Consider the following 1,153,433-nt stretch of genomic DNA (forward strand, 5'->3'; position numbering starts at 1 on the left):
GTTCCATCAGGTTTAGGTACAATAACACAGGGCGAACTCCAATTTGAACTAGAATGTCTAATAATATCATTTTCCAACATGTACTTTATTTCCTGATCAACAAGTTTACTTTTTTCCACATTCATTCGATATGGGTGTTGTTTGATTGGTTTTGCATCCCCAACATCAACATCATGGGTAATTATCGATGTTCTGTTTGGAACATCTGGGAACAGATTTTTAAATTTTAAAATTAATTCTCTCATCTGTTGTTTTTGTGAAACTTGTAAATGGTCCAATTTCGTTTCAAGGTTCTCCATGATATTTTGGTTTTTTAGTTTCGATGGAACAATATTTGGTCTAAATTGGCCTTCCTCAACATCAACATCAGGCATTCTAGAAACAACCTTTACATCATCCACCAAGGCCACCACTGAATCCCTCTCATAATAAGGTTTTAGCATGTTTACATGACAGAGTTGTGTTTTCTTGCGTCTATCTGGTGTTTTGATTATATATGTTAGATCAGTCACTCGAGATTCAATAACATAGGGTCCAGAAAAACGAGCTTGCAAGGGATTATTTTGGCTAGGGAAAAATACCAACACCTTTTGCCCCACTGCGAATGTCCTAGGCCGAGCACGTCTATCAAAATATGTCTTCATTCTTATCTGGCTTGTTTTCAGATTCTCTCTCGCTAGCTGGCAGACTCTCTCCAACCGAGTTTTAAATTTTTGGACATAGTCCAACAGACTCAAGTGAACTTCCTCATTAACCCATTGCTCTCTTAACAACTCCAAAGGTCCTCTCACCCTATGTCCAAACACAAGCTCAAACGGACTAAATCCTATTGACTCCTGGATCGATTCTCTAACGGCAAACAAAAGTAAATGGATACCTTCGTCCCAATCCTTGGTGTTTTCAAAGCAATAAGTCTTCAGCATATTTTTGAGAGTAGAATGAAATCTCTCCAGAGCTCCTTGAGATTCTGGGTGATATGCAGATGATACAATCTGCTTTGCTCCCAGCTCATAGACTATTTGTTGAAAAATTTTTGACATAAAATTACTACCTTGATCAGATTGGATTTCTTTTGGCAAACCAAACAAGGTAAAAAATTTTACAAGAGCCTTTGACACCGTCTTGGCCTTAATATTTCTAAGGAGTATTGCCTCTGGAAATCTAGAAGTGGCACACAGGATGGTTAACAAATACTGATTTCCAGTCTTAGACTTTGGTAAGGGGCCAACACAGTCCACAATCACCTTCGAAAAGGGTTCACCAAAAGCAGGAATTGGTTTCAAAGGAGCCACAGGGGGTTTTTGATTTGGTTTACCTACCATCTGACATGTGTGGCAGGTTCGACAAAACATCACCACATCTTTTCTCAAACCAGGCCAATAGAATTGTTTCAAGATCTTCCCTACAGTTTTATTCACACCAAAATGACCACCCAAAGGCATACTATGGGCCAGGTTTAAAATCTCATCCCTATAAACTTTTGGAACAACAACCTGATGAATAACTTCCCATTCCTCATTAACAGGAACATGAGGAGGTCTCCATTTCCTCATTAACACTCCATTTTTGACATAGTATCCAGTTGGCACCTTTTCAATCTCCTCACATGAGAGTGCTTTTTCTTTCAATTCTGTCAACTCAGGATCCTTTGTCTGTTCCACCATAAAATCCTTCCTCGGCAAAGACAAATCTTTAAATTCAGGCTCACTATAAGGATGTTGATCCTCCAGTGAAGACAGAAAAGTCTCAGATAAGGCATCATAATTTTCTTCCTGTTTAGGACTGTCACAAGGAACTACATCAGACTGCACCGGACTGTCTGTCTTGGCTAATTCTTTAGCTCTAGCTCGAGTCACCGCACATGATGGGTAAACATCTGGATCATTCTCAGACTCATCAATCCTTGGTTTGGTTGTTAACCGTACCACAGGATCACTTTCTCCATCTGCAAGGTCATTTCCCAATAACAAAGACACTCCTTCCACTGGCAAACTAGGTCTTATCCCTATCTCGACTGGTCCTTCTATGAACTTTGACTTTAAAATCACCCTGTGAAAAGGGACAGACATGGTCTCACCTGTAACACCTCGTACTAGATTTACTTCACCAGTGTCACTTTCTTCACCAAAATTTAAAACACTGTCCAGCAAGAGAGATTGACTAGCCCCAGTATCTCTAAGAATTTTCACTGGCACCTGGGGTGACTCATCATTCAGTGAAACAAAACCCTCTGATACATACGAACGGAATTCTTTTCTCACCTCCTCCAACTTTTCCGCTTTTATCTCTTGCAAGGACTGATCTTTAACAGCATCTCCTAAACCTTTTTGATTTTTAATTGTCTGAAAGCAAGCATTGGGCCCAGCTTCCTTCTTCTTCTTCAAAAGGGCACAATTAGATATCACGTGGCCAGGTTTCCTACAGTAATAACAAGTATGCTCAACAGGTTTCTCCAGCCCTGGCTTCTTTTCATCTTTTCCTTTTTGATTACCTCCCAATTTAATCTCTGGTTTACCTGGATTGTCTTTGTAACTCTTTTGAAAGGTTTTAGGTTGTCCCCATTTGGATTTATGGGTTAAAGCATAATCATCTGCCAACCTAGCAGTTTCTTGTAAAGTTTCCACTGCCTTTTCATTTAAATATGTTGTTAATTCAGCTGGAACACATCTTTTAAAGTCTTCCACTAGTATCAATTCTGTCAATTTATCATAATCCCCATCTACATTTTTAGCCAGGCACCATCGTTCAAAACATATTCTCTTTCCATTGGCAAATTCCATATAAGTCTGATCTGTAGATTTCCTCAAGTCTCTGAATTTTTGTCTATAAGCCTCAGGGACCAATTCATAGGCCTTCAAAATAGCTTGTTTTACCTTGGTATAATCAGCTGCATCCTCAGCAGACAAAGCAGAATAAGCTTTTTGAGCTTTACCTTTAATCACACTCTGTACCATAAGAGCCCATCCTTTCCTTGGCCAGTTTGAACTCACAGCAACCTTTTCAAAATGTTGGAAATACTGATCAACCTGATCTTCTTCAAACGGAGGGACTAATCGAACCTCCCTGCAGGCTGAAAAACCATCTTCAGAATCAGATTCCGAACTCCTACGCTTCATTTGTAACTCATGCTGCCTCTTTTTCTCCTCGTTATCCAGCTCCATCTGCTTCATTGCTAGATCAGCCTCTATCTTCATCTGAGTTAGCTTTTGTTCGGCCTCTATCTTCATCTGAGTTTGCTCTCGTTCAGCTTCTAATTTCTTTTGCTCTCGTTCGGCCTCTATCTTTAACTGGGTTTGTTCTCGTTCAGCCTCTATCTTTGCCAGCTGCACCTGTGCCTCAGAAATTGCTATTTCACTGCCAGGAAACTGTTTTAACACTTCCTTCTCAAACACCGTCTTTTCCACATAATGGCCAGCTATCAGTCTCTGAATATCTGCCTTTCTCATAGACTGCTTTACTTCTGTAAGGTTTAGCCTTGTAGCAATCTTTATCAAATCATCCTTTTTCGCCACCTCCAATCCCTTTTGGGTTGGTGACTCCAAAAATGCTTTAATATCCATTGCTGCTGGTTTCCACACACACAAGCCAATTGAAAAGAATTTATCAGACCTCCCTCAACAATCTTTGGATTGAATCCCCAACGAATCTCGTTAACCTTGGGAACTATCCCAGACAACACTCGTTAATCTTTGGATTGGATCCCGGACGAGCCCCCAATTTTGTCACAAACCAGCAACAAAAGAAACACACTGAGCATGATTCAGTGTTAAAAACTATTTTATTAATCACTACTTATGATAATACGTAAAATAAAAGTTAAAAAAAATGTTAGTATGTTAGAATTCAAGAATGTTAAACCTCGAACGTTAACCCCAAAACTAAACTCTTCGTGTGTGTGTGTGACAAAGTCCAAAACTCTCAGTTCCTGAATGGTTCTTAAAGTTCAGTTCCGCAAGCCATAAGGTGAAACATGAGCAAGGGCTTCTTCAACAACCACCGTTGTCTGAAGATAAGATGTAGATGTAGAAAAACATAGAGAGAGTACATACGAAATCCAAATGTTCCACGATGGAACCCAAACGACACTTCAGTGTTTACTCGGTAGTGACTTCCTCACCCCGAAAAGCATCCGAACCGTGGTCATCCACACACAAATACCTGTTTCCTTCTACAGGTCAGCAACAAAGTGAACTCCACCGGATTACTTCCAACTTCCATACATGGATTTCAGTGGCAAACACAGTTATTGTTTCTCATCCAACGATAGAGAAAACAAGCAGGCTGGTGTCTCTCTCCCTTCTCTCTCTCTCTCTCCCCTTCTTCTTCTTCTGACTTCTTCAACAACGTCATTACGTCCTTTATCTTCTATTGACGTAAGCACGCCCCACACACACATACACACACACTCTCTATCTTAAAGGGACTTTCACTGAGTCCATAACACCCATTTAACATCGGGAAAGACAATCAGCAATCACATTATCTTTGCCTTTAATGTGAGTTATCATGAGATCAAACTCTTGCAAAATTAAACTCCAGTTTAACAGCCTTCTGTTCTTGTTTTTGACTCGGCTCAGAAACACCAATGGGTTATGATCTGTATACACAGTCAATGGTTTTTGAACGGTGCAAACATATACACTGAAATGTTGCAAGGCTAAAACAAGCGACAGTAATTCTTTCTCTATGGTGGAATAATTCTTTTGATGCTCATTAAATTTCTTTGAAAAGTAAGCTACAGGATGGTCAATATCATCAAGGTCACCCTTCTGCAACAACACAGCTCCTGCAGCTTCATCACTGGCATCTACTGCTAATGAAAATGGCTTTTCAAAGTCAGGTGTTTTGAGCACAGGATGGTAGCATAAAATGGCTTTCAGCTTCTTAAATGCTTCTTGACAAGAATCTGTCCAAACAAACTTTACTCCCTTCTTCAGAAGATTAGTTAGGGGAAGAGCAATATCAGCAAAATTTTTACAAAATTTTCGATAATATCCAACCATTCCCAAAAATCTTCTAACAGTCCTCGTACCTGTGGGAATAGGGAACTCAGATATTGCTTGAACTTTTGCCTGAACAGGAGCTTGCTTGCCTTGACCTACAACATAACCAAGATACGTCACAGTGGCATGGCCAAATTCACTTTTAGCCAAGTTAACTGTAAGGTTAGCCTTGGAAAGTCTTTCAAACAACCTTTCTAACGCAGAGATGTGATCTTCCCAAGTATCATTCCCAGTCACTAAGTCGTCAATGTAGGCATCTGTATGTTTTAACCCATGAATCACTGAATTAATCATTCTTTGAAATGTTGCCGGAGCATTTTTCATTCCAAATGGCAAAACATTGTATTCATACAATCCAGAAGGGGTTACAAAGGCTGAAATTTCCCTTCCTCTATCTGTTAATGGAACACACCAGTACCCTTTTAATAGGTCAATCTTTGTAAGAAATTTTGCCTTTCCCACTCTGTCTATGCAATCATCCACCCTAGGAATAGGGTAAGCATCTGACTTTGTTACAGCATTCACTTTCCTGTAATCTGTGCAAAATCTAACAGTTCCATCAGGTTTAGGTACAATAACACAGGGCGAACTCCAATTTGAACTAGAATGTCTAATAATATCATTTTCCAACATGTACTTTATTTCCTGATCAACAAGTTTACTTTTTTCCACATTCATTCGATATGGGTGTTGTTTGATTGGTTTTGCATCCCCAACATCAACATCATGGGTAATTATCGATGTTCTGTTTGGAACATCTGGGAACAGATTTTTAAATTTTAAAATTAATTCTCTCATCTGTTGTTTTTGTGAAACTTGTAAATGGTCCAATTTCGTTTCAAGGTTCTCCATGATATTTTGGTTTTTTAGTTTCGATGGAACAATATTTGGTCTAAATTGGCCTTCCTCAACATCAACATCAGGCATTCTAGAAACAACCTTTACATCATCCACCAAGGCCACCACTGAATCCCTCTCATAATAAGGTTTTAGCATGTTTACATGACAGAGTTGTGTTTTCTTGCGTCTATCTGGTGTTTTGATTATATATGTTAGATCAGTCACTCGAGATTCAATAACATAGGGTCCAGAAAAACGAGCTTGCAAGGGATTATTTTGGCTAGGGAAAAATACCAACACCTTTTGCCCCACTGCGAATGTCCTAGGCTGAGCACGTCTATCAAAATATGTCTTCATTCTTATCTGGCTGGTTTTCAAATTCTCTCTCGCTAGCTGGCAGACTCTCTCCAACCGAGTTTTAAATTTTTGGACATGGGGAGGTCTCCATTTCCTCCTTAACACTCCATTTTTGACATAATATCCACTTGGCACTTTCTCAATCTCCTCACATGAGAGTGCTTTTTCTTTCAATTCTGTCAACTCAGGGTCCTTTGTCTGTTCCACCATAAAATCTTTCCTCGACAAAGACAAATCTTTAAATTCAGGCTCACTATAAGGATGTTGATCCTCCAGTGAAGACAGAAAAGTCTCAGATAAGGCATCATAATTTTCTTCCTGTTTAGGACTGTCACAAGGAACCACATCAGACTGCACCGTACTGTCGGTCTTGGCTAATTCTTTAGCTCTAGCTCGAGTCACCGCACACAATGGGTAAACATCTGGATCATTCTCAGACTCATCAATCCTTGGTTTGGTTGTTAACCGTACCACAGGAACAATTTCTCCATCTGCAAGGTCATTTCCCAATAACAAAGAAACTCCTTCCACTGGCAACCTAGGTCTTATCCCTATCTCGACTGGTCCTTCTACGAACTTTGACTTTAAAATCACCCTGTGTAAAGGGACAGATATGGTGTCATCTGTAATGCCTCGCACTAGATTTACCTCACCAGTGTCACTTTCTTCACCAAAATTTAAAACACTGTCCAGCAAGAGAGATTGACTAGCCCCAGTATCTCTAAGAATTTTCACTGGCACCTGGGGTGACCCATCATTCAGTGAAACAAAACCCTCGGATACATACGAACGGAATTCTTTTCTCACCTCCTCCAACTTTTCCACTTTTACCTCTTGCAAGGACTGATCTTTAACAGCATCTCCTAAACCTTTTTGATTTTTAATTGCCTGAAAGCAAGCATTGGGCACAGCTTTCTTCTTCTTCTTCAAAAGGGCACAATTAGATATCACGTGGCCAGGTTTCCTACAGTAATAATAAGTACGCTCAACAGGTTTCTCCAGCCCTGGCTTCTTTTCATCTTTTCCTTTTTGATTACCTCCCAATTTAATCTCCGGTTTACCTGGATTGTCTTTGTAACTCTTTTGAAAGGTTTTAGGTTGTCCCCATTTGGATTTATGGGTTAAAGCATAATCATCTGCCAACCTAGCAGTTTCTTGTAAAGTTTCCACTGCCTTTTCATTTAAATATGTTGTTAATTCAGCTGGAACACATCTTTTAAAGTCTTCCACTAATATCAATTCTTTCAATTTATCAAAATCCCCATCTACATTTTTAGCCATGTACCATCGTTCAAAACATATTCTCTTTCCATTGGCAAATTCCATATAAGTCTGATCTGCAGATTTCCTCAAGTCTCTAAATTTTTGTCTATAAGCTTCAGGTACCAATTCATAGGCCTTCAATATAGCTTGTTTTACCTTGGTTTAATCAGCTGCATCCTCAGCAGACAAAGCAGAATAAGCTTTTTGAGCTTTACCTTTAATCACACTCTGTACCATAAGAGCCCATCCTTTCCTTGGCCAGTTTGAACTCTCAGCAACCTTTTCAAAATGTTGGAAATACTGATCAACCTGATCTTCTTCAAACGGAGGGACTAATCGAACCTCCCTGCTGGCTGAAAAACCATCTTCAGAATCAGATTCCAAACTCCTATGCTTCATTTGTAACTCATGCTGCCTCTGTTTTTCCTTCTCCTCACTATCCAGCTCCATCCTCTTCAATTCCATCTGCTTCATTGCTAGATCAGCCTCTATCTTTGCCAGCTGCACCTGTGCCTCAGAAATTGCTATTTCACTGCCAGGAAACTGTTTTAACACTTCCTTCTCAAACACCGTCTTTTCCACATAATGGCCAGCTATCAGTCTCTGAATATCTGCCTTTCTCATAGACTGCTTTACTTCTGTAAGGTTTAGCCTTGTAGCAATCTTTATCAAATCATCCTTTTTCGCCACCTCCAATCCCTTTTGGGTTGGTGACTCCAAAAATGCCTTAATATCCATTGCTGCTGGTTTCCACACACACAAGCCAATTAAAAAGAATTTATCAGACCTCCCTCAAAAATCTTTGGATTGAATCCCGAACAAATCTCGTCAATCTGGGGAACGATCCCAGACGACACTCGTTAACCTTTGGATTGGATCCCGGACGAATCTCGTTAACCTTGGGAACTATCCCGGACGAGCCCCCAATTTTGTCACAAACCAGCAACAAAAGAAACACACTGTGCATGATTCAGTGTTAAAAACTATTTTATTAATCACTACTTATGATAATACGTAAAATAAAAGTAAAAATGTTAGTATGTTAGAATTCAAAAATGTTAAACCTCGAACGTTAACCCCAAAACTAAACTCTTCGTGTGTGTGTGTGACAAAGTCCAAAACTCCCAGTTCCGGAATGGTTCTTAAAGTTCAGTTCCGCAAGCCATAAGGTGAAACATGAGCAAGGGCTTCTTCAACAACCACCGTTGTCTGAAGATAAGACGTAGATGTAGAAAAACATAGAGAGAGTACATACGAAATCCAAATGTTCCACGATGGAACCCAAACGACACTTCAGTGTTTACTCGGTAGTGACTTCCTCACCCCGAAAAGCATCCGAACCGTGGTCGTCCACACACAAATACCTGTTTCCTTCTACAGGTCAGCAACAAAGTGAACTCCACCGGATTACTTCCAACTTCCATACATGGATTTCAGTGGCAAACACAGTTATTGTTTCTCATCCATCGATAGAGAAAACAAGCAGGCTGGTGTCTCTCTCCCTTCTCTCTCTCTCCTTCTTCTTCTGACTTCTTCAACAACGTCATTACATCCTTTATCTTCTATTGACGTAAGCACGCCCCACACACACACATACACACACACTCTCTATCTTAAAGGGACTTTCACTGAGTCCGTATCAGCTTGGATTCACGGGGACATGCAATGTCTCACAACATTGCAGCAATCTTGCTAGGAATCCTGAGGCCTTGTTGGGAGGAGCAATAGTTCCATGGTTCCCAGTCTGCTTTCATCTCTTCCATAGATCTCCCTACTGCCACTCCATTAGAGTCTTTGTCTGTCACCTGACCAGGTCAGACAGTAATGGTCATATTGAGCTCGTGCACTGAAGGCTTTTTTTTTCCCTGATCCAGACTTTTTGAAGGATGTCCTGCAAGACCAGCTGTAACCTTCATTAATAGCCTTCTGCCAGTCAAGTTGAAGCCACTAGGTACCAATATTGGGGAGTTCTAGGATGCACAAGGGCATGTGAAAGACAACTAGGAGTGATATGCACAAAGGTGATCATTGCTGACTGTGAGGAATTTCATTTGGCTTGATTTATGAAGTTGATCTTTATAAGAGTTTCCTAACTTATTTGAAAGGGGACTCTTAAAGCATTGATGTACTTTAGAACTTCACTGGAATCTCAGCCTAAATATTTGACCTGAACTACTGGTAGTAATACTTAAACCCACAAACTTCAGTTTTGGAGGCAGTAAAGGCATCAACAGAACCATAGCTATTAAGCAAGTCAACATGGGCACAACCAGAATGTTTGTTGTCAGTCGTAAATTTATGTAAATTGTGCTTTTTGTGAGGATGGGTGGATGGGGGATTATTGCTCGTATGATATTCCGGGCTGTAAGTGATATGGATCAGTTACTGAACTTGAAAGACTCACATGTTTATAAACTCTGCCCTGCCAAGAAACTGTCAGATTGGAAGTGGTTGAACTGAAATGTTCAGCGTTCAAATGAAACATATAAAAATGAAGTTTTGTAAGAGGGCATTTTTGTATTAAGTTAAGGAATTATACCTTAAATAAGACCAGCTGCAGTTTCCATGAATAGATCTAATTTGGTACATCTGAAACGGTCATGCATTCTACATGAGTGAAGACGGGCAAGGAGTGATGCCTGCTTAAAACAACTGTTTCAAGGTATTAGGTTTCACTAGGCCAAAGTGAATGCTAATTGGATGCTTGGAACAAGTTTATCTCAGTAGTAGTCCATACATAGAGTGTTCATTAAAGATTTACTGCACTACTATGTCCCACACAGGTCTCTTCTTAGAGCACTGCTTTTAATATTAACTGGACTATTGTTTATTGACTACAGCTCTGCCTTCAATACTATAATTCCAAGCAAATTCATCTCCACATTCCTAGACCTGGGACTCAACACCTCCCTTTGCAAATGGATCCTTATATTCCTGACAAACAGACTGCAATCAGTAAGGACAGGCAGCAATACCTCCGCCACAATTATTTTCAACATGGGTGCCCCACAAGGCTGTGTCCTTAGCTTCCTGCTCTACTCCCTATACACTCACGACTGCGTGGCCAGATTCTGTTCTAACTCCATCTATAAGTTTGCAGATTATACCACCATAGTGGGCTGTATCTCAAATATCGATGAGTTGGAGTACAGGAAGGAGATAGAGTGCCTAGTGACATGGTGTCATGACAACAACTTTTCCCTCGATGTCAGCAAAACAAAGGAGCTGATCATTGACTTCAGGAAGGAGGGGTGGTGCACATGCTCCTGTATACATCAGTGGTGCTGAGGTTGAGATGGTTGAGAGCTTCAAGATCCTAGGAGTGAACATCACTAATCGCTTGTCCCGGTCCAACCACGTAGACAGCACTGCCAAGAAAGCTCACTAGCTTTTTTTAAAATCGATGCACCATAGAAAGCATACTATCTGGATGTATCTTGGTTTGGTATGGTAACTGGTCTGCCCATGACTGCAAAAAACTGCAGAGAGTTGTGGACACAGCTCAGCACATCACGGAAACCAGCCTCCCCTCCATGGATTCTGTCTACACTTCTCACTGCCTTGGTAAAGCAGCCTCCCACATTCTAAAGACGTACGGGTAGGTTAATATGGGGGTTTAAAATGGGCAGCGTGGTCTCATTGGGCCGGAAGGGCCCATTACCATGCTGTAAATAAAAAAAAATCAAGGACCCCAGCCACCCCGGACATTCTCTGTTCTCCCCCCTCCCATTGGGCAGAAGATACAAAAGCCTGAAAGCACGTACCACCATGCTCAAGGAGAGCTTCTAACCTGCTGTTATGACTATTGAATGTTTCCCTAGTACAATAAGATGGACCCTTGACCTCACAATCTACCTTGTTATGACCTTGCCCCTTATTGTCTACCTGCACTGGACTTTCTCTGTAACTATAACACTATATTCTGCATTCTGTTATTGTTTTACTTTGTGCTACCTCAATGCACCATTGTAATGAATTGATAGAACCATACAGGACAAAACAGGCCCTTCGGCCCATTTTTCTTGTATACTGTTCATTTTTCACTGTACCAAGTCATGTGACAATAATAAACCAATTTACCAAATTAAATTATTATATTAAGTCTACTAGTTAGTGCACTCACAGTTGTTATGTTTTCAGGCTATCTTCTTGTATATTTGTGAGTCCTAATACTTCTAAATATGTACAAAGGGCTTAGCAGAGCCTGTAGTACAAGGACTACTGAGTTACCAGCAATTAACCTCTTTACAATGTATGGTCAAAGCAGTGAAACTATTACAATTAGGCACTAATAATTCCAGATAAACCATGTCTTTAGTCCTATAGAAGAGGCCTCGGAAAAACCTGCAAAATGATCTCAATCTAAGAGGACATAATACCTCTTGTACATATTGACAGAATGATGACAGGACCTCTAGAAAGGATCTCCCCAGTGGTAGTAACGAGAAGAGGGCATGTCCCAGATGGTGATGGTCCTTGGTGATGGATGCCACCTTCTTGAGGCACTGGCTCTTCAAGATGTCCTCGATGGTGGGGCAAGTTGTGTCCGTGATGGAGCTGGCTGAGTCTACAACCCTCTGCAGCCTCTTGCAATCCTGTGTATTGGAGCCTGCACACTAGGCTGTGATGCAATCAGTCAAAATGCTGTCCACTGTGCATCTGTAGAAATTTGTAAGAGTCTTTGGTGACATACCAAATCTCTTCAAACTGCTAATGAAGTAGAGTCGCTGGCATACCTTCTTCATGATTGCATCAATGTGTTGCGCCAAAGATAGAACCTCCGAGATGTTGACACCCAGGAACCTGAAGCTGCTTGCCCTTTCCACTGCTGACCCCTGGATGAGGACTGGTGTGTGTTTCCCGACTTCCCCTTCCTGAAGTCCACAATCAATTCCTTGGTCTTGCTGAGGTTGAATGTGAGGTTGTTGTTGCACCACCAATCAGCCAATCTATCTCACTCCTGTGTGCCTCCTCATTGCCATCTGAGATTCTATCAACAACAGTAGTGTCATCAGCAAACATATAGATGGTGATTGAGCTGAGTTTAGCTACACAGCCATGAGTGTAGAGAGAGAGCACCTGTGTTGATTGTCAGCGAGGAGATGTTACCACTGATCCGCACTGACTGTGGCCTCCCGATGAGTAAGTCGAGTATCCAGTTGCAGAGGTAGGTACAAGGGTCCATGTTTAGAAGCTTGGTGATTAGTAATGAAGGAATGATGGTGTCAAAAGCTGAGCAGTAATCGATAAATATCAGCCTGACGTATGATATGCATGGCCAAAGATTTTTTTTATTACATGGACAAATTTTATTGGTAAATTCCAATATTTCTGAATGGTATTTACTAACATGTGTAGTTAAACATGAAGGTTCCAAACCACAAAACTTTACTGGGTGCTGCATATTTCAGCACACTCCATTCTTAGATTGTGTGTGGTGCAGCAGTGGAGCTGCATCATGTATACTGGGGATTCAAGTACTGCAAGTAAGACTTGGTGCAGGATCTTTGAACCCATTGATTTTAATGCCATTTTCAGGATTGTGGGGAAGAAAGGTAAAATGGCAAGTACCCTTTTTTAAATTTAAAGGCTGTCCCCAGATTACAACAGGTTCCATTTTTACAGATGTTCATGACGATTTTGTCCATAATTCAGAAACTACACAAAATCACTTGATACAGTAACCATACCTCCACAGTATTGTAATGAATGGTGCTGGAGGCCAATTAACATAAACTTTTAATTATGGTCTTCCTCTGCCTTGTTCCAGTGGTACAGAATCAGGATGTCCTTGCTCAATGGCTGGTTTCGATGGGCTTGAAGAATAAGTTATTATATTGTTTAATAGAGTATCATTGCACAGGTATTAATAGAAGCGATTTCTTGCCAATTTCTAAAGTAACTCTCTTAAGTGCCCTCCCATGGTGAAACTGGCAGCCTGTGTTCTTATGAGACAATGGCATCTGATTACTACAGGGAAGTTACACACAAGCAGCTTTTTTTCTTCAAGACTAGTTCTTGTTTGAATTTAATAATATTTATGGGAGCTCATTTGGATATTCAGCTGTACATAAGTCAGGTGTTTATAACCCAGGTAGGGCCTGTAGAGGGTTTGTTTGAGCTTTTTAATTATTTAAATTTGTTTTGCCCATTTTTTAAAAATACTTTTTTCCCCACTTTCTTATATCATTTGTATTTTCTTTAAAAAAAACACTGACAAGCTGGTAAAGCTGAGGTGGGGGAGAGGAGGTGGTATGGAGCTGGCCCAGGTAGGGATTTGCCAGCTGTCAATTTGGGCATTAAACAGCCAATGGCACCAATGTCTCGGTAGATGTTTCCACTTACATTATTAACAAAAAATATATTTTTATTATGAGAATTTATTGACTGTAGAAGTTAACATTGTTTCTCTCTCCACAGATACTGCCTGACCCATTAAGTATTTCCAGCATTTTCTGTTTTTCTTTCGGATTTCCACCTTACATAGTACTTTGTGATTTTTAAATAATAAATTTTGTTATTTGCCCAACTCATTTCTGCTTCAGCTTTCTTGGACTTAAATTTTCCTACAATACTATAGTAACTGCATTATAATTCATTGTAACCAAACTTCAATGTACTTTATTGGTTAGAAGGGTGTAAAACAAGTGCAAACTCTGTCTTTTTAAAAGAATCACATTTAAGTATGTAGCTTTTGCTACACATCAGACTAACTGCATGAAACCAAGGTGTTTAAAACATTTTAAAAAATCAAATAGTTTATTGAAAGAAAACTATTTGATGGAATAACTAAGAAAGGGGGACAATCTTAAAATTAGAAGTTGGCCAAGCAGGAAATAATTTTCATACAAAAATTCGTAGAAATGCCTTTTGGAACAGGCTTTGCATACTGAGACAATTCAAACTTTCAAGATAGATTATGGTTATCATAGAACCGTACAGCATAGAACTAAGCCCTTATACAGCCCACCTCGTCCATGCCAATTGTGATGCCTATCCACACTAATTTCATTTGTCCACATTAGGCCTATATCCCTCTGTGCCTTTCCATCCCTTTGTGCCTTTCCATCCCAAGTACCTGTCCAAACAACTTTTAAACATTGTAATTGTACCTGCATCCACACCTCATCTGGCAGCTCAGTCCAGATATTCACCACCCTCCACATAAAAAACTACTCCTCAGATCTCCTATAAATTTCTCCTCTCTCAGTTTAAAGCTGTGCCCTCTAGTTCTAAACTCCCCTGCCAATGGAAAAAGATTCCATCTATCCAATCTACGCCCCTCATAATTTTATAAACTTCCATAAGGTCGCCTCTTAGCCTCCTGCGTTCCAATGTGAATAGACCCAGCCTATCCAATCTCTCCTTATAACTACAACCTTTCATTCCGGACAACATGCTGGTGAATCTCTTTAGCACTCTCCCTATTGCTACCACTGTAATGTGGCGACCAGGACTATACACAATACTCCAAGTGCAATCAAACTAATATTTTGTACAACCGCAACATGACATCCCAACTCTTTTACTCAGTGTTTCGGCCTATGAAGGCAAGCATACCAAAAGGTTTTGTTTTAAAAAAGCTACCTTATCCACCTGTCGCCACTTTCAGGGAACTATAGACTTGCACCCCAGGTTCTTCTGTACATCAACAGTCCTAAGGTTCCAGAAATTTACTCAATATGTCCTACCAGAACTTAGCACCTTACTTACCTAACTTTACATTAACTTACTTAATGAACCTTTACTGTGTTTTTATATTAAGGTACAATTTAAACAGATATATCATTCTATTTTTCATATTAAATTGAATATCTTCAACTTAAAGATCTGACTTGCACCAACTTCAAGACATAAGATATCTTTATTAGTCACATGTACATCGAAACACACAGTGAAATGCATCCTTGCGTAGAATGTTCTGGGGGCAGCCTGCAAGTGTCGCCACGCTTCCGGTGCCAACATAGCATGCCAACAACTTCCTAACCTGTACGCCTTTGGAATGTGGGAAGAAACTGGAGCACCGGGAGGAAACCCATGCAGACATGGGGAGAACGTACAAACTCCTTACAGACAGCGGCAGGAATTGAACCCGGGTCACTGGCGCTGTAATAGCGTTACGCTAACCGTTATGCTAACTGCTACACTACCGTGCCACCCCATGTTTAACAGAGCTTCAAACATGACCTCACAATTTATAAACTTCCCCCTCTTTCTGTCCCTTCAGTGTCTAATTTCCCTCTATTTAGTTTTGGCAAGTAGACATTATTGGACAGAATGAATACTGCAAAGGACAGCACATGCCATGTATGTTGAGAATTACAGCGTGACTAGTTTTACATCTGGAAGGCTCTATCTCATAGCACCCAGAACAAATGTTATTACACCACCAAGACAATTGCGTTACATGGAGATAGCAAGATGATTTTTCCCACAGGGAAATTTTTAACACTAACAGTAACAGCAAGCCAGAATTTGAATTTTCTTTCTGACAGAAATTATTTTAAAACAAAAAGAGAAACAGATGAGTTTAATAACACTTTTCTTTGCAGGGGTAAATTGAAATAAAAGGATTGACTTGATCCTTGCTGCAAGGCAGTGTTGAAAAATGGATAGTAGAATATTTGGGAAACAATCTGTCATAAACAGCAGCGTACAATATTTTCCAAGATGATTCTTGGGATTTTGCTTTTGATACTTTATCTGGAAGTTGATTGATACCCATTCTCTGGATGAGTAAATTTCCTGATCTCAGCACAAAATCTACCTTTGAAATTATGTACACGTTTACAACTTATAAACAGCATAGATTTACCATTAATGTTTTTGCAACAATGCTAAAAAGGTCCTCTTACAGATCCTTTATTTTCAAACTGAAAATTCAAATTTCTCCAGTTATCCCTCATAACTTATACCTTTGCCAACAGCCTCTGGAGCTTGAACTACCCTTGGGTTCCAGCAAGCAGACTGGATATAGTACTCAAAATATATCTGATTGGAGCACAGTACCATTCCATTGTAAATTCCTCATCCTTGTGAATATTTTAAATAGGGAGCAAAAATTGACAATAATATCTGTGACAACATATTCTGAATATTTCAAATATTCAGCAGCACAAACCTCTGATTCTATTAAAGTTCACATGGAATTTGAGGATCACTTATAGCAAGCAGCTGAAGGATGTGGGATTAAATCCTATTTCAGAGATTTGAGCACAAAAACTATGGGAACACTTTGGTTCAGTTGGGAGGGAGAACTGGAGAAGGATTCCATCTTAAACCTCTCAGGTACATTTAAGAGATCATGAGTATTCTTTCAATGAATATACTTCCCAGTATCCCCGATATTTAGCTCTCAGCCATCATCAAAAATAAATTAGCAAGTTAAGGTTACACTTGGTTGCAAATTGAGCATTTTATAGTCTTCATTGCTAAACTAATTACACTTCCAAAGATCCTCTTTCTTTGCAAAATGCTTCAGAATATTCCAAGGTTATGAAAGATGCTATACGAATGTCAATCAAGACATCAGATTTAATTTGACTAAATTGTGGAACTCAACTTCATCCAGACAGGGTTCATGATGCCTAAAAAACATGACATTTGCCATCTGCGATCACAGTTCAATGCTTGTGATCAACCACAAGCCACACCTAAAAAAAACCAAGATATTAGTAACTACTCCATGGTTCCCTTTTGCACAAGATGTGTAGAGTGAAAGCACCTGTTAATGGCTTGTACACAATCACAGCTGATTGGAACTATGGCTTCCCCCCAAAACACCCATGATGACCCAGAGACAGTCCACACTCATCATTTGTGGTTAACCAAACAATGCAAAACATTCAGAGTTTACATTTCCTAAATGATGAAAGCACAAACTATCAGATTCCTTCCTTTCAGGAAATTCAATTGTGCATGCCATTTTCTGCAGTGTCACATGATTAAAATTTGATATCCCCACCCCCCCCTGAGTTAAACAGGATAATGGCCATTTCCAAGTCATTTTGCTCCATAAATTCATCTGAGCACTGGGATTTGTGATTTGCATTGGTGATGTCTTTCATGTCTAATGCACACCAAATGATGTCAAATCTCTGATGGCACTGTTTTCTCAGTCATGTTTTCCCAAATGTTGGCCAATTACATATCAAAACAGAAAAAGCTGGTTTAGTTGTTTGTGCCGAAGCTGCATAATTTAAAGGGCCACTCAAGCAGCCACTTGTAAGAGTTCATCCCTGATGGAAGCCTCTACACCAAATGGAGACAGAAGCTAAAGGTCAGAGTCAGTGTAGAAAAGCCTGCAGTTCCTGTTTGTGTCGTTAATCTGCAGACATGCACTGGGAGACAATTGTGCTTTCCCCATGGAGACACCAGCCACAGTGCCTTCCTCAAAACCGTGACACAACCTTATCTTTTACTCACAGTTTCTGGTTCTTCATTAAAGAAGTTCTTTTCTAATCCAAATTCTAGGCACATAATTAGTCACACAATAAGGGGATTGCCACTTCAGACTGAGATGAGGAGGGATCTCTTTCAAGGTATTGCAAATCTTTGGAATTCTTTACTGCAGAGAACAAGAGATGCTGCCTCACTGTATTTAAGATGAAGAAAGATTTTTGAACTTTGTTGAAATAAAAGTTTATGAGAGCAAGACAGTAAAGTGCAGTTGAGGCCAAAGATCAGATAAACTAGAATTGTACTGAATGATGGAACAGACTCCAAAAGCCTTGAAGTGTAGTCATCATGTCCAGGCAGTGTGATCCCAGCACTCCTCACTCACCAGTGATACCACATGAATCTCATAAGTTATTTAAACATAATCTCTGACTACAACAAACTATCAAGTGGCTGACGAATGCTGTTTATTCATCAGATACATACCACGAACATCTGCTAATTGGGGAAATGATTACTGCAACTCATTTCAAACTACAGGTACATAAAATCTAAAAGTTACAATTAAAATGATGAAAATACAGGACAGGCCCATCAACATCTAATCATAGCCATCTTCAAAGTCAAGCACTGAAGGCACTTTAAAGTATGGAGAGTCAATGGATTCACCAATCACAGAGATGCAGTTCAAAGACTTACCAACTGTTCTTTGAAAAATTAGCTTGCTGAAGATCCTAAACAATGTCCTTGGCATATTTTAGAAGGTCAAAATCTATCAGCATTGAAAGGTGATGAGCTAGATATGAGAGAGGCCCATAGAGATAATGATAGTGCAAGAAGAAAAAGTAGCATTGATACGAGGGAATCACTTCACCAGTCGAGGTGCCAGAAGTAGTCCCTGCAGAGATCTGGAAGCAGACACAGTAAATCTCCAATCATTCGGCGCCCTTGAGACTTTGTTGGTTCAGAACCAGCAGACATTTTAGAGTAATGGATGTTATTCCTATTAATACCCCAACACACTTTTATTTCACTATTTTTTAAAAAACATATTACATAGTAGTACAACAAATTTACCAGTGAATCCAGTGAGTTTAAAGAGAGCAGGAAATTGTTTGAGGTCCTGTGAGCTTAAAAAGGGAAGCGGAACTAGAAGCAGACTGCGACATACAAACAGTCCGGACCCCAGCACCGGCAGCAAGCCTCCCCACGCTCCTGGTCTGGTCCTGGCCGCACACTGGACAAATAAGTGAGCTACTGTCAAACCATTGGCATTCCTGAACAACTGGATGTCAGATTATCAGAGTCTCTCTTTGATTTCCAATAACAACCATTTTTTGATCCACTTGGGAGAAAACAGGTGTGCCAGGAAAGGATTAGTGGCCGAGGAACAGTTTTAGTAGTATAAACAGATTGGGGTTGATTTCTTATCCAATGAGAAACCAACTGAATTGGATCCATTTTACACTCTGCCTTATCCCATTTGCCATTGATTGAAAAGAAGGGCCATCAAAAGAGGCAGTAGAACTGGGTGCCATCACGAAAATTGACGTTTTAGGACAATTTACAGAATGGCTGCATTGAAATGTGAAAAATGAGGGAGCCTAGGATAGATCCTAGGAGACATCAGACAGAGGAACAGAAAAAAAGGTCTCTACAGGCGATTCTGTAACAATTTCTGGATTAAGGATGGAACCATTCAGTTGGTGATGGAGGAGAGAAACTAGAGGAAGACTAAGTATCGAAGACTAAGTATCAAAGACTACCTCAGTGAAAATTGTACAATTTACAATTGGGCGACAAAATGCTTATAAGAAAGCATCTCAAATAATGTATAACACAACAGTACAGAAGGTCATACCTTTGCAGACCAGCAGAGTCCACATTCTCTTTTAATAAATGATTTGCAGAATGATGAAATGGGAAAAGTACCTTTGGACAGCAAAATCTGCTCCACTGAAGGAGATGAGCAGACAGAAATACATTATATTTATAACCATTCAGATGTGAATTAGTAAGGGCTATTTTGTACTGGGAGTTTGCAATACAATGAACTCCATCTGCCATACAGCAAATGTTAGCAATACTCAATCTAAAATCGCAAACACACACAAACATAGCAACTAAAATTATTTATTTTTTGCCTTGAACACATGTTCACTCTAAGAATGCCAGTGCAGACATCATGGTTTTAACATCAGCTCTCAAAAACTATACAAAATGTACCTCTTTTTTTAAAAAAAGGGCTGGCAATCGGAATTTTCAAATATTCTTTCAACCTCAAAAATAGAACACAAAATACATTATTTACAAAACCAAAGAAAAGTTTTCTTTTACTATTTACACTGTGGAGCTGAAGGTTCCTGCTACAAAATAAAAAGCCCTTGGATAATTTCTTTTAAAAAAAAATCCCACTGACAAAAGCCCATCTAATAAGCAAATACTGTTTCCTTTGGATTCTTAGCAAAGTTTGTACAATTTAGAATAGGGAGAGAAGAATGAAGGTCATGGTGAAACAAGTCAGCCAAATATTCTGGATATTCTGCTTTCTTTTTAAATCCAACAGAAAAAAAAAATTGTTTTCTTAATGATTAAGTAAAAATTAAGCTTAATCAAGTGGATCTAAGTATTAAAAGAGCTGCCTTTTAGATTCAACTGAACTGATAGCTTTCATGTACAGCAGGGACAATATTCAGCACAAACAATCCCAGTGCCAGTTTATCAGCACTTCCATTGCAAAGGCCATATTGTGCCAATCCACAAAAGGCTGCTGATCTATAATTACAGTTTCTGTAGCGTAGTGTGCTTTAATTGTAAGAAATGCAACTCAGGTTTGAAAAAGCTCTAAATTCTTCTAATAACAAAGTCATCCAGAAATTAAAAAAATCTAAAAGAGCAAATGCATCTTTTAAGATTATATTTTTTAACATCTGCCCTTGCCTCCAGTTTAGTAGCACCTTTGCCCTGTAACCTTCTATATATAACATTAAAACTAAGCACAGGTTGAGTTGAGCATTACTTCAAGTAGACCACCCAGAAATTATTTTTTGTAGCTCTAGTTTTAAAAAGAATTGGGAATGGAGATGAGGAAGCGTGGAAGGGAAACCTTGCAGCGTCACTGTGTGTCCACTTCCCTGTGTTCCCCTGCTCCAAACAGCATCTGATTAGGAAGCATTGCCGTGTTTGTGAGCACAATTACGTGGGACTGCTGGGTTCTGTGTTCACTTTGCTGGCTGGTTCCCATGGCCCCTTTCTGATCTTCCTGCTTGGCCGCAGTCTGTATGACAGGTTGCTTGGTTTCTGGTGCTTTGATCACAGATGTGAAGACTGTGCCTTGTGGTTGACTCATAACCTGCTGACTGGTAGCTGCAAAGGTCACCACGGGAGTGGCCGCACCTACTGTGTTGGACAATGACACAGCTTGTGTTGTATTATCTGGTAGCTGTGGGCTGGTTGGAAGAACCTGCTGACTGCTGGCACCATGGACAGCAAGAGAGGAGGGTGTGACTATTTTTGCAATGAGCGAGTCCCCTTGCAAGGTGAAGTTTTCTTTCAGCACAGTCCCCTGATGGGAAGATGGAACTGTTTGGAAAATGAATTTGGGAGAGGACATTGCTAAATCAGTGCTCGTGATCACAGTCGTGAGAGGGACAGTTTGCAATGTAACAGTACCGAGTCGCTGAGCCCCTGGTGATACAACCACTGGAACCTGTGATGGAGTCTTTATGGTTCTGTGGAAAGAACAAAATTAGAAGATCAGAAAAGTTTTCCACAACAATCAGACTATTGTCTTTTTGAACATTTCTCCAATTTCACATTTGCAGCAACATAATAAGCTTAGCGATTGCTGGGTGTGAAAGATTCCACTGAACGATCTCACATCATCACATAGACACAGAGCCATATAACATGGAAACAGGCCCTTTGGCCCATTAAGTCTGCACTGACTGCCCAATTTTACACTAATTCTCCTCAAACACATTTTATTCTCCCAACATCCCCATCAACTACACCCCTCCCCTAGATTCTACCCTTCACTTACACACTAGGAGCAATTTTCAGTGGCCAATTAACCCACCAATCCGCACGTCTTTTTGATGTGGGAGGAAACCAGAGCACCCTGGGGAAACCCATGTGGTCTCAGGGAGAACGAGCAAACTCCACCCATCTTTTACCCTATTTGGTGCTGCACAGTCAGATCTTAGCCAATCCACTGGGCAAAACAACTAACCTTCTATAACCAAGGACGAGGGCTTCTGATGCGACTCCAGTGGAAAGTGTAATTGTATAGACGTTTGCAGCCCATCAAATAACCTACTGACAAACCATCCCACCCCCCCACCCACCCCACTCCGGTAATGGCATTGCTGTTGTCCACACAAAGTTTGCAGGGATTTCTTGACAGCAGGGAGGGATGAAAGATTTTATCACAAATCACCACACATGGTAGCAGAACAAAGGGAACATTTTGGTAAAGTCATTCATAGGAAGGGAAGCTTCTACATTTTGTTTTCTCATGAATACCAGCCTGTCACAGCCCCAAGTTTTTGCCCCAGTCCAAAGGAGCATCATATAGTAGGGAAGAGAAACTAGTCTTTAATACTGCCTCCATAATGCTATTACAGCGCCAGCAACCCGGGTTCAATTCAGGCCACTATCTGTAAGGAGTTTGTACGTTCTCCCCGTGTCTGCATGGGTTTCCTCCAGGTGCTCCGGTTTCCTCCCACATTCCAAAGATGTACGGGTTAGGAAGTTCTGGGCACGCTATACTGGCACCGGAAGCGTGGCGACACTTGCAGGCTGCCCCCAGAACACCCTACACAAAAGGTGCATTTCACTGTGTTTCACAATGTGCATGTGACTAATAAAGATATCTTATCTATCAATGTAATTGAGCACATTTTATATTTTCCCCAAGGTCAAGTCTGGCACATTCAGCCTGCAGTACCATTCCTCAAGTGTCTCCAAAGCAAACCATGGAGAAAAGTATAAGGGTAGAATTTCTGTTTGCCTGACATGGAGAACACAGTCAATCCCACCACATTGGCCAGAAAGTTTATGACCAAGGATAACAATAACCAAAACACTGGAAACCTTCCAAGTCTGTGCAGGGATAATGCAAAACTTCAGCCAATAAAAAAAATGCTGCAGTCTAGCACATACCACTGGCAAGATCCTTGCTGCATGTCCTTCTGAGACCACACTAACTCTTAAGACATTAGCTTATTGGATTAGATTGAGCAGCATGGGGAGGATCACAGTAATTAATAACCTAGACTGGCTGATTAACTGTCAGCATCTTGGAGTGCTGTGTCTAGCGAGTTCAGTGACGGATTACCCAGACCGACGGAGATTACTCAGTGCATCACCTTTAACAACAGTATCCAGTAAAATCTCACACTATCTCACTGACCCTGCTCCCAGATGAATCTAAGGGATGCAGCTTGAATGGAGATGCCAGACAATTGATTTAACCATTTACTGCCAGAAGCAGCTGAATTACTGAGCTCTGGTCTCATCTGCTAGTTGTTTAAGCGAATTATTCCTCTATATCAATCTGATAACTTCCTTTTATCATTGCACCCTTTCAAGAGGTTGCGATCAATTGATATTCTTTTATAATCTCTTATGACATATGGGGAGCATTTGGCCCATTTATTCTATGCTAGCTCTCAGAGCAATCCCATTCCATATTTTCCCCTCTCACTTACTCTGTCTCATGTGTGGCTGATTCTCCTTCCACTTACCTACATTAGGGCAATTTACTTTGTCCAATTAACCTAACAACTCTCGTGTCTTTGGGGTGTGGGAGGGCTGTGCAAACTCCACACAGACAACATTGGAGGTCAGGATTGGGCCTGATCTCTGGAGCTGCGAGGCTGAAGTACTACCTGCTACGCCACTGCTTACAAGCTCAGTCTTAAAATACTGCTTTCTCTTTACCTCACTGACTGTGTTGACGGAGTCATCGATGCTGAAAATGGGACGTTTCTGCCGGTGACCTTCTGCTCTTCGTGGTGAGGCGGAGCCGAGTGTACCACCTGCACAGTCTTGAGGACACTGGGTTGCTGCACTTTGTGAAGGGGCTGAACGTCCTTCAACATTTCTGGTGACAGCAGGTGCACCGACCCTTGCTCAGCCTCTCCATCATAAGTTGCCTTCATTGACCTGACTACAGTAGAGGGACGGGGTGAAGCTTCCCTCACACTGGACATCACATGTGAAGCAACCCTGGGTTTCTGAGTTTGGATACAACTTGTGACTACTGATGGCAGGACTGTTGCAGATGAGGGTGTTTCTGAAGCAGTGGGAAGCTTGTACGTCGTGAGTTTTGGAGGATTTTCCCGGGCTTCAGAAATAGAACTGGGGTCATCGTCATCAATGCAGATGAGATTCTTGGGCATCTCTTTGAACTGATAGACTAAGCGCTGCCCCTCCACCTTGGCAAGGATTCCTCTTTGGTAATAATATCTGCAATTGAAAAGGATAGGTTTAAAGCTGACAAAAGATTTACAAAGCATCTCCTTACAATTCCTCTAATATCCAGGAAAATCAAAATTTCTAGTAAATATAAAAATAGTCATGTACTGTGGTACTAAGACTATTGTTTACAAATTCCTGTGAGCAGAAATCTCTCAAAATACAAAACTAACATCACTAATCACAATAGGAAAAGGTGAAGGTTTCCACACCCTGGAACCACATTAAAAACAAACGTGTACAAAACGAATGATGCAAGTTCTGAGGAAAGGTCATTAACAGTTCCTCTCTCCACAGATGCTGTCTGACCTGCTGAATACTTCCAGCATTTTCTGTCTTTAGTGCAGAAAGCCAATCCCGTCCTCGTATCTACATACTGATTCATGAAGAGTTGCTGCTTCATAGTTTTTAATGTTATAGCATAGAATTATCAGTGTGATGCAACTTCACTAATGCATGCTGCCTTAAATCAGAAGTGTATGGTTTTTCTTTTGGTCTTGGTCTAGGAAAGAAATGTTCTCCCTTTCCCAAAGTGCCCTTGTGCTAATTTCAACATTATTAGCTAGAAAAGAGAGGTGAAGCTTTTAGTTAATGTCTTTAAGTGAATGGCAACTCAGCATGCTCCGACGAAACTGTTCTTATACGGGGCCTTCACATTATTCATTCTCCCCGAGTCAAACACTGGCTGTAATTGCATCACTGTGTCCAATCTCTATCTGTCACTGACATGTTCTTTGCAGAATCTCCAGGAATGCTGCATGTCCTGGACTGTCAGTTTAGGTGGGTGGGGCCAGAATAAAAACCTATATCACTTCTGGGGACCACTTACAATAAACGTAATTTGTTTTAACCAGGCCTAGCCAGATATTGATATTATTAGTCAGCCTTTGTGACTTCATAAAATGTTACGCTTATTAATAGCCTAATTTCTATTCAGACTGCTATCAAGCAGTAAAACACCAAAGAATTCCCCACTTAAAATTCTAGAAATTATGGCTGGTGCTTTGGTGTTTGAAGGCATGATTTGCTTCAAATGATTTTACGGCCTTCATCAGACTGGGAGGCAAAAAAAAAAATTCTGATCCAATCAGCCTGATACATTCACTGCTTATAAAACCAATTGAAGTATGATTTGTATCGTGAAAAATGGGATTAGTTCAGTTAGATACTTGGTTGATGTGGACAAGTTTGGCTGAAGGGCACGTTTCTATGCTGTATAACTCTACATTAGAAAACAAGTTGTCATTGTGTTATGATATGTGTTATGTTCACCCAGGGCTTATTTGATTAAAATCAGCACTTCCTCAACCCCAGAACCCTTTAGTTCCAGGGTCATTTCATCATGTGCAACCAACAAAAATCCAGAACACACTGTTACCCAGGCCTTTAGCTCACAGTTTGTGCCATAACCAGAGGATTTTGCCTCCATCTACTTACTGCCTGGTATTAAAACTTACTTCAGCACCAGCTTGAGTGGTCCAGATCCAGCTCACACACTGTTAATCCACCCTGATCTACCATAAAAATGAGTAGCAAAATGCCCTCACTTAACAACCGAGCTATGCCCGGATGGTGGACAGTAAAATGGTCACTGATTGGCAGCTCTGCCTGACGAATAATGGCTTTGGATTTAAAATGTCAAGTGTTTTGGCAGCATCTGAGTTTGTACAGACACAGAGTCTGTCCAGTGCTCAAGTACGCAGCTGGGGAGGCTCAGCAATCTGTGCAAGACAACCTCATCGGATGAATCACTGGCTTGGCAGGATTTGGAGGTGGACAACTTGCCTCTCATCATGAGCCACAGCACTCAGCTTGTACAGGAGCAACAGGAAGCAACTACCCAACCCACTCGGCCTTGTTGGAGGCAAAGAATTGGGCAGAAAGAAAAAAAATTAAAGACGTACGAGACTGCAGATGCTGGAATCTGGAGCAACAATCTGTTGGAATAACCCAGCGGGTCAAGGTGTGTTTGCGTGTGTGTGTGTGTGTGTGCGCGTGTGCGCGCGTGCCACCCACCCCACACACAATTCGCCCACCCGATCCCCTCCCTTATTTGGTTCCGGTTCCACCTGCCATTCATCTCTCCCCTAATGTCTCCCATTATCACCCCACTTCCTTATCAGATTCCAGCACCATTAGTCTTTGTGTTCCTGCTCATCACCCTCCAGCAGCCGCCTCCAACCTTCAAACTCCCTTACCCCAGCTGGCTCCATCTACTTTTCCTCTGCATCCATCATCCACCTGCCTCTGACTCCCAACTCCACCTCTCCCCTCCCCTACCTCATCCTTCACCCCTCCTATCACCTTGGGTTCCAGTCATACCACGCCACCTCTCCTCTTTATACCGGCCATCTCCCCTCAACAGTCCTGATGCAGGGTTTCATTCTGAAATGTCAACAGTTCCGCTCCCCACTACAGATGCTGCTCGACCTGCTGAGTAGATTGTCTGTCGCTTGGGAAAGAAAAATTTGTTCGACTAGAAATGACCACCAGATTACATGCTTTCCCTCAAGAATTCAGAACAGAATTTAAACCCCCATACAATTAGAAATTCATGGCGATTGGAGGTCTGAAGGATGATAGTTCTGTGTTATGATATTATGTTTATATTTGTTTAGTTTGATGTCATAATATTTATTTTTTTATTTTTGTTTCATCATGGAAGTTATGAATAATTTATGTTAATTTAAGTTCCTGTAACTTGTTTGCCATGTTGCAAGGTACGGTGCTGCTGCTGCGAAAAGCTAATTTTTGTGACATTTATACCCTGGGTATGTATGCCCGTGACAATAAATGAATTTTGTGAAACACGTTATCTCATTCAATAACATTGTTACAACAATTATATAACAACAATTATATAACTTACAACATCACATTAATCTCTGTTCTCTCAATGATTATTCAGGCTAATTCACTTGCCTTAATTTTAACCCATTTCTATTTGCAATAACAGATTTTTAAAAATACATAACCACCAATTCACTAGGAGTATCTTGAGTACTGAAACAGATTATGTTTAAAAGTCCCACATAATGTGCTGTGAAATGATAATGATCAAAGGAACCCAGACACTAGTCTTTTGCAGAAACTGAACTTGTTCACAGCTTATTGATAGGTGTTTGAGACAACATTCACACCAGATCATTATCTTCATTTTAGAGGCTGTGGTGCTTCCAAAAATTCCAGATTAAGCTTCAAAAATCGGAGGCCATTTTAGCAGTCAACAATGGAGCCCAGAGAAACTTCTGAATTGCTCTGCATTCACGGTGACTTCTATGAATTCTAGTAGTGCATGGGACTAAATAACCATCATCATGGCTATGTTTTTGGCCAATCAGCAATTTCCATTGGGAAATATAGAGTAAAATAGAACAGGGTACAGGGAGACACAAGAGTCTGTAGATGATGGAAATCTGAAGCAACACACAAAACACTGGAGGAACTCAATGGATCAGGCAGCATCTATGGAGGGAAATGGACAGTCCATGTTTTGATTTGAGACACTTCATCTGGACTGAAAGAATGAAGGGGGATAGTCAGTATAAAAAAAGTGGGGGGAAGGGGTGGAGCAAGAGCTGGCAGGTGATAGGTGGATCCAGGTGAGGGGGTGATAGGCAGATGAGGGAGGGAGGAAAGTGGGAATGATGATGCCAGAAGCTGGGAGGTGAGAGATGGAAGTGACAAAGGGCTGAAGATGATGGAATCTGATAGAAAAGATCTGTGGAATAAAAGGGAAGGAAGTGAGGAGGGGAACCAGGGAGAGGAACGTGTGGGTGATTGGCAGACCGAGAGGGCAGGGAGGGAAAAGAGAAGGGCTGATAGAGCCGGTGGGATAAGGGAAAAAAAGGGCGACAGAGGGGAGCGGTTACTGGAAGTTAGAGGAATCTGTCTTCTCTAACTTCCCCTTCTGTCTCCTCTAACTTCCCCTTCTGTCTCCCACCTTCTCGATCTGCCCATCACCCACACATTCCTCCCTCCAGTTCCCCTCCTCACCTCATCATTGGTGCAGATTTAATGCTACTGAAATAAAAGGTTTTTTTTCAAAAATCTCTACTGGATGCTGGTCAATGTCCAGATTTTCCAGCTACTGCATTATATCCAACCATGTACAGTCCGAAGGCTTCCCTGGTTCTCAGGAAGGTTCATTTTGGGATCTAAACAACTTGCTGTCAATGCACAATAAAGAGGATCAAAATCCCGCATCTGCTGCACATGGACAGCTTGGTGAATGGCTCCTGAATTACTGCAGCAAACCACTCAAACACAGGAAATTCTCTGCAAGAACTCAGTGTGGCAAAACCTCCCTGGAAATGTACAATGGCCTTGTACGAAGAGGTTAACCTCGGCTGAAAGATGGCTGCCCTGCCATCCAAAATAAAACCTACTGAAGATAGCTGTCTAATCAGTATTGGAGTGAGAAGGTTATAAAGTGTAAATATTGTCAAATGTAGAGTTGCTGCTCTTCAAATGCAGTTTAACAGCAGAAAGTGTTGGAAACACTCAGCACGTTAGGCCTCATTCATGGAGCGAGAAACAGTTATTAATCCAGCTAATGACCTCTCATCAGCATTTGATATTTTATTTCAGAGTTCCAACATCTGCAGTACTTTGCTTTATATTGAAGCCCAGTTTAGAGCTTTGAGAAAGCTTACAATAATTAACTGATTAGGCATACAAACACGCAACGATATTCCTGGGAATACGTTTTAAAATGTTAATTCCAGAAAATGACATGTAAAATTAATTTTTCAGGGCAGCAACTTGTTCAGCAATATGTCTGACTTGGCATACAATTAAAGCTGTTGGCAACACTTAACGTTTTCAATGGCATTTAGTGTGACTGGTGCATAAATAGTTGCAGTTCCCAACAAATCGCTAATTGTGTTGATTGGATCTAGGAAAGCTGCACTAGTGCAGCTGTGGAGTAGGGCATCATTGACACCAACCTCTAGATTTCCGCATTTCAATAGCTTTCTCATCATTATTATCACAAATATCAGGCCAATGGTTTCAAGCAGCCCAGTGCAACAATGCTAATACAAGCATTCAACAAATCCTCTAGGTTTCTCTGCAACAAGGTTTTATTTATTGTGATTTTTGGTTTGGTTTGTTTTTGCTGACCACCGAGTTGGCCACACAGACATCGCTGAAAGAGAGGTCTCTTCCACAACTCTGATACCAGAGACAAGCAAGCTCTTCTGTAGCCGACAACTTGCCAGGGTTGAACAACAAAGTGAGGACCTAAGCTAGATAGACGGGCAACATCAGGGGCATGGGCCAAGCATCTAGTCCCTGATAAATACTGCACTTTTCAAATGATCTGTACCTCAATTCCTTCCACACATCTTAGCTGCACATCACTTCATACTCTCACCCAACTTAAATCTCTGAGTTGAATGCTTCAACTTCCAGGCATCCATAGCCTTGAAGGGAGGAGAGTTACACATTTTCTAAAACGTGTCGCAAATGCTTTCTGATTTGTCCAATGGACTTGCTCCAATTCTAAGACTGTTGCCTTGAAATTCCAATGTACTGCTTTGGTCATCATGTGACTGCAATAAAATATATTAAAAGATGTACCACCTGGTATTCTTGCAAGGTCAGGCTCAGGAGATCAGCCACAGGTCTAATTCTGTCTATGAACAGGTTGTGGGAGGTGGCGTCAGATAAAGCACCTGGACGCAGGGAAGTTCTTGGATCAGGCCAGCTAGCAGCATCGGGAAATCAAGGCTGGTCTTCATCAACTGGGAGGTGCGGAGTGGAGATGAGGGAGTCACTGATTGGTAAATTGGTTTATTATTGTCACATGTACTGAGGTACAGTGAAAAACTGTTTTGTATCCTATCCATACAGATCATTTAATCACATCAGTGCATTGAAGTAGTACAAGGGAAAAGTGATAACATGGGGTGGTTTGAAAGATGAAGGTGTATTTACTTGTGATATTATCTGCAGCTCTCCCTGTCTGGCGCTGAGGGATCACCATGTTCCTCATTCATCATTTACTATGTTACCTTGTACATCTCCAATGCTAAAGTCGTGCTAGGGTTGCAAGGGTGACTTGTGACATGAAGGGATGAAGGGTCTGAGCAAAGTTCTCAAATTATGTTGTTAGCCCAGGAAACATATTTCAAAAACCATTTCTGTTTTTATTTTAGATTTCCAACATCTGAGATTTTTAAATTTTCAAACTGCAATGTTGAAAACAAAACATGCCACGTGACTGAATTTTTAGACACATATCCCCGCGTTACAAATTCTCCCCACTATCAGAGAAGAGTTTCTCTGTATCTACCTTACTTAATTTTTAATATTTCCAGCAGATCACCCCTCAATGACCACTCAGGGATATAGGGAAAGGCTATGTACAGCCTTCCTGAAGTGCACCAGGCCAAACTGAATGCAGCAGCAATGTTAATTTTCTCCAATAATTAAGGCATTACCTTCACAACAGAAGAGGCTACATAAGTCTACTAACCCTAATTACATTGTCTCACTGGACTGGAAGCCAGGACACCACTTCAATGCCAGATACTAGGCTACAAATGTTCTAAGTATCCATGAAGTTTCCACTGAACCCCTCAGTTTTATATTTGGGGAAAGTGCTGGATTGATGAAAAATAATTTATAATTGTATTTTCAGGGTTAAAAGTTGATGCAAATCCTACTCTCTAAACTAGTCTGGCAGAGAATTGGAAACATTTATGCCTCATGATTTGACCTGCTGGATACAAAAGTTGAAGGACTTTGGGAGAAGTACTTCTTGCACAATATGAAAAGTTTTGTCAGTTTCATTAAAAAGTACAAAGGGTTGGCCCTGCTCAGTTTCCACAGGAAGAAAGGCTTTGAGTAATTTAAGACAAAAATAAAAGCAATAAAATAGATTGGGTAAAACTTAGCAATGAAAATAGTACAAAAGTTTGGAGAACCAGACTCTGAGTCACAGGGTTGAAAAAGAGCATTTGATGGCTCTAGGTCTGTACTCAAAGAGTTCAGAAGGATTGGGGGGTGGGGGGGGGGAAGGGGAATCTCATTGAAACCTGCTGAATACTGGAAGGCCTGGATGGAATGGACGTGGAGATGATGCTTCCATTAGTAGGAGAGTCTAGAATCCAAGAGCACACCCTCAGAATGAAGGATCTTCCTTTTAGAACTGAGATGAAGAGGAATTTCTTCAGCCAGAGTGTGGAATTCATTGTCATGGAGGGCTGTGGAGGCCAGATCATTGGGTGTATTTAAAGCAGAGATTGATATGTTTTTGATTGGTAAGGTGAGTCAAGGGTTGGGGGGGGGGGGGGGGGGGGGTGGGGTGGCGGTGAAGGTGAGAGAATGGAGTTGAGCAAAAAACCAGGCACGATCGAATGGTGAAGCAGACATGATGGGCTGAATGGCCTAATTCTACTCCTTTATCGTATGGTCTATGATGCTCCAACTAGCCACAGGACAAATACAATTCTAGAGTCAACAGTAGACACAACCCAGCCTCATGTGGATGATTGACCAGGCTCATGCAAGGAAATCACTGGCAACAAAGCTGTATTCTGAGAATTCCGCAAATAGACTGGACCCCTCACTGATGAATGGTATATGACCATACTCACCACACCAGTATAACGCACCTGAGAGCTCTGCCCATGGTTTCATAGTTCATGTCTGGCTTGTTTTTGTGTTTACCCCACAGTCTGGACACAGCCTTCGAATCAACCAGTTTGAAGATGCCTTTCTCTCTCTGGGTCCATTTGATATATCGGGGACACGTATTCTTGTCCTGGAGCAAAGCCAGAAGGAACTCCCAGAGGTAGATTGTGTTTCCTGCAAGTATTTAACAACATGTAAAGTATTATGCACACTAAGCTAAATGTTCCTACACTGAGCTGCTTTGAGATGCAGTAATTGTTGCAACCAGTCTGTTGATTTTCCTTTGATGACTAAAAAGATTCACATTTATATAATTTTTTCACAATATTAGAATATCCCAAGGTATTTTTTGACCAATGAAGTGGTTTTCAAAGTGCAGAGTTACAAAGGAAACAGGAAAGTCAATTTCCATTCAGCAAGTTCTCAACACCAATGAGATATCCACCAGAGAGCCTGCTTTAGCTTATGTTGGTTGGGGTCTCAACATTAGGTGGGACATCAGGTAGAGTTGCTCTGCTCATCTTGGAATATTGGCATGACATCTTTTCTACCCTCCCTAGGTCAATCTGAATTCCGTGCTTTAGTACCTTGAGTTCGGTTCAAACTTTTGACCTTTTGGCTCGTAGGGGAGTGCTTACCACTGAGCTTTGGCAGGCGCACTAACAGCCAATGATATTGGTCAAGAGTTGAAACCATCTTTTCTCTGGATCCTGCCACAACATCTTTAATGACAATCAGCATAAATAGGTGGTTTGCCAATACATAGCTTCATGCGAAGGTCAACATCCATGGCAACGGAACATTCCCCAGGTCCTGCACCAAACAAATGTTCCTTCTGTTTCACATCAAATAATTACGTATCAAAGGCATTTTTGGGATGCAGAGCACTGAAATGAAGGTGTTCACACTGCAGATCCACGCGGGAAGATGAAATGCTCAACTTCAAAGGCAGGGGATATGCGAGAAGTGGGTGTTTATGCAAGGGCACCAGTACTTCCTCCAGGAATTCATCAGAAACTCCTGCACCATCTTCCTATTTTAACCCATGTTGAACTTCAGACCATCAGCAGATGCAGCACAGAATTTGCAAGGTGATGCTCACCAGTCAATAGAAGGCAGAGGAATTTAAAAGAAAAAAGCAATCTTGAAAAGACAGCGAGGTTATTTCTTCTTGGACATAACAGCACTAAGTATTAACTTCAGAATTAATTTTCTCAAGAAACTTCCGTCAAGCTCATTTTTGCAACTCATCTTCTTTCTCTTGCTCTGTCTCTCAGAGCATCAACACAAACCGGTTTTCAGCACGTTAACTCCGGGCAGGAGTGGAGAGGTAAATCCAAGCATTTAAGCAGTCACAGTACAACTTCCCCTCGAAGTTACTCAATGCTAACCAGCTTTTTTATTTTGTGCTCTAGTCTGTTCCTGGCTCCCTTGGCAATGAATAATTGGAATTGCAAACATGAGGCATAATTAACTTGTGAGCATTAAATCAGGATATTGTATCTACATCAATGCGATGGATGTCCTATCCTTAATAGCTAATTGGTTTTAAAAAAGGCACCAATATGAGAAAATCAATTTGCAAACTTACTGAAATGTGCCAAGATAAAGAAATATGTGTCATTTATGATCAAAATGTGAGCTGATATTGGTTTAGATGAGTTAACCAACCTTATGGTAAAGACAGTGCAGTTTGACAGGTGTTTGTGATACTGCTTGCTTATGGTGACCATTCACCCTACCATAGGCATCTGTTATTTTCATTTTGTGTGGTATTGTGATACATTTTATTGATGGAGAACATATGAAATTCGGATCAAACATGAAGAAAATGCTACAATTGAATGTACAGCTCCATTCACTTGAATGGGGTTGCTGATCTGCAATGAAAAGATTTTTTGTTAGGTTATGCATTGTTCAGGATCCAGACATCACTGACGAGGTCAGGATTCATTGTCTATCCCTGATCACATTTGGGAAGGCTGCCATCAAGTGATGAGCTGCCATCTTGAACTGGTCTTATCCTGTGTTGTTAGGGAGGGAGCTCCACGATTTATATTCAGTGGCAATGAAGGAACAGCGATATACTTCGAAGTCAGGATGGAGTGCGATTTGGAGAGGAACCTACAGGCGAGGGTATTCCATGCACCAGCTGCCCTTGGCCTCCTTGACGCCAGCAGCTGCAGGTTTGGGAGGTGCTGCTGGAGTGGTAGCCAAGTAACTGCAGGGAATTTTGTAGGTGGTACACACTGCAGCCCAGTGGTGGAGCGAGTGAATGTTTAAGGTAGTCGATGGGGTGACAATCAAGTGTTCTGCTTTGCCCTTAATGGTGTCATCCAGGCAAGAGATCCGATTCTTTTTCGACATTATTTAAATTAATCCTTTCAATTAATTTCAATCTTAAATGTGCTCTTAAATAAATTCATTATATTTTGTAATAAAATGTTTACTTTTTATGATCTGTATCCTGTTGAAATGTCTCTAATCATTGGAGACATCTACAAGTGGTTTGGAAGCCTCTGACTACCATGCACAGGCTGTTTCCATTCCCAGACGGCTCTCCTTCAAGCAACAAAGCCTCGAGCACAGAGCCACCCACAACATACACAGATGTTGGAATGGCATGGGGAGCTGGCCAGATAATTCTCAATCTGGCCCACTGTATAATAGACTAGGCTTGTGGTTGCTAACCCTGATATTGGTCTTGGGAAAGAGTACTGAAAAGTCAAAAAAAATGTGCATCGCTCACTATCTTGCAAGGCTGAGGTCAAATGACCTTGTTGGCACCCTGTTGCTGCAGCCACTTAGCACACCTTAATGGAGGAACGGTGGAATCTGTACATCTCGCAGAATTTAACTTGTTTCTCTGATGCAGTTCCACCCACTGGCAGCTTGACTGGGGGAGGGTGTTGTGGATTGCACATTAGGCCTGGAGGAAGCACTCATCTCTCAAACAGTACACAGTTAAAGGCATTATTTCATAGCTTAACCTCTTCCGACTCCTTCATATAGCCGAGCTTCCCAAAGAAAAAGCAATGTGCTCATGTTAAAATGGAGATACAGCCTCGTTATTATATTTAAACAACAAACCCTCAACTCACTTCCTTTAAGACTGGAAGCACGCAGACTGAAGGAGAGTTCCTGCTCTAGGTTTTCTTTGCATGTTTCATCTCTGACAAGCTTCCTACTTGCTTGAACCCAAGAGTCAAGGCTCAGCCTGCATTGTGGAGGGTGCTATTGTTTGCATTGGATTACCTTTGCCATCTTTATTTTTCCTTTTTACAGGGAAGTCTGGATTTGCCACTGGTGAAGCTGGACGAGGTGGTTTCAGTTTTCGCCCTTGAAACAAAATATTTAAAGTTTCAATTAATGTTATTATATTTGACATTTATAAGTGTTAAAGGAAGCCTGCTTGAAATACTGGGGTAGTGCTGACACCTTGAAATATCCGTCGTACTCCCCTGCTCCTTCCACTTGGCTCTGCAAATGTTACCTTACCAAATATTTATCTAATTTCATTTTCAAAGCTAATGAATTTACTTCCATCTCACATTGATTGAGTGCACTTCAGATCAAAACAATTCAGCATATCAATTATTTTTCTTTATTCCTTCAAATATTCTCTTCTACTTGAATATCCCGACATGTGGTGCTGTCTATGTGGACTTTGCATATTGTCCCTGGAACCACGTGAGTTTCCTTCTGTTTCCTCCCTCATCCCAAAGACACTTGGGTTGGTCAGTTAATTGGCTTCTGTAAATTATTCATAATGTAGTAGGTGAGGAGGAGTGACTGGGAATGAGAGAGTGAGAACAGGTTACAGGAAAATAGGACGAATGGGAATGCTCTCGAGAGCTGGCATTGACTTAAATGAGCCAAATGGTCTCCTCCCATGAAAACAATAACATTATTTATGAGGAGGAATAAAATCTCTTTGATTATGCCTTGCATGTGCAATAAAAACCTTCTATCTTTCTGCTAACCCATCCTTGCACTGCAAAGTTGTGTTCTAAATACAAACCATGAAAACACCAGACACCCCTCAGTCCTGACAGCTGGTTTTGTTTTTAAAAAATGGCCTAAATTTGACCCAACATCCCATTTAAAAATAAATAAAAGCTGCTCTTGTTTAAAATAGCTTGCTTATTGAAATGATGTGGCTTGTCCATAAAAATTATTCTGAATATTTCCTTGATGTCGACAGTTCCAATAATAACAACAAACATCGTCAATTTAGGTCTGCACAACCGCACAGTTGCTCATTACATCACGTTAAAAATGCATCAAATATTTTACAATCTGATGATGATATCAGAAGAATCCTCTGCTTCAAGTCAAAAGAAAGAAAATTCATTTTAAAACTAAAGGTTGTTAAAATGGTTAACTAGAAGTTCAATGGTGATGGGTATGGACACACTTGTAAGAAAAATTGATGCTTTGTGTGCACTGGCTTTGAGTTCATATGATTTATTTTAAAATCTTAAGGATCAACGTAACTGCACCTGACAGCCTGCCTTTTGCACAAAATCCTACTTCAACTTTTTGCAAATCAGTAAGGCAGTAGGACTTAAATTCCATGACAATGTTGGACAGTGAATCATGTCACTAAAGTCACTTCCTTTATGAGCTAGGGAATATGCAGGATGTTATTTTTATAATTGATTACAAATACTCAGTGGAACTCAGTTGGCATCCACTATTCAATTATAGCATGCCTTAAATTATTAATTCAGTATACGCTGTTCCCTATTCGCTGGCCTCTACAGTGTTTCCAGGCCTTTGGCTCCTTCCCAGCATGCCTGTCTCAGTATATACAGAGCATTGTCAGGTACACTACTGAGGTAAACTGTACCTCCTCCATACTGATTTATGTCCTCACTTCTTCCAAAGACCCAAGAACAAAATTCTGCTATAACAATGTATTGATTAACAGCAACACAACCAGCACAAAAGTGACAATGTCCTGCTTTCAGAGAGAAAACATTTAAGTGCAGGCAGGCAGGCCTTAAGTGCAACAGGTACATTAAAAGCAGAGCTCATTCCTTCTTTACTCACACAGCAAAACACTAACAAGCAGTTTTTTTGGACATGTGAACTACTAAGTACCAACCAGATTAGGGGTGAAAGCCTCTGGTTCAAGGGTAGGAAGTCTTAGTGAACTGTGACTTGAGATCACATTTGCATATAAGTTGCAATTAAGATATTGTTTCATAACTGAAGGTTAAAATGGGAATTGTAATTATTTAGAGTTTGAGTAAACAGTTACTGCTACTACAACATGCATTAATATAGTGTCTTAAATATAGTTATATGTTAAAGTGCACTTCATAGTTTTACAATGTAGAACAAAGAAATTCTTTAAGGCAAAGAAGGGGACACTAAGGCAGCTCAGGGAGGTATGACCTAAGGAGGACCTCAAAAGGAGGAAATAGTTGCAGAAGTCCGAAAAGAGATTTCCGGAGCTTTGGATCTGACTAAAGGCAACCAAATGGTGGCATGAAGTGGAGGGTATATCGTTGGAGAAATACTGTATGTTGGAGGTCAGGAATGGGTGGTGCATTGGCTGTAGTACGCTTAAGAGCTATAGAAGTTGATTGTACACAGCACTGTGCTGTCACATACCTTGGTACCTTAGGATCTCATGCACAAAGGGCATGTTTTCTTGTGGCCCTGATAATCTCAACATACTCCTTAGTTTCAAAACCTTGCAACTTGAAACTTCCCCAGATTCATACATTAAAAGATTCTGCTTTGAGAAAGCTTGGCTGGCATGGAATAGGAAAAGATAGATTGTAGGGATGAATACAAATCCACAAGATTGTTGAATACATCAACAGGAAAGTCAACAATATTAAGGCAGAATAACTACAAGGCAGTCAAGAGAATCTTGGTTACATTTGACACTGATATAGTGCTTAAATGTAATTTGCCATCAAAATGGAGCAAACCAATAATTTCAATTAAGTGCAAGAAAATGGAAATGTATTTACTGAAGTGGTACACAGTTTTGGTACAGAGCTCTTCAAACACAAGACACAAAGGAAATCTAAGTCATTATGACCAGAAAGTGGTCAAAAAAACACAACCATTGCAGAAAAATCACACCCACTCATCTTCCATTCCTTTGGCTGAAAGCAAAATGATAAACTTTCAAAAGAACAAATTGAGAGCTTTGGAACTGTTTCATAGCCGGTTGAAGATATTTATAGTTTCACAAATACCTAATAATGTAACAGAGCTGGAAAGAAACTAATAAAAGCAACTTCACCTTTAAGCCAGTGTGACTAATCCTTGCAACAAAGTACTGCCATATAACAGATCAACAAACAAAAACTGGATCCTTTCACATATGCTGATTTATTTTCCATTATAAAATGCAGCCAAAAATAACCTAAACTAAGTGCACAATAGCAATTATAAACTGAGGGGCTTCAATTTTTTTTCCTCAACATTTTAAACTGTTACAGACATATGGAGATATAATTAAGAAGTTCAATTGATATTTTGAATTCACATTAACAATAAAAGCAGGATAGAAAGCTGGTATTAAAAAAAAGGAGATATCAATAAGAATGGAATAGGCTATGATGCAATCGTTATAAATGTGTTAGTCCACTTTAGAGGGTTTCCACTTGAAAAGGTTTTTAAATGGACTACAACAACATGGATTAATGAAGGATTCACTGAGCTGTGATGAAGAATTGACTCAGACCCAGCAGAGATTTAGAGAGCTGATCAAAACCTTGGTCCATTGTGTGGGTTCTCCAGCAGGTTACTTTAGACAAGCAGCACCAGAGGGTAGATGAAGGTAAACAGGTAGATCAAACAGAGGAGTTGTACAATTTAAGATCTTTTATTGCAGGAAACATCATCAATGGCTTGGCGCAAGGCCACATGAACAATATTTAAATGATAAGAGAGTCGGCAGAGCTAATAATGAAGAACAAGGGTGAGGAATGTAAGGTTGAGGAAGGAATTTCAGATCTTAGGACTTGGACAGTTAAAGATTTCATAGCAGGTAAGGGAGAATCCACATGGGGCCAAGCTGGTTTCATGCAGAATTCTCAAAGGGCTGCAGGAATAGAGCAGAATCAGAAACTGGGAGGATGAAAATTTCAATACAAGGATGAACATTTTAAAATCAAGACCATATCAGAGCAGGACTTAAAGTAAGCCAGAAAACTCAGCGGAGGTGACTGAATGGGGCTGGATTGAAGTTGGGATCAGGACAGCAGCCATGACTGCAATTAAAATCAGAGCAAAAACTCAGAAGAGGGGGACACATTGCCCCAGTCAGTACTTGTGTGGATCACAAAAGGAAATAATGGATAATTCTTAGACACATCAGTACCATGGCAATGCTGATTTGACCCAACAATCTCGTTAGAGAAAAAGGGTGCAAAATCTTAGCAAGAGATGTTAATTCTGCTGCATTACATGTTATTCAGTGCTGGAAATGAATTCCTCTAGTTGGTTTGTATAGTGGTTCTATAGTTGCACACATGGTGGTTTACTCGAGCCAAACAGATGCTGGATGCTTATTATTTTAAAACCCCTAAAGTGTCTACCTGTCATAAGCAAAAGTGAACATTATGTCAGACCTGAACATTGGTCACACAAAAACAAAGGAGACAGAAGCAGGAATAAGTCCTTCTGCCATTCAGTAAGATGATGGCTTGTCTTTTACTTCAGCACCACTTTCCTGTACTAATCCCATTAGCCTTGATTCCCCAAATATTTAAAGATATTTCAATATCCGTCTTGAATATAATCAATAACCGAACAGCTACAGCCCTCTTGGGTGGAGAATTCCAAAGATTCACTACCTATGAAGATTTTTCTCTGGCCCTGAATGGTCAATCTCTTACTTTGAGATTATAACCTCTGGTTCTCGACACCCCAACTAGGGGAACCATCATCTTTGTACCTTCCCTGTCAACCCCCAGAAGTATTTTATATTTTTCAATGAGATAATCTCTTATTCTAATAAAGACAGTATATTCTCACTCTGTTTATTCTCTCAGACATGACAAATTCACCAGCCCAGGAATCAATCTGGTGAATCTTTATTGCCCTCCTCCATCCCAAGTATATCTTTCCTTAGGTAAGGAGACTAGTCCTGTACCTGATATTCCAGATTTCATCTCACAAGGGCCAAAAAGGAAAGTGCAGTAAGTTGGCATTGCATAGCTTTTCAAGGTGTACAGAGACTAGTACCATAGATGGCTTGGCAATGATTTGCTCATTAGAAGCTTGGAGGTGAAGTTATGAAAGATTTCAGCCAAAAAAAAATCCAGGCACTTTGTGCACCACAGTGATGGATTCAAGTTCCAGACCTTAGATAATATTAGCAGTAAGAAATAACAGCCCAGGGTTTCCTGACAGCCTGCTGAGTCTGCACTCATTTTTAGTGGATGTTCCAGTGGAAACTACCATGACAAGGCTGGCTCCAACATTGTGGCAAGGTGACGGAGGGCGAATGGACCTTTGTTGTGAACAGCATTACACAAGGCCCATCCTCTGAAAGACTGAAAAACAGTTGACTAAGCCCCACTCCCTACCTTCACCAGCTGATTAAAAAAAATTGTATGCTTCTAAATGATTGACATTCTACAAACATTCAACTGGAAAAATGAATAGTAATGTTCAAAGATGGATTGTAATACCATGTAGTAAGAATAGGTTTCAAAAAGAGTACATCAGATCCATTTATAAGTTCCATCCATTACTTTGATGAATGTACTTTAGCAGTAAAATATACTTCTATGACTGTCAATGAAAAAAATAATACTTTTTGCCTGGGTTAGCTGTTTGCTCTTGAAAAATATTGGAAAGACATTTTTAAACATTATTTCAAATGTATTGAATATTGATTTACAACCTCACCCTATCACTGCAATTTTTGAATTACCAAGGATAGACTCTGGCCATTTATCTGTTTCCGCTAACCGTATGATTGCCTTTGTTACAATAATGGCCAAACGATCCATTTTGCTTAAATGGAAGGATCCAATACCCCCTACTACTTTTCAATGGTTCTCTCAAACTATATCATGTTTAAACAGAAAAAATTAGGAGTGGTACTGTTGATCCTTTGCTTAAATTTGAAGATATTTGGAGTCCATTTATTCAATATTGTCACATGATATAGAACCCCTTTCAATAACTTTCCAACTTAGAGGAACAGAGTTGACAACATAATATTGCTCTATTTCTACTGAGAAATTTCAGTCCAGTCTTTTTTTTTGAAATTTTTCTGTTTAGTTTAGTTTGATTTCATATATTGTTCATAATTTTTTCTTATTGATTTGGGGATTTTTTTTCCTTTCTTTTATATTGTATTCATTTACTAAGAGATCGTGGGATCTACAGATTTTTTTTATATTTTATTGTTCTTTATGATTATCTAAGCCATGATTGTTATCCTGATCTCTTTGTATTACATGTACAAACATTGATGTTATATATTAATCTCTATTAATTTGAAAACTAATAAAAAGATTGAAGAAAAGCTGTTTGCTCTTGAAACCCAGTTATAACATAATGAAGTTTAACAAGCAGCGATACCAGTATCTTGCATCACGGCATTCCCAATATTAAGCTACAAGTTTTACTAATTAAAGGTTGAAGAGAGAAGTCAAACAATGCTCTGTGATTGGTTCTGTTTTTACATTGTGACAGTTCCATTTATAAAATTCAAGTGGCCAGATAATGAAAATCTAAATGAAGTCTCACTAACACTGTTTTGGAGGTTGAGAAATGGATCTCTGCTTGAGACAAGGAAACACCTTGGGTGTACTGCAGAAAACTCAGCAGACAAGATGACAATAGACCCATTTCACACTAACGTAAATTCAGGAACGGTAGGAGCACCCTGCAAAGAAGGATGAAGATTCACTTCATCCTTTCAATTTGAATATAGCAGAGATGAGGAGCGTTTTTTTTAAACAAACAATAGTGATAGTATTTGGCACCACAATCATTTTAATTATTTTGTCCACTGAGCATATGTTCTACTGGAATTGGATATAAAAGGCCCTGGTAAAGAAAAAGGAGGTGCACATCAGGTATAGGCAGTTAGGATCAAATGAGGTGCTTGAGTATAAAAAAAATGCAAGAGAACACTCAAGAGAGAAATCAGGAGGGCAAAAAACAGACACGAGGTTGCTCTGGCAGACAAGGTGAAAGAGAATCCCAAGGGTTTTTATAGCTATATTAAGAACAAAGAGTAGCAAGGGACAAAATTGGTCCTCTTAAAGATCAGCGTGGTCATCTATGCACGGAGCCGAAAGCGATGGGGGAGATCGTAAATGAATTTTTAACATCTGTATTTACTCTGGAGACAGACACAGAGACTATAGAACTGAAGCAAATGAGTAGTGAGGTCATGGACCATATCCAGATTACGGAAGAGGAGGTGCTGGCTGTCTTGACACGAATGAAGGTGGATAAATCCCCAGGGTCTGACAAGGTGTCCCCTCGGACCTTATGGGATGTTAGTGCAGAAATTGCAGGGGCCCTGGCAGAGATGTTTAAAACATCCTTAGCCAGGTGAGGCGCCGGAGGACTGGAGGATAAAAAAGGCTCTAAGAATAAGTCAAAAAATTATAGGCCGGTGAGCCTGACGTCAATTGTGGGTAAATTATTGGAAGGCGTTCTAAGGGACAGGATATATAAGTAATTGGATAGACAGGGCCTGATTAGGGATTGTCAACATGGCTTTGTGCGTGGTAGGTCACGTCTAACCAATCTTATGGAGTTTTTCGAGGAAGTTATCAAGGTCGATGAGGGAAAGGTCATGGATGTTTTCTCCATGGACTTTAGCAAGCCTTTGACAAAGTCCTGCATAGGAGGCTGGTCCAGAAGGTTAAGTCACTTGGCATTCAGGATGAAGTAGCCAATTGGATTCAACATTGGCTCAGTGGGAGAAACCAGAGAGTAGTCGTAGATAGTTGTCTTTCTGACTGGAGGTCTGTGACTGGTGGTGTGCTGCAGGGATCAGTGTTGGGTCCATTGTTGTTTATCATCTATATTAATAATTTAGATGATAATATAGTAAACTGGATCAGCAAATTTGCAGACGACACCAAGATTGGGGATGTGGTAGACAGCGAGGAAGACTATCAAAGCTTGCAGTGTGATCTTGACCAGCTGGGAAAATGGGCTGAAAAATTGCTGATGGAACTTAATGCAGACAACTGTGATGCGTTGCACTTTGGGAGGACAAACCAGGGTAGGACTTACGTAGTGAATGGTGGGGCTCTGAGTTGTGTGGTAGAACAGAGCGACCTGGGAATACATGCCCATAGTTCCTTGAAAGTAGTGTCACAGGTAGATAGGGTCGTAAAGAGAGCTTTTAGCACTTCAGCCTTCATAAATCAGGGCATTGAGTACAGGAGTAGGGATGTTACGTTGAAGTTGTACGAGACAGTGGTGAGGCTGAATTTAGAGTATTGTGTGCAGTTCTGGTCACCTACCTACAGGAAAGATATCAATAAGCTTGAAAGAATGCAGAGAAAATTTACAAGGATGTTGCCAGCATTTGAGGACCTGAGTTATAGGGAAAGGTTGAATAGGTCAGGACTTCATTCTCTGAAGCGCGGGAGAATAAGGGGAGATCTTGTAGAGGTATACAAAATTATGAAGGGTATAGATAGGCTTTTTCCCCCCCCAAGGTTGGGTGAGACTAGAACTAGAGGACATAGGTTTAGGGTGAAAGGTGAAATATGCAAGAGGAATCCGAGGGGAAACTTCTTCACTCAGAGGGTGGTGCGAGCTGCCAACGGAAATGGTAGATGCGGGTTCAATTGTAACATGTAAGAGAAGGTTAGATAGGTACATGGATGGTAGGGGTTTGGAGGGATATGGTCTGGGTGCAGGTAGATGGGACTTGGCAGAAGATCAGGTCGGCATGGACTAGCTGGGCCAAAGGGCCAGTTTCTGTGCCGCAGTACTCTACCACTCTAAAAGGATAATTACTGATGAGCAGATCTTGTTAATATTTCATTAAAATGTTTTTAAACACAAGCTGTTAAGATTCAATTGTTCAGCAAAGGTGATAGAAATCCTATGAAAGATACAGAACCAGTTCAGGAGCTAAAAGTCAGCCAAGATCTTCAGCTTCATTCTGTAAGAATCCTTCCCGAGGGCAGCCTGGTGTCAAGTGAAGGATGCATTCAAAAGATGTGGGCATTTAAGCCTCAGCAGAAGAGTGATCCAATGTATCAAAGACTTTCCATTGGAAATAGGATTTCTTTATCAGTCACATGTACATCGAAACACACAGTGTTTTTCTGTAGTGTGTTCTGGGGGCAACCTTCAAGTTTCACCACGCTTCCGGTGCCAACATAGCATGCCCACAACTTCCTAACCTGTACGTCTTTGGAATGTGCGAGGAAACCAGAGTACCCAGAGGAAACCCACGCAGACATGGGGAGAACGTACAGACAGTGGCTGGAATTGAACCTGGGTTGCTGTAATAACGTTACGCTAACCACTACACTACCGTGCCTGCCCCACACTGCTGTGCCTGCCTAAATACCATGGTTATTTGTACAGAGAAGGCTTTTACAACAACAATCATGTAAGGACCGGAATTTCTTTTTAAACTAGTGCTGCTTGAGGTATGAATATTGCCCAACACTGTGCCATGAATATCCAGCAAACAGGACTGGTGATGGTTAGCAGGGAAAGATTTACTGTCTTTGTGCTGTTGTTACCTCTCAAGAAACCTACCTTTCCCTGACGGAGGTTGGCCAGGCCATCAGATATCATGGTGGTCTGGAGGTAGCAGGCTGATCCAGCAGGCCTGGGTGGCCAGATGGATTGGACACGAATTGGGCAGATGGCTGGCACATCGCACCTGCCACTGTGTGATTGTCCTAAAGCCAGTATCCCCTCTTTATCTTTATGGTCGCTAACTACGGGGCTCTGTAAAGGTTCAGGAGACACAGAACATTGGATACACATTGCTTTAAGCTATTCTTACAAAAAAGAAAGTTATTCATTTTAAATAGGATTGCTGTCTGTGTGGATTCCATGTTATGGGATGGGCAGTGAAAACACCTGTCCTACTTTCCTATTGTCCGCAGTAGGAAACTTGGGAGTTGGGCAAAAACCTCACAGGAAGATTGCATTCTGTCCTGTGGTTAGAAAGAGATTAGTAACTCATCGGCATGAACCCATAACCTTTCACCTGATCACTGTTGACTCAGTAGCCACATGAAAGTCAAGCAGATTATCACATTTTAGCAGCCTGGCTGCTGTCAGGCAGATAGGCAAAATACACATGACAGCAGCTTCAATTAAAGGTTCAGATTTCATTCATACTGACTAGACTGAAGCTCTGTAATCAAACAGGTCAAATACCAGCAAACTGGTCAATCCAATCTACTTGAGAACTACCTCATGTACATGTCTGAGGAGACTCATGCCAATTTTATAAAAGACTTGCCTTTTCTTTTTTTAGTCTGTTCCAATGATTCACTAGCAATCTCCTGCTGGGCAGTTTCCTCCATCAGTATAATTTCTTCTGCATTCTCCACCACCTCAGGAACTCCATCTGCCCGCACAGAGATGTGTGTGATGGGAGCCGTGATCACCCCACTTGCTGATGGCATGAACACATGAGCTGGAGTTTGTGGGGAAAAAAAAAGAGAAAAATAAAATTCAATTATTACATCTAATCTGTACTTCAGCACTTCATATACAATTTAAGTTACAAGTAGAGTTTCCTAAATAAATTTGTCACAGCAAATTGGACAACTGTGCTAAAAGGTATTGAGAGCAAATCAAAAACATTATGACATCAACATATTGCTCAATTCACTTTGCAGCTGAAGTGCTAATTCAAACTAACAATAATTTGTTCTGTGTTACCCTTAGTAGGTGCACAATCTTCAATGATCCTAGGATCAGCCAAACTCTCTGCAGGCTTTGTAAGAAACCATGGGTAGCTTTGCTATCATTCAAGCCCTTTCCTTTCTTTCAATAACCTGATCAAGAGATTACCTCAAAATACTAGAATTTCAATAGTTACCTGGGATTCATGTATTAACCTCAATGATTACATGGGGCTGATCACTGGGATATTGAAAGCATGGTATAGCGAATAGTATATGAGGAAACAAATTGCAATTTCTCACTTGGATCTGTGAGTTCAGAGATCATCCTTGAATCGATAATGACTTGTGAACATCATAATGTTATTTGGAAGTACTGCAATGCTTGCCCATCCAGACAATAATCCAGATGTTTGCCTAGGTAACCATTGCCAACTTGATGCATCTAGGAGTACAGTGAATATATCCTGTGTATTAGCAGAGAGGAGTTGGACATTAACAGTTCAGAGCACAAAGCAGTGATGATCCGAATAAAGGTTGAAAGCAGATCAGAAAGTGGATTGAAGCAAATACCACAACTTGGTCACCATTGAAATTTGGCCTGAAAAGGGAAATCTCTTCAGCTATGTGTGTATTGTTACACCTAGGGCCATAAAGAGAGCTGCAGGGGTAACCAAGGATGCTGTAGAGTAGGGACGGGTGATGGATTCCCAATTGTTCCATCTCCAGATTTCCTCACCAGTGAAGTTGATGGGAATATAGAGTGCAAATGGGTGTTCAATGGTCATCGCAGGCAGTGGGACAAAGAGCCTGTCTTGAGGATGTATGACTATGAATCTAGGTCTGATGTCAGGCATATCCTTTGTAACACCAAAGATCTCTAATCTAATTACTGTGGACTTCGCCTTTATTATTATTTCATAAGTAATCTATTGCTATTAACGATCTTCATATTTCGCAGATGCATAAAGAGCATTGAACTGCCACTCACTTATTCTCCTTTCCTCTAAGGCAGGACCAGGTGAGTCCATATTGAGCAGGGCCTCAGCAGCCTCAATTGTTTCCATTGATTCTTCTCCATTCTGACATGAAGCCTCCACTGTAGCCAATCAGAAACAGAGAAAATTCATGGTCATAAAACTTGACGACATCCTGACACAAGATATGCACAACAGAGTGAATCTGTAGTCTCATTCAGTAATCTGGCATTACAAAGTTTAAAAAAAACAATAAACAATATACATATACCTGAATATATATTTCATTGTCAAGGTGAATGGTACACTGAATAATTTTTATAATATATTTACTGCTTTATTAAAGAGTTAGTTCAACAGATTAAAGTGCCCATGCTATAGTGAACAAGGTCTCTTTAAAGCACTCATGCAAATCTGGATTATTTAAAATCTTTTCATGGAATTGTCTGATTGTAGAGCCAACACCACCTTCATCTACTCCAACTTATCCAAGTACTCCAAAGAATGGATTGCAAAAAAAAAATGCCTTATTATAATCTCAGCTGCTTGATCTTCACTAGCTTTTTGAGCCAAAATGATAAAGAAAATCTTGCCACATCTTCTCCATCTGAGTACCTTTCTCCACAAACGCCTCCATTCTTCTCCACCCACTCCATTCTCTGTTGACATTCTGCCTCTTTGACTCAGATCAGGGTCACCCAAATCAAACATACCTGCTACTCATCTCTCCACTTCCCAAAGTCCTTTCAAAACATCACACAATGTCTTGGTCATCATCTCTTGTCATGACTAGAAGACTATTTGTCTCTCCCCACTTCATCCCCAATGAAGTATCCATGAAAGATTCACTCTTTCAAATGGATGCTGAGTTGATGTAAATTGTTGTGAATGGCTATGAAACTTCTGACTTGATAATGCTTGTGTTGTTTAATGAAGTTCAACTAAACACATCTTAAAATATGTATAAAGAAGTGAGGGGACAAGGAAAGGAGCAAGAAAACAAGATGAAGGTAGAACACAGAGGAGGGAGAATATGAAACTGTAGAAGGGTGCACAGGGGCAAGCATGAAATGCATCAGGACCACATCATCACAACAGGACAACACAACATAAAGAGAAATAGTAAAGGAAAAGAAATAGTACAAGAAGGGATAGTGAGACACACACATGTTCAAAATGTACATAAGTGAGAAGGTTTGTTCAATGAAAAAGTGAGCAGTTCTTGTAAGGCCACCAGATACTCTGACATACCCTTGCAACCAGGTGCTTCAAAAGATAGTAAGAATTTTAGTTTTTAAGACTGTTCCACTCTCAATATATCTGTTGTCCAGAATAAGGCAGTACTCTAATGGGACCTGCCTGGTGGCAGCATTGTAAGCCTGCACACACTAGTACACCAGTCCAAGATACTTTGACATATAAAACAAATGAAATTCAAAACTTTTATGAGAAGCAAATGAGGAAGGACATTAATTCAATATAGATTATAGCAACATTTATGACAGCTTGTGGATATTCCCATAGCTCTCGAAACCTCTCCTATCCATGTACTTATCTTGATGGCGTTTAAATATTGCTAATGTGCCTGCCTCAGCCACTATTTCTGGTAGCTCATTCCAAATACGCACCACCCTTTGCGTAAAGGCCCTGATGTCCCTTTTAAATCTCTTACCCTTGATCTTAAACCTATGCCCTCTTGTTTTTAGCATCTCTTCCCCAGGGAAATGACTATGTGCTTTCACCGTCTATGCCCCTCCTGATCTTATAACCTCTATCAGGTCACCCCACAATCTCCTATGTTCCAGCAAAGTCCTAGTCTAATCTGATTGAAGTGGGTCTTCGACCATGAATCTTCACAACCATCTCTCCTCTTGAAATTCTCCCTCTGATGGCGCTATCATAATCTGTTAACATCAACTCTGTTTTTAAGTGACCATTAGGTACAAGATCTTTAAGGATGTCAGGCCCTTGCACAAAGTCTTCTGCAGACTGCACAACAACAAAAGAATGACTTCCATCAACGTGGTCCTTTGGTTATCCTGGAGTGCTATATAGCCAATTATATTTGAAGAGAGGTGACTGTTTTAACATAGGAATAGTTAGATCTCATAATAATCAATAGGACAGTCTTAATTTTTGGTCAACTCTGGTGTGGAACTTGAGCCCACAAGTTCCTGACCATTGCAGGGTTGTCACCACTGAGTATACATTTGAAAGATCAGTTCCTGCCTAATCGATTTTAAACTAGGGACAGACTTGGCAGAAATGTCTATATTCCAAAAGCCCATACCCTTTACTCTGCTGTGAAGACTTGAGGTTGGCAGATTTTTTTTAAAAAATGGTTCAGGGAATCAAGGAATACAACCAAAGGCTGGTTAAACAGAGGAGAGGCGCAGAGTAGCCCTAATTTAGTTGAACAGCAGTCTTGATGTTGTAATGCATCTTTTGTTCCTACGAATGTGATACATACGAATTACGAAAAGGAGTAGGCCACTCGCCCCATTGAAGCAGTCTTACTATTTAATATCATTATTGATTTTTCAGTAACCTCAACTCTGCATTCCCAGCTACCCACAGTAACCTTTCACCTTCTTTTCTTACCAAGCATCTGTCTACCCTGCCTTTTTAGATATTTGCTTCCATTATTTGAAGAGATTTCCAAAGACTCATAACCCTCTGAGAGAAATAATCTCACCTCACCTGTCTTAAATGGCTCCTCATTTTAAAATTGAGACCCTAGTTCTCAATTGTCTCATGGGGAAATATCCTCTCATGTCCACTCTATCAAAACCCCCTTAGATCCTTGTATGTTTAAACCAAGTTCCTTCTCATTCTTAATTACTCCAGCAATCTAGCCTAGCCAACTTCTCTGCACAAGAGAACGTGCTTACCCCAAGTATTAATCTAGTAAACCTTCAGAAAACTGCTTCCAATGCATTAACATTTTTAAACAAGGAGATCAATACACACTGTATTCAAGATGTGGATCCACTAATACTCTCTATAAATGAAGCATAATCTCCCTACTTTTGTATTCAATTCCTCCAGCAATAAACAATAACATTCTGTCGACTTTCCCCATTACTTTCTGCATCTGCTTACTGATATTTGTGCCACACAAGTGCCAGGCAATGACGATATCCAGCAAGATAAAATCCAACCATCATTCCCTGACATTCAAAGACATTAGCATAACTGAATCCCCCACCATCAGTATCCTGGGGGTTACCGTTGACCAGAAACTGAACTGGAGTAGCCATAGACACAATGTGGCTACAAGAGCAGGTTAGAAGCTAGGAATCCTGCAGTGAATAACTCAATTCCCAACTCCTCACAGCCTGTCCACCATCTACAAGGCTCAAGTCAGAAGTGTGATGGAATACTCTCCACCTGCCTGGATGAGTGCAGCTTCAACAACACTCAAGAAGCTCAAAACCATACAGGACATAGAAGCCCGCTTGATAGGCACCCCATCCATAACCATTCACTCACTCCACCACTGACACACAGTTTGTACCAACTGCAGGATTCACTGTAGCAACTCACCAACAGTCTTTATACTGCACATTCCAAATCCACGACTTCTACCAGCCAGAGGGACGAGGGCAGCAAAAGCTTGTAAACATCACCAGCTGGAAGTTGTCCTCCAAGCCACACACCATCCTGACCTGGAAATATATTGTTTTTCCTTCACCGCCACTGTGTTAAGATCCTGTAACTCGCTCCCTAACAGCATTGTGGGTATACCCACACACCTCAAGGACTGCAGCAGTTCAAGAAGGCAGCTCACCACCACCTTCTCAAGGGCAACTAGTGATGGGCAATTAAATTCTGGCTCAGCCTGCGAAGCCCATATCCCTTGAATGAATAAAACTAACCTTTGATATGTTCACGTTATACCATAGTTTATAATTAGTAAAGTGGGGGAATGACCCAGAAACTTCTCTTGAATACCTCCTAGGATGAACATTTTACACAGTTGTCAACAATGAGCTTTCTAGAAGCTGTCAATTAGCTTTCACCATTTTCTCTCACTGGTGCCTTTTGCCTCCTACCCAGCAGGTGACATTGATGCCCAGTAAATATTGACAGTGGAGAGTCCAGGGAACCTCATTAATTCACTCATTTCTTGTAGTTACAGTTTTTGAAAAAAATTAGTAATTCAAATGAGACAACTTTAAATTAAAAAGTCAGCAGCACATTGTTCAGATGTAGCATTAACTGACCTTCATTGGAATACGCAAAATTTATGACTTGCCGACTCAAAATTCAATGCAGTTTTTTTGTGCTGCCTGCAATCACCATCTGGGTCAATTCTGTGAGACATCTGTTGTTACAGCTGTCCTTGCTATTATGCTACCCAATAAGAAATGGCAATCACAAACTATTGCTGCCAGCGTCCAATACATGTAATGCAATTTTATCAGATTTCACAGACTTTTAATTGCTATCAATAGAATTTCAGCATAATTGAATAGAGAATAAATTTTAAACTCTATTCTTTCATTTGCCGGATATTTTTCTGCAGTCGAATCAGTTAAATCCAGAGGGATGATGAAGGTACATTAGCCAAAGTTTTCTCTGGGAATTGAGTCTTGCCTGACAAGCATAGCAATTAGAGAACTGGTCATCCTAATTTTTCAGTAAGACATTCATAATCCGCAAATGAAAAATCAAAGCAATGAGCTTTGTATGTGCTGACCTCTGTGCCCAGTTCTCCAAGATCCATGCTCATGTCAAGGCAGGACCCCAGCTGGCTCAGAATGTCTGTGCTTCACAATAATCCCCTTCCGAAGGAGGTATTTGACATCAAGGAAGTAACAGGAGCAAACAGAAGGAAAAAAAATGCTTGAAGCACATTACTAAAAGCACATTCTTCTTCAAGGACACATCTTTCTCTTTCGTGTATACTGCTGTCATCTTAAACAGACATGTCACAAAATCTACCCCCAACTCATTTCCGAAATGCAATCAAACACTCAGATCAATCTCATTCCTGGGTATGAGCAATCCTATTTCCAGAAGATAACATCAATTACCATGAGGGAGATGTTTAGCAGCAATGCTCCCCAGTTCTGAGTGGTAAATTAGATTTTGAGAGAGGCCAGGGCTATCTCGAGTTGAGTTGGACTGGTGAGTAGATTCCCATTATCAACCAATAGCCTTGATCCAAAACAGCTTCAAAAAGATTGGTATTATGCAGATTGGTTAAAAGCAGCTTTTCCTTGCTGATAACCAACACAGGCGCACCTCCAGGACGCATGCTTAGCTCACTGCTCTACTCTCTCTACACTCACGATTATGTGGCTAAGCACAGCTCAAACGCCATTCTATAAATTCGCCAATATCACTGTTGTCGGCAGAATCTCAGATGGCGACAAGGCGGCGTACAGGAGTGAGATAGATTGGCTGGTTGAGTGGTGTTGCAACCACAACTTCGCACTCAACATCAGCAAAACCAAGGAATTGATTGTGGACTTCAGGAGGGGGAAGTCGGGAGGACACGCACCAGTCTTCAATGAGGGATCAACGGTGGAAAGGGTGAGCAACTTCAAGTTCCTGGGCACCAGCATCTCAGAGGATCTATCCTGGGCCTAACACATTAATGCTATCACAAAGGGGAAACACCAGAACTTCGTTAGGAGTTTGAGGAGGTTCGGCATGTCACCAAAGACTCTTGAAAATTTCCATAGGTGTACAGTGGAGAGCATTCTGACTGGTTGCATCACAGCCTGTATGGAGGCTCCAATGCACAGGATCACGAGAGGCTGCAGTGGGTTGTAGACTCAGCCAGCTCCATCACGAGTACAATGCTCCCCACCATCTTCAAGAGGCAGTGCCTCAAGGTGGTATCCATCACCAAGGACCCTCACCATCCAGGACATGCCCTCTTCTCATGACTACCATCGGGGAGGAGGTACAGGAGCCTGAAGGCCTACACTCAATGATTCAGGAACAGCTTTTTCCCTCCGCCATCAGATGTCTAAATGGTCCATGAACCCATGAAAAATAGCTTGTTATTCCTTTTCATTTTACACTATTTGTTTTTGTAATTTATAGTAATTTTATATCTTTGCACTGTACTGCTGCTGCAAAACAACAAATTTCACATCATAAGTTAGTAATAATAAATCCATTTCTGATTCTGAAAAACTAAGATTTTTCATGAAATTAGAAATCAAAGCCACCCCTCAGAAGAATTGAACATGAATTTTGTGCCATGATTGTTGTCAACCATGGAAGCACTGCAGGTACACATCCATTAAAAATTTAGTTCCATGTGTCAGAAACTATGTATGCACTAGCAATCAAACAATTGAAGCTTCCCCACCACTGTGAGATTTACTGTCCTACAATTACCTGATTTATCTCTATCCACTTTCTTGATCAAGGTGCAACATTTCCAACCTTCTGGTCCTCCAGCACCACTTCCAATTTGAAGGATTGCAGCCATAGTCTAAGCAGCATGTCCCATTCAGACCATGTGACTGCCAGCCACATACTACTTTATTTTTTAAACACATCCAGTTTCTCTACCATTCTCCTCTGTTCCTGCAACATTGATAACAGATTCTTCTTTGGAAATGACAGATGCAAAGTACTCATTGGCCTCAATGCCCACAATGGCCATTCTTCCGAGCTTAAGGTGAATGTGAAGGGTCTGTCTTGCTAGTCTGAAGCATTCTGGGGTCCAGCAAGATGGCAAAGGATCAAGACTCTTCAGGAACTTGATCCAAGGAGCTACTTAGTGACTGGAGATTGTAACTACACAGTGACAGTTTACGTAGCAATGTAGTAGAGCAAACGTAGAAGGAAATGCACGATTAAAAGCAATTCCATTTTGGACAGAAGGTGGGCACTTTAATATGAAGGAAGTTCTCTTTCTATTCTAACACCCCAACTAAAAATATCTGCTGAAGAACCATCTAAAATTATCAATCTCAACCTTCTGAATAGAGCACAATAGCTATAAAGACTAGAGGTGGTCAAAAAGCAAAGGGACAAAGGGATTGGATATCCAGCTACACAAACCATGGTACTACTGCACAGCTGTAGAGCATGATTAAAAAGGATCACTGGGCTTTATCTCAAGTGGGTGAAACACAAAAGGAGGGGGGGAAGAGGAATATTATAGTTTCAGTGAAGCTTAGAACAATCCCATTTAGTGCATTTGTATTCAGTGCCAAGCGCCACCTCAAGGAAGGTCTACTAGAGCAGTGGTTTTCAATCTTTTTCATGCTGCGGACCTCCAGAACATGTCCTTGTTAGATGGCAGACCCCCAGAGTCCACAAAATCAAACAATCGATAATTCATACACACAATACTTAAATTACTGCACATAGGCCCTATTAAAATAGTGACTATTTCAATCACTGATAATTACCAGCGGTGTCTTTCAGTGTTCAGTTCAATGTGAAGGTTATGCCTGTTTTGCACTGCAGAGTTTGTCCAAACGTGGTGGTATGTGCGACAAACATACGTGTATGTCATCCTCAATATTCAGTCTTGATCTGTATTTGGTTTTCATGGCAGTGACTGCAGAAAATGCTATTTCGCACAAGTAAGTGGTTGCAAATGGTAACAGAATGTTGACGGCTTTGCTGGACAGCAGTGGATACTCCTGGGAACATGCTATCCAGAACGACAACAGTGACATTAAGTTGAACTGCAAGCGCAAAGTCCTGTCAGATGACAGTTCAGCCAATTCTTCTTGTTCACGTCCAGTTAAATCAGTAAGTATGCATTCAAACGGATTTTGAATCCAATCAAACATGCTCGTGTCATCATCACCGAAATACTCATGGAAATAACGTGACAGCTGTTGAATATGGTTCAAAACGGTGCTCACAATGGCTTCTATCCTAGTCTCGTTCTCTGTCAGAAAGTCAGCCAGCAACAGAAACATATCATAGATGCCTTGCTCACATCTTCCCTTCCAGATACGGAGTTTTTTCTGGAAGGCAATGATTTTGTCATGCATTTTCAGAACTTTTGAGCCAGCTCCTTGCAATGATAGATTTAAGCTGTTCAAAATATTGAAAGTATCTGCAAGATAAGCTAATCTGGCAACCCACGTCTCATCTGTCAAGAACTGTGCCAATGATCCATTATGCTCATTTAGAAAAATGAGCAATTCATCTCGCAATTCATATACATGCTGCACAATGCGCCCTCGTGACAGCCATCTGACTTCCGTACGTAGCAACAAATGCTTATGCTTGTCTTCCATTTCACAGCATATGTTTTCAAACAAACGATGATTGAGCGGCCTGGTTTTGATAAAGTAAACGATTTTAATGCACGTGGAAAACACATCCACAAGATTTTCATCCCTATCCTTTGCAGCCAAAGCCTCACGGTGAATCATGCAGTGGGTTGCTGCTACATGTGGAGCTACTTCTTTCACTCGTGTGACTAGACCCAACTTCCGTCCCGTCATTGTGGCAGCACCATCCGTGCATACTCCAATTTACTGTGTCCACGCCAATGCCGATTGTACAAAAAAAGTGTCAAGCACACAATAAAGTTCTTTACTGGTTGTACGCCCTGGGAGTGCCTTGCAAAACAAAAAGTCATCCAAAGCCTCTCCTTCCCAGCAATATCGAACATAAACCAATAACTGCGCAGCACTGGCAACATCAGTACTTTCATCGAGCTGAATCGCAAATCTGACTTGCTGAAGACGTGCTATCAGCTGGCTCTGTATATCTTCCGCCATATCGCCAATTCTTCTGCTTACTGTGTTATCAGACAGTGGAATGGCTTTCAGTTTTTGACTGGATTCTTTTCCCAGTACAATTTCACACATATCTACTGCTGCAGGCAGTATAAACTCTTCTCCAATTGCGCGAGGCTTTCTGGAATGTGCTATTCGTAATGCTACCAAATATGATGCGAGAAGAGCCTTCTCATTTACAGTGGCATAGGCTGTCATTTTGCCTTTCTGCTTGAGGTACAGCTCCTTTTGCCACTCAAGATATTCCTTCGGCTTACTGGCAATATCTGGATGCACTGTTGTTAAATGGCGCTTCAATTTCTCTAGTTTCATCGCATTGTTGGGACAGTGTTTGCAAACACACAACACAGAGAGGTTGGTCTGCATTTGTCCCCACTGCGATGAAGCCATATGAAATATATTCTGGATCGTACTTGCGTTGTTTTCTCTTTCAGTCACCCTTATCCCCTTCGTCATCAGAATCTTCCAGTTTCTGGTCAGCTTTTCTCTTCAGAAATTTCTCCATACTCAGCAATACACGCTGGACAGTTTAATTACTATTACTGATAAACAAAATTATCAAAACTAATCTAAGATTTACACGCTTGCGCACTTTTCGTTTAACAGTGACGTCACTGTAGTGTAAATGCACGGTAAGTATGCAATATTATTAAGACACACCAACAATGTCAGTCAGTCTCGCTAACACTACAGTGCACAACAGAATAGTAGTGAGTAGTGAACACTACTGACTACACAAATCGAATATTAAGCAGCAGCCTACCAGAAGGGAACACCGTCTAAGTCTCTAAGATTGTCGCCTATAACAAATAGAATAGATATGGCTGATTTTCTGAATAGTGGAAAACTGGAGCAAGCAAGTAAGCTACGTCTTTGTAACAGGTCGCTTTTCCATTTTTTGCGGGTCCTCAGACCACAGGTTGAAAACCTCTGATCTAAAAGAAGTCAAAACCCAGCAGACACCACCTAAAACCCAAGCTTGGGCAATGGAGGAAAATTTAGAAGCATATTTTCACACAAAGGGCAGCAAAACAATAACTAAATGAATGGTAGAAGAGATGAGAGACTGAATAGCCTCCTCCTGTTCCCATGTCCAAGATCTGATCACTTCTTTCAAAAGGACACACATTGAAAAAAAATCAATGATGCAAAGTTGAAAGAAAAACAAAAAATGCTGGAAATACTGAGCAAATCAGGCACCATATGAGGCAAGGGGTGCAATTTTAGTGCTTTAAGCTTGTAGCCTTTTTTCAGGCCTGCTTTTTAAATGCTTGTTTATCAGCTCAGGCTATCCAGATCTTGGCAACAGAATCTACTTGCATGTTTGGCTTGGGCTGAAAGTTTCTTGTTTAATATGTAGATGCCTCTCATTTGTAATGCAGCAGGCACCAGAGGATGAATATTTGCTCACTGAAGTCTGAGAAAATGCAACCAATTCTTGGCACATTCTGAAAAATAGTTTGTAAACACCTTCAGAGTGGCTGTGTTTACATGGTGCCTGCAATCCCTGCAGAGGAATCATTCAAACTGATTAATTCCCTGATTTTGTTAATAGCAGACCATTATTTCACCTTTTGGCTTATAAACACACTAGCAATGAGCCAATAACAGAGCAAGCGTTTTACTATGAAATGCTGACTACCTGCATAACTCTATCAAATTAAACTCCAAATTCTAAAGGCTGAATTGCATTTATTTACTCCCTTTCTCCATGCCCAACACCTACCCTCTTATTGGTCATTTAGATGTTATGGTGGCTAACTTAAGGACAAAGCATCCAAGCTGGTGAATGGCATAACCAAACCATACACAGATCATTGGGCCAAAGCCCTGGTTCGTGATAACTCCAACACCAAAACACAATGCTTCTGTACTGGATCAGCCTTAAAAATCTGCTGGTAACATCACATTGTCATTAAATAAAACAGGTTTTAAAAATATAGATCTTAACATTAGTTCCTTTGTTGCTGTTATGCCTAGCTTTCAGTTCCTGCCACTACGTGTCCCTAACATCAGTTCAAACAACCTCCCAACCATTTTGCCAGTCTAACAACACCCAACCTTGGCTTCCTATTCAACTCCTGGCCCCAGATGAACTTGCATTCTAACCATCTGTATCACAAAGTCTGTCTGTACCAACCAACACAACGCTGCCCATGCCCCTCATCCCAGCCCTCATGCAAGCAGCTCTCTTGCCCAACTGCAAAATCCTAGCACGTCTGCCACCGCCCATGCCCTCCTGAATGGTTTCCCACCTTGAAAAAAAACAAGATTTTAAGATTTCTTTACTAGTCACATGTACATCGAACCACACAGTGAAATGCATCTTTTTGCATATAACGTTCTCGGGGCAGCCTGCAAGTGGCGCCACGCTTCCGGCACCAACATGGCATACCCACAACTTCCTAACACGTATGTCTTTGGAATGTGGGAGGAAACCGGAGCACCCGGAGGAAACCCACGCAGACACAGGGAGAATGTACAAACTCCTTACAGACTGCGGCGGGAATTGAACCTGGGTCGCTGGCGCTGTAACAGCGTTACGCTAATCGCTCCGCTACCGTGCTGCCCAGATCTCCTCACTTAAATTGCTGCACATTGTATTTCTCTGTCACACTTCTGACCACACTGACATTCACTTCACATTCCCCAATCTACCCTATTTACAAATTTCAACTACATGTTTAAATCCTAAGGCCCCACCCTAATTCTGGAACATCGTACATCCCTGTTACCTAACTTTCTTCTATCCTGATGCCACATGGACACAATTTTCCAAATATTGCCCTCCTGGAATTCCTCTACCACATTAAACATTCACTTCCTTCACAAGGTACCTGTGCTGTGCAGCATCTACAAAATGCATTCCAGTTACCTGCCTAGGTTACTCATACAGCACCCCTTAAACCCACCACCACCAGGATGGACAAGGTCAACAGGGGCACGGAAAACCCACTCCAACCAGGGCTGGTTCCCTTCCAACTCATGTACATCCTGACTTGGAAATATATTTCAGGTTTCAGGCCTTTACTCCTGGAACCCACTGCCCACAACAGTGGAAGTACCTTCAGCAAAAGGACTGCAACAGTTCAAGGCGGTGGCTCACCACCGCCCTCTCAAAGGAAGTTAGGGATGGGGAACAAGTGCTGGTACTGCCTCAAGGGAAGATCCTGAAAAATAAATAATTAAAAAAGACATCCCTCCATTTTCTCCTTCAAGATGACTTTAAAAATTCACCTCTTTGAGCAAACCTTCCTTAACAAATCCTTCTGTTCCTCTGTCTAGCTATAGAGTTGTCATGACATGTAAACAGCTACATATCATGACAACTCTATAGCTAAACAAAGGAGAGATGAGTGGGTAATTCTCCCATTAATTGAGCTAGTGGTGAGAGAGAAGATATTGGGACACCACCTACAGTTGCAGGGGAAACAAAGAACAAGGAGGGGTGGGTGGGGAGGGAGGGATAAGTAAACCAGGGTGACACAGAGAGTGCAGTCCCCACAGACAGCAGAAAGGGGTGGCGAGGGGAAGCTCTGACTGATGCTGCAGCTGGCGGAAATTATACCATTCAGGGACCTAAACAGCCCTTCCAGGTCAGGCAAAGATTCCTGTACACCTCCTCCAACCCCGTCTACTGCATTCAGTGCTCGCGATGCGGCCTCATCCACCAAGCGCAGGCTACGCAACCGTATTGTTGAACACCTACGCTCTGTCCACAACAGCTGTCCTGAGCTCCCTGTTGCATGCCATTTCAACTCCACTTTCTATTCCCACACTGATCTGTCTGTCCTCGGCCTTCTCCGCTGCCAAACGCAAACTAGAACAGCACCTCATGTTCTGCCTGGGTAGTCTACACCCCAATGGCATGAACATTGAATTTTCCAACTTCAGGTCACCTGCACTCCTTTCTTTTTCCTTCCGATCCACCCAGGTTCTCCCCTCTCCCACCTGGTTGCATCTACTTATCACCCACACACTATACCCACTGGTTTGCTATCCCTTCCTTATCTGGTTCCACTTATCACCTTCTTTAATGATCAGATTCCAGCATCTGCAGCTTCTTGTGTCTCCACTTATCACCTTCCAGCCTCTCTCTCTCTCTCTCTCTTCCCTCCCCACCTGGCTCCAACTTCCCCCTTCCCACCCCACTCCCTTTATCTGTCTCTGCCCATCACCCACCAGCCACAGTCTCCCAACTCCACACCTCCATCTGCCCATTATCCCCCAATTCACCTGGTTCCACCTATCACCTGCCAGCTCCTGCCTCACCCCTTCCTCTCATCTCTATACTGGCTATCTCCCCTCTACAATCTCAGTCCTGATGCAGGGTCTTGACCCAAAAATATTGATGATCCCTTGGACTCCACAGATGCTGCTCAATTCAGTGAATTCCTCCAGCAGTTTGTTTTTTCCTTGCAGTAAAAATACAAGTCTCTTAAGAACTTGTATACTTAAAATGTACTCAACAAATATACTCAAAGCTCAATGTCCTTCAACTCTCATTTGCTCAAATATTTTCAAAATAGCATTTATCTTTTTGATCTGCAATAGTATTGCTTTTCTTAATCTAATTATTATGTAACTAATTTCAACAGTGTAATTAGCCACACTACCTTAGGTCATCACAAGAAGCTGAATTCTAAGTGTTGTTGAATTAATAAGAAACTCAGTAATTCCTCCAAGCTGGTTACTTTCAATATCAACACAACTGACTGATGAAACAAAACAAAAATCAATAAAGAGATAATTAATTATAATGACTTGTTGAAGGAAAACCAATGACTTGATTTCTCTTCTAAAAATAAACCAGAGAGCTGAAATTCTGCCAATATCTGACTTAACAACCAATATACTTATTTAAAACCATATTCTGTATATATAAAATGGTTTGACATTAAAATAAAATTGGAATCTACAAGATATTAAGGAAAGAAAGTGTTGTTTGATGACTCCAGTTTGCGATTGCAACTGAAAACAAGTCAATGTGTAAAGGGTAGGATTCTCAGCTCTAATCAGCTGCCCATTATTTTGGCAGACACCCGCTACTTCACACACTGTGCTAAGTTTGGAAACTTATGTTGACATTAGTTCAGTGTACATAAATGGAGATGGACTACAGGAGGAGTTTAGCAAGAATGCCAGCACATCATCATCCCATTCCTCCATTGGCAAGTCAAGAAATTCCTTTACCTTGTGCATCATTTCAGCATTTAGAGTACTGCAGTTTATTAATGTAAGATTTTTTTTAAATTTTGTTTGGTCTGGAAATAAGACTTCAACTTATGCTGGAGAAGAATGGGAAAACTTTATTTCTTGATTAATTAAAATGAATTTTGGAATCTGGAGTATTATGGCTTCCTATGGAAAAGGTTTGGAAAATACCAAAGTAACGCAAACATATGATAGTCATTCTGTATATTGTACAAAATCACCATCCCACTCACTTAAAATATCTGTATATTAAGCTCAAAGTTTTTCATGGTATCAGCTAATGAAACTTTTTTTAAATTCCAAAATAAACTTCATTCATCATAAAACTATATACAACAATAAAACAGTGCAAACCTTTACATTCGTGTACAGATCCATCATTAGTGTTACTTTTTTATATAAAAAACACAGCACCGATGCCACTAGTGTGGCTCCCTGAGGGCTACCCAATCCCATATTTACAACAGTTAAGGGGCTTTCTCGCCTGATCCTGCCCCTCCCTCTCCAGTGGCAGAAGAACCCCAAACTGTATCCTAAACTGCTAATGAAACAGTTCATCAAATATACAAAAAAAGGAAACAGATAATTAAAGACCAGGCACCACAGTGCAGATGGTGTTTACACAAACCATTTGAGGTGGGTAATTATTAACCACCTGGGTAAAGAAGCCCACAGTTTTGGCCTTGCGTTTTGCAGTGATGCTGAGCACACAAGTCACAGCAGAATAAATGCTGCAGAAATCTTGCGTACTGCATCTGCTGGAGACAAAGCTAAAATTCTCCAGTCAATTTAGCTGGGGCTGGCTTAAACTACATTACATCACTTACTGTCTGCTTTAAAATGCCATCCCCACTAATCCATACACACTCATGCTTCCACCTGTTGCAATTTGTCTTCTGCATAAAACTCACCCAGAAATATTTTTCCCCTCTTAAACAACCTGCATTTACATAGTGCCTTTGCTTTTTAGAAATGTCCTAAAGTGCTTCACAAAAACTTAGACCAATGTGATAGCAATGAAAAGTAAATTTTAAGGAACATCATAAAGGAGGAAAGGGACGTTAGAAATTCCAGGAACAGGGATAAACAGCAAATAAAAGTGGTATTTGATTACTGCAGAAATAGGAGTAGAAAGCAAATTAAATGCCATACAAAGCTAACTTTTTGAACAGATTTGCTTAGTGTCAGAGAAGTTCAAAGTATGAGGGGAATCCTCTCATGAAAATGGTATTGAATGGGAATTGAAAGGGGAGAGCCGTGATGGTGCTGCTGACTGAGTACCTGGCACCGAGAAGGGAACGGCTCCTGCTGCTGAGGGAAACAATAAATTCTACAAATTCGCCGCAGTATAGTATTGCTCCATCACACGCTAACGATGCATTTGTGCGGATTTACTCCACTTTACCCTCACCCACTACAAGCTAAGCGCTGCATTAACGTTACACATTCACTCAAACGTGCTACTGATCTTACTTCCTGGTCTCAAAATTCCTAACTGCTCCCTTCCCTCCCCCTCTTATGTGCATAGCTCCAAGCTGGATTTCAGCCTCCTCCCCTGACACCTCTTCCACTTTGAGTTCTTACCTGCTTTTATCAACAGATCCAGCTGGTTACGTCCCTCATAAAGGGCTGTGGCCATTTTAACCCCCCCACCCCACCCCCTAAACAAATGAAAATAAAAGAGCAGGAACTCTTATTGCAGGACTCCAGAAATGATGCAGTCTTCCTCAGCCAAAGTAAAGGGGGAAACCATCCGGAAATCAGCTGCAGACCAAAGCTCTGCAACACCAGACGGGGGTGGAGAGTTAAGCGCGCTGGTCTCCTACCCTGCCGACTGCTCCTGCACAAGGGGATGCGGCGGGAAGGGGGCTCGGTTGCCCCTTTTGCCGGCTGCCCGCTGACACCAGGTGGTTGCATTCGCCACCCCATGCCCCTGGCCGCGGGAGGGCACCGTGGGGCTGCAGCCAAGCCACCTCCGGCGCCCGGTGCAATGGTCGGCGCCAATGTTTTGCTAGACTTCCTGGAGAAAGGTCGATCCATGTGCAGAGTGCAGTGGTGGCTGGTGCAGTCAGCGGCTCTTCCTGGAGCGCCACCCGCTGCCTTCCAGAGCCCCTGTTCTCCTCATTGCGCGCAGCCACAGCGAGCTATGAGGGAGATGCAAACACACATTTGTGGGCGACTCGTTCGAATACACTCTCCTCCCCCGATGTAATTTTAGCCCTCCCCCTTCTTCTATGGTTAAATTCAAAGTGTTTCAAGGAATATTTTCCCACAAAAACTAATTTTTTTGCTAATCTGTGCTATGTGTTTTAAATTGCAGCAGCTGCAAAAAAATATTTCAGAAAAGCTCAAAATTCTCTGCTCAAAGGCTAACAATAAATTTATATGGTGCCTTTCTCAGTATCAAGGTGTTCATAGCTAATGGCATCTTGAGGCAGTGTCACTGCTGGTACAAAGGAAATACATCTGCCAATTTGCACGTGTCAAGATTTTATGAGTTTCTTCCAGTATTTTAAGAAAATAATGAGTTCAGTGGAACTTGGTGAAAACTCCAGTCATCCAAACTTAACCTTGAGTTTGCCTATCGGAACACAAGACTCTGCATGTGGATCTCAGCTGTCTGTATGGATGGAAATTCAGGGCTGCGTACGTGGGCCTGAACTGTGCATGTGTACCAGAACTTGGAGCAAGCGTGTGTGGACCTGAATTCATTGTTGTGTATGTGGACCTGAACTCAGCCCAGTGCATGTGGTCTGCATCTTATGCTGTGAGTGGTGTGGCTGACTAGAATCCGGGTGTGTTAACAATTACTTGGGCTGTGAATGTGGACTGTAACTCAGGGCTGTGTGTGTGGATCATAACTCTGGGTTCTGCATGTGGGTTGTAACTCAGGGCTGAGCACTTGGATTATGACTTGGAGTCGTGCATGTGGATTGTAACTTGGAACTGTACACATGGATTGTAACTCAGGGCAGTGCATGTGGATTGTAACTCGGGGCCGTGTGTATAGATCATAATTTGGAACTGGACTGTAACTGAGGTCAGTGAATATGGGAAATGCCTCGAGTGTGTTGTCCTGAACATGGGGCTATGGTATGGACCCAAACACAGGACTGCACATGTGGACCTGAACACAGGACTCTACATATGGACTGAAACTTGAGGCTGGGTGTGGAGCCATTACTTGTGGTTGTCAGATTGGGTATGTGGACCATAATTTGGGTCTGCGCATGTGGAATGGAACTCAGTGCAGTGTGAGTTGTTCCAGATTTGAAGCTGAGTGTGTCAACTGGTACTCAGGACTGTCCTTGTGGACCGTGACTTAGGTCAGTAGATGTAGGAAGTAAGTAGAGGCACTGGAAATAAGTGGTGTGTATGTGAACTGGAAGTTGGAGCTGTGCTTGTCAACTTGAACTGCATATTTGGGTCCTGCATGTGGACTTGAACTGTGTGTGTGTACCTGTACATAGGTCTTTGTGCATGGATCGGAACATGGAGCTGTGCATGTGGATCTTAACCCAGGCTGTGTGTGCACACTGTAACTTGTGTCGCACCAACTGTAATTTGCCTTCCCCTTTTTATCTCTCTGGGTCCCTTCTCCCATTTTCACTATTTGACTACCTTACTTCATATTTAAACTGCCTTCTTTATATCTTAAAACTCTTTTTCATATATGAATCTAATCCCATTTGTATCTCCATTGATCTGATCACAGCTGTGATCCATCTTAGACTTTTGAAATGCAAAGAATCCATTTTCCAACCAGTCAAGTATCACATCAGTGACTTGTCATCACAGGAGTGAGTTTAAACTCAAAAATATTTTTAAAAATAAGGTTGTAACATGCTTTCTAAGTTCCAAGAGAGCAGTTTCAGAGCTAGTAAGCCATCAAAGTAAGAAAAATGTGATGTTGATGACACTCTGAGTTTATGTGGGCTTTAGTGGGCTTTATCTATAACACTGAAAGGTAGCACAGGCAGTATGCATTGAATCTTCTGATTTCTGTGAACTTGTTTTATAACTCAGCTGTGAGGTACTGATCTGCTCAGATACAGGACTGAGGAAGGAGACTAAGCCCAGCTACTAAAGTTCTTAGTGGTGCAGGATCAGTGGTGCCCCAAATAGTCCAGTGCTTGAGCACATGACCTTGGCTGACATCATAGTGCAGCACTGAAGTGTGTCATCTGGTGACATCTTTTAACCTCATGCCCCATCTGTTGGTTAAAAGCACATGGCAAGAAATTAAATTGCATTAAAGCTCAAATTTGTGCAACTGAAATTTGATTTTTTTCTGAAGTGAAACAGTTAAGGTCACTTGGTTGTTTTGTGTCACTCAGATAATTCAGTAGGTATTTCCTGCCATTAGTCACCTTTGCTGAATTTGAATTTTCCCCTATCCCACCCACTCTGAACCCAAACCGCACACAGTGATGTGGCAGACTTTTCTCCTCAGATTCCTTCAGCTGATGACCTGCTGCTCACAATCCTCCATCAAACACACTGGTGGTCCTTCTTGATTCCACTGTCCCCTCCACTGTATCAATTGCTGAGCCTTCCTCAGACCCCACCAGCAAATACTGAGCTCCAAGGCCTCAGGGCCAACCCTTGGGATCACTGTCATCCACCTCCCAAGTTGGGCCTTAGGAAAGGAGAACAGAGCAGCCCCTATATCTGGAATGTTGCACTGAAGGCAGATTTCACCAGATAGCCAATGACCAAAATGGTGGTTGCACCCTGCTGGTGTTCTAGGATTTCTAGGGAATGAGACATGAGACTAGTTGAAGAGGGGGATCAAATTGTCTGTCACATTTACCTGCATTTACACATTGGCTACACTGTAAAAAAGCAATTGACTGAGTGTGAAATACTTAGTGAGGCTTAGGGCTAATTTCAATTCCATTTTGTTGGGAAGGACTCTTGGGACTGTTATCACTGCACATTGCTCTAGTACAGATACCTTTTGAGTCAATGAGAGATTCCACCATATTTTGACTTTATTGCTGTAGTGTGATTAAATTATCACTTATAATGTTTGTCAAAGAGTGCATTTCTGTAAAAAAAACTAATGAATGGAAAGGTTGTCTGGCTCTATAAGGAAATGAGTCCCATGAATACTTTGAGCCATTTTACTATATTAAAGACAATATATAAAAGCAGGTTACTGTTTGAAAAGATTGTTTCACAAAGACAAATAAGCATTTGAGAAAGCCATATAAGAGTCTTCACCATATATCTTGGGTTACCTGTTGTCAATGTTGCAGGCTGTCAAGGATTTTCTACATCAATCATGTTACTTGCAACAAAAGACTGTGAACCAATGAACAGCTGGTACAGTCTGGGATCTTCTTCATCCAGGATAACAAACTGAGGTATTCTGTTGCAACAGTTTTGAATTCTATTTGTTACAAAGGTGGTTGGTCAGTGAAAAAGGTTAAGGCTGGACTGAGTCAAAAACAAACCTGCAGTGTCAGTTGGCTTTTGGCAACCAGCTCAGACCTATGCCTATCAGCTACTAGTAGTGTTCAGCTCTGTTCACTGGCTTCATAGAATCTTGGAATCATTAAAGCACAGATAGAGGCTATTTAACCCACTGGGTCCATGCTGGCACTTTGTAAAGCAAAGCATTCAGTTCCGTTCCCCACTCTTTTCCCCAAGCCCTGAAAATTACTTTTCATTCAAGTACCTTTCCAATTCTCTTTGAAAGCCCTGGTTAACTCCATCCTATTAGGCAGCAAGTTCCAAATCATAACATGATTCTACATAGAACTTTTCCTCAGTGCCCTTCAGGTGAAAGGTTTTATATCTGATAGGTAGACATATTTAAGCATGCCAAGTGCATATATAAGAGTCTGGAAGGTGAGCAGATTAAAACCTAACAAGTGGACTGAAGTCAGTGGAACCAAGTGTATAGAGTTGATTAAAGACTGGTGATCAAAGGCCCTCTCAGATTATTCTATAACATAGTAGGCATGGTACTGTTAATGGAGGGTCTGCCTATGCAGTATAAACAGAATGATATCACATAAATTGCTGGAGATTATGGTATAACAACAGAAAGAAAAATCATAGCTTTACAACTCCTATAAGCACCAAGACTCAAGCACATACGTGCACCAATGGGAAAGATAGATGCAGCACTGTGTTGCTGTTTCATAACAATGTGGTTCACGATTTCATATTTCCTTATGATATATAAGGAGGCCATTTAGCCCATCAACTCGATGCTGGCTCACAGAGCAATTCCATTACCCCACTGATCTTCCTTGTGATCTATTCTCCCTACAATCTCATCATCTCCCCCTAGATTCTATCAGTCTATCTACACTAGGAGCAACTTACAGTGGCCAAGTACCTACCAACACGCATGTGTTTAGTATGTGGGAGGAAACCGGAGCATCTGGAGGAAACACATGCAGATATAGGGAGAACCTGCAAACTCATAACAGCACGTGCGGTTAGGGTTGAACCCAGACCACTGGAACTATGAGGCAGTAGCTCTGCTAGCTGTGCCACTGTGCTGTTCTGATTTCTGATACTACTGGTAGATTAATTTATTAGTATTACGTAAATAGTGCCATTGACTCCTAATGTTGAATAATGGGTCTCATTTACAAAACATGATCTACCAATAAATATTGTTAAGGCACAGCCTCGACAGACATTTTCAGCTACTGTTCATACTAGTTGAAAGAAGAGAATTACAGGGCAATGCATAGAATGCTGTTGTGAAGCCTATGGAGTGGGAGCTGCAACATTATGGAGGAAAACAGCAAAGAAAATGACTGCTGTCTCTACAGTTATTGTTTATATTGTATGTCTGGAGGTGCTATTTCTATAACAGCTCCTAATGGGACAGTCAATATTGCTGTGTCTGATGGCATTGTTTACATCCCTGCAAATAGGGCACAGGTTCTGCTGAGATATCTGGTGGTAGTACTTATATTGCTTTCTTTGATGGTACAGTGTTGACTGTTCAGTGTTTATAGCCATTTCAGGCACAGATTATATTGCAACACACACAAAATGCTGGAGGAACTCAGCAGGTCAGGCAGCATCTATGGAGAGAAATAAATAAACAGTCAACATTTCGGGTTGAGAGCCTTCATAAGGACTGGAAAGGAAGAGGGCAGAAACCAGAATAAGAAGATCAGGTGATGAGTACATGCAGGAAGATGATAGGTGAGTTCAGGTAAGAGGACGAAGGTAGGAGGTTGGGGGAGGGGAGAGAAGTAAGAAGCTGAGAGGTGATGGGTAGAAGAGGCAAAAGGCTGAAGAAGAGGGAATCTGGTAGGAGAGGGCAGTGGACCATGGAATAAAGGGAAGGAGGTGGGGAATAGATGGCAGGTCATGAGGGCGGGAGAAGGGGAAAGAGAAGGGGGAAAGGGGCCACAGGAATGAGGGAAGACAAAGGAGAAAAAAAAGGGGGGAGAAGAGGGGAGGGGGTTACCAGAAATTAGAGAAATCAATGTTGAGGCCGTCAGGTTGGAAATTACCAAAGAGAAATATGAGGTGTTGCTCCTCCAACCTACGTCTGGCCTCAACGTGGCAGTAGAGGAGACCATGGATAGATGTGTCGAGTGGGATGTGGAATTGAAGTGGATGGCACCGGGAGATTCTTGCTTGCCCGATGGCCGATCTACCTATCACCTCTCAGCTTCTTACTTCCCCCCCCCCCCTACCCCCACCCTCCTACCTGGACTCGCCTATCACCTGAATTTACCTATCCCCTGCCTGCATGTACTCCTCCCCCTCCCCCGACCTTCTTATTCTGACTTCTGCCTTCTGCCTTCTTCCTTTCCAGTCCTGATGAAGGGTCTTGACCCGAAACGTCGACTGTTTATTTATTTCTCTCCATAGATGCTACTTGACCTGCTGAGTTCCTCCAGCATTTTGTGTGTTGCTCCAGATTCCAGAATCTATAGAATCTCTTGTGACTACAGATTATGTTGCAGAGTCTAGTATAACCATGTATATTGCTGCATTTCAGGGCACCATTTATATTCCTGCCTCTAGCGGAACAGTTTATACTGCTGTGTCTGGTGCCTCCAGTGGCACATGTTACACTGCTGATTCTGATGGCACAGTTTAATAGAATAACAGAAGTGTACAGCACAGAAACAGGTGCTTTTGGCCCACCTCATCCATGCCAACTGTGCTGCCTCTGGTGACAGTCTATATTGCTGCCTGATGATACAGTTTATACTGCTGCCTCTGGTGGAACAGTTTATACTGCGCTGTCTCTGATGGAACAGTTTATACTGCTCTCTCTGTTGGAGCAGTTTATACTGCTGCCTCTAGTGGAACAGTTTATACTGCTGCCTTTAGTGGACAGTTTATACTGCTGTCTGGTGACACAGCTTATACTGCTCTCTCTGGTGACACAGTTTTACTGCTGCCTCAGTGGAACAGTTTATACTGCTTTCACTGGTGATACAGTTTATATTGCTGCCTGGGAACACAGGTTATATTGTTGCCTTTGATGGCATTGTTTGTGTTGCTCTCTCTGTGTCTGGTGGCATTGATTATGTCAGTATCCTCGTTGTCATGTCAAATGGTGCTGTCTCTTGTGGCACAGTTTATCTTGCCATCTCTCCTAAGACAGTTTATATTGTGGTGCCCGGTGGCACAGTTTATATTGTCATCTCCAGTGGTAAGGTTTACATTGCTGTACCCTGCTGCACAGATTAGAGTGCTGCACAGTTGTACAGTTTGTCTGGCTGCTTCTGTTGGTACAGTTTATATTGCCCTCTCCATTGACCTCAGGAGCACTTTGTCGACTGCAACTTCTGTAGTGCCTCAATTGTCACAGATTCCATTGTCTCTGTTGGTGTAGTTTCTATTGCTTCCTCTAGTGGAATTGTTTATATTTGTGCCTACCATGGCATTGTTTGTATTCAAGTCTCTGGAGGAAGAGTTTTTGTTGATGCATCAGGTGACATTGTTTATATTACAGTCTCTGGTGGCACAGTTTGTGTTGGAACCTCTGGTGCCTCTATTTACATTGGTTTGTCTGGTGTCACTGATTATATCATTGGCATTCTTTATGTTGCCCTCTTTGTTGGCACTGTTTATATTGCATTTTTATACTGCTCTCTGAGGAGCACTGATTATATTGCTGCCTCTGGTGATGCTATTTATATTGCTATGTTTGATGGCACTGTTTATATTGCAGTATCTGGTAACTCTGCTTACAATGCCCTGTCTGGTGTCACTGGTTATATTGCTGTCTCTTGGCATTCTTTATGATGGTGTCTGCACTGATCATGTTGCTGCCTCTGGTGGTACAATTATATTACTGTCTCTGGTGAAACTATTTATGTTGCTGCATTAAGCCACACGATTTCTGCTGCTGTCCCTGATGACACCCATGGTATTGGGAATTGCAGGTGCCAATCCACTTGCAGTAGGATCTCATAAACAGTAATAATTTGTCATAAAATGGCTTGGTTAAAAGGACTCTGCTCTGCAGTTAGCAATAGCGCATAGCAATAGATAAGTTGCTCCATAAATACCATAATCTCTGTCTGGTTTGTCCCTTGGGATTTTTTTTTATACAGAATATTTTCAGAAAGAAAGACAAATAATGGATACGTGCTGTGCAATGGTCAGCAGAAACATTTCAGGATTTAGAGCTAAAAAACAGCCATGAATATTCCTGCAACTGTTAGTCATTCATTTATTGTACAGTGCATGTCTCTGATGAACACCACAAGGGTCTCAATTTTCCTCAGAAGTAAATCTATTTCACTATTATTGACTGATTAGGATATCCTCATGATCTTCAGAATTATTTGTTGTGTTTAATTGTCCATCATCCTTCCCCATCATAATTTGTGGATTACATTATTTTGTCATTCTTTCGTCATGTAATCATAGACATATAGGATTACCAGCAACCTGGAAGAGCTTTTAGGTTAGGTTCTTCGGAAAAGCTATACAATTAGTTCCCCGCCCATGCTTATTCAATTGCCTGTTCCACCACCTATTCCAGATAATGAGATATTGTTGTATAAAATCTACAATTACCTCTTATTCTTTTGCCAATTGCCTGGGTCTCATTTTAAAAAGCCTGCATTTTTTTTGCATCATTCCAGGAAACATCTTCTGTAACCTATCCAAGACTTTACTTTCTCTCTAAAATGTGGTGCCCAGAATTTGCAGCTCCACTCTAAATGAGCCTTGACAGCTTTTGGACAATGTACCTCTGTTTACACTTCTTTAACAGCTTTATCTTGTGCTGCTAACTTCAAAGCCTTGATACCTCAGTGTTTTTGCTCCTGCATTCACTTTAAAAATATGAATAACTAGCTATATTTCCTCTCATTTTTCTAACTAAATAGTCATTTTTCATTCTTTTTGATTTTTCTTATGCTTTTTTTAAAATTTTATTTACAGCGTGGTAACAGGCTTTATTGTTATCTCATTCACTTTCCTTATATTCTGATGTTTTCTTATTTATTTTCTATTTTCAAATTACATTTCTTGCTGTTAGTGCAAAACCTCTCCCTCTGATCCCAGTGGTTTTATTACGTGAGAATACACCAACCTGAAACTGTGATCTCCTCTCCAATAACTTGTTCTTCAACAACATCCAGTGAACTGTCATTAATCATTCCATTTGTTTCTTCATCACAAGCAAGACCAGAATAGTCCTGTAACAGGTCTGCATTGGGTACTTGCTCCACAATGACTGCAGGGAAAATACACGACCCACCAACCTACAAAAGCAAAATAACAGATGGGTTACTGACAGCTATATGATCTGAAGCTTAACTTCATTCTTATCTTAATTGACAAGATTGTGGGAGTGGATTGGTTGCCCAAGCACTGTTTTGTTCATAGCAGGATGGCAAGCTAAGTAACTGTAGTGCATTACCACCGATCCTACTGCCACAGTAAGAGGAAACTAGAATCAGTGGCTCTGCAGACCCCATCCATAAAATTACCAATGATTTTTTTCTCTGATCACTTTCTATAAAGTTAAACATTCGCAACTTCAAATAGATCACACATACCAAAAGAAGAGGCTGGAATTTTAGTCACTATTGCGATGTAAATTGCGTTAATGTCATGTGTTTATATCTGTAAAGCCAGCTGTTATGATAAGAAATGTTTGCTGTTCAGAACCAATAGGGTCCCAACTACACATCTAGGTTTTGGTTTAGGGGCCTGATAACATGCACCAGTTTCAGAGCATAGTTCCTTCATTAACCTATCGGCATGAGATCTTAATGCAAATGATTTCCTTGTTTTTACAATTTTAGGTAGGTAGGAGTTAATAAGAAGAATGTGTAGAATCATAGCCAATGTTTTTTTTAATATATTGAATGAAATGCATTTATGGTTGAATATTGCATTGGAAATGGGGTTTTACTCTTGTCCATGCTATGGTTTGATACAAGCGTTTCTGAAGAGTTGTCAGGTGTGGGTTGCATCTCTGTGGGTTTTATCACTGGCATTGTAATAGCGTTATGCTAACCACTACACTACCGTGCCTGCCCAGAGGATGGCTATAGCAGTTAGTTCTGGTCACAGACCCCACACTTCTCCCCAACTAAAAGGTCTAACACTGGCACCTTCCTATTTCCCATGCCTATGTTGTATCATCAAATGACATAGGCTCAGTTTACGCAAGTACACTTATACAATCCAGCCCTACCACACCAGAGCCTCACTCTCAGTCTTTTCACTGTCTCTAAACTGTCAGACTGTTTGTTTAACATTAAGCAGAAATTTCCTCAAAGCAGTGAGAAATCAGAAGTGGCTGTGCATAATCCTTGTCTAATTCGGCACGGTAGCGTAGCGGTTAGCGTGACGCTATTACAGCGCCAGCGATCGGGGTTCGATTCCTGTCGCTGTCTGTAAGGAGTTTGTATGTTCTCCTGTGTCTGCATGGGTTTCCGCCAGGTGCTCTGGTTTCCTGCCACATTCCAAAGATGTACGGGTAGGTTAATTTGGGGTTTATAACGGGCAGCGCGGACTCGTTGGGCCGGAAGGGCCTGTTACCACGCTGTAAGTAAAAAAATAAATAAAATTCCCTTCACTATTTACTGACTCCACCCATTCCCGGGCAACTATTAGTTATAAGAAAATAAAAAAATGGGATTGCTGAGAGCCAGTATTGGCTCAATGGGCTGAATAGCCCTCTTTCTATGATTAAAAAAATACTAAATGAATATATAAACTGAGGGAGGGACTGATGTGTGTAATGTTAAGGAGCTGAGAAGAGGTGGTCACAACAAAGGCAAGGATGTGGTCCAAAGCTCATCTCCATGCCGTGATTTGATTTTGAGATGAGCTTTGGACCACATCCTTGCCTTTGTTGTGACCACCTCTTCTCAGCTCCTTAACATTACACACATCAGTCCCTCCCTCAGTTTATATATTCATTTAGTATTTTTTTAATCATAGAAGGAGGGCTATTCAGCCCATTGAGCCAATACTGGCTCTCAGCAATCCCATTTTTTTATTTTCTTATAACTTATTCTCTTCCACATCCCCATCCTGATTCTCTAGCATCCACCTACTGTGTGTAATTTACAGTGGCTAATTAACCTACCAACCAGCATGTCTTTGGAATGTGGGAGAAAAATGAAGCACTTAGGGGAAAGCCACATAATCACAGAGAAAATATGCGATCTCCACATGTCTGCTCCTGAATCAGATCCATGCACTTGCTGCCTCTAGACCTGACTATTCCAATCTAGTCCTTGTCTCCCTCACTATCCCCTACATGAACATGTGGTCATCCAAAACTTGTTGCCCTTGTCTTAACTTGCAATAAGTTGCATTAACTCATCATTAAAGCATGCTCGATTTCAAGATTCTGATTTCTTGGTTTCAATTTCATCCATGTGCTGGCTTGTCATTCTGTGCGTTCTGTCGCAACCCTATAATCCCTTGAGCCACTTCTCCCATTTTAATTACTCCACCATTCCAACCAAGCCTTCAGCTTCCATGCAAATTAGGCTCTGGAATTCCTTCTAAAAACCTCATTCTTTTGTCTTAAAAACTTTTTCCCTGATCAAGCTTTTGGTCCTTTGTTCTGCGATCTCCTCCTGGGGTTTGGTATTATGTTGTACGTGAGAATTCTCCGTGAAGGACGTTAGGGCACTTAACCACATTAAAGATGTTGCTGTAGCTGTTTGACACTTTTTCAGTACTGTTTGTTGGAATGATCATGTTTTAGATGAAACTTTAAACAGAGGCCCTAATCCAATTTGTACATGTCAAAAATTAAACAAATAACTTCAATTTAAGCAAGCGAATAATTGTTAAATATCCTAAAATTTAAAATGCATCAAATGCAATTAAGTTTTTGTCCAGGACCTACATAAACTGCAGGGACCAAAGTCGTAATCAGAGTGTAATCAGGTCTCTGCAATGCATGTGGTCAAAGGTTGGTCACAGAAAATGTAGAGTGAAACTTGAATGCTTTGCATTCTTTTACAACAAATAAAGCAGCATTAATTTTTGGGCATTACTTCTTCTGGAGCTTACAGCTCATTAATGCTGTAATTTATTTGTAGATGTCAAAAATGTTATTTTTGTGACCATATGGATAAAATTGTTAGATTACTTGGCAACCCATCCACCATCTTAAACATCCACTTCCTTCGTCACCTCATGTCATCTACAGGGTGCACTGCCACAGCTCTCCAAGACTTCCTCAACAGCATCTTCCAAACTTATGTCCTCTTCCAATGAGAATGACAAGGGCAGCAAGTCCATTGGAACACCATCAGCTCTAAGTTCTAAAGACATACACCATTCCAAGTTGGAGGTATAGGAAGAACACTAATACAAGGTGAGAATACTACGGATCCCAGGAATATGAAACTATAAAAATAATGCTGGAATTATGCAGCAAGTGTTCTTTCAAAAGTATGGATCTGGTAAGTGATAATCAACCCAAAACATTAACTCTGTTTCTCTCTCTACAAATTTTGCTGACCTTTAAGAGTTCTCTGCATTTTCTGTTTTTTTTTGGCAAAACTCCATTGTTCTTATTACCGATAGGGAATTGTGACCTTCTGTGGTCATGTTAGAGGAAGCTTGGGCCTTGGCTTAAAGTCTCACCTGAAAGATGGCACCTTACACAGTACAGTAATTTCTCAGCACCCTACTAGAACGTCAGCTAACATTTTAATGCTCATATCATCCAGGTGGATCTCAAATCCACAGCCTTCTAACAGGGTCAATGTCCTGGAACATTCTACTCAACTGTACTATGTCCAAATCCTTACTGGACATAATTGCTCAAGAAGACACCCTGCCATCTTCTCAAGAACAATTAGGATTGGATAATAAATACTGGCCTTATCAGAGATTCCCTCACCTCATGAGTTTTTATAAGAGAGAATACTGAACTGTTTTATTCTTTGTTTAGTAAAATAATGGCCAAATCCTTTATTCCTATTTTCAACTGGCATCTGTCATTTCAATAATGTGCTTGAATAGTAATCTCTCCAATTTCTCCAACTTCCTTTGTCTTCAGGAAGAATGCACTTCAAATTTTCCATTAATTTTATGTGAACATAAGTGAAAGAACCTTGAACTAATCTCTCATTATAGCATCATTACATTCAGACTTGATAGAAGTGTTATGAGGTTTCTTTCCAAAATTCTTGTGGCATGGAAATTAAATGATAGTTTAGAAATGATGTGATTGATGAGTTATTCCTAATGTAGATACTTGATATAAAGCGATTCTCTTGCACTTCTGTCATTCTAGGGTACTGCATTTGAGACACAGGTTCTACCATTCACACACTAGGACCGAGTTATAGTGGCCAATTAACCTACTAACCTGCACAATTTTGGCATTTGGGTGGAAACTGCGTGCCTGGACGAAACCCACGTGGTCGCAGGGAGAATGTGCATACTCCACGCAGGCAGCGCTGGAGATCAGGATTGAACCGAAATTGCTGGAGCTAGGAGGCAGTGGCTTCAGTAGCTGCACCACTGTGCTGCCCTCAGTGCCCCATTCAGTGCTCACAAAGTGGTCCTCTCTACATCGGAGAAACAACTTACAGGTTGTGGGGACTGCCTTTCAGAGTATCCGTGTTCGGTCCATAGGGGTAATCCTGAGCTTCCTGTTGCCTGCTGCTTTAATTCTCCACCCCACTCCCACTCAGATCTCAGACCTATCTGTCTGTGGCTTCCTACATGATGAGGCCCAATGCAAACTTGAGGACCAGCATGTCATTTGGGCACATTGCAGCCTTCTGGGCTCAATGTCGAATTCTCCGTCTTACATTCACTTGCTTTCTCCGTTTCTTGAACTCGTCATTTTTAGTTTAAGTCATCCACCTGTGATATTGGCTCAGTACTTTTCCTGCCTCTCCAATAGCACACCTTGAGCTGCTATTTGCAACTCACCATATTTCTTTGTCACCCTCTAACTGCCCCATTAACAACTCATCGCCATAGCAACCCTGGCCTGAACGTATTACAGGTATTCCTTTTGTCCTATCCAACGCTCCTGCCACCTTGTCTACAACCTAAAACTAACCTATTTTCTCTCTTTCCCAGTTCTCATGAAGGATCTCTGACCTGAAATTTTAATTCAACTTTTTTTTCCACCCTGCTGTTGGACATGCTCAAGAATTTCTAGCATTTTCTGTTTTACTAGTTGATATAGGATTTGTTATAAACTGAAGTACTGTAGGAGAAACTGAGCATTGCATTAACATACTGAAAGGGTTGAATTACTGAATTGGCTGCCAGATTTCCCTACATTACACAATTGACTACAGAAGTACTTAGTTGGTTGTAAAATACTTTAGGATGCTTGGAGATTGTGAAAGTACAACATAAACCCAGGCTAGAAATTCTTAAAGACAACTTTCACCTTTTTGTGTTTTGTTGATGGCACTGGAAAGCAGGGAGCTGTGGGAAGCTCATGAATGGGACAGAGAGAGAAAAGCAGGTTTGATCCTGACTTTGGGTGATGTCTATTTGGAGGTTGCATGTTCTCTCTGAGTGTTCAGGTTTTCTCTCACATCCCAAAGATGTGCTGTTAGGTTCATTGACAACAGTAAATCACCCCTTGATGCAGATTAAGTATTAATAGAATTGAAGGGGGAAGATGGTGAGCATATGCATGAGAAAAGATTGCAGGTCTACATGGGAGTAAGACAAGGGGGCATGGAGCTAATGGGATGCCTTTGCTGGGAGCCAGCATAGACTAAGTGGGGTGATGGCCTTCTACAGTATATCAAACTATTACTTCAAGACTCTCCATTAGTGTAACACAAGATATACATATTACAGCAAACTTTGCTTTGTTAACAAAGGCTGAGAGAATGGCTAAGGGCAGGACTCTCACAGAAAGAGCAGTGGCTTTTCCAGTGACAATGACTCACTGTATAAAACCTGTGGGATCAGGAAAGGTCACATTGAAATTTGTGCAATAGTCCAAAGCAGCCAAACTACAAGTTGGACTGGATAGGAAGGCAGGCTTAATGAAAGAGAAAACTAATTGGCTATGAAATAATGAGTATGTACAATTATTTCTGCCTGAACAATATTTAAGAATCTCTAAGTGATGTTAATGCAAATGGTTAATGATTAATGCTTTTTGGTCTTGGAATGTGTGGAGAGGAGAATTATTGGAATATACCAGGGATAAGGAACCTCTGCATGTGTGATTGTTCTCTTCAGAGCAAATAAGCTTAATTATAAAAAGTTTTGTGGATATGGAGAAATTGTTTCCACCAGCAGGAGGACTGGTAACCAGAGAACTAAGGAATCTGAGGGGAGATGAGATGCCTTTTAATCAGGCTGGGTGTTTTGGTCTGAATGCAATGCTTGAAAGAGTGATGGAAGAAGACTCAGTAGGATCTTTCAAAAGGTAATTAAGTAAGGTATTGAGGGTTTTGTTATGTTTCAAGTAGAATGGCTAACTATACTTACATTAATAGGCAAGTTTCTACTGTAGAGGAAGTATCTGACCCACAAATGCAATAACTGACCAGAAGTTTAATCTTCTAGCATGCTATAAGGGAACTGAGAAGTCTGCAAATGTGCAGTTAGTGCAGAGGAGCATGGAGACATGTAATTGTTAAATTTAACTGTGTCTTCTTCTCTGTGGTTTTTGGCTATCCATATGTCTATAATATTCACAATACAGTTATAAGTAGTTTCTATTTGTCTACTTTTGTATTCAAAATCTTTGGAAGTGACAATAGTCAAAAGTTGTTGTGTTAAGAGCCGAAAATCTTCTTTCATTAGACCAGAAGGGGGAGTGAAAAATTCAGATCAAAAGGGAAGCTGCAATTATTGTTGCTAATGGTTTTATAGAGGCACTGTGGTCAGGACGACTTGGTTAGTCAATAGAGAAGTCAGTAGGTGAACCACTGAAACTAAGACTGCAATGAGGTGATGGGTGACCTGGTCAGTCACCAGAAATTGTGCCCCACTGATTGTTGATTGATTGATCTCCAGGATAGTCATGAGCAGTCTGGGCTCACATTGTAGCATAGAGCATTAGAAAGAAAAGGAATGGTATCAGACTGTCTGCTGTTACATTAAACCTACTGTGACCTCTCAACCTCAAATCAAGGTATATTACCACACAATAAGGAATTCTGGTCTTCTGTTAGTTAGTAATTCCCCAGGCAGGAAGTCTGTCCTGTGGTATGTTGTAATTCACCTACTGGTCCATTGGTATCTTGCTCCACCTCCACAGCTGGGGTAAGACACCAGTACTATAAAGGGGAAAACATTGCAGGGCTTTGAGGTAAATGCAGGGGTATGACACTAACTGGATAGTGCTTTTAATGGGCTTTATTGGCACACTAAGACAAATAATTCTGTAAGCAACTGCTTATTTTACAGATGTACATTTTAAATAGTGGGATTCTAATCATTTATAATTAACCCCATACAGTGAAACTTAGCTCCACACTGAACAGATTCCTAACAAATCCATGTTATGTTACAATTTTTCTGCTCCCTATTCCATCAGGTTTACCTTAAATACTGTAGTTGGACATTAGCTTGCAGGATTATCTGGAATTAGATAGGAAAAACCTGAGTTGTAATTGGAGCAAAAACTGCAGGTGCTGGAAATCCTAAACAAAAACAGAAAATGCTGCAGGCAACATCAGGTCAAGGACTCTTCATCTGAACTAGCAAAATAAACAAACATGTTCCAGAGTGGGGGAGGATGAAGAGAACAGAAGGAATTCTGAAATAGGTTGCAGACCAAAGTTGTCAAGGATACAATTACTTTAAAAACTGGCAGTTAGTGACAGAAAATATAAACTAATTGTAACAGAGTGATGCAGCCACACCTGTGTTATCTGAAGTTGCTAATCATCATATCCTGAAGGCTGCAACATGCCCAGATGGAAGGTGAGGGACTGTCCTTTGAGCTTACATTGTACATCGTTAGAGTAAACTGGGAAGTCAAAGAAGAGTTGGGCAGAGTAGGAAAATATTGAGACCTTTATTTCAAGGATCCCCGCCATCAGATCATGCCCTCTTCTCACTGCTACCATCGGGAAGGAGGTACAGAAGCTTGAAATCCCACACCACCAAGTTCAGGAACAGCTACTTTCCTAAACCATCAGGTTCTTGAACTGACCTGCACAACCCTAATCCTACCTCAGCCATGGAACACTATGGACCAGCTCTTACACTACCATGGACTTGTCTCTGGTTGTGTTTTTTTTGCATGATTGTCTTGTTTTGAACGGTCTTTTTTTCTTCATTGTCTTATATACTTTATGTTCTGTGTGTTGTCTGAATCTATATACTTGTGATGCTTCTGCAAGCAAGTTTTGCATTATACCTGGTACCTCACCATTCTTGTACATATGACAATAAACTCGACATGACAATTTCACCTTTCTGCATCTCATCAATAGACAAGGCAAAACGTACTGCCACATGGATCTAATATTAAATTCCCAAGTAAGCCTTAGTGGATTTCCCTCATTCTAATTTCAATTTTAACAGTGTAATTTTTAATAAAATATTCAATGATATCTGCAATTAGATACCTCGTGCCACTGTACACTAAGAATGTATGGCCACGAGTTGGCGAAACATTAGATAGCAATCTCTCTGATAAACTTCATCTCAGCTTTGACTAAACATGTTCTGAAATTACAAGATTCTACATCTTACTGATATGTATTAAACTACAAACTATAATATAATTATTACTCATGTACACAACACAAAAGTACACTCCTATATCTTCAGTTTATAACAGTAAATTATCTCAATAGTACCTCTTGTTTCACCCATCACACATAGAGGCAAATGCTCACCATTATTTACCCCAAAGCAATAACAGGACAAGTGAAAAGTTAAGAAGACATTGGAACTACTTGCATTTATATGCATATGAAAACATATACACAATATGCAGCGAAACATGGACTGTGCAAGGTCCAAAGGAATGGGAGACCTTAAGGTTGTGGTAACATTGGTAAACTGTCTGAAATTCAAATTGAGTTTATGAGATCACCTCAACCCACTGATGTACTATAAACTGTCTATTAGTAGAACAATGAAAGAAAGTGAACAAATAATGCACCGATCATACAATCCAACCTACTACAGACATGACAATATCCCAAAGTGAAATGTTCATTGATACCCAAATAAAAGTAAAATTGCAGAATACATAACCACCCCACATTACCTGTATATACTCTGGTTGTGTGTCATCTGCTGCTGCTGATTTTTCTTTTAGAATAAAGCAAATTGATCATCCTCCACAAACCAAACAATACAATCACTTACTAAAAGATTATTCATGGAGATTAGATGTTAACTTAAATGAAATAAAGGCATATATTTCTGAAGCACCATTCATCATAACATAGATTAATATAGAAAGCAAATGGGTAATGTATTGGATGTACTGTATATTAATACTAGATTACTATTACGATTAGGAAGGAATTTCTACAGAAGTGTTAAATGGTTTAATTAATAGCAGTTTAACTACAATGTTAGGCATTAATTAACATATTATCAGATTACTCAGTTAAGCACTATCTTTTAATTTACAAGTGAAATAGATTCATGTAAGAGATTATTTATGAATACCAAGAACTAACTTTTATATGGTGTGCAGTGGAGTCTATTATTTCTAATTAATGTGCTGTGGCATTTGACATGTCATTAAATTTAACATATTCCTGAAGCCTTTTCAAGGTTTAGTTCTTATTAAAATTTCAAATTAGGTCAAGATATCCAGAGTGAACAGTTTTATGGTCATAATAGGTAGGAGTTACATCTTGATCCAACAGTTTCCCCAATGTATAGAATTCAAACCATGGGTCAAATGTTGAGTCAGAAGCTTCTGACACACCCTGCTGATGTAATTGGATTCAAAAGGAAATAGATAACGTGGACCATCACATGACATTTCATCTTTCCTAAACAGTAAAACCAGAGCACACAACTTGTGACTGCAGAGGGGGAAATTCAGAACCAATTTATAGAAATACTATTTCACTGAGCGAATGGACAATCCATGAAACTGGAAGCCTGAGGTGATGGTGGATGCAACAAACTAACTTTTGAACAAGGGTAGGAAGGAAAAAGCAGACTCTTATTCAGCCTGCTCCATCAACATCAATATCATTAAAATTTATGCAAAGGCACACATGAAGATCACTAAGGGAGTGAAATTCATTCCCAGTCACAGGCTGATAGGTAGAAAATAAAAGTGATTGTATGGTAGCAGACACTATCTTGTTATAATGCTCCTAAATTGGACCCCACTGTGATAAGACTATTGAACGGTTCCCTTATTACAATGAGATGGACTATGACCTCACGATCTACCTTGTTGTGACCTTGCACTTTATTGCACTGCACTTTCTCTGTAGCTGCGACAGTTTACTCTGTACTGTTATTGTTTTTAACCTGTACTACATCAATGCACTCTGTACTAGCTCAATATAACTGCACTGTGTAATGAATTGATCTGTACGATTGGTACTCAAGACAAGTTTTTCACTGTACCTCGGTACAAGTGACAATAATAATACCAATACCAATTAAGTGCATGATTCTATATTCCTTTCCTTAAAGGAACACTACCTCTGAAAAGAAATAAGCTCTGTAACATTGTGCTGCACTACGCTTAACCACACAGCTACCTCTTCATATCAAGACCATCTACTTGGGAATGTCAGCGGAGAGCTGTCTTATATAAGCTTTGTTTTGGCTGGGATAAAGGGGTAGAATTGTATCACCAGCTAATTCGTGACTGGCAGACAACATCCATCATAAGGACAACATTACAAAGTAGCAGTGAAGGATGCCGTGGCTGTGACTTTTATAGTTCAGCCACATCCAGCAGGAAAGATCACCTGCATTTATGTAGTATGGTGAATGCGGTAAAATATCCCAAGGTGCATTACAAGAATCTAATCAGACAAAAAACTGCACCACACTAAAGGATGAACTACTTGACACAGATCGAAAGTCTTCGTCAAATACATTGATTTTAAGCAGCAGCTCAACAGCAGATGGAGAGGTAAAGAGGTAAGATCTTTCGGCAGGGAATTTCAGAGGTATAGTCACAAAAAGTATTGCAAAGAAAGTCAAGGGTAATTGAATGAAAACATAGTTCTTGTGTTGTTGCAGGACTGATGAAGGTTACACAATTACATCAACCATAAGCACTGGTTGGGTGAAGACACAATGACATGCATGTTACCATTTGATATTCCATATCCACGGCATCTTTGGTGTTCGGCAAATCAAGTAACACTTGTGAGCAATATTTTAGAATGAGAACAATGCAAAATGTGCAGGAAAATTGCTCACTAGTCCTTTAATCCCATTTTACACCTGTAATACTGTTACCACATTTCCTGTGTTGTGGTGAATGGGCTGTTCTGTCCCAGACAAGTGGTGACTGTTCTTCACTATGGATTCCTCAGAGGCACTGGTTGTTATATGCTCTCTGAGCAGGATTTTGGTGGGTTTTTCTTGTGAGATAAGGGGTAGAAAGGCTTTTACATCATCTGTAGGATGTACATTTTACTGATTGAGTAAAAATAGATATTCTCTGGATGAAGCTTATGAATGTTGTAGCTTCCCTAAATCTTTTCTATTTCCATTATTGTTTCACTGCTTGTAACCACCTCTACTTTATTCAGGAGGAAAGGGTGCCTGTTTCAACATCAACAGTTACTTCATCATCAAACATCAACACTTCAGTTAATCTCTTTATTTCTCCATCCACTTTCAAGATGCTGCTTAAAACATTAAACCCTCAGTTCCGATGAGCAAGAGTGCACACTTGGGCAGCAAAATACTTTGATGCATGTGTGAATGTCAGCAACCCAATAGCACCTTAATACACACGTTCGAACCTTCCACAAATTCCACCAAGGTACTCCATGCACATGTTACACTCACAGGTAAAAACTGTTGGGCAGGTGCAGTGGTAACAAATGGTGAAGAACGTGTCACTTATATTTGAGGCCTAAATTCCAGAAAGGCCCCTCACACTGAAGCAGGCTCCAGTCAGAGAAGTTAATCTTGCTTCAGCATTAGTTAAAGGCATTCTGATTTTACCTTGCCTGTTGCTGTGGAGCCTGAAGTGCCCATCAGCTGAGAGCTGGATTCAGCTTTAAAAGGCTTCCTTGATATTTGCCCTCCCTTCCCTGCTGAAATCCTAACAATTCCCCAAACTCATGTTCCACTAAATGCCATCACTAGATCTAAGCCTGATTGTATGCCCATTAGCCTGATCTCCCCACCATCCAATCAGATGTCTGACACTGGATTCCCCCTCCCCCAAACATGCCCTCTCTCCTCCACACCCTGCAGGCTATCTGACTCACCATCACAGGTCCTCCCCAGGCTACGACCAGGTTCCCTTCCTGTGAACTGTTCGTAACCCAGACAGTTTGCAAACTGAGTTCCCACCCAGCAGAAGATGCCTGCAGCCCCGCAGCAGCCAACAAGTCCATCCCACCGGTCTTCTAAACACTCATTCATATTTACAGGCTGTACATAAGTTGAGTGTTCGCAAGCTGAGGAGGAACTGTACAGAGATGGTAGGTGAGAGGCCTTCCTTTGCACATTGTATGCAAAGCCAATTAGAAATTGCGCATGATACACCAGGTCCTATTCTCAACTCACTTCTGTTGCCAGGGAGAACCCTACAAAAACCCATGAAGGCTTTTCTGTGCAGTGCTGTTTCAACACGGTTTTTCCAGCTTGGAAAATTTCTAGCCCAATATCTGATTGTGTTGGAAGCCCAACTTCACCACAGAATCTGTATTTATCTAACAAAATCTGTCACAAACTCTCTGCTGCTGACCTTGACCTGGGAAAAGTATTAGAATCAATGTCCAATCACACTTCCTTCATAATTAATATTGAGGAAGGATAAGCCAAAAGAGAAAGGAGTAAGGTGGTGTTATTAATAAAGAAGCAAATCAATGCAAAGTTGACAGAAGATATTAGCTTCAAAAATCATGATGTGAAATCTGTCTGGATGGAGCTAAGAAAGGCAAGAGGCAGAAAACATTGGTGGAGGCTGCCCCCACACAGAAGTGGTGATACTGGAGGTGGAATTAAACAGGAAATTAGAGACAAATGCATAGAAAGTACAACTGTAATCATGGGAGACTTTAATCTACATTTTGATTGGTCAAACCAAGTGAGCAATTATCCAGTGGAGAGGGAGTTCCTGGAGTGCATATGGGATGTTTTTTTGGACCAATTTGTTAAGGTACCAACCTGAAAACAGGTTATCCTAGGCTTGGTATTGTACAACATGAAAGGAATAATAATCTTATTGCATGCAGGCCTTTGGAGAAGAGCATGCATAAAATGATAGAATTCTTCATTAGGATGGAGATATTAGAGTCTGAATCTGAACAAAGGAAACTACAAAGATATGAGGTGTGAGTTGGTCATGATAGATTAGGGAGGTTTACTTGACTCTGGATAGCCCATGGATAATATTTTAAAATGTATACATGAATTACAATAATTATTCATTCCTTTCTGGTACAAAAATTAATCAGGAAAGATGCTCAATTATAGATTGTGAAGGAAATTAAGAAGAGTATTTGATCTAAAGAGGAGGCATACAAAATTGCCAGAAAAAGCAGTAGGTATGAGGATTGGGAGCTTTCTCAAATTCACCAAAGAAGGACAAAAAGACTGATTTAGAGGGGGATCAAGGAGTATGAGAGTAAGCTTACAGGGAAGGTAAAACCGAAAAGCTTCTATAAATATGTGAAGAGAAAAAGATTCGTGAAAACAAATGCAGATCACCAACAGTAAGAAACAGGAAAAATTATGAGAAATAATGATGTAAGTCTAAAACAAAAGCAGAAAATATTTTGATTACATAGAATACCTCCAGCAATAAATGTATGGGCATAATAGCAACATTCTAGTGAATGTAATGCTTTATTTGCTCCAATGTTCTAATTAATTTATCCATTCATGATACAAGCTATTTTGTTTTGAGTGATTACGCTTGCGTAAGATAGGAAAATAATGATTTGGATATTGGGTGATGTCACATTTATTCAGCAGATCATAAAAGAGACCAATATGCTGGGGTAGTTTCACCAAAAACAATCCATACCAGAAATACTCCTTTTGCCATTTGTTAAAGGCAGAAAAAGAGAAGATGAACCCATGCATAAAACAGGTAATGGGATGTTGGCTTCTGCAAAAACAGGCCCAATACAAAGTTAGTCGGTCCTAAACACAACTGCCAAGGGATGCCTTCAGAAAAATATAGTCTATCCACATTTAGAAGTTCTCCTGATTACACTGCAGTGTGGAGATTATTATCAAACCCCCCACTTGGCCTTTTTCCCCAAACAATTTCCTCCCACTATTTTTCCCATTCTAGGGATCATTTCTCCTGATCAGCTGCAGTAACTGGTGTCTAATTGCCAGTGATCTGCCAGGGTTTGCCCTGCATGCATCCATACATTTAAGTGGAGCTTGAGGACCAATATTGGGTCTGTTTCTGGCCCACTTGCTCCAACATTAAGGATTGCTCCCTACATCCACTTTGTCCCATCAAACCAACATGAACAGATCTTGGACCAACCTTTTAAAAATGAGTTGGTCAGACCAGATCTCTAAGAGTGTACAAAGTGACGAATATTTTCCTATTTCCTTCTGACATAGGAGACCATTCAGCCCACTGAATCCATGCTGGCTCTCAGCAAATCTTTCAATCCCATTTCTCCACTAATTTCTCTGTAACCTTTTCTACTCTCTCATACGGCCATTAACTCCCCCTGAGTGTCCAGCCACCCTCCCCACCAGGGGCATTTTGCAGTGGCCAATTAAACCCTACCAACTGACACATCTTTGGGATGTGGGAGGACACAGGAGCAGCTGGAGAAAACCCACCCAGTCACAGGGAGAATGTGCAAACTTTACACACAGCACCAGAGGTCAGGATTGAACCTGCTTTGCTGGAGCTGTGAGGCAGCAGCTCTTCCTGCTGTGTCACTATGTCAGCCTACTGCACAAGGCTTTAGAAATTAGTAATGAAAAGACTGTGTGCAGTTATAAACGTTTTTCAGTAAATATCTACCAGAATGATTTGACTGAAAACAAATCACAGCCCAACTTCTCTTTCAGAAAACATTAATTATACTCAACTTTTCCCTCACTCCCTTACCCTTGGATACAGCTGTTCGTTAGTTCTTGCAGGTTCAGAGGGCAGGTGGGTTGCTTTGACCAAATGTCTGTTTGCAATGACTGAAAGTGACTGCGAAACAGAAGCCTCAGTTCAAGGTGTTTTCACAAAAGAGTAAGTTTGCTGCACTGCAGAGAATCGATAATAAATCCATGTCATGGTAAATATTCAACTGACCTATCCCATTCAGAACATGCTCACTCACTGGCTCAATGCAATGGTTAATAGTTAAAATTTAACTCTAATATCCAACATCCCGATTGGGCAATGAGAGAAGCTATTGTGCGCTCAAGGATTGTGAAACACAAAAAGGACTCTCCTCAATTTTCTCCCTTCCTACGCCAATCTTTTCGCTATAATTCCCAGAATCTCTCCACATCCATGACCCCTGGTTTCCCTGGCTCCATTCATGATTCCTTCATGTTTCCCTTGATCACCCTGGTTTAGTTCAAAGTTATTAAACCAAAACCCCATTCTGTAGCTGTAAACGTATTGTTACAAGAACTTATTGTTGTGGTGGTTTTAAAAACTTTTTATTTGAAACAATGCTTTGGATTTTGCAGCAAGAAAAATGGCAAGACTTTCAGTGCAATGGAAGTCTAAATTGGACAGTAACTTACGACAGGTTACATATCTGCTCTGCTAAAAGCTGTGTGATAACTATGCGAGGCTGAGAGAATCCACATTAAAAGAAACTGCTCAGTTGGAACCTGTAGTCTTCCTTGGCAGTCCCTTTGATCAGGGACGACTTCCGCTTCAGTTTTGTGGGTTCTGATGTGTCTAATGAGCACAATGTGGAAATTGCAGACTCTTCCACAGATGAGTCAGGTGGTGGCCAACAGCTCAGGTGGGTGGATGGGTAGTTGGTGAGTGGTTTGCTGCCTCTTCAGTTTGTGCAGGACTTGTGTGTGTGCTCCAAATATATGGCATTGCGGTTCTTAATACCACCCTGAATATTTTGTCTTTACTTTCAGTGGTCATGGACCAGAGGTTCTCAGAAGTCAGTGGGGATGTTACAGTTCTTCAAGGAGGCTTTGGGCACATCCTTGAATCTTTTTATCTGTCCACCTGGTAATTTCTTCTGATGACAAAGGTCAGAATAGACTTTGTTTCAGGAGTTGGTTTCAGGCATACAAACAATGTGGCCGGTCCAATGCAGCTGACAGCAGGGAATTCAGGCCTGAAAGCTGTGCATGGTGGTTTGGGAGAGGACGCAGACATTGATTTGCTGGAACAACCAGTGAATTTGGAGGATTTAGCGGAGACACCATTGGTGGTATTTTCCCAGTGCCTTGAAGAGCCTGGTGTAGGTGGTTCAGAGGTACATAGGAGAGCAGGGATCACTTGCTGCCTGGTAGACCATGAGTTTACAAGATAGTAAGCGGCGTAGATCAAGTGGACAGTCAGAGACTTTTTCCCAGGGTGACAATGGCTAACATGAGGGGACATAATTTTAGGGTGATTGAAGGAAGGTATAAAGGGGATGTCAGTGGTAAGTTTTTTACACAGAGAGTGGTGGATGTGTGGAATGCACTGCCTGCAGAGGTTGTGGGGGCAGATACATGAGGGACATTTAAGAGACTCTTAGACACATGAATGATAGAGAAATGGGGGTCTATGTGGGAGGGAAGGGTTGGATAGATCTTAGAGCAGGATAAAATGTCGGCACAACATTGTGGGCTGAAGGGCCTGTACAGTGCTGTAGTGTTCTGTGAATATATGAGTTTGTGCCAGCTCTGAGGTATTGATGTTCAAATGCCCCTTTCCCCATTCCAACTGAGGCTGTGCGTGCATATTGAAGGCAGCTGTGAATTTCATCATTGATGTTTGCTGTCACGAAGAGGTAGCTTCTGAGAAATGGGAAGTGCTCCATGATGTTCAGTGTCTCACCATGAACCTTTGTTATTGGAGGGCAGGGTCGTACAGCAGGAGCAGGTTGGTGGAGACCTTTGTCTTGCAGATGTTGAGTGTAATGCACCCTGTATGTTCAATGAAAACAGTGACAATGGCCTCTGAGTAAGCATCAAACTACAGCTCAGTTGCTGAGGGTGGGTAACCTTGGTTCTGGAGTGTAGTCATCATAGGTTGAACAATTTCCTATCAGTTTTGAAGATTAGCTTCACTCCCACAGGACGTTTACTGGAGGTGAGCCAATTTCCAATGTTCAGCTTTCACTGATTCGGGTTGGTGGGTCCTGGGATCCAAGTCGCTAATTATTTTAGTCAGGCTGCAGATTTCATTGGTTTCAGTTCTGATACAGATTGTCCAGGCTACCTGGGCATCAGGAAGCCTGGTAACTAAGGGAAGGTGAGGACCACTGTCCAAAACAGGGAAATAAATTTCCAGCATTGCTTGTGGATCAGGTGAGCCAGACTACTTTTCCAGCTGTCCATCCATAAACTGCTTTACAATTAACAATGTCCAGCAATCTGATGGCTCACCAGGATCCCCTATAAAGTCTATGCTGTTTACTCCCTTCCCCTGCCAATCTTTTCACAACTACCTCACAAAATTTCACCCCAGCTTCCTCCCTCACCCTCCCACGACTCAGTCTCCAGGCCCCATCTGTGACCCTTCGCTTGATTACTCTGGCCTTCTCATCAGCTTCTTCTTTTGATGTTTCCCACTAAACACTTTGTTGTGGTCTGGTACCAAAGTCTCTCAGACTGCAGTTGGGAAACAGATTCCAACAAAGGTGGTTTGATCGTGCAGGGCTAGAGAGAAACTTATTTTTTCTAATTTCCCGCTCTCCCTACTCCCTCCCTGGTAACATTGAGATGTCTGTAATGATTCCTGAACTTGACCAGTTCAGTTATTACAGGCCATTTACTGCTCATTTTAAAATTTAATCCACTTATCTTACCAGTTACCCATTGCACAAATGGACATCCATTCCCTCTTCCCATCAGTGAGTGAGAAGCAACAATATTCTGTCTCACCCTCTGAAGTTTGGTCTTTATAAATTATCATTCCGAAAATGTAAAGACCATATAAAAAAGCACTAAAGTAGTGTTTTGCGGATGTCCTACTCTCGTTTCTTGTGAGCTTCCCATACAGATGTGCATGAAGCCCAAGCCTTTCCTCCAAAATCTCTAGGGAGTGGGGAAGTGTTTTGAGGCCTGGAGAAAGTGAATACCTAGATTTATTTGTTTATTTATTGGTTTATTATTGTCACTTGTGCAGAGGTACAGTGAAAAGCTTGTCTTACAAACCGATCATACAGGTCAATTCATTACACAGTGCAGTTACATTGAGTTAGTACAGAGTGCATTGATGTAGTACAGGTAAAAACAATAACAGTACAGAGTAAAGTGTCACAGCTACAGAGAAAGTGCAGTGCAATAAGGTGCAAGGTCACAACAAGGTAGATCATGAGGTCATAGTCCATCTCATTGTGTAAGGGAACTGTTCAATAGTCTTATCACAGTGGGGTAGAAGCTGTCCTTAAATCTGGTGATACTTGCCCTCAGGCTCCTGTATCTTCTACCCGATGGAAGAGGAGAGAAGAGAGAATGACCCGGGTGGGTGGAGTCTTTGGTTATGCTGGCTGCTTCACCAAGACAACAAGAGGTAAAGACAAGAGTCCAAGGAGGGGAGGCTGGTGTCCGTGATGTGCTGGGCTGTGTCCACAACTCTCTGCAGCTTCTTGCGGTCCTGGGCAGAGCAGTTGCCGTACCAAGCCGTGATACATCCAGATAGGATGCTTCCTATGGTGCATTGGTAAAAGTTGGTGAGAGTCAAAGGGGACAAACCAAATTTCTTTAGCCTCCTGAGGAAGCAGAGGCACTGGTGAGCTTTCTTGGCCGTGGCATCTACGTGATTTGACCAGGACAGGCTGTCGGTGATGTTCACTCCCAGGAACTTGAAGCTGTCAACCCTCTCGACCTCAGCACCATTGATGTAGACAGGTGCATGTACACCGCCCCCTTTCCTGAAGTCAATGACCAGCTCTTTTGTTTTGTTGACATTGAGGGAAAGGTTGTTGTCATCAGAGATGGAGATCTCTGATGGAGAGGAATGTGTAAGGTGGGGGCAGGGGAGAAGATTCTAAGCAGCAACCTGATCTTGGAGTTTCAGTCAGAACAGATTGGGAGATTGGAGGATAGGGATTGGTCAGGTGGCCTGAGGATATTGGCAGGGAGATAGTGCCGGAGCAATCATCACCAATGGGAAGATAAAGAATTAGCCTATCTGAGGGGAGGTGGGTGCCTTAGACTTCCTGACAATGATCCAGGTGGATTCATGCTCTTTAACTAGTGCCAGATCAGCCCTTAATCCTCTAGTTAATAACTGTTTCATTGTTCAAGCCTGTGCCATCCTGGATTGAAAATCTGCTAGAGACATTTATTCATTTTTTGGGATGTGAAAGTGGTAGTAATTCACCACCTTGAATAACCCAAGTCCATGTGCTGAAGGTACTTCCACATGCAGTTGAGTTGGGAATACCAGGATTTAGAATTAGTGGGAATAAAGGGAGGCTGATTGCTTTCCATGTCAGGATGGCATGCGATTTCGAGCAGAATCTACAACTAGTGGTGCCTCTGATGCCTTCGACTTTCTTGGTGGGATAGGCTGGGGCTTGAGAGGTACTGTTGAAGTAATCAAAGAGAGTAATTGTAATGTACTGTATATTGTAAATGATACACACTGCAGTCACAGTTCACCTGTGCTGCTGTTAGGGATTCAGGAGTTATGTAATTATGTGGATACAGCAAGCATTAATTCAAACGAGATCCAATCTTCAGAAAAAGCCATTTTAATGTAAATTCCAAGCAGTATTCAGCTTGAAATTATAAGGACAGCTTTGTAAACAAACTGTGCTGTCTACAGAGCCCAGGCTATGCAAGAGATGTGGTTTGCAAACTCGCATGACGTGAGACGTTCTCGTATGCATGAGACAATGGGGCTATGTTAATTGGCAACGTCAAACCAGGCATCAGACACTAGCTTTGTTAAATGTTGCACCATTGTGACTAATTTCAAGGAAGCTTCCAGACCAGACTTATTTTGTCACTTGCAACATTGAACATGGTCACAGGCATATTTGCTCTATCAATAATTGGGATATTTGTGTACCCAGAGAGTCAGCCGTCACGGCACTAATTTTCGGTCTGGGTTCTCTCTCCTCAGAAACTTTTAGACCATCCATGTGAATAACTTTGTCTGAGCAAATGTGTTTGAACATTCAGAGGTGTTTTGTCATTTACAGTGTGCTCCCATTGTAAATATGTAATTCAATGGAACCATTTATCAGACTTAAAAAATTGAAATAAACCAAGTCATTGTAGCTATAGAATTTGTATTAAATCACTTGCTATTATCTTTGTTTTTAAGAGCTGAGAGCGTCTACTGAGAGCGTATCTATGAGAATGCCTGCTTGTCAGGACGGATAAAGGATAGCTAAATATCTACCAGGTTTCAGTCTCCAATGTCTCAGTTCACTATCACAACAGTGCAGTGAATGAACATTAAGTGCAATGGAAAGGGTGACAACTACGTGGGTTGCTTTGTCCTGGGTGCTGTTGAGCTTCTGGAATGCTGTTGGAACTGGATTATGTTCAAGATATACCTGGACAATTTAGTACATTGTCAGGCGCTGCCAGCACACAATGTACTTCTTAGCCCATTTTTAATTAATTCTATAAATATTGAAATACAGGCAGTCCCTGGGTTACAACAGGGTTCTGTTCCTGAAAACTGTTGTTGACCTGAGATACTCATAAGTCAGAAATGAACAAAAACAGTGTGTGGGAGAGGATGATGGAAATGGCTGTAAGCAGGCATGGGAAGAGCATCCACCAGCTAGCCTCACTGACCCAGTGAGTTAGTGGGTCTGCTCAGCGCTTCCAGTCCTACTCAGCTTGACCCAGCCCCTGATTGTTACGGCTTGGGGGGGGGGGGGGGGGGGGGATGATGGGGGTGGTGGGGGGAGGCGGGAAGGGAGAAGGCACATGGAAATACCCCGTTCCCACCCGGCAGAAGGTGCATGCAGCCCCATAGCAGCCATCATATCCATCCCCATCCATCCCTGCCTGTCTCCCAAACGTTCACTCATATCTACGGGGGCTGTCCACGTCAGGTGTTTGTAACCTGGGGAGGGACTGTACATGATAAATTTTTTGATCTTTGTATTTGTTGTCATTCTGCCAACTAAGAAAGCTTTGCTCCATTGGAGGTTCAACACAATCACAGGTTTCATTAACTTCACCAAACTAACAACTGCTCACAATTCTATGGCAACATGACAGAAGTGAAACATCCCTTGGCACTTCTACTGACGTAAAAACAGACAACCAGCCAAATTTCAAATGGTGGCATCCTGAAGAAAGGAGAAGTGGTTGAGAGATTTAGGGAGGGCTTTTCAGAGCTGAAGCTCTAGACCACAGCTAACCTGCTCTGGCAAACAAGCACACAGTTTACCAAATATTTTATGAATATTTAAAAAAATGTGACTGCAAATCATCTGTGTTAAATATATGAAAGCAGTTGTGCTGCTCATTTTCACCCTCTGAGATCAATCAAATAGCTACAGCACAAAGGTCGCAGCCAGAACAGATGGTGCTCGGCACTTCTTGAACATACAGAATATGACTGTTACAGTCATGAAGTGTGTCACTAAATCACATGAAATTAAACCAAATATTTTAATGTTTTTTTCCATTAAACATGAACGCATTCATTAACCAGAAAATGCAGATTTAATATTTCCTAAAGAACCAGAGAGGAAACGAGAGAAGTGATTTTATAGCATAAATTGTTTTTAAGCACAGTGAAGTGCCTGTTGGGAATGTGGAAAGAATATTGAATGGTAAATATTGAATGGAAATTGGATATACAGTATTAAAAAATGTAGGAATCTAAGGCATGAATGTGGATGTGGAAAGAAATAGGTAGTTAAGAAGACATGATACAGGCAGGATTGTCCAAATGTCCCTTCCAGACAGTAGGATTTTAAGTTTCAAAATAGTATTAATAGTAAGGTAACTTCAGTAGAATGCAATTCTACTTCAGGCATCCAAGTTTAGGGATAATTCCTTTCAGTCTCTCAGTGAGTTGATAAGAGGCACTTAACCCAGTTTCATATCCATTAAATACTAAAAGAACCATGTTATCGAACTAAAACTCAGTAACATGTCAGCAGACTGTGACAGGATTCCTGATATGCCAGTGATTAATTTTGTTGGTGGTTTTAGCTAATCACAACTCACCATGTGCAGCAATTCCAATGTAGCAACCTTACCAGAAATTATGCATTTACTACATTTTAAAAATTTGAATATTTTCCTGTTTCAGATTGTGAAGCTAATATACCACAGACGTGTCATGTATATGTTTATTACTCATCAATAAAACATATCTTACAATCAACATTTATGGTAATATGTTGTCAAATATAATTTTACCCAATAAAACTAAAGATGCCTGAACATTCCTTGCTATATCACCTGGTTAGATATTAATTGTAATCACAACTACGTCAGAAATCCTAAAATATAAAGAAACACAATTTATCAGCTAATTTATGTCCTATCTTTTATCATTTTTAGCCATTATACATTACTAGAGGCCAACAAGGTATCAATCATGGATTTTGATAGTACTTCCAAAGGTTGGACAAATACAGTATATAAAGCAGAACAATTCTAATAGCATTACTATAAATCAAGCGAACATAATAAAATCTAATGATCTGGTCTTGTATCATCCAGCAGTCAGTCTCTGCTGCTCTCTGTTATCATGCAACATTCATCAGTAGATTTAGAATTAGTACATTCCTTATGGTGCACCCACTACTATGTCAACAGTCGAACTCAGTGGTTGTTCTGCAGGATGCCTTGTAGATTAAGGAGACCATCAAATCAACACTGAGATCAAATGTTATACAAATTGTCTACAGCATTGATGCTAAGCCAGGTTTAAAAACACAGAGTGGTGAATGCAGAATATCTGGGGGAGTGGGACTCTGCACCAGAGTACTCCAGAAAATCACTAATGAAGAAACATTCTCAGTGTAATTAAGATTTGACTTCACTAAATGTCTAGCAAATGTAAATAAGTGTAAGGCCATGTATGTTGGGCTAGATCATGTGTTATCATTGTGTAAAAGTGCAGTCTGGGAAAACCTCAAATAAATCAGAAACACCTTTTAGAGTTCTCCATGTTTCCCGTGTATACTCTGCACACTGCATATTAATTCACTACAGTGTAGCAGCATAAACTTTATAAACCTTCAGTAAAATTAACTGTGATTGAATTCAAAGGAGTGATGTGGACCTTGAGAAATCATTCACATTTCATGACCCAGATCTGTGCATACACAAACTAACTGGTTGACAGGAGGTTGACCTATTTCATTCTTATGCATTATACACACTAACCTTCTGCCTGGAGTAAGGAGTTCAGGTTTCCCGTGAATTTCCAACAATGTGTACAAGTTACTGATGTACGGAAATTAAATTCATTAATCATTCACCAAGGAAAACATTTTCTTACTGTTCTAGGTATTCTGTGGACAATCTTTACTACCTACATGTGGAGAGCATCTTACCTCCTGTGCATTTTCCATGTCATTACTTGCAAACTCAAATACAAGTTCATTTTGTCCGACTGCTGTCGCCATAGCAGTGCATTCCTTGTGCTACAGCAATAGATGAGTTGGTCAACTTGATATGGGAAAAGGTCCTTCTCATCAAAGTTTATCAGTTCCCATCAAACTACAAATGTTTCATTTCATAGCTGGCTGTGGGTATTGAGGATAAATTGAAGCTTTCAGAGTTGTTACAAGTCCCAAAGAAATTCAAAATTCCCAAAGCAGCAAAGAGGATTATGAAACTTCGGGTGTGAAAGCAGTGAGTTCCTGTCCTGGATCCTGTTTCCACAGTCAAATGTTTCCTGTACAGACCAAGTTGTTCTGTTCTGGAAAAAAAAAGGATTCTGTCATTTAAAGCAAGTTTGGAATAAAACAGAATATCAATGTATCAAGCCCGATAGTTTTCTTCTATTTTAAATTTGCAGTGAAATATGACTTGAGCCTAAAGACTTGCTGTTTCACAAAAATTTGGTCAAAGTTTCATGAGCACAGCTGACGCAATGTTAATAACAGTAAGTTTTTCCCATGTGCCATTCAGTGAGGACTGTCTTGTCCAACAACTGATGACAATTTAAAAAACAAACCCTGTCATGGGAATCCTCTTGACCATCACAGAAGAGTCTTCATGGGATTTTATGTTTACAAAACAACCTTTAGCTGCCTTCTGCTGTTTCCTTATCTCTGCTACAACCTTGCAAGAAGCAGGAAGGAAACAGCATTGACTACGTCATGGCAAACCAGAAACTGCAAACAAACATTCTCCATAGCTTGCATGAGAAACACAAGAGTCTGGTTCAGTCAGACTGGAAAATAAATGACTAATTAAAGTTCAGTTTTTTTTAAATAACTTTTCTTTGCTCTGAAAGTTCTTGGTTGAGATTGATCTGAGTTACATTCTGTGAAAAATCCCAACATGATATTCACATATGTTTTGTTAAATCAGACAAAAAGTTTGGAGCTGTTCAATAACTCTGTGAGCAGGCAACCTAAATCTTAATGTGAAATAATTATATCTGGTAATTTACAAGTGAATGCATGGAATTCAGAGAGAAATCTTTTGTTGAAGTGGAAATGTTACTCAATGATTGGAAATTGGTAATTATTAATCCCTATTCAAAACAATTGAGAGGGGCAACTGCAATATAAACAAACTTAGGGTGAGTGCAAGGACACAAAGGGGTTCATATACACACATCTTTGAAGGTGGCAAACAACCCTGATAAAGAAGCAAATAGAATCCTTGGCTTAATGAATAAAGGCAGAGAGTGCCAAAGCATAGATGTTATGATTAACATTTGTAAATTGTTTTTTAGACTTTAGCTGACATACTGTCTTCAGTTCGGGGTTTTACATTTCTGGAAAGATATCAAGAACTTGGTAGGTTACAGAAGCAGTAAGGTAGAATAATATTGGGGATGTGGAATTCAGTTACAGGTAACAAACGGGTTCCGTTTTTACCTAAGTCCTTAAATTGAATTTGTCCATAAGTCAGAAAATACACAAAAGTCACTCTATGGTATCCATACCTCCACAGTATTGTAATGAATGGAATTGAAAACGCATAAGACTAATAAGAAGGAACAATTATTAAAAGTGGAGAGAGAGAGGAAACTAGTTCTGCCATTCATAGCAATGAACGTATGTACGCATGTCAGACTTTTGAATTTAATAATATTACAGGAACTTGGGTGTCCGTAAGTCGGGCGTTGTAAACCAGGGCTGGCTACACATAGAAAGACCAGTTAAAATGGGATTAATCTTCCTCGAGCAGAAATGGGTAAGAGATTATTTAATCGAGGTGTTGAATACTAAGACGTGATAAAAGGTCTTGGACCTGACACATTAATTCTGTTTTTTTTCCACACATGCTGCCTGACCTGTTGAAAGTTTCCAGCAGTTTCTGTTTTTTATTTCAGGTTTCCAGAATCTGCAGTTTTTTTTAAATCATGTGTTTTAAAGGCTTTGATATGTAGATAAGGAGAAGCTATTTCTACTAGTAGAGGTGCTGTTAAGCAAAGGTCAAAAATTTTACAATAATTGGACAAAGTATTATGACTGGGGAAAGGCTGAGAAACTGCTCTGCCCTACAGATTGTTTTGATTGCTAATGCTCTGCATGAAAGGGTGGCAGAAGCAGATCGAACAATAACTTTTAAAAAGTACTAGGCTATGCCCTTGAAAGGGAATGACATTTGCAGATGTATGGCAAATCAAAGATAGACTAATTAAACAATTATTTGAAAGAGTTGCCAGCAGTGTGATGACTAATTGGTCTCTTTCTGAGCTGTTTGATTCTGTAACTTATAAATCTACACCACTGATACCAACCAAGAAAATATTTACCTGAAAGGCTGCCTCTCATATTGGCCATCTTAACAGAGAACTAACTCCTTCCTCGTTAACTTCTAGTTGTTAATGAATATTCACAGCAAAGAATAATCCAGTTAAGTATAATAGATGGCGTACTTACAATCATTTCTCAAGAAACTTACTGGGGTGGTGTTAAAAAATTGATGGGTGTAACTTTCCCTCAGGCCATCATTGTGGACTCACTATTGTTTTTAATACCAGTAAATCCACCTTAAGAGAAAAAAAAGAATTCTTAACTCTTGGTGGTGGAAGCACAAAATTAAATCTTGTAATGCTTGATTTAGGAAGTCCCTAAATGTCAGGTTGCATTTACATTATGTGCACTGGAAGGGTACAGATTAATGCAAGCTAATTTTAGTATTGAAAATCTTTCATATCTCTTGTTTTCTCTTTTAAATGGCGTTCTCAGTCTAGATCAAACTGGGAAATTCTGGAAAGGGGAGCTGAAGATATGGACAAATTGCTGTTGAGAGGGATAATTGCCACAAAATGTTTCGTTGGATTACTATCTAGTTGATATTGGCAGTTTTTTAAAGAGACTCGTCAATATTTGCAGCGTGCCCACCAATTTCAGACAATAAGTTATGAGTTAATTAGGATCCCAGATCAAATTGTAAGGCACACATAAGTGGGGTTGTTTATCTCAATACTCCTCCCTCTAGCAGCCAATATTGAGCTGTTTCATCATCAGCTTGTCAAGCAATTTCTGTTGACCCCATGACCCCATGCTATATCCTCTCTGGAATTGCATCACTTAGCTTTTACGCTTACCAATCTCACTCTTAAGGATTTAGCATTTGTCCCTTTACCAAATTCATTGTTGAGTATTAATTGAACATTGTGATGGCAAAATAGCTTTTGGAAAATGCAGATGTAGACACTACAGTTGCTTATGAAACAGTAATGACTGCTCAAAACAACGGGTTTGAGCTTTTACTGTTCACTTCAAGAGAAACTTAAAATAGAAATATTTTAAAACCAGAATGATAAAAAGAGTTCTATAAATTTTTAAAAATAATTAGAAAGAAACTAATATGCATATGATATAGGATAATAAATTCAACCTATGTGTGTCATTTTAATACAAGCCTGAAAGCTATCACAGACGGATATATCTTGACCACTTCACATTGTGTAAAACAGATGATAGTGAGTTGGCAGCCCATTTTACTTATTTCACTGTTTATTTTGCCTTTGAAGTCATTGGATTTGCTCTCAACAGTGTATATGTCAAACATAGATGTTATAATATAATTAATCCAGATAGTTTTCAGGTATGATGCCTGTTACAAAAAAATCCAACAGCATAGCTTTGCAAGTGAAATATCTGAGAGGGTGGGATGTCAAAGTTATGATCAACTTTTGTAGCTAACTGTTAATTACTAAAACTGGGCTGTAATTTTCACACATTACTACATGACAATGTTTTCAAGGCATTCCATTGGCTGTGAAGTGCAGTTGTAAAAGGCAGCATTTAAATGCACCTTCTTTTTCTGTGCTACAATAGTCCCAGGGTTTATTCATTGTTGTTCTGATGTTTTCCCAGGTTTAAGTTGGACAACTCATTTTCTGCTTCTGTTTATCAGTTGTACTCCAAATGAACCCATTCACTGAAAGCTCCTTTGCTGATATGTTATCTGAGAACAGAAATCAGGAACCCTTGACTTAACGTTGAGATCACTTTTGTAAGTGTCTTAATCAGTAAATCATTTGCAGGTCAGATCCTTTGCTACACCTCTTGAATTCCAAAACAAAGGTAACATTTCTTGCACATTTTCCGTTCATCCATTTCATTATATTATGACTGTTTCCATTTTGCGCACTAATCCACTTTCCAACAGCCCACTCATCACCATAGTTGATGCGTATTCAAAATGGCTGTTGCAGTGCTATAGTGCAAAAAACATGCTTTCACCTGCAGCTCAGTGAAAGAAAGAACTGAACACATTTCACACCACAAAGTAAGTAACGTGCAATGATGTACTCTGGAAGTCAATGTTGTATTTGCATCAATTTGCATAGGGAATGCCCCTTAAAGAAGAAATGAAGAAGTGACTAGATAATCTGCTTTAATGATGGCCTCTTAAGCTTGACCAACAACTCAACAAGACCATGGCTGATCTTCTACCTCAAGCATCATTTTCTTTCTCTATCCCCAAATCTCAGTTGCATTAACATTTAGAAATCTTATCAATCTTTGTTTTGAACGAAATCAATGACTGAGCCTCCACAGGGAAACATCCTTGCTCCATTTACCCTGTTGAGCCCTCAAAGAATTACTTTATGTTTCACTGAGGTCACCCCTCATCCTCTTAAACGCGAGAGAATAAAGGCCTAATCTTCTCAGTCTCTCCTCAGCTGACGGAACGGCCAACCAAGGAACCAGTCCGGTGAACCTTCACTGCACTACGGCAGATATATTGTATTTTAGGAATGGAGAACAAAATTGTTCACAATACTCCACGTGTGGTTTCACCAAAACCCTGTATTATCATAGCATGTCATCTTTACTCTTACACTTAGAACATCTAGCAATAAAGGCAAACATTCTTAGTTTAGGGACACTCAGGTCCCTTTGAACATCAACATTTCCCAATCACTCACTGTTTAAAAGATACTCAGCATTTCAGATTTCTTTTCCACCTAAGTGCATGACCTCATGTTTCCATTTTGTTCTGCTCTGTTATTGCCCAATTCACTCAGACAGTCTGTAGCTCCTTGAAGCCACATTGCATCCTCATCACTTCTCATAATCGACTTGCTTTTGTGCCATCAGCAAACTTGGAAGTATTACATTTGGTCCTCTCAACCAAATTGTTGATACAAATTGTGAATAGTGTAGGCCCAAGTACTGGTTGTGTGGTATCCTGCTATATAAACAGCCTTCCCATCTGAGAAGAACTCACTTATTTTGTTTTTTAACTGCTAAAATGTTTATAATCCACATTAGCATATTACCCCCAATTTTGTGTGTTCTATTCTTGTTCACGAGCATCCAGTGTGGGTCCTTGTCAAAAGCCTTCTGAACATCCAAATACATTACATCCACGGATCCACCCTCACAAACTCTACAAGATACATCCTCAAAGAAGTCCAGTAAGTTAGCCAAACTTGATTTCCTGTTCATAAATCCAAGCTGAATCTGCTCAATCATTTTATTATTTGCTGTGTCTTGACATCACATTCTTTATTATAGATTTCAGCTTTTTCCCAACTACTGATGTCAGGTTTGTAGGTTAGTAGTTCCCTCTTTTCTCTCTCCCTCCTTTCTTAAATGGGGGTCACATTTACTTCCCTCCAATCTGTGGGAAGCATTTCATAATCTATGGAATTTTGGAAAATGATAACTAGAGCACCCACTATCTCTATAGCAATTCTTTCAAAACTCTGTGAAGTAGGTTATTAGATCTTCATTTATTGTTTTCTAGTGCTTCTTTCCTTTATGTCCTTGCTTACAGGGGATCCTTGTTTTTCTATTTGTCTAATTCCTCTGCCATTTCTTTATTTCCCATTATAAATTCTTCTGTCTATGACCACAAGGGACCTACCTCTTCTTCAAGAACAGTCTCTAGGGGTGAAAGATGAATTGGTTCCACACTAGTTTTGAAAAGGAAAGATGCCAGTGCATGAATTTTTTCAACGTGGGGTGGCCTTTTCATACCAGCTAACATACAACTTGACAGAATGAGGTCATAGTCCACTGACAAGGAGGTCCAACATAACTGAACATCAGGCTCTGCTGCGCAGAGTTAGCGCACACACACACACATTTGCCCATACACTCTACCTCAGTCCCTGTCTCTCAAAGCTACCTCCACCCAGATTTCCTCCCAGATTCAATCTCCCCTTAGCTCTGTCCTCCTAACCCAGGTGTCTGCCTTAGTCTTTCCCCTCTCTCTCAGCTCCCTCACCCTGCACCCACCCCTTTTCTGTTTGGTCCCTCTGCCTTCATTTCCCTCTCCATTTCCCCGCTCTCCTCCCTTCCTCTCCCACCCAAAGACTGCATCCCCGCCCCGCCTGTCACCTCTCTCCATCTGCCAGCTGCTTGCAATCTTCCAGGGGAGATGGTGTCCCAGGCCACTGTGGCCATTCACCCTCTTTGTGGCTGCCTGCAATTGGTCACTGTCCTCCCTTGATCGCACTCAGCAGTCACATTGCTTACAGCTTGCAGCCCAGCCCCAAACTCTCTAAAAAATCCTCAGGAGAATGAATCTCCAACCAGCTGCCCTGTGCTGCCTAGTGGCGGCAGATTGTGTCTCCACATTTCTCCCTACTTGTCTTTTCCTTTTTACATATCTATTGAAATTGGTATTTGTATCAGTTTATTGTTGTCAGATGTACTGGGATACAGTGAAAAGCTTTTTGTTTTGTGTGCCATCCAGAGAGATTATTCCATACATAATTACATCGAGGTTGTAAAAAGAAACCAGAATGCAAAAATAGTGTTGCAGTTACAGAGAAAGTGCAGTGCCGGCAGACAAATAAAATGCAAGGGCCACGACGAGGTAGATTGGGAGATCAAGAGTTCAAGAGTTCATGTTTTAGTGTATGAGAGGTCCGTTCAAGAGTCCGATAGCAGTGGGATAGAAGCTGTCCTTGAGTCTGGTGGTTTGTGCTCTCAGGCTTTTTAAACCTGGTGCCTGGTGGGAGAGGGGAGAAGAGAGAATGACCTGGGTGGGAGGGTCCTTGATCCTTACGTCATTGACTTTTAAATTCTTACATTTGTTTTTATCTTTCTCGCTAGTTTTCTCTCATATTTTACTTTCCCTTTCTTTATCAATTTCTTGCTCAACCTTTGTTGAATTCTAAAACATTCCCACTCCTCAGTCTGAATACTTCTCCTGACAACTTTAAAAGCCTTTTGCTTGGATTTTATACTGTCTTTCATTTCCCCTGTGATTGATTTCTTTGAACTCTTTTCTTAGTGCCTGTTCTATATTTGCTACAAATCATTATTTCTTTAAAAGTTAGCCAGTGACTTTTCACCATCATACCCTGAACCTAGTTTCCTAACCTACCCCAGTCACCCTGCCCCCCTCATACATTCATTCTTTCCTTTGTTTAGATTGAAAACCCTGTTTGCAGGCTAAGCTGCATCACTGTCAAACTTATATACAATTCTTTACATCATGGTTGCTCTTTCCTACACATCCCTTTACAGCAAAGATATTAATTAACACTACCAGAGCTAAAGTAACCTGTACCCTGTTGGTTCTTTAAAATACTGATCTAGAAATCCACCTTGTAAATAATTAGGGAACTTATTCTCAGGAGTGTTAGAATTAATTTGATTTGCTCAGTCTGTATGTAGATTAGATCCCTCAGATTATTGTAATACAGGCCATCCCTGGTTAACAAACGGGTCCCATTTTCACAGATGTCCACAAGTCGATTTTGTCCATTAGTCAGAAAATACACAAAAAAGCCTTGTATTGTAATAAATCCACAGTATTGTAATAAATGACAAAAAAACATACAAGACTGATAAGAAAGAACAATTATTAAAAGTGGAGAGAGAGAGGAACTGGGTTCTGCCATTCATAGGACTGAACGTATGAATGTACATCAGACTATTGAATTTAATAATATCGGAGCTCATTCACATGTACAGGTGTCCATAAGTCAGGTGTTTGTAACCCAGGGGCTGCCTGTACCCCTGTTACATGCCTCTCTGATTTCCTTACTTATGCCAAAACCAACATCACTACTGCAATTCAGAGGCCTATAAACAACTCCCACCAATGTTTCCAGCCCCCTACCGCCTCTTGGCTCCACCCAAACTGATTCTAAATCTACGCCATAATCTGCCAATCTGAGATCCTTTCTAACCACTGCACTGATGTCATCCTTATTTACAGCATTGTTTTATCTTGTTTAGCTTTTTTGCCTGTCCTTCCTAAGTGTTGAGTACCCTGGAATATCCCTGGCTTTGGTCACTCTGCAGCCATATTTCTGTAACAGCATCCTATCATTAATGAATGAGAAGTAATGTCAAAGTTAAATCAAAGATTCTCATTGAACTTGGCTCAACAGGAAAACACAAGGAAATGTGCTGAAGGCAGCGTGAAGGCAGAGTCAGTGATGATGGTGAAATCTCAACAAAGCTTTCAGAGAAGAATCTCTTGCAGATTTTAATGGTTGAGATAACCAAGAACAGTTCAGTTATGCAACTGCCAGTACTCGGCAATAGTGGTTTTATCTCCAGGACCATTTTGGTCTCTTGGCAGCCTGTTCATTTCTGAAAGCTCTATGACCCGTTTTCTAACTTGTACCCATTCTAGTTCATCCATTATCACTAACTTTGTCACACTGATTTGCAGTCACACTCTGACTCTGTTTATCAATCATATCTTCCTTTTCTGAAAAGGGGTGCCTGCCTGAATCATTAACTTGCCTGGTCACTTCACGGACATGATCAGACCTGCTGCCCATTTCCTGCATTTTCTCTTTTGTTTCACTTCCTCCCATGTATTGGAGGAAATCTTGAAAGCAAAATTGATATATTTCTGGAATTGAAAGGAGCTGCAGAATTTTGAATCTCTTACATTATGAATGTGATGTAATTATGCATCCAGGTTAATTTTAATACCATAATTGTAAATCTAAAATATAGAAAAAAATAAGTGTCAATTGAATTTTCACAAAAATAACCTCAACAAATTTACCATGTGGATTCTGTTTGCAGAAATATGCAGCAAAATTAATTAATCAGGTCACAATAAATCAACAGGTTGCAAAATACTATCCTAACCGGCTCTCAACTAATTCATGTTGTCACCCACCACTCTTTGCCTCATAAATGTCATCAATTCCATTGAACTCTTCATCTTTTGCTGGATGCAAGCGGCTAAAGTGAATTATATTGACAAATGCAAAGATTAATCGCAATGCCCTATTGACCTGTGCCCATATGACCCAGCACAGGTAGATACAAGAGTTGTGTTTCCAGCTCATTCAGAAGCATCCAACTTTCTGAATGGCAAGCATCTGTTGAAGATGGCTGAAAATGTGCCAAGGCTTGTCAACAGTGCCTGCAACGTTGCTGAAAGTCACACAAGTTTTCTGAAAAAAAAGAGGGAAATTTGTGAAAAGTCATTGCTATTGTTTTCACCTCAAATCATGTGCAAAAAGTTTACTTGTGTTTTCTGATGGGAGCTGACTGTAAAGCTTACTGGGAGCTCACTTAAAGTGTATTTTTCATGGCTGTCACAGTATAACAATATAAAAGGCAGCTGTGGAGGTGAGAAAACTAAAGATAGGTTTGTATGGGGAAAGGTGGAAGAGTGAAATGCCACTCATCTGTGAGAGTTAGCTTGTCCCAGGCAACGTCTGGCCTTACTCAACCGCCCCCCCCCCCCATACCATGTGTAACCCCAAGCCACTGTGAGTTACAAACTCAACATGAGGCCAGTGATCACTGGAATGCATGATGTAGAGATGTCATGAGGTACCACAGTGAGGCCTGTGGACAAAAATGAGTCTGCCAGAGGCCATGGGCAAAATACCAGGAGCCTATCAGCGTCTTTTAATTCACATCTCTTGTTCACTTTCTCCGGGGTTTGAACCTTGATTTACCGTGAATAAAGGATGCACTCTATTGTACCTTTAACAGCCAATTTCTTTGTCACATGTGTAAATGGAGCTGCTCACTGGATGCTATCAATTGTTGTATGAATGGTACCCAGCAAATGGAAGGAGATGATCATGTGGTCATTGATTCACAAGCCTTGAGGAGAAAGAGAACTCACCACTGAGTCCACAGCCAGCAATGGCACTGAAATCATTGAAAGGGACAATACACTCAGATCTAATTCTCCTTTTCATACCCTACTTCTTCCTTATCTATTACAGTGTGTTAGGATAAAAGGCCAAACTTACTGATAATGGAGTTTAGCAAGAGAGGACAAGTGGGGATTTGGCATTTTAAATATATCAATGAAACTGGAAAGCTCTAATTTAACCTGCCCTGCAGTTTTACATCGACAGCTGGGCTTCCTGGGATGCAGGAAACTCGACAGCTACACCAGGGTGAGGATTGTTTTGAAGAGGTAAATGCCTTTAATCCACATGGATCAGGAACAGAACTCTTTCCTCTGTCCCAAAACCACCCTCAAACAGACACCACAGTCACCAACCACACTGGGAGTTGAAGACCACTATGGAATCAACATTGACCTCACTGGGGTCAGGGATCAGATTTCCCTTCCTCTGGGTCAGAATTCCCACAATCTGCTCTGGTTTCCCTCCCCTGCAGCAACCTCCCAATTTCCTCCCCTCACCTTCCCAGCAATCTGATTGGAAGTCATGCTTGTCAAAAGGATAGCATCTGAATGGGGAAACTGACAGTACCAAAAGACACACACAGTGGAGTAAATTATAAGAAAAAACTTATGCTTACATAAGTTTACAGATGACATCGTTGCCAATGGTGGATTAGTTACAGTCAGGATGCTCAAAGGCCAGAATTGCAGGAGCGAGATATCGAGGTGTCTTGATGGGTTGTTGCTGGTGATTACAAACAGCCATCTACAGTTTCAGACAGATGCTAAGTGTAGGGTTGTGGTTGCTGGCTTAGGAGTGAAGCTGCTGACAGAGATTGTCTACATTCCATGTCAAAAGCTTTAGTCCTCCTGATGTTTAGTTGGAAATATCTCATCAATCAATGCTGAATATCAGATAAGCTGTCAAACAATTTAAAATTATGTGAGGTTGTGGTGAGATAATAGTTGTCAGTGAACATAAAGACACCAATGTTGTTCTCTCAGATGACATTACCAAGAGCTAATTGTAGATGAGGGGGGCAGAGAGCAATCACTGGAGAACACAAAAGATAAGAATGTGGCTGTGAGATGAGAAACCACAAAAGGTGATTCTCTGGTTATACTGGACAGATAAGAATGGAGTCCGGTGAGTCTGTGTCCACCCAGATGGATGACAGAGGAGAGACATTGCTGGAAGAGGAAGATGTGGTTAACTGAATCAAAGATACGAACAGAAAGATGCCAAAACTCTAAAGCCCCAAGGGAAACCCCAACTTCAGGGTTTCTGGCCCAAAACTCAACCTTCCTTATGTGACCTGGCCCAGTAAATATTCAGTCAAAATGTATCATCTAAGACCATTTTCTGTACTATTCATTTTCAGATTCGAAAAATGATGAAAAGCATGGAGTGAAGTTCATGATGAGTAATACAGATACTGAAATTAAGTTCACCCACTGACGATCTTAAAACAGGTCGCATCTGAAACCAATGAGAATGTCACATCCAATTGGTGAGATTTGACACGTCTGGATCTGACACCACATGTAGATTTGGAGCATATGCCTAACAGCTAAAAGAATGCCGCAATATGATAGAAAAGCTGCATGTATCTATAGAATTAAGACACTCCCTGAATATTTCTGTGAAGCAGGGAGAGAAGAGGGCAGGGAGGAGACTCGTATTTGGAGACTAAGGGAACTGAGGGACTGAAATTAGCCAAGCAAGAGTAAAGTCAGTAGGTGAGGAAAACAATTATAGCACAGGAAGAAAAAAATAACATCAAATAAAATAGGTAATGAGGCCAAGGGAAAAAAGGAATTGCAAACTCAGCTTGGTGACAAATAATACATGCATTCCCCATTTATGGTGAAAGTGGGAGGGTTTGACTGTAGGACTTTAGCAGAGCACAAAGTTCCTTTGCCAAGCCAGCTTTACATCAGAGAAAACACCAAGTAATACTCAAGCAATTTCTTGGTAACAGAATATATGAACAAAGATTTGGGATTATTTCTAAAAGCAACCACATTTTAACCGTAATTGCTCTGTTTACTTCAATCATAACAGTATATATTGGAATGTGCAGCATTGCAAATCCCCTTTGCTGTTTCACTCCCAAAAGTGGCTCTTACATTTGCTTTCCATTACATTCATTGCTTTGCCGTAGCTTTGTGCCTTACTGCAAACAACACCTTAGAACAAAATCATCATCCAACAACTGCTCACAGGAAATGTGATATGGTACAATTCTGAAGAAGTTGTTATCTTGACTCAGCTCCATTTATGATATTGATTTACATATTTTCAACATACACAACACACCATCACCTGACACAAGGGCAGAGCATTGGGCTAACTGAACAACCTTTACAGTAAATTTAATGTTTACCAGCAAACAGGAGAAACTTACATTGCAATAGTTACCTTACCTTCACAGTCTAACCTATTTCAGTGTGGTTTCAGAAAGGATTCTTTGCAGCTTCTTGACTTTGCTGTCAATGTGTGCACTCACAGACACTGGTATTAACCAAAATGAACAACAAGCAATTGTTTGACAGGACTTGAAAATCCAGTTCTCTCACATTGCTTCTACCTCCCTTTATTTGCTTACCATTCCAGCAGGGTATCCAATTACACAGTGCAAGAAACATGCAACACAATGCCAGTCAGCCAAACTTTTAACATACCAGCACCTGGATCTGCCCGTGCTTGCCTGCTTGTCTCCACAATCCCATCAACTTGAACCGAATTACCTTTACCCCTGCACCTTTATAGAGAGACTAACGCAGAGATAACTCACGAAACACCAAAGACTCTCCAAACAGACGTATTTCAAGGACATCTCATATAGGCCTCGCAAGGGTCCACCTCAATCAACTCCTCCCAGTGGCGGAAGAGCTGCTCCCTAAATCACAGTGTGGATTCTATCCATCCACAGTCACAATGGATGTGCGCTTCACTGCATGACAGCTCTGAGAGAGACTCAAGAGACCAGAATCCTAGGATGGAAATGTCAAACACTAGAGGCAAAGATTTAAGATGAGAGAGAGAAAGCTTAAAGGGGATTTGCAAGGCAAGTTTTTTTTTCCACACAGACAGTGGAGGGAGCATGTTGCCAGAGGAGGTGGTGGAAGCAGATATGATAGCAATGTTTAAGAGGAATTTAGTCACATGAACAGGGAGGGAATGGAGGGATACAGACCATGTGCAGGCAGGTGGGATTAGTTTTAATTGACATCGTCGGCACAGACACTATGGGACAAAGGGCCTGTTCCTGTGCTGTACTGTTCTATGTTCTAAATATACATGAGGTCTTTTTGACCTCATAAAAGCCTTTGAATCCATCAATCAAGGATGAAGTCCTTGTCAAGTGTGTATGCTTCTGAAATTCATCTCTATCCTATATGTTACATTTTAACCAACAGGTCCACAAAAGATTCAATCTCAGTGCAGATCAGTGTAAAGCAAAGCTGCATTAAGTCCAATTTTTTTCTTAATCTGTTGTGCCACATTGCTTTCCTCCACTGTAGCTCACCTCTAACAACCTTTCTGCTGGCTTGTCAGAAATTCAGAGCTAATTCCCTAATGCGCTTCCTAGTTAAATGTAGAGCTAAGGAAGTCAAGGTAAAGCTGAATACAGCGAGAAAATAGTTATCTCTCAACCCTTGATCACCAGCATTAGAATTAGACATAAAAGGATTAAAAACTTATGTTGTACCTTTCATGCCCTGAGGTCATGCAGAATACTTCAAAATCAAGTACTTTTAATATAAAATGGAAAAATGTAATGTTATCTAGTCTGGTGTACTTTACAGGAAAGGAAAGTATTTATTTAATGGTGAGAGATTGGATAGTGTTGATATTCAAAGAGACCTTGGTGAGATTACGCACAAGATGCTGAAGTCCAACATGCACGTGATGCAAGAAATTAAGAGGGTAAATGAGTTATTAAAAGAGAATATTAATATAAAAGGAAGTCTTATTGTAAAGACTCAGTGAGACAACGCCAAGGGTAATGTAGAGAAAAAAATAAACTACTGGAGGAATGCTGTGGGTCAAGCAACATCTGTGGAGGCAAAGGGATGGCAAAGACCCCACAACAGGACTGAGAGTGTAGAGGAAAGATAGCCAGTATGTAGAAGTAAGAAGGAGAAGAGGGAGGGGTGAGACAGAGGCTGGTAGGTGACTGGTGGAACCAGATAAAGGAGGGATGACAGGCAGATGGAACCAGATGGGAGAGGATGATGGCTCTAGGTAACAAGGTGGTGGGGGGGGGGGGTGGAGGGTGGTGCAGGAGGGATGGAAAAGGTAAGAGAACCTGGGTGGACTGGTGGCAGTGGGAAAGGAATATACGGGTGTGGGCTACCTGAAATTGGAAAATTCACTGTTCATACAACTGGGTTGTAGGCTTTCCCAAGTGGAACATGAGGTGTTGTTCTTTTGGTTTGCATTTGACCTCATCATTACCAGCTTGGGTAATGTGTACAGCTTTGGTTTCCTTACTGAAGAATGGATGTACTTGTGAAAGAGGGAGTGCAGAGAAGATTCGGTAGACTGTTTCCAGGGATGGCAGATTTGCTATATGAGGAAAGATTGGGTAGGTTGGGACTGTATTGTCTAGAGTTCTTCTAATGAGAGGAAATCTCATCAAAATGTTTGAGATTCTTAAAGGTGTTGATAGGCCAGAAGCAAGAAGGATGCTACCCCACTGAGGGGTCTAGGTCCTGGGTGTACTGTTTCAGAATAAGTGGTAGGTCATTTGGACTGAGATGAGAGTAATTTCTTCACCCAGAAGCTTTGGAGGTCACTTGTTGTATTCATTTGAAACAGGGATCAATAGATCTCTGGACATTAAGAGAATTAAGGGACATGGGGACAGTGCTGGAAAATGACACTGAGATAAAGGATCTTAGTGAATAATAGAGCAGTCTTGAAGTGCCAGATGGCCCACTCTGGTTCCTATTGCTTGTGTTTTTATGTTCTTAGTCATTGCTGTAATCTAGCAATGATACCAGCTCTAGATTATTTTAAACTACATGGCTTGACAAACATGCTGCCTGCTTATATCCATGCAGAAGGAGGCTGTAGAGAAGTTGGTTGGCTCCAATTACAGGCTTGAAAGAAAATACTTGACAGACGTCACTTAGTGCAGTGGCCCTCCTGGCTGAGATGAATTACTCTGCTTGTTCTTGAAGGATGTTTTGACATTTTGGCCTAAGGGTATGTGCCAAGAACTCTGTGGGTCCCTTCCTTTCTTTCCTCAGGCTGTGGATTGGAGTTAATGCTGATGTGGAGGTGGGCCTCAAAGCTGACTGGGGACCAGTCCAGCACCTGCTCCCAGTGACGGCTCTTGCAGCAGCCTTGATGGTGACGGCTTTTCAAGTATCCGGACATGAGGTGCGAAAAACCACGTAACCGTATGTGAAGTCTTCTGAGGCAAATGCACCATGGCTGCAAAGCATTTTTTGTGAAGTAGATCTTGCCCAAAATATGTGGTTTTAAAGCTGAAGAAATCATTGCCCTGCAATGGTGGACCCATTGATGTCACCACTGCCTGATCAAGTTGTTCAAGGAGACGGGAAAGGGACACCTTTATGGCTCTTCTCTGTAGTCCCTCTTCCCACTCCCACAAGCGAAGGAACAAACACCAATCATGCACATCTGCTCACGTTTCTGAGAACATATGTGAATGGTGCAGATAAGAGCATAAACATTCAAGACATCTGTCACACCAATAAAAGAAATATTAGGGTGAAGCTGAAGGCAGACAATGATGGAAGTATCACCCTCCCCCCTTCATGATTTTTTGATTGGCACAAGCTGTGGATATGTGGTATACCTGGGACAATCCAGAGTGTGCTGAACCTGCAGCAAACACTGGCATGAATCAGCCTCCTGTAAAAGCCGTAGTCAGCTGAAACTGCAGGAGGGAGGGCCACCAAACACGTGACTGCTAGGAGGCCAAATGCTGCAATGTGTGTGGAGAGGCTGGACAAATCCTGCCCAATGACAAGGCACAAGGTATTGAACGTCAGACAGTGTCTGAAAAACAAGCACCGTGACCTTGCTTGACTGGTGGTGATAAGGGCTTCCCTCCTGTCAGATCCTTCATACACAATCCACGTCTCAATACCAGCACACACTGCTCTTGTGGCAGATGCAGTGGGAATGAAACATTCATCCATCTCCTTGCCAAGAAGTTCTGGAATAGGGTGCAATGGTCTTTGTCAAATTTCATTCCAAACAGTTGCATAACACAGGATTTTGTGCTCCACAGGGCTTTCCCACAGACACATAAAGAGACAAACATTAACTGCTGCTGGAAGATTATCAACTTTGGTCTGTCTGATACCTGCTGCTCCTGAGCAAGGAGTTGTACCAAACTGAATGCTACATACTCAAGGTCAAGGTTTATGTGCTAAGGGACATAATAAAGTGTGGTGCAGTCACCACAAAGTGTCTATGGAGAATGGCAACAACTTAAGGTCCTCCCACCATTGTACACTGAGTGCCTGGAACCCATGTAAAACATCTTGGACTTATTGCTCATCGAATGTCCGTCACGTAAAAATTGTTATTGTGCTTTTGTAACATAGCTCTTGTAGGCAAGTGGAATGGTATATTTATTGCAAATGGGGACCTGAGAACTTTCCATATTACTTATTACAAGTTTTGTGATTAAAGTATTTGTTTGTAATGAAAATAGGCCAGTTACACTTCATATGTGCTGGATTTCTGAGACCTGAGGAATTTTAGTAAAATTCTATACTGGCTGGTATATTTCATTCCAATGGGGACTTTTGGTTGAGAATGCAAAAGAAGGGGTTGGAGTTTTAGGGGGGGGTGGGGTTTGTTACTATTGTGCAGCGTGTTGGTGAGGCCACTCCTGGAATACCTAAAAAATGATATTGTAGCATTGGAGGCAGTCCAAAGGCAATTGACCAGGCTAATTCCTGGGATGAGAGGGTTGTTCCATCAAGAGAGGCTAAATAGGTTGGGTCTGGTTTCCTTGGAGTTTAGAAGAATGAGGGGTGATCTTATTCAAATAGCAAGGTTCTAAGGGGACTTGATAGGTTAGGCAGCAAGATGTTTTCACTGGTGGGAGAGTCATGAAGGGCAGGTCATTGAGAATTGATGTGCATTGAAGTTTCTTCCCTCCAAGGGTAGTGAATCTCTGGGATTCTCTGTCCCAGAGGTGATGGAGGCCAGATCATTAGAAGTAGTTAAGGTGGAGATAGATAAATATGTGAAGGATCGAGGAATTGAGGGTCATGGAGAACAGGCACAGAAGAGGATTTGAGGCCAGGAAAAATCAACCATGATCATGTTGCATGGTGGGGCAGGCTTGAGGGGCCAGCTGGCCAACTTCTGCTCCTGTTTTCTTGTGTTTTTGTATACGTCTCATTGTCTTCCTCATGCAGTATACTCACCCTTTGGAGGTATATAGATCAAGAAGTATCATGTTTAAATGGGGTTTAAAATGACACTGGAATCAAGGTACTTGAACTGGAACATTTGGGAAACCTGTCATTTTCAATATCGAATATTACTAATATTGCTAATGAAAAATAGATCAGTTGTGAGATTTTGTTGAGTGCCAATGGCTGCTATTTGCCAATATAACTACACTTTAAAGCTACAAACGATGCAAAGATGCTGTGTGATTGACTGAGAATCTGAAAACAATTAATAAATAAATGTTAGTTCTCTGAGGGAAATTCTTTGATTAAAAGTTTTCCGGTAGACAGTTAGCATTTATTGACTGTACTCCAAAAAAGCAGTATTATAACAGTAAAGATTACAAAAATACAGATAGACAAATGATCAGAGAAAAACTACCTATGGAGATAATTAAAACCACATGATCAGTATTCACATAGCAGTTGATAATGTATGTTGGAGTATAAATGAGATACTGTGGTTATAATGGTGACTCATTAGCCAGGGTTCAGCTGCAACAACAGGATTTGATGGCAGCAGTGCTGTACCTTTAAATAGGGCCAATATTGTTACTGAAAATTAAAACCACCCTGGCAGCAACCAACAACACCTAAATATAGCAACCTTTCTTCGCAGAGTGTAAATGTTACAAGACATGCTTATCACTCTGCCTCTACTTCCTGTCAGTTAGACCACTAACTGCACTCATGCAGCACTTGAAGGGCTGTTTTTACAGTTTCTGAATCCTCACACAAAATAAATTGTAGATTTTTGATCATGCAGACTTATAGATAATAAAATATTTTTATCAGCAAATATTGCCTAATATTAACCATCTTTGCACAACTGTACAAAAATATAAATTTACAACTTTATTCAACTATAGCTTCAGCAAATAGTCCTTTGCTTATGAATATATGTGTACCCTTTCAACAGGTGGAGATATGCTCAGGTGCTGAAAACCATTTTAAGTCAGTTTGAGATTTAAGTGCCTTTCAACAATTTGTGAAACGTTATTTTCCTTCTGGACTTCCTTGTGAACTATAACCAAGGCAACTAGAAACAACAAAGTTGGTGAATAAGTCACAGAGGCTGCTCCTTCACTCATTATACGCATTTGAATGATCAGTATGTTCTATACAATTAAAGCCAAGGACCTCAATGACTCGGCTACATTACATCTTCTGTGGATTCAGTACTTCTCCACTGAGTTTAACTAATGTATAGAAGTATTGGAACCTAAGAGACATATGGAAAAGCTTTTTGTGTGTGAAAACTGTTTTCCGTTATAAAAACACTGCTAAAATGCAGTTAAAGAATGCAACAACATTTAATCCTTTTGTTTTCCAATAAGGAGTTAAAATTATAAGGAAGTAGTAGAAATACACAAACTCTTCCATTGAAAAGGTTCCAATATTGTGCCAAAAATGCTCTCTGCTCCAGTGAATATGTCTGGTAGCAGTAATGGCTGTGTGACATACCAGTCAACTGAAAAAGGACAAATTATTCTGAAGAATGTGGCAGTGTGTACTAATTCATGAACAGAGGAGTACAGATAAAATCCATTATTTCTATTAGATGATAGATTGATATATTGAAGAGTGAGGTATTTTACATATGCTGAAAATACTTCTTTTACGAAGGCAAGAATATAGTCATTTCTGGTCAGTTTGGAACCAAGCCCTAGCATAAATCCATTTGTTTGGGAGGTACAGTATGAGTGAGGATCAAACATACGTTTTCCATTATTAATATGTCTATCACATCTAGATGGACACAATGCTTGCAGTACTGTGGAGTGCCATCCATTTGCTGATGCTATGGCGACCCACCTTCGACGCAAGCGAACCGGCTCCGAAGTCGGCACGTGTGTCGGCAGACAGGCCAGCCACAAAATGGCGCTGGGCCTTCTTCTTCAACAGCGAGGGGAGGAAGCCCACGCGTGGGAAGAGGTTCAGTTGGCGCACGTCTGACGTCATCGCCGCGCGTCGTGCACGGGAACTTAACTGCTTAAAAGCCAGCGCGGCAAGATTCGAATAAACCAGTCTTGAGTTCAACCCACCGACTACGTGTCGTTATTCCTAGCTCAGTGCGTAGCCCATCGCTACAATGCCATCTTTTCATTCAGGCACTAGAATAAGGCCCTGTCTGCCCTCCCAGGTAGATGTAAAAGTTCCCATGGCATTATTTGGAAAACTTGCAGGAAGTTATCTTTGGTGCTCTGGCCAGTATTTATTCCTCAATCAACATCACTAAAGACAAAATATTTGGTTGTTAACTCATTAATATTTGTGGGAGCTTACTGTGCACAAATTTACTGCTGCACTTCTTACTTCACAGAAGTGACTACACTGCAACAGTACTTCATTGGCTGCCAAATAAGTTGGAATAACTTTAGGTAATTAAAAACACTTTGCATAAATGAAAGTTATTCCTATTTCTTTTCATGCATTTTTCATTGCCGTTATTAATCTAATACATTTTGTATAACTGTGATTCATAAACCACCTTTATTAGCAACATAAAGGAGGATTAAATGCTAGGTATAGGCATTCTGTAAATGATAACATTTCTCATCACATTGAAGGATCAAAGTTTTACTAATATCACAAGATTACAAGACAAGGGAGCAGAAGAAGGCCATTTGGCCCATCTAGTCTGCTCCAAGGAAAAGGGAAAAATGCGAAATGAGAAATGGGGGGGAGAAAGAAAACAAAAACTATTCTAATCCCAATTTCCAGCCTTATCCCCATATCCCTTGATACCCCAACTATTTAGATATCTATCTATCTCTTCCTTAAATGCCCCCAATGATCTGGCCTCCACTGCTGTACCTGGCAAGGAATTCCACAAATTAACCACCCTCTGGCTAAAGAAATTTCTCCCCATCTCTGTTTTGAAACTGTACCCTCTAATTCTAAGATTGTGCCCTCTGGTCCTGAACTCACCCACCAAGGGAAACAGCCTAGCCACATCTACTCTGTCCAGTCCTTTCAACATTTTAACTGTCTCTATGAGGTCCCCTCTCATTCTTCTGTACTCCAGTGAGTACAGTCCAAGAGCCGACAAACGCTCATCATACGTAAGCCCTTTCATTCTGGGAATCATTCTCATAAATCTCCTCTGAAACCTCTCCAACATCAACACATCCTTCCTAAGATATGGGGCCCAAAACTGCGCACAGTATTCCAAATGAGGCCTCACTAGTGCCCCGTAGAGCCTCATCAATACTTCCTCACTTTTATACACTATACCTCTCGAAATGAATGCCAACATAGCATTTGCTTTCTTTACCAGCGATCCGACCTGGTAGTTAACCTTTAAGGTATCCTGCATGAGTACCCCTAAGTCCCTTTGTTCTTCTGTAGTTTGAATTTTCTCTCCTTCTAGATAATAATCTGCCCATTTATTTCTGTTTCCAAAGTGTACAACTGCACATTTCTCAACATTGAATCTCATCTGCCATTTCCTTGCCCATTCTCCTAAACTATCTAGGTCTCTCTGCAACCTTCCTGTCTACTCAATACTCCTCCACCTATCTTGGTGTCATCTGCAAACTTAGCCACAAAACCATTTTCTCCATCATCCAAATCGTTAATGTACAAGGTAAAAAGAAGCGGCCCCGACACCGACCCCTGCGGAACACCACTAATAACGGGTAGCCAACCAGAACAAGATCCTTTTATTTCCACCCTTTGCTTCCTGCCAACCAGCCAATGCTCCACCCATTCTGTTATCTAATACTTAGAAATGAATAATATTGCTTTGTGGTACATAGATTCATTCACTACTATTGCTCATATCTGAAATCTGATCACTGATTTTGGTTCACCTTAACTTCCATTAAATCAATTCACCTCAAATAAGAATCTAAGGATGTGTATTTTAAATATTATTGGATGATATTATTGCATTGTTCAGGAAGCCCTAATCCACTTTTTATTTCGGTTAAAGCACAACTATAAAGTTATTTAATTCTGAGATGATGAGGGATAAAAAAGAACACGACTCCTTTTCTTAAACAGGAACATTCTCCATTGGTTCTGCCATTTAATCAGATTATCTTTCATCTGCACCTCCATATACCTGTTTTTGATTCATATTTGTTGATAGCATTACCCAGCAGAAGTCTCTCTCACTCTATCTTGATAATATATCATTATCCACAGTCTGTTAAAGGATATAATCCCAGATTTCTGTTCTCTCTCGGCATACAAGTGCTTTCAGATGTTGTTTCTGCTTCTTTCGCACTGGGGAAAATAGGTTCTCTGGATCCTATCAAAATACCGCCAGCATTTAACACAGAAAACTTGAATTGATCACTCCTTCCCTAATGGATTTTAAAAGAGCATATTAAATCCCAGGCATAAAAGAACAAACAGTAAATGACACAGTGTCAAAATGATAGATTCATAGTTATTCAGCACAGAAACAGGCCCTTCGGCCCAACTCATCAATGTGGACCAAATTGCCTTCCTGAGCTAATCTCATTTGCCTGTATTTGGCCCATATTCCTCAAAACCTTTCCTATCCATGTACCTTTCCAAGTGTCTTTTAAACATTGTAATTGAACCTGCCTTTACTAAGTCCTCTGGCTGCTCGTTCCATATACACACCATCCTCAGTGTGTAAAACTTGTCTCTCAGGGCAACCAGTGGCTGTTGGAAATTGGATGAGTCTATGCCAAGCGAGTCAATCTCAGTACATTCATGATGCAAAAAAGTGTGGGAATGCAGGATTCCAATTTACAGAGCTTTTGCAATAGTAAGCTTATCAGAAAGAAAAAGAGATTGCATTTTCAGTGCCTTTAATGACCACAGGACATCCTACAGTACTTCACAACCAATGACATACTTTTGAAATATAGTTTCTATTGTAACGTAGGAAACAAGAGAGTCAGTTTAAAAATAAGTTTCCACAAATGACAAGATAACCTGCTGTAGTAACATTAAATGAGGGAATAAATATTGGCCAGGACACCAAGGCTAACTCATCCACCATTCCTCTTAATAGCGCTGGGTGAGGGTTGTAGATTCAGCCAGCTCCATCCCTGTCACAACGTTCCCTACCATCAAGGACATCTTCAAGAGGTGGTGCTTCAAGAAGGTGGCATCCATCACTAAGCACCCTCACCACCTGGGACGTGCCCTTTTCTCGCTACCATTGGGGAGGAGGTACAGGAGCCTGAAGACCCAAAATCAAAGATTTAGCAACAGCTTCTTCCCCTCTGCCATCAGATTTCTGAATGGTCCATGAATCTATGAACAATACTTCATTATTTCTTTTTTTCACTCTATTTATTTATTTTGTAATTTATAGTAATTTTATGTCTTTGCACTGTACTGCTGCTGCAAAACAACAAATTTCATGACATATAAGTCAGTGATAATAAATCTGATTCTGATTCTGAAAATTAAGAATCTTTAAACATATCCTCAGGGAAACACTTTGAGATGAAGACCAATCAGGTACTTAGCCTCATAATTTCACAAGCATTTGATTGGCATTTTAGTAGCAATATTAATCTAATTATAATTAATAAGTCAATAACTTGATCAAGACAGCAGCCCAAGTAAGATCGGAATCAAAATCACTGTGTTGCAACATTTCCTGCTGCTGTTGCCAGCATAGAGCATAACGATTTAGGTATGGGCTGCTCGGTGCCCAAACTGCTTGGATGTTGTGCTCCTTAATGCCAGATTCAGTTAAATGCTGCCTTGATGTCAAGGAAGTCACTCTCCACTCACCTTTGAAATCCAGACTTTTTGTCCATGTTTGAAACAAGTCTGGATTATGGTCCACAGACAACTGATGCAGCCAGAACTCAGCCAATCTGAGATCCACTTAGAGGAATGACATCCCTCATGCATTATTAGTCAGACCATTTTTTTTAGCCCACCACCCAAGTGCTTGCTGGCTCTACACTAGCTCCCATCTTGGAAAAATTATATTTCTCACAATGCTGCAATACTCTGATGACTGCACTCCCTTTGATTCTGAACTCTTGCAGATATTTATTGCTTTGCCACAGCTGTGCCCTCTGTTTCCCAGAATTCCCTTCCTTAACCTCTCCACATCTATCTCCTCTATGACTCCAAAAACCTACTTACTTTTGGGCACCTGGTCTGACTATAATGTTGTTAATTTGTTTTCTGACCATTCTCTTGTGTAGCATCTTGGAATATTTTTACTACGTTAAAAACATTAAATAAATGAAAGCTGATCTGGAAGTATAACAATTCAAGGTTGAGAAAGAAAGGATGGATATCTGACAGCTACAACCTCTATCCTCAGTTGATATCATTCTCCTAGATTTCAATTGGATTTAGGCTCCCTGATGCTGCAGTTGCTCAGCAGCTGCCTTAATGACAAAGGGCTGTCACTTTCCACCTGGCTTTGAAATTCTTTTTTTGTAAAAACAGGAAAGAAATGTAAAAGTGCTTTTCATGATAAAGTACTTAAAGTGTAGTTTAAATGTTACTACTGTTGAAATGTAGAGAAACAGATACTTCCTATTGTATTATGCATTACCATATGTTATTAACTTTTGTATAAAGTAATTTACACTAAAAAATAAATTGCCTGCAACCTGGAGGCCTACATATTTATCACAGTACTCTTCCTCCTCTTCCCGGTGATACCAGTGAAGGCAAAAACAACTGCAGTCTTTTGAGTGTAATACTTTGCACCAACTATAGGGTTAACACACCACTGCCGCTCGTGTAGATCACCAATATCCCCGTTTTACAGGTTAGATAAATGAAACTTACAATATTCTCTCCTGTTAGAACCTTGGAAGCTTTTCAGTGAGGTGCCAGAGCAGCCTTCAAACACAAACTCCATGATAACTCACGTTTTTTTTGTGTTGTGTAGCACATTGGTGACAGACGCTTGGTGCAAAGGTCACTTGTGCATTTGAATATCCTGTTTGAGGTGGAGCAGGCAGCAGAACTGAACTCACAGGACAAAGTCAGTCAGCAGCAAAGGCTGGCATAAACCTTTTGTAATGACAGGATCAAAGAGTAGGCAAACAGAATAAAGATAATTCACAAAGTCTTCTTTGGACAAAGGTATTATTTATCAAAATGAAAATTAATATTAGCATGCTTGCCCTCCCTTGCCCCCACCTTCTGGGGATCTAATTCAAAGTTAAAATGCTCTGGATCGCCTTTGTTAAAAGGGCAATGTCTTCATAAGCATTGTCACTTCTTGTTTTCTTGCATGATGACCTGAATTTTGTTTGTCAAGTCATTTGTTTAAATATAATTGCAGATGAATCTCTTCCAGTGCCCAGAAAATTAGAGAGGTACTAACACTTCCTGATGAAATTCTGACCTAAGAATTCAAGTGCCTCCAAATTGGTGCACCAGGTGACTGTTACAGTTTGGTGCTAATGAACATTTTGTTTGTGGGATCCCATCAAATTTCAATAGCACCTTTCCGCAAAGATAACTGTGCCACCTGGGACTGAGGTTGCATCTGGGGTTTGGTGGAGTGGAGAGCAATTGGCTGTGGACCAATGACTGGGTTTTGAAGCTGGCTCAGTGATCAAGCTGAGTGACTGGAGTGGTTGTGGGATGGGGCAGTAGAAGCTTCAAGGAGAATTAAGGCCAGGGGAAGGCTTTTCAGGTAGAATCGTTGTCTGGGTTGCAAGAAGAATTGATGCCAGGAGAAGCTGGGGGAGGGGTGCATGGGAGGGTGCGAATGAGTCTCAGGAAGGATCAGGGCAGTGATCAGGGAAGTGGCTAGAATGGGCAATGGTGAGAGCCTAGCAAATCGGCCAGTCAGAGAGAAGAGCAGTTAGTGAAGGAGTTCATTGTTAAATTGTTGTGCCTGGAGATCTATTGGTAGGTTGGGGTGGAGTTTAGGAATCAGGACCATCTGGGATTTGGGAAACTGGAGGGCTGCTAGGACAAAGCTGGGGGTTGGTGCCATGTTGTGATAATAGGTAGCATGATCTAACTTCCCCATAAGGCTGCAAAACAATCTTTCTTTGGAGAAATTACAATTCTTGTGCACAACTGGAATGCAAATTATGTCAGGCACACTCCAAAAAATCACTCCAAGAAGTGCCTTGGAACTTCCAGAGTAGTTTGAATGACTGTGAAATAGTCATTATAGCACTTTTGGTAAGCTTTCAATTGTATAACACTGAGAGAAACGGTACTAGGCAATTGAATTTATAGACTGTAGACCTCATTAGGGCTTTGGTCCAGAGATGAGGTGAGAGTATTCCTGACATTTGACTCACTTCGTCACACAGGTACCTCAGGAACATCGAAGTCAGTGGAAGGAGAAGGTCCTTAACCAGCTCATCAAACTGAGCACAAGGGAAAGTCATTGTGATTACTGGAGAGCAATTATCTCATCCAGGGTGTTGCCGCAGGATTCATCAGGACACTGTTTTAGGTCCAATCATCTTCGTTTATTTTGTCAATGGCTTTCCTTCCATTCTAAAGTCAGAAGTAAAGTTGTTGGCAAAAGATTGTGCAGTGTTTGGCTTCTGCAACTTCTTGGATAATTAAGTAATTCACACCCATGTGTTGCAAAACCTGGATGACATTCAAGCTTGGGCAGGTTAGCAGCAAGTTACATTTTTGCCTTTCATGTGCCAAGCAATGATTACCTTCAAGAAGATTATAACCTTCTTTCAATGTCATTACCATGATCACACGTCTGACCACCAACATTGCTGGGGGTCATTACTGAACAGAACCAATCACATAAATACTTTGACAATAACAGCAGGTCAGAAGCTCAGAATTCTGTGCTGAGTGATGCACCTCTTAACTCCACAAAGCCTTTCTGTGAGGCATCAAATAGGAGTGAGGCATAAAATGGAACTGAAAGAAACATGGGCAAAATCTGTTTAACGTACTTTGGGATTTAGCATGCTGTTAAACACTGCTCTGTCCCTAAACTAGCATCCAAAAGCTATGAGTCAAAATACAGTGCAACTCCCATTACATTTGAAGAATTATTAATTCAATAAAGACACTTGCAACAGAACACAAGGATAATGACTACAGGTTGACTCACTGTGGTAAATACTGACTTTCGTTTTCTCAATTAGCTGGGAAGCAAAATAATAAGGTTTTTGTCTAGAATCAGTAACATCCCAAATGGCCATCAGCTTCCCTTTCCCTGTGACTTCAATTCTCCATCCCACTCTCACTCTGACCTATCGGGCCTGTGGCCTTCTGTACTGTTACAATGAGGCTTAACACAAGCTTGAAGAACAGCCATCTGGGCATGGAGCAGCCTAGCCTGACCTGTATTGCTTGTCTTTTTGATTTGCATTTGGCAATTCCCACATTGTTTTGTCCATGTTATTTTGTCAATGTTCTCACTCTCTAACTGCTTCTATTCACTCACTGACCAGAAAACCTTGAAATGAACTTGGAAATCTAAAATAAAAACAGAATACTCTGGAAACACTTGACAGGTTAGGCCGCACCTGTGGGAAGAGAATCAGAGTTAAGTTTTCAGGTCAAAGACCCTTTGGCAGAACTGGGAAGGAGACAAATAAAGCTTGTTAAGCTGCAGGGAGAGTAGGAGAGGGGGGATGTCTCGGCTACGGTAAAGCCAGGGATCCGGGAATGGAACTCAAAGTCAAAGTTGAGTTTATTGTCATATGCACAAGTACATGTATGTACAGGTGCAATGAAAAACTTTCTCGCAGCAGCTTCACAGGCACATAGCACCAGATAAGCAGCATTCACAAGACAAACAAATTAAAAATAAATTATACACAATTTTTACAAGAAAAAAAACACAATTACAACAAAAAAGTTCATTTTAGTGCAAAGTGAAAAGTATGGTCATAGTGTTGCTAAACTGTAGTGGTGATTAGGGTTTTGCTGGTTGGTTCAAGAACTGAATGTTTGAAGGGAAGTAACTGTTCTTGAACCTGGTGGTGTGGGACTTCAGGTTTCTGTACCTCCTGCTCAATGGTAGCTGCCTGGATGGTGGGGATCTTTGATGATGGATATTGCCTTTTTGAGGCAGCGCCTTCTGTAGATCCTACTGATGGTGGGGAGGGATGTGCCTCTGATGTATTGGGCAGAATCCACTACCCTCTGTAGCTTCTTACGTTCCTGCACATTTGAATTGCCGTACCAGACTATGATGCAGCCAGTCAGGATATTTTCAACTGTACATCGACAGAAGTTTGTAAGAGTGTTTGGTGACAAGCCGAACCTCCTGAACTTCCTAAGAAAGTAAACGCTAGTGTGCTTTCCTTATGATTCAGCGATCCCTTTATGAGTCATAGAGTCATACAGCATGGAAACAGGCCCTTCGGTCCAAGTTGTGCATGCCAACTGTTTTGCCCTGCGATCTTGTCCCTTCTGCCCGCATTTGGCCCATAGCCCTCCACACCCCTCCTATCCATGTACTTATCTAGATGGCCTTTAAACATTGTTAATGTGCCCACCTCAACCATTATTTCTGACAGCTCATTCCAAATATTCACCACCCTTTGCATGAAGAAGCTACCGCTGATGTCTGTTTAAAATCTCTCGCCTCTGATCACAAACCTATGCCCCCTTGTTTTTAGCACCCCCTCCCTGGGAAAAAGACCATGTGCTTTCACCCTGTCCATGCCCCTTATGATCTTATATACCTCCATTAGGTCACCCCTCAATCTCCTATGTTCCAGGGAATAAAGTGCTAGTCTACATAACCTTCCCTTGTGACTCAGGCCCCCAAGTCCAGGCAACATCCTGGTAAATCTTTTCTGCACTCTTTCTAGTTTAGTAACATCTTTTCTATAATGGGGGTGACCAAAACTTTACACAACACTCCAAGTGCGGCCTCACCAACATCTTACTGCATATAACTGCATCATAACTTCCCAACTCCTATACTCAATGCCGTGATTGATGAAGGCAAGTGTGCCAGATGCCTTCTTCACCATCCTATCTACTTGTGACGCCACTTTCAGCGAACTATGCACTTGCACTTCTAGGTCCCTCTGTTCCATAACACTCCCCGGGGCCCTACCATTCACTGTATAAGTCCTACCCTGGTTTGATCTCCTAATATGCAATACTTCACATTTATCTGGAGTGAAGGCCATTTGCCAATCCTCAGCCAACATGTCTAGCTGATCAAGATCCCCCTGTAATTTTTCATAAGCTTCTACACTATCCACAACACCATCTATTTTAGTATCATCTGCAAACTTACTAACCATGCCTTGTACATTCACATCCAAATTGTTTGTGCAAATTACAAACAACAAAGGTCCCAGCACCAATCCCCATGGCACACCACTAGACACAGGCCTCCAGTCAGAGAAACAACCCTTGATCATCACCCTCTGCTTCCTACCACTGAGCCAACTATAAAGCAAATCTGCTCTCTCCCCCTGGATCCCATGCGATGCAATCTTCCAGACTAGCCTGTCATGTGGGACCTTGTCAAAGGCCTTGCTAAAGTTCATAAAGACAACATCCACTGCCCTACCCTCATCTACCTTCTTGTTTTCCTCCTTGAAGAACTCCAAGACATTTGTCAGACGTGACTTCCCATGCACAAAGCCGTGCTGACTGTTGGTAGATCCTGTCCCTCAGAATCGCCTCCAGCAATTTACCCATCACTGATGTCAGACTCACTGGCCTGTAGTTTCCTGCCTTGTTTTTGCTACCCTTTTTAAACAATGGTACCACATTAGCCACTCTCCAGTCCTCTGGAACCTCACCTGGGCCAGAGATGAAGCAAAAATCTCTGCAAGGCCCTCTTCAGTTTCTTCTTCAGCTTCCCACAAGGTCCAAGAATGCACCAGGTTAGGCACTGGGGATTTATCCACCTCATTGCACTTCAAGGCCTCCAATACCTCCTCCCTGCTAATTCATATGTGGTCCAAGACATCACCACTCATTTCCCCCATTTCCTTAACTTCCATTGTTTTCTCCACAGTAAAAACTGAAGAGAAATATTCATTAAAAACCTCACCCATTTCTTTTTTTAAGGGGATCTTTTCTCTCCCTAGCCACCCTTCTACTCTTAATATACCCAAAGAATTTCTTGGGATTTTGCTTCACCTTGCCTGCCAGATCCTTCTCATATCCTCTTCTTGCCCTCATAACTTCTCTCTTAAGTGCACTCCTACACTTCTTGTCGTCATCAAGAAATTCACTAGTTCTCACTTGCTAATGCGCAGCGTATGCCTCCCTCTTTTTCTCAGCAGATCCTCAATATTTTTTGTCAACCAGGGTTTCGTAAACATGTCAGCCTTGCCCTTCATCCTAACAGGAATATGTAGGTTCTGAATTCTTATAATCACACTTAAAGACCTCCCACCTGGCAGACACTCCTTTCCCTGCAAACAAACTTGCCCAATCAACAACTGCAAGATCCCGCCTAATGGCTCCAAAATTTGCTCTGCCCTATTTCAGGACCTTAACTTGTGAACCGACCGTATCCTTCTCCATAACCATTTTAAAACTAATAAAATTATGGTCACTGGACCCAAAATGCTTGCCGACAGACACTTCCACCATTTGCTGGTCTTTTATGACCTCATCTCCAAGAATCTGGAACTTGGGCTACCCTTTGCCACTGCCCTAGCTGTGTGTCACTCCTGCCCAATGAGTCACTACATACACAACCCACCTCAGTGATACCTACTGTTGTATGCAGAGTGATGAACACCAACTGTCCTCTTGCTCAGCTGCCACCACTTGTGTCAAGAAAACAACATCTCCCTCAATGTCAGCAAAACAAAAGAGCCAGTCATTGACTTCAGGAAGCGGGATGGAGAACACGCCCCTGTGTCAATAGTGCTGAGGTGGAGAAGATTGAGAGCTTCAAGTCCCTAGATGTAAATATCCCAGCCATTTATCCTGGTCCAGCCACATAGATGCTATGGCCAAGAAAACACACCAGCACCTCTACTTCCTCAGAAGGCTAAGGAAATTCGACATGTCCCCAATGACCCTCACCAATTTTTACAGATGCACTACGGAAAGCATCCTATCCTTGGTATGACAGCTTGGTACGGCAACTGTTCTGTCCAAGACTGCAAGAAATTGCAGAGTTGTGAATGCAACCCAGTCTATCACCCAGAGAGTGGTTGTTGCATTGAATGCGTTGTCTGGGGTGGTGGTGGAGGCTGATACGTTGGTCAAGTTCAAGAGATTGTTAGATAAGCATATGGAGGAATTTAAAATAGAGGGATATGTGAGAGGAAGGGGTTAGATAGTCTTAGGTGTGGTTAGAAGGTAGGCACAATTGACTCCCCTCCATTGACTCTGTCTGCACCTTCCGCTGCCTCTAGAAAACAACCAACATAATCAAAGACCCCTCCCACCCCGGTCATTCTCTATTCTACCCCCTTATGTCAGGCAGAAAGTACAAAAACTTGAAAACACACACAACCAGGCTCAAGGACTGCTTCTATCCCACTGCTATAAGATCCTTGAACAGACCTCTTGTACTATAAAGATGAACTCTTGATATCTGAATCTACCTTATTGTGGCCCTTGCACCTTATTATCTGCCTGCTCTGCACTTACTCTGTAACTGTAACACTACATTCTGCATTCTGTTACTGGTTTGCTTTTGTACTTCCTTGATGTACTTATGTATGGAATGATCCTTCTGGGTGGCATGCAAACAAAACTTTTCAACAATAAGACAATAAGAAACATGTGACAATAAGAAACCAATTACTAATTACCAATTATCAATATTCATTCAAATATTTAAGAAAACAATAGTCAAATTAAAGAAATACCTAAACAATATTAAGAAATACAATTAAACTCCATTAATTCAGCTCCTCAGGACTTTTGTGGTGCGGGACCTGTTATTCCTATTACACAGTTTTAATTCACTTTTTTTGATGTCATGCTGTCATTTATTAAATTTTCCAGGGAGCTTCAAGGCAGTTCAGGAAGGGGGCTCCAGTGAGTTTCAAGGACCATGGGAACTGATGCCCTAGTGAATTTTAAGGAACCGGGGCCCTAAGTGAGCCAGATACTGAACCACTGGGATTTCCAAATAATCAGTATTGAATTATTAGAGTTTGACTGTATTATACTTTAAAACCTACTGATTCTGATGAGACATATAAAACATAATAGGCTAATAAGATTTGAAAATCTTGCCATTTATCAATGTTCAAGCTCTTTTGCTGGTGCTGCATGTCAACACATTGAGCAGTGCTCCATCATCAGTCTGTAATTTGTTTTACAGTGTAGACGGAGGCCAGTCATCCCTCTGCTGGCTCTTTGAAAAAACAAGAACCAAAGGAGCAGTCGGTGGTACAGTCCCTCAGGTCATTATTATCCTGGGTCTTCCTCACAATCCAGATATTCCCTGATTCCCCTGCTGTCTAAAAATTTCTTTTCAGAAGAAATTCTGCTTTTCCCACTGTTTAATTGGAGGAAATTTTGTCTCAGTATGTCCTGGATGGCGGGCAAATGGGTAAAAAAAGTAAGCAATACGGAGTGTTTTCCTAATGGAGTTAAAAGCAGAGGACTGGTAAGTGCAGTATAATTGGAGGAGCGAAGAACTGATACTGGAGCACTGTTATCAACTTTAAGGGTGGTTTAGCAGGGGAAAATAATGAAAACATGAAACATTGTTAGAAAGTCATTGTATCAGTAATCTCACACCTGATAAGATGTTGATTTTGTAACATCCAATCATAATAAAACCCAATTCTAGAAGTTATAAGGACTGACAACAAAAGGAAGGCTTGTATTCCCTCTGATTAAGAAGCTAATAGAGGTGATTTAAGGAATTAATAGGGTAAATAGAGCAAGACTATTTCCTCTGGTGGAAGAGTCCAGACCAAGGAGCCTCTTCCAGAGTAACATTAGTCAGTGCTTTGTCACACAAATGGTGATGGAAATGTGGAACTTTGTCACTTTGACATACTTATGAACTTAACTCATTTCAAAATGGAAAAACACACCGGTATTATTTTTGTATACAAGGGTACAGAAACAAGTTGGGCAGATGGTTAAGATACAGTTCATAAAACATAGAACAGTACAGCACAGGAACAGGCCCTTCAGCCCAAGACGTCTGTGCTGACCATGATGCCAATCAAAACTAATCCCATCTGCCTGCACACGGTCTGTATTCCTCCATTGCCAGCCTGTTCATGTGCCTGTCTAAATGCCTCTTAAACGTTGCTATCGTGTCTGCTTTCACCACTTCCCCAGGCAGTGAATTCCAGGCACCTACCACCCTTTGTGTAAAAAAACTTGCTACTTAAATCTCCCCTCTCACCTTAAAGCTATACCCTCTCGTATTTGACATTTCCACCTGTGAACTTCTGTACAGCTGTGATATAATTTACAGGTGCGTTAGGTTTGTGGGACTGAGTGGCCGATTCCTGTTTTTATCCAGATGGAGATGGAGGCCTGGTTGATCAGGCGACTGCACTTTGCTCCCGGAACAGAGGCTCTGAATAAACAATTCCATTCACACAAAGTGGATCTTATTTCTGAGCGAGGATCTGTGCACACTGAATATTGTGCTGTTTTTAAAATCTATTTCATAATCTTTAAAAATCCAGTAAAAGAAGAATGTACAACATTGTGTTAGAGAAACGATAGTACAAAGGCACCTACTCAATAAGGCCATAAGGTCAGATCCACGTTGTACGGATAATTGAAAAGAACTAAGGAAGGAGCACAAATAGGAATTAAATCTCCTTCCTAAACTAGAGACATCTGAATGTGACTTAAACTGCTGAGATGAACTCCTGTCTCACTCGGAGCGATTAACATTAAAATAATTCAGCAATTCTTTTACTGCCACCCCCTTTACTTTCAAGTCTAATCTCTCCCACAAACTTTTGAAACATAAGAGATTTCTCGGCATGCATCTGAAAGCTTCAATATGTATGCTGCAATACTAATTAATTCTCTATTGATCTTGCTAGTTGTGTAATTGAGTGGGCCTAGTGAATGAATATCTTTATTTATCCCGAGGACTGTTTGCTTGCACCAGAGACAGGCTTTACTGTCATTTGTCACTTCACTTTACAGCTTATATGTTGTCTATCAAAACAGATGAAATCCTGCAAGCAACATCAAATCTGAGACTCGCATTAAATACCATGCATCTCTGTAAATGATAAGTGCAGAAAAACATGTGACCCAAGACTGTATATTACGAATCAAGGTGCTGCTTTAACCTACCTCCTTTGACCAGTCTCACCAACAGGTGAAAAGTTACAATCACCAGTTACACCACTTTTAAATCTGATAATTTAAAAGTAACATTACTTACTTTATTGTCTATATTATCTTCTAGACTGTAATTCAAAAAAATCCAAGGGAATAGTTGAGTTTTCTTGCAGTAAAATATGGCTACTGAAGATTGGGGAAGTTCTGCTGATTATGATTCATAATATGTACCAGAGTGTTGCTGGGAGTGTCACACCCATATGCTGTAGGCCAATGACTGCATCAGGTTACACACATGCAAATTATGTAGGTGAGCAACTGGTATTGTTGAACTGCAAACAGAGGACAAAACAGAAAGAGGTCAAATAATAAAATAAGAAAACATGGCAGGAAGGAAGAAGTTACTGTCACTGGCATGCTACTGATATGCATATATTTGGGAGAATATGGCACTTCACTAAGAATAATCAATAGATGAATAAAATAAACTACTCACTGAAATTCCACTGCCTTCTTGCGCTGTGAAGTAACCACTGCTACAGACATCTGTAACCTCCAGCTTCCTTTGCACGAACTTTGTAATGTGGAAACCTTTGTTAAGGATATATACAAAAACACAAAACAAAAAAAGGCAGGATTTCCTGCAATGACCATCAGAAGAAAGAAAGAACTTGAGTATAGACTGCTTTTCACGACCTACGGAAGTCCTGAAGTGATTTTCATACAATGAAGTACTTTTGGAAATGTTTTGCTGTTTTAATGTAGGAGTCATAACACACAGCAAGATCCCAGAACAGCAATAATAAAATGAATAAGGTCATCCGTTCTTTAGTAATTTGAATGAGGGGTAAATGTGGGCCAGGACAGAGGTGAAAGCCAACTCCTCCTCTTCAACATAGTGTGCTGTGAGATGTTTCATGTTTACCCTGGAGATGGGTTTAAGGTCTCTTCTGAAAGACGGCACCTCTGACAGTACAGCACTCCCTCAGTACTTCATTTCAGTGTCAGCGTGAACTTGCATGCTTACACCTTTGTATGAAGTCACAACTTTTTTCGAGACAAAAGGACTTTCTCTGAGCTGTAGCTGGCACTTATTGTAAATAAGTGTAAATATTATTGGTTAGTTAAACATAATTTCAAAACCACTGTTGTTCATTAGATTTAACTCAATGACAGATACCATAATGTCATTTCTGTGATCTGGGGCAAAAGTAGACCAGGGACCACTGCCCATGTCAGCAGATGTGAACAGCTGGAGGCTTATCTCATTCAGCTAAAGTTATTTGCATACAGATTCTGTTTTGTTTCCATAGGCTGGGCTTTTGGGAAAACAGGGATGAATTTTAGAGGAAACCTTCACACCTGCCTTGAGAGTCAAGAGAATTTGAAGTGATCTTGATATTGGGCTTGGTATTCTGCAAGGTGGCCCTGAATTTGTTCCTGAACATCTTTGTTTACCTGCATCTGGAGCAGATTCAGTTGTAACATTTACCTTTTAACAATTAAAATTGAATTTGTTTCCACCATCTACTCAAGCAGTACAGTCCAGATCCTGATCCACTGATAAAAAAAATCCCTCTACACATCATCCATCTGATTCTTTTGCCTAATCTTTTGTTCTTTGGTTCTCACACACACACACACACACACACACACACACACACACACACACACACACACACACACACACACACACACACACACACACACACACACACACACACACACACACACACACCCCAAGTGAAACAGTTGGCCTGTGCAGGAACTGAAGCGCTGATAGTGGTTGCAGTACTGATCTGGTTGTTCACTTTTGAACATGCCAATTTCCTGACTACAACTGGACACCACCAAGAATGGAAGATGATGCTCCTGCAGCAATACAGGGCAGGCAAACCCAGGATCTTCCAATGTCATTGCTCCCACCTTCATCTCTCTCATGTTTGCCTGTCAGCATTCTACTGCTGAGCGCTTTCCTCTTGTTTGGTGCAGTACTCAATGATGCTGGCTGGGGTATCTCCCATCCTATTCGAAGTGGGATTCACGGTGTGCTGTCCACCACCTCAATGGCTATTCGCACCCAAAGAGCTGCAGAGTGCCGTTAGATGGCTGTTCCCTTGCTGTTAAGGAGTAGGATGAACACTGACAACTTGTACCTAGCATTTAATTGGAGATTATTTGACAAATTTGACAAGCATTGTTGGCAAAGGAGTGCTAAAGCCAGCCTAAGAGCCTTGCGCTGAAATATTTAACCACAAAAGAAACCCTGTCAACTTGTTGCACTCATGAAACTCAGGGGCAAATCCAGGATTAGGATTTGTATTGTTTCCATACCTCCCAGTTGTAAATTCTTGTGGAAGGTACAGGAGGTTCTGTTGCTAAAAGCTTTCCCAACCTTCATCTCATTAAAACTGCCGTGGCATTCTGGTGATCTGACTTATGGGTGGCATCGTAGCATAGCAGTTAGCATAATGCTATTACAGCGCCATCGACCCAGGTTCAATAACCGCTACTGCCTGTAAGGAGTTTGTACGTTCTCCCCGTGTCTGCGTGGGTTTCCTCTGGGTGCTCCGGTTTCCTCCCACATTCCAAAGACGTACAGGTTAGGAGCAGTGGGCATGCTATGTTGGCACTGGAAGAGTGGCGACACTTGCGGCCTGCCCCCAGCACATTCTTAGCAATGCAAGAAGACGTATTTCACTGTGTGTTTCAATGTACATGTGACTAATAAATAAATATCTTAATAAATATCTTAATCTACCTTCATTTGACTCTCCTCTTGCTCTGGTGGGTAACTTTTGTCATGAAAAGAAAGCAGGCAAAACCCACACAATTATCTGTTACCTAAATTCAATAATTTATGTTATCCTATTACAAGTGCCCTGACAGACAGCAGTTAACCTGAGAAGGTAAGTGTTCAGGTTAAATACTACAGCAGGAGATAATATGGAAAAGCAAATCATCAGTTGTAAATACATGAGTTATTGTGCTTAAGGCTCCTTTTTTGTCATATTTGATCAGTGTATTTTGTAGAGGAGCCCCTCAAGTCTACTTATCTCTAGGTCAGGTAGAAAACACAATCTGTATAGGAAGAGTAAGACGTGTGGAAATGTTTCCACTCTGTGTTCCGGGCTTGTTTTTCAGAACTGCCTGCAAAATGAGATTGGTCTTATTGAGCCCCCTAGTGGGAAGTAAGTAGATGACCTGTTCACAGAAAGTTGGACGGAATTGGGGAAAAAAATAGCCTGGATGTTGTTAAGGAGGGCCCACCTCCTGCATTTGTTGCTGAACTACTTCAATATTGTGCATTTATCTTGTCTACATCTGGAAAAATAATCATGTTGTTCACTATACTGGAGATGAACAAAGTGACCTTGCACCGTGCCAGATCCTGGAATGATGTAATTGATGGGACAGAACAACTCCCACCCATAAAACCTCTGATGAAATTTCACTGACTCCAAAACCAAGTCCCCAGTTTTGATGGTGGATAAAGCTGTCAAAGATTTTGAATGCTCTGTATGTTCCCGATATCTGGAGACATTTAAAAAGCAGTTAGCGTAACACTATTACAGCGCCAGTGACCCGGGTCCAATTCCCGCCACTGTCTGTAATGAGTTTGAACATTCTCTCTGTGTGTCTGCGTGGGTTTCCTCCTGGTGCTCTGGTTTCCTCCCACATTCCAACGACATTGGGGTTAGGAGCTGTGGACATGCTATGTTGGCACCGGAAGAGTGGCGACACTTGCGGGCTGACCCAGCACATTCTTAGTAATGCAAAAAGACGCTTTTCACTGTGTGTCTCAATGTACATATGACTAATAAATAAATGTCTTATTTTATCTTAAATGAAATAAAAATGTTTCAAAATGATTTAAAATTTTAAAAATCAATCATCGAAAACATATAGTGCTTAAGGAAATAAAAATATCACAGCAAACACAATTATTTCTGAAGTAACTAACTGTTTGCATTTTTCTACCTCACATCTATAATATCTCCGTTCAAAAGAATGGGCCTGTGAAATCATCTGAGAAAAGGTTGTTTTGCAATAAGTGCCGGGTAATTCCAGAAAACCATTCCTTCACCATTGGACTCTGCTCATTCTCTTGGTTCAAATTCTGAGGAGATTAAGAGTGATGAAATCTTGTGTGTTGGTGCCCACTAAGGCCCTGTCATAGACTGCTGACCTCCAGAAGTGTAGGGATAGACTGGGCTAGCAAGAGACCAGCCAGCATGTTGGTGCTGGTCGCATGTGGTACTGGTGCTGCAGTTGGAGGAAACAATGAATGAAGTATGCCAACGCATGAGAGAAGTTTACATGTTCCACTCTCCTTTCTCCTTGTCCCTCTCAGTAGCCCAGGAGATTAATTCTACCTCTCTATCAGACTTTAGCATGGTATAGATCAGTGACATCCAAAAATCTCATGGACAACCTATTTATGAACCTTATTTAAAGAGGCTGGAATACATAATTTCCTGGGTGTTAACCAGGCAGGCAGGAATGTGAGTGAAAACCTACAGGAGAAACCATTCTCTGAGTGGACCTGTCCCCAGAGTCTCTTGCCCACAATACATTAACTTCATAATCTGTATTGATCCATCTTTGGTTCTCACTGACATGTTTTTTTGCAGGGCTCTTTTAACCTGAAAGGGGGAAATGAATGACCTTTCGGTGGCTGTAAAGCAGGTGGCATGTGATGAAGACATTACATTCATTTAAAGCGATGACCAGGAAGATGTAGCTCATGTGTCACTGCACAACGCAAAAGGTAATCTTTACAAGGTAATCATCAAGAAATCCAACATACTCACATTGGTCTGTAACATCAGTCCACAAATGTTTGTGCTGGACTCCACTGCCTACAATGGCATTATGAAAAGTGTGCATGATTGAACAATACTTGGATAATTTCTGCAAATACCCTGGCATTCTCCTTTTAATGGTCACTTCAAGTTGTCCCAGCTGAGCAGAAGTGGAACAGCACACACCCAATGTTATGGATTCTCCAATTATGCCTGCCACCACATTATGCTCCATTCACTTTTGCTGATGGCATTGCACCCAGTGACACATACTCTAACCGAGTTAGAAGAATAAGCATGAGTGCTGTGCTGGAGCATTTTCTGAGAGTTAACCCACTCAGTGAAATCCATATCTGCAAATCTATGGGCTGCTAATTCTTTGTGTGATTGCTGAAGGCACTGATATGAATTAGTCATAGAACTACAGAGGTTTAAATTGTTACGAACCAGCAACAAAAGAAACACACTGAGTCATGATTCAGTGTTAAAAACTACTTTATTAATAACTATTTATGATAATAAGAAAAGTAAAAGTAAAAATGTTAGAATGTTAGAAGTAAAAATGTTAAACCTTGAACATTAACCCCAAAATTAAACTCATCGTGTGTGTGTGGCAAAGTCCCAAACTCCAAGTCCAGGAATGGTTTTTAAAGTTCAGTTCAGCAAGCCATAAGGTGAAACATGAGCAAAGGCTTCTTCAACAACCACCATTGTTTGAAGATAAGATGTAGATGTAGAGAGAAAATAGAGAGTAATTATGAAATCCAAATGTTCCACGATGGAACCCAAACGACACCTCAGTGTTTACTCGGTAGTGACTTCCTCACCCCGAAAAGCATCCAAATCGTGGCCGTCCACACACAAATACCTGTTTCCCTCCACAGGTTAACGACAAAGTGGACTCCACCGGATTCCTCCAAATAATCCGTATGTGGATTGTAGTGACAGACACAGTTATTGTTTCTCATCCATCGATAGAGAAACTAGCAGGCTGGTGTCTCTCTCTCTCTCTCTCTTCTCTGACTGACTCCGACTACAACGTCCTTTATCTTCTGTTGACGTAAGCATGCCACACACACACACACACACACACACACACACACCACTATGCTCTATCTTAAAGGGACATTCACCAATAGTAACCTAGTCCGTAACAAAATACACATGATTTTTTCATTTGCTTGGATTTGGATATGGATTATTTAGTTCTGTAAGAAATGCATGGTAAGGAGATTAATTATATCATCCTGCAGCACTGAAATTCATCTCTCACCATCTGTGTGCTAATGCCTTTCTCATTTTGGATACCCAAAAAGCCCAACCTGGCCAGATTATAGTTAAGCAGCAAGACAAGGAGATGAAGGCACATAAGATCACGAGAAATAGGAATAGGAATAGGCCTTTCAGCCTTTGAGCATGCTCCACCTTTCAACAAGATCATGGCTGATCTAACTTTCCTTGTCCCCTTTCCTGACCTTTCCCATTACTCTCGATACCCTCACTGATTAGAAATCTATCTCAGCTCTGAATATCTTCAAAGATTCAGCCTCCTGGGGAAAGGAACTCCAAAGACGCACAACCCTTTGAGAGAAGAAATTCTTTCTCATCTCAGATTTAAATAGGCATCTCCTCATTCATAGACTATACGCTTCAGTCCTAGGTGATCTCATGAAGGTAAACATATTCCCAGCATTTACCCTGATTGCCTTTCATTCTTCTAAACTCTCGTCATTACAGACCTGATCTGTTTTACCTTTCCTCATAAGACAATGCCTCCATACTCAGGATCATCCCAGTCAGTCTCCTCTGAATGGCCTCCTATGAAAATACATCTTTCCTGAAATAAGGGACCAAACCATGCACAGAACTTTAGATGTGGCCTCATTCAAAAACAAAGATTTATAAGAAATTATTAATCTGAGTTAGAAGAATAAGCACGAGTCCTGTGCTGGAGCATCTTCTGAGAGTAGTCAGAAATTATTAAACGTTGATATAAAAGAAGAGAAATTTCTGTATTTCTTATAAATCCTTATTTGTAAGAAATAAGGGAATTTCCCTTTTATATTTCAATTTTCCATGCAATGAAAAGACAGCACAGTGGTGCATCTAGTAAAACTGCTGCTTCACAGTCATCATCGTGGCTATCCCTCGAGGTCGAGGATGATGGTCTTCGTTCCGTTGATCTATTTATGGGCTCTCAAGTGGCTTATGAGTCCAATCTTGGCTCTGAAAGTTCTTCCACATTCAGGACAGGTAGTTCTAGATGGCAGATCGGGCTTTGGTTGTTACTGCCTCTCTTTCCATTTTCTTCTCTTTTCCTCTAATTCTGCACATCTGTTGGCTTCGAAAGTTACTGTTCCTTCTCGGATGATGGTTTGCCAGAGTTTCCTGTCCTTGGCATTGGTTTCCCAATTGTTGATGTCAATGTTACATTTCTTCCTGTTGGCCTTTAAGACGTCTTTGAATCTCTTCTGTTCTCCGCCTCTTTTACGTTTGCCTACTTTAATCTGGGAGTAGAAGATTTGTTTCAGCAGACGTTCGTCTTTCATCTAAATAACATGACTGCTCCATCTTAGTTGGATCTTGAAAACGTAGGCTTCAATGCTTGTTGTTTTTGCTTCATTTAGCATGCAGACGTAGGTTCTTCTATCTTCCCAGCTGATATTTGAGATATTTCGAAGACAGCGTTGATGGAACTTTTCAAGTGCCTTCAGATGTTGTTGGTATGTTGTCCAAGTTTCTGCCAGAGGCTTAAATTCAATCCTGACCTTGAGTGCTGCCTGTGTGGAGTTCGCATGTTCTCCCTGTGACCACAAGGGTTTCCTCTGGGCACTCTGGTTTCCTCCCATGTCCCAAAGATATGCAGGTTGGTAGGTTGATTGGTTAATGTAAATTGTCCCTAGTATGTTGGCGAGTAATAGAATCTGGAGGGATTGATGAGAATGTGGGGAGAATAAAACATGAGATTAAAGTAGGATTAGTGTAAATGAGTGGTTGATAGTCAGTGTGAATTCAATAGACCAGTTTCTGTGCCTTATGTTTACAATGGTCTTCTTGATTACCCTTTGCACCTATATGATAGCTTTCTGTGTTTCATGTAAAAGGATCCTCAAATTCTTCTGTGCCCCAGCTTTCTGCATTCTTTCTCCATTTAAAAATAATCTGTTTTATTTTATCTATTCCAAAGTGATCAACTTCTCATTTTCCACATTTTGCTCCATTTGCCAACTTTTAACCACTAAATTAACCTATCAATATCTGTCTGTAATTTATTTGTACACTTACAGTTTGCCATCATCACCCTGCCTATTTTTGTATCATCTACAAATGGCTACAATACTTTTGCTTCTATCCCCTGTATATTTAATAAATATTGTAAACAGCTATAGTCCCAGCACTGATCTTTGTGGCGCTCCATTGATTACAGATTGCCAAATTGTAAGTGATCCCTTTATCCCATTACATCACCTTCTAACCATGCCAATATATTACCTCCAACTCCATGAGTTCTTATACTCCCAATAAGCTTTTGTGCGACTGTTACGAACCAGCAACAAAAGAAACACACTGAGTCATAATTCAGTGTTAAAAAATATTTTATTAATCACTACTTATAATAATACGAAAAATAAAAGTAAAAATATTAGTATGTTAGAAATTCAAAAGTGTTAAACCTTGAACATTAACCCCAAAAACTAAACTCTTCGTGTGTGTGTGTGGCAAAGTCCCAAACTCCAAGTCCAGGAATGGTTCTTAAAGTTCAGTTCCGCAAGCCATAAGGTGAAACATGAGCAAAGGCTTCTTCGACAACCACCGTTGACTGAAGATAAGACATAGATGTAGGGAACATAGAGAGAGTAATTACAAAATCCAAATGTTCCACGATGGAACCCAAACGACACTTCAGTGTTTACTCGGTAGTGACTTCCTCACCCCGAAAAGCATCTGAATCGTGGTCATCCACACAAATACCTGTTTCCTTCTACAGGTCAGCTACAAGGTGAACTCCACTGGATTACTTTCAATTTCCATACGTGGATTGCAGTAACAGACACAGTTATTGTTTCTCATCCATCGATAGAGAAACTAGTAGGCTGGTGTCTCTCTCCCTTTTCTCTCTCTCTCTCTCTCTCTCTGACTTCTTCAACAACGTCATTACGTCCTTTATCTTCTATTGACGTAAGCACGCCACACACACTCACACACACACACACACACTCTATCTTAAAGGGACTTTCACCGAGTCCGTAACAGTGACACCTAGTTGACGACTTTTGAAAATCCATATATATCTTTCAGTTCCCCTCTATTGGATCTGGCTGATGCTTCCTCAAGGAGCTCAAATAACCTGTCAAACATGATTTTCCCTTCATGAAGTCATACTGACTCTTCTTCATCAGATTATGACTTTCCAAATGCTATTATTCCTTAATAATTGTTTCTAATGTTTTTCAAGTAATAGATGCTGATAATCATCAGGACCTAAGGATGTTTGGAAGATTATAATCAATATTTATAGCCACTTCTTTTTGGATCCTAGGATGCAAACTATCAGATCCAAGAGACTTATCAGGCTTTGGCCCTATTAGTTTCACCAGTTCAAATTCACTAGTGTTCATGATGGTATTTAATTTCTCTGCCATATCTTTTTAGTATTAATGGGATAGTCATTGTATTTTCCACAGTGAAAACTGATGCAACTGTATTTGTTTAACTCCTCTGTCATTTCCTTGTTCCCCATAACTATTTCCCCAGCTTCATTATCTAAGGGACCTACGCTCCCTTTGACCTCTTTCTTCCTTTTAGGAAATAAAAGAAGCTCTTATTGTCAATTTTTATAGATTATTTTCTCCTTCTTGATTTTTTTGTGCTCTATTGCTGGATACTGATTTTATTCCAAACTTCAGGCCTACCACTAATTTTTGCGAACTTATATATTTTCTTCAACTTAATATCCTCTTAACTTCCTCATTAGCCATTGTTGGTTTATACTCCCCTTTGAAACTTTCCTCCTCACTGAAATAGATTTTGCTGAGAAACATGATTTATCTCCTTAAAATTCTGCCATTACTTTCCTATTGTCCTACCCTCTGATCTACCTGCCCCATCCAGTCCAGCCAACTCTATCCTTATTCCTTTGTAATTCCTCTAATTTAAGTTGAACACAACTGTTTCAAACCCTATTTCTCACTTTCAGACTGATTTCTTTTATAGCTGCTTCCTAGGGGTTCTGAGATAATTTATTAAACCTGTCACATGCCATATTACAAGGTCAAAAATTGCCTCTCCACTAGTTGGCTCCATATTGTATTGCTCCAGGAAACTATCCTGAAAACAATAAATAAGTTCATTCTTGTGGCCATCATTTCCAATTTGATTAATCTAATGTACATGAAGATTAAAGTCAACCATGGTTAATGCATTATTCTTTTCCAATACCTCATTATTTCTTGATCTGTCCTATTTTCTAAAGTGTACCAACCCTATGAGGGCCAACCAAAGCTCCATCTTCTTTCCCTGATTAATCTTTACTTCACCCAAAGGATTCTACATCTTCTAAGCCTAGATCATTTCTCACACCTATATGTAATTCATCTCTGATGAGAGAGCTACCCCTCCACCTTCCTTTCCTGCCCCTCCTTCCAAAAGTTCAAATATTCATGATATCATCATCAATCTGACATTCACAACCAGGTAAAACACATTCACTTCGCAAGTTGTGGAAACTGGCTCAGAGACAGAATTTACAGCTGAATCACTGAGCAGGAGTGGATACTCAATTGGATACACAATTGACAGGAAGCAGGGGGTGATGATGGAAGGTTATTTCTCAGACAGGAGGCCTGTGAGTAGTGGTGTGCCTCAGGGATTGGTGCTGGGCCCATTGTTGTTTGTCATCTATATCAATGATTTGGATGAGAATGTACAAGGCATGGTTAGTAAATGTGCATATGACACTAAAATACGTGGTATCATTGAAGTGAAGAAAGCTATCAAAAATTGCAGGAGGATCTTGACCAGCTGGGTAAGTGGGCTGAGGAGTGGCAAATGGAATTTAATTTAGGTAAGTGCGAGGTGTTACATTTTGGAAAATCAAATCATGGTAGGACTTTCACAGTGATGGTAAGGTCCTGGGGAATGTTGTAGAAAGAACCTTGGAGTTCAGGCACATGAAAGTAGTCAGGGTGGTGAAGAAGATTTTTGATGTGCTGGCCTTCATAAATCAGAACATTGAGTGTAAAAGTTGGGAGGTTATGGTGTGGTTGTACAAGATGCTGGTGATTCAGAATCAGAAGCAGAATCAGGTTTATTATCACTGACTGATATGTCATTAGATCTGTTGTTTTGCGGTAGCAAAACAGTGCAGAGACATGAAATTGGTATCAATTACAAAATAAATAAATAGTGTGAGAAAGCAAAAAGGAATAATGAAGTAGTGTTCATGGTTTCAAGGACCATTCAGAAATCTGATGGTGGAGGGGAAGAAGCTGTTCGTAAGTCATTGAATGTGGGTCTTCAGGCTCCTGTACCTCCTCCCTGATAGTAGTAATGAGAAGAGGGCATGTCCCGGATGGTGAGGGTCCTTACTAATGGACGCCACTCGCTTGAGGCACTGCCTCTTGAAGATGTCCTTGATGATGGGGACAGTTGTGCCTTTGATGAAATTTGATGAAATTTGGCTGAATCTACAACCCTTTGCAGTCTCTTGCGATACTGTGCATTGGAGCCTCCTCACCAGGCAGTGATGCAACCAGTCAGAATGCTCTGCACTGTACTTCTGTAGAAATTTGCAAGAGTCTTTGGTGAGATGCCAAATCTCCTCAAACTCCTAACAAAGTAGAGCTGCTGGCATGCCTTCTTTGTGATTGCATCAATGTGTTGGGCCCAAGATAGATCCTCCGAGATGTTGACACCCAGGAACTTGAAGTTGCTCACCCATTCCACCGCTGAGCCCTCAATGAGGACTGGTGTGTGTTCTCCTGACTTCTCCTTCCTGAAGTCCACAATCAATTCCTTGGTCTTGCTGATGTTGAGTGCAAGGTTGTTGTTGAGACACCACTCAATCAGCCGATCTAAGCCCGCGCTTGCAGTATTATGTTCAGTTTTGGTCACACTGCTTCAGGAAAGATGTTATTAAACTGGAAAGAATACACAAAAGACTTACAACAATGTTGTCAGGTTTCGAGGGGCTAAGTTATAGGGAGAGGTTGGAGAGGTTAGGACTTTATTCCTTGGAGTGTAGGGGACTGAGAGATGATCTTATAGAGGTGTATAAAATTATAAGGGTGAATGCACTCAGTCTTTTTCCAGGGTTGGGAAATTAAGAACTAGAGGGCATAGGTCTAAGGTGAGAGGGGAAAGATTTAGCAGGAACTTGGGCAAATTTTACACAGAGGGTGGAGGAATGAGCTGCTGGAAGAAGTGGTTGAGGCAGGTACAATGACAACTTTCAAAAGACTGTTGGACAGGTACATGGATAGGAGAGGTTTAGAAGGTTATGGGCTAAATGCAGGCAAATGCGACTAGCTTGGATGGGCATCTTGGTCGGCATGGACCAGTTGGGTTGAAGGGCCTGTTTCTGTACTGTATGACACATGACTCCATGAGTGGCCTGCAGCCAGGGTTGGGAGATATAGAAGCTCAGGTGTCAGCTGACAGAGGGTGATGTTGTAGTTTATATCTGCTGTAGGGACCTCAGACGAGAATACTGAAGCAACAATCTACAGGTATTCACAATGATTTGCTTATTCTATTGGAAAGTCTAGTGGAAGTCTGACTGTAATGTCAAGAACCATGGGACAATCCATCAGCAGCCTTCCAGCAGACTTAATGCAAAGATAGGAGGTTATCCTTTCCAGAACAGAAGTGTTGGTAGCTCAAAATTAGGATTCCACGAGTGACTGTGCCCATAAGCTGCAGCAGCAGAATTTTTCCTGCTCACACTATAACCTCATTTCCTGGCATGTCCCCAATCTGTCATTATCAAGCCAGCCTTGGTGCATTGGATCATGAGGAAGGATATTTCGGGAGCAGAATTGGTGGTGTACCTAAAAATAATCAACAGCACTTATATCTATGCTAAGTAAGAACATCGCAAAGTTGAGATTTTGCTGAAAGTGGTGTGATATTAATTTCCATTCACAGATCTTAATAAATTGGAGCATTCTATGCTTGCATGCAGAAAGAACTAGATAATATTCAGACATGAGCTGATAAATGGGTAGTAACATTTATGCCACATAAATGCCCAACATCACCTACCCAATATTCAAGGCCACCTCTAATGATCAGAAATTTAAGTGTACCAGCCAGATAAATATTGTGGCTACCAGAACAGGTAGGAGGTTGGGTATCCTTTTGTTGGTGACTCAGATCCTGAAACCTTCATGCCTTCCCACCATTCAGAAGGCATGTCAGGAGTATGATAGAATACTAGCCATTTGCCTGGATAGGTGCAATTCTAATAACATTCAAGAAACTCAACACCTTCCAGGTGAGATTGACCTGTTTGATTGTTGTCCCACTCCCTTTGTGTATCATCTACAAAATGCACTATTAATAACATTTTTGCCGGTGCCTCTGTTGTCTATCAGCCAGACTGCTCTCCGTTTCATGCCACAAAGGTGCAATGCAAGGTCATCCCCAAGGCTATCTGTTGTCTCCCACAGCAAGTCTGCAGCCATTCATCAATCACGCTGAAACCATTGTTGCAGCATCGTACAGGATCACTAGACATGAAAGACAAGTGCTAAGGGAAGGCTCTTGGATGGGTGGTTTATAATTGATGTTTTTTGGCAGGACTTAATGCAGAAAAATGTCTTGGAATGCTGATTTGGTTTCTGTTTATTTTATCATCATGGTCGAGTGGAAAATATGGTGATTAGTATTATTAGCAAGGTAGGGTGGGAACTATTATACAATGGAAATTGGGATTATGTTCATTAAAAAGTATTGTCCGAGAGTGGTTGTTTGCCTATCCAGCCGGAATGTGGCTCCCTCAGTTGCTTCTGCCCTTCATTCCTTCCTCCTTCTCCTTCTTCTGCTGCGCAGCTCTTGGCAAGGGCTGATCCCACATTATTGTGAGACTGAGCAGCATGTAGCAGGCAACAAAGAATCTTTAATCCTACTCTCCTGCACATCAGATTGGCGAAAGGAGCTGGAGCTTAGCTTGAGCAAGCTGATAGTCTGCTCCCATCGATTGTAGGTGAAAGGATTGCCTTCACTGACCTGTGGCCATAATTTTGGCCAAATGGGGAGGCCTAGCAGACCAGCATATCATGATAGCTTTGTGAAGGAATGGGATGAATGTCCTTGCAGGGAGGATAACTGGGAGAAAAAGTAGCATCAGAGGTTTACAATAGGATGGAACAGACAGTGATATAATTATGAGTCAGATCAGGATGTTTTGGACCAATTACATAAATGCCCAGACCATGGTAAATAAGGTTGGTTAGCTGCATCCTTAAGTTGCCATTTGAAATTATGATGGCATAACAAAAATGAAGACTTTGCTTAAACTAGTCAAGGAATGGGTACTTAAGAAAAGTATTGTCTGAAGAGTGGTTGTCTGATGATACTTGTCAAAAGTACCCATTCTTGACTAGTGGAAGACTGCAATGTTTGCAATAAAGGTAGGAAAAGAAAAGAGAAGATGCATAAGAGCAGTTTTGACCAAAGATACTGGAACAGCACGACAAATGAAGAATACATACAGATTTGTTTTGACTGTTCAGTGACCAGTTAGGATGGACGGCAAAGGCAAGATCAAAAAGATGGATGAGGAGTTTTTTTAAAGTGAGGAAAAGATGAACACTTTCCCTCACTTAAGCACAATAAGCTTAAGCACAATATTCCAGACAGCAAGCCTTTATCTCATCAGTGATGGGATTGACAGAAGGAGCCATATATTCCTGACAGTCCCAGGAAATACATTATCTGTCCCAGATCTCAACTTCAAACAGTCCAAAGAATTGGTTAGTGTGATAGATCAACTTCTCTGCTTCTTCATACGAGAAAGACACCATTAGTCAGTCTAGGATTCTACCTTCCAATCACAATGATGGAAATTTCCACTCTGACATTCCTGTGGCAACAAGGTGCAAGTATGTCTTTTACATTGCAATTATGTGGTTTTTGCATCCCACTTGAAGCTAGATGCCAGTTAAAGGCAGATTACACATTGTAAAGGAAAATTCTTTGAGGCTGTAAATCGATTCCTTATTTCATAGAGCCAAAGAAATACATCAAAGAAGGAGCCCATTCATCATACATACGTTGGCTTTGCAGCCATACTCAGTCCCACCCACTACTCCATCAACCACTCCCTCACACATCCCTGTCAGCCACTTGGTCTGTAACCTTCCAAGTTCCTCATTCTCAAATACATGTATAACTTCTTTTTAAAATTAGTGATGGAATCAGCTTCCTCCATCCTTTTAGGTAAAGCATTGCAGATCCTAAGAGCAGTCTAAATATCAAAATGTTTCTTCTCTTCTCCCTTCTAGACCTTTTGCAAATGGTTTTAAATCCATGACCTTTGGTAACTGGCATTTTTCTCAATCAAAACCTCTCATTGAGAGAATTGATTACATCACCTCTTAATCTGCTCTACTCCATGAGAAATTGTTGTAACTCTTCCAGCCTTGCCATAATGAAGTTCTTCCTCCCTGATTGCATCCAGGTAAATCCACCCTCCACCATTTCTTGGGCTATCCAGAGTGTTCTGGTTGGGAGGAATAGAGAACGTAAGTGAAGGAGATGTTTCAGACATGGCTGAGCTTCCATCAACAATGATAGAGGGGGAATCACAGGTTCAATTGTCCATCTCATCCTCACCCTGTCTTAGGCCTCCTACTCTGTGCCAATAAAGCCCAATGCAGGAACAGCACCTCAAGTTCCAACTATGCACAATATAGCCTTTCAAACTCAACAATAAATTCAACAGTTCTAGGTAATTAGCTATTCTAACCTAACACTTCACCTTTTTACCATTCACATTTTTCTCTCATCTTCAGGTAATTTCATTTGTCTCTTCATATTTACACCTCCCCAGGCAGACTTTTTGTTAGTCACAGGCCTTTACCGCCCTGTCTCAGCCTGCTCTCTCATCACATTCGATCTCACTTGCCTTCCACCCTATCACTTACCCTATATTCTTTCTACCCTTCCCTACCTTTCTGTGCAACTTGATACCGGTTTTATCTCTAACTTGACCAGTTATAATGAACGGTTATCCTCCCAAAACGTTAGCGCTGTTTCTCTTCCCACAGATGCCACCTCACCTGCTGAGTATTCCCAGGACTTTCTGTTTATGAATATTCCTCTTCTGAGTTAATATTAATTGAAAGTGTTTGGTGATGTCTTACATGGTAAAATTCTCCAACAGAATCAGACCATCCTTGTTTATGTACATTTCCAGTGCAGAGAGTTGTCCAGCCAAGCTGCAATACTTAGGCTTATACCCAAGGCACAGCTGACTGAGAGTTATAGCGTGGTAAAACCTTAGGAGGCTAAGGCAGGACAGGGGTCCAATAATTTGACTGAGCCTTTGCCATTAAATAATTTTCTAGGTATATTTAGCCAAAGGCAATGTCAGAAACTGTCATCCAAAACAGCCTACACTTCTTATCTGGCTGGATCCTTGCAGTCCTGCAGTAGTGACATCTGCTGCAGTCACCAGATTACTGTTAATAGATGCATCAACTGGATTGCGGCTGGTCTTCTCTGCTCTCTTGATCCTACTCCTATTGAGCTACTGTCCGCATAGCATTTCTTTCTGCCTCCTATTCCAGCAGATGCTACTAATCTTTCTCTCTCTGCAAATATTCTTCCCCTCTCCTTCCAGTCTGCCATCATCATATCTCTTGTCAGAAAACCAGTTCTTGACTGCTCTCTCCTCACAAACCTCGAGCTCTATTCCAATCTTCTATTCCTCTCCAAAGTCTTTGAACCTGTTGAAAAATAAAATCTGCAGGTACTGGAAATTTGAAATAATGCTGGAAATTCTTAGCAGGTCAGGCAACAGAGAAACACTGTATCACTATATGGAGAGAGAAGCAGAATTAATGTTTTAGATTGATGACCTTTCATTAAAATTGTCCTCGAATATGTCGTTGTTTCTCAAATGAGTGCCCACTTTTCTTGGAAATCCACCCCATTAAGTTCCAGGTTTACTGGATTCACAGTTACATTTGTGAATCCTCTCCTTGTCCCTCTCAATAGCTGTCCATAGGCATGGGTGACCGGTGCATACTCCTCCACCATCTCTCCATTCTCATCCAACTGGTGAAATCACTTCCTTTCTCATCTATCCACCACTGTTTCTAATTAACATGATTTCCAATGAGAAAACCGTGCACATAGAGCAGAACCCTAAGCAGACCTGTAAGTAGCAGAAAATGAAGTTCAGTCACAAAACTCCATCACAACTAATGTAAATTTGGCCGAATCCAGAGTAGAGCAATTTGTACACGTTTCTGGTTGTCTATGCACTCACCCGGAAATTTGTCAACTCATTTTTTGGTGGAGCTTTCATCCTTCAAGCCACATTTGTTTTCCACATAACACTTCCCTCCCTGACGATGTCAATGGTAGTAGAACAAGCAAAATTCATTTGTAGAGAGAATTTCAACCTCAGTGGTCTGACAAACAACTGCACCTTTCTTGTCATCCTGAGCAAATCGTTTCAATTTCTTAGCAGACAGCCTTTACTTTCAGAATTTGCAGCTTTCTCACCATCTGGATGCCCAAATACTCCTTCCAGGATTCACATACTTCCAGTTTAGTCTACTGCTTTCAGTGCCCATGATGTGGTATCTGCATTGAAGAAATAATTTCTCAGAATTCCTCCACTCTGTCCACGAGCGTAACACTGAGCTTCAAGTTTCTGTCACCTTAAATCTCCATCCCACTCCCATTCTGACGTCTCTGCCTTTGGCTTCTTTCAGTGTTTTAACCGGACCCAAAATAAGAAGTCATTGACTTCAGGAAAGGGGGCGGTGTACATGCACCTGTCTACATCAATGGTGCTGAGGTCGAGAGGGTTGAGAGCTTCAAGTTCCTGGGAGTGAACATCACCAACAGCTTGTCCTGGTCAAATCACGTAGAAGCCACGACCAAGAAAGCTCACCAGTGCCTCTACTTCCTCAGGAGACTGAAGAAATTTGGTTTGTCCCCCTTTGACTCTCACCAACTTTTACAGATGCACCATAGAAAGCATCCTATCTGGATGTATCACGGCTTGGTACGGCAACTGCTCTGCCCAGGACTGCAAGAAACTGCAGAGAGTTGTGGACACAGCCCAGCACATTATGGACACCAATCTCCCCTCCTTGGACTCTGTCTTTACCTCTCGCTGTCTTGGTGAAGCAGTCAGCATAATCAAAGACCGCACCCACCCGGGACATTCTCTCTTCTCTCCTCTTCCATCGGGTAGAAGATACAGGAGCCTGAAGGCACGTACCACCAGACTTAAGGACAGCTTCTACTCCACTGTGATAAGACTATTGAACGGTTCCCTTATACAATGAGATGGACTATGACCTCACGGTCTACCTTGTTGTGACCTTGCAGCTTATTGCACTGCACTTTCTCTGTAGCTGTGACACCTTACTCTGTACTGTTACTGTTCTTACCTGTACTACATCAATGCACTCTGTACTGACTCAATGTAAGTGCACTGTGTAATGAATTGACCTGTACAATCGGTTTATAATACAAGCTTTTCACTGTACCTCGGTACAAGTGACAATAATAAACTAATATCAATACCAATACCAATACCAATCACTTCATCTTCTGATTGGGCACATTGCATCCTTCAGGATTCTTTACTGAATTCAACAGTTGCAGATAACCAGTCTTTTCGGTTTGTTGCAGAACTGGCAAGTTCTAATGTAAAATTATCTACCTGTAATGTTAAATCAGTTTTTTGCTCTCTGCAGTTCTGTTTGACTTCCAGCATTCTCTTTTATTTCATCGTTGTGGTGCAGTAGGTAATTATTCTGACCTCTGACGATCATTGTATGGAGGTTGCATATTCTCCCTGTGACCATGTTGGTTTCCTTCAAGTGCTCTGGTTTCCTCCCACGTCTCAAACCCGTGCTGGCTGGTAGGTTAATTGGCTAGTGTAGGTGGGCAGTCGTGCAATCAGAGGGAGTTGATGGGCATGTAAGAGAGAAAAGGCTGCAGGAAAATAAATGGGGGAATGGGATTGAAGGGATTGCTCTGAGAGCTAGCATAGACTCAATGGCCCATACACTTTATGTATTAAATGAATAGGAAAATGTATATAATATATCAAACAGTTGCTGCGTTCTACATCTCAAAATCCTATTTTTCCCTCTTTCTTATCCTCATTCATTTCCTTCTGCTTACACCTTCATCAGACAGATAGGCTATAATTAATAACCTCCCTTACTCAGATAGCACCGACAGCATTAGTGTTACCTGGGTGAACTGGGCCTCCATCTAATCACAAGCATCCCCGTTGTTCTCCCCACCTCTCACCCTCCAATGTAGCAATGATATGATGAAAGGTTTTGGACCTGAAACATTAATTGTTTCTCTTTCCACAGACACTGCTGGAGTATTTTGAGCTTGATTTCAAGTTTCCAGCATTTTGCTTTACTAACCCTCCTTTCCCTGAAACGGTGCCTTTTAACAGTCAACACTCAACTGCTTTCTTTAGATTGAGATCTGTGACCTCTGATGATGCAAACTTGCTTGACTTTTTTTGCCCATGAGGTCAAGGTCATGGTCACTCCCAGGTTCTCGGTCTCAGGCTGCTGCTTCTGTTGCACCTCAGGTTTGCTGCCCGCTACAGCAATAGGGAGGTCATCCAAACATCCAAATGGAGAGGACATTTCATCTACCTTTTCGTCAGCTGAGGTGAGCAGGCAGAGCAGACACAGAACTCTGCTTTCCCAAAGTGCAGGTATTCAGAGACTACCTTCATGTCCTTACAAAGACTTCCCTGCACTCAGTAGTTATGTTCTACAGTTACTTGCATTGTGGATGCCCCTTCAGAAGCTGCCTGCAGGGATCACATGTGCTGTGCAACATGCTGAAAAAAGAAAGAACTTGCAACACAAAAACAGGCTTTGCTGAAACTGTCAATGCCGGTTTCAGTGTGACGTAACACAGGGAAAGCCAACAATGCTGATCTGTAAACCTTGTAGTTTCCACCCCTCTGCTTTATAATGACCTCCGACACTGTGTTAATGCCAAAAGGGGCATGGATCAATTTCCCAACCAAAGTCCTTACACAATCCCTAAATACTCAAATGGTCCAAGTGTGCCTGCAGAATGGCTGCTGGCTTGTTATGGACGTGGCCTTGGAGGACGTGGTAAATCTGCTCTGGGTCTAGAAGGCCCAGCCTCTGAATCTGATATCTCTCCATGGATGGGTGGGAAGTGGTGGGAACATAAATACTATCAAACAGAGGGAGGCAGTTACGTGTTTGAACGGAGCCACTGCCCCTCCCCTGGGCTGGCATATCATCAGTTTCAGTAATAAGTGACATCATCCGCTTAGGTGAAAGTTCTCAATATCTTGAAAGTACAAAGATTGTGCTGAAGCGGGGGTGGCATTGGAGCTGGATGCTTGTAATATGCAGAGATGGTGGGAAGAGAGAGATGTTGGATATAGGATAAGATAAGATGTCTTTATTAGTCACATGTACATCGAAACACACAGTGAAATGTATCTTTGCGTAGAGTGTTCTGGGGGCAGCCTGCAAGTGTCGCCCTGCTTCTGGCTCCAACATAGCATGCCCACAACTTCCTACCCCGTATGTCTTTGGAATGTGGGAGGAAACTGGAGCACCCAGAGGAAACCCACGCAGTCATGGGGAGAACATATAAGCTCCTTACAGACAGCGGCCGGAATTGAACCCGGGTCACTGGTGCTGTAATAGTGTCACGCTAACCGCTACAAAGTAAATGCCAATGTTTCCGTACTGCTGCTAGCCACTGGCTCTGTGGTAACCACTTCCATAATGGTCAGTACTCTGACTTCCGGGGTGGGGGGGGGGGGCAACTGTTGAAGCTGCATTTGTCCCAACAGATTGTTGGTGCAGATACTATTTATTATGAAAAATGTCAATTGTCCCTTTGACCCTGAAGATACTGCCTGGCCAGCAGAGTTCCTTCAGTAATTAGTTTTTTGCTTCAGGATCCAGTATCAGCAATCGCTTGTGTCTCAACTGTTTATTACCAGCCATCTTCCCCGTTAGAGAGAGTCAAGTGTGTCAGTGGGTATTTTGGCAATGTTTGGATGATAGGCTTACCATGTTTGAAGATCTGACTGTGTGTTTAAATTGGGATACTCAAGTACAAGTTTGGAGTAGTTGGGACATTTGAATATTAAGTCCAAGTCCTTAATGAACAAGAGTATTGGTAGGTAACTTATGGGTGTTGTGAATAGAACATTTGTGTGAGGCTAGTGGCACATTCATTGGGAGATCGGATTTGTTGAGTAGTTCACTAATCCAGCAGCAAATTATGGACGTTCTAGATTCCCACCTTCCTATGTTCCCATAATGGCAGCCTGTGCAGCTAGGTCATTGTGATATCAAAGGGCTTCCTGGTCTGCTCTGTGTGAAGGGCCTCCCTCATCCTCTTCATCTCACCCAACAAGGTCTCCAGAAATTTTAGGGAAGCTATCAGAAAATCTGGTTGCAGCTGAAATGACTTCTTCCACTAATTGCAGCCACAATGCACCTCAATCTTAAGAGGTGAAGACCAGCTCTAACTGTCATTGGCTAGTTCACAAAACTGATTCTATCAAGTTGCATGGGCTTGGGTTGACCCTGCATTGTGAATCCACGGGTTTTTGTTCAGCGCCATCCAATTTAGCCCTCACTGATTGCTGGGATTTTTTTATTTGTCCTAATCTGGGGCCATATTAATAACTTCCACAATTTTTAGACTGTTATCATTTAATCCTTAAATGGGACCGTTGAGAACTGCTTTAATTACATTAGTTCATTCAATTGATATGGGCATTGCCGGATGAGCCAGGGTTTATTGCCGCCTTGAATATGCAGCACGCTGACCCACCTCAGAAGGCGTTTAACAGTGATTACATAAAGGCCAACATTGGCAGATTTCCTTCCCTGCAAGGTATTAGTGAAGCAGGCGGGGTTTTATGACGATCCAGTAGTTTCATGATCATTATTCCTAGAGGTATTGTCTATTCTAGCTTTAATTTACTGGTGGAATTTAAATTCAGCAGCCATGCTGGGATTCAGTCTGGTGTCCCCAGTTTGGAAGCCTAGGCCTCTGGGTACCAGCCCAGTAGTGTAATCACTCTGCTTCCATATCCACTTCCTTCAATGTTCATTGTTAAATATTAAATATATTTGACCAACTAGGGTTGCTACAATGCTATGGCATCATCACAAAATACTTTCTATATTATTTATTTGTTTCAGCTGGTCCATTCCCTCAAGACTAAGAAACTGAGAATGTCCATGTAAGGATCATTCAAGGGAAATTCCCTTAAATGTCCCATCCCCTTCAGTCTATTTCACAATAAATTCAGTACAATTCAGAGTTAAGCATATCAAAATGAGTTATGTTATGCATTTCTTTTTTTCCTCAAGTGTTTGTGTGATAGCAGGGATGTTGCAGTATTGTACAACTTGAAACTTCACCCATGGCTAAAGCTGCACTGTTAGCAATCTTTACATTACAAAGATTGTAGAAGACCTTTACTCAGCATTCATTTCTATTGATGAGATACTCCTGAAATGCTGACTGACATTCCCTATATTTACAGAACTTCTGTTTCTTTTATTTTAAATTACTGATTTTTAAATTATATTCTTTATGTAACTAGTTTTTATGATATCCCTCAGGTAATCTACTTTTATTACAGTTAAATAAAATTAGACTTGCTGCAGTGTTATGAAGAAATTCCATCATAAAGTCAGATAGCTCTTAAATGCATTAAATTATTTTGAGTGTTAGGTTTTCTTCAACACTTGAAAATATACAACTGAATGTTCAGGATTTTTTTCCTTTATGGATAGTATAAATGGCAGAAATAAAAAGTAAACATATCAGAGATCCATGACTCTGAAGAGAAATGGCCAACCTATGAAATATCACAAGTTTGTTGACTTCGGGCTCAGGCTCTTCCTACATATTACAGTGTGCCATTAAAGGAATGTTTTTACATGGTCATTGTGTGGACTACTGAAGATCATTTTTGCCGCAGGCGCCCTGCTGCAAATGTAAGTAGGGTCCTCCAGGACTATAGAATTACTGTTAGATGCTTTGCTGTGAAGAAAATGTAGCATTCAGGACAGAGGCTGGGTTCAGGGAGTTGGGGTGGGGAGAGTCAGTTGGAGGCCTGCAGATCAGGAGTGGGTGGATGCTGCATCAGGTGGTGCCTATGGGGGTGAATTAGAGACCTGAACAAGACCTGCAGGAGAGGCTTGCTGCAGGGTTCAGGGCTGGGTTGTGGTGACTGCTTGGAGTTTGTGGAGAAGGGGCAGGGCCAATTCAGTTGTCAAGGCCAAGGCAGTGGAAGAGTTGGGATCAGAGTAGTCAGGGTGATGGGGATGAGATTGGTGACTTGAGGGGGAGGGTCAGTAATATGGGCGAGAGATCAAAGGATAGAAGGTGAGTACAGGGGCAAGAAAGGCTTAACTGAATTTCCAAAATGACTTGAAACAAGCAAGAAATGGTCACTATAACATTTTACTTTAGGAAAAGTACATTTTTGATCACATAGTACTTCAATAAACAGTGCCACGTAAGTGAATCTCTTGGCAAGTGCAGAATGGAAAACTTGCTGATAAATCTGCTTTCTCAGAAGCATCCTGCTGGCCTGCCCCTAAAGGATTCAGACCCTTTATTTATTTCCTTTGGGCTTATGTCAGGTAGCCAGAAGCAAACTGAGTCTGAGTTTATGCTGATGCTTATAAACACTTGCTGCTGAAAAAATTCAAAATAGAAATACCATAATTGGCCAAACCTTCATGGACAAATTTAACCTACTTATCTTGCTAAAATATGGTCCACCTTTCTTATATTTATAATACTTGCTCATTACATAATCACAATGAAAATCATTGAGGTGTATTAAACTATGTAATAATACTCCAGAATTTGTTGGAGTGGGACATTATACTGTCAGCAATTTTGCTCATCAGCTTCAAGTAATCTTGTACTGCAAATTGCATGAAGTGTGACTTTGCAAGGGAAGAGCAAAATGAATGGGTCTTTGGCAAACCATGGGAACTGGTGTCTCCATCAAAAAGATTTAAGGTTTTGAATTTGTTAGCAAATTTCCAAAGACGTAGCTTTAATATTCGATTAATTAAATCAAATTCCTTGAAACATCTTTGAAACACATTTGATCATTTTTCGTCAATGTGTTGATGATGGGCCTTATGACACTAATGGAATGTCTAAATCATTCAATGCTTTGTGATGATCTACAACATATGACAACTCTTCCTCGCTACTAATTGCTGTTAATTTTGCACATTGACAACAATGTGATTTATAAACTCACAAATTTTGGGCCAGTTACTATCACGAATAAGGTTCCAACGCTAATGCTATGATATTTGCAGAATGAGATTGCTTCAGTTCCATTTATAGCCCTTCTCAATGTGATAACAAATTTCCATTCTAATAATAATTGACTCCAGAGACTATTAGCTTTTAGTATTTGAATAAAATCACATTCACACATCACTAAAGGATTTTTAATACCAATTTCGCAAAACTGTTTATTACTATAGTAGTCAGAACAAAATGCAAAACCTTTGCTTCATTATCATTTGGGCAGGAAGCAATTCCTTCTGTTTAAATATACAAAATCTAATTTCATCTTTTCCAGTTAACTTAAAAATTAGCAATATTAATGTTCTTTGTTCTTCTTTATGTAACTTTTCTTATCCAATAATTTATAATCGTTCGAATTCAGTATACAGAAATCACTGGCTTTGTGTGTATTTACGAAATGTACCCAAATCTAACAAAGTATACTACCAGGACAGAAGTACTTCTACTTTCATTCAAAGGGAGCTTGTAATGACATTTACAAAAATACCAAGAGATTTTGTGTTTTAATATATCCTGATGTGATCAGACTGAACACTCATTTGATTAAAAAAAATATGAAAAAGGACTCTCAACCTCTGAGCTACTGCTACAATATGTTTTGATGAAGTTTCACTTACTTATTCAGTGCTAGCTAAACATTGTATTCTTTGCTTTCTGAAGGAGGTCACCATTTTGATTACACCATACAGAATAAACTTGAATAATTTTATTAACAGTTGTCACAGGCTGTGTCAAAAATTTTGCTCTAAGTTACATCTTTTTGAAGATATTTAATTCAAGAAAGTGAGTAGAACACTATTCTAATAGTTTCTAAGGATGAGTGACCTCTTTGCATATTTAAGGTACAAATCTTTAATGCAACATTTGTTGTGTTGTAACTTGAAATAATAAATGTATATCTACATTTTTTTGCAAACATCATACTTACCTGTGATACTTCCAATGAATTTAACATTTTCACATGTAGATAATTTAATCTCATGCTAGGGAAACTAAGACCCAGTGAAATGAACTGAACCACGATTGTGAAATGTAGTATTGCTCTGGTCCAATCAAACGATGGATAGTTTTGAAGAACAAGTCAAAGAGCGCTGAAAGAGACCATTTGGCCTAACGTGCTGTTCTAGATCTTTGAAAGAGATATCCAGTTGTTCTACTCCTTGACCATTTCCCCTTCAATTTCCCATCTACTATTTTTAAAGTAAATGTCCAATGCCTATTTTAAATTTACTGTTGAGTTTGCATCTGCCACTGTGATGAGTGGTGCAACCCAGAGCAAGCAACTCACTAATTAACAAAAAATGTTTTATGCATCTCCCCTCTGGTCTTTTTTTCTAATTATCCTAAACTTACGATCTCTGCTTACCAACCTACATATTAGTGTAAACAGGCTCTGATGGAATTTAATAATTCTTAACCAATCGAGTGAAAACGTGTCCTCTTTGTCCCTCATTAAATATGGCAAAAGAGGCAGATTGTTCAAGTACATGAAATGTAGTTGTGTACAACTTGAAATATAGCCCTTAGATGTGTTCCTTTTCAAAGTACAACATTAAAGCAAATTGTTCAAGGAACAGGATTTGACACAAAGGGGGAACATTTTTTTTTCTATATAAAGCACAATGCAATAGCTAGATAAAAAAGGTAACCAACTGATTAAACATTTTCTTTATAGCAAAATCTTCAAATACAACAGAATAAAACAATACACATTGCTGCAAACATATGGAGCAATCTCTGAGAGGAAATGCCAAGTAAACTGAAACCCCAATACAGGCTGTGAATATCATAGTCCATCCAAAAATACACTGAATTGACCGAACAGTCAGTGAACTTTCAAAATCATCATACTTCTTGAGAAGCAAGTACATTTTATATGTTCCCAAATAAATTCTTTCTTTTAAATATCAGAGAAATTTTCAAATGTGAGCTTGGAAAATATTCATCATTAATTATAAAATATCAGAATTGTTTATTTCTCCATTTTTTTTATCCAATCCCCATTTTGGATGAGTGCTTACTGATAATCTTTTTGATGAACATTCACAATAATCTACTTACTAAAAAATATGGATTTAAATGAAACTAACATTTTTCTACCCTGTTCCTCACCTGTTAGGGCCATTGTCTTAATATATTTCACTTTAAAATGACATCATCATTCTTATATAATTGTAGGAATCTATTTAGAAAAATAACAATGAGCCTTTGTATTGTAGCAGCAACAACCTGCTTAGAAGACATTGAGTCAATGTCTTGTACAGAATACTATGAGGTGTGAAATGGTTTACAAGCATACAACATTGGAAAGTATAAAGCTTCATTTATCAGTTTCATCTCAATCTCAGAATGCATTGGGGATAGGTTTGTGAATTTATCAATAGGGTATTAAATATTGTCCTGGTCATGCTTATATAAAAATCTTATAACAATTATTGCATGCTGAAAATATAACCTGCCTGACTTCATCACTTCACCTCAATGGACACGCAGTCATTCGCTAATGCATCAGGCACCAACTGGACCAAAATTAGTGGGAACTCCCAGCACTGGAAGTTCATGCCTCCGGCTCCAGTTTCTGAATGCATTTGCCTTATAAAGACCAAGCAGAGATACTGCCTCTGGAAATGTCAAGACTCTGTTATATTTGGGCAGGTGAGAAGATGATGAGGAGCATAATCTCTTGAGGATTAGATTCCCAGCACCTTGGTCTTCATTGGGTCGACTTGTGCAGGCTGTTCCTGGAACTGCTCACAGGTAAGTCAGTGTCATCGACCCACCATAAACTTTGCTCTGTGACTTGGCTTCATGGGATCCAGTGACTAAACTCAATCAAAGTGAGATTCCACTCCTGAGCCAAAATGACCTTCCCTGCACAGCACCATACTGACAGATAAGTGATTTACTTCTCATCACCTTTCCTCTGATACTCCCCATCCAAGTTCCCACCTTGTTACCATGAGGTTGCTTGAGGCCTGGGTTGCAATCCCCCCATTAAATCTGGTTCCTGAATTCCCTGCCCATTGAATCTGGTCCTGATCTCCCAATAGGAATCTGCTGGTGATCAATTTCACCTTCCCTATCCCCTTTCCCCACCCTCCAAGATCTGGTCTCCAATCCCTCCATTGAAACTGCCATTCCTCCCAGCTTGTCATTAAATCTGCCAAGGCCAATTGTCGCTTCCATTGACATCCCCCAAAGCCTTTCCCCTCCCTATTGACTCAAATGGTCTGCAGCCCCCTCCCCTTTAAATCTGCTGGTGCCTGATTTACCCCCCCCCCCATTACTATTCCCCAAACTCCTCCGATTCAATCTGTCAGTCCCTGATGAATTCTCCCATCTATCGCCATTCTGACTGCTTGTCCTGATGTATGGTCTCCACCCCTCAGCATCCAAACTACAAGGTTCTGATGTGTCCCCCTCTCTAGGCAATGGTCTATGACTCCTCGAATCAGCCTCCATAAGTAGCACAGGGTAGTACATTATCATATTCAATCTGTAGAAACCAAACAGTTAATGGTGGGGTGGTTGGTGTACTGCCAATGCATCTATCCAGCACATCCATTTTAGTGCACATAAATTTCTTGGCAATAATTCAATTGATGTCTAATAATTAAAAATAAGTATATTTTCCTCACTGCTCTGTTTCTCATTGACAACACAAACTAAAAAGCAGGAAATGTTGATGGAATTCATGGCTGGGTCTAACACTGAGAGTTCTGGATAATAAACCAATCTCAATGGAAATAATCTACAGCAACAGTGGAATGTATTGGTGATTTGTTATTCATTTCATATTATGCCAAAGAATTTTGTAGCAAAATTGTCTGTGGGAAAATCAGTTTGACATTTCTTTTGCAGAAATTTGCTGTTGTTTAAGATCATTTGATAACAAGGTTTATCCTTGTCTCTATTACAATTCATGTTTCTGTCCAGACCAAAGTTTTGATAGAATGACTAAAGTGACAGAGAGTCCATTTGGACTAAGCCAGTTGATGTTTCCTATTTTATGTCAATTTGTGACTTTTTCCTTGTTCAGTAGGAGACTATAGTATTTAATTACTGAAACTGGGCACATGCTTTTTGGACAATTATATTTTGACCATGTGCATTAATTTTTCTTCATCTCACTTTGCTAATGCAGAAAGTGGCTTTAAAAATGCAAATTGCCATAGCCAATTGTTTATAATGCACAATATTTTTCATTATGCAAACTGTGGAGAAATATTGTGTAAATAATGGTTTAAAAATGTGAAGAAGAAACAAAGGCGTATTGACTTCTATTATCGTTGATCTCTGTTGTCAGAAAGAATGGATACTTGAAAAAAAAAGAAAAACACTTTTATTCAAGAATCTCCGGCAACAACAGGAGAAATATTTCTATTGTGGTCAGAAATTAATTAGGAAACTTAACCAGTTAATCCGTGACTTTGCATCCATCTGTGAAGATATAAAATTCACCCTTCCTGGTGTTTCAGTGTTTGCAGTGCGATGCCATTACACAACCTTCACCCCTTTTAGTCACTGGTTAAGGCAAAGGGATGATAAAGAATCTAAATAAAGTAGGGATCAAAACTAAATAGTAAATTAGAAGTGAACTGGGCTAATACCAATAGAAAAGCCAATTTTCTGACACTGGTAACACCAAGTTGTGGAGTTTCATTGGTAAATGCCCCAAATCTAACTGCAAAAATCAAACAACAAAGGTCACATTTTGAAAAGGGGTGATATGCATGATAATTAGCTATACTCACAAGTCAGGGTGTTCAAGGTTTCTCTCATATGTGGATCCTTGTACAGAGTAGGGTTTACCATAGAACCATAGAACAAGGTTTGATCATATGTCTTCTAGTGTACAATGACCTGTATTGAATTACTTATATGCTTTTTCAACAGTTACCTTGGGTCAGAGGACACAATTGAACTCTAACCATAGTCAGTCATTTTTTTGTTAAGTGCTACTCCATGGAAAAGTGGCTAAAAAACTATAAGGAAAATCCTTTAACCTTTAAACATAAAGACCTGTTTATTGGATCATCAAATGAAAAATAAATGTTAGTTTCTTGCATTTTGCTTCAAATTATAACCAAACTAAAAATATGCAGTTTGTATCCTTGTTATATGACATTGACAATGAAAAAAATTGTAGAGATTTATATGTGGAATAAGTATTTGGCTTCCAAAGACAATTACTTGTAGCAGCTAAATTTGTGAACACAATATGCACTGACAAGTTAATAGTATTGTTTTAATTTTGATGATTGAAGCATCAGTTGGCCTTCAGGTATTTTCATCAGCTACCTAGTGAAGTGCTCACCATTTTATCTTCAGTTAAATTAATATGATCCATAGAGCTCTAATTTTCATTAATTTCTAGCAAGAGAATTATTTATCCTATGATAGCAGAAAGAATCCAGCTGGCACATTATTTGAGGGTTATGCAATTAAGTGGCTTACATAATTTGTTTTGTATTATATGATTGCTGATCCTGGCATCGGAACTGGACTAAATATTTCTTAAAGTTCAAGAAACTGTTAATGATTCAGTGACATCTTCACAGCTGAAAAAAGCACAAAATTCAGCTTGACTGACTTAGGAGGAAGCCTTGTATCCCCTGGCTTCCTTTGTTCCATTCAACTGGGTAGTGAACAGTGATAGAGCCAGATATATATTGCATGGAATATGGATTGGTTTGATCTTTTCACTTAATATTGAGTAGAACAGACCAATTTGTGAATGCTTGACATGAAACAAGAACAAAGAATTTGCATGGGAGAAAGGAAGTTAATATCTGCTGTGTTATGTTGGTGTAGCAGTTTTTTGCCTTACTGTAAACCTATAGAATGTAACAGGAGAAGAACTACTGGATGGAGGCACACTATGACTAGAAATACAGACAGAATTTAGTATAGAGAAACTGTTCCAGGAACCCAAAGGTCTGTAGTAACTAGTTCAACAAAGGAAAAGTCTAAACATTAAAACACTTGTATAAAATGGCATGGTCTTTAGTCTTGTGTTGCAGTCTTTCAATCTGTAAAATCTGTTTGTAACTTTCTTGATATGAGTTTATCTCACATGTTTACTTCAGTCACCCAGGTGATCTGGCAATGTGTGATTTAGAGGTCAACAGATCCAATTTCTGTCAGTTTCAACCACGATCCTTTGAACATAGGGTCTGCAGTGTGGAAATCAAAAATCAACGCAAGTTCCTATTCATCATTGGTTGAGTTATCTTCCCAAGCAGCCAGCCCTCCAGAGCCCAATCCAGTACTAGTCTGTGTTGCAGACACTGTCACTACGGTATGTAACAGAATGAGTACCAGAACACACAGTTTGAGTCTAGTGTTACACAGTCTTGATGCTGCTGACGAAGTCAGCGATGATCTGTGACACAATACTGGCTTGGTTGTTCCTCTTGCTCCTTTGGATTGTTTATTTGAAGCTGCATTATGGGTCTCCCATCTGACATCACAGCATTCTGGATCAGCATTGGTTGGATGATTGTTGGGCAGCCCTGTTTAGAAAAAAAATCAAGTATTTAAATCAAGATTTCTTGCAGTACTGTATCACAGATTGAGCACCAAACTTTTAGAACCCCTTTCAGAACTCATGCAATATAACTGTATAAATTAACATGTGAATATAAATATATAGATTTTGGATGTAAGAAATTGAACACTGAAGATTAAATATATCAAAAAAATTGAATATTCTGTCCATGTCATGCAGATGCAGCCAAGGTAACCAAAGGCAGTATTACTGGCACTTGAATGACAAGCTCTATACTGAGAGGTATGGAAGGAGACTTCGAGACAGTTAAATATTGATGGTTTACTGGGTTAGTAACCATAAGCAGTGGAACTGTTAAAAGGCAGCTGGGAAACCACTGAAATAATTCCAAATGTTTCATAATTCAAAACACTAACTTGAGTTTCACTCACGCGAGCTTTGGAATACAATCATTGTTATTTGTTCACCAGACTTCTCCCTGCCAATATGATACAATTAGTAATGACCTCCTCAGAGATGGAAGTGAGAATCCTGCTTTTAAAACAAGCTACCTGGATCAAATGATTGACGGCGATATTATTGGGCTGGTGGGTAGGAAGCCCTGGGAGACAGTGTAGTCGTTGGGAAACCAGGAAGTATGGTAATAATAGGACGTGAAAGATTTTGGAAACTGCTTCCAGGCCACAAGCAAGCAGACTGCAAAACTGGCTGGTTGCCCGTCAGAAAGGCCTGCAGAAGGTTTAGGTAGGTCCCTGAAGACAAAGGAGATATATCTTGTTTGTGGTGAATATAATGGTGACATCGTCTCCAGCAATGCTGAACCTTGGAGTGAAGGGATATGAGCTAGGAATTGTGAGGTATTCAAAAAGCAGCACAAGGAAGCTAGAGGAGATAGAGTAGTCAAAAGAGATGGATGTGGCAGTGATTGGGCACTTGAAAAGGTAATTTCATTGGGGGAGTGACCATGTCTGACCAGAAAGAGCTGATAACACCCTATCATTGGTGATAGAAAGGATGGTCCCGTCATCAGGATTTGGATGGATCCAGAATCAAACAGACAGGAAAGGCATCAGAAAGAAGAGGTTTGAAACCAAAAAATTGAAAGCATCAGCATCAGCAAGAGCCTGGGAAGTAGGCAAAGAAAACTGGCAGGAAGCAGAGGGTAAGCTGCATAAGAAGCATCTGAAATGATGACCTCAGCTTTCGGTGGGAACAAAACCTTGAACTCTTCTTGTTGGTTTTAGAGTACAAGGTTGTAGGACATGGATTGTTAAAGAGAATGGATTGCACAGTGGATTACTTTTACCTTTCACAATGACCCTGGTGCAGTGGCAGGATTTGACACTGGAGAGAGGAAGATTGTTGCCCCTGTTTAGCACTGGGCCAAGAAGGGGGAGATCATAGAGAGAGGGAGAAGATTGCTCAGTAGTGGGAAGGAGATGATCGGTGACAGTGGCAATCGTAAACTTTACCACAAGAAAATCAATGTTGAATGAGTCAAGCACCCCTCAAAGATAGCTCTCCTCAGACAGCACCTCATAGATAATCTGATGACTCTCAACCAACACAAGCCACAGAGAGCCCATAATTTCTGGATAGCCCTGAAATCCATTATAATATGCACATATGCAGAAAATATTGGGTTTTCTATCAGAAAAGACCAAGACTGGTTTGATGAGAGTGACCAGGAGTTCCAGAAGTTAATTAATGGCAAATGCAAGACGTTCTTAGAGTGGAAACTTCACAGTGCATCAAGAAAAAAGACACAGCTCTACGGGTACCTGAGGACCAAGGACAAACAAAAACCTACGACCTACACAACAAATGGTGCGTGGAAAACACACAAGAGGTCAGGCAACTCACTGGTGACCAAACAGGTGCAGATTCTTCAATGCTGTCAGAATCATCTCTGGTCCTCACTCTCAGAAGGGCACACACTGCTGAGTGCCGAGAATACAAGTGAACTCATCAAAGACAGAAATACAGTCAGTGTCTACAGGAAGAAATACTTTGAAGAACTCCTCAGCTGTGATTCTGTCCATGACATGAAAGCATGACTCCATTATGCAGCAGACTCTCTGGTCCAGATTCACAACATCCATAAGACCATAAGGTATAGGAGCAGAATTAGGACATTCCACCCATCGAGTCTGCTCCGCCATTCAATCATGCCTGATTTTTTAATCCCATTCTCCCAACTTCTCCCAGTAACCTTTAACCCCTTTACCAATCATGAACCTATCAATCTCTGCCTTAAGTACACACAATGACTTGGCCTCCACAGCCCTCTTGTGGCGACAAATTCCACAGATTCACCACCTTCCGGCTGAAGAAATTCCTCCTTATCTCAGTTTTAAAGGGACATCCCTTTATTTTGAGGCTGTGCCCTTGGATCCTCGGCTCTCCTACAAATAGAAACACCCTCCCCACATCCACTCTATCCAGGCCTTTCAGTATCTGGGAGGTTTCAATGAGATTCCTCCTCATTCTTCTGAACTCCATTGAGTGCAGACCTAGAGATATCAACTGCTCCTCAACGCTTGCATTCCTGGGATCATTCTTGTGAATGTCCTCAGCACATCCTTCCTTAGATATGGGGCCCAGAATTGCTCACAATATTTTAAATGTGGTCTGACCAATGCCTTATAAAGCCTCTGCAGTACATTTTTGCTTTTATATTCAAGTCTTCTCGAAATGAGCCAGGGCCATCCCCGATGACAGGAAGTTGTAAAAGTCAAATGCACACTTGGAGGCTGAGCTCCAAGTTATCATTGACATGTTCATAGAAACATAGAACAGTACAGCACAGTACAGGCCCTTCAGCCCATGGTGTTGTGCTGAACTATGTGAACACCCATTCCATGATCAATCTAACCCTTCCCTCCTGCACAGCCAATAGCCCTCCATTTTTCTTACATCCATGCGCCTATCTAAGAGTCCCTATTGTATCCGGCAGTGCACTCCAGGCACCCACCACTCTCTGTGTAAAGAACCTACCTCTGACATCTCCCCTGAACATTCCTCTTCTGACCTTAAACAGATGTCCTCTGGTATTGGCTATTGCTGCCTTGGGGGAAAAGGTGCTGGCTGTCCACTCTGTCTATGCGCCTCATAACCTTATACACCTCTATCAAGTCACCTCTCATACTGCGTCACTCCAAAGAGAAAAGCCCTAGCTCGCTCAACCTTTCCTCATAAGACGTGTTCTCTAATTCAGGCAGCATCCTGGTGAATCTCCTCTGCACCCTCTCTAAAGCTTCCACATCCTTCCTTTAATGAGGTGACCAGAACTGAACACAATATTCCAAGTGCGGTCTAACCAGAGCTGCTGGTTAGAGCTGCAACATTACCTCGCAGTTCTTGAACTCAATCCCATGACTAATGAAGGCCAGCACACCATACGCCTTCTTAACCACCCTATTAACTTGCACCGTAACTTTGAGGGATCTATGGACTTGGACCCCAAGATCCCTCTGTTCCTCCATACTGCTCAAAATCCTGCCATTAACCTTGTACTCCGCCTTCATGTTTGTTCTTCCAAAGCATATCACTTCACACTTTTCTGGATTGAACTCCATCTGCCATCTCTCCGCCCAACTCTGCATCCTGTCTATATCCTGTTATAACCTCCAACAACCTTCTACACTATTCACAACCCCTCCAACCTTCGTGTCACCCACAAACTTACTAACCCATTCCTCCTCATCCAAGTTATTTATAAAAATCACAAACAGTAGGGGTCCCAGAACAGAACCCTGTGGAACACCACTAGTCACCAACCTCCAGGCAGAATAGTGTCCATCTACTACCACCCTCTGCCTTCTGTGGGCAAGCCAATTCCAAATCCATGCAGCCAAGTCTCCATGGATCCCATGCATGATGACTTTCCATGCATGATGAGCCTACCACGGGGAACCTTGTCAAACGCTTTACTAAAGTCCATATACACCATATCCACCGCTCTACCTTCATCTATTTGTTTTGTCACCTCCTCGAAAAACTCAATCAGGGTCATGAGGCATGACCTGCCCTCACAAAGCTATGCTGACTGTCCCTAATAAGTCTATGCTTCTCCAAATGCTTGTAAGTACTGTCCCTAAGAATCCTCTCCAATAGTTTGCCCACCACTGACTTAAGACTTACTGATCTATAATTCCCAGGATTATCCCTATTACCTTTCTTGAACAAGGGAACAAATTAGCCATCCTCCAATCATCTGATACCACTCCTGTGGCCAGGGAAGATGCAAATATCATCATCAACACCCCAGCAATATCTTCCTTCATCTCTCATAGTAACCTGGGGTATATCCCATCCACTCCTGGGGACTTATCTATCCTAATACTTTTCAGAAGCTCCAACACTACTTCTTTCTCAACCTCAACATGCTCCAGCACATTAGTCTGTTCTACACTCACCTCACATTCGTCAAAGTCCCCCTCCCTAGTGAACACTGAAGTAAAGTATTCATTAAGGACTTGTAGTGTGAAAGGTCATGGCTATCATGTGACAGTGACAACATTGACCCCTCTGGTCAGATGACAGCATTGCTCATCAGGCCAGAAGACACACCACTGTCAATCAAGGTTTGGGCACACCTAACCATTGGCTTTTGTAAAACACCTTTGCACCTGGCCCCGAGTGATTGGCTTGTTTGAACCACCTGGGCTGGCTCCACCGCCCAGCCCTCCAGCAGTATAAAAAGTGCCACATGCTTGATTCTGTCTCTTTATCTCTCTGAGGGATGTTGTGGTAAGCTGTGCACTACCTACGGGTAATTAGTTAAGGATTCTTGGGACCAAAGAGCTGATGCTTGCACTGAGTCAAGGAGGGTGGTGGGGCCATATTGTTTCTTCCTTGATTTGTTTGTACCCAGTTTGTTGTGTGTGTGTGGGCACCTCACCCTGTTGTGATTTCCCCCACTTTTCGCGATCACCCATGTGTGTATGTGCATCTGTTCCCATTCATTCTGTTCCCGTGTTTGTCTTTGTGAATAAATCGTCTTCCAAAATCCAAACCCTGTGTCCAGAGTCCTCTACCTTTGAGACCCCAAAGAACCTTTTCTCACAACATTTGGCGCTGCAAGCAGGGTCTTAAAGGTCTTGGCTGGACACAAACATGGGAAGGATGTTCTGGAACAGGGGAAAGGAGAGTGCAGGCACTGAGGAGAGGATTCCTGGGTGGACTGATGAGAGTGAGGGATTTGGGAGCTTGGCCAGCATGCTGGCAGACCACAGTAAGCCAGTGGACTAGGCTGAGCAGTTAGATCCACGTGGTGAGAAACTGGGGCACCACGTGGTTGCCGTCCTCCAGAAGTCTGGGTTCCCCAGGGCCAGAGGGAGTCAAAGGGGTGCTTTCTGGCTGCTTGCATCCCTCCTGAGATGCCAAGCTGGGATTACTAGCCCGAAGCTGAGTACATGTCTCCAGAAAGGCATGGAGGTAAAGGAGCTCCAGCAGCACTGCTGTGTGCTGCAGCAGGCAGTCCAGACTGCTCTGACCCAAGCCAATGACCTCGAGGCCAGAGGTACTGAGGTTGCCCGCAGGCTGATTCAGCTGCAGCAGGCGCAGGCAGCCCGCCGGTCTGGCTGGCAGCTAGACCCATTAAAAAATTGAGCCCTGGTCCAGCGCAGCAACAAGCTGGACGCATGGTTGGGGTATGGGGACATATGGATGGATACTGATGGGGAGGGGGTGCCTGAAGAGCCAGGGTCCCATCACACCCGCCCCTCTGGAAAATCTCCAAATCCACTGACAAGATAAGTAAAGCAATGTCAGTTTCTTCTCCCAACCCAACATCCTCCGTGTTGGTGCCCTGATTACAATCAGCCCCTTTTGCTGGCCAGGACACATCATTTTCATGGCTAATACCAGGCTCCTCAAACAGGGACTCTACTCTGACCCCTGCCACAACAAGAAATTGCCAGGTAGATAGACAAAACTATTCACAGATGCTATCAAAGCCTCCTCAAAAAAAAGTTTACCATCTCCACTAACTCCTGGGAACTTCTGGCCTTTGACCACACAAAATGGAGAAGGAGCATTTGGGATAACATTGAGTCCATTCATTTGGTACACACACAAGCCCAATATAAATGGTGGAAGGACAGTACCACCTCCTAAACTACCCACCTATGGCAAAGAGTATGGGTCCCAAATGGCCTTATCCCACTGCCTCAGAACTGGAGTGGAAACAAGTTATCCTCAATCTTGAAAGACTGCCCAAGAAGAAGAATGGTGGTGGATGAAATGATTTAAAGGAAAGATGTAAGGAGTGGAAAAGACTGAGGTGCTTGAACCAGGAAGCAAAAGGGAATTGAATACAGAAGTATGGAAGTTATACTTCAGTTCTGTAAGTCATTGGTGAGATCACATCTGGAATACTATGCAAATTATTTCTCCCTTGAGTAATGGATTGAACCAGAGATGTGAAAACTACTGGATTAATGTGTTCAATTCCCAGATTCTTATTTAATATCCTTCTCTAAACATCTGCAATACTTGAGGCTCTTTTTATTGTTTTTTTTCTTACTTGAAATCCTTGTGTAACAGCTGCCATATATCAAGTTATTCAACTGCTTCCTTTCATGGAAGGACAGTTCAAAGTTGTGCAACCCAAACAACAGTGTGCAGCTCATTCTTTAGTTATGTTTCACATTATTTATGTTTGAGGAGCGTAACAAGACATCTTGTAAATTAATCATTAAATTGAAAAAACGATAAAAATGGTTGCTTGGGCTTACGTGACTTTGTTACATCATTGAAGTGCAGATTGTTCTGTGCCATATTTCTCTGGGCTTGAGATTTCCAGGAAATCTATCACTTTTCATTTTGTAATAAGTTGTTGACTAATGCTAATTACTGGTAAATATGAAAAGATTATGATTCATTTCATTCATTATACTAATTCAATCTTATCTGCCAAGACAATGATAGTCCTGTATTGGAGTAGCCTTCAGCACCATAGGAGAGATCATCTGATGTGCTGCTCACAAGCTGTTTTCTTGGTACTTGCATTCCTTCACCCCCTGCTGTCTCTGTCAAATTCCCAATGCAGAGTTTGCTTTTACAAACTGTATTTGTTTCTCCTTTGGCACTGGCACCCCACAAGACTGTGCCCTAAACCCCCTACCCTACTGAGTGTATCATGACTGCGTGGCCAGATTCTGCTCTAACTCCATCTACAAGTTTGCAGATGATACCACTGTAGTGGGTTGTATCTCAAATAATGATGAGTCGGAGTACAGGAAGGAGATAGAGCCCAGTGACATGGTGTCATGACAACAACCTTTCCCTCAATGTCAGCAAAACAAAAGAGCTGGCCATCAACTTCAGGAAGGGGGGCAGTGCATATGCTCCTGTTTACATCAATGGTGCTGAGGTTGAGAGGGTTGAGAGTTTCAAGTTCCTCGAAGTGAACATCACCAATAGCCTGTCCTGGTCCAACCACATAGACGGCATGGACAAGAAAGCTCACCTGCGCCTCTACTTCCTCAGGAGACTAAAGAAATTTGGCATGTCCCCTTTGACCTTCACCAATTTTTACTTATGCACCATAGAAAGCAAACTATCCAGATGCATGACGGCTTGGTATGGCAACTGCTCTGCCCATGATCGCAAGAAACTGCAGAGAGTTGTGGACACAGCTCAGCACATCACGAAAACCAGCCTCCCCTCCATGGACTCTGTCTATACTTCTCGCTGCCTCAGTAAAGAGCCAAAATAATCAAAGATCCCACTCACCTCAAATATTCTCTCTTCTTCCCCCCTCCCATTGGGCAGAAGGTACAAAAGCCTGAAAGCATGTACCATCAGGTTCAAGGACAATTTCTATCCCGCTGTTATATAAGACTATTGAATGGTTCAGTAGTACAATAAGATGGGCTCTTGACTCTCAATCTACCTCGTTGTGACCTTGCACTTACTGTCTACCTGTACTGCACTTTCTCTGTACAGTAACACTTTATTCTGCACTCTGTTACTGTTTTACCTTGTACTACCTCAAGGCATTGCTGTAGTAAATTGTTTTGTATGGACGGTATGCAAGACAAGTTTTTCACTGTACTTCGGTACATGTGACAATAATAAACCAATTTACTAATTTACCTTTAACTTTAGCTCCTGCATGCAAGCAGATGTGGTCTGGTGCTTTTCTGTTTACAGTCTATTTTCATGTCAAGTGCAGCTGAATTCATGTGTGACCTTGTCAGCTTGCTGGGGTCAAAGACAACACTGATTTTCAAACATTCCCCTCCTCTCTCCCTTTGTATCTGCCTTTTCAAACAATTGCAAACAAGTAGACTTCTCTTTTCTCAGGGCCAAATTATTCCTTCCATTAAATGCTCTATCATATGTGCCATTGCAACTAAAGTCCTAACACAAAAAAGATAACAACATGCTGATAACATGTGACACTCCTATAGAATTCATATTTGAAGCTAGCTTACAGGAAGGTAGATAATTTGCTCAGATTTTAATGCATATACTGAAATGTACATGGAACAAATTTTATAATTGCAACCTGTCACCTGCATTAAAGATTGTCTGTCACACGTTCATTTAAATGTGCTTCACATCAAATGACTCACCTGCACAGAGGAAACTTGGCAATCCACCATAGACAAGGTCCTTATTGTCTGGTAAAACAAACGGACACCTGGTCTGGACCTCTGAACAATACTGCTTGCACGGAATTCTGGAACTACAGTGAAACTGTGAGGCCTCAAAGTATTGGGAACACAACCAGGCTTTGTAGACAGTCTGTAAAGATAAGACATGGGACAGTGTGAGCAGGAATCAGAAATGTTCACTGAAGTAAATTGATCATCTTTAAAAAGAATAAAACACGTCACATATAACAAAAATGGCTTTAAATTGTAAATCATGTTTAATGTTCGTATGAGTTTCAAGATTGTTGCCTTGCGCTAGTGTTTATTGAAAAGCCCTTATTACAATCCAGCAGCAGCACAGGTATGAAATGGGCTCACTTTTGAGCCATGCTACAGTTCATGTGTAAGTGTTGTCCTGAACCCAGTATCTAACTGAGGTCTGAGTCTTGATCTTCAAATACCCCTTTCCTCTTTCAATCAAAGGCTTGAAAGAGGTGGTGAATTTCATCATCAATATGTCTACCTTTGCTGAGAGGTGGCTCCTGAGGTATGGGAAAGGGTTGACAGTTTACGTTTTCCAGCATCTCACCGTGAACCTTTATTGTCAAAGGGCAGTGTGGCACAGCAGGGGTTGGGTGATAAAGGTCCATTGTCTTGTGGATGTTGAGTGCAAAACCCATCCTCTTGTATGCTTCAGTGAACAAGGTGACAATGACTTGGTCTCCGAGGGTGTCCAAACGCAAACATTGTCTTAATACTGCAGCACAAATGAGGTTCAAGTGACTTTGGTTCTGAGTCTCCATAGGCTGATAAAACTAATAGTCTACTAGACAGCAATGATCACTGTACTCTAATGCTTTTGAGCCCTGGACTACGCAGAGCAGGCATCTCAAAGCAGTGCAAAAATACCACCAATGCTGCCTCTGCAAAATCCTCCAATTTTACTGGAAGAACACCAGTTTCCTCTCGCTGGTCAACATCCCCAGCCTTGGGGCCCTAGTTACATTCAGTTGACTACTTTGGGCAGGAAGTGTTTGCATGCCCGACACTCTATTCTGAACTCTGTTATGAAAAGAGGTAAAGATTTAAGTACATGCTCAAAATCTGCAAAATCCCCACTGACTCATGGAACTCTCTGCCCCATGACCATTCAAATTAGAAAAGAAACATTTGGGATGGTATTGGGAACCTTGAGATCATACATCGGGAGCAGACAGAAGCCATGCACAAGCGGTGGAAGGAGTGCATCACCTCACAAACGACTCATCTGCTCACTATGTCGGGCACCTCCTGCCCCATCTATGGAAAGGTCTGTAGTTCCCATATTGGCCTCACCCAGCCAACTCAGAACCCACAAAAACAGAGTGGAAGCAAGTCATCCTCAATCCTGAGGGACTAGCTCTTGAAGAAAGATCTGAACCGAACCTAACACTGGAGAAAATTAGACTGAGATTCCTTGGAGGAGTTGGTTTTTATGCATTTTATGCTGAGCTTCTTAACATCCATTTTACACATTTAGCATTGGTAGGGAGCAGTATCAAGTGATTGTGCTGTCATGCTTCTCATTTACCAAGGAAATATTATAATATTTCATTCATCTCGAGCATTTTTACTGCATTTGTTATTAAATAGAACACATTTCAAATGCATCTCAAGTAATATAAACATGAAGGTTGATAATGCTGCCAAGGGTGGGCAATGATGAACATGGGAGGATGCCTGACCCATTTTATCCAGCTGACTGATTTCCAAGCCTATCTCTCTTTTTTCTACCCCCCTTTTTGCCTCCTTACCTTTGACCTATCCCCCGGTGGATCTGCTCTCCCCTCCCCCCACCCCCGCCTATCACTATCTCTTACCTGCATTTCCCTATCACCACCTTGTGCCCACCCCATCTCCCTTCTTTTGTCCACCTATCACTGCTCTGTTTTTCCTTCCTATATACTGGGCTTCTCCTTTTCATATCTTCAGTCCTGAAGAAGAGTCCTGACCGGAAATATTGACTGCCTGCTTTTCTCCACGGATGCTGCCTGGCCTGCTGAGTTCCTCCAGCATCATAGTGTTTTTCATCTAGATTCCAGCATCTGCAGTCCTTTATTTCTCTGATGTCCTATCCACTCAAGTGCACACTTCATCATTATATCTTTTCTTTATTTCTTTGTGATTATTTCCCAATTTTCTCAGTAAATTTAACCAACCCGTTTTCACTCATTTTCTTTCTCCTTGAAGGAATTGATGCCTCATTGAAACTGGTAATCCTTGGCTGTCTCATCCAAATGAGTTGTTGTTTACTTGTGAATCTTAATTGTGAATGGTTGTGAACTATTCCAGCAAGGATTCCATCTAATCAAAGCATGGTCTTCTCCTTTCCTGATGTCTTTCACACTTTTAGTCACCATTAGATACAGGGAAAGAACATTCACTGTCCTTCTCTTCCCTAGGCCACAAGGCCACTCGTATTGCACCAGCTGTGATTAGTTAATTCATCACTAGTGGAGTCCAAACCTGGGATTTTTATCTGTATTCCTCTGACACTTTTGGGCCAAATTCAAGATAGTGTCATTTGTATCACATTTTGTTCTACTTAAACTATTTGCCCCTGACCTTGACTGGGACAGGTTTGCCAAGGAAGCTGGAATAGGATTGTGCTTTGGGAATTCAAGAAGCTCAGGATTCCAGACCTGCTGCTTTGACCACTGTAAAATTTACGGCAGACATCATCTTTTTCCCATCACCTCCCTTTCATAGAAGACAGCCTGATTCATAATCACAGCTTCTTACTGAGTGGGGAACAGAATGGAGGAAGCCGCAGCCTAGACACAGGTAGGTCCCAGGAGCCTACCGCCAGGGTAGTGATTGCACTGATTATGGGATGAGTCTGATCACACACCAGTACTCATTGAGGGGTCAGTGGAGGAAAGGGTGAGCAGTTCAAGTTCCTAGGCGTCAACATCTCAGAGGATCTATCTTGGGCCCAACACATCGATGCACTCACAAAGAAGGCACACCAGCATCTCTACTTTGTTAGGATTTGAGGAGATTTGGTATGTCACCAAAGACTCTTGCAAGTTTCTACAGATGTATGGTAGAGAGCATTCTGACTGGTTGCATCACTGACTGGTATGGAGGCTCCAATGCGCAGGATCGAAAAAGGCTGCAGAGGGTTGTAGACTCAGCCAACTCCATCATGGGCACAACCCTCCCCACCATCAAAGACATCTTCAAGAGGCTGTGCCTCAAGAAGGCAGCATCCATCATTAAGGGCCCTCACCATCCTGGATATGCCCTCTTCACATTACTGCCATCGGGTGGAGGTACAGGAGCCTGAAGAACCACACTCAGCATTTTAGGACCAGCTTCTTCCCCTCCACCATCAGATTTCTGATTGGTCCATGAACCCTTGAACACTACCTTGTTATTCCTCTTTCACATTTATTTATTTTTGTAACTTACAGTAATTTTTATGTCTTGTACTGTACCACTGCTGCAAAACAACAAATTTCACGACGTATGTCAGTGATTACAAGCCTGATTCTAATGCTGATTATGATTCTGACCCTGGGGAAGGTGTAGAATCATGTGACGATTGCAAATCCCAGAGGGATATTGATAATCCTTGAAGGATTTTTTTTTGGGTTGCTGGTTGCAGGGATGTTGGTAAACCAGGGTGCTTGTGGGTCAAAGATTCAGAAGAGATAAATGTTTAACTTTCTGGTCGAGGGAAGGTGGTTAGCTTGGGATTCAGGAGAAAGCATTCCTTCTCTTATCGACCCAGAAATGGTTCTGTAAAGATACTCATCTTTTCCACACAGTGGTCCTCACCTCCATTCAACTGTTGGGTTTCTTGAGACCCAGCAAACCTGAGCAGCCAGGGTAGCATCTGGAAGAGAGATAAAACACGAAGCACGCAGCTTCAACATAAATGGCCAACCTTCCACATGGGAGTGAGTAGATGGCTGTACTCCATCCCACCTCCTATAAAGCTGCAAGGTTGAGTTGAGGTGACTTGGTCCAGGTTTGAGATTTTAAAAATTCTCACAACACATACAATGCAAACCCATCCCTTTTTTTGCGCACAAAACTTTCATCCATCACCAAACAATATTTTCCATTTTTAAAAATCCTCTAGAAGAGTGCGAAAGACTGATGGCTGTATCCCTGTGGTATTGGTTTCACCTCTCAGTCAGAGGGCAGTGTGCTGGCAGTCCAAAGAACCAAGTGCATGTTCTAGGCTCATTTCCAATGAAGGGGTAATACAATGTTGCACTGTTGGAGGCACCATTATTCCAATGAAAAATTAATGTCAGGCCCTGTCTGCCCTTTTTAGGTGGAAAAGTCCCCATGCCACTTTTTTTTGAAGAAGGACAAGGTAATTCTAACCTTATCCTTGTCAATATTTATCCTCAACAAAAATCATTTAAAAAATTATCTGGAATTATCACACTACTGTCAATAGCCTTGCTATGTTTATAATTGTGGCTCTGTGTTTCCTACAACAGAGACCATATTTCACATGTAAAAACCTTTAGATGTCTTGATGCTGTTGAAAGGTACAATTACCTATAAGTACAAGACTTCTGGTCTTTTATCATAAATTTCTCTGTGTTGGAGCATTTCCTTGGGATCTAAACATTCCTTCTCGACTTTTTCGGTTACTTCATCCTACAGTTGACTTGCTGAAGTCTTTTGAGAAAGGACCCTCCCACAGCCAAATATTCCAGGATCATGGTTGATTAGCCGGACCTGTATTACACTGATAATCGTGGTGGTTGCTGCTGCAGCTTCCTTTAGAAACAGCACATGGTAATCCTCTGATAAACAGAGAATATACCCCTTTCAACGTCAGCTGGCAACAAGAAATCTCAGATACAGCCTGATTTATCTGGAATTCATTCTTAGTGCAACAAACTCAAGGAATTCCCATTGGTAAACTCAAAGCAGCAATAATAAGGCCCTGGGAAAGAAAGGGCAGAATCAGAGGAAATGACACAAATGCTCAAAAAATGTAAAAGGCAGTAAAAGGCAGCAAAAGAAAAGAAAATCAATGTATAGGTATGGAGAATTACTGTCAAGAAGTATTCTGTGCCTCCAGCTCATCCATTAGTAATTCTGGGTGCCCATTTTACTTACCACAATGCATTCAGAACATAAATATTTCATGCCCAAATTCTAATATTGCAATGAAATGTCACCTCTTTCCTGCCATTACTTTTATTGGTAACTGGAAATCCTTTCCTGCCACAAAGCTGGTTAGATCATGAAAAATGACCGTGCAATTGTCTGCTTTTACATTCAGTGGCATCAAGGATGGAAATGGTCTTTGGCAAAAGTGCCAAGCCTTACAATAACAAAATGACAGCCTCTTTCCCCTGAGTGTTAGAGGTTCTATTCCACTGAAGTCAAGTTGCCAAATAACTTGTGCTCACTCCATACTTTACGACTGATTTCACACTAGTTGGACCAAATCAATATGGATTTAGCCCCTCACTTGAACTTGCTGCTCATCCACACTTATGATTGGCAGCAACTAGGCCCCAGCTGATGTACTGCTGAGGCATTGGCCCCAGAGTGTACCAACAGCCTTCGACCGCAGGCAAAGCTGGGGGCAGAAGTTCATTTCCTGTCAGACTACTGAGGCTTTCTAAGAGTTGTTAAATGCTAAAAATCATTTAAAAAATATTAAAATGCTGTAAAAAGCTCAGCACTGGAGAATCCCAGCATCTTTGGCCATGCAGAGCCCAGTGACTGAGCAAAGTGACCAATGTATGAGCATCTGTCACTGAAGCTAAAGTGGAACGGCACAAGACCAGGATGTACTTAACAGAGTACAGAATGCTACTTGAGTGTGTCCCTGGAAATAATGACAAAGAAAACAGTAGAATAGGTCCACAGACTTAGCCCAATTTGGCACAGATCTGAGTTCCAATATCCAAGTCCCCAAATACGTCAATGAGCACGATCACATAGTAACGTTTAGTTCCACTTCTACAATTTGGCCATCTTCATCACTGGCATCAGCTTCCACAAACTAACTACCTAAACTCTTCCAGAACTATTGTGCTTGCATCATTAACCCTACTTGTCAATCATGTTGCTCCTTATTACCTCACTGTTCTCCACTTGCTTGATTTTATGAATTCCTGTACAATTTCCGATGTTCTCAATCTAAAATCTGCTCTAGTCTACTTCTTATTTCATGCTCTTCACCCTTCTCAATTGACCTTCACATGCATCCCTTCTCCTTCCCCTTTAGTTAGTTTATCATTGTCATATGTACCGAGATACAAGGCCTTGCAGCTATCATATTTCTGTTTCAGTACAACTTGCACATCTACCCTCATCTTTGAAGCTCAGATCTTCAACTCCCTCTAATCTCTGCAAATTCCCTTATTCTTGCTCAATGTCTACACCCATCCTTACCAATGTCGAACTGGAATTTTACACAGTTAAGAACATTCCAGTTATCACACAGGGAGAGAGGCTTAGGGTGGATGATATAGTTAGGGACTGCAGGGGAGGTCAAGGCTTACTGATGAGTGCTGAGGTCAAGATGACAGTTGGCTGCCGAAAATTGGTGAAGGTTGAAGTGATAATGAGGAGGCAGCTGGTAGTTGGCTGTGATCACTGGGGACAGGATCAGGATTTGGGGCTTTTGCTGAGGATTGGATCAGTACATTGGGGGTGGGGTTAGTAGCCAGTGGGAACAATATTGTTAGAGAGTAGACTTGGTGGTCAGGAATGGGCAGGGTAGGTAGGATTAGTAGTTATGGGCAATTCATGCAAGGAAGATTGGTAGTCAGTTAATAGCTGGCTATTCCATGTGGTCAGCTGAGGGAATGATTGGTAGCAATGTGGGGTGTAGGATTGGGTGTCGGAGGTGACCAGTGGGAATAGAGTTAATAGAAGTAAATATTGGGTTAGGATCAGATTTTTTCATCTCAGTTTGAACAGCCTAAGATTTGCCACCTCCCTCTCATCACTTTATTCTTGGACAACAGCCTTGAGAGGTTTCCCTATTTTGTTTCGAGCATCTGAATGTTTTCCTCATGTCAATCAAACAGAACTGCATGGAGTTTTCAAAGGACTGTCTGATCGTTCACGGATAGCGAACAAACTCTTGGTTGGTATAATAACTTTTTACCCACTGGTCCATTAGAGAATAGATTGAGCCAGGAGACATGACAACAACAATCTTAAGCACATCTGTTCCAGTAAATCTGCCTACAAATCAATCAGAAGACTCTGCAGCTAATTGATCCTAAATCCTCAGTGCTATTGCTTATATTTTATTGATTTAAGTTCCTTACCTACTCCAGAACAAAAGTTGCTTTTGAAACTTTCTTACTATTTTCTCATTACCACAGACAACGTGTTGTTTGGTAGGTTACTTGGCTCCTGTAAATTGGGAGGTAGGAATATCAGAGTGGAGTTGAAGGAGATGTGAGAGGGAACGGGTTACAGGGGGATGGAATTCATGTGAATGCTCTGAGAGCCATATAGACTTGTTGGGCTAAATAGCCGCCTTTGCTGTCATAAGAAATATATGAGAAAAATCCACACAACCTTATTCAGTTCATCCAGACAATTTACCAGAGTAAATGCTACACATTCGTACAGAGCTTTATCTACTGAAAATGCATTGAGAAATAATAGATGGGAAATACTGCAGGTCTCTCTAAATTCCATGCCTGAACAGATAGTACATACGTTCAGTAAATGAAGGTTTACAGCCCTTATTTTATCAATGCATTGAATTCCAATATCTTGTGATCCAAATGCCCTCAATGTACTTTGATCCCAGAATGTATCTACAACGAACCATTGACTTTCCATTATCTATGGAGAAACAATCGTTGTGTCGCAGAGTTAACCACACTATTTTAATTTCTACATTTCCGCAACAGGTTATGGTTTATTCAAGTTTCGTGATGTATTTTGTGATCTCCACACAATTCAATGACAGCATTGACATTCTTCATTCTTGAGATGCTTGTGTTACTGACAGTTTGCTGTTAATTGGCCATTCCTAACTATCTTTGAGAACTTGATAGCAGACATTTTTACTGAACTGTGGTGCTCTGTGTGGCAAACATGTTCCAAAAATGCTAAATGGGGTACACCTACATATTTGTGTAAAAACATAGTGTAGAAAAACATTTCAGTTCTAGAGGTTGATCCACGATGAGCCATCACAAATGTAGCAAAATAAAAGCATCTGTTTACTCAATTCCATCCTTTTTTTTTGCCAGCTCCTCTGACTGTATCACAGCCCTACCTAATCTTCCTGGAAAAATAAAAAAAGTAAACTAATTGAATTTAAGCAACTCATAATTTTTGTATTTATAAGACTTTGGATAGGAATTTAACATTAAAATCACCTTAAAAATTACACACACAGATTTATTGACTATCATATTTTATTAATAAGAATTTATGTCTAAAGACATACTGTTGGAAAACTGCAATTTCTGTGTAGATGTAGTTGCTGCCCTGACATCAAGAAATTCACATGGTCCTTGTAATCTTTGTACACCGACAATAACAGTTTGTTTAATGGCCAACTCATTCTGGAGTTAGAGATAGAATTCTTGATGCTCTTGACAGATGAATACATTTCAGTGACGTTTCATTCTCTTATTGAACTTATTTTGACTGCTGCCAGGAGTAGTCTCGTAATATGAAATCAATTCAGACATATTCCCAAAGCAAATGGGTCAAAAACTAAGAAGCATAGGTTTAAAGCAAGTGGTGCAAGCTTTAAAAAGAGGGATGGGAATTTTTCCCACAAGGACAGTCGGGGTCTGAAATTCACTGCCTGAAAGGGCAGTAGAAGCACAAATCCTCACAATATTTAGAAAGTACTTGGATGTGAATGTGAAGAACTGTGACATGAATCACCACAGACCTAGAGGAAAGACCTGGGAGGTGGGGAAAGATTAAAACACTGGCATGGCTTCCTCTTTCATACCTTTTCTACGATTCTCTGAAGCTTCTGCTTTTTTGCCAAGTTTGGCCTCAAACACTTTATGTTACACTACAGAATTTTATCTAAAACCCAGTTGCTAAATGTGATTAGGAATTCAATGTGTGAATTTTCAGTGTCAGAAAATCATGACACAGACTTTTGTACATATGACTTATGTAAACATGGAGGTTAATGTCGATGCAAATGTGATTGGCATCACTCTTGTGACGTTCCATTGGGAATATGTGGTTTGTTAACAGCACAGGCCTCGATTTCAGGAACAGGTCTAACCTGGTCAATGAAGGTTGGCTCTTGTATTGGCTAACAGGCTACAGGTTAGATGATGGGGAATTCAGCAGAGAAGACCTGACTCCACTCCTCCTGGATGTTCCTGGCTAGGTCCCATGCACTACACTCCTGCCCACCTTTGATGGTTCAATGTCCTCTCTCACATCAAATGGGAGTGGTATCCATCTCCATACACCCACTATGCCATGAGAGGACATATTAGTTGAAGGCCCAACATTTGTGGTTCCAACATGCACAAGGTCCAGCCACCTCCATTAAAGCTGGCCCAGTTCTCTGCAAAATGCAGTCCCAATGAGCCTTTTAGTATATTGCTAAATTTCTCATCCCCTGAGCTAGGTCACCTCTTTGTCCACTGTTACAGGGACATCTGTGGCACACACATGACTTGAAGCCAGTGAGCATGCAGATTTTTTACAATTATAAAATAATTAAAAGAAAATAGCTGGTTCAGAATTAGTGAGAACTAGAAGCCACAAAAACAAATTTTGTAATGGAGAGTTACAAGTCTGTGCCGACAATCAACCACCCACTTACATGAATCCTACATTAATCCCATGTTTTATTTCCTCCACATTCCCATCAATTCCCCCCAGACTCTATCACTCACCTACACACTAGGTTCAATTTATAGTGGAAAATTAAACTACTGGGTCAGGATTGAACCCAGGTTTCTGGTGCTGTGAAGCAGTGGCTCTATGAGCTGTGTCACTGTGTCACTCTTATGTAGCTCCTTTAACATTCTTGTATCCAAAGAGAACACTAATCAAGCAAAAATTTACATTGAGCCAAAGAACATGCTAGTTTCGGTGAGCAAAAACTTGCCAAAAATGTAGGTTTAAGGAGCATCATAAAGGAGGACAGGAGTATAAGAGCTTTGGAATTGGGAGGGCGAAAATCAAGGCTCCTATTGGTAAGGCAAAGGAAGTGGTCAGAATAGGAGCAATACAGAGTTCTTGTATGGCCATAGGGCCAGAAGAGGTTACATAAATAGGATGGGCAAGGCCATCAAGTGATTTGAACTCAAGGGGACAAAAATTAACACTGATGATGCTGGTAGCACGAACTGGGGTCAGTGTGCACCGGGATGAGGTGTGAATGGGACTTGCTGCAGTTAAGCATGAGAGTTTAAGATGAGTTTAGTTTATGTAAGGTGGAAGACTGAAGGATTGGCAGGAGAACATTAGAACAATAACTTGGACTCAGACAGAGAGAGCATCTTTAATGTAAAAGAATCTGTCAAGGCATTTCAAAGGAGAGTTGTCATACATTTGACACCAAAGCACTGAAGCACACAAGGAGAAACTGGACTGATAATGCAAAGTCTGATGAAAGAGAGAGTTTGAAGAGTGTTTTAAAGGAGTGAGAGGAAGTGTAACAAAAGCATGGATATGGCTTCAGCAAGACATGAGCTGAAGGAGGGGTAATAATAAACTCATGATAAAGAAATATGGTTGGAAACTTATCTCAGGGTCAGATTGAACAAACTTGCAAAAAGCCTGGGCTAGCCTAAGATTGTGATCATCAAGGGGAAATGATGAGGATTGCAGGAAACCTAGGGCAGCACTTGGAAAGTGTGAAATGGCTGATACATTCCTCTACTGTCTCCTCTAATTGCTCAAAACTCACCAGCAAATTAGAGTGGCATCAGGGCTATAACGTGACTTTCTTCCTTATTTACACTGTAACAGTTAATAAGGTAAGTTGAAACCTTAAAGCATGCAGTACATTTCCAGTCATGGTTGTAGTAAAGTGCACTGTTTGCGTCGACTGTATATGGTGGATTTGTGTGAAGGCATTAGTTGCTTAGAATTACATATCTCCTAGATAAGGCAAAGGAAGATGTAATGTATTTTTGATGAAGGATCTTTGACCTGAAACATTAACTCTGTTTCCCTTCCCAAGGATGTGGCCTGAGCTGCTGAGTGTTTCCAGCCATGATCTTATTGAATAGCGGAGCAGGCTTGACAGGCCAGGCGGCTTGCTCCCATGTTTCTGTTTCTATTACAGGTGTAATACCTTTCCTCCACATTAGATGGTGGTATTTGACAGTTTAACAATGATACAATTTGTTTCAGCAATGTGATGGACAGCAAGCTACAGATGAGTGTCTGGTCTGGAAAATCAGAGCAATACCACATTGTACAATTAATAAAGTATAAGTTCTAATTGCCACTCACTTCCTAATGTCATGAATGTGATATTACACACTAGATTTGTACACCATTGCGGTTAGAAGGCTGAGGTGTTTCCAAAGATCAAAGGGCTTGATAACAAAAAAACACTATTACCTCTGGCAGGAAAATCCAGCACAAAGAGGCAAAATCCTAAATGTGGAGTCAGGCTGCTTCTGAGCAAAATCAGGAAGTGCATGGTAGTAATAAGGAGCACGCAGTATGAATAAATGAATGGTTGGAGTATAGAATTTGCAGAAAAAAGGCCATTTGGCTCTAGGCTTGTGCTGGTTTTTTGTAACAACTAACCAGTTAGTCCCACAATCTCACTCCTTGCCTGTAGCCCTACAAATTTTCTTTCATAAATGTAATTAATAATGAAATCTTATTTTTTGAATCTGCTGTCACTATCCTTTCAGACAGTGCATTCCCTATCACAGCAATTCACCTCAGAAAAATATTTCTTCTCATCTCATCCTGGTTTCTTTTGACAATTACATTACATTTGTATTGTACAGTTATCAGCCTAACCAACCGAGTAAATGATTTATTTACTCTTTATTTACTCTACACAAAACCCTTCACATTTTGACTGTCTCTGTGAAATCTACCCTTGATATTCTCAGCTCAAAGGAAGAGAATCCAAGTCTTTTTGTCTCTCCACATAACTGCAGACTGGCATCACTGTACCAATCTCCTCTGCATTCTGGTTGTTGTATGTCACACCACCGGCAATCAAATTCCCCGTTTTCCCTCCCACCTATCCCCACTTCTTCCATTTTATATTAGCCCTCTATCTAGCTCATTTTTAAATATTGACATTGGCTTTACTTTTAGCACTCCTTTGTACATCCACAATCAATCGATCTATGTATAACGTTGTCCCAGATCCCTTATAAATTTTTGACAGGAGACAGAAAATGAGACAACTAGCAATGGAAACATATGCACACAAGCACATGCCCACACAACCACACATAGGCTAAATGACAGTTCAAAGCCACTTTAAGATACATGTAACTGACATTCCATATTACAGTTCTTAAACAACATTTCCTGTCAATTACCCCTTGTAATACCTTGAGAAATCCACTATTGTTTCCATGGACTATAGTTGGATGTATTCAGACCCTGCAGGGAAGTGGAAGCGGCATACTTACCACCCCAAACATTCTGATGGTTGATGTCACAGCTTCCCATTGCAGCACAACTAGAAACCACTCAACGTAGTTTTAAAATAATAACTATTTTAAACTGTAAAGTAATTTGAAAATGTATCTGCCAGCAAGTACTTTAATTAATAGTTATTAAAGAGAAAATAAACATTGCATCATATAAACTTCTGCAAGTTCAATGTATAGTATTTGTATTTATTTGTTTCAGCATGTGGGTGCTGTAGAAGCAAAGAGGGCTTATTGACAGCAGTCTCACACTAATTAAGTGGTGAACTATTAAATGATGAAGAAGTCCAAAATCAAATCTCAATTGTCTGCTTCTGTTATTGTATTTTAATTCTTTTTATCCATGCATTTTCAAACTGTGCTCTGGAATCAGGTTGCTTCATTGAGTTAAAAAAATATTCTACTACCAATAATTACAAAGTAAAAAGGAGCGCTTCCCTCAGAATTGAAAACAATTTGAAAAAATGGAGAATTGGGCTTATAGTGTAGTAGTGTATTATTGGTAGTGTAGTAGTTAGTGTAATGATATTACAGAGCCAGTGACTCAGGTTCAATTCTGGCTACTGTCTGTAAGGAGTTTGTACGTTCTCCCTGTGTCTGCGTGGGTTTCCTCCAGATGCTCTGGTTTCCTCCCACATTCCAAAGACGTACGGGCTAGGAAGTTGTGGGCATGCTATGTTGGCGCTGGAAGTGTGGCTACACTTGCGGGCTACCCCCAGAACATTCTACACCAAAGATGCATTTCAGTGTGTGTTTCGATGTACAAGTGACTAATAAAGATACCTTATCTTATGTAGTATTTACACCACTAGCAGCAATGGTAGAAAGCAGAAAGGTTTGAAGACAAAGTTACGGTTAAATGCATTGGCATAACATCAACACAACAGCAGATTACTTAATCATAGGTGAGATTACAGATCTAATTAAGTTCAGTTAAGTATCGCTGGCGTAGACTACACTGAATGTGACACATTAAGAATGTTGACCAGTTGAAATGCTTCATGCGTCACAACAGTTTGCAGATAGAACTACCAGTGGCTGGAGATGATTATACCAATCAAACATTTCTGGGCAAAGATTGGTCAGAAAATTGAAGCCTGATTGGAAAGATGTGCTTCAAATGGAAAAGAATGCAGAAATATCCCAGGGTATCTATATCATATTTACAGGTTACAATATCCATATCGAGCTGGGTACAAAACTGTTAGCTTCAACTTTTCACACAGACTGAAGAACTGGGTGCAGGAAGTTGGATAAATCGGAAAAGAACAGAGTTTCAGTAAAAACAAGACAGTGTGACTAGGTAAACACCAGTGTTGCAGTGCCTGAAGCAGGCAAGACTGTGGTGAACAGAAGTTGACAGATCAAAAGAATACTTAAGCAAATATTAACTACTCAGAGAATCAGAGAGAGAGATACTACATACCATGGAAACAGGTCCTTTGCAAGCCCCCCCACCCACCCCACCAACTCCCCAAGTTCATGTGACCATGACGCACTCATCTTTACACCATCACTCATCTACGCATAAGGGTCAATTTACAGTGGCCAGTTAACCTACCAACCTGTGCTGTATGACTCTATTTCTCTGTGACTCCATGACTCTGGAGGTCAGGACTGAAATTGTTCACTGGAGCTGTATGGCAGCACAGCTCTACTAGCTATGCCATTGTGCCATCCCCAACAGGTATCATTGTTGTCCAGTTTAACAATGAGATGTTGATAACTACAGAACACAACATTCCACAACAGTCTACACTTCCGCTGAGTTACCAATGCATAGAAGAACTTGAATATAACTGAGCTTACTTTAATTAAATCTTGAGTGGAAAATGGGGAACAGGCAGTTGAGACAGTAACAAAATTATAACAAGCTATGAAGAAGGACATTAAACAACATGATAACATCTGTGTGTTAAATCCATTTGACAAATTTGACGTTCAAGAATGAAAAATTAGACCTGAGAGCCCTGATAGCTACATACTTAAAAGAGATATCTGACGAAAATAGGGAACTAAATTAAAAGTCCGCACATAAATCACTAAATTTCTGCAAGAAAACATTGAAAAGTTATGTCATGAGTGTGTTCCTCAAGATGAAACTATGGAAGAAAGGACAAAATTTGATAGAATTGATTCAAGAAATAGTACCTTAAGTCCAGAAGTGCCCAAAGACATGATCAAAGAAACTTTGTAAGCTTGTTAAATTTGTAAACAATGCTGAATAAGGGAAAACAATGTAGTGTGTAAATAAATGACAGATGTGTATGACATCTCTCTCACTTTCATGGGGCAGTCCCTTGTGGTTGAGTGTGACTCCCCTGTGGGTTCTGGTGTAACTGATAAGGCCAATGTGGGATCTACAGAGACTGCCACAGTGGAGCAGGAGGTGCTTCATGGGAATGGAGGGATTGGTGAGCACCCTTTGCCATTTTTTGCAGGGTTTAATGTGGTCTGGATGAAGAAACTCATCGTTCTCTGAGTCATACTGAATGTTCCTCCTCATAGGCCAAGAATTCCCCACAAATTGGGGCCCAGCGAGAAGGACCGGGAGGGGGGATGTTGCACTCTTCCAGGGAGGCTTTGAGAACATCTGTGCATCATTCCTTCTGTCCTCCTGGTAGTCCCTTATCATGTCAAACCTTGGGATAAAGTGTTCATTTCAGGCATCTGGTGCTGGACATACAAATGACCTGGCCTGTCTTTGAGAGCTGACTGATTGTAATTGGAGCCTTGATGCTGGAGATGTTGGCTTGCAACTGATTTTGGTTTACTTATCCTGACAAAGGATATGGGGGCAGAGCCTGTGGACACAATACTGGTACAACCTATGCAGTGCTTTGAGGTGCTTGCTGTAAGTAGTCCACATCTCTGAGACATATGGACAGAGGGATAATTGCTCCACAGTGAACTATGAGCTATATGCCAAATTTGAGGTCTTGGCCTTCAATTACTGTTTTCCTCAGTTAGCCAAAGTTTGTGCTAATGTATTGGCTCCTGAGATTTGGGAAACTGTCCACATTTTCAGGGTCTTATTGTGGTCATCCTTTGTTGCAGGATGGTGTTGCATAGTGAGGGCAAGTCGGTGGTGGACTTTTGTTTTGCAGACATTTAGTATAAGCTCTGCTCTTATAAATTTCAGTGAATCAATTGACAATAACCTGGAAATACAGCTCAATGACTGATGTTGGAATGATCTAGATGTTGTAGTAGAGGTGATGCAGGGTAAACAGTTTCCCATTTGTCCTGCAGATTAGCTTCACGCTAGCAGGAAGCTTGTTGGAGGTGAAGTGATAAACTGTGGTAAGAATGATTGATAAAAATGTGGGGCAATGGCAACACCAGACAGTACTGAGATTGGGCTGGCTGTGGACCTGTTGGTTAAAATCACAGCATGCGTGCCATCACATAGAGCAAGCAAGGCTGACTTATATACATAGAACAGTATGGCACTGGACAGGCCATTCAGCCCATGATGTTGTGCCAATCTTGATGTCAACTTATACCAAATATCCTCCTCCTGTTCATCATCCATATTCCTCCATTCTTTTCATATTCATGTGTCTATCTAAAAGCCTCTTAAACTCCACCAAACTACCTGATTCCACTACTATCCCTGGTAACCCATTCCAGGCACCCACAACTCTCTGCATAAAAAACTTTCCCCTCACGTCGCCTTTAAACTTACCCCCTCTAATCTTAAAAGCATGTCACCTGGTGTTTGACATTTCTACCCTGGGGAACAGATTCTGACTGTCTATCTATGCCTCTCATAATTTATAAAACCTCTATCAGTTCTCCCCTTAGCCTCTAATGCCCTAGGGAGAAAAACCCAAGTTTGTCCAACCTTTCCTTATAGCTCATATCCTCTAATCCAGGCAGCATCCTGGTAAAGCTCTTCTGCACCCTTTCCACAGTCTCCACATCCTTCCTATAATGGGGTGACCAGAACTGCCCACAATACTCCAAGTGTGGTCTGACTAAAGTTTTATACAGCTACAGCATGTCTTCCTTACTCTTGTACTCAGCATCCCTACCAATGAAGGCAAGCATTCCATATACCTTCTTTACCACCTTATCCAGTTGAGTAGCCACTTTCAGTGAACTATGGACCTGGACCCCAAGATCCCTCTGTACCTCAATGCTATTAAGGGCCTACCATTAACTGTATACTTTCTCCTTTCATTTGTCCTCACACTTGCCCAGATTAAACTCTATCTGCCACTTCTCTGCCCATATCTGTAACTAATCTATATCCTGCTGTATTCTTTGATAATCCTTTACCCTGTCCACAACACCACCAATCTTGGTGTCATCCACAAATTTGCTAATCCATCCATTTGCATTTTCATTGATATATATCACAAACAACAGAGGTCCCAGCACCGATTCTTGCAGAAGACCACCAGTCACTGACCTCCAGCCAGAATAACAGCCTTCCACCCCTACTCTCTGTCTTCTATGGGCAAGCCAGGTCCAAATCCAAACTTGCAATTTGCCCAGGATCCCATGCATCTTTATCTTCTGAATCAACCTACCACGAGGGACCTTATCAAATGCTTTACTGAAGTCCATGTAGGTAATGTTCACTATCTTACCCTTATCAAGCACCTTTGTCACCTCCTCAAAAAGCTCAATCAAGTTTGTAAGGCATGACCTGCCCTGCACAAGGACATGCTGACTGTCCCTAGGCCATGCCTTTCCAAATGTGCATAAATCCTATCCCTCTCCAATAGCTTCCTTAACACTGACGGGAGGCTCACTGGCCAAAAATTATCTGGATTATCCCTATTTCCCTTCTTGAACAAAGGCACAACATTTGCTATTCTCCAGTCCTCTGGGATCTCGCCTGTTGCTAGTGGGGACACAGAGTTCCTTATCAAAGCCCCAGCAATCTCTTCAGTTGCTTCTTTGAATATTCTGGAATATGTGCCATCAGGGCCTGGGGATTTCACATTTTTTCTGGGTTTTTCAGCTACGTTTATGCACAGTTTAAAAACCCAGCTGCACATGTTCCAGCTGATTTCAAAGTCTCTTCATGTTTCTCTATCAACTGTGCATAGCTCATGGTTAATGTAAGGAACACATGCACAGATGCATGTACATTACAATAAGCAAATAACCAGAGCCATATCCAGAGCCCTTATGTTATCCAGAGAGACTCTGAACAATAAAAGCGCAGAGGAACAGTTTTTTTCTTACTAATTGTATTTGAGGAATTCATCCTAAACCCTGGGTGAGAAGTTAACTCTACTTACTCACATTCTTCTTCTGCAATGCCTTTTCACCAAGGTTGGGTGCACAGGCATTCCCTCTAGCTCATTGGCAATCAGGTTTATTCCAGAAAATTGTGTATGACAGGTGACCTTGGATAAACTCATTGAAATAAAATTACATTAAAATTGGGAAAATTGCTTAAAGTGTGGTTGATCTTTTTACACCCATGTTATTACTCAATGACAAAATTGCTCCTATTGTGTCCAATAACTTTATGCTAATATCCAAGCTTATCCAGGTATTTGTTATCAGAATTGCCTTTTCTTGTTGCTTCCTAGAAACTGAAGCAATAAAGTCAAATAGATGAACTGAAGTTAAGTGTTCCAGGATAGTGGGACTCTTAGTTAACAAGCACAGTCAGGGGTTTATGGAAAAAATGACTAACTCTTGTTATTGGTTTCTTGCATTTTTACAGCTTACACCGTAAGAGACACATATTAAATATGCACATTTCAACAGCTTTCAAGTGCTGTGAAAAATTCTCCACAAAATGTTCTACATTTCCATTTTTTTTTGCCAGCAAGATAGCTGTGGCACAGTTGGATGCTGATGCAAAGAGCGAGTATGGTTGGGGCTTTACAATTTGCCATTTTGCTGTAAATAGGAAACATCAGCAAGGGTTGTTGCCTGTGATCAGGACTCAGTGACACCTTTGCAAGTCAGGTGAATTTGGGACCAGGTAGCAATATTGTCACCTCACCCCACAGTTTCCTTAATCTTCAACTCATCCTCCCATTATGCTCAGTTTCCAGAATTCCATATGAAACTTGGATGAGGTATATAGAAATGTTGTCAGTTCCCAGGAAACCATAACTGTGTGATTCACTGCTTTCAGGAGAGTGAAAAGTAAAGTTTCACAGGATAAGTAGGCAAGTGTGACAATAGCGATAGATATGAAAATGTGAGAACACTAACACATGCAAGTTCTGCTTTGCATTGATGTAGTCCATGATGTGGTTCAGCTGGTAACTCCCTCACCTGAGATCAACTTTCAGATGAGACAGTAAACTTGTTTAGGCCCTCAGGTGGATATAAATATCTTATGGCACCATATTATAAAACAGCAGGTCGGTTATTCTTGATATCCTGGCTAATATTTATCCTTTAATCAGCATCATAAAAAGTACAAATTATCTGATCATTGCCCCTTGGCTGTTTGTGGGAGCTTGCTGAATGCAATTTGGTTGCCATGGTTCCTTCATTCCAGCAGTGACTGAAGTTCTTTATGGGGTGTAAAACACACTGGGATATCCGGAAGGTGAGCTGAATGGTGCCACAGAGATGTGTCTTTTATCCCTGATGTAAGCGACCAATTAAATCAAATATCAATGAAGTAGGATTAGTTTGCAGTTGGATTAAAGATTTTCAACTTGTCAACCAAAATTAATGGAAAGGAAAATTGGCTGCCTGATCCATAACAAATGTTCTATGTCCAGTTGTTAAACTGAAAGCCCATTCATGTTGAATGAGGTGTGGAAAGGCAACCAAATTCACCATCTAAAAGAGCTTTTAGGTTAAGCATCACATGGTATGTGAGCTGTTAATTTTACAATTTACTCCTTTCAGCATGAAGATTTTGCATGATAAGAATTCATATATGGAAGTTAGCCCGATCATGACCTGCAATGACCTTTCACTGTAATTGGGTCCACTGGTTTCTTCACATGCATTACACTGCTAAATTTATGTGTTACCTGATCATCTTGAATAAAGTCCCTCTTCTATGTCTTATGTCTGTGGAACATCACAGTACAGAAGGTCATTCAGCCCATTGTTCCTGAGTTCTCTGAGACCAACCAATTTGACCCATTCCTGAGCTCTGTTCCCATTCCCTTGTAATGTTTTCTTTTTCTCGTATGGATATAATTTTATTTTAAAAGTTATTACTGAATTTGCTTCCATTAGTTTTACCAGACAATTCCTTCCAGGTCATAACAACTTGCAGGATTAAAAGCATCCTTATCTTCCCTCTCATTTTTTGCCAATCAGTTTAAAGTCATGCTCTTTGGTCCCTGATGCCAGTGGAAATTATTTCTCTTTATTAACTTTATAAAAGCTTCTAATTATTCTGTTCAATCTTTCCATTACCTTATACTGAAAATAGCTTACACCAAGGATAAGTAAATAGCCCTGCTTCATTAATCAATGGCAAGGGGAAGCTTCCATGCCATCAAATTTCTCTCAGTTTGCCAAAGTGTAAGCCATGATTTAAGTAGAGGAGGTAGCATAACCGTAAATTCTGGCTGGTAAATTAAATAGATGAATGTTAGCAGATGGACTGAGCTACACTTTGCTGACTCTGGGCAACCCTTTTGATCCATCCCACACAAGCTAGTTCTCTCATCCTCTACAGACAACATTTAAAAAAAATGAAGATCACTTTTGTTTTCACACTATTGAGGATCAGGAACACCATTGCATTGTTAAAGAATCTTAGCATTACATGTCATAAAAATAGAGACTGACTTCTGATAAAAGGTCACAGAAAGGATTGGATTTTGATTAAAGGTCATTGGCTTGAAAAGTCAGCTTTGTTTCTCTCTCCTGTTGTGCCCTTGCCAATAGTTATCCATGAAACAATTACAACAGGTTAAATGGCTTATTCACGCTCCTATCTTCTTGTAAGGCAGTCCCTTGGCATCAAGGATGACTTGCTTCCACGCTGCTTTTGTGGGTTCTGAGGTGGGTGATGTGGCAGATAGGTGGAGAGTTTGTGAAGTGGTGTGCTGCTTCTGCAACTTATGCAGGGCCTCTGTGTGCTCCCAATGAATAGATTAGAGGTTCTCAATAACATTCTGAATGTTATCTCTCCACATTCAGTGGTCATGAGCCAGGGCTTCCCAGAGGCCAGTGGGGTTATTGCATTTCTTCAAGAAAGCTCTGAGCATATCCTTGAACCTTTTTCTCTGTCTGCCTGGTAATCCTCAATTAAAGGTATTCCACAATGGTTTTGTGTTGCTGTTGACATAATGGCATTGGCCATATTATAGTTCTAAAGGAAAATAAGTAATTTGTTGATGGACAATATTGAATCTCAATCAAAAAAGCACAGAGCATAGGAGCAATGCCATTTTACACATGTTCAATTGGGTGCGTCTCACAACATACTCTTCTTATTTTCTTACAACGGTGAAGAGACCATTCAGCCCATTAAGCCTATGCCAGCTGTCAGAGAATCCCCATAATTCCATATTTCCTTATGACACAGACGGAACCTTTTTGGCTCACCAAGTCAAGGATCGGTTCACCACTAATTTTCCTTGTAAACTATTCTCTTCAAGATCCCATCAGCTCCCCCACTTTCACCCACTCATCTATTCTAGGAGCAATTTACAGTGGTCAATTAAACTATCAACTAGTACGCCTCTGGGATGTAGGAGGAAACTGGAGCTTGCAAGGGAAACCCATGAAGTCACAGGAAGAACGTGCAAACTCCACTCATTTGACAGCACTAGAGGTCAGAATTGAACCTGGTCTCTGGAGCTCTGCAAGCTGAATACCATACTGCCCATCAGTCTCACTCCCCCCTTATTTTCCTTGTAATCTATTCTCTCTTACATGTCCATCAACTTCCCCTGATTCTTCTGCCACACCTGAACTAGTGATAATTTACAGTAGCCAATTAAAGTATCAACACATATTCTCCCAAAACTGTGCAAACTCCACACAGACCACAATCAAGACTGGAACTATAATCAGGTTCAATGGTGCTGTGCAGCACAGGACTAAAGGTGCTTCATTTTACCTGATCTTATCCTGTCCCCAGTTACTGTAGTGCACCACAGCAAAGAAAGAAAACACAACTTTGGTGCTTTGTGGAAACATAATCAGGGAATGATTGATAATGATTCATGAAAGGAACTATTGGGATGTAACCAAGTACTTTGTGAAAGACATAAGTTACAGGGAGAATATCATGGGGAGGGAGAGAGGTGGAGGTTTAGAGAGTCCGTCCTTGAGCATAGGGCTGAGGCAGTTGAAGGCGCAGCTGTCGGTAGTGAGTTGGAAGTGGTGGGGGATGGACAAAAGCGCAGACATGGAGAAGTACAGAGATTTCAAAGGTTGGAACAGGTTATGGAGACAATGCAGTGCATGGACATGGAGAAGATTGAATAAAAGTACAAAAATTTTAAGTTTAAGGGATGGAACAGGGTAAAAGGGGATGGTGGAATATGGAATATGGATGAACATAAATTCATGGAACGAGGAAGATAGGGGTTGGTGCTGGGGTGGGTGGGGGAGTGGGAGCTTGTGGTTGGGATTGACTACGACAGCACTGGAACATTGTAATCAAGAGGTTACAAAATCAGGAATAAGGGGGTTTAATCACTTTGTCTTAAGTAAAGTAACATAATTGAGGTGGTGTTTGGGATGGAGAGGACATATGGTTGCAGGTTCAACCCAGTCAATTAGGGTGCAGAAGGCAATTAAACCATAGTTTTGTGCTCATTACTTTTTCACATCACAGCAACACAATGTGCTCTTTACTGGCTGAGCAGCAGGAAAGCCATTCTGTCCATTTGATTGAATAACTATTTAACTCTACAAGTTGGAACAAGTTACATTTTTATTTCTACCTAACTGAAGGAGTTTTCCACTTCAGTGAAACTATCAGGATTCAGAGCATTAGATTTTTCCAGTGGAGAAGATTTTGTAATTTCACCCGACTGCGAGATATGATTGATTGTAATGGATGGTTGCTAGGTAGCAAAATGAAAACATAGCCATCATCACAAATGTTGGCTCATTGCTTCGTTAATCTGATAGACCTGCTATTATGTTACTTCCATTTATGATGTCAGCCATCAAACTGCCATCAATGAAAACTGATTTTTAAGACTGATAATACGGGGTAGGGATAATAACAGAGCTGGCATGTTATTGTTCTATGGGCATAAGTATTTATACATGTAGGGAGGGATTGCTCATCAGTTCTTTTCTAAAGTTTAATTTTTAATTACAGCTGGAACTCACAACAAAAACTGACAATCACATACTGTAGTTATTTCAATGTGGAAAACATTTGAGGCAATTCTCAGAGGTGAAGTCAGACAAAACAAAAATTGTGTATTGACACTAGATAGAGATATCAAAGCAGCAGGCTGTTGCAGAGTAGAGGCAGATAGTTCGGTGGAGGGCTATAGGGAGGATAATGGAGGTAATTGGGATCTGACAATGAGCGGCTGCCACTGTTGGAAGAAAGGGGAACGGAATGCGCAAGAGATCAGAGTTAGTGCATTGGAAAACTAGGATTGGAAGAGGATTGCAGAAGAAGTTCAGACTGGAGGTCAAAGATCCCATGAAGGCCAAAGGTGAGAATCATGAATTGGAAACTATAGAGAACAGGGGACAAAGTAGGTCAGAAAGGACAAAGGTGACAGGTGAGATCACCGTTGTGAGGGATTGGATACAGGTGACAGTTTATGATGAATTGATGGATGAGATGTGGTTAGGTGCTTATGTAGCAACGGAATGAAGCAGACAAGCAGATAGATGGCAATATTGAGGTATAAGTCGAGAAACTTGTATTAGAGATAAATTGTGGTCAGAGGTTTAGCTCAGTATTGAAGAGGTCCTCAAGACCACGAATAGTTGGTGAAAGTGGTGAAGGAATGTGGTGAAGGAATGGTGTGAATGACAAGGTTTGATGATGTTAGTTTAAACCTTACAAATGTAAGAATGAGAAAAAAAATCAGCTTATCCAGAACAAAAGTGAAAATACAGAGGCAGTAGATGGATGGAACACGGTGCTCATCAATGTACATGTAGAAACAGATTAACAAAGTCATGAACAAAGGTGAGATAATCAATGATACATCCTTGAGGGACTTCAGATGTAGCACTGGAAGAGAAGTCCACGGGTGACTACAATTAGATAGGCAGCATGCAAGGACCTTGCCACTGAGATGGACAATAGAGAGAATGTACTGAAAGAGAGGCTCAAGGCAGCACACACTATCTTTGGCTTTATTAATGGAAGGTAGAATATCAAAACAAGGAAGTTGTGAGAAACTATTATAAAATCTGATTAGGTCCCAGTATTCAAATCTAGGAAGGATATCAAGCCTCAGAATACATAGAACAGTACAGCACAGGAACAGGCCCTTTGGCCCATGACGTTGTGCCAAACTACTTAAACTAGTAATTAAATGCCTAACTAAACTAATCTCTTCTGCCTACACAATATCCATATCCCTTCATTCTCTGCACATTCACGTGTCTATCTAAGCGCCTCTTGAAAGCCTCTTATCATATTTACCCCCACCATCACATAGATTTACTTCATAGTACCAGGGAACAGTCTTCATTTGTAGACTTTTGTTTTCTTTAAAGCAGAAAAAGGTAGAAGGAAATTAAATCTAAGGAAGGTTTAACAGCATAAATAAGGAGAAATATTAGAAGGTATTATTAAAGGCGTCATAATAGGACACAAAGAAAAAAAACAAGTTAATCAAGCAAAGTCAAGTTGCTTTTGTCAATGGAAAAATCACATCTGACCAATTTATCAGAGTTTTTTAAAAGTAGTAACATGCGCTGTGGACAAAATGGGAACTGGTGGATGTTCCATATTGACACTTCAGAAGGCACTGATAAGATGCCACATCAAAGCTAATTGCAGAAAATAACAGCTTACGGTGTCAGAGAAAGGGATAGAAAGTTGTCTGGCTATCAGGAAACAGGATATGTACAAAGGTGTCATTTCTTCAGTCAACAAGATGTAACAAGAGGAGTGCCACGGGGATCAGTAGTGGGTCCTTTACTTTTTACAAGTGATGAAGACACCAACGGTATGGCTACTAATTACGGTGATGGGTGATGGAGGGGAGGGGGGTGCGGAGTGGTGGGGAGTAAGTTGTAATGCAAACCTAACTAACGTGTGTTCAGTCCGCAGGCGCGACCCTGAGCATCCATTGCTTGCCAACTTTATTCTCCATCCCATATATCGGTCTGTGGCCTCCTGTTCTGTAACAATGAGGCCTAACGCAAGCTCAAGGAACAGCACCTCATCTTCCGCCTGGAATGTTGCAGCCTTCTGGATTTAACATTGAAATCTACAACTTCAGATAACTTGATTTCTGTCGATATCAGTAGTCTATCTGTGATATTGGCTCAGCTTGTTTGTTTTTATTTCCCTTTTTTTTCTTTTCTTCTTTTTTTCCCTCTGGGACTGGAGGACATGCCCAGCCTGACCTGCTGGTTATGTCTTCCTGCTCTGCAGTTTGCAATGCCTTCATTGTTTTGTCTATATTCTTTTGTCTATGTTCTCACTCTCTACCTGCTCCCATTCACTCATTGTGCTTGTTTACAGCTTATCCCCATGGTCACCCCGGTTTTACCCTATCAGAGATATTTCCCCTCCCCCACCCACCTCGCAGCTGTCGTCAAGCTTCTTTTGCTTCTTCGCTCGTTCTTCAAATGGTTTCTCTTTCCACATATGTGGCCTGACCTGCTGAGTATTTCGCACATTTTCTCTTTTGATTTAATCTAGGGTATAACGTGGGGAAATGTGAAATTGTCCGTGTTTCCATGAAAGTAAAAGAAGTAATATTATTTAAATGGTGACAAATTTCAGATTTCTGATACACAGAGGGACCTAGTCCATAGTTCACTAAAGATTAATATGAAGATACAGCAAACAGTTAGGAAAACAAACTGAATTTATTGTTTACTGCTAGGGGAATTCTTTACAAATGTAGGGAGGATATGCTTCAGATATAAAGGGCTTTGATGAGACCACCTACTGAGAACTGTGTAGAGCATTTGTCTCCAAATTTAAGGAAGGATGCTAATGTGTTGGAAGCAGTTCAAAAAAAGGTTGGTAAGACAATTACCTGGAATGGGAAGTTGTCTTATGAAGAAAGATTCGATAGGCTAGACTTGTATCTGCTGGAGTTTAGAGAAGTGAGAGGGATAATTGAAATATATAATTTAATGTCCACGATGGGTGTATCTCGAGCGTGAGTCAGTGCGAGGGTTTTCATTGGCTTCTACTTTAGGGGCCTCGCTCCCCTTTGCACTTACTAAATTGAATAAACAAATGATTAATCCAATAACTAAACACACAATATGAATATGGTTTCAATTTCGTAAATTTTTTGGATTGAATAAATTTATCTTATCAAGTCCTATTAAATTTTTTCTTTCAACCATCTAGAATTGATCTAGCTTTTCTTTCATGGAAAATGAAGGGAATAACATGCTTTTGTGATCTATTCGTTGATAACCGTTTCTTGTCCTTTGAACAGTTGTCTAATAAATACAATTTGCCTAGATCACTTTTTTTTAGATATTTACAGATTAGAAACATTTTAAATGGTACTCTACCTACTTTTCTGATACCACATCAAATTGAAATTACAGAAAAAAATTTTGGTTTTAACCCTTATCAGAAGGGCTTGATCGCAATAATTTATGATCTGATTATGAAAATATGTCTAGGGATATCTGATAAAATTAAGAATGAATGGGAAAGAGAATTTCAGATACTTTTACCTATAGAGACATGGAAGAAAATTCTCCAATTAGTTAATACCTCTTCAATGTGTGCTAGACACTCTTTGATACAGTTTAAGGTGGTCCATAGGGCCCATATGTCTAAGGATAAGCTAGCTCGTTTTTATAACCATATAAATCCTATCTGTGATAGATGTAATTCTGAGGTGGCTTCCCTGACACATATGTTCTGGTCCTGCCCTCTTTTGGAAAAATATTGGAAAGACACTTTTGATATTATTTCAGTGGTATTGAGTATCGATTTACAACCTCATCCTATTCCTGCAATTTTTGGGTTACCAATGATGGATTCTGGCCATTTATCTGCCGCAGTTTGTCGTATGATTGCGTTGGTTACATTAATAGCCAGGAGATCCTTTATATTTAAATGGAAAGATCCTAAACCCCCTAATACATTCCAATGGTTTTCCCAAACTATAACATGTTTAAACTTAGAAAAAATTAGGAGTGTTACTATTGATCCTTCGGTTAAATTTGTAGAAACTTGGAGCCCATTTATTCAGCATTTTCATATGATGCAAGCTGACCTTTTCCAAATCCTTCTCAATAACTTTCTATTCGAATATAGAGGAGCGGAGTTAATGACATAATAATGCTTTTAACCGATGAAATATGACAGCCCAGCTTTTGTTTAGTTTTTGGTTAGTTTTTGTTTATTATTACTATTTGGTTTGTTATTGTTCTTTTTTCTTGGTTTGTGTTTTTTTTCATATAATCAACTTTCTTTTTAAAATCTTTTTCATGCTCAATTATCAAGGGATTGGGAGGTTCAGATTTCACATTTTATTCTTTGTGTCTGTAAACGTTAACTGTTATTATTGTAATCCCGATCTCTTTGTATCATGTGTATAATTACTACTGTTATGTTTATTAATTTGAAAATTAATAAAAAGATTGGAAAAGAAATATATAATATTTTGAAGGGCCTTGACAGGGGGAATGTGGAGAGGATGTTTCCTTATGTGGGAGATTATAGAACTCTGTGGGCCACTGTTGTAACATAAGGGATGAGACAACATTATTTCTCTCAGAGGGGCATGAGTCTTTGGAACTCTCTACCTCAAACGGCAGTGGAACAGCACATTTGAGTATTTTTGAGAAAGAAAAGGAGAGATACTTGATTAGCAAGGGGATGAAAGGTTATTGCAGGTAGACAAGAATGTGTTGACGTTACAGTCAGAGCAGGGACAACCTTACTAAAAAGCGGAGCAGGTTTGACAGGCTGAGTTCTGTTGTTCCTAATTCGTATGTTCACATGTAACATTTTTCAATAGCTGAACTTTTGGTAATGACACAGATTTAAGGTGACTGACAAAAGAGTCAGAGATGATAAGAAATATTTTAAAGCACAATAGTTGAATACACTGAATAGTGGGGTCATAATGTCATAGAGTCATAGAGAAATACAGCATGGATTCAGGCCCTTCGGCCCAACGCGTCTATACTGACCACAGTACCCACCCATCTGGTCCCAGTTTCCTGCGTTTGACCCATATCCCTCTAAGTCCCACCCCTGCATGTACCTATCCAAGTGCTTCTTAAATGATACCATTGTATTGCCTCAACCACTTCCTCTGGCAGCTCGTTCCATATACTCACCACCCTCTGCATGAAATAATTGCTCCTCAAGTCCCTTTAAATTTTCCCCCTCACCCTAAATCTATGCCCCCTAGTTTTGGACTCCCCTATCCCAGAGAAAAGACTGCTACCATCCACCTTATCTATGCTCGTCATGATCTTATAACCTTCTATAAGGTCACCCTTCATTTTCCTGTGCTCCAAGGAATAAAGACCTAGCCTAGCCAACCTCTCCCAATAACTCAGACCCTCTAGTCCTGGCAAGATCCTCCTAAATCTAGTTTAATCGCATCTTTCCTATAACAGGGTGAGCAAAACTGTGCACAGTACTCCAAGTGTGGCCTCACCAACGACTTGTACAACTGCAACATAATGTCCCAACTTCTACACTCAGTGCCCTGACTTATGAGGGCCAGCATACTAAGCACCTTTTTCACCACCCTGTCTATCCGTGATGCCACTTTCAACAAACTATGCACTTGTACTCCTTGGTCCCTCTGTTCCATTACACTCCCTAGTGCCCTAACGTTCATAACCTAAGTCTTACACTGGTTTGACTTTCCAAAATGCATCACCTCACACTTATCTGTATTGAAATCCATCTGCCACTCCTCGGCCCACTTCCTTAACTGATCAAGATCCCCCTGTAATCTATGATAACCTTCTTCACTATCAACAACACCTTCTAATTTTGTGTCACCCTCAAACTTGCTGATCAAGTCTTGTGCATTCGCATCCAAATCATTTATATTGATAACGAATAAAAAGGGTCAGAGTACAGGCTATAAAAGTAGTAAGGTGGATAGGCTAAAGTGCATTTACTTAAATGCAAGAAGCATCAGGAATAAGGGAGATGAACTGAGAGCTTGGATTAGTACATGGGACTATGATATTGTGGCTATTACAGAGACATGGCTGACATCAGGGCTGGAATGGATATTGAATATTCCTGGTTTTCAGTGTTTTAAAAGGGATGGGGGGGGGAGAAGAAGAGGAGGGGTGGCGATACTGGTCAGGGACACTGTTACAGCTGCAGAAAGGGTAGATATTGTAGAAGGATCCTCTCTAGAGTCAATATGGGTGGAAGTTAGGAATAAGAAAGGGGCTGTTACCCTCCTGGGAGTATTCTATAGGCTCCCCGGTAGCAGTAGGGATACCGAGGAGCAGATTGGGAGGCAGTTTTTGGAAAGATGCGAAAATAACAAGGTTATTATAATGGGAGACTTCAACTTTCCAAATATTGATTGGCACCTACTTAGTGCCAAGGGTTTAGATGGGGCGCAGTTTGTTAGGTGTGTCCAGGACGGATACCTGACACAGTATGTTGACAGGTCAACTAGAGGGAATGCCATATTAGATCTAGTTTTAGGTAATGAACCGGGACAGGTGACAGATCTATCAGTGGCTGAGCATTTAGGGGACAGTGACCATTGCTCCATAACCTTTAGAATTGTCATGAACAGGGATAGGAGCAAAGAGGACGGGAAGATATTTAATTGGGGAAAGGCGAATTATGAGGCTATAAGGCAAGAACTTGGGAGTGTAAATTGGGGTGACATTTTTGAAGGGAAATGTACTATGGAGACGTGGTCGATGTTCAGGGATCTTTTGCAGGATGTTAGGGATAAATTTGTCCCGGTGAGGCAGAGAAGGAATTGTAGGGTGAAGGAACCGTGGGTGACGAGAGAGGTGGAACACTAGTTAGGAAGAAGAAGGCAGCATACATAAGGTGTAAGCAGTAAGGATCGGACAGTGCTCGTGAGGAATATAGAGTAGCAAGGAAGGAACTTAAGAAAGGGCTGAGGAAAGCGAGAAGGGGACATGAAAAGGCTTTGGCGAGTAGGGTTAAGGAGAATCCCAAGGCTTTTTTCTCGTACGTGAAGAGCAGAAGGATGGCTAGGGTAAAGGTAGGTCCGATTAAAGACAAAGGTGGGAGGATGTGCCTGGAAGCTGTGGAAGTGGGTGAGGTTCTCAATGAATACTTCTCTTCAGTATTCACCAAGGAGAGGGGTCTTGATGATGCTAAGGACAGTGTTGGTGAGGGTAATGTTCTAGAGCATGTAGATATTAAGAGAGAGGATGTGTTGGAGTTGTTAGAAAATATTAGGACAGATAAGTCCCCAGGGCCTGATGGAATATTCTGCAGGCTGCTTCGTGAGGCAAGGGAGGAGATTGCCGAACCGTTGGTTAGGATCTTTGAGTCCTCCTTGTCCATACGGATGGTTCTGGAGGATTGGAGGGTGGCGAATGTTGTCCCTTATTCAAGAAAGGTAGTAGGGATAGTCCAAGGAATTACAGGCCGGTGAGCCTTACGTCTGTGGTGGGTAAGCTGTTAGAAAGGATTCTAAGAGATTGGATCTATGACCATTTAGAGAATCACGGACTGATTAGGGACAGTCAGCAGGGCTTTGTGAAGGGAAGATCTTGCCCCACAAGCCTGATAGGGTTCTTTGAGGAGGTGACCAGGAAGACTGATGAGGGTAGTGCAGTGGATGTGGTCTACATGGATTTTAGTAAGGCGTTTGACAAGGTTCCGCATGGTAGGCTTCTTCAGAAGGTCAGAGGCCAAGGGATCCAGGGAGGCTTGGACGTGTGGATTCAGAATTGGCTTGCCTGTAGAAAGCAGAGAGTTGTGGTGGAGGGAATGCCTTCAGGTTGGAGGGCTGTGACTAGTGGTGTCCCATAGGGATCGGTTCTGGGACCTCTACTTTTTGTGATATTTATTAATGACTTAGATGAGGGGGTGGAAGGCTGGGTTAGCAAGTTTGCAGATGACACAAAGATTGGCAGAGTTGTGGATAGTGTGGAGGGCTGTAGAAGCTTGCAGAGGGATATTGATAGGATGCAGAGCTGGGCTGACAAGTGGCAGGTGGAGTTCAGTCCAGAGAAGTGTGAGGTCGTACACTTTGGAAGAACAAACTCTAAGGCGGAGTACAAGGTAAATGGCAGGATTCTGGGCAGTGTGGAGGAGCAGAGGGATCTGGGGGTTCATATCCACAGATCACTGAAAGTTGCCTCACAGGTAGATAGGGTAGTTAAGAAAGCTTATGGGATGTTAGCTTTCATAAGTCAGGGGATCGAGTTTAAGAGCCACGAAGTGATGATGCAGCTTTACAAAACTCTGGTTAGGCCACACTTAGAGTACTGTGTCCAGTTCTGGTCACCTTATTATAGGAAGGATGTAGAGGTGTTGGAGAGGGTGCAGAGGAGATTTAGCAGGATGCTGCCTGGATTAGAGAGTATCGATTACGAGGAGAAACTAAAGGAGCTAGGGCTGTTCTCATTAGAGAGAAGGACGATGAGGGGAGACATAATAGAGGTATACAAGGTATTGAGAGGAATAGATAGAGTGGACAGCCAGCGCCTCTTTCCCAGGGAAATGCTCAAAACAAGAGGACATGGCTTTAAGGTAATGGGTGGGAAGTTCAAGGGAGATGTCAGAGGGAGGTTTTTCACCCAGAGAGTGGTTGGTGCATGGAATGCGCTGCCTGGGGTGGTGGTGGAGGCTGATACGTTGGACAAGTTCAAGAGATTGTTAGATAAGCATATGGAGGAATTTAAGGTAGAGGGATATGTGGGAGGAAGGGGTTAGATAGTCTTAGGTGTGGGATGAAGGGCGGCACAACATTTTGCTGTATTGTTCTATGGTTCTATGGGTCCCAACACCGACCCCTGCAGCACACCACTAGTCACCGGCCTCCATTCCGAGAAACAACTTTCAACCACCACCCTCTGCTTCCTACCTCCAAGCCAATTTTGAATCCACCTAACTAGCTCTCCCTGGATTCCATGGGACCTAAACTTTCAGACCAGCCTAACATGCAGGACCTTGTCGAAGGCCTTGCTGAAGTCGAAATAGACAACATCCACTGCCCTACCCTCATCTACCTTTTTGGTTACCTCTTCAAAACACTCGTCAAGCTTGACAAATCTCTTGAAAAGATTCGTCAAGCATGACCTTCCATGCACAAAGCTATGCTGACTCCTCCTAATCAGGCTCTGTCTATCCAGATGCTGGTAGATCCTGTCCCTCAGAATTCCCTTCAGTAACTTCCCCACTACTGATGTCAGGATAACCAGGCCCAAAAGCATGGTCCAATGGACAACTGGGTGTCAGGTGGAGGAATACAAAGGCCCCACCCTTGGATCACTCCTGATAGCCCATGATAGCTGATAAAGCACAGGACGATTCTCCGCCAGCCATCAAACATGTAGGCCACTTTAACAGTTTTTAAATGCTTCTAACAATAATTAAATGCACATAAACTACAAAATGATTAAAAACTAAAGCAAAATAACTAATTAAGAAAGTAACTTGCCTTTTTCTTTCCCACCATATCTGCAAGCTTCTCACCACAATCTCCAATTCAAATCCACCAGGTTTCAGATCTCAGATTTCAGATCAGCTTAATGCGGGGGAATCCCAGCAAGGAGTGAACAGACATGTGCAGCTTTTGAAATCTGTCAGCATGTTCCAGACTTCCACGTTTCACAGTGCATCTTTGGAAATATGACACGGAATTACTTAAGTGGCTGAATGCCAGCAGTTAAAATTGGAATCAATGGCAAAACTCAGCATGATACGACCCAGTGAGTCACTGTGAACTTGAATACACTGTCTCTAATGGTGGTAGAAACAGGTCCAGTAGTAACACTAAAACGTACCTTGATAATTAAATAATCTTTGGACTACTACCTGAGCCATGCGCAAATTGCCACAGAGTCAACAAGATTAAAGAGGTAAACACGTGGACCAAAGATTGGTATGGGAGAAATGGATTTGTATTCGGAGGTCATTGGCACCAGTACTGGGGAATGACATAGCTGTTCTGGTGGGACGGGCTCCACCTGAATCATGCTGGGACCAGAGTCCTTGCAAATCGCAAAACTAGGGCTGTAGTTAGGGCTTTAAACTATACAGTGGTTGGTGGGGGGGGGGGGGCAGTGGTTTAAATGGCATGGAAGACTGAACCATAGAATCATACAGCGCAATACCGGCTCTTCGGCCCTCCATGTCGTGCTGACCTTTAAAGCACACCTAAGACTATCTAACCCAGTCCTCCCACATATCCCCCTATCTTAAATTCCCTGAGGAAAAGGTTGAAGGGGAGCAGAGTGCAGGAGAGGTTATTAAAATCTCCAGAATAAAAAAATAGGGTAGAGAGTTTAGAAAGGGTTAGGACTCTAACTTCAGGCAAATGGGTATGAGTGAGAAGGGAGGCGGTGAATACAGGACTGACTGTATTTGAATAAGCGCAGTGTACGTAACATGGTAAGTAAGTTTACAGTGCAGATTGAAATTGGCAGGTACAACATCGTGAGCATCACAGAGACATGGCTGAAAGAGGATCAGAGCTGGGAGCTGAACATCCAAGTATAAGCATCCTATTGAAAAGACAGGCAGGTGGGCAGAGGGGGAGGGGTGGCCCTGTTGGTAAACAATGGAATTAAATCAATAGCAAGGAGCAATATAGGATCAGAAGATATACAATCGTGGTGGGTAGAAACGAGGAACCACAAAGGTAAAAGGATCCTGATGGGAGTTCTGTGCAGGCCTCCGAATAGCAGTCAGGATGTGGGGTAAAAATACACCAGGAGATAGAAAGGGCATGTGAGGAAGGCAATGTTACAGTGATCATGGGGGACTTCAATACATGAGTAGATTGGGAGGTTGGTAGTGGACTGCAAGAAAAGGAATTTGTGGAACGTCTATGAGATAGCTTTTCAGAGCAGCTTGTGGTGGAGCCCACTAGGGAATAGGCAATGACCATAATTCACCCTGCAGTTTGAGAGAGAAAAGCCCATATCTGATGTAACAGCTGAGTAAAGGTAACTACAGAGGTATGAGGGAGGAGCTGGCCAGAGTTGATTGGAATGGGGCTCTAGCAGGGAAGACGGTGGAGCAGCAATGGCAGGAGTTTCTCAGAGTAATTCTGGAGACATAGCAAAACTTTATCCCAAGGAAGAGGAAGCACATTCAGTGGAGGACGAGGAAACCATAGCTGACAAGGGAAGCCAGAGACAGCATAAAAGCAAAAGAGAAGGCATACAATATGATGAAAATTAGTGGGAAGCCAGAGGATTGGGAAGCCTTTAAAAGCCAACAGAGGACAAATAAAAAAGTCCTAACGGAGGAAAAGATGCAATACAAGGGTAAACTAGCCAATAATAGAAAAAAGATTCCAAAAGTCTTTTTTTTTTAGATACATAAAGGGTAAGAGAGAGACTAGAGTGGACATTAGACCACTTGAAAATGATGCTGGAGAAGTAGTAATGAGGAACAGAGAAATGGCAGGGAGCAAAATAGTACTTTACAGTGGAGGACACCAGTAACAAGCCAGAAATTCAAGAGAGTCAGGGGACAGAGGTGAGTGTAGTGGCCATTACTAAGGTGAAGGTGCTAGGGAAGTTGAAAGGCCTGAAGGTGGATAAATCACCTGGACCAGGTGGACTACACCCCAGTGTTCTGAAAGAGGTAGCTGGAGAGATTGTGGAGGCACTAGTCGTGATCTTTCAAGAATCAGTGGAGTCAGGGAGGGTCCCAGAGGACTGGAACATTGCAAATGTGGCAACCCTGTTTAAGAGAGGGAGGCAAAAGACAGGAAATTATAGGCTGGTTAGCCTGACCTCAGTGGTTGGTAAGGTTTTAGAGTCCATTACTAAGGATGAAATTTCAGAGTACTTGGAAGTACATGATAAAATAGGGTGAAGTCAGCACAGTTCCTGTGTGACAAATCTGACAGAATTCTTTGAGGAGGTAACAAGCAGGTTAGACAAAGAGGAGGTGGATGTTATTTACTTGCATTTTCCGAAGGCCTTTGACAAGGTGCCACACACGAGGCTGCTAAACAAGATAAGAGCCCATGGTGTTAGAAACAAGGTATGAGCATGGATAGAAGATTGGCTGACTGGCAGAAGTCAGAGAATGGGGATAAATGGGTCCTTCTCAGGATGGCTGCTGGTGACTAGTGGAGTTCCGCAGGGGTCAGTGTTGGGACTGCAGCTTTTCACTTGATACATTAATGATCTGGCTGAAGGAACTGATGGAATTGTGGCCAAGTTTGCAGACAATACCAAGATAGGTAGCGTCACAGAGGCAGGGAGTCTGCAGAAGGACTTGGACAGGTTGGGAGAGTGGATAAAGAAGTGGCAGATGGAATACAGCAGAGGGCAGTGGGGCGTAATGCACTTTGGTAGGAAGAATAAAGGTGTAGACTATTTTCTAAATGGGGAGAGAATTCAGAAATTGGAGGTGCAAAGGGACTTGAGAGTCGTAGTTCAGGATTCCCTCAAGGTTGAGTTAGTAGTAAAGAAGGCAAGTGCAATGTTAGTATTCATTTCAAGAAGACTAGAATATAAAAGCAAGGATGCCAATAAGGCATTGGTCAGACTGCATTTGTAACATTGTGAGCAATTATAGGTCCCGTATCTAAGGAAAGATGTACTGGCCCTGGAGAGGGTCCAGAGGAGGTTCACGAGAATGATCCCAGGAATTAAAGGCTTAACTTATGAGGACCGTTTAGTGTCTCTCAGCCTGTACTCAATGGGGTTTGGAAGGATGAGGGGATCTCATTGAAACCTACCGGATACTGAAAGGCCTGGATAGAGTGGACGTGGAGAGGATGTTTCCATTAGTAGGAGAGTCTAGGACCAGAGAGAACAGCCTCAGAATAATGGGATGCCCCTTTAAAACTAAGATGAGGAGGAATTTCTCCAGCAAGAGGGTGGTGAATCTGTGGGAATTTGTTGCCACAGAGGGCTGTGGAGGCCAAGTCAGTGGGTGTATTTAAGACAAAGATTGATAGGTTCTTGCTTGGTAAGGGGGTTAAGGGTTATGGGGAGAAGGCAGGAGATTGAGGTTGAAATAAAAATCAGCCATGATTGAATGGCAGAACAGACTTGATGGGCTGAATGGCCTAGTTCTGCTCCTATATCTTATGGTCTTGGGGAGAAAAATACAGGACTATAGACAAAGAGGAGGGAACTGGATTTAATTAAATAGAAAGAGCTAGTACAGACAATGTAGGATGAATGGCTTCCCTTCTTCCTACATTGTCGTATGATTCCTTTCAGGATCTCATATGTTTCAATTGTCCCATCTCACTTTTTTAATTCCCAGCAGATATAAGCCCATGACTTCATCATACTTCCTTGGATGGTTACATAACTTGAGGGGCAGGAGGAAAGGGATTAAGATGTTGATTGTAGTATAGGAAAGAAGACACTATCATTTTTATTTTTCAGAATGATCCCGGGGGAACAGTGTGAGTACTGGCAGAGAGTAAGTCCAGCTGGGGATGGATGTTAAAACCCACTCTGCACTAAATATGCTTATTCATTCTTCCTAAAATCAAGGGAGTGAAGACAGGGGCTGGACCTGGAGAAGACCAAAACGGGAGTGAAATGTTTAGAAGTAATGACGGCTTAAATTTAGATAAGGGACTGGTTGAACAGGTCAATGGTTGCAGAGCCATTGTGGTGAAAGGACTGTCAGACAGTCATAGAATCATAAAGCTGTTCAGCACAGAAACAGGCCCTTCAACCACCATGTCAGTGTTGATATTTTTGCCCATCTACATTAATCCTATTTGCCCACATTAGGTCCATATCCTTCTATGCCTTGCCTATTGAAGTGCCTGTCTAAATGTCTCTTAAAAGTAGTGACTGCTATCTCTTCTGGCAGTGTGTTCCAGATATCAACCAATCTCTGCGTAAAAAACTTACCCCTTAAATCCTCTTTAAAACTCCATCCCTCTTACCTTAAATGGATGCCCCCACCATGGAATAAAAGTTCTGACCATCTGTATGATAGCCCTACCATGGGATAAAGGTTCTGACTACTTACATTATCTATGCCTCTTATAACTCTATATACCTTCATCAAGTCAACCCTCAGCCTTCTTTGCTCAAGGAAAAACAAGCCCAGCCTATCCAATTTCTCCCCATAACTAAGGTCCTCCAGTCTAGGCAACATTCTGGTGAATCTCTGCTGCACTCTCTGCAGATCAACCATGTGGCAGCCAGAACTGCACACAATACTCCAAGTGCGATCTAACCAGTGCCTTGTAAAGTTGCAACATAATATCCCAACTTTTATATTCTATGCCCTGACCTATGAAGGCAAGCATGCCATGTACCTCCTTCACCACCCTGTCTACCAGTGTTCCCACTCTCAGGAACAACAGACTTGAACCCACTCTATTCGTCAACATTACTTAGTGCCCTTTTTTGTTCTTCCTTAAGTTAAAAAGGTCAAAGCTGTAGCAGATGTGCTGTAACTTTTCCAAACGTGCAGCTTGCTACATTTTCGCGCCATTCCGGTCAGCTGGAGCACAGCAAAGCATTCTGGGTGCAAACACTTAGTGCTCTTCTATTTGCTGTATATGTTCTACTCCTATTTGATTTCCCAAAATGCATCACCTTGCACTTATTGGGATTAAATTTACCTGTCAACGCTTTATACAACTTTTATTTCCACTGTAGCTTTTGACAACCTCCTTTGCTATCCACGTCACCACCAATTTTCATGTCACCTGCAAACTTAAATAATCATACTTCCTACATTCACATATACTGTATATTGCAAACAGCAAATGTCCCAGCACCAATCCCCGAGGTATACCACTAGTCACAGACTTCTGATCAGAAAAACATCCTTCCACCAACACCCAACACCAATATCAACAAGCCCAATTTTGTATCCAATGAGCCAGTTCACCTTGGATCTTATATGCCTTAACCTCTGGATCAGCCTACCATGTGGGAGACACAAGAGACTGGAGATGCTATAATCTGGAGCAAAAAAAAAACTGCTAGAGGAACTTAGTAAGTCAGGGCAGCATCTTTGGAAGCAAAGGGATAGTTAATGTTTCAGGTCAAGACCCTGCATCAGGACTGAGAGTGTAGAGGGGAGACAGCCAGCATAAGGATGTGATAGGGAGAGGTGTCAAGGGCTGGCAGGTGATAATTGGAAATAGTGAAGAGGGGGATGATGGGCAGATGGGTTCAGGTGGGGGAGGGGTGGAATTGAGAGACAACAGCTGGTGGGTGATAGGTAGAGAAAGATAAGGAGAGAAAAAAAGGGGCAAATGGAGCCAGGTAGGTGGACGTCAGAGCGGAGGAAGAGATAGAGACTGGAAGGTGATAAGTGAAGACACAAGAGGCTGCAGATACTGGAATGTGATAAGTAAAGAAGGTGATAAGTGGAACCATATTTGGGAAGGATGATGGACAGATGGTCAAATGCCTTATGAAAGTCCATAAAGACAACATCTACCACCCTGCCTTCATCAATCTCCTTGGTTACCTCCTCAAAAACTCAATCAAACTCAATCAAGCCCCTCACAAAACCATACTATCTCTAATAAGTCCCTACCTTTCCAAATGGATATAAATCCAGTCCCTTTTAATTTTCCCCAATAATTTCTCAACCACTGACATAAGGCCCACCAGTCTGTGGTGGTGGGTTATCCACCTGGCTTTTCCTTGCTGTCCTTCTTAACTAAAGGAACAACACTTAATTTAACAACAGTTAACCTCCAGTCTTTGTATCTTGACTCTGGCTAACAAAGATGCAAAAATCTCCCTCAGGGTGCCAGCAATCTCCTCCCTTGTTTGTCATAGCATTCACAGAAATTTTAAAGTGCAGTTGTGAATGACCTGGAGGAGGGTTTTGTCTGGGGTAATCAGGGAAGGCGGTGGAGTTGGAAGGGAGCTGTGCAGTTGTGATTGTGAGGACTTCAAGGAATTGGCTGGAGATGGCCTTTAATGTGCTCAAGACAATGGGAGCAGAAAGACAACATGAGATGGTATGATCAAGGGATATGACTATCTCTTTATATGAAAAGGGAATTTTAGGGGAGATAGGAGCATGATTAAATCAGATGAGTGGAGCTCTGAGATTTGTGTTTTTCCAAAATTCCTTCTTAATTACATTTTTTTTTCAATTAGTTTTTTCTGAGATTAGATCAAGAGAATGGACAGGTATTGCAGACCAAATGTTGCCTTTGAGCTAGAAGGGAATGATCTTTTAAAAATGTTTCTGTTTAGTTCAGAAAGGAAATTTTTGAGAAGAGAAGTAAATGGGGACTTGTATACTGTCACGCTGAAGGACAAGCCTGCGAGGCAGTTTTGATAATTATGGAACAAAAAGTTCCTATGGACGCAATTAAAATTTAAGAGCTCCTTGACTCTTTTCTCCTTAAAGTAGCACATTCCACTGGATAATACTAGTCAGATGTATTTTCTTCCATAACCTTTACAAACCAGATTGCGGCCATCTTAGCACGAGAAGGCAGCTTTATACAGAATGAGAAGCCTTGTCTATGGTTTAAAATATGATGAATGTCATGCTAATTATTTAATATAACCCTTGTATCTTTCAAACCTGAAATCTGATCTCACCAAAATTCGATTTGGTTATAGTTGGCTCTTTTATTTTTTTCAATAAAACAATATTTCAAAAGCCAAGATTACAAACTGGAATCAGCATTTCATTATCAGCCTGGTCCGTACCTGCTACTGAACTTTTCCAGTACACTTGTGGAATCTCTTTGTATTTCTGTGTCTGGTATATTTTGGGTCATGTGTCAAAATCAGATGAAGATCCTACATTGTTTACACTTCTGGCCATGGAAATTTGTCCATTTTTTTTTAGTTTAATTTAATAGCAAACTACAAAAAAAAATGCACAGTTACTATGAAAAGTGTAAGTTTTTTTTTCACAGAGAATGGTAGAGCCTGGAAAGGGCTGTCAGGAGTAGTGGTGGAAGCAGATAAGATAATGGCGTTTAAGAGGCTTTTAGATAGGCACATGAATAGGCAGAGAATGGAGGGATGTGGACCATATGCAAGCAAAAGGGATTAGTGTAATTAGGCATCATTAGCTTAAATAGTTCAGCACAGCATCGTGGTTTGAAGGGCCCGTTCCTGTGCAGTACTGTTCTATGTTCTGCGTAAATGCAGTTTCATGAATGAAACAAATAAAATCACATGCTAAAGTGATTCCTAACTCAGCTTGCTTTGCTTCTGCAATCAATTAAAGAAATATAAGAATAGAGCATAGAACAGTACAGCACAGGAACAAGCCCTTTGACCCATGATGGCTGTGTTGAACATGATGCCATATTAAACTCAATCTCTTCTGCCTGCAAATGATCCATATCCTTCCATTCCCTGCATAGTCATGTGCCTATCTAAAAGCCTCTTAAATGCCACTATCATACCTGCTTCCACCACCGCCCCTGACAGCCCGTTCCAGGCAACTACCACTCTCATTGTGAAAAAAAAACTTGCCCTGCACGTCTTTAAATGTTCCCCTTCTCACCTTAAGTACACGTCCTCTAGTATTTGACATTTCTACCCTGGGGGAAAAAAATGTCTACCCTATCTATGCCTCTCATAATTTTATAAACTTCTGTCAGGTCTTCCCTCAGCCTCCGACACTCCAGAAAAAACAACCCAAATTTCTCCAACCTCCCCTTATAGCTCATAGCCCCTAATCTAGGCAGCATCCTGGTAAACCTTTTTTGAACACTTTTCAAAGCCTCCACATCCTTACTGTAATGGGGCAACCAGAAATGCATGAGTGCGGCCTAACCAAAGTTTTATACAGCTGCAACATGACTTCCTGACTCTCATACTCAAAGGCTGCAACGTGACTTTCTGATTCTTGCACTCAAAGTGCTAAGATTTGAAACAAATCACACCTCAAAGGAACAAGGTTTCACAGAACTATCAGTGCAGTTAATTTCCAACCTTGGGTTGACCACTTTGAGTATCTCAGTAGAAGCATATTTATATCTACTTCAAACAATCTCCAGTTATGAACTTAAGGTGGGAAACAACAGCTTGTGCAGTTTCATATTTATTTCTATGTGGATCTCTATCCATTACAGCAAATGGGATAAGACTGATCATATCCTCCGAAAGCTTTCTAATCTGGCTTCCATTAAAGAAAAGGAAAGTTTGAAGTGAGTAATATCAATTTGATGTACTATTGCTGCTAATATTTTCCAATTTATTAGACAAGATATTTGGGAAATTCTTTAGTGCATGAAGAATCCTCACCAGCCATTTCACCTGCTGTGGTTTGATTTTTTTTAGTGCAGGAACATATCTTCTCAATAGCTGTAAAGTTGAGACATTTATTCAGACAATCTTAAGAGCAGAAAACTTTGCATTTATCCCATTAAAGTAAAATAGAGGAGATACTGCAGTGGAAAAAAAAACACTTAGTCTTTAGGGAAAAGAAAATGATTTTTGTATTACATTTATGTCAATAGACTGCTACTCTGATTTGCAGTGCCACAAAATATGGGGGAGGGCTTTACAGGTCATGTTAGCGAAATCCACATGGTCAATAGCTTACTGCCATTCACTAGATTCGTGCACCCTTCAATATGTCTCCATGTTATTGTCAGATAAGTCAGAGGTGACCTAAATAAGGTGATGAATATGGTTAAAGGATCTTTCTTTTTCAATCTTTTTATTAACTTCAAATTAATATACATAACAATAGTAATTATACACATGATATAAAGAGATCAGGATTACAATAATAACAGTTAACGTATACAGACACACAGAGCAAACTATGTAATCTGAACCCCCCCAATCTCTTAATAATTGAACATGAAAACGATTTAAAAGAAATTTGATTATATGAGAAAAACAACCCAAACTAAGAAAAAAATGGTAACAAAACAAAATGAATGGTAATAATAAACAAAAACTACCCAAGAACTAAACAAAAGCTGGGCTGTCGTACCTCATCGATTAAAAATTATGTTGTAGCGGCTGCTACCGCAACGCAAAAGTAAGACACTAGTCAAGGAGTTGCAGAACAAAACTGATTTATTTTCCCACCTTGCGTGGGCCTTTTAAGAGGAACAGTTTCCTCCCACCAAAAATGGAAATGACGTATGCGCTATGTCATCAAACCTTTCCTGCATGCGGGTTCTCCCCGTCGCTCGGGGAAGACGAAGGCCCAGCGCCATCTTGGGCCTCACTGCTCCGACGATGCGCAACCTGACCGCCGAGCCGGTTCACTTGCTCGGACAGTGAGTCGCTACACAACCCCCCACCGTCCCCAGAACCGGCGATACGATCCCCAACGTTCGCGGGCTGTGCAAGCCGTTGCTTAGGAGGTTGGTCTCTGCGTCTCGGTGTTGGGACCTCGACTGGTTGTTGTAGATCTAAATGGGCCGGTTTGAGGCAGTCCGTTGTGAAGACTTCTTCCTTGTCCTCAATGTCCAAAATAAAGGTGGACCCATTATTCCTGATGACCCGGAACGGCCCCTCGTATGGTCATTGCAACGGTGCTCGGGGTGTGCCCCTGCAAATGAAAATGAACTTACAGTCTCGTAGTTCCTTGGGCTCACAGGATGGGGCTTGACCATGCTGCGAAGTGGGAATCGGTGCCAAGCCGCCGAGCCTCTCGTGCAGTCATTCCAGGACTGCTGCGGGTTGTTATGGACTCTCCTGGGACGACCGGGGCGCACCGTACACGAGTTCAGCTGATGAAGCGTGGCGATCTTCCGTGGGGGTAGTGTATATGCTGAGCAGGACCCAAGGCAGTTCGTCAAACCAGTTAGGACCTTTTGGGTGGGCCATCAGGGCTGATTTCAGATGGCGGTGGAAACGTTCCACCAACCCGTTTGATTGAGGGTGGTAGGCCGTGGTGGTGTGTAGCTGTGTCCCAAGTGTGTTCGCTAATGCAGACCATAGGCTGGAGGTAAACTGGACGCCCCTGTCTGAAGTGATCTGGGCCAGAACACCAAAATGCGAGATCCAAGTTGTGAGCAGTGTCCAGGCGCAGGAATCAGCCATGATGTCGGATAGAGGGGTTGCCTCTAGCCACCACGTGAATGGGTCCACGATGGTAAGGAGGTACTGGGCTCCTCTTGAAACTGGCAGACGACCAACGAGGTCGACATGGATGTGGTCGAACCTTCTACGGGTAGGCTCGAACTGCTGTGGTGGGACCCTGGTGTGTCGTTGGATTTTTGATGTCTGGCAGTGCGGACAAGTCCTGGCCCACTCACTGACCTGTTTGCGCAGGCCGTGCCAGATGAACTTACTGGCGACCAGTCGAACAGTTGATCTGATGGACAGGTGCACCAACCCGTGTACCGAGTCAAAAACGCATTTCCACCAGGCTACAGGAACTATAGGGTGGGGCTGACCTGTTGCAATGTCACAGAGGAGGGTCTGCTGACCTGGACCGACTAAAGTCTTGGAGCTGCAGGCCCGAGACTGCAGTTCTGTAGCTGGGCATCTCATCGTCGGCTTGCTGTGCGTCAGCCAGGGCCGTGTAGTCTACACCCAGGGACAGGCTGTGGATGGTCGATCTGGAAAGCGCGTCAGCAACGACATTGTCCTTTCCGGAGACGTGTTGGATATCCATTGTGAATTTGGAAATGTAGGACAAATGTCGCTGCTGATGAGCTGACTAGGGATCAGAGACCTTGAAGAAGGCGAAGGACAAAGGCTTATGGTCAGTGAAAGCGGTGAAAGGCCTGCCTTCTAAAAAGTACTGGAAATGCCAGACTGCCAGGTACAGTGCTAGAAGTTCCCCATCAAAAGCACTGTATTTCAGTTCGGGTGGTCTAAGGTGTCTGCTGAAAAATGCCAAGGGTTGCCAACGGCCTGCGATTAGTTGTTCCAGTACTCCACCGACCGCGGTGTTGGATGCGTCCACCATGAGGGTGGTTGGGACGTCTTTCCTAGGGTGTACCAGCATCGCGGCATCTGCCAGGGCGTCCTTGGCCTTAACGAAGGCAGCCGCGGCCTTGTCGTTCCAGGCAATGTCCTTGCCCTTGCCAGACATCAGCGAGAACAAAGGGTGCATGATACGGGCTGCTGCAAGGATGAACTGATGGTAAAAGTTGACCATCCCCAGGATTTCTTGCAGGCCTTTGACTGTGTTGGGATGGGCAAAATGGCAGATAGCGTCTACCTGGGCGGGTAGGAGTGTTGCTCCTTCACTAGTGATTCTGTGGCCGAGGAAATCGATAGAGCCGAGTCTGAATTGGCACTTGGCCGGATTGATAGTGAGGCCGAAATCACGGAGACGTGAGTACAGTTGGCGGAGGTGGGAAAGGTGTTCTTGGCAGTCACGGCTGGCGATTAGTTTGTCATCTAAGTAAATGAACATTAAGTCCAAGTCACGGCCTACCGCATCCATCAGCCGTTGGAAGGTCTGCACGGCGTCCTTAAGGCTGAACGGCATTCGAAGGAATTCGAAAAGGTCGGATGGAATGATGACCGCAGTTTTGGGGACATCATCAGGGTGGACCAGGATTTGGTGGTATCCCCAAACGAGGTCCACCTTGGAGAAGATGTGGGCCTCGTAGAGGTTCACTGCGAAGTCCTGGATGTGAGGGACGGGGTAGCAGTTTGGGGTGGTGGCATCATTCAGCCTGCGGTAGTCGTCGCAGGGCTTCCACCCGCCGGTGGCTTTGGGGACCATGTGCAGGGGGGAGGCCCAGGGGCTGTCCGACCTGCGAATGATCCTCAGCTCCTCCATATGGTGGAACTCTTCCTTTGTCAGGTGGCTGTCTCCTGGTACAGGGACCTGACCACGTGGTAGTACCATGTGGAGTCGGAGGTGATCTGCCGAAGTTGGAATTGTGCTTTGTCCTGGTCAAACCAGATGCGGAGCTGAAGCGTCCAAAAGGTGGGCAGCTTGAGTGCCACTGCGTTGTCTGCTGAGTTGTTGTCTATTGTGTGGGTCCAAAATCTGTTTGGACTGTCGGGTTCACCAATGTAGCAGCTGCTACTGCGATGCCAAAGTAAGACACTAGTCGATGAGTTGCAGGACAAAAGCTGATTTATTTTCCCGCCTTGCACGGGCCTTTTAAGGGGAACGGTTCCCGCCCACCGAAAACAGAAATGACGTATGTGCTACGTCATCAAACTTCTCCCGCGTGCGGGTTCTCTCCGTTGCTCGGGGAAGACAAAGGCCCAACGCCATCTTGGGCCTTGCCGCTCCGATGACGCACGACCTGACCGCCGAGCCGGTTCGCTTGCTTGGACGGTGAGTCACTACAGTGTCATTAACTCCGCTCCTCTATATTCGAATAGAAAGTAATTGAGAAGGATTCGGAAAAGGTCAGCTTACGTCATATGAAAATGCTGGATAAATGGGCTCCAAGTTTCTTCAAATTTAACCGAATGATCAATAGTAACACTCCTAATTTTTTCTAAGTTTAAACATGTTATAGTTTGGGAAAACCATTGGAATGTAGTAGGAGGTTTAGGATCTTTCCATTTAAATAGAATGGATCTTCTGGCTAGTAATATAACTAATGCAATCATACGACAAACTGAGGCAGATAAATGGCCAGAATCCATCACTGGTAACCCAAAAATTGCTGTAATAGGATGTGGTTGTAAATCAATATTCAGTACCACTGAAATAATATCAAAAATGTTTTTCCAATATTTTTCCAAAAGAGCGCAGGACCAAAACATGTGTCAGGGAAGCCACCTCAGAATTACATCTATCACAGATAAGATTTATATGGTTATAAAAGTGAGCTAGCTTATCCTTAGACATATGGGTCCTATGAACCACCTCAAACTGTATTAGAGAGTGTCCAGCACACATTGAAGAGGTATTAACTAATTGAAGAATTTTCTTCCATATCTCTATAGGTAGAGGTATCTGAAGTTCTCTTTCCCATTCATTCTTAATTTTATCCGGTATCCCTGAACATATTTTCATAATCAAATCATAAATTATTACTATCAAGTCCTTCTGATAACAGTTAAAATCTAAAATTTTTTCTGTAATTTCAATTGGATGTGGTATCGGGAAAGTAGGTAGAGTAACATTTTAAAAGTTTCTAATCGGTAAATTTCTAAAAAAATGCAACCTAGGCAAATTATATTTACTAGACAACTGTTCAGAAGACAAAAAAGTTATCAACAAATAGATCATGAAAACATGATATTCCCTTCGTTTTCCATAAACAAAGCTAGATCAGTTCTAGATGGTTGAAAGAAAAAATTAGAATAGGACTTGATAAGATAAATTTATTCAATCCAAAAAATTTACAGAATTGAAACCATATTTGTGTGTTTAGTTATTGAATTAATCATTTGCTTATTCAACTTAGTAAGTGCAAAGTGGAGCGAGGCCCTTAAGACAGAAGCCAATGAAAATACTTGCACTGACTCATGCTCGAGATACACCCATCGTGGACATTGAGTTACATCTAAGTCTTTTGTCCAAAAAATTAAATTTTGAATATTAATTGCCCAATAGTAAAATCTAAAATTAGGCAAAGTCATACTGCCATCCTTTTTTAATTTCTGTATATATTTCTTACTTAACCTTGGGTTTTTATTCTGCTATATATATATATATGAACGAATTTTAGAATCAATAGTATCAAAAAAGGATTTAGAGATAAAGGTTGGAACCGCCTGAAATAGATACAGAAATTTAGGTAAAATAGTCATCTTAACAGCATTGATTCGAGCTATCAGTGATAAGGAAAATGGGGACCATTTAGTAAACAATTGTTTAACATGATCAATTAAGGGTAAAAAGTTAACTTTAAATAAGTCCTTATACTTCTTGGTAATTTTAACACCCAAATAAGTAAAATAATCAGTCACTAGTCTGAATGGTAATTGCCTATAGATTGGAAATTGCATATTTAATGGAAAAAGCTCACTTTTATTAACATTTAGTTTATAACCAGAAAAACCACTAAATTGAGCAAGCAATGATATTGCTGCAGGGATGGATTCTTCAGGGTTAGAAATATAAAGTAACAGATCATCTGCATATAGTGATACCTTATGCGTCCCATCTCCACGACTAATACCAGATATGTTAGAAGAGTCACGAAAAGTAATTGCTAAAGATTCCAAGGCAAAATCAAATAGTAAAGGACTTAAGGGGTAGCCCTGTCTAGTACCTAGGAAAAGCCTGAAAAAGGGGGATCTCTGATTATTGGTAAGTACAGAAGCCAAAGGCGTATGATATATCAATTTGACCGTGGATATAAAATTTTGACCAAAATTAAATTTCTCAAATGTGTCAAATAAATATTCCCACTCAACCCTATCAAACGCCTTCTCAGCATCAAGCGAAATAACACATTCTGGAATTTTAGATGAAGGGGTATAAGCAATATTCATTAATCTCCTAATATTAAACTGCAAATACCGATTTTTAATAAATCCTGTCTGATCAAAAATAATTTGTGGAAGTACATATTCCAATCTAGTAACCAATATTTTGGAAAAAGTTTTGGAGTCCACATTCATTAAGGAGATAGGTCTGTATGATGCACATTCAGGAGGGTCTTTATCTTTTTTAGGAATTAAAGAAATAGATGCTTCATAAAAGGATTGTGGTAATTTACCTACAAATAGGGCATCTTTAAAAATTTACATAACCAAGGAGAAAGAAGATCCGAAGAAGATTTTAAAAATTCTACTGTATATTCATCAAGACCTGGTGCTTTACCAGAATTCATCGAAGAGATTGCTTTCTTTATTTCTTCCTCCAAAATAGGTGCATCTAATGTTAAGTGTTCATTAAGTGATAATTTTGGAATGTTCAATTTCCTTAAAAATTCGTGCATTAAAGTGGAATCTTCAGGAAATTCTGATTGGTATAAAGAGGTGTAAAATTCTTGAAATGATTTATTAATTTGGTCATGGTCAACCATCAAATTACCATCTCATTTACGAACTTTAATAATCTGACGTTTACCAGATTTATCACTGTGTATATAAAGCTGACTCTTGGTTTTGAGTAACTGATTTTCAATTGGAGATGTTAATAACAAATTGTGTTGCAATTGAAGTTCTATTCCCTTTTTATAAAGCTCCAAATTTGGAGCAACAGAGTATTTTTTATTAATTTCTTTAATCTCATCAACCAAGTTACGTATTTCATTATTAGTTCGTTTTTTCAATCCAGCAGAATATGAAATAATTTGACCACAGATATGCGCTTTAAAGGTATCCCGTAGTATCCCTTTGGAAATTTCTTCTGTAGAGTTAGTTAAAAAGAAAAAGGCAATTTGTTCTTTAATAAAATTAATAAAGGTTAAGTCCTGAAGCAGAGAAGGATTGAACTGCCATTGCTTTGCACCAAAAATTATATCAGTTAGTTTAATTGATAGTTTCAAGGGCATATGATCGGAAACAGCAATTGCATCATCCTTACAATCAATAACAGATGGAGCTAATTGAGAGTCAATAAAGAAATAATTAATTCTAGAGTAATTGTGGTAAATATGAGAAAAGAATGAAAACTCCTTATTGTTAGGGTGCAAAAACCTCCCAACTTCTAAAATTCCAGAATCAATTAAAAAGGAATTGATAAAGATAGCAGATTTGTTTGGAAGTACCTGATTGGATGCAGACCTATCTATTGAAGGGTTCAAACAACAATTAAAATCTCCACCCATAACCAACGTATATTCATTTAAGTTAGGAAGAGATGTAAATAAATGTTTAAAGAACTCAGGATAGTTGACGTTAGGTGCACAAACATTAACCATTACAACTTTTTTGTTATAAAGTAAACCAGTAATTAATAAAGATCTACCGTTCAGGTCTGAAATTGTTTCGTAATGAACAAATGAAATCGGGGAGTCTATAAAAATAGAGACTCCTTTCACCTTGGCTTGTGAATTAGAGTGGAATTGTTGACCTTTCCAAAACCTAAAAAACGCTGATTATCCTCCTTCCTAACATGAGTCTTCTGAGCAAAAATAATCTGAGCATTCAATCTATGGAAAACTTTAAAAATCTTCTTCCACTTAATCAGATGGTTTAAACCCTTCGTATTCCATGAAACAAAGCTAATAATATTATCCATTTTACTTAAATAAAGCATATGGTATGTAAAGGGTTAACCTTACTGCATAGGAGACATTAATCAGGAAGAGGGAAAAGAAGTTCAAAGGGGAGCCGGATGTTACGACAATTCAGACATATTTGTAGTTTTAGGACATCCTGGAAAGGAAGAACTAAACTAAAAATAGCCCCACCAAAGCCCAAAAACTGGGCAATAGACAGCCAGAAAGCTACCTAAAAATTCCCTTAACCCCACCTCTCTTGATAGCAAATCTCCAAATTAAAAGGACTGCAAAACACCACCATCAGACAAAACATTAAGATAGAAGTACCATAAACCTTTCATACATATAAACAAAAAAAGTTACTGGAATCTTCTACACAGTTAAAATTTCTAAAAGGCGACATTTAAAAAAAGTCTTACTAATATTTCAAAGAAAAAAAAGTCACCGAGTCAGATTCTTAATTATTTCAAAAAAATGAACAAATAAAAAAATAAAAGGAAAGAGGAAAAGAATTATAATATAAGAGCATGATAAATATCCATTTTCCAGAACTAAACATGATAGTGTTAACAAAGGGCAAAGAACTCCGGACTTAAAAAGTTCAGCTCCATGAGCTAGTTATCAACTTATAAACCGAAGATATGAAAAATAAAATTAAAAAAAGTACATTTATTGGTCATCTGAAGTTGAAAGTTGATCATCAAGGAACTTTTCAGCTTCATCCATGGATCCAAACCATTTATGTAATTTATCAGGGAGAACAATTCTTAAACGAGCTGGAAATAACAATGCAGGTTGAAATTTTCTTTGATGCAGCTGCAACATGATCGGTTTAAAAAGCAGTCTCTCTTTCACAATTTCTGGACTGTAATCTTCAACCAGACGGAACTTAAAATCTTTGTATTGGATAATTCCTTTACGACGAGGAATTTGAATTAAATGCTCTTTAGTGTTCACATAGTGGAATCTCAATATTACTGGTCGTGGTTTATGCTCTTCAAGGGGTTTAGGTCTTAGAGCTATATGAGCCCGATCAAAGACAGGATGGGCAGGGAAAACTTCAGAGCCAAACACATCCATCAAAAATTTGGAAAAGAATTCAATAGGATTACCAGTTTCGACGTTTTCATGGAGACCAATTATCCACAAGTTTCTTCTCTGACTTCGACTCTCTAAGTCAATAGTCTTCTGTCTGTACTGTTCGAGTGCTTGAGTAGTCAAGACCAATTTCTTTTCCAAGGAGTCTAATCTATGATCTCTTTGTTTGCCAGCTTCCTCCAGTTTAGAAATTTGTTTCTGTTGCTTAGCATTTTCCTGTTTAAGTGCTGTTAATCTACCTTTGATCTCCTTTAACAATACTTCCAAAGTGGAAAATCTTCGATCAAAGTTCTTCATTTTTTCCATCCAGGAATTTGGAAATAGCTTCCAAAGTGAGTTGAGATTCAGCAGCTGTTTTCCCTCTGGTAGTCATTTCCAGCAATTAAAAATCAAAGTCCAAACATATAAAAGTACTATTAATACTTTAACATAGGTAGTGAAGAGGTGGTGGGGAAAAAATTAAGAGGGAGTGTAGCAGAGCCAAAATGCGACTTACTCCATCTAGCGCCACCAAGAGAATGATGATTAAAGGATGTGATAGGATAAATAAAGAGGAACTATTTCTCCTGGAGTAATAGATCTAGGCCATTGGGGATTGATGTCATGAACCACTTCCTTATACAGAAGGTACTGGAATCCTGGAACTCTCTCCTCAAGTCAATTGAAAGTTTCAAAACTGAGAAGAATAGGTTTTTCTTCAGTGAGGAGTTTAAGGGTCCTTGTGCTTGAGTGGTAAATTGAGTTAAGATGCAGGACAGCTATTATCAAACTAGCACAAGGACCTGAATGGTCTGGAATCATATTGGCAGACCTTAATGACATGTGCAATTGATTTCAAATACATTTGACAAATCAGGATTCTTTAGCTAAGATAGACAGTGCAATTGTACTCCAGGATGAGTGGACGCCTCCATGTCTTGTTATGTAAATAATAGGGACTAGGAAATAAATAGACAGTGTTTACTTGACATCTATTCAAACATGCAGTAAGGCAAGCAAGATTTATCAAATAAATTGTTATTTTAGAAAAATTAGAAGAAAGAATTCAAGTCAGAGGCAAACTGCCACACTCACTGGTTACTTCTGAATAAACAGAAACTAAAAAGACAATATAACTTGGAAGGGAGAGTTGGCTAGATTCCTCATGACAAGGCTCTGTGACAAGGAGTCTTCTGCTCTGTAAAGGAATCACAATGGTTGGAGTGGTGGAAGGGAAAAGCAGATGTGCTCAGAATGTAATGAATTGACTTTGATAGCTGGTTAAGCTTTACCCCTGATAGCTGGAACTGTCAAAGAAGTCAATGTTTCTGACATTGAAAATATATTAAAAATGTTAAAATTATAAAACACATAAAATAGTTTAAAACAAATTACTCTGGAAAATTTAAGAACATTGAAAACACTGAACAGTCAATTGAAAAAAATGTAAATTAACTTGTCCATATTGAAGTATCTGACAGCAACTGATTGTTTCCTTGGGGTGGAGCATTGAGAATTGGGAGCATGATTAAAGGGTCAACCGCTATGGAGGAAAGGAGGAGAAATCTCTTCATGGTGGGTTTTAAGTCTTTGGAACTCTCTATCCAAGTTGGCAATGAATGGTCAGTCATCTAGTATACACATGGCTTGGGTAGATCAATTTGTGGACACACAGGGAATTAAGGGATATGTCAAGGGATAAAGAGACTGGTTTGTGGGCTGAAGGGCCTGTTCCTGTGCTGTACTGTTCTGTGTTCTAGGCATAGGATTAGACATGAACTTGCTGACTAGCAGAGCAGGCCCAAGGTACAATATGCCGCATTTCTGTATGTATTTCTCATGCTCTTGAGTTTAATCTATCTATGTGCTGTGATCAGTAGGGAAGATAGGATTCAAATCTCTTTTCTTGAACAACTGCAGTGTGGTTTCCCACACTGCTCCATGCAATTGATCTCATCACTCACCTACCAATGACATCTATCAGGTCTCCCAGCTAACATTCATTATGCCCAGAACTAGAAAACAAATAAAACTGCAGATGCTGGAATTCGAAACAGAAACAGAAATGCTGGAAGAACTCAGCCAGTTAAACAGTATCTAAAAGAGAAACCAATCAATGTTTTGGGTCAGCGGCCCTTCTTCAGAACTGGAGGAGAGTGGAAGGTTTACAGTTTTCAGCATAGCTGGGGGAAGGAGTGAGGTGCAAGGCAAGATCCCATATGGAGATAGGTTAAGAAAGATCAGGTGATAAGGAGCACGAATACTGACCAAAGGCAAATTGGGCGATCGCTTTGTGGAGCACCTGCCTTCAGTCCACAGGGATGATCCAGTTGCATGCCACTTTATAAATCCCACTCCCATTCTGGCCTGTCTGTCTGCAGCTTCCTCCGCAGCTATACTGCAGCACAATGTAAACAAGAACAATAATATCTTATCTTCCATCAAGGCACTTTGCAACCCTCTGGAATGAACACTGAATCCTCCAACTTCAGGTAGTCCCATTATTGTTTCCCATCGTCATACTTATGTCCCTTTCTTACCCCATTTCCTTAAAATGCCTCACTAATGGTAGGTACTCATCATTCACCTGATCTGTCTAACCCTATCTCCATACAGGATTTTGCACATCACTCCTTCCCCCAATTCTGCTTTGAAAACTGTAAATCCTCCACTCTCTCCACCGTTCTGAGGAAGGATTGCTGGCTCCAAACATTGACTGATTTCTTTTTCCACACCTGCTGCACCGGAATGACCCAGACGTGAATGGACTTACAGGCAGAAAAGTCCAGATGTAGTAGATACAGTTGTACTTGCAGTGTGCAACAAATCTCTTTCTCCCTTACCTTAGAGGTGGAATCTTCAAAAACATTGTTTCGGCACAGACTAGAAGGGCCAAATGACCTGTTTTCTGTGCTGTAGTTTTCTATGGTTCTATTACTGCTCTCTCAGATGGGCCACCTGGTACCTGAATATTCAAGCTGGAGAAATAATTTTATCAGTCTGCCCTGCTCAGTAGGTCCTCTCCATTTCCTCCTGGTGTCCCAGTAGAATAGCCACCAAGTCAACTGTTGGTGCGAGTCCTTGAAGCTAGCTGAAGGAATAACTAGAATAACTCAAACCCAGCCACTGCACTCTACGAACAGAACTTATTCCTTCACTTCAATGAATTAATGCTGTCTTCTTGAATACCTAAATTTTAGATCAATGACCAACACATGCTAATCATTAAGGATCCCTTTAAATAGTCCAAGTGCGCTGATTAGGGGAGGGTGACAGCAGTGCTGAATGGGAGAGGTTGCTTGTACTGTTAAATGCCGGATTCTCTCTGTGTTATCAACACTTGGTGTTTGTTGGGTTGTTAGTGCCCAATTGGACAATCCTGCTATCAAGCTGAAACAAATCAGTACATGGAACTACGACGTGGTGGCCATTACAGAGAGTTGGCTGTCACAAGGGCAGGAACAGCTGCTGAATGTTCTGGGGTTTAGATGTTTCAAAAGGTACAGGGAGGGGGGTAAAAGAGGTGGGAGTGGCATTGTTAATCAGGGATAGTATCACAGCTGCAGAAAGGGAAGATGTTCTAGAGGGGTCGTCTACTGAGTCAGTGTGGGTGGAGGTCAGAAACAGGAAGAGACCAATCACTCTATTGGGAGTATTCCATAGACTGCCACCACCACCACCACCTCCCTCCCCACCCAATAGCAGTAGAGACACTGAGGAACAGATCTGGAGGCAGATTTTGGAAAGGTGCAAAGATAATAGGGTTGTTTTCACAGGTGATTTCAACTTCCTTAATATTGATTGGCATCTCCTTAGTGCAAAAGGTTTGAATGGGGTGGAATTTGTTAGGTGTGTCCAGGAACGATTCCTGACACAATATGTAGACAGGCTGACTAGAGGAGAGGTCATTCTGGATCTGGTACTAGGCAATGAACCTGGTCAAGTGTCAGATCTCTCAGTGGGTAAGCATTTTGGAGATGGTGAGCACAGCTCCCTGGCCTTTACCCTTGCCATGGAGAGGGATAGGAGCAGATGGTATGGGAAAGTACCTAGTTGGGGGAGGGGGGAATTATGATGCTATTAGGCAGGAACTTGGGAATGTAAATTAGGAGCAGGTGTACTCAGGGAAATGCACAATAGAAATGTGGAGGTTGTTTAGAGATCACTTGCAGAGGGTTCTGGATAGGTTTGTTGCATTGAGGCAGGAAAAGGATGGTAGGGTGTAGGAACCATGGTTGACAAGAGATTTGGAATATCAAGCGAAGAGGAAGAAAGAAGCTTACTCAAGGTTCAGGAAGCAAGAATCAGATCTTGCTCTAGAGAATAACAAAGTAGCCAGGAAGGAGCTGAAAAATGGACTTGGGAGAGCTAGAAGGGGGCATGAGAAGGCCTTGGTGAGTAGGATTAAGAAAAACCCCAAGGCTTTCTACACATATGTGAAGAACAGGAGGATGACTAGAGTGAAAGTAGGAGCAATTAGGGATGGAGGAGGAAACGTGTGCCTGGAGTCAGAGGAGGTAGGGGAGGACCTTAATGAATACTTTGCTTCAGTATTCACCTGTGAGAGAGAACTTGACATTTGTGAGGAAAGCATAAAACAGGCTGATAAGCTAGAACACGTCCTTGTTAAGAAGGAGGATGTGTTGGAACTTTTGAAAAACGTGAGGATAGATAAGTCCCTGAGGCCAGACGGGATATATCCCAGGATGCTATGGGAAGTAAGGGAATTCATTTCTGAGCCCTTGGCGATGATCGTTGCATCCTCACTCTCCACAGGAGTAGTACCAGATGATTGGAGGGTGGCAAATGTTATTCCTTTGTTCAAGAAAGGGAGTAGCGATAACCCTGAAAATGATAGGCCAGTGAGTCTTACTTCTCTGGTGGGCAAATTATTGGAAAAGATTCTTAGGAACAGGATTTATAAGCATTTGGAGAAGCATAGTCTGATTAGGGATAGTCAGCATAGCTTTGTGAGGAGCAGGTCGTGCCTGATTGAATTCTTTGAGGATGTGACAAAACACATTGATGAGGGTAAGAGCAGTGGATGTGGTGTAAATGGACTTCAGTAAGGCAGTTGATGAGGATAAGGTTCCCTATGATAGGCTCATTCAGAAGGTCGGGAGATATGGGATCCATGGAAACTTAGCAGTGTGGATTCGGAATTGGCTCACCCATAGAAGGCAGAGGGTGGTTGTAGATGGAATGTATTCTGCTTGGACGTCAGTGACCAGTGGTGTCCAACAGGGATCTATTCTGGGAATCCTGCTCTTTGTGATTTTTATAAATGACTTGGATGAGGAAGTGGAAGGGTGGGTTAGTAAGTTTGCAGATGACACAAAGGTTGGTGGTGTTGGGGATAGTGTAGAAGTTTGTTGAGAGTTACAGTGGGACATTGATAGGATGAAAAGCTGGGTTGAGAAGTGGCTGGAGCGTGGCGACTCGTTGCAAGCTGCTCTCTACAGATCTACTCATTACCCTTACTATAATCATTGTACACTTTTAAACTTAAATTCTATGTCACTTACTATCTGTTATTGTTTTTACCTGTACTACCTCAATGCACTCTGTACTAACTCAATGTAATGGCACTGTGTAATGAATTGACCTGTATGATCAGTATGCAAGACAAGTTTTTCATTGTACCTCAGTACAAGTGACAATAATAAACCAATACCAATAGCAATACCAAGAATTGCAGATGGAGTTCAACCCGGAAAAGTGTGAAGTGATTCACTTTGGAAGGTTGAATTTGAAGGCAGAATACAGGGTTAATGGCAGGACTCTTGGCAGTATGCAGGAACAGAGAGATCTTGGGGTCCAAGTCCATAGATCCCTCAAAGTTGCCGCACAAGTTGATAGGGTTGTTAAGAAGGCGTATGGCATGTTGGCCTTCATTAGTCGGGGGATTGAGTTTAAGAGCCGCGAGGTAATGTTACAGCTCTATAAAACCCTGGTTAGACCACACTTAGTGTTCAGTTCTGGTTGCCTCACCATAGGAAGGATGTGGAAGGTTTAGAAAGGGTGCAGAGGAGATTTACCAGGATGCTACCTGGATTGGAGAGCACGTCTTACGAGGATAGGTTGACTGAGCTAGGGCTTTTCTCTTTGGAGCGAAGGAGGATGAGAGGTGATCTAACAGATATGTACAAGATGATAAGAGGCATAGATTGAATGGACAACCAGAGACTTTATTCCAGGGCGGAAATGGCTAACACGACGGGCATAATTTTAAGGTGATTGGAAGAAAGTACAGGGGGGATATCAGAGGTAATTTTTTTACACAGAGAGTTGTGGGTGCAAAGAATGCACTGCTAGGCGTGATGGGAGAGGCAGATACATTACGGACATTTAAGAGACTCTTATGTAGGCACATGGATGACAGAAAAATGGAGGGGTATGTGGGAGGGAATGGTTAGATTGATCTTAGAGTAGGTTAAGAGGTCGGCATAACTTCGTGTGCCGAAGGGCCTGTATTGTGCTGTAATGTTCTATGTTCATTGCACTGATTAAAATAAACCACTGTAGCTCTATTTTGCAGGCCTTATTATCAGCAAATAAGAAACAGAATAGAATAAAGCATGACAGGAAGCTCATGAAATACAACATGAGCTACTTCTTTCAATCGTATAAAAACTAATTTACAAAACATCGATAACTAAAGTCAGTCATATATTACTAAAAATTGAAATTAACTGCTTTCAATCTTGGCATAAAACGATATGATTGGAAAGTCACCTTGGGGAGACAGATAATGACAAATCAAGCAATTCAAAATATATTCAAGTAACTGTTATGAGTGAACAAGCAAGATAATATGATCTGATGTCCTTGAATACAGTACTTCAGATAATACTTATTTCTGTTATGGGTCAGCTTTAGTTTCCTGTACACAAAAACAATTAACACTATGTTTCTAGAAATCAGATCCATTTGGAGCTGCTTTATGCACAAATTGCACCTAAAAGATGCTTTGCATACCTGTGATAATGAGCATTTTCTGGTCTATTAGCAACCATTGGGAAATTGGCCCAGATATTTCCGGGCACAATTTACCTTCAGTGTGTCTGAGGTTTGCATGGCATCAGTGCATGGCAGGTATTTCTACATTTACCAAACTAAATCGGTGATTTGCAGTAAACCTTTATTAAGCAGAAAAGCACACACACATTGGTAAAGCGACATGAAGTGTCATTCACAGCTTCGGCCATTCTCATATTTCCATGATCAACATGTATGCACAAGAATGATTGTTAGATACCCTGATGGTTGCAACATCTTTACGTTATGCACTTCATAATTTTGCGATGTCTGTCAGGCTGATAAGCTAGTACCTTACTGTGACTTGGGGCCATGCATAGAACCGGAGTCAATCGAGCTAGTTCATTGGGTGGAGACAGTCCTGTTTCTACACGTTTCCCTTCGTGTTCATGCGAGTCCTTTCTGTTGTTGGGTGGTGGCTGTGATGGAGAGAGCTCTTTAAGTATTGACTTGCTTCCCGGAATCAGTATGAAAATGATGCAGGTACTGGTTAGAGGTCCAAAAGGAACAATAGAAGTCCAATTTGAGCACATAATTGCACTTCTTTTGGCCTTTAACCTGATTTCACAGAATTTTTCAGGAGATCACAGTAGACATTAGCATTATGGGCAGCACCAAAAAGGGTCAACTCCAATTTCCAGGCACCACTGCTTTACTTCCTAATAGGTCACACACGAGAATGATAAGCAGGTTCTGGTTCCATAATAATTTTGTCATTTTCTCTATATTTTTTTCAGTAAATTAATTGATAAGGGAATGTTTCATGATGACAAAGTGTATCCCTGAAAATATGACCAGTAAGCAGTGTGGTTCAATGGTATCATTTTAGTCTTTGTTGGAAAGTCCTATTTGATATACTTCAGCACACAATCCAAGTTACCACTTTAATATGGTACTGAGGGAGAGCAGCACTGTGAGAGGTGCTCCATTCAGAGGATATGCAATAGCTCCAGTGGTGCTATTTTATAGAGTAGGCCCCATTCAAAATTTAACAGGTTACAGGTTATTTTCTCATTTTTTTTTCTGGGATCTTGAGTGCAAATAGGCCCCTAGTTATTTCCTTGATTTAAACAAAGACTACACTGAAAGTTAATTCACTGGCTATGAAGGGCTTTGGGATGTCCTGAGAATGTTTAAGCCACTGCATATCTGCCTTCTACCTTTCTTATTGTAGCAGTCTAAGGAGATGATGGCTGCTGAAGATGCAGGAAACATAGACCCAATGCTGAATGCTTTGGCATTCCATTAGTCTCCTGCCATTATTCTGCCAAGAGAAACCTTTTTCCTGATTCATCCTGAGGAGTGAAGCATCCAAATGACCCTTAAAGGTGATTGACATGCAGGAACTTTCTATGCCAGGAGTTCCAACACCTGAGGCTGAACTGGAGGCTGCCACGGAGGCCAGTATGTTGAGCAAATTCATCATATAATAGAATCATTGAAACGTATGCCACAGAAGTGGGCCCTTATGGCCCACTTCATCCATGCCGGCCATGATTTTATTTGACTGCATTAGGCCTGTACTCATTTCATATCCAAGTACCTGTCCAAATGCTGTTTAAATGTTGCAATGGCACCTCCACTATTGCCTCTGGCAGCTCATTCCAGATATTCACCACCCTCTGTGTGAAAAACCTACTTCTCAGATCTTCTTTAAATTGCTTCCCTCTCTCCTTAAGCCCTCACTAGTTCTAGACTCCACTGCCATGGGAGAAAGCTTCTGACTATCTTATGTATGCCCCTTGTAATGTTATAAACCTCTATAATGTCACCCCTCACGCCTCTCATGCTGTAATGAGAATATACCCGGCCTATCCAATCTCTCCTTACAGCTCTCCTGGACAGCTCTTCAGTCCAGGCAACATCCTGGTGAATCTCCTGTACTCTCTCTGTCGCTATCACATCTTTCCAGTAGTATGATGATCAGAACTGTACACGGTACTCTAACTGTGATCTAACCAATGTTTTGTACAACTGCAACATGACATCCCAACTCTTATATAAAGGCAAGCATACCAAATGCCTTTTTTGCTACCCCATCCATCTGTGTTGCCACTTTTAGGGAACTATGGACTTGCATCCCAAAGTTTCTCTGTACATCAATGCTCCTAAGGTCCCTGCTATTTACCCTATATATACTGACAGCATTTGACCTCCTAAAGTGCATAACCTCAAACTTGTTTGGATTAAATTCCAGCTATCACCACTCTACCCAACTTTCCAGCTGATCTATGTCCCACTGTCTCTTTAAACAATCTTCTTTGCTATAGACAACTCCACAAATTTTCATGTCATCTGCAAACTTACTGATTATACCCCCTACATTCTCATCCAAGTCATTTATATATGCAACCAACAACAAAGGTCCCAGCATCGATCCCTGTGGCAAACTATTTGTTGCAGATTTCCAGTCAGAAAAAACACCCATTCACTACCCTCTGCCTCCTATACTGACATTCTTAACTACAAGTTTGTCAGCACACCTCGGATCCCTTTTGCCTTAATCTTCTGGAGCAGCCTACCATGCAGGACCTTGTGAAAAACCTTATGTTGTCTGTACACATATACAATATCTACCACACTGTTTTCATCAATCTCTTTGATTACCTCCTCAAAAAACTCAGATTTGTGAGACATGATCTCCTTTGCACAAAATGCTGCTGTCTTAATCAGTGTCTGCCTTTTCAAGTTAACATAAATCCTGTCTCTTACAATCTTTTCCAACAACTCCCCTACCACTGATGAAAGGTTCACCAGCCTATAGTTTCCAAGCTTATCCCTACAGCCCTTTTTGAACAACAGGACAGCATTAGCTATCCTCCAGTCGTTGGTACCTCATCCATGTCTAACAAGATGCAAAAAAACTCCATCAGAGCCCCAGCAATCTCCTCTCTTGCTACCCTTAGCAAACTGGGATAGATCCCATCTGGCCCTGGATATTTATCCACCCTAATGTGCTTCAATATTTCCAGCACCTCCTCCTTCCTGATACCAAAGTACTCCAGAAATCCCCTAATTCTCCAGTCTCCATGTCCTTCTCCTTGGTGTATACCAATGAGGAATATTCATTTAGGATCTCATTTATATCCCCTGGCTCCACATATAACTTGCCCCTTTGGTCCTTGAGGGGACTTATTCCTTCCTTAGTTACCATCTTGCTTCTAATATACTTATGAAAGATTTTAGGATTCTCTTTAACCCTACTTGCCAAGATCATTTTATGGCCTCTTTTTGCCCTCCTAACTTCTTTCTTAAGTTTTCCCCTACATCCGCTATAAACTTCATGTGACCTGTTTGATAACAATATAAGTCTCTGGAAAGGATGCACATGGGCCCAGTCTGAGCAAGTGGCCTGTACATGAGTTGAGAGGGATTTAGAAGAGAACAAATGAGACATTGGCCTAAGACGCTGAGTGAATTGTTCTGATGATGGACCAATGCAATTTGCCGTGTGGGTGGTCCCTAGAATTTTCAGTTATCAGAAACAACTGCTTCTTTTGTCTGCAAATCTGTAAAATTAATGCCATGAGACAGGTTCCATAAGATGTCAGAATGGAGATTCAGACCAGTGGAAAGAGTCATGGAATTCGGATAGAAACAGTATATTTGGTTATAATCATAGTTTGGTATAAAAGAAAGCAGCCATGTGAAAGATCTGTACAGCTTCTGTGTCAAAGCATCCTTTGGCACCTCAGGATTTTCAGCAATTAATCATTATTAAATTTATCCTTGTTATTTAGATACAGGATTGCAGTCCTTTACTTATATCATTATAGCACTTTCAATCCTATCAGTTATAAGTATGGATGGGGTGGGGGGGGGGGCAGGTTACGTAAGGGATCTGTTCTTGAGAACTCATGCAAACTGAAGTTTCTGTAAGTCAGAAACGAACAATTTCCCCCCAAATCATAATGTGAAATCTTTAGCCTCAAGTGCCCTTGGGAACTGATTTGCAAAGAGTAGATGGGGAAGGGTCGTGTAGGTGACAGGAGTTCTTACCAGCAAGTGAGCTGTGACAAATGTTTGTCTGAATGCAGCCTAGGTGGAGTGATGGAGGGAGATGATCTGCTGATCAGTGAGAAAACTATAGGCAGTTTGATAAACAAAATTGTACACTAACAAGAGGTGGCTTGGGGTTTGTAATGTTTGATCTTACCTGAAAGAGGTTTTGGAGAAGGCTTTGGCTCTTTCTATGGGTGATCTCTGCATTGTTTTCTAGTAAAGAGATCCCAGTACTGTACCCAAGATCAGAGTCTGGGAGTATTTCTGTAAAATCAGATTTCCGTAAATCAGATCTTCGATAACCTGGGGATTCCCCCGTTACCTCATAGCCATTGATGTCACAAATGCACACAGTTCTGCTCTTCTTTTTCTGAAATGCCTTTTCTCAATCAATCATAAATCTCAAGCTCTTCTGTCCACAATTCCACCCTCTCAGTATTGGACTTTTACACATACTTCTTCCAGTTAGGAATGTCAGCATCATACACGTGGCCTGGATGGTTTACCAGACTTGTTTTGTTTCATTGTAATTTTTATGGGCAGTGGGTTGAGTATGCAGAAGTTCAGCAGGATCAGAAGTTTGGTGCCCAAAGGTTACTAACAATCAATAAATTGAGAGAATAACTTAATTGCACATTGGGATGAGGAGGGCAATATTACTTGTGTTTAAAGCATCTGCAGAATTTCCTGTGTGCCATATCCGAGGATTCTTTCAAGATCAGGGAGCTGCCAGAACTGGGGGAGTCTAAGGAATCCTCCATGTTCTTGATTGAATGATTTTGTCACTCCAATTATATCATTCTTCAACCCTCCATAATCTAGGGTATACATGCTAACTTTACAGAATCTGTCCTGATAACATACTGCTTTTCTTGCCATTATGGTGAATTTCAGCTGGACCTTTGTCAATGGCAATATATCCTCCCTGAGGTGCAGTGCCCAGAAACGATCTGGCCAATCCACTATCGTACTGAATATATTTTCTTCATTTTTATTGCAAATCCCTTGATACCATTATGCTAGCAACCTATCACGTCTCATGTGTCTGTTTTTCACTGACTCTCTTAGCATGCAGTCCAAGACAAGTTGGATGATTAGGCACTAACTTAATAGTAAAAAAAAATCAACCACTCAGACATCTTCCTTCATCAGGTCATCAAATAGCTTTTGCTGCATTGAGCATTTCTTTAAAAACCTGACCTTCTTGCCCATTCAAGTGGATCAGCAAATAGAGATACTCGACATGTTCTCAATACGCAGTGACGCTGATGACGAAACAGGGGAAGGTTGTCATTATGGCAAACTGGAATAATCCCAATATTTTGGCCCAGGCCTACTTAAAGAAAACTAAACATTCTTTGTGATCCCTCACAACAAAATTCTTCCAATGTGAAAATGAATATTACCTAGTAGAATTAGTTTTCCTCCCAAAACAATTAATATCATGTTAATACTTCTGGTCGAAGGATTGCATTCAGATAATTGGTGCCTCTTATGGCTCTTTTGCTTCCCATACATCTGAATAACCACTTCACTTTTTATTAGAATTTCCCGAGGTCTCAGACCACAATATCTTCAAAAATACAAAAGAACTGTTTCACTGGTTCAATAATGGTCAATCATCTGAGCAATAATTTAGTTCATGATGTCCCTTTTCTTTCTTCTGATATAAAGTAAATTCACAGTTCAAGAAAGTACTTTAACCTCTGCATTTACTCTATTTCTTTTTTAGATAATACCTTGAACAAATCCAATAAATAGATAAATATGATTTCCCTTCTCCATTTGGAACTTCCAATATTTTTATAACCATAGCACATGAATTGTTATAGATCAGATTCAGAATTTGCAGATGTAATAATGGTGAAACTGCTAACGTTCACTGCTTTTATAAAACTGCAACCAATTTCTGGCATCTGCACATGTGGAAATTGCTTTCAGTGATGTCTTAGTCCTCTAGAGAGTGCCCTGTTGCAGCCTTCTCAGCAATTTGACATGATTGTCAACCTCTTACACACCTTTCCCACTCTAAAAGCCATTAAAATATTAAGCTTTTCTGAATGAGATATAATTGAGCTTTCGTATTTCAACGTCTGCCTTAATCCTTGTCTTTATTCATCTTCTGCAAATATTTCAAAAGTTAAATAAAATGAGTGTATTTTATCCCTTGGTTTGATGCCCAGGGGAATTTTTCAATCTGATTGGTTGCTCAGCCTGTTTGATGTTGTTGGATGCCAGTGAGCCTCAGCAAATCAATTTGGAAAAAGGGAAATCAGCACCACTCAGCCTGTCTATCTTTGTAGTCAGGTTTCTTTGAGGTCAGCAGCAAATACCATTCCTTTGCCACTGACCAGGAAAATCTGGACCTAAATTTAAACTCTGATATCAGTCCTACAATTGTGCACAAAGTATATATTTCGGGTTTCCCTGAATGATCAAGCTAAGAATTTTGCTCAGTCACCAACACAGCTACAGACTTTTCCATTGACACCGATTACATACACCCAACAACATTTACAATTTCTGAATGTTTATTCTATTACCTAAACAGAGATAATAGGATTTTCAGCTGTTCTCTAGATCACTAATTGCTGTTTGTGATTGCCTCAGCGTCAATATATTTCCCAAGTCAGATCCTTCACTGACCACTTTAGCTCAATAATGTCTTGTGACCATCTGCTCCACACAAACCGAAAATGCTGTTTTGGCATTGTTGAAGCTATTTTAATTGCATTTCATTCTGGATGACGTCCTGTGCCATGGTTTTGAATCTGACAGCTATTTTACATGGAGAGAGATGAATCCCCTGTGGGTCCTGAGGAGAGTGTGCTAGCCTTTACACAGGGCAGTTTTTTTTGTGCTCTCCTCTCAGAGGTCAGCTGATTGTTGATTTGAGGCTGAATGGCACCTGTGCTTTCAATTCAGTTAGTCCCAAGGATTGCAAATGGTCCATCTTATGAAGTGCTACTAGTATTTTGCAACTGAACATCCATCTCAGCATTGCTTGAAAGCTAGAAATCATTAAAGATCAGCACTCCCTTATATTGAGAATTGTCCAGCTAAATTAAGGATGGGATATTCATATCTGTGCATTAAGATGCCTCCAAGATGTACTTAATAAAAGTGTTAAAATGAACAGCTAACGCTGCTTATTCCAGTGATGGCAGCTCAGTTATGACGTGGCCATTTTTTCATGAGAGAAAGTAACAGGATGGTTTTCTGACTTCATGAAGATGGCAGTGAGAGAATGATTACATGCTTGGAAAATAGCCCTTGATGAATGTCAGCTGTCTGACCACAGAGTCCATCACATAATGAAATTTATCCCTGGTGGTGCAGCTAGTGCATTGTACGGTGGTGGCAGTGTGAAGCACTTTATTTCCAAAGATAGGGAGCAGAGTGGGGATGAAGTTCTAAGATACATACACTCCACTAATAAGCACTAGCTTGATATAAGGCACAACATCCCTGGATGATTTTCCTCTGTTCATTCCAAGGGCTTAGTTGCATATTGTCCTGAGACTGCTGTGTTTCCTAGTGCCAAGTAGCTTGAGTGTATGTTGGTGTGGTTGTTATTCTCGTAATCCAGAGAAGATGCGTTTCATAACCCTGACATGGATGTTTAAGTGTTTGAATTCAATTTAGAACTAGAAATGAAAATCTAGTATTGGTGAAAGTGAAACTGTCCATTGTCCAAAAGAATTTGCTCTGTCTATTCAAGAAATAAACCCGCTATTTTTATTTGGTCTGTCCCACACGTGACTGGGGCTTCCACAGTGATCTGGGTAGTTAAGGTAGCCTAGGATGGACAAATAATTGATATCCATATGGAATCATAGAATCCTAATATAGTTTTGGCACAAAAGGAAGTTATTCAGCCCACTGAGTCTAAAATCTTGATAAATAGATAAACATTTGGTATAAACCTGGAACATTTCAGATCCTTGTGGCATAATACCTTGAACAATGCTGTGGCAGGAAATGAAGCTATTTGTGCAATTAAAGACTGGCATATCAATGCAACAAATGCAATTCTTCCAAACATAGAACACCAGAAAAATCTAAATGTCACATTTTAAGTTCCATGTTAAAACACAAGTTGATTCAGTTTTCTTCAATTTATGTGTGCAGTGATTTTGAGATCTTGGTATACTTTGATTCAGAGTTGCAAAGCCAATCTGCTTCAATCTTTAAAAAAAATTTGTTGCTACACAACACAATAATATTATAGTAAAACAGCAATTCCTGGGCTTGAATGATTCAAATGGAATGTCTTCAATTCCTAATATTTATGACAATAACATCCCATCAGAGATAAAAAACACTGGGGAAGGTAAAAATCACAACTGATGTTGTTGAAAAAAATAGTGATTTTATCCTACCATTCCACAGGCATACTTGTGCCTTTGAATAAATTGTCAGAGCTGCTTTAGTTAAAGGCTTTTGTATGTGAAAAGTATTAACACAGCTGAAGAGAAGGTAATTCAAGCAATTACCTCTAAGTTCTGACCCCAAATTCATGAGAACTTTGAAGTGATTTTGCATTCCAGAAATTACAATGAAGTGATAATGATAGCAGTTCTTGTACTTCCTGATGCATGGGCCAGATTTAAGTTAATATTAATTGTATATGTTCATCTTTTCGTATGATATAGAAGGAAGCCACTCCGCACATCAGGTTTATCATGTTCTGAGAGCAATCCTTTCATTCCTATTCCCCACCTGTAACCCATTCTCTCTCACATACCCATTTACACCACCCTGATTCTCCTACCATCCACCTGCAACAGGGGTCATTTATAGTCGTCAATTAACCTAACAACCAGCACATCTTTGGAACCTGGGAGGAAACCTAAGTACCTGGTGGAAACCTCCATAGTCACAGGGAGAACATGCAAACTCCACACAGGTGGTGCTGCATTTCAGCAGTGAACCTGTGTCACTGGAACTGTGAGGCAGCAGCACTACCTGCTGCATGACGGTGCTGCCCTTACTATGTTGTTAAGGTTTGTGCGATTATTTTTAGCTTCAGTTCATTCCTTCCACCTGCACATTCCAGGCCAAAGTTTAGTGTGTGTGTGCTCCTTCTCAGCCATTCTATATGCTTTTGTATGTAGTGTGTTGTTATTTCACTTGGATGAACATGTAGACCAGGCCATCCAGTAACATGAATCAAAATCTAATAGTTCATTAAGCTTTTGTGTCCTGATTAATATTCAATGATATATCATCCATATTCCTCAACATCCACACCTTCTAACCTACATCATTGGAACAAGAGGAACAGAACCATGAGTCGGACACTTGGCCCCTCTAGCCTACTCTGCTGTTCAATCAAATAATGGCTGATTCAATCTCGACCACAACTTCAATTTCCCATACTTTCCCTATACCCTCAATTCCCTTGCAGTTTAGATGTTTTCCATCTTGGAAGATGTGTGTTTGTTGCTGTGTGGGATGATGCAAGTTTGGGATTGACTTCAATGTCAATCGTAATAAAAGCCTGGTTTGCCACCATCCAGGGAAAGGGGTACTCATACATGGACAAAAGCTAGACAAATGAAGTACCAGATCATGTCAGTATTGCTCCTGTTTATGTCAATGGTGCGGAGGTCAAGATGGTTGAGAGCTTTAAGTTCTGAGGACTAAACATCACCAATAGCCTGTCCTGGTCACCAGCGCCTCTACTTCCTCAGGGGGCTAAAGAAATTTGGCATGTCCCTGTTGATCCTCACCAATTTTTATAGATGCACAATAGAAAGCATCCCATCTGGATGCATTACAGCTTGGTATGGCACCTGCTCTGCCCGAGACCGCAAGGAATTGCAGAGAGTTGTGGACACAGTCCAGCACGTCATGGAAACCAGCCTCTCCTCCATGGACTCTGTCTATACTTCTCATTGCCTCAGTAAAGCAGCCAAAATAATCAAAGACCCCAGCCGCCCCGGACATTCTTTCTTTTCCCTCCTCCCATAGGGCAGAAGACACAGAAGCCACGTACCACCAGGCTCAAGGACAGCTTCTATCCCACTGTTGAATGGACCTCTTGTATGATAAGATGGAGTCTTGACTTCACAATCAACCTTGTCATGGCCTTGTATCTTATTGTCTGTCTGCACTGCACTTTCTTTGTAACTGTAACACTTTTTTTCTGCATTCTGTTATTGCTTTTCCCCTTGTACTACCTCAATGTACCGATGTGAAGAAATGATCTGTACGGCTGGCATGCAAAACAAAGTTTTTCACTGTACCTCGGTACATGTGACAATAATAAACCGATTTATCAATTAGGGTGGATCTTTGGGTGTCTAGGGACCTGGGAAAGAGAAACAAAAACAGAAAATGCTGGAAACATTTAGCAGAAGTGAAACATTTCTTTTTACGAACTGATTGTTTACTAAGCAATAAATATGGCATACAACACCATTATAAAAATGCTAATGTAACTAAACATGAAGCTTTCATGATATTTTATAATGGGAATAGTTAGTGAATAGCATGAACTCATATCAGTTTTATTAATTTCAGTTTGATTCTGGAGAAGTCTGTAGACTGCATATATTTGAAAGTGTGTCGAATTGATGGTAGTAATGTCAGGTTTTCGACAAATTTCTGAAAATCTCTAGGTTCCTTTCAATTTTACAAAGTGGTGCCAGCAAACATTACCATTTTCTCCCTCATATTACTGCAATGTCGTGATCTTTAAGATCTCACTGATTTGTGCAAATTGCACTGAAGGAAACTGCAACAGTCACTCTGTAGAGAAGCAGGGAATCATGGGTGGTCAGCTCTGGATTTCTGTGCTTAATGATGCATGTACATAGTCAGATGTTGCTCCATTATATTGGTATTGGTATTAGTTTATTATTGTCACTTGTACCGAGGCACAGTGAAAAACTTGTCTTGCAAACCGTTCGTACAGATCAATTCATAACACAGTGCAGATACACTGAGTTAGTACAGAGTCCATTGAGGTAGTACAGATAAAAAAAATATAACAGTTAGTGCTGATACCTACACCATTTATTTCTTACTGTAAATTCCATGCCAATATCATAATACAAGAACATTACCTCAGAATTGTCATATGTACGACAGAGGTGTTAATGACAAAAACAGTACATTACAATGATGGGAAGAAATCCGGGGTTATATCTGCTTTGGATGAAGAACAGAAGCCTTAAAAATTTAGTCCATCCAAATGTGTGTGCAAGATAGTTTTAATAGTGGTGCATTAATGGTTGTGGGCCTTCTGATGCCAATCTTATTTCTGCCTGAGGTTACTGAAACATGCTGCACTTTTACTTAATGGAAATCACTGCTCAGGACAGAGGACGGGTTCAAGGCTTGGTGCATAAAATAGGGCCAATGGATGAAGGACAAGGACCAGGACCTGAGGTCAGGTAGCAAGTGGCCAGGAAGGGAGGTGGAGAATGGGGGGTGAGGGTTGGAAATGGTTTTCAAAGAGGAATGCGACCTGTGGTTGGAAATAATGATCATGTAGGTGAGTGAGGGAGGGATGGAGATCAGAGGCTTCAGGGGTTGGAGCCTTGGAAGATCACAGATCCTGGAACATCAGACAATGAACGAACTAGTGAATTAGAACATCAGGGCCTCTGAGGAGTTGGAATTTGGGGTGTTGAAGATTGAGATTGCTGGGGCCATCAGAGAAATGAGAGCATTGGAAGGTCTGGGTTATCCATTGGGGTGGTGGTTGGGCCTTGGACACTGCAGGATTAGAGTGTTGAGGCATTCAGGTTCATCAAGGATCGGAAAATCAGAGTGCCAGGGTATAGGCTTCAGGGAAGGGTCTAAGGGAAGAGGATCAAAGGTACTTAAGAGACTTACCTTGCATGGCTCCAATTCCAAAGCTGTCTTCGTAACAATGATTGCCAATCCCAGAACAATATATTCTAAATTTCCCTGAAATGCTTCAGAAGGAGCACTACACGGGGATTGATGAGTTCCTGTGAAGATCTGACATGGATATCACATAAGCCATGCAAGGATGAATCACTCCAGGAAATGGAGACACAAGAGACTGCAGATCCTGGAATCTGGAGCAACAAACAAGCTGCTGGAGGAACTCAGCGGGTCGAGCAGCATCTGTGGGAGGGAAGGAACTGTTGATGTTTCGGGTCGAAACCCCGCATCAGGATGGATGCAGGGTTCTGATGCAGGGTTTTGACCCAAAACATCGACAATTGCTCTCCTCTCACAGATGCTGCTCAACCCAATGAGTCATTCCAAAAGATGCCAGTTTAAATTTATTTCTATTCTAACTTTTATTGAATGAAAGCATTTACTTTTTTCTGTTGCTTTATATTGTTATGGACTCAGTGAAAGTCCCTTTAAGATAGAGAGTGTGTGTGTATGTGTGTGTGGGGCATGCTTACGTCAATAGAAGATAAAGGACGTAATGACGTTGTTGAAGAAGTAAGAAGAAGAAGAAGAAGAGAGAGAGAGAAGGGAGAGAGACACCAGCCTGCTTGTTTTCTCTATCGATGGATGAGAAACAATAATTGTGTTTGCCACTGAAATCCATGTATGGAAGTTGGAAGTAATCCGGTGGAGTTCACTTTGTTGCTGACCTGTAGAAGGAAACAGGTATTTGTGTGTGGATGACCACGGTTCGGATGCTTTTCGGGGTGAGGAAGTCACTACCGAGTAAACACTGAAGTGTCGTTTGGGTTCCATCGTGGAACATTTGGATTTCGTATGTACTCTCTCTCTATGTTTTTCTACATCTACATCTTATCTTCAGACAACGGTGGTTGTTGAAGAAGCCCTTGCTCATGTTTCACCTTATGGCTTGCGGAACTGAACTTTAAGAACCATTCAGGAACTGGGAGTTTTGGACTTTGTCACACACACACACGAAGAGTTTAGTTTTGGGGTTAACGTTCGAGGTTTAACATTTTTGAATTCTAACATACTAACATTTTTACTTTTATTTTACGTATTATCATAAGTAGTGATTAATAAAATAGTTTTTAACACTGAATCATGCTCAGTGTGTTTCTTTTGTTGCTGGTTTGTGACAATATTATTGGCATCAAAATACAGTTTTTCCTTTAAAATAATCAATAGCATTTTTAGGGGCTTTTCTTACCCTGTCAGTAACAAACTACAGATGGGTGTCCAGATGCAAATGCAGAGGTACCTTCCTAACTTACAACCTTTCCTGTCTGGAAGGACAAGGGTGGCTCTTGCATGGATTCACCTCCAAGTTTATTCTTCAATTCACACAACATTCTTTATGGGTGTTCATTTCCCTCTTTGCCACTGGGTCTAGATCCTAAATTTCCTATTTAGCAAAGTAGAATACTTCACTTCATACACTCCAACAATTCATGAAGAAAGTCCACACCAGGCACGGTAATGTAGAGGTTATCATAATGCTTTACAGCACCAGCGACCCGGGTTCAATTCCAGCTGCTGTCTGTGAGGAGTTTGTACGTTCTCCCTGTGTGTCTGCGTGGGTTTCCTCCGGGTGCTCCAGTTTCCTCCCACATTCCAAAGACGTATGGGTTAGGAAGTTGTGGGCATACTATGTTGGCGCCGGAAGCGTGGTGACACTTGTGGGCTGCCCCCAGAAGACTCTATGCAAAAGATGCATTTCACTGTGTGTTTCAGTGTATGTGTGACTCATAAAGATATCTTATCTTAAGGGCAGCTGGGGATGAGCAATAACTGCAGGTTTTACTAATGATGCCTTAATCCCAATAATTAATTCTTAAAATTCAAATACAATGTACACCATTTAAATTTCTCTTCCTGTACTGATTACATAAAGCAAGTTGTTATTGGTATAGAATTGTTTCCATAATCATTAAAACAAATAAATCACACTTGTGCAAATGAATTCTATTGATCATTGCTGGATACAGAGCAAACTATAAGAATCAGTTGAATAAAGATCTTTTGACCTGTCACTGCAAGACAAATGAGCTCTCAGTCCATGTGACAATCCAATCAAGACCACTCCTATAACCACCACAGCTGTGGGAACTGTTATCAGCTTTCAAATCTTGGAGGTGAGAAAAAAATCAAGAGCTTTCATAGGACATGTGACCACTCATTACATTGGCTTCCAGTCCATCAACAACTCAAATTTAAAACTCATTCCCTTGTTCCGATCATTCCTTGGCTCCCCCCTTCTTTGCCTGTTTAACTTCTTCCAAGCTGATGCCCTCTGAAAATTCTGAGATCCATTAACTAAGTTTCTTTGCCTCAATTGGCAGCTATACTTCAGCTATTTTGGTCCTAAGTTCTGCAATTCCCTTCCTAAACTGATCTGCTCCACTTCCAAACCAAGCTATTTGTCACCTTCTTTGGCTCAGTGCCAATTTTTGCCTGATTACACTTCCAGGAGATCCCTCTGAATATTTTACAACATTAAAAATACTTTATAAATTCAAAATGTTGTGATGAATTAGAATTTCAGATTTGTAACTAACCAAGGTATAGTATGTGACTATCAGACTATTGGAACATAGCCATTATTTTCATAGAATGAACACAGTGAACATTGCTGCTGCTTTGATGTTGACATGAAGTTCAGGATTTCTATAAAGGTAAGCAGTAGGCACCTGTGGTTCTTTCGGTACTATATTCTGCTTTTGATCTTTGTTTTTTAAAAAATGTACTTGCCTGGAAATTCAATTGCAAAATGCAGTTCTTTTCATACAGCTGGAAATCATTTTTCCCTGGAGTGAAATGCAACAACAGCAATTTCTAGTTTTTTCTGGCATTCCAGTAATTTGCCTGGATACTTCCTTGTACCTGTGAGACAATTTTCACATCATGAATGCACAGGATGACAGCATTGCTTGCCCACCACTCCTTTTAGAACACTGTGGTGCAACTTCCCTGGGGTGCCCATCTGGGACAACATGGTTTTCCCAAAGAATCATTCTACTGGACATGAAAAATATTGGAGAACGAATAAAATGTAAGTAATGACCTGTTCCTCCTCAGATTTCTCTGGCAAGTTATAAGAACATGAACACAGGAATTAGGAGCAGGAGTAGACCATCTAGCCCTTTGAGCCTGCACCGTCATGTTCGATTATAGCCAATCTTCTTCCTCAGGTCCATTTTCCTGCACTATTCACGTCTCTTGATATCCACAATCCACATGTCTCTTCCCCTGATATCCAAAAATCTATTGACCTCTGTTTTGAATGAATTCAACGACTGAATTCAACAGCCCCCTGTGATTGAATATTCCAAAGATTCAGCGTCTTTTAAGTGAAAAAATTACCCCTGATCTCCGTCATAAATGGCTTATCCCTTCTGCTGAGATTATGAGTCTGGTTCAAGACCCCCTTAACCAGGGGAAACAATTATTGCCTTTAGCCCTTCTTCTGCTCCTGATTGTGTTGGAGATCCAGTAGGCCCACACTGATGTGTCATTGTATGCAGGCAAACAAGGCAAACCTGCGCTGATCACCCATCAAAGTTTGTGGAGTGTACATAACTTGATACCTATCTACTCATGTCTGAATGTTGTCTAGGTCTTACGACCTCAAAAATGGACTGCTTCATTTACAGAGGAGCTATGAATGGAATTAAACATGGTGCAATCATCAGCAAACATCCACACTTCTGATATTATGATAGAGGGAAAGTAATTGATAAAGCAGCAAAATGTGGTTGAGTCTAAGATGCAGTCTTGGAAAACTCCTACTGTGATGTCCTGGGCTGGGATGAAGAACTTCAACAACCACCATTCTTTATATGAGGAACGATTCCAACCAGTAGAGGATTTTTCCCTGATGACTTCAGTTTTACTAGGGCACCTTGATATCACACTTAGGCAAATGCTGCCATAACATCAAGGGAAGTTAGTCTCAACACACCTCTTAAATTCAGCTCTTTGGTCTATGCTTGGCTGTGATGACATCCAGAGGCAAAGGGTCCTGGCAAAGCCCAGACTGGGCATGGGTAAGCAGATTACTGATGAGGAAGCACTACTTCATAACACTGTCAATGGCTTCCGTTGCATTGCTGATGATTGAGAGAAGGCTGGTTGTGGTGTAACTGGCCAGACTAGATTTTGTCTTGCTTTTTTATAAACAGGACATGCTGGATATTGGCAGGACAGATGAGATATTGTCTGGTCCCATGAAATTTGCCATATCTAGTACTCTCCACTATTTCTTGATGTTGCCCTTGTCCTTCTGGATGCTGGAGGTCATGGATTTAGGAAATGCCGTCCAAGTACACCAGATAACTAACTGTAGTGCACTTTGTGAATGGTACACACTACAGCCATGACACACTAGCAGTGGATAGTGTGAATATCTAGGGTGCTGAGGTGGGATGTTATTCAAGCTGGTGATTTACCCTGGATGGCACTGAACTTTTTGAGTGTTGTTGGAGCTGCCCTCATCCAGGCCATTAGAGAGGATTACCTCAGACATCTGACTTTTGCTTTGTTGATAATGAAAAGACTTTGCGATGTAAGGAGACCAGTCATCCACCACAGGATACTCAGGCTCTGATCTGCTCTTGTGGCCACTGTGTTTATTTGGCTGATCTAGTTGAGTTAATAGTGACCTACAGGCTGTTTATGGTGAGGTAATGTCATTACGTGTCAAGGGTAGATGGTGAGCCTCCCTTGTTAGAGATGGTCATTATCTTGCACTTCTGTGACACAAATGAAACTTGCTATTCATCAGCCCTTAGCAGAGTTTATCCCTCTTCTTCAGATTGGTTTTCCTGTGCATGGTCCACATTGACTATTTGTTATACTTGCACAATTCAATTTCACATAGAAGTGAGTAATTGGACACTGCATAGGAATTGATGTTTTTTTGTGTGCTATCCAGATGCTCCAGACATAGGCAAGTCATGCACACAGAAGCTGCCAATCAGGGTCCATATTGTGCAATATATGTGCAATTAGTCCCTATGTTTTGATTGTAAACATGAAATTAAATGCACAGCAGTTAAAAACATGGACGATGTGATTGAATTGCCTGCCAATTGTAATTTAGCCCCTTGCCACTCTGAAGGTCAGGCATGGAAGGACAAGAAAAATCTCTGTGATGTTTACTGGATGAAAACAATTAATAACCCTGATTCCTCTCGTGTAATAATTCAGCTTGATTATGGCTCTAATTTGGTTTAATTGTGCCATAAAAGATCACAATGATGTTAATGGCAGTTCATGCCTGATATGACAAATCCTCTCAACACAATATGGACAAGCTAGCAAGAAGGTCTATATTATAGATATCTGCACTGACACCTTTTTCTTGTTTGAAACAGTTCTGAACAAAAGCGGCTGGGATTTCAAAAATCCAAGTGACCTTTTGTGTTTGAATGGGTCATGTGATACAGGGCTTTGTTTATGTTCAAATAAAAATTGTAAAGTTCACTTAGCACACATGATTAAAAGACAATGCATCCATCTGCTCTCATGAAATAGAGAAACAGAGAACACATTGAAAAATCATGTTGCAAAAATGGCTTCTGGATTTAACTCTAAACTTTAGAAAATGTTCACACTTCCTTGGAATTTGTAGCTAAATAGCAAAAGATGATGTTAATCCATCCTTCTGGTGAGAAAAGGAGGAAATTCTAGCAAAGGCAGAATTTTGTATCTCACAGTTCCAGCATTGTTATATTTTCTTTCTCCTGTACTTTCATTCATCTCTTTCTGTGTACATCTCCTTCAGACAGATCAGTTACAATGAACAAGCTTTCACCACCCTCTCTCTGTCAACCAACACCACCACGTGAGTCATTCACTCTCTCTGTCTCAATCCTATCACAGTTGCTCCCTTTGTTGTTTCCACTCCCTCTGCTTTTGTGCCACTTAAAGCATATTTGACTTCTATTTTATCTCAATTCTGATGAAAAGTCATTGACTTGAAACCTTGCTTTCATCTCCACTGATGCTGCTTGACTTGCTGAGTATCTTATGCATATAACAGTTTCCAGCATCGACAGACTTTTGCTTCACTATTGCTGAATGAGGGGTTAATTAGCAAGATTTGGCCTGCAGAGGGCGCTCCATTACTGAAATATCAAACTATATGGTGAAAAGATGAACAAATTTTACACTAACAATAATTTAATTTTTCTCTCAACCTGCTATTTTCAGCTTATTATCATACCAAAAGGGGAGTCTGAGCTGCTTCACTGTGGAATGACTACTCAAAATCTTTGAGCCCAGGATAGTCAGTTCTCAGCAGAGTGGAAGTTTGCAGTAACTATCAAAATTCATTACAATAACATGGCAGAAACCCCTCAGGCATTACAGGAAAACAATGTAGCAGTTTTGACATATTCCAGACCTTTTGAGCAACTCTCATTGAGATTACAACAGGTAAAAAAGGGAAACCCCATTGCGTCTTTTGGTAATTTTATTCATAATTTAGCAATCTCAACTTTTTTAATATAAAGAACTATTGGGCACTCCTTTTCTCTGTCAAAACTATTTCAGGATTTTCACAGTTTTTCTTCAATACAAACTCTTTTCTTAGCTAGAGCTTTCTCCATGCCCATCAAGTGCAAGGAAATTAATGGACCTCTGATCACAAAGACCATTTCTTCATTTTGGCATTTCCCTTTTTCCCACCAGCACACTATACCAGGCTCACAAACAGATGGCAATCCATGGTTCCCTCTTGCCCCATCTCCCATCATGGCTTTTCTGATCTCATTTGCTGCAATAAGACCTGGTCTCTGCTCCTTCAAACCTATTACAATCAATCTACTGTCCACCCAAATGTCTTTCCTGACTCCTTCCCTTTAAATCTGCCATTGTCACCTCCCTCCTCAACAAATCCAAATTTGACTTCTCTGTCCTTGCAGACCCCTGCTCCTTTTCCAAATCGTCATTTGTTTCTATAACTGACATATACTTCCTTCTTCTTCCTAATCAGAGGCTCAACATTCCTCATCAACAAAGGTTCTCCAATCCCGCTAGCCTCACCCCCTTCATTCCAACAGGAACATGCTGGTCCTGAACTCTTCTTACCTCACTATTAAAAGCCCCCACCATCCCCTTGCCAGATGTCCCTTTACCTACAAAAATCCTCTCCCTATCAATGTTTGTGAGTTCCTGGCTGATGCCATTGAAATTAGCCTTCCCCTAATTTAGGACTTTAACCTGAAGACTAATCCTATCTTTGACTAACAAACTGTTACCCCACTGATATGTCAACCACTTTCCCAGCCTCATTTCCTAAGAGGAGATCAGGTGTAGCCCCTTCTCTAGTAGGGCCATCTACATATTGCTTCAGAAAACTTTCCTGGAGACACTTAACAAATTCTTTCCCATCTGATCCCTTCGCACTAAGGCAGTCCCAGTCAATATTCAGGAAGCTAGAATCACCTACTATTATAACCCTATTATTCCTACATGTACCTGTAATTTCCTGACGTATATACTCCTCCAATTGCCACTCACTATTTGGGGGCCTATAGTATAATCCCATCAAAGTAATCCCCCTTTTTTATTTCTAAGCTCCACCCATATTAACCTTCTGGACATTCCCCTGGGGTCATTCTAAGTTCTGCTGTAATATCTCCCAAGTCATTTGTGCAACTCCCCCTCCTCTCTTACCTCTACCTCTGTCTCATCTGAGCATTGGTACCCCAGAACATTGAGCTGTTAGCCTTGCCATCCCTCAACCATGTTTCTGTAATAGCTATAATATCAAAAGCCCTTGTACTGATCTATGCTCTGAGTTCATCTGCCTTAACTATGAAACTTCTTGCATTAAAGTAAATGCAATTTAGCTTATCAGGCCTTCCATGCTCCCTGTCTTGACCCTGCCTACTTTAATTTTGCTTGCTTTAACCTCTAAATTTGCTTAATCGTTCTCATCTGATACACTACTACTTTGGGTCCTACATCCCACCAGACCAGTTTAACCCTTCCTAATAAGCTTCCCAACAGCTCTTGAGCCTCCCTTTTTGGTTAGTAAGATCACAGCTGATCTTCTGTGACAACTCCATTCTCCTGTTCTTCCCCCACATCCTCTGATTCCCTTGTTCCAAACATATATTAATTTCAGAATTTAACAACAGAACATCTACAATCCTCTCGGACAGAGAATTCAGACAGTTATAGCTCTCTGAATTAGAAAATTTTTCATCCTTAAATGACCGCTTCCTTATTCTTAAACAAACATGTCCGGGTCTGGAAACTCTACACAGGGAAAGGAACTCCCTGCCCTTTCAAGCCCTCTAAGAACTCAGATAGTTCAATGAGGTTATTCCCTCTCTTATAAACAATGAGCAGTTTCTACTCAATATTCCCTCATAGGACAGGACTCTGATATTAAGAATTGATTTATACCTGTATATCCTTCATTAGATAAGGAGAACAAACTGTATACAGTACCTCAAAAGTAGTCTCAACAAGCTCTTCTAATTGCAGAAATGATCCCTTATCATAACCTCCCACAGCCTTACTCTCAAGGCATTCTATCTGGTTTTCTTACTGCTTGCTACATCCACATAGTAGCTTTGAATTTTTTTAATGGCCAAGAGAAATACTGACAATTTGTTTCTGCACAAGAAAATGTCCCAAGGTGTTTCACGGAACCATCATCAAAGAAAAGTTGACACTGAGCCACAGAGTAGATGTTAGGGTAGATGATAAAAAGATCAATTGAAGAAGTAGATTTTAATGTGTGTCCTAATGGTGGAAAGGTAGAGAGGCAAAGCAGTTTATGAAGGGAATTCCTGAGAACACAGCGACAACCAAAGCTCACAGAGTCAGAAAGAAATACAGCATGGAAACAGACCCTTCAGCCCATCGAGTCTACACCAACCATCAACCACTCATTTTTACACTAATCCTACCCTAACCCATTTTATTCTCCCCACGTGATCAAAAACCCATCCCCCACCCCCATATTACAAGAAATGACTCACTAAATACAAGAATGCCTGAAAGGCCAGGAAATGAATGAGCAGAGAATTAATGTAGGAATTGAGAAGATTTGAGAAATTAGGAGGTGTGAAGCCATAAAGGGATTTGAAATGGATGAGAAACTTAAAACTGAGAATCAAGTAAGTCACTGAGCAAAGGAATAGTGGGTGAATGGGTGTAAGTTTGGCCCTCAGCAGTACAGGACTTCAGATGGCCTTGTTTAATGAGAAAGTGAGTTGGGATAGAATACCAAAGGGATGGATATGATATTTGATATCTTTATTAGTCACATATAGGTCGAAACACACAGTGAAATGCATCTTTCGCTTAGAGTATTCTGGGGGCAGCCCACAAGTGTCGCCACGCTTCCGGCGCCAACATAGCATGCCCACAACTTCCTAACCTGTACGTCTTTGGAATGTGGAAGGAAACCAGAGCACCCGGAGGAAACCCACGTAGACACAGGGAGAATGTACAAACTCCTTACAGACAGTGGCTGGAATTGAACCCGGGTCGCTGGTGCTGTAAAGCATTACTGCTAACTGCTAACTGCCATGCCTGCCCGAAGAGGGTATTTGGAGCATTTGTGCTGAGGCAGGTGGAAATATGGGGTCTAAGTGATAAGGTAGACATGTAGCTGAAAGTTCTGAGCCAAACATAATGCTGAAGTTGCATACATTCTGATTTAGATTTGGACAACTTATAAGAAAGGAGCTTAGGATAAGAATTTCTGGCACAGGATGAGGTCAATGGTTTTGATCCTCCCAGTATATACTTGGAGGAAACTACTGCTCTTCCAATACTTGATGTTGGCTGGATGATTTAGAGTTAAAGAGCGATCATGAGTGAGATGTGAAAGAACTTTGGGTATCATCAATCTTCATGGGGAAACCAAGGCTCTGTGTTAAGATCATGTTGCTGACAGCATGTAAATGATGACACATTATTATTAATTAGTTGATCACTAATTAATCTGATCTCATAACTCATTATCAGATCTAAAATAGACTGTTTATTTATTTCCCCAACATATTGTTCTATAAATTATCTCGTGCATTCCATAAATTTATTCAAGTTATTTTTGCTGATTTAGTTTGCTCAGATTGAAGTCCCCAGGATTATTGAATTACTTGTTTAAACATTCCTTTAATTTGCTGATCTATAATCTAAAACTAAAATGGCTATTAAGGGATTTACAAACTACTTGCATTAATGCATCCGTCCCCATCTTAGTTTCTTAATTCCAGTAATAGAGGTTCTACATTTGGATTTTCTTGGGCACAATTCTTTCCTGATAGGAACTTTACCTCATTCTTTACGAACAAGCATGCCTTGCTTCCTTTTGGGTTTTGCCTACTTTTTCTCAAAGTCATGTACCTTTTAATATTTCATCCCCAACCCTGGTCACTCTGCAACCATTTGCTAGTAGATCAAATCCATTTATCTCCATTTGTGCTATTAACTCATCTATCTTGTCACAAATACTTCAGGTATACTTCATATATAACGCACGGTACAGCACGGTGGTGTAGTGGTTAGCACAACGCTATTACAGTGCCAGCGATCAGGGTTCGATTCCCGTCGCTGTCTGTAAGGAGTTTGTACATTCTCCCATGTCTGTGTGGGTTTCCTTCGGGTGCTCTGGTTTCCTCCCACATTCCAAAGATGTACGGGTAGGTTAATTTGGGGTTAAAATGGGTGGCATGGACTCGTTGGGCCGGAAGGGCCTGTTACCATGCTGTAAATAAAATATAAAAAAATTAATATTTAATAGCACCTTTAATGGTATCTTTATGCTGTTGTCTGGGTGATGTGGCCAATATCTCTATTGATCACTAATATCTATTGACAGATTTAAGTTCTCCGCTCTTGTCAGGTACAACCTGGTTGGCTTTATCCAAATTACTATCTGCTCTAGAGTCTTGAATTTCCTCTTCAGACATATAAATGCACCCTCATTTGAGGCCTCTCTATTATACTAAATAAACAGAATTATCCTCTCATTAAAAACTGGGTAGTCTGAAACCACTGTCTTCAATTCCTGACCCCCAAGCCATGGACTCTGAATCAAGCCCCAGTTACAGTCCAAGGCAGAACTAGGCTCAGTTGACTCTCACTCTGAGCTGGCCTTCTTTCCCTCTACCTTTTCCAAAACCAAATGTTTTGCACTATTGCAAATGACTTTGACCATTCCCCAACTCTACCTCAGCTCATTTGCTACTGAAATCCTCATCCAAGATCTCTGTGCTCAACTGTTCCATAATCCCACCTTGTGTCCTGCATAAAATTAAACTCCTCCAATATTTTGCAGCTCATGTCCTATTAGGAATGCAGAGGTACCAAGTTACAATCCTCTCTGCAATAACAGCAGTACCTAGCAACTGACATGCTGGAGGATGCAGCCCCTCACAGATTTTGGCAAAGCAAGTCCATATAACAGCACCCGATAAAAGAAGAACAAACTTGCATTAACTTAATGGCTTTCATGACCTTATGATGTCCTTCAGCACATTTTGCTGGTGAAGCACACTTCAAGTGTAATTTCCTTTCAAAATATAAAGGTGCACATTTTGTGCACAGCAAGTTCCTACCAGGTAATCTATTTCCCTTTGTACCCTCTGCCCCTTCCACCATCTTTGCTATTTAACATATATTTTCTTTCTCATATTCCTTGTTCTGATCAAGGCTCATCACGTGCAAGGTTAATTCTGTTTTCTTCTATCCACAGATACCGTCTGACCTGCTGAGTTTCTCCATCATTTTGCATTTTATGTCTGTTTTTAGGTATTGATTGGGAGGGTGGGGATGTCGGGGGGGGGGGGGATGTGGAGGGGGAAGGGTGGAGCCGCTGTTATGCAGCGATTAGATCACTCCTGATTTTCTATAAAATGGTGCCATGGAATCTTTTATATCTACCTGAGAAGGCAAACGGGATTTCAGTTTAATGTCTCATCCAAATGATGCTGCAATTAACAATGCAGCTGTACCTTATGCTGCAAGGAAAATCATAAATCCCTCTGTCCATTGGAGATGCCTTTGCTCTTTTCCCAGATAAGCACAAAAGAGGAAAGAACAGAGGGTGGCACAAATATTGCTGCATTATGCTCAATATTTACTTAAATATATTTACATCAGCTGGGATCCCCCATTTAACAAAATTGACACAAGCTGGCAGAAACTAGAAGGGTACTGAACTGAACCATTGACTGTAAAGTTATTTAACAAAAGGCCTGCTATCCGAAATCAGCACTCACTCCTTGCTAACCAAGCACCTGTTCTGGTGATGCATGGAACTGCTATGTTAGCACCACTTTTCTTCTATTTCCAGGTATCAGCTTCAGATTCAGTATCAGATTTATTATCACTGACTTAGATGACATGAAGTTTGTTGTTTTGCAGCAGCAATACAGTGCAAAGATATAAAATTACTTCATAATAAAAAAATAAATAGTGCTAAAAAAAGGAATAACAAGGTAGTGTTCATGGGTTCATGGACTGTTCAGAAAGCTGATGGTGGAGGGGAAGAAGCTGTTTGACTTCACTGACTGGTAAACTGTCTTTGCACTGTCCTTTATATATTAATGCAGTCAAGCAGCTTGTGAAACACTAGTAATAATGATAATGCCTTCTGAATATTCAATCAAGGATACATATCAACAATAACAATATTCAAAAATTTCACACTTCAGTACACGTTTTCTTCCAATTATACATTTTGTTTAATGCAAAATGATTTATATGTAGTGACTGCTTTTAAAGTGTGGGAATGGATCTAATGGGTTTTGACCAGATATCTATGCAGACTGTTTCTTCATGGAAGAATTACTTTGTACTTGACGAATTCTAATTTTTCTTTATACTATAACAGTGCAGTAAGAGAAAGACAGCACTACTATGTTTTTATGCAAATTATGTACCTTTGAAACTAGAAGCAATCTACTATGGTACAAACAAGATCAAATGTGCAGAGATATTGTAAAGTCACTACCCCATTATATCTTTGTGAACAGGAGGGATATAAACTATTTGCAAATAAGAAGGTTGCATTGTGATTGTGTTTGTCCTTTTTTTCAAACCAATGGCATGATGTTTGACTCTTGACTCCAATTCAACTTTATATCAAGGAGTCGCAGATTTGAATAAGGACAGTATGACTTCTGATGTCAAACCATCAGCTGAATTTGTACAAAGCCTGAAGTTTGCAGGAAAAAAGTCACAAGAGTAGTTTAATATTCTGTGCACATGTTGAGACTCTCAATGTATAACCTGAGAGATTGCAGTCAGTTTAGGTCATGCACACTTGACTTGAATGCAGTCAGGCACACCAGACAATGGAAACAGAGGTAGATGCTGTAAACTTGGTGTGCTAGCTTTATCGGGCTGAAAACTATACTAAGGTAGAAAGGAATCATACTGTGTGGTTTTTGGGTCATAAGTACTGCATGATGATCAAACACACAATGAATATCATTTCACAAACTACTTACTGAAGTTCCCTTATGGGATCCTATAGCAGTGTGAGATCTCAGCAACTGCAGGTAAGCTCAATTTGCGTGACCGAGTTAAATTATGTGGCGGTCACAGAAAGCCTATGTGCAGAACTTACATGAATTTGCAACTTATTTGTACTGTTGAAAGTATCTTGACCAGTTGCATCGTGGTCTGGTATGGCAATTCGAATGGGCAGGAATGTAAGAAGCTGCAGAGAGCAGTGAACTTGGCCTAATACATCACGGGCACATCCCTCCCCACCATCGATACCTCAAGAAGGCAAGATCCATCATCAAAGGTTCCCACCATCCGGGCCATGCCATCTTCTCGCAGCTCTCATCAGGCAGGAGGTAGAGAAGCCTGAAGTCCCACACCACTAAGTTCAAGAACAGCTACTTCTCTTCAACCAGTCACGAAGAAGACATGCCAGTGGCTCTACTTCGTTAGGAGCTTGAGTAAATTTGGTATGTCACCAAAGACTCTTGTAAATTTCTTTCTTTCTTTTTCAATATTTTTATTAATTTTCAAATTAATACAGATTAGTATATATAACATCAATGATTATACATGTGATACAAAGAAATCGGGAGGACAATCATGACATATATAATCATAAAGAATAAAAAATATATTCTAGACCCCACGGTCTCTTAGTAAGCGAATATAAAACATAAAAAAATCAAAAAGGGAAAGGAAAAGATTTATTGTATAATAAAAAAAGAACCCCCAAATCAAAAAAAAATTATAAGTAATAAATCAAAACAAACTAGAAAAATTTCAAAAGAAAAAAAAAACTGGACTGATATTTCTCGATGAAAAAAAGAGCATTATTATGTTGTCAACTCCGCTCCTCTAAATTCAAAGGTTATTGAAAAGGGATCTATATCATGTGAAAATATTGAATAAATGGACTCCAACCTTCCTCAAATTTAAGCAAAGAATCAACAGCGCCACTCCTAATTTTTTCTAAGTTTAAACATGATATAGTTTGAGAAAACAATTGAAAAGTAGTAATGAATCCTTCCATTTAAACAAAATGGATCGCTTGGCCATTAGTGTGACAATGGCAATCATACGGCAAGCAGAAGCAGATAAGTGGCCAGATTCCATCCTTGGTAGCCCAAAAATTGCAGTGATAGGATGAGGTTGTAAATCAATATTCAATACAGTTGAAATAATGTTAAAAATGTCTTTCCAATATTTTTCTAAAAGAGGGCAGGACCAAAACACATGCGTCAGGGAAGCCACCTTCGACTTACATCTGTCACATATAGGATTTATATGGTGATAAAAATGGGCTAGCTTATCCTTAGACATATGGGTCCTGTGAACCACCTTAAACTGTATCAAAGAGTGTCTGGCACACATTGAAGATTGTAAATTTCTATAGGCATAGGGTGGAGAGCATCCTGACTGGTTATATCACATTCCATCTTGGTACGGAGGCTCCAATGCACAGGATCACAAGAGGCTGCAGAGGGTTGTAGTCTCAGCCATCTCCATCACAGGAACAACTCTCCCCACCATCAAGGACATCTTCAAGGGGCAGTGCCTCAAGAAGGAGGCATCCATCACTAAGGATCTTCGCCTCCCAGGTCATGCCCTCTTCTCATTACTACCACCGGGGAGGAGGTGCAGGAGCCTGAAGACCCACACTCAACGTTTTAAGAACAGCTTCTTCTCCTCCACCGTCAGATTTCTGAATGGTCCATGAACTTTTGAACACTACTTCATTATTCCTTTCTTATTTATTTTGTAGCTTATAGTAATTTTATGTCTTTGCATTGCACTGCTGTTGCAAAACAACAAATTTCATGACATTTCAGTCAGTGATAATAAACCTGATTCTGATTCTGATTCTTGAACCAACTGACACAACCCTTATCACCACACTATAGCAACAATTATGACCACTTTGATCACTTTGCACTAAAATGGACTTCGTCTTTTTTTGTTCTATTTGTGTTCTTTCTTCTAAAAATTGTGTTTAATTTATGATTAATTTATGTTTTTCTTGTGAATATGATGCTATGTGCCCATGATGCTGCTGCAAGTTCGTTTGCTGCAGGTTCACTGCACCTGTGCATACATGTACTTGTGCAGATGACATCATTTGACTTTGACATCATTCAACAGGCAACCCAAGAAACATAAATAAGTCCACTTCATCTGATGGAGTACTAGCAAATCATAAACTAGACAGAGGCTCCACATTGGAACCTGGTCTCAGAGGCAACATATTGATCATGAGAACCAGAGGGGAGAACTTTAGTAATGCAGAAAGTTGTTATGATCTGGATTTCACTGTGTAAAAAGTTAATCAAAGCAGATTCAATAGAAAACTTCAAAAGGGAATTGGGTATTCATTTGAAAAGAAACTTTCTATGGTGCTATGGGGAAAGAAGAGGTGACTGTAACTTTCCAAGGACAGACACAGGCAAAATGGTCTTCCCTCTGCATTGTATGATTTTAAGATTCAAGGAATTTCTTTTGCACAAGTCTTGCAACTTTCCAGGTAATTTTTAAAGTTAGCTGGGAAAATAATAACGAGACTAAAATATGCCTTGTGCCCTTCATTATCATGTTTAAGTGTAACCTGATCTCTATAGGTTAAAGCTGTGCAAAGGTCTGTGGTGAATTAATCAAAGGATAAATTAAGACAGAATATTAACCTTTATCCCAATTCCATAAGTGGATACTGTTCGTTACTGTTAGTGTAGTGCATTGTTACAACTCAAGCATTGGTCTGAATCATTTGTCAATTTTAGCCAGGCTGAGCTTTCAGTGAAAACCCTTGAAGCATGGACCAAAGGAAGTAGAGCTGTAAATTTTGAGCCTCAATTCTGTAAAATCATTTAGTAAAATTCTACATTGGGAGGACAGCTTTGCTTCACTCAAACTTAGGAGAGCCAGAAGGGGACATGAGACGGCCTTGGCAAGTAGGTTTAAGGAAAACCCTAAGGCGTTCTACGCGTATGTGAGGAACAAGGATGACTGGGGTGAAGGTAGGTCTACTCAGGGATAAGGGGGGAAAATGTGTCTGGAGGCGAAGGAGGTAAGGGGAGGTCCTAAATGAATATTTTGCTTCAGTGTTCATCAGGGAGAGGAACTTTGACAAATGTGAGGTTAGCGTAGAACAGGCAAAAGTGTTGGAGCATGTCAAGGTTCAGAAAGAAGCAGTTTTGGAGCTACTAAAAAGTATAAGGATAGGTAAGTCCCCGGGGTTGGAGAGGATATACCCCAGGTTATTTTGGGAAGTGAGGGAAGAGATTGCTGGAGTGTTAACAATGATCTTTGAGGCCTCCCTGGCCACAGGAGTGGTACCTGAGGATTGGAGGATGGCAAACGTTGTTCCATTGTTCAAGAAAGGTAAAAGAGAGAATCCTAGAAATTATAGACCTGTGAGTCTTACATTAGTGGTGGGCAAACTATTAGAGAGGATTCTTAGGGACAGGATTTATGAGCATTTGGAGAATCATAGTCTTATTAGGGACGGCCAACATGGCTTTGTGAAGAGCAGGTCATGCCTCATGAGCCGAATAGAGTTTTTTGAGGAAGCAACAAGACAAATTGATGAAGGTAGTGCAGTGGACGTGGTACATATGGATTTTAGCAAGGTGTTTGACATGGTTCCCCATGGTAGGCTCATTCAGAAAGTCACGAGGTATGGGATCCATGAAAAATTGGCTATGTGGATTTGAAAATTGACGCCCACAGAAGGCAGAGGGTGGTTGTCGAGGGGGAGTATTCGACCTGGAAGTCGGTGACTAGTGGTGTTCTGTAGGGATCTTTTCTTGGACCCCTGCTCTTTGTGATTTTTATAAATGATTTGGATGAGGAAGTGGAAGGATGAGTTGGTAAGTTTGAAGATGACATGAAGGTTGGTGGTGTAGTAGATATTGAAGAAGGTTGTCGTAGGTTGCGACGGGATTTAGACAGGATGCAGAGCTGTTCAGAGGAGTGGCAGATGGAGTTCAATCTGGAGAAGTGTGAAGTGATACACTTTGGAAGAATGAACTTGGAGGCAGAGTACATGGTTAATGGCGAGATTCTTAGCAGTGTGGAGGAACAGAGAGATCTTGCAGTCCAAATACATAGATCCCTCTAAGTTGCCGCACAAGTGGATAGGGTGGTTAAGAAGGTGTCTGGTGTGCTGGCTTTCGTTAGTCGGAGGATTGAGTTCAAGAGTCGAGAGGTAATGTTGCAGCTCTATAATACTCTAGTTAGACCACACTTGGAATATTGTGTTCAGTTCTGGTCACCACATTATAGGAAGGATGTGGATACTTTGGAGAGGGTACAGAGGAGATCTACAAGGATGCTACCTGGGTTGGAGAACATGTCTTATGAGGAGAGGTTGAGTGAGTTAGGGCTTTTCTCTTTGGAGCAACAGAGGATGAGAGGAGACTTGATTGAGGTATATAAGATTATGAGAGGCATAGACAGAGTGGACAGCCAGCATCTTTTCCCCAGGGTGGCAATGGCCAATACTAGAGGTCACCCGAGTAAGGTGCATGGAGAAAAGTTCAGGGGAAATGTCAGAGATGGGTTTTTTACATAGAGAGTGGTGGGTGCCTGGAATGCACTGCCGGGGGTGGCAGTAGGGGCTGATATGATAGGGTCATTTAAGAGACTATTAGATAGGCACATGGACGAAAGAAAAATAGAGGGTTATGCAAGGTGAAGTGGAGAGGGGGATAGATTGAATGGCGATAAGATTTATATTGGTTGGCACAACATTGTGGGTCGAAGGGCCTGTACTGTGCTGTACTGTTCTATGTTCTATGTTCAAACTGGAAAAGTGGCTAATATAGAATCTCAGGTTATCAAAATTGACTGTAGAGATATAAATTATACAGATGAGCACTTATACAATGTATTTTTTTCCATAAACTGATTACTTAGTAGAGCTTGTGTGCACTGTTATATTGCTAAAAATATATCAATCAATGTCTTTCTAATTTAAGCTGTACAGGGGGTGGTTTCCCCCTTTTTATGGATTGGTTTTCCCTCTGATGTTAATTCCAAATGCTTGACAATGAAGCTGTATCAACCTCATGGTTGATGTTTTCTATGTGGCAACTGGATCAAATGTTCATCCCAAGTTTCACTTGTTTAATTACTTTCATATTTATCTCTCCTGTTCCTGCAACTAATCAGAACCAAGTGACAGCCTAATCACAAACTGAGCCATATATAACTCAATCCTCACTCCTCCCACCCATTCCCTCTGGTGTGGAAAGGCATATTAATCTGGCAGTTTGCAGAGAGCCACCAACGCAAAATCCTCAACCAAATGAAGCCCATGATGTTATGTTGTCTCCAATAGGCCCTAGAAGGCTTTCCTTTGCACTATTTTGTATGGTCGGGTATGTATGAGTAATTGGGTGGTGGCACCTGGAGGATTGAAGTTGGGGGCCCTGAGGGAAAGCTGGCATGAAGGGAAGGACTTTACTTAAAGAGGATCTCCTTGAGGTGAGTTTCCAGCACAGGATTTTGTGACCTGGGATCTGACTGGGAATTCAATATTTGAGTCTGGTCATTAGGGAGGGGTAGAGGTCACAATTGGCTGCAAGGGGCAAGTTGTGGGGGTTGAACTTGTGAATGGGGTAGGTGAATAACAAGGGCCAGATATGATCGGTAGGGGGGAGGCGTGATTGGAGAAGAGAGGATTAGGTTGGGGTACCAGTCAGGAGAGGATATGGGGTATTGCGTTTAGCCTTCCAATTAGAGTGGTGGTAATAGAGAGGGGTCACAGAAATCAGGAGTTTTATAGAGGCCAGCTAGAGAGCACAGAGGTTAGGGAGAAGTCCAGAGTTGAGCTGAAAATCACTGATTGGGTTGGGTACAAGGGTTGAAGATAGTAGGAGTTAATGTCACATTCTGGGGGCTGGTGTTTGGGGGCCATCTCTGTGGTTGGGTCCCAAGGAAGGAACATCATTATGGGTGAGGATTTTACCTAAAGGAGTTCTACCCCAGGTGGTTTCCCAGCAACAGGCTCCTTGCCTGGGATGTACTGAGACAAATCTTTTTTTTATATACTGAGAAAGGACACCCCATAAGCAGTCCAAAGACCTGCCTCTGCTTGAGGGGCCTGTGCTATCTGACAGCTACACTGCATAGATCAAAAATATGGAAGTGGTGTGGATGAATACATTACATGCCATTGGAGACTCCTGAATAGGTCGAGGCTTCTCTGTGTGTTAATGTGTAAGATCCCTGGAGGGCCTGGAAGGAAAATCACAAACTTCATGAAACTCCTTGCCAGTCTCTGATTTTTCTTAGTGAATGTTTCCTTGTTGAAGTTGTATCACGTGGTGTACAAAAACATCCTGCTGCACAACATAACTTTCAAACCCTTAGGTTTGACCCTTTGTCTGTTCCCATGTTAACTCTCCTCAGCCTGGTCAAGACATTGCAGTTGACTCCTGGTTAGCGAGAGAAAAATCCACTTGATACAAAGTGTTCACGAGTTCAATGGATGCAGACAACCAATTTCAGTGGTGATGCTCTCTATAGCCTTTACAGCCTGCCGATATCTAATACCCAATCTATCAGTAAGAATGGGGACTTGGATGGAATATCGACCAGCCGTTACATCTGTGGAACTGTTGTTCAATGTATGTCTGTGGCTTCAGGTGCTGTAGGATGTGTCACAATAGTTTGGAAGACTAAATCTATGGACTGGAAAGGAATGTCAATTCTTTTTAAATTAAGTCATACCTTACCACTGGGCACAGGCACACAACAGAGCTGAGTTTCATGAGCTATGAATACTCAGGAATGTGGCTGGTTTTTTGTGGAGACTAACTGGGTTTGAAGCTTTAACAGGCAACTTGCAGTTTCACATCTGCACCCAGTACCACATGATGATCTAGTTGGTGTTAAAACAACACATTAGCATCAAGAGGCCAGGAGAACAGCAGTGAAATTTGTAAGGCTCACAGAAATGCATATCATATGAAGTATGTTCAAAAAGGCTAGAGGATTGATAATATGCTTAAAATAATTTTAAAAATACATGACTTAGAACATTCTATTAATTCCCACATGACAAAAGAACATTTCCAATATTTCCAAGTATTGAACTCCCCATTATAAAAACAAAGTATTGGATAAAGCTGTAATTTTTCTACCTGTATTATTGGTGGAAAAAGGGTAATACCTGCTTCAAGTCTGCTACCTCATTAAGTACAGAGTAAGGTGACTACAGGCTATCTAGGTTGCGAGGTTGTTTGTTGAAGTTTCCGGAGTCAGCCTGGAGGAGTCCTTGAAATGTTTACAGGAGCTCCTGAATTTTGATGAGTTTGTTTGACACAACAGGATAGTCAAACTATGGATACTGCAACAATTAAAGTGGACAGATTGATCTGCAGGCACTAACCTAGTACTGACAGTGAGGAGTGAAGATTGTAAAAAAGGAATGGAAGTGAAACAAAAATTAATGATGAAGGAGCAACATATGTCAACACAGATCAATCTGTGACGGAGAATACATGCCATATGACACCTTCTTCTACAGGAATATGCTCCTTTCCAGCTTCAGCCACAGAGCTTTCATTTTAACCTAACCCCTTCCCCATTGAGAACTGAACGTTTTTTTTCATTTTATGCTTCATTGATTCCAATGTTGTGTAAAATTAATGCATAAAACAGTGTAAAATTTATAACTGGACATAAAGGGCACTGAACCTCAACCTGTCCATTCCTGCTGGACAGAGACCTTTAAAATTAGGGCCTTGAAAAAAATGACGTCAAAAATTGAAATTAATAAGAGTCAAGATGAACATATGATTCTCATGATAAAATACAAAACTTTCTGCACCTGACATAAGGAAAACCTACTGCAAATGGCCTGTGAATAAAACCAAGATAACGGATCTTGAACCTGCATTCTATTTCCCAAAGCACTTACAGTCATCCGCAGTCCTGCGGTAATCAATATCCACAAGAAACAAACCCCAATCTTTGTAAACATCTTAACAGAATCAATAAAAGCAAATGGAAAGGACATGACCAAATGTCACAGAAAATACAATACTGTGGATGAATTAGAAAAATCCACCTTTAATATATTGGACCAAATCTTGCTAGAATGGGACACCTCAGAAAGTGTGCCATTAAGACCCTTTCTTTCATTATCGAGCTCAAAACATTTGTGCCATAACTTGCTGGCATTGTGAGCTGTTAGTGAGGTGGCAAAGGCAATGGGCAATTAAAGGCCCATTAGTGAACAACAGGACCATCAATCTATATCCTAAACTAATGAGATTTAAAGATTCAGAGGGAGAAGGGGACTGCATTTGGGAGACATCAGGTACAGAAAAAGAAATAAAGAAAGGAAACGTTTGGATTAAGAGAGAAAGGGAAAAATAAAATATTTCAAACTTAAAATGTTAATTTAAAAAGTAACTAATAACAATAAAAAGTATGCAGGAATGGATTTAATACCTTTAATTATTTCCTTTCCGGGCTGCAGAGATTGCATTACATTTTCAATGATCATTATTAAAATGCTATTTACACTTCCATTTCATGGTGACCTATCAAGGCATTCAAGACTCTGAGAGGAACTGGCAGGATAGATGCCTGGAGGCTGTAGCTCCAAACTAGAGAACCTAGAATTAGAAAGCGTAGCCTCAGGATAAGGAATTAGCCATTTAGGCCTGAGATTAGGAGACATTTCAGATGGTCCTAATTTACAGGGCTATGGTTACTCAGTCAGGAAAGGAGTACAACCTCTCAATGTATGGTCTGTTTCACGTCTGCTGCCTGCTCTCATCAATCATTTATTCTGAGTTGTCACAGCCTCTCATCTTTCAGGGTCCACACTGCCCTGGGGATGAGTTTTGGGCCCTGTTCAAATGTCTGCTCATTCTGCTTGAAGCTCCAAACAAACCAGCTGAGCAATGCTACAATGACAGCCACACCCTCCCAGCAGGAACTCAGTGGAAAGCACAAATAAGACTGATGCAGGTGAGATTCTGCTGTCTGCTCCACTCTGGCAGTGCTTTATCATGTTTAGCAGGTAGGTTTATTACATTGTTATGGTCTGCTGTGCACTGCAAAAATTGGCTATCAGACAAGCTCAGTCATTTTCTGCTGAGATGAAGGAAGCAGAGGACCAGCAGGGGCAACATGGTGGAAACCCTCATCGGGACAAGCACAAGCAGTAGGAGGAAGAAGATGAGGGAGAGAAGCCACTCTGCCTAGATCCTTACAACAGGAGCCCCATGCCAGGTTTCCCCAAAGAGGACACTTTGCTGGATCTGCCGTGAGGAATCTCTTCATCCTGTAAAAATCATTAAAAGCCCAATAAATCCAACCAGTTCTTCACACTCTTTCTTAAATCACTCACTCTTGCAGGGTCTTTTAAGTCTCTACAGTATCTAAGGAATACTTTAGCTCAGGCGATAAAGGTCAATTACTGCCATCATTTTACTGCAGCCATGCTGCAATAATGAATGATTTCAAGAAAGTGACTTTGCCCAACATGAACATACACCCTCTTGCCCATAAACACCGCGCTGAAGCACCCAATTCATTCTCAGTCCCAGACAGACGCAGCATCTTTAAGAACAATTTATCATTTAATCAATCAATATTATCATCATAATGAAGCCTTGTACAAATATGCAAGTCCTTTCTCACTGTCCATACACTGTCTTCAGTTTTTATGCTTGATGATTGTGGCACCTTAACATAATCTTAGAGGGTGAATGCTGTTTCTTTAATCAGCTCTCTCCATTTACAAACAAGTATCTCGAGAATAATATATGAACTAAATTGGTAGACCATAAGACATAGGAGCAGAATTAGGTCATTCAGCCCTTCGAGTCTGCTCCACCACTCGATCATGACTGATTTATTTTTCCCTCTCAGTCCCATTCTCCTGCCTTCTCCCCGTAACCTTTGACACCCTTACTAATCAAGAACCTATCAACCTCTGCTTTAATTATACCCAGTGACATGGCCTCCACAGCCATCTGTGGCAATGAATTCCACAGATTCACCACCCTCTGGCTAAAGAAATTCCTCCTCGTCTCTGTTCGAAAGGGACGTCCTTCTAATCTGAGGCTGTGCCCTCTGGTCCTAGACTCTCCCACTACTGAAAACATCCTCTCCACGTCCACTCTATCCAGGCCTTTCAATATTCGGTAGGTTTCAATGAGATCCCCCCCATCCTTCTAAACTCCAGTGAGTACAGACCCCGAGCCACCAAATGTTCCTCATAGGTTAACCCTTTCATTCGCAAGGATCCTAATAGTCTGCAAACATTTCGATCAGGGGAGCCAAAAGATTAACAAGCTATTTGTGCCATAACAAGCCAAAAGTGTCCATTTTTCTAAATAGTGCATTGCAGCTTAAAGTCCGCCTTGAGCATTGCCTGTCCTTGGACCTATCCTGACAAATAAATAAAATCCCAGACATATCTGTGAGATTTCTCTGAGATACAAAGTATTGACATACACTCAATACACCTTACCACCTTTAACATAGAAAAAGCATTTCAGTGTGTACTAATAAGTTGTAGTCAGTTCTTTGCTTCATGCTGTAAATTTTAAATGAGTGACGCCACAGGAGGTCTGGCTATTGATTTACAATCCAAACAGAAGTCAGATAAGTCTGCACTGGTTTCATCTGTCTACCACCTGTTGTGCTCATTTCTTTAAAGTAAATCTTCAATGCAGACAGCAGGATCAAAGAAGGTAAATAGTTAAGTAGATTTACCTGAAGCACCCATTCAGAACTCTGATAATTAATGATAGGTCATCACTGCACAGACTTGCAATTATTGCACTGAAGGCCCTTATTTTGAATAACTTCTTATGGTACAACAGAAATTATTAAACACTGTTAATAACAAACATGAGGTTGTTATGTGTCACATCAATGCCATTTGTAAAAGATTCATAAAGACTGAAGTTTCCAGTTGTGAGGGATTTCCCCAAGTGTCAGCTTCAGCACTCTATTGACCTAGCATACAGTAAGTTCTCACAGCTGTTGGCATTTGGCCCAGCAGCTGAGATTTCAGCAGATAGCTCTTAATGGAACAACCCATCATATGTGAAGCACCATTCTAGCAACTGGTCCACATTGCTACCTAAAGGAATTATTCGGGAATGATGGGAGGGGTATGGGGGGAGGGGTATGGGGTGCTCCCAGGGGATCTGAGGATCCTGGAGAGGCTGGTAAAGAACAGACTCCATGGAGGCATGTTCTTTGTGTAAGTTGGCCACAGCAGCCCTCCAGGACCATGTCATGCTCCACAGGGAGGAACTTGCCAGGAACATCTCTGTAAGGAGTGATACCACATGGGTGCAGCCTACAAATGCCTGCAAAAAGCTCACCAGTGCCTCTACTTGCTCAGGAGGCTAAAGAAATTTGGTATGTCCCCTTTGATACTCACCATTTTTTAATCGATGCCCACAGAAAGCATCCCATCTGGATGCATCATGGCTTGGTATGGGAACTGCTCTGCCTGTGACCGGAAGAAACTGTAGAGAGTTGTGGACACAGCTCAGCACATCACAGGAACCAGCCTCCCCTCTTTGGACTCTGTCTATACTTCTTGCTGCCTCAGTAAAGTAGCCAGCATAATCAAAGTCATCACCCACCCCAGACATTCCCTCTTTTCCCCTCTCCCATCAGGCAGAAGATACAAAAGCCTGAAAGCATGTACCACCAGACTCAAGGACAGCTTCTATCCCATTGTTTTAAGACTATTGAATGATTCCCTGGTATGATAAAATGGGCTCTTGACCTCACAATCTAACTCATTATGACCTTGCACTTTATTGTCTACCTGCACTGCACTTTCTCTGTAGCTGTGACACTTTATTCTGCCTTCTGTATTATCTTACCTTGTACTACTTCAATGCACTGTGTAATGAATTGATCTGTATCACTGTACCTCTGTACAAGTGACAATAATAAACCAATTCAAATTCCAATTCCAATCCTCATGCTTCTTTTTCCCCTACCCTTGAGGATGAAAGTAAAGTAAATTAAATCTTCTTTCCTTGGATATTGAATTTGGGTGTTTACCCTAATGCAGCAGTGAACAACAAGTTATGAGATCATTCAGGGATTAGCAGCAATAGCCTGGAATGATCCTGAGGCTAGGAAACTGAATGCAAATATGACTTGACCTACACATGCAAAGCAGTCTAGGCATACATGAAAGGCTGTATTTGAGGATGGGGAGGTGACATATCACTGAGGAAAAAGAACCTTTAAATAGCAAGGTTTCAGTAGAGAGAGGGGCTGATAAAAGTTGTCTGTTTTTTCAGATTTTTTCAGAAATCTGAAAAATTCTAATGAATTTTCACAGAGATCTAAAATCACACTGGAAATGATTTTGAACATGGCATTGTTGTTACTGTGTTGGAGGACGGGAGTGGGGTAGTCTTTATAAAAGAAAATGGCTTGAGAAAAAGAAAATCTTGGCAAAATGTCAGCAGTCAAATTTCCTGATGGGTGCGAAGACTCCTGGGAACATGTGCAATACTATTCTATTATTCCAGATCAGCCTGATTTTCAACAGTATGTGACTTTTTTTCAGAGTTGCGCAAAGGAATTTCTAGGACCCCGTACATTTTCTGAGATTTCTTAAAATTTCCCATGGCACTTGCTCAAAGAAGTGAAGTTACCCATGGTATCCTGCTCAATATTTATCCCTCATTCAACTTTCTTCATAATGTATAGAACTTCGCAATCATATAGGAATCTTGAAAATGAAATCTATCATATAACACACAGCTTGCATCAATTCACACTCTTGGATTGGAATCATTTGAATTTTTGCAACAAGTAAAGAGAACTTAGGATTGATAAAAGTGCAAACAAAAATGAATCCTGGACTTAAAACATAACAGCCAGTTCCTCTGAAAACTTCAACACACTTCCCACTTCTTCTCCAGTCACAATTGGCCAAGTCAAAATAACCCCATTTTTTTCTACTTTGCATCATCAACCTTAAAATTACATTATGTGCTACACTAATGCCAATATTCATAAAGATTGAGATTTTCAATTGTGAGGGGTTTCCCCATGTATTGTCATGCTGTATCAGGTTCAGCACAAGCCTACTTTATTGATCTAACACAAGTACAAAGTGCTGAATCACAGATAATGCTCGACCAAAGGGAAGAAGAACAAATTAGAAAGAACATTCAAAAATCTGCATAAAAAGCAAAAGAATCCCACAGTAAATTAGAAGAATAATTGCCTAGTAATGTAATATAGGTTCCTTAGGGGTATGGCACATGAGAAAACCATTACCAAGATTGAAGCTGTATGGATGTAATCACCAAATCTGTAGGTGAGATTTTACAGGAATGACATTTCAGCATTGAATTCATCTAATTAGTGATGAGCACTGATTAATAAAGTAAAATGTATTACTAAACCAGTAGAGTTATTTAGAGGATGATACACTTTGAGACCTGTGGGCAATTTTGGTTAAAGATCACAAAGTAAACATGCAAGGTTGGAATTTATGCACAGAAGTGGCCCCAGGCTGGCTACAACAGATCGAGGTCTAAGGTGAAATCTTGAGAAACAGGAATTGAAAAGGACCTTTCCAAATACCAAACAAAATAAACAGCATAGAGAGATAAGTCAAGATTAGTATACTTCAAGATGAACCATCAGACTAGAACAAAGTGGACCACCCTCTAAAAAGTGAAAGGTAAATTTTGTCTGAAAGAAATTAACTTCCAACCTCTGCATTGGAGGTCAAAATGTAAGAGCAATTCTGATTCACTCAGAAATTGGGATGGACCCACTGCTGGGTTCTCTTATTTATGGCAGAGCCAAGATATATCAAATGTTCTTCCTTGTTTGACAGAGGGCAGAGATAACTAAATGGCAACCTAAGAATGATTCATTTCACTATAGCTTCTTCCCAACACTCCACAATCCCAAAGTCCCTTGGATAAGAGAGGTAGTGGTACTTAGCCACAGTTTATAAATTTATGGCACAACCACATTGGATAATGCTGGCCAGAAATGTTGTGATGCATCAATGGTCAGCTTTGTTCATTCATGATTGTTGCTAGTACAGAGTACCTTACAAATGGACAAACAGAAACAGATGGGACACCGACAAACATATCATTATATCCACAGAGTAGTAATTAGTTCAATATCCACCACACACTAAACATTCCCTTGGGTAGCTTTCAGATTCCATTGAGATACAAAAGGATATTATATTCATTTTGAACTTCAGACATTTCATTGCAAATGAAATTGTTGCCAACCAAAAGGGCAGGCTTTCTGGTCTCATTAACTATTAAGGACTTCAGGCCTTAAATTTTGTCAGGTAACATATTTTGAATAAATACAAGTGTAATGATACACATGCATGTTTCATTTTGATGGTGATTATGACTTGATTTTAACATGGAGAATACCATGGTAAATAAAATCACAAGTATAACTATGGTTGTTCCCTCATATTAATTTAACTGAGTCAGTATCACTGAGCTGCTTTATAATAACCTTACAGTAAATACAAGGAAACAGGAATGCACAGTCCATCAGATCACCCCTTACCCCCATTGGCTGATAAACATTACATCCTACAACTGTCCTCATATCTATCAATTATTTCTTCAGATACAAAGAAAGTACAAAGGAACAAATAATTCTGAATGTTATTATAGCACAATTAAAAGTTATTTGTTTAAATCTTCATCAAAGTTTGTCATTGTAGCTTTCAATCAATCTTCCCTTCCTCCTCAGATATTGTACGTCTCATAACTTTGAAACTAGCATTATTAAATTTAAACAAAATCAATTGGAAAAGTCCAATTTTAGGATTGAGCACATTAGTCTCAAACTCAGTATGATATTCCATTATATTGTGAACTCTTCTCCAGAGAACCCTTTACTCTAAGGTTAGAAATTAACCAGTCTCATTGTACATTACAACATTCAAGACGTATATTCCTTAATGTTTTCATTGACTGTCTTAGATGCATTTCATGAACATATCTATTAAGCTAGTTTGCCAATTATATTTTCCCAGCCTACATAATGATTACAGTAACTCATAATCATTAAATTTCCTGTTTTTAAAATGTTAATTTATATGACGTATTTATCGCAGGTGAAACTAATATTTAGTTCCATTATTAGCTGTTCTGAGAAGCAGGGTGTATAATTTCTATCCACATGGTGAGAATACTCTATGGTGCTTTGGTAAGGGAGATCCAATATTCTGACCCAACAGCAATAAAGAAATGGTGATATATGTTCAAGTAAGAAAGGTGTGTGAATTGGAAGGATGATTGCATGCAGATAGTGGTCCTTTCTCTCTTGTTGCCTTGCCCTTTTAGGTTGCAGATTTAGGAGTTGTTGTCAAAGAAGCCTTTGTTGAGTTCTGCAGTGCATCTTTTAATCTCATATTTCATATTTCCTTACAACATGGATGAAGGCCATTTGTTGTTGTCAAAGAAGCCTTTGTTGAGTTCTGCAGTGCATCTTTTAATCTCATATTTCATATTTCCTTACAACATGGATGAAGGCCATTTGGTCCATGAAGTCTATGCCAGCTCCCAGAGCAACCTCATTAATTTCCCTATAACCTCTTCCCTTACATACTAACACCCCCAATTCTCCCACCAATCACCAATACTGGGGGTAATTCACATTGGCCAATTAACCTTACAATCAGTGCTTTCTGCAGAATACTGGCCTTTGACTTGCCCTTTTATCCTCAGTATCCTTCTGGTTGGTCCAACTAAGGTTAGTTGTTTAGATTGCAGTTTTGGTGATAACAATGCCAGTTTACTACTTGCACTGGTAATTTGCTGATTAACACCTTGTCCAACACAATGAATACAAAATCTGAGATCTACAAACTACTCCCATTAATTTTTTCTGACCTTCTTTACACTACTGATTTTACATCCTGATTTTCAGGATCCTTTCTCACTCTTGTTTTTTAATTCACCTTTACCAGTGGGGCTGTCCCACCTTCCTTTCCCACTTTCCCTACCATTTCTAAAAACCTAATATCTAGAGTGGTTGGTTATCAAACTGGGTCATTGCTCAACCACACTGCTTCCTCAAATAACAAAGAAAAGAGAAATTATCATTCATATATAACAGAACACCTAAACACCACCAATATTAATACCGTTTCCTTATTATCTTTTCAGTACATTTCCAAAGTGTGCTATTTTTATATAACTGTAACATATCCCCATAAGCTGCTATTGCATATCCCCATGTCTCTGCTACTTGAAATCATTCTGATATTGATGTCAGTACAAACTTAAGCCCATTTCTGTCATCCTCTGTGATTTACTGCATGGACTGAAACTAATAGGGTTAAGTATTATTAATGCCAAATATGTTAAAACATCTGTTGTCATTTTATTTTTAAAAGTTTTGGGTGACAGGTTAATCACCTGCCTATCTGACTGTCACATATTATATAATCTCTCATGAGAACTACAATCTCCATGAACCTCACAAATAGTAATTTAACGGTTATCAAAGTGACATGTAAAAAGCTAACTCTGACAGTGCTTTAGCAAGTAGAACCAATTCTGGTCACAAAAACTAATGTAAAATATAAGTTACAAAACTGTAGTTTCTAAGTGCTTTATTGAAATTGTGCTATCAGAACTTACTTGTAAAAATTCTGAACTTTCAATATTTCTCATTGCATCTTAGTGCATCATTTTAATTCATTAATTTGTGCTGAGAAGACATGGGAAAGCTGGATATTTATTCATCCAACTCCGAAGAAACAGTGCTATGATGTTGGAAATCACCTTAATCAGGAGTAAAGCAATTTAGTGCACACTTTTGACACATACTGGGTACTTGTTCAGAAATTTAGCCTAACAATTGGAGTCAATTGAACCATTTTTTTTAACATGTAAATCAAGCATAAAAATTGTTTTGCACGTGTTTTGATGTCTTTGTACCCATTTCCTGTTGAGGTCCTGCCTATCAGGAAATTGGACTTCTTGTCACGATTCACCAATGTATGATTCTGACATACCAACAGAAATTGGAACAAGATATCCAACCTGTGAACTCTGCTGTTCACTCACTGTTAAATAAGGAGCAAGTGAAGATCCACATGTCCCAGATTTCATTCACTTTCATTTGCTGTCCTTTTGCATACAGGCAGGACTGAGAAAAGTCACATCATCTTTGCACTGTGCACCTCAGTGCAGGATGTTGCAATTAATGGTCCCATTGCTCACATTGGCAGTGGCCTAATCCTGGTACAGAATGCAGTTCAACTGCTCGCTAGCATATGGAGCCACATCAGGAATCAGTGTGCCATTTCACCTCTCCCCAGTAATTCTCCTCTGCACCCCAATTTTCTCCTTCCCAGCACCCCTCTTCCTTTGCTTTCCCTTATTTCTACATGACAGTCTTGATGACTGCCATGTAGTATGCACTTTAACTGAGTGGATCTGGTCCCAGGAAACAGTGCAAAAATGGTGCTCTGCAGATATCTGCCTTCTATAAATATGAGAGTCACACATCAGCAGATAACCACAATAATGATCTCTTAAAGCAAGGATGCTCCAATTTTGCAGTTTCTTAGTGACCTATTTGGCTTTAAGTAACATCATAGCACCCATTTAGAACACCAAAAGGGGTGAAATCCAGTGTCTTTGTCTGCTTATCTATCAGTACTATTACTAAGAGCACATTTTCCATTGTAAAACTCCCCCAACAGTGGTGCTACATGCAAGATACTTCTGCAGCGAGATTTTCACTGATGTTAAAATAACAATTTCTTATTAAATTCCAAAATACTCAGAATTTATCAACCCAATTTCTTCTGGAACTGTGCTTTTTAAAGGGCTAACAACAAATGTATTCTTTGTCATCACAGATCTCTGATCTCCAACAACTTCCCATACAACCTTATATACAGTATATGCCTTGCCTGCATTGTCAGTGGAGGTCAGGTTCACAGTCTTCTTGGCTTCCTAACCTGAGGATCATTGTAAGCCTCTGTTGCTAATTTCTGCTACATCTCAGTTTGCTGCTGATTAATACATTTGGGATGTCACCCAAACTCCACGCTCAGAGAAGACATGAGAAACTGCAGATGCTGGAATCTTGGACAACAGACAATCTGCTGGAAGAACTCAGTGGGCTGAGCAGCATCTGTGGGGGGAAAGGAATCTTTATGCAGGGTTTTGACCTGAAACGTCAACAATTCCTCTGCCCGCTGCCCGCTGAGTTCCCCCAGCAGATTGTTTGTTGCTAGAGTAGAATTGTGACCATTTCTGGATCTCCAAATGCCCACTGATAAATTCAATCTTAATTTTCTGTCAGAACTTTTGTTAACACTAACAATGGAGCTTCAGCATTAAATTTATCCTTGTGATGTCACTAGCAGAGCAACATCCATTTTTTTCTTCTCGTGTGAATTTCATCCTCACCAGTCCAGAACATGGCACTCTTTGTTGGCTCAGTGAACAATCAGCTTTATTAATGTTGTTTCTCTTTATTTCATGCCACTTAAAGGGCCTAACTGCTCCACTGCACCCTGCAGTCTCACTCTATAGACAGCTCACAGTTAAGACTGCTTGTCTTTCAACAAACCTTACTTCCTTTGGATATTGGTCCACATCAAAGGATAGTGAGTAATTCACCTCCTAATTCCCCAAAGCTTGACCACCATCTACAAGGCTCAAGTCAGGAGTGTGATGAAATACTTTCCACTTGCCTGGATGAGTGCAGCTTCAACAACACTCAAGAAGCTCGACATTGCAGGACATTATAGCCCACTTAATAGGCACCCCATCCACAATCATTTACTCAGTCCACCACCGAGGCACAGTAGCAGCAGCTTGTACCATCAACAGACGTACTACAGAAACTCACCAAGACTTCTTAGACAGCACCTTCAAACCCATCACCTCTACCAGCTAGAAGGACAAGGGCAGCAAAAATATGGAAACACCACCACCTTGAAGTTGCCCTCCAATCCACATGTCATCCTGACTTGGAAATATATTTTGGCATTCCTTCATTATTGCTGGGTCAAACACCTGGAACTCTCTCCCTAACAGTATTGTGGGTATACCCACATCTCAAGGACTGCAGTGATTCAAGAAGGCAGCTCACCACCACCTTCTCAAGAGCAATTATGGATGGCAATTAAACGCTGGATCAGCCTGCAAAGCCCACATCCCTTGAATGAATCTAAAAAAAAGCAACACTGCATGAGAGGCACCACTGGTAGTCACGAGGGAGGAAAAATATAAGGGATCATCACTCGAAACCTTCTTCACCCATTCTAAGGACCTAATTCGTGAACTGACTAGTAATATATGTAAAGAAATATTCAGGAGATTTTGTTTATTGATTGAGCTTTAACAGTTTATCTTTAGCCCATCATCTCAATCCTTTACCAATCAATAGTGATCCTGTCTCAAACAAGTAAAATTAAGACAGAAAAGAGGTATCTTAGCATTCCGGAGCACAGTTCATCTTCAGTTGCTCTTTGGTGTTTAGTGAACAGGAGTGGACATTGGTGCAGCAAAAACTGTTGCTGCACGACTCCAACAACCTGAGTTTGATCCTAAATTTGGTGCTGTGTGTGTGGAGTTTGTGATTGTGTGGATTTCCTCCCATTTTCTAAAGACATGCTGGTTAACTGGTTACTCTAAATTGCACTAGTGTCAGTGGGTGGTAGGAGCATTGGGGTAGAGTTGATGGGCATGTAAGAGAGAACAGGTTATAGAGGTAACAATGGGTGGATTGGGAATGCTCTGGCATAGACATGAAGGGCCAAGAGTCCTCCTTTAATGGAGTAAAAGAATCTGAGTAACGAGAATATGAATGATACACATTGTTCAGTAATCCTGCCAAACCAGAGATGGCAAGAAATCAGTAGTCAAGGTGCAGCATCATACTGTTAATAGCACAATAGTTCTACCAACTATAGTCAAGAGTACATCAAACCTCAGTACCACCCACCTGATCAGCTAAGATTAGTCTTTACATGTTCTTCTGATCAGTATGCTTCTACTGAAAATTCTGTTAAATGGAACCTTTGATTATAATGCCAGCCATTAATCCAGGTAGTAACATTATCCTTGTTTCATTACATGAAGGATCTATAGTGTTTAATTTTGCATGTGGCAGTATTCAAGGCATTTCAGTTTTCATAGGACTGGATTAATAATTCCAAAAATGAGAGTTCAAAACCCATCACGTGATTTTGAGATTTGCATATAATAGTATAATAGAATCACAGAGTCATACAGCACGGAAACAGGCCCTTCAGCCCAACTGGTCCATGCTGACCAAGATTCCCATCTAAGCTAGTCCCATTTGCCCACCTTTGTCCCATATCCCTCTGAACCTTTCCTATCCATGTACTTGTCCAAATACCTTTTAAATGTTGTTAATGTACCTGCCTCAACCATTTCCTCTGGCAGCTCGTTCCATACACTGACCACCCTCTGGGTGAAACAGTTGACTCTTTGGTTCCTATTAAATCTCCCCCTCCTCACCTTAAACACCTTAAGCATCCCCCCCCCACCCCCCAAGTTCTTGATTTCCCAATTCTGGGAAAAAGACTGTGCGCATTGATAGAATTGTGGCTTTGGGTTTTATGAATACATACAGACACTCTGAAAGGAATTCCTCTGTGGCTCCCCAAGGATCTAATATTTTCCCGTATATAGTGGATGTAAGGACAGATTTCCCGTCAAGCGTATGGGCCGGTCTAACAGCATTCCCCTGGGCCAATCTGTGGTATTGAAGCCACTGAGATTCGAAACGTTTAAAAGCAAGCAGGTATAATGCCATTGCAGGTGGAACAGTGGTGCAGCTGGTAGAGCTGCTGTCTTATAGCTCTGGTGACTTGGGTACGATTCTGTCCTCCGGTGTTGTCTGTGTGGAGCTTGCACATTCTCCCTGTGACTGTGTGGGTTCCCCCCGACCCCCCGAGTGCTCTGGTTTCCTCCCACATCCCGAAGATGTGTGGGTTTGTACATAGAACATAGAACATTACAGCACAGTACAGTTTGAAAAAATCTGGAAATAAGGAGAACCATCTGGCATCAGTAAACTTGATCATTAAGCTTTTCCTAAAAGGTGAACTAGGTCAGGAGGGAAACTTACAAATATGCAACTTGAATCCTACACCAATGTTTTTCAATTTCACTCCACCATGAATTGGCCTGGTACCAAACACTGATCAGCATTTTCCAATACTGCCTTCTTAAGCAACTAGGGATGGTCAATAAACATTGGCCTTCTGGTGATGCCTATATCCAAAGGAGGTTTTAAAAAAAATGTCAAGCAGGAAAACATGAAAACATTTTTGTCCTTTTGTCTTCATTCATTGAAAATACAAACTTCTTATATATTACTGGAAAAGACAAATACAGCAGATACCAGAAATCAGAATAAAAATGGAATGCTGGAAATACTCAGCTCAGCATCTGTGGGAAGAAAGTTAACATTTCAGTCCAGTGACTTAATTTAAAGATGTAATCAGTTTAGATAAGTACAGAGCCAGGGAAGGGGCCTAGGAAGGAAGATCAAAAGGAAAGATAGGTGATAGGGTAGAATGAAGAAAGATTCAATGATATGGTGTGAGGCAAAAAGAGGCCAAGTAAAAGAACATAAAGTGAATCTTCAGAAGGTGCATATGGCTACTGCATAATCATTGTAAGCAGCTGCTGTTCAGTAAGATGGAAACAGTAGCTTTACACCGAAACACTTGATCTCAATTTTGAATCTATTAGGGTCTGAAGTGTCTAATCCAAGGATGGGCTGTTTCTCTTTTTGCATCGATTTAGCTTTATATTGTAGCTGGCCAAGAATAATGAGTCAGAATGGAAACTGGGGCTGGCAAACAAATTGAAATAATAGGACCAGATGTTCAGGGACATACCTGCAAACTGAAATGAGGTTCCCATAATGCAATTACCCAACTGATATTCAGTTCCACCCTATCTACCACTCAATGCAGAAGGGATGCCACATGCATACTAAACTGAGGAAGTACAGGTAAATTGGAGTGTCATTTGTACGATGGTTGGGTCTGTGTCATTGGGAAGGGAGGAAATTAAAGAGCAGATGTTGCCATCTGCTTTACTTCCCCAAGAAGGTGACATTGGAAGAGTGTTCTGAGCAAATGAGGCATTGTGTTATAAGGATGGTGTTCTTTCAAATCTGTCTTAAAACATCTCTCATTCTTCACTGTCTTGTAGCTGTGTCCTGAGCAATGAATGGTACTTTCTGATGGTAGTGTGGGAATGTATCCTGAGCAACAACATACACATGATTTTGTGTAGCAGCTTGCTTCAAGAACAACTGCAATTTCAATTATTTATTTTGGGTATCACACAAACAAAAAAATGAGGTATTTTTATTGCCGCCAGGGTTCCTATTTGAAAATACAATTCAGGATGACATTTAAATTCTTAAATTCCCCAAGTGCCATTGTAAAAGAAGATTGGTTATTATGTGAAACTACATAACATTTTAACAATAATGGTCTATTATACCTGTGCATAAAATATTGATCCTTCAATGCATTTATTTTTAATTTTTTTACATAAGTTTTTAAACTGCATGAATTGAACAAAGACATTGAGTGCTGTGAATCTATGAAATGGTCAAGAATTTATGATGGGATAATTCTCATTTGGCAAAGTTGGTTTCACATCTGGGAAGAAATGCATCAAATTCAAGCCAATTTATTTCATTGAAACTGAAGACTGAATTGCTCCAATTCAAGGGATTTTGCATCACGTTGGAAATTTGACTGGGCACTTCATCACCTGAGATATCACCATGACCTTGGCATGATTTGCTAGCCAAGAATGCTGGAAAAGGTATCATTCTTCTCCAGTGCTCATTTGGGTGATGTTGTCCTGGGTAACCTGTCACTTGGCACTCCTGGGATAATATGGCTTTTCCAGTGCAGTGCTGGGCTGGGAACCTGTCAGGTAAGTGCATGACTTACTTTCATCCTCTGCCCCCAACCTTGCACACTTTATAGGAAACCTCACCAGCCCCTTACTCTTCACTGAGACATACAGAGAAAAAACACGGAAACAGGCCTTTCCACCCACCAAGACTGCTCCTATTATCAACCACCCATGCTTGTCTGTGCCCCAACCCTATAATCTTCATGCAACATTTAAATTGTAATACCCCATTGAAAATGACATTCCACCCCCATCGCAATCTCTCCCACACTGACTGCTCTATTGTTGGTCTATGATGAATCCACCATCCCCCAGTCTCTGACAGGCCCACCTCACGATCCTTCCCCTTCCATCTCCTGACACGCCAGCCTCATGATCCACCCTCTTACCTTCCGACATGCTGATCTCAGATGTCACCCCAACCCCAATCAAGGCCGTGACTGCTGACCCTCAGCCCTGGCCTCCAAAAAGAATACTGGATGCTATGTATACTGTATTGGGTTTTGAGTACAATTAACCCTTTCAACAGAGGATCAACATTGCCATTTGGTTGCTGTGCCTAATGCACATTTTTTATTTGTGCACCTCAGAAATTCCAGGTGCATATTCTTTGCTTTGATCAGAATTTGAACACCACACAACCACATCACTTGTTCTCCACCTCTTCCACTCTTTCAATTTTTTTTCTCCTTTCTAAAAGAAGTGGGGGCACAGTTGCACCTGGCTACTCATGGGACAAATAATGTGTCCCTGGAAAACTAAATAGTTTTGATCTGAAAGCTGTGAGGATTCAAGAGGGAATGCATTAAATGGTGGATGATAATTCTGATGGATTAAAAAGTACAGAACAAAACAAAACAGTAGAATTTAAATGGCTCAACAATCTATTCTGTAAGGATGAAACCAGTTAATTGGGGAACTTGGCAGTGCAGTCAAACAGAATTATTTGGAGGCAGAATTTTAAATCTGCGGCCAGAAGCATTAATAAAACAATGGAAAGCTATAGAACTTGGTCCAGCATGTAATTTAAAATGAATGTAAAAAGATAAGATAAATCAAACAGCTTTATAACCCCTCTAAATTTAATTAGATGGAAAATTACTTGGAAGCTAATATAGTTCCAATTAATGTATTACAAGTAACTATGATCTTCAATGGCTGATCTTCTGTATATAAATTACAATTTATGAGTTTCAATTGTAATTAATTTGGTTTTCTAATAGTGTAGCATTTATTGTGACCTTCTTAGAGGAGTGCTTAATAAAGTTATTTAGTTTCTCAACAGAAATACCCTGGGAAATGAACGGTGAGTTTTGTGCGCCTGCTAAAAGAATTATAGCCTTCCAAATAGAGTTGACTTAATAAAGAGAATGTCAATTCCTGATAATCACTAGGACATATTGCCAAATGATATTTCTTACAAGTCATGATTTTGTCAAACTTTCTTGTAATGTCTTTGCAATTTAATGAAGAAAATCACAATTTTTTTCTGGTTTTCACAGGAGAAATCTTTTTCTGCATGTAGGGCAGGAAATTAAATACTTAATATGTTCCAGCAATGCTGCTGCAAGCAAGTTTTTCATTGTACCTGTACCTCATGTATATTGTCACCATATGACAATGAACTTGAATTGACTTTAATAATGTAAACAACTAAAGATGTTCTGAAGAGTGAAGGGAAGAATTATTTGAATCACAATAAATGCCACCATACTTCTGGAGTGGAGAGCTGTGAAATACCATTTATACTGATCAAACTTGACGTGGGTAACCATCTACTGTAAGCAAATGGTACCAACCATTACCAGAGACATCGATTTCAAACAGCATAGTTTATAAGATATCAGCTGGGCTAGATATTTTGGACAATTCAATCAGCATTTACTTTTAGACTCCTTTAGCACTAAAATCTTTCTTTGATAATTTATATCCTGGATACGCCACCTGCTGATTTCTTTTAGAATTAAAATTTTAATCCCAACAAATGAAGAGATTGAATTGCATTCCAATCAGCCATTTGTCCCCTCCTCTGCTCCTCGTCACCTCTGTTATCTGTTTTTTTGTACACATAGAATTTCACGTGAAATGAATCTCCCTGTAATTTTCTAAAATTTCTGCATTGGGAAATTCAATAAACAATGATATCAAACTGATAGGTGTTTTAAACAAAAAAAAACAAACTTTTGGAGGAACCCAACAAGTCAGGCAGCATCTACTAAGGCAGAGATTTCTTACTGAGTTGCAAGTATGCAAAGAAATCAGGCATAAGGAGCTAGTATGTACACAAATGGTGAAAGATAAATAGGAGGTATGGCTCTAAGATGTACAGGATAAGTGCATGGCTATTCTCATTCCACCTGCACAAGACCCTTGTCTGCTGTAGTCCAAGAGCTCCTCTATCGAGATGATCATGTAGCGCATTATGGAGCCAAACATGAAGAGGGGTAAATTCTGTAGGGCCTTTAGGAAATCCAACAGGTGAAGTGAGTATATCAGCCATACTTCAGGCTACGTATATGCCAGGAAAGAAATGAAACCGGAAAATCTGCTCAATTAATTAATTACTCAGTCCTGCAATGATGAAAACAGAGGATGATCATCACTGCAAATACGGCCCGATTAAAAATGACAATTCTCCATTAATCCAGAAAAGCTCTTGAACTTGAATTTTGTCAACACTTGCAACAAAAACCAAACCAGTAGTTGCAATGCAGCTGGCACATGAGAGTTTATTTTCTGTGCCAATTGTGCACTAACCCAAAGCCTTTCCTGTGTGCACCCACCGGCTGAAGAAAATCAGATAAGTACAGGATTGGGGCCAGGTTCCAGGCAGTGTCATGGGGAAGAGAGGTCCAGGGGTGGGGAGAAGGGTCAGGATCAGACCTTTAAATAAAAGGATCAGGGTGAGGGTCAGCTGGCAGAAATCATATATGGATGTGGAGGGGCGTGGCCATTATTGGTTGGAATAAAGGTCAAGATTCAGAGATGGGCATGAAACAGTCGGTGGCCAGTGTAGGGTGCATGTTGGCTTAGGTCTAGTGGGAAGATTGGTGGGCTGGAGGGCACTGGGTGAGGATTGCAGAAGTTAGGGTGAGGAAATGCTGGGAGTCATAATCATTGGAATGGAGGGAGATTGAGATTTGATGGTGACTAAATTACTTAAAGGGAACCTACCTGAGTCCAGTGCTGGCCTAGGAGTTCCTTAGGAAAGTCTCTTATAAAGCATGCAAGAGCAGGTGCTCTTGTGGGTGGGAAGGCTGTTTCTCCTCATTTGGCCTGTAGACCAATTGAGCTACACATATGTGAATGAAATTGCCAAATGTTTTCAGATGTGCATTGCATGTCTCTGGATTCTAATACATGGGCTGGGATCCTCTCGGCATTACGTGTCAGAATTTCGTTAAAATTGGTTTGTGTAGCACACATATTGTGGTATCAAACAGTCTAATTTCTATGCATCAGTATTTTCACTATAGAGTGCAGCAAACAGTCTAGCAATTAACATTTAATCTTCGCCAGCTTTGATGTCTCCAGACAGAGTAAAATATGGCATGAGAATGACAAGAGTGCTTTTTTGTCCAGTGGTACAATAGAAGAACTCTTGTCTCTGTTGCAATAAGGAAGGCTGACCTAAATTAGCAGAAAGTAATAGAATCTATTCAGGTTCATTGGCTCAGGGGAACAGTACTCCATTTGGACTTAATGGTTCACTTTAGATGTCTCTGTAACAAGTATGTATTAAAACCAGCGGCTAAACTTGGTTTACCATGAAGGGAGATATCATGTCACTGTTAATTGCAGAATAAGTCTCTGCTATTATTTCCCCTCAGCTTGTATTTCCCAGAATCCTACTGTTAATGTTGTTTTATCAAAGAAAATAAGCTTAATTTATATAAAAGGTAAAACTTCAGTGATGTGTTTCCTCATGAACACAGTCGGTACAGTGCATGATGGAAGCTGAGTGCTAAGTCTAGTGGCGTGGTTGTCTATCAAGCAACATGCTCTATTATAGGTGAGGTTGTAGTTCTCAAATACAATGACAGCTGCAATGATACATATGTGTGGTGTATATTCTATTACAGTCCAAATAGAGGATGGAGTCTTAAAAAATTAGAATATGCCTTGATGTTGTAGCCATGAAGCTTAATTTGTTGGTAGGGTGTTACCTTAACTCTGCATTCACTATCTTCTACAGCTGTGCTAACTAAACCTGAACAACCACTAAGTCTTCATGAGTTCTCACTTGGTTTTAATCCAGTTCTGTGAATTCTAACTGAATTGGTTTTTGGTGGCATTATTAATCCTGATATAAGAATCAAATAAAAAAAATCATATTGATCATAAAATGAAGTGATGACAGATTTGTTGGATCATGGAAATGAATACCTCATGATGTACACATGGTGAAATTGGACAATAGGCAGATGCCAATACATGAAGTACTTAAGTTTAATATTACAAAGCAAATTCCAACAAATGCGAGCTTTTCACAATGACAACAAAAGAATATATTCAAGAAAGGGTCCAAGCAATATCAATAATGTGCTTATAAGTGCTGTAGACACAATGCAAATGATTTTTGAGCTGAAACTTTATCAATTGAACTCTTTCTTTGATGGTTAAGCATGTTCTTTATGGATCATTTTCGATGGAAGTTGAAAGAATCAACACCTCCTATAAACATTTCCTCTCTTTTTATCTTACTATTTGTTGTATTCATTACTGTTAAAATGGTTTCTAAACTATTCATTCCATTGGAAATCAATTAAAATGGATTTTGTTTGCTTTGTATGTTGATTTTCTAGATTTTTCTCACTTTGTCTTCTTGTTGAAACTTTTAGCTTTTGAGTGCTGAAACATTAAATACAGGCAAGCAATAATATTAACAAGCAAAGAGTGAAAAACATGCACCAAAGAGAAAAGCTAAACTCAAGTAAACATCCACAGGTGCCCCATAGAGGAATAACAACAATATATTTTTGGCTTAAGGAGATATAGGCCCACAGATGAACCATTCACTCCTTGAGCCCAATGACTGTACCTTAGCCTTATTTATCCATGAAATTGGATCGATAGTACCACATTTTATCAATGAGAAATGAAAGTTTATTGAGAATGGGAACATCATGCAGGTCACACTGTTTGTGATTTTCATTCTCGGCTCTCTGTGTACCTGATGTGCTAATGCACAGAGGAACCGAAAATACACAGCAGTGCCCACAGACAATGTAATAGATGCCTGGATGGCAATGATATAATTTTTAAACACACGTACATGACCCACACCAGTCAAGGACCATTCTTGCAGAAGCAGGCAGCACAGCATCTGTTGTTCCTGTTTCTTTATGATCTAAAGGACACCTCTCCAAACTGATCCAGGGCCAGTGCTGGAATCAGGTATGCCCCCTTTAATGCATGTACTTATCTAATTCTCCTCTTGGTCCCAATCTCAGAGAAAATCCTCTAACCCAAATTGTTGACATATGCTCAACTTGTCCCTCGCCATCGCTTGATCTGCTGACCCAGCCCCTCCTCCACATCTCCCCAACCATCCAACTACACCCTTCCCACCACTGAACATGTCTCCACCAACCAGCGACTGTCCCCACCAAAGGGTAATCCCAACCTCTGTCAACTACCAAGGTCATTCACACCCTAGGCCACTTAGGCCACCCCTGCCTGTTGATCCTACACCTCAACAAATATCCATCCACCCATATCCATGCCCCTCTCCAGATATCAAGGCTTTGGACCTGGTGCTCTACAGAATTTACCAGTAGAAGCTCCACAAATAAAATGTTCTCGGTCCACCCCTAACTAACTGAGTAATGTGGCTTTTGAGGTAACAACCAATTTCTAGGTGCAAATATCTTGGCTGGTGTAAGAAAGTCGAGGAATTTAAATTCATATAATTAGATAAATTCAGACTATCAAGCTGGTATCAGTGATGTGCCTGTGCAAATACACCTTTAAGAACTGAGGGCACCACATGATATAACCTCGCTGCGTTGTTGAATCAAACATTAGCTTGAGAATTACTGCCTTCAATTAAGGAGGTTCTGCTGTTAGCTCTAACTAGAATGGAAGCACTTGCAGAAACACCAAAGAAACCCACACATATGACAGGTTGGGCATCAATATTGGCAAATGGTCAAGGGTCAAACTGGCAAGTTGTTCAGGCAGTGGGGTTGGGAATAGGGATGCATGTCAAGGAACAGAATATTCATGGGTGGCTGCAGATCAATGGAGAGGAGGTGAGGGGCTTCTGTAATACAACAGTGACTGAAGGTAAATAATTAATTTATCAGCAGGTGTTCCTATCTAGTGCTTTGCTGATAAGGTGAGGTTGTCCTGGGTTTGGTGTACAATACCACCAAGGAACAACATGGTCTTAGTTCCTCTGTAAGGATCCACTAGGAGCCTTGCATTTGAATGATGGCATTATATGTGCCACTACCATGGAAACTACATTAACCATAGAACCATAGAACCATACAGCACAAAACAGGCCCTTCGGCCCACCGTGTCGTGCCGTCCATCAGACCACCCTCACATTACCTAACCCCTTCCTCCTGCATATCCCTCTATCTCACATTCCTCCATATGCCTATCCAACAAGCTCTTGAACCTGTTCAATGTATCTGCCTCCACCACCACCCCAGGCAGTGCATTCCATGTACCAACCACTCTTTGGGTGAAAAACCTCCCCCTGACATCTCCCCTGAACCTCCCACCCATAACCTTAAAGCCATGACCTCTCGTCTTGAGCACTGGTGCCCTGGGAAGGAGGCGCTGACTGTCTACTCTATCTATTCCTCTCAATATTTTATATACCTCTATCATGTCTCCTCTCATCCTCCTCCTTTCCAGTGAATAAAGCCCTAGCACCTTAAGCCTCTCCTCATATTCAATACTCTCTAATCCAGGCAGCATCCTGGTAAATCTCCTCTGCACCCTCTCCAACGCCTCCACATCCTTCCTATAATGAGGCGACCAGAACTGAACACAGTACTCTAAGTGTGGCCTAACTAGAGTTTTGTAAAGCTGCATCATCACCTCGCGGCTCTTAAACTCAATCCCGCGACTTATGAAAGCCAACATCCCATTGGCCTTCTTAACTGCTCTTTCCACCTGTGAGGAAACTTTCAACGAACTGTGAATATGAACCCCCAGACCCCTCTGCTCCTCCACACTGCCAAGTACCTTGCCGTTTACCCTGTACTCTGCCCTGGAGTTTGTCCTTCCAAAGTGTACCACCTCACACTTCTCCGGATTGAACTCCATCTGCCACTTGTCAGCCCAGCTCTGCATCCTATCAATATCCCTCTGTAAGCTCCGACAGCCCTCCACACTATCCACAATACCGCCTATCTTAGTGTTGTCCGCAAACTTACTAACCCAGCCCTCCACCCCCTCATCTAAGTCATCTATAAATATCACAAAAAGTAGAGGTCCCAGAACCGATCCCTGCGGGACACCACTAGTCACTGCCTTCCAATCCGAGGGCACTCCCTCCACCACAACCCTCTGCTTTCTACATGCAAGCCAATTCCTAATCCACACAGCCAAGCTTCCTTGGATCCCTTGGCCTCTGACCTTCTGAAGAAGCCTACCATGAGGAACCTTATCAAACGCCTTACTAAAATCCATGTAAACCACATCCACCACACTGCCCTCATCAATCTTCCTGGTCACCTCCTCAAAGAACTCTATCAGGCTTGTGAGGCAAGATCTTCCCTTCACAAAGCCATGCTGGCTGTCCCTAATCAGTCCATGATTCTCAAGGTGTTCATAAATCCTATCCCTTAGAATCCTTTCTAACAGCTTACCCACCACAGACGTGAGACTCACCGGTCTATAATTCCCTGGCCTATCCCTATTACCTTTTTTGAACAAGGGGACCACATTCGCAACCCTCCAATCCTCTGGCACCACCCCCGTAGACAACGAGGACTCAAAGATCCTTACCAGCAGTTCAGCAATCTCCTCCCTAGCCTCTCGAAGCAGCCTGGGGAAAATACCATCAGGCCCCGGAGATTTATCTGTCTTAATATTATTTAACAACTTCAACACATCCTCTCTCTTGATATCAACAACCTCGAGAACATTACCCCTACCAGCACTCCCTTCCGCATCATCAAGACCCCTCTCCCTGGTGAATACTGAACAGAAGTACTCATTGAGAACTTCTCCCACTTCTGCCGCCTCCAGGCAAATTCTCCCACCTTTGTCCTTAATTGGACCTACCTTCACCCTAGCCATCCTCCTACCCTTCACGTACTTGAAAAAGGCCTTGGGATTTTCCTTAACCCTACTAGCCAAAGCCTTTTCATGTCCCCTTCTAGCTCTCCTCAGCCCTTTCTTAAGTTCCTTCCTCGCTACCCTATATTCCTCACGGGCCCTGTCTGAACCTTGCTGCTTATACCTCATGTATGTTACCTTCTTCTCCCTAACAAGTCGTTCCACCTCTCTCGTCACCCACGGTTCCTTCACCCTGCCATTCCTTCTCTGCCTCACCGGAACATATTTATCTCTAACATCCTGCATAAGATCCCTGAATATCGACCACATCCCCATGGTACATTTTCCTTCAAAAAGGACATCCCAATTTACACTCCCAAGTTCTCTCCTTATAGCCTCGTAGTTAGCCCTTCCCCAATTGAAAAACCTCTTGTCCTCTCTGCACCTGTCCCTGTCCATGACAATTTTAAAGGTTATGGAGCAATGGTCACTGTCCCCCAAATGCTCACCCACCAATAGATCCTTCACCTGTGCCGGTTCATTTCCTAAAACTAGATCTAACATGGCAGTCCCTCTAGTCGGCCTGTCAACATACTGCGTCAGGAATCCCTCCTGGACACACTTAACAAATTCTGTCCCATCTAAACCTTTGGCACTAAGCAGGTTCCAGTCTATATTTGGGAAGTTGACGTCTCCCATTATAATAACCCTGTTATTTCTGCTTCTCTCCAAACACTGCCTGCCAATCTGCTCCTCTATATCTCTACTGCTACCGGGGGGCCTATAGAATACTCCTAATAGAGTAACTGCTCCTTTCTTGTTCCTTAACTCCACCCATACGGACTCTAGAGATGATCCTTCTACAACATCCATCTTTTCCACAGCCGTAACAGTGTCCCTGACCAGTATCGCCACCCCTCCCCCTCTTCTCCCCCCTTCCCTATCCCTCTTAAAACACCGAAAACCAGGAATATTCAATATCCACTCCTCTCCTGACGTCAGCCACGTCTCAGTAATAGCCACAATATCATAGTCTCCCATACTTATCCAAGCCCTCAGTTCATCCCCCTTATTCCTGACACTTCTTGCATTTAAGTAAACACACTTCAGTCCATCTATCTTACTACTTTTACAGCCTGTATTCTGCTTCTCCTTCCCCAAAGCCTCTCTGCCTGTTTGATCTAACTTTTCCCCATTCCCTTCTTCCTCTGACCTACTCCTCCGGTTCCCTTCTCCCTCACAAACTAGTTTAAACCCTCCTGTACCACCCTAGCAAATCTCGCCGCAAGGATATTGGCCCCCTTCTGGTTCGGGTGTAACCCGTCCTCTCTGTACAGGTCCCACCTTCCCGAGAAGAGATCCCAATGATCCAGAAATCTAAAACCCTCCCTCCTGCACCAACTTCTCAGCCACACATTTATCTGCCACCTCCTCCTATTCCTACCTTCACTATCACGTGGCACTGGCAGCAATCCCGAGATTGCTACCCTTGAGGTCCTGTTCCTCAATTTTCTGCCTAGCTCCCTGAACTCGCTCTTCAGGACCTCATCCCCCTTCCTACCTATATCATTGGTGCCAATATGGACCACAACCTCTGGCTGCTCTCCCTCCCACTCAAGAATTCTGTGGACCCGATCAGTGACATCCCGGACCCTGGCACCTGGGAGGCAACATACCATCCGGGATTCATGCTCACTGCCACAGAACCTCCTGTCTGTTTCCCTGACTATCGAGTCCCCTATCACTACCGCATGTCTCTTTCCCACCCTTCCCTTCTGAGCAGCAGTACCAGTCCCAGTGCCAGAGACCTGGTAACTGCAGCTAGGCCCCTGCAGGTCATCCCGCTCAACAGCTTCCAAGGCAGAAAACTTGTTACTGAGGGGAACAGCTTCCGGGGCTCTCTGTCCTGTCTGCCTGCCTGACTTCTTCTTCCTCTTCCCTCCCCTGACCGTCACCATTCTATCTGCCTCCTGAACCTCAGATGTACCTACCCTAAGGGGGGTGACTGTCACCTGATGCACCGTGTCTACAAAACTCTCTACATTGATTTTAGAAGGATGTCATAAAGCATACGGTCAACTTTCCAGAGTCAAGTAATATGATCCAGAGATATTTGCAACCTAGTTTCCTTCTGGAATAATTAATACTGAAATATGGTGACATGTGATTGAACTTACTGACTTTTTTTGTTCCATCAAGTATAGCCATTTGCCGGAGTTTTGTCTTCAGTTACTGAGTCTTGGCAATTTTATGCATTCCTCTGCATTAGTTACTCTTCTTCCAGTCTGACACAGTATTCCAGTCATGGCTCAGTTGGTACACTCTCAACTCAGAACCACAATGCTGTGGATTCTGGCAAAAATCTACAATGTATTCCAGTATAGTGGTGAGGGAGCCCTGCACTGTCAGAAATACTGTCTTTCATTCAGGGTGTCAAATTGAAGCCTCACTAAGTTTCTCAGGTCAAGTTCAAGTTCAAGTTTATTGCCATAGGCATACATACACAGGGAACAAATGCCCTGAAAACTAACTTTTTGCAGCAACACAGTACATTACAAACATGACAATCCTAAGTCAATGTAAAAGATCCAATGTCAAAGACTTAAAGTTATCCAAAGGGGCCTGATCAATTTTTATTCTTCAATCAACATCACTAAGTCTGCTTTCCCGATTGTTTTCACACTGCTACATAGGGCAATTTGTTGTGTGCAAATTGGCCACCATATCCCCCTCATTGCAACAGCAATTAGACAATTCTTTACTGGCTCCACGGCACTTTGGGATTGCCTGAGTTCATCAAGGGCACTATACAAATGCAAGTGTTTTTCTGTCTTTGTTTATTTGCAGAGTTGAAAATGTACCTCTCTTTTGTATTATCCAAGTCATTTATAAATACAATGAACTTGCAGAAAACCAACCACTGATGTCTGTGGGCATCTAAAGTCACTTCCGCTTAAACTGTTGCACACCTTTTAACCTTACTCTTTGTTCTCTGCCACCTAACCAAACACTTGATCAGTTCAGTACTTCATTATTGATTCCACATGCACAAATTTCAGTTAACATGTTAAAGTTGGTCAAAATGGCAGATTTTAAGGAGGGTCTCAAAGGAGATGAAGGAAGCAAGGCTTAAGAAGGAGATTACAGGGAGTAGGATCTAGGAGTTTGAATGTATATTCACCAAAGTGGCTGGAGTATGAGGAATAAAGATTTCACTGATTGGTATTTGGTTGCTAAATTTAGAGAGGAGTCATTCTTTCCATCAATTTTGAATTATTGCTTGCGGACATGTGATATTCTGAGTGGTGACATTCTGATTTAAGACCATTTTCAGGCCAGATGTGAGCTTCTAGATCATCAATATAACAGCCATAATTGTAGCAATAATAATAATTATCCTTTCCTGCATTGGAAAACTCTTCCAATAAATGCTGACCTTACATTTTCGCATGGTTTGGTTATGGAATGTTATCTGTTTTTTTGGCAGAATTATTTGGTAGGCTTGGCCACAATAGTCAATAGAGGGAGAAATCATGTTTCCAATAATGGGTAAACTGGAGTTTAAATCGGGTTTCAGAAATGAAGGGTTGATAATTTTCATGAACACAATACAGTGATACAAGTTCTTTTAGGTGAAATGTGCTCTGAGCCCTTATCAATTTTTAATGTAACTGGACATGAACTCATCTTTTGATACCTCTCTCCTGGTTCACTTGAGATTGTAAAGCCAGTATAAAGGGGAGCTGATGACACAGACTTACATCCTGCCACTCCATAATGCAGTGTTCATTCAATATAATTCTTCCACCAATTACTTGTAATTATGTATGAGAAAACATTAAAATACACAGCATTAGAAAAAGCTGTTCTGCATCAAATCCAATTCTGAGAATCACATACCAGCTGCTCTAAAATGGATCCTTATAACATCTATGGAAAGGTTTAGCAATATTTCTCTTCAGTATTCAAACATATGTAAAGAATATTCATTTATCCTTACATTTCCCTTAATTGAAGTGAAATATTGAGTCCAATTCTGGACACTACACAAGGGAGTGCAAGGGAGGTTCATCAGCTTGATTCCTGGGATGAGTGGATTGTCCTATGAGGAGAGATTAAGCAGATTTAGCCTACATTCTCCAGAATCCAAAAGGATAAGGGGTGATTTCATTGAAATTGATTACAGGTTTTTACAAGATAAATGCAGGGAAGAAGCTCTTAAGACAGAGGTCACAGTCTCAGAGAAAGGGATCCACCATCCAGGACTGAGATGAGAAGAGATTTTTTTCATCCGGTGGGCACTGAATCATTGGAATGTTCTACCCAAGTGGGCTGTGGAGGTCCAATCACTGAGTATAATCAAGACAGAGATTGCTATATTTTTGAATATTTAGTGACTCAAGGGGTGAGTTCAGGAAAGATGCTTTGAGAAAAAAAAATCATAAGACTTATTGAAGTCTGAGTAGGTGCAAGGGGCTTAATGGCCTACTTCTGCTTGTAATTTTTTTACGTTCCTATATGTCTTACCTCCCTTTTACCTGCCTCCACTGACACTTCTGTCATTCAATCTCTCCTGTCCCTTTTTCACAGACTTTCCATTTTGCTCTCTCCTTGCTCTGCTTTTCCCCCTTTACATAGAACATAGAACAGTTCAGCATAGGAACAGGTCCATTGGCCCACGATGTCTGTGCCAAATATGATGCCAAATTAAACCAAATCTCTACTCCCTGCACATGATCCATATCCCTCCATTCCCTGGATATTCATGCATCTATCTAAAAGGTTCTTAAATGCTACTATCATATCTGCTTCCACCACTACCACTGGCAGCCTGTTCCAGGCACCTACTACTCTCTGTGTAAAAAACTTGCCCTGCACATCTCTTTTAAACTTTCCCCCTCTGATCTTAAATGCATGCCCTCCAATATTTGACATTTCTACCCTGGGAAAAAGATTCTGACCATCTCCCCTATCTATGCCTCTCACAATCTTCTATCAGGTCTCCCGTCAGCCTCTGATGCTCCAGAGAAAACAATCCAAGTTTGTGCAACCTCTCCTTATCACTCATACCCTCTAATCTAGGCAGCATCTTGGTAAACCTCTTCTGTACTCTTTCCAAAACCGCCACATCATTCCTGTAATGGGGCGACTAGAATTGCAAATATAAAGTTTTATATTGTTCTAACATGGCTTTCTGAATCTTATACTCAACGCCCCGACTGATGAAGGTAAGCATGCCATATACCTTCTTTTCCACCCTATCTATTTGCATGGCCACTTTCAGGGAGCAATGGACTTGGACCCCAAGATCCCTCTGTACCTCAATGCTGTTCATGGTCCTGCCATTAACTGTATACAGTTGACCTCCCAAAGTGTAATATTTCACGCTTGCTGGATTAAACTCCATCTGACAGTTCTCTGCCTATATCTGTAACTGATCTATACCCTGTAACTAACCCATGCATCTACATTTTCATCCAAGTCATTTATATATATCACAAACAATAGGTTCCAGCCCTGATCCCTGTGGAATACTACTGGTCACTTACCTCCAGCCAGAATAACACCCTTCCATCACTACAATCTGTCTTCTATGACCAAGCCAATTCTGAATCCAAACTTACAATTCACCCTGGATCCCATAAATCTTTATCTTCTGAATCAACCTACCATGAGGGACTATATCAAATGCCTTACTAAAGTCCATGTAGATAGCATCCACTGTCTTACCCTCATCAATCACCTTCGTCACCTCCTGAAAAAACTCAATCAAGTTTGTCAGACATGCCGTGCTCCGCACAAAGCCATGCTGACTGTCCCTAATCAGACCATGGTTTTCCAAATACGTGTAAATCCTATCCCAATAGCTCCCAATAGCTTCCCTGCCATTGATGTGAGGCTCACCAACCTGTAATTTCCTGGATTATCCCTATTTCCATTCTTGAACAAAGAAACAACATTGGCTATTCTCCAGTCCTCTGGGACCTAGCCTGTTGCTACAGAGGATACACAGATCTTTGTCAAGGCCCCAGCAATCTCCTCTCTTTCCTCTCTCAATAACCTGGGATATATCCCATCAGACCCTGGAGACTTATCCATTTTAATGCTCTTCAAGAGACCTAGCACCACCTCCTTCATGATCTCAAAATGTCCCAGCACATTAACATGCCCCTCACTGCTCTCACTATCCTCCATCTTCTTCTCCTTGATGAAGACTGACACAAGGTACTAATTTAGTACCTTGCCCACATACTCTGGCTCCAAGCATAAATTCCCTCCTTTATCCTGGAGTGGTCCTAACATCTCCCTAGTTATCCTCTTGTTTTTAATTTAAGTATAAAATGCCTTGGGATTCTCTTTTATCCTACTTGCCAAGGACATTTCATGGCCCCTTTTGGCTCTATTAACTCCCCCTAGCTCCAGTCTAATAGTGTCATAATTTGCTCTCCCCCAATTAAGTGCTTTTCCTGTAGGGTCCAGACCTATCCTTATTCATAACAATCTTAAATTTTTATTGCAAATGCATTATCTCTAACTTTTCCCAATTCTGAGCATAGATCTTTGATGTGAACCATTAACCTGCTGAGTACTTCCAGCAATCTCTGTTTAATGCAGATAGTTTTATAAAATTATTATTAAGGAATTTACTGATACCACATCTTTTCACCTCCAAGCTTGCTGGAGGCTAATTAATTTTATACTCTTGTCCTCTAGTTCAGCAGTTCCACATATCTCAGCATTGTAAAAATCACATCTTATCTCACTCTCTGCTCCTCCATTTTAAAGTGCTGCACTTTCTGGATATTGAAGGCAATAAAGAAGATTGGATGATGGTTGGGGGAGGGGTAAGAAAAGAAAAGCACTAATCCCCCAAAACAAAATTGAGTGAATAATGCACTTCCTTTCCTAACTCTGGAGAAGTGGCACACAGATCACACTCTGTGATTAACCCACGTCTATTTGACCATGTCCAGAACCCTAACATATCTGTGTGATTTCATTATTATGATTTCAGAGTACAGGCAGTGAACATTCATGAGGCTCAATTTTGTGAGTAGCTTTCTTGTGCCCCTTAAAGTGAGGTGTTCTGTGGCTGTAACAGGTAATGAAAGCTATTTTACAACCCTTTGAAGTTTTCAGGCTATTACTGGAGCAGATCTGCTCAAGTAAGTGGCTTGCTGAGAAAGATCATCGGAGGTGGCAACGTAGTAATATCAAATCCTCCATCTCCCATTTCACCTCCATAATACCTTCAAATTTACAAGCTGCATATGGTGCCAGCATCCGCCTCTTACTTAACCTTCTTCTGTCACCATCACCTGACCCAAGAACTCCTATCTGGCTAGGTGTCAGTAGTTGATTGCAAGAAAGCAATGAAGGAGGAACCCTGTCACTTGCTCTGATACCTGTAGCCATTTGAGCATGCCACTGAGAGCAATTTGTGTATCAGTGTGTAGTTAATCACCAGCTGAGTGCCCTGCAGGTAAAGGAGACCAGATACCAACTCATCAAAGGGCAAGGTTGCAGATGAGTCCTAGACCAGAAGATTTGGAGGAGGACTTTGATGTGGCAGTCTATAACCAAAGACTGATGGGTTTGCACAGTAAAATAAATATTTAGTGTAGTGACAGCTCTGCCAGAATGCTTGTCCCATTATCAAGGAGCATGGGGGAATCAATATCCAACTTTGCCCCAATTTTGCCCAGAACCTGGAGACCAACATGGAAGTAGTGTGCAGCTCCACCTCAACATGGGTGGGCCCAACTATCAGGCAACAACTATTGGTTGATATTTCAGATTCCCTTGCAGTACAAGTGAAATCTCCCAATGTCTAAGTACTGCATTGGATGCTCACATATCTGCTGTGTGACCTCAGCCGACTGTCGTCATAGTTCTGGGTGCCAGTGATCAAATGGGCTTTCAGGCGGGGTAATGGAACTTGAGCAATTTTTTTCTTCCATCAGCTTACCAGTTATAGAGGATTGTACAATGTGGCAAAAATTTCCTGCAGCATGACACAGCTGCCTTCTCTCAGCCTTGTCTCAGAATAATCAGTGCCTTTTCAATTGCCCATCTGCCAGCCAGTGCAGATTGCTATCGCTCCAGGTGAGAGAATGAAGTCTGAAGCTGTCCCAGAGCTCCTTCACGTCGTCTTTCAAGGTCATCCTCATTTTCATTCAATACAAGGTAGCAACCTTCCACCAGCCATTGAGAATACATTAAGTGGGGCAGCAGGACACATTGAAATTTACATATAAAATGTACACACTAGGCTGATTAACTAGTGCTTGTACGATTTTTACCAGAACTAGTTGTGTAGACATTGTTTGAAAAGTTGGTCTAAATTGGTCCCATATTCATCAATTGTGTTTGAAAGGGCCCGGTGACAATCAGCATCAATGCGTAGGTAGGACAAGAACTGCACTGTTTTTTTTTATTCTTATTCATTTATGTCATATGGGTGGCAGACAGGATGTGGAATCATGGGGGGAATGAATGCTTAAGGTAAAGAGTGGGGTGGCATTCAAGCAGGCAGTGTTGACATTGGAGGAGTGAGAATTCCATCACCCTCCCAAAGTGGCTTGTAGATGGGGAATATCTTCCTGGAATCAAATGTTTATGTGGTCTGACGTGGCTGGCACAAGAATAATAAGTGTGGCAATTGTCACATTTTAAATGAGTCATAACTGGTCCTTAGGTATCAGGTACTTGCCGTCATTATTATTTGGGGATAGTCACAATCTTGCTGAATACTGAGGGAGCAATATCCTTTGTAATTGCTCTTTGGTGTGATTTTCTCCCAGGTTGGCTTGGTTGCACTCAGTAACTAATAAGAAACCTACAATCCTTGAACATTCATTAGCCTTCCTCTACCCAAGGCATACTTGGCTGTCCAGCAAAGTGGATGATCTTGCCAATGTCCCCAGTACAACCTGAAAAGAGGCAGACACGTTGACTTTAATAGTGATTGTGATTTTTACTGTCACTGGCCCTGCTCTATGGCTGAGTGTGTGGCTGAAACATGTGGCAGATCTCTGCGTGGTCCTCCCTGCAGAAGCAGAGTCTTTTCAAACATCATTCCTCTGGCATATTAACATAGGACAGCAACTGCTAAAAAATCTATTGTGCAAATGGCCCTTGTCTCCCTCTTTTCTCTCTTCAGGCAGGCAGCCCTTATATATGAGCCCTCTCTTCATTCTCCCTGTCCTGCTGAAGGTCTGGAGATTTGTCCACCAAAGAACAAAAATCTGGCACATCTGGCAGACTGAAGTTAAGCTAAACCTTCAGCCACGCCTTCTCAAGCAATCAAATGTCATCATATCTGTGTAACTGACCTTCCTTCCAAGTATTCATCAATACACTGCAAGTCATTGACGATCCTTTTAAATAACACCAAAGGAAGACAGAGAGACAGTTCTTCACAATTAAGTACCCATTTCTCAGTACTGGTATCAAATCAGCACTGCACAAGGATTGGCTATTGTACATACTCTGGTGTGTGCAAGTCATGTACACCCCTCTGTCTATACCAATATGAAAAATGGCAAGATTCATGATAAAATGTTGCATGTGTAGGAAATTTGAACCAAATGACACCTACCACAACCCAAGTAATGATTAGGGCATAAGATGCTGTGGTGATCAATTTTGCAGCTCCTTTTAAATGTGAAGCATCACAGAAGCCCAGATGCACTTATGTATAGAATGATTATTATAATCATTCACTGCCTGTGCCTCATAAATGCAGTCAAAAAGATAGATTATAACATCAAATTTATTTTTGCAAAACTTTGAAAGATATACTGAAGTGAAAAAAAGACCTGTTAAGTGTATGAGTCACAAGCTGAGACAGTCAATCTGGTAATGGAATGGCTTTTATAAACTACACAATAGAAATTAATGAAAAACATGATTGTTTATTCCACTGGAGTCAATGGCTGTCAAATTGCCTCTGTGTCCTTGCGCATGCGGGGTACTTACACCCGCAGATGCCCAAACATATGGAGTGACCTGCACTGGCATCCAAACTATTTTCGTCCAGCTTTTTTTTCAAACTGTGCTTGCAAAGCATGTTTAATCCACTTGCTTGAAGCTCTTTGGTGCATGTTGCCTGGGATCTCACAAGCCATGGACACAGAAGCAAGGCTTCACATTCCCTGAGGCCCTCTTCTGTAAAACGTAAAAGAGACCCCCTTCAACATGTTTGATTCTGTGGAGACACAAGAGACTGCAGATGCTGGAATCTGGAGCAACACACACAATGCTGGAGGGACTCAGCGGGTCAGGCAGGATCTAAGGAGGGAAATGGACAGTTGACGTTTCGGGTTGAGACCCTTCATCTGGATGGTCTAGTCCAGATGAAGGCTCTTGACCTGAAAAGTCGACTGTCCATTTCCCTTCATAGATGCTGCCTGACCCACTGAATTCCTCCAGCATCATGTGTGTTGCTTTTGATTCTGTGGACTTTGGCACTTGGATCCACCCACAGTTAGGCATCCTTTAAGTTACGCCTCGCTCACAACTCACTGCACTGTGGTCCTCCTTCAAGTCTCATCACCAGCCAACCCAAGTAAGGTCATTAACTTGAATCTCACACTAACATGAAAATTGAAATCTAGATTATGCCCCAATTCCCCAAGTTAATTGTGAGTAGTCTATAACCCAACGGCATGAACACTGAATTCCCCAATTTCAGGTAAACTGTTCCCCCTCTGTCCCTTTTCTCTCTCCTCCTGATCTGCCCAGTTCTTCCTACCTCCACCACAGCAACCCCCCCATCACCCTGTTTCTTTCCCCTCCTCCACCCACTCCATCTGCCCTGTCACTCACACACACTCCTCCCGCTGGGTCCCATCCCTCCACTGTTCCCATTTGCCCACCCCATCTCCCTCATTCGATTTCATGCTCCACCTTACTTTCCTATCAGCTTCCATCATCTGCAGCCCTTTGTTGCCTCCACCTATCACCTCTTTCGCTATTTCTACTCTCCTCTCCTCCATCTGCCTACCACCCCTCCTCACCTGGATCCACCTATCGCTTGTTAGCCCTTGTTCCACGCTTTTCCTTCACCTCTTTATACTGGCTGTTTCCCCTCTTATCATTCAGTCCAGATGAAGGGTCTCGATCTGAAATGTCGACTGTCCATTTCCCTCTACAGATGCTGCCTTGACCCGTTGAGTTCCTCTAGCATCTTGTTTGTTGCTCCAAATTAATCATGACCTCAGCACGTGATGGCCTAACCTGATTCAATTACCCCCCTGACTAGATCCTCAGTCCTTAGACCCTCTCCTGTCCTCTCCACCATCTCCCCAAGACCATCCCCAGCAACACATGACCCTCCATCTACCTGAATTCCTCTAATAGCTCTGCATGAAGATGATACGTATACGACCACCCCACTTCCCCACCCCAGTGCATTATTGACAAGTTAGCCTATCTCTTCAAATCGGGATAATTCCCAGGCCATTGAGTTCTTAATATTAACCATACTAACTGCGATGATCAGGGAGGGAGACAAAAATGGGTGAGAAGGTGAGAGAGAGATGGAGGGAAGAAAAGAGGAGAAAAAAGTGAGAGTGTTGTGTAGAAAAAGTGAGGAAGAAGATGAGAGAAAGGGAGACGGTGAGAAAGAGTAAAAAGTTAATGGAGAGAGGTTTTTGCTATTCTAAACAAATAGCTTGCACAGAGCTGGACTGAGCAAGCCTGAAGAAAGGCCCATAACAGTTAGTCACAAAAGGAGCTGGTGTTTAGTGTTGGGGTGGATAGAGGTTGTATTTGGGGTAATGGCAAGGGTGGGGATGTGTGCACTTGACTTGTATTGGGAAGATAAAAGGATGCATGAGGTCACAAAGATTACTAACTACAAAATTAATCAAATTACATTGAGATTAGTTTTGTGATGCACTCCTTAAACAGACATTAGTTCCATAAATGGGAACTGCAGCTCTAAATGTACAAGGAACAATTCAGACATTTTCCCCAAAGTAGCTGCCTGACCTATTGAGTTCCTCCAGCATCTTGTGTGCTGTTCCCCAAAATACAACTCCACAAGTGTCAAATTAAGTGTAGCAAGTTGCACAAACAGGCTTGGAACTAAAGGTTAATGCAACACAAAAAGACACTCAATAAACTCAGAGCAAATATGTTCCCACCAAGAAAAAATGTGGAACTTCCCAATCTGATAACTTCTGGATGTCAATAACCTCATAGGGTAACTTATGGCAATGAAAAGAAATCCAAAATGTTTGTTTGACATATAAAGGGCATTAAACATATTAAATACATTACCCTAAACACTTCTGGAGCCATCAAAAACAAACCTGGACCAATGGCTGCAAGAAAGGAACAGAGTCTGGGAACATCTCCTGATTTCTCAAAGTTGTTCCACAATCTTCAATGCACAAGTATGGAGTGTAATAGGATAGGTCTAACCACCTGAGTTAGTTCAGGTCCTTAAATACTCAAGACTTTCAATATCATCCAAGCAAAGCAGCATGATAATCAATACACCATACACTCTCCTGCCACTCCCTCCACTATTGTCACAAAGCACAGGAACAACTCAACAATGTATCTTTGACAACACTTTCAAACCTTCAGCCTCTATCACCAAACCTTCAGCCTCTATCACTCTATGACAGGGGACATGGGAGCTCCACCATATGCAAACCCCTTCCTGACTTGTAAATCTATCGCTGTTCATTCATTGTCGATCAATCACTATCAAAGTGCTCCCGATGTTACCACCGTACAGACCATAAATGATTCAAGACAGCAGCTCGTCACCTCCCTCTCAAGGGCATTTAGGGTTGGGTGTTTAATGCCGGCCTTCATTTTTTGTATATAAATCAAAATAAAATATGAACAAAGCCAATGAAATTACTTTATAACGAAGATTTAGTAAGTAAATTTCAAACATATTTGGATTCACTTTTTGAAACCTATGAAACTAATAGTAAGCTTAGGGTTAACATTTGCCCAAGATTAGAGCAGATGGGAGAAAAAATACACAGGATACCCATGGATGGCCACCAGTTACCCTGTTGTTTGCTCATGTATCCAGGGATTGCATTTGTATTTTGTTTATTTGTTATCATTCAATATTTTGTAAGACTTTGTTCTCAAAAAGATGCCAATTTAATTTAAGGTTAATAAATTTTGCCGCAACATTGACTTGTGTCGTGATTCATGGAGTGTTTCCAATACCTAAATCTAAGTAACTAATTAGCCTGTAAATTACTGCACTATTATATCTGGACTGGATAATTCATCTGCTTAAATAGCAGAAGGAACAATTTTGTACAAGCGCAACATATGCTTAGGTGCTTTTATCCCTCACAGTAACTCTTAATCTGTTGAGTAAAGTGTGTTTCATTCTGTAAACGGACAAATGCTTAGGAACGTAGGAATAGACTATTCAGCCTTCAATCTGCTCTACCAATCAGCTGCTGACCTGCACCTCTTCTTCAATTACTCACCTTTATCTTGTTAACAAACAGAAAAAACTAACAATCTAAGTCTTGAAAGTTCCATTTGCTCTAGCATCCACACCTTCTGGGGGGAATTGATTTTCAAATTTCAGCTCCTCATTGGGTGAAAGGATTCTACCTGATTTTGGGCCTGGATGTTTTAGCTCTCCTTTTATGATTACGTGTCCTTGGATGAGATATCTACAGTGTACTAAAGCAGGGCAGGTAAACACATATGACATCATGAATAGTGCAAAAGAGGATTGGTTAGAACTTCTTTGGATACAGTTGAGGATAGGAGATAAGATTTCTTTATTAGTCGCATGTACATTGAAACACACAGTGAAATGTGTCTTTTGCATAGAATGTTCTGGGGGCAGCCCGCAAGTGTGGCCACGCTTCCGGCGCCAACACAACATGCCTACAATTTCCTAACCTGTACGTCTTTGGAATGTGGGAGAAAACCAGGGCCCCCAGAGGAAACCCACGCAGACACAGGGAGAATGTACAAACTCCTTACAAACAGCGGCCAGAATTGAACTTGGAATGAAGTGTGGACATAGAGTACACTCATGGGTGAGTATAACTACTACACGTTCAGGTCTGCCATTTCCTTTCATTAGAAGGCCATTTAAATATTCAACATAAAAAGTCAAATACTTGACAACAATATGGCAATGCAAGGTCATGCATACACAACTTTAATGTTCTGACAGTCAGGAGCTGGTACTGATCCTAAGCAAAATATTCTTATCTGTTGTACTACTCCCAGGTATAATACTACACCTAGATGTTGCAAGTAGAGCAGGAAATTAAGATAAGATATCTTTATTAATCACATGTACATCAAAACACATAGTGAAATGCACCTTTTGCATAGAGTGTTCTGGGGGCAGCCTGCAAGTGTCGCCACGCTTCCAGTGCCAACATAGCATGTCCCCAACTTCCTAACCCATACGTCTTTGGAATGTGGGAGGAAACCAGAGCACCCGGAGGAAACTTACGCAGACACTGGAAGAACGTACAAACTCATTACAGACAGTGGCCGGAATTGAACCCGGGTCGCTGGTGCTGTAAAGCGTTATGCTAGGAAGCCATTCTTAAAGTGAAGTAAGATTACTTAGAACATAGAACAGTACAGCACTGGAACAGGCCCTTCAGTGCATGATATCTGTGCTGCCATGTCAATTTTAACTGATCCCATCTACCTGCAGATGGTCTGTATCCCTCCATTCCCTGCCTGTTCATGTGTCTGCCTAGATGCATCTTAAACATTGCTAACGTATCTGCTTCCACCACTTCTCCTGGCAGTGTGTTCCAGGCACCTACCACTCTCTGTGTAAAAAGATTTGCCTCATAAATTGCCTTTAAAATTTTCCATTCTCACCTTAAAGCTATGCCCTCTAGTGTTTGATATTTTCATCTTGGGGAAAAAGTCTTTGACTTTCTACCCTACCTATGCCTCTCATAATTTTATATACTTCTATCAGGTCTCCCCTTAGCCTCCAACTCTTCAGAGAAAACAATCCAGGTTTGTCCAACCTCTCCTTTTAGCTAATACTCTCTGATTCAGGCAATATCCTGGTCAACCTCTTCTGCATCCTCTCCAAAGCCTTCACATCCTTCCCGTAATGCAGCAATCAGAACTGCGCACAATATACCAAATGTGGCCTGACCAAAATTAAATACAGTTGCAGCATGACTTGCCAATCTTTATACTCAACAACCCCACTTCCAGGGTTGGAAAATGATTGACATTCCAGGACAATGAATCAGTGCAATATTTTGGAAAGAATTTTAAATAGATTGTGAAGTTAGGGCCTCTGGAATTGCTTATAACAGGGTGTTTCATCCAAAGACTTTCTTTCACAAATCAGGAAAACATGACGCCATTCAACCTCCATTTGGAATCCTAACTTCATTACTCTGATGACAAATTAATACAATTACCATATTAATTGAAGCTCATTGAATCCTCATGGTTAACCTTCCACATGGTTAACTACCTGTGACTCCCATTTTAATGGTGGCAACAGGACCTACTAATTTGTGAATGAGACCTTAAGTCAGGAGGAAAATCCCATAAGTTGAACTGGGCATGATGTAGGTGTAATGTCTTTTTGAATACACTGAGGCACAGCAAATAAATCGAAAAGATGTAACGTTGAACTACAAGAGAGTACAATATTTACATGTTAAGTTTCTAAGCTCTTCATGTAAAACTGAATATCTGTGAAACTGTTTTATTATTTGAAAAGAAGGGACACCACAAGACTCTGCTGTCCAATAGGATTGCACCATAAACGCACACAAAAATACACAGACAACAGCATGTTCTATGCTTAAAGCTATATTACAATGGTAGTGTATGGTTTTTACATATGATCAGGTGTAGGGCAAAGAGCTTTCTTGTAAAGCCTGGAGAAATATTTCTATTCCCCTGGCATCAGGTTTGTTGTCACAGATTCGTTTGTTGTAACTCCCCCTCAAATAGGGTCCACCAATTTGGGTCAGTTATCATGCTGGCCTACATCAAGACATGGCAGGGAGGCAGCGGTAACAGACAGGGCTATGCTGCTGTCTTATTTTAAATGGCCCACTCACCCAGTTTTGAAGAGGCTTGAAGATTAAAATTGGAGCTGCTGTTTAAGCTATTTTTGCTTCTTTGCACAACATACCTGGAAGAATGTCTGAAAATTGCAAGTCATTGGTAGGAATTCAAATGAATGTAATAGCAAAGACAAACTGATGCGGATGCATCTTAATGAATGATGGTCCCATTGCAGTCATTATTTTTCCTGTGTGAAAACTGAGTAATGATGACTTTTGAAAGGGCCCATGAGTTATTAATTTTGACAATTTTGATAAATGCTTCAGAATCTTGCTGTCACAGTGAGCTATTTTTTATATCATATATTCCTATTCATTATAATATGAGCTTTTAAATTAAAAGTTCTTCCAAAGTATTTGAAAAGTTTCCAAAGACTCTAAATTACTATTGCCTCAAGTGTTGAGATACCATATAACTCCCTGCAAGATGCCTTGATCGTCCTGTATCTACACTTAAAGGAGATTTTATCAGTGTATAGATAAATTGAATGTAAACAAGAGAAGGAACTTGCATTATACAGCACTTTAACAGCCTTTTGACCCTGCATAAGTCTCATTAATAATAGATTATTTCTGAAGTATAGTTCCTTTTTAAAAATTAATTTTGAGGATGTGTTGGCAAGGTCTGCATTATGTTTCCCTAATCGCCCTCTGGAAGTTAGTAGTGAATTTCTTTCTGTTATTGTTGCAGGCCCTGTGGAAGCTGCACTCACAGTGTTGGTGGGTAAGGAGTTACTGTATATGGACCCAGCAATGATGAGCAAATGGAAATGCTGGAATACTCAGTAGGTTGGGCAGCATCCATGCAGAGTGAAACAGAGTCAATGTTTCAGGTTAACAGCCATTCATCAGAGCTGGTAGAGTGAGAAAATATGTGTTTTAAAGTTGCAAAAAGGTTTGAGAGATCATGGAATACCTCTACAGACCAATGTTGTCGTCTCCCCCTTTCTGAAACTTAAAGCATACTTTTTCATTTTTCTACTTCTGATGAAGGGTCTTTGACCTGAAATATCAGTTCTGTTTCTCGCTCCACAGATGCTGCCTGACTTGCTGAGATCTTCCAGCATTTCTGATTTGTACAAAAAAGGTGCCGTAGAGTTGAAAATCAGGCCATAACAGATTAGAGCAATTTTTCATACATTCCTGGATTCCTTAGGACTCATCGGGCAATTTGTTTTCTCATTTTGCAGTGAAATTTTCAATCTTCTGAACACTTTCTGGAGTAACACTGCCCAAGATGATTTCATCTGTTGTGAATATAACACAATATTTATCTGCAGTGAGACTTTCAAGCTTACTTGTCTGAAAAATGAGAGTTCTTTATTATTGACCCAACAACTTTTACTGAACTGGTAAACCCCGAAATCATGCTATTTAAAGGGCCAACATTCAAACTGCATTTTTTATCCTCAGTGAGATCTCTGATTTCCCACAACCTCAATACAGCCCATATGTCTGTTTAACAGCTTTATTTGTGGAGGTTAAGTAGGGTCACTCACAGCTGCCTACCTCGGGATCATTCTAGGCTGTTACCGCTGATCTCTACTATTGGCATAGGCTCAGCAGGAGATTTCCTGCTCAGTGAGCTCATAAATCTGTGGAAATCTGCACTACTCAAGAGTAGTCCAGTCTATTGGCTCAAAACAATGGGCAGAGCACAGGAACATGGGTATGCCCTGGCAGAAGTGCTTGTGTCAGGATGAAAGTTCTGACTGTACATCTTTGGAATGTGGGAGGAAACTGGAGCACCCAGAAGAAACCCACGCAGACACAAGGAGAATGTACAAACTCCTTACAGACAGTGGCCGGATTTGAACTCGGGTTGCTGGCACTGTAAAGCGTTACGCTAACTGCCACACTACGTGCCTGCCTATTAGACAAGATAGAATCTAACAATTGACTCGTGACATCTAATGGCAACACCATTTCTAAAACTCTTCTTTCAACATCTTGGGGGTCACGATCGAACAGAAACTCAAATGGACCAAGCACCTAAGTGCCATGACTACAAGAGGAGGTTGGAGGCTTGGTATCCTGTGTTGAGTGACTCACCCTCTGACTCTCCAGACTTTCCATCATCTGTAAGGCACAAGTCAGGATACTCTCCATATGCAGCACCAACAACTCTCAAGAGCTCAGTACCTTCCAGAACAAAGCACTCACTTGATTAGCATTCTATCCACTAATCTAAACATTCACTCACTCAAACCATCAGCAATGTGAACCATTTATAAAATGCACTCCAGCAATAAGCCCAGGCATCTTAGGTACCTCAAGGTCTTGATAAATTAGAAGGACAGATGGAGGCATGGGACTGGCATGAGCTGTAAGTTCCCCTCCTAGTCACATGCTATCTTAACTTGGAAATATTACCGTGAAATTAGTTTTAAACAGTGTTATGGGTCACCCTGATGTCGTTTATGAAAGTGAAATAAAGAGAGAGAACCTGATGTACGACGTTCACCCTGCTCCCTGTTGATGCATTGCAGGTTCTCTCTGTTACTGTGTTAGACAGCAGGTGTGCTGTTTGTAGCCAGGCCTTAAAGGAACATACCACTGTGCAAGCAATATTCTTCCAGCTACAGAGAAGTGTTGCCAGTGAATGAGTGGATGTGGGAGAATGAGTGCTGCCAGAGGGACCAGAGAGACTGAACACATCTAAGAAGAACAAGTATCGACATGAGGACCAGAGAAACCATGGAAGAGCGTGGAAGGCAAAAACCAGGTGCTGTTGGCAGAAGGTTGCCAGGGGATGCCTCTGCAAGGAGCGCAGTTGATGACTGCACACACTTGGAAAAGCCTTCAAATTCCTGTGTCTGCTCTGCCCACACCTGTGAGAAGAATATAATCAAATCTATTCAACATGGTTTTATGAAAGGTAAGTCATGGTTGACAAATTTGCTTGAATTGTTTAAGGACGTAAGAAGGGATGGAGGGAACCTGTTGATGAAGTATATTTAGATTTCCAAAAGGCATCTGACAAGCTGCCACCTAAGAGGCTGGTGTATAAACCAAGAACCTAGGATATTGGAGGAAGTGTGTAGGCATGGATTGAACAATGGATAGCACATAGTAAACAATGAGCTGGAATAACTGAGTCCTTTTCAGCCTGGAGGGATGAAACTAGCAGAGAACCCCAGGGGTCGATTCTTGATCCTCAATTGTTTACTATTGATATCAATGACCTGGAGCAGGAAACGAAATGCAAGGTTTCCTACCAATGGTACAAAAATAGGTGGAAGGGCATGTTGTGATGAGGACATTGTTTTTCTGTAAGATATAGAGAGATGAAGTGATTGGGTGAAAACCTGACAAATGGCATGTAATGTGGGGAAGTGTGCGATCATGCACTTCAGCAAGCAAAATCAAAAGGCTGACTATCTAAAGGATAGAGACTGGAAGTGAGTGAAGAACAGAGGGATCTGGGTGTTTTAGTGCATGAATCACAAAAAGTTAGCAAGCAGGCCCAACCAGCAGTTAAGGAAGCAAATGGCGTTTTGGCCTTTATTGCAAAGGGGTTTTAGGAAGATTTTGTTACAGTTGAACAGGGTGTTGGTGAGTCCTCACCTGGAATACTATGCCAGTTTTGGTCACCTTGCCTATAGTGGCACTGGATGCAGGTCATAGGAGATTTATCAGGCTGATTGTTCTATCAAGAGAGGCTAGGCAGTTTGGGTCTGTATTGTTTGGAGTTTAGATAAATGAGGGGTGACCTTATTCAAACATATGAGATCCTAAGGGGACTCGACAGGGTAGATGTTGAGATGTTTTCACCACTGGGAGAGTCACGGACGAGAGGTCATAGTTACAAAACATGGGTCCGTACATTTAAAACTGACGTGCATAGGGTGGTGAAACTCGAATTCTCTGCCCCCAAGGGTGATGGAGGCCAGATCATGAGATATTTTTAAGGTGAAGAAAGATAAATATTTGAAAAGTTGAGGAATTGAAGGTCATGGGGAGTTGAAGCCATTGTCATGGATCGGCCATTGTCATATTGAATTGTGGGGCTGGCTTGAGGAGCCTGGTAACCTACTCCTGCTCCTTTTTTCCTGAGGTTTTATGAAGGAAAAGTCTCCTCTCCTGGAGTATGGAGTTTGGGTGTCCTTCCCCAAGGTGGCAGCGTGTTGTCATCAGCACACATCCGCACCTTTGACCTTGAGATGGAGAGGTCAATGATGAAGCAGCTGTAGATGAGTGAATGCGGACACAGATTTGAGAAACTCCAACAACATGGCTTGGGCTGAGATGATTTATTTCAGCAGTCATAATATCTTCATTTCTGACAATAAAGTCCTTTGTTTGCTGGAAGAGGATCCTCTGATTTCGATTTCACTTTTATCTCCTAGTTCAATCGTGGAACCATTTGCGCTAACTCTCTTCTGCATCTCCATATCTTCCTTCCTGACCTTGTTCAAATCTCTTGCAATATGACCTTATGAAATTTGGTTGCAATTTTTAAATTTAATATTCCCCCAAGAGTCTTGGGATGCTTTACTGTATATAAGGACTTCAGAACAGCCATGAAACTTTTTATGGTTACCAGTGGGCTGGGTCGCTCGAATGATCGGCTCACAGTACCATACACAAACACTGGCAGCTGAAGCGTGCCTGCCTGTGCTTCCAACTTACACACTTTGCACTGATAGGCATAAGTATAGAATGTGCTGGAGGTCAGATGTGGCAATAGTACCTCCAGCTGCACTACTGGCAATGGATGCACTTCATTTCCATCCCCTCAGCTTTATGCCAGTGATAGGATTGCCAACCTTTGTTAAAAGGATAAGTGAAGCTCAGAGCATTTTCTCCCCTTTACTTCAATTAATATTAGTGGTTGTAATTAATTTCCATTATTTTAGAATGTTTTAAAACACATTTATTATTTTAACATTTTTATTTAAAATATTTTTTATTTTTTAAAAAAATTATTGAAATGTAAATCATCAGAGATATTTAGACATAACAGCAAAGACTATCGACAGCAGGAAAGCATTCTTTTAAAACATTTTCAGGATGGCCTTCACCTTGACTGCTGCGTTAAAGCCTTCTGAGATTGCCCACCAAGCCTTTGCTCCTAGGGATCATGGGAAGTGAATCTCAGTTTTGAAGAACTCTCTCCCATGGCAGATACAGTATAGCAACTGCCATGGATATGAGGAAAAACACAGCGAATAAGTCATGCGTCTTCAGTTTCTGTGGCCATACAGACCATTTTCATTTCCTAGACCCCAATATCTTTGGCACAAAACCAGGTTCTTTTCCTGAACAGCCCCAACCCATTTCAAGACATGGGCTCATTACCTGAGACCCTGCAGCATGTGTCTCTGCTGTGCATAACTGCAGTAAGTACTGCAAGTCTCAGCAATAATACCTGAAATACGCAGAGCATTAAAAACTCAGGCAGACAGATGCAGACAGCTACACAGTGGGGAACCTTTAATTCATGTCTCCTTGTTTACATACTATGGCACTTACTGGGAGTTAAAAACAGCCATATTATTGCTTAAATTTCTTTTGGTAAAGGAGAGGTGACAACTGCGCCAACACTGATTAAATCATTAGTTGTGGAAATGATGCTTAGAAACATCGTCCACACTGTAGTGAATTGCATCTGGAAAAACCTGGTCCAAGCTCGTAATGGGTGAATTGGCTTTTATATCTGATATGTACAAAAAGCATGGGCACAAATAGTTCAAATTTCTAGCCTGTTTTTTTTAAATTTGACTTACTGCATACAAATTTGCAAAAAACCAAAGTGGTATTTCAATTCAGGATGCCAGACTAGCTTTGCAACATATGCTAAATTAAAATCCATTCATAGTTGATTTCAAGCACCTATGATCAACTAAATTTAGAACAAAGCAAACCGCAACTTAAGAATGACTTGTTTTCCAGCGACAAGTCGATCTACTTCACCACAACTATATTCCAGACAGGGCTTATTATTTCCACTAACTGTTTTCACTAATCAACATTAGTGTACAATAAGTCTCACCAAGGCCTTTACATAAATATAAGCATGATTTATTACAAACTTCTAAAAAGGACAGATATCTGATTTATCGCAATTATCATGATTAACCTTGATTTTAACAGCAACATTTTCCATCACTGGTAATTCCAGTGATCTTTTGGAGGGATGGATTCTGTCTTTCTGGAGAGGCAAGATTCTCTGCCAGATTCAATGAAAGGCCAAGATAGTCTTGAAAGGTAACTCTTACTTGCTTAATCCCAAACATGCCATCTAGCACAGTTATTATTGGAAGCAGACGAATTTACTCTGCAGTAATCTTGCGTAATTTGAGTGGTTGGACTAGGACTGCTGCTCAGCAGCCCACTATACCAGGTATTTCACTCTGCTTTTCTATTCTCATCACATCTTCGATCCTCATTGTTTTTCATGGATCATTAAACCTCCCCTTTGTAACGAAACAAACTCAGAGCATCTGTTTTAAGACGAAGCAGCAAGTATACCTTTTGGCATTTTGTTTGCTGTAAATCCTTTTATGTCAGAGGTTCTGCCAGTAAGGAACATTTAATGGAAAGCAGATTCTCAAATTTGGGTCCTCATGCTCATCATTTCCTGAATTACATCAATAACTATACTAGAAAAAGCCACGATTGGTGGTAAAAAGCTTTTGGATGCCTGGGCCCAAGCTATGGATATCTCTTTGTTGGATATGAGGAACGATCAAACAATCCTATTCAGGCCCTCTCTCTCACCTCTTTCTCTTGTATATTGAAAACTGTATTGGTGCTGCCTTCTTGCTCTCTCACATACAGAATTTGAAAGTTTCATTATGTTTTCTGCCAACTTACACCCTGTTCTCACTTTCACATGGTCCATTTCTGACCCTTCCCTTCCCCTCCTTGGCTTCTCTATATCTATTCCAGGGGATAGGTTAGCTTTGAATCTTCAGTACAAGCCCACAAGCTCCCACAGCTACCTTTGACTACACGTCCTGTCACCTGCCTCCTGTAAGGATTCCATTCCATTCTCCCAGTTCCTCCAGCTCCATTGTATCATTTCTGATGATGATACGTCCCACAACAGTGCTTCCAAGATATTTCACTTTTTGCTTAAAAGTGGTTTTCATCCACCAAAGTTGACAGGATTCTCAACCGTATCTGTTCCATTTCCCGTACTTCTGCTCTCACTTCTCTCTCCCCATGAACAGCAAGGATAGAATTCCCACTCTCCTCACCTTCCAGACCTCCAGTTTCCACTTCCAACACAACAGCCTCTGTAATTTCCACCACCACAGACATAATGCTACCAGTCAACACATCTTCTCCTTTCTGACCCTGAGGAACCATTCTCTTTTTGACTCCCTGGTTTCATCCCTATCAACATTCCACTCCCTTTCAAATGGTTCCTGCGCATGTTACCACAGCAGATGCAGTATCTGCCATTTTGTCTTTTCCCTGCCCTCCATTCAGGGATCCAAACACTCCTTCCAGATGAAGCAGCAGTTCACCTGTATTACATCCAAGTCAGAATACTGCATTTGGTGCTCACAATGTGCTGTCCTGTACAATGCAGAAACTAAATGCAGGCTGAGTGAATGCTTTGCAGAATACCTCTGTTTAGTCCACAAGGGCGATTCTGAGTTTCCAGTTGCCTGTTGCTTTTAATTCTACAACCTACTCACATTTTGATTTATTTGGCTTTGACCTCTTACACCACTCCAATGATATCTGACATAAGCTTGGGAAATAGCATCTCCTCTGCTAACAAGGCATATTACAGCCCTCAGGACTCAACATTGATTTCAACAATTCCAGAAAACCAGACTCTCCACTTGGATCAAAACTGGACAGATTTGAGGAAAGAGCTTCAGCCAGTAATAATAACTCTGTTTTTCTCTCTCTGTAGATGCTGCACGGCTACCTGGCTATTTACAGTAACCTCTTTAATTTCAGATTTCCAGCATCTGCAGTGTTTTATATCAAACAATTTCAGTAGTTTCCTTTCTGTTCCCATTCACCTTCTTCTACTTACACATCCATCAAACAAGCCTTCAGCCCCAATCTAGCCAGAACTGACACGACTTACGCCGTTCAGTCTCACTGGTTTCCAGCTTATCACTGAGATTTCCTTTCTGGGTATTTCTTTGCAACTTAAAACGTGTTTGATTTCTAACTTTTCCTAGTTTTTGTGGAAGGACTTCAACTTGAAATGTTAACTCTTTTCCTGCCTGACTTGCTGAGTGTTTCCAGTATCTTATGTTTTAAACCAGTTCTAACAGTTGTAAGCAGGAAGCACTGGTTGCTGCCTTTACCCTTGGAAGATGGAGCTCTGAAAAAAATGAGAGGCATTTAAAATATTTACTTAATGCCCATTCTACAGTCCAGAACTAATGTTGCTTTTGGTTACAAACTATTTTTTACGAGCTAATTTGCCCCTATTGAAGACAAATAATTTTGTCTCTCTATCATATTTTTTATGTTTAAATGACCACAGCTTTTAAAATTTTGGCTACAGGCTTGCAATTTGCCAGACTTTTTCTTTGGAACATAGAACAGTACAACACTGGACAGGCCATTCAGCCCACAATGTTGTGCCGATCTTGGTGCCAATTTTTACTAAATGTCCTTCTCCTCTATATCATCCATATCCCACCATTCCCTTTATATTCATGTGTCTATCTAAAAGCCTCTTAAAACACCAAATTGCCTGCTTCCACTACCAACCCTGGTAACCCATTCCAGTACCTCCCACTCTCTGCATAAAAAACCTGCCCCTCATGTCGCCTTTAAACTTCCTCCCTCTAATCTTAAAAGCATATCCTCTGGTGTTTGACATTTCTACCCTGGGGAAAAGATTCTGACTGTCTACTCTTGGCAATTCCTGGAAGACAAATTCATTATATGAATGTATAAGTTTGTATATGTTGCTGTTTAAGGATCCAGCCTATAAAGCTCCTCAATCCCAGGAACCTGCTTGGAATTGTTTTTGAGAATGTAATTGACACATGAGCCAGTGTAAGGTATTTTGGGGAAGGAATTCATATTTGGGAACCAGGATTAGAAATGCATGCAAAACTGTCAGCCTTTAAGTTGTACTCACCCAATCTTCTGTCCTCATCATCCCCATCAACACTGGCTTCATGTCAGCATTGCACAAGGACTGATGTCATAAATGGCCTCTCTGCATAATGGCAGCATGTTCCAACAATACGTATGCTAATGCACTAATCACTTTGCCAGACACGGCAAGTATGAGATTTTGTGCAGAGCAAGACTGTCCTCATTGATCATGCCTTCAATGGAATTTCCACTGGATTTTGTCCATTCAGAGCCATTGAGCTGGGGTGCAAGTTTACTTAATACAACATAAGAAGGGTTTTGTGGACTTGATATTTTATCACCATTTTTTCTTTAAATTTTCGCAATGCCTAAGGTAAATTTTGTATTTTGGTGTTACTACAACGGAATAATTTTAACGTATAATGACTGACTTATTTGGAGTTGGTTTTGTGTTTCCACCACCTGGTTAGAAAGTAAAGAGAGAAATCGTTAAATGCAATGTCCCCACACACTTGAATTTACTGTGATCGATGGAAAAGGTTATTATCCTCCACAACAAGCATAAATGCCATGTTAAACATAAGAGACCTAAGTAATGTGGAAGGTTATTGCCATTTGCCATAGTTTGAATGGTTTTGTTAATGGCTCAAAGTGAAGAAAATGGACAACAATGTCCGGAAAGAAGGATCTCACCTTTTATTAGATCCAATGCCATCAACAAACACTCCACATTTTGATAAATTCTCCTATGTTTTGTGAAGTAATCCATTTCTCCCTTTGCACGTGTACCTGAAAGAAGATATTTCATTATCTTTTTTCTTTTGAGACTCATCTTTCTTTGATAAGTTTCAAAGGAGAAGGATAAGAATGAAATACCTTCTTTTGGAATAAGAACAGAAAATGCAGAACATTTCTTTTTACTTATTCTTTTGGGATCAGGGGATATCATTGGCAATACCAACATTTATTGCCTTTTACTAACTGCCGTAGGGAAGGTGACTTCTTGAAATGCTGCAGTTCTTCTGTTGAAGGTATTTCACTATGTGGTTGGGTCTGGAATTCAAGGATTCAGAAGAGGCAACAGTGAAAAATTGCCACGATTATTCCGAGCCAGGAAGATGTGTGATTTGCAGGGGAACATGCAGGTGGTGACTTTCCCATGCATCTGTTGTCCTTGCTGTTCCTGATGGTAGCGGTTTGGGTCTGGGAGGTGTTGTTGAAGTAGCCTAGGTAAATAACTGCTGTGGATTTTGTAGATTCAGTGGTGATGGAGGGAATGAACATTGATGGCAGTGAATGGAGTAATAATCAAGGGGCTTGCTTTATCCTAGCTGGTGTCAAGCTTCTTGATATTGGAGCTGCAATCATCCAAGCAAGTGGAGAATATTCTATCACATTTCTCGTCTGTGCCTTGTAGATGGTGGAAAGGCTTTGCAGTGTTAGGTGACTTACTCACTGCAGGATAGCCTCTGACATGCTTTTTTAATGATAGTATTTATATGGCTGCTCCAACTGAGCTTGTGATCAATAATGGCATCTAAGATATTGACTTAGGGGGACTTGACAATGATAATCCCTGTGAATATCAAGGGTAGGTTGTTAGGCTCTCTCTTGTTGGAGATGGTCATTCTCTGACAACATTCAAGTATGAACTGATTTGTTGTATGTCATATATCAATCTACACTTGAATGTTGTCTAGTTTTTGCTTCATGTAGTCAAGGGCAGCCACTCTTGCTCAAGAGTTGCAAATAAAATTAAATGTTGTATGATCATCAATGAGTATCTTTAGTTCTGACCACTTCTGACACAAAATTCCTGTCAATGTTTAAAAAGAGACATTTCTCACTGAGGTAAAATATGTTTAATAAACGTTATGGTTGCCATTGGATTTAATACTGAAGCACGTATGGGCACAATGATGCATACCTTCTGCAATCATTTTGAAACAGTAAACACGACGATGCCAATATTTACACAGATAGATCTTGGTCTTTTTCTATCTACCGATTCTTAACTTCCTTTGTCCTTTGGTGCAGAATAAATCAACCAGTTTTATGCTTCATCAAAGGGCTATTGTCATCCTGAAAATTGTTTGGCAATGTTCTTCAACATTTTTACACATAAAATTGTTCAATTCCAACAAGAAAATTGAGGAGAATTAAGGACTTTTAAAAATCTATTTCAAAAGTACTGATTGCAGTAACAACCCATCAAATGTGGAGAAAGGGAAACATTTGAAGTATCTGTTAGCCTGCGAGAAAACACTTGGTCTGCCAACAACAGCCGCTGGCCTTTAGTAACACACTTAATCAAGATGTTTGAAAATACAGGAAACCAATTGAATGCAGTAATTTCCACACTGATTGACAGATCAGCCAAACCACTCAAGTGAGACTCACAGTCACTACGAGCGATAGTGTTTTCCTTATATTGTAAGCCAACTGACTAAAATCTGGATTTGGCTATATTGTCCTAATTTGAATGTTTTCCACTGCCTTCATATCTACTCAGTAGTGCAGTGATCAGAATGTTCGTGGGCTAACATCCCACCAAACTTTGCAATAAAGACAATTTTCCTTCCAGTTTGAAATGATCCCAACTACAATCCTTAGCGTTGGCCAAAAAGCAACAGAATACAGACTAATATTACATTGTACCAGATTACAAAGATGCTGTGTTATTTATAAAATAATACAGTGGATAAGGAGATCCTGAGACTGTTGTGCCATAATGAGCACTTCGAAAGAGTTTTTCATAGAACCATAGAACCATACAGCACAGAACAGGCCCTTCGGCCCACCATGTTGTGCCATCCATCAAACCACCCTCACACTACCTAACCCCTTCCTCCTGCATATCCCCCCATCCCACACTCTTCCATATGCCTATCCAACAAGCTCTTGAACCGGTTCAATGCATCTGCCTCCACCACCACCCCAGGCAGTGCCTTCCATGTACCAACCACTCTCTGGGTGAAAAATCTCCCCCTGACATCTCCCCTGAACCTCCCATCCATAACCTTAAAGCCATGCCCTCTCGTCTTGAGCGTTGGTGCCCTGGGAAGGAGGCGCTGACTGTCTACTCTATCTATTCCTCTCAGTATCTTATATACCTCTATCATGTCTCCTCTCATCCTCCTCCTTTCCAGTGAATAAAGCCCTAGCACCTTAAGCCTCTCCTCATATTCAATACTCTCTAATCCAGGCAGCATCCTGGTAAATCTCCTCTGCACCCTCTCCAATGCCTCCACATCCTTCCTATAATGAGGCGACCAGAACTGAACACAGTACTCTAAGTGTGGCCTAACTAGAGTTTTGTAAAGCTGCATCATCACCTCGCGGCTCTTAAACTCAATCCCGCGACTTATGAAAGCCAACATCCCATTGGCCTTCTTAACTGCTCTTTCCACCTGTGAGGCAACTTTCAATGAACTGTGAATATGAACCCCCAGATCCCTCTGCTCCTCCACACTGCCAAGTACCTTGCCATTCACCCAGTACTCTGCCCTGGAGTTTGTCCTTCCAAAGTGTACCACCTCACACTTCTCCGGATTGAACTCCATCTGCATCTTGTCAGCCCAGCTCTGCATCCTATCAATATCCCTCTGTAAGCTCCGACAGCCCTCCACACTATCCACAACACCGCCTATCTTAGTGTCATCTGCAAACTTACTAACCCAGCCCTCCACCCCCTCATCTAAGTCATCTATAAATATCACAAAAAGTAGAGGTCCCAGAACCGATCCCTGCGGGACACCACTAGTCATTGCCTTCCAATCCGAGGGCACTCCTTCCACCACAACCCTCTGCTTTCTACATGCAAGCCAATTCCTAATCCACACAGCCAAGCTTCCTTGGATCCCTTGGCCTCTGACCTTCTGAAGAAGCCGACCATGAGGAACCTTATCAAACGCCTTACTAAAATCCATGTAAACCACATCCACCGCACTGCCCTCATCAATCTTCCTGGTCACCTCCTCAAAGAACTCTATCAGGCTTGTGAGGCAAGATCTTCCCTTCACAAAGCCATGCTGGCTGTCCCTAATCAGTTCATGATTCTCAAGGTGTTCATAAATCCTATCCCTTAGAATCCTTTCTAACAGACGTGAGACTCACCGGTCTATAATTCCCTGGCCTATCCCTATTACCTTCTTTGAACAAGGGGACAACATTCGCAACCCTCCAATCCTCTGGCACCATCCACGTGGACAACGAGGACTCAAAGATCCTTACCAGCGGTTCAACAATCTCCTCCCTAGCCTCTCGAAGCAGCCTAGGGTAAATCACATCAGGCCCCGGAGATTTATCTGTCTTAATATTATTTAACAACTTCAACACATCCTCTCTCTTGATATCTACAACCTCGAGAACATTACCCTTACCAGCACTCCCTTCCGTGTCATCAAGACCCCTCTCCCTGGTGAATACCGAAGAGAAGTACTCATTGAGAACTTCTCCCACTTCTGCCGCCTCCAGGCAAATTCTCCCACCTTTGTCCTTAATCGGACCTACCTTCACCCTAGCCATCCTCCTACCCTTCACGTACTTGAAAAATACCTTGGGATTTTCCTTAACCCTACTAGCCAAAGCCTTTTCATGTCCCCTTCTAGCTCTCCTCAGCCCTTTCTTAAGTTCCTTCCTCGCTACCCTATATTCCTCATGGGCCCTGTCTGAACCTTGCTGCTTATACCTCACGTATGCTACCTTCTTCTCCCTAACAAGTCATTCCACCTCTCTCATCACCCACGGTTCCTTCACCCTGCCATTCCTTCTCTGCCTCACCGGGACATATTTACCCCTAATATCCTGCATAAGATCCCTGAACATCGACCACATCTCCATGGTACATTTTCCTTCAAAAAGGACATCCCTATTTACACTCCCAAGTTCTCTCCTTATAGCCTCGTAGTTTGCCCTTCCCCAATTGAAAAACCTCTTGTCCTCTCTGCACCTGTCCCTGTCCATGACAATTTTAAAGGTTATGGAGCAATGGTCACTGTCCCCCAAATGCTCACCCACCAACAGATCCTTCACCTGTCCCGGTTCATTTCCTAAAACTAGATCTAACATGGCAGTCCCTCTAGTCGGCCTGTCAACATACTGCGTCAGGAATCCCTCCTGGACACATTTAACAAATTCTGTCCCATCTAAACCTTTGGCACTAAGCAGGTTCCAGTCTATATTTGGGAAGTTGAAGTCTCCCATTATAACAACCTTGTTATTTTTGCTTCTCTCCAAACACTGCCTGCCAATCTGCTCCTCTATATCTCTACTGCTACCGGGGGGCCTATAGAATACTCCTAGTAGGGTAACTGCTCCTTTCTTGTTCCTTAATTCCACCCATACGGACTCTAGAGATGATTCTTCTACAACATCCATCTTTTCCACAGCCGTAACAGTGTCCCTGACCAGTATCGCCACCCCTCCTCCTCTTCTCCCTCTTAAAACACCAAAAACCAGGAATATTCAATATCCACTCCTCTCCTGACGTCACCACGTCTCAGTAATAGCCACGATATCATAGTCCCCCATACTTATCCAAGCCCTCAGTTCATCCCCCTTATTCCTGACACTTCTTGCATTTAAGTAAACACACTTCAGTCCACCTACCTTACTACTTTTATAGCCTGCATTCTGCTTCTCCTTCCCCAAAGCCTCTCTACCTGTTTGATCTAACTTTTCCCCATTCCATTCTTCTTCTGACCTACTCCTCCGGTTCCCTTCCCCCTCACAAACTAGTTTAAACCCTCCCGAACCACCCTAGCAAATTAATCACATTTCCAATTAATCACATTCCCCCCTGCAAATATTTTCATCACGCATGTGTCCAATTCCCTTTATAAGATCCGTTTTATTTACCCTTTGTTGGAAACTGGGGCTGGACAATAAATGTGAGAGTGAAAGTTTACATTCTTTGCCATATACTAAGATTGACAGCAACAGCTACCATAGACAAGGGAAACAATGAATTAGTTGCTAAGGGAGAGGTCAGGAGCACTGACAAGCTGTCACTTAGGAACTCCAGATTTTCTGGTAGTGACAATAAAATTCAAGGTAAGACAAAGGAGAAATCTCTCTCTTTCCTACTGCTGGTGCCAAGCAATTGCTCCTTGAGTAACTGCAGTTATTATAACATCAATAATCTTTTTTTGTGCTAAATACTGAACTTGGAGTCATATTGGTGTCTCATAGCGTTCTCGTAATGATTTTGGTAAAAATGACAACAAAAACATGCAGTTTTCTTGCCAAAAATAGATCAGTTAAATTAACTTAACTCAATGAGCAGTTAGGACATATAGGATTTCAAGTGATTGCTGAACTGCTGCTGGAAAATAGGTCCCATATCTTAAGAATTTTTTCTCCAAAGGAGATTTATATAACACTCCTAACTCTGGCATAATTTTTTTTGTCGGAATTGCAGCTTGATATGATGGGAAGGACTTTGCATTCTTATGGCTTAAAGAGCCAAGTTGATTATATTTAACTATCTGCTCTCTAGATAATCTGCTGTTTGGTTATTTGGAAATCCTGATGGTTCGGCATTTGGCTCACCACTAATCACCAGTCTCCATTCTACCATCTTCAACCACCACCCTCTGCTTCCTACCTCTGAGCCAATTTTAAATCCACCTAACTAGCTCTCCCTAGATTCCATGGGACCGAACCTTCCAGACCTGTTTGTTATGCGGGACCTTGTTGAAGGCCTTGCTAAAGTCCAAGTGGACAACATCCACCGCCCTACCCTCATCTACCCTTTTGGTTACCTCTTCAAAGAGCTCTAGTTGTGCTGCTTAAGTGCACTGTTCCATGGGAAGTTTTATGCTGAACTGAAATGGCATGGGAATTTAAGCATGTCTGCCTGAGAAAAGCTGGGACATTGTCTTTGCTGATTGCATCAATAGCAGAAACATCAGGGCTCTTTTGGGGTGTTCACTACTTATTAGATATCATGGTTCCTTTCAAATTAATTAAAGCTATTATTGGAGTAGTCTTTGCCTTTTAGCCATGGAACGGTGGGTGCTTTCAGTTGGCTGGGGCATCTGCAGAATGCAATCCAAGATATCAGATGTTCTGGGAAATGTAGCCATACCACAGGAAGAATGGTGACCTACTCTAACAGGGTGAAGTAGTTATATAGTAGCAGCAGTTCTTGGTCCACATACTCAGAAATTGACAAAAATGTAACATCCCAGCATGAGATAGCAAGAGCTTTGTAAATGTGAGAAGAGACAGTGGAGAAAGATAGAGAGAGATTTGACTGTGGGAGAGATCTCTCGCACACAGTCACGGACCTCACTTCATCGGGGATTTTCCTTCCACAGCTTCCAACCTTGTAGTTCCCCAGCCCTGGACTTCCACTTCTACTGTATGTCCTGCCCCAAAATCCACAAACAGGACTGTCTGGACAAGACCCATTGTCTCAGCCTTCTCTTGTTCTGCAGAACTCATTTCTTCCTAGCTTGACTCCATTCTTTTGTCCCTGGTCCAGTTCTTTCCCACTTCCACCCATGACACGTTTGCGGGCAGCTTTGGGGTGCAACCAGTAGTGCTGCTGCCTCACAGCTCAAGTGATCCAGGTTCAATCCTGACCTTTTCTGCGGTTTGTGTGGTGTTTGCATGTTCTCCCAGTGACCACATGGGTTTCCTCTGGGTGGTCCTGTTTTCCTCCCACCTCCCAGAGACGCGTAGGCTAATTGGCTAATTGTAAATTGCGCCTTGTGTGGGGGTCAGTGGTGGAATCTGGGGAGGGATATGGGAATGTGAGGAGAATAAAATAGGATTCATGCAGGATTAGTGTAAATGGGTGCATGATGGTTGGTGCAGGTTTGTTGGTGCTGAATAACCCTATGACTTCTGATGCCTTCTGCCACTTTGACAGTTTCCAATACTCTCGTTCCCCGCCGGCTCTTCTTTCTGACACATGGACAACTTCTCTACCGCTCCATCCCGCATCAGGAGGCTCCGAGGGCCCTCTGCTTTTTCCTAGAATGAAGGCCCAACTTGTTGCCCTCTGTCAACACACTCATTTACCTGCTTGAACTCGTCCTCAGCCTGAACAACTTCACCTTCAATTCCACTCACTTTCTCATCTTAGAGGTGTAGCTATGGTCACTGGCATGGGCCCAAGTTACACCTGTCTTTTTGTGGGATATGTTGAACGGTCTTTGTTTCAGTTCCATTTGGGCCACCTTCCTCAACTATTTATGCATTTCTGCTGTTTCCTGCACCCACAAAATCCTTACAAATTTCATTATTTTTACTGATAATTTCCATCCTGCTTTCACCTTCGCATGGACAATCTTGACTGCTTTCCCTTTCTGGACCTTTTCATCTCTATCTCAGGTCGCCACAAACATCCACTGGGGGCCCACAGACTCCCACAGCTATCTACATTAAGCTTCCTCCCATCCCGCCTCCTGAAAGTACTCCATTCCATTCTTAAGGTTCTTCTTGCTGGGCTGCATTTCCTCCAGTGATGAGACTTCCCACATGCGTGCTTCTGAAATGTTTTCCTTCTTCCTGAACTGAGCTTTAACCCTCCTATAGTGGACAGAACCCTTGACTTCGGCACTTCTATTTCCTGCAGCTCTTCTCTCGGTTCTGTTCCTCCTAAATAGAGCAAGGACAGAGTTCTCCTTGTCCTCACCTTCCACCCCCCCCCCCCCCCCAGTCTCACATTGGACATATCGTCCTTTGCAGTTTCTGCCAGTTCCAATAAGATTCCACTACCAGACACATCTTCCCTCCCTTCACCATTCAACATTTCAAAGGGACTGTTCCCTCCCTGCTCGATTCTTCCAACCCCAACAATCACTTCCCATTCTATGATACTTTACCATGCAACCACAGGAGGGCAACACCTGTCCTTTCACTCCCTCCATCCTCGCAATCCAGGGACTCAGCAGCGATTCGCTTGCGCTGCATTCGGTGTTTGCAAGGTGGCCTCCTCCGCACTGGACAAACCAAACACAGATTGAGTGACAACTTTGCAGAGCACCAGCACTCACTCTGCAGGAGTAACCCAGTGCTTCCTGTTGCTTGTCACTTTAATTCTCCGTCCTGCCCCCGCACTGACCCATCTGTCTGTGGTCTGTTGCACTGTTATAATGAGGCCCAATGCAAGCTTGAAGAATAGCACCTCATCTTCAGCCTGACATGTTGCAGCCTTCTGGAGTCAACATCGAATTTTCCAACTTCTGGTAAGTAATATTCTCCATCCATATCAGAATTGGCTCAATCTTTTTTGCCCTTCTCATTAGCACAACCTGAGCTGTCATTTGAAACTAAGATTTCTTTATCACCCTATAACTGCCCCATTTATAGCCGATCTCCACAGCCACCAGGCCCCAACCTATCATAGGTATTTCCTTTGTCCTATCCATCCCTCCTTCCAAGTGTTCTGCAACCTAAAGCTAACTTTTTTCTCTCTCTGTCCCAGAACTGTAGTTTTGTGAGAAAGATATGTATTTGCTAAGTTTAACCATGTCTTTTCTTCGCTGATTTCTCATGGTTTGTCATTTCCCAAAAGTCTCTAATATTCACATCACAGTAACAAATAGTTTCTAAATGTCTCAAAGCCTTTGGAAATGCTAGGAGTCAGAGGTTGTGAGTTAAAACAATTAGACATGCACTTGAGTTAGCCAAACAAAGAGTGACCGTAATGAAAATTCTGGTCTGCCAAGGGCCATTTTGTTATACATGTCATTTCATGTCAATGATCTGGTTAGCTTGCTTCAAGAACAACAAAAACATAGATGAGTAGAGAAGTACTTTCTCACCGGAAGTGTAACCCCATTCCAAAAATGTAATTGTATTGAAATTGCCTTCTCAGTTGAAGTGAAACACAACTGTAGGTGTAACATCACTGTAAGTATTGAAATTGTGTTTGACTATTTGGAATGTAATTTAAAAATTGTGACTTTGTAACAGTTTAAAATTGTGTCAAACAGCCAATACAAATTTAAGACACGATAGGTGAAAGAACTGAACATCATGTTTATCGAAGCCAGGGAGCAGGAGAGAGTGCAAAGCCCAGTGTTAGAGCAAAGGGAAAGTTGCAATTACAGTTGTTAATGGCTGGCAGGGTTTTACCTAAAAAGACCTCTCAACCATTTGGGCATTGTGGTCAGGGAAGGGTGACCTGGTTAGTCGCTAGAAATTGTGCCTCATTGATTGATTACCGAGATGGATATGTGAACTCAGGGCTCAGCTTGTGGCACAGTGTAGTTGAGAGAAAGAGAAGGGTATCATAGTGTAAGTTGACACATCAAGGATACTGTAATCTCTCAACCTCCAGTAAAGTAGCTTGAACACAGAAGAAAAAATTCTTGCCCTTTGTTATTTACTAAAAACAATAGTTAGGACACTTGTACGACTTGCAGTAATTCCATTTCTGGTCCTTTGTACACATGGATAGCAGAGAAGATACATTTCTTACAGAAATGAAAAAATTCTGATAGTAATAATCAAATTGTGCCTTATCAAGGTATTGCTTAGATGGGTAAGACTCAGTTGTAAATTGGAGCTTCTGTTATTGCTTTTAGACTTTGATCTAGCTTCATTAACTGAACTCTTTTGACAGGTATATATAGAAATTATAAAATGCAGTTCAGTTTTGAAGTGGAAGGCTAAAATATTCCCTCATGCATAAACATCTTATCAGGCAATGCCCTTCAATTCATCTGGAACTTATTGGTCTGTACATAACTACTATGTGGTGAGAATTCAATTCCAGTTATATGATACATATTTACACAATCTGATTGTTTTGCTACTTTCGTGCAGTTGGGAGCTGTGGAAGTTAAAGAATTGGATGTTATGAATGCAGGCTGTTAAGGAGCCAGAGCTAGAGATGTAATAGGGAGTTGAGAGGTTAAATTACACTGTTTCTAAAAGACATGTCCTGGGAGAGAAATCTAGCATATATAAGAGTAACTGTATCTTTACAAAAGGAGTGTCCCATGTGATTTGACTTTGATACACTGTTGTACCAGACACTGCTGTTCAGTGAAGGTTACTGCCTTTAATAAAGGTTGTTCTGTAGATAACATTTCATCATTTGCATATGCAAGCAACAGAAGTCAAAAGGACCTGCAGACTTTATAGGGAAGTTAAGGAGTGTGACACGTGGAAAGAAATCCACAATATTTCAACCCATAGACAATAAATCACAATTTTTTAAAAAAACTGAGTGCTGCAAAATAAATGTTTTTTTGATGGATGGTATAGCCCCACAAAAAAGAATCTTACTCTGTGAACAATTTTTACCTTCAAACTATCTGAGTAACAATATTATTTTGTAATTATATCACTATGAACTATAAGGGAAGCATTTGAGAAATGGCTATACTGTCAAACCACACCATGAAAAGTTCAAAAGGCCCTGCTCTAGTTTGTTTTGAAATCATCAGACTCTCTCACTTATCCTCCTTCAGTTTTCACTCATAAATTAATAGCTACTATTGCCATCACAATGGCCTTCCCCTCATACCCACTCCTGTTGCCTAGACCTATCAGCCTTACATTATCTTCAGCTGCCTCACTCTCCTCAATGATTCATAAACAGGGCACACAATTTTCCACTAATGCTCTTCTTCTAATCAGACAGCGGTTCAAGAACAGGAAGAAGACTCACCATGTTACAAATTTAGACTCTAATAACAACCCTGGCAAAGGAAAGTCACAAAGAATTGGAGATGATGAGGTGAAGTCCAACCATAGCGGATTGGCTGACCTTTATCAGTTCCTTTTATCTTTCCAATTTCATCTCCAGCTCACATGCAAAGTATGAAACCCAGGGCTTCATTTATGATACCATGCCATTCCTACCTCATGACCTTATCATTATATTAACTTCCTTTCCCTTGCCCTTTTTTAAGTCAAAATGGCTCTACAACCACTCAGTTAGGGTAGGGCAAGGGAATGATGTGAATAACTCTCCTGATGGTGAACCACCACTGTCCTTCTATCAGCCATTGCCCTTCAGCCTTCTAAATATTTTGCATTATACAAATTAAGGATTAAGGATGTGCCCAGTAATGTTTCAACTCTAAAGGCTGTATGGAAATACCTGTCTCTGTAGTACCTACACATGGCGATTCAGAGAACAGGTGAGTAGCAGTGAGAGCAAGTGGATTGAACAGCCAAGGAAACAGCTCTTTGGTGGGTCCATAGAACAAAGTTTCCAGAGACCATACAGTTAGGTGACTCCAAGTTCAAGACATACAAAGTTCGGAAAGGAGGGTTAAACAGGGCTGTGCTGTCTATCTGCAAATGAAAGTGAACTGTTTTGGAGCAGGTCCTGGGTATCCCTTTAACTAGTTACACCATTACATCACCTGCTGCACCTCCAGAAATATGTGTCTGCACTCATGCTCACTATATTGAACAACTTAGTGCATATTTTAGCATTTAAACTGGAAACGACATCAACCAAGTTCCAGGTTCAAGACTTCACATGTTAGAATTCTCTCCAACTTTTTACTGCATTCCTCTGTGGCAGAACAGAATTATGTGAGTGACACCATGGTGTATTTCATACAATTTATGTCTATACTTTGTGTGCTCTTTTCAATTACGAGTCTTTTGAACTTACTGTCCATAAGATCTGACAGGTGAATAAGATTGCCAAAAATGCAGGCTCCTTCAGATCATAACAATTTGACTTTAACATGAACATTGTTTAACATGAAGGTTGTTGTTCCAAAAGTTTATAGGGATGAAATTTTAAACCTGGCCCATAGTATGCCTTTGGGTGGTCATTTTGGGGTGAATAAAACTGTAGGGAAGATCTTGAAACAATTCTACTGGCCTGGTTTAAAATTTCATCCCTATAAACTTTTGGAACAACAACCTGATGAATAACTTCCCATTCCTCAGTAACAGGAACATGAGGAGGTCTCCATTTCCTCATTAACACTCCATTTTTGACATAGTATCCAATTGGCACTTTTTCAATCTCCTCACATGAGAGTGCTTTTTCTTTCAATTCTGTCAACTCAGGGTCCTTTGTCTGTTCCACCATAAACTCCTTCCTCGACAAAGACAAATCTTTAAATTCAGGCTCACTATAAGGATGTTGATCCTCCAGTGAAGACAGAAAAGTCTCAGATAAGGCATCATAATTTTCTTCCTGTTTAGGACTGTCACAAGGAACCACATCAGACTGCACCGGACTGTCTGTCTTGGCTAATTCTCTAGCTCTAGCTCGAGTCACCGCACATGATGGGTAAACATCTGGATCATTCTCAGACTCATCAATCCTTGGTTTGGTCGTTAACCGTACCACAGGAACAATTTCTCCATCTGCAAGGTCATTTCCCAATAACAAAGAAACTCCTTCCACTGGCAACCTAGGTCTTATCCCTATCTCGACTGGTCCTTCTACGAACTTTGACTTTAAAATCACCCTGTGTAAAGGGACAGACATGGTGTCATCTGTAACGCCTCGCACTAGATTTACCTCACCAGTGTCACTTTCTTCACCAAAATTTAAAACACTGTCCAGCAAGAGAGATTGGCAAGCCCCGGTATCTCTAAGAATTTTCACTGGCACCTGGGGTGACTCATCATTCAGTGAAATAAAACCCTCTGATACATAAGAACGGAATTCCTTTCTCACCTCCTCCAACTTTTCCGCTTTTACCTCTTGCAAGGACTGATCTGTAACAGCATCTCCTAAACCTTTTTGATTTTTAATTGCCTGAAAGCAAGCATTGGGCACAGCTTCCTTCCTTTTTTTCAAAAGGGCACAATTAGATATCACATGGCCAGGTTTCTTACAGTAATAACAAGTACGCTCAACAGGTTTCTCCAGCACTGACTTCTTTTCATCCTTTCCTTTTTGATTACCTCCCAATTTAATCTCCGGTTTACCTGGATTGTCCTTGTAACTCTTTTGAAAGGTTTTAGGTTGTCCCCATTTGGATTTATGGGTTAAAGCATAATCATCTGCCAACCTAGCAGTTTCTTGTAAAGTTTCCACTGCCTTTTCATTTAAATATGTTGTTAATTCAGCTGGAACACATCTTTTAAAGTCTTCCACTAATATCAATTCTTTCAATTTATCAAAATCCCCATCTACATTTTTAGCCATGTACCATCGTTCAAAACATATTCTCTTTCCATTGGCAAATTCCATATAAGTCTGATCTGCAGATTTCCTCAAGTCTCTAAATTTTTGTCTATAAGCTTCAGGTACCAATTCATAGGCCTTCAATATAGCTTGTTTTACCTTGGTATAATCAGCTGCATCCTCAGCAGACAAAGCAGAATAAGCTTTTTGAGCTTTACCTTTAATCACACTCTGTACCATAAGAGCCCATCCTTTCCTTGGCCAGTTTGATCTCACAGCAACCTTTTCAAAATGTTGGAAATACTGATCAACCTGATCTTCCTCAAAAGGAGGGACTAATCGAACCTCCCTGCTGGCTGAAAAACCATCATCAGAATCAGATTCCGAACTCTTTCGCTTCATTTGTAACTCATGCTGCCTCTGTTTCTCCTCGCTATCCAGCTCCATCCTCCTCAATTCCATCTGCTTCATTGCTAGATCAGCCTCTATCTTCATCCGAGTTATCTCTCGTTCAGTCTCTAATTTCTTTTGTTCGGCCTCTAATCTCTTTTGTTCTCGTTCAGCCTCTATCTTTTTTTGTCCCAACTCGACCTTCAGTCGTGTTTGTTCTAACTCCATCTTTGCTATCTGCACCTGTCTAACAGGTGTCTCTGACTCACCCCCAGAAAACTCTTCTAACTGTTCTAATTTTTTAGGTGGGAGGTGTTACGGACTCAGTGAAAGTCCCTTTAAGATAGAGAGTGTGTGTGTTTGTGTGTGTGGGGCGTGCTTACGTCGATAGAAGATAAAGGACGTAATGACATTGTTGAAGAAGTCAGAAGAAGAAGAGAAGAGAGAGAGAAGGGAGAGAGACACCAGCCTGCTAGTCTTCTCTATCGATGGATGAGAAACAGTAACTGTGTTTGCCACTGAAATCCATGTATGGAAGTTGGAAGTAATCCGGTGGAGTTCACTTTGTTGCTGACCTGTAGAAGGAAACAGGTATTTGTGTGTGGACGACCACGATTCGGATGCTTTTCGGGGTGAGGAAGTCACTACCGAGTAAACATTGAAGTGTCGTTTGGGCTTCCATCGTGGAACATTTGGATTTCATATTTACTCTCCCTATGTTCTCTACATCTACGTCTTATCTTCTGACAACGGTGGTTGTTGAAGAAGCCCTTGCTCATGTTTCACCTTATGGCTTGCAGAACTGAACTTTAAGAACCATTCTGGAACTGGGAGTTTTGGACTTTGCCACACACACACACGAAGAGATTAGTTTTGGGGTTAACGTTCGAGGTTTAACATTTTTGAATTCTAACATACTAACATTTTTACTTTTATTTTACGTATTATCATAAGTAGTAATTAATAAAATAGTTTTTAACACTGAATCATGCTCAGTGTGTTTCTTTTGTTGCTGGTTCGTGACAGACACCATGGTGTATTTCATACAATTTATGTCTATACTTTGTGTGCTCTTTTCAATTACGAGTCTTTTGAACCTACTGTCCATAAGATCTGACAGGTGAATAGGATTGACAAAAATGCAGGCTCCTTCAGATCATAACAATTTGACTTTAACATGAACGAAAGGCCACAACTAAGCCCCCTACCCTCTCACAGACTGGTACTATATTGCAATTGCTGATTTTCTGCAAACTTAGAAGAAAGAAATGAGGAATTAATATAAAAAAAAGTGGATTATTAAGTGTTGTGTAAGATGAAACAAAAGCAGAAAACAAGCATTTTCTATGACTAAATCAATATATTTGTACATCACTGATAAATTTATTTATCTTTCTTGCCATGTTCATGCTTTAAGCAATTATTTGGCAGCACCTACAGCCCATTATCATTCATATCACACTTATTATTCATTCACTTATAAATTCTGCTTGTGCAAGTCATGTATAATTATAGAAACTACAAAATATCATAATATAATCATACAAGTCCTCAGGTTTCAGGAGAAAAGATAAAACTAAATAACCATCTGATATATAGTAAATTAAAGCATTAATTCCCCAAAGAGATCTAACACATCATTACACATGGCTGAGAATGAATGAAAATCTTTTAAATGTCCAGGCTTGTGATATTCAGGTACTTAAATATTCTAGACAAAGCAAGAGATTCCCAGCCTGCTTGTTCATTCTGAACCACCAACATTATCAGTCAGCATTTGATAAGGTGTATCACAATAAACATGGAATATGAGATGAATGAACGGAAAGTGGCTGGTGTTTATGAAACAAGAGATTTGGATAAATGGGCAACTGGATAAGGTTATGAAAAAGAGTGGCTCAGGAATCAATCGGGTACACTTTTATTTGTGGTATTTACAGATGATTTCACTGGCCATTATGGAAAACTATTCATAAAATTTTCACATAACACAAAGTAAAGGGTTTACAAATGCTAACAAAGACTATTTAAGACTCAGAGTTGCAAATCTGTCTTTGAAACATGCTAAATACATGATATGGTAATAAACATTCATTGTACCCTGTCTGAAGTTCAATTCCACATTGTTACATTTTATTTTAAACACAAGCAACCTATGACGTATTTTTATCTTTAAGTGGATACAGGGCAGGATAACAGAATGACAGACTGGCAGTAGACGAGATAAAATAAGAGATAAGATATTTACTAAATATGAGATTTATCAAATATAGCTTCAGCAGCTCTAACCTGAAAATACTCAGCATCCATACACCAAAGATAGTTCAATGCTTGTCCAATAGCATTCATACTCCAAAGAGGGCATAATGGTACTGTAGTCATACCCAAAGAGAATGTGATAAGCAAACTGTACAAGTACACTAGCCCAAAGAGAATAACTGTACTCATTCACAGAGAGAGCACTGTGCTAAACTAACCATATTTGTACACGATAGCAGCAACAGCACTAACTTATCACTTGCCATACAATAAAATACTGTGAAATAGTACATATACCCAAACACAAAATCATCATCTCTAAAATAATCACACTGATAGAACAGTAGTAGCATGTAAACTTCTATGCAATGCAAAATGCAAACTAAAATAATCTCCTATATCTCCTATGTTTGTCTGTAACAGTCTATAGGTTTGTAGATTTGGGAGAGCTTTCAATGCCTTTGGTATCATTTTTGAAGCTACAATACATTTTTGTCCTCTTTACAGATCATCTAAGATGCAAGCTAACCTTAGGAAATCTTCCCCAAGTTGATGATGAGTCCAGTTCTTGATATGCTGACCCATACAAAATAAGGATTGATTAAGATGTTGACCAGAATACTGTTTGAATAATTGTTAATTCTGAAAGACTGACAGACAGCTGTTTCCAACTGAGCAACTAACCACTGCAGTACCAGAACCAGAATCAGGTTTATTGTCACTGACTTAAATGTCGTGAAATTTGTTGTTCTGCAGCAGCAGTACAGTGCAAAAATGTAAACTACAAAATAAATAAATAGTGCAAAATAGTCAGTGCTTTATTCTGCTGTTTGCTACTATAAAGCCTGAACACAAACAGCATCCTTACTGCAGGCACAGCACTCAGCATGGGCATCCCATCAGTTTTCTGGTAATTTCACTGGATGAGGAGGCGGAAGAAGAATTCCTGCAGAAGGAATAGCACGACTTTGACGGGCTCTGTAATTTCAGTGGATCGTACCCAAAACTGCAGTCGATTTTTAATTAGATATCAACACACCAAGCAGTCCTGTGGCCAATGTGTTTCCAATCCATCTGTGTCACAGCAGAGGACACAATGCTCTGATTTTGTAACACAGCACAATGTCATAACTAATTTACAGAGCAAGGCACTATTCACAAACATCACTCTTTTCACCCCTATTGTATTATAGCTGCAGCAGTACCATGTACAAGATGCACTGCAGCAACTCAGCAAGGCTTCTTAAAAACACTGCCTCCCAAGTCTGTGGCCCGCAGAAACTAGAAAGACACAGGCATTCCTGGATGTGTAAACTCTACTTCTTCGTAGTTCTGTCCCAAGTCATCCACACATCTCAGCTTGCCGCAGTTCTGATATTTTTTAATCATAATCTGATTCTTTCATTATTATTTGGTCAAAACTGTGAAGTTCTCTATTTTGTTAGAGAATCTTCATCAAAAACTGGAGCAGTTTTTGAAAGGCAATAAACTAGCTTTTCCAGTGATGCACCGAACCTAAGTATAAAAACTGGATGGATAATCACTGGGGGACAAGGACGACATTTACTGCACTGGTTATGAAGAACAGTCAAATATCCCCACACTAAAGTGGCAATAAAGTGCAATGAGGCATATGCCTCAATCAGGATTCTGGAGGAACACTTCACAGCAAATTAAAGAGCTGCCTGGTCAGCTGAAGTGGGGTCCAATTCAAGTATTGTATAGCTATGGCATCCAGGGACTTAGAATCAGCCAAACATGTAGCAATACAGGCTGACAGCCTGCAGCACACAAAGGAAGAAGAGTTAGCCAAGAATGACACATTACCAGATGGAATGATGCAACAAGAACTGATTAACAGGATTTTCATTTATTCTTCCAGTCCCTTCTTCTACATTCTTCAAGTCTCTTTATGAACAATGAAATACCTTTCACTTTATTACACTGGACTCAGACTAAGATGATTGTCTGAATGCTCATCCTGTCCTGAAATATTCATGACCAATGCTACACATTTGTTATCAATGTTGACGTGCATATGGTCCTTTTATCAAAAGAAATCTCAGTCAAGCATTCTGAAAAAAGATACACACAACTTAATCTCTCAATCCATGCACAAGCTGCATTAATATTTGCATTGCATCTGCTTCCCCTCATTGAACAGTGTAAAATGTTTGTCAGACACTTTTTAATCTTTTGCTACCTTCCAGGAAGGATTCAATTATGGTGTCACATTTTCATTTCTCAATGGGAAACCTCTGAATTGTGTATGTGACTGCTATGTTTATGTTGGGGATTAAGAGGTTCTGCCACTACCTACAATCATTCACATTCTATGCTGGTTGGCTGTTCTTCTCCCTTATCTCCTCCTCTGAGGACTTGACCTGGCAGGTATAAATAGATTGTCACCTCAAGATGTCAGGCCCTTATTTATCTCTCTTCATGTTACAGTATAGCTGACGGAGGTTCGTTTTAAATGTGAAGAGACAGATTCTTGGCTGCCACTAATAAAGCAGCCCATTAAAAAGTTCTGCTCAAGAGAACTCTTTGTAAAATGGAAGTGAGCACCTCAGTAAATTTGAACCCACGCAAATGCAGCAGAAGCAGTACTGATGAGTAAAATGGCATCGGTGTTCATACACTCTTCTTTGGGGGGAGCAATCGGGAAAGGTCAGATACAGGAGTGGTGGTGGGGAGAGGGGCATTATGATTACACATGGTACTATGGATTTCCCACCTTCTCTGTGTGGGGCTCTGCCAGGTCAGGTTATCGGACATTTCCACATGTTTTCCAACATTCCACCAAGATTCCCAAAAGATTGCACAAGCTTCAATAGTGCAGCTCAGTGTGCATTCAGTGTAAGGGTGGAAAACATGGGCCCTATAACAGATGCTCAAGTGACCCCAACCATCTCTGCTCCTCTGCTTTCACCTTCACTTGATCCTCTTTTAACAAGTATCCTGCCTGGTGTTCCCATCTAACTCCCTCTGTTTGATTCCCCTGAGGTCGATGTGTCTATTGCTAGTGCTTGTGGAATCTGGTGTGCTTGCAATGGGCATGTTTCCTGTTCCTTTCTGCTGCCAGCTTCCTCTTGTGAGACTCCTACGCAAAGAGAAAGTGAACATGGGTGAGCAGAGGATATGCAGCCCATAGCTCTGCGCACATGAATGAGACCATGATGGGAGATTGCAGCAAAACATGATTGCCTGTTAGTCACTGAGTAAGAGGTAGATGTTAGCTAGTAGAAGTGATTGAAGTTACACTTACCTTGATGGGTTGGCACGAAGTCATTCAGCTTCCCCTCACCCACTCCTACAGCCTTCTCCTACAAAAACAGAGCAAATAGATGCTTTCAGCATTAGCACTGAAAAGAGGTTGCACCCAATGCTCAACCAACATTCCATTTGGAGCAAAAGAAATGGACTGCATGCAAGTTGCGTTGGGAACCATAATGGCCAGTCAGTAGTCATGCAACAGCTCTGTGAATGGAAGGAAGCTTTGCCTTTCATCTGGCATTAACCCAGATATGTACCTTTACTGAGGGGGTATTGATGGAGTGTTACATCAAGAGGGTTGGAACCAGTGCCTTGCACTTTAGACATGACACTGTGATAAAGTTTGAGTGCACAATGCAGTTATTGTACAAGCCTTTCCTTTCAGTGTTTGTCCTTCATTAATCCCACCAAGGAACTCTTCTTAACTCCTGAGAATTTCTGCTCTTAAAATATTAAAATTCTCTCATTCTGTTTATTACTTTTATTCTACTTTGGAGAGGTTCCAGGTTCCCACAAATTATCCACTTTCTCAGAGCCACCTTTCTCAACATCTCCACAGGATATTTTTCTTTGTCTATTTCTCCAGGGGATTTTGTTTACACAAAAATCAGTCTCAACCAAAATCAAGGGCAACAAGTCTTTTAGTGCTGTTGTATTTCATTTTCACGTGGTACTCCACCAATCCCAACACCCCCTTCACCCCACGACAACCCCATAAGCCTGTCTCTTGGGAGTGCTACAGGGGACCTGTCAAGTAAACGACATGACCCAACCCTCAAGGACTTCAGTTCCTGCTGGTGCACCTAACATTCCCATTCTTTGGCTCATTTGCCAAATTAATGCTGTTGAACCAACCAGTGCAACATGGACCCCAGCATTTATAGGGATATAACAATGGAGAAGTCCATAAATATGGGTCTCTGAGGAAAATCATATTAAATTTTCTGTTCCTGATTGCTGATCAGCAAACAACCTGACTGAAGGGCAGTGTGCACAACTGAACAGAGCAAAATTAACCTCAGAATATCATCATACATACCCCAGCACAGCAGCAGCAACAGCAAATGTAGAATAAAAGCAATCAAAGGCACACAGCATATCACTAATACGGGGATGATCTTGTCTGCATGTTAGTGGAACTACAAACTAAAGAATGACAGCATTTACTCCTAAGCAGAAAAAGAACAACACTAACCACTGAATAACAGCACACGCAGTTCAAGATAGACCAGCCCTAATTCCTGACTGAAAGCACACATCCAGAAAATGTTGGACCAAATCTGGAATAAAACACACATCCAAAGCAATCCACACCTACACCACAATAACAAGTAAAGCTATATCTACTGCAGAATTACTTCATTCACACTAAAGCATGCATCACCAGTTCTGGTTTAGCAGCATTTATGCCAGAACAGAGAAAAGCATATTTTAAAATAGGAGGAATCCAACTCACAACTTGAGCAAAAATCCTTCTGAAACAAATTTGAACATATAAAAGCAGCCCACATCCCAAAAGTGAAAAAAAAACCATTACACAGACAGAAAACCAACCTAGAATAATAGTGCAAACATCACAACAGGACAAAGCAAGCTCCATAACACCATCACTCTCACCCAAAATGTGCTGAGAAACTTCAGAACTTCAGATTCACATCGAAGCAAAGCAACAGAAGAATTAACACTTGAAAGAAGTGATATGAGCCCTGCAACATCACAAGTGCTTGAACAGAAGAAAGCCAACTCCAGAAAAATAACATTTATATTCCACGGGAGAATTAGCAATTTCCAAAGAAACACACACTGGATGAGTGGAGCACCTGCTCTAACTTAACAGTATGCACACCTGAACTTAACAGTAGCAACTCCAGGATCACAGTACAAACTCTGCAATAGAGCAAAATCAGTTCAAGAACAGCAGTCCTCACCATGAAGATACAATGCTAATTCCAATATAACAGACTCCCACAAGCACCTGCTTCAGAATAGCTGATGTTAACAAAGCAGGACCATTCCATAATTCACAAATGTGACAGAATAATTGTCACTGGTGGTCCATTTGCTGGTACTTTCGCCTTTGAGTTGGAAGATTGTGTCACTTCTCATTCTGAGGGACCGCTGCACTGTTTGAGGAAGATCTGAGAGGAGAATCAGGATATTATAAAACATTTAGTATTGCATCTGTGATCAAGAAATCACAGGAGTATAAAATGAATGATGGATTAAAAATGTTCAGTTCATTAAAGATTGAGCATGAACTTACAAAAAGCGTAGATTTCATCTGATGAACCTGACTGAACTTTTTGAAGAGTTGGCTAAAGCAGTGAAACAGTGAACGTCTAACTGATGTTATTTATTTGGTCTTCTAGGCATTTTGTGATACCTTATATATTAGCTAAATTTTAAGTTCATCCAATCGAGTGAAACACCATTGATCTCATCAGGAAATTGGCTGACTAGCAAGAAGGAAGAGGCTAACAGAATCCAGTTGGTAAGCTGATGGATCCCACAAAGATCTGTGTTGCTGAAGTGTTCATAAGCACCTTAGATGATGCCAAAGAAAGCCTTATATCCAAGTTTGTTAATGGCACAAATGCAGAAGGTGCTCTGAATGTCATAAAAATGAATGGGTAAAATTGTGGTAAAAGTGAGATTATCCATTCTGATCCTAGAAAGCATAGAACAGAGTATTTGCTGTGTGATGAAGAGCTGGAAGCAGTGAAGGTCCGCAAATATTTAAGGTCTATGCACACACAGTATATTAGTAGGTGTCATGAATAGATATAGAAAACAACCCAAGCTATTGAAAGGCTGCCCTTTATATCCAAAGGACAAGAATACAAGTAGGTAAAGATAAGCTAACACTACACAAAGCCTGGTGAGAACACAATGCCAATCTCCCCAGCAGCAGCCCAGATAGGGATGAGCCCTTTAAGTAACACTGGAGCATTCTGTAACCTTCCAATTAGGACCTATTCGTGGAGCTTTATAAATCACATATACATGGTAGAATACTGCACAAATAGCATGAGCCAAATGGAGGGCTGTCCTTTAGTTAACAGAAGTATGCTACAAAAGCATTCAATTATGTTTGGTGATTGGTTGCTGATAAAATCTGTTGCATGGCACATAAAAGTGTACTATGTGACAAAGTCAGGTCAGCTTCTCCCTTTTGGGGAGGGAGTTGCAGGTAATCAGGATCGAGGAGCTAAGTAGTCTGTCACTATTATAATGTGACATCTAGGTCTTGGTTTTCCAGTGCAATGGGACATCCTGTAGTCAAGAATGGCTCTGTCAGAGCAATACCCACTCCAGAATAATAGTATTAGCACCTAAACAGAGTGTCCATCTCTGGAATAATTTTATTAATTCATGTAGGTGTCACTAGCAAGGTCAGTAAAGATTGTCTATTACTAACTGCCCTGTGAATGGAATGGTTTACTCAGCCATATCATAGGACAATTACAAGGCAATCACATGGCTTAGGGTCTGAGGTCATATGTTGGCTAGATCAGGCATGCATGATAAATTTCCTTTCATAAGGGCCATGTGAATCAGAGATTTTAGACAATCCATGGTTCATGATCCCTATTTCCAATACTCGCTTTTATTCCAGATTTAAATCACACAGCTACTGTGATTGAATTCCAACACACGTCATGGATGAATAGTCCTGATTCTGTATTCTACTCATCAAATGATCACTTTGCACCATTCCCCTATATTAAACAAACCAATCACAATGAGCAAATAGGTACTTCGTAATGCACATGATATATATGCAGTGATATCATCAGCGATGTCACAGTTTAAAACCACACATCAGTGGTTCATGAACTGCTGGGTCTTGAAAGATGGCGTTAATAGAGTATTAGAACATATTCCTTTCCAGGCCAGTCCCACACAGTGTGTGGCCTCGATCCTCCTTGGGCTAGTTTCTGTTTTAACTTCCCACTTGTAGTGATCATCCTAGCTGCCCACAACCATTTTCCATTTTTTGCCAGTATCCCTTTGGTCCCTTGGATGTTTCCCACCACCCACTGATCATTTCTCCCATATTGTGGTTGTTCTCCCTAGTGTTCTGGTCTTCTCCTCAAACCCTTAAATTGGGTAAACTTTTCCTCAGTCCCCCTCAGGCACAATTGCCTACCCATTCACGGCAGTTTTCTTCCCCAACTATCTTACCCCAGATTATTTCCCACAGTGAGCCTCTCCCCAGCTCCCAGTTTCCTCCACTCACAACAAAACCTCTAACTCCCTCACATAACCCCAACCATAGCCCCTCAGCCTTTCTATGCAATCATGCTGCCTGACATTCTTCCAGCTGTGGTTGGGGGTCATGAGGAAAGGCCTTTGAGGGTGATAACACATTAACAGTATATACCACTACGCACAATGCTTTGGGGATGTCCATGATTGAATACCAGAGCCTCAAGGACTTTGCATTGGTTACCACATGAAAATGCATGTTGGAGCATCTCTAGCCCCCCAACTTCACAATGACCATTCATGTACCAGAATACAGCAGCAAAACTGCATCGTAATAGGATTCATAACAACACTAGAAAAGCATTCAAAATCCAGAATGGGACTCCTGAATAACAGCACTCATAATGGGAAAGGCGCATGGCCTCCAAAATAACCACATTAATCAGAACAGAGCAAATCTAACTTTAGCATGACATAGTGTACACTTGTACAACAAATCGAGAAAACAAGCAACTATAATTCAAGTAGATTGGCACCAACTTTAGAACACTGGAAATTAACACATAGCAACTCTAGTCTAAAGGTAGTCATGAAATAAAGCTACACTTAGCTCAGAAAACAATATTGACCTCAAAAATAACTATACCAACTCCATCATAACAGCATTCACTGGGCAAGCAGAACAGCGACTCTGGAACAGTAGCACATATGCCTGAATGAAACAAGAGTAACCTCTAGCTATGTACATGCCCTAATAGAGCAACAGGTAATCCAGAACTGAAGCAAGTAGAACCTAAACAGAGTAAACCCACTGCGGAATAAAACAACTCAGCCTGCAATAACTCCATCTTAACAACACAAACCCAAACAGAGCAACAGTAATATCTGAATAACAACATTCATTTGCAGAGCAAGCCCGAATCCAGTATAATAACATTCATACGCCAACAGAAAAATGCTTACTCATGCACAACACTTGCATACCAATAGAGCAAAACACACTGCAAAAACACAGCAAACAACCTAGAAAGGGTTGTTTAGAATATAAATTACAACTACACAGAATGACAGTTACTTGGTCCACACACATCACCTACTCCAGATTAATAGCCCATAATCAGGAGTTCTTCAAGACAGTATCCTACGTCCAATCATTTCTGGCTGCTTCATTACAGAGTTTGCCTGCAGAAGTGATGTTCCCAGCAATAATGTTCACAGCTCCTCAGAAAATAAAGCACTTTGTAACAGCATGCAAAACTCAGGCACGGGTCATATACGACACAATGACCATATCTGACAAGAGAGATTCTAACACCTTCTGACATTCAATGGCAATGCCATTAACAAATCGCCCAACATCAAACTTGGGATTCATCATTGACCAGGCACTTAACTGGAGCCAGATAAATACTGTGGCTACAAGAACAGGTGAGAAAGTAAATTTTCAAAAGCAAGTGGCTCACCTACTGGGTCTTCAAAGCCTTTCCATCAGCTGCAAGGCACAAGGCAAGAGTGAGATGGAAGACTCTACATTTGCCTTGAGGAGTGTGACTCCAAGTGTGCTCAAGAAGCTTGACACCTTCCAGGATAAACTAGCCCCATGACTTGTGGCTAGTCCATCACCATGCCCTCCAGTGCACTATTGCTGCAGTGAGTACCATCTACAAACTGCACAGAAACATCTTATTTAATCATTTTGACAGCCCCACCAAAACCCAAATGACTTCTATTGGCTGAAAGGAGAAACACATGGGAGTATCACTAGCTACAGTTTTCCCACTAAGCCACATATCATTTTGCTGTTTAAATATATTGACATTCCTTTATTGTCACTGAGACGAATTATTGTTATTCTGGTGTTGATCCATTCAATGTATAGGCTTTTGCTGTTGGATTTAGTATTCCATTTGGGTATCTAGTTAACTCTACTGTGGTAGTACCTTCACTGCAAAGGCTGCAGTGGTTCATGAAGGCAGCTCATCACCCAATTTTCAAGAGGATTTAGTGATGGGCAGTAAACACTGTCCAGACCAAGTTACCCACATCACATTAAGCTATGAAGCAACCCACCCAAAGAGAGCAACACTCTGGAAATAACAGCTTTACCAATCTAATCAGATCAACAGCAATTTATGATAATTGATACTCAGAGCCACACTCAGTCAAGCAAACACAATCGAATGAAAAATAGTTACATGAGAATAACTTAAACAGCATGACGAAACAACACTAAATCCACAACAACAGTAATCTTTTCCAACGAGCAGCTTCAATTTCAGAATAACAGACTCATCCATACAGAGCAATAATTACTCCAGAATTACAGCTAACTACCCAAAAAGCACAAAACTAAATTAACAATAAAACAAACATACAACAGAATAGAGCAATACCAACTTCAAAATAACAGCAGTCAGACAAGAACAATGGAACACCCATTCTAGAATAGCAACTTGCAGTTCCAAACAAAAATAAAGCCAACTCAAGAATTAAAGTACATATACTGGGACACAACAACAAAAGTTCAGATTGACAGCTTCACTGAACAAAATGACTTAAGCTAAATCAAATAAATCACCCAGCTGAGCATAAATCAGGTCCAAAATAACACTCCAAAATAAAGCAACTCCAATTCCAAACTAATGACAGCAGAAAAATAAGACCAGAATAATATCAAGCTTACCCAACAAAATGAAACCAATTCCAGCATAGGAAAGTTTACAACCAGATTAGTAACATCACCTCCAAAATAACCACTTCTGCTTCAGAGAAGAATGACACCAACTCCACAATAATAACATTCATCCTCACACTGAACAACACAAACTCCAAGTTAAAAACATTTGCACACAATGAAAGCTACACTTACTCCAGACTGAAGCTGCAGCAGCTCCAGAATAACAGCAGTGTACACCCAAATGTAAATGCTAAAATAACTCCTCTTAGACATTCAGATAGATCAAACACAATTCCAAAATCACAACAGCAACTCTAAAATAACATAAAAATAAGCAATGATTCCAGATTAATATTTTTATCTGAACACAAGGCCAAATCTAAAATACTAACATTCACCCCAAACTGAGAATCATCAATTCAGAATAACAGTATTCACAAAGCTACACTAAGTGCAGAACGCACTAGTGTATACACACCATAACAGCATCACCAATTCCAGAATAACACATATAATTGAACAAGGCAAAATCTATGCCAAAATAATATAAAATATTCAAAATAGCAACACCACCACTGCAATAACAACACTGGTTCCTCCTTAAAGAGAACACCACTGGCACCTTAATCATTCACCTGAGAACCCAGCCATTTTTCCAGCAAAACATCATTCACAGCTGAGCAAAGCAAGATCAACTCGAGAATGAAAAATTTTCTCATTGCAAAAATAGTAGCACAAATTTGAGAATAACAGCCTTCACCACCAAACAGTGAAAACGAACTCCAGTTTATCAGTAATGGTACACAAAAGTAAATCAGCTTTAGAATGACTGCATTTGTCCCAGAACAGCACAACACCCAATTCAGAATAAAACTATTCACACCTATATCGCAACACTTATTTCAGAATAATACATGCACCCAATATGAGCAACACCATCTCCAGGTTAACATCATTAGTACTGAGGAAACAACATGAACTCCAGTGTATCTACACAAGCACATAAAAAGCCAACCTGGCTCTGGAACATCACACACCAATGAACATTAGAGTACAAGAGCAAGAGTGTGGCCGGATTAAGCAGAGCCAACTCCACACCAAAGACTGCACCAATTACTCTGCATAAACATACCCAGACCAAATGAGATCAACACTAACTTCAGAATATGAATATTCACATTAAAAAACAAATACAAACTCCAGCAAACAGTATTCCCAGTGAAACAAAACAACAATAATAACAAATTAAAGCACCCACAGCAAAGTTGGGCCAAATCAGCTCCAGCATTCACTCCCAAATAGGGCAACTTCAAATTCAGAATGACAGACTCACAGTGAGAAGTCGATACCATGTCCAAACTATTTACAGGCATCAGAACAGGGTAGCACCAACTTTAGAATCACTGAATTCACACTCAAACAAGCAAAACCACAGAATAAAAGTACTCACATCAAAACAGGAAAACAATATCCAGAGAAACAAAATCTGAAGATTAACACCATTCTTACGTGCAGATAACAAAACTAGCTTCAGCACAGAAACATTCACACACCCCAAAAAAGCCAAACATAACAGTAACACACACACACACACAATTGGATTTCTAGAATAACTGAATAACTGGATACACACACACAGACACACATATATACACACACACACACACACAGACACACACACACACACACACAGACACACACACACACACACACACACACACACACACACAAATCACCTCCAGAATAATAGCATCCACAAAAAAAGAGGAATATAAAAGTACTCATCCTTTCAAACAAAGCAAACCCAAATCCAGATTAATACACACTACTGAGTAGGGTAAAACCAAACACAGTGATGCCAACTCCACCTACTCCATAATAAAAGCACACGCATAGAGGGTAAAACCACTTAGACTCAGGCACTCGGAACAACTGCAACACTAGAAAAATAGTACACATTCCCAAACTGAGCAAAATTGGCTTCAAAATAGCAACACCTCCACATCCAAACTGAGCAAAGCCTAATCTAAAGGAACGGGAATCAAACAAGTAAATAAGGAAAAAATAATACCTTTCACACACCTGTTGAAGAGCAAAACCTGCTGCAGGATAACAACACTCACTCCCTAACTCAGCAAAAGAATCAAAGTGACAGCCTATATACTAAAATAGGACAAAAACAACCCTAAAATAACAATAATCATAATTATAAAAGGAGTACACTGACTGAAAAATAACACCTATATACACTGGTAAAAGAGGAACACCAACTTCAGAGTAACATCTTTCAAGCTCATATAGAACATCATCAGCTTTAGGATAACATCATTCACATGCCCAACAAGAAAAATCCAGACTCTAAAACAAGTCACACAACTAAATCAAGTAACACAACAAAATCACATCACTCACATAACCTAGTGGAGTAAAACAGAATCTAAACAACAGTGTTCACACGGCTGATAAGAGCAACACTGCTTCCAAAGTCATAGCTCCCGAGCAAAGCAATGTAGACATAAAATCATCAGACAGCCATTATGGATTTATGAAGGGAAAGTCTTTCCAATCTAACTTACTGGTTTTCTTTCAGGATGTGACAAAGGAGCTTGATCGGGGTAAGGCTGTGGTTGAAGTATACTTGGAATTCAGTAAGGCCTTGGACACTGTTCTTCTGGACAAGCTGGTACTGAAAATAAAGAAAGCGGGAATCAGTGGAAATATTTAACATTGGATACGTAATTGGTTGACCATTAGAACCCATTATGTTGTGTTACATGGATCAAAAGCAGCCTTGGAGAATGTTACCAGTGAGATCCCACAGTGGTCTGCTTTGGAACCTTTAATATGTTTGTAAAAATCAGGAGCTAGGAGCTACAAGCATATTGACTTAATCTGCAGATGATACAAAGCTAATGAAGGTGACATTCAAATGCTAAACAGGTAAACTATCTGAGGATTGAATATACTTCGGATAGAAACAGAAAATGCTAGAAACACACAGACATGATGTAGGATCTGTGAAAAGAGAAACTATTTCCCTTTTCACAGTTGCTGCCTGACCCATTTAGTGTTTCCAGCATTTTCTGTTTTTATTTCGAATTTCCAGTATTTATCAGTTTGTGATTTTTGAATATACTTCAGAATTGGGTGGACAGGTGGAAGATGAAGTTCACTAAAGAGAAATACCAAATGCTTCACAGGTTGACAATGAAATCCAGGCAGGGATTATTACCTAATTGTAATAAAATATTGAGGATAGAAAATAAATCAGATCTGGCTTTTCTCATTGACAATAAATCAAAGCAATCATATCTATGCTCATCAGCATTAAGTAAAACAAATCAGATGCTGGAATGTATAAATAGAGCATTGAGCTGAAAAAAATGAGGCAGCCCAGGAACACTGTAAAATGCTTATGCAAGTGGACTTTGAATAATATCCACTTTTATTTGTAACATAACGAGAATATACTAAAACTGTTGAAAGCTCATGGAAAAGGGCAACTTGAACGATCCAGTGAATGAAAGGATTGGATTGTTCTCATTGGAAAATAGAAGACTGAGGTAAAATGACTGCTGTTTTTTAGAATTATAAAGGGACTGATGATGGCTCACCTTGTTCTAAACAGCAGAACCAGATAACACAGTCTGTATTTAAAGAGGGATAAGTTCAAAAGTTATCTCTGGAAACTAAGTGAACAGCTAACTGATAAGAAAGAATAGGTTCTCAAGGGAAGTGGTGGATTTACTCCAAAGCAATTAACTAGTTTTCTTCTATAAAATAATATCTTGTGGTACACTGAATGGGAGGTTTCAACTTTATAAACGGTCTGCATAATATCTTGGGAGTGTAAAATAACTCTAAATCCATATTTCACAAAGCTTTCTACTTGGGGTTGTCCTCAGCTCTTATCTGAATTTGTTGCCATCCATTTTGAGGAGGTTGGCTGTTTTGGTTGGTAATCAACTCCATTATCATTGTATCATGCAACCACCATGACGCTAGATAATAAACGAGGTAGACCTTGGTCCTGAATCTTCAAGCAACTCCTCTCTTCCCAACATCAACTCCAAAATAACAGAACTCTTACACCCAGACTGAACGAAAATGACAGAATTCACACTATTGAACAGATCAACGCCAAATCTAAAAGAATTTAAAAAAGAATAAGCAACACTGAGCCAGAAAACCATCATCCACGTCCCTGTACAGAACACTAACTCCTAGAATACTGCCTCTCACACACCTGTACAAAACACTGACCCTAGAATACTGCCTCTCACACACCTGTACAAAACACTGACCCTAGAATACTGCTTCTCACACACCTGAACCTAGAACAGCACCATTCATACACCTGTACTGAATAGCATTGATCTTAGAACAACATCACTCACACGGGAAAAAAGAACCAGTCTCTAGAACATCATCTCATTGACATTGGACAGAACACTTGATTAGAAATTACAGTGCATCCTAAAGGGTATACTGAAATAACATTCCTCTGGTGGAAAAGTGACAAATCTCTCTTTGCATTAAAAGTCAGTTGCAACCATGACAAAAAAATAGGCGTTGCACGTTTTTGCTTTTAAGAATGTACTGCCTGGTACTCTTCTTCTGAGGCTCCGCTCAGCAGGTTGAGCCTGTACTGAGAGTGAACAGGACAACAGAGGCCAACAGAGGTGCTTTGGGATCCAGGACGCCAACAGGATTGGGGTGTCAGGGAGGCTGGAACCATCAGGGGAAGGGGGATTTTGAGCAGTCTCAGGGGAGACTGATTGGAGAGACCAACATCGTATTTGGGAGGGAGTATATCGGGACTGCAGGTTGAAACGAAGGCAATAGAATGGTTGGCAGTGGCACCAAAGTGGGGGGAGAGGGGAGAAGATCTTCGGTTCAGAGGTTTGGAGACGATTCAGTACTGGGGTTGGATGGGGGTGGCCTGAGGAATTAGTTGAGTTTTTCATTTACCTGGAGGTCTCCCAGAACAGATCTGTGAAATTAGAACCCTGTTGTCCTGGCAGTACCCCGTGATGGGCACTCTCAGGACAGGCAAGATCCCCCTCAATGCTCCTGCTGAGAATCATTTGAAGCATTCACAATTTTGCTCATTAGCATTAAATAAAACAAGTCTGATGCTGGAATGTAAGAATAGATCAATAAGCTAAATAATTGAGATAAGCTGGCAGTCTGCAAAATGCTGGTGCGTATGGATGCAGAATAATATCCAGTTCTGATTATTATCCAACAAAAAAGTTGCTTAAACTGTTGAAATAACACAAAAGATCTATTGGATGAGGGGCTGAGCACAAGCTCACAAGGGAATACATAGCTGAAAGGTTAAATCATTGCTTTTAGGATTCTGAAGGGACTAGACAATGCGAATCATCACAAAATAGTCATTGTGTTGGGATTACAAAGGTGACTTTCAATATGATGTGTCAGGTCATATTGCTATGATTTGACCTGGAAATGGTTGCAGGCACGATTTAGCGTGGGTTAAATAGAGTTGCAATTGCATAGCATTGAAAAACAGTGCATTAGGATCCAATTTCTAGACAACTGTTTTTTGAATCACTCACACAGCTGAACAAAATACCAGCAATTTAAAAATATTACCACTCATTCACTCCAACAGAACAAGAGGCACTCAAAAACCAGAGTACTGACACACCCAAACTGAGCAAAATGGACTCTACTCCCAATTCCATAACAGAGAAGGATAAACTGTAAAATAACAGCGGTCTCACTTGCCAGTGCAGCAATATGGACTCCAAAAATATCACACAACCAAACAATATACATATTTCTGAAGAAAGAAACACCTCATTTTAATTATGACCATTCAGTGCAATACTTGAAGCGAGTAATATTGACACTAAAACAGGAGCACCTACCTAACAGAACAGAGCTTCCAAATAGCACAATGGACAGATTTGTACAGAACAATAGTCTCTAAAATGGCAACACTCATCCATTCAAATAAAACAAAATTAACGGTAAAGCATCAGCGTCAGGGCATGTTACCAAACCAATGCTAGTTACAAAATAATACTGTTCTCATACTCACAGTATGAACATGTCTAAAAATCAAATAGTTATTGGTGGAACCATCTTCAAAATATTGGCATTCATCCCTTTAAACACAGCAAGACTGGTTCCAAAAGATCCACTTGCATTCATGACCAGAGCAAAATGAATCAAAACAGCACCACCAACACACCCAAATGGAACAAAATGCACCTTTAAATAATAGCAGCATTCACACATCAAAGGAAGTAACAGCTACAAGTAACACCATGCACTTGTGAACTGAGCAGCACTAACTTCAATATAGAATAGTGTGAGGTAGCACATTTTCAAATGACGATCCTTGTGTTTAAATGACAGGAAGAAATGCTTTTCATAGCCTCAGGTTATCCCACAGCCAATGACAGACTTTGGAAGTGCAGCCACTATAGAAATTGGAAACATGAAGTGGTGGAGAAGTGCAGAAGGACCTAGGGGTCCATTTACAAAAAATCACAGAAAGCAGTGATTAATACAACCAAGAAAGAGCAAACAAAGGCCAGGGTTTCTCTTCTTGTGGGTTGGAACCAAAAAGGTATGTTAAAAAGATAGTCACTAATAAATTCAATAGGAAACTCAGGAATAGTTAGATTTTGTGGAGTTTGCCATCATAAGGAATAGTTCAGGAAAATATGACAGGTGAATTTAAAATCAAAGTAACAGAAATAAGGGAGAAAAGAATTAAAAGATACTTTGCTCATGTATAGTTGAAGAAGGATGCTAGGAGGCTTATGAGAAGTATACCCAAGTGAATGGAAAAGTTGAGCCAAATATTTGTGTCTGTGCAATAAATACTGTGTAAATAATATTACACTTGTTCCCAAACAGAGGTGACACTGGCATAAATATATCATACTTCTTGCAACGCAACAGAGCAGCATTGATTCTGCAATAATAGCACCCACACACACACAAAAAGCAAGAATGACTTCAAAATAACAGCACTTAGGGATATTAACAGCCACACTGGTCCTACTACACCACTTACACAAATAAATTGAGCAGCACCAGCTCAACAATACATTTGCACAAGAGCTGGGAAACACCTGCACAAAAATAACTGTACTCTGACACCTGAACCCTTTAGATGGTAAGTGATGCTGTCCCTTTCTCCCAACTTCTCTGTCTCCACCACATCTGCTCTCAACATGAGGCCTTCCATTCTAGGACAATCTGAAAAGTTCTCCTTTTTCTGAAAAGGTGGCTTCCCCTCTACTAATATTGATAGAGCCATCTCTCGCATTTCCTTCAATTCCCGGACTTCTGCTCTCATCCCTTCTCCCTCCAAACAGAACAGAGATAAGAGTTCCCCTAGTCCCCACTTTTCAAGCCAAAAACCTCCGAATCCACACATCATTTCCATCGACTGCAAAGGAATCCCATCACTAGCCACATCTTCCCCTTTCTGCCCCTTTACACCTGCCGCAGGGAAAACTCTCTCTGTGACTCCGTGGTCTGCTCATCCCTATCCACCTACCCCTCCCTGATCCCTGCCACTTTCCCTAGCAACAGTAGGAGGGGTAACACTTGTTCCTAAACCTCCTCCCTCACCAGCACTCAGGGACCTAAACAGCGTTTCCAGGTGAGGCAAAGATTCATGTGCACCTCCTCCAAACTTTCTACTGTATTTGGTGCTCCTGATGTGGCCTCCTCTATATCAGCAAGGCCAAGCGCAGACTAGGCAATTGGTTTGCAGAGCATCTGCACTGTCTGCAATGGCCATTCTGAGCTCCCAGTTGCATGCCACTTCAATTCCCCTTTCCATTCCCACACCAACCTGTCCGTCCTTGGCCTTTTCTACTGCCAGGGTGAGGCCCACCACAAACTAGACCACCTGGGTAGTCTCCAACCAAATGGTATAAACATTGAACTTTCCATTTTCAGGTAACCCTTACCTCCTGTGTAACCCACCTCTCTCCTTCCGATCCACCTCCAGTCCTTCCATTTTTTGTTCCCCCCTCTCCAGCTCTCCGTCACTCATTTTCATCCCCCTCCCACTCCTGGTTCCATCCCTTCACTACTCACACACGTTGACCTCTGGATCCCCTCCCCCATCTGGTTCCATCTGCCATTTATCTCTTCCTTAATGGTTCCCATTATCACCTTCCTTACTTGTCAGATTTCAGCACTTGTAGCCTTTGTGTCCCCGTTTATCACCCTCCACCTTCATCTCCCCTTCCCCTACCTGGCTCCATCTGCCTCTTTGGTTTCCTTGTTTGCTTCCACCTATCACCACCATCCCACCCCCCCCCCCACCCCCACCCCCACCCCCACCGCCTCCATCTCCCAACTCCACCCTTTCCCCTCCCCCACTTGGCTCTTTCTGCATACCATCCTTCACTCCTCCTCAGTCTACCTATCACCTACTGACCCCTGTTTCACCCATCTCCCTCTCCCCTTTATACCACTATCTACCCTCTCCACCCTTAGTCCTGATGCAGGATCTCAACCCAAAACGTCAACAATTCCTCCCCCCACCCACCCCCGACCCCTCCACAGATGCTGCTCGAACTTGCTCATTTCTCCAGCAGTTTGTTTTGTGTTCCAGAATCCAGTACCTGCAGTCTCTTGTGTCTCCAGAGTTTTACCTCTCACTGCTCTGAAGTATCTTCACAGTGCCATTGTAGCTCTAATGTAACAGCACTCAGACATCTATCCATTCAAAGCAAAAATATCATCACTAAGCCTGACATGACAACACCTGCTCCAACATAACAACACGCACACATCTGATCAATGTAACATTGATTCTATTGTTACAACACCCACATCCGAGCATGGAAGGGCACATGGGTTAGACTGGGGCATAGAGCTGAAGTTTCCAAGAATATGAACATGAATAGAAGCTGATTACAATCACCAGCCTCTGCACTTAACTGGCACATTAGTCTGCTTCTATAATAATCTTAAACTAAAAGTGTGACTGCCTATTAATTAATGGTAATCAATTAATGCCACAATATTTTAACATGCCTTTAAATTTATGGGCAGCTCCACAAATTTCTCAGGCTTTCTGAAAATCTCCATTCACACGAAGGCCAGAATACAACAAAAACTGAAGGAGTTGTTAAAAATTCAGATAAATATTTAGTACTCACATTAGCAAAATGACCATGACCACAAACTGTTGTTGACTGAACTTCAGGTGGACACTCGGAGGGGAGCAGCACCTGTGACACAGGATGTACAGGTGAAGCTTCCTTGGACTGTTAGGATAGTCGTGCCTCTTGAACTTCAGTTTGTGACAGACACTTGCTGTTTCCTGGAAGATGAGCTCCTTGCTGGACCTAATGGCCAGATGCTGCAAGTGGCCATCAAAGATACTGCCAGGCTCAACATTATTGTCTCTGGATTTTTTCCAAGGTCCTGCAGGAAAAACATCCAGGATCAAGTCACATCAGTGACAAGTAACAGCTATGCCATATAATTGCCAGGTAATAGTCATCTCCAACAAGATAGTCTAACTACCTTATTTCGAGATCAGTGGCATTCATTGCCTTGTCTGCCAACATCAATAACTTGAGGATCATTATTGATTAGGAACTTAACTGGACAAGTTGCATAGAGACTGTGGCTACAGAGGCTGGGTATCCTGCAGCAAGTGATGCACATCCTGACTCCTGAGGCCTTCCATCATCTACAAGAAACAAGTCAGGAGTCCGATGGAATACTCTCCACTTCTTTCAATGGATACAACTCCAACAGCAATCAAGAAGCTCACCAAACTAAATTTTCATTCCTTATACCACATTTTCACTGTGGTTGCAGTGTGTATCCCTACTTGGACTGTGTAAACAGGCTGAGCTTCCTTCCGTAGCACTTCCCAAACCCATGATCTCCATTGTCTAGAAAGACAAAAGCAGCAGGCACATGAAAATGTCACAACATTAACTTCTACTCCAAGTCACAGACCATACTGACTTGAAAATACATCACCATTCCTTTATCTTTGCTTGGTTAAAAATCCTGGAGCTCACAACCTAACAGTGCTGCCTCACCCTGAACATACAGACTGCAGCGGTTCGATAAAGGAGCCCACAATCATTTTCTAAAGGTACTTAGGGACTGTAGATAAAAGCTGACTCTGCTAACGATGTCTGCATCCTACAACAGAATAGAATTACTGTCACCCAAATACTGAAGGCAGGTCACGTTGTTTATTTGCAAGGGCATGTAATGGTATGAACTTTGCCTAGAGTGATTGGTGATGAAAATGGTTGCTCCGGCTTGCACCTCAGACTGGCTTGCTGGCTTCTTGTGAATGGAGGGAATCATTAATTGCACACACCAGATAATCCAGGCTTCCCCACGTCAACCAAGAGGAGTTGTGTTCGGAATGGCCTTCAGTGTGGACCAGTAAAGAGATCTTTCTTCAGATGTGCACAAGAATTCAGTGAGCTACCCTGATGCTCTCTGACATTTTTGGACTTGGCTGCTTGGAAACAAATGATGCACTTTAAACCTTGTCAATTATACTCTTGCTCTGCAAGATATTGTGTGGCAGAGAGATTTGGAATTGTTGGATGAGAATCCAGTGAAACCATTTCATCTCTGAAGAATGAAGCATGAGAAGGACGAGTGGTTGGAGGTTGAGGAGGAGGAATAGTATCATGAAAAGCAAGGTAACTGAGCCAGTGGAGTCTCAGCTGCTCACACTGTCGCCTGAGTTCCAGGTACTCTTATCAGTGCAAGTTTCACTTTGAAACCAACACTGGATGGAAGATAGAGCTGTAGGCAACGTCCAGTCTCGTCTCACCCCTACCTCCAATACCACATCAAGCACATGCCCAAGTGTACATTACAGATCCTGTCGCATTTCCCCTCCTTGCCCCTGCCACAAACAATGACCCCTGTCAATTCATGATATCTCAGACATCATCAGCATGTGTTAAACTAAAAACAGAACACTAGAAGAACGCAGCAGTTCAAGAGGCATCTGCGGAGGCAAAAGGTATAAGTCGACATTTTGGGCTAAAACCCTGCATCAGGACCAAAAAACAAGAGGAAAGATGGTCTCTATATAGCAGTTTGAGGAAGGTGTGGGATAGAGGCTGGTAGGTGAGAGGTGGAACCAGACAGGGAGGGGGATGATGGGTAGACGGAGCCCAGTGGAGAGGGGAGGTGGGAAAGAGGCTGGTCGGTGATAGGTGAAACCAGATGGGCAGGAGATGGAAGAGTTCAGCTCAGGCAATACTGTGAAGGCATTGCAGGAGATAGCAATAGCAATTTATGAAGAACAACATCTCATATTCCACTTGGATAGCTTAAGTTTTCCAGCTTCAGATGAGCCACACCTCTGGTGTTCTTTTCCCACACACACTTACCTGTCCACTTAGTTCTCTTTTCCCTTTGTTCACCTCTCCCGTTCTCTCCCCCTCCCCCTTCCCCATTTGGTTTCACCTATGATGATTTGTACCTTTTTGCCTCCACAGAAGCTGCTTGACTTGCTGAGTTATTCCAGTGTCCTGTTTTCTGTTCCAGATTCCAGCATGTGCAGTCTCTTTTGAACTGGTATGTTAAATTAAGTTGTTATGCACAAATGAAGAATGGCCAAGTTGAGAAAGGGATGCAAAGTAATAGGTTTTATGTAATCTTACTCAGAGAAAGTGTACTTCATGACTTCAGGACATTTCCAAAGCTCCTTACAACTGATGAGGTACTTCTAAGGTGCAGATACTTTTGCAACATATGAAATGCAGCAAGCAGTTTGCACATTAAAACATAAGTTTCACAAAATATATTTTCTCTATACCCGGGTATCTGTCTTGCTGTTCCAAAGCTGGTGGCTCCCACGCCTTTGTTCAACTTCTATGACTTCAGTAGGTATAGAGGGAGGCTGGTCACATCACTGTTCTATCAAACTGCATTGAACTGCATACTCTGTGATTTGAAGCTGTAAAGTTCCCAGCGAAGGCTGCACCACCTATCTCTGTTCAGAGCCAGTTTGGTGCATTAAAGGCAACTTGTCAGGTACTGACTGAGATGGGGGCTGGATGAGTGAAGTGAGCAGTAGGTGAGAAATGGAAGTGCTTTGTGAGGAGTCACTTCCATGTTCTGTCTCACCATCATTCCTCTTATAAATCAACTGCACTTCACTAACACTCCACTAACACAGCAGAGTGAGGTGTTACAGGGCCAAGGGAAAGGTATTTGTCATTCTATTTAAGGTGGCACGACAAGTTAGCATTCCGAGTCTCGTCTTGGTCGAGACATGTATGGGCTCATTTGAAAGCCAGGGTTAATCTTCTGCAGGGTTGGCCACCCTATCCATGCAAGGAGATAGAGTTGCTATCTCTTGCAATATCATCCTACCATTGTCTGAAGTGAACTTTTCCATCCTCCTTACCATCAGAGTGAACATGTTGGAATGCCTGTAAATGAACACATTCTCTGTTGCTGTTCAGTCAAAATCCCTTCTGATCAACAGCCTTGAGGGTTTAGCAACTGTTCACCAGAGTGTAGTTTGAAGAGGGCTACATTCTCTGATGGGGATTCTTCATAGATAATCCTGACTGTTCTTGCTCACTTGTAAAGTGTGAGTCACCAAGTGGAAAACCAGCTAACTGTCTAGCTGGTTCCACTGAAGTGTGAGTATGAGTTGGTGCTTGGTAAGCACAAATCCTGTGATGGTGTATCCTCTGAAGGAACCAGCTCCTCTGAACAGTCATTGTTGCTGAGATTCAGGAACTGCTGTTCCTTGTCCAAGGGCCCTGGTAAAAAGAAAACATATGATTACCACTGGCAGGCTAAGAATGTTAAAATCTACCAAAATAAATGTGATTACATTGCAATCTCAGTTAAAGTCTAGTCAACAAAGCTGAGCCTTAGAAGACACATATGCATTAAACTTTATTCTGTTCGTGGTAGATATTCACCACCCTATCTTTGAATGTCAGTTGAAATGGAGACAACCCTGGTTTCCAATGCTTCCACATCTGCAGTTGTTAGCTGTGAGATCTGCAGAGGCCCATCTCTGGTCCCCTCCGTCCTCCTTAAAGCATCAGTTTGTATAACGCTGGGAGTGAGCAATAGAGATGGATGCGGAGATAAGAGTGAATGGCAACGGTGAAAAGATGGATGAAGCTGTGAGGAAGTGAAGAGAAAGATGAAAGCTTGCAACTTAGGTGGGCGTGATGGGTGTGAAGAGTGAGCTGATGAAGCAGGTTTCACAAAGGGAGAGTTGGGGTGGTGTGGGGTATTGTACAAAGCAGGGTGTCAGTCAGTGTGAAGTTTACTCACCTGTCCTCAGCTGGATATCTGCTGACAGTGTATCTTCAACCGAATCCCAGAGTGTGACATGGTGCTCCTGCTGCGGGGACACCTGCAGCCACTCTTTATTTGTGAAAACAGCAGATTTCTTCCTCCATTTCAAGGAAGAGTATCTCTCGTCTCCTCATACCTCTCTGCGGTATATTTGGAGCAGTAGCAGGCAATTGAGCAAGACTGACTTCAAAACACAAATTACGTTAAAATGAAAATCAAGAAATTGTCGAAGCTGGAAATCTGAAAGACAAACAGAAAATGCTAGAAATACTCAGCCAGTTAGGCAGCTTTCTAGGAAGAGAGAAACAGAACTGATGAATGGCCATTGTCACGAATTGTTAACTCTGTTTCTCCACAGATGTTGACTGACCCGCTGAGCATTTCCAGCACTTTCTGTTCCCATTAAAATGATTACTTCATAGCCCCTTCCCATGATAAATGTCAATTCTGCTTTTCATGCTTTGGTGCAGAAAACATGAATTGACTGAAATCATCTGGTAAATGTGCTATGGTTATGTAGTCATATTTGGAGGAAAAGATGCAAACTGAACTAGGATTGATGGACCCAGGTAGCTACTGTCAAGGCAATTTATGGTTGACAGATCAAGAAATTGACCAAATGTTTAATATCCCAGAATGAATAGAGGGAACCAAATATGGTCAGTGGACAAGATATAAAAACAGAGTGAATGGCATAGATAAAGTTTAACTATGCCTGTTCTTCTCTGACCCTCTGTTTTTAACTATCCACAAGCCTATAATATTCACAATAATCAGCAAGGTTGCATATGTCTAGTTGTATCTATGCCTTTGGAAATGCTAACAGGAGCCACTGAATTGAAAACTATCAGAAAGAGTATATTAGCTAATCAGACAAGCAAAAAGGTTTCAATTGGAAAAACCATTGTATGCCTGAAGGATTTGTTCCTTTACACATGGCATTTCATATCAATATATGGTCAGCTGATCTCACAATAGAGATGCAGGTGGAGAAGTTTTGTTTTATTCCCACCTGAAATGTAATCCCATTGTGAATGTGTAACTCCATTGAACTTGACTTCCCATCTGAAACCCCATTGACATGAAATTCTATTATAAGCGTAACCCCACTGTAACAATTGAAGTTGTGTCTGACCACTTGGAATGTAATTCAAAATTGTGACTTTGTAAAATACAGCTCTTCCCCAGTTAACAAAGGGGATATGTTCCTAAAGAACTATTATTATACAAAAACTCAAACAGCGGGAGGTGCAGTCAACCCTTAACTTTTGCAAGGGGATATCAGTCTCTGTGGATGGTGAGAGGAATCAGGATGAAATAAATCAAAAGCACGACTGTTTGTTTTGACAAGGTGAAAATTATAGCTTTCAAGTCACTCACTGAATCACAAAAAAAACAAACTACTAGAGGAACTCAGCAGCTCGAGCAACATCTGCGGAGGGAAAGGAAATGTCGATGTTTCAATTCGAGACCCTACATCAATCCTGAATGATTTTATTGGGTTTTGCCAATCTCTGAGAAAGGTAATATATATTGCCTAGTGCTGATGGATGATTTCACCAAATGGGTAAAAGCAGTGACCTATAAAACAGTCACAGTGTGGTGGATGATAAAGATACTGGTCAAGGGAGTGTTCTCCTGGTAGAATCAGTCCAGTGAAGCCATTTTAAAGGCTAATTTCTGCAGGCCACTCTGGAATTATTAGGCATGGACTGTAAGTGGTACGTGGCTCAGAACCTACAGTGATCAGAGATTAGAGAGGGAACAAAGAGGGTCTTGAAGCTAGCCCTCCAAAAAGAGTTGGAAAGGCAGTCCACTAAATGGGATAAGGTGTAGTAATTAGGATTAGAACCAGAAATTCACAGGGCATGACGTACTCTCAGGATGAATTGGTAACAGGGAGACCCATGTGCACTCCCACATTTTTCCTGGTCTGTACATTAATTGTGAAATGGGTAATGGAGGTAAATTAGGACAATCATGTGGAAGGGTTATGGGAAATGTTAAAGCAGATACACCCTGATGCTACCCAAAAAACAGGGAGATCTCATGAAATTACCTAAACTGGCTCCAGGCAAACTGATGGAACAGAATTGTGTGGGGAGGGGAGTGTTTGAAAGGGACACTATTGTATTCTGAACCAAACAAGTCCAATGCTGTGTGCACTTGAGTTACCAAAGTGAATTGATCATACACATGCATTGAGTGGGAATGTGAAGCTGGTGATGCAGAGGAACATTTAATCCTTTTTTTGGTGGAATCTATTCAGAGAAGCAGACCCTGGTTCAACACTAGAATAACAACAACTACAACAAATTCCATTGCAGGGGCAAACAGATATCGTTCTTTGGAAGAACAACTGACAGAGCTTAAAGGTGTTCCAACTTGACGTGTAAGTCAGGTGAATAAGCCATCAGGTTGGATAAATGCTCATTTATCTCGGGGTCCTAACCCCAGCAGGAAACATATGATGGATATTTTGATTTGGGAAGATGCTTGCAATGCTAGGAGGATGTTCCAGGGAAGGAAAGATGTGGAGGAGGCTGTGGAGACAGTAAGGGGACCATCAGAATTCCTGAACATTACAAGAGTAGTGAGGGAGAGGACACTTTCTCTAAACAGGATTAATGGTGATTATTTTACCAATTGATTCAATCTATTTAAAAATGTTGTGACTCCCCCCCACAATAATCCAAACTGGGTACAAAAGAAGTTTCCAAATTAATAATAGACAGTCAGTTGAAATGTTTCTGGAAGCATAGGAATATCATCCCTCCAGCAAGTGCATTTAGACTGGGTCTACCAACACAAGAACATAACTGGTAATTTAAAGGATAGTGGTGACAAAATGATGAGATGCTCCATTGGATTACACAGTGGGTGTGGATGGAGTGACATGAGAGTCCCAGAGATATCAAGATGTAGTCAAATCTCTACCTTGATAATATAATGGAGCATTCTCCATCAATGCGTGGGACCAGGATCCCTGTAACTGGCAGTAACTACAGGCCAGCACTTCCTTGTGAGGTGAGCCTACAGAAGGAAAGTGGAGCACAAGTACTGTGTGACAGCATGTACCTGGAACACCAGCACAGGGACCAATAGGCCTGTCCAGTTACATAGATTTTATGTTGCTTTACCCCAGGTTAACTTGGAAAGGTTGGAGCACAGGTTTCACTAGACATGTGTTCACATCAGCAGGTGAATGTGGTGGCAGTAGAAAGGTTAGAACAGCAATTATATCACCATGTAGTGTGCCTCAGGCATGACATTTCAACCTTACCAGAACACTACGTAGAGCTATTGCATTGACTTAACCAGTCATAAAAGCATTATTACACTCTAACACAAGATAATAAAAAGAGTTGATAAGGGGATCTCTCATGGGCGACGACTCATCACAGTGGTATTTTAGCTTGAATACTGAAATTTGTTCATGGATCAGAATTCTATCACATATTCGGCTTGTGGCACATCTGCTCATTATGCATGAGTTGATCTGGAATCTGCGCCAGAAACAAAGATGGAAAAGACTGGCCAAGTCTATTGCCAAAATTAGAGCAAAAGCCTGACAAGAAGGTCTGCTCCAGGCTGAGGTAAGAAGGTTAGTACACAATATACTAGCTCAGCAGGAATGGGAGAAACCTGATTTCTTGAGAAATCACAACTTCAGTCTCTTGAGGGTGCAATCCTTTGCAGGAAGAGTGGCCAAATGTATCTACATTAATAGGACCAGCCGTATGTACAATAGAGGAAATTTTTGGCTCAGAATTTCAAAATTGACCAATAATTTAATAATTTAATAAAGACATAAAATAAATAAGGACTCTGTAAATATACAAGTGGTAAGAACAGAATGAGTGACAGAGAGAAAAAGAGAGAGAGAGGCATGTAATTGCTAAACATTAATCATGTCTTTTCTTCTCTAACTCCCTGTGGTTTTTGACTATCCACATCTATAATATTCACAATACAGCAATCAGCAAGGCTCTTTATTTCAAGGTTGCTCCCAGAGCCTTTGAAAATGCTTATAGTCAGGAGTTATTGAGTTGAAAACCATTAGAAAGAGCACTTCAAATGAGTTAACAAAAAGTCAACAGTTAGAAACCCTGCTGTATGCCTTAAGGACATGTTTGCTTATACATGGCATTTCATGCCAATATGTAGCAATGTTTTAAAACTTTTATTTTCCCAACCTGAAATATAAACCCATTCTAAATACAGAATTCTACTGAAATTACCGTTTCACCTGAAACCCCATTGAAGTGAAAACCCATTATAAGTGGAATGCATTACTATCATTGAAATTGTGTCCGACTACTTGGAGTGTAATTGAAAATTGTGAATTTGTAACATATTAAACTTGTAGCAAAGAGCTGAAACAGATACATAACAGGAGAGGTAGGGTGAAGGTGGAGTGTAGAGCTGAAGTTCTGTTTGGATCAAAGGAAGAACTGCAATCCCAGCTGTTTATGGCTAAAAGGGTTTTACCTTTAAAGTAAAACCTCCCAGCCCCAAAGGGCAATGTAATCAGTCACCAGCAGATGCTGGCTGATTGACCAGTGAGACAGAGGATTGAATTCCCCCTTCCCTACCAAAATGGTTATGAGCAAAGGAGTGGCCCAGCTCATTGGAGATGGAGAGGTAGAGAGAAAGAGAAGGGTATTATATTGTCTACTGCTATAATGAGGTTATTATAATCCCTCGGACTCATTTCATCACAAAATAAAGAATTCGAGTCTTTTTTTTATTGAATTCACTTTTCAGAATTTCTGCATAACCGGCAGGTAGTAATTCAATTACCAGTCCACTGTAAGCCGTCCTTCAGTTACAGGACTGATGGTGTGAATCTGGTGATGGAGGGGGCACATGATCATTACTTTCATTCATTGTGTGTGACCAACTGAACTTTTGACCTATCAGGGTATTCCTTGCATCCCAGGCACCAACGTAATTAACTAAATTGGTGTTATGTGTCTCACCATCCTTCAACTTCTCCTCACTGCAATGGCAGAAACAGCTTCTCTTGCTGCACAGACTAAAGTTCTCCAACTAATTCATTCACACCAAGTACATTCTACATCATAATCTGAGGCATTTGAGAAAGCAGCTGCGGGTATTAGTTCGATATTCAAATTGGTGCTATGTCCTGAGCTATCCCGGTAAGGAATTTATTTTTATTGCTTATACTGCAGATTTCTGGGAAGCAGCCACTAGTTCTCAATGGTTTCTGATTGCATTATAAACATTAATCAGGGACCTACTTCTCTGTAGCAGAATATTCTGATACCCTGATATCTGCGACCAAAAATAAATGTCAATAAACTAAATTACATAGTCCTATTTGTTTTCAGCATATTGCCTTTGAATTTTTTTTCTGGTGTGAACCATGATATTGATCACTTCCAAGTTATCTTGCATCATTCAGAAAAATTGACTAGATACTTCTTCATGAGCCACCCTCGTGACCCTGACACCGTTTCCACATTAGGGGTGTATATGATTACATAATTGCTTATGCATTAATCCTTTTACAGCATTGTAGGGACATTGTTGTCTTGAGAGTGCCTATCATTGTACACTTCCAGAATGACTTGCAAACTGCTTGGAAGACTGCAAACCAGGTAATTACTTATCTATATCTGTGCACTCATTCCCCTTCCCCCATCCCTGCAGTGAAAAATACTTCAACATCTCTGATCTCTAGCCGTGCACCCCGACTCATTCCAATGACATCCCACCAACCCAGCAACAATACCACATCTAATGTGCTGCCAATCCTGATCTCCTTCATCCAGCTTCTGATTCCCCAAATGAATTGCTAGTCTTTCCTTCACTGATCCCTCAAATTACCTTCTGGATCCTTCTATACATCACTCCTACGCACCAAAAATCAGCGCTTGGTGTATTGTGCCCAAGGCCTTGCAGTTCTCTAAAGCCTGAATGGGGGTACTAGAATTTCTAGGCAACAACAGAAACCTGTATAATCACTTAGTCACTCATTTTGCACATATGATTGCATGACATTGTGCCCTCTATTGCTGGGGAAGAGAAGGGGGTGCTAATGGCAATCCCACATTTCAGCAAAGCAATACGGCCCACATATAAATGGGAATGCAGAAGGTGCAGAGATGCTCAGGGGAGTGGGAAGATCCTGGCAAATCTGCAAACACAGAGGCTCTGCTTGTCCTTACTGTCTGGGTCACGATTAAATAACGTTCTGCAAATTCCTACCCAATCATGAAAAGGTACTGGTAAGATAAGATATCTTTATTAGTCACATGTACATTGAAACACACAGTGAAATACATCTTTTGCATAGAGTGTTCTGGGGGCAGGCCGCAAGTGTCGCCACGCTTCCGGTGCCAATATAGCATGGCCACAACTTCCTAACCCATACGTCTTTGGCACGTAGGAGGAAACCAGAGCACCCGGAGGAAACCCACACAGACACGGGGAGAACATACAAACTTCTTACAGACAGCGGCGGGAATTGAACCCTGGTTGCTGGCGCTGTAATAGTGTTACACTAAATGCTACACTACAGAATATGAAACAAATTACATATCACACATGGAAAACTGTGAAATAAGGATGGAATCTGAAGTTCTGGGCTGTGTTTATGTATGACACAAAACCAAGGGGAGTAGTAAAATGTGAGGAGAATAGTAATTAATTTAGTTAAGGACTGTGGAAGTGATCAGTGAGGGTATGGGTGTGAGCAGCATAGGAACTGGGCTGTGGAAGGAGTGGTCATGCCCCGTCAGTTCTGGACCAAGCACTCCTGCTTCCCTGGTCCTTAGGGAGTGCTAGAAGGAGCGGATGTTTAGCACTCAATTTGGACAGTCAGCCTTCACTTTCTGTTCTGCTGCCGGACAACCAATACCTTGGCCCTTTCCCATACTTCACAGAATCACATAATAGTTACAACAGAGGACGATGTCACTTAGCCTGCCAAATTCATAGCAGCTCTATATGAATAATCCAGCTAGTCCCACTGCCTGCCCTCTCCCCATAGTCCTGAAATTTTTTCTCTTTCAGTTACTTGTCCAGGTCCTTTATGAATACTACAGTTGAATGTGCTGCCACATTGCTCCTGGTAGAGCATTCCAAACCTAACCTGCGTAAAAAAGCTTCTCCACCTGTCACTTTTGGTTCTTTTGTAAGTCACCTTCATTCTACATCCCCTGGTTATTGAACATTCCAACAGTCTCTCTCTTCCTACTCTGTCTGTACCCTTCATGATTTTAAATCTATTTGTCAGATACCCTCTCAACCACCTGCATTCCCTCGAGAATCATTCTCGCCTCTGCAGTCTATCTTCACAACTAAAGTCCTTATCCCTGGAATCATTTCTATAAAATATCTTCTACACCTTCAAAACCTTGACTTCTTTCCAAAAATGTACCATTCTTAACCAGCATTCTAAGTCCAGGATCTAGGATGTTTTTTAAATTATCTGTTCATCCTGTCCTGCTACTTTCAATGAACTATTCACATATGCCCTTCTAGAATTCTGCTCTCTAATTTATATTGCCTCTCCTCATTCTTCCTACAAAAATGTAACATCACATTCCTCACTAATTCTTGGAGGTATACTGGTAACTCAGTCTTAACTTGACTATTTAAGCAGGCAATTCAAAGAAAGAACACAGGGAATCAGTGATAATTGGAAAAAGTCAATAACATCAGAATATGGAAAAGGGGCTTTGAACTTTGTCTCAATTGCATGCACCTCTGTTGAAGAACGCTTGCCAGAATTATTTAATTTGTTGGACCTCTCCTTGACTCTTAATACATTAACAGGAGTAGTGATGAGGCTATCAGCATGCTGATCCTGACACTTACGGCAGGATCAAAGACTACTGGCTTTTTAAGTCATCTCTATGTCACAGTTGAAAAAAAAAGTTGTGAATCAGTGCCAGCAGCCTCATCTTTAAATCAGAAGGTCACCAGTTCATCTTGCACTCTTACACTTGAACACATAATCAAGGGTAATATTTCAGTACAGTCCTGACTGAGGGCAATCCTGTCAGCCAACATCAGTCCTTGAAGTGACAAAGATTGTACACTGCCATCTGATGAAGAGAAGCTCTCTTCATCAGCAACACTTATCCCTCAACAAATGCCACTAATACAGTTTGTCAAGTCATTTACCTTGGCACTTTCTATGGGGCCTCACAGCATGCAAATTTCCCGTCATATTTTCCTACTCTACAAAATAAACAACTCAAAAATACTCATATATTTTGAGGGATGTTTCAGCTTATGAAACTGATATATAACTCCAAACATTTTAATTTTTTCACATAGCCAACAGAGCAATGTAAATTCTAAAATTGTGCCTTGTGCCAACGATGAAATAATAGCATTCATTCATGGAAATAAGTGTGACGTATGAACAGTTATAAAACTATTAGCAGCTGTACCATCGAACAAACAGGGCAGCATCACCACTAAAATAATAGCACCTACAAACTAAGCACACCAACTATATTTCTTAAAACATGTAACTCATAGATTTTTGACGATGTTTTTGACAGTGAAGAACGTTATAGGAAGAGAAATAGGGAAAGGGCATGTAGACCAGATGATTAAACTTAAAAAGGGGTATAGAACTGAGAGAATTAGAGACTCAAATGCACACACTTTAGAAATTGAAGGACATAACAACTTGTAAATATTGTAAGTGAAGTCCCAGATTTTATCACTAGAAGCACGGTATACAGAAGTAAATTTGTAATAGTAAACTTATGTTAATTTTGTGTCAAATTTTCATCTCCACCGCTGGCAGCGAAGGAAGAGATATCAATAATTCAAACTGCAACACATTCTGAATCTACCCACTCCCATCAACATATAGGTCTCAACTATTTTGCTTGTAGTCTTCAACTGGTGTCCTGAAGGAAATAAACAAGGTCTCATGGGCCCAGACAGTTTGTAGTTCACTGACTTCAATTGTTTATCAATGGAATTTAGAAGCTCCAAATGGCAGACTGCAGATCATGCACTTTCTACCAGCTGGAATTGGTGTTAATTGTGTCCATCAGCTGTCCTTAAAATGATAGCTGTAGACCCCTTAGAGAGCATGTAAAACCTGGTTTCTTATAGCTACTTTGAGCCTTAGAAGGAATTTAAAATAGGTCAGGTTCAGGTGGAACCGATTAAGCAAGTATTGACTGTACTTTTTTCCCCATCTCTCATTAGAAAGGGCTTTATATTTTAACATTGGAAATACAGTATCAGATTTACACACAGCAGGCAACAATGAAATAATGCAACATTTTTATCTTAAAGTAGTTCATGATTCTAAATGTAATTCATGATTCTGAGCAGGTTTTAATCAAAGAACGAATGCCTGCAGCAGTGTTAATTTAGCATCTGTCTCTGCCTGAGCCAATATCAGTTCAGCAATGAAGCAGTACTAGGAGACTTCAAGGATGGTCTTAACATTGTTCCTTTCCTGGATATCAAATCAAAAACATTCCAATGGTTAAATTTGTACCTTGCACATAGGAAGATGGCTGTGATTGTTGGATATCAATCATCCTAATCCCAAGTCATTGCCGCTGTTTCTCAGGCCAAGACCAACCATATTTAGCTGCTTCATCAAAGACCTTTCTTTCATCATAAGATCAAGTGTGGAGATGCTGGATGATGATCACACAATGTTCAATTCCATACTGTATATTGCTCGATGACAAATGAAACAGTCTGTAGTTGCATGTAGCAAGACTGAGACATCATTCAAGCCTGGCCTGATAAGTGGCAAGTAACTTTCATGCCACAGAGTTGCCGGGGAATGACTATCTTCAACAAGTAGCAATCTACCTTCAATCTCCTGGGTGTCACTATTGACCAAAAACTCAAGTAGGCTATCCACATAAATACTGTGGCTAAAGGAGCAGGTTAGAGGCTGGGTGTCTGGTAACAAGTCGCTTAGTTCATGACACCCCAAAGTCTTTCCACACCTACAAGGCACAAGTCAAGAGCATGATGGAACACTTTCCACTTGCTTGGATGAGTGAAGCTCCAACATTCAAAAATCTCAACACCATCAAGTCAAAAGAGCCAATTAAATTGACACTCCATCAACTACCCTGAACATTCATTCCCACCTTTGGCTCTCTAAAGCTTCAGATGCTCCATCCACAAAATGCACTGCAATTACTCGCCCAGGCTACTCCAACAGTTTTGCCCAAACCAATGACCTCTACTGCCAGGATAAGGGCAACATGTGCATGGAACGCCATCTACTGCAGTTTCCTTCTTAGCTGCACACCATTGTGAATTGGACTATAATGCAATTTCTTCATCACCACAAGGTCTAAATCTCGGAACTCCCTCCTCAACAGTATAATAGATGTACCTTCAGCAAAAGGAATGCAATGGTTCTAGAATGTGGCTTGCTTTCACCTTAAGAACAATTAGGGATGGGCAATAAATGCTGGGCCACTGGTGATGTCCAAATCCTGAAAAAATTAATCAATGAAAAAGCAATCATTATTTTTCATTTGCGAAGAGCTCTGGTGATGAGAATTCCTGTCTGGGTGCCCAATTCTGGAAGACTTTTAGTGCTTCACCCCCACTATCCATCAGCCAATCAGAAGCAAACTTTCCTTAAAGCAAAGTTTGTGCTTCATCTCTGCCTTTATTATGTCTTTGTTGGGATCATGAATACGACCCAGGATTCATGGGATTCAGCTAGAATAGCACTCATCTGTGAGTTTGTATGAAACTGGCCCATCCTCTATACAATACCACTTTAACATGTCTTTCTACATGCAAAATTTCCAGGGCCATCTGTTTTAGGATTATTGGTTGAGAAATGAATAGTGGTTTGGATCTTGGTAGATCATTTTGCTCCTAATTAAAATAGTAGGGAGGTTTATTATTTCTTCCAGAAGACAGGACCTCTATCAGTGCAGCCACCCACCCCCCAAATAATGTAACCAAAGTTTACTGGCTACATGTAAACAATGCTTTGGCTGTACTATAGCACAGGACTTAAAAGAGTAACAATATGGTAAGTATATGCTGACTCTATGTGGTGCTAATGGGCTGTGGGAAAAAAAAACCACAAAGCTTCCATTGAAGGTGGGCACCCAGACCGGTGATTGTCTGCTGGCAATTACTGTGCACCCCAAATTATGCAATTTAACATTGAGTCTGAAATAGTCCAATATAACAATGGGTCTAAAATAATTCAAGATGACAATCAAACAATGGCTCTAAAATAATCCAGGGCAACAAAGGGACAATATGTCTAAAATAATGCAGGTAACAATAGATGCAAAATAATTCATAGTAAAAATTGGAATAAAATAATCCAGAGTAAAATGGGTCTTTATCATTCAAGGTTAGGTATTGTTCTTGAATCATTCTGGGCAAAATAGGTCCAAAACAATCCCAGGTAACAATAAGTCTAAAATAGAGGGGATCAATGGATCTAAAATAATCTAGAGTTCAAAATTATACAAAGTATTACTAGAGCTAAATTAATAAAGAATAATGTATATACCTTTAAATGATATAATTATTTTTCTGACAATAGCTTATCTCAATGGAACTAATTAAACAAATCTATTTTTTGTCCTTTCTCTAGACATTCTCTGTTTCAAGGCTTTTAATTGATTAGTTTTGTCTTGAACATTTTCTGACTGACTTGGGGATTAAATTGGACAACTGTGGAAAATATACACTGGGATTACCATGCACAGTAACTTGTACCTGTTTGATCCTGTGCAGAATATCTACAAAGTTTGTCCTCCAATCCCATTACTATGATTTCAGCATCTGGTCAGCTGAGCTATTGCTGGCCTGGGCAAACATTCAGAGGCAGCACAGTTTCAAGGCAGCTAGCACTGACTGAATCTAAACCCTCACTAATAATAGAGGAGGTGCTACGTGATTGCAATTTGTGGCGGAAGCTTGCTGGAAAATGGCTGATTACAGGGACCTTGAGAGTTCACCCTGAAGACATTAGTAGACAAAGGAGAGAGGATTTCTACTTGCAGGAGACCAGTCACCAGTAGTGGGAGGAGGTCATAAATGAGGTCACTGAAAGGAGCAAAGAACCATAGATGAGGTATGTTTTTTTAAAAAAAACATGAGTTCACACACACCGTCAAGGTCGGTAAAGATATCATGAAATTCCAAGTTCAACAGCTACATTACTAGCCTCACATACTGCTCCATGCCATGTATCCCCATTGCTTACCTAACCTCAATCTCAGTCAATCAGGACTCCTAACTAATGTTCATATGCCTTACTGCACACTCACAGACTGAGCATCACTACTCCAAGCCCCACATTCAAATCTCACTGCTTCTACAATCTGGCAGCTATCCAAGCATTGGTCTGACATCATCCAGATAGATTAGAAAATACTCACTAACACTTGTCCGTCTCTCTTACAAAAGGAAAAATCACACGTTGCCCACATTTGAACACTGAGCTAGCCATTATTACAGTGACCACTTGAATGTCTAAGGCTAGCAACGATGTAGAGATCGTTTTGGATGACTGCATGCTCACACCAAATCCTACACTGCATTTCCAACTTCCCTCTCATCCCACAGTCTCTGATGTAAAAGCTGCAAATGATATTAGCCTTAACTTCTTACTTGCTCCCACCTTCCCACACCTGATAGTTCTGTCCTCATGCCTTTTACCTTTCAGATAGTCAAGAACTCCCACTTGGCCACGCACAGCTACTAATCCAGATCATGGCAATTTCTTTCCTGCACAGGGTAGCTTAGATGTGGGTCCTGTCCAATTATAATTCAAGGGCACCTGTGACTTGCAGGCAAGCCAAGGAAAAAGAATGACCCAGATACCAACTTTTCCAGAGGTGAGGCGATAATGGGTTCTGCTCCAGAAAACTTGGTTTAGAACTTCCATGTGGCAGCCTTAAGACAATGTCTATAGGATGCACACATTAAAATGCTGGTGCATTGGCAGATCTGTGTGAATTGCCAAATGGCATGAGAGAACACAGCTCCTACCTTGCTCAGGTCTTTGCACAGAGGCTGTAGCCCATTCTTCCCAGCATGGAGGATGGTGACCAATCTCATTTCAAAATCTGTGGATCCAACCATCTTGTAGCATCTGGAGGCCAATGGATTGGCTTCCATTGCAGCATGGACATTTGGGCACTGCAGTTAAAATGTTTGCCATCATACCTCTAAGTACCAATTTTCAAAGGGATTTTGGTGGTATATCAGCAATCCTTCCTCCAATAGGTCAGTATCATTATTAAGGTACCACAAGGACAATAAATGATATCAGTTCCATAATTAAACCATTCATGAACTCCACACAGACTAACCTCACCATTCCAACATAGTCTCAAATAATAAATCACAGTCACCCCCAAATAAGAAATAATGGCAGCCAAGTCATGCAAGTTAACCAAAGAAAGAGTATGACACAAAATCATCACATTCACACTTTGAAATGGAACAAAACTAATCATTGAATAGTTTTAACATCATTGAATGGGGAAGATGATTAAATAAATACGTCTACCCCCAAAAGAACTGCTTCATCTGAGTGGGGATCAATGAGCTCACAGACTGTCTATTGAGAGGAGTTAGTATGTCGCTGTAGGGTTCAAATAGCTGCAGCACCTTGAACAGTCAATCAGTAACAGAAGGCCCTATGCTTCAAATCAGGAACAAAGTTGCAGCAAGGTTCTCCCAAAATTGTTAAGTAAGCCCAAAGTAGTGCAAAATAGCAGGTGACTCCTTACATTGATTTAGGAAACATTGAACTACTTACTCCTGATTGATTTTCAATTATTTAAAATCAGGTGGCATAGTGGTGCAGTTTGTAGAGCCACTGTCTCACAGTGGCAGAGTCCTGGGTTCAATCCTGACCTTGGGCACTGTCTATGTGCAGTTTGTATGTTCCTCTTATGACTGGGTGGGTTTCTTCTGGGTGCTCCGGTTTCCTCCCACATGCAGTTCAGTAAATTAATTGGCCATTGTAAATTGTCCCTAGTATATGGGTGAGTAGTAGAATATGGGGGTGTGGGGGGAGTTGATGGGAATGTGAGAAGATAAAAAGTAGAATGAATGGAGGATTAGTGTATATGGTGGTTGATGGTTAGAGCAGACTCAGTGGGCCAAGGGGCCTGTTTCCATGCTATAACTCTCAATGACTCTCCATGATTCAAGTTATTTACAGGTGATGGAATGGACAGTGCTTAACAATGCTTATTTTTTGTGATTAACCCACTTCAGTTGATTTAATAAATCTGCATCAGGTTACAGTGTTTAGATATTTTGAGAAACTTGGTTTTGCACGAAAAGTTTCTGAAACAATTGCACCAACTCTTGCAAGTCAAGAGGAGCCAACCATATCATAAAAGAATCTTTCATTAAATTCTGTGTGTCATAGAATGTCAAAAAATTCAGCACCCACTAGAGTTGTGGCTAAGTTGAAAATTATTTGCACAGAGTACAAGTAGGGCATGGAATACTTTTGAGCTTTAAAAGGGAAAATTGGATTTATATTTGAGCAAGAAGATGATAGGGGACTGGAAAATGATAGCAGGAGAGTAGATTAGTTTCAGATTGCTTTTGCAAAGAGCAGTGAGAGATCAGTGGGCTGAATGGTCCCTTGCTGTGCGGTAAACTTCAGTGTTTCTTCAGCTCTCATTCTGCACCAAAAAGAGCAATATATGCTCCATCAGAAAAACACATATACACACATGAAGAGGAAGAACAGCTCTGCAATAATAATGTCTACATGGTCAAACTGAGAAAAACCACCTCTTGTTGTGGCAATCAAAGTAATTGTACTGTCAATGAAGTAAAGACACACGATCCAGGTCAATTATTAAGTGGAGCACCAGCTTTCAGCTCATCACAAGAGCTACTACAGCTGCAGCTGTGCCTGTACAAGCATTGATGCTCAAAAGAAATGTACTGTAATGAAGAACCCTTCAATCTAATTGACAACTATTGTCTAATGATTCTTTATGCAAAGGGATATGTTTGAACTTGAATCTATTAGAGGTGATAGCAGAATGGGTATAATACCATTTAATACATGACAATAAGATGTATACCCATCATTCTCCATAACAGTTAATGCAATATTCTAGCAAGAAATACTTCTACGCATGACACACATGTTAAAGCTGTGCTCTGCAGGCAGAAGGCCCTCACTAATTTAGTGTGAAGCCACAGAGTAATGAAACTCATCTGTCAACAACGTGTAATAGCTCATGTGCAGGTGAATTAAGAATCAAGCATCTTTGAAAGTTGACCATATGTAACACAGATGTTCTGTGTATTTATCCTCGAGTTGGGAGGGGTGGTGGGATGTGATAGGATTGTTAGGGCTAACTACCATGAAAATATAAGAACATGAAAAATTCAAAGCAGGAGTAGGCTATTCAACCTCTTCTGCCTGATCCATTATTCAACATAATCATGGCTGATCTTTTACCTCAGTGTTACTTTCCTGTACTCACCCCATAGCCACTGATTCCCTTAATAGCTAAAATTCTATCAATCTCTGCCTTAAGTGCACTCAGTGACTGAGCCTCCATAGCCATCTTAGGTGGTGAATTTCAAAAATTAACCACTATTTGATTGAAGAAGTCTTTTCTCACTTCTGCCCTGAAGGACCGATCGCCTATTTAGAGATGGTTCTCAACACCACAGCCAGAGGACACATCAACTCTACATCTATCTGTCAAGCTCCATAAGAAGAACACATTCTGCATGTCTGAGAGTCAATGGGTCCTTGTGCCACTGAAGGCGGGAGCCTGGGACAGAATTGCGGCAGTTGAAGTCCTGGGGCTAAAGCCCATACTTGGGAACATGCAGCTTGGTTGAAGTAATCTCTGTTCCAGCAATCTCAAAGATCTTATGCAAAGCAGCAATAGGTCTTTTAAAAATGTTGAAGCATACCTTCACCCACTGCGTCAGTGTTTGACGGCAGCCGTTGTCAGTGAATGTAAAATGTGGCAACTGTGACATTAATCACATGTTGTTTGTCCATTAGTATTGTTGTATGCAACCATCAGCTTCCCAGCAAAAGTGTATCAGACAACTCTGCCATTTCTTGAAGTTTCCAATACATACATGAAAATATGCATTACATTTACCAAAATGTGTTAATATACAATTCTGTCAATCTACAATATACATAAAAATGTTGCATTATGTAATAGAATTTGGAGATGTATAATAATCACAATAATTTTTCATTCAGGGTACAAGCATTGTTGGCATTTGTTGGCTATAGAGTCATAGAGTAACACAGCACAGAAAAAGGCCCTTTGGCCCAACTGGTCCATGCCGACCACAGCATCGTCCCTGCTAGTCCGAGTTGCCATTATTTGGCCCATAACCCTCCAAGCCTCTCCTTTCCATGTACCTATCCAAATGCCTCTTGAATGTTGCAATTGTACCCACCTCGACCACTTCCTCTGGCAGCTCATTCCAGGTACTCACTACCCTCTGTGTAAAGAAGTTACCTCTCAGGTCTCTTTTAAATCTCTCTCCTCTTATCTTGTATCTGTGCCCTCTAGTTATGGACTCCCCAACCCTGGGGAAAAGGCTTTGACCATCCACCTTATCCATACCCCTCATGATTTTATAAACTTCTTTCAGATCACCCTTAATTCTCCTATGCTTCAAGGAATAAAGATCCAGTGTAGCCAACCTTCGCCTATAAGTCAGGCCCTTTAGTCCAGGCAGCATCCTAGTAAATCTCTACTGTACCCTCTCCAGCTTGACAACATTTTTCCTATAACAGGGTGACGAAAACTGCACACAGTACTCCAAGTGCAGCCTCACCAACGACTTATATAACTGCAAAATGTCCCTACTCTAAATTTGATGCCCTGACTGATGAAGGCCAGCATGCTAAACACCTTTTTCACCATCCTTGTATGGCCGCTTTCAGCAAACTGTGCACTTGTACTCCCAGCTCCCTCTGTTCCACAACACTTGTCAGTGTCCTGCCATTCACTGTATAAGTCCTACCCTGGTTTGACTGTACAAAATGCATCTCCTTACCTAAGTTGAAATCCATTTGCCATTCCTCAGCCTATCTCCTGAACTGATCAAGATTGCTTTGCAATTCATTGTGACCTGCTTCAATATCAACTATCACTGGTTTCATTTGAGAAGATGGTATCAAGTCCTCCATGAAAGATCAGGAAGTCAAGTCCTCCATGAAACTAAATGGTTCTCTCAGTCACTTTGGAGGGGAATTAAGAGGCAACTGGTTAATTGGGACTGGACTCACATATAAATCAATGAGTTATGGATAACAAATTTTTCCCCTAAGAAAACAGTTCACTTTTTATGACAATCTGACAGTTTCATGGTCATTTTCAATGATAACAGCTTTCTATTTCCTGTTTTTGAAAGTCGAGTTCAAATTGTCTAACTGCAATGATGTAATTTGAACTCATCTTTGCCAGATATTTGTTTGGATTTTTTAATTAACAGTTCAATAACACAACCAAACACTTCTTAATAAAGAACAGTTAAGTGGTTCATCAGGTCAGTGCATGAGTTGCTCTTTACAGGAGGCCACTTGAGCATGGCTGACACTAATTATTTGAATTTTCAGGATGTGTGAATGCTAATATGAAACAAAATCTACATGCCCTTTGCTTGCTATTTATTGTATATGTCAATAAAAAAATCTCACAATTAAATTAGCAACATTTAAGGATATCTTCAATTGACTACAGGACTGTAAAACAGGTATTATGGGATGAGTACCAATTCAAAGTAAATCAGGTAGTTTCTCAAAAGGGACATCTAATCGGTTAAGAGTTAATGAAATTATGCCCATTCTTCTTTTATTAAATTACTCACAATTGTTATTATCTACATTAATGTTGCTGATACCATATTTCTAAATGAGGTTTAAGTTATAGGCAATGGACTTATTTTGCCTTGCTGGAAGGAATTCTGTTCAATGCTTCCTGAAATCTCCATTGGGAGGATGGCTGCAAGGTAAGACTTTAACTTACCTCAAGGTCACCATGGAGCTGACAGCTCTCATCACTGACTGGAAAATCCTGGCCTTTTGCCAGTCAGATGTCTCCAGGAAAAATATAGTCTCAGAATCTTCCAACTCAAGAATGGCATGTGTCTTAATATAAATGGGGCCGTCGCCCAAGTTTGTAAAAATACACTGCAAGCAGGATGTCCCATACTGATCTCATATAGGATGGCTAACTTCCTATTTAAAGAGGAAATTGGCTGTCCTCTCCAAAAATTGACTGTGCACAAGCCTATCCTGCATGTATAAACATCAAGAAACAGTGAGACCATAAAAAGTAGGAGGCCTGCATGACTTTTAAATGTGGCTTGTGCAGACAATATGGAAAATTCTAACTCTCATAGGAAACTGTGGCAAATATGTTAAAGTTGTTGTCATCCTGGATCAGCTATGGTATTACCATCTGTGCTGGCAGGTAAGGACACTGCCTGATTCAGGTGGGCACCTCATTATCATATGCTGATTAGGGTCCTAATTCCACATTGGCACATTACAATCCTACTCTGCAAGTCATGGGCACCGCTCAGTAAAGTCTCTCATGGAACACATGGTGATCCAGAAGATGTCTCTGAAAGCTAACTGTGTTTGACCAGGAGTAAAAAGAGTTTGGGCCTTTCAGGGTAGTACTTACATCTGCATTCCAAGTTTTCCTGCTCTTTCTACCCACAAAGTTCCAGTAGGCCGCTGGTTTACACATTTCAGATAAGTGGTTGACCATCAGGATGTGAATAAGTCCTAGTTGTAAATATTGGCTGGGTCTCAAACACAGATCATACCAGCTTCTACCCGGAAGTTTATGACCTACCTCACTAAATAGTTTCAGAATGCAGGTATCCTACATGACTCATCTTCTTCTTTGAGGAAATGATAATCAGACAGTAGTCAGCTTTACAACAATGAAATTAGACTCTGAATGTAGGCTTTCATTCCATTCCTGGCACTGAATAATGCATACTCATGTCTACTGATCTCATTATACTAAATAAATACAAAAGCAAAATAATTGTAATTTACCAACTGTATGAACACTCAAATTCATCAAGTATCTGATCTAATTGTTCACTTCCAAGAATTATTTACCGCATAATTTTATCTAATTTATTAAAGAGAGGTTAAATAGTGTTTAGAAAGCAAGTATATTGCATGACTAACCTCTTCTTTGAGAAAATGACAACCAAACAGTATTCAGCTTTACAACAATGAAATTGGTATTTGAACATAGACTTTGATCCCAATCCTGGGCACTAAATCCATCTCTTTCCACGAGCGTCTCAAGCTGAACAAAACTGTTTACAGTGTTTGTGCCCTATTTGACCCTGAATTGAAGCTGGCTTTTATATTTATGACATAACTAAGATCTCACAGTTTCACCTCTGTAACTTTGCCAGAATTTGACACCAGCTTATTTTAGCTGCTGCTGAAACACTCATCTGAGCTTTTGCTACCTCAAACCTGACTACTTTGATGAATGGCCTCCTTTATTTTATCCTCCAAAAATTTGAGATAAGCAAAGATGTTTCTGCTTCTATACTAATTCACACTAAATCCATTCACCCATCATCCTTGTACTGCTGACCTACACAGGTTGCTCTTAAAATGGTCTTAATTATCTTCAAATCTTTCCAGTGTTTCACCCATCCATTTCAGTTTTAGATCCTCCAACTCTATAACTCTAAGAGAAAACTACACTCTTTCAATTCTGGCTTCTTGCTCATCCCCAAATTTACCTGCTTCTCTATTGATGGCTGTGCCTTCAGCTGCCAGGGCTGTAGCCCTTGAATTCCTTTCATAAATTTCTAAGAGTACTTACCTCTCTGTTCTTTACGATATTCCTTAAAATCTACCACTTTGACTTTGGACACCTACCCCAATATGCCTAATGTGGGGTTGCGGCCACATTTTTATTTTCTATTACTCCAATGAAGTGGTTTGAGATGTCTTTACTGCATTAAAGCTGATAATATAACTTGAAGATATTGCTTTTGAAGAGTGTGCCAACTTAAAAATGAGGCATGTGAGAAGTGAATATACCGTATATGGATAAATAATGGTGAATTAAAACTGTCAATATTGAGCATTCATTTAAATTAAGATGCAAGAGTTCAATGGTGGCCATGAGTTCATATTTGTGACAGGCAAATTCAAGAGAAATTTCAAGATTTTTTTTAGAATAATAGAAATGTGAACCCAGAACTCTTTTTAAAAAACTGATGGGATACTGAAGATGATTGTGCTGAAATGTAACTGATTAAAAACTGCTGTGCTTTGGTAGAAATACAAATCATGTTATGAATCATAAAATGATCTGCCTCAAAGTTTGACATGAATTATTAAAGTCAGTGTGGCTCGTCAACTGACTATCCTTGTAGAAAACAGTTTTAAAATGGATTAGACAAACAATGTTTTTCACTTTACCAGTACACTTCAAATAGATCTGTCTGCTAAGTTGACGAACTGAAGTTTTATCCTCAAAATGGTGGCTGAATTGGGAGACTTCAGACATTGTTCCAAAGAGTTTGCAATGAATCTTCACTCAGTACATGAGGTTGATGACACTCTGAAAAGAGAAAACTTCCTACCATCTAATCTATTTCTCTGCTTATACATCATGTAAAAATCTCCTGGGTCTCTGTGACCTATCTAATTCAAATATTCTATCCACATGAACGCAGACTAAGCCATTCATTACTTTAACTGTACATTTATCAACACCAAATGTCATCTCTCAGACATGGGTCCGTTCCCACATTCACAAAACAGGTCTGACTATAGTTGTTTCTTTTTCTCTCATCCATGATTTAACATCAGTATAAATCTTTACATTATCTGAAAACTTACTGACAGTTCCACTGAAGCCTTCATCCAGATCATTAGTAAAGATAGTGCAAAGCAAGTCCTAAACTGATTCTCAAGAGATTCCACAAGTAACTCCCCTCCACATAGCACTATCTGCTTTAATAGAAACCCACAGCTTTTATGAAGCAGCCAACTCTTTCTCCAGGTTAAGTGTGGTCCTCCAATCCCACATGTCTAAAAACGAGTTGATTCTGTAAGATCTTGGCAAAAGTTTTTTTGTAACTCCAAATAAACAGGCACCTTCATTCACCAACCTTAAAGAATTCAGCCAAGTTATGGGTCCCTGATAAAACCGCCTAAATGGTTACACAATGTAGCGCTAATAACTCCTTCCAGCACCTCACCTGTAACTAAAATCAAGCTAACAATCTTCCATTTTGATTTATGGGACAACATTGTAATCTCTCTAATCCATGGGAACAATTGCTGATTCTAGTGAATTGATAAATATATGATCAAGGAGTTAGTGAGTACAGCCAAAAGTATTTTGAGCACCCCTCAAATGAAAAGGCAGCCTCATCTGACTCAAGACCACTTATTCTACCCAGGATTAAATTTGCATAAATATTCACAATTATAATGTCAGCTGTGTATTAGCCTAACATCTATTGTTGAAGAATTGTTTGAATCAATTACAAAGGAAGTAATTGCAGTACAGTTGGAAAATCATAATTTAATCGAGCAAAGTCAGCATGGCTTTATGAGGCGAAATCACATCTGACAAATTCATTAGTTTTTGAGAAAGTCTCAACCAGAATCAATAGAGGGGAACCAGTAGATATACTCAGACTTGCAGAAGGCATTCAACAAGATGACTCACAAAAGGATAAATCACAAAATAAAGGCCCATGGTATAGATTGAGGATTGGCTAACAGGCAGGAAGCATTGTAGAGGGAGAAGGGGGTCATTTTCAGGTTGGCAATCAGTGACCAATGGGGTACCACAGGAATAAGTGATGGGATCATAACTGTTTATAATATATAGAGTCATATAACACAGAAGCATGCTTTTGGCCAATTGAGTCTATGGTGATCACCAAGCACCCAGTTACACCATTCCTACGCTAATCCCATTTTATTCTCCTCACATTCTCATCAACTCCCGGGGGAAATTTTACGGTGGACAATTAACCCACCAGACTGCACAGCGATTGGATGTGGGAGGAAAATAGAGTACCTGGAAGAAACTCACACAGTCGCAGGGAGAACATGTAAACTCGACGCAAAACAGCATCAGAGGTTAACATCAAATCCAGGTCTCTGGAGTTGTGAGGCAGTATCTCTGGTACACTGTGTCACTTGGAGGAAGGAAGGGAATTAGTAGCTAAATTAGCATCCAACACAAGAGTAGGTGGGAAAGCAAGTTTCAAGGAGGATAAAGCATTTAACAGAGAGATATTAATAGTTTAGGTGGGTGGGAAAGAGATTGGCAAACTAAGTATAATGTGGGAAAATGTGAAGTTGTCCATTTTGGAAGAGAGAACAAAAGAACATTTAAATGGAGAGAAATTGTAGAGAGCTGCAGGCAGAAAAGGACTTGAGGGTCCTTGTGCATGAAACACAGAAAGTCAGCACACAATATTATTGGTTTGGAGGCAGTACAGAAAAGGTTCACGAGGATGATCCCAGGAGTTGCCCAATGAGGAAAGTTTAAATTGGTTGGGACTCTACTAACTGGATTTCAGAAGAATGAGAGGCAATCTTTTTGAAATATACAGTGTTTTTAGGGGGCTAGACAAGGTAAACACTGAGAGGATGTTTCTTCATGGGACAGTTCAGAACCAAAGAGTGTGGTCCCTGAATAAAGAGGTGCCATTTAAGACAGATAAGGAAAAAATTCGTCTCTCAGATCTTGTAAGTCTTTGGAACTCCTCGCCACTGATAACTGTGGGACCAAAGACCTTGGTTATATTTAAAACTGAGATAGATTTCTAATCACTCAGGGAATTTAGAAAAATGGGGAAAGAACAGAAAAATGGACTTGATAAGATGTTGGATCAGCCAGGATCTATTGAATAGTGGAGCAGGCTTGAAGGCTGAATTCTTGTTCCTCTTTCTCATATTCTCATTGTACTGTGATATTCTACTAGAGTGATAATTAATGCAATGGTGCCAGTTAAAGCAGCAGCCATGTCGTGAGTGCCTGGCTGAATTGTCTTGAAAAATCCATTAATGCTCCCATGAAATTTTTAGTTAACCATCATAGTAAGGGGAGTTTCTACTACATTTATCTATTCTGTTCTGCAATAGTCTGTTGGTTTCAGTTAAGTTTAGTGATTCGTATTATCCTCAAGTATATAAAAGTGATCAGTAGTGACCAATGAAAAGTGAGAAACCAGCAATAAAGCTAGTAAGCTTTAGTGCAACCACAACTGGAATACCATGTGCAGATTTTGTTTCCTTATTTAAGAAGGGATGTACCTGCATGAAGGCAATTCAGGGAAGGCTCACTAGTTTGATTCCATGGATGAAGGGGTTGTCTTATGACAAATGACTGATAGATTGGTCTTACATAGTAAACTCTTGTTTATCTGGTATTTATGGATTTGGAATTCTCATGCAACTGGCCAAAAATTTCTAAGAATATTAAGTAATTTCATTTTTTTCAGAAACATAAAGACATCTTAGTTTATTTATAGTCATACACAAAGGCAGTGCAGTTATAGGCTATTTAGCAGCAACATCCTCTTTGAAGTTTTGGCACTTCGATTGATGGTGAGTACAGTCATTCGGAAACACAGGAGACTGCAGGTGCTGGAATCTGGAGCAAAAAACAAACTGCTGGAGGAACTCAGCGGGTTAAGCAGCATCTGTAGAAGCAAATGGATAGTCAATGTTTTGGGTCGTGACTTCATTTGATTTAATTTTACTGTATTTTACAATAATATGGTTTAGCCTTAAAATACAGAATTGCAATGACATTCAGTTTGGCAATTTATTTAAAGGTTTATGCATAACATACTAGTGTGTGATGTACTGTCATGCTTTGTCAAGCACCCCTCATGCAACCAGCATATTCATGCAATTAGCACACCCCATTCAGATGGCTGAGTGTAAAATTCAGAGGAGGCTTGCTACAGTAAATGCTTGGAAAATCAAGGGTCAGATGTAGAAAATTGGAAGTAATCCACAGAGGTCACAACATTGATCCCAAAGGATCTGTGAGTCAGTTCAAGAGCTGTCAGATGCAAAATATTTTTTTTAAAGTTTAGCATAGATTGGTCAGTTCTAATATCCAACGGTAATTACATTTTCCTAACTACTTATTTCCTAAATACTCCAAACCATAAAGCTAGTTCATAGCTCGTCTTTTTTATTTCTTTGTTTCATCAGTATACTGTATTGCCAAATACAGACTTCACTGGGATTACACTAACAAGGGCATTAACCAAGGACGAGTACCAAAGATAACAGTTCAGTAAGCACCTGGTCAGTTAGAGTGAAGAAGAGGGGTTAATATTTAATATTTTAATATTTAGATGTGGAACTGCATTCTGTTTAGGTCACATGACATAGCTTCCAGTAGGTAATATGTGTCCTATTTGCATGTTACAGGCTTCAAGTGGCATTTCACAAAAGGTTCCTGTCTGAATCAGGTGCATTTCTGGCCTGTCTATTTAACATTGCCAATGAAACTGGTGACAGACTGAAATTGATCAGAAATTGGTAAATGAATTACTGTGACTTTCAAGGCAAAGTTACAACTTGACCACAAATCAAGCAGCCCATGGTTAAACCAAAAGAAAGGACATTTTTCAAAGCCAACTTGACTCAAATGCAACACATCTGGGTCACGTTGGCTTTGGTTCAGGTTACCAGACTTTGTTTTAGGGCACTGTCATCCTAAGTCCTGTTGCGTGGATGCAGCTAAAATTGTTCTTCACTTGCCTAAATTTGAAAGTTTGGTATTCAAAATTTGAAGAAGATAATGTAAGAATAACATATCTCTTAACTTTGCATTTGGTGTCAGAGGTGAGCATACAGTACTTGTTCACTCTGTTTGCATGCAAAAAGTAAAGAATGTCACCAGATACTATTTACACTACAATGCGTAAATAAATGTGTGTCTGTGAACCTCAAGGCCACCCAATCCTCATAACTCCAGGTTAGTTTTGCTGCTCAGTCCTGAAATGTAGAACATCTGGCTAAGGAAGTTCTCATGAAGCAGTCAGGCATCCACTGAAGACCAGCAGAAGGCTTTGCTGTTCATTCCCACCAGTGTTGTCAAAGTATTAAATTTGTTTGGAGTTAAAGCTCATTTAAAGAGAATCCACAATTAGATCAAAGCAGCCAAATTTCTATTCCAGAAGTTCTGCAATTCTTAGACTGAATAGAAATGCCACAATAATATTTGTTAAGAAAGACACCTAATGGTATGTACACCAATCACGACTGGAATACAGGCTAGTGCTAGTCAAGGGTTGCTCTTCTGAGAATCACAATTGCTTCAGAAAGGGAAGACTTCAACTCAGTCAAGCTCATTTCATTTGATGGAGCTGACAGCATGACTATTTCTCTGAATGGACTAGTGAAAATTTAGTGAAATTGGGAAATAGTCCTGCTGTTTTCATCCTTTAGACTGAATTGGTTCTTCAAAAGTCTTAAAATGAGTTTTTAATTAACTGTGAACAATGCTTGACAGAGAGTGAGCTGGCAAAGTCTGGCAGATAAAAAGTGACAAAAGGGGCTTACACTTTCCAGGTTACTTTGATGAAGGAAATTTAGCGAGTTTGATTTTCTAGAATTACTCTTGCTCAAAATAATTCTGTAATATGCCAGAATTTTTGATAGCTTGCAATTCACAGTGATAATTTGGTGGGCCAATTTCATAGCACTGATCAAAACATAATAAAATAAAAACTAACTAGAAGCTTATACTAACACTTCTTTCAATGTCAGGATTACAATTTTCTCCACCAAGCACAAACCATTCCTGTGATGTCAGCAATCATAATCAAGAGTTCTTATACATTGAGTTCTGTTTCACAGTTAACAACTTAAAACTAAGAGACTTCAAAAGAATTTAATCATGCCTCTGTAGAAGCTGTGACTCTTATAGGTGCCATTTTCTGCATGTTTACATCTAAGATTCATTATAATCACTCTAAATGGTTGTTCAGTTTCCTTTTATGTCCTACAAACCCCCAAAAAATATTTTTTGAGTCCATAAAATCTCAGAATCAGAACCAAGTGGGAAAGGTAATTGGATAGCCAGCAAAGGGGAGAATGGTGAGAATGGTTAATACAACACATGCAAAATAACCACTTGGAGCAGTTGGAAGGATATAAAAATTGTAAAATTGAAAGGCAAGGAATAAAGGTGAAAGGAAGAAATTTGTAAGGTTGAGCTCAATAGATTGCTTCTTCCTGATCATATCCTTTGTTATCTTGGTGATGCCTGTGAATATATCTTGATTTATTTGCTCAATGTTTAAGAATTTATGACTGGCATTTACGATGTACTAATGCAATATAGTAAGACAACAGTATATATCCTAAGCAGAGATTTGCAATGATGCAATAATGGTGTTACACATTCAGAGTTGGTGTAAACTCATCCTCTTGTTCGCTCATTATCTTGTAATGATGGCCTCTGGTATGCTCTTCCCCCCAAGTGGAAACATTCTCTTTGCATCCACTCTGCCAAAATCCTTCTTAATTTTAATTACTTTTATTAGGTCAGCCCTCAGCCTTCTTTTCTAAAGAGAAAAGAGACTCACTTTCTTCCTCCTGTTTTGATATTTCTGAGAAACCTGTGTACCTCTCAAGACTCAGTGGAGCTTCCAGTCTTTTCCTATGCATTATGCTTGGTGGTTTGTAGGTTAATTTAGTAGAGCAATAAGTAAAAGTGAAGCCACTTCACACTAAATCAATACCAGTTGAACTTTCTTGGACAGGATTCATTTCAAACTAATTTGTAAGCCTTGTTAATATAATTACTACTTGCTTTGCAATTAAAATATTTTAATAACATCTAGTCTCCCACTTTGAAAGTTAATATACATTACCTCTCACATGTATACTTCAAGTCAGCCACCTGCTGCACTGAAGCAGATTTAATGCAACCTTCCAGAAATATAGATTTTAGAAATAGAGACTTCCTTATGATGTGCTGTGTAGTAAGTGTATCATACAAGTGTCTTCGAGTACATTCAGTTCACTTATATATTCTAAGTAAAAATTAGTTCCTGGCTGTGGAAGCTGTTCTTTCTTAGCTCTCTCCCTCTATAAGCTCACATGTATAATTCCCAAAGAATTAATTATCTCCACATTGGTGCATCCATGCTACATCTGCTCAGTGTGTCAGCATTGCAACCTTAGACTGCAATTCCAGTGCAACAGTGCAAGTGTTTTTTTTGTAGCAATGTTTCCATATGAGAGAAGCAGCATGGAACATAATGTTTCAGCATTGAGCTCCATGAAGTTGCCAGTACTTTGCCACACATCAATCATTTCAGGCTTAAACCCTGAAAGGACTTGCTTCCAACAGTAGCAGTAGATAACATGGCTGCCTTGGGGGGGGAGAGAGGTGAGGGAGGTAAGGGAGAAAGTCCTGCTTTACATCTACAAATTTGGAGCAGCTGGTGGAAGAAATCCACACAAGGAGATAGGTTCTACACATGGAGAGGGGATGGGGTTGGGAACGGCAAAGATTTCCTCAATGTCAACAATTAGGAGGAGCTGGCAAGAAGAGGCAGGTGTGTTAAAATCCAGAAGTGATATTGCTTGAAACATGGAACAATATAGGCAAATATACTACCTCACAGGTTAATAGGACTAATGGTAACAAAATAAGTAATTGAATAAAATAATTAGTTGATTAATACACATTAAGGATGGTAGTATCACAGCTGCAGTTTGTGGGAGCTCCTTGTCACCAGCATGATCCAGGGCAAATAATTCTGCTGTAAGTGTTTACAGCTCAAGGAGGTTGACTCATTGAGTTGGAGGATGAGCTGTAGTTAATGGGATGGATCAAGGTGAGGGGAAAGTTACCTGGATGCTTTGTACAAGAAGATGGTCAGACCCTCAAGATAGGGTCTTCAGGTCATGACCATGGTCATGGACAGGGGAGTGTAATTGCAAGTGAGGCAGATCAGGGTACTCAGAGACCAGGAGTGCAGGGGTCTTCACAATTATCCAATCGATTTAAAGTTTCTCAGCTTATTTGGATGAGAATGGGCCTGCAGGGTGAATGGACTAACTCACCATGATACTCCAGTACAGAATTCATTCAGTCTGGGGAAGTAAACAAGAATGTAGTGGAGTAGGGGACAGTATATGAAGGGGATTGGTAATGTTCTTTGCAGCAAGAGTCCAGAAGGTCATTTTACTTGCCAGGGTTTGGGATATCTGGGTTGGAGAGGAACTTACAGCGGGAGGGACAGGCTCCAGTCATTGAAGTACACGTGGGTACAAATGATATAAGCAGAACAAAAAGAAATCTTCCGAACTCACTATATGGAGATCAGCACCAAATTAGGAAGAGGAAACTCAAAGGTAATAACCTCTGGATTATTAACTGAGCCACCTGGAAATGGGCTTAGGACAAATAAGATTAGAGAAATGAATGCTTGGCTAGACTGATGTGGTAGAAGTAGGTTCTGGCTTGTGGGGCACTGGGAAAAAGGGAGTTGTACTGTTGGGACAGCCTACACATAAACTATTGCGACCAGTATTCCAGTGAGTCGCATAACCAGAGGATTAGAGAGGATTTAAAACTAAACAGTGGGGGCAAGGGATGAAAGATGGAAAGATGTGGTAATTCAAATCGTGGGGAAAGGCAAGAGAGAAAGGTACTAATGCAGGAATTGGTAAACATACTGTGACAGGAAGGGATGGAAATTATAATGCTAAAAGTACATCAGTAGATAAGGCTAGAGGTGGCAAACATACTAACAGGACAAAATCAATGGCTTTGTATCTGAATGCCTGTATCATTAAAAATAAAACAGATCCACTATGAGTGCAAATAGAAATAATTAAGTATGATCTGACAACCATTTCAGAGAGATAGCCGCAATACCGGATATGTTGGGTGCAGAATATTCAAGGATTCAGTACATTTAGGAAGGACAGGAAGTTAGGAAAAGGCGGAAAAGCGGCCCTCTTCATTCATCACAATAACGAGAGATAGCCTAAGTTCAGAAAACTAGGATGTAGAAATGGTTTGGGTGCAGATGAGAAATCAAAATGGCAAGAAGTCTCCTATGGGAGTGCCACTTATGGTTACTATGTGGTAGTTCAGTGTATAGAAGAATAATGGGAGCTTGACAGAGAAGTAGAGTGATAATCATAAGGGATTTTAATCTATAGAGGCTGGAAAAAATCAGATGGGCAGAGGTAACTAAGATGAGGACTTTTGGGGATAGTTTCTACGATAACATTTTCCAGAATCAACCACAGATAAGGCTATACTACACCTAATATTTTGCAACAAGATAGGATTAATAACAATGTCACTGGTGATATTGGGTAGGCATGATCGCATTATGATTGAGTTTTATGTTCAGTCTGAGGGAGAGAGGGTGGGTCCAAGATCAGTATTTTAAACTTAAATAAAGGCAATTATCAGGGCATGAAAGCAGGACTTGCTAAAGTGAACTGGCAAATTAGGTTAAGGAACCAGTGAATCGAGATGCAGTGGCAGGCATTTAATTACAATTTTCACAAAATATATTCATTTCAACAAGGAAGAAAAGTTCCAAAGGGAGGACCCACCACCCGTTGGTAAATAAAAGGGTTAAGGATGGTGTTAAACTTAAAGAAAAAGAATATAATTGTGCAGACACATACGGCAGGTTTGAAGACAGAACAGAACTGTAAATCCAACAAAGAATGACTAGAAGATTAGTAAGGAAGGAAAAACTAGAGTATGAGGTATATGAGAGATAGCCAGAAACATAAATAGATGTTTAAAAAAGGGTTGAGTATTGGTACCATAGACAATAAGTCTGGGGAACTAATAATGTAAAACAAGGACGTGGCTGATGAATTAAACAGGAATCTTCACCATAGTGGATACAAGGTCTGAATAGGGAATTGGAAGAGAGGGAGGAACTTTAGAAAATTGCAATCATTAGGGAAGTGGTTCTGATCAAACCAAGTTGATCTGGAGTTGTAGACTGACAAGTCTATGAGTCCTGATGGACTTCATCCTAGATTTGTAAAAGGAATGGCTGGTGAAGAATCTAGAATTAGTGGTCACCATTTAATAAAAAGGATCACCAATCTAGCAATTTTTTTTTCTCTTAGGGTTGTGAGTCTTTGCATACTTTTAAGGTAGAAGTAGATAGATTCTTGAAAAGCAGAGGGGTGAAGGGTTGCCAAAGGTAGGTAGGGATGCAGAGCTGAAATTATAATCAGATCAACCTTATTGAATGGCAGAGCTGTTCCACAGGGCTGAATCATAAACTCATATGCATGTCTGTTTGTCACAAACACACACACTCCATCAAAGACAAACATCAAAGACAATGCTTTCTGTCACATATGGGCACACACAAACACACATTGTCATACCCAGGGACATTTACAGGCACACTCCAACACACTGTCACACACTGGCACACTACAACACACACTACCATGCACAGGCATACTTCAATACACACAGGCACACGTCAGCACACACTGCTATAAACATGCACGCGCGTACACACAGAGGCACGCTCCAACAGTACCATTCACACACACACACACACACACACACACACACACACACACACACACACACATACACACACACACACCCAGAGGCAGACACCAACACAGCACCATTCACAGACACACACTGACATTCCTTCTTAGGCAGTCTCTCAGAATTGAGGATGACTTACTTCCATTCCTGCTCTGTGATTTCTGAGGTAGATGATGAGACCAATGTGGAACTCATAGACTCTGCTACAAATGTGGCAGAGGTCCCTATAATAATGCTGTTATCCACAATGCACAGTAAAGCCACATGTTTGCACTTTGTTAGCAGAGAGACTGAATACTGTGATGGAGCCTTGATTAGCATTGCTCTCTTCCTTTCATTATCTGAGACAGAGTACTGTGGCTCTCAGTGACAATCTAAAGTGACCTCAATAAGGAAATTGACAAAATCCCTGGGGCTCATTTTTTTCAAAAGACTTCATGTTCTGTTTGATTAATGAAAAACTGTATTCAGTGGATCTTCGACTAGATCAATTATTTCCCATCTTGCTTTCAGCTGACTTTAACTGGACAGATCTCATAATTTACCTTATTATGAACATCCTGTGATGGTTGTTTCCTACCAGATTGGCATTTTTCTGTGACAGAAGAAGAAAAAACATCTTGATGGCAAGAACTTTTACTTATGAGATGATGTTCCCTCCTGAATGAGAGGAACTAGTAACTACAATGGATCAAAGGTGATCAAAGGTACAGGTCAGCCACAATCTAATTAAATGACAATAGCAAACTCAAGTGGCTGAACAGTCCATTCCCATTTGGATGCTGATCAGTTTCTTGGGAACAAAATCAGATGTGAGGTATTTAATGTTTTCATTGGGATAAACAATATTGAAGTCCATAACCTGGCACAGACAATATAGCTGTAGCCTCATTGCTTCCCATACATGGACAGAGTGCTTCTTCTTCAGCTTTGAGGCAACTCATAAGATGAGATGAGCTCTTTAAAGTCACTGTTTGTCTTTTCCTGCGCCCCTGCCTCTCTTGGGGATTATATGTCTGCTGGCCTTGCCACAAGATTGAATTAATTAAGTCAGTTGAGGAATCCCTGTCAGATGCAATGGGAGAGCTATAAGCAGAAATGTCATGGTTTCAGACAATTAAAGGGATCCTAATGTTGTGCATGAAAGTGACTGTAATTGCGGGAGATGGGAACATACAATATGGCCCTGATCACTTACATCTGGAACTGGTAGCACTAACTGGCTTTTCTGCTTGGAACTGCAGATTAGGTGCATACCCAAGCTGGAAAGCCAAGATTCCAATATGCTGGACCACACAAGTGAGGCCTTGTGCTGTGATTCTGAGCTATCTATAGAGTTCAGCATTCCAGCTGGTGACTTTCCTTCCAGGTGCTGCTCAAAGCCCCCTACTCCTATCCATCATGACTGTGTTGACACCTGGAAAACCAGGAGAGTGGGAGGTCAACAACAGTCTAAGCCAAAGTGCAACTTGTGCGATGTGCCTCTCCATAGCATTGCTGCTGGAGATCAGGTTTCTGATGTAATGAGATTCTTATAAGGCTACCTTCACTAGTATTCTATTGTTTGCAGGGGGATTATGAAGAGACAATGAACTCATACTGAGTACAGTGTAAACATAACATTAGAAATTTGCAATTGGGTACAGTGAAACCAGGCAACTTATATTTGTGTTGCTCTGGTATAATGTTGAATAGTTTAAATGGGAATCATTCAAAGAGTACCAGCAGGTTTTTTTTCTATGATACCTGGTCTTACTTTGAGGTTGCTTCTGAAAGAAAGTATCCTAACAAAACAGCACATCCTCAATAATGTACTTGTCAGCCTGGATTATGTACTCAAAGTTTCCACAGTATGGATTGGACCTATGTTAGAGTTCAGATAGCTAGCAATGAATCATCGACATTTATAACTAGTCGTGAAACAGTTTTAATGAGCCTGAATCCCTGACTGACAAGGTTTACAGTTGCTGTGTTTGGTCAGCACTTTCCCTATAGTAAATAGTAAACAGATCTTGCCCCCTTCCCCTCCTTTGCACTAAACCAAAGTGGTTAAAAGATCTGGAAAGGAAAAAGTACATTGGAGCACCTCATAAATAATGCACAATGCTTAACTGAGACTGAATGGTTCCATGCTATTGCATTGCTTCCCAGTGGAATAGCAGGATTATTTAAAGTGCTGTAGGAAGAGTACAATCCCCAGGAGGCACCATCTCATGCCATTTTGAAAAACTATGCATTGTTAAGTGAACACCTCACTATCTGCAGCTATGACGGTCCATATCATTGTTTGCATTTAGCAGTCCTTTATTAAAACCAACAGCTTAATTAGCTCCTGCAACTGAACAACAGTTTGGAGTTGAAAACATTTCCAGAATATTCTGTCTTCTTGTGTCTTTGTGTTCACCATCCCCAGAGTCTCATTATATTTGAATAAACTAATGATGCCTCAGGAATGAGCGGTAAGAAGGCAGGAATTTACAATGACTAAATTCCAAGAACTTGTTATTTACTCAAGGTTTTAGATTAGACTCTTGGTGTATGCATCTTTTCATCATAAATTTGAAATAGTGGGAGGAATCATTTTATGTGCCTTATTTATATTATTCATGATGAAGGAACAGTTTAACTCTCACTTTCTTTAGGATACACAGCTTCTCAGTGATTGAAGGCTTATTTTGTATGCTCTGGTGGTTTGGATACTTGGGCTTAAGCTATGTTGATGTGTGTGGAATACAAATGTACTGGAATAAAGAACTTGCCAAACAGCACCGAGCTCTCAACAGGAAAAGGTGGTGCATGTGAAAGTCACTGAGCACAGGGAAAATAATTACAGCTGCAATGTTTAATTTATTAATCCATTTGGTTGTTCATTCATTCATTCGTTTTTCATTAGGTACACAACTATGATGTGCAACTATAAGATATATATTTTTTTACTTGGCCAGCCACGGATCATTTAAAGAATATAAATGTCAGTGTATGGAATCAGCAACTCTGAATATTGTGGTGGTTAAAATTCTATTCCCATTCCGTTCTCCAGTGGTTCTCATATTGCACCCAGAAGAGGAAAAAGGCAGGTTTAATCTTCAAGGGATGCACATGTCAAGAAAAAATGTATTGGCTTGTATTCACCTTGGACTTCACAGTATCGAAATAGAAGATTTTCTTATGTTGTGCTTTTGGCAGTTGTGCAGTTTCAAGTCAAGCACAAATGATGTATGTTATCTTGATGGCTTAATCATTACAGTAATCTTTACTGGCATGATTGTGTAAAGATTGTATCATCCAATACAGCGACAGGATGTTACAGCCACAGCTGTCAGGATTTAACAGCACCTTGGGTGAGAAGGTGGCTGGGATGGGGGGGGGGGGGGGGGGAGGCACATGCTGATCAATGCACCTTCTGTCTTCAGATTTCCCCAGAAACTGGTCTCTCACCTATATTCTTACGGGCAGGTTTGCAAGTGCCAGTGGTGAGGGTTTAAATTAGCTTGATGGGGGATAGGGGATGGAAAAAAAAAAGCAGAATTAAAAACAGAAGGAAAAAAATTACTGAGTTTGGAAGGCAGAACAAATAAAGCTTAGAAAATAGATAATGAGCCTGGTTGTGCTGAAAAGCAAGCAGCTATCCACAAGATTTTTAATGAATAGAGCAGACAAATTAAAGGCAATAAGTTATGTGAAAGAATGATATCTTAGTTATTACTGAAACATAACAATGAGGGGTAGGATTATCAGCTGAACTTCCTTAGTTACATAGTTTTCAAATGAAATAAAGAGGAGGATAAAAAAAGGAAGGGTGGCAATACTGGTTAAAGAAACAATCACAGCTGTGAGAAAGGATGCTATTTTATAAGGATTGTTAAATAAGGCTCTATGGATCAAAACTAAATAATAAAAAAAAGAGGCAATCGCACTGCTGGGATTGAGTTAGCAGAGCAAAGTTGTAGGCATCTTACTGACTAGTGCAAATGCACTCAGGTAAAAAAGTGGGGAATTTCAATTGCCTTATTGTTAAATGAGATACAGTCTGTGTGAAAGGTATAAAGAGCACAGAGTTCCTAAACTGCATTCCAGAAAACCTTTGCTTCACTTATTTGTGACAAGCCCAACGAGACCCCAACAATTCCGAATTTAGGATTAGGCAGGTGGAAGAGGTATCAATGATAGAGTACTTTTGAGGCAGTGCTCATAATTCTTTTAGATTTAACACAGTTATGGAAAAGGACAATGACAAAAATGGAAGTAAAGCTAAATTTAGAGGGAGACAATTTTACTAGAATGATTCAGCAAAAGTGGACTGGAAACTTATTTGAAGGTCAATCAGTCTCAGAGCAATGGGGAGGTATTTAAGAAGGGGATTCAAGCAATTCAAGGTAAACATACTATGCCTCTGCCAGATCTATCACCCCTGAATGACACAGTGCATAGACTATAAAATAAGGCAAAGAAGCGAAGCTTATGCAAGACACAGAGAACTTCATACAGCAGGATGTCCAGAAGATTACAGAAAATACAGCATTGAAATTAAAAGGAAAACTAAGAAAGCAAAGCGATGGTGCAAAATACTGGCAAAAAAGTCAAGGAAAATGCAAAGATGCTTTCTGAATGCATAAAAAGCAAGGAAGTAACTGAGGACCGAGTAAGCCCATTAGGGCATATTGGTAACCTATGCATGGGGGCAGAGGATATCGGTAAAATTTTTAATTAATATTTTGCACATGACTTTACAAAAGAGAGAGATGAAGTGAGAAAGGAATAGAGTGAAATAGTCAATGGGACAAACATAGTGAAAAAGGAAGTATTACAGCATTTAGCATAGAAGTGAATAAATCACTCGACCTGGATGGAATATATGTCAAGCTGTTAAAAGAAGCATGGGAGGAATTTTTTCGCTGTTCCTAAGAGTGGTGAGAAAGATGACTGCTAACATTGTACCATTATTTTAAAAGGGAATAAAGGACAAACCATTGAATTACAGAATAGTTAGTTTAACTCTAGTCCAAGGCACTTTATTGGAACAACATTGAGAGCCAGTATAAGATATTTAGAAAGGCAAAGTTTAATCAGGAACAATCAGCACAGATTTGCTGAGGAGTTAACAAGAACAATTGATGAAGGTAGTGCAGCTGATGTCGTCAACATGGATTTAAGCAATGCTTTTGACAAGTTCCACATGGCAGACTAGTGAAAAACGTAAAAGCCATGGAACCCTGGTGGGGGTGGGTGAAAATTGAATCCAAAATTAGGTCTATGTCAAGAAAGGGTTATAGTTGATGGGCACTTTATGACTTGAAGAATGATATCAATGGGGTTCCACAGAGTTCAGTACTTCCTCCCTTCCTGTTTGTAAAATACATCAGCAATAGTGTAAAGGCATGATAAAGAAACTGGCCATTTACTTGATAGTGGAAACCTTTAGGTTGTAAGACCATACAGATGGTTAAGTTATTTGGGACAGAAGTTGCAAATTTAATCCAAAGAAGTGTGAGCTAATGTAATTGAGTAGATGCAACAAGGGCATTTTGAATATCTAGCAGGGAATTGAATGTCTGTCCATAAATTAGTAAAGGTAGCAGAAAAAGTCAAGTGGAATGCTATCCTTTATTAGCCAAGGCATAGAATATAAGGACAAGTAGTTATGCTGGACAGTATACGAGTTAGGCCACAGCTTAAATATTGCATATAGTTCTGGGCATCACATTAGAGGAAAGATGTTATTGCACTGGAGAGGTTGCAGAGAAGAGATTTATGAGATTGTTGCCAAGACTAGAAAATTGTAGCTATAAGGAAAGATTGGATAAACTGAAATTGTTTTGTCTGGAACAAAGGAGGCTGAGGGCTGACTTAACTGAGCTACATAAAGTAATGAGGGGTCTAGACAGATTCAACATGAAGGACCGTTTTTCTTAGCAGAGGAGTCAAATATCAGGGGGCACAGAGGTAAGGGGGTGTAGAGGAATTTGAGGGAGATAAGCAAAAAATATCACTCACATTATGATTAGGGTCTGAAATTTACTGCTTGTAAAGGTGATACAGGCAGATCACCTCATCACTTTTAAAAAGTACTTGGATGTATACTTAAAGCCATAACCAACAATGCTATAGGGACTTAGTTCTGGAAGGTGGGATTAGGCTGAGTTTTTTATTAACATAGAAATGATTATCCACCTGTGTCATAAATTTTCAATAATTTCTACATCAATGGCAGAGGTGTCAGAGATTAGAGAAGGTGTACGCAGGTGACCTTTTAGAAGAGTGAAAGGAAATGGAACTGTGAAGAAGGACAACGAACCATTTGCAATGCCAATCAGTGTGGGAACTAGGAAGTAAGTATCGAATGATCATCTTTTTATTGGAAATGGGGCCAAATGAGCTGGAGGCAGATTTCAAGGTCGGAGAAAATTCAAAGAGAGCAGCAGGGATGTGAAAATAAGTTTGTTTGGGGATGTTGAAGGTGGGTTGGCCTGTTGTGGAAGTGGCAGTTGCAAAAAAAGTGAAGGTGGTAGCAATGGAAGAGTGCAAAGCTAGCAATAGCTCTTTACAATTAGTTACTTTTTTGCTGGTATAATGAGCTTCTGTAAATTGTAGTGCACCCTAATATTGCTTCCCTCTCAGTGAGGCCACATAGAAGCCACTGGGCGTATGAGTTATGTTACTTTTGCTGCACAAATGTGGATATTGAACAGCATGAGCCTTGAGTGCAGAAATGCCCTTAACTGAGGGTTAGGTGCTGCTGCTACTGCATTACAAGGGAATCTGTCCCTCCTGGGCCAGTGCTGTGGTAGCCAACAATGATAGATCTTCCTGGATGAATCACATTTCTGGAAGTAATTTCTCTAAAGTCTGTTCTCACCCCATCAACCCCTACATCCTCCAAGTTGAACTCTACAGCTCTTCCTTGACCACCATGGCCCTTCGGGTCTCTTCCTTCTGTGCATTCCCTTCACTTCCTTGCTACAATTCTATCATATATTTCTCTGACTACTCTCTATGATCTTCTCTACTGTTTCCTTGAATTTCTCTCTGACTCCCCGATCTCTTCCACCAAGCCCTTTTGATTTCCTCCCCATTGCCCAATTAGTTCACCAATCCTCTTGCACTTCTCCACTGACAATCTTCTCACCGACTCATGCAATCTTCCCTTCTGATTATGATCAACCTCTACACACCTTTCCTGACATTTTCCCCTCTAGATCAATTCTGACCAATCATGTCCCCAGTGATCAACTGGTCTTTCTTGCAATTTTCTCCCAACCAGTCTCCTCAGTATTAAGGAAGATTGGGGGAGGCAAAGCCAACTTCATTTGTTTATTGTGTGAATCTATATGCAAAGCCCAGATTTGATGTTTTGGCTACCCGTTCACAGTAGAATATTGGACCTTTGCAGTTAAGCATCAAAATGGCTGAAAGTTTTCTCGGCCATTACCTTTGTACACCAGGCTAATCTGCACAGTAAAATAATCTGGCACTTATGGGACTTCAGCAGTGCTGGACTAACAGATTTTACAGCACTGCCTAAGTGTTAGTATGTTAATAAGGATACCAACACACTATTAATTCATCTTTTTAAGATGTTATAGAGCAATATGATACATTTTCCAGAGAATCAAGTGAGTTTAAACAAGCATGGGGAATAAACCCAGTCAATTTAAAGGGAACATTGGAATGGCCACAGTTTAAGGGCGTATGTAATGGGGGCCAGGTGACTCTATAAGGACCATGGGAACGGGGCCCCTGTGAGTTTATAAGAAGTGTAGGAAAGGGTCTCTGGTGTGTTTAAAGGAGGCCCATCAGCCAGATGGTGAACAATCAGGATGTCCAAACAATGGGATAGCAGATTAACAAAGTTTTACTTTAGTGAGTACTTGTGACAGAGGTCACTGAGATTGGTAAAGCAATGTGCTTTGGCTCGTTCTCATAATAAATAGTGAAATGAATTGTGCATCCATAGACTTAAAAAAATCAAAGATGAGACCCATTGTAAAGGGAATGGCTAGGATATGAAATGGTAAATGATTTTCTTGGTTTAAGAACATTAATATTGCAGCTTAGTGACAGAATGAAGCAATCAACAAGGACTGAGGTAATGCAGTTTATGAAGGTCCAGGATTCACTGCAAGTTTGAAAGTGCAGCGACTAAGAGGAAAAGTATTTTACCGAGACAGATATGGAAGAAGTAATGCCAGAGAGATATGGGTAGTTGTGAGTATAAGGGAGCGTGCCTGAGATCACAGGAGTATAGGAATCTTGAGTAATGGTGAGGCCAAGGAATTGGGCTTGAATATGAGTAAGAAAGCTTGTGGATCAAGCAGTTTAGGGAAGACACCGTGGCACAAATTCAGAAGAGAGAAAAACACAGGAGCCGATATGCAGATCTGAAAGTCAAGAAATGTTTGCTTTGAAATTCAGTCCAAGGCTCTAGTGGCTGTGTGTTCTACTCCATTCCACTGCAGTCAATGGAATCTGAATTAGGAAGTGGAATAGAACACCAACCATTGCCGTAGTGCATGTTTAGTGTTACCAACTGCAGGTGAATTGGAAAGAAATTAAGTTCAGCGGTTCAGGGAGGTAAGCAAGTGGAGTGGAAGTGAGTGAGATAGTTGGGAGACACCAAGCTGTGATATGTTCTCAGCAGCCATTGTGGTGTTTTAGATGGGGAATGTATCCAGAGTAGTTGCCATTAGGGAGATTTGGGAAGAGGCCACCTGTGAACAGGGATTCAATTGATGCCAAGATAGCAATACAATCATCCACAACAAGGTAACATGTCAATACCATACAAGCCAGGATGCAATAACTAATTTTTAAGACATTTTTGAGATGGGGAAGATAATTGCATAGATTCTGCAAGATTTGTGAAAGAATAGATTTGTGGGCCTAAATTGCCTCTTTCTGTAAACAGTAAGAAGCAAACTTATTTTTGACAATATCTAGGGCATGCTGGTGAAGAGGTATTTTTGATGGAGTCTCATTTACTTCATGGACTCAAATGTGAGTTTTGCAAGCACTTTGGTATTGGTATTGGTTTATTGGTATTGGTTTATTATTGTCACTTGTACCGAGGTACAATGAAAAGCTTGTCTTACAAACCGATTGTACAGTTCAATTCATTACACATTAAGTTAGTACAGAGTGCATTGATGTAGTACAGGTAAAAAAACAATAACAGTACAGAGTAAAGTGTCACAGCTACAGAGAAATAAGCTGCAAGGTCACAACAAGGTAGATCGTGAGGTCATGAGGTCATAGGTCATAGTCCATCTCATTGTGTAAGGGAACTGTTCAATAGTCTTATCACTGTAATAAACCAAGGCCTGATATTCAGCAATAAATCTACACATTGGCTAATTTAGACTCCATATGAAGTGACAGAATAAGTCACCATTACTTTAAATCAAATCCACATAGTGCAGACCTTGAATACATGAATTCAATATGACCAATTAGTCTTCAGTATGCAGCTGTGAGAAGAATCTGACCGTTACATTGTATCACAGTAGATCTCAACTATTTTTTTGCTGACACTTGTGAGTCGCACAAGAATAGAAATCAATTTTATATCAGAGTTGACTTTCAAGCACACAAGGTGCAATTCACTGCACACATGGTAAAATTTGTGTGCTACCCCTGAATTAGTCCTCTTCCTGAAAGGTTTGCACATTGCCCAGGATTCTGCCAGTTTATCTTCCTTCCTTCCTGTTATTTTTTAACTACTTGCCTCACTGTTAATTTTTCCACTGACTGGATGATTACTGTGTTGAGTTCATATGAATTGTACCAAAAATAATTAACTGGTGAAATAACTCGAAGTCTCAAATCGTAATTGTAGATTCTTTGCCTCTTTCTAGTTTAGTATATAAAACTAGATGCCAGGTGAAGGCACTCTCGTAACACTCTCCAGTTCTATCCAGAGTCCTATGGTAAAATCATCACCATGTTGCCTGCACTATTTCCTGCATTTTTTTAATTGATTGTTCACTCACTCGTGAGACACTTAATGAGGTGACAAAATAGATCGTAAAATAATTTTGCTTTTATTTGCATACATAAGCTGAATCTGAGAAATACTGACAGCTCAAATGATCTGTTCTCCCACGCCTCACCCAGACAAGAAATTACCAAGTGAAGGAGTGAACAAGATAATATAAACTGTGTGCAAAGGGAAGATTTCTCTGCATTAATTGACTAGCCTTGACACCTGTTACATTTAGAGCAAAAAGGAGGACCTATTCATCTAATTTATTGCTTGACATGAAGGATCCTAATCTAGCTACTGCACATTAATTTGAAGGATCAGAAAAATAATTGAATTTTCTTAATCACTTCAGTCAATTTATGGAGTATTTCTGTTATGAAACTACTTTGGTCAACCTGAATTTATTAACTGAACTCGTGTAAAAAGGTTTGGGTTTGAATGTATGTTTTGCTTAGCTTTAAGTTTTGAGTCTTTATGTTTAGGCCACTTTAAATTGTAATGTTGCAAATGCATGTAAACAACCTTCCCACAGTCATGTTGTGAGAAGTAAACTGGGATATGTGTCTTTGTGAATGCATGGTTGGCATGAATGGCAGTCTATCCCAATAGTTCCTGTGGCAGAGAATCACATATTGGGATAGTGGTAAAGATTTTGAAATTGGGAAGAAGCTGAATAAATTTGCCAGGAAATTTTGATTTCTATATATAATTGGAGCATTTGAAAGACATGAAATATTCCACTTATCATAAATTTGGTTCTTTATTAAAGAGTTAAAACAGCCAAATACCTAACTCAGAAATACGGCAGATGCTGGAAATCTGAAATAGAAACAGAGAATCCAGTAAGTGCTCCTCAGATCAGGTAGCATTTATGGAGAGAAAAACAGAGTTAACATTTTGATTAGATGACCTTCCATCAGAACAAGGAAAGTTGGAATTAAAACATGCTTAACGTTTTCCAGGAACTGATTGGAAGGGTGGGGTGGGGGTGGGGGTGGGGGTGGGGGTGGGGGAGGTGAGCAGGGTGGAGAGAGGTGGAAAATAAAAGGGAAGCCTGTGATAGGTTGAGGGCAGAAGATACTGAGTGACATAAGTGATGGTGGTGCAGGTGGAAAAAAGGTGATAAAGTCCAATGAATAACAGAAGAAAACAGAGTCTAGGGGTAAATAGACAACAACTGGAAACTGACGTAACATAAAAGGAGATAGAGAGAAAAAGCCGAAAATGCTGGACGTGTGAGACATATCACTGGAATAGCCGGTTATCTGAAACTGTTTCAGGAGGGGGAAGGGGGCAAGAAGCAGAACCCAACGAGTTGAAACATACAAGCGCTCTGGATCCAGTTCTGCCGTGCTCTGGGATTCCAACCCTGACCCCGGACACTCACCGGACCCCCAGCTCACACTCCAGACTAATGAGTCAGATGCTGAACCTTCAGGATTTCTGAACAACTGGATATCAGATTATCAGAGTTTTACTGTAATTCCCAGGATTTCGTCATCCAACCAGTGGAAGAATCAATGGGAGAGAGCATGCATTAATGTTTTAGGATGTTGCCTTGGAGATCTTGATGGAAAAGGTGGGAAAAGGTGGAAAAAGGTGGAGGACATCTTCAAGATGTGCTGCCTCAAGAAGGTGGCATTTACCATTAAGGACCCTCAGCATCCGGGACATGCCCTCTTCTCATTACTACCATCGGGGAGGAGGTACAGGAGCCTAAAGACCCAAACTCAATGATTCAGGAACAGCTTCTTCCCCTCCACCATCAGATTTCTGAATGATCCATGAACCCATAAACACTACCCCATTATTCCTTTCTTTTTGCACTATTTATTTATTTATGTAATTTATAGATTTTTATGTCTTTGCAGTGTACTGCTGTCACAAAACAACAAATTTCACATCATACGCCAGTGATAATAAATCTGATTCTGAAATATCTGATATCCTCAGGGTGGCATTGCAGGGAGGATATGGAGTAGGCAAGGAGGCAGAAGCTTGCCTGGCACACATGCAGAAAGGAAGTGGTAAAGGCCAAATCCCAAGGATTTAGTCTTAAGAGTTTGGATCCAGTGCTGGAAGAGATTTAATGATTACGCAAGTTCTTAATGTTTATCATCAAATGTCACATCCTATGAACTGCAGCACAAGCCTTGTTCACTGCACATCCAGCAACTAACAACCTTCATCTCCAGCTCAGATATTTAGCGCTATTGCAAACCCATATGTAAAAACTATTCACCCAGAGCCCAAATATGTTTCAAGACAATGACTGACAGTTATTTCTTCCTTGAAGGACATGCTGCACAGCAAGAGGCGGTGGGAATTAAGGTGGGAGGGACAGTCATACTTGGCTGTAGGTGACTGAGCTGGCTCTCATGGAAAGGGACGGACCAGAGGCTGCAACCAGCAGTTAATACAAAATTAATCAATATGAGGATGCACAATTATTTAAGTCTCTTTCTTTCTTCCCACTTCTTCCTCATCCCCTTCTCCCTCACATTTTTTTTTACAAGTTGTGCTTGGAATGAGCATGCAGTCCTCACTTTCTCCTGTGCTCATCACAACCAAAACTCTGGTCCTTTTTTAATTTCAACTAGTCAAAAATGGAAAGGTATCTTCATGTGAAGGAAGGTGAAGGAGAGAGGGGAATCTTTTTGTGTTGAAACATCGTGCACAAAGGTCCAGTGAGAAAGGACAGGGCAGTTGGCAGCTGCTTGGAGGGCAAGGTTGTCACCAGCTCTGCTGTTGAAGAGTGGGAAGAAGACTTTGATGGGCTAGATTACAAAAATATTTCTGGATGTTTGGTGTACCTGAAAGCCTGCCAGAAATCTTGTATTTAATGTCAAGCTTTATCGAGGAGACGTGTATCAACTGGCATAGTGTTCTGGGCAGATCTTGAGTCCATCCTTTCCACCATGGAATGAGTTTGCACCTATACCTATATCCACCTGCCTCAGTCTCAGCTGCCAGTACAGAACAAGTGAAGAAATCAGGCACCCTTATTTTGCAATGGAAGCTCATAGTTTTCTAACATCAAAACTTAGACTGCTGCTATCCAGCTGTGCTGCAGTTACAAGATCAGAATCTCTCAGCAATAGCACAGATAAGAGGGACTCATGCAATGCACAGGGGTGATTCCATTTATTTTAGAATGCTCAATGGAATAATTTCATTAATACATTTGGAATGGCATATGCATTTTGTGCTAACTTTTATTTTTGCATTTTGAGAAAAAACGTGATGTCAATCTTAGAGCCAAAGGAGAAGCAAGTCGTGTGTGCCTGTTGGTGCATTGGGGCATTGCAGTTAAGGTCAGTGGTAATGCTCATGGATACTTTGTTGACTTACAAACTGAACAGAAAGAAGCTGACCACATTTCTGGCTTCCTCCCGTCCTCATCTTTATCTGCTTTGCTCTTCTTCATCTTCTTGGTTGCTTATCAGATGACTTCAGGAGAATATTATAATAAATCTTAAATCTACAGACCCCAGTCAACTGAATACTACGTGTTCCTCCCATGTGGTCCAAGCACCAGACATTTTGTCTCGGGACACCTATAAGTTCCTCTGGAACAATATGTTTTAAATTGTGTGCCTGCTGTGCATGTGCGTGTTGACTCTGAATCAAAGTCAATGATCCCTGTTGACCCCTAACTTTCCTTTGGTTTATCATGATGGTTGAAATATAGCTGGTATTCAGGATTATCAAGGAATGAACAAATAGTGACTGCTGCCAGGAGACCAAGAATTGGCCTGGATGATCCTTTGCACTTCAGAGCCACATTCAAAAGAGTGGAATTCTTGTTGGTCCAGATACATGGCTGAGTTCACATGAGACATGTGCAAAACAATGTGTCTGCAATTGATAACACCATGCCCCAAAGGATGCCTGCAATTCATGCAAATCCTTGTGCTTGCTTCAGTTGGTTGTCACTGGCAAGATCAATGAGATAAAGTTGTTCCTCTGTGCATAGAGAGTGTCAGTGAATTTCTTTATGCACCAATGCACCAGAAACTGCAAAAAAGTTGTTGTAACTTCAGCATCTGCCTGGAAGGAGCCGGACACATAAAAGCTCACAGTCATGCTCATTTTCAGTCACAACATTTTTAGTGAAGCATAGACGTCTCATTTATTGGTCATTACCAGAGTACAGGTGTGAAAATGGCACCCCTCGCATACATGGCCACTTGCTAACTGTACTTGTTCCTTTCCTGGCAGCTTGTCCCTGGTCTCTGTGGCCCCTCCACATTCTCCTGATCATGATAAATACCAAAGAAAGGCCCTTCCCTCAGCCTATCCCAATTTCCACATCCCCCATATCTGAAGGCAAGTGGTTCATACCCAAGCTTTTAAGTCAGCTAAAAAATATTCAGCACCAGCTCTAGATTATTGAAACTCCTTACCAAATATTAAAAAAAAGCACCAAAATATAAATTGCAGGAGCAACCAGAGAAAATATTTCAGCAACTGACTTGTAAGTGTTTCACGGTCTCTTAGCTATCACAGATTCATCATGCTGCTTAATATCACATTCAGCTGTATGAAGTTAAGACAGACTGTAGGCTCCATGTTAACCTCACCCTGCTGACTCTGATAGAACCATAGAACAATACAGCACAATACAGGCCCTTCGGCCCACCATTTTGTGCCGCCCTTCAAACCACACCTAAGACTATCTAACCCCTTCCTCCCACATATCCCTCTATCTTAAATTCCTCCATATGCTTATCTAACAATCTCTTGAACTTGTCCAATGTATCAGCCTCCATCACCACGCCAGGCAGCGCATTCCATGCACCAACCACTCTCTGGGTGAAAAACCTCCCTCTGACATCTCTCTTGAACTTCCCACCCATTACCTTAAAGCCATGTCCTCTTGTTTTGAGCATTGGTGCCCTGGGAAAGAGGCGCTGGCTGTCCACGTTATCTATTCCTCTCAATATCTTCTATACCTCAATCATGTCTCCCCTCATCCTCCTTCTCTCTAATGAGAACAGCCCCAGCTCCTTTAGTCTCTCCTCATAATCCATACTCTCTAATCCAGGCAGCATCCTGGTAAATCTCCTCTGCACCCTTACCAATGCCTCCACATCCTTCCTATAATGAGGTGACCAGAACTGGACACAGTACTCTAAGTGTGACCTAACCAGAGTTTGTAAAGCTGCATCATTACTTCGGGGCTCTTAAACTCAATCCCACGATTTATGAAAGCTAACATCCCATAAGCTTTCTTAACTACTCTATCTACCTGTGAGGCGACTTTCAGTGATCTGTGGATATGAACCCCCAGATCCCTCTGCTCCTCTACACTGCCCAGAATCCTGCCATTTACCTTGTACTCCGCCTTGGAGTTTGTCCTTCCAAAGTGTATGACCTCACACTTCTCTACATTGAACTCCATCTGCCACTTGTCAGCCCAGCTCTGCATCCTATCAATATCCCTCTGCAAGCTTCGACAGCCCTGAACACTATCCACTACACCACCGATCTTTGAGTCATCTGCAAACTTGCTAACCCACCCTTCCATCCCCTCATCTAAGTCATTAATAAATATCACAAAAAGTAAAGGTCTCAGAACTGATCCCTGTGAGACACCACTAGTCACAGCCCTCCAATCCGAATGCACTCCCTCCACCACAACCCTCTGCTTTCTACAGGCAAGCCAATTCTGAATCCACATGGCCAAGCCTCCTGGATCCCTTGGCCTCTGACCTTCTGAAGAAGCCTACCGTGCGGAACCTTATCAAATGCCTTACTAAAATCCATGTGTTCAAGACCACATGGTTAAAAACCAGTGTTCAAGAATGGCAGTACTAATATAAGATCATCATTACACACGAACAGGTGTCAAGATTTGCCAGCTCTATAGGCTGCTGGTGATAGTCAGGTGTACACATCCAAACTCCTTTCAGAAGACGTCATTGCCTACCCTCAGTATGTGTTTGCACTGCTTACACTTTTTTATTGCACACTCATTTGCCATACAGCTCCTAAAAATGGGTGTCACTGGACTCAATTTAACAGCCCCATTTCAGACAACATGTGCTCCAACTACCCCACCAGCCATCTACCAACCTTCCTGCACCAGACACTCCCTCACCTCCAGCACCCACACCACTCCTCCCTAGTCACCTTTTAGCTGCTTTTGTTATAGGCTGCAGCATCACCAATGGAGCAATTAAGAACAAATCTTATGGCTTTTATAGCTCCCATTGATATTAATAAATTGGAGGAGGAAACAACTAGCTTTCATAAAGCAGCTTTATAAACTTAAGCTGATTTTGAAACCTTTAACAGCCATTGATGTATTTTAGGAGTTGGGAAAATGGGATAGCAAATTTACACACGGCAAGGTTCCATGAACAAAACAAAGATGAATTTTGCTTTTTTAGTGATGTTAGTTGTACCAGATGTTGGAAGGACTCCCCTGCTCTCAAATAAAGCTACAGAGACATTTTTACCACCGAAAGGGGATACTTGGCCTCAGTTTTATGTTTCATCTGAATGTTGACATCTCCACTAGCACATCATTCCCTAATTACTGCAATGAAATGTCAGCCTGGCTTACTGTATGTGCTCAAGGCACTGCAGTATGAAATTTCTCAAGTTTTCTAACAAAAGGATGTTAATATGATTTTATTTTAAAAAGTAATGGATATTATAAAGAGTTTTCAAGGTTTTAAGTAACACTGGGTTCAAATGCTTGCTTTGTTTCTCAAGAGTTTTGCATGTTTTTTGTCATCCGTACAATTTAATCGGATTCTTATCTCTTTTATTTGTAATGAATCTCTGGTTAAAAAATTTACTCTTGAAGGCTGGAATCCTTGGTTTCACTTCTGAATAATATACAGAATGTTGAAGTGTTGGGTTGAGACCATTTCCACAAATTACAGCATCACTCTTGTTTAAAAATAACATTACTTCAAAGCACAGGATATTTTTCAGAGAAAGTCAAGTGGCAGCTCATTTGCTCTCTGGATGAAATAGATTACATTGGTATATAATGGATAAGAACCCAATTTTCATGCAGAATTAATCAGGTTTTAAACTTATTATGGCTACAATGTAAATCTATATGTCATTTTCACACAGTAAGCAATGCCATTAATGCTCAAATAACCAAAAGTATGGAGTTCCAGAAATGTAATAAGGACTTCAAATTCAAGCCTATTGCCTTATCACCAAAGTAATTAAAATTCAATGGGACAACTGTGAAAGCTGCTCCAAGTTCCATTAAACATATTGAAGAAAAAGAAAGGTCAAGAGAGACACATGAAGTATTTGATTGTGTAATGTATCTGGAGACAGAATAGCAGCACTAATACAATGTCCAATAGTCCAAAGAACCACTTTACACCTTAGAATGATGGTGTGGGCCAGATAAAAAGGAACAAAAAAGAATGGCAAAGTCAATGAAAGGTTGAGACCTATGCAAGTACATTATTATTAGTCCTCTTGGCTCCACATTGAGTTAAGTATTTTAAGATCTGAAATGGTCCAGAACTAAGGAGTCAAATAGAGACCATGCTTTCCTGAATCAACAAACAATCTGCTGGAGGAACTCAGTCGGTCAGGTAGCATCTGTGGGAGGAAAGAAAATGTCGACGTTTCGGGTTGAAACCCTGCATCAGTCCTGACAACGTCCACAATTTCTTTCTTCCCAGAGATGCTGCCTGACCCGCTGAGTTCCTCCAGCAGATTTTTTGTTGCTCCAGATCCCACCACCTGCAGTCTCTTGTGTCTCTACGCTTTCCTGAATGCAGTCAATTTCTTCAGAATTGAACTCAAACTGGTGTTTACATGTGCAAAATGATTGTTACCTATTTCATGTGCAGGCCCTGAGCATATAGATTACTGTCTTCAGTAATATGGCAGGCTGTCTACTTCAGACAGGAAATGAGTGCATGAGTTACTTGTTGTATTCAATATTTAAGAGCAGATTTTGCATCCAAAAAGTTTTGAGGCACTGGATTTTCAGGTTAAAATGTATTAAGTTGAGCATGAGGGCAGGAAAGAAGTAATGCTCTGTGATATCCATCCTTTGTGCTTTGTGGCTTTCTTACACTCATAGTGTTTGAAATGCATGCTTACACTTCTTGGGGGAAGTATGTCAATGGCCATTCATGTAAGAAATTTGTTCTTGTAATGATAGCTTGCAGTGCAGGATGATTCAGTCATTAAGCAGTGTGCAAAGTCAACACAGCTATTTTCAAATGACACCTCCAACTTAGGCAACTCCTAACCTGGCACAGTTGAACACAGTATTAATTGGATTGGAGGACTTCTTGTTAGCACTCTTAAGGTATAACAAGCTACTTGCAGTTCTATCACTGGATTATTTCCTTTAGTTCTTCCACTTGTGTACACTTCGGAGCTTTCCCAAACATGTCTAAAGTTTCAATAGTACACAACAGTACATCGCTTTACTGAACAATTTCTTTGGCCATTTAAAAACAGCTGAAATAAATTGCTTCTGAACTTGAGTGGGCTGGATAGCTACCTCCTTGGAATGTAGAATGATTGGGAGAATGAAGAGAGGACACAGAAGAGGTTGGAAGAGGAAGGAAGAAGAGAAGAAAAAGACTCAGCAAAAAGCCAAATCCACTAAGGGTCGTTAAGTTCAATTACCTTACCTCAACTGCATGATGACCAAAGCTTGAGATGGTTTCACTTCACTAAAGAGGTCATTACTGAAACCAGCCATTTGCTGTAGACATAACTAAAACCATAAAGAGAGGCAGGGGCAGCATTAAACAGTTATCAAGTTGATCATGGCTATTAATTTTTATGTATTTGACTCTTTTCAGATCTCTCCTGGAGAGTTAAGTCACAATTCATAGTTTAAGAACAAGAGAGGCCACCGAGGCCTTCCACACAAAGAGAGGGGTTCATTTTGTTCCCTCTTACCACAAGAAGCAGCTGAGTGATCATAAAGGTTTGCAAGAGTTGCAGCGTACTTTGCAAACATTGAAGTGAAACTGTTAAGAATGGAACATGGTGGTGCATCTCAGCAATCCACTGTCCCTTGCCCTTCACTTCCTTCTCCCACCAGCTCCCAATCCTGATAATTTATCTGACCACCACTCCCTGGCCTCTTATCTGAACACTGGCTAGACTTGACCCCAGGTCCTCTGTCCTTGGACCTTGCTCCAAATTTTCTTGGCAGCAGAGTGTCACACTGTTCCAGCAGTGCCAGGGTCTTGGTTGACAATGGTCCTTGAAACAGCAGGCCTATGAACTAAACGACTGTTGGTGCACTACACAAAGACCATTTCGTGCTCACATGCTGCACTGGCATTTCTGGACATGGGAGGGATGTGTGTCAGTGACAAAGCTGCCAGGGTTGGAGAGATGTCAGTTTATGCAAGCTCTGTATTGTGATTATAAGGCTTGTAGTAATACTAAATATGTGTGTCTGAGACACAGCTAATAAAATGCAAGCTTGAGTACTGATGGATAGAGATTATTGTCTAATGGGTCTTGCAATGCAGTGAAGTGAGCACAGGATGAAACCATAGGTGCATTTAGGAGCTGGCATTTGAACAAGAACTCTTTGACAATGTCACCTCTTGTGAAATTGTTAACCTCCTTCCTGCACTACTCCATGTACTTAGAATTATTCTCCTGGTATTGACTTCAACAAGATGTAGGACATCACTCCTGAATACAAGAGATCATTCTTCCTATCTACCTTTGCAATGAAGGCCTATTTATGCAGTGTCTGAAAACCTTGCTCCATGCCTTCACTCAACTTCACCAGTTCTTCAAAGCATCAGAAATCAAATTTGGTTTTCAACAGATGGCCACCACTTTCAGCTACCAAAAAGTACTGCCCCTTTTAGACATACTCTCCATCTACAAGTAGTGCTAAACACATGTGGTGTTAGGTACCCTACTGTAGCTTGCAGGCAATGCTCTAGTTGTATGTAATAAGGCACCATAAGGCACCGAGCAGCAGAAGTTTGCTCTGGTGTGTGCATTCCAATGAATGATCAGTTGATTATCATAAATACGTTTTCATGGGAATGGCCAATTTACACCCATGGTTTACAGTAGCAAACATCAAATGTCTTGAAATGTAGACTGGTATTTTCAAATAGTTTAACACATGGCCCAAACATGGATTTTGGAAATACAGACCAAGACTTATTCCACACAAAGAAATGTGTGCTAACATAGTGCTGTGCAGGTGAACTGTTCCTGTTCCATTTTGAGCCACAGGGAATTAATACTTATAGACTCTCTAAGTCTCGTTTAATGTCACTGTTAGTCATAACATAATCTGACAATCTTGTCAGCCTTGGGTATTTTCATATTGGTAGTTGCTCATTTACTTTGCTGCATTTTCACAGGGATTCTTTTCTTCTCCAGTTTACCTACTTCTACCCAATGGCACTGGTCAAGGTTTACAAAATATTGGTTTAGCATCAGGCCTAGTGTGGATGTGTGCCATGTAACCAATGATACCAGCGTAAATAACCTTAAATGTTTCTTCATCATTCTCTGTTTCTTTCATTTGTCCTGCCAAACTTGTAATTTTTCACCCTTTCAAATGGCTATGAACTAAAGTAATCCTCCATCCCTTCACTATGTCAATGAATGAAATATCTTTGACTATCTGCCAGACTACCAAATTTGTAAATGTGCAGCACCCTTCATCAATAGAATAACTTGCTTATGCTTTGTGTGATAATGTTCTGTTTTGACGTATTTTCAACATGAAGCTCCGCTCCCAAAATATAAGTTGCACAAAGAAAATTTCCATTCTCCTCTGCTGTGACAGACTCACATGCTCAGTTGTACGTGCTGCTTCTACACAGCACATCTCGACATGATGTTCAGTTCTCCAGCATTTAATTTCCCTGGGCTTTCTCTAGTTATCAACAGCTCTGCATTCCTCACAATACCCATGACAATTGCTGTCCTTTTTATTGCTGCAGCCTGACTATTTTATGCAGATCTCCTGACATAACACTTCAATATTCCAGGTGTTGAGTTTGAGGTTCTTTTTCTCAAACAGTCCCTTAGGATTGAGAATGGCTTCCTACCACTCCCATGCTATGGCTTATGAGGTGACCGATGAAGCCAGTGTAGGAGTAACAGACTCTGTCATATGCGGGGCAAGATGCTTTTGGTGGATTGAGTGGGTGGGTGATTATTTTAGGTGGCGATGCTTTCCTTCCACTGTTTACAGTGCTCCCAATGCATGGACTAAAAGCTATCGAGGGTCTGATTACACCTTCTCCATTTGAGCAGTCACGGTCTAGGGATTTCCAGGGGTCTGTGGGGATGTTGCACTTTTTCAAAGATTTTTAAGATACTTGCATTGTTTCCTCTTTCCAGTTAGTAATATCGTGCATGATAAGAGATAAGATAAGAGATAGACCCTGGAATAGAGTGTCTGGTTTGGGAGTCTGGTTTGGGAGCCAACTGATGCTAGGGATGTGAGCTGGGAAAGGGTGCAGACATTGGTTTGCTTAACCTGCCCTTGGATCTGGAGGATTCTGTGCTTGCATCTCTCTAGTGCCTTGAGGTGCCTGCCATAAATGGCCTAAAACTGAGAAGCATGCATGCGGTCAGGGATTCATGTGCAGCACAGTGCTGCAGCTAATAGAGCTGCTGCCTTGAAGCTATAGTGACCCGGATTCGATACTGACGTTGGGGCAGTCAGTATGGAATTTACAAGTTCTTCCTATGACCGTGTGAGTTTCCAGGCCGTCCGGTTTCCTCCCACATCCCAAAGACGCACAGGTTAGTAGGTTAATTGACCACTGTAACCTGCTGCTTATGCATCAGTGAGCTGGAGAATCTGACAGGAGCTGAGGGGAATGTGGGGAGAAAAAAATTAGATTAGTGTAGGATTAATGTCGGATGCTGCTCGACCCGCTGAGGTCCTCCAGCAAATTGTTTGTTATAGGATTAGTATAAGTGCATATTTCATGGTTGGTGCAAACTTGGAGAACTGAAGGGCCTGTCTTTGTGCTGTAGGCTATGGCTGCAAATTATATACAATTCTATGGCTGTGTGGAAGATCATGATGGGTTTGAGGTCCAAATCTCAAACTCTTTTTGTCTGAAGGCCAAAGGCAGTGCTGATGCATGGACGGTGATGGCAGGGAGGGGTGCAGTCAGGAGCAGGGCCACAGTACTGCCAGGAATGGGTTGTAGAAGCATGGACTGGAATGGGGGCCATGATGTGGGCTGGAGCAGGGGGCTGGAGCACGGCTGGGGATGAGGCCCAGAGGGAAATGGGGGCCAGATTCAGGAAGAAGGAAGGTTGACAGTGAGAAGGATCGAGGGGAGTGTGAGTGATAAAAGGAGGCGACTTGTGAGGAGAGGCTGGAGCATGGTCAGTGCAGGAGGGCTTAAGCGCAGCTAAGAGTGGGCAAAACAGAGTGAGGCTGGAGTGGAGGACAGAATGAGAGTTTGATTGGGATGAAGTCAGGGAGCAATGGGAAAACATTCAAAGGGATTCAGGGAGAGGGAAGGTTAAGAGTGAGAGGTGTCGAGGGGAGTGTAGGTGATAAAAGGAGGCGAGGAGGCAAGGAAGAGGCTGTGAGCGAGGGATTTGTGCTTGAGTTCATCTGTGTGTCTGTCTGTATTTGTGTGTATGTGCGATGAGAGTGGGAGAGTGGATGTATTGCATTAAATAAACTTCAGGAGCCACAGGAGCTTTCAAACTACATGCTAACTGTGCACTGAAGACTGACAACTAAATACCACATGTGTTTACATTATATCTGTAATTACAATACTGTCACAAGCACTTGACTCATTTACATATCTCTATACAAATATATCACAATCATTTCTGGTATCAGCTTTAAACTTCAAATCATTCCTGCAGTGCATCAGAAGCTTGCACTACAGAACTGAATTTTTAACTACAGTCCCATAAAAAAAACTAGAAAAGACAATTTTAGTCCACTGGCTATACCAACAAATTAGAAATGGAGCACAATGCTCATGCTGTGAATCCCTCAATCAATTTGCTCTGCAAGCAGTTACCCAGCTCCCTTGTAAAATTAGCCATTAAAAACATCATAAACTATCACTGTCCTCGCTGAGTTAATTGAGTTGGGCAGGAGAGACAATAACTCTGATACAATTGGACACCAAATGATAAGGTTCTGCTGGAGAAAAATGGCCAGGATTACTGAGCCTAATGACTCATGAAACCATGGTGGTATGAGAACTGAGAAGGACTCCACTGAGCCTAGTTATGATCACCCTTACGGCTGAATAGCCAAGCTACATCAGTTGTAAATTGCATTTATACATAATTGGGCAAGCAGCAAAATCTTCAGATTCTATCATTAACTGAAACAACCAAAACATTTGTATTTATACAGCAATCTGCATTTCTGCAATAAACATCTTAAGGTATATTGTAGATGTATATTCAAATAAAATTTGCCACTGAAAGATGAATTAAGACAGAAACGTACTCAAGGAGGAGGTTTTTAGGGATTTGTTAAAGGTAGAAATAGAGGTAGAAATGTTAGCTAGGAAATTCCAAAGCCATTGGCAGCTAAGTCATGGCCATCTAAGCTGGAGCAACTAAAACTATTCAAGAGACCATAATTGGAGAGGTGCAGGTGTCTGACAATATAGAGATAGGAAGGGTCAAGAACATGGAGGCATTTGGAAACGTAAGTGAGAATTTTAAGATTAAGACTTCATTTAAGGGGAGACATTGTGGTTCAGTGAACATGAGGATGATGAGTAAATGAGACTGGTGCAAGTTAGGGCATTGCTTGCAGATTTCTACATGACTCCAAGCCTACAGAGGATGCAATCATGGTGTGCATTAGAATATCCAGTTCAGAGTTAACAACAACATGGAAAAGAGTTTCAACAGAAGATGAGCTGAGGCAGGAGTGGGGTTGGTCAATATCAAGGTGGGAACAGGTGATGATATGCCCATAACGCATCTCATGGTCAAATATGATATCAAGATTGGGAAGGGCCTGGTATAGTTTCAGGTATTTATTAGAGAGGGGGTGCAGAGTCTACGGCTAGGGATCAGTTTTCTGACGGAAACAAGGATCTTTTTACTGCCTTCTCAGAATTTACATGATGGACGTTCTGATTTTCTAGAACTGGAATAGGAAAAGCTGTTTTAGAAAGCACTGAAAACAGTGGAGAAATGAAGAAAGGTGGTGGTGATGCAGAACCAGGTGCCATTGGCATTCCTGTGTAACCTATTAGATGATGTTGCCATGTAAATGAGAAATGATGACCTAAAGATAGACATTCTGTGGACACCAGGATTAATGTCACAGAGGCCGAAAAAAATAGACATTACAAACGATTCTCTGTATAGAAAAGAATGAAACCAAGCAAATGCAGACCCACCCAGCCTGCCAATAGTGGACAGGTGTTTGGGAGATGGAGATGCTGTACTCAACAATGTCAAAGGGGTTGGAGTTCGGCCAGGGATGTGGACTGCAGTGCAGCCAGGAGTTTGCCTTTGGCACAATCATAGTGGGCGATATTTGTGGTTTGTTATGGAATTAAGTTGTTATTGTGTTATTCATGTGGAAGACTGTGGTAACGTTGTGTGATCAACTAATCTACATCATTTCTTCATAAACCCAGTACAATTTCCTATTAATTGATGAAATGTGTCATTAGTCGAGTGCGTTCATACTACTTTCCAACGAGATTATTGCCATGGCAGTTTAGTCTAATTCATAACTGTCTTGACTGTGATAACAAGGAAGGCAAGAAAATGCAGATGCCACTTCAAAAGCTTCATCTGGTCAATGGAAAAGGCTGAAATGTGTACTTCTGATATTATTTCTTATAAACATAGATAAGTACATACCATTATTCTTATATGGAACTGCACTCTCAACATTTTTCTTATCAAAAGTAAGGGTTACTATCTCGATGCAGTAATAAAATCCAGCAAACATCTCATTGTCCTTCACAGCAAAGGGGACACTGGAATACTTCAGCCTTTGTCAAGGACATAATTTGAGCAAATTACAGACTCTGCAGCTGTAGTTTATAAACCATCAGCAAACCTGCTGCTTCAAAATCTGGTGGTAAAGGATTCACAATTGTTTTAGATTGAATTTAGATTTATAATGAAGTGGTCAGGAAAAATAATCAGAATGCAAAAAATATTCAACTTTTAATGGATTTGCCCAAAGGGATCAAACCCACTATTTCAATGTAGTTTGTAGGAAAACTGCATGATTAAAAAAAACAGAATCTGTTACTTCTTACATAAAACATTGACATTTCTAACCACATTTTATTTTATCCTTGCTGAATCCCACTTTACTTGGTGTAGGCACTGAGTTTTAATATCATCCAGAATTCCTGCACTTATTAAAAATAATTTGAAACAAATATTACCATTGGTTAGACATTTCTTTCTTTTGACCTTTGCTAACAAACAAGGTTTCTCCTTCCTACATTTTACTGCACATCATTAGATTGCCTGACCCTTTGTTTGTCCTTGTTTATTTCCTACCTCTTAAATTTAAGACAATACAGTAGTGAAACTGTCAGTTCCATTTGTTAGTACAGTTTATAAACTTATATTATGTGCCACAGTGATCAAGGATAAATCTAGTGTACAGGGTAATTAAAATGCCTCATGCTCATTTGTTACAAGGCAGCCTTATTTCAACTGGTGCAATTGCAAAACACTGCAACGGTGAAACAACAACTATGTGTGCTCCATTGCCAATGCAATACAAGGAATGCAAAAAGATATCAATCAATAAACAAATGTTGCATGGCTAATGGTCAAATCCGGAGAGTACTTTATCATTTATCATTTGAGAAGACAATTTTTAATTTAAAGATGAAGGATTTCAAAATGGTGCCTTCTAATGTTACATGGTCCAAACCAAAAAATATTCATGCAGAAGAATGCCAGAAAGCTAAAGTGAAAAGACCTTAAATTGCTGCAAACTTTATGTGGGCTTTTATTAGGAGTTTGTCTTTAACTGCTATTCAATATATTCAACTGGCAGTTGCTTCAATTCGTATACAATGTCTGTTCAAGTGTCCATGTTCTGAAGTAAATCTTTCACCATTGTGTCTTTTAGTAACCTCACTGCTGATCTTTTCCATTAAGGGGATCTCACGATATATTTTCCTCTTGTGAGCCATTTAACTTAGCTTAACGTTGTAGCAACGGGAAAAAGTGAGCTTCTGAAATTTGAGACACAAGATGCTGGAATCTGGAGCAACACACACAAAATGCTGGAGGAACTCAGCCGGTCAGGCAGCATCTATGAAGGGAAATAAACAGCCGACATTTTGGGTCGAGATCCTTCAGTAGGACTGGAAAGGAAGAGGGCAGAAACTAGAATAAGAAGGCCGGGGGAGGGGGAGGAGCACAAGCTGGCAGGTGATAGGTAAGTCCAGGTGAGAGGGGGAAGGTAGGTGGGTGTGGGAGATAGGGAGGTAGAATCTGGTAGTAAGGGGTAGTGGAACTATGAGGTTGGAGGCTGTAGATGGGAGATCTCCAGAGGTGATGAGGTCAGTGATAGTGCAGGAGACAGTGGCCTGATGCTTCTTGGTGGGATCCTGGTAGAAGGGTAAGTAAGTAAGTTCCCCCCCTTCCCCCCCCCCCATTGTTTGCCCTCATTCCTGTGGCCCCCTCACCCCTTCTCTTTCCCCTCCCCCACTCTCATGATTTGCCCATCACCGCCCTCTCATTTCCCACCTCCTTCCCTTTATTTCATGGTCTACTGTCCCCTCCTATCGATTCCTTCTTCTTCAGCCCTTTGCTTCTTCCACATATCACCTCCCAGCTTCTCACATCACTCCCTTTCATTCCCCCTCCCCCACCCACCTTCCTTCCCCCCCTCACCTGGACCCACCTATCACCTGCCAGCCTGTGCTCCTCCCCCTCCCCTGACCTTTTTATACTGGCTTCTGCCCTCTTCCTTTCCAGTCCTGATGAAGGGTCTCGACCCGAAACGTCAACTGTTTATTTCCCTCCATAGATGCTGCCTGATCTGCTGAGTTCCTCCAGCATTTTATGTGTGTAGCTTCTGAAATTTACTTGATTTTGGATTCAGTGAGGTCAAAATGTGGTATAAATATACAAAAAATAGAAAATCAGAATACTGAGCTGACTTGGAGCAATTAAAGTCTCATCCATTGCTTCAGTTAACAGCAAATTGATTTTGGCTCTTTAAAAGCACACTTCATCTTAGCAGCAGAATAATACATTTAGCAGTACAGATCATTAGAAAAGTGTATGATCTGAATTAGTTTAAGCAAACGCACAGGAAACAGCGAACCCATTAATGGCTAAAAATTGGATTGCATATCCCTGGACTTCTTCAGCACTATGTAATCGAAAGTCAATTTCTCCTAAATTCCCTCTACCATAGTCGACAGAGCTCAAGACTACATCTCATCTATTTCCCCCACCTCTGCTTTGACCTCTTCTCCTCACATACAGAGCAAAAACGGAGCTTCTCTTGTCTTTACCTTCCACTCCACCAGCCTCTGCATTCAATGGATCATCCTTCACTATTTTAGCCAGCTCCAACAAGACTCCACCATCAGACATGTATTCCCTCCCTCTTTCTCCTTTCAGCATTTCAAAGGAGTCGCTTCCTTTTGTGAATCCCTGGTCCACTCTCCCTTCCCTGTCCACCACTCCTCCTTGTATGGCACCTTCCCGTGCAATGGCTGTCCTTCCCACAATGACCATACCACAGGACTAAATATCAAATTCTCCAACTATTGGTAACTCCAGGGCCCCAAATAGTCTTTCCAGGTGAAGTAGTGATTCACTTGCACTTCCTCCACTCGAGTGTACCGGATTTGGTGTTCATAATATAGCTTCCTCTACACCAGGGAAACCAAACATAGATTGGGTGACCGCTCTGTGGAGCACCAACTCTTAGTATACAGGAGTGAACTTGAGCTGCAGGTTACCTGCCACTTTAATTCTCCATCCCACTCCCACTCTGACCTCTTTGTTTATGGCTCTTGCTCTGTTACAACAAGGCCCAACGCAAGCTTGAGGAACAACACCTCATCTTCCGCCTGGACTTGTTGCAGCCTGCAGAACCCAATACTGAATTCTCCAACTGCAGGTTGCTCACTTTTTTGGTAAAAACCATTTCTGCTTGCTATCATTTTGGCTCAGTTTCTCTTTTCTCCCTTTTTTTTTATAAATTCTGGTCTGCTGGCAATGTTCCAGATCTTTACCATTGATAACACATCCCCCACACAAAGAAGCTTTATCTTAATCTTAACTGCTACTTAACTGCCACATTAAATTATCTGGTCTCACTTCCTTTGTCCTACCTTTCCCACCCCTACCTTCTCTGCTACCTAAAACTAACTTGTTTTCTGCCTTTCCAAGTTCTGATAAAGTGTTACAGACCTGAAGCATTAACTGTTTCTCTTTACACAGATACTGCCTGACCAGCTGAGTGTTTCCATCTTTTTCTGTTTTTATTTCTGGCCTATAATATGACTGATATTTGATAGCCACAAGAAAGCTGGCCTACAAGCCATTGTCTTCTCCAGTCAGATACTATTTGAAGAGCCACTGCTAACTTCATATAATTTTTGAACCTCACTGGAAATTACTTCCAAACCTATGTAGTCAGTGTTTGATAAAACCAACATCCAGTGCTGTTTTGGAAGGTAATCTCTTTATTTACTAATTTAATGAGTGGTCTTGCAACCAGCGACACTTTTCGATTGGGAGATTCAGGCTAGACATTATGGACAAGTAAGGCAATTGCAAGGACCACATACAAAAATCCAATGAGCAAGTAGTTTTCAGAAATTGAATTATTGTATTTAATTGGAATTAAAACATCATTGTGGGTCAACTTAAATGTAGTTTGTAATAGTCCCATGAAGATCATGATCTTTAATTGCAGGGATCACAGAACAGCGTTGTGGATTTTCCTGTGCCACACTGTGCTGTGCTAGTTTCAATGTGGTGCATTTTATTGATTTATTACAAGTTCTTTCAGCTGCTGACATTTGGCCTGCAGCTGTGATCTTGGTAACCAGCTCTCAAAGAAACATCACATAATACAGACAATACTCTTCCACTGCAGGGGTGTGTTGCTGCTTAATGAATGAATGCTAAAATGATGAGGGGTAGGAGGTGGGCAAGTGCACCCAGGAGCTCATGGGCTGGTGAGGAACACTGAAGGAGGGATGTTCACTGTGTAAAATAAGTTCATAGAGATCCTCCTGTTCTGCAACCAGTTCTTATATCTCTGAAATCATCTCTGAATCCTTCCTCACCTATTGGCATATGGTCTTCAAAGCAATCCCAAGGATGGAAAAGTAATGAGAAATGCCACTACTTTAGATTAGATTTCAGTTTTGAAAACTCAAGGTTTCATTTAACATCAGAAAATAATGTGATTTCTGTATTGAAGTAAATACTGTGTAGCCTGGCAGTATGTTACCAAATCTTGTAATGATGGGACTTGTTTCTGCAAGGCAGTGATCTGAATGTTATCACTCAGATAAAAGTTTGAAGCAGAGGTTCATTTTGGATTGAAGTTCCACTAGGAACTAATATATGTTAAGATTACAGCAGTAGTATAGATCCAATCTGTTTATTCTTCCAAATACAGCACTCTGTTGATGAGATATTTCCTGCTTTGGACTATCCTTTTACAATATGGCTGAAGCTCAAAAGCCAATGAAACTTAATGCTGCACCTTAGGAGACCATATAGGGCAGCAGATTAAATATCACTTTTGCAAAATGCATTTAAAACAATATTTATAACTAACACTAACACAATAAATTCAAAGGATTAACAGAAATTTGACATGGAATCATTTTCTTGTTAAAACCTTGGTGCCTGGTGATATTTCCAAGTGACCATTTGGGGTTTGATTGACCTAGCACAATGATACAGTGTGACTTGTAGCCAGGTTGCTGCTGGGCTGCTCCATTTCCCCAGGAGACTCTGAAGATGTCCCTTAAGAAGTTCTTGATCTTGATTGGATGGCTTCAGAAAGCTTCTTTGGCTTATTAAGGAAGCATGCTGGAATGGCTGGCACCGTGACCATGTTGATTGAGAAGCAGCAGTGTTAGGGGAACTGCTAACCTCATGAGCGGGGACAGTAATGGGCCATAACTTTTGAAGGTAGGTGAGCACCTTCAAGTTGTGTACCAAGTTTCCATTGTTTAACAATTTCCAAACAATTCAAGTCAGTTTTACGGAACTGATTATAATTGATATTAGTTAGTTCATCTCACACAAAAGTTCAGGTTATTATGTCACATTAGTCGAGATATTTGCAATGTTTCTTCAAGCATGTTCCCAGCTACAACCTCCTGAGAAGAGGCCAGCCTCCAGCAGATCAGTGAGGCCCTGCAGAGCACAAGGTCTTTTGGAACACATGGTTGGCCCCATTCCTAAGTGATCTCAATGGCCGGGAAAAGCCACCCCTGGGCTTTCCAAATGGTAAATAACCTTATCCCGCAGATTACTGCCTCCCCACTGTGTGACTCCTAAGAGGGAAGCAGGTGCAGAATGGTTCACTGCACCATCTGAGACTTTGGGATGAAGCTTTCTCCCAACACAATGCCTACACCAGCTTTCAATTCAAGATAAAATTCTTTTATTAAATTTTTGGTAGTATGGAGGCTGTGGTACTCAGTGGAGAGTAATCAGGGAACTCCAGCTCGCTGTCATTGCAAAACATAAGCTACAAGCTCCTTGGAGCACCTGGCAATATATGTAAGATTTTTTATGCTCCTGGGCCAAAATGAAACTAATCATTGCTAAAATTTTCACAAATGTGACATAACCACCTGAATATCCTTTGTACAGGGGTGAGCTAACTTCAGTTGTTATCAGCTTCATAAAACCTATCTGAAATGGTTGCAGTTTATAAAACAACAGAAAATCTGGTAACCAATATTTGTGAGGACAAGTTTTGTGTTTCATTTCCAGCCAATAACTGCTGTCCAGCAGTCCAAGTGGGCTGACTCATTTCAGCATGGCCTGGATCATCAATGGGCAGTGGCTGTCTGAATTGCACTGGGTGAGGTAGAAGCAGTGTATTTTTCAATAATGTGTCTGTTTCACCTTCATATGTCTGGCGCAGTCATGGTTTTTTCTTGTATTGATCCATTATCATTACCTGGAGGACAGGAAATCAGCCACCACCTGCCAATCTCTATGATTGTAATACTAGGTCTTGGAGGAAATCACTCCCGACAGGAACCTTGCTTACCAATATTTCTTTGGCCATCCCAGTAAAGTAGTGACTCGACACATTTCCCGCAGGTTCTCGCTTCTCCATGGCAGCCATATTTTGCTGCTGCCTAGCTACCAAGGGGAGAGTCTCTTTAAGAGCTTTGTTTGCTACATCTCAAACTACCAACAACTGATTGAGATTCTAAGTGCATTCTTCAGGACCTGTGTTGGTTGCCATGTAAGGAAGATTTTGGCACCAAAAATTATGGCACAGTTGTTGGAAACCATTATCAGTATCTTTTCAGTGGGACCTGATTTGGCACAGATGCCCCATGCAATAATATTTTAGCCCTGCATAAATGGAGCAAACTAATTTTGAAGCATAGACAGTATGTAAGGTTAGGATGCAATAGCCAAACGTCCACTACATTGGAGCAGTGAAAGAGGAATTCAAGTTAGAAAATCATGTTAGTTTGTGGACTAACTATAGAAGAACCATCTTGAAAGCTACAACATTTCTGTGAAAACCTGACAAATTCATCAATACTTCTCAGAGAGGTTTGTCATCCCCAGAATTCCCTCAGGTAACAAGATGGGCATTAAATACTGTTTTGCCAGGATTGCCAACATGTTACAAACAAATATAAATCAATAAACTCATCAGAGGGTAGCTTATCGTTGAAAAATTCATAAGGTGGTACTGTGATCGATATTTCCATTGCTGAGCCTGCTGTGCTGTATGGTACACAATAGCTACTATTTATTATTGGCAGTATAACATTTATAATTTTGCAACATCTTTTTTATTTATTTATGGGATAAAGGTGGCCTTAGCAAGGCCAACATTTATTGCCTATGCCCAAGTGCTCTTGAGAAGGAAGTGGTGAATGGCATTCTTGAATAACTGCAGTCTTTTTGGAGAAGATACTCCCACAGGGCTAGTGGGTAGGTAGTTCTAGGATTTGGAACTAGTGATACCTAATGAACTCAGCAAGGATAAATCTGTAAATGTGCTCTCCAATTTTTCTTTAATTTTTGTTATCCATTTTCCCCACAATAATTCAAATTTATATCACCCAAAATAATTATTAAACAGTAAATAAACAAACATGCAAACAAACAGTGCTAAATCGAGCTAACCCTGGCTGGTACTTCCAAAGGATGCTGCTGATGTTCAGCTGATCCCAGTTAAGTCACAAACTAAGGCAGTGATGTGCTGATTTACAGATGCTGACATATCACTCCGCTCCACTGGTAGATTTCACATGGGGACCTGCAGTGGAACCCAGATATGTTAGCATTTACTGACATGGGAGTATATTGTGCTATAATTATGCTGGGGTATTTGCCTCTCTCACTGTATACTATCTAGACCTCACATAAAATTAGTCACAATTTTTTTTCTTCAATGGAATTCCTTGGTGTGTAACTTACATGGGAAAAGGGCAAATTAAGATTTTCCCCCTTTGTTTTAATGCCTACAATTTTTTATTAGTGTTTCAGTATACCTTTAATTAATGCTACTTTTTATTTAAAAATTTTAAATAATTATTTTTAAAAGTTATATAAAGCAATGTCCTTGAATATCCAGAATATTTAAAGGGGTAGTACACCAACAGCAGTACACCAACTGAGGCAGCTAATCACTGCTGTGACCTCTACATCTAGCCAGACACTACCTGGGTAAGGAGGCTCAACTTGTTTGACCCTCTGCATCTGGCCCAGGTAGATGTGGCCAGGTGGAAACTGTAGGACACAAGTCCATGTGGCAGGCTGAATCCATCTTGATTCAACTCATATGTAATTCACAGAATATGAATCTCAATCTCAAGGAATTTGAGATAAAATTTGACTTGCGTTTTTCCAAATAAAACATGGACTGCTGTGAGTGCAAAAGTCCTGAGTGGTTGTGCTGAATGGATGGTATCACTTTAACTATCAAATATATGTTCACTTGGCATTTGGGTCTACTGAAATCAACAATATAAGGCCTTGTGATTCAGTAAGGTAGTCCTCTGACATATATCATATGCTTTGTACAAAAAAACTATTTTGCCAGTGGATGTTCAGGACATGATGGAAGTCACCATTTAGGCTTTGGGCTGCTTTCTAGTTGAGGTTGAAGACCCCTGCAACATGTTCAGCCTGTCACATATTGTTTTAAAGGAGTGGTCACAGACAGTTTCTATTCCAAAGCAGTTGAATACATCTTATTCACCCTGGCAGGAGAACAGCAGGCACAGAGAGCACAAGGTTTTGCCAGTTCTACAGACTTCCCCATGTTGAGGAGAACCAGCACTTGGAAATTGTAGCTAGTGTGTTATTATATAAGGCCCATCAACATGGCCAATGCCTAGTACCCAGGTAGCAGTCAACATGCAACATTAATTGGCTAAATGCTGCAGTTATATTGGTGAACAGGCAAGATGGATTTTGCCTCAGATCAAATAGTATAGGTCAATCACACATCCCTGTACAGCTTTTCTGGCTACTGTCCAATTTAACCCTAAAAATTCTGACTTTTAACACAGTGCAAAAGGAATGAGAGTAAGAGATAAAAAAGGATGGCAGAAAATGCATTTATCTGAAAGCAAGTTGAATTTTGAACTTGCTTGGCCGTGGCTGGGATATGGCTGTATTGGGAAAACATGACATGGTCTAAGGTTTGGATAGAGAAGATAGAGTGTAAATTACTTGGTCCCACCTTCCTATTCTTCTAGCTCTCTGGTCCATTCAGAGCCCATTTTCTCCTGCCAGATACCTCCAATGTTTTCTTCATTGATTTTGTAGTCATGCTTCATTGATTGACCTTGAGCATATATCAGGTCTACAGATGTGGAATATTTACTGCATTAGTAGTGTTTCTGCATACTGTGGGATTATTTAATAAATATATTTTTTATAAACAATTAACAGTTATATTGGAAAATTCTTATTAATAATTATTCTGCATTTTGAATTGCAAGATACCAGTTGAAGCTTCAATCTAGTTCATAATAGATATTTTAAATGAATCCTCAAAAGCAATAAATGACATTCTGTCTTTGACAATCATTTTGGTTTCTTTTGCCTGAAAGACTTTTGAAGAAACTGATGGTTGAGTTCTTGAGGAATTAATTTCAGACAAGCCTGTCATTTATTAACAAATGATGCATTCTTTTGTTCAGGTAGACACAAGCTCCTTGAGCATTTTATTTGTTTTCTTTAGATGTGAGGATACCATAGAGAGGCTAAGTAACAGAAGTCAGTTATACAATGCTGGATGTTCTGACCCAGAGTCTGAATCCTACTAACATTTTAAATCTGTACAGATCCTTTAATGAATATATATTAAATAGACTGATCTTAGACAATATTACTGCCACAGAAATTAGACTTTGGACCCTGCAGAAATAATGAACACAATATATCATGCATTACATGGCAGAATTTTCCAGACCTTCACCAAGCATGCCATCTCATATATGATTTGCTCATGTTAAAAAAGATTGTAGATATTAACCTGATGCCTAAAATTTATACACTCTTTCCATCCAGCTACAGTTATTTACTATTTGGAGTAGTGAGCCTCAAGAGACAAATTACATCACAGTTAGACTTAACAAATCATGCCAATAGCCTGGACTATTCATGAGCAATGCCATTACAGGTTTAGTTTTTTTGGAGAAATAAGATCATTGTTTTCAGGAAGCATTATGTAGGGTAGCTTGAAGGAAAATACATTTAAAGAAAAAAAACTTTCTTACGGCAATTAGGCTCAGTAGTTAAAAGAACAAGAACGGAATTCAAATTTCAGAGTTTCTCAAGGGGCATTTCATGACACATTGTTCTTTTACATGCTGTCCCAAAAGTACCAATTCCTGAATATCTTGGAGAGGATGCTTTTACTGTCAATTAAATTATTGCACCAAATGATCTCCTCATTCATCGAGATTATACAGAGCTACTTCAAAATACATATTCATTGGAGCAGTTCTACTATTTATTTATTCAAAATTGGTTTGTGTTAACAGATGTCACTGCTTAGAATAATTTTGTTCTCAAAGTGGAGATGTTTGATCAAATTGTCTTGGAATCCTCCTGATTTTTCAATTCATCAGATCTCATTTATCTTTAATAGTCCTCAGCTGTTGATGGGCACAACTGTAGATTTATAGCCTCACTCTAGTGAAAACGTATTTTAAAGTTATGCACCACTGGACAATATCAATTGAAGCATATCCTTTAAAGACTATTTTGTTACAATTTTTTTAATGAGGTATATTGCTTGATTTACTATCCCACTGATATTAGCAATGTAAAAGATGGGATATCACTACTGGATAGTTTAAATGATCCTGCACTTCAAGTTACTTTATTCAAGCAAAGGAAGTTACCATCATTCACTGTTCATTGTTAGTGTCCTCTCCTAAGCCAATATCCCCAAGACTAAGGCCCTAGACACACTCAGTCAGCTACCCTGGGCATACCATGTTGTAATCATACCCAACATCAGACTCCTGAAACAGACAGTGCATTCTGAGCCCTATTATTGGAAGAGGCAACCAGGTTTTCAGAGGAATAGACTCAAGGACAGGCTCAAAGCCTCCCTGCAGAAATTTAACACCCCCACTAACTCCTGGAAATCCCTGGCTCATGATTGCTCATCATGGAGAAGGAGCATTTGCAATGATATTTAGAACCTGGAATCCATGTGTTGGGAGCACATAGAGGTTCTGTGCTGAGTGAGAAGGCTTGGACCACTTCACAAACTACCCATTTGCTCACTCTGGCAGCCACTACCTTTTCCATCTCAATACCCACAAAACCAGATTAGAAGCAAGTCATCCTTGATCCTGAGGGACTGCCGAAAAGAAGATTCTGACAACGGTTGCTAAAGGCACCCAGCCAATTTAGTCATCCATCTCTCCACAAAATTGAAGTTCTGCAGCACTTCAGAGAAGATTCCATAAAGCTGATCAGAAAGCTCCCCTATCAGCAGCACCAGTTAATAGCACTTAAAATAAGACAGTGTTAGAGTGGGGCAGGAAGAAAATAAATGTCCTTCCCACTGGGATAACATTAGTACTAATCTTGTTTCAACCTTTTCTCAGTGAGCACCATTCTTTGTCTTGACCTCGCATCTTGCCACGACTCAAGCTTGTAACCAGTGACTCAGCTGAAATTACTTAGTCAACATTTATGCAATGTTTAGGACACCTGGCTTGACTCCAGTTCTTACTGTTGAAAGTTTTTTTTTAAGAGTCTTTCATCTCCATTGGCCTTTACTTACTAAATGAATAAGATAATCAGAGCAATAATTAGAGGTCTTGTGGTGAAATTATCTCAATCTATTCCCAAACTTTACACAGGGCATAATATGCCAGTGTCCAATTCTACAACTTGTGGATGAACTCAGCATACAAGAATTTAAACAACTAGGTTGTTTTTAGACCCAAATAAAACTGTTTAGGACCCAACTAAAACTTGCATTATTTATCACTGCTCACCTGTTACACCCTGATTTCCAGTGAACTGACAAATATTTGTTTTGTTTATGATGAACCAACAAAGAGAGGATGGGGCGAAAAGAATGGAAACACAAAACACCCACTGGATTTTTCTGCTGATCATCAAACAGTGTTGCCCAACAGAAATTGTTGACTAATCACAAGAACGACTATGTGAACACTTTTCAACCTAACCCACTGAGATTACTTGTGTGACTACAAATAAATTAATTCTACTAAAGTGCTTATTTACAAATATTCACGATAATTTAGGTTCCAGGTAAACAAGGCACCAGTACACACCCTCTCCTCCTCATCTCTCCATTTAGGTGTCATGATGCATGTAGGTACCAATGATATAGGAAAAAAAGAGGTCCAACAAGCTGAATTTAGGGAGCTAGGAGATAGATTAAAAAGGACCTCAAAGGTTACTAGATTCTAAAAGGACAATGAGTGTAAGGGCACTATATCTGAATGGCCGTAGTGTTCGAAACAAGGTCAATGAACTTGTGGCACAAATCAGTACAAAGGGGTATGATTTAGTGGCCATTACAGAAACATTGTTACAGGGTAGAGATGAGTGGGAATTAAATATCCAAGGGTATCAGGTATTATGGAAGGATAGGCAGGAAGGTAAGGGAAGTGGGGTAGCGTCCTTAATTAAGAATGAGATCAGGGTGATAGTGAGAGACAACATAAGATCAAAGGAATAGAGTGTTGAGTCCATCTGGGTAGAGATCAGGAATAGTAAAGACCAAAACTTACCGGTGGGAGTTGTCTATAGACCACCGAATAACAACCTTACAGTGACACAGGCAGTAATCCAAGAAATATTTGATCCATGTAAGAATGGAACGGCAGTTGTCATGGGGGACTTTAACTTACATATAGATTGGGCAAATCAGGTTGGTCGAGGCAGCCTTGAGGAGGACTTCATGGAGTGCATCCATGATAGCTTTCTTGAACAGCATGTTAGTGAACCTACAAAGGGAAATGCTATCTTAGATCTGGTCCTGTGCAATGAGACAGGTAAAATTAATGATCTCGTAGTTAGGGATCCTCTTGGAAAGAGTGATCATGGTATGATTGAATTTCTCATACAAGTGGAGGGTGCAATAGTTCGATCTAAAACCAGTGTATTATGCCTAAACAAGGGAGACTACAACAGGATGAGGGAGGAGTTGGCTACTGTAGACTGGAAACACAGGCTATATGGTGGGACAGTTGAGGAACAGTGAAAAACTTTCAAAGAGATTTTTCACAGTGCTCAACAAAAGTATATTCCAGTTAATAGCAAGGACAGTGAGGGTGGGGAGAGCCAGCCTCTGATAACTAAGGAAATAAAAGAAGGCATCACGCTAAAAGCTTATGCATACAAAGTCGCCAAGAGTAGTGGGAAACTGGACGATTGGGAAAACTTTAAAAAGCAACAAAAAAACACTAAGCAAGCAATAAGAAAAGATGATGAAAGCAAACTAACACAAAAACATAAAAACAGATGGTAAAAGCTTTTATAATTATATAAAGCAGAAAAGAGTGGCTAAAGTGAATGAAGGTCCCTTGGAAGATGAAAAGGGGGAATTAATATTGGGTAATGTGGAAATGGCCGAGGCCTGAACGACTATTTTGTGTCGGTCTTCGCGGTGGAGGACACGTCTAACATGCCAAAGAGTGATGTTATGGATGCGATGAGAGGTGAGGACCTTGATATAATCACTGTGACTAAAGAGGTAGTGATGAGCAACCTATTGGGCCGAAAGGTAAACAAGTCCCCTGGTCCTGATGGGATGTATCCCAGGGTACTGAAAAAAATGGTGGAAGTTACAGTAGAGGCATTTGTGATAGTTTACCAATAATCTCTGGATTCTGTGCAGGTCCCAGTGGTCTGGAAGACAGCAAATGTCACGCCACTGTTTAAAAAAGGATGTAGGCAAAAGGCAGGTAACTATAGGCCAGTTAGCTTAACGTCTGTAGTCGGGAAAATGCTTGAAGCTATCATTAAGGAAGAAATAGTGAGACAGCTGGATAGAAGTGGTTCCATCAGGCAGATGCAGCATGGATTCAGGAAGAATCGGTCCTGTTTGACAAATTTACTGCACTTCATTGTCAGAGGTATTAAACCAATGTTCCATCTGTCCTCTGAGGTGGAGGTGGAGCACTAAAGATCCCAATACATTGTTCTGAACAAGAAGGTAGAGGAGTAGATGTTGTATATCTGGATTTTAGTCAGACATTTGACAAGGTCCCGCACGGGAGGCTCATCTAGAAAATTAGGATGCATGGATCGATGGTGACTTGGCTGATTGGATCCAAAACTGGCTTGCCCATAGAAGACAGAGGGTAATGGTGGATGGGTCTTATTCCGGATGGAGGTCTGGAGTGGTTTTCTGCAGGGATCTATACTGGGACCTCTGTTGTTTGCCATGTATATAAATGATTCGGATGAAGATGTGGTAGGGTGGATGAGTAAGTTTGCAGACAACACAAAGATTGGTGACATTGTGGATTGCATAGAAGATTGCCAAAGGATACAGTGAGATATAGATCAGTTGCAGATATGGGCGGAGAAATAGCAGATAGAATTTAATCCAGGCAAGTGTGAGGTGCTGCACTCTGGGAGATCCAATATAAAAGGAGAGTACAAATTAATAGCAGGATCCTTAACAACACTGATGAACAGAGGGATCTTGGGGTCCAGGTAGATGGCTCCCTAAAAGTGGCCACACACATTGATAGAGTGGTAAAGTATGGTATGCTTGCCTTCATTAGTTGAGGTATTATTTTCAAGAGCCAGGAAGTTACGTTACAGCTTTATAAAACTCTGGTTAGGCCATATTTATAGGATTCCATTCAATTCTGGTCGCTTCAATGCAGGAAGGATGTGGGGGGTTTGGATAGGGTGCGGAGGAGGTTTTCCAGGATGCTTCCTGGTTTGGAGGACATGTGCTATTAGGAGAGGTTGGACAAGCCAGGGCTGTTTGTTCTACAGCAGCAGAGGCTGAGGGCAGATTTGAGTAGAAGTTTATAAAATTATGTGAGGCACAGATACAGTGGATGGCTAGTATCTTTTTCGCAGGATTGAAATGTCTAGTACTAGAGGGCATGTACTTAATGTGAGAGGGGGGAAGTACAGGCAAGTTTTTTTTTACACAGAGAGTGGTGAGGGCCTAGAATGCACTGCCAGGGGTGGTGGTAGAGGAAGATAGCAAAGGAGCATTTAAGAGAGTCACATGAATATGCAGAGAAGGGAGGGATATGGTCAATGTGCGGGGAAGAGGCATTAGATTAATTAGGAGTTTATTGGTATAATTAGTTCAGCACAACATCATGGGCCAGAGGGCCTGTCCTGTGCTGTACTGTTCTATGTAATAGAGGAATTGTCAGTTGAGTCTATAAATATCTAATAAGTAATCTATGAATAACTATGAGTAAATATCTCTCAAACAGCATCTCTACATCAGGTTATCTAGCTGTGAAACCAGTGCTGTTTATGGGACATGCTGTTTGAAAATAATACGTTAGAGCAATGACTGCACTTCAAAAGTACTTTATTTGCTGGTTATTGCCTTGAGGCATCCACAAATCAGACACTATAAAATGCTGGTTTTTGTTTTCATTATATTGTAAAATTATGAAAGATCTCTGTTTGAAATATTATGTCTTTTGTTCATGAATATTAACTGATCTTCTGAGCATTTTGAGCATCTCTTTTGTAGATTTTTTATTAGTCTCTTTATATCATAAAATCAGCTTCAATGGAATAATTTTGAAAATGAATAACCAACTTTCCTTACAACTACTTCAGCATCAGTGAATGATTATGAGAATAACATGGATAATAATTTAAAACTGCATAGATGGTTTTCTACCGACTGTCCTGTGCAATTGTCACACACATGTCATTAAGTTTGCTACTCTGCCTAAGATTCTTCCTTCACTTTCAAAGAAAACATCTTACATGGCAGGAACACTAAACACTAATGGAAGTATACCACCTAAACACTTAAAATCTCTGTTATCCATAGTAATGTCTAAGTATCTACTGAACCACTGATAAAGCAGAAAATGTTTTCTTTTTGTTTAATGATCCTGATGCAGATTTACGAGAAATGAATGGTATTGACATGATCTGCATTTCAGCAGAAAGGTGGTGGTTAATTTAAAGTATATTTTCTGGCCACATGCCCTGATTAAAATATACGAGCAAAAATAATGGCACTCTAATTTTCCACAGTCAAGAATTTCTGGATATACTCGCAAACTTCGTTCATCCATTTACATGTACGTCTTGTATTCTGTCTGAGGTCACAGGACTCCTTAAAATATTCGTTATTTTCTGATTTATGCACCTTTAATTTGTTGATTTTGTGTCACACATAAGCATGGGACCATATGGAAAGTTGTAGACTCCTATTAATTCACAAAGTATTCCAAAAAGATCAACATACTTCCAGGAAGGTTGAAGAGCAGAAAAGTAAATTGCATTGCCAAAAAATCACAGACCTAATCCAAATGCTACTTGTCAATTTTAAACCTGAGATTTTACAAGGGAAGTGGGGAGGAGAGGTGGTCTGAATGCAAAAATGTCTTGAGTTGGAAATCGAGATTATTTTAACTTCAGGTCTCATCTGCACCCCGTCAACTTGCTGGAAATGAATGGGCTATGAACAGAGAAAATACAGTCAGCTGAAATGCCCTCTAAAATTTCATGGAAAGCACTGCAGTGGGTAGGTGACCTTCTTGTTTTTAACTGACTAGCCATTCGATTTGGCACCATGGTTACCCTTTCCTTTTGTACTGAATTTCAATTGATCTATATTCGCTTACTGTCAGAAAAATCAATGGGATCCTACTTCTAATTCAGTGCAACTGCAATGAATTCAAGTAGTTATTTACTCATCCTGTTCATTCATATTTCAATTGCTTTCCTGTTTCTGGATATTCAATACTAGAGTAAGGAACTAAGTGGGTCCTGTTAACTTTGGGAGACTGTGTACATTTATGACATCAATTCAGCTGATCACTTCACCTATCCCCTAAGTTTCAAATATGTTGACTTTAATGTCTCTTAAAGGCAAAATAATCCCCAAGGAGCTGTTTATAAGAATTAGTTCAACATCCAGCCTTTTTTTGTTTTACTGAGTTTTAAGAATATTCTTCTTCTGGAATTTCAGGTAAGATCTATGGAAGTCAATACTAATATCAGACATGAGAACACTGCTTGGCAAGTATATTAATTTTCTTTCTATATTTTGTTAATTGTATTTGAACACTTGTTAAAATCTTATGATTATGACTTCTTAACCCCTTTTCAAAACCATCATGATATCATACTAAAACTAGTTGGGCCAGTAAAGCCTTCAAATTAACAAAGAACCAAATTTTTCCAAGCTAAAATGGTAAAATTGAATATCATTCATACTTTATTCTGGAATGGAAGATACAAGGTCAAGTAAATATGGATTATGGTCTTATGTATGAACCAACTTGCCCATCTTCAATTCTGATTACAATACAGCTTGCAAAAATTATTGACTATTGTAAAGAGGTATATTACAACAGAGCCATGTTGTGCTACAGGATTAGTCAACCAGAGGCCTGGATTAGGAAACTAGAGAGCTCAAGTTTATGAGTTCTCTAAGCAGTTTGAGAACTGAAATCAATTTTTAAAGAATATATGAAACATTAATTTAAGTGTAATGGAGGATTTTCTAACAGAAAATTCTTACTTTTTGTTCTCATTCTCAGGATGTAAGACTCATTGGCATGGTTAGCATTTATTGCTTGTCTCGAGTTATGAGAAGATGATAGTGGGCTTTCCTCTTGGTTTCATACAACAGAATAATGGAATCTGCTAGGCTATGATTGAAATAATGGATTGGAGCTGGGGTTATGAGGTCTTATGTAAGGATAGCAGGTCTCATATTGTAAAGAACATAAGTGGGAGTCCAATAACTCCATTGTCACCTTTGGAGGTACCAACATTTTATTATTTTTAAAAAATACAAATCAAATTCACCAACTGTAACATTTCAACTTGAGATCTCCAATTTATTAAGCCATTGGTTTACTAACCCAGTAACACAGCCATGGGTATTTTGTAATGTACATATTAGAATGGTCAATGTGACACAGTAATAGCTTAAATATAATTTAAACATTAATATCATATGTTCTTGGATGTACATGCTTTAAATTTTGGTTTCGTTCGAACTACTGAATGGAACATTAAATGAAATACAGGAAAATAATTAGCAGATTCCCACAGACTGGAACTTGATTGCCAATAGTAAGGTTTCACACCACCACTCCAGATTAGCTTCTTCCATTTTGCAACAACATCTAAGCACAAATCATTGCCACTCCATTGTTGGAAGCATCTATATTGTTTGAAGTGCCTCTCTTTAAATGAGCTATTAAATCAAGGCCTTCCATCTGATTCATCTAGTAAGATAAAAATCTTATGGAACTTTTCAAAGGCAAGCAGGTGTCCTGGTTAACATTCCTCCAGCCAGCAAAAGCATTGTTCAAATACATAATGACTAATTGAGCTCCACTAGCATTTGCTTCTCTCGTGTTGATACCTGGCACATCACTCATTCCTGGACCCTCAAAACCTGAGCCATTTCTTTTGCAGAATTATCACTGAAAGATTTATTCACTAAAAATAAACATGCAAGTACACGGACATTTCTATGATTAGAATGGTCAATTAAAGCTCAGCTGTTAACAACTTGCTCTGAATCAGAAGAAAGCAGAGTTACAGTGCTACTCATGAAACTAGAACCAAATACATTGGCTGATATTCCAGTGCACGCTCCCTCTACTCAGGTGGACATGAAGGATCCCATGCACTACTTCAAAGAACAACAGGGAATTTATCCCATGTTCCTTATAATATTTCACCAACAGTGAATACCCTACAATAAATAAAATGATCATTATCACATTTCTATTTATGGGGAGGTAGCTGTCACAAATTAGCTGCCATGTTTCCAATATTATAATAGTGACTGCAATTCAAATGTACTTTGTTAGCTGGAAAATGCTCTGTGATGTCTAACTGCTCAAAAAAAGCACTTATTGCTAATTCAGTAATCCAAGCCTTTCCAGATATACAAGTGGGAATTAGCTTGCCTTTTATTCAAATATTTCTATTACAGACTGTAAAAAATGACTATGTTTAGCTAACTAATGTGCTGTGCTAGCATTGTGCCTTACATCACTGGCTGAAACTGTTCATTAACAATTTCAGCAAGTTAAAATATTAAGGGAAAAGTATTATTATAATATTCACATAGTTGTTTCATAACTTTTTGGTGTAATACTGTGATGGATTACAGGCACTGAAAATTTTTGGGTGGAATTGAATTCTTGTCAAACGATATTGCAGTTCAAATCAGAAGAAACGGTTTAATATTTTGCAATAACAATATTTAATTCTATTTCATTTAATGAAGGAAACAACATTTAAAACACGACGAGCAAACGTGAACTTCCGACAATGTGTTTCCTTATAAAAAGAACTTTACTCTTTGTGTGCTAGATCTTGTTGCAAAGGGATTCAGGAATTTCACTGAGAGCTTCAATGCAGTCTGATGGAGAGTTAGTTGGGTTAAATTAAACTCAATAATAAGATTACTCTGCTCTACATTATTTCAGTGAAGATACTCACTGAAAAACTACCAGTGATGCCCCAATATCTGACTCAAAATTGCCCCTTACCTACTATTGGCAATCTGCTTTCTTGTCTCAGCAAAGCATTCATTAACAAAAAAGAATTTGGTAATGCCTTCTTTGATTAGATTGAAGATGTTATAGAGTGTCAGTGGAAAACTGCAAGGACAAGATGACTCTAACTGTGAATCCACAGCCAGTAAGTGCCACTAGATGTCATTATTTGTGCAAGGAACTCTAACAGCACTTACCTCAGATTGTGAATCTATTCCTCTCTCTGCATATATGTGTATAAACAAGAAGGAAGACAACATTCAGAAACAGACATATTCATATAATTATAAATTTATCTACCACAGAGGAGGATCATTCAGCCCATCATTGCTAAAGATATCCAATTGATCCCTGCCCCCAATGCCCCATGAATGGTTTCCATTCAGGTATTCTTAGGTGTTCTTCATTTAGGATGGATACAATCAGTGATTTCAATAAATCAGTAGAGAAAGTCACATTTCAAAAGTCAAATCAACTGCATTGTACAATATACACACATTGCTTCATACTTGCATCACTTGTCTGAAGGTACAGTGCTTATAGTAGTCTCAATAGACTATAGATGACAAAATTATTAACTGTTTGTAGAAAAATGCACAACTTAAACCCATTAAATATTTATCTAAAGAACTGAAACCTAACAGAAAAAAATTAGTAACAATTAACTAATGATGTAAGATCTATTGGTTCAAGGACACCCCACAAATTAAGGGCGCATGAACAGCCATTTCATTGTTAAGACTGGAGAGTTACAGACTAAGAATTTAACCAACTACCCTTTCCATGGAGTCTCACTCCATTGGAAACATAAAACTGAACGTAGGTCAAAGTGGAGAAATGAAACAGATGTGTATATATGACCAGAGGCATAGAAAATAGAGCAGTACTTTAAACCCTAGTGTAGTAGACTGTTCTCTCCTGACCTTGGGGCTTAGGAGCACTGGGATCAGAAAGTAAAAGCCGAAATTTCATCCTGGTTGGAGACCATCTTATATCCATTGGAAGAGTCGAGTAAAAAAAATGCTACCAAGCATCCTACATCCTAACAGAAGCAAAATATTCACAGAGAAAGTAAAATATGCAATTTCATTATATGAAAGTGAGTTATTTGTTAAATATGCTGTGAGATATCAAGTTATTCTTGATATGTTTCAATTAACAGTTTTTCAATATGTGACAATACCTACACTTATCATTACTATGATAAAACTTACAAGCAATTTTACTTTTTATATCACAATTAATAATGTGGGTGTAAAACTGCATGTCTAATCAGGCCTCAGAAAAATATTCTCATTAGGATGTGACTGGTTGCATTAGCTCCTGGTGAATGTACTATCATTCACAGCACTAGTTTTGTTTTTTTTGCAATACAGCTTCTGACTTTTTATTGGGCAGGAAGGAATAACATTTGTGCCCTTTCTTTTACCTTGCAAAATCCTTGTATTATGCAATTTTAAACATAATGTGGGATTAAGGAAGCAACCCAGAAGGGATGAGACAGGAAAAAAAGGATGAAGGAGAAAGAAAGAGGGAAAAAGTGGTTGTATTTTATTATGTTATGCTATGTTTCAGTGGCTCAGGATATATCACAATGCTTTATAGCCTTTACACGTTTTTGGAGTCAATATTTTAATGTATGAAATGTGGCAAAATTTTACAAGTTTTCACAGTTGATGGTATCAGGTGTGATCTCTGCAGCCAGTTCTTAAAGGAGCAAGTGACAACATAAGTAACACTCTTCCAGCAGCAGGGGTGTTCTGCTACTGCATGAATATGTACTGCAATGATGGGAGGAGGGGATGGTGGATTCAGAGATTCTGGGATTCAGAGGAATGCAGAGAAGCTAGTGAAGAACAGTGCTTGTGGGAGGCATGTTCTATGTGCATGGCAGCCACAGAGTTCTCTCTGTGGGTAATTAGGCACCCAGAAATAGCCACAGAATTGCTCCAGTCTATGTTAAGCCAATTTTCAAATGCAAGTTTTTGAGTTGCATGGATTAATTTCTCGGCCAGCATCTTTTACATCTATCGGAGTTTAAAATCTTATTCGCTGGCTTTTAAATTTCAACTGAAAGATGGCACCTCAGTATAATAATCCCTCAGAACAGCACTGGGGCATCATCCTATATGTTGCACTCAAATCACCAAAGGAAAGAGTTGAAAATGCAGATTATATTTAATAGAAAATCTTAAAGCACATGTAAATAAAAGTGATAGAAAGAATGGAAAACAAGGATATATAGAGAACCATCAGAATGAATATGAATCTTTGCATATAACTAATCAAGTGTCAAGACTCTCATTAATGTAATCATTTTAAACTGCGCAATATAGAATGCAATTTTGAAGATAGCAAAGTTGCACCATCAAAACCTCAGTATTTGAGATCAGTATTGTTCTCAGTGAAGGTTCCAAAATTATGAAGGTTTTCACAAAGTGAAAAACAATGAGACAGGAAAGTGAATATCCAGAAGAAATAGACTTAAACTAATTAGCAAAAAAAGAATAGGTAAGATTTACATTATGTATTGATTTGTTATGATATGGAATGCCCTGTATGAAAGGCTTGTTGAAGCAAATTCAATAATAGCTTTCAAAGGATTTCACAGTTAAAGTTTCCTTTATAGTTTCAAAAGATTTCATAGTTGAAAAGAAAACATTCTACAAGGCTATGGGGAAAAAGTGGAGAGTGGGATTATTTTGATGGATTTTTCAAAGAGCCAAAATGGCATGTGAACTGAATGTGGGCACTATGAGATTCTACAGTCTCGTGGGCCAGCGTAAAACACAATGTGAGCAGCCTGGAGAGATTACATTTCCGTGAACAGTCTTAATATTTAACAACATCTTGGGATAATGATCCCAAATGGTCACCTCCTACTGCAGTTAGAGGTATTTGCATGATTTATTAGTTTTATTAAGGGCACTCCTTCATGCAGAATGATGAAATAGAATATAAAATCTTCACTGCTCTTTGAGGGAATAGCAAAGAAATATTTAAAGAAAAAAACTGAAAAATGACTGGTGCCATACCACAGAAAATTCTGGACCACAGAACTTGCTCCCTGATCACCTTTCTTTCAGCAAGAGAACTCCTATTTAAGTATCGGCACTCTCTGGGTTCCTACAAGCTTCCGAGAACTGTCGATAACCCAAAGTTTCCTTAAATTGGAAACGCTGTCGGCTGAGATTGCAAAGGTTGTACTGGTAGGTTAATTACCTGCAGATTAGTACGGATCTTAGTTCATTTTAAATCTTAGTTAGATCTTAGTTAGAATTAGTTAATCAGTATAGATCTGTACTTAAAGATTCAAAACATGCCGGACCATGGGAGTTGCCAGACTACAGAATGCCGGACCAGAGAATTTCAACATGTATTTATTCCCTTTATTCTGCAGAATTTCTGTATTTGGATAAACAAAAATTTAAATTTCATCCAATCACCGCACTAAGACGATATGATTTATATATTACTTCCTAATTATCTTTGTCTACTGGTATTGTTGCTGCTCTTTTAATGAGAACAATTCTTTAGTTCACTGAAATATAAAACTTCAACAATTGCCAAACTCTTGTGTTCCAATTGCAGACGTTGGAAAACCAGTCATTACACAAGCATTGAAAGGCATGATGGATCCTCCTCCCCGACACTGGCCTTAATGCAGGGAGATGCCCGGTTAGTCTCAGGAGGTTGTGGATTTCAGCGGGGGAGCCAGTGGCATCTTTCACCTGTCGCCCGTGGCTGCCCCTGCGCTGCTCCCTTGGACTTGGTGACTAACGGGACCTTGGAAGCTGAGGAATCTGTCTGCGTCAGGTTAAAGCTGGTGCCAATGCACCTGTTCAGATACATGGGAGGGAAAGGTAAGCAGTTCTTTGGGAGTTAATTATTTGTTAGATTCAATTAGTTACTATATTTTTAGTGTATGAATGTGCTTTTTTAGAGTTTTAGAAGAATGCTAACACTATTCTGATTGAGTGTTACTGAATGTGAAAGATGTTCACAAATATTTCACGTTCACAAACATCCGATGGCCCCAATCACACTGACGGTGAGGGTTGGATATGGTGGTTCGTAGGTTGCGGAGGGGCGAAGAATCACCGCCTGTTGAAATAGTTCTGTGCTCCGGCCAGCTGCCCGTGCTGAGACAGTCCCTGTACTGCACTGGACCACGTGGAATTGCTGGAGACCAGGCGCCTGATGGAAGACTGTGCCTGAGATCACGAGGGAACAAACTGCAATGCACGGGGGAGTGCAGCCAACGATTTAGTAAGAGCATAACATCTACCACAGTAAGTCAGCTGCCAGCAAAAGACTGCGAAGGGATCACAAGATAATCAGCCTTTCCTTCAGCAGTTGCCCCCCTACTTGTTCTTTATACTTCTTGACCCAACACAGGGATAGGCAGAACTGCACCAAAAAGAGACTTGATAATGACGCTTTGCTGTACAGGCAGAAATACAGGTCATTAGCAGGTAGCAATTGAATGACATTAGGAGGGCATACCACTTGGTGTGTGTAAATTGCTGTGCTGTCTGAGATTATGGGAGCAGAAGGCAGCAATTTTGAAATTGCACTAAAAGCAGCAAGAACAGACACCTTTTAGGCAAAATACTGCAGATGCTTGAAATCTGAAATATAAATAGCCATACTCAGAAGGTCCGGCAGCATTCATGAAGAGAAAATTGGAGAAAATTGTTTCAGGTCGATGACCTTTTGTCAGAATTTCTGATGATGGGTAATCAAACAGAAATATTAACTCTATCTTTTAACAGATGCTATGTGATCATTGAGCACTCATTTCCTCCAAAGGCCAAATCTGTGCTCGTGCACCGAAGGCAGTAGTATCATTGATATCTGGCTCCTGAGATAAAGAAAGTAGGCCATGTTTTCCCAGGTCTCGTTGCAGTCCTTGTAGCAGCTGCAGAATAAAGATGAATTTCCAAGGCAGCCATGTGTGAGAAAGATTGAGGTTAAAAAAGGCCTTGGATAATTGTTGATGCTGCTCCCTGCATTCCTATTGGAGTTCTCATGGTTGCATCCAAAAGAGTATTCCATGACCTCACATCTGGCACAAAGACAGCAGTGATCTTTACCCTCCTGAACATCTCATAGACTTGATCTGCCTGCAGCAAACACCCCAAAACACTGGAGAGGCACCACCGTCATTTTCTGCAGGAAATCCTCCAAATCCACTGGCAGCATAAGCAAACCAATTTGGTCTGCCCTCCCAAGCCAAAGTCCCCAGCACTGAGGCTGTAATTATTGCTGAGCCAGCTTCATAAGTTGGCCATATCGTGAACTCAGGACTCAGATCCAAGCTCAGTCACAGCAAGAAATTACCACGAGGTTAGAGGAAATACAGTCATAGAGATATACAGCATGGAAATTGGCCCTTCAGCCTAACTGGTCCATGCCGACCAAGATTCCCATCTAAGCTAGTCCCTTTTGCCCACATTTAACCCATATCCCTCTGAACCTTTCCTGTCCATGTACCTGTCCAAGTACCTTTTTAAACGTTGTTAATGTACCTGCCTCAACCACTTCCTCTGGCAGCTCATTCCATATACTGACCACTCTCTGGGTGAAAAGGTTGCCCCTCAGGTTTCTATTATATTTCTGACCTCTCACCTTAAACCTATGCCCGCTAGTTGTTGATTCCCCAACCCTGGGAAAAGACTGTCAGCATTCACCCTTTCTATGCCCGTCATAATTTTATACACCTCTGTAAGATCACCCCTCATTCTCCTACGGTCCAATGAAAAACGTCCCAACCTGCTCAATCTCTCTCCTTAACTCAGTCCCTCAAGTCACTGTAACATCCTTGTAAATCTCTGCACTTTTTCCAGTTTATTGGCATCCTCCCTATAGCAGGGTGACCAAAAGAGAACACAATATTCCAAATATGGCCTCACCAGCATCTTGTACAACTGCAACATAAGATCCCAACTTCTATACAATGCCCTGACTGATGAAAGGCAACATTCCTTATTCACCAGCCTGTCTACCTGTAACACCACTTTCAGGGAACCATGTCCCTCTGTTTTACAATACTCCTCAGGGCCCTACTGTTCACTGTAAAAGTCCTACCCTCATTTGTCTTCGCAAATTGCAACACCTCACACTATTCGAATTAAACTCCATTTTCCATTCCTCAGTCCATTTACCCAGTTGATCAAGATCCCTCTATAAATTCTGATAACCATCTTCAATGTCAATGACAACCACCTATTTTGGTGTCATCTGCAAACTTACAAAACAAGCCTTGTACATTCTCATCCAAATCATTGATATAGATAACAAATAGCAATGGGCCTAGCACTGAGCCCTGGGGAACACTAGTCAGGGGCCTCCAGTCCAAAAAACAACCTTCTACCATCACTCTCTGCTTCCTACCATCAAGCCAATTCTGTATCCAATTAGGTAACTGTCGCTGGATCCCATGCTATCTAACTTTCAATAGCAGCCTACCATGCAGAACCTTATCAAAGGCCTTACTGAAGTCCATATAGACCATGTCTACTGCCCTGCCCTCATCAACCTTCTTGGTTACTTCTTCAAAAAACTCAAGTCAAATTTGTGAGACAGGATCTCCCATGCACAAAGCCATGCTGACTATCCCTAATCAATCCCTGTCTTTCCAAATTCTTGTACATCTTATCCCCTGAAATCCACTCTAGTAACTTGCCTACCACAGATATTAGGCTACCATATATGATGCAAGGATGTTCTCAAAGCTTCCTCGACAAAATATAACATCATCATTGACTTATGGGAATCCTTAGCAATGAGAGGTCAAAACAAAGAAGGTGCATTCGGGATGGCACTGAGAACCTTTGCATCTCTCTGCCAGGAGCATGCAGAAGTACAGTGAAATGGCACATATAAATATGAACCATCCTACTCCATTTGTGGCAGTACCTGCAGTTCTTGCACTGGCCTCAGAACCCACCAAACCAGAGAGGAAATAGGTCATTCTTGACCCTGAGGAGCTGTTTAAGAGGAAAACTGAGTATTCTCATCAGTTTTTGTTTATAACACACAGCATTGGTCAGTTGGTTACTTTGCCATTTCCTACATTGTGTCCTATTTGGACAATCTTTGTGAGATCTCTAGAAATCAAAGATTGTTGCATTTTCTTAATAGTAAATCCCCTACCTGGATTCTTCATTGCAAAGCTGAATTCTTCTAAAAGCACCAGTACTTTTGAAAGCACCAGTACCTCCAAAAGCATCAGTACCTCCAATAGAAGCAGTACCTCCTGCAGTACCAATACCTCCAACAATACCAGTACCTTCTACAGCACCAGTATTCACAAATGCATGCGAGTTTCCAACAGCATAAATATCTTCAGTACCACCAGTACTTCCTAAAGCACCAACATCTCCAAGCAAACCAGAACTTCCACTTATACCAGTACTTCCAACAACATCTGTACCTCCCATAGTAAGGGTACTTTCAACAGCATAGGTACGTACAATCAAGACTATCCGAAAGCATTGGTAGCTCTATGAGCATCAATACCTCCTACAGTGCCATTTTTCTCCAACAGTGCTAGTACCTCCAAAAGTCCTCAATATCACCAATCGGCATAAGTAACTGCAACTGCACCAGAATCCCCAAATGCAGCTTTAAGTGCTCCTGTATCTCCAACACCACCAGACCCTTCAACAACACTGGTATCAAGCTGCACCAGCAGCTGCAACAACACCAGTTCTTCCTACACCATCCATGCTTCCTATTGTATCAGTACCTTCAACAGCACGGGTAACTCCAATAACCTCAATTTCTTCAAAAGCACCAGCAGCTTTATTAGCAGCAGTATCCTCAACAGAACCACGCTCTCCAGCAGTACCTTTAGCTCCAATGTACCACCGACATGCATCAGTAAGTCCAACAGCATTTGTAGCTCACATATCCTGTTTTGATATCTCCGGCAGCATGGATTCCTCTAATATCCTTGGTCATTCCAGCAGTAATGGACAGCTTTTTAGCACATTGCTTTCTCCAGCAGCACCAGTACCTCCAACAGCAGCAGTACCTATAATAGCACTATTGTGTCCAATATGTACAACCCCATCAATACTTCTGATAGCATAACAATGTCCAACAAATGAGGCAGCTTTGGATCTTGAACAATACTAATATCTCCTTTATTGCTGCCATTCAGAGTATTATTATTACCATCAGTAGTTATACTTCCAATTCTACCAGTAACTTCCATTGTATTTCACCTCCAACAGCATCACGATCTCCTACAGTATCATTATTTCCTATTGCACCATAGCTCCAATAGAACTGCCTTTCTTAACAACATCAATACCTCCAACAGTACTAATGCCCCTAATGGCATCAACACATAAGTACAGTACCAAAAATTACAAAAGAATAGAATACTATATAAAGAAAGAGAGACACAAGAGACTGCAGATGCCGGGATCTGGAGCAACAAACAAACTGCTGGAGGAACTCAGTGGGTCGAGCAGCATCTGTGGGAGGAAAGGCATTGTCCACGTTTTGGGTCAAAACCCTGCATCAGGACCATTTTATTCTCTGAGCACAGTGGTACTGCACGTTTTGTGTGCTGCTAGCCTCCACAGATTTTCCTGAACTCAGAAACAACATCTCTGACCAGGAAATTAATGGTAGTGGGGTAGAACTTGCATTTTACTAACACTGTGTTTCAAAGTGTAATCTGGAATGTGTGAGTTGTAGTTTCTGTCACAGCCAGAGCTAACCCTTCTCATCTGAACTTGTCTGTTAATAGTCGTGGGATGCTCAAACTATTTACCAACAAACAATTTAGCTCTTTCCACACCTGTCTCTGTGTGATAGTCACAACATTTTACAGCACAGAAACAGGCCCTTCAGTCCACCTTGTCCCTGACAATTATCAAGAATATACCTACGCTGGGGGCAATTTACCCTAGCCAATAAGCCTATCAACCAACATGTTTTCAGGATATGGGAGGAACTTATAGCACTAAGGGGATATCCACATGGTCTCAGTGAGAACATGATAACTCCACATAGAGAGCACCCAAAGCCAGCATTGAACCTGCATTTCTGGAGCTGTGAGACGGCAACAATAACAGCTGTGCCACTGTGCCACTACTTTGTCTCATAGTTTCTAACATCTTTAGCTCTTGTCTGGATGGGTAAACAAAAAAACCAAACGCATCTGCCAAAGAGAAAGGTGCTTTAGAAAAGCAGAGTAAATTCCACAGCCAAGTGCTAATGATGATCTGTACAAATTCCTTCATAAATATGATTTACTGTGCACAACCATGCATTTTGAATCCTGTTGGTAAAGTACATTTGGTGCTATGCCTTCAGGAAAATAAGGTTGCAATTCTGCAAAAAGATTTATAATTAGGCCTGTGCAGAGACTGATACAAATGACTCTGAACTAACTGGCAGTGTCTCAATTGGTGGTATTTGCTTGGCATACTGTACCTCAGGGTCTTTGCAACACCTGAATGGAACAAGTATCTTGATCACTCTGTATTGGCTTTGCTAACATTTGCCTCTGTTAATTGGTATATTAGCCTAATCTATTGAGTACTAAGTTTGAGCTGGATTTCTTTGCACTTTACATGCTTTATATATCTGTAGAAAAATTAGTAATATTTTGCAACATATGCAACGAGTATTTTATTGTAAAATGTACTAGTCACTGTTCTTTTTTTCCATACAAGGATCAAAACAATACTACATTTTATTGCCCCAGAAACAGGATCCTTGTTTTACAAAATGATTTATTATGTATTTGTTTAAAACTGCTTAATGGTGTGCTGAAGATTGTACATGAGCAACTTTGTTCCTACATTATTATCATGTTCAATATTATGACATAGTTTGATTGCAGGGCTGAAGAAAAAAACATTACAAAAGGAGAGGGAAATTTAACCATTCTTTCATAAAATAAGTATTCTACCTTTGTGATTTAACATCCTGCAAAGAATAAATGGTTTGAGCTTTTGGTTATAATGTATTAAAATGTAACTCTGGAGCTTTTAGAAAGATGTCAAGTTTCTAATATAGATAATGTGGAACAGAAGGTGCATTGGAATAATTTTAAGTTTAACAACACATCAAATTAAAAGAAATGCAAACATGCTGCAAGGCATTAGGGAGATCTCATGTCCTATGTAAGTCACAGAAAGGGCTGATGAAGTTTGATGTTGTATTGTGGATATTTAAAAGGCTAGATTAAGAAAAGAAGAATTATTCAATATGTTATCAGAATTAAAGCCCATCGGATTTAGGAGAGAGTGGCAGCATGAATATCACAGTGGCTGAGAGACAGGAATTTGGAATGTAGCGGTGAACAACTGTTTTTCAGACCAGAAGGAGGCATACAGTGGTACCCCCAACGTGTTGGTGTTGGATCACTTATAAAAGGCAGAATTTCGCAGTTTCCAGATGACAACATTCAGAAATAAGTTAAACACTTGGGGGATAATAGTAGACCCTTGTAAGGAATACACTGGTAAAGTGTAAATATATATGGCAGAAGAAAATTAATTCAAAAAATATAAAGTAGTGTGCATATTGAACAGAAGACTGAGGAGAGATAAAACAGCATAATTTTAAAGTAGTGCAAGAAAATATCTGGGGATTCAAATACACAAGATTTCAATGTGGCAGACCAGATGAATAAGATTATAACACAGGTATAAAGTGCAAATGTACTTTATGTTGAACTTTTATACTCTGGCCTGGCCTCAGCTAGAGTTTCATATCCAGTTTTGGGCTGCACAGTTTAGGAAGGATGTCAAGACATCTGACTGATTCCAGAGGAGCGATTCGATTAGTACCCAGGATATGGGAGCTTAAGAGACCAAACAATTGTGATTGTTCAAAATATAACAGAGATGCCAACAATCATGAAGGGTTTTGTTTGAGTAAACAAAAATTTGACAGCAATAAGATCCATAATCGGAAACATAGATTCAAGACAAATGGCAAAAGCATCAAGGTGGAGAAGAGGAGATTTCTTTCAACAGTGAATCATGCTCGAATACACTGGCTGAAAGGCTGGTAGGGGCAGGTTTAATAGTAAATAGCCTTCAAAAGGAATGGAAAATTTTTAAAAAAGCAGCATTATATAAAATGCATGGATGTCAGACTAATTGGCATTTTGAGCCTAAAGCCTTTGTTTTTCTTTGACATCTGAGATTCACTTGAAAGCTTTTAACTTGTATTCTACTGGGCAATATGCTTCAATGTTGGAGAATATAGTTCCTTGTGAAACCCTTGTGTTTCTCAAGTCACAAAGAGAAGTTAGTTTTTGGTGACTGTATAACATTTGTGAGTGCAAAATTGACAGCCTATTTTGTAACCCACCTGATCCTCTCTTTAATTATGTCTCCATAGTTTGATTATAATCATTTTGTGTAACAATATTTGTCTAAGTTTGCAAACAATTTTAATGAGAAAAATTTCAACCGAAGTTCAAAACACTTGCATGACTCCATGTCTTTCAATGAATTAGTACAAAGCGAGGAGGAAGAGGTTTCAATGTAAGGATGATTTGTGTGTGTGTGTCTATAAAATTCACCACTGCCTTCAATGTGCCTGCACATTCTTTGATCAATTGAAGACAAGGGTATTTGAAGATTAACACCTCAGACCTGGCACAAAATTCATGGCCTACCAGGCAGCAGTGATCTCTGCCCTCCTTTATGCTTCTGAAACCTGGGCTACCAACAGCAGGTATTTCAAGGCACTTGAAAAATACCATATACATTGTCTTCACAAAATCTTCAGAAATCACTGGAACAAACCAAAGTCAGTGTCCTCAGCCAGGCCAACATCCCCAGCACTGAGGCCTTAGTTACACTTATTTGGTGACTCTGGGCAGGCCATGTCATTCACATGCCCAATCCCAGACTCCCAGAACACACACACACTATTCTCAGCTCTGTCATGAGAGGAGTTTACAAGGTGGACAGAGAAAAAGATTTAAGGATGTGCTCAAAGCTTCCTTGGATTACTTGGCGCATGACTGCTCAAATTAGGGAAGGAGCATTTGGATGGTATAGAGAACTTTGATGCCACGCATTAGGAACACAAAGAAGCCCTGCTTAAGCAGCAGAGGAGTGCACCACCTTACAAACTACACACCTGCCTGCCCCCTCAGTCAACTCCAGGTCCATACAGAAAGACTCAGCCTTGTTAGTAACCTCAGAACCCATGAAAGTGGAGTGGAAACAAGTCACCTTTGATCCTGAGGGACTGATTAAGGAGAAGTGTGTGTGTGTGTGTGTGTGTGTGTGTGTGTGTGTGTGTGTGTGTGTGTGTGTGTGTGTGTGTGTGTGTGTGTGTGTGTGTGTTTAAGAACTCGCTTTGGACACATCAGAATCATACTACCCCAAAACCTACCATCCAGACCAAGGTAACCCACATCTGGGAATAGGGCTATTTGTTGGTTGGATGAAAGGCTGATCAGAAAATAAACTGAGTTTTCTACTCCTTTCTTCCTTATTAACACAAATTTAACTTGTAGGGCCTCCTCGCTTCCTTCACAGATTTTATTCAATGGGATACCAATAGGGTTAATAGGCTATGGAAATGTTTACTCTGATTACTACATAGTAAAAGCCCTGTCTGAGTCAGATGTACATCGTGCTTGTCTAAAATAATGCACAGGGTTGGGTTAAAATTCCAACCACTGCTTTTTCTCATGAATTCCAAAAGTAAGTCTTCATCGAACCTATTATTTTCCACCCTGTCTTCTTTCCTAATCTGAAGTGAAACACCCACATCCCTTCCATCACTAAAGTTGCCTCTATTAAGCTTTGTCTTTTATTTGTGCAATACACTTAATTTTTTGCTTATTAAATCTTAAACAATGTACACACTTATTCAAGGTTTGTATTCTACTCGTATACCTGATGATGCTCATAAAGAAATGTTGAATTGCTGGATGACAGAAAGAACATGATCCATTCAGTAGATTCTTTACCATCCTAATAGTCATGTGATGCAATGATAATGGAGTTGGTGATTAACACTGTCTTTCCATAACTGAATGAATTTCATGAGAGCTTCTTTATTTACAGGAATGTCATTCATTTTTAGATACCATCTTTCTTTGCATGACAATGCTTTCTGCATTTTATCAACATTAACTTCAAAGCTTTCTTTTAGCTCCAGCCTGCAAATAGGTTATCAACCATATTCTTCACCCTCCCTGCACTCCTACACAATTGAGATTTGCAAATTGAAAATATGACCATACCCAACTCAAGTTTTCTCTGGACCTCAGGATTTGGGGAATTCCTTACCTTTGTTGATTTTTTCTTTTGCTTACAATCTTCCAGCTTTTAAATGTTTGATGTCAATCTGTTTTATCTCATTTTCTCCTTAAATCTTTTCAACTTTGGTGATTCATCGTACTACAGGCCTTGATCCTTCATTTGGTTTCTCAATAAAAGAAAGTACATATCATTTTCAATCATAATAAAGTAGCAAAGGTCAAATTAAGATGGTGCAACCAGAAATCCAGAAAAATGCATGCAATTCCAACCATGAATAATTATTTAAGTCAATGGTACTCATGCTATTTGCAACAGTCCACCACACTTGCAGCGTCAATGTGATTGGTGGGGTGCAGCAACACAAATTCCTTCCTCTGCACCCGTTCAGGAGACATTTTCCATATATTTCATTTCCCTTATTCTTTTTAGCTCCATTGCTTTTCTAGCCAATAAAATGCTATTTCTCTCCCTCAACCACAATGCAACCTGTGCTTTTATGTTCAGCAGTACTCCACAACTCCACTCCAACAAACTTTGAGCAGCAGTCTTCTAACAAGGACCTTACATTAATCGTAAACACCAGTTTTACGATTGGGCTACAAGTGGCTGGTGGGCTGTTGGCTGAGAACCACTGAATTAAACAATGTATTTAAGTGCCAGTTTAGCTCAGTTGTACCATGTTGCTTCCTGTGTCAGAAAGCATTTGATTCAAATTCCTCTCTGGGACTTCAACGTGTCAGTGAGTTACCGAGGGAATTGTTTTGTTAATGGCCACGATGCATTCAATGTTTAACCCTCAAATAACGGCATTAAATTGATTATTTTTCTCAATACTGTGTGATATCGCTGAATAAAAATTGGTAGGCAATTTGTGCACAGCAAGCTCCCACAAATAATGACAAAATAATCTGATTTATTAATGTTAGTGGAGTGTAAATATTGACCAGAGCATTGGAGGGAATACTCTTCTTTGAAATGGTATCATGAAATATTTTATCTGCACCTGATATGGGGCTGGCAGAGAGAGCCTGGTGTAACATCTCATCAGCATGATGGCACCTCCAACTGTGCAGCCCACTCTCTGTGTATTGTTACGATTTATCTATGCATTTGAATCAGGGTGTGTGCTGTGTTTTTTTTCAGTGCAAATTATGTTTTGTATTCTATTAAAGGATTGACAGCCATTGAATATAATTAGTCATTAATTCATTGAAAACAGCAAATTCTTTGGTTACATTTGGTAACTAAGTTCAATATATACAAAATGTATTTGCTTTTGAAACTTACTTCCATTAAAGGCAATGGAACTGAACTGTGGAAGCAGATTACATGTGTTTGTGCAATGAGTGCAAGTGACCAAAGATGAATTTCCACCCCAAGATGTTTTAATGCAGTTACTCATATATTTCCCCCCAAAATGTCGTCATTTAGATATCTTTCACTTAAAATGTATGAAGCAACCTTTAAAACCCAGGGAGCCACAAAGCACAGAAGTTACATTTTGCAGCTGATTTACAATTTAGAATAAAATTAAAAACATGAATTTCCAATGGGGACACTCTGCAGCAGCAGATGTGCTTGAAAATTTATTCCAAGAATGCATTGTGAGGGCAACTTGTCCACTTTTATTTGGACTGCAGGCAGCAATTTTCAAAAGCACATAACATGCAAGGTATTATGTGGTTAAATGACACTAGTCAAATTTTACATCGTTGGGCACATTAACTGCATGTGATCTCAGAAACTGGATGGAAAGCATAAATTCCTGGACAATGTCCTGATGAGGAACCAGTTCTGAAAGTAGTGGGCCACCTTCATGTGACCTAATGTCAAGATTGCTTGGATGGATGCTTGTGTGTGCCCTCTTCTCTAATACTGCATCGGGCATTGTACTGACACAGGTAAATACCCAGAGAGAGGATCACACGAGTAGAGATTCCATCCACCCTGCTTCTACCACCCACCCCCACCACACCCCCTCAAATAAGTAGAAGTCTCACCTGCAAAACACTGAGAGATTTGGTCCATTGGTGCATCAGATATGAGTCCATTGCTCTCTTCTGTGGAGGACTTCCATAAGTGATGCTGTTAAGTCTATCCCTCTATGAGTCTTGAGTAGCCCTTTTTCTTTCCATTGGGGCTTGTTTTTCTGGTTTGGGCTTACAAACTGAATATTCACAATCTCATGTTACAGCAGCTACTTCAAATGATAACTGATATCACTGCTGTGTGCCGAATTCCTTCGTCCAGAATTGTCACGTGCACAGAAAAATGCCATTCAAAGACCATTACCACTAAGTGCACTTGGAGGTGTCGAATATATTTTGTGATCCATTTTACACCTTAATTCCAATCTGTATTCCAGAATACCAGCTACATACTTAAAATTTTAGGTGATTATTTCATAACAAATTGAGTGATACACAATCAGATTTTTCTTTTAATTGCCAATTGATTAAGTACATAAAGTAACAATAAATAAGGACATTATAAGGGAAGGTAGGAATAAGTGAAAACAGACCAAGTGCCTGCAGCATTAACAAGAAATTAAACTAGCCCCGCAGAAGCCTATCCACTTCATAATATGTGACTCAGAAAGTTCTCATACTTAACCCTGATGAAAATCTTGACTATTAATAGAAACATTCATTCAAAATGTTTCTCACATGGTAGTAGTAATTAACATAATTCATTTGCTTCTTAGTTTTTGAATTATCATTACTTTCTCATTCATGTCTTTTATTTTAGTATTTACTATAATTTCATGACACCATAGAGTCAGAGTCATCTTCCCGCCCATCTGCGATAATCCCATACGTCTGCAACAGGTCCATATCATTCTGTGCCTTGCCTACTTAAATGTCTGTCTAAATGCCTCTTAAACAAATCTAATTCCACCACGTTCTCTGGAAGTGCTTTCCAGATATCAACCACTCTTTGTCGAAGAAAGAATTATTCCTCAGCTCTCCTTTAAAACTCCTTCCTCTCACAAACCTATGACCTTTTGTTTTTGATACACCTACCAGGGGAAAATGGTTTTGACTGTTGACCCTAGCTATGCCTTTCATAATCTTATATACTTCTATCAGGTCACCCCTCAGCCTCCTTCGAAGCAGGTAAAACAAGCCCAGCATATCCTATTCCTCACCTTAACCAAAGCCCTCCAATCCAGGCAACATCCTGGTGAGTCTCCTCTGCACTCTTTCCAGCACAATGACATCCTTCCTATAGGTGACCAGAACTGCACAAAATACCCCAAGTGCGGCCAAACTAGTGTTTTGTAAAGTTGCAACATAACGTCCCAACTCTTATATTCAATGCCCAACCTATGAAGGCAAGTATGCCATATGCCTTCTTTACCACCTTATCGACCTGTGTTGCCACTTTCAGGGAACTATGGAGTTGGACCTCTATGTTTCTTTGTTCATCTACATTCCTAATGCCCTACTGTATATGCCCTACTGTATATGTCCTACCGCTATTTGACCTCCCAAAATTTATTAGCTTACACTTGTCTGGATTAAATTCCATCTGCCAGTGCTCTGTCCAATTTTGCATCTGATCTATGTCCTGCTGTAGCCTTAGGCAACCTTCCTCACTATCCACAACACCATCAATTTTCATGTCATCTGCAAACTTACTAATCATTCCTCCTACATTCACATCTATCTAGGTTATTAATATATATCACAAACAGCAATGATCCCAACACCAATCACAGACTTCCAATCAGAAAACCATTCTTCCATTACTACCCTCTGCCTCGTATCACCAAGCCAATTTTAGGTCCATTTTAGCCAAATCACATTGGATTTTCTGTGCCTTGACCTTTTGGATCAGCCTACCATTTGAGACCTTGTCAAATTCCTTACAAAGTCCATGTTGACAACATCTACTGTCCTGCCTTCATCAGCCTCCTATGTTCCCTCCTCAAATTCAGTCAAATTAGTGAAACAGGAATTCCCCTGCACAAAGCTATGCCAACTGTCCTTAATCAGTCCTTTCCTTTCCAAATGTACATACATCCTGTCCTTTAGAATTTTCTCCAGTAGTTTACGTACCACTGACTTAAGGCTCTCTTGGCCTGTAGTCACCTGACTACATTGCAATATTTTGTGTTCTAAAGTGGTTGGTATAAGTCATAACTGAAGTTGTATAAAATCTATTGTCACATTTGATGCAACTTGCAATGTTGTAGGAAAATAATTCTTGATTAAATGGAAACTTAGCTTTCAGATACAACTAGAATTCAGGCCTATAATTATCATGGAATATTATAAAACTATTAAAGGAACCAAACCCTTATAAATGCAGTTTAGAAAACTTTGCATGATGTAATTGAAGAAATTCCCTGTCACTAAAAAACAACTAACAACAAATTAACATTAGGCCAATCTTTAAGGACTTCCACAAATAGTCATCAGAATCGATCAAATGTAAGGATAGGAATTAATGTAACATGCTGAAGGCATGAATGAGAATTCAAGTTCAGAGAATACTTACGAAGATGAAAAAAATGCAGCACCCCAGGGGGATTTAGGAGGTAAGTTCCAGAGTGTGGCAGTGAGGTAAGTGAGCATGGAGAAAGGTGTTGGAACAGAGTTTTCAGAGCAGAATATGGAGAACGAAAGAGGGTGCAAAGCAGGATGATTGAGACTGTGAAGGGATTTGTAAGTGATGTTGATGCTTTGGAAGGAGAGCTAATGGAGGAAAGAGATTTTGGTTGCCCAAGTGTAACAGAGTCATTGAAAAATGAAAATAGATTTTATGCCAAAATCATGGATCAGCGATGTAAAGTTGAAGCATTTAGGAATGTCTGAATACATTTTCCAGAATTCACTGCTCAGAGCACCCTGCGTTCACTTCAGCTCACCGCGGTGATCTACCAATCAAAGTCATTTAATGTAAACTCTTAAGAACCTGATCTTACTTCCTCTTGCTTTGAACCTGGAACATTGCAGTTCAAATTAGCATTAAAGTAGCCATTTAAAGGTTAAATGGAAAAGACAATCTGAAGATTGATTGTAAGGGAAATTTAAACCTAATGTCAGCTGGAACAGCTAAATCATAATTAATCACAATGATATGCCATGGTGTAAATCCTAACAGTTGCATTGAAATGCTTAAAATTGAAATTTTGCAAATATTTTATGGGCAGGAGATTCAAATCCACATGAAAAAGAGTACAGTTTCATGAGAAGATGCTTGATAAATATTTTCTCAAACATAAAATTAAATGACGTGCATCACATCAATGCTGCCAATCTAGGCTGTCACTTTAGTGCAGTACTGAGGGAGCACTGCACCATTGATGGTGACATCCTCTCTGTGACGATATTAAATCCAACCCTTTGACATCACTCAAATATCTAATAACAATTATGGGTTCTATTTACCATTCTATCCAGCAGGGTAAGAATTAAAAGGAGACTTTTGAAAATATCAAAATTTAAAAAAAGTTGACTCTCTCATTTCCTCAGTGAGTTCTGGGGCAATTAGGGCAAGGGAAGAAGATAATAAATAGAGAAAACATGATGAGGCAGTTCAGGGACTGAGTTAACTGGATAGTCCCATAGCATAAAGATATATCACGTCCCCTAAAAGGTCACTGATGTGAGGAAGATGAAACACAATGCTCACAGTTAGTACTCATTGCTCTTCACAGCAAGCAGATCCCCTGTTGCTTGAGTACACAGACAGACAATACAAAAGCTCCTTGTAAAATAAAAAACAAGAACAATTGATTATTAGCCAGGGCTTCTCGTGTCAGGAAGGAAAGGTCCTTCTGGTGCACACCGATCTAATGGGCTTAGTTGAAGCGTAATTACTCATTGATGGTGCAGACACTCTCATCATCATTCCTTGAAAAGAAACAGCAACAATTTCATTGGGGTTTTGAAGAAAGGTAAACGGCCTGAGAAATTTAGTTGGTCTCTCTCTCCACAGAACCCCTCTGACTAGCTGTTCATTCTTTTATTTTTATTTTCAACACGCTCCGTATGTTATTTATGCTTTGCATATTTTCACTTTTGACCCAACTTTCACAGCAATTAAAAATTAAGACATTTATGACTTGTCCCTGGAATAACTTCTATGTGAGGCCTGAGACGTTATTGGCTTCTGCAGTGTTTGCACAGGGAACATCACTGAGATACAAAGGTCTTTGTGGCTATCAGCTTTCCTACAGCACTCAAAAGTGCTTAATTGTCAGTTTGCCACGATGGGACACCCCTTAGTAATAAAAATTACAATAAATGCAAGTTCCCTTCTTCAAAACTGCATACTTTTGCGAGAATTGGCTGTTCTACAGCTGTTTAAAAATATTCCAAATATGAAGGAAGAAATTAGGTTAAGGGTGCATTATTAATTTGCTATCTCATTGCATAAGAGAGTATAAAGGAGGTGGGTCTCAGGAGTTGTTGGTTAATTTCACTGAACAGGACCCTAAAAGAGGCAGCTTTGCAAATTGTTAGTTAATAATTGATTAGCTAATTAGCAGCAGCCAATAAAAAGAAGTTAGGGTCAAACTGAGCAGCTGTTTTGGAGTGGCCATTGTGTGAGTGGGCCAGTGTTGGAGAGCTGAGGCTTTGGCTGAACAGGCTTTGGTGTGAAGAGGCAGAGTCACTGGTCCAGCTGAGGGGAGTGAGAGCAGCTCTTCATGAAAAAAGGCTTCAGTAAGAAGGCATAGGTAAGAACAGGTAAGGTTTTGGGTGTGGCCGTGCAGAGAGGAAGTGCTGTGAGAGAAGAGTCTAGGCTTTGGTTCAGGAGGTTATGGTGAGCAGAGGCTAAGATGAGGTTCTGGAGAGATCTTTCTTTCTTATTGCACAGTTAGAGCAGTGGGAATGGCAGTCAGGGCAGTGGTATGCTCCTCTTGTGGGATGTGGGAAATCGGAGTTCCCAGTGTCCCTAATGACTGCAGCTGCAAGAAGTGCATCTGGCTGCAGCTCCTTACAGACAGTGTTAGGGAACTGGATGAACTCTGGATCATTCTGGAGGCTGAGGGGTCAATAGACAGGAGTTACAGGGAGGCAAATACACCTAGGTTGCAGGATGCAGGTGGCTGGGTGACTGTCAGGAAAGGGAATAGGCGCTCATTGCAGAGTACCTCTGTGGCTGTTCCTCCCAATAACAAGTATATTGTTTTGGATACTGTTGTTGGGGATGACCTACCAGAGGAAAGCCACAGCGGCCAGGTGTCTGGCACTGAGGCTGGCTCTGTGACTCAGAAGGGAAGGGAAGAGGAGAGTGATAGTGAAGGGTATTCATTGGTTAGGGGAACAGACAGGAGATTCTGTGGACAAGAACGAGACTCCCGGATGGTATGTTGCCTCCCAGGTGTCGGGGTCAGAGATGTCACGGATCGAGTCTACAGCATTCTTGAGGGTGAGGAGCCAGAAGTCATGGTATACATTAGTACCAATGACATAGATTGGAAAAGGGATGAGGTCCTGAAGAGTGAATATAGGAAGTTAGGAAGGAAGCTAAAAAGCAGGACCTCAAGGGTAGAAATCTCTGTATTGCTGCCTGTGCCATGTGCAGTGAGGGTAAGAATAGGAAGATATGGCAGACAAATGCGTGGCTGAAGAGTTGCTGCAGGGGGCAGGGTCTCAGATTTGTGGATCATTGGGATCTCTTCTGGGGAAGGTATGACCTGTACAAAAGGGACGGGTTACACCTGAACGCGAGAGGGACCAACCTCCTTGCGGGAAGGTTTGCTAGAGGTGTTGGGGAGGGTTTAAACTAGGTTGGCAGGGGGATGGGAACCAGTCAGATGATGGAGCAGTTGGTGTAAAGATGGATGCAATGTGCAGAGAGACTGTGAGGAAGGATAGGCAGTAGATAGGGCATAAATGCTGTCAGTTGGATGGGTTGAGATGTGTGTACTTTAATGCAAGAAGTATTAAGAATAAAGATGATGAATTTAGAGCATGGATCAGTACGGGGAGTTATGATGTTGTGGTCATTATAGAGACTTGGCTGTTGCAAAGGCAGAATTGGCTGTTTGATGTGTTCTGGGGTTTAAATATTTCAAAAGGGACAGGGAGGGAGGTAAAAGGGGAGAGGAAGTAGTATTTCTAATCAGGGATAGTATCACGGCTGCAGAAAGGGAGAACATTGTGGAGGGATCGTCTACTGAGTCAGTGTGGGTGGAAGTCAGAAATAGAAAGGGAGTGATCACTCTATTGGGAATATTCTATAGGCCTCCCAATAGCCACCAGGACACTAAGGAGCAGATAAGTAGCAGATTTTGGAAAGGTGCAGAAATAACAGGGTTGTTGTCATGGGTGACTTCAACTTCCCTAATATTGACTGGCACCTCCTTAGTGCAAAAGGTTTAGATGGGGCAGAATTTGTTGGGTGTGTCCAGGAAGGATTCCTCACACAATATGTGGATAAGCCGACTAGAGTAGAGGCCATACAGGATCTAGTACTAGGCAATGAACCTGGTCAGGTGACAGACCTCTCGGTGGGTGAGCATTTCGGATATAGTGACCACAACTCCCTGATCTTTAACATAGCCATGGACAAGGATAGGAGCAGACGATATGGGAAAGTACTTAATTGGGGAGGGCTAATTATGGTGATATGAGGCAGTGTATTAGGAGCATAAATTGGAAACAGATGTTCTCGGGGAAATGCACAGCAGAAATGTGGAGGTTCTTTTGGGACCACTTGCATGGGGTTCTGGATAGGTTTGTCCCAATGAGACGCAGAAGATGGTAGGGGAAAGGAACCATGGTTGACAAGGGACGTGGAACATTTAATCAAGAGGAAGAAGGAAGCATACTTAAAATTTAGGAAGCAAAAATCAGGCAGGGCTCCTGAGAATTATAAGGTACCCAGGAAACAGTTTAAGAAGGGATTTAGGAGAGCTAGAAGGGGATGTCGAGTTAGATTAAGAAACACCCCAAGGTATTCTACACGTACATGCAGAACAGGAGGATGACTAGGGTGAGGGTAGGACTGCTCAGGGATAAAGGGAGAAACATGTCCCTGGAGGCAGAGAAGGTAGGAGAGGTATTTAATGAATACTTTGCTTCAGTGCTCACAGGGAGAGGGACTTTGATGAATGCGAGGTCAGCTTAGAACAGGTTAATGTCCTGGAGCATCTTGAAGTTAAGATAGAGGTAGTGTTGTAGCGTGTGAAGAACATTAGGATAGATAAGTCTCTGGGGCCGGACAGGATACACCCCAGGTAACTATGGGAAGTGAGGAAAATGATTGCTGGAGCATTGACGATGATCTTTGCATCCTCCCTGACCAGAAGAGTGGTACCAAAGGATTGGAGGATGGCAAATGTTGTTCCATTGTTCAAGAAAGGTAATGGGGTAATCCTGGGAATTACAGAACAGTGAGTTTTACATCAGTGGTGGGCAAACTATTGGAGGGGATTCTTAGGGACAGGAATTATGAGCATTTAGAGAAGCATAGTCTTATTGGGGATGTGCCTCGTGAGCATAATTGAGTTTTTCGAGGAGGTGACTAAACAAATTGATAAAGGTAGAGCAGTGGATGTGATGTATATGGATTTTAGTAAGGCGTTTGACAAGGTTCCCCGTGGTAGGCTTATCCAGAAAGTCATGAGGTATGGAATCTATGGAAACTTGACTGTATGGATACTGAATTGGTTTGCCCACAGAAGGTAGAGGGTGGTAGTAGATGGAGCGTATTCTGCCTGGAGGTCAGTGACTAGTGATGTTCCACAAGGATCTGTTCTGGGACCCCCGCTCTTTGTGATTTTTATAAATTACTTGGATGAGGAAGTGGAGGGATGGGTTAGTAAGTTTGCAGATGACACGAAGGTTGGAGGTGTTGTGGATAGTGCAGAAGGCTGTCGGAGGTTACAATGGGATATAGACAGGATGCAGAGTGGGACAGAGAAGTGGCAGATGGAGTTCAATCTGGAAAAGTGTCAAGTGATACATTTTGAAAATCAAACTTGAGGGCAGAGTACAAGGTTTATGGCAGGATTCTTAGCAGTGTGGAGGAACAGGGAGCAGATCCCTCATATTTGCCACTAAAGTTGATAGGGTGGTTGACAAGGCGTATGATGTGCTGGCTTTCATTATTTTGGAGATTGAGTTCAAGAGCCATGAGGTAATGTTGCAGCTCTTATAAAACTCTGGTTAGACCACATTTTGAGTAATGTATTCAGTTCTGGTCACCTCATTATAGGAAGGATGTGGAAGCTTTAGAGAGGGTGCAGAGGAAATTTACCAGGATGCTACCTGGATTAGAGAACATGTTCTATAAAAAGACAGGTTGAGTGAAGTAGGGTTTTTCCCTTTGGAGCATGGGAGGATGAGAGGTGACTTGATAGAAGTATATTGAGATTATGAGAGGCATGGATAGAGTGAACAGCCAGCATCTTTTTCCCAGGGTGGCAGTGGCCAATACCAGAGGACATCCATTTAAGGTGAGTGGAGGGAAGTTTAGGGGAGATGTCAGAGGTAGGTGGGTGCCTGGAATGCACTGCTGGGAGTGGTGATAGAAGCTGATACAAAAGGACATTTAAGAGACTCTTAATGGATGTAAGACAAATAGAGGGTTATGACTTGTGTAGGAGGGAAGGGTTAGATTAATTATGGAGTAGGATTATATAGGTCAGCACAACATCTTGGGCCGAAGGGACTGTACTGTGGTGTACTGTTCTATGTTCTATAAGGACCTGATGTTCTTTAACATCCTTGTTCAAGAAAAGTCCTTCCTCAGATGAAATATTTTCACTGGATTGCTTGTGCCATTTTGTGATGAAGATTGAGACCACTCATGGCTATCCATTGGCTGAAAAGTGGACAAGAGGTTTAACTTTCTTTTGTAAATTGCAAGCATTGTCTGTTGATTGACAGGCTAAATGACAGATCAACTGAAGTGGCCCTCACAATAGAATGAAACTGTGGTACTGCTCAAGGGTCAGAGGCTCAGTAATTGGGGGAATGATCACACAGCAATCTCTGAAATGTCACTCGGTAATGTTCTTTCACAATCTAATACTAATCCAATAGCCTAAATTAAATGTGAATGTTAAATTACATACATGCCAACAGTCAGCATTTTAAGTTGACAGTCAATGATTCAGTCTGTGTGTCAGCTTGTTAGTGGGTCATGAAAAAAATCTGCTTTTATTGTGCTGAAATTGGAGGGTATCAGCATCAGCTATTCTGATCAACTGGAAAGTCAACTGGGGAACTGTCAGAGCCAGTCAGATCAGTTGCAGCTTAGCACTGGAAGCTGTCAGATCCAATCCATTTGGGTGGAGCACAAGGCTGTGCCCTTCAAAGTGGAACTGGTCTGGTTGGAGGTTGGAAGGAACCTGTCTGAACCTATAAGATCAGTCAGGAGATGGGAGCATTGGCTATCAAACCAATCAAGGATTGGTTACTCCAAACATTGGTTATGCATGAACCTAGACCAGTACAGTTTTAAGATAAGTTTCCAAGAATCACACAGTTGTCAGACCATAAGATCAATTGGAGGATGGGAATGAAAGCTAAGAAACAAATAGCTCTCCAGGAAAAGGGTTTTTTAAGATAAACTGATGGTTTTAGGGTCACACACTCACACACTCACACACTCACACACTCACACACTCACACACTCACACACTCACACACTCACACACTCACACACTCACACACTCACACACTCACACACTCACACACTCACACACTCACACACTCACACACTCACACACTCACACACTCACACACTCACACACTCACACACTCACACACTCACACACTCACACACTCACACACTCACACACTCACACACTCACACACTCACACACTCACACACTCACACACTCACACACTCACACACTCACACACTCACACACTCACACACTCACCCTGTATAAACTCCACATATCAATTATACTTTAAATTGCTTTTCTGAAAGATTACTCAAAAATCCTTCCAGGTAGCATGCACCCCTGTTCATTTGCCAGAATTTGATAACTTTTTTCAGGATTTCATTCTGCACCTTTTTGAAGTGAGAGGTAGGAAGAAACCATAACAGGGTAAATTTGTTTTTAAATGAATCAGTATCCCTTGATTCTAAGGAGTAACTGTGGCAGAACCTGTACCATCCATGTCAGAGGAGCCAGCGTCCATGCCTTAAGGTGAGCACTGATATTAAAAAGTGGTAAGGTGTAACAGATGGTGAAGCTCAAAAGTGAGACAGCTGGTATCACAACTGCATTATGTATTGATTTTAATTACAGTATTAACAGAGCCTAAAAAGCAATATAGGCTGAAGGTAATAGCGACAAATATTTAATGTTATCATGACATTTATCTGAAAAGAAAATCAAAACTCTTGAGCTCCATTCTTTCTCCCCTGGTCTAGTCCTTTCCCATTTAAATCTATGAAATTTTGGATGCCTTTTGCCACTTTGACATTTTCCAATTCCCTGGTCCCTAACTGCTTCATATTCACCATGGATGTACAATCCCTCTACATCTCCATCCCACACCAAGAGGGTCTGACGGTTCTCCATTTCTTCCTGGAGCAGAGGTCTAATCAGTTCCTTTACACCTGGCTGAACTCTTCCTCGCATTGAACAACTTCTCCTTCAACTCCATTCCATTCTCTCACTCCCTTCATCCCTGTCACATTTCCTCTGATGATGAAACATTCCACACAGGTGCCTCTGAAATGCCTGCCTTCTTCCTTAACCTTGGCTTCCCCTCCACCATAGTGGACAGGACATTGACCACATGTCGTCTGTTTCTCACACCTTTGCTCTCAGCCCTCCTGTTCCTCGACAGAGCAATAACAGAGTTCCCCTGGTCCCTACGTTCCACCCCACCAGCCTCCGCATTCAACGGTTCATCCTTCACAATTTATGCAAGCTCCAAAGATTCCATTACCAGACACACATTTCCCTCTCCTCCTGTTTCAGCATTTCAAAGAGATCACTCCCTTTGCACTTCCTGGTCTGCTTTTCCATCCCCACCTCCCACTCCTTGCATGGCATTTCCCCATGCACTTGCAGGAGGTGCAACACTTATCCTTTCACTTCTTCCCTTTGCACCATTTAGGGACCCAAACAGGTGAAGCAGTGATTCATTGCACTTCTTCCAGTCTGATGTACTGCATTTGGTGTTCACACTGTGGCATCCTCTACATTAGAGAAACCAAATCCAGATCAGTCAATCACCTGCACTCAATCCACAGGAGTGACCCTGAGCTTCTTGTTACATGCTGCTTTAATTCACCATCTGACTCCCTCTCTGACCTTTACGAATATGGCTCTTGTATTGTCACAATGAGGCCCAGTGCATGCTCGGGGAACAACAACTCATCTTCCGAATGGGCAAGTTGCAGCCTGCCGGGTTCCTTATCAAAATCGCCAACTTTAGCTGACTCGCTCTTGTATGAGAAGTGACCATTTTTGCCTGCCTTCCATTTTTTTCTCTTCTGAGCTTTGTATAGTCAGACTGAACATAGAATAGTGACATAGAATATACAACATTAGCAGCACATTATACAAATAATCTTTTCTTAACTACTCTATTATTTCACCCTGTCAAAGAAGTTCCCTTTATTTTACCCATTGCCCCCCTCGCCCTCTGCTGTCTTGACAAACATGTTTCTCTGTCAGTTCTGGTGAAGGGTCCCAGACCTGAAACATACTGAGTTTTCAGTATTTTCTGTTTATATGAATTATCTGTTAGCTATTTTAACAGAGGTGAATATCTGTTCAGTTCAAAGTGAGAGAAAGTGAAGTAAGAAGAGAAACAAGTTCTAAATCAATACTGCACACTAGCCAAACAGTCATTAAAAATGTCTTCATTATCATTTGCAAGCAGTTAAACTGTTTTAAAATGTAATTGCCACTAAATTGCAGAAAATGAGTTAGTCTACTTATGAACAGCAAACTCCCTGAAGCATCAGAACAACAGTTTCAGATCAGGAATAATGTTTGGATTTTTGATAAAATTCACTCATGTAAATAGTTACCAGAAGTCGTAATGTGAATATTAGGAGAGCACGTGGCTGCTTGTCAGTTCTCCGAAGTAGGGGTTCAGCCTTTCCCTGTCATCCCATTTCAGGGAATGGCAAGTACTAGAAAGCACAGTTGGAGTACATTAAAAAGAGCTGAATCTGAGGATGAATGATCTGCTCACTCCTCTCCAGTCTCTCATACAAGTTCTCACTTATGTAAGGTCTATAGAGTTACCCTGCATTGCCTGGTCTGACCTTGCTTGGCTCAGCTCAGCCTGACCTCTTTTTATTTCTTTCTTCCCCCCCCCCCCCCCACCTCTCACTCCATGTTGCCACACTGCACCTTCTCCACCCCTCCCCCTTTTCCTTTGGAAATGGCTCTGATATGTGGCCCCTAGTGAGACCTGAAATTCCATGGGGTGAGCAGACCTTTGCAAACTGTTGATGCAAGAAATCTTCAGTCTAGTGATCTCCCTCCATGTTATGAATAAAGTGTTGGAAATAACCTCTAAATATTAGAGGGAGATGAACAATATCTTGCTCAATTCATTAATGAGAAGATACAGATAACGGCTCTATAACAATGGTTTAGCAATGTACATCTGGGATTGAAACTTAGTTGAAGGATTTCCATGGGGGCAACATTTATGTAATTGGAAATATGGTTCCAGCAGCTGTAGTACTGAATTCCAAATTTCAAAGGAGAAGCTTCGTAAGTTTAAGGCCGTGCTATAATTGTGAACAGTTTTCATTGCTGTTACAAAATAATGCCAATTAATTAAAATTCTGCATGACCTTTTGCAGAACAGCCCTTAATCATTGAGCATCCATGTTAAACAAACACTGAAGTCAAACTGAATTTATTTTGGCCAAGTGCAAAGCCACCCAAGGCATTCCCTCAGTTCTCTGTAGAGCTGCTTCATATGTCAGCTGAGACAAGGGTGAACAGTCATTGCTGTTGTCATTTTTTAATATTATATACACAATTAAAACATAGTAAAAACACCCACATTAGACTATTGTTTATTGACTACAACTCTGGCTTCAATACTACAATTCCAAGCAAACTCATCTCCAAACTCCTGAATCTGGGACTCAACACCTCCCTTTGCAACTGCATCCTTGACATCCTGACAAACAGACAGCAATCAGTAAGGATAGGCAGCAACATCTCTGCCATGATTATCTTCAACACTGATGCCCCACAAAGCTGTCCTCAGCCCCCTACTTTACTCCCTGTACACTCATGACTATGTGGCCAGATTCTGCTCTAACTCCATCTACAAGTTTGCAGATGATGCTGCCGTGGTAGGCTGAATCTCAAATAACGATGAGTCAGAGTACAGGAAAGAGATAGAAAACCTAGTGGCATGGTGTCATGACAATAACCTTTCCCTCAGTATCAGCAAAACAAAAGAGCTGATTATTGACTTCAGGAAGGGGGCAGTGCACATGCTCCTGTTTGCATCAATGGTGCTGAGGTTGAGAGCTTCAAGGTCCTAGGAGTGAACATCACCAACAGCCTGTCCTGGTCCAACCAAATAGACACCATGGCCAAGAAAGTGCACCAGCACATCTACTTCCTCAAAGAAATTTGGCATGTCCCCTTTGACCCTCACCAATTTTTATAGATGCGCCATAGAACGTATCCTATCCAGATGCATCATGTCTGGGTATGACAACTGCTCTGCCCGTGATTGCAAGAAACTGCAGAGACTTGTGGACACAGCTCAGCACATCACAGAAACCAGCCTCCCCTCTATGAACGCTGTCTACACTTCTTGCTACTTCAGTAAAGCAACCAACATAATTAAAGACCCAACCCACTCTGGACATACTCTGTTCTCTCCCCTCCTATCGGGTAGAAGATACAAAAGCCTGAAAGCACGTGTCACCAGGCTCAAGGACAGCTTCTATCCTGCTATTATAATACTATTGAATGGTCCCCTAGTACGATAAAATGGACTCTTGACCTCACAATCTACCTCGTTATGGCCTTGCACCTTATTGTCTACCTGCACCGAACTTACTCTGTAACTGTAACACTTTATTCTGCATTTTGTTATTGTTTTCCCTTGTACTACCTCAATGCACTGTTGTAATGAAATGAGCTGTATGGTTGGCATGCACAACAAAGTTTTCACTGTACCTCCGTACATGTCATAATAATAAACCGATTTACTAATTACCCACCCCATTCCCTCATTAAAAAATGTTTCCACATTTTTCATAATTGCTATCTGATTATATTACCTATGTAGCATGTGAAATGCTGCAGGAGAAAATGGAGATGGAGGAATAAATTTTGGCCATGTATTAGGAGAACCTCACTCTGCTTCTTCAATAGTGTCATGGGATATTGTGCATCTTCCTGCAGGGTTTTGATTTACTTGTCAGCCAAAAGATGAAGTGGAAGAATTTCCACCAGGGTTTGTTGGTCTTTCACTGAAATTTGTGCAAAACCACTGAAGCAATGCAAAAGATTGAGTAATTTCAAGTAAAAATTACATCCAATGGAAATTAAATTTTGCAATTTTTTGTAACTGTTTAACAAATTACATGCTAGAGACAGGCCCCAACCACAAACTGAATTAATCGTCAAAGCAACTTTTTAACTATTTGCACCCACCTGCAATTTTCTGAGGAAGCCCTGAAAATGAAGTGAAGGCAATAATGGTTTCATGCCATTTTCAGTTGCTTAAAGTCATGCCATTCATAGAATATGATCTTGTTTATAATAAATGCTTCTTTGCTGTGATAAAACCATTTTCAGCTCTATTAATAAAACTACATTCCTGAATATACCACAAAAGTACATTTTAAGAGACATTTTCTAAAATTACATTCAAAATTTCTGCCTGATTGTGTTGGTTCATGTTGAACTGCTCATTGAATGGAGTTTGAATAAAACAGTGAACCATAAAACAGTGCAGAAAATTAATGGGAAGGAGCTTCTTCCTGGGTTTCCTGTTGGACTTTCTCATGTTTCTTTGTGGGAATCTTAAAGTGCAATGCTGGTGTTAACTTTACTTGCTCACATTTCTCTCTCTCAACCCTGAAATCAACTGGTGGTGTTGGTTTAACTTACTCATGTGTCTTTGTGGAAATCCTGAATTCCAGTGCTGGTGCTGGCTTAGGTCATTGGCAGCATCTTCTGCTTTGCCATGCTGCTGGTTGCCCTTGTGCTGCATCAGTGGACTCTTCATGGTTTCCAATGAAGCGGCACAGATGTCCTCTGATTTACCAGTTCTCAGGTTGGGATATGTGTTGTTGAGCCTGTGCCAGGCTAACCTGGCATAAGTACAACTTCCCTATTGAAATCAGTGGGAAGAAACTGCAGCTGAGAGAATAGTAGGTAGACTGTTTTATTTGATTCAGCTCAGTAAGATTAGATGTACTTAATTGTTTTTAAGCGCATGGGGGAGTTTTTAGTGTGCTAATTTGCAAAAGAGTTTTAATTCTTTTTGTTTATGTTTTTATTTTTTAATGCTTCCCAATGCTTTTGAGTATGGGTGGATGCCAAAGATGCTCAATGTCAGTGACAGCTTTGACAGCAGGTGAGACTGGAGGTGGAGCTTTAACAGTTGTCAGGGCCTTTCAGAGAATGTTGTCAGTCTTCTTAGTGGTTAGAGCCGTGCTGGGCCAAGCCAATCAGTCACCCATTCACATAGTACCACTTTCACCAATAAGCCATGCTCTCGGGTTTGGTTTTATCTGTGCTTTCAATGCTCAGGGCAGAGTTAGGAATTTGCAGTAGGTTGGCTTGAGGTCTGATTTTACATTAAATAAACCTTATGCCATCATCCACATATGAATTTGTTGAATATGTTTTCAATTTGTTGCAGAAGCCTTCTTAAATCTGGTTATGATGTATTTACAATGAATACATTTTTTTTTCAATCTAGCTTCAATTCCTTCAACTTATACCTTTGTAGCAAGGTCAGGCGGATAGCATAATCAGCCTGTATAATTGGTTGCCTTGCTTTCTGCCCTTTAAAGGATCACACATTTCACTCATCCTACTGTTCTCATGGTCTTGTAATTTTAAAATGTAAAGAAACCCGACTAAGATTCTGCTTATAAGTTTCCCTTCCATTCCTTAGTCTGCATCTGTGTCAATATTATTGATTCACAGAGTAATACAGCATGTAAACAGGCCCTTTGGCCCAACTGGTCCGTGCTGATCACAGCATCCTCCCTGCAAGTCCCAGCTGCCCGCGTTCGGTCCATAACTCTCCAAGCCTCTCCCCTCCACGTACCTATCCAAGTGCCTCTTAAATATTGAAATTGTATCCGCTTCCTCTGGCAGCTCATTCGACATAGTCATTACCTTCCGTGTTAGGGAGTTACCTCTCAGGTCTCTTTTAAATCTCTCCCCTCTTATCTTGCATCTGTGCCCTCTAGTTTTGGACTCCCCAAACCTGGGGAAAAGCTGACCATCCACCTTATCCATACCCCTCATGATTTCATAAACTTCTCTGAGGTCATCCCTCATTCTCCTACACTCCAAGGAATAAAAATCCAGCGTGGCCAAGCTCTCCCTATAACTCAGGCCTTCCGGTCCAGGATGCATCCTCATAAATCTCCTCTGCACCCTCTCCAGCTTGATAATGTCTTTCCTATAACAGGGTGACCAAAACTGTACACAATACAGCCTCACCAATGTCTTATATAACTGCAACATAATGTCCCTACTTGTAAACTCAATGCCCTGACTGATGAAGGCCAGCATGCTAAATGCCTTCTTCCATACTTTAATTTTGAAACCAGTCTTGTTGATTTTTTTATCACTTCATGTGGCATACATTGTAACCACACTACTCTTATTGTATTGTTCCTCCAATTTAATCGTCTAAAATTCTCTTCTGTGGTTTTCAACTGTTATTGCCTTCTTTCCATTGGCGATTTGCTTGTTTGCCATTAACATAGTGACTATGTTCTGTTTGAACTTGTGTACGGAGGTTTTGTGCCCTTTCTTGCAATGGTTAAAGCATTTTGTAGCCTTAAGCTGAGTGGTTTCATGGTCCACACACAGTAAGAGGATTTCCCACCAAGGCCAATATTTGTGCCACTTGTGCTCATGTGATCTGGATTCAGTTTCGGAGCACGTATTAGTTTTCCTGCCATTGATCCATTTACTGCTTTACACTAACACGCTGCAGTGGCTAAGGCTGCTGTACATTTTTCAATGCAATTCCAGAGGCTATCTTAAATATTTGTTTGCGTGTTAGATCTTGCATGTTTAGCAACTTTGACTAGGCATTTTCAATAATAAATGCACACACAAACTTATCCCTCAGGTGCATTTTTGAAGCGTACATTAAATTCCAATGCTGTACACAATACTCCAAATATGACCTAACCAAAGTTTTATACAGCTGAAACATGATTTCACGGCTTTTAAACTCAATGCTCCCACTAGGTGCATATCAGGAGCATAATGAAATGCCCTAAACTATAAGTGTAGCACTAATAATTCTCAAGAAATTTGGCACTATTCAGGACAAAGTAGTCTGGAACAATCCTCTAAATAATTACTCGCCAATGGCTGCAGTGTGTACCATCTACAGAATGCAATATAGTTCCTCACCCAGGCTACACTGACCAGATCTCCCAAACTGACCAGATCTGCCACCAAAAAGTACAACAGCAGCAGGTTTGTGGAAGCACCAGAACCTGGAAATTCCTTTCCAAGCTGCACACCATCCTGATGTGGAAATATATTGCCAGTCCTTCATCATCGCTAGGTCTGAATCCTGGAACTCCATGCCCAGCACCATTGTGACAGCACCTTCAATAGACAGATTGCAGTGATTCAAAAGGTGGCTCACAATTATCACCTCAAGGGTAGTTAGGGATGGGCAATAAAAACTGGCCTTCCTGAAATTGAAAAACAATTATATGGGACATCAATTATTCTGTGGTTTACCAGTGCGACATAACTGTCAGGCACTATTTCTAACAACATCACCATAATGTCTCATTTGAGCTTCTTTATCCTCAATATTTTAATAAGATCAAGAGCCCCAGAAAAGCATCTTCATCCTTTTGATATCTGAAGGGCTCCCATGCCTTTTCATAGCCACTGAAATTCTCAGTATACCTGGTTGCATTATCTACCATACATCAGTTACACGGATAGTCCTTTACTTGCAATCATTTTACTTGTACTATTTTCTGTCTTTCTGCTTGTTGACAATCTCAGTTTGCCATGATCGATTGTGAGTTTCATAGACTCACCCTACTGATGTAGAATAACTTCATCATTTTTGACGGCTGTTATTCTTTGCTATTCCATTCTCGCTGCCAGTGTGGGATAGTTATTGTGGATTCCAAACATCCAGTGAAGTCTAGGCACCAAGTGTGTAGGCAAATATACGTGAGACAAAGAGCTTAAAACATGGCACATCCTATTTGTTATAACTGTTCCTCCGGAATGTTGCAAAAACATTGCTGCAGACTTGTCCATTTCCCTCCATAGATGTTGCCTGACCCATTGAGTTCCTCCAGCATTTTGTGTATTGCTCCAAAACATTGCCGCAGTTTGTTTACATCGGACAGTCATATGACACAATTCTTAAAGCAATGATTTTTGGTCATAATTAAAAGTACATATTTTAATGTATTTTCTTTAATTTAGTGCTCATTATTTTTTTGAAAAAACCAAGTACAGTTTGGGTCTCAAAGATGAAAAGTTTCCCCATGTTTTGGGTTGGCTATTAGTGATAACAATTGACCAAGATTTATCATGAGAACATTGACACTGGGAGTGCATTTAGCTACAATGCTGAGCATGGACCAGGACACCCAATAAACATAACATTTGGGTTATAAAAGATCCTTTACTGAGGCTAAAGAGAGATTCATTTGTTAGGAATAGTATAATTTTTGCTCTCATGTCATAAAACTGTAATATCCATGAAAAATATAAAGATGAAATTATTTTCTAGATTTTATTCAGTCCAATTTGTTGGATAAATATTTGCACAAACCATTTCACTTTTCGATTATAGTCTTGTCATTGTCTCTTAGTAAATTGATGTTTGTATCAGGGCCAGAAAGTGACCTTTAGAAGAGCTCCTTGTTACTGATCTCAACCTGTACCATTCAAGTCAGATTTCAAACAAGGTAAATACCCTACTATTTATCAGTCCTAATCATTGGATATTCAGTTCCAAAGAGGAGAATTCTCTCTTTCTTATGAAATACCAGGCTGGATCATGCTTGATCTGGTCCACACCTCTCACACACCCTCACACAATTCCTGCAGTTGCACTAAGTTTTACAGATCTTGCCAGTGGAAACATCCCCTAGACCAAGCTACTACAGCTGTACCGTGAGCTGCAACATCTGTGAGTGTCAAACAGACCTCAAGTGACAGATCCAATGAAAGCCAAAGAGTCATACACTAGGGGCACAGGCTATTTGGCCCACTGAGCCTGCGCCAACCACCTTGCAAAATACTACAATAATTTGGTTCTATTCTTCCCATATTCCCACCAACTGCCCCAGATTCTACCATTCACCTGCACATGAGGGGCCATTTACAATAGACAACTAACCTTCCAACCAGCATGTTTTTGAGGTCTGTGAGAAAACCAGAGAACCCAGCTGAAACCCACATAGTCACATACAACTCCACGCAGATAACACCGGAGTGATTATATACCAGCTAGAATCTACTCAAAAACTGGTCATGAAACATTAGCTATTAGACAAATATCACCTTTTCTGAAACATTCCCAGGAAAGGTACCAGCAACAACCATGATGGAGATTGAATATGTTCACCTTATAAATAAGATGAAAAATTCAGTAATGGACAGTTCTCTTTATTATCTTGGGAAACATGACAGAAATTCAATACTACACTTGGTTCAAGTTAATCTTCGCAAGGTGAGGAAAGTGCAACCTTGAGGTTTGAGTTGGTCCTTGACAAAATTATAAACTTAAAGCAGCAGTAAGACTTTGTTTTAAAGTGCAATTAAGTTTGTAACTTGTCCATTTCCCCTGAGGTATAAAAAGTTTGTCAGTTTGTTCTATTTCTCCTCTACATTTAGGCAGAAAGTGAAAGCAATATTCTCCATCTGCAGAGTGATACTCTGCAGAATGTAGTTATGAAAAGAAACAATTCCACAATTAATAATCTCAGCTGTCAAGAGGCAGCATATTGAATCACTAATTGCTTGAATTTGACTGCAGCAATTAGCCTTTTTGATGCCTAGCTGAGGATTTGGCAGCCTCTTCACTCTGCTCATAATAAGCAAGGCACGATGGAACAGAATAAATTAAGTTTTCTTGGTAATATTTTTTATATCTAGTTTTTCTGCCAGTTAAGGACAATACATTATTCAGAAAAGCCCTAGGTCAAATGATGTGACTTCCATTTTATTCTTTAATTTCATTAGTTTCCATTGTCCATTAAATTTTACAATTGAGAAACTGTTGTCTTGGACAGACAAGTCATTTACTTTTGGATTTGCAATTTAGAAATGAGCAAACAATGTTCTGGAAATAATTGAAATTACATTCATGATTAAACAAACCAAAATTTTAATAGAATGGAACTGATTATTATTTGCACATTCTCTGTGTGACTGTGGGTTTCCTTCTACATCCCAAAAATACCCTGGTAAGTTAATTGGCTGCTGTCAATTGTCCCCTTTGTAGGTGGATAACAGGAGAATTGGGGGAGTTGATGAGCATGTGAGAGAATAGGTTACAGGAAAACATTGGGTGGATGGGATTAATGGGATTACTTGCGCAGGCATGATGGGCTGAATGGTCACCTTCCACATTATAAATCTGACACACTGAAGACATCTGTCAAAGTTCCACCTAAAAGACTTTAAGTAAAGCTCAATGTTGTGGTAATTCAGTATAAAATTAGGCAGGTGAGGAGGATCAATGTAAAATATTGGCAGGTAAAATCAAGGAAAACCCTGTGATGTATGTGCACTGGCTGATTAGAGAATTCAGGCTAAACCATAATAATGTCGAGGGCTTAACACTTAAGGGAGCATAGAACATGGCCACTGGTATGGAAAGGATGTTTAGGAGCATTTGTGTGATTCTGGGCGCAAGCATCAGGCTAGCAAAAAGAGGGTGGTAATGGAGAGTCCCTATCACATGGTCTCAGACAGCAGCTTTCGTTGGGAAATCCTTAGGTCTGAAAGGCAGCAAGGACTGGTATACCCAAGGTAGAAAGTAGCCATGCAGAGGCACCCACAGACTGGGGTGCTGTAAACTCACTGGGTAACCCCAAGAATCAATGGTACGTTTGCAGCCATGGATGGAAGCCTATAGCACTTTGGTAATTGCAAGGCCATGCTTATAATAACTGACAAGTTTTGATACCTTAGCAAGCTGAACCTTTCCCATGCCTCTGCACAGCTGAAAGTGGACTGAAAAATTAAGGGCTATTTGACAATACACAGAAAATGCATTATAAGCCTATACCAAGTTACCATATGGGTCTTAGTCTGTAATGGACAGAATGCCACAAGGAATCCTTAGCTGTTTATCCAAGCAAGACATCCACAATATCACAGAAATAGAAAAGGAATATTTGAAGGTGCTGGGGACGGTACTCAGTAGATTACAAAACCACTATATATGCAGCCCAAAGCAGATCAGAGGGCACAGGATAGTTGATAGTAACTCCACCATTGTTATTTGCCTTTAGATATTCTCGTGGGATGCTGAGAAGTGGAGATGAAAAGATGGATCTTGGAGCAAATGTTCACAAATCCCTGAAAGGAGCAGGACAAGTAGATCAACACACAAAGGAACTGAAGGAACTCAGTGGGTCAGGCAGCATCTATGGAGGGAAATGGATGGTCAATGTTTCGGGTTGAGACCCTTCATCAAGACAATTAGATCAGGTGGTTTAGAAGGCACATGTGATACTTGCCCTTGTTCGCCAATGCACAGAGTACAGAAGCCAGGAGGTCATGCTAGAACTGTTCAGCCACAGTTTGAGGACTATGTATAGTTCTGGTCACCACACAATAGGAAAGATATAATCGCATTAAGGAGGGTGTAGAACAGATTTACAAAGATGCAGTGAGGACTTGAGAATTATAGTCATGAGGAGAGACTACCTGGGCTGGGGTTGTTTTCTCGGAACAGAGGGGAGGTTTAATTGATGTATGCAGGATGACGAGAGGCCCAGACAGGGGAAGGGGAAAGCAACTATTTCCCTCAACAAAATAGTCAATAACTACGGGGAAGAAACTTAATTGGTAGAAGGATCAGCTCAAATTTCACTTAACAAGTGGTGAGGTCTGGGGTTTGGAACTCAGTGCCTGAAAGAGTGGGAAATGCAGAAACCCTTACTGCATTAAAAAGCTTCTAGATAACCACTTGAAGAGCTCTAATCTGCAGGGCTATAGGTCCAGAGCCCAGAAGTGGGAGTAACCTGAAGCTTGTTTTGGCTAGCATGGACACATAGGCTGAATGGCCTCCTTCCTCACATACTGCATGTTCCTATGTGTTTCCATGATTCTCAGATGACAGCAGCAAACTGCAGAGGGTCCCTGTGCTTGACAGGCTTCATCATCCCATAATGTCTTCTGGCTTACAAGAAGATGTAAACATGTGCCCCTTTGCCTCATTTCATCATTGACCTCTTCTTGTTTCTTTTTCCTTTCTGGGGTCCAAGAGGAGTTTCCTGTGCAAGCATCAACTGCCAGAAGCTGAGGAAGGGACTCTGCCATTCCATGATGCAATATTAACACCCACCTGCACAGATAATAGCACTGCAGAGAGAGATGAAGGTGGTTTGGAGGTGTGATTAGCACACTAAGTTACTGGGCACAAACTGACTGCAGTTGAGCCAAGGGAAAGGTTGCTCATGTGTCAGCTCCCCAAGGACCAGATTAATCTGGGCAAATCTGTATGCTGGCACTGTCTGTCATTCACTGCTCAGGGAGAAGGGTATGGATTCCTGATGCAGGGTTTCAACTGAAATATCAATGATTTCTTTCCTCCCACAGATGCTGCTCAACCCGCAGAGTTCCTCCAACAGATCGTTTGTTGCACCAGATTCCAGCATCTGCAGTCTCTTGTGTCTCCATGGATTCCTCTCTCCCTGAACAGACAGCCAACATCACATAATGAATACCTTACTGTGCTGCTATCAGCCACAACCTCCTGGAATGACCCAGATGTTACATTGTCAGGAGCACTATGATTTTCAGCTCCACCTGCGTGGACTAGGTACAGATCTGTGACTTCTGCCCTGCCTACAGGTGGCAGATCTCAATGACTAAATATCATCACTCCACAAGCATGTGCAGGTTGGAACTTGCTTCCTGAGTACACTTGGGGAAATAGTCCAATATTGGTTGATTGAGTGGGTGAAAACTTGGCAAACAGAGATTAATAAAGGGAAGTGTGAGGTCATGCACTTTGGTAGGAGGAACCAAAGTGCAGACTATTACCTAAAAGAAGGAAAACTGCAAATGAGCAGAGAACAGAGGGATCTAGGTGTTCTGCATGAAACACAAAAAGTGACCCTGCAGGTACAGAGAGTAATTCAGGCACATTGACCTTTATTCCAAGGGAGTCTGAATTTAGAAATAGAACAGTATTGTTAAAATTGTACAGGGTACTGGTGAGGTCACACCTGGAGTACTATACACAGTTTTGGTCCCATAATTTATTAAATGATATACTAGCATCGGAGGCAGTCCAGAAGAGATTCAGCAGGCTAATTCCCGGGTTGAGAGTTTCCCCTATCATGAATGGCTAGAAATGTTAGATATGTATTCTTTAGAATTTCGAAGAATGAGTGATGATGTTATAAAAATGTAAAAGATGCTAAGGAGGCATGACAAGGTAGATGTTGAGCAGTTTCCAAAAGTGGGAGAATCTCAAATGAGGGAACATAATCTTTTTAAACCTTCCAGCTAATGTAAGTTCAACTGTGCTCAACAACATTTTCTTCAACTGATTCTCATGGAAACCTGTAAGTAATTTGGAATTGCTTTCAATAACGCAGGTGGGATACTCCTTCCTGATATCTTGTGTGTGGTCCACCTGAATTTTAGATACAGTATGGCAGATGGGTATCCAGTGCAAGTGGGATGAAGATTGACATCACCTCTGTACACTCTGCAGTCCGCAGGTATGCACAATGCAACAACCTGCTTCAACATTACAAGTGGTGTGAGCTGTGCTGAAATATTGCAATTGCACAATGTCAATGAAATTATGTACAAATGCGGATCCTTAACACATAACCAACTCCTTTGTCATATATAAAATAATGATCATGTTTCATATCAGTTTCTGTGCTACACTGATCTCACAAAACTGCATCCTGTAAATCATGCCTAACAAAATTTATAGCCAAGCTGTGGTCATCTATTGTAGGTGAGTCGTCCAATTTTATTCATGTGTTTGGCATGCCTATAATATTATATAACCTCACTAATATCTCAAATGCCCTTTCAGGACAAGGTTATTTTCATCCTTATTTTCATCCACAAAGATGAAGATACTCCTTAGTAATTTTGTCATCCTGTGCAAACATTTGGAAAATATACACCTTCGGCCAAGCCAATTAAGGAATAGATTTTGCTATTATGAATTATTCAATGCTCTGCTGGTCACAAAAATGATATTTTTCAGTTGGTTAGAACTGATAAGTAGCTAAAGAATCAGTGATGATCCTTTTTATGACTTCTGTGATTGTGCCACTTTAGAAAGTGGATAAGCCTGTTATATTGAGCTATGTCATCCAGCAGCATAAATTCCAATAGGTTATCACAGGTATGCCAGCTGCAATCTTTCAAGAAAACATTTGCAGAGCCAGCTTTGATGGGAGGAAGATTATTTTGAAATAAGTAAATCATAAGCCAGTATTTGCAGGGATTATAAAGCTGCATAAGCATCATGCATCATTATTGATTTGTTAAAATATCCAACTATTCAGAGAATTTGCAGAATCCAGCATTGGCACAGATCCTCTGGAAAATATTGGATGATGTGTGCCACATGCCTAGTCAAAGTTGATAAAAATCTATTCTCACTTAGAAGCTCTTCCTTGATCTTAATATTGATCTAGTGGAGATGTTTTGGAGGAAATTCATATTACCAGGGAGGAGACATTTGCAGCCATACAGCGCATTAAGGTGGATAAATCCCCAGGGCCTGATCGAGTGCATCCTTGGACTTTGTGCGAAGCTAGAGGATAAATTGCGGAGGCCCTTTGCGAAGATTTTTGCTTCATCATTAGCCACTGGTGAAGCTCCCGAAGACTGGAATATGGCTAATGTTGTTCTGTTGTTTATGAAAGGCAGCAAGGACAAGCCAGGGAACTACAGGCCGGTCAGCCTGACATCAGTAGTGGGGAAGTTACTGGAGGGAATTCTGAAGGACAGGATCTACCAGCATTTGGATAGACAAAGGCTGATTAGGAGGAGTCAGCATGACTTTGTGCATGGAAAATTGTGCTTGATGAACCTTTTAGAGTTTTTTTGAAGAGGTAACCAAAAAGGTGGACGAGGGTAGTGCAGTGGATGTTGTCTATTTGGACTTTAGTAAGGCCTTCGACAAGGTCCTGCATGGTGGGCTGGTCTGGAAAGTTTAAGTCCCATAGAATCAAGGGAGAGTCAGTTAGGTGGATTCAAAATTGGCTCAGAGGTAGGAAACAGAGGGTGGTGACTGGAGGTTGTTTCTCATAATGCACGTCAGTGACTAGTGGCGTGCTGCAGGGGCCGGTGTTTGGACCCTTATTATTCATTATTTATATAAATGATTTGGATGTAAATGCACGAGGCTGTTGAATGCACAAGAAGTTTGCGGATGACACGAAATTAGGAGGTGTTGTTGATGATGAAGAAGGTTATTGAAGAAGGTAACTTACAGGAGGATTTTGATCAGTTACGGAAGTGGGCTGAGGAGTGGCAAATGGATTTCAATACAGACATGTATGAGGTAATGCATTTTGGAAAGTCCAACCAGTGTCGGCCTTGTACTATGAATGGTAGAGCACTAGGGAGTGTAATGGAACGGAAGGACCTAGAAATACAAGTGCATAGTTTGTTGAAAGTGGTATCACGGGTAGGCAGGGTAGTGAAAAAGGTGTTTAGCATGCTGGCCTTCATCAGTCAGGGCACTGAGTATAGGAGTTGGGACATTACGTTGCAGTTGTATAAGTCATTGGTGAGGCTACACTTGGAGTACTGTGCACAGTTTTGGTCACCCTGTTATAGGAAAGACATGGTTAAACTAGAAAGAGTGCAGAAAAGATTTACAAGGACGTTGTCAGGACTGGAGGGTCTGAGTTATAAGGAGAGGTTGGCCAGTCTAGGTCTTTATTCCTTGGAGCGTAGGACAATGAAGGGCGACCTTATAGAAATGTTTAAAATTATGAGAGGCATAGATAAGCTGGAAGGTAACAGTCTTTTCCCCAGCTTAGGGGAGTCCAAAACTAGGGGACATAGATTTAGAATGAGAGGGGGAAAATTTAAAAGGGACCTGAGGAGCAACTATTTCATGCAAAGGATGGTGAGTATATGGAACGAGCTGCCAGAGGAAGTGGTTGAGTGAGGTACAATAGCATCATTTAAAACACATTTGGATAGGTACATGGAGGGGTGAGGCTTAGAGGGATATGGGCTGAATGCAGGAAATTAGGACTAGCTGGGTGGGCATTGTGGTCAGCATGGACTGGTTGGGCTGAAGGGCCTGTATCCTTGCTGTCTTGCTCTATGACTCTATTGATCATGAAATTAATGGATTCTTGACATTCTTACAAATGAATCCTCTCGTAGCCATTCATTTTGGGTAATTACATAGATGACTGTGGTCTCTCACAAAACTCTGCTTTAGTGAGAACAGTGAACACTGCAGTTGCTGATCATTCTGGAGGCTTTTAGTTTCTGTAGGTTTCTTGGCAGTTCTTTATTCTGCAAATCTTTCAATTTACATTCCTGCTGGTGTCGAAAGGCAAATGTTTTCAGGATGAAAAGCTGTTTCAATTGTACTCCTCAAACTCCTGAAGAATGTAGGGCAATGGCTAATCATCTGGGTTAAGATTCTGATCATGATGAGTAATATTTCCTATACTTCATGGAGTTCCCATCCAAGTCGTGCACTATCCTAACTTGGAAATATAGCGCAGTTTCTTAATCATCACTAGGTCCAAATCCTGGAACACTTTTCCCATAATAGGATAATAGGAGTACCTTCAGCAGAAAGATCACAGAAGTTCAAGAAGGTGACTCATTACCACCTCTTCAAGGGCAATTAGGGAAGGGCAATAAGTGCTGGCCTCAATGGTGATATCCCAAAAATGAATATTAACATAAAAATGAAACATGGATGTTCATTATGTCAGTACCTACTCAGCCATTCATTCGTCGACTTCCGGGACCAACATTGTCACAAACACGAACGGATAGTGGCTTATTTTTTTTAAATCTTTTACTTGCTTTTTCTGTCTTTTTCCATTTCTCCAGTCATTGAACAGGGTTCATACTTAGTTTGACTTGAACGTATCTTGATACCTGAGATGTCAATTCCCACCAAAAACCCATAAGCATGGCCTACAGCAGCTTTCTTGGCATGGCTCAGGAAAGATGTGTTTTAATCTGCGCCCCAAATCACCACAGCTGATATGGGCACCTCGAGTAACTGATATCCTTCAGCTTTTAGAGGAATGAGCAGTCAACATCAAGATGGCTCACAGCACTCTGCAATAAGTGAAACACAGATGGCCCTGCAGAAATCTTATACCAAATCTATCCCCAGCATCAACACTGAACGTGTGGCTTGTATCTTTACATCTGTTCAGTGGAAAAGTGAAGAATCAGTAAAACATAATAGGCTAGTTTCTCCAAAGGGTTGGATTGTCCCACTTGCATTTTTTGGCTTAGTTTGGGTACCTTTTGGTGTGATGATTTCCATTATGTCTCCATTTCCTTACCTTTTTTCTGAATGCCAGTTCTTTTGGGATGAAGACACATGCATGTGCCATTGGGGAAACAGTAATTATGTGTGTACAATGGAAATCTAGCATCAGCTATTATGACCAAAGCGCAGTAACACAAGGCAGACCATTGAATCTGGGCTACCGTGTCATTGGTCTGCGGAAGGATCCATGAAGATTGCAGTGTGGGAGAAGCCAAGCTAGATTCTGGAGCCTGAAGGGGTACTTCTACTGTTCCTAACCCAAGGCAAATGGAAATCAATCTGTAAAATCATCAGATTTGGCTGCCAACAGTCATTGTGCTTGCAGGAAATAATCATCACCTTTATAGGGTGGTGAGAAAAAAGCACAAGGTTCTTTGTGCTATATCTGAACAAGTTATCACAGGAGAGGAATCTTCTGCTAAATCAAGATTTGATTAATCCTTTGCTTTTGGTTTGTACTTGCTGCAACAAGCTTGTGTGAGAAATTATTACTTTCAATATAGTAAAACTGATGTTTCCTTTTGTCACATTAAATTTTATAAGATTAGGAAAAAGTAATGACTTGCCTGATTTTTTAGCTTGAGCAGTCTAAACAAGAGAGTGGAGAAATCCTTCACGTTCAAGACCAAAGAATGCAAATGTCCAAGAAATGAGATCCTCCATTATGTTTTTTTTGTTTTGTATTATCTTTTCCTAATGATTGCAATGTTCTCATATGCATCGTCTAGAAATTGTGCATTTTCAGGGTTCTGCTCTGCCGATATACACATTCTTCAAGAGTAAATGTCACCCTCTTAGCAGCAATTGTGCACTGAATTGTAGAGTCAGGAGTTATACAGCACAGGAAACGTGCCAACCAAGATGCCTGCCTGAGCTAGTCCCATTTGCCTGCATTTGGCCCATATCCCTCTAAACCTTTTCTATCCATGTACCTGGCTAAATGTCTTTCAAACCTTGTAATTGTACCCACCTCTACAGCTTCCTCTGGCAGCTCATTCTCTCTACCCACCATACTCAGTGTTAAAAAGTTTCCCTTCAGGTCCCTTTTAAATCTTTCCCCTCTTACCTTAAATTGATGTCCTCTAGTTTCAGACTCCCCTGCACTGAGAAAAAAACTATTTACTTTATGCCCCTCATTGAGTTATAAGGAGAGGCAGGATAGGCTGCAACAAAAATGTTGCAGCCTATCCTGTCAACTCGAGCCCTCCAGTCCAACTAACATCCTCGTGAATCTTTTCCACACCCTTTTCAGCTTAATGACATCCTTCCTATAGCTGGGTGACCAAAACTATGCGCAATACTCCAAGTGTGGTCTCACCAATGACTTGTACAGTTGCAACATGGCATCCCAACTCCTGTACTTAATGCCCTGACTGATGAGGGCAAGCGTCCCAAATGCCTTGACCGCACTCACACAAGAGTATCATGAGCTTAATATTTAATGGAAATTGAAAACAGGTAAAGTTTGTATGAAACAACTATTATTAAATGAAAATCTGGGACAGAATTACATCACTTGTAACAGATCCACTGGCATTATTTTCAGCTGGTTGTCGTAACCAAAAATATCTGATCTTAAGTTGAAAGGGGAGAGAGAAATTGACTATTTTGCAGACACTTATGTTCTGTTCGCAATGGCCATCCTGATCTCCTGGTTGCATGCCAGTTCCAATCCCATTCCAATACCAATTAGTCAGCCCTTGGCCTTCTCCACTACCAGAATGAGCCCAAACACAAACCAGAAGAACAGCTCCTCATATTCACCGTGGGTAATCCACAGCCCAATGTTATGAACCCACATTCCCTGAGTTCTTTTCTCTTTCCTTCTGTTTCACCCCTCACCCGGCCCCATCTGCCTTTCAGCCTTATCTGGTTCCTTGTTTATCAGATTCCAGTATCTGCAGCTTCTTGTTTTCAGTTATCACTTTCCATCCTCTCTCTCTCTTTCACTCTCCCCTCCCCAACCTGGCTCCATCTGCCCATCATCTCCCTCCTCTCATGATCCCACCTGTCACCTGTCAGCCCTTGCCTCACCCCTTCCTTGTACATCTTTATACTGGTAATCTCCCCTCTACGTTCTCAGTCCTGATGTAGTGTCTTGGCCCAAAACACCAGCTATCCCTTTGCCTCCAAAGATGCTGCTTGTCCTGCTGAGTTTCTCCAGCAATTTGTTTTTCACTCCAGAATCCAGCATCTGCTGTCTCTCTTGTGTCTTAAATCAACTCTTGAGTCAGATAATACTGAGCAAGGAGATCTTATTTTCTCAAAGTATGCTAGTTGAATGAATAAATTAAAGCATCAGTGCTAAATTCGGGGTCTTCACAATGACAATAAATTCAAATAGCTGACAAGAAGAGCTTGAAGGATGTCTAAAGGTTCTAGGTGACGAGGTGGCAGGGCTGCTATTGCATGTATTAATTAGTACAGGCAGTTCTAATTCCAGGCAGAGGGTAAGTTAAATGGGCCACTGACACTCTTTGCTCCACTTAACTGAAGTCTGCCATATGTTAATTTCTTAACACAGAGCAACTGCTTGAACTCTGCTAAATTTCTGGCCGAATTAAAACCTTGATAACAATGACAGTGGTAAATTCTTGTTGGCATTTTTCTGTAATTATTAAACAGGAAAGACGTAAATGGTGGCGATGGCTTGAAGTGCTTTAGCACAGACCAATATTTTTGTGTGCTGTGAAGAAATTTAGTCAAAAACCCAATGGCTAAATGTGATCAGATATTTTGTACGTCTGTCAAGCAGTTTCCAAAATTTGTTATGTCATTTATCTGTTGAAGGGCTGCCAATGGCATGGCCACACACACAGGTTCAGATCTTACTAAGAGAGTTGAGGACTGTTTCTAATTTACTTCCAGTTTGTGGTTTTCGGGTCTGAGGCATGGAACTTCTTATAGGTTGGTCATGCTTTAAGAACTTCTCATAGCATTCACTCTCACCACCCCCTCAATCTCAATATCATTCCAATACCGTCTCAAACCTCATCTCCGACAGCGTACCCCAACCCTGATCCGACTCTTGCTGCCTTGAAATTATACTTAAAATTTGGACTGGACTCTCAATGTCTTGATCCTTTCTACCCTTTTCCAACCACATACCCTTCTGCTTACTGATGTGCAACCTGGTTCAATGGTGGAGCTATTGGATGAAAAGCCTGTTCTGTCATTCATAGTACCTTTATTGCTCTTGGTGAGAAGGGCATCCAAGACAAAAATGGTTTAATGCACCTTTGAAAGTGCTAAACCAATGATTACAAAAGGTTAATTACTCTCTTAAACAATGTCCCCTAAATTTGTGAACTGACTATGCTAATTGCTGATAATGTATTTTAGGTATCCTTAGCTGCTCTGTAATTGGAAATGTATGTAAAAGTCCATCAGCTTTCAGAATTTTAGTTTTCTGAAATAACTTGAAGTACTCTTTGAATTCCTTCAAAGGATACAGTAATTTTAATACCCAAAAGGATTAATTCCAAAAATCATCAGTGTCACTGTTAATCTTTATGCATTACAATTTTTCTAAAAAATTATGAGCTATCAGTGTAGCCAGAGAGCAGTTGTTCTTCAGGAATACTGTGTGATCATTTTACATTTAATCAGCCAAACTGGTCTAAAGAGGACGTGTTGGCATGGAGTTTCATTCACACTCTGTGTACATTCACACTTTAGTTGTAGACTCACTACCAATGTTGTTATAATGTAAATGCTAGCAGAATCTGACATTGGGGTTTGATCACAAACTAGAACAAGATGGAGGAGATCATATCTTTCCTTTTATCTTCTGAGCCATTTCAGAACTTCACCCATGGTTTGCACACTAAATTCAGTATCAGCCTAAAATAGATTTTGACCACATTATTTTGTTCCAAAACTGTCATGTAATGGAAATGTAATGAGGATGCAATTGTAACTATTCCATATTTCCTAAGGGTAGTCTGACACCTACAACATTGGTTTGAGTCTCCCATCATTCATCTTATAAGACTTAGATCAATCAAAATCCTACTGCCAATATACTATTCTGTACCAATAGTCTGTCCTTGATGTCTTACTTTGGGATCTGGTCCCCAAAGTCTTCAAATAGGAAAAGAAAATCCTTACCTAAAACATAAGATAGTCACAGCTTTCCTGCTCGCATAATTGGTCATCTTCTCCACTACAACAAACTTCTACCAACTTTATCATTTTTCTGATCAAGGTTTCCTACTCCTCTCTCTGCCCTTTGCCCTGTGATTGATATGAATAGAAATAGAACCCAAGCTTTGAACAAGAAAACTAGGAGGGAATAAAGTGAGAACACAGGGAGAATGAACTGGAGAAATAGGTTATCTGATAAAGCAGAAATTGTATTTCAATAAAGAAAAGTTCCTTCGCTGTTAATTTTATCTCTGCAGTTGTGTTATGTTTGTAATCTAGCACAACGAGCACAAACCTACATACAGTGGAAGCAGTTAGCCAAAGGTCACTGTGGCTCATTCATGGCTTACATGATTTTCATTTCATTTATTATAATAAGCAGAAAATCATGCAGCTGGTAAATTTATTCTGTTGTCTTGAATGTTTAAACTTCTGGCTGAGTACACCTGCCATCCAAACATTGTACTATTGACATCTGCAATGTAAACTGTATGCAAATTTGAATAAAATAGTAGCAAAACTGGTGAGACAGAATAGGAGGTTGACTGCACTAAAAATCGCAATCAAGTTCGAGAGAGAGATATCCCAAAGCAATTATAACAAATTACTTTTGCAGTCTAATTTCTAGGTAATTTATAGAAAAATATAGCAGCCATTGTGCTCACCAGAACATTCTACGGATGGCATTGCCATAACTAACTAAGCCATCTGATTGTGATAAAATGGCAAAAACCCTACATTTTGGTCTCTGCTCTCTGCCAGCCCTCTGTACTCTTATTCTTACCAGTACTGCAATAGAATCTTTAACATTTTAAGGACAGATATGGCACCTTCAAAAATGTAGAATCCTCTAGTCACTACTTCGAAATGCCATGCTGGATTAAATGCTCAAGAGTCTGGAGCAAGATTCAAATTCATGCAGAGACAAGGCTGACAATTAAAATGTAGAGGCCCAGAAATTCAATCACACAGCTGTGTTTATTTTAGCATTATGCAATTGTAAATAGACTTTTTCAATACTGAAAGGAACAACAACCACTTTTTGCTTACACTGGAAATTCTACCAGGGAGTCCCCAGTATAAATTGCATTGCCCACCTGATGTGTACCATATGATGATACACTCTGTGTAGTACTCCATCTGCGGTGTTGCCAGGGAAATTGAAACATGCTGTCTTTGAAGCATCTGTTTTTTGGCACTTCCAGAACTGTAGATTTTTGATAACACAGCCCCAATTGGGACCCTGCTATGGTAAATCCTTATATTTATCTTCAACGCTTTAGTCTCCTATCATCCAGTCGCCAACAGAGATCACCCAACCCTGGCTCACCAATGACACACCCCTATCAGCCCATGCGCCAACCACTGATTTTCCAATTGCCAATCCCCATTCTTGTTTGTTTCCCCCCCACAACTGCCCTTAGCCTAAGTTCCTTGATTCCTTTCCCCATTAACAATCCTACAAACTCCTTGATTCCCTAAATCCACCATCCCATATTCCCTGACTGTCCATGCTCTGACCCCCTGACTCCCCAACCATCTAAAGTCCCCTACTCCACCCACTTCCCCACCACCAACAAGACATTCATTGACAGCCAGTTAAATCCACGTCACCCCAGGCTCCAACTATGCTTATTGACTACCTCATCCCCTCCCCACCAACAGAGACTTGGCTTATCACAGCACATGAAGCAAAATACATAATACCAATTCACCAGAGATTTTCTGCAGTGAGTCCTCAACCAAAACTGTGAATAGCAGCTACCCACTTATCATACAGTCATCCTTTTCACACAACAATTTCTCGGCAAGACTCTTCTTGGAGTAAAAGATTTTTGGTGGGTCTATTATTGTAAAAACCATCAAGCATTTGTAAATGAATTCTATCACTGTAACATAAGAAAATTGGAGCAAGAGTAGGCCACTTGGCCCCTCAACCCTATCCACCAATGAAGTATGATCAGACCTCATTCTTCTGTGCCTGTTCCCCACAGCCCTCAATTTCCTGATCTTTCTAAAAAGCATCTACTTCCTTTTTAAATGCCCTTATGATCTAGCTTGCACAATCCTCTGGCACAGAGGGTTCCAAAGATTCACCGTGCTTTGCAAGTTATGTCCCCTCATACAAGATTCCCCCACTAATGGAAACATCTGAATACCTACCCTGTCATTCCCCCCAAAGCATCTAATATGTTTCAATAAGGTCACTCATTCTTCTAATCTCTAAGGATTTCTTTACCCGCTTGTGATTGGACAACCCTATCACCACTGGAACTAACATAGGCTATATATACATATATATATTTCAATAGCTGTGTACACATTATAACTGAATAGCTCTGTCATTGTCATATAGGGGTCTCCTTTACTTCACTCAATGAGCTAAATGTTTGAAACAAATCAGTGACTCAAGGAGTCTGGAATTTCTGACTGGATGTTCTGGTGCCTTACAGGCTAGTTATTTTTTTAAAAACTTACATATTTTGCACACATTTTTGTAACTATTGACAGTTCAATCAGTTGTAATCATCACATTTTTTTCAAATTCATAAGCATTAATTTAATTTCTTTTGACAAATCATATTTAAAATTCTAACATTTGAAGGACAATTTTCACGACATGTAAACGTTTAATGGAATGCCTAACAATGATCAGGACATAATCTTGAATAATGATTTCAATAAAAGCAGAGTAGCCCAACTGTATGATCCTGGAGCTGAGACCATGAATTTACAGCCAGCCAAATTGTAAAGCTGAGTTCAAAACGCTTGGAAATCTGTAATTTAAAACTGATCAAGAAAGGTGCTGACTGCCATCAAAATTCACCTGATGCCTCCAGGGTAGAGCCCAATCACTCTGATCTGCAAGTGGCTCCAGTTCCACAGAACAAGAATGACCTTAATAACCTCAGTGCCACAAGCAATAAGTACTGCCTTGCTGTGTTGCCCACATCCAGGCATAGGAGGATGCATTGATAATTGAATGCTTCATCATTATGTGCACGTCATTCCCTCCTTCAATTTAAAGTTGTCCATAGAGCTCACCTGTCCAAAGATAAGTTATCGCGTTTCTATTCGGATATATCTCCTTATTGTGACAAATGCAATAATGGAGAGGCTTCTTTAATCCATATGTTTTAGTCATGTATGAGTTTGGAAAAATTCTGGATAGAGGTATTTCAAACTTTTTCTGTACTTTTTAAAATAAATTTTAAGCCAAATCCTTTAACTGCATTATTTGGGATTGTTGGAGAAAAAAATATAATTTTGGAGACTTCCGACTTACACATATTGGCCTTCATTTCTCTTATAGCCAGGAGGGCTGTATTGCTTAAATGGAAGGAAATTATTCCTCCCACTCATGCTCAATGGTTACGGGATGTTATGTCATACCTAAATTTAGAGAAGATCCGTTGCTCTATTTCTGGATCTATTCTGGACTTTCAATTATTATGGGGACCCTTTTTGAACTACTTTCAAAACCACTGATTTGGTGCTTAATGTACAGATATTGGCCAATACTACTGTGTCTTTAGAATGTTATTAAACAGCTTTGGCTTTGGTAGTGGGGTTAGATTTTTTTTTATAATAAAATTATTCCAACTTATCAATATCAATTGATATCTTGATATCTTCTTTGTTTATCAATATGAAGCATTGTGATTTCTAGTGTGACTCAATACAATCTATTTTGTAACATTTTCTTTTTTTTCCTTTGTTTCATGCATTTTGTACTTCTTATTTGAAATTAATAAAAATATTGAAAAAGAAAGAAAGATAATTGAATGCATCATTGAATGCAAGTCAAACAAAAAAAGAGAAAGGCTGCAGTAAAAAGATATTTTACATAAATACAATGCAATAATAATATTGTTACTTCTGGAATATTCTACAGGTATTCTAAGCTAAGTGGTTTGCTTGTTAAATACAAGAACATGACTACTATTTCTAATAAAAATGAACCTCTGCCAATGGAAAGCAATTATTGTGATTCATTGTGAAGAAGTTGGCCTAGAATTTTGATTGTGTAGTAGTTTATTTCACTGACAACAAAACCAGCAGAATGACACTTGGTAATGACCATCTGCAGGTCAACTTGCATTATCCCAGAACTTCAATCTGCACTTTCTCAATATGAGTTTTGTGCGTGTGTTGATGCAATTTGTGTCAGGCATATATCGAATTTTGTCATTCCAGGAGTGTTGCCAGGGCATCAGTCCACATTGTTCCAACAGTACCCATTCTTGTATGGCCCCAGGACAACCACATTTCTGTCACAGTATTCTAGACTGGGACCCCACTATCTTACTATTTTTCTTTCCTTTTATTCCTTGTTCCCCTCCACCCAGCTTCCCCCAACTATTAGCAATCCTGACTACCCTGCATATCATTGATCTCACTGCTTGTCCAGATTGCCACAGTCCCTAACCACCAATTACCCTTGCTCAGGCTTCCCTCTGACTGCTGAATCCTCAACTTCCAAATCACCAACCTCTAAGACTCACTGACTTTAGAATTTTAAATATGATTTTGTCAAAAGAAATTAAATTAATGCTTTTGAATTTGGAAAAAACCTTGATAATTACAACTGACTGAACTGTCAATAGTTACAAAAATGTGTACAAAATATGTAAGTTTTTTTAAACCTGAGCTCCTCTGACTTTCCAACAGACTTAAACTCCCCAGTTCCCAACAATGCTGCACAATGACCATCTAACACACCTTGTTATAGCAAATAGCAACATCTAGGCCAACAAACTCTTCTGCTTATTTCACATGCCCCTATAATTGGGTTGCTCTGAGAGGAAATGACTGATATATATTTTGTTCACCCAGATTTTCTAATTACTCTTCAATTTTCACAGGACATAGACCAGCATTATGGTCAATGAGAGAGAGGGAGGGAATAAACTCTATCCAACAATGCAGAAGCCAACAGCTCTGCATGCAATGCACTAGTTTTACATTTATTAATTATGCATAGGGACAGGTGAATGCAGAAACTTGCAACTTCTAGCTCAGAGCTTTGGGATTACTTCTGATTCTGTAATAAATGGTATAAGTTAAAGCCTTTTCAGCTAAACTTGATTTTAAAAGTTCTACCGCCAGTACTTGAATCAGACCAATTTTCATGATTGACACCATAATAAAATATTTTTGTCATGAATAGACATATCACACAAATAAAATTATGTCTGCCGTCAAACCAAACACTGGGACAAAGCAGGAGTAAAGATAAAACTAGTATGGATAAAGGAATGAGAACAAATTAGAAAATGTCAAGCAGACAAAAGATAAAGAGTTCAGGAAGGGAGGAAGCTGCCTTAAATATTTATCTCCTCATCTGGCAGCTCTACTTTCAGTATTAATTCATTGAATTGTGGTCTGCTGTTGTTCTTATCTAACTTGTGCCACTCAGTGTTTCACAAATAGGAAAAGCACTTCAATTGATTAATTAAAACTCTCCCTGTTGCAATGTGAATCCAGATATCAAGCCTTGTGGCCAGGAACATGAAATCCATGAGCTTGTGCTTGTATGGAATGAAAAATTGAAGGCAATGGAAAGCCATAGCTCATAGTAAAGGGGTTGGATTTTTGATGGAAGGACCAACCAAACAGTGAAAGGTTTATCGTGTTTAAAGAATTAATTTACGAGTTCAGGTTGCATGAATGTAGCTTGTATCCCTTTGAACAGAGAAGATTCAATGATCTGACCGAGAAGTTTTAATGATTCGATGGTGGAGAAAATACTTGCTCTGAAAGGAATTTCATTATCCTAAAATACAGCAATACTATTCAAGAGTGAAATCAGTAAGCGTTTCTCCCAAATAAAGGATGGAAGAAATTTGAAGCACTTTTCCCCCAAAAGGCTATTGATGTTGATCAGCTAGAGTTTTGGGGAAGGAAATCATGGGCCGGAAAATGGAGATGAGATACATGTCAGCCAAACAATAAATAACAACGGGTGAATGCCACATCCAGTTTTTAATCTTCCTGTAATCCAAGATTGGATTTCATGTCAAACTTTTCTTAGTTATACTTCAAGTTACAGTCTCAGCTTTCTGAAGGTACTGGCAATTCAATTTTGGGATTTCAAAGCAATTCAAATCATCTTTGACCTGATCTGAGCACTATGGTCAGTGCTACAGGAAGGTGGAAACATACTTCTGCTTTGGGGGCTGGGGCTGGAACTCTTCCAATAAATTTCTAATAATAATATTTATAAAATAAGCAATCTAAACCCATATTAAATAATAGCTTCATTACAGCAGAAGAATGACCTTCTCTGAATCTTGAATTTATAAATACTTGGATCAAATAAGATAAGATAAGATATTTATGTATTAGTCACTTGCACATCAAAACACACAGTGGAATGCGTCTTTTTGCCTTACTGTGCTGGGGGCAGCCTGCAAGTGTCGCCACTGTTCCGGCGCCAACATAGCATGCCCACAACTCCTAACCTGCACACCTTTGGAATGTGGAAGGAAACCACAGCACCCACGCAAACACAGGGAGAATGTAAAAATCCTTAGACAGTGGCGGAATTGAACCCGGGTCGCTGGTACTGTAGTAGTGTTACGCTAACTGCTACACTACTGTGCCACCCTAATTATTGAATTATTGTATCTACACTAGATAATTGAAACTAAAAGAGGCACACTCCGTTTCTATATTCCAAGTCAGAAGGTGCTGCATTTCAAGTCATTAGGTGAAAAACAAGAATCACTGGCAGAGGCTGTGAAAAATCTCACTTGTTTTTTCGAGCACATATCAGGAATGCTGAAGCAGAATGTATCCCTTACAGATTACATTAAAGGCATAAAAGTGTAATATGTCTCAGCAAGTAATTTTTGTTATGGAAGGATATTGAGAACGATGGAACCAAGTACATATAAATGGAGTTAAGAAGTGGTTATATTTTTGTAATATATTCGTTTACTAAGAAACCATGGGGCCTAGAATATACTTTTTATTCTTTATGACGATATATATCATGATTGTCCTCCCGATCTCTTTGTATTACGTGTATAATTACTGATGTCATATGTATTAATCTGTATTAATTTGAAAATTAATAAAAAGATTGAAAAAGAAAAGAAAGAAAGAAGTGGTTATAACGTGCTTGCTTTTCAACATGATCTAATTGCATGTTGGAGCAAGTTCAATGGGTTGACTGACCTACCCTTATTACAATGTTCTTAGAACCAGAAAAAGAATCAGAAACAGAAGTGATTGATGGTAGTTTTCCAATTATGCTATTGGGTTATGAAACTAGCAAAACTTGTATCAGTTCCTCAATCATATTACAGGTACAAATAGCACAAAGGTGGAAAAATGAACACAGAGATTGAAGAAGGGGGAGAGTGTGAAGATTGCTTTCACTTAAGAGATTTTGTCAAGTTGCAATAGGTCCATGAGGAACGGCTCATCTGGTACCAAAGTAATACACCAGCCACATGGATGGTTCAGTACATAAAGGTTTCTGAGCTGAAGAAAAGTTCTGTGAAGTAACCTAGATGGTTAAACTACTGCATACAGGTATCCAAGGAGGTTACAGGTATCAAATTAATTTCTATAACGTCTTCACAGGAGAGTATTAATGCACAATACATCTAGTACAGAATGAGTGAAGGTGGTGGAGATCTAATGAAGACAATGCTTATGCAAGATATTGATACTGGGGAGGACAACAGGACAAGGATATTTACAGTAAATGGTAGATTACTGAGAAATGTGGAGGACCAGAGAGAACTAGGAATGTATCTGCAGAATCCTGAAACTAGTGGGGATGTAGATAAAATAGTTAAGGTGCCTTTCCTTCATTGGCCAGAGCATAGAGCACAGAGTTCCTGTTAGAATAATATAAGTACCAGTCACTGCTCGGCTGAAGTACTGCACACAGTTCTGGTCACCACATATGTGAAAGGATGTGAAAGTAGTTAACTTTTTGTCGTGATTTACAAGGTTCACAAGAGCCACAGAAGGATATTGGCAGGGATAGTTAAGCTTAGTTACAAAGAAAAATTAGGATGGAATTGTTATTTTTCAGAATACCAGACACATTTGTCTTTCCTTGCCCTTTAAGTATTCCAGAGGTACTGTTCCCTCAGGAGACTTCCACCTCCAACAATCCCATTCCCCTTTAACAGCACCTTCTCTTGGAATCCCCAGCAAAACCAATCATCCATACTCAAAATAATCATTCTGACACCAGAGTGAACAGATGCATTTGATTCATGACAAAGTACTCAATAAAATTTCACTACTTGTTTAAAATAATATACAGTGCAACTAAACAATTGATGAATCTCATTAAATCAGCTATTGATTGGTTACTTTCTAATTCTCCCTTCAAATTTAATTAGTTACAAGTTATAGGAGGGCTGTTTGATTGGACATTTCTTTGAACAATCACTCATGGTCATATATTGTTCAAGACAAGTCAACTTTATCATCAGTAATTCAAGCTGGAGTAACTAGCCTCTGCTGAATGTTGGTATCAGGGACACCGGATATAATGATGATGCACATTCAATTAGAGCTTAACAAACAAGCAGCTCAGTAGTTATCAGATTAAATTTAGTAACACTCCCTGTGATTTCTGAAGGCATATTCAATTGTATAAAAACAGAGGATTCTGGAAGTAATCAACAAGTTAGATAGCAACTGTTTGTGTAACCACGAATAATTAAAGTTTATGAAATGTGGCACCCTTAAATGTTCCTTCTTAAAAAAAGGATGGTGTTACTGTAAAGGAAAAGTAAGTCGTACATGCCACACATTTTACATAATAGAAACTCCAAGGCATTTTTTCAGGGAATGAAAAATAAACAATGGGAATTACCGAAAGCATAACTTAAGAGAATTCCTTATAGTAATTCATGGTGGCAAAGACAAAATAGATCAGATTTGGAAAGGTTGTACATCTCACTGGAAGTTAGGCTAAGGATAAATAGTATAGGTTGGATAGACCATCCAGTGTGTGTCTTGAAGACTGGCTAATAATGCTGCAGTGTATAGAACTCATATTGTTCAGCAAGAAGTGGAGTATTATGAGCTCAGTAGAAGGTCACAATTTTCTGGATGAATTGGATTTCAGCAGGGTGAAAATGGGAAGGATAACAAGGAGAGGGTTGAAAAAAAAACAAGAATTTGAATAGCAGATTTCATATGTGGGCAAAACTGATAGAATGTGTGTCAAAGAAGCAAAGACAAGAACTGCACTGAAATAAAAAAGGTGGAACCACTCAGCAGGTCAGGCAGCATCTGTTGAGAGATGCATCTTTCAGATCAGTAACCTTTCATCATAACTGCTTTTCAATTCCAAAGGAGCTCAGCAGGAGGAACCAAATATACAGCTTGCAAGTCAGCAGATCATAGAACACATGTCAGTTTCACTTTGAAGGAATGGCAGTTAGTAGGTGCATGATACTCTCTTGGTCGAATCAAACAGGATCACATTTGCTTTGCCATTAGATTGTTGAGGGATGCCCTAATTCACACAGGGCTTGATGTCAGGCAAAACAGACGGACAGGATAGACTGTGTAAAAATTAACTATCTGAAATACATGATCATAAGCAGCAAAAATACAACTTGCACCATTCAACTGGACCACTGCGATTCATCAAACATTAGTGGGCTTGTCAGGAGATATTTGAGATAGTTTGATGAGTAGCGCTTTTTTATTCAGTGCTGTAGATCTGAAATAGCTTACTTCAGGAGTCAATTTGATTGCAGCCAATTCCAGGATGAATGGTGCCATTCTGAAAATTCTACCAAACACAACTGCTTTCCATTTAATCTTGTGTTCCTGACATGATTCCTGCATCAGATACACACAAGTTGATACTATTCTCCATTCAAAGCTCCTTTGTTGTCATGCCTGGGAGATTAGGTCATATTGTTCTGAGAAGATCACTCCTGGAACAACCATGTTACTTAAAGGGAGTAGGTCCCAACATAACATTAGGAAGATGAACCAGGTATGTTCCCTTTAACAATTTTAACATGCCTGCTCTTTTCAAGTTTTCTCCACTCCCACCAAAAGTAATGAGCTCCACCACACAACCTCCAGATAACTCCCTGATCTCCATCTTGTCAACCACCTGCCCAGGGTCCCAACATCTGGGCACTTGCCCAATTCCAAGCCTTAATATCCAGCCACTACCTCTCTGCCCTATTCATCGATCTCCAGCCAAATTCAAAATTTGATCAATAGCTACCTCTGCTCTACACCTTAAACTCCTTTGTGTCCCTGATCACTGGCCCTGTCACTCCCCTGAACCCAGTTCTGACCTTAGACTCACCACATTTCTTGGTATTTAAGGAAATGTGCAATGAGCAATCAGGAGAGCCTGAGGTGTGAACTTCACAACAACTTAAATGGGGTCATTGACAGCCATGCAATGAGCTTTTAGTGCACTTTTTAGGTCTTCAACTCTCCTGATATCAGAATGAATTTGGCACTCTCCACAGGGCATCCATTGGCACCTCTATGCTTATGTCAACCATCAGGGAGGCTGTTCAACCAATCAAAGTAAAAGATCCTGACTGCAAGCAAAGCAGGAAGTAAAAACTGAGAAGAATAAAGTAAGTTTAAAACATAATAGAGGGAATAAAATAAAGACTGGATCATATACAGGAACTAAAGAAAAATTCTAAAAGAAGAAAACACAAAATCTGCATTAAATCATTTCAACTTCTATATTTTTAAATTTTTGCAACATAAACTTTCTTTTGAAAGAATATTGAATGTGCCTAATATCTACTTTTCAGGGCGGGAGAGGTTACTTCATGATAAGTCTAACTGTATTAGTTATTTAATACTGGAGTCTGGATGTCAAGAAATCAGGTTGCATAGCACTGGCTTTTTAAATTGTACGTGGCTGGAAATTGATTGAACTTGGAGTAAGTTGCATCTGCAACCATTTCTATGTTAAATTATGGCAGTATGAAATTGGACCAGCCACCTCCTGACTTGTACCATTCTTATTACCCCAATGCGATTTTGTGAAAATGTTATTCTTTGCACAGTTCCTCCGGGAGCACTGCAGGGGAACTTGGACATATTGTCCAGAGGGCTCCCATTGCAGGTTGTCCCAGAGAACAGAAAATGAATGAAGGGTTTGTGATGCAAAACGTTAACTCTGTTTCTTTTTCCACAAATTCTGCCTGAGCTGCTGAGTGTTTCCAGTATTTTGTTTCTATTTCAGATTTCAGCATTTGCAGTTTTTTTGATTGCAGGAGAACGATGCCTTATTCCCGCAGCACCAACTTGGGGGTCCTGTGGCTAAGTAAAAGAGTTAACAAAATCCTTTGGCTATTCCAGCCTCCTCATTGCACCTCATCCTGACCCCCACCCCCACCGTCCTCCTATCTGCTACCTCCTCCTCTGCAAGGTGCATCCTGAGTCCTGACTCCCACCTCACCAAATGCTCCCTTCCCTTTGTGATCTGAAAGACAGGCCTGCTTCTATCTTGGCCTGAAACAATGGCTTCCTATCTCCCGCTGTCCCATCTCAGTGGAAGCCCTTTAAATCCCCTCCTCCCCTGACCTCAGTGACAGCCATAATTCTTTACCATTCTCAATGGCAGCATCAATCAAACCCTTCCCGACCTCAGTAACAGTGCTGATCTCTCCCCTACCTCTTCAATTCCCTACCTCAGCTACATTTCCAATCTCCCACCACTTGTGACACACTGCTGTGCTGCCCAGAGCCCACATTGCTGATGGCTCAAGATAGCTTCAAGTTCCCTGTCTCCATCAGCCACTGGTGGCTGAGACCAGTGACCTGAGTCTCGGTTGGGATGGGGGTTCCAGGGACCAGATCTTTGATCACAAAAATATGTAATGTTCACTTTGTTGCAACCAAGGCTTGGAGCCATGATTGCAGGTGTGGATTGATGTGATGAGACAGTGACCAAAGGATTCACAGTTCCACTGGTCTAACATTATGCCGGAACATCCCATGGGAAAGGGGTAGGGGACTGGATTTTCTTGTCAACTTAGTAGAAATCCAAAAATTGCTGTGACCAATTCCCTGCTGTTCCATAGAGAGTACTGTTCTGCTGTCTTCTCCAGCATAATCTTCAGAAATCAGTGATGTGACCAGAGCACCAGATACTTGTACACTGTTCTTGCTGTAAGACATCCTGGAAACATTACACTTTATTAGAAAAGATTTAAATGTCTTGAATGCACTGCAAGCTATAAATATTGCTGAACAAACTCTCCTGCCCAAGTTTTCTTTGTATTTGCATTGTCGATTTTGTAGACAAATAGTTCTAACAATGTTTATTTTTGATAATAAATATTTTGACTGGGATTTTCTAAGTTATCATATTCTCACATATATATTACAGTGCAGAAGGAGGCAATTCTGCTCATCAGGTCAATGCTATCAGTCACATCCCATCTCTCTTCATTTCCATGTAGCCCCTCAGATGAAGGTGAAATTCATAGCAGTCATCTTCTGATTTGATAGCTTTTTATTACTTAATACATTTAAATGTGTAGCCCCAATATCATAAATTTTAATATACCCAGAGGACAAGAAATCCTCAGAGTTAGTCTTTGAATGGCTAACTATTGCGGCATCAACTGTGAAGCAAAGGGAGGGAGTGATACATTTTTATTTTTTTTATTTAGAGGGGGAACAGAGTTAGAGGAGACAGACAGATAAAAAATGATGGAAGGATTAATTTGTCTGTATAAGGAATTTAAATTAAATGCATGAGGATACAGCCACTGAGAGCATGTCAGTTAAGTGTCTCAGCCCTCCAAAGAGTAGAATAAAATCTTTTGTTTTGTGGAGGATAAAGATTTCAACACTTAAAATTAGTGTGTGAAAATGAAACCAAGGAAGGAAGAGCATATTTATGCATCCCCTTTCATGACTTCTGGGTGAATCAAAGCGCTTTATAGTCCATGAACCACTTTTTATATGTAGTCACTGTTCCAATTCGAGGAAATATGTCAGCCAATTTGCATACAGCTAAGTCCCACGAATGTCAATATATTGTTCAGCTCTTCTTCAAATAGTACACTGGGATACTTCATAATCAACTCAAAGGGAGATTAAGGGGTTGTGAGCCATATGTTAATCTTTTTGTTATAAATCCATCCCCAACCCTACAGGCCTGATTTCACCCATTTGGCTGTGAGATTTTCTTATTGGGCTAGAATGTGCTGCCTGCTGGCCAATGGTTCTGGAGAGAATTGGCATCTTGCTTTGATGTATGTGACAGTATCTGACTTCTCACTGCATCCTTGGACTGACCACAGGGACGGGAAGTTCCACAATGTATTGTACTGGGGTGCCTTATGCACTTAATATTTGGTCTCTCATCTTTACACCAGCCACAGCTGGATGTCTGGCATACACCTTTTCATTTTAATTGCACTTAACTCCTTCTACACTTAAAAGGCAAGTTTTAGCTGAGTCTTCATTGTATATTCTTGTTAAAATGAATTAACTGACTTAGTGTTTGTAAATAAATTGATTTTAATGGTTGTTTAATCATTATTATTATTATATTTTTGTATTTTATGAGTATTATATTATTAGTAGCATATTTTTTCAACTGCTTCCTAATGTGAGACGTCATCAGAGAAAATAGGAAACAGTGCAAAGGACTACAAGGCTCAGTACGGTCTAAGGGTCGTGTCTTGCTTTTGGTTACTTGTGGCCTGCTCCACTACAGGACTACCAAGGCAACGGACAGTTTTGATGTAAGGTCACCCACTTGAGACAATAGCTCAGCTTTTCTCTCACCACATTTGCTACCTGAGCTCCTGAGTATTTCCAGCACTCTCTTTTATTTCAGATTTACAGCATCCAGCATTTGGATCTTACAGCTCCAACAATGTTTGTTTCTCTCTCTCACTTCTGCTGTCAATCATCTCCCTCGATTTACATCTCCTCCAATACACAGTAGCTAAGATTATCAAGCAGTCACCACCCTGTCGTAAACAACACTGAGCCTTTGTGTCACCAGGATTCACCTCATCTCCACATTATCACAGGTATTTGTTCTCTCTGCCCCTCCCCCCTTTCTTGCAAGTTAACATGTGCTTGGTTTCTCACTTATCCAACTCCGATGAAAGGTCATCAACCTGAAACATTAGCTCTGTTTTTTTTTCTCTCTCTCTCCATAGATGCTGCCTGACCTGCTCTAGCTTTTTTTCTGTTTTTATTTCAGATTTCCAGCACCTTCAGGTTTTTTTATTTGCTTTTTGAACTTTAGACCAGTTAACCAGTGGTAGGAAAGTGGAGGAATCTATTATTTTGGAAGTGTTAACAGCACACTTGGAAAGTAATAATAGGATTGAACAGAGTATATATGAATTTAAGGAATCACAATTGACAAAACTGTTGAGATTTTTTGAGGTTCTAATTTAATTGTTGATGGAGGATAACAATTAAGCTTAAAATCACATTGGTGTTCATATTCTCACAGTAACAAAGGCAACATCACTGGCTCCATTTTGAAAGGGATCTACTTCTGCAGTCCCCAAACACTTACCTTGTCAGGTATTAGCTCCTTCTTATTATGAAGATGAGTGTTCCATAAATATATCCCAAATGCAATTATTTGTTTGAACTTGTTAATGGGCATGCCACTTGAATGCCAATCAGTTCCATGGGTGATGGAACAGAAATGCCCTATCAAAACTGTGCTGAATATATTCTTCCCACCCTGGGACCCTGACTCTCTATGATCAAGCCCTCTCCCATTACAAATCAGCTTCCTGAGGTTACCTGAGTGTGACCTTCAGGTCCTTATTTCAGCACTACAGATGGTCTGTTATATTTAAACAAGGTCAGGCCCTAGAATGGTGCCAGGGTCTTCAAAGCCATAATTGGCTTTTGGTGCACTTAGCCAGTCCTTAAAATAGTGCCTTCTCAGATCTAAAATTATGGCAACCTCTCCAATTCTGCTGAACACAGAGGGCAAGAGCAAGCACCAAACTGCCTATGGATCTTGTGCCAGAAGTGATTAGGAGTCACCTGCTTCAGGATTACCAATTCATTCAATCTTTTGCCAACACAGTAATGCAGGATGCAATCAGTATTCTTTTGACGAAATAAACAACAGAGCCTAACATTAGAGTGATATATGATGAGAACAGATGACATGAGAGATAAGTTAACTAAAGTAAACCACAGCAAAAGTGAAATTCCAGCGAGCATGGGTGAAAATTGGATGTCAACGAATTAGCTGCCCATTGTGCAGCTCACAAAATTTTAATGTACTTCAAACTTCATATCGGTAATTTCGTGGGTGCTTGGGGGTTAGTTTTGACTGAGAGATGTGGATCAGCACCAGACCCGCTCTGTGTTATTAACTGAAGCCTGGATTATTTTAACCCCCCCCCCCCCCCCACTCTTTAAGACTCCCAGCCAGAAATGTCAGACAGATAAAAGTGGAAAGAAGCTTTAAGTGGGTCACAATGAAGTGTCATCTGAGGTACCCACTGATTGAGATAAGTTGCCAAGAGGCTACAGTGGTGGCAGACATTATATAGATGGGAGGAGCAGCCCCTGCCAAATGAACCCCATGGAATTTCCTTATGAGATGAAGTAGGTATAGTTCTCTTTTCTGAATCCACTAAGAAAGCTTTGAACCTGGTTAGAGAAGGTCTCCATTTCTTGCCTAGATCGTATTGAGTTGTGTGCCCATTCTTATGGTCATACTCAGAAGGGTATTACAGTATCTTCTAGATTGTGATGGCACTGTAAGAGACCATCTTGTGTGTTGGTTTCTGCAAGACAGGATAGTATTCAGTCTCCTGAAGGAAAGGCCTCGTGAGAATGGCAGTGGGTAGGTAATGGGAACAGAGCAGTAAATCTTTGCAGATCTATTTTAACTGCACACCCTACCAGTTGGAAAGATATTTGTTTTCCTTGGAAATTTTACATCACACTAGGACAGGGCACTCACAACGTTTTGTGTCACGACAGGACTTCTGAGAATATTGATGAACTCAGCTAGACAGGTCTGCCACTCAGATCCAGCCTTTGAAGTGAAAGTCAGGTTGAAGATTCCCCTCCTGGTCAAACCCTTCCTTCTACAGACATAATACGTAGACAATACCACCTAACTTGCAGAACAACTTACAACTTACTGTGCAGCCTTCACAGACAAGAGATGTCTCCTCACAGTGACAAACTTACAGTCAAGCAAATTTCAAAATTAGAAAGTTTTCCTGTATGTCATTCTATTACCTAGAGAAGGAACTCCTTTCAATAGAAAAGCTTAAACTTGGCAGTCAGGTGCTGGTATATCACAGATCAAGAAAGAATAAATTGATGCAGATACCGCAGACACTCTGCACTTGAAACAGCATCCAGTACAACAAATGGGTAATAATTCCACCTAAGAATATGGGTAATTTGTATGAGGAGAGATACTATATTTTATCAGATTCTTTCAATGAAACTTCAACCATTAAATGACAAGTAAAATATCAATGACAAAACCGACTTGGAGAGATACCATTTTTTTTGTTACACCAGTCTCAGACTGTTTTCCTCTGGTTTTCCTTCACCTCGCTCTCCCCACAGTGAAGGCTTCATTTTAAGTAAAGTAGCAGATTCAATTCAATCATAATCCAAATCAAATTGCTGCATTTTGGGAGAAATTCATAGCCAAATGGGATATTTGCTCTTGAAATGCTAATCCATTTACTTTCGACCTTCTGTCCTAACAAAACGCCACTAATAAGACGCATTAAATACAATTTTGATGGCTTCAATGCAACGATTAAAAGGGAATCATCTGCAGTCAGTGTCCTGCTGGGATTACATTAGTGTGGCAGATAAGGAAATGAGAGAATTAGATACGCAGCTTTAGATACAGCAGGCCAATATAATTAATAAGTACGGTTAAAATGATAATTTCCCCACATTTATTATTAAAACCACACAGATTAGAACCATACTGGCTAGAAAATGGTGGAGATTTAGCAAAGGTACATAACATAAAGTTGAAATAGTGTCACAACCAATACAAGACAAAAAAAATCAGATTTTCAAATAAAAACTGTTAAGAAACAAAGAGTTTATTAAATAAGAGGTCCACTTCAGTACTGAAAGTATAGGTTTCATAGAACTTTCCAGGATACTTCCTTCCCTGGTCACACATCGAAAATAGGTCTGAACAATAGAAACGAATGCAGCACCTGCATTATTTAAAGGGATCATCAATTACTTGCAGATTTGTTGGGGAACCAGTTGGAACTGACTTTTTTGCATTGAGCAGAGTTGAAAGCAGCAGTTGGATGTTTGGAGTGGATTTGGCTTAAATGGAGGTCAAGACTGCACTGCACTTTCTCTGTCACTACAACAGTATATTCTGCATTCTGTTTTTCTTTTTACTACCTCAATGAACAGTGCATGTGAAAGATAAAATGCTCTGTCAGTAGTGACAGAGAGTTTCCATCTTCTACAGACAAATTGGAGTCATTGGCCTATATCGGTCTGAATCCAAGATAGTCAATCCCATGCATTCAAGAAGATCACATGCTGTAATCATTCTGAGGCAGTCTACTATGCCCATCAAATTACAGCCACTTTGCTGGACTGATTGATGGTTCTTTGATAACAAGAGATATCTTATCAATCCTTGGCTTCTCACTTGGCACATCATCAGGACGATGAAGAGGAGGGGGAGTAAGTGGACGAAGATCACAGAGGGCAATGAAGAGAGGCGCCTTCTTGATGCATTGTTGGTGCATGCTGTGTTCATTTGAGCAACCCCCCCCCCCCCCTTTTCATGAACTCAAGACCCACAAAGACATGTATCAAGAACCTGCAACCTCCTGGATTGGGAATGTTAGTGGAACACCATGCTCCCCTACTGCAGGCAATCAAAGTCTGCATCAAGTGATGGTCTCACTGTTCTTCTTAAACATTCAACATCATTGTCTATATCCATTTTTCCTACCACAAATGTTTTGGGGTCACCATCATCCAGAAAATTACCTAGATCAGGCACTTTATCACACGACACACTCCATGTGCCTCTAAAAATGAAGTGCTAAAGTTAGTGAATATGCATGTCTTTCATTATGAAGCAGCTCAGGTTTCCAACCCAATGACTTTTCTTTAAATACAACATTGATGTCATGCCTGAAGTGTATGAATTTACAGACCAGATGAAATTTATGAAAGCTTCCTCCCATGCTGGAAAGACAGGAGCAACTATCACTTGGTCACTTTAACACTCGAAAGGTGGACAAGACACGTGATAGAGGATCACAGAAAAGTTATGGCATGAACCAATGCTATTCATCCCACTGAGCCAAGAGCAACCAACTTAGTTCCACTCACTGGAACTACAACCTCTGTTTCTTCTGCTCTTGCTCTTTACTTTGATAGATCTGCCCTGATAACACAGGTGACGGATTTCTCTCACTGCAAACCTCGTAGGAAGTTATCTCCTTGCCCTCTCAGTGACAAACAGAATGAGCCATGAGCTGATCTCCTAGCAGTGCTAACACCAACAAATGTAATCCAATAAAGAATTCAAATCCCCAGAATGACACTGTTCTTGTGTGACTATCCCTCTGTCACTGATCATTCTGTGTCCTTTGCAGCACAAATCATGAAAGCCAGAAAATCATTAAACCAAACATTTTACACCTCCTATCAAGAGCAAAACAATATATTTGTTTACTGATCATCCTTCTGCATTCTTGCATTCCATATGCTTTAGTCTGTACTACTACTTTAATGATTTCTAACCCATAGCTGCAGACAAATTAACAGGTCTTTGCTGATTTGGGCTAGGGGAGGTTGCACCCCAGTGGAGTGCTTTTTGTGCCAGAGTCCTCCCCCTTTACACTGGGGACCTGCGGTGGAGACCGTTGCACAGGGCAGTACAGTGTAACACAGGTGGTTTACCGACTTCCCAGCCGCCTGCAGCCGGGAGGAGTTGGCGTATCATGTATTCATGGAGTGTGAGAGGATGCAGCCACCGTTTGAGTATCTGAAGGGGCTGCTCCTCAAATTTTGGCTGCACTTCAGTCCCACGCTCCTGATCTTTGGGCACCTGGTGTGGAGGGGGATGGGTCGGTTGGAGGATCTCTTGGTCGGTTTGCTCCTGGGCCAGGCCAAGGTGGCCATTCATGGGTCCAGGCAGCAGGCAGCTGAGGGTTCTGCCTGAGCTGATTACCTGCCCCTCTTCTGGGGTTACGTCTGTGCCCGTGTGTCCCTGGAGGAGGAGCATGCGGTATCTATGGCTACACTGGGGGCTTTCTGCGACCGGGGGCGTCACAGCAGCTCGAGTGCATTCTGGATGGAGATGACTGTGTTATACTTTGAAACTACTGACTGTAAATAGAGTGAATTGTGGAATACTGTAGCATTGTAATGATGTGATGCTGTAATCACTGAATAAGCCTCCTTTGGAAAAGGAAAGTAAAAAAGGGAGGTTGCAGGTGGCTGTGAATGGTGACCATCTCCAGGCCTGCACGGCCCAACAGCAGACCTCAGCAACTGGTCATAAGAAATAATAGTTTGGATGACCAGCTGACAGGCAACTTCAAAGAGTGTGATATTGATATATTTGGAGTTAGCAGACCCAGTGCCACTGTCCTGCTGCAGTTGGGATTTGTTGGAGGACAGATCTATTGAATGCTATTATATCCTCAAAACATCTTCCAACTATAGAAGTATGGGCTTCCAATACACTGGTTCCGAACTGGTGGCTGTAAGTATCAGACTCTACAAAGCATTGTCATCTTCTTCTTCATCATCCTTCTCATCTTCCTCTGACTCTTGAGACGTTGCTGCCGAGGTCTGGCCAGGTGGCATTTCTTGAGGAACTGAATCAAGAAAGGTCACAGGAAGAAGGAGGGCAAATAGGTAGGGCACATTTGAAACTCCTAGATGCTTTAAGGCAGAAGAGATTGAAAGGAGGGAAAAGGGCTGGAAGAGGGAAGATAATATTCTCATTGGCTGATGGTGGACCTATGACGGCTAAACCCACGATTGCTTCTTTCGAAGTACTCTGGGCAAGGAAGGGCACCTACTGCATTTCTGGTCTTATTGCATTCCTGAGTCCTCTGAAGTGCAGGACCTCTTTTAAGTGTCCTTCTCTTCTACCAGGAGTTCATGGTTAGTGTCAATGAAACTTCATACCTGTCCTGTCATGGGGGCAGCAAGCATGCCCGGGCTGCACGATAACTTCTAGTAGCTACCAGAATCAGGTGTCAACACCTCTTTAAGAGGTCCAGGCATGACATTTGTCAGTGTTGGAGACTTTTGGCTGGTGATTAGGACTGTAGCATGCTAAAGTTGCTTAAAGTATATTAATGTTCAAAACATCCCTACCTATGGAACAAAATGCATGCATAAAAAATAAGTGCTGGCACAAACTGGCACAGGGACCCTGCATGGTGCTATTTTTGTTAATCTTTTCAGTGACTAGTAACTTTGCCCCTATTTCTCTCTCCACCAATGCTACCAGAACTGCTGAATATTTCCAGCATTTTTGGATTTTTTTTTCCTGTTGTTTTTCACCATTCAGCTATACATCTTGCTTTCCAGTAAACAGATAATCCATGGGATGGACTTAGTACAGAGGCAATCAGTTAATGTCTTCAAACAGTCCATGAATCATGATGCCAAAACAGTTTAAGAAATAGATTGAATTAAGAGAATGATTCCGAAGGGCCTTTGATTAGACCACTACGGAACTGGTAATGGCAAGAAGTATTTAAACATAACCTTTACAATCTCAAACAGGGAAAATAAAATTGGTCGAGGAAAATAAATGCTCATAATTTGTCACATTAAAAACTAATATGCAATTTTTTTCATTTAAAGGCAGATGGAAATGTTGGAGGCAATTTTCAAGTCTGACACCTGGTTAAATATTACTCCAGTTTTGGAAATATTTTTTTCCAAAGGCTTGAGAAAATAATAGACCAGCTGACAGAATACTCACTGAGTGCTTCATTTTCAGAGGTGCAATCTTCTGATGAGTCATTAAACTATTGGCCCCATCTGCTTCCTTAGGTGGACATAAAAAATTCCATTGTATCATATCAACAAAGAGAATGGTTGTTCTCCCCAGAACCCTGACTGAAAATTATCCCTCAAACAAGATCATTAAGATTGATTATCTACAAGAACCATAGAACACTACAGCACAGAAAACAGGCCATTCGGCCCTTCTAGTCTGTGCAGAAACTTTATTCCGCTAGTCCCATTTAACTGCACCCAGTCCATAACCCTCCAGACCTCTCCTGTCCATGTATCTATCCAATTTATTCTTAAAACTCAAGAGTGAGCCAGCATTTACTACATCAGATGGCAGCCCATTCCATACTCCCACCAATCTTTGAGTGAAGAAGTTCCCCCTAAACCTTTCCCCTTTCACCCTAAAGCCATGTCCTCTCGAACTTATCTCTCCTAATCTAGGTGGAAAGAGTCTACTCACATTAACTCTGTCTATACCCCTCATAATTTTTTTTTAATTTTTAAAAAATTTTATTTACAGCGTGGTAACAGGCCCTTCCGGCCCAACGAGTCTGCGCCACCCATTTTAAACCCCCAAATTAACCTACCCATATGTCTTTAGAATGTGGGAGGAAACTGGAGCACCGGAGGAAACCCACACAGACACAGGAGAACGCACAAACTCCTTACAGACAACGACGGGAATCGAACCCCAATCGCTGGCACTGTAATAGCGTTGCGCTAACCGCTATGCTACCGTTTAAACCTCTATCAAATCTCCCCTCATTCTTCTGCACTCCAAGGAATAAAGTCCTAACCTGTTCAATCTTTCCCTGTAACTCAACACCTGAAGACCCGGCAACATTCTAGTAAATCTCCTCTGCACTCGTTCAATCTTACAAATATCCTTCCTATAGTTAGGTGACCAGAACTGCACAGAATACTCCAAATTTGGCCTCACCAACGACTTATACAACATCACCATAACATCCCAACTCCTATACTCAATACTTTGACTTATGAATGCCAGGACGCCAAAAGCCTTTTTTACAACCCTGTCTACCTGTGATGCCACTTTCAGGGAATTATGTATCTGAACTCCCAGATCCCTTTGTTCCTCTGCACTCCTCAGTGCCCTACCATTTACTGTGTCCTAGTAAATGTCCTAGCTTGATTTGTCCTTCCAAAATGCAACACCTCACACTTGTCTGCATTAAATTCCATCTGCCATTTTCTGGCCCAATCTTCCATTTGTTTCAGATCCCTCTGCAAACTTTGAAAGCCTTCCTCGCTGTCCACTACACCTCCAATCTTAGTGTCATCAGCAAACTTGCTGATCCAATTTACCACATTATCATCTAGATCATTAATATAGACAACAAACGACAATGGCCCCAGCACAGATCCCTGAGGCACACCACTAGTCACAGGCCTCCAATCTGAGAAGCAATCATCCACTACCACTCTCTGTCTTCTCCCACACAGCCAATTTCAAATCCAGTTTACAACCTTTCCATGGATACCTGGTGTCTGAATCTTCTGAACTAACCTCCCATGTGGGACCTTGTCAAAGGCCTTACTAAAGTCCATGTAGACAACATCTACAGCCTTTCCTTCATCTACTTTCTTGGTAACCTCCTCGAAAAACTCTACAAGATTTGTCAAACACCATCTACCATGCACAAAGCCATGCTGACTATCCTTAATCAGCCCTTAGTTGTCCAAATACTTGTACATCTGATCTCTCAGAACACCTTCCAATAATTTACCCACTATTGATGTCAGGCTCACCGGCCTGTAATTACCTGGTTTACCTTTAGGTCCTTTTTTAAACAACGGAAAAACATGAGCTACCCACCAGTCCTCCGGCACCGCACCCGTAGCTAAGGACATTTTAAATATATCTGCCAGGGCCCCTGCAATTTCTACACTAGCCTCTCTCAATGTCTGAGGAAATATCTTATCAGGCCCGGGGGATTTATCTACCTTTATTCGCTGTGAGACAGGCAGCGCCTCCTCCTCTTTCATCTCTATATGTTGCATGACACGATTGCTTGTTTCCCTTCCTTCCATATCCACTATGCCAGTTTCCTGAGCAAATACTGTAGCAAAAAACTTTTTAAGATCTCCCCCATCTCCTGAGGCTCCACACATAGACAACCACTCTGATCTTCTAGGGGACCAATTTTGTCCCTTATTATCCTTTTACTCTTAATATACTTGTAGAAACCCTTCGGGTTTACCTTCACATTATCTGCCAAAGCAACCTCGTGTCTTCTTTGTGCCTTCCTGATTTCCTTCTTTAGTACTTTCTTACTTTTTCTATACTCTTCAAGTACCTCATTTGTTCCTAGTTGCCTATACCTGCTATACACCTCTCTCTTTTTCTAAACCAGATTGCCAATATCCCTTGAAAACCAAGGTTCCCTATGCTTGTTAACTTTGCCTTTAATCCTGGCAGGAACATACAAACTCTGCACTCTCAAAATTTCGCCTTTGAAGGCCTTCCACTTACTGAACACATCCTTGCCAGAAAACAACTTATCCCAATCCACTCTTCCTAGATCCTTTCTCATTTCCACAAAATTGGCCTTTCTCCAATTTAGAACCTCAACCCGAGGACCAGACCTGTCCTTATCCATAATTAACTTGAAATTAATGACATTATGGTCACTGGACCCAAAATGCTCACCTACACATACTTCTGTCACCTGACCTGTCTGGTTCCCTAATAGGAGATCAAGTATTGCATTCTCTCTCGTTGGTACCTCCATATATTGATTTAGAAAACTTTCCTGAACACATTTGACAAATTCCAAGCCATCCAGCCCTTTCACAGTGTGGGAGTCCCAGTCAATATGTGGAAAGTTAAAATCCCCTACTATTACAACTTTCTGTTTCTTACATTTGTCTGCTATCTCACTACAGATTTGTTCCTCCAATTCTCTCTGACTATTGGACGGTCCATAATACAACCCTATTAGTGTGGCCACACCTTTCCTGTTCCTCAGCTCCACCCATAAGGCCTCTGTAGACGAGACCTCCGGGCTGTCCTGGCTACACACAGCTGTGATGTTTTCCCTGACTAGTAACGCCACTGCTCCCCCTTTCATCCCTCCCCTTCTATCACGTCTCAAACAACGGAACTCCGGAACATTAAGCTGCCAGTCCTGCCCCTCCTGCATCCAATTCTCACTAATAGCAATAATGTCGTAATCCCACGTGCCAATCCATGCTCTAAGCTCATCTGCCTTACCTACAATACTTCTTGCATTGAAATAGATGCACCTGAGAACATTTCTATCACGTACAAACCTTTGATTTCTGTCTATACCTGTAGTCCTCGCGTGACCTTTTTCCTCCTCCACTTCACTATCTGCTCTAACACTCTGGTTCCCCTCCCCCTGCAAATCTAGTTTAAACCCCCCGGAGCAGCACTAGCAAACCTACCCGCAAGCATGTTAGGTCCCCCTCCAGTTCAGGTGCAAACCATCCCGTCGGAACAGGTTCCACCTTCCCTGGAATGAAGCCCAATTGTCTAGAAATGTGACAATCTCTACTCATTTTCATGTTACTATTTGTGCGAGCTTGATGAGCACAAGTCAGCTACCATGTTTCCTTCATCGTAGCAATAACCACACTGAACTCCGCGTGAGAAACAAAGGACTGCAGATGCTGGAATCTCGATGAAAATCACTATGATGCTGGAGGAACTCAGCCAGCCAGGCAGCATCCATGAAATCTGCTTCACTGTTTGTAAAGCATTTAGGATGACCACAGTTATGAAAAGTGCTAAACATATTTACCTTCATTTTAACAAATGCTTTATGCTGTCGATGTGAAAATACCAGCAATATGAAGACAGAAGAAAGCAGAGGTCTCTTGCAAAAGGACAAACAGCAATTTTTTTTTTGTTTTATAAACTATAATTGCCAGTTTTTTGCTTTCCCCAAATACCTGAAGAACTCTTGGGTAATAATGTGTGTAGCTCTCTGGTAGCTCAAGCGAACATCTATTCTTCATGTGCAAATAAAGACAATAAGCCCTTTGATCACAGCATTAAAGGGGTTAAAGTTAATCATGATCCAGTAGACGCAAGTATCCATGAAGTTGCTGTGGGAGTCACTGGTTGGTGATCATGGGTAAATCCTCTCTTTCCAAATGTGTACCCACCAAAACTGTTTGTGGAGCCCTAGATGAACTCAACAAGGCTGATACAGACAGGTTCAATGGGCAAAGCTTTTCGTTTTGTGTGTCACAAAGCCAAGTGACAATTTTTAAAATACACGGAGCCAAACAAAAAATGAAATGAAAATAGAGAGCTTTCAGTGGCATTAGTTTCAAAGCTGATTAAATAACACAGAGCATTGGATCAACCATTTGGATGAATGTTAAACTGTACATTTTATACAGTGGCAATTAATAAATAATATGGTTTGGATAGTATTGTGTTATATTAAGGTTTTAAATAGCAAAATAAAATTAAACCATATAAGGGAGAGATGTCACTTAATAACAGAGGATAATGTGAGCTCTTTTGACTGATGATTGTTTTGTAAAGAGGAGCTTACTGTAAAATACTCTCCTTTTGATCTTTGGGAAGACTAATCTGCAAAGTCACAGACCCATAAGTTCCACCTTGTAGAACAATAGAATAGTAGAACATGCTCCATTTGATGCCACTTGAATTAAAAAAAACATGCAAGTTCAACCCAACTCACTCTGTCCTCCATTGCCTGGCCAGCCCTCGCTTGCCTTCAACCAACTTAGCCATATCCTCGTCACTCATCAGCTGTGAGCCTGAGCTTGTCGCTCACACCACCAACTGTGACTGTGAGCCTGACCCTTGCTATACCAAATCCAATCACAAGTCCAACCCTGACTCCATTATCTTCAATCATGAGCCAATTGTGGATACACCTTAAGTGGTGTATGCAAAGAGAAAAACTTTATGCAGATAAGACTCAATCTATAGTGTACAATACCTTGGGTCTTGTGCAGGAAGTCAAGAAAAAAAGTTGTTGGCCTGCTGCACCCTTTTGAATTCATGTACTTTTCCATGTGCGTGAAAATTTTTTGGCTATAATTCTTTTGTGTATTTTTTTATTTTGAGCTAAAATAACTAAAATACTAGCATGGATGTAGAAAATATATGATGTCAAAAACTACAAATTAATATGAAGTGTTCTAAATTAGATTGCCATGATAAGTCAACAGCTATTATTCTGGGATTACCAAAATGGTCGATGATAAATTATATGGACCAAGGTGTTATTTCATCTAGAAATTGTTGTAACAGAGAAATTAGCAATGAAGAACAAAGCGATGGAAAAATTAAATGAATTTTCGACTAACTCATATGAGCTGCACAGAATTTTATATAATATGAGAATCTCTATGTAACCAAGTATATAATGAAATAGCAACAAATCTAATTATTAATTTAACCTATATTTAAAAATGCCATAAGAAAACAGTCAACTTAATCTAAGCGTTTATAAAATCACTATTTTCATCAGAATTAAGAGTGGATTGTGTCCATTCATTAAGAACTCCTGTAATGGGAATTTCTAATCCATACTTTATACTGAAGAGCTGCATCATCTTGGTAAATGATAGACATTGAAAGTGGCACAGAAAGACTTGGTTCAGTTTATCCCAATATCACCATTAAAAAAGAAAGGATAATGGGAGAAAACCAGTGAGAAAGAACAGAAGATAAAACATTTTAATACAACAATATGACACTGTATCCATATTATGATGCATAGAAAGAAGTTCCAAATAGGATCATAAATCACCATTAACTCAGATATGCTTTCCCTAAGTGCTGACCTGTTGACTTGAATGTTTCCAGCATTTCATTTTAATTTTCCCAGCATCGAAAATATTTTTCTCAATTGGGTCTTTTGAAATTTGAACCAAAAAGAGTGGTTTAATTTTGATGAACTTACCAGCCTAAAAATTCAATCATGTTTTTAAGTTTTTACTGTTCTTTGCAATTGAATTGTAGAATAAAATCAATTGTGGAATATAATCAGGACTTTATGGTGCATATAACAAGCACTGGGACTTTGGTTTACATGCTGTACAAAGGATACTGGGCATGCAACATTTGTCAATTGTCCTACAACAGATATTTGGCTTTGCTTCTTCTACACTGAGCCACAACAAAAGACACAGGGGGATCATGTATTTGAAAGCAGGCCTGAACAAAAGGAAGCAGTCATGCTCATGCACAAGTTAGATATACCTATACCTACAATATTGTCAGAGAACCCATTACAGAAAACAATAGCAGATTTTGATGCAATGATAGAGCAAGTTTCTGATCCTTATCCAGGTGAGCCTTACTAGATCTTTCATGCATGGTCTGAGCCCATGACTCTTTCTTATGCAGTCCATCTCTGCCAGCACAATCTCCAATACACACGGGAGAAATGAGTATCCATTCCTCTGTCCATTTCTGACACTCCTAATAACAGTAAACCTGAATCTACCTAACCTTCAGCAGCAGTGCTTCCAATTGAGGATTTTAAGTACTATAGTCATGATGGTACATCAAGCAGGTCAATTCATGACTCATAGTTTGTGATCAGTTTCTGGAATTAGATGAGGTTAAAGTACACAGACGCACAAATTAACTATAAATCATGATGGGAATATGCACAATGCCTCATGTTCACATGAAAATCACTCCTCAGCATCTCTGGATCAAATTGATTAGAGTTTCTGATATAGTGACATTTTGACATAATTTTCAAGCAAGCATGTATTCATAGGCCGCCATGTTATAATGTCAATGAACTAATTGGAATAGACATTCAGAATGAAACAAACTGGAAAGCAAAAATAGCCCTGTGTGATTTTGGCTGTTCCTTACATTGATTTTGAAAAAATACTTTGGCAATATTTGTGTAATTCTAACACCCTTCCACTTTAATTACAAAATCATGACATACTGAAGTTAATAAGCAACTGCCTCCTTGATCAATTATTCTTCATTTTAACTTCATCAACTCTTTTTGAATGCCATTTGATATACAAATATGAGCAAATGACAAGCATGAAAAAGACTGCTTAGTTCTTGAAGCTTATTCCATGTTCTGATGACTGAACTATTATAGCTAAGCTCTTTCTGCCTCCTTTATTTGCCAATTGCTCTGCCTCCATCCACCTTCTACAGAATGCCACAGCTCTCATATCTCCTCAGAGAAATGATCCAGAACTGATTAAGAAAAAGTACTCTGTAAATTTCTCACCAATTCCCTCAGGGAAATAAAACTGGCCAGGAAATCATGGAGGGCAAATATTCTCCATAAAGTTATTTCCTTCTTTATTATGTATTCTGTTCCTCCTTGAAGATACAATGGCCGAGAAACTCTATTCCATAGTACTAGGTATTTACTTTGACAACGCCTTGCAAACTCATAACCTCTACAACCAAGAAGGACAGGAGCAGCAGGCACATGGGAATACTTCACGTGTAGCTCCCTCTAGGTCATAGAACATAGAACATTACAGCATAGCACAGTACAGGCCCTTTGGCCCACGATGTTGTGCCAACATTTTATCCTGCTCTAATAGCTATCTAACCCTTCCCTCCCACATAGCCCTCCATCATTCACGTGGCTATCTAAGAGTCTCTTAAATGTCCCTAATGTATCTGCCCCGACAACCTCTGCCGGCAGTACGTTCCACGCACCCACCACTCTCTGTGTAAAAAACTTACCCCTGACATCCCCCTTTTATCTTCCTCCAATCACCTTAAAATTATGCCCCCTCGTGTTAGCCATTTTCGCCCTGGGAAAAAAGTCTCTGACTGTCCACTCGATCCATGCCTCTTATCATCTTCTAAACCTCTATCAAGTCACCTCTCTTTCTCCTTCTCTCCAAAGAGAAAAGCCATCATTCTAATACATCATTCTAACATGGAAGTACATTACCAGTCCTTCACTATTGGTGGCTCTAAATCCTGGAACTCCCTCCCCAACAACACCGTGGGGGTACCTACACCAGAAGTAATGCAGTAACTCTGAAAGGTAGCTCACCAATACCCTCTCAAGGATCTTTATGGATGGGGATTAAATTCTGACCGTGCATCTAAAAATGAATGAATAATATTAAAAATGAACAATATGTTTTATTTTGTTAAAATATAATCCTTCGTGGCCCACCGCCACACTTTTTGCTCAAAAGAATTTTTGCTCAAAGTCTTCTGTGTCCACGGCTGCTGGGCATGCATGGTGATGACAAATTGCATAAAATATTATACTGAAAATGCCTGCAAAGCATGCAAAGTATGCGAGCAATGCAGGTCTTAAACGCTGGAACAAATCACCCTCCCCACCATTGAGGATATCTTCATGAGGCAGTGCCTCAGGGAGGTGGCAGCCATCATTAAGGACCATCACCATCCAGGACATGCCCTCTTCTCGTTCTCATTACTTCTCGCTCTCCTCTTCAGGAGCCTGAAGACCGACACTCAGCGATTCAGGAACAGCTTCTTCCCCTCTGCCATCAGATTTCTGAATGGTCCATGAACCAATGAATAATACCTCGTTATTCCTTTCTTTTTGCACTATTTATTCATTTTGGTAATTGACAGCAATTATATATCTTTGCACTGCACTCCTGCCACAAAACAACACATTTCATGACAAAAAAAGTCAGTGATAATAAATCTGATTCTGATACCTACAGAGAGAGAGACAGACAGACAGAGACAGACAGACAGACGTACAGACAGAACAGCTTTAACATCTTTAATGCACTGTTATTAGACTACTCGATTCACTATTCTCTTGGAAAGAATAATTGCCCTACCACATGGCTTAAACTCACATCCCCAGTCCTGTCCAGTTTGTTAAATTAGAAAATATAAGCCAGGGATGCCATCCAACCTTTTAATTACTTCATTGACTTCTATTAATTCCCCTAAGTTTACGCAATAAATTGTGCAAGGTTTGTGGACTGAATAGCTGAGGCTTTTTAATTAGTCCTGTCGCGATCCTTAGGACTTTTTTCTGAACCATGTGACATAACCAAAACTGGGCACAATACTTTCGATGCATTCTAAGCAGTGATCCGTATACAATCACATCTGATCCATTTGTACTGAGTTAGATTTAATAGGTTTTATATTGTGTCCATATGACATCAATTCATCAGTGGTTTTGATCTGTGAAGCCAAGTCACTGTTTCAGTCTCCATACAAAGCATCTCAGCTGTGGTGTGGCCCTGATGTCCGATATGTTGTTCGACCACACACACACTGGCACAAGAGCACAATAAAGGTAACACAATGCAAATATGTGGTTCAAGCAAATCTGAACGGAATCAGATTGTGACTCATGACACAAACACCATCAAGAAAATCAGCAAGGAAATTCATGAGTGGCTGGAAGAAAAGATTTGTATTTATATAATGCCTTGTCGCATGGATCATCAACAACAAATCACTTTGAAATGAAGTGAGCAAATGCCATAGTCATGCTGCATATCACCAAATCAATCAGTAAATTTGTTATTAAAGAGAGAACTTCCTGCTGATTTTTAAATGGTTCATGAAGACCTTCAGTGTGAACATCATGCACCAGAAAAGCTAAATGAAATTTCCTCAGGATAGTGCCACAGAGTATGGAAAGGGGCCCTTTGGCCCATCAAGTCCACATTGACCATCTAGCACTCATTTACACCAATCTTACTCTAATCCCATTTTATTCTCTACACACCCCATCAACTTGCCCCAGATTCTACCACTCACCTACACACTAGATGCAATTTACAGTGGCCAATTAACTTTTTGATGCTGGCATAATGTCAATGTCATGCTTCCTGCTAATTATCATCCTTGCAATGTGCAACTACATCAACCGAGTTGTTAATTGGCTTCAAGATTCTGCAGAGGGCCTACATCACAACCAGTTAAAGCTGGGTTGGATGACTTAAAGTCATCCGGCTTATTTTGAATTGTGGCCTCAGCATGTCCTGGCAATCGTTGTGCAACTCATTCTAATGTGATAAAGAATGTCATGAGGAAATAAGATGGGACCAAGGGGGCTCATATATTCTGATGCTGCAGTCAGAATTGTTGGTGGAGGAGACAAAGAAGAGGAAGGATGTGTTCTCTCCTACCCCAGGTCCATTTCCCTTCTAGTTACGCAAGGATTACAATCCAGCTAACAGTTGCTGGAAGAACAACAGTTGGAAAAGCAGGAAGACAGGAATAATGAAGAAATACACATTCACAGCAATCAGGTGAGACAATGACATTGCATGAAGTGTAGAAGGCACTAACTCTTCATCCAATGAAATTGCACATGACGTCTGGTACAGAGAATTATGATGAAGACTTTGCTGGAGTAGCTGACAGAAGTAGACTGATGCAATTGTACGACAAAATGCTTGGTGCATAGTCAGCCCTATCTGAAAGCCTGCATACAATGTAAAGCAGAATGGGCCAATTTAATTCCAGCCTTGCAAAGGGGTGTGTGTAGGTCTTGGAGCCTATCCTTTCCAGACAGAAGTGATGGACAATTTCATTAACATCATTCTTCTGAGGTGATCCACTGGGTTTGAGGATGACTTGCTTCCATTCCATTTCTATGGGTTCTGAGGTGAGTGATGAGACCAGTGTGGGCCATTCAAAATCCACCACAGGTGGGGCAGGAGGTGTCTGGCAGGATGGTTGGTTTTGGAGATGGTGTGCTTCTTCTGTCATTTATACTGGGCTTCCGTATGTTCCTGATTCATGGACTTGAGGTTTTCAGTACCACGAGGTAGTGAATTTGTGAAATTACTCACCCAAGGCTCCTAAGATCTACCATGAAGGCTCCTAAGGTCTTGTTGTTATTTTCCAGTTGTCATATGACCTTTTTGACTTCTTTTTGGTCAGGGCTGGCTGGACCAACAGCTTGCTGTGGGATGGAGTCCAGGGCAATCACATCAAAGATATAGTTACCTTGTGGATCCAAATATTAGGGACGTCTTGGCTTTCTGTAAAGCAGCTGAAGCCTGGATGTTATCAAAGAAACAGTCATTCAAGTTTAACTTCTGCATTGACACAACTGTGCTACTGCACGATCATGTTCAATTCTTACTGGTGCCATCGTGGTTGTGTATACCAGTATTCAAAGGGGCTTGAAAAGTTCAACCAGTCGAGACTGTTGTTGCACATGTTGAGAATGTAGTATTCACTGCAAGGCTTTCTCATTCGAGAAACGCTCAGGTGCACCTGATACGCTCATCTGCAGCTTCCTCCGCTGAAACTCAGTAGCCTTATACCAGCCATACTGCAAATGGAAGGTAGGAAGTAACAAAATGCACAATGATGATTCACAAAAAGTGTTGGAGGAACTCAGCAGGTCAGGCAGCATCCGTGAAGGGAAATAAACAGTCGACATTTCAGGCTGAGACTCTTCATCAGGACTGGAAAGGAAAAGGGCAGAAGCCAGAATAAGAAGGTATGGGGAGGGGGAGGAGCACACACAGGCAGAAATAGGTGAGTTCAGGTGATAGGCAAATCCAGGTTAGAGGAGGAAGGTAGTGGGTTGGGGAGGGGGGAAGATGTAATAAGCTAGAAGAGGCCGAGGGCTGAAGGAGGAGGAATCCAGTAGGAGAGGGCAGTGGACCATGGAATAAAGGATGGGGGACTGGAGGAGAGGAGATAGGCAGGTCATTAATGCAGGGATACATCCAGATACATCCAGCATCTGCAGAATTTCTTGCGGCACAAGGATAATTAGTTGAGGTTTTAATGCAAAAGCTGCATGCCTTAATTTATAAGTTCATTTTGAAGTGGTTACTTTGTGTTAACTTTTCTTTCAGCATTGTGGCTATCAGTATGTTGTGACTATCAGTGACAGGGAGAAGTTTGGGAATTACCATTGGTGTACAGCAAATTAGGGTTTTCTTTGTTGGCGGTACAGCCAGATAGGTTGTTCAGTCAACTAGCAAGGTTGTCTTCTCCTTTTGTCTTCCCCTTTCTTGTCCTGTTCCTCAGCTGTTGAGCATATAGTGGTGTATAACATGCATGAGACCATCATGAAGAACCTGGTCTTCTGGATACAGCACAGCTCCTGAAGAACTACCAAAACAGAGCTTCAGTATGCCAATGGACTGTTTCATGTAGCAGCATAGCTTCCTGAGTATGCATGGATATCCCTCCTATCCATCTCCTCCATCAAAACTATGGAATATGTTCTTTCCCAACATGTCATTCTTCACTATTTCCCAGGTCAGCAAACTTGCAGAGCTAGCACTTGCTCCATCTACAAGGTATCCAATCTATAATGGGTACAGGCCAACTTTACACAACAAAACTTACGATTAATCAGTTATCTTTTATTATGATATTAGATTTCTTGTCGATGAGGACAGCCAATCAATAGTGTGATTAGTGCTGACTGCATACAGTAATCAAGATAATCAACAGGACGGAATTAATCATACATCATAGTCACAGCAATGTTTTTAGGGGCATTCCAATATATCCCTCGGTCTTCATCAAACTGTTCCAAAAGTTAAAAATGTTTATGTGAAAGTTAACTCGGCAGAATTGGAGAGGGAATGCCAAATATTATGCTATTAAAACTGTGAAATGCAAGTCAAATGTAGAAATTGAAATTGACAGCAATATAATTCCCTGATGACATGGACTTGCTTTGTTGTTTTCTTGATAAGCTTTCAATCACTATTTTGTAACTTCTATGAGTCTTTTACAAGATGATTTATTAGTGTTGGCCCAGTAAAAGATGTTAACCAATTACACATGCTCATTATATGTCCATTGGATTATTGAATAAATGTCAGCAAGATGCATCTTCAGGAAAAAGCAGCATTGCACAAAACACCATCACAGTTTTATCACTCTTCTTGGCTTTGGCAGAAAATCTGTCTCTAACAATTTGCCACAGTGCCGGATACCACAAGGATCCAGTTCATGTTATCACGAGGCAGGGTGAGATTGTTATTCTGTGAAACTATTGAGCAATCATACACCTGGCCTGGGATTTGAATTCTACTTCTCTAACACAGGCCCTTCCAGCGCAAATGTCTGCTTCTGCCACTTCCACCTCATTAAAGTGTCTTGGTGCTTTAGGGTGTCATTTTAATAAGGATCATTCAAATCACATCACATACCAGTTTAAATCAGAAAGAATAAAGGAAAGAAAGAAAAAAAGGAAGGAAGGGAAGGAAAGAAAGAAGAAGGAAAGGAAGGAGAGGAGGAAGGAAGGAGGGAAGGAAGGAAAGAGCAAGTGAGAGATATAGAAAGTGAAGTAAAGATCAAAAGAGAGAAAAAGTGAAAAAATGGAGAAATGGAGAAAAAACAGGAGAAAAGAAGAGAGAAAGAAGAAAAGAGAAAGAAGAAAAGAGAATGAATGAAAAGGAACGTGGACTAGAAAGAAAAAAAGAAGAAAGGGAGATGGAGAAAAGGGAAAAGAAATGAAGGAAAATAAGAAGAGAAAAAGAAAAAAGGAAAATAGAGAAAGAGAGGAAGAAAGAAATAAAGAGAGACTCAAGCGACTGCAGATGCTGGAATCTGGAATGCAAAACAAACTGCTGGAGGAACTCAGTGGGTCAAGCAGCATTTGTGGAGACAAAGGGCTGGTCAACATTTCGGAACAAGACCCTGCATCAGGATTGAGATTGTAGAAGAGGGATAGTCAGTATATACAGGTGAGAGGGAGAGGTAGAGACCATACCTTCTTCCCACCCCACCCCTCATCTCACCTGATTCTATCTATCACCTACCAGCCCCTCTCTCACCCCTCCCTCTCACCTCTTTATACTAGCGATCCCCTCTCTACACTCTGTCCTGGGACAGGCTCTCAACCCAAATGACGACAATCCCAAGAAATAAATAAAGATTAGAAGAGGGCAAGAAATTTACACCTTTGTGCTTTGAATTTTCAGTTAATTGAACTGATTTTTATCTGCAGATTGACAGTGCCAAGCCTAGTTCTGTTGTGCTCAATTGGACCAGGTCCACCAAAATTACATTTACAAAGGCAATCATAGCTTGGTGGTCAGAAGACTGTAGATTCAAGCATCTTGGGTTGTGAACTCATAGCAGTAATTTAATTCCACAGTCCCCAATTTGATTCAGATGGCAGAGACTAAACGTAAGCAGAACATTGAATTGATGCCAACACTGCCAAATTTGGCAGTGACAATCCAAGTAATGTCATGATTTAAGTATGCACGGAGGACAAGTGGGTGAACAACCCAGCCCTCCCTAAATACATATTTAAAATGAACCTTAAATTACTTGCAGGTTTGCTGATGATTGATCGGAAGAAGAATTGGTTATGCAGACTTGCTGGAATTTGAACGTTGGGCAAGGTTGGAGTTTGATTGGTACCCCATCCATCATCTTAAACGGTCACTGCCTCCATTACTGGGGCACTGTGACTGCAGCTATCTGAAGCATTGCAGTAACTTATAAAGGCTGTGTCTATAATGTGTTGCAAATTCTCGATCTGGAAAAAGTAGGACAGCAGGCCCATGGAACACCATCAACTTCAAGTTCCCCTCCAAGTCAAACACCCCCTGGACAAATATATCACACTATTTCTTCATCTCTGCTGTGGCAAAATCCTGTAATTTCCTGCTTAACAGCCATGTGGGAATACACAAGGGACACAGGGATAAACAAAGCAAGGCAGAAGACAAGGGCCAAGAGTATGCAGTAAAGGTGGTTACTGGAAGCTTACATGCAATGTGGTAATCTTTCCATTATGACTCTGGTTTGTCTTGTGTTGGCTTTTATTTTTAGGTGGTGGACTTATGCCATTGTAATTGTAAACAGGAGAGGAAAAGTAAAGAACTGATGGTGACAGGACAATTGGGGTTACATTTATAGTTGTCAAAACTGTATAACGTTTTTCACTGCCATTCGACTAGAAAGGGGTTATCTAGGCTTGCTCCTATTTTACTCTGCTTCCCCCTTCTCCTTGTTATCTGGTGTGTAACTGGTGGCTAATATTGTGAATTTATAAAGGTGAAGTTATTCAGCATGCACCAGATCCCCATCTTCCCTGCTGAACTCTGCATTACTCCTTTGAAGAAGTCCAGAAAGAAGACTCAATTTCTGAGCATGCTGATGGTTTGATTCATATTTAAGCCATGAGGATTTCATTGGATACATGCTGTAGATGGGTTGTTGAGTCAAGTTGTTACTGAACAGCTCTCATCATTAAGTGGTCACCCTTTACTCAGTTGTAGTGGATGAAGTGCAATACACGGCTGACTCTCACTATAATTAAGACTTCCTGACTGCTGAAAAGAGGGCTTCAGTGACCATCCTTATAGTTCTGTGGATGACAAATCAAGAGCTGCCATGGAAGTTCCTAACTCAAGCCTGGGAGGAGCCTATCACATAACATTCATGATCATGGTCATTCTGACAAACCACTGACAATGCTGATCACATACTGCTCTGATATTGCACCTGTGGATACTGCAGGTAATAGATTTCAGTGACGACTTCCTGATAACCAACATACCATTCCTTATTGTAGTTCAATTAGACGAACATCCTCGACTGAAACAACTTTCTACTGGAAGACTTTTTCTCGGTTCCATTCCGACTTGTCCGGCTCTGTGTGTCATCTATTCGTTCTCCCAGTCATGCTGCGCTCTAAGAGGCAGGCTTACTAATTCAATCAAGGCTGCAAGCAACTGGTTGGTTAGTCAAAGCCAAACACAGTCCTTCAACATCTGCCACAGCACTCATTCTAGTTACTAGAAAGCACTAATCACCTGTAAAATTACTGCAGCAATCAAAAACATCTCTTAGTAACTATCCTAGAATTAGTCAATGATCCTTTTCAACGCAGATATTGGCCCTCCTTCCTAATGTTTAGCTGTGTGAGATTAAGGGAAGGTGTTAACTAGAGTACAGAGCAACAGGTAAGATGACTGGCTTCAAACTGGCATTGCACAATGATTGGCATCACAATCTGACTACTCTGAACACTTCTGGTTAGCTTTAACTGCACAGTTAACAGCTCCCTCCCCAATATAATGCCTAATATGATTCATGCTACAAATGTGCACAGATGTGGCAAATGCCACTTTAGAACTGATTTAGCACATGTAGCACCCAAAATAATGCACTCCATGGAATTGAAATTTGTCCCCATTAACCTGAAAACTCTAAGTAACTTTCCATTTAGCTAATTAAACCATAGAGTTCACTATTTTATGGAAACATACAGGCTTCAAAACTGCATGCAACTTTCAAATTTGCTATCAAAAATTGATACCTGAACAGCATCATGTAGCAAAATGTACAATGGGGTTTTTCATCTATTTCTGCTGAATACTCTAAACGTTCTATGTTGCAACAAATGAACATTGAACTTTGCTTTTGACATTTAGTTCTACTGATGTCATTGGAACCAAATTTCTGAACAAGCTTTAACTCAAGCACATGGTTAATTATGGTAACCATGAAATGTTGCAGAGGACTAATTTTTTTCAGAATTAATATAGACTTGCATGTTCACCAATCCAGCTAATTTTCTCCTAATCAATGTAATTAATGGAACATACTAATGGACAACTTCTAAAATAATTGGCTGTTGTGATGCCATCAATTTCTCACTTGGAGGATAGGATTGCAGTTATATTACAATTATTCCCCTCATGAGTAAGTTATTTTTCTCAAATGTTTTGTGAAGCATTTTTAACTATGATCTTGCAAACATATATAATTAAAAATCATATTTCTAGCTTGACCTTCTCTAGACGGAATAAATAACAAGAGTACTAAAGCCACCGTGTGGGTGGCTGAACCCGCCTACAGATTTTAAGGAACCAGTAAGTGGCCAGCATTGGGAGAGAACCTCATCATTGATAATTACCAGTCACTTAACATTATGGAACCCTTCAATCAGCCCCTAATAACCTTGTTTAAAGATCATAATACTTATTCAGCTTATATGGACAAGCAGAATAAATCTCTAATTAACAATTTTTAACAATTTTCACCACTTTTCTGCTTTAATGAGCAGATGCTTCATCATACAATTTTTGAGCAACTTTTCTCCAAAGCAACTTTCTTTAACTATGTCCCATAACTATAAAACAAATCTAGCTCCTGCATAGTTATGAGAGTGATTTCCATTGCTTTATATCCCCTGTGATCACATGCAATATTCCATCTGTGACAGCTGCTGTTTAAATTTCTCTTTGCTGGGCTGGAAATGAGCTGACAGGAAAGGAAACAGACCTGCTTGGGGTATAACTGCAAAGACATGTCATCTTAAAGAGCAAAGAATTCAAATTTATTTCTTTTTCTTTCAATGGTTGCTAGCCCACTTTTTCAATTCATTTGCACTGAGCAGTACAATTTACAATAACGAAATATGCTTTAATCAACCATGCAAGTGCGCCAGCCTTTCTGTAGGACTCTTGGGCAACAGAGGAAGAAACTTGCAAGCCCTCAGTGATATTCACTTTTACATTTTTACCATCCTGACAGAAAGGATACAGAAAGAGAGATCATGAGTAGAATTATCAAGGGTGCATTTCTACCAATCAAGCATAATTTTGTGGCACTCTCCTGAGAGAAAATGTAATAGAATTTTTTTCCCTAACATAAGGACATAAGAAATTGAAGCAGAAGTAGGCCATACAGACCCTCAAGCTTTCTCTATGATTCAATAAGATCATGGCTGATCTGTTGGCCTCCACTCCAGTTTCCCATATGTTCCATAATCCATAATTCCCTGGTGTTCTGAAAAATCCAGAAGTCTCAGCCTTGAGTATATTTGATGACTGAGAATCCACAGCACTGAGGCACAAAATTCCAAAAATTCACAACCTTCCCAAAGAAGTTGTTCCTCTTTATATTTCTTAAGTAGGCATCTCTTTATCCTGGGATTATGGCTCCACTTCTAAATTCCCCCACAGTATCTATCCTCTCAGGCCCACTCAGAGCTTTATATACTTCAGTCTTCTAAAACTCCATAGAGTATTGGTCCAATCTACTCAGGCTATCCTCACAGACAATCTTTTCACACCTGGAAACAGTCTGCCGAATGTCCCAGTATCTCATTCCTTAAATAAGGAGACCAAAAATCGTAAGCAGTACCTCCATTGTGATTTTGTCAAAGTCCTCTACAGCTGGAGCAAGACTTCCCAACTTTTCCATTCCATCCATTTTACAATAATGGACAATATTCCATTTGCCTTTCAGATTTCCTGTTGTACCCACATTTCTATTTTATTATACAAGGACAACCGAATGTCTAAACACCAGCTTTCACTAGAATCTTGTTTTTTTTTATATTATATCTGTTTTTCCACTCTTCGATTCAAGTTATAACCTCACATTTCCCCATATCATACTCCATCCGTCATCTTTTTTGGCCACCCACTTTACTGTCTATGTCCTTTTGCAGACTTTTTGTATTTTCACACATCGCCTTCTCACTTAACTTTACATCTTCAGCAAATGTTGGTGCAATACATCATGTCTCTTCATCTATGTTATCAGTATAAATTGTAAATAGTTGACACCCCAGCATCAATTTTTGTGGCACACTACAATTTTAAGCTTACCAACCTGAACATGAGCTTCTTAATCCTTCCTCCGTCTTTGCTAGTTAACCAATCCTCTATCCATGCTAATATTTTACCCTCAAAACCACAAGTACCTATCGTGTGGAGTAACCTTTAAATGACTCTTAAAAATCCAAATACGTTACATCTACTGGTTCCCTTTTATCCACCCTGCTAGTTCCTTAAAGAAATCTAATATATTTGACAAACAAGACCTCTCTCCCATAAAGTGATTTTGACTCTGCCTAATCATATTAGGTAAGACGTTATGTCCCCAAACCAGCCCTAATGTTGGAGCTAACCAGGGTTTCCCTGTGTAATGCAGTTTCCCACATTAGACCAAGTCAATGTTGGCCTTGGCCTATGGTTGCCTGCTCTGCCCTGCCCCTGCTCTCCTCCAGTAGAGGTTAGTGTAATTTTCCATTGGCCTTCCAGCTTTCAGGATGGGAAATCTGTTCTCTGAACCTGGTTAAATCTAACGTAAGCACACAGTCCCCACTTGGATGAAGGGGAGCTATCAGCTCTCGAGAGAAAGCTATATAGCTGTAATTATATTATTAATTGAAGTTATTTAAGTTATGAATGTAATTTACTTTTGATATGGGTGCTCTTTTTAAATGTAAAAGATACATTTTTAGAAACAACATTCTTTTCCTTTTGACGTATCCTGAGTATCACTCAACGTTTGTGAATTTAAAGAATGTTCAGAAGCATTCAATGGTCACAATTTTTTTTCGAAATATTCATTCAAAGAATGTGGGTTTGACAGGCTAAGCCAGCAGTTAGTTGTCCATATTTAACTGCACTTGAGAAGGTGGTGGTGAGCTGCCTTCTTGAACCGCTGCCCTTCTTGAGTGGATATATCCACAATGCTGTTAGGGAGAGAGTTCCAGGATTTTGACCCAGTGATAATGAAGGAATACCAAAATATATTTCCAGGTCAGGATGGTGTATAGTTTGGAGGGCAATTTCCGGGGGTGGTGTTCCATGCTTTTTCTGCCCTTGTCCTTCTAGCTGGTGGAGGTAATGGATTTGAAGGTGCTGTCTAAGGAGTCTTGGTGAGTTTTTGCAATGCATCCTGTAGATGGTACAAACTACTGCTGCTGTCCATCCGTGGCAGTGTGAGTGAGTGGTTGTGGATGGGGTGCCTATTAAACAGGCTACTACGTCCTGTATGGTGTTGAGCTTCTTGAGTGTTATTGAAGCTGCACTCATCCATGCAGGTGGAGAGTAGTCCATCACACTCCTTGTAGATGGTGGACAGGCTTTGGGGAGTTAGGAGGTGAGTTCTCCCTGCAGGATTCCTAGCCACTGACCTGCTCTTGTAATCACATTGTATGCCTATTCCAGTTTAGTTTCTGGTCAATGCTGATAGTGGGTAATTCAGTGATGGGAATGTCAATCAATGTTAGGGGGTCAGAGCTGGATTTTCTCTTGTTGGATATCATAATTGCCCATCACTTTTGTTACTTGATCCTATCAGCCCAGGCCTGGATATTGCCCAGATCTTGCTACATTTGGATGTGGACTGCTTCATTATCCGAGGAGCTGCAAATGGTACTGAACATAATGCAATCATTAGTGAACATTTCTACAGAGATGTCCTGTGGCTGAGGTAATTGACCTCCAACCATCAGAACCAACTTCGTCTGTATTAGGTATGATTTCAACTGGCAGAAGGCTTACCCCCTAATTCCCATTGACTCCAGTTTAGCCAGAGTTCCTTGATGCCATACTTGATCAAATGCTGCCTTGATGTTGACTTCACCTTTGGAGTTCAGCTGTTTTGTCCATGTTTGGGCTAAGGCTGTAGTGAGGTCAGGAGCTGAATGACATTGGTGGAACCCAAACTAAGCTTTGACAGCCCATGCTTCTGGTAGGGGCAGAGACTCACCTGTCTGGTACGGCAATTCAAATGCTCAGGAACGTAAGAAGATGCAGACTGTAGTGGACTCTGCCCAATACATCATGGGCACACCCCTTCCCACCATTGACAGAATCGACAGGATGTGCTGCCTTGAAAAATTTATCATCAAAAATCCCCAGCATCCGGGCTATGCCATCTTTTCACAGCTACCATCGAGCAGGAGGTACAGAAGCCTGAAGTCCCACATCACCAAGTTCAAGAAGAGCTGCTTTCCTTCAACCATTCAGTTCTTGAACCAATTGGCAAAACCCTAATTACTACAATTTATCAAAACTATGACCACTTTGATCACTTTGCACCAAAGTGGACTTTGTTTTTTTTTGTTCTAATTGCATTCTTTCTTGTAAAAATTGTGTACAATTTATACATAATTTATGTTTTACTTGTGAATGCTGCTTAGATGATGCTATGTGCCTGTGATGCTGCTGCAAGTAAGTTTTTCATTACACCTCTGCATACATGTACTTGTGCATATGATAATAATCTCGATTTTGCCTTTGAATTTTGAAACAAATGGCATTTCACAGGGGTAGGCAGTCAGTCATTTGCATTCAGCATAAAATCATGTCAGAACAGATTTTCCATCTGTATGGTTGTGATTTGCTTAATAATGCACTCCAGCATTTTCCCAGTGATAGGTGTTGACTCACCTACCTTATCAAAACGATGACCACTTTGATCACTTGGCACTAAAGTGGACTTTGTTTTTTGTTCTAATTGTGTTCTTTCTTGTAAAAATTGTGTACAATTTAGGTAGTTCCCTACCTTTTCTTTTCCCCTTTTCTTGAATAGCAGTGTTACACTTGCAGTTTTTCCAATCTGGAGTCTAAGCAATTTTAAATTATCACAACCAGTGCATTCACTCTCACTCTAAACATTTAAGACCCCAATAAACAAGTAATCATGTCCAGGAGATTAGTCATTCTTTAGTTCAATTACCAGACTTCATTTTTTTTCTCATAAGCCTTGTTTTAAGATTTTTGTGTCCTTTTACTCCCTTATGGCCTATTGCTTTTGGTATACTTTTTATGGTCAGCTACTCTGACAACAGATATAAAATACTTATTTAAAGTCTGCTGTTTCCTTATTTCTCATTGTTAATTCCCCTATCAAATTTACAGTGGATCAACATATATCTTTGCTAATCTTTTTATACATACATGGAAGTTCTTGTTGTATGTCTATGTATTCCTTGCCAATTTACTGTCATATTCTATTTTCTCTTTATCAGCTTTTTAAAAATCTAAATGTGATAGATCAGGGTGCCATCAATTTTACATTTAATATCATATACTGTAACCTTAGCTATTATTGACAACGCACCGTTCCAGCAATACAAAGACAAGCACAAAAACCGTACTGATGGTCCCATCTTCACATTGCATTCCTGACTATTGTCATTTACTTTGCTACCTTACATAAACTAATTTGGGCAGTTTCAATCTGTTTCACTTAGATCTTTATTTACATGCATTGTTTAGCATGTCTAGAGAGTAGCTTCCTAATCTTTAGTCTCTGGTTGTGTCAATTTAAATAACTCACATTGGTTCCATTTAAATAATTGGCTTACAAGTATATTGTTGCATCTTTTAGAAAGATAAAAGAAATATTGATTAAGGTATAAATGTAATCTCATCAAGAGTTTGAAGTGTTGAAAGGAGTTGATAGGATGGATTCAGAGAAGCAAATTCCTGTGGTGGTGAAATCAAGAACAAGGAGGAAAAAATTAAAAACAAGAAGCAGTTTAATCAAGATTAAAATCAGGAAGCACCTTTCACTGAAGTGGAGCAGAAATCTGGAATCCTGATCAGCTGCTCATGTTGGGACAACAGATGGACCTGTAGCATCCTGGTTTAAAAAAACATGGTAAATGGGATAAACTTGGCAGTTGCAAGCCAATGAACTAAATGTTGGCATTGGACAAACACTGAGACAAAAACATGGGACAAAATTAATTGGCATTTGGAAGAGTCAACATAGTTTTGTTATAAATAAACTGTGTTTGATTATCTTGATTAAGTAATTTGATGAAATAACAGAATTAATTAGCTTGCTGCCTTTGATAAATATAGAAGAGAAACAGGCCATTTGGCCCATCAAGTCCACGCCAGCTCTTTAGGCTGTCTACCTAGTCTCATTCTCTCTAAGCTCTCCATATTGTTTTGCCTTGACTGTTTATCCATTTCTCATTTGAATCTCTGATTCTATTACCACCACTTTTCAGGCCATGAATTCCCAAATGTAATCACTCCCCTCACAACCCCCATGTCTTTCGATATTCATTTATTATCCGTGGCCCCTTGTCCTTCACTCATCCACTAATGAGAACAGCTTCTCTCCAATTAGTGAAAATCAATATAAACTGCAAATGCTGGTGATCTAAAATGAAAACAAAAATGCTGGATATACTCAGCAGGTCAGGCCCATATTTGTGGGAAGAGAAACGGAGTCAATGTTTCAGGTTGAAGAAGGGTGTCCTACTGACCTGCTCAGTATTTGCAGTATTTTGTTTTTGTTCTCTCGAATTCCCCAGTCTAAATCAGTTGTGATTTTATATACCTCTACCCAATTTCCCATCAACCTTCTTTACTCTGAGTAAAACAACCTCAGCTCTTCCAGTTCAAACTTGCAGCTGAAAATCCTCATCCCTGGAACCATTCTAGTAAATTTCTTTAGCATCCTCTCTGACACTTGCAAGACTGCTCCAGAATTAAGCACAATACTCTAATTGTGGCTGACAAAGGTTCAACATAACCATCCTAGTTTTATACTTCATGATTCTATCTCTGAAGATCAGGATCTGATCTGCTTTACCAACCAATATCCTGACATTTTCTATCACTTTGAGAAACCTATGTACATATACACACACATCCCTTTGTTCCTGCATATCCTTTAGAATAGTACTATTTAGCCCCTGTCTCTCCTCACTCTTCACAATTCTTGGTATTAAATTTCATCTACCACTTGTTTGACAACGTGCCAGTACATCTACGTTCTCTTGTAATCTCTTCCTATCCTTCTCAATTTTAACCATAACTCCAATTTGGCAGATTTTGAAATGTTACACCACACTTCCATATCCAAAGTCATTAAAGTATAGCAAAAAAAGCAGTAGTGCCAGAACTGACACTTGGAGATACCACTCTCTATCAATGTCCAGTTTGAAACACAAGACTTTGCTTTCAGTTCTTCAGCTAATTTATGATCCATACTGCCAGTGACACATTTATTCCATGGGCCTCAATTTTGCTAATTGGCAAAGTGTCACACAATATTTAGGAAATTAAAGGCCATGAGATTAAAGGGATAATGGTAATGTAGCTGCAAACCTGGCTGAGAGACAGATAGCAGAAAATAATGGTGAAGTACTGTTTATCAGAATGGAGAAAACTATACTGTGGGCATTCTCTGGGGTTTGGTATTGGATAGAATGTGGTGGAATAAAGAGGCAATATTAACAAAATGATAATGTTTTAATAATGATGCAGGAACATGGAAATCAAGGGGGTACATGTGTACAACAAACTTCTGATGGTAAAGAATCATTGAAGGGCATTAAAAAAGCATATGGGATCTTTGGCTTTAATGATAGGGGTACAGAGTACAAAAGCAAGAAAATTATGTTGAATCTTTATGAAGTACTGGTAAAACATCAGGTGGAACTGTGACCTGGATATTATTTATGGGGAATGAGGGTCTGTTTTCAAACACGGAACATGAAAGGGTCTAATGAAGTTAACAGCAGTGCCTGATAAATTTCCTCTCGTTCCTAGCTGTAGCCTACCAAATTAAGGAAATGGGTGGCTGGTGGAGAGGGTCAGACTTTAAACACCGGGAAGCACTTGGGGAGTGGAGTGGGGGGGATAGAGGGATTAATGATCTCATGGAAAGATTGGGTTGGTGATGGACCCCTCCATGGGGAATATCAGATGCATCTGGGTGAGGTTGGAAGGGGCAGGGAATGGAGAAGGATGGACCTTAAAGGATCGATTAAAAGGATTGAGGAGGACATTGGAAGGGTCTTATGGGGGATGGCGATGGAGGAAATTGAGGAGGTACATGGTGAGGGCGGAAGAGGGGGGTTTGATTGGCTGGAAGACTTTTAGGGCCTGCTGGTGTTGGGGAGATTGGAAAGGTCAGGGGGCAGACTGAGTGAATCAGGAGATCCAATCACAGGACTTTTGTAACTTGTACATAACTACAGCGGATATCTGAAACAACACTAACTCCCTGATCCAACAGTCTTCACCTCCCATTAGTTAATACTTTCCCAGAGGTGCAGGAACCTCAGATGGCCAGGGTTAAACATAAAACAGTAGTTAATTCTGAGGCACACTGTCTCACCTTAATATTTCAAAGACCACATTTACATTGACATTGCCGAAGGACGTCATATTGGAAATGACAAACATAATGAGAACATAATAAAGGCATTTGGCATCTTTAAAAAAAGAATAAGTTGTTATATCTAAATTAAAAACAAAGGAAAAATCGTGCAGGGGCTGAGTATCACTTTGCACTGCTGTGTGGCATCAGATGTGGTAGCAAGGGACAAGAAGACAGTTAATGTGGGATTCTTGTTTAAAAATGGTGATGTGGATAGATCAAGGAATCACAGGCTCATCAGCCCAACATCTGTGAAAGGCAACTTATTGGCAAAACGTTTGAACATGATTCAATATTTAGATAGGCACTGGTTAACCAAGGACATGCAGCATGAAGTTAAGGGAGGACTGTTTCTGACCAACTTGATTGGATTTTTTTAAGGAGGTTACAAGGTATGCCGATGAGGGTAGTGCATTGGCTGTCATCTACACATTTTAGGAAGATATGTAGCAAACTGATCAACAAAGTTAAAAGTTGATGGGAAAGTTGGATTAAAAATTGGATCACTGGTTGAAAGAAAAGAAAAATGGTTGATGGGAGTTTTATTTTTGGTTGTGTACAGTAGTGTTGTGCCAGGTTTAGTACAGGACTCCTTGTGGTATCTATTAATGATTTACACTTAAACATGACCATGATTAAGAAAAGTGCTTATGGTTGATAGAATGGTTGAGGGTGAGGAAAAGGTTGCAGAGTGCAGGAAGACATCAAAGGACTGGTTAGATTGCAGACATGTCTGTAACCAGGGGGCATAAATTTGAGGTGGTTGGCATTCATGAAGATTTATAACTAAAACAAATTTAGTTATAACTTGAAAGTAAATTGATAAATATTTGCAAGGAAAAAACGTGTAACGCTATGGGTATAGGGCAGGAATGTGAGATTACTTGGCTGGCTGCACCAGCAGTCATGGGCTGAATGGTCTCTTTCTGTGTTCTTACATTTCATGATTCTATGTTGTGGAAATATCTACATACTCAGCCTTTTGTCCTTCATTCCTAATTCAATACTATCTACCTTGGTCCAAACATCCCCTGCCTGATGCAGTCTCTCTCAATAGCTTCTACATGCCTCTTAAATCAAATACTTTTAACTTTGTTGGATCAAAATCACATTCCTTGTACTGTATAAACAAAGCTGTTGAATCATTTTGTACAAATTATGGATCATTTTTTTTTATTATGGCCAAGCATATGTTGAACCTAATTGTCTATAACTGAACAGTAGATTACAAGACCATAAGATACAGGAGCAGAATTAGGCCATTCAGCCCATTGGGTCTGCTCCACCATTCAATCATGGCTGATTTTTTTTCTCAACCCTATTCTCCCTCCTCCTCCCTGTAACCCTTCACCTTCTTACCAAACAAGAGCCTATCAATCTCTTCCTTAAATACACCCAATACATCCATAAATACATCCAGCGGAAACCTCCGATATTCAACAGGTCCAGCAGCATCTGTGGAGGGAGAAATGGAGTTAATGTTCAAGGTCAATGATCTTTCATATCAACTGGACAAGTGAGGAAATAAGTGTGTTTTAGTTTGCAGAAATGTGGAGGGGTGGAGAGAACAAGGGGAAAGTCTATGATAGGGTAGAGACCAAGATTGTCCCAAGGACACCTCCCAGAGGAGTGTACGTCGAGAGAGATGAATGACAGCAGTTGGCAGAAAACAAAACAAATGCTGGAATTCTGAGATGCAGAACAGTGTTAGAAATACCCAGAAGTCTGAGCTAATATAAGGTGGTTGACCTTATATCAGAACTGACCAGGAATATAAACAGGAAAGGCTGGCTATCTGAAATTGTTGAATTCAGTGTTGAGTTCTAAGGGTGGCAACATGCCTGGTCAGAAGATAAGATGTTGCTCCTTGAGCTTGTGTTATACAGTGTGTGAGGCCATTGACAGAGAGGTTCATATGGAATGAAGAATTAAAGTGACAAGCAATTGGAAGCACAGCTTCACTTTTGCAGGCTGAGAAGTGTTCTGCAAAGTGGTCACTCAATCTGCATTGAGTGTAGAGGAGACCGCATTATGATCACCTACTGCAATTCAATCACTTGCTTGATGCATTTTTCCAAGCAGCCATAGGAGATGCCCTTTTATCTCCTTTCTCACCATCACTCACCCAACCAGTCCTTCCATGTGAAGCAGCAACTCACTTCCTCTTCTAATTTAGTGCATTTCATTCAGTGCTCATGATGTGATCTCCTGCACTATTCTGAAGAAACCCAATGTAAGCTCAAAGAACAGAAACTCATCCTTCCTCTGGGAACATTGCAGCTCTTTGGATTCAATATTGAATCAAGAATTTCAGATGACTAGCCTTTCCTGTGTCAACACTGGCCAGTTTTGGCATTAGTCACCCACCTGTCACATTAGCTCTCTTTTCTTTCTCCACACAGATGTTACCAGATGTGCTGAGGATTTCTAGCATCCTTTTTATTTCAGATTTCCAGTATCTTCTCCAGCTCACCGTTCCAATATTGATTTTCTCTCATTCATCGCTCTCTATTTATACTCCTTGAAATGACTTGTTTTAACTTTCTATTGGCTAGTTCAGCTTGTATCTACTGCCCAAATAGAGCAGCTTCAAAGCATTCCATTGGTGAGGCTGAAAATACAAGATAACATTTTTACACAGGAAAATGAGATAGAGTGCATGCAATGCACATCTGGACACCACTGTCATGCAATTCACTTGCACAGGTTACACATGCAAAAACCAACTTCCATATAGTGCGTGAGGCCTACTTTAGTGAAACTTGAAGGTTAGTTAGTAAACTACAATGTCCAGCTGCAGTGGATGCACTTCAATGTTTAACACTTCTTACCCTCCTTGCTTTGGCTTTCACTTGGTCCTCCTCACCACCACATCTCAACTCTGACTCTCTGTTGCCCCAACTTGACCTTCAAGGTCCCAATGTCCCTGACTGCTGCCTCAATCCTTCCTCACTACCTCAGAGCTCCCTCCATCAGGATCTCTCTTCCACCAAAACTATGACTCCCATCCACAAGAGTGAAGAAAAGAATTTCTTCTAAGCAAGTCAAAACTGAACAGCCTGTTCTATTGAGCACAAGGCCTTGGAGAATTTTTATGCACATTGGCTGGCTGCCTGTCTGACATGCCTTTCCTGACATGAAAGAACTTCTAGATTAAGGAAACTGTTATGGGCTTCTCTGGCACAGTCAGATCATCACACTTCTACCTGAGATTTAATTCTAATGTTGTCCACATTTAGTTTCTTTGAACACCCAACAGAATTCAATGAGATTTGTTCTTGAATGAGACCAAGTGAAAGATCCTTCTAAGTATCGCAAACATTGCATTTCTCCCCTGTATTCAGTGACATTTTTGACTGTTGCTTTTATCATAATCTTTGCCTACATCTGCAGTTTTATTTTCATTTGGTTGTCTTTCAAAAGCTCAACATTTTTATTAAATTCATAAAGTAAATTTATTTTAAGAGTGCCCTACACAAACATTTCATGGTTAAAGTGTTACAAGATAAAATAAGGTGTAACAAGTAGATTAGCAAACAAAATCATATTTGCAATACTCGGCACACATAGCTTGCATTAACCAAAGCCAATCATCTCAGCTTTGTCCACATCAGCAAGGATCTCAATTACAGAGCTTTCCCCATTTCAACAAGTACATGTGTGGCCAATCTGCTGCACAGTAATCTGTAATATAAACAAAGGTGCTATTGCATTAAACTTCATGCAATATCTGATAGAGTTTCATCTCTTTATCCCAAAATGAGGCATTTTCAGGAGGAAAGAACAAACAAGAGTTCCCAGAAATTGTTTTTGCAGTATCACTATGGAAATTGCTCAAGGGAGTTAATGATCCTGTGAAATAGATCTACAAACTCCATTTTCCAAAACATGGAGCGTCACACCAGAAAATAGTCTCCTCTGCTATTTCTGGGATGGAAGCACACTAAATAAGGTTTAAAAATCTCATGTGGAGAATTTGTTAAATGCACAAGAGTACTTAGTTTTGGAAGTAATCTCCACCCCCATTGTTGTTCTGTTTAATTGTTTTACTCTGTTCACTTCTCCTTAATGTGTTTTATATTTGTACCCCCCCCCCCCCCCCGTTTGCCTAATTGCTGCACTCTAATTATTCACCTTTCTCTGCTGCAGGGGAATACATTGATCCAAAATTTCACACAAACACATTGTTGCCTTCTGGATGATTGAAGAAGATTTCACCACAAGAGGAAATCCATACATTTCCAGTCACAGAGAATGCTAATTACTATTTTTTCTAAATGACTATAATCTAAATAGGGCGGCACAGTAGTGCAGCTAGTGGAGCTACTGCCTCAAAGTTCCAGCAAGCTGGGTTCAGTTGTGGTGTTGCTTATGTGGAATTTGCACGTTCTCCCTCCAGGTGCCCCAGTTTCCTCCCACATCCCAATGATTTGCAATTTTTTTTTTAAGTTAATCGGCCACTGTAAATTGCCTCGGTGAGTGGGGGGAGTTGATGCAAATGTGGGGAGAGTATAGTGAGATTAGTGTAAATGGCTGCCCAATAGTTACGTGGACTCAGTGAGCCAAAGGACCTGCTTTTGTGCTGTAGGGCTCAATGACACTATTAAAGCTGCTCAAAGGATTACCAGATTTCACAAGGAAACCATTGAGGTGGAAATGGGCATACATGGGAACTTTTGCATTTAATGGATGCCAAAGACCTTCAGGCCATGGGCTACAACAATAATAACAATTTCCAATTCTTTTTGCACTTGGCAAAATCCAGAGTGTTCCCAGGTATGCATTGTGAGCATACATCACACCTGGGAGAACTCAAGGACCAGAAATACCATTCTCTTAAATTCAAAGTCTGATTCACAAGCACTGTTGACCTCTGTTCCATCATGACAAATCCCACTGTACACTAGGAGCCTAAAAACCAAGTCATAATGGAGAAGATATTGCTCATTGATCACCAGTGCAAGAATTGACTGAGATTACCAAGCATTGGTTCCACTTATCTTCACATATTCAATTCCTATAATGAGGATGTCATTCCCATTTTAACTATTTTTTAAGGAAGTATTTTCTTTGATTCTACATTAGTATATTCTATCACAATACGATTATTACATTCTAAGTTTAGTTATAATTTAAGCACAGTTGTTTAAATTTAAGAAGAGCACAAATTACAAGAAAAATATTTTAACTGTTAAGTGGAGACTCTGGAGTCGAGGAATTGTATTGCGCAGCAAGACTTCATGCATGACAGAATGGCACTTTATCAAAACATGATTCCCTATGTGCAAAAGTAGGACACTTCCTGATCTTCAGTCTTTCTGTTACATATCTCACATCTTCACATGGAGACCAATGGGTAAGCATAGTGACATCAAATACCAGAAAACATGAGTCTTGATGCAGAGTCTCAACCCAAAACGTTGACTGCCCATTTTCCTCCACAGATGCTGCTTGACCCATTGAGTTCCTCCAGCACTTTTCTGTGTTGCTCCAGCTTTCCAGCATCTGCAGTCTCGTGTCACCATAAAACATTTGTTTTTATGTCACTTACATGAAGTTTTACCATTGGCCTCAAACACTGAATCAAGTTTTGACTGATTAGTTATTAAATTTAATTAAAAGGTCTGACTCTACTAGAACTAAAACTGCTCATCCATCTTTCTCCAGATAGGATGCCATTGTTACTGAATACAAATTCTTGGTCACCTCCTTCCACCTTCAATCCATTCTCCTTTGCACTCAATGATCACAATTCCCTGCGGAATTAAAGCCCTCTGTGCACATTTCCCCTTGCAAGACTTATTTCACCAGACAGGATGGTCTGAGTGAGCAGTAAAATGTTGTAGCCAGCTGACCTTGCACACAAGCTGGTCAGCACTATGAAGCCATAGAGTCATACAGCATGGAAACAACAAATCCACACTGCCCATCAAGAACCCAGTTTTACTAATCCCATTTTATTCTCCCTACATTCTCCACAACTCCTCCCAGATTTTACACTCGCTTATCTACTATGGGCAATTTACAATGGCCAATTTGCCTAACAACCTTTGGCATGTGGTAGGAAACCAGAGGAAGCACTTAGAAGAAAGCCAAAGAGAACTCCACACACACAGGACTGGAGGTCAGGATTGAATTAGATTTACTGAAGCTCTGAGGCAGTAACTCTATTGGGTGCCACACTAGTTAAAAGCATTTTATATTTTGTATGTGCTGTGAAATATCAGTGCCCACAAAATACTGAGTTTAATCTTCATAGTCTTAAAAACCTCGTAACACAACCTGGGTATCCCACATGATGTGATGGGGTCCGAGCCATGTCTTCAGATTTAACATTTTCTTATTGTTTCCCCTGACTCTTAAAAACTCACCGAGTTCTGAATCAACAACTGGGGAAGTACAATGTATTGCAAGAATCATAATTCAAACACTTAATGTCCTTTGACTATGATTTATAATCAGGAAAATAAATTCAGTTTGATTTGGATGTATGAATGTCCTAATCAATTAGGACAAAGTGAAAGTGCTAAAGCAGATTCGACAGCAGTGCATTATATGAACACATCAACACATTCCAATAATCTCTTTGCAGAATTATTAATGAGATCAAACAATTGTACTGCCAGGAGGCAAATGTTATGACCAAAATTATTTAGATTGTTTCCAGATGGGATGTTTGAGTGCCACTACATCTCTTAATTGTACTCCATCATATATAAATGAGTCCTTTGCTGAAATGTATGATTTTTTATATCTAATCATATTTAGCAATATTTCCTATTCACAATAGGGCTTTGGTGTTTTACCTATTAACGGTTACTTATTAAAGGTACAATTGACTGCTCACTAATGTATCTTTTTTGTGCTATATGCATAAATCTGAATTAACTTTAATTCATATTGTTGCTGGTTTTTTGTATTGCAGTGGTCTTTCTGCAACATTTTTCCTTTTACTGTTGGGAACAGTTTTATTAGCAATAGGAATAACATCAAACTCTTCATTACCATCTGGCATTCCAGTGGCTCTGATAGAACGGATGTGTGATCAAAGACAACTGTGGTTGTATCCAAGGAATCTGTAATTTTTTTTAAATATACAGTACAGAGGAACACCAGCTTCGGGATGTGCAAAGGATTTGTCTTCACTCCACATCAAAAAAGATGATTATACAGCAGTACCTCCAGACTAGACTTATCAAATACCCAGGCCATTAAAGGGTCCACTAAGAAACCTGAAGAGAGTTACAAGAGATACCGTGAAGTTCAGGCCTAACAGAACTCTGGTGCAACATAAAAGCTCAGTGAACAGGTTCTTGATATAGTGCCCAAAATTAACTGATCCTAGTGTCATAGAAACACCAAGTCACACAGTGTAGAAACAGGCCCCTTGGCCCTCTGGGTCCACGTTGGCCATGTAATGCTAGTCCCGTATCCCAGCACGCAGCCTGTAGCCATGGCATTTCAAGAGCTCATCTAAATATTTTTTTAATGTTGTGTGAGTACCTGCCTCTACTATCCTCTCAGGCAGTAAGTTCCAGGTTTCAACTACCTTCTCGGTGAAAAAAAATTCCCCAGGTCCCCTCCAAATCTACTACCTTACCTTTAACCTATGCATTCTACTCATAGGCACCTTTGCTAAGGAAATACGTTTCTCATTATCTTTCTCTTCTACATCCCTTATACTTGTTGTATCCCTCAGTCAGAATCCCGTCAGCCTTCCCTGCACCAAAGAGAACAAACCCTATTCAGTCTCTGTTCATAGCTGAATCACTCCATCTAACATCCTGGTGAAATTCCTCTGCACCCTTTTCACTGCAATCACATCTTTTCTACCCTGTGGTGAACAGAACTGCACACAGTACTCTAGTTGTGACCTAACTAATGTTTTGTATAGCTGTACCATAACCTCCTGGTTCTCATATGCTATACCTCAACTAATGAAGGCAAGTATTCTATATGCCTTTATCACCACGTTATTTATCTATGCTACTGTCTTCAGGAATCCTTGGACATGCACACCAGTATCCCTGTATTCCTCAGAACCTCAGCATTCTACCCTTTATCATGCATTGTCTGGCCTTATTAAACCTCCCAAAATATAACACCTCACATTTTCAGGATTAACTTCTATCTACCATTTCTCTGCACATTTTACCACTTGATTAGTATTGTTCTATCAATTAAAAACTGCTCTCCTCACTGTAAACCAATCATTGAGTCATCTGCAAACTAACTAATCATACCTGCAACATTCATACCTGCAACATTCATATCCTGATCAATAATGTACTGTATATAACAAACAGCAAGGATCCCAGCACCAATCCCTGCAGTGCACCTCTGATAACAGGCTTTCAATTACAAAAACAAGTCGTCTTTCACCCCCTGCCTCTACAACCTCCTTTCACCAAGTTTATTTTGAATTAGTAGGACTTTCCCTTGTCAAAGCCCCGCTGACTATTCCTGATCAGTCACTGCTTCTTAAGTTTAGATTAATCCTGTGCATCAGAATCTTTTTCCAGTAAGTTCCCTACCGCTGGTTTCAAACTCTCCAGCCTGCAATTACCTGGCTTATCACTGCCGCCCTTCTTGAATAAAGATACCACATTTATTGTCCTCCAGTCATCTGCATCTGTTCTGTGGCTAGACAACATATGAAAATTTCTGTCGGAGAGCATTCTCTTCCCTTACCTCCCATAGCAACCTAGGATGTATCTCACTAGGTTCTGGGGATTTATCAAAATTAAGCCTGTTAGCACTCAAATACCTCCTCATTTTCGATGGAAATTTGCTCTAGAGTTCCAGTGCCCCCCCCCTGAATTCCCAGTTACAATGTCCTTCTCCTTAGTGAATGCATATCAGAATTATTCATTTAAGATCTCACTCATGTCCTCTGACTTCAAACACAGTTTATTCCTTTGATCTCTAAAGAGCCCCACACTAGCTTACCCTCTTGCCCTTAATACACATACTGTAAAATGCACTGGGATTTTCTTTACTCTTGCCCACCAGTGCCATTCCATGCCCTTTTGTCCTCTTTGTCCTTATAATTTTTTTTTAAGTACTTTAACATTATTTCAAATGTATTGAAGATTGATTTACAACCTCATCCTATCACTGCAATTTTTGGCTTACCAAGGATAGAATCTGGCCATCTATCTACCTCCGCTAACTGTATGATTGCCTTTGTTACATTAATGGCCAAACGATCCATTTTGCTTAAGTGGAAGGATCCAATGCCCCCTACTACTTTTCAATGGTTCTCTCAAACTATATCATGTTTAAACTTGGAAAAAATTAGGAGTGGTACTGTTGATCCTTTGCTTAAATTTGAGGAAGCTTGGAGTCCATTTATTCAATATTTTCACATGATATAGATCCCCTTATAATAACCTTTCAATTTAGAGGAACAGAATTGACGACATAATATTGCTCTGTTTTCTATCGAGAAATTTTAGTCCAGTTTTTTTTGCTATTTTTTTTAAATTTTTTTCTTTAGCTTAGTTTGGTTTGATATATTGTTTATAATTTTTCTTATTGTTTTGGGTTTTGTTTTCCTCTTATATTTTATAATAAATCTTTTTCATTTATATTATATTCATTCACTAACAGATTGTTGGATCTACAGATTTTTTTTTATACTTTATTGTTCTTTATGATTATCCATGTCATGATTGTTCTCCTGATCTCTTTGTATTACATGTATAAACATTGATATATTAATCTGTATTAATTTGAATACTAATAAAAAGATTGAAAAAGAAAGGAAGAACCCCTATTTACAATCAACTTTAATGTGTTTTAAAATGTGACTTTTCAAACAGGTATCCTTGGGGGTCTTTCTACATGAGGGAGAAGAATCAAAGAGAAGGCAAGATGAACACAGACCCAGAGATCATATTAGCACCTCAGGAATTCTAATGAATTCCCAGAAACTTTGGGTCAAATCAGATTTCCCAGATGTGGAAAAAAGGAAGTATTGTTTCATGGAACATAGAACAGTACAGCACAGGAACAGGCCCTTCAGCTGATGGTATCTGTGTCAACCATGATACCAAACTATATTCACCCCATTTGTCTTCATGTGATCCATATCCTTCCATTCTCTGCATGCTTGTGCATCTGCCTTAGTGCCTCTAAAGCATCAGTAATCATATGTGCTTCCACCACCCCACCCCCTGGCCATGTGTTCCAGGCACCTATCACTCTCTGTTAAACTTGCCTTGGATATCCCCTTTAAACTTTCCCCCTCTCACCTTAAAGCTATGATCTCTAGTATTTTACATTTCTACTCTGGGAAAAAGATTCTGACTATCTACCCTATCTATGCCTCACAAAATTTTATAAAGCTCTATCAGGTCTCCCCTCAGCCTCCGATGCGCCAGAGAAAACAATCCAGGTTTGCCCAACCTCTCCTCATAGCTAATACTCTCTAATCCATACAACATCCTGGTGATCTCTTCTGAACCTTCTCCAAAGCCTTCACATCCTTCCTATAACGTGGCGACCAGAACTGCACACAATACTCTAAATGTGGCCTACCCAAAATTTTACACAGCTGCAAGATGACTTCCTGACTTTTATACTCAGTGCCCTGACTGATGAAGGCAAATATGCCATATGCCTTCTTTACCAACCCACCTACTTGTGTTTCCACTCTCAGGGAGGTATGGACATGGACCCCAAGATCCCACCATACATCAGTGCTCGTGACAGTCATGCCATTTACTATATACATTCCCCTTACGTTTGCCCTCCCTAAGTGCCACACCTCACACTTGTCCAGATTAAGCTTCATCCGCCATTTCTCTGGCCATACCTCCAACAGATTTATATCCTGCTTTGTCCTTTGACAACCTTCCTCATGATCCACAACTCCACCAGGTTCTGTGTAATCTGTAAATTTACTAATCAGCCCATCTACATTTTCGTCCAGATCATTTAAATACATCACAAACAGAGGTCCCAGCACTGATCCCTGCGGAACACCACTGGTCACAGACCTCGATTCAGAGAAACACCCCTTCACTACTACCCTCTGTCTTCTATGGGCAAGCCAATTTTGAATTCAATCTACAAAGTCACATTGCATCACGTGTGTCTTAATCCTCTGGATCAGCCTACCTTGTCTATGCACTCCAGTTTGAGATATGGGAAGTTCTGTTCTAACATGATAGTTATGTTCCTAAGAAACCTTGCGTTATAGAAAGTCATGTTATAGCAGAACAGGCTGTAGTTGCCATCAAAGCACAGATTTAAACAGGATTTCCTAATCGCCATCACACTGTAAGTAATACAGCCCAGGTAATGCAAATACTTCATCCGCCAATAACACAATAACCAATTTGCATTTTGGAAACATGGGCTACAGCAGAACTACCTGTATTGCAACCCAAAATCTTGCATCCCCATTGTTTTTAATTTATTGAGATTATAGAAGGTAATCTTTTCCAAAACTCAGATTAAACAATTCAAAGATTGGGTAATTTCTCCTCCCACTGCTATTGAGGCAGCCCTCACCCACATCTTTTTTTTATTTCCTGCGTATCTGCCCTCGCCCCAGCCCCCCCAGACGTAACAGGGATGGAGTTCCCCTCGTCCTCACTAACCACCCCACGAGCCTACACATCCAACATATCATTTTCTGCAATCTCTGCCATCTCCAATGAGATCCCATCACCAGGCATATCTTCCCCTCCCCTTCCTTCTCTGCTTTCTGCAGGGATTGCTCTCTCCGTAACTCCCTTGTCCACTCATCCCTCCCACTGATCCCCCTCCAGGTGTTTATCCCTGCAGCCATGCTAAGCTGTCCCTACATCTCTTCTATCACCACCTTTCAGGACCCTAAACAGTCCTTTCATGTGAGGCAGTCCTTCACATGTGAATCTATCAATGCCATTTATTGCATTCGGTGTTCCCGGTGCAGCCTCCTCTACATCGGTGAGACCCGATGCAGATTGGGGGAAATTGCTTTGTTGCGCACCTTTGCTCCCTCTGCTGTAACAGCCAGGATCTCCCAGTGGCCACCCATTTTAATTCCACTTACGATCCCCACACTGACATGTCTGTCCACGGCCTCCTCTACTGCCAAACTGAAGCTAAACACAGATTAGAGGAACAGCATCTCATATTCCACCTTGGTAGTCTCGAACCTGACGGCGTCAACATCGATTTCTCTAACTTCCAGTAACCCCTCCCCTCTGTCCCCCCTTTGTTTTCTCGTATGACACCAGCCCCATCACCCCTTCCCATTCCCTTCCCTGCACTCTCCATCTGCCCACCACCCACACATTTCTCCCTGTTCCCAGTCTTACATCCTTCCCTTTATTCTAGGCTCACTGTCCTCTCCCATCAGATTCCATCTTCTTCAGCCCTTTGTCACTCCCACCTATCACCTCCCAACTTCTCACATCATTCCCACTTTCCCCCTCCCCCACCTACCTATCATCCCCCCCCTCACCTGGATCCACCTATGACCCACCGGCTCTTGCTCCACCCCTCCCCCCCACCTTTTTAATACTGGCCATCTTCCCCTCTTTCCTTCAAGCCCTGATGATGGGTCTTGACCTGAAATGTTGACTGTCAATTTTCCTCCAGAGATGCTGCCTGATCCGCTGAGTTCCTCCAGTGCTTTGTGTGTTGCTCCAGATTTCCAACATCTGCAGTCTTTTGTGTCTCCATGTTAACTACTCCTCTGACTTAAACAGCATTTGATATGATTTACTATGGAATCCCTATCAATGTTTCCCTTTTGTTGACCAGCTTGATTGTCCTAAACTGGCTCCACTTCTATCCAACTACGAATAATGAGAGTTTTACCAATGGCATCATTTGTCATCTCAGTGACACCCAAAGATTTTTCCTTGATCCTACTTTTTGCTTTACTGAATTATGTGAAAAGGGTCTTACCAGACTGGTCACCCCTCTCTATAATCACTGATTGGCAGCATTAATTCTATTAAAATAAATATTTTACCTAAATTTATGTATCTATTTCAGGCTTTGCCTGTTTTTATTCCCAAGTCTTCTTTTGATTCCCTTGACTCAATTATATCTTCTTACATATGGGAAAATAAACATCCTAGATTAAATAAAGTTCATTTTCAGAAAGCTAAAAATAATGGAGGCTTTGCCTTACCCGACTTTAGGTTTTATTACTGGGCAGTCAATTTACGAAATCTTACTTTTTGGTTACATTATATTAATCATGAGGCCTGTCCAGTATGGGTTTCTTTGGAAGCTAATTCAGTTAAAAAAATTTCTATTATTTCTTTGCTTGGCTCTTCACTTCCTCTATCAGTAAATAAATTAACTGATAATTTGGTAGTTAAACATGCTTTGAGGAGTTGGTTACAATTTAGAAATATTATGGTTTATTGAGATTTTCTTTGTCTAGTCCCATTTTTGCTAATTGTTTTCTTAAACCTTCTATGACTGACAATTTTTAAAGAATGGGATAGATTGGGTATTACCTATTTCCAGGATCTGTTTGTTGGAAGAAATTCCGCAACGTTTGAACAATTGCCAACTAAATATAATTTGCCAAAAACTCACTTTTTTCGATATTTGCAAATCAGAGATTTTCTCCGATCTCAAGTACATACTTTACCTATCAGTCCTGATAAGAACTTACTGGATGTAATTTTTAATTTGAAGCCTTTTTATGATGGTTCAATATCCAAGATTTATCGTAGGTTATCAGGAATGAATAAGGTTCCTTTAGACAAAATTAAAAATGCTTGGGAACATGATCTGCAGATTTCAATTTCTGAGGAAACTTAGAATCAAATTTTTAAACTGGTTAATACTTCTTCATTATGTGCTCATCACTCCCCTCTTCAATTTAAAGTGGTCCATAGAGCTCACCTGCCCAAAGTTAAGTTATCGCGTTTCTATTCGGATATATCTCCTTATTGTGACAAATGCAATAATGGAGAGGCTTCTTTAATTCATATGTTTTGGTCATGTCCGAGTCTGGAAAAATACTGGATAGAGGTATTTCAAACCTTTTCTGTGCTTTTTAAAATAAACTTTAAGCCACATCCTTTAACTGCATTATTTGGGATTATTGGAGAAGATATAATTCTGGAGACTTCCGACTTATACATATTGGCTTTTATTTCTCTTATAGCCAGAAGGGCTTGATTGCTTAAATGGAAGGAAATTACTCCCCCCACTCATGTTCAATGGTTACGGGATGTTATGTCATATCTAAATTGAGAAAAGATCCATTGGTCTACTTTTGGATCTATTCTGAACTTTCAAATATCATGGGGACCTTTTTTGAACTACTTTCAAAACCACTAATTTGGTGCTTAAAGTACAACCGAAGCTGTTTAGTAAAAAAAGACAAAAAAACACCCTAAAGACATAATAGTATTGGCCAATATCTAAACAGCTTCGGTTTTGGTAGTGGGGTTAGATTTTTTTCATAATAAAATTATTCCAATTTATTAATAAGTTACCATTTTTGTTTATTAATATGAAGTACTGTGATTTCAAGTGTGATTCAATACAATCTATTTTGTAACATTGTTTTTTTCCCCTTTGTTTCATGCACTTTGTATTTTTTTATTTGGAATTAATAAAAATATTGAAAGAGAAAGAAAGATCCTACTTTTGCTTTTATTTGTTGCCTTTTCCAGATCCACAGAATCACATTCCAGAGGTACACCAATAAACTGGATCTTTCTCTCCACCACAATAGTTCTCTGCTGCCGGACCTATTATTTGGTACTTAGTCGTGGATGAGGTGAAATTTGTCCAGGTAATGGATGGAGAAAGAATTTTACTTGTGACTCAGTATCTCAATATCATTCTGACTCCCATCTCAGGCCAGGAAACATCCTGTGTTCACCAAGGTCACATTCTGACTCCATATATTCTCCATTATAAAAACTTCCTACTTCTACTTCCATAACATCTTTTATGCCAACCAGCTTATCTGCTGTCCCTTAAACAATCACACTATGAGGATCGAAAGGTACATTTACAATTTCACCTCAGTAATGTCAAGTGGGCATTGCACATCGAATGACATAATCAAGTGTGCTCACGTACCTCAGTGTGTAAGTGCAACTGATGCAAATAATTAAATTTAGTGACTGTGTGACCCAGCTAGAAATTGAGATGCACAAAGCTTTTTATTCACTTCTATGTGCAGTCAAATCAACTTTTCTCGGGCTTGCAATTCCAACCATTGCCAGATTGAATCACCCCACACCTAAATTTCATGTCCAAATTGCTGCCTGTAATTGGACACTGTCAGAACAACCAGCATTTCATCCTCCTGCTGCGGCACATTGTAAAAGGGGCCTTCCTGAAGAGGTTCAGTCCAGTCTTGGGAATCTGGTCTCAGGTTGTTCCCCATTAATTTAACCTGTCTTTTATGAGCGTTTCTCCACAATTGAAGCTCACAAGTCTTCAAGACTTGAACAACCACACCCTACAATACCTCATATTCTGCTTGCGTAGCCAACAACCCAATGGTTGGAATATTAAATTTTCTGATTTCAGGTAACCCACATCCCCAGTGTTCCTTTCCCATTCCTACACTGAGGTTCTCTCTCCACTTAGTCACTTTTCCATTACAACCCCCCCCCATGCTCCTCATTACCTATATTCGTTACTCTCCCCTACCTGTTTCCATCTGCCCAGCATCCACACATCTGAGTTTCTTATACTTGGCCTACCTTTCCTATCCCATCCCCCACCTGGCTGCATCTGCCTATCATCCTTCCCTTATCTGGATCCACTTATCACTTTCCAGCCTTTATCCCTGCCTTCCTCCTCCCTTTCCCCCCCATCTGGTTTCACCTGCCCACCATCTGCCACCTCACCTGGTGGCACTGATCGCGTACCAGCCCGTCTCACCCCTCCCTCTCACCTCTTTATCCTGGCCATCTTCCTTCTATACTCTCAATCCCGATGCATAGTCATGACCCGAAATGTCGACGATCCTGTTGCCTCCACAGATGCTGCCTGACCAACTGAGTTCTTCCAGCCGTTTGTTTTTTGCTCCAGATTCCAGTATCTGCAGTCTCGTGTGAGTATATCATAAACGTTCTAATTCTCAAATGCCATTTCCCTCGTCCAATGAAGTAAGAGCACGGCGATGTTTACATTTAGCCATCCTTCTACATTAATAAATATCACAATGTCTTATGTGGTTTCAACACCAGCAATCTAATGTTGCCTCCTTTGAAGTTTGAATAAGTTTGTCTTGTGAAAGCATATTAACTCATGCCAATCTTTGTCCAATTGCATGGCTGTTCATGTTCGAGGCCATACTAAGTTGAAAGCCTTTGGAATTGTTTACAGAACAAAGGAAACTCAGGCTTGAAGATCATTTAGGTTCTTCCTTCATACTGCACCCAGTGAAAGATGGAAACCCCAAAATTTAGCAGCCACTGAAGAATCTTACATTTTACTATAGCCTTTTTGTGTTTCAGCTATGCTTGTATCTACTCACCCTTCAACAATTAACAGCAAATAACTACTTTGGCCTGCATCTTTCATTTGGGAGTGCTGATGAAACCTAGAGTTTTAAATGAAAACTGTGATGTAGATTTCCCTTCTGTATTGAGACTAGAGCTTTTGTGCCACTCATACTGCAGAATGATTATACTGCAGGATGTTTAATAATTAAGTTATTAAATCCACTTTCATAGCATTCAAGAATTGTGATGTCAAGCTGAATGAAGACCTGTTCAGAGCAAAGAATTGTCACAGATCAGGAAGTAAAAGACACTGAATCTGAATATTTAAAAAAAAATTATTTGTACACAAAGTGAACTAAAATTGGCATTTGCATGTGGGATTAAGGTGGTAGTTGAAACATTATTGAACTTAAATGCACTTTATTTTAAAAGTCATGACATTTTCAAATTATTTGGAAGAACTGACACTCCACATAAAGTTATTTATTTTGTAGCCAGTGGCATTGTTCAGCTGTGAGTAGAGCTGTTGGCTAGAGAGTTCCAGGATTTAGAGCTAGGAATGGTGACATATTCAACCACTGATGTTGTATGACCAGGAGGGGAATTTTGCACATGGTATTCCTATATGCCCACTGCCCATCTTGGTGCGTGGAATCAAGACTTTGGCAGGTGCTAGGCAAATGAAGAGTGAATCTTGTAGATAGTAAATGCCTAGAGTGGTACATGCCCATCAATGGGGCCACCCCATCTTGAATGGTACATTTTTAAAATATCGTTGGAGGTGCACACATTTAGGCAAATGTTTCATCACATGCCTGTGCATTGTAGGCGGTGGGAAGACTTTGGAATTCCATTGAGTCCCTTACAACAAGATACCCAGACTCTGACCTATTCTTGTAGTGTTGATATTGCGTTGTGTCCAAAACCTTTCATCTTTTCTCCCCCTTCCTCATTTTCTTGTCGACAAGTACAGTAGGATTCTCAATGGCACTGAACTGTGAATTTTTGATCCATGCATTCTGGAATTCGCAGACATCATCCACAGAAAACTAACACACAAGTCTAGCAGATAGTAAGGAAAGTTCATGGAATGTTGGAGGTTGGTGTATGAAAGTAGGGAAGTCTCTCTGCAACTGTAAAAGGCACTTGTGAGATCACATCTAATGTACTGTAACCAATTAACAATATTGGTCTCCCACTTAAGGCAAGATATTATTTAGGGGAAGCACTTCAGGGAAGGTCCACATGATCTCAAGTATGGAGGGATTGTCCTACAAGGAAAGGTTAAACGTTGGGACCCTGTTCATTGGAGTTTGAAGAACGGGTGGGGGGGGCTGCTGTGGTGGGTGGATGGTGGGGGGTGGGTGCAGTCATTGAAGCATACAGGAGTTCTTAGGGGGATAGACAGGTTAATGCTATGAGAGTGATTTCTCTGATGACAGAGCTCAGAATCAGAGGGCATCGTCACAGAATATGGGGCACTCATTTAAGATAGAAACGAGGAAGAGAAAAAAAAGAAGCTGCTGGAGGAACTCTGAGTCAGGCAGTATTTCCACAAATGCACCAGTAGCTCTTCCAGTAGCTTGTTTTTTCCTTCCATAATTCAGCATCTGCAGTCTCTGGTGTCTCCATGAAATCAGAAAGAATTGCTTCTCTCAGAGGGTTGGGAGTCCTTGGGAATCCTTTCTACAGAGAGCAGTGTGGTCAGAGTCCTTAAGGTAGAACATGGAACAGTACAGCACAGTATGGGCCCTTTGGCCCACAATGTTATGCCGACCCATATAAACCTACTCCATGATCAATCTAACCCTTCCCTCCTACACAGCCCATAACCCTCTATTTTTCTTACATCCATGTGCCTAAGAGTCTCTTAAATGCCCCTGTTGTATCAGCCTCTACCACCACCCCCGGCAGTGTGTTCCAGGCACCCACCACTCTCTGCAAAAAACCCTACCTCTGACATCTCCCCTAAACTTTCCTCCACTCACCTTAAATGGATGTCCTCGTATTGGCCATTGCCACCCTGGGAAAAAGGTGCTGGCTGTCCACTCTATGCCTCGTATAACCTTATACACCTCTATCAAGTTGCCTCTCATCGTCAGTTTCTCCAAAGAGAAAAGCCCTAGCACACTCAACCTTTCCTCATAAGACATGTTTTCTAATCCAGGCAGCATCTCTTCTGCATCCTCTCTAAAGCTTCCACATTCTTCCTATAATGAGGTGACCAGAACTGAACACAGTACTCTAAGTGTGATCTAAGAGTTCTATAGAGCTGCAACATCACCTTGTGGTTCTTGAACTCAGTACCCCAACTAATGAAGGCCAGCACACCATACACCTTCTTAACCACCCAATCATCTTGCACGGCAACTTTGAGGGATCTATGGACTTGGACCCCAAGATCCCTCTGTTCCTCCACACTGTCAAGAATCCTGACATTAACCTTGTACTCTGCCTTCAAGTTCGATCTTCCAAGGTATATCAGTTCATACTTCTCTGACTGAACGCCATCGGTCATCTCTCTGCCAAGCTCTGCATCCTGTCTATATCCCGTTGTAACCTATGACAACTTTCTACACTACCAACAGCACTTCCAACCTTCATGTCATCTGCAAATTTACTAACCTATCCCTCCACTTCCTCATCCAAGTCATTTAAAAATCACAAAGAGCAGGGGTCCCAAAACAAATTCCTGTGGAACACCCCTAGTCACCAACCTCCAAGCAGAATACGCTCCATCTGCTACATCTGCTTTCTGTGGAAAAAGTTAATGGGAAAGGACAGGAATGTGGACATGAGTAATGTCAGATCAACCCAGACTTCTTGCTCTCAATGATGTTTCCTTGGATTTTCTTGAATCCTTCTTCAAAAGTCTGAATAATTCTGAGCTAACCCACTGGAGGCAGCCAATCTTATTCAACACTGGAGCAGGCTCAACAGGCTGAAAATCCTACTCAGGCTCCTGCATTTTAATCATCTTAATTCAGTTTGCAAAAGGCATATGGCAAACCTTTCATCATTTTTTTTTTACAAACACAATATTGGAAATGTAACATCACTTACACAGGTCTTGTTGTACCAAGGAACTACAAAAAAGCTCACCTCATTTGAATGAACACCCACACCCTCAATGGCAGCATGTAAAGGTATGGCGGTGTGTGTAGTGGTTTCAATATTGGGCTACTGATCATAAGAAATGGATGAGTGATCCAGAGATCCAAATTATACCATTATATCTTAACATACCAATATGCTGTATCTTAACATGCAAAAAAAATGCAGGCTGTGTTTTGCCCCCTATCAGTTAGGATTCAGACTACAAATTGTGCTGTTGTAAACTGAGCAGCACATCAATGAAATACCTGATGGAAAATAGCTCCATAGAAATCAGAGTTGGTTTAGCATATGTGACCCATCAATGTGCCCTTGAAAAGGCGAGTAAACCCTTCAACAACTAGGCATGGGCATGAAATGCTGGCCTTGCAAGTGATGTGCAGACTTCAAAAAAGATAATAGATATATATTTTTAAAAAATCACACCAATCTCCAACAAATCCTAAATTCAGTTCTTGCTCTATGATGAGACATCTGGCCTCAATCTTGGTCTTAGTAAGGATGCTACAGCTGGCCTCAACCGGAAATAAAAACAAAATCCGGGTTGTGATTCTCTTTGTTGAATAACCTACATGCTCCCCAAATCTGACAATATCCCACATCAGAAATTAGTTAAACATATAGGCCAATGATTCCTGGGTGCTTGTATATACTGCTATCCTTGCACCAACACATTTGGCACTGGAACTTGGGGAATGGCAGTGGGCTAATATATCATTTCAATCATCAGTCAGCATCAGTGCATCATAAATTACCTCTGCAGCACACAGATTGATGTTTGAAAATCCATGCGTGGTGCTGCAGTGAGAGTCACTGTTCACAAATCTGATTCAAATCGACTTAAGTTTCATAATAGCTCCCAAAATCTCATTCATATGCACCATAATGAATAGTTTGATTAAGGAACTAGCTTTTTAGCAAGTTTGGATGGAACATTAAAGCACAGGATTCATCACTGCACTCCCAAGACAGTTTCTGCTTTAAAGCACATATCTATGGTTGTTGTTTTCATATGTAAGATTTAGCTATTACTTTTCACTTGTACTTAATCTCTGGTAGAAGGAGGTACTCAGTTTTAAACTGATGGCAGACTCTACTAATTAAAATCATATTTCACATGGAAGCAATATTGTTGCAAAAGATTTGCATATTTTTTATCAAATGGCACATTTTATTTTACAGCACAAGCTGTCCAGGAATGACACTTGAGGGGATACCCTTAATGAGTACATTTATGCAAAGAGAAAACACTCAGTTATCCATCAATTCATGAAAGTTCAAACAGTAAGCAAGATTAAAAATGGCAGAGCTGGAAGTGGCTGCGTAGCTGAAGTGGGGTGAGTGTTTTGGTGAATGGAAGGAGCTTGCTAAAAGACAGTGTAGGTCAAGCAACCAAGACAGCAGTAGTGACAGCAGTAATAGAACACAACAGGAATTGTACATGTAAGGACTGAAGATTAAGAGTTATAATGTCTGGATGAAGAAAATGAAGCAGGATGAAGAGTGTTGTGAATGGTGTAGAGGGAATGAGTGCAAGTGAAAGCTGATCCAATTCAAGACATGGGGAAAGGAAGCTATGTTCCAACTTTCTTTGGCCAAACTGGGTCATTGAAATGCTTTCTACACTGAATCTAGATCTTCAGCTCTATCAGTGCTGTTGACTTGATCATGTACTTCTTTCTGGGCCTTTATGGTAGAGCTGGAAGTTTTCTTTCTCCATCCTATTGGAAGCAGCAACTCAGCACATTTCTCATGTCTCCCATTTGTCATGAAGCAGTCAAAATCATCCAAGAATGGCAGGGGGTGGGGAGACAACTTCTTTCTCGGTTTCAAGCCAAATTAACAAACTTTGATTATCCTCGTCAGCCACGAGAGTATAAGACCAAAATAAATGCAGCATCAAGTTTGTCTGAGGCTATAAATGGGATCAGCATTCAGATTGAAATTGGTACTGTTTAACTGGGTAGCACATCAGGGAGGTAAGTTTGCAGATGACACTAGAATAGGTGGTGCCATTGACAATGAAGGTGATTATCAGGATTTACAGGGGGACATTGATCAGCTGCGTAAGTGGGCTGAGGAATGGCAAATGGAGTTTAATTCAGATAAGTGTGAGAAGTTGTATTTTGGGAAGACAAATCAGGGTAGGACATTTACAGTCAACGGTAGCGCCCTGGGAAGTTTTGTAGAACAGAGGGACCTAGGAGTACTAGTACATGGTTCCCTGGAAGTGGCTTTGCAGGGAGACAGGGTGGTGAAGAAGGCTTTTGTCACACTGGCCTTCATCAATCAGAGCATTATATATAGAAGTTGGGATATTATGCTGCAGTTGTACAAGATGCCAGTGAGGTCACATTTAGAATATTGTTTTATCTGTTTCCACTTACCGTATGATTGCCTTTGTTACATTAATGGCCAAATGATCCATTTTGCTTAAGTGGAAGGACCCAATGCTCCCTACTACTTTTCAATGGTTCTCTCAAACTATATCATGTTTAAACTTGGAAAAAATTAGGAGTGGTACTGTTGATCCTTCTCTTAAATTTGCCAATATTTGGAGTCCATTTATTCAAGATTTTCACATGAGATAGATCCCCTTTCAATAATTCTCCAATTTAGAGGAACGGAGTTGATGACATAATATTGCTCTGTTTCCACTGAGAAATTTCAGTCCAGTTTTTTCTTTTTTTTGTTCTTTGAAATTTTTGTTTAGTTTGGTTTGATATATTGTTTATAATTTTTCTGATTGATTTGGGGATTTTTTTTCCTCTTTTATTTATATATAAGAAATCTTTTTCTTTCCTTTCTTTTATATTATATTCATTTACTAAGAGATTGAGGGATCTACAGATTTTTTTTATATTTTATTGTTCTTTATGATTATCTATGCCATGATTGTTCTCCTGATCTCTTTGTATTACATGTACAAACATTGATGTTATATATTAATCTATTAATTTGAAAACTAATAAAAAGTTTGAAAAAAAAGTGTTCAGTTTGGGTCATCCTGCTATAGGAAAGATGCCATTAAGCCGGCAAGCGTGCAGAGGAGATTTACAAGGATGTTGCCAGGACTCGAGAGATTGAGTTATATAGAAAGGTTGAGCAGGTTGGGTCAATTTTCATTGGCGCATAGGAGAGTGAGGGATGATCTTATAGAGGTACATAAAATCATGAGTGACATAGATAGGGTCAATGCGCACAGTCTTTTTCCCAGGGTTGGGTTATTAAGAACTAGAGGGAATAGGTTTAAGGTGAGAGGGGAGAGATTTAATAGGAACCTGAGGGGCAACTTTTTCACCCAGTATATGGAATGAGCTACTAGAAAAAGTGGTTGAGGCAGGTACAAGATTTAAAAGGTACCTGGACATTCATAGATAGGAAAGGTTTAGAGGGATATGGGCCAAATGCAGGCAAATGGGACTAGCTTAGATGGGAATCTTGGTCAGTATGGACCAGTCGGGCTGAAGGGCCCCATAAATAGCACTAAAGAAGTCAGAGCTGGCTAATCCATGTCTCTCAAACTTGTGGGTTGATCATCCATTAACATTCTTGAATGTTCCAATCCTGCAGTTAAGTTCAGTTTCCCTGTGGATAATTCCAGCAAGTATCAACTTTTGTCTTCCATGTACTACACTGAAACTTATCCTCCAATTAATTTTTCTTCCTAATTTACCATAAGTTTTGTTATTCAACTGTAAGTAACTATATAAAATTGAATTCATATAAAAATAAGAGCAGAATATTTCATTTCAGAATATGATTGAATTATATTAGTACAACCTGATCCAATTATCCTCTGCTTCATTTGAAGACAATACTTGATCTTAGATTCCCACATGCAGTGCAGGGAATAAAGTGCACTTTCAATATTAAACAGTGCCATCAATTCATGGGAACACACAATACTTCAAAATTAGCAAGTATAATTGGTGAAATGAACTGTCAATTTAAAGTACAACATAAATTATCCAGTCATAACTGAAATTGGAATAAGAGACACCATTTTTTAGGCATAATTGCTTAATCCTAGCTCCCTAAAATGACTTATGCAGCTTTATATTTATAATAAATGGTCCAGTGGTGTCCCAGTTCCCTTTGTTTGGCAATATTATGGAGTGTACAGGATTCTGAGTGGAACTCCTTCCAGTTTCTATTACTATACCTGAAGAAAATATATTCACCAAAACAAACAGAACTATAGTTGTAAAAGTATTCAAAGCACAACTTTTCAGTTTTTCTGTTGAAAACTCAATGAAAATTCTTCAGTAACAGTCCAACCCATTTGCTTAGGACAGGCTAAAGAGTTGACCAAAGGCAACATAAAATCAAATAGAAATTTCTCAAATTGAACACAAAAAACCTTCTGAAATAAAATTTGGAAAGAAATTGCAATTTACCCAACTCAATGGTTTATCTATATTGGCAAGGCCCATGTGGGATATTTTTCATTATTCTGGGACCAATCTAATCCATGACTACATTGAGCAGGAGACTTACCAGCTGAGTTGTATTTAGCTTGAGATTTCCCAAAGTTATATTCCTGCACATATTTTACCTCTGCTGCCATAAAATCAAAAACACCACAGGACTGGAAGAAATCTCTTAATGACTTGGAAAGAAAATTAATCTTTCCTTAATGAGAAAAGACTAGCTATCTTGGCCATTAATCATAAAACATTTACTGAAGACCAAAGAACATTTTTCTGTACTTTTCTAAACCCAATATTTCTAGCTTGCTGCATGCACAATATTGTAGGTGGATCTGCTAACTGCCATTCACTCTCCAAGTGGCTGAGCAGCTATCAATCCTTTAGTACAATCTCTTTCAAAGTAACATTCAGTTTTCTCTGACATCCTTGTATCATACACAAACAGAATGAAATATTCATAATATTTTAATGAACTTTGAGTAAATGAACAAAATATATTCCAGCAGAGATCCCTGTCTGTTAGTCCTGGAAGCCTCTTAGAATTTTCCCTTGCGTTAAATGATTTGCAATAACATTTTTCATAAATTTACTTTTAATGATAAGCAATTATATTGTGGTCACAAGTCTTCTAAGATGGAATTTTTATTAATTGATGTCTGATATCTAATATTTGTAACATCCACCATCTTATTTTCAACTGGCAAATGTCAAAGAATGACAAGAGTTTAGACAGAATTTATCATCGTTTTTGAGCTGTTGATGGACTGGTATTTTTCTCCAGAATTTTGCAGCTCTTTTGACAATGCCAAATTACATTTACACATCAATCACAATGTCATACAGCAAGGAAACAGGCCCTCTAACCCACCAAGTCTGCACCAACCACCAAGAACTGATTTCCAATAGTCTTACACTAAGCACATTTTTTAGAAATATCCAAATTACCATCAACTACCATCAGACAGGAGGTACAGAAGCCTGAAGTCCCACACCACCAGATTTAAGAACAGCTACTTCCCTTTAACCATTTGGTTCTTGAACCAACCGGCAAAACCCTAATCATTACAGTTTAGCAACATTGTGACCGCTTTGATCACTTTGCACTAAAATAGACTGTTTTTTGTGCTCTCTTGTAAAAACTGCATATTTTTTGTTTTTCTTGTAAATGCTGCTTATCTGATGCTTTGTGCCTGTGACACTGCTGCAAGTAAGTTTTTCATTGCACCTGTGCATACATATTCTTGTGCATATGACAATGAACTGACTGACTTTGACAGATTCTACTACACAGCCACACTACAGGGGCAATTTACAGTGGCAAATTTACCGATCAACCTACATACACTTGGGATGTGGGAGGAAACGAACACCAGGGAAAACCCTTGCTGTCATAGGAAGAATATTGCAAACTCCTAAACTCAGACTCAGAGGTCAGGCCTGAATCCAGGTCAATAGGGAGGTATCTCAGCAGGAAATTTAAATCACAGTTATAATCATCAGTTATTCCCTCAGCCACACACAAGCCTTTCAAGATTGTGGAACATAGGTAATCTACTGGTATATTTGCATATTTTAAACTGTTTTTGGAGGTACTTTATTGGACCTGAAAACTCACGTGAAGCTAAATTAATTTTCAATCAACCATATCTGATCCCTGAAGATTTCAAATCAATTATGATTTTAAACATGAGCTTTTATTAATTTTCATGGCCATAATGAATTAATAACTAATTCAAGTTTATGGAATCTACTATAATTTTTATGTCTCTTCATTTTAAGGTTTTTAGTATCAATGCAGGCACAGCTGCATTCAATATTGAATGGTAGCTGAAAAGGTTAGTATTTTAATTCAACAAAGCAGTAGGTGAATCATAAGTATTAAATTATATATACAGTACATTGTTTTAATCTGAAAGATCAAAGGTATTTATTTGTAGAACATTATTGACAGTTCTTCTTAAGATTTTCAAAAATATTCTTCAGTTGTAATAACATCTACAAATAGACACCAACTATACAGACAAATGTCATTTCTCTTTTTCTGAACAAAATATCCAGAAAGCCTAAATGCTACACCATCCTAAATTGGCCTGGGGCAGAGAGCTTTCACTACTACTGTCTTCACAAATGTTCCTCAATCAAAACACACAATGATTAGGGCTATGCATTGGAAACAACTTTGAAAATTTGGTTCCAAGCACTGGAAATGAATTTCAGAAGGCAAATACAGTACACACTCACTAATACAACACATTTTGTGCGTAAAAGACATCTAATTTTTGGCCACGCTGGCTGTGATGTCCTTTTAAATTAGTAGTAGAAAAAAAAGTGGTAAGGCAGTAAAGTTTTTTTTTGCTGGTGTTCTGCTCAACATTTAACTCCTAACTTATCAGTTAAGCAAATTATCTGGTTAATTATCTCATTGTAATTTGTGGGATCTTGCAATGTGCACATTGACAATCATTTCTACATTTGAAGAGTTCTTTATTGGCAACTAACCATTTTGGGATGTCCTGAGATTGTAAATAGTGCAACTCAAATGTACAAACTTTTTTGGTATTGTTGTCTCTTGAGATTGTAACAGTAATTTGAAAGCTTGACCTGGACTAACCTGCCAGATATACTTCAATATCATAGTCATTGCTCACATGAATTTCAGGATATTAAGAACACGTATGCTTCCAGTAGTCATTAGGTTCCAAAATAAATAAGGCAACTTTTGACAAAATGTTTAAATATTTATCTAACCAAAGTTATTACATTAATAAAGTTATTTTTCGGTTTCACTTCATTTTAGGATATAGAATTAACATTAAATATTATGGAGACATCAAATGCAAGACCTACATTAATGAAACTCAAAGATTATCCTACAGTATTGGACCAAACTTTGTGGATGTAATAATGGGGAACCTCTCAGTTTCCACAGCCATTGTTCTGTAAAACTAGCAACAAATCTCAACAACCAATCATGCATATCTTAGTGTGGAAATCCAGAAGTCCTGTCAGTTATAACCCAATCATCCATCTTTATAATCTTCAAAGATGCAATCAACATAGTCAGTGATAAGCAATGAACTTTAATTTAATATGCATTATTTACACTACAAAACTATTAGGCCTTGTTAAACCTCAGTTTTTTAACATAATTATGACATTATTAATCTTCTTTCCATCATGTCAGATGTGGGGATGCTTGCTGATGTCTGCACAATGTTCAATTCCATTCAAAACTTCTCAGCAAATGAAGCAGCCCATGCAAGCAACAAGACCCAGCCAAAAATCAGGTGTAGGCCATAAGTGGCAGGTAACATTTATGCTGTACAAGAGCCAGACATGACTATTTCCAACAAGATGGAGCCTTTCTATGTACCCTTGACAGTTAACAGCACTTCCCAGGGCAGGAACTTCCCACCATCATAATCCTGGACACAATCTACCAAAAGCTTAACTAGAACAATCACATCAATATTGTGGCTACAAGGATAGGTCAAAGGCTGGGTACCTTGTTGTAAGGGACTCAATGCTTTCCCACTGCTTACAATGCACAGGCATGTACTGAAACATTTGTCTAAATGTGTGTACCTCCAGTAATATTTAACAAGCTTACTATTCAAAACAGGGTGGCCCCATTGATTGGCATGCACCACTCTAGGCATTCACTATCTGCAAGATTCACTCTTCATTTGCCTAGCATCTGCCAAACTCTCGATTCCTACCAACAAGATGGTTAGTAGGCATATAGGAATATCACCAGGTGCAAAATTCCCCTCCTGGTCACACTGCATCAGTTGTTGAATATGTCACCATTTCAAAGTCTAAATCCTGAAACTCTCTACCCAACAGCATTGAGGGAGCACCATCACCAGAAGCACTTCAGCATTTAAGATGCAACTTGTCACTGTCTTTTCAAGGACAATCAGGAATGGGCAATCAATGGGAACAGCCAGTGAAACTCCGTACAAGAATAATAAAAAATACTTACAGTTGAAGAATCCCTCTGGCTATGGAAAGATAATTTTAAGTGTGGAGTATCAGTTCTTCAGAATAATTTGAAAATGTCATGACTTTTAAAATAAAGTGCATTTAAAAGTTTAATAATGTTCAACTACCACCTTAATCACACATTCAAGTGCCAATTTGACTTCACTTTGTGTAAAATAATTTTTAAAATTATTCAGATCCCATGCCTTTTGATTCCTGATCTGTGACAATTCTTTGCTCTGAACAGGTCTTCATTCACGTTAGTAGATACAAATACAGCTGACAAAGTCGAAACACAAAGAAAGGCGATGGTAAAATGTCAGATTCTACTGTGGCTGCTAAGTTTTGGGGTTTCCATCTTTCATTGGGTGCAGTATGAAAGGAGATTCACTGTGACAGAAATTATCTAAGATTACCTCGGTGATAATCTTCCAGCCTTGAGTTTCCTTTGTTCTGTAAGCAATTCCAAATAGTTTTAACTTTGTATGTCTTTGGACATGAACTGCCATGCAATTGGACAAAGAATGGCTTGAGTCAATTAACTCTCATTAGACATAAATTTGTACAAACTTCAAAGGATGGCAACCTTAGATTATCTTATGTGGTTTCAACACCAGCATTGTGATATTTATTAATGTAGAAGGATGGCTAAATGTAAACATCATAGTGCTCTTACTTCATTGGAAGAGGGAAATGGCATTTAGGAATTAGTATGTTTTATAATATGCCGACACATGGGACTGCAGATAATGGAATCTGGAGCAAAGAACAAACCTCTGGAGGGACTCAGTGGGTCAGGCAGCATCTGTGGAGGCAATAGGATAGATGACATTTTGGGTCATGACCATGCATCAGGGCTGAGAGTGTAGATAGCCAGTGTAGAGGTGAGGGTGGGGTGAGACAGGGGCTGGTGGGTGATCAGAGGCACCAGGTGAGGCAGCAGATGATAGACAGATTGAACCAGGTGGGGGAGGCAAAGGTAGGGATAGAGGCTTGAAAATGATAAGTGGAACCAGATAAGGGAGGGATGATGGGCAGATGTAGCCAGGTGTGAGAGGATAAGAAATGTATGCCAAGGAAGAAGAAACCCAGGTGGATAGGTATGTGGGTGCTGGGCAGCTAGAAGCAGGTGAGGGAGTGGAATGAATATAGGTAACAAGGGGAGCATGGTGGAGGTAGTATAATGGAAAATTTGAATAAGGGGAGAGAAAACCTAGGAGTAGGAGTGGGAAAGGAACACAGGGGATGTGGGTTATCTGAAATCAGAAAATTCAGTATTCATATCATTGGGTTGTCAGCTACGCAAGCAGAATACAAGGTATTGTAGGGTGTGGTTGTTCAAGACTTGAAGACTTGTGAGCTTCAATTGTGGAGAAAGCCTCAAAAGACAGGTTAAATTAATGGGGAACAACCCGAGACCAGATTCCCAAGACTGGACTGAAACTCTTCAGGAAGGCCCCTTTTACAATGTGCTGCAGCAGGTGCAGCAGGATTAGGAAGGGCTGTTGTTCTGATAGTGTCCAATTACAGGCAGCAACTTGCAACTGAATTTTGGGTGTGGGGCGATTCAATCTAGAAATGGTTGTGATTGCAAGCCTGAAAAAGGTTGATTTACCTGTGTGTAGAAGTGAATAAAGAGCTTTGTACATCTCAGTTTCTAGCTGTGATCAGTCACTAGATTTAATTATGGTCCACCACGCTTCAGTTGCACTTACACACTGAGGTACGTGAAATGGCATGAAGTTCCCATGGCAAGAGATCGCACCTTCACATTTGCACTTCACATAAGCATTGCAACTAGCATACTGTTTCTGCAGACATATTCCCTAATTTGCATGGCACATTGCTTACCATGTGCATCAAACATTTGCTTCCCCCACCTTCTCTCCCATCACCATTGAACTGAGCTAACTGTGCTTAATCTGGTGCTCTGTCTCCAGAATATTTCCAGTTTGCTCCCCTAATTCATCTCCCCCATTGCTTCAATCACCTTTATCCAAATTGTCTTCCCTTTGAAGATTGTATCCCCATTGGCTGCCCCCAGCAGCAGCAACGTAGAGAGCCCAAGGTTGTCCAACTCAAACATCAAACTCATTTCAATAATCACGTCAACTATGACACAACTCGATGAATGTGAATCATGCTTAATTGCATCATTTATGCTACTTATTATTTCACCAATAATGATATTAAACTGCTTTTGTTCCTCTCAATCCCTAGCAACAGTGACCAGGCATCTCTAAAAATGGCCTCATTCTCAGGAACAGTCAGTGTCAAGTGATGAGTAGTTGTGAATAACTAAGGGTTATTTTCCATTTGCTATCTTTAGTAAAGAAGTAAACAGGACTATGAGGCAATGTTTCCTACTTTATATTTGCATCCAGTTTTTCACTAAAAATAAAGTAGAAAGGGAAGGAAATAGCTACAAATATTAAGTGGGCATTTTTTTTTTATGATTTGTAGTAAACATTTAATTTTAGTTTCAATCTTTTTTACTGTCAGTAATTATTTGATTATACTGTAGGTTGATTAATAACTATATTACTAAATCCACATTATAAACACTCCTTGAGGGTGAATGGGATTCAGCTGATGCTGGACAGTGGAGGCAGTTTTACTGAATTCTTCACTACCCACAGAACCATTGACCAAAATGATTCAATTGCCATGGTCTGTTCTGTAGGGGATATTATAGAAGTGCCAAGCAGTTGCAAACAGATGACAACAACTTAACCCCTTGATTAACAAACCTCTTTCGAGTCAACTTTTCAATGGCACACAAGGGGATGGAAAATAGCACATCTCTATTTTGCTGCTAGGTAAAATCTGTCCTCTGAAAATGCACATTCCTTTCAGACACTTATAATTGCTCCAGATATTCCCAATCACAATTCCCCAAGTTGTCTTCACTGCTCTGGTAAAGTGGGTCATCAGAATGCTCTGCAAGCAAGGACACTATTATCCAGCATTAAAAAGCTGCAGATACCAAAAAAACAGATTCAAATTCCTGAGATGCTTGTAATTAATATTTGAATTGTATAGGGTAGTGTTCTAGTGGATTAATTTAGAGAGGGATTAGGCAGTATTGGAGGTCATGAGAAGTTAAGGAAAAGGTTCATTCCTGGTTGTTATTTCTAGAATCAAGGAACAGCATTCTAAATACATTCCACCAGCTGCAATGGTCACATCTTCCTCTCTACTGACCCAACCCCCCACCTTGCTGCTTTCCACAAGGATCACTTTCTCTGTGACTCCTTGGTTCTGTGATCCCTTCCCACCCAGCCCTTCCTTGCCCCTGTAACAGTAGGAGGTGCAACATTTATCCCTACAGCACATCCCTTACCACCATTCAGGGACCTAAAGAGCCCTTCCAGGTGAGTCAGGGATTCATGTGCACTCCTCCAACCTCATCTATTATGTTTGGTGCCCTGGATGTGGCCTCCCCTACATTGGTAAGACCAAGCGTAGACTGGGCTACCATACTGTGGAGCAACCACGCTCTGTCCGCAACAGCCATCTTGAGGCTTCTGGTCACATGTCACTAACTCCACTTCCCATTCTCACAACAAGCTGTCTGTCCTTGGCCTTCTCTCTGTCATGGTGAAGCCAAACACAAACTTGAAGAATAGCACTTCAAATTCCACTTGGGCAGCCTGTAATCCAATTATATGAAGATTAAATTTTCCAGTTTCCCCTGCATTTCTTTCCCACTCATACCAGTCCATCAAGGTTCTCTCTCACTTTTATTACCTTACCTATTTCCATCTGCCCACCATCCACACACTTATTGACCTGGTTTTCTCCTCCCCTGGTCTACTCTCCCCATCCGCTCCCATCTGCCCATCATCCCTCCCTTATTTGGTTCCACTTATTATCTTCTACCTGTCTCTATCTTCACCCTCCCCTCCCTCCACTTGGCTCCATCTTTTTAGAATTGGAATTGGTTTATTATTGTCACTTGTGCCGAGGTACAGTGAAGAACTTCTCTTGCATACTGTTCATACAGATCAATTCATTACACAGTGCATTGTAGTAACACGAGGTAAAACAGTACAGAATGCAGAGTAAGGTGTCACAGCTTCAGAGAAAGTGCAGTGCAGACAAGGTAGATCATGAGGTCAAGAATCAGTCTTATTGTACTAGGAAACCATTCAATAGTCTTATAAAGGTGGGACAGAAGCTGTCCTTGAGCCTGGCAGTATACACTTTCAGGCTTTTGTATCTTCTGCCTGATGAGAGAGGGGAGAACAGAGAATTTCCTGGGTGGGGTCTGTCCTTTTATTCCTTATCTGTTTCCACCTAACAATTACCAGCCTGTCTCGAAACATCCCCCTCCTTGCTCCCTCTTCCCCACCTGGCTTCATCTGCCCATCATCCCTTGCTTCAGCTGGTTCCACCTTTCACCTACCAGCCCCTGTCTCACCCCTCCCTCTCACCTCTTTATACAAGGTATCTTCCATTTACACTCAGTCCTGATGCAGGGTCGCGACCCAAAATGCCAACTATCCTGCTGCCTCCACACATGCTGCCTGACCTGCTGAGTTCTTCCAGCACCTCAAATGACAGCCAAAGGTTTTCCTTGATCTGACTTTTGCTTTTTTGTTGCCTTTTTCAGACCTGACAAAAGGTCACAGATTTGAAATGTTGACAGTTCAAGGTCACAGACTTGAAAGGTTTCTCTTCCCACAGATGCTGCCTGACGTACTGAGTTTTTCCAGCTACACACCCAAAGATCTTTATACACAAAAGTATTCTGTGACAAAGGGCTGAGCTACATCACACCTAAGTGCATTATGTTTCCAAGGATGTGCCAATTACACACATGGATGCATTTTTAGAGAGAAATCAACTGTGCAGTGAGTAAAGACATTGCACTGTAGAAAAGAAATTCTCAGCCTAATAATTTCTTTGAACTAATTTTTTTCAGTACTCCAAATTTCTGCTGAGTTTCAGCAAAATATTACGTAAATAAGCAGCATTAGTAATACTTCTCACAAAGCTAAGATAGAAAAGGGTACATGAAAAGAAACTGTCATGAAAAATAAAAGAAACGAGTCCCCAAAGCATTAAAGCAGAGAAAAATATTAGAGTGTGTGGATCAAAACAAAGAATATAAGGAACAAATTTAATCATTTTCTTTTCAAAATTTAAGGGTGGGTATGATATGGTAGCTATTATTGAGGCATCACTTCAAGATGATGGAAGAAAAGATACCAAGTTATAAGGTCTACAGGAAAATGTAGAAAAGGCAGGAAGGAAGATTGTGCGACTAGTGATAAAGTAGAAGTCATTTCCATTTTATAATGAGAGGAAATAAGACTGTAGAGACTCTTCTGCCTAAAAATTGAATCACATTAATGTCTGTTTTTGCACATTATGTGATTCTATTTGTAAAATCAGCATAGTTAAAACATCATTCTCAAAGTGAATAAAAAACCATTTGCAAACAACTTACTGTTAGTTCCAAAAAGTCCACTATTTTCCTTTTGGTTTCTTCATGCATTCAAGGCACAAATACAGGCTGTGGAGTTTGGTGCTGGGAAAGCACTTCACTTCCTGACTTTGATCCCAGTACTTCCCAGCTCATGGTCCTCACTCAATCCCACCCTGGCTATCGATTTGCTTTCTAACCACCAACTTGTGGCCTCACTCCACATCCCCACTGATCTGCTTCCTGACCAATGTGCCTCTCAAACCCCTAATCATGATCGTCCATCTGCTACTCAACACCACTCCCCAACTCTTATCTTAACCTTCACTCAATCTCCTACTGACCACTCACTCCTCAACACAATCCCTCACATCAGCAACAGCTATTCATGATCCTAAACTTTGATAACCTCAGCCAACACTTGCCAACTTGGCAATCTGACCCTCCTCCTATCCCTCAGGTTCTCCACCTCCTCATGACCTCTCATATCCCTGATGTAATCTGTGTTTTCTAAAATGCAATGTTTAGGTTTTCCAGTGTGCACCACAGTTAGGGACTCAAGCATAACTGCATTTTGCAGCAGCAGGTCCTCAATCAAAATGTTCAGTGACTCATTGCACGTCACCCAATCGGTATGTTTTTACCACTTTCAATTTCTAGTCTTGGGGGGTAGAAATGAAGAATACAGCAGGATATAAGATTCTGCTGTGCCTATTAAGTAGCAGAATGCATAAATGCAAAAATACAGAAGCTGTAACAAAGTCAGTATGTTTTTACCGATTAATAGTAAAGTGGTAGGGGAGATATTAACTTTTGTATTAATGTAATCAGATCAATGCACATCAGAAAGATTGTGCATTTCTTGAGTACATGCAAGAAAGTTTTTAAGACAATATGTTCCAGAACCAATAAAGGGTAGGCCAGATGAAACTTAAAAATGAGTAACAAGTTGGATCTAGTTAACAAGCTCATGAGGTGTGAATATTTATCTTGTAGCAATCATCATTGCTACATCATAATGTTCAAAACATACTAAATTACATGAAACATCTGTTAAAATTCTTTATTTTAGTAATGCTGACTTCCATTAATGAGGTGGAGTGTGTCCACAGGAAGCTGAGCACATGTTAATTGATTTGAAGCAAGACACTCGTGGGAGGTAGTCATGGGAAATTTACAGTGATATGGAACCAATTTATACCCCTAAAGGAGAAGAGCTCTAGTTGCCAAATGAATGACTAATAGGTTTAACAACACAAAGCTAAATGAAAAAGGATATAAATGAGCAAAAACATGCAAATCATGGCAATTATGTAAAATACAAAGAACAGCAAAGTATGACAAAGCAGATAATAACAATAAAAAAAGTTTGAAAAGGAACTAATAATTAACACATCGCAATAAGCAAAAAAGAATGAGTTCTGTGGAGGTTCCTGAAAGCTGATAATGATTAAAATAAGGAAATAGGGGACATTAAATAATTATTTTCTCCAATAGTTACATGGGGAAAGAATAAAATGCTTTGACTTCTCAAGATAACTAAAATTGAACCAGTGATGAAAAGTCACCATAGTTAATGTTCATAATATAGAATAATGAAGAAAATGATGGAAGAAACAGGACCACCAAGTCCCTTCCAGATTTGAAGGAAGTAGTTCAGAACACTGTGGAACATGATAAACATTCAACACCTCTAGAAAAGGGAATCAATTCTTTTGAATCAATACATCAGCCCATTTTTAAGGTAGACAAGAGAGGAAAACCAGTTATAATTAAATACAGAAATTCATCCCTAATTGAATTGCCCTAATGACTTCAATGGAATGAAATTGGATGCAGAGTCCAATGTAACTGTCAATTGGATTTATAAATAACATAGATGATAGGGTTGAAAACCACATATCCAATTTGCTGCTGACAGAAAGATGTACAACATTATATGTTGCATAGATGGAAGCATAAGATTACAAAGATATAATGCTATATTAAGCAAGGCCAAACACCAGTAAATGGATATCATAGATTCAGAGTTATACAGCATGGAAATGGGTCCTTTGAACCAAAACACTCATGTCGACCAAGATGCCTATCCATGCTAATCCCATTTGCTTGCATTTGGCCCATATCCCTCTGAACCTTTCATTTCTATGAGTTGCCCAAATGTCTTTTAAATGCTGCAATTATCCCAGATTTACCACCTCCTCTGGTAATTCATTGCATATACCCACTACCCTCGATATGAAAAACTTGCCCCTCAGATCCCCTTTAAATCTTTCTCCTCACCTTAAACTATGCCCTCTAGTCTTAGACTCCAGTATTGATACCCCTCATTATTTTATAAACCTTAGCTTCCTTTGCTCCAGGGAAAACAGTCCCAGCCTATACACCCCTGTTCCCTCTAGCTAATTCAACACTGTTTAACAAAATCTTTCAAATACACTGGAGGTCTCATCTCGCTGCTAGACCATCTGACATCCACTTGAGACAGAACAAGCTGTTTCTCAGTCCCCTTCTCTGCAGCAGAAACCTCCTCTGACCCAACCATCTCGGAAGATGTTGTCCTCAGCAATTCCTTAGAATAACTTCCCACATGGGAATTCAGGGACCTTATCATGCTTTGAGAGCAGTGATAATCCAGTGATCCTGGTTCATATTAGATCAATATGCCAGTTGATGACTTGACTGTTTCCCAGAGATGGTCCTGTACTTAGCTCAACTGCAGTGAGAACATACTTTGGTCCAAGATTGACATCAGGAGCAAATATTTTCATCCACAGTTCTGAAACTCTTTAGTTTTGTACTTTTGTCATGGTATTCTTTCACTAATTTTTTGTTCTGTATTTTGGTTTTCAGGTCAGAAATGATTAGATCTAAAGTTGACTTCAATTCCTTTCCACCTGCAACTCTACAAAGGACTGTCCCATTGTAGACTGTGTTGTAAGGTAGTAATCAAAAAGGACTCAGGACACTTTGGTTTCAATGCTACCCTTTGGACTTTCTTGATTTCTTCTTCCTGGTCTAAATAGTTCTCAGCTAATCCATTGGAGGAAGGATAAAAAAGGGCAGATGTCACATAGTTTATGTCATTATGTTTCATGAACATGGAGTCTACTTCACAGACACTTGGGCCACTTCCAAGGGTATAAGGGAGCAGAAGCAAATACATTTCTGTTTCCCTGACACTTGGTGCAAGACTGCAATTCTCACTCAATATCAGAGTACATTTTAGGCCACCAACTTATTATCTGGCTAACCCCTTCATCCTAATATTGTCTGAGTGTGTCTGACATTGTTTCAAAGGAATGCTTGGCTGTTCCTTGCTCCCCATATAGCACATTCATCCCTTACATTCAGACAGCATATGTTTCTCACGACACATGTAATAAGCTGTTTACTTTATTATTATGATAGTTGGTTTGCTTCAGGACAGTGTATTTTCCACTTCTGCACACACACTGACATGGAACAGTCGATCACTCTTGCAAATCCTGTTTTTACAAGTTGATTCCACTGTTGGGCAACTTTTTGTACATACTTAAATGCCAGATTCACCTCTAATAAGTATAGCCTCTGAATCTAGTCAGCATTAATTTCATACCATTAGCAACTGAGATAGCACATTCACCTTAGAGTCTTGCAAAAACTTTCTCAATTCAGCTGCAAACTCGGCCATTGTTTTGTTAGGTTTCCTTTATCTTGAATTAAGTTTACACCTGTGTACAATCCACTTGGCTTTGAGTTAAAGTGATTCTTCAACAAATCCAGCAAGTTCTTGTATTATTGTTTTTACTGGGTTTCTCTGAGCTCAGGTTTCTTATCAAACTATAGAAACTATACGTCAGGGCTCCAACCACACCTTCACTTTTTTCTTCACCATCAGTGCTTTGCAGCAAAGAAATGTGATAGTCCCCTACAGTAATATTGATCAATATGTCAAATGCTGTAATCCAGGCTCCATGTTAACACAGAATTCCACATCCATTGTAAGGAACATACCTCCTTAAATTTCTAACTTTTGCATGACCATAAGATCCAGGGAGCTCCCACTACATTTCTATTCCCAGGCAGCCTGTAGTGTCTGCTATTTTTCAGATGCCACACTGCACAAACAGCTGGCTATCGGGGACAAGGACCATTAAAACTGAGTCAACCCCCCCCGGGACTAATTGAGCCTGTCTGTTTCAGATCATTGGACCCAGCTTTTGAAGACTTAGCAATGCTCAACAGATGGTTCTAGATTTCATAGCATTGTCCATGCAACAGTGAAACAATACAAGAGGCTCCTTAACATATTTGCTCATCGACACAGTAAAGTAATATGTACACCCTTCAACTTCATCCAACAATGTAAAATCTTAATTTAGTCAATTGATCAAATGCTAATGTATTAACCATGATATTATCAACAGCTGAATCAAAGCATTACGCATGACAGGCATATAAGCAATAAGTATCAAATTGATGCAAGTCAAGGTCATTTTTTCAAATGCAACACCATGCACTAGAAAATATGAGAGACAGTGTTGCAGACTAATTTCTCTAACTACATTTCCCCATGGTGAAACTATTTTGTTGTACTTGCATTGAGTATTTTTCATAAAATCAATCAGGATTGTGAAATGCAACCAGCAGGCAACCAAAGGCTTTGAACTCTTTCTGATTTCATCAGTGCAATACTTGCACTGTACACATTTGTAAAACTTCAGGAGGTTGAATCTTGCAATCATAACCTGCGATTTGTTCTGTCAGTGGCTGGCTCCAAAGATGGAGTTTCTTACCTTGATTGGGACTTACTAGTCTTCATGGAGAAAAGTCTGTACTTGGTTGCTTTGAAGCTCTAATTTGGTGCCAAAACAAATTGTAATCACATTCACAGCCTTGTAGGTGATTCATCTCAGCTTCTCCTGAGATCCTCACCATCACAAAAGCCAGTCTTCAGCCAATTCAATTGACTCCCATGTGATAACAAGAAATAGATGTCCACAAATTCAGCTGGACAGGCCACAAGAACAGAACAAAGGTTGGGTAAATGAAAATAAAAAAACTACAGATGCTGGAAATAGGAACAGAAGATACTGGAACTATTCAGATTAAGCTGCACCTGTGGAAAGAGAAATGGTTAAAGTTTCAGGTCTGTGACTCTTCATCAGAACTGAGAATGATGGCTGAAGTGAAAATAAAAAGAATACTACAGATGCTGGTAATTTAAAACAAAAACAGAAAATGTTAGAAATAAGATAAGATCAGAGATATCTTTATTAGTCACATGTACATTGAAACACACAGTGAAAACATCTTTTGCGTAGTGTGTTCTGGGGGCAGCCCACAAGTGTCACCATGCTTCTGGTGCCAACATAGCATGCCCACAACTTCCTAACCCATACGTCTTTGGAATGTGGGAGGAAACCAGAGCACCTGGAGGAAACCCACGCAGACATGGGAAGGACATACAAACTCCTTACAGACATGGGTCGCTGGCGCTGTAATAGCGTTACACTAACTGCTACGCTATTGTGCCTGCCTACCCACAACTTCCTAACCCATACGTCTTTGGAACGCGGGAGGAAACTGGGGCACCCGGAGGAAATACTCAGCAGATCAATCCACATCTGTGGGAAGAGAAACGGAGTCAACATTTCAGGTCAAAGACCCTTTGTCATAACTGAAAAGGAGACAAAGTAAGCTTGTTAAGCTGCAGGGAGGGTGGGGGAGGGGATGTCTCTGATAGGGTGACCATGGGGATAAGCTGTTACGAAGGTTACCTGGTCAGTGAGTGAATGGGAGCAGTTGGAGGGTGAGAACATAGACAAAAGAACCTAGATAAAAGAACGTGGGAGTTGCAAAACGAGAAAGGAGAACGAGACCAGCAGGTCAGCCTGGGCATGTCCTTCACTTCCAGAGACAATAAAAAGGATTTAAAAAAACAGGCTGAATTAACATCCATTAGAAACTCCCGGAAGTATCACAACTACTTTTCATCCCACCCTGCCTCCTGTAAGGACTCTATTCATTCCCCCAGTTTCTCCATCTCAATCATATTTGCTCCGATGATGGGACTTTCTGTACTGGTGCCTCTGAAGTGTTTTCTTTCTTTCTGAACCACAGCTTCCCCTCTACCATTGTTAACAAAGCCTTTGTCTGCATCTCATCCATTTCCTGCACATGATAAACAGTGTGTTGGTGGGAGGGTGGAGGAGCAGGTATTGCACCAGAAAAGTGAGCAGACTTCAGGCTCTAATATTGTTCTTAAGCATGAGCCAAATCTGGGTCAAAATGAAGACCTACTCATTGAGGCAAGGGGTTTCAAAAAGATTGACTTACATTTGTTTTTACCAAGGAAAATGGGCGGCGCAGACTCGTTGGGCCGGAAGGGCCTGTTACCACGCTGTAAATAAAATTTTAAAAAATTAAAAATTTAAGAAACTGATGCTGATGTTGCAGAATAAAAGAAGAGGTAGTTGAAATGCTGGATAGGCTAAAAATTAATAAAGAAGACAATGGAAATGCTGATTGTACTTCAAGCAGGTGAGGCACCAGATCCAGAGGGGATGCATTCTTGGTTACTGAAGGAGGCAAGAATGGAAAGTCCAGAGGTACGAAGTATAACTTTTGAATCCATCTTAGATACTGCAGAGGTGCCAGGGAACTGGAGAATTGCAAATGTTACGTGCTGTTCAGAAAAGGAAGTTAGGAAAATTGTAAGCCATTTAGGTTAACCTTGATGGTGGGGAAGCATTCAGAACCTTCCCCTTGTCCTTGAATCATTTCATTAGAGAACGTGAAGACATAATGTGTCATTACCTTCCCATCCAAAAATGTTCTACAGAGTGGAAAAACAGCAGCTTTCAAAGATGACTTTTAAATTAGCTCTGTCTGGAATTGGAATCAGTCTTGTCTATATTAAAAATCACTGTTGGAAAGAACTTCACAAAAATCTGGGACAAAATTAATAGGTTTAAAGAGAATGGTGAGAAAACCATGGGCAACATGAGGAAAAACTAGGTGCTGAGCAGTGACATGGCTGTGGAGCAAGATTCAATTCAAAAGGAAATTGGATTGGTTCTTCAAAGTGAAAAAAGTTGCTGGACCAAAGGAAAGGGAAAGGGAGGAGGACAATTAACTGCAGCGAACTGTCACATACTTGAAGGTCTGAATGATTACAGTCTGTGCTGTTACTATTTGACAATTTGTTCTGGAATTCTTAATTAGTTCTCGAATCAATGTATTCTGCAAACTGACATGTTTATGTTCATAATAGGCACATCACAAACATGACCAGCAATGAAGCACTGAAAGCTTTGATTTAATCCCTCACCCCAAGCCTTCCATGTTCCTACTGGCGGCATACGTTACTGTTGCAGGTCCTGACAGTAAATCAAGATTTTACCAGAAATGACTGACTTCTCATGTACTGGATCTAATATAAATTAAAATGTTGAAACAGGTTTCAAACCAATCAGTTGCAGTCTGATCCCACATCGTTTCATTCCTCCTTTACTCAACAATATATCTGACCAGTTCTTAAATGTCATTGGGGATCTTCCTTTTATCATTTGGATCCAATGTCTCACACTTTTCAAAACAAAAATTCAATTCTTGTGGAGTTCAAGGTTGCATGATTGTGAAATGTATTTCCTTCTACAGAGGTGATTCGACCTGTTACCCATGGATTGTCAATTAAAAAAATGAGATAGCAAATGAAGCACAAACTGCTTTCGCTTGGCAGCTCTAAGATTTGAATATTATTCAGCATTCAATGGTTTGAACACAACTAGCTGTAAACAAATCATTAAACACTGCATCTATTCATCCATTTTGTAAAAGGTACAGTCCTTACATGAGTAATGTGAATAAACACACTCACCAGTGGTATCTAAAGTAGCTCCATCAACTCCATCAAACAGCAATTATTAGTATCTCTGAAAGCCAAAAATATTTTTGATGCATCACAAACTGGCTTTACTCAACAAACTGGATTTACACAACAGTGTCAATTATCAAGATTGTCTAGGTTAATGGAATAAAGTGCTTTCTCAGTAAACTGCTCATTACTATGGGCAAATTTTAACTTCTATGACTGGCTGGAATTGAGAGCATTAAATTGCTAAAGATGACAAATTTAGATATCTAACCCCAATACACTGACTACTATATTGTACCCCAAAGCATCAGGCTGTAAGCAGAAAATGGGTTGCTGATTTCAAAATGGTAGCCTCCCATTAGGGATGAAATTAAAATCATTTGGGTTTTTAAGCACAGGTTGTTCAAGCTTTCTGACACTTAAGAGTGAGTTCAAAGTTAAGACACTCTTCCATTATCCAAGCTGCTACTTCATCAACTTATGGCTGGTAAGCAACAACAACTTACCTCTGCTGCTCTCCAAAAGATTCCCAGGCAGCTGCCATGACCCTTAAATCCTATACTAGTCTATTCTTCCTAAACTTTCTGGTAAACTATGACCAATAAGCTCTTGTGATTAATTAGGTAAACTCATTGCTGCATTATGTGGAACAAATGCCTGTTTATTACTACACCCAAGATTCTAGATATGCTGACAACTGCACAGTCTTAAAGAGGAAATTCATATAGTATTTTACCAAGGGAAATGGATTAACAGAACATAATAGTAATATTATCATATTGCTTTTCATGATAATTAAAATAATGATCTGATCCCCTTAAGTTTAACCCATTTTGTTGCAAACACTCTTACATAAGCTTTCCGCTCACATAATGGATTTCCAGATGTCGGGGTACTTGGGTGTTGCATCAACTGTAGATGGTCAGTTTCTTCTTCAACTTGAGGTAATCCCATTCTGTTTTGATTGCTTTGTCGAATGATGTATTTTGTATGAGCCTTTGCAAACCATTCAAGGCTGTGTTGAAGGAACCTTTTGTGGTGGTAACTTCATGTGCCCATTTACCAGATGGAGTTGCCAGCTCACCCATATACTTATTGCACTTCACAAGATTTATATTGCCAGATTGTAATGGTATGGATTTGAATTCCATGTGCTTCTCTGCAATGGGTTTTGTGGTGTTCTTCTTGTTTTTTTTTTATGGTCACCTCTGCAGCATTCAGAGCGGGCAGTGGAGTGAGAGGTTGCAGAGTGATTGGGCTTTGGCTCAATGGGCTTAGGCAGTAATGGGCGAGGCGAAATCACTTATCTATCATTCTCTTCGGCATCAAGAGGCAGAGGCCATCTGCAACAACACTGGTGAGCAGCTGATAAGTAAAGGTAAGGTTTACTGTTATTGTTATAACTCTTAAGTAGACGACAGCTAGGTAGGGAAAAAATAGTTCAGATGGAGGGCAAGGCGATGTGCTGCAGATGCATGATGTGGGAGCTAGTGGACCCTGCTGTGGAGCATGATGACCACATCTGAGTAAATGCACGAGACTGGAGGAACTTCGGCTCAGAATTGATGAGCTGGAGTCGCAGCTTCAAACACTGTGAAGCATCAGGGAGGGAGAGAGTTATGTAGATGCTGTGCGTCAGGAGGCAGTCACCTCCCCCCCCCCCCCCCCCCAAGAGCAGGTACTTCTAGGGTCCAGGAGACAGAGAGATGGGTGACTGTCAGGGGAGAGAAAGAGAAAGGGGAACAGGCAGACAGTGCAGAAGACCCAGTAGGCTGTTCCCCTCAATAACAGGTATTCCGCTTTGGATGCTGTTGAGGGGGATGACCTACAGGGATCGAGCAGCAGAAGCCAGGTCTCTGGCACTGGGACTGTTCCTGCTGCTCAGAAGGGAAGGGAGGAGAAGAGGACGGCAATAGTGATAGGGGAATCGATAGTCAAGGGAACAGACAGGAGGTTCTGTGGACATGAGCGGGAATCCCGGATGGTATGTTGCCTCCCAGGTGCCAGAATCCAGGATGTCTCTGATTGGGTCCACAGCATTCTTGAGAAGGAGGGAAAGCAGCCAGAAGTCATGGAACATGTTGTTACCAAAGACATAGGTAGAAAGAGGGTTAAGGTCCTGTAGAGCGAGTTTAGGGAGCTAGGCAGAAGGCTGAAGAAGAGGACCTCAAGGGTAGCAATCTCAGGACTGTTGCCAGTGCCAAGTGATAGTGAAGGTAAGAATAGGAGGAGATGGCAGATGAATGCCTGGCTGAGGAATTGCTGCAGGGGGCAAGGTTTTAGATTTTTGGATCATTGGGATCTCTCCTGGGGAAGGTGGGACCTGTACAGAGTGGATGGGTTACACCTGAACTTGAGGGGGACCAATATCCTTGCAGGCAAGTTTGCTAGTGTGGTTTGGGAGGTTTTAAACAAGTTTGCTTGGGGGATGGGAACTGAAGGGGTAGGTCAGTGCAAGAAGTGCATGGAGTAAAGTCAGATCTAACATGTAGAGAGGCTTTGAGGAAGGAGAAGCAGAGTACAGGGCATAAAAGTAGAAAGGTGGATGGGCTAAAGTGCATTTACTTAAATGCAAGAAGTATCAGGAATAAGGGTGACGAACTGAGAACTTGGATAAATACATGGAACTATGATATTGTGGCTCTTGCTGAGACTTGGCTGTCACCAGGGCAGGAATGGATACTGAATATTCCTAGTTTTCAGTGTTTTAAAAGGGATGGGGAGGGGGGGAGAAAAGGAGGAGGGGTGGCGATACTGGTCAGGGATACTATTACAGCTGCAGAAAGGGTTGATAATGTAGAAGGATCCTTTCTAGAGTCAGTATGGGTGGAAGTTAGGAACAAGAAAGGAACAGTTACTCTACTGGGAGTATTCTATCGGCCCCCTGGTAGCAGCAAGGATACTGAGGAGCAGATTGGGAGGCAGGTTTTGGACAGGGCATGAATAACAGGGGTGTTATCATGGGAGACTTCAACTTCCCAAATACTGATTAGCACCTGCTGAGTACCAAAGGTTTGGACGGGGTAGAGTTTGTTAAGTGTGTCCAGGATGGATTCCTGTCACAGTATGTTGACAGGCCGATGAAAGGGAATGCTATATTAGATCTAGTATTAGGTAATGAACCAGGCCAGGTGACAGACCTATCCCTAACCTTTAGCATTGTCATGGACAAGGATAGGAGCAAAGAGGATGGGAAGATATTTAATTGGGGAAGGGCAAATTATGAGGCTATAAGGCTAGAAGTTGCGTGTGTAAACTGGGGTGACATTTTTGAAGGTAAATGTACTATGGTCGTTATTCAGGGATCTCTTTCAGGATTTTAGGGATAAATTTGTCCTGGTGAGGCAGAGAAGAAATGGCAGGGTGAAGGAACCATGGGTAACAAGAGAGGTGGAACAACTAGTTAGGAGGAAGAAGGCAGTGTACATAAGGTGTAGGCAGCAAGGATCAGATAGGGCTCATGAGGAATATAGGTTAGCAAGGAAGGAACTTAAGAAGGGGCTGAGAAGAGCAAGAAGGGGACATGAAAAGGTCTTAGCAAGTAGGGTTAAGGAAAATCCCAAGGCTTTTTTCACTTACGTGAAGAGCAGAAGGATGACGAGAGTAAAGGTAGGACCGATTAGAGACAAAGGTGGGAAGATGTGCCTGGAAGCTGTGGAAGTGGGTGAGATCCTCAATGAATACTCCTCTTCAGTATTCACCAAGGAGAGGGGCCTTGATGACGCCGAGGACAGTGTTGGTAAGGTTAATGTTCTGGATGGAGCATGTAGATATCTGGAGCTGTTAGAAAATATTAGGACCGGTAAGTCCCCGGGGCCTGACAGGATATTCCCCAGGCTGCTCTGTGAGGTGAGGAAGGAGATTGCTGAACCGTTGGCTAGGATCTTTGAGTCCTTGTTGTCCATGGGAATGGTACCGGAGGATTGGAGGGTGGTAAATGTTGTCCACTTATTCAATAACGGTAGTAGGGATAGTCCAGGGAATTATAAACCAGTGAGCCTTACATCTGTGGTGGGCAAGCTGTAGGAAAGGATTCTTAGAGATAGGATCTATGGGCATTTAGAGAATCATGGTCTGATCAGGGACAGCCAGCATGGCTTTGTGAAGGGCAGATTATGTCTCACAAGCCTGATAGCGTTCTTTGAGGAGGTGACCAGGCAGATTGATTAGGGTAGTGCAGTAGATGTGGTCTACATGGATTTTAGTAAGGCATTTGACAAGGTTCTGCATGGTAGGCTTCTTCAGAAGATCAGAGGGCATGGGATCCAGGGAGGCTTGGCCATGTGGATGCAGAATTGACTTGCCTGTAGAAAGCAGAGGGTTGTGGTGGAGGGAAAGCATTCATATTGGAGGGCTGTGACTAGTGGGTCCCACAAGTATCGGTTCTGGGACCTCTACTTTTTGTGATATTTATTAATGACTTGGATGAGGGGGTAGAAGGGTGGGTTGGCAAGTTTGCAGATGACCAAAGGTTGATGGTGTTGTGGATAGTGTGGAGGATTGTCGAAGATTGCAGAGGGACATTGAGAGGTTGCAGAGCTGGGCTGAGAAGTGGCAGATGGAGTTCAATCTGGAGAAGTGTGAGGTGGTACATTTTTGAAGGACAAACTCCAAGGAGGAGTACAAAGTTAATGGCAGGATTCTGGTAGTACGAAGGAACAGAGGGATCTGGGGCTTCATATCCACAGATCCCTGAATGTTGCCTCACAGATGGATAGGGTAATTAATAAAGCTTATGGGATGTTAGCATTCATAAGTCATGGGATCGAGTTTAAGAGCCGTGAGGTAATGATGCAGCTCTACAAAACTCTGGTTAGACCACACGTAGAGTACTGTGTCCAGTTCTGGTCGCCTCATTATAGGAAGGATGTGGAAGCTTTGGAAGGGGTGTAGGGGAGATTTGCCAGGATGCTGCCTGGTTTAGAGAGTATGCATTATGAGGAGAGACTAAGGGAGCTAGGGCTTTCCTCTTTGGAGAGAAGGAGGATAAGAGGAGACATGATAGAGGTATACAAAATATTAAGAGGAACAGATAGAGTAGACAGCCAGCACCTCTTTCCCAGGGCACCAATGCTCAATACAAGAGGGCATGACTTTAAAGTAATGGGTGGGAAGTTCAAGGGAGATATCAGAGGGACGTTTTTAACCCAGAGAGTGGTTGGGGCATGGAATGAGCTGCCTGGGGTGGAGGTGGGTACATTGGTCAGATTCAAGGGATTACTAGATAAGCATAAGGAGGAATTTAAAATAGAGGGATATGTGGGATGAAGGGGTTAGATAGTCTTAGGCGAGGTTTAAAGGTCGGCACAACATTGCAGGCCGAAGGGCCTGTATTGTGCTGTACTGTTCTATGATTCTAGGATTAAACATTGATCATCTTCTCTGAACAACATGGATCCATACGTTGTGAAAAAAATGAGTATAGCTAACAGAATCCCCATCACTGAATTCAATGTTGCTCTCTACAACCACAAAAATCTATGAAGTTCTTGTTTGAATAATTTTCCTTCAGCATTATTCATATGGATGCTTTCTTTTAGGATTCACATAATGCTCCCCAGTTCATCATTAGATCATGATCAGAGAAGTGAGATCTCACAACATGTGAAACCTATGTAATTCGCAAATTTCCTGATCGCAGCACAATTCAACACCATTCTGTTCACTTCTTTACTATTTGTTGTGCAACAAATAATGTAAAGATGTAATCAAGTTTTGAATGGTAAGCTTTGTGGATGCTTGACTGACAATTTCTACTGCAGTGTATCTGCAATAGTTGTCAACAATCACATGCAAATGAACACCAAAACAGAAGTACAAAATCAATGATCTTGCTGACTGATGAACCTTGCTTTTCAGATTTCATATTTCCAGAGCAATTCCATCAATCTCATTACCCCCCTACTTTTTTACCGTAACATATTCTCTCTCACGTGCCCATTACCATTTCCCAATTCTCCCACCAGCCACCTACACCATGGGTAATTTACAGAATTAAATTAACCAGTATGGCTTTGAAATGTTGGAGGAAATGTTGGAGGAAACCTAAGCACCCATGTGAAACCCATGAAGTAACAGGGAGAGCATGCAATTTCCACAACACAGCAGTGGAGGTCAGGACCAAAACTGGACCACTTCAGCTATGAGACAGCTATACATTCTGCAGTGGCACTGTGCCATCTCGATCTTTATCACATCTTTATGGGACTGTGTCCCTTCTGCCTACCTACAGTTACTGTACAACAGACCAGCAATGAATTGCTATCAACTGTGCAGAAGTGCAGTGACAGTAAAAAATAATTCCTTATTCTACGCTGAAATGCCATTGCTTGAGGTTATGAGATTACAATGATGTAACAGTTAAAACCAGGATACCTTTCCCTCTCTTTCATTAACCCTTTATGTTACAAGAAGATATTGCCATATGACTTGCCCTTGTACTCACATTTCCTGATCTGATGATCTCACTATCTCACTTGAGTCACTGAATCCAGGAGCAGGGCAACCATACATGTGTGGTAATTCCATCCACATCTCAGTGTTGCCAACTGTGTTCTTCTTTCCAACATCATCATATGATGTCCCTGCAGTTCTTTAGAGCCTTGACTTGATATCCAGTGAGGAGTCAGTGAATATTTTGGAAGCCATCATGTGCCCGCAGTCTATTTTCTGTCTTTCTAGTGTGGTGAGACTAAGCTCAGAAACTCATCAATTTTAATGTTTGCAGTGTGAAGCAGCAATTGAGTCATGTGGGATATCATCAACAGAAACAAATGAAGGGTTGCATTCATATGGCACCTTTCTCATCCTTTCAGGACAAAGTTCTTAATGGTCATTGAAGTACTCTTGAAATATGGTCACTGTTGTAAAGGGTAACACCGCAGCCAATTTGTGTGTAGCAAGCTCCCAAAAAATCATTTTTGAGAAATTTTGATTGAGGAATAATTATTGGTTACTGGACCAGAGACAATTCCCCTGTTCTTCAAGGGTAGTCCAAGAGAACTTTTAAGTCCACCTAGAAGAGGAGACAGAGCCTTGGGTTTTACATCTCAACTGAAAGATAACTCATGTCTGTTCAGTCTAATTGGTTGGGAAACCCAGACGTAGTATGTCAGGCTCCTGGAGAAAGTTTTGTGCCTGTCTCAGATCCTAGCCTCTCCACCTCACCTTGCTCCCTCACAATATACAGGGAAGTTAAAATTCTATTCTGTGCTTCTACTTTTAATGTTGCTGGTTGGCAATGCCACTAGTTGACCCTTCACAGACCCCTTCATGGCCAAGTGATTGAAATAGGGTAATCCATTGATCAATTACTCCTCTTCAATAGCTTTTAGTAACCAAAAGTGAAAGATGTGCTTTAATCGGTTTGCTCAAATTGAACAGCAAAGAACTAATGACATAATAACCACATTAATTTCTAGCATCGTTCCCTCCAAAAATAAAGCACCATACTCTTTTACATCTCTGAAAGAAGGTGTTACTTGATATTGCGTTTTACCCAAAATCAAGAGTTATCTAAAAACCAACGAGCAATGATTAATATGTAAGCAAAATGGATTTGCAATTTGTGTATTATTTCTTGCAAGTTTTGTGTTTTTTTCCCCTTTTTATCATCTCTTCCTTTGCATGAGGCTTGGCTGTATGTCAGCTAAATCATTAAATGGCTAGATGGAGTATGATTGATCTTGTCATAATGTTGTTCATATGTAATGAGGTAATAATATTGCATTCCATGTTCAATAAATTTATTACCAGCTTTGTTAGTTTTATTGTTGCCAGAAGGCAGCATTCTGAAGATGGAGGTAAAAGATGACAACTTATTTCTATCTACATCTCCTGAATATCCAACCCCAATTTCATAATAAAGAAGTTCCTTTAGTCAATAGCGCTTCTGACATGTCAGGTTTCTATAACATTCTCTCCCTTGATGTTCAGCTGGAAAGGAATTGGTACAAGAAACACCATTATTTGTCGCTTCCCAAATTTGTATGTTTGGGAAGCAACATCAGAATGAAATCCTGCCTCAAATTCCAATCCCCCATACAATTCCAGTAGGACCAGAAGTTAAAACTCCTGCACATTTTAGGCCCTCAATGATAGTACTTGCAATTAACTCATAAAACTATGATATTCCACAACAATAAGTTCACTGATAGCTATCCTAACAGTAATCCTAGCAGTGTGAGTGTAACTCATAGAGTCATAGTGACATACAGCACTTTTGGCTCACCAAGTCCAAATCAACCATAAACCACCCATTTACACTAATCCTACATTAATGCCATTGTTTATTCTCTCCAAATACTTATCAATCACATCTATATTCTACCACTCAGTGATATTCCAGAAGCAATTTACAGTGGCCAATTAACATAATAACCTGCATGTCTTTGGGATAGTGAGGAAACAGAGCACCCAGAGGAAACCCTCATGGTCACTGGGAGATTGCACAAACTCCATACAGACAGCACCCGAGGTCAGGATTGAACCTGGGTCTCTGGTGCTGTGAGGCAGCAGCTCTACTAGCTATGCCACTGCACTGTCCTATTTGATAGATTATAAAAACAGTCTGTGTTCTGGTTGTAGCGATAACAGACTGGTCTTGTGCACTAAAATAAAAATGTAATAAATTTGTTAAATTAGCATCCTGTTCTAATCAAGATCCAGTGAAAAGACACCTATAGTATTGCCAAGGGGGCAATGTTCTTGACATCTTCAAGTACTGTGGACACACTTATTTTCAAAGCTGTCCTAGCAGCTGCTTTGATTAATGGAAAACTCAATTGTTCGACTTACAGTCATGCTAATGGACTTAAGCAGCCAGGTTACATTGATCTTTATTAACAGTGGCAGTTCAAGTACGTCAAAAAGGAATTAAAGTACATTAGGATCCAACAATTCCCCTTTGGTTTGTTTTTTTGTTTACTCTGTAGTGACGTTTGATGATATTTGGGTCAAGTTCCCCAATCATTTTACCACTTAATTTGTTTTATTGTAGATTTGATATTATACTGACTCATTCAAGTTTTCACCTGTCTTCTTCCCTGCTTTTTGGTTTATTGACAGTGGTGCTGGTACTTTGTAACTGAGTCTTATGCTGTTACTTGCTGCTGCTTTTTGGAAAAAGTTAATTTACTTTGTTATCTCTATCTGATTTCTTACCCTTACGTATTGTATTTTGATGCAACAGTAAAGCTAGAATTTATTTCCAAGCTTCAGAACAGACCATTACAACTTTACCTGAAGTATCCACACTGAGTCAGTAAGGAGATCACTAACCACAAATAGAAGCAAAAAGATATTAAATTGAAATGGCAGATTTCAGGGATGCTGAATCCAGAGCATGGGAATTCAAATAGAATGAAAGAAATGGAAAATTAATAATGCTCCCTATGTTTTCAAGAATATATTGAAGAGGGTGCAAATTAATGTTGATTTTGTAGGAATGGAAGGCTAATGTCAGGCACTAAACCTGGGTATTTAAACTAGTAATTTTGACTTCAAGTATGATTTACAACCTCTGTTAATTTTCATTTTCATAGATCTCAATGAGAGGACTATGATGAACAATTAATATGGTTACCCGTTTATGTCATAGTTTATTGTCAAAATTAACCTTGGTATGTCTAAAGCTAATACACCTTTTAAAGGCTTCAGTAAACTTATAAAGAATGAATTTTAAAGCATGCTGAGAAGATAATCAAGGAGGAAGAAACATTATACATGACTCTTAGAAAAGACAAAAAAATAAGGAAAGAACTTGAATGAGAGAAGAATAACAGAACAAAGATATTTTTCCTGGATGATATAATTTTGAGTAATGCAAATAATATCGGAAAAATGTTTTTTCCCGTTTCTGACTTGTGTCCAAAACCAGAAGTAATGTCAGGCCAGCTTGGTTAATCATGTAGTGTGTCTGTATTCACAGGGAAATGAACTGAAACTCAGTGTCCAGTAAGCTCCTTGTTCCTTTCTTCATATCCGTTTCCTTTCCTGTTTTTAATATGCTAATTTGATAATTGGATAGGGATGTTTTCCATATTTTGCATTGCAGCTTCAGATTTTCTTCTTCATTACAGACGAAAAGTTAAAGCAAATGTGACTTCAGAATATATCTGGAGAGCTAAATGATTTTCCAGCTCCCAGTTCATACAATCATACCACTTGTTAAAAAGGATCAGAAACAGGATACAGCCGATGCTGAGATCTAAAGTTGGCTCTAGCCTCATGGTTAAACAGGATGAAATGTTATTATGTCCTCGCCAACATTCATCTCCCAACCAGCATTATTACAGCAGATTAATTGCTACCTCGATGTTCATGGAGATGCCTTTCTTTGTAATGCTTTGGCTGCCGCATTTCTTAACAGCATGATGATGACTATACTTAAGTAAAATTCATTGGCAACTTTGGGGCACCTTAAGGATTGAAATGCACCAAATAAACCCAACATTTTTTTTCTTCCTTGCATTTTCAGTCTTAAAGGAACAACCATAGATGTGTTTCATAAATTGAAATTCGAATTATAAAATTATAGAGAACAGAAACAGATGATCTGGCCGACCAAGTCTGACTTTGAATAATTTTCCAGTCCATTAACAACAGTGACAACATGAGCTTTCACATCTTTAAAATATCCCATGGTGTTTCACAGGAGTGTAATCAGGTGGAAATTAAATTAAGACAAAGATAGAGACTGAAAGAATGGCCAAAGTGGTAGGTTTTAAAGTATGTTAAAAAAGGAAAGAGGTGTAAAGGTGAGGGGAGATAGAGAGTTCCACAGCTCTGGCCTTAGGCAACTGCAGAATCTGTTGGCAATGATCTAATCAGGGTGGTACATTGACCTTGACTGGTATTAGGAGTACTGAGGAACAGAGGCACTTTGGTGTGCAAGTCCATAGATCCCTGAAGGTGCCAGCACAGGTAGATAAGGTGGTGAAGAGAGCCTAGTGGCATGCTGCAAGACAACAATGTTTCCCTCAATGACAGCAAAACATGAGAGCTGGTCATAGACTTCAGGAAGCAGGGCAGAGCATATGCCCCTGTATGTATCAATGATGCTGAAGTGGAGATGGTTGAGAGCATCACATTCCTAGGTGTAAACATCACCAATAGCTTATTCTGGTCCAACCATGTAGATGCTATGGCCAAGAAAGCTCACCAGTGTCTCTACTTAATCAGAAGGCGAAAGAAATTTGGCATGTCCCCATTGACCGTCACCAATTTTTACAGATGCACTATTGAAAGCATCCTATTGGATGCATCACAGCTTGGTAAGTCAACTGCTCTGTCCAAGACCGCAAGAAATTACAGACAGTTGTGCCTCCCTTCCATGGATTCTGTTTACACTTCTCATTGCCTCAGTAAAGTAGCCAACATAATCAAAGACCCCACTCACCCCTGATATTCTCTCTTCTTCCCCCTTCCATCAGGCAAAAGATACAAAAGCTTGAAAACATGCATGACCAGGCTCAAGGACAGCTTCTATCCTGCTGTTATGAGACTATTGAATGGATTTCTTGCACGTTAAAGATGAATTCTCGACCTTACAATCTATCTGATCATGGCCTATGCACCTTATTTTCTACCTGCATTGTAACTGTAAATGTAACATTACAGTCTGCATTCTACTATTACTTTTCCCTGCACTACCTCAATGTACGTATGTTCTGAAATGATCCTAATGGACAGCTTGCAAAACTAAGTTTTTCACTATATCTCAGTACATGTGATAATAATAAACCAATTCCAATTCCAATACGAGATGCTGTCTTCATTAGCTGTGGCATCGAATATAAGAGCATGGAGGTCATAGTATACATTGGTTGGGTCACAGCTGGAATACTGCATGCAATTCTGGTTGCCACACTGTAGGAAGGATGTTACTTCATGGGAGAGTTTGCAGAGATTTACCTGGATGTTGGGTGGAAGGGAATGTTTCAGCTATAAGAAGAGACTGGATAGTCCGGGTGTGTTTTCTTTAGAGTGGAGGAGGCTAAGGGGGGGATCTGATAGAGATATCAAAAATGACAAGGAACATAGATAGAATGGATAGTGAGAAACTTCTTTCCCATAAGGAGACTTCTAAAACCAGAGAGCATAGGTTTAAGATAAGATATCTTTATTAGTCACATGTACATTGAAACACACAGTGGAATGCATCTTTTTGCATAGAGTGTTCTGGGGGCAGCCCGCAAGTGTCACCATGCATCCGGCGCCAACACAGCATGCCCACAACTTCCTAACCCGTACGTCATTAGAATGTGGGAGGAAACTGGAGCACCTGGAGGAAATCCATGCAGACGTGGGGAGAACGTACAAACTCCTTACAGACAGAGGTGGGAATTGAACCCCGGTCGCTGGCGCTGTAATAGCATTACGCTAACCCTACTGATGAAATAATAATCACCCAGATGGTGTTTGCAATCTGGAATGCACTACCTGAGAAAGTAGTGCAGGTAGGTACTCTCACAACATTTAAGAAGTATCTGAACAACCCCTTAAATTGTCAAGGCACAGAAGGTTATGGACTCAGTGCTAGTAAATTGGATTAATATAGATTTATACTTGATGATTGGCATGGACATGGTGGGTTAAGGGCCTGTTTATGTGCTGATATTACTCTATGACTCTATGGTATGGTGGAGATACACCAGGCATTAACATTGAAGCAAGCAGAGAATGGGAGGACAAAATGGATGGCAGAGTACAATGGGGTATTAACATTTTAGTCTAAATTCAAGTGAACAGAAAGGATAATAACATTCCAATATTGAGTGGTAAATCAAAAAAAAGGAACATTTTGTTGATATCAAATCTAGGAAATGGAAAATGAAATGGGTGAATTTGGGTGAGATCTTGAAAGCTAAAGTGTTCACTGAACTGATAAATTAGGAGCTGTAGAGATCATTCTGGAATGTCTGGGATAAGTTAACTTTGTTCTGTGAATCTGACTCATTCAAGATAATACCAGAGACACTCCATATAGAAGACAATAGTTCATTTGATCATCCCAAATTGGTTCTTGTAAACACCATAAGGGCCAGAGTGTTATTTTTATTTTCTGCTGGACATCTTGCTCACCCAAGGTAAATAAAAAGCTGGCTATACATCCACAAGCACATTGATTAACATAGGGACGATCAAACAGTGGCTGTGATTATCCATATTCCTCAACAAATATCAGGCTGTAAATAATAACTGAAACTTGAAGGCAATGCACCCATGGTTTGTTACCATGAACCATGGGATGGTGAGGCACCTGTGGAAATGTCAGTCCATGTATAAAATTCACATCCTTGTTTAGAAAACCATCCCTACCTCTCCATTCCCTCCTCCAGCTCTACAACCCAATGAGATGTCTGCATTGCTCCAATTCTGGGTTCTTGAGTATTCCCATATTTGGTCAGTCCATCACTGTCGTTAGCTGTCTATGTCCTAAACTCTGGAATTTCATTCCCAGACCTCACCTCCTCTCTAATTCACTTCCCTACTTTAACCTGCACTTTAAAACTCAATTCTTTGCCCAAGAGATATGTCCCAGTATCCCCTAATGTAAGTCAGACTGATTTTTTGATAATGCTTCTTTGAAGCACCATGGGTGCTTGAGCTACTTTAAAGGAACTTCGGAAGTGCGTTTCTGTTGTTGCAGTCCAGTAGTTCCTAATCTGGAATGTGAGACCCCAGTGGAGAGTCACAGAGCAATTCAACACAGATACAGGCCCTTCGGCTCAATGAGTCCATGTCGACCAAGTTGGCCACCCAGCTAGTCCCAATTTCCTGTGTTTGGCCCAGATCCCTCCAGGCCCCTCCCCTCCATGTACCTATCCAAGTGCTTTTTAAATTATATTATTCTATCTGCCTCAACCACTTCCTCTGGCAGCTCGTTCCATATACCTATCACGCTTTGCGTGAAAAAGTTGCTCCTCAAGTCCCTTATAAATCTTTCCCCTCTCACCTTAAATCGATGTCCCCTAGTTTTGGACTCCCCTACCATGGGGAAAGGACTGTTACCGTCCACCTTAGCTATGCCTCTCATAATTTTAAACACTTCCATAAGGTGGCCCTCATTCTCCTACATTCCAAGGGATAAAGACCTAGCCTGGCCAGCCCCTCCCTATAACTCAGGTCTTCTAGTCCTGGCAACATCCTTGTAAATCTTTTCTGCACTCTTTCCAGTTTAACCACATCTTTCCTATAACAGGGTGACCAAAATTATTCACAGCACTCCTCAGGAAAGCAGCCAACATAGTCAAAGACCCTTCCCACCCTGGCCATTCTCTCTTCTCCCCCACTTCCATCAGGCAGAAGATACAAAAGTTTGAGAATATGTATCACCAGGCTCAAGGACAGCTTCTATCCTGCTGTTAATGGACTCTTGAACGGAACTCATGCATGATAAAAATGAACTCTTGATCTCTCAATTGACCTCGTTGTTGCCCTTTCACCTTATTTTTCTACCTGCATTGCACTTTCTCTGTAAATGTAACCCTATATTCTGCATTCTGTTATTGTTTTTCCTATTGTACTACCTTGATGGACTTAAAGAATGAGCTTATTGGATGGCATGCAAACAAAGCTTTTCACTGTATCTCAGTACATGTGACAATAATAAACTAATTACCAATTTCATCCCAGGAATCAGTCTGATGAACTTTGCTGCACTCCCTTTACAGAAAATACATCCTCCATTAGGTAAGGAGACTAGAAATGCACACAATACTCCAGGTGAGGTCTTAGCAAGACCCTGCATAATTGCAGGAAAACATCTTGCTTCTGTAATTAGCTGCTGTAATTCTGCTTTTGTCATTGATTGAAATGAAATGTTGATTTGATTCCAGTGCTGTTAAATTGAAGTTTATTGTTCAAACAAAGCTCTCATTTCTTTTTGCAGAGTTGAGCACATTCAGAGCAGTGGGAAAGCCTGCCTACCTGCATGTGCTTGGTTATGTGTGCCTGTTATTGCTAAATGGCTGTCACTTGACAGATTGATCATCAACTACTTGTAGTTGCTGGCTGACTGATTTTTACAATGCTGAATTTATACAAAGGCTTAGCGTTTTCTGGACTTCTGTAAAGATGCTAATGTTAGCAGAATGTGGGCCTGCCAAGTGCCATTGGTTTTTGGCTGGACATGTAGCTTATGCACCAACAATTAGTATACCTTCCAGTGGGATGGTACTTCCGCATGCAACCACAGGAGGTGTAATGTCTGTCCTTTCAGCTCTTGCCTTCCTGCCATCCTGGGATCCAAACAATCATTCCAGGCAGAGATTTACTTGCTCTTCTTCCAATCTAGTAACCTAGTGTACTGCACTCTGTATTCACAATGTGGCCTCCTCTACATTGGAGAAACCAAAGCAGATTGCGTGTTCACTTTGACTCAGACCATTGGATGGATCCTGAGTTTCCGGTTGCCTGCCATTTTAATTCAGCATCCCACTCCCACTCTGCTTATCTGTCTGTGGCCTCCTGTACTGTTACATTGAGGCCCAATGTATGCTTGAGGAACAATACCTCATTTTTCATCTGGGTATGTTGCAGTCTTCTGGACTCAGTATTGAATTCTCCAACTGAGCCTTTTTTACTGTTTATATCAGGCCTGGCCACTTGCACTTGCTGATCCTCTCTCTTTTTATTTTCTTTCATTTGTATATTCTGGCCTGCTCGGCACATCGCAATAGGCCAGACTATACAACATCGCCCACTTCACCGAAACTGCCCTTACTGCTGCAGTCACATCTACAATCACGGGGCAGAATGCAAAATGTTTTGGGGTTGTAGATGCCTAAAATACCACGGTGAATAACCACATGGTCTTGGCATGAGGAGTAACAGTGTGAGCTGGCTGCCTGAGAGGAAACAGGAAGTGCTCTAGCTGACTGACAATGGTGGGATAACAAATGCTGTCATACTGGGAGAGGAAGTAAGGATGCTGGATCACAGAGGCAGTGCTATCCCCAGCAATCAGCAATCTCTGCAAAGTGTTGAAGTACTTTTTCCCGCACTGTTGCATCAAGGATTGAAAAAAGCTGAACTTGTATGGCAGTAGATCGAACTCACATTGCAGCATGGGAGAGTTGAGTGCTTCCTAGCTGTGCTACAATGGAAACAGTGCTGTCAGCATATTTTTTTTATTATTATTCCAAGATAAACTTCATTCATTATAAAAAACAAACTATGTACAACAATAAAACAGAGCAAACCTTTACATTTGTGTATGGATCAATCATTAGTGTTCCCTTTTTATATAAAAAAACCATAGCACCGATGCTACACGTGTGGCTCCCTGAGGGGCTACCCCAATCCCATATTTACAATATTTAAGGGGCTTCCTTACCTGATCCCGCCCCTCCCTCTCCAGTGGCAGAAGAACCCTAAACTGTAGTCCTTCCCCACCGAGCCCTTGCATTGGCTGCACCCAGCTTCAGTGCGTCCCTCAGCATGTACTCCTGCAGCCTGGAATGTGCCACTCGGCAGCATTCCCCTACGGATATCTCGCAGTGCTGGGAGACCAACAAGTTTCAGGCAGACCAAAGGGTTCACCAAGTTGATGACCTTCCAGCAGCAGTTGATGTCCGTCTCCGTGTGTGTCCCCGGGAACATCCCGTAGATCAGAAAATCCTCTGTTACACAGCTGCTGGGGATGAAATGTGACAAGGACCATCTTTCGCCACACTCTCCTCGCAAACCCACAACCCGCAAAGAGGTGGGCAACCGTCTCATCCCCAGCACAGTCCTCCTGGGGGCAGTGCGCGCTGGAAGTGATGTTTCGACCATGCAGGAAGGATCTTACTGGGACGGCCCCTCTCACCGCCAGCCAAGCGAGGTCTTGGTGCACAGTGCTGTCAGCATATGTACTGCTTCATGGTTGGTTCTACACTTCTGTACTGCATTAAGTGTTCACAAGCATGGTGGTGTAGCGGTTAGTGTGATGCTATTACAGTGCAGGCGACCCAGGTTCAATTCTGGCCACTGTCTATAAGAAGTTTGTACGTTCTCCCTGTGTCTGTGTGGGTTTCCCCCGGGTGCTCCAGTTTCCTCCCACATTCCAAAGACGTACGAGTTAGAACCATAGAACCATAGAAAACTACAGTACAGAAAACAGGCCATTCAGCCCTTTCTAGTCTGTGCCGAAACAGTATTCCGCTAGTCCCACTTACAGTCCATAACCCTCCAGACCTCTCCCGTCCATGTATCTATCCAATTTATTCTTAAAACTCAAGAGTGAGCCCGCATTTACTACAACAGATGGCAGCCCGTTCCATACTCCCACCACTCTTTGAGTGAAGAAGTTCCCCCTAATCTTCTCCCAAACCTTTCCCCTTTCACTCTAAAGCCATGTCCTCTCATACTTATCTCTCCTAATCTAGGTGGAAAGAGCCTACTCACGTTAACGCTGTCTATACCTCTCATAATTTTGTAAGCCTCTATCAAATCTCCCCTCATTCTTCTGCACTCCAAGGAATAAAGTCCTAACCTGTTCAATCTTTCCCTGTAACTCAACTCCTGAAGACCCGGCAACATTCTAGTAAATCTCCTCTGCACTTGTTCAATCTTACAAATATCTTTCCTATAGTTAGGTGACCAGAACTGCACAGAATACTCCAAATTTGGCCTCACCAATGACTTATACAACCTCACCACTACAACCCAACTCCTATACTCAATACTTTGATTTAAGAATGCCAGGATGCCAAAAGCCTTTCTTACAACCCTGTCTACCTGCAACGCCACTTTCAGGGAATTTTGTATCTGAACTCCCAGATCCCTTTGTTCCTCTGCACTCCTCAGTGCCCTACCATTTACTGTGTATGTCCTACCTTGATTTGTCCTTCCAAAATGCAACACCTCACACTTGTCTGCATTAAATTCCATCTGCCATTTTCTGGCCCATTCTTCCAGTTGGTTCAGATCCCTCTGCAAGCTTTGAAAGCTTTCCTCGCTGTCCACTACACCTCCAATCTTAGTATCATCAGCAAACTTGCTGATCCAATTTACCATATTATCATCTAGATCATTGATATAGACAACAAACAACAATGGCCCCAGCACAGATCCCTGAGGCACACCACTAGTCACAGGCCTCCAGTCTGAGAAACAATCATCCACTACCACTCTCTGTCTTCTCCCACACAGCCAATTTCAAATCCAGTTTACAACCTTTCCATGGATACCTAGTGTCTGAACCTTCTGAACTAACCTCCCATGTGGGACTTTGTCAAAGGCCTTACTAAAGTCCATGTAGACAACATCTACAGCCTTTCCTTCATCTACTTTCTTGGTAACCTCCTCGAAAAACTCTATAAGATTTGTTAAACACCATCTACCATGCACAAAGCCATGCTGACTATCCTTAACCAGCCCTTGGCTATCCAAATACTTGTATATCCGATCTCTCAGAACACCTTCCAATAATTTACCCACTATTGATGTCAGGCTCACTGGCCTGTAATTACCTGGTTTACTTTTAGGTCCTTTTTTAAACAACGGAACTACATGAGCTACCCTCCAGTCCTCTGGCACCGCACTCGTGGCTAAGGACATTTTAAATATATCTGCCAGGGCCCCTGCAATTTCTACACTTGTCTCTCTCAATGTCCGAGGAAATATCTTATCAGGCCCAGGGGATTTATCTACCTTTATTCGCTGTGAGACAGGCAGCGACTCCTCCTCTTTCATCTCTATATGTTCCATGACACTATTGCCTGTTTCCCTTCCTTCCATATCCACTATGCCAGTTTCCTGAGTAAATACTGATGCAAAAAAACTGTTTAAGATCTCCCCCATCTCCTGAGGCTCCACACATAGACGACCACTCTGATCTCCAAGGGGACTAATTTTGTCCCTTACTATCCTTTTACTCTTAATATACTTGTAGAAACCCTTCGGGTTTACCTTCACATTATCTGCCAAAGCAACCTCGTGTCTTCTTTTTGCCTTCCTGATTTCCTTCTTTAGTATTTTCTTACTTTTTCTATACTCTTCAAGTACCTCATTTGTTCCTAGTTGCCTATATCTGCTATACACCTCTCTCTTTTTCTTAACCAGGTTGCCATTATCCCTTGAAAATCAAGGTTCCCTATGCCTGTTAATTTTGCCTTTAATCCTGGCAGGAACATGCAAACTCTGCACTCTCAAAATTTCGTCTTTGAAGGCCTTCCACTTACTGAGCACATCCTTGCCAGAAAACAACTTATCCCAACCCACTCTTCCTAGATCCTTTTTCATTTCCACAAAATTGGCCTTTCTCCAATTTAGAACCTCAACCCAAGCACCGGACCTGTTCTTATCCATAATTAACTTTTTTTGTTATGTAAGTTGCGGGAATGCTATGTTGGCGCTGGAAGCGTGGCGACACTTGCGGGCTGCCCCCAGAACACTCCACGCAAGAGATACATTTCATTGTGTGTTTCGATGTACATGTGACTAATCAAGATATCTTATCTTATCTACATTGGAGAAACCAAATGCAGATTGGGCGATTGCCTTGCAGAGCACTTGTGTTCAGTCTGCAGGAGTAACCTTGAGGTTCCATTTGCCTGCCAGATTAATTCACCATCCCATTCCCAATCTGACCCATCTGTCTATGACCACCTACATTTCTACAATTGAGGCCCAGTGCAAGCTTCAGGAACAACACCTCATCCTCTATCTGGGCATGCCGCAGCCTTTCAGGTTCAACACTAATTTCCCCAACTTTAGGTAGCTCAATCTTTCTTTCTGTCTGTATCAGAACTAACCATTTACACCTGTCATCCATCTGTGATTTTGGCTCAGTTTTTCTCTCTCCATCAGTATCAACTGGCCTGTCCAAAAGCCCTGCTATGAGCAACACATAATACAGACTAAGAAGCATAACTTCCATCTAGCTGCCACATTTGGTCTCAACTTATCAGAGATATTCCCTTTGTTCATCCATTCATCCCCTGCTGTCTCTACAACTGAAAATTAACTCGTTTTCTTTCTTTCCCAGTTCTAATGAAGGGTCTCAGATCTCACATATTAATTCTGCTTTTTCTCCCCACAGATGCTGCCTGACCTTCTGAGTGCTTCCAGCAATTTTTTTTCTTTTTGTTTCAGATTTCCAGATCTGCAGTTTGTTTTTGATTTTCATCCACAATCCACCAGTGCAGACGCCATTCAGTGACGCTGGTAAGACAGAAAGTTGGGGTTTCTTCAGGTGACTCATCTATCTCAGATGGGCCACACCAGGAAGTGGAGATAGGGAGAGCTGAGGTAAGCCAACATCAGAGGCCGCAGTGTATCCAAGTTCTCCATGGCTGGATGTGGGCACAGCATCAAGCAATAGGAGCAGCAGCAAAAAACGGGAGGGCAAACCTGGTAGTGTAGCGGTCAATGTAACGTAATTACAGTGCCAGCGACCTGGGTCAATTCTGGTCACTGTCTGTGAGGAGTTTGTGTGTTCTCCCGTGTCTGTGTGGGTTTCCTCCTGGTGCTCCGGTTTCCTCCCACATTCCAAAGGCGTATGGGTTAGGAAGTTGTGGGCATGCTATGTTGGCACCGAAAGCGTGGTGACACTTGCGGGCTGCCCCCAGAACATTCTATGCAAAAGATGCATTTCACAGTGTGTTTTGATGTACATGTGGCTAAGAAAAGAAATCTTATCTTATGTAAAAAACATGTGGGTGACAGGAGTCACAACTGCACTATGGAATTGGGTCTGCCTTGCAGATGAGGAGGATTACATTGCAGACCTCTATAATAGAAAGAAATGCCATATGCAAGGACCATCTGCAGCAATTACATGAGTGCATGCACTCCTTCAGTGAAGGTTTGGATATTCCCTTTATTGTGATGACAAGTGTCTCAGGCATTCACCATCCAACTATAGCCAGCAAAGTGCTCAGCCACACTGTTTCACAGAGATATTGGGAGGGGTGAGGGCCACAGGATCATGGGCTCCAATCAAATTGTTCCCCCTTCTTATATGTTGCCACCCCTTCAGTTAGATGAAGACAGGCTGCCTGACGTCTGGAAGGGCAAGCCTGTTCCTGCGCAGGTGAAAGTGGAGCAGACCCTGGAGAGAGAGATATCCTGAGGCCAGTGGTCATTGTCCAGAAATCAGGGCAGGGATCCCAGCAGCCTGCCTATACTCCTGAAGAAGCCACAATTCCAAAGACTTGCAGGCTTTTCAGTGTGAGAGGGTCAAATTTCCATCATTTGTTTAGCCAATAAATGCCACAGTTACCTTCATTGTAGTCACTTTCTTTAATGTGTGGAATTTAGAGACCATAGACTTGTGCTGAGCAATGTGGGGTTGAATTATCCAGGTACGGATGTTTGCAGGATTGATTTGTATTGGTTAGATGGGACAAGGACAAAGAGAGGTTATAATCTGAGCTGGTCTGCTGGCATTAATTCAGATTGCAATAGGGAACATCTGCAGGTTAATCGAATCTTCCACTTATATGAACAATCGGGGAACACCTGCAGAAATGTGTGCTGCTCCTCTCACACCATCTGGATCAACATCTTCCACCTCTTCCTCCTATGTTTCCTTTTGTTCCTTGCTCAAGGAGAATATGTCTTCTGTGGAATGTGCATTTAACCCTCACTGACTCAGAGTTTTATTGGTTGTGCAGCAGAGCACCACCGTTCATTACACCCTGCCAATTAATGAATGTTGCAGGCTTGTCTAGGGAGATTGGTGACCAACTACACCTGTCGGAAGCCAGCTGGGGCTCTGTCCCTGAGGATCCATTCTGGTTAGATTCAATGGAGATGTTGCCAACTCATACAAACAAAATCTTTGGTAGGTCTCTTGCAGACACTGGAAGGACCTTGAAGTGTAGAGGTTGAAGGGGTGAGTCTTGTCACAGGCAGAGTTTGCCCATCAGGTCTGGAAGGCAGAAGGCCCTCGTTCTGGGACAATGCAAAGATCTGCCACCATCTGTGGCCTGAACTACCTAGAAACTAATGTTCAGTAAATGAAGCCTCTGCCTGTGTATCCTGTGTGCATTGTCCAGCCATCCCCCAAGTCTCTTGAACCTTTCTCGTATGTCCTGCAATGGGTGGGTTAACAGCAGGCTGCTGCTTTGCTTAAGGCTCTTGTGGATCCCAGAGTCCTGTTGACCCATTGTGAAGTCTTCAGGGAGACATACTAACCGCAGGAAGCAGCTGGGAAGCTCCAGAAGTGTTGAAGCTGAAGAACAACATTGACGGAGTTCGCATCAAACCTCCTGTAACTTTCTTCAAGAGATGTCAAGGAAAGGACCAATATCGCTCCTGTGAGAAACCTTAATGCTGCAGTTGTGAGCCTGCAGTTTTTACTCTCAGATTTGACTCTCAACACCTCTTAATCAACAATATTTAAATCCACAACCTGCCTCTGCTGAGGGTTTCCCTATTGCTGCTTGATGTGCTTGGGTCAAACCCGGAAGTCAACAATTTGCATTCCATCTGTTTCTAAACTTATCCACTTCGGGATAAGATCCTCACACATCTCTAAGAAGTGCAGTGAAAAGTTGAATCTTACAGTCCAATAGTAAAGCCAGGGAGAATATAAATAATGATTAATTGGTTGCAATGACCTTTTTCCAGTCTGTCTTTTGGTTGTGCATTTGTACAATCTGTACACTTCACAACATACTATCCTTCCCAAAATAAAGATGATTAGTTTTCGTACTGGTAATGCCACTGAGAACCTGCTGCTGTTTACAATGATTCACTGTGTAATTTAACTGAAAAATTGTTCACTTTCCCACTTTACATTAAGAAAAGTAGGCTTTGTTTCCTTTGAGTCTGCTGTATTCCAGGTCTGATGTAACCCCTGAAGTTTTATCCAAAGGGTCCTGTTACAATAAATCAAAAATTACTGTGGAAGTCAGTGAAAGTATAAATGCAAATGTCTCAATAGTTTGGATGGTACTGCTCTGGGTCAAAATCGTTGTCTTTGTCTTGTCATTGCCTGGCCATCTGGCCTTCAGTTTTCCTGCAATATAACAGTAAAGACACTTTACAAGTACCAAAGTGCCTACAAACGCAACAGTGAAACATTAAACAAAATCATAATCTGTCTTTTCAGGTGGATACAAAAAGTTCCATGGCACCACTTCAACGAAGAACAAGGAAGTTCTCACTGGTGCCTTGACTAATTCTTACTGACTAATCAATAATTCCTTAAACCATTGATCTGATCAGTATATCATTATTGTTTATGCTGTGTCAAATCAGCTGTCAAGTTTCTTATATTACAGTGACCAGCCTTCAAAAAGTACTGAATTGATTGTAAAGCACATTGAGGTGATCTAAAGTTGTGAAAGGTGCTTTCTGAAATGCAAGCTGCATAGTATAAATATAGCTTTTCCTTTCTCTGATTTTCAATGAGTTGAGCAGCATTAATTGTAATACACTTCTCTTTTCTAATTGTTTCAATACACATACTATGGATTGGCTGAAAGGCCTGTATCCGTGCTGTATTGCTCTATGGCTCTGTGACCTGCCACTATCTCTGTTAAAAGAAACACATGCGGTAGCTGTTATGTTATAGTCAGGCATATCCTTGCAGTGAAATGAAATAAAGCAACACAAAAACAATTGGCTCTCATGCCTCTTTGTAAATTATGCCTTCAAGAATTACCAATTCCTGTGCTGTTTTACTGCAGACTATAAAAGGCCTAACACAGACATAATTGGATTTATTTAAGATCATAAAGTATATTAATTGGCCTGCAATAAAATTAAGGCATGTTCTGGGTATGACATTAATCATTCTTGGAAGAATGGCCCCAGTACTTACTAAGGTGAAAGTGTAGTAAGTAGGTGTGAGGAGTTATGGCTTCAAAATCTGAAGAATGGGTTCCTCTTAACATCATGGAGTTTTAACTCTGAACCATAGTTCAATTTGTTTTACGAGGTTTCCCGACCAGCAGGTTTACTATATAGTTTGCAGTAAAGGGTAAAGAGATTGTGAGAAAGAGACAGATCGTGAGTGAGTAACAAATGATCTACTGGAGTAACTCAGCGGGTCGAGCAGCATCTAAGGAAAGGAATTGTCAATGTTTTGGATTGAAACCCTGCATCAGAACTGAGAATGTAGAGGTGAGATGGTCAGTATTAAGAGGAGAATGGGAGTGATGAGACAGGAGTCCGAGGTGATTGGTCGACTGAGGAGGGGTGTAAGATGGCAGGTAGGTTGAGCCAGGGAGGGGAGCAGAGCAAGGATGGAATTCAGAGATAGTGGCAGGTCATAGAGCCATAGAGCAATACAGCACGGATACAGGCCCTTCAGCCAAACGAGTCCATGCTGACCACGGTGCCCATCCGTCCAGTCCAAATTTCCTGCGTTCGGCCCATATCCCTCTAAGCGCCGCCCCTGCATGTACCTATCCAAGTGCTTCTTAAATGATACTATTGTACCTGCCTTAACCACTTCCTCGAGCAGCTCATTCCATCTACTCACCATCCCCTGTGTGAAAAAGTTGCTCCTCAATTCTCTTATAAATCTTTTCCCTCTCACCCGAAATCTAGAATTGGACTCCCCTACCCTGGGGAAAAACTGCTACTGTCCACCTTATCTATGCCCCTCATGATTTTATAAACTTCTATAAGGTCACTCCTCATTCTCCTATGCTCCTGGGAATAAAGACCTAGCCTGGCCAATCTCTCCCTATAGCTCAGGCCCTCTAGTCAGCAACAACCTTGTAAATCTTTTCTACACTTTTTCCAGTTTAACCATGTCTTTCCTATACAGGGTGACCAAAACTGTATACAGTACTCCAAGTGCGGCCTCAGCAACAACTTATACAACTGCAAGATAATGTCCCAACTCCAGTACTCAATACCCTGACTGATGAAGGCCAGCATGCTAAATGCCTTTATCACCACTCTGTCCACCTGTGACACCGCTTTCAACAAACTATGCACTTGTACTCCTGGGTCTCTCTTTTCTATTACACTCCCTAGTGCCCTACCATTCATAGTATAAGTCCTACACTGGTTTGACTTTCCAAAATGCATCACCTCATACTTATTTGTATTGAAATTCATTTGCCACCCTCGCCCCACTTCCCTAACTGATCAAGATCCCTCTGTAATCTATGATAACCTTCTTCATTATCAACAACACCTCCTAATTTCGTGTCATCCGCAAACTTCCTGATCAAGCCTTGTGCATTCACAACAAAATCATTTATATTGACAACGAATAACCAGGGTCCCAACACCGATTCCTGCGGCACACTGCTAGTCACCAGCCTCCGAGAAACAACTTTCAACCACCACCCTCTGCTTCCTACCTCTGAGCCAATTTTGAATCCACAAAACTGACTCTCCCTTGATCCTATGGGACTTAACCTTCCAGATTAGCCAACCATGCTGGAGCTTGTAGAAGGCCTTGTTAAAGTCCAAATCGACAACATCCACTGCCCTACTCTCATCTACCTTTTTGGTTATCCTCTGAAAAAGCTCTAAAAGGTTCGTCAGGCATGACTTTCCATGAACAAAGCCATGCTAACTCCTCTTAATCAGACTCTGTCTATCCAAATGCTGATAGATCCTGTCCCTCAGAATTCCCTCCAGTAATTTCCCCAATACTGACATCAGGCTGACTGGCCTGTAATTCCCTGGCTTGTCCTTGCTGCCTTTCTTAAACAATGGAGCAACACTAGCCACCTTCCAGTCTACGGGAACTTCACCAGTGGCTAATAATGAAGTAAAAATCTCTGCAAGGGCCTCCGCTATTTCTCCCCTTGCCTCCCACAAAGTCCTACGATGTGCTTGGTCAGGCCCTGGGGAGTTATCCATCTTAATGTGCAGTAAGGCTGCAAAATCTTCTCCCTGGTAATATGAATGTTCTCCAAAACATCTCCACTAGTTTCCCTTATCTCTTGATCAACCATGATTTTCTCTTCAGTAGATATGGAGGAGAAATATTCATTAAAAACCCCACCCATCTCCTGCAGCTGAAGATATTGGCGGCTCTGCGGATCTCTAAGGGGATCTACTCTCTCCCTGGCCACCCTTTTAATCATTAAATAGCTGTAGAACTTCTCGGGATCTTCCTTAATGTTACCTTTCAGATCAATCTCATACCCTCTCTTTGCCCTCTTGATTTCCCTTAAGAGTATTCATCCTTTTATAGTCATCAAGGGATTCACTTGTCCCGACCTCCTAAACAAAATGTATGCTTCCTTCTTTTCTTGACCAGAGCCTCAATATCCCTCATCAGCCAAGGTTCCCTGAACTTGCCAGGTTCACCCTTCACCCTAACAGGAACATGCTGCTCCTGGACTCTTGATATCACTCTCTTAAAAGCCTCCCGTTTGCTATTTGCTCCTTTCTCTTCAAACAGGCTCACTCAATCAATCTCTGCTCAATCCTACCTAATTCTCCCAAAACTAGTCCTGCTCCAGTTTAGGGCCCTAACCTGTGCACCTGTCCTGTCCTTTTCCATCACTATCTTAAAACTAATAGTGTTATGGTCACTGATAAGGTGAATGATACATGGAGGCAGACAAAGAGAGAGAGGAAAATAGATTGAGAGGCAGATGGAGCAAGTTGAGGGAAGGGGACCATGAAGGTTGGAGACAGCTGCAGGAGGGAGATAAGCAGGAACATAAAGAGCTACTAGTGCTGAACTCTGATAAGTAAAGAAGATGATAATGGGAACCATTAGGGGAGAGGTGACTGACAGAGGGAACCAGAATCAGATAGGGGAGGGGTGGGAGGCAAGCCTGTGGGTGGACTGTATGTGAAGTGGGTAGATGGAACCATGAGGGGGAAGGGGTCAAAGATGGGTGATGGGGGTCAGGGCTGTGGGGCTTGAGGAAAAGGGGACTGGAGGAGGATCAGAAGGGAGGGGCAGAAGGGGGGATAATGGGGGAAACAATCCACTGGAGAGGAAGGCTACTTAAAATTGGAAAACTCAATGTCCATGTCATTGGATTGTAGAGTACCCAGGCAGAATACGAGGCGTTGTTCCTTTAGTTTATGGTGAGTCTAACCCTGGCAGTAGAGAAGGCATAGGATGAACAAGTCAGTGTGGGAGTGGGAAAGGGAATTAAAACGGCATGCAACTGGGAGCTTGGATAGCCATTATGGACATCTATTATGGATAACTCAGATTCACTGAAGAAGAAGCCTGGAAATGGAATTAGAACTGCGCTGATGTTGATGAATACCTAAACTGATTCATTTTAGTGCTACACATGAGATGCTGGAGGAACTCAGTGTGTCAGGCAGCATCTACGGAGAAAAATAGGCAGTCAACGTTTCAGGTCAAGACGCTTCATCTGGACGACCAGCTTAACTCAATGCAACAACTTCAGCCGTGGGAGAACAAATGATCACAGTTTTTACAGTTGGTGGCAGTGATGAATGGATGTGGGAGAACCTAGGTAGAATTTTGGGTTAAAATTCCCCCATGGTCCATGTAAAGTGACAAAGTATAATTGTCACTTATAATTTAAATTATAAAGTCAAAAGTGAAATATGCAGCCAGGTAACAAGGCAAAATGTGTGCCTTTGATTTCTTTTGGAGGATAAATAGATATTAGCAGGGACTTCTGGCTAAACATAACTGTCATTAAAGCATACATTAGACAATACTGCACCTGAACAACTAAACATGGATATTATGAACTTGTTATCAGAATTGTCTGGCTTCTCCAAAAATAGCACCCTGCTTGTATATTGCTGAGAGATTAGGCACTGAAGCATCAGTGTGAAGTTTAAAAACATTTAAAACTTTAAAACTTTTGAAAACTTTATTTACAGCACGATAACAGGCCCTTCCTGCCCAATGAGTCCACGCCACTCATTTAAGCCCATGTTAACCTACCAGTACATCTTTGGAAAGTTGACAAAATGTTGTTTTATAAACACCAAGTTCACCAGAGAAAGTTTCCAAGTGTAAGTACCCTTTCCACAATGTAGCAATGATCAATTACTGCCAAAAAGTCTCTCTGAAGATTTATAGTTACAAATGTGGAATTAGTTTTTAATTACATATAGGATAGTCCTTCAAGGATGGTAGAAGGAGATAGACTTCTGAAGAGTACAGCCTGCAGAAGGCAAGCTCTTTTTTTGCAGCGAGTTATGGAGATCTTTCAGATCGACAGCCAGGGCTTCTAACAGGAGGTTAGAAACCTCACTTATATTTCTCAACGGATGTGCCTCTGGAGGTCACGGATCTCACTGATGGCACTCACACACACCTTCATGGCTTCAGGACTAATCCAGGTTGCTGCTCTTGACTCGTGCTATATCTCACAGCTCGCTACCCACTGCTGAATTAGCTTGGAAACCCAGAATACAGAGGGAAGGAGAACAGACTTCATCTATTTTAACTTCCTTGCGGAGGAGCAGACAGAACAGGCACAGGAATTTCCATCCTCAATGTGCAAGTATTCAAAGATACTATTCACCATCCTCCCTAACAACCACCTGTTAGAAGCACTGGCTGTTGATCTGGAAGATCTCCATGACTCGCTGCAAAAAAAGAGCTTGCCTTCTGCAGGCAGTACTCTTCAGCAGTCTATCTCCTTCCACCATCCTTGAAGGACCATCCTATCCACTACTATCATTGCAGCATCCATTCCTTTAGTAACAACACTTCTCTGCAGCAGGAAGAATGTAGCTTGTGCTGCTGGAACTGCCTTTAAGAGTTGGCTGCAGAGACAGCATCTGCTTTGCTAAATACTGACAGCCATGACAACTGGCAATAGATAATAGAGAATGCTGTGTTGAATCCAATAATTTCAGTGTCAGTGTGGCACTGTAGAGGAAACTTGACCATGCGTTCTTTGAACTCACAATTGAAGATCTTGATCTTTATGCTATTTTTACAAACAAGTGTTTAGGTGGCCCTCACCACTGCTTCTACTTTATTAGAAGGTAATAAAGCAATTTCTAGCTCCATGTTTCTACAAAGTCTGCTGATCCTTCAGGCTCCACAGAAATACTGTACATCACCAATGACTCAAGTTCACCACCACTCAGCACCCGCCACTTTCACCTGTGTGACAGTTTACTGTCAATGAATACAGAATCAGACTGCCATTGTCTGGTCAGCTACCTTCAACCTGCCTTCATCTCAGCAGTGCAATTGAAATGGGGTATGGTGAGGATTTGGCTCAGACCTCTTACTGACCACCAGCACATATTTATTTGTAAGAACTACTCCTGCAATACCTTTCAAACTTCGGGCACAAGGACAACAGGGGATTGAGGACACAATCCCATGAGGACCTCTCCCCACCCACTAAGTTCCAAAATTCTGCTGTTCCTTCATCATCCACTGGGTCAGAAAACTGGAACTTGCTGAGCAATTCTACCCTTTTCATTATTGTCATCCTGATTTCTTTTTACACTACCTTAGTTTGCACGACTATACTTTGCACTATCCTATTGATTTTGCATTTGTTGCTGTATTTATTATTAACATGTATACTGTTTACTCTGTGACCTTCATGCAAGCAGGGAATTTCATTGCACCCTGGTTATGTGACAATAAACTAATCTAAATCTGAAGGCTGCAGAGGGTTACAGATTCAGTGTTGGCCTGAAGAAATTAAAAATCTGCGGAACAGGTAGCTGGAAAAAGTCAAGGACAGTAAACAAGTAGACAAAAAAAGTCTTAGTTCTCGCTGGGTGGTGGAAGAAATAGAGGCTGTCATTTCCTGAATTAACTATTTCTGGATTGAAGTAACCAAAAGTGGACATAACAAGGGCCCTTCCAATAATCTGCTAATCAGAGCTCATTTCCAAATAATCTGTGGGATTCTCTTTGATAAGAACCAACATGGACTAGTAAGAAGAATAGTCTGTGTCTGTGAATTGTAATAACCTGAGCCCAGTATCTGACTTGAACTGGCCATAATTGGTGTGAAATGGCCTGATTCAGCAAAAAGCAAAGGAATTACATCCTTATTTGGGAGAAGAGCAAGCAGGTAATGCCACCTGTAGCCTTGAGCCAGAGCCAATCGAAGGTGGACACAGGATAGCCCAATAAATCAGAACCAACAGAATCGAAGACGGTGTAGAACTAATACAGAAAAAGAATAGTAATGGTTTTCTGAGGTAGAGCAGTGAGAACTCAGGAGACTAACAAGCAAGAACTCTGGGGGAGACTAACTGTTGCAAGGAAGACCCCCGTGCCTGAGGCAAGGAGTGGAAGGATCAATCATTTGGTCAACAGGAGATCCCCTATTTTGGTGTTGTAAATGGGAGAAGTAGTTTGGGTGAGTACTGATCCAAAAGGAACAATAGCATTTAGGAATTGTTGACCTGGGGTCAACATAACTTACGTGGATATTTGCATTGATATAATAAAGATAATACAGTAAAGTTTCGAGCTTGAATTAATAAAGATTTGTGTGGTCATTTATCTAACCTAAGTTAGTTGACCAAGGTAAGGGTCAACATATTTGGCATCCCTTGGGTGAGCTTGAAAGAAAAAAGGGTGCAGGACCCTGTTTCCATAGAACCATAGAACAATACAGCACAATACAGGCCCTTCGGCCCACCATGTTGTGCCGACCTTCAAACCACTCCTAAGACTATCTAACCCCTTCCTCCCACATATCCCTCTATCTTAAATTCCTCCATATGCTTATCTAACAATCTCTTGAACTTGACCAACGTATCAGCCTCCACCACCACCCCAGGCAGCACATTCCATGCACTGACCACTCTCTGGGTGAAAAACGTCCCTCTGGCATCTCCCTTGAACTTCCCCCCCATTACCTTAAAGCCATGCCCTCTTGTACTGAGCATTGGTGCCCTGGGAAAGAGGCGCTGGCTGTCCACTCTATCTATTCCTCTCAATATCTTCTATACCTCTATCATGTCTCCCCACATCCTCCTTCTCTCTAATGAGTAAAGCCCTAGCTCCTTTAGTCTCTCCTCATAATCCATACTCTCTAATCCAGGCAGCATCCTGGTAAATCTCCTCTGCACCCTCTCCAACGCCTCCACATCCTTCCTATAATGAGGTGACCAGAACTGGACATAGTACTCTAAGTGTGGTCTGACCAGAGTTTTGTAAAGCTGCATCATTACTTTGTGGCTCTTAAACTCGATCCCACGACTTATGAAAGTTAACATCCCGTAAGCTTTCTTAACTACCCTATCCACCTGTGTGGCAACTTCTTCAGGCTTTTTCGAGGCACTAGACAAGGTTGCCCTTTGAGTCCTTTATTATTTAATATTGCTTTGGAACCTTCGGCAACTGCCATTCGGGATTCTTCTAACATATTTGGTATTACCCATAGAAAGGGGACTCATAAGATATCTCTTTATGCAGATGACCTGTTACTTTATATCTCTAACCCAGAGAGATCTATCCCAGCAGTATTATCACTACCTGCTCAGTTTAGTGTTTTCTCTGGTTATGGACTAAATCTTAATAAGAGTGAACTTTTCCCATTAAACATGCAAGTCCCAATTTATAGGCAAGTACCATTCAGATTAGTGACTGATTATTTTTCGTACCTGGGTGTTAAAATTACCAAGAAACACAAGGACTTATTTAAAGTGAACTTTTTACCTTTAATTAATTACGTTAAACAATTATTCACTAAATGGTCCCCATTCTCTTTATCGTTGATTGGCTGAATTAATGCAGTTGAGATGAATATTTTACCAAAATCTTTGTATCTATTTCAGGCGATTCCAACCTTTATTTTGGAATCCTTTTTCGACACTATTGATTCCAAAATTCTTTCATATATATGGCAGAATAAAAACCCAAGGTTAAGTAAGAAATATTTACAAAGATTAAAAAAGGATGGTGGTATGGCTTTGCCTAATTTTAGATTTTACTATTGGGCAATTAATATTAGATACTTAATTTTCTGGGCACAAGATTTAGATACCTTGGGTACACCTTGAGTGTGAATCAGTACAAAGATTTTCATTAGTTTCTATTTTAGGAGCTTCATTCCCTTTTGCACTTACTAAATTGAGTAAACAAGTGACTAATCCAATAGTTAAACATACAATACGGATATGGTTTCAATTTCGTAAATTTTTTGGGTAGAATAAATTAATTTATCAAGTCCTATTCAATCTAATTTTTTCTTTCAACCATCTAGAATTGACTCAGCTTTTTCCTTATGGAAAATGAAGGGTATAACATGTTTTCAAGATTTATTCATGTTTTTTATCTTTTGAACAGTTGTCTAATAAACACAATCTGCCTAGATCACATTTTTTTTTCGATATTTACAGATTAGAAATTTTTTAAAAGTGACTTTACCTTCTTTTCCGACACCATATAAAATTGAAATTATGGAAAAAAATTTAGGTTTTAATTCTTATCAGAAGGGCCTAATAGCAATAATTTATGATCGGATTATGAAAATACGTTCAGAGGAACTTGATAAAATTAAGAATGAATGGGAAAGAGAACTCCAGATACTTTTACCTACAGAGACATGGAAGAAAATTCTTCAATTAGTTAATACATCTTCTATGTGTGCTAGACTCTCTTTGATACAATTTAAGATGGTTCACAGGATCCATATATCCAAGGACAAGTTAGCCTGTTTTTATCATCATATAAATCCTATATGTGACAGATGTAATTCGAAAGTGGCTTCCCTGACACAAATGTTTTGGTCCTGTCCCCTTTTGGAAAAATATTGGAAAGATGTTTTTAACATTATTTCATCTGTATTGAATATTGATTTACAACCTCATCCTATTACTGCAATTTTTGGGTTACCAATGATGGAATCCCGCCATTTGTCTGCTTCTGCTTGTCATATGATCGCCTTTGTCACATTAATAGCCAAGCGATCCATTTTGTTCAAATGGAAGGATCCAATGCCTCCCACCACTTTTCAGTGGTTTTCTCAAACTATAGCATGTTTAAACTTAGAAAAAATTAGGAGTGGTACTGTTGATCCTTCGCTTAAACTTCAGGAGGTTTGGAGTCCATTTATTCAATATTTCCATATGCTATAAGCTGACCTTTTTCAGATCTCTCTCAATAACCCTTGAATGCAGAGGAGCGGAGTTGATGACATTAGTAATGTTTCTTTTTCTTTTTAATTGAAGAAATATCAGTTCAGTTTTTATTTGAAGTTTTTGGTTATTTTTGGTTATTATCAATATTTTTTTTGATTTGGGGTTCTTCTTTCATATAATTAAATTCATTTCTTTTTAATCTTTCCTTTTGTATTTGTTCACTTAATAAGAGAACGGGAGGTCTAGATCACTTTTTTTTACTCCTTGTGATTATATATATTAACTGTTATTGCTATCCTGATTTCTTAGTACCATATGTATACTTACTAACGTTATATATATTATTTTGCACTAATTTAAAAATTAATACAAAGATTGAAAAAGCAAGATCCCTCTGCTCCTCTACACTGCCCAGAATCCTGCCATTTACCTTGTATTCCGCCTTGGGGTTTGTCCTTCCAAAGTGTACCACTTCACACTTCTCTGGATTGAACTCCATCTGTCACTTGACAGCCCAGCTCTGCATCCTATCAATATCCCTCTGTAAGCTTCGACAGCCCTCTACCCTATCCATAACACCACCAATCTTTGTGTCATCTGCAAACTTGCTAACCCACCCTTCTACCCCCTCATCTAAGTCATTAATAAATATCACGAAAAGTAGAGGTCCCAGAACCGATCCCTGTGGGATACCACTAGTCACAGCCCTCCAATCCGAATGCACTCCTCCACCACAACCCTCTGCTTTCTACAGGCAAGCCAATTCTGAATCCACACGGCCAAGCTTCCCTGGATCCCTTGGCCTCTGACCTTCTGAAGAAGACTACCATGTGGAACCTTGTCAAACGCCTTACTAAAATCCATGTAGACCACATCTACTGCACTACCCTCATCAATCTTCCTGGTCACGTCCTCAAAGAACCCTCTCAGGCTAGTGAGGCAAGATCTTCCCTTCACAAAGCCATGCTGGCTGTCCCTAATCAGTCCATGATTCTCTAAATGATCATAGATCCTATCTCTTAGAATCCTTTCTAGCAGCTTACCCACCACAGACGTAAGGCTCACTTGTCTGTAATTCCCTGGACTATCCCTACTACCTTTTTTGAATAAGGGGACAACATTTGCCACCCTCCAATCCTCCGGTACCATCCCCGTGGAAAACGAGGACTTAAAGATCCTAGCCAATGGTTCAGCAATCTCCTCCCCAGCCTCACGAAGCAGCCTGGGGAATATTCCATCAGGCCCCGGGAACTTACCGGTCCTAATATTTTCTAACAGCTCCAATACATCCTCTCTCTTGATATCTACATACTCTAGAACATTACCCTTACCAACACTGTCCTCAGCATCATCAAGACCCCTCTCCTTGGTGAATACTGAAGAGAAGTATTCAGTGAGAACCTCATCCACTTCCACAGCTTCCAGGCACAGCTTCCCACCTTTGTCTTTAATCGGACCTACCTTTACTCTAGCCATCCTTCTGCTCTTCACGTATGAGTAAAAAGCCTTGGGATTCTCCTTAACCCTACTCACCAAAGCCTTTTCATTTCCCCTTCTCGCTCTCCTCAGCCCCTTCTTAAGTTCCCTCCTTGCTACTCTATATTCCTCATGAGCCCTGTCTGATCCTTGCTGCTTACACCTTATGTATGCTGCCTTCTTCTTCCTAACTAGTTTTTCCACCTCTCTTGTCACCTATGGTTCCTTCACCCTGCCATTCCTTCTCTGCCTCACCGGGACAAATTTATCCCTAACATCCTGCAAGAGAGCCCTGAACATCGACCACATCTCTATAGTACACTCCCCTTCAAAAATGTCATCCCAATTCACACTCTCAAGTTCTCGCCTTATAGCCTCATAATTGACAAGAGAGAAGGAAAAAGTCAGTGTCAGGATTTATGGACTGCTATGAATATAGTGCAGGAGTTGGCAATGGATGAGAGGAGAAGCAGCACTGATCACACCAAGTACCGTGGTGGGCAGGCACAGTAGTGTAGCGGTGAGCGTAATGCTATTACAGCGTCAGCAACCCGGGTTCATTTCCGGCTGCTGCCTGTAAGGAGCTTGTACATTCTCCCTGTGTCTGCGTGGGTTTCCTCCGGGTGCTCGGGTTTCCTCCCACATTCCAAAAATGTACGGGTTAGGAAGTTGTGGGCATGCTAGGTTGGCGCTGGAAGCGTGGCGACACTTGCGGGCTGCCCCCAGAACACTCTACGCAAAAGATACATTTCACCATGTGCTTCAATGTACATGTGACTAATAAAGATATCTTATCTTGTTTAACACAGATAGAGAAGCTGCAAGATCAACTGGCAGCTCCGAGAGGTGTGATATGTGCATTTGGGGTGAGGACTAATGATGATTGTGATATAGATTGTGGTGGATTAGCGAACGAAGTGACACACTACAATAACGAGGATGATTGGAGTTTTAGACTGCCTCCCTCTGAGGAGGTTGTACCTTCAGTTCCCCCAGCCAAAGGTGCCTGTGATAACAGAGAGAGTCCAGGAGACACCGGAGCCAGGGAAACCGGTTGTGACACGGTATTCTACTCCTTTTGATGTGGCTAAATTAAGTGCTATAGCTGCAAGTATACCAAAGTTTGGGCTGGGGGACGATCCTGGAGAACTTTTTCAGCGCATTTGGCAGCACAGGGTAATACATGGTCTGGATGAAGGGGAGGAGCAAAAGTTAACCCTTCTACGTCTAACTTCTCTGCTGCTGGAGGAGCTGACACAAGGCCAGGGGACTCCGGATGATTTACAAGAGGCTATATAAGAAGCAGCAGGGATTAATTGGGGTGACCCGGTAGGGGCTCTGCATAAGCGTAGACAGCGAAAAGGGGAGACCACCCCTCTGTACTTGTGACGAGATTGTGGACGGTTTTCTCGATTGTTTACAGTCCTATGTTGGATCAATGGAATTTGACTCAGAAAGAGAGTAGTAACTGGCTTAGGATCCTGGTGTCCCACAGTACTGATGAGGCTAAGAAAGCATGTGACACGTTTGATCCCACTGATCCTACACACACTGAAGCATGGGTTCTTAGAAGGATGATACGAATATCGGAGAAGGAAGCAAGGGAGGAAGGAAAACAAGGATCTAAAGTGGCCTCTTTAAGAGAACAAGGTGTGCAGTGGCAGAATGAGGGAGACAGGGTGCCTATCAAGGTACGCCGCCCTCATACTTGGCAGCACAACCCCTTAGAGTGGGCGGTCAAGGGCACAGTCGGAATGCCTATATTTCCCCTCCAATGAATACATAGAAATGCTTTAATTGCAGACATGAAGGTGATTTTGCAAGAGGTTGCCTGCAACCCAGACAGGTTCAGAATGGTCAGAATTTAACAACAGCTCTATTACCCCTGGATGGTCCACCTTGTCACCTGCAATGTAATGCCCAGGGTGTTGGGGAGACACCACAACTGTATCCAGAGTTACCCACAGGGGCTATTCTTATAGCTGGATTTACTGGACATTCACAAGTAGTGGAGTTAACCATACCACTGAACATACAGTTAGGGCAACTGAGTATGCCCCACCCATTTGTGCTAATTGACTTGGCAGTCACTCAACAACGTCTTTTGGGAAGTGACTTCATTAGAAAAGCAGGCTTGAGTTTTGATACAATCAATTGTAAGATGTGGCAGTTCAATATAGATGGACTGCAAGTGCCCATGGACATTCTGGTAGGATGATATGAGGAGGGGATATGTATGGTTGGAGCAATGTGGGTGAAGGCAGAGGACATGACAGACTCACAGGCCAGACAAATTATTTCAGATCGCCAGGTAGTATATGCTAACCATAAACATGTGGCAGGAGAGGTGTATGTGCAAGGTCCTGATCCGAATCCCAGAGGCAATAGGATTTCTGACAAAGGTAGAGGCAGATGTAGAGAAAATTGTTCAGAGCTTGTTAGCACAGGGAGTTCTGTGAAAAATAGTTTCCATGAATAATTTGCCAATATGGCTAGTCTGGAAACCTGATGGAACTTGGAGACTCACCATAGACTATCGGGAACTGAATAAAGTTACTCCTTTAACTGCCTCTACTGTAGCCATGAGTCTCGAAACTATGATTAAGCAAGTTCACTGTACTGGACACAAGTAATGGATTTTGGTCTGTTCCTCTGGAAAGGGAGTGTCAATACAAATTTGCTTTCACTTGGAAAGGACAACAGTATACATGGATGGTTTTGCTGCAAAGGTTTCATAATTTACCCTCCATTTTCCATCAATGGTTAGCAAATAGGCTAAAAGACTTTTCAGCTCCCCAGTGCCCAATTCAATATGTGGATGATCTGCTGTTACAGACAGAGACCCAGGAGGAGCACAACCAAATGCTCAAAGAGCTACTGCAACTGTTACAAAGGTTGGGTTCAAAAGTTAACCCTGAAGAGGTTCAAATTGTGAAACAATGGGTGAGTTACTTGGGAGTAGTCATAACCCCTGGGAGATGAGAAATTGATAAACAATGTGTGGATGTCGTGGCAGACCTATCCCTCCCCACCGATGTGAGAGGGCTGAGGTTGTTTCTGGGTTTGGAGGGGTATTATAGGGACCATATAGATGGCTTTGCCACTAAGGTGTCCCCACTTATGGAACTCTTGAAGAAAGGTATTCCACGGGAATGGAAACCAGAACATAATAAGGCGGTATCAGATCTTAAAACTAGTCTGGCAGAAGCACCTGCTCTTAAGGCCCCAAAACCTGAGCCATTTTCTTTGGAGGTTGCTGCCACCAGTAACACAATTTCAGCTGCATTACTCCAGGAGACACATGGCCGACTGGAGCCAGTGACGTATACATCTTGAATGCTCAGTCTGGTAGAACAGGGAGATACAACATGTGAACAACATCTGTTAACCATTTTGCTTATATTGCAGGACTTAATCCGCTAACCACCTGAAAAGAGCACATCCCAATTCAGCTTTTGCTAGGTGGGGGTATTAAAGATGGGACAGTCTGTGAAAATCGAATAGCTCAGTGGCCATTGCCATTACAGGGTCGTAATGTCATGGTTAAAAGAGTGAATAGTACAACCATGCTCACTGACAATCTAACCTATCGGTATTGGTATTGGTTTATTATTGTCACTTGTACCGAAGTACAGTGAAAAGCTTGTCCTACAAACCAATCATACAGGTCAATTCATTACACAGTGCAGTTACATTGAGTTAGTACAAAGTGCCTTGATGTAGTACAGGTAAAAACAATAACAGTACAGAGTAAAGTGTCACAGCTACAGAGAAAGTGCAGCGCAATAAGGTGCAAGGTCACAATAAGAGGTGCAAGGTCACAACAAGGAGAACCCCACGAGTGTCAGGTGAGAATAGCACAGGAACAAAAGGGACCATTCATTCCCATCTTAAAATAAAGTCATGCAACCGAAAGGTTTGTTTGTATGAGTATTTGTTGATGGATCATCATCAGTTCAGGATGAAAAGAGGCTTACAGGACGTACAGGATGAGGAAGGAGTAGAGATAGAGAGTGTCGCAAACAAGTTACCTAAGACAATGATGAAAAACACTATGATACTGGAGGAACTCAGCAGACCAGGCAGCATCTGTGGAGAAAAGCAGGCAGTCAACATTTCGGGTCAGGATGCTTCTTCAGGACTGAAGACAGGAAAGCGGAAAGCCCAATATATAGGAGGGAAAAGCAGAGCAGTGATAGGTGGATAAGATAGTAATATGCAGGTGTGGGGGAGGTGGGGAGAACAGATCCACCGGGGGATGGGTCAAAGGTAAGGAGAGAAAACAAAGGGGCGTAGAACAAAGAGAGATAGGCTAGGAAAGGAAAGAAGAGGCATGGTTGGTGTGGGGATACTTAAAGGGGGAGAATTCAATGTTCATGCCGTTAGGGTGCAAGGTTCCGAGATGGAAAATGAGGTGCTGTTCCTCCAGTTTGTGCTTGGAATTCTCTTGGCAGTGCAGGAGGCCGAGGACTGACATATCTGTGATAGTGTAGGAGGGAGAATTGAACTGACTGGCAATGCGGAGATGCAGATTTCTAGATTCCCACATCTGCAGTCCTTTATTTTTGTCTTACCTAAAACAATGAGTGCACAAATGGCAGAGCTTGTTGTTATAGCTTTTGATGTTAGTCATCCAAACAGGTATCCTTCAGGATTGATAATACACTCAGATAGCAGGTCTGTGCCCAGTATAATTCAGATAGATTGGCTGGGAAAGACACATGTTGTGTTGGCGCCGGAAGCATGGTGACACTTACGGGCTGCCCCCAGAACACTCCACGCAAAAGATACATTTCACTTTGTGTTTCGATGTACATTTGACTAATAAAGATATTTCTGATCTTATCTCTAGGTTTTGTTCACACATCAAAGTAAACCTTACTGCAGCAGGGACATGGACTAACCTGCAGATTGACCTTTACCCTCATCTCCCAGTGGATTGAAATATATCCTGGTGATAGTGACTACTTTCACCAAATGGATTGAGGCATTCCCAGATAGAGTTAACACTGCTAAGTTTACAGCCAAAATTCTATCTGAGAAGGATTTTACCCATTGGGGATTACCAAGGAGTCGAGAATCAGATCAAGGCTCTCATTTCACTGCACAGGTGATGCAAGATCTGATGAAACTGGTTGGGGTGAAACAGAAATTCCACATCCCTTATCGACCCCAATCCAGGGAATTGTTGAACAGATGAATAGGATTCTAAAGATGATGTTGGCTAAAATGGTCAAACAGCACAGGACCACATGGGTCACCGTCTTACCATATGTTCTTTTGATAATTCATAATACCATGGCTTCCTCTACTAAGTTTACACCTTTTAAGCTAATGACTGGAAGAGAGATGAGAGGATTAGGATTCTTGGTTGGGTTGGATTTGTCCAAGCTCAAGTATGATGGTATTTTAAAGGACAAATGGGTACAGCAATTGATCGACACCATTAAGGAAGCCCATTGCATCACAGCCCATAACATGGGATGAGAGAAACAGCAGAGTAAGGCTTACTTTGATGTGTGAACAAAACCTAGAGATAAGATCAGAAATATCTTTATTAATCAAATGTACATCAAAACACAGAGTGAAATGTATCTTTTGCGTAGAGTGTTCTGGGGGCAGCCCGTAAGTGTCACCACGCTTCCAGCGCCAACATAGCATGCCCACAACCTCCTAACCTGTACGTCTTTGGAGTGTGGGAGGAAACCGGAGCACCCGGAGGAAACCCATGTAGACATGGGAAGAATGTACAAACTCCTTACAGACAGCCGCCGGAACTGAACCCGGGTCGCTGGCACTGTAATAGCATTGCGCTAGCCGCTACAGAAGGTTATGATCAGTGTACTCCAGCCAGGCCCCTTTACATCACCAAGATTTGTGGGGCCATATGACATTATTGACAGAGTCAGTCCATCAGTATATCAAGTCCAAATTGCTTCCGACAAGTTGGATTGGTATCATATTAACCAACTTAAATCCTTTGGAGAAAGTCAATGCCCTTTTGTAGCTGAGCTTCACAGAACACACTGTCAATGGGATGCTCTGGACTGGCTTCATGATGCTCTTAGTTTTGTTTTTCAGCCGACTGGAAATGATGAGGATGAAGGAGCAAGTGCCTCCCCATTAAGCTGGGCGGCCACTTCCCATTTGTACCCGGAGGTTAAAAAGGGGAAAGTTAAAGTCAGGCAATTGCTGCAATTGTCTAAGTGGGGGCAGAGAGAATGGGAAAGAGAGGCAGGTGGGAGAGTGTGTTCCTTGCCAGATCTTGTGGGAATAAAGCAGGAGATGGAAGAGTTAAATTTAGGAAATACATCAGAAATATCAGATGTTTAGATAAGTACAGAAATTGCTCTTGGTGTTCCTTTCCAGAGATTTGAAAATGATTGGGATCGGAATACTGTTGCTGAGTGGTCTTTTAACAGTCAAAGTTTCTCCTGAAGGTTACATGCTGACCAATACAGTATACTACTGGCCAATTGAATATTCACCTGGACAAATGCAAAGAATGAAGATTAGGGTGGTTAGGAATGAACCATTCACAACATTCACGGAAGAGTCGATTTGGATTCCAGCAGGTGTCGTGGTAATAATGGACTGTCGGATAGGGAAGATGAAATGGTTGTGCGAATTAATGAAGAAGTTTAATGAAATTTTGCAAGAGATCTATTGATAATCAGGATCGGGTAACAGTATTATGGGGAAAGGATGGTAGTGTTAGGATAACGGTAGGGAGTCACTCTTTTATGCGTCCTGCATCAGGTAGCAAAGGGCTCATCACTCAAATACAACTTCACTGTGAATGTAATGTTGACGTGAGTACGAATCAGAAACAAGATAATCAATTAGCATGTAGTCCTGGCAACTCCATTCCAGTTACTTTGTTGCCCCGAGACCTTCCCCCTACCGTTTGTCCAACAATAGGGTCAAAAACTGATACCACAACCATTACAGTACCAAATGCTACTCATCCTTTGTTGTGTGATGAGGTCCAGAATGATACAAAGGGACAAATATTTAGCCAAACCTGTTGTGAAACCACCCATTCGCCTCAGTATATCATGTATTTTCTAAGTGTCTCGATGGCAATTTAAGCAACTTAGATGCTTGTGTGCTCAGTGCCATTTCAAATTTTTCCATAATGATTATATTTTGACATTATCCAATAATTTTATCTAACTTTTATTAACAAACACCTATTATCAGTATTATATGCACTAACTTATGATATAAATCATTATGTATACTTTCTAACTTTTTAATGATTTTTCCTCCATATATCTTGTGTACTTTTGTAACCATTTTGATTTAACATTGTTTGCTGCGATGCTAACTGCATTTTGTTTTCACTATGTGGAAGAATGCATCTGCTTGTTACCCTGTTTCATAAATATTGACCACCATGAGGTCAATGACAACAATGGGAACTTTCAGAATTCATATTGTATTAACTTACCCTCATTGTCAGTTGTCATTTCAAACATAATTTCTTTCCATATCTGGGTGTCACATTAATAATACTTTACTCATTTTTCTTTATTATTAGTATTATACCAGCATTTGTTAGTGTTCTCCTGAAGGCTGGTGTGCCTTTTGGATTGGTATTCACCTAAACCTATCTAAATTAGTGTGATCGCCAGAAATTTCTGTGGATTGAAAAGGGGGGTGATGTTGGCCTGAAGAAATTAAATATCTGGAACAGGTAGCTGGAACAAGTCAAGGACCATGGACAACTAGACAAAACAAATGCCTTAGCTCTTGCCAGGTGGTGGAAGAAGTGGAGGCTGTCGTTTTCTGAATTAACTCTTTCTGGATTGAAGTAATTGAAAGTGGACATAACAAAGGCCCAACTAATAATCTGCTTATCAGAGCTCATTTCCAAATGAGAAGTTATTTGTAGGATGCTCTTCGATAAGGTAGAAGAATCAACATGGGTTTATAAGAATAGTCTGTGTCCGTGAACTAATAACCTGAGCCCAGTGTCTGACTTAAACTGGCCATAATTGGTGTGAAGGCCTGATTCAGCAAAAAGCAAAGGAATAACATCAAAAGCATATCATTATTTGGGAGAAGAGCAAGCAGGTACCGTCACCTGCAGCCTTGGGCCAGAGCCAATGGAAGGTGGACACAGGATAGCCCAATAAATCAGAATTAACAGAATTGAAGTATAACAGTGCAGAATTGATAATGAAAAAGAATAAAAGTGAAGGTTTTCTGAGGACTCAGGATACTAATGAGCGAGAACTCCAGGGGAGACCAACTATCGCAAAGAAGACCCTCATGCCTGGGGCAGGGAGAAGAAGGATCATTCGTTTGGCCAACAGGATATCTCCTATTTTGGTGTTGTAAGTGTGAGAAGTAGTTTGGGTGAGTACTAGTCCAAAAGGAACAATAACATTTAGGAATTATTGACCCGGGGTCAACATAACTTACGTGGATATTTGCTTTAATATAATAAAGATGATACAGTGAAGTCGCAAGTTAGAATTAATTAAGATTTGTGTGGTCATTCACTTAAACTAAGGTAGTTGACCAAAGTAAGGGTCAACACTCAGCCAGCTCCATCATGGGCACAACCCTCCCCACCATTGAGGACATTTTCAAGATGCAGTGCCTCAAGAAGGCGGCATCCATCACTAATGACCCTCACCATCTGGGACGTGCCCTCTTCTTGTTACTACCATCAGGGAGGAGGTACAGGAGCCTGAAGACTCACACTCAGCGATTCAGGAACAGCTTCTTCCCCTTCACCATCAGATCTCTGAATGATCCACGAAGCCATGAACACCACCTCATTATTCCTTTTTTTTGCACTATTTGTTAATTCTTGTAATTTATAGTAACTTCATGTCTTTGCACTGTACTGCTGCCACAGAACAACAAATTTCACGCCATATAAGTCAGTGATAATGGATCTGACTCTGATTCTGATTTGGAACAGCACTGTGGGATTACATTTACCAGATGGATTGCAGAGGTTCAAGAAAGTGGCTGACTATCACTTCTAAAGGGAACTTAGGGATGGGCAATGTCGGGAGCTCATGCCAGCGGCATTCTCATTTCATAAATGAATAAAAAGAAATCAATGGACATCTATTATATGCCAGTTTTCAGTCAATTCAATTTCACTCCAAATTATACTCACCCTAAGTTGCTAGTTGTCTTCAAGGCAACTCCATTGCTCCTTTATGATATCAGATGCTGCCTGACTTAAAATGAGAATGCATCTACAACTTTTGAGTCAGTAGCTGGATGATATTCTGTATCCACGTACAAGTCATATTCTTGAGAAGGGTCACTAATTCTTGGCAGTTGAACAGATCAGTTAATGACCTTTTGCCGTTAAGAATGACTGCTAGGACACAAAATAGGTTTAATTGTAGATGTCTACATCTGTGGACCTGAACATCAATCCATTACTCCCGGAGCCATTCATGTTGCAGCTATGTATGTACTTGGATGGATCCTGAAATACAGTCCTCCATGTGGCAGGCTGATTTTTTAAAAAATTTGATACTTGTAAATTGAAGCAAGGAGAGAACAGGAACCCAGGAGTGAGGGAGTGCTGAATGAGAGAGCAAAGTCTCAGAGGATGTAGAAGAGATTAGAGGATGGACTGATTTAATGGGGAGAAGGGATGAGAGGAGAGAGAAACAAAATGTAGTTGAAGGAGGAAAAGGATATGATTGGGACGGAGGGAGAAGAATAGGGAGAGAGAACATGAGATCACAATGGGGAAAGAGGACGGAGGTTTGGAAAGGAAGAAGAATAATGGAGTCAACAGGAGTGGCTGAAAACAAGATCAAAGAGAAGAGACTAGAGTGGAATGAGGAGAAAGGCCAGAAGAACTTACAACCAAAATGATCCCATGAGGACTCAAACAATCACGTTCAGCATCCATCCTACGACAGTGGTGCTACTGAATCTGAACAAAGTTATTGTATTGACAACAACATACACAAAGTGCTGGAGGAGCTCAGCAGGTCAGGCAGCATCTATGGAGGGAAATAAACAGTCGATCTTTCGGGTCGAGACCCTTCATCAGGACTGGAAAATTATTGTTTTATTTGATTGATTAAATGTGCTTCGACGGTGTGATCTCACAATTATATGCGCATTTATTCTGCATTTCTGGTGTTAATTTGTAACTATTAAAATTTAGGCTGGCAAAAATACTTGCCTCTCTGAAGGAAGTTGCCACTTACATTATGGTATGGGTTCTCCTGAACCCATATGGGTTGGGCAAAACTAAGCTATATGGACCACATCAACTGAATGCATCAAAATGCTCTTGCAAGGCTAAGAAAACATGGTTACTATGGCCTGCCCTGCTGTGCATTTCCAGAATTATTTCAGAATTCCAGCATTTGCAGTATTTTATTCCTTTTTTACTGTGCACCTGATACTGAATGGTACATCACTGATAAAAGCTTAGGTTTTACAGCAGTTTTTTTTTTAGTTTCTTGTGCACCTGATTACATTGTTCTTTATTTCAAGGGAAAGTATAGATTGGAACAATTTGCTCTAATCAGATACTGAATGAAAGCTAAACATGGCCTGTCTTTGCTCACTTTATGCACTGCAATGTGGCAGATTCCCATTAGACCACTGACAAGCTGAATAGTTGCTCTTCATTTGTGTAAATGAATGTGTGAACTTCCATGCTTTGTGAAAAAGACATTGCACATTTCTCCCTCAGAGATGATAATGCAACAGATTGATGCTATGATGAACAGAGCATAAAAACGATGCAGTTAGTGTACCTAAATGGACATCACTCATGCATACAATGTAAAGGTCAAGTTAGGAAGATACAAACCTCAAAATGTATTTGTGATTTTGTGCATTTGCTATTGCTAAATGCAATCATGTTTTGTAATTGGAATATTTACTTGATATGGAATAAAATTAAGGTTAAAAATCTGAATGTGAATGGGTTTTTATAGCAGCAGACGGAAGGACTCAGAATCATGCACAAAGCACCTCAGACACAAGGGGCAATGAGCACTTGGCAGATACATCAATTGTCAAGCAACGTACCTTTGACGTACACTTGCAAGAATGGATGGCAATTGTACATTAAAAAAGCCTTATGGGCCATAAACAGAAAGAAGGACCTAATGGAAGGAAGCAGAACTGCTTCTGTGCAGCTTAGAGGGCCAGGTCTTATCTGCATCATTATTGGGAAGTTCCTTCAGAAGACATCATAGGGTCAGCTCAGATACAACATGGGACTGAATTTCTCAGCACTATTTGTGTGAGATACGAATGGTCACTTTGAAGAAGCTTTGATTCACTTTGTTTGTCTTCTATCTTGCATACCTTCATTGATTTTAGTTTCTCTTCCTGTTTTACTTTCATTTTCCCAATTGTGATGAAAGGACTTTGACTGAAAACATTAAATGTTCCTTTCTTTGCAGATACTGAATATTTCTAGCATGTCCGACCTAGTCCTGAATGTTCTTTGCATGTCCTCAGCTTTATCAACATGATCCTTGATTCAGCGTGAGAGAAACAGGGTGCCCATTCCTACGTCTAATCTGAGATGCCACAGAATAGTCCACCTTCAAGCCATCCCTCTACTTCCCGAAGCAGTGCCAGCTGGGAATCTTATCGTCAAAAGATCCAGCAAAGAAGGCACACAGTGAAGGTCAATTCACATACAAACTGACAGAATTCCACATGATTAATGGGTGCAACCATACAAAAGATCGCAAACCTCACAGTTTTTGCGCAATGCTTTGAGGAGCAGCACAGTGGAGCATCTAGTGGAGGCGAGGCCTTGCAGCTCCAGCAAACTTGGTTCAGTCCTGAGCTTCAATGCTGTCATGTACTTGTATGTTTTCCATGGGTCTCCTCCAGATGCTCTAGTTTCCTCTCACAACCCAAAAATGTGCAAGTTGGTAGGTTAATTGTCCACTGTAATTTATCTCTAGTGTGCAGATGAGTGGTGGAATCTAGAGGGAGTTAATATATGAGGTGAATAAAAATAAGGATTAGTGTAAAATAGGTGCCTGATGGTCAGAATGAACTTGGTGGGCCAAAGGGCCTGCTTCCATGCTGTATGACTCTATGATGGAGGTGAAAAAAAATTATTTCCGGCCAACTCTGTATCAAACTGGTTCAATCAACCACAAAGTACTCTCTTAGTGCAGTTTAACGCATGGGCGAATTCATAATGTATAATTCACTTTTCCATCTGTGATATACAATATTTACCTCTGCAGGGGTGAACAAGATAAATATTTCAAAGACTGCGTTTACGTTAGCCAGGAATAAGATATAATGAAAGAGGGCTGCATGTTGACGTATTCGCTTTGGTCATTCAAGCAATCTGCAAACAATGACACAAACTAAGCCTGTCAATGTTGAAGGAAAATACCACAAATTTGACCAGAAAGAAAATGCTGAAGTTTGGATACAGTGATCACACCAATTTTTAGCCTCACCATAACCTTATAAGAAAACTCTGGAAAAAGTTAAGCCAGAATGGAATACAGGCAATAATTTTCATCAATAAGAATGGCCTATTCAGGAATTTCATGGGTTTTGTGATTTTCTTTACAATATTCCTACACTGATGTTGCTGCAACATATCCACGCTGCAACAGTGACAACTCTTCAAGTGTCACCTTAATTGTAAAGCAATTTGGGATATACTAATGCTATGAAAAAGTGCTACATAAAAACAAAAGTTTTTGTCTTTTTCTTAATTGATATGACAGTTTACTGACAAATGATTCAACATTATTTTGCTGTTTTGCACAATGTTTGTTTGATACCATCTTAGTTCAGGCACTACAGGTTTAATGCACTCTTAAGGCTGTAATTATTCTCTGATACAATGACATTGATGTGTTAGAAAGCAAAGGATTTTCAATGCAGAAATGATGGGGAACAATTGGTGAATATTTTGAGCTTTGCAAGCAAGTTGTGAATAGACATTCCATAGATTAAAAGGCAGCTAAACCCTTGGAAATGTCATGAAATCCACAGTTAAATTACTTGGATCATTTACATGCACTTAGCATTTGTCTTGAGGACATCTTTAATATTTAAACCTTGGATAATACACCCAGAGAAATGATGCTGCTGAACAAATCATACTATTTTCCTTATTATGGGAGGGAGATGCTTTGCTACTGCAAAAACCCTGACCAAATGTCCAAGCCTGTGATTATTTTCATTTTTGAGGAGAGTCATGAAGCAGCAAAACTTGGCTACTCCTGTCTTTATTCCATTATTGTTCATCTTAAATCAGCAAAGTGATAAAAGCACACTGGTAGGGAGTGGACTGGAGTGGCTGGGTCTACATAAAACTGGAGAGGTTTGGGGGAGGACATTTATAGGCAGGAGAGGGAAACTTTGCATGGTATTCTTCACAGTTTTTGAATAATGCAGATTAATAGTTTAAGTTCAAGATGCTTGAAGAAATGAATTCTGATAAGGGAAAGAAGAATAATAATATATAGATGAAACTCTAATTCAAAATGATTATTTTTAATTGAGTGTAACAAGTTAAATTACAGAATTATAAAGGACTGTAACATTTAGGACTCTTACCTATTTGGTTTATGAGGGATTTTAGTTTAACTGGTAAGCTGGTATTGATACAGTACATGGTTGGGTTCAATTAACAAACTGAAGCTAAGAAGAATGATGAGGGATGATTATGGCATACAGCCAAACAAATTTTGTGCATTTTACACCACATTCCTTTGAAAACAATGCTTGCCACTGTTCACATCTCACAACAGTTCAGGACCTGATGTTAGAATGAATATTTATTAAAAATCTCCAGCAGGGTATTTAACTCTACAGATACTGTATGCTCTAAGAGTCCCAACAGCAAAGGATGTGCACTGAATTATCAATGAAAATGACAATCTTGCTTAATAGTCCAGTAGACATATTTTCACATACAGAGGAGAATGTGGATCTAATGCAGTTAGAGGTATAAGGAGGTCACAAAAAGAAAATACTAAAGAAAATGAAAATTTGGAATTGATGCAGAAAATGCTGTAAATACTCAGCAGGTTGGGCAGTATCTGGAGTAGAGTTAGAAAAAGAGCTATTGCTTTGGAACAGTATCTTTTCATGAGAAACCACTGAAAATATATCCAATATTTATTCTTTCTATTCTGGAGAATTTTTACATCAGTCAGAAGGAAACTGATATACCTCAGCTGGAGGTCCAAACAAACAAAGAATTTAAGAAAGGGTTTGAGCACAGCAGTCCATTGAGCGCATGGACCTTAGAGTATGGAGTTCGGTGAGAAAAGGGAATTTGGTCTGGTGGGAGCGATGACGAATGGGGTCACTAGGCACACTTACTTGACTCTGGCATTGAGGTGTTGAGGTAGAACAGCCGAGATTTTGTCGAATGCTGTGTAGGATGAATAGTCTGCCCCTGCTTGTATTTCTTATGCTCCTATATCCTAAAAGATTGCTGCTTGTTAGTTCAGAGTCTACTAACTTAGTCAAATTAGCCCATAGAGGAACTAGAAATCATAATTTGTCTTTTGTTAAATTGGAAGCAATACATTTAAGTGGATAAGTGAATTCTGTTCATTATTATATTACATGTAAAACAAAACTGTTGGTTCAAAATTGATGTTTTATCATGAGTAAAACCAGTACATGTGAATTCATCAGGGGTATGTGATTCATTTATGACAAAGGGCTGCTGAAATAAAGCAATGTCATATCTCTTTTGGAATCACAAATTTATAATAAAGGTTCAATAACCAAGTAATAGTAGTCAAACAATATAAGATATCTTGATTAGTCACATGTACATCGAAATACACAGTGAAATGCATCTTTTTGCGTAGAGTGTTCTGGGGGTAGCCCACAAGTGTCACCACGCTTCTGGTGCCAACATAGCATGCCCACAACTTCCTAACCTGTATGTCTTTGGAATGTGGGAGGAAACCGGAGCACCCGGATGAAACCCACACAGACACAGGGAGAATGTACAAAATCCTTACAGGCAGTGGCCGGAATTGAACCCAGGTTGCTGGCACTGTAATAGCGTTCGTTACACTAACTGCTATACTACCATGCCTGCCCAAAATGGTGCAGAGATTATTATTGTAATTTGCAGACTATGAAGTGAACAAAACACAAGAAATAACATCGATAGAAATAATCAAACAGCCTTACTTACTGAAAAGTATTTTACCATAACATCTGGGACTACATTTTAACTTTAAGAGTGTCTGTTCATTCTGAAACTATGAAAAACAATGTAGAACATAAACAGAGCAGTAGGTTAACCCTCTATCTGGTAAGGTTCTCACAGTAATCTACTGTAAAATTTGCTTTTGTAAGCAGGACCATTTCATTTTATGAAATTTTCCTCCTCCAGTTTTATAGTAGTTTAAACTGTTGTCCAATATGTTACCCACATGGGATTAATTAGGAACCTAGTTGTGGATAATTACATCTCTAATCAGTAAGTGAAAAAGAAGGAACATAGATAATCATTTGGCATATTTCAACACATATTCACATAACATATGCTTGAATGAACATTTTGTGCATTGTTGGAAAATGGATAATAATCACAGTATGCTCGATGGCTGAGCATACTCCTCCTTTCATCAATGGGTGCAGGTACATTTCTGTTAATTCAACATACACATAAATGACTATTACTTGAGTAGTTATTTGAGGCAGAGGGTAGTGTACGAAGGAAATACCATTTTGTAGTTTTGAATCAGAAAGGAAAAATATGCTGGATTACTGGCTGAGTGAGCTTCTGCTCAGGAAATGCATCAATAGGCCAGATCATTCTGAATCCTGCCTCCTCCCCTAACTTGCACTGGTCAATCGTCTGAATTCATTCTATGATGATTGTACCACATGAAACAATGTCTTCAGTGAGAAGACAAGATTTTGTCTGTGGCCATTCCTACCATGGATAAGTGCAGCTGTGACAGATACAGTCATAAGGATGAGGTAGTAGGCTTATCCTGTCTGTTAGTTTGTATAACCACCCACCAGAGCCCATTATGAAAGCCATAATCCTTGAACCATCACAATTAAACCAGTGGTCCTTCAAAAGATTGCTGGCAGCTGTTGCTTGACAGCCTGTCCACTTTTGGAAGTTAAAACTGATCTTATAATCAACAGAAATGAAAATCAAGCAGGCTATTGAACAGGAAACAGAATCAACAATATTGCACACTTGCAATATTGGCAGAATTCTGGCAGGGACTCATCATCTGGAACTCACATACTATCCTGACTTGGAAATATACAAGCATGTCTTCATCTTAATCTTGGAATTCACCACCCAATAGTACCATGGGAGTAGCTTCAGTTACAGACTGATGGGGTCAGGGTAAAAACCCGCCACCACATCTTCAATGCAATTAGAAACAATTGTAAAATGCTGACCTTGCTAGCTAAGTCCTCATTCCGAAGGTGAATAATAAAACTTACACCCAATATGTGAATACCTCAGAAATATTTAGGTTTCCCACATGTTCTGCTGACAAGCAACCAACATTCAGGGTCTTCTGAGAAACCTGGAAAAATATAGTGGATCTCTTTGCAATAGAAATGTGAAGAGTTACTGATAAAATAGAATGGACTGAGGAACAATTTAGAAGGATCAGAAATTGGGTGAAAATATAATATTAGCTAAGGAGGATGTGCCATAACTCAAAACATCAAGGAAGTTTTGAAAAATAATTTATCCAACAAATTTAATTACACAACATGTATAATTAGAAAAATTGTATATAACAAAGTTAATTTACTAATAAGAGAGAGACTTCTTTCAATTACAAATAAATCATATTCTTATTTAATTTATCAATCAGCTTCTCAGTACATATTCAATTACCTTTGCTGGGTAAATTCCAGTCATGTTAGAGGTTGAAGTTTCATTAAAAATTGGACAGCTTGTATTTATATTGACGTCAATTACATCAAAAAATATTTTTGCAAGATGTAAGCATGAGTTCATATTTGTTGCCTTGAGACAGAAGAATGCCAGTGTCTAACTCAAGCAATGTAAACCAAGCTAACCCAAACAGAAATTAATTTATGTTTTACTACAGAAAATCTACATATCTTGGCAACAACAACTTCCATTTATAGAGCTCCTTTACTGTAGCAAAATCAACTGAAAGTGCTCCGCAGAAGATTAGCCTAACAAAAAAAATTGATTTGAAGCCATAGTTGGAGGCATTTGGGCTGAAGTCCAGAAATTTGATCAAAGAGACAACTTAGAAGAATTCCTTTAAAGGTGGTAAGAGGTAGGGAAGACAGGTATCCTCTTCATTGATTTTAAGTTCAACTACATAATCCTACTATGGAGGCAACTGGGTAGAAGCTAGCAGGACCTCTGGTTTAACTGCTGATTGCCTGAAGAAATTGAATAGATGCTGCATTCACTTCTATGAAAGACACTGCCACCAGACTGAGTTTGCAGTAGGTGGTGAGAGAACTAACAAGAGTGTTGAATCTCATCTTTGTGAATCACTGACTGCAAGTGCACTCATCCGACAGTCTGTGAAATGTAATGCCTTTTTCACGCTGAGGGCTACAGGAGGTTACAGAAGTAGGGAAGATGTAAGATACTTTAAAAGTTGAATGAGAATTTTAATATCAGGACATTGCTTAGATGGGAGCCAGTCCACGTCGGCAAGCATAGTGATGAAGGGCGAATGGAACCTGGGACGAGTTGGGGCATGGAAAGCTGAAAGACCAAGAAAGTCTAGCCAGGAGTGCATTGGAAAAGATAAGTCTAGAGGAAACAAAGCCATGGCTGAGGTTTTAAGCAGCTGATGAGCTAAAGTGGGGGTGGATTTTGGCAATCTTATGGAAATGAAAATGGGCAGTCTTACTAATGGCACAGATTTAACGTCTGAAACGTAACCCATTCAAACATGACAGCAGGTTGCTAACAGTCTGATTCTGTTTCAAGCAGTTATCAGGGAGGGCCCTGACATGTTAACTGATTGTCTTTCCACAGATACTGCCTGACCTGTTGAGTGTTTCCTGCATTTTCTATTTTTAGTTTAGGTTTGGCAAGCTGCTCTGTGTAGTTCAATCACTTCTGATGGTAAGTGGTACAACCATGTAATTTGGTATTTCTTGAACTTAAGAGAAGGGAAATGTGGGCAGTAGTTGAGGAACAGTAAGGTTTAGAGAAAGACTAATAGAGGCCAGGTTGTCCAAATTCAAGACCAGGGTCGAATTGAACACACTGTAGTTTCAAAAATGTTTAGCAAGTGGAAGTCCATAGGTTGGATGGCTAAGAATTTGAAAGCAAAAATATAACTGAAATTAGGCAAGAGACTTTGCCAGAATGCCTATTATATTGCTAGATTTAATTCCAGTTTGGAGCCTTTCCACACTTAATCATCCCCATTTTCCCATTTTTTTTAGAAAAGCCTCCATTGTTCACACTCCAGTTATTTTTTTTCATTCACTGGCACTGATTTTAAGTTTTCATTCCAATCCTTTAATGTTTTTGTTATCGCTATGTTCTTCTCCCCTTCTCAATGATGACACACCTGACAATCACTAACTCCCTGACCACCATCTGCTCCGCTGATCTCCATCTCTCCACTCCCTGGTTTTCACTCATCCCCTCAGTCACCATCTGCTCCACAAACCATCATCTGCTCCTCCTAGTCACAATTCAACATCTGCCCCATCCCTCCCATATTTCCTGGCCACTATCTGCATCTCCCTTGGACCCTCATCCTCTATCCATCATCAACACCACACCTCTCCCTGGATGCCATGACATCCTATCATCCCCAACCACCATCATAATTGAACCACTCAGAACACTATCTATTTGTTGCGCCCACTCTACCCTGTGACCAGATGACTTGACTTTGCACATCTTCATAATTTTTAAAATTGAGTTCAGCACATGCAACGGGCCACTGGGCAAGCAGGCATATATGTTATATCAGAAATGATATCATTGCTCAGTTTGTTTGAATATTGTCAATCCGTGTGCAATACTCCTGCATTATGGCCATTTGGGTTACAAATCACTACCCAAAGATTTGAGATACAGAGTAAAATTCGATCTCACAGAATTTTGTGAAAAAAAGTAAATAAATCAACACATTTTTTTCAACTCGTGTTTCTTGATGCATGTGCAGGTGATGCAGTGTTGTGTTATGGAAAATCACAATATGTTTCATTTTCTAGGAACACAACCCTCCTCGAAAGCTAGAGTCATCTGTATTGCTATTTCTGGGGCCTGTGACTAAAATGGCACAGTACATGTTTCGCACATTTAAGAATTTCTAGGTCAAAGATTCAACTGTTGATATCTTCTGGATAAGGTATCTTAGAACTTTGTTCAGCATAAAATACCTCCATAAAAGGCTGAAGACCATATATTACATCAAGAGAAAAATAATTGACTTCAGAATCAAAATCAGATTTATTATCACTTACTTAGATGACATGAGATTTGTTGTTTTGCCGAAGCAGTACAGTGCAATGACATAAAATTACTATAAATTACAAGAATAAATAAGTAGTGCAAAGCAAAGGAATAATGGGGTAATATTCATGGGTTCATTGACTGTTCAGAAATCTGATGGAAGAGGGGAAGAAGACTTGGAAGGATTAATAATTTCAACCATACTCAAAATCCTTAGGCCAAACTGTATTTTGGACAGCTTACAAATGGATATTTTAGACTTAAGTAGCATTATCCCTGGAATGCTAAATTCTTTATCATCACCACACCTTTGGAGTGATTGCAGTATTTTCTACTATTGTTTCAGTTTTATTTTGCTTAACAAAATTCTCATGCTACTTCAGTGAACAACTTGTTCCTTTCATAACCTCAAGATATCCTGAAATGCTTTAAAGACAATTTTGTTGACATGTTTTCTCCATGGTATTTTAGGAATTACATCAGCCATTTTGCACACTAATATCCCACAAATATCATATGATAATGACCAAATAAGAATATAATACACAGGAATCAGATATTACAAATAATGATTGAAAAACATCTATTGTAAAGGATCTTCAAAAGAGTGCCATGAGGATCTCTCATGACCAGCTGAGAAGGCAGATGAGCACCAAGGATTTGTGTGACATTTCAAGATTTGGATTCAACTTTCTGGAGTATTTTAGCAAAGGAAACACAAGCATGTGAAAGATAGACTTTCAGAGAAAGGAAGCTTTGAATCAAGTGGAGATGGCTTTTGCTTTGCAATATCTGATTCCTGTGTACCCACTGACCTGTGGTGTGATCCCTGTAATTTTCCACTTGCAAACATCAATCAGATTCAAGCATGAGAAATTATATTCAGATTTGCTGATGATACTAAATCGGGACTGAGGATGTCTGCAGAAAGTACACAGGGGTTGGGAAAATGAGAAGAAAGACAATTATGACTGAGAAAAAGGAAGGCTGAGAAGAAGTAATAAGAATATAAGTGATCAATGGGGATGGTATTAAAAAGAAAGAAATGAGAGGCAAATATTACAGAATCTCATAACTGAAATGGATAATTTACCCTAAAATGGAAATGGGATGAATTTCATTATACTGAAGATAAGAAACCTTCTTGGTATCATTCTAAACCTTGCCAATTTCTGCTTCCAGCAATCAATGAAAACAGAAAAGTCAAGATAAGGCCAGAAAACAATTGCAGGCAAAGTGTTCAAAACATACAATTAATTACTTTCAATGAGACATTAGCTGGCATGTCTCACCAACCCTTGGGTAGAGTTCAAACAACTCTTCTGCACCGAAAGGAGTGCCAAATGAAAAGTCTTGCTCCATAATGGGGCAGTTGTAAATAAGCCAAGGATGAAACTCCAATCATGGCCTACGCTACTGCTCAAAATTTTCAGAATTTACCTGGAATTGGACCAAATCAATTGTGTCTAGTTTCGCTGAGTGCTGTCTTAATCTGGTTACTTACATAGCATAACAATGAAGGACTAGAAATGAGAAGATAGAGGCAGACAATTTTTCCAGTTAATGAAAGGGCCAAAATCATGGGGCATTGGTAAATTAACCACAGGAATTTAAATCAGTGCAAAGCTATTTTATATATTGGAGTTTATGACACTGTGGTATGTACTTCTGAAGTCACTGATTGAAACTAAGATGATTTTAACATTAGATAGGGGGAGGTTGGTGAAGAAATGAAGTGATCTAGGAATAGGGCAGAAAGGTGGAATTAAAAGTACTGCTTGTGCCATGGATCAATATTTGGATTGCCATTGGTCAAAGATCCTAAGTTTGATTTCCAATTCTTGGTGAGTTAGTTGATTTCAGCCAAAGCAACAGTTGTGCAGCAATATTGCTTATTGCAGCCTGGAATTTGAAGGGGATAGGGATGGAGATGGGTGGGTGGGGGAAGGGGGGTGGTGGAAAATCAGCCTGTTTTTGCTCTTGACTGCTATCTAGTGACCACCCGTTCAAAGTTCACAGTGCACTAGTATTTCAAGTGATATAAGAGATGTGAATTCAAAGACCTCTATGAAACATGAATGCAGTTTATAAGAAAAAGATCAATAAAAATATGGTAATGACAGAATTCTGAAATGGTAAAATTGTTGTAAAAATCTAACAAATTTACCAGTTTTGTTTGGTATTCTCACTTAATCTGGTCTGTATGTGGTGACTTTAGTTGGTGACAATACTAGGGCTGATTCTTAACTGTTTTCTGAAATGGTCTAAGAGGGTACTTGGTGTACACATCCTATACTTCAAGATAGTAGCCCACCCTCACTTTCTCAGAACAACAAAGGATTATCCAAAATAGCTAACATTGCCATATTAGAAATGAATGCAACAATCTGAGAGCCATCATCGACTTGTTCATACCTAAATCAAATCCACTAATGTGAGGGGTTGGGGTGGGGGGTACAAAAGGCTGCTGATAATCATAGGCCAAGACCTCAGAATGTGTCAGCTCTGTTAGGAGAGGACAAAGATGAAAAATCATTTGATTACAAACTAATGTCTCCATTGATCTTACATCATTTATCATATTTCAAAGCACTCCAATGGTCCTCTCATGAACACTACATCATATCACCACAGTTTTTCCACTTCAGTAACAGTGTGTTGAGAAATAAGAATTTCAAAGCAGGTTGATATTTGAAAGTTTCTCCTCAATTCCCAATATTTTTCGAACCACATTAGTTTCACTCCAATCTTGCATCAATCAACTTTGCAGCATCATAGACAGGTACTGCACTGGATGAGTTAGAAACATTCAGTTTATTGCAGATTTTCAATAAAGCAGATCTAATGGATATTTTAAAGACAACAAATTGGGAAAGATCAGCAGTTGATAATCACTGAGAATTCATTCACTGGACAACTCACTGATTGATGAGGTTTAACAGTTATACCTCCTCAGGCAACATGAGGCTATTGTGCAAGCAGCAGTTCTTAACAGGGGCCACAGCTGGAAGGAGTGAGATAGCTGAGGGTCTGTGATGATACAAATATTGGGACAAATATAGGAGCAGCAGCACTGCTGCTTCAACACTGGACTAATCACTACAATCAAGTGGACATCAGGAGTAAACATTGAAGTGGTCAGGGCCTAAATTCCAACAAAATGTAGCAGACCTCACCTGCAAACTGTCCAGAAATCTGATCCATCTTTGCTTCTGTGCTTGATTCATTGATGTCCTCTGTAACATACACCCTAAGTGTTTGCAGGTGAGATCTTCCCTTTAAGGAGGACACAAGTAGGACCACTTCACTCTGTTCAGGCCTGCCTTCAAATCCGTGCTTCCTCATCAAGTATCCAAGGCCCAAAATTTCAGCAGAGACATCAAATGTGCATTGAAACAATCATACAAGCTCCCAATCTTTTGTGAATATTGACTTCATGCTTGTGGAAATGTGTGAATTGAAGTCATGTCATAACCAATTGAAAACTGGGAAGTCCAGATTACATTCAATGATTGATTTTACTCCACAGTGCAATCAACATAAAACACACAAGCTACATGATTGAATTTCCACTCCAAGAAATTTAAAAGTGTGTCTAGCTATTTGCAGATATAAATGGCAAAAAGGTATGAAAAATGTTAGAACATCTCTGTTGCTATTATACCAGGTGGAATGATGGATTAACTGGGACAATCTCAAGTTACTACCACTGAAGAATCACATCTACAATCTTACAATTGGAAATAGGCCTGCAATAGTTGATACTGTAAAAATGTTTTATCAGGTGTAACAATAATAAATTTTACTCAAAACTCTTGAATATTTATACAAAAATCTTGCTTTTGCTTTTGGCTTTGGTCCCATATCATCAATCCAAGTCTTTCTCTTTCTCTCACACTCTCTCTCTCCCTCTCTTTCACTTGACTTTGCTTTTACTGGGTTAAAGTGTGAAGAAATGCAGGCCATCAGCATTTGGCATGAAGGCGCAATCTTACAATAGAGAGCAGGAAAAAAAGGTCAGAGGTGAATCATTATGACCTGCAACATGCCTCGACTCAACCAAAACTGAGGAGCAAATTGCCCCATTCATGACCCACTCACTAATGTGGGAGGTTTAATTTGATTGCTTTTGATGGAATAGCTGAATTGGGATTTGCCAGCATAGCGTTTATAATCCACATCCTTCAGGATTAATTAAGCCAAATATTTTGTTCTCATACTAATTTGAATAAATTTAGCTTGGCTGATTGATCATGTCAAATATTCAGCAAAAGACATCATTGTGACACAACTGTAAAAAATCTGCAAGTAATAGAACTGCGCAATTAATTTTAAAATAATGGAAAATTATATTTCAAAGAATAAATGTTCAATCTTTTGTCTTTGAGTTTCCCTCAGTCAATGTTAAGTTGCCTTTACAATTGTTGACCATATACTTGCTACAGACATCTCCCATTTCCTAGCTTTTCAACATTTAGCATGGTACAAATAAATTATCTTTGTATCATGAATAATTATTCATGATATAAAAATAATTTATTTCTCTAGTGTCTTGGCTGATATTACCAAAAGATTTTTTTTGATTATTTTCCGATCATTGGTTGGTGAACCTTATCTATGCAAATTGGCTACGGTATTTATTATACTGCAAGGGTGACACAACCAAAAGCACTTCATTGGTCATAAAGCATTGTGATATCTTGAGTTTGTGAAAGATGCAATATAAATGAAAGTCCATACTCTCTCACAACTGACAGCATTCTGTTTGTACAAACTGAGTAACGCATGACAAAATCTTCCTTTCCCACCATATGTACACTGTAGAGCACACCGGACTTTTACTTCCATTCCAGTTGTCATCAGCTATTATACAAAAGGACAAGGAATCAAAGCTACTAGTTGCAGCAGGAAATCAACTGTCACATGTCCTCTAAAAACAAGCAAATTTTAGCAGCTGTTGCCAAGAAACATTACAAAGAAGGAACAAAGACTTCTTCCCGAACAGTATTAATTTGTCAAGAAGGCTTCCTAGCACCTCAGCAGGGTGCAGAAATCTGTAAAACATTGATCTGTTCCTGTGTCTGCAGGAAGAGGAGCTCACATTCTTGTAAATTGTTAGGTCTATTTGAGTGCAGAACTCCCTGTGTGTGGTCATTAGAAGGAAACCATCATTTCTGCCTTGGACCTGGACTGAATTTCTTCCGTTTTAAAGGCTCCTGGGTAGAGCATAAATAGCTCGGAAAGAATTACTGCCTAATCAGAAGAGCTGATAACAGATAATATAGCACATTGAGCACAAAGGTTATTGCTCACCCGCACAGATCCGAACACTGGGGGCTACTTTAACAAGATTGATGGAGCCTAACAACTGAATATAAACTGTTCCCTGAGCTGCTGTGATAAGTTTCCTTGCCTCTCACAAATATAATGTATGCTGGGTGTGACCTAGATAAGTTGAAATTTATGAAGTTAGCAAGTAACATGTAGTGCAGCTCATGAAACAACACCAGAAGTACTTCATTTAGCTATTAATTATGTTTATGTGCAGCTTGAATTTTGGTATATGTTGAAACATTGAGATATAAATACAATGTATTAAACGGCACATTTTAAATTTCTGAACATTCACATTTTAAATCCTAATTTGGAGATTGTGACCAATATTTGGAGTATTGTAAGTAATTTTGGGCCCCGTATCTAAGGAAAGATGTGCTGGCCCTGGAGAGGGTCCAGAGGAGGGTCACAAGGGTGATCCCAGGAATGAAAGGTTTAGCGTATGAGGAGTGTTTGAAGGCTCTGTGTCCGTACTCGGTGGAATTCAGAAGGATGAAGGGGGATCTCATTGAAACTTACCAAATACTGAAAGGTCTGGATAGAGTGGGCATGGAGAGGATGTTTCCATTTGTAGGAGAGTCTAGGATCTGAGGGCATAGCCTCAGAATAAAGGGACGTACCTTTAAAACTGAGATGAGGAGGAATTTCTTCAGCTAGAGGGTGGTGAATCTGTGGAATTTGTTGCCACAGAGTGTGGTGGAGGCCATGTCATTGGGTGTATTTAAGGCAGATATTTATAGGCTCTTGATTGGTAAAGGGGTTAAAGGTTACGGGGGGGAGGCAGGAGAATGGTGTTGGAAAAAAATCAGCCATGATTGAATGGCGGAGCAGACTTGACAGGCCAAATGGTCTCATTCTGTTCCAATATCTTATGGTCTTATGGTTTTTAAAAGATGACTTCTAGTGTTAGATTTAACACTCATAGTGAGATTAATGCTGGTGTTTAAACTCAATATCATAACTAGTTCTATCTGGACAAAAGACCAGTATTAAATTTCTTGAGATAATTTAGTGGCTTTGGTCTTGATGGCTTTAAGTAAAGGCATCAGAATTTTCAATTTGAAACGTTGGTGAACTCGGAGCCAATACAAGTCAGTACACACAGAGTGAGAGAGAACTCAGTTTTGAAATGACCATTACACCCATATTACCCTTCTCCCAAGATACATCTACCTTTCAAATTAAGATAGAAAAAAAAGCCATCTTCGTACTCTTTATACAAAATGTCATCTTTTATTTTTTTGCCTCTGGCAGATCTGTACATTGGCAAGTGACATAAAATCACGGACCAGGAAGAACAGCTGGTAGAATTGTAGATTTTTACAACACTGGAAAAGGTCAATCATGCTTGTCCCGCATCACTTTAGTCCTATTCCACTTTCACACTTATTTTATTCAGTGCTATGACAGATTCTGATTTTGGTGAAGGCCTAGTAATGCTCTGCAGTTAAAGATATTACTCTCTCCTCTGCAACAAAAATAAAGTTACAAATTCTAGTTATTGAAATAGTTTTTCTTATTATACTTGATTGAAACCCTCAACCAACCTCCAGGGCAGTAACTTGCCTTTGATTGCCGGTGTTAACCCATGTGAGAATAGCTGCTGGTGGTTGCACTCAGCTACGCTTCCCATTCCACAGAACTATGTGTGGAGGTGGTAATAATCAGCAGCAGGTACTTTTCCAAGGGTTTGGTGTAAATGACTAAAGATGATTTTCTCCAAAAAACACCACTTCTGTATTTCCTCCAAATTCTCTTTTTCTAATCTCTTCTCTTCACTAAACCTATTCATTATTGGGAGCCTAGACTGAGGAGCACAAAGATCCCTCAGCTTTTCCAGTGCAAATTATCATTAAAGAGTCAAGATACATAGTTACATTGTCTATATATTTTTGCACCGATTTATAGCATATTATATTGTACTAATAGCCAATAAAAGGACATTTTCTTTCAGAATACACAAGTACCTTTTCCCTATATTTTGTGCAAGCAGAAATAGTACATACAATCGACATAATTAGACTTGTTTGCTCTCTCTTAGTGTAGTCAGTGAACAGTAATAATACATCAGACGACTGTTTCTCACATTTTGAATATTGTCTTCTAATGTCTTCAAATACCTGCATCTCAAAAATGTTAAAATTCTCAGAAAATTAAGCAAGGCACAAGAATTACAGAATTGCCTTGTGGCAAATACAACAGAACCAACATAATCTTAGTAAATGGTATTGAACAGATGAGTTAACAATTCATAATTCATAATGTGTATTTCATAATTCAACTCAACGGTGAAAATGGATTAAAGGGGCAAACGTTCCAAGAAGTCATTTAACTTTAGAGCCAATATCACGAAGACTCCTTCAACAGAGAATAGTCAACTTGGACTGTTAATCAAATGTAACAATCATTGAAGTAACAAATAACAAATCAATGTGGCTGGATGAATGAATGAGAGCTGAAGTGGGGTGGGGAGTAGTTGATAGTGCTCATCTACAAATATCTTATGATCCCTTATGAAACAGAACCATTGTTTGATATTATTAGTTGTAACCCAAATATATTTATACATTCCTTTGGACAATCTCAAGTATTTCTGAGTATAATTTTGATGATGGGACATGGAGCAAAGTCTGCAGGAAAGAGGAGAGAGAATGAAAAAGAAAACAAAATAAAAGGAAAGAAAAAAGACAATGAAAAAGGGACAGAGACAAAAGGAAAGAAAAAAAGAAATGTTGAAAGGGAAAATAATTAAGGGTTTGCAATATGAATCTGTTAGCAATACCAGTTACAGTGAACTCCCAGCGTGTGCTATTTTAAAGCAGTGATGAACTTGTTTGGAAAGATCTATGATTGCATATGGAGAAATTTCATAGGATTGTCCAATACCGAACTGGAGCAATCTGCATAGTCTAGTACTGCAGTACCCAGCATTCACCTCCAGCATGGATTTCAGCCTCAAGGGTCTGTGAAATAATGGTTTTTATTCACTCACAGAACAATCAAGTTTTACCAACACTGTTTCTCCTGGAACCGGGCTACTTAATGGCCAACATCAAAATATATTCTTTGTCCTTACTGAGATCTGTAATTTCATACAAGGTCTATCACACTTTTCCCTTGGAAGTCAAGATTACAGTCACACTCAGCTTTCTATTATCAAGAATAATTCCAGGCTGCCTCACCGATCTCCAGTACATCTCAGTTTGCAGCTAACTGTTGCATTAGTGTGATCGCCTGAACTCAAGAAGAGAAAAGTTTATTTACTTATTCTCCAGTCGACAAGAGCACACAGAACAAGCACAGGTGTTCGCTTCTATTGTAAGCTTTCTGTAATGCAGCCATTTATTAGAAGTATTAGTTCTTACACAGACCTACCAATCAAGCCCCTGTTAAAAGCCCTGGGGAGGGGGGGGGGGTCTCTGTGGCTGTCTTGCACAAGGAACATGCTACTTGTACCATCTACTCGTCACCAGTTTGGTCTCCTGGGAGCACTTTCCACCTCCGCACTTCCTCATCGTGACACCGATTCATTAAACAGCTTCACTCCAAAGTAGCTGGAAGGTTGTTGTTTATTTTCCAGTATGTCCCTTTAAGGGCTGGCTGCTGAGGTCACAGCTATTAAGCTAAACACCAGCAGATTGAAGAACTTGGAATCGATCAATAGAGCAGCACTGCACTTAAACTGATACAGCAAAGTATTACATGACAAAACCTAACAATGCCTTTCTCCCAACACTGAAATTGAAGATTGCAACCTTTTATGGACCTTGTATAAACAGCATTATGGTGGCACACAGTGCTGTTGTATTGCCATTAAACTGTAGTAACCATGTGGAAGACCTTGTATGCAGTAGAATTTTGCAGCAGAGGCCAGCCCATTCAGCTACATCTACCGGTTTTCCTTCTTTCTCTAAGGATCTCCCCTGCCCTGGCATCTTTCTCTATTTTCTCTCCTATTCCCACCTCATGCCTATTTCAAGCCCATAAGACCTCATTTTGCTCCCATGACCTATTCCCACTAAATGACTGACCACACAACTTCCCTTCCTCGAAAATCAACACAGGAGTCCTCCATTATTGAAAATACATATCCCACATCACCAGTGTTCCCAAGATTTCTGAATGGACTGTTGTCTTCCAAATCTACACCTAACCACCCCAGAAATCTATATTTGAATCCTTCCCATCTGGTTTACATTGCTACCACATTACCAAAACTGCTGTACTCAAAGTCACAAATTCTATTTTATGGGGCTGCAGTAATCTTTTTTCTCAGCCGAACTGTATCATTTGAAATGCAGCTAGTTGGGGCCAAACTCAGCTGGTTCCTTAACTCTCTATTCCTGGAGATTTATCTATAATTGTCTCTCTTCCCACTCCCACTCCAATATACCTAGAGATGCCTGCAATCTATCCTTGACCTTTTTTTCTCATTGACACACTCACTGTTGACAACATCATGCGAAGGCATGTCAGGTTCCACAAATGACACCCAGGCCTACTGCACCATTATTTCTCTCAATTCTTCAGTGTCGCTTAATTCTCAGACTACTTGTCCAAAAGCATGTGTCAGATGAGCAGCAACCTCCTCCATCTAAATATTGGAAGATAGAAGCCACAGCTTTCAGTTCCCACCACAAACTCTGTTCCCTAGCCCTGGACTTTATCCTTCTTGTTGGCAACAGCCAGAGACTGAATCTGACTCTCTGCAACTTCAAAGTCATATTTGACCTTTAGTTTCTGATATGGTATCCATAATAACACTCATCTATGCCATTCATACAACTCATCTGCTACGTAGTTCTGATTTTAATCACTTCATCATTAGTGGCTGGGATCTAAGCTCTTGATTTTGAGGGAAATGAACCTATCTATCCCTCTACCTGTCTTTCCTCTTTGACGGTGTTTATCTTTTTGAAGGCGACACAGTAGTGTAGCGGTTAGCATAACGCTATTACAGCGCCAGCGACCGGAGTTCAATTCCCGCCGTTGTCTGTAAGGAGTTTGTATGTTCCCCCCGTATGTCTGCGTGGGTTTCCTCCAGGTGCTCCGGTTTCCCCCCACATTCCAAAGACATACAGGTTAGGAGTTGTGGGCATGCTATGTTGGCGCCAGAAGAATGGCGACACTTGTGGGCTGCTCCCAGCACATTCTCAGTAATGCAAAAAGATGCATTTCACTGTGTGTTTCGATGTACATGTGACTAATAAATAAATATCTATATCTACATCCAATCCCACTCCAAGCTTTGGTCATCTGCCCTAATATCTCTTTACGCAAAGAAAGGAACCGTGTTATGAAAGGAAAGTGATATCCAAGGAATGTGAAATGCCACATCCCAGGATAATTTCTCTCACTCCAAAGGTACAATGACAGGGTATGGTGTTAAATTAACAAGCTAATAACTCCAAGGCTTGGACTAACAATCCAGAGACCTGAATTCAAATCTCACTATGGCAGTGTAAAATTTAAATTCAGATTAGTAATCTGGAAATTGGAGGAAAAACAGCTAGTACTGTTAAAGATGAACTACCCGATTTTTACTGTGAGAAGTGGTCTGGTTCAATAATGTCCTTCAGGTGAAGGAATCTGCCATCGTTACTTCTTATATGATAAAGATGAACCCTTGATCTATCAGATTACTTCTTCATGGCCTTTGCAATTTCTTTGTCTACCTGCACTTTCTCTAAACCTGTAACACCATATTCTGCATTCTGTTTTTGTTTACCCTTTTGTACAACCTTGATGTACTTATGTATGGGATGATCTGTCTGAATGGTATGCAACAAAAAATTTTCACTGTTTCTCAGTACATGTGACAATAATTAACCGATTACCAATTATCTGACCTGTACATAACTACATACCCACCAATGTGGTAGGTTCCAAAATGCCCTCTGAAATGGTCTAGCAAGCAACTCAGTTCAAGGATAATTAGGAGTGGGCAATAAAGGATGGCTTTGCCAGTGACACCCAGACCCTGAAAAATGAATAGAAAAAAGCAATAGTGAAAACAATAGAGAGCCCTAAAACTTTGTATAGATTACAAGAAATTGCTGTATTTGAATGTTAATTACTGATTAAACATCATAGTGCTGGGGCTTACCAGCATCAATGATTTTAGTGATGAAATTTATATTGCTGCAAAGACATTCTAGGTATCCGTCACAAAAGGAGAGTAATTGAAAATGTAGTTTCACTCCTGCAGTTAGCAATTTTTTAATTTTAGATTTCAATAAACTTGTAATTTTTTTTATATTCTTTTCCTTACTTATCCTTTCTGTCTCTCTCTTATTTCATTTCTTCTATTCTCTTTTTTTCCTTTTGCTGTACTTGATTTTACTCTATTTCCATTTTCTTTGTCCTACTGTTCTTTTCTCAATCTTTAACTCTCATTGTTTCGGATATATTGTGATCCCATCATTCACCAAGATCACAGTAACTCTATTGCCTTCACTGTGTAGTTAACAGTTTGGACTTCCATCATCTTGCAGGAAAAAAAATAATTTCCACCTCAAGGATGAAGGTAATAGAAAATACAGGACAAAGAAAAGAATGAATTTCATCTAAAGCCTTGAAAATGCTCAAATAAAAGTGAAGCCTTTGCAGAAGCTGTCGCACTTTGTTCTTAAAAGAACTCTGGCTAAAGAATGTAAAGACCAGAATGGCTACAAAATGGAGAAGGAATGGATTAATTAGTAGCCAGTTTGAAAGAACTGGATTTGTATTTTTGTAGACGTTCACAGATTGTGAACATGCAGCACCTGAAAAAAATTATAACTTGGTCTCCTAGAATTTGGATCCATTTATAGAATATAATACCCAGTGAAGTTTGGAAGAAATTAAGTTATACACTAGGTGATGTATCTGTGAATTCCTTGGATCACTTGATGTGTCATTTGGTGTGGGTGACATATCCCATCAGAAATGGTCACATGGCATAATGACTGTTACTTTAATGCCCACTGAACCTGCTGCTTATTTTACTCTGTGTGTCTGTATACGTTAACTGTTATTATTGTAATCCCGATCTCCTTGTATCATGTGTATAATTACTATTGTTATGTTTATTAATTTGAAAATTAATAAAAAGATTGAAAAAGAAAGAAAGAAAGAACCTGCTGCTGTTACAAATACTGAAATATTAATCACATGACTCCTTCTTTTCCTTGGTGATAAAATGTCATCTCCTTCAACGGACGCTGAGTGATTCTACTACTTACTGTTTTTAGATTTCCAACATCTGCAGTTACTTCGATTTTTATCTAGTGTGGAGACTATGAATAAACTACACAATTACTTCTGCATTCCTTTGCTAATTGCTTACTATAATCTAAAGTGAGAACAGGCTTTGTACACTCTACAGTTTAGATTTTTTGGCAATGTCCAATATACAGACCTGATCTTTGTCATTTAGGAATATATAGTCAAGGTCACGAACCAGCAACAAAAGAAACACACTGAGCATGATTCAGTGTTAAAAACTATTTTATTAATTACTACTTATGATAATACGTAAAATAAAAGTAAAAATGTTAGTATGTTAGAATTCAAAAATGTTAAACCTCGAACGTTAACCCCAAAACTAAACTCGTCGTGTGTGTGTGTGACAAAGTCCCAAACTCCAAGTTCCGGAATGGTTCTTAAAGTTCAGTTCCGCAAGCCATAAGGTGAAACATGAGCAAGGGCTTCTTCAACAACCACCGTTGTCAGAAGATAAGACGTAGATGTAGAGAACATAGAGAGAGTAAATACGAAATCCAAATGTTCCACGATGGAACCCAAACGACACTTCAGGGTTTACTCGGTAGTGACTTCCTCACCCCAAAAAGCATCCGAATCGTGGTCGTCCACACACAAATACCTGTTTCCCTCTACAGGTCAGCAACAAAGTGAACTCCACCGGATTACTTCCAACTTCCATACATGGATTTCTGTGGCAAACACAGTTATTGTTTCTCATCCATCGATAGAGAAAACTAGCAGGCTGGTGTCTCTCTCCCTTCTCTCTCTCTCTCTCCTTCTCCTTCTTCTTCTTCAACAACGTCATTACGTCCTTTATCTTCTATTGACGTAAGCACGCCCCACACACACATACACACACACTTTCTATCTTAAAGGGACTTTCACTGAGTCCGTAACATCAAAGATCACACTTAGAAACATTGAAAGTAGAATCATCTATCCAATATTCAATTCTATCTGTGACCTGGCTCTGTAAACTCACCTTTGCATCATATTCCTTAGTGCCTTTTGCTAACAAAAGTCTATCAGTCACAAAATTAAAAGCAAAATCATTATCTCCATAAGTTCCAAATTCCTCTCACTTTCTGTATGTGATATTATTTACTATCTTCACACCTGGAAAAGCCTGGATCTAACACTTAGACTATGTCACTTGGTCCTTAACTGTCCAACTGGTTGATGTAGCTTTTCTCTGTGTATCCCACCCACTTCCCCCATCCCCTTTAATATATTCATAACTTCAATCAAATCATCTTCTAACCCTCTAATTTTCAGAGTTTATAACCACACTTTCAGTAACCTTTCCTAATAGCTTAACCTTGATGCCCAGGTATCATTCTGGTAAATTTTTGCTACAGTCAATCCAAGGCCAATTTGTCCTGTCTAATATTTAGTGCCCAGACCTCCTCACAGTATTCCTGGTGTAGTCTATCCTTTATATGGTTGCACCAGACTTAATAAATTGCACTGTAATCTCTATCCCTGAGTATTTTGAGCACTTTAGATTGAAACACCAGCATGTTTTTAGCCTAATTACTTTTTTCTAACTTTTGTAACATTTAAACAATCTCTATGCATGGAGCCCATCGCTTCAGTCTCCACGATTTCTACCTTTGTAGAAAGTACTCTGATCCATTCCTTTTGGGATGAAAACATCCTAAAGTCCATTTTTTTTTGTCCGTTCACCTAATCTATTAATCTTGTGCAATGTTATGCTTCCATCTACACTGGCTGGCTGTTTTTGTACCACTGGCAAAAATGAATCTATGCCTCTCCATTTCATCATCTAAATTGTTAATAAATGCAGTAAGTAGTTGAAGTCCCAAAGCAAATCCTACTGGGGCATTATTAACCACATCCTTAGAATACCTAATTATTATTGGTATTTTATCTCCTGCCACTCAACCAATTTCTTAATCAGGCTAATAAGTCGCTTTCAATTCCAGCAGCTTAACTTTAGCTTTTTCTTATGAGAGACTTTATTAAAAACCTACAGGAAATCAATATAAATAACATCCACTGACATTCCCCTATCCATTACTTTAAAAACTACTCATCAAAATATTGAATCAGATTTGTATGCATGTCCCATCCTTTACAAATTTATACTAGATCTCTATGTTTGGTAAAAAAAAATTAAACTTTTCATTCTTGTGGCCTACACTTCCTGGTTTTTCCTTCTCTCTCTTTTTTAAATGATAATATGAGCAATTTTCCAATCAAAAGGAAAAATTGCTGAATACATAACACTCTGGAGAATTAGTGTTGGAAATTATATCATTTTATCTGTTTCTTTTAAAACCCTGACATGAAATCAACCTGATCCAGTGTATTTGTTGCTCCTTAGCACATGACTGTTATTCTACCTGTGTTAATTTTAAGGAAAAGATGTACTTGAATCTGGATAAGCTTCCTTGGGTTGTCCAGCCTGTTGTTCTCCTCCTCTTCTGTTAGTAATAGCCCAAGTCTGACCCATTGTGGTTTCCTTATTTTCATTTACAAAAGTAACTTACTAGTTTTCAAAGAGCTCACAATTCTCCTGAGTACACACATTTCCTGGTACACCATTAAATATTTTTCTGCAAATTTTGATAGTTTTGCAAGATTCATATTATTTTATCAAGTTTGAGATTTTTTTTGTTCTTTGGATCTCACCCTGTTGATAGGACATGGTATTGGTTGATTGTTGTCACATGTATCGAAATACAGTGAAAAGCTTTTGTTCGCATGCCATCCAGACAAATCATTTCATACAATAGTACATCAAGGTACGATAAAGGAAAACAGAATGCAGAATAAAGCGTTGCAGTTACAGAAAAAGTACAGTGCAGGTAGACAAAGAAAATGCAAGGCCCACAATGAGGCAGATTGGGAGATCAAGAGTTCATATTTTAGCATATGAGAGGTCAGTTCAAGAGTCTGATAACAGCGGGATAGAAGCTATGCTTGAGCCTGGTGATACATGCTCTCAGGCTTTTGTATCTTCTGCCCGACGGGAGAGAGTGAGAGGAAAGAATCACTGGAGTGGGAGGGGTCCTTGATTATGTTGGTGTGCTATATTTTTCAATTTTGTATTTTTAAGTTTTAGTTTCTTGTTGTTCTTGTTGCTTTATATTGTTCTTGGATGCTTTCTTTTTAATCAAATTAAGTTTTTGTCCCTTAGAAACAGAAACATTTTGGGTGCATCAAAATATGCTCTCAAAAATCTTCCACGAACCTTTTATTCATTGGATATTAACTTGTTATTAAACTTACTATGAACTGTTTTTTCCTCTTTCCATTTCAGGAGATGATCTATATTTCTCCCTTTCAATCACAACGTTGAACACACTCATGTGTTAGTTAAATTTGTTGTTAGTTAAATGTTAGATATTAACTAAATTAACCCTGATGTATTTAGATGGTGAAGTAGCCTTGAGGGGCTGAATGGCCTACTTCTGTTCTGTTGTAAGTGCAACAGCTTTTTATGCTGTAAATTCTAAGGAGACTAATTTATACATTATTTTTACAGCAGTATTCTAACAGCTTGCTGATCCACGGATGAGTTGGAAAGGAAGACATTAGATGACAATAAAATATTTACAGCCAAACAATCTTTGATGTTAAAGTGGAAATAAAGCTTGCTGAGGCAGTTAGTCAACAAACCCAATGGTGAAGCAACAATCAATCTTAAAGGTGCATTATCTCATCAGAAAAAGTTTGGCAAATCATTTTTATTTTGAAGGCATAGTAGCCAAAAGGATATTGTGCTACAAAAACACAATTGATGTCACATGTTTCCATCTTATTCAATTCTAAAATGATGACAGAAATGTTCAAAAGTAAATGCATTATATAATTTTCAATGCAAGTTAATATATTTAAAAGATTATTAAGTACTTCCTTAGTTACCAAGATTTTGCTGATGTCTATGCTAATGAGAGCCTTATTTCTGTTCTTCCATATGTCTGTCCTATTGTAATGCCTGTTCTGGACTCATGGACAGAGACGATTAACAGCACCATTAGCAAGGTGGCAGCACTGAAGCACACATTTAAAATGAAATCATAGAGATAATTTGAAATCCAAATTTGAAACCTGGGATACAATGAGCTGTCCTATACGTGTCAATTCCAAATGAGATTTAAGAATGGTGTACAGTATTGCATTCAACATATAGTATGGAACAAGCACTTGGCTCCATTGAGATGGCCAGTGTTAATCCTCCATAGAAGGCCCATTCTACTCTCATCACCTCTCACTCATGTCCTCATCTAGCTGCTCCTTAATTACGCCTATGCTGCTTGCTTCAACCACACCTGATGACAGTAAGTTCTACATGCTTACACCCTTCAGATAAGATGTTTCTTCTTAAATCCTGATCAATTTTTTTCGTAGTTATCATATTTGTGGTTGTCACAACATCACATGAATGGCAAATCTTACCCAAGTCTCCTGTATGTAACTCCTTCATTATGTCTATCTAGCCTCTTCCTTTCAAGAGAAAAGAACATCAGCCATTAGTTAAAAACTCTTGGAATCTATTTTTTGCATTATCTATGTTTAGGCAAAGCCAGCTACAATCAGGAGTTATGAGGTGGTAGCCATTAATACAAATGAGAACCACTCTTCAAACTATCAAATGTAAACTACAAGCAGTAATTGGCTTTGAAGTTACAAGGACAGCTGCATGAATAAACACCAGTGTCCATGAAGATACCAAGCTACCAACCTAAGTGGGAGACCACTGAATTGATGTTCTTTGGCAACTGACATGATGATGGGACACTCTCATATTCACTAGCCAATTGTATAGACAATAAGTCTGTGTAATTTGACTACAGTGAAACCCCCAGAATGAGATAAAAAGGGGCAAGGGAAGGGGGTTTCCAGATTGGCTATTTAGCCACCAGCATATCAAACATGGTCATGGTCATATTTGTTCTGTCAATTAATACTTGAGGTGTATGGATACCAAAAGAGTCACCCCTCACAAAACTGGAATCCTCAGAAGCTTTTAGAATATTATGTGAACTACTTTGTCCCAACAAAGATATCTAAATATTCATTTACTTTTGTTAGTTAAGATGTGCTCCCAATGTAAATATGTAATTCCATGGAACCATTTGCCTACACCCAAAATATTGAAGTAAGATATGCAATTGTAACTATTGAAATTGTTTTCAATCACCTTCTACTATCTTTGCACCTCAGAGTATAAAAACTCGATGTACTTTTGAAGTCAGAGAGATTATACCAAGAGATTCTCCCACTGGGCCTCTCTGTGCATGTGCTTGTGCTGAAGAAGGACTTGTTACATCTACAGCTCTGGTCTCTCTGCGGCTTATTCAAAGTCACAATATCTCCAAGACTTCTGTAATCTACTTATAACATGGAGACCAGAATAGTATACACTGTATATGCAAGTATGGTCTGCTAAGGTTCGAGACACAGTAAAACTTTGATAATCCAGCACACTGGTGACCTTGGCAATGACAGACGAGCAGATTTTCTGGATTGTTGGAAGGTATTTCTATCAATACCTCAACACCCTTTTAATTCACTTTTTTCAGACATTACACACTATTATACGTTTTCCACTGATCTGTACTGATCACTGTTTGAAAAATTATGACTGTTGACCCCTTTCAATTTTTCTATTCTCATTTGCAAAATTGAGCTTTTTCTTGCAATCTATTAACTTGGTCTTATTTATGCGTTTTTGCTTATTATTTGAAGCCTTTGATGTTACAATTGCCATTGCCAAGACATTACTATTTGCTTATTTCCCATATCATTTCCCACTAAGACAGAAACAGAATGCATATGTTGATTAGATCCCTGTTTTCTATCATCATAATATTACACTTAATTAGGAAGCCTACCCTACCCCTCACCATTCAATCACTTCCCTTTCCTTTCCATTACCAGACACAGCAATAATTCCTCTGGTCAACTAAAAATTCATCAGATCAGTCATTCTAAATGTATAATGTCGTAGCACTGTGTACTCTTCCAAAATCCAGCTCTGTTAAATCCAAAATACTGTATGTATAACTCCATAGATATGAAGTCAAACTTCTCCACCATTATTTGTGAGGTATGAAAGGAGTCCTGAACATATTGTAAAATAAACTCCACTCCCTCTCCCTTCCTCTACCATTTCATCCTAGTTTATTTGGGGATTTTCTATTATAATTTGTTACAGTTTATTCATTTGATGGACTTGGTTTGCATTTTTCCCAAAGGGAAAACATCTGCATTCATCTTTAGCCTGAAGTGCCACATATTGATCCAACTCAGTTTCCACCAGAGATTTCTGTCATCACAGAAGACTGCCATTATCCAATTTGATTCACTCAATGGGAGGAAAAGTAAAGGCTGCGAGTACTGGGCACACCAAAGGCTATGGAACCAGACAACATCCCAGCTGCAGTCATGGAGACCTGCACTCCAGAACTAGTTCTGCCTCTAGCTAGCAATTAGTTGATTGGCATCCACCTAAAAATAGGGAAAACTGCCCAACCAGGTTGTGTCTAGATAAATCCAGTTTGGCTAATAACACAATCAGTCTGTGTTCAATCATTAGGTAGGTGATGAAGGGTGCTGTCAATAATGCAATAAGTGCATGTACTCACTAATAAACTGCTCACTGATGAAGCTTGGGCTTCACCAGAACCACTTGGCTCCAGATCACATTATATCCTTGGTCTACATATCGACCAAAGAGACAATTTCTGGCAGTGAGATGAGAGAAGCTGCTTTTGAATTTAAGACTGAATGTAGCACCAAGGAGAGCTTGGTGAATACTGAGATAAGCAGGCATCAAGGGGAAAACATTCCAAAAGTTGGAGTTGTACCTTGCACAAAGAAAGTGTTATTGTGGTTGAAGATAAATCATCTACTTTGTTAGGAGTTTGAGGAGATTTGGTATGTCACCAAAAACTTCTGCAAATTTCTATAGATGTACGGTGGAGAACATTCTGACTGGTTGCATCATAGCCTGGTATGGAGGCTCCAATGCACAGGATCGCAAGAAGCTGCAGAAGGTTGTAGACTCAGCCAGCTCCATCACGGGTACAACCCCCCCCCCCACACCATTGAGGACAGCTTCAAGAGGCTGTGCCTCAAGAAGGCAGCATCCATCATTAAGGACCCTCACCATCCAGGACATGCTCTCTTCTCGTTACTACCATCGGGGAGGAAGTACAGGAGCCTGAAGATCCACACTCAGTGATTCAGGAACAGCTTCTTCCCCTCCGCCATCAGATTCCTGAATGATTCATGAACCCAGGAACACCACCTCATTATTCTTCTTTTTCCTGCAGTATTTATTTATTTTTGTAATTTATAAATTTATACATCTTTGCACTGTACTGTTGCTACAAAATAACACATTTTATGTCATATGTCAGTGGTAATAAATCTGATTCTGATTCTGATACTGAGCCATCTTCCAATACTTCAAGGTAAGGTCAGAAGACAGGATATTCACTGATGTTCAGTTCCACTCACAACCCCTCGGAGTATGAAAGAGTCTACACTTGCATTTAACAAGACCTGGACAACATTCAGGCATGAAATGAAAAGTGGCAAATAAGATTGGCAGCATGTAAGCACAAGACAACTGCCACCTCCAATAAGAGAGAGTCTGAATACCTATCCTTAACATTTAATGGGATTAGCCTCATCAAGTCCCCCAACATCAATATATTGGGAGTCATCATCAACCAGAAGCTCAACTGGATCAGCCATGCAAATGTTGTGGCCATTAGGGCAGGTCAGAGGCTGTGTGGTGCAGCAGGAGCTGGTTGGTCGAGGACCTTTGTCTTGCGTCTTGAGTATAAGTCCCATCCTCTTGTATATTTCAGTGAAGGCTTTGACAAGAGGTTTGAGCTTGGCTTCAGAACATGCACAAATGTGTTATTTACATAATATTACTTTATTAGTTGGAGTAAGCTTGGTTCTGGAGTGTAGTTGCTATGGATTGAACAGCTCCTCTGTAGTTCTGAGATTTAGCTCCACTCCCATGGAAAGTTTGTTGGAGGTGAGTTGCAACATTGCTGCAAGAATGATTCAGAAAAGTGCTGGGACAATGACACAGCCTTGTTCATGCCAATCTTCACTGAGAATCGTTGTGCTTTAGATCCATTAGTTAATATCATGGCTTGCATGCAATCATGGAACAAGCATAGGTTGGAGAGGAACTTCTGTGGACAACCAAATTTGAGGAGGTGTTTCACAATCCATCCCAATTGATGGCTTTGGTGAGGTTGAAGGCCACCTATAGTGACTGGTGTTGCTCCCTACATTTCACTCAACATTCTCGAGACAACGGTCCTCTACCAACATGCTGCTCCTGTACCGTGCCTTCTGACATGGAAGGTTCATGGTGAAACCCTGGAAAACGTGGAAGAAGCAGAGTGTCCTACAGCGAATGACTCATCTGACACCCTGAAGCCCTTCCACCATCCGCTAGGTACAAATCTGGACTTTCATGATCTATTCTCCACTTGCCTGCATGAGGGCCACTCAAACAACATTAGACCACTTGATTGGTACCTCATCCACCACCCTGAATGTTCACTCCCTCCATCATTAGCGCGCCTTGATTGCAGTGTGCGCCATGTATAAGATGCACTGCTGTAACTCACCTAAAGTATTCCTACTCTACCTCCCAAACGCATCACCTCTACCATCATTAAGGACAAGAGCTGCAGGTGCATAGAAATGCCAGTACCTGTACGTTTTCTTCCAACTTGCTCATTAATTAGAAATATATCACTATTCTTTCATTGTCACTAGATCCTGGAACCCCTATTTGGTAACAGGCTGGGAGTATCACACTAGAAGGATTGCAATGATTCAAGAAGGCAGTTCTCCACCACCTTTTCAAGGGCAATTAGGGATGGACAATAAACACTGGCCTTACCAGCAATAGTTATATCCCATAAATTAATCAATAAAGTATCTTCCCTTTCACACTTTAAGTAGTCTATAGAACATAGCAATAACATTTGTCAACTTTTATCTTTGTCCCAATCTTTATGTATTTTGATTGTATCTCAATGTTACCTCCCTCTTTCCTTCTACTGTTATATTGCCTTTAATTGGTACAACTCGTCCACCCAAGCCATCACTATGTTATTCCCACTAATGTTGTGAAGGTGTTAAATGTTTCAATATTTAATTATCAGTCCTGTTTTTTTATGGGGCCATGTTTCCTTAACCTGCTCCATCTGATTCCTTCCAATGAATTATTGCACCTTCTTTGTATCTGACACTGTGCACATTGCCTTACAGGCAACTTGATTCATCTTTCAACAATTATTTTTGCTACAAATGTGGCACCAGGCAAGGCTAATCTTTCAGTTACTTCAACTGTTCTTTCCTCACACCACAATGTCTCTTTTTTTCATTCTTTTTCAAAACCTTTATCTTTTTTTAACATTCCCTTTGTTTTCCTTGACTTCTTTTCCTTACTGCTCTGAACCCATTTCACTCAACTGAAAGATGCTGTTATTGTATTATATGAGAGACTGCACTGACATCAACTATATTGCATTTTTTGCAAACCAAGATATTTTTTTCCAATAACATCTCAGTCAACTGTGCTCCAAATGCAATTATTAAACAGATAGTGTTTTTCTATCTGCAAGACCTGAATATCATTACTGATAACCTTCAGTCATGAAAAGTCACATGGCATACAGACTGCATATCAAAGCTGGCACAAAAAACTTCAATGGCCAGATTGTGTAGATATATATTGAACATATTGCAGCCTCCTAAATCTTGGCTTTCTGGAACTTCCTGTTTTAATCCTTCCAATCAGTCCTTTGCTCAGGCTCAGTATTGAAACAGCTCTTATCAAAGCCACCAATGACATCCGAGGTGACAGTGATAAAGTGAATTAATCCTTCCTTGTATTTTCCGGCATCACAGGAGCCTTTGACATAATTGACTGCACCGTCCACAAGCACTGCCTCTCTACAGTTGTCCATCTGGATCAAAGCACAGTCTCCTGGATCTTTATGCATTTATCAACCATATTAAGAGGATCACCTGCAATAGTATCTGTTCCCATACCCATTCTGTTACTTTTGGCATCCCCCAAAGTTCTGTTTTGGCTCCAAGCCACTTCCCATCTACATACTGCCCCTCAATGACAACATGTGGAAGGAAGACATCAGTTTCCACCCATACTCTGATCACACCCAACTTTTTCTCACAACCATCTCTCTCAATCCTGGTTCTGGCTCTAACACATCAGACTGCTTATATGATATCTAATACTGGATGAAGAGAAGTTTCTTCTGACTGAATTTTGCAAAAAAAACCAAAGTAATGTAAGGTCTCCTTCACAAATTTAATTCATATCCATAGCACCTAGCTAAAACTGACCCACACCACCATAACCAAGGTTTTATATATGATGTTGAGTTGAGTTCTGACCATATTCCCATAACATCATTAAGGCTGTCCATTTCCACCAATATATCATCTTCCAACTCTGTCTCTGTTGCGGCTGATTGGCAGCTGAAATCTGTATTGATTTCTTTGTCACAGCCATTCCAGTGCATTCTGAGTTGGCGTAGTTCTACTCTCCATAAATTTAAGGCCATCCAAAGCTCTGCTGCCTGCGTCCTAACCCAGACCAATTCCATTCACCCATCAACCTGCACTTGCCGACCTTTATATGCACTTTGAATTTAAAAGTCTCTCTCTTGTTTTCCAATCCCTTCATGTTCTCATAAATTAATCCTCTCTAACCCTAAAGCTCTCATAAGTATATGTGTTCCTCCAGTTTTGGTCTCTGACAATTTCTGAATTTAATCCCTCTACTCTCTACCCTCCACCATTGATCTGTGTGAATTCAACTGCCAAAGCCCCGAGATATGGAATTCCCTCCATAAGACAATTCACTTCTTATCTCTCCTCAAGACAGCCCCTGAAATCTACTTTGTCTTAGCATTTGGACATTTGCTGTGGGATCGTCTTGGCATCAATCATGATTCAATATTTCTCCTTGGAGTGCCTGGGAATATTTTGTTATGTTGGAGGCACCATCAGAATGGAAATTGAAGGAGTTGAAGAAGCATAAATATTTAAAAGTGAATGGCTAAAGCAAAATGAAAGTTAATTGAGAAGTAATCAGAACAATGGGCTTTTGGGTATTAGAGTTAACTTATACAGCTTTTCAAAAGGAAGATTATTTTTGGAAAGGCTTTGGAAAAGGTGAGGGCCACTGATTTAATCCAAGTGTGAAGCATTTTAGTTATGATAGAATTCAAAAGCAGTGATTCCACACTTTAGAGAAGGATTTCAGAGTGATATAACCAGTTATAAGGATTTGATTGTGCTTGAGTAAATACAACCTGTTTAAGTGGTTCAAAATGGTCAAGGGCCACACCTTAACTTGTTTAAGGGTAGGTTAGGCATTATGGGCACATTCCTTCCCAATGAATAGTAAGTGTCTGCCAAATACTGTTGGCATATTTAATACTTTTCAAGTGAAAGAGGGATTTATTTCTGGCTGTGATGGAGCTCATGTTGTACATTAATCACGACGTTTCCTTGGATCAGTTTGTTCCAGAATATTTTTCTTCCCTCAAATGACATTGGTTTTTACTTTTCGGGGAAGATCACATGGTTTGGGATGGAGTGAAGAGTGAATATAATGAAACATGGGAGTGAGATGGAGAATTAAAGTGATAGGCAATCAGAATCTCAGAATGAACATAGTGATCCACAAAGCAATAACCCAAACAACATTTGGATTCTCTATTGTAGAGGAAAGCACATTGTGAACACTGGAATACAGTGCACTAGATTAGAAGAAGTGCTTGAGTCCCCAGACGGTGGGAGGGGAAGAGCTGAAAAAACAAGTGTTGCGTTTCTTGCATCTCCTGCAGTTGTATGGGAAAGTACCTTGAGGAGGCAAGTGTTTGGTGGTGATGGAAGAGCAGACCAGAGAGGTGCAAAGAAATGGTCCCTTCAGAATGCTGAAAGGGAGGGAATGATTTGTCTGCTGGTGGAATCTTGATGAAGATGGCCAAGCTGCATCTGTTAAACGGCATGGTTAGTAAGTTTGCAGATGACACTAAAATAGGTGGTATCCTTGATAGTGAAGAAGGTTATCAAAAATTGCATGGGGGTCTCGATCAGCTGCATAAGTGGGCTAAGGAATGGCAAATGCTGAATCCTGTTAAGTGTGAGGTGTCGTATTTTGGAAAGTCAAATTAATGTAGGATTTTCACAGTGAATGATAGGGCCCTGGGGAGTGTTGTAGAACAGAGGGACATTGGAGTTCAAGTACATGGTTCCCTGAAAGTGGAGTCACAGGTGGTGAAGAGGGCATTTGGCACGCTGGCCTTCATCAGTCAGGGCACTGAGTATAGAAGTTGGATTGTTATGTTGCAGTTGTACAAGACATTGGTGAGGCTGCACTTGGAGGATTGTGTTCAATTTTGGTCACCCTGCTACTGGAAAACTGGAAAGGCTCCAGAAAAAATTTACATGGATGTTGCTATGATTCCAGGTACTAAGTCATAGGGAGAGGTTGGACAGGCTAGCACTATTTTCCTTGGAGCATAAGAGACTGAGAGGTGATCATATAGAGCTGTATAAAATCATGAGGGTCATAGATAGCATGAATGCATTCAGTCTTTTTCCCAGGGTTGGGGAATCAAGAACGAGAGGGCATAGGTTTCAGGTGAGAGGGAAAGATTTAGTAGGAAATTGAGGGGCAACTCTTTTACACAGAGGGTGGTATGTATGTGGAATGAGCTGCCTGAGGAAATGGTTGAGATAGGCACAAAGATAACTTTTAAAAGACAGTTGGACAGGTACATGGATAGGAAAGGTTTAAAAGGTTATGTGACAAATGTGGGCAAATGGAAATAGCTCGGATGGGCATCTTGGTCAGCATGGACCAATTGGACTGAAGGGCCTGTTTCCATGCTGTATGACTCTATGGGGCAGACAGCGGGAACTCTATTCTTGATCAATACAGGAGAACAGAGGATGAGAGCCAGAGGGGTGGAAAAAAGACAAGATGCAGTCAAGAGCTCCATTAACTATGGCAGAGGGAAGACACGGTTAAGAAGAGGGACATTTCAGAGGTACCTGTTTGGAAACTGATATCTGACCAAATATGATGGATATCTAACAGCTCATTGCTGACTTTGGGATAATAAAGATGGAAAATGCTGGAAGTACTCAGCCGGTCAGGCAACATCCATGGAAAGAAAAACAGTCATGATTCCAGGTCTGGAACCCTTCATCCCTTCATCAAAACTAGGAAAGAGAGAAATTAGGAGAAGTTCATGGACATGTGAAAGAGAAGAATTTGCAAGGAAATAAGTGGGGGGAATCGAATTGATAGGATAGCTCTGAGAGTCAGCATAGATTTGGTGGGCAAAATGGTCTCCTTCTCTGTCATAAGATAATATGAATAAGCATATCAATAAATAAATATGAACATGAAGATATATATAATAAAACGAATATGAAGCCAGCTAAATGCTGCTGCTGAACTGATGCAGCTCCAAGCCGGAGCAGCAGATCTTCCCTCTGGAGCATGGCCACTTGGCCCAGCAGGACTTGTCCATAAATACTGAGTTTGGTTTGGGAATCAAATCAATTATATCTTTGAGCTCAGGTTGGTTCAGTTTTGCTGTGGTTGATCAGGGTTATAATTTTAAAAACTGAGCAGACCTCTAATGGCAATTGCATGCGACAATGTGGATGGTCCAATGCCTCTTTCCCTGATTATCATCATTCATGCATTGCTTTGTTTTTGCACAATACAGATAAACAAATGTAAACAGGTTCCAATACTAAAAAGTCAGGCACTGAGTGCCAAGTGGCCCTCTGGTTATTTATATTTACACAGCAATAGTCCGATGACAAAAACAACACACAGTGAAGACAGATTAGCTCAACACTCAAGTGATAACTCCTGTTGTACAGTGTAGTGCAATTTGTTTTTAGCAAATAGACTTGACAATCTATTAAATGAAATATCAGCACGAATCAAAAGAGTGTGAAATTGCAAGTGATCCAGCATCTGTATCACGAATTAAGCATTACTCCCAGTTGAGCTTTCTGTGAAGGAACCGGCACTTTAATTTGACAATGACAAAAGACAATCTGGCAGCAAACATACAAACTATGTCCTATTATCAGCGACTCTGTTCTCCTCTACACCTTCAACACCAGAGTTTTTGACTTTGCTGCATACAGATATGAAGCAAATCTGATCAATGCATATTATGAGCATCCTTCATTTTGTAATATGTGAGAGAGGGGACAATTTCTGTGTACCTATCATGCTTGTACAATCAGTAATTGTTGTGTACACAAAGATCTCTCAGCAATGAGTTTCCATTCTATCTGATGAGCACATTGAAGGATAAGTTTCCAAGAATTTAATTGCATCAAATATAATCTGAATGGGCAATGCATCTTTCAATTCACATGGAGTTTTTATAGTAATGTATTTCTTGAGTGTTGTTAAAAATAAAGTTAAAATGAACTGATAATTTTTTTCCAGATGCTTCCACCATCATAAGTACAACTCAGAAGAAGGGCAGAGAGCAGTAAGGTCCAGAATTTACTGTGGATGAAGGTAAGTTGTCCATCACCATAAGTGGTTCACTAGTACCACAAGTGAGTGAGATGGTCAAGCCCTGAACAATATAGTTTGTGGTGGACAGTGGGTGATTCACCATGCTGAGAGTTGAAAAGCAAAGAAAAACAAAATTACAGATGCTGATTACTGAAAATCTGAAAGAAAAAGTAGAAAATTGTGGAAATATTCAACAGATAGCATTTGTGGAGCAAGGCACAGCACTACTGTTTCAGAACAGTAGTGTTTTATCAACAACTTTCATCAGAATATATCATGCTAGATATGTTTTTAATTTGCTCTATTTAACAAAGTGGTTCTATCAGACAACATAACAGAGGATATCTTCAGTATAAAAGTGTGGTGTGGGCTTCATGTGGATACTGTGGTGGCCATTCCTATCAACAATAGATGATAACACCTTCTCTGAACCTTTCCCCCACAATCTGTCACAAACAACTACAACTACATTCTTGCAATGGATCTGAATCTGTCTCACGAATTTGGTATTTCTGAGCCTTCTGTGAAGAAATTGGTATTTAAAATGACAGTGACAAAAGACAACCTGGCAATAAACATACAAAATACATACTATCTTCATCTATTCCCTTTCCCCTAGTGTTCCAACACCATTTTTTGATATTTCTTCACTGTCTGCTTCACACATCTGGAGCAATGGTCCAGCTATTCCTTTTAGTCTGAAGAGGAGTGCTTGAAATAACATATTTGTTCCTACTTTTGTTGGGGAGATTTCGAAGTGCTGCCCAATAGTTAAACGGTGACATTCATACAGAAGGGCACAAAATCCCAATACTTTGAAGGAGCAATACAAAAAAATTGGCAAGACAGTAGACATTGTCTACTAACAAGGCCTTGCACAAGGTGCTGCATGGTAGACTGGTCCACAAGGCCTCTGTCCACTATGGTAGAGGGGAGGTCATGGTTCAGAAAGAAGGAAGGTATTTCAGAGGCACACGTGTGGAAAGTCTCATTATCAGAGCAAATGTAATTGAGACAGAGGAACTGAAAGAATGAAATGGGATCTTTACAGGAGACAAGGTGGGAGGTAGTGGAATCAAGATAGCTGTGGGAATCAGTGGGCTTGTAGTAGATGTTTGTGGCTAAATTATTCCCCTGAGATGTTGGAGATTCAGGAAGGGTCGGGGACAGACCATGCAATGGTGAGAACAGAGTGAAAATTGACAGAAAAAGTGAGGAATTTTTTGAGTTTTATATGATTTTGTGAAGCTTCTCCAATGTACTGGATAAAGAATTGGGAGAGTGGGCCTGAGTACTAAAACAAAGACTGTTCCACTTGTAGAGCTTGGGCCTATGCAAGTACCCATAGCTACACCTTTGATCTGGAATTAAAGGAGATATTGTTCAATGTGCGAACAAGTTCAGCCAGGTGAATGAGTGTGTTGGTGGAAGGAACTCATTAGGCCACTACTCCATGAAGAAGCGGAGTACCCACAGACCATCCTGATGTGGGATGGAGGTGTAAAGGTATTGTACATCCATGGAAATGATGAGCCTGTTGGGACCAGAGAATTGGAAACTGTCAATGTGGCAGAAAGCATCAGAAGTGTCACAGATATCAGTGGGAAGGGAATGGATGAGGTGAGAAAGGGTGGGATCAAGGTAAGAAGTGGGGTTGTTGGAGGAAGAGAAGGCTAAAACAATGGGTTTGCCTGAATAGTGCTGCTCATGAACCTTCTGCAGGAACTACAAGGCTGGACGCTCCGGATGGAAGATCTCCCGAGGAAATCAGCTCCATGACTATATGGGAAACAATGGCCTGAGCTTTAATGGAGGGGGTCAAGATCCAGAGGAAGGTATGAGGTTGCAGCTGAGTACTGACATTTGGCCTCTGCGAGATAGTTCGCCAGACTAGAACAGCACCGCCCTTGACAGCAGGTTTGATAACAGTATCAAGGTTGGTTTTTAGTGAGTGAAGTGCTGCAAGTTCAGAAGGCAGTAGGTTAGAGTGAGTGAGGGAAGTGGAAAAATTAGGTGGGTCAAAATCCTATTGGTAATCAGCAATGAATAGATTAACTTAAAAGGCCAGGGGGAGGAGTCCAGGTGGACTGGGATATATAGAGACAGGAAAAAGCATCCACAGTCTGGGAAAGACTGTGGTTGCTTTTTCCTTGCCAAAGAAACAGGGTCTGGGATGAGGTCTCCTGGCCAGAGAAATAGGTGATTGAAAGTGTTGGCTATTTGACTGCAATGTTTATTTGTAAAAGTTTCCAGAATCTATATGAAAGAAGAAAATATCATGACCAACAGCAGGACTGTATTCAACCACAACCTATTACCTCACTGCCTGGTACACCTCTCATTCTGTCATCACTACCACACCAAATGACCAACTTTGCTTCTTTACCAGGTGTTGGGAACATGCTCGGTATGCCTAAAAAATAAAAAATAAGCAGCAACCCAGGGTCACTTACAGGCTTAAAATCACAAGCATCTACACCAAAAATGCTGGATCCTGCATTAAAAAAATAGTCCAAATTATAAACTGATATTATGACTTGGCAGATTCAGCAGAATTCAGCAGTTTTACATTTGTTAATGCTTTTGTTTTGTTTGTACCAATGGGTTTACAAGTAGGTTTAATTCCTATTGAAGGTATACTTAATTTGCCAAGTGACAACATTAGCTAATAATTAGGAATAATTTTTCTTTACCAGATAATATACCAAGAGAATCCAATGGAGACAATGTTAATAATGATACCTTATAAATGGAGCTGATGATTCATGGGAGCAAAAGGCAATTTAGTAGGTCAACACTGACTGAGTAATGTACATCTTGGTACTTGGCCCAACAATCCCTAATCAACAAGCAATAATTTAAACCCCGTTGAACTTTCTGAATATAATGAAGAACATCCCCAGGAGAAAGGTTTGCAAGCAAAGGTAATATGGTGCAGAGTTTCCTGAAAAGATATAACATAACATTTATTGAACAGAAATAATTGGGAGAGTCTTAAATTGGAGGAGAGCTGATTTCAATATCATAAGGCAGGACTTGGCGAAAGAAGATTGGGAGCAGCTGCTGGAGGGGAAAACAACATCAGATAAGTGGGAGGCATTTATGGGCAAGATAGCAATTCAGAGTCAGCATGTCCCTGGAATGGTAAGAGGTAAGATGGTAAGATTAAGGAACCTCAGTTAACAAAAGAAATTTTGATCAGGAAAAAGAAGAAAATGTATGTCAGGTATAGGCAATTGGTATCAAATTAGTTCTCTGAAATTTATAGGGGATATGAAAGAGAAGAAAGAAGTTAAGAGGGCAAAAAAGGGATATGAAATGGCCTTGGCAAGCAGAATCAAGGAGAATCCCAAAACCTTTTATAAGTCAATAGAAAGAAGTAGGTGGATAGGGAAAGAGTAGGTCCCCTCAGGGACCAATGGGAAAATCTATGTGTAGAGCCAGGGGATATGAGTGGGGTCCAAAATGAACACTTCTCATCAGTATTCACCAGGTGGAAGGATATGGAAGATGGGGAATTAGGGGACGGGTACGCTGATATTCTGGAACAAGTTTTTATCAGGAAGGAGGAAGTGGAGAAGGTCACGGAAGCTAGCAAATTCGGGAAAGAGAACAGTGATGTCCTGAAACATATCAACATTATGAAAGAAGAGGTACTGACAATGCTCAGGCACATAAAGGCCGATAAATCCCTATGCCTTGACTGAGTGTATCCCAGGACATTATCAGCATTTGGAAAGGCAAGGACTGATGTGGGATAGTTAGCATGGCTTTGTGTGTGTGAAATCATGTCTCACAAATTTGACTTTGAAGAGGAGACCAAGAGGATTGACAAAGGCAGAGTGGTAGACGTTGTCTACGTGGACTTTAGCAAGGCCTTTGACAAGGTCCTGCATGGTAGGCTGATCCAGAAGGTTAGGTCACATGGGATGAAGAGTGAGCTAGCCAATTGGATACAAAGTTGGCTTGGTGGAAAGAGACGGAGGGTGGTAATGGAGCGATGTTTTTCAGATTGGAGGCCTGTGACAAACGGTGTACTGCAAGGATCGGTGCTGGGTCCACTGTTGTTTGCCACATTTATTAATGATTTGGATGAGAATGTACGTGGCATGATTAGTAAGTTTGTGGATGACACCAAAATTGACGGACAGTAAGAAGATTGTCAAAGTTTGCAACAGAATTTAGATCAACTGGGAAAGTGGGCCATGGAATGGCTGATGGAATTTAACTCAGACAGGCATGAAGTGATGCATTTTGGGGAGTTAAACCAGTATAGGGCATACACAGTAAATAGCAGGGCCCTGGGGAATGTTGTTGAACAGAGAGTCCTAGGGGTACAAATGCATAGTTCCCTGAATGTGGCCACACAGGTGAACAGAGTGATGAAGAAGATATATGGCACGCTTGCTTTCCTCAGACGGGGCACTGAGTATAAGAGTTGGGATGTCATGTTATAGCTGTACAAGATGTTTGTGAGACTACACCTGGAATATTGCACTCAGTTCTGGTTGCCATACTATGGGAAGGATGTGATTAAGCTAGAGAGGGTGCAAAAAGATTTGCAAGGATGTTGCCTGCACTGGATGGCTTGAATAATGAGAGATTAAACAGACTGGGTCTATTTTCCCTGGAGCGAAAGAGACGGAGGGGTGACCTTTTAGAGGTTTATAAAATCATGAAGGTATTGGTATTGGTTTATTATTGCCACTTGTACCGAGGTACAGTGAAAAGCCTGTCTTACAAACCGATCGTACAGGTCAATTCATTACACAGTGCAGTTACATTGAGTTAGTACAAAGTGCATTGATGTAGTACAGGTGAAAACAGTAACAGTACAGAGTAAAGTGTCACAGCTACAGAGAAATACAGGGAATAGATAAGATGGATTGTCACAGTCTTTTTCTTAAAGTAGGGGAGCCTAAGACTAGAGGGTATAGGTTAAGGTGAAAGGGGAAAGATTTGAAGAGGAACTGTGAGGCAAGTTTTTCACACAGAAGATGGTGGGTATATGAAATGAGCCACTAGAGGAAATGTTAGAGGTGGGTAAAATTACAACGTTTAAAAGACATTTGGACAAGTACATGGATAGGAAAGGTTTAGAGGAATAGGGGTTAAATGCAGGCAGATGGGACTAGCTCAGGAAGATGCTTTGGTCGGCATGGTTGAGCTGGGGCAAAGGGCCTGTTTCCATGCTGCATAACTTTATGACACAGTGGCTCTCAGTGTTAAAGATATTTGCACACTTTAAGGTGGATAAATCCACAGAACTTGACAGGATCTATCCCAAGATGCTATGGGAAGTAAGCAAGGAGTTAGCTGGGGCTTTGATGGAGATTTTCGCATCTTTGTTGGTCCCAAGTGAGGTATCAGAATACTGGACTGTAGCCAATATTGTTCACTTATTCAAAAAAGGGTAGTAGGGATGAGCCAGAAAACTATAGGCTGGCGAGTTTTACATCAGTAGCAGGGAAATTATTGGAATTTATGTTCACTTGGAAGCCAGAGACTGAATAGGGGGAGTCAGCATGATTTTCTGCAGGGAAAATCCTACCTCACAAATCTCATTGAGTTTTTGAGGAGGTTACTATGAAAATTGATCTAAGTAAGGCAGTAGACATGAATTTAATATGACTTTTGATAGGGTCCTGAATATTAGGTACAGAAAGTTAAAGCACAAGGGATCTGAGGTGTGTTGGCAAAGTGCATCCAACATTAGGAGGCTGAGAGCAGTGGTGTAAGGATGCTTTTCGACCTGGAAGTCTGTAATCAGTGGTGTACCACAGGGATTGATGCTGGGACCTTTGCTTTTGTCATATATACCTATAGATATAAATTACTTTGATGAGAACATAGGCGGTCTTATTAATAAGTTTACTGATGACAGAGAAATTGGTGGAGTCATAGATAGTGAGCAAAGGTTATCTAAGATGGACATAGATCAGCTGGAAAGTTGAGTGGAGCAGATGGAGTTTAATCCAGACAAGTCTGAGGTAATGCATTTTGGGATGTCAAAAGCTAGCAAAACATACAGTAAATGGCAGGCAATTTAGGAGCATGGACATACAGAGACCTTGGGGTGTAAGTTCATAGTTCTCTGAAAATGGTGACACAAGGTGGAATTGGAATCGGTTTATTATTGTCACTTGTACCGAGGTACAGTGAAAAACTTGTCTGCATACCGTTCATACAGATCAATTCATTACACAGTACACTGAGGCAGTGCAGGGTAAAACAATGCAGAATGCAGAGTAGTAAAGTAAGGTGATAGGAGTAGTAAAGAAGGTATTTGGCCGAGGTATTGAGTATAAGAGTTGGGACATCATGTTGCAGCTGTACAAACTGTTGGTTAGGCTGCATTTGGAGTATTGTGTACATTTCTGTAGCCACACCATAAGAAGGATGTGGTAGTATTAGAAAAAGTGCTCTTTTTCTGTGCTTTTTAAAATAAATTTTAAACTTAATCCTCTGACTGCATTATTTGGGATTGTTGGAGAAAAAGATATAACTTTGGAGGTTTCTGACCTACACATTCTGGCTTTTATTTCTCTTCTAGCCAGGAGCGCTGTGTTGCTTAAATGGAAGGAAGTCACTCCCCCTACTCATGTCCAATGGCTACGGGATGTTATGTCATACCTCAATTTAGAGAAGATCCGCTGTTCAATTTCTGAATCTAACTTAGATTTTCAAACGCTGTGGAGACCTTTTTTGAATTATTTTCAAAACCTTTCATTTGATGGCTAAAGTACAGATATTGGCTGTTATCGCCATGTATCAAGGGTTTTTCCTTGTTCTTTCCTTTATTAAACGGCTTCAGTCTTGGTAGTGCATTCAGATTTTTTTATAATAAAATTATTCCTATTTATTTGTTATTAATTAATTATCATGTGTGATTATTAATGTAGAGTATTGTGATTTCAAGTATGATTTAACAATGTATTTAGTAGTACTTTTACCTTTTTGATTCATGTACTCTGTATTTTCTTTGCAGAATTAATAAAAATATTGTAAAAAGAAAGAAAGAAAAAGTGCAGAAAAGATTCACAGGATATTGTCTGGAATGGAGGGCTTAAGTTACATGGATGGGCTGGGTTTATTCTCAATGGACCACTGGAGACTGAGGATGACCTCATGGAGGTTTATAAGGTTATGAGGGACATAGATAGCTTAGATGGAGTCTTTTTCCCAGGCTTGGAGAGTCTAAAACTTGCCCCTCAGATCGCTTTTAAATTTCTCCCATCGGTGAGAAGGGAGTAATTTAAAAGAGAATTGAGGGGCAAGTTTTTCACACAGAATGTGATGGTTATGTGGAACGAACTGCCAGAGGAGGTGGTGGAGGCAGAAACAAGTAAAGGTACTAGGATAGGAAAGGAGTAGAGGGATATGGGCCTACTGCAGTCGGCATGGATAAGTTGAGCTGAAGGGCCCATTTCTGTGCTGTACAGCTCTATGACTCTAATTATTAATCTAACATTTATAGTAATAATTCAAGTAATGAGATGGAATACCAATGGCCATCAGCTATTTCGTCAGTAAGACTAGGAAATTAATAATTGAATAATCTGTTGCTAAATGGGGATTTAAAATGGGTTAGTCCTTTGTCCTTTCAACCCCTGTGTTTAAGATTTAAATTTAGCCCTCTCAATTGTAATATAACATCTTCTGCTGCTAGCTCTAAATCCCTATGTAAATTTACAAAATCACAATGTATCAGCTGACATCAGAAAATTGCCACTAAGTTGTGTTAATTGATAATCATATTCAAAGGGGTGACTGATATAGAAATTGAATGGGCTGCAGCTGAGAATCAGTGTTAGGACAAAATATTTTATCTGGGTCAGATGGAATAGACAGACCTGTGCTTTGACATCCTAATGAGGAAGTGCTAGAAATTTTGCACCTTGCACTGTGTTCAGTCAACCCCTGAATTACGGGAAGGGGGTGGTTGGGCTCCTAGAAAACAGGTTGAATTACAATTTCCCCTAACATGAAGCTGCATCATTTGCATATGTGAAGAAATGCAAGCTGAAACAAAAATTGTGTCGATTTATGTACTTTTTTTCACATAAAATCTATGAGAGTGAATTTTATTCCAGATCTCAAGATTTTGGGTCGTTATTTGTGAATCCTGTATGGGCAAATTTCTGTAACCCGAACAGCTGTAACGCAGGGGGTCACCTGTATACTTAACCCATATCTATTCCCATTTTAAGTATTCCTTTGATAGGGAAATAGAGCCAGAGATATTGGAGTGTGGGAACACATGATCATTGTTTCCTGGATAATACAATCGTTATGATCAATGCAATGGGTACCAGAGGTGAAAAAGCAGGATAACTTCCACTTAACACATGCTTCCATCAGTTTTAGCAATATTTTAATTTTTCTGTGCATGGTAAGTAAAGAAACCATATACTTCTGCAGTACTGTCACATTTCAAGACTTACCAACATACTTTACACTTTAGATTAATTAGAGGTTACAATAATATAAAGGGACATGCAGCAGCCCATTTACACTCAGCAGTCCCACAAATATCAATGAGATAAATAACGAGATGGTCTGTCTTTTCAATGATTTTGTTTGTGGGATTTATATTGATAATGACATCTGAAGAAATCTCCTGCTTTTCTCAGACAGTGCGTTGGAAGTATCCCTTGTACGATAAGATGGGTTTTGACCTGATAATCTACCTCGTCATGGCCTTGCATCTTATTGTTTGTCTGCACTTTCTCTGTAACTATAACACTTTATTTTGCATTCTGTTATTGCTTTTCCCTGGTACTACCTCAATGTACCGACGTGATGATGTGACATGTATGGATGGCATGAAAAACAAACTTCTTCACTGTACCTCGATACATGTGACAATAATAAACCAATTTACCAATTTGCATTCATCTAAGAAGATGTAAATGAGGCTTTTATATAATGTCTCAGTAGCAGAGATTTTGAGCACATAAATTTGCTCAAGTTATAGGCTTTAACTAATTCAAGGAGTGACAGGCAACATGGATTTGTAGTTATGGGCTTCGTGTTGGAAACCTGACCTGTTTCACAACAGGAAGGAAATGTAACCTGTGTGTGACCACCACCAGAAGGTCATGGCAGTCAACACATGAAGCTGATATGACTGTGTCTGCTGTATTAGAGCCATCAGTCCAGACAAATATGTCTTTCTTAGGGGACAAGATCTATCTCTTGAAACTCTTTGCTCTTGTCTCTAGTGCTGATTCCTGTAGGTTTGATTGAGTACACATACAACAAGAGGATTGGAAATACAAGAAGCATCATGAAGATAACCATTGGGGTCCTCAAAAGCTCCTCAGATGCCTGAACAGGTCTGGAGGTGCCGTTCATGACACATGCTTTAGACAATTGAGACTTCAACCATATTGAAGCATGAGTTGATTGCCTTTCGCATCAAAGCCTTTAATGTTCACTGTTGTTCATGACTGATGATCTTTGGCTGCAAGGTGAACCACCTCCCACATAAATGTCATTAACTTATCAAAACTTCCTCAACAGCACCTGGAAACCTATTATGTAGAAAGACAAAGGCAGCAATTACATGGGTATACCACCACCTGTAAGGTGACTTCGAAGCCACACATTATCCTGACTTGGAATTCTATACCCTTCCTCTATAGTCACTGGATCACCATTCAAAAATAGCTCACCCACCAGCATTTCGAGGACAATTAGGGATGATCACTAAATGCTGATTTTTAAATTTTTTTAAATTTTATTTACAGCGTGGTGACAGGCCCTTCTAGCCCAACAAGTCCGTGTCTCCCATTTTAGTCACAAATTAACCTACCTGTACGTCTTTGGAATGTGGGAGGAAACCAGAGCACCCGGAGGAAACCCATGCATACACAGGGAGAACGTACAAACTCCTTACAGACAGCGACGGGAATCGAACCCCGATCGCTGGCGCTGATCTATCAGCATACCAACATCCTGGTGATTGAACTAGGGGAAGATGAACTAAATTTTCCAAAGAAACACAATTCCCATATTTTCCTTCTGTTATTCATAATTTCAATGCCTAGCTGGTCTTAAATTATGAATGCAAGAACCCACGAAATCAACATATCAAACATTACTTATACACCCAATCAATAGCAAGTACATACAACTATTAATCAGTCACATTTGTACAACCCTAAATGCATGGTTTCCATGTGCCTTTGCATGTTCTATGCAAGGAGATGGAGGAATATAAATTGTGTGCAGGCAGATGGGATTAATTTAAATTGGCATCATGGTTGACACAGACATTGTGGGTGGAAGGGCTTGTTGCTGTGCTGTACTCTTCCTATGTTCTACGCACTATGCAGTGCTCTCAGGTTGGAGAAGGCTGCTCTGTAGAAGTGGAGAAGGATGCTGGTGACATGAAGCATGTCTTTGACCAGTTCTGCAGCTAGATGGCATTGGTGGCCTGGCTTTAGCTGGTAAGGAGACTGCAGAAGTGGCAGTTCTGGGATAAATAATGCTGTCAGCCTGAGAGAAGACCATTAGTGAATGCTCCACAGTTATTGCCAGTCTCTTGGGATGGCAACCCAGCAATCCTTTACCTATTTGGTAGATAAATGACAGGGGTGTTGTGACACCCTCAGAAACCTTTTGGAGCACTGATAGCTTGTGCTTCACTGGGATCAGAAACTTGGACCATCAAATTTGGGTCTGCAAGTGTTGACGTGAGCTGGAGATCACTTCCATCTCATTGGTATATCACACAAGTTTTCAGGCAGGCCAAGCATCTCATTGTGCAGAGGTCACTGACTTGAAACATTAATTTGGTATCTTTCTCTCTATAGGTGCTGTCCTGGATTAACTTGTGCACTCTGATCTGCCTTTATCCAGACATTCTGTTGTCAAAGTCCTCATCCGAGCCCTTAGGAGCAGAATTTATTTCCACCTCGGCTTTTCAAGGATCCAGCCTGCAAGCAAGCAATACTTGGCCCTTGAGCCAAGTACCTGGTGACTCCTCATTATGTGCAGATTCTGTCCCCAATCTGTCCTCTACAGTATACAAAGTTCCAGTGTAGTGCCAGTGACTGCAAGCATCAGATGGAGAGAATGGGTGCTGCCTTCTTCAATACCTTCTTGCTCAGTAGATAGAACCTGACAGGGATGGACTTTTTCAGGCATCTGAAAGTGGAAAGGCTCAGGGCTAGAACCATAGTGAGTGGAGGGGGCAAGTAAGAGGAGCATCTCGTAAATCAGGGAAGAATATAAGTTGAGAGGGAAAGGGAACATCAGAAGAAGAATTCAATGAGTTCTTGTTAGAGTCAATGAAACTGTCCACTCAAGTAGTCACAAATTCTGTGGCGGACATCCTAATAATGACCAGCAATCTCTCTTCAGTTCACCGATCCTGAGTGAAGGCCTATTTATTGCTGCCAGTAGGAGTTCTGTGACATTTTCTTGGGCAGGAAAGAATGAAGAGCACTGAAGATTACGATGCAATTGTCTATGTGTCTGCCTGCAATTGTTGAATAGTTGGAAGTGTGTGTGAGCTGTGTGTGTTGGAGTAATGGTAAATGTATGTGGCTATGGTGGAATATGTGGTCATTAGCTGAGCCAGGAGGGAGCATTCTGATATTTCAACATCATGCTCTTGGTGTTAGTTGATGGAATAATAAGGTATATTTGGGATTTGCTAATGCAGTTGTCACCCTTGACCACGTAAGTGAGGTCTTTAAACTTTTTCCAACACTAGATCCAGATCCTTCATGCCTCACTTGGAGGGTTGACATCATGGTCAACTGATCCCACTCCTGGAGGGTTTCCTGGGCCCCTTGGCATAGATGACTTCTCTCTTCCTCTTCACATCAACTAACACTATGAGCCTGGTGTTGAAACATCAGGTGCTCACTCCTGTGGTTGGTCTGCTAAAACTTGCATCAAGGTTTCCAAAGATGTACAATGATTTCCTGCACTGGCTGGAAGAAGTACCTCTCCTCTGAAAGATGCATGGATGACTTCTATCAATATCAGTCAGGTTCAGCTGGTGAAAGCAGCTCCTGAAATTACTCTTGGTGAATGTGCACTAATATGTACAACTCTGTGATTGGTACTGACTGGATTTTTCTGTCCAGGTCTGCACTGCACAAGTTAAACTGTCACCCGTTTCACAGTATTATTCCATATATTTTCCAGCAGGCCTTAATTACTAGGCTTACATCTTTCACTTGACATCAAACTCAGTATTTATTGGGCTCATTTTAAATAATTCACATTGTCTTGTATTATTAAATGTTCTTACCTTTTTCCTTTTGCAGTGATCCCTAGTTAACCTTTTCTCACAGGAATGGGTAAGCACACACTTCATCACTGCTTGCTAACTAGGGCACAATTTTCTATTTTGCCCTGCAAGCAAAATACTAATTGTATGTTTTGATTATGAAGAACAAGTGTTTTACGATGTTGGTTTGAAAGAAATGGCATAATTAATCATAATAATTATGACTAATGTGCAGGAAAGTGAAGAAAGTCTTGCTGCCTCATTTCTCCAGAGTATCTACTTAGATCCGAGGTTATAACATTTTGTCCAAGAGTGAACTGTAGCCAACAATCTCAATGTTTAATGTTCTCAATTAGAGCAAAACATCTTGAGTTCAGGTGAAAAATGTTCATCTAAGGATTGCATGAGAAAGAAAGGATCTTAAGCTCAGCTCTAATAATGCTGATTTCCATCCAGACATGCAGGATGAAAATTTTCCCTTCCTCTGACAGTTCAAATGTTCTTGGAGTGAAATCAATTTTCACACTCTCAGCCCAGTTCCTAGAGGGATAATTCACAGCATTGAATGGTACCCAGTGAGGCACTGATTGGTAGTAAACTGACAGTCTTCCCCAAAGAGGCTAAAAGAATTGCTGATCTGGGAAATAGAAAAGTCACACTGCTCTAATAGATCAAACTGCTTTGAAGCCGATATTCAGATGAATGGAGAAAAGATTGTGGAGGGAGTTTAATTTAACATAAAAACACAGAACATACAATAGTACACTGCATAGATGGGCCCTTTGGCTCACTGTGTCTGCACCGACCATGACATCAATCTAAATAATTCCATCTGCCTGCACATGGTCTGCATCCCTCCATTCCCTGTCTGCTCATGTGTCTGTCTTAATGCCTCTTAAATGTTGCTATCATAGCTGCTTCTACTATCTTCCCTGGCAGCACATTCTAGGCATCTACCACCCTCTGTGTAAAAAACTTGCCCTACACATCTCCTTTAAGTTTTCCCCCTCTCACCTTAAATCTATGCCCTTTAGTATTTGACATTTCCACCCTGGGGAAAAGACTCTGACTATCGACCCTATCTGTGACTTCCCAACTTTTATACTCAACGCCCTAACTGATGAAGGCAAGCATGCCTTCTGTCTTCCTTACCACACTATCCACTTGTGCTGTCACTTGAAGGGAGCTGTGGACCTCAATATCCCTCTGTACATCAGCGCTCCTAACGTTCCTGTCATTTACTTTATGCTTTCCTCTTGTATTTGACCTCCCAAAATGCATCATCTCACACCTGTCCAGATTAAACTCTACCTGCCATATCTCCATCCAAATTCCCAACTGATCTATATCCCTCTGTATCCTTTGGCAACCTTCCTCACTATCCATAACCCCACCAATTTTCCTGTTGTTTGTAAACTTACTACCAGGTCACCAACGTCTTCATCCAAGTCATTCATATATATGAAAACGACAGAGGTCCTCACACTGATCCTCGCAGAACACAACACCACCCGTCACAGATCTCTAGCCATCCATCCTCCACTATTCTTGTACTGGAATTACTTTAAACTGAAGCTATTCTAGTATGGCTATCAATCAAATTATTAAATACTATTAAAATATAACTTTTTCTTGAGATTGAATGGTTTATGATTTCCTCTTTGAGCTTCCCAAATCACTTACAATTTTTGGGTACATATCATTCTGCCTTCACTCATCAATTCAAAATCCTTGAATTACTCAGCACCTTCACCATACGGAATGCAATGCACGAAGTGGGCAGCCCACGATCAACTTCTATAAAGCAAATGGAGCTAGACAATAAATACTGGCCTTGTTACTGATGCTCACCTCCTGAAAATGAATTATAAAAACACCTTCCAGCAATGCCTTAGGTTAGCCTTTCAGTGTTTTAAATATCCTTTAGCATGTAATTTAGAGGAATAGGTGGCATTCTATGATCAGAACTGAAATGGTAGTGTAGCGGTTAGCATAATTCTATTACAACGCCAGCAAACCAGGTTCAATTCCGGCTGTTGTCTGTAAGGAGTTTGTACGTTCTCCCCATGTCTTCATGGGTTTCCTCCGGGTGCTCCAGTTTCCACTCACATTCCAAAAGATGTACAGGTTAGGAGCTGTGGACATGCTATGTTGGCGCCGGAAGAGTGGCGACACTTGCGGGCTGACCCCAGCACATTCTCAGCAACGCAAAAGGACGCATTTGACTGTGTGTTTCGATGTACATGTGACTAATAAATAAATATCTTAATACCTTAACTTTCAGCTGAAGTTGTAAAAAACCAATGGAGAATATATTCAGAAGGTTCATCATGAGATCTGTTTGCAGATCTTTGTATAACCATCAACACAAGTTAGCAAATTGAGTTTATTGTCATATGCACAAGTACATGTATGCACAGGTGCAATGAAAAACTTGCTTGCAGCAGGCACATAGCTCTATATAAGCAACATTCACAAGAAAAACATAAACATAAATTATACATAAATTTTTTAAGGAAGAACAATTAGAACAAAGAAAAATGAAGTCAATTTTAGTGCAAAATGATTGAAGTGATCACAGTGTTGCTAAACTGTAGTGATTAGGGTTTTGCCAGTTGGTTCAAAAACCAAATGGTTGAAGGGAAGTAGCTGTTTTTGAACCTGGTGGTGTGGGACTTCAGGCTTCTCTACCTCGTGCCCGATGGTAGCTGCAAGAAGATGGCAAGGCCCGGATAGTGGGGACCTTTGATGATGGATGTTGCCTTCTTAAGGCAGCACCTCCTGTAGACACTACCAATGGTGGGAGGGATGTGTTCGTGATGTATTGGGCAGAGTCCCTACTCTCTGCAGCTTCTTAAATTTCTGTGCATTCAAATTGCCATGCCAGACCATGATGAAACCAGTCAGGATACTTTCAACAGTACATCTGTGGAAGGTTGTTAGAGCGTTCAGTGATAAGCCAAACCTTCTTAACTTCCTAAGAAAGTAAAGACGCTGGTGCATTTTCCTTATGCTTGCATTTATGTGCTGGGTCCAGGACAAGTCATCTGATATGTTAACGCCCAGGAATTTAAAGCTGCTGACTCTCTCCACTGCCGATCCCCCAATGTAGACTGACACATGTTCACCCTCCTTCCCCTTCCTGAAGTCAACAATCAGCTCTTTAGTTTTGCTGATGTTGAGTGAGAGATTGTTGTTGCAGGATCACTCACCAGGTATACTAGCTCATTCTGGTAAGCGGACTTATCACCACCTGTGATTCATCCAACAACAACGATGAGTTTGGATGGGAAGATTGTGTTGCACACTGAGCTATAATCAATGAACAGCAGCCTGATGTATGAGTTCCTGTTGTTCAGATGGTCCAGAGCAGAGTGAAGACCCAGAGAAATGGCATCTGCTGTTGACTTCAGGAAAGGGGGTGATGTACATGCACCTGTCTACATCAATGGTGCTGAGGTCGAGAGGGTTGAGAGCTTCAAGTTCCTGGGAGTGAACATCACCAACAGCTTGTCCTGGTCAAATCATGTAGATGCCACGGCCAAGAAAGCTCACCAGCACCTCTACTTCCTCAGGAGACTAAAGAAATTTGGTTTGTCCCCTTTGACTCTCACCAACCTTTACCGATGCACCATAGAAAGCATCCTATCTGGATGTTTCAAGGCTTGGTATAGCAACTGCTCTGCCCAAGACCGCAAGAAGCTGCAGAGAGTTGTGGACACAGCCCAGCACATCACGGACACCAGCCTCCCCTCCTTGGACTCTGTCTTTACCTCTCGTTGTCTTAGACAAAGACCCCACCCACCCGGGACATTCTCTCTTCTCTCCTCTTCCATCGGGTAGAAGATACAGGAGCCTGAGGGCACATACCACCAGAATTAAGGACAGCTTCTACCCCACTGTGATAAGACTATTGAATGGTTCCCTTATACAATGAGATAGACTATGACCTCACGATCTACTTTGTTGTGACCTTGCACCTTATTGCACTGCACTTTCTCTGTAGCTGTGACACTTTACTCTGTACTGTTATTGTTTTTTTACCTGTACTACATCAATGCACTCTGTACTAACTCAATGTAACTGCACTGTGTAATGAATTGACCTGTACAATCGGTATGCAAGACAAGTTTTTCAGTGTACCTCGATACAAGTGACAATAATAAACCAATACCAATACCTGTTGTGGCGGTAGGCAAATTGGAGTGGATCCAGGTTATCCCTGAGGCAGTAATTGATTTGCACCGTAACCAACCTCTCAAACCACTTCATTCTGGTCGATGTAGGTGCTCCCGATGGTAATCATTGAGGCAGGTCACCATGCTCTTCTTGGGCACTGGTATAATAGATGCCTTTTTGTAGTAGGTGGGAACCTCAGACGGCAGAAGTGAGAGTTTGAATATGTCTGTAAGTACTCCAGCCAGTTGGTCCGCACAGATCTTTAGTACTCGGCTAGGTACCTGTCTGGACCAGATGCCTTTTGTGGATTCATTGATTTATGAATTTCATTGAATGGTGATTTTCATTGAATAAGTAAAGTGTTAAAAACCCAGAGTGATGACCAAGCTGGAGACAAATCAAAATACCGTTTTAGGCCATGGTTATGCTAGTGTTAAATGATAATGACCTAGGATAAGAGTTGAAGCTAGCAGTAGGACAGCTGTCAAGAAATGTCTTGCTATCACTTAATAAAGAGGGTACATAGGATTTTGGGGGCTTGAACTTCAATTAACATGGGCTTAGAAATACATGTTCACAAGAAAGTCTGCGCAAAAGCAACGCTGTGTGGTTTACACTATTTTGTTGCTATTTTCAAGGCCTCGTGTGTGTAGGAAGAGTGACTTGCCATCTTTTGTGTATTTACATTAACAACATGTAAACATTCAGAAGAAAGTGTCATGCACACGTGAGAGGAGCCCACATAGAATATTCCACAGAAATCACATTTGATCAGCATTTGGATGCTAAACTTCCAAGTTTCTTCTTTAACAGCTCTAGGCAAGATCAAATTCCAACAATATAGACTAAAATTTTGCGCTAATTCTATATTTTCAGATATGCATATTTTATTAGTTGCCTGCAGTTGACCGAAGCTGATATAATTTCAACTGATTAAGATATAATAATTTGAAAAGATCAGCCCTCGTGGATAGTCCCTTCACCAATGAGTTTAAAATCACAGAGGCTATAGTTTAGGGATTCAGTATTCTTCTGTGGCATGTAAATATAAAAGCTAAACTTGGACTTTCACTTTGCCTCATAGCCAAAAACAAAATTAAGGTCAGGCCATCTCTCAAAAGTTGTTTATGATCTCAACACCACCAATGAAATTGCCCTCTTGGAAAGCAGCCTGGACTGAGACTAATAACTTGTCACAAAAATGTCTGAGACAATTACAGAGGTTGTTTCAACCATAAGAACAAATAATTTAACGATTCCAAGTGACTTCAATGGAAGTGAATTTTGAAATCCGAATCCAATGTGAAGCTGCTATTATTTGTGCAGTTAGTGCATGTGACCAAGAACAAAGTTCTGGTCCAGAGTCTCTTGCCTACATGTAATATTGAAATTAGCTCCCTTATCTGCACCTTAAAGTTAATTCTTCCAAATGCACCTGACAAGCAATTTTGGGCTGTATAAGAAAATTTGAAACAATGGATAAAAAAAAGAAAATACTGCAAATGCCTAGCAGGCCAGCCAGCACCTGTGGAGAGGTAAACAGGAGTAATGTTTCAGGTCAATGATCTTTCATTGCTTGTTACATGACCTGCTGAGTACTTTTTGCATTTTCTGTTTTTAGTTCAGACTTCCAGCATCTTCAGATTTGATTTTTCATAGCCCATTCTTTCTACTCCTTTCACAAACTTTGCACAATCCAATTTATCGAAGTTGCTGAACATATTTCATCTCTCAAAGAAAGGTCAATTCAATAATATTGAATGGTTCTAGCTAGCAACCTCAATGAACTATAATGCCTTGGAAAGCAACCAATCAAAGCTGTAAACTCTAGACTCTGATGCTTTCTACTTTTCTTTTAGTTTTGCATGTTTTGTCATTGCCAAGCAGAAGTTCCCTATGAAAATATGTAACAGAGTGAAACCTGCCTAAGATTTCTAATACGTTGAAATGGATGTTCTAAATATGCCACCCAGTGCACATTCCAGTTCTACCATTCAATGGGAAGCGAGAGGCCAGAGGCCACGGATTAAGGATCTGAACATGAGGATGTTAATCACAGCAAGTGGACAGTGGACTTTGGCTGTTTGAGTAAAGATTAGAATCAAAAGGAAGTGGTCTGGGATGGTGATCAGGTAAGTGGCCAAGGATTGGGGTTTGAGATTGAGGATCTGGGTCTCACAACGTTCAGGGGTCCGGGTTTACAGAGAGTTGTTTCATTGGAGCATCAGGACTATCTGGGTATCAAACGTCAAAGGGCCTTATCATATAAGAAGGTTGGGTGGCTGTGGAATGCTGGACAATTGGGAGACCTGGAGTATTCGGGGATTGTAATATCCGTGAGTCTGGGTATCAGGGGCTTATTCCACTAGGGTATAAGGACCATCAAGGGATTGGAAGGTCAGGGGTAGTAGCTCATCATTCCTCTTTTTGCACTATTTATTTATTCTTGTAATTTATAGATTTTTATGTCTTTGCAGTGTACTGATGCCGCAAAACAACAAATTTCACATCATATGTCAGCGATAATAAATCTGATTCTGATTCTATCATGGGAAGTTCCTTGAAGCTTTCGAGGATCTAGAATATCGAAGGACTGGAATTTCAGAGGGTCAGGGCCTGTGCTTTGGTGAGAGGGATGAGTTGGGGGAGGGCAGTTCATGGGAGGGGTGTTAATGCTAAGTGTGAGATTTTACCAGAAATGCCAGTGATGGCTGCTACTAGGACAACCTGGTTGAACTTCAGTCCAGCCTCACCTGCTGGGCACTTCCCACAGTCCTGCTGTAGCAACATATACACAAACTAAGATGCAGAATCTGCATGTAGTGCCACATTAGCCCACTTGACCTGGTCTCATTCCTTTTGTCCAATCTATCCTTCCCTCGCCTTCACTGCAACGTCAAACTAACTTGTTTTCCCTCGTTTTTCAGTTCTGATGAAAGGTCTCTGAAAAGTTAACCATATTTCTCTTTCCACAGACACTGCCTGATCTGCTGAGTGTTTTCAGCACTTTCTCTTTTATTTCAGTACATTGCAGTTTTTCTTTATTTTTCTTTATTTTTGCTTTGGTAAATGGGTAAATTGGTAAATTGGTTTATTATTGTCACATGTCCCGAGGTACAGTGAAAAACATTGTTGCAGATCATTTCATGACAACAATGCACTGAGGTGGTAAAGGGATAATAACAGGATGTAGAATACAGTGTTACAGTTACAGAGAAAGTGCAGTTTGGGCAGACAATAAGGTGTAAGGCCATATTATTGTGAGGTCAAGAGTCCATCTTATCATACTAGGGAACCGTTCAAATAGCCTTATAACAGCAGGATAGAAGCTGTCCTTGAGCCTGGTGGTACATGCTTTCAGGCTTTTGTATCTTCTGCCCAATGGGAGGGGGAAGAAGAGAGAATGTCCAGGGTGGGTGGGGTCTTTGATTATGCTGGCTGCTTTACTGAGGCAGTGAGAAATGTAGACAGGCTCCATGGAGGGGAGGCTGGTTTCCGTGAAGTGCTGAGCTGTGTCCACAACTCTCTGCAGTTTCCTGTGGTCTCAGGCAGATGTATTGTGGAGGGTCGTGGCTGTCACATGACAGCACTGCCCCCTACCTGGTCGGAAGACACACCACTGCCAATCAAGGTTTGGTACTGCCCCACCCATCAGCGCACACCTGACCATTGGCCTTTGTAATCGATTAGTCCTTGCTGGCACCGGGCCATTGGCCTTTGTAAGTTACCTGGGCTGGTCCCCCCAGCCCTCCGGCACTATAAAGAGTGCCACATGTTCTTGGCTCTTCCTCTTTTGTCTTCAAGGGATCACCCTGCTTCACTCCAGGCTGAGCACCGTGAAATGGCATTGGAGAAATCATTGGTGAGGTGTGCACTATTTAAGGGTTGGGAGTGTTTTAGTTAGTGTCCCTAGTAGCATAGACCCGTGCTTGCACTGAGTCAAGGGGTGGCGGGTATCGTATTGTTTTTCCTTGATTGTATGTCCCTAGTCTGTTGGTCTGTTTTGTGTGTGTGTGTGTGTGTGTGTGTGTGTGTGTGTGTGTGTGTATTTTACCCTGTTGCGATTTTCCCACGCTTGCTATAAACCATGCGCATGTGTGTGTGTGTTATTCCCATTGCCATTTTCCCTGCTTATCTTTTGTAAATAAAATATTTGCTGACATACTGTGTTCAGAGTCCTTGCCTTCTGAGACCCTGAATCTGTTTCACAACAGCAGAGCAGTTGTCATACCAAGCCATGACGCAACCAGATAGGATGCTTTCTATGGTGCATTGATAAAAATTGGTGAGGGTCAAAGGGGACATGCTGAATTTCTTTAGCTTCCTGAGGGGCTGGTGCACTTTCTTGGCCATGGTGTCTACGTGGTTGGACCAGGACAGACTTTTGGTGATGTTCTCTCCTAGAAACTTGAAGCTCTCAACTTTGGTTTAATTTCCTCTGTAATATTTCAAAAGGAGCAGCACTGTGCACTACTGAAATCATACAAGGATGCATCTTTCCTTGTTGAATTCTCTAAGTGATATAAAGCAACCTGGAAACTCATTTTGTTCCAGAAAAGTCAATTTACAATCACAATATACTGAATAAAAAACAATTTTGTATTTGCTATTTTGTCTCTTTGCCACTAACTATTATCCACACATAGGCCGACCTGATCTATAGTTACACTTCTGTAATGAAGAAATATTAGAAAAAAAGTAAGGTTGAAATTGAGAAACAAAGGACTGCAGATGCTGGAATCTAGATGAAAAACACTATGATGCTGAAGGAACTCAGCAGGCCAGGCAGTATCCGTGGCGAAAAGCAGGCGGTCAACGTTTCGGGTCAGGACCCTTCTACAGGACTGAAGATAGGAAAACGGGAAGCCCAATATATAGGAGGGAAAAGCAGAGCAGTGATAGGTGGGCAAAAGAGGGGAGGCAGAGTGGACACAAGGTGGTGATAGGTAGATGCAGGTAAGAGATAGTGATAGGCAAGTGCGGGGGAGGGGAGAGCAGATCCACTGGGGGATGGGTAAAAGGTAAGAAGAGAGAGGCAAAAAAGGGCTAGGGAAAGGGAGAAGAGAAGAAGCATGGTGGGGGGAGGGGTTGGTGGTGTTGTGGGGAAGGGGCGTGGGGATTACCTAAAGTGGGAGAATTCAATATTCATACCATCAGGCTGCAAGGTTCCAAGATGGAAAATGAGGTGCTGTTCCTCCAGTTTGCGCTTGGAATTCTCCTTGCAGTGGAGGAGGCCGAGGACTGACATATCAGTGATAGTGTGGGAGGGGGAGTTGAAGTGACTGGCAACAGGAAGGTGCAGGTTCCGATTACGGACAGAGCGCAGGTGTTCTGCGAAACGGTTACCTAATCTGCGTTTGGTCTCACCAATGTAGAGGAGGCCACACTTGGAGCACCGAAGGTTGAAAATATTCTGCGAATCAATACTAATTGTCCTTTAGAAAGGCACAGATTTAGCAAGGATAATCTGATTAGATTTGTAAAGCAAAAGTCATATCTGACTAGCATGGCCTAATTTTTTGAGAAGGTAACAAGATCATGGACAGTAGTTTGCTTGATGATGGCAAGGCATTTGACAAGGTCCCACATGGCAGACGGGCTGGAAAAGTAAAAGCCCATGGGATCCAAAGTAAGCTAAAAATTAGATCCAAAATTGACTCAGTGGCACGAAACAAAGTATTATAGTTGATGGCTCTTCCAGTGGTGTCTGTCAGCCTCTCTACCAGGTCCTTTACTTTTCTATGATATGTATCACTCGCTTGGACAACTGCAAAGGGCACAATTAAGCATTCTGCAGTTGATTCAAAAAATATCTGCTTGAGTTACACTGAGGAAGAAAGCTGTAGCTGCTATAACTATAAAGATGTAATTTTTGATATATAATAATGGTCTACAGGGTAACATTTCAAAAATTGCAGGTGTTACCAAGTTTGTAGGTGTAGTACAATAGGAAGGAGACTGCAAGAGGATATGGATACACTTGGGCGGACAAGTGGCAGATGAAATTTAATTGAGAGAAGTTTGCAGTGATACATTTTGATAGAAATAATGAGGAAACAATAGCTAAAATTAGTTTTGGCCTTATTTAAGAGTGTTAAAATAGCATTGCCTGGTTTGCTAATGCTTGCCTGGTTTGCTAATGCTGTTTGAGAAGGTTATTGGAGCACTGTCCTCTTCAGTTAGCATGGTCAGGTCAAATTGCATAATGCTGCTTCATCAGTGCTCCAGTGTGTGCTAATGGCACAGCGGTTGGAATTGTGGCTTCAGCATTTGGCAACTCTCAGTGAGTTCATCCTTACCATAGGATGTCCTAACATGTGTTTTTGTAGATTAGAAATAAAACAACATTGGCTAAATACAAAGTAAACTAATCCTTGGTTTTGACACAGGCAAAAAGAAACTCTCAGAAGGAATGAACAATTTTTGGCCACTTCTGCTTTTACTGGTTTCAGTATCTGCTGTATTTTGCTTTTTGATTGCTGTTTGATTCAGAAGCTCTGGCATGAGCATGTTCCAAGATACCATTAGCTCTGTGCATTGAACTGGTTAGTTTCCAAAATAAACAGCAGTTTTGCAATTTGAATATTTTTGTCCATTAAATTAGTAGGATGCGGGGCATCAACAGTCACAACCAGAAGATATGGATGAAAAGAAAGGGAAACATTATCAGTGGAAGCAGACAACCCTCAATGACACATTGCAAACTTACTGGAGATTACTGAACTCTCCAAACATGTCTCAATTGGGAGGAGAACATCCAACACGAACAGCATAGGACTTGTACTATGAATGGTAAGCACTAGGGAGTGTAATGGAACAGAGGGACCTAGGAGTACAAGTGCATAGTTCATTGAAAGCAGCATCACACAGAGACAGGGTGGTGAAAAGGTGTTTTGCACGCTGGTTTTCATCAGTCAGGGCTTTGAGTACAGGAGTTGGGACATTATGTTGCAGTTCTACAAGTCATTGGTGAGGCCGCACTTAGAATACTGTGTACGGTTTTGGTTGCCTTTTATAGAAAAGACGTGGTTAAACTGGAAAGGGTGCAGAGAAGATTTACAAGGATGTTGCCAGGACTAGAAGTCTGAGTTATAGGGAGAGGTTGGCCAGGCTAGGTCTTTATTCCTTGGAACGTAGGAGAATGAGGGATGACTTTATAGAAGTGTTTAAAATTATGAGAGGCATAAATAAGGTAGACGGTAACAGTCTTTTCCCCAGGATAGGGGAGTCCAAAACTAGGGGGCATAGGGTTAGGGTGAGAGGGGAAAGATTTAAAAGGGACTTGAGGGGCAACCTTTTCGTGCAGAGGGTGGTGAGTATATGGAATGAACTGCCAGGGGAAGTGGTTGAGGCAGGTACAATAGTATCATTTAAAAAGCGTTTGGATAGGTACATGTAGGGACGGGACTTGGAGGGTTATGGGCCGAATGCAGGAAGTTGGTTCTACCATGGTCAGCATGGACTCATTGGGCTGAAGGGCCTGTATCCGTGCTGTATTGCTCTATGATTCTAATAGAAAGCGGAAGTAAATGGTCTGGATCCATCGTAGAATTCAGATGGGTGCTTTTGAGCATAGGTCCCTTGATATCACAATTGATAGGCAGGCACATGGACATTTCAGAGGAGGCTCAGCTATTGCAGGGGTGTCATCAGACACACTAAGGGTGTCAGACATCACAGGTGGAATGAGGTCTCAAGCCAAAGGATGGAGACTAATTGCCAGAACGCAAGCAGGTAAGGTAAGTGAGTGGAATGAAAGGGACTCCTATACATATTTGCCCATGAAAGCAATTACTTGATGGAGCTGCCCTTCCTGATTCTCCTCAGCTACTGGGTTTGCCAATGTCAGGGAAGCCAGCCTGCAAATAGTAAAACTCAATTGAAGACAAGTAACCTCCTTGAAATAGTTTAATAACTAACCACCCTTCTGCTCCCAATCCTCTATCCCACCTCCATTCAAATCAGAAGTAAACTGGCTAGTGTTAGTCAGGGTTCAGTTGCCCATGTTTATACATTTTTACCACCTACTCTGGGGAGTTAAAATTATCCTTGTGTGTTATTTGCGTAAGGAAGGTCTGTAACGTGATCTCGTCTCCTTATTCTTGAAACTTGTTTGGGTGCTATGTTAATGATCTTGTGAATCAATCCCTTCCAGTCAAAGGAAATTGCCAGCTTCAGATGAAGTTTCAACACCCTGTACAATCTCAGTAAGATTTACTTATTTTTGTACTTCAGGCATTGTGCCTTCAATTACGTGGGTTAGAGTATGCATTCAAGAAGCAGTTGATTAAAGGATTGCCCTCATCTACTGTCGGGCACCCTGTGGTCATCTAAACATAGAAGTCCCAGTGGAGTGGAGTGGCAAGGAAGAAATCCATCATGACCACTTAATGCAATGCAAATTGCCAATGCTGGTCCTTGATTTTGCCATTAGTTACTTTGACCTAATGCCCCCAGTTAACTGGCTTCAATATGAATTTGTATTTTTGAGCCTATCTTTTCCATCCTATTTATAATGTTACACATTTCTCAAAAGAGTTAAGAAAGATTCTTCAATCTTTTTCCTTTGTTGCCTTTTACTCAACTAACATGATCGCTTCAAAGGCTCCTGTATCTCTCTGCCTAGAAACAGACAAAAACTGGAAGCTTTGGAATTCATAAGTATGAGGCACCCACCAGAACTTTATTGACTATCAATCCCCTCAGCTGATTAATAAGAAATAATTCAGTAAGAATATGTCAGAAAATGATCAACTATTGTTCCTCACCTCTGAATTAATAGCCAGTGGCAGTGTTCCATAACTTAATTAGCAGGATGTAAATGATTCTGCTGGGTATAGCACATTCATATCATTAACACATCTCAGCAATGATGAGGAGCTCTGTGTGTACCATTACTCGCTCTACACCCCCATTGTAATTTACTCATGCACAAGGCACTTCTGAGTTATGGGTCTTTCACATTTATGAAGGAAACATATAAGTCAGCATCACCAAAAGATATTCTTTCATTGTACATTCACCAGCAATGACATTGCTGAGGAGACTCGTTTCTACCTGAGGCATTCATCAATTTTAATAAAGAACTCATGCAAAATACATATTTTAAGAGCTAGTTAATTATGACAAAGGCAATACCATGCAAGCTGATATTTGTATGCTTCCTTAGTTCTAAGTTCAAGTTTTCAAGAGACCGGGAATCTTTTGAATATAATCGAATATAATACATTATGTATTATGTACCAGCAGGATAATGAATTTCTATTGAATACCAAATAATAAAAAATATGATGGAAAAAAAACAGAACCATTAAACATTTATATAATATGGCTGGATGGTTAGCATCAATAGAATAACACACTGGTGTATAGAGAGATCATGGTATACTGGATCCTGAGACACAGAAAGTAAACATGCCAGCATGGCACGCTGGTAGGAAGCCCAATGATATGTTGACCTTTTTTGCAAGGAGTGGAGAACAAAAGTGAGGAAGTCTTGTTGAGATTGTACAGTATTGTGACAGACAGACAATTAGAATTCTGATTTGGAATCTGTATGTAAATAAAGACAACCTTGCCTTGGAATCAATTGAATGTAAATTCACTCGATTAATTCCAAGGATGTGGGGTTGTCCCATAAGGAAAGATAAAGAATGGCAAATGCTCAATGAGTTTAGCAGAATGAGAGATGATCTCACTAAAATTGGCCTGAGAAGGATTGATGGCTGGGAAATGAGAAGCTGTTTCATCTAGCTGGAGAGTCTTAGAACCAGGGAGCATTGTCCTAGGATAGGGGTCAGTTATTTAATACTGAGATAATGTGAAGTTTCTTTGCACATTGAATTTCATCTTTGGAATTCTCAACAGAATGTTATGGATGCTCAGCCACTGAGCATATTCCAGGCTTGGATCACTAGATTTCTGGATACTCAGAGGATATGGAGTTCAGATGAGACAGTGGTTGAGCCACAGGAACAACTGTGACCTTATCGAATGTTGGAGCAGGTTTGAGGGGCCAAATGGCTTACACCTGTTCTATTTCATATGCTTACACACATATCATATCTTAATCCCATGCATTAACACATGCATATGCTTGACCATTCTCTGTAACAATAGTGCCTCACTCCATCTCAAAGTTCTCTTGGTCCACGGATCAATTGTATCCTTCACATTTGAAGCTTCTAGAAAAAAACTTTTTATCTTTCATACATTAAAGATTGGAAACTTCGATATGTCTTGAATTCTAATTTTTGAATTCTCCCTCCAATTTTTCTCTGTCTTCACTTTGCTCGAACTCCATCTCTCCTTGCATTCCATCCCTTTGCCATGTTTTCATTATCCTTTCTGACCTTCTCCTCTCTGATCCCAAATAATCAGCCCTCAGCAGAAGACTCATCTTCATCCCTATTTCCCCATCTTAATGAATCTGAGCCCAAAATGATGTTGAACTCTTTTACGGCCATCCTTGATAACATCATCAAACCCACTGACAAAGCTGATGCCATTGTAGTTTGGCAAATTTACCTCTATCTCTCAAATACTGAACCCAACTCTCAGGTACCTTCTCATATCTCCTACTGGACCAGAACCCCACCACTGAACATCAGGCCATTGTCTTCCATAAGTTACTGACCACATTTTTTTCAGGAGATCTTCAGCATCCACAGCATCCAGACTCATGGAATTGATATTGGAGAAACCCATCTTCAAAATCCACAGTTGGATTGCCCAGGTAGACCCATTGTTTCAGCCTGCCTTTGCCCCACAGAATTATTTCTTACCATTCAAAATTGTGTTGGCTATAGAAGACAGAGGATACTGGTAGAGGGGTGTTATTCTGACTGGTGGTCTATGACCGGTAGTGTTCCTCAAGGATCAGTGCTGGGACTGATAGATATAAATGATTAGATAAGATAAGAAAAGATAAGATTTCTTTATTAGTCACATGTACATCGAAACACACAATGAAATGCATCTTTTGCATCGAGTGTTCTGGGGGTAGCCCGCAAGTGTCACCACGCTTCCGGGGCCAATATAGCATGCCCACAACTTCCTAACCCATACATCTTTGGAATGTGGGAGGAAACCAGAACATCCAGAGGAAACTCATGCAGACACGGGGAGAACATACAAACTCCTTACAGACAGTGGCCGGAATTGAACTGGGGTCGCTGGCACAGTAATAGTGTTATGCTAACCGCTACACTACTATGATTAGTAAATTTTCAAACAACACAAAAATTGGTGGGAGTTGTAGGTAGTGAGGAAGGATGTCAAAGGATTCATCAGGATATAGACTAGTTGGAGATGTGGGTAGAGAAACAGCAGATGGACTTTAATATGGGCAAGTGCGAGGTGTTGGACTGTGGGAGGTCAAATGTAAGGAGAAACTATGCAGTAAATGGTAGGACCCTTAGGAGAGCTGAAGTACAGAGGGATCTTGGGGTGCAAGTCCATATCTCCCTGTAAGTGGCAACACAAGTAGATAGTGTGGTAAAGATGGCATACAGCATACTTGGCTTCATCGATCAGGGTGCTGAATATAAAAGTCGGGAATTCATATTGCTGCCGTATAAAACTTTGATAAGGCCACATTTGGAGTATTGTATGCAGTTCTGGTCATCACATTACAGGAAGGATGTGGAGGCTTTGGAGAGGGAACAGAAGAGACTCACAAGGATGATGCCTGGATTAGAGAGTATTTGCTGTAAGGAGAAGTTGGACAAACTTGGATTGTTTTCTCTGGAGGGTCGGAAGCTAAAACTTGATAAAATTATATAAGATTATGAGAGGTATAGATATGGTAGATCGTTAGAGTCTTTTTCCTAGAGTGGAAATGTCACATACAAGAGGACAGAGCTTTAAAGCGAGAGGGGTTCACACAGATATCGTCCTTTGCTGTACTTCTCTTTGTTCAATGTTCTGTGTTCTGCCTTGATTCTATCCCCTCTCCCCTTGTCTAGTAACTTTCCACTTACATCCGTGACACTTTTGATACACTCGACTACTTTGACAGTCCAGTCTCCGGGTCCCAACTGGGTCATCTTCATTATGGATATCCAACCCTCTATACTGCCACCCTATAAAAGGATGAGGGCCTTTCACTTCTTCATGGAACAGAGGCTCAAACAGTTTCTTCCACTAACACTCTCTTTCATGAGGTTGAACTTGATTTTATATTGAACAACAACTCCTTCAACTCCACTCATTTTGTCAAAGTCAAGGCTGTGGGAAGTCACTATGTCTGTTTCTTTGCTGGATATGTGAAACAATCCTTGTTTCAGTCCTACTCAGCCCCATTTCTCCTTTACGTTGATGACTGCATTAGTGCTGCTTCATGCACATGCAGAGTTGTCGAGAATTTCATTATCTTTGAAGCTAGTTTCCACCCACCACTCGCTTTCACATGGTCCATACAGTATCTGACGCCTCCCTTCCCTTTCTTGACATCTCTATCTCCATCTTAGTGGATCAGTTAGAGACTAATGTCCATTATATGTTTACCAACTCTTGTAGCTATCTTGACTATACCGCTCTGTTTCAATTTGTTAATTTTTTGTTCATCTGTCTTTAATTGCCAGTTGTTAAAGTAATAGTCACTTGGTGAATGTTGGTCTGCACCCTAACACGGGCATTTCCTCTCCTCTACACCACCTCTCCTCCACTGCAGCTCTACAATTTAAATTATGCTTGTTTTCTCATTTTTCCAGTTTTTATGAAGCGTCTTCAACTGAAAGGTTGATTTGGTTTCTCTCCCTGTGGTTACTGCTTGTCTTGCTGAGTATTTCCAGCATTTTCAACAACAACAGTCTTTTTCTAACCCAATTACAATATGCCTAGCTGACACCACATAAACCTAGAAGTGCCTATTCCATCATCAGGAAGTCAGCGATTAAAATGCTATTTCTGCCGATGCTAGCCTGGATGAAGATTTGGATGGACACCCAGTGGAATAAAATCAGCACCTGTCAAAGAGGAGATGAACTCCCTATGGATGAATGGATTTCCATGCGGGAGAGGAGATGGATTTCATTCTACCTAACTCAAGACTGGGGTCTGGTCCAACAACAACTTTGGTGCTTGGAATGGAGGAGTGTTGACCAGCAGTCGATGTGCACCAACATCTGCAGCTGTCTTGGGACTAACTTCACTTGGCTTACAATCACGCAAGATATTGCAAAGGATTCAGGGGGAATTTTCTTCTGTGCAAGTATTTTGTGGATCATTCAGCCTTTTAAATTCATGGCACAAACACCGCATTCAGGAGCTTTCTTTGTATTATTTTATTCATCTTAAGTGCAGGAAGCTCTGCAATGAAAAAGACAGTAATGTTCATTGGCCAGGAACTGTATTTGAGCCTGGGTGTTGTAACTAAATTTATGCACATAGATGAGATGTCCTCTTCATTTCTGGCAGGGATACAGAGGAGTAATGAACCCATTTTGAGGAAATTCTTAGATCATCAGTGACAGAAAATCTAGATCCTTCATTTTAAAATGGAACTGTACAGGGGAAGGATGACAGGATCTCACAATGGTTATATTGTAAAGTGATACATTCACTGCATGCTAATAAACTGTCTTGTTGTGTAGGCAATCACCACCACACTACCACCCACCATCAATCCCTTCCACCCCTACCCCAGTGCTACCAAGAATATTATTCAAATTGCAATATCAATTCTGAATAATGCTTTTTTTTCCTGATTGCACATACAACAGTGATTCCTGATTGACAATTTCGCCAAACAAGCAGCAGTTGATATAGATGTCACTAGAAACAAAAATCAGCAATTAAGAAAGCTGCACTGACTTGATTGACAGCAGAGACACCAGTGCTGCCATTGCTTTTGGAGCTAGCTGCCTTGATATTGTGGTAAATTTTATTCCATTCTGCAAACAAATTTTATATTTTTATTGAGCGAAGATAATCTGATGCAGGTTATGAACCTGGTCAGGTGACAGACCTCTTGGTGGGCGAGCATTTCGGAGATAGTGACCACAGCTCCCTGACCTTTCGCGTCGCCATGGACAGGGATATGAGCAAACGATAGAGGAAAGTTTTTAATTGGGGGAGGGCTAATTACAACAGTATTAGGCAGAATCTTGGGAGCATAAATTGGGAACAGGTGTTCTCAGAAAAAGGCACATAAAAAATGTGGAGGCTGTTTAGGGAACACTTGCATGGGGTTCTGGATAGGTTTGTCCCACTGAGACAGGGAATGATAGGATAAAGGAACTATGGTTGACAAGAGAGGTGAAATATTTAGTCAAGAGGAAGAAGGAAGCATACTTAAGGTTTAGGAAGCAAAAATCAGGCAGAAAGGGGCTTAAGAAGGAACTGAGCAGAGCTAGAAGGGAACATGAGAAGGCCTTGGCGAGTAGAATTAAGGAAAACCCCAAGGTGTTCTACACGTACGTGAGGAACAGTAGGATGACTAGAGTGAGGGTAGGACTGCTGAAGGATAAAGGGGGAAACATGTGCCTGGAGGTGGAGGAGGTAGGAGAGATCCTTCATGAATACTTTGCTTCAGTGTTCGCTAGGGAGAGGGACTTTGATGAATGTGAGGTCAGCGCAGAACAGACTAATGTTCTGGAGCATGTTGAGGTTGAGCAAGAGGTTGTGTTGGAGCTTCTAAAAAACATTAGGATAGATAAGTCCCTGGGACCGGACGGGGTATACCCCAGGTTACTAAGGAAGGTGCTGGAAGAGATTGCTGGGGTGTTGATGATGATCTTTGCATCCTCCCTGGCCACAGGAGTAGTACCAGAGGATTGGAGGATGGCTAACATTGTTACCTTGTTCAAGAAAGGTAATAGGGATAATCCTGGGAATTATAGACCGGTGAGTCTTACGTCAGTGGTGGGCAAACTATTGGAGAGGATTCTTAGGGACAGGATTTACAAGCATTTAGAGAAGCACAGTCTTATTAGGGACAGTCAGCATGGCTTTATGAGGGCAGGTCGTGCCTCACAAGCCTAATCGAATTTTTCAAGGAGGTGACAAAAAAATAGATGAAGGTAGAGCAGTGGATGTGGTGAAGGTGTTTGACAAGGTTCCCCATGGTAGGCTCATCCAGAAAGTCTTAAGGCATGGGATCCATGGAGACTTTGCTGTGTGTATTCAGAATTGGCTTGCCCACAGAAGGCAGAGGGTGGTAGTAGATGGAGTGTATTCTGCCTGGAGGTCGGTGACTAGTGGTGTTCCACAAGGATCTGTTCTGGGACCCCTGTGCTTTGTGATTTTTATAAATTACTTGGATGAGGAAGCGGAGGGGTGGGTTAGTAAGTTTGCAGATGACACGAAGGTTGGGGGTGTTGTGGATAGTGTAGAAGGTAGAAGGTAATGTTGCAGCTCTATAAACTCTGGTTAGACCACACTAAGAGTATTGTGTTCAGTTCTGGTCACCTCATTACAGGAAGGACGTGGAAGCTTTAGAGAGGGTGCAGAGGAGATTTACCAGGATGCTGCCTGGATTAGATAACATGTCTTATGAGGAAAGGTTGAGCGAGCTAGGACTTTTCTCTTTGGAGCAATGCAGTATGAGCGGCGACTTGATAGAGGTGTATAAAATTATGAGGGGCATAGATAGAGTGGACAGCCGGCACATTGTCCCCAGGGCAGCAATGGCCAATACCAGAGGACATCTGTTTAAGGTAAGAGGAGGAACGTTCAGGGGAGATGTCAGAGGTAGGTTCTTTACACAGAGAGCGGTGGGTGTCTGGAGTGCCTTGCCGGTGGTGGTTATAGAGGCTGATACAATAGGGACAGTTAAAGGACTCTTAGATAGGCACATGGAAGGAAGGAAAATGGAGGGTTAAAGGCTGTGCAAGAGGGAAGGGTTAGATTGATCATGGAGTGGGTGTTCATATAGTTAGGCACAACACTATGGGCTGAAGGGCCTGTACGGTGCTGTACTGTTCTACGTTCTATAACTGAAGAGGATGTACTTCCACCATTTTGTGTATAATGCAATGCCCTTATAGTAATTTTCATACTGAACTTGCATTAGAAGGATCACTGAGACCTGCTCCTAGTAAAGCCTCTTAGTTTTCTTGAAAAAGAGGTTCTGTTGACCAAGAAATAACTCCAGTCTTTGTCGGGTCCAAATATCCAGTAACATTGTGAATGAATAGTTATTTGCAAACTGACAGAGGGCATAGCCATGGTGAGTGTTACCAAAACTTGAGCACCGTGATACAACAAGAAACATGGAAGTAAGCAGGGCTTTGGGTTACAGGTAGAGTAGGGAGCAAGAAGCACCCAGCAGATAGGTTTTGTTGGATTTGGCACAGGGTCCTGAACAGTGATTGGGAGCCAGTGTTGTGGATTGGGAATATATATGTAAATATTTAGGCAAATGATCATGTAAGATGGGTTTGCCTGTGCTTCGTAGATGGAGCCATACATTTAAGCAGCAAACTAAAATAGTGAATGGAAAAGAGGTTATTTCCACTCTCCTCCCATCTACTACGTCTTATAGTCATTTTCTAGAATAGAGTGGTTGTTTATTAAAGTGAGATTGAATCGTGTACTGGCTGGGTTCCTGAACTAGTAACTTAGAGGCCTGGACTACAGCTCTGGTATTTATTGACTGAGAACCAATGAAGTTGAGTGTGGGGATGATGCCTGAAAGAGAAAGTGATGCTGGGCAGATAGAAGATTGGCTAAAGTTGAAACACAACAGCCTTCCCTGCCACCAGACTGAAAAGGAAAAATTAAACTTTAATTCTTAAAATAATGACATCTTACCATATGTCAAATAATGAACTCAATGAATGCATCAAAGAATGTTTTTGACAATGGCCTTCAATGTTGGCCAAGAACATTACTTTAGATGAGCAAGATAGTGACCTTGAAACATCACAGTCTCAATGATGAAATTTAATTCACATAATATCATTATATTATTATTTATGAACTAGTAGTGGTGCAGTTTTTAATGGAATCAAAAAGACAGCTCTTAGGCTATAAGGCTATAATGACCCAAATGAAATGAATGTTCCATAATATAGTTCACCTGAATAGTTTCAAATACTCAGGAACAGCACCAAAGGGAAACAGTGGCAATGCAGTTTGTAATGTGGACTGCAACTTTAATGAGTTGATTGTAAAGTTAGTGACAATCATGTAAATTCACTTCCCTAAGCCTCAGCGGAATTAATTAGCTCTGAAGTCAGTTACCTTACTTTCACTGATTCACTGGGCAATGGAAATGACAAACATAGTCATTAGTTCTTCAAGCAGTCAGTGTGGAGTTCCAACATGATGGGTGCACAAGTGAGCAGGCAGGTCATTTGTGGCGGGAGATTCACACATTCTTCACATGAATTCTTTCTCATAGAATCATACAACACAGCATAAGCTCTTGATGTATCCTGATTGCCCTGATTCTTTGAAAGGCAATTGCTCATCAATAACCAACTCATTGAGGCCCAGTTTGGATTTCAGCAGGATCCCTCCTCTCCAGATAGTACACCTTGTAACCACTGAATGCTGATGATGGAGGAAATGAATATTCAGTGACAGGATGACAATCAAGTGAGCTGATTTGTTTTGGATGGTCAAGCTTCTTGCGAGTTGTTGGAGTTAGACTTATCCAAGCAATTCCTCCTGATGTGCCTTGTAGATGGTAGGGATGTTTACTGTTATATTTCATTTGCAATTCTTTAGCAAATGAAGCAGCTGATGCCTGTATCCAGGGGAGATTTGCAAGCTACTGAGGAGGGTTTAAAGTAGTCTGTCATATGTCATTAAGAATCTAAAGTAGTAGAGGGGCAAATATAGAAGTTAAAGCAAAAATAGAAGTTAAAGAAAGCAAGTCCAATTGGCAGCATAGGCAGGGGCAGGACAGAGAGCAAGGAAGTTCTGATGGACTGAACTGCATTTATTTTAATGCAAGAAGCCTGACAGATAAGGCAGATGAAATCAGAGCATGCATAGGTACATGGGGTTGAGATATTATAGCTATTACAGAAATATGGTAGAGGGATTGGCAGGACTGGCAGTTCAATGTTCTGGTGCTACAGATGCTACTGGCATGATAGAGGTGGAGTTAAGAGAAGAGAAAGAGATGTACTTTTGATACGGGTATCAGGGTAGTTTTTGCGTTCTTGATCATGGCAGTTGTTAGGTTATCCCTTGGGGATCATTCAACGAGGCTAAATGGGTAGAACTTAGAAATAGGAAGGGGTGATCACTTTGAGGGAATTGTACTTTGGGCCCCCCAGTCGTTAGAGGAGCAAATATGGAGGGAGATTAAGGAGATCCCAAATAATGACAGGAAATACCATAATGCTGAGGTCTTGGATTGGGCATGATTTGTTAAGTGTGTCCAGGAACGCTTTCTCAAGAAATGCAGATGGCCCCACTAGAGAGGGGGCCAAAACTCAACCTCCTATTGGGAAATGAGATTGGGCAAGTGGCTGAAATGTCAGTGGGGGAGCACTTTGGGAACCAGTGACCTTAATTCTATTAATTTTAAAATAGCTATGGAAAAAAATAGGACTGGTCCACAAGCTAGAGTCCTGAACTGGGGCAAGATTAATGTTGATATCATTAGACAGGAGCTTTCAAAGGTTGATTGGGAGACGGTGTTTGCAAGTGTAACAGCAAGTGGGCAGCTTTTAAAAGTGAGACAGGAAGATTTCAGGTCCAACATGTTCCTGTTTGAGTGAAGGGCAAGTATGGCAGGATTAGGGAACCCTGATTGATGAGGGATACTGAAACTCTGGTCAAGGAAAAGGAGGCACATGTCATCTGGGCAGCTGGGATCAAGCAAATCCCTTGAAGGGTGTAAGGGATGTAAGAGTACACTTAAGAAGGAAATCAGAAGGACGAAAAGAGGACATGAGATGGCTTTGGCAGATAAAGCAAAGAAGAATCCTAAGAATTTTATATTAAGAGCAAAAGGGTAACTAGAAAGAGAATAGATTCCCTTTAGGATCAATGTGGTCAAGTATGTATGGAGTCACGGGAGATGGGCGAGGCCTTAAATGACTATTTCTCATCTGTATTTACCATGGAGAAGGTTAGTGGTAGCTAGGGAATTCAGGGAAGAGAATAGTGATATCTTGAAACATATCCACATTATAAAAAGGAGATGCTGGTGGTCTTAAAGCACATAAAGGTGGATAGATCCACAGGGCCTGACCAAATGTATCCTAAGACATTGTGAGAAGCCAGGGAAGAAATTACTGGGGCGTTGGCAGAGTTATTTGTATCATCGTTAGCCATAGGTGAGGTACTGGAAAATGGGAGAGTGGCTAATGTTGTGCCTTTATTTGAGAAAGGCTGCAAGGACAAGCCAGGGAATTGCAGGCTGGTGAGCCTTACACCAGTGGTGGGAAAGTTACTGGAGGGGATTCTGAGCACCAAGACCTACCTGCATTTGGAAAGGCAAGGACTGATTAGGGATAATCAGCATGGATTTGTATGTGGGAAATTGCGTCTCACACATTTGACTGAGATTTTTTGAAGAGGTGACCAAGAGAATTGATGAGGGCAGAGCGAGAGACAGTGCCTACATTGACTTTAGTAAGGTCTTTGACAAGGTCCTGCATGGTAGGCTGGTCCAGAAGGTTAGATCACATGGGATCCAGAGTGAGCTAGCCAATTGGATACAAAATTAGCTTGGTGATACGTGTCAGAGGGTAGCAATAGAGGTTTGTTTTCAGATTGGAGACCTGTGACCAATAGTGACCAGCAGGGATTGGTGCTGGGTCCCCTATTTATTATATATATTAATGATTTGGATGAGACTGTAGGTGGCATGGTTAGTTAATTTATGGATGACACCAAAGTTGATGGTATAGTGGACAGTGAAGAAGGTTATCTAAGATTACAACAGTATCTTGATCAATTGGGAAAGTGGGTCAGTGAATGGCAAATGGAAGTTAACTCTGACAAGTGCAAAGTGTTGCAATTTGGCAAGTTAAACCAGGGTAGGACTAACATGGTTAATGCCAGGGCCCTGGAGAATGTTGTAGAATAGAGAGACCTAGGGGTACAAGTACATAGTTCCCTGAAAACGGCAACACAAGTAGGCAGGGTGGTGAAGGCATGCTTGCCTTCATTGGTCAGGGCACTGAGTACAAGAGCTGGGATGTCTTATTCCAGCTGTACAAGGCATTGATGAGACCATACTTGGAGTATCGTGTGCAGTTCTGGTCACCTAGTTATAGGAAGGGCGGCATTAAGCTGCAAACGGCACAGAAAAGATTCACAAGGATATTGCTGGGACTGGACAGCTTGAGATATAAGGAGAGTTGGAATGGACTGGGGCTGTTTTCCCTGAGCATTGGAGATTGAGGGGTGACCTTATCGAAGTATACTAAGAGGCACAGATGAAGCGAGAGAGAAAAGATTTGAAGAGGACCTGAGGGCAAGTTTTTCACACAAGAGGGTGGTGTGTATATGAAACAAACTGCCAGAGGAAGTGATAGAGGCATGAATAATTACAATGCTTAAGAGATATTTAGACAGGTACATGGATAGGAAAGGTTTTCAGGGATATTGGCCAAATGCAAACAAGTGGGACTAGCTCAGGTAGATGGTCAGTATGGATAAGCTGGGCCCAAGGGCTGTTTCTGTGCTGCATAAGTCTCTGACTCTATAACATTCAAACATGGGTTGATAGGTGCCAAGCAGTACTCACACCATAGAAGTGCCAGGCAATGACCATCTCCAACTGAGAGTCCAACAACCTATGCCTGACATTAAATGACATTACCATCACTCAGTCCCCATCATCAATAACCGAGGTGTCGCCATTGATCTGAATGAAGTTCAATGTAAGTGGGCATATAAATACCATGGCTGCGAGAGAAGGTCAGAGGCTGAGTATTCTGTGGCATGAAACTCACCTCCAAATGCACCAAGGACTTTCCACAATCTACAAGGCACAAATCAGGAGCATTTGCCTTGGATGTGTGTATCTCCAACAACTCTCAAGAAGCTTGACATCATCCAGAACAATGCAGCCTACTTGATTGTCACCCATCCACCAGACTCAGCATTCATTCTTTCCACTACCTGCACACAGTGACTACAGTATGTATCATCTACAAAGCATTGTTGTGACTGACACAATCTTCTGTAACAGCAACCCCCAAACCCGCAAACTCTGCCACCAAGTAAAACAAGGGCAGTCGGTACATGAGAACATCACCACGTGCAAGTTCTCTTTGAAATCATATGCCATTTTAGCTTGGAAATAGATAGTTTGTCCTTCATCATTTCTAGGTTTAACTCTTGGAACTCCTTTACACTGTGGGAATACCTTGACCAGAATTGCAATGGTTCAAGAAAACAACTCATCACTGTCTTCTCAAGGGTGAAAAGGGATTGGCAGTAAATACTGGTCTACCCAGCGAAATGTAGATTGCAAACATGAATTCAAATATTTAGTGCTGCTCACTTGTTCTTTCCAAATAACCTTATATTTTTCACCTTTGAAATGTCTGTGTGTTAAATATTGTGTATATCTGTGTACAGAATTAACCAATAAAGCTGACAGGAAAGATATGCTTGCACTGGAGAGGATACAGAGGAGATAGATGCTGCAAGGAAAAAATTGGTTTTAAGGGAAGATTGGGTAAACTGAGATTATTTTCATGAATGAAAGAAGGCTGAAGGGAGATTTATTGGAGGTGTATAAATTTATGTAAATAAGGAGGGCCAAATTCTCTTAGCTGAGGGGTTAAAAACTGGGGGCATTTTTTAAAGTAGTTGGTAGGAGGATTAGAGGGCAAATGAGGAAAACTTTCTCACTCTAAGGGTGGTGAAGGTCAGGAATTCACTGCTTGAAAGGGTGGGAGATGTAGAAACCCTCATCAGATTTAAGAAAAGCTTGAATCTGTACTTGACAAGCAATGGCCTGCAGGACCACAGACATAATGCTGGAAGGTAGGAATAGGCAGGAGAGCTCTTTTACAGCTCGCACAAAGACAAAAGATCAAGTGGCCTCCTGCGTTATAAGCATTCACTGATTCTATAACAACTTTAACAATTAAATTATTTGTTAAAAGCATATAGATTAATAACAACCTCTTGGTTCTGTCAGCCACATAGCAAAAAATGTGCTGCAAAGTCTACTTGTAATACACAAACAGGAGCAGTATATTCAACCCCTTGAGACAATTTATCATTAGATTTACAGCATGGCTGATCACTCCTATTTAACTATCTTTGACCTTACGTAGTAGGAGAGCACATGGCTGTCACATGACTATAACAACACTGACCCCTCTGGTCGGAGGACAGCATTGCCTATCGGATCGGAAGTGACACCACTGTCAATCAAGGTTTGGCTCCACCCCACCTATCAGGTGTGGGCATAGCGATTGGCCTTGGAGAGCAACTTTGTTCCTGAACCGACCTGACCATTGGCCTTGGTAAACACCTTTGCCCTTGACCTCCAAGCCATTGGCCTGTCTAAATCACCTGGCCGGGCTCCATCCCGCCTCCCAGCACTATAAAAGGTGTTGCACTCCCTTGGCCCTTCCTCTTTTGACTTCCCCAGGAATAGTGAGACAACGCTGCAGAGACCACTGGTAAGAGTGTGCACCACCGCGTGGTTTGGGAGCGTCTTAGTCAGATTCCAGGGAGTGTTAGGGCCAATGCTTGTCTGGGTCAAGGAGTTCAGGCATTGAAGTGTTTATCCCTCGATGCTGTACCTTGTTTGTGTGTGTGTGTGTATCTCATCCTCATTGCGATTTCCCTCCATGTTTGTGGTCTCCTGCGTGTGTGCGAGTCTACATCTGTTCCCATTCATTCTGTCCCCGTGTTTGCCTTTGTGATTAAACTATTTTTAAAATCCAAAGCCTGTGTCCAGAGCCCTCCATCTTTAAGATTCCAAAAGAACCTTTCCACACAACATTTGGTGCTGCGAGCAGGGTCTTGAAGATCTTGGCTGGACACAGACACGGGGAGAATGTTTTGAAACTGGGGGTACAAGGCTAGCACAGATACAGAGGAGAAAATCCCTGGGTGGACAGATGAGAGTGAGGGATTTGGGAGCTTGGCTAGTATGCTGGCAAACCACGGTAAGCCAGTGGACTGGGTTGAGCAGTTAGATCCACGTGGTGAGAAACTGGGACACCACGTGGTGGCCCTCCTCCAGCAGTCAGGGTTCCCCAGTGCCAAAGGGAGTCCGAGGGGTGCTCTCTGGCTCCTGGCGTCCCTCCTGAGGCGCCAGGTCGAGATTACCAACGAGTTGCAGGATACCTGCCTACAGAGGGAAAAAGAAATAAAGACCCTCTGGCAACGATGTTGCACACTGCAGGAAGCAGTTCAAACTGCCCAGACCCAGGCCAATGACCTCGAGGTCCGGGGTACCAAGGTCGCCTGCTGGCTGATCCAGGCACAGCAGGCACAAGCCGCCCGTAGGTCTGGCTAGGAGCCAGACCCACTTAAAATTCGAGCCCTGGTCCGGTGCGGCGAAAAGCTAGATGCATGGCTGGGGGATGGGGATATATAGATGGATACGGATGAGGAGAGGTCGTCCAAGGAACAGGGGCCCCTTCACTCCTGCCCTCCACCCTGTGTACCAGAGCCCTCGCAGGCTTAACCTGTCCAAACACGGTCCCAGGTCCGTCCCACAAGGGAGGGGAATGGGGATGAGGTCACCCCAGGGGAAAATACACGGAGCCCCTCCGAGATCACGGAGACCCGAGATTTCTCCAGCAAGGAGCTAACCCAGCTGGCAGATCGGTACCGCCAGCAGCCAGGCGAACACCTGGCCACGTGACTGCTCCGACTGTGGGATGGGGTGGCCTCCAACGTGAGCCTCTCCCACCAGAAGGCGAGCACCCTGGGGAGCCTGTCCGACCAACAAAGCATTAATAATGCCCTGCGGGTGCCACCGGGAAGGACTGGGAATGATGCTACGCTGTGGAGCCGGGTAGTGACCGCGGTAAGGATCCGGTACCCTACCCTCCTTGAATGGGATTTGTACGGGCGGCCCCAGTGGAGTACAGTCAGTGAGGGCACCAGGGTCATCAGGGAATGGGCACTAGTGACAGGTAGTTATGAGAGGGCCGGTGACTGGAGCTTTTAGAAAACACCACGGTGACCAGCGTGTTAGCAGGTTACCTGGTCACCACCGCGCGCCCCGAGTTGAGGCCAGTGGTCCTGCCCCTCATGGGACCAATTAGTGGGAAGACCGTACGGGACGCCATCACACTCCTGGAAGGGTTGGAGTACATGAAGCGGGATCGCCCGCCCAGGTCCGCAGAGCGGAGACAAAGGCTGGGGACGTGACCCCCCCCGTACCACGCGCAAGCAGCTATACCTAGATCTGTAGCGTGCAGGGGTGGACCACGCCAGCATAGATGGGGTCCCGACCTCCACTCTCCATGCGCGCTGGAAGGACCTTTTCCAGGGGAACCCCGGCTGTGGGAAGATCCAGAGCCAACCCGGTTCCAAGCCTGACTCAGGGGGCACCCCCAACCGCCAGACCATGTGGGCTGCCCCTGCAGACACTGATATTGCCTCTGCCCCTCCCCTACCTGAAACGGTCTCCCCTGCACTCATGGCTCAGCTCCAGAACCTGCTGCGACAGGAAATGTCCCATTTCCGCCAACATGAACCCTCACCGACGGAATGGCAGACCACCAGCCCCCTCCCATAGGATGAAGGCGAGGGTCCCCAGCGTGTCTGCTCCGTCACCCTTCCGCGCCCAGGGGTCCTGAGGCCACACATACCCTAAGCGATACACTGGGGCAAGGGGAACGTGCAGAGGTGGATGGCACTCGTCGACACGGGTGCCCAGCACACCATCATACCGGGGAACCCCACTATTTGGAAGGGGCCGCTGATGCAGATAGAGGGGTTGGGGGGTTCCCTTCTGCCCGCAAAGGAAGTCAAGGTCCGCATAGTCGTCGGGAACCAACCTCCTCGAACTGTGGCCATTTTAGTTGTGGACTCGCCCGAATGTATACTGGGGATAAATGTCTTAAAGGGACAGTCCCTACACACCAACCGAGGCAAGTTTACCTTTGGGGTCGCCCAAGCCACGGTGGTAGTCGGGGCGGCCAAATGGGAACCGGTTGTCATCCCCCCTCCCCCCAAGGTCATCTACAGTCGGCAGTATAAGGTATCGGGGGGACACCAAGATATCACAGAGGCTGTCCAAGTCTTGCTGCGGGAGTGAGTCATTAGGCCCGCAGCCTCCCCTTTTAATAGCCCCGTCTGGCCTATCTGTAAAAAGAATGGGACCTGGCGCATGACGGTGGACTAGCGGCACTTAAACAAGGCTGCCCCCCCCACTTGCTTCCGCAGTACCCGATATAGTCACCCTCGTGGAGAATGTCTCAGGGCGCCCAGACAAACCATGGTATGCCGTTGTGGATTTGGCCAATGCCTTTTTCTCCATCCTCCTTCACGACACCTCCCAGGACCAGTTTGCATTCACCTGGGGTGGGAGACAATACACATTTAAACGTCTACCACAAGGGTACATCCATAGTCCAACGATATGCCGTGGGTTAATCGCACGGGATTTGCAAACCATTCAACTTTCCAGGGGGTGGTAGTCTCCCATTACATTGATGACGTACTCCTGCAAGGACATTCTGAGGCCATTGTTGCAGAAGCCCTTGAAATGGTAATTTCCTCTCTCCGAACGGGACTGGGTCATGAATGTGGGAAAGATACAAGGCCCAGCCCAGAATGTATTGTTCCTAGGGATCCATTGGCACGAAGGCAGGAGAAACATACCTGAGTCTGCACGGAACAAGATTTTAAATTTTGCCGTCCCCACTAAGAAGACCGACAGAGGTTCGTGGGCCTCCTTGGCTACTGGCGGCAGCATATCCCCCAACTTGCTATGCTCCTGAGACCCCTCCTTGGGGTTTCTCGGAAAAAGGCCACCTTTTCCTGGGGGCCTGAACAGCAGGCTGCCTTTGAGACCGTGAAGCAAGCTGTGGAACAAGCACTGCCCCCTGCCCCCTGCCAGGAAGGGGTCCCCTTTGTATTACAGGTCTCCGCTAGCGAGTCGGTTGCTGAATGGAGCCTCTGGCAAAAGGCCCAGGGGCGCAGAGTCCAGCTCGGCTTCTGGACCAAGTCATTGCCTGAGGCCGCTGCTCGCTACAGCCCTTTCGAGCGCTAGCTGCTGGCCTGTTACATGACGCTCCTTGCAACTGAGCACCAAACTGGTACAGACCCCATGATCCTTCGCCCCCACCTGCCCATCATGCGATGAGTCAAGTCCCCTGACTCCACTCACAAAGAGGGCCGAGCCCAGAGGTCCTCAGTAGTGAAGTGGAAGTGGTATATTGCAGAGCAGGCCGAACCCGGTCCGGAAGGGTTCAGCCGCCTGCACAAAGAGGTCATGTCCTTCCCCCAGTCCCAGGAACCACTCCCGGACATACCCGAGATCGCGCCCTCCCCCGTATCCTGGGGCCAACCTTTCGACTCCCTTGACCCCGAACAGAAACTGCACGCCAGGTTCACAGACAGCTCCAGCCGCTGGAAAAACAGGAAACAGCATTGGAAAGTGGCAGCACTTCATCCCACCACGGGGAAAACATTAACAAAAGAGGGAGCAGGAGGGTCCAGTCAATTGGCTGAGCTAGCAGCGGTAGCACTCACTTTACAGAACTCCACCGGGCCAGTCCATATCTATACTGACTCTTGGGTAGTAGCCAACGGTATGGAGGTGTGGATGGCATGGCGGCACGAAACGGGGTGGGAAGTTCATGGATGCCCCCTCTGGGGGCAGGAACACTGGCACTATATTTGGGACCATAACAATACCCTGGAGGCCATCCATAATGCCACTGTGGACCAGGCTGCCCAGATATGTTGCACTACCGTTCCCCCGGATGAACTTGACCTCAGTGCCCTAGCCGCATGGGCACACCATAAGAGTGATCACCTTGGGGCTGACGGTACGCGTCGCTGGGCAGAACAGTTCAGAGTCAGCCTCACAGTGGACCAGTGTAAGACCACTGTCATAAACTGCCCCATCTGCCAGCAGGTAAAACCACGAGGTTGGCCGACGGGGCCACTGGATCACATTCGCTACGGCACAGGAGCGGGTCGCATGTAGCAGGTAGATTACATCGGACCACTCCCACGCCATAATAAAAAGCAATACGCCCTGGCGATGGTGGACACATACTCAGATGTCCTGGTGGAGGTGCCCTGTTAGAGGGCTGACCAGAACAGCACCAACAAAGGACTGCAGTATCTCTCCTCCATCTATGGAGTCCCATGGGAGGTACAATCTGATCAGGGCTCACATTTTGCGGGGGCCAAGGTACAAAACTGGGTGGCAGAGGCAGGGGTCTCGTGGCTGTTTCATATCCCCTACCATCCCCAGGCATCGGGCCTGATAGAAAGAACGAACGGCCTGCTGAAGGAAACGATATGTATGCTGACGCCCTCCCGCACACTGCAGGGGTGGTCGGGCTCGCAGCAGCAGGCTGTTGATCAGCTCAACACACGGCCCACTGGCCAAGGGGGGGTTTCTATTATCCTACCATCTGGATTATTCCCAACCACCCGACTTGCGAGACCCCGAACCCCCCCGGACCAAGGAGTCCGGGAGGATCTGGGTCCGACAGCCACAAGGCCCCCCTCAGAAGGGAGAAGTGGTTGCGCGCGGTCCCGGGGACACTCGTTGGGTCGCGATTCCAGGTCGAACTAACCTGTTCTGTCTCCATACCCAACACCTGACCCGCCAGGAATGAGTTTGCTCCCACCCCCACCCCCCACAGGATGACGGAACTGCTCTGCCCCCTCCTCCTGCTGACCATGATAATTGACATCAAGACGTCTGCTCAAACCTTCCTCGAAATTACCTACGAATCCACCAGCACCTCTAATATATCGGACTGTTGAATATATCGAACTTTTGGATCTACCTCTGAACCCCAGCACATGCTGATGAAGCTCTGCCATTGACAAAGGTTCCCTTGGATACTCCTCGAAATGAACTGTTTACATGGACTTCTTTTTTTCTCTTTCTCTGTTGCGCCTGTCTGGTTCAGTATATCGGTTTTTGGGGGGGCCGGATGGCAGTTCCCCACCACTGCAGCACATTCTTTTCAAAGGTTCCCAGTGGGGTGGGTGTTTCAGGAGCTGGTGTTTCCCTTCATACAATTTGACCTCCACGCGAGTCCCAGCCCTCAGAGCATTCCACAGTCGCTGAGTACGCCAAGGGAATGCTGGTGTAGACTCCAGAATGAGCACAGTTCCACCTTTTCAGTTGGCCATTGTGAGTGTGAGTGAGACTTGTATCCGGGTGCCTCCATGACCACTGCTGATGGTGCCGCTAAGCTGGGGCTTCCTGAGCTCTGAACGGGACTCACTGGATTTGAGGCTACAGTACCTACCCGTGGCTCCCCAAGGGCTGGTACAGTTGCTGTTTTCCAGTGTTTGTGGTACCCCAAACCCAAGCTCAATGAACAGGGGGAGCACCCGGCATAAAGCGGGTACAGGGACAGCAGGGCCATCGTGGAGGCGGATAGGTTCTAGATTATAGCCTGCCCCCATATTGCACAGCCAGACTGTCCCATGAGAAACAACGATGGCAGCGGAGCTGGCTGCCGTCAGGCTGGTAGCCCGGTAGAATCGGACAGCCCTGGATGATCCACTCGCTGTGGATGGTGGTACATGTGCTGTGATTACTAAGGAGTACTGCACCCTTATTTCTGATAAATCCAGCAACCCCTCCAACCTGGCTGCTCACTTCAGGGATTCGGTGGTCAAAACTCAGAACCCAGGAACCAGCTCCTCCAGCACAACACCTTATGGGGAAACAGGTGGCCGTTTGGGTCACTGGGGGAATGTTGGGCAACTGTCACCCACTGGGCCACTGCTCTCGTTTCAGTTGTTATAGTTTTTTTGTATTTTTCTGCTGTCCTTGAAAGTTATTAGTACCACATTTTGACACGTTTCTTTCCTTAGTTGTAGCTCTCCCCTTGATCGGAGAGTGATGTAACTTCCAAGGGGTGGAATGCAGTATGAGAGCACATGGCTGTCACGTGACCATAACAACACTGACCCCTCTGGTCGGAGGACAGCATTGCTTATCGGATCGGAAGTGACACTGCTGTCAATCAAGGTCTGGCTCCACCCCACCTATCAGGTGTGGGCATAGGGGTTGGCCTTGGAGAGCAACTTTGTTCCTGAACCTGTCTGACCATTGGCCCTGGTAAATACCTTTGCCCTTGACGTCCAAGCCATTGGCCTGTCTAAATCACCAGGCCAGGCTCCACCCAGCCTCCCAGCACTATAAAAGGTGTTGCACTCCCCTGGCCCTTCCTCTTTTGACTTCCCCAGGAATAGTGAGACAACGTTGCAGAGACCACTGGTAAGAGTGTGCACCACCATGTCGCTTGGGAGCGTCTTAGTCAGATTCCAGGGAGTGTTAGGGCCAATGCTTGTCTGGGTCAAGGAGTTCAGGCATTGAAGTGTTTATCCCTCGATAAGCTGTACCTTGTTCACTGTGTGTTTGTGTGTGTGTGTGTGTGTGTGAGTGTGTGTATGTATCTCATCCTCGTTGCGATTCCCCCTCATGTTCGTGGTCTCCTCAGTGTGTGTGTGTGTGTGCGCGAGTGTGTGTGTGTGTGCGCAAGTGTGCATCTGTTCTCATTTATTCTGTCCCCGCGTTTGCCTTTGTGATTAAACTATTTTTAAAATCCAAAGCCTGTGTCCAGAGCCCTCCATCTTTAAGATTCCAAAAGAACGTTTTCACACAACACCTTACCCCTTGAAATCATTGACTAATAAAAATCTGCTGGCCACAGTCTCATTACCTCCTTTATTCCCAGCCTTCAAGCTGTATATTAGGAGAGAATTCCAGTTTTTTGCTGCCCTTTGTGTGAAGAAATGCTTCCTCATTTCACTCCTCCATGAGCTTCCTTCACTGATGGAAGCCTTTCACTAACGGGTTGGTTCCTGGTATGGATTTGTGTCATGTTGCAGGCAGGGCTTCAGAGATCCAGTAGAGAAAAATGTATCCCTGTTTCTGCCCATCAGATCTTCATGGACCAGCAAGCAGAAACAGTGCTAAGGAATGCACTGTGAATAGTGTTAAGAACAGTGTTTATAATATTGAATTAGAATTTCTGTACTCTGGGAGCATTGAAAGGCCATCTTTTATTTGTTCTGCCTGAACATGAAAGTAGAGTGTTCACTAACAGCAACATTAATTTCTTGTACTCATGTTAAGGGAATCCCAAGCCAAGGAGCATCCTATCGTTTATCCTCTCGTAGCAATTTATACATTTGACTAGAAACTGAATGGCGCCTGACAAGATAGGAGGACATGCTGGTTTTTGTCACCCCGGCAGTGAAATTCGATCATGTATGACATCCAAGGCATTGTGCATAATGAAAGAGTCCCTGTAAAATTTCTATACACCAAAGGTCCTCATCACTTAGCTGGGAATCACGGGTTGGTGGAGCTGGGGGTGAGAGTAGTGTTGAGGAGTCATGCAGGGACAGAGACGGGTTCAAGGGTGTGGGTGGGAAGTAAAGTATAAGCCTGGTTCTGAGCTAGGGTCAGTGTTAGGGCTGAGATGTCGGGGAGGTGTTTGGATTGGCTTCTTGAGGTAGTTGGTTGGTCAGATGGAAGGTGCGTGTTTGATTGAGGTGATCGGGGGTTGGTGGCTGGTCAGTCAGATGGGTGTTTGATGGGTTGAATGGACAATCTGCGCTGTAGACATTGGCAAAGAGGTGGAGCTAGGAGCAAACACCAAGAAAAGGAGGACCAACTCAGAAGATGATGGATGCACCATGCTTCCCAGAAATGGACCAAGTAAGGTCAGGCTCCTTTTAAACAACATCACAGCAGACTCTAACCTTGTCGCTCAATGTCTTCAACATGCAACACCCAAGCTTTTATTTGCAGAAGAACTTTGCACATGTGACACACAAGGAATGTTGAGAGCTGTTTTGGTATCAAAGCAAATGCCCAGTGGCCTCCATGTTTGTGTGAGCTTCATTCACATGGAGAATGGGAATAATTTTCCCTACTAAGTACATGATTGCATTTATGGATTGGAGTTTTGATAAAATTCAATTATTAAGCACATCAAAATACTACATGTATTTAGAGATTGATGCTTAATGAATCAGAGAAGGGCAAACAAAGTTAGTTATACATTTTAGTTAAAGAATTGCTATTGAATACATTTTCCAACATTGAATATCATCGACTACTCTTGATTTTCTATTCCATGGAGTCATTGTTCATCTTCACCAATTGACTAAAAATTTGTTGGAAAACATATGCCAATTATATGAATGAGGAGCCAACATGTTTTTCAAAAAGCAGTTGAGTGCTCTATCAGATTAATGCCTGGGTGATAACTTTATATTAAACTCTGAATTCTCACTTTGCTGTGACATTGGCTCGAAATCAAAAAGGGCTATTTGAATTTTTGCAATAAGCAGAGAATCACTGGAGCCCCGCTAGCAACACATAAACTCCATGTGTGGATAAAAATGATATGCGCTTAAGAATGCTTTATATCTCAGCAACCCAAGTGATCAAAACTTTAATGCTTTGCTTATCCCTGAAAGGAATCAAAAACATATTAGCTGACTACTTTGTGCTATTCTTTACATTACAACAGTGCATATATTTCAAAAATATTTTGTTGGCTATAAAGTACTCATATAAAAATGCAAGTTCTTTCCACCTTCTATTCCTGAAATAGTCATTTGCTTTCATGAGATGCAATCTACAATGTGTTCTACTCCTTAACCTGGTGATGAATATAACAGTTGTCAAAGACAATGTTCCTGTTTATTGATTTGGGTAATGTTACGCCCAACATTGATCACGGTGCATTTGGCATCAATTCTATCATTTCCTTTGCTGAATTAAGCAAGATAGTCCAGGGGAATGACAGCTTTACAATGTGAGTAGTCTCACATCTAATGGGTTACGTCCACTGTCCATGTTGAAACATTTACTGCATATTGTACTAAATTTAATTAAGGGAGGAAAATTAAATGTCACTTGCCTAACCTTATGCTCTTGGTATTACCGTTGCACTGGAATTACAGCACTGTATTTGAGCTGCTGCTTTGTTACTAATAGGAAAGTAGATTAAATAAACTGCAGAGGCACTACTTTGCACCTTTTGACAGAGCAATGGTTTCCATTCCCTTTTCTGCTAACTAACCAAATCTCAGTCAGACTCTCACCCAATAAAAGGTCTGTAAGAGCAACTCCCTCTAAGGACTGCATATTTATTGAGTTTAATAAATTACCAAAAGAATTAAGCCTTACACTTAATATGTTCTCTCAACATTTACCAGTAGGTTTGGTATGATATGACTTTTAGTTGGTCAACATCGACGAATTGTTGAGTTCAGCTCACAATATGAAGAGAAAATATTTCCACTAATAATAATTATACTGGAAATAAAGGGGCAAAGCAAACAAAACTTTTAATATGGAGCAGTGTCCTTGTTGGATCTCAGATCAGTGCAGCAGTGCATGGTCTCCTAGTACTGAGGAAGATGAGCTCAATAAGCTGCTTGGTCTGCTCCAAGGCAACACATATTAATATGATTCCTGGTGGATCCCAGGTCACTCTAGGGGCCATTACCCATTATGAAGTGGGCAGTGGCTCAGGCGATTAGCATCAATGAGACCCAGGTCTTCTTTTCCTCCTGATACTGAAGGCCTGACTCCTCAAGGATTGGCAACAGTCTAACTTCCTGTGTTTTCCTCAAACAAACTTGTCAGTCTGGCATCCAGCACATGTGAAATGAACTGTGATGTCACAAGTGGCCATGGCCACAAGAAAGCACTGAGTGGCAGGTCAGCATCACATCACGTTGTGCCATTATGTCAATTTTAAGATCAACACAAAGAGGCAGATATATATATACCGTCATATTTTAACCTTCATATTTTGACCATCAGTTGCATAAACCTTCAGTGGTATATTGTTAACAAACAAATTGCCTGCTCCAAAAGCCTTTATTTTGTTCAATCTGAAAATTCAAATCAATAAAAATTGAAATAAATGTCTATAATTAAACCATTATTTTATAATGTTGAAATAATTCAAAAATAAAAAAAAGAATTCTGCCAAGCCTGCTTATCAGGCACTAGTTACTAATTTATTATTCTGACACAAATATAGTGATGGTCTTCAACTACTATAATGCTGGAAGAATTGGAGAATGCCAAAAGCAATTTATCAGATGGTTCTGATAAATCCCTCTCCCAGCAACAACACTGACATCAAGTCCTGCTGCCTAAGCTTGACGAGAAATGTAATCAAGCAGATCGCATTAACTAAGCAAGGAAGCTGGAGCTGGACTGAGCTATTGCCCTTACATGACAAACTCCACTGCACTGAAATCAAATCTGCTCAGGTGCCTCTGGGAGTCACAGAAAGTTCCAGCTCCATTGCAAAAATTCTCCTCTATTCTTCATTCTGAACTGCAAGAATGAATTGTAATATTAATTTAATATAGAATTACATAATTTCTTTTTCAAAAATTACTTGCAATGACAATTTTTATAACATTGAAGTCAAAAACATTCATGAATGCTACAATGTAATTTGAACTAAATACATTTCCACCTCAGCTCTTAGTTCCTCTTCATTTATTGTTGAAGATTGAGTGTAAGCCTTTTGTGGACATTTTCTCTCAAGTGAGATATCAGTACCCTAATGAAGAACTAGGTAAATAACTAGTTTGTTGGAAAAATAAGTTACACTTCTGCAAATAGTTGCCATGACTGAAGAGAAGAAAGAGATGGATCAGCAATAGGCTACAACTGAGATCCTGGACTTACTGCCTGCTCCTTTCATCATCTTGTTCATTCCATTTAATGAACAATTTTCAGGTCAGCTCATGGAGGTTGGGAATTGGACTGATAAAATAGCCCTTGCAAAAACATGATTAATTAGTCATAGAGTCATAGAGCACAGAAACAGGTCCTTCAGCCCAACTGATCCATGCCAACCAAGATGCCCCATCCAAGCTAGTCCCATTTGCCAGCATTTGACCCATAATCTTCTAAATTCTTCCAATCCATGCATCTGTCCAACTGTCTTTTAAAACTTGTTACTTACTGTACCTGCCTACAATTGTTTGACTTTTATCTATGCTGTGTCTATCCAAACTCAAAGTGATAATTTCAGACAATTATACTAAAATTGTAATTTCAATGTTTTCCTTCAGAGAGAGAAGTTTCCCAGGATGTGATCCAGACAAACTGTAGCCTCATCTGAAATTTTGATTGTTGTGGGTGTTGGGGGTGGGGGGAGTGGTGGTGGGGGCCAGGTTGATGAAGGCCATTTGTTTTCCAGGTATGTACTGTAAGACCCAGCTTTTCATACACTTCAATAAAGGAATCAACTTTGTTTTGGAACCCATTTTCCAAGTGTGGTCTTAGGCAAGCATCATCTGTGTACTGGAAATCAATGACTGTGAATGCTGATTAATCTTGGTTATTCCATTATTGTCAATTTAGCATTTCTTTTGCAGTACTTCAGTTTGCATGACAAGCTTTGCACCATTCTGTTGCTTTGTCCTCATCGTTGTATTTGTTGTTGTATTTATTCCCATATATACTGTTTACTCTGTGAGCTTTACATGAGCAAAGAATTTCATTGCACCTTGGTATATATGAAACTAATGTGAACCTGAAGTTACAGTGACCTTGGTTGTGGAGTGAAAGCCACAAAGGTTGAATAGTTTCACAATCATCCTGCAGATTAACTCCAATCTTGTTGCCTGTTGAGGGTAAGGTAAAGTATTGCAACAAGGAAGATTGAGAAGAGGGTTAGAGCAATGGCACAGCTTTGCTTGACCTCAATCTGCACTGGGATTAGATCTAAAATGGATCACAGCTTGCACATCATCACGGAGCTGACACGGAATGGTGATGAATTTTTGAAAACTGACAACTTGGAAAGTATTCTTCATAATCCTCAGGGTTAAAGGCTTTTGTGAGTCAAAAAGTCCATTTATAATTATTGCTGCTGTTCCTTACATTTTTCATGTGTCTGTCACTCAATGAAGATTGTGCACATTGAATCTTTGATGGAGAGAATCTGCATTGGAACTCTGGGAGGATCTCTTTTGCCACTGGGAAGAAGAGATTGAGAAGGAAACATGTGATGTCTTTACTTGTGGCAGACAGCAGGCAGCCATCTCACCAATTACCAAAATTAGACCTGCTGCTTTCTTGAACATGGTTATCATTACAACATCTCTTAGATCTGCTGGCATCTCTCCTCTTCCCAGATGAGAGAGATTAAGTAATCAATTTGTGTCAGAAGTTCTCCTTCAGTGTATTTACTAGGTGAGTAGAGATTTTGCCTGCTCTAGAATCCTTGTTTTGTCAACCATTGGATGGCCTTTTCACCCTTATGGTAGGTTAGGGCATCACTGAAGTTGTGACAGATAATAAGTCAAGGAAAATTACATCAAAGGGAGACTCAGGGGAGGAGTTATTTAAACTGCTCCTTCCAAGAGGTGCTGACTTCCTCGTTGTTCTAGCTAAGCTCTCCGCCATTCTTTGCTCATAATTGGGTGGGTCCATGAATGTTAGGGCTGCAGCTGGAATTAACAGTGCAGAAGAATCCACCCAGGCTGTGGCTGTCAAATAGTGGCTAGATTGGCCATCTTCATTTATTCTCTGTTCTTTAGGTGACATGTGCTGCACTGTTCTATGTATTTCATTGGACCTCAGCCTTCAGATGATTGTAGATCTGGCTTCTTTCCCTAGAGTCATGATAGTATTTCCAGTCTAAGAATGCCTTGTCTTTATGAGTTATAGGCTCCTGGATCTCCAGGTCATTCTCATCAAACCAACTCAGTATTTTCTGGAACAACCAGACATTAATAGGTCACCTAATTCATCTGCTGCCATCCTGGCAGTTGCAAAATGCAAAGATGAGGCAGGCCCTATTGTACAGATCTTTGGGAATCACAGCCCCATCCTTACCCCATGTTATATCCCAAATCACCCACACACTGCATCCCATTCTGCTACTTTCTGAAAGAAGTCTAATTTGAATTTAAATAAATCAGTATTAATTGCTTCCACCATCTCCCCAGAGAGCCTCTTCCACAGTCTGAATGTTCGCTCATTGAAGCACTGTTTCCGCAAATTAGTTTTGAATTTAGCCTCCCTTCAAGTGCAGTGGGTTATTAGAATTAATGACACATATTGCTACAAATATTCTGGATTGTGGAGAACTTGCATTAAATTTACACTGGTTGCAGCTCTTTGAAGCCTGTTTATCTGAAATAGAATGAAAAAGTGTGAGGAATGTGCCACTTACTGTCACAGGGAATAATTGCAGCAAATAGGAAGGCAGCTTTGAAGGTAAGATTTGACAATATTTTAAAGGGTGAAAGAGATAGAAGAATAAGTTAAGAAGACTCATTGAAGACTGATGGGGGAGGCTTGTAAGAAGTATAAATGTTGGCATAGAACAATTGGGCTGAACGTCCTGTTCTATGCCAGCAATTTTACCAAAGTCTGTATTTCACTTAGACACTTAAACGCAAAAAAGAAAGCTGACACTACAAAGTAGCACAGATTGAGTGCCATCTCTCAGAAGAGATATTACACAATGGTCTCTCACGTGGACATAAAAGATCTCTTCCATTAAGAAAGGTGTCTTGCTATTATTTATCCCCCAATCAATATTACAAAGATAGGTTATCTGGTCATCATTACACTGGTGTTTGTGCAGATTTACTATGCCCAAACAAGCTATCAGAATTTGATTATTACAACAAGGTTGACTCTTCAAAAATACTTCATTGGCTGTAAAACTTGTGACAATCTGAGCTTGTGAAAGGTACTTTTTCTCAAGAATGAATGTAATTCTATATGTGTCTGTATAAAATAAATGCAAACACAGCCCATCAATCAGCAGTGACAGCAAATAGGCTACCGTTTCTGCATGGTGCCTCACTCCTAGCTCTGCATATCTTTGCTCCTTCTGTTCCACTAATATTAGCTCACAGAAGAAACACAATCCAATGTCTTAGTCCTACATTTGAAGTAAGCTAAATCAAATAAAAACTTGGTTAGATATAATGCAGTCCCGGTAAAAGTTCTATCTAAAAATATTAAAAAAACACTGTGCAACTTAAAATCTCAAGCATGCTCATATCAAATTACTTTTGTCATTTTGTGTTTAATTTTATGGAGGCAAATCCAGCACACATTAGTAAACTATTCTTTGGAAAAGGATAAATGAGTGATGAAATGTCTCTAAAAGGGTGAAAATAATCAAAGCCGTTCTGAGCAATGCGTTGGCATAAATTGGCTTAAATCAGTTATGACAATGTTCCGATGATAAACCTTGATGAAGGCAGCTTATAAAGGTGCTACTTCAATATTATGACTGTGTTGAAAGCTTTCACCCTGATGGTCACTGAATGTTCAACTCTATCAGACAGTAACTGCAGTGTGCTAAGTTTGCCCCAGTATGCACATATTCGATGCAATGAAGGATATGGAACACTTAATGGCAGATCTTTTCACATCTAAGTAAAATATGCTGCAAAATAAAACCTTACCATTTATTAAGAACAGCGTGCAATTTAAAAATGATGGTTCTATTGGATGCCATCCATCTTCATAAATGCCTAGGATAAGTCTGTGCACCATCTAGTGGTTTGTTTCAAACAGTAGCAAAATTTACTCCAAGCAGCGGTAGGCACCACGCAGCCCCATGCTACAAGTTAAGGATATTAAAAGTATCAATAACATACATTTTAAGTCAGTGACCTTTCATTCAAACAGAAAGAAGTCAGGGATAAACAGGGCAGGGAAAGTCAGAGAACAAAGGGAAGGACTATGTTTGAGCCAAAAGCAGTAGCTATCTAGTGAAGGAAATGATAATAGTCAAAGCCAGAATTAAATGATAATGAAACAAATATAAAGACACAGGACAGGGCTGAAGGTGGGTTAAGGGTTCATGGTAGAAAAGCATCAGAAAATTGGAAGCATGGAAATTCTAGCAAAGACTTGACATCTGTGGTTCAGGAATGAGGTGTGAAGCAGACAAAAGAGACTGGAACTTATTCATTTGGGGCCAGTTTGGTAAATATAAGCATCAAACCTCAATGATAGTTTAACTCATTCAGCAGAGGAAGGGAAGGGAGAAAATTATTCAGAGGAGGTAAAAATAATCTATTGTCAATTAGCAACATATTAATTGACATGTTTCCAATCACACTGATCAGCTCTGGCAACATGAAGCATTATGCCACATTGCTAACTAGGACACTGTGCATGCATGATTGGATGGCCTCCATTGAAAATACAGTGATTTACTGTCATTCCAAAATGAGCAGGTTTAATCCAGCTATGATCTTAATAGACCTAATTATTATGGGAAAACTTAAGCCCAAATAAACAGCTTTACTAAGCAATGTCAGTAACAGTCAAACACTTTGATTATGCAAATATGCAAACCACAAAAACTGCTTTCAGCAGATGATATACAGATCATAAAACTGCAAGCAAAATTAAACCAATCTGTGGTTCTCCCACATTTCACTCAACCCAGATTCTCCAGTTTGTTTTGCTTTTGTGACAAAGTACTAATATTATGCTCAAACCACATTAAACAGTGGCTTTATCTCACCCAGACACACACTCAAGTTCAAAAAGAATGAGAACAACTCAAAATAAATAACAGGAAAGGAATGAGAAACAGTGCAGTTGTAAAAGTCATTTTATTTCCCAATATCAAGCTGACAGTCATGAGTAAAATTCCACCCGGGCAAAAATTATCAGTACTATGGCAATATGTAAAAATATTTGACATTTTGAAAATAAGATCACTAAATATTTGAATATTCCTGAAAAATACTTCAATCATATTCCAAAATGGACAACATTCTCCAAAAATATCCTGAAGGGTTTCACATTCTTTGGGATATTTTCAAGTCCAGCACCATCATTCTGTAGGTGCAGATAGCAACCATTTTTATCAAAGCAGAATCAGGGATGAGAGTGGATGATCAGTTAATTATTTTAGTTGTGTCATTTATAACGGGGCCATTTATAACAGGGTGTAACAGGTCTGCTCGAGTGTGTCCCCGCATGTAAAATCATACAGCTGTCAGCAGTCTGATTTTCTTCAACGGTATGATCTATTTGTAAAGAGTTTATTGGATCCCTGCAAAGGGAAAGGACTAGATACCAACTTTTGACACCCTGGCCCATGAACTTACTGCCATCTCCCCATGACCATACAGCCTGATCCCAATGAGATCATGTTCCCAGAACAGATATAATCCAAATAAACATATCACTCCTGTCTGTGAGCAATACAAGACATGCATTGGAAATCCATCTGCAGAGCATTATTTTAACAGCACCACACTCATGCTTTTTTTTGTGAAGAAATACACTGCTCTGAAGTTTAACAAGGCATTTACTGTCATTAATTCTGTCTGCATTAATGCCATTATTTCAGTGATAGGCATACAAGAAATGATGCAATCTCCTGCTCCTTTAGAGCACAGGAAATTAGATCATTTAGTTTTGAGGTGCAGATGTCACTGGGCACTCTCAAAACAACCATGATTTATTGGAACCTCAGGCGCAAAGGATCAACCCAAGGCTTGGAACCCGCTCGGGTAAGTTTCCTTACTTCCTTTCATTCAGCTTCCCACTCCCCTCCACCCCTTCCCACCCACCAATTGTAGCACCCCAACTTTCTGACTGCCCCTGATTCTGACCTCAATCCCAATCAGTCCGATTCTAACCCCTGCCCTTACCACTAACTGTAGCTCTGACTCAACCAATGACCACATCCTCGTGATCCTCCTCTGGTGGTCACTGAAGTGTGTAAGGACCATTCAGTAGTGCCCAATGCCTTCAGCTTCAGCTATTGGTAAATTTGCGATGGCAGGCCGATGACTAAACAGCTTCTCTAGATTTTCTTCCTGCCCCGGTACCAACAAATCTCTAGGCCAATCTTTTATATTTAAGGTCAGAAAACATAAATTTAACTTCACACCTTTGCAGGTGTTTCAGTTCAAAAAGGAATTTGGTTTCATAAGACAAGGTAGACCAATATGAAACAACATAATTGATGTCTAAGGTACTTTCCTTATATTTGGATGCAAATTTGAATTGCAAGAAGCTTGACAGCTCAAACATTGGACCACGAGGAGTGTTTATGTTATTACAGCACCTATCACTGCATTTTTAAGAAAGCTATTTTCACAAAAACTGGAAAGTGTGGCTGATTTTTTTTGCAGTAACTGCAACAGCAAGAGGCTGAAACTGCCTGTCCAAGTTCATTTTACTTTGTTTATGTTAATATTTAATGTTTCAGAAGATCACAGGAATCTCTTCAAAAGAAAAATATTAAGCCCATACACTGGAAGAGCTGTAAGCCACATTTTATACAGTAATCAATTACATTGGCTCCAGAATTTACAGGGAGGCAGGGACTAAGTTAGAGAGGGTGCAGTGGTATGGCAGTTTAGTCATTGGGTCAGCACTTGACAAATTAAGTGGCAGAACCAGATTATCAATTTGGAAATAGCCAGATGGACTCATTGGTTGGCTAGATACACAGTGGGAGCATCTGAGGAAAGGAGCAAAGGTGGAAGAGATAATCAGCTGGGGAACTTGGAGAGATTGCAGGTTAGGAAGAGATTGTGAAGGGTGGTGAGTAGGTGTGTGGGAGCAGGTGGAGATTTACTAGAATGTTTACTAAAATGTTGCTGGGTCTTCAGGAGTTGAGTTACAGGGAAAGATCGAACAGGTTAGGACTTTATTCCTTGGAGCATAGAAGAATGAGGGGAGATCTGATAGAGGTTTACAAAATTATGAGGGGCATAGACAGAGTTAATGTGAGTAGGCTCTTTCCACCTAGGTTAGGAGAGATAAGTACGAGAGGACATGGCTTTAGGGTGAAAGGGGAAAGGTTTAGGGGGAACATTAGGGGGAACTTCTTCACTCAGAGAGTGGTGAGAGTGTGGAATGGGCTGCCATCTGATGTAGCAAATGCAGGCTCACTCTTAAGCTTTAAGAATAGATTGGATAGATATATGGACGGGAGAGGTTTGGAGGGTTATGGACTGGGTGCGGGGAAGTGGGACTAGTGGAATAAAGTTTCTGCACAGACTAGAAGGGTCAAATGGCTTGTTTTCTGTGCTGTATTGTTCTATGGTTCTATGGGTGGTGATGTGGTGGTGGGGTGGCAAGGAGAACATCACAGGAGATGGTATTGATGATCAGATAAGGGAGATGATTGAAGGATGAAAAGGTAGGGATGGGAGGTCTGGAAGTAGAGGTGGGGGGGTGATAGCAGGGGTCAGGGACATCAGCTTTGCAGAGGAGAAGATCCAAAAAAGGACTAGGGTGAAGTTTGGGTTGGGGGATAGAGGGGAGAAGGTCAGGCTGGAGAACGAGGGAAAGATTGCTGGGTGGTGGAAGGTCAGCGAGGGGAATTTCTAGAGTGAAACTTATACTGCATGGAAACAACCTCTCAGCCAACAGTCCATGTTGACCTCAAGTATTCATTTACACCCATCCTTTTTAAAAAATTCTCCCCACACTCCCATCAACTCTCCCTCCCCCCAATTCTACCACTCACCTGGACACTAGGGGACAATTAACCCACCACCCTGCATGTATTTGGAATGGGAGAGGAAACCAGAGCACCTGAAAGGAACCCAAACAGTCACAAGGAGAACATACAAACTCTATGCAGTTAGCACTGAAGGTCAGGATTGAACCCATTTCACTGGAGTTCTGAAGCACCAGTTCCTCCAGCTATGCAACTATGCTGTCCTTGTGGATAAGGAAGTGATTACTGGGGTGTGTTGGGAGAGATCAGAGTTAGGGACAGGGAGACGATGGGGAGAAGTGCGACATGGGGAGGTCCAATTGCCTGGGATGATAATGGCATTGATAGTATGTTGAAGAGATGCCCTTTTATTTCTGTGTTCCGCCCACCAGTTTTGCTCACTAGTACTGGCCTCCCTTTAGCTGCTGAGTTTCCCAGGGCATGAGATACAGTGATAGAAATTTCTCCTTGTTCACTTGTGCCAAATGTGCGATAATGGTTGGACATTGAACTCAACTTTGGAAGCTGAAGTAGGTTTATTCAGCACCGATTGGATTTAAATGCCCACCCTATGCAAAAATATTATGAAGGCTATGTCTCCAAGTTCTAAATACATTAGCAAAGGTTTGTTCGTGGAGCAGTCTTTATTGTGAGATATGCAACAGGAGAGGTAAGAGGCAAAACATCTGCTTAAAAGCTTGCATCCATTACGACCTGCTGGCTTTTCTGCAGTTAACTGGATGCAACACCGATCTCCAGTGCAACCCTCCGATCCAGTTAAGTGTCAACATTCGGATACCTGAGCTCTGCTAGTGGACTTCTCATGGAGTCCAATGGGCATCACAGTCTCCCTGAGAGCTCCCACCAGTTAGGCTGGAAAACTTACTTGCCAGTTTAAATCTCACAAAAGCATAGTGATCCCCCTGAAATCATTGTGAAGAAATATCTGTTAACAGTAAACATTTTAATTTGACTTTAATTCAGTTCATTTAAATTAATTTGTTTTTTTTAAGTGTGGTTTGAAGGTTTTTTAGTGCTTTAATTGTTTTAAGTAATTAATCTTTTTTAATATTGTTGCTACCTTTTCAAGGTACCTGAGTGCTTTTGAACATGTGATAATATCAGAGACTTTCACAACAATTTGGTCTCAGTGAGAGTCTTGATTGACGTTGAGGCAGGAGGTAGAACCGACCCGCCACTGAGAGAAACACTACACCATGATGGGAAGAAGGTTCAGCTGCTCACTAATCAGTGGAAGATCCACCCCTTACCTAAATTTAAGATACAGATCCAAGTCTTCTCAATGTCAACCTCCTTTAAAAGAGAAGAAATTTGCTTCTTTGTATCCATTATTCCCCTCACACTCTGCTACAAGCTTGCCTATTTCTTCTCATTGGCCTTAGTATACCATAACAATATTCTTTTTATTTCTATGCCCATATAAAACCTTCATAAATTTTCTTAAACTTTCCCTGTGGCTTCCAAATCTCCCTGTCACGCTTCTACATGACAGTTTTTCTTCTGTTTAATATGGGCTATATTACTTTTTATCTTGCAATTGTTTATTTTATTTCAATCAAGTAACTTTGCTCCTGTCTTATTTCTACTTTTGTTCTTACTCTTATTTAGTATTGTTTCTCAAGGGTTATCTATATTTTTATTTGCTCAATTTCACCCCAGAACAAAATCAGTGATATTGTTTAATTGTAAAACCTAATAAAGTAAAACGCCAGCTACTTGTATTGTTAAAGTTTAATTCTGGACAATTTATATTCTCTGTAATTATAGGCCTTTTGTTAATATAATGTTTAAGAAGGGATAAAAGGTTAATCCAGGAAATTATAGGCAAGTGAGCCTCACATCAGTGGTAGAGAAGCTATTAAAGAGGATTCTTTGGGATAGAACTTATTCACATTCAGAAGAACACGGGCTAATTGGGACAGTCAGCATGGCTTTGCGCAGACTTGAGCACAAAGGGCATGCCTTACTAACTTGATTGAGTTTTTCTGAGGAGGTGATCAAGGTGATTGATGAGCGTGGGGCAGTGGGTGTTATCTACATGGTAAAGCATTTGACAAAACCCTCATGGTAAATTGATCAGGAAGATTATGATGCACAGGATCCACGATCAATTGGTAGTTTGGATTCAGAACTGGCTCGCCCATAGAAGACCGAGGGTAATGGTGGAAGGGTGTTATTCCAGCTGGAGTGTGACGAGTGGTGTTCCACAGGGATCAGTGCTGGGGCCTCTGTTGTTTGTTATATATAACTTGGTCAAAAAATGTGGATGGGTTGGTTAGTAAGTTTGCAAACAACACATCAATTGGTGGAGTTGCAGAGAGTAAAGCAGGTTATCAAAGGATACAGCAGGATTTAGATCAGTTACAGTTATGGGTGGAGAAAAGACAAATGGAATTTAATCTGGGCAAGTGTGAGGTGTTGCACTTTAGCAAGTCAAATGTTAGGGGACAGTATATAGTCAATGGCAGGATCCTTAACAGCAATAATGTACAGAGGGACCTTGGGGTCCAAGTCCATACCTCCCTGAAAGTGGCAACGCAAGAAGGCGCATGACATGCTTGCCTTCATTACTCGGGGCATAGAAAACAAGAGTCAGTAAATCATGTTGCAGTTGTATAAAACATTGGTGAGGCTGCACTTGGGAGTATTGCATGCAGATCTGATCACCCCATTACAGGAGGGGTGTGGAGGCTATGGAGAGGGTGCAGAAGAGGTTTACCAGGATGCTGTCTAGATTAGAGGGTTTTAGCTATAAAGAGATGTTGGACAAACTTGAATTGTTTTCTCTGGAGCGTCAGAGGCTGAGGGGAGACCTGATAGAAATTATAAAAGGCATAGATAGGGTAGACAGCCAGAATCCTCTTCCCAGGGTAGAAATGTCAAATATTAAAGAGCATGGCTTTAAGGTGAGAGGAGGGAAGATTAAAAAGCATGTGCAGGGAGATTTTTTTTTAAACACAGAGTGCCTGGAATGTGTTGCCAGAGGTGGTATTGGAAGCAGATACGATAGTGGCATTCAAGAGGCTTTTAGATAGGCACATGAATATGCAGGAAATGGAGGATCATGTGCAGGCAGAAGGGATTCGTTTAATTTGCATCATTCTCAGCACAGGCATCATGGGGTGAAGGACTTATTTCTGTGCTGTACTGTTCTATGTTCTAACTATAATAAAGCCAATTTCAAAGAATTAGTGTTCCAGGGGTCCTAGAATTCCTAAGAGCTGGAAACAGGCATAGGATGGCACTGTTGCTTCTGTAAAACTAGAATAAATGAACCCATGGAAATGTAACAGAAAATAAAGCACATTTCCTAAATCAATTAGGATCAGTAAATTGCTTGTACATTTCTGTCTCCTAGTTGTAAGGCCCAAGGCAATAATACATCTCTCATTTTGTTGTATTAAGTTTGCATTGTTGATAATATGTGATAGCGGCAACCATAATGTGAAAAGGATGTGCACGAGTTGTATGATGTACAAAGTACGTATTAGAACATCTAGTTTAACAGCCAAGAATTCCTGAATTCATAATGTCACTTTGGTAACTGGTAGAATAATTAATAATAGAGGAACACCAGGAACACAAGAATGCAATTCAATCCCCAGGCTTGTTCTGCTCTACAATTAGATCATGGCTGATCTGTGTTTGACTCTATTTACTTGCTTTTGTTACACATTCCTTGATACTGCACCCAACACAAATCTGAGCTTTGAAACTCCAATTAACCCAGAAGCTGCATCCTTTTGGATTCAGTAATGCAGCTCACAGCTATCTCCTGTGCAAAACATATTTCACTTCTGACAGTTCTGCTCTTGCTGTGTGATCATGCCTTGCCATTCTTGAGGAAATAGTTTCTCAGTATCTATTCTATCAAATCTTATAAAACATTTTAACATGTTATTCAGATGGGCATTCAATTTCCTGAGGATTCAAATGCAAGATAATGCAACCAGATTTATTGATCAAATAAATCTGGTAATGCGTGGGTCTCCTTGAGAAAGTAGTAATCAAAAAAACTGCTAGAGAGTCGGAAAAATCCAGATGATGAACCGAGGTATTATAGCACATTATTAAAAAAAAGTTGCATCCATGAACTTTAAGGAGGAAGCCCATGGCAGCTGGTGACTGCCAATGATGTGGCCTTACTTGAAGCTACATCTCAAATACAAATTATAGAAATAAACATGTTTACTGGTCAGTAGCTACTGAATTTAGTGATACAGGCACAATTATGATAAAAATTATGTTAAATTTAAAAAGAAAATTTCCCCACCCTTTAACATGTGTCTGTTCAAACTCATTTGCATACAAGGAGATGTGATTTCTTCAATTAAACCAGTGCCATCAGGTGGTGCTTAACAAACCTTATTTTAAAAAAGTCTTACAGTGAAATATGTTTTGATAACTTGAGTGTTCTAACCTGGTGGAGATTTAGCAATGCAGCAAAAACTATGCTTACAAGAAAATAAGCATGATGTCCCTTAGTTGTAAAGACGACCATCTTCAAGAAGAGAGACAAGTTCAACTGCAGTAACTACAGAGGGACCGCACTGTCCTCCAATGACAAAGCTTCATGATGAGAGCCTTGAAAAGGTGGACCACTTGCTTATATTTAGCGTAACTGTAACACTTTGTATTCTGCATTCTGTTTTTGTTTTTCCCTTGTACTACCTCAATGTATTGATGTGATGAAATGATCTGTATGGATGGCATGCAAAACAAACTTTTTCACTGTACCTCGGTACATGTGACAAGGGAAAAAACAGCTTACCAATTTACCAATTTATTTTGGGAGCCACATCTCAGTGAAGGAAGATATCAATGATGGGACCCTTGTGTAAGTCACAGAAGAGCTGCAAGACCTCACGAGCTATCCACCTGTCTGCCCCATCAACCACCTCCTGCCTCATCTGTGGAAGAGTTGCAGCTCCCACATTGGTCTCATTAGCAACCGCAGAAGCTGCAAAATCAGAGTGGTAGCAAGTCATCCTTAATCTAGAGAGACTGCCCAAGAAAAAGAACTGTGTGTAAACAATTTTAACAAAATGAAAGTGGCAGTAAAAATAAACTATGGTCAGTTTATGAATTAATTAAATATATCTTAATATTTAACTTAAAAACATGACAAATTGTGTCCTTACAACCAAAATAAAGGTCAATTTCAAGAACCTCGTTGAAGGCTCACAACAATTTTCAATTTTCAGTTTGTTCCATAATGATTAATGGTGGTTTGGCCAATTCTGTGGCAAGGCTGGCTTCCAACATAATTTATTTTATCCCAGCAGAACAGATTGCAGAAACCTGATTTGAGCTGGATGTATTTTCATTTGAAATTTCTTGTTCTTTTCCAGTGGTTTAAATGATTTTGAGCAGATTGTGTTGGGGAGAACTGGGTAATCAAGAAGAATGCCCAGGCCACTGTCTACTCATTTTTAAACTAAAATTTATGCACATTATTCCTGCTCACACCATTTTGTCATAGGTCATTATTACAAATTTCTTGTTGCCAATCAGCTGAGTTGAAATTATAGATCGTGAGTTTGGACAAAGAAGGTCCTTCAGTCCTGATGCAGGGTCTTGATCTGTGATGTCGACTGGCCGTTTGCCTCCAGAGATGCTGCTCGACCTGCTGAGTTCCTCTAGCTGCTTAGTTTTTTTTGCAGTCTCTTGTCTCTCCTGGTCCTTTGGTTTATTTAATGTCATCTTCTAGAATATTAATATCATCATCTTCACCAAATTAACCTAGCGATGGTCACATCCACCTAGCCACCCATCTGAAATACTTCAACGGCAAAGAAATGTTTCCTAGCTTTAATACTAAACTTGTCCTTCATGCTTCTTTTCATTTTCTTCACTGATAGAAGCAAACAGTCCCCACACTTCCCTTAGGTGATTTTCAATTCATCCTAAAAACTATGTTGTAGATTTAACACAATGGTGCTGAGTTTCCATTTCATTTGCAGCCAGTATTCTGGACACTTTAATAGATTTTATGTTTCCAGTTTTCTTTCACTCAAACCTGTTTGCATAATTACAAACGTAAAATCGATTGTGAATCAGGACACTAAGCAATAGTTTACAAGGAATCATTTCTCATGCAGTTAGGAACATACAGTGATCCATTTAAAAGCAGCAACCTGATGGAATATCTTTAGCATAACTGAATGGACATCACAAAAAATAGCCTCTTTAACTGGAGTATGTTGTGCATCATCAGTGCCTATACCGATTATAAATATGGAAAATTAAAACAACACTTTATTCATGTATGCTTGTCATTATCTTGATAAATTAATTTTTATTTTACTATTTCTACTGTTGTCATCATGTCTAAGAAACACATGTTAATTTTATAAGGCTGCCAAATAGGCCTAATCTGCAGTTAATCACTGATGTGATTAATTCAGTCTGGATAACATAGATAGTCTTGGGATGGGGCCAACTTCTATTGTGATGGATTTTAAATTAATACAAACAATCACAAAACTTGATCTGTGTTAGATGAAATTGGGCTCGCAATTCTGAGGTACTTTGATCAAGCAGGAGAAACTTCAGACCATTATTCACTGAAAGTACCTGACTCTGGCATTTACATTACCCTGAAAAGTAATTTGAGGTTTGTAACTGGGTGAATTCCTGTCCTTAGAGATGTGCACTGATCAACCAAGGAAAGGAGGAAGATGCCAAACTCCCTGGAAAATCTGAACCATCTGAAAGTGTTTCAGAAGTGCAACAAACAAGTACAATCAGTGAAATTTCTTTACAAACCAGCAATTAAAATTTAATTAATCTGAAAATAAGCATACTATTTAGTAATTAAATTTTAGAGCATGGAATCATGGAGTCAAACAGCATGGAAACAGCTCCTTCAGCCCAACTCGTCCACAGTGACTGTGTTGCCCAGTGAGCTAATCTCATTGGCATGATGGGGACAAGTGATGTTGTTTTAGTGTTGCTCATGGTAAGTACAACTAAAACTTACTATGAGCAATACTATGTGGGATGCACAAATGTTCATCGAATAATGAAAAATTGTATCTGAATATATGGTTTCCTTCTGTGCAGCAAGCTGAGCAGATAGCTCAATCACCACAGATTATCAGGGGGGGCCAGCAAGACGAATAGTAAATAAAAGTGAAAGGCTCTGGATAACAAATAAAATGTAAGATGTATAAAGAAGTTGTAGAGTGGTTACGTTTACTACATAAAAAATTTATTTAATAGAGGCAGTTGAATTTATTCCCTCCCATAAGGAAACTGACATGCCATGGCCATGGTTTATTAAGCTGATTAATGGTATGGGTTTTTTAATGACCATACCTACCTGTTGGAACACCTCAAATCTAGTCACAGCAGAGTGACTGCTAGTCAATGTCATAAATCTTCTAGCAAATGTACAATAAACTTCACTTCTTTATAAGCTTGCTTGACTCATCTTCCCTGAATGACTTTACGTTGGCTTTTTTTTCTCCATCTTTAAACACAAACATGAATATGTAGCGTTACAGTTTCACAGCCACAATTACTCGTAGGATCGGTAGAAATATATACATATATTGTATGTATATCTAAAACTTGGGCCATTGATACAATAAATGGGCAAGCAGTATGTGACATGAATAATAATTCATAGGAAGGAGGCTCCTTCTATTTGCCACTATTGCTCCTTCCGCTTATACCCGTCAGATGCTATGCATCATGTCTATGCCGCAGATTAAAGTCTTACGATTGCATTACAAAATTGTTAGCACTTAATGTGTATTCTCTCTTCCTGATGGACAGTCAAAGGGATCCATAATAGACTAGATTTGTCTCACACTTATTTCAGGTCTCTTGCATTGCACATAGGTCCATATTGCTTTGCTCTTGTTCTCTTTACAGCTTCTCATATGAGACTTTTATCTTTGCCCCATTATCTTCAATTCACTGCTCCCCTGTTCCCTATTCCCAACTCCTGTGTTCCCTTTTTCTTCCTGGGAGGTAGCATTTGAATAATCCTGCCTGTACTACTTAACAATTCCAAGCTTTTGAAGTGTGGGGGTGAATTCTCCTGAACGTCCACCATTTGCCTTGGGAAAACATGGTTATTTAAACCAGAAGTCACGAAGGAGAAATTAATGAATCCCATCCTCACACTTCAAAAGTCAGATTCCACCAATGTTCAAAAATGAGCTTTTCAAATTGGAAGCAGGCCAATGGATGGAAAGTACAGCCCACAAAATTAACCAAAGTAAATCGATGAGGTTATAGTGAGGTCAGTCTGCTGAAAGGCAGAGACAATTAAGCACTATGGAGGAGTATGGAAAGAGTTATACAGACCAATACAATAACATTTAAAGAAAATTACTTTTTTTAACCATTGTTTACCATTCACTTAAACTGGTAGATAAATGACACTGTAGGAAGTATGTCGCGCTTGTCAAAAATAGTGACCAAAGATTCCTCTGTCACAGATGTTAATAGACGATTTTTGCTTTAGAAGAAAGATGTCTTTAAAATATTACTAGTAACAAGAATAATTTTCACACAAACGGAAAGTACTGCAGATGCTAGAAATCTGAATAATATTTTATATTGGAATAATCTCAATTATGGTCAAAGCACCTTAAAGAGCAAACTGAGAAACAGAAATATTCATGAGATTTTTGTGTTCCTGCTTAGAAAGCACTACTACTTCCTGATGTTTTTGTTGTGTGTGAGGGGTGACTTTTCCATTATGAGTTAGTTGATCTACTTTTAGAACTTAACTTGCCGAGTTGTCCAGTTAAATGTCACACGGAGATGATAGTTTCCTTTCAGTAATGATGCTATATCTTCTTACTTTTGCATCGTGTTGCTTCTCAATTTGTACCACAGAGAAATTCTTGTGTTCTGACTAATTCTTCTTATTTAGCACCATAGAACAATACTGCACAATACAGGCCCTTTGGCCCACCATGTTGTGCCGACCTTCAAACCACACCTAAGACTATCTAACCCCTTCCTCCCACATATCCCTCTATTTTAAATTCCTCCATATGCTTATCTAACAATCTCTTGAACTTGACCAACGTATCGGCCTCCACCACCACCCCAGGCAGCACATTCCATGCACCAACCACTCTCTGACGTCTCCCTTGAACTTCCCACCCATTACCTTAAAGCCATGCCCTCTTGTATTGAGCATTGGTGTCCTGGGAAAGAGGTGCTGGCTGTCCACTCTATCTATTCTATCTATCCTATCACTCTATCTATTATTTGGGGTCTAAATTCGAAGTTTTGCATGTAAACTGAGGATTATACTCCTCTAATATGCCCTGACCTGAGTTAACCTCCCCCTTTCAAACCCCACCCTCCACAAATCCACCTGTCCCTTTATCTCAATTCATCTGAAAACTTTACATGATTTGATGCCTCAAGTGTACCTTTATAGGATATTGATTGATAGAAAATATATAACTTAGAGATGTATTAATCTATTTAGTGCCTACTTTTTTTGTTGCTGCCAGTGCAACTGTTCCAGCAACTATAGCTGTTCTGAAAGAATTATGATGTTTACGTAATGACTGTAAATTATTTCAAGTGGCAGTATGCTCAGTGATATGCCATGGACCTGAAACGTTAACTGTGTTCCTCTCTCCACAGACGCTGGCTTTCCTGCTGAGTTTTTCTATTTCTGTTTTTATTTCATTATAATAATCTTAATTTAAAATGTTTTGGATTTGAATACTTTGCCAGTATTCTAATATTGATGTGGAGGGGACAGAACTTCAGTTAGCTCCCCCATGTTTCTGTTATATGGGATTCAAGTTCACAACCTATTCCTGGATTGGATCCAAAAAAGAAACTACTTGAAATTCAACAGCAATCAACTCCAAGAAGCAACTCATACAAGAACCAGACAGAATGCTGGTATTCACCAGACAGTGCACAGTATTTGTAAATAGCACTTTGTAATTTGAGCTGAAGTAAGGGGAGAAGGGTTACAAGCTTTAAGAAAGAAGAACCATTTCAGATTTAGCACCTATATTCACACAGCATAGCTGGTGCTGACAATCTGATACCAGGCAATTTTGCCCTACTGCTGTTGTCCAATCTCTCATGACCCCAATAACCTTCCCCAAAACAGTTTTCATTCTGCTTATTTGAGCAGAAATTTATCCAACTGGAGAAATACCTGAATTGGCAATCCAACTACTTGACATTACTGTTTCATTCCATGTCTAATCCATTAATTGGCATGCAGTTACTTATAATTCATTATAGTAAAATACTTGTTTAAAAGTATAATTTTACAACATTCTAGCATACATAAACAAAAAATTTGGTAATAAAAAAATGTAAGTCTAAAAAACAAATTGTGTAGAACTATTTATATCAATTCTGTACAAATGAAAATGTACCAGCCAAGGAAATGAAATGTGATAATAACTATTTGGGTTTTTTTTGCATCACTTGACTGGACATTTCCCTGTGTGTGTGTTGGGCTCATGCATTTAGAGTGACTTAAGTCAGACATGCATCAGATGGCATCATTTCAAGTCTAACACTTGTATTGGAGCAATGTGGAGGAAATTAGATGAAGGTGTCCCAGGAGCGATTATAAATGGGAAATGTCTGATCTCCTCTTGGTCCCTGCCACTGGCCCAGTGACCTTCCAATCTTGTCCCATGCAACCCTTCACACTCTACCCTGACCTGTCAACTGGCTCAGCAGTCCTCTGTTCTCCTCCCTGACCTTCCAATTAGCTGAGGGACCCTCTGATTTCCCCACACCACCTCCAACTCATCAAGGAGTTTGAAACAACAGATAATAGAGAAACAGAAATGTATTCTAATAATTTCTTGGTATCAGTCCAATGACAGCTCTGATGAAGTAAAACATTATTTATGGTCGTTAAAAGTTACAGGACCATAATGGTTAGATGTGGGTCAGCTTTGGTTTGGCTGAAAGTAGGTAGGCATCAGAAGATGAATAGCCATCTCTTGTTTCTTTGTTAACTACAAAAGGAAACATGTTAATGAAGATGTGCACAACTCAGTGTAGAAGTATAAATATCAAAGTTACAGACCACTGAACAGAGATAAAATTGCAGAAAAAAATGTAACCAGGACTCTGGGAATACAATTAATGTGGAATGAGGTGTAAAAGCATGAGATGAAGTGGAGATGACAAGAATAATAAAATCACATCTCAATATCTAACAACAAGTAGAAATCTAGGTAGTATGACAGCTCACTTGTTATGAGTTGGAAATCTTGTGTGTGACTGAGACAAAAAGCACTTTTTGCACATTTTCCTTTAAATAGATTTTTCAGACAATTTGAATTCAAATTGTGTGATGTAGTCAATAATAATCTGTTTTTGGAATACTTGCACCATTTCTGAAATAACATACCATTCCAGTTTTATGTTCAAATAAAATCATTAATGCAAAAATTAATGTGAAGAGAAATTGCAAGATATTGTGCCATAGAGAGACACAGCACGGAAACAGGCCCTTCTGACCACCGACTCTGCACCGACCATCAACCACACATTTACACTGAACCCACTTCTTTCTTCTCCCCCACATCCCATCAGCTACCCCTAGAACTACACTCATCTACACCCTAGGGGCAATTTAACAGTCGTGAATTAACCCACAATGAGATCCAGGTGTGCACGAGACACTATGATTATGTCACATGAGCTGAAGTGGACACATTCACACTGCAGTCAGGGCTAGCCTACTTCACCCAGATACCCAATCCACCCAATCCGCCACATCATTCCTCACACCAACTCACTTACAGATATACTTATCCCTCTCTGTTTATGCACTTCTGCATATCCTTGTGTCCTGTCCCACTGACATTCTTCCTCAATGTGAGGCAGTCTTCTGCCTCTCAATTCACAGCAACCGTTCATCATTCATCAGTCCAATGCACATTATCATCCTCATTCATCAGTCTCTCTATTCCTTCCTCACAGGAGACAAGAGCACAGGACACCAGCAGAGACAATGAACCACAGGGTGTCCTGCAGTCATCTCAAGAGGGTCAACCCTGGAGGTTAACAGAGTTATGGAGTGCTTGGTCATCAATGATGGAGAGTCACAAAGACTTGGTAACACAATTAAGTATTATTCAGTTATATAAGAACTCACAGCAGGAGTTGGCTATTTGATCCCTCCTGCCCGCTCCACCTTCTAATAAAATCACGGTCAATCTTTTACCTCAGTACCACTTTCCTGCACTAATCCCATATTCTCGATTCCCCATGGCATACACTGCCACTCACATGGACTCGATGAATGAAATATGATCACGTGTAAACTAAAGACTGGTATTTCATCTTGACAGTTACTTTTGATCTCGCACAGCTCCTTCCAACACCACAAAGGATACAGTGCAAGGCAATTAGACATCTGATGAGGTATAACATTAAAACTTGGCCTGAATCCAGAAAAGCCACAGCCAATCCCAATCTGACCTGAGTCTGAGTACTTAATTATTCTCATACAGGTGACTCCCATGTTACAAGGCGTTTGCATTTCTAGAAGATGGTATGTATCACAATTTTCCGTAATGCAGCCACATCATCTGTGCATGCGTCAAGAAGAGCGAGTTGGAAAACAAAATTGTGCTTAGTTATTTACTTTTTTCCCCATGAATTCCACGAGAGAAAATTTTATTCCATATCACAAATCTTCAGGTAGTGATTTGTGAATTCTGTAAGAGTGAATTTCGGTTACCCGAACGGCTGTAACGCAGGGGTCACTTGTACTGTAACACACATAATACTGGTTGATTCCACTTTACGAGTTGTAGCATGTGATCAACTGCCTTCTATATAATGCTGATACTTAATTTCAATGTAGAGACTTCCAGAGAGCTTCTGTCTGCCTGTGTGCGCTTGGGAACGGCACAGTGGAAATGCTGCTTTCGTCTCTAGTTTATTTCATTGAGGAAAGCATTTTGTCAGTTGAAGTAATTGGCTATCCTCCAGCATCTTCGTGAGTGAATGAGAATAAGGAATTGAGACATACTCAACCCAGTTGTCACCATAGATACAGTATATAATAAATATAATCTATTTGACATATTTGCTAGAGTTTTGAAATTTGCCAAGTTGATAGAGGAGAACATGTAGAGGTAGTGTCTTTGGATTTTCAGAAAGCATTTGACAAGATGCTACATTAAAGGGTCATGCAGTAGGTAAGAGTAGATAAGCGTTTTAGCATGGATTAAAGACTGGTTATCAGATAAAAGGCAGAGAGTCAGAATACATGGAAGGATGTAATGATTGGAATGCCCAAAGGATCAATTCTTGTCTTTCAATGATTTATGATTTATATTACTGAATTGGAGAAGGATTATAAGGTTTCCAAGTTTGCCAATAACATTAAAATTGGGGGAGGGCATGTGGTAATGAGAATATTAGGATGCTGTAACAGGATATAGAGAGGTTGAGTGAGTGAGTAAAAATTTGGCAAATGAGTTTAATGTGGGAAAGTGTTGGGTTATGCAGCAGTATAATTAATCAAAATGCAGACTATTATCTAAATGGAGGAAACTGCAAATGAGTGGTGGACAGAGGGATCTACGTGTTCTTGCGCACAGATCACAAAAAAAATTTGCAAGCAGGTGCAGTAAGTGGTTTGCAAAGCAAACGGTACATTGTCCTTTATTGCAAGAGGGCTGGAGTTTCATAACGGGGATGTATTGGTAGTGGTAGGGCCAGACCAGGAGCATTATGCAAAACTTTGGCCTCCTTCTGCAAGAAAGGATATTCTGGCATTGGAGGCAGTCCAAAAGAGATTTGCAGGGCTACCTCCTGAGACAAGAGGCTTGTCTTATCACAAGTGGCAAAATAAATTAGATCTTTATTCTTTGGAGTTTAGAAAAATGAAGGGTGATCTTACTGAAGGATATTAGATCCTCAGGGGGCATGGCAGGGTGGATGTTGAGATGCTTCCACAAGCGGGAAAGTCTCGAATGATGGGACATAGTTACAAGATCAGGATGGTTGACCGTTTGGGTCGAGACATTGCATTAGGACTGCTGCAGGGTCTGATGCAGGGATTTTTGCAGGGTCTGATTGGGACTCGACCTGCAACGCAGTCCATCATTCTGCCCCCACAGTCTGACCCTCACACGTCTGACCCGCAGAGCTCCTCCAACAGTTTGTTTTTTGCTCCAGATAACAGCATCTGCAATCTCTTGTATCTTCAGAAGCAGTTCAGATGTGGTTCACTGGACTAATTATTTGTCTTATGAGGAAAGAAAGGTTAGATGGGCTAGGCTTGTGTCTGTTAGAGTTTAGAGGAAAGCGAGGGGACTTGATTGAAACATATAAGATTCTGAGAGGTCTTGAAAGGGTTGATATGCAGAGGATGTTTTCTCTTGTGGAGAAATTAGAACTAGGGAGGGAGCGGGGTCACTGGCTTAAAATAAGGGGTTGTCCATTTAAAACAAAGAAGAGGCAACTTTTTTTCTCACACAGAGTTACAAGTCTTTGACATTCTCATCCGAAAGAACAGTGGAAGCAGAGTCATTGAATATTTTAAGGCATTAATCCTTGATAGCAAGGGAAGGGTTTGATAGAAATGTGTTGAGGTTATAATCAGATCAACTATTATCTTGTCAAATGGCAAAACAGGCTCAAGGAGCCTTGAGAATTACTCCTGCTCCTCAATCCGAGTTTGTAGGAGCTGCATCTTTCCAATGATCCTCTTCTGTAGCTGTAATTCCACAAGGACCAGGTTGTTGCTCTTCCTGCAGCTCCAACGCTTGCTGGTCCTGGTCCAATTGCTGCTGGGGCAATACTTCTAGTTCCTGCTGCTGGTTGCATAATTCCCAAGACTGGTACTGATGGTCTAACAGTTCCTGGCCCTAGTACTACAGGTACAACTTTCCTCATGCCAGCTACTGGCTCAACATTTCCAGTTCCTCCTACTGGTGATCCAATAGTTCTTGGTCCTGTTGCTGGTCTTATTTTCCCTTTCTCTGCTGCTGCGGCTGGTCCAACACTTCCTGGCCCTGGCGCTAGTCCAACAATTTCTGTTCCTGTTGGGCCAACAATTCTTGGTCCTGATGCTGGTAATGCGGTTCCTGTTCCTGCTGCTAGTCCAACAGTTCCTGGTTTTGCTATTAGTCCAAAGCTTCTGATCCCAGTCCTGCACGGATAATTGGCACCGACACTAATCTCTCGATCATAGCTCCAAAGTGAAGGTCATGAACAATAATCACTGACATTTTCAAATTAACTTTTCAAGTTTGTTGTGACCACTCAGTAAGAAGTCTGTTAACAAAGCCTTCCACAGAATTTGTCAATAAAGCAACTGTGAGATTTCTCTATTCATCGATGTACTTCACGTCAGTTTCCTTTCCCTGTTGATGCTTTATCCCCATCTTGAGTTCACTCATATGTTTCCAGCACAACAAGGAAATCCACAAATTCACAACTGATCTTAAACACTCCTGTTAATATTCTAATTGGTCCAATATTCAATTATTGGACAACTCAACACTTCCTAAAGGGTTACTCACACAGATCATGACATGCTGGGGTTAAGTATGAAAGTCAATAGACTACATTTAACTACACATTCTCTGCCACTTTCATAAGAGTCCTCACCAATTCCCAAACCCAATGGTCACTGCAAACTTATTCCTCACTATTACAGCGAATGAACTGTGGATCCTAGAGTTAAAATGTTTTATTCATCAAAGGCATCCAATTGTACTGCTGGGCCTAATAACAATGTCCTTATTTAGCAAAATCTTGTGAACAATTGAAATTATTCAGATAAGTTTGATATCCTTACACTGAAGCCTGCCAAATCCACAAAGGTATGTCATATGATGAAGTGCAAAACTGGTGAAAGCTCTGTTCCATGACCCTTTCCATGAGAATCTATAGAATAAAAAGTCAGGCAGAGTATAACAAGATCAATTGATAAGTCACAGTGTCAAGATTGGAGAAATGTATTACTGATTTACAACACTGAAGATTTCAAACAAAGTAATGCCATTGGGCATGTTGCAAACTAAGTCAATGTCTGTGCCAGTCAGACACATCAGGAGGCAATGTTTATTAATTAATATTATAGGTTCTGAAACATTACAAAACCCTTTTTTCTTTAGGTATATCTGATGGAGTTTTGATTGTGCTGTTCACAGAATCACAAAACATTTATAGCACGGAAGGATACCATTTGGTCCTTTAAGCCAATACCAACTTTATGTAAATACCATGTAGCTGGTCCTACTTCCTGTTACCTCCCTACTGCCCTGCAAATTCTTTCCTGTCAGAAACTTACCCAGCTCCCTTTTCAACCTCACAACTGAAGCCTCAATGATTACCCAGTGGAAACAGTGCAGTCTGGACCAATGTTCTAGCGTTTTTTTCAAGAAATTGACTTCTATTTTTCTTTTTGAATTTGCTTAAAATTTTTAGAAACTTTTTCCTTGTATCCTGTTCTTTTACTTGTTCCTAATTTGCTTTTCCTTTCTTCTTCTTATTTTCCTAACATAAAGAGGAAGGATGGCTAAAGCACTCTTATTCTTCCAGATGTATTAGTGGAGTAGACTCTTCCATGGTCCAAAACTCAGAGATTCCAGGATTTGTCACAATATTTCAGGGCAAAGAAAAGTATTACCTTCATGCAGAGACTGACCTTCAGAAGAAACGTTACATTGCTATTCCATCCATCATTTGAGGTGAATGTCAAGGATCTGTGATGTAATATGAAGACATGCAGGGAGTTGACATGGCTAACATTTTCCTCTCAATCAACATGACAAAAAACAGATAATCTGATTATTTGTCCAATTTCTCCATACAAGATATTGCTGTGCTACCATATTTGCCCACCTAACATAGACAACACTTAAAATTTGTTAACTCTGCTGTGATACCTATGGGTGCCACAGCAATACATTTTTTTTTCCTTTTTTTTATATATAAGTCAATAGAATTCTTTCTTGTCCACATTATATTCATTTTCACTCTCACTTCCTACATTTTTACCTCATGCCCCCTAATTTGTTTCCTATGTCTGTACTTGCTTTAAACCCGTTAAACCTCTGCGTGTTATGGTTCCGATGAAAGGTAATGGATGCATCAATCTCATTTCTTTCTCCAGGTAAGGCTTGGCCTGCTGAACATTTTGTTTTTTTTTAAAAAAAGAGATTCCATGATCAAACTGAATATCCAGCAACTAAAATATATTAATAAACCATTGACCACATGCAAAATAGAACCAATCACCTTTCATTGTTTCAGTTTGATTATGCTTCTCTGCATCTTAGAAGGAAACAAACAATATTAGTGCTAACTAGTCTATATATTGTGCTGATAACATATGCCATTATTGTTTTGTAAATTGGATGAGAAATTCAGAGGAGTAAGAGATATATCACAAATTATAATGTTACTTGATGGTTGATTCATACCACTCCCCCATTCACTTTGACAAATTGAATCTTGTCCTTAGCGTTCCTATTATTTTCTGGATTTCCACATTAATATTCCATTAATAATCTAGCCACTATAAAATCTGAATGAAACTCAACCAGTCAACTTGGTTCTATGGAAGGGAAATTACATTTGTAAATTTGCTGGAGTTCTTTGAAGATTTGATAAAGGGGACTGAGTAGACACAGTATATTTGTACTTCCAAAAGATATCAATGAGGTGCCACATAAAAGGTGTTGAGGGTAAAATAATAGTGTGGATAGAGGATTGGCTAGAGAGTTGGAATGACTGAGTCATTAACATACCAGTGTATGCTAATGAATTAGATGAAAAGACTGAGTGTAATGTAACCAAAGCTGCTGGCAATACAAAGCTAGGTCAGAAAGCAACTTGTGATGAAGAATCAATGGAGTTTCTAAGGGGATATAGGTGGGTTAAGTGAGTGAGCAAAAGTTTCAAAGACAGAGTATCATGTAGAAAAGCTGCGAACTGAGATAATTTTGCAGGAAGAATAGAAAAGTGGAATATTGTTCAAAGAGAGGTTATAGAAAGCTGTGGTACAGATGTGGATGTTTCTGTGCATGAAATATAATGTTAGTATGGAAGTGCATCAAATAATTAGGAAGGCAATGGAATGTCAGTCTTTATTACAAGAGGAGCGGAGTATAAATGTTGGGAAATTTTGCTACAAATGTAAATAGTGTGAAACCGCTCTTGGAGTACTGTGCAGGGTTTTGGTCTCCTTTTTAAGGAGAGACATTCTTGCATTGGAGATAATCCACAGGAAGTTCAATGGTTTAAGAAAAAACAGAAGCTGCTGAAAGTCTTCATCAAGTCAGGCTGCATCTGTGGGAAGAGAAACAGAGTCGACATTTCAGATGTGAAATGCAGCACAGGAGGACAAGCCCAACAGCTCAGGCTAAGGCACATTCTCCACTTCCAGAGAGAGAAAAAAACACATTCAGCTGATATCACAGATGGATGACTCATACAGACAAAAACTCAAGTTACTTGAAGTTGCAGGATTCAATATTGAGTCCAGAAGGCTGCAATGTGCCCAGACAGAAGATGAGATGCTGTTTCTCAAGCTTGTGTGGGTCTCACTGGTACAGGAAGCCAGGGCCGATTGGTCAGAGTGGGAATGGGATGGGGAAGTTAAAGTGGCAGGCAACAGGGAATCTCAGAATCACCCCAACAGATTGAAAATTGACTCTGTTTCTCTTCCCACAGATGTGACCTGATCTGCTGAGCACTTCAGCATTTTCTGTTTTTGTTTTAGATTTCCAGCATCTTCATTTTTTTTTATTTTCACTTGAAGGTTCAATAGTTTCTCTGGGAGTGTGGCCTATTCCTGATAATATTTACACACTCTTATATTCTCAGTATTATAGCATGGCACATTTTTAAGAGCATGATTTTTGTTAACATGGTGACAATCAACCTTTCAGCCCCTTGTGTGAGCAATTTAAAATGTTCAATTTCATTCCTGCGTGTGGTTATTCATAAAGACCATCAAATTACCATTTTCTGCTCAAACATTTCCTTTTTATCTCCTTTTCTCTCTTCCTTTACCTTAATCTAATCTGATCTTTAATTCTCTCTCCTTATTTATTTTTTTGAATCCTATTTTACTCTAATTCATATTGCTTCTGGATCTTCTCTATTTTTCTCAGTCTCCAAATCATGTTAAGGAGATGTCTTTCAATCTTAATATTCACTGAAATCCTAAATTCCAGCAATTCCAGCATCCTAGACCACATATAAATGACTTAGTATAAACTGAAAGATACAGAGAAAAGTGCAACAAAATGCACTGCAAGATGCCTAATCCCAGCAAAATCCAACCCCTTACAATGGTTTAGGCTTCAGCACATCAGTCAGGTGAATTGCTAAGTTCTCTTTAGGTACTAAAACTGGTGTAAGAAGAGACACTAGACAACACCCAGAAAAAATATTTAATTTTTGTCTCTGGTCTCTTGCTTAAGTTCTATGGTAGTTGACATCAAGTCCTTCTGTTGATCTAAAGGAAGTATCGATAAATTTGCTTGGAACAATTATAATAAATTGGAATATTTACATTTAAAATGATCATTCTCAATGATTAATGTGTAGAGACATCATCTGGCCAAAGAAATTGCCTAATTTCAAGAGCCCCTATTTCACAGGTAATTGTTACATATATGGTTTTGCTGTGGTCGATATTAGATTCCATCCTGTTCTCTGATTTATTTACAGATGTGACAACTGCACTGACATAAAACAATTACAACTTTTTCCACAAATTAAAGGACCAAAAACAAAATCTGAACTGACTATATTTTTATAACAAAGTTCTGGTTAGGACAGGCTGGAAATAGAGAAACCTCTTACTGTGTTCATTGTCAAATAAAAGAAACCATCCATAGTCCCTGTAATCATGATTCTGGCATCCTCAAAGATGAGCATTTTGTTCAATAGTGCATTGGATCACACAGTACAGTGATGGACACAGTAAATTAACCACAAATGGTTGGGTTCAGGTAGTACACTTTCACTATATGCCACAAGCATTACTTTCAACTGTCAAAGACAAGAAATGATCATTATGTATTTTCACTGGTTTCCCTTGTGTTCATTTTATGTAGGCAAAGGGACCTTAAAACAATTCATTACAATTCCACATCGCTGTTCTCACCCAATAGACTTGAATCTCCTGCTGCTTTGAGTCACTATCTAATGTTGCTTCAAAGCTGCAGTGATTTCTCTCTTAACCAGTCCCTGATGGAAAGTATTCTATTTTCCTTGACTTCCCAGCAGAAGATAAATTTCTCTCCAATTGTCTTAATGAACCAGAACTCATCCATTTCTTAGAACGCAATAGTTGACAAAAGTTGCAGAGTATATTCCCTTAAGTAAACCTTGAGTTGCAGTATCTCATACTCTTCTCTGGGAAAGAACACTACTGAACAAAGTGTTCAACTTGTACCAGGAGCAGTTTCTAGAATGCTGCAATCCTAAGCACAAGATGTCAAATGGTTTTTAGCAGCATATTTGTTGGAGCTGGGTTTACTCAACTGCTCCACCAACAGTTCTGGGAAATTTCATCGGAGAGGCAGAATGGACACAAGGACCTTGCACATAACTCGATTTCAGCTCAGGTAGTTAAAATCACATTGGAAGCAGTACTTTCAGAATTCCTTGCTTTGGAAAGGAGAGAAAATTGAGCAGGGACACAGCAAATACTGCTTCCAGATTCTTTGCTGGATGTCATGGTGGTCTGGTGAGACCGAGCTGATAGATCACATCCCCTTCTGATGGTTGAATGAAGCTTCAGTTGGCATCAAGAGGTGTAGCTGGAGGTAGTCACAGAAGTCAGCAGAATGACTGTTGTCTCCATCTCTGGATTCAGTGTCACAAGCGGCTTACTGATGCGATACAATCAGTAAAGGTGAGGACCATGTCATGTTCACCTATAATCCATGTATTAATCCAGTCCTGTAGCCTGCCATTCTAAGCTTATTCTTTGTAACTATTCAGCCTATAAGCATTAACAGAGAGGTCATCCCTTTCTGTTACTGCACTTTCCCAGAACCACATCTCTCCAGCCACCACTGACTTATGCAATATCACGCATAAGAACTTGGAGAGATGGAGAGAGGTTCAGCCAGTTGTGACTTTATTCACTGGAGTGTAAGAGAATGAGGAGTGATCTTATAGAGGTTTCTAACATCATGAGGGTCATAGACAGGGTGAATTTGCACAGTCTTTTCCCCAGGGTTGGGGAATCAAGAACTAAAAGACATAGGTTTAGGGTGAGAGGGAAGAGAATTAATAGGAACCTGAGGGGCAACTTTTTCACCCATGATACTGCAGGCCTTTGCAATGATGTATCTGACAATCAAAAAGTGGCTGCCTGTCATATCCCTTGTGCTGCAATCCAACAAGTGCATGCCTGTGGTTTGCACATCATGAACACAAGCTTTAATGGAATAACAGCTATTCTAGCCTTGGCTATTCACTAACATAAGGAAAATGTTCAATAGCAATTCTGCTGGCGGAGGTGTGTGTAGGACAATGAAAAGAATTTTTTGACACCACATTTTTGACTACCAATGTTCATGACATTGAGTTGGTGTCTATTGGTTCATGTCTCCTGAGTGGTCAAAGGACCTCCAACTACATTTCAGCAATGTGAGGGCTTACTCAGTAACATTTCTGACCAGATAGCTTTGGCTGTAACACTCCTTTGCCTCATTGCCAGGTATCCTCGGTGAAGTTAGTAGCCATGTTTTCAATGCATAACATTTGTTCCCAAACAAGAAATGTCTAAGTCTGGTTAGAGAATTGATTACAACAAGAATGTCACAGGCTGCAGGAATCTCAGCAGCTCCACAGACCCAGAGAATGGTCTTCTATTTGATTGCAGGCCGACTGAAAGTTAATAGAATGGAACCTGATCTGTTTGATGAATATTCCATGTTGGTCTGCAATATTTTATAGCTGCGTGATTGCAGTTTAGACCTTGTGAATCTGGTGGAAACTATTTACAGGTGCCTACCAAAGGGGCTGGTCATCCTGACTACAGTGGCAAAGTTGATATACATGTCAGCATTTGTAAACATGGCATCTATTACATACTGTATACACTGACATTGATATCGTACTTCAGTCTTCAGCAGAGCCCTGAAAAGACCAAGAACACAGAGGCCATGGTGCATAGTCTCTTTTGCAACTACCAGCACAGCAAGTCCATGAAATCCAGCTGGCAGGAGGCCTTTATCAAGGAATCTGCAAGGATCTCCCTGCATACTGTGATGGACTGAGATTGTGCATCTATCTGAAAGAATGGGAGCAGTTGAAAAGCATTGAAATAGACCAATCTAGGGCAAACAAAGGCACTTATGAGACTTTCAGCATCAGATGAGCTGATGTATGTGCTCCAGAGAAGAAAATGGAAGGTTGAACTTGGTGTCCAATGTAACACCAAAGATGCAAAAGTCTCGTTCAAGTTCAGACAGTTGGCAGGGCATTTGATGTACTCGGTTATTATTGTATAGAGCTTGAGGTGGTGATAAAGACAATGTCTTCTGTCTTTCCAATATTGACTTTGAGGAAATATCCGCACATTTATCACACTAAGTCACTTCCAGCTTCAGCTGAGGCTTATTGTTGTACAGGTATCCCAAAAAAATTTACAAACATTTACATAGTTTCGATATAACGCAACTTACACTTTTGGATTTGCATCCTCGATATATGAAGTCTTTTTCGCTATAATGAATAATCCTTCATGTTGGCAGTAAAAAGAGATTAACAAAAAACAGCAATTAAAATTCTAGGTGCAGTTGTGTCAACAAAGATTGCTATCCATTAGACTGACAGCTGTGTTGAAATACACTGCTGTTTACACAGAGCCATGACATAAGTACCTCTTGAAACAAACCACAGCTTATTCACATAATTGACAACTGACAAAATTGGCTTTTTGCTATCAACTTCTGTTGGGTGTAGTAGAATGTTGTCCCTGGATGTGCAACATGTATTATGAAGGGCAGAGATGTGATAATGAAGAGAAAGGAATAAAAAGGTTAAGCAAATAATTAAAAGATGAGAATCAATGTTGTGGCCCTGTGTTTGTTGATGATGACCTATGCAAAAATGAAGTCATTAAGGCAAGACTTGTAAGAACATGAATCGGAATGATGATGCCTCTAAACATGCTGATACATTTAAACATATTGAACATTTCAGATTTGAATATTTCAAGAAGCATGTGGACCTGCATATTTGTCTTGCAGTGGCAACAGTAAATGCGGAGGCTGTGGTGGCAGAAACTTTTTCTTAAGGAGCTGAAATGAGTCACTCAAGAAGGTGGCTGCTCTCCCAAATAGTACTGAACTTATATGGGCTCTTTTGGAAGACGATACTCTCTCACACTTTCATCTCGATGGAATGGAAAATTACTCCTGGCTTCAAGACAGTCAATGATCACCTTACTTTTCCCCTTGGAAGCTGTGCTGAGGATAACTGCAAGGTCAAAGCTCTCTTGATTCTACCACTCTCAGAATCTGAGGGCTTTAAAGGAACATTCAAACACTAATCTTCCAGTATTGCAGAGATCTACAAAAAAATGTGGATGATGGCACTGCTCTTCCACAATTACATCACATTGTTTCTCTTAGAGCTGATTTCCAGAGTTCAAGCCCAGGGAAACCAGAGCTGCAGCAGAGGTGAGGAGCGAATGTTGGGCCTCTTACTTTCATGTGCAAATTGACAATGTCTGCTTGCAATGTTGACGAGGATCACTTCTGCTTAGCCTCTGCTGCAGAAACAATGGAAACAGCCAGTCTCAATTTCATTGCCAATCCGTCCCCTTGAATACTCTTTTCTCTAATGATTTAAATAGAAGTTCAGATTTTGTATGGGGGATTGACATAAAAACCCATCTACTTCACTAATGTCCTTCAGGGGAGCATGCCATTGTCAGGCCTTTATGTGACTCCAGACCTCCCCTATGTGGTTTCCTCTTAAACGCCCTCGAAAGTGCCTCTGCAAATCACTCAATTTTATTATTACTGCTTCATTCGAACAGAGTAGGAATAAAATTGGATGGATCACTGACATTGACACATGCACCAAATTCAGATTCTGTGTAGTTGCAAAATCCTCCTCACAAACACTTGGGGACTGGTGTCTAAATTAGGAGAGCTTCTCACAGACTAGCTGACGCAACTGTACTCAAAGATTCATGTCTTACAGTGTGTCAGACTTCTGCATCACACACCTTTGATACACCTCGTTGCACTGGCAAGACAGACCCGATGGAGACAGAGACATAGTTGTATACAGGTGGGAGTGGCTACCCTTAGAAACTTCAATATTGACTCCAGACTCTGTGAAGCTTCACGACATCAGGTTAAATATGGCCAAGGAAGCCTCCTCCTGATTCCCACCTACTGTCCCATCTCAGCTGATGAATCAATGCTCCTCCATGCAGAACAAGACTTGGAAGAAACACTGAAAGAAGCAAGGGCACAGAATGTACTCTGGGCGAGGATTTCAATGTCCATCACCACAACAGACTAAATTGGCTAAGCCATGGAAGGACATAGCTGCAGACTGGGTCTGTGGCAGGTAGTGAGTGAATCAACACAAGAAATAAATCTCCTTAACCCCATCCTCACCAATTTGCACATGGTAGGTATAACTGTCCAAGTTGGCAGTAGTAAAACTGACCATCACAGAACCCTCGTGGAGACTAAGTGCTCTCTTTACACCAAGGACATGACACCCTCTGTTGTGTGGCACTACAAACATGTTCAGAGTAGATCCAGTAGCTTAAAAGTGGACATTCATGAGGCACTGTGGACTACCAGCATCAGCAGAAATGTACTCAGCACAACCCATAACCGCATGGCCCAGTATATTGCTATCAAACCAAAGGTTCAACACTGGTTCAATAAGAAGTAAAGAATGTCATCCCAGGAGCAGCACCAGGCATAAAAATGATGAGGTGCCACTCTAGTGAAACTACAATATAAGAATACTGGCATGCTAAATAGCTGAAACAGCTTGCAATAGGCAGAACTAAGTGACCTTCCAACAAATGGATAAGATCAGAGCTCTTCAGTCTGATCATATCTGGTCATGAATGATAGTGAACAATTAAACAGCTAATGGGAGGAGGAAGCTCCAAGAACATACCCATACTCGACAATGACAGGGCCCAGCATGAGTGGGGAAAAAAGCTGAAGCATTTGTAAACATTTTCAGTCAGAAGTGCTAAATAGATGATCCATTTGGGAATCTTCCCGGGATTTCTACCCATCATGGAAGCCAGTCTCCAGCCAATTTGATTCACTCCACATGATACCAGAAAAATTCTGAGATACTGGATACAGCAAAGCCTGTGGAATTGGACAACACCCTGGGGCTAGGACTGAAAGCAGGTGATTCAGACCTAGCTGCACTCCAACTGAACTATTCCAATATAGTTAAAACACTGGTGTCTACCAGATAATGTGGAAAATTGCTCATGCTCTATTCACAAAAAGCAGGACAAATCCAGTTCCGATAATTACTGCTCAATCATTAGCAAAACAATGGAAGCTGTCAAACAGCCCTTACTCACCAATAACCTATTCATCGATGCCCAGTCTGGCATTCATCAGAACCACTCAGCAGGATTCATCACAACCTTGGTCTAAACACCAAAGAACTGAATTCTAGAGGTGATGTAAGATTAACAACCCTTGACAACAGGTCAGCATTTGACCAAATGTGGTATAAAGGTACCCTGGTAAAACTGAAGTCAATGGGCATCAATGGGAAAACAGTCCGGCGTCATACCATGCACAAAGATGAATGTGGCTGTTAGAGATCATTAAACTTACACTAGGACATCACTGCAGGACTGAACTGACAGCTTCATAATTAGATTGGATTTGCCCTGCTTTTTGTGGAATTATATTGAAAAAGTCTAACATGACGATGAAATGTGTTAGTTATACAGAGCTTGGGCAGAAAAATCTGCAAATACCTGGTATACTAAGTCGAATGGAGAACTGCAGTAAATGGAACAAGATGTGCTTTGTTACACTGGATACTCAAATCATTTGTTAAATTACAAGAACATTATTAATTTAAGTACATTTAAATAAATTATAATTGTATAAATGGAATAGAAGATCTGTACAAGCAGTATATCATAGCACAGAACACTATAATTCACAGCTGAAAGAAGGGGAATATTGTAACATAACCCATCTAGATTTGGGAAACTAAATTGGGCAATGTGTAAAGTGAGCAGACAACCTGATCAGGTCAGCTTTCACCAGCTCTGCCTGCCTCCTAATGCCTTACCACTCCACTGAGCAACTTAGGTTTAAACTCAAGGGAAGCTGTTAGATTAGTTAAAATAGTTGTACATTTTAATAGATGGTGTGGAAAATTAAACAGGAGAAGCCAGGAATAGTCTTCTTCCTTATCTTACAGCATATACTTATACGGGCTATCCCTGGGTTATGCATACTCAATTCATGGACACCCGTACATACAAAAAAGCTCCGATATTATAATCCAACATGCGTTCATTCCTATGACTGGCAGAACTCATTTCCTCCCTCTCTCCACTTTTAATAATTGTTCTTTCTTAACAGTCTCATGAGCCTTTGAGGCCACTCATTACGATACTGTGGAGGTATGGTTACCGTATCAAGTGATTTTTATGTATTTTCTGACTTATGGACAAAATCGACTTCTGGACATCTGTAAAGTTGGAACCCGTTTGTTACCCTGGGGACGGCCTGTGTACTGAAACCCAACTGAAACTACTGGAGCAACTTAATCAGAGAAACTTGATCCTTGTTTGATAAACTCTATTTATCTAATTAGAAGATGAATGGTGGAAGAATCAAATCATCAGTGAGAATCATTTTAACAGGTGTAATCATATCTGCAGGATGAGTGTGGTTAATTGTCCCTACATTAACACATTAATTGGGATGGTTCATTAGAATTGGGAGAGGGAATAGGTTATCTGGTTCCTTGAGCCTGCTCCACAATTTATCAAGTTCTTGGTTAATCTTCTACCTCAGTGCTATTTTCCTGCACAATTTCCCTCAATATCCAGAAATCTAACCATTTCTGTTTTGAATGAATTCAATAACAGAGCCTCCACAACTCTCCAGGGTAGAGAATTTCAAAGATTCACAACTCTCTGTGTGAAGAAATTTCTCCTAGTGTTTGTTTTAAATGGCCTACCTTTCTTCCAAGAGTGTGAGAATCAAAAGGACTGCAGATGCTAGAAAGCAAAAGTCAAAATAGACGATGCTAAAAATACTCAGCAGATCAGGCCACATCTGTGGGAAGAGAAACAGAGATAACATTTCAGGTCAAAGACCCTTCATCAGAACTGAGAAGGGGACAAAGAAGCTTGTTAAGCTGCAGAGGGGGAAGACAAGGAATCTAATAGTTTCTAATAGTATATTCGACCTGAAATGTTAATTCTGCTTTTCTTTCCACCTATGTTGCCTAACTATCTGAGTTCTTCCGGTATTTTCTGTTTTTATTCCTAAAGTGCGAGCCCCAATTCTAGGTTCTTCATCCTGAGGAAACAGCCTCCCTACATCTATTTTATTAAGCCCTATAAGGATTTTATAAGTCACAATGAGATCACCTCTCTTTCTTCTACATTTTATACAAGACAGGTCTAATCTACTCAGTTTCTCTTCAAAACCGGCTGTCCCTGGAACCAGTCCAGTGAATCTTCATGTCAGGACATCTCTGCAGGAGTTCTTCAGGGAAGAATTCCCAGCCAACCATCTCTGGCTATTTCATCAATGACCTTCCTTTCATCATGAGCTCAGAATTGGTATATTCACCAATAATTGCACAATGTCCAATTCCATTTGCAATTCCTCAGCAGATGAGGCAGTTTATGCTTGTATGCAACAAGACTTAGATGACACTCAGGCATCGGCTGATAAGCAACAAGTAACATCCATGCCACAAAAGAGCCAGATAGTGGTCATCTCCAATAAGAGAAAATCTATCTACCTACAATTGACATTCACTGAGATCACAATCACCGAGTCCCCAGCCATCAACATCCTCAAGCGAGCCTTTGATCAGAAACTTAACGTAAATACCATGGCTACAACAGCACATCTGAAACTGGTGTCCTGCAATGAGCTGCTCACTTCCTAACACCCCAAGGCCTTTCCAGTATATACAAGGCACAAATCAACATCATGATGGAATACATATTATACCTATCTGGATGACAGTCGTGCCAACAACTTGTCACTGAACCGACAGTGTAGAACTCCCTACAAACAACACTTTACAAGTATCTTCACTGGGACTCCAGCGATTCAAGAAGGCAGTTCACTGCCACCCTCTGAAGGACAATTAGGGACTAGCAATAAATGCTGGCCTTGCAGCAGTGCCCAGATCCTAAGAATAAATAAAAAAAGTTCAAAATGATATTCCTTTCACCAAACACCTAGTTTTCATCCTATTTTGTGGAAAATAATTTTGCACATGACATCAAACTGTGGGTTGCACCATACTTGATAGCTTGACAGCCTGCAAACATAAAAGTGACAAGGAATAAAAGTCCCACCATAAAATACAACAGGACAAACCTTTGTGAGACAACATTTTCGAATGCGCAGGTAATTGCAGTGCTGTGCCATCTTTACATATCTCCATATAACTGAAGTAATTTGGCACTTGTGTCAATTTCTATAAGGATTATACAACTGTCCTCTTGGTGAGAGGCATGTGAAAATGAATAAAGGAATGCGTTTACAAAACAGTAAGTTCTGTACCATAAGCCTAAAAGGAAACAAACAAATGCAGAACTGTTCCCTGATCATGAATACTTGTAGAGAGTTTTGAAGAGAGACAATGAGCCAGATTTTGCTAGTCTGGTCCACCCATCTGGAATTGCTGCTGCTTGTGCTAGTCCCATGCCATCTGGCCATGATGTGGAGGGTCAATCTCACTTACCAAAGAATGCTGGAGCTGGTCCAGTGGTGTGGCCGAAACAGCGACAGGATCTCCAGTGATGCAGTGGAAGGCCCCATTCCAAAATGTCCCTCAAAGCCTTTGATACTCAACAAAACCCCACATCCAGTTCTGCTGGTTGTAAAAAATCATAGGTGATTCTTAACTGTTTAAAGGTCTTTGACATTCAGCGACACTAAAAACTCTTAAAATTTAATTACTGTAAAAATGTTCATTCATTAAAGAAGTTAATAGATAAATAGCTAAAATCACTAAATTAATAAGTAATCTGATATCAATGGGGCCTTGGTTTCTGTGCCGGGTCCAAACATACTCAGAATCAGACAGGCAATTCCCCAGTGTAAATGCTGGGGCATCTTCGCAAGAATGAACTTCACTTGTGGACTCTAGACTCCAATGGAAAGGGTAACTGTCAATAAATCTCAGCTTCCGTAGCTGATGGTGTGTGTGCTAATTCCTTCTGCAGTTCAAATGGCTAAGCACCAGCTGTCAATTCAAAATTGTTAATTCAACTTGGAACCATAGGCAATAGCCACTATGATCTGATTTGTGTGGGACTGATGTCTCTCACTCTTCTAATTTTGCTTACAGTGGGCTGGCATTGGATTGCCATCAATTGTGCAAAAGTCTGATTCAGACATTTAATAAATTATAAAAGATTCACTCTTTTAAGTGATATGCCTTTACAAGAGTATGAGAGACTATAGTAACCTTAACTTAATGGATAACACCATGATAGCTTTCCCTTTCTCTTTGCAAATTGAGCCCTCAATGCTCAGGATCATTTCAGGGGTCAACTCACTGATGAACCGGTGAGGAATGACTTCTGGTGACTGACCAGGTTACCCTGTCTTGACTGCAGTGCCCTCATAGCTGAGGTCTTATTTTTAAGGTAAATCCCAACTAGTCATTAACAGTTGTTACTGCAGCTTCTTCTTAAATCTAATGCTAAGTTTCATACTCATCCAGCCTGACCAAAGAGAAATTCAGATTTTCCACACCCTCTTGTCAGGTAACTGTGTCAGATTTTAATATGTTACAATATCATAAAGTTGAATTAGAATGCGGACAGAAAAATACAAACCCTAAGTCAACTCAGCACCCGTGTTCTTTTGTTGAAAGATGCTTATTGCATGTTGACATAAAATGACATAAATAAACAAGCCAGTCCTTTGTTTTTTGGATAGCTAAAGAGCTCCTCTAATGATTGTTTATTATGATTTAATAGCCTCTGACAATTAGCGTTTCCAAAGATAACGGGTGCAGAACCAAACATCTGGAGTCTACTTATTATAGGACTTTGCAGTCCTGAGGGTAGTCAAAAACAATGTGAGGTAAGAGAAAAGAAAAGACAAGGTTAACCTTGCAAATGCCCTCTCTCCCTTTCTTTCTCTTTACAGAGCCCTTGGTTCTCTCATGGCATAATGGGATATTCTTTGGACAATTTTCAGCATGTGGGCCACAAACTACCTCCACTGCACATGCTCTTTGAGGATGTGACTACTATAATGGGGAGCTAATGGATGTGATCTATTTAGATTTTCAGAAGGTTATCAATAAGGTCCTGCACAGAAGGTTGATGAACAAGGTTAGAAAACACGGAATTCAGAGTAATTGATAGGCATAGACTGCGAGCTGCTTAACAGATGGAAAGCAAGGAATGGGAGTAAGTGGATCTCTTCCAAATTGGCAGGCTGTGACTACTGAGATACTTAGGAATTGGTGCATGAACCCCATTCTCAATCTACATTAATGATTTGGCCAATGAGGGAACCAGGCTCACCATGGAAGACAGAGGGTGGTGGTAGATGGAGCGTATTCTGCCTGGAGGTTGGTGACCAGTGATGTTCCGCGGGAATGTGTTCTGGGACCCCTGCTCTTTGTGATTTTTATAAATGACTTGGATGAGTATATGGAAGGGTGGGTTAGTAAGTTTGCTGATGATACAAAGGTTGGTGGTGTTATGGATAGTGTAGAAGGTTGCTGTAGATTACAACAGGATATTGATAGAATACAGAGCTGGGCTGAGAAGTGGCAGATGGAGTTCAACCCAGATAAGTGTGAAGTGATACACTTTGGAAGATTGAAGGCAGAATACAAGGTTAATGGCAGGACTACTAAGTGTGGAGGAACAGAAGGATCTTGGGGTCCACGTCCATAGATCCCACAAGGTTGCCATGCAGGTTGATAGGGTTGTTAAGAAGGCGTATGGAGTGTTGGCCTTCATTAGTCAGGGTATTGAGTTCAAGAGCCGCGAGGTGATGTTGCAGATCTATAGAACTCTGGTCAGACCACACTTGGAGTATTGTGTTCAGTTCTGGTCGCCTCATTATAGGAAGGATGTAGAAGCTTTAGAGAGGGTACAGAGGAGATTTACCAGGATGTTGCCTGGATTGGAGAGCATGTCTTATGAGGATAGGTTGAGCGAGCTAGGGCTTTTCTCTTTGGAGAGAAGGAGGATGAGAGGTGACTTGATATAAGTGTACAAGATGATAAGAGGCATAGATCGAGTGGACAGTCAGAGACTTTTTCCCAGGGCGATGATGGCTAACACGAGGGGACATAATTTTAAGGTGATTGGAGGAAGGTATAAGGGGGATGTCAGGAGTAAGTTTTTTACGCAGAGAGTGGTGAGTGCATGGAACACACTGCCGGCAGAGGTTGTGGGGGCAGATACATTAGGGACATTTAAGAGGCTCTTAGATAGGCACATGAATGGTTGAAAAGTAGGGGGCTATGTGGGAAGGGTTAGGGTTAGATAGATCTTAGAGCAGGATAAAATGTCAGCACAACATTGTGGGCCAAAGGGCCTGTACTGTGCTGTAGTGTTCTATGTTCTATGTTCAAGTTTCATATCTCTAAGTGTGCTGATGATATTAAATGAGGCAGTATTGTGCACAGTAAGGAACTTCAAGATAAGTGAGTGGGTAAGTACCTGAACAATGTAATATTATAAGTAAAAACGTGAGATCAATTGCTTGACTGCATAAAACAGAAAAAGTGAGTATCTTTTAAATGGTGACAGATTAGGAAATGCTTATGTACAAAGACAATTGGTATATTTTTCAATACAATTCCACAAAAAGCAGGGCAAATCCAATGTGACTAACAACTAAACTGTCAGTCTACTCTCAACTAGAAGGAAAGTAATGCAATGTACCGTTAGTACTATCAAATGGCACTTTTTGATGAGCAGGCATGGTAGTATAGCAGTTAGCATAATGCTTTACAGCACCAGCAACCCGGGTTCAATTCTGGCCACTGTCTGTAAGGAGTTTGTACGTTCTCCCCGTGTCTGTGTGGATTTCCTCCGGGTGCTCCAGTTTCCTCCCACATTCCAAAAGACGTACAGGTTAGGAAGTTGTGGGCATTGCTATGTTGGCACCAGAAGCATGGTGACACTTGCAGGCTGCCTCCAGAACACTACGCAAAAAGATGCATTTCACTGTGTTGTTTCGATGTACATGTGACCGATAAAGATATCTTATCTTATCTTATCTTATTCAACTGATATTCATTTTGGGTTCCAGCAGAACCATCTGCTCCTGACTTCATTACAGCCTCATTACAAAGGCAACTGGCCTTGAAGATTAGGTCATATGGCATCAAGCAGCTCTGGTAGAAAAACCAAAGCCATTGAACCTGACAACATAGAGGATTGCAGTATGTCCTGGTGTAGGTTTAATGAACTCTGACAACCACAACCATCTCCCATATGCACAGTATGACATGACTGTTTTCCTATTGATGCCCAGTGACTTCACTTTTACTAAGGTATCTTAATACCACATTTGGCTAAAAGGGTGTCAAGGGTGGTTAGTCTCACGTCACCTCTAGTATTCAGTTCTTTGGTGTTTAGACCAATGTTGTGATGAATCCTGGAGCTGTTCGGTTCTGATGAATCCCAGGCTGGGTATCGATGAATAAGTTATTTGTAAGTAAGTGCTGTTTGAAAACACTGTCATCAACAGTCTCCATTGCTTTGCTGATGGTTCAGGGTAGACTGATTGAGCAGGAATTATAGGGATTGGAATTGTCCTGCTTTTTGTGAATAGGACATAAGCAATTCTCTACATTCTTGGGTAGACACCAGTGTTGTAACTGTCGGAACAGCTTCATTGGAGTACAGCTAGATCTGGATCACCTGCCTCCACTAGCCATTGAGCCTTATTGCACAATGATATAACCCGCACAGAAATGGCCGTGGCTGTTGGAGATGAAACATTTTGGACCAAAGGCTTTCCTTCAGGAGCTCCTCAGGGCAATGATGAAGGCTGTAACATCTACAGGTGCTTCATCAATGACTTTCCCTCCATGGTAGGGTCAAAAGTGAGGAAGTTCATTTACAAATGCATAATGTTTGATTTCCTTTGAAAATACAGCAACTATGTGTGATAAGTGACAAATGACATTTATGCCATACAATTGACAAGAAATGACCATCTCCAATAAGAAATAGTCTAACCACCTCTACTTGAAATTTAGCAGTGGTGCAGTGGTTATTGCTGCTGCCTCATAACTCCAAGGAACTGGGTTCCATCCTAATCCTGGCTGCTGCCTGTGTACCTTGCACAAACTCCCTGTGAATATATGGGTTTCCTCCAAGTGTTCTAGGTTCCTCCCTCATCCCAAAGACATGATGGTACATTAACTAGCTACTGTAAATTACCTGTTAGCATGTGTAAGTAGTAAAAGGGTAGTTGATAGGCATGTTAGAGAGAATAAATTGCAGGGCTACAAGAAAATGAGAGAAAATGGGACTACTGGCATTGCTTTGATGGGAGCTTGCATGGACACAATGGGCCAAAGGGTCTCCTTCTGTGCCATGATATGCAGATAATTAAGTAACAGGATTATCTTTGCTGAGTCTATCACCTTCGATTTAAATAGAGTTGTATTGACCAGAAACTTAACTGGGTCAGGCATAGAAATACTATGGTGACAAGAGCAGATCAGAGGTTGGGTATTCACTGGTGTAGGAATTCTCTCTATTTAATTGCATAAGTAAAGTTCCAACAACACTCAACCACATCAGGAAAAAGCAGCTCACTTTATTGGTCCCTGATCTAATATCCTTAACATTCACTCTCTTCACTTCTGACACAGTATGTACCACATTTGAAAAGCACTGTGGTAATTCACCGAGGTGTTTTTGCCGGCATGTGAATAATCAATGACTCCTACTACCAAAAAGGATAAGACAGCAAGTGGGAATTCCATTCCAAATAACACATATTTCCCTAGAAAAACATGGCTGTTTCTTTCATTGCCACTTCGACTAAATCCTTACTCCAAGTCTCTGTGGTAATAACTTCAACAGATGGGATGCAGTACTTCAAGTCATCAGCTAATCACCACTTTTCCAACTGTGGATGGACAATAAATGCTGGCCTTGACTGATGCACTGATCCTATAGAAATGAATTTTAAGAAAAGGAAAATATGGGCAATAGCAGTGGGTTGATTGTTGATCTCTAATTTTCCTGAGAAAGCTGTTGTGGACTTTCTCCTTGAACTCTCATGGACCAAGTGTTGATGGTGGACAGATAATGTTACTGAATTGGGACTTGTAAATCTTGACCTAATCCTAATGTAATTAAGATTGAAAATTTTGAAGATTTAAAATTTACCATTCTGGTTTCATTTATAATTTGGATATAACATCTAATTTACAAAGTTGTGATAAATTAGATTGGAATATGTTGCTGGATAGCATCAACCAAATTAATAATTCCTGTCATCTCCATGGAAAACAAATGCATTGTTGGGAACCTCCCGTTCTTCTGTTTCTTCCTTTTTACCCTTTCACCTTTTTGTACATAGTCTCTCCATCTTTAACATATTTAAAGGCCACTTGACTTATTGATGGACTTCTGATTCCAACATGCAGTCATTCTTCTCAGGCAATTAATTTAATGACAACAGCTCATGACACCAAGATATTGATGCAGATCCACAAACTCTAAAAGCAATAAGTGAAGTCAATATATAATCAGAATATACCTCACTGGCATCTCTAAACTTAAAGGGACATGACATATGGCATGTAAAAAGTTCAAATCACTTGATTCACTTATTGTGGCTCAACTTTCACTAAAATCAACATCATTACTTACCTGTCAGTGATAATTATTACAGCTTAATTAACCAACCAATTGTACAGCACAGATTTTTATCAGCAATATACTTTTAGCTTTCCATCAATTACACTATGTTGTGCAAATCATGAGTGAAGGTGGACCAATTCAGTGCTTTCAAAATTTTTGAAATCAATAAGCTTTGACTTATTACTGGTCTCTGCAGCATAACCTCCCACACAAAATGGGCCTTAGTGAGTTTCTTGGCAATCACCTAAAACTTTCAACACTTCAAAACTTAATTTTTAAAACTGACAGAAAAGAAAGAAAATGAATTTGTCGGCACAAGAGATTGCAGGTACTGGAATCTGGAGCAGCTGGAGGAACTCAACAGGTCAGGCAGAATCTATGGAGGGAAATGGACAGTCAATGTGGAAGTGGAGTCCAGATGAAAGGTCTTGACCCAAAACATCGACTGTCCATTTCCCTCCATAGTTGCTGCCTGGCCAGCTGAGTTTCTTCAGCTTTTTGTGTGAAAATAAATTTGTGTTGACTTTGTGACCTTGGGATGTTTCAAATCACTTTACAGACAATTATGTAGTCTGGAGTCAGGGTTGTATATTATGAAAAATTTGGTATATGCAATCTTGTGTCAAAGATAACATTTTTGGCATGAATATATGATAAATTGAAGCTTGACAGCACAAGTAACCACCTCCTTCCCACCTCTAATCTCCCCTCCACAATTATATAATTTAAGCAGAGCATAAATCTGACCACTGTTCTGCCTCAAGGAGGAAGGAGGTGCATTCAGGTGGATCACTGAAGATGGTCACTGGTGCATACATCACTTGACTGGATCCAACTTCACTGCAACCAACACCAATACTTTTGAACAGCACTTGACTTGAACGAGAATTGCAGGTACAGGGTACCATAGTAGTGCAGCAGTCTGCTTTGCTGCTTTTCAGCTCACAGGATCTGGGCTCAATCCTGACCTGAAGCACAGTCTATGTGAAGTTTGCATGTTCTCCCTGTGAATCCCTAGATTTCCTTCTACATTCCAAAGATATTCGGGTAGATTAATTGCCTACTGTAAACTTTCCCAAGTGCAGGTAGTGGCAAAATAATCAAATGGGAGTTGATCAAAGGGAGAAAATAAATTTGCAGGGAAATGAGACAGATAGCTCTACTGGGAACAGACATAGAACCAATAGGTCAAGTGATTTCCTTCTGTGTCATAATAAGTCATAGTTCACAAAGGAGGGGTTCACAGTGCATGCCAAATAATTCCTGCCTCCAATGTCCAGTCACTTAAACAGTCCTCAGGGTCAACAGTGACTTTCTTCCATTGCAGTTCCATGGCTGAGGCCAATGCAGAATCTGAAGACTGCCACAGCTGAAGTCCTTGATGGGACAATTGTGTCATTATTAGAGGAGATGCTGTGTCACTCTACCATTTTTTGCTTGGTTTCTGTGTGCTCCTGAAGAGATGAAAGGTTCTCAGCTCCTTCCTGAAAGCTCCTCCTTGATTTTGAGCAGTCACCAGCATGGGCCAGAGATTACATCAGTCAATAAAAATGTTACATCATTTCAAGAGGCTTTGAGAACACCTTTGAAGCATTTTCTCAATTCTCCCAGTAATCTCTTGCCATGATGGAGTCAGAGTTGGAGTGTTTATTTTAATAGTCCGGTGTCAGCCATGTATTCAATGTAGTTCAATGGCCAAGCAGTGGTGAATTTCATTACTAAAGTCCACCTTAGACAACAAATAGAATTACACCTAGAATTTAACAATCTCCTTTATTCAGGCATTCAGCTATCTTAGATTGGACAAAGGTTAATCAGAAGACATTTACTAACTTTCCCACACTATAATTTCCCACAGCCCTGCTGCCCTATCTTTGTACTCCTAATACAGTGGCAACAAATTCTGAGCTGGTTAACTGATGATTTTAGCAGAACTTTAAACAACTGAGACAGCATATCTCTGTCCAGTTGAGGGCCTTTTCCTTTAAGAAATAAGAGAGAGTGAAGGTACACTTCATTCCATAGTATGCAAGAGAGGTTTTTCACTGTACCTCAGTTCAAGTGACAATAATAAACCAATTCCAGTTCCAATACCAACCTTAACACATGATTCAGAAGACATTCCTTAATGCAGGTAAGGATAGGGTTCTATGGTAAAAAAAATGGGCCATGTGTGTGTCGTGGTTGCCAAAAAGTATATAATTTATTACAGGTTGGGCAATTATGTCTACCTTTTATTATGCTGTACTCCAGAGGTCAAATGAATTTACGCTAATATTGAGTGCCTCCACATTGTTTCAGAAAATGGGATTTTGTGCCATAATTCTCATATATTTTCCATGGCCCTCCTTGTTCTGAGCCAAAATGTGGGCCCTTCAATGTTAGATAATGGACCGCAATAATTCAACTTCAGATCGTAAATTAGCGGACGCACTGCCTTTTGGAAGTATTAGCTGCAAGCCGAACAGTCAACCACATTGTTCCAATATGAAAAATTGCTCCCATGACTTTTAAACTGATGGATTTTCTGCTTCCCTACAGAGATGAATTGCATATTAGGAAACATTGACCATTCCAGGAGTCTAGTATGAATATACAATAAAAATTCTCAAAAATTGTGCTGGTTCTGGATAGAGTCACGCTGGCAGGCTGATATCATTTTAGAGAAATTTTGGAATTCACTGAAAGGGAACAACGAAACTAACCAGAACTTATTTAAAGATTTTCTGTTTGGTATTTCTAATCCATGGAAAATTTATAGCTGAGAGAATTGTGCAAATCTCATAAAAACCACAAAGGCTATAGGACTCTGAATAAACATCTTATGATCATTTTCTCTCTTTAATTTAGTCATCTCCATTTACCAGCAATTTTGTTCTGGAAAAAAAGCTGCATTGACCTTTTGACAAGCTGCAAATTATTCACAGATTTTGAAAGTAGGACTAATAAGGGAACAATACTGATGCTGAAACTGCTTTTCATTGGTTTTATTTTACAAAATGAAGTGAGAGATCTTAATTGCATCATATGATAAGTTCCTACATTGAAATATATGCTGAATTTACTAACACAGGAACACTAACTTTGTTATTACCAATGTACACCATTAAGCTTTAGATAACTTTGGTAAATTAGTAAATTGGTTTATCATTGTCACATGTACCAAGGTACAGTGAAAAACTTTGCCTTGCATGCCATCCATACAGATCATTTCATTACAACAGCGCATTGAGGTAGTACAAGGGAAAACAATAACAAAATGCAGAATGAAGTGTTACAGTTACAGAGGAAGTGCAGTGCAGGTAGGCAATAAGGTGCAAGGCCATAACAAGGCAAATTGTGAGGTCAAGCGTCCATCTTATCATACTAGGGGACCATTCAATAGCTTTATAACAGTGGGATAGAAGCTGAGGTTGACAGGGGTGGAAGATTAAAATTCCTTGGAGTGAATATCACCAATAGTCTGTCCTAGTCCAACCATGTAGACGCCATGGCCAAGAAAACTCACCAGGGCCCTGGATCATTTCAAGCTGACAAAAATAGGACTTATTTTCTACTTCCTCAGGAGTAGAAATTAGGAGTAGAAATTTTTTATTGTATATTTACACTAGACTCCTGGAATGATCAATGCTCCCTAATATGCAATTCATCTCTGTAGGGAAGCATAAAATCCAGCAGCTTAAAAGTCATGGGAGCAATTTTTCATATTGGAACAATGTGGTTGACTGTTCTGCTTGCACTAATACTTCCAAAAGGCAGTGTGTCCACTAATTTACAATCTACTTCCTCAGGAAAACTCTACTTCCTCAGGAAGCTAAAGAAATTTGGCATGTCCCCTTTGACCCTCACCAATTTTTATTGATGCACCATAGAAAGCATCCGATCTGGACACAGCACAACTTGGTATGGCAACTGCTCTCCCAGAGACCACAAGAAACTGCAGAGAGTTGTGGACACAGCTTAACACATCAAAGAAAACAGCCTCCGCTCCATTGACTCTGTCTACTTTCTCACTACCTCGGTAAAATAGCCAACATAATCAAAGGCCCCACCCACCTGGGTCATTCTCTCTTCTCCCCCCTCCCCCCTCCCATCAGGCAGAAAATACGGAGGCCTGAAAGCACATACCACCAGGCTCAAGGACAGCTTCTTTAAAAGAGATGCAACCAACAAAAAAGTACTGCAAACTTGATGGAGTTTTTTTTTTGCAAATGACAAATTACCAAATAGTCAGTTCTAAAATATTATAAACTGGCTTTACTACAAATTTCTTCAGAATTCTGGCCCAAGAAGACTTGACAGAAGGGACATCAGCTACATCAGCTATTGGATTCACTTACAGAAGAACTGGTAATGTATGAACAGATTATTGAATGCTTATGGTCATGTAAAAATGCCATATCAGATACAATGACATAACTGCTCTGCCCTCACTTGGGTAGTCTGAGAGTCCAAGACAGCTGGCATCTCCTCAAAACATTGCAGTCAATTAAAAAAAAGCTGGAGAATTCAGGGTTTTCAATGATCAGAAACATAAAATTTATCTTGACTAATAATTCAGAGTGGTTTCAAAATAAATCCTATTTTTGTCAGCTTGAAATGATCCAGGGTCGTGGTTTCAACTATTTGAATATTTTCTTACAATATGTACACCAATACAAAGATACTGAAATTAATTGTCAAGTCAAATTTCAAGGATTTTTCTCCTTTTACAAAACAATTAAAATAAACTTCCTGGAGACAAATTAAACAGCAAAATCAATTGCAGTTTTAAGAAGAAAAATTATCACAAAAAAATTTACTTCTACCCCCATCAAACTGATAAAATAATAGCATCCTGATTTAGGAACAGTTTCATGCAGAGCTGTTTAATTATTCACTCAAGGGATCCATTCAATTACTGATAATCAATCAACTTATTCCTGTTCAATTTACAGCATTCACACTGAGCCACAGTCTGATATAATTGATGTTCCTGTTTTGTTGCAGTGAAAATTACCAGGAATAGTGACCAGTTGCAACAGTTTCCAATGGCTAACACTTGTTCCAACAAGTTGTCTACTAAAGTCACTGTGAAAAATGATGTTCTTCACTCTCCTATCCACTATCCCATTCCTCAAAGTGGGAAAGTAAAACAGTAGTTAGATCCAGGCTTGAGGAAACATTGACAGTCAGCAGTCACAATAATGATCTCAAGGCTTCAGAGATCCCTAAATATAGTTACCAAAGATGAGGTGATTTTTCTCATGAATTCTTTCAACTGTATTTTTCTGTGAAAGGGTCAAAGTTTTAGAAGATTGGCATTAAATAATTATTATACCAAAACTGCAAGCTTAAAAATTGTTTATTTTACACTTAGTTTGCAAGTTCTTTTTTTCTCCTTTTGGGATTTGGAGTAGGGAAGAGCCAGTCAGCCAATTTTTCTATCCATGTATATCAGGAACAAGGCCAGGTATGACCTATGGAAGGCCATTGTTAGAGCGAAAAGGCAAATTCCAAGTGAAGTTAGAGACACAACCGGATGCACGACAGCTGTGGCAGGGTTTGTATGCCATAACTTCCTATAAGGCGAAACCTAACAGCATAAATGGCAGCGATGCTTCACTCTCTGATGAGCTTAATGCCTTTTATGAATGCTTTGAAAGGGAGAATAACACTACTCCTGTGTGAATCCCCACAGCATCTAGCAACCCTGTGACTTTGTCTCGGAGGCCGACATCAGAACATCCTTCAAGAGGGTGAACCCTTGCAAGGTGTCAGGTCCCGATGGTGTACCTGGCAGGGTACTGAAAATCTGTGCCGACCAATGAGCTGGAGTGTTCGAGGACATCTTCAACCTCTCACTGCTGTGGACTGAGGTTCCCACCTGCTTCAAAAGGACAGCAATCATACCGGTGTCCAAGAAGAGCAGGGTGAGCTGCCTCAATGACTGTTGCCTGGTAGCACTCACATCTACTGTGATGAAGTGCTTTGAGAGGTTAGTCATGGCTAGAATTAACTCCTGCCTGAGCAAGCACCTGGACCCGCTGCAATTTGCCTACCACCACAATAGGTCTACAGAAGACACAAATTCACTGGCTCTCCACTCAGCTTTGAAGCACCTAGACAACAGGAAAACATATATCGGGCTACTGTTTATCGATTACAGCTTGGCGTTCAACACCACCATCCCTTCAGTACTAACCAACAAGCCTCAAAACCTGGGCCTCTTTACCTCCCTCTACAACTGGATCCTCAACTTCCTTATCGGGAAACCACAGTCAGTGTGGATCGGTAGTAACATCACCTCCTCGCTGACAATCAACACAGTCACCCCTCAAGGATGCGTGCTTAGCCCACTGCTCTACTTTCTCTACACTCATGACTGTGTGACTAAGCACAGCTCAAACACCATCACATAAGTTAGCGGATGACTCCCCTGTTGTTGGCAGAATCTCAGATGGTGATGAGGAGGCATACAGGAGTGAGATAGATCAGCTGGTTGAGTGGTGTCGCAACAACAACCTCACACTCAATGTCAGCAAGACCAAGAAATTGATTGTGGACTTCAGGAAGGGGAAGTTGGAAGAACGCACACCAGTCTTCATTGAGGGATCAGTGGTGGAAAGGGTGAGCAGCTTCAAGTTCCTGGGCGTCAGCATCTCAGAGGATCTATCTTGGGCCCAACACATTGATGCAATCATGAAGAAGGCATGCCAGCAGCTCTACTTCGTTAGGAGTTTGAGGAGATTTGGTATGTCACCAAAGACTCTTGCAAGTTTCTACAGATGTACGATGGAGAGCATTCTGACTGGTTGCATCACTGCCTAGTATGGTGGCTCCAATGCGCAGAATCGAAAGAGGCTGCAGAGGGTTGTAGACTCAGCCAGCTCCATCATGGGCACAACCCTCCCCACCATCGAAGACATCTTCAAGAGGCGGAGCCTCAAGAAGGCGGCATCCATCACTAAGTACCCTCACCATCTGGGACATGCCCTCTTTACATTACGACCATCAGGGAGGAGGTACAGGAGCCTGAAGACCCACACTCAATGTTTCAGGAACAGCTTCTTCTCGTCCTCCATCAGATTTCTGAATGGTCCATGAACCCATGAGCACTACCTCGTTATTCGTCTTTTGCACTATTTATTCGTTTTTGTAACTTATAGCAATTTTTATGTCTTTATGTCTTGCACTGTACTGCTGCCGCAAAACAACATATTTCACGACATATGTCAATGATAATAAACCTGATTCTGATTCTGATGTTGAGTGAAGGATAAAAACTAATGAAGTGAAATATTTTAGATTCACTTGAGAAAGTAGAATGGGCATTATTTTATCATCTAAAAGAATATGATAGTCCTTGCATTTTTCCTTAACATATTTATAGGTTGTGGACACTGCAAGCAAGAGCAGCATCACATTTTCATTTGGCTCGGTCTCTTTGTGCTTTTGGGCAGAAAGTTCCAGGATTATTCCTAATAAAGGAATAGTGATATATTTCCATCAGGATAGTGGAGAGATACCTGCAAATGGTTGTATTCTCATACACATACTACCCTTTTCCTTCCATGGTGTACTCCAAGGTTCCTTCATTGAGTGCTTGAGAACGCTGATGGCCAGCTTGATGAGGCTCTCACTGCAGGCAAGCTCTGCTCTTTGTGCACAGCTTTCAGACTCAACTCAAAAATCAGTGGTTAGAGGATAGCCCTTGTCTGAAGGTCCCGAACATTTGATCTGATACAGAAAGCAGTCACAAAATAAACGCTTTGTAACAGATGCCTGAAATTGAAGAGTGGGCATCACTGTCCTGTGTAAGACTGTCGATCAGCTGCAGATGGAGTGAAATCCCATGCTGCTGTAAAACATCACCATATTCATGTGTGGATCCTCAAGGCAACATGAGTACAGTCAAGAAGCTATCTGTCTTCATGAATCCACATGAGCTTACTGCTGCCGCACTCTGCCAGGAGAGGAGGAGATGAACTCCACTCTCCAAGAGCGGAGAGCAACTATAACACTTTGGAATGCAGAAGCATACTGCAAACTAGCTATTCCTGCTGATATCTCAAACACAAGTCTGCAAAATTGAAAGTGCATAGAAATTGATGGCCCCTAGGATCTGCTGCTATTTTTCTGCAGCTGCAGTTGCACCTGTAATCTGTAACATAGCTTGACAAGGAACTTCAAGGAAGCAGAATGTCTCTTGAGGTGTAAGCAGGAGAACTAGTACCAGAAAACCATTTGTAGAAAGGCCTCTTACTTGGAGCACTTCTACACCCCTACCTACCTCCAATAATTTGTTCTCTACCTACTCATGCTACACATCAAAAGGAATGATAACCAAATCCTTGTCTGGGAACAAATGCTTTGGGATAGAAGTCAAAACACAACAGCCATACCCACTGTAGACAACAGAAATTGACATTTTGCAGACAGATTAAGCAGTATTTCTCAACAAACAATACTCTTCCAAATCAATCACCAACATACATCAAATAATTGATGATCTATTTAAATATTACAGTGGTGGAAAGGGGTTGATTCTTCCTGCTGCAAGACACAGATTTCAACAGAAGTTGAACAGATGCAACCCTGTATTTTGGAGATTGCATTACACAAGGATTGACATCATGATTCCTCTAGTTGGCTTACCACCATTACCAATAGATGGCAAATAAATAAGTGGATGTATTGTAAATGAAATTCAAAGAAAACTGTTACCAAAATAAGCTATCTTTATTAGTCACATGTACATTGAAACACACAGTGAAATGCATCTTTTTGCGTAGAGTGTTCTGCGAGCAGCCCGCAAGTGTCACCACACTTCCGGCGCCAACATAGCATGCCCACAACTTCCTAACCTGTACGTCTTTGGAACGTGGGAGGAAACCGGAGGAAACTCACGCAGACATGGGAAGAAGGTACAAACTCCTACCATCAGAGAATAGAAACACTAGAGATCTGAATTTTGATGTTCTTACTGATATGTAATACACAGTTGATCATAATAAATTAACTGAGAGTTGGGAAGTACTGAACGCCCGCTAACATGGCAATTATTTGTGAGGTATGCTGTGGCAGGGCATGCTGGATTGAAATTTGGCAATTTTTTCGGAACAGATGTGGTCCACATGTAATCTATTTGCAGATCCCAGGCCTTATGATAAATGACCTTTATTCTCATGCCTGTGAGCAAACACTTTCTAAAAAAATCATGTAGCAGAACAAGATACCGCTGGTGACAATTGTAATCAGGATAAAAGCTGAATTTTGTCATTAAACTCCCAATGGATCCCCTGCATTTTATTATGCGTATTGTCCCCTAATGCAACACAGTGCAGGCAGCTACAGATTGATTATTAATAATATGTATTGAATTTGAATCTTAATTCTCAGCCTTCAATAAATATACTTCTAATCCTTCAGCACATTTGCTGAAACCTGCAGCAACATCAATAAAAAGCTGCACCATAAATGCATTTTCATCTAGTTGCCATCAAAAAAATCAAACTCTGCAGAAATCTCAAGGAAGGGCCTTGGTTCATTAGCTTTGGTGATATAAATGACCTGCAGTGTTGAAGAAGCAGAGCAGTTAAAGAGACCCTGGTGAAGCTTCAGCTGCTAAAAATGCTGCAAGTTCTTTTCTGGGGTTGACCTGTTTAACAACAGGAGTGCAATGATTTCCACTATGAATTCTATAGGAGTTCTTCCACTGAGAAGTTTTAACAAATGAGATGCATTTTTACTTTGCTACTATGACCATGAAAAACAGAGTGAGAACAGAACTCAAGGGTCACACTCCATGTCAAAGGATAGAAACAATACTACCCTAACAATAGTCTACAACTTCATAAAACAAAAATAGATTGTGGGCTCAAACTTTTTTCTGTTCCTTTGAATCTAAAGTAATTTAACCTTGAAAATGGAAAATGCGTTAACAGTTCTTCACAAAAAAATGCATTATCCTTAAAATAACTGCATCCGTTAAAGTTCCAATCTAATATAATGCAATTTCTATTTGCCTAATTGCCAATTAAATATTTCATGTTTATGCATTTTTTCAAGTCCACAAAGCAGTTCCAAAAATATTATAATGGATTCTACTTCTTGTTACTGGGCAGGAGGTACAGAAGCCTGAAGTCCCACACCACCAGGTTCAAGAACAGCTGCTTCCCTTTAACCATTTGGTTTTTGAACTAACCAGCACAACCCAAATCACTGCCTCGGTATAGCAACACTATGACCACTTTGATCATTTGCTCTAAAATGGACTTTTTTTTGTTATAATTGTGTTCTTTCTGGTAAAAATTATGTAAAATTTATGTTTAATTTATGCTTTTCTTGTGAATGCTGCTTATATGGTGTTATATGCCATTACAACTGTGCATACATGTATTTGTGCATAGGACAATAACCTTGACTTTGACTTTGTTAGTATTGTTTCATTGATCTTATTTATTACTGAAAGGTACAACCAGCACAATCACCTTTTGTAACTTGTATGTACTTGGTGTTGATGAACTGTGTATTAATTTAATACAGGGAAATGTACATTTTTGCATTCACTAAATGAGCAAGCATGTCCTGTATTCAAGAAAGTTAGAGCAATTGTAAAAAAGTTTGTGCAAGTGTACACAATGTTTGAATTGAGTCCCAACATGGTACCTGTTGGTAATGTTTATACATTAATAAATAAATTGTCCCACTTGGATTCCTAACTAGCCACACGTGACTAGTGATTTCTACAATGAGCCAGAACTTGCAGGGAAATGCTGAATTGCTAACATTTCTCAGCATACGTGCTGCAAAATTTAGGATTTTCGCAGGAATGTCAAATCCCAAACATACTGGCTGTTCTTCACTGGTGCACTCTGACTGTGCTGAGTCTGGATTCTGTATGCAGCAGAGCAACAAAGCTCCATCTTGCTACAGTCATGTTGGGAATCTACCTTATAGCAGGTCTATTTGTTTCAATGGAGAGGAATGGATATAAGGGAGCTTATATTTTAAATTCAGTTTGCTGATGTGTTTTTAACTTTTTAAAAGGGTCTGCTATTTGTGTTTTAATTATTAAAGTTTCAAAAAATTTAAATGTCTATGACTAGTACTTTAAACTTAAGTAAGCAATTACGAGGGCATGAAAGCAGAGCTAGTGAAAGTGAACTGTAAAGAACAAACTGCTGGAGGAACTCAATAGGTCAAGCAGAATCTGTGCAGGCAGTTAACATTTCGGGTTGAGACCTTGCATCAGAACTGAGAGTGAAGAAGGGAGATAGCCAGTATACAGAGGTGAAAGGGAGGGAGGGTGAGCAGGGGCTGGTAGGTGATAGATGAAACCAGGTGAGAAGGGTGATGATAGGCAAAATAAGTTAAGGGATCTGCAGATTAGGTTCAGAGATCAGTTGGTTGAGATGCAGTAGCAGATATTTAGGGGGATCTTTCAGAATACACAGAATGGATGCATACCAATGAGAAAGTAAAATTCTTTGAGAAGAAATCGATTGTTAACTGAAAAAGTTAAAGGTAGCATCAAACTTAAACAAAAACACATAAATGTTCAAAGATGGGTGGCAGGTGACAAGATTGGACAGAATATTTAAAAAAGATAATCAAAGGATTCATAATGAAGGAGAAATTCAAGTGCAAGATAAATCTAGCCAGATATATAAAAATGGACACCAAGAATTTCTATAGATTTTTAAAAGAAGTTAACAAAGTGAACATTAATCCTACAGAAAGTGAGCCTGTGGATTAATAATGGATAACAAGGAGATGCCAGATGAACTAAACAGGTATTTTGGATAAGATTTCACTGAAGAGGATAGAAAGTAGCATGCCTGAAACATTTGGGAATTGGAATAGAAAATGGATGTTTTTCTGTAATCGGTGATACGCCACAGGGATCAGTGCTGGGGCATCAACTTTTTGCAATTAATTTAAATGGCCTGGATGTAGGCACTAAAGCAATGATTGCTAAATTTGCTGATGACACAAAGATGGGAAAGAAAGAGGATGTAAGGAAGCTACAAAGGAATATAGGTAAGTGAGTGGGCAAAGATTTGGAGTACAATAAAAAATGTGAAATTGTCCATTTTGCCACAAAAAATGAGAAAAACGTATTTCTTAAGCACTAAGAGATTGTAAAACTCTGAGAAAAAGAGACATCTGACTTGCCAAGTGTATAATTCACAAAAGGCTACTATGCAAGTACAACAAACAATTAGGTAAGCTGACAGAATGTTATTGTTTATACCAAGGGAATTGAATACAATAGTAGGGAGAGTTTGCTTTAGTCATCTAGGTACTGGTGAGAGCACATTGGGAACATTGTGTACTGCATTAGTCTCCTTATTTAAGAAAGTATATGGAAGTACTGGAAGCAACTCAGAAGATTTACAGGACTAATCACTGGAACAGGTGGCCTATCATATGAGGAAGAGTTGGACAGGCTGGGACTGTATCTGCTGGAGTTTAGAAGTGAGAAGGGATTTGATTGAAGATTTAAGATCTCAAGAGTTGCAAAAGGCTGGATGCAGAGAATATGTTTACTTTTGTGGGAGAATATAAAACTACCGTTCACTGTTAAAAAATAAGGGATTACCTGTTTAAAACTGAGATGAAGTGATTTTGTTTTTCTTTCAGCGGGTTGAGTCTTTGGAACTGTCCTCCTCAAAGTGCAATGGAAGTTGAGTCTTTGTATATTTTCAAGACGGAGGCAGATAGGTACTTGATGCGCAAGAGGATGAAAGGTTACAGGGAAGGTGGAGTTAAGGTTGCCATTAGATCAGTTGTTGCCTTATTGAAGTGTTTTGGGGATGAGGTGAGCTGTGGCTCACCCACATGGCAGCACTATTTTGCACAAGGTCTGATGTCATGTCGATCAGTTTGAAAATAGAAGGACCGATCACACCACCATGGCACTTGTGAGCATCTCACCACTGGCATCTAGTTTTGAATCACAATTTTATGGCAATCAACCTTTCCTAAAAAGATGAAATGGATGTATGTATCACCTTGTATGATATAGAACCATCCATAAGATAGATTTGCTTTGCTTTCCACATAAAGTTATCTCCAATATTCCATGTACTAACACTGAATTATTTAGAGAGTTTCTTTAAATACTTCAAGAAAAAGTAAATAGAGATGTAGACTTGTTACATTATCGATTTTTTTCATCTCTCCTTTTCCAATAACCATGGCTCCAAACACTGCCAGATGAAATGGTGATTTACTGGTACATTGTATTTGCTTCTGTATGCTGAAAGAGAACGAACACAGCTTTGGTGATTGCTTTGCTGAATACCCCAGTTCAGTCTGAGAGCAGATCATTCAATTGCTTGCCACTTTAATACTCCATCCATTCCTGCTTTGACCTCCCTGTCCTTGACCTCCTTTGCTTTTTAAATGGTGGTTAACACTAGCTTAAGCAACAGCATCTCTATGTACAGCCTTCTGGTTTTAATATCCAAGTTAAGGTTCGGGTTATGGCTTTAGATAACCACATTTCTTTTGGAAAGAAGATGGTTGTACCAGAGCATCTGAGACTGAAGGAGGTGTTGGTGAATGAAATAAGGATCGTCCCTTGGTACACAGCCAGCTGAGTGGCCCATACTCTGTGTTCTCCCCATCTTTCCTGGGTCACGAGCCATCTGTTGCCAGCTATTCAATGCTTCTCACATCATTTGCTACTTTGCTGTAATAATTTAAAGCTCTTCTACTCTCATCCTTTGTTTGTCCCACTACCACATTGTTCTTACCTCATACTGTTTCATTTAGTTACTACTGACTTTGCCTTATGTTCTTTTCCTCTTCTCAGTATAATTTCTCTAACTCCACACTTATTTATAAACTATTATCCAGTTCTAATGAAAGGTCACTGACCTGAAGCATTTTCTGTTTCTTTCTCCATAGTTGCTGCTTGGTTTGTTGAGCATTTTCAACATTTGTTTACAGTAGATGCTATCTCACTGGCTCTCCACTCTGATCTGGACCACCCAGACAACCAGAACACGTATATCAGGTTATTGTTCATTGACTACAGCTCGATTTTCAACACTATCATCCCTTCAGAACATATCATCAAGCTCCATGACCTGGGCCTCTGCACCTCCCTCTGCAATTGGATCGAAAGATCAGTGTGGATTCAAAACATCATCTCCTCCTCACTGACCATCAACACAGGTGCGCCTCAGGGATGCACGCTTAGCCCCCTGCTATACTCTCTCTATACCTATGACTGTGTGGCTATGCATAGCTCCAAAGCCATCTACAAATTCACTGATGACACCACTGTTGTTGGCAGAATCACGGATGGTGACGAAGTGGCGTACAGGTGTGAGAAAGGTCTGCTGATTGAATGGTGTCATAACAATAACATTGCACTCAATCTCAGCAAAACCAAGGAACTCATTGTGGACTTTAGGAAGGGAAACTCACCCAAACATGCATGAGTCTTCATTGAAGGATCCGCGGTGAAAAGGGTGAGCAGCTTCAAGTTGCCAGGTGTCAACATCTTGGAGGACCTATCCTGGGCCCAGCACATAGATGCAACCATTAAGAAAGTGCACCAGCGTCTCTAGTTTCTCAGAAGTTTAAGAAGATTCAGCACGTTATCAAAGGCTCTGACAAACCTCGACAGATGTACAGTGGAAAGCATTCTGACTGGTTGCATCATGGCCTGGTATGGGAACTCCAATGCACAGTAATGCAAGAGGCCATAGAGAGTGGACTCAGCCAGTTCCATTGTGGGCACAGATCTCCCCACCAAGGATACCTCGATGCTGACGTCAGGCAGGAGGTAGAGAAACCTGAAGACCCACACCTCAAGGTTCACCAAGAGCTTCTTCCCCACTGCCATCAGGTTCTTGAACTGACCTGAAAAACCCCAACAGTACCTCAGACTATATTTTTGTTTTTCTCTCTCTCTCTCAACTTGCACTAGTGTTGTTAGCTTTAATTTGTTGTTTATTTTTGCGCATGTATAAGTTATGTATAATTTATGTTAATTTAAGTTAATGTTAACTTATGTTCGTCATGTTTGTAACGTACTGTGCTGCTGCTGCAAGAATCTAATTTTCATGGCATTCAAAACCTGTCTGTGTATATGCCTTTGGTAATAAATTTGAACTTGAAATTAAGTTCTGATTTTTGCATCCACAGTGTTTTTCTTCAGTTACATTGATTTGTTTTGAGCATATAAGCAGGTTCTAGGTGCGTGAAACACAGAGCTTTGGTAGTGGAATAAATGGACAGCCACAAATTGACCATCCTTTATCAATGGAGGATGAATAATCAATGACCAATTCATTACCATTTGTTTCACACCTCCATCCCTCCCTCACCCCATCCTGGTCCCCAGGCCATTCAAATTTGTATGCAACCCTTTGAATTATCTTGAATAGAAACATAGAAACATAGAAAACCTACAGCACATACAGGCCCTTCGGCCCACAAAGCTGTGCTAAACATGTCCCTACCTTAGAAATCACAAGGCTTACTCATAGCCCTCTATTTTTCTAAGCTCCATGTACCTATCCAAAAGTCTCTTAAAACACCCTATCATATCCGACTCCACCACCGTTGCCGGCAGCCCATTCCACGCACTCACCACTCTCTGAATAAAAAATTTACCCCTGACGTTTCCTTTGTACCTACTCCCCAACACCTGAAAACTATGTCCTCTTGTGACAACCATTTCAGCCCTGGGAAAAAAGCCTCTGACTATACACACGATCAATGCCTCTCATCATCTTATACACCTCTATCAGATCACCTCTCATCCTCCGTCGCTCCAAGGAGAAAATGCCGAGTTCACTCAACCTGTTTTCATAAGGCATGCTCCCCAATCCAGGCAACGTCCTTGTAAATCTCCTCTGCACCCTCTCTATGGCTTCCACATCCTTCCTGTAGTGAGGTGACCAGAACTGAGCACAGTACTCCAAGTGGGGTCTGACCAGGGTCCTATATAGCTGAGACATTACCTCTCAGCTCCTAAATTCAATTCCATGATTGATGAAGGACAATACACCATATGCCTTCTTAACCACAGAGTCAACCTGTGCAGCAGCTTTGAGCGTCCTATGGACTCAGACCCCAAGATCCCTCTGATCCTCCACACTGCCAAGAGTCCTACCATTAATACTATATTCTGCTATCATATTTGACCTACCAAAATGAACCACTTCACACTTGTCTGGGTTGAACTCCATCTGCCACTTCTCAGCCAAGTTTTGCATCCTATCTATGTCCCGCTGTAATCTCTGACAGCCCTCCACACTATCCACAACACCTCCAACCCTTGTGTCATCAGCAAACTTACTAACCCATCCCTCCACCTCCTCATCCAGGTCATTTATAAAAATCACGAAGAGTAAGGGTCCCAGAACAGATCCCTGAGGCACACCACTGGTCACTGACCTCCATGCAGAATATGACCTGTCAACAACCACTCTTTGCCTCCTGTGGACAAGCCAGTTCTGGATCCACAAAGCAATGTCCCCTTGGATCCCATGTCTCCTTACTTTCTCAATAAGCCTTGCATGGGGTACCTTATCCAATGTCTTGCTAAGATCCATATACACTACATTTACTGCTCTTCCTTCATCAATGTGTTTAGTCACATCCTCAAGAAATTCAATCAGGCTCGTAAGGCAGGACCTGCCCTCGACAAAGCCATGCTGACTATTTCTAATCAGATTATACCTCTCCAAATGTTCATAGATCCTGCCTCTCAGGATCTTCTCCATCAACTTACCAACCACTGAAGTAAGACTCACTGGTCTATAATTTCCTGGGCTATCTCTACTCCCTTTCTTGAATGAAGGAACAGCATCTGCAACCCTCCAGTCCTCTGGAACCTCTTCCATCCCCATTGATGATGCAAAGATCATCGCCAGAGGTTCAGAAATCTCCTCCCTCGCCTCCCACAGTAGCCAGGGGTACACCTCATCCAGTCCCGATGACTTATCCAACTTGATGATTTCCAAAAGCTCCAGCACATCCTCTTTCTTAACATCTACATGCTCAAGCTTTTCAGTCTGCTGCAAGTCATCACTACAATCACCAAGATCCTTTTCCACAGTGAATACTGAAGTGGAGAGCACTTACTCCAAAATGCTCTCCCAGTGAGAGATCTGACACCTGACCAGGTTCATTTCCCAATACCAAATCAAGTAGTCTCTCCTCTTGTAGGCTTATCTACATATTGTGTCCAGAAACTTTCCTGAACACACCTAACAAACTCCACCCCATCTAAACCCCTTGCTCTAGGGAGATGCCAATCGATATTTGGAAAATTAAAATCTCCCATCGCGACAACACTGTTATTATCACACCTTTCCAGGATCTGTTTCCCTCTCTGCTCCTCGATATCCCTGTTACTATTGGGAGGCCTATAAAAAACACCCAGTAAAGTTATTGACCCCTTCCTGTTCCTTACCTCCACCCACAGAGACTCTGTAGACAATCCCTCCATGACATCCACCTTTTCTGCAGCCATGACACTATCTCTGATAAATAGTGCCACGCCCCCACCTCTTTTGCCTCCCTCCCTGTCCTTTCTGAAACATCTAAAACCCGGCACTTGAAGTAACCATTCCTGTCCCTGAGCCATCCAAGTGTCCATAATGGCCACCACATCATAGCTCCAAGTACTGATCCACGCTCTAAGCTCATCCGCTTTGTTCACAGTACCCCTTGCGTTAAAATAGACACATCTCAAACAGTCGGTCTGAGCGCGTCCCTTCCCTATCACCTGCCTGTCCTCCCTCTCGCACTGTCTACAAGCTTTCCCTATTTGAGAGCCAGCCAGCTCTTCCCCAGTCCCTTCAGTTCAGTTCCCACCCCACAACAATTCTAGATTAAATTCTCCCCAGCAGCCTTAGCAAACTCCCCGCCAGGATATTGCAGGCTACAGAATATTCACTGATTGAAAGAGTGTGAATTCTGTTGAAAGCTGTTTTCACGGCCCTGAATATACATGCAGCCCATGTGGTTTCTGTTTGGAAAGGATGGTAAAATCGTTTCACTTCTTCAATTGCTTTGATTTTGCAATCTGAGACCCAAGCAAAGATTTGTGAATCTAATAAGGGAAAGTCAACTTACCTAAACAAGGAAGAGTTATAGTTTGCAATAATATTTTAAGTGTAATGTGTAAGATATTCATTTCCATGCAACAGAAGTAAATGTATTTTAATTGGGTGGAAAGTTTTAAACTAATTCCAGCCCTGAGCAATCCCATTCCCACAGACTGATCCATTCACTGGCTATACTGCCTTTCCATACCAGCTGAAAATCAGAGCACTTTATTACCTGTTGAATTAATCTATTCCCCATTTCTGAAACCTTTCTAATTAATAAATTAAAAGCATTTGTAAGAAGATGTGAAAAACAATTCTTTTTTTTGCCGAATGTCATTTCTTTATCCCCCACTTGTGGCAGGGCTCTCGAGAATACTCCTATATTTGTGAAAACGCCAGACCAGTCCTGCAGAGATGGGAACCCTAATCCAATATATTCCAGAGTATGAATTAATTTCCAGAAATGAACTAAACTCATTTCAATAAGCATATGCTTGCTCTTCAATTTGTACTGGAGCCTGAGGGCACATACCACTAGGCTTAAGGACAGCTTCTATCCCACTGTGATAAGGCCATTGAACGGTTCCCTTGTACGATGAGATGGACTCTGACCTCACAATCTACCTTGTTGCAACTTTGCACCTTATTGTCTACCTGCACTATATTTTCTCTGTAGCTGTGATACTTTACTCTGTACCGTTATTGTTTTTACCTGTACTACCTCAATGCACTCTGTACTAATGCATTGTAATTGCACTATGTAATGAATTGACCTGTGCGATCAGTATGCAATACAATTTTTCACTGTACCTCGGTACATGTGACAATAATAAACCAATACCAATACCTCAAAAGTTTGAAATTATTATTCAAATATTGCCTTTTCTGTTCATTTATGCCAGTTTTAGCAGCAGCAAATTAGATGATGCTAGAACAGTTACTCAAAAGATTTTTACAGAAACAAAATATGCCCTCAAGTTCATGATCATCATCAGGTCAAAGATCCTTTCTTTCAGAGTTCTTTAAATGGTCAGAAAAGAGACTAATTAAACAAACCAAATAAAATAAACTTGAGGAAATATCTGATAGGGCAACGGACACCCTTGCTAAAAGCAGCAGCCAGCAACAGTATTATGTAGAAATATTAAAATGAAACAATTTTTATTATATTTGATGGTGGAAGTTACAAGTTACTCACACAAAAAAGGCAAGGCTGCCTTTGCAATTGAATTTTTCAAAGTGGGAAAGATTTCTATCAGCTGAGGATATTAGATATACATTAAAGACAAGTTAATAGACTTGTGGCACAGATCAATAGTGGTTTAAAATAATCATAGTAAAGGCACAAGTGGTTGAATGGACTACTCCTGATCTCACGTTCCTAATTTTCCTCAAGATAAAGACGGTTATTCTATCAGGATCTATACAGCACAGTCAGACTTAGCAATACACTATCATAGACTATGACCATCAAATTTACAAAGTGTTCTTGACCAAATATTTATAGCAGCTCTATGAAGCTGTCTGTAAAACAGGAGTGGACCATCATAATCACTAACTAGCAAGGCAGCAATGCAGTGTGACATTCACTGTCACATCCTACCTCCAGTGTAGTCACATGTTTTTCACATTGCCCTTGCCAAGAAGAAACCTTCTTGCTCTCTCTCAGTAAAAGTGTTGGAATAGCTATCCTTACTCCCAAGCCAGTGAGCTGTAGGTTAGCACCTAAGCTGCACATGCAGCTCACTGGAATTATATAAACAAAGCCCAGCCATAAAACGATAAAATCCTTGCCCCTTCTGCAAGCAGGTAACTCAAACACATTTCCCAGCTCCAAGTCTGTCCACCAAAACTTAAGCTCAACATCTTTGTTATTTAGATGTATTCATGGTGATAAGAGGACCTCCCTGATTTTTTGCCTTCACTGCAAACATGGCAGTGAAAACTGGCAGCATATTTCTGAGGCTGATGGACAAGTTTTCAGTGTAGATAACAAAAAGCAGGTTAATTTTTCACCTTACAAATCACAGAATCGTAAAGCACAGAAACGGCCCCTTTTCAGCCCACCTCATCCATGCCAACCATGATGCCTATCCATGCTCATCCCATTTGCTTGCATTAGCCTCATAACCCTCTACTCATATATATTCAGTAATTTCTGATGTCCAAGTCCATCAAATCTGTGTAACTGCAATTATCTGCTAATAGTCTTAATTCCATCAAGGAACCATAGAACCATAGAACAATACAGCACAATACAGGCTCTTTGGCCCACCATGTTGTGCCAACCTTTAAACCACGCCTAAGACTATCTAACCTCTTCCTCCCACATATCCCCCATTTTAAATTCCTCCATATGCTTATCTAACAATCTCTTGAACTTGACCAACGTATCTGCCTCCACCACTACCCCAGGCAGCACATTCCATGCACCAACCACTCTCTAGGTGAAAAACCTCCCTCTGATATCTCCCTTGAACTTCCCACCCATTACTTGAAAGCCATGCCCTCTTGTATTGAGTATTGGTGCCCTGAGAAAGAGGTGCTGGCTGTCTACTCTATCTATTCCTCTTAATATTTTGTATACCTCTATCAAGTCTCCCCTCATCCTCCTTCTCTCCAAAGAGAAAAGCCCTAGCTCCCTTAGTCTCTCCTCGTAATCCATACTCTCCAATCCAGGCAGCATCCTGGTAAATCTCCTCTGCACCCTTTCCAACACTTCCACATCCTTCCTATAATGAGGCAACCAGAATTGAACACAGTATTCCAACTGAGGTCTAACCAGAGTTTTGTAGAGCTGCATCATTACCTCGCGGGTCTTAAACTCAATCCCACGATTTATGAAAGCTAACATCCCATAAGCTTTCTTAACTACCCTATCCACCTGTGAGGCAACTTTCAGAGATCTGTGGATATGAACCCCCGGATCCCTCTGCTCCTCCACAATACCCAGAATCCTGCCATTAACCTTGTAGTCCGCCTTGGAGTTTGTCCTTCCAAAGTGTACCATCTCACACTTCTCCAGATTAATCTCCATCTGCCACTTGTCAGCCCAGCTCTGCATCCTATCAATATCCCTCTGCAAGCTTCGACACTCCTCCACACTATCCACAACACCACCAACCTTTGTGTCGTCTGCAAATTTGCCAACCCACCCTTCCACCCCCTCATCCAAGTCATTAATAAATACCACGAAAAGTAGAGGTCCCAGAACCGATCCTTGTGGGATACTTCTAGTCCCAGCCCTCCAATCTGAATGCACTCCCTCCACCACAACCCTCTGCTTTCTACAGGCAAGCCAATTCTGAATCCACACGGCCAAGCCGCCCTGGATCCCTTGCCCTCTGACCTCTTGAAGAAGCCTACCATGTGGAACCTTGTCAAACGCCTTACTAAAATCCATGTAGACCACATCTACTACACTACCCTCATCAATCTTCCTGGTCACCTCCTCAAAGAACCTTATCAGGCTTGTGAGACATGATCTTCCCTTCATAAAGCCACACTGGCTGTCCCTGATCAGTCCATGATTCTCTAAATGCTCATAGATCCTATCTCTTAGAATCCTTTCCAACAGCTTGCCCACCACAGACATAAGGCTCACTTGTCTGTAATTCCCTGGACTATCCCTACTACCTTTTTTGAATAAGGGGACAACACTTGCCACCCTCCAATCCTCTGGTACCATTCCCGTGGACATCGAGGACTCAAAGATCCTAGCCAATGGTTCAGCGATCTCCTCCCTCACCTCGCGGAACAGCCTGGGGAATATTCCGTCAGGCCCCGGGGACTTATCTGTCCTAATATTTTCTAACAGCTCCAACATATCCTCTCTTGATATCTACATGCCTGAGAACATTAACCTCACCAACACTGTCCTCAGCATCATCAAGACCCCTCTCCTTGGTGAATACTGAAGAGAAGTATTCAATGAGAACCCCACCCACTTCTACAGCTTCCAGGCACATCTTCCCACCTTTGTCTCTAATTGGTCCTACCTTTACTCTCATCATCCTCTGCTCTTCATGTACGTGAAAAAAGCCTTGGGATTCTCCTTAACCCTACTCGCCAAAGCCTTTTCATGTCTCCTCAGCCCGTTCTTAAGTTCCTTCTTTGCTACTCTATATTCCTCATGAGCCCTATCTGATCCTTGCTGCTTATACCTTATGTACGCTGCCTTCTTCTTCCGAACTTGTTGTTCCACCTCTCTTGTCACCCATGGTTCCTTCACCCTGCCATTCTTTCTCTGCCTCACTGGGACAAATTTATCCCTAACATCCTGCAAGAGATCCCTGAACATCGACCACATCTCCATAGTACATTTCCCTTCAAAAATGTCATCCCAATTTACACTCACAAATTCTAGCCTTATAGCCTCATAATTTGCCCTTCCCCAATTAAATATCTTCCCATCCTCTTTGCTCCTATCCTTGTCCATTACAATGTTAAAGGTCAGGGAGCGGTGGTCACTGTCCCCCAAATGCTCACCCACCGAGAGAAGTAAGTGCCAAAGGATTCTGTCCGAGCCTGGTTACATGTAAAGAACCAACTAAAGGTCAACTATTTCATTTCTAGGTGGGGTACAAATATGTTCTCCAGCATCTCATTTGAGAACATTATGATTTGGTACAATTCTCTCCCTTTGTGAATGCAAAGACACAATAGCATATTTTATCTGGAGACACAAGAGACTGCAGATGCTGGAAATCTGGAGCAACGCACAAAGGAGCTGGAGGAACTCAGTAGGTCAGGCAGAATGTACGGAGGGAAATGAACTTCTGCAAACTCAGCCTGAAGGAGTGGCTAATACATGAGACAGAGCTAACCAGGACCGGTGGGCACCACAGGGGCTGGAGTGCATCCTGGACAAGGGTGGTAATTTGAGATCCGTGTAAGTATTCTGAACAAAATTATGTAGATATGCAAATAAACCCCTCTTTGTAAAAAAAAATAAAATTGCTTCAGACATTCAAAGCTGTGGATCCATCCACAGACAGGACAGAATGGTTGATGTCGACAGCAGGAAGTATCAAACCAATGGCATAAAGGGAAAGTGCAGACAAAGTTGTTTAAATGTTGAAAGTATTGTGGATTGCAACAGCTGAGAAAAGATGCACTGTGTATTAGGAAAAGGTATGCATAATGTGGATTGGAAAATCATTACTGTGAACCATGTACAAAAAGAGCAGTAAAAGCCTATGCAGTGGATGTGATGAGTGTGCAGAGATGGAAATAAGGTTGGATTCAGAGAATGCATTGAACACCATGAGTATGGTGCCAAGTGAGCTTAGTTCTCTGTAAAAGAACATCCACTGTCTTCGCCAGGTTGTTATAGAGCAATACAGCACGGACACAGGCCCTTCGGCCCAACCAGTCCATGCTGACCACAGTGCCCACCCAGCTAGTCCCAATTTCCTGCATTCAGTTCATCTCTCTCTAAGTCCCATCCCCTCCATGTACCTATCCAAGTGCTTCTTAAATGATGCTATTGTACCTGCATCAACCACTTCCTCTGGCAGCTTGTTCCAGAAACTCACCACCCTCTGGGTGAACAAGTTGCCTCTCAGGTCCCTTTTAAATCTTTCCTCTCTCACCCTAAATCTATGCCCCCTAGCTTTGGACTCCCCTACCCTGGAAAAAGACTGTCACCATCCACCTTATCTATGCCTCTCAGAACTTTAAACACTTCTATAAGGTTGGTGCAAGGGTAACTTGGAAGCAACTTGTGATGTCCACCTGAGGCAAGCCATCAATCTCAAGGTGGCACAGTTATAACTGAGTTATGTTCTGTCAATGTACAAAAGGATTGCATTGAGGGTGGTGTGTTAAAACAATCAAGAGAGATATAGTGGAAATTTTATCACTGTGGATCAGGAAGTTGTCATATTTAGACTAGGAAACAATACAATACAGCAGATAGGACTGATAATTGTACACCAAAAGGTTCATGAGGGTTGTTTTGACGTAAGAAATCACTTCCCCTGCATTGCGTGTTCTTCACAAAGCACAAAAGCTAAAAATGGGGAAAAAAAAGATGCAGGAAGACAGGCACACAAGTACAACCTGCCACAGCTACAAACAGGACACAAAATGAGAATGAAACCCGTATCAGGCCAACACCAGAAGTAGAAAAATACTGTAGTGTTGCAGCAGACACAAGGCTTCAGATCATGCAAGGTCATAATGAATGAGAGTGTCCCATATCTGAGGAATAGGTGCTATGTTAAGAAGTAGGCTTGTTTATGAAAGCTGACGTGGAAATAGCAGATGACACAACATAAACCATGCAAAGTAAGAAGACCATAGATCAACAACAGGCCCCGCAAAAGCCACAGTCAATTATGTCCAGCATAGGAAGGTCCGTTTATCCAAGAATGGGAAAGATTTTGGGCCAAAGTAAAGAGTCTTCTTCTGTAGTCCATGCACTGGAAGTGGACAGTTATCTTGTAGGTGATTATTTCTCTTGTGTTCTTTTCAGTGTTCAAATACCTTTGTTGTTAGTTTGAATTATCAATTATTTTCCGGTATCTTACAGAGAGAGATGCCTGGCCACAACACATAAAGATTTCTTTGGTAGCACATGCCAAAATCACATATTGTACCACCTGGATTGTAAAGGGCAGAGGGCACCTTGGAGCACCATACACTCACGTTCACTCCAAGTCACAGACAATACTTAGCATGATCTAAACTCCTGACCATTACTAATTATCACAGGATCAAAACTGTGGAAAATTTTGGACCGCGTTCATTGCCCTTGTACTGCGTAGAATGCTGAACCACTTCAGAGTCAACAAAGTTGGTGGGCCTAGAATCCATAGTCAGATTGGATAAGGGTGGCAGATATCTTCCCTGAAGGACATGAGTGAACCAGATGATTTTTTTTCACAATACAGTAGCCTTGATCCGTGGTTCGTTTTTTTAACAATTCCACTTTATTATCTAAATTTTAATTTCACATCACCGACAGTGGGATTTGAACTCAGTCTCTGGATTGTGAAACCAAGTCTCTAGAATAAAAGTCCATTAATTTAACCACTGAAACAATGAATGGGCAATAATTGATGCCCTTGCCAATAATACCCATATCCTGAGAATAAATAAAAAGGTTACCCTTAAGATGCTGAACAGTTCTATATATCTTGCTGCCATCAAGAATGGAATCACATGCGATAATGTTCAACCATTAGTAAGGCACAATCCTTTTGGAAGATGCTTTGAACAGTGCAAAATAATGCATACAATATATTTTACCTTTTGGTCTTGGCATTTTACTAACAAGCATTTTTAATAGCTGTGTATGTGCTATTGGAAAGGCATCAAGCATCCAATGCCGACAAGACCATTCCAGCCTTCATGGCAGATACTGCTTCACCAATCAGAAATGTGGAAACTGCATGCAGAGATCTGCAGCACTGCAATGGAGATTGACGTATTAATATGCTGACATAAAATTTCACAGGTGTATGACTGGGAAAATATATCAATTTTGTACAAAAAGTGAAAAATTTGAAATAAGAATTTCAGACACTAGAAGGATTTTACAATTTCAAGTGTTACTGTGTTGCGTATTTATTTACCTTTGTCAGGAAATTCTACGTTCAACATTGACCAAGAACAAACTTCCTGTTACATGTTTCGGTGTGACACAGTTGTAATAACACATAGAATATAGATTCACTTAACAACGACTTAAGAAATCATCTCAAAATAAAATTCTGATGAAACACTGAACAAAAGAAAATGAAATGAACTGTTACATATTTGAAGGGAAATAATCAATTGATGCTGAGGATTATGTTCAAATTTTTGCTGACCCTTTTTTGTTTCTAGATCAAAGGGGGGAGTGAATTTGTGTCGAGTGAATTGTACATGGGCCTGGATTTTGTACCCAAGTTCATTAACTGGCCAACCATTAAATCAGCTTCTACTCTTGATTAGGTTCCAGGGCACAAATTTTCACAAATAAAAACACCTCTCTGGAAAGACCCTGAGCAACACATTGCCTTTCAGCTCATAAGTGGCAAGCCACATTTCAGAATTCCTTTGAAGGCTAGTGAAGGTACATGCCCAGGTTCACCAGTTGCCAAAGCTCTCAGACGTTGAATGTGAATGTCTCTAACCAGAGGTCAAATTGCTGACTTCCACCATCAACAAGGTGTTGATGGTGTAAGTCAGCAACACCAATATTGCCATTGGAGGTGATTGGATTGTCTCTGATTGATGATGCTCATCAATTGGCTTGAATATTACTTGCCACTTTTCAAGTCATGCTTGAATGTTGCCTGAGTCTTGCTGCTTTATTGTATGAGGAGTTAGGACTGGAATTGAACATTAGCAAACAATCAGCAAACATCCTCAGTTCTAAGCTTATAATGGAAGAGCAATCATTGATGAAGCAACTGAAACTGTCAAAAACTGAAAAACTCCTACAGCAAAATCCTGGACATGGGTTGATTAATCTTAAATAATCATAACCATCTTCATTTGTAGGATGTATGACACAAATTATTGGACTGTTTTCCCCTTGATCCCATTGCCTTCAGATTTACTAGGGCTCCTTGATGTCACATGTTGGCAAATGTCTTGATATTAATAGAAGCCACTTTAACTTCCTCTGGAATTCAGCTCTTTGGTTTAATCTTCAGCTTTGCCTTTGGCACTTTAGCTCCCACCTCCCCCACATCACTTCCTCCTGGACCACCGACCCTCACCACATGACTGCTGATGCCAACTCCTTCTTGAATATACCACACCAACACCCAACTAAGTCTCCCAACCTCACAATCACCGTCTGTCTGTCAGAACCTCTGACTGCCAGAACCTCTTCCCCCTTCAAAATCCCAAGAAGCAACCTTGGTCCTGACTGTCCATCCATCCAGAGTATCTGATCCCAGTCCCATCCTTGTGCTTCTTTCCTTCACAACCTCCGAGGCTCAAGCCTGGCTGCAGGTGTACCAAATTTCCTTTGTCCATTCCATACTGGCAGATGCATGTGCTGTCTAAGTTATAGATCCAGATATTTTGCTCCAAAAAGAGTGAAGTAAGAAACACATTTCCTCAAGCCATGCTGCATTGAATCTAAAATAAACACTAAGTGACCAAAAATCACATTTAGGTTAATGCACTGCCATAACTTTCCTGCAATTAGCAACGTTATGATCTTATAATTCTGAACTTTATTTATTTCATTTCTTAAGTGAAGAATTCACATGAAGCTTCCCCTCAATCAATGGGGTCCAGTATATATATCTGACATAAAGTGTACTGATCAGTGTCCCCCATATGACACTATCCCATTATTCTAGAACTCAGAGGGAGTCAGGCTTAGTTTTAAATGCCTTTAAAGGCAAGAACATCCCAGCACTGGCTTCTATTATAACAATTTCATCTGTGTGCTTTTCATTTACGGCCAAGATGCGATTTCAACTTCAGGTTCAAACTGCTGCAAGGTACATACAACATAAAACATTACAGCACGGGAACAGGATCTTCGGCCCACGATGTCTGTGCTGACCATGATGCCAATACAAACTAATCCCAGCTGCCTGCACATGGTCTTTATCCCTCCATTCCCTGTCTTTTCGTGTCCCTGTCTAAATGCCTCTTAAACATTGCTATCATATCTGCTTCCCCCACTTCCCCTGGCAGTGTATTCCAGGCACCAGTTGTAAAAACCTTCTTTAAACTTTCCTCCTCTCAGCTTAAACCTATTCCCTCTGGTGTTTGACATTTTCACCCTGGGAAAAAGACCCTGATTATCTACTCTATTCATGCCTCTCAAAATGTTATATACTTCTATCAGGTCGACCCTCAGCCTCCGATGCTCCAGAGAAAACAAACCATCCCTGTAGCTAATGCTCTCTAATCCAAGCATCATCTTTTGCACCCTCCTTAAAGCTTCCATATCCTCAAAGCCAAAGTCGAGTTTAATGTCATATGCACAAATATGTGTCTGCACAGGTGCAATGAAAAACTTACTTGCAGCAGCATCACAGGCACACAGCATCATATAAGCAGCATTCACAAGAAAAACATAAATTAAACACAATTTTTCCACAAAATAACACAATTAGAACAAAAAAAAGCTAAGTCCATTTTAGTGCAAAATGATCAAAGTGGTCATGGTGTTGCTAAACTGTAGTGATTAGGGTTGGGCTAGTTGGTTCAAGAACCAAACGGTTGAAGGGAAGTAGCTGTTCTTGAACCTGGTGGTGTGGGACTTCAGGCTTCTGTACCTCCTCACCGATGGTAGCTGCAAGAAAATGGCATGGCCCGGATGGTGGGGATCTTTGATGATGGATGTTGCCTTCTTGAGGCAGCACCTCCTGTAGATTCTACCAATGGTGGGGAGGGATGCGCCCGTGATGTATTGGGCAGAGTCCACTACTCTCTGCAGCCTCATATGTTCCTGCACATTTGAATTGCTGTACCAGACCATGATGCAACCACTCAGGAAGTTTGTTAGCGTGTTCAGTGACAATCTGAACCTCCTTTATGTCCTAAAAGTAAAGATGCTGGCATGCTTTCCTTGTGATTGCATCTATGTGCAGGGCCTGGGACAGGTCATCTGATATGTTAATGCACAGGAATTTAAAGCTGCTGACTCTCTCCACTGCCAATCTCCCAATGTAGACTGGCACATATTTACCCTCCTTCCCCTTCTCGAAGTCAACATTCAGCTATTTAGTTTTACTGACGTTGAGCGAGAGGTTGTTGTTGCGGCACCACTCAACCAGGTGACCTATCTCGCTCTGGTAAGCTGACTCATCGCCACCTGTGATTCGTAGCATCATCGGTGAATTTGAAGATGACATTGAAGTTGTGCTTAGCTCACAGTGATGTGTGTATAGAGAGCAGAGCAGGAGGAAAGGCACACAGCCTTGAGGTGCACCTGCGCTGATAGTCAGCGAGGAGGAGGTATTGTTACCATACCTCACTGATTGAGGTCTGCCAATGAGGAAGTTGAGTATCCAGTTGCACAGGGCGGTACAGAGGCCCAGATCTTGAAGCTTGATGGTGAGTTTGGATGGGATGAGTGTGTTGAATGCCGAGCTATCGTCGATGAATTGCAGCCTTTCATATGAGTTCCTGTTGTCCAGATGGTCCAGAGCAGAGTGAAGAACCAGAGAAATCACATCTGCTTTTGACCTGTTGTGGCGGCAGGCAAATTGATCCTTCCTGTAATGCGGTGACCAGAATTGCACACAATACTCCAAATGTGGCCCCACCAAAGTTTTAAACAGCTGCAGTACCACCTACTTCATTGAATAATATATTTACCCTCAAGCTGAATCGACTAGATAAACATTTTAAAGAACCAGTGTAACATTTAATTGTTTTCAGACTTCTAATAATTGTGTCATTGTTTTTGCTAGTACGCTATCTAGAATAATGTTTATCCATCAAATTATTTAATATTGATCGTGGTTACTCTAACTTGCTTTACTTATTACCTAGTTATCCTTTGATTCTAAACTTCAAGAAGTAAATGAATACTTTCAGTCCATCAAGGCGCTACCACACACAGTAACACAAATATAATCAGGTTGTTTGCAATAGGAAACCAATGTACCAATTCACTCACCAGGATACTGAATAGGTTCGGATTCTTATTATGATGAAGTGACCATTTGAATAGAATTTTAACTTCAACACAGTCTCTTACAGATTTATGAAAATATGTGTGATATATAAAAAAAATTGCCTACTAATTAAATCTCTTCATCTTATTTTGTTAAGAGAAAGAGTCCTGTGAAAATGGTTTTGGAATCATAATTCTTGTCATGGAATACATAGTTAATTGCTTAGTAATTTACCTCTCATAAGTGCTTGAATATTCTCAATTACATTTGAAGTTGAGCTCACCGTTTATTGTACACTGGCTCGAATTCCTCAAAGGAATGCTATTTTCATTTATTACTTTAGGGAAAGGAATATCTGTTAGGTAACATATATTTTTGAAGTCAGTAATTGTATCTATGTGACAATTAAATAGAACTTCTTATCTTAGACTTGTTTTATTTTGTTCACATCGTGTAATAAAAGGACAATAGCTTAATAAACAATAATGCATTTTGTTATCAGTGTATCCTTTGTCTTGTATACATAATTATGGGGTATAATTGACAACCACAATTGCCTGTTCCTGTTTGTTTTTTGAAAACAAACAAATGCAGAAAGGTTATTGTAATTAGTACAAGTCATCTTTATCAGGATACAAGTAGAAAGGCTAGAGTTACTTTAGTTGAGACTTGTCTGTAATTCGAATGGTTGGTTGACTAACAACTCTTCCTGGGATCATCAGTAGCTAGTGCAACAAATGTCTTCATTCAAATTGCTGGATGTCAGCTTAATTATGAACTTCCGCTTCAAAATGTAATTATCATAATTTGTTGGTCTTTGGAATGGTATAATTATGCCTTCCATCATTTTGATTAAAGAATGGGATGCAACCAAATTGTAATGAAGTATAACTGGAAATAAATACAGCAATAAAAAGTCAAGCTGCATTCTTAATTAAAAAGAATGGACCATAATTTCAATATAATCAAAGTTCCACCTTCCTTTTAAGCACTACTAAAAGCATCATTCAAAATGAAAATGTAGTCTTCTGAAACATTGACATCCAGATTCAGAGTTTACATATTTAAGGAGGCCTCCCAGCTTTAGCAAAACAAGGTGGGAATAATGTTTGGGAACACTATCAATGTCTTTTGTTCCTGATGGTGATAATTGCAGCTCCAAAACATCACAGCAAGAATTCTTTGAGGATATCTTCAACTCACATCTTCGTATTTATCACCCAATTAAGCAGTAAAGTGTATGGTACAGCGAGACAGAGCAAGGTTTGCCAATCTCTGACAATTGAACTGAATTGACAGCATATAATTTTGCATTCATTAGTCTCCAATTGACAAGGGCCCAAACAGGGACTGTGTGCTTATAAAATTTACAAATGTAGCTGTACGAAGGAGACAAGGCTTCTCTTTATGCTCCCTGGCCATGGAGAGTGTAGTAGGAATGGCATTATAAAATCCTTTACTGGGTAACCTAACTCTGGGAGCTCCAGCAAACATTCCAGGAACATGAAAGCAGTCCATGCAGAACAGTTACACATATCTGATTACTAATGCCATGACAAACCTGTATATACAGGATGCAAAGCTAATTTTTATTTCCTTCAGGGAGCCCTGGAAATAATAGCACAACCCCCTAACATACATACATACACACACATACCTCTTTTTTCCTGATCTTTGAAACCAAAGAAGCAGTTTTTGGAAAAATTTACCAAATCAGTTGAATATCTAAACTGGTGATTACTAATGTTCATTTCAGGATATTTTCTGAATAATATTCTAAAAACAGTAGTTACATATTTCTCTGGGAAAACAGAATGCTCTTTTTTGCTATTTACATTTGTTTGATTTCCTGGAGATGAAACTGATTTATTTTAAAGTCAATACAGTAGAATTTCAGCAAATATATGTCTTATTTTAAAAAGGATCAACTGAACTGCAAGGTTTTTACGAACAGCTATATAAAATAATTAAAGAGAACTGTTTTTGAAGAAATTTATCATAAAAAATCATTTATTCCACTGTCAGTTCAGATCCCAACTGAAAACTAGATTCAAAATCATTTGATCATTTTTAGTGATCCATGCAAGCAGGCACCTCATTGAAAATGAATTTAATATCAACCATCTCTAGGAACACAGCAATAATTTGCAACATTTAGAAATTGGGCTGTTAAACACACATTTCTCAAGCACCTTCAATCACTGGATGGTCCAAAATGGCTGACACTGTTTTGGAAAAGGAGGTTGCATTCTGAGTAAAGTCACATCAACATCATTTAAAGTGAGAAATTATCTGTTCGAATAAGGGTCACCTGCAGGCTGTTCTAGCTCATAAGATGCCACGTGCTGACCTTACTCAGCACAACAGGATGCTGACCTGCAGGAAGACCCACTTGTCAATAATAATTAACTTAAAGGAATCAAGCAGTACTTATAACTCAATTATTGTTTTAGCACTGGCTGCTGTCTCGTTCTACTTTCATTTTATCTTAGTTCTGATGCACCACTCTTCAGATTTCACCTTCTCTTCAATGGAAGATGTTTGGCTGTTTTTGCTTTAATCTTGCTTTAGGCCTCAGAAATCATATGCTTGTATTAGTGTGTGATCTGGATGGGCTGTCTCAGGGCTATCTGTGACCAGGGCAACAACTGCCAGAAGAAATTAGGGAGAAGGAAGTGACACTCAGCAGGATGCTAAATCTGTACAGGGTCTTTAAGAAGTATTTAATTTACCTCACCCTCACTGATACCCAATGTATACAATGCCTTGGTTTTATTTATGTGTGTTTTTAGACCATGAAAAACTATTTATGTTCTGCTTCCCCAGAACATGAATAGTTCAATACAACTTTAATACCACATACTCCTTTTCGGTCAACAGAAGGAAATATCTGTAATATTTCATAGTTTGCAATATCAGGATGTTACTGATGCAACATAATGCACTTAGAAAAACTCTTCCTTGTGCTTGACAGATAGATGTAGACAAAAGAACATTTTCTACATGGTAGGTTTCTTCATGGTTCAAGTTGCCATTGACTGCAAATTGTGGTCATCACCTGAAGTATCCGAGTCCCTCGATATGCAAATTGTCAGTGCATTATGCAGGTCCACATCTGCCATCCTGGCAAGTTTCATGGCCTTTTCAATCCCCTGTGCTACCTTTATTTGAAGCTGGTCATTAGGTTACCAGGTTGCAAGGTGACAAGTGGTATTGCCTTTGTTCATGTCTCAGTTCTCCACTTAGGAATTGGCAAATGTCTGAGGACCATGCTGCTTCAAGGAGTATAATTGAAAGCACAATCAACACTTTCAAGCATTGGTTCCAAGGCCATAGATCTTTACTCTGAATGTTACGAGCCAGGTTGCTCTTTGGTGAGTGTCCCTTTTAGGCACCTGGATGGTAGTGCGGGAGTGTGTATGTGGCTTTATCTGACTGCTACAAGTGGGAGCGGAAACAGCATCTATTACTGGAATGATGTATGACTCTGAAGGCAGATTTACTAACGTACTAGCAACTGCACAGAGAGAGAGAGAGAGAGAGAGAGAGAAAAGTTGGTAGCACTGACTGCCAGTCTCTGTATCTACGAGTGAAGCACAATTGTTGTGACTGTCACCTTACAATCCATGTATGGAATTTTGGAGCAACCTGTGGAGTCCACTTTGTCATTAACCTGTACCAGGAATCAGTTATATCTGTGGACAGCCACGTATCGAGTGCCCTCGGAGTGGCAGATATCTCTGACTAAAAGCAATTCGGCGATTGGGGTGTCATATCAGTTCCATCGTGGAACTTGTGGAATTCATAAACTTCTTCTCTCTACATTCTAATGTGGTTTTCGAAAGCCTTTGCTCATCGTTTTGCTTCATGACTGGCTGACCTGATCTTTGAGAACTGTTCTTAGACTTGGGGTTTGGGAACTTGCCACACATACACCAGGTTATTTTGGGGTCAATGTCTGATATCTAACGTTTTTACTTCTCTTATTATTATAAGTAGTTATTAATAAATAGATTCTAACATTTAAATATGGCTTGTTGTGTTTCTATTGTTGCTGTTACATAACAAAATTGGGGCCTGCCCCCCTAAAAGAAACTGATGGCCAGCATGGAATGACTGGTCAATTTGTTCATAAATGTAGCATTTGGCATCATAATGGAGCCTCTTCCTGGCAAATGTAAAAAGCTTCCAAATCAAGTTACCTGAAGTTGTAAAATTTGATATTGATTTGATATTGAGTCCAGAAGGCTGGTGAGGTGTAAAGTAAGGACCAGGGGAACTCTATCCTTGATCTGTCCCAGAGGAAGAGGGGGTGAGAGAAGAGGCGCAGAAAATGGTTGAGATGTGGTCAAGGCTTCAGTTACGTACCAGCAACATGAGCTTGTCTTTGATGGCTACATGCCTCACACTTCACCATAATAAAGGAGCAGGCCTCCCCAAGAACTCCAGACCAAAATATTCAGGACAAGGGATAAAAGGAGAAGGAAGACAATAGAAAGTAGCAAAGAAAGTCCCCTTTTGATTGTATTCTCAAAGGCCTGCTCACGGAGAGTCTTCGATCAGCCAAACTCCACTCGCTAACAGTCCACCAGTACCACATTGCTTTGCTTTGCTTCACTCCACAGGTGTGAACAGTCCTTTTTATGTGAATCGTTATACTTTTTATTTGTTCTGGACTTGGTTTAAGAATTGGAATTTATTAAGTGAGGGAGAGCCTAATTTAGTTTACTGAAAGGATGACCAGTTGCCCTCATGCACCTTCTTTTTAGTTCCTTTGCCCATGCCATTGCTCCAATGAGCTTCCAAGTGGCTGCAGAATGGGACCTGGAAGCCTGCACAGGCTCCAGTGAGAAGATGTAGATAGTGTTGGAGGACAATTTCAAGCTGCACCAAGCCTGGAGGAACAGCTTCGGACTGCACCACCAGTTTGCTTTGCTGCGACCTGGAACACAGTCCTCCTGAGAAAACTGAGCAAGTTTTTTTCTAACTATCCTGGGATAATCCCTCAACACTCCCAGTACTGTAGTGTAGATCAAAATGTTGGATTGATGTAACTCACGGAAGCTCCTTTTAAGTGTGTCATCTACAGCCAGGATTGCAGCTTGCAAGGTCCCTGTAGGTGCAGGGATGTGCTCTGTATTGGAAGCTTTTTACATTTGCCAGGAAGAGGCTCCATTATGATGCCAGGTGCTACATTTATGAAGGAATTGACCAGTCGTTCCATGCTGGCCATCAGTTTTGTGTTCTCCACAAACCTTGTATGAAACCTGATCTGGACTCCTTCAAACTACAGCACTTTACACAAACCCTCATTTAGACTGAAACTCAGCCCTTCACAATTCAGTATGTGTAAACTATCCAGTGTCTCTTGAGGCATTGTTTTCATATCCTCATATCCTCATGCGCCAGCACATGCATGCTCTTGATCTCTCTCTGCAATGACATCGATTCACTCAGTCTCAAAGCTGTTCCACTTTATTCTTGGCCGCATTTGGTGACGCAACAGATGACTTTTCCCCTTATATCTATGACATGCCCTCCACCACTTTGATCATTTCCAATCCTCTGGTCCCAACAGGCTCATCTTTACATGGATGTACAATCTCTTCACACCTTCACCCCCTCCATTTTCCCTCCCAGTTCCCCTCCACCAACACACTCATTCAACTGGCTGAACTTGTTTTCACGTTGAGCAACTTCTCCTTCAACTCCTCATTTTCTCCAGATCAAAGGTGTAGCTCTGAGCATTCATATGGGCCCAAGATATGCCTGTCTTTTTGTGGGATATGTGGAACATTCTTCATTTCAGTCCTACCCAGGCCCACTCCCTCAACTTTATTTCTGGTACATTGATGCTACCTCCAGTACTCATGCAAAACTCGATAATCTCATTATGTTTGCTACTCATTTCTACCGTGCCCTCGCCTTCACGTGGTCAATCTCTGTCTTTTCCCTTCCTTTACTGGATTTCTCAGTCTCCATCCCATGAGATAGACTAGCTACCAAAATCCATTACAAGCCTACCAACCCCCACCCTGCCTCCTGTAAGGATTCTATTCCATTCTCCCAGCTTCTCCATCTCCGTTGTATTTGCTCCAATGTTGAGACTTTCTGTACAGGTGCCTCTGAAATGTTTTCGTTCTTCCTGAACCACAGTTTCCTCCCTAGCGTTGTTAACAAAAGCCTTGACCACATCTCAACCATTTTCCGCGCCTCTTTTGATTTTTTGGAGTTTTTCTTTTGATCTTCACTCATGTAGGCTTCCAGTAGTTGACTTTATTTCACAACTAGTGTCAGTGTCAGAGCTGGTAGCTGTGAGAAATAGGTCATGTAATGGTGCAAGGATGTTAATGGCATCTTCTTCCACTAGCTGCAATGATTCTAGATTTTGAGAAGCTGAAATGAGACTGAGGATTATACTGTGGCATGAGAGAACAGATATGTTGAAGTTGACTTTAGAAGCACTGCCGTTTTACATGCAGAGTATGTGAGGTGAAGGGATGAAAAGAATTAGGCATAAATAAATCTTTGACTTCACAAATAATCATGACCTCTACTTCTACCTTCTTTTCTCTACCAGTGCCATTTTCCATTGGAGTAAAGAATGGATGGGTCCCTTGAGGCAGCCTGAAGACTGATGTTCAGCATCAACCATAAGAAAAATGTGTAAGAGTCTGTATGGTAATTCAGAGATCCATCCTGGTGTACTAATTGTCATGCTGTGAACAATAAACAATTTCCGAGTGTGAAACCTGTAATATGCTAAGTGTACAAACATAAGTTAAAGTATACTATGAAGGGTGCTGTATTGAACAGAGCTGCATTAAGCTTCAGTTAAATCACTCGACTCAGTGGAAGACTGAATCATTAAACTGGAAGCGATGCTGCTGACATTCACTGGTGATTTCTTCCCACACCTCCTCCTCATTAGGTGAGATGACTTTCTGCCCTTAGGGGATAAAATGAAGTCCTTCTCTCCATTTCCCTACTCAGGCCTCCTGTGCTGTATCCAGGAACATTGGAGTCACTCCAGACTTCAGCTTTAGAGTTTCCACTCCTCCTCCTTCTCATTTAAGATCATCAATTCAACTGCCAGCCCAGATACCATAAAAACTATCACCAAAACATTGTTAGTATATTCCTCAATCAGCTTCACTCTCAGTGACTTCCATTCCTCAAACTGTCTCAGTTCAGGAGTATATTCTGATCTCTCGAGTTCATTATCCTTACATGCTCCCCTAAATCCTTTCCTTCCTATAAACTCCCCAGCCCACATTTGCCATCTCTCCTTTGATCTTGCCATCTCACATGATCTTGTTAGTCCCATTGTTTCAATCTTAGGGAGGGTCAAATCTGATTACTTTAATCACATTACTTTTATCAAGTATTTTCCTTCTCCCCTCTGAACCTTACTTTATTCTGTGACTCCTCTTGAGAAAAACAACTTTCTCCCAATTCATTCATATCTTCACTTTCAAAGTTTCAATTCTCCAGCCTTTGACCCTTCAGTGTCCATAACGTTTCTGTAGTTGTCCATCAGTTCAGAACACTCTTGTCTCCAAGCTGATATACTATGCCCCACTGCACCCATCATTCTCTCTCAAATTAGCAACCCACCCTGATACAGCCCTCATTTCTTATACCTGAGGGAAACAGACTTGAAAAGATATGTCATAGACTCATAGAGTAATATTGCATAGAAACGGGCCCTTTGGTCCAACTGGTCTATGCAGACCAAGATGTCACCTAAGTTAGTCCCATTGCCCATGTTTGCTGCATATCCCTCTAAACCTTTCCTATCCATGTAGCTGTCCAAATGTCTTTTAAATGTTGTTATCATACTTGCCTCAACCACTTCCTCTGGCAGCTCGTTCCATATTTGCACCACCCTCTGCATGAAGAAGTTGCCCTTCAGATCCCTTTTAACTCTTACCCCTCTCACCTTAAACCTATGCCCTCTAGTTTTTGATTCCCTTTCCATGGAGAAAAGATTCTGTGCATTCACCCTATCTATGGCCCTCGCGATTGTATACATCTCTAGGAGGTCACCCCTCAGTCTCCTACGCTCCATGGAATAAAATCCTAGCCTGCCCAACATCTCCCTATAACAGGCCCTCAAGTCCTGGCAACATTCTCAGAAATCTTCTTTGCACTCTTTCCAGCTTAATAGCGTCTTTCCTCTAACAGGTAACCAAAACTGTGCACAATACTACAGGTGTGGTCTCACTAACATCTTATACAACTGCAACATTATGTCCCAACTCCTATACTCAATGCCCTGACTGACGAAGACCAGTGTGCCTTCTTCACCACCCTGAATGTCTGTAATGCCACTTTCAGCAAACTATGTACTTGGAGTCCTAGGTCTCTCTGCTCTATAACACTCCTCAGGACCTCTCCATTCACTGTGAATATTCTACCCTGGACTTTAGACAATGTTAATCAATTGGTTTAGTCATTCAATGCCAAATCTGGCTGGGTAAGTTGAAGCACCATCAAACACAGCTCATGACTGCCAAAACAATTCAATATTCAATGATTACCCTGGAATGTAAAATTTACAGCGGAAAAAAGAAACAAGGAATAATCTTCTTAAATCTCATTCCTCCATCTCCTCTATCCTCCATCTCCTCTATCCTCCAACAAGTAGCACGAGCTCAGGAAGTTTTCTGGCATTTGGATTGAGCTACTGTTTCCCCCTCTTCTCCTTGACAAAGGTGCAAACTTCCAGCATTTTCCTAGCTCTAGTCCCAATCTACTCCTTCCCATCCTCTTTGCAACTTAAAGCAAACTTGTTTTTTCTCTTCTCCAGTTCTGATGGAGAGTCTTCGATCTTTGTTTCTCTCACCATAAATGCTGCCTGTCCTGCTGAGTGTTTCCTGGTTTTTATTTCGGATTTCAGGCATCCGCAGTCTTTTGATTTGAGGATCTATCCTTGCCCCTGTATGCTCACCCTCAGCAAAATTCAAAAGCACAGCACTGTTTCCTCTCCTACACCAGCAAATAACAGCTCTGCCTCACCAATACCATTCTCAATCCCCACCTTCTTCAAGTTTTTCAAATTGCTTGTCCAGCACCTAAAACTGATTGAGCAGGAATTTCCTCCAAATGGGAAATGACAAGACAGAAGCCCACGCTCTGGATTTTCTTCAGAGCAGTAAGCTGTTCAACCTCGCTCATCACCTGCCTGCAAAACCCACCTTTACTTCCTGCAGGTCCCTTGGCAAAACACAGCGAGGAAAACAATTTACTGCTGATTAGCAGGATCCAGCAGAGTGCAGGGATTTCCCAACAGTTAAGTGGCAGACCAAGCCCCAAGAGAGGGCATCAGATTGAATGCTTATGACTGTCTCTAACATTTAGAACACTCAAGGATGTTCAAAAACTAATGATAAATCATTTCAAAATAAATTAAATCAAAAATACATTTAAATTAGCACAATTAAATGATGACCTTCTACATGTCCTTCTTTCTCTGTTCAGGTAAGTAAGGTCACTGACTAATGTGCCACTGTTTCAGTGAAATATTTCTCAGCATAACTGAGTGCTTCACCATTTGATTTGATAAGGATCAATCTCTGACTCTTCCCTTCCTCCGATGATCAACTATGAGGAAGCTCAGAACTTCAAAGTGAAGTACGGTGTGGAAGGGGAAAGAGGGTATGCAGGAAGAATGATAAGAGTCATCAGATCCGGCCATACTTGTGATTGAATCAGTGGCAAATCATGTAAGACGGTAAAGTCAAGGGAGAGATAGTAAATATGGGTTAGGAAATTCATTTGCTTCTATCTGAAACAGAGCCATACCATTGCAAAACCTGTCATATCTAACTCTGCAGTCTGCTTTGAACACCTCCAAGACCGAAAATATTTCCAGCTCCCAGCTCCACCCCTGCATTAAGTAATTTGCTGTTGAAATGTTACCTCAGGCATGACTATTCCAACACACCACTGGATGGTTCCACTCCATTCACAATAAATGTGAGGTCTTCCTGACTGCTACCACCTATGTTGTAATCACACCAAGTCCCATTTCCCCAACATTTCTGTGGTTAGTGACCGACTCCAGGGTCTCTTTCAGCAAAATCTTAATGCAAAAACTTTTATCCTTGATTTCAATTCTCTATGTGGCCTCACCTCTTACTATCTCTGTTAACTATTCCAGTCTTTAATGCTGCAAGATATCTGCACTACTCAAATTATGCCATCTTGATCTCATCTGAGTCTAGTAATTTTCACATTGACAGCATGCCATCTACTGACATTGATGCAAGCTTTGGAATTCTTTCCCTAAGTCTTCCTTTAAGAAGCTTCTTAAAATTTACTCCTTTTTTAACCTTTATCATTGATCCTACTGTCTGCTGAGGTGGTTAACGATGATATGCATGAGGAAACCAATAGTGCGCAGCTATTGCCTATCTTGCATTTGTTTCCACTTGTGCATTAACAAAAAACAGCTCTACTACACCAATAACACTCTCAATAACTTCAATGTCTCAGAATTTTCACACTGCTTATTCAACATCAATAGTATAACTGGTTGAGCAGAAATTCCCTCCAGCTAAAAGTCTTTGTCCTGAACTCCTTATCGTGTGGAAACTACCTAAGCTCACCTGCCACTTGCTTGCCAAGCCAGCTCTTAGCATGGGTGGATCCCAGGCATAAACTTCCCAGGTATGAACTTGTGCTGCAACTGTTACAGGGTCCAGGTGCGGCCTCACCAGTACCCTGTACAGTTGCAGCATAACCTCTCTGCTCTTAGAGGGATTGAATTTAATACAGGGTACTGGTGAGGCTGCACCTGGAGTACTGTGTGCAGTTCTGATCTCCTTACTTGAGGAAAGATATACTGGCTTTGGAAGCAGTGCAAAGGAGGTTCACCAGGTTGATTCCAGAAATGAGGGGGTTAGCCTATGAAGGGAGATTGAGTCACCTGAGACTGTACTCGCTGGAATTCAGAAGAATGAGAGGGGATCTTACAGAAAGATATAAAAATTTGAAAGGGATAGATAAGATAAAAGCAGGAAAGTTGTTTACACTGATGGGTGAGACTAGAACTAGGGGACATCGACTCAAGATTCGGGGAAATAGATTTAGGAGGAGATGAAGAGAAACTGCTTTTCCAAGAGAGCAGTGAATCTGTGGAATTCTCTGCCCAGAGAAGCAGTGGAGGCTACCTCATTAAATGTATTTATGACACAGATAGATTTTTGCATTGTAGGGGAATTAAGGGTTATGGGGAAAAGGCAGATAGGTGGATCTGAGTCCACGGCCAGATTATCCATGATCTCATTGAATGGTGGAGCAGGCTTGATGGGCCAGATAGCCTACTCCTGCTCCTATTTCTTACGTTCTTATGTTCACAAGGGAACTAGGTGATCAGCAAGACCCAGAAAAGTGCAGGCCTTCTTCTTACAATTGATTTGATTGGGCCCATCCGCAGGAACTGCTTTGACAACTAGTTGCTACCTCCCTCAAGTAAATGTTGACTGCATTCACTGAGTTAGCCCCAACTCCACTCTCCCTGATATTTACATGCTACCGGCAGCATGCACAAATCATGAACAATTAGCAGATCAAATGATTTTTATGCATCGTCTACACTATAAATATGCCATTATCACTACATCCAATCCACAGCAAGCACTTTGATCTGGTACTGGATTCCCACATCATTACCATCAAAAGATGCTTCTATATTGATATAAACATAAATCTTGGCATTTCCTTTTGGAGGAAGATAATGTTGGAATCTCAGCAAAGAAAGATGCAGTTGATATTCTGGATGACCTAAAATTGATAAACAGAAGTGTTCAAATGGGGTTAATTGTAGGTTGCTGAGGGAAGGAAGTGAGTAAATTGCAGAGGCCCTGGCCAGGAATTTCTAAACATCTGCAGATTCAGGGACAGTGCCTGAAGAGTGGAGAATTGCAAATATTTCATACCTTTATCCAGAAGAGCATGCGGGGATAAACTCTGAAATACAGACTAGTCCATCTCGCCTCAATGGTGGTGAATGTTTTTGAAACATTAATCGGGCCTAGAATTAGCAACTACCTGGACATGAGAGGATTGATTAGTGGCAATGTGAAAGCAAAGGTAAATCATTCTACCTAACTTGGTAAAGCTTTTTGATGAAGGGTCAAAGAGGATCCATGAGGGCAGTTGAAGTGATATAGATGAACTTCCAGAATGTGTTTGGTAAGATGCCACTTAATAAACTTGTCATCAGGGTTGAACCCCGTGGAATAATAGTAACTGTGGCACCATGAATAGAAAAATGGCAAAGTAACAGGAAACAGAAAGCCACAGTGAAAGGTTGTTTCTCGGACTGGACAGCATTGTTCAGTGCAGTTCCCAAAAGATCAGGACCGCTGCCTTTCTTAATATATATGTTAATGATTTGGACTTGGATGTACAGGGCACAATTTCCTAATCTGCAAGTAACAAAACCTGGGGGTATAGTGAACTGTGAGGAAGACAGTAATGGACTTGAAGGGAATATAGATAAGTTGGTGAAATAGACCGATAAGCGGCAATTGCATTTCTATGCTGGGAAATGCAAAGTGTTAGATTTTGGGATGAAAATGTAAAGAAGCAATATGAACTGGAGGGCACAATTCTAAATGAGGTACAAAAACAGAGATCCAAGGACATATTTATGCATAGTTTGTTGAACGTGATGGGACAGGTTGAGAAACTGGGAGCATTGCATCGAGTTCTGAGTGCCACATTTAAGAGAGATGTAAGGGCTTTGGAGAGGGTGCAGAAGAGAGTTAATAAAATGATCCTACAGATGAGGGACTTCAGTTATGTGAATATATTGAAGTAGTTGGGGTTGTTTTCCTTGGAAAAGAGAAGATTGTGAGGGGATCTGATGTGGAAGTTAAAGACAAAGGGAGTATGCATCAGTAAGAAACTGTTCCTGTTTGGTGGAAACACAAGAAGAGGATGTAGAATCAAAGTGATTGGCAAAGCTACCAAAGCCTAAACGAGGAATAACTTTCTTTACACAATAAGTGACAAGGATCAGGAATGCACTGCCAGGGGTAGTAGTCGAAGCAGCATCAATTGTAGCATTCGAAACCTGGATAAGTATCTGAAAAGAATAAAAAATGTAGGGCTACAGGGACAGGGCAGGGACTCACTGGTTTGGTCTTGCATAGAACTGGTATGGGCTCGATAGCCTCTTTCCATGCTGAAACCATTCTGTGATTTTTATGATTCTGTGATTACAGCATTCTGCTTATAAAAAAGACAAGAATTACAAAGCTAACAAAATGGTCCTTCCCTTCTGAAAGTGTTCTCAGTAAGTATTCCAGTAATCCAGTGGGAAAGGCCAGAGTCACAGCTACGAGTTCCTTTAAAAGCAACTCTTGCTGTTGAAACTATTCTTTTATTTTCCTCCATTATATTCTCCAATCTCCATTGTAACTTGAATCTAAACAGTGGGCAGGAATCAACTAAAGGCACATGTTAGTCTCAAGTGGTAAAACAATAATAGAAATACTGAAATATATATAGATTTTTGAGGCATGATGTTCATCACCTTTTATCTTTGAATTCAGCAAATTTGCTATTGGACTGGTTAATTGCACATGCACTTTCCATTCATTTGTGATTATATGAATACTATTAAAAGTAATAAGCTGAAAAAAATGCAAAATGCTTTAAGTCATACATGCTTGACATGGGATTCTCTTGTTCAAAGCAACAATGACTAATTTGTCCCAAGCTGCTTCACAGGAACGTAAATCCAACACTTGCATTGTCAACAACTGAGATAACTCAGCTGATCAGAGCTCAGGACTGGCATGTTCTAGTAAGAAGGAAGGACAGGGATGGCAGGGTAATGGAACCTTGGATGACAAGAGAGGTTATGAATTGAGTCAAAAAGAGAAAGGCACTGTATGTAAGGTTTAGGAAGCTAAAATCAGATAGGGCCGTTGAGGAATATAGAGCTAGCAGGAAAGAGCTCAAGCAGGAGATTAGGAAGGCCAAAAAGGGCCATGAAATGTCCTTGGTAACTGGAATTGAAAGAAATTCCCAAGGCATTTTACATTTACATTAAAAGCAAGAGGATAACTGGGGAGAGGGTAGGACCACTCAAGGATAAAGGAGAGAATTTATGCTTAGTGTCATAGGATGTGGGCAAGGTACTAAATGAGTATTTTACATTAGTACTCACCAAGGAGAATGACATGGAGGATAGTGAGAGCAGTGTAGGACACACTAATGTGCACGGGCATTTTGAGATCAGGAAGGAAGTGGTACTGGGACTGTTGAAGAGCTTCAAGGTGGTTAAGTCTCCAGGGCTTAATGCTATTTATACCAGGTTATTTAAAGAGGCAAGTGAGGAGATTGCTGGGGCCTTGACAAAGATCTTTGTATCCTCACTAGCAACAGACGAGGTCCAGGAGGACTGGAGAGTAGCCAATGCTGTTCCTTTATTCAAGGAAAGAAATAGAGATAACCCAGGAAATCATAGGCCAGTGAACCTCACATCCGTGGTATGGAAGCTATTGGAGAGGATTCTTAGGGACTGGATTTACATGCATTTGGAAAAACATGGTCTGATTAAAGACAGTCAGCATGGCTTTGTTCGGGGCAGGTCATGTCTTACAAACATGATTGAGTTTTTTTGAGGAGGTGATGAAGGTGATTGATGAAGGTAGGGCAGTGGGCGTTTCTACATGGACTTTAGGAAGGGATTTGACAAGGTCCCTCTGGTAGGCTGATCCAGGAGGTTAAGATGCATGGGATCCCTGGTGACTTGGTAGTTTAGAATCAGAATTAGCTTGCGCATAGACGACAGAGGGTAGTGGTGGAAGGATGTTATTCTGGCTGCAGGTCTGTGACCAGTGGTGTCCACAGGAATCAATGCTGGGGGCTCTGTTGATTGTGATGTATATAAATGACATGGATGAAAATGTAGATGGTGAGTTAGTAAATTTGCAGATGACACAAAGATGGTGAAGTTGTGGACAGTGCACAGGGCTGTTAAAGTACACAGCAGAATATCGATCAGTTACAGATATGGGCAGAGAAATGGCAGATGGAGTTTAATCTGAGCAAGTGTGAGGTGTTGCACTTTGGGAGGTCAAATGTAAGGGGAAAGTATACAATTAATGGTGGGACCCTTAACAGCATTGAGGTACAGAGGGATCTTGGGGTCTAAGTCTATAGCTCCATGAAAGTGGTTACGCAAGTAGGTAGGGTGGTAAAGAAGATATATGGCCTGCTTGCCTTCATTGGTCAGGGCACTGAGTATAAGAGTCAGGAAGTCACATTACAGCTATATAAAACTTTGGTTAGGCTGCACTTGAATACTGTGTGCAGTTCTGGTTACCCCATTACAGGAAGGATGGGAAGATTTTGGAAAGGGGGCAGAAAAGGTTTACCAGGATGCTGCCTAGATTTGAGTGTATGAGCTATAAGGAGAGGTTGGGCAAATGTGAGTTGTTTTCTCTGGAGCATCGGAGGCTGAGGGAAGACCTGACAGTTTATAAGATTAAGAGGCATCGAAGGGCACACAGTTAGAGTCTTTTTTCCAGGGTAGAAATGTCAAGTACTAGAGGACATGCATTTAAGGTGAGAGGGGAAAGTTTAAAGGAGATACGCAGGGCAAGTTTTTTCTTACACGGAGAGGGGTTAGGTGCCAGGAAAAGGCTGCTGGGGGGGGAGCTGCAGAAGCAGATACAATGGTGGTGTTTAAGAGGCTATTAGGTAGACATATGAATATGCAGAGAATGGAGGGATATGGATCACGTACAAGCAGAAGAAAATTAGTTTAATTCAGCATCATGTTCAGTGCATAAATTGGGGGCCAAAGAGCCTGTTCCTGTACTGTACTGTTCTATGTTCTTTATTACTGTATCTATCAGCCTCTTCATACTGACAGGAGATAGAGGCAGAACAGTTGACTATGGGACTGAGTCTGGAATAGCTGCTAAACTGGGTACAGAAGTGGATACAGGAAAATTCATACTGATTTGAGAGCAAAAGGGTGGGTAGAATAAAGGAGCCATCTCTTCAAAGCAACTTAATGGATCTGAAATTGATTTTTAATTGTTATGCCAAACAAGCAATGCAATAGAACAGCAGGGATGCCCTCCAATTCTGAAATTTACTTCCACGGAACCAAATTTCAGAAGCAGCATACCACCCACAGCTGCTACCTCATTGAGTCTTTAATTCAAATGTCTGAGGACAAATTTCAATTGCAATGACTAAAATTATCAACTGAGACCAAAATGAAGCATTTAGTATAGTTAAAATAGTTGATTTACAAGAGCTGCAGATAGGTATACCTTTGTCTATAATTATAAGCTGTTATAACTATTTTAAGATCTGTTATGACATTTTTGTGACATAATATCATGTAACGTTAAATATACTGCTTGAATAGCTGCCCATTCACTATAAAAGATACTGTAAGTCAACCCATACATCTGATTTTCTCAGCTTGTGGATATACCATGATGTATTGCTTTTGGAAGTTCAGCTGTGAGGAGTTTTACATCAGGAGTATACCTTGACTTTTAGAAAACAATAGAGATGTAATAAACTAATTTGTGAATCTTTTAACAGTTTACCTCATCAATAGTTAAAGCAGAATGGCTTAGAAGCTCTTGGCACATGGAAAGACATGTTAATCAGATGGACTGTGTGTTGTGCCAAGAAATATGGGGACCTGCTGATCCAGAATGTTACTTTGCATGAGGCCCAAAGCCTTCCTCGTTCTCCACAATAACAGTAGCTGCAGAGAAAGACACATGGGTTGCAGGTCCTTGTACCAGGTCAAGGGAGTAGCTGTGCCTGAATGAGGCCTGGGGAGATAGGATAAAAATCCTGATACTCTAAGGTCATGGTGGGGCAGTGTCATAGGAAGCTGCTGGAATTAGGAGAAGGTCATAATCACGACTGGCTTGAAGGAGGGGTGGGAATCATAATCGAGGGAAGGTGTTTGTTGGTTCTGAGAGAGACACAGTGAGGAATAAGTTATTTTATCTAAGAAAACTTTCCTGAATGAACTCCACAATCAAAACCCTTTTAATTTTTGACAAGACTGGTTCCATGTGCTGTGGGAAGGCCTTTTTCCAAAAGAATGGTTTACATCATTCATGGGCCATGTATGGCATGCCTGAAAATCATGGGAATACAGTCTAGGCATGGTTTGCATGCTGTTGGATGCCACTGAACATGCCAAGGGCTTACATGAATTTCATGTCAGAAACAGGGATGACCCCGAAAGAAATCTGCAACTCGGTGAAGCAGATGACAATTCCTGGGTTGTGCTTCCCAAAGATTTTATAATGAAACTTTGTCTCAATGTACACTTAAATATTGCCCAATAAAACCACTTTCCAACATTGTCTCTAATGCATCCTACAAATCTTTGACTTGACTAATATTTATTGCATATTATCGATGAGTGGGGTAGTAAATAATGCACATTTAAATTCATGCATAATAACTAAATTTGTTAGAATGGGGGCAGTGTGCCCTCTAACCTACTGTACACCTATTGCTTAAACTGAGAAGTACATTTAAAGGAAAAAAAAGTATTTCAATCAGGGTTAAAAGTTGAAGGTGCTTCTAATAAGGAGATAGATGAGCAGCAATTCCAGCGCCATGTGAGAACAACAGGAAACCTCATCTGTCCTGGGAGAACACAGTCTCCAGTGGCTTGAATCTAAGACCAGGATTTCCAAGGCTGAGGGGCAGTTGGAGTCAGATTAAAGTTAGTTGAGGGTTTCCTGAATTGTATTTTCCAGGAGATTGCCACACAGTTTGGAAGACTTAAGTGGGTGACCCTCCAAAGCAATTGGTAAAGGCAAGAAATGCAGGAACCTTCAGGATGAATGTATCATTCAAGCCAGTATTCAGGTGGGGAGGATGATACCTTAAAGGAGTGCAGTTCTGTGCAGGAGGTAAGAAGTGGAATAGTCACTGGGGATTCCGTATTCAGAAGACAAACATGCACTTCATGAATGCTGAACTGATTTTGCATGGTGTGTTTCAGGAGCTTGGGAGTAAGCTAAAAATAAGATCTTGCAGGTAGAAATCTCTGGATTATCTCAGTGCTAATAATAAAGAATAAAACCTGTGAAACTGAGATAATCCAGACATCCAGCAGATTAGTCATCGTACAGTGGGGAAGGCTTCAGATTTCTGGGGCTATGTGATTGGTTCTGAGGCAGGACGAACTGAGAGGTTACACCTTAACAGGATGAAGACCAATATCACAGAGTGAAAGAATATAGTCTGAGGTAGCATTATGGTTTTTCAGTCAGTTCAAGAACCTGATGGCAGTGGGCAAGAAGCTATGATTGAACCTTGAGGTTTATAGCAGGAAGGTTCTAATGAACCTGTGTAGGACACTGGCTATGCCACAATGAGAGAACTGCATTCTGTTCTGGTCACCTCAACTTAGGAAGAAGTGAATTACTTCAATGATTCCTGGCATGAGGGCTCTCAGCTATAAGGATTAGACTAAAGAAGCTGTGGCTGTTCTCCTTGGAGCAATGGATACTAAGAAAAGATTTGGTTGAGGTGTTCAATTTACAGAGTATTATAGACAGGCCACTTACACAGCTATGGTAATAAGTTAGCTGATGAACAAGCGTAACAAGTTGTCGGGATGGATCTTGCTATGGTAAGGGAGGCCAGGGTTTTGGTAGTAACTTAGCAATAAGTAAAAAAATAACCAGGATGATGTTTTAAGAAAACTCCTCAATACTACTGAACCCAATCCCAAAGGATTTCCAACACAGTATAAATACAAGGTTGAACAGTGAAGGTAAGGTTAGGGTATGCCTAAAAAAAGATAAGAAGCAAATACCTCCTGCTAATAAACGAGAAGAACTGATTCCTTAAGACATAGGAGCAGAGTTAGGCCATTTGACCCATCGAGTCTGCTCCGCCATTCGATCATGGCTGATTTATTTTTCCCTCTCAACCCCATTCTCCTACCTTCTCCCTGTAACCTTTGATGCCCTCACTAATCAAGAAGAACCTTCGCTTAAAATATACCCAATGACTTGGCCTCCACAGCCATCTGTGGCAATGAATTCCACAGATTCACCACCCTCTAGCTAAAGAAATTCCTCCTCGTCTCTGTTCTAAAGGGACATCCTTCTATTCTGAAGCCCACCAAGGATTTGGACACAATCATGGTGGTGGACAAGCCACTCATGCAAAATTAGCCATGTTACACTGGTGGCCTTTTATGTTGATTGATTGCAAGTGATTTGTTGTAAATTGTAAATAAATAATGTCTGGCCTGTAGTAAAAGAGCAGTCATAAGACAACCTCCAAAAAGACAAATAAAACCAATGGCCCTGATGCAGGTGTGGCAAATTAATTATATAGGCCCATTTTCGGCATCCCAAGTCAATCCAACTTTCTCGGAAACCAAATAAGTTTATTCTTATGATAGTTGATCTTTGTATGGGATATATATGGTTAATCCCCACCACTTCTTGTAGTGAAACTGCTACCATCACAGCACTCCAGAACTCGATATTCCCACATGCTGGCACTCCAGCCTGTTTACGTGTAGACTCAGGGTCTTCCTTCATTGGTAAAGGCTTTCAAGCCATGTATGAACAAGCAGGGAGTACAAGTGGAGTACAGCACCCCCTTCCACTCGCAATTGAGTGGGGTGGTAAAGAGAAGGAATCAGGATATCAAAAGAGGCCTAGCAAAACTGGTCTACTCTAGAGATCGAAAGTGGGCTGCACTTGTCCCTGAAATGCAGCTATTTTAACAATAAGTCCAAAGCAAAAATAGGGCTATATTAGAATGTTACATCATATTTCTTAATGTCTGATGTCCATTTGCAAACACCCCTAATTGCTAAATCAGGCTAGCCATTAGCTACACCAGATTTAACTCTACTCAAGGAGCTGAGAGAGTTTGTGGGGATTCCAGAAATTATAAAGTAACCTGTCAAGAAAGTTTGGATACCAAAACTAGATGATTGGATTCAAGAAAAAAAATTCTATAAGAATAATTCTGATCCTAGTTTCTGTCCTAAATGGGAACCTCCTTGTCTCATTACCCAGGTTATCAACAATAGGACTGTGGTTATCGAGATCAGTAGGGGAAACAGGACTGTAAGTAGATCTGTCTCCACAGACAACATTAAACCTGCCCCTGGAGCATTTATACCCTCCGAATGAGTTGAAACCCCTATAATAAATCGATACATGCATCCACGATAGAACCCCCACATCCTGAAGGGACATGGGTAAAGTGGACTGAGAAAATAAGACACGTGCTTAAGCCTAAAGAGAAATGTTAAAATTCGCTTTCACTCGAGGAAGATCTCCGAGATACATTGCCTAGGAATGATACAGCCAAGAAGGGTTGTTGTTTTAGGAATAAGAAAGGTTCATCTTCAACCCTGGAAGATGAAGAGCAGGGACCACCCTGATCACATCATCCTTACTCCTCTCCTTTTCCTGATTCTGATCACAATTATTACCAACAGATATGCATGTTTCTCGACTTATCTTGAGGGGGGTCTTGATGTATCTATCACTGAAAATCAATCTAAAAACAATCTTGAGAAAAGAGAGTCAACAAACATTTTCTACTCACTCATTTGGGTATTGCATATTTACTTTTTATCATGGGTAACCATCTATATAATAGTTTTTAAGACTTTACATATTGTACTTTATTAATATATTATTCACTGCTAATGATGGCATTATACCCTCATGGTTTACACCTTTGACATGGCAGGCACGGCAGTGTAGCAGTTAGTGTAATGCTATTACAGCACCAGTGACCTGGGTTCAATTCCGGCCGCTGTATGTAAGGAGTTTGTACGTTCTCCCCGTGTCTGCACGGGTTTCCTCCGGGTGCTTCGGTTTCCTCCCACATTCCAAAGACATACGGGTTAGGAAGTTGTGGGCATGCTATGTTGGCGCCAGAAGCGTGGTGACAGTTGCGGGCTGCCCCCAGAACACTCTACACAAAAGATGTATTTCACTGTGTGTTTTGATGTACATGTGACTAATAAAGATATCTTATATCTGATATTCAAACTGGTATATCTTACTATATCATGTGCTTTATCTTTTACTATTGTAAAAGACTTACTGGGAGAAGAAGATAGCAACACACAGCCTAACGAAAAAAGCATCAGTGGCTTTGCTTATAGGATTTTCAGAAAGTTCAAACAATGAACCTTGTGCAACGTCCAGGGAAATATGAACACTCCCGTGAAAAGAAATGGACCACCTGCATTTTAGTTTAAGACGTCACCAGCTGATGAGAAGAAGTAATGATACACAAAGACACTGACCAAAGCTTGAACTATTTCAAAGTAGGAATAAACAAGATCTGTTTATGAATAATAAGAAGAAACATTCAATATGGACTAAAATGGAGTTATTGTATGAGAGTGTTTTGCGTTGTTGTCACGCGTTTATAGAAAGAATGATGATTAAAACTCTGCTAAGAGTTTAGGGATACGTACAGCCAAGATCAAGGAAGTGAGTACATAAACAATTTACGATCGCACAGAAGCCTTTCTATGGGGAGGTACTCAATGAGTCCCCTGAGTACCCAATCAAGAAAAGCTCCCCTAGTACTGGTAGCCTACTGGAACAGTTGGTGCTGTTATGTTTGTTCTTCATCATGAGACAAACTTGGTGTGGGTTTAACATCTGAACATCTATTAAAAAACAAAACAACAGACTGCACAGACTTACAACACCAGGCTGGCTGGCTTTTCCTGCCCTTTCCAGCCACTTCCTGTTTCCCCATGTGACCCCTTGCATTGCCTGCTGGGAACTGTAGTTCTTTATTATAACTACATAACAACACATAATAACACATCTGCCCCCTTTGAAGAAAAACAAACACAATACTTTGTCCTTATAAACCTGCCAAGAACCATTGTCCACTCAGCAGCTTTCAATCAGTCTCTGAGGTGGTTTTATGGTCCTTTTTGGTCTGGTACTTGTTTTCGCAGGTGTGTTGCTTTCATTTGCTGCATTGGCGTTTTCCTGGGAACTCTGGTCCACATGTTCATTTTCTCCATATGTTGGCCCCTTTGGTGTACTGACAGGGGACGGGTCACAGCCATGGGTTGGAGATTGTAGTCGTAGATCCACGCAGTTCCTCCTCAGACGTGTCCCTCGCTCCGTCTGGATCTGGTATGAATGTGGATTTACTTCCTCTTGCACAACTCCTTGCATGGATCACGTGCCAGAATCATGATCTCAGATTCGCACTTGATCCCCAGGCTTCAAGACTGGTAGGCTTTTCACTGTCTTGTCGTGATTCCGTTTCTGTTTTTATTTCCCTTCCTCTTTAGCCTGTCCTTGTGTGCTCCTTCAGGTGTCAACAGATTTTCATGGATTGGAAGGTTAGTGGGTACGCATTGACCCATCAGCATTTGGGCTGGTGAAAGGCCGTTCTGCAGTGGTGCACTTCTGTAAATCATTAGACTTCTATGGAAATCCTCTCATCCATCTTGCGCTTTCTTCATGAGACCCTTCACCACCTTAACTGAACTCTCTGCTAGGCCATTAGATTTTGGGTGATGTGGGCTTGAGGTTATATGTCGAAACCCCCAAACATTGGCAAAGGATTTAAATTCACTGCTTGAAAATTGTGGACCATTGTCTGATACTACTTCACGTGGAACTCCATGCCTTGCAAACACAGCTTTCAGGAACATGATAACTGCTTTGCTGGATGTTGATTGCAGTATCGCAACCTCTGGGTAATTGGAAAAGTAGTCTGTTACAACAATATGGCTCTTCCCATTACAGTCAAACAAATCCACTCCAACTTTGAAATACGGCCTGTCTGGTACAGGGTGTGGTGTAAGTGGTTCTGTTTGCTGCTTTGGTCCATAGGTAAGGCATATTTCACATGAAGCAGTAGTCCAGCTGATGTCTTGGTTCATTCTTGGCCAGTACATCACTTCACGTGGTCTACGTTTACATCTTTCCTCTCCAAGATGCCCTTTGTGTATCTTCTGGAGCATTGCCTTGCGTAGTGACACTGGAATCACAAACCTGTTCCCTTTGAAAATCATATCTTTCACTACTGACAGTTCAGCTCTGCATGCCCAATAATCCTGAATACACATTGGACAGTCATCCTTTGCTGCTGGCCATCCTTTCCATATTGTATCCTTGAGTACTTTCATCGTTTCATCTGCCTCTGCTGCTTTCCTAATCTGCTCTGTTCTTTCCGGAGATACTGGAAGAGAGGTGACAATCATGTCAACATAGGCCTGTATATCTGCATTAACCTGTTGGTCACTCTTTTCTGTCTTGTCGACTGCTCGAGACAGAGCATCAGCAGCAAACATATATTTTCCCGGTGTGTAGATCACCCTCACATCATATTTCTGCAGCCTTATCAACATGCGCTGTATCCTCATGGGACAGTCATTCAGTGGTTTGGACATAATTGAGACCAGTGGTTTGGACATAATTGAGACCAGTGGTTTATGGTCTGTCTCCACTTCAATAGCTTGCCCATAGATGTACTGATGGAACCTTTCACATGCATATGTAGTGGCGAGAAGCTCTTTCTCTATCTGTGCATAGTTGGCTTCCACGCTTGTTAAAGGCCTTGATGCATAGGCCACAGGTTGCCATTTGCCATCATGCTGCTGCAGTAGTACTAATCCAAGGCCGTGCTGCGACGCATCAGCTGATATCTTGATACACCTTTCCGGATCATAAAACTTCAGCACGGGCTCTTCAGTTAGGACCCTTTTCAACATCTGGAAACACTCTTCTTGCTTGTGAGACCAAATCCATTCATTTTGTTGCTCAAGGAGTGACCTAAGTGGTGCTGACACTGTTGACAATCGTGGGATGAACTTAGCCAGGTAAGTCACCATCCCTAAGAAACGTCTCACCTCCTCTTTGTTCTGAGGCCTCTCCATGTTTTCAATGGCTGACGTCTTTCTTTGGTCAGGGTTCACTCCCTCTTCAGATATGACATCTCCTATGAAGGTCAGTGTCTTCACACCAAACTCACATTTCTCTTTATTTAATTTCAAATTGACATTCCTTGTCACGTCAAGCACTTGTCTCAGTCGAGTATTGTGTTCGTCCTTGGTGGATCCTCAGACGATGATGTCATCCGTCATGGTCTCGACACCAGGTATGCCCTCGAAAATCATGTGGATGGTTTTATGGTAGACTTCTGGTGTGGACAGGATCCCATATGGCAGCCGAAGATAGCGATATCTTCCCTGTGGTGTGTTAAAAGTGCACAGTCTTGAACTTGCCTCATCAAGTGTCATCTGCCAAAATCCAGATGACGCGTCAAGCTTGCTAAATCATTTGGCACCTGTAAACCAGGACATGATCTCCTCCCATGTTGGCAATTTAAAATGCTCTCTCTTGATGGCTTTATTGAGATCTCTTGGGTCTAGACATATCTGCAATGCTCCATTTTCTTTTGCACAATTACCAGTGAACTCATCCAAACTGTTGGTTCTTCAATTTTCTGTATGACATTCATCCGTTCCATGCGTGCTAGTTCTTGTTTAAGTTTATCTCTAAGTTGAAACGGAACTTTCCTGCATGCATGGACAACAGGAGCCACTGCCTCATCTATGTGAATTTTGTGTACACCAGGTAAGCATCCGAGCCCCTCAAAGACATCTGTATACTCTTCCATGAGTGTTGTGTGGTTGTCTTTGGTAATGTGAAGCTGCTATGAAAACTCTTTTCACTAGGTTGAGCTTTTCACATGCACTCAGACCTAATATTGGCTGTACTCTCTTTTCTACAATCAGCAGCTGCGATTTTAAATGCTGCCCTTTGTGCTTAAAGGTCACCATACAGCCCCCTTTTACTGGAATTTTCTCTCGTGTAGCCTGTCACTTTTAACTTCACAGGATAAATCTTACTCTTTACTGTGAGAGTCTTATAATCATCCATGGATAACAGATTCACCTGAGCTCCGGTGTCAAGCTTGAATGGAATTACTGTCTCATTCACAGTTACTGGAACAATCCATTCCATTTTACCAGCAGCCACAGTCTGTACAGAATCCACAAAGAATTCCTCCATTTTCTCATCAACTGTGTGCACCTTTCTCTTGTTAGCACCAGCTTTGCAGCACCTTGCAAAGTGATTCTTCTTCCCACAGATATTGCAGGACTTCCCATAAGCAGGACACATCTTTGGAAGGTGTTTACCTCCATATCTGCTGCATTTGCTGTTTGAGCCTTCCTCATTGATTTGCTGTTGCTTACGGAAACGCCTTGGGAGCTGCTTCTCTGTTTTCACAGCATGTACTGTTGTGTCTGCTCTGTACAACTTCTTAGCTTGTGCTCGTGTGGTTTCTGCTGATCTACACATATTCACCGCCTTTCCCAGGGTCAAATATTTTTCACGCAACAGTCTTTCTCTGAGTCCGTTATCTGGAATTCCACAAACTATTCTGTCTTTAACTAGTGAGTTTCTCAAATCTCCAAATTCACAAGACTTACTCAGTGAGTGAAGCTCAGCTAAGTATTGGTTGAAGCTAACACCTTGTTTCTGATCACAGGAAAAGAATTTATATCTCTCAAATGTGATGTTTTTACTTGATAAAATACTCATCAAATTTTTCATCAAGGTGCCCAACTCAAAAGCTGTCTCATCAATTTGAAAGCTGTTATAGATGTCCAAAGCATCTTCGCCAATCACGTGCAGAAAAATAGACGCTTTCAATTCTTCATCATTCCTTCCCACTCCACTAGCATCTAAGTATATGTTGAATCACTGTTTGAAGCATTTCCAATTATCGGTTAGATTGCCAGTAAACTGCATAGGCCTGGGAGGATTTAGCTTATCCATAACGGGAACTCTTGGCCTCTCACCTGAATCTCTCTCGGCAAATCCAGTGACTGCTGAACTTCAGGAACAATGTGCTCCTTCGCCACACTGGCCGGCTTTTTCTCTGTCTTTTTACAGCTTTTCTTTTGTACTCACTGAGTCTCTTTCTCAATTCCATACAGTATTCATTTACTTTCCTTGTTCAGACCTCACACCAACTTCTGACACCATGTTATGTTTGTTCTTCATCACGAGACAAACTTGGTGTGGGTTTAACATCTGAACATCTATTAAAAAACAAAACAACAGACTGCACAGACTTACAACACCAGGCTGGCTGGCTTTTCCTGCCCTTTCCAGCCACTTCCTGTTTCCCCATGTGACCCCTTGCATTGCCTGCTGGGAACTGTAGTTCTTTATTATAACTACATAACAATACATAATAACGCAGGTGCAGTGAGAGTCTGCTCTCAGGAGGAATCCTGGCAGGAGACTGATCACAAAACTAGTTTCAGCAAGGACTCGCTGGGCTAGAAACCTTTGCTTAACAAGAAGGGGGTGTGATGGATGTTCACTATCCAGGGTCAGGAGGCTTTTTGCTAAACTCAGCTGTTTAGCACAGCAGAAGAAACCGTCTAAGGTTCAAGATGTTTATTGTTAATCTTTAACTAGTACTCTTTACCCATCCTCCTGAGAAGCAATACTGTCCAGGCTCAGGAAGCCTATTGTTGACTTAACTGAGACTGCAACCTAATCAGAAGAAACAACACTGTCCACTTTATTCTAAAGCTTCAGCCTTCTGACCTGATCAATGCAGCTTTGAAAACATCACATGCAGATGAGGTTGTCACTAGAAGACTGGCAAAAAAAAAACAGATATAGATATTAGAAAGCAGTAAGGGTGGGGAGGAGTTACAGAGATGAAGTCATAAAGTCCACTCTTCAGCCTCAACCGAAGAAGGATCTCTTCCCAGAGCCTTCTTTCTGCAATGGACAACATGTTCGTCTGTAACTCATTGGCATGTTTTTCTAGTTTTTAAAAATTGTGTTAGGAAATCCTTTGTAGAATTATAATCTGTGTTAGAATTTACTCCTCAAATAAATGTGCCCTATTTAAAATACCTGTTTAATCTGTTTCATTAGCTGGAAGCATCTCCTCCTTGGTTGGGAGGGGAGACCCACCACTCAAAATAGTGATTATTGACAGCTAAACCCTTCAGAAAAGAGACTAAGGTAGTTAAGTAAATTAGTCTTTGCATTATAGGTTGCTATAGTATAATCTCCCAAAAGTGAGGGTACTGATAGACACCTATGACACTTAAGGTCTTGGCAACTGGACTGCTGCAAGTTTGAGGTGAAGGACATCTACTGCCTCCAGGACTTCCCAGGCAATGGGTACTTTGATGTTACCTTCAAGTACCCGGTGGGATGGCAGAAGGTGCTGCAGGACTTTAGGGAGAGGGGGATTGAGGCTCCGCTGTCACGGCTGAAGGAGCAGCCACTCGTCACCCTCCCCACTCAGAAGGAGCGTGAGACAACAGTGCCCATGTTCGATCCACATCTGCCCGCTGTGGATGTCCTCACATTCCTGGTTCTACGTCGAGGGAGCAGGATGATGCATGGATATCAAAGACCCGTTTGGGATCTGGACCAGCAAGCACCAGGTGAAAGTTAAGCTAAGGGTGGATGCTAACAATGCCATCATCCACCCACCCTCAGTGTTTGCCATCGGAGGGAACTGTGGATACATGGTACATGCAGGACAACCCAGACTGTGCCATAACTGCAACAAGTCCGGACACGTGGCAGCCCAATGCAGTGCAGTCATCTGCGAGAACTGCAGTCAGGAAGGTCACCAGACTGCAGAGTAGGCAAAAGTTGCAACCTGTGTGGGGAAGCATGCCATCTCTACAAGGCCTGCTCAAAACGTGCCTGTACCTATGCACAGGCAATAAGAGGGGGAGCTGGCACTGACAACCCCCAGACAAACGAAACGCTGACACACCCCCCCCCCCCACCAGTCCAGAGGCCCCAGCAGAGACTGAGACCAGGGCTGAGGAAAAGCCAACTGCCTCGAGCTCCCGAACCCCAGCCACAAACCCCCAGGCCCCTTCCCAAGAGGAGGAGTCAATGGAAGATGGGAGAGCAGAGGGACAAGGAGGGGAATGGCAGGTGGTGTAAAGAAAAAGGTCCCAGAAGACACCACCCAAGAGAGAATGGGGTGCGGAGAGTAAAAGTAATGGGAGAAAAGGACAAAGGAACAGACAGATGCCAGCAACCTCTCCTCATCGGAGGATGAAGCCAAAATGGGAAACGGTTGATGCAGGCAGAGGAAGCGCCAAAATGGAAGGGAAAAGGAGGAGAGGCCACAGACAAATAAGGGTGAGGAAGAAATTCAGCCTGCGGCCCCCCAACTCCAGAAGACCGAGGCCAGCAGAGAGGCCACCAGCGAAACCCAGTTCCGGGAGACCAGAAGCAGCACAACGTCCAGCGGACCCCAGTTCCAGGAGACCGGGAGTTGTACAGAGGCCAATGGCCCCAGCTGCATGAAACTAGGAGCAGCACAGAAACCGTCAACCCCCAGCTCCAGTAGACCAGTAGTAGCACAACATCCAGCACATCCCAGCCCCGAGAGATGGAGGATACAGAACAAACAGAGCCAGAGGGCAGAACAGGAACTGAGACTAATCTCCCCCCAGTGACACCACCAGCATCGCCACACCCTGGGGAGGACCATTCCCAGTACCTGAGCCCAAAAACAGTGCTGCAGTTCACCAAGGCTGTTGGCATGAGGGCTCAGGCTGATTGACAATGGACAGTATTTGTGATCCCTGATCTTAAATAACCATGGAGATAAATCTGGCATCTCTAAACGTGCGCAGTGTGAAGAGCACTGTGCGATGTATGAACACCTTGCAATACCTTGCCAAGGTCAAGGCTGATGTAACCTTTTTACAGAAGTGTGGGCTGCCACACCTCCGTAACTATCGGAAGTGGTCGCAGTGGTGGTCCCAGGGATTGTCTATATGCTCAGAGGGGAATGATAATCATGCTTCCAGCCTGGGGATTCTGCTGCGGGGAAGTAACTTTTCTATCACTGAAGTCAAAGAGGTGGTGGTGGGGGGTGGGGGTGGGGGGCTGCGACTCGTTGTGGCTGATGTAAAGTACTGTAACAATCCGCTCTGGCTAATTAATGTGTACGCCTTGCCCATGCTGAGCGAGCGGCTAGCTGTCCTCAAGCAGCTCCCACCACTGCTGGCAACATCCCTAGCAGTTGTTCTGGCCAATGACTTCAACTGCATCATCGATGCAGCTGGACAATCTGGCAGTGCTGACAGGAGACCGGATGGTACCTCCAGATTCCTAATGGAAATGGTTAAAGATGCAAAGCTATGCAACGCCTTCAACGTCCCTGCAGGTTGAGCATGGCTAACAATACACTTGGACTGGAACAGATAGCTCAGTATGGTCCCAGGTAGACTTCCTCTTCGCATTGAAGGCAATCATGGTCAGATCCAGCGACGTCATGCCGGTGTTCTTCTCTGACAACTGCCTCCTTCGAGCCTCCTGTCGCCTACAGAAGGACCTGAGAACAGGCAGGGGGATGTGGAAGTTGAATGTCAAGCTGCAGACCCCAGAGAACATTGAGGAACTAAAGAGGGATTACACAAGTTGGAGAACCGTGAAGCGCCTCTTTAACTCCCTGATTCACTGGTGGGAGACAACCAAGGAGAACATCAAGAGGTTCTTCATCCTCAGAGATGTTCAGAAAGCAAGACAGAATCAGAGGGAATTATGCCAACTCCAGAGAGACTTGCAGCAACCTCTCCTTCTGCAGTCGAAGGGGGTGGATGTGAGAGAGGAGCTCTGGGAAGTGAAGAGCTGGCAAGCTGAGCTCTTTGCCTCTGAATCCTCAAAGGTCATCTTCAGATCCAGACTCTGCTTTGTGATACAGGATAAGACATGTTCACGTTTCTCCTTACGAAAGGTTCACAGGGGTGATCCACAGCCTTAGGGAAGAGGATGGCTCAGTAACATCCTCGCAGACAGACATTCCGAGAATCTGCAAATCCTCCCATGCCAGTCTGTATAACAGTAAGACCACAGGCAGCACAGCCTCCCAAAACTTCCTGTCCTCTATCACGGAGGTGTTAGATGACAGAAAGTGGGAGTGTCTGGATCAGCCATTGTCCGTGGAGGAGCCGACTGGCTCCATCTGTTCCCTTGGCACGAATAAAATTTCTGGAAACGATGGCTTACCGGTAGAGTTGTGTTCGGCTCTGTGGGACTTGATGGGCTGGGACCTGCTGGAGGTGTACAACGCTATGATTCTGGCTGGCAGAATGTCAGACTCCATGAGGAAGGACATTATTACCCTCATTGACAAGCAGAAGGGGGAGAAGGAGGACATCAGGAACTGGAGGCCCATTTCACTGTTGAATGTGGATTATAAGATCCTGTCCAAGGCCATCGCCAACCGGGTCAAGTCTGCTCTGGGACAGGTGATCCACCTGGACCAAACTTGTGCTGTATCTGGCAGGAAAACCTCTGACAGCCTTGTTCTGCTCAGGGATACCATCACATACATGCAGGACAGAGGGGTGGACACCTGCCTGGTCAGCTTGGACCAGGAGAAAGCCTTCGACAGGATATCACACACATACATGTTGGACGTGCTCTCCAAAATGGGTTTCGAGGAGAGAATCTGAAATTGGATCCAACTGCTCTGCACGGGTATCCATAGAGCAGTGCAAATCATAGGGTGGGAGGCAGATAGTTTCCCCATCAAGTCTGGAATCAGGCAGGGTTGTCCACTCTCCTCTGTCCTGTTTGTGTGCTGCATAGAACCCTTTGCCAAATCCATCAGGAAGGATGAGAGCATAAGAGAGGTGACATTGCCAGGCAGTGGAGGCACACAAGTCAAAACATCCCTGTACATGGACGACGTCACCGTCTTCTGCTTGGATCCATGGTCAGTTTGCAGATTGATCAGCATCTGCAACCAGTTCGAGTTGGCATCGGGGGCCAGAGTCAACCACAGGAAGAGCAAGGCCATGCTTTTCAGGAACTGGCCTGACTGTTCCAACGTCCCCTTCACCATCAGGTCTGATTACAGGTGCTGGGGGTCTGGTTTGGAGGGGCTGAAGCATGTAACAAGAATTGGTTGGAGAGGATTGGAAAAGTAAAACAAAAATCGGGTTTGTAGAAATTGCGTTCTCTGTCAATAACTGGGAAGAACTTGGTCATCAGGGGTGGTGTCCTCTCAGGGCTGCTGTACTTGGCACAGGTTTGGCCTGTTCCTGGGGACTCACACCGAGACAGACATCAAGTGCTGCTGGAAGGTCATCAACTCGGTGAAAGAGGCCCTTTGGTCTGTCTGAAACTTGTTGGTCTTCCAGCACGATGAGATATCTGTCAGGGAATGCTGCCGACTGGCACATTCCAGGCTGCAGGAGTACGTGCTGAGAGACGCACTGAAGCACAGTGCAGCCAATACTAAGGCTCTGTGGGGAAGGACCGCAGTCTAGGCTCCTTCCACTACAGAACACGGAGGGGCAGAGTTGGGTGGAGAAGCCCCTCGAACAATGAAATGTGTATCACCTCAGTGAACCACACGTGGCAATGGTGCTATTTTTTTTTGTGTTTTTTTCTTCTCTTTAAAGTTTTACACTACTGAATGTAACAACCATGCTAAGAGTTTTGTATTTTGCACTGTGTTCTGCCTTTGCATGTATCTTTTATTATGAATAAAGTTTATTTTTGAAATGAAAAAAATGTGGTTGACTCTTAATTCTAGCAAACTGCTCAGATGTCTGCAGCAGTACAAGGTGACAGCTCAACATCACATTTTCTATGGGAAATTAGGAATGAGCAATGAATCGTGGTCTGGTTATTGATATGTGCATCCCATGAACATGTCAAGGGCAATAAAATGTTCCTTAACGTTTGTGCAGAACCTACAGTTTCTCTGGATGGACTTTAAAAAACATGTCAGTTTACAAGATATTTACATTGTTTGTGATTGCTCTAAACTCTGCAAAATTTACCTCACAAAATGATGAAAATGAAACTCTCTCAGGAATGACCAATGGACCACCAAGCTGGTTAAATTGCAGATTGTTTTTAATCAAAAATCAAGCCTTGGATGATATAGCTCCTGGAGTTTTACAAATGAAGCAACACCGATCTCCCATGGGAGTCACAAAACTTTCTTACAAATAAAGACCAATACACATCATGAATTTAATAAGTAGGAGTAACTGGAATGTATTTGACAGCATTAAGCTGATTGTTGATAGCAGGTCTGCAGTAAATATCAGCTGTGGCTCAGTGGTAGCTCTCTTGACAAGGTCAGAAGGTTGAAGCACAAATTGCAATTACTTAAGTATGAAACCTTGCTGAGCTGCTCCCCTTTGGATAAAATGTGAAACACAAGTCCTGCCTGCCCAAACATTCTAATGATATTATTTTGAAGACTGAGGGATTATCTTCAATGTCTCAGCCAACATTTCTTGCAGTTTCAAAATCGTATTGCTTAATGAGAGCTGTGCTAATGCAGATAAAGAACTGAGCAGAAAAACCTTTGCCTTTAAAATGTTTAAATATTATAAGATAATCTCAATTTCTAAAACTTCAGATTACCCAAGGGATAACATTGCTGCTATTCCTGACAGAGCAAGTCGATAAAACCAATCTCACGAAGGATCTGTAGTCAATGAGATGATTCAATTCTTGTGAAATTCATGGCCACTGAAGTAGTAGAAAGCCTGGTTATGAAACAGAAAGCTTGTGGCAAATTCAATCATTTTAAAATAAAAATGCAGTCTATAAAAATATTAAATTATTAAAGAGATTTGATTAGTGTGACACAGTAGTGCAGCAGTTAGTGCTGCTGCCTCAGCTCCAGAGATCCATTTTCAATCCTGACCTCAGGTGCTGTCAGTGGTAAATTTAGCACTTGCCTCGGTCACTGCCTAGGTTCCTCCAGGGTTCCAAATTCCTCCCACATCCAAAAGACATGCTGATAGGTTAATTGGCTGCTATAAATTACCCTTTACTGTGGATGAATGGCAAAAGGAATCAAAGGAGAGCTGATGGGTCTGTGCGAGGGAATTAATTGAAAGGGTATAGGAAAATAGAACCAATGAGAGCTGGCATAGGCCCATTCAGCTCTTGTCTCTTCATAAATATATGATAACATGAAGCGTGGTGTTCTTTCCTTGTAGTCTGCATTTTGTTATCATGTGGAATTAATTAATTAATCACAGTTATTAAACAAAGCAAAATGCAAATTATTTCCAAAGCATATTTTCCTTTAAAGTTTCAAGAAGTTATTTATCATTATCTACTGTGCAGCCAGTGAAATGCATTAATTCAAGTCAGAAGTCATGCCTTAGTGGGACTCCTCACATTAATGTTCTGCAGCAAAGAACATCAAAGAGAGATGTTTCCCCAGTTCTAAAACTGCTGGTAAGAAAAATACATTTTAATAATTTGCCTTAAGAATTTTAAAATGACATCATTATTTTACTTCATTTAGTAGCTGCATTACAATGTGATTGTGAATTACAACCATTCTAATTGGGAATTATTGTTATTTTGCCTACTGAGAATACAGAGCCAGTTTCAAATCAATGGCCCATCGGTATAGATATCAACCATGGGCAGCATATTTGCTGACAATGTTCGTTAACAGAATATCAGAAGAAAATACCATTAAATATTTTCTTTACCAATCCTGAAGTACATACCATCATTTGAAAATGCAGTGAAGCAATAAAGTGAGTTAATTGGGTAGGTTTTTCAGATGATGATGGTTGTACTCCATTATTATTGTACTTCATTATTGTACTCAGTATTACTGTCAAGGTGTGCTGTTGTCTGATGCTTTCAATGAACTTACTGCTTTTTAATTACTCATTGGTATCTACCAGATTGAATAAGACCTTCTTTGGTTCCTTTTGATCCCTGAATTTAACTAATGCAACACAGCTGTTCAATTTTGATATTGAGTAGCCAGCAAGAGGAATATACTGGCTGAGGAAGGTGGTTAGGAATATTTTGAGGTGGCTGCCCCACTGCTCGCTTGAATTAAATGGACATCATTCCCAGTACAAGCAAGTAACCCAATGCTGCTTGTGGGATGCAAGCAGAAAAGTGTCATCAGACACCGGTTGGTTGGTTGGACCAAGTGGACCAATCCCATATCTGCACAGTAAGTTAAGTTACCATGGTCTCCTTGACTGTATCACCAACAAAAGAGCCAAAGGATGTGTGCAGCGCCTCTGACCTGATTCTGGTTCAATGCACATCATGGGACTGCAATTAGCATATCAAAGTAGACCACTGACCAACACTTCAGTCATTCTGCCACAAGTACCTTTAAAAGTATCCATGGACAACAGCAAAAATAATAGGGTGGTAAAATCTGCCAACTTCATTTTGAGGTCATTCCCATCCCGTTAATTTATCTTGACAAAATCCAAAATACAATAATACAAATTAAATCCGTAGAATGTTTTACTTCTTCTTGACACAATAGGAAGAATCACTACTAATTTCTCCAGGGAAAAAATAAGATAACAAATTTTACTATCTACCTGCTTCTAGTGCAACAGAACACAACATTTCATCCTCATCAATAATTATCTGCAGAGACTACTGCCACTTTTTAATTAGGTTTAATCTATGTAAAAAATCAAAAGTTCTCAAATGGAATTGTGATCCCTCCAGTGACTAATTAACTTAATTGGATGCATCCATAATTCACTTCGTAAACGGTTTCATAACAATTATATAACTCAGTTTCCATATTTAACCACAGGGACTAAATTTCATGATAGTTCATTGATGATTTGCTGCCAAAGAAATTCAACAACAGATAGTAAAGGCTTAAACACTTCCCTCAAAATGTTTTCTTTGTATTTGTTAATGCAATTCTGCAAAGATCTAGTGTTGCAATCTGTCACAAAAAATAACCTTGATTCACCCATTGAGTGTGCCAACACCGCAAATGAAGACTGAATTTACGCAACACATCTTCTGATGGATAAAGGTAGCAACTTACCTTTATGTAGATCCTTCACAAACTCCCAAAGCACTTTATGGCCAATGGAGCATTCTGAAGTAAATCTGTTGATAATGTGAGGAGCAAATGGCACCAAACAAGGCCCCATAAAGAGCAATGAGATAATGACTTGATCATTTATTTCTAATAATGCTAATTGAGAGGTAAAATTTAGATGGGGCTGCCTTACTTTTCTTCCAAGAGATATTTTAGATCTAAAAGTATTGTTGCAAAATTAGTTTCACTTGGAAAATGTGGCACTTAGTGAGTACTGCACTAAATCATCAACTTAGATTCAGTATTCAAATGTTGGAGAGGAACTTGAATCTAGGGACTCAAAGACAGAGCTACCAACTTGAAATAAGGCTAAGCTATCCTAGCAAGCTACTTAAGAATGTTACACACTCTGTCCAGTGGGTTGCTTGGAGTCATGGAGAGATACAACAGCCCTTCAGCCCAGAGTCCATGCTGACCATTAACCATCCACTTATGCGATCCTACATTAATCCCATTTATTATTCTCCTCACAATCTCTGATGGCCATTTTGAAAAGTGCTCAGTTTGAACATCCAGGCTGATTTAGAAAGTTAATATTGAATCCTTTTAATATGAGCAAAGTAATTCCGCTACCAGATCTCACATAATGTTCAAAACTGAATAATGAGCTGTGAACAAGCATACTTAAAGTTCTGACCTGGGAGCCAATGTCCAAGCCTGAAGCTGCAGAATTAGTCTGATCTCATCTGCTTTATTTCACTGGAATAGCTACTGGGGTTAAAGTCAAGTATGATAAACCTCACACTCTTTGAAAATCTTTATTACCATTGAAGGTTTGCAGTTATTTAAAACATTCCTCATATCCGATGAAATAATATTTTCATATTGCCCATGTGAAGATGATTTTAAAATGGATATCGGACATTTTCTTCTACTGGAGATCATTACAACCATGTGAGCTGCTTCTCTCCAGCTACAACTCAGTACCATCCTGAAAATTCAGATCAAAATCAAGTTCACTCAAGTTTGAGCCTTAGTATTAATTCAGTCTTCAACAAATTCTAACATGTGCTCAGATAATTAACTGCATGATATCAGATTCAGTCAAAAATATTCAAAGATTTTGTCAAATTCACCTCTGAATGTTGAAACAAAAGCTATGATTAGATCCAAAAAGCAAACTGTAGACTTTGTATTGAGTGAGATATCTAGTAAATGGTGAAAGAGAAAGTGCAGTTCATGTTATAAAGTAATTTGCATCAGATTGAAGGATTATGCTTCCTATATTTAAAAACACCTTAACACAACTCAGTGGGAAGCTAGGATATTACTATCAACTCTTGAACAGAGTAAACTGCCAAAGTTATAGACTGCATTTGGCTGGTAAATTTTGGTAGTTCCACAAAAGGGTCAGCAAGTTCAGTACTTCTGTGCGTGCACATTCAAATGAGTTTGCTGGCACCTTGCACCATCTGTCATATGAACGGTACAGTGGCAGAGTACAATGACACCTCTCCAAAACATTGATGCAAGTAAACTCCCTATCCACCCTTTAAAATTGAGCCAGGTAGTAGCTGATGCATTCACGGAGATGTAAAGGAAACCATGGGAGCATGCACCAGAAGACATCTCACAGGTGATAAAGTCAGCAAGAGGCACGGCAATGGGAAGGCTTACTATGTTCACAACTTAAATGCAGCTGCTATACTTTTGTTAAAAGATATAATAGATTATTTCTAAATTTCCTGCAATATTTTTCCCTATCTAGAAAAAATGATTAACATTGTTTAACATTTATTTTTGTGACTTTTGGCTCTCTACAATTTAGGAGAATTTTCCCTATTTATTGAAATGGCAGTCTGTAATGAAATATTTATTTTTCTTTCAAAATTTTTTTCCATATTCTGTTAAATATTTCCTAAGAAAGAATGTCAAATGTTCTCCTTTTTTCATAGTGTACTGGGCTTGACTGTGAGGGAGAAAAAACACCCAGGAAGTCAGTTTCTCAAACAAATTGCAGACATGATGACCAACAAAGGGTCAACCACTGTAAACATGGGATTCAAAGGAGGCATCATGTCCACCGGTGAGTCTGCAGGCAGATGCTGGCTCACAAGGTGTTACCAGAGGAGCTTCACAAGAATGTAATCATCCAGTTATGCAATATCATGTTAATGATCATTAATATATGTTAATGATGAAGGAACTGATAGCATTGTGACCAAGTTTGCAGATGATACAAAGATAGGTGGAGGGACAAGTAGTGTTGTGGAGGCAGGGAGTCTGCAGCATGACTTGGACAGGTTGGGAGAAGTGGGCAAAGAAGTGGCAGATGGAATACGGTGTACAGAAGTGTAGGGTTTGGTAAGAAGAATAAAGGTGTAGACTATTTTCTAATTGGGCAGAGAATCCAGAAGCCATAGGTAAAGAGGGACTTGGGAGTCCTAGATCAAGATTCCCTTAAGGTTAACTTGCAGGTTGAGTTGGTAGTAAGGAAGGCAGATACAATGTTAGCATTCAATTTGAGAGGACTAGAATATAAAAGCAAGGATGTACTGCTGAGTCTTTATAAGACATTGGTCAGACCGCATTTGGAATATTGTGAGCAAATTTGGGCTCCATATCTAAGGAAAAATCTGCTGGCCCTGGAGAAGGTCGAGAGGAGGTTCACAAGAATGATCCTGGGAATGAAAGGATTAATGTATGAGGAGAATTTGATGGCTCTGGCCCTGTACTTGATGATGTTCAGAAGGATGAGGGGGGATCTCATTGAAACCTACCGAATACTGAGTGGCCTGGATAGAGTAGACGCAGAGAAGATGTTTCCATTAGTAGGAGAGTCTAGGATCTGAGCACGCAGCATCAGAATAAAGGGTTGTCCCTTTAGAACTGAGAGGAGGAGGAATTTCTTCAGCCAGAGGGTGGTGAATCTGTGGAACTCATCACCACGGAAGGCTGTGGAAGCCAAGTCATTGGGTATAGTTAAGACCAAGACTGAGTAGTTCTTGATTGGTACCGGGGTTAAGGGTTATGGGGAGAAGGTGGGAGAATGGGGTTGAGAGAAAAAAAAAATCAGCCATGATTGAATGGCGGAGCAGACTCAATGGGCTGAATGGCCTAATTCTGCTCCTATATCTTATGGTCATATCATTGAAGCCACATTCAATGCCATATGATATCTTGCTTGTGGCCAGGAAATTAACTGCAGGACTCATTTTTTATAAGCAAGTCATGATAGTTTGTACAAAAATTGTCCAAAACATGGCAATGCCCTGCATTCATCAGTTGCGGAGGTGCCATATTCCAAAAAGTATCAGATTGCTTACAATTTGATACTCTTCCTGTTCAACAAATGAAATATCCCCAACCAGACACCAGCAATCCTGGCTGATGTCACATTACCTCAATATTCACGTCAAAGAAAGGGTATAACTATATACATGGGGCGGCACGGTAGCATAGCGGTTAGTGCAACGCTATTACAGCGCCAGCGATCAGGGTTTGATTCCCGTCGCTGTCTGTAAGGAGTTTATGTGTTCTCCCACGTCTGCGTGGGTTTCCTCCGGGTGCTCCGGTTTCCTCCCACATTGCAAAGACGTACGGGTAGGTTAACTTGGGTTTAAAATGGGTGGCGCGGACTCGTTGGGCTGGAAGGGCCTGTTACCACGCTGTAAATAAAATTTAAAATTTAAAAAAAATTTAAAATTTTAAAAAAACATGTGCCAAATTAAAGTACTGAGCTGACAGCTTGATGCCTGGACATATCAGGGGAAGACCATGGCCTGTTGTGCAATTTTATTCTTTGTAAGGACTGATCCTCAGCCCAGCAGACAAGGTTCCCGGAGAGTTGGATTGCTCAGATAATGACTTAGTTGCTGTCTTGCCTTAGAGCACCAGGCATTAAAAGCTCTCATGGGAAGTGCAGCGAGGGAGCACTTGGTAACTGATGACTTAGGGCACTCAGCAGTTCATCAAGATCTCTCCCTCTCTCCTTCCCCACAAAAGCAAACAACAAGAGATGTGAAAGTGCAGCTGTAAACTTCTATTGAAAGTGAACAGACCTTCTGACTGTCCCTTTCTGCAAAACTTCAACAAGTTTTATGTATGTATTAATAAAGATGAAAATAGACTTCACTTGCTTCTTGTTCATTTGCAAACAATGAGAACATGTGACTTTTATACAATTAATAAAGGATTGAAAATGTTAAAAATGTGTCTGTACTCATATGTTATGAAGTAGCAACATCACATTCCACAATATCTTTGAATTTCAGAAATAGAATATAATGCAATGCTGCTACTTTGCAGCACATTTTAAACTACAGATTGGAATGAATTTCTAGGTTATGAAGTCACCTGACTGCTTCCCTGAGACTTATTTCCTTTCGCCAGAACGGCATGACCACTGTAACTGGAGGTCTGCTGAGGTATCACATTAAAAACTGACCACAGCTGATCTCAACCCAAATTGAGCTTGGGCACTCAATTCTTTTGATATCCAAATTGACCAGAATCCAACATACAGTGCTGGGCTTGGGTGAAGTGCGTCCTGTGTTGTCTGCAGGTCTCAAGGCTATTTGTAGGAGGTCAACTAAATCATGGCCCATGGTACTGAGCCTGGGTACATTTTTGAAGAGCTGATATTGCCCAATCTCATCAACCAAATAGACTTAATGTTTATTTTGATATTTAACCCAGCCAGAACCTGACGTAAACAATTGGGTCCCATCTGGCTTGGGTGAATTTGCCAGGATGTAACTGTAACATCAGAAGGGAACTTGGAGATTGTGTGCAACTGCACAAAGACATATGGTACTAATGTAGCCACTGGGCCATGGATCTGCAGTAAGTCCATAGAGTGCTAGAAAAAGGTGTGCTGCTATGGGTGCCACCTACATTACTGTATATCTGGGGTGACTACCTAAAACTACCTAGTGTCACTCTAAAGGACAAACCATTTTCAGTTATGTCATGCACACTCTGTTCTGTACATTCGAGGGCCAATCTATGAACCAGATCTAACTGGAAGATTCAGAGTTAGGTAAAATTTCAGAGGTAAAAGTTGTTTGACCTTAACTAGACCATTGCCAAGAGGCAAGTACTCATCACCTTCCAAGTAGGCCTTCTTTCATTAGTATGACTCAAGTGATGCCCCCACCTTCACATCCCTTGCTTCTGACATTCTAACCTTGCCCTAGTATCTCCTGGTCACTTCTCCAATCTTTTAGATGAGCACCTTAAATCTCCTCTGCAAACCTCATTCAAACATCCTTGCTCAAAATTATCTCTCCAGCCCTCACCCCAATCACCCTCTGATCCACCCTGACTGATTTCCTCCCGATATCCCCTGTCTTCTCCACACTCTCCACAAACCACAGTCCACCAGCTCTGTGATAACAGGACTTAACAGATGAAAGGTCCGTGCATGTTTAACCATAAAAGCCCAAATCTGTATATGACTCAAGACATCATATACAAAAGAACAGGCCTTGTATGTTTAAGCCTGACCTTTCAACTGCTAAGTCCTGTCACTCAAATAGAAATATCATAGCTGTGATTTTACATAAAGCTGTCATGGGTATCTAACATAGTACTTACTTTTCAGTTACGGTATAATTTCCAGCTCAGTGTTTCAGTCTTTCCACCAAATAATTTTAACTAAAATCTTCAGATCCTGAATAAGATGGTGTGGATGTAAATCAAACAATGTTATACTGTTCCTGACTGTGCCAGATGGTTTAAACTGAAAAGGAAACTTTTCAAAATGAGTAATCCAAAAGTACCTAAAAACAAAAATGACAAAAATTTCTCATGCAATATTCCAGAATAGGCAAAGATTTACAGTCAGAAATGACCCAGCCAAAAAGAACCAAGTAAGCAGTTACATATGGATGTCAAATCAGCTTTCATCACCTTTTCCAGCAGTATTACATGCTCAATATCAACTTCTATAAAACGACATTAGAATTGAATATTGAGCAGGGATTTCAACACACAACTGTAAGAATAACCAGTCTCCTGTGTAATGTTGCATGAGAGACGTAGTCCGAATCCATTCCTCATACAATGTCAATATTTGCTTATAGTGATCAAGTACAAATAACCATTATAAACAAAGAAATGACCACTATTCCCATCTTCCCCTCACTCCACCACCCTCTCTGCTTTCCACAGGGTCCACTCTCTTTGTGACCTCCTGGTCCACTCATCCCTCCCCACCCACCCCGCACTTTCCCCTACAATTGTGACACCTGTCCCTTCACCTCCCCTTCATCACCATCTAGGTTCCTAAACAGCCCTTCCAGGTGAGGCAGAAGATCATCTGCACCTCTTCCAACCTGGTCTACTGCATTCAGTGCTCACAATATGACCTGCTCTACATCAGTGAAACCAAACACAGACTAGGCAATCACTCATGGAGCATCTGTGCTCTGCTCACAATGGCCACCTTGAGATTCCAGTTACATGTCAGTTTAACTCTCCTTCACACTCCCACACCAACCTGTCTGTCCTCAGTCTTCTCCATCGCTAGGAAGAGTCCAAACGCAAATTGCAAGAACAACATCTCATATTCCACCTGAGTAGCTTACAACCCAAAGGTATGAATATTGAAGATCCATTTTCATATAACCCACACCCCTTGTGTTCCCCTCCCACACACACTCACCTGTTTTCTTCTGCCATTGTTCACCTCTCCAGTCCCCTTTCCCCACCTGGTTTCATCTGCCCAGCATCCTCTCCCTGTCTGGTTCCACCTATCACCTACCATCCTCTGTCCCACATACTGCTATAACACTGGTAATGTTTCCTCTTCCTTCTCAGTCCTGATGCAGGGTCTTGGCCCGAAACACCAACTCATACCTTTTGCCTCCACAAATACTACTTGACCTGCTGAGTTCTTCTGGTGTTCTGTTTTTTTGAACCACCATAAACAGTAACTTTGTGTTCAATAAATACTCATTTCCTTCAGACACAAGAAGTCACAGGCCATTGCTACTAACATTTAGCACTAAGTATGATGCAAGTACCTTTCGTTATGTTCTTTGATAATTCCCCGTTCAAACAGAAATAACTAAGTTTCTTAACTGAACGTGCATATTCAGTCATTTTCCAATTAACTATGCTATCAAAACAATAATAAACTAATTACTATGATTTAGCTATGGGAGCTCATGTTCCTTCTAAGCAGATTCTGGTCAGCGGAACAGTAAAGTAGATGATAAACACAGTACTGGTGGAAGCCAGGTCTATTTCTGGGGATGAGGAGGCTGCCAAGGCACTAGCCAGCTGCTGGAGTTCAAATACAGTGGACTATTGTGTTCTCAGTCCTCCATCTCTGCCCCCAGTCAACCTGCCCCCCTACGAAGAACGCAAGTTAGTTGAGTGTTGAATGAAGTACAGGTTCCAATCTCTACCAAAGCAGAGTACAGTAGCTGCGGCCTAGGTTGGATGTTCAGAGCTTGGCAGAGTTCTCCTGCTCCTCCTAACCTCACAAATATAAAAGTAGCAACAATATCCTCCTCAGTCAGATGTCCAGCATCCTGCACAGAGATCAGTTAAAAATTCTCACTATATTTCCCTATGTGGTTGCAGAGCTCCAGTTTCCATTTTAAATGAACCTACTGCTTAATCTATCGAACATCAAGCCTGTTTGAACTTGTCTTACCATTTCTGCTATGCTGAAAATTCAACCCTTCATGCTTTATTCTTCTTTGTAATTATTTATTTAATCTGTGAATGTATTCTATTACTTTATTATTTTGGTGCAGAACAAATATTGATCACAAAGCAAAATACTGCAGACACTGGAATGAAAAACTGAAAATACTGTAAAAACTTAGCAAGTCAGGCAGTGAGGAAGAAGGTCACCTTCTGAGATCGGTGACCTTACACCAGAACAAGAAAGAGTAAGAGACACAAAACATTCTTCAGATGCTGGAATTTGGAGCAATACACAAGAAATGCTGGAGGAACTCAGCAGGTCAGGCAGCATCCATGGAGGGAAATACAGTCGACGTTTCGGGCCGAGACCCTTCATCAGGACTGGAAAGGAAGAGGGCAGAAGCCAGGGGGAGTGGGAGGAGCACACACAGGCCAGGGAAAGGTGAGTCCAGGTGAGAGGTGGATGGTAGGTGGGTGGGGGAGAGGGAGAAGATGTAATAAGCTGAGAGGTGATAGGTAGAAGAGGCAAAGGGCTGAAGAAGGAGGAATCTGGTAGGAGAAAAAGTAAGAGGCATTTTATTGGAAGTGCAGAGGCAAAGGTGAGGGCAGATAAAGAACAAGAGGAAAGCTCTTTGGATTGGGTGGAGAGCAGCAGTAATTAAGCAACAAAGCAGATGACGGTGCAAGATAAAAAGAATGGGAAAGAGGTAAGTGTGGGAGTAAATGATGAGGCTGAAGGAGATGCAAATAATTATTGCACATTATTAGAATACTATGAACAAATGGAAATCTATCAAACAAGCAAAGGTCCATGTGGCCAATGAGTGCAACAGAAGAAAACATGCCATTACTGACTAGTTTTGTAAATCCTCCAGTTGTCCAATTTCAATCACTTCCTACATGCTCTGTCATATGAGTATTTGCAAATTCCATTTAACTGTGTATGTATAAGGTGCTAAGTGAGAGTTTATCGTCCTCTTCCTATATTCCTCTGCCACAAGTGATTGGTTTATTCGAGAAAACACTCATATAAATCACAGCAAACCACATTCAATTAATAACTGTTCATAGGCAATCCTAGACATCTGTGTGCATCAGTAGTATATTCCAATATGGAGGATCCCAGATGGCATTGAATTCAGACCATGGGAAGTGCAAGGTTACCAAACTTCCACCCAATATTCCATTTTCATGGAGTGGAAGGTGTAATTGGTAATATATAACTGTGTAGAGACAGGCACACAGGGCTGCAATACCACAGGAAAAGTTTTTACCAAAAGCAGAATATCAAACTGATCTATTTGTATCGCTATGACAAATTAAAACTCGACCCTATGAATACAAAATCCAAGAATACATGTTTACTGCCATGGGTAATTATGTTGCACTGCTCCTTTGTCACAAATGCAGAACATTTCACTTACAAAGTGTAAACAAATAATGAAAAGCAGTATGTAGAAAGAGGGAAAATACTGGCTCAGGATTGTTGGCCAAAATGATTGATCAGCCATGCCTCAGGGCTGATACAAAAGAGGGTCCAATTAATGCTGAAACCAGCATAGTTTAGAGATTAAGTGGATGCTTTATTCTGTGAGTATTAAGCAATTGCTATAAAGTTCTAGCTGCAAAAAAGCAGACAAAAAAGTGTGGGGAGGTTGTTTACTCTGTGCCTAAATGCTGCTGACTGTTTTCTATCTCCATGGCTGTCAAGACCCTTAAGAGAAAGCCTGTAGTGTTCCACTAAGTGAAGGCACCACAATATCTAAGGCATCAATTATCCTCAAACCTTAATCTTAAGTATAAGTAAAATGTCCCACTAAAGGGATTATAGTATTGCATCACATATCACAGCCCATTTTTACCATAAGAGTAAGCATCTTGCAATCTGTTTTCTTAGCTGTGAACAAATGGTAGAAATTTTAGTTCTAATTCTGTTTCTTTTTGTTATATAAGCCATATTTAAAATTAGGACCGTCCTATTAGGGACAAAAGCCACTAAAATAGATCTTGTGGGAAAAAAGGCATTCTACAATCTAAATTAGGAATAAAATGACATAATGCCTTGTTTTACCAAGTCCCACCTGCTTTAACATGGCTAACAGAAATAATTAACAGAAATATCTCATATGCAAGATTTGTTAATCATGTTATAGTAGGCATAAATTATACACTATTGCATTATACCTTTTGCTTGTTAAAGCACTTAGTTCTCTACATTATTACCAAATTTCATCAGTGCAATAAGTCAATCTCAGAAGATGTAGTTTATTGAACGTTAGTTGGAAAGATCTCTGTAAACAGTATCAATCATGCAGAAGACGAACCTTGTTATTAATGTTTGCTCATTGACTCTGCAGGCAAACAAAAAAGGGGCAAGAGAAAGGAAACCATGCATGCACAAAATGGTTACATACCTCCCTAGTTCTGGAAAAATAACATTGCTCTTCTTGCATGTCCTATATCAGTATACAACCCCGCAATAGGAACTTCTACAAATGTTTTTTTCAATGTTATCATTTATGATCACAATATCACAAAAGTGTTTGTCAACCATAATAAACTGAAGTAAAATAACATATATTCACAACATTATAGAGAGAAAAAACCCAATAAAGAATTCTAAAAACTGTGTTTTTTGTTTGGTTCCTTCCGAGGGCATGAATGAAAGCTGATCATGCATTGTCCCAAAACATCATTGAACTTCGGAATGCATTCTGGACCTCCCATCCATCTAGAATGAACAATAGCTAGTTCCAGACTGATATTTTGCAGGCTATTCAACTATACGACAGAAAGATTGTAGACTGGGTGCAATGCTCTTTTCACGTTGAACCCACACATACATATTTACATAATTTATTCAGATTTACAAGTTTTCATTACATTAACATCTGTTTACAAAATTTAAAATGAAATAAAACGTGCAGGAAAATAAGAAAAAATAAAGATATGGTTTTATTAACTTTCCATGATCAAAAAAGTATGGGGTGCCAAATATAAATTTAGCTGGTTTTGAATTCAACAACATTATAGAGAGAAAATCAATCAATAAAGAACTCCAAAAACTATAGTTTTTGTTTGGTTGCTTCCGAGGGCATGAATGAAAGCTGATCATGCATTGTCCCAAAACATCATTGAACTTAGGAATGATACCTTCGTTGGCGAACAAGTGAAGTCTGCCTTCCAGCACCAAAACAGCATAATGTCACAGTACTGTAAGTACAGAAGTAAAATTAATTGTCCTTTGAAATCAGTGCGATTGCTTTAAATTTGAACATTTTACGTGAAAGACGACCAATGTAAGTCATTCCTGAAGCGACATGTAGATTCAGCACCCAGGAGAGCGACTGGCGCTATTCACTTCGTGGGTTCGGTTTATTTACACTAATATGTAGAAATGTGACTTGACTTTTTGTTCTTCCCAAGTCTGTTCCCTCTCTGACCTTTCTTCCGCCCTGCCCCACTACACCTCTCTCCCTCTTTCTCAACCTTTCCCTCTCATTACTCGCTTTCTTTCATTGCCTTGACTTCTAGAAGCTCCATCTTCTCCCTTAGCCTGCTTCTCCTTTACCTAAGATATTGTAACGATGAAAAATATGAAACCCAACCTTTTCCCCTGTTGGTGACTGATGTCTCAATCAATATCAGTATCGGAATTTATTTATCTATTAGTTGAACAAGAATGATGAGTACAAATGAAAGTTTCTCCTGCTGATTCCCTGTCCCAAGTATTTGCAAGTGATCTGACAAAGTCTGTCACTGTTCGACGGTTAAGAGCACTGCCGACATACTCGAGCTTAAAATGCTATGATCACTCTCGGCTGCATGTGAAGATGCGAGGAGAATAATGAGTTCAATAAGGCGTATATCATCGCCCATCCAGACTCCGTTAATAACGCTGGATTTAGACATCATATTCATCGTTTTAAACTCATCTAACAATGGATTAGTATAAAGGCAGTTAGGCACAAGTACAACTAAAATTAAGAAATTAATTAAATTCGTTTTTTTAATTCAATCTCCTACCTGTTTACATTTGCACAACATATTTGCATAAGTAATCTTGGAAAGAGCCGACAGAAGAGGGAACGATAGTATTGGGCGGGTTTATTATTTCTAAACAGATGACATTTGCTGTGACTTTCGGGAATCCGACACTCCGCTTTGCGAATGTGCCGGACTTCCATCCTAAATGCACACTTCGATTCCAGTTAGAAAGCGCACAGGTGCGATTTGCATCCACTGCGTGTGTGTGTGTGTGTGTGTGTGTGTGTGTGTGTGTGTGTGAGTGAGAGAGAGAAAGAGAGAGAGAGAGAGAGGGGGGGGGGGGGAAGAGTGAGACAACCCGGCGTACGCTCCTTAATCCTCGGGATATAACAGAGGCACCAGTAACCACTCAGACCTCACCAGGTAGTTGGAGACTTTTCTCCACAAGTGCCACCTTCTCCACAAACCCTCCCCACCAGTAGCTCAATGGGAACGCCAAGCTGGCAAGATCCCAGTAGATCCCAGATGTTCAGCCAGATCGACTGGCATTTACATGCACCACTTGTCTGCACTTTAGAACTGCGCAAAATCACCAGCACCATTCTCCACCCAAGCCGCTCAGCCACAATGCTTTTTAAAGCAACATAGTTCTCTATACATCACATATTCCAAACAACGTCCTTGCCCAGGAATCCCGGCGTACCCCTGCCAAAGATCGTCGCCATGCCGACAGCAAGATTCTCCAACTCCCTCATCTCCAACGATGCCAAGCAACAGATACAGGGAATAAGAAGTCAACGCTCTTACCTTGCAGTCATCGATGCAACTTTTCACAGAGTATTCTCCCGACTGCAAATACTTCTGAAACAAGCTCTGGAACTCTTCGTATTTTTCTTGGGCATGTTGGTCTAACCGCTGATAAATCTCAACGCACTGAACGCAAACTGTGGCATCGCCGTCCTGCACAAGGCTCAGGTCGCAGTTCGAGCCCTCTGGTCTCGACATCCCGGCGAACAGTTCCGAAAGGGTGTAAGATTCACAAAAGGGAAGGTGGAAATTGTTGAACGACGGCGGTGGGGATCCATCGCTCGCTTGCTCACTCACGCTGCCGCAGACAGACTCAGCATCTTCAATACTTACACACTGCTCAGAGAGATAATGTGAGGAACACGGTTCCAGTTGGCAGATAGGTCTGGTAGTGGCATTACCTAGAAAAAAAGCACGTTTCTCACTGCTGATGGTGCTCCTTGCCTGATCAGCTCTGGAGAATATGGGGGAAAGTGAATGATTCCCCCCCGTCGGCTCTGCTGAAGTGTTCTGCTGCTGGTCCCTGCTTCTGGTCAGATTCGCCTCCGCACACAGCCACAAGTGATCAGATAGAAGGACCGTAAAAAACAACAGAGATGCTAAGGACAGTCGCCATTTCTGGGCCCGTTCTGAATCCGTGCAGGGTTTGTCGTTCTGTCGGGGGACATACCAGATTTTTAATCCGTTATCTTGTTGCCGACACATCCAAGCGCCCTTGGTCATATTGTGGGCAAGTGCAGCTCCGGCTGCCTCCACAGCGAGCGATCCTTTGCCCCAATATACATTGACTGGGATTGTCTTTCTGGATCCGCTTGATTGCTATTCTGTTGGACGTTTGCTTGGGTTGGATGTGCCTCTCACTCTCCGTGAATGGTCAACTGTTGCCATCCAATCGGTGCAAGCAGGCAGATGAAAGCAGACACGGTCACATCAGACCTATCCATGACTCTCCGGGGGAAAACCTACTTCTGGGTGACAGCATGCTCCTGGCGACGGTAAGGTTCTCTCTTCTATCCACTCTCTGCAAATTCAGATCGCACCAGCCTCACCGCCAGCATCTGATCAAAGGATTCACCAAAGGCAAGCTGAAAAAAGTTTAAGTATTTCTCTTGACGGCGACGAAATGTGGCTAGCCCTGGCGTTTGGAGCGCCACAATCTTCATGTTGGATGTAAGTTGCGGCCATCTTCGCCCAGAAACACCTCTTATTTTTGGGCGGGGGTGGGGGTTGCGGTTGAGGACGGTGGCTTGCGTCATCCCAGCTCCGAGATCGCTCCATCCTGGCACATTCAGCTGCCTGTTCTTGGAGGGGGAGAGGGAGGCTCACATCCACACTGCCGCTTCACATCAACACTGCATCTACTTATACACCAGGTTAGTTCCAGCGATGCTCGCAGCACAGCCATGCACAGCTGAGCTGCTATTTGCTATTTTCACAAAGATCCTCGAGCGAAGTTTCGAAGAGCTAAACATACACAAAAAAAGTAGCACTTCGGATTCCTCCTTCAATCAGTGTTTGGCGTTTGCGGCGTGTGAGCCGGCGATCATCCGCTCCGTGTTTTGCAGTTAGGAGATGTATTCCGGTCGCTGACTAACGCAATAGCATGAGGCGAGAGGAGCAGCAATGTTTTACGGAGCCCCCCGCGCCCCTCTGCGTATTCAGTACCAATGCAGAAATCCAGACAGTGAGCCCATGAGAACAAGCACATAGGTGTCAAACTTCAACCCTCTGAAAGCCGCCCGTTACTAAGCACAGCCCTGCTGCAGTGCAAATTCTTGCTGCAGTGTACATCTGAAACTGCGGCTTCTAATCAATTCGGAGTGTGCATTTAACACACCCGAGGTGGCTCGGGAGTGAGGGAGGGAGCGAGGGGGGGCGGGTTCCTTTAAGCACAGCAGCAGCTGTTGCAAAGTGCGATCTATTTACTGATCAGATTGGGGTGCTGTATTCCTGCACGTTTCTGGAACCCAAGGAGTGCAGCTTCCCTCCATCGTGCGCCGTGGACTTAACTCCCAATCTGCACCTGCACATCGGCTTTCCTTTCCACGTTGACAAGCGGTTACAAAAAAAAATAAAAGAGAACATCGCAGCACCGCCGATACAAAACCACCCGCAGACTCTAGATTGCAGCTGGGCTGCAGGATTCGAGCAGAAACTCCCCAGATATGTTTGGGCAGCGCGAAGCTGGAATTGTGCCGTGGGTGGGAATTCCTCGAACGAGTCACTTGTTGTGAGCCAGGAAAGCTGGGGGAATCCTGTGCAACAATGCTGGGATCTCAAACCATGCTCATTTAGTTAGCGCGCAGGCAAACTGCATTAAAGGTAGAAAAAATGTTATAAAATGGTTGTCTTGAACTTGCAAAACCAAACGGCGAAAGATAAAGGCGTTAACTTCTCCATCGCCGCCAGCCCAGAACGTCCTAAAGTGCTTGCCTGCTGTTGCACGGGTATTTTTCAGGTGTAGTCACTGCCGTCGAGGAGGAGGCAAAATGGAGCAACGCTCCTATGTTATTGAAAAATAAAATGCTGACGGGAACAAGCTCCCCTGCCTTACATTCCATCCTGGGATCTTTAACCCGGGCAGGGCTGCACTAAAGAGCCGAATCAGATTTCATGCCCGAGTGTTGCCTGTGAGCCTGCCGACTCTATGCTCCCACCAAGCCGCAGCTGGACTTGATCATCCATTTCCGGTTGCAATTTGCCCCCTCCTTCAATTGCCCGATGCATTGTTTCACACCATCTCAGGCATTCCCAGCTCTTACACCTACCACTAGTTCTATTTTCTAACAAGCTCCTTGCAGTAAATATACACACCGCACGTACTTCCGCGGCACCTTCTCCATTCAGCTACACACCCTGGAAGATTTAAAAAGCCACACAGTACCCTTCTCTGAGGAACAATGGCAGAAGAAACAAAAATGCCTCTACGTGGTTTCTTCCAAACCCCCCCCCCCCACACACACACACACACACACACATATACAGACACACACACTGCAAGAAATGCTTCCCAGGACGAACAAATGTGCAACAGTTGTTTGGACGTCGAAGGAATAAGCCAACTCAATAAAGCGAAGTGTTTTGTCAGAAGCGTACTCTGCATGATTGGTGGGGAAAACCGTCAAGGTGAAATACATCAGTATTAGAGAAGTCTTGTTTGTATGTTCAAAACATCTTGGGATTCCACACTTGTCAGTGCAGAGCTCCTGAAGCCGACACCGCCAGGGCAATGTTTTTTTAATTTATGGGACTAGCAGTAAACACTGGGTCTTGAGTCAAACAATCAGCGAGAGTCAACACTGCCAAAAGCTGAGTGATTCTAATTTCTACTGATCCCTCAGAAACGGCAAAATCCACGCTGACTATTCAAATAAGATCAAACTCCCTGAAATATCCAGAATTCACATGTTGCTTGAAAAACTAAATCCACGCCGACTTGCGTCAACACGCAAATTTGGAATCGAAGCATCATTCCATAAACTTAAGAAAAATATAAGGCATGAGGCAGGCGAGTTGTTCTCAAGTACCTTTCCAGAAAGGTAAAACTACAATTTGCCCAACACTACCCTCTAGTGGTTAGAATATTATATAGATTTTGCAATGATTGCAGACGGTAATAACATTTTTTGTGATTACTAGAGCATGGCAATGATGGTACTCGGCAGTGAAATGTAAATTAGAATGTCCAGTCGTGGACATGGCTCGAATTTACAGGAGCTGCTGACATTTCTCAGCGGAGGTGATGGTAAGTTTCAAGACTCCTGCAAGAGTACGGAAGTCACAACTTCCCGCCGTCTGTGTCGATGGCTCCCTGGCCCCGGCCCACTCAGTATGAAGTCTAATGGCTTTCTGAGTCGAAGGAATCTGCTCACGTATCCCGCACCAAGTTAGATCTGGGATGCGGGTATCTAATGCCCTTCCTTTAACCCCTTCAGAAGGTGTAGGTGAGTCCGGTTCTTGAACCAATGCAATCCTTCTGGTGAAGGTACTCTCGCAGCGCCGTTGAGTGGGGAGTTTCAGGACTCAAACCCAGCAACAACGGAGGATCGGTGATAGATTTTCGAGTCAGGGTGGTTTGTGATTTGGAGGCGAACCTGCAGGTGGTGGTTCCTGTGTACCTTTTGCCGTCGTCTCTCGTCGGAGAGTTACAGATTTGAAAGGTGGCATCGGAATTACCTGGAAGAGTAACAACATTGCTTTTTATACATGATTCATACGGCTCACCTAGGGTTGGAAAGGTGAATGAATGGTGATGCATGGCATACCACTCAATCCGGCTGCTTTGTACTGGGTTATGTTGAGCTTCTTGAATGGTGTTGCAGCTGCACTAATCCTGACAAATGAAGAGCCCTCTATTACACCCACTTACCTGTGCCTTGTAGAGGGTTGAAAGAGTTTGGGATGTCAGGAGATGTGTCACATGCCTCAGGATACCAGTCTCTGACCTGCGGTTGTAGCCACAGTATTTATGTTGCTGGTCCATCTGAGGTTCTGGTCAGTGGTGACCTTTGGGATAATGATGGTGACGTGGTTCGATTCTCTCGTGTTGGAGAAGGTCATTGCCAGACATTTGTTTGGCACAAATGTTACTTTCCATTACCCTTCGATCAGCGAGCCCCCTGTCTCGTCTTCTCACTAGAACAAAATGTTTGAGGTGCATTTCATAGGGAATAGCATCTGACATGGAAGTCATGTTGGATGTACAATTGCAACTTCTACTGTCCAGTTGAATTTCCGCCGTGACGTAGAGTGATTCAGAAATGATCATTGTCATGTTTTGCTCAGGAGAAATTGCATTTTAATTAACATGGTGATGAAATAAACAGTGCAACGCAGTCAAGTTTCTAGCCAGGTAGGTAGTATAAACAAGGAGCATCAGAGCTCAGCAACTTATGTGAACAAAGGGACATTGATTAAAGTTTGTCCTGGCCTAATATGTGAATTCTTCTTGCATCTGTAGATATGTCTTGGAAACGTGAAGACCCAGTGACATTCTCCCCCCGCCACCCCACCCCCCAACCAACCTTCCCCAGAACTGAAACTATTATTGTCAATGCCTGTGTACCTTGCTGGGAGGTGAAGCCTGAAGCTCACTTTTCCCATTTTCTCTTTGATTTACACCAGTTTGCTGCTTGCCTCTTGCAAAGTGGTGTTTTACAGAACTGGTGCTGATGCTGATGTTCTTAAATGTGTACACCCAATCATCCACCTCACCACTTATCTCTTCCATGAGTGGCACATTGCAGCTGCCTTGAATGCACCTACAAAATATACTGAAGCAACCCTTCCCCCAGGCTTCTTCAACAGCACGTCCCAAACCCATGACTTTGACCACCTAGAAGGATAAGGGCAGTAGATCCATGGGAATTTCACTGCTTGCAATTTCCCCATCATCCTGAAAGCAAATACATCATGATTCCTTCAAAGACATTGCATGTAAATTCTGGGACTCTAAAACCATCTGGGGTATTATTCACACCCTATTGACTGAGTTGGCTCAAGACCACCTACTCAAAAACAATTAGGAATGGGCAATAAATACTGCTCTTGCCAGCAACACCCACACCTTATTAAAAAGAATCCTAGATTTGTTCTTTAATTCCTGTAGTGGGATTTGAACTCATGTTTCTAACTTGGAGTGCTCCCAAATGAGCTACGATAAAAGAAAGAGAGACTGTATATTTAATCTATTAAAAAAAATTTGAATGGAATTATTCTCAAGATTAAGGCAATGGGATTAAAGAGGTTGCAGAGATAATTTGTCATTTTTGAATAGATACAAAATTATATGAAGAACTGAAAGTAGTGAGTACTGTTGACCAGTTCTCTTGTGAGAAGTGTGCTCTTCTGTTCTGAACAGCAGTGGAGAACACAGACATTCATTTAGTCAATGTTGGGACCAACTACATTTTTTTTGTTGTGCATTAATAACCTGGACTTGGATTTACAGAGCATAATGTCAAATTCCAAGCAACAGACACCATTTGAAATGTGAATTCAAATCCAGTGAATTGGATTGTTGCAAACTTCAAAAGGACACAAAGAGGACGGTGAAAAACGCAGTCATAATAGTCAAAATTCAATTATTGGTGTGAAGAATGAGAAGAAAGATCATGTGGTGGTCTGCCCAAAGACCAGTACAATCAAATGGAGGAGATATCTCCATTGTGTGTGGCACCACCACATCCCTAAATAGGATAGATTCAGATTACATCTGGAAGCTCAAAACTGAATATCCCTGAGCCACTGTGAGCCAACAGCCACCAACAGAATCATATTTCACTATTACCTGTAACTTCACAGCTTGTAATTTCTCTCATTCTACAATTAACATCATGAAAGGAAGTTAACTCTGCAGCAATAAGGAAGACAACGGGAGCATCATCAAGCATAGCTAAAAAGGTGATACCAATGTAACAAAGCTCTAACAGGACCAGATAGTTGGTAAATAATAGAAGCATAGAATTTTACAGTAGCCAAGGAGTGGTTTGCCTTTATGCAACAGTGCCACCTCACAACCAGGGGAGTTAATCCAATCATCTTTTGGAAGTTCCCAAGGGATCTGATTCTTCCACATTGCCATTGTCTGAACTCAAGTTTGGGAGTGTTATGTATTCCCTTAACTCAGTGGCTTGAATGCTATGAATTCCCTTAGCTCAGCAGTGTGAAGGCTGTCCATTTCCCAGACTCATGGGCATGAATGTTTTGCATTCTCCAAACTCGAGTGTATGAGCATATGAACACTTTGAACTTGGAGTGTGAAAGCTGTGCATTGTCTGAATTTGGGGATGTGAAGTCTCAGGACTGGGTAAGCACAGTAAGCCAATATGGTCAAATTGATTTTTGTGCTGCACTTTAGAGATAGGAGTATGTTGCAGAAGTAGGGGATGTGGTTTTAAAGCTGATTAGTCATTACAGTGTGTGCTATGAAGAATTTCTGGCATTCATTATCAATCAAGAAGTTAAATGCTTCTGGAAAATGCACTTTTGTTGGAGTATTATTACATTGAATCTGGCAGCATATGGGACTTCTATAGTAATGTAAACACAAAGAAGAATCTTGTGTAACTAGTTAGACTCTGCAGAAGGTTTTCCTGGTAACTTTTTTTTCAGTTTCAAAATCAATAGCTATGGTTGTCCTTCTGCCTTGGATGTTAGAGTTCTCTTTTATAATGATTAATAACCCACAATCTTCTGTGTTTTCTTGTGAAGCCATTGCTTTTGCAGTGAATGTCAACCACTGGGGACATTTTTTCTTACACTTTTTTGGTATGTTACGGGTTAGAATTGTGAAATTTGTACCACATAGATCTATCTCTTTGTGTATTTACTGAGAGCTGGTGTAAATACTCAAGAAAAAAAAATCTGTTTAAATTAATAGATGTCAAGGAGTCGATACTATCAGCAAGGAGACCAACAGTGAAACCATTTCATTGAATTGATGAAACTAGCTATTAAGAGACCGAAAAATATCAATAGAATGACTGAAAATGCTGTTGATGATAGAGTAAAATAAACACTATCCCAGTGGTTGACAACAATAGTCAAAAGGTTCAAGATGTGGATAATTGCTTAATTGAAAGATAGAACACAATACCTCAAGCTTATAATATAAGCAGAAGATACTGTAAGTAAATAGTAGATCATGCAGCACCTGTGGAGAGAGAAACAGAGTAATTGTTTAATGATTGCCAGTTTTTTTAATATCTGGGAATCTCCTATCTTGAATTAGAGATTTCCATATAATACATAAAATTAAATGGATTTGTAAATGGGACACTGATCCATTTTTCGTCCAACATTAGTTTATTTTCTGATAAGCACGAAAGAAGGAAGGATAAACACAGAGTGATTGTAAATGCACGCAATAATTTTCTTAAGGTGCTGTAACTGAAAAAAAAGTACTGTATAAAACTGGAGCAATTTAATATCATTAATTCATTTTAACTTAAACTATATGAAACAAAACCAACTTCTATTTGTAACCCAAATTATTTTAAAATCAGGCATGGTAAGATTAAAATTTCAGTTACAGAGCTACGTCTTATCTCTAAAATCTCTTCTTTTTACAATTGTCAAGAAGTCTTGCATTGAGAAGAATCATGCCAAAGTCTACAGTTAAAGCATTAATAGTTAGTTTTTATTTCATTTTCTTTTCCAAGATGGAGAACACAAATATAAAAAAAAAGCATCAAGAAGAAATGTCTCTTCGTGCAACTTGGAAATATTGATCCATGTCATGGGTAAGGAACTTTACTTAGCTGACATAATATCTCCTGTTGGAAACTTTAAAAGTTACAATCCTCCTTTCTGATATGACTTGTTGCAATGGTTACACCAGCACTCCATGATATCTCCAAAAAGATATTTCATTTCTTACTATCTCTTAAAGTCCTAATTAATTAAAATCTGTCAACTTTTGTAAACCAGTAAGACTAAACAAGCTCTTGTTCCTTTCACTGTGAACCCCATGACTTTTTCCAAAGATCATAGATTACTGTAGGGTCAAGAAATGGAGTGGTTTTATTGGTTTACAAAGAAATGGCAGATACCATAACTTTCACAGAATAATAAAACAAAACTGACATATGACCCTTAACGGGAGTGTTAATTTCCTTGTAATGGATTATTCAGTTAAGCAATAAATGACAAAGTGAATAGCTTTAGCCATAGACAACAATAATCTTCTTCCTGGTTTTCCTCTTCTTCAGCTAATCAAGCTATTAAGCCAATATGAATCAAGGGTAGCTTGAAGCATCCACCTCAAAGAGCTCTTGGTCATCTAGAGACACAAAGGACTGCACATGCTGGAATCTAGATGAAAAACATGATGATGCTGGAAGAACTCAGCAGGCCAGGCAGCATCCGTGGAGAAAAGCAGACGATCGATGGTTCAGGTCAGGACCCTTCTTCAAAATATGACCAGGTTACCAGAATACAAGCTGTTGCTTTCAGAGCTCTATAAGCCTTTAAGTTGAAGAATGCTTTCCCATCATCCTGTTGCTCTTGCTTCACTTATATAACCTCCTCCCTGACCACAATACCTATAGCATTCCTATTTCATTGTGTAATTCATACTTTTGTACTCCACCAACTAATCTCTAACCTAACTTTCAACATATTAGTGATGTTGTATCAAAAACTATGCAGCCCAAAAGACAGAAAACAAGTGGATCACATGGCTGCAAAAGGCAGGAGGCCCTACTATGTAAGTTCCAAGACAATCCAATAACCTTTGTTCGTCCATTCGAATCAGTCAATTGCCATAATCACAATAAAGTAGGACACCTTGCATAGTTTCCAAAGGCAGGCAGAACATAAGAACTATTGACAGCTATTGTTCATTTATAGATTGCGGGCAGGGTAACAAATATGCAGAGCAAACTCAGGGGGATACCTTGAATACCACTGAAATAAATGAAGACATGGAAGAATGTATACTAAATGCTGCTTTCACCACAAACAGTAACAGAGAAAACTGCAGTGAATTTAGAACAGTCATTGAGATAAATGATCGGAGTATTGTGATGCATATTTCTACTGCCGCGGAGTGCTCTGTGAAGGAGACATGACATCGACAGGCACAACCTTAACCGGAATATGACTGACTAGGAGCAGTTCCTTACTGTGCATTCACTCCGGACAAGTGCTGAGAATACAAGGAGAGGTGATGTGTATGATTGCTCAGAATGATAGGGAAACTAAGCAGCTGATGATCATGGCGACAACACCCAGGAGCCAACATTATTTGGCAAGGACTGAAGCTCTTAAGGGAAGTGCATTCTGTTACCATGTCCAGTGTGGGAATAGGTAGGGAGCAAACAGGCAACTCACTTTTCCATCCAGAACTCCAAGCTCCATTGCTGATTTTGTACAATGAAGTGAAGATAAGGGGCAGGTGTCCAAGTAAAACTTCAATGGAGAGAGTTGGTAGGTGTGAGGTTCAAAAGAAACACTATAAAAGTGCTCAAAGGAAGGGTATAACTCTGGAAGAGTTGTGTACAATGGAAACAATGAGAAGTTCTATAAAATCAAATGAAGTAGGGAAGCAACTTCAGAACTTGAAGGACAAGTAGCCGTGAGCACTGAACCAGCACCAGAGGAACGTCTACAGATTATTAGAGGATAGAAAGACTGTTTGGGTATGGGGTTTGCTGAGGTAGTGTTGGCACTGGTGTTAATGTTCAGTTAATCTCAGCAATGAATGAAACATATATTGCAGCACAGTTTGAACGATTTCTTCGAGAATAGGGGATTTACTTCCAAGGATGCAGTATGGTAGAAAGTCTGGCTATGTATATTTTTGAGACCAAGTAACATTTGGAGAAGGCAGTTCAGTGAGACAGACTCTGGAATACCATTTGTGATGTCTGCTCAGCATGCAGTCACTCAGGCACAGCAGAACTGATGTTGAAGTGTTCTGATGAAGATGGAAACCACAGGAGAGGTCTCTATAAGGTTAGCACTGTCCATTGGACTAAGCACCTAAGTAGCAGCAGTAAAGAGCAGCAGAACAGAAAGAAGAAGATTTGGTGAAGAGAACACAAATTGGAGTACAAGCAAATTCCACAATCTAGAAAGGGGGCAAGGTTTCTCCAGGAGGGTACAAAGGAATAAAGGTGTCTGTCAAGATGTCAGTCGACATGAAACTGGACATACTAGTCACTGGAAGATCTTGAGGGAATGGTCCCTACAGGATAAGAGGCAGGCCAGAATGAAGTTGAGACACAGAATGACAGAGATCCGATGAGAGGCTTTTGGAAGATGATCCATTAGCATCATCTGCACCCAAACAGATGTATTGGTGCTGCTGGACACACCTGCATTGTTAAGAAGGCCTCAAATAATAGACACCACCAGTGATATGTTTAGATTTACTTATGTTTATAGATGTCTTTGGCAGTCCTTTGTGTACATAGGTTCTTGAATGTAACTATAAAGCTCTTGACTGATATGTTAACTCAGCAGTGTGTGGAAGCTCATAATGTAAATATGTTCACCTGTTTGTACAATGTTCATTCTTTTTAAGTGGTGTGGTTTCTGTACATTAGTTATTAAGTCCAACAGTAACTTTAAGGTTGGAGGCTGGCTATTACTTCGGGAGCTGTGTCATGTGGTTAACTATTCCACAATAAATCAACATGTTTTCTTCATGCACCTAATCTGAGAGAGTTATGTAACACTGCAAGGTATGAATACAAGAAATACACTATTTACTGCAACATTCACAGTGCAAATGCACAGGCATGCATTTTAAGCAACACTTCGTGACAACAAGGATGCAATTTCTACTCACTGAACTTCCCGCAGCCACTGGCAGTTTTCTTCACTGCAGTCACTGCAGGGTCTCAGCTCTAAAAGGGACACTCACTATATTGGCCCAGCAGGAGTAACAGCTGAAGTAAGAGGCCACGGAGGGAAGGAGATCAGCTCTGCTTTACTGACCAAAACCTTGCAAATCTAGTTGATGAAATCAATGTCAATCGGGAAGTGCGGTGCACTGGGGGGAGGGCAAGAAGGCTATCATCAGAAGAGGATGACACAAGGTGGTGGAAATCCTATATTCCAGAAATGATACTCTGGGGAGCTTGGAGTTAATCAAAGGAGAAATATCATGACCTCACAAGATCTGTTCAAGTGAGAGCTACAGTAACAGTACTCAGATATCCCCAAACCCGCTCCCAACCTATGCTCACTCACATTTGCTGACCCCCACAAATTCATTCATAGTCACCCATATCACCAACGGACCCCATAAACCCCCCAGCCTATCCACATTCAGCCACACCCATCATCACCCACATTCACAGACTTATACATGCAGTTGCTAGGAATTTAATTGATTGCCCACAAAACTGTTTGCCTGGATAGATCTGCACCGGACTCCTAATTAATGCCTCATAATCATAGTCCTCATTTGTTCTTCAGTGCAGAACTAGTGAGAGGTTATCCCCTTCTATGAATGGCCTCGTTTTGTCTCCTGCCTGATTACAGCCCACTACCATCTGGTGTATCTGCCCATACCATACAATCCTCTAACACACTCCCTTCTGCTCTCTGTTTCCTGGGTTACCAGGGTATAGGCCACAGTTCTGCAGAAATGGACAGATGCTCCCTTGGGTCAGACGCTCTTCCATCAGCATCACAGTGCTGCTCCGATGGAACGGAGGGTTAACTCCCAGGAAGACACTGAAGAATGTGGGCAGCTGGGAGGCGGGATATGTTGTCTGGATCTGGCATGGGTCTGCGGGTTGAAACAATGTGGATGTATTCTGTTGACAACAGGTCGGAACATGATTGGCTACTTGATCCCATGAGAGATCCATTGGTGTTGTGGATCCCAGCAGTGTTGATCCCCACCATGAGTTCTGCATTTCTCCTCCCGTCACAGCCCCTCAGGTAATATGCTCATATTTGCCCACAACCACCCTTCCTAGACTGCAGCTTCGAGCAACAGAACACAGTTGGAGCTGCAGTGAAAATGAACATTCAAGGTAAGAGCTCATTATGGTTAAACATAGAAACATAGAAAACCTACAGCACGATTCAGGTCCTTCGGCCGACAAAGCTGTGCCAAACATGTCCCTACCTTAGAAATTACTAGGCTTACCCATAGCCCTCTATTTTTCTCAGCTCCATGTACCTATTCAAAAGTCTCTTAAAAGACCCTATCGTATCCGCCTCCACCACCGCTGCCGGAAGCCCATTCCACGCATTCACCACTCTCTGAGTAAAAAACTTACCCCTGACTACACCTACTCCCCAGCACCTTAAACCTATGTCTTCTTGTGGCAACCATTTCAGCCCTGGGAAAAAGCCTCTGACTATCCACATGATCAATGCCTCTCATCATCTTATACACCTCTATCAGGTCCCCCCTCATCCTCCGTCGCTCCAAGGAGAAAATGCCGAGTTCACTCAACCTGTTTTCATAAGGCATGCTCCCCAATCCAGGCAGCATCCTTGTATATCTCCTCTGCACCCTTTCTACAGCTTCCACATCCTTCCTGTAGTGAAGTGACCAGAACTGAGCACAGTACTCCAAGTGGGGTCTGACCAGGGTCCTGTATAGCTGCAACATTACCTCTCAGCTCCTAAATTCAATTCCACGAATGATGAAAGGCAATACACCATATGCCTTCTTAACCACAGAGTTAACCTGTGCAGCTGCTTTGAGCGTCTTATGGACTCGGACCCCAAGATCCCTCTGATCCTCCACACTGCCAAGAGTCTTACCATTAATACTATACTCTGCCATCATATTTGACCTACCAAAATGAATCACTTCACACTTATCTGGGTTGAACTCCATCTGCCACTTCTCAGCCCAGCTTTGCATCCTATCTATGTCCCGCTGTAGCCTCTGACAGCCCTCCACACTATCCACAACACCTTCAAACTTTGTGTCATCCGCAAACTTACTAACCCATCCCTCCACTTCCTCATCCAGGTTGTTTATAAAAATCACAAAGAGTAAGGGTCCCAGCACAGATCCCTGAGGTACACCACTGGTCACCGACCTCCATGCAGAATATGACCCTTTAACAACCACTCTTTGCCTTCTGCGGGCTAGCCAGTTCTGGATCCACAAAGCAATGAGCCCTTGGATCCCATGCCTCCTTACTTTCTCAATAAGCCTTGCATGGGGTACCTTATCAAATGCCTTGCTAAAATCCATATACACTACACCTACTGCTCTCCCTTCATTGATGTGTTTAGTCACATCCTCAAAAAATTCAATCAGGCTCGTAAGGCAGGACCTGCCCTTGACGAAGCCATGCTGACTATTCCTAATCATATTATACCTCTCCAAATGTTCATAAATCCTGCCTTTCAGGATCTTCTCCATCAACTTACCAACCAAATGGTTGTTCAACTCAGCCATCTGGAGACCCTCCAATTAAAAGGAGACCACCTACAAGCAGCTGTCTGACTGCAGCCAGAGGTGGAGAGAGTGGTAGGTGGGGGAGGGGTGTGGGGTGTGGTGTCATAGTGTTCAATCTTCCAGGTCATACTGGATGGTACTGAAGAGACAGGCACTGAAGTGAAAATTGATAAGCAATGTAAACAGCTTAAGTTTCAGTTCAGCTTTATAATGTTTATTTCTATGGTAATTAAAATTAATTTAGCAAGGCTTGAAAGTTTCTGACTAGAGTAATGAAAACTTAACTGGGGCTTTGTACAGCAGACCCCAGAAGGATACACTGTCATCATTAAAATATTTCCTGGCAAGAAATGATTAACACTTTGAGTGATTATCCCAGACAAAAATTGAACCTAGATCTAGGACAACTCTTTCTGAATTCTGCCCTCTTCCCTTCCAGTCCTGATGAAGGGTCTCGGCCTAAAACTTCGACTGTTTATTTCCCTCCATGGATGCTGCCTGACCTGCTGATTTTCTCCAGCACTTTTTGTATATTGCTGCAGATTCCAGCATCTGCAGAATTTTTTGTGTCTAGGACAACATTTTGCTTTCTCCATGAAGGCAAACAGACCATTGTTGTGGAAATCACATCCAATAACTGCCTAGTGATCAATGCCATAAGGATGAACTGCATATGTGCTTTCTGTCTTTATGTAATGTTCTTATAATGCTGTGACTCAAGTATTGTTTATTACCAATCACACTGTTCATTAGCTCCATATGGAAAATGAAGCTTTTGCAAGCCTCCTCATGAAATGGCCAAAGCAATGTTAAGTTGGATGTGAACATCAAACAGAGAAAAATGCCAAAAACACTCAGCAGGTCAGGCCACATGTGGAAAAAGAAACAAATCTATTGTTTCATGTTGAAGACCCTTCATCAGAACTGGGAAAGAGAGAAAATTTAGTTTTCAATTGCAGAAAGTGTAAGAAAGGAACAAAAGTTTTGAGACAAGACAGTTAGAGAGTGAGAATACAAATAAAGGACTGAGGAATGTAGTGAACTGCAGAACTTTAGCACATGTCCAGAAGGTCAGGTTATTCTAATAGAGAAAAACTGAGCCAATATCACAGATGGATGATTTACAGCAGAAATGGCCTGTTCTGACACAAAGAGAGATAGTGAGTTAATGGAAGTTATAGAATTCAGTATTGAGTACTGAAAGTTGCAAGGTTTGCAGATGAAAAATAAGACACCCTTTCTCAAGTGTATGTTGGGCATTGTTATAACAGTCAAGTTGTTGTGTGTTGCTTCAGATTCCAGCACCTGCAGTCTCTTGTGTCTCCGTTGTTGTAACAGTGCTGAAAGCCATAGACAGTTGGGTCAGAGGAAGCTCGGAGTCCTCCCTGTGGACTGAATGAAGGGTGCTCTGCAAAGCGGTCACCCAATCAATCGGCAAGCTACTGAAGAGCCAGGCGCTGAAGTTAGATAGTCAGTAGACATTTAAATTTACAAACACTGGATCTTAGATGTTTGAACATAATCAGTAGACATTTAAATCTACAAACACTGGATCTCAGATATTTGAACAATGTCAAAGCAGACCAATTGAATGTTAATGTTTCTGCTTCCATATAGCCTCATCCACTATATAGTCCACAATAAAACCTATGTTATCCTCAAAGCACTATATGGGCAATGAATCAATAATGTCCATTCAAGAGAATCTAAATGCAGTGCTGTGGCATCAGTATTTTTTTATTTTCACAGTGCCCCATATGGAGCACAATAGCTTTGGGTGCTTAACTAGACTGAGTCCATTAATCAGAATGTTATTGTCCAGAGTGAATCAGCTTCCCAGAGATCCTGCACAACTTAGATATCATTCAGTTCATGAGAAAAATGTAATCAATGATGGGACTGGACTTTGAACTAGATCAATTGTGCCCATTATGTTGTTAGCTGCCACTAACAAAAACAATTATTTTAAGGAGATCTCAAGTTGACAATTATAGTTCAGGAAGGACATTTCTATTGGTGATTGAATGGCTGGCTGTATTGGTAAATATTGAAGATCCCTTGATGGAAGTGCTCTATCCCACTGAGACAAGTGCCTTTGTCAATACAAGTGCCAATTGACCACAGCTGCTGTAAGTTGTCTCTTATGTGCCTCCCATGGATCTTGTTATATAATCCCCTCAGCCAAGTGATGCTCTTTCTTGCTCATTACGTATGCTGTCCCAATCTAGAGATAGTGGTTGAGAGAGCTTTGTGGACATAAGGCAGCTGAAGGCATAATTGAGATACTGCAGTCAGCCATCTGATGCGTAGTGACAGGTCATTATTCCTTGGTTATCCTGCATCATTGTGCATTCTCACTTCTACCTTCATGTGAATGGGACAATACCTAGGTCCTTTTCTTGTTTTAACTTTGCTATCTGCCTATTGTTAATCATTGGATGAAATTCTGCAGTACATCCAATGGTGTTCCTAATAGAGGAGGTCGTCACAAAGTGTTTCCCATATCAGGTGATTCTTTAAAATAATGATATACCCTAATATCATTGCCAGATGTAGTCTGCCTCCTGTGGTGAGCTACATAATCAGTATGTCCTGGAGCTCAAGCCTGATTCTTACTCTACTCCTCTTCCTCCTCAGGCTCATCGCTCTCCTGTTCTGTATGGTCTTCCTCTTGCAGTGGTGTTTCCTTTCCTGGCTGTAATAAGTCAGACTAAGGCTGAGCTTTCCTGTTAATGATATCATGCAGGATGCAGTAGGCAATAGGATCTGTTTGGGTGCAGATTGTTCCTGCAATGGTGCAAATAATGGAATCCTGTCAGGAGAAGTCTGATGGCATTCTGTACTCTGATCTGGCTGTGCTCTGAATTTCATTGAAGGAATACACTGCAGGACTTGATGGCGTACATTTGTAGATCTTATCACTCAAGATTCACCCCTCTGGAGAATGCTTTCTGTGAAATATATATGTGGCAAATGGACCCTCTTGGATTGAAGGAGTTGACTGAACTTCTAGAATACACTGCAATGGCCATGAGAAAAATCCTCATGGTCCACAATAACTTGCAAGTTAAAGCTATCATAATTAATGAAGAGTTTCTGGTGCTGAAGGGGAGCCTGGATCATGACATAAGTCCAGAATCAAGTGGTTGCAATCACCTTCTGCTGAGGGTTATGGCCATTTTTATTGCATGGTGTTTTAAAAAAAAGCAATGCAATGTAATTTGTTTTCTAGGCACATACATCTCCCAGTCTACTGCACCTCCATTTTTTGTAAGATCTCTCCCACCTTTTGTTGATGAGGTCTGTCTGCTTGCTCTTCAGGTGCAGGTACAGGTTTTGGACCAAAATATTTTTTAAAACCTTGCACTTAGATTTCCCAGTTTACTGTGGTCAGTTTCTATCTCATCCCTTCAAAGTAAGCCTCACCAAAACTTAGGATGTTTATTTGAGTCTCACCCTTCCACCTCTCAAATGTAATGTCAAATTCATTAATCTTGTGGTAACAATTAACTAGATGTCCCTCATACAATTAGTTAGATGTCCCTCATACCTATGGTCACACATTGTTCACATCACCCCTCGTGTGCTACCTACTATCTGTTTAAGCAATATTGTGAAGCCTGGAACCCACCTAAACAAAAGAAGAACTGGACTTTCTGGAGCAAAAGTAACCCCCATCAGAGAAAAAAACATTTATAAAAGAACAAATCGTGTGCCATCTTCTTCTCTGTGATGAGATATTTGCAGCCTATTTTGGTAAATGTTTACACAATCACTTATTTTGCCACACACACAAAATGCTGGAGGAACTCAGCAGGTCAGGCAGCATCTACGGAGGGAAATAAACAGTCGATGTTTCGGGTCGAGACCCTTCGTCAGAGCTGGAAAGGAAGAGGGCAGAAGCCAGAATAAAAAGGTTGGGGGAGGGGCGGAGCACTAGCTGGCAGGTGATAGGTGAGTCCAAGTGAGAGGAGGAATGTAGGTGGGCCAGGGAGGAGGGATGAAAGGGAATGATATAAGAAGCTGACAGGTGATAGGTGGAAGAAGCAAAGGTCTGTAGGAGAGGGCAGTGGACCAAGGAATAAAGGGAAGGAGGTGGGGAACCAACGGGGGTGGTGGGCAGGTCATGAGGGCAGGGGAGGGGAAAGAAAAGGGGTGAGTGAGTCCCTTTTCTTTCCCCTGCCCTGCCCTCATGACCGGAGGGGTGGGGGGGTGGGGGGAGGGGGGGTGAAAAGAAGAGAAAACAAAAAGGAGGAGTTACTGGAAGTTAGTGAAATTGATGATGAGGCCACCAGGTTGGAGACTACCAAGACAGAATATGAGGTGTTGTTCCTCCAACCTGTGTCTGGCCTCAACATGGCAGTAGAGGAGGCCGTGAACCGACATATCAGTATGGGAATGAGAAGTGGAATTGAAGTGGGTGGCCACCAGGAGATCCTGGCTGTTGCGGCGGACGGAGTGAAGGTGTTCGATGAAGTGGTCACCCAATCTGCGTCAGGTCTCACTGATGTACAGGAAGCTGCACCGAAAACAGCAGATGCAATAAATGACACCCTCAGATTCACAGGTGAAGGACTATCTCACCTGCAAGGACAGTCCAGGGCCCTGAATGGTGGTGAGGGAAGAGGTGTAGGGACAGGTGTAGCACTTAGTGCAGTTGCAGGGTTAAGTGCCGGGAGGGTCATCTGCAGGGAAGGATGAGTGGACAAGGGAATCATGGAGACAGTGTTCTCTGCAGAAAGTGGAGGGGCGGGGAGAGGGGAAGATGTGCCCGGTGGTGGGATCCCATTGGAGATAGTGGAAGTTGTAGAGAATGAGTTGTTGGATGTGGAGGCTCATGGGGTGGTGGGTAAGGACAATAGGAACCCTATAGTTTTATGACAGGGAGGTGGATGGGGTGAGGGCAGATGTACGGGAAATGGAGGAGATGCAGGTGAGGGTTGCATTAATAGTGGTGGAAGGGAAACCCCGCTTACTGAAAATAGAGGATATCTCAGATGTCCTGGAATGGAAAACTCATCATGAGAACATATACAGCGATGAGGAGGAACAAATGTGCTCCTCACCCTCCCCCAACCTTCTTATTCTGGCTTCAGCCCTCTTCCTTTCCAGTCATGATGAAGGGTGTCAACTCGAGATGTTGACTGCTTATTTCCCTCCATAGATGCTGCCTAACCTGCTGAGTTCCTCCAGCATTTCGTCTTAGTTGTTCCAGATTCCAGAATCTGTCAAATCTCTTGTGTCTCTGTCTTACTTATTTTGCCAATGTTGTTCAAGTGAAATATGAAGTATGTCAACTACAGGGTTTCACAACACTATTATAACCACAAGGCAGGCAGGTAGATTTTTCCAGCTTGGTATATCAAAAAGCATTCTTGTTTTCTCTCTCCTGAGACATCCAAGTGAGATGGGTTACTGGGCAGTTGGTTCGCATCCTTGAGCAGTTCCATCAGTTTTAATGGCAGGTGATGTATTAGGCCATCCTAAAGTTTGCTAACATAAGAAGGACCATGATTGATCAGAATATAACAGTATGCAATCTGTAATAACTGAACTTGCTGGAATAAGTCAGCAGGTCAAGAAGCAGTCAGAACTGAGTTCTGAGGAAGATTATTGACTTAAAATATTGGGGTAGAAATTTATTTAGCCACTTGCATTAAAGGCTTATGTAGAGCAGTAACCATGCATTTCACTGATTTCTTGCATCTGGTTCTAGTGACTTCAATCAATGTGAATTTTGCAAATGGAATAAGGAAATACCATGAATATTATACTTAATGTTTGGCACATGATCAGAGCAGCAATATTATTTTCATGTACCAAAAGTGAGATTTTTCTAACAGTAATTTTATCATTTTCTTCAATGTGCTAATGACAATTCCATGTACTACCAACAGGAAGTTAAATAAAATGGCCATTACTTTCAGTGGACTTAACATGTCTGATCATGCAAGTGCAGGACTGATGTTCCCATATTATAATTGTTCACAATATGAAAGGCACAATTCAATTCACACTTGCATCAAAATTTGAGTGACTACAGACAGATAAATTCTCCGAACAGTCATTTATTCCAAGCAAGCAAATGAAATCAGTCTTAAGCGTAAGCTGTTGATTATTGTTGATCTTTTTGTTTTCACATACTAAGATTCTTAGTTTAAAATCTCTTTTTCAATTGCTTGAAGAATTGTAAAAGAACTTGAATGCATATTCTGTCTTTCATGACCGCAGATCATCTCAGATTACTTTCTATCCGATTATTACATTTTTCAAAAGTGCAGTCACTGTTGATACTTGGGGGAACAGTCATGGGAATCTGTACACAGCAAGAGCCCAGGGGAGGGGGTGGCACAGAAGCAAACACTACAAAACTATGAAAAGGAGACACTGCCTGTGAATCAATGACTATCTTGGATCCCATGGCTGTGAAACAGGCTGTCTAATTAAAGCTTAAGCCTTAACTCTACTGTATGGTCTGCTTCAGTCTGAGAGGCTGGACTATTATTCTTTGGCCTCAAGTGCACAGAAGTTTGCCCAAGTCACAACAAAGTATACTGTTTGATGTCACCACCTTTTTCTGTTAGTGTTTGAGCCTACGTCCATCACATACCTAGAGGACCTGATCAAGTTTATGGAAGTGTACTCTGCAGAGCTTTTAGACAAAATTTATTCACATAGCACATAAGACTGTTGCTCTACAATAGACAATTTCTACCCAATCCATTTTAGTGGATGAATATTGAGCAGAACTTCAAAATCATACGACACAGAAACTGGCTCTTCAGGCCATCACATCCATGCTGACCTTTCTGCCCACCTGTGGTAACTCCATTTGCCCCATCAGGACTGTATCCTTCTACACCTTGCCGATTTAAGTGTCTGTCTAAATGCGTCTTAAACGTAGTGATTGCATCTGATTCTAGCACTCGCTCTGGCAGAGAGTTACAGATATCAACCCCTCCCTGTTTAAAAAAAACTTACCCCTCAGATCCCCTTTCAAACACCTTCTCCTCACCTTAAAGCTAAGCCCTCTTGCTTTTGATACCCCTATCAGGGAAAAAAAAGATTCTGACTATCAACCATAACTATTCCTCTCATAATCTTACCTCCTTCTATCAGGTCACCCCTTAACCTCCTTTGCTCCAGTCCTGTCCATCCAATCATTCCCCATAACTAATGTCCTCCAATCCAACAACGTCCTGGTGAACCTCCTCTACACTCTCTCCAGTGCAATCACATAATCAAATTCCAAAATTTCCATTAATTTTTTTAACTAAATGCACGTCCAACTGAAAGACCAGAGCTGCCTCACTCTGATGGCACCTCTGACAATGCAGCACTACAATGGCGTTACAATACAGTATATGATAATTTCTTTTAAAAATCCCAATACATTTCCTTGGCTTGAGAATAAAACCAGCTGCAGAATGCTGAGGAGGCATCGAATGGGAATTCATCTGTGGGGTGCTGCCCTTTTCCCCACTGTGCATTTGAAGATTGATCTTTTCCAGAGTGGAATGCCTTTTGTACGAAATTGTAGCTAGAAAATCAGCTCTCCAGAGATAAGACCTGACAATTGCCATTGCAGTGCACGAAGAGCCATTTTGCTCCTTATCATGGGCATGAACTGATGTTAATTCTTATGCAACATTCTTTGGGAGAACAACCTGGATAAACCAGGTCACATTACACCAAATCACATCAGTCATTGGTCAGTCTGAGCAGTTGTTCAGTTCAACCCCTCTCACCCCTTTCTCTCACCAGCCCAGCCCCCCGAACACCCCTTCCCCCCACCCTTCCTCATCTAGCCGCAACTCTAACCTCTGCCGAGTGTTACCATCCCCCCGACCTCCCCCTCTCTGAGGCTGAGCGGTCTGTTCTCAGCAAAGGCCTCACCTTCATACCTCTGTGACCCCACCTCAACGAATTCCGAGCCCGGCACGATGCCAATCTCTTTTTCCACTGCCTCTACCTCTGTGCCTTCTTCTTCAGTAAGGGTCCTCTCCCCCTTCTAATGACCTGTTCTCCCGCCTCCAGCCCTCTTCCTCCCCCTGGACTCCCCCACTGGGCCTGTTACCTTCCCTGGACCTATTCAAAGCCAACTGTTGGCGAGACATAACCGTCTTGACTTTTCTGCCCCCCTCACCTATTCCAACCTCACCCCTTCTGAATGCCCTGCTCTCTACTCCCTCCGCACCAACCCTGACATCTCCCTCCTATATATTGGGCTTCCCCCTTTTCCTGTCTTCAGTCCTAAAGAAGGGTCCTGACCTGAAACGTTGACTGCCTGCTGTTTTCCATGGATGCTGCCTGGCCTGCTGAGTTCCTCCAGCATCATATTGTTTTTCATTCCGTTGTTCAGTTTATCAGGCCACTTGGAAATCCCTTGTATGGACTTTTGCGATCTACCGCATAGGACAGTGGAGGGCAACTGCTGATTTTTTGAGCACTGCTACTTTTAACCACAAAGACTATGTCAGGTCTATTGCCATTTCTACACCTAAAGCCTTTTTACATTGGTGCCTCTTTTGTAGTCCCATTCAATTTGCTGCATAAATTGCAGGACAGTGGAAGGAGGCAGGGTCTCTCTAACATCTGTGCAGCAGCTCCAACTCATGCCTGGAGTCCCAGCTGGCAGGATGCTGGAAGGGTTCATATCCACAGATCCTGTATCCACAGTGAGTATAGGGGGACATGCCCCAGTCTCAACCTTTCCTAGGAGCCATGTCTCTGGAGGGTGAGGCCTTTAAAGTCAGTATTATCAGAGACTTGCAACCTTCTGCAGTTCTGGCCACTCAACCTGTGCCTGCACTGCCCTGCCTGTAAAGGGCAATGCCAAAATCACTCCGAACTTCCTAACATCCTGATCACTCCGGGCGGCAGTGGCTGAACAATACCGCAATACCATTTCTCTGCAGTTCTGCAGTGAATGGAAAACTGAGGTCACTGATGTTCCACACCCAAAGAAATTACCCTTCTCCTTCTGTGCAGACCACAGGGCTGAGTGGCTGGGCAGATTTGCCAGTATTGTGAGCTTCTCAAAGGTTCAGGCCATAACAAGCTCTTCATTAATCACAAACAACATCACTTCCTGAATGTACAAGTTGTGGACAGCCAACAGATGACTTTTCTCATACTCCATGCCAGCTACTTCAGAAGCTTATATGACCTTATTCCTAAGCAGTGTGGGTTGCTTCCCCTGTTTAAGGCACTGTATCATCCAGAGAACCAGATCTTGGGGGATAAAAGGGCAATCCCTTGGCTTCAGATTCCTGTCTGTGTTTGTGTCCTGCAGGTGAGTGCTTTTCCGGTGAGAAGCTTGGGTCCATCAGCAGTCTTGTATGGAATCCCACTGACCTTCTTGCAATGCAGTTCTACTGTGTGCACCAATCCAGGGGCACCATCCAGCATTCAACAGACCAGGTTTAATGCTTTCATCATTATCTGCTACATCCTGCACAAATAATCCAACAGGAGAGCTCAGCCCCACTCTGAGGGCCTCTGGTAGGAGGTCGAGGAGGAGAAAGAGCAGCATCAGGTACATCAGGTGGTGGGCAGCTTTGAAGAGAGCTCCTCACTGGATGTACTGTCGGATTGTTTCTAATTGTCCACTGATTCCCCTGAGGATACTGCTCCATTCTTCCCTTAAACTCCATTTGGAAGCAAAGGCTAAGTGAAAACTTTCAAGTATTCAGGAAGATAACATAAAACTGATATGATTCGTGAGGAAGAGCTTCTACTAAGGGACCCATTATTATTAAGTTCCTTTGTGACAAGAAGGAAAATTACTGCGCTTTGTGGCTAAGACAATTAGGGGCAAGTTTGCATCTCAACTGCATTGAGAAATTCCTCATCCTTCAAATTTTTCTGAGCCTCATCATGTTCAAGGAGCACAAGACCGCATTTTATGCTCCCACTGTGTTGGTTATAGTGGCCCTTCAGTAAAGAGAGTTCATTTTTATTTCCATCAAGGATTTGACAGACTTCAATCAAATGCATTTATTAAGGATTATTTAAGGCAATGGTAGTAATTGATATTTCAGTATCTGTGATTTCCACGGAATCAATGCAAATGGCAATAAAGATCTTCATGAAAATTGTCTTCTGTATTTCTGTGCCAATTCTTAGCACATTGTCCACCTGCTTAAACACGTACTTGTACAACATCAGGAGGAGCAATAGTTAATGTGATCATTTGATGGAGCTCTGAGCTGAGGAAGTTTGTGTTGTCCAAAAGCTTTTGGACATCTTTAGTGGCATTTAAATTACTTATGTTACATCTCAGACCAAGGCAGAGTAAGCAACTGGAACAGCAAGTAAATGCAGTTCAGAAATCATGCATATCAACGTGCCTGGAAATATTCATTCAGACCTGTGGGTGCCCTCATCAGTGAGGATCACAGACAGACTGGAAGCTTTCTGCATTGTTATGCAACAAAGGCTTGAAGAATGAACAAGCTAGGAAAGAAACTCAGTGCAGTGCACCATCTCACATTGGACTTTTAGTATCATGGCTGTAGACCTCACTATTTGCAGAAAATGAACTGGATCTCCTGATAAGCACAATTCCTCCATGAATGGGCCTTGCTGTATATTACCCTTAATATACAGCAATACCTCCTTACAGACCAAACAATAGGTTTGGAGCAACACAAAATGTGCTGGAGGAACTCAATGAGTCAGGCAGCATCTATGGAGGAAAATGGACAGTCGATGTTTCAGGTCGAGACCCTTCATCTGGGCTGCAGGAGATGGCCTGTACAAAAAGGTGGAAGGTAGGGGTGGAGCAGGTGATAAGTGGATCCGGGTGAGGGGGGGTAATTGGCAGATGAGGGCGGGAATGATGTCAGAAGCTGGGAGTTGATGAGTGGAAGTGACAAAGGGCTGAAGATGATGGAATATCATAGGAGAGGATTGTGGAGCGTGGAATAAGAGGAGGGAGGTGGTGAGGGAAACCAGTGGGAGGAATCAAACAGTAGGTTTGATTGCCTTCTACAGAATCAGCATAAATGAACAAAATCAAAATTAATTCATTCATCAGCAATAGATCAAGAACAGGGTAGGAGACATTCACCATGTGGTCCCTCTGAATGGTACACTGGAATTTATGGCTAAGTCTATCAAGGGCAAATCTGCATCTCCCTATCATTGACAATCTGGACACACCTGCCACATGACTCCCAATAATGCTAGAATACTTGCATCTCTTTGATGAAGGAGAATGGAAAAGTGCCCTCGGTACCGGTGGTTTACCATGGCGTCTTTGTTTTCAATGCCTTAAACAACTGAGGGACTGATCAAAGTTCCAATCAGGGACAGCATTTTAGAATGCATTATTCATCTCTCATAAGGCTTTACAGTCTCTATATTTCTATCTCCCCTTGAATTTTTGGTGTTTGAACAATTGAATGTTTTTAATTATCAAATATCAGAAATTATAAATAAAAATGAAACTTACTATATGATGATTAATGAATGAACACCCTAATACTTACCCTTCCAGTTCAGCTTAATTGGTTTACCACCATAGTGCAGTGTGGTGGTACCCTCACAGTTTTTGTATCTACTGTGGCTACCAAAAGACTATTGGAAAGTTGCTTCTCTTGCCTTGTGAGAACAGCAGATGCTCATGATGGATGATCACATTGGCTTCTTACCTTGAAAGAGCCAGGTTCTGACTTCGGTGCCTCTCCATGACTGAAGATCAGTCTGGGATAGTTTGCTCTGGGGCAGAGATGAGGGTATTGCCTCAGATATAGAAATGCTGATATCTCAAGTGAGGCCAGCAGTTTCACACTTAGCAATGCCAATGGAACTCTCCAAGGACTGGATGGACAAGACAAAAAACTCATGTGTCTTCTTTACCTCCTTATATTACCTCTCCCATATCCCCATTCAATCCAAAATCCCTCTTTCCTCGGCACTTGTTGGTATCCCACCATTTAGCATCCATTCTCTTTCTTTCTTTGTCAGCCAAATGCATTATCTCATGATTGAATTCTCTGTTTTGTGTCCATCGATATCTTCCTGCAGCTAGTACCTTTTTTCTATCAACTACATTACCAGTCTTCAGTTCATTCACAAAATCATGCTTTCTGTCATATTATAAATCATAAGTCCAAATCATTAATATTTTCCATTAAGGGTCAAGGACACTGCTGAATCCTGCAAAACCCCATTCCTCACAGACTAAATCTCCCATTGACTATGCCGCTCTGGGTTTGCTGTTTTGAATTCCAAAGCAAGATAAGATAAGATAAGATAAGATAAGATAAGATAAGATATCTTTATTAGTCACATGTCATCGAAACACACTGTGAAAAGCATCTTTTGCGTAGAATGTTCTGGGGGCACCTGCAAGTGTTGCCACACTTCCAGTGCCAATATAACATGCCCACCACTTCCTAACCCCTATGTCTTTTGGAATGTGGGAGGAAACCAGAGCAACCGGAGGAAACCCACGCAGTCACGGGGAGAATGTACAAACTCCTTACAGACAGTGGCCGGAATTGAACCCAGGTCGCTGGCGCCTAGCGTCTTTCACTTCACGAAGTATCATCTACCACTGATGGCAATGATCCAAGTGCTGAGGAATCAAGGGTGATAATGGCCTTAAGTCTACAAAGATGGCTCAAACTAGTTCTGGGTGCAGAGCTGAAGCTCTGCCTGCACAAAGTTATGGGTATCTGTCGCCAGTGGCTTTAAGTCTATACCCAGAAAACTGGAGGGCAGAGTGTGGCTTCTTATACACTCTTAGGTGAAAGGTTCTGTGGACGAGACAGCATTCCCCTTCTCCCTGAGCTTCTTTCCTTGTTGCTCGGAGGCACAAAAAATTCTACAGATGCTGGAATCTGGAGCCATACACAAAAAGTGCTAGAGAACTTCCTGACCTGCTGAGTTCCTCCAGCACTTTTTGTGTATTGTTTCCTTGTAGCTCCCTCTTTTGCAGTGAATTCTGCAGGAAATCATGCATAAAGAACACTTGACAATTAACGGTTGAACTCACCAAAAGTTGTTTTTTCACTCTTGTGATACCCAGCAGACTCCAAACAGACTTACTGACAAAGTGAAATAGCCTTTTAAATAGCACAGCTGCAATACATGAGATGCTGTGAGAAGCTGATTTCCTGTGAAGTGATCCATTTTGTTTCTTGATCAGTGATGGTTAGTAAACAGCTTTGCACAATGCCAGATACTCACATTAAGTCCATCGTCTAAATATTGTTACATTCATGAGGCTATCAGATTGTCATAATAGCAAAATGATTCATTAATATCCTTTAGAGAAGAAAACCTATCATCCTGACTTGATCTGGCATATGCTGTACGTGGCTCCAATCCACACCAATGTGATTGATTCTTAGCTGCTGTCTAAAGTAGTCCAGCAGGATTTCTTGGATCTGCCAGGGACATATGCCAAGAATGAATCTAAAAATATGGATAATTTTGGCTGAGGTATGAAATGAGGTTGAAAGAAAAGCATCATTAAATTTTTGAAGTCTGTACAAATAAAAACAAAACCTGAGATGATATAATGGCTAAATACAAATGCGAGAAAGACTGACAAACTTCCATCTATACTGGTTCTATCAGGAAATCCCAAAGTACCAATTAGTTATTTTTAACTTGTTTTATGACTGTTTGATGTAAAGCCAGCTGTGGATGCCAGCATTCATTTGCAGATTGTGGCCTTAAAGAAAGTAATCTGTAATGGGTTATTGTTCCTGCTGCTCCCCAGTATTCCTGGAATGTACTGGATCTGCTGTATGTGTTCCCTTTCTGTCCATATTCAGGTTTAGGAAAAACTGCTTGCCTGACACACTTAATTAAGAGCAGTATTTGGCCCTTCCACCCTTGATTTATTAACTGTCATCGGCTGATATTCCTCCTACCATTGTGCTGTCACTGAAGAACACCAGATGCAATGGAGAAATGTCACAATGTTCCTGAAGGCAAACATTATTTGTAATATTTCCACTGATATACACAAGAATATAACTATATGTAGATTTCCAGAGGGTTGTAAAATAAAACATATATATACAGCAGAGCAGGTTAAGAAAAGAAACAAAGAACTATATAAAAATGAAAATTAATCAAAACAATGCTGCGTGACTATTTCTACTCATTTGCATTAGAATTTTCCAACAAGATTTAAAACACTGATACAAATCAAAGCAAGTAGGGCAGGAGTAAAAATCTCAGTGTTACAAAACCAGATTTATGAGCTGTTTTGATAGGGTAGGTCAGTAATAACTATTCCGCTGGTTGGAAGGTCAGTAATCAGCATTTAAATTTATCTTCAAGCACAGAGTGGAAATAAGAATTAGATTTTAACACAATGAGTTGTGAATTGAAATGTGCAGTCGAAGAAAATCATAAGTAACATTTTGGAGCTATGGGGAATAAACAAGATGGTGAATATACTTAGAATGCTCTTTCAAAGTTCTGGCATTGACACGATGGATCTAATTTTTTTCTCTCTATGCTGTATTGTTTGATACTGCCACAGAAAAGACTCTAATAGGTCTAGGAAGGAATATTTTAGATCTATGGCTCAAAGGTGATAGTTAAGATGGCTGGGGATTTTTTACTGAACAGTCCTGGTTGGCCCCTAAAGCAACATTTGTTAAAGATGTACTGAAGGCTAAATTTAAATCTTAAATGATTTGATTCACTGGTTGTAAAAACTAAGTGATGCAGAATAAGCTTCAGACGCATTTCAAAACCAACATGCTTCAGACACCATAAATTGAACATTTCAATGTTCACAGTACCCTGATGAGGTGAACCCAGCAGAGGGAGTTAACAGCTTTGTCTGTTAAGGCTCTGCCTCCTGGGATCAGAACGAAGAAAAATGGAGAGATTAACCCAAGTACAGCAACAGTCAAGTTGAACAAACACTGCAGAAGTGCAAATGTCAGCCTGAACAGCAATTATAGAGTGTCTTGGTGAGACTGCATCGAGAGTATTACATACAGTTTTGGTCTCCCTACTTAAGCAAAGGTATACTTGCCCTGGAGGCAGTGCGGTGAAGATTTATCAGCCTGGTTCCAAGGTTGGGAGGTTTGCTATATTAGGAGAGATTGAATAGACCAAGCCTGCATCAGTGTAAAAGAATGAGAAGTGATCTCACTGAAATTTACAAAATTCTACAGGGAATGAGAGGCTGGATGGAGGAAGATGTTTCTCCTTGCTGAAGAGTCAGGAACCAAGGGGTCAGTCTCAGAACAATGGAAAGGCCATTTAGGACTGAGATGAGGAGAAATTTCTTCACTCAAAAGTGCTGAATTTTTGGAATTGTCTATCCCAGTGAGCTGTTGAGACTCAGTTTTTGAGTTTATTGAAATTAGAAATTGATGGATTTCTGAATATTAATGATATGTAGACAGGACAGGAAAATGGAAATGAGATAGAAGATCACCCATGGACTCAATGAATGGCGGAATAGGCTTGAAGGAACAGATAGCCTACTCCTGCTTCTATTTCTAATGTTCTTCTTATGAACTGGAATGAAAGTGATTGATGGTTATTTTTCACAGCTCAGATGTTGGCTCAAGTAAAATGAAAAGGGTAAATTCCATGGAGACATAAGAGACTGCAATTGCTGGAACCTGGAGCAACACATAAAGCGCTGGAGGAACTCAATGGGTCAGGCAGCAGCTATGAAGGGAAATGGACAGTTGACGTGTCAGGTCAAGACCCTTCATCTGAATCTTGAAATTCCACCTGCCAGAAGGGTAGGCATGGAGCCTGTTCTAATGAGAAACACTATTGAAGCTTTTATCAAAGTCTCAAACTGCTTACTTATGTTCTCTCTCATGTACTTTATAAAGAAAAGTCATCTTAACTTTACATTGAATTAATTCCCATTATGTGATGCATGGTGATGCAGTGGTTAGTGCTGCTGCTCACAGTTCCAGGGAACCCGAGCTTGTTCCTGATCTTGGATGCTGTCTATGTGAAGTTTGCATGTTCTCTCTGTAAGTGCATAGTACCACTTGTAAGTGTGAGTTACCTCTAGGCACTCTGGTCTCTCCCCCATCTTGTGCTGGTAAGTTAATTGGCCAATGTAAATTACCATTTAATGTAGGTTAATAAGAATCAAAGGGAAATTGATGAGAATGTATGAGAGAGAATAAATTTCAAAATGTACAGAGAAATAATGAAAGGGGAAATGAGTCTAATGGGATTTCTCCCCTGGGAGGCAGTATGGGATAAATATAAGATATTGAGGCTTTTAACTGGCAAAAAAAATGAGAAACCCACCAAGCTACATGTGAGCTTGTGATATCCAGTTTGTGAGCAGAGCTAAATTGTTGTGTTAATGAATATTAGCTTGTGTAAGTCAGCATCAGAATATGAGACACAGGCTGCCCACAGAGAAAATGTATGCCCTTTAACCTTATTTACAAACATCAAAGTATCAATGTTTGTAAGTGGATTTAACCCAATACAAACTACACCTTTATCAGAATAAAGGAAATAATCTTTTATTCAAAATATTTTCTAACAGTATAGAAGAAGCTTATTTGATTTATTAAGTCTGTGCCATCTCTCAGAACAATCCTGTTCCCCCACATCCTATTCTTTCTCACATGCCCATCACCCTCAACCCACCTTCATTAGGGGTAACTTACAGTGGCCAATTAACCTCCCAACCAGCATATCTTTGTGACGTGGGAGGAAACTTGTGCACCTGGTGGAAACTCATGCAGTCACAGGGAGAATGTGCAATCTGTGTGCAGACAGCATCGGAAGTCAGGATGGAAGAGGGGTTGCTGGAGCTGTGAAGTAGCAGCTCTACCTGCTGTGCAACTGTGCCACTTCATGGCATTTTCTCAATCACTGATGTCAACATTAATGTCATTGTCTACACTGATGGAAATTTATGTCCAAATTTCCTGAAGAGCTCATTTGCTTTTATTACAAAGTGAGAGCTGCCTTGAAACAAAAATTTATACAGTGCCATCAATCAGGCTAACAGGCAATGCACCATTGCCTTCTCTATAGTGCCTTATACTCAAAGCTTCCCCTCCACAAATCTTATCTCCTATTATTAATATGCAGGGTAGCAATATCTCCATTAGGTAGACAAATCTAACTGATCAAGACTTAGGAATATGTTGGAAAGGGTGCAATAGGTTGTGATAATATGCACGGGGGTTGACAGCACTTTGCTTAAATTTAGTGCAGGGCACAGTAAGAGAAGAAGTTCAGAATATTACCAATAGTGAAAGAATCACAGAATCATATAGTATAGATAGAGGCCATTTCAACCTGTGCCTGTTCTTTGGAAAAAAAATCTAATTATTCTCACTTCCTCACTCATTCCCTATAGTCCTGCAAATGATTCTATTTACAGCATATAGCCAATTCCTTTTCGTAAGTGACTATTGAATCTATTTCCAACTCTCTCCAAGGCTGTACTTCCAAATCATAACAGCTCACTGCATCATAAGGAAAATCTCCTCATCTCCCCAGTTCTTTTATTCTATAAATCCCAGAAACAGTCTCCTGGATTGAGAATAATCTTAAATTATCTGGTCCCTTCACATAAATCCCTCATCTGTGCAGTCGTTAGTAAAATTCCTCTGCAGTCTCACTCTGTTCAAAGCATACTGTCTGAAGCATGGTGCTCAGGAAAGGGCACAGTATTATCTTGCAATTGAAATTATGTCCATATCAGTTTACTTAAAGCAGTGCTGTCCAAATATGAGTAACAGAGTGACACAGCCAGTAGAGCTGCTGCCTCACAGTGCCAGACACTCAGGTTCAATCCTGACCACGGGGGCTGTCTATATGGAGTTTGCATGTTTTTCCCGTGGCTGCGAGTTTCCTCAGAGCGCTCTGGTTTCCTCCCACATCCCAAAGACATGCAAGTCGGTAGGATAATCGACTGCTGTAAATTGCTCCTAGTGTAGCGGCTGCTACCGCGATGTGAAAGCAAGATACTAGTCGGTGGGCTGCAGAACAAAAACTGATTTATTTTCCCGCCTTGTGTGGGCCTTTTAAGAGGAACGGTTCCCGCCCACCAAAAACGGAAATGACGTATGCACTATGTCATTAGACTTATCCCGCGCGCGACCCGACCGTCAAGCCGGTTCGCTTGCTTGGACGGTGAGTCAATACACAACCCCCCCCCCCCCAGAACCAGCGATACAGTCCCCAAGATTCGCGGGCTGTGCTAGCCATTGCTTAGAAGGTCGGCCTCTGCGTCACAGTGTTGGGACCTCAACCGGTTGTTGTAGATCTAAATGGGCCGGTTTGAGGCAGTCCGTCGTGAAGACCTCTTCCTTGCCCCCAATGTCCAAAAGAAAGGTGGACCCATTATTCCTGATGACCCAGAACGGCCCCTCGTATGGTCATTGCAACGGTGCCCAGGGTGTGCCCCTGCGAGCGAAAACTAACTTACAGTCTCGTAGTTCCTTGGGCTCACAGGATGGCGCTTGACCATGCCGTGAAGTGGGAATCGGTGCCAAGCTGCCGAGTCTCTCACGCAGTCTTTCCAGGACTGCCGTGGGTTGTTCCTCTTGGCCCCAAAGGGTGGGTATGAAATCCCCTGGACGACAGGGGCGCCCCGTACACGGGATCAACTGACGAAGCGTGGAGATCTTCCTTGGGGGCAGTGCGTATGCCGAGCAGGACCCAAGGCAGTTCGTCGACCCAGTTAGGACCCTTCAGACGGGCCATCAGGGCTGATTTCAGATGGCGGTGGAAAAGTTTCACCAACCCGTTTGATTGAGGGTGGTAGGCCATGGTGGTGTGCAGCTGTGTCCCTAGCATGTTTGCTACTGCAGACCAGAGGCTGGAGGTAAACTGGGTGCCCCTGTCTGAAGTGATGTGGGCCGAAACACCAAAACATGAGATCCAAGTTGTGAGCAGCGCCCGGGGACAGGAATCAGTCATGATGTCGGATAGAGGGCTTGCCTCTGGCCACCTCATGAGCCGGTCCACGATGGTAAGGAGGTACCGGGCTCCTCTTGAAACTGGCAGAGGACCAACGAGGTCGACGTAGATGTGGTCGAATCTTCAATGGGTAGGCTCGAACTGCTGTGGCGGGACCTTGGTGTGTCATTGGATTTTTGATGTCTGGCAGTGCGGACAGGTCCTGGCCCACTCACTGACCTGTTTGTGCAGGCCATGCCAGACGAACTTGCTGGCGACCAGTCGAACAGTTGATCTGATGGACAGGTGCACCAACCCGTGTACCAAGTCGAAAACGCGTTTCTGCCAGGCTGCAGGAACTATAGGGCGAGGCTGACCTGTTGCGATGTCGCAAAGGAGGGTCTGCTGACCTGGGCTGACTAAGAAATCTTGGAGCTGCAGGCCCGAGACTGCAGTTCTGTAGCTGGGCAGCTCGTCGTCGGCTTGCTGTGCGTCAGCCAGGGCCGTGTAGTCTACACCCAGGGACAGGCTGTGGATGGTCAGTCTGGAAAGCGCGTCAGCAACGACATTGTCCTTTCTGGAGACATGCTGGATATCCGTTGTGAATTCGGAAATGGAGGACAAATGTCGCTGCTGACGAGCTGACCAGGGATTGGAGACCTTGGAGAAGGCGAAGGACAAAGGCTTATGGTCAGTGAAAGCAGTGAAAGGCCTGCCTTCTAAGAAGTACCAGAAATGCCGGACCGCCAGGTACAGCACTAGAAATCAAAAGCGCTGTATTTCAGTTTGGGTGGTCTAAGGTGCCTGCTGAAAAATGCCAAGGGTTGCCAACAGCCTTCGATTAGTTGTTCCAGTACTCCACCAACCGCGGTGTTGAAAGCGTCCACTGTGAGGGCGGTTGGGATGTCTGTCCTAGGGTGTAACAGCATCGCGGCGTCTGTCAGGGCGTCCTTGGCCTTAACGAAGGCAGCCGCGGCCTTGTCGTTCCAGGCGATGTCCTTGCCCTTACCAGACATCAGCGAGAACGAAGTGCACATGATACGGGCTGCTGCAGGGACGAACCGATGGTAAAAGTTGACCATCCCCAGGAATTCCTGCCGGCCTTTGACTGTGTTGGGATGGGCAAAATGGCAGATAGCATCTACCTTGGTGGGTAGGGGTGTTGCTCCTTCGCTGGTGATTCTGTGGCCGAGGAAATTGATAGAGTCAAGTCCGAATTGGCACTTGGCCGGGTTGATAGTGAGGACGAAATCACGGAGACGGGAGTGCAGTTGGCAGAGGTGGGAAAGGTGTTCTTGGTGGTCACAGCTGGTGATTAGTATGTCATCTAAGTAAATGAACACGAAGTTCAGGTCTCGGCCTACCATGTCCATCAGCCGCTGGAAAGTCTGCGCGGCATTCTTAAGGCCGAACGGCATTCGAAGGATGGAGTGATAAGCGCAGTTTTGGGGACGTCGTCAGGGTGGACTGGGATTTGGTGGTATCTCCAGACGAGGTCCACCTTGGAGAAGATGTGGGCCCCGTGTAGGTTCGCCGCGAAGTCCTGGATGTGAGGGATGGGGTAGCGGTCTGGGGTGGTCGCATCATTAAGCCTGCGGTAGTCGCCGCAGGGCCTCCACCTGCTGGTGGCTTTGGGGACCATGTGCGGGGGGAGGCCCAGGGGCTGTCTGACCTGCGAACGATCCCCAGCTCCTCCATGCGGCGGAACTCTTCCTTTGCCAGGCAGAACTTGTCTGGAGGTAGTTGTCGTGCTCGGGCATGAAGGGGTGGCCCTGTGGTGATGATGTGGTGCTGCACCCTGTGTTTGGGCATCGAATTTGTAAACTGAGGTGCCAAAACCGATGAGAACTCAGCTAGGAGCTTGGTGAACTCGTTGCCAGACAGGGAAACGGAGTCCAGGCGCGGGGCTGGTAGTCTGGCTTCTCCCGGGGGTAGGTTTGGAAAGTTCTGGAGTGCACTAGTCGCTTCCCTTGCAGGTTGACTAACAGGTTGTGGGCCCGAAGGAAATCGGCTCCCAGGAGTGGCCGGGCAACGGTGGCAAGGGTAAAGTTCCAGGTAAAATGGCTATCGCCGAATTGTATTTGAACTGTACAGGTACCGAAAGTCCGTATTGTTGTGCCGTTTGCGGCATTGAGTACAGGACCTTGTTGCCTGTTACGAGTGTCGTGGCTGGTCGGGGGCAAAATACTGACCTCTGCTCCAGTATCGACAAGGAAATAACGCCCGGACTGCTTGTCCTGAACGAATAGGAGGCTGTGTTGGCGGCCAGCTGCCATCGCCATCAGCGGTGGCTGGCCCTGGCGTTTCCCTGAAACTTGCAGGGTGGGCAGCATCGACGGGCCTCCGCACCCCACCTCTGATGGTAGAAACACAGCTGGTTGCCAGTGTCGTCGTCTGTGTTTCTGGGGTGTGGTCACTCGGTTGCTGGGACTGGTTTAGGTAGGCGTTGGGCTTGCGGCCTGGCGATTTGGCCGACAGACGACCCATTCTTGCGTTTGGCCTTCCACAGGACATCTGCCCGGGCAGATACCTCACGTGGGTTGCTGAAGTCGGCGTCGGCCAACAGCAGGTGAATGTCATCGGGTAATTGTTCGAGGAAGGCCTGTTCGAACATTAGGCAAGGCTTGTGTCCCTCAGCCAAGGCCAGCATCTCGTTCATTAGGGCTGATGCGGGTCTGTCCCCCAGGCCGTCAAGATGAAGCAGGCGGGCAGTGCGCTCGCAACAGGAGAGGCCGAAGGTCCAAATAAGAAGGTCTTTGAAAGCCGGGTACTAATCCTCCTCCGGAGGAGACTGGATGAAGTCTCCGACCTGGGCGGCTGTCTCCTGGTCCAGAGAGCTGACCACATGGTAGTACTTTGTGGAGTCGGAGGTGATCTGCCAAAGTTGGAATTGTGCTTCGGCCCGGTCGACCCAGACGCTGGGCCGAAGCGTCCAAAAAGTGGACAGCTTGAGTGCCACTGCATTGGCTGCTACGTTGTCGCCCATTGTGCGGGTCCAAAATCCGTTTGATCCATCGGGGTCACAAATGTAGCAGCAGCTACCGTGACGTGAAAACAAGACACTAGTCAGTGGGCTGCAGAACAAAAACTGATTTATTTTCCCGCCTTGCGGGGGCCTTTTAAGAGGAATGGTTCCCGCCCACCGAAAACAGAAATGACGTATGTGCTACGTCATCAAACTTTTCCCGCGCGCGGGTTCTCCCCGTCGCTCGGGGAAGACGAAGGCCCAACGCCATCTTGGGCCTCGCTGCTCCAACGACGCGCAACCCTGCTGCTGAGCCGGTTCGCTTGCTTGGACGGTGAGTCGCTACACTAGCATGTAGGTGAGTGATAGAATCTGGGGTGGCAGATTAATGAGAATAGGAGAGAATAAAAATGGGATTAATTCCATGAAACTGGCTGCACAAGTTAATAGGGTAGTAAGGAAGGCATATGGCATGCTTACCTTTATTAGTGGAGGTATTGAGCTCAAGAGTCAGGAAATTATGCTGCAACTTTATAAAACTCTAGTTAGGCCGCCTCTGGATGTTGCATTCAGTTCTGGTCTCCCTGTTATAGGAAGGATGTGGAGGCTTTGGAGAGGGTGCAGAAGAGGTTTACCAGGACTCTAACTGGATTAGAGGGTATGTGCTATGAGGAGAGGTTGGGCAAACTTGGGTTGTTTTCTCTGGAGTGACGGAGGCTGAGGGGAGACATGATAGAGGTTTATAAGATTATGGGGGCACAGATAGATCACACAGCCAGTATCCTTTTCCCAGTGTCTAATACTGGAGGGCATGCATTTAAGGTGAGAGGGGGTAAGATGAAAGGAAATGTGCAGGGCAAGTTTTTTACACAGAGAATAGTGGGTGCCTGGAATGTGCTGCCAGGGGTGGTAGTGGAGGCAAATATGATAGAGGCTTTTAAGAGGCTTTTAGATAGGCACATGAAAATGCTGAGAATGGAGGGATATGGACTAGTGTAAGCAGAAGGGTCCAGTTTAGTAGGCTTCTAATTATTAGTTTAATTAGTTTGGCACAACATCGTAGGTCGAAAGGCCTGTACCGTGCTGTACTGTTATATGCTCTATGAATGTAGGAGTAGTGTATGTAACTGGGTCAGTGTGGACTCAGGGGGTTGAAGGGTCTGTTTCCATGCTTTATCTCTATGGCTATGACTAGGTGGCCATACAGAATAGAAGTGGATCTTTCATCACACCACATCCATGCCAGTCTTTTTGCCCATCTACACAAATCCTGATTGCCTGCCTTAGGTCCTTATCCTTCTGTGCCTTGTCTATTGAAGTGTCTGTCTAAATGTCTCTTAAACGTGTGTAAAAACTTTGCCCTCTAAAACTCCCTCCTCTTATTTTAAACCTACGCTCTTTTGCTTTTAATATATCTACCGTGGGAAAGAGGTTCTGACTATCTACCCTATCAATGCTTCCTATATTTTTATATACTTCTATTAATTCACTTTTCAGCTTCCTTTGCTGCAGGGAAAACAAATCCAGCTTATCCACTCTCACCACCAACCCCCCCCCCCCCCCCCACCAACCCCCAGTAACTAAAGTCCTTCTATCCAGGCAACGTCCTGGTGAATCTCTTCTGCACAACCAGCAATGCTGATGGATATGTGTGAGTCATGGGTGGGAGTGAACCTATGCAAATATGTGTCAGAAGGTTTCAGCAAGAGTGTATTTCAGAGTTATTGCAAATGAGATATGTGCACTCACACACTACATACACCCACATACATGTACAGGTGGGCTCAGGAACAAATGAGGTTTGTGCACTTGCACACTACATGCACACACATACATGCATGGGCAGACTCAGGAACAAATGCTCTTGCCCATTTCCTCATTCATACTCTCCCTATGATCTCAGATCACTCAGAACCCTTCCCTTAAACAGTCACACACCTCTCCCTCTCTTGCACCCTTCCACTTGGCTGTACCCTACCTCCCCTGCACTGAACATCCCTCTCTTTCCTCTGAGCCTCTGCTCTCCTCCTTCACATCTTCTCTCCCCCTCACTCACAACTCCCCAAGTCTTTCCCATGGTCCTGAGGACACTCTGCTCTGCCCAGCCTCTCAAAGTTCCTCACAGAATTGGAATGTCCTTTGAGGTGTTGTCAGAATTGTAGTAGAGAAGCCATAGAGCTGGTCTGCTCACATCTGGATCCCATAAGCAGGAATGTGATAAAGACCAGAAAATATTTTAGTGGTTTTGATTGAGATATAAAATTTTGCGAGGTCCCAGGCTCATGTTGGTATGCTTTGTTCTCTAAAATAGTGCCATGGGATATTTTACCTCCAGCTGACCAAGTGGACCATGATGCAATGTAACATTTTGCAGCTCTGGTTGTGGGTGTTGTCCAGTAATCACAGTCTGCATTGTGTGTTCATGTTTCTGGAGAAAGACTTGAAACCACAAATTTTAACAATAAACAAAAGCAATGTGACAAAACCAAAAAGGACAATGCAGTAGTAAAAGAGAAACATGCTTCTTTTACTGTCCTTATTTCAATATTCTTCAAACAACAATTACAACAATTTTACAAACAAGGCACTGCAGAGGTGTTGGTGTAATTTGAACTTCAGCAACTTGTTCTTTCCCATATTATGGTACCCACTTGATATACCACTATGAGGCGTACAAGGAAAAAAATTAAGTTGTGAACAGGTAAATTTATTTGTTTAAAAATAGGACCCCTGTGACATCATCCAAGGTGTTTTACTTATTTTTCAATGCAATGAGAATTGGATTGTTAATTTACCAGAGAACCTCTTCCGCTATGTCATTAATTTCCCAGTATTCCACTAACCAGGTGAAAGATTCTCAGGCATATCCAATTTGTTTTCTGTTTTCTGTCCATGAATGAGCTTCATGCTGTTTGAAGTGAAGAGAAGAATAAGCAGGCTGGATGTGACAGTGAACCTTTTATCAGCTTCATGCATTTTACAGTGAGCAAATTGTTGTGATTACCTTTTCGAGTGGTTAATAATTAATGTTTTTGTTTAGTGAGTTGATTCCTTTCTTCCTTTTCACCACATTCATGGTTTATCTGCAATTATTGGCTATTTATATATTCATAGTAAGCCAAGAAAAATAACCATCAGTGAATTGTATGCCAGTTTTTTGATGTACCTTTCAGGAAACAGTAGTATGTTTGTCATAATGAGTTGCGGATCATAAAATAGATTGACAAACACAGTGGAGGGCAGTTTGTGCTCATTATTTGTGTTGAACTCCACTTCTGAAATTTAGTATCATTGACATTAGTGGAACTGAATTTCAAAAGCAGAGCTTAACTCACAAGAATTATTATGAAAGTGGATTTCTATCTCCTCACAAATGTACACAAATTACAATCAGCACTATGGATATAGTGTATAAAAGTAAGGAAGTGTTGATGAGGCTCTACAGGGCACTAGTGAGGCCTCATTTGGAATATTGTGCGCAGTTTTGGGCCCCACATCTTAGGAAGGATGCGTTGACGTTGGAGAGGGTTCAGAGGAGATTTACGAGGATGATTCCAGGAATGAAAGGGCTTACGTATGAGGAGCGTTTGTCGGCTCTTGGACTGTACTCACTGGAGTACAGAAGAATGAGAGGGGACCTCATAGCGACATTTAAAATATTGATAGGAAAGGACAGAGTAAATGTGGCTAGGCTGTTTCCCTTGGTGGGTGAGTCCAGGACCAGAGGGCACAATCTTAGAATTAGAGGGTACAGTTTCAAAACAGAGATGAGGAAAAATTTCTTTAGCCAGAGGGTGGTGAATTTGTGGAACTCCTTGCCACGTACAGCAGTGGAGGCCAGATCAGTGGGGACGTTCAAGGAGGAGATAGATAGATATCTAAATAGTCAGGATATCAAGGGATAAGGCCGGAAATTGGGATTAGAATAGTTTTTTTTCTTCCCCCATTCCCCATTTCTCATTTCTATTTCCCTTTCCTTGGAGCAGACTCGATGGGCCGAATGTCCTGCTTCTGCTCCCTTATCTTGTGATCTTGTGATAAATATCTCCTCTAGAAAATGAGCACAAAATTTAGCCTGGCAATGTAATACTGTAATGAGTACCTCTTCATCAGAAACATAATCTTTCTGGAACTTTGTAGCCAGTTGTACCATAAAAGATGAACTTTAATGTAAATGGACTTAGAAGGCATTTTTGCCTGAAAGCAATTTTAGTCAAGGTATGATTTGAGAAAAGTAGGGTAGATTTGTTGTCAAGGGGCTGATGGCAAAGCTTGTGTTTGCCTTTACTGGAACTCCCTTCCAACATTATAGTGGACTAAGAAGACACCCAGCCAGCATTCTGTCATGAACCAATTAAGATGAGTAATAAATGCCTGCCTTTGATGCCCACATATACTGAGAACTAATAGTTAAAAAGAACTCTACAAAAATGGGCTAACTCACAAATATCTTTGCCTAGAAATGTTTTGATCCCTCTAAAGCATGTCTGTGGTAGGAAAATGACGTTATTCAAAAGCCGAGCATTGAAAATTCCAGTAGCTCATGAAGCCCAGGACGTTGTATTCTATTGAACAACACTCGTACACTCAAAGCCTTTTTTATTTTTACCCCCTGCACGAATCTGGAGCACGCAAAGGAATTGAGGCAAGTCCAGAGAATAAAGCTGAGTGCGGAGAGTGAAGAGCAAGGCTGGCAGGAGTAGGGAACCCTGGATGATAAGGGATACTGAGGCTCTGGTCAGGAAAAAGAAAGAGGCATGGGGCAAGTGAATCCTGGGAGGAGTATAGGGGTTGCAGGAGTATATTTAAGGAAATCAGAAGGGTAAAAAGGGGGTATGAGATAGTTTTAGCAGAGAAGAATAAAGAGAATCCAAAGAGATTTTGTAAGTATATTAAGGGAAAAAGAGTAACTAGGGAGAGAATAGGGCCCCTCAAAGACAAAAATAGACATCTATGTGTGGAGCCGCAGGGGATGGGCAAGGTCCTCAATGAGTATTTCTCCTCTGTTTTTACCATGGAGAAAAACATGAAGACTTCAGACCTTGAGATAGTCCATGGGAAGATCTTGGGGATAGTCTGCATTACAGCAGAGGAGGTATTGGATGTCTTAAAAACATATGAAGTTAGATGAATCTCCAGGGTCTGATCAGGTATATCCAAGAACACTGTTGGAAACTAGGGAAGAAATTGCAGGAACCCTGGCTGAGATATATGCATCATTGTTAGTGATGGGTGAAGTGCTGTAAGTCTGGAAGCTGGCTAATATTGTGCCTTTATTTATGAAGGGCTTCAAAGAAAAACCTGGGAACTATGTACTAGTAAGCCTAACATCTGTGGTAAGTAACCTACTAGAGGGCATTCTGAAGGATAAGATACACGAGCATTTGAAAAGACAAGGGTTAATTAGGGATAGTCAGCACATTTTGTGCGTGGAAGATCATGTCTCATGAATTTGAGTTTTTTGAAGTAACCAAGATGGTCAGTCAGGGACAGGGTGGTAGATGTGGTCTATTTGGACTGCAGTAAGGCCTTTGATAAGATTCCACATGGTAGACTATTATGGAAAGTTAGATCATATGGGATCCAGGGAGAGCTAACTAATTGGATACAGAATAGGCTTGACTGTAGGAAGCAGAGGGTGATGATGGAAGGTTGTTTTTCAGACTGGAGGCCCCTGACTAGTGTTCCCCAGGGCTCAGTGCTAGGCCCATTGCTATTTGTTATCTATATCAATGATTTGGATGAGAATGTACAAGGCATGGTTAGTAAGTTTGCAGATGACACTAAAATAGATGGTGTCACTGACAGTGAAAATGATTATCAGGATTAATGGAGGGATCTTGATCAGCTAAGTAAGTGGGCCAAGGAATGACAAATGGAGTTTAATTTGGATAAGTGTGAGGTGTTGCATTTTGGGAAGACAAATGAGGGTAGGACTTTCGTAATGAATAGTAAGGCCCTGGGGACTGTTGTCAAACAGAGGGACCCAGGAGTACATGTACTTAGTTCCCTGAAATTGGCGTCGCAGGTAAACAGGTTAGTAAAGAAGGTTTTTGACACACTGGCCTCCATATGTCAGGGCATTGAGTATAGAAGTTGAGATGTTATGTTGCAATTGTACAAGATGTTGGTGAGGCCGCATTTGGAATATTGTGTCCAGTTTTGGTCACCCTGCATAGGAAGGATGCCATTAAGCCAGAAAGATTGCAAAGGAGATTTATGAGGATGTTACTGGGACTTGAGGGAGTGAGTTATGGAGAGAGGTTGAGCAGGTTGGGACTCTGTTCATTGGCGCATAGGAGAATGAGGGGTGATCTTATAGAGGTGTATAAAATTATGAAGGGCATAGATAGGGTGAAAGTACATAGTCTTTTTCCCAAGGTTGGGAAATCAAGAACTAGAGGACATAGGTTTAGGGTCAGAGGGGAGAGATTTAATAGGAACCTGAGGGGCAACTTTTTCACCCAGATAGTGGTCAGTATATGGATTGAGCTGCCAAAGGAAGTGGTTGAGGCAGGTACATTAACAACATCTAAGAGGTACTTGGACAGGTACATGGATAGGAAAGGTTCGGAGCGATATGGGCCAAATGCAGGTAAATGGGACTAGCTTAGATGGGATTCTTGTGTGGCATGGACCAGTTGGGCCAAAGGGCCTGTTTGCATGCTGTATGACTCTCTGATTCTATGCAGGGGCACTGCAGGAGGCAGAAGTCTGAGGCGAGGGAATGCATTGGGCAGAGTTTAGAGGGATAAACACTTGCCCAAATTGATGAGTACAGATATTGGGACAAGGGCCAGCAGCCAAGGCTCAGTGGAAGTGGGGAAAGGGATCGGTACTCATAACCATAGATTTGAGTATATGGTTAGGAGAGGAGAGGTAGTTAGGAGGGGGGTCCAGGGATTTGCAGTTGTACAATCAGCTTAGGGTAATGTTTTGGTGACTGTGGAGAGAGGCAAGTCAGTGGTCAATGGGATAGACTGGGAAAGTTGACAGATTTATGTGTTCAGAAGAGTGGTGGGTGGTAAGGAATCTATTGGGTCAAGTAGGGAGATTGTTGGTGGGAGGCAGATTGGCCGAGGGTCATGAAGTTGGGTTAGAGGCGGCAGTCACTTAGAGAGAAGAGAACTTGCTAGGAGGCTAAAAGAGAGCCGTGTGAGTACTGACCTTAAAAGCATCTTCAGGTTGAATTCCTGGCACAGGCCTCTGATCTGTTCAGGCTGGTATTCTTTAAGCCAGACAGGAGCAGACCACACAAGTTCTGCGTTAGTGGGCCAAAGGCAATGTACAAAGCCATGCACATGTAATTGAAAGTTACAGAAGTGGTCTTATAAACCACTGGAAGTAATAATGCATGTTCTGGATCCTCCACAAATTGCACAAAGGTCCCAGGATAAAAGATGTGCAAACTTCCAGATTTTCAATTATGTCTTTTTTATTGCAATGCGATTATGTAGTGCGCGAAATTGTGGTGGTATATGATCTAATTCCTAGGCCTTTTCTTTCTGATAGCAGTACTCGAACCACAGTGGAGCAGATTTTATCTGGTGACTTACATTATTCTGCATGTTTATTTTCTGTGGAATAAATGGGTTCAAAAATTGACTCAAGCAACAGCTCCCTCAGTATTACACAAGAACACCTGCTTGTGTTCAGAGAAATTAAGACATGAATCTCCAGTTTATGTGACCAGGCAGCTCTATTCCCCATGCCAGCAATTGCAGATCTCACCAATAATTGAAAAAGACCTTTAATCTGCTGAACAAAGTGAACAATAGCATTAAGTTTCTGTGGTTACATGTCATAAACAAATAACAAAATGTATATGCAACTGTAACAGAAGGTGCAGTTCATTTTAATTTATCCAAAAGTTAAATAATAGTTCTTGTTTTAGAAATATTGTTCACTAATTTAGATAGTTAGATTTTTAGGTAGATAGATTTTTGCCTAGTAGGGGAGAAAGTTAGGATGAGGGATAGTTGGAGGGAATGTGTTGAAATTCCCGAAGGGGAGATTCATTGCTGAGTGTTTTACATAGAACATAGAACAGTACCGCACAGTACAGGCCCTTCAGCCCGTGGTGTTGTGCCGACCCATTAGGGGTTTTGGGGAAAAGGCAGGTAAATGGATGTGAGTTCATGGCCAGATCAGCTATGATCTTATTGAATGGCGGAACAGGCTTGATGGGCCAGATGGTGTTCTCCTGCTCCTATTTCTTATGTTCTTATTGTAATGGTTTGCAAGTCCAACAATGTATCATTCTGAACATCTTATTTCATAAAGGAAAGGTATGCAATTGCACAGCTGAAACATGGATTAGAAAATTGAACATTAGATAATTGAACATTTCTGCTACACTTGAGTAGATTTCTACCCAGTGATTCCTTTCAGTGGATTTGCGTAGTAATCAGTAAAGATGATACTGCATGAATCAAATTAGCCAGACGTCTAGGAATTGGGTCAAACCAGCTCACCACCAGTTACAAAAGACATTGCTAGAATTTACCAGTACTTTGGACCCAACCTTTCTTCCTCCTCATGTCTCGATCAAATCATTGACACATGTTATCACTGGGAGCTCACAGTCTCTTGGCCTCTGCTTCATGGGACAGCCCCCACTGCTGACAAATGAGATGTGGCCGAGATGTTTTGATTCTTGGCCTGAAGAATGGCAGGAAATCTTTGGGTGAATGGAACCCTGAGAAAGATGGGGTCTCTGGGTCATTATGAAGCTCGGAGATGTGCAGGGGTGGGGGGATAGTTGGAGGGAAAGTGTTGAAATTCCCGAAGGAGAGATTCATTGCTGAGCGTTTTACATAGAACATAGAACAGTACCGCACAGTAGGGGCTCTTCAGCCCACGACGTGCCGACCCATATAAATCTAGTCCACGATCAATCTAACCCTTCCCTCCTACACAGCCCATAACCCTCCATTTTTCTTATATCTATGTGTCTTTTTAAGAGTCTTTTAAATGTCCCTATTGTATCAGCCTCTACCACCATCCCCAGCATAAGACATGTTCTTATGTTTCCTCATAAGACATGTTCTCTAATCCAGGCAGCATCCTGATAAATCTCCTTTGCACTCTCTCTAAAGCTTCCACATCCTTCCTTTAAAGAGGTGACCAGAACTGAACACAATACTCTACGTGTGATCTAACCAGAGTTTTATAGAGCAGCAACATTACCTCAAAGCTCTTGAACTCAATCTCCGACTAATGAAGGCCAGCACAGCATACTCCTTCTTAACCATTTTATCAACTTGCATGGTACTTTGAGAGATCTGTGGACTTGGACCCCAAGATCCTTCTCTTCCCCCACACTGCTAAGAATCCTGCCATTAACCTTGTACTCTGACTTCAATTTCAATCTTCCAAAGTTTATCACTTCACACTTTTCCGGATTGAACTCCATCTGCCACTTCTCCGCCCAACTCTACATCCTGGCTATATCCCATTGTAACCTACAACAGCCTTCTACAATATTCACAACACCTGCAACCTTCGTGTCATCTACAAACTTACTAACCCATCCCTCCACTTCCTCATCCAAGTCATTTATAAAAATCACAAAGAGCAGGGGTCCCAGAACAGATCCCTGTGGAATACCACTAGTCACCAACCTCCAGGCAGAATATGCTCCATCTACTACCACCCTCTGCCTTCTGTAGGCAAGCCAATTCCGAATCCACGCAGACATGGATCCCATGCCTCATGACTTTCTCAATGAGCTTACCATGGGGAACCTTGTCAAATGCCTGACCAAAATCCATATACACCACATCCACTGCTCTACCTTCATCATTTTGTTTTGTCACCTCCTCGAAAAACTCAGTTAGGCTTGTGAGGCATGACCTGCCCCTCACAAAGGCACATTGACTATCCTTCATAAGGCTATACCTCTCCAAATGCTCATAAATCCTGTCCCTAACAATCCCCTCCAATAGCTTGCCCACCACTGATGTAAGACTTACTGGTCTATATTTCCCAGGATTATCCCTATTACCTTTCCTGAACAATGGAACAACATTTGCCATCCTTCAATCCTCTGGTACTACTCCTGTGGCCAGGGAGGATGCAAAGATCATCGTCAATGCCCCAACAATCTCTTCCCTCGCTTCCCGTAGTAACCTGGGGTATATCCCGTCTGACCCCAGGGACTATCTATCCTAATGTTTTTCAGAAGGTTTTCATTTTGAAGTTGCTTTTTTTTCAACAGACAAATTGGCAGTGTCTAGATAAAGGAAAGCTACAACTTAGTGTAACAAAGGATATTGTTTTCACATTTTATAGTAGTGGAAATAATAAATTAATTAAATGTTAGTGGGATACTAAAAGAAAGACTGAGTTGAAGTCAGACAATGAATTAATTATGAACTAAAACGCATACAGGATGCCTTTCTTTATGGCTAGAGCAGAGTCTGAGAGCAGAGAGTTTGAGCTGGAAATGTATATGACATGGGTTAGACCATATCTCGTGTAATATGTTTATGTCTGATCACCACATTGCAGGAGAGTTGTGATTGCACTGGAGAAGGTGCAGAAGGGATGTAAAAGAATATTGTCAGGACCAAAAACTTTTAGCTGTGAGGATAAGCTCGAGTTATTTTCTTTGGAAAAGAGGAGGCTGAGGGTGATTGAGTTGAGATGCATGTAATTACGTGGGCTGTGGGTAGAGATATGAAGGCTACAGATCAAGTGCTAGAAGGTGGGATTTTTCATCCAGTATTGACACACAATCAACTGAATGGCCTCTTCCTTTGTCATAAATTTTCTATGATACTGGGAGTTTAGTTCCATTACTCTTCAGATCACATCTCATTCAGTACTCATTCATATATGTTTTAAATATGATGAGGGCTTCTGACTCCATCAACTTTTGAGTTAGTTAGTTCCGGACCTCACTACCCTTACCTTCCCTACCAATTACCTAATTCTATGCCTCCAGCTTTAGACTATCCTACTAAGGGAAGTACATCTTTCCTATCCGCTCCATCCAGGCCCCTCATAATTTTATGCACCTCATTTAAGTGTCCCCTCAGGCTCCTCTGATCCATGAAAATAACCCTCGCTCATACAATCTTTTCTCACTGCTAAACTTTCCCAGTCCTGGCAACATTCTCATGAATCTCCTTTGCATCTTTCCAATGCAATCACAGCCTTTCTGTAATGCAGTGGCCAGAACTATTCAGAGTAATCAAGCTGTGGCTCAACAGGCATTGTGTACAATTCTAGCCTAACGTCTCAGATTTTATATTCTATGCTTAGCCTATCCCTTATGTCTTTTTATATAAATTTTATAATTTTTATATAATTTGGCATGTCCCCTTTGACCCTCACCAATTTTTATAGATGCACCATAGAAAGCATTCTATCTGGGTGCATCACAGCTTGGTATGGCAACTGCTCTGCCCGTGACCACAAGAAGTTACAGAGAGTTGTGAACACAGCTCAGCACATCATGGAAACCAACCTTCCCTCTACGGACTCCGCCTACATTTCTCACTGCCTCAGTAAAGCAGCCAATATAATCAAAGACCCCAACCACCCCGAACATTCTCTCTTCTCCCCCCTCCCACTGGGCAGGAGATACAGAAACCTGGAAGTGCATACCACCAGGCTCAAGGACAATTTCTGTCCCACTGTTATAAGACTATTGAACGGTTTCCTATTATGATAAGGTGGATTCTTGACCTCACAATCTACCTCGTTATGGCCTTGCACCTTATTGTCTGCCTGCACTGCACTTTCTCTGTAACTGTAACACTTTATTCTGCACTCTGTTATTGCTTCCCTTGTACTACCTCAGTGCACTGATGTGATGAAATGATCTGTATAGATGGCATGCAAAACAAAGATTTTCACTGTACCTCAGTACATGTGACAATAGTAAATCAATATACCAATTTACGAATTTTAGCCACTTTATCTACCTGTTATACTACCTTTTAGTATCAGTGGGTATACATTCCAAGACTCTTTGATACTCTACACTTCTCAACATTCTCCCATTTATTGTGCATTGCATTACAGTGTTGCACCTCTTTAAGTGCAATACCTCACACTTCTCTCGATTAAACTTATCTATCTATTTATTGAAGTCACCAGACCATTATACCTTTTTCTTTATCAATTACATGGCCAATTTTTATATCATCTGCAAAGTTTTTTATCATGTCCCCTACATTTAAATTGAAATCTTCAATATATACAACAAAAAGAAGGGAATATTGGGCCTTGTGGAATCCCACTAGTAACAGCCTTCCAGTCACAAAAACATCCATCATCCATTGTGCTGTGTTTCCTGCCACTGTTATATGGGCCTTTTTCTAAAGCCTTCCTGAAGTCCATGTGCTTTTTTCAACCCTCCTTGCTTCCTTCTCAAACATTGCAATCAAGTTATTCATACGTGACCTTCACTTTACGTAAGCATGCTGACTGTCCTTGATGAATCTGCCTCTTTATAAATGCAGTTTTATACTCCATGCATTGTGGACTGTGTACTATATAGCTTGTGCTGCAAAGTGCAATTAGGCTGGGTATCTCTTTATTCGCAGGTGACAACATGATGGGATGAACAACCTCTTTCTGTATCCTAATTTTTCTCTGATTGCTATGGTCTAATCTTACAGTTTTCTTTCTTTACTCATAATGTTACAACATCATTGCACAACTATTGCTTCTTGTCCTCTCCATAATTAAGTCCTTCTGGGAACCACTCCACAGATGTATGATAAGTGGACACTTGACCTCAGAATCTACCTCATGATGGCCTTACTGAGGGGTCTGGTCTCCTTCAACTTACTGAGGCTTTGGTTCCTGCATTCCCTTTCACTCATGGAACCCCAGTTCTCGGCACTCTCTTTAAACTCACCAAGACCCTGTTTCCTGTACTCCTGTTAAACTTACAGGACCCACTGGAGAATTTATTATAGTGCTGTGTAAAATATAAACGTTGTGAAGTAAAAGAGTGTCGGGGTATTAACAGGAAATAACATCCAATAGTCTGGAAAATGTGTCAGTCTGGCACTACCAAAGTTCTGAGTGAGCCAGGTTACTGTACATTGAAAAGTATTATTGTCAACAGCTGATCAAAATTGAGAGGGACATCACTGAGTTAACTAAGAAGAAAATATTTCCTTTGACTGCAGAGTCATGAGCCAGAGAACACAAGTTTAAGGACATTTAGAAAATAACCAGGCAAGATGATTAATCATTATGAATTACAACCATCTGCCTGATTACTAAGTCAATGGGTTTAAAGGAATTTCAGGAAACTGATCTGAAAGAATTAGAACTACTAATTGGGTCTCTCAGTCTAATGAGTTTGCTGTTTAGATGAGTTTGTAATTTGTTTTAAATATTATATAATTTTGTCTATTCGTATTGATAGGCCAGGGTTACAGCTATTCTTCCAATTAAATTAGCAAAGGCAATGTTTTGAGACTTGGGAACTTTAAATTCCTGATACAGTGGGAATGAGAGAATTTGACAGCAGGTAGGGACCCCAGTATTGGGAGTGGGAAGTTGGAGACTGCAAATGTAGATTGGGTGACTGCTTTGCAGGTCACCTCATTTCAGTCTGCAAGGGTAACCATGAACGTGCAGTTTCTTGTCACTTTTATTCTCTGACCCATTCCCATGCTGACCTCTGCCCTCAGCCTCCCACATTCAGGGATGCCCGTTGTAAGCTCAATGAACAGCACCTCATCTTCTATCTGGGGGTGTTGTAGCCCTTAGAACATATTATTTAACCTAATAATTTCAAGTTGCCACCCTTTTTTCCAATTTCTTTCAATGATGTGGCTTAACCTTGCTGTTTTGATTTGTTTTTTTTCCTTCTCTCTCTCCAAATTCCAGTTTGTGAGGTTATTTTTTCCTTGACAACTTTCCTCACCCTCACTATCTCTGTGATTTAGAATTGCCCATTCTATCATTTTTCCAGTTCTGATGAATGATCTTTGTCATGAAACTTTGACCCCATTTCTCTCTCCACCAATGTTGCTTGACCAGCTGAATGCTTCCAGCATTTTCTGCTTTGCTTTGGTCCTCAACTTCCTTGCTGCACCATGTTTTCAGACAACTTCAACAGATCTCTGCCATGTCATCCAGATGCTGCTAACAGTTTCATCAGAGAAGTCACCCTGGCACCATATTCATGAAGAAATCATTTCACTTACCTTGATTTCAGTGAGGAACAGGTGGCATGTCAGGCAGTGGGATTTGCGATCAGTCATTGAGTGTACTCATGTGGCTCTCCATAATAACTCAGATATTTTTATAAATGAGAAAGGTTTCACTCCCTCACTGTGAATCGCAAGATGAATTCTCGCATGGTGAATGCTATGTTTCCAGAAAACATGCGTGTCTCCTTCATTCTGAGGGAGTATGCACTGCCAGACTTTTTCAGTGGGATGAGTCCCAGGGGATAAGGTCACATTCCACTTCCCTGCCTCCTCGCACCGTTGTGCATTTTGTACACCTCGCACTGTTGTATGATCTAATCTGTAAGAGCAAGGACCGAACAAGTAGGTGTCATTTTGAACCTATATACTACCAATTATTTATAACTTTAATTGTACAATAGAGCCATTGAACATAAACAGATTTATACCTTCTTTAAAGCAGTAGAGAAATTCCACGTGAGTACCCACATTTGAAAACCCACCACTGACAGAATCAATGCAGTTCATTGTAGTTTCTCCACAAATCACTTGTTTTTTGGACAGGAATAGTCTCTGCCTAAAATTACAATGATAGTTAATAGAGAAATTATTATCCTCTTTGACAGCATTGATCCTTAAAAAAGCATAACAGAAAATCATTTACCGGTTCTGATGAAGGGTCTTTGGCTTCAAACATTAACTCTGTTTTCTCTCCACAGATGCTGTCTGACCTGCTGAGTGTTACCTGCACTTTCTGTTTTTATTTCAGATTTTCAAAATCTCCACGGCTTTCTTTTTTATTTCCGTAACAGAAAATCCTTTGTCATTGAAAATTCTCTGACATCTTTTCATGAGCTATTTCTGAATCTCTCAGACTGACTGATGTCAAACATTCATGAATAGCTTATGACAAATCTCTTTTTTTTCCAAATGCCTTGGGCACTTTTGGTAATACTCCTTTGTACTTCCATTATACATAACTTCTTCATTGGCCAAGGACAAAAATCAATCTTGCCCATTCATCTACTGTTTGGGTTAGGAGATAAGGGGGTTTGTGTACCAGAGGTACAGTAGTTCATTTTATAAGAACCAGTCTCATCCAATTCTTCCTTAACCGGGCCCTTGCTGCTCAACATTACTTCAGCATTTCAATTGATCTGCATGATAGTTGACAAGGGCAACAAAAATAATGTAATTTCCAATCTCAAGGTTTTCATCTGATCCTTCAGCATTTGGAAACTGGATGACGAGACTTCTTTTAGCTTGTTGAAAGTACTGTAAGGCACCAGTCTAAATAATCATAAGATGTGTTCTGACTGAAATATGGACTTCTATGACTGAAGCTATTGCTTAGCACCCACAGACATCATGCACACCATATAACTTCCCGAATGATGTACTTTGAGGACATTTCTGCATTTTCACATTTATTTAGTCTAGTCTATATATGACTTCAGATCTATAGCAAAAATGGTTGCTTCTACGCTCTCTGGAATTGCTTAGCAAGCCATTCCGTTTAAAGGGTTGTTAAAGATAAATATTAAATGCTTGCATTGGCAAGGTCTTAAAACTCCAATGAATGAATCAAAAAAGTTCCCTCTTGATGTGGTGTCAAACTTTATTTGATAATAAAAAACAGAAACACTCAATACTTCAGGCAGCATCTGTGGAAAGAGAAAAAGAATTAATGTTTCAGGTGAAAGATTTTAATTTACTTTTTTTCATTTTGTTTAATTAGGTTCCTCTGAAGCACCTTGGGACATTTTGCTATGTTGAAAGGAAAAACAAGTTGTTGCTGTTATTGTCGATAGCTCACCCGAAAAATCAAGGTTCCTACCCTCTTACATCAAGGATTCTTTCTTTAATTACAAGTGCTCATTTTGAGCAGAAATAATCATCATGCTTGTAGAGCTGCTGCCTCACAGATCCAGTGACTTGGGTTCAATCCTGACCTTTCGTGCTGTCAGTGTGGAGTTTGCACATTCTCCCTGGAACTACATGAGTTTCCTTTGGTTGATCTGTTTCTTTCCGCATTGCAAAGATGTTCAGATTGGTAGGTAACTTGCCAATCGTGTGAAGGTGAGTGGTAGAATCTGTGGGGGGTTGGTGGGAATGTAGGAAGGATAAAAATGGTATTATTTAATAATAAGTATAAACAGGTGCTTGATTGTTGGCACAGACTCCCTGGGTCTATTTCTATGCTGCATCACTCGATGATTCAATGAAACTAAATCCTCGTTATCAATCCTGGCCAATTTCTTCGTAACTGAAGACATAGCAGACTGCCATTGTTTATTTTTATTTTGACATGTATTCCAAGTGACTAAACTTCTGCATTTTAGTCATTAATAATTTGGTGAATTCAAAACAATAAGCATAATAGAAAATGACAAAAGCAGCAACTTCTTAAAGGGCTGTTGTTTCATACAAGCACAGAGGGAAGTTCTAGATCTTAACATGCTTGTTTGGAAAACATATTTCACCAATATTCTGTACTGGTAAAAATATGATTTAAAAAAGTCAATTTTGCAAATTAATTTACTGATTTACATTGTGGATTGCTCTGTTTTTACAGTAAATTCCTGCAGATTAATTAAAAAAGAAAGAGTGCTTGTTTGATAATGGTGGCAAGCACAAATATATTTAATTAGGCAAGTGTTGTCTGCAAATCGAAAAACAATTATTTACTGCATGATCTGTCAGATAAAATAAAAAGAAACCTTTTTCAGAAATCATTTGCCTCACTATTTTTGATTCACTGCTTCTTATGCATTTGCCAAAATCTTAACAATATTGCAAGAAGAACAAAGCAATTTATTCAAATAATTATTAATATTATCAAGCAAACAAAATTAGAATGAAGTTTAAAACATTCAACATTAGGGTCAACATGACTGGCTCAGAGATTGGGAATAAGCAGATGTCTTTCGTTAAACATGGTACTTCAGTTTGGTATCCAGTTATACAAGTAGCACAATCACAAAGACACTTTCTTCAGTGGCAAGACTCTTTGGCTCAAAGGCACCCAAAGGCAGAGTCCTCATTCATCCATATGAGAATAATCCTTCTTTATTCAGCCAGTTTCTATTCCTCCATGTGGTGAGCTACACTTTTATCAAAGTGCTAGAAATCAGATCAGTGACTGAATTAATCCCTTTGCTTTCATTACTGCTTCACTAGAGAGAGCAGGGTGGAGAATATACAAGGAAAGAGAAAGGGGATGGTAAGATATTGATTGGCATTCATAGGGAACTGAGAGTACCCAGTTAAGGAATGGTGTGCAACAGAGGAACAATGATGGAATGAAGCTGAAGATGAAGTTGACAAACTGAAATCTGACATCTTCAACAAAAAAACGGCAAGAATTTTTACACAGCTGAAAGCTCACTTTCACCCATCAAATTCATGAATAGTCACAATCATCCATTTGCCCTTTTTGTATTTCAGAATCCTTGGTTCATGAAGTAAGAGTTAAAAATTAAAGCAGTAAATTAATTGGAAGACTGTTGAGAATTTGAATGTTGACTGTATGATACCCAGTTCACACCTTGCACAATTCCTTAACCATTGGAGACACAAGAAACTCCAGATGCTGATCTCTAGAGCAAAATACTAAACTGCTGGAAGAACTCAGTGGATCAAGTAGCATCTGTGGAGGCAAAGGGATGGTCGAAGTTTCAGCTCAAGTGGCTTTGCCTCCGCAAATTCAGCTTGACCCACTGAGTTCTTCCAGCTGTTTGTTTTTATTCCCTAAACATTTACATAGAAATATAGAAAACCTACAGCACAATTCAGGCCCTTCGGCCCACAAAGCTGTGCCGAACATGACCCTACCTTAGAAATTACTGGGCTTGCCCACAGCCCTCTATTTTTCTCAGCTCCATGTACATATCCAAAAGTCTCTTAAAAGACCCTATCGTGTCCGCCTCCACCACCGTTGCCGGCAGCCCATTCCATGCATTCACCACTCTCTGAGTAAAAAACTTACCCCTGACATCTCCTCTATACCTACTCCCCAGCACCTTAAACCTGTGTCCTCTTGTGGCAACCATTTCAGCCCTGGGAAAAAGCCTCTGACTATCTACCCAATCAATGCCTCTCATCATCTTATACACCTCTATCAGTTCACCCCTCATCCTTCGGCGCTCCATGGAGAAAAGGCCAAGTTTCCTCAACCTGCTTTCATAAGGCATGCTCCACCATCCAGGCAGCATCCTTGTAAATCTCCTCTGCACCCTTTTTATGGCTTCCACATCCTTCCTGTAGTGAGGCGAACAGAACTGAGCACAGTACTCCAAGTCCAAGTGGGGTCTGACCAGGATCTTATATAGCTGCAACATTACCTCTTGGCTCCTAAACTTAATTCCACGATTGATGAAGGACAATACACCATATGCCTTCTTAACCACAGAGTCAACCTGTGCAGCTGCTTTGAGCGTCCTATGGACATGGACCCCAAGATCCCTCTGATCCTCCACACTGCCAAGAGTCCTACCATTAATACTATACTCTGCCATCATATTTGACCTACCAAAATGAACCACTTTATACTTATCTGGGTTGAACTCCATCTGCCACTTCTCAGCCCAGTTTTGCATCCTATCTATGTCCCTCTGTAACCTCTGACAGCCCTCCATACTATCCACAACACTTCCAACCTTTGTGTCATCCGCAAACTTACTAACCCATCCCTCCACTTCTTCAACCAGGTCGTTTATGAAAATCACAAAGAGTAAGGGTCCCAGAACAGATCCCTGAGGTACACCACTGGTCACCGACCTCCATGCAGAATATGACCAGTCAACAACCACACTTTGCCTTCTGCAGGCAAGCCAGTTCTGGATCCACAATGTAATATCCCCTTGGATCCCATGCCTCCTTACTTTCTCAATAAGCCTTGCATGGGGTACCTTATCAAATGCCTTGCTGAAATCCATATACACTACATCTACTACTCTCCCTTTATTGATGTGTTTAGTTACATCCTCAAAAAATTCAATCAGGCTCATAAGGCAGGACCTGCCCTTGACAAAGCCATGCTGACTATTCCTAATCATATTATACCCCTCCAAATGTTCATAAATCCTGCCTTTCAAGATCTTCTCCTCAGTTTATCAACCACTGAAGTAAGACTCACTGGTCTATAATTTCCTGGGCTACCTCTACTCCCTTTCTTGAATAAGGGAACAACATCTGCAACCCTCCAATCCTCTGGAACCTCTCCCATCTCCATTGATGATGCAAAGATCATCGTCAGAGGCTCCGCAATCTCCTCCCACACCTCCCGCAGTGGCCTGGGGTACACCTCATCCGGTGCCGGCGACTTACCCAACTTGATGCTTTCCAAAAGTTCCAGCACCTCCTCTTTCTTAATATCTACATGCTCAAGCTTTTCAGCCTGCTGCAAGTCCTCAATACAATCACCCAGATCTTTTTCTGTAGTGAATACTGATGTAAAGTATTCATTAAGTACCTCTGCTATTTCTTCCAGATCCATACACACTTTCCCACTGTTGCACTTGATAGGTACTATTCTTTTGCGTCTTATCCTCTTGCTCTTCACATACTTGTAGAATGTCTTGGGGTTTTCCTTAATCCTGCCCGCCAAGGCCTTCTCATGTCCCCTTCTGGCTCTCCTAATTTCCTTCTTAAGCTCCTTCCTGTTAGCCTTATACTCTTCCAGATCTCTAACATTACCTAGCTCTCTGAACCTTTTGTAAGCTTTTCTTTTCCTTTTGACTAGATTTATTATAGCCTTTGTACACCACGGTTCCTGTATCCTATCGTAACTTCCCTGTCTCATTGGAACATGCCTATGCAGAACTCTACACAAACATCCCCTGAATATTTGCTACATTTCTTCTGTACTTTTCCCTGAGAACATCTGTTCCAAATTTAAGCTTCCAATTTCCTGCCTGAGAGTCTCACAATTCCCTTTACTCCAACTAAACGCCTTTATAGTCTGTATGTTCCAATCTCTCTCCAATGCTATCGTAAAGGAGAAAGAATTATGATCACTATTTCCAAAATGCTCTCTCACTGAGAGATCTGACACCTGACCAAGTTCATTTCCCAATACCAAATCAAGCATAGCCTCCCCTCTTGTAGGCTTATCTACATATTGTGTCAAGAATCCTTCCTGAACACACTTAACAAACTCCACCCCATCTAAACCCCTCGTTGTATGGAGATGCCAATCGATATTTGGGAAATTAAAATGTCCCATCACAACTATTCTGTTATTATCACACCTTTCTAGGATCTGTTTCCCTATCTGCTCCTTGATATCCCTGTTACTATTGGGCAGCTTATAAAAAACACCCAATAAAGTTATTGACCCCTTCCTGTTCCTAACCTCCACCCACAGAGACTCCGTAGACAGTCCCTCCATGACGTCCACCTTTTCCGCAGCCGTGACACTATCTCTGATCAACAGTGCCACTCCCCCACCTCTTTTGCTTCCCTCCCTGTCCTTTCTGAAACATCTAAAACCTGGCACTTGAATTAACCATTCCTGTCCCTGAGCCATCCAAGTCTCTGTAATGACCACCACATCGTAGCTCCAAGTATTGATCCAAGCTCTAAGCTCATCCACCTTGTTCACAATACTCCTTGCGTTAAAATAGAGACATCTCAAACCGTCGGTCTGAGCACGTCCCTTCTCTATCACCTGCCTATCATACTGTCTACAAGCCTTCTCTATTTGAGAGCCAAATACCTCTTCCCCAGTCTCTCCAGTTCAGATCCCACCCCCCAACTATTCTAGTTTAAACTCTCCCCAGTAGCCTTAGCAAACCGCTCCGCCAGGATATTGGTCCCCCTGGGATTCAAGTCCCCCTGGGGCAGTTATGTCTTTTTTGTACAGGTCATACCTGCCCCAAAAGAGGCCCCAGTGATCCAGAAATCTGAATCCCTGCCCCTCACTCCAATCCCTCAGCAATGCATTTAACCTCCACCTCATTCTATTCCTATACTCACTGTCGTGTGGCACAGGCAGTAATCCTGAAATTACTACCTTTATGGTCCTGCTTCTTAACTTCTTTCCTAACTCTCTATAGTCTTTTTTCGGGACCTCATCCCTTTTCCTACCTATGTCGTTGGTACCAATATGTACCACGACCTCTGTCTGTTCTCCTTCCCTCTGCAGGATATCTTGGACACGATCTGAAACATTCCGGACCCTGGCACCTGGGAGGCAAACTACCACCCGAGATTCCTTCCTGCATCCACAGAATCACCTGTCTGCCGCCCTAACTATAGAGTCCCCTATCACTACTGCCCCCCTCTCTCCTTCCCTACCCTTCTGTGCCACAGGTCCAGACTCTGTGCCAGGGGCACTGCCACTGTTGCTTCCCCCAGGTAGGCTGTTTTCCCCAACAGTACTCAAGCAGGAGTACTTACTGTCAAGGGGTACAGCCAAAGGGGTACTCTCTAGTGCCTGACTATTCCCCTTCTCCCTCCTGACTGTGACCCACTTGCCTGTCTCCCGTGGCCCCAGTGTGACCACCTGCCTATAACTCCTTTCTATCACCTCCTCATTCTCTCTGACCATACGAAGGTCATCGAGCTGCATGTCCAGTTCCCTAACGTGGTCCCTTAGGAGCTGCAGCTCAACACACCGGGTGCAGATGTGGCCGTCTTGGAGGCTGGGAGACTCCAGGACCTCCCACATCTGACACCAAGCACAGAAAACTGCACTCATTCTACTTCCTTTCCTCAAATCACCTACCTCACCTCACCCCATTACCGCCTAAGCCCATTGAGCCAAAGCCCAATCACGCTGCTCCCTCTCACTCTGCTGCCTGCTCCAAAGCTGCCCGCTGGATATGGCGGCTTTCTTTTTAAACTGCTCGCATGCTACCCGCTTATGTCACACGCTTGCGCAGTCTTGCCCCACTATTCCTGATTAGAGAGAGAAAAAAAACACTTAGCTGCTTCGAAGTCCGAAGTTCACTGAAACAACCCGAAACGGGTACAAGATTGTCTGCAGTGCTGACCTCCATGACTGAATTTGTTGTAAGTATCTAGTCCTATTACACTTTGCTCAAAATCTCCAGTTACAGCTGCACCTTGGGACTAATTATGCTTTCATGAGTGGCAGCCGAAAAAACATATCAGACGTTAAAATTAACTGGAAAAGTAATCACATTAACAGAGCCTTCTGTCCCTCCTCCAATGCTTCTCCAAGACACAGCATATTTTAACACAACTTTTTAAATTTTGTTTTATTTTTAAATGTATAGCATCTGCAGCTTTTAACAGTTTAACACAGTATGCACTGAAAACTGACTGATGCAGCTATAGAACGTGGACATTGGTAAGGATGGTGATTTTGTTTTAAATATTAATTTGCTGATTTAGTTTTACTGTTATAGTTTCTTAACCTTGTAGTTTTTAGTTGTAGTGGTAAACAGGCAGTATAAGGGTGGCAAACAAAAATAGTATAGCCTGCCAATCTGCCAGGTAATTTGGCAATCAACTTGAACTGGTTAGCTGAAGTCAGCTGACTCAGAAGTTGTGGTACCTGGGAATATACATCTGTAGATTCTGTTAAGGGACATTGTGTTTTAGCACAGCGCCCACTGAATTCAATGTCTATGGATTCGGTGTCTTGGTGAGTAATGGGATTTGGTGAAGTATGGGCAATGGTATTGCTTTTTTTCTTTACAAGATTAAATACATCAAATAGCTCAAGTAAATAAATTAAAAACAAGTTCAAGTTCGAGTTTATTGTCATGGGCATACACACCCAGGGTATAAATGCCATGGAAATTAGCTTTTTGCAGCAGCAGCACAGTATATTACAAACATGACAAATATAAATTACATAAACTCAAATTAACATAAATTATACATAAATTACATGACAAAATAAACAATAATAAAAATAACATTTGTGCAAGTTGAGGAAAATATAGTCTGAGGTAGAATTAGGGTTTCTCAGGAAGGTTCAAAAACCTGATGGCAATGGGGAAGAAGCTGTTGTTGAATTAAGATAGGCATGGCAGGGCAGATAATGTACTGCAACTATAGTATGTAAGTGCTGACTCATGGTGACTACATCTGCAGTAAGCATCTACTGCTCAAGCATTTGCAGCTCAAAGAACTTCACTTCCGAGCTGATGAGGCAGAGACTAGGATTTGGACAATGCAATGCATCAGGAAAGAGGGAAGTTACCTGGACACTTTTCCAAATGGCAGTCACACCCCTTACCTTAAATACTGCCATATCAGTCAGTCAAAAGGGATGGGAGAGTTTGACTGAGTATGGGGATCCAGATGGCAGTTTTGGAGGAGTCGCATCTCTTGTGCTAATCTTGTATGTAATTTTCAAAAGGTAAAAAATTCAGATTGTGAACATTCAAAGTAAAAACAGAAAATGGTAGAAACACTCTGCAGGTCAGGCAGCATCTGTGGAGAGGGGAAAAGTGAGTTAATGCCAAATGTTGATCAGTTTTCATCAGAATGAACACAAAGCAGAGAGGTGGTTGTCTGAAATTGTTGAATTCATTGTTGAGCCCAGAAGATTGTAATGTGTCTATAGTTGAAAGATGGGATGCCATTCCTCAAGCTCACATTAGGGATTGTTGTAACTGGGAAGAAGGCCAAAGGTAGGGAGGTCAGAGCAGTAGTGGGATAGACAATTTAAATGGCAGGTGGCTGGAAGCTCAGGGTCACCTCTGAGGACTGAGTGGTGGTGTTTTGCAATGCAGTCAAACAGCCTATGTTTGATTTCTCCAATGCAGAGGCAAACGTATTACGAGTATCGAATGCGGCACACTAAATTTGAAAAAGTGCAAGTGAATTTCTGCTTTACTGAGAGGAGTATTTGGGTCTCCAAATGGTGGGAAAGGAAGAAGTAAAAGGGCAGATGCTGCGTCTCTTGCAATTGCATGGGCAAGCGCCACAAGAAGGGAAGTGGAGGCTGGTGGAAATAGAAGAGTAAACAAGAGAGTCAGGGAGAACAGTCCACTCGGAACACTGAAAGGTGAGAGGAGGGAAGATGCGTCTGGTGTCGGCATCATGTTGAAGGTGGTTGGTGTGGTGCAACATGAGGACAAAACGAGCGCTATCTTTGCTTTGATGGGAGAATAGAAGCTGAGAGCGCAAGACCAGTTCGGATCAGTTCTGAATAGAGATCATCAACTTGCAATGTTACCTCAGTTTTTCTCTATCCACAAATGCTTCCTAATCTGCTGGTTAACGCCAGCATTCTTACTTATTTCAGATTTCCATGAACCAAAGGATTTGGTATCTCATTCCTTTCATTATTGTCTTTTCTTTCTCTCCTGTTTTCCTTCATCTCCTGCTATTTACATCTGGTCCATAAAGATCAGCTACCCACTCCCTGCCAGCCAACACCACCTTCCCTGTCATTCAGTGTCTCTTGGTCACCACCACATCCCAGACTTTTCTCATGGTCTCTCTACCTTTTGCTGCAACTTCAAACATGATGGAGTTCTAACTTTTCCTGGTTCTGATAAAAGGTAATCAACCTGAAACACTAAATCTGTTTCTCCCTCCACAAATACTACCTGCCTCACTGAGCATTCCCAGCATTTTCCGCTATTGTTTCGGGTACACAATTCTTACAGCCTGTGTGATCAGTAGTAAACTCTACCAGAGGGCTCAGCAAATTGAGCACAGCACCATGGTAGAGGAGACCTTTCAAGCGGGGGGAATAAAAAGAATGCAGTAGTAAAGGAAGCAAAACAGTTGTGGGGATAACTGCTGTTCTCTGCAGCTGTGAAGGATATGTTGCTTGTTTGGAACCAGGATTAAGGACATCTCCTCAAGATTGGAAAAGAAGTTCGTGGGAAAGAAAAGACCCATTTGGGAACCAATGATATAAATAGAATTAAGAAGGAAGTTCTGCTGAAGGAGAATGAACAACTAGGGCCCAAATTAAAATGCAGAACCACAAATATAGTAATCTCTCAGCTATCACCTGAGCCCTTTGAAAATTGGCATGGGGTCAATCAGATCAGAGAGTTGAATGTGTAGCTCAAAGCTTAGTGTGGGAGAAGTGGTTTCAATTCATGGGGCATCAGCATCACTAATGGGGAAAGAGGGAACTGTTATGTTGGTATAGCCTTTACTTGATTTGGCTGGGATCAATACCAAGCAAATTAAATAGCCACAGCTGCAGTTAAGGCTTCAACTTAAATAATGTGGGGTTGGATTATGGAAAGGAAAATTTTAGAATATTACAGAGAAAATACAAAGTGCAGGGTAATGGAATGGGTATTGAAAGCCAGAGTGTGTTGGGAAGGGTCAGCACAAACAAACACAAGAGCATGTCTCCCATTAGAGTCAGAGAGCAAAAAGCCAAAACTGAAGTTTTTTTAAAATCTGTATATGTACAGCGCAAGGTAGATGAAGTAATGGCACAAATAGAAATTAATGGGCATGATCTAATGGTCTTTAGAGAGATATGATTGAACGTGACCAAGGTCAGAAATTAATTATCTCAGGATACTTAATTTAAGAAGAGAAAGTCAACCTGGAAAAGGGTAACTTTGATGAAGGCAGTAACAAGGAGGGATCAAAGATCAGTCAATCAAGAATTAGGATCAGTTTGACTAGAGCTAAGAAACATCAAAGGACAAAAAAGATAATTGTTGTTGATGTTTATGGGCACCCAAACAGTAATGTTAATGTGAGGGCATAGTATAATTCAGGAACTTAGAAGAGCATGTAGCAAAGGTAATACATTAAGCACTCAATACTTGGATAGGGGAAATCAAAATACCAGTTGTAGTATGGGGGGCAAATTCAAGAAATTGAGGGAAATAAGTGTTCTTCATCAGCATGTTGAGGAACAATGAGAGAAAAAGGATATTTTAGATCTGCTAATGTACAGTAAGAAATGGTTAATTAGTAGTCTTGTAGTTAAGTGGCCTTAAGAGAAGAGTGATCATAATATGATAGAATTTTATCAAAAGATCGAAAATGATTCAGTTCAATCTGAAACCTGTGTCTTAGATCTAAATAAAGCAAAGTGTTATGTTACAAGACATAAACTGTCTGTGGTGTTTTAGGAAACTACTTTAAAAAGGATGCTAGCAAACAAAGTAATGACTAACATCTGAAGAATTAATACATTGTTTACACCCTTAAGGCACAGAGACCCTGCAGGAAAAGTGGTCCAGCCATAGCTAACAAGAGAATTAGAGCAAAGAGAAAGGCTTGTAATGCTGCTGAAAAGAGCAGTAAGCCTGAGGGTTAGGAACATTTCAGAATTCAGCAAAAGACAACTGAGACATTGATGCAGAAAGAAAATGTAGAATATGTCTACAGAGAAATATAAAAAAACGCAGTAAAGGCATCTATACATATGTTAGAAGGAAAAGGTTGACTAAAGTTAATGTGGTCCCCTTATGGACTGAGGCAAGAGAAATTACATGGGGGAAAAGGAAATGGCAGAGAAATTAAACAAATATTTTGCATGTCTTAAGAGACGAGGACATCAAAACTGTCCCAGAAATTGTCCTTAGTGAAAGGGTGGCTGAAAGAAATCAGCATTAGGGAAAAAGAGTATTAGAGAAATTATTGGACTGAAAGCTAAAAAAATCCCTTGAACATGATGATCTCCATTCCAAGGTTTTCAAAGAAGGGACCATGGAGATTTGTGATGTTTTGCTTTTCATCCTCCAAAGTCCTGCAGATTTTAGAGTGGTTCCCATGGATTGGAAGGTAACAAATGTAACCCCACCATTTGAGGGAGAAAGTGGGGAACTATGAACCAGTTAGCCTGGCATCAGTGGTAGGGAAAATGCTGGAATCTGTTATTAATGAAGTGGTAACAGGTATTCAGAAAGTAATAGCAGAACTGGGCACGCAACATGGATTTATGAAAGGGAAAGAATGTTTACCAAAGTGCTTTTTGAATAACGGAATAGAAAAGTGCTTCAATAATGCAGGAAAATGGGATTAGCGTAGATAGGCATGGATGAGGTGGGCTTTAAGAGTTCATTTCTGTGCTGTCTATTTCTATGATTCTATGAAATTGCCACACAAGAGGTAATTAAACAAAGTCACACTATATAGGATTGGGACTAATACTGAATAATACTGAATTTGATTGAGAATTGCTTCATAGAAAACAGAGTATGGATAAATAGGTCATGGGTCTTAAATGGGAGACTGGGACTATTAAGGTGTTGAAGAGATTAGTGAGTCCTAGCTGTTCACAATAATTTGGATGAGGGGATTATATGTAGTATCTCCTGGTTTGCTGATGATACAATATTGGGTGGTAGTTTGGTTCTGAGAAGGGTACAGAGAGGATTCAGGAGAATAGGTCAAGTAGATTGGCAAGGACATGGAAAATGAATAAAATATGGAAAAGATGTGAAGCCATCCACGTTGATACAAAAGGTAGAAGAGCAGAGTATTTTTTTTAAATGGTGAGAGTTTGAAAGGTGTGTTCAGATGAACTGTTTATCCTTGTACACCAATCACTGAAAGTTAACATGCAGGTACAGCAAGCAATTAGGAAGGTAAACGACATGTTCACCTTTACTGGAGGAGGATTCAAGTAGAAAAATTAAATCATCTTACTGGAAATAGAAAGTGCCTAGATGAGACTGCACCTGGAATATTTTGTACAAGTCAGGTCTTCCTACCTGAGGAAAGGTACATTTGTGATAGAATAAGTACAATGAAGATCCACCAAAGAAATTCCTGTGATGGCAGAAGAGAAGAGTTGTCATTGGTGGAGAAATTAAGCAGAATTGACCTATAGTCCCTTGGGGTTAGGAGGATAAGAGGTAAATTCATTGAAACAAATATAATTCTTAAAAGGAATTGACAGGTAGATGCAAGAATCATGTTTCTCCTGGCTGGGGTGGCCAGGGTTCACAGTATCAAAATAATGGATTGGTCATTTAGGAAGTTTCTTCATCAAGAGGGCAGTGAATCTTTGGAATCCTCCAGCCACAAGGGCTGTAGAAGCTCATCAGCCGAGTATATTCAAGACAGCGATCAAGAGATATTTGGATATTAAAGGAATAAAGAGGTATAGGCTTTGTGCAGGAAAGTTACCCTGAGATAGTAGATCAGCTGTGGTCTGACTGGATGGTAGAAGGGGACATGTGGAGCTGAATGCTTTACTCACGCATCTATTATTATGTTCTTTTGATTTTGTTTCCTCACTCAATACCCTTGATTCTTTTCATGTGGCTCATTTTTCTCATAGGTCTTCAAGTTTACCAAGAAAATATATTGAAAATTCTCTCCTGGGAAATCCAAATCATTGTCCCACCCACACCTTTAGTGTCATTGACTTATGCCTTCAGCCTTGCAGCAAGAATAAAGCAGATACTAACTTGATAGGGCAAGGCCAGAGCCCAAAGAAAGCAGGAATTATCCCAAACAAATGGAAGAAGTCAGATGTAAGAATTAGGGAACTGCTGATCCAAGTTAAGGTACAACTCTGATAGTCCGCTACTTGACATTTTGGAAATCCTATAGTTTGTCATTGGCTCACTGGGTGCTGATTCCTACACTCCCTTTAAACTCACTGGGACTCTATTCCCACATTCCTTTTAAATTCACTGGTGATCCAGTTCCCTCGCACTTTTTAAATTCACTGGGGCCCTGGTTCCAGCGCTCCCTGGAAACTCATCAGGGCCCCAGTAAATTTAAAGGTGACACGAGAATCACGTTCTGTGTCCCAGGTTTCCTTGAAACTTTTTGTGTCCTTATTTCCTGCACTGTCTTTAATATTACCGGCTTCACTGGAAAATCATTTCTCTACTCTGTAACAAAAAGTGAATCAGAACTGTGTAGGGACATCAATAAGAATAACATCCAATAGTTTGGAAAATCTGCTATTCTGGCACCGCCAAAGTCCTGATCGGGTCAGATTAGCGGAGTTTTACTTTAAGTGACAAAGGTATGGTGCTGATGAGTGGTTGAAGGGATGAGGTTGCTGAGTCAGAAGGATCGCTAGAAATCAAGAACCTGCACTACTATCAACACCATTCACGTGTTGCATGCTGTAAGCTCAAGGAATACAGGACTGGAAGGAAATACATATATATTACGAATTTTGAACATTTGACAGTGGTAAGTGATTAAACTTACTGGAATTCTGAGAATAATGAAAATCTATTGTTCAGCTCCGCTTCAGAATTAATCAGTTGCAATTAGCATTTTGAGATGTTCTGAGGTTGTGCAAGATGCAAGGTAATGGAAGATCTTTTTTTAAGTACAAACTTCCTAAAGCAACTCCAAAATGTTTAGCAACAAATTTGTGTGCTTGCAGCAAAAAACAAACTGGTGGAGGAACTCAATGGTTCAAGCAACATCTGTGGAGGCAAAGGGATAGTTAATACTCTGGGTCCTGAAACGCTGGCTATCCCATTGCCTCCACAGATGCTGTTCGGCCCAATGAGTTCCTCCACCAGTTTGTTTTTTGCTTCAGATTCCAGCAACTGCAATCTCCTGTGTCTCTAATTTATGTGTCTGTTTTACTCAAGGGTCGACACTGACCTTGCTGTATATTTTAGTGTTGTGTTTGTACACAAAGCATGTCATTTCTGTCGATTGACGTCACCTTTTAAGTAAATAGGAAAATGCTGCTTACATTTCAAGTTAAAAGGGTTATTTTGTTTTCTTAGAATATCTTGGCTTCTGAATTTATTTCCAGCTATTTACCATTGCCACCCTGCAGGTCATGCTGTATAGCTGATGAAACAGAAACATTTCAGAGGAGCCTGATTGGTTCAGCCCCGACCTCCAGTGAAAAGGAACAGATGCACTCTCCTCCCTGGCTGGCAGCAGAGGCTGCATCCTGCTGGGTGAAAGCAGACAGAAACTGCCAGAGACTGTCACTGCTACCTGTCATTATCTGCTTCAGGCTCCAAATCCACTTCTTCCTTCAATTGCACAGCGAGAACTGCTGATTGCCTGCACCGCAACAACACACAGATCAATGCATACCAAATGGATCCCTGATCCTGACAGACAGCACTATAAGTGGACTCATCTACTAAGTGAGAGCAGTTCAGTCCAAGGTGCAAACAAATTTCTAAGTGATTGGAAAGGAGAGGAATTGCTTGCTAAAAAGTAATACCACATTTAGGATCCATTATGTGCAGCAGGGAAACACTGACCACTAAATTTTTGTCAAATTTTACTTCAATGTTTCTAAGGGAATTGTCCCAAAATTTGCTGAAAACTCAACAAATGTCTGAATCCACAAAGAAGGAGAAGAATTTGAAATGAATAGAAATGCCACAAAACTGAAATAGCTGGTATCAAAATCACTAATGCCATCCTAAATAGTCCATCCTTCCACAACCTTTCAGACAATTATTCTGAAGCCTTTGACACAGTTAACCATATTGTCCTTCTTCAACATCACCCCCCACTCATCCAGCGGGTTGGACAGCAAACACCTGGTTCCATTGCTATCTCTCCACTCAGCACATAGAGTCACTTGTGCTGATCCCTTATCCCCTGCTTTTATCGTCCCTATTCTGATTTTCAGTGATATTATCTGAAAACACAACAGTTGTTCTGTTGGAAGTTGGCAATACCTAGCTCTCTTTCATCCTATCCAATTTGATCTGTCCATTGACTTTAAACTATCTCGCAGCATGTATGACTTATAGGACTGGACATATTGTAATATTGGGAAAAGCAAAATTAATTTCTTTGGTCCCTATCACAAATTCCAACCAACACATTATGCTCATCTCATTCCCTGGCAATAGTCCATCTAAACCAGGATGTTTGCAGTTTTTGTAAATTATTTTGTCCTGAGAAGATCCCCTGATCACATATTTCTGGATTGCCTGATCCTGCTACTGAAACTCTCATCTGACTTTTGTTACCTACAAACTTCTTTAACCCATTGCAACTCTGGCCAACCTCCCATGTTTTACTCTCAGTAAATTTCAACTCCTTCAAAACATTTCTGCCTCTGTCCACAGGAGACAGGAAACATTTAATCTGGCTAATTACTGTCCAATCAGTCTGCTCTCAAATATCAGCAAGTTGATGGAAATAACCCTTAAGTAAAACAAGGGCACTTACTCACCAGTAACCTCCTCACTGTTTCTCTGCTTCGATTTCAGGAGAACCACCCTGCTTCAGATCTCACTACAGCCTTGGTCTAAATGTGGTAAGTGATTAAACTTACTGGAGTTCTGAGAATAATAAAAATCTATTGCTCAGCTCCGCTTCTGAATTAATCAGTTGCAATTAGCATTTTGAGATGCTCTGAGGTTGTGCAAGATGTGACGTAATGGAAGATCTTGGTCTAAATGTCAATACTGCCACAGTCGTTGCTGAAAGTGGTCCAATAAACTCATCAGATCAATAAAGTGAGTAAAATTACTGACACATAATTCAAATATGATCTGCAAACTACTCCAACTCCCTGAATCTTCTCACTTATATCTACTCACAGCAACTCGTCCTTCAAGCTTACATAACACTTTGTCTTTGCACTTCTACACATTTTGACCTGTTTATTTACCACAGATATCCCCCTTCTTCTATACAATGTTATGCTGCTCCATTATTGTGACTTTTAGCATACATTGTTTCAAGACATTCCTCCACACTCACTCATACGTCTCTTGCTTTCTGTCTGGCAGGAGAAAGTGAAAAGAGGACATCAGAGGGATACAGATAGTCAGTTATCTTGCTGCTTACAGTTGCAAAAGAAGAGATGCTGAAGTAAAGCAGACTCGTGGCATATATGAGATGAATGATTGGGGCCAACTGATGATAGAACACAAAGACAATAGAAGTCAATGATTGTCAACTTGCGAAATCAGTAATGCAAAATGAGAACCCAAAAGGTTCTTACTCTGACACTTGTAATTCTTCTCTTTAATCTTCCAAAGTCTTCAACAAAAGATGAAGCAAGAGGAAGATGAAAACTTCTCAGGAGACTGTCAGGACACTGGCCTGATGAACTCCTTTAATGATGTCCTGAGACATGGATGATAGACTTAACAACCACAATCATCTTCCTTTGTGCAAGAAATGACCGTAAACATTGGAGTGTTTTCCCCTAATTGCCCATTGATTTCAGCTTTACCAGGGCATCTAGATGCAACACTAGGTTAAGTGATGCCTTGGTATCAAGAGGAATGACTCTCACCTCATCTGTGGCATTCACTCGTTGACTTGTGTTTCAATCAAGGCTGTGAATAAGCTGTGGAGCTGAATAATCCTTGCAAAACCCAATATGGATATCAGTGAGCAGGTTACTGGAGAGTAGATGGCACTTGATTACACCATCATCAACACCTTCCATCACTTTCCTAATGAGTGAGAATAAGTTGATCAAGGGATGGGTTCGTATTTAGCTGGATTAGATTTGTCTTGTTGTCTGTAAATGGGACATACCCAGAACATTTTCCACAATGGTAGAAAGATGTTAATGTTGTAACTGTACTGGAGCTTGGTTAGAGGTACAGCTAGTCCTGGATCACAGGTCTTCCATATTGCATCTTGTCTGGCCCCATATAGCCATTGCTGTTCTTTGTGCTTTCAGCTATTTCTACATATCAAATGGAATGAATTGAATTGGCTGAAGACTGACTGCTGTGATGGTGAGGATCTCAGGAGGAAGCTGAGATGGATCATCTACTTGGCATTTCTGGCTGAAAATGAATGCGAAGGCTTCAGCTTTGTTTTTAGCACTCATATGTCAGGACCTGCTAAGGGTGGTGATATTCTGGAATCATTTAACTGTTTAATTACCCATGACCATTCATGTCTAAATATAGCAGGACTGCAGAGCTTCAATCTAATCCATAGGTTGTGATGCTATTGAACTCTATATATTGGGTTTCATTTTTGATGATTAGTATATAAATCAAACCTAATTTTGGATACACCAGCTGTTGCTTGCAACAGCTTTTCTACACCCATTAGATTCATAACTCTCAGAAATAAAGAAGTTTATGGTTCAGGGGTATGACTGCCCAGGGCTGTGTGCTAGACCCAGCCATATACAGCTGCTTCACAAATGAACTTCCTTCCATGAATGTGGCCAAAGGTCAGAAGTGAGGTTGTTCACTGATGATTCACGATGCTCAATTCCATTCACAACTCCTTATCCAATGAAGCAGTCCACGCCTGCATGAAACAAGATCTCGACAACATTCAAACAAGATCTAGTCAATGACAAGTAACATTCATGTCACAAAAATGTCAGATGATGGCCATCTCCAACATGGGTGTTGCATCACCAACCTTTGACATTTAATGCCATTACCTTTGCTCAATCCCCCACCATCAGCTACATAAATTCCAAGTCTGCAGAAGTACGTCAGATGCTGGGTTTCCTGTGGAGTGTGACTCACGTCCTGACACCCCAAATTCTTTCCACCATCTACAAGGCATAATTCAGGAATGTGTCGGAATACTCTTCACAGTCACTGAGAATACTCAAGACTGAAATTGCAGGATTTTTGGCTATAAGGGAATCAAGGGATCTGGGGTTTGTGCAAGAACATGGTACAGAGGAAAAAGATCAGTAATTATCCTACTGAACAGTGGAGCAGCCAGGAGGCCAGTCTGATAACACCTTCCAAATTCTGGACCTTTATCACCAAGCAGGACAGGTGATTCACGTGCATTGGAACACCACCACCTTTACATTCCCCTTCAAGCCATACACCATCCTGGCTTACCAAACCTAGTCATTGGGACTAAATTCTGAAACTGCATCTCCAGCAATATTATGGGAAAGCCTTCATCAGAAGAAAGGGAGCAGTTCAAGTCGGTGGCTCATCACCAACTTTTCAAAGGCTATTACTGAAACCTTGCTGGTGAGTCCCACATCCCAAAAAATGAATAAATGGAAGTGCTTCAATATGAAAAAAAACATCCTCTTTTACTAATAGGCTTTCCTTTCATTGTTGCTCTTACAATTCCAAGAACTATTCAAGAGATTTGTGTTCATTTAATTCTGGCTTTTTTAACATCTCAGATTTTAACCATTCCACACCTCCAGCTGTCAAGGACCACCTTTAGAGTTCCCACCACAAACCTCTCTATCCTCTTTTAAGATGTTCATTTAACCAACCTTTCAGATCTCAATCCTAATATCTCTTCAGTGGCTTAGTGCCAAATTTTGTTTGATAATGATTCCTTAAAATGCCTAGGATGTTTTACTGAATTAAATCCAATATGTATAAAGTTCTTATATTCAGCTATAATTTATCCATACACAGCACTTAACGGAATGCAATCATGGAAGCTTTTCCATTTTAATGTTCGTCATTCAAGTGCCACATCAATCAGTTTAGCTTGCACTTTAGGTCTAATTGCAAACAGAAAAGAAAGTAGCAAAATATATGAGACATAGGACACCACTGTAATGTGTACATCAAATACAATATTGACAATATCTTTTTCCTTTTATGTTTACACCCCTTTAAGATTATTTCTTCTCACCAACTGCTGGCTAATGTCGCAAAAGGGTTTGGGGAACTAAATTTTCAGGAGACTATTGGAAAGAAAAGATGCCGGCTGGATTCTTGAATGATGTGGCCTTATCAATAGATTAAATTGCCAATTATTTCTTATATCTTAGAGTATGAATGAGGAAGCTATTGAGACGTGGTGTCAGAAATTCCCTTTGATATAAAGTTCTGAAATTTTAGGTGAATCAGAATACCAAATGCCCTGGTGTAATTCCCTGAAATGCGATACTACATTGTTGTGCACTTAGCTGTGAGCTGTGTGATTCATTTGAGTTTGGAACAACTAAAAATGCCTCAGCCAGTGGATAGCCAAAAAAATTCACCCATCTAAAGAATGGAAGGAAGAGTTCGAATATTGAGCTATGGCAGATAAAACAGAACAGATGAAAGGAAAAAATATTATTGTAACTCATTGCTCACGAAGGAAATTACACACCCTATAAAAGAAAATGTTAACCTTTGTCAGTTCTTTAAACCTAAGCAGGGCTTGGAAAATCCTTCCATACCTTCATAATATAACTAAGGGTTGTTCACAGATGATTGCAATTTTGTACATTTGGAAGACCAGCAGAGATCGAATTATATGTGGAATCTGGGAAAGTGGACTAAGGAAACAGCCACATGCAAGACCAAATTAATTCCAGGAAAGTGCACATAGATATGCTGAACTGCAGAGCTAGCCAAAGCCAGATTAGGCACATTGAATAGCCAGTAGAAGGAAGTGTAAGTGGTGAAGTGTGTGCCAAGAGACAGAAAAGAGAAAGTACTTGAAGGTGTCCTAGAATTTGCAATGATTGTGGTTGGCAACATGAGTAGGTGAAAATTAAATGCCTTGACAATGGGAAGGAGTGTGTGCAAAACTTCTAAGAACAATACAAGGGATGAAAACATTGAAAGACTATGTAGTAGATGAAGTGCACCATGGTCATATTCAGAACACTAATTGAAAAACAATGCACTTGGATCCACAATAGGTCAATTTTATGAAAGGAATACCCACCAGGTGTATCTTTACCAAGACGTTAGAGTAAGGACATTCAATGACATCTCAACAACTCTGGACCAATATGTAATGTCCTCCTGAATCGACATATCAATCTTGGGGTGGTGCTTTTGAATCCGATGAGTCATATATCTTTGAGATACTGCAGGCTGTTGGGAGATATTCTTTGACCAGTGTATTGGGTCATGTTGGACTTCAAATTTTAGTCTTAAATTAACATTGAACTGGCAACTAACACTATTTCAGCAAATTCTTGTAAAATGTATTTTTGTATGGATGCAAGCTGTGATAATGAACTCAGGGCTTTGCACTGAATTTTGTAGAATCAGTGGAAAAGATAGAGAAAGTTGGAATGCAAAATAAAAATAAGCACATCTTTTAGTGACCTTTTCCAGAAGTTACTCCATGGATGTTTTGTGCTGTGCTTATGCTGTTGCTTCTGAGTTAGATTCCAGGAAGTTCTGGTCTGCTATATTTATAGGTTTCTTTAACAAGGAAACATTTATAAAGGGAATGTGACAGCAAGTTCATCTTCTTCTCCCACACTCCCCAGCTGCATTAATAATCTGGTGGATAAATTAACACATTCCCATAGCTTTGTCAAACAAGATGTGCAGTTGTAACCTGATGAAATTCAGAAGGAAATAGCTGTCAATAGCGATAATGTGTGAATGAATACATCAGCAAATTAGGTTATTCCCAAAACTGACATGATGGCTTCTCTGTGGATTAGTGCTGCTTGTTTCTGCTCTCACTTGCTGTATCAGTAGAGCCAAGCCTAGAAAATCCTGATAGTTTGGTCTGGCAAAAGGTTTATCAGCATCTTGCTGTGTACTCTGGGCCTTTTACCTGAGCAACAGAAGCAAACAATGTACTTCTATGTGACTATAAATCAATAACGCAATCGGTGCCACATACCACTTATTATCTCTTGGGCCACGGTACTTCAAATGAAGTATCCTCTCACACTATCTTCTGTTCATTTAGTTGGGGCAAAAGTATTTTCCTTTTCTTTGCTTTTGATTTCACCATCATCCCTTTTTGGAAAGCATACTGAACCATTTCGATCAAACGTTTGTACCCTTCTATTCATTTAATGGACTTCCTTGAATTTGGAGGAAGCCACTTCCCCCCTGCTCGTGTTTACTTTCATTATTTTGTTAAACTTGTAGGAGATCCTACAACATATTTTTAGGTTCCTTTTTAGCTCACTCTCGTTCAATTTTCTTCCTCACTATCAATTTCTTGGTCACTCTTTTCCCTCCAGGAGCCTTCACTTCCCACCCTCCATCTCTACTTAACTTCACTCCCACTACACCACCGCCTCAAACCTCAAATCTCAAAGCCCCTGCTCATTTAATCTGCTGATGTACCCAACTGCTTAGAAATTCATCCCCACTTGGTAGAGCTAAATGCACTAAATGCATGGTGGTAGCAATGCATTGTCCTCTATCTCCAAAATTTAGTTCCCTCAACTTCAGTGGAGTTAAATTTCAGAAGCTAAACACAACAAAATGGCACTGTTATCTGGCATATATAATGAATGGGGTTGAATTTCCAAGGAAGCATCTCTGTACCACTATCCTACTACAAATAATACTAAATCCTTTTTGAAAATGCTTGCTAATTCTACTGTTTACTCTGGCTCACCTCAAGCAAGTTTACTGTAGAGAAGAGAGATGCAGATCCGCAGTTCAATTCCAATATCTAGAGAAAGGGTTGAGGCACTTGAATTCTTTCCATCTCACTTCATGAAAATGGGGCATGGGAAGGTTTAAGATGGGCTGCATCCAATTACAGACCTGATAGAGCAATGTTCCCACATGATTGCATGTTACCTCAAACAACCTCAAAGTTGGCCAAGGCTCAGTGGAGATGCTGTGACAGAGAAAATGTTAAGGTAAATTTAGGAATTTACCTTTTGCAAAATTCTTGTTGGCTGGAGTAAGAAAGCCCACTCAGACCCCAAAAGGAGTCCAAAATGGGTAATAACAGCATATCCCCATCCACTTAAGGAATCCTTGAGGGCATTGCACGAATATCATCTTCCAGACCTCATGAGGAGCAGAATGCACCCTCCATACCCTAAAACTTTAAAAACTTTACCTACAGCACAGTAACAGGTCCTTCCGACCCAACGAGTCCGTGCCCCCACTTAAACCCATGTTAACTACCCATACATCTTTGGAATGTGGGAGGAAACCAGAGCACTCAGAGGAAACCCAGGGAGAATATACAAACTCCTTACAGACAGTGATGGGAATTGAACCCTGATTGCTGGTGCTGTAATAGCGTCGCACTAACCGCTACGCTACCATGCCGCTATTACAGTGTCAGCGTACCTGCAAGGAATCTTTAGATATTGAGGATGAGTTGTTTCCACTCCAGTTGTGTGACTTGGAGGTGGTTGATGAACCCAAAGTGAGAGCCACAGACTCTGCCACAAGTAGGGTAGAAGGTGTTTGGTGGGGCAAGTAATTTTGGTCGTAACGTACTCTTTCCATTGTTTATGTGGCTTTCTTCATACTCCCAAAGAAAAGACTAAGATAAGATAAGATATCTTTAGTAGTCACATGTACATTGAAACACACAATGAAATATACCTTTTGCATAGAGTGTTCTGGGGGCAGCCCACAAGTGTCGCCACTCTTCCGGTGCCAACATAGCATGCCCACAACTTCCTAACCCGTACATCTTTGGGATGTGGGAGGAAACCCAAGCACCCCGAGGAAACCCACGCAGACACGGGAAGAACGTACAAACTCCTTACAGATAGTGGCTGGAATTGAACCCGGGTCGCTGGTGCTGTAATAGCGTTACAGTAACTGCTACACTACCGTGCCTGTCCAGAGGAATTATTGGTGTAATTGTGGGGAGGAGGCAGGAACAGGATATTGAAGTGGGTGATCAGCCATAATTGTATTGAATGGTAGAGTAGGTTCCAAAGCCTGAATGGTCTATTCCTGTTCCTGTTTTCTAGTTTCTACATCTCATCCTGGATGCTCCTTCCCCATTTTAAGTTGTCATGGACCTGAGATTACCATGGGTTTGTGAGGGTGTTACCTTTTTCAAGCAGGCTCTGAGAATATCCTTTATCTTCCTACTGAGCTCTTACCGTGATGAAGCGGAAAGCAGAGTACCTGTTACAGGAGTCTGACATTGGGCATGCAAGTGGTGTGAGCCCACCTCTTGCAGCATCAATGCTGGGGATGTTGGCCTGCAAGAAACTACTGAAGTTGGTTTTCTTATCCTGCCGGAGGAGTTTTAGAATTTTCTGGAGGTAGATATTAGTGGCAGATCTCACTGATGTTGTAGATAGTCCATATCTCAAGAGCACACAGGAATGAGGGGATCACTGTTACCTGGTGGAGAATAAGTTGGTGTCATGTTTGCGCTCTTGATCTTCAAATACACTTTTCCTTAGTTCAGGAAAGGCTGGCACACTGGAGTCAGTGGTGGATTTCATCAATAACACCTCCCTTAACCGATGGGTGGCTCTCAACATATAGAAGATGGTCCACATCTTGTGGAGGACCTTTGTTGTTGGGGTTTGGGCATGGGTGGCTGTTATTTAGAGTGCAGTCACTGTAATCTTGAATGTACTCAACCACTGAGCATCGACAGCCCTCCAGAGGTGGAGATTTCCAAAGGTTTTCTATCTATTGGCTAAAGAAATTTCTCCCCAGTTCAGTCCTAAATAGCTGACTCCTAATCCTGAGGCTGTGTAGGCCTAGATGCTCAGCTGTAGGAAACAGACCCTTGGAATATACTCTGTTAGCCCTTAATTGAATATAGTATTTCAAAGATGTCGCTTCTTATTCTTCTAAACTTCAGTGAGTATTGCCTAATTTTTCTCAATCTTTCTTCACGGGACAACTTACCATACCCAAAATCAATCTGGTGAACTTATTCTGCGGTGACTCCAAGATCAATATATCCTCCTTTTGGTGCATAGACCAAAATTTCAAACTTTCTTCTGAATGATATCTCATCAATATTGTATAAATTCTCTGCAAGACTTCATTACATTTATTATTGCAATGAAGACTAACATATCATTTTACTTCCTAATTATTTGCCTATGTGCTATCTATTTTTTTTGTGTAGGAAACATTTTAATGTCTATGAAATTTTGGAAGATGTATCCACAATCAGATTCCCTATTTCATGAACCAGTAAACCAAAATCCCTTCATACACTGACATTTACAAGTTGCTTGTTGTCTAGAACACTATCTGTCTTTCTACTGTTCCTATCAAGCAAACACCTATAGCATTGTAAAAAATATTTTCAATGATTGGTCAGTTTTATATGGGTCCCATTTTTGAGGTCTGACCTGTAAATTCTAAATGAAAAGCAGTTAGAAAATAAATTGAGACTGTTTAATCATACCATTGAATTTGGAACCAAATCCAAAAGATCTAAAAAGTAAACGTGAACCGTCTGCATGCAGGAAGACTGAGTTTTCAAAATTTTAATCTGTGCTAGTTACCGAAAATGAGCATATTCCCCCAATCTGATCTGAAATGCATGTGCTTTAGCAAAGCGATACTCTTTGCTGTGTTGTATTTCTCTTCAGCAGAGATAACTCAAAAATGTCTCAATTGTATAAAATAATCTTAATCATCAATAAAATATTTTGTGCCATAACTCTCAAGCAATAATGCAAAATAACTTCTAGTTAATTTGTTAGGATCTGCGACTGTTCTGGTTGTGCTTGGGGATTAACAGGAGATTAGTGCTTTTTTTACTGAACTCAGTTGTGTGGAATTTATGATGTGTTGCCTGGTGCAATGAAATGCCCTGGTGCTTTATCATTAGCATTCTTTCCATGCATTTTTTTCTCTCTCTTTCTGCAAGTGCCACCTCAGTTTCCCTCTGCTCACCATGGTAACAAGGGCAACCACAGCAGGCTCGGGAAGTGAGTCTTCAGTTGAAGTTGGGGGGTGCGGGGATGCATCTGAACAATCAATTCAGTTCTGAAGACTGACAATTTCTGTCCATCTTGAACAATTTATGGGAAACCAATTGCACTTCAACTAAATATTTTCTGGGAGAGTGCAGTGGATCCTATTAGAAAGATGAAAGAGGCAGAACATTGTGCTTAAGCTACAATGGTATTTCGATGTGGGAAGTATCAGGCACTTGTTGTTATGCAAACTGGAAGTTGTGAGATTAAATGAAATCTCACAATTTCTTACGTTGCAAATTGGTACACTGTTTAAAGCCATTCTGAGGGTTGAATTATCTTTTTCTTACAAGTTCCTTCAGGAATAATGGAGGTTTGGGATTGGTTGTAATTTAGTCATTGAATTTACTGATGGTTTGTTAAATTTATGGGAACTATATTGAACACTGACAAAATAATATCAGTTGGATAACTTGCTTGAGATTTCCATCATTTACATAGCGATATAAAACAGGAAAAATTCCCAAAATGCTTAAAGCGAGGAGTGGGAAGGGGTTGTTGGTGTGGAATGAAATGGGATAGTAGGTAAACTATCTGGTTTTGTTTGGTTTGGTTTATTATTGTCATATGTACCAAGGTACAGTGAAAAGATTTTGTTTGCATGCCACCCAGTCAGATCATGCCATACATAAGTACATTGAGGTAGTAAAAAGAAAGCAGAATGCAGTGTAGCAGCTACAGAGAAGTGCAGTCCAAGTAAACAAATAAACTTCTAGGGCCACAATGAGGTAGATTTGGAGATCAAGAATTCATCTTTAGCATATAAGAGGTCTGTTCAAGAGTCTGATAGCAGAGGGATAGAAGCTGTCTATGAGTCTGGTGGTATGTGCTGTCAAGCTTTTGTATCTTCTGCCTGGCAGGAGAGGGAAGAGAGGATGACCAGGATGAGAAGGGTCCTTGATTATGTTGGCTGCTTTCCAGAGGGAGAGGGAAATGTAGATGGAGTCATTGGAGGAGAAGCTGGTTTGCGTGATGGATTGGGCTACATTCCCAATTCTGCAATTCCTTGCAGTCTTGGGCAGAACAGTTGCCATACTGAGCTGTGATGCATCTGGATAGGATGCTTTCTCTGGTGCATCTGTAAAAATTGGTAAGAGTCAACAGAGGCATGCCGGATTTCTTTAGCCTTCTGAGGAAGTAGAGGCGTTGGTTTGCTTTCTTGACCATAGCTTCAACTTGGCTGGACCAGGACAAATTATTGGTGATATATTTTGGTGACAAATGATTGGTTTTTATACTTAGGAACTTGAAGCTCTCAGCCACCTCCACTTCAACATTGATACAGGCAGGGGCGTGTACTCCACCCTGCTTCCTGAAGTCAATGACCAGCTCTTTCATTTTGCTGACATCAAGGGAGAGGTTGTTGTCTTGACACCATGCCACTAGGCTCTCTATCTCCTTCCTGTACTCTGTCTCATTGTTGTTTGAGATCTGGCCCACTACCGTGCAAACTTGTAAATGGAGTTAGAGAAGAATTTGGCCACACAGTCATGAGTGTTTAGGGAAGATGGCAAGAGGCTGAGAACCCAGCCTTGTGGGGCACTGGTGTTATGGATAATTATGGAGGAGGTGTTTACACCTGTCCTTACAGATTGCAGTTTACTGGTCAGGAAGTGAAGAATCTATTTGCAGAGGGGGGTGCAGAGTCCTAAGTTTAGCAGTTTGGAGATGAATTTGCTTGGAATTATGCTGTTGAAGGTGGAGATCTAGTCAATAAATATGTCTGATATTGGTCTTTGTTATCCAGATGTTCTCAAGATGAGTGAAAAGTCAAGAAGATGGCATCTGCCATGGAACTGTTTCAGTGGTAAGCAAATTGTAGTGGGTTGAGGTTGTCTGGGAACCTGGAGTTGATGTATGCCATGACCAGCCTCTCGAAACACTTCATGATCTTCTTTGGAGAGGAAGGAAGGAGAGATATACCACAACATATTTGAAAGAGCAACATATGTAAACTGGGTTGGGAAATGTAAGTAATAATTTGATTTTCATGTCACTGTATTGGGAAATGTTCAGTAAGAGGAGCTCTGCAAGGATGCAGAATAAAAGTGAGCTCCATTTAGTACAGAATGTGGTTGCCAGAGGTTATAGTAGTGGAATTTAAGAATGATGGAGCCCTAAAGAACAGCAAGAGGAAAAGTGAAGGTCAGTCCTTGAAGTGATGAACACAGAAGCGAGTCTTTCAGTGGTTGTAGATCGAAGGTAAGGGCCAAGGTGGATGAGATTACAGATATGAATGTGGACAGTACATATCAAATAAACAATTCAAAAGTCAGCAATGCATTCTAAGGATACCAAGACTGCACAGCATGTGTTTAAGCTTGAGCTGAAATCGAAAAAGATGGTATTGGGAGCTAAAATGTGAAGTTTGTGGTGGCACGTGAACCAATGGTTTTGATCTCAATGAAATTTGGAGGATGCTAATTGCTGACTAGAGGAAAAAAGCATCTGGGTAGGTGTGCTGGTTCTGTTAAAATGATAAGTTGTCAGTTCAGAAAGAGAAATGCAGTTGAGCTCAAAGGTATCAGAAGCTGTGTGAAAGGCAAGGAAGGTAAAAACAAAATTAACTAAATCATATGTTTGTCCTTTCTCAGTTTGAGGATGTGATTAACTACTAAAGCAATTGCAATATGTAATACATTTGCTTCACTAGATAATCGAGAATGAAGGAGAAAACAAAATAGCAGTATTCATTTTACAATCCTACACCACTACATTTAAGATCCTAAATCTTTTGCCTCCACACTCCCAGTGTGAGTGGGACGGCATTGAGAAAGCAGCAGCACAAATTAGGGAATTTTTGAATGCCAGCTTTGCAAAACAAAGGGCACTATTAGTGCAATGGATCTATTGACATATGAGTGTCGTCCCTGTGGTTAAAGGTTCATGATTAGAGCAATGGTGTTAGTGACCATTATTTCAAGACTAGGATCTCTTGCATATTTTATATTAATTTCATAATTTATTATAGAAAATGATAGGGCTACAAATTTACAATTCTCTATTCAAATTTATGAAACTTTGTGATGGTATACATATGAACACTGAATTAAGAGCAGAAATAGTTCACAAGATTCTCCCACAAGAGGAAACATTTTCTCTACATTCATCCTGCCAAGTCTCCTGAAAATTTTTTATATTTCAATTAAATCCCCTCTCACACATCTAAACTCCAGCAGATACAAGCTTAGCCTGTCCAACCTTTGCTCAGAAGGCAACCTGCCCAATCCAGGTATTAGTTGATTATGCCTTCTCTCAACTGCTTCCCAATACATTAATATACTTCCTTGAATGATCTTTTACATGCATTTACCCTAATAGAAGGCCATTAAGTTCAACGGCCTGCACCATTCACAATCTTGATCTCTTGTTTTCTTCTTGTTTTCTCAAGAGAAAATCAGAACAAAGGATGAAGAATGTATATCTACCATGCAGTCATATAAGCCAGCTTTTTTGTAGTCCTGATACAGGGTTTCGACCTGAAACATCAACAATTCTTTTCCTCCCACAGTGACCCCTTGACCAGCTGAGTTCTTCCAGCAGATAGTTCGTTGCTCCAGATTCTAGCATCTGCAGTCTCTTATGTCTCTTTTTTGCACTTCGTTTCATTAACTACACACTCAGTGATTTAACAAGTCATTTGGTAACATCATTTGAAATGTGATGTGATTCATGTGTGCTGTGGTTCAGCTCATAGGACCTCAGCATCAGGAGATTCTTGGTGGAGAGATTCAAATCAGTGATAGGGGCATATTTGGTGGAGCAGAGATATCTTAAGAGGTTACAAAGAAGATTACAGAGATAGGTAGGGAGGCTTTGGAAACAAGGAAGAAAACTTAAAAATTGAGATCTTGCTTAATCAGGTGCCAGTGTATTTAATTGAGTGGAGGAGGAGGAATATCAAGCACATGTCACTAGTTAGGGTACAGGCAGTAGTGATTTGAATGAGCTTTCAGTTACACGGGATGGAAGGTATGGAGTGTTGTCAGGAATGCATTGGAATTGTTGTCAGAGATAATAAAAGCATGAGTGAGCTGAGAGAGTGATCAAGTCAGGCAATGTTAAAGATATGGAAATATGCAGTGCTGATGTGGCTATGTGGTCAGAGCTCTTCTCAGAACAAATACAACACCAATCAGTCTGCTTCATTCTGAAATGGTTGCCAGAGAGAGGGATATGGTGGCATGATGTTTGTGGTGAGATTGAAGGCAAAGGCTTTGTCTTCCCATTATTAAGTTGAAGGTAATTTTCACTCATCCATTACAGGATATCAGACAGTTTGACAATTTGGAGATAAAGGAGGGGTTGAGGAAGGTGGTGGTAACATAGATATTGTCAGCATTCATGTGGAACCTGGTGTATTTTCCAATAAAGTAACTGATGGGTATCAGAAATTGAAGTGAGCCAAGGCATAGATTCACTGTTTTAATGTGCACAAAATCACAGAACATAATAAAACAGAATGAATTGCAGCAGTGATATAAATGGTCAAATGCTTAATTTGTTCATAGTTCATTCCTGATCATTGTTTGACTTTATCGCAGGAAGTAAAGTGTTATATGTAACAACGACTGTCATCCATTGTTAAAGTTATTGAATTTTTTTTCACTTTGTCTGTCAGGCTATTTATTGGCTGTGTCTCTTTGCTATTTTTCACAATGTTTGAAATGTTCTGTTTATGTTGAAGCTTCTTAACAAATAAAGTGTCACGTCACATTGAATAGCTCTTCCCTCCATATGAAAATAGTGAAATGCAGCAGCAAACATCAATAAGTTGATTCAGCTATAGCTTGACGGTAGCACTCTCACCTTTGAGCTGAAAATTGTGGGCTTAAATTCCCTTATAACTAGACTATCAGTACAGTGAAGTATTGAGGGAATGCTGCATTGTTAGAAGTGCTGAGTTTTCAACAAGCCTTTAAAACAAATGTCAAGAGTTAAGCAACTTGCGACAATAAGTAGGTGAGTTCTCCATTTCCATTTCCTTTATTTATTTCAAGCAATGTCCTAAAATAGATTAATTAATTATTCATATAATTTCTGTTCATGGTTCTTTGCTCATAATAATTGACTAATAAACAATACTGCTTCTGCTCTGAACTTAACTCATTATTATGAAATGCTTTAGATAACTTAGGAGTGTAAATACTGCTTGCTATATAAGCACATGGTCCTTGTATAATCATTGAGTCTTATGGCACAGAAGGAGACCTTTTGGCTAGTCATGACTGTGCCAACTATCTGAAAAACCTATTTGATTCATGTTATTCATCTGCTTTTTCAAAATAACCCTTCGATAGTTTCTTCAGCAAGTTATTTAACTCTATTCCATAAGTTCTGTTGTATGTACACCAATCAAACTCTCATATCCAACTCTTTCTTTTGTGAATTATGTTAACTCACTTTCCTTTCAGCCAGTGCAAACATTATAACTGAATTTCTTAAAAGCTGGAAGCAGGCCTTTGTAAGTTGAGTGATCACGTATGCAAGCTGGTTTCCCAAAGAGCTGACAAGTATAACAATTCTTGAAATATGTTCAGAAGAACCTGTTGGTCAGTATGTTAGAGCATGAGGATGGCATTTCATGCCAATGACTGAACTTTGAAGGAAAAATGATCAAAGCATAATAATAAAGAGTTGACTTAAACTTGTTAATTGAAGGAGCACCAATATAAGTTAAAAATAAATCTAGCCAGGGTAAATTGGAACTAATACTTGGTAGACACATTTGTTATTGAAAGGGAAGAGATGGTTTGGCTATTATCCAGGTACATTACTATGATGGGGAAAGCTAAGGCAGCCAGAGATAAAGCTTAATGGATGACAAAGGAGATCGAATGAGAATAAATGAGAACAGAAAAAGTTGGTGGAAGATAGATATCACATTGATCATACAGTGAGAACAGGCTGAATACAGAAAGATTAGAGGGAAAACAAGGAAAGAAAATTAGAAGATCAAGAGGGACTAGACTATGAGACAAGATGCATGGCTCACATGATATGGAATCCTAAAGTAATCAACCAGCACGTAAAAAGCACATGGGTGGTAAGAGGAGTAAGGCCAATGATGAATTGGGATTGCAACATGTTAGAATTTAGTATGCTGTGTGAGAGGGACACAGATTGAAGTTTGAATTTTCTAATTGTGAGTGTGGATATTGTTAAACTCGATGGGGAAATTAGCTTAAAAGGTTTGCTGGTAGATAAACAATAGCGACTATTAAAAAAACAATATTTATGACAGATGCAAATTCTGTTGAGATCTAAATACCTGGTGAGTAAAATGACTAACTTAGGTTGAAGGCAGTATTAGAATAAAAGAAGCTTACAATTTTGGCAAGAGGAACAGTAAGAGAGGTAAAATACAAAATCAGGCAGCATCTGTGGAGATTCAAAAAGAATTAATGGTTAATGATTTCATCAGAACTGGGAAAAGTTAGAGATAAAAGGAGGTTCAAGTTGCAAAGGAAGGGGGAGGGGAAGAGGGGATGAAAGGGAAGGTTTATGTTAGGATGGTGAGTAAGAGAGGTTGAATGACAGAGGTGGCAGTGGAGACAAGTAAAATTAGATATAAAGGCCAGTAAATAACAAACGGTGTGTCTGGGGAGGACATGGATGAAAAGAAAGCACAGTGGTGCAGCTAGTGGAGCTGCTACCTCACAGCACCAGTAATTCAGGTTCAATGTTAACCTCTGTGTTGTCTGTGTGGAGTTTGCATATTCTTCCTGTGACTGCAGGGATTTCCACCAGGTGTTTTAGTTTCCTTCCACATCCGGAGATGTGAGAATTGGTAGATTAATTGGCCACTGTAAGTTGTTGCTAATGTATAGGTAAATGGTGGAATCTGGGGGGATTTCCACCCTTGTTCCACCCATTGCCCTCTCCCACCTTCTCTGTTACCTAGACTAATTTGCTTTCATCTGATGAAGGGTGTTTGACCTGACACATTAACTGAAGATGTATCTGGTGGGGACATCATTGAGAAAATATCAGAAATGATGGAAGATAATTTGTTGAATGTGGAGGCTAGCAGGGTGGAATGTAAAGATAAGATGAACCCTAGAACAGAACAGCAGGGAATGGAATAGACATTTTTAAGAACGCTCTGACTATGGAGGGGAAATCGCTGTTGGAAAAAAAGGAAGGAGAATCAGTAGCACCGATGTGGAAAGTGCAACATTAGAGTGGAATGGTTACTTACAGGAAGCAGGGTGAGAATCCGTGAGCTTGTGGTAGATACAACTCTTTATCCCACCCCTGAAATAGAAAAGACAAAGAAAAGGGAAGGGAAGAGTCAGACCTGGACTAGGGGAACCTGGAGCAGAGTGGAAATTGGCAGTAAACATGGCGAAAATTTCAAGTTGTTGAAGAGTCACCGAGGAATGCAACAAGAAAACAGGCACTTTGGCCTGCCATGTCTGTGCTGAACATCAAAAACCCATTTGCACCAATTCTGCCAAAACCCATTTCATTCTCCCCACATGTTCGTCAACTCCCATCCCAAATTCTATCACTTACCCACAAACTAGGAGCAATTTACAGTAGCCATTTAGCCTATCAATCCACATGTTTTTGGCATCTGGGAAGAAACCAGAGCACCAGGAGGAAACCCATGCAGTCACAGGGAGAACACCAGCCACCCAGACAGCACTGGAGGTCAGTACTGAAGCTGGGTCATCAGAGTTGCGAGGCAGCAGCTCTATAGCTGCGCCACTGTGCTGCTCACTCAAGAAAGCTAGAAGCAATATCAATACAGTCACCGACGTATAGGAAAAAGAGGTTAGTGGAAAGACCAGAGTTAGCAAAAATTGTGTTCAGTGTGACAACAAGTTCAGGCATGCAAAAGACAATTGTGGTGGAGGGAACTGGTAGAGCCTCTGATCAAGGAAAAACCGAAGGGTCCTCATGGCATTCAGATGTCTGGATTGGATATCCCTGTTTAAAATGAGGAGGTAGGGGCCAAGGAACTAGAAACCAATTAAATAGCAGAGCATGCAAGAAATATCAAGGATGCAGGTGGCAAGACATTTGATATGGGAAGAAAGAATAGAGTCAGGGTGGTAAGGAATAAATTTTGTAGGACAACAATAATCTGAAATGATTGGTCTTCTGCGACAGTCTGTACATTGTAGAGAAAAGGTTCAAGTAGATAACATGTGGTTGGGAACTAAACGATTAGGGACAGTGGAGGGAAGGTTCCTCAAGGACGTGAGGTCTGTAACTGACTTGGAAACAATGGCTTGCTGTTCTATTGTGAAGTCATGGTCCAGAGGGAGGTATCAAGAGATATCAAAAACCTGGCCTTCAGCCTCTGAAATGTAAAGGTTGATCTAACATATGACAACAGCACCACTTTTGTCAGCAAATTTAATGACAATGCTGAGGTAGTTCCTTGATGGGTCAAGTTTTGCAAATTCAGAAGGCAGAAGATTCAAGTGAGTAAGTGGAGTGAAACAAATGAGATAGTCGATGTCATTGCCAGGATTCACTACCTGGTAATTGCAAGAGTTTTAGGAGGCTGCAATGAACAATGAAGTAAAGGTGGAATAACCAATTTTAAGCATGAAATGTGCATGGAATCATACATGTACATTGTATATTGAACACCTTGGCACAGTAGCATTTTGATTAAAAGCTTGGCAGAAATGTGTGAATATATGGGAAATGCAAACCTGAAGCAGGATGAATGATTACATTGCATGTCATCATTGCTGAAATACCCAAGTTTACCCATTGCTTCCTTTGTATATTTAGGGGGAAAAAGATGTGACAGCATAAACAATTTGTCACATTTGTATTTTCAATATAGATCTGAACTTGGCAAAGATTTATGAGGGTTTTGTTTACATATATTGAGCAAGAACTAGATAAGTCAGATGGCATTTAAACAGAGAGACAGACTCAGGGGTGGGCGGGGTGGTGGGAGGGGGAATTGGTAACCACCTGCCAGTGTGGAAGTTGGGTCAGTAATGATAATGGTAAACTCAGCAGAGAAGGGCTTATCCTTTTGAAAGCATCTTCCTTTCTGACACTTGGGTTACTTTACTGCTTCTTCTAAATTGATGGGAAGTCAGACTTAAAAAGCTTTTTATGGCTTTTGAATTGTTCATAAGTGAGAAAGCACAGCAGCAAGATATCCCAATTAGCACATTCCAAAGCTTTTTGCTGGGACATTATCTGTGTAAATGCAATAAAATTACAACGCAGAAACAAGGGAATGACTTGTATTTAGGGCTTTTGTGACCTCATGATATCCCAAGGTACTTTACAGACAACTGAGCAATTTTGTAGCATCTCCTGTAATATAAGAGATGAGGCAGCCAAGTTTTGCCTGCAATGTGCTGCAAAATTGAGATAATAACCAGATATGTTTACATGCTGGTTGAGGGATTGACGAAATGAGCATGTCAGGGCAAGCTTCCTGCCATTAATTTGTTCGTTTTTTTGACTGCAGCATTTACTGATAAGACCAGTATTTATTGCCAATCCATAATTGCCCTTCGGTGGTTGTAGGAAGTTTTCTTGAACTGCTACAGTCCCTCACTGAAGTTACTCCCATAATGCTGAAAAGCAGTAGTCCAGATGGTGGCCCAGCAGGGATAGGGACATATCGTTAAGTCGGGATGTTGGCATGAATATTATTTGCGACTCACCAAGCTACCCCTGCACATTATCCAGACTTTGCTGCATGCAAAGATGGACTGTTTATTTTTATCAGGAACTGTGAATAGTATTGAACATTGTGCAATCATCAATGAATAGCCCCACTCTGGCCATAAGATTGAAGAAAGGACATTGATGAATTCCTGAAGTAACATCCTGGGGCTAGAATGATTGACATTCAGCAACCACAACCATTTTCTTTTGTGCAAGTATGATTCCAGTTATTGGAGTATTTATTCATTAATATCCAATTTTCTTAGGGCTCCTTGATTGTCAAAGGAAGTCATGCTGATGTCACCTCTGGAATTAAACCCTTTCATGCACATTTGAAGTCTGGAGCGGAGTATTCCTCATGAAATTCAAACTGGCTATCAGTGACCAGATTTTTGGGAAGTGCTACACTTTAGCTCTGAGAATGATATTTTCCATTCCTATTTTAATGAATGAAAGTAGACTAATTAGGCAGTAATTAACTTGATTTGATTTAGAGTCATAGAGTCATACAGCATGGAAACGGGCCCTTCGCCCAACTCGTCCATGCTGACTGTGTTGCCCAACGGTTAAACAAAGAAAGATTTGAATATAATACTTCAATCTTTATTTGTCAGAAAATAGATACATAGATTACTTGCATAAAGATAGCAATGGTAAGAAGAAAAATAGCAATGTTAATGAAAAATAACAATGATTATACTGACTACTTTAACAAAGATGGAGTAAATGACAAATATGCTCAAAGGTGACAATAACAATGCCTAATATGCAATAAGCATGCCCTATAGCTGGTGATTACTATGCCTGATATAGTGTTAAATATGCACATATGATGATAAACCTCCCTCTGCTGGTCAATCCAGACTGATTTTAGGTAAATGGCTAACTCACTACCCTGCTTCCAACTGCAGTAACAAGCAAGCCCGGAATGGGTCATCAGTTCATCTCTGTCCAGGGGTTCTTCTCCAAGTTCAGCAACCTCTGGACTGCAGAAACATCCACTTATATTCCTGTTGATACCATTCCAGTACCTCCAACAAACCTCCCATGGGAGTAGAACTAATCTTTAGAACGAATGGGAAAATATGGGTCACTTCTATCCTTCAGGAGACCTGGGGTGCATAGTTCCCTGAACGTTGTGACACAGGTGGACAGGGTGGTGAATAAAGATTTTGGCATGCTTGCCATCATTGGTCAGGACATTGAGTTCAGGAACTGGGACATCATATTGCAACTGTGCAAGTTTTTGGTGAGAACACACAGAGTATTGTGCTCAGTTCTGATTGTCCAGTTATAGAAGGATGTCATTAAGCTTGTGAGGGTGCAGAAGAGATTCATGCGATGTTACTAGGACTGGAGGGCTTGAGTTACAGAGGCTGGATAAACTGGGACTTTTTTCCCTGGATCGTAGGAGGCTAAGGGTAACCTTACAGAGGTATATAAAATCATGAGTGGCATAAATAAGGTGGGTGGTCATGCTCCTATTCCCAGGGTAGGGGAGTCTAAAACCAGAGGACATAGGTTTAAGGAAGGAGGGGAAAGATTTAAAAGGAAGTTGAGGGGCAACTTTTTTATACAGAGGGTAGATGAAACAAGCTGCCAAAGTGGTAGAGGTGAGTACAATTACAATGTTTGAAAAGCTTTTGGACAGGTACATGGATAGGAAAGATTTAGAGGGATACGGGCCAAACACAAACAAATGGAAATAGCTCAGATAGACATCTTGGTCGGCGTGTACCCATTGGGCTGAAGGGCCTGTTTAGTACTGTATAACTTTATGACTCTATGACCATGACTTTCTTCTGGAAGGACAAACTGGATGATAAATACCATCTTCATGATGCAAGCTTTGATGTCAATAATATGATGCTCTGATATTTCTATGTCATCCTTCTGGGATAAGTGAATGCCTCATGATCTTGTGGCTCACTCTAAGGCAGACCCAACATGCTATGGTCATTAGTGCATACACCCCAATCCTGGAAGCTGCAAATGCAACCAAGGAAAACTTCTGCGCTGACCTTGAATAAACTCTAGCCTGCATCCCAAATCCCATGGATGATGCTCCTGGGCCACTTCAACACCAGGGTCAGAAAAGTCATCCTTGATACTAAGGGACTGTCTCAAAAGCAGAAGAGATTTTAATCTTACAAAGTACAAGATGATTCTGGCGACATATCCATTGGATCTCCTGCCTATCCAAATCGTACTATTCACACCTAATCTGACGATGTCTCAGGACATTAATAACTGTAAATGGGAGACTTGACACAAAGATAAAAATTTGATTAGGAAATGTAACCAAGCAGGATGTAATATCATACATACACTGGAAAATGTAAAGCCATCTTACTTTTTAAAAATATTATGATTGGTGCATTGGCTGAATTTTGTGGTTTCTGTGACAAGCTGAAATACAAACAGTACCTACCTGCAGCAGTTTCTTTTACCTTCTGCTCTTGTTGCAACTTTGAATCATTTCAACAGTTAAGGCATTCTATACAGTCCATGGATGAGAATTACTTCAGGTTAATTTAATCGTATTTTAGTGTCCCTACATTTCCTGAATGGCAAAAATGATATTCTGTAGCCAACAAAGAAGATAAATTGGGAGATTGATACACCTTTATGGTATCACTTGATTAGATAAGGGCCTATTAGTGATAACTGATTAATTCAACTGTGTTTATTTTTTGTAAACATCACTTTCCTCAATATTAAAGAAACTATAATATTCCTACCACTTTGTGCAATAAAACTAGAGGAAGCACCCAGCACCAACTAGGCACCAAATACAATCATGATAAAGTTCATTGCTACCCAGATGAAATTGCAAAATAGTCTTCATGAATGACTGGAGACTCATGTGTAAATTGAAAGAGCTATCTCACAGACTAATCAAGGCATCAGCATCACAAAGTTGAACTCCCTGTTTTGTGTGTGTCTTGAGAGTAGAGCTAGGCATGTAATGAAGTGCTTTGAGAAGTTGGTTATGGTGCGAATCAACTCCTGCCTCAGAGATGACCTGCATCCACTTCAAATTGCATACCACCATAAGAGGTCAACAGCAGATGCAATGTCTCTGGTTCTTCACTCTGTCTGGACCATCTGGACAACAGGAATTCATACATCAGGCTGCTGTTCATCGATGACAGTTCAGTGTTCAACACAATCATCCTATATAAATTCATCATCAAGCTTCAAGACCTGGGCCTCTGCACCTCCCTCTGCAACTGGATACTCAACTTCCTCATTGGCAGAACTCATTCAGTGAGGATTGATAACATCTCCTCCTCACTGATCATCATCACAGGTTTACCTTATGGCTGCATGCTTAGTCTCCTGTTCTACTTTCTCTACACACATGACTGTGTGGCTACACACAGCTCCAATGCCATATACAAATTCCCTGATGACACCACTGTTGTTGGATGAATCACAGGTAGTGATGAGTCAGCTTACCAGAGCGAGATAGGACACCTGGTTGAGTGGTGCCTCAATAACAACCACTCACTCAATGTCACTAAAACTAAAGAGCTGATTGTTGACTTCAGGAAGGGGAAGGAGAGCAAACATGTGCCAGTCTACATTGGTGGTGGAGAGAGAGTCGGCACTTTAAATTCCAGGACATTAGCATATCAGATGAGCTGTCCTAGGCCAAGCACATAGATGAAATCACAAGGAAAGAGCACCAGTGTCCTTATTTTCTTTAGAGATTGAGGAGGTTTGGCTTGTCACCGAACACTCTAACAAACCTCAACAGATGTATTGCTAAAAGTGTCCTGGCTGGTTGCATCGTGGTCTGGTGTGAGCAGGAACATAAGAAGCTGTAGAAAGTAGTGGACTCTGCCTAATACATTATGGGCACATCCTTTCCCACCACTGGTAATGCCTGCAGGAGGCGCTGCCTCATGACTGCAACATCTATCAAAGATCCCCACCATTCGAGCCACGTCATCTTTCCGCATCTACCATCGGGCAGGAGGTACAGAAGCCTGAAGTCCCACACCACCAGGTTCAAGAACAGCTACTTCCCTTCAACCATTTGGTTCTTGAACCAACCGGCACAGCCCTAATCATAAGAGTTTAGTAACGTTATGACCTCTTTGATCACTTTATCACTTTGCAGAAAAATGGACTTTAGGTTTTTTTTGTTCTTTATGGTAAAAATTCTGTTTAATTTGTGGTTAATTTATGATTTTCTTGTGAATGCTGCTTATATGACGCTATATGCCTGTGATACTGCTGCAAGTAAGTTTTTCATTGGCCCTGTGCACACATGTACTTGTGCACATGACAATAAACATGACTTTGCCTTTGTCTCATAGAATCATGTCATTGCTCCACAACCCTATCAAAGGTAATCATGAATGGCGGTGAACAGCTAATACATATGTGGTGGAGGCTCCCACATCCTCTGGGCTAGTGGGCTCATCATGTGAGCACCGAAGAAAAAGCTGGAGCATTTGCAATAATGTTCCTCCAGAAATGCTGAGTGGATGATCAATCTCTGATCCTTCCTGAGATCCCAGCATCACAAAACAACGGTCATCAGCCAACTCCATTTTCTCCACCTGATTTCAGAAAGTGGATGAGAGCACTAAGTACAGGAAAGGCTATCAGACTAAATAAGATCCCACAGTTATTAACTGTATTCCAGAAGTAGCCATGTCTTTGGCCAACAAGGTCCAGCACAGATACAACATTGGTATCTACCTGACAATGTGGAAAATAACCCAGGATGCTCAGCCATCAACAGGGAGAGCATATCCAATCTGGCTCATTACTGGGCAATAAGTCGATTTTTAATCATCAGCAAAATGATTGAAGGTGTCATCAACAGTGCAATCAAATGGCACTCACTTGCCAATAATGTGATCACCATTGCCCAGTTTGGATTTTGCCAGGGCTGGTTGACTTCAGATCTCATTACAGCTTGTTCAAGATCTGGACCAAAGAGCTGAAGTCCAGAAGTGGGGTGAAGAGACCTGTTTGCAATCTAGGTAGCATCTGATTGTATGTAGTGTCAGGGAGTCAGGTAAAACTGAGATGAATGGGCATCAAAAGGAAAATAGTTGCAGTCATACCTTGCATAAAGGAAGATAGTTGTGGTTATTGAAGGTCAAACATCCCAGTCCTAAGACACTATTGTAAGAGTTGCTCTGGACAGTGTCAAACATCTTCAGCAATGCCTTTCAATCAATTCTTTCATCAATGACTTTCCTTTCATCAGAAGGTTGGAAGTGAGAATACTCGTTGATGATTGGAATATGTTCACTTCAACTGTAACCCCTCAGCAAATGTAGCAAGTACTAGATAGCAGTCAGGCATGGGCTGATGACTATCTGGTAATATTCCCACCACAAAAATGCCAGACAGTAGTGATCTCAAAGAAGTGATAGTATAACCTCCTACTTTTGCTATTTAATGGCATTACCATCTCTAGGTTCTTCATCATCCACCTCCCTGGGGTCACCATTGACCAGATACTCAGTTGGACCAGTCAAACAAATTCTGTGGGTATAAGAGTACATCAGAGACTGGTTAACCTGTGGTAGGTAACTCATTTCCTGACATGCTAAAGCCTTTGTATCAACTATAAGGGAAAAGTGCCATCTTCAGAATACATTGCAATTACTCACCTAGGCTACTCCAAGTGCACCTCCCAAGTCAATGTGTTCTGTCATTAAGAAGGACAAGGCTGGTGGGCAAATGGGAATGCCATTGCCTGCAGGTCTTCCTGAAACTCACAGAGCATCCTGACATGGAACTTTAATTTAGTTCCTTGATCGTTGGTGAGTCTAAGTCCTAGAGCTTCCCACTGAGGAAAACTGTCAGAGTACCATCACCAGACGGAATGTGGGAGTTCTCACCTTTCTTTATGGGCAATTAAGGACGAGCAATAAATGCTGGCCTGGCCATCATCTCCCACATCCCAAAGAATGAATAAATAAGCAAATCTGATATACATGCAATTTTTTTGATCTTTTTATCATATAAATATGATCTTGTATTTGTCTTGCAGTAGTTGACATTGAAGATAAAGTTGTGATCTATGTAATTTTTACAGATTATTTTAATGATCTCCTGATAATGTGACAGCACACAGAGTGCCCTTTAGGTTCATTATTTAGCAGCAGGGTATTATTTTCCTGTTAACTAATCAGATTTTCTCTTTGCTTAGTTGATATCACTATCTTCTCTGAGTCAGAAGGTTGTAGGCTGAAACCTTACTGTCAATGTCTTTTTGGAGCTGAAGTCCCATCTTCGTTCTGAGGCTATGCTCTGTAGCATTATATGGTACTACCACAGTGCTAAATGGGATAGATTCACTGCAGATGTAACAACAGAAAACTGATCTTCCATGAGGCATTGTGCGACATCAACAGCATTAGAATTCTGGAGTTGTAACATGTCTCCACATATCCCTATAAAGCCAGGAGATGAACACTGGTTCTAAGGGGGATGTAATGGATCATAAAAGCAGCAGCAGCTGATTTCCCTAAAGATCAAGTGACAACTGGTTATGGCTACAGTACAACACCACATGCAAGATAAACACCTGAAGCAATCCAAGCAAAGAAATCCCACAACTCATTGATCATTTCACAGCTCTGGAGTCCAGCCACCTCCAGTTGTGAAATGTAGAGGGAGAGGCTGCAACATCATTTCTAATTTGCTGATATCAGAGCAGAAAGCAATTACAACCAACTTCAAGCAGAATATTGAGTTGATGATCCACCTTAGCCCTCTCCTGAAGTCACCACCATTACTGAAGCCAGTTTTCAGACACTTCTATTCATACCATGCAATATGAAGAAATTGCTGAGTTCAGTCGGTAGTAAAAAGGGCTATGAAACTCAACAATATCCCAGCGGTCCACAGCAGTGACAAGCTTCTAGCCAAGCCATTCCTCTGCAGGTTATGATACTCTTGAAATACTAGACACTGAGGAGAGGGAGGAGGAGGAGGACCTCCCCTTGCAGGTGACCGATCTGCCAGCCTTTAGGTGAAGGGTGTGGTGACCCATCAAGACCTGGAAAACTACTTCATGAAATAGGCCACTCTCCATACTTGAAATAGAAAATTCAACCAAACCTGTATTGAAGATGATGTCAGGCAAACAGGTTGATGGAAGTAGCTAATGGATGTTCTTGGCGTATTTGAGAAAACCTGATAAAGGTGTAGGTAAGAATGGGGAGAATTTCAAACTGTTGCTTTTATGGATCGAATTGAAAGGAATTCTCTCTGATATGGTCTCATTCCATTCTTGCTGCTTTTTGATGATTCACTATTAACTCTGCATGTCCATGTTAAGTGCCAGACTAAGAAAAATCATTCTTTCATACTGGTAGTTTAATTGTCTTTTTTAAATGTTATCCCTTCATGTAGGTAATTGGCAAAGAGAATCAAGGGCAAAGTGATGGACATGTAAAAGAGAATAAGTTGCAGGGATATGCAAAATAATGAGAAGAGGAATGGAACTGATGGGATTGTTCTGCTGTAAGCCAGCATAGACCCAATGGGTCAAGTCGCCTCCTTTGTTGTTGTAAGTAGTATAAAGTATGTTCCGTTTGAAAAGTATAAAAATCGGATCATCACTCTTTTTCATAGGAATTACCCTCTAAAATTCATTACCACAGTTTTCTTAGAACACAAGAAAGCTTTATTCTATGTACAGCCACTTTTAGAGTTAAAATGCAGTTACAAGTCCAGCGAATGCAGAACAGACCTCAGGGGCTCCTGTTCTTCCATTCTTTGTTTAAGAGTGCACGTGCTAGTGCGACCTGGGTGGAACTTCCAAGGCATGGATAAGCAGAGTGAAGAGGGTTCAAATTCCACAAATCAGCATGCTTTGCATTGAAGAGTAAAGCAAATCTTCAGAAAGGAAAGCAGTAATTTCATTAACAGCTGCAAAAAAGATACCCAGCAATTTCTTCACCACCAGCTGTTAAGCTTACCTTTGTATTCTCCTGCAGCGATTACATTGTATTGATTACAGTTTTTCAGTAAACTCAAGGTTCAGTAAGCAATTGGAATATCACTGAAGGTGGCCAAGTCTCAGGTATTTCATGAACACAAAAGTAAAAAACTAAAATAACTTAAGGCTGTACAACCCAAGCTGTGCAGGAAAACAGACAGGATAGGCTTCAGTAGTGCTACATTGTTGCGACCTTGACTCCTTTAGCAGTACTGTATTAGTTATTTGGAAGATTTGCTGAACATTTTAACCAGAGCGAAATAAGCTGAAGTTGCAAAAGCGGATAGCTGGATGGGGAAAATAGTTTCTTAGCAATAGGTTCATCAATCACATCCTTCCCAAATTCAAAGTATGTGCAATTACTTACATTTGTCTTTAATTGGAGCATGCTCACTGACTCTGGATTAAAATTAATACAACTATCTGTAACTTTACTGTACTGTTTCTTTTCAAGTCAGACTGTTCTTTTTAAGGCCATTTATTTAATGCTTTTTTAATTATGCGTTTTCACATAAAACAATACTATTATAAGGTTGTCAACTGTGACTCAGTGCTGGTGCACTCAGTGCTGCATCAGAAGTTCATGGACTGAAGCCCTATTCCAGAGATCTGCACATATATTCTACACTGGCACTTCAATCCAATACAGTGGGGATGCTGCCCTGTTGGAGATGCCAACTTGTCTTGTTAAATTAAACACCCTCTGCCCTCCTAGATGAAAGCAAAAGGTTCTGTGAAGAAGTGCATGGGAGTTTCACAGTTGCTGGCTGACATTTATCCTTCAGCAGCAGCATAAAAATGCCTCATTTAGTCAGTTTCACACTGTAGTTCGTTGCAACTTGATGCATGTAAAATAGTTGTCAGCTTTTCATTTGTTACAGCAGTGACCACAGTTTAAAAATACGAATATGAACAGAACAGGCTGGAAGAGCTCAGCAGCCAGACCGTATCTGTGGAGAGAGAAATAAGAGTGTTTCAGGTCAATGACTTTTCATCAAAACAAGCAAATGTTAGATAGAAAGATGCAGAGAAAGAGGGCAGTAGAGAAAAGATGGTCTGTGATAGGATGGGAGGAAGGGGAAAATAGAACACAAGAAAATAGAAGCAGGTGAAGCCATTTAGCCCCTTATGTCAGCTCTGCCATTCAATAAAATCATGACTGATCTTTTACCTCAGCATCACTTTCCTACATCAACTTCGTATCCCTTGGTTTCTTAAATTGAACGTAAAAAGAATGCTGAAGCAAGGCAAAAGGAAGGGGGAACAGCGTGAGTAAAAAATACAAGAGATGGGTCTACAGAAGCTGGCAAGGAGACTAGCAGGACCATTCTGTGAAGAAACATTAACTCTTTTTTTCTCTCTCTACAGACACAGTCTAATTTACTTAGTATTTCCAACATTTTCTGTTTTGAAGTCAGATTTCTAGCATCTGCAGTATTTTGCAATGGCATTGCGGTATTATGCATCGAAATTACTAAATGCAGGTTAAAGACTGGAAGGCTGCAGTGTGCCTGGTTGAATTATAAATGTTTAAACCAAGTTGTTTTGAAACAGTGCAGAAGGATGAGGATGGCTATATCAAAGTGGGAATGGGATGGGAAATTAAATTGACTGTAGATCAGAGCTGCAGGTAGAATGAACAGAGGTGTTTCACTAAGCTGTCACCCTATATATGTTTTGGTCCCTCTGATCTAAAGGTGACCACATTATGAACAGTGAATGCAGCATACTGGAGTGAAAGTGCAAGCAAATTACTGCTTCACCTTGTTTGGTGCCATGGCCAATGGGAAGACTATAGATATTGCAGCAGATATTGCATCTCTTGCAGTTGCACGAGGAAAAGCCATGGAAAGGCAAAGGGTTGATTGTGGAGTGAACTAGACTACCACAGAGGGAATAGTCTCTTTGGAATGCTGAAAGGGGATGGAAAAGAAGATGCATTTGGTGGTGGCGTCATCATGGAAGAAGCTCAAACTGAATATAGAGTCTTCATATTGAATGGAGTATCATCTCCACTTCTACTTTAATCTATGAATTTGAAAGTACTTAATTGCTTATAACACATTTTGGATAGTCCAAGATTATGGAAGGTGTGACATAAATTTGTGGATTTGTCTTCTTCTTTATCACACACTAAGCATTTGTATCCATCAACAGCAGCACCAAAGTACATCATCTGCTTAGTTTTCCAGGTTGTTTGCTGGGCCTTGATGTCCACAAATTGTTGCCATCGTTTCCTATGTTACAGCAGTGATGACACTTCAAAAATCAGAACAAACCAACTTGGATGAGCTTAACTGTTCAAGCAGTATCTGTGGAGGGAGAGATGAGAGTCTTTTACTTTAATGATCTGAGCTCCACCAACTTGATAATATCGTATCATTTCTTATTTCAATCTAACCAAAACTCTTTTCTCGATTTAGTTATTTGGCACTTGGCACCAGGTTAGCTGTCTGTCCTCATCCATGTAGACACAAGGGTGTGGCATTTGTAGGGGTAGATTTCAACTGTCAAACTTTCCACTCATTTTGCACATTACTGTAATTGTTTCAAGGACAATAAATCCTCAAATGGATGATAGCCTCATATGCCTTAGTAGGAAAAATATATCATGACAATTTAGATGGCTTAGTAAGTTGCCATGAAATACTTGAACCCAAGAAAAAAGATACAATATCTGTGCAATATGAATGCTAATTACAGAGGGAAAATAATGAAAATCAATAATGATGCCACAGAGATTTGAACCCTATTGAGAAGTAGATTATTGAAGAATGCTTTTGAAGGATATATGTGTGAATTTCTTCAAAGCAAAAATATACTTCAATTGAGAACACAGTGGCCCATTAGGACAGCACATAAAACACTAATAGAAAATCAGCAAAATCCTTGCTTTGTTCTTAATAAACAGTAAGTTTATGGCCTGAGCCAGGCAAGTGAATAATCTGACTACAAGTCAGCTGTACAACATTGCAGTTATTTCTGGTAAGCGTTCCTTAAGTCACAGTAACTATAGGAATTTAATAACAATTTGAGATTCAATTAGCCTTTTGGACCTGCTCCACTGTTCAAGTGAATGTCAGCTATGCCTCAGTTGTTCAGGCTCTTGCTATCAGTTAGTTGATTGTGGGATTAAGCTCCACTGTATAAGTGTACATGTAATATAAACTTGCATTTTAGTGCAATACTGAGGGAGTGCTACACCACTACACCATCACTGTCTTTCTGATATGTCACACTGATACCATAGTTGTCTTCTCAAGCAGATGTAAAAGATCCCATCACCCTAACTGAGCAGGAGAGCTCTTGTCAGGGTTCTGGTCACAGCATCATGAATAAACAGAATCCCTGCTCATTGAGCTGAATTACACTGATGGCTTGCTGAAGATTCCATAGGGAAATGCTAATTAGATTGATTATATCGTGTGTGTGTGTGTGTGTGTTTGTGTGTGTGTGTGTGTGTGTGTGTGTGTGTGTGTAGATGTAGAAGTATAGAACACACTGGAGGTCATGTGCTGAACATTTGATGTCCCAAAAAACACATAGACTCACCCAGGATGATCCCTGATCATACTGAGTGAAGGTACTGGCTTACTTCATATCTGTCCACTCAGCCTTACACCAGACATAAATGGCAAGTCTAGGCAGCCTCATTTATTCGAATAGGATCACAATATTCATAAAATAAATGTTTTTTCTGAATTATTTTAATTAATAAAAATGTTTTGCTTAATTCTTCATGGTGTGTTTTAAATAAATGTATTGTTTTTACTTAATTTTCTAAAAATATTGATAATCAAACACACTTCTGCTGATTCTATGTGTCTTTGATCATCGGAAATATTTAAAGATGGTAGTAAAAACCTGAGCATGGGGCCTCAGCTCTGTCAGCCAGGCTGATCTGTTGCCAGTGGAACACTCCACTTTGTGGGATGACTGTGGTGGCGAGACCTCCAAAACACTGGGAACTGCATGGCTGCGAAAGATAAGTGCAATCATGGTCTAACATGAGGGGAATACTCCAGACACAAGCCATCTTGAGCATAAAATCAGGTCATTATTTCATTGCTGACCGTGGGACTTTGCCTGGCACAAGTCGATTGCATGTCTCCTACATTGCATTAATAATCATACTTCAAACGGAAGTTACGTTGTTGAAGTGGGCTTTGGAATATCCCATGGTTATGTGACAAACAAGTAATTTCTTATATGCAAATACTCTATATTTATTTGTATCCTTATCCATGAAGACCATCACACAAGAACAAGAAAAAACAGGAGTAGGAGTAGGTCATCAGGCTCTTCAAGCCTGCCCCACCATTCAATATGATCATGGTCTATGTTGGCCTCAACGCCTCTTCTGTGCCATTTCTTAATACCTCCCTCTTCCTCAATCTATCAAATGTCAGATGGAATCTGTTCTCAATCTGTCTCAGTTCTACATTTTCAGTTTTTCTAGGTTGCTGTTCAACCTCAAAAACCTAAATAATCTGTGAATAAACAACTTGACCTAGTGACCAAAAGCTTGGTTAAAGAGATGAGTGTTCAGGATTGTTTTGGAGGAGGAGATAGGGAAACAGAAAGGTTTTGGGAAAGTGTTTCAGAGTTATAAGCACATCATGGTCATCAATGAAAGGATAAAGGAAGTTGGGCAGGCAAAAGTGGCAAGTGTTAGAGGAAGACAGATACATTCAGGGAGGAGATCTAGAGGAAATTACAGAGAACAGAAGGATGGGAAAACAAATCCACATTGAGGTTGAATGTAAATCATTAAACCTTGTTGACTCGGCCAGCTCCATCACGGACATAACCCTTCCCACCATCAAGGACATCTTCAAGAGGCAAGCCTCAAGAAGGCAGCATCCATCATTAAGAATCCTCACCATCTGGGACACACCCTCTTCTCATTACTACCATTGGGGAGGAGGTACAGGAGCCTGAAGACCCAACCTCAATCATTCAGGAACAGCTTCTTCATCTCCACCATCAGTCTGAATGATGCATAAACCCATGAACACTACCTCAGTATTTCTTTATTTTGCACTATTTATTTATTTCTGTAATATATAGATTTTTATGTCTTTGCACTGTATTGCTGCCGCAAAACAACAAATTTCACATCATAAGTCAGTGATAATAAATCTGATTAAGATTCAAGGTACCGGAAAAACGCCACCACAAAATCCTCCAAATTCACTGGAAGGACAAGTGGACTGTCATTGTACTCTCCATGATCAACATCCCTAGGACAGAGGCACTAGGTACACTTAGTCTGCTATGTTGGGCAGGCCACATTGTTCACCTGCTTGACATTAGACTGCTGTAACAGACACCCTGTTCTGAGCTCTGTCATATGAAGAGATTACAACGTAGACAGAGTAAAAGATTCAAGGATATACTCGACACCTCTCTGAGAAATGCAGCATCCCCACTAACTCCTGGAATCTCTGGCCCATAGCCACTCAAAGTGGAGAAGGAATTGGTATTGCGAATCTTGAGGCTATGCATCAGGAGCACACAAAGCACGTGTGTCTGTACCAAAAGGAACATACTATGACACAAAGCTATTTGTGGAAGGGTCTCTGGTTCCTGTTTTTGTCTCAAAAGTATCTCAGAAACCAAATACCCAGAATGAAAGCGAACCAAATACCCGGAATGAAAGAAACTGTCTAAGAAGAGGAATTTTTGAGCTGAAATGCCAGTCAAAATTCTGGACTTTCACTCTTCAAACCAGAAATGCTCATAACCGGATGCCACACTAGAAATAAGTCATTTTTGGATGCTCTCTGTCTGAACATCCAGGCATCCTACAATAGTTTTGTTGAGTAATGAAGTTGGCAATGCTTTTGGAGACTGAGTACCAAAAGTAAGAACCAGAGCCAGCAGGAGATCTTGAATTTACCATCATTTTTGAGTAATTAAGGAATCCTAACCCTAGATGGATATCAAACTGAACATTATTAAATGTGAAACACTAGACATCAGCTACAAAAATTTGCCCAGTTCGTAACAAAGAGTTAAATGGAATTATTACAGATAGACTCAGAAGGACAGCGGAATGATTATGAAGTGAACAGTTACAGTCTCTTTGTCAACATGTCAAAGCTATTAAGAAAAACAATAGCACATTGAATATACAGACAGAACACAAGTCTGCACATCACAAAAGCTTATATGAAGCTTTACAGAGTAAATCAGAGGCTGTATGTTCATTTCTGTTTACTCTGCCATGCAAAATTATTTAAAAAATGGAAAGGGTTTGCATTTATTTAGCACCTGTCATGACAGCATAATTCCCTGAAGTGCTTTAAAGCCAATGAAGTCTATCTTTTATTTAAGGTATAGTGATTGTTGTAATACAGAAAAAAAATCAAAAGGTTGCAGTGAAAAGCAACAATATTGATCCAAAGGTAAAAGCAATGAACTATAAGTAAGAATCACAAAAGGTATGGGGCAGCTTCTTTAATACACATGAAATATTAAATGTTATTGATGAAGTAGCTCTATTCCATTATTTCAAATTAAACCAACAAAGTAGTACCAAAGGGCATTTTAAGTAAGTGAAAAGTAAATTTTAAACAAGTATTCAGAATAATGGCTCAAAGGCTCATATATGTTGGGACTAATCTATCAAGAAGTGTGTAAGAACGAAGTACTGAGGGCATTCAAAGTGCAGTTGAATATTATCTTGGAGGAGTTGGAATTCCTGAGGGGACCTTAATGGGTTGATTGGCTCTTTTTGCACTTACATTTTATATTCTCTTGAATTATCTCTTCCACAGTTTTGGATGAATTTACTTAGGTCTCCTCCCTACTAATTTAACAAGTGTTTTAGAACATTTTAAAGAAAATGCCTGACATGATAGCCGTCAGGAAAGCAGTCCAAAGGTTCATTAAGGTCAGTATGGACATCAGGAAATGGAAGTAAAGGAAGTTAATGTGAGCAGGACTCCCAAACCAAAGCAGACCTGAAAAGAACTGGAGCTTGGAAAATTTTCAGTGAACTGGTTTCAATAGACTAAATAACTACCAAATTCTTTTGATATCATTCTCGATCTGCATTCATTTTTGACTTCATGCTTGATGGGACAGCCACTGCATCACAGTGCCAGGGAGCTGGGTTCAATCCTGACCTTGGGTTTAGTCTGTGTGGAGTTTGCAAGTGCTACCTGTGACCACATGGGTTTCCTCTGGGTGCTCCGGTTCCCGCTCACATCCAAAGGCATGCAGGTTGTCAGCTTAACTGGTGTTTGTAAATTGCACTGCATGTGTAGGTGAGAGATAGAATCTGTCATAGAGTTGTACGGTACAGAAATAGGCTTTTCCACCCACTATGTCCATGCTGATCTTCTTGCCCATCGACAGAACAGATGAGAATATAGGAAAATAAAATATGGGATTAATGTAAGATCAGTGTAAATGGGTGATTGCTAGAATGTGCGGGATCCGGGGGCCAAAGGGCCTCGTTCCCTGCTGTATGTCCCTATGACTCTATGACTTTATAACTTTAACTTGCAATTATAAAACAGAAGTAGTACATAATTGCTGGTTTTAGTTCAATTTACAGAGATGGCAGACCCAGTGAGAATCGAGTTAACAGGACTCACTAGTGCAAGATAAGGAACAATGTAATTCCCTGGTATGAGACATCATAGCTCTATACATGAATGTATCTAGTGATAACACAGCTAGCTCCAGGGTGGTTCCCATATTAACAAAGATAGCTCCAAGGATGTCTCCATTGTAATCAGGGGTCTGGTTAGAGCAGTACCGTACCTAAGTGATGAGACCTTTCATGAGACTAGCAGAGAAAGAAGTTTTCACTTGAGCTGATCATGCAAGGCTAATGAAGTCAGAGAGACTGATCACATGCTCATCTATACCTGATTGGGTCAACATTGGTAACTGAATGCTTGTACATTGTGTGAAGATGCTGTACCTTATGTCCAAATGTGTAAAATAATGCCATGCTCTGCACAATTGGAGAGTTTATGGGTTAGGCCCAGTATGGTGATTGACCCCTTCTTCCTCCTGAAGGTGTAAGGCCATTTGAAATAAATGACCTGAGAATGGATGGATGTGAATGATTTCTTGCTGCACAACAACCTAAATATCCACTTTGTTCTTGCCTTGCTCTCACTTGCATTTTAGGAAACCTGCAAAATCCTGAGAACCAGGCAATTGCCCCTCTCAGTTGTATTGTTCTTATACAAACTTATGAGCTCAAGTTAAATGCAATAATTGAAAAACAAAGGACTGCAGTTGCTGAAATCTAGATAAAAAAACACTTGCTGGAGGAACTCAGCAGGCCAGGCAGCATCTGCGGAGAAAAGTAAGCGGTCAACGTTTTGGGTCAGGACCCTTCTTCACCACTGAAGATAGGAAAAGGGGAAGTCCAATATATAGGAGGGAAGAGCAGAGCAGTGATAGGTGGACAAAAGAGGGGAAATAGTTGCTTGAATCTGGCTTTCTGTCATACATATTTTTTCCAGCTGTAACCTTTCAACCTCAGCACTCAAACCTCAGTTAAATCTCCTCTCATTGGTTTTGCAGTCTTGAATTCACCCTCTTCAAAAGCATTGGGTTGTGTATATTCTGATTTCAAAACACCTTGTGATTTACTTTATCTAGTTGCTTTGAAATCCTTAAAACAAGCAATCATTTTACCTTTCAGTCTTCACTATTTGGTGACAAACTCCTCAATTCACATTTTCACACCTCAGAATTCAGTCACTCCTTTTACACAATCATCATTCCACTTGTTCACTTTTGTATCTCCATATTAGCTACAACATATTTTTCTGTTGTGGTAACCAGAATTGAATACAGTATTTTAATCCTGTTGAGCTATGAAGTGACCAGATTACCCCCCAGTCTCGAATGAATACTGACCTTTTATAACATCCTGCATGACCATGTGATCATCAGGTATGTTTCTACTGACAATACCCTCCCAGCTGCCTGAGCTGAATGAGTTGCCAACACGTCCTCTGATGGTGACTTGAGAAAGCATAGGCTTCAGCATTAAGATAAAGGGAGCAAACTAGGATTGGAGAAACCCCATTTTGCATGTGATCAAAAAACAGATGCAAATATTGAACTGTCTCTCCTTGGCTTGTGAATCACAGAACAGGTGGTGTCTCAGACAGACTTGTGAAGAAACAGCTTGGAAAAGCCGTCTAATGTCTAGCTTCTCACCACGTTCCTAGATTTTGTGTTGTTTTTAATTTGCAGGCACGGTGGTTGAACAAACCATATGGCTGAGTCCAGAGGGATGCCTGAAAATATGGTCAATAATCTTGTAGTGGAATAAATAGAAGCAACAGAGGCCATCTTAACTGATGGCCCTTGAAAGGTGGTTAATCAACAGCATATGTGTTTACTTACATGCACATGTCCTGTGAATTACAGGGAGCTGTTAATAGCAGCTAAATATACAGCCTACTGGTGGACCACATTAGGAAATGTGCAAAATGATTTCATTCCAAAATTTAAAGGAAGTTATTGCAGGATGCTTTATAAAAATAGTTCTAATAATTTAAAATAGCATTTTAACAATGAAACCGAGGACTCCTGAATTTTAATAATATGTTTTCATATAAGAAACATAGAAACACAGGAAATTATACAGGAGTAGGTCATTTGGCCTTTCAACCTTCCTCTACAATTCAATAATATTATGGCTGATCCTCTATCTCATTAACATAATCCCTTTCTTTCATCATAGCTTTCATCTTTTATGATGCTTTTTGTGTCTAGTAATCCATTTACTGCTTTCTCAAATATATTTAGTGACTTGACATACACCGCCTTCTGTGATAGAGAATTCCAGAGGTTCACAACCCTCCATGTGAAGAAATTTCTTTTCATCCCAGTCTTAAATTTCTTATCCTGCATCTTGAGACTGTAACCCCTTGGTCCAGACCACTAGTCAAGGGATTTTCCTTGCATCTTCTTCTGTATGGGACAATTTGTATGTTTCAAAAGATTGTCTCTTATTTTTCTCATAAATGTAGCAGGTGGCAGTCCTGCCATTCCAGGAATCAGTCTGGTGAATCTTTGTTGCGCTCCATCTAGGGCATGCATTTCTTTTCTTAGCTAAGGAGACCAAAACTGCACACAATGCTCCTGGTGTGTCTCTGGGCCCTGTATAACTGAAACTAAATATCCTTGCTCCTGTACTCAACACCTCTTGCAATAAAGGCCAACATGCTATGTACCTCTTTACCTGTTGCTGCAGTTGCACATTTGCTTTCAGTAACTGGCATACAAAGACATTCAAGTCTCTTTGTACATCAGTATTTCCTAATCAATCACCCGCTAAATAATACCCTGCCTTTCTACTTTTCCTGCTGTTTTTATACCCCCATCAGCTATGTCTTTGCCCACTCAGTCAACTTGTCTAAATGATCTTAAACCTTCTTTGTATCCTCCTCATGGCTCATAACCCCATCTAGTTTCATGTCACCAGAAGCTTAGAAATACTACACTTGATTGCCTCATCTAAATCATTGATGTACATTGTAAGTGGGTGGGTCCCTGTGGTACCCTACCAGTCACTGTCTGTGATCTCGAGAAAAAGGCAGTTATTTCTACATATTGTTTTTTGTCAACCAATTTTGAATCCCCAGCAGCATGTTGACCCCTAATTCCATGTGCATCTATTTTGCACAATGACCTCTTACATGGTACTTTATCAAAGATCTTCTGAAAATCTAAACACATCACATCCACTGGTTCTCTGTTATCTATTCTACCAGTTCCATCATTTGAAAACTCTAATAGATTTGTCAAACACAGTTTTCCTTTCACAAATCCATGTTAACTGTGCTTAATTCCATTGGCGTTCTCTGAGCATCTTATTGTCTCATCCTTTATAGTAGATTCTGGTATTTTCCCTTCTGCTGATGCTGGGCTAACCTATCTGTCGTTCCTTGATTTTTCTCTTCTTCCTTTTTTAAAAAGTGGAGTTACATTTGTCACCCTTCAATCTGTAGAAACCATTCCAAAATTCTATGAGTTTTGGAAGATGAAACCAATGCATCCACTATTTATATGGCCTCCCCTTTGATTGCTCCGTGATGTAGATAATGAAGCCAAAGAGATGATTGGGTTTCAGTCCCATTAATTCTCCAGCACTATTTAGTTAAGAACACCAATTTCCCTTAATTCCTCCTTTTCTTTAGACTCTTGGTTCCGTAGCATTTCTGGGAATTCATTTACATTGTCTTCTGTGAGGACAACCAGAATATTTATTTAATTGTTTTTTGCACTTTCTTTGGTCCCCTTTATAAATGTTCATGTTTCTGAATGTCTTTATTAATACTTTTTTGTTCCTTTTACAAACTTTTAGAAGAGTTCATAGTCTGCTTCATGTTCCTATCAACTTTTTACTTGCGTACTCTAAATTTCATCTCTTAATGAAATTCATGATCCTTTATTACTGAATTCCAACTTCTATCCAATCAACAGGCCTGCTACATTTTCCAACAATTTTATAATACCTCCTCTTTGCATCTGATGTTAATCTTTAATTCCTTTGTAAGCCTCTGTTGGGTTTGTTTTCCTTTTAGGTTTTTCCTCCAGAAAGGAACATATTGCATTTCTGACATTTGTTCCTATTACCTCTCCATTGTAAAGCCTTTAAAGGTGTTATAGCAGAAAGGTAAAACATATTGCATTCAGGAAGGGTTAATACCTTTAGACTGATCCTTGCTTTGAATCTATGAGGAGTATTGATTTCAGTTCAATGCACAGCAACCCAACAGAATATATTGGCATCGGACAATTCTGTGACAATTCATGAGGATGGTTTTGGCAAGTAACACGTTAAATGATGAGGAAAGGTTGCACAAAGCTGGCTTTTATTCCTTCGAGCATAAAAGTCAGAGATATAATCTGAACAAGCATAACTTTAAAATTCATATCAGGCCTCTGAGGAGCATGTAAATCTGGAACATGCCAAGTTCTGGATGCTCAGAAATGTATCAAGATTGGTGTAGACAAATAGTTGTTGTTGAGAAGTACAAGGCTACTTATAACAGATATACACTGAGGATAACACACAATGCCAGATTTACATGAAAGCTGGAGGGAAGTAGTATTTGGCACAACATGAGTCCAGATAGGTTTAACATTTTTTCTTCTGTTTTGCTGTTTTCAATGTGGGTCACGAGGACCAAAATTGCTTCTTGACATCTTGTAAGGAAATCATGGTCTTCCCCTGCGTCTTATATCCTCTGGAATCCCATTTCCACAAATGTTTCGTGAGGACCTTTGGTTCTGGTCCCTTGCAATATCTTCCAGACATAAGAAATTCCATCCTGACCAGCTGGCCAACTCATCTAAAATAAAAACATTGAATGCTGTGAATACTCAGAAGAGCATCTGTAGAGAGAGGGAAACAGAGTTAATGTTTCAGGTTGATAATTTTCATCAGAAGTGAGGTCTAATATAAACTGGAAGGAATAATTATCTGAAATTGTTGAATTTGATGTCAAATCCTAAGGATTATAATGTACCCAGCTGGAAGATGAGATGTGGTTCCTTGAGCTTACGTTCGGCTTCATTGGAACAGTAAAGGACTGGGAGTAGGATGGAGAATTAAAATGACCTCAAGCCTACCTGCCTTTGGCATCCTACACATACCAATAAAGCTCAAGGAACAGCATCTCACCTTCTGACTAGGCACATCACAGCTCTCAGGATTTAACATCAAATTCAACAATTTCAGATAACCAGCTATTTATAACAGGACTGGCTGACGCTGAAAAAAGCTCGTTGACATTAACCCTGTTTTATTCTCTCCGCTTTTCCAGTGTTTTATATTTAAAGTTCCAGCATGTTTTTCTATTTTTTTTTCTCTTGTCTTCTCTGCTTTCAATCTTCTCTTTCTATTCCTATCTCCTCCAGACAGGTCACCTGTGATTAACAAACCTTCACCACTCTCTCTGTGGCCACCAATATGATTTATGTCATTCAGTCTCTCTTTTAGTATTCACTCTGTCACAGATGTTCCCTTTGTTGTCTCCACCACTCCCTCTTCTCTACTGCTCTCTACTTTTTCATAATTCTAATAAATGTGCATCTACTTCATATATTGACTCTGTTTTGTTCTTCAAACTTGCAACCTGACCTGCTGAGAATTCTTTTACCTTTATTCATATGCTTGGATCTGGTCTTCACTGGTAAATCCAACATTTATTTCTTATCCATAATAGTCCTTGAGAAGATGCTGATAAGCCACCTTCTCAACTTGCTGCATACTTTCTGCTGCTTTTGGAAAGGGTATTTCAGGACTAAGATGCAGTCATAATGAAACAAATCAGTGTGGTGTGTGGAAGGGAACCTGTAGGCTTTGTGTTTCCATGCACTTGTTACCCTTGTCTTCCTTAGTGGTAGAGATTATGGATTTAGGAAGTGCTGTCACAATAACCCGTGTGAATAACTGCAGTGCATTTTGTAGATGGTACGCACTACAGCCAGTGATGGAGGGAATGAATGCTTAGGGTGGTTGTAGAGATGTAATCAGTGTGTTGTTTTTGTCCTGGATGGTGTTGAGCTTTTTGAGTGCTGCTGAAGTAGCTCTCATTCAGGCAAGTGGAGGGTATTCCATCATGCCCTTGTAGATGGTGGAAAGGCTTTGGGGCTCAGGAGGTCAGTCACTTGCTGCAGGATATCCAGCCTCTGACCTGCTGTTGCATGAACAGTATTGTAGCTGGTCCAGTTGAGTTTCCAGTCAATGCTGACCTCCAGGATACTGATGATTGGACTCTTGGTGATGGCAAAGGCATTGAATGGATAGACTTTCTCTTGTTGGAGATCGTCTTTGCTTGGCACCTTCGTGTCATGAATGCTACCTTACCACTTATCTCCCATGCCTACATATTGTCTAGGTCTTGCTGCTTGGGTTACTTTTTTGAGAGTTGTAAATGGAATTAAACATCATGCAGTCCTCGGTGAGCACCTTCAGCTGTGGAGTGGATCTCCAACAATCACAACCATTTTCCTTTGTGTGACGTACTGTACAACTCAAATCAATTGAGTGTTTCTCCTCCTAGTGCCCACTGATTTCAGTTTTATCAGTGCACTCTGATGCCACATTCAGTCAAATGCAGCCTTGATATCAAAGGCAGACACTCTCACGTCACTTTTGGAATCCAGCCCTCTGGTCCATGTCTGGACCAAGGCTGTGATAAAGTCTCAATTCCAGCATTCTGCTTTTATTTCAGATTTCCAGCATCTACCTTTTGTATTGCTTTTTGAGTAATGTTCACAGAAATCATTTGAAAGAAGTTCTGTTTAATCGAGATATAAAAACAGCATGTTTCTTTCATAAAGGAAACTATTTGCAATTATATAGAGCCTTCCACTGCCACAGGAGCTCCCATCGTTGTTCAAATCCAATTAAGTGTTTTTAAAATGTAGCTTTTGTTTTATTGTTGGTAGACACAGCAGACAATTTCAGCAGAAATAGCAGTGAGACATTGGGAAAACTCCTTTTGTCTTCAAATAGAGCCATGAAACATTTACGTCTGCTTAAAAGGATGGGCTAAGCATCAGTTTAACATCTCATTTGAAAGCTGGCTCCATTGTGCTATACTCAGCCTACGTGATGTATTCAACTCTCTTGTGTGTCGTTTAACCCATGGTCTCAATTTTCAATCCTTCTTTGAAGACAAGCTTCTTGGGATGACAAGGAGGTCTTTAAACCAAAGTTATATATTTCACTAGACTACAGAACTGCCAGAAAGTTAAAAATGTGGGTTCACATATGTAATATTTTGGTATCATTGCACCAAGATTAAAGTCCCCATAAACGTGAGTTAACTGGAAGTTAAGGAGCAATGAAGAACAAGACCAGGGATCTTAAAAAGAGCTTGGTAATTCGAGTTTCTGAGCATTAGATCTGCTGCTTCAGATGGATGAAAATGGTGGGTGAGTGAGATGCTCCCACTCCTGCACACCCATCTGCTGGAATCACACATTGCATCCCAATAGGAGACTCGAGCCTCCTGGCATCAGGCAGCACCAGGAGACAGATGAAGGTTCCTCAGAGGTTTTCTGGGACAGGTCTGGGGGTTCTACACTAAGCTGCAGGCAATTGACGTGTGAGCCCCTAAGCAGGAAAGCCACAGTAATTGGTAAGTGGCCCCACTCTTAGAGAGAGCAAGCAGTCAACAGCAAAGAGCAGTAGGAGTGGAACGGGTGTGCAGGAATCAAGAGGGGAAGGAAAAAATATTGGACTAACAGGGAAGGAAATGAGTGAAATGGGACAGAGATGAGATGGACAAGGACCAAGGGAGTGTGGAGTCTGAAAGAGGCAGTTAGGGGAAAGGGGTCAGAGATAGGGAGACTAAAGGTGTGGATAAATGTGAGTGGTGTGAGGGAGGAGAGCTGAGGCAAAGAGTTGATGTGCCTGTGTTCAAGATAACTGGATGGTCAGTGTACATCTATGTGCGCTTAGCTTGTCTGTGTACTAGGCTGTGCAGCAGTGGTTGGTCTCCAGTTATCTTGGCCTTCATTGATTTCGTCTGTCAAGATTGTATAGTAGCTGGTGCACAACAGATATCCCATATTAAGAGAATCATCTGACATTGCAGAAGATGTTTCATGTTTGAAGGAAAGCAACATTTCTCCTTGGCTATTCAAGTTCATTTCTACAAGACTTCAGACCCTGGACTAGAGTCAGTAATATCAGTACCCAGACATGGAGAACTCAAGTTTACTGCTGGTTTGCAAAGTGTACCTGCATTGGGAATGCTTTGTAACACCAAAATAATGGAATTTTATTTTAAGATTCAACTAAGTGAAAAGGACACTGATAGCTCAACATTGATTTGCAACTTCTTGGAGAATTCCACAGAAAGCAGAGTGTGGAAAAACTAGGATGTAGAACCTTACAACTCTTCACAAAGCTTTCAAATGAAGTAATGATGTTAACAAAAAAGTATTCAAAGTTATCATAGAATCATATAGGGTCAAATTAGCAAATTATAATTTGACCCTATGCAGTATGATTCTATGATAACTTTGAATACTCCCCTCTACTCCACGACAGCATTAACTGATTCACTGGATCCTTGAACTGAAATGCAAGCAGAGAACTTATTTTGTGCTGTCTGCTCATCAGTTTGATTATTGTGTGCAGTTAACTCTAACTGTAGTGTTCATTGGAGGCGTGTATTAGAAGGGTATCCAAAATCAGAACTTCCAAGCACTTTGTAAAGCTGTTTTTCACTATTAAAGGGTAGGTTTGGTGTATTCACGTAAAATATGTATATAGATCATGTGGGTGTAAAACAATGACAGCATCATGTTTGTATAGTACTAATCTAAGAGTGATTAAACTGTAAAATTGTGCGGTGACTACAGGTAACTTTAAATCAGTTAAGAGTCATAGAGTCATAGAGTAATACAGCTCGGAAACAGGCCATTTGGCCCATATCATCCATGCTGACCATGGTGCCACCAAGCTAGTCCCAGTTGCTCGCTCTTGGCCCATATCCCTCTAAACCCCTCCTATCCATTTAAGAATGAACAATATCTTTTATCATCTTCCAGGGACCATTGTGCACAGTTGGCAGGGTGCATGATTTTAAAAAAACTTGATTTGTTGCAAACCTTTGCTCAACAGGATAAGGATGAGCTCAAAAACACCTCTCTATTAATACACATAAAGGATGACTCCTACACTATGTTTCCATATGGAGTCAAATCAAGATGATCTCTTTATTACTACCATTAGTGCAAAGGATAACCTTCCTGTTTTGCGGGGAGTACTAAAGTGAATCAATCATTGCACACAGAAATTGAAAGACTCCAAATGCACCTTCATAAAGCCAGAGGTGGTACATCTCAGTGTGAAGATCAACATTAATCAATACAAACCTTTTAAACACAAGGTTGATGTTGTCATGAAAGACAGACGTCTAGAGAATTTCACAAACATTCACTCCTTTCTGAAAATGATTCAATATTATTCATATTCCTGCTTGACCTAGTGATGGTGCTAACACTATTGCACCAACTTCTAAGAACAAGAAAAGGAGCCGGATTGGTGTACAACAGAAAGTTTTTGATTTGCATAGGTACAGTTTAACGATTGGATCGCAAGTGGTTCTCTGTTTTACAATTCAGGTTTTGGCACTGGTGTTGCCATCAGCCATGTTATGCATCATGAACAGAAATAGGAATTGCTTTATGTACTTAACAAAAAACAAAATAAATTATGCACAAATTGAGAAGAGAGCACTAGCAATTATGCTTGGTGTAAAAGAATTTCATCAGTTCTTGTTGGGAAGATCGCTGACTTTCCTTACAGATAACAAAGCATTAATGAGCAATAATAACGATCTTGCATCCCAAAACAATGTCTCCAACAATGGCAGCTTGCAGGATGCCAAGGTAGGCAGTTTTGCTGCGAATATTATCACTGGTCAAAACAATTTAACTGTTGATTCATGCCAGATTACGACATGAATCATCAGACATACTTGGTGAGATTCCCATTCACAGCTACAGAGAATGCTCAGGCAACTCAGCAAGGTATCCTCCTGAAGAAAGTCTATGAACACGCATCCTTTCAGGATAAGTGTCCAAATGAAGACTTGCAGCCAAATTTAAAGGGGAGAATGGAAAGGCAGCAACTGAAACAAAAGGCAATGATGGAAGGAAAAGAAAAGCAATACTCACTAAATAAAAAAAATCAGACCACTGAGTGTCAGCAATAACCTCAGTGAAATAATCCAAGTCTGTTGTTTGTGAAGGTATTTTGTAAGCACTGGAAACAATGTCAGAGATTTTCCCGTTGATCAGAGGATCACAGCAAGTGACATATTTGAAGATAACTGAAATGGCACAACATTGTCATAAAGTCATGGAAACAGGCCCTTCAGCCCAATTTGTCCATGCTCAATGAGATGTCTATCTATGCTAGTCCCATTTTCCTCCATTTGGCCCTATCCCTCTATTCCTTTTGTATGCATTTACATGTCTAAATGCCTTTTAAACACTGTGATAGCACCCACCTCTACCACCTCCTCTGGCAGGTTGTTCCACATACCCACCACCCTCCGTGTGAAAATCTTGCTCCTCAGATCTTCTTTTAATCTTTTCCCTCTCGGCTTAATCCTTTGCCTTTGGAAAAAGTCTCTGACTATCTACCTTATCAATGCCCCTTGTGATTTTATAAAACTCCATAAGGTCACCCCTCAGCCTCCTGCTCTCCAGTGAGAACAATCCTAGACTGTGCAATCTCTCTTTTTGACTAAAACCCACCATTCCTGGCAACATCCTGGTGGATCTCTTCCGCACTCTTTCCAGCCCTAACACATTCCTTCCATAGTGCAGTGACCACAACTGCGCACAATATTCCAAGTGTGGCCTAATTAATGTCTTGTACAACTGTAACATTATCTCCCAACTCTTATACTCAACATCCCTGCCTGTGAAAGCAAGCAAGCTAACCACTTTCTTCACAACCCTATCCACCTGTGTCACCATTTTCAGGCAGCTATGAACTTGCACCCCAGGGTCCCCCTGTACATCAATGCTTCTAAGGTCTCTGCCATTTACCGTGTACTGTATGTCTGGCCAGTATTAGACAACCCAAAATGCATTTCCCCACACTTATCTGGATTAAATTCCATCTGCCATTGCTCCGCCCAACTGTCCAGCTGATCTATGTCCCTCTATGTTCTTGGGAATCATCCTCACTATCTAAAATTCTACCAATCTCTGTGCCATTAGCAAACTTACTTATCAGACCACAAACATTCTCATCCAAGTCATTTTTATGTATGACAAACAACAAAGGCCTCAGCACTGATAAAACCCACCACCACCACCCTCTGCCTTCTATCACCAAACAAATTTTGGATCCAGATTGCCGAATCACCTTAGACCTCATGTATTGTAACTTTCTGGACCAGACTACCACATGGGGCCTTGTCAAAAGCTTTGCTAAAATCCATGTATACCATGTCTACCACCTTGCCATCATTGATTTTCTTCGTAACCTCCTTAAAAAATTCGATCAGATTTGTGAGGCAGGATTTCCCATGCACAAAACCATGCAGACTCCCCCTAATCTGTCCCTGCCTTTCCAAGTGATCATAAATCCTATACCTAAGAATTTTCCCGAACAGTTTCCCTACTACTGATGTAAGGCTCATCGGCCTATAATTTCCTGGCCCTATCATCCTTCTTGAATATGGAAACAATATTACAATAAACAATAAAGATGATGCAAAATCTCTATCCAAGCCCCAACAATCTCCTCCCTTACTTCCCGTAACACCCTGGGGTAGATTTCATCAGGCCCTGGGCATTTATTGGTATTGGTATTGGTTTATTATTGTCACTTGTACTGAGATACAGTGAAAAACTTGTCCTGCATACCGTTCAAACAGGTCAATTCATTACACAGTGCATTGAGGTAGTACAGGGTAAAAACAATAACAGAATACAGAGTAAAGTGTCACAGCTACAGAGGAAGTGCGTGCAGGTAGACAATAAGGTGCAAGGTCATAACAAGGTAGTTTGTGAGGTCAAGAGTCCATCTCATCGTACAAGGGAACCATTCAATAATCTTACCACAGTGGGATAGAAGCTGTCCTTGAGCCTGGTGGTATGTGCCCTTAGGCTCCTGTATGTTCTGCCCGATGGGAGAGGAGAGAAGAGAAAATTACTCAGGTGGGTGGGGTCTTTGATTATGCTGGCTGCTTCACCAAGGCAGCAAGAGGTATAGACAGAGTCCAAGGAGGGGAGGCTGGTTTCTGTGATGTGCTGGGCTGTGTCCACAACTCTCTGCAGTTTCTTGTGGTCCTGGGCAGAACAGTTGCCATACCAAGCCATAATACATCCAGATAGAATGCTTTCCATGGTGCATTGATAAAAGTTGGTGAGTGTCAAAGGGGACATGCCAAATTTCTTTTGCCTCCTAAGGAACTAGAGGCACTGATGAGCTTTCTTGGCCATGGCATCTACGTGGTTGGACCAGGATAGGCTATTGGTGATGTTCACTCCTATGAACTTGAAGACCTCAACCCTCTCGACCTCAGCACTGTTGATGTAGACATGTACACTGGCCCCTTTCCTGAAGTCAATGACCAGCTCTTTTGTTTTGCTGACATTGCAGGAAAGGTTGTTGTCACGACACCATGACACTAAGTTCTCTATCTCCTTCCTGTACTCTGACTCATCACTATTTCAGATATGGCCTACTATGGTGGTGTCTTCTGCAAACTTGTAGATGGAGTTAGTGCAGAATCTGGCCACATATAGTCATGAGTGTATAGGGAGTAGAATAGAGAGCTGAGGACGCAGTCTTGAGGGGCACCAGTGTTGAGAATAATCATGCTGGAGGTGTTGCTGCCTATTTTTACTGATTGCGGTCTGTTGGTCAGAAAGTCCAGGATCCAGTTGCAGAGGGAGGTGTTGAGTCCCAGGTCTTGGAGTTTGGTGATGAGTTTGCTTGGAATTATAGTATTGAAGAGAGCAGTAGTCAATAAACAAAAGTCTAACATAGATGTCTTTACTGTCCAGATGCTCCAGAGCTGAGTGTAGGGCCATGGAGATGGTGTCCACAGTAGATCACATGTTGTTTATAACTGTAGACCACATAATGTTTATCCACATTAATGTAGGTCAATATCTCCAACACTTCCTCTTTCCTGATATACGCATGTTCCAAACAATCAGCATATACAGCCCTTACTTCCCATCCTCCCCATCCTTCGTCCTGGTGAAGTATTCATTCAGAACACCATACACGGCCCTTGGCTCAACATAAACACTTCCCTTTCAGACCTAGCCTTTCCCTAGCTATGCTCTTGCCCATAATAATGTTTATAAAGGGTTATGGAATTCTCTTTGATTCTGTTGGCCAGGGCCATTTCATGTCCCCTTCTTGCCGTCTTAACTGCTTTAAGACCTCTCCTATATCACCTATAAACCTCAAAGGACTCACTTCATAACAATTTCCTATGTCTGGCATATGCTTCTTTCTTTTTCCTAATCAAGCCCTCAATTTCCTTTGTTAACCAAGGTTCCCTAATCTTAACACCTTTGCTTCTTACCCTGAAGGGACATGTTGATACTATTTCACTTTTAAATGCCTCCTACTTAAACGGTGAATCTATTCCTGATCTCATGATTTCCTGATCTCAACAGAGAATTAACTGTTGATGAAGAGTCATAGAACTGCAATGAATGAAGTCAAGAGGTTGCAGGTTCTTCAGTTCATTAAATTAATAAAACAACAGAAAAAAGTAGACAGTTAAGAAGGTCAAACTGACTCAGCAATACTGTCAATATATTGACTCTGCAAAGTGAAGATTGTTCACACATTTGTTTTTGAAAAGGGCATAAGAAAAGGGCATGTGGATGAGAACGTAATGATGCTGTCATGTGTATTAATGAAATAAGTATCATGTGTTAATGTGTCTTGCAGTCAGACCAGAATGAAATCACCTGTTTTGAAGCTCACCATGTACTGTAGTTAATATGAAGGGTAAAGCACTTAGATGCTTTGATATAGTCCAAGATCCACCCCTAAAGAAATAACTGCAGAGAGTGGTGCAGTAGGTAAATCTGACAATGGAACTAGTAAAAAATGGCACAATATGGGAGATAACAGGTTAGCTGATTTTCCGACTGCAATGGAAGTCTTGTGGAAGAAATGGTAAGGGGGAAGCCTGCATTGCTGTGTCTAAACAATTTTTCCTTTTCAATACTTGGCCATGCAATGCAGAAACATGACAAAGGAAGTGATAATAAAGACACCTTATCATTTGATTCCATCTGCAAGTTTCAGCTCTAACATGGCATGTGTTTTAGTACTGGATTGCACATGGTAAGGCTACTGTCATGTTTGGCCTACAAGCAGAACAGGGTGAATGATGGAATGAGGTGCCAGATCATCAGAGGGGAAGGTTTCTCCAGGGGACTCAAATGACAACTTTGATGGGACAACATGTAGATTAAGGCTTTTGGATAGTCACTGTAAAATGATTAGAGGGAGATCTTCTAGGCACATGGCTTAAGACAATGGGAGCAGATAGTCATTGAGTTTACAATCAAGTTGTAAAGGAGGCACATAAAGTACAATAACCTCACATGTGTGGTGAAGATTAGTGAGCATGTCTTTAAATGCCATTTCTCACTAAATGTATCACTAACCTCAGCTGCTGTTGCATTCACCAACAGTTTCTACCAGTTAAAACTCTGCCCCACAACCATGTGTTCCACTGCACCGTCATGCACATAGAACTGCTGCACGCCTCACACATCATACTCTCCTTGCATGTTGTCCTTCTCTATGTAGCCTCTCAGTGTGGAATCCAGGGTCAGGAGGCCTTTTGCTAAACTCAGCCATTTAGCACAACAGAAGAAACTGTCCATGGTTTAAGATGTTTAAGTTTCAAGATGTGAACATCACCAATAGCCTGTCCTTGTTCAACCACGTAGATGCCACGGCCAAGAAAGCTCACCAGTGCCTCTACTTTCTCAGGAGGCTAAAGAAATTTAGCATGTCCCCTTTGACACTCACCAATTTTTATCAATGCACCATAGAAAGCATCCTATCTTGATGCATCACGGCTTGGTATGGCAACTGCTCTGCCAGGGGCTACAAGAAACTGCAGAGAGTTGTGGACACAGCTCAATACATCATGGAAACCAGCCTCCCCTCCATGGACTCTACCTATACATCTCCCCGGACGTTCTCTCTTCTCCCCCCTCCAATTAGGCAGAAGATACAAAAGCCTGAAAGCACGTACCACTAGGCTCAAGGACAGCTTCTATTCTGTTGTTATAAGACTATTGAACGGTTTCCTAGTAGGATAAAATAGAATCTTGACCTCACAATCTACCTCGTTATGACCTTGCACCTTATTGTCTATCTGCACTGCACTTTCTCTGTAGCTGTGACACTTTACTTTGTACTCTGGTTTGTTTTACCTTATATACCTCGATGCACTGTGTTATGAATTGATCTGTCTGAATGGTATGCAAGACAAATTTTTCACTGTACCTCAGTACAAGTGACAAAAAAAAGCAATTCCAGTTCCAATATAATCAAAGACCCCACCCACCCCAGACATTCTCTCACCTCCCCCCTCCCTTCAGGCAAAAGATAAAAAAACCTGAAAGCACATACCACCAGGCTCAAGGACAGTTTCTATCCTGTTCTTATAAGACTATTGAACGGTTCCCTAGTATAACAAGGTGAACTCTTGACCTCACAATCTACCTTTTTATGGCCTTGAATTTTATTGTCTACTTCAACTGCACTTTCTCTGTAACTGTAACACTGTATTCTGTATTTTGTTATTGTTTTCCCTTGCACTACCTCAATGCACTGCTGTAATGAATTGATCCGCATGAACTGTATGCAACTGTATGGTACATGTGACAATAATAAACCAATTTAGCAATATAGTTTACTGTTAATCTTTAACTATTACTCTTTACCCATCCTCTTGATAAACAACACTGTCCAGGCTCAGGAAGCCTATTGTTGACTTAACTGAGACTGCAACCTAATCAGAAGAAACAACACTGTCTATGTTAACCTAAAGCTCCAGCCATCTGACCTGATCAATGCAGCTTTGAAAACATCACATGCAGATGGGGTTCTCACTAGATGATGGGCAAAACAAAGACATAAATATTAGAAGGCATTAAGGATGGGGAGGAGTAACAGAGATGACATCATGGAATACATTCCTCATCCACAACCCAAGAAAGATCCCTTCCCAGAGCCTTCTTTCTGTGACAGACGTCATTTTCATCTGTGACTCACTAGTACAGTTCTCTAGTCTGTAAGAATTGTACTTGTGTTTGGAAATCCCTTGTAGAATTATAATCTCTGTTGGAATTTACTTCTAAAATAAATAATGGTGTTTAATCTGTTTCATTAGCCGGAAGCATCTCCTCCTTTGTTGGGAGGGAGACCCATCGCTCAAAATAGTGATTATTGGCAGCTAAACCCTTCAGAAAAGAGGCTAAAGTAGTTAAGTAAGTAAGTATTTGCATTATAGGTTGATATAGTATAATCTCCCTGAAGTGAGAGTACTGATAGACACTAACTATAAGGCTTAAGGTCTTGGCTTAAGTTTAGGACTCTAGAATGGGTGTACTCAATATCATCACATCAGATGCATTTTAAGGAAACAGCAGCCATTACATTCATGAATGGGAAAAATTGGTTTTATGCAGGAACCTTGATGCTGCATCTGTCAAAAAAACTCTGTGATTTTTGAAATAACAAAGGAAGCACTAAATACTTGTAGAATAATATCAACAGCTACAACTAACTAGTAAATGATTATTCTCAGGGTCTGCTTATTCTGCATACTTTTGATGGATGTTAGCTCTGTGTGCTATGGTAAGATGAAAAACAATCAATGATTTCCCTGTTGCAACAGCTCCCAATGGCTGGATGTAACCAAAGGGTTAAAAGAAGCATCTTTCTCTGTTAGGACTATTTGTTTTTCCCAGGAGTTACTGAAACTGTGTGAAACAGCAAGACATCAACGTGGAAGGTAGCCCCAAGCATTTATCGGGTGCAGTTAAATGGGCAGCTTTGCAAAACTGCAGACAGTTGTGAACACAGCCCAGCGCATCACAGAAACCAGCCTCCCCTCCATGGACTCTGTCTTTACCTCTCACTGCCTGGGTGAAGCAGCCAGCATAATCAAAGACCCCACCCACCCGGGTCATTCTCTCTTTTCTCCTCACCCATCAGGCAGAAGATACAGGTGCCTAAGGGCACGTACCACCAGGCTTAAGGACAGCTTCTACCCCAATGTGATAAAACTATTGAACAGTTCCCTTATACGATGAGATGGACTATGACCTCACGATCTACCTTGTTGTGACCTAGCACCTTATTGCACTGCACTTTCTCTGTGGCTGTGACACTTCACTCTGTACTGTTATTGTTTTTACCTGTACTACCTCAATGCACTCTATACTAACTCAACGTAACTGCACTGTGTAATGAATTGACCTGTATGATCGGTATGCAAGACGTTTTTCACCGTACCTCGGTACAAGTGACAACAATAAACCAATACCAATACCAATCAGGGTATGTTTCAGCCAAGCCAGACAATGGGGAGGGTTAATTTGCCCCATTAGGCAAAATCCCAGGCCTTTGTTTGAGTTTGTCACAAACCTTTCTCGGCTGCACTCTTGTGGAGCCACACGCCCTCTAGAAGATTGGAATTTTTATCTGTTCATTAACAAAGGAATTTTTCTGCACTGATGACTGATGAGACTATCGAAAACAATGAGAAGGTTTAGCAAAGGTGTGGAATCCTTTGTTATGCCAGGACCAAACAGGGCACCAAGCCCTCCTTGAGTATAAAGATGCACCCCTTCAGAGCTTCTCCACGGGTTGGTTTGCGGCCAACGCCTGATGACTGCCAAGCCCCCTCACGTCTTGCTGAAGAAGCCCAGGGCTTCCCTTCAGTGATAGACGGAGTGGCAGAGAACACAATGTTGCTAACTACTGGATGCCGATAAGTATCACTGAGAACTGCATGCAAATGTTAGCTCGATTTTACTAGGAAAGTGTTAAGTGAGAGTGTTTGGGATTTTGGTCTTGCCTCTTTTAATTTGGGTTAGATTAGATTTGTGGTGAGATCTATAGTTTCCTTTGCATTTAGTTGCTTTTAGTTGTGTTAAATAAAGTTACTCAAACTTCTTGTGAAATTGTAGTGTCTTTTATTACCGATTCTGTCATTTGAAAGGAACCCAAAAGAACCTGAGTCCTGTTTTAATACATGCACTAATGTCTCCACTAAGATAACTGGTCATGGTGAAAGTATGTCCTTCAGCAATGGACATCATTTTGGTTCCTGAATCAGATTGGGTCTGCCTGAAAATAATCTGAAATTTCATCTAAAAAGTTTGCAGTATTAGTGCATTGTACACAAAAGGAGCATTAAAGCACGTCCTGCGCAGTTCCCAACTGAAACAGACTCAGTGCAGCACAAACCAACATTTCCCACTGCAACAGTCGGTGAAGGGCACACTTCCCATGGGAGCCAGACAGCAACAGCACACATTATGGCCGGCATGGTGGGAAGAAAGGCTGCAGGGGAGAGCAAGAGAATTCCCATATTTACACGAGGAGGCAAAGAAGAGTTCATAACGAAGGTAGGTGCCAGAAGGAAGGTCTGTATGGCAGGGAGCCAGGGACCTGCAAGGACCAACATTAACAGAGTATGGTAGGAGGCAGCAAAGGTTCAAATGGTGTCCTCCACGAGAAAGAATCCCTGGACAATGGAGCAATAATACAAAATATTCATGTCCTCATAAGGTATGTCAAAATGAGCTGGACATCACACTGTTTTATATCTTGTTCTTTGTCACAGGCATTGACCCACACACCCACGAGCAAAATCACACACACAGACACACACACACACACACACACACACACACACACACACACACACACACACACACACACACACACACACACACACACACACAGAATTTCTATATCTATATTCTCCCACACAACTCTTGCCTCCACCTCCCCCCAGCCTACTATTGATATTGATATTCTATTCCTTCTATCCCAATATAGAGATCAAGACTCCAAAGACAGAATAATGAAAATGTCAATCAATATCCTTCATCTCTTCCATTTAAATTAAAACAATTTAAAATTCAAGGCAATGAAGTCCACACTCCTCCAACAATGAGAAATCCATCACAAATGAGGTTTGTTTTAAGCTATTCCATCCAGATTACATTTCTCTCAACTACAGTGGTGGGTAACCATTGCCAATTTTGAAAAGCAGACAAAAGCATTCAAGCACTTGGCCGTTGTTTATACTTGCAAAGTAGAGATGTTCTGAGGACAGTGCACTTTTTGCAGATGCCAACTTCTTTAAGTTGTATGTCTCTCATCAGGAGACACAGAGATGTTGCAAGCCATTTAAGTAATTGAATCAGGGGTTCATTCATAGATGTGTTATTATCAGTGCATGTGGACATATGATGTGAGGGAATATTATGCATCATCTGGGCTCTGTCACCTGACAATTGACTAGTTGGTTTGCACCTGAAAATGACACCAATGCAATCATTGTAGGTAAAATCTAACTTGGATTGCATAGCATTTTTTAAAAAAAAGTTTCTATGCAAATAGGTCAAGAACCTTCTTAAAGCAGATGGAAAAGGTAAAGTTGCACAGGGATTTAGTGAATGGATTTTGGAATTTTAGACTTAGACAAGTGAAGGTGTGATTTAGGCAGGTGGAGGAACAGCACCTCATATTCTGCCTTGGTCGTCTCCAAACTGATGGCATAAGCATTGATTTCTCAAACTTCCAGTAAAGTCTCCCCAGTGCCCCTTCCCTTTTTTTCCTGATCCCACTGGCCCCCATCACCCTATCACTTTCCCCTCCCCCATCCTCTCCATCTGCCCACCACCCACACATTCCTCCCTCTGGTTCCCCTCCTCACCTCCTTCCCTTTATTCCATGGTCCACTGTCCTCTCCTATCAGATTCCATCTTCTTCAGCCCTTTGTCACTTCTACCTATCACCTCCCAACTTCTGACATCATCCTTACTCTTCCCCTTCCCTCGCCTGCCTATCTCCCCCCCCCCCCCCTCACCTGGATCCACCTATCACCCACCAGCTCTTGCTCCACCCCTCCCCCCACCTTTTTTTACTGGCTATCTCTGCTTTTTCTTTCCAGCCCTGATGAAGGGTCTCGATCTGAAATGTCGACTGTACATTTCCATCCATAGATGCTGCCTGACCCATTGAGTTCCTCCAGCTCCTTTGTGTGTTGCTTTAGTGAAATTTCCAGGTTTTTGTATTCATGCCTCTATTTAAAAGCCAGGCATGACTTATATTTCATAATGGTTGTCTTTGATCCTACAACCTATCCTGCTCCAGAATTACACTGCATCTCCATTTTACTTTACCCAAAACATTAGACAACTATGTTAAGTTTCATTTTCCACAAAGATGCTTATTTCAAAATCCTGTCAATGTCTGTTCAAAATCTGACACTATCCTGCTCATATTTACAGAGTTGTCAAGTTTTGTTTCATCCATATGCTTTATAATTCTATTCTCTTTATCTGTATCCATGTCATTTTTATAGAACTCTTAACTGGGACATCCACCTAAATTCTGTGATGACAAAACAGATCAAAGGCTATGTATCCTGTGAGTAACTCATCTCTTGGCTTTCCAAAGTCTTTCAACCATCCATAAGGCACAGATCAAGAATATGATGAAATACAATAGATGAGACAGATCCAAAATATTTTCAAGAAGATTGAAAATATCCAGAACAAATTAACCTACTTAATTGGCCCACACAACATTTACCCCCTCCTTCACATGACTGCAAGATATATATATCTACATAATGAAGTGTAGCAACTTGTTATGACTTCCTCAAAAGTACGGCTTAAACCTGCAGCCTCAATCACCCAGAAGGTCAAGACCAGTAGGTATATGTATGTTGATGTCTCTGTCTGCAAATATCACACTCTAGCCTGACTTGGAAATAAATTGCTGTTGCTGCAACTTCGCTGAGGCAAAAAGTCTATGTAACAGCACTGTGGGAGGACCTTCGCCACAGGGATTGTGGTGATTCAAGAAGCCAGCTCACCATTGTCCCCGCAAAGGAAATTGGGCTTGCAAAACAAATGTTGGGCTTGCTTGTGATCTTTTAAAAATTAATAATGAAAAATCAAAAGAATGCAATGATCCCTTTACTGATACCTAGGAGGTCCTACTGCATGCTTATCTCCAGTCAGGAAAACAATCTTTCTTTCTTTCTTTTCCTATCTTTTTATTAATTTTCAAATTAGTAAACATAACAATAGTAATTATACACATGATACAAAGAGATCAGGATTACAATAATAACAGTTAACGTATACAGACACAAAGAGTAAAATATGTAATCTGAACCTCCCAATCCCTTGATAATTGAGCTTGAAAAAGATTTAAAAAGAAATTTGATTATATGAAGAAAAAAACCCAAACTAAAAAAAGGAACAATAACAAAACCAATAATAATAATAATAAACAAAAACTAACCAAAAACTAAACAAAAGCTGGGCTGTCATATTTCATTGGTTAAAAACATCATTATGTCATTAACTCCGCTCCTCTATATTCAAATAGAAAGTTATTGACAAGGATTCAGAAAAGGTCAACTTACATCATATGAAAATGCTGAATAAATAGGCTCCAAGTTTCTTCAAATTTAACCGAAGGCTCAATAGTACCACTCTTAATTTGTTCTAAGTTTAAACACATTATAGTTTGGGAAAACCATTGGAATGTAGTAGGGGATTTAGGATCTTTCCATTTAAATAGAATGGATCTCCTGGCTATTAATGTAACAAACGACAAGCTGAGGCAGATAAATGGCCAGAATCCATCATTAGTAACTCAAAAATTGCAGGAATAGGATAAGGTTGTAAATCAATACTCAATACCACTGAAATAATATCAAAAGTGTCTTTCCAATATTTTTCCAAAAGAGGGCAGGACCAGAACATATGTGTCAAGGAAGCCACCTCAGAATTACATTTATCACAGATAGGATTTATATGGTTATAAAAACGAGCTAACTTATCCTTAGACATATGGGTCCTATGAACCTTCTTAAACTGTATCAAAGAGTGTCTAGCAGACATTGAAGAGGTATTAACTAATTGGAGAATTTTCTTCCATGTCTCTATAGGTAAAAGTATCTGAAGCTCTCTTTCCTATTCATTCTTAATTTTATCAAATATCCCTAGATGTAGTTTCATAATCAGATCATAAATTATTGCTATCAAGCCCTTCTGATAAGGGTTAAAACCTAACATTTTTTCTGTAATTTCAATTTGATGTGGTATCAGAAAAGTAGGTAGAGTAACATTTAAAAAGTTTCTAAACTGTAAATATCTAAAAAAAATGTGATCTAGGCAAATTGTATTTATTAGACAACTGTTCAAAAGACAAGAAACAGATATCAATGAATAGATCATGAAAACATGTTATTCCCTTTGTTTTCCATGAAAGAAAAGCTATATCAATTCTAGATAGTTGAAAGAAAAAATTGAATAGAATAGGACTTGATAAGATAAATTTATTCAATCCAAAAAATTTACAAAATTGAAACATATTCATATTGTGTGTTTAGTTATTGAATTAATCATTTGCTTATTCAATTTAGTAAGTGCAAAGGGGAGCGAGGCCCCTAAAATAGAAGCCAATGAAAACCCTTGCACTGACTCACGCTCGAGATACACCCATCATGGACGTTGAATTACATCTATATCGTGTGTCCAAAAAATTAAATATCAAATATTAATTGCCCAATAGTAAAATCTAAAGTTAGGCAAAGCCATACAACCATCCTTTTTTAATTTCTGTAAGTATTTCCGACTTAACCTTGGGTTTTTATTCTGCCATATATATGAAAGAATTTTAGAATCAATAGTATCAAAAAGGGATTTAGAGATAAAGGTTGGAATCACCTGAAATAGATACAGAAATTTAGGTAAAATAGTCATCTTAACAGCATTAATTCGACCAATCAGTGATAGGGACAATGGGGATCATTTAGTAAGTAATTGTTTAACATGATCAATTAAGGGTAAAAAGTTAACTTTAAATAAGTTCTTATACTTCTTGGTAACTTTAACACCCAAATAAGTAAAATAATCAGTCACTAATCTGAATGGTGATTGCCTATAGATTGGAACTTGCATATTTAATGGGAAAAGCTCACTCTTATTAAGATTTAATTTATAGCCAGAAAAACTACTAAACTGAGCAAGCAGTGATCATACTGTAGGGATGAATTTTTCAGGGTTAGAGATATAAAGTAACAGGTCATCTGCATATAATGATACCTTATGCGTCCCATCTCCACGAATAATGCCAGGTATGTTAGAAGAGTCACGAAGAGCAATTGCCAAGGGTTCCAAGGCAATATCAAGTAGTAAAGGATTTAAAGGCAGCCCTGTCTAGTACCTTGAAAAAACCTGAAAAAGGGGGATCTCCGATTATTGGTAAGTTCAGAAGCCAAAGGTGTAGGATATATCAATTTAATTGCAGATATAAAATTTTGGCTAAAATCAAATTTCTCCAGCATGTCAAATAAATATTCCCATTCGACTCTATCAAATGCCTTCTCAGCATCAAGCAAAATAACACATTTTGGAGTTTTAGATGAAGGGGTATATGCAATATTCATTAACCTCCTAATATTAAAATGTAAACAACCGATTTTTAATAAATCCTCTCTGATCGTCAGAAATAATTTGTGCAAGTACATTTTCCAGTCTAGTAGCCAATATTTTGGAAAAATTTTGGAGTCCATATTCAATAAGAAAATAGGTCTGTATGATGCATATTCAGTAGGATCTTTATCTTTTTTAGGAATTAAGGAAATAGATGCTTCATAAAAGGATCGTGGTAATTTACCTACAGATAAGGCATCTTTAAAAATTTTACATAACCAAGGAGAAAGAAGATCAGAAAAAGATTTTAAAAATTCTACTGTATACCCATTGAGACCTGGTGCTTTACCAGAATTCATTGAAAAGATTGCTTTCTTTATTTCTTCCTCCAAAATGGGTGCATCTAATGTTGAACGTTCGTTAAGTGGTAATTTCAGAATATTCAATTTCTTTAAAAATTCATGCATTAAGGTGAAATCCTCAGGAAATTCTGATTGGTATAAAGAGGTATAAAATTCTTGAAAAGATTGATTAATTTGGTCATGGTCAACCGTCAAATTACCATCTCGTTTACGAACTTTAATAATCTGACATTTAGCTGAAGCAGCTTTCAGTTGGTTGGCCAATAATTTACCAGAGTTATCACCATGTATATAAAACAGACTCTTAGTTTTGAGTAGTTGATTTTCAATTGGTGATGTTAATAACAGTGTTGCAATTGAAGTTCAATTTTATAAAACTCCAGATTAGGAGCAACAGAGTATTTTTTATCAATTTCTTTAATCTTATCAACCAATATACGTATTTCATTATAGTTCATTTTTCAATCCAGCAGAATATGAAATAATTTGATCACGGATATAAGCTTTAAAAATATCCCATAATATCCCAATGGAAATTTCTTCTGTAGAGTTAGTTGAAAAGAAAAAGGCTATCTGTTCTTTGATAAAATTAACAAAGTTTAAATCCTGAAGCAGAGAAAAATTGAACTGCCATTGTCTGGCACCAGAAATTACGTCAACTAATTCGATTGATAGTTTCAAGGGTGCATTATCGGAAACGGCGATTGCATCATATTTACAATCAATAACAGATGGAGCTAATCGAGAGTCGATAAAGAAATAATCAATTCTAGAGTAATTGTGGTAAACACGAGAAAAGAATGAATACTCTTTATCGTTGGGGTGTAGAAACCTCCAAACTTCTAAAATTCCAGAATCAACTAAAAAGGAATTGATAAAGATCGCAGATTTGTTTGGAAGTACAGGATTAGACGCAGATCTATCCATTGAAGGGTTCAGACAACAGTTGAAATCTCCACCCATAATCAACGTATATTTGTTTAAGTTAGGAAGAGATGCAAATAAATGTTTAAGGAACTCGGGATAGTCGGCGTTAGGTTCATAAACATTAACCAAAACAACTTTTTTGTTATGAAATAAACCAGTATTTGGTAAAAATCTACCATTTGGGTCTGAAATTGTTTCGTAGTCAACAAATGAAATCAAGGAGTCTATAAAAATAGAAACTCCTTTCACCTTGGCTAGTGAATTAGAGTGGAATTTTTGACCTTTCCAAAACCTAAAAATGCTGATTATCCTCCTTCCTAATATGAGTCTCCTGAGCAAAAATAATCTGAGCATTCAATCTATGGAAAACTTTAAAAATCTTCTTCCGTTTAATTGGATGATTTAAACCATTCGTATTCCATGAGACAAAAGTAATAATATTATCTATTTTACTTGAATAAAGCATATGGTATGTAAAGGGTTGACCTTGCTGCACAGGAGACTCATTAATCAGGAAGAGGGAAAGAAGTTCAAAGGGGAGCCGGATGTTATGACAATTCAAACATATTTGTAGTTTTAGATCAGCCCAGAAAGAAAAAACTAAACTAAGAGTCGCACCACCCCCACCCACAAAAGCCCGAAAACCGGTCAATAGCCAGCAAGAAAGGTAACTACAAATTCCCTTAACCCCATCTCCCTTGATGACAAATCTCTAAATTAAAAGGAATGCAAAACACCAGCATTAGTCAAAACATTGAGATAGAAGTACCATAAAAATTCCAGACATATAAACATATAGAGAAAAAACAACTTACTGGAAAATTCTACACAGTCAGAAATTCTGAAAGGTGACATTTTGAAAAATACAGTTTTACTAATATTTCAAAGAAAAAAATGATCAATCACCAAGTCAGATTCTTAATTATTTCAAAAATAAACAATTAAAAATAATAAAATAAAATAATAAAAGGAAAAACAAGAAAGAATTGTAATATAGAAGCATGATAAATATCCATATTCCAGAACCAGGCATGATAGTGTTAACAAAGGGCACAAATCTCCGGACTTAAAAAGTTCAGATCTATGAACTAGTTATTGACTTGTGGACCGAATAGATATAAAAAATAAAAGAATAGTACACTTATTGGCCATCTGAAGTTGAAAGTTGATCATCAAGAAACTTTTTAGCTTCATCCACAGATCCAAACCATTTACGTGATTTGTCAGGGAGAACAACCCTTAAGTGGGCTGGAAATAACAATGCAGGTTGAAGTTTCCTTTGATACAGCTGTGACATGATCGGTTTAAAAAGCAGTCTCTTTTTCATAAGTTCTGGACTGTAATCTTCAACCAGACGAAACTTAAGATCTTTGTGTTGCATAATTCCTTTATGACAAGCAATTCGAATTAAATGCTCTTTAGTATTCACATAGTGGAATCGCAATATTATTGGTCGTGATTTTTGCTCTTCGGGTGGTTTGGGTCTTAAAGCTCTATGAGCACAGTTGAATATAGGGTGGGCAGAAAAAACTTCTGAGCCAAACACATCCATCAAAAATTTGGAAAAGTATTCAATAGGATTACCATTTCCAAAGTTTTTACGGAGACCAATTATCCGCAGGTTTTTTCTCTGACTTCGACTTTATAAGTCAATAATCTTCTGTCTGTACTGTTCAAGGACTTGAGTGGTCGAAGTTAATTTCTTTTCCAACGAGTCCAATCTACGATCCCTCTGTCTGCTAGCTTCATCCAGTTCAGAAATTAGTTTGTTGCTTAACATTTTCCTGTTTAAGTGCTGTTAATCTACCTTCAATCTCCTTTAACCACACTGCCAAAGTGGAAAATCTTTGATCTAATTTTTCATCCAGGAGTTTTGATATAGCTTCCAAAGTAAGTTGAGATTCGCCAGACACCTTGCTGCTGCTTTTTGCCCTCTAGTAGTCATTTCCAGTGGTTAAAAATTAAAGTCCAAGCATATAAAAGTATTATAAAAGTATTATTAATACTTTAACATAGGCAGTAAAAGGGTGGTGGAAAAAACATTAAAAAGGGAGTGCAGTAGTGCCAAGGTGCGACCTACTCCAATATAGCACCACCAAGATAATCACAATCTTTCATTGCTAATCTCATCTTCCTATCCCTATGTCAATTAGATAGTAGAGCAATTAACTTTCTTTTAATATAAGCTAATTCCATTTTTCTTTAATCTTTCGTGTGTCACTTCAGCAAATGCTTTTGAAAGTCCACATATACAATAAATACTTCCATCACAACCTCCACCAACCCTCTGTACTTCTATCAAAATTGTTTGTTTTTGATATGACAACGATATATTGCTGTCATACATCAGATACATGTCACATAGACCTGAAAGCTTCCAAAATCTCTTAACATTTCTGTGATATTTCACAATAATATAAACACTGGCCTCTCTTGAGTTGCATATTATATACCACAGCCTAAGCCAGTTATCTCAAATTTAACTGAACCTGAATTAATAACATTTATTATAATGCAAGAATGGGATTAATTAAATGTGCACCACCTAACAATCTCACAGAACATAACACAAAAATATGGTACAAATGCACTTTCTCATCAGAATTCCTCTATAGAACTCCTCCTTCTGAATTTAAAATCAAAATATTTTAATGTGCATTTTGGCAAAGCTAAGCAAAAGGAAAGGGCAACAATATGATTTATTTTGTTGGTAACAACACTAGAAAGAATAGTAAATTGACAGCCCATTTTCAATCTACTTTACTTTCTTTTCCAATGGATTAGTTGAGACACAAAACAAGTTGCTAATGCATGATCACAAATTTTGTACAACTGTCCATTTTCCTCCTGAAAAATTCTGAATCCTAAATATATAAAATACAGTTCATTTAACATGCATGCCTTCTTTACTCCTGCAAAAAAATTTCACATGCATTACTCCAAGTCACGCTATTGAGAAATTGTTAAAGGAAGTATCTCATACTTCACAGGATCTGTAAGGTTCAGCATGTTCAACCATGTTGCAACAGGACCATCTCTTTATATTCTAGTATAAACTGAACCCAGACATCAATAAAAATAACCTGTAAATGGGAAATGTGACCTCCCCAAGTCAAGCAATCAGTCCTTGAGGTGCAAAGGTCACTGGTCTTTCACTGCTCCTGCCTGATGTCTCATTTTCACATTTCGTGATTCTTTGTGTTGCCCTCTTCTGTCAAGAGACAATCTTCCACTTCTTCTCTATCAATAACAAGATGTTTAGCCTTTGGCTAATTGGGCAGAGTTCTTTTACCTCCTTCTTGGCAAATGCTTTTTTCCCAATCAGTTGATGGCAGAGTATTGTCTCTTTAGAGCTTTACAACTATCTGACTAATTAATGTGTGCAGCTTGCAATGGTATCTTGGCGATGTTCCTTTTAAACAAAGGGATAGGAAGGATTCATCCTCTGTCTCATGACTAAATTAACAATAAAGTAGCTTACATTGTTTGCACCTGCTTCTGAAATACAGTTATATTTAAGTCAATGTGATTGAGGACAATCATCTACCCCAATATCTTTAATGTTATAATTTTCATTTTGTTTCCATAATCTCAGGATAATCTTCATAGCTGTCTGATAAGTGGCCAATGGGATTGATTAGACTTCCAACTGAACAAATCATTATTAATTTTTCTGATGATCTAGATTTTTTTATTCTTGGTTCCTTCGACAGTAACAAGTTATTACAGTTGTTTAACTTCCTCTCGAGTTACACAGAAACCCTGTCACTTCAACTCACGTGGCAAGTTATTGTCATCCTTGATATTTTGTGATCTTCAGTAACTTTCTTAACATCAGAGAAAAAAACCTATGTAGAAACCAAGTATCTGAATCCTTTGCTTATAGCAATAAATTATATATAAATTTAATTGAACCATAAAGTTAATCTGTTGCTGTTGTTGCTACAACCAAAAACAAAGCCATGCAATTTTATGCATGTAATTACCCTGGAAGCTTGATTTGATCACTGCCCTAGAGATAAGCAAGTCACTTGTAATCTCTGCGTATACGAAATGAGAAATAAATGGAAATAATGTAACTGCTGGCTTTAAGAATCCTTCAAGAACCAGTGCTGAATAGGTGAAAATAAATATATTCTCTGATGTGGATTTTAGTACAAGCAGAAAAGCTTGGAATTCCCTTTGTGCCTGAAGATGGAAGTAAGGAGCTTGCCTTTCATGGCTTCAGCATATCCCAAAGCAATTCACAGCCAATTTATTACCTTTGAAATGAAACCACTGTTGTAATTCAGTGAGAAGCAATAATCCATTTGCACATATCAAGGTCACCCAAACAGAAATGAGGGAATAATGAGATATTGTGCTGGACCATGCTTGATCTGACTCATCATCCAGTCCCGCACCTCTGCACTTCTCCTGTGGCTGCATTGGCCTGCAATGGCTCTGTGTGATCAACTGATCAGGAGTTCTGTAACCTGCACCTGTCCTGCTGAGTAGAGTGGGCCACTTCGGGCAACAGATCCTGAGAACCCCTGATTTTCCCTACACTGGAATACCTTTAAGGCTCTTATCATTGCCACTGTCTGAGGACTTTTAACTATTTTTAAATGTCTTTGATACTTGAAGATAATTTTTATCCAGTTTGAAAAGATTCATATGATTAAAAAGTTAACACTATTTTAAAAAATTATTAAATTTACTTCACATACCCTAACCTACTGGAAGATGATTAAAAACTTCACAACTTCACACATGCATGAAAGTATTTTCAGGGCTACTTGGAGAGGATGGATGACTGTGGAGAATGGGACTGTTACACAGAGCTTGTACAGATGTGACAGGCCAAGTGGTCTCCATCATACTGCAGTCATTCCGTGATTTTGTGAAATAAGTAAGATAAAGAAATATCAGCAAAAAACTCATCTGCACTCACCTTTTTTAATCAAGGTTGGTGAATGATTAAGGTTGCATTCCTTACCCCATCCATCTCTATCATTAAGCTGAGGGGCCAGATACAAAGTGCAGTTAGCTCTTCAGCTCAGGATCTTTGTATTTCACTGCGGGTGGGTCCAGCAGTGGAGTGGGGGGGGGGGGGGGGTCAAATGAACCAGTACTCAACCTTCAGCTCATCTTTGGCTTCTTCATTTTAATGAGCAGGCACAGGATTTGGAGTCGAGTAGACCCACTCACTGCAGTGAGCCTGATGTTCCTTGTGGAACTGTCAGCTAAAGATTAGTATGAAATGGCACAATTGTTTTTTACTGTGATAGTAGCTGATGGATAAATATTGGCTGGAATGTCAGGTGAACTTCCTTTATCCTCGTCTACACAAAAAAACAAACATGGCCTTAATTTAACATCTCAATTGGAAGCAAACTGAAATGCATCCTGTTCCTTCAAGCTAGAATTTCCATTAATCTCAATGAATTTTTCTTCCAGATCTAAGCCTCAATCCAGATTTTTTTCCTGCACTTTGTCTAACATTCTAGCTGAAGAATTATGACACTTTTACAATTGTACTCACTTGTACTAGTTCAGGGTAACTAGCACATTGCATTTCCCAAAATATTTGTATCACAACAGAAATTTTGCTGCATAAGTTATGCTTCAGGACAAGAGCTAGAATCTGAATCCAAGCATTTAAATACCTTTTTATGAAAATGATGGTTGTGTTGCAGTAGTTGCTACTGCCAATATAAAGAGAAATTTAAAATAGAAAAAGAAATGCATATGTATGTGCCATGTGTTGACAGTTGTGCATGTAGAGAATATTAATATGGTTGCTTTATTCTTAGATTTAAATTTCTTCTGATGGGAACTTCAGTGATGATCTGACTAAGCAGAGACGAAAGGATCCAAACCAAGTGCAGAAGGCACATAGAATGTGAAGCAGTTGTGCCTGCATATATTTTCCCCATAGCACATTTGTGTTGGAATTTTTACTGAAGGAATAAAACACAAAGCTACAGTGGAAGTGATGAGTAGTATGCTGGTATCAAGCTGAATGTAGCGCTGCAGAGAATTACAGAGGTATGGTTGGGAAGCAATTGGAAGAGTGAAAATTAATAATATCCAAGACAGAGAAGTAATGGAGATCAAAAATTACAGGTAGAGATTGCTCATACCTACACCTTTTACATTTCATTATGCACACTATGGTAAGATATACTTTACATGAGGACTGAAAGGGCATATACTTATCTGCTTTTACTTTAGAGGGAGAGAGAAACAATCAACACAAGTTGAGACGCAGACAGGCTATCAATATAAACCCTTGAGGAAAAGACCTTTATTAACAAAATGGACATCGGTTAGCTTTGGACCCAGAAAGGCTGGAGGCCCATTAGAAGAAAGATTGTCAGCATCTTTCCTCTGTCTTCTTTCAATCACATACTTACAAACACGAAGGAAAGATATTGTGGATGTCTTAAATCTGAAATAAATAGAAAAACATATTGGAAATATTCAGCAGCTCAGACAATAACACTGGAGAAAGAAACAATTAATATTTCAGATCAAGCTTACAGTAGAGGGGAAGAAGATGAGGCATAGTGATCAACTAGTAATCTTTGTCTCTCTTCCTTTTTTCCAGGGTTAATTCAAAAATTCAAACAGATTAGCAGATAAAAAGCTCAATGAAGATGATGCATCTTTAATTTGCTAATGCAGAGATAAAACAGCATTCTATGGAACAGATGATGAGATTGTTCACACTGAGGGACTCACTAGGGACAATTGAACAGACGCAGATAGATGGGCCAAAAAGACCTAAGGAAGAGTTAGCTTGAGAAATAACTTATGAAGTATCTCTGCTGAGGAGAACTGAGTAGGATATATATCAGGAGCTTTCATTTTTGGTCACTTCGGCTTGCAGTGTTGATAATCCTTCCTCAAATGATGAAATCTAAATACATTGCATTTTGGGCTTTGGACAGTCTTATATGCCAGTTGTCTCTTGGATGTGTCAGTCTTGCAATGCTTTAATTATGAAATGATGTCTTTTATTGGTCCAGGTGTAAATTTTTAATGTTGTTGAGAGAAATGTGAACATTGGCAGCATGTCACTCCCATTTTAGCATTTGCTTCAGAAGAGTGAAAGAAGGAAATGACTTTATCAGAATAGGTTGAGGTATAGTAACTAGGATCTGTTGTTGAAGCAACATGTTGATCCTTTGAGATTTTGTTAAATTACATGCAGGTCCTCCCCAGGTTACGGTGGGGTTCCATTCCTGTGAACTGCTCATAACCTGGACGGTTTGCAAGTCAGAAATGCGGCGTGATCCAAGTTCCCAGGCAGCAGGACATACTTGTAGCCCCGCAGCAGCCAGCAAATCCATCCCGCCAATCTCCCAAATGTTCAATCATATGTACGGGCTGTACATTAGTCGGGCGTTTGTAACCTAGGAAGGACCAGTACTTACAATAATTTAATGACAATAATGTGGACAAGGTGGAACACGGTAGAGTAGTGGTTAAGTTCCTGAATTAGCAGACAAAAGTCTGAACCATTGATCCGAAGACATGAATCTGAATTTGACCAAGGCAAATGGGAATTTAAACTCACATAGTTAAATAACATTTGGAATTACAATTATAAAAAGCTAGTTTTATGAACGGTGTCCATAAAACTTAATGGAATTTCATGACAAGGCAATCTAATATCACTGATATCTTTCAGGGAAGAAATTGTCCATCATTATGTGGTTTGGCCTGAATGAGATTCCTCATCCTCAAACTCTTAACTAGCTCCTCAGTTTAGGGATAATTAGGGATGGACAATAAAAGTGCTGCTATTGCCATTTATACCCATATTCTGTGAATCATTAAGAGAAAAAGAAAGGAGACTGTTAGGCTTATAATAACATAAATCAATGTACCTTGGAGCAACAGACAAATCTGTATTTATTTTTAAATCTATGCTTGACATCTCTTTTTATTTATTCCTCTCCTGATTATGGTGATAAATCTAATAATTCAATAATTTAATTTTAAAATTATTTCACCTTAGCTAACCCCATTCTATTGATTCACAAGATCAATGCCTGCCACCAGCGTCAGTGCTGTTGTGAAAATATAGCTATTCTTCAAAAACTAAAGAAACCATTCTTCAGATCAGAATGTAGATTTGCTGTAAATTGTGAATGCCCAAACTTCAAAGATTTTTTGCATCAATTAAGTAAATTAATGTCGAGTCATTAGCCTCAATAATTGCATTCTTTTGTTTTCTTTTGTTTTGGAGAAGCTGTCAAACCATTCCTTCATTTCTCAATTGAGTTCCACCATCTAGTGGTGCAGGGTGCATTCTCCTTATCGAGTCATACAGCATGAAAACGGGCCATGTGGCCCACTATATCCGTACAAGGCATCAAGTACCTGTCTATACTAATCCCATTTTCCAGCACTCATCTCATAGCCTTATATGCCATGGAACTTCAAGTGCTCATCTAAATACTTTTGAATGTTATGATAGCGCCTGCCTCCACAACCCTCAGAGTGACTGAATGGAGTGCCAGCAGTGTAACTGAGACTCTAAGGTAAATGACATCTTTTGTAAAAAGGAGTTAAAGATTGCTCAACTGTACTTGTAATTTGTCAGGTTTTTAATTCTACTGTCAAGTAAAGTTGATTCAGCTGTTACCAAGCTGAGTGATGATTTTCAATCAAATTGTTCATTAATTTTGTCAATATGACTGCCTGTAATGTTTAAAATCTTTGCTGAGTCAGTAATGGATTCAGCCCTAATTCATTTCTTGTTGGACTGTGGCATTACTGGCCCAAACATATTTTTACTGGAGCCTTAGAAAGATCAGTGGGTTTGATATTTATGGAAGGCTGCAGTCAGAGAAGGAGGAGTTTTTCAGGAAATGCTGAAACTATAAATTTTCTGAATATCCTTCAGATTTTAAAGATAGAATTTCCTCCTGTCCCTCCCTGATGATCACTCTGTATTTTTTTTTCTGGCCACCTTTTGAATGGGAAAGTTTGCAGTCCAGAAGACCACAGCAAAGGAACAGGTAGGTCTAGTTGTTGATAATGAGGGAATGGAACGTAGGATGAGAGATTGAGAAGGGTGGAGAAGACTGTGGGGTTGGGAGACCAAGATTGGTATTGGTATTGGTATTAGTATTGGTTTATCATTGTCACTTGTACCGAGGTACAGTGAAAAGCTTGTCTTACAAACCGATCGTACAGGTCAATTCATTAACACAGTGCAGTTACATTGTGTTAGTACAGTGGTCATGGGTGGGTACATCATGTTTAAATGATTAAATTGCAAGCATTCTGGACATGGAGTGCAATGAGAGAAGGTTGTGGAGATGGTGAGTTAGCTAGACCATAGGGGCATGGTTGGTTGGGAGCATGGTCGCAGTGTGGCTTGTCGGACTTTGCAGCCCTACAGGTGGTGCTGTAAAGCCATTTGCAGTCCTTCGAGCCATCTTTTTGCTGCTGGGTTTGCAACCGGCAACAAAATTTGACCAACATTTGAGAAAAGCAAAAAAGAATGTGAAATAGAGACATGTGGTCTCCATAAGATCTTGCAGACTGGTCTGTAGCCAATTGGAATTTATAATTTTTTTGTGTAGGTTTACTGTCACTAAGGTATTAGTATCTAAAAGTTAATTCTGAGTTAACTATATTAGATCAATACCTGTGACCAAGTTGTACAAGAACGGTTGAATAATTCAAGAAAACAATGCTTTATTTGGGAAATAGTGTGGTAAGCAACAAGTTGAGCCACAGAAATAGTCTCAAAATGAAAGTTGAAAGAATGATGGGATTAGATTGGTCAATCCCCTATTTATATATGTAAATGTTTAAGTTTCAGGTTTTAATAAGATTTGTGATTCCCAGCTCTGGAATGCTGTTCTGTTGTCCACAAGTGAAGGGTCCACCAAGAGGCATAAATTCCTTTCCTTCCTTCAAATAATTAAAATATATGAGTGATAGAAGCCACGGCAATTCTACAAGTAACCAAATAGAAGGATTTATGGGAAGTAAAGGAACAGGAAAACAAGTAACCATAAAATGTTTATTGCCCAGGTAATATTTCTTCTATGCAAGACAGTTGATGGGACTTAAAATGCTGACAGTCAACTTCAAAAAGAGCTTAGAAGATCCTACATGGTAGTTGTTTATAACTGAGTTTCTGAAATGCTTCCTGATAAGGATTGAAATGTGAAGATGGAGTGGCTGAAGGAACTCAGTAAACAACAAGATTATCTGGAGCAGGTCTTGGTTGATAGTATGTCAAGCACTTTGCACTACAATAAGGTAAAAGACTGAAGATTGTTTTATCATATAAAATAAATGAGACTCGAAAGAGGACTGGGGTCACAATTACAATAAAATTAGCAAAATATAATCAATTATTTACAGTTGGTGGAAGGAAAGGAAAGGATCATGAATGACTTTAGCCAGCCAGCTGTCCAAAATGGTGTGGGTAAATCCATATATACTGTACTTCAGATAATGTTATTGCTTTACAATAAGTGTTCTGAAACTGTTTGGATTATTAAAGTGTTCTATGTAATTGTCCTCACTATTATGGATTTCAGATGAACCTGTAGGAAGTCTCACTAAATAAACCAGACCGTTTTCATTTTTCTGACCACTCTGACCAGTGGGTGACCATCATTCACCCTCTCAGCACTGTAAAATGAATAGAACTAAGAAACAAGAGGTGGAAAGAGGGTAAAAGTATATTTCAAACACATGGTCAAAGACTTTGTTCTATTTACTTTCGAACAATGTAGAGAGTTATAAATTAATTAAAGGGCTGAATCGCATCTGTAGTGATAGATTATTTCAGTTTAATGGATTGGGAAGAACATGACCATATGGGTTTAAATATTGTATGAACAGAATAGAAATTGTTGGACAATTCTGCTTTCTCCAATGAGTAGTGAGTGAGTCAATGGTAGGTGCTGAGTCTCCATCTGCCTTCAAGGGCAGGTGGATTAGGACTTGACAGCAGAAATGATTATGGGCAGGCATAGTAGTGGAGTGGTTAGCGTAACGCTATTACAGCGCCAGCAACCCAGGTTCAATTCCGGCCGCTGTCTGTAAGGAATTTACATGTTCTCCCCGTGTCTGCGTGGGTTTCCTCCGGGTGCTCTGGCTTCCTCCCACATTCCAAAGACGTATGAGTTAGGAAATTGTGTGCATGCTATGTTGCCGCCAGAAGCGTGGCGACACTTCCAGGCTGCCCCCAGAACACTCGACGCAAAAAGATGCATTTCGTTGTGTGTTTCGATGTACATGTGACTAATAAAGAAATCTTGTCTTATCTTGTCATGTGATTTCCTGGACTGATTTTGGTTGCTAGCTTTTTCCAACACATTTTATTTCAATTTTGGCCTTGGGCTTTTCCCTGTTTTTATGCCTCTGCTTGTATTCACTTCTCCCTGCTTCTAATCTGCTTCTCTAAGTATGAAGGTGTGTGTGTGTGTGTGTAGAGAGAGAGAAGCAGCATTAATGGGTCAACAACATTTGACACTTCATCAGAACGTTAGGCATTTTGTTTATTTTCTGCACCTGTCGACAACATTTTAATGACCTTGGAACATGGACTTCTATGTCACTTTGGACCAATGATATTTCAATTTTAACACAATTTAGATTGTATTTTACTTTATCACTTTGTCCAAAGTGAAAAATCTCATATTTCCTTGCACCAAAATCATAAGCCAATGTTCTCCCTATCCATTCAACCTATTTGTACGTCTTTGTAAGTTTTTGCCTCCAAGTATGCTACTTACTATTCCAACTTCCTTTGCGAATCAGCAAATTTATCAAAGTAGAAAGACCCAAACACAAAGTCAATAGTTGGAGTTTGAGCAGCAAGTCAGAATTTGAGTCCTATCCTGTTTTAAAGGTAATATGTTTTTATCATCTGAAATAAGTTATACCCAGCCACAAGGATATTTAAACTGGAAGTCACAGCTTCAACTTTCCAATAAGATCTTATCTGTCCTTTGTCTTGATGTGAGGGCCTAGGGACAAACAATTATACATGTCTGGCTTTGCCAGTGAAGTGTTTGTTATCACTTATGTACTTTTTTCGTCCAAGTGTTCACTGGATTCAGAGTGGTTAAGCTGACACCTCAGGCTGGTGAGCAATCAGTACTTGTAGCTTTGTTCCATAGGATTATGCTATTCTTAACACCATTTGGGTGATAAAAGATTGAAAATTCATTCCCATTCACTTCTGAGCCACCAGGAAGATGTGATTTCTGATTAACAAGGAACTTGGTGCTACATTAAAGAAACTTGCTTAGAGAAGGCAATACTCTGTATGATATGGTTGCATGCAGCAAGACTAAAATTTGCTACCAATGTATAATTGCTCTTGAGATATCTTAAGCTTAAACCACTGCAGTTCCACTGTGCTATGAAAAAGGATTTTCAGGATGTTAACCCAGTGACAATAATTTCTATATCCTAGAACCAGAGAATGATTGGGCAGAGAAGAAAGTTATTTGGTTCATGGTGCCCTATGCTGACCCTTGGGTTGAGCTATGTAATTGATTTCTCTGTTGTGCTCTTTCCAATGACACTATTTCCTTTCTCTTTGCAAGGACTTATGTGGTTCTCTTTTGAATAACAATATTGAATGTGTTTCCACCTTCCTCCCAGGCATCATAATTCACTACATTAAAAAAGGTTATCTCTTGTCAATCACCTTACATCTGAGAAAATGTGAAACACTGCAGATGTTGGACGTCCCTGCACAAATGCTGCCTGACCTGATGAGTATTTCTGGCATTTTCTGTTTTATTTCACCTCCAGTCTGTGTTTTCAGGCTACCAACCCTTCTGTCACTGCAAACTATTTCTACTCCCTGTCAAAACCATTCACCTAACCACAATTCCTCCAGTCTCCCCATATCATCATATCATTTCAGTAAGTATCTTCTGTATTCTCTGTGGGATGTTTTCCCTGAAGGGTGATGTTTGAATACATTATTCCAGCTGGGTTAAAGCCTACTTTTTATATGGACAGAGGGAGCTGGTGTAAGTACCTTGCTGTTGAACGTTATTAATAATTTCAAGGATCTTTTATGCTTATTAATGGTCTTTCCAAAATGTCCTGCCACCTTCAAAGATTGGCTTGGACATTAGGACAAGTAGCTAATATAAATTATAAAGATCATGCTATATGTATTATAACCATATATAAGCTCCCTCTCTGTTCCTTTCTCACTCCGCTCTTCTACCCAGGTCCTCTCACAACACACCATTCTTTTCAACTCCCACCCCACAAGCCCCTATCAACCAGTTTCTTTCCCCTCTTCCACATTCACCACCTGCCCATTACCCATGCACTCCTCCCACTGGATTCCACCCCCCCCCCACACACACTATTCCCATCTGCCTACCATACCTCCCTTACTTGGTTCCATGTTCCAGCTTCCTTTCTTACCAGATTCCATAATAGATAGATAGATAGATAGATAGATAGATAGATAGATAGATAGATAGATAGATAGATAGATAGATAGATAGATAGATAGATAGATAGATAGATAGATAGATAGATAGATAGATAGATAGATAGATAGATAGATAGATAGATAGATAGATAGATATTTATTAGTCACACATACATTGAAACACACAATGAAAGCCTTTTTTTGCAATACTGAGAATGTCTGGGGGCAGCCCGCAAGTGTCACCACCCTTCCGGCACCAACATAGCATGACCACAACTCCTAACCTGTACAGCTTTTTGGAATGTGAGAGGAAACCGGAGCACCTGTAGGAAACCCATGCAGACACGGGGAGAATGCACAAACTCCTTACAGACAGCGATGGGAATTGAACCCGGGCCACTGGCACTCTAATAGCATTACACTAACCACTATACTACTGTGCAGCCCTAATTACCGTGCCGTCCTTTGATGCATCTACATCATCTACCAGGCTCTGTTGGTAAGTCAACCCTTCCATCTGCCAGTCAACCCCTCCTCACCTGGATCCACCTATTGCTTCCCAGATCCTGTCTCTCCCCCCCAACCCACGCTCTCCTCCTCACCTCTTTATCCTGGTTATCTCCTCTCTACTCTTTCAGTCCAGATGAAGGGTCTCAACCCGAAACATCAGCTGTCCGTTTCCCTCCACAGATGCCGCCTGACCCGCTGAATTTCTCCAGCAGCTTTTTTTTGCTCCAGATTCCAGCATCTGCTGTCTCTTGTGTCCGTCACATTAGGTCATCTGGTCTCAACCTATCAGAGATATTCTCTTTATTTCCCCTTCCCCCTGCCCCACCACTACCACCTTTTCTGCTACCTACACTCTCAATTTTCTCTCTCTTTCAGCACTTTTTTACTTTTATTTCAGATTTCCAACAACTGCAGGTTTTTTTTTAAAGATTTCATTTGCTGAAAGCACTGAAGGGCTTAGTGTGTGAATTGGAATCAGCGCTGGAGCAGTTGTGTAGCCTGGATGAGGGAGAGTGCAAGATGGATAGGACTAGTACAGTAAGGGTTCAATATGGAGAGCTGGGCCATGGGTTCGGACTGTGCAGCAGAGGGGATATCATCCTCCTGCTGATGGGATGCCTGAGGGAGGTCAGTATATTAGGTTATGAGTTTATTTGTCCATTCAACACAATTGAATTAATACAGATAGTATGACTCTGCCAAAGCTATTGTTGGGGGAGAATACTCCTGGGTGTCCTGAAGAAGGGTCCTGACCCGAAACTGACTACCTGCTTTTCTCCACGGATGCAGCCTGGCCTGATGAGTTCCTCCAGCATCAAGGTGTTTTTCATCTAGATTCCAGCATCTGCAGTCCTTTGTTTATCTACTGGGTATTTTGTAGAGGTTGACGGGTAGTGCTGCCAACAGACTTGATGAGGGAGAAAAGTTATTGCTGTTCACATTCTATCCTAACATAAATGCTAGGTTGCCTGCTGACATGAAGGTGAGCAATGGGACCCACAAGAATTTAAAGCAGTGGGGCTATATTGGTAGCCAAAAGTAAATCACTGAAAGCTTCCATCATGTTCACCAACTTACCTTGGGCAAACTGTGTGGAAGCAATGTGAGGAACACTGGGATATTGTGTACAGTTATGGGGGGGCCCCTTTAAATTTTTAGCTTTCAATTCTCATTGCCATACCTGTGAGCTACCTTCTCGGATTTCAATCCTGAACATAATGATAACAATGAAAAGTCAGTCTTATGGAAAATGACTATGTGGTTTGATACACAGCAGATTGATAAGAGCAATCAGGGAGCACAAGGGAAGCCCAAGGAAGCAGACCATGTGTGCCTATCATAATTGAAAGGAAGAGAGGAGAGCAGTTAATAGACATAGTGCCATCTCAAACATTAGTCTACTCTGCTTCTTCCATGATACTGCAGGCAATGCCTAAAATACAGGGAGATCTCATGAAGGAAATTGGCTCCAAGCAAATTCCAGAAGTAGGGAAATAGGTGATAGTTCAAGATTAAGTAAGAGTCGAAGTATCTGAACCACTATGCAAAGGACACTATTGTGCAAACCAGTTACAAGCATAAATCAAATGGTTACACATAATTCAGATGAAAATGGCTAAATCGGAAGGAAAAGACAGCAATGACCTGCTATTAGTCTGACTGGTCATGCACAGACCAATCGGTGTTAAGTGAGAGTTTGTGTGCACAACTCAAAAATTGATCAACTGGGAGATACAGTAGTGCAGCAAGTAGAGACATGGCCTCACAGCACCAGAGACACAAGTTCAATCCTGACCTCAGGTATTGTCTTCGTGGAGTTTGCATGTTCTCCTTTTGACTGCATGGGTTTTCTCCTGCTGCTCCAGTCTCTTCCCACATCCCAAAAGGTTGGTAGGTTATTTGGCTGAAAGTAGCCCCTGGTGTTTAGGCAAGTAGTAGAATTTGGGGGAATCCATGAGGAGATGTGGAGAATATAAAAAGGGATAAATGTAGGATGAGGATAAATGGATGTTTGGTGGTTGGCAAGGACTTGGTAGGCCGAAGAGCCTTTTACTGTGCTACATCTGTTTAAGGTGTATTTAGACAGGTACATAGACTGGGAATGGAGGGATATAGGCCATTTGCAGGCAGATGGGATTGATTTTGATTGGCATCATGGTCAGCACAGACAATGTGAGCCGAAGGGCCTGTTCCTGTGCTGTACTGTTTTATGTTCTATCTCTCTATGACTCCATGATCTGAAGACAGGCTCCGGAATAAAATAAACAGAAAAGCAACAGCAAATCTAGCCAGTTGTTTTTTGTATGCGAAATGCTAGAATTCAAAATACTGTCCCAAAAGATGCTCTTTGACTGTCTCGCTTTTATCCTCAGAAGCTTGAGAATATTGATATGAACTAACTTATTTCAACAACGGTGTTTGAATATGTGAACTTGTCTGTTCACTCAGAATGTGCTCCCACTGTAAATGTATATTCGGTAGAACCACTCTCTCACACTCAAATTGTATTTGATCTCCTGGCATGCAATTTGAAATTGGGCCATAAATGATATTAAAATTGTAATAACAGCCAAGATACGAAAAATGGGGGAAATTTGCTGAAGTTTTGTTAGCTAAAGTCAAGAGGGAAGGGGGAACGCAAAAATATTTCTTGTGGGATCATTTTCTCCTGATTGTTGGTCAACTGACTTCCAGAACGATGCATCCCTCAGCATGTACTCATGCAGCCTGGAATGTGCCAGTCCGCAGCATTCCCTTATGGACGTCTCATTATGCTGGAAGACCATCAAATTTTGGGTAGACCAAATAGCATCTTTCAATGAACTGATGATCTTCCAGTAGCACTTGACAACTGTCTGTGTGTGTGCGTGTCCCTTGGAACAGCCCATAGATTAGAGAGTTCATCCCAAGCAGCTGCGTAACAATGACACTTGTATCTTCCTACACACCCTAGGCAAATTCACACTCTGCAAAGAGGTGAGTGACTGTCTCCTCCCCACCGCAGCCATCTTGAGGTCAGCGCGCGTTGGGGATGATATTTTGACTCTACAGGAAGGATCAGACTGGGAGAGCCCCTCTCACTGCCAACCAAACAAGGTTTTGATGCTTGTTGGTAAGTTCTGGTGATAAGGCGTTCTGCCAGATAATTTGGACAGTTTTCTCAGGGAACCACAGGGGCACATGCTGAGGGATCCACTGAAGCTTGATGCAGCCAACGCAAAGGCTTTGTGGGGAAGGACCACGGTCTAGGCTCCTTCTGCTACCAGAGATGGAGAGGCTGAGTTGGGTGGGGAAACCCCTCAAACAATGAGAGGGTGTATCACCCCAGGGGGCCACATGAGTGGCAATGATGGAATGGTTTAAAAAGAAAGTGTTTACACTACTGAATGTATTGACCAACGACACTAAGAATGTAAAATGCTTTGCACTGTGTTTTCCTTTGTGTACACACATTTTGTTATGAATAAGGTTTATTCTTGAAGTAAAAAAAAGATTGATTTCCAGAAGGGTTGTGAGATTAACACAGGATTTGTCTGGTAAAAAGAAGAGGTGAGGAGACAAAAGAGGTATTCCTTGGCAGCTGTTTCATTTTAAGATTGTTATAATCTCTCAACCTCAGATAAAGGCATTTCAGTACAAAGTAAAGGACTGTGGTTTGTTTTCATTTCCCAAATATCCCTGCTCCGGACTTCTGCACAGCCAGCAGTAATTACGTTACCTGTATATTACAATGTGGAAGGCAGGGAGAGACTCCCGTCACACAGCCTGAAAATTAGATTGCACAGCTGTGTATTTCAGTGCTTTGTCAGATGAAAATATATTTTGGCTGGAGTGAAATGCAAACAAAAATCACTTCCAGATCATTTTAAGTCTCCACAAAATTTTAACCAGTCACCTCCTGGCGTGAGCCATGCTTGCGTGAGTCATCTGACATGATTTCTGCATCAGAGGCACCTTACATTTTGTCATTCACAGAGGTGTAGAAATGTGCAATGAAACAACCACCCATTTACACTAATCCTACATTAATTCCATTTTTAAGAAATGCTCCCGTTATACTAATCAATGTACCAGCCCTCCCCCAACCCCCATCCCCAGATTCTACCTCTCTCCTACACACTTGGGGCAATTTACAGTTGCTGTTTGTTTAACCTACCAACCTGTAGGTCTTCGGGATGTGGGATGAAACCGGAGCACCCAGAGGAAACCCATGTAGTCACAAGGAGAACATGCAAACTCCACGCAGACAGCATCCGAGGTCGGGACTGAACCCGGATCTCTGGCGTTGTGAGGTGGCGGGTGGTGGCTCTACTGGCTATGCTACTGTGCCACCCTATGTAACTAGATAGTCACAGGAGCATTGCTGAGTTGGGACCCCATGAAGGCCAGTCCTTTTATTCTTTGGTGCCTCCCATTATCACGACTGACCACTCCCCACCCCACCCACCCACTGATTTCCACTCCCATCCCTTGATCCTTGGATAGATCAAGGCCCCAAATTGCTACTGAGCAAGCACCACCCAGTCTGGCATTTGGCCCGAGCTCTGACCCCCTTCCCACCTTCGATCTCCAACCCCAATCCCCTGTCATCCAATTGACCCTGTGGCCAAAATTTGACCTATGCCCTAACTCCAACTCTGACTTACGACTCTGACTCTCCCATTATTGGAGGCCTCAATACCCACCCACCTGCTCTCCCCCATCCCTGAAATGGTAATCCCCCAGAGCATAACAATCTCTTGAGGCCCTTGGTGGAGGTTTCACATATTCCACACCCTTCCCAGGCCTCATCCCCAACCTTGATTACACACAAAGACCACAGGCTCCCCTTTCCACCAAAAGCCACAGCCTCCTTCCTGGGTTCCTGACATTTGCAGCAAGGAGCCCAAGATGAAAATAGTTGAAGGTGTCCTACTGCAAAGACTACAGAGCTCATTTACTCAAGTGCACTAGAATTTGTGTCCAAAGGCTCAGGGATCCTTTTTTCATCAATCCCCTTTGAAATTGTACCAATTCATAGTGCATCCTGTCAAGTGGACCCAACAACTGAATTTGTCTCCTCCACCTTTACTGTGGCTGCATTAACCTTTTGTGGCTCCTTGGAATGAATCACATTGAGGCTGAAATGACACTCTAGGAACTGGCAAGCAGTTAGGCCAACGTCAGAAGTTGAGAAAATGCTGGAATCTATAATAAAGGATGTGATTTCAAGACAATTGGAAAAAAAAATCACATAATTGAGCTGAATCAATGCAGATTTATGAAGGGTAAGTCATATTTGACAAAGACATTGGAGCTTTTTGAGGATGTATTCATTAAGTTGGTGAGGCAGAAGTAGTGGATGTGTTGTATTTGAATTTTCAGAAGACTTTTGATGATGTCCCACACATGAACAAAATCAGAGCACATGGAACTGGGAGTGGTGTTGTGGCACGAAATGAGAGCTGGTTAACAGATAGAAATCAAGAGTAGAAATAAATAGGTCCTTCTCTGGTTGGCAGGTTGTCACTCATGATCAGTGCTTGGATCCCAACTGTTCACAATCAATATCAATAATTAGCTTAAGGAGGCCAAATGCAACGTTTGCTGACATGATGGTAAGCAATGGATCTCTTGGGAATTTAAAGCAGAGGGTTGTATTAGTAGCCAACAGTGAGTCACTGAAGCTTCCATCATGAGCACCAACCTACTGTGGCCAACCTTCATGCAGCCTATGCTGGGAGATCATGTACAGTTACAGGGCGCCCCTTCAAAACTTTGGCTTTGGCCGCTCATTACCAAACCTGTGAGCTACTTTCTCAGATTTCAATCCTGAACATAATGATAACTGTGAAAAGTCAGTCTTCTGGAAAATGACTTTGTGGTTTGATACACAGCAGGTTGATAAAAACAATCAGGGAGCTCAAGGGAAGGCCAAGGAGGCAGACCATCATAACTGAGGGAAGAGAGGAGAACATTTAATAGACTCAGGGCTGCCTTGGACATTAGTTGACTCTGCTTCTTCCATGACACCGCAGACGCTGCGGAAAATATAAGGAGATCTCATCAAAGAAATTGGCTACAGCTGGCTCCAAGCAAATTCCAGAAGTGGGATGTAGGGAAACAGGTGATAGTTCAAAATTAGTTAAGAGGGGGAGTATTTGAACCACCATGCAAGGGATGATATTGTGCAAACCAGTTCCAAACGTAAATCAAATGGTTACACATAATTCAGTTGAAAATGGCAAAACCTGAAGGGGTACCACAGGGATCAGTTCTCAGATCCCAACCACTTACAACTGATATCAATAATTTGGCTAAGGTGGCCAAATGTAACATTAGCAAGTTTTCTCCTGACGCACAGGTAGGTGGGAATGTGAGTCACAATAAGAATGCAAAGAGACTTCAATGGGATATAAACAACCCAAGTGAGTGGGCAGCACAACACAGCATGAAAATCAAAACAAACTGCAGACGCTGGAAAACCAAAATAAAAACAGAAAATGTCAGGAATACTCAGTGGGTCAGGCAGCATCTGTGGAAAGAGGAACTGTTAAACATTTCAGAAATGAGAAATAAAAGAACAGGTTAGTCTGGGTAGTAGAGAAGATGGGACAAAGAGTCAGACCTTTTACCTCTACAGCTCTTGACTCTGAGTGGTTCATTCAAGGTCACAACAATTTCTAATTTTTACTTAAGTAAAGAGCGGGCATGTTAATTTTTGAAGTAAACAGTTATAAAGTTGTTCATACCAGAATGTTCTTTGGTATGCCTCCATTACATATCAAGCAAGCAAAACAATCTATGGAAAGGCTTGTCTCTATAAAATACTTCAAGGGTAACCATCAGTTTGCAACCATTCCTGTGCTGAAGTATTTATCCTGCAGAAGGAGCCAGGGTTCGAAGTGCCCTTAACTGTTCGAATCCAGTTAGGATCATTCAGGTCCGAATACTTGGTCACCAATAACTATAACAACATTCCTTTTAGCCAGTTATGACTCCATCAAATGGAGAATCTTTCCCTGATTTGCATTGACTTCAAGTCTCCAGGGACTCCTTGTGAGAACTTCCCACATAGCATCTGTAGCTGTGTGTCACAAAGAATCATCGCAGTTAATGAGTGAAACTGCTTTTGGTAAATGAATGAAAAGACTCCACTAGCCAGTGTCTTCAGGGTTCCGTCAATGACATCAAGCACTCCGGGAAACCCAGTGATTCTATGGAGAATGATGAGCATTTCTTTTGGCTCAGGTGAGGACATTGCAAGCCAATAAAGCCTGACTACTCATCACAATATAACATCTATCACCTGGTAAATGCAGTCCTTACATTGCTTTGAGCAATGTTGCACAAATTACAATCCCCTGCCTGAAATGTCTGAGTTACAAAAAAAGGTCAGTACTGTGTCATGTTCATGAGCACAGACAAGGCACTCTGGAATGTTTTCTTCCCTTTCCCCTCCCCTGCCCTCATGACCTGCCCATCACCCACACCTTCCTCCCTCTGGTTCCCCACCTCCTTTCCTATATTCCATGGTCCACTGTCCTGCCCTATCAGATTCCATCTTTTTCAGCCCTTTGATTCTTCCACCTATCACCTCCCAGCTTCTCACATAATTCTCACTTACCCCCACCTCCCCCACATACCTACCTTCCCCCCTCACCTGGATTCACCCATCACCTGCCAGCTCGTGCTCCTCCTCCTCCCCCTCCCCCACCCCCACCCCCACCCCCACCCTTTTATTCTGGCTTCTGCCCTCTTTTTTTTCCAGTCATGATGAAGGGGCTTGGCCCGAAATGTTGATTGTTCATTTCTTTCCATAGATGCTGTCTGAACTGCTGAGTTCCTCCAACACTTTTTCTTGTGTGTTACTCTGGAATGTCGAGTGGTGCAGTTAACAGCAATTATCCTTGACATCATGTTAGCCTTCAATCATAAGTGGTAAGAAGGAGTCCCTGGAAACTTGAAGTCAATGCAAACCAGGGAATGATTCTCCATTTGATGGAGTCATGACTGGCTAAAAGGAAAACTGTTGTGCTTATTGGAGGTCAAATATCTCAGAAGGAGTTCCTCATGGCAGCACTTGAAAATCGATCATCTTCAGTTCTTGCATCAATGACCTTCTTTTCACTATGAGGTTAGAAGTGTGGACGTTAATGGATGATTACAGTGTTTAGCCCTGTTTGTAACTTCCCAGATATTGAAGCAATCTATGGCTGGATCCAATATAACCTGAACAACATTTACGCATGGACTGACAAATAGCAAGTAACATACAAGTGCTAGGCAATGATCATCTTCAGTGAGAGTGTCTAACCTCTTTCCCTTGATGTTTTCTCAATAACATCTTCGAAACCTTCAAGTTGTACCATTTAGTAGGCCAAGAGCAGTGAGCACTACTTTCTACAGGTTTTCCTCCAAGTCGCACACCATCCTGACTTGGAAATATATCACTATTCCTTTATCTTTGTTGGGTTCAAATTTTTCTGGTCATAGAGTCATAGAGCAATACAGCATGGATACAGGCCCTTTGGCCTAATGACTCCATGACAACCACAGTGTCCACCCAGCTAGTCCTAATTTCCTGTGTTTGGCCCATATTCCTCTAAACTACACCCCCCCCCACTCCCCCCACCCCCAATGCATGTACTTCTGAAATAATACTATTGTACCTGCCTCAACCACTTCCTCTGGCAGCTCGTTCCAAGAGCTGGTCATTGATTTCAGGAAAGGGGGTAGTGTACATGCACCTGTCTACATCAATGGTGCTGAGGTCGAGAGGGTTCAGGGCTTCAAGTTCCTGGGAGTGAACATCACCAATAGCCTGTCCTGGTCAAATCACGCAGATGCCATGGCCAAGAAAGCTCACCAGCGCATCTACTTCCTCAGGAGTCTAAAGAAATTCGGTTTGTTCCCTTTGACACTCACCAACTTTTATTGATGCATCATAGAAAGCATCCTATCTGGATGCATCATGGTTTGGTATGGCAACTGCTCTGCCCAGGACCACAAGAAACTGCAGAGAGTTGTGGACACACCCCAGCGCATTACGGACACCAGCCTCCCCTCCCCGTCTTGGTGAAGCAGCCAGCATAATCAAAGACACCACCCACCCGGGTCATTCTCTCTTCTCTCCTCTTCCATTGGGTGGAAGATACAGGTGCCTGAGGGCATGTACCACCAGACTTAAGGACAGCTTCTACCCCACTGTGATAAGACTATTGAACAGTTCCCTTATACAATGAGATGGACTCTGACCTCACGATCTACCTTGTTGTGACCTTGCACCTTATTGCACTGCACTTTCTCTGTAGCTGTGATACTTTACTCTGTACTGTTATTGTTTTTACCTGTACTACATCAATGCACTCTGTACTAACTCAATGTAACTGCACTGTGCAATGAATTGACCTGTACGACCGGTATGCAAGACAAGTTATTCACTGTACCTCAGTACAAGTGACAATAATAAACCAATACCAATATACTCACCATCCTCTGCATGAAAAAGTTGTCCCTCAGGTCCCTTTTAAATATTTCCCCTCTCACTCTAAATCTATGCCCCCTCATTTTGGACTCCCCTACCCTGAGAAAAAGAATGTTACCGTCAACCTTATTTATGCCTCTCATAATTTCAAACATTTCTATAATGTCGCTCCTCATTCTCCTATGTTCCAAGGAATAAAGACATAGCTTCTCCCTATAACTCAGGCCCTCTAGTCCTGGCAACATCCTTGTAAATCTTTTCTGCACTCTTTCCAGTTTAACCATGTCTTTCCTATAACAGGGTGACCAAAACTGTACACAGTACTCCAAGTGCAGCCCCAGCAATGACTTATACAACTGTAACATAATGTCCCAGCTCCTGTACTCCGTGCTCTGGCTGATGAAGGCCGGCATGCTAAATGCTTTTTTTCACTACCCTGTCTACCTGTGATGCAGCTTTCAATGAACTATACACTTGTACTCTGAGATCTCTCTGTTCCATTACACTCCCTAGTGCCCTATCATCCATAGTATAAGTCTTATGCTGGTTTGACTTTCCAAAATGCGTCATCTCACACTTGTCTGTATTGAGATCCATTTGCTACTCTTCAGCGCACTTCCCTAACTGATCAAGATCCCCCTGTAATCTACGATAACCTTCTTCACGATCAACAACACCTCCTAATTTTGTGTCATCTCGAACTGACTGATCAAGCCTTGTGCATTTGCATCCAAATCATTTATATAAATAACGAATAACAAGGGTCCCAACACTGACCCCTGCGGCACACCACTAGTCACCGGCCTCCATTCCGAGAAACAACCTTCAACCACCACCCTCTGCTTCCTACCTGTGAACCAATTTTGAATCCACCTAACTAGTTCTCCCTGGATTCCATAGGACCGAAATGAACACTACCTCATTATTCCTTTCGTTTTGCACTATTTATTTATTTTTGTAACTTATAGATATTTATGCCTTTGCACTGTACTGCTGCCACAAAACAACAAATTTCATGTCATCTAAGTCAGTGATAATAAATCTGATTCTGATCCTGAACTTGTCGAAGGCCTTGCTAAAATCCAAATAGACAACATCCACTGCCCTACCCTCATCTATCCTTTTGGTTACTTCTTCAATAAAACTCTAAAAGGTTCGTCAAGAATGACTTTCCACTCACAAAGCCATGCTGACTCCTCCTAATCAGACTCTGTCTATCCAAATGCCGGTAGATCCTGTCCCTCAGAATTTCCTCCAGTAACTTCCCCACTACTGATGTTAGGCTGACCAGCTTGTAGTTCCCTGGCTTCTCTTTGCTATCCTTCTTAAACAACAGAACATCATTAGCCACCTTCCAGTCTTCGGGAACTCCACCAGTGGCTAACGATGAAGCAAATATCTCCCCAAGGGCCTCCACAATTTCTTCTCTAGCCACCCACAAGTTCCTCGGATACACTCAGTCAGACCCTGGAAATTTATCCATCTTAATGCACTGTAAGGCTGCAAGTACCTCCTCCCTGGTAATACGAATGTTCTCCAAAATATCACAACTTGTTTCCTTTTTTCTTGAGCGACCATGATTTTCTCCTCAGTAAACACCGAGGAGAAATATTGGTTAAAAATGCCACCCATCTCCTGCAGCTTGAGACATAGACAGCACTACTGATCTCTAGGGATCGTACTCTCTCCCCAGCCACCCTTTTATTCTTTATATAGCTATAGAACCTCTTGGGATTTTCCTTAACCTTACCTTTGAGATCCATCTCATACCCTCTCTTTGTACTCATGATTTCCCTATTAAGAGTATTCTTCATCTTTTTATAGGCATCAAGGGATTCACTCATCCCCGACCTCCTAAACCCAATGTATGCTTCCTTCCTTTTCTTAACCAGAGCCTCAATATTCCTCATCAGTAAGGTTCCCTAAACTTGCCTTCACCCTAACAGGGACATGCTGCTCCTGAACTCTTGGTATCACATTCTTAAAAGCCTCCCATTTGCTGTTCATTCCTTTCCCTTCAAACAGGCTCCCCCAATCGACATCTGCTAGATCCTGCCTAATTTCCCCAAAATTAGCCCTGCTTCAGTTTAGGACCCAAACCTGTGGGCTTGTCCTATCCTTTTCCATCACTATCTTAAAACTGATAGAATTATGGTCACCAGAGCCAAAATGCTCCTGAACCGACACTTCCGTTACTTGCCCTACCTCGTTCCCTAAGAGGAGGTCCAGTATTGCACCCTCCCGAGTATGGTCCTCTATACATTGACTCAGGAAACTTTCCTGGACATAGTTCACAAATTCCACCACTTTCACACCCTCAACACTCTGGGTAGTCCACTCAATGCCAAAGAAATTAAAACCTCCCACTAATACAACCCTATTATTCTTCCATCTATGAACAATTGATAATACAGCCCCAATATAGTCAATATGGTTAATAAGTCTGTGATAGTGTCTTCATTGCAGCAGCTTAAGAAGGTGGCTAATTAACACCTTCTCTAACACAGTTAAGGATAGACATTAATTGTAGCCTTTGTCAATGCCACCCACATCCTATAAACTCATTGAAAAACTGTACTGTTCACATCAATCCATGCCGTTATTTCATTGAAGTCAATCAAACAAAATTCCCTTGAAGTTATTTCTAAAACCTTCACTTACTGGCTCAAGTGTGATCTGTGACAAAATTTAATTAGAAAACTAATTGCACAGTACTTCCTCTGTGTTTTCTGAAGTTCTGATTTTCCTTCAAGAAATTCTGCATATGAAGTGCTAAAGCATGGAGGCACCTGCATATGGCTAAAAACATCCTACAGCAAACAATCTATATCTGGACAATGAAGCATGTTTGTGTGTAAATATGTAAATAAGTCACATGACATAATCATACATGTCATGTAAGCCAATATAATAGTTATTATCAGTCTTCAATAAACAATCAACATGTTTTATGAAGCTCTCACTTTTTTCTGAAGTTTATTTAAGATTGCACATACAATTTGCTGTGATGGATATTCACTTTCCAGGCCCCAAGGAGCTCATTGCTAACCTTAGCTTTTTAGCACAACAGCAGAAACACCAAAATGGTTTATTGCTATCATCAGCTTTTTAGCACAGCAGCAGAAACTGTTCAAGGTTCAAGATTTTTGTTATTCACTGAGTTAAACTTCTTTTTAGCACATCAGCAGAAATTGTCCAAGGTTCAAAATGTTTGTTGTTCAATAAGTTAAACTTCTGACCAGTACACTTTGTTCAGCCTCTTGACTTAATCATGAGAAACAAGGAGTCCACCTTGGCCTAATTAAGCACTCCATCCACCTGGCCTAATGAATGTAGTTGAGAAACATCACATACCGATGATGCCAACTAGTTGAAAAACAGTATAAATGTTAGAAAGCAGTCAGGGTAATGACAGAGAAAAGGGATGACAGAAAGAAGACCTAGAATTCATTCCTCAGCGACAGACGACCTGTTCTTCTGCAACTTGTTGGTATGACTTCTTAACTTGTAAGAATTGTATTTGTGTTTGGAAATCCTTTGTAAGTTACAAATCTTTGTTAGGAATTACTTATTAGAATTAAACATATCTCACTTAAAATAAAATAAACTGTGTTTAGACTGCTTCATCAGCTGGAAGTACCTCCTCCTTGGTTGGGAGGGTGGATTATTGACAGCTAGTCCTTTCTGTAGAGACTAAAGCAGTGAAGTAAGCTAGTTCTTGAAGTGTAGGTGGATATAGTATAATCTCCCTAAAGTGAGGGTGCTCATAGATACTTATACCAGATAGAGCTTAAAGTCTTGACTTAAGTTTAGACTGTTGGATGGTGCACTCAATATCATCACACTGAAATAGTGGCTCACAAGTTATCTTCCAAGACAGTACAACTGGTAACAAGGATAGTCAAAACCATCATCACGTTTTGGATCAGAGAAAAAATAGTGTTTTGAAAATGCACTTTAAAGCAGCTGATGAGCATTGCTGATTGATGTCATGAATAAGGAATCCAAACACTTAGCAGCTGGGGAATTGTAAGGACCTAGAATGTCAAACTTTTACTGGGATGCATAGTGAAATAGTAAAGCTGCATCTAGCATTTAAATAACAGGAATTAAAATGACAGAGACAGTCAATTGTGCTGTAAGAGATAGAGAGGCACTGATATCAGTTAACAAACACAGGGGAGTTAAGCATAGTGCAGTGAAGCCTTGAGTGTAGCAATGTCATCATTGAGTGGTAAACAACAAAATGGCAGCTTGAGGTGATATTGGATATATAGGCAGCCTTGAAGTGTACAATTGACATATGAGGCATTCAGATCATGTATGGAGATGACGGAAAATTTCTTCAATGGTAATAATCTTCTAGAAGTAATCATGTTGAAATGTGCAAACACTGAATACTTCCATAAGGAATGTGAGAAGGCTAGTCTAATGAAGAAGAATGACAGTGAATCCTAGTTAAGTTCTTATCAAAATTTCTAAGAAGCAGTGAAGAAATTGGAGTATTATTTTGATCCACAGCCATTTGAAATAGCAGAGATTTTCAGGTTGGGCACAAGAACAGGAGTAGCAGTCGGGGACTGTATTGTCGTATTAAAGCATTCATCCACATTTTGCAACTTTGGTGAATTGTTAAACCATACACTGTGGGAAAGATTTCTTTGTGGGTTAAAAGATAAATGAATTCAATTTAAATTATAAAGCAGGTAGAATCTTATATTTCACCTGTCTTGCAGCTTTGATGAAAACTGCCTTGGAAATCTATCTATCACAAGATACAAACCAAACTTGTACTCAGAAGACAATAGAGAAAGCTTCACTCCTGGACCAAGATCATCATCATGTGGGCCAGTTAGCAGTCATTCATGGCAAGTCTTCATATTTAAGGAGGCAAAGTGTATCAGGCATTCCAAGTAGGGATATAGTGACTACATGTAAATCCAAATGTAACTACCCAAGTGTACCAGAGCAAGCCCTTAATGGGGAAACATTTTACCATCAGGGGAGGTAGCCTGCAGAATATTGAAGTCAATTCCGATAAAGTGGAACAAAACTGGTGCTGCAACCATGCTGCCAATGGAAAATACAGGAAGCATCAAGGTTTCAAGGAAAAGGTATAGATAAACAACCAGGCAGTAGAAATGAATATAGATACAGCAGCAGATGATTCTAACATGGGCACTAGAACTCACAGTGGAGATTTCAGGCATCTACATTTGAGAAAGAAAAGTTAGTCCCAAAACATACCTGAGTGAAGTACTGAAAATACCAGGTCAAGTACTGAGTATGTGGCATGGTGACCAACAATTAGAATTGTCTATAGTCACAGAGCAGCAGATGTTACTAAGCAAGGATTGACTAAGAAAACTGGAGATCGCAAGTATTTAGAGTCCATGGAAATGCTTTATCCAGGCTTTCCAATCATAGCTGCGAAAATCACTAAGACAACACAGAACTATACATTTCTGAAACAGGTCCATGAACAAATTCCCAAATTCTGGGTCATTTCATACAAATGATCAAATCTGTAACCATCTTAGAAACAGAACATTTGAATTGCCCACTGAAAAAGGATGTCCGATAGCCTCAATATCCAGTAAAGATGAATCATGGATTAAATGCATGCAAAATATATTGGCTTTTTAAATATGGAGGCTATTGCTGGAAGGTTCATATCCTGGACAGGTACTGACAAATTTTAGAAGATTTAATCCCAAGGTGTGGAATCTGTGAAGAGTGCTGAACAAAATTACTAAAGACACCTCTACAAGCATGGATATATTTGACATGATCATTTCAAAGAGTCTGTGTCATTCTTTTGTCAGAAAGGCAACAATAACATTCCAGTCCTTATCAACACTCATTCACAATGGCTTGACATGTGGGATCATACACAACAGCAGAGTGTGCAACTGAGGAGCTAAGACTGAACTTTGCCATTGATGGTATTCCTGAAGAACCAATGGCAGATAACAGAATTTAATTCATATCAAATCTGCCTGAACACTTCATGAGTTAAAATAATATCAAATATTCATTAGTAGCACGCAGCCTCAAAAAGTGCTGCTGGGATGTCTGTATGTGTCCTAAAGGAAGCCTTGAAGAGATAGGTTTTCCAAGCTTGTTTAAGTCTAACCATGATTCACTGATTAACTTCCTAGTCAAGTGTTGTATAATACCTCATTTTACCACAGAGCTGATGATGCATAACGGAATTTATTACAGCCCAGCTTTGGGGAGAGAGCAGAGGAACAGCATTTGAAAGAAAAGAAAATTCAGAATTCATATCCGAACAACTCATTGGGAAGAGACAAAGAGAAGAAGCAATATGAGGAAGAGAAAGTACACATTGACCAAATGATTGCAGCCAAGTGACATACCAGAATGTTATGGAGAAGTATGTGATATGGAATTTGTTCTAAAATTGAATATAAAAGCAGCAACTTAAGAGAAGATATGTTAAGAGCAAGTTGAATCAGGATGTCACGCATTCTTCACATCAAGAAAAAAAACACAATGACGGAGATCCAAACATTGTTAATAAGGTCCAAGCACTGGACGAAGCCAATCAATAGACTGAATCTATAATTGCTTAACATGGTAAATAGCCTTTCAAAAGCAAAATCAATGTGTTATTTTTGTTTGTAAAAGTGTAAAAATCATGTGTGTGTGTGTGAGACACCTGTATGGTAGTTGTTAATTTGCATTTAAAGATTAATGCATGTTCTGAAGCTACTGTTATCTCCTAGAGATTACTTAAAGTAATTTAGCAGCTTGACAATGGTGGTTCACAGACCACTTCTAAGACACAGCTTCCAGATATTCATTCATCCTTTCACAATCTACATATGATGCTGGTAGGCCTTCACAATGTATGTGAGATCTTTCTTGACATTCTGATTCAACCTGCTCTTGACATATCTTCTCTTAAATTAAGCATCCACACAACTTACAGGGAAGTTGCCTGAGCAGATCACTGCCTGTGGAATCAAGCACTGGGAACCAGCTGCAGATAGCTACGCTGAAAGTAAAAACTTAACTATCATTGCAGTTCTCCTCAACTCCCAATCACCTTTACCCCAAACCATGACCCTGAAATATTCCACAATCATGTCTCAACTTCCTGACTTTAACTGTCTTAAACAGCTGATCATGACTCCAGTCAATTCCCAACCCAGGTCTAGAGGTCCCAAACCCCTCCTGATTTATGTTTGGACCTTTACCCAACCTGCAATCTTACCTGTTTTCATCAGTTCCTTCACAACTGCCATTGTAAACCGAGGAAAAAATCCTGTGAGTTCAATAAAAGCACAAGATTTGTGGGGCATGGTGCCTGGGCCTTTGTGCGACAACCTTTCAGAGGAAGCATGCACTGGCCACTGTGCATATTGCATTTAATTTGTAAGCTTCTGACTTTTAACTCTCTCTTATTTTCTCTCTCATTCATTCCTAGGACATCAATATCTGCCAACCTTACCTATCGCCATTCCAAGTTTTACTCCCTTTTAGATAAGCCAAAACTTCAGTGCTTCTCTTGACATCCTCCACAAAGGCCACTGAGGTACTTGTTTCTTCCACTTTACTATCCTGAACACCAGCTGCCCCTTCCTAATTTTTTTGCCAAACATCCTGCCTCGCTTCCCATCTCCCTGCACAATGTTAGTTTGCTTGAGGAGATGACTCTGTGCCAATCTTGAGATTATTGTGGAAACATTTCATAGACTTCATGGCCTTAGACCTGGGCACACTTCCCATATGCAATTTCAGCTCCACCATGGTCCACTCTTATTATCAGGTCAATAAAATAGTCAGCACAAGGAAAATAGAGGATCTTTAAAATGAGATAGAGAGAGGAATTTCAAAACTTGGAAGGAACACCTTTCTGTCAAGTAGAACCAAAAATGCTAGAAATACCCTGGAGGTCACCATGCAGACAGGAACAGAATTAATGTTTCACATCAATGATCTTTCATCAAAGATGGAAATGACCCAAACAATATTGTCATTGATCAGAATTTATGGAATTCATTGGCAGTTTTTTTTTAGCCAACATTATTGGGAAGAATAAATGGGAAAAATTCTAAATATGTTCTGTGAAATGTTAGAAGAGGGCTAAAAAGCTTCTCACTTTCAAGATAAAATAGTAACTTTCGCTCAGACATAAAGAGATTTAAATATTAAGAGGCCTATCACGTTAACCAAAATTGATTTTTAGAATTCTTGTTAGTTTCCAGGCTTTGCATTTGCAAAGGTTAATAGAACAGAATGTTAACCCAGACGAGACATCAAGTCCTCAGCCAATCAATAGGTGACAATTTATTACAGTTGGATATGACTTATTTTTATATGTTTGATTAACTTTAATCATGAAAAGTTAAGGAATTGGTATATCACAACTGTATGTATAAAGTATTTCAATTTTTTATTCATCTGCAGGTTTGTGGGCAAGGCCAATATGTACTACACTCCCTAATTGCACTTAGGAGGTGGCAATAAGCTGCTTTTTGACCCAAGAACAATAAAGGATCTCTCATGTGGTTCCAAGACAAGTTGGTTTGTAACCTGGAGAGGAACCTGTATATGTTGAGGATCTCATGTGCCAGCTGTCTTTGATCTTCTAGATATCATGACTGTTGCTGTGTGCTGAGCCAATCATAGAGAGTGGTGATAAAGGGAGTGAATGCTTAGCGTGATGGATGAGATGCTAATTAAGTGGGTTGGTTTGCACTAAATTGTGTTGAATTTCCTGAATGTTGTTGAAGCTGTGCTCATGTGAGAAAATGGAGAGTATTCTATCACATGCCTGATATGTAGATGGTAGAAAGGCTTTGAGTTGACAGGAAGTGAGTCATTTGCTGCAGGATACCCAGCCTCTGACTCCCTCTTGTTGTCACGGTATTTATATGGCTGGTCCAGTTAAGTTTCTGTTCAATGGTAATTTCCAAGATACCTTTGATTGATTTTTCTTTCTATCTATCTATCTATCTATCTATCTATCTATCTATCTATCTATCTATCTATCTATCTATCTATCTATCTATCTATCTATCTATCTATCTATCTATCTATCTATCTATCTATCTATCTATCTATCTATCTATCTATCTATCTATCTATCTATCTATCTATCTATCTATCTATCTATCTATCTATCTATCTATCTATCTATCTATCTATCTATCTGTCTATCTGCCTATCTGCCTATTAATTAATTATTATGATATGGATATCACTGGGAAGGTCTGCATTTATTGTCCCTCCTTAATTTCCCTCGAGAAAGCAATGGTGAATCAAGGGTAAGTGACTTGACTCTTTCTTGCTGAAGACAATCATTGCCTGGCACCTAATGATATTTGTCACTTTTCAGCCCATAACTGACTGGTGCCCAAATGCTGCTGCATATGGAATGGTCTACTTCATTTTCTTTGTAAAAAGGTTGGCATGGGTGTGGTGGGCTGAACAAGGTGGTAGTTCCGTTGGGAGCAGAAGTTGTTGTACAAGATTATGGCCCAAGCCACATGACTTGGCCCAAACAAGACCAGTAATGGATTCTTAGTACTCAGGAATAATAGCAAAAGGAAAAAGAGAAAAGCGGTGTGTCACAATTAACAATAGCACGTTAGTTCTGTATAAATGTGTGGTTGAATCATGAGATCAAGAATAGAGAAGGAGTTGCTGGAGCGTTGAAAGATCTTACAGAGTTCCAGGCAGTGAGCAGCAAATAGATAAGCAAATCTAGTGGCAAATTTCGCAGACAGGTAACAAACGTAGACTATTAATATTAAAACAATTTGATTGCCTTAATATAGTCTAACAAAAAAATAACACCAGTAATAAGGATGCAGAGATATCTAGTGTGAGTGTAGACACAGAAAACCGCAGATGCTGGTATATGAAGCAACACACAAGGCATTAGAGGAACTCAGCAGGTCAGGCCACACTGATGGAGGGAAATGGACAGTCGACATTTCAATCCGAGACCCTTCATCATCCACCTACACCTATCACCTCCCAGTTTCTGACACCATTCCCATTCACCCCCTCCCTCATCTGCCTATCATCTCCCTGACCTAGATCCACCTATCTCCTGCCAGCTGATGCTCCACACCTTCCCTCTACCTTTTTATGCTGGCTATCTAGGATAAGATAAGATTTCTTTATTAGTCACATGTACACATCTCCCCTCTACCTTTCAGTCCAGAAGAGAGGTCTCGACCCAAAACGTCAACTGTCCATTTCTTTCCGTAGGTGCTGCCTGATCCACTGAGTTTGTGTGTTAGTGTGAGTGTAGGATCAATATATCTTCAGTTCAATGAGTGAGTTGTATCCCTGGTTCTAGCAAATGGGCAAATAGAGTTATGTCAGAGATCACCTATCTAATGGCAATTATGACATAATTCAGTTGAAAGTAATTATGGAAACAGACTGGAGGATGCTCAATCAGGAAAGAACTACTTTCAATGATTTAAGAGGAGAGCTGGCAAAAAAGCTTACCCCAAAACTGAATGGACAGGACACTGAATCAGCCAGTAACACAGGGAAGGTAAGATTTAATCCATTGGTAAAATAATTGGGTTTGTTAGTAGCACAATCTGATGAGTTGATCCCAGACAGCCTGGCTAGCTAGAAAAGTCCTGTCTCCATATTTCTTTGGCACTTTCTCTCTCTTCTCCTCCTCTTCCTTTTGAACTTCCTACTCTGCAGCTGCTCTCTGTGTAGCTGATGACAAAGGCCAAGCTCTTGTGGTAGTGAAGGTGTGCAGCTTACTGCAATCCACGATGGATTTTGAAACTCATTTTGCTGGCTCCTACAAGCTTCTTTAGAGCACATCAGGCAGTGGAATCATTGTTTGAAAACACCGATGTAGATGGCAGTGAGGCACTTGTTATGTATACACAAGTGTGGTTTGCTGACCAGACTCAGGAGCCTTTTAGTTAGAGAATAGCACTAATTACCAGCAGGAATCTTCCGGTCAGTCATGGTGGGTAGAGCATAAATGGCACAGTGAACTACCACCATTGTCAGGATGCCAGGCATTATACTGATGTCCTGAGGCACAATGATGATTGGACACCATCTAGCCATTCAGTGAGTATTATCCCTTTCATCTGATATACATCTCCATTGGGAAGTCTGCAGTCCTCATCAAGCACTATGTCATTCCCTGGCAAGCGAATATGAAATTTATTCATCTTTCATGGACCAGAAAGCAACTGCAGTTTATTTTTCCTTGGGCAATAGCGTACATGGATGTTCTAGATTCTGCGTGGAAGGAGCTGATGCAGGAAGTTGATGGCCATCGCAACCTTGACAATCACTGGCTGTACTCCATCATGGTTATGAGACAGAGCATATTTCAGTGGGGAAATCCTTAGCAATTTGCATATGCCTGAAGCATTTTTTCTTGCTGAAACCTAGTAAGACAATTTCTCCCTGAATCTTGGTGGTTGTGGTATCCTTTTGAGATCCTATATCCTCCTTCTCTCCATTCAAGCAGGTTGCCTGGCTCTGCTCTTTCTTCCCATCATGCTGCATTCCAAGACAATAGGCTACTAAAACATTCATTTTTAGAAGCCACTGGTTTTTGAACAAACAGGAAGAGTAACCCAAACCTGGAGGTCCTGGTATACCCCCTCCCTCTAGATTCTCCAATCTTTAAGGAAGTCTGAAGTTACATTCAGTAAAAAATCATTAATGGTGATACTCTTACATAGTACAGGTGAATATGTTCCACCTGCAGCTAAGTGCTTCCTGTTAAATGCTTGATTTGCCATGTGTTGCTCACATGACATCAGTTAAATTATTGAGCTCTGATTTGGCACTACTGGTGTCAGTCAATGACATATGCTGATTGAGACCATGACTTTCGTGCTTGGAGGCCTCACTTGGAGTATTGTGTATAGTTTTGGTCAGCCTGTTATAGGAAAGATGTTAGTAACCCAGAAAGAGCGCAGAAAAGATCTACCAGGATGTTGCCTGGACTTGGGGGCCTGAGTTACAAGGAGAGGTTACATAGACTAGGACTTTATTCCCTGGAATGTAGGGGATTGAGGGGTGACCCAATATGTAAGATGATGAAGACATAGGCAAAGTGAAAGTACATAGTCTTTTTACCAGGGAGGGGGTGCTAAAAACAGGAGGGCATAGGTTTAAGATCAGAGACGAGAGATTTAAAAAGGACCTCAGGGCAGCTTCTTCACACAAAGGGTGGTGCGTATTTAAACCATAGAACCATAGAACAGTACAGCACAATACAGGCCCTTTGGCCCACCATGTCGTGCCGACATTTAAATCACGCCTAATACTATCTAACCCCTTCCTCCCACATATCCCCCTATTTTAAATTCCTCCATATGCTTATCTAACAATCTCTTGAATTTGACCAATGTACCTGCCTCCACCACTACCCCAGGCAGCACATTCCATGCACCAACCATTCTCTGGGTGAAAAACGTCCCTCTGATATCTCCCTTGAACTTCTCACCCATTACTTTAAAGCCATGCCCTCTTGTATTGAGCATTCGTGCCCTGGGAAAGAGGTGCTGGCTGTCTACTCTATCTATTCCTCTTAATATTTTCTACACCTCTATCATGTCTCCCCTCATCCTCCTTCTCTCTAAAGAGTAAAGCCCTAGCTCCCTTAGTCTCTCCTCATAATCCATACTCTCCAAACCAGGCAGTATCCTGGTAAATATCCTCTGCACCGTTTCCAACGCTTCCACATCCTTCCTATAACGAGGCAACCAGAACTGGACACAGTACTCCAAGTATGGTCTAACCAGAGTTTTGTAGAGCTGCATCATTACCTTGCAGCTCTTAAACTCGATCCCATGACTTATGAAAGCTAACATCCCATAAGCTTTCTTAACTACCCAATCCACCTGTGAGGCAACTTTCAGTGATCTGTGGATATGAACCCCCAGATCCCTCTGCTCCTCTACACTGCCCAGAATCCTGCCGTTTACCTTCACAAGATCACATGATCACAAGACAAGGGAGCAGAAATAGGCCATTCGGCCCATCGAGTCAACTCCAAAGAAAAGAAAGGGAAAAAGAAAAAGGAAAAAGAAATGAGAAATAAGGGAATGTCCATGAGAAGAAAAAAAACTATTCCTTTCTAGCCCCAATTTCTGGCCTTATCTCCATACCCCTTGATACTTGACTAATTAGATAACTATCTATCTCCCCCTTAAACGCCTCCAATGATCGGGCCTCCACTGTTGTATGTGGCAAAGAATTCCATAAATTCACTACCTTCTGGCTAAAGAAATTTCTCCTCAACTCTGTTTTAAACCTGTACCCTCTAATTCTAAGATTGTGCCCTCTGGTCCTGGACTCACCCACCAAGGAAAACAGCTTGGCCACATCTTCTCTGTCCAGTCCTTTCAACATTCTAAATGTTTCTATGAGGTCCCCTCTCATTCTTCTGTACTCCAGTGAGTACAGTCCAAGAACCGACAAACGCTCATCATATGTAAGCCCTTTCATTCCAGGAATCATACTCGTAAATCTCCTCTGAAACCTCTCCAACATCAGCACATCCTTCCTAAGATATGGGGCCCAAAACTGCACATGGTATTCCAAATGAGGCCTCACTAATGCCCCGTAGAGCTTCATCAACACCTCCCTACTTTTATACACTATACCTCTCGAAATGAATGCCAACATAGCATTTGCTTTCCTTACTGCTGATCCGACCTGTTGCTTAACCTTTAAGGTATCCTGCACGAGTACCTCCAAGTCCCTTTGTACTTCTGTACTTTGAATTTTCTCCCCTTCTAGATAATAATCTGCCCATTTATTTCTGTTCCAAAGTGTACAACTGCACATTTCTCAACATTGAATCTCATCTGCCATTTCCTTGCCCATTCTCCTAAACTACCTAGGTCTCTCTGCAACCGTCCTGTCTCCTCAATGCTCCCTACTCCTCCACCTATCTTCGTGTCGTCTGCAAACTTAGCCACAAAACCATTTACTCCATCATCCAAATTGTTTATGTATATAGTAAAAAGAAGTGGCCCCAACACCGACCCTTGCGGAACACCACTAGTAACCGGTAGCCAACTAGAACAGGATCCTTTTATTCCCACCCTTTGCTTTCTGCCTACCAGCCAATGCTCCACCCATTCTAATATCCTACCTGTAATTCCATGACCTCTCATCTTATTAATCAGCCTCTTGTGCGGCACCTTGCCGAAGACCTTTTGAAAGTCTAAATACACAACATCTACAACTTCTCCCGTATCCACCCTACCTGAGATTTCCTCAAAAAACTCCAATAGGTTGGTCAGGCAGGATCTTCCCTTCACGAAACCATGTTGGCTTGGACCTACCTTGCCTTGCACCTCTAGGTATTCCATAACCTCATCCTTGGGGATTGATTCTAATAACTTTCCCACCACCGATGTCAGACTAATAGGTCTGTAATTTCCTTTATGCTGCCTCCCACCTTTCTTATACAGCAGAACTACATTTGCGACCCTCCAGTCCTCCGGAACCATGCTGGATTCTATCAATTCTTGGAAAATTATCACCAGTGCTTCCCAATCTCTAAAGTTACCTCCTTCAGAACCCAGGGATGCACCTCATCTGGTCCTGGAGACTTATCTGTCTTTAGTCCATTTAGCTTTCCCAGCACCTTCTCTCTAGTAATCTTAACTGAACTCAGTTCCATTCCTTGAGACCTCTGACTATCTTTCCAAAGTGTACCACCTCACACTTCTCCAGATTGAACTCCATCTGCCACTTCTCAGCCCAGCTCTGCATCCTATCAATGTCCCTCTGCAAGCTTCGACAGTCTTCCACACTATCCACAACACCACTGACCTTTATGTCATCTGCAAACTTGCTAACTCCCCCCCTCTACCCCCTCATCCAAGTCATTAATAAATATTACAAAAAGTATTTGTAATGAGCTTCCAGAATAGTGGTTGAGGCAAGCACATTAACAGCATTTAAAAGCCATCTAGATAAGTACATGGACAGGAGAGCTTTAGAGGGCTACGTGCCAAATGCAGGCAGATGAGACTAGCTTACTGGCAACTTAGTCAGAATGGATGAGTAGGGCCGAAGGGCTTGTTTCCATGCTGTATGGCTCTATGACTTTCCTACTCTGAGGCTACCACCATATTGGCATGTGCACTTTCCCAGTAAGATGGAAGCAGTAACTACGAAAGCACTTCAGATGCCACCTGCATTGCCCAAACAGCAGGCAGCTTGCAGCCAAATCCACAGTCATAATGGTTTTATGAATGCTCAGTGTTTATGGCTTGGCTCTATTTTTCCACCCGATAATGCATTGTAATATTAAAAGTCTCTTCTTTGTATTTATAGTGATAGTTAAATGTTGAGCTAGTGAAGCTAACTTTCCGAGATCAAAGCCCTGCAAACTTCTGAACCACTTGAGGCCAACTGTAGTAGTTAATAAAAGTAATATTGTAGAGACATTATCAACAAATTAAATAACATTTTATCTGTGCAATTTTCTCATATCTTGTACTTCCAATCAAAAATGAGGCAGTTATTCCTGGTGAATATCTATTTTCATTTAGTTGTCTAAAAGCTAGTAGGTCTGGAATAAGTGCCACCAATGAGACCGTCACAGACAAAAAGGTATTTATTTTTCTGCTGAACTATATGAAGTTCTAGAGCATGTGGAGAATTCAGTTCATGATACCTTGACCCCAGCTGTGTGATATTAAACAGCTTTTAACATCCAGAGAAAAATAAAACACAACAAAAGTAATTTTAGTGTTATTGCAGAATTACAGAATGACCCAAAACATAATAGTTAAAAGATTTTTTAAAATGCTTAAGAAACATGTTGTAAAGGCATTGAAAACAGGTACTGAAGGTGCAAAAGATGACAGTCTTGTATGAATGTGCACTCAGTAACTATCTGAACGGTGTGGTTAGCTGAAGCAAAATTGGGTTGGGTTGGAAAAAAACAATATTCAGGCTCCTGAGAGGGAAGAGACCTTTTTTTGACTGGATTTTCAATGGGGCCTGAGCCATGGTTTTTTTGGTGAATTATTTAAATGTCCATGTGTTTGTTTACATTGTAGTTTTGGATGTATATAAATAAAATGTTCTGAACAATTTTGTTTCTATTAGTGGTTGGTTGGTTGATAAATTTGAGTGAATGAGCATGATTAAAAATAATAACTCAGACACTTTACAATGTACTGAGGGATTTTGCTATAATTTATAGGGATGCCTGAGGGAAAATCCTCTGGGGAAGCAAAGGACACAAATACATGCTACAAGTCTGAGATAGGGAATGATAACAATGAATATTGAATAGGTTCCAGCAGAACTGGAAATGCAGTTATTGATTAGCTCCTTTTTAAAACAGGACAGTATATATACAAAGAGTATGTTTGCATTTACATATCTCTGTTCATGACCTCCTAATATTCTACTTCATAGCCAATCTAATTTTTTGTTTGCTAATTTTATTGTCAGGGGAATTGACTGAAATAACATTGAGGATTATGATGACATAAACATTATATAGATCTTTATATTTACATCCTCTGCATAACATTAAATCCTATTGGGGCTATAAGAGTATGATGTGGGGTTGCAGGGTGGGGAAGTGACATTAGTTAGGGTTCAAACGTTAATGCTGTGTTGATGCTCCCATTAGCTTATTAATGGGGCTAAGGTGAAATTTCAGTGTTTTATGCTGCATGGTTAATCTGTGATCATTCACAAATTGGGGGGTATAATCTGCATGACTTCTCTTTCCATGAAGTAATTTCTCAACAAATCTTGATTCAGACACAGAAATATGTCCTTTCCCTTGGCCTTCTGCACTTCTGCTGAGATTCTGTCTGATCTACCAGTGTTCAGGTGGAGCAGCAGAGCCACGTTGGACATCATGCTCTTACGTTGTTTTTGTGGGTATCAGTAAAAATCCTTACATTCAAAGGAATGTTTAAACATGCTCTTCTGACACACCACCCCTAAAGAAGTAGTACAGTTACAGAAGGAGTCATTGCTCTATCCATGTACTTCCCAGACAAGAGGACACTGTGTGTAGTGGATCCAAGTTATTGTGCAAAAGTGGTATTAGCAGTGGATTAGCACATAGAGAAATTGCTTTTGTAATTGCCTCTTTATTGAACAAACATCTAAATAACCTAATTTAAACTTTTCCTTTTTTTCTTGCACTGACTGCAAGTTCAGCAGAAGCAGCTAATTTATCTCTTTTAACTTCCTGCCTACTCACAATAAACAGATGTTAAATTACAACCTTTTTAACAAAGTTTGACCATTCTTTTTGTCTCTGAGATAAAAGCTGTGGGTGGCAGCTTAGTTTTACAAGAACTTGTCTGGAATATATGGCAACTGGGCACAAAATCCATTCATTTCTTTTCAAACCATGTGCCTATCATTGCACTAGATGCCTGCTCATTATACATAACACAAAAGCATTATTGGCAGCACAGCTGGGATCCTTGACAGCCAGGGCAGGCATTTTGGCCTGGCTGTTTATACTCTGTTGTACAGGCTAATATTACTGACCAAAAGAGGACCAATTCTCACTTTCTTGGAAAATGTGAAATGTCATATGTGCATGTTCTCAGATTTCCCACATTCTCTAAATGTCACATTCCCTCATTGACCCCCACTCTAACTCAGAAAATTGTGACTTCACTACTGCAGGAGCTGAGTGCAAAATTTTGATGAATACCTAGGACTGTATTGATGGAGAGCTCCTGAGAGAGGTACCATGTCTGGTGAAACATTGAACATAGATAACATCACTGGCAACAAAACATTCCATGGCATCAATCAAAGAAGAGCAATGGAATATGTCTAATTTCCCTGTTATTCTGTTTCTCTATTATCGCTTAAAGCAAATCGTCCGGTTATATCACTTTGATGTTTTAGAGACCTTACTGTGCACAAATTGCCTATTGTATTTCTTACATTATAGCGAAAAATATGCTTGAAAACTACTTCATTGATTGTAGGGCTTGACATCACGCTAAAGTTGTGAACGGTGCATGATGAATGCAAGTTATTTATTACTTGAGGAGAAATTGCTTCCATAATCCTACAGTCTCCATTGTAATCACTTGAATGAAAATTGTATGCATAATTAGGGATTATCTTTTTAGTAATGACTGCAAAAGTTACAACAAAGTTTAAGCAGAAAATAAATTACCTTTTTCCTTAATCTGGGTCAGGTAAAGAGAGAAGTAAAACAATTGTAGTTGAACAATTAAATTAGTACTCACTTTCACCATCACATGACCACACTTTTTGGGAATGGTCATTGCCTAGCATGAATATTATGTCATCCATTAGCCCATGCCAACATTTTGTCTTGGCCTTACCTTCTTAGTGCAATATGCGATCTAATTATTCCTCTCCCTGGCTTCACAATGTCAGACTGAGCAGAAGGAAGATTGTTGTGCCAAAGAAAAAGTCACCTGTACAGATAAAGCTTGTTTCATTGCACATGTGGTGCCTTATGTTGTGACTGTGACTAAGCAACTGCACACTGAAGCTGATAGATGTTAAAGGTCTTTATTCAGCACAAGCAGTCTTCTGGAGAATTTATTTCCCCTCAACTGACACTCAACAGCACAGTAATGATTCAGACCTTTCAAACACAAAGATAATAATAAACAACTAAGTACAGTTTCAATAGCTATAATCATCTACTTAACTTTAACAATTTGAGTGTAGACAGGTAACTTTGCAGAATTACATGTTTATAATGGAAGTACATCCCTTTGAATATTCAAATACCAGTGGCTGGTTCGAGGCATTCTGAGCAAAAAACATCAGACACCCAAAATATACTAATTTTGTTATTGTGTTGAGCAATGGCTCTCTGAATATACAAACATCCATAATATTAATTGACAAAACAGACGTGCCCTGAACTGTGTATTAAGTAGCAGTCGTATATCTTTAATGATGTGTTAATGGAGGTGATGGCCACTTAATTCCTTCCCTGATCTCATCATGGGGGTTTCAGTGAGGGCCAATTCACATGGCATTTATTTATTGTCTTCCCCTGTGTAGTTACAATTGTACAGAATCAGGATGTCGCACACTCAGTGGTTATTTTCAATGGCCTTAATGTATTAGCAGATGTTAATTGTTTGATAAAGTATCATTGTCTAAGTGTCAATCAAAGCGATTCCTTTGTTAGTTTCCATAGCAAATGTCTTAAGTGGCCTACTGTGGTTATCCGGCAGCCTGCAAATTCAAACAGACAAATGGTGTCTGTTTTGGTGACTGTGGGGAGGTTACGTGTGAACATTATTTTTTGAAAACTGGTCCCTGTTAGAATTACCTAGCTGCTCCCCCATCCCATAACTCTTTAAAGATGCCCCATGCCTATTAATCCCTAACGCCTTAGATGCATTTAATATATTGTGGCTGCCGTGAGGCTTGTGTACAAACTTGGCAAATGCTGCCACAGAGCACCAGTTTAAAACATCTTTTGTGGCACAGTGAATATTTAGGCCTGAATTTGGGCCTGGGAGCACTGATCACTACATAGGGCAATAGGGTTATATGCTATTGGGCTCAGTTGATGTGTCTAGAATTGATGTTATGCTGATAAGAGTAAAATAAGATGGTTTCATTCAGGCTTTCAGAATTTTTGACCAATCTAGAATTTGTTGTCAAACAGGTTGTGGGATTTTATAACAGTCATCCAGGAGTCAATAGTGGCAGGAGACAGAGCTGGGAATCAGCGTTGATAATGTGAAATGTCAGAATGTGAGGAGAGAAACACCGTTGCATTGATGTACCACCATATTAAGATCAGGCAGCCAAAGATCCGATGATTTTCCTGAGTCTGTATATAAGAGCTAAGGGGTTTTCTTTCATTGGCCCTTCACCAAGAGATTGACAGCTTATCGAATGAAATAGAAACACACAGAAGTCACAGGTCTGAGAATACACCATTTTCCACAGCTCCAGCAGCACTACAAGGACTGTACATGGTGTCATTTGTTCTGACATTTAGGTTGTCATTTTAGCACTGATGAGGACACCGGCACCATGAGGCAATGAAGCAATATTATCGTTGTCAATCCAGGAGCGTGCTCCCTTTCACATTTTTACTGAAATAGTGTACAAAGGTTTAGACTGTTGGTATCAATTCAAATATCTTGCTGCTTCTGTAGGTGTAACACAGACTCCAAGTTATTGTATGGTACAGACATATTGAAATAATCCAACATACTAATTTTTCTGTAATTGTTATTATCTGCCAGTTCTTTCTCAGTTAAGTAAATATTTTCCCTTCAACACTTTACCTTGCCCTATTACCTGGAAATTCTAGGTTTCTCTGTAACTTGGATTTAATAAGGCTAACTTTCCCTCTCACAGGAAACACTGCACTCCTTCAATCCAGGACCTGAGTCTCCCATAGCTTAACAAAGTTCCTTTTGCTTTTTGACAGATTCATTTGTCCTCAAGGATTTCTCCCAAACATTTCAATGCAATCAATTTTCTATGGAAGTCCAGGCACAGATTTAATTAGCATTGCTGCAGATATGTTACTTGTTTCTTCTTATTTCCTAGCAACACGCACACTTGCCTTCAATCTCTCCGGGTAGATTTTAAGGTGAAGTTATGATATGAAAGACTTTTAACTTTAGATCCTGCTTTACACATTTCTGGATCAAATAAAAGTTTTAAGCTATCAGTTTCTTTTAAGAATATTCAAAAAATGGAATTGAATTCATCTTGGCTATTTGATGATTTCACCAAATTCAAACAGGACATTTATTCCAGTGGGCTGAATCATCTTACCTGACTTCTGCCCACCAATTACTGGTAAGTTGTGGCTGCATTGGGCACCATTCAGCATTCTTTTGTCAAGCTTGTTGAACTGTTTACTGATTGCAAACCTCCATGTCTAAAATTGGTTTAGACATAGAGGTTTGCAATCAGTCACGATTACTCCTGAGGTTGAAGACTGGTTCTAACCTTTAGATTATACCCTATGGTTCAATATTGTTCAACCCCTGGAGTCAGTCCACTCCATCTATCCAATTTGTTTGCCTTATCAGCTTGACAACTGCAACTAAAGCAGCCCTTAACATTGCAAATTCCAAGGAATACAACCATAATTTTGTAATAAACCCGGAAAGTGCTGGAAAAACTCAGCAAGTCAGGCAGCATCTGTGGAAGGAGAAGCAGTTAATGTTTCAGATCGAAGACCCTTCATCAGAAATGAGAAAGAAAGAAAACTTTGGTCGAGGTAGCAGAGAAGGTGGGGAAGGCAATAGGTGGAAGGAAGGGAATATTGCAGCCATTGAATGGGCTGCTAAGCTCCTTTGTGTGTGTAATGTGTTGCTGGTGTTGTCAAATCTAGGTAACGTTGTGTAGTGTGGCCTACTGGCACATGCCCAACAGGCTTGAAAATACACATGAAAGAAGAAAGGAAGAGAGGAATGACAGGCAAGGAGTCTGCAGGCTGCAATATGCCCAGATGAAAGATGAGGTGTTGTTCTTTGAGCTTGACTTTCTCATCTTTCATCTGGGCAATCTGTCACAAGCTTAAGGTAGATCTTTGATGTAGATTATGTACTGCCAGCTGATCAGTTACATATGCTGTTTGGTGATGGGAGATGTTGTGACTTTAAATGAGCCAGGCCGAGACCAGAGGTGTAGATGTAACTGATCTTTATTCAGCACAAGTAAACACACAGAGGAGACCTGGTGGGATAATCTCTTGGTAGAATTTCCCTGAACTCAAAGTATTTTGAGATTTTATACTCATTACATACAGAGGTAACAACAGATGATTGAATACAATTTCAATAGTTACAGTGGCACAGTTTACTTCAATATTTTAAGTATGGACAAATGGTTCTATAGAATTACATATTTATAATGGGAGCACATCTTGGCAAGACCAACTCTGAATATCCAAACACCTTTTTTGGAATAAAGTAGTTCACGTTGATAGTCTAAAAACTTTTGAGAACAAATCCAAATATCCAAAACATCTTTCTTTTAACACAAAAGTATGTGGGATGGCTCTTGGATATAGAAACTCCACAAGTGTCAAATGGCAGAATAAATATGGCTTTAACCACGTTTGATGTGCGAAATGGCAAAATAGCCAGTCTGGAACATTTCTTGGTCTCTGTCATATTGTTGCAAAATATCTTGGTTTAAAATGTCTGGTGTCTGGTTTGATGTAGTCCATTTAATGAGGCCCTATTTTCTGTAAATTGACCAATGAATCAAAAATATCTCATGGTTATGTCAGTTTCCAAACCATATCTCTTAACTGGCCTCCTGCAGGCAGCTGGTAATCTGCTCTCTTCTCAGACTGTGCCGTCTGTTTCTGTAAGTTCAGGAGAATTACTGTTTGTAATTTGAACACAGTTTGAAAGCTTGTTCTTGTCTATATTATTAGCTACTATATCATACACTTTATAATTCATGACTATGGCTTCTACTCCCTAACAGGAGACAACATCAATTCTTTTATATTATTAAGGTGCTTCAATTAACAACTGTTCCACAACACACAGGAGTTTCTGAAGATGTGGAATTTTTCCCATTTATGACACAAAGCAGCAGTCAAGCAACTGTGAGAGGAGGCGAATGTTTTCTCATTTTAACCATGGATCATCCTTGACATCTGGGAATGATGCATAAAAGCCTAAATCAAAAAGAATGTGTCAACCTGAATGGGTGGCTTGTGCGCTCACCTCACCTGTGGATAATCAAAATATGAAATATCTTACAGTTGCCATTAGAAATCCAGAAATGAGAGGGTAAACCATAACTTGAATTGACTCTACCTTTCTGAAGCTGGGTGTCTTATTTATTTAAAAGAGTTGCCTCGCTTACCAGACAATATGAAAGGATAATAAAGGAGCATGGTTATCATTTCAGGGAGATTTCCGATGGGGTGAGATTTCAAGAGTATTCTTCATCAAAATTGTATTCCGCAGATGAATCAGGAAGTTCGGTACAGGTAAAACATGCTGCATTGTGAGCTTGTCTGATACATAACCAACATGATTCCATAGGATATATTATAAAACCATGCCTTTCACCAAATGGTGTCTGAGGGTGTAAGGCTTGTATACCACTCAGGACAATCCAGATGAATAACTCTGAATGCTACACTGATATTCAGCTGAATATTTGGCTCTGATAGGTGATAGGTTATTGGGAGAGGGAGCTTTACTGGAAAGGTTATGTGGTTCTTTCAAATCTTCCTGCTAAACCTACTCATGACTGGAATAAAGATGTTTATGGCCATGGAATGAATCCTTATGCAGGAGAAACGTGTTATCCTTTCCAAAATGGTGGCCTAATCTACCAGGTGTTCCAGACTTTTCTGTCTTTAGGACACACAGCAAAAAGGTAACAAGGTGAGAAATAGAACCTTTGACCACTCATTGTTTTCAGTATATATTTGAGGTAAATTTAGGGGCTTTATCTTTGTTTTGTTTACTTTTTAATAGATTTTTCTTTTTTTTTCAAAAAATAAGCATTGGTTTTTAAGAAATTTTTGGACATTTTTTGAATGCTGGGCACATTCATGTTTGACAGTTGGATAATCCTAGCTGTGGAGTTTCGTCAGTTGCCAAGTTATTTTCAGTTGTTCTGCGGTGGGGCTTATTCTGCACCCTACTTCTCACACGATGCCATTATGTTGCAGAAGACACTGCTGCCACTTGAGACCTTGCCACTTAGGTCAGCACTTAAACAACAAGTTGACACTGGTTGGTACCCAAAGGTGCTCCGTAGATCAACAGCATGTCCAGACAGCTCAATGTTGGAAGCAGGTTTTAGGCCCTTTATCTTTAAATCAAAATTATATTTAAATAAACACCACATCACAAAGTGACATAAGCTTTCATATGGGAGAATCTCTTATAAATTTATCCAGCTTTCCAAACAATCCCTTGTGAATTTGAATCATCAATGACTTTTCCTCAGTTGAGTAATTATTTTCACCTTGTTATGTCTGGGCTTGTCAAGAAGCAGGATATCTTAAAGCAGTTTTGTCAAGTTGTGAGCCAATGGAAGTATTCCATTCTAGTGTCTTTGACAGACATCTTCTCTAAAAATTATATAGATTCAGCGATTGTTTTGCAAAGATAACAAACCATTGTTGCTTGTTGGTATTTACTTCACATTCCAATGTCCTGGTCTCTGTCTATTAATAATACTTTCAATTAACTGCCTAAGGAATTGATTAAAACAGAGGAAATGATATTCACCTCACCCGCTGCGCAAAAAGATTTTCTTCTAATCTTTCCTTTACTTCTTAAATCTGTAACCCATCAATGCAGCTGTATTTTTTTTACCTTCTGTATTGCATTGCAGTAAATAAATGATTGTAAAAATACAAATGATAGTTACTTGCATGGAATTCTGAGATTCCATGCACAATATACACCTGTGCATGAGTCTATCATACGGCAGCAACTGTGTCCAACATATGTTAACTATTCCCACTGCAGCATTGGAACCCAAATATATAGCAAAACATCATAGACCTTGATCAGGAAAGTAGGACTTAGTCAAAGGGAAAATAGGCCCTCTCAAGTGTTTCTTAAATTGGACATGAATCATTATTGGGGTGTCTGTCACTGCAGGTAATGATGAATTCTTTTCCAATAAACCACTGAGCCAGATTTCTCATCAATTTTGCCAGTAAAGGCTTTGTTTTCCTTTTGAGGGGAAATACTTGATAGGGGAGGTTATTAAGTGCAATTGTGGCCACTCTGACCCTTACCCAGTGCCTACATCTGCCACCATATCACCTTGTCAAATTTCAAAGATGTCAAATGCTTACTTCCATGTCTGTCCTGGCACTCTTAACATTAGATCAACCAAAACCACACCATTACAACCAGCAGTGGTTCCTGTCAAAAAAAGTTTCTTTTAATCCTCCAGCCATGGCAGAATACATCACAAGTCAAGTTCTTCTTTGCATATGAGTCCCAAAATTACACATGGTTACTGTGCACATGCATACCAAATTCATGGTAGATATCAATATTAGGGTTCCAGAATAGAGCAGTCTGCAATATTTTGCAGTTTATAGCAACTATTACATAATAAAGCACACAAGCCCTCTCTTTTTCAGAAAAGCAGAATTGATCTTATTCTCCCTTGGAAGAGAGCAGCAGGCAAAATACACAGCTTCACAAGATTGTGGGTTTCCCAATAATACAGGTGGCCATTGATTGCATTCATATCATATTGTGGGTGCCTGATATAAACTCTACGATACACCACAACTGGAAAGGATTCTACTTTTCTACATCTTTGTGTCACCAGAACATTTAGCAACCGTACCTATAGCCCCTTCATCCGAGTCAGTAATTGTAACTTGTAAAACATAGAATACTCGACATAGATCGATGTGGCACACTGCAAGTTATGTCTTCCCAGCTGGATTGAGACCAATTTATGCCTTCTCTCTGTTTCCTGTCAGCCAGCCAATCTTCTATCCCTGCCAATGTGTTACCTCCTGCACCATCAGTTTTTATTTTTAACAATGATCTTTGATGTTACACCTTGTCAAACACCTAGAAGTCTAATTATACTACCTCCACCATTTCTCCTTTATTCGCAGCACATACTCTTTCTTCAGAGAAATCCATTAAATTGATCAACTAGGATTTCACTTTTATTAAACCATGTTGACTTTGCCTGATTACCTTGAATTTTTATGTGCTCTGTTATAATGTCTTTAATAATAGCCTCTAGCATTTTCCTTATGACAGATGCTATGCTGACTGGCCTGTAGTTTCCTAACTCCTGTTTCCCACCCACCCCCCTTACCCCCATCTTTTTCACTACTGGCTGCTTCCAATCTAATAGAATATTTGTTAAACCTAAGGTTGAAATTGAACCCTCCCTTATTATTTTCATTCCAGTGGTGAAAAGCGAAATGCAATAGAAGTTCAATTTACTTTGGCTCTATACCCAGCTCCATCTTGACATCACCGAGCTTTGGTATTTAATGGGCAAACCCAATGGTGAGAATTTACTCTGTGACTCATATCATGCATTTTAACACCAGTAGAGCTTAGTTAGAATCACTTCTGCAAGATCTACCCTAAAATCAGTGATCATCTGGCATCTAATCGTTCCAGTGAAGGATTAAACATTCTCAAACAGCTTTGAAACAATGAAAAAGCACCAGTGAGGGCATCACTTGCTGACCTGAAAGGATTCCTTGTATTAAGCAGCCAATAGTTCTAATGTTTCTTGCTGTATGAATGGGGATAACTTTGTCAGCAAAAGACATATCGAGAGGAGTCATTAAATAGAATCAACTGGTTTCAACTTATGATTAGAGTGAAGTTCTACATTAAAAGTTTCTATTCCAATGGCTTCCTGCTGTCGTTAGCATTGGGAAAGAACTAACACTGGTTAATATGCACAGAAAGGAATTGAGATTGTGCCAATTCAGGACACTGATAAACCAATGGCATCAGACCACAGTCTGAAACTATGCTAAACTAGACAAAAAGCCTATATATAAATCCTCACCAGTGAAAAGAATGGAAATTATGAAGGAGACCATTGGACTCTTTTTCGAAAAGCTCTACAGTCTCCAATCCAGCTGGTGGGGGAAAGAACACTGATGTACCTTCACATCCAATACTCCATACTACAACGGTTTAGGTGTGAACTTGCCACAACGCCTCAATGACTGTATAGTTCCTGGGAACAATTCTGTAGCATGGGTTTCTTCAAAAAGGATTAAAAACTGCCTGGTCCAAAAATATTAAAGCTTAGGAAGAAATGGAACTGAGTTACCTGATGGCATGTTATGTATTCTTGGCCCTCTTAAAGCACATTGCCTAATCTAAATCAAAATAAAATCTGTTGATGCTGGAAATTTAAAATAAAAACAGAACATTCTAGAAATACTTCGAAGGTCAGACCACATCTATGGGAAGAGAAACAGAGCCAACATTATAGGTTGAATTGGGGACATAAGAGACTGCAGATGCTGGAATCTGGAGCAACACACAATATGCTGGAGGAACTTAGTGGGTCAGGTGGGTCAGGTGGCAGATGAAAGGTCTCGACCTGAAATGTCATCTGTGCGCTTCCCTTTACAGATGCTGCCTGAGCCGTTGAGTTCCTCCAGCATTTTGTGTGTTATTTCAGGTTGAAACCCCTTCTGAGAGAAAAGAAGTTTATCCAAGATTACTTTGATCATATTTTCCAGAAACTTCATTTTACATTTGTGCCAGGTCTGTCTCCTGGAACAGATGGTTCCTGGACCAAAGGAGAAAGGATGGAAGTTAAGGCAGGAAGAAATAAGTCTGGTGGGAAAAGAGTAGGCTCAAAATTGCATATTCCTAGACAGCTTTGCTTGTGGATCTTGCAGAGGAGATAGAAGTGGACTGTGCGTGTCTATGGGACTATCAGGCTAGAGGCTGTGGAAGGAACATTTGAAGAAATGAGGGTAGTAACTGTCTAAAAGATAAAGGCCTGATTATCAATGATGGGGCTCAAGGAAGATCTGATGAAGTGTCTGAGAGTTGACATTTGGCCTCTGTGAGACAGGGGTCAGCTTGCCAAACCACAACAACATCAGCGTGGTCATTTGGCTTGTTGATGATATCAGGATCATTGCTGAGTGAATGGAATGCTATGTCCAGAATGAGGCAGGTGACATGAATAAGGGGAATGGAAAATCTGAGATGGTCAATGATGTGTTATTGTTTTGTGATGAATAGATCTAGAGGTGGTAAGAGGGAGGGGTCCAGATCATTTGGGAATTCCAGATACAGGAGAAAGAACCCACAGTGTAAGGTGAAGGGTTCTGACCAGAGAAATGGGCAGGGAGATGGAGAAATTGGAAGAAGAGCTCAATGTCAGGCCAGGCTGGCAACCAGTGGTACAGAGCGTTATGATGTGTGATGGATAAATTCATCTCTGAGTTAGATTTTATATTCTTTTTAACCTCTTGCCCAATGTTGTGGGCCCACTACTCAGACTCACTGTTTGTATTCCCTGCTCACACACATTTATTTTTTCTATATACAGAGGGCAAGAGAGCTGCATCCCCAAGCCATTCTAAATGCTAAACTTGACACAGTAAAAAAAAATGTTGGATCAACATGCTTACACTGATCTTGGGTCCACAGATCTTTATTTCTTCTGTAACCCTGTACCTTTAACATGGTTCTTGAAACTGCCAGAGATGTTACATTCTTCAGTGGTGATTCATTAAGTTAGTGAGAAGTGTATCAGTACTGGTATCCTGTAAAATATGTTTCAATTCATAGTTTTAGAATGTAGATCGTCCAAGGTAGTTCAATGTCTTCTGCAGAAGTCAGTTGATTAAATTACAGGCAGCCTTTGCCATCAAAGCCATTGTTTATATGTAGATATTGAAAGACAGAGATCTATTTTCCAATTAAAAATAAAAACAGATAATGCTGAAGATACTCAGCAGATCAGGTAGCGTCTGTGGAGAGAGAAATACTGTTAAGATTTCAGATCGCTGATGTCCTTGACCTGAAACATTAATTCTATTTCTCTCCATTGATATCTTTGAGTATTTTTAGTATTTTCTGCTTTTATTTTAGATTGTAAGCATTTGCTGGTTTTTGCTTTTTGAGGTAGCATAGTGGTTAGCACAATGCTTTACAGCGCCAGTGACCCGGGTTCAAGTCCAGCCACTGTCTGTAAGTAGTTTGTATGTTCTCCCCGTGTCTGTGTGGGTTTCTTCCGGGTGCTCCGGTTTCCTCCCACATTCCAAAAGACGTACAGGTTAGGAAGTTATGGGCATGCTATGTTGGCGCCGGAAGCGTGGCGACACTTGTGGGCTGCCCCCCAAAATCACTACGTAAAAGATGTATTTCACTGTATGTTTTGATGTACACGTGACTAATAAAGATCTTACCTTATCTCAATCATTAACTTCCTCAGTGAGAGCTGATCCAATAAAAAATTTTGAGCAGTCTCAAGAGAACAATCTGCCCATTTCTATCCAAAATTGCAATTAATGATGTCTAATAGAGATAGGATGTGATTTCACATTAATTCTCTCAGCTTTTTTACAGTTATCTTTACTGCCCTTAATGACAATAGTAGAGGGCATGGCTTTAAGGTTATGGGTGGGAGGTTCAGGGGAGATGTCAGGGGGAAGTTTTTCACCCAGAGAGTGGTTGGTGCATGGAATGCACTGCCTGGGGTGGTGGTGGAGGCAGATACATTAGACAGGTTCAAGAGTTTGTTGGATAGGCATGTGGAGGAATGTGAGATAGAGGGATATGCGGGAGGAAAGGGTTAGATAGTGTGAGGGTGGTTTGATGGACGGCACAATATGGTGGGCCGAAGGGCCTGTTTTGTGCTGTATGGTTCTATGGTTCTATGGTTAACATGTACCCTTTTCTGGCTCTGAGATGTTAGGATCCTGACCCAGATACTGAAGGCAGAATTTTGGTTGATCTCCTTTTTTGAGGGAACTGTCTTCCCTCTGAAGCCCCATGGTTGTGATTGCTTTCACCCAGCTTATTATAACTTCTTAAGCGTGCTGTATGGGGACGTCAATTGTGGGGTGGTGATCCCAAGCTAAAGATTGACACCTCCAGGACATAACCTTCTCAATAACATGCCAGAAAAGCAGTAATGATCACAGTTATGGTGTGAGTAAACCAGAATACATGTGGAGTTTAGCAGATAGTAGCTTCAACATCTAAAACATTTACACCAGGTGAAGCATTAACAAATGAGAGGCTAATCAGTGGATTGTACGAATAAGCAAATCCTGCTTTCTTGTTCTCCTTTCCCTTTGATACCCTGTAATACTGAATTTCACTGTTGATGATAAAATGAGGGATTTGCCTTGATACAGCTTCAGATTAAAATTAATGTATAAATTATTGGGAAAACTGAGAGGCTGATCTGTGTTTGATTGTAGGGCTTCATATTAGGTGCTTTAAATTCTTGCAAGGTTAGTTACAAACAACACTATGATGTTGGAGGAACTCAGCAGGCCAGGCAGCATCCATGGAGAAAAGCAGGCGGTCAACATTCCGGTCAGGACCCTTCTTCAGGACTGAAGATAGGAAAAGTGGAAGCCCAATATATAGGAGGGAAAAGCAGAGCAGTGATAGGTGGACAAAAGGGGAAAGGTGGGGTGGGCACAAGGTGGTGATAGGTAGATGCAGGTAAGAGACAGTGATAGGCAGAGAGGAGGAGGAGGGGAGAGCAGATCCACTGGGGGATGGGTCAAAGGTAAGGAGAAAAAAAACACTTTAAGTAATCCCCATGCCCCTCCCCCCCCACACACACCCCCAAACATGCCTCTTCTTTTCTTCCCTTTCCGAGCCTACCCCTCTTTTTTCTACCCCTTTTTTTCTCCTTATCTTTGACCCATCCCCCGGTGGATCTGCTCTCCCCTCCCCCGCACCTGCCTATCATTATCTCTTACCTGCATCTACCTATCACCACCTTATGCCCACCTCGCCTCCCCTCTTTTGTCCACCTATCACTGCTCTGATTTTCCCTCCTATTTATTGGGCTTCCCCCTTTTCATATCTTCAGTCCTGAAGAAGAGTCCTGACCGGAAATATTGACTGCCTGCTTTTCTCCACGGATGCTGCCTGGCCTGCTGAGTTCCTCCAGCATCATAGTGTTTTTCATCTAGATATTCCAGCATCTGCAGTCCTTTGTTTCTCCAGTTACAAACAACTGCTGATTGAAAACTGCTGTAAATCCATTGGTGTCTATACAAAAAATACACCATCAAGAGACATAGTGATCAATACTTGGAAACATCTCACCACGGGGAGCCTCGGCTGCCTGTCTTCTTATTACAATAACTCGACTGAGCCTGAATCAACTCGATCTTGGCATTCTATGAAAAAGCAAATCTAATTCCATCTGAAATGAAAGAAAATCCTACAGGTGAAGAGATCTGCTGAAATGTCATGATTTATTTTTCTGAATCTTTTCATTCTTAAAGCAGTCAAGCAGATGGAAAACATAATGGCTGATTTAAAATAAAATAAAACAAAGAATATGCAGACAAATTGTACTTTTGCTGAGTATAATTGATTAATTATAAGGTAAGCAATTTCAACCAATCCTAAATGGATCCAAGATTTTTACTAGAATGAAATGTGTCCACTTCAAAGTAGAAAAGATCTGTATTTATATGAGATTCACAAAACAGTTTGTATTTAATAAGGTGCCTTTCTATTGTAACTACTGTTATATTTAAGGAAAGATATCAGACAATATGTGTGTGGCAAGCTCCTGCAAATAACAATATCATGATAGCTAGATCATTTGTTTCATTGACGTTGATTAAGGGATATTTGCTAGGAGACCAGAGATTAGATTCTTGCAAAAGTACAAAGGAATCTTTTATATTCATTTGAGAGGATAGTCTCAGTTTAATGGCTCATCTGAAAGACAGCACTTCTGACATTTCACTACTTCCTTGGTAGCACACTGGATCATCAACACAGATTTTTTTTCTTTAGGTGTCTGGATTGAACTCACAATCTTCTAACTCAGCGGGAATCCTTGTGTGGTCAGCGTGAGTTTCTGTCACATGTTTTTTTTAACAAAATAACTGATAAACAATGATCTTGAGAAATTGTCCATCTTTCCTGAAGGCTACTGGAGGAGTGAAATAATGATATTGCATGCAAACTAAACAAATTCTTTCTCCATTTGTCCCCTAACACTTGCCAATTAGCAGAGCAGGCTGTAATATCTAATTTTACTCATCTTGATCATGATGAGACCTTGAGTGGTAATCCCAGTTTATCATTTTACCGTGCAAGTGCTGATTAGTACATATACTGAGCTTACTCCATTGTTACTGCTACCGTCACTAAGTACCTGCAACAAATTTGTTGTGAACTATGCTTTTTAGAAAAAAAATAGCTGTTACATCTTATGATCACTTGGAAGGACATGCTGCAGATATTTGCCCAAATCGTCCAAAGTTTGGAGTGGATGAGTAAATACACATCTGTAAATGTTCCATTTATTCAGGAACTTACCTGGTTGAGTTTTCTTGACCTTTGATAAATTACATTCAAACACGGAAATTAGAGGCGAATAGCACAAACTAATTAACCGACAAATCACCTAGTCCCTATAAATTCTATAATTGATCATCTGTTACTGAATTTTGACACAGATTATCGCTCTGTAAAGGCAGTTTAAAGCCTGTGTGCTATACATTGCTGAAATAAATTCCTTCACTGTTCTTGAGACTTAAAAATGAAGATGTTGTTTGCCACAGTATTAGATGAATTGAGTTTCTTTACAAAGGATCCTCATACAACATCCATTCTAACAGTGGCAAATCTCATCTTTGGAGTATTAGTTACAAAATGCAATTATTTAAAATCCTTTTGCCTCCATTTACACTACTATTTTCTTCAACAATGTAACAGGCAATTGACCAGGATTTGCAGCAATCTTTAAAAAAAAGACAAATTTGACAATTGTATGTGTCTAGTTACTGATGATAATGGTGGAGTTGTAGCAGCTAGCTACACACTACGAAATGAATACACAGAGTCACTTGTTCGAAATCAGAAGTCCAATGGACGACAGGGGCGCGGTATGCCTTTAATATCCCAAAACTTCCCGCGCTACAGTTCCCGCGCTGATGTCACGCGCGGGTCACCTGACCTTACTGCACGCGGGCTTTCTTAGCCCAACGATGGGGAAGAAGGAGGGCCCCGCGCCATCTTGGATCGGGGCCTCCGACGACATTCGTAATGTCGGGAGCCGGTTCGATGAGTCGCTACAGAGTATTACTTTAGTTCCTCATGATTTTATGAACAGGATCTGAAATCATGATTTACACAATTCAATTAGTCAGGTAGCAAGGACTGATGATGTCTTATTCTTACAGTGCACCTTCAAGATATTTCTCCATTGTAAAGTTTTCCTCTCTGCTCACATAATCAATTTCTAAGCAATGAGAAAATCAAGTATTGCATTATGTAACATTTTTGCACAACTAAATCTTATTTCTTACCTTTTTCTTCTGGGAGCTTCATGCATAAAGCAAATATTACAGGGCATTGGAGAAGACAATTGCTCAAAGGAACTCTTTGTTTCTGAGGGAGTGTAAACAAGGAAACTTCTTTTTAATATCACAAATAAACTTTATTCACAAAATATCTATATACAATAATAAAAGAAAGTGCAAAACTTTTAACATTCATGGTCAATACTTTCAGTAGTTTTAACTTAGTTTTTAAAACCATAGCACCATTGCCATTTATGTGGCCCCCTGGGGTGATACACCAATACTGTGTCTCCCACCCGACTCAGCCCCTCCATGTGTGGTAGCGGAAGGAGCCTAGACTGTGTTCCTTCCCCACAGAGCCTTTGCATTGGCTGCACCAAGCTTCAGTGCATCCATCAGCATGCACTCTTGCAACCTGGAATGTGCCAGTCAGCAGCATTCCCTTATGGACATCTCGCTGTGCTGGAAGACCAAGCAAGGCATCTTCAGGAATGCAGCAACACAAATGTTTCCATTTTTATGGCTTCACTTACAAAGTTGCTGGGGTTTCCACCTGGAGATTCACCCTCAAAGTGATTACGAGCAGTATTGGTGACGGGGATAACTGTGGTGAGTCACAAATTATAAAAATCTGCAGAATAACGGAAATTATTTCCACCAATGCAACAGGGAACAAATTGCCTACAATGAGACAAGTCAAGAGTTTATTGCTTTGTCAGACTGAGGCATTACATCTTCATGTCTCAATGCGGGAGAGTTTAAAAGAGGTAGGTCTCAGGGCGTTATTGTGAGTTTCACTTTACAGGAATTTAAGAGAGGCAGGTTCACTAATTGTTAGTTAACAGTTGATTAGCGAATTAGCAGCAGCCAATGAAAAGAAGGTAGGTTCAAGCGGAGTGACAATTTTGGAGTGGTCATTGTGAGAGCGGACAGTGTAGGAGTGGGGAGCTGAGGCTTTGGCTCAAGAGACTTCAGCGTGAAGAGGCTAAGTAAGTGGCCCAGGTGTTGGGAGTAAGAGCGGATCTTTAAAAGGGCTTAGGTGAGGAGGCACAAGTAAAGAGTTATTTTGTTGTTGATCCTTGGTACTTGACTCAGTGCAGGCAGGATGGCAGTTGGAGCAGTGGAATGCTCCTCCTGCAAGATGTGGGAAGTCAGGGAAACTCACGGTTTCCCTGATGACTACATCTGTGGGAAGTGCACCCAGCTGCAGCTCCTGGCAGACTGGGCCAAGGAACTTGAGATGGATTTGGATGCTGAGGAAAGCTGAAAAGGAAAGCCGGGAAGCTGAGGGCTTCATAGATGAAACTTTAAATGAGGTTGTAACACCCAAGGTATAGATGGGTGACTACAAGAAAAAGTAAGGGGAGGAGGCAGTCAGTGCAGGGTTCCCCTGTGGCCATTCCCCTCACTGACAGGTATACCTCCATGGATACTGTTGAGGGAGATGTTCTTTCAGGGGCTAGCAGCAGTAGTCAGGTCTCTGGCACTGTGACCATCTCTGAGAGAAAGGGTGCAGACAGACAGTGATAGTGATAGGAGACTCAACTGTAAGGGGGACAGACAGGAGATTTTGTGGCCACAGAAGAGTCACCAGGCTGGTGTGTTGTCTCCTGGGTTCCAGGGTCATGGATGTCTTGGAGTGGCTTCAGAAAATACTGGAGGGGGAGGGTGAACAGCCAGAGGTCATTTTACATATTGGTACAAACAACGTAGGTAGAACAAGGGATATGGTCCTGCAGAATGAGTATAGGGAGTTAGGTAAGAAGTTAAGAATCAGGACCTTGAGGGTAGTGATCTCTGGATTACTCCCAGTGCCACCTGCTAGCGAGGTCAGAAATAGAACGATAGGCCTGATGTATTCATGACTGAGGAGCTGGTGCAGGGGGCAGGGACTCAGGTTCTTGGATTATTGAGATCTCTTCTTGGGTAGTGGCAACCTGTACAAGAGGAACAGGTTGCACTTGAACCAGACAGGGACCAATATCCTTGCAGGAAAATTTGCTTGTGCTATACAGGAGGGTTTAAACTAGATTGGCAGGGGGGTGGGACTCTGAGCAGGAGCAAGTCATGTGATAAAGCAGTAGCCAGCGAGAGCAAGTTTAATAATGAGAGTCAGGGCCACAGTAAAGGTAGGGAAAGGAATGCTCAGTTAAACTGCTTTTATTTTAATGCATGAGGTTTAACAGGTAAGGTGAATGAACTCAAGAGTGTGGATTGGCTTTGGGGTCAGGGATATTATGGCCATAACAGAAACATGGCTGAGAGAAGGGTAGGACTGGCAGCTCAGCATTCCAGGATACAGATGATACAGGCATGACAGAGGTACAGGTAAGCGAGGAAGGAAGTTGCCTTTTTGATTAGGATGTAACAACATTCTTGGAGGATCGTCCAGTGAGGCCATATGAGTAGAACTTAGGAATGAGAAAGGGAGGGTCACTCTAGTGTGGGTGTATTATAGACCTCCACAGTAGTCAGCAGGAACTTGAGGAGCAGGTGTGCAGAGAAATTGCTCATAGTTGTAAGAATAATAGGGTTGTATTAGAGGGAGATTTTAATTTCCCCAGTATTGAATGAAATACCCAGAGTGTTAAGAGTCTGAATGGGGTGGAATTTGTAAAATGTGTCCAGGAAAGTTTCCTGAATCAATATATAGAGGGTCCTACTCGGGAGGGTGCAATACTGGACCTCCTCTTAGGGGATGAGGTAGGGCAAGTAACAGAAGTGGCAGTCGGGAGCACTTTGGCTCGAGTGACTATAATTCTATTAGTTTTAAGATAATGATGGAAAAGGATAGGACAGGGCCACAGATCAGGGTCCTAATCTGGAGCAGAGCTAATTTTGGGGGAAATTATGCAGGATCTAGCAGAGGTTGAATGGGGGAGCCTGTTTGAAGGGAAAGGAGTGAACAACAAGTGAGAGGCTTTTAAGAGTGTGATATCAAGAGTCCAGGGGCAGCATGTTCCTGTTAGGGTGAAGGGTGAACCTTGCAAATTTAGGGAACCTTGGCTGACGAGAGATATTGAGGTTCTGGTCAAGAAAAAGAAGGAAGCATACATTGGGTTTATGAGGTTGGGACAAGTAAATCCCTTGATGATTATAAAAAGATTAATACTCTGAAGAGGGAAATTAGGAGGGCAAAGAGAGGCTATGAGATGGATCTGGCAGGTAAGGTTAAAGACATTCTCAAGAGTTTCTAAATCCAGACAAAGAGTAAAAAGGTGGCTAGGGAGAGAGTAGGTCACCTCAGAGAATAGCAGGGCCACCTATGTCTCGAGCTGCAGGAGATGGGTGGGATATTTAATGAATATATCTCAGTATTTACTGAAGAGAAAATCATGGTAGCTCAAGAGATAAGGGAAACTGGTGGAGATGTTTTGGAGGACATTTGTATTACCAGGGAGGAGGTATTTGCAGCTTTACAGTGCAATGAGATGGATAAATCCCCAGGGCCTGACCAAGTGCATCCTCAGACTTTGTGGGAGGCTAGGGAAGAAACTGCGGAGGCCCTTGCAGAGATATTTGCTTCATCGTTGGCCACTGGTGAAGTTCCTGAAGACTAGAAGGTGGCTAATGTTGTTCTGTTGTTTAAGAAGGGTAGCAAGAACAAGCCAGGGAACTACAGGCCGGTCAGCCTGACATCAGTAGTGGGGAAGTTACTGTAGGGAATTCTGAGGACAGGAACCACCAGATAGGCAGAGTCTGATGAGGAGGAGCCAGCATAGCTTTGTGCATGGAAAATCATGCCTGATGAACCATTTAGAGGTTTTTGAAGAGGTAACTAAAAAGTATGGCAATGAATGTTGTCTATTTGGACTTAGGCAAGGCCTTCAACAAGGTCCCACCTGGTAAACTGGATTGGTCCCATGGGATCCAGGAGGGCTAGTTGGGTGGATTCAAAATTACCTCAAAGGTAGGAAGCAGAGGGTGGTGGTTGAAGGTTGTTTCTTAGAAAGGATGCCAGTGACTAGCATTGTGGCACAGGGATCTGTGTTGGGACCCTTGTTATTTGTTATTTATATAAATGGTTTGGATGCAAATGCACAAGGCTTGATCAGTCAGTTTGCAGATGAAACGAAATTAGGAGGTGTTGATAGTGAACAAGGTTATTGTAGATTACAGGGGGACCTTGATCAGTTAGGAAGTGGGCCGAGGAGTGTCAAATGAATTTCAAAATAGTTAAGTGTGAAGTGATGCATTTTGCATCCATACTCTGAATGGTAGGGCACTAGGGAGTGTAATGGAACTGAGGGACCGAGGAGTACAAGTGCATAGTTCGTTGAAAGCGATGTCACAGTTAGACAGGGTGGTGAGAAAACCATTTAGCACGCTGTCCTTCATGAGTCAGAGCATGAAGTGCAAGAGCTGGGACATTATGTTGCAGTTGTATAGGTTATTGCTGAGGCTGCACTTGGAGTACTGTGTACAGTTTTAGTCACCCTGTTATAGGAAAGACATGGTTAAACTAGAAGTCCAGAAAAGATTTATGAGGATGTTGCCAGAACTAGGGGATCTGAGTTATAGGGAGAGGTTGGCCAGGCTAGGTCTTTATTCCTTGGAATGTAGGAGAAGGAGGCGTGACCTTGTAGAAATGTTTAAAATTATGAGAGGCATAGATAAGGTGGATGGTAACAGTCTTTTTTCCAGGGTAGGGGAGTCCAAAACTGGGGGGCATAGACTTAGGGTGAGAAGGACAAGATTTAAAAAGGGACTGAGGAGCAACTTTTTCAACCAGAGGGTGGTGAGTATATGGAACGAGCTGCCAGAGGAAGTAGTTGAGGCAGGTACAATAGTATCATTTAAGAAGCACCTGGATAGGAACATGGAGAGGTGGGGCTTAGAGGGATATGGAATGAATGCAGGAAATGGGGACAAGCTTGGTGGGCACTGTGGTTAGCATGGACTCTTTGGGCCGAAGGGCCTGTATCTGTGCTGTATTGCTCTATGATTTTGACTTAATGCATCCATTGCTTCTGCACTACCTCCCATGACTTCATGATCATCCCCCTCTCTATCCTGCTTCCCTGAACTTTTTGTTCCTCTCTCCACCTGCAAACACCTTTTCAAAGTTGAATTGTTCAGAAGTTTTCAGAAAAAACATAAGATATCCAGCAAGTCAGGCAGCACACATGAAGTGAGGAACAGAACTAATGCTTAAAGCTGATGACCCTTCAGCGGAACTGGAGAGTTTTGAAGATAAGTCAGGGGGAGTGGGAGAGAGTTTGGAGGATAGGAGAGATTAAATAAAAATGTCTCTCCTGTCCTCTAAGCCATCATGGATCTTCCCCTGTACTCTCTCCTTTATTCAGAAAGGGCAGCAAATGGACATTAGGAAACTGAAAGCCAGTCATAGGAAACATATTAGAAACTATTATTGAAGACATAATAGCAAGGAAAATTAGAAAAATCAAGGTATCTGGCAAAGCCAACATGTTTTGCGAAAGGGAAGTCACACTTGAACAATTTATTTGGAGTCTTTTTTTTAGAAGTAACAAAGGAAAACTGGTGGAAAACAAATAAAACTGCAGATGCCGGTATCTAAAACAAAAACAAAAGTGCTGGAGGATTTTTGCTGCAGAAATGCTTCAGGCAGTCAAGTAGCACCTGTGGGACGAGCAACCAGAGTGTTACTGCACCTGGCAAAGTCAGCAGGAGGTTTGATTCTCTGTAGGGGAAAATGTATAAAAAGGAAGCAGTTTATGCTTTAGTTATTTAAGAAATTGGTTAGACCACATATATGTATAGTTTTCTGAATCAATGAGACCTGACGCAGTTTGGGAGACTACTTCATTGAGCACCTTCACTCCATCTGCTGCAACAGCCAGGATCTCCCGGTGACCAGTCACTTCAATTCCACTTTCCACTCCCATACTGACATGTCTATCCACTGCCTCCTCTATGCCACTTTGAGGCCAGATGCAGGTTGGAGGAGCAACACCTCATATTCCATCTTGGTCGTCCCCAACCTGACAGCATCAACATCAATTTCTCTAACTCTCGGTAACCCCTCTCCTCTATTTTTCCCCTCCCCCCCCCTTTGTTTTCCCTCATTCCTGTGGCTTCCCTTTCCCCTTCCTTGCCCTCACGATCTGCCCATCACCTCCCTCTGGTTCCCCACCTCCTTCCCTTTATTCCATGGTCTACTGTCCTTTCCTATCAGCTTCCCTCTTCTTCAGCCCTTTGCCTCTTCCACCTATCACTTCTCAGTTTCTCACATCACTCCCTTTCATCCCCCCCTCCCACACCCACTTACCTTCCCCCCTCACCTCAACTCACTTATGATCCTCCCTTTATGTTTTTATTCTGGCTTCTGCCCTCTTCCTTTCCAGTCCCAATGAAGGGTCTCGATCTGAAACGTCGACTGTTTATTTCCCTCCATAGATGCTGCCTGACCTGCTGAGTTCCTCCAGCATTTTGTGTGTGCTACATATAGTTTTCTTTCCTTTTCTGAGAAAGAATGATAATGCATTGAAAACGGTTCAGAGATTTACTCATACCTGGATTGACTGGGTATAAGAAGGGACTTGATTGAAACATTGGACCCTGATGGGTGAATGTGGAGAGCATGATTCTTCTTGAAGGAAAATCTAGAATTAGGGTTCACTGTTTCCCATAGGGTTTCCCATTTCAGACATAGCTGAGGCACAACTTCTTTGGAAGTTGCTTCTGGATATTTTTAAGGCAGTGGTCAGCAAAATCTTGACAGGCAAGGGGATAAGAAGTTGCCATGGCAAGACTGGAATGTGGAATTGTGGTTAGAATCAGATCAGCAATGATCTTATTAAGTACAGAGCAAACTCAAAGGACCAAAATGGCCCATGTCTGCTCCTAATCTGTTTATTATGTAGAGGAGGAGAAAATGCAGAATGATTATCTCAAATTACAGTCACTTTTCTTCAGAAAAAGAGAATTTTCCTTTTTGAAGCTGTAAATCTCAGCATGTTCCATGGTGCTATGAAGCAAATTCAGAACATTTAATGTGCCATTGTTTTGGAGGAAATATGGATGACCACTTTTTTGCACAGCGAAGTCCCGGTAGTGTAACGGTTAACATAATGCTATTACAGCGCCAGCAACCCGAGTTCAATTCCAACCACTGTCTGTGAGGAGGTTGTACGTTCTCCCTGTGTCTGCATGGGGTTCCTCCGGGTGCTCTGGTTTCCTCCCACATTCCAAAGACGTACTGGTTAGGAAGTTGTGGGCATGCTATGTTGGCACCGGAAGCGTGGTGACACTTGCTGGCTGCCCCCCAGAACACTCCACGCAAAAGATGCATTTCATTTTATGTTTCGATGTACATGTGACTAATAAAGATATCTTATCTTATGCTGGAGGTAGCAATAAAAATTGTGTACGAACCAGTTTTTTTCAGTTTGCTGTGAGATAAAATTTGGAAAGGACAATGCAGGAACTCACCTGTTCTTTTTTGAATAATGCTATTGGATCTTTTATGATCTCTTGAAAGGGCAGAAGAGGGCTTCAATTTCAGCTGCACAGCTTACTTGTTGCAAAGTGGTGCAGCTAGTAGAGCTGCTGTTCACAGCTAAGGTGACTGGTTCAATGTTGGTATCCACTGTTATCTGTGTGGAGTCTCCTTAGCTGCTTTAGCATCCTCCAACATTCCAAAACTGTGTGGGTTGGCAGGTTAATTGGCCACTGTAAGTTGCCCCTTGATGTGTAAGTGAGTGATAGAATCAGGAAGGGGGAATTGATAGGAATGTGGAGAGAATAGGATACTGGGAATATTAATGGAGGAATGGGATTGCTCTGAGCTAGCGTGGACTCAATGAGCTAAGAAGGTGTCCTCCTATGTTGTAAGAAAATATGAAAAAAACATCATCTGAAAGATATAATCTTTGAGAACAGTCCTTCACTTCTACATTAAAGCACCAGTGTTAGTTACCTGCTCAGGTCTCTGGGGTCCAAGTTGAATCTCGACAAAAGGTGCCAAACAGGAATGGAGGGAATTTGCTGATTTTAATTTCCAATGAATAAATGACTAATTGAATAAACTGCTCATTGAACAAACTCACGGAACCATCAACACTACCTTAGGTTGAATTATAGCTGTCAATTCTCAGTAGCATGTGACTACAAATTACACAGATGGGCAAATCTCAGAGCACATAACGATGTTCACATTTGCTAATAAATCTCTGAATAAAGTACATGCGTCTTGGAGATTTATGTACTCACAACAACTTAAAGCAAGTTTATCCTTTCACATGTTTCCCAAGCAATTTGCAGGGATGGTAGGAACATTTTCAGTGTATGATTACATTCAAGATGAATTGCAGAGATGCCAATATGACACACCTGATCAGTGAAAATAAACTGCAGAGACAAAAAAAATAAATTGAACTGGAGACTTTATTTTATGTGTGGTATTTTAATTTTTCACATGCTTTTAAAATGATTTGTAATGAAATAGACATCAGAGAATGTATTTTTGCAGTCAATGTTAATCAGATATATGAGTTCAGATTGTTTTTTAAGTACTCCATCCAAGTGATTTTCAAGCTAAGCCTCGAGGGCAAGAAATTTGGACTGGTGGTTGATTATTGAGGCTGTCAGGGTGCCTTTTCTGAATATTTGCTGCACGAATACAGAGCAGACAGACCTTGACAACTGTTGTGCCATGCTGATTTGATGCCAGTGCTGCCATGCTCAGCATCCGAGCTGATATCATCTTTAAGCATGTGTTTAGAATCAGGAAGGACCTCCTGAATAGCACTTCCCAAAGGGATCACTAACCACTGTTACACATTGACCTCTTCTGGCTCTGTAATTTCTGGAGGGTTTGGTGCTTTTTATACAGAGGATCATATAAATCATTATGGCACAGAATGAAGCCATTGCCTATCAAATCCATCCTGCTCTGTGTAGCAACCTGTTCAGTCCCTTTCCCTGTAAAATTATCTTTCCTTGTGCCTATCAAATTATCTTTGAAAGTCCTGATTAACTATTTCCATTAACCCAACAGGCAGCAAATGTCAGATACCAGTTCATAACTATTCTCTGAACACAGATGTTTCATCTTGCACCACCCTATATCATATTCTGTGCCAGCCAGTCTTTAACCTAATGAAAATAAAATCTCTCCTTTTAATCCAACAAACCTCTCATAATCTAGTACAACTCTATCAAATTTCTCTTGGCTTGCTATGCTTCTAGAAGAGCAATTTCAGGCTATCCAATCAAAACTTGTAGCTGCAATGTAATGTGGAGCAATAACCAAACTGCTGGAGGAACTCAGAGGGTCAGCCAGCATCTGTGGAGGCAGGGGGATGGTCCACCTGTTGGGTTAATGGAAACAGTTAATCAGGACTTCAGGACCTGCATCTTGTTTCTCCATTTTACTGACACCTTCCCCCACCCCACCCCACCCCCACTGACTGTCTCTTCAAGGTATGCCCACTTTGAAGAGGTTTTCCTCCTCTCTTCAATGGGAGCCCTGGGAGACCCTCTCTCACTGTTGTCCCTCTCTCACTGTTACCCATCTGTGGTTTCTATTGTTCTTCTGTTCTTTGACTACATTCTTACTAGAAGTCACTACTACAGCCGTATGCCTTTCCTGGGTCCTGATGCAGGGTCTTGATCTGAAACATTGACCACCCCTCTGCTGCCACGGATGCTTTCTGACCTGCTGAGTTTCTCCAGCAATTTGTACTTTGCTTGTAGCTGTAACCCCTTATGCCTGAAACCATTCTAGTAAATATTTTTGCATCATCTCTAGGATCTTCATTCTTTCCTAAAGGATGACTTAATTCTCCTTTTGTAGCATAACCAACATTCTATAAACATTCCTCGTATCCTCCATTTCTTTCTGATTCAAGGTTTTTATGTTTCTATCTTCCTTGTGTGTTAGGGAATGTGCTCCGTCTGATACATCTCCACTTTAAAGTCTACCTGTTGTTTTGTTAGAGTGTCATCTGCCAACATTTGGTTTCTGTTTTTCTGGGGCAGCTATCCTCCTATTTTTACACGGTTAACCTTCCACCAATTAAGATTTTCTATACTGCTCCTTCTTCATCGCTTCTTCTCCATTTGTGATCTCGGCATCATAGTATAATGATCACTGTTCCTTATGTGTTTTCACAGTTGATTCATTTGGCCGACTTTATTCCCCAGAACCAGACCCAAGCAATGCCTTCCTCAATTGGCTGAGAAAGATACTGATCAAGAACATTTTCCTGAGACCTTTTCAGAAATACCTCCCTTTTTTTTACCATTACTCAAATATCATCCCAATCAATACTGAAGTAATTGAAGTCCCTCAATTTCACTTCTTTCCAGTTCTTGAAAGTCACTGCAATTTCCTTGTAGAAATAGGTCTGCCATTTCCCTTCCACTATGGCCTGTCGAATACCCCCAGTTTCAAAATAATGCCCTTTTTGTTTCTTAGCTCTAATCCTTGATCTCTCAAGATCATCATTATTACAGTATCTTCCTCAATGAGTATCACCACCCAACCTTTTTTTCCTTCTTCATCTTTTCTGAGAACTTTATATCCAGGAATATTAAATGCTAAGTCCTGTCCTTTCTTGAATCATGGTTTCAGTTGAATTCTCTATATTATATTTTAAATAGCTATTTGTGCATGCAGTTCACCATCCTTAGTCACTGCACTTTGTCTATTTGGTAAATTGGTTTATTATTGTCACATGTACTGAGGTACAGTGAAAAATTTGTCTTGCATTCCGTCCATACAGATCAATTCATTACACAGTGCCTTGAGATAGTACGAGGTAAAAACAATAGAGTGCAGAATAAGGTGTTACAATACAGAAAAAGTGCAGTGCAGGTAGACAATAAGGTGCAAGGTCACAATGAGGTAGATTGTAAGGTCCTGAGTCAATTTTATTGTACAAGGGAAACATTCAATAGTCTTATAACTGCAAGGTACAAGCTGTCCTTGAGCCTTGTGGTACGTGCTTTCAGGCTTTTGTATCTTCTGCCCAATGGGAAAGGGAAGAAGAGAGAATGTCCAGGGTGAGCAGGGTCTTTGATTATGCTGGCTACTTTACCGAGGCAGCAAGAAGAATAGACAGAGTCCATGGAGGGGAGGCTGGTTTCCGTGATGTGCTGAGCAGTGTCCATAACTCAATGTAGTTTCTTGTGGTCACGGCCAGAGCAGTTGCCATACCAAGCCATGATGCATCCAGAAAGGATGCTTTCTATGGTGCACTGATTAAAAATTGGTGAGTGTCAGGGGGCCATGCCAAATTTCTTCAGCCTCCTGAGGAAGTAGAGGCACTAGTGAGCTTTCTTGGCAGTGGTGACAACGTGGTTGGACCAGGACAGGCTATTGATGATGTTCACAACACATAAGCCTTTGGTTTTCTTGAGGTCTTTCTTAATCTGCTCCAAACTTGTCCTGTACTATGTCCCACTCTAGTTCTGATTCACACTCCAACTCATTTGTCCACCTCATTCCTCTCTGCTACTGCTACATGCTGGAGATCATTGCTCTTCCAAGTTAATTTGAATCTTACTGATGTTGCAAAAGTATGTGGCTGTTACCGGAGTGATATTTGTTGACGTTAAGCATTTAGGACAAGCCAGTGCTCCTAAACATTGGTGGATGAGTAGCCAGTTCTTTGAAAATATAGCTTAACAGAGAATGAGCAGAAGACACAGAGCAGTGCAAACTGTGAAGCGGATGGAGATATGGAGGAGATCAGCAAGGCTGATAAGGAAGTATTTTCTCTTTCTGGACATAAAGAAGATTGTGATGTCTGTGATTCAAAAAAGATCTCCTCAAAATCTCCCACAAAGCTGCAACTGCAGTCTTGATGCAAGGCGTTGCCAATAGCTTTGAATGGCATCTTGCTCCTTCTGAAAGGGGAAAGATATTTGCAATATCTTGCTGCTAAAACAATGTAATTTGAATGGGAATTGACAGTTTGATTTTTTAACTTTAATCTGATATTCAACTGTGTAGTAGTTGTTCTTCTATCTCAAGTCCAACTTCCTGCACCATCTCATATCCTATCATTCACTTGATATTCGTACAACCTAGCAATCTCTATCTTGAATATACTCAGCAATTGACCATCACAGCCATCTGAGTTGTAAGATTTATAAGATTAATAAGAATTTAAGTGAAGAAACTTTGGCTCTGCTCTTTCCCATATTTCTAGATCTAACAGGAGCAACCTCTTGCCAACCCCTACTCGCCGAAATCCCTAAAATATTTAGCTTCAATGAGATCACCTCTCTATATCCAGGAACTATATTGGCACTGGATGTAAATGTACCATTGAGGGAGGCTCCACCTGAACTGGGATGGAACCAAGATCTTACTCAAAAGGACAAATAAAAGGTCATAAAGATTTTAAACCAGTAAATGTATTGGGAGCACTCATGGTAACATTCATAGTACTTCTAAAGCATTTAAGAAAGTGACATGGCAAATGGTGATTTAGCTATTCCAGGTAAAAGTAAAAGGGTAATAATGAACTAAATCAGAGAAGAGAAATAAGAAATGCATGTGTAAAGCAATCGGTGGAAGGACAGGTTACTATGTGTGGCCAGAATCAGCTATAAATGGAAGGAAAATAACTGAATGAATTGCAGCCTCAAATTCAACTTGGAGGGTTTGACTAAGATCTGACTTGAAGACTGTCAGGACTGGAAGTAAATCTATCAAGCTTCATCTTCACACGGGCAATGAAGGAAATGGTAGAGGAATATGAGTAGCCTTAATGAACAAGGATGAGAGAAGCATTAGATATTCCAAGAGTAGAATTAAGCAATAAATAAAGATTTAATGCTCTTGTAGGTGTTGTCTATAGGGAATTTTGCCATCTCATTCACACTGTGGGAAGCCAGGAAATGGAGAGGTAGGTGGGAGATCAAGAGGAAGGAAAGGTTTCATGGAGCAGTGATGGTGAGCATCCATACCATGGACTAGCCTGATTGTTTCTAGGGCTTACCCCAAACTCACACATGCAGCTACAGCACAGGGCTATAGATTGAGGCATCTGTGGACTGAAGCTATCAGGGCACCGATGCTTCAATGTGTGCAATGTGCTGCCAGCTATCAGAATTTTAGTAAATTAAAGTGACTTAGGGAAGGACATAAAATATGGAAACAATTTCCCAAGGGGACACTTACAATCAGGCAAAAGCTTCACGACTTTCAACATGATGTAATCCTTGTTGAATTATGCGTTAATTATAAGGGTCATAAATCATGAAGTTTTGATCCAGTTTCAGTTGGTAAATAATTACTGGGTGATGCTGATGATGTTATCACATGCATGAAATATCATTAGGAAATGACATTGGGTTTTGAATGAATCACAGCTCGTTGAATTTTCTCATGGGTAAGTCTTCAATGGGAAATGGGTGCAGGCATTTCAAAACACGTGCCTATGCTTTTTTACACATAATTTACACATAAAGAATAACTGCAAATTGGTACAATTTAAAGGTACATCTCTTCCTATGCTTGGTGAGTTGCATCATATCACCAGGAATTATATACCATGGCAGTAATTTGAGTTTCCCTGTTGAATCAGAATAATTTTGCATAACTTGTAGAATTATATGTCTTCCTCAGAAGCAAAGGTGAAATTTGCTTAACTGATTGTTATTTGAAGACTTGTATTAAATAGCAAACTTATTTTAGTCCAAGACTGAGCTTGGATACTGGTGACTAATGAGGCAGCTCTTACGGGGATTTTACAATCAGCTGAAACTAAAGAATTCACAATGGTCATTAAGAAAAGGAGCACTAGTAAATGAAGAACTCCACAGCTGGAGTTAGCAATCCAAGACTTTTTTCTTATTGTTATGTCTCCTGAATTAATATAATTATGGATGAACCAAGTCAAATGTCAAGATGTGCAGTGCAGGGATAACATTCCAGTTTCTCCTACAGCTATTCTGAGTTCAGCCTGAACTCTTCCTAGTGGGGTAAAACCAGTATTTAAGATAGTCCAAAATACTCTTCCTAGTGGGGTAAAATCATTTTTTAAAAAATGTTTATTGAAACTTGACCAAATGGCATGAATAAAATTATGTGAAGACAAACACCACAAATAACATGGCCTGTGATGTTACATACAATTTTTGAAGCTATGACATAAACTATTATAAACTGTCATACTCTAATATGATCTGTATATTCTCTTCCCTGCATCACTCTATATGCAGCTCCAGGTCTTCATCTCTCTGAAGTGGCTAATCCTGCTTGAAATTCTCTTGTAATCTATGATTTAACTCTGAATATTACTCATTCTTTATTCTTTAATTCTGGATGATTTTAGTCAGAACTCACTATAGTGACCACTCCGGATGTTCTGTCCTTGACTCCCTGCAAGTCTCTCTCTCTATATATATATTTTATGTATATGTGTATATACAGTATATTCAAAATTCACATCCATGGTCCTTCCTTTTGTATGTACCATTTTCATCCTGTTTGTCCAATATTGGAATGTTTGATGTTCAATCATTAGCCTAACAAAGGTGCTTTGATGGATATATGTTTATCAGTAGTCTAAAATTTGTTAATATTCCCCCAATGTTCACACTTGTAAATCCCTGTTGAGGATGGATATATATGCACCAGTCACCTTGTTACTTATGGAATGACTTGCTAATTTGGTGACATTATCACATAGCAGGGGTCCAGAAGAATAGCTTGTTATGCATTAAAAAAATCTTCAATCTCTGTTCTAGTTTATATCTTGTTTGAAAAGTTCCCACACAATACCCGGTTCACCATAAGTTATGCATTCTTGCTGAAGGCATTTGACTCAAAGGACGATTGTATAGTACACTGTATAACCATCTTAACCATCCAATTCTCAGACAGTGAAGTGATGAACTTGACTGCAGATATATAAAGGACATTGCACTATAAGCTGCCAGTTGAATGACAACTTGCCTTGACGTAGAAAAAAATGTCACAGGAATATTACCAAACAAAATTTGACACCAATCAGAACCAATTACTAAAAACTGTCAAGAAGTAGGTTTTAAGGAGCACATCCTATAAGAGAAAAGATGTGGAAGCATAGAGGGTTATGGAAAGAAGTTACACTCTAGAACCATGGCTTCTGAAGGTACATCATTGAGAGCTTGATGAAAGATCAGTTAGGAACATTAGAGGTGGATGAGCTGAGGCCAGTTTGGAGACAGCAACATTTACAGAGGTGGAGCATGCACCCTTAGCAGTGTGGAAATGGTATTAGCCAGATAAGGCCCAACTGTACAGGGATCGTCACAGAGAAAAACACACAAACTTCCCAGTATAGCAAAAAAAACTAAAACATGAACTCAAGAATTACACATCTTTTCCAACACCAGAAATAATTAAATGATTATTTCTTAGGTAACTCCTAATTTATAGAGACTACGTGTTCTATTCTTCCGATTCAATGAATTGAAACAAACTTGTCATTTGTCCATCTTTTTATACCACATGTATGGTAGAGTTAGGGTTATATTATTTGAACCAGAACGCTGATCCCTGGCCTTATCTTTCAGATAATAAAATGAAATCCTACAAAGGCAGTTTGAGAATTTGAGTTCAAGTTATCGGAAAATAAAAGTACAAAATGGCAATGAAATTTCTGATGTGTTATTCTTACCCAGACTGTTTTATAACTACTCAAGACCCCCATCAAAATGGTTGTCCACTGACTACTTTGGATTTAGCCTGCACTGGATTTTTATGTGGCAAGGGAAACAGAACATCTGGAGCCTGTGAACAGAAGAAACAACTCCTTGAGGATTTTGATTGAAGGTTTGTATAATAAAGGCCTGAGAAGCAAGTTGAAGTTAGAGTGGACAAATTCAATATCAAATGTTGTGGAGAAACAGAAATAAAGGAAGATTGGATTTAGAGAAAAAGAAAATGAATGGAAAGAAAATATAAAATAAAATTACATTTCAATGCATCTAACAAAAGTAAAACTTACAGCATTTGAGCCCTCCATTTTAATGTTTAATTTTCAATGATGAAGTTTGTTGCCAGAATTCAACAACTAACATTTGATAATAGGATAAAAAGACTAAAATGGACAGGATTTAACAGTCTGTGGTAAATTTAGTAAACATTTATTGTCTGTGGGCTGCAAATTCACACTATTCAATGAATTTCAATGATGATACAAGGAACAAGATGTCATTTTTATGAAATAAAACTAGAAAATGTGAGAAACACTCAGCAGATAAGGCATAAAGGGCAGTGATGCTTCGCTCCCCTATGAGCTCAATGCCTTTTATGCACACTTTGAAAGGGAGAATAACACTACATCTGTGCAAATTCCCACAGCATCCAGCGAACTTGTGATCTCTGTCTCAGAGGCCGATGTCAGAACATCCTTCAAGAGGGTGAACCCTCACAAGGTATCCGGTCCCCACAGTGTACCTGGCAGGGTACTGAAAATCTGTGCCGACCAACTGGCTGGAGTGTTCAAGGACATCTTCAACCTCTCACTGCTGTGGTCTGAGGTTCCCACCTGCTTCAAAAGGGCAGCAATCATACCGGTGCCCAAGAAGAGCAGTGTGAGCTGCCTCAATGTCTATCGATCAGTAGCACTCACATCTACTACAATGAAGTGCTTTGGGAGGTTGGTCATGGCTAGAATTAACTCCTGCCTGAGCAAGGACCTGGACCCTCTTCAATTCGCCTATGCCGCAACAGGTCTACTGTGGATGCAATCTCACTGGCTCTCCACTCTGCTGTGGAGCACCTAGACAACAACAATACATACATCAGGCTGCTGTTTATCGATTACAGCGCAACGCTTAACACCATCATCCCCTCAGTACTAATCAACAAGCTTCTAAACCTGGGCCTCTGTACCTCCCTCTGTATGGATCAGTGATAACATCTCCTCCTTACTGACAATCAACACAGGCGCACCTCAAAGCTGCGTGCTTAGCCCACTGCTCTACTCTCTTTACACTCATGGCTGCATGGCTAAGCACAGCTCAAACGCCATTTATAAATTCGCAGATGACACCACTGTTGTTGGTAAAATCTCAGATGGCAATGAGGAGGCATACAGGAGTGAGATAGATTTGCTGGTTGAGTGATGTCGCAACAACAACCTCACACTCAACGTCAGCAAGACCAAGGGATTGATTGTGGACTTCAGGAAGGAGAAGTCAGGAGAACATACATCAGTCCTCATTGAGGGGTCAGCGGTGGAAAATGTGAGCAGCTTTAAGTTCCTGGGTGTCAACATCTCTGAGGATCTGTCCTGGGCCCTACACATTGATGCAATCATGAAGAAGGTATGCCAGCAGCTCTACTTCGTTAGGAGTTTGAGGAGATTTTGTATGTCACCAAACACTCTTGCAAATTTCTATAGACGTATGGTGCAGAGCATTCTGACTGGTTGCATCACAGTCTGGTATGGAGGCTCCAATGCACAGGATTGCAAGAGGCTGCAGAGTGTTATAGACTCGGCCAGCTCCATCATGGGCACAACCCTCCCCACCATCGAGGTCATCTTCAAGACACAGTGCCTCAAGAAGGCGGCATCCATCACTAAGGACCCTCACCATCCAGGACACACCCTCTTCTCATTACTATCATCAGGGAGGAGGTACAGGAGCCTGAAGACCCAAACTCAACGATTCAGGAACAGCTTCTTCTCCTCTGTCATCAGATGTCTGAATAGTCCATGAACCCATGAACACTACTTCGTTTTTCCTTTCTTTTGCACTATATATTTATGTTGTAATTTATAGTCATTTTTATGTATTTGCACTGTACTGCTGCTGCAAAACAACAAATTTTCCATCATATGTCAGTTATAGTGAACCTGATTCTGATTCTCAGCATCTCTGGAAAGAGAAAGAATTTATGTTTCAGGTCTGTTGCCCTTCGTCAGAACCTGGAAAGAGAGAAAACAAATTAGTTTTCAGCTGCAGAGCTGGGCAAAAATTATTGAAAATTAACTTCACTATCCATTTCCCTCCATAGATGCTGCCTGACCCACTGAGCTCCTCCAGCATCTTGCTTGTTGCTCCAGATTCCAGCATCTGTAGTTTCTTGTATCTTCTTATTGTCTCTCTTTTCCTGTTCTGACAAAGTGACATGGAACTGAAACATTAACTCTGTTTCTTTTTCCACAGATGCTGCCTGACCTGCTGAGTGTTTGCAGCATTTTCTGTTTTCATTTCAGATATCCAGCATCTACAGTTTTTTGATTGCCTTTTTTTTTCATGAAGCCATAGTAAATCAGTGAATACAAGACAGCAACTTTTCAATATCTTCTTCTGTCTTTTACCTAATGTAATCGAACTGCTCGTATATAAATACCAGTAGGTCCGATCAAACTTCCATCTTCTTGGACAACACACGCAGACCCGACATCCTCTTCAAAACTCTATGCTGAACAATTGGTGGCCACGTCAAGAGAAGAAAACTAATTCTCAGTCTGAGAAAGTCATTGTTCCAGTTCAACAATCTAACATATAAACAGAAAATGCTGGAAAAACTCAGCAGATCAGAGTTAATGCCCCATTTTGTTTTTCCATCTATCAGAGAAACTCCTTTTGTTTCACCCATTGCCCCCCCCCCCCCCCACCTTCTCTGCTATGTAAACTAATGTGTTTCTCCTTTCTCAGTTCTGATAAGGGTCTTCAACCTCAAACATTATGTTTCTCTTTCTGCAAATGTTGTCTGACCTGTTTAGTTTTTCCAGCATTTTCTGTTTTTATTTCAAATTTTCAGCATCTGCAGTTTTTGTTTAGATTGTCAACAACCTAACAAGTGATTACCTGCCTGAAGGCATCACAGTAAATTTCTTTACCTTATAGAAGAGCAGACCAAGGTGATCCTCCTTATCTACAAATCACTTTTCTCAATTGACAGAACCATAGAACCATAGAACCATACAGCACAAAACAGGCCCTTCGGCCCACCATGTTGTGCCGTCCATCAGACCACCCTCACACTACCTAACCCCTTCCTCCCGCATATCCCCCCATCCCACACTCCTCCATATGCCTATCCAACAAGCTCTTGAACCTGTTCAATGTATCTGCCTCCACCCCCACCCCAGGCAGTGCATTCCATGCACCAACCACTCTCTGGGTGAAAAACCTCCCTCTGACATCTCCCCTGAACCTCCCACCCATAACCTTAAAGCCATGACCTCTCGTCTTGAGCATTGATGCCCTGGGAAGGAGGCGCTGACTGTCTACTCTATCTATTCCTCTCAATATTTTATATACCACTATCATGTCTCCTCTCATCCTCCTCCTTTCCAGTGAATAAAGCCCTAGCACCTTAAGCCTCTCCTCATATTCAATACTCTCCAATCCAGGCAGCATCCTGGTAAATCTCCTCTGCACCCTCTCCAATGCCTCCACATCCTTCCTATAATGAGGCGACCAGAACTGAACACAGTACTCTAAGTGTGGCCTAACTAGAGTTTTGTAAAGCTGCATCATCACCTCGCGGCTCTTAAACTCAATCCCGCGATTTATGAAAGCCAACATCCCATTGGCCTTCTTAACTGCTCTTTCCACCTGTGAGGCAACTTTCAATGAACTGTGAATATGAACCCCCAGATCCCTCTGCTCCTCCACACTGCCAAGTACCTTGCCATTCACCCAGTACTCTGCCCTGGAGTTTGTCCTTCCAAAGTGTACCACCACACACTTCTCCGGATTGAACTCCATCTGCCACTTGTCAGCCCAGCTCTGCATCCTATCAATATCCCTCTGTAAGCTCTGACAGCCCTCCACACTATCCACAACACCGCCTATCTTAGTGTCGTCTGCAAACTTACTAACCCAGCCCTCCACCCCCTCATCTAAGTCATCTATAAATATCATAAAAAGTAGAGGTCCCAGAACTGATCCCTGCGGGACACCACTAGTCACTGCCTTCCAATCCGAGGGCACTCCTTCCACCACAACCCTCTGCTTTCTACATGCAAGCCAATTCCTAATCCACACAGCCAAGCTTCCTTGGATCCCTTGGCCTCTGACCTTCTGAAGAAGCCTACCATGAGAAACCTTATCAAACGCCTTACTAAAATCCATGTAAACCACATCCACTGCACTGCCCTCATCAATCTTCCTGGTCACCTCCTCAAAGAACTCTATCAGGCTTGTGAGGCAAGATCTTCCCTTCACAAAGCCATGCTAGCTGTCCCTAATCAGTCCATGATTCTCAAGGTATTCATAAATCCTATCCCTTAGAATCCTTTCTAACAGCTTACCCACCACAGACTTGAGACTCACCGGTCTATAATTCCCTGGCCTATGCCTATTACCTTTTTTGAACAAGGGGACAACATTCGCAACCCTCCAATCCTCCGGCACCACCCCCGTAGACAACGAGGACTCAAAGATCCTTACCAGCGGTTCAGCAATCTCCTCCCTAGCCTCTCGAAGCAGCCTGGGGAAAATCCCGTCAGGCCCCGGAGATTTATCTGTCTTAATATTATTTAACAACTTCAACACATCCTCTCTCTTGATATCAACAACCTCGAGAACATTACCCCTACCAGCACTCCCTTACCCCTACCAGCACCAGAATCAAGTCTTTTGTAGAAGAAATTAATATGCATGGCTGTAATTCTTTTTGCTATAGTTTATATGGGTGAGAGCTGGAGTGGCCTGAAACTAGTCATTGGTAAACTGATATTGGTATTGATGAAAATGAGATGAGAAAATGTTTACTCTGGATTATTTGCAAAATAACAGGCAAATCCATTTAGCAAAGCAAAATGTTGAAGAAAAATTCAAAGAAAGAAAGTGCTGGCAATACTCGGACGATTAGGGAGCATCTGTGGGGAGAAAGAGTTAACATGTCAGGTTGATGACCTTTCATCAGGATGCTCAACAGAAAAGCCTTTTTCATTAGAAGTGTGTGTTGTTCTAATCCACTGATAAAAAAATGTTTTTACTGTTATTACAAATTTGGCTACACATTGCACAGAGGGAATCTTCCTTTATTCAGTCATACAAATTCAATTCTACCAATTCTGAACACAAAGATTTTTCATTGTCAAGTTAGTTTTTCATTACATTCAAGATAGAATACTGTATACTGGCTAACAGCAGCAAATAATATGAAACACTGGACCAGAAAACAAAGTGCGCCATTTAGTCCCTTAAACCTCCTCCACCATTCACTTACGAACACGAATACATTGACCCTCATGTTATGGGGGTAGGTGTTGCGTTCCAAGTAAATGGTTTGTATAGCGACTTTCTGTATCGCAAAGTCACAGTATCTGAATGTGTCAAGAAATGTGAGTTGAAAAAATTTTTTTCATTTATTCACCTTTCTCACATAAATTATGTGAGAGCAAGTTTTATGATTTTTCTGAATTCAGTAAAAGCGAATTTCCATTACCCAGATGGTTGTAAAGTGGGGTTGCCTGTAATTCATCCCTCAATTCTATTTACCAGCCATTAGTCAATATCAGTTCATATCCTTAGAATTAACAAATATCTATTGGTTTCAGGGTTAAAAACTCTAAATGTTCCAGAATCTGTAACCAGTTGAGTAGAAAATTTCAGAAGATACTGTATCAAATAAAATGTAATGTACATGAGAACTGGCAATCCCCAGGCCTTGCACATATATTTGCAGAAGAACTATAACCCAGGCCTTGTCTCTACAACCTCTTGGCTTGGAAGAGAGGTAGAGGACTAGGGAAGAAATTTGGAGATGTAGAGGCCAGGGGGAAAGCAAGAGTATTACAGGGAGAATCATGAGAGGAAGGGTAAAAGACTAGAGGGGGAGACAATCATGGGGTAGGAGAGAGAAGAGAATGAGAGGTTGAAATTGTAGGAGAGAGATGATTGAAGGCTACAGAAGATCAAAAGGGTAGAGGAGATCACAGGGGGAATTGATTAAGGGCATAATTCAGAGGAATGGGAGAAGATTGTGGTGGAGAGACCAGAGATAACAGGAGAAGCGATGACCAGAAGTGGGAAGAAGATTGCTGTCATTGGGACAGGACTGGTGAAATGCAGGAAAGTCAACTGGGAGGGGTTGGGAAACTAGGGTAGGAAGAAAAGATGATTAGGGAGTTGAGAATTGACCAGACAGGTGAGAAGTTTTGAGAGGAGCAGATCAGGGAAGAAATTAGGGGGAATCAGAAAAGATTCGGGGTACAAGGAAGAAGAAATTGGGAGTCTGGGTTATGATTAATGAAATGGAGACAGTAGAAAGTGGATGAGGGTATGGCTGTCAGAGAGAGATCTGATGGACATCATGATGGACAATGGAAGGGAAAGAGAGAAATTGCAGATGGGAGGGAGGGAAAAATCACTAAAGGTGTTAACTGAGAACAGGAACTTATATCAAGGTAGAATGATCTACACTGGAGGAATCTTCACTGCCAGACTCTCTACAGAAATCTAGTAACTGTTTTAAGTAACAGAGCAGTAGACTTACTCTGTCCTGGAATTAAAGCTGTTCTCATTCTTCATGTCTATGGTTAAAAGCAATCACAAAACTGGCCTCAATCATGCATTGCACAGCAATTGGTGTTACTGCACAGCCCAGCAGCTGCTGAGCAAATGCAGGTCAGACAGAATTTTCCAAACTGCCCCATGTCTTCACAGAAGAAACTCTGTTGGCATTTGGGTTTCAGATAAAATCTAATCACATAACTCATAAAACTTGACTGCATACCAAAGCATTTCTAGGGCAGTGAATTTCTAATGGTATGATGTCTCAGTTACTGCCTAAAAAGCCCTCTGGTATTGAAAATTAACTTTTATCAATATCAAATTTCATTTCAGATTTTAATTATTGTTGGGAATTCAAGAATAATAAAATTTTAAATTATCATATTTATATTTTCTTCCGGTCTATTTCATTTCTCATTAAACTCTCTCTGTCCCTCTCCCTGTTTTTTCTTTCTCTCTCTCTCTATCTCTCTCCACTTCCTGTGCAGAAGTAATCTATTTTATATTCCCTGGTTTAAAATTAACAAGCCACTGATCAACATATTCTTTCATACACCATGAACACCAGAAGCTGCTCAAAAGCTCAGCACAAATCCATGGGCAGTTGGAAGTACAATGGATGGATATGAGTAGAGGGATTTCATCATCAAATATAGTGGAGTGATCAAACATTCCAATTAGGACTGTGTTTCCCTTGGCACAGATACTGCCTGACTTGCTGAATATTTACTTCATTTTTTGTTTTTATTTCAGATTTCCAGCATCTGCAGTTTTATTTAATTTTCAGGATTATCATGAGGATGGGGGAAAGAGCTATGGATACACACATTTAAGACACATTTCTGTCCATCCCTGTGTTTCCCTGATGTTCATTGAAGTCATTAACACAGTTGCTCTGGCTGTCATGAAGAGTGTACGTTAAGGATCTGACATGCTTCCCAGCCACTCCAATTGTAATCACATGGCAGCTATAAACTCAATGGCAGCTGCCATTGTGATTTGTGATGGGGAAGAACACAGTATTGATTAGAACTAATCATTGACTCACTCACTGAAACTAAAGAGAAAATGGGCCTTGCATTGAACTGCATTGTAAAAGAAAAGAGATCGTCCAGTAGCCTGCTCCTGCTGGCACACTGGAGAGGTACCCACACTGAGGCCTTACTTACATCCAGCCTGACACTAGACTTGCAAAACGGGCATTCTACTCTAAGCGCTATCACAACAATAATTACTAGGAAGACAAGAAAATTGCATCATGGATGTTCTCAAAGTCTCCTTGAAAAAATGTAACATCCTCACTGACTCATGGAAATTCCTGGTCCATGACTGCTCAAAATTAAGCATTCAAGATTGCACCAAGAATCATGACTCATTTCATCAGGAAAACAAGGAAGCCTAATAGAAACAGCACTACTTCCCTTCATACCAACCCCACTGTGCCATTGAACACTTCCTGCCCTACCTGTGGCAGAGCCTGCTAAACCAACTTTGGCCTCAGTAGCCACCTCAGAGGCTACAGAACTGGTGTGGGAGCAGTTCATCCTCAGCCCCAAAGAAGAAGCTTTGGGGCTGAAGCTGGGGTAGGACCACAGGTCCATGGAAGCAAGATTTCTGGAACCGCAAAGCTGGGTTTCAGCAGACTTAGGACTGTACTCTGTACTGTTATTGTTTTTACCTGTACTACCTCAATGCACTCTGTACGAACTCAATGTAACTGCACTGTGTAATGAATTGACCTGTATGATCGGTATGCAAGACAAGTTTTTCACTCTAGCTTGGTACAAGTGACAATACCAACACCAATACTAAAGAAGCTGCAGAGTCGATAAGTTTTGATAAGGCTGTTAGGGATTATTCTGGAGTTATGAAATTATGGATAGCAGGTATTAATTAAAACAAGAACCAGTCTTCAGGAAATAAAACCTGTTCACAATTTAACTTCAACTGATACTTTAAGGCCATTGAAACCAATCTATTGGGCTTGGGACAACACACAAAAAGTGCTGGAGGAACTCAGCAGGTCAGGCAGCATCCATGGAGGGAAATGAATAATTGAAATTTCGAGCCGAGACCCTTCATCAGGACTGGAAAGGAAGAGGGCAGAAGCCAAAAAAGATGGGGGGAGGGGGAGGAGCACACGCAGGCAGGTGATAGGTGAGTTCAAGTGATAGGGGAGTCCAGGTGAGAGGGGGAAGGTAAGTGGGTGGATGGGGGAGATGTAATAAGCTGAGAGGTGATAGGTAGAAGAGGCAAGGGGCTGAAGAAGGAACCCGGTAGGAGAGGGCAGTGGACCATGGAATAAAGGATGGGGGAGGGGAGGAGAGGTGATGGGCAGGTCATCAAAGCGGGGGAAGGGAGCCACAGGAATAAGGGAAGACAAAGGAGTGGGGGGGGGGGGAGAAGGGGTGGGGTTACTGGAAGTTAGAGAAAGCATATTGAGGCCTTCAGGCTGGAGACTCCCAAGGTGGAATAAACCATAAGCCCATAAGACAAAGGAGCAGAAGTCGGCCATTCAGCCCATCGAGTCTGCTCTGCCATTCTCTCATGAGCTGATCCATTCTCCCATTTAGCCCCACCACCACCACCCCAGCCTTCTCACCATAACCTTTGATGCCCTGGCTACTCAGATACCTATCAATCTCTGCCTTAAATACACCCAATGACTTTGCCTCCACAGCCACCTGTGGCAACAAATTCCACAGATTCACCACTCTCCGGCTATGAGGTGTTATTCCTCCAACCTGCGCCTGGCCTCAACGTGGAAGCCATGGATAGACATTTCAATTTGGGAGTGGGATGTGGAACTGAAGTGGGTGGCCACCAGGAGGTCCTGGCTGTTGCAGCGGAGGGAGAGAAGGTGCTCGACAAAGCAGTCACCCAACCTGCTTCGGGTCTCACCGATGTACAGGGTTTGGGACATTCTGATTCTGTGCCACTGAAACTATGCAGGGGAAGACAGTAGATGAATGTTCATGTTAATTGGTAGTCATTGAAAGCTTCAGATTGAGATCGGGGAAAGGCATTAAGTGGCCTTCTCCTATATTAACACATTGTTAAGGGCATATCGCTGCCACATAATGCATAGTTCAGGACAGGTCTGTTTTGTCACTTAATATTCTGGCTAATTGTATATTCAGGGAGCCACCCCTCAATACTAACAAAAGAGGTATATTTTGGGTGTCATCAATTTGTGCTCAGAAGCTTTCGGACCAGCCAACAGTATTTGAATATTCAAAGGGGTTCTGTTGATTTGGATGTGCAACCATTGTAAATATGTAATTCTGCAGTTACTTGTCTATATTCAAAATCTCAAGGTAGGTAATTATAGCTATTGAAACTTCAATTAATCGTTTATTGTCATTGTTGTGTTTAAAAAGTATAAAACATTGTGTCAGGAGAGGAGAATGAGATTCTCTCCAGAAGACCTGCTGTGTGAATAAAAGCCCTTTATGTCTCCCAGTTACAGCTTCCATGTGGCTCAGTTTAGTCAGTCACAACAAGGCCATGCTATAACTGTGAATGATTCTCATTATTGCTAGTACATAATTTTGAATTAATCAAAATCGGCCCGCAATGAATTCTGAGCAATACTTTGTTATGCAGCCCCTTATTGTATGAATTGTGAAAACTCCAAAGTCAAACAGAGACACAAGAGATTCTGCAGATACTTGAATCTATAGCAACACACACAATGCTGGAGGAACTCGGAATGTCAGGCAGCACCTATGGAGGGAAATAAACAGTCGATGTTTCGGGTCAAGACCTTTCATCAGGACTGGAAATGAAGAGGGCAGAAGCCAGGATAAGAAGGTCAGGGAAGGGTGAGGAGCACAGGCTGGCAGGTGATAGGTGAGTCCAGGTGAGAGGGGGAAGGTAGGTGGGTGGGGGAGGGGGGATGAAAAGGAGTGATGTAAGAAGCTGAGAGGTGATAGGTAGAAGAGGCAAAGGGCTGAAAAAGACGGAATCCAGCAGGAGTAGGCAGTTGACCATGAGGGTCTAGAGTGATCAGCCCACGTGCACAGTCTATTTTTTTTTTCAAACATTTTTTTGGCTAATTTCCTCTCCACAATCACTAATGCCATCTACACCATCACGCCAACCATCCTGGACCCCACCATCAACTCCTTCTCTGATTTTTTACACTCACTGTCACCCTAAACTAAGTGTGAAGTGGTTTATTTTGGTAGGTCAAATATGTTGGCAGAATATAGTATTAAGGGTAGGACTCTTGGCAGTGTGGAGGACCAGAGGGATCTTGGGGTCCGAGTCCATAGGATGCTCAAAGCGGCTGCGGAGGTTGACTTTGTGGTTAAGAAGGCATATGGTGTATTGTTCTTCATCAATCGGGGAATTGAATTTAGGAGTCGAGAGGTAATGTTGCAGCTATGTAGGTCCCTGGTCAGACCCCACTTGGAGTATTGTGCTCAGTTCTGGTCGCCTCACTACAGAAAAGACGTGGAAGCCATAGAGAGGGTACAGAGGAGATTTACAAAGATGCTGCCTGGAATGCGGAGCATGCCTTATGAAAGCAGGCTGAGGGAACTTGGCCTCTTCTCCTTGGAGAGACGGAGGATGAGGGGGTACCTGATAGAGGTGTATAAGATGATGGGAGGTATTGATGGGGTAGATAGTCAGAGGCTTTTCCCCAGGGCTGAAATGGTGGCCACAAGAGGACATAGGTTTAAGGTGCTGGGGAGTAGATATAGAGGAGATGTCAGGGGTAAGATTTTTACTCAGAGAGTGGTGAGGGCGTGGAATGGGCTGCCAGCAGCGGTGGTGGAGGCGGATACGATAGGGTCTTTCAAGAGACTGTTAGATAGGTACATGGAGCTGAGTAAAATAGAGGGCTATGGGCAAGCCTAGTAATTTCTAGGGTAGGGACATGTTTGGCACAGCTTTGTGGGCCGAAGAGCCTGAATTGTGCTGTAGTTTTTCTATGTTTCTATGATATTGCTGCTCCTGACCACATATCAGCAGGAATGCTTTATGGATCTCTTCGCGACTCCCAAGTTCACTGCTCCACCCCCCTCCCCATCCATCCCGCTCCCACCCTGCGAACATTCCACTGCCCCTGCCATAGGTGCAACACCTGCCCCTACACCATCTCCATCCAGGGACCCAAACAGTCCTTTCAGGTGAGACAGACACTCACCTGCATCTCTCTTAATATCATCGACTGCATTTGGTGCTCCAAGTGTGGCCTCCTCTACATTGGTGAGACCAAACACAGACTAGGTGACCGTTTTGCAGAACACCTGCGCTCTGTCCGTAACTGTGATCTGCATCTCCCTGTTGCCAGTCACTTCAACTCCCCCTCCCACACTATCACTGACATGTCAGTCCTCGGCCTCCTCCACTTCCAGGAGAACTCTAAGCACAGACTGGAGGAACAGCACCTTATTTTCCACCTTGGAACTTTGCAACCTAAAGGCACGAACATTGAATTCTCCCACTTTAAGTATCCTCATCCCCCTTTCTGCACAACCTCTCCCCCACCATGCTTCTTCTCTTCTTCCCTTTCCTAGCCTAGCTCTCTTTTTTCTACCTCCTTTTTTTTCCCTTTCTCTCCTTACCTTTGACCCATCCCACGGTGGATCTGCTTTGTCTCTCTCCCCTGCACCTGCCTATCACTATCTCTTACCTGCATCTACCTATCACCACCTTGTGCCCACCCCACTTCCCCTCTTTTGTTCATCTATCGCTGCTCTGCTTTTCCCTCCTATATATTGGGCTTCCCTTTTTCCTATCTTCAGTCCTGAAAAAGGATCCTGACCCGAAACGTTGACCGCCTACTTTTCTCCACGGATGCTGCCTGGCCTGCTGATTTCTTCCAGCATGATAGTGTTTTTCTTTCAGGTTAAAACCCTGCATTTCAGTCCTGATGCAGAATTCAGCTGATGCTAAGTGGTAGTAGAAAGAGGAAGTGATGGCGCAGATACAGTATGTGGTCAGACCTCAGGTTCTAACAGAACCCAAAGATTGTAAATGGCCTAACCCAGCTTCAGACAGTTGTCAGGAACATGGGTGCAACTTTCGGGGCAAAGAAAGTCATATGTGTGTTAGGAACCAGAGATGATGGTTTTGATCATCCCAGTATATATTTATTTGACAGAAGTTTCTACTCATCCAGTATTATCAGACAAGCAGTATGGCAAAACTAAAATCTGTGGAAGAGTGAAGAAAGTTGGTAATGAGATTGGGCTAACTATTGTCATAATACATAGGAGTGGGTCATATAGTCCTTTACGCCTGCTCCACCATTCAATAAGCTGAGCTGGTCTCAATTCCACTTTCCTGCCTGTTCCCCATAACCCTCAACCCCTGAGAGACAAATGCGTGAAATTTGTTGTTTTGTGGCAGCAGTATAGTGCAAAGACATAAAATTACCAGAGATTACAAAAATAAATAAATATTGCAAGAAGAAAGGAATAATGAGATAGTGTTCATGGTTTTATAGACTGTTCAGAAACTTGATGGTGGAGGGCAAGGAGCTGTACCCGAATCGTTGAGTGTGACGCTGAATGGAAACTAAATTGGAGGAAATCTGAAATTGAAAGAAAAATGAAATTTGAGACCTGGATTCAACAACCTTTGAGAGAAAGGAGCTCATTGATTCTAAAAAACTTACAAGTACAGACTTATCCCTACAAGAAGATATTTCTTTACACTGACCTGCATTTGTATCAGTATCCTGGCTTAGCTTGGAATAGCATTCCATTGACTCTTATCCATGATAATCAATATATTGCATATCTCTGGAAGAGATCATCGCTCAGTCACCTCCTTTCAAAGGGACAGAATCCAAATTTCTCTACATTTTGTTAAATCTTTTCTATTAGGAATTAACTTTGTGTTTCTCTGCACAGCAATTATGAGTATTGATCAAAACAGAATGCAATCCCCAAAAAACAGGCTGTGCCTCATAGACGTTAACGTGCCTTACACAACTTTCTTTATTGCTGCCTTCATGACGATTTGATATATGAAGAGTGAAGTATACTTGCACAACCAAATTTTTTTTCCATTTCACCTTTACTTTGTTTTCCAACATAAATGTCAAACCTATAAAATCCATGTTCTTTTCCATTCAATATGTAGTCCTTCGTACTTTTCAGTGTTGACTTTTACCTGGAAATTCATTTAAATCAAGTTTTTTTTGTAACCATTAATTGCCTTTTTTTAGTTCATAGTCTTTTGTTGGGAATTTTAAAAGATAACTGCACCATATCAAATTATTTTTCACAGCCTTCTTGATCTGTCATTCAAAGGAGCAGGCATTGACATTAGTTGTACTATATAGCTAGCTGTGTTGCCTATTATTTACCAGTTGTCCAATAGTTCATTCCTGATGAACAACCGTGTTATTCTACCAGATATTAGTGGTAGGAGATTGAATTTGAAGTTGTCTGCATTAGGTTTGTACACTTTCTTGACCATAGATATTTACAATTTCTTTCTGACTAATTCTTTGTGCTGAGAAGTACTGATCAAAAAAATTAGATTATTGAAAATACTGCCTATTCTTCAACCACAGGAGATGTGAATTTCCATCAACCTGGCGTTATTACTATTTGCTGAGATTTTTGTTCCCAGTGCAAATAAATGGGATCAATCTATTTCAAAGTCAAAGTTGAGTTTATTTTCATATGCACAAGTACATCTATGCACAGGTGCAATGAAAAACTTACTTGCAGCAGCATCACAGGCACATACTGTAGCATCATACTGTATAAGCAGCATTCACAAGAAAAGCATAAATTAAACACAATTTTTATCAGAAAGAACACAATTAGAACAAAAAAAAACAAAGTCTATTTAATGCAAAGTGATCATAGTGTTGTTAAACTCTAGTGACTAGGATTGTGCAGGTTGGTTCAAGAGCCAAGTGGTCGAAACCAAGTAGCTGTTCTTGAGGCTGGTGGTGTGGGACTTCAGGCTTCTGTACCTCCTGCCTGATGGTAGCTGTGAGAAGATGGCATGACCCAGATGGTGGGGATCTTTGATGATAGATGTTGCCTTCTTGAGGCAGTGCCTCCCGTAAATACTACCGATGGTGGGGAGGGATTTCATTTTATTGCAGATGGCACCTTGACAAATGAACAAGAATGACTGCCTTCAGATTCATCACTCCCACCACCAAACAGAACCCTGGCTCGTCCATCTCATAGAGACACAAAAGACTGCAGATACTGGAATTTGAACAACACACAAAAAGCTGGAAGAACTCAGCAGGTCAGGCAGCACCTATGAAGGGGAAAGGACAGTCGATGTTTCGGGTCAGATGAAGGACCTCAACCCGAAACGTGGACTGTTCATTTCCCTCCACAGATGCTGCTTGACCTGCTGAATTCCTCCAGCTTTCTGTGTGTTCATCCACCTCATGGTTCATCTTATTCAAGTCCATAGAAATTGGCTTTTCCTTGCAAATTCATGGATGGGACTTTTAACTGCAGCAATGAAGTGTTGTCACTTTGTACATAGATGAGGAGTATCTGAATATATTTACCTGATGTCTTCAATCAAAATTAATCAATAACCTATTGATTATTGTAAGTTGCTTGGTGTTAATATAATAAAAAATAAACTTCATTCTGGATCAAACTTCTGGTTTATTTAAATCACTTTGGACTTTATCCAGAACTTGCAAATTTTGGTTTCTGTGTTTGATTTTTCAGGAACTTTTTTTTAATGCCCTGATTTTGTCTAGTTTGCCTTTATCTTAAATACGGTAGTTTTTTTTGTATATCCTTGCTTTACATCTCCTGAGAAATGTAAACTGAAATAGATAAGGAATGTAACAGTGCACTTACACTCCACTTGAGATGAAATTGATATGAAAGTGATACAAACATTTACTGCAAATGAAGTAAGCAAAAACAGACTGATTCCAAACCAAGGCACTGTGAGCTTCCTTTTTTCCAGGAGGCTAGAGTCACTTTGCTCCGATATAGTCAAGCCCCCAAATTAGTTTGAGCCTGTATGCACATTATAAATTATTTATTTCAGATAAACACAAGGGATATGCAAATCTCCCTTCACTCTGCCAGAAATGCTTCTTAAATTAAAAATTAGGAAGGATTACCTTAAAATGCCAGCTCAGTATTTCACATTTGCCACTTTAACCACCCTCATCTCTTTAACTGAGGTTTTAATTTTAATTTTCAATACTGCTGAATTGTAAGTAGGTAGAAAAGGAATGGTCCTTTTGGCTTGGCCAGCATTCTGAACTTTGTCCTCCCGTACTACAGTTATGGTCATACATTTCTTCTTTTACGAATTTTGTGTATATTTCCCCCTTTTCAGTGTATAGTTCTGAGCATGGTGAGGTGCTCACCATGCTGAGCATTCTGAGGTGAGGAGCATGGTGAGGTGCTCACCATGCTGAGCATTCTGAGGTGGTTAATAATGATTGCTGTCATTGTTCTACATTGCAGCATTATGTTTGTCTAATTTGTCTCACACATTAAAGGCTTACTGATCGGTTTAGAGGTTTCAGGGATTAGGGTAATCCTACCTTTGCGTATGTCCAGTGGGAAACACATATTTACTTCCTCACTTTATTAGCAGTCTGCACATGGCTCTACTTTTAATGGACACTCATGATGGTATATCCTTAACATTTCCACACCAAGATGTTTTATTTCTTATGTGACACTGTTGCACGCTAAGTTGTAAAATCACATCAGACCCTGAGCACTGGTGACTAGAGATCAGCTGCCCAATCAGTGCACTACCCACTTCCCCTTTTCAACAACTACTGCAAGGTAAATGGCACGAAATCTATAACAGGTTGTAACTTACTGCCTTGTTCAAGCTGAAATCTTCCACTCCCTCATATTCTTTTAGTGTACTGAACAGTTCAGTTGAAGCCACCAGTAATGCAATGAACTTTGTGAACTGAACGACCAATTTCATTTATGCTTTAGGGTAATTTTCCAAAAGCTGCACAACTTGGCTGCAGTAAATCTAGATCGATGCCTTGGCTGCCGCAGTGAAACATTTTCTGGGGTAATAACAACCAGTGCTGCCCGTGATCAGGAAGAGGCTGAGAAATTGCATGAGTTGCCAAAGTAAGCAAATCCATCTCCAAATGGCACATCCTACCCATTCCACCAAAGCCTCACCCACTGCACAATTTATTCACTCCAAATGATTCATCTATCAACATTCTCTATCAATCATCATTCAACCTGAGAATTCAGATGTTCTACCTCAGCTGCACACACTCAGCATAGAGGCAAACATCATATCTATAGCTTGAACATGCTGCCAGCTGCTCTATCAGGACAGCTCTGTCATCAAACATATTGAAGGACACTCACTGATTCATTGTCCTCTTTCTTTCAAGAGAAGGCAGTACATAACAGCAGGCAAAAGGAAAGAACAGAAGGTGATAAATGCCTTACTACTTTTTTAATTACTTTAGAAACGTCACACAAACATGTGAATTAGAAGCAAGAGTAGGCCTCCTGGCCTATCAAGCCTGCTTTGTCATTTAATAAGATCACAACCTCAACTTTGAATTCTTGATCACGTGCTGTAAACTTTTATCCATTGCTTATCAAGTATATATGTATCTTCCTCTAGTCTTTCACTCACTTTATTATCAAACATCTATCTAATTCTACTTTATAAATTTTCAAATACTCTCCTTTCAAATACTATTGGAAGAGAGTTCCAGAGATACATGGCCCCTGAAAGACAAAGTTTCCTCCCATTGGTTTTGGTATTGGTGTATTATTGTCACTTGTACCGAGGTACAGTGAAAAACTTGTCTTGCATACCGATCGTACAGGTCAATTCATTACACAATGTAGTTACATTGGGTTAGTACAGAGTGCATTGATGCAGTACAGGTAAAAACAGCAACAGTACAGAGTAAAGCGTCACAGCTACAGAGAAAGTATAGTGCAATAAGGTGCAAGGTCACAACAAGGTAGATCGTGAGGTCATAGTCCATCTCATCCTATAAGGGAACCGTTCAATAGTCTTATCACAGTGGGGTAGAAACTGTCCTTAAGTCTGGTGGTACGTGCCCTCAGGCTCCTGTATCTTCTACCTGATGGAAGAGGAGAGAAGAGAGAATGACCCGGGTGGGTGGCATCTTTGATTATGCTGGCTGCTTCACCAAGACAGCAAGAGGTAAAGACAGAGTCCAAGGAGGGGAAGCTGGTGTCCATGATGCGCTGGGCTGTGTCCACAATTGTCTGCAGTTTCTTGCGGTCCTGGGCAGAGCAGTTGCTGTACCAAGCCATGATGCATCCAGATAGGATGCTTTCTATGGTGCATTGATAAAAGTTGGTGAGTGTCAAAAGGGACAAACCAAATTTCTTTAGCCTCCTGAGGAAGTAGAGGCGCTGGTGAGCTTTCTTGACTGTGGCATCTATGTGATATGACCAGGACAGGCTATTGGTGATGTTCACTCCCAGGAACTTGAAGCTCTCAACCCTCTTGACCTCAGCACTGTTGATGTAGACAGGTGCCCTGTACACCGCCCCCTTTCCTGAAGTCAATGACCAGCTCTTTTGTTTTGTTGACATTGACGGAAGGGTTGTTGTCATGATGCCATTCCAATAAGCTCTCTATCTCCTTCCTGTTTGGGATACGGTCTACAATGGTGGTATCATCTGCAAACTTGTAGATGGAGTTAGAGCAGAATCTGGCCACATAGTCATGAGTGTATAGGGAGCAGAGTAGAGGGCTGAGGACGCAGCCTTGTGGGGCACCAGTGTTGAAAATAATTGTGCTGGAGGTATTGCTGCCTATCCTCACTGATTGCGGTCTGTTTGTTAGGAAGTCAAGGATCCAGTTACAGAAGGAGGTGTTGAGTCCTAGGTCTTGGAGTTTGGTGACAAGTTTGCTTGGGATTATTATATTGAAGGCAGAGCTGTAGTCAATAAACAATCGTCTAACATAGGTGTCTTTACTGTCCAGATGCGCCAGAGCTGAGTGTAGGGCCAGGGAGATGGCGTCCGCTGTAGACCTGTTTTGGTGATTAGTGAATTGCAGTGGGTCAAGACTGTCTGGGAGGCTGGAATTGATGCATGCCATGACCAACCTCTCAAAGCACTTCATGATGGTGGATGTCAGAGCCTCTGGTCGGTAGTCATTGAGGCATGTTACCTTACTTTTCTTTGGTACCGGGATGATAGTGGTCTTCTTAAAACAGGTGGGAACCTGAGATTGAAGCAGGGAGTGGTTAAATATGTCTGCAAATACTTCTGCCAGCTGATCAGCACAAGGTCTGAGCACACAGCCAGGGACACCATCTGGGCCAGATGTTTTCCTCGTGTTCACTCTCTGGAAGACTGATCTTACGTCCTCCACTGTGATCACAGGTTCAGTTGCATTGGAGGCTGTCAGGGTGGGTGGTGACAAACCAAAATGCGCATGGAATGCATTAAGTTCATCAGGAAGGGATGCGCTGTTGTTAACTATGCAGCCCATCTCTGTCTTGTAGCCTGTTATGGCATGTAAACCCTGCCATAACTGACAGCTGGTCTGGAACTCTATTCTGAGTCAGTATTGCCTCTTAGCATCCCTGAAAGCTTTCTGAAGGTCATATCTCGATTTCTTGTGCAGATCAGGATCACCAGATTTGTGTGCAGCAGTCCTTGCCTTCAGTAGGGAGTGGATCTCCCGGTTCATCCATGGTTTCCTGTTTGGGAACACCTGTATTGTCCTCTTTGGTACACAGCCCTCAACACACTTGCTTATAAAGTCTGTGATGGTGGTGGTGTACTCCTCTCATTGCTGTCTTAAACTGGATAATCCCTTATTTTTAAACAGTGACCCCTAGTCCTGGATTCTCTCACAAAAGGAAACATCCTCCTCCGTTAACATTGGTCAATTTGTGGTCTGTTTTACTTTCAAGATATGCTCATGTGCCTGCCCCACCTCCCTTATTTGACTTCATGCTCCAACCTTCCTTTCCTTTCAGGTTCCATCATCTGCTGCCCTGTTGCCTCCACCTATCACCTCCCAGCCTCTGTCACTAGTTCCACTCTTTCCTCCTCCATCTGCCTATCATCCCTCCTCACCTGGATTCACCAATCGCTTGCCAGCTCTTGCTCCACACCTTCCCCTCACCTCCTTAAACTGACTATCTGCTCTCTGCTCTTTCAGTTGAGATGAAGAGTCTCAACCCGAAACATCAGCTATACATTTCCCTCCACAGATACTTCCTGACCCGCTGAGTTCCTCTAGCAGTTTGTTTTTTGCTCCAAATTCCAGCATCTATAGTCTCTTTTGTCTCCATAAAACATTTTGCTTTTTGTTTAAGCTGACTCTCACATCCACATCCACTGTCAAGCCCCTACAGTATCTGGCATGGTTTTAATTAAGTCCCATCTAACTATTCTATATTCAAGTAGATTCAAGTCTAGACTGTCCGCCCTTTCTTCAAACAACAATCCATCCATTCCCGGTATTAGTCTACGAAACCTCTTAATTGCTTTCAATGCATTAACATCTTTCCTTAAATAAGACCCATACTCTACTCAGTAATCTTGGTGTTGTCACACCAATACCCTATGCATCTGTCTATCCATTATCAAAGCAGCACAACTAAGATTTAAACATTTACTGCTTACTTTCTTCCCTCTGTTATGTTTGTTTTACATCAAGAGACAAACTTGGCGTGAGTTTAACATCTGAACATTTTTATTAACCAATACCAGACTGCTTGCTTTCCCTCTCTTTTTACAGCCACTTCCTGTTCCCCCATGTGACCCCTTGCATTGCCTACTGGGAACTGTAGTTCTTTATTATAACTACATAATGTAGCAGTTGCTACCACGGAATAAAACAAGACGCTACTCGGAGGATTGCCAAACAAGAACTGGTTTATTTTCCCGCCTTGCGCGGGCCCTTTAAGGGAGACTGTTCCCGCCCAAAACAACTGGCAATGACGTAAGTACTACGTTATCAAGACTTTCCCGTGCGCGGGTTCTCCCCGTCGCTCGGAAAGACGAGGCCCGCCGCCATCTTGGGCCTCGTCGCTCCGATGCCGCGCGACCCTACTGCCGAGCCAGTTCGCCCGACTAAACGGTGAGTCGCCACAATAACAACACATAATAACACATCTGCCCCCTTTAAAGAAAAACAAACACAATACTTTGTCCTTATAAACCTGCCAAGAACCATTGTCCACTCAGCAGCTTTCAATCAGTCTCTGAGGTGGTTTTATGGTCCTTTTTGGTCTGGTACTTGTTTCCGCAGGTGTGTTGCTTTCATTTGCTGCATTGGCGTTTTCCTGGGAACTCTGGTCCACGTGTTCATTTTCTCCATACGTTGCACCCTTTGGTGTACTGACAGGGGACGGGTCACAGCCATGGGTTGGAGTTTGTGGTTGTAGATCTACGCGGTTCCTCCTCAGAGGTGTCCCTCACTCTGTCTGGATCTGGTATGAATGCAGATTTACATCCTCTTGCACAACTCCTTGCATGGATCATGTGCCAGAATCATGATCTTGGATTCGCACTTGATCCTCAGGCTTCAGCACTGGTAGGCTTTTCGTTGTCTTGTCATGATCCTGTTTCTGTTTTTCTTTCCCTTCCTCTTTAGCCTGTTTGACCTTGTGTGCTCCTTCAGGTGTCAACAGGTCTTCATGTATTGGAAGGTTAGTGCGTATGCGTCGACCCATCAGCATTTGGGCTGGTGAAAGGCCATGCTGCAGTGGCGCACTTCTGTAAATCATTAGACTTCTGTGGAAATCCTCTCGTCCATCTTGCACTTTCTTCATGAGGCCCTTCACCACCTTAACTGAACTCTCTGCTAGGCCATTAGATTTTGGGTGATGTGGGCTTGAGGTTATATGTCAAAACCCACAAACATTGGCAAAGGATTCAAATTCACTGCTTGAAAATTGTGGACCATTGTCTGACACTACTTTACGTGGAATTCCATGCCTCGCAAACACAGCTTTCAGGAACGTGATAACTGCTTTGCTGGATGTTGATTGCAGAGTCGCAAACTCTGGGTAATTGGAAAAGTAATCTGTTACAACAATATGGCTCTTCCCATTACAGTCAAACAAATCCACTCCAACTTTGAAATACGGCCTGTCTGGTACAGAGTGTGGTGTAAGTGGTTCTGTTTGCTGCTTTAGTCTGGAGGTAAGGCATATTTCACATGAAGCAGTGGTCCGGCTGATGTCTTCGTTCATTCTTGGCCAGTACATCACTTCACGTGGTCTACAATTTACATTTTTCCTCCCCAAGATGCCCTTTGTGTATCTTCTGGAGCATCTCCTTACGTAGTGACACTGGAATCACAAACCTGTTCCCTTTGAAAACCATATCTTTCACTACTGACAGTTCAGCTCTGCATGCCCAATAATCCTGAATACACATTGGACAGTCATCCTTTGCTGCTGGCCATCCTTTCTGTATTGTATCATTGAGTACTTTCATTGTTTCATCTGCCTCTGCTGCTTTCCTAATCTGCTCTGTTCTATCTGGAGATACTGGAAGAGAGGTGACAATCATGTTAACATAGGCCTGTATATTTGCATTAACCTGTTGGTCTCTCTTTTCTGTCTTGTCGACTGCTTGAGACAGTGCATCAGCAGCAAATATATATTTTCCCGGTGTGTAGATCATCTTCACATCATATTTCTGCAGCCTTATCAACATGCGCTGTATCCTCATGAGACAGTCATTCAGTGGTTTGGACATAATTGAGACCAATGGTTTATGGTCTGTCTCCACTTCAATAGCTTGCCCATAGATGTATAGATGGAACCCTTCACATGCATATGTACTGGCAAGGAGCTCTTTCTCTATCTGTGCATAGTTGGCTTCCGCACTTGTTAAAGCCCTTGATGCATAGGCCACAGGTTGCCATGTGCCATCATGCTGCTGCAGTAGTACTGATCCAAGGTCATGCCGGGATGCATCAGCTGATATCCTGATACACCTTTCCGGATCATAAAACTTCAGCACGGGCTCTTCGGTAAGGACCCTTTTCAATGTCTGGAAACACTCTTCTTGCTCATGAGACCAAATCCATTCATTTTGTTGCTCAAGGAGTGACCTAAGTCGTGCTGACACTGTTGACAGTTGAGGGATGAACTTAGCCAGGTAAGTCACCATCCCTAAGAAACGTCTCACCTCCTCTTTGTTTTGGGGCCTCTCCATGTTTTCAATGGCTGACATCTTTCTTGGGTCAGGCTTTACTCCCTCTTCAGATATGACATCTCCTGTGAAGATCAGTGCCTTAACACCAAACTCACATTTCACTATATTTGTCACATCAAGCACTTGTCTCAGTCGAGTATCATGTTCCTCCTTGGTGGACCCCCAGATGAGAATGTCATCCATCATGGTCTTGACACCAGGTATGCCCTCAAAAATCATGTAGATGGTTTTATGGTAGACTTCTGGGGTGGACAGGATAACGATATCTTCCCTGTGGTGTGTTAGAAGTACACAGTCTCTAACTTGCCTCATCAAGCTTCATCTGCCAAAACGATGCGTCGAGCTTGCTAAACCATTTGGCACCTGAAAACTGGGACATAATCTCCTCCCATGTTGGCAATTTAAAATGCTCTCTCTTGATGGCTTTATTGAGATCTCTTGGGCCAAGACATATCCACAATGCTTCATTTTTCTTTTGCACAATGACCAGTGAACTCACCCAATCTGTTGGTTCTTCAATTTTCTGTATGACATTCATCCGTTCCATGCATGCTAGTTCTTGTTTAAGTTTATCTCTAAGTTGAAATGGGACTTTCCTGCATGCATGGACAACAGGAGCCACAGCCTCATCTATGTGTATGCATCTGAACCCCTCAAAGACATCTGCATACTCTTCCATGAGTCTTGTGTGGTCATCTTTGGTATGTGAAGCTACTATGAAAACTCTTTTCACTAGGTTGAGCTTTTCACATGCACTCAGACCTAATATTGGCTGTACTCTCTTTTCTACAATCAGTAGCTGTGAGTTTAAGTGCTGCCCCTTGTGTTTAAAGGTCACCATACAGCCTCCTTTTACTGGAACTTTCTCTCCAGTGTAATCTGTCACTTTTAACTTCACAGGGTAAATCTTAACGCTTTACTGTGAGAGTCTTATAATCATCCATGGGTAACAGATTCACCTGAGCTCCGGTGTCAAGCTTGAATGGAATTACTGTCTCATTCACAGTTACTGGAACAATCCATTCTGTTTTACCAGCAGCCACAGTCTGTACAGAATCCACAAAGAATTCCTCCATTTCCTCATCAACTGTGTGCACCTTTCTCTTGTTAGCACCAGCTTTGCAGCACCTTGCAAAGTGATTCTTCTTCCCACAGCTATTGCAGGACTTCCCATAGGCAGGACACATCTTTGGAAGGTGTCTACCTCCACATCTACTGCATTTGCTGTTTGAGCCTTCCTCTACAAAATGCCTTGTGTGCTGCTTCTCTGTTTTCACAGATGCACTGTTGTGTCTGCCCTGTGCAGCTCCTTAGCTTGTGCTCGTGTGGTTTCTGCTGACCGACACATATTCACCGCCTTTTCCAGAGTCAAATCTTTTTCATGCAACAGTCTTTCTCTGAGTCCATTATCTGGAATTCCACAATCTATTCTGTCTTTAACTAGCGAGTTTCTCAAATCTCCAAATTCACAAGACTTACTCAGTGTGTGAAGCTCAGCTAAGTATTGGTCGAAGCTAACACCTTGTTTCTGGTCACAGGAAAAAAAAATTATATCTCTTAAATGTGATTTTTTACTTGGGATAAAATACTCCTCAATTTTTTTCATCAAAGTGCCCAACTCAAAAGCTGTCTCATCAATTTGAAAGCTGTTATTGATGTCCAAATCATCTTCGCCGATCACATGCAGAAAAATAGACACTTTCAATTTTTCATCGTTCTCTCCCGCTCCAATAGCATCTAAATATATGTTGGATCACTGTTTGAAGCATTTCCAATTATCAGTTAGATTTCCAGTAAACTGCATAGGCTTGGGAGGACTTAGCTTATCCATAACGGGAACCCTCAGCCTCTCACCTGAATCTCTCTTAGCAATTCCGGTGACTGCTGAACTTCAGGAACAATGTGGTCCCTCACCACGCCGGCCGGCTTTTTCTCCATCTTATTACAGCTTTTCTTTCATACTCACTGAGTCTCTTTCTCAATTGCACACAGCACTCATCTACTCTCCCTGTTCAGACCTCAATCCCACTTCTGACACCATGTCATGTTTGTTCTTCATCAAGAGACAAACTTCACGTGGGTTTAACATCTGAACATTTTTATTAATCAACACTAGACTGGCTTGCTTTCCCTCTCTTTTTACAGCCACTTCCTGTTCCCTCATGTGACCCTTTGCATTGCTTACTGGGAACTGTAGTTCTTTATTATAACTACATAATAACATAGAATAACACACCCTCTATTTATCCGAACTCAACACCAGCCTCTTTTTTTAATTCAGAGTCCCAAGAACTGGAATTTTCACTGTCAGGGAGGAAAAGGAAGAAGACAGAAATGATGGAGAAATGCCATCATCTACAGTTCTGAGACTTATGCTGTTTGATCTTTTAGAGGCTAGGATGAAACAGACGATGCAGAATACCTGGAAGCTAATGCCAGGTGAAAAGATAGTGCAGGTAGCAACCAGTTACATGTTCCTCCTGCCTCATCGGATTCAAGTGAGGATTTATGAGATAGGCAACAGAAACTTGATGCATACCCAAGGAGTGTAGAGGATTCCAGCACCAACTTGGTACAGAAATTTGTACAGACCTTGGAGCTCGCACTTTCTGAAACACTGTAAAGCAAATGCCTTATAGTGTCCAAAAGCCAATGTCACAACATCTTCTGCAGTGGAAACATTATCCACCAAAGTCCAGATTGCAGCAATAGAAACACAAACTGTTGCATTGTGAGTTCTTACTTTCTGCAACAAATGTTTGTATGGCAGCTGACAAAATGTCTGCTGAAGTCTGTTGACAACGGGTTCTGCCAATTTGCTGAAAATGAAGAGGAGGCAAATGAGGATTGGATTTGGCTTGTTTTGCAGGAACAGGTCACACCTAGGCAAGTTTTTATTTTCTGGGGTAGATGTCATTTTTGTTGGTGTCATACCAGCTGGGAAGTATTGGCAAGACCATAAGACCACAAGACAAAGGAGCAAAATTAGGCCACCAACTCTTTCAGTTCAGATGAAGGGTCTCGAACCAAAATGTCAACTATCCATTTCCTTCCACAGATACTGCTTGACCCACTGAGTTCCTCCAGCAATGACTTGTCCTAAATATCATTTTCCATGTTACTGGCGCTGAGGAAGAATGGAACATAATTTAGCAAGATATTTGAAAAATTGCAGACTCGGCAGTTAAGTGACAAATGAATTCTAACCCAGAAAAACAAGAGGTGATGCACTTTGATAGGAAAATGCATACTCAGTATATTTTAGAAACTAAGGAACTAAATTGTTTATAGGAATACTAGGGCTGCCCCTGAAAAACACGTCATTAAAAATTACATCAAAGGTCAGCAAAGCAATGGAAAGTGCTATTTATTGTTTGCTGTATAAAATTTAAAGGCAGTTATGTTAAACTTGGACAGAATGCTGGTTAAGGCAGAATATCATACACTTGTACTGATAAAATGACTGAAGAACAGAAAAAAAGGCCTGAAAGATTATATTATTATGAAAGGTCATGGCGACCAAGAAAGATTGAATAGGATGGAGCTATTTCCTTTAGGATAGAAAAAAAAACTAAAGTGAAAATAGAGAAGCCTTTAAATCTATGGATAGTTTGGAAAATTATATATTCATTTTTCAGGATGCGGGAATCACTGGCAAGACCGGCACTTACTTGAGGGTAGGACCACTCAAGGATAAAGGAGGGAACATGTGCTTGGAGGCGGAGGATGTGGGCGAGGTCCTAAATGAGTACTTTGTATCAGTATTTACCAAGGAGTAGGATATGGAGGATAGTGAGATCAGTGTGGAGTGTGTTGATACGCTAGGGCATTTTGAGATAAAGAAAAACATAGCGCCGGGTTTCTTGAAGAACATTAAGGTGGATAAGTCCCCAGAGCCTGATGGAATATACCTCAGGTTATTGAGAGAGTCAAGGGATGAGATTGCAGGGGCCTTGACCAAGATCTTTGTGTCCTCTCCAGCCTCAGGTGAGGTCCCTGAGGTCTGGCGAGTAGTTAATGTTGTTCTGTTCTTCAAGAAGGGAAATTGGGATAATCCTGGAAATTATAGACCAGTGAGTCTCACGTCAGTGGCAGAGAAGCTATTGGAGAGAATTCTTAGGGACAGGATTTATGACCATTTGGAAAGCCATAGCCTAATTAGGGACAGTCAGCATGGCTTTATGCAGGGAAAGCTGTGTCTTATTAACTTGATTGAGTTTTATGAGGAAGTGACGAAGACAATTGATGAAGGTAGAACTGTGGGTGTTAGTCATGTGATTGACAAGGTCCCTCATGGTAGGTTCATCCAGAAGATTAAGGTGCATGGGATCCACAATGACTTGGCCGCTTGGATTCAGAATTGACTTGCCCATAGAAGACAGAAGGTAGTGGTGGATGAGACTTATTCTGGCTGGAGATCCATGATGAGTGGTGTTCCACAGGGATCTGTACTGAGACCTTCTGCTGTTTGTGATATATATAAATGACTTGGATGAAAATGTGGATGGGTGGGTTAGTAAGTTTGCAAATGATACAAAGATTGGTGGTGATTTCTCAGAAGGCTGCAGTCCTTCTGAGGAAAGGCACTCTTACTGTACTGTTGGGTAGGGAATTCCAGGAGTTATATCCAGCAATAATGAAAGAATGGTGTTTAATTTACCAGGGAATCTGCAGGTGATGGTGTTCCCATCAGATTGCTACTCAGATGTAGAAATCGGAAAAGAGAAACTGAACTCTGTAATACATTTTGTAGGTTCTCTATTTCTCATAGAGAAATAGTTGGCTACACACAACCATAGTAAGGTGTTTGAAACACGACAAGTGCATAAGAGAATGGAACGTTTGGTTCTTTTCTCTATGTACTCGTGTTTCAAACACCTTACCATTTCAGACCACTCAACAAATGATTCCTCATTCATTTTATTTTGAATACTATGTCAATTGTTGTATCCACAGCTTAGATAGTTATTATTCATTACTCTTCTTGCCTGATTTTTAGTTATTTTAACTACATGTTCTTTTGCCATATCTGGCCTTTGAGCTTTTTGGTTAATATTATTTCCTTCTTTAGCTTGTCTTTTATTGATACTTTTATGCTAGATTTCATGACAGATCTCTGTTAATTTCTGGTAAATTTCAATATTGATATATTGGAATTCATCATATAAAACTTACTGGAGGGAACAGAACTACTAAACTGGAGTGGTTCATGAGTAAATGGCTTGTCCTAAATATCAGTTGCCATGGTACTGATGTACTAATTTATTTCTCACTATTCATAGAGGGAATCTGACACCAGCCGTTCTCATGGAGGAATATCTACCTGAACTCCTTTGAAGATTCATGATTATTTCTCTGTAGCATATGCTGGGTACTGAAATATAAACTCTGGAGAAAAAAGGCAGCTTAGGGACGGAAATTATAACAATATTATCTGTCATAAAACACACGTTGTACAGCCTGAATGAAACTGTCTAGGTTTCAGGAGGAGATTTAATATGCTGCTGTCTTCTCCACATTCAGAAAGAGCTGTCAGCTGAGAAATTCATCTGTACTTTTTTTCATCACTGAATATCTTCCTTATGCAGATTTTAAAAAAACTTTTAAAAGATCACAAAACTCAACAGCACTGTTCAGAAAACAATATTGTCAGGCTTCCTTGTATATCACCAGACTTTATCAGAAACTTTGGATGTCACTGAAAAGCTCAAATTGAATACCCCACAGCTGCTGACATAGTTGTAACTTCATCAGTCAGCCCATGATAGCCCACAAGCACAGCACCACCAGCATTCTTCCTTTAACTTAACAGGGTTGTTCCTTCACATGCCTGTGCTAATGTTCTGAAGGGCAGGAAGCATGTTTCCTGATTTACTGATAGACATGAGAGGTTGTAAGCAAAGATCACTTAGAACCAGTTTATGGCACTTTAAGCCCAAGGGAACAAACCTAAACTTCTTTGGAAGACAGCATGCTGGGCCTGATGGTTGTTGGGGCAGGTGAACCCAAGGCACCAGGATCGGTAGAGATTGTGCAAGATCTGCTGAGTGTGAATTCATTACACCTTAACACATCCTCACTCATTGGTGCAGGTATCTTTACCCATAGGGACTGAACCTTTAACCAGAAAGCACTATTGGGCATGGCAACGTAGCGGTTAGTGTGACACTATTACAGCACCAGCAACCCAAGTTCAATTCCGACCACTGTCTGTAAGGAGATTGTACGTTCTCCCTGTGTCTGCATGAGTTTCCTCCAGGTGCTCCGGTTTCCTTCCACATTCCAGACATATGGGTTAGAAAGTTGTGGGCATGCTATTTTGGCGCCAGAAGCATGGTGACACATGTGGGCTGCTCCCAGAACACTCTACGCAAAAGATGCATTTCACTGTGTGTTTCGATGTACATGTGACTAAGAAAGATATCTTATCTCTTGGTGATGTGGTATAATATTTTCATGTCAGCATTATGGCAGGGACAACAAATGTGTATTCTTTTTCTTTCAGGATTTCCACAAGGAAGCAGGAAAGGAAGCGCTGAGTTGCAGACTAATGTCCCAAAGCCGCTGGCATCATTTGAGGAAGAGGAGGATACAGCAGCAATGGCTGCTGCAGTACTTGACCATCCCATTGTGTTAATGTGCCTTACCCCTTAGAGCATCAGCTGGAAGAGTAGAGATTGGATGGATGTGTTTCACAAGAGAAAGTACCCGGTAGTAGTGATCTGCAGTCAGGTAGGAGGGAAAAGCAAGCGATTATTCTCAGCTTCGCAGAAATCAAATCCCAGAGGGATTTGATGAAGCTCACAATAACAAAGCATTGCCACTCTAAAATAATTGGAGTGAAGTTCAGCCTGTCAAACCAGACAGAAGTGTGGAGGAATCCATGTTTATGTTTTATTGGGAACTTGAGCAGAACCAGGAGAAACTGTTTTTCACCTTGGAAGTGATTTGCTGTTCCGTGCGAGGTATGGCAATGTTGAGGATACATGGTGGCTGAGGGAGCAGGCTTCGACCTTTATTGCTGCTCAGACCTAGACCTCCAGAGCTCTGTTAACCCTGAACCAACAGCAAACTGATTCCAGGGGCAGAAGCTTGCTGTTCCGCAGGATGTTGGAGGTTCTGTCAGGGAGAAGACAGCCATGTTCCAAGCTGTAGTTGGTAGATTTCTAGAGGTCACACCAACAGCTGTGCAATGTGTGTAAACTGAGATGTGCACATGGTTGTCTGGTACCAGGTGAGTGCAGTTTATGGTCTGGGAAATGAAGCGTCTGCCCTCCCTCAGGATATTAGGATCTCTCCTGCAGCTGTTACTGCCACTGCACACAAACCAGGTAATACCTTAGTCAGACTCCCAACAGCCAGGGGAAGCACCATGTTTCAGTAGAGGAGTTTCTAAACCTACATTAGAAAATCACAAAAACTAGAAGGTATTGTGGCAAAAGGATTTTTATTCATGGTTTCAGTAAGTTTCCCCTGCATCCTAAATATTTTGATCCATTGAAATTGTTGATCCAGTTGTGCAGCTCATGTTGAATGAAGCCATTTAATTTAACGACTTTATGCTTTTCATCTTTCAGTACTGACCCTTACTTAACAACATAAATCAACCAAAAGCACTGGAAAATGTCATTCTATTCCAACACAAGATGAATGCTTATGCAAATTGATGCAATTTACACCCCTGCACAAGAGTTTAAGATCCCTTTCTTGTCTGATCCTGGTCCATTATTGGAATAATGTTAATGTGATCGCTCAAAGGAAGAGGCTATGTGAGGACAATCCAGGTCACCATATCATTAAGCTACATAAAACAATCAAGACAACTTCAGAAAGCAATTCACACTGCCAGCAGCAGTCTAGTATTGTCAGATACCCTTATAGCACAATGCTTTTATATTAGAAATGATAATAGACCCATGCTGGTAATTCAAATATTGATAATGGTGATTTACTATAAAGGCAGGATTTCCACAGAAAGCATACAATTATACAGATTGATGCCATGAACTGTACAATCTCACAGCCCAGTAAATAGCGAGTTGAGATGCCTTTGGAAATGTGAGGATATTCCTAAGGAAGTTTTTACACTAACAGATGCCAAACAGCCACTCTGCTGAGAACTGTTTGTCACTGACAAGTCATTTGCCAAGAAATCAGACCTATTTATTGCATGACATAAGTTGTGCAGTGCACTTTTCCTCCACTGGTGGAATAAACAGCAGCTTTTGGTGGAAATCACTGACCTTCATTATTAACCAGGGAAGCATTGTGTAGGGCTTGGTAATGAAATAGCTATTAAAAGGTTTGCTTTACCTCATCGATGTCCTGCACACAGTATTGCCCAGGCTCACTTTTCATTGATCACAGGTTTTTTGTTAACAGCTGCATGATGATACAGTCAGTGGTCCCTGATGAGCACATGATTCACAGTGGCTTGGAGCCAGTCGCGGCATGGGGATAGATTAGCTTCATTCATCACATAGGGGAGGATGGGATGGTGGGTGCCCAGACACATTGGAGAGTGTCATGACCACCTCCCTACCCGGTTTTACCTCACCCCTAAAGTGAACTCCGATAATACTGCACTGTGTATTCTTTATGAGCTGACTCACATCCCAGTGATCAATGCAACAATGATATGGTGACTGCAACCTCCACAGGCAGGATGAACACCACTTCAATGAGTTTTTGACCAACTTTTTCACCAAACTTGTGATTTTTGTTATCCAGATCCCTTGTATGTTTCATACAGTTCAGCACACCAAAAAAGGGTGAACTGTTTCTAGGCAAGGAAAAAGGATAGAATTAAAATTAACTGTTTGAAGCAGATTCAATGTCATGTTCATTTTGTGAACTACTAGCACGATGTATATCAATCTATGAAGGAAGGGCTGTATTTGAGTAAAAACACAAGGTGCTGAAAGTACTCAAGAGGTCAGACAGATTCTGTGAAGATAGAAATAGCATTTACATTCAGGACAATGAGCTTTCACCAGAACTAGTAACTGCATAATTGAATAGTGAATGAGCTACAATCTTGCAATGTTGGCTTCAAGTTGAAATGAGACCATGGGGCAAGTGAGTGTATTTCTTGATCAAGTAAGACGATGACCATTTGCAGCTGCTGGCTAAGTATTCCATTCTACTTAATTAAGAGGACAGTATTAAGTGATGAGTTTTTCTCCAGTTGCAGATTTTTCTCCAGTTGCAGATGTTTCTCCAGTTACAGCAGCCAGAGCAGCAGAGGGGAGGAGCTAGCAGTTCTTCTCAAAGTTGTGTGATTGGCTAAGTGTGTGGCAACTCAGCCAATAAAAGGAAGGTAGGGTAAAGCAAAGGGGCTATTTTGGGGTAGCCATTGTGAGAGAGGGCTAGTGTAGAAGTGGGTATCTGAGGCTATGGTGAGGAGGCACAGGTGAGTAGCAGGTAAGAACAGGTAAGTTTTTTTTTATTTTAGTATTGGTTTATTATTGTCACTTGTACTGAGGTACAGTGAAAAACTTGTCCTACAAACTGATCTTACAGGTCAATTCATTACACAGTGCAGTTACATTGAGTTAGTACAGAGTGCATTGATGTAGTACAGGTTTAAAAAAAACAATAACAGTACAGAGTGAAGTGTCACAGCTACAGAGAAAGTGCAGTGCAATAAGGTGCAAGGTCACAACAAGGTAGATTATGAGGTCATAGTTCATAATCCATCTCATTTGTATAAGGGAACTGTTCAATAGTCTTATCACAGTGGGGTAGAAGCTGTCCTTAAGTCTGGTGGTATGTGTCCTCAGGCTCCTGTATCTTCTACCTGATGGAAGAGAAGAGAGAATAAAAGACATCAAAATACAACTAATTAAATATAGTAGGGATGCAGGATCAGGTGATGTGTTGTAGCTGCATGATGTGGGAGCTGATGGACCCCATTTTGGTTCCTGGTGACCACATTTGCAGCAAGTGTTGGTTGCCTGAGGATCTCAGGCTCAAATTTGATGACCTGGAATCTGAGCTTCAGACACTGTGACACAGGAGAGAGGGAGTTACCTGGATGCTGTGTTTCAGGAGTCAGTCACATCCATTAGATTAACTGCTTCAAATTTGCTCTGTGGTCAGGGACAAGAAGGTATGACTGTGAGTGAGGCAGGTCAGGGGATCCAAGAGATAGTGCTGGAGGAGCCTCAGTCCTTGAGCTTGTCTAACAGGTCTGGGATTCTTCTTCCCTGTGCCGATGAGAGTGGAGGCTGTAAGAAGGATAAGCAACTGAACTGTTGTTCAGGGAGCCATTCAAGAGGAGGGAGAGAAGAGAAATGTAGTTGTAATTGGGGATAGTATAGTCAGGGGAATAGACATAGTTCTCTGTTGCAAGAATTGAGGGTCCTGAAGGCTGTGTTGTCTGCCTGGTGCCTGGATTTGGGATGTCTCATCTGAGCTGCAGAGGAATTTGGAATGGGAAGGGAACGATCCAGTTGTTGTGGTCCATGTGGCTACCAATGATATAGATAGAACTAGGAAAGAGGTTCTGCTGAGGGTATTTGTGCAGCTAGGGATTAAATTAAAAAGCAGAACCAAAAAGATAGTAATCTCTGGATTGCTACTTGAGCTATGTAGCAATCCAAGTTTTAGAGTCAATAAGATCAGTGTTAAATGTGTGGCGCAAAGATTGGTGTGGGAAAAGTGGGTTTGAATTTGTGGGACATTGGCACCAGCATTGGGGAAGGAGGGAGCTGTTCTGCCAAGGTGGGCTCCACCTGAACCATGCTGGGACCAGGGTCCTGGCAAATTGCATAACTAGGGCTTTAAACTAAATAGTGGGGGGGGGGGGGGGTTCAATAGATTGGGAAAAGTATGGATAAAATAGAAGGAAGGAGAGTACAGGAGAGGTTACTAAATTCTCCAGAATAAAGAGTAAGACAAAGTTTAGAAAGGGATAAGAATTTAACTTCAGAAAACATGGAGAGGAGTGAATACAGGACTGAAGCTTTTATACTTCAATGCATGCAGTATATGAAATAAGGTAGATGAGCTTATAGCACAGTTAGAAATTGACAAGAATGATGTGGGCATCAGTCATGGTTGAAAGAAGATCACAGCTGGGAGCTAAACATACAAGGATACACATCCTATTGAAAAAACAGGCAGGTGGGCAGAGGAGGTTGGATGGCTCTGTTCATAAAAAATGAAATCAAATCCTCAGCAAGAAGTGAGATAGGATCAGAAGATGTAGAATCCTTTTAGGTAGGGTTCAAAAACTGCAAGGGTAAAAACTGTTATACACAGGCCTCCAGATTGTAGCCAGGATGTAGGGTACAAATTGCAACAGGAGATAGAAAAGGCATGTAAAAAAGCAACGTTACGATTGTCATGGGGGATTTCAATATGCAGGTAGGTTGGGAAAATTGGGTTGGTACTGGATCCCAAGAGGCATTCTACAAATTCCTTATGAGATGGTTTTTTAGAGCAGCTTGTGATCAAGCCCACTAAAGAAAAGGAGATTCTGGATTTGGTGTTGTGCAATGAACCAGATTTGATTAGGGAGCTTGAGGTAAAGGAACCCCTGGAAGACAGTGATCACAATATGATAGAATTCACCCTGCAGTTTGATGAAGAAGCTAATATCAGATATATTGGTATTACAGTTGAGTAAAAGTAACGAGAGGCATGAAAGGAGCTGGCCAAAGTTGATCGGAAGGGGACCCTAGCAGGAATGATGGTAGACCAGCAATGGAAGGAGTTTCTGGGAGTAATTTGGAAGATGCAGGATCAATTCATCATGAAGAAGAAGCATCCTAAAGGGAGGATGAGGCAACTGGGGCTGTCAAGGGAAGTCAAAGACAGCATAAAAACGAGAGAGGGTAAACAATACTACAAAAAATAGTGGGAAGCTAGAGGATTGGGAAGCTTTTAAAAACCAATAGAAGGCAACTTTAAAAAAAAAAGCAAAGATGAAATACGAAGGTAAGCTAGCCAATAATATAGAAGAGGATATCAAAAGTTTTTCAAGATAGAGGCAAGAGTGGACATCGGACCACTGGAAAATTATGCTGGAGAGGTAGCAATGGGAAACAAAAATAGCAGACAAACTGAATAAGTGTGTTGCATCAGTCTTCACTGTAGAAGACACCAGCAACATGTCAGAAATTTGAGAGTTGGGGCAGAAGTGAGTGTAGTTGCTATTACTAAGGAGAAGGTGCTTGGGAAGCTGAAAGGTTGGAAGGTAGAAAAGTCCCCTGGACCAGATAGACTACACCCCAGGTTCTGAGAGAGAGAGCTGGAGAGATTGTGGGGGTATTAGTAGTCTTGTAAGAATCATTAGATTCGGGAATGGTTCTGGAGGACTAGAAAATTACATATGTCACACTCTTTAAGAAGGGAGGGAGGCAAAAGACAGGAAATTGTAGGCCAGTTAGCCTGACTTCAGTGGTTGATCAGATGTTAGTCCATTATTAAGGATGAGGTTTCAGTACTTGGAAGCACATGATGAAATAGGCCAAAGTCAGAATGGTTTCTTTAAGGGGTAGTCTTGCCTGACAAATCTGTTGGAATTCTTTGAGGAAGTAACAGGCAGGATAGACAAAGGAGAGTTGGTGGATGTTGTTTACTTGGATTTTCACAAGGCCTTTGACAAGGTGCTGCACATGAGGCTGTTAGCAAGATCAGAGTCCTTGGTATTGCAGGATAGGTACTAGCATGGATAGAAGATTGGTTGACTGGCAGAAGGTAAAGAGTGTGTTACGGACTCAGTGAAAGTCCCTTTAAGATAGAGAGTGTGTGTATGTGTGTGTGGGGCGTGCTTACGTCAATAGAAGATAAAGGACGTAATGACATTGTTGAAGAAGTCAGAAGAAGAAGAAGGAGAGAGAAAGAAGGGAGAGAGACACCAGCCTGCTTGTTTTCTCTATCGATGGATGAGAAACAATAACTGTGTTTGCCACTGAAATCCATGTATGGAAGTTGGAAGTAATCCGGTGGAGTTCACTTTGTTGCTGACCTGTAGAAGGAAACAGGTATTTGTATGTGGACGACCACGGTTCGGATGCTTTTCGGGGTGAGGAAGTCACTACCGAGTAAACACTGAAGTGTCGTTTGGGTTCCATCGTGGAACATTTGGATTTCGTATGTACTCTCTCTATGTTTTTCTACATCTACATCTTATCTTCAGACAACGGTGGTTGTTGAAGAAGCCCTTGCTCATGTTTCACCTTATGGCTTGCGGAACTGAACTTTAAGAACCATTCAGGAACTGGGAGTTTTGGACTTTGTCACACACACACACGAAGAGTTTAGTTTTGGGGTTAACGTTCGAGGTTTAACATTTTTGAATTCTAACATACTAACATTTTTACTTTTATTTTACGTATTATCATAAGTAGTGATTAATAAAATAGTTTTTAACACTGAATCATGCTCAGTGTGTTTCTTTTGTTGCTGGTTTGTGACAAAATTGGGGGCTCGTCCGGGATAGTTCCCAAGGTTAACGAGTGTCGTCTGGGATCGTACCCCAGATTGACGAGATTTGTTCGAGATTCAATCCAAAGATTTTTGAGGGAGGTCTGATAAATTCTTTTTAATTGGCTTGTGTGTGTGGAAACCAGCAGCAATGGATATTAAGGCATTTTTGGAGTCACCAACCCAAAAGGGATTGGAGGTGGCGAAAAAGGATGATTTGATAAAGATTGCTACAAGGCTAAACCTTACAGAAGTAAAGCAGTCTATGAGAAAGGCAGATATTCAGAGACTGATAGCTGGCCATTATGTGGAAAAGAAGGTGTTTGAGAAGGAAGTGTTAAAACAGTTTCCTGGCAGTGAAATAGCAATTTCTGAGGCACAGGTGCAGCTGGCAAAGATAGAGGCTGAACGAGAGCAAAATAAATTAGAAGCTGAACGAGAACAAAAGAGATTAGAGGCCGAACGAGAGCAAACCCAGTTAAAGATAGAGGCCGAGCGAGAGAAATTAGAGGCTGAACAAAAGCTAACTCAGATGAAGATAGAGGCTGATCTAGCAATGAAGCAGATGGAATTGAAGAGGATGGAGCTGGATAGTGAGGAGAAGGAGAAACAGAGGCAGCATGAGTTACAAATGAAGCGTAGGAGTTCGGAATCTGATTCTGATGATGGTTTTTCAGCCAGCAGGGAGGTTCGATTAGTCCCTCCGTTTGAAGAAGATCAGGTTGATCAGTATTTCCAACATTTTGAAAAGGTTGCTGTGAGTTCAAACTGGCCAAGGAAAGGATGGGCTCTTATGGTACAGAGTGTGATTAAAGGTAAAGCTCAAAAAGCTTATTCTGCTTTGTCTGTTGAGGATGCAGCTGATTATACCAAGGTAAAACAAGCTATATTGAAGGCCTATGAATTGGTCCCTGAGGCTTATAGACAAAAATTCAGAGACTTGAGGAAATCTGCAGATCAGACTTATATGGAATTTGCCAATGGAAAGAGAATATGTTTTGAACGATGGTGCCTGGCTAAAAATGTAGATGGGGATTATGATAAATTGACAGAATTGATACTAGTGGAAGACTTTAAAAGATGTGTTCCAGCTGAATTAACAACATATTTAAATGAAAAGGCAGTGGAAACTTTACAAGAAACTGCTAGGTTGGCAGATGATTATGCTTTAACCCATAAATCCAAATGGGGACAACCTAAAACCTTTCAAAGGAGTTACAAAGACAATCCAGGTAAACCAGAGATTAAATTGGGAGGTAATCAAAAAGGGAAGGATGAAAAGAAGCCAGGGCTGGAGAAACCTGTTGAGCGTACTTGTTATTACTGTAGGAAACCTGGCCACGTGATATCTAATTGTGCCCTTTTGAAGAAAAAGAAGGAAGCTGGGCCCAATGCTTGCTTTCAGGCAATTAAAAATCAAAAAGGTTTAGGAGATGCTGTTAAAGACCAGTCCTTGAAAGAGGGAAAAGCGGAAAAGTTGGAGGAGGTGAGAAAAGAATTCCGTTCTTATGTATCAGAGGGTTTTGTTTCACTGAATGATGAGTCACCCCAGGTGCCAGTGAAAATTCTTAGAGATACTGGGGCTAGTCAATCTCTCTTGCTGGACAGTGTTTTAAATTTTGGTGAAGAAAGTGACACTGGTGAAGTAAATCTAGTACGAGGCGTTACAGGTGAGACCATGTCTGTCCCTTTTCACAGGGTGATTTTAAAGTCAAAGTTCGTAGAAGGACCAGTCGAGATAGGGATAAGACCTAGTTTGCCAGTGGAAGGAGTTTCTTTATTATTGGGAAATGACCTTGCAAATGGAGAAAGTGATCCTGTGGTACGGTTAACAACCAAACCAAGGATTGATGAGTCTGAGGATGATTCAGATGTTTACCCATCATGTGCGGTGACTCGAGCTAGAGCTAAAGAATTAGCCAAGACAGACAGTCCGGTGCAGTCTGATGTAGTTCCTTGTGACAGTCCTAAACAGGAAGAAAATTTTGATGCCTTATCTGAGACTTTTCTGTCTTCACTGGAGGATCAACATCCTTATAGTGAGCCTGAATTTAAAGATTTGTCTTTGTCGAGGAAGGATTTTATGGTGGAACAGACAAAGGACCCTGAGTTGACAGAATTGAAAGAAAAAGCTCTCTCATGTGAGGAGATTGAGAAAGTGCCAACTGGATACTATGTCAAAAATGGAGTGTTAATGAGGAAATGGAGACCTCCTCATGTTCCTGTTACTGAGGAATGGGAAGTTATTCATCAGGTTGTTGTTCCAAAAGTTTATAGGGATGAGATTTTAAACCTGGCCCATAGTATGCCTTTGGGTGGTCATTTTGGTGTGAATAAAACTGTAGGGAAGATCTTGAAACAATTCTATTGGCCTGGTTTGAGAAAAGATGTGGTGATGTTTTGTCGAACCTGCCACACATGTCAGATGGTAGGTAAACCAAATCAAAAACCCCCTGTGGCTCCTTTGAAACCAATTCCTGCTTTTGGTGAACCCTTTTCGAAGGTGATTGTGGACTGTGTTGGTCCATTACCAAAGTCTAAGACTGGAAATCAGTATTTGTTAACCATCATGTGTGCCACTTCTAGATTTCCAGAGGCAATACCCCTTAGAAATATTAAGGCCAAGACGGTGTCAAAGGCTCTTGTAAAATTTTTTACCTTGTTTGGTTTGCCAAAAGAAATCCAATCTGATCAAGGTAGTAATTTTATGTCAAAAATTTTTCAACAAATAGTCTATGAGCTGGGAGCCAAGCAGATTGTATCATCTGCATATCACCCAGAATCTCAAGGAGCTCTGGAGAGATTTCATTCTACTCTCAAAAATATGCTGAAGACTTATTGCTTTGAAAACACCAAGGATTGGGACGAAGGTATCCATTTACTTTTGTTTGCCGTTAGAGAATCGATCCAGGAGTCAATCGGATTTAGTCCGTTTGAGCTTGTGTTTGGACATTGGGTGAGAGGACCTTTGGAGTTGTTAAGAGAGCAATGGGTTAATGAGGAAGTTCACTTGAGTCTGTTGGACTATGTCCAAAAATTTAAAACACGGTTGGAGAGAGTCTGCCAGCTAGCGAGAGAGAATCTGAAAACAAGCCAGATAAGAATGAAGACATATTTTGATAGACGTGCTCGGCCTAGGACATTCGCAGTGGGGCAAAAGGTGTTGGTATTTTTCCCTAGCCAAAATAATCCCTTGCAAGCTCGTTTTTCTGGACCCTATGTTATTGAATCTCGAGTGACTGATCTAACATATATAATCAAAACACCAGATAGACTCAAGAAAACACAACTCTGTCACGTAAACATGCTAAAACCTTATTATGAGAGGGATTCAGTTGTGGCCTTGGTGGATGGTGAAAAGGTTGTTTCTAGAATGCCTGATGTTGATGTTGAGGAAGGCCAATTTAGACCAAATATTGTTCCATCGAAACTAAAAAACCAAAATATCCTGGAGAACCTTGAAATGAAGTTGGACCATTTACAAGTTTCACAAAAACAACAGATGAGAGAATTAATTTTAAAATTTAAAAATCTGTTCCCAGATGTTCCAAACAGAACATCGATAATTACCCATGATGTTGATGTTGGGGATGCAAAACCAATCAAACAACACCCATATCGAATGAATGTGGAAACAAGTAAACTTGTTGATCAGGAAATAAAATACATGTTGGAAAATGATATTATTAGACATTCTACTTCAAATTGGAGTTCGCCCTGTGTTATTGTACCTAAACCTGATGGAACTGTTAGATTTTGCACAGATTACAGGAAAGTGAATGCTGTAACAAAGTCAGATGCTTACCCTATTCCTAGAGTGGATGATTGCATAGACAGAGTGGGAAAGGCAAAATTTCTTACAAAGATTGACCTATTAAAAGGGTACTGGTGTGTTCCATTAACAGATAGAGGAAGGGAGATTTCAGCCTTTGTAACCCCTTCTGGATTGTATGAATACAATGTTTTGCCATTTGGAATGAAAAATGCTCCAGCAACATTTCAAAGAATGATTAATTCAGTGATTCATGGGTTAAAACATACAGATGCCTACATTGACGACTTAGTGACTGGGAATGATACTTGGGAAGATCACATCTCTGCGTTAGAAAGGTTGTTTGAAAGACTTTCCAAGGCTAACCTTACAGTTAACTTGGCTAAAAGTGAATTTGGCCATGCCACTGTGACGTATCTTGGTTATGTTGTAGGTCAAGGCAAGCAAGCTCCTGTTCAGGCAAAAGTTCAAGCAATATCTGAGTTCCCTATTCCCACAGGTACGAGGACTGTTAGAAGATTTTTGGGAATGGTTGGATATTATCGAAAATTTTGTAAAAATTTTGCTGATATTGCTCTTCCCCTAACTAATCTTCTGAAGAAGGGAGTAAAGTTTGTTTGGACAGATTCTTGTCAAGAAGCATTTGAGAAGCTGAAAGCCATTTTATGCTACGATCCTGTGCTCAGAACACCTGACTTTGAAAAGCCATTTTCATTAGCAGTAGATGCCAGTGATGAAGCTGCAGGAGCTGTGTTGTTGCAGAAGGGTGACCTTGATGATATTGACCATTCTGTAGCTTACTTTTCAAAGAAATTTAATGAGCATCAAAAGAATTATTCCACCATAGAGAAAGAATTACTGTCGCTTGTTTTAGCCTTGCAACATTTCAGTGTATATGTTTGCACCGCTCAGAAACCATTGACTGTGTATACAGATCATAACCCATTGGTGTTTCTGAGCCGAGTCAAAAACAAGAACAGAAGGCTGTTAAACTGGAGTTTAATTTTGCAAGAGTTTGATCTCATGATAACTCACATTAAAGGCAAAGATAATGTGATTGCTGATTGTCTTTCCCGATGTTAAATGGGAAACATGTATCTGTACTAATCTGATAGTCTGTAGTTGTGTAGCATGATAATTATTAACATTACTAACTGTATGCGCGGTTGAATTTTTCTTGGGAAAAATTTTTTTTAGGTGGGAGGTGTTACGGACTCAGTGAAAGTCCCTTTAAGATAGAGAGTGTGTGTATGTGTGTGTGGGGCGTGCTTACGTCAATAGAAGATAAAGGACGTAATGACGTTGTTGAAGAAGTCAGAAGAAGAAGAAGGAGAGAGAAAGAAGGGAGAGAGACACCAGCCTGCTTGTTTTCTCTATCGATGGATGAGAAACAATAACTGTGTTTGCCACTGAAATCCATGTATGGAAGTTGGAAGTAATCCGGTGGAGTTCACTTTGTTGCTGACCTGTAGAAGGAAACAGGTATTTGTATGTGGACGACCACGGTTCGGATGCTTTTCGGGGTGAGGAAGTCACTACCGAGTAAACACTGAAGTGTCGTTTGGGTTCCATCGTGGAACATTTGGATTTCGTATGTACTCTCTCTATGTTTTTCTACATCTACATCTTATCTTCAGACAACGGTGGTTGTTGAAGAAGCCCTTGCTCATGTTTCACCTTATGGCTTGCGGAACTGAACTTTAAGAACCATTCAGGAACTGGGAGTTTTGGACTTTGTCACACACACACACGAAGAGTTTAGTTTTGGGGTTAACGTTCGAGGTTTAACATTTTTGAATTCTAACATACTAACATTTTTACTTTTATTTTACGTATTATCATAAGTAGTGATTAATAAAATAGTTTTTAACACTGAATCATGCTCAGTGTGTTTCTTTTGTTGCTGGTTTGTGACAAGTGGGAATCAAGGGGGCCTTTTCTAGTTGGCTGCCAGTGACTAGTGGTGTTCCTCGGGTCAGTGTTGGATCTGCTACTTTTCACGTTGTTAATGATCTGGATGACAGAATTGAGGGCTTTGTGGCCAAGTTTGTGGATGATATGAAGATGGGTGGAGGGCCAGAGCATCTGTGGAAGGACTTGAACAGGTTGGGAGAATGGGCAAAGTGGCAGATGGAATGCAGCATAGGGAAGTGTATGGTCATGCACTTTAGTAGCAGGAATGAAAGTGTAGACTATTTTCCTAACTGGGAGCAAATTCAGAAATTGGAGGTGCAAAGGGGCTTGGGAGTCCTAGTGCAGGATTCTCTGAAGGTTAACTTGCAGGTTGAGTTGATAGTAAGGAAGGCAAATGCAATGTTAGCATTCATTTTGAGAGGACTAGAATATAAAAGCAAGGATGTAATGCTGATGCTTTATAAGGCATTGGTCAGACCACATTTGGAGTATTGTGAGCAGTTTTGGGCCTCGTATCCAAGGAAGGACTGCTGGCATTGGAGATGGTCCAGAGGAGGTTTACAAGAATTATCCCAGGAAAGAAAGGGTTAACACACAAGGAGTGTTTGGTGGCTCTGGGCCTGTACTTGCCGGAGTTTAGAATTGAAACCTACCAAATATTGGAAGGCTTGGATAGAGTGGAGGTGGAGAGGATGTTTCCATTATTGGGAGAGTCTAGGACCAGATGGCACAACCTCAGAATAGAAAGATGAGGAACTTCTTTAGCCAGAGGGTGGTGAATCCGTGGAATTCATTCCCACAGACAGCTGTGGAGGCAAAGTCATTGGGTATATTTAAAGCAGAGATTGATAGGTTCTTGATTAGTAAGGGTGTCAAAGGTTAGAGCAGGCAGAGAATGGGTTGAGAGGGAATAATAAATCAGCCATCTTCAAATGGAGAAGCAGACTTGATGGACCAAATGGCCTAATTCTGCTGTAATGTCTTGTGGTCTAATAATGAATTAAAATGGGGGAAGTGACAGAAGGAGAGAAGGAGCAGGGGGTGGGCATAAATTGCCTTGAACCCATTGTCATTTAGTAAATATCTGCTGATATAAGTTTTGACTTCTTGCCACCTTCCACAAAGTAGGTCTCATTCAGCATTCTTGACCATTGTTTTTATCCTTCCCCTCAGACTCATCTCCCTTGACATGTCTATTTTCCCATCTAATTTGTGTTTCCCGAGAATCCCCTCATGTCCAAATATCAATTGATTAGTTTTGACTTTAAGCTACACTTCCACTTGATGGTGCTCACTCTCATTTGAGACTTCATAAGAACAATGGAGTGCCCATAAGGATAGAATTCCAAAGATATACTAACCGCTGTGTAAAGAAATATCTGTTTAGTCCTAAAAGGTCAACCCCTTATCTCATGAACATTCCCTTGGTTCTGGATTCTCCTGCCTAAGGAAACAGTTTGCTGGCATTTACTCCTTCTTATTCAATGACTCGGTGAGCTCACCTCGCATTCTTTCAAACTTCAGAGAAGGGAGGCCAACCTTTTTCAATCTCTCCTCATGGGATAACCACTTCATCCCAACTTTGGTTTCTATACCCAAGGAAGACTATAGTTGCTATAAAATCATGTGACATTGAAAATCATAATACTAAAATTCTTGTTACCTTGTAAGTAAGGGATACCAGGATTTTGAGTACTGATGACAGGCTGACTCATGTACAGATTTCTATATTCCCTTCACCACCTTTCTTTAATAGTGGTGCTACGTTTGTTTCTTTTCAATCTGCTGGGATGGTTCCATCATCTAGGAAATTTTAGAAGTTCACCACTTTTGGAATACAAGTGAATACCAAACAGTTTGTTCAGGGAACCATCCACAGTATCCATAAGTCCCTGTCTGCAGGATGTTTCCATGCTGACCACTGCCTGATGGACTTGTGGTCAAAGGTGCTTGCTTGGAAGAACATTTCCACAAAGGATGGGTAGTGCAGCAACATCCAGCTGACTGAAACGTTATGTGGTAACAGGGCCTTGCCAATCCTCAACACCAGGGACAGGTAGAACCTCAGCACCTAGTGACACTTGGTGCCCACATACTTTGGTTCCACACACCACCATACATGAAGGTGGTCATCAGGATGAAGGCAATGTTGGGTACATGTTTGCCCCCACTTTCTCAGGACTTGTACATTGTGACCCATCGGACTTGCTCTATCTTGGACCCCCAGGTGAACTGGAAGACAGCCTGGGTGATTACTGAGGCAGAGGAGTGGGGGATGGGCTACACATGCGTCAAGTACATCAGCCCTGAGAGCACATCGGAACAAATGATCAAGCTCTTCCCAGTTATTAAGAGAATGCAGTTTCCACAGTCCCAATTTTTGTTTGACCCTTCCAATCCACTCTGGCCAATTCTTGTTACCCTCCTCAGCCCCAGCCCCCGCTCTCTCTCTCTCCACCCCCAACCCCAAACCCCCCCTCCCCCACCCCCGCCCCAAAACCAGATCCCCAGCACCTTCAGGTAGTCAGACCTGGTGGTGAAGGGGTCATTGGATCATTCGGGCCAGTTGCTAAAGAGCACAGCCTTGCCTCTTACTCTGATTAACTCTGGACCCAGGTGCCAATTCAAACTAATTGCAGAGGCTGATCAATCTGTGAACTGACCATGGATCTGAGTGCTTCCATTGCCCGGCAATGTCACCTCTCTGCTCTTGTCCTTCCTAATGGATTTGGCAAGGGGTTCTATGCAATACACAAGACAGGGGAGAGGGACAACCCTACCTGACTCCAAACTTGATGGGGAAGCTGTCTGTTTCCCACCCATTGATTGGAACTGCACTATGGATATCTGTGTACAGCATTTGGATCCAATTTCTGATTCCCTTCCCCAAACCCATTTTGGCGAGCACATCCATGTACATGTGTGATATCCTGTTGAAGGCCTTCTCCTGGTCGAAGCTGATCAGGCAGGCACCCACCCCTCTCTCCTGCATGTAGGTGATGGTATTCCCTGAGCAGTGCAAGGCTGACAGACTTTCTTGTCAGGTACAGCACAAGTTTGGTCTGGGTGGATCACTTCTACCAGAGTAGACTTGACCCAGTTGGTCATGGACAGGATCTTTGTCTTTGATTGGTACATCAATGCTGTCAAGGGTCCTGCCATTAACTATATACTTTCTCCCTGCATTTGATCTACTGAATTGCAATACCTCACACTTGCTTGGATTAAACTCCATCTGCTAGTTCTTTGCCCATATCTGAAACTAATCTATATCCTGTTGTATCCAACCCTCTACACTGTCCATCAATCTTTGTCACAGAAGGATCTGGCAGGCAAGGTGAAGCAAAATCCCAAGAGATTCTATAGATACATTAAGAGTAGAAGTGGCTAGGAAGAGAATAGGTCCCCTTAAAGATCAGCATGGGTGTCTGTGTAGAACCAAACGAAATGGGTGAGATTTTTACTAAATATTTCTCTAGGTTTTACTATGGAGAAAGCAATGAAAGTTGAGGGGGAGAGGGAAGAGTGTTGTCTTGGACCACATATGAATTAGCAGGGAGGAGGTATTGGAGGCCTCAAAGTGCATTAAGTTCGATAAATCCCCAGGCCCTGACCTGGTGCATTCTCGGACCTTGTGGGAAGCTGGAGAAAAAAATTGCAGAGGCCCTTGAACATGAAATTCAGGGGAAGATAGCAGACTGGATTCATAATTGGCTCAGTGGTAGGAATGAGGGTGATGGTAAAGGGTTGTTTCTCAGACTGGAGGTCTGTATCTAGTGGTGTGCCACGGATCAGTGCTGGGACCTTTGTAATTCATAAATGATTTGAATGTGAATGTACAAGGCATGGTCAGTAAGTTTGCAGATGTTACTAAAATAGGTGGTGTGGATAGTGTACTTATTCATAAGTACAGTGGGATCTTAATCAGCTAGGTATCCTGGTTGAGGATTGGAAAATGGTTTTCAATCTAGATAAGTGCAAGGTGTCACATTTTGGGAGATTAAACCAGGGCAGGACTTGTACAGTGAATGGTAGGGCCCCAGAAAGTGTTATGGAATAATTTGACCTAGGAGTGCAAGTTCATGGTTTGCTTAAAAGTGGTGTCATGGGTAAATAGGCTGGTGAAGGTGTTTGGTACACTAGCCTTCATCAACTCGGCGTTGAGTATAGGCGTTAGAAACTGTAAAGTTGGATAACTACATTATGGATATGAAAATAAAGTTTGTTTTTAAACTATGCATTAGTTATGCAACCAAAGTTAATGAGTTTTGTTTGAAACTGTCATGAATCTCTGAGTTGTTTGTATGGATTGACTAAAAGTATAGTTATTAGTGAAAGTCATTATCTGGTGTGGTTTATCAGGTACTGAACTTTATTGGCAACATGGACATTAGAGACAGTGATGTAAGGCAGTCAAATGAGTCAGTTTGTGATGGAAGAAAGATGTTTAGTTATTCTGCTTGTGTATGATCCTGGAGCTGGAAGTGAATTTGACACAAGGGATGATGTTTCTTGAGCTGTCAAGCTGTCTTCAGAGATGGATAACCCCAGTTGTCCCTGTTCTTTATCTATTTCAGGCTTTGCTACCATTTTTGTGATCCCTTTCTCAGTTTATTCCACATAAACTAAAAGTAGCAAAACAAGAAATCTGAGGAGTGCTCATTAAACATGCAACTAGTAGGAACACAAGATGCTGGAGGAATTCAATGGGTCAGGCAGCATCTATGGAGTGAAAGGAACAGTCGACTTTTTGGGTTGAGATGCCAGAAAACACTAGAGAAAACTTCCAAGTCTTTGGTTATTTTTCATATTTCATGTGATTCAAAAATGCAACTCTGATTTCACTAAAGAAATCCAATCAATTACTTGAGAGATGAAGTCCAAATAATGTTTAGTCTTGGTAAAAAAAGGTTACTGCAAATAGACCAATATTGGTGACGGTGGCCACTGCTAAACTATAAATTGTAGCCAGTGGTTTGGGTCTCTTACTTGTATATAAAATAAATCCGTGTTTATAATTGTTCAGTCTCAGGTGATAGAGATTGGGAGCTAACAGTGCAGCCCTCTGCCACGAATCCTGCACAAAAGAACTGGTAACAGAATTGATGGTAGATATCATAAAATCTCAATCAACTCACTGTAACTCAGTAACCAGGCTTTCTTTGTAAAGTTTGGTTTGACCACATGTGGAACACGAGAGCAGTTTCCACATTAGGAATGTGTAGCCATTGAAAGCAGTAGAGGATAGGCCTAGCAGAATAACTTCAATCTATCAGTCAAATTACAATCTGTTACAGAAACTGGATTATAATTCATTAAATTGAGTGTTAAGGATTTATTTCTAGTTTCCAAATGTATTAAGGGGTAGGGTAGGTAGAGAAAGAAATTTGTGCATTTCATATTTCCTTGTAATGTATGAAGAGGTAATTTAGTCCATCCACCACTGGTTCTGAGAGGATTTCCCATGGGTTGGCTGGTTGGTCTAAAGATTTCCTAATTTCACTCCTGAAACATAGGCAGAAGATGATAGAAATTAAGAACTTTTTTCACAAACAATCTTTTAATTTTTAATCCAAGATCAGTTACCAAAGTGTTATCAATGGTACTGATGGATAAAGGGAAAGGCAGGTGTAAAGAATTGGAGCACAAGCCAGCCATTATCCCTTTGAATAACAGAACAGGCTTGAGGGGTTAAATAACTTCTTCCTGTTCTGATACATGATACCATGTCGTGATTTTGTAACTTGGACTTCAATTTTTTCACTAAAATTTTCAAGTATGGTTAAAATATTTGCTGTATATTCAAGGAATAGTCACTTTGAAGCTTTCAAAGTGACCTTCAATATTTGAATAAAGCCCTAATCATTTTTGCTCTGGGGATTCAAGCACACTCTTAATCAGTTCTGAACCTCCAGCTTAATGCTTATTGCTATAGCTGTCAACTGCCATCATGATTTGTACAGTATTTATCTCTGGTTTAGTGCAAGCATCAAACCCTTGACAAGTTGGTGACAAGCACAAATGTAATCACTAGAACAACATATCTATGTCAGTTGAACATTTGATTACTGACTTTGAGAGGGACATACCTGCATTCTAACAGTCTGTGCAGATTTGTTTGGTTATTTGAACTTTTTCTTCTAATGTTGGACTCTAGATCACTGGACTGACTTTATTTAATGTATCAGTAAGGCTCAGAGTGCATTATTCAGCAGTTGTTCAAATAAGTGTTATGAACACAAGATCAGAAAAAGTAGAAATAAGAGGAGACCATTCATCCCTCATTTACCCTACCAATCAGTAAGTCAATGTTAGCTGATCTCTTACTTCAGTGCCTGTACTAACATCTTGAGTAGACTCGATGGGCTGAATGGCCTAATTCTGCTCCTCCAACCTGCTTCTGGCCTCAAAGTGGTTGTAGAGGAGGCCATGGATAGACATGTCAGCATAAGAATGGGAAGTGGAATTGAAGTGGCTGGCCACCAGGAGATCCTGGCTGTTGCAGTGGACAGAGCAAAGGTGCTCAAAGAAGCAGTCACCCAATCAGCATGGGATGTTCAGGAGGCTGCACTAGATGCAATAAATGACACTCAGATTTGCAGGTGAAGCACTGCCTCACCTGGAAGGACTGTCTAGGGCCCTGGAGAGTGATCGGTGTGAAGGGATGAGTGGACAAGGGAGTCACAGGAAAAAGTGATCCCTGCAGAAAGTGGAGAGGTGGGAGGAGGGGAAGATGTACCTGGTGGTGGGATCCTGTTGGAGATAGCAGAAGTTGTGGAGAATGATGTGTTGGATGCCAAGGCTCATGGGGTGGTAGATAAGGACAAAGGGAACACTATCCCTGTTATGTCAGGGAAGGGGGAATGGGGTGAGGTCAGATGTGGGGGGGAATAGAGGAGACATGAGTGAGGGCTCATTGACTGTGGTGGAAGTGAAACCCCTTTTACTGAAAGAGGCCATCTCAGATTTCCTGGAATGGAAAGCCTCATTGGAACAGATGTGGCAGAGGAACTGGAAGGGAATGGCACCTTTACAAGTGACAGGGTGGGAAGAGGTGTAGTCAAGGTAACAGTGGGTGTTGGTGGGTTTGTAAAAGATGTTGGTGGATAATTGGTCTCCGGAGATGAAGGTAGAAAGATCAAGAAAGGGGAGAGAGGTGTCTGAGATGGACCAAGTAAATTTGAGGGCAGAGTGGAAGTTGGTGGCAAACTTGATGAAATTGAGCTCAGCATGGGTTTAGGAAGCAGCCCCAATGCAGTCATCAACATAGTGGAGAAAAAATTGGGGAGTGTGAGCAGTGTAGGATTGGAACACCACTGTTCCATGTAGCCAACAAAGGCAGGCATACCTGTGGCCCATGCAAGAACCCATGGCTGCACCTTTTCTTTGTAAAAAGTGGGAGGAGCTGAAAAGTTGAGGGCATGTACCAGTTCTGCCAGATGAAGGAGGGTGGCAGTGGAGGGGAACTCATTGGGTCTATTGTTGAGAAAGAACCAGATGGGGCTTTCCTGATGGGGGATTGAATTGTACAGGGACTTGACATCCAGAGTGAAAAAGAGACTGTTGGGGCTGGGGAACTGAATGTAGTTGAAGTGGAGAGCATGAGAACTGTCACAGATGTAGGTGGGAAGGGACCAGACCAAAGGGGACAGAATGGAGTTGATATGAAGACAAAAGTTCAGCGGGGCAGGAGCAGGCAGAAACAATGGGTTTACAAGGCTAGTTAAGTTGTGGATCTTGGGTAGGAGGTAGAAACAGGCAGTATGGGGTAGGGGAACTGAGGTTGGAGGCTGTAGATAGGAGATCTCCAGAGGTAATGAGCTCAGTGATGGTGTGGGAGACAATGGCCTGATCACCACCCTTTGGTTCCCCATCTCCTTCCCTTTATTCTGTTATTCTGTGGTCTACTGTCCTCTCCTATTGGATTCCTTCTTCAGTCCTTTGCCTCTTCCATTCATCACCTCCCAGCTTCTCACGTCAGTCCCTTTCATGCCCCCTCCCCCACCCACCTACCTTCCCCCTCTAACCTGGACTCACCTACCAGCTTGTGCTCCTCCCCCTCCCCTTACCTTTTTATTCTGGCTTCTGCCCTCTTCCTTTCCAGTGCAGATAAGGGGTCTTGACCTGAAACATTGATTGTTTATTTCCCTCCATAGATGTTGCCTGACCTGCTGAGTTCCTCCAACATTGTGTTGCTCCAGATCTCAGCATCTGCAGAATTTATGTAAACACTATCAGTTTTTGTCTAGAATATATTTAGTGAGTGAGCTTCCATTTACATTTCAAAGTTTCTTTAAGGTTTGAGTGCAGAAATGTCTTCGCATTTCAATACTGAATAGTTTGGTCATTATTTTGAGACATGACCTTGGTTCTAGGATTCCCAGCTAGAAGAAACGTCAATCTTACACCTACATTGACAAGCCCCAAAGAATTTTGTACATGTCAATGAAATCGCCTCTTGCTCTTCTAATCAACAGAGTATAGGCTGTCTACTTCTGCTAGGACAATCCATCCTCATCCCAGGAATCAATTTTGTAAACCTTTGATGCATCTATCTATCACAAGAAATTCCTTCCTTGGTCCTAATTAGCACACAATATTCCATATGCAATCTCAGGAGGGCCCAATATTACTTTTACTCACATTCAGTATACTGTGAGCAATTTTGGGCCCCATATCAGAAGAAGGATGTGCTGGCCCTGGAGACAGTCCAGAGGATGGTCACAAGAATGATATCAGGAATGAAAGGCAACATATGCGGAGCATTTGATGGTCTTGGGCCTGTACTCAATGAAGTTCAGAAGGATGAGGGATATCTCATTGAAACCTACCAAATACTGAAAGGTCTGGACGGAGTGGACGTGAAGAGGATGTTTCCATTAGCAGGAGAGTAGAGTATCTGACGGCGCAGCCTCAGAATAGAGATGTCCCTTTAAAACTGATGGAGAGGAATTTCTTCAGCTAGTGGGTGGTGAATCTGGAATTTTTTGCCAGAGCTGTGAAGACCAAATCATTGGGTGTATTTAAAGCAGAGATTGATAGGTTCTTGATTGGTGAAGGAATTAGTTTACGAGGAGAAGGTGGGAAAATGTGGCTGAGAAGAAAGTCATCCATGCTTGAGTGGCAGAGCAGACTTGGAGGGCTGAATGGCCTAATTCTGCTCCTATGTCTTATGGTCTCATTCTCATGCATTAAAGGCCAGCACAGTATTTAACTTTCTAGTTCCTTCTGTACCTGCACTTTAGTTTTCATTGATTTGTGTAAAGGACACCAAACCTTTCTGAACACCATGAAAAATAAATACTCCACTTTTTGATTTTTCTCATTAAATCCATCTATGAGATCACCCATTCACTTAAGCTTTCAAAACATTGCTGAAACCTCTCTGGATCCTCCTTACAGCCCACATTTCCACTCAGCGTCATGGGCACAACCCTCTGCACCATTGGGGACATCTTCAAGAGGCAGTGCCTCAAGAAGGCAGCATCCATCATTAAGGATGCTCACCAGCTGGGACATGCCCTCTTCTTATTACTACCATCACACAAGTGGTACAGGAGCCTGAAGACCCAAATTCAGTGATTTAGGAACAACTTCCCCTCCACCATCAGATTTTTGAACAATCCATGAACTCATGAAGACTACCTCACTATTCCTTCTTGCACTATTTATTTTTGTAATTTATAGATTTTTATGTTTTGCACTGTGTACTATTGCTGCAAAACAATAAATTTCACATCATATGTCAGTGATAATAAATCAGATTGTGATCAGCTTTCTATTTTTAACTTGGCCATCTTACACTTGATTCCCTCATCCAATTATTGATATAGTTTGTGAACAGCTGGGTCTTCAGTACCTATCCCCGGACACACCACCAATTACAGCCTTCCAATCTGGGGAAAAATGAACATGAGGAAAAAATATGTAAAGGAGCAAGTTATTTGCCTCTTCAAACCTGCTCCACCATTCTGCATGGTCATTGCTGATTTTCCACCTCAACACCAATTTCCTCACTGTCATCACATCTCTTGATGACCATTTATTTTTACTCCATTTTCAATCCTCAATCCATGACATATCAGGAATGGTCCATGACTAGGGTGGCATCAGGCTAAATCAACAATGTTGCTTCTCCCCTGGTGCAATGTTAATACTCTAGCTTTTAAGTCCAAAGATCATGGGTTCAGAACAACTACAGGGGTAAGGACACAAGTTTATTAGGTAGGAGAAGAGTTTTACACTATCAGAGGAGATACTGAGACAAAATCCTATCTGTCCTCATAAGTGAAGATGCTTGATCCCATGTGATGATTCAAATAAGAGCAAGAGTGTTATTCTGGATTCCAAGTCGAAGTAGAGTTTATCATCATATGCACAAGTACATGCATGCATAGCTACAACAAAAAACTTACTTGCAAACAGCATCATAGGAAAAACATAAATTAAACAAATCTTACAAGAAAGAACACAATTAGAACAAAAATAAACAAAGTCCATGTTAGTGCAAAGTGGTTATAGTTTTGCTAAGCTCCAGTGATTAGGGTTGTGCCAGTTAGTTCAAGAACTGAATGATTGAAGGGAAGTAGCTGTTCTTGAATTCTGGTGGTGTGGGACTTTAGGCTTCTGAACCACCTGCCCAATGATAACTGTGAGAAGATGACATGGCCTAGATGGTAGGGATCTTTGATGGATGTTGCCTTCTTGAGGCAGCACCTCCGGTAGGTACTACTGATGGTGGGAAGGGATGTGCCCATGATGTATTGGGCAGAGACCACTACTCTATGCAGCTTCTTATATTGCTGCACATTTGAATTTCTGTCCCAGACCATGATGCAACCAGTCAGGACACTCTCAGCAATACATCAGTGTTTATCTCTTTGTTTAATTCCTAAAGTGATCGTGACTTCATTGCTGTTGGTGGGGATATGTGATGTATTAATTGCAGGCAATCCTTCTTACAGTCCAAAATCACAATACATCTGATTGGAAAAGTAGTTAAAGTGCTTTAAGATAGCTATAGGTTTCAAAAGGCCACAAATTTCTTTTTATTATTTCTTTCATTGTCAAAAGACACGTACAGCTCATTTTATGATTTTTTTTTTGTCCTCTCACTCAGGCCTTGATTCAGGTAATCCTAATAACTGATCTGAAAGGTGCAAGAAAGAAAACCATGCAATCCACTGCTTGCAATGATCAAGAGAAAATCCACTGACAACTGGATTTTTAAATTGGGCTTTATATTTCTGAGAACCCCAGATTTGGTAAATATTCTCCTACTATGTACTTCAATAAAAATTCCATCCTCTATCTTGTGGACAGTAATCCATGTACATTAATGGCACTCCTTTCATTATTCTTATCAATCCCTGGGATTGATCTTCTTTTCCTCCAGCAATAAAAAGCTGAATTTTAAGGATGTCCAGGACATGCACCAAAGGGACTGATTTCATCCATTTTCTTCAAATTAATTTACAGGTTAATTAGAAAACCTGCAAAACTTATGCCATTTAACCCTTTTTATTTCAATTGCAATTACATTTTCTCTAACAGAAAATCTCTCGAATGTTGTTGGTCATTATCCCTCCTATGTGGGAATGACTAATGATGTCAGAAATGTGGACAGTTTCTTCTTTCAAAAATTTAAGAAAGAATCAAATAAAGACTTTTGCAAGACAATTTACAGCTATTTATATCATTGACAATGCCTCAGTTCCTTAATCAGTCCATTATGTTCTGAAATTATGTTTGGCTAAACACCCAAACTTGTAGAGAGGTACATACAATGCACACAGAACTGATAGATAGATAGGAATATATGAAACAGCTGTTCCATCAAGCTTATCTCATGCAGTCATAATGCATCATATTCTGCACTGTGCTACCAGTTGCCATCTGGGAGAAACACGATTAGAGTCCCAGGCTAACTTAGAGAAATAGAATCCCTGAGAATACCTCTTTTAAACCCTAATTGCAAACAAAATGAGTCTAGGAGACCACAATGATCACAAGGCACATTGTCTAATACCTCAGCTACCTTTTGCACAGATCAGCTCAGGCAGGGATGGCTGGATTCATCTGAACACATGCAGTGAATCCGCACTTATTGCCCCAAGCTGGAAACTTGTTATAAAAATCAAACTCTGAGAAATAATCTCTTAATGTGATAACAGACAAGATACTAATGTGACATCTTTGCTCTCAATTTTTTTTCCAGAATATTAACACCATATCTATGTAAGGATACCAATATAGATACAGAATATTCACAAGAATATAGGAATTGCTGTATGGAAAAATAGAACCCAAGGTTCATTTGATTCACCAAGTATTGACCTGGTCACCTTGTGATCCCATCAATTTTCCATTCTTCAACTAGACAGATAGCTGATGTCTCTATCAGTCTGACAGAAAATAAAATAGTCTGTGTCACCAGAATAATCTCTACAATTGTGCACCGACCTCTTCACCTGCCACACCTGCTCCAGGTTCAACCTGGCAATTGACTCAGAATGGACAAGTTCCAGTCACCATGTTATATTCCCCAATGTCCACAAAGCCACTTGCATCAACAGGTCCTCTGTTAAGTTTATACTCAGTTTGGGCATTTATTTGAACTCACACCCACATTCCGTAAATTATCTCAAAACCATTAGATTTTTCTTTTACTGTTTTTAAATTTTGTTTTCCACTTCTTTAGACTATCCTTTGGCTTCCATAATTTATTGTCTTAAGTTCTAGAAACATTGCTTAAAATGAATTTGGCTGAACTGAGTTGGATTTAGCAAACTGCCATTTGTAAAGCATGTGCTCCCTCATTTACCGGGGATGTGTGCAGAAGACTGACCCACTGCTCCCAGGGGGCAGCTAGAAAACTCTTGACAAACTTTCATACAAGGCCAGGGATAGATCCCAAAGGCTTCTTTTGCAGTATTTAAATAGTTATGATAACTAAAAAAATTAACATATTACAATTTAAATTAAAAACAAATTGAAAACAATCAACTAGAATAAAAATGTAATAAGATTTTTCTCCTAAGTTCCAGGTTAGGGATCCCTATTCAGATTCTCTTCTTCCACAAGGTCCGCTGTGCAATCAGTGAAGCAGATTTTCTAACCTAATGGTGGGGAACCACAGTACATATGGGCTTTACTATCAGACATGGTCCAACAACTGAGTGGAGTAACTGATGTATCAGCATCTTTCTCTCAGCACATCTTGGATTTGCAGCCAGCCAACATCAACTTGGGATTTACATGCCCACTTACATTATCCCGGAATCATTTGTCACAGCCAGTGTGATTCAAGGCCAATATATTGAGTTTTCTTGGTACCCTAGTTTTAAAAAACAATAACCAACTGGAATTACATCTGCTTTGCTGGAACAGTTGTACTGATCAATAATACACTCCCTCACTTCATTTCAGAAATTCATGTTTGTGGAATAACTTCCACCCTTCCACACATATCATGCCCAAGCTATATTTCTGTGATCATCATGAAATCAATGTTTCCAATAGCTCAATTTTTTCATGAATTCCCCTTGTTCTATTATAAATTATTTAAGTTTATATCAGCATTTTTTCTTTTGCTGTTTGATCTTTTATTTGCAGTTCATCCTTTCTTTTGAACGTCATTGGGATAGATTTTGGGGAACTGTACACTCACTACTGAGCTTTGCATGAATGATACTTGAGCCTGTGCTCAAAAACGTAAATTTTCTAGCTATTGACTGTGTATGAGTGGAAACCAGCTCATAATTAGATACCAACTCTTTGTTTAAGCAATAACTATGCTAAAAAAAAGACTTGCACTATGTATTGTCCTTCACATTCCTTTCAGATCATCCCATAGTGATAATGTATATAGCAATGTACCACAAGTGATAATCTGATAATGACCAGATAATTTGATAATGACCAGATAATTTGTTTTAAAAAACAAAAAAAAGGAAAAGGAGGGGTTCAAGTGATCCTTTGAGCCTGCTCCACCATTAAAACAAAAGTCATGGTTTATCTTGGCTTTGTCTTCATTTTACTGTCGTATATCTGTAACCTTTAACTCCCCAAAAGACTAAAAATTGTACTCAAAGATACAGCTTCCACAGCTCTCTGCTGTAGAGAATTCCAAAGATTCACAACCCCTCCAGAGAAGAAAATTCCTTATTTTAGTCTTAAGTGACTTCTTATTCTGAAACTATGCCCGTTGTTCTAAATTCCCCCTTGAGGAGAAATATTGCCTCAGCATCCACTTAATCAAGCTCCCTTAGAATCTCACCCGTTTCAATCATATCAGTTCTCATTCTTCTACTACCGTGAATCTAGGATCAACCCTTCCTCATAAGACTAATTAACCTTTTCTGAACCACCTCCAATACAGGTATTTCTCTCTTCAAATAAAGAAACAAAACCTTTGTGCTGTAAAGCTGAAGCAGGATTGCCTTCATTTTACTCCATTGTTTTGCAGTGAAGGCCACTTTTCTGTTCACCTTCCTAATTGCCAGCTGCATCTGCATGCCAATATTGTACTTCACATAATGAGGAATATTTCACCATTTAAACAATATTTTACTTTCTAATATTCCTGCCAAAATGGATACCTCACATTTCCCACATTATACTCCATTTGTCAAGTTTTTGTGTACTTACTAAGCTAATTTATATCTCTGCACAGTCTCTTTATGTTCTCCCCAAAGTTTGCTTCCCACCTATCTTTGCAGTCAGAAAATGCAGCTATAGTACACTTTCTTTCTTTATTTAAGTCATCATATAGATTGTAAATTGTTGAGTCCTACTAAACCCTACTTCACTCCACTTGTTATGACATGCTAACCTGAAAGTAATCTGTTTATTCCATCTTTGTTTGACTAATTAACCAATTTTCTATCTGTGCTAATATTTTCCTCACAGTTCTAGAAGCTCACAGCTTCTGCAGTACTCTGTTGTATGGCACTTTATTGAATACCTTCTGGAATTTCATCCAGACTACATTTAAGCTTTATCCATATCAATCACCAGCTCCTCAAAGAAATTGAATACATTTTTCAACATGGGTTTCCTTTCATAAAACCAAACCAAAAGTACTTAGGATTTTCTAATGTACTGCTCTACATCCTTTGTGATGGATTTGAATAGTTTGCCAATGAGTTGGTTGATGGATAATTATGAACCAGATGCCAGGTGGTGTCATCCCTGTTCATTTTAGAAAATAGTGTCATAGAAAATAGTGAAATTTCAGAAATAGTGTCATAGGAACTTTTACAATCACTTGAGAGAGGAGACAGACCCTTGATATAACATCTCGTCAGAAAGTTATCATCCCAACACTTCAACAATATTGCATTAGAGAATTGGTCTAGATTTTTGAGCCTTCCACTCGAGAGTAGAACTTGAACATTAAATCTTCTGATTCAGAAGCAAGGATGCTACCAACTGATGTAGAGCTGACACAGCTAGCATAGAATTAAAAATGATTGCCACAAACTTCTAAATAACTTACAGTTTAGAGCACAGTACCTCTTTATATGATGAAATATCTCAATGTGCTTCACAGGAGTACAATTAGCCAAAAATGGGTATTTCATCAAATCTTTCTTGTCAAGAGAATAAATGCATGGTCAATGAGATTTTAAGGAGCCTCTTTGGAAGAGGAAAACCAGGAGGAGATGTTTATAGAGAGAATTCCAGAGGTTAATCTGGAAAGCTAAAGATACGTTTGCATTGGTGGGGTGGACTGGAAGAAACTGGAGGAGGGGGAGTGTTGTGGTAGGAGGGGTGGGTAGGATGGAAGGGGCAGTGGAGGGGATGGGGGGTGGAGGAGGAGGGCAGTGGAGGGAAGAGAGGGTAGAGGGAGGAGGGGGTGAAGGGGCAGGAGGGGAGAGGGGAGGAGGAAGAGGGGTGGGATGGGATGGTGTCAGGAGCATTGAATTATCGTGGCACTTCAATTGGAGCAGAATTCTCAGAATACAAGGTTATAAAGTTATGAAGGGATAATCTCATGGAAAGATCTTAACACAAGGATAAGAATTTTAAAATGTAAGTGTTATTGAACAGGGAGGCATTGTAGGTCAAAGGGTCTCCCTGTATTGATTGTGACCTGCTTTGGAAAAGCCTTTTCTAATTTTTTTTAAACTGTATTCTTTGAATACCTTTGAGTAACTTTGTGTTAAAGGGCATAGTGCGCATTCTTTTTCTGAATCTGCTTTCATTCACATATGAAATGTGAATTTTGATGGCAATACTGACATTTAATATGCATCCTTAATTTTCCTCGAGGAGACGGTGAACCACTTCTTGAAATACTCCAGTCCACAGTGCTCTAGAGCTGCTGGATTTTGACCCATTGAAGAAGGGCAATGGATCTGCATCTAAGTCAGAACAGTGTATGACAGGGAGGTGGTAGAGGTTATAGGTTGTGAGTTTTCTGTTGAAGAAGCCTTAGGCAAGTTGTTGCAGTATATCTTATCAATAATATACTTTGCAGCCACAGATCACCACGGGTGGAGGGAGAGAATATTTGGTCAAGGAGATTCTGAAGAAGTGGTTTGCTATGTTCTGAATGATAACAAGCTTCAAGAGTGTTATTGGAGCTATACTTGTCCAAGCAAGTGGATTGTGTTTTCTCACATATTCATATTCCTGAGTTACACCTTCCTAATAGTGGAAATACTTTGAGGATTTTGGGAGTTGGGTCACTCATCACAGAATACCCAATTTTAGAGGCGCTACTGTCATTACAGTATTTATGTGGCTGGTCCTGTTAAGCTTTTGGTTAATAATAACTTTCCCAGAATGCTGGGAGTGAAGGATTCAACAATGCCATTTAATTTTATGGAAAAGTGGTGAGACAGTCTCTTGTTTTACCACAACAGTGTGTCTGCTTCCATTTTCTTCAAAAGACTCTTGGGCACAGTAAAGGAATGTGGAATGACCCTGGATAGAAACGGAGAACAGATGAGATATATATTTTCACAACTCCTTTCCTGAGGTGACTAATACATAATGGAATATAATGCTATTATGTATTGACCATCTCCTCCAGACACCACACAATGTTCCCATTGTTCACTTGAGCCCTGACAGTGCCCGCTCCTCACTGGATATATGACAATCACACTCAGTCCAGCTCCCAGCATAAAAATGGCCTTTCCACCACTGTTAGCAATAATAAGTAGAATTCTAGCTTTTTTGTTTAGACCTTTGGCTTGCCTGGATAGCTGCAACACTTAAATGTAGCCAATTATGAAAAAAACTAATGTATCAAAGAGAGGAAATCAAACCTTATACATCCCTGCTGCACATTATTTACTTCAATGTGCTGTGCACTTAACCACTAAGTTATTGGATGACTTTTAGAATAAACTGTCAGAGGTGATTTGATTCTGCACACCTTAAGTTCATACTACAGTTGCTGCTTTTGACCATCCACTTATATCTACCATTGTTCAAACCTTGATGCTTATGACATTCTCATTGGCATCATCAGATCCAGCCGATCAAAACCCCTGTTAATCCAGACCCTGTTAGTCAACAGTGAAAAGAGCCTCATGTTCTCAACATCATTAATTTAGAAGTGAGTGCACTGGTTGATTTTCTTCTGTTTTTCTTTGCCTCCTATATCTACAAATGTAGTCTGCCTCAGTTGCAAGCAGAAATCTTCTGCTCTGCTATCTGTTTTATTTTGCTCTGACCACTGTCCCCCTATTTGTCTGACAGCAGTCTATTACAAACTATTGCACTCTGGAAATCTTTTCACCTCCACACAAAAACATTTAGTCATATCTTTCAAATTCTCCCATACTTTAAATATACTGTTCCATAAACTACCTGTAAATCTTCAGATATTTTGTTATGCTTTATCAAGGCTCTAAGAATTGAGTAGTCTTTAATGTTCACAGGGACACAAATCTATAACCACTCATCATTTACACAGTTTCTCTTCATTAGTATGCAGACACTTGAAGCTGAAATTTGGTGAAACAACATTCAAGCATAATTGTGAACACAATGACAGCCCAAATTTATATTGTGCCTTTAACAAACTAAAACGACCTAAAGTGTTTCAAAGTAACCAGATACAAATTGACACCAATCCAAAGATGAAGGCATTGGCCATATTTTGTGGTCAGTGGAAAATAAAAAAACTTCCCTCACTAACCACACTTCCAATTGTTCATAGATTTTCTATAGGATTTGACACTGCACCTTGCAGTTACGAAAGAGACTAAACAAAACAGTCACCTTTACAGGGAATCTTGTGTGAGCTACAGACACAATTTCTTCGACACATAGGTGCTTTTTGATGTTGCAGAAATGGCATCAAATGTGAGTTACATCTGACTGACATCAATGGTACTCGCTCAGTATCTCAGTAAGCATACAATGCTCACAGAAGACAGTCATTAAAATTTTGCATTATGCACTATGTACACATGGAATGCTGATTCTGTTTTGCAACCAAGATAGCACTCTGTTGATCAGCGTACAAAATAAACATGTGCCCATGATTGAACTTCTAGGCAACAGGAAGAGCAATTTAGAATATTTAAGTAAAATCACGTACAATGTGACCTAAACTGAGAAAGAAAGATCCAATTAAATGGAAAAGTGAAATACAGAAAGAAACAGTAAAGATTTTTTTTAAATGTGATAACTTCAACTACTTACATTGAAATCAATGAAACTCCATGTGGTAAAAATTAATTTTCAGTGCCAGAGAGGTTGTCAGGTGATTAGATTTGATGTGCTGTTCAAAATTCACTTGCACTTGAGTGGACAGTGCCCAACATTTTTCTGGTATATTGAATCAGTATCTAGTGAGGGTGTTCTCTGACTTCACCTCATTAATGTATTTGAATCCTTGGTCTCTTTGAGATGCTTTTATAGCAGAAGCACGGCATAACAGTGAAAGCGGAGATCATCCCTTTTAATAGGGCAAGTGACCAAATGCTTGTTTAAAGAGCTATCTTAGAGTTTTATGCTCAGAATTCCAGAGTTTAGAACTTAGCGAAGTGAAGGTACAGACGTCTGCAAAGGAGCACAGGAAGTCACAGATACATAATAGGTTGGAATTGGAGTGATAGGCTGGAGGGGGTTACAATGATATTTTGAGGTGGGACAATGAAGCTGAATTGAAATGAAAATGAATGAGGAATTTAGATTTGGATTATGGGTGAGAGTTAATGTACATCCTCAGACTTGAAAGGTGAACAGGGTTCAGTGTAAGTGAGGATGTGAGGAACAGAGATTAAATGTGAGGTGGAAGGTAGGTGGGGTTAGCAAAGTGCTAGGGTACAGTAGTGATAGCATCGGTGGGGTGACCAGTGTTCATTGAGCTTGGAAGTAATTAAACCAGGGAAGAGAAATTCAGCAGCAAATGGGCTCAGTCACTCATGGAGGTCATTATAACAAAAGTAGAATTAGGTGGTCTTGGTGATGGAGAGACAAATGGGGCTGCAAAGCCCAGTTCAGAGTCACTTAGCACAGACATTACAAACCTCCTGAGTCACTTTGAGATGGTAGCAGGATGAAAGAATTGGTATCTGAGGATTTTAGGAACTCTGTGTCACTGTTGGTTGAGCTCAAAGAGTATATGTCTTTATATCTTTCAAACATTACTACTTTTGAGAATTTGAGGGAACGTCAGCTCCTGTGTCTTTACAGATTTTAACTAATCACGTTTATAGCAGGTCAAAAGTATAATATTCTATTGGCAATTGTGACATTAGAGATGAATGCTGCACAAAAGGTTAAATTATTTATCTTTGACAGGAATTATAGAATTCTTAATGAAAACAAAATGTTTATAAAGACTTGTTTAACCAATTAGAATTATCAAATTATCATGAAACTGCAGAGAAAAAAAAAATCAAATTAATACCTTAGTATCAGTACAGCTAAATAAAATCTTTAGAGGTGAAAATCAGTGAGAAGACTCAAGGTCATGTTTCTTTGCGTGACACATCTATGTGCAAATTATATTAAAAGTGACAGGTCACTCTAAAAAAGGCATTTTCCAGACTATTAATGTTTATATAAAAATGGACAATTTAACTTTTAATTGAAAGTGACACATGAATGCCAGATTGTATTGTAGTTCATGGCTTTATTTCCCAAGTTTCAGATAATTCATGACATTATTGATGATTGTTTTTGAAGTACACACATGAACCAGAGTTAGGGCTTTTTAAAAATAAATAATGCAAAAGTGTACTTAATCTCCTGGACAAAGTTATCTATGAAGCCAAAGACAAATGCAGGCAAAAGGATGTACAATTTATAATAAAATAGAAAATGCTGGAAACACTCAGTAGAACAGCCAGTACCTGTGGAGATAGATCATCAATATTAGCTGTTTCTATTATCAGAATTGTATGACAACTTGAAACATCAACTCTTATCGCAGATTTCCAACATCCACATCAGAAATATGAAGGCAGGGATGAGAGACTTCAGACCTGTGGAAAGTCTAGACAAACTTAGATCATTGGTTGAGCATATGGGGCTATATATAAAAATAGATTTACTTGTGGTATTGGTCAAGGTTATGAAAGCTTTTGACAGAGTCAAAAAAGAGTAAATTGTTTTCACTGGAAAGTTGGCAAATAACCACAGAATTAAGACAATTGGAGAAAAATACCAGATGAGAGTGGGCAGATTGAACATACTAACAGAAGAAAAAGATGCAGGAGTTTACTATTCAGCCATTGTTGGTTTTGCCATTCAATAACATCATGGCTGATCCTTTACCCCAGTGCCAGTTTCCTGCACCAATTCCTGATCCTCTGACTTCATTATTGGTATTGGTTTATTATTGTCACTTATACCGAGGTACAGTGAAAAACTTGTCTTGCATACCAATCGTATAGGTCAATTCATTACACAGTGCAGTTACATTGGGTTAGTACAGAATGCTTTGAGGAAGTACAGGTAAAAACAATAACAGTACAGAGTAAAGTGTCACAGCCACAGAGAAAGTGCAGTGCAATAAGGTGCAAGGTCACAACAAGATAGATTGTGAAGTCATAGTCCATCTTATTGTATAAGGGAACCATTCAATAGTCTTATCACAGTGGGGTAGAAGCTGTCCTTAAGTCTGGTGGTATGTGCCCTCAGAGGGGGATAGAGGGGGATAGAGGGGGATAGAGGGGGATAGAGGGGGATAGAGGGGGATAGAGGGGGATAGAGGGGGATAGAGGGGGATAGAGGGGGATAGAGGGGGATAGAGGGGGATAGAGGGGGATAGAGGGGGATAGAGGGGGATAGAGGGGGATAGAGGGGGATAGAGGGGGATAGAGGGGGATAGAGGGGGATAGAGGGGGATAGAGGGGGATAGAGGGGGATAGAGGGGGATAGAGGGGGATAGAGGGGGATAGAGGGGGATAGAGGGGGATAGGAGAAAATGACCCGGGTGGGTGGGGTCTTCAATTATGCTGGCTGCTTCACCAAGACAGCAAGAGTTAAAGACAGAGTCCAAAGAGAGGAGGCTGGTGTCCATGATGCTCTGGGCCTTGCCCACAACTCTCTGCAGTTTCTTGCAGTCCTGGGCAGAGCAGTTGCTGTACCAAGCCGTGATGTATCCAGATTGGATACTTTCTATGGTGCATTGATAAAAGTTGGTGAATGTCAAAGGGGACAAACCAAATTTCTTTAGCCTCCTGAGAAAGTAGAGGTGCTGGTGAGCTTTCTTGGCCATGGCATCTACCTGATTTGACCAGGACAGGCTGTTGGTCCATTCGATGAATTGAGAACCATAGAACAATACAGCACAATACAGGCTCTTCAGCTCACCATATTGTGCTGACCTCTAAACCACACCTAAGACTATCTAACCCCTTCCTCCCACATATCCCTCTATTTTAAATTCCTCCATATGCCTATCTAGTAATGTCTTGAATTTGACCAATATACCTGCCTCCACCACCATCCCAGGCAGCGTATTCCATGCCCCAACCACTCTCTGGGTAAAAAACCTTCCTCTGACATCTCCCTTGAACTTCCCACCCATTACTTTAAAGCCATGCCCTCTTGTATTGAGCATTGGTGCCCTGGGAAAGAGGTGTTGGCTGTCTACTCTATCTATTCCTCTTAATATTTTGTATACCTCTATCAAGTCTCCTCTCATCCTCCTCTCCAAAGAGTAAAGCCCTAGCTCCCTTAGTCTCTCCTCATAATCCATACTCTCCAATCCAGGCAGCATCCTGGTAAATCTCCTCTGCACCCTTTCCAACACTTCCATATCCTTCCTATAATGAGACAACTAAAACTGGACACAATACTCCAAGTGTGGTCTAACTAGAGTTTTGTACAGCTGCATCATTACCTCATGGCTCTTAAACTTGATCCCATGATTTATGAAAGCCAACATCCCATAAGCTTTCTTAACTACCCTATCTACCTGAGACAACTTTCAGTGATCTGTGAATACGAACCCCCAGATTCCTCTGGTCCTCCACACTACCCAGTATCCTGCCACTAACTTTGTACTCCTCCTTGGAGTTTGTCCTTCCAAAGTGTACCACCTCACACTTCTCCGGATTGAACTCCATCTGCCACTTCTCAGCCCAGCTCTGCATCCTATCAATATCCTTCTGCAATCTTCAATAGTCCTCCACACTATCCACAACACCACCATCCTTCTACCCCCTCATCCAAGTCATTAATAAATATCACTGAAAGTAGAAGTCCCAGAGCCGGTCCTTGAGGGACGCCACTAGTCCCAGCCCTCCAATCTGAATGCAATCCCTCCACCACAACCCTCTGCTTTCTACAGGCAAGCCAATTCTGAATCCGCACCGCCAAGCCTCCCAGGATCCTATGCCCTCTGACCTCCTGAAGAAGCCTTCCATGTGGAACCTTGTCAAACGCCTTACTAAAATCCATGTAGACCACATCTACTGCCCTACCCTTATCAATCTTCCTGGTCACCTCCTCAAAGAACCCTATCAGGCTTGTGAGACATGATCTTCCCCTCACAAAACCATGCTGGCTGTCCCTGATCAGTCCATGATTCTCTAAATGCTCATACATCCTATCTCTTAGGATCCTTTCCAACAGCTTGCCCACCATAGACGCAAGGCTCGCTGGTCTATAATTCCCTGGACTACCCCTACTACCTTTTTTGAATAAGGGGACAACATTTGCCACCCTCCAATCCTCTGGTACCATTCCCGTGGACAACGAGGACTCAAGGATCCTAGCCAATGGTTCAGCAATCTCCACCCTCGCCTCACGGAGCAGCCTGGGGAATATTCTGTCAGGCCCTGGGGACTTCTGTCTGAATATTTTCTAACAACTCCAACACATCCTCTCTCTTGATATCTACATGCTCCAGAACATTAACCTTAACAACACTGTCCTCAGCGTCATCAAGACCCCTCTCTTTGGTGAATACTGAAGAGAAGTATTCATTGAGAACCTCACTCACTAACATACTGTGACAGGAATCCATCCTGGACACACTTAAACTCTGCCCCATCTAAACCTTTAGCACTAAGTAGGTGCCAATCAATATTTGGGAAGTTGTAGTCTCCCATGATAACCACCCTGTTATTCTTGCACCTTTCCAAAATCTGCTTCTCAATCTGCTCCTCAGTATCCCTGCTGCTACTGGGGGCCTATAGGATACTCCCAGTAGAGTAACTACTCCTTTCTTGTTCCTAACTTCCACCCATACTGACTCTAGAGGGGATCCTTCTACATTATCCACTCTTTCTGCAACTGTAATAGTATTGCTGACCAGTAATGCCACCCCTCCCCCTCTTCTCCCCCCCTCCCTATCCCTTTCAAAATACTGAAATCCAGGAATTTTCAATACCCATTCCTGTCCTGGTGACAGCCAAGTGTCTGCAAAAGCCACAATATCATAATCCCATGTACTTAACCAAGCTCTCAGTTCATCACCCTTATTCCTGATGCTTCTTGCATTTAAGTAAATGCACTTCAGCTCATCCATCTTTCTACTTTTATGCCATGTTCTCTGCTTCTCCTTCCTCAAAGCCTCTCTACATGTTAGATCTGACATTTCCCCTTCCACTTCCTCTGGTTCCCAATCCCCTCGCAAACTAGTTTAAACTCTCCTGAACCACCCTAGCAAGGATATTGGTCTCCCTCGGGTTCAGGTGTAACCCGTCCTCTCTGTACAGGTCCCACCTTCCCCAGAAGAGATCCCAATGATCCAAAAATCTAAAACCTTCCCTCCTGCACCAACTCCTCAGCCTCGCATTAATCTGCCATCTCCTCCTATTTCTACCTTCACTATCATGTGGCACTGGCAGCAATCCAGAGATTGCTACTCTTGAGGTCCTGTTCTTCAGCCTTCTGCCTAGCTCCCTAAACTCACTTTTCAGGACCTCATCCTTCTTCCTACCTATGTCGTTGGTACCAACATGTACCACAACCTCCAGCTATGTTCCCTCCTGCTCAAGAATACAGAGACTTCCTGGACCCTGGCACCTGGGAGGCAACATACTATCCAGGATTCATGCTCACTTCCACAGAACCTCCTATTTGTTTCCCTGACTATCGGGTCTCCTATCACAACTGCCTTCCTTTTCTCCTCCCTTCCCTTCTGAGCAGCAGGACCAGTCCCGGTTCCAGAGACCTGGCTACTGCTGCTTGATCCCTGTAGGTCATCCCCATCAACAGCTTCCAAAGCAGAAAACCTGTTATTTAGGGAAACAGCCTCCGGGGTCCTCTGCACTATATGCCTTTTCTCTTTCTTTTTCTCTCTCACTCTCCCCTGACAGTCACCCTTCTATCTACTTCCTGTACCCTAGAAATACCTGCTCTAAGGGGGGGTGACTGTCTCCCGATGCACAGTATTTACATAACTCTCTCCCTCCCTGATGCTTCGCAGTGTCTGAAGCTGTGACTTCAGCTCATCAGTTCTGAGCTGAAGTTCCGTCAGCCTCCAGCACTTACTGCAGAAGTGGTCACCGTGCACCCCAGCACGGTCCACTAGCTCCCACGTCATGCAGCTGCTGCACACCACTATGTCCTCCATCTGAACTAATTCTTACTCTACCTAGTTTTATCCTTCCTTACCTTTACTTATGAGGTACTCACCCACCTCACCCCTTTATGCCGAAGCCCCTTGAGCCAAAGCCCGACAACTCTGCTCCCTCTCACTCCGTTGCCCGCTCCGAATGCTGCCTGCTCGATATGGCGGTCTTCTTTTTAAACTGCCCGCACGCTAACCGCTTATGTCACGCACCCCCTGTGCAGTCTTGCCCTGCCATTCCCCATTAAAAAATTTAGCTTCTCCGAAGTCCGACAAAACGACCCGAGAAACAAAACCGCCAAAGTTGTTTCTTTCTCTTTTTAAACTGTCCGCCGCTAACCATTTACGTCACGCGCCTGCGCAGTCTTCCCCGCTATTCCCGATTAGAGAAAAAAGCTTAGCATTCAAGCCCTCAGGTTGAATAGCAGTCAGGTGAGACAGGTGTAAGCCACGTTTCAGTGAGACATAGTACACAACAGTCCCTCAGTTCTCTTTGGTAGGTCAGTCTTGCCCTTAGTTCATCAACCTTGTTCTCAATGGATTGGACGTTAGCTAGTAGTATGCTGGGGAAGAGGGTCTTGTATCCATGTTGTTTCAGCCTCACCTGCAGCCCAGCCCTCTTGCCATGTTTCCGAGATACGCGCAGAGACTTTTTGGTCCTGAAGTGGAGCCACCAGCAAAGTTATTGTTTAGGGTCAGACCTAGAGTGGATTCACCTGGAATGGAAGGTAAGTGACTCCCAGTGAACAGACTAGAGTGGATCCAGCTGGACTGGGGGGTAAGCTTGGAAGACCTGAAGTGGATTCTGCTGCCATGTGAGGTAAGTTGTTGCTTCCGCACAGGTTTAAGTGTCCTGAAGAGGAGTGAGCTGCTGCAGCAGGTAATTGGGTCATCTAGGGGGGCCTCAGCATCGGGACTCGGCCCCAAGTGCTCCATAGGGTCGGGCTTCTGATACGGAGGGACCCGGGAGTTGTGTCGGGCCCCAGAACTTGTCCTTCACAGGTCAGGTTGGATCTCGGGACTCATTCTTCACTGGTCGGGTCTAGGCATCGGGCACTCCGTTGGGGTCCGGGAGTTGGGACTTGGCAATGGGGGCTTCCTGGGGACATCTTCTCACCCTGCGGCGGCTTCCATGTGGATGGGCCCGTCCTAGGCTGCGCTGGTCATTTCCCTCTGGGTCCAGGAGTCAGGTCCACTTTGTAGTCGTTCCTGGAGGTTGGAAGATCGCCAGCCCTGTAAGAAGATTTAAATTTATATTACAAACAAGGATTCCAATATCTATCCTTGTGGGAGACCAATAGTTATCGGCATCCAATCACAAAGACAACACCTCTTTTATCACCCTCCGTCTCCTATTGCCAAGTCCATTTTGATTCCAGTTTGCTAACACGCCCTGGATCCCATGGACCCTAACCTTTTAACCAGTCTCCCATGTGGGATCCTGTGAAAGGCTTTACTTAAGTCCATGTAAACTACATTGGCTACCCTGCTCTCATTGATAACTATGTTACCTCTTCAAATAATTCAATCAAATTGGTCAGACAGGATCTGCCCTTAAAGCCATGTTGGGCATCTCTGGTTAGTCCCCACCTTACTAAGTTATCATTAATCCTCTCCCTCAATTTTTTTTCCAGCATCTTCCCTACCACTGATATTAGGTTCACAAATCTGTAGTTACCAGGTTTGTCCCTGCTGCCTTTCTTGAAATGGGAGAACAGATTTGCTGTCATCTGGTGCCTCACTTGTGACCAGCGAAGATTTAAAGATCTCAGCACGAGCCCCATCAATCTCTTCATGCAGCAGGCTGGGATAATTCCCATCCAGTCCTGGGGCTTTATCCACCTTTAAGCCTGACAGAGCATCAAGTACCATCTCTTTATTTATGGAGACCTGCTCTAGACTTTCACCTTCCCTTTCACTGAATTCTCCAACTACAAAGTCTGTGTCCTTTGTGAATACCAATGAAAAATATTCATTTAGGACCTTATCTATACCTTCTGGCTCCATCTGCATAGATTACTTCTGTTGTCCCTCATGGGCCTTGCTTTTCCCTTTGTTATTCATTTGCCCTGAACATATTTATAGAATGCCTTCAGGTAAACCTTAATCCTGTCTGCTAAGAATTTCTTGTGATCCATCTTTGCTTCCTTATTTCCTTTATAATAATCTTCCTACACCTTTTTTATACTCTTGACAGGCTTCCCCATCATTAGTTCCCTATATCCATCATATGCTTCCTCTTCTCTTTACCCAACCTTCAATATCCCTCAACATCCAGGGTTCTGTATATTTGAAAACCTGGCTTTTACCCTTACAGGAACATGTTAGTCTTCAACTCTTGCTATTTCTCCTTTGATTGCTTCCCATTGTACAGAATGTAGAATTATCTGCACGGCACGGTAATGTAGTGGTTAGCATAACATTATTACAGTGCCAGCGACCCAGGTTCAATACCGGCCACTGTCTGTAAGGAGATTGTACATTCTCCCAGTGTCTGTGGGTTTCCTCTGGGTGCTCCGGTTTCCTCCACATTCCAAAAGGACGTATTGGTTAGGAAGTTGTGGGCATACTACGTCAGCGCCGGAAGTGTGGCGACACTTGTGAGCTGCCCCCAGAACACACTACGTAAAAGATGCATTTCACTGTGTGTTTCAATGTACAGGTGACTAATAAAGATATCTTATTAGATACTACCAATCTAGCTTTGCCAGGTCCTTTGTTATGTTAACAAAATTGGCCTTACTCCAGTTTAAGACCTTAATTATTGGTCTATCCATATCCTTTTCAATAACCACTTTAAAATATACAGTTATGGTCATCATCTCCAAAATGATACCCACAGACACTCCCTCCATTTGACCAGCCACATTCCCCAAGACAAGGTCCAGTAATGTTCCTTCTTTCATTAGTCTATCTGCATCCTGCATCTAAAAGGTCTCTTGGATACTTCAAAAATTTTATTCCCTTTGAGCCTTTAATGCCAATGATGTTCAGGTTAATATTTAGGAAACTGAAATACCCCAGTATGATAACCATATTTTTTTTTAAATCACATCTCTCTGATATTTGCCTGCTTTTCTGTTTCTCTATCTCCTGTGACTGTTACACCTTCAGCAAAGTGATGACATCCTTTTTGTTTCTAATCTCTACTCTTATGTTGTCATTTTAGAAGCCTTCCAGGATAAACTCCCTCAATATGAAGAAATGCAATCCCTCCCGTACAATACTTCCTCCCCTTTTACTCCACCTTCCGTCTCGCATGAAAATTCCATACCCTGGGATATTGAGTAGACAGCCCTGACCATTCTTTATCAATGACTTGGTGATGGCAACAACGGTCCCAAATGATCCAGGAACCTAAAGTCTATCTCTTGCACCATCTCTTCAGCCACACATTCATCTGACTCATACTTTTATTCCAGTACTCATGGCACCGGAAGCAATCCAGAGATTACAAACTTTCAGGTCCTGTTCTTTAAACAGCTACCTAGCTCCCTAAATTCATGTTTCAGAACCTCTGAATCCAGTTTCCTACCCATGTCATTGGTACCATCATATACCATGACCTCTGGTTGTTCACCCTCCTTTCAGAATGTTCTGCAGCTGCTTGGAGACATCCTTGACCCTGGCACCAGGGAGGCAACATACCAACTGCTCTAGGTGGTCCGCCAGGAGCCATAGCTGAACACACTTACTGCAGGTGTATCAGCGACACTGGAAATGTCCCCAATCTCCCACATCTTGCAGGAGGAGCATACTGGCCTAGCCTCCATAACCTTTATGACTACTCTTTGACAAAGACAGCAAGATAGGGAAAAGAAAAACCTTACCTTGTCACTACTCACCCTCATCACTAAAGCCTGATATTCACCAAAGCCCACACTTCGACCTCAAAGTCCTTCTTGAAATGGCCAGTCCACAATGGCTGCTCCCGCTAGAGCTTGCCTCCATTTTACATGTTGCACAGACTGTGGAAAAAAGGTTCACTAAAATGATTCATGGAAATGGAGATCTGGCTGTTGGTTGCAAAGAGGAGAAGAGGGGAGGGGATGGTAGATCTGATATGGAAAAGCTGGAAGAAGATTTCAAAAGAAAATTCAGTATTCATCTGAGAATATGAAGGACTCCAAGAACATGAACAAGGAAAAAAGATTAAGTACAGCTGGCACAATTATCCTGGGACAAGTAGCCCCTTTCTGAGGTGAATCATTCTATGATTAATGTATCAGATGTTTCAAGCCAATTGCAACACATTGTACTTGTTTTATGGGTTATGTTCCACTGAAATGATCATCAAATATCTGACTTGAGTATTATTGTTTTATTGTAATTTCAATAATAATTGTAGCCTAATTTCTTAAGCACAGAAAAGAACATTCTTCATGCTGGAAGAAATTAATCTAAATGCTTAGTAAAAGGGAAATGAGGGAAAGAAAACCCAATCAAGTCAGTCTGCTTGATGTTTTCAAACTGGTGGAAAGATTAATGCGATTCCTAGATGTTGAGAAAAATAATTTGAAATAATTATATCTTCAAAAAAATTAAAAAGAAAAGGAAAATAAAACACAAATACCAAGACTAGTACAGGATAGAAAACTGGGCTCAGTTACATAACATACCCAGATACATGAGAATGAAAAACATAATCCAGAATCTGTTTCTTAAAAAGAACGTGTTTTAAAGATGAGAGGAAGAATTTGAGAGGCTCAATAGATATGAGAGAAGACATCAGTTCTGGAGCGCGGAGCCCAAAAAGGACAATGAACAGAAAGTCAGTGTCAAAGGGACACAAGTCATGCACAGCCCATACAAGGGAGGCAATAGAAACTAATTAGCATTAGCTGTTCATTGAAACAGAACAATTACATACATTATTAGTACTATCTACAATCTTGGAAGGTGATATTCAGAAGAAGTGGTCAAAGACCATATCACTTCTGCTTGGTGATCAATACTCCATGGAAACGGAGGCATAGATTTCTTATTCTTACCAAGGTCACCCTTACTCCAGCGCATGTGGAATTATAAAAAGAATTAGAGAAAGGAATGCATTAGTTAATTGGGGGGAAAGTGCAAATAATTTTTCCACCACTGAATTAATAATTCATTTTAATCATATGGAATATAATTTAATATTGCATACAAATATAAGATAATATAATCACTTACGGTAGCAGTTATACAAAGATATAGTGATACGATACAAAATGAAATGTGGTTTTCCCTGTCATTTTAATATGCTTGCTAAATGCGTCTTTCATTTGTACCTATAAAGCCATCACCAGGAATGTGTCTTTCTGGGTGGCAGGAACACCTGTGGCAAACCTTTGTATACATTTGCATTTACTACTGGAGTTATTGCTGGAGACTAATGGTTAGTGTTAATTTAACAAATGTTAATTTACTTCTAAGATTTTGATGTTTTCAGAGGCTTATTTTTTTCCTCACTGCTGTTTTTGATTTTGCTCATGGTTCTTTTTTCCCCATTTGTCACCTTGTTTTTTCTCCAAGGTTTCTTTATTTGTTTTGCCTTTTCTTCCATTACTTAGTTGGTTTGCTTTCCATGTCTTTCTCATTTCATAGCTCATTCACTCTCCCATTCACTTCATCTGAATATGACAAATGAGATCCTCTGTCAAAAATGACTGATCGTTACATAGGCACATAGAAAACTGCAAAATCTTAACTGCAAGCAGAACAAAGCTGCATAGATTAAGACATTCAGGTTTATGCACATGGCATGCAATGTATGCTGCTATAACTGTACTCAAATTACTTAATCACCTAGGAAAAGATACCCAAGCAGTTTTTCCCCCCAAAATAAACAGAAATTTTCCTTTTCGGTTGATACTGAACAAAGGTTTCTGGATAACAATGTATTACGGTCAAGATAATTCAGCTTAACCAACTGATTTCATAAGTGATCAAAACATGGTCCTGCCAAAAGTGTAGCATTTTGTTTTATATTTATCTAGTTTTCAATCCTGCCCTCTACAAGACTGTAGTAACATAGAAAATGCTGGAAATATTCAACAGGTTAGCCAGCATTTATGAAGGAAGAAACAGTATTACCATACCAGGTCAATGACCCGGAGAATATTTCTAGTTTTTATGTCAGGTTTTCAGCATTTGCAGTTTTTTTTGTTTTTAAATTATTGTGAATTCACTGTCACTTCTCTTCTAGGAATGCCCTAATGAAAGATTATCTTCATGAAGGGTTAACTTGATATCTCCACAGATGCTAAGTATTTCCAGGAATTTTTGTTCTAACTTCAGATTTCAAGCATCTGGAGCTTTTTATTTTAAAGTTTTTGATAGGTATATGGCTCTTTTTAAAATATGTAGACCTCCAGTGGTACTCCATTGAACATAATTGTGGCTTGAATAAAACTCAAACCTTTAAAGAACTGTGTTTAGTAACATACCATGGAATTACTTTATTTCAGTTTCCATCTATATTCACTGTATTTAAAATTGGCTTCTGTGTCAATCTAGGAGCACTGCGGACATTTATGGTTTGAAATGTAACCTGACATTTTGTGCTGAAACCATGGAGTATCCTCTGGGGTAAATCTGGAACATCAGCAGTAATAAAGCTATCCTGGACAACAAGCACACTATCCAGGCTCACCATAACGCCAGACTAACAATAAAATGAAATCCCCATGCACTAATTCAGAAAGAAAAATGCGTTCTGGAACTGTTGGTAATTCTGAAATTTGATCAAGAGTAACTTCAAGAAGAACATTCGATCAAGAAGAAATGTTCTCCTCTAACTACCTGCTGCTTTGTATCACTGTGCCAGCTAAAAATGCATGTGGTTTTAGGGTTGACGGGAAACTGCTATTGTTCAAACTTTAATTGCCTCAAAATTCAATAGCACAATGCTGTATATTATTCCCATTTTTTCTGGAGTGAATGCTGACATTGATCATTTCTGGGTCACTTTGAGGCACTCTGGAAATTCAGCTGGGCATTTCTGGGTTTAAGCCACCATTGCACATTGCTTATAAACACTGGGGGAGAACTTAGACTCCATTGTCCTGGGAAAACAGCATTTTAGTAATGCAATGCTATACGAGATGCTTGTAAAGCAAGTCCCTCCCTTACTTTTCATAATTCACACAGCCTTCCATACTGTAACAAACTGCTCCCTCCTGATAGATCAATCTTGCTCCCGACTCCCTGACCCTCCCAAAGCATGGGCTCATGTTCCTCATGGCATACCTCAAGCCTCCAAGGTCTCTGATGGAGGTCCTCATATCCAACCGCACCGCCTGTCACCCTCAACACCACTCCTGACACTTACATGATTGGTGTCCACAGCCCACAAATTCCGATTCTTCCAGTCTCCCTCACCATGGCCAGCTGAACCAGGATTGCTCGACAGATATTTTAATTGATGAGCAACACCATGTAAATATTAAATGTAATAAATTATTATACAACAATTGTTCCTTATGTCATTAACATAGTCAACAACACTTTTTTTTATATAGAAGGTTCTTTGGATGTGGCCTATGCTGGCAACACTGCTGTTACTACCCTTCCCTTGTTGATGTGTGGATAGGACATGAAGCATCTTGTGAACTGTTTAACCCCTTATTCCTGTGGTGTTTCCACAGAAGCCTTAGGGAGAGAACTACAAGATACTGAACTAGTGATGCTGAATGAGTGATGACACATGTTCACTGAAGTAGTGTTGGGATTTAAGTAGTGCTGTTTTGAAGACATCTCTGCTCTTATCCTCTTGGTGGCAGAGGTTACAGAAAAGAGAACTGAAATAACATTGATGAATTGTCACTGTGCAGCCACAGTATGTTGGTAATGGATATGTGGATATCAAACTTGATGACATGGTGTCAGTCAAATAAATTGCACTATCCTGCTTGGTATCAAGAAACTTGAGTGCTATTACAACGGCACCCACCACCCAGGCACTGAACATTTCATCACACTCCTAACTTGAATCATGCGCCTTAGTATTATGGTGTATCAGCTATTTCATTTTGAAGCAATGAAGCTGAACTTTCTGGAATTGAGAGGGAAGAGCTCCATCTCCTGATCTTAGGATTGGAGGGCAGGAGGAGGTTGAACAGAGGAGGGGATGGTAGGGAAAGGTTATTGATGAAGTCGCGATAGGTCACTGAGTCGGAGACACTAGACAGACTCAGTGTTGCCATGACACATTCATGTCCAGGTTCCTTTATGACACCAAGTACTGGACTGCTTTCATGATATCATGCTCCTTGTTGGCATTCAGTTCTCCAAGTCAAAAGCTATAGCAAGATCCGGAGCAGGGTGCTTCTCAGCTAAGCTTTAAAGAGCTGATTACTGGTGAGTAGATGCCACTTGATGGTGCTATAGGTGACTTTTCATCACTTGAATAATTTCTTTCCACCTTCCCCCTTCTCTCCTTACCCCTGGTCCATCTCTTTCTTTCCTCTGTAGTTCCTTCACCCTTCCACCTTTGTTTCCACCCCACACCACTCTCTCTCCATTTTCTGTCTTAGGTGTTTCTGCCACTTCAGCCGAGGCTAGTCACCCATCATTCTGGATGTCGGCCAGTCACCTTCACTCTCAATGGCAAGATGATGGGAGTGTGCGGTTCCCAGGTTAGAGTCGGTCCATTGGGAGCCTGGCACAGGATCCGGAGTCCAGCCTCGAGAATCCAGCAGTGGGAGTTAATAGGGGGTCCACCGCAGGAGTCGGACAGTGAATCTGGTGGACTCCATTCCTTCAATCATTTTTACAGTTTGTAATATTACATTGTAGAAAAATGCATCTGCACATTCTATTAAGGAGTTGCATATGGCAATCAATTGAAAAGTTTATGAACTTCCAAAAATTTGACAGATACTTAGATAAAGGGTAGCGGGGCTGGGGGTGGGTGGGAGTGCATCGGTGTGGTGCTAGAAGATTACATAGGAAAAAATGGCAAACTTTGAGCCAAATGGCCACTTCTGTTCTGTAATATCAAAGAGTTCTATCATAGAAGTTACATCAAACAATCATTAACAAACAACCTATATTACTATTTATCCACCTCATGAGTAGTAGTCCCGATCCCATTCTCAGATATTGTGTGGCTGCCCACATTTTGCTCATAATCTAATTGTCCTGTACATAGTTACAAAATAATACATCACAGAAGGAAAACATTCAGCACGTCATGTCCATGACAAATATTCAATTCTCCTGTCTTTCCCTCAGTCATTATAATAAACTGTTTAAAACAAACTCTCCTCATAGCCATGAGCCTTCTTGCCAATGATCTTAAACCTCTATTCTCTGATCACTAATGCTCCTGTGGCAGAGGCATTTCCAAAATTATGATTTTGAACATGTTAAATTGTCCTTTAACCTCCTCTACTTTAAGCAGCACAATGCAAGCTTCTCAAGTGTTTCCACATTACTAAAAACCTTGATCGTTGGTGCCAATAGGTTCTGATTTATAGGAAAGGATGGTGTTCTTTCCTCTTATAATGATGCATTATTCAAAAGATATTTCAAACTTGTCCAGTAACTTAAGATCAAAAGTTCTTTGTGTATTGAGGTACAGTCAATCTCTGGAACAAGAATCCCATTTTGCTTCCTTCTAATCTCAGTTCAGGCTGTGACTCTAGATTTAAATTGGATTAACACTAAGTGAAATATCAGCATAAGTGCTTCAAACAAAACTTGCTGTGATGTAGGAACTTAGATAAAAAGAGGATTTGGCATTTGTTGCACAAAACTCTTAAATGTGCAATACATCACAATTTTATGAATTTATAATGCAATCCTTGAGAAACTAGAGGTCAAATGGAAATCAATGGTGCTGCTTTTAGAAGAAAAAACTGCAGATAGGGGAAATAAAGGTAGAATAGAGGAAATACTCAACAGGTCAGGCGGCATTTGTGAAGAAAGAAACAGAATTAACTTTTCAGGTTGATGAACTTCCTCAGTTTATTATGGATTGGTATGCTATTGCTGAAAAGCTTGCTTGTTATTGCTGATGATGTATTTCCTCAATCCCAGTGTGATAATGATTCATCATGGTGCAGAGCCGATATGATATTCATCATCTATCTGTTACAGAAGAGACTACTGAACCATAATACGTCTGGAACTTGCCTTTGCTGACTTCAGTAAGGCATTTGACAAAATCGAACCTTCTGCTTTCTGATCCATTTTTGTAAACTTCTGTTCAATTTGTGCCTGTGTGCAGGGCCCTTGACCATCATGGCATACCATGCATTGCGTTTGTCACAAGATCTTTACATCTTTTCCCCAGTAAGTTGCTATAAAGCATTTTGTGCCTAACAGCTGAGCTCAGATTCTCACATTGCTTAGACTAAACACAAACCTCTGTTCACAATCTAAACACTGGAGACATTGATACACCTCTTAATGAAACATCCTTACAACTTCTGTACTTTTTCTGCAAATGGGATATCTTTATCCTTCTGTGGAGTTAGCAACTTAGTGAGCGTACAATAATGATCTCAGACAATTTCTGTCAGCAGCATTGTTTTCCTTCATTCCCTCATGGCAGCATTCATTGCTAGTGCAGTTTCAATACCATCTTCCACCTCACAGATGGTATTTGTCAAGAAACACACAATGTTTTACTTGTACAAAGTAAATGCTTCATGAACTGCCAATGAAAAATGTTCTGCAGTGGTCATTTTCTTTTTTCCCCCCACCAAAACCATCATGGGACTTAAGCTTCCTGAATACAAGGATGTTACAACTAGTGTATTCCACTGTGTTGAAAAAGCCAATAAGCCAGTAGGGACTCTTGCTTTAATTTTACTTTGAAAATCAGTTGCAGCAGCTTTTCGAGTGACTGCTGAGTATAATACTATCACTCCAGGCAGTAATTCCCTCTTTGCTCTCACTTTTTGGGCTGACCAGTGCAAATCCACTCATCAAGGCTACACTCGGGTTTGTTTTCTGACATTCTGCTTTTACCTCACCACCACAGTGCTTTCCCAAAGTCACATGAGGTAGAAGAACTTTGAAGGTGCAGCAATTACATTTTCCTTGATCACTTCATTTTTATTTATACTGGCACTGACACACTGGTAATTCAGAAAATTTTTGTTTCCAGTTGTAATGTACTTTGGATTAACCTGGGTCACAAGTGGCAAGACTTACCCCAGGAGGAATTGGAGCTTCAAAACAAGGTAATTTGCTTCTACTTATGCAGAAGACACACCAATTATGTTGTGCTTACATGATGATGTCATTATGTTCTACATCATATGACCTTTTGCACATTATACATAAATTCACCATAAGCATGTCTCTTGAACTCTATATTTGAAAACTGATTCTGGTTTCAGTAGTAATTATGCTGAAATGGAGTGACAGTCATATGCCAACCTTCACCTTTTTGACACACTCTTCATGTTAAAAACTTGCCCTTCAAGTTTCTGTATGTTCAAGTTGATAATGTACCATCTGGAACCTTGCTGACTGGTGGTCTAGTAGAAAAACCAGCTGATTTTAATGTGATAATCATTCTGATCAAAGTGATGCATTGATATTTGTGGAGATTTTAATGACAAAATAAATGTGGATTGAAAATAAGCACATTTTAAAGTTTTCTTAAAAAAGCTTTGAGGCCAAGAGAATAGCCATTACGTAAAACAGTCCTGTGTAATCAATATTTTGTTTGAAAAACAAGCTCTGAGAGTTTAGATTTTCTTGTTATTATTCTCCTCTATGTATAGTTAAATTTCAGAGCATTTATAGAGTAAGAGTTAGAGTCATACAAAGATACAGCAAGGAAACTGGCTCTTCAGCCCAGTCTGCACCAACCACCCATTTTACACAAATCTCATATTAATCCCATCTATTTTTTGGCTCTCTGCACTCTCTTCAACTTCACCCAGATTCTACCACTCACCTACACACTCGGAGCAACTTACATTAGCCAAGTAGCCTACCAACCTGCACATCTATTGGATGTCAGAGGAAATCAACCAAGTCACAGGGAGAGTGTACAGTCTCCACACAGACAGCACCCGAAGTCAGGATTGAGCTCAGGTCTCTGGTGCTGTGGTATATCCATATATTCTTAACATGCCTAGCTCAGGAGCTTCAGGTTAGCACTAACTTTTACATGTTATGCAAGGATTTGGGAGACAACAATGATCTTATTCTGCCCCTGAGGAATTCCAGGCTCTTGTGTACTAAGAATTTGTCATTTCAAACTCCTGAGAATACATAGATTTTTTTCTCCCCCCTCAGTTTACCCATTTAATTTTGCAACACACAGCCTATTCACGTTATTTTAGATTTTACTAATTTGTGGTCCTGGAGATAGTTTTGCACAGAGTACACAGTGAATTCATCAGAGCACAGAGTGAATTCATCCTTACAGGCCAGTCAGCTAGAAAACATAGAAATTCTTTCTTGTCTGTATATATTAAAAGCTCGATTTAACATATACTCATTGTACTCCACTTCAGAAATTAATTTTCTTTGTAGTCACTGAAGGCAAATTTCTACCCAATAGCCCATTCAACTGCCAATATGCACTTCTGTTACAACTAAGCTTGGTGCTGCATTGACAATGTAACTTCTTCGTATGCCTTTTGTAATTTCATAATCGAGAAAACTCCTTTGGACAACTCATTTGCGAGAGAGCCTCACATAATTGCACACATCATACTTTTAACTAATGTTGGAGGCATACAGGAAAGTTATAGCCATACATTCAAAGTAATATAGAATTTAAACATTATTTTTATATTATGACATTAAGAAAACCTACTTCAGTAAACTTGAAAGCAACCTCATTGTTTTATATACGTTGTCAACAATGGCCAAGGTTTACATTCTGCAATGTATTCAGGTTAGTAAATTACTACTTCATTCTAGTTTCTCAAATACAAATCAATTTAACGTAAATAAGATCATTACCAAAGACAAGAATTTGGATGGTAGATCAACCAGTTCAGTTTAATTGAGTACTAGTGGCATTAAATTTGTGTCTTGATCTATATATTAAAACAATTCATAAATACTTGTGCAGCTCAGAAGTAATCACATACACTGTAAACCCAATAGGAATTGGAGTGGAGTGAACTGTGTGGAGATTGCACATTCTCCCAGTGACCACATTGGTTTCCTCTGACATCCCAAAGATGTGTGGGTTGGTAGGCTACTTGGCCACTAAATTTCCTTTAGCGTGTAGATAAGTGGTAAAATCTGGGGGAACTTCCAACAGGATCTGGATCAGCTGGGAAAATGGGCAAAGGAATGACAGATGGAAGTTAACTGAAGTGATCTGATGCATTTTGGGAAGTTAAACCAGGGCAGGACAAACACAGTGAATGGCAGGGTCCAGGGAAGTGTGGAAGAACTGGGAGACCAAGGATAACAAGCACACTGTTCCCTGAAAGTGGCAATGCAAGTCGACAGGGTGATAAAGAAGGTGCATGGCATACTTGCCTTCATCAGCTGGGACACTGAGTACAGGATTTGGGACGTCACATTACAGATGTACAAGACATTGGTAAGACCGAACTTAAGGGTATTGTTTGCGGTTCTTGGTCACCACATAAAGGAAGGATGTGATTCAATATGTTACTGTTATAACTTTTAAAGTGGACTACAGCTAGGTAGGAAAAAAAACAGTTCAGATGGAGGGCAAGGTGATGTGCTGCAGCTGCATGATGTGGGAGCTAGTGGACCCTGCTGGGGAGCACGGTGACCACTTCCGCAGTAAGTGCTTGAGGCTGGAGGAACTTTGGCTCAGAGCTGATGAGCTGGAGTCGCAGCATCAAACACTGCGAAGCATCAGGGAGGGAGAGAGATATGTAGATGCTGTGCATCGGGAGGCAGTCACCCCACTTAGAGCAGGTACTTCTAGGGTCCAGGAGGCAGATTGATGGGTGACTGTCAGGGGAGAGAAAGAGAAAGGGAACAGGCAGACAGTGCAGAGGACCCCAGAGGCTGTTCCCCTCAATAACAGGTATTCCACTTTGGATTCTGTTGCAGGGGATGAACTACAGGGATCAAGCAGCAGAAGCCAGGTCTCTGGCAGTGGGACTTGTCCTGCTGCTCAGAAGGGAAGGGAGGAGAAGAGGAGGGCAATAGTGATAGGGGACGTGATAGTCAGGGGAACAGACAGGAGGTTCTGTGGACATGAGCGAGAATCCCAGATGGTATGTTGCCTCCCAGGTTCCAGGGTCCGAGAAGTTTCTGATCGGGTCCACAGCATTCTTGAATGGGAGGGAAAGCAGCCAGAAATCGTGGAACATGTTGATACCAATGACATAGGTAGGAAGGTGTCCTGAAAAGTGAATTTAGGGAGCTAGGCAGAAGGCGGAAGTACGGGACCTCAAGGGTAGCAATCTCAGGATCGCTGCCAGTGCCATGTGATAGTGAAGGTAAGAATAGGAGGAGATGGATGGGTTCAGAATGGACGGGTACAAAACGGTACAGAATGGATGGGTTACACCTGAACTCGAGGGAGACCAATATCCTTGCAGGCAGGTTTGCTAGTGTGGTTCAGGAGGATTTAAACTAGTTTGCAGGGGGATGGGAACCGGAGGGATAGGTCAGTAGAAGAAGTGCATGGTATAAAGTCAGATCTAACATATAGGGAGGCTTTGAGGAAGGAGAAGCAGAGTATAGGGTATAAAAGTAGAAAGGTGGATGGGCTAAAGTGCATTTACTTAAATGCAAGAAGTATTTGGAATAAGGGTGATGAATTGAGAGCTTGGAAAAATACATGGAACTATGATATTGTGGCTCTTGCAGAGACTTGGCCGTCACCAGGGCAGGAATGGAGATTGAATATTCCTGGATTTCAGTACTTTAAAAGGGATAGTGAGGGTGGGAGAAGAGGAGGAGGGGTGGCGTTACTGGTCAGGGATACTATTACAGCTGCAGAAAGGGTGGATAATATAGAGGGATCCTCTCTAGAGTCAGTATGGGTGGAAGTTAGGAACAAGAAAGGAGCAGTTACTCCACTGGGAGTATTCTATAGGCCCCCTGGTAGCAGCAAGAATATTGAGGAACAGATTGGGAGGCAGATTTTGGAAAGGTGCAAGAATAACAGGGTTGTTATTATGGGAGACTTCAACTTCCCAAATATTGATTGGCTCCTGCTTAGTACCAAAGGTTTAGATGGGGCAGAGTTTGTTAAGTGTGTCCAGGACAGATTCCTGTCACAGTATGTTGACAGGCCGACTGGAGGGAATGCCATATTAGATTTAGTATTAGGTAATGAACTAGGTCAGGTGACAGATCTCTCAGTGGGTGAGCATTTGGGGGACAGTGACCACTGCTCCCTAACCTTTAGCATTGTCATGGACAAGGATAGGAGCAAAGAGGATGGGAAGATATTTAATTGGGGAAAGGCGAATTATGAGGCTATAAGGCCCGAACTTGAGAGTGTAAATTGGGATGACATTTTTGAAGGGAAATGTCCTATGGAGATGTGGTCGTCGTTCAGGGATCTCTTGCAGGATGTTAGGGATAAATTTGTCCCGGTGAGGCAGAGAAAGAATGGCAGGGTGAAGGAACCATGGGTGACAAGAGAGGTGGAACAACTAGTCAGGAGGAAGAAGGCAGCTACGATCAGATAGGGCTCATGAGGAATATAGGGTAGCAAGGAAGGAACTTAAGAAGGGGCTGAGGAGAGTAAGAAGGGGATATGAAAAGGCCTTGGCAAATAGGGTTAAGGAAAATCCCAAGGCATTTTTCACTTATGTGAAGAGCAGAAGGATGACTAGAGTAAAGGTAGGACCGATTAGAGACAAAGGTGGGAAGATGTGCCTGGAAGCTGTGGAAGTGGGTGAGGTCCTCAATGAATACTTCTCTTCAGTATTCACCAAAGACAGGGGTCTTGATGATGCTGAGGACAGTGTTGGTAAGGGTAATGTTCTAGAGCATGTTGGTATCAAGAGAGAGGATGTGTTGGAGCTGTTAGAAAATATTAGGACAGATAAGTCCACGGGGCCTGATGGAATATTCTCCAGGCTGCTCTGCGAGGTGAGGGAGGAGATTGCTGAACCATTGGCTAGGATCTTTTGAGTCCTCGTTGTCCAGAAGAATGGTACCGGAGGATTGGAGGGTGGCAAATGTTGTCCCCTTATTCAAAAAAGGTAGTAGGGATAGTCCAGAGAATTATAGACCAGTGAGCCTTATGTCTGTGGGGGGCAAGCTGTTGGAAAGGATTCTTAGAGATAGGATCTATGGGCATTTAGAGAATCATGGTCTGATCAGGGACAGCCAGCATGGCTTTGTGAAGGGAAGATCATGTCTCACAAGCCTGATAGGGTTCTTTGAGAAGGTGACCAGGAAGATTGATGAGGGTAGTGCAGTAGATGTGGTCTACATGGATTTTAGTAAGGCACTTGACAAGGTTCCACATGGTAGACTTCTTCAGGAGGTCAGAGGGTATGGGATCCAGGGAAGCTTGGCGATGTGGATTCAGAATAGACTTACCTGTAGAAAGCAGAGGGTTGTGGTGGAGGGAGTGCATTCAGATTGGAGGGCTGTGACTAGTGGTGTCCCTCAAGGATCCGTGCTGGAACGTCTGCTTTGCATGATATTTATTAATGACTTGGATGAGGGGGTGGAAGGGTGGGTTAGCAAGTTTGTAGATGACACAAAGGTTGGTGGTGTTGTAGATAGTGTGAAGGATTGTCGAAGATTGCAGAGGGACATTGATAGGATGTAGAGCTGGGCTGAGAAGTGGCAGATGGAGTTCAATCTGGAGAAGTGTGAAGTGGTACACTTTGGAAGGACAAACTCCAAGGAAGAGTACAAATTTAATGGCGGGATACTGGGTAGTGTGGAGGAGCAGAATCTGGGGGTTCATATCCACAGATCACTGAAAGTTGCCTTACAGGTGGATAGGATAGTTAAGAAAGCTTACGGGATGTTAGCTTTCATAAATCACGGGATTGAGTTTAAGAGCTGCAAGGTAATGATGCAGCTTTACAAAACTCTGGTTAGACCACACGTAGAGTACTGTGTCCAGTTCTGTTCACCTCATTATGGGAAGGATGTGGAAGCGCTGGAAAGGGTGCAGAGGAGATTTACCAGGATGCTGCCTGGTTTAGAGAGTATGCATTATGAGAGACTAAGGGAGCTAGGGCTTTAGTCTTTTGATAGGAGGACTAGAGGAGACATGATAGAGGTGTACAAAATATTAAGAGAAATAGAGTGGACAGCCAGCACCTCTTTCACAGGGCACCAATGCTCAATACAAGAGGGCATGGCTTTAAAGTAATGGGTGGGAAGTTCAAGGGAGATATCAGAGGAAGGTTTTTTTTACCCAGAGAGTGGTTGGGGCATGGAATGTGTAGTGGTGGAGGCAGGTACATTGGTCCAATTCAAGAGATCGCTAGATAAGCATATGGAAGAATTTAAAATAGGGGGATATGTGGGAGGAAGGGGTTAGATAGTCTTAGGCGAGGTTTAAAGGTCGGCACAACATTGTGGGTCGAAGGGCCTGTATTGTGCTGTATGATTCTATGATTAAGCTGGAGAGGGTGCAAAATAGGTTCACAAGTACATTGCCTGGACTGGAGAGCTTAAGTTACAAGGAGAGACTGGATAGGTTGGGACTGTTTACCCTGGTGCAAAGGGGACTTAGGGGTGATCTTATAGATGTTTATAAAATTATGAGGTGCATAGGTAGGGTGGATAGTCACAGTCTTTTTTCCTCAGGAAAGGAGAGCCTTAAACTAGAGGGCATAAATTTAAGGTGAGATAGGAAAGATTTAAAGGGGATCTGAGAGGAAATTTCTTTTTTTTAAAAAAAAAGAGGGTGATGGGTACTTGGAACGAGCTGCCAGAGGAAGTGGTAGAGGCAGGTACAATTACAATGTTTAAAAGATATTTGGACAGGTTCATAGATAGAAAAGCTTTAGAGGGATATCTACCAAACAGGTAAATGGGACTAGCTTTGGTAGGCATGGACAAGTTAGGCTGAATGGCCTGTTTCCCTGCTGTATAACTCTATGACTCCATAACTTACAAGTAGATTATTGAGCAAAAACCACAAAGTGAAACTAGTTTAGCTGTGTGATCTGATGACGCCTTAGTCTGAAACGGCAGTGAGTAAATCATACAAGATTGCTACCCAGGTTGAATAGATATGAAGAATCCACTGTCCTTTGAATGTCATTTTATCAACAGCCTCTTGAAAAGAATGCAGATGGAAAGCAAGAGAATATTGTGAAGATTGGATAAAGATAATTACAGATGGATTTTCTCAAGAATTTAAAATCTGAAACCAGCATAACCGTCATGGTGACTGGTATATTGGACCTAGTGCAATACAGGATATCTAGACCAGAGTTTAGGAAAAGATAATACTGGAGGGTGAAGGATCAAATGCCAACAACAATACCTTTACAGCAGACACACTGGAAGAACATAGGAATTGAAAAAAATCTGTTTCAAGAAGCAAAGCCAAATAAGTGATTCTGGATGATGTGAGGGAAATAGCAAAATATATTTTTAATGGGTAAAATGAAATCAATAATTCGAGGTGTCATGAGAGATCATGAAGAGGAAGAGTGCAGTGCCTCTATTTGCTACAGAATAATGGGAGTGAAATTGTGTTTAGTAAAACCTGTTTCTTGAATGCTCTGAGATATCTTAAGCTTCTAAAATTATATTTGTAGCATGTGTACACTGCTACAAAGTGTGCTGAACATCATTTTGGTGCATAACAGCATGCAGACCTGACATTAACTGGCAACATGTACAGCAAGCAGATCACAACTTTCATCAATCAATGCCAATTCAGATTGGGAGTCAATGCTGCACTTTTTGAGCCTATGATTCCAGGTTGTACAACAGGCAGACGAAGGACCCTCCCCCACCATTCCCATCAGTGCTATTCAACACCCTGACCAGAAAAAGTGCAGAAATCGATTCTAAATATTCCTGGATACAAGAGAGAAAGCAGAGAGTGAAGTGCTGGTGGGGAGAGGCTGTGTGGCAACAGTGAAGGGCGGGGCTTCTGAAAGTTATGAAGTAAGACACAATGGAGATGTGTTTGTACCACTGGGCAAATTCTACATGCTGCCTATTAGTGGGAAGGATGTTACACCTCTACAAATTTCAGACACATTAGAGATGTTCAGAAGCTATATAGTATTTATAATGGGAGAGTGTCAACTATCCACATATAGACTGGAATAGTAAAAGCACAAGAGGAGCAGTTTCCAAAGAATATTTGGGATAAGATTCTGGATTCATACGTTTCTGGTCCAACAAAGAAAAGGGGATTGATGGACATGACTTTGGGAAATGAGCCAGGCAACCCGGAGCAAATGTCAGTGAGGAGACATCCAGAAAACAGCATTCATAACATCATGGAAACAGAGGTAGACCACTCCAAAACAAAAGCAGTTATTTTCAATGGAATGAGAACAAATCTGGCCTGAAAAAATTGAAATCAAAGTTTGGCAGAAAAATTTTAGTTAAATCATGGGAAGGTTTTAAGGTGGAGACATTTCATCTACAGTCAAGGTACACCCCAATGAGGGAGAAGGGATAGGAAATCAAAACCAGATTTCCACAGAGGACTTTTAAAAACAAATACAGAGAAGCAGTAATAATGAGATGTATGCCAGATTGTTAACACACAACTGCAGAAAATTCAGAAGTAAGAAATAAGATAAGATCTCTTTATTAGTCACATGTACATCGAAACACACAGTGAAATGCATCTTTTGCATCGAGTGTTCTGGGGGCAGCCCACAAGAGTCGCCACGCTTCCGGCACCAACATAGCATGCCCACAACTTCCTAACCCGTAGGTCTTTGGAATGTGGGAGGAAACCCACGCAATCACAGGGAGAACGTACAAGCTCCTTACAGACAGCAGCTGGAATTGAACCCAGGTCACTGGAACTGTAATAGCGTTATGCTAACCGCTACGCTACTGTGGCTGCCAGAGCATGAATAAAGGCAAGTAGAAAGTGCAGGAAGTGCACCAAGCTGCAACTCCTGACTGACCATGTGAATGAACTGGAGCTGGAGCTGAAAGCATAACAGACAAGAGTTTTAACAATGTGGTCACACCCAAGGTACAGGCTGCAGATAGTTGGGTGACCACCAGAAAAGGCAAGGGGAAGTGACAAACAGTGCGGGGTCCCCCTGTGGCCATTCCTCTCAGCAATGAGTATACCCCTTTGGATACTGCTGGGGGTGGGGTGGGGTGGAGGGAAGGATGGGGAGATGACCTATCAGGGCACAGTAGCAGCAGCCAGGTCAGTGACATTGTGACCAGCTCTGCAGCTCAGCAGGGAAGGGTAAAGTCAGGCAGAGCAATAGTGATAGGAGGCTTGATAGTTACGGGAACAGACAGGAGATTCTGTGGCCAAGAAAGATGCCAGGATGGTGTGTTGCCTCCTGGGTGCCAGGGTTTAGGATGTCTCAGAGCAGTTGCAGAGAATTCTCAAGGGGAAGGTGAGCAGCCAGAAGTCATGGTGCATGTTGGCACCAATGACATAGGTCAAAAGGGGGAAAGAGGTTCTGTGCAGTGAGTATCAGGAGTTAGGAAATAGGCTGAAAAGCAGGACCTCGAAGGTAGTAATCTTTGGATTACTCCTGGTGCCACATGCTAGTCAGGGCAGTAATAGAAAGATTGAACAGATGAATGTGTGGCTGAAGAACTGGTGCAGGGGGCAGGGTTTCAGGTTCTTTGATCCTTTGAACCTCTTCTAGGGCAGGGGCAACCTGTGCAAGAGGGACAAGTTGCACCACAACTGGAGGGGAACCAATATACTGGCCAGAAGGTTTGCTAGTGCTACTCAGGAGGGTTTAAACTAGTTTGGCAGGGGTATGGGAACCAGACCACTAGGTCAGAAAGTGGAGGGATTGAGACGAAGATAGATGTCATGACCAGTAAGAACAGGCAGGAGCAAGGTAATAGACACAATGGGACAGATGGGTTGAAGTGTGTGTATATTAATGCTAGGAGTATTATGGGTAAGGGTGATGAATTTAGAGCATGGATTGATACATGGAACTATGATGTTGCCATAAAAGAGACTTGGTTGAGAGAGGGACAGGAATGATGCTGAATGTTCCAGGGTTTTGATATTTTAGAAAAGATAGAGAAGGAGGTAAAAGGGGAGGGGGGGGGGTGGATGGTTGCACTATTTATCAGGGACAATATCACAGCTCCACTCAGAAGGGACATAATAAGGGGCTCATCCACTGAGTCAATATGGGTAGAACTCAAAAATATGAAAGGTGCAATCACCCTGATGGGATTATACCACAGACCTCCCAATGGCCACCAAGACATTGAGGAACAGATATGCAAGCAGATTAGGGAAAGGTGTAAAAACAACAGGGTTGTTGTCGTGGGTGACTTCAACTTCCCTAATATAGACTGGGACCTCCTTAGTGCAAGGGATTTAGACAGGGTAGAATTTGTTGGATGTATCCAGAAGGGTTTCTTAAATTGATATGTGGATAGTCCAACAAGAGGGGCTGTACTGGACCTGGTAATGAGCCTGGCCAGGTGACTGACCTTTCATTGAGAGAACAGTTAAGGAACAGTGACCACAACTCCCTTGGTTTCAAGATAGCTATAGATAAGGATAAGTATGGACCTTGCAGGACAGGGCAGATTACGAGAGTATTAGGCAGAGACTAGGGAGAGTTAATTGGGAACAGCTGTTTCTGGGCAAATCCACATCTGACATATGGAGGATGTTTAAAGCCCAACTGCACAGAGTACAGGGCAGGTATGTTCCAGTAAGGAAGGAAGGAAGGAAGGATAAGGATAGAAAGGCATGGGAACCTTGGATGACGAGAGAGGTGGTGAATTTAGTCAAGAAGAAGAAGGAAGTGTATATAAGTTTTAGAAAGCTAAGATCAAACAGAGCCCTTGAGGATTATAAAGAGGCCAGAAAAGAACTCAAGGGAATTAGGAGAGCCTGGAGGGACCATGAAAAGTCCTTGGCAATTAGGATTAAAGAGAATTCCAAGGTATACAGATGATGGGCAGGTGGGAGAGGGTGATGGGTCTTGGTAATGTGGTGGAAAAGGTGAATAAAGGGAGAGAAAGAGCTTGGGTGGCCTGGTGATAGAGGGAAAGGAACACAAAGGGAGTGGGTTGCCTGAAACTAGAAAATTCGAGGTTCATTCCATTGGGTTTTATACTATCCAAGCCAAATATGAGGTGTTGTTCACGTGTGGCCTCATTGCAGTAGCGGAGAATGCCAAGGATGGACAGGTCGGTGTGGGAATGGGAGGAGGAGTTGGAAATGGCATGCATCTGAAAGTTCAGGATGGCCATTGTAAACAGAGAGCAGGTGCTCTGCAAAACGGTCACTTACTCTACACTTGGTCTCACTGATGTAGAGGAGGCCACATGGCAAACACTAAGTGACCATAAGACATAGGAACAGAATAAGGCCATTCAGCCCATCGAGTCTGCTCTGCCATTTGATCATGGGTGATTTATTATTCCCTCTCAACCCCATTCTCCTGCCTTCTCCCAATAAACTTTGGGACCTTTACTAATCAAGAACCTATCAATCTTCACTCTAAATATACCCAATGACTTGGCCTCTACAGCCATCTGTGGAAATGAATTCCACAGATTCACCACCCTTTGGCTAAAGAACTTCCTCCTCATCTTGGTTCTAAAGGGACGTCCTTTTATTCTGAGGCTGTGGCCTATGGCCCTATGTTCCCTATGGAAACATCCTCTCCATGTCCTCTCTATCCAGGCCTTTCAATATTCATAGGTTTCAATCGGTTACCCCCTCATCCCTCTAAACTCCAGCCTAGAGCCATTAAGTGCTCCTCATAGATTAACCTTTTCATCCCCAGGATCATTCTTGTAAACCTCCTCTGGACTCTCTCCAATACCAGCACATCTTTACTTAGATATGGGGCCCAAAGCTACTCACAATACTCCAAATGTGATCTCACCAACACCTTATAAAGCCACATCAGCATTACATCATTGCTTTTATATTCTGGTCCTCTCAAAATGAATGCTAACATTACATTTACCTTCCTTACTAATGACCCAACCTCCAATTTCTGAATGCTCCCCTTGTTTAGAAAATAGTCACCTTTATTCCTTCTACCAAAATACATGACCATACACTTCCTTATGCCACTCCTTCGCCCATTCTCCTAACCCGTCCAAGTCCTTCTGCAGGCTCCCTGCTTCCTCAACAGCACCTGCCCCTTCACTTATCTTTGTGTGATCCACAAACTTGGCCACAAAACCATCAATTCTGTCATCTGGATCATTAACACATAACATGAAAAACAGCAGAACTAACACTGACCCTTGTGGAACACCACTCGTCACCGGCAGCCAACCAGAAAAGGCCTCCTTTATTCCCACTCTTTGCCTTCTGCCAGTAAGCTAATCTTCTATCCATGCTAGTACCTTTCCTGTAATACCATGGGCTCCTATCTTGTTTAGCAGCCTCATGTGCAGCACCTTAAAGGCCTTCTGAAAATCCAAGTAAACAACATCCACTGACTCTCCTTTGTCTATCCTGCTTGTTACTTCCTCAAAGATTTGTCAGGCAAGATCTCCCCTAAAGGAAACCATGCTGATTTCAGCCTATTTTAGCATGTGCTTCCAAGTACCCTGCAATAGACCAAGTTGGAGGGGGTGCACACGAATCTCTGCCTCACCTGGAAGGGATGCTTAGGTCCCAGGATGGTGGTAATGGAGGAGATGAAGGTACAAGTGTTGCACCTCCTACGATTGAAGGGGAAAGTGTCAGAGGACACAGCATTGTGGGTGGGAAAGGACAAGCTGACAAGGGAGTCATGGAGAGAGTTGTCCCTGTGAAAGCAGAAAGGGAGGAGGGGCGAGGGAAGATGTGGCTGGTGGTGTGATCCTATTGGAGCTTCCATACAGTGATACACACAGTTTGTCATCGTGAATGAAGTCCATGGAATATAAATGGCCATAGTAGAATTGCTAGAAAATTGACTAAATAACAGGGAAAAAAAACATGGTAGTAGTGAAATTTTTTTTAGGCTGGACAATAGTTTGCAGTAGAGTTTTCTCAGGGACCGCTGCTTTTCTTAATATATATCAATGATTTTGACTTGGGAGTACAAGGTACAATTTTCAAATTTACCACAAAACATGGTGATGTAATAAGTGGTGAGGGGATAGCAGTAGAAGACTTCAGAAGATACAGACAGGTTAGTGGAATGAGCCAATAAGTGGAACATGGAATTTAATGTTGAGAATTGTGAAGTGTTACATTGTGGTTGGATAAATGGGAAGATAGGAAGTTTCTAAATAGGGGAGGAATAAAGGACTGCAGGTGCTGGAATCTAGATGAAAAACACAATGATGCTGGAGGAACACTGCAGGCCAGGCAGCAGCCGTGGAGAAAAACAGGCGGTCAACGTTTTGGGTCAGGACCCTTCTTCAGGACTGAAGATAGGAAAAGGGAGGCCCAATGTATAGGAGGGAAAAGCAGAGCAGTGATAGGTGGACAAAAGAGGGGAGGTGGAATAGGTAATAAGGAGGTGATCGGTAGATGCAGGTAAGAGATAGTGATAGGCAGGTGCAGGGGAGGAGGGGAGATCCACTGGGGGATGGGTCAAATGTAACGAGAGAGAGGAAGGAAGGTAGAGGAAAAAAAAATGAGGCTAGGAAAAGGAAGAAGAGAAGCAGCATGGGGGCGGGGGGAAGGGGTGAGTGGGTGGTGGAGGTGGGGATTACCTAAAGTGGGAGAATTCAATGTCCATGCCGTTAGGCTGCAAGGTTCCAAGATGGAAAAATTTTAAACAAGTACTGTTATGTACCAGCAAAAATAGAAACACACGAAGTCATGTACAAGTGTTAACAACTATTTTAATAATAACTACTTATGATAAGAAAATTCAAAACGTTAGATCTTAGACATTAACCCCATAACGAAACTCGAAGTGTGTGTGTGGCAAATTCCCAAACCCCAAGTCTAGGAAAAGTTCTCAAAGTTCAGTTCAGCAAGTCATAAGGTGAAACGTGAGCAAAGGCTTTTGCAAAACCCCTGTTGACTGAAGGGAAAATGTAGAGAGGATGTAGAGAGAAATTACGAAATCTACATGTTCCACAATGGAACTCACACGACACCTCAATTCACTGATGATCTCCACTGCTTTGTTCCAAAATATCTGCCACCCCAAAGGCATTCGATACGTGGCCGCCCATAGAAATACCTGTTTTCCAATACAGGTTAACAACAAAGTGGACTCCACTTGATTGCTCCAAAAATCCATATGTGGATTGTAGTGACAGACATAACTATTGTTCTTCATCCATCGATACAGAGACCAGCAGTCAGTGTCTCTCTCTATTCAACTCATTGAGCAAAACAGCCAGCACGTTATTATCTTGCTATCTTGACACCACACACACACTACTACTCTACTGACCAGGTGCCTTAAAGGGACATTCACCAAATGGCAACCTGGCTTGTAACAGTACAAGAATAGAAAGATCTGGGTTATTACACATATCTTGTTGAAATTGGATGAGCAGTTTGAGATAGTTATTACGTCCTGGATCCTGGGCTTTATAAATAAAGGGATAAGGGACAAGGAAGGCAGTCATGGTGGACCTTTATAAATCACCTGGTTCGGCCACAACTGCAATATTGTGTCCATCTCTGGATATCATATTTAGGAAAGGTATTGGCTTTGGTGCAGAAGAGATTTACTGAAATGATTCTAGGGGTGTGAGACATGAGTTATCTGCCTAGCCTGGAGAAACTGAAGTTATTCTTCTTGGAAAAGAGATGGTTGAAGGAAATCTGATCAGGGTACAAGATAATGAAGAATAGATGGAGGGAAACTGTTTCCAGAGGGATAGGGTGTCAAGAAGTAGAAGCAGAATGAAGGTGATTGGTAAAAGAGACAGAAGTGGCATGATTAAAGTTGTTGTTATGCAGCAAGTGACTAGGGTCTGCAATGTATTTGCTGTGGATGGCAGAGGAGGTATATTCAATGATTGCATTCAAAAGAGAACTAGATATGCATCTGAAAGGAAAGAATTTGCAGAATTATGGGAGAAGGAAGGGAGTAACAATCAAGATTTCTCTAACATTGAACAAAGTATACACTCAGTGGGCTGAATGGCCTCCTTCAGCACTGTAACCATTCTGTGATTCTGTGTCTGTGATTCCTGGAGCCAATTTCTAGCTAATTTCCTTTTCCTGATTCCATGACTAATATGTTTTATGCAGTTGACTAAAGTTTCAAAAGACTTGCAAGTTATTTTTTGCTTATTTCAAGGCTTCTGGACAAATCAATTGCTTGCAGGCAGGGGTGGTTTTTAAGTGTATATAATACCGATGGTGAACGATAATTGTTGCTTTAAGGTCATCATGTGAATCCTTTAAGAATTGCATCATGTGACTACTGTGCCACAACAATGTACTTAGAAAGTTCCAGAGGCAATCTGTGAAAAATCCTCGAATAAAACATACATATCTCACATATAGAAGTCTGTACAATCTGAAGTGAACTTTGTAAAAGGTTTAAAACTCACTGAACATACCTACTTTACAGATAGAACTGCAGGACTTTCTCACAAGATGGAACATGACTGGAAGCATAAGAGAGGGACAAGCTACTAGAAGAGCCGGGAGCAGGTGGACGATGAAAGGGTCTTTTACCAGAAAACATGTTCACATATGGCCTTCAGTGAGAAACACCTCTTCCTAAATTACTGAAATCTACCAACTGCAGCCACAGCACTAATGAAGCAGAGGAGAGGCTGCTTTCCCAGTGTTGAACCACGAGTATGAATTTTAATGCATACGGTTCCTTCCAGCAGTTTTCCAGCCTGCCTACAAGTGAACAAATAATTTAATAATGTTAACTCAATCCCAATTACCATTTTGTCAACAGTTCCATAATTCTTTCTTCTGTCACTGACATCACACCAGCTTCCTGTTCACACTACAAAAATATCAGCTGACACACTTGGTGGTAGGTGTCAGCTAGCAGTAGTGGAGGGTCGATTACAGATTGGAGGCCTGTGACTAGTTATGCGTCACAGGGATCAGTGCTGGGTGCCCCCTGTTGTTTGTTAAACATGTTAGTTATTTGGATGAGAATGTACGTGACACGATTAGCAAGTTTGCCAACGACACCAAAATTGCTGGTATAGTGGACAGTGAAGAAGATCTAAGGTTACAACAGGATCTAGATCTACTGGGAAAGTGGACAAAGGAATGACAAATGGAATTTAACTCAGACAAGTGCAAAGTGATGCATTTTAGAAAGTTAAACAGGGAAAGGCATACATGAATGACAGGGCACTGGGGAGTGTTGTTGAACTGTGGGACCTAGGGATAGAAGTACATAGTTCCCTGAAAGTGGCAACACACAGATAGGCAAGGTGGTGAAGGCAGCATATGGCATGCTTGCCTTCACCAATCAGGTCATTGAATACAGGAGTTCAGTCGTCACATTACAGCTGTACAAGATGCTGGCGAGGTCGCACTTGGAGTATTGTGTAGTTCTGGTGGCCACATGAGGGGAAGTATGTGATTAAGCTAGAGAGGATGCAGCAAAGATTCAAAAGGATCTTGCCAGTGTTAACCCGATTTTGAAGTCCCACTTCTGTCTGCTGGGAAATCACACAGTGCCACAGGTTAATTCAAATGAGTTTATTTAGCAATATATTGCTAGGGAGAAACCTCCTTACTATCAGGTAGAGTCTGCAACAGAGTTCTGAGGTACAGAGGGGGCAGACAGTAATTTATACAAACATTGTCACGTACACTTTAATGAGCCAGGTGCCACAGTTCTGGGTTGAGCAGCAAAGAAACAAAGGACAACTGCAGAGAAACAAAGAACAGCATCACACCCAAGGTTCAGTTAATCGGTTTACAATCAAGAGACACAAGGACAGGTATCACACTCATTGTTTGGGACAGCCTTTCCATTAAGTGCAACCATCAGCCTTATAGTTTAACTTGATTTCAAGCCAATTAAGTCCCAGACACAGTAATTATCACTCAGCATCCAGCCCAGAAAAAGTGGCTTTGCAGCTCTGGCCTGCCAACCACCTTTTTAATCAGTATTTCGTGTAGCCGCAGTTCTCATCAGTTATAAAATGTGAATACAGTTATAGTTTATTAATCCTTTTCTTCCTTATTAGGACTGGAGAGCTTGAGTTGTAAAGAGAGACTGGAAAGGCTGGGACTGTTTTCACTGGAACAAAAGAGGTTGACGGGTGACCTCAGGTTTATAAAATCATGAAGGGCATAGATAGGGTAAATAGTCACAATTCTTTTTCTCAGGGTAGGAGTGTCTAAAATTATAAAGCATAGGTTTAAGGTGAGAAGGGAAAGATTTAAAGGGGACCTGAGGGGCAGGTTTTTCCACAAAGATGGTATTGGTTTATTATTGTCACTTGTATCGAGGTACAGTGAAAAGCTTGTCTTACAAACCGATCATACAGGTCAATTACACAGTGCAGTTACATTGAGTTAGTACAGAGTGCATTGAAGTACTACAGATAAAAACAATAACAGTACAGAGTAAAGTGTCACAGCTACAGAGAAAGTGCAGTGCAATAAAGTGCAAGGTCACAACAAGGTAGATCGTGAGGTCATAGTCCACCTCATTGTATAAGGGAACCATTCAATCGTCTTATCACAGTGGTGTAGAAGCTGTCCTTAAGTCTGGTGGTACATGCACTCAGGCTTCTGTATCTTCTACCCGATGGAAGAGGAGAGAAGAGTATGGTAGTGGGTACATGGGACAAGCTGCCAGAGGAAATGGTAGAGGCAGGTACAATTACAATATTTGAAGGACCTTTGGACAGGTACATGAATAGGAAAGGTTTAGAGGGATATGGACCAAACACAGGCAAGTGGGATCAGCATGAGAAGGCACCTTAGTTCACATGCATGAGTTGGGTCAAAGAGCCTGTTTCCCTGCTGTATAACTGTATATAATGCACATCCAATCCAACACACACAAAATGCTGGGGGAACTCAGCAGCTCGGGCAGCAGCTATGGAGGGAAATAAACAGTTGACGTTTCAGGTTGAGACTCTTCATCAGGACTGGTAAGGAAGAGGCCGGAAGCCAGAATAAAAAGGGAGGGGGAGGAGAACAAGTTGGCAGGTGATTGGTGAGTCCAGGTGAAAGGGCAGAGGGTAGGTGGGTGGGGGAGGGGGAATGAAAGGGAATGATGTGAGAAACAGAGGAGGAATCTGGTAGGAGAGGACAGTAGGAGGGAAGGAGGTGGGGAACAAGAGTGGGGTGATGGGCAGGTGGGGAGGGTGAGGGAGAGGGAGGGGAAAGAGAAGGGATGAGGGGGCCACAGAAGTGAAAGTAAACAAAGGGGGGAGGGGAGAAAACAGGGGAGAGGTTACCAGAAGTTGGAGAAGTTGATGTCGTCAGGTTGGAGACGACCAAGATGGAATATGAAGTGTTGCTCCTCCAACCTGCATCTGGCCTCAACGTGACAAGCCACGGACAGACATGTCAGTATGGAAATGGGAAGTAAAACTGAAGTGGCTGGCCCGCTAAGCATGCGCAAAGTAATCAGTCTTATGAATTCTCTTTGTGCCTCAAATGTATCTTGATCTTTATTTTCAGCCCAACCTGTATACAAGAACTTTCAAACCCTTAAGTATTTCTCCCATTCTTTAATGAATTTGGTGTCTGAGCTGAAAGCAGATATGTTTGTCCAAAAAGTTTCACAAGAAGAACTTTATGAAGTCACCCATTCTGCCTTGACCATCTTTAAATGCTGGGTAGAGGGGAGATCTGGGACCTCAACAGAAGAAGCTAATCTTACAAAAGCAAGATAAGCATGGTCATTTCTTTGGAGCCACACAAAGGGGATCTTAGAGGCCAACAAATTCTGTCTGTGCTGATGTGATTTGGACACTCCAGTGAAGCCTCAGCACCTACAAGTTGGATCCACCCACATATACCAATACTAAAACGTTGCAAGATGCTGCATCCAGACATCTGGAACTGGGATAGGACTAAATAGTGAAATGAAGATCACCACATCATGAAGCATTTATATTATCAATATATTCAAGCAATTTCATATATGAAATAACAATGAGTCAGAGTACAGGAAGGAGATAGAGCCTGGTGACATGGTATCACGACAACAACCTTTGTCAGCAAAGCAAAGAGCTGGTCATTGACTTCAGGAAGGGGGCAGTGCACACGCTTCCATCTACATCAACAGTGCAGAGCTCGAGAGGGTTGAGAGCTTCAAATTCCTAAGGAGTGAAAACCAAAGCCTGCCCTGGTCCAAACACGTAGACATCATGGCCAAGAAAGCTTATCAGCACCTCTACTTCCTCAGAAGGCTAAAGAAATTTGGCATGTCCCCTTTGAGCTTCACCAATTTTTAATCAATGCACCACAGAAATCAATTTATTCAGATGCATCATGGCTTGGTATGTACTATGCATGTACTACCAGGCTAAAGAAAGGACAGCTTCCATCCCATTGTTCTAAGACTACTGAATGGTTCCCTAGTATGATAAAATGGACTCTTGACCTCACAATCTACCTCATTATGGCCTTGTCCTTATTGTCTACCTGCATTTACTCTATAACTGTAACATTTTATTCTGCATCCTGTTATTGTTTTCCCTTGTACTACCTCAATGCACTGTGTAATGAATTGATCTGTATGAACAGTATGCAAGACAAGTTTTTCACTGTACCTCAGTACATTTGATGACAAACCAATTTAGCAATTCTAGGAATAGGTGTTATTAAGGCAATCCAGAGTATATGCTGATATCTGGAAAATGACATTCATTTGAATGCTTCATTACTTTTCCTATGAATAAGATTTAAGAGCTACTCACAGAAATTTCAACAGATAAGAGTTCCTTCAAATACAAAAGTAAGAAGTTTCATTTGCATTGCGTTACAGCTTTTTATTTTAAACCATGGCCTGCACTCAAACACTGCGCAAGTGGTATCTAATCACAGAAATATCTTGGCTGCTTTGTTGTAAGTGATTTTTTTTTGTGGAAAAATTAATACGAGGAAAATGAATCTTTAAAAGAAATAAAAAAAAATTTGCTGACCCCATCAAAACTGAAATGTTGCAAACCTGAAAGATGTTGAATGCAATGAAGTTTATGGTCACCATCATCTTCACATTGACAAATCATTTCTTCCCCTGCAGCAAGATTGGAATTCTCTGAAATGGTAGATCTTAATGTGGAAGTTGCTACTGAAACATCACTTAAAAAAATCTAAAAAAACCTGCAAATGTTAAAAATCCAAAATAAATACAGAAAATTCTGGAAACAATTAGCAAATAAGATAGCATTTATGGGAAGAGAAACAATGTTTCAGATCCAGGAGAAAGAGAGAAGCAGTTTAGTTTTGATAGTGGAGAAGGTGTGGAGGGATAATGGGGATTGCTCTGATTGGGTGAATTAATGGGGCAGTTAAGGGACAATTAAGATCAAATTAAGCTTCTTTGTCTGTGTAATGTTTTACAACTGTTGTAGAGTCTGTGTAATGTTTTATAATCTGGCCTACTGGGATGTGCCCAGCAACCTAGGCTATACAAAACAGAAAAAGAAAAAGAAGGGTGGCAGGCAAAAATGGCAAATTCTCATGCAAACAGGTAGAAATAGGAAGTCGTCTAAAGCTGGAAAATTTGATATTGAGTCATGTAGGCTGCAACATGCCCACACGAAGGTGAGGTGTTGGTTCATGAACTTGCATTGGACCTTGTAATAGCACAGAAGGGTCAGAGTGGGAGTGAGATATGAATTAAAGTGTCAGGTGACCGGAAGTTCAAAGTGATCACCCAATCTGTGTTTGATTTCTCCACTGTAGAAGAGGCCATTTTGTAAACACTGAATGCAGAACATTAGATTGGAACAAGTGCACTTGGAAAGACTGTTTGGGTCTCTGGATGGTGGGAAGAGAATATGTGAAAGTAGGTGCAGGAAACTGACATACAATGTGGATTCGTCAGCAAGGATGGAAGAGTGGCACAATCTGGAAATTTTATATCAATTTTATTGTTAATGGCTAAACATCGTTAGATTTACACTTAGTGAGAAGATCATATTCGAGCTTTGCTTTAATGAAAGCATATTAACAGATTTTGGCAACTCATATTGGTTCTAGATTACACCCTTTCACACACAATAGTCAAGTAATTGCTTGCAATTTACATTACTTAGCAATGGTACCTGAGATATATGGTAATTGTGTTATATGTATGCATGTGTTGCATTCAACTAAACTAATCTGTACTGATAACAGAGTGATGGTTTGAATTAAACACAATTAAGCAGGTTTGCACCACACTATAATGAGATGTGAAAAAGATATAAATATTTAAACATTTTGCCTTAGAAAATAGAGTACTAAAAGTGCCAAAACATAATAAATCAACTGTGTACAAAACATTACAACAGAAAATAAATATTTATACAGTGCAATTAACATACATTTACAGGAGTGAAATTGGCCAAAATCTGACAATGAGATCAAAAGAGTCATTCTACAATGAGTCAAAGAGTTAGGTTTGAGAAAACGGCTTAAAAGTAGAGAAAGGTTGAGTCAGGACCCAGAAAGCTGTCATTGCTGGAGTGAAGGCAGTGCAGGGTGCATTAGAAACAGAGTTGGACGTTGGCAGAGGTCTCCGCCGATTGTAAGGCTAGAAAAATTACAGATGATTGTGCAGTATTTCAAAAGCTCCCAGTCCATCACAGGATATCCAGCAATCCCAAATTCCAAATGAAATACTTGGACACAACTGCAGAGTCAAGATATTTACTGAACTGCACATTCAGAGCTGGGATAAGGGTGGAAGCTTGGGGATGGTGCAGATCTATGAAAGTAAAATCAGAAATAAGGACTTCCCAAATTTCCTGCACTTGTTACCTATAGAACTTCTGTTAAATAATTTTATAGGTTTCCCATCTGATTAACAAGTTGTGCCATGTTGAGTTGGAAAGGCTGCATCAGTAGGATGTAGCAGACGAACAGAGAAGACTGATGGTGAGGCGCTAGTTATTGAGCTGGGGCTTTGGGGGAGGAAGATTTCAGTCAGACCGTGGATAGTGTTTGTAGGGGAAACATTGGGGGGGGGGATGTAAGAGATCTGGGGTCAGAAATTGTGGGGCCACATAAGAGAAGTCTTACAGGAAGTGATTTAGGTAGTCTTCTTCAGAAACAAGAATCTACAGACAAAGGAACAATGTTGCCAAAAGTATCTCGTCCTCACAACATATGTCTTGTTGAACTGTCATCCATTGTATTGCTTCCTCATATACACGCACAGAGCTAGTTCTTAAGTTGTTGCTCCATTTAGACATGCACACACACACACACACACACACACCCATTCTCTCTTTCATCACACTCACCCTATCATTGATTTCTACCCTCTCCGTCCTCCACACAGAGGTCAACCTTCCAAATGATATTGAAGAGGTTATTCCTCAATGTCCTTCATCTCCTTTGTTTAGGCTGGGACAATAAGGACTAGGAGAGAGGCCATCCAGATGAGATGGGGACCTTCACAAGCTCAGCACCTCATCAGGTAGAGAACAGGATCATTCTGGGTAATCATTATCTGCGTGGTAGAAGGGCTGCAGTGGTGCAAGCCATTTCTCAAGCAGAAGCTATACAAAATCATGAACAATGTTTCACCATGATTACTGCAACCCCTTTGAATTCATTTACAATACATGCTTTTGTTAGCAAATCTGTTACCGAATCAACATAGAGGTGTTTTGGGTGCAACTTCAAGGTGCAGATATCTTCTGTTTTGTCTTTACGGTGTATGTAGAGAGGCCCCATATTTCCCCCTAACTAGAACAGCAGAAGGTATGATAAGATGGACATAATATTCAATAGTCTTATAACAGCGAGATTAAAGCTGTCCTTGAACCTGGTGGTACATGCTTGCAGGGTTTTGTACCTGCCTGTTGGGAGGGGGGAAGAAGAGAGAATGTGAGTGGGTCCTTGATTATGTTGTTTGCTTTACCGAGGCAGCAAGAAATGTAGACAAGAGTCCATGGAGGGGAGGTTGGTTTCTGTGATGTGCTGAGCTATGTCCACAACTCTCTGTAGTTTGTTGCGATCATGGGCAGAGCAGTTGCCATACAAGATGTTCTTGTTGAGCAGAGAGCTGCCACATGAGAGCAGATGTCCGTCTTCATTCGGCAGTGAGATGCCATTCTTGAAACTGTTGGCCTGAAAGGGATCCAAACCATAAGCAGCTCAGAGTTCTCTTGGAACAAAGGGATGCTGCAGGCGACCAGTTAACATTTTTCCATGAATAGAGGGATGGTGCATGGGAGCAGATTACATAGTTTTATGAGCAGAGAAGTGCCACAATTTAACTCATTTTTTTGCAGAAGCAGAGACATATACTCCCACCTCTTACACCTTGCCCTTTCCCCATCAACTCAGACACTTCTTTGTGGGTAGGATGCTGCTCAGTGCTCTGGGAGCTAACTGAAATGAAGAATGAAGACACCTGATTCAGGTTCTGTCAACCAGCTGAGCTCCAGGTCTGAAGGTTGAACCGGTGATAGCGCACTCTGACTCCCTGTAGATCATTGCACCTTTGTCTACTCAGTCACCTAAGAGGTCAGCTGGTGTTTATTGGTATTGTTTTATTATTGCCACTTGTACCAAGCTACAGTGAAAAACTTGTCTTGCATACCGATCGTACAGGTCAATTCATTACACAGTGCATTCAGGTAGTACATTGACGTTCCTGCTCTTTGGTCAACTATTCTCCTCCCACCATAGCTTTCCAGGCAGCACTCACTCATACCCCATAGACAGTTATCCTAGGGCCAGCAATCTGAAGGTGACATCAAGGATGTCTGTGCAGATTCTAAGTGAAAGAAAGGCCTTCCAGCAGCCAGATGGCAGCCATGGAAGGGATAATGCAATGCAGCACTAAGACATCAAAACCCACCTCCAAGTTTATCAACTGGACAAGGCATTATGATGTTTAAGTCAGTGGAGAAATATAAAGAATTTCCATTTCTTACTATTTAATGATGATGTGTTAAACATGATTCTCGGGACAATAGTAACATTAAATTGCATTCACAATTAGGTCTTCAGGGTGCAGAATGAGTCACACTGGTAAGGCAGCTGCTCTCATAGCTGCATATCTGGCTTTGCCTCACCCAGAAAGACTGTTAATATAATGCATTTTGCATCAACATGCTCAAGCAAGATCTTAATTGCTACTGGTCACTGAAGAATGCATTTCCATTAAAATTTTATGACAGTAGAGCATGGTCGTGAAATAATTTTACCAAAGCCACAGCTGACATTTTATTCCAGACTGAATACGTCACACAAATGTGATACTGATTCCTGTCTTGGGATTCTTCTCCTGTGCTAAGTCTGCACTTACAATATTATATACAGCTACCCAGTTCAGGGTTACTTGCAAAGTGTTGATTCATTATAGGCCGAAAATACGTCCAGTCCAAATGTTCACAGGTACGTAACCACCTGTACTTGAAAATCGACATCCACTCAGGCTGTTCGGTGCTGTGCCAGAAACCTTACGTGAATTTCTGCTATCTACCAATTGGTATTGGTATTAGTATTGGTTTACTATTGTCACTTGTACTGAGGTACAGTGAAAAACTTGTCTTGCGTATCGATCATACAGGTCAATTCATTACACAGTGCAGTTACATTGAGTTAGTCCAGAGTGCATTGAGGTAGTACAGGTAAAAACAATGAATCACCCATGGCTTGGTGTGGTAAGGCTATCTGTGAGTGCTGGTAGTAGATGAGCCTGGGTGAGTGGCACAGCCACTCAGCTCCAGGATGTGGGGATCAGGGCTGCTTGTCCAAAGATGTCGCCGGAGAGGGGCGACTTTTTGTGTGCAGCTCCCAAGGGAATTATAAAATACTCCCGTTTACAACTACTGCAGCTGAAATCTGCAGTCACAGAGACTGCAGTGAGCAACATTGTTTCTGATTCCCAGCCAGCACAAGAAGTGCAGCTGGCAGTGGCTGCTCCATGTATCGACAGACCGCCCAGATCCTATGGTCTCTCTCATCACCGCCTGTTGAATGTGATGGAATCTGCTGTCCTCCCCTCTCTTCATTTGGCTGCACAGCTCTACCCAGCCCAGAGATTTCCTTATAGTAACAAGAAAGAGACAGCTGCTTTCCATCACATATGTAATAGTTATCTGCCGTTGTCTGGAATGATCTAGTGGTCAGGAAGCTGAGAGCACTGTCACCTTGATCTCCCATAAAGGAAGCAGTCCAAGTCAAGTTGAGTTTATTGTCAAGTGCACATGTAGAGTGAGGTACAGGTACAATGAGTCTTGATGTAGGATTTCGACCTGAAGCGTCGGCAATTCCTTTCTTCTCACAGGTGCTGATTGACCCACTGCCTCCCCTCCTTGGACTCTGTCTTTACCTCTCGTTGTCTTGGTGTAGCAGCCAGCATAATCAAAGACCCCACCCACCCGGGACATTCGCTCTTCTCTCCTCTTCTATCGGGTAGAAGATGCAGGAGCCTGAGTGCACGTACCACCAGACTTAGGGACAGCTTCTACCCCACTGTGATAAGACTATTGAACGGTTCCCTTATACACCGAGATGGACTATGACCTCACGATCTATCTCGTTGTGACCTTGCACCTTATTGCACTGTACTTTCTCTGTAGCTGTGACAGTTTACTCTGTATTGTTATTGTTTTTACCTGTACTACTTCAATGCACTCTGTACTAACTCAATGTAACTGCACTGTGTAATGAATTGACCTGTACGATCGGTTTGTAAGACAAGCTTTTCACTGTACCTCAGTACAAGTGACAATAATAAACCAACACCAATACCAATACCGCTGAGTTCCTCCAGCAGCTTGTTAGTTGCTCCAGCTTCCAGCAAGTGCAGTCTCTTATGTCTACAATGAAAAACTTGCTTGCAGCAGCATCACAAGCATGAAGGTTCAGACAACACACAAAATATAAATTATATATAAATTGTACAAGAAAGTGAAGAGAAAAAAAAGAGACCATGCAAAACAAGACATTAGTGCAAAATGAAACACAATCAGAGACAAGTCCATGGCAGTGCAAGGGGTGGTCTGTCGTGTTCCATTGCTGAGGTAGGGTTAGGGTTGTGCAAGTTGGTTAAAGAACCTGACAGTTGTTTGAAAGTAGCTGTTCCTGAACCTGGTGGTGTGGGATTTCAGGCTTCTGTACCTCCTGCCTGACAGTAGCAGTGAAAAGATGGTGTGATCTGGATGGTGGGGATCCTCTTGAGGCAGCTCTTGAGGGTGGGGAGGGATCTGCCCATGATGGACTGGACTGTGTGCTCTAATCTCTGCAGGAGTGAGGTGAAAGATTGTCCTGCAGGAACTTATTGATCTCTTTGATCATAGACTTGGAAAAACTGGGCTTACAAATACATCAGATATAGGTACCATGAAGACACTTACGAGAATCTCTTGGTTGACAGGCTGCCTTGATGTCTCCAACATTTCCATATCTATCTTAAAGTCTCAAAATACTGGAGTTCTGCCCGAAATGTCACCACTGGGCCATGTATCGAATGAGTACCTCAGCAGCTGAGTACTACAAAAAGCACTCGTAGCTCTTTGTCGCATATTCTATGGATTATACAAAATGTTTGAACAATGTGCAGTCAGTTCTAAAGCTGCCCAATTAAATTCCCAATGTCAGTAAAGCAAGAACCTAGCACAATGTGCTCCTGGTTCTCCTAACCCTGCTCCATGACTGTCACTGTATAGAGATTTGAACTCCAATTTAAGTGGCCACAGACTGCAACTTGCATGACCAAGAAAAATAAATCACATTAACATAAGATCACAACTGGAAATGCCCACTTCAATTTTGTCATTGGTGCAATTTCACCCAGAAATAATCAGTCCATGTAAAATCTACTCCAAGTAAAATTAATTTTGGATTACATAGAATTTAAAAGAATACCAAGAGGTAATCAAGTTTCTGCACTTTAGTACTTTGTGAGGCCTATTATTTGAAAGTCAATCCAACAGTCTGTCATTGAAATTTGTCAACAAGGTGTAATTGAATGTATTAGTATGATGACTATGAGAACAAACTGCTAAATTATGTGATAAATAACATTTGCGGAAGTGCTGTTGCTCTTTTGCCTTCTTATATTTACCAGATGATTTGAGAATGATTTCACATATTCAGGTTCATTAGTAAGATCTTGTAACCTGATAATTCTCCAAACAAATAGATAAAACATCAAGCAGATGTAAACAGGAAAGATTTTCTATCTATTGATTTAATTCATCTCTTTCAGTGTTCTACATAAACCACAGCTTGTTTTATGGGATAAGAATGCCATGTGTTAATTTGAGAGCAAATATAATGAGATTGAAAATGATGCATTGGACCAACACCATCTGGAAAACAGGCACTTTGACATTTGAGAGATAACAATTTGAATGCAACTTGGTTTGAAATTTATAAAATATAGCCTTGGCAGTTTAATATTATTTAAATTATCTTCATTATTAAAATATTCTCAATTGTATTTTTGTTAAACATAGGGGAAAATTTACTTTCAAAATGGCATAGGTGATGATTGCAGTATAAAACTATAATTATATTACACTGACCAGTCATAATGAAATGTAAAGTTTCTTATTCTGGAGCACTGATCCATAGTAGAAGTCTGACAAACTGTTTGAGAAGTGATTACTCTGTTATTCAGTCCTGAAATTAAACCACATTTGTTCTCTTTAAATACATGATCAAGCTTTGTAATTATGCTAATATTTTAATAGAGTAGATGATACCTTTAACTCTCTGTGACTTGATTGAGTACAAGCAACAGTATTAGCAGCATTTTAAAACTATCCCATCTTAATAACTGAAGTGAAATATGATTTGACATTATTCAGAGTCTTATTCATATTTGACAAAAAGTCACATTTAATACAGGCAACCTGCCATTGAGATTGAATGAAGAAATGCAAAACTTCATCTAACACATGGATTCAGAGGGAAACAAAGTAACAACCTTAAATGAAAATGCAGGGGATACTCAGCAGCATCTGTGAATAGAGAAACAAAGTTAATGCTTCAAGTCAATGACTGCTTTACAAATAAGGCTACAACCTAGATAGCTGCAGAATTAGCCGATGTCAACTGAGGGAGTAATGAAGCTTCTATTGCTGGAATTGTTTGTCTGTCAATAGAATGTTATGACTGGCCAATATCTACTGTATTTTAAAAATCATCCACTACTTCATATATTTCTTCAAATGATACAAAGACAAGGCACAAAACCCTCTCATAAACTAAAACAATTCAATAAATTATAATATCCCTAATGTCCTATACTGACAAATTTCGGAATAACATGCTGGTGTAACAATCACAGTTCCAAGTATGCTATTATAGTTAATCAATATGTTAATTACAGCTGGGATAAGAAACTAAATTTACACTTTAAACTTTAAGTTGACTATCTTGGATCAGAAGAGGTTTGGCTGCTGAAAGGTTTCTGACCAGAACTGGGAAAAAATTTGAAATAAAGCATGTTGAAATAAAACATGCCAACCAGGAGAGATTGAATGACTAAAGTCATAGAATCATAGAGCACTACCGCACAGAAACAGGCCTTTCGGCCCATCTAGTCCATGCCAGCCTGGGTTTCTGCCTAGACCCATCTATCTGCACCTGGACCATAGCCCTCCCTACCTCTCTCATCCATGCACCTATCCCAACTTCTCTTAAATGTTACAATTGAACCCGCATCTACCGCTTCCACTGGTAGCTCATTCCACACTCACACTGCCCCCACTCTGTTGTTTTCCCTTGTTCCTCTGGCTCCCTTCCCCCACCTTGATGACCTGTCCATCTCTTCTCCTCCCCTCCCCCATCCTCTATTCCATGGTCCACTGCCCTCTTCTACCAGATTCCCTCTTCTTCAGCCCTTGGCCTCTTCTACACATCACCTCTCAGCTTATTACATCTTCTTCCCCCTCCCCCACCCACTACCTTCCCCTCTCACCTGGACTCACCTATCCCCTGCCTGCATGTGCTCCGCCCCCTCCCCCCACCGTCGTATTCTGGCTTCTGCCCTCTTCCTTTCCAGTCCTGAGTCGCGATGAAGGGTCTTGGCCCAAAATGTCGACAGTTTATTTCCCTCCATAGATGCTGCCTTAACTGCTAAATTCCTCCAGCACTTATTTGTGTATTACCCTCTGAGTGAAGTAGTTCCCCCTCAGATTCCCCTTAAATATTTCAACTTTCACCCTAAACCTATGACCTCTTGTTCTAGACTCACCCAACCTGAGTATACCCCTCATAATTTTATATACCTCTATAAGATCTCCCCTCATTCTCCTGCGCTCCAGGGAATGAAGTCCTAACCTATTCAACTTTCCCCTATAATTCAAGTCCTCAAGTCCCAGCAACATCCAAGTAAATTTTCTCTGCACTCTTTCAAGCTTATTGATATCAAAGTGTTACTTCTGCTGGGTGGTAAAGACTAGTGAATGACAGAATGCGTGCCTGGGAGATGTGTAAAAAGGAAGAAGTTTGAAATTGCCAGAAGAGCAGAGAGACAGCAAAACAAAACAAACCTTGGAAATATGAACTATAATGTTAGAGAAGTTGTTCATCTGAAACTTATGAATTTGATGGGGTCCAGAAACCTGCAGTGACCAGAGTCAGAAGGTAAGATGCTCTTACTTAAGCTTATGTTGACCTTTATTGGAACGCTAGAGGACAATCAGTGTAGCCCAGTGGTTAGTGCAGCAACCTCACAGCTGCAGATGTCTGGGTTTGTTCCTGACCTTGGTTGTTGTCCATGTGGAGTCTACACATTCTCACTGTGACGGTGTGGGTTTTCACCCCAACCCAAAGGCATGCTGGTCAGTATGACCACTGTAGGTTTCCCCAAATGTAGGTGGTGTTGTGAGAAATCCACATGGCTGTCACGTGACAGTAACGACACTGAACCCCGCTGACCGGAAGACAGCAATGTTCCTCTGATCAGAAGTGATACTGCTGTCAATCAAGGTGCGGCTCCACCCACCCCTCAGGTGTGAGAGTACCTTTTGCCTCTGAACTTGCCTGACCAGTATCCTTTGTCTCTGAACCTGCTTGACCATTGGCTGTGGCAGGAACCTTTGTCTTTGAGTTCCACACCATTGGCTCGTTCAAATCATAACAATGAGTCTCCACCCAGCCTCCTAGCACCATAAAAAGGGCTGTGTCCACTAGCCCTTCCTCTCTTTTGATGACCCCAGGAGTAGTGAGACAACGCTGCAGAGATCATTGGTAAGAGTGCATCACCACATGGTCAGGGAACGTTTCACTCAGACTCAGGGAGTGTTAAAGGCCAATGCTAGTGTGGGACAGGCATTGAAGTGTTATATCCTGAAGTTGTACACTGTTACTGTGTGCTTGTGTGTATTAGTGTGTGTGTGCGTGTGAGTGTATTTTACCCCAGTTGTGCTTCCCCTCTCGTGCTCGTATCCTGTGCGTGAGTGAGCATGTGTCTGTTCCCATCCATTCTGTCCCGCATTTGCCTTTGTGATTCAACTAGTTTTGGTCTACAAAGCTCGAGTCCAGAGTCCTTGATCCTTAAGACAGTTAAAAGAATGATTTCACACAACAGGTGGGTATCAGAATCAGAATCAGGTTTATTATCACTGACATATGTCATGAAATTTGTTGTTTTACTGCAGCTATACAGTGCAAGACATGAAAATTACTGTAGGTTACAAAAATAAACAAATAATGCATAAGGGGAATAATGAGGCAGTATTCATGGGTTAATGGACAGTTCAGAAATCTGATGGTGGAGGGCAAGAAGATGTTCCTGAAATGGTTAGGAGTTGGTGTAAATGGATAATTGATGGTTGACACAGATGCAGTCAGCTGAAGGCTGTATTTCTTTAGTGTATGACTCTATAACAAAGACCAGCTGTTTCACATCTTGGGTAGCATGGGGAAGATGCCATCAGAAGAGGAGTGGTAGCTGGTTGAAATGAAAGTTGGTTCTCCCACAACCCCAACACCCACCACCATGCTTCTTCTTCCCTTTCCCAGCCTATCTCTATTTTTTCTACCTTTTTTTTCCTTCCTCTCCTTACCTTTGACTCATCCCGTGGTGGATCTGCTCTCCTCTCCCCTGCACCTGCCTATCAGTGTCTCTTACCTGCATCTACCTATCACCACCCTGTGCCCACCCCGCCTCCCTCTTGTCCACCTATCACTGCTCTGCTTTTCCCTCCTATATATTGGACTTCCCCTTTTCATATCTTCAGTCCTGAAGAAGGGTCCTGACCCGAAACATTGACCACCTGCTTTTGTCCACAGATGCTGGCAGCTAATGTCTGCACCAAGCCAAGCTGTTTGACTATTAATTTGATTAGACTCCAAAATGCATTTATAAACAAATTCCTGGAAAGATTCAGAGATCATGTTGCTGTCAGGATGACATTGCAAACAATATTCAGCTGAAGAAGTTCATGATGTGAATGATTCCTACAGTTACACTACTTAATCCATGTGGTAAGTTCGTCATTACATTCATTTTGATTGTCTTCTTGAAGTATATGATATATTTAGAGGCGTTGACAAGATACGCCTAGAATAATTTAAAAATGAACTAGAATCATAAAGTCATAGAGTAATACAGCACGGAAACAGGCCATTCAGCCCAACTCATTGATGCTGACCAGGATTCCCTTTTGAGCTAGTCTGATTTTCCCACATTTGGCCCATATCTCTTTCCAAACTAATTAGTCTTCCTTCTTTTTCATGATCTTAGGAACAATAATTGTAAATATATTTTTAATTTCAAGTTCCCTTAACAACCCAATGCTTGCTGGACAGCAAATGTTACTCTAAGATGACACCTTGAAATTTGCGTTATTATGTTATTATGCACCCCATGCTTAATAAGAGTTTACAGAGCCAGGCAAAGTTTTAAGGCGGCCTCAACAGCCAAGACCAATCCTCTTTCTGTTGATTGTTGCCCAGATGTTCTATGGCAGGTTGAAGCCTGAAGACCAGCTGCTGAGTTTGCTGGGCAGACACAAAATGGTTGTTGTAAATGAAAAACACTGTGATGCTGGAGGAACTGTTTTACCCATGTCCTATCAATATTTATTAATAATCATCTCCCCAAATTCCCAAAACACAAGGAAACTAAATGAAAGTCTAAGTTTACAGAACAGTATAATTGCTTATCTATTGACCTCGAGCAAACTACAAAAATTGATTTTAGTGTTAACCTTTGTTGAGAAGGCTCAGCTTATAGCTTTCTGCACAATATGCAATGTTTTCTGTTCACACCACAAGACATGTTCCCAAATACTGCCTGTATCCTCTTTGACAGTTGAAATAGAAAATCATACTCTTATGGATTGTCAGTAAACGTTTTCTCACTGGCAATTAAGCTGCATGGAGTATGAGCAAACTTATACAAAGCAAAGAATGGCAGAGAGAATACAACTAGTATAATTTATAATATACAGATTGTAATCTGATTGAGAAAAGTCTGCGTTGAATCCAACTGATATAACAAACTGTTTTCAATGGACATACCATTGTAAAAAAATGTGACCAACATTAAAAACAAAAGACAAAATATTGAGCCATGTAAATTCATTGCCAATGGTCATTTATATGTTGGAGATCTATGGATCTGCTTTTGTTTCATGCTTACTGTTAGTACTCAGTTAAATAAACTCAGGACTGGTCAGTTCTTGGATTGGAGACTATCTGGGAACACCAGATAGAGAAGGCTTACTGCCCTGGGAAATAGATGATTCACCCAGACTAGAATGCTGAACTGTTGTCCCAACAAGAATCTCAGTTACATTACATACTCTAAAACATAGAGAAATAGACATGAAGGCCTAGACATACAGCATGGAAATGGGCCCTTCAGCCCACTGAGTCTATGCCAATCATCAACCAGCCATTTACATTAATCCTATATTAATCCCATTTTATTCTTCCCACATTCTCATCAATCACCTCCCAGATTCTACCACCTATACGCTTGGGACAACTTACATTGGCCAAATAACCTACCAACCTGCATATTTTTGGGATGTGGGAGAAAACCAGAACAGCCACAGGAAACCCTTATGGTTTCAGGGAGAACATACAAACTCCACATAGACAGAGGTCAGGATTGAACCTGGGTTACTGGTACTGAGAGGTTGTGGCTCTACTAGCTGCTCAACTGTGCCGCCATAACTGCACCATTACGTTGAAGTCTCCTTACTGCCTGATCCAAGTTGTATATGTTATATTTCAATTGGCACGGCTATTGCAACTTTGTCCTCTCATTAAAATGTCAGCAGAAAATCACAGTTGCGATCACCAAATTCTGTAATGCAGAGAAAATACAGATATCTAACTCACATATTAACAGTTGAAAGTCCAATTCAAAATATGTAGTCTTCTGTTTTAAGTGTTGGTCACACTTTGATACATTGATATGTCTGTCCCAAATTTTTGAATTTGCATTGCATAATAGATCAGAATTAGTAGACTGGTGGGATACTGTGGGGAATTAAATTACTCAACTAATTACCCATGTCTGACTTTGGAGTCCACTGCATCATCTGGGCAATCCAATACATTAGGGATAAAAGTCATTAACGATGACAACACAGCTGGATTGTCATAAAAAAAATCTGGTTCACAAATGTCACTAAAGGAAGATGTATAAAAGGGAGGGAGACAGAAAGCGGGAAACTACAGGCTCACCTGAGATGTTATCTTAACATCTATTGTAGGGAAAATGATAGAAACAGTTACTAAAAATGTTACAGCAGGACACTTAAAAAAATTCAAGGCAATCAGGCAAAGTCGACATGGTTTTGTGAAAGGGAAATCATGTTCTTTGAAGAAATAAAATTTCTGGTGGATAAAGAAATTGTGGAAATTAGAAGTTTATGGTATAGGAGGTAACATGTTGATGTGAATGGAAGATTGGCTGGCTAATGGAAAACAGAAAGTAGGCATCAATGAGTCTTTTTCCAGCTGGTGAGATGTAGTGAGTGGTGAGGATACTTGCCTTCATGAGCTGGGGCATGCAGTATAAGATCAGGGAAGTTATGATACAACAACGTGCGTTTCTGTTCACCATAGAATAGAAAGGCTACAGAGATGATTCACCAAGATATCACCAAGGATGGAGTATTTTGGCTGGAGTTTGTTTTCTTTGGAATGGAGAAAGCTGAGAGGGGAACCTGACTGAGGAATAGAAAATTATGGAGGCATAGATAGGGTAGACAGTGAGAAACATCTCCCCTATACATACAAAACTGTACAGAACCAGAGGGAGTAGGTTTAAGGAAAGGAGTAAGAGATTTAAAGGGGATTTAAGGAAAATTTTTTTTGCCCACAGGTTAGTTGAATTTGGGAGCACTGAGCCTGAGGGACTGATGGAGGCAGGTCTTCACAATATTTAAGAAGTATTTAGACAAACACTTGAAACACTATAGTGTAAATGACCATGTGTTGTGCGTTGAAAAATGGGATTAGTATACTGAGGTACTTGATGGCCAGCATGTACATGGTGGGTTAAAGGACCTGTTTCCATGCTATATAACTGTTTGACCTTCCAATTCACTTCATCCACTGGCAGATTGTGAATGCAGAGTGACTCGCCAAACTTCTTCAACAGCCCCTTCCCAACCTGCAGTTTGCAGCATCAAGAGGAAAGGGCAGCAGCCACAAGGGAACATCACAGCATCCAGATCACAGACTGTCCCAATTTACAAACATATTGCATTCATTCATTCTTTCATTGTTCCTTTCATTGTTGGACAAAAATCTTCAAAATCTCTCCCTAACTGCACCGTGGCTATACCTTCACCACATGGACTGCAATGGTTCCTGGAGGAGTTAGGGCACAAGGATAACTGACAATAAATGATAAACTTTAGTTTTGTCGGTGTTACAGGTTTCCCTAAATAAATAAATAAAAGATAGAACAAAGGCTATCAATGGATTAAAAGGACTATGTGGAACAAAAATGGGATGATACTCAGAAATAATAAATTAAACTTTAATATCCTTTAAAGTCATACATAGATAGTCATAGAGAGATATAATACAGAAATAGGCTCTTCAGCCCACAGCCACATACCAACTATGTTTACACTAATTGCAGCCAAACCCATTTTATCTTTCCATATTTTCATCAACTCTCCCTATATTCTACCACTCATCTATACACCAGGGGTGATATACAGTGGCTAATTAACCTATTACCCTTCACATCTTTTGGGCATGGGAGGAAACTAGAGCACTGGGATGAAAACCCAGTCACAAGGAGAATGTGCATGCTCCACACAGACAGCTCTGGAGGTCAGAATCAAACCTGGGTCACTGGTGCTGTGAGGCAGCAGCTCTACTTGGAACATCACTGTCCACAGTTGAATCCAAATTAATTCAGGTATTATTGCTGAGATTGCAAATGAGCAATTTAAGGAATAAAAGAGACCAGGTTAGTTTGCAGGAGTTGGAGTGGGTAATGTCGGGGATGTTTGGAGCTGACAAACATCTTGTGCAATTAATTCAATGGAATTTTTGGTATTTCTTTGCATTATTTACAATCACTGGAATCTTGATATTTTTGCAGATAAAGAGGAATTTGTGGGGTGATATGATTGAACCAATTGCTGAAATTAAACAACTGTGATTAACAAGCCTTCATTACCCTATCTTAGCCGGTGCCATAACCACATGTGCCATTCAGTCTCTCTTGGTTGTCACCCTATCCCAGACATGGAACATAGAACATAGAACATAGAACAGTACAGCACAAGAACAGGTCCTTCATAAGATAAGATAAGATATCTTTATTAACCACATGTACATCGAAACACGCAGTGAAATGCATCTTTTTGCATAGAGTGTTCTGGGGGCAGCCCGCAAGTGTTGCCACGCTTCCAGTGCCAACATAGCATGCTCACAACTTCCTAACCCGTACGCCTTTGGAATGTGGGAGGAAACCAGAGCACCTGGAGGAAACCCACGCAGACAGGGGGAGAACATACAAACATACACAGCCCACAATGCCTGTGCTGAGTATGATGTCAAATTAACTAAATCTCTTCTGCCTGTACATGATCCATATCCTTCCATTCCATGCATATTCATATATTTATCTAACAGTCTCTTAAACACTACTGTCATATCTGCTTTCACCACTACCCCTGGCAGCCTGTTCCAGGCACCTATCACCTCCTGTGTAAAAAAACTTGCCCTGCACATCTCCGTTAAACTTTCCCCTTCTCACCTACAATGCATGTTCTCTAGTACTTGACATTTCCACCCTGGGAAAAAGATTCTGACTGTCTACCCTATCTATGCCTCTCGTAATTTTATAAACTTCTATCAGGTCTCCCCTCAGCCTCCAATGCTTGAGAGAGAACAGCCCAAGTTTGTCCAGTCTCTCCTTATAGCTCATACATAATCCAGGCAACATCCCGTTAAACCTCTTCTGTACCCTCTCCAAAGCCTCCATATCCTTCATGTAATGGGGTGACCAGAATTGTGCACAATACTCAATACACAGTACACAAAGTGCAACCTAACATTTTATTTGTTCTTACAAACCCTTTCTCTTTTCTGCATGTTTGATTTCTAACTTTTCCTAGTTCTGACAAAAAAGCCATTGACATAAAATGTTAACTGTTACTTGCTCCTTAGATGCTGCCTGTTTATTTTCATTTATTTCTGTTTTCATTTTATAAGCTAAAGCTGTTTCTTAATTCACTGTGCACAGTACCAATTAAGATATTTGAACAAATTAAAACAAACTTGTTGCAATATAGGGAATTAAGGATAATTTCCCTTTTAGTTTTAGTAGTGATCATAATTTGGAAATCTCGCTACCAACCATTTATTGTACATACTGATTATATTTATCGATTTATACCTGCTTTTTTCAGAAAGTGTTTGTTTTTTTCACATACAATATATAGAAGAGTTAAAGTTCCCCAGTCTGTGTAGGACTGAGTGCAGACAACTATTACATAGGAAACAGATAACTAATGCCAGGAGTCAATCCCTAAGGACCTGAATGCTGTGCCACGAGAAGTTCAATGACCCCGGATCAAAATGAGAAGTGAATAGGAGGATTACTTATGAAAATGCAATCTTTTCATTATATTTCAGCCCCACCCTTACTATCAAGGAACAGGGCTATTGGAGTGGGGAAGGTGTGAAGTGTGTCAGTGTCAGTGCCAGCATAGGTTCTGAGGTAACATGCTTGTTAGATGGAATAGCTTCTGTGTACAAGATATAGATGTGAGGTTTGCCACTGAGCTAAGTATGCAGGAATGAAGTGAATCTATGAATGTTAGGTATGATTGGTAACTATTGCCGTTGAGTAAGTGATGGTGTTATGGTGCATTGAGTAAAGTCAAAGGCTAATGGTGTGGCTGGTGAGATATGGCATTTGAAGATATGCTTCCTGGCCTTGACCAAATGTGATGTAATTGAAGTTTTTTGTGGTACTACATTCAGATCCCCTGGGCTTGACTCCTACGGAAAGCTATTTTGGTTTCATGAGTCACGGTTGTCTCACACATTGCCTTTGGAGATATATTTCCTCTGAAGAAAGATTAAATCTTTCTTCTCCTTCTCCATGGAGGTCTCCACTGCACTGTTGGAAACTTGCAACATGGTCTGTCTTTACTTTTAGCAGGAGCTGGTGAAGTCGAAGTCAAACTGAAAATTGAAAAGCAGCGGATGCTGAGAACACTCAGTGGATCGGGTAGTTACTGTGGAAAGAGAAACAGAGTTAATGGTTCAGCTCAAGGGTATTAACTGTTTTTCTTCCCACAGATGCTGCTTGACCTGCTAGTATTTTTGGCATTTTCTGTTTTTATTTAACTAGACCTCATTTACTTAAATGATAGTAATTGCCCATATTATTGAGCTCTACTTCAGTGTTTTGCTATTCAACATCATAAGGAATGTTAGTGAAGTGCAACAATCATGGAAGTAGGTAAGTAGCACAACACTAAGAGACTTAAGATTTCTTTATTAGTCACATGTACATCGAAACACACAGTGGAATGCATCTTTTTTGCATAGTGTTCTCTTCCCTGCTTCAAATGCAATGTATGGGGATTAATTTTGCATCTCGATTTCTGTGCCTGTCTTCGAAACTGTTGAATTCTAGTTCCCAAATGATTTTTACTTGCTATTGTTGGTGCTTGAGAACTGTGGTGAGGGGCAGCACGGTAGTGTAGCAGTTAACGTAACATTATTGCAACGCCAGCAACCTGGGTTCAATTCCGGCCACTGTCTGTAAGGAGTTTGTATGTTCTCCCTGTATCTGCTTGGGTTTCCTCCGGGTGCTCCGGTTTCCTCCCACATTCCAAAGACGTACGGGTTAGGAAGTTGTGGGCATGCTATGTTGGCACCGGAAGCGTGGCGACACTTGCGGGCTGCCCCCAGAACACACTACACAAAAAGATGCATTTCACTGTGTGTTTTGATGTACATGTGACTGATAAAGAAATCTTATCCTATCTTATCTTATAGGAGCCAGTTCATTTTCATTAAGATATTGAGATTACAAAGAAACATTGGAAGAAAAATTGCAAACCTTGTCATTCTGGATTGGGTCTGTAGATTCCAGAACCTGAAGGATACTGAATTATATTTGTGAAAGAAATAAAATAAAACTTTGATATTTTCTGAATATTTTAATCTCATTAAAATATATCATGGGGAAGATGTAATTTGGCTTGTACCAGGATGAGTGCAATTGCCAAAATTGTATCAAATTATCTACATTTAACTGGTAATAAATGCATATTTCTAAGGCCAATGTTTTCAGTTAATTTTTCCTTTCGATAGAGATTCCAGCTGCTAATTACCTCAATGAGAGACATATTTTGTTGGTGAAGGTAAGGCTGAGGTCCTTCTAAATAGGCGTGGCTACTTAATCTGTGCTTAGGGCTAACTTCATATCCATTTAAGAATCACAATTCAATTCCATGGGCACAGTGATTTGAATTCCTCCGTTAACTTCAATTCACCCACTTCTTGGCAAACAGCCATAATTCCATGAAGTCCAAAGTTCATGAAAACTGGAAGCTGAAAGTTCAGGATTTAGTAGTGGTGTAATGTTGAAGCAAAAGCTATATGATGGACATTCCTCCACAAGCCTCATACCTCTTAGTTTTGAGGGCAAGAAATGATAAAACTTCATTGTTAATGAGAAACTTTGTGAACGCAATTGTACAACTACCTTGCAAGGAATAGATCAAAATGAAAAAGAGCTTAGATATGAAATGATAAATGTCCAAACTGATTGTAATGACAAAGCTCCAGTAGGTTCACTTTTAAATTGAATCATTCATATATACGAACAACGATGGGAATACTAATAAACTAGCATTTGGCAGAGTCCAGCAATTCCTATGTAAGGACTGCCAACAGTAATGAATAATAATATGCTCTCCCACCACTTGCAATTGCCATGTCATGTAACATTATTTACATTCATTGCAATATGCACTTTCTGACTATTATGCAATAGATCTAGACCATTCAGATCTTTGTTAGATGTTTCTACTAATTATTTTTGAGGAATAACTTCTTTGCTTATTCATTGATAACTCCACATAATATACTGCCAATATTTATTTCATTGGTCTTGCATATTCATGTAGAGTTCTGTGACATGTTACACTGATTGGATTGTCACAAAGATAGAGACAGCTGATTCTGTGGACATGGGTGTAGGTGAGGTTTATACAACATGTAGCCTGACAAAAATTTCATGTAGGTGATTGAGCAACCCCTTGTCATCTAATGATACCTTTCAGGACAGTAGTAGTGGATTATGGTAGAGGGGACACAATCTTATTGATAATTCCTCACGATCCCATGCCAAAAAGTAATTTTTATTTACATTTGTCATTGAAAGTATGGAGTTATGTCGTATCAGTTGACTACACCTTCTGGCTTACGAAACTGATGATTGGTTGAGATTCGTTAGGGTCCTCCAGTCTATTGACAGACATAGTGAACAGGGGTTTCCAAGGGCACAGGCTCATCCCACCTCTTCCCCTCCCAATAATCATTAAGCATGTAAAAATGTGCATGTATGTATTGTACATACGTGTCTGCCTTAAAGATCCTTCTAAAAGTGACAACATTTAAATTCGCATGCATACCCTATCTGCTGGAAGGTAAGCTCAGGATTTGAATTCAGGGATTAATGAAGAACATGACTTCAATAGCATTTCGGAACTTTAAAGGAAGGGGAAGACTAGAATATGTGTAACATTGTGCCCATTTAGTTATGATAAAAAATGCACTTCTTCGTCAAGGCCATGAGAACTAAGAATTTGCTAACATGACAAGCTGCACAGCTACTGGTCACAAGCAAGGTTACTGGACAAAGTCATAGGGGATAACTTCTCAATGTTTCAATACAGCAGAATGTTTTAACCTTGCTGTGAGTGACCAAGGCACCAAGAGCTGCGTGGGCTGCCTTGTTGGCAGAAGATACCATGCAGTAGGAGGAGATGTGTCTGTGGTGACCTTTCACAGTAAAATGCAATATTTTAATGAGACTGACTGGTGCTCACTTTTGGCAGGCATTATTGGATCCTGAACAGACCGCTGAAATATCATCATCCACTCTAAACAGAACATCTTTCCTATTTAAATAATGTCATTGATATGCTGTGCCTTCACACCACACTGGACTGCCAGAGACAAAAATTCAAATCCCACCATGGAGCTGGAGAATTTATTTCTCATATTTTCTTACAATATAGATGGAAGTCATTCAGCCCATCAAGTCTATGTCAGTTCTCGGAGCAATTCCATCAATCCCATTACCCCACCTATTTCCCTCCAACCCATTTTCTCTGTTACATTGTTTGTGATGAATAAATGACAGATGAAAATGTGAATGCGTGGGTTAGTAAGTTTTCAGATGACACAAAGATTGGTGGTGTTGTAGATAGTGTTGAAGATCGCCAAAGGATGCAGCAGGATATGGATCATTTGCAGATATGGGCAGAGAAATGGCAGATGGAGTTTAATCTGGGGAAGTGTGAGGTGTTGCACTTTGGGAGATCAAATGCAAAGCGAAAGTACACAGTTAATGGCAGAACCCTTAACAGCGTTGATGTACAGAGAGATCTTGGAGTCCAAGTCCATAGCTCCCTGAATGTGGCTGCCCAAGTTGATAGGGTGGCAAAGGAGGCATATGGCATGTTTGCCTTTATCAGTCAAGGCATTGATTTCAAGAGTCAGGAAGTTATGTTGCAGCTTTATAAAACTCTAGTTTGGCCGCATCTGGAGTATTGCATTCAATTCTGGTCACCTTAATATAGGAAGGATGTAGAGGATTTGGAGAGGGTGCAGAAGAGATTTCCCAGGATACTGCCTGGATTATAGGGAAAGTTCTATAAGGAGAGGTTGGACAAACTTGGGTTGTTTTCTCTGGAGCAGCAGAGGCTGGGGTGGGTGGGGGGAGACCTGATAGAAGTTTATAGAAACGCATAGACAGAGTAGACAGCCGCTATCTTTTTCCCAGGGTCAGAATGTCTAATCCTAGAGGGAATGTACTCATGTACTTAAGGTGAGAGGGTGAAGGTTCAAAGGAGATGTGCGGGGCAAGTTTTTTACACAGAGAGTGGTGGGTGCCTGAAATAGACTGCCAGGGGTGATGGTGGAGGTAAATACTATAAAGGTGTTTAAGAAACTTTCAGAAAGCCATATGAATAAGCAGGGAATGGAGAGATATGGACCATGAGCGGCCAGAAGTGATTAGTGTAATTAGGCATCATTAACTTAATTAGTTCAGTACAGCATCGTGGTCCGAAGGGCCTGTTCCTGTGCTGTTCTATGTTCTACTATCTTGATTCTCCTACCATCCATCTACTCTGGAGGTAATCTTCAGTGGCCAATTAACCTAACAACCAGCATGTGTTTGAGATGTGAGAAGAAACCAGAGTGACCAGATTAAGCCCACTTGATCATAGAGGGAACATGCAAACTTCACACAGACATCACCAAGGTCAGGATCAAACCTTGCTCATCATTGTAACAAGTAATGGTATTGTCAGAGCTTTAATTGTGGAGGGCATCGTGGACAATAGTGCAGAAGGCAACCTTTACATTGTCCCATCAAATACTCCCTAGTTATGCACAGCATAGGATAGAAATACACCAACAGTTTCTCGAGTTTGCACCATCAAAAACAGCCAAGGCAGAAGTAATTGAACATAGTGTAATGTTGTTCTTTAATGGTACATTAAACTCCATCAAATTAGATAGAGCACATGTTACGAGCAGAACAGAGTTAATCTGACATCAAATAAACCAGGAGCTAGGGCTAGATTGAAAGAATAAAAATTCATTTCCATGTGAGGTTTAAATGTATGCATGCTAGGATGGATTAAGATTTAGTGGGGTATGGGCAAAGAGAAAATTAGACATCTCAGATTCCCATGTGGTGGAGCACTGAGTGAGCCAGAAGATGCCCCACTGTATAATAGAAGACCCTAAGCAGTGGCTTAATTATCCATAATTTTTCCTGTAGTTATAGACATTGAAAAAAGTTATGTTAAATAATTGAAAAGGGAAAGAAAAAATTTAGGTCAAACAGTTGCTCATTTCCTGTTTACCAGTTTCCTCATTACCAGTTCCTGAAATCCAACCTTTTTTAAAAACAGTGTAGACTTCAAAATTGGCTATTACACTTATGTGCTTTTTCCAAATCTTGCAAAAAAAAATGCACAGTTGGGCTGCCTCTGCAACTGAAAATTACTTCACCCATTTTGTTTTGGCAGGTTTTTATTCACAGCAGGATAGGTGGGTGGGGGTGGAAGGGGTGAGGTGGAGCAATTGCACATTGAGGTCTTGTATAAATGTCAGACCTTGTTATATTTGTGTTCCCATTTTTAGCGAGATAACTCCCATTAGTCCTCCCATTGTTTATTAACCAATGTGAGACCCCTAATTAACACCTACAATACATAAGTTTATTGAAGCTAAATGTTTTCACGAATAAATTCTATTTGAGTTCATAATGTTCCGTCTGTATTATTTTATCAAAGTAATATAAAACAGCAACATTTTTTCAACTGCATATTGATCATTGTATACAAGAAAAGTTTCAAAGGAAAAAAAAGTAACGTTCCACTGAAATTGCACTGTGATAGGATTCTTTTTAATTTAACTTTCTTTGACAGAAATGCTTGGATCTCAGTGCTCTTATGCTGGCCTTTGGCTTGTGTATCTGTGAAAAATGTTAAAGTGGAAAAGGTGTCAATTACAATTATTCCATATTCATGCCAAAATATCATCAGCTCCTTTATTTGGCAGCAGACATGGGTAGAAGCCATATTTTCTGCAACATTACCCTCTGATCTATAACCTATCCAAGGGCATCTGCTGCCCTTCCCTCATTGGTCCTCTTGAAGAAACTCAAATTAGGTCCATGGGACCATGTTGGCAGGCCCTGGTCAATCTTTACCTTTCCGGGTGAGGGTAGATCCTGTCTCTCGGAGTCCCCTCCAGTGACTTTCCTGCTGCTGGTCTGTGGTTCCCTGGCTTGCAGCCCATTTTGAATAGAACATGCATTGGCTGTCCTCCGGTCTTCTGTTGCCTCGCCCGTGGCTGGCGATGATTCAACTGTCTCTGCCGAGGCCCCTGATGTTTCTCCACTGGCTTCCCATAATGTCCATGGATGAACTTAGTCCGGACGTGGGCATTTTTCCACCTTCTTGCGCATTAGGACTTCAAGATAAGCTGGGGTTGTTTTCCCTGCAGCGAAGAAGGCTGAGGGGTAACCTTCCACGAGCTTATAAAATCATGAGTGGCATAGATGAAGTGGATGGCCACAGTCTTTTTCCCAGGATAGGGGTGACTAAAGCTAGAGGGTATAGGTTTAAGGTGAGAGGGGAAAGATTTTAAAGGGCAAGTTTTTCATACAGAGGGTGGTGAGTATATGGAACAAACTGCCAGAGGAAGTGGTAGAGGAGGGTACAATTACAATGTTTAAAAACCTTTTGGACAGATTGATGGATAGGAAATGTTTAGAGTGATAGGGCCCAAATGCAGGCAAATGGGACTAGCTCAGTAAGACACCTTATTCAACATGGATGAGTTGGGTTGAAGGATTGGTTTCCATGCTGGATAACTCTGTAGCTCTATATCCTGTCCAAGACTTTCAATTAGGTTCATGCAGTTGTAGATTATTTCAATGCAATTATATTTTTTATTGCATGTAATATATTGTAAATTGTTTACAAAGCTTTCTCCAGCATTATACATCATTTCCCTTCTAAGTGTATGGCAGACAAGTTAGCAGTTAGCGCAACGCTGTTACAGCGCCAGCAATCAGGGTTCAATTCCCATTGCTGTCTGTAAGGAGTTTGTGCCTTCTCCCGTGTCTGCGTGGGTTTCCTCCGGGTGCTCTGGTTTCTTCCCACATTCTAAAGACGTACAGGTAGGTTAATTTGGGGGTTTAAAATGGGAGACGAGAACTCGTTGGGCCGGAAAGGCCTGTAACCATGCTGTAAATAAAATTTAAAAAATTTAAATTTACACCAAATCAGATGCTAGAGTAACAGAAAAGGCCTAAAATAATTGTTAAGCTTGATTTCTTCCTGCCTGTCAGTTCAGAGAGCTGTACTCATCTTCTCTTGAAGCCTCCAGGCTTCACAGAATCTCACCACTTCAACCTCTTGCCTCCTACCTTGGGGAGTTGGCATTTCGGAATCACAGGCACGTACATGGGCACAATTTTTATGCTGTTGGTTTGAAAAAAAGGAAAGCAGTGAATTGGAATGGTATATATTGTCTCATTGGAGCAAAAGCACAAATAGAAATTCAAGTTTAATACACTTCCTGGTTGGTTTTAAAATGCTCATGCTAGGAGATCATCCCAAACACCATAATGACAATGCATTTTCATTTTATTTTGCAGGAGCAAGTAGTCGTGCCAAAATCCATGAGAGTGTGTCAGAATATTAAAAGATAATTAGATGCTACTGCAGAACATAAGCAAAAAAAAAATTAAATAGAAATTAAATACTTGTTCTATTTAAAAATGCAAATTACATAGATTCCCTTTTCACATAGAGGGTATTCATTTTTACTTGCCATCTGCTTTGGTCTTAATCATGTTGTTTAAGTTTTCGGCTTGCAACAAACCAATCAATCAAAAGAAAATTGTGTCTTGATTATCACTGGCAAATTTTTATTCCCACATTCCCTCCCTCATGTTGCAGCTGTAGAAACTAGCTTGGCCACTTTGGAGCATTGTGTGCAGTTCTGGTTGCCACGCTACAGGAAGGATGTGGAGGCTTTGGAGAGGGTTCAGAAGAGATTCACCAGAATATTGACTGAATTGGAGTGTGTTGGATGTATGGAAAGGTTGGATAAATTTGAATTGTTTTCTTTGGAGTGTTGGAAGCTGATGGGTGACCTAATAGAAATGTATAAAATTATGAGTGGCATTGATTGGGTAGATAGTCATATGGTGGAAATGTCAAATACCAGAGGCATAGGTTTAAGGTGAGAGAGGGAAAGTTTAAAGGAGATTTGGGAGGCAAGTTTCACAGAGAGTGGTAGCTGCCTGGAACATGGTGCCAGGATATGATGGCAATATTTAAGAGGAATTTAGATGGACACATGAACAGAAAGGGAAGGGAGGGATATGTGCAGCCAGACTGGATTAGTTCTGACTTCCATCATGCTAAGCACAGACATGGTGGGCTGTGGGACCTGTTCCTGTGCTCTTTTATGTTTTATATCTTTATAGAAAGAATTGAGAATGTCAGACTTTGCCTGAAATCAGGCTTGTGAGAGGAAAATGGAGCTGCAATTTTCATGCTGACTTTCACACTAATGCCATTAACACACAAAAGAGCCAATCGTGTGACGTCACACGTGTTCTGACAATGAGAAGATTTCCCCTGGTCAGCCTGCCACCTCACTCGGGAGATCAACAGGTTGACTGGTCAGCGCCAAGCAGTGCACAGTGCAGCTGCAAATCTTCAATGAATGGTAGGTGGATACATCTTGAGATATTCATTGATTTGAGCTCCATTACAAATATATCACAGACAAACACAGTATTGATTAGATAAAGATTAAAGGTCCTGGTCAGCCAACACATCAAACACTCAAACTTGAGTTACTCCACAGATTAAGCATTTGACTCCGTCCAACGTGTTTCCCAATGCGCAGTAACTCAGATGCAACATATGTTAAATGTAATGCATTAATCCTCTGATATCATCATGATAAGAGCCAGAGATCGAGTGGACAGTCAGAGACTTTTTCGCAGGGTGACAATGGCTAACATGAGGGGACATAATTTTAAGGTGATTGGAGGAAGGTATAACGGGGATGTCAGGGGTAAGATTTTTAAACATCTCTTCCCCTTCCTCATGACATGACTACAAAGTTCTCTAGATGCTGAAGGATGAGGTCCTGCAAGATGCAAGATGAATCCAAAAAAGGACCTCACAGGTAGCAGGAGGCTGCAGAGAGTAGTGGATGCAGCCCTCCCCACTATTGACAGCATCTACAGGAGGTGCTGCCTCAAGAATGTAGTATCTATCATCAAGGATTCCCCACCATGCCCTCTTCTTGCTGCTTCTGTCAGGAAGGAGGTCCAGAAGCCTGAAGTCCCACACCACCAGGTTCAGGAACAGCTACTTTCTTACAACCATCAGGTTCCTGAACCAACCTGCACAACCCTAATCCTACCTCAGCAATGGAACACTATGAACCACCTTGTGCGCTACCAAAGACTTGTCCCTGACTGTGTCTTTTTCTTTCACACTGTCTTGTTTTTGCAGTCTTTTTTTCTCTCTCTTCACTGTCTTGTATAATTTATGTATAATTTATATTATGTGTGTTATCTGTACCTACGTTCCTGTGATGCTGCTGAAAACCACCTTCTCATTGTACTTGTACCTCACCGTACTTGTGCACATGACAATAAACTCAACTTGACCTGGCTTGACTTACAGTGTTGACAGTAGATCAACAAAGCCAGACATTTAAAGACTTCAAGGATGAACTACAACAATTATTCATTCATGTCTGGGATAAAAATGAAACAGAAAGAATGGCTCAATTATGGCTGACATGGGAAATCAGGGATAGTATTAGATCTAAGGATAATATAAATTGGCCCAAAAAAGCAGTGAACCTGACAACTGGGATCAGTGTAGAACATAACAAAGAAGGACTGAGGGATTAAGAGGGGATAATAGAATAGGAAAGTAAACTTGCAGGAAACATAAAAACTAGCTGTAAAAATGTGCAAACAAAAAGATTGGTGAAGACAAGTATAGGTCTCTTACAGTCAGATGCAGGAGCATTTCTAAGGGGGAACAAAGAAATGGTGAACCAAATGGATCAGTTTTCACAAAGGAAATAACCTCCCAGATAGTGAACTGTGGGCTTAGTGAGTGGGAGCAACTGAGGAAAATCAAGCAGTGTTAAGGATATTGATGGATTGAAGGCCAATAAATCCCCAGAGTCCCAGAAATAGTGGATGCATTGGTGGTCATTTTCCAACATTCTTTAGACTTTGAATCAGATTGGAAGGTAGCTTATGTAACCACACTATTTAAAAAGGAGGGAGAGAGAAAATAGAAACTTACAGACTGGTTGGCCTGATATTGGTTGTTGGAGAAATTCAAGTGTCTATTACTAAAGATACAGTAGCAAGGTATTTGGAAAACAGAGACAGAATTGATAAAGGCTGTATGGATTTATGAAAGGGAGATTGTGCTTGACAAACTAATGGAGTGGATGAGGGAGAAACAGTGAATGCAATGTATTTGGACTTTCAGAAGGATTTCAATAATGTCCCATATCAGATATCAATGTCAAAATGTAAGTACATAGGATTGAGGATAATGTACTCTCATGGATAGAGAGTTGGGTGGCAGAAGGAATAAAGATCCTTTTCCAAATGCAAGTGGTGACTAGTGGCGCACCAGAATTCCGTGCTAGAGCCATAGTTATTCACAACATATATTAACTACTTAGATGAGGAAATTAAATTAAATATCTCCAAGTTTGTAGATGACACAAAGCTGGGCAGGAGTTGTAAGCTTTGAAGAGAATGCTGGAAGGCTCCAGAGTGATTTGGATCTGTTGAGTGAAGTGGCAAATGGTACCATTTGGATAAATGTGACATTCTCCACCTTGGTGAAAAAAACACAGGAAGGCAGATTTTTATCTGCATAGTAAGAGATTTGGAAAAAGGAACTTGCAGCAACACTTGGGTGTCCTTGTGTACTAGTTGATGAAAGTAAACATGCAAGTAAGTGCAGCGAGTGATTAAGAATGCCAATGGTATGTTGATTTTCATAGTGAGAGGAATTGGGTACAGAACTAAGGATATCTTACTGCAAAGAAATTATTGGAGAAGATTCTTAGGGATAGGATTTATTTGTATTTGGAATAGCATGGTCTTATTAGGGATAGTCTGCATGGCTTTGTGCAGGGGAGGTCCTGTCTCACAAACTTGAGGGAGTTTTTGAGGAAGTTTTTTGAGGAAGTTACAAAGATGATTGATAGGGCAGGGTAGTGGATGTTGCCAACATGGAATTTAGTGAAACATTTGACAAGGTCCTTCATAGTAGGCTAGTCCAGAAGGGATGGGATCACGGTGAGTTGTTAAATTGGATTCAGATTTGGCTGGGTCATACAATAGTGGTAGTGAGGCTTTTTTTCTGACTAGAGGTCTGTGACAAGTGGTGTTCTACTAGAAACAGTGCAAGGATCTCTGCTTTTTTCTCGTATATTATTGACTTGGATGGAAATGTAGGTGGTCTGACTAGTGAGGTGGAAACCTGCTTTCTCAAGAGGAGTCAATAATAGCTAAAGTTAAGATTCCTAATAGCTGAATTGGTGCCAAATCCTCCCCTGAATTCTGGCAAGAAAAGTATTCAGGAACAAGTTCAGCTGATATATGTAGATATGCATGGTTACCTGTTTAAAAGAAAAACTTTGCAAATGGGTCACAGCCATTGCCATAGCAACCCTGAGTAGATCATAGCAAGGTCATATGGATTTATTTAAAAAGGAACATCTGTCAAAGCTTCAATGAATGTGAGTAAAGAAAACAGATGGAAGGACAGAGTGTACAAAAGGAAAAGGAAAATGTGTGGATACAAGAAAGAAAATGAGGGTGACACTGTCAATTAAGAGAAATGGAAGTAAACAGAAACTCAGTTACAAGAAGGGAAAGATTAGTGTTGTTGTATTTAACCTGTCCAAATGGAGACTTAGCTACACTACTATTTATGTAAGAATCTAACCACACTAAGCTTACATTAATAATTTCAGTTGTCGATGTGAAAAAAATAAGTTAAAATAAAATGTAAAAATGAGATTATGCTCTGGTTTAATTATCTCCTATGTTCTTCCTCTGTTTTGCCTGAAGACTACACTTGATCTCAGCACCTTGTGTACAATGCCATGGAAGATTGACTTGCATTTATTTTTAAATAATGCATTGGAATTGATATTAAGGTTGCAATCCTGACTTAAGGATGGCTCAGATTTATGTTACTTTCTGGCTTCCTGTTAGATTATCACCAAAAGATTTTTTAATTCATGAGCTGTGAATATCTTAGAAATGCAAATATTTATTGTTATTTTCAAGTTGCCTTTGAGAAGTTGGTAGTGAGTCAACTTCTCAACTTCTTGATACTCATGAATCAGAATCAGATTTATTATCACTGACATATGACATGGAATTTGTTGTTTTGCAGCAGCAGTACAGTGCAAGACATAAAATCTTTAAATTACAAAAATAAATAATAGTGCAAAAAAAAGGAATAATGAGATAGTGCTCATGGGTTCATGGACCATTCAGAAATCTGATGGCAGAGGGGAAGAAACTGTTCCTGTTTGGGTCTTCAGGCTCCTGTACCTCCTCCCCGATGGTAGTAATGAGAAGAGGGCATGTCCCTGGTGGTGAGGGTCCTTAATGATAGATGCCGCCTTCTTGAGGCACCGCCTTTTGAAGACATCCTCGATGGTGGGGTTGGTCCTGTCCGTGATGGAGCTGGCTGAGGCTTTTACCCTCTGCAGTCTCTTTTAATCCTGCACGTTGGTGCCTCCATACCAGGCGGTGATGCAACCAGTCAGGATGCTCTCCACCGTGCATCTATAGAAATCTGTAAAAGCCTTTGGTTACATACCAAATCTCCTCAAACTCTTAATAAAGTAGACCCACTGGTGTGTCTTCTTTGTGTTGGGCCCAGGATAGATCCTCTGAGATGTTGATGCTCAGCAACCTGAAGCTGCTCACCCTTTCCCCCGCTGACCCTTCAATGAGGGCTTATGTGTGTTCTCCTGACTTCCCCTTCCTGAAGTCCACAATCAATTCCTTGGTCTTACTGACACTAAGTGCGAGATTGTTGTTGCGACACCACTCAAACATCTGATCTATCTCACTCCTGTAAACCTCCTCATCGCCATCTGAGATTCTACCAACAACAGTGGTATAATCGGCAAGTTTATGGATCATATTTGAGCTGTGTTTAGCCACACTGTCATGAGTGTAGAGAGAGTAGAGCAGTGGGCTAAGCACACATCTTTGAGGTGCGCCTGTGTTGATAGCAAGGAGGAGATGTTATTGCCAATCCACACTGACTGTGGTCTCCCGATAAGGAAGTCGATAAGGAAGTTGCAGAGGGAGGTACAGAGACCCAGGCTTTGAAGCTTTGTTATTAGTACTGAGGGAACGATGGTGTTGAACGCCAAACTATAATCGATAAGCAGCTGCCTGATGTATGTTTTGCAGTTGCTTAGGTGCTCCAAAGCAGAGTGGAGAACCAGTGAGATTGCATCTGCTGCAGACCTGTTGTGGTAGTGGGAAAATTGCAGTGGGTCCAGGTCCTTGCTCAGGCAGGTGTTAATTCTAGCCATGACCAACCTCTCAAAGCACTTCATTACAGTAGATGTGAGTGCTACTGAGCAAAAGTCATTGAGGCAGCTCACCCTGCTCTTCTTGAGCACCAGAATAATTTCTGCCCTTTTGAAGCAGGTGGGAACCTTCGACTGCAGCAGTGAGAGGTTGAAGATGTCCTTGAACACTCCAGCCAGTTGGCCGGCTCAGATTTTTAGTAACCTTCCAGGTACACCGTCAGGGTCTGACACCTTGTGCGGATTCACCCTAGAACCATAGAACACTACAGCACAGAAAACAGGCCATTCGGCCCTTCTAGTCTGTGCCGAAACTTTATTCCGCTAGTCCCATTCACCTGCACCCAGTCCAAAACCCTCCAGACCTCTCCCATCCATGTATCTATCCAATTTATTCTTAAAACTTAAGAGTGAGCCCGCATTTACCACATCAGATGGCAGCTCGTTCCGCACTCCCACCACTCTCTGAGTGAAGAAGTTCCCCCTAATGTTCCCCCTAAATCTTTCCCCTTTCACCCTAAAGCCATGTCCTCTCATACTTATCTCTCCTAATCTAGGTGGAAAGAGCCTACTCACATTTACTCTGTCTATACCCCTCATAATTTTGTAAACCTCTATCAAATCTCCCCTCATTCTTTTGTGCTCCAAGGAATAAAGTCCTAACCTGTTCAATCTTTCCCTGTAACTCAACTCTTGAAGACCCGGCAACATTCTGGTAAATCTTCTCTGCACTCTTTCAATCTTACTGATATCCTTCCCATAGTTAGGTGACCAGAACCTTCCCTCTTGAAGGATGTTCAGACATCGGCCTCTAAGTCAGAGATCACAGGGTTGTCAGATGCCATGGGGATTTGCACAAGTGTAGTGTTATTCTCCCTTTCAAAGTGTGCATAAAAGGTGTTGCACTCATCGGGGATTGATGCTGTTAGGTTTTGCCTTATAGGAAGTAATGGCATGCAAACTCTGCTACAGATGTCGTGCATCAGATTGTGTCTCTAGCTTCAATCGGAATTGCCTTTTTGCTCTCACTATGGCCTTCCATAGGTTGTACCTGGATTTCTTGTAGGGTTCTGGATCACTTGTCTTGAACGCCACAGATCTAACCCTCAGCAGACTGTGAATCTCTTGGTTCATCCAGGGTTTCTGGTTTGGGAAAACTCAGTCTGTTCTTGAAGGCACACATACCTCCACACAGGTCTTGATGAAGTCAATGACGACTGTGACTTGGTATGAGGAAATGAGGGAATGGGGCTCTCTATGTACAGAAGTGATACAGCAGTCTGTGAGCTAGTTAGAAGAGTCAGGGAGCATGATTAGTACAAGCAAATATTTGTCTTGTATATGGAATGAGTGAAAATGTTCGTGGAGGCAAACAATAGCAATGAGATCTTGGGGATGTACAGAAGTGATACAGCAGTCTGTGAGCTAGTTAGAAGAGTCAGGGAGCATGATTAGTACAAGCAAATATTTGTCTTGTATATGGAATGAGTGAAAATGTTCGTGGAGGCAAACAATAGCAATGAGATCTTGGGGAAGATGCAGAACAGAGAAACATAGGGATATGCAAGAAGAGAAAGGCCATATTGTTTCCGCTGGTGGGGCTGAAGGCATATGAGAATTCGGCGAGTCCGTGAGTGCCACACCTCAAGAAGAAATATCCTATGAAGACATAGTAAAGGGACAGTGAGGATTTTGGAGAACCAGAGGTTAAGCACATGCAACCCGAGACCAGAGGAAACAGTTGGCAAATATATGGTCAGCTAAAGGCACAGTCAAACAAGTGTAATTTCCAGTCCATTTCAAATCCAGCATTGTAGAGCTGCTTGGTGCACAGATTGCTGATGATAGAATTCAGATAAAACTATTTAATGCTATGGACCCCAATGTCTGAGGGAGCGCATAGGATGGTCACCAGAATGGAGATGGTACTCAGAAATGTGAGGTAGTTTTGGTCATGATTTTGAGGAGCAGTAAGGAACAGACTCTATGATAATAAGAAGGCCTTGCCACCACAGTCTTTTTATAGCCATAAAGTCAAATAGCATTGAAACAGGCTCTTCACTCAGACACAAGAACCCGAGTTTATGGAAGAGTCCTGATGAGGTGCCATTCCCATGGTAAAATCAGACAATGAGGAAGTGGAAGTAGGAATGCTCAATAGTATCTGATGCACATCTGAGGAGAGTGATTAGGCCAGTATACTTAAGGCCACCTTGTTGATTGAGGAAGCAGCGATAAGTATGTGTATCAAAACTGCAGCAAGTCACAAGCTAGGTCACGTATCTGGAGTACCTCAACCATATTTCATCGAAATGGAAAAAATTGAGCAGCTGAACCAATCTACAGCTTTCACTCCAATCAGACATGGTGCAAACTTCTGGCACTTACTTTTTCCAAAAATTAGATGCTTTAAGTCTGTCATTTATGAATGTGTAGATATTCCAGAATATATTTAAGCAAAGGCCTGATTTCTGAGTTCCATGTCTAAATTAATAGCCTACATCATCATTGACTGCTTAAAAGGCTGGTACTTGAAGTGCAAAGTAAGGGTTATTTGGAAAGAATCTCAATTGGTCAGTTTTTAGCTTCTTAAGGATAATCTCAATACATTAACTTACTCAAAGCAAAAACTTACTCAAAGCAAAGAGATCTCAGTAGAGTAAATTGCTTGCATTGAAATAATAAAAGCAAACCCATTTTCAAAGACAAAATTAACCTGCATTTTCATTTGTTAGCAGAGGTACTTGATACAAACAAGTGATAACATTCTCACTGTGTTTAAAGATCCTGTTGAAACAAAGAACGTTCTACATAGTCATGCTTCCAATGTATACACCAGTGTTTACCATCACCTTCTGTCGTGCCACTTTCAATGCCTTACAGAACGCACTGACAAACTATTCTTAGCTCTCCATCTCTACTGATGGTAGTCTTGGAATGGGACAAATTGCAGGATGAACCATCAGACAGACAGCAGATGTTGGTTGACTTGTAGAATTAAGCCATAAAAAGTTGACAGAAAAGAAAAATAAAAAAGAAAAAAAAGAGGAAAATATTTTACCTTAATTGTCTTCTGATTGCAGAAGGTGTTGCTGGATTCCTCCACAGCTTCAGCAATGATTAAGCATGGAGTAATATGACTATTTGAATATTTCTGAATATGTTGATTCAGGTTAGTTAAGGTTAACTATAGAAGTTCTCATTATGTATTTGTCAATGTCTATTCCTAAATCAATACTGCACGAAAAATAGTTTGTCCCTCTGTTCCATTTCCGATTGGAGCTCCACAAATTAGCAATTATGTTATGATAGTGACATAAAATAATGATCATGATGTTATGATTTCAGAAATAGTAAATTGGGTCAGGTTCTTTGAGACCAATTAAAAGATGACACATGAAAAAAAGTTTTATTAGTTCTATTAGAGTGGAGATTTGGTTCTCAGGCTGTTTTGTTTGAGGGATTAATGAGCAATTTTGCCTTATTCATTACTGATTTTAATTCAAACATTGATGTGATCTTTTTACAAAAACACACATCTTCAGTAATCTTCATCTGTGCACTGTCATTTTGAGTTGAAGGGATTAAATTGAACTACATTTTCACATGGCAGATTGACAGAACTTGCATTAAAGACAAATAAGATCTTTGTAGAAGTTGGCATGACATCAGAGTTTAGTGCTATAGTATTTGTTTAACCTTTAAAATCGTATCAATAAAGAAGTTAAATCCAGATGGAACATGGAACAGTACAGCACTAGACAGGCCATTCAGCCCACGATGTTGTGCCGATCTTGATGCTAATTTATTCTAAATGTCCTCTTCCTGTGTATCAACCATATTCCTCCATTCCCTTCATATTCATGTGTCTATCTAAAAGCCTCTTAAACTCCACCAAACTGCCTGATTCAACTATCACCTCTGGTAACCCCTTCCAGTCACCTACCACTCTCTGTGTAGAAAACTTGTCCCTCACGTTGCCTTTAAACTTCTCCCCTCTAATCTTGAAAGCATGTCCTCTGGTATTTGACATTTCTACCCTGGGGAAATGATTCTGACTGTCTATCCTACCTATGCCTATCTATGCATCTCATAATTTTAAAAAACCTCTATCAGGTCTCCCCTCAATCTCTGACACTCTAGGGAGAACAACCAACTCTGGAGACACAAAAGATTCTGCAGGTGCTGGAAATCTGGAGCAACGTACACAAAATTCTGGAGGAACTCAGCAGGTCAGGCAGTATCTATGGAGGAAAATGAACAGTCAACGTTTTGGGCCGAGACCTTTCTCCAATCTTTCTTTATAGCTCATACCCTCTAACCTAAGCAGCATCCCAGTAAACCTCTTCTGCACCCCAGCAGCTTGAGATATCTATCCTTGTTTCATTTACAGATGGTTCTTGTAATGCTATCTCTAATACTACTAATTCTGTATTTAAAATGTGGTATTGTAACGACTCACCATCCGAGCAAGCGAACCGGCTCGGCGGTCGGGTCGCGCATCGTCGGAGCGACGAGGCCCAAGATGGCACTGGACCTTTGTCTTCCCCGAGCGACGGGGAGAACCCACGCGCGGGAAAAGTTTGATGATGTAGCTCATACGTCATTTCTGTTTTCAGTGAGTGGGAACCGTTCCTCTTAAAAGGCCCACGCAAGGCGGGAAAATAAATCTTCTGCAACTCATCGACTAGTGTCTTACTTTCGCATCATGGTAGCAGCCGCTACAGTATCGACAGAAATTACAAATTGGGTGTGACCAGTCAACTTCATGATTTAGCATTGAATTACCATTGCAATCATCCTATTTGTTAACAATAGATTTAACAAGGTGAACGACGAGTATATTTACTTGGTAATAAGTTCATCACAAAATAATATGTAAGTGTGTAATATGAGGGAGAAATTCCAAATAAGATCGATGTTGGAATGTCGAAGATCGCATTAACACAAGGAAAGCAATTTCATAAGCATTTCTAGGAGCCTGAGGGCTAATCATTAATATTGCCCTCGTTTCTAAGTGATTTTTTTATATTTGCCTGCATTTTTGCTCACCCAAATGATCTCAAGATTTGTGCAACACCCAAAATTTGTCACCATTGAGATTTTCAACCACATTAGTCTGGAAAATATCAGTTGTTCACTCACAGAAGAATCAGCTTAATCACACTAAGTCTGCATTCACAGCTTGGCTGCTACACTATCACTCTGCAGACTCACAGTTTATTGTGCCTAGCCTGCAGCAAGAATGCACATAACTCAAATTAAATTGACCTTATAATGGTCAGACATTTGTAATGTAAAGGCAATTTCATATTTTCACACTTAAAAGTATCCAGGCTTCAGATCCAATATGTTGTAAGAAACCAATGGGACTTTTAAATAAACATTTAAAGCATGCTGTGAGATGAAAGGGAAAGCAAACAATATTATTCATAGAGGCACAGATTCAATTGATTGATCAAGAAAGTGGTTAAAGTAATCAGCTACACCATGTCATGAACTTGTTCAAATGAACCTGTACAGAGGGTAATGAAATGACACCGCACTCCCCGACAGCTTCCGGCACATGTGTACCCACAGTCACCGTTGCAGACATCAGATGGAATCTTCGGCCATGTCCTCAGATACTGTGCGGATCAGATGACATTATTAACCTCTCCCTACTACAATCTGAGGTTCCCACCTGTTTTAAGAAAACCACTATCATCCTGGTGCCAAAAAAACCTGAGGTAACGTGTTAATGACTATCGCCCGGTAGCTTTGACATCCACCATCATGAAGTGCTTTGAGAGGCTGGTCATGGCACACATCACCTCCAGCCTCCCAGCCAACCTCAACCCACTGCAATTCCCCTACCGCTGAAGCAGGTCCATGGCAGATGCCACCTCCCTGGCCTCATCTCTGGAACATCTGGATAACAAAGGCACCTACGTCAGACTCCTATTTATTGACTACAGATCTGCCTTCAACACAATAATTCCAGACAAGCTCATCTCCAAATTCCTAGGATAGGACTCAGCACCTCCCTCTGCAACTGGGTTCTTGACTTCCTGACCAACAGACCGTAATCAGTAAGGATAGGAAGAAACACCACCACCACGATTATCCTCAACACTGGTGCCCCACAAAGCTGCATCCTCAGCCCCTTACTCTTCTCCCTATAAAGTCAAGACTGTGTGGCCAGATTCTGTTCTAATTCCATCTACAAGTTTGCCGATGATGCCGCTGTAGTGGCCCGGATCTCAAATAATGATGAGACGGAGTGCAGGAAGGAGACAACAAACTTTCCCTCAATGTCAGTAAAAGAAACGAGTCATTGATTTCAGGAAGTGGGGCAGAGCACATGCCCCTATATGTGTCAGTGGTGCTGAGGTGGAGATGGTTGAGAGCTTCAGGTTGCTAGGTGTAAACATCAGCAATAGCGAATCTTGGTCCAACCACATAGACGCTATGGCCAAGAAAGCACAACAGCACCTCGACTTCAGAAGGCTAAGGAAATTTGGCATGTCCCTGTTGACTCTCACTGATTTTTATAAATGCACCATTGAAAGTATCCTATCCAAATGCATCACAGCTTGGTATGACATTTGCTCCACCTAAAACCGCAAGAAACTGCAGAGAGCAGTGGACACAGCTCAGTTCATCACATAAACGAGTCTCCTCTCCATGGACTACATAACATATATGACATGTACAATGGCTGTGGCAGGGTTTGTGTACCACTACTTATAAGCCGAAATCTAACAGCATAAATGGCAGTGACGTTTCACTCCCTGATGAGCGCAATAACTTTTATGCACGCTTTGAAAGGAAGAATAACACTACACCTGTGCAAATCCCCATGGCATCTGACAACCCTGTGATCTCTGTCTTGGAGGCCGATGTCAGAACATCCTTCAAGAGGGTGAACCCTCTCAAGGTGTCAGGCCCTGACGGTGTACCTGGCTGGGTACTGAAAACCTGTGCTGACCAACCGGCTGAAGTGTTCGAGGACATCTTCCACCTCTCACTGCTGAGGTTCCCACCTGCTTCAAAAGGGCAGCAATCATTCCAGTGCCCAAGAAGAGCAGGCTGAGCTGCCTCAATGAATATCGCCTGGTAGTGCTCACATTTACTGTGATGAAGTGCTTTGAGAGGTTGGTCATGGCTGGAATTAACTCCTTCCTGAGCAAGGACCTAGACCCACTGCAATTTGCTAACCGCCACAACAGGTCTACAGCAGATGCAATCTCATTGGCTCTCAACTCTGTTTTAGAGCATCTAGACAACAGCAAAACGTACATCAGGCTGCTGTTTATTGATTACAGCTTGGCGTTCAACACCATCCCCTCAGTATTAATCAACAAGCTTCAAAACCTGGCCCTCTGTACCTCCCTCTACAACTAGATCCTTGACTTCCTTATCAGGAGACCACAGTCAGTGTGGATCGGTAACAACATCTTCTCCTTGCTGATAATCAACACAGACATACCTCAAGGATGCTCTACTCTCTCTACACTCATGACTGTGCGGCTAAGCACAGCTCAAATGCCATCTATAAATTTGCTGATGACGCCATTGTTGTTGGTAGAATGTCAGATGGTGACGAGGAGGCGTACAGATGTGAGATAGATCAGCTGGTTGAGTGGTGTCGCAATAAAAACCTTGCACTCAACATCAGGAAGGGAAAGTCAGGAGAACACACACCAGATCTCATTGTGGGGTCAGTGGTGAGCAGCTTCAAGTTCCTGGGCATCAATGTCTGAAGAGGATCTATCCTGGGCCCAACACATTGATGCAATCACAAAGAAGGTATGCCAGTGGCTCTACTTTGTTAAGCGTTTGAGGAGATTTTGTATGTCACCAAAAACTCTTGCAAGTTTCTATGGCTGTACGGTGGAAAGCATTCTGACTGGTTGCATCACAGCCTGGTATGGAGGCTCCAATGCACAGGATCACAAGAGGCTGCAGAGGATTGTAGACTCAGCCAGCTCCATCACGGGCACAACCCTCCCCACCATCGAAGACATCTTCAAAAAGTGGTGCCTGAAGAAGGTGGCATTCATCACTAAGGACCCTCACCATCCAGGACATGCCTCCTTTTTACTACCATCAGGAAGAAGGTATAGGAGTCTGAAGACTCACACTCAATGATTTAAGAACAGTTTCTTCCCCTCTGCCATCAGATTTCTGAATGGTCCATGAACCCTTGAGTACTACTTCGTTATTCCTTTTTTTTGCAATATTTATTTATTTTGTCATTTATAGTCATTTTTCTGTCTTTGCACTTTACTGCTGCCGCAAAACAACAAATTTCCTGTCATATGTCAGTTATAGTAAACCTGATTCTGATTCTGATGGACTGTCTTCTCTTCCCGCTTCTTTGGAAAAGCAGCCAACGTAATCAAAGACTCCTCCCATCTCAGTCATTCTCTCCCCCCTTCCATTGGGCAGAAAATACAAAAGCTTGAAAACAAGCACCACCAAGCTCAATGACAGCTTCTATACTGCTGTTAGAAGGCTTCTGAATGGACCTTTTGTATAATAAAGATGAACTCTTGATCTGCCTCATTGTGGCCCTTGCTCCTGCAGTCTACCTGTGCAGTTTACCTGCAATACACTTTCTTTGTAACTGTAACTGTAGTATTATATTCTGCATTCTATTATTGTTTTTCCATTTGTACTACCTTGATGTACATTTGTCTTCAAAAGATTTATATAGATGGCACGCAAAACAAAGCTTTTCACTGTACCTCAGTTCATGTGACAATAATAAACCAATTACCAATTACCAAATCTGTCTGTCCTGTCCATTAAAGTACTGTGATCAGGCTGTTCAAAAGACTTACCAACTCTAGGTTTGTTCCAACAACCCTTGGAAATGATAACATCAAAGTTGTTGTTAAAGTAAAGCACCTTCACCAAACTTTTCTCCTTCAAAAATGTCTTTGAGTGATACTAATCAAACATCAGAGAGAATGGCATTTTATTGAGAAAGTGATGGCCTTGTTCATTGAATCAAGAGTGAGAAGTCTCCAAATCAATCAGTTTATGGATTTACAAAGAAACAAGATTAAGGTAGTACAAGGGGATGTTGTGTCAAATAATTGGCATGGATATGATTTTTCAGAGCACAAAATGCTTTTCAGGGCACAAATGGGGCAAACTTTGCACTTAAAAGGAAACTTGTGGTCACCTGTACACATGGATGTCCAATGTATACAGTATTTGCCAAAATTGCAGGGACTGACCAACAAAATCTCCTTTGTAGCCATGATCATGGCCTACGAGAACTTCTCAGAGAGTCACTTCTGTGAAAAAAAGCAATTTCCTGGTACCGACTGATGTTCATCAAAGTCAATCGAAGTGAAACACACGGGTTCATGCCCCACTACTGAATATAGTTTAGATGAGTTGTGATCCACATGTGCATGTCACCCCATTTCTAATGAAGGGCCTTGGTTTTATTCTGCTCAACCTTCTTGAAACTAAAGTTTAAGAGATGAAACATACCATCATTCCTTCTGGCAACCAATGGAGCAACTGAAAGGTTAGTCAGGTTAAAGAAGTCATTAAAAAGTAGGTATTACAGCAATATTCAAAACTCAGCACTCCTTGGCTAATTTCTTCATGAAATATTGAAAGATTCCAAACATAGCCAGGAAGTATACCTCATCTGGACCCTTGATTAAGAGATGGTCAGGATCATATTTGAGCCGTATTCCGTGGTATTTGGTGTCTAAAATTGCACAGAAGCAGTTCAATCAAACTATGAATTTAATCAAAAAGAACATAATTTCTAGCAGAATGAGAATGTTTGTGTTCTTAATTTATGTAATGTCAGAGATCAATAGATTACTAAGTACTAGAATTGAGGAATTTGGGGATAGGACAGGAAAATGGTGTTGAGGTAGAAGACCTTGTTGAATGGTAGAGAAGGCTTGGGGGGCCAATTGACCTCCTCCTACTCCCATTTCTTCTGTGCTTATGTTGCTTTGGAACTCAGCAAGTTGAATTAACGCACAGTGCATAGGGACCACAGCGGACATTTGTGGAACAAGACATATTTGGTTAGTTGCTGATGGATCAAAGCTCTGCAGCCCCGCAATATCTGACCATGAACAGTGGTGGAGAATTGCACTATTAACAGGAGGAAGAGGCTCCAAGAAAAACTGCATCCTTAACAACAGTAAAGCTCAGCTTGTGATTCCTAAAGACAAGGCTCAAGCATTTACCATCAGAAGTGTCAAGTGGATGACCATCTTGGCTTTACCTAGAAATCCCCACCATCATAGAAACCAGGCTTCAGCCATCAAAAACTGGAAAACTGCATCTGCTGGATATCTGAAATAGAATACCCAACAGGGTAGGCAGCTTCGGTGGAGAGAAAAACAACATTAAAATTTCTATGCAACAAGACCTAGACAACTTTCAGGCAGACCCTAAGAAGTGGCAAGTAACAACTGTGCATCAAAGGTGACAGGCAATGACCACCTCCAACAACAGAGAGTCCAACCACCTATCCTTGACCTTCAAGGATATCATTATCACCAAGTCCCCATGCTATCAACATCCTGGGGGTCACCATTGACCAGAAGATCCATTGACTCTGCTAAATACTATGGCTACAAAAGCAGGTCAGAGGCTCAGCATCCTATGGTAAGTGACTCACCTCCTGACACCCCAAAGCTTTCCTATAATCCATGAGAGTGTGATGGAATCTCCTCCACTTACCTGGATCAACATCGCTCCAACGATTCTCAAAAACTTGACACCATCCAACAGAATGCAGCCCATTTGATTGGTAACCTGTCCAACAGCCCAAACATTTATCAGACTGTAAGAGAAGGCACCGCATGGCAGCATGGGGCACAGCAGGTAAAGCAGCTGCATCATTGATCTGAAGGCCTGGATTTGATCCTGACCTCAGGTGCTCTCTGCATGGAGCCTACATAATCTCCCTGTGACCAGACGGGTTTCTACCGAGTACTCCAGCTTCCTCCCACATTCCAAAGGTGTGCTGGTAGGTAAATTGGCCACTGTGAATTGCCACTTAGTGCAGAGAAACGGCAAAACAATAAATAGAGGTTGATGGGCATGTCAGAGAGAATAAGTTGCAGGGCTACAGGAAATAAGGAAGAGGGAATGAGAATGACGAGATTGTTCTGTTGTGAACCAACATGGTCCAGATGGGCCAAAAGGCTTCTTTTGTGGTAATAAGTAAGTATTTCCTTAATGAGTTGCAGTATGTAGCATCTACTAAATATACAGCAGTTATTTGTCGAGGCTACTCTGAGAACGCATGAGAACGTCAACACCCACATGTTCCTCTCCAAGTTGTACACGATCCCGACTTGGAGATATATTGTCACTTCTTCATTTTGACTGAGTCTAAAGGGATATGGATCATGTGCAGGCAGAAGAGATTTAGTTTATTTTGGTGTTGTGTTCGTCACAGACGTCATGAACCTGTGCTGTACTGTTCTATGTTCTACGTTCTAAATGTTGGATCTCCCTACCCAACAACAGTTTGGGAGTACTTTCACCAGAAAGACTATGGCAATACAGGAAGGTGATTCAGCTTCAACTTTCTAAGGGCATTTATGGATAGGTAGTAAGTGCTTATCTTGCCAGTGATGCACAGATTCCAAAAAAAAATTTAAAATCTGTAGTGTTATGTAGATTAAATTATCTTTGCTAGTGAGAAATAGTTCAATTAGTGAACTATTGTATATCATGAAGTGTGTTCAAGTTAGATCTAGAGCAGTTTTCAGGAAGTGAATTTTCAAACTTTAGCAAATCTGACCAAAGAGTCAGAATTTTGATTGAATTCAAATCCAGCTCCACACATTCCAAAGGTTAGTTCAACACGAAAACACCGGTAAAGAGATCAGAAAGACTTTGGATTTATAATTGAAAACCAAAAAGGAACTACAATTGCTGGAAATCTGAAATAAAAATTAAATAAAATGTTGAAAAAATGCAGCAGGTCAGGCTGCACCTTTGGAAAGACAAACAGATTTACTGTTCCAGGTCAAAGACCATTCATCAGAACTCCTCATTTTTCATTGTTTTTCATTTAAAAGAGAAAGCTAATCATAACTATGTGAACTATGTATATTTATAAGGTACTGTACATATTCCTCACTGTTGAATGTATAAAAGAGCTATAAAACATAAATAACCCCACTTTTTCCCCCAGAAGGGATGTAGTGTAGTATGTAGATAGAGGCATGGACATACCATACTCTGTGCACCTGCATTTTGTAATCCTGTTGGACGAGAGAATCATCTGGTGTGCTTGCTTTGTATGTTCGTAACAATAGCTTTGACAGGAACACATTTTACTACAAGAGTTTGTAGGATTAACATGTATATAGGTTAAGTACTCTGCCCTGAAAATAAACCTCTCCCACTTTTGATGTTGTACCCTTTTGAAGGCATGACATTCATTAACAACATAGTGGTTTGATCTAAGACCGTATCAATCCTGAAGCTGCTGCATCTTGAATTAAACTCAGAGGCCGAATATTTTCATGGCAAGCAGCTCTTCCTGTATACAAATCTCACAGGTGCTCATCAAATGGCCTACTTAAGAACACTTACAGTCAAGTACACTAATAGATATTTAGAACTGGAACAGAACAATACGGAGTAGCCGGATTACTCACTGAAATCAGAAAGGCACTTAAGGATCTCCTCTTGATTCATTAGAATAACTCAGGCAGCAATTGCAAATAGTCACGATCAAGCAATACACATTGTAACCTCATGATAGCATTTGAAATTATGGCCAGTCTTCTACCACTGTAGTCAATTCAGCTTTAGAACATAGAAACATAGAAAACCTACAACACAATTCAGGCCCTTTGGCCCACAAAGCTGTACTGAACATGTCCCTACCTTAGAAATTACTAGGCTTACCTATAGCCCTCTATTTTTCTCAGCTCCATGTACCTATCCAAAAGTCTCTTAAAAGACCTTATTGTTTCCGCCTCCACCACCATTGCCCGCAGCCCATTCCACGCACTCACCACTCTCTGAGTAAAAAACTTACCCCTGACATCTCCTCTATACCATCTCCCCAGCATCTTAAACCTGTGTCCTCTTGTGGCAACCAGTTCAGCCCTGGGGAAAAGCCTCTGACTATCTACCCGATCAATGCCTCTCATCATCTTATATACCTCTATCAGGTGCCCCCTCGTCCTCCGTCACTCCAAGGAGAAAAGGCTGAGTTCCCTCAACCTGCTTTCATAAGGCATGCTCTGAAATCCAGGCAGCATCCTTGTAAATCTCCTCTGCACCCTTTCTATGGCTTCCACATCCTTCCTGTAGTGAGGCGACCAGAACTGAGCACAGTACTCCAAGTGGGGTCTGACCAGGGTCCTATATAACTGTAACAATACCTCTCGGCTCCTAAATTCAATTCCCCGATTGATGAAGGACAATACACCATATGCCTTCTTAGCCACAGAGTCAACCTGTGCAGCTGCTTTGAGCGTCCTATGGACTCAGACCCCAAGATCTCTCTGATCCTCCATACTGCCAAGAGTCCTACCATTAATACTATACCCTGCCATCATATTTGACCTACCAAAATAAACCACTTCACACTTATCTGGGTTGAACTCCATCTGCCACTTCTCAGCCCAGCTTTGCATCCTATCTATCTCCCTCTATAACCTCTGACAGCCCTCCAAACTATCCACTACACATTCAACCTTTGTGTCATCCGCAAACTTATGAACCCATCCCTCTACTTTCTCATCCAGGTCGTTTATAAAAATCGCAAAGCGTAAGGGTCCCAGGACAGATCCCTGAGGTACACCACTGGTCACCGACCTCCATGCAGAATACGACCCTTCAACAACCACTCTTTGCCTTCTGTGGGCCAGCCAGTTCTGGATCCACATTGCAATGTCCCCTTGGATCCCATGCCTCCTTACTTTCTCAATAAGCCTTGCATGGGGTACCTTATCAAACACCTTGCTGAAATCCATATACACTACAGCTACTGCTCTACCTTCATCAATGTGTTTAGTCACATCCTCAAAGAATTCAATCAGGCTCGTAAGGCAGAACCTGACCTTGACAAAGCCATGCTGACTATTCCTAATCAGATTATACCTCTCCAAATGTTCATAAATCCTGCCTCTCAGGATCTTCTCCATCAGTTTACCAACCACTGAGGTAAGACTCACTGGTCTATAATTTCCTGCCTGTACAATTACAGATCAAAGATCGTGCTTACATTACACTCACATCCTACTGCTCCCTCAAGGCTTGTCGAAAAGACACACAATGTTGGAGTTACTCAAATTTTGCTTCAAACAGAAATGTCTATCCTTTGAGATCATACTGCTGAAAGTGACTTTTTAACGATCAACATTTCTTGACCAACAAGGAGTAAATCATAGACCTTCTGATGGTCAGCATCTTGCAATTTCTTTGCTACGTTGAGATCATCCTCACATTTCAAAAGACATCTCAGATAATCATCTGTTGGTTCTATCTTTTAGGTTGGACTGATTATGGCTTCAATTTGTACTGTCACAGGATTTGTGAGGAACCCCTGCTTCTGTGCTTCTGCTGAAGGTCACCATTATTTCCTTTGAAACATCTACATGAGTCCATTTTTACTGCCAAGGTATAAAGTATCATGCTGTAAAGAACCATTAGTTACAACAGAGATCCTAACATTCTGAGAGACGACAGAGACCTCAGTTCCCATAGTGCCAACTGAACTCTCATGGTACCAGGCAGACAACAGTCTGGGGTTGACCAGATCACCTGACTGTTCCCATACCCATCAGGACCCTTCCAAGGCTGAGAATATATCTTGGAACATGGCTGTCTTCTCCCTAATAGAAGCACCAATGTCCTACTGAGAAGCAAGCCTGTGTCCCTGGAAGTATCCTGCTGCTGGTTGAAAGTTACCTGAGCTCTGAAGGACTGGGATTGTGCCTTAAGGCAGAAAACTATTCCCTTTGCCTTGCTATTATATAGTATGGAGAAATACTCCTTCCTAAAATACTGAAGAAAATGTGGACATGATTTATCCATTGCCCTACTCATCTCAGGGAGATGATCTGATGGATTTTGGAGCACTTTGGGGTTAAGTACGCTGGTACAATAAAAGTTCTTCCACTATAGCAGCTCATGCCAGTATAGAGAAACAAGAGACTGCCAATGCTGGAATCTCTCTCCTTGTGTCCACCTTTTACATCCCTCACTCCCCCCACCCCCACCTCCATCTGGCCCCATCTGACCATCATTTGCTCCCCCACTCATCTGGTTCCACCTATCACCTACCAGATCCTGCCCCACTCTTCCACCACACATGTATATACTGGCATCTTTCCTCTTCCTTCCCCCCCCCCCCCCCCCACCACCCCATCCCATCCCCACATCCCCTCCAGTCCTAATGCAGGGTCTTGACCCAAAATGATGACCATCCCTTCTGCCTTCACAGATGGTGCTTGCCCCACTGAGTTCTTCCAGCCGTCCACTTCATGCCAGTATATCTCGCGCCACAGATGACTCCTGCATTTATAGCTCAAGGCTCCTTTCCCTGCACTGGAAAAAACCTGAAAAAGGAAAGGAATGGATGTTCACTCAGTAACACACACAAAATGCTGGAGGAACTCAACAGGTCAGGTAGCATCTATGGAGGGAAAAGTAAACAGTCGACGTTTTGGGCTGAGACCCTTCATCAGGACTGGAAAGGAAGAGGGCAGAAGCCAGAATAAAAAAATGGGAGGAAGGGGAAGAGCACAAGCTGGCGGGTGATCGGCAAGTCCAGGTGAGGGGGGGAAGGTAGGTGGGTGGGGGAGGGGGGATGAAAGGGAGTGACATGAGAAGCTGGGAGGTGATAGGTGGAAGAGGCAAAGGGCTGAAGAAGAAGGAATCTGATAGGAGGGGACAGTAGACCATGGAATAAAGGGAAGGAGGTGGGGAACCAGAAGGAGGAGATGGGTAGGTCATGAGGGTGGGGGAGGGGAAAGAGAAGGGATGAGGTGGCACAGGAATGAGAGAAAACAAAGGGCGGTGGGAAACGGGGAAAAAAGAAGGAAGGGGTTTACCGGAAGTTAGAGAAATCGATGTTGATGCCGTCAGGTTGGAGACTCCCAAGGCGGAATATCAGGTCTTGCTCCTCCAACCTGCATCTGGCCTCAACATGGCAGTAGAGGAGGCTGTGGGTAGACATGTCAGTATGAGAGTGGGATGTGGAATTGGTGTGGCTGGCTACTGGGAGATCCTGGCTATTGCGGCAGACAGAGCGAAGGTGCTCAACGAAGTGATCCCCCAATCTGCGTCGGGTCTCACTGATATAGAGGAGGCCGCACTGGGAGCACCGGATGCAATAAATGACACCTTCAGATCAGAGGTGCAGCGCAGCCTCACCTGGAAGGCCTGTCTAGGGCCCTGAATGGTGGTGAGGGAGGAGGTGTAGGGGCAGGTGTGACACTTTGTACAGTTGCAGGGATAACTGCTGGGAGGGTGATCGGTGGGGAGGAACACGTGGACAAGGGAGTTGCAGAGAGAGCAACGCCTGTAGAGATTGGAGAATGGGTGGGAGGGGAAGATGTGCACGGTGGTGGGATCCCGTTGGAGATGGTGGAGGTTACGGAGAATGATGTGTTGGGTATGGAGGCTCGTGGGGTGGTTGGTGAGGACAAGGGGAACTCTGTCTCTGTTATATTGGGGGGGGAATGGCATGAGGGCAGGCGTATGGGAAATGGAAGAGATACCAGTGAGGGCTGCATTGATAGTAATGGAAGGGAAACCCCGTTTACTGAAAAAAGAGGAAATCTCTGATGTCCTGGAATGCAAAGCCTCATCATGAGAACAGATGTGTTGGAGGCGGAGGAACTGGGAGAAGGAAATAGTATCCTTGCAAATGACAGGGTGGGAAAAGGGGTAGTCAAGGTAACTGTGGGTTTGTAAGAGATGTCAGTGGATAATCTGTCTCCAGAGATGAAGACAGAGAGATCAAGAAAGGTGTCGGAGATGGGCCAAGTAAATTTGAGGACAGGATGGAAGTTAGAGGCAAACTTGATGAAACTGAAGAGCTCAGCACGGGTGCAGGAAGCAGCCCCAATGCAGTCATCAACATAGTGGAAAAAGAGTTGGGGAGTGTTACCAGTGTAGACTTGGAACATTGACTGTTCCACGTAGCCAAAGAAAAGGTAGGCATAGCTGGGGCCCATGTGAGAGTCCATGGCTACACCTTTGGTTTGGAGAAAGTGGGAGGAGCCAGAAGAGAAGTTATTGAGAGCGAGTAGCAGTTCTGCCAGATGGAGGAGGGTGGTGGTGGAGGGGGACTGTTTGGGTCTATTGTCAAGAAAGAATCGGAGAGCCTTAAGGCCTTCCTGATGGGGAGTGGAAGTGTACAGGGACTCGACGTACATAGTGAAAATGAGGTGGTCAGGGCCAGGGAATTGAAAGTTGTTGAAGTGATGGACAGCATGAGAACTGTCACAGATGTAGGTGGGAAGGGACTGGACCAAAGGGGACAAATCCAAGAAATGGCTGTTGTGTGGTCCTGGAGCATTCCGAGTGGTAAATATCTCGTTACAAAATATGATTCACAACAATTAATACACTTGCAATGGACAGCAATCTCCATCATTCTGCAAATATTGGATTTCTTGAAGGGACTGTTTACTATTAAGCAGAGAGAAATGGTAATGCTGAAGCTATGACCCAATGTTGGCTGCAACCACTGGGCAAATATGCTGTAAGCTAGGTATTTCAATGAAGGCTGAAATCACCTATGACTCTTCAAGATTAGAGACAGAATGTGCCTAAAGTTCTTGCAGCACATTTACAATGCAGCTTGCAGACGTACTGTATCTATAGAAAAAGTGGCCAATTGTACCTATATCAACAGAAAGAGTGGGCCAAGAGAGGAAGAGATCCACCCATTGTCCTCCTCATAGCTGTGGGTTCTTGACACTTTGTTGCATGTCCTGACACCATTGTGTGGCTCCTGGTCCAGTAGAGCTAAATTTGTTAGATACGTTGGCGATGTTTGCAGAGGACAGTTCCCGAGAATTGGAATTGGTTTATTATTGTCACGTATACCAAGCTACAGTGAAAAAATACGTTTGTGTTCCATGCAGGCAGATCATGTCATACATAAAAACACTGAGGTAGTAAAATGAAAAGAGAATGCAGAATATAATGCAACGATTATAATAAATGTAAAGAGAGGGTCTGCTGGGATTTGCTCACAAAGAGTCAGCACACTCCAGTGACCTCACAGTTAGCAGGAAGTACAAGAACAAAGAAAGAAACAGAACACAGACTGAAAGAGAAAGAGAGAAAGGCAGACAGGAAGAGAGAGGGAGAGAGAGACTGGAAGAAGGAGGCAAGAAGGCAGACACCGAGAGCAGCAGGCAA

The 1,153,433-nt window shown here is 41.0% G+C and overlaps 2 protein-coding genes and 1 long non-coding RNA gene across 8 annotated transcripts; 1 reads left to right on the plus strand and 2 right to left on the minus strand.

Moving 5' to 3' along the window:
- Positions 1–19,467: 19,467 nt before the first annotated feature.
- On the minus strand, positions 19,468–128,939 carry LOC127576198 (ETS-related transcription factor Elf-1-like). 5 transcript variants are annotated; one of them, XM_052026609.1, is made up of 10 exons: positions 119,352–119,435; positions 117,651–117,765; positions 94,973–95,340; positions 71,299–71,470; positions 46,815–46,922; positions 45,436–45,612; positions 35,238–35,321; positions 31,964–32,156; positions 23,805–24,332; positions 19,468–21,592 (listed from the first exon to the last, which is right to left on the minus strand). In XM_052026609.1, exons 3-10 carry the CDS (start codon positions 95,042–95,044, stop codon positions 20,977–20,979), a joined length of 1,950 nt encoding a protein of 649 aa, XP_051882569.1. In that variant the 5' UTR covers positions 95,045–95,340; positions 117,651–117,765; positions 119,352–119,435; the 3' UTR covers positions 19,468–20,976. The 5 variants fall into 5 exon arrangements, with proteins under 5 accessions (XP_051882569.1, XP_051882568.1, XP_051882571.1 ...); XM_052026608.1 differs by lacking the exons at positions 117,651–117,765; positions 119,352–119,435 and adding an exon at positions 128,836–128,939; XM_052026611.1 differs by lacking the exon at positions 117,651–117,765 and having other exon boundaries at positions 119,352–119,408.
- Positions 128,940–157,373: 28,434 nt separating this feature from the next.
- Positions 157,374–808,296, minus strand: LOC127576287 (NALCN channel auxiliary factor 1). Its single transcript, XM_052026774.1, has 3 exons — positions 807,554–808,296; positions 168,218–168,389; positions 157,374–159,636 (listed from the first exon to the last, which is right to left on the minus strand). The coding sequence occupies exons 1-3, from the start codon at positions 808,274–808,276 to the stop codon at positions 159,332–159,334; spliced, it is 1,200 nt and encodes a 399-aa protein (XP_051882734.1). The 5' UTR covers positions 808,277–808,296; the 3' UTR covers positions 157,374–159,331.
- A 181-nt stretch (positions 808,297–808,477) lies between these two features.
- On the plus strand, positions 808,478–859,578 carry LOC127576288 (uncharacterized). 2 transcript variants are annotated; one of them, XR_007957207.1, is made up of 4 exons: positions 808,478–808,548; positions 815,716–815,796; positions 816,265–816,450; positions 859,195–859,578. It is a non-coding gene; the product is annotated as an uncharacterized LOC127576288 (long non-coding RNA). The 2 variants fall into 2 exon arrangements; XR_007957208.1 differs by lacking the exon at positions 808,478–808,548 and adding an exon at positions 811,213–811,298.
- Positions 859,579–1,153,433: the final 293,855 nt, after the last annotated feature.

The sequence above is a fragment of the Pristis pectinata genome, chromosome 11, assembly GCF_009764475.1.
Source record: "Pristis pectinata isolate sPriPec2 chromosome 11, sPriPec2.1.pri, whole genome shotgun sequence".
NCBI classification, from domain to species: domain Eukaryota; kingdom Metazoa; phylum Chordata; class Chondrichthyes; order Rhinopristiformes; family Pristidae; genus Pristis; species Pristis pectinata.

What these genes read in the sequence shown, in the direction of transcription:
- LOC127576198 (XM_052026608.1), bottom strand. Translation starts at nt 95,044, where the DNA reads ATGGCGACAGCAGTCGGACAAAATGAACTTGTATTTGAGTTTGCAAGT. An exon ending in ACAGACTAAAAAAAGAAAAG is followed by an intron (nt 35,322 to 45,435) that starts GCAAGTCTTTTA and finishes TTTTGTTTCAAG; the next exon opens with GGCGAAAACTGAAACCACCT. An exon ending in CCGTCAACACAGTCAGTGAG is followed by an intron (nt 21,593 to 23,804) that starts GTAAAGAGAAAG and finishes TTCTTTCCACAG; the next exon opens with AACCATAAAGACTCCATCAC.
- LOC127576287 (XM_052026774.1), bottom strand. Translation starts at nt 808,276, where the DNA reads ATGACCAAGGGCGCTTGGATGTGTCGGCAACAAGATAACGGATTAAAA. An exon ending in GTTGCATCGATGACTGCAAG is followed by an intron (nt 168,390 to 807,553) that starts GTAAGAGCGTTG and finishes TTATCTTTACAG; the next exon opens with ACTGTCTACAAAGCCTGGTT. An exon ending in GCCAAGTTTCCTCTGTGCAG is followed by an intron (nt 159,637 to 168,217) that starts GTGAGTCATTTG and finishes TTTTCTAAACAG; the next exon opens with GGCTGCCCAACAATCATCCA.